At 41.6% G+C, this 1,153,433-nt stretch overlaps 8 protein-coding genes, 1 non-coding gene and 1 pseudogene across 31 annotated transcripts; 7 read left to right on the forward strand and 3 right to left on the reverse strand.

Moving 5' to 3' along the window:
• Positions 1-16,537: 16,537 nt before the first annotated feature.
• On the reverse strand, positions 16,538-35,724 carry med28 (mediator complex subunit 28). Its single transcript, XM_080198673.1, has 4 exons — positions 35,536-35,724; positions 29,964-30,030; positions 21,140-21,252; positions 16,538-17,096 (listed from the first exon to the last, which is right to left on the reverse strand). Exons 1-4 carry the CDS (start codon positions 35,692-35,694, stop codon positions 16,899-16,901), a joined length of 537 nt encoding a protein of 178 aa, XP_080054799.1. The 5' UTR covers positions 35,695-35,724; the 3' UTR covers positions 16,538-16,898.
• An 8,044-nt stretch (positions 35,725-43,768) lies between these two features.
• lap3 (leucine aminopeptidase 3) lies at positions 43,769-89,567 on the reverse strand. 2 transcript variants are annotated; one of them, XM_080189746.1, is made up of 13 exons: positions 89,421-89,565; positions 74,961-75,076; positions 72,217-72,271; positions 69,745-69,850; positions 68,570-68,729; positions 67,583-67,747; positions 64,831-64,989; positions 63,413-63,537; positions 60,886-60,974; positions 56,434-56,536; positions 55,404-55,483; positions 54,096-54,205; positions 43,769-43,992 (listed from the first exon to the last, which is right to left on the reverse strand). In XM_080189746.1, the coding sequence occupies exons 1-13, from the start codon at positions 89,529-89,531 to the stop codon at positions 43,797-43,799; spliced, it is 1,575 nt and encodes a 524-aa protein (XP_080045872.1). In that variant the 5' UTR covers positions 89,532-89,565; the 3' UTR covers positions 43,769-43,796. The 2 variants fall into 2 exon arrangements, with proteins under 2 accessions (XP_080045872.1, XP_080045878.1); XM_080189752.1 differs by lacking the exons at positions 72,217-72,271; positions 74,961-75,076 and having other exon boundaries at positions 89,421-89,567.
• On the forward strand, positions 59,899-60,084 carry LOC145351437 (U2 spliceosomal RNA). The gene has a single exon (XR_013888399.1). It is a non-coding gene; the product is annotated as a U2 spliceosomal RNA (small nuclear RNA).
• A 4,738-nt stretch (positions 89,568-94,305) lies between the features above and the next one.
• clrn2 (clarin 2) lies at positions 94,306-114,562 on the reverse strand. Its single transcript, XM_080189763.1, has 4 exons — positions 114,323-114,562; positions 112,315-112,724; positions 98,817-98,996; positions 94,306-96,645 (listed from the first exon to the last, which is right to left on the reverse strand). Exons 2-4 carry the CDS (start codon positions 112,565-112,567, stop codon positions 96,380-96,382), a joined length of 699 nt encoding a protein of 232 aa, XP_080045889.1. The 5' UTR covers positions 112,568-112,724; positions 114,323-114,562; the 3' UTR covers positions 94,306-96,379.
• A 2,682-nt stretch (positions 114,563-117,244) lies between these two features.
• On the forward strand, positions 117,245-138,686 carry LOC145343518 (dihydropteridine reductase-like). Its single transcript, XM_080189773.1, has 7 exons — positions 117,245-117,432; positions 117,738-117,830; positions 118,937-119,033; positions 119,729-119,869; positions 127,119-127,227; positions 130,839-130,922; positions 136,870-138,686. The coding sequence occupies exons 1-7, from the start codon at positions 117,340-117,342 to the stop codon at positions 136,973-136,975; spliced, it is 723 nt and encodes a 240-aa protein (XP_080045899.1). The 5' UTR covers positions 117,245-117,339; the 3' UTR covers positions 136,976-138,686.
• Positions 138,687-140,514: 1,828 nt separating this feature from the next.
• On the forward strand, positions 140,515-152,422 carry LOC145357848 (histidine N-acetyltransferase-like; annotated as a pseudogene).
• Positions 152,423-155,873: 3,451 nt separating this feature from the next.
• On the forward strand, positions 155,874-639,892 carry LOC145343633 (LIM domain-binding protein 2). 13 transcript variants are annotated; one of them, XM_080189839.1, is made up of 14 exons: positions 155,874-155,954; positions 185,175-185,283; positions 193,935-193,973; positions 358,220-358,295; positions 419,553-419,655; positions 437,051-437,158; positions 565,974-566,146; positions 573,391-573,513; positions 580,598-580,681; positions 582,306-582,401; positions 613,473-613,596; positions 617,689-617,778; positions 619,990-620,138; positions 639,113-639,892. In XM_080189839.1, the coding sequence occupies exons 2-14, from the start codon at positions 185,264-185,266 to the stop codon at positions 639,341-639,343; spliced, it is 1,416 nt and encodes a 471-aa protein (XP_080045965.1). In that variant the 5' UTR covers positions 155,874-155,954; positions 185,175-185,263; the 3' UTR covers positions 639,344-639,892. The 13 variants fall into 13 exon arrangements, with proteins under 13 accessions (XP_080045965.1, XP_080046027.1, XP_080045944.1 ...); XM_080189818.1 differs by lacking the exon at positions 155,874-155,954 and adding an exon at positions 156,294-156,339; XM_080189819.1 differs by lacking the exon at positions 155,874-155,954 and adding an exon at positions 156,294-156,339 and having other exon boundaries at positions 619,990-620,132.
• Positions 639,893-675,196: 35,304 nt separating this feature from the next.
• Positions 675,197-782,442, forward strand: LOC145343528 (transmembrane anterior posterior transformation protein 1 homolog). Of its 3 annotated transcripts, none has more exons than XM_080189784.1 (15): positions 675,197-676,722; positions 688,101-688,231; positions 696,258-696,376; positions 703,369-703,531; positions 704,906-705,041; positions 706,333-706,430; positions 707,539-707,608; positions 732,461-732,541; positions 735,248-735,357; positions 737,858-737,917; positions 741,690-741,758; positions 754,481-754,557; positions 778,039-778,199; positions 780,302-780,364; positions 780,458-782,442. In XM_080189784.1, exons 1-15 carry the CDS (start codon positions 676,440-676,442, stop codon positions 780,682-780,684), a joined length of 1,848 nt encoding a protein of 615 aa, XP_080045910.1. In that variant the 5' UTR covers positions 675,197-676,439; the 3' UTR covers positions 780,685-782,442. The 3 variants fall into 3 exon arrangements, with proteins under 3 accessions (XP_080045910.1, XP_080045913.1, XP_080045920.1); XM_080189787.1 differs by having other exon boundaries at positions 780,314-780,364; XM_080189794.1 differs by lacking the exon at positions 780,302-780,364 and having other exon boundaries at positions 675,199-676,722.
• Positions 782,443-815,697: 33,255 nt separating this feature from the next.
• On the forward strand, positions 815,698-1,030,640 carry LOC145343552 (prominin-1-A-like). Of its 8 annotated transcripts, XM_080189804.1 has the most exons (30): positions 815,699-815,916; positions 868,139-868,800; positions 921,414-921,472; positions 924,242-924,268; positions 925,518-925,723; positions 937,559-937,679; positions 937,784-937,847; positions 941,544-941,633; positions 951,735-951,952; positions 952,535-952,609; positions 963,569-963,632; positions 964,640-964,799; positions 965,189-965,341; positions 965,483-965,606; positions 974,373-974,476; positions 975,389-975,470; positions 977,529-977,675; positions 979,779-979,850; positions 982,200-982,292; positions 984,751-984,768; positions 988,361-988,414; positions 993,172-993,252; positions 993,502-993,570; positions 996,426-996,515; positions 996,632-996,747; positions 997,729-997,752; positions 998,293-998,361; positions 1,005,829-1,005,931; positions 1,020,481-1,020,524; positions 1,030,501-1,030,640. In XM_080189804.1, exons 2-28 carry the CDS (start codon positions 868,578-868,580, stop codon positions 1,005,902-1,005,904), a joined length of 2,679 nt encoding a protein of 892 aa, XP_080045930.1. In that variant the 5' UTR covers positions 815,699-815,916; positions 868,139-868,577; the 3' UTR covers positions 1,005,905-1,005,931; positions 1,020,481-1,020,524; positions 1,030,501-1,030,640. The 8 variants fall into 8 exon arrangements, with proteins under 8 accessions (XP_080045937.1, XP_080045930.1, XP_080045939.1 ...); XM_080189811.1 differs by lacking the exon at positions 984,751-984,768 and having other exon boundaries at positions 815,698-815,916; XM_080189813.1 differs by lacking the exon at positions 998,293-998,361.
• A 35,226-nt stretch (positions 1,030,641-1,065,866) lies between these two features.
• On the forward strand, positions 1,065,867-1,067,398 carry LOC145343703 (fibroblast growth factor-binding protein 1-like). Its single transcript, XM_080189915.1, has 2 exons — positions 1,065,867-1,065,974; positions 1,066,092-1,067,398. Exon 2 carries the CDS (start codon positions 1,066,141-1,066,143, stop codon positions 1,066,822-1,066,824), a length of 684 nt encoding a protein of 227 aa, XP_080046041.1. The 5' UTR covers positions 1,065,867-1,065,974; positions 1,066,092-1,066,140; the 3' UTR covers positions 1,066,825-1,067,398.
• The last annotated feature ends 86,035 nt before the right edge of the window (positions 1,067,399-1,153,433 follow it).

Consider the following 1,153,433-nt stretch of genomic DNA (forward strand, 5'->3'; position numbering starts at 1 on the left):
GCCATCTAGCCCTTCGAGCCTGCCCCGCTATTCAATAAGATCATGGCTGATCTGAAGTGGATCAGTTCCACTTTCTCGCTTTCTCCCCATAACCCTTAATTCCCCTGACATTGTACCTTTGAGACTTGATTACCTATAAAGACTCGCATTCCAACCATTTTTTGTAAAATGATTTTGTGTCTTTATATGCCCTGTTTGTGAATATAACTCCCATTCACCTGACAAAAGAGCAGCACGCACTCCGACAGCTTGTGGCTTTTGCTACCAAACAAACCTGTTGGACTTTAACTTGGTATTGTGAGACTTCTTATTGTGTTTACCCCAGTCCAACGCCAGCTTCTCCACATCATGACTACCACTGACACCACAAACTGCCAGCTCCAAGTGGAGAGGATCCCCAAGAAGATCGCACATATTGACACAGACATCAAATTTCTACAAAGATGCAAGAAAGCAGACAAGATACCGAAAGGACTACAGATCACGAACCCACTCAGGTCAACCTATAACACAGACTACGCTGAGAGACTTTGCCGTCGCACCTCTCTCACACTCCTCAACCACCTCTTACACCAGCTCTACAGCCACATCCTGGAAACAAAGATAGAGTCTATATTCTCAACTTGCGCTCAGGACGCAGACCAGCTGCAAAACTCTGCCAAGCAGATGTGACAATGGAACTACGCCATTTATAAGAACACCAAGAACAGGAAACGTGAGAAACTTAGTCTCACCACCAGCAGCAACTGAGCTTCCCCCGGCACCACAGTAGAAAACAGTACTACCGCAGGGAGGTCCATTGTCAACTCGTCAGACTACACACTTCAATAAAATGAAATCAAAGTTCTCAGCTGAGGGCTCAATTTCTGCTCCATCACCAAAATAGACCCATCAGTCTCGCAGCAAATACAGAGGAATTCATCAGGTGAATGAGGCTGCGGGAGTTCTTCCACAAACCCCAAGAAGTCAACAGCAAACACAATGAGACAGCCAATGAACTGGAACAGCCAACAGAGAGATCTGCAGTGCAGCGAGTAAAGAGTTGAATTGGACTCCTCCAGAAGGCCGCTGCCCTCTACTTGACATGTATGCCCAAGCTGTCGTGACGTGCATCAACACCAGATTCGTCTACCGCATTCACAAGACAGCCCCGAACATCACAATGCAACGCCATCCATGCTCTCAAGACCAACTGCAACATTGTCATCAAGACAGCAAAGGAGGGGCCATCGTCACACTGAACAGAACTGATCACTGCAAAGAAGTGTACCAACAGCTGAACAACGAGGAACACTACAGACATTTACCCAGAGATCCAACCAAAGAACACACCTGTCAACTCAACAGACTGATCAAGACCTTTGATCCGGACCTTCAGAGTACCCTCCATGTCCTCATCCCACATACTCCCCGCATTGGAGATCTCTACTGTCTGCCGAAGGTACACAAGGCAAACACACCTGGCCGTCCCATCATATCGGGCAATGGGACTGTGTACGAGAACCTTTCCGGCTACTTCAAGGGCATCCTGAAACCCATTGTACAAAGAACCCCAGCTTTTATCGCAACACTACGGACTTCCTACTGAAACTCAGCACACATGGAGCAGTTGAACCAGGACCACACCTCGTCACAATGGATGTCTCGGCACTCTACACCAGCATCCCCCACGACAATGGCATTGCTGCAACTGCCTCAGTACTCAACGCCAACAACTGCCAATCTCCAGATCCAATTTTACAACTCATCCGCTTCATCCTGGACCACAATGTCTTCACTTTCAACAACCAGTTCTTCATCCAGACACACAGAACAGCCATGGGGACTGAAGTTGCACCTCAATACACCAACATCTTCATGCACAGGTTCAAACAAGACCTCTTCACCACACAGAACTTTCAACCAATGTTATACACTAGATACATCAATGACATTTTCTTTCTTTGGACTCATGGTGAACAATCACTGAAACAACTATATGATGACATCAACAAGTTCCATCCCACCATCAGACTCACCATGGACTATTCTCCAGAATCGGTTGCATTCTTGGACACACGCATCTCCATCAAGGATGATCACCTCAGCACCTCACTGTACCACAAGCCCATGGATAACCTCATGATGCTTCATTTCTCTAGCTTCCACCCTGAACACGTTAAAGAAGCCATCCCCTACACACAAGCCCTCCGTATTCACAGGATCTGCTCAGATGAAGAGGATCACAAAGACAGCCCCAGACGCTGAAAGATGCCCTCATAAGAACAGGATATGGCACTCGACTCATCAATCGACAGTTCCAATGTGCTACAGCAATAAAGAGCACCAATCTCTTCAGAAGATAAACATGGGACATGGCGGACAGAGTACCCTTCGTCGTCCAGTACCTCCCTGGAGTGGAGAAGCAAAGACATCTTCTCTGGAGCCTTCAACATGTTGTTGATGAAGACGAACATCTCGCCAAGGCCATCCCCACACCCCCACTTCTTGCCTTCAAACAACCGCACAACCTCAAACAGTCCATTATCCGCAGCAAATTACCCAGCCTTCAGGAGAATAGTGACCACGACACCACACAACCCTGTCACAGCAACCTCTGCAAGAAGTGCCGGATCATCGAGATGGGTGCCATCTTCTCATGTGAGAACACTACCCAGCAGGTACACGGTTGCAACTCGGCCAACATTGTCTATCTGGTATGTTGCAGGAAAGGATGTCCGGAGCAATGTACATTGGGGAGACCATGCAGACGCTACGACAGTGGATGAAGGAACACCACTCAACAATCACTAGTCAAGAGTGTTCTCTTCCTGTTGGCGAACACTTCAGCGGTCATGGGCATTTGGCCCCTGAGCTTCAGGTAAGCGTTCTCCAAGGCAGCCTTCACAACACACGACAGCGCAGAGTCACCGAGCAGAGACTGATAGTCAAGTTCCGCACACATGAGGACAGCCTCAACCGGGATCTTGGGTTCATGTCACACTATCTATAACCCTCATGACTTGCCTGGGTTTGCAAAATCTCACTAACTGTCCTGTCTGGAAACAGTACACATCCCTTTAACTTGTGCTGAATGCTCTCTCCAGTCACATTGTCTGTACTTTGAGACTTGATTACCTGAAAAGACTCGCATTCCAACCATTATTTTGTAAATTGAGTTTGTCTCTTTTTATGCCCTGTTTGTGAATAGGCCTGTGGAGGATCATGTCAAAGTTTGGCTGCCCTCCCCAAATTCATTCAGATGGTACGCCAGTTCCATGATGGCATGATGGCCAGAGTACTGGAGGGCGGAGAATTCTCTGAGGCATTCCCAGTCACCAATGGCGTCAAACAGGGCTGTGTGCTCACACCCACACTGTTCAGCATGATGTTTGCTGCCATGCTGAATGATGCCTTCCAGATCAGTGTTGCTGGAATCAACCTCAAGTACAGAGTGGGTGGGAAGCTCTTCAACCTGAGGAGATTTCAAGCTATTACCAAAGTGAAAGAGACTATCCTGAGAGATTTCCTCTTTGCCGATGACTGCGCCCTGTATGCTGGCTCAGAGCCAGAGATACAAGTCAGAATGGACAAATTTTCCACGGCTTGTGACAACTTTGGACTCACCATCAACATTAAAAAGACCGAAGTCTTGCACCAGTCTGGTCCTCATGCACCGTACACAGAACCCATAATCACAATCAAAGCGCAGAAACTACAGGCAGTGGACCAGTTCACTTATCTTGGCAGCACCCTCCCCCAGGCAGTGACTATTGATACAGGAGTTAACTGCAGAACAGCAAAGGCAAGTTCTGCTTTCGGTAACTGCTCTCCGCTGTATGGGAACATCGAGGAATCAGCCCAGCAACAAAACTGAAGGTCTACAGCGACATGGCTATACACACTACACTACCCTCCTGTATGCCTGTGAAACATGGACTGTGTATCGAAAGCATGCAAGACAGCTCAATCATTTCCACATGACTTGTCTTTGCAGAATATTACACATCAGATGGCAAGACAAAGTACCAGACACTGAAGTTCTCTCTAGAGCAGGTCTACCATCAGTCCACACACTGCTGATGAGAGCACAGACCCGGTGGGCAGGTCATGTCATCCGTATATCAGTCGAGCGCATACCCAAGCAGCTCCTTTTTGGGGAACTCTCTGCTGGAAGACGCTCGCATGGAGGGCAGAAGAAATGTTTCAGAGACACACTCAAGGCCTCCCTGAAGTCACTTGACATAGACACGACCACCTGGGAAATGCTGGCACAAAACTGCCCTACCTGGCGCTCCGCAAAGGCTGTCAGGCTCATGAAACAAGGTGTGTGGCTGAAGCACAACTTAAGCGCGAGCTGCGCAAGTCCAGAGCCACCAGCGCAACAACTACAGTGTCTACACAAGTCTGTCCAATATGTGCCAGGGCATTCTGTGCCCGAATTGGCCTGATCAGTCATCTTCAGACTCACTGCAACCAGCCTCAAAATGACAAATAGTGTCGAGGTCCTCATCGATGATGATGGACAAACAACAGAACTCCCACTCACCTGACGAAGGAGCAGCAAGCGCTGCAAAAGCTAGTGGTTACCAAATAAACCTGTTGGACTTTAACTTGGTGTTGTGAGACTTCTTACTGTGTTTACCCAAGTCCAAAGCCGGCTTCTCCACATCATCGCAAGGTATGCCAGTGATGCAGCAATTAAAATGAGGGATGTGTAACAGAACTGAGGACAATGATCATAGGGTTGTTCTGAATTGGAGATAAATCTCTAGGACATTGTTCTGAAGAAGTTGGATTCTTGGACCCTGTTTATCTTTCCAAAGATACTGCCAATCCTGTTGGGCATATCTAGCATTTTCTGTTTTTATTTCAGGTTTCCAGCATCCACAGTATTTTGCTTTTATATTACAGCTGTGTAAAATACGTGGGACCTTGAAAAGAAATAGGGAAAAATCACAGACACAGTTTTTTAATTGGATATGGGTATTGCTGGCAAAGCCAACATTTGTTGCCCATCCCTAATTGCCTTTCAACAGAGTGGCTTGCTGGGCCATTTCAGAGGGCAGTGAAGAGTCAACCACATTGTGGTTGGTGTGGAGTCACATGTAGGCTAGACCAGATGTGGGCTTCTGCTCTGCTCAAGACTGCAAGAAACTATAAAAGGTCGTGAATGTAGTGCAATCCATCATGCAAACCAGCCTCCCATCCATTGGCTCTTTCCCACTGCCTAGGCAAAGCAGCCAGCATAATTAGGGACCCCAGGTATTATCTCTTCCACCTTCTTCCATCGAGGAAAAAGATTTAAAAATCTTGAGATCAGGTACCAACTGACTTAAGAACAGCTTCTTACCTGTTGCTGTCAGATGTTTGAATGGACCTACTTGCATTAAGTTCTATACACTCTAGCTATGACTGTAACACTACATTCTGCGCGCTGTCATTTCCTTCTCTATGCATGGTATGCTTTGTTTGTATAGTACACTAGAAACAATCATTTTCACTGTATGCTAATGTGACAATAATAAATCAAATCAGGATGACAAATTTCCTTCTCTAAAGAACCAGATGTGGTGGCCTCGCCGTAGGGACCGGAGGCCAAAGAACCTCGGTCGGGGACAGGGCTGGGACGTGCCCTCTGTTCTTCTGCTAGGCTCTGTTTCCAAAGGAAAGACTAAGGGAAGACATTGATGGCAAAGGAATAATAACTTACAGAATGGGAGCCTAAAATGATAGTAAAATCCGATCAAAAATAAGTTAAAATGCCTGTACAGTGAGGCACATAATGTCCATAATAAAATAGCAGAGCTGGAGATAGTCATGTATTGAAAGCATCAAGACATTGTAGGGGTTACTGAAATGTGACTACAGAAATATCAAGACTGGAAATGAAACATCGAAGGTGCCCCAGGGGTCGGTGCTGGGGCCTCAGCTATTTACCATTTATATAGATGATCTGGAGGAGGGAACCGAGTGTAGGGTGTCGAAATTTGCTGATGACACCAAGATTGGGGGAACGGCAAATTGTGCGGAGGGTGTGGAGAGTCTGCAGAAGGATCTAGATAGGCTGGGCGAATGGGCCAGGAAATGGCAAATGGAATTTAATGTTGGCAAGTGTGAGGTGGTCCACTTTGGTAGGAATAATGGTAGGAAGGACTATTACGTGGCGAAAAACTGCAGCAGGCGACGGTGCAGAGGGACCTCGGGGTCCTTGTGCATGAGTCGCAAAAACCCAGCTTGCAGGTGCAGCAGGTGGTCAGGAAGGCAAATGGGATGCTGGCCTTCATAGCGAGGGGGATTGAATATAAAAGTAGGGAGGTCTTGCTGCAGCTGTATAGGGCATTGGTGAGGCCGCAGCTGGAGTACTGTGTGCAGTTTTGGGCGCCGCACCTGCGCAAGGATATTTTGGCCCTGGAGGGAGTGCAGAGGAGGTTTACTAGGCTGATACCGGAGTTGAGGGGATTGAGCTATGAGGAGAGGCTGAATAAACTAGGCTTGTACTCGTTAGAGTTTAGAAGAATGAGGGGAGATCTCATTGAGACGTATAAGATGATGAATGGGATGGATAGGATAGAGGTGGAGAGACTCTTCCCGCTCAAAAAAGACAGTAGGACTAGGGGGCACAGCCTCAAGATAAAGGGGAGGCGGTTTAGAACGGAGTTGAGGAGGAACTTCTTCACTCAAAGGGTGGTGAATCTCTGGAATTCTCTGCCCGTTGAAGTGGTGGAGGCTGCCTCGCTAAATATTTTTAAGAAGCGGGTTGATGGGTTCTTGATAAGAGAGGGGATTAAGGGTTATGGGGAGAGGGCGGGAAAGTGGAACTGAGCCACAACAGATCAGCCATGATCTTATTGAATGGCGGGGCAGGCTCGAAGGGCTAGATGGCCTACTCCTGCTCCTATTTCTTATGTTCTTATGTTCTTATAACATGTTTAGAAAAGAAAGAGGAAGAAAATGTGGAGGTGGAGTAGCCATGTTTATTTGACTAACAATGGCAGTAGAATAAAGGGACACAGCTACCAGCAAGACAAAAAGAGAATCCATCTTAATAGAGACAAAAGATTTATTATCAATCATATCAATAGGTGCAGTCTGCAGATGACTTATTAGTGGAAGGGAAGGAAGAAAGTGCTGAATTGGCGGAACAACAGGTGTAAATCACGTTGGTTATTTCAGTGAGAGTTCACACTAGAATCTCCCACACTCAATGTAGAGTTACTCAATGCAGAGGTTACAATTGTGAATATCATTAAAAGCTTGGGGGGGCAGGGCCTATTCAAGCCAGAGCCTGACAGTTCCAGAACTCTGCGCATGTGCAGTGTCCCCAAATTGTCAGCGTGCAGTTTGAGCTAGCCAACCCAGGGCACTCATAGTGGTGCCCTCCCAACCCCCTCCATGGTCCGATCGCGGCCCCCATGAGCATTCCTGGGTCAGCCCCAGCCACCCACCAACCCCTTGGCTCAGAGCTCCCCAATCTCCAGGCACCCTCCACCTGGCAGATACCCCCATCCCTCTGCAGACTCCTCCCCCCCTCAGCTGACCATCCCCCCACGGAAGGCAGAACCCCCAGCAAACTACCCCCAAGGCTGCCCGATGGTTTGTCTCCCTCCAGCCCCGATCAATCTCAATGCAGTGGTAGTGGGACCCCCTCCTCCATTAATCAGCCCCTAGGCCTTGCTCCCAGCAAGTACACCCCCTTGACACTGCCCCATGCCCGGTGAGCAATGCCAAGGTGTCCTTTGGGCAGGGGCACTTTGCCCCTTGGGCAGTGCCAGGAGGCACAGGCTGGCACTGGCAGGACGCCCATGCCCAGGGCATTATACCCCTGTTGCCCAACCTTCTGAGGGGCCCCGATTGCCCCCTTCACTCCAGCAGGATCTCCTGCTAGTTCCTGAAAGTGGGGAGCTACTCTAATCACAGCCGGAGTGAAATTGCACTGACGGGATGGGAGATGTTAGAGTCCCAGAACCTTCAGTCCTGGACCTGATAATGACAATTTGCATTACATTAAAAATAGATTAAAATCACTTCCCGCTGGTTTCCAGTGTGGTCTCAACTACACCGGGGATGCACACGCCTTGGGAAAGCATGCGCGAATCTCACAAAATGGCCGACATGCCAAAAAATTAGCAGGTCAAGATAGGAGAATTGCCCCTTAAATGTGGGAAATAGTCAATTCTGATGAGAATTGTGATAAATAACAGGAGGGTATTAATAAACCTCCAGAATAGATAAATAATTTTCGAATGAAGTTCAAGGAAGACACGTGTGAGGCAATACATTTTGCAATCTCTCACCATTTACATTGCACACCGCTTTTCTATTCTTTCTGCCAAAGTGGACAAGTTCATTTTTTACCACCTTGTACTCCATCTGCCAAATTTTTACCCATTCACTTAACCTATCTACATCCCTTTGCAGGCTCCTTATGTCCTCTTGAAACCTAACTTTGTGCTTTCAGCAAATTTAGCAACCATACATTCAGTCTCTTAATCCAAGGTTGTAAATGATTGAGGCCCCAGTACTGATCCCTGTGACACTCCACTAGTTACAGCTTGCCAATCCAAAAAGAACCAATTCTTCCTAGTTTCAGCTTCATGTTAGCTAACCAATTTTCAATCCATGATAATGTTAGTTACATTAGTCTTGTTTTGTGTAGTAACCTTTGGTGTAGCACTTTCTATAATTCCTTTTCAAAATCTAAGTACACCACATCTATAGGTTTTCCTTTATCTACATTATTACTTCTTCAAATAACTCTAACAAACACAATTTCCCTTTCACAAAACCATTTTGAATCTGCCTGATCCCATTATGATTTTCTAAGCATCCTGTTATATCCTCTTTAATAATGAATTCTAGCATTTTCCCCATGACAGATGTTAAACTGACTGGCATATAGTTTCCTGCTTTCTGTCTCCTTCCTTTCTTGAATAAAGGTGTTACACTTGGAATTTTCCAATCCACTGGGAGCTTTCCAGACTCTGAGGAATGTAGGAAAATAATAACCAATGGCAGTACTAACTGCACTCCCAAGGATGCAGGCTGTCAGGGCCTGGGGACTTGTCAACCTTTTGGTCTAATAGTTTTCCAAGTACCTTCCTCTTGGTGCTGGTGATTATAATTGCTAATGAATATTCCCCCACCGCCTCCCCCCCCCCCACCTTTATCTGCATACTGAAGGTTTCTGTAAATCCTGATTCAGCTGCACACAAAGGTCACCAAATGTATGAAGGTAATATAGGGTGCATTCTTTCTGACAAATCTGTAGATTTTATTCTGGGAATATAGTCCATTTAGAATCACCAGATAATGTAGAAAACAGCAAGGCAACCACTGCAGCACAGGCACAGGATGTGAACTAGATTTGCACCACTAATGTAAAACAATAAGAGCACGTCACATCATTTGACTAAATTCTTACCCATGACCAAGAGGAAATTCTGCAACCCCAATCCCAGCTTTCATTTACCTCCCAGTTCTAACTGCATAGATCAGATGCTTTGAACCAGACACCAGGTAATCAGGCCTGCCCATGACGAAGATGAAACATCAATCAAATATCAGTCACTTCACATTTGCTATAATTCAGTCTGGCCCCAAGGCAGCTTCACAATATTACCATTTAAACCAGGCAGCTCCACAGTTGGCCAAGCTATTGCTAATAATTGACCAGGCCTCTTTGGTCTTTGCTATGAGCATGAACCTCTCATTAGGAGTGAGATTTCTTCTCCAACAACTGAGACCTGCATAGGTACAGTGCATAAGTGCAGGCAACATTTTGGTTTGATGTGGGGGAGACAGGGTAGTAGGAGTGCAGTATGCCTGGTAGATACAAAACCATCTAATGTGGTTTGTGGAGTAACTGAAAAAGGGGGCTGTTATGTCAATATTAAACTGTTGGTAATTTTTAGCTATGTTGCAAATCTAACTGCAGGAAATGGCAATGTTTAAAATGTCTCTTGTGGTGAAGTGAACAGTCATCATCACAGAACTATTCAACTAGCATGTTCCAGAAACAACAGTGTAAGGTGTAGACTGACACGGGAGCAGGCATGACTACTTGTAGAACAGGAGGAATTCCTTTCAGGCCAGTTCAGGTTGCATCAATTAATTGAAATGTCAACATGGGAACACACTTGCCTCTTGAATCAAGGGTAATTGATTAAAACCTTGCTCCAGAGACATGAGCACATCCTGGAGAGGCCTGCATTGTTGGTAGTTTGGTCATGGACTAGTAATCCAGAGCCCCAAGGTAATGCTCTTGAATCCAATAGAAAACTGGAATTAAAAGTCTAATGATGAACATGAAACCATTGTTGATTGTCATAAACACATCAACTAAAGCAGTTTATTTGACTATTCATTCCTTCCCCACCAGTACCTTAAAAGTTGCAACAAAGTTCTGCAGCCATTATAATTAATGCACTGCAATGTTTATGCTTTTCAGACCGAGTAGAGGCTGTTGAAGTTGGGGCCATGATCTTTTACCGCTTAATTTGCTGCATTTCACATCCTACCACATCCTTTTATCATAGAATCCCTACAGTGCAGAAGGAAGCCATTTGGCCCATCAAGTCTGCACCAATCACAATCCCACCATGGCTCTATCCCCATAACCCTATGCAGTTACCCTACTAACCCCTAACACAGAGGCATTTATCATGCCAATCAACCTAACCCTCACATTTTTGGAGTTGGGAGGAAACCGGAGTACCCAGAGGAAACCCACGCAGACACAGGGAGAATGTGCAAATTCCACTTAGACAGTGACCCAAGCCTGGTGCTGTGAGGCAGCAGTGCTAACCACTATACCACTGTGCCTTTCAGACTTTCTCTTCTTTTGAGTTGTGTACATGTGTGTAAACCATACAGGGCTCTGTTCTTTTCAGACAGAAGAAACAGATGCACACATTATGCTTTTTTCAGCTAAACAAAGTAAGTGATTGTCATTCACTGGTGTATTCCTCAGGACAATGCGTTGAACAATCAGATTCAAGCTGCCTAGTTTAAAATTTCAATCAATGCTTGGCAGTTAACTGTCAATCACCTTAACAGATGCATTCTCCATGGCAACTCTTCTACCAATCAGAATCCACTTGCCAACTGTTAGGTACTGTAAAGCAATGCATCTCTGTGTGATATGTCACATAGTTTGCTGTGACATCAACAGAGGCATTTGCAGGCTTTTATCACTTGGATTTCACTCTAGCAACACTTGTTAAGTAAATCTGTGTTGAGATGGTTCAAAACCCACATTGTGGTACCTCACCATCTTTTGCCTTGTGAGGAATAAAGGTTCTAACATCTAACATAGACCACCAACCAATCAAAACCCTCTTCTCATGCAGTATAAAGTTGTTGTTTACCCTGACATTGATACTCTTGAGATTGTCCTAATGAGTGCAAACTGAAATACTTCAACAGAATGTTTTCCAGCAATACTCAAGCTCTGTCCCACCAAACAACTATTTCTGAAAATCTTAGAACGCAAAAGCTGCAACAGATGCGTAGTAAGCACACATCATTTTTTATTTTACATTCTAATAGAAGAAATAGAAGTGGAAATTGGACAGGCTGCTCCTCGGGCAGGTGTTGCCCTTGAATAAGATCATGACTGATCTTAAATCTCAACTTCACCTCCCCATCCAACTCCCATAGCCTTTGATTCCCTTAGAACCCCAAACTCCAGCAATTTCAGCTTTTAGTGTACTCAGTGACAGAGCTCACTGGAACAGAGTATTTTCCAAAAATTCATAGCCCCAAATGAAGAGATTCTTTCATCAGTCTGAAATGGTTGTTAATAGGAACATAAGAACCAGGAGCAGGAGTGGGCCATCTGGCCCCTCGAGCCTGCTCCGCCATTCAATAGGATAATGGCTGATCTTTTCGTGGACTCAGCTCCACTTACCCGTCTGCTCACCATAATCCTTAATTCCTTCACAGTTCAAAAATGTATCTATCCTTGCCTTAGAAACATTCAATGAGGTAGCCGCAACTGCTCCACTGGGCAGGGAATTCCACAGATTCACAACCCTTTGTGTGAACAAGTTCCTCGTCAACTCAGTCCTAAATCTGCTTCCCCTTATTTTGAGGCTATGCCCCCTAGTTCTAGTTTCATCCGCCAGTGGAAACAACTTCCCTGCTTCTATATCATCTATTCCCTTCATGATCTTATGTTTCTATAAGATCTCTCCTCATTCTTCTGAATTCCAATGAGTATAGCCCCAGTCTACTCAGTCTCTCCTCATAAGCCAACCCTCCAGAATCAACCTAGTGAATCTCTTCTGCACCCCCTCCAATGCCAATATATCCTTTCTTAAGTAAGGAGACCAAAACTGTACACAGTACTCCAGGTGTGGCCTCACCAGCGCCTTATACAGCTGCAACGCAACATCGCTGTTTTTAAACTCCATCCATCTAGCAATGGACAAAATGCCATTTGCCTTCTTAATTACATGTGGTACCTGATTCTTTTACAAGGACACCCAGGTCCCTCTGCACCATGACATGCTGCAATTTTTTACCATTTAAGTAATAGTCCATTTTGCTGTTATTCCTACCAAAATGAGTGACTTCACATTTACCAACATTGTACTTCATCTGCCAGCCCCTTGTCCACTCAGTATCCCTTTGCAGACTACCAGCATCCTCTGCACACTTTGCTCTGCCACTCATCTTCATGTCATCTGTGAATTTTGACACACTACACTTGGTCCCCAATTTCAAATCATCTATGTAAATTGTAAACAATTGCGGTCCCAACACTGATCCCTGACGCACACCAATAGTCCTGTTTGCCAACCAGAAAAACACCCATTTACCCGCATTCTTTGCTGTCTGTTAGTTAACCAATCCTCTATCCATGCTAATATATTACCCGTAACACCGTGCACCTTTATCTTATGTAGCAGTCTTTGGTGCGGCACTTGTCAAACGTCATCTGGAAATCCAGATAACACCACATCCACAGGTTCCTCATTGTCCACTGCACATGTAATGTTCTCAAAGAAGTCCACCAAATTATCCCTTCATGAACCCATGCTACGTCTTACCAATGGGACAATTTATATCCAGATGTCTCACTATTTCTTCCTTGATGATAAATTCAAGTATTTTCCCTATTACAGAAGTTAAGCTAACCAGCCTATAGTTACCTGCCTTTTGTCTACCTCCTTTTTTAAACAGTGGCATCACATTTCCTGCTTTCAATCTGCAGGAAACACCACAGAGTCCAGCGAATTTTGGTAAATTACTACTAGTGCATTTGCTATTTCTCCCGCCATCTCTTTTAGTACCCTAGGATGCATTCCATCAGGACCAGAAGACTTGTCTACCTTTAGCCCCATTAACTTGCCCAACACTATCTCTTTTATGATAATGATCATTTCTAGGTTCTCACCTGGCATAGCCTTCCTGACATCAATTTTTGAAGTTATTTGTGTTTTCCACTGTGAAGATTGACACAAAATACCTGTTCAATGCCTCAGCCATTTTCTCATTTCCAGTTATTACATCCTCCTTCTCAGAATGGGAAGGCAAATGGGATGCTGGCCTTCATAGCGAGGGGGATTGAATATAATAGGGAGGTCTTGCTGCGGCTGTGTAGGGCATTGGTGAGGCCGCAGCTGGAGTACTGTGTGCAGTTTTGGGCGCCGTACTTACGCAAGGATATTTTGGCCTTGGAGGGAGTGCAGAGGAGGTTTACTAGGCTGATGCCGGAGTTGAAGGGGTTGAGCTATGAGGAGAGGCTGAATAAACTAGGCTTGTACTCGTTAGAGTTTAGAAGAATGACGGGAGATCTCATTGAGACGTATAAGATGATGAATGGGATGGATAGGATAGAGGTGGAGAGACTCTTCCCGCTCAGAAAGGACAGTAGGACTAGGGGGCACAGCCTCAAGATAAAGGGGGGACAGTTTAGAACAGAGTTGAGGAAGAATTTCTTCACTCAAAGGGTGGTGAATCTCTGGAATTCTCTGCCCGTTGAAGTGGTGGAGGCTACCTCGCTAAATATTTTTAAGACAGGGGTTGATGGGTTTTTGATAAGAGAGGGGATTAAGGGTTATGGGGAGAGGGCGGGAAATTGGAACTGAGCCACGACAGATCAGCCATGATCTTATTGAATGGCGGGGCAGGCTCGAAGGGCTAGATGGCCTACTCCTGCTCCTATTTCTTATGTTTTTATCCTCTGAAGGACCAATGTTTACTTTAGCCATTCTTTTTGTTTTAAGTATTTGTAGAAATGTTTGCTGTCTGTTTTTATATTCTGAGCTAATTTATTCTCCTAATCAATTTTACTTTTCTTTATATTTTTTCTTGTGGCTTTCTGCTGACATTTAAAGATTTCCCAATCCTCTAAGTTCACACTAATATTTGCCACTTTGTATGCATTTTCTTTCAATTTGATACCCTCCTTTATTTCCATAGATATTCATGGCTGATTATTTCTTTTCTTCACAGTCCTTCCTTATCACTGGTATATAAGTTTGCTGAGCACTGTGAAAGATCACTTTGAAAGTCCTCCACTGATCCTCAATTGTCCCACCAAAACGCTTTTGCTCCCAGTCTACCTTTGCCAACGCCTCCCTCATCCCTTTGTAGTCTCCAAGTGACTGACTGAACACCACTAATGTGGTTATTAACCACATTATAGATGCTTGAACTGTCTACAATTAAAATTCAGTTCAAAGCATTAAAGTTCTGAGCAAAGATATCAAGGCTATGCATTATTATGTTATTGTGTAATATATATTTCAGTTGTGAAATATGCAATTAAAAAAAAAGGTGGAAGAGGGTACATCTGGGATATGTGGGGTCCTTGGTTATGCTGCTTTTCCGAAACAGCGGGAAGTGTACAGGAAGTCATGGATGGCAAGTTGGTTTGTGTGATAGACTGGGCTACCTTCACAACCCTTTGAAGTTTCTTGTTGTCTTGGTCAGAGCAGGAGCCATATAAAGCTGTGAGATATATGGAAAGAATGCTTTCTATGGTGCATCTGAGTTGTAGTGGATATGCCACATTTCCCTAGCCTCCTGGGAGAGGCATTAGTGGGCTTTCATAACTATAGCATCACCATGGGGGAATCAGGACAGATTGTTGGTGATCTGGACACCTAGAAACTTGAAGCTCTCAACAATTTTCACTTCATAAGTGTTGATCGCATATCCTCCACTATGTTTCCTGAAGTGGATGACTAGCTCCTTTAGTCTACTGACATTGAGAGAGACATTATTGCCATTGTACCATTTCCCTCTCTTCGATACTCCATTGCATCATTGTTTGAGATCCAACCCAATAGAGTAGCGCTATCAGCAAACTTGAAAATGGAGTTGGAGTGCAATTTGGCCATGCAGTCATTGTTGTAAGAGTGTAGTATGGGACTGAGGACACAGCCACAGCACCAGCGTTGAGTATAATTGTGGAGGTGCCGCCGTTACCTTGTGGTTTGTGGGTTCAATCTATAGAATTGCCCAATTACTCAAATTAAAACTTCAATAGCAAATTTCCATTATAAATGCAGGCACAGATTTTAGTGGAAAAGATGACACAATAACACGAAAATTATCAACAGGAAATAAATTTTGCAGACAGGAAGTATATGCAAACTTTTAGATTTGTAATTAGATGGATCAGAAGATACCAACTATCTGATTCAGACTTCTCAAAAAATAAAGACAAACTTGTAACCTTATAACAATATTTTGAGGTACAGTGCGGACCCATTACAACACGATGGTTGAGGTCCATAAAATGTTATCGCAAAAGAAACAGGGTCGCGTTAAATTGGGGTTCAAGAAAATCAGCATTCTAACTGATTAAGCAGAAATGGAAAACAAAAGCATCTTTCACAGTAGTTATGATTTGTGACAGTCATTGATTGTACTCTAAGCAGAAGCTCTATCTCACTATTCTTGCATTCATTTACTGCAGAATAGATACATTGTGGCTCCGTTACAAGAAAGAGCAAAAAAAAGTCCAATGATTCATCGCGTTATATCTGAATTCACACTAAATAGGGGGCACGTAAAATTGGGGTTTCACTGAATTTTGGAAACATGCAAGCTATTATCCAGAACTGTTTCTCACCAAACCAGATGTCTCAGATACGCTTGGTGTTAAAAGTGTGCTAGTTGTTTCAGCCAGAAAGCAGATACCAACTCTCTGATCAGCTCATCCTTGTCCAATTGTTTAATCATTATCCTGGGGACAAATTCCAGAAATGTCACATAGTACTAAACTGATTAATTTGCAGTCTTTTGGTCCTTCCCTCCCATCTGCCATTAATAATAGCATTCCAATCCAGAAAGCACAATTACCAAATCTAGAAATCTTAAATCAATCCCAAATTGAAGCCTGATTCAGATTTGAAGGCACATTTAAAAAGAAACTTTAGCCCCAAGTACACAAAGTGGAAATGGCACAAAGGTCTCATTCAATTATATCAATCAAATTCTGTCTTCTTTGAAGACTCTGTTAATGAGGATTGCTGGTGGGAGCAGGTTAAATGACATTCTAAAGTACATTACAAAAGTAATTCCATAGGTATTACAAAATCTATTTAGAAAAACAGTTCAACAGCATCCTTTATTTTATTTTTCAAAATTGTAGAAATCCCTCAACTTACTTAATGGAAATACAGTTTATATACAGTTTTATTTTATGTCAACAATATAATGAAAGCATTTTCACACTAGCAATAACTGATTTGAAGATGCATGTACCAGTAGTTGATATCCGCAGTCCCAAAGTAATTAATTGCAAAGTGATTTAGTCATTATCCAAGTATACATGGCATCTCCCTTTATTCAAGAAATTAAACTGTTTTCTAGTGGTGGGGGAGTTGAGGAGGATGGTGTCACAGGGGTAGTAGAACAGTCAAAACAGTTTCAGATATCTTGGCCTATGACTACAATTTTCATGTTTGCTTTAGTGGAGCTGGGATATTTGCAGATGCTTGTTCAAGATAAGCCAAAGGTCCTTGAGCTAGGTCTGTTGATTTTTTGGGCTGCACGTTAATGTCTTCTAAGACTTGTTGCCAGTGGCGCAACTTGCTGAGGTGTTTCTGGATCAAGGTTTCTTTTCGTTGCAACTCAATTTTCAATTCAGAAACATCCTGTAAAACAATACATACATACATATATATATATATATTTAAGAATTTTTCCAAATTACAAAGGAATCTAATACTGAAACTAGAATATTGCAGAGGAAAAAAAAAATACAGCTGAAGCTTTCCACCAGCACTCACCACGACAGAATCAGAATACCAAACCTCGGAGGGAATAATAATGTAAGCTGCATGAAAAGAGGTTGCTGATTAGTTAGCAAGTGGATTCTGATTAATACAAGTTTTCCATGGAAAATGCAACAGGGAACAGTTAATTGTCAAGATTTTGTTTCAATTCAAACAGGACAAGTCAACTCTGACGGGTCAAGGCATTGCCACCGGAACAAATCAGAGAATGGTTGTCACCTAGTCTTTCATTTAGTTGAAAAGGGTACAACGCGTGGAAATGTTCCTTTCAACTTTAAGAACATAAGAAATAGGAGCAGGAGTAGGCCAACTAGCCCTTTGAGCCTGCCCCGCCATTCAATAAGATCATGGCTGATCTGTCATGGCTCAGTTCCACATTCCCGCCCTCTCCCCATAACCCTTAATCCCCTCTCTTATCAAAAACCCATCAACCCACGTCTTAAAAATATTTAGCGAGGTAGCCTCCACCACTTCAACGGGCAGAGAATTCCAGAGATTCACCACCCTTTGAGTGAAGAAGTTCCTCCTCAACTCTGTTCTAAACCGCCCCCCCTTTATCTTGAGGCTGTGCCCCCTAGTCCTGCTATCCTTTCTGAGCGGGAAGAGTCTCTCCACCTCTATCCTATCCATCCTATTCATCATCTTATACGTCTCAATGAGATCTCCCCTCATTCTTCTAAACTCTAATGAGTACAAGCCTAATTTATTCAGCCTCTCCTCATAGCTCAACCCCCTCAACTCCGGCATCAGCCTAGTAAACCTCCTCTGCACTCCCTCCAAGGCCAAAATATCCTTGCGTAAGTACGGCGCCCAAAACTGCACACAGTACTCCAGCTGCGGCCTCACCAATGCCCTATACAGCCGCAGCAAGACCTCCCTACTTTTATATTCAATCCCCCTCGCAATGAAGGCCAGCATCCCATTCGCCTTCCTGACCACCTGCTGCACCTGCAAGCTGGGTTTTTGCGACTCATGCACAAGGACCCCGAGGTCCCTCTGCACCGTTGCCTGCTGCAGTTTTTCTCCATGTAAGTAATAATCCTTCCTACCATTATTCCTATCAAAGTGGACCACCTCGCACTTGCCAACATTAAATTCCATTTGCCATTTCCTGGCCCATTCGCCCAGCCTATCTAGATCTTTCTGTAGACTCTCCTCACCCTCCACACAATTTGCCTTTCCACCAATTTTGGTGTCATCAGCAAATTTCGACACCCTACAGTCGGTTCCCTCCTCCAGATCATCTATATAAATGGTAAATAGCTGAGGCCCCAGCACCGACCCCTGGGGCAGCAGGATCTTATGTGTGAACATATATATCTTCTAGCATGCACAAATGAGTCACACTGTGAGCCTTTCCGATAACCCTGAATTGGTTTTTTCTGCAATTCTTAGTATGACTGCAATTGGACAACACTTACTAAACAATCCCAATGTTCAGCATTAGTTGTGATTCTGTGATTGTCCAGCACTTAGTAAAAAATCCTGATTGTTCGAAGAATTACTCTAACAACTAACTTAAGATCACTAGTTGGGCTCTCAGTGTGATTGAGAAGAGGCTGAGAGGTTGAATGTGGTTGATGTTTAAACTGCATTCTTTAAAACCAAATTTCAAGGCTGGTTTTGCAATAGCAATCAGGCCTCAAAAATCTGTTAGGCCATGCCCACCATTAGAAAGGAAGGTGAGGCTTTAGAGGGGTGTTGCAGATGTTAGCACTCAATACGAGCTTCACTGTAGCTACTGTTGCTTCGGAGCATTGAGGTCACGACCCACAGTTTGGAAAGCCATTCCTTAAACCTAGCTCTGTCTCTAAGGCTATCTTCCCCAGTCCTGAATTCTCCAACCAATTTTCTATTAACTCTATGTATTCTCTTTAACATACTGAAAACTTCAATCAAATAATCAACAGAATTACAAAGAGTAGTTTGAGCAATTGGTGTCCAGACATGGAGGTACAGTAGCATAATGTTTACATTACTGGACTAGTAATCCACAGGTCATAAACTAATTATCCCGAGATTGGAGTTGAAATTCCATCTTGGCAGCTGTAATTAAAAATCTGGGACTAAAATACTTGCATCATTAATAGGTAACTACAGGATTGTTGTACCGAACTGGTTCACTAATATTGCAGATGCTATCTTTTGGAGAGACATTAAACTGTGGCCTCATCTTTCATCTCATGAATACAAAAGATCATATATCACTATTCCAAGAGCAGGGGAGTTATTCCTAGTGTCCTGGTCAATTTTCAGCCACACCTGTCACTAAGTTCGTGAAAGATTTCTACCATGGGTCTCCATGCGACTGGGCAGGCTGATTTTAGACCCACAGATCTTTGGCAATTGCGGCAGGATGTCCCATGAGATCATGGGATCAGAAGTGCAGGATTTACTCCCTTTTTTTCTACTCTGCCATCATTCTGCCTCCTCAAAGTGTTGAACTCATTAATGAACAAATTGTCACAATTCTGAGCAATTGGTAGCAAGCTCCTCCCAATCATCAAAATTAATGTTGTTGCCCTTCAAGGTAAGTTTCATTTTTGAACATTTTCTTTGTCCTCCCACAACATTGGTCATTTGAGAATTGAGACAACAGGATGTGGTGAGAGAGATAATTTTCAGTCATGCAGACACAGAGGTTAGTGCTTTGAAGTTGATTTTTTGGCAACTTTCAAAGGCAGACCAAGTTTCTTGTATGCAAAGTTGAAGAGATTGAGTGTGGAGTGTGGCTTATAAACTTGACACAGTGTGCAATGACACTGCAGTCATCTGCAAATTATGGATTAGTACTGGCATGGAGGCAACAGAGGTTAATGAGTTCTCCATCTAGGCATCTAAACAGTAGCTAAAATAAGAGCACAAATGGATACCTGGGTAACTACACAACAAACATACGATTACATTCAGCAAATAAAATGTGTAGATGCTGAGATAGGCGAGGTACATAACAGTGGAGCATTGAGGCGTCACATTCAATAATTTCCTCAGACAATAAATACATAGAAGAGCTGTAGCTGGTGACTAGACTGCCACATGGAGATAGAATCATAGAATCCTACAGTTCAGAAGGAGGCCATTCGGCCCATCAAGTCCATACTGACCACAAATCCACCCAGGCCCTATCCCCATAACCCCATGCATTTACTCTAGCTAGTGCCCTGTCACTAAGGGGCAATTTAGCATGGCCAATCCACCTAACCTGCACATCTTTGGATTGTGGGAGAAGCTGGAGCATCTGGAGGAAACCCTCACAGACACAGGAGAATGTGCAAACTCCACACACTGACCCTATCCAGGAATCGAACCCAGGTCCGCAGCACTATAATGCAGCAGTGCTAATCCCTGTGCCATCATGTCGCCCATTAGATAAGTCACTAATCCCTGTGAATAATTTCCCAAGACACTACAGGTGAAGAATATAAAAGTTGCAACTGTCAAATGACAGTAGGTGAAAACAGCAATGGGAAGTTGTCAATCTAATCATGGACGCTCCAGCTGCTGGTGAAAAGGGTCTTAATGGGATATGGTAGAAGAAACCAAACATGGTCGCCTCCAGTCAGATTAAAATTCTTTTGGACTATCAAAACAAACTCCCTGAGCATGAATCCATGTTCTTTCTGCCACTGAAATCCAAAGGCAATAGCAGATCTACCCAAAAATGGAAGATTTGCAGGTGACAGATATTTTTGCAGAGAGTAAATTTAACAGTATGTACAAGTGTTTGGTCGTTCAATATGTTCTGAGCAAACACATTTCAATGGGCATTTTGTTTTCATAAGGATGGTACAGGCTAATAAGGAATCTCAATAGTTCTGCCAACATCTTAGATTTTGCCCTCAAGGCATCTTATCCAGAAAAAAATAAAAGGTATAAAATCATAGAAAATAAAGTCTATTTACCTCTTTGATGACTTGTTCAGGTTTTTGTACAGCAAGTTGTAGCCTTTTCTGCAGAAAGAAACATTCTGTTTGTCTGGCGACATCCAAAAATTTTTGGATGCATTGCTCTACACCTATGGGAAAATGAATCCACATATTTGTAGAAAAATTACTTTTAAAAAATGTTATAGTAATTTGTATACAAACTTATATAAATATAACTAAGTGAAAAATGTCACAATAATAATCAGGTAACCATGTAATAATTTTCCCTCTTTGCAAGCTGCCATCAGTAGATAAACCTATCCAAATGCCTCTATTTAAGACCCACTCAGCTGTACTATGTTGATCAATCTAGCAATCAATGCAGTCACTTGCTTTTTTCTTCCTCTTGAGGAAAAGATAGCAAAGAAATGATTCCTGGAAATCAAGCTTCCATGCAGCAATGGAAAAGGGGGAAAATTAAAACAGGACCACTGGTTCTTCAATTCCTCTTTTCACCTTCTTGTGGGAAGTGTTTATATTCCACTCAGTCCCCGGCCATAGTAATATGACTTTGAATCTGAAGCAGAGTAATTAGATAATGACAGATGCAGATAAGCATTCCTACCACTCTGACAAAGCAGGCAGCAATGTTCCAGAAAGTAGTCCAATACAAAAGATTTTAAATTGTACCACTAAAATTTACCTTACAATGCCTTAACTCAGACAATTGATGTGCGTAGTTCCAAATGGTGTCGGGAAAAAAACAAATGACAATTTTTATAACAAAATATTTCTGTAAACAAAGATTTTTTTTTAAATAAGTTTTGTCAGACCACAATGAGAGGTCTATTTAGTTGTAGATAGGGAAATCTGGAAGATACAATACCTATAAAAATCAGAATCAATCTAAAAAGAGAAAATGAAACAATGATAAAGACACTTGCTAATAAGGGAAGTCGATGATATAAAGCAAAACTGCCAAATGAGGCAATGGAAAAACAACAGATAACTTTTAACAGGAGCTTAAGACAGTACAAATTTGATTGAAAAGGATAGAAAAATAGAATGAATCTGCACTAATATAGCACAGTTCACAATTTCAGGAGCCCCAATGTGCTTTATAACTAATTTGCTTTTAAAGTGCAATCATTGTTTTATTTCAGTAGGAAACAAAGCAGCTGATTTGCGCACAGCAACGTCTCACAAACATAATCAGACAAATGACCATGTTTTGATGAGCTCTTCAAGTTACAAATACTGATTGGGATATCATGAACACTCCCAGCAGTGTAGCTTGTTGGTTAGACAAGCAGAACGTAGACCATGGCATTTTGAAGCAGCAAGTTATTCAAAATGGGGGTGGAGAGGAGACATAGCTAAGTATAGTCGTTGTTGAGGGTTCAATAACAATGTGGGGGCGGGGCGGGGCGGGGGGGGCGGTGAGACAGACAGCACCTTTAAGTAGGATTGGGACTCCTGGATGATTTGTGACCTATGTGGTGCCAGAATGAGAGACATCTCAGATCAGCTTGAAAGATGAGCAAGAGGCAGGGGGAGGGTAAAGTTGTTGTGTTCCATGTTTGGCCCCACAGCAGAGTAGAGTAGGCAAATGTACCATGAACTAAGAATGAAATTAAAAGGTCAGGACCTCGGTTACAATTTTGAGATTATTATCCTAGCCATATGCAAATTAGCATGGGAATCAGCGGTTTCAGCAGGCGAACAAGTGGCTGAAGGAATAATGTTGGAAAGAGGGGCTTCATTTCAGGGGACACTGGCATCAGTATTGGGATAGGAAAAAAAATGTGTTGTCATGACATATTCCACCACAATCCTAGTGGAAGGGACAAAAACTAGGCTAGCAAGAGGCGTTGGGGTTCAAGTGAAAAAAGTAGTGTGGGTAATGGTTTGAAATTAAACAAAAGGGAAGAATAGAATAAGTTAGAAATGGTGCTTTAGGCATGGCAGGTAAAGGGAAAACTGAGGAGATGTAAAGCAATCAAACCAGGAGAAATATGAGTGTAAGATTTATAGAAGGACAGGTTAGGGGGAAATAAATGTGCCAGGTTATAAGGTCATTTTGACAGAGGGGAGGAGTAGCCTTAATGATTAACGATTAAATCATTTCTGAAAGAGATTTTATTACGTGACAAGCAGGCAGAAACATTATAGGTAAAATAATGAAATAGAATAGAACTTAAGATTGTAGTGCAAATGGGCTAGTTGTTAGTGCTGTGAAGTAGGCAGCATATATAAATGCAGAGATAGGCAAGCATGTAGAGAATGCAGCGTGGTTTTAATTGAGGATTTTAATCTCCAGATAGATTGGCATGCATCAGAAAGATAATGAATTTAGAGAAACAGTATGTCCCAGAACCAATAAAGAAGCTGGGCATGTTGAATTTTATAACAAGAAGTGACATAGGATCAAAGGCACAGAATCTCTATGGGTAGAATTGATGAATATCAAAGGTAAAAAGACCTTGATGGGAGTTATATACAAGCCCCCTAGCAATAGTCAGGAAGTGGGGCAGAAAATAAATCAGGAGATAGAAAAGACATTAAAAAAAGGCAATATTACAATAACCATGGAGGACTTCAATATCAGGTGGATTGAGAAAATCAGGTATAATAGTGGATCCAAAAAGAAATTTGCGGAATATCTAAGAGATTTTTTTTGTTGGAACAGCTTGTGACAGAGCCCACTAGGGAACTGGTAATTTTGGATTTGGTGTAATAAAGCAGACTTGATTTGGGAACTTAAGGTGAAAGAACCCTTATGGAGCAGTGACCACAATCTGATAGAATTTACCCTGCAGTTTGAGAGGGAGAAGCTGGAGTCAGATGTAATGGTATTACAATTAAATAAAGGTAACTATAAAGACATGAGGGAGGAGCTGGCCAGAGTAGATTGGAAAGGGAGCCGAGCAGGGAAGACAGTGGAGCAGCAATGGCAAGAGTTTCTGCAAGTTATTCGGGAGGCACAACAAAAATTCATCCCAAGGAGGAGGAAACATGCTAAGGGGAGGACAGGCATCCATGGCTGATGAGGGAAGTCAAGGATAGCATAAAAGCAAAAGAAAAAGCATACAAAGTGGCAAGGATTAGTGGGAGGCCAGAGGATTCGAAAGCCTTTAAAAGCAAGCAGAGGACAACTAAAAAATCAACAAGGAGGGAGAAGATGAAATATGAGTGTAAGCTAACTAGTAATATAAACAAAGATAGTAAGAGTTTTTTTTCAATATATAAAAGGTGAGAGAGAGGCAAAAATAGCCATTGGACCACTGGAAAATGAGGCTGGAGAAGTAATAATAGGAAACAAAGCAATGGCAGAGGAACCGAATAGTGACTTTGCATCAGTCTTCACTGTGGAAGACAGCAGTGGGATGCCAGAGCTCCAGGGGAATCAGGAGGCACAGGTGAATGTAGTGGCCATCACTAAGGAGAAGGTTGTGGGGCAACTATAAGGTCTGAAAGTGAATAAATCACCTGGACCAGATGGTCTACACCCCAGGGGTCGAAAAGATAGGTGACGAAATTGTGAAAGCATTGGTGGCTATCTTTCAGGAATCACTGCAGGCAGGGAGGGTACGAGGGGACTGGAAATTAGCTAATGTAACATTGCTGTTTAAGAAGGGAGGGAGGCAGCAGACAGGAAATTATAGGCCGGTTAGCCCGACTTTGGTCATTGACAAGATTTGAGAGTCCATTATTAAAGATGAGATCGCAGGGTACTTGGAAGTGCACGATAAAGTAGGACTGAACCAGCATGGCACTGTCAAGGGAAGGTCATGTCTGACAAATCTGTTGGAGTTCTTTGAGGAGATAACGAGGAAATTAGATAAAGGAGGCCCAGTGGACATGATTTATTTAGATTTCCAGAAGGCCTTTAACAAGGTGCCGCTAGGAGACTGTTAATAAGTGCCCATAGTGTTAAAGGTAAGATCGTGGCATGGATAGAGGATTGGTTGACTGGCAGAAGGCAGAAAGTGGGGATAAAGAGGTCTTTCTCAGGATGGCAGCCGGTGATATGCCTCAGGGGTCAATGCTGGGACCACACCTTTTCACAATATGCATCAACGATTTGGAGGAAGGAACTGAAGGCGCTGTTGCAAACTTTGCAGATGATACAAAGATATGTAGACAGATAGGTAGTACTGAGGAAGCAGGAGGACTTAGACAGGTTAGAAGAGTGGGCAAAGAAGAGGCAAATGGAATACAATGTGGAAAAGTGTGAGGTGATGCACTTTGGAAGAAGGAATGGAGGCAAAGACTATTTTCTAAATGGGAAATGCTTAGGAAATCAGAAACACAAAGGGACTTGGGAGTCATTGCTCCAAGATTCTCTTAAGATTAACATGCAGGTTCAATCAGTAGTTAGGAAGGCAAATGCAATGTTAGCATTCATGTCGAGAGGACTAGAATACAAGAGCAGGGATGTACTTTTGAGACTGTACAAGCTCTGATCAAACCCCTTTTGGAGTATTGAGAGCAGTTTTGGACCCGATATCGAAGGAAGGATGTGCTGGCCTTGGAAAGGGTCCAGAGGATGTTCACAAGAACAATCCCTGGAATAAAGAGCTTGTCGTATGAGGAACAGTTGAGGACTCTGGGTCTGTACTCATAGTTTAGAAGGATGAGGGAGGATGCATATGAAACTTGCAGGATACTGCAAGGCCTGGATAGAGTGGGCATGGAGACGGTGTTTCCACTAGTAGGAGAAACTAGAACCAGAAGGCACAACCTCAGGCTGAAGGGATGATTCCTTAAAATAAAAATGAAGAGGAATTTCTTCAGCCAGAAAGTGGTGAATCTGTGGAACTCTTTTGCCGCAAAAGACTGTGGAAGCTAGGACATTGAGTGTCTTTAAGACAGAGATAGATATATTCTTGATTAACAAGGGGATCAAGGATTGTAGGGAAAAAGCAGATAATGGGGATGAGAAAAAAATCAGCCATGATTGAATGGCGGAGCAGACTCGATAGGCCGAATGGCCTAATTCTGCTCCTATACCTTATGGTCTCATAACAAATAATGAACTGGATTTAATTAGCAGCCACCTACTACACGGATTTTGATCAAAAAGCAATCATCACACGATTGAGTTGAACATAGCATTTGAAAAGGAAAAACATGAAGCATACTAAAATTCAAGATATAAAGCTGACTTCGATGTGACGAGACAGACTGTCGACAGTAAACTTATCAAATATGCTAATAAGAAAACAACACAAGATTATTTGAACTAAAAACAATGTGATCCAGAAACCAGTAAAGAACCTCCAAAGGGACAGCCACTGACAACAAAAGAGGTTAAAAAAAAATTAAAAAGATAAAGCATTCAAAAACGCAAAAAACAGATCCTGGCGAATGGAAAAGATACCAAGGGCAGCAAGACAAAGCAAATAGTCGGAAAAGAAACTAACGGGTATCAAAATTAAAACTAGAACCTTTATAATTACTTTAGGAAAGAGGATGGCTTAGAATAATGTAGACACTTTCAAAAAAAGATAAAGGTGATGGTGGCAATGATATTAAGGAAATGGCAGTCGTATTGAATTGTCACTTTACATCAATAATTAGAAGCGGAAGACGTCAGCATGTGAGACCTTCCAAGCAAACTATTACTGAATCAGGGAAAGGGACACAATAAAATTGATAAATGCAAGATAACAGAAATTGAGACATTAAATTGCACTAAAGTGAAAAATACCTAGAATTGATTGGTTTCCATCCCAGAGATTTAAAAGCAGTTGTGAACATAGTATAAACCCAAACATTACTCTTCCAAACTTCTCTCCATGAGGGAATAATTAGTTTAAATTGGAAAACTGAGCACATCACTACTATTTAAGGAAGATGAGAAGGGAAGCCAGTTAACCTAACACTTGCTGTCAGGAAATTGCTGGAGTCTGTAATAGAGGTCAGGGTTTTTGAACACCTTGAATATTTTTAGCTACTCAGAGAACCAGCATAAAGTTCTAGAGGATGGTCGGGCCTAAAGAATCTGATTGAAGACATTATAATGGCCTACCCCTATTCCTATGTTCTTGTGCCATACACATTGGAAACTGAAATATCAGAATAACTAAGGAAAAGGCAGGGCCTATTTTGGGTTGATTCAGAAGATGTGGCTGAGTTATCAATAAGTATCTTGTATCAGTCTTCAATAAGGACACGGATAATTCAGACATTCCAGTTAAATAGGAACATGAAATATTAGACAAAATTAAATAAGCATTGTAAGAGAGTTAACACTGGAGGGACTGGCATTCTTCAAGTTGTGCAAGTCATCAGGGCCAGATGAACTGTATCCTAGACTGTCGAAGGCAATAATGGATGCTCGGAGGATCATTTTCCAACCCTCACTGGATACAGATGAAGTACCAGAGGACTGAAGGTCTTAAAACATTGTATCATTAAAAATCGCTATCCTGGGACTTACTATTTTTTACAACATTAAAGTTCACCTTTTCAGGTAGTACTATCCTAACATCCTTAATAAGCCATGGATGGATCTTTCTTGCTGAGTTTTTGACTTTAACAGAACATATTTTTGCTGAACATTATGAACAATTTCTTTGAATGTTTTGTACTGTTTATTTACCATCTTACCTTTTCATTTATTCACCCAATTAACTTGAGATAATTCTCCCTTCCTACCTATAAAATTGGTTGTAAGTTTAAGTTTTTTGTTCGTAATTGGAATATATGGCTTTCAAAGTTATTACGGAATTCAATTATATTATGATCACTATTCTCAGTAGATATTTTATTGAGATTAATAATTAACCCTACCTCATTGCACAACGCTAGATCAAAAATAGATTTTTCCCTCGTTGGTTGCACAATTATTTAAACCATAATAAATGCATTCAACAAACTCATCTGTCAGATCATTATGTCAAATTGAATGGTCCAGTCTATATGAAGATTAAAATACCCCCAAATGATGTTGCCTTTGTTATAAGTTCTAATAATTTTTTGCTTAATTCTCTGTCCGATGGGAGGAAACCTATGAATCACTCCTGTTTTCTGACCATACCATGTATACTAATTACACTTAGTTAAATTTTGAACCAAAATTCTCTCTCATTACTGTCCCTATATCAGTCTTTATCAGACTACTCCGCCTATTTTATTCAGTCTATCATTTTGAAATGTTGTGTACCCTGGAATATTTATTTCCCAGCCATGGTCTCCTTGCAACTGTATCTCTGAAATGTCAATTAAATCTGAACCACCTGTCTCTACTTATGCCACTAGCTCATTTATCCTTATCAGGGTCCTGGACCCAAACCCCAGGGTATATTATAAAGCCAGATTAGATCCAACAAGTTTTCTATTTTGGGAAAAATGTGAGGATAGGATGCTTCATTTCAGGAGTAATTCCACTGACAAATTAGGGATCTTTTATCAAAAAAGCTTAAACATAACGCTAACAAAGAAAACAGCTTAACCATTCATAGTTGAACAAAATTTAATAAAAGAAACAAAACAAATTCAATTTCAAACTTACAACTTTCAGTTCCAAATAAGCAATATTCACAGATGTAAAAATCCATTTTAAATACAGTTAGCAACCATAAATATACTTGTATGAGTGGAAATTGCCTTAAAGCTTTGAAAGGTTTTGATTTTCAGAGCAGCTTGCAGACCCCTGTCTTTAAACAAACCCCAGCCAAAACTGAAAATTGTTTTTTTCCTGTGCTCCAAACCTAATTCCTCCCATTAACCACATTATCACATAACCCTGTCAATCAACCGAATCAAAAGCCTCCAGAAGAAATCTTCACTTGTAAAAAGTTCATGAGCTCTCTCTCTAACTACATGACTAAAACGTGTAAATACCCTGTCCCCTCAGTGTCTGAGCTGTATTCATGCAAGACATACCATCTACCTAGCTGTCCCAGATTGCAGTGTAATCTAGGAGTAAAGACAATCAAAGCTGATAGTTCCATTGTCATTGCTACCAGAAAACTGGGCCCATTAAAGCTATGAGATTGTATTCAGTAATATGGTGAAATTTTCAAATTAGGAGGCGAGTAAAGAGAAGTGTGTAAAGTGTGAATGCTGGAACAGATACTTCATAATTCAATTATGGTGTGATTGACCTGAAAAACAATCTCAAGATTGTAACATCTTTGAATTCTCTAGCTAAAACATTTAAGGTTTTCCTTAACTGCTAAATGTAAGTTTATGTGATTAGTAAATTTGAGATATTTATCTTCTAATGTTGTGAACTCTATGAGCCTCTCCTCTATCAAGTATAAGAGCAGTTTATTGTGTTGCAAAAACATGAATACTATCTTAAGGTTTCTGAAGACTGATATGGAGTACAAAAATAAAGGTAATAATGAATCTATACAAATCATAAGTTAGGCTGAAGTTGGAATATTGTGTATAATTTATCACCTGTATATTTTATGCTACAGCTTCCTTTGTCAATCATCAAACCACCAGTACTAGATACTTCAGTGACATTAATTATCAAGAGTACATGTTGTTCTCTAAATTATTATTTTGAGCAGCATTTTCTATTTTATGTACGCAGAAGGATTATTTAAGGTAATTGTCACAAAACCCTTCCAATAATTCGAAAATGTTTTTGGAGAAGTTTCTGTCAATGTAACATTAAGAATTTTCATAATCAATCCAACTGCTGCATGTCAGGTCTGAAAACAGGAAACTTTGAAAAATATTTCTTGATTCAATCCATAAAATTTAACGCATGATCTTTAAACTATGCAAAGTAATATTCAGTGCGCATAGGCAGTCTGGTTGTTAATTGAATTATAAGATCTACCTGTACGTTCAAACATATTTTACATCACTCTATGATAATTCTAGAGTGTCTCACCTGTTCGAATTTCTTCTTGATCAGTTCCATTCACGTAGTCTTGACTGACCAATGAAGCAAAGCATGCCTACAAAATATTCACCATTAGTTCTTCCAATTTTCCAACATTTAGTCAAGCTTCTGTAAGAGTACTTTTATACCCAACTATAATTGCAATTCATCAGATTCAAGGATGCTATGGAAGTCGAGCATACACGTTAATGTATGTAAAATAGGTCACTGCCAAGGAAAGCTGAAGGAACATCATTTAAAAGATGTTAAACTTGAGGTATAACACAATTTGGCCCAGTAAACAAGATGGAACTCTTCTATATTTAAATACAGTATGTACGTGAAAGCCAGGACATCAAGCAGAAATCAAGACTGGCAGAGATACTGACATTGGCAAAGTAACCCAAAAGCCCAGAGATGACATGTAGAATATCATAGCAGCATTGTGGCATTAAATGCAGCATCAAAACAGGCCATTCAGCCCAACAGAACATAAGAAATAGGAGCAGGAATAGGCCATCCAGCCCCTCGAGCCTGCCCTGCCATTCAATAAGATCATGGCTGATCTGAAGTGGATCAGTTCCATTTTCCTGCTTTCTCCCCATAACCCTTAATTCCCCTATCAAAAACTTATCTACCCGTGATTTGTATTTAGCAAGGTAGCCTCCACCAGTTCAACGGGCAGAGAATTCTAGAGATTCACCACCCTTTGAGTGAAGAAGTTCCTCCACAACTCTGATCTAAACTGGCCAACCCCCTTATCATGCTTATAAGCATGATTATAAGCATGCTAGTGTTTCTGTTCTATGTAAGCCTCCTTGCATCTTGTTTCACCTCACCTTATGTTCTCATTCATATACATATCTAGCTTCTCCTTAAAATGTCTTTTTTCTAATCACTTCAACCACCCCTTGTGATAGCAGGTTCCACATCATTACCACTCAGAGCTTCTCCTTAATTCCATACTGGATTTATTAGTATCTGTTTTGTATGTGCCCTTAGTTTTGGATTCCACCACAATTGGAAATTTCCGTTTCTAAGCCTATGCCACTGAACTCCATATTTTCAAGACCTGTATCAGATAACTTGCCAGCTTTCTCTTCTAGAGAAAAGAGTCACAGCTTCTTCATTCTTCCTTGACAGTTGGGTTCTGGTTTAATCTTGGTCATTTCTTGTTGAATTTTTTTTTGTAATACTTCCATACCCTTTTAATAATATGGAAACCGATGTCACCAGTCATAGGATTTTTGCAAAGAATACTTTTGCGAAACAAAGGACACTGTCTGTGGAGCTCGTAAGAGACTGTGGCTGAAATAGGCCCAGATTGAAACCAGAGAGATCAAGTGATCCAACTCACGTGTGGAATGTATTGGTTTTGTTCTAACAGATGAGATAGATGTAGAAGAAGCTATAGCTTTACCCACTCTTATGCTGGAACCTCTCTCAAAGTTGAGCTGTTTGCGATTTGAAAATCCAAGAAAAAACCTCATTACTGCAAACTAGAAGACTTTACAGGTGGATTACGAATCAACAACACTGTTTACAAGATAAAGAGAATCAAGCAAGCATGATTGCTCCTTGAGGAACGCAAGAACCAGCAGCTAACATGGCAAATGACCCGTTAATTGCAAACAAGCAACCAGACAATCCATGTACAATTGTTTTTCTGACTTGACCTTTTCTACCTGGCCAAATTTAAGATCTGATACTCTGCAGAGTTTTTTTTACACAAGGACAGTGTGCATGTTGTTTCTGCATTAGTGAGCAGCAGGACATATCTGAACATTTTAAACCTTTTAGTAATTATTACTGCATCATCACCTGAGTGAGTTTTAGCAATAAAACTATTGTTTCATTTGTTAACTTAAGGAAGCTAGCTGGCTTATTTCTCACACTGAGCTCCATGTATTTAAGTATATATTGTATATAATGAATTGGCAATGTCATTTTTAAATTCACATTTTCACATTTTGTTATAACCAACCCAGACATAAGACAGAGGAGTCAGTTCATCCCTCCTAATCTGATTACAGCAGACTTTAATAAAATTTATTGTGTGGTCTCAATACTTTCAGTTCTGCATAACATCAACCTACAATGGACTGACTTGTGGTATAAATAAGTGTCATGCTAACAGCATTTACCATCATTAAGGAATACACCACACAGCAACTTCCAGTAGGGTGTCGAAATTTGCTGATGACACCAAGATTGGGGGAAAGGCAAATTGTGCGGAGGGTGTGGAGAGTCTGCAGAAGGATCTAGATAGGCTGGGCGAATGGGCCAGGAAATGGCAAATGGAATTTAATGTTGGCAAGTGCGAGGTGGTCCACTTTGGTAGGAAGAATGGTAGGAAGGACTATTACTTACGGGACAAAAAACTGCAGCAGGCGACGGTGCAGAGGGACCTCGGGGTCCTTGTGCATGAGTCGCAAAAACCCAGCTTGCAGGTGCAGCAGGTGGTCAGGAAGGCGAATGGGATGCTGGCCTTCATAGCGAGGGGGATTGAATATAAAAGTAGGGAGGTCTTGCTGCAGCTGTATAGGGCATTGGTGAGGCCGCAGCTGGAGTACTGTGTGCAGTTTTGGGCGCCGCACCTGCGCAAGGATATTTTGGCCCTGGAGGGAGTGCAGAGGAGGTTTACTAGGCTGATACCGGAGTTGAGGGGATTGAGCTATGAGGAGAGGCTGAATAAACTAGGCTTGTACTCGTTAGAGTTTAGAAGAATGAGGGGAGATCTCATTGAGACGTATAAGATGATGAATGGGATGGATAGGATAGAGGTGGAGAGACTCTTCCCGCTCAAAAAAGACAGTAGGACTAGGGGGCACAGCCTCAAGATAAAGGGGAGGCGGTTTAGAACTGAGTTGAGGAGGAACTTCTTCACTCAAAGGGTGGTGAATCTCTGGAATTCTCTGCCCGTTGAAGTGGTGGAGGCTGCCTCGCTAAATATTTTTAAGAAGCGGGTTGATGGGTTTTTGATAAGAGAGGGGATTAAGGGTTATGGGGAGAGGGCGAGAAAGTGGAACTGAGCCACTACAGATCAGCCATGATCTTATTGAATGGCGGGGCAGGCTCGAAGGGCTAGATGGCCTACTCCTGCTCCTATTTCTTATGTTCTTATGTTCTTATATTCACAATTGCAGTTCAGTATGGAAAACAAACTTGCTGTCCAAATTGCATTATTCCAGAAGCTTTGTTATAACAGTTGCAACACTTAGATGTTAGATAGCAACTAAATGTATCAGACAAAATTAGGGCTCATCCATTGCAATTCAAGTAATCAGGAAGATAAGTCTTAATTATTGTCAAACAACACCCCTGCAGCATTCCTTCCCAAAAGTATATCAGTGAACAAGATGGATTTTTCCAACAATCGACAATGGTTTCATGGTCCTCAATTGATGTTTAATTCCAGATTTTTAAAATTATTGATTTCAAAGTCCACCATCTGCCATGGTGCCATTAGCTGAGATCTTGGATTAATAGTCTATCAATAATACCACTAGACCATTACCTTTCCTGTTTTATATATATCCACATATTTTCATTTCTTAAATTAGGGCGCCCATTATAGTACCAAGTGTACTCTGACCCAAGTACCGTCCTCAGAAATTTGGCCATTTGGTCCATTATGCCTATGTAAGAAGTCTCACAACACCAGGTTAAAGTCCAACAGGTTTATGTGGTGGCAAAAGCCACTAGCTTTCGGAGTGCTGCCCCTTCGTCAGGTAAGTGGGAATTCTGTTCACAAACAGGGCATATAAAGACACAAATGCAATTTACAAAATAAAATGTTTGGAATGCGAGTCTTTACAGGTAATCAAGTGTTAAAGGTACAGACAATGTGAGTGGAAAGAGCATTAAGCACATGTTAAAAAGATGTGTATTGTCTCCAGACAGGACAGTTAATGAGATTTTGCAAGCCCAGGCAAGTCATGGAGGTTATAGATAGTGTGACATGAACCCAAGATCCCGGTTGTGGCCGTCCTCATGTGTGCAGAACTTGGCTAACAGTCTCTGCTCAGCAACTCTGCGCTGTCACGTATTGTGAAGGCAGCCTTGGAGAACGCTTACCCGAAGGTCAGAGGCCAAATACCCGTGACCGCTGAAGTGTTCCCCATCAGGAAGATAACACTCTTGCCTGGTGATTGTCGAGCAGTGTTCATTCATCCATTGTCGTAGCGTCTGCGTGGTCTCCCCAATTTACCATGCCTCAGAAGAGCCTTTCCTGCAGCATATCAGATAGACAATGTTGGCCAAGTTGCAACAGTATGTACTGCGTACCTAGTGGATGGTGTTCTCATGTGAGATGACGGCATCCTTGTCGATGATCTGGCATGTCTTGCAGAGGTTGCTGTGGCAGGGTCGTGGTCACCTTTCTCCTGAATGCTGGGTAGTTTGCTGCAGACAATGGTCTGTTTGAGGCTGTGTAGATGTTTGAAGGCAAGAAGTGGGGGTGTGGGGATGGCTTGGCAAGACGGTCGTCTTATTAACGACATGTTAAAAGCTCCAGAGAAGATGTCATAGCTTCTCCGCTCCGGGGAAGTACTGGACAACAAACGGTCTTCTGTCCGCCACATCCCGTGTTTGTTTTCTGAGGGGGTCAATGCGGTTTTTAGATGTGGTGTGTCAGAACTGTCAATCGATGAGTTGAGCACCATATCCTGTTCTCACGAGGGCATCTTTCCACGTCTGGAGGTGTCTGTTGTGATTCTCCTCATCTGAGCGGATCTGTACATATATATATTCTTGCAACTCAACCAACATTGTCTCCCTAAGACGCTGCAGGAAAGGACGTCCCGAGGCATGGTACACTGGGGAAAGCATGCAGACACTATGACAACAGATGAATGAACACCGCTCAACAATCACCAGGCAAGAGTGTTCTCTTCCTGTTAGGGAACACTTCAGTGTTCACGAGCATTTGGTCTTTGATCTTCAGGTAAGCGTTCGCCAAGGTAGCCTTCACTACACACAACAACAGTGTCGCTGAGCAGAGACTGATAGCCAAGTTCCGCACACATGAGGATGGCCTCAACCGGGATCTTGGGTTCATGTCACACTATCTGTAACTCCCACAATTTGCCTGGCCTTGCAAAATCTCACTAACTGTCCTGTCTGGAGACAATACATATCTCTTTAACCTGTGCTTAACGGTCTCTCCACTCACACTGTCTGTAACTTTAAGACTTGATTAGCTGTAAAGATTCACATTCCAACCATTATTCTGCAAATTGAGTTTGTGTCTTTATATGCCCAGTTTGTGAACAGAACTCCCACTCACCTGACAAAGGAGCAGTGCTCCGAAAGCTAGTGGCTTTTGCTACCAAATAAACCTGTTAGACTTTAACCTGGTGTTGTGAGACTTCTTACTGTGTTTACCCCAGTCCAACACCGACATCTCCACAGCATTATGCCTATGCCAACTCCATGGTAAGAATCCCACTACTCTTTCCCCACAGCCCAGTAAATCATCCCCGTTCCCACTCCAAGACCCCTCGGCTGCTCCATCCCGCTCCCGCTCTGCCCTTTCATTACCTCGCATTCCCACCGCCCTTCAGTCGGATGCAGTCTTTACCTCAAATGAAGCCTCAAGCTCGTCCACAAGTGTGCTGGGCGGCCTTGGCGTGGCTGCAGTGAGGCCAATCCCGGTGGATGCTGGAGGTCCGGGTCCGGGAGGCGGAGGCGGCGGGTTTTGCGCCGGATGCGGGAACATCCCCGGCAGTGAAGCGGCCATCTTGGATAGGACCTACTGCGCACGCGCCGCTCTGCGGCGGAGACAATTGGGAGAGCGGAGCGGGGCGGGGCCAAGGAGAGGGTGGGGCTAGCCGGGGGGCGGGGCGATGTTGGACGTGGCTGGAGATCTTGGCTGATGTGGATGGGAGGAGGGGCAAGTTTGGGAAATAAACGGTGTGACGGGGAAGAGAGTGAGGACTTTGACAAAAGGACTAATAGGAGTCTGTGTGTCGCTCGGGATAGGCGCTGGTAATATTGTCATTCGACTTTTATCCGAAAATGTATATTAAAATTAAATTGTGTACACGAATAATAATTTGCATGCTATTATTTGTCGACAAAAGTCTTGACTCAGGGTAAATATGCCAGCAGTTGTCTGCCGCGCGCTGATTGTGATGACAGGACGTGCAAGTTGTATAATTATTCTTTCTAATGTGATTTACATTCACGTTGCTGCATTGTAATCTCACACAAATCCTCCTCCCAAAACCCTATACGTACACTGAACCAGGAGGAGGAAGAAAATCCAGACTGAAAGACAACCCTCTTCTGAACCCCAGTTTCCTCCCCGGACGGATAGGAATACTGGTTCGAGGTGCTTTTTCCTATTTCCCAGTCTTTTTTTGCTGGTGTTTCATTTTAAGGTATACAAGAGCAGAATCCTCATTTCCCCGTTTCACTTTTTTTCCTTGGCGTGTCTCTAGCTCTGGTTCTTAAGCAAAATGGTAAAAAGGGAAGGTTTTATTTGTTGATTTAGCTGTCTGGCAGTGGTCATTTAATGACCACTGATTAATTATTTTTTAATAATTAGTAATTTATAGCAATATTCACTGAGCTGATAAACTTGGCAACTGAGAGGTTAGATTTAATTACACAATAGATGGAGTTGTCATGGGATCCCCGTAGGCCAAGTTCTCGCAAAGATCAATGTCACTCCACACTCGCATTTTGTACCTCCTTCCGAATAGCGCGCCATGAAGGCACTCAGCCTTTAAGGGAAAAGCAGTTTTTCCTTTGGGCAGCACTGGTCTAAAAACAGAAACGGGGAGTACTGAAAAATATCTATTTATTGTCGAGAATTCCATCAAACCTAGGACAAATATGTTCATGGCAAAATTAAGCACTAGAATGAGGCGTCAATGACTTGAGACAATGTAATGGAAATGGTACAGAGGAGATTTACAAGGATGTTGTCAGGAATAAAAGCTTTAATTCTGAGAAAAAGATCACATAAGATGGGATTGTTTTCTTTCAAACGGGTGGCTGAAGGGAGATTTAATTGAGGGGCGGCACGCTAGCACAGTAGTTAGCACTGCTGCTTCATAGCTCCAGGGACCTGGGTTCAATTCCCTGCTCGGGTCACTGTGGAGTTTGCACATTCTCCTCGTGTCTGCATGGGTTTCCTCCCACAGACCATTTATATAGATGATCTGGAGGAGGGAACTGAGTGTAGGGTGTCGAAATTTGCTGATGACACCAAGATTGGGGGAACGGCAAATTGTGCGGAGGGTGTGGAGAGTCTGCAGAAGGATCTAGATAGGCTGGGCAAATGGGCCAGGAAATGGCAAATGGAATTTAATGTTGGCAAGTGTGAGGTGGTCCACTTTGGTAGGAATAATGGTAGGAAGGACTATTACTTACGTGGCGAAAAACTGCAGCAGGTGACGGTGCAGAGGGACCTCAGGGTCCTTGTGCATGAGTCACAAAAACCCAGCTTGCAGGTGCAGCAGGTGGTCAGGAAGGCGAATGGGATGCTGGCCTTCATAGCGAGGGGGATTGAATATAAAAGTAGGGAGGTCTTGCTGCAGCTGTATAGGGCATTGGTGAGGCCGCAGCTGGAGTACTGTGTGCAGTTTTGGGCGCCGCACCTGCGCAAAGATATTTTGGCCTTGGAGGGAGTGCAGAGGAGGTTTACTAGGCTGATACCAGAGTTGAGGGGGTTGAGCTATGAGGAGAGGCTGAATAAACTAGGCTTGTACTCGTTAGAGTTTAGAAGAATGAGGGGAGATCTCATTGAGATGTATAAGATGATGAATGGGATGGATAGGATAGAGGTGGAGAGACTCTTCCCGCTCAAAAAAGACAGTAGGACTAGGGGGCACAGCCTCAAGATAAAGGGGGGGGCGGTTTAGAACGGAGTTAAGGAGGAACTTCTTCACTCAAAGGGTGGTGAATCTCTGGAATTCTCTGCCCGTTGAAGTGGTGGAGGCTGCCTCGCTAAATATTTTTAAGATGCGGGTTGATGGGTTTTTGATAAGAGAGGGGATTAAGGGTTATGGGGAGAGGGCGGGAAAGTGGAACTGAGCCACGACAGATCAGCCATGATCTTATTGAATGGCGGGGCAGGCTCGAAGGGCTAGATGGCCTACTCCTGCTCCTATTTCTTATGTTCTTAGTCGGCACAAATTTAAAATAATTGGGGCAGTATGGTGGCACAGTGGTTTGTACTGCTGCCTCAGAGCCAGGGATCCTGGTTCAATTCTGACTTTGGGTAACTGTTGTGTGGAGTTTGCACATTCTCCCCGTGGCTGAGGGCTTGCTCCAGCTGATCTGGTTTCCTCCCACAGTCCAAGATGTGCAGGTTAGGTTGGTTGGCTAAATTACCCCTTAGTGTCAGAGATTTGCAGGGTAAATATGTGGGATTATAGGGATAAGGCACGGGTGGGATCGTCATTGGTGTGCTCGATGGGCCAAATGACCTCCATCTGCACCGTAGGGATTCTATGAGTTGGCAAAAAGATTAGAGGGAAATTCAGGAGAAAATTGGAACCCATTTATAGAAATGGTGGTAAAGGTATGCACTTTAAGTTCCGTAACCTACAAAGCTGCATACCAAATAAGATAGTAGGATGAAGCTGGATAACACATTGTTTTTCAGCCAAGTACAATGGGCGGACCAGCCTCCTTCTGTGCCAAACATTTTCTATGCTTCTAATCAGTCCTTTGTACATGTACTTCTATTGAAGATGGATCAAAACAATTCTGCACATTCTGGAATGATTTTGCATCCGTTAATTACCTGACTCCGGCACTGTCAATTTTGAATGTTTTGTAATTACAGCTGTGATCAGTTAGAAATTACTGTTACGGCCAATTTATTTTCCTTTATTGGTTTGGATTGCATAGTCTCCGTCTCAACTTCATTTCTAATATTGCTGGTGGCTAGCCATATTGAAGACTCGATTTGTGGCAGCTTTTCCTTTCAACAGGGAAGATTTTTAACAACGATCATTCTTCAAAATTCCTAGGTTTTCGCAATCTCACTATTTGTAAAAGGCTCTGAGAATACCAAGATTTTGTGTTGGTGCAGAGTACATAACCTTCTTGATTTGATTTGTCACATGTATTAACATAGTATTGATTCTTGCGCACTATATAAAGCAAACCATTCGCAGAGAAGAAAACAGGAGAATGTAGTGTTACAGTCATAGCTAGAATATAGAGAAGGATGAAGTTAACGTGAGGAAAGTCCATTCAAAAGTCTGGCAGCAAAGAGGAAGCTGTTCTTGAGTCGGTTAAAACATAGAACATAGAACATTACAGCGCGGAACAGGCCCTTCGGCCCACAATGTTGCGCCGACCAGTCTTATTTTTAAACAAAAACATTGACCCTCTAATCTAAACCAATCCCTTTTCGTCCATAAACCTATCCACCAATCTCTTAAACGCCCCCAAACTAGGCGCATTTACAACTGCAGCAGGCAGGGCATTCCAGTCCCTCACCACCCTCTGGGTAAAGAACCTGCCCCTGACATCCGTCCTATAACTACCCCCCCCTTAATTTAAAGCCATGCCCCCTCGTGCTAGATTTCTCCATCCGAGGAAACAGGCTATCACCATCCACCCTATCTAAACCTCTAATCATCTTATATGTTTCTATAAGATCCCCTCTTAGCCGCCTTCTTTCCAGTGAAAACAACCCCAAATCCCTCAGTCTCTCCTCATAGGACCTCCCCTGCATACCAGGCAACATCCTGGTAAACCTCCTCTGCACCCTCTCCAAAGCCTCCACATCCTTCCTGTAATGTGGGGACCAGAACTGCACACAGTACTCCAAGTGCGGCCGCACCAGAGTTGTGTACAGTTGCAACATGACGCTGCGACTCCTAAATTCAATCCCCCTACCAATAAACGCCAAGACACCGTACGCCTTCTTAACAACCTTATCTACTTGATTCCCAACTTTCAGGGATCTATGTACACATACACCTAGATCCCTCTGCTCCTCCACTCTATTCAAAGTCCTCCCGTTAGCCCTATACTCAACACATCTGTTATTCCTACCGAAATGGATTACCTCACACGTCTCCGCATTAAACTCCATCCGCCACCTCGCGGCCCAGCTCTGCAACCTGTCCAAGTCACCCTGCAAACTTCGACACCCTTCCTCACAATCTACCACACCTCCGACTTTGGTGTCATCAGCAAACTTACTAATCCACCCAACTATACCCTCATCCAGATCATTAATAAAGATTACAAACAGCAGTGGCCCCAAAACAGATCCCTGAGGCACACCACTCGTAACCGAACTCCATGATGAATAATTACCATCAACCACCACCCTCTGTCTCCTATCTGCTAACCAATTCCTGATCCAAGTACCTAAATTACCACCAATCCCATACATCTGCATTTTCTGCAGAAGCATACCATGGTGAACCTTATCAAACGCCTTACTAAAATCCATATATACCACATCTACTGCCTTACCCCTATCCACCTCTTTGGTCACCTTCTCAAAGAACTCAATAAGGTTAGTAAGGCACGACCTTCCCGCTACAAAACCATGCTGACCTATCTCTAATCAATTCATTACTCTCCAAATAACTATAAATCCTATCCCTAATAATTCTTTCTAAAACCTTACCCACTACAGAAGTAAGACTCACTGGTCTGTAATTCCCAGGGAAGTCTCTGCTCCCCTTCTTAAACAATGGGACAACATTCGCTGTCCTCCAATCTTCCGGTACTATACCAGAGACCAACGACGACCTGAAGATCAGAGCCAGTGGCTCTGCAATCACCTCTCTTGCCTCCCATAGAATCCTAGGGTAAATCCCGTCCGGACCAGGGGACTTATCTATTTTCAACCCATCTAGAATATCCAACACATCCTCTGTATCAACTACAATACTTTCTATTTTACACCCCTTCACCCCAGTGACCTCCTCAGCTACATTCATATCGTCCTGTGTGAACACCGAAGAGAAATAATGGTTCAATGCCTCTCCAATCTCTTCCGGTTCCACACACAACTTCCCCCTACTGTCTGTAACTGGCCCTAATCTTGCCCTAACCAACCTTCTGTTCTTGACATACCTATAGAACGCCTTAGGATTCTCCTTAATCCTATCAGCCAAAGTCATCTCATGCCCTCTTCTAGCCCTTCTTAACTCCCTCTTCAACTCCCTCCTAGCCAATCTAAAGCTTTCTACTGCACTACCCGAGCCCTCAAGCCTCATCCGAACATAAGCCTCCTTCTTCTTCCTAACCAACAAATCAACTTTTTTTGTGCACCACGGTTCCCTAGCCCTACCAATTCCTCCTTGCCTGACAGGGACATACCTATCACAGACCCACAGTAGCTGCTTCTTGAAAAAACTCCACATTTCAGACGTTCCTAGTCCCGGTTGGTATATGATCTCAGACTTTTGTATCTTTTCCTGACAGAAGGTGGTGGAAGAAAGAATGACTGGGGTGCATAGGGTCCTTAACCCGCTCTCCCAGGGTTATACTTACCTTTACACCAGGATGACGTCACACCAGGCCCTGCTAAATATGCAATGAGGGGTAAGCACTGGACAATGCTCACTAATGATATGCCAAAATATTAAAATGAACTTTCTGCTCTCCTGCAGTGTGCTTAACCCCACTCCACCAGCAAGAACATAAGAACATAAGAAAATAGGAGCAGGAGTAGGCCATCTAGCCCTTCGAGCCTGCCCCGCTATTCAATAAGATCATGGCTGATCTGTCGTGGCTCAGTTCCACATTCCCGCCCTCTCCCCATAACCCTTAATCCCCCCGCTTATCAAAAACCCATCAACCCGCGTCTTAAAAATATTTAGCGAGGTAGCCTCCACCACTTCAACGGGCAGAGAATTCCAGAGATTCACCACCCTTGAGTGAAGAAGTTCCTCCTCAACTCCGTTCTAAACCGGCCCCCCTTTATCTTGAGGCTGTGCCCCCGAGTCCTACTGTCCTTTCTGAGCGGGAAGAGTCTCTCCACCTCTATCCTATCCATCCCATTCATCATCTTATATGTCTCAATGAGATCTCCCCTCATTCTTCTAAACTCTAACGAGTACAAGCCTAGTTTATTCAGCCTGTCCTCATAGCTCAACCCCATCAACTCCGGAATCAGCCTAGTAAACCTCCTCTGCGCTCCCTCCAAGGCCAAAATATCCTTGCGTAAGTGCGGCGACCAAAACTGCACACAGTACTCCAGCTGCAGCCTCACCAATGCCCTATACAGCTGCAACAAGACCTCCCTACTTTTATATTCAATCCCCCTCGCTATGAAGGCCAGCATCCCATTCGCCTTCCTGACCACCTGCTGCACCTGCAGGCTGGGTTTTTGCGACTCATGCGCAAGGACCCCGAGGTCCCTCTGCACCGTCGCCTGCTGCAGTTTTTCACCACGTAAGTAATAGTCCTTCCTACCATTCTTCCTACCAAAGTGGACCACCTCGCACTTGCCAACATTAAATTCCATTTGCCAGTTCCTGGCCCATTCGCCCAGCCTATCTAGATCCTTCTGCAGGCTCTCCACACCCTCCACGCAATTTGCCGTTCCACCAATCTTGGTGTCATCAGCAAATTTCAACACCATACACTCGGTTCCCTCCTCCAGATCATCTATATGAATGGTAAATAGCTGAGGCCCCAGCACCGACCCCTGGGGCACTCCACTAGTCACCAACCGTCAATCCGAATAGCACCCACTCTCTGCCTCCTATTTGACAACCAATCCTCTATCCACGCTAACACCCTACCCCCAACTTCAAAGGGGCAAGGAAGATCAGAATTCAGACATTGGCTGGCATGAATCATGCTCTCTGGATTTTGAGCATATGATGTGGGTATGCCGGCGTTGGACTGGCGTAAACACACTAAAAAGTCTGACAACACCAGGTTTTAGTCCAACCGATTTATTTGATAATAGACTCACAAGCTTTCGAGGCTTCCCTCTTCGTCAGGTGAATGGAGAGTTCTGGCCTCAGACAGAGCATATAAAGCAGACAGTTTAGAGATTACTGATTAGAATGCGAATCCTTACACCTAACCTGCTGTTCAAGACCTGAAGTGGCTGACAATGTGAGTGGAAGGAGCACTGATCAGAGTTTACAGAGATGTGTATTGTCTCCAGACAGTACAGTAAATGAGGTTTTGCAAACCCAGACAAGTCACGGGGGTTACAGATAGTGCGATATGAACCCAAGATCCCTGTTGAGACCGTCCTCATGTGTGCGGAACTTGGCTATCAGTCTCTGTTCAGCGACTCTGCGCTGTCGTGTGTCGTGAGTCGTGAAGGCCGCCTTGGAGAATGCTTACCCGAAGGTCAGAGGCTGAATGCCCGTGACCACTGAAGTGTTCGCCAACAGGAAGGGAACAGTCTTGCCTGGTGATTGTCGAGCGATGTTCATTCATCCGTTGTCATAGCGTCTGCATGCCACCATTCCTGCAGATAGGGACTCAAAAATCATTCCCAACATATCGTCATCACAATTTTTTTTTCATACCTCTCCATGACAATAGCAAATTTAGCAATTATACTTTTGATCCCCCTCATATAAATGCAAATAAGCAGTTGCATAATGAATTACACAGTGATAGTTTTCAGAAGATAAAAGTAACCATTTAACGCATTTATAAGCAAGTGTCAACCGTCATAAGATTGTTCATTAATAGAATTTTAAGATAACATCTCGCCTCCTTTTTTGATTTAAGTTGTATTTTTGTACGTGCAAAATGAAAAATTAAATGTAAACTTAATCACAGATACAAAAAAAAAGATGTTTGTGTGGGTACCAGAGTTATGACGTTGAGGTGGAAAAATAGAAAAGCAAAAATATGTGGGCTCATCATAAAAAGTATAATTCAAGATTTTTGCCGTTCTTGACTCAGGTAGGCTGTAAATTCCACTAATGTCCTGGTTGGTCTTCCTGCCATTCCCTTTCGCAAGTATGGAACTTCATCTTTGTTTGACATTACACCAGCTATGTCAAGGTGAGCCCAATGAGGAACTTGAACAAACTCTCGCAGGAACGCTGCAGCTGTACATGCACCACCAGACCTGTGGAACATTTCAGAGCAAAGTGAAATTACTAAGCGATAGTACTGATTTTGTAAATCCCTTTCCTCAAAGGTTCACAAAAAAATTAAAGCAAAAAAACCTCAATTTCAACTGCATTTTCCTCCGTTTAGTTTCCCTAAATGTATTTAAATATAGTTTCCCTTTACGTGACTCACACTCTAGAGGCAGATCGTTATCTTATGACCATCCTGCTACATAGGATGATATTCAGGGCAGGAGTGCCAATTCAGACAAAACTAACCAGCCCTCTCTTTTATATTTTCACTTTAAAAGCATTCTCTTAGTAAATGAAAGTTGTTTCATTTCAAATGTAACTCTGACTCTAGAGGCAGACCGTTATCTTATAACCATCCTGCCATAAAGGAGGATGAGAATTGGTTCAATGTTAGCCACATTTTGCAACTTTTTCAACTGTGGTACAATAACATTTACAGTTTAGTGATTATAGACTTGCGTTCAACCCTCTCAACTTTTAAAACATCTTATGATATAGATCATGGGATGGGCTTTCACTGGAGCATATTTCAGGCAGGTAGTGGACAGGGCTACTCCATTCACTAAATAATATTAGCCAAGTTGTAATTTTTCATGATCGGGCTTCATTAAGGAAGTGGCAAATGCTAATCACACTACTTCAGATGGCAGGCAATCCAGCAAGACTGCTGATCATGGATCTCCAGAGCACCTTAAGAAAGGGTGGAAGTGGGAGTCAAATGAAGATTTTAAAAGTGGAGTTGCTGCCGTGCTGGAAGTACCATCTGGCCCTGTTTGGCAAACATTTCTTGAGCTTACAACTGTTTAAAGGCTTAATTAAGGATAAACTGAAAAGACAGAGTTCCATAGAATCGCCAAGCACTCCTGCCCTGATTCTCATCCTCCTATATAGCAGGATGGTCATAAGATAACAATCCGCCTCTAGAGTGTGAGTTACATAAAAGTAACCTCTAACTTACATCTCCAATACTACACTGATACAAGTGTCCTTAAATGTAGAATATATTAAGGCATAATCAGATAAAGATGCATGCTGTGCCAAGTGGATAACAGCAGAGGCAAATAAAGTTTGGTCAAAGAGGTAGGTGTTAAGAGGGTATTGAAAGAATCGAGAGAAGTAGTGAGGCAAAAGAACTTCCAGATGCCCCTCCAAGATGTCTAAAGACAGTTATCAACAGTGGAGCTAAGGGGGAACATAAGTTCTGGGGAGCTTGTAGGGGTAGACGCCGTCAGAGATATGAAGGAACGAACCAGGAATATAGTTTTAAACATTAGAATAAGAATGTTAAATTTATGGCACTGTGGAACCAAAAATCAATGTAGGTCAGTAATGACAGGAGTGGTGAGCAGGACAGATAACGAACAGCAGAGTACGGAATGATCTGCAGTTTATGAAGGGTGCAGAATGAGAGATTGGGTAGGAAAGCGGCAGCATATCCTTAAGACCTTTCAATATCAAATTGAAACAGAAAATACTTTGCAGTTATTTTACCACAGAATAGTAGTATTACTCAGGTTTATAAATTTTAAAAGTGTTTATCTAGAAAAGTACTGAAAACTTTTAATGGTTTAACGTAAGGCCATTCCACCAATGTGTAACTTCACAGAAAACAGGAAACATCTAAAGGATCTGAATTTGCTCAGTTTAACTCAAAATTCAGTACAAGACTACAGAACATGGATTTATAAATAAAAGAAAATGCAGTGAAGACCCCAGCTGAAACATTCTTTTTAAAGTGTTATTTGACATTCCAAAACACAGCTCAGATTTTGCTGCCTGAATAACAGTGAGGCTGTCAGTGCTTGCCATTATTACTGTGTAAAACCGAACATCGATAGACACGCAGTTAAACGTAGAAATTTGGAAGTTGCTGTCATTATAGCTGTCTTCTCCACAGGATACGCTGTTACCATCTCCACTGATGGAATCTTCAGAGAATTCACACTAAAGGCATGAATTCAGGCTAATTACACCTCATCTCACTCTGAAAACCGATGAAAAAGGTAAAGCTCTTTGGCCCTGTAAGGATAATTTACAAATGTCTAATTCCCTCAATAGAAAAATAATGTTGCTGTTTTGTTTCAAAATTAAAAGTACATTTAGTAGCTTTATTATTCTTTATTTTTGTGTCTCTTAATGCCATGTGAGTCAAAACATTTATTTTGATTCTTGCAACAATTTAAATGTAACTTATATTTTATGTATTTTTACTGCCCGCTTATCATTTGATTGATTGTGCAATCTCCCTGCTGCTTGCCCGGCTCGTGGAGACCACAGATTTCCGATAGAGTGCTAAATTAAAATAGATGTCAGAGAACTGAAAGACACTACTAACAAGCCCACTAAAATTCTGTAAGCAGCTGTATCTGAGGTGAACAGTGAAGGATATATTTCTACTTCACATTTTTATTATCAGAAATGAAACTAATTGGTTGCATAAGAGTTTGGATTGGTGAGCAAGTAATGGCAAAAATGAAATATGGGGTCAAGCCCATAGTTTAAAGAGAATAGTTTGAGGAAAACTTAATAAAATAAAACAAGATACATCAATAATTAGTTAGGAAGTACCAAGGTCTGGTTTTCAAAAACCTGAACAGTGAGGAAGAAAAAAATTTCAATATCTGAGGTTCTATGACAGGAAGGAAGGTGTCTAAATTTCAACAGTGCAGGGATGCAACTTCTATAGCAACATTATAAAACAAGCAATTGCAGCTCAATTATTTGAGCACGGTACAAAAGAAATAGGCACAGAGAAATGGAAAATTATAGATGTTAGTCTAATATAAGTTGTGGAAGTTATCGGAATCTATCATTTATTGGAGTTAAGAATGCTTAGAAAAATTTGAGCCTCCACTTCACCCAATTCATCTTCCAGGAAATTCCCAGGTAAGAATTGCATGCCAATTGCCTGGGAAATGCAAATTTCCCAAGGGCAATTGTACTGCACTGGGAACCATTTAAAAATGTAATTTAAATCAATATAACACAGTCAGAACCATCCAGATTGTGAGATTTAAATTATATTTTCAATAGTTCTGCCTGTTATCCTGACAGTTATGCAGAAAAGATTGAAGTATTAAAACCTCTACCAACTTCCAGGAAACCATTGTACAGATGCACACCGAGCCGCTACAGAACCCTGCACCCCCCCCCCCCCCCCCCCCCAGGAGACCCTCTCACTCACCCTTGACTAGCAGCACCCTCCACCCCACAATGGAACATTTCAATCTCCCACGAGCAACCGTCCTATCACAGGATCCAGCCCCAAGACCAAATTCTTACCCTCCCCATTCACCCACTCACCACCCTCAAAGCCCAGCTCTGCCCTCCTCTTCTCTAAGATACAGTCCAACTCCCTAGTCCCACCCAAGTCCCAGCCCAATTCCTCCTTCCACAACAAAAGGCAGGGACCAACTCCACCTGCAAAGCCCAACCTGACCCGACATCCCCACACCTGCAAAATGCTGTCTTCTTACCATACACATTTACCTTCTCCATGGCCTGTCAAATGCCTTTAAACTAGTGCAGCAAAAGGGCGATGGAACTTTCTTAAATCTGACTCTGCAGCATTCAAATGAAGACTTCAGGAATGGGCTGCTCTGCATGGATCTCAATGTTGAATAGTCAGTCAAGATAGGATCAAAATTAATTTCTGGTAAGAAAGTAGGAATGGAGTGATAATCTAACTCTGATCTTCATTCTACAGAAGTTCAGGCCCACATCACGACTATGAAACTGAATTGACCTTTTTAAAAACAAATAACTGACATCGTAGACAAGGGAAAATAGCATTTGATAAGATGCCACATAAAGGACCTCTAACTAAAGTTAAAACGAGGAATTGAAGACAAATTATTGATCTGTTAGGAGATTGGTTAGATGGCAGAAGATAGATGACAAGGATGTAGGTAGGATACATTATATTTCCGAACACTTGATTTAATCAATAAATTTGTAATAATTATTTTAGTTAAAATTATAAGATCGAAATCAAGCAACAAGGTCACTTGGCAAATGCCAGGGAGGAACTACAACATTATTCATACTTAAAAAAGCAGAGCAGGAATTGAACCTAGACTGTTAGACATCATGTTTTCTAGCTTGGGTTGTATATGAGATAAAGTTTAATTCAGACATGAATGGTTGCTTTATAATTTACACTTATTTTCTATCAATGTATAGTTGATGCAAGGCAGACTGATAAAGCTAATTGTTATAATACACAAACATGACAAGATCCGTCTCCACCTATTAATGTATTGCTTAAGAAGCAACTGTGACCTTTGGCCAAGCAAATGCTGGAAAATATGTTTTTCTCTTCAGTGTTAAAAGCAATGGTATTAATACAAGTTGCAAAAGTGTGAAAATGCACAAAGTGGTTAATGTCAACGAACATTGGCTTGTCTGCAGAAAGGAAAAATATCAGAAACATCAGTAAGGACTTAGGTGTTAACTCAAGGCATGATTATGGACAAATAATGAAGTAATTTTAGCCTATTCATGTCGCCAAAGGCAACGTTAGCCTGATATGACAGGGCGCTAGCGCCCTGAGAAGAAATGAGAGAGAGACAAACTTAGACATCGTAGAACAAAGAAAAGTACAGCACAGGAATAGGCCCTTCAGCCCTCTTAGACTGTGCCGATCATGATGCCCTAACTAAACAAAAAACCCTTCTGCCCTTACTTGGTTTGTAGCCCTCTATTTCCTCCCTATTCACGTACACATCCAGATGCCTCTTAAATTTTACTAATGTGCATATTTCCACCACATCCTCTGGCAGCAAATTCAGGCACACCCACTCTCTGCACAAAAAAAATCCCCTTTAAATTTTCTCCCTTTCACCTTGAACCTGTGCTCCCTTGTAATTGACACTTCCACCCTCGGAAAAAGCCTATGCGTTCTCATAATTTTGTAACCTCAGGTCTCCCCTCTGCCTCTGTCTTAACAGTGAAAACAATCTTAGTTTATTCTTCTCATAGCCAACACTCTCGAGACCAGGCAACATCCTGGTGAATCTTCTTTGCACCCTCTCAAAAGCTTCCACATCCTTCTGATAACGTGGTGACTAGAACTGCAAGCAATACTCCAAATGCAGCCTAGCTAAGGTTTTATATAACTGCAGCATGATTTCCCAACTCCTGTACTCAATAACCGGCTGACAAAGGCAAACATGCTTTATGCCTTCTTAATCAGCTTGGCCACCTGTGTTGGTACTTTTAGGGAACTATGGACCTGCACGTCCATATCCCTCTGTATGTTAATATTCCTAAGAGTTCTGCCATTTACAGTATAATTCATATCTAAATCTGATCCTCCAAAATGCCTCACATTGCATTTGTCTGGATTGAATTCCATGTGCCATTTATGTTCCCAAACTGTCTATATCCTGTTGCATTCTCTGCTAATCCTCGCACTATCAACAACTCCGCCAATGTCCATGTCATCCGCAAACTTATTAATCCTGGTCTGGATCACTGACTGTATGGAGTTTGCACATTTTCCCAGTGTCTGCGTGGGTCTCTTCCTGTTTCCTCCCACATTCCAAAGATGTGCAGGTTAGGTAGATTGGCCATACTAAATTGCTCTTTAGTGTCAGGTGGCTAGCCAGGGTAAATGCATGTGCTTATGGAGATAGGGCCTGGGTGGGATTGTGGTTAGTGCAGACTCAATGGGCCGAATGGCCTCCTCCTGCACTGTAGGATTCTATGATAATCAAACCACCCACATTTTCCTCCAGATCATTATATATACTATATACAGAGGTCCCAGCACTGATCCCAGCAGAACACCATCAGCTACAGATCTCCATGTGAAAAACACCCTTCCAGCGCTACTGTCTTCTATAACCAAGCTCATTTTGTATCCATCTGGCCAGCCAACCCTGAATTCCATGTGATTTTAGTTTTTGTACCAGTCTGCCATGTGGGACCTTGTCAAACGCCTTACTAAAGTCCGTATAAGCTACATCCACAGCTGTTCCCTCATCAATTTTCTTTGTCACCACTTCAAAAAACTCAATCAAGTTGGTGAGACATGACCTTCCCCATCCCAAACTATACTGTCTGTCACTAACTAGTCCATCGTCCTCCAGGCATGCATATATGCTGTCGCTCAGTATTTTCTCCAAAAGCTTCCCCACCACTGATGTCAGGCTCACTGGCCTATAATCTCCCGGATTATTCCTGCTTCCTTTCTTAAACAAGGGAACAGGATTGGCTGTTCTCCAGTCCTTTGGAACCTTGCCTGTGGTCAAAGAGGATGTGAAGACATCTATTAAGACCCCAGCGATTTTTCCCCATGCCTCCCACAGTAACCTGGGATTGATCCCATACAGTCGTGGGGACTTGTCCACCTTGATGTAATTTAGGGTACTCAACCCTCCCTCCTTTGATACATTGGCGTTGCCAAGAGCATTCACACACCTATCCCTGACTTCAACATCCATCATGTCCTTCTCGGTGAATACTGATACAAAGTACTCATTAAGGATTTCACTCACTTCCTGTGGTTCCATGCATAACTTCCCCCTATTGTTCTCAAGTGGGCCTACTCTTTCTCTTCCTATCCTCTTGTTTCTAATATGCATAAAAAGCCTTGGGATTTTCGTTAACCCTGTTTGCTTAGGTGAAGAGATGTTTGGTCATATAGAACTTGAGGACTGGTTAAAAAAAGACCTTTTGTCAAAGCCTTCCATCTTGTACTCATCAGGACATTTTGCAAGAATACAAATCCAAGGAAGACAACAAGTTCATACTCTGAGAAGAGAGTGCTGATTGGTTGGCAAGTGGACTCTGACCGGTAGAGGTGTTCGCAGTAAGAAGTCTGACGAACACCAGGTTTAAGTCCAACTGATTTATTTGATAGTAAACTCAGGAGGTTTTGGGGTTTCTCCCTTCGTCAGGTGAATGGAGAGTTCTGGCCTCAGACAGAGCATATAACAGCACAGACAGTTTACAGATTACTGATTAGAATGCGAGTCTTTACAACTAATCTGCTATTCAAGTCTTAAAGAGGCTGACAATGCGAGTGGAAAGAGCATTAAGCACAGGTTAAAAGAGATGTGTATTGTCTCCAGACAGCACAGTAAGTGAGGTTTTGCAAACCCAGGCAAGTCATGGTGGTCACAGATAGTGTGACATGAACCCAAGATCCCTGTTGAGACCATTCTCGTGTGTGGAACTTGGCTATCGGTCTCTGCTCAGCGACTCTGCGCTGTCTTGTGTCGTGAAGGCCGCCTTGGAGAACGCTTACCCGAAGGTCAGAGGCCAATGCCCGTGAGCGCTGAAGTGTTTGCCAACAGGAAGGGAACAGTCTTGCCTAGTGATTGTCAAGCGATGTTTATTCATCCGTTGGCAAACACTTCAGCGGTCACGGGCATTTGGCCTCTGACCTTCGGGTAAGCACTCTCCAAGGCGGCCTTCACGACACACGACAGCGCACAGTCACTGAGCACAGACTGACAGCCAAGTTCCTCACACGAGGAGTCTCAACAGAGATCTTGGGTTCATGTTGCACTATCTGTAACCCCCATGACTTGCCTGGGTTTGCAAAGCCTCACTTACTGTACTGTCTGGGGGCAATACACATCTCTTTAACCTGTACTTAATGCTCTTTCCACTCACACTGTCGACCTCTAAGACTTGAATAGCAGATTTGTTGTAAAGACTCGCATTCTAATCAGTAATCTGTAAACTGTCTGTGCTGTTATATGCGCTGTCTGAGGCCAGAACTCTCCATTCACCTGACGAAGGGAGAAACCCCGAAACCTTCTGAGTTTACTATCAAATAAATCGGTTGGACTTAAACCTGGTGTTGTCAGACTTCTTACTGTGTTTACCCCAGTCCAACGCTAGCATCTCCATATCATGGTAGAGGTGTTGCCATGGAGAATGCATCTGTTGATGGCAATTGACAGTGAACAGCCTTTCAGAGATTGGATTTTCAGCATTTATGGCACTGAGAAAAAGTAACATCCTGAACATGAAGTAGAAAACGAGACTGAAACTTTATGGCTGGGAACCATCACCTTTACTGATGTCTAATCAAAAGCAACACAATCTTCCCATTTATCGTGCTGAGTTTTTTTGTGGTGGCAAATGAAGAGATGTGGAGTAGGACTACATGATCCTAAATCCCACCAAATTAGTCTGTGGGTGAAAATGTTTGAGAACAAATGAGCTAGATGAGAAGAGAGTTTGCAAGTTTGCTGATGGCACAATGAAGCATTGTTAGTGGCATGGTTAGCATAATTAGGGTTAATTTCTATCTAAAGTCTGTTTCTTCCCTTTAGTTTAGCAATTAGGTAAAAAGTACTATTTAAGTTAGAAGCAATGGAGAAATCCCTTCACTGTCTTCACCTGATCATCTGTAGTCAATGAAAGGATCGTTGGGATAAACATTCATGTCCTTCTTAAAGCCAGATTCACAACCATTCAGGCAAAACTCTTCTAATTCAACTTCAATATCCTGGACACAATACCAAGTCTTGTTTTTGCACCTTCAAATGGCCCATTTTTCCAAAGGAGGACAAAGAAAACAAAGACACCTGAAAGTACTTTTGAAACACGGTGGCAAGTCAATTCTGGAAAGGTACTATCTACCACAAGTATTGCACATGAAGCTAATTCTTGTCTTGAGTGCAGAAGGATTCATTGTTTGTAGGGCTGGTGTCTGCTTTGGAGCTTCTTAAAACACAAGTTGCTGTGGTTGATTGTCATTTTGAGGTGCATGTTTGTCATGAAAGATGTTGAGAACTTTCACATTTCTTTTGACAGCATCCTTGAGTTAAAGCTTTGAATGCCCAAGTACAAACTTGGGGATGCAGGCACGTGCACATGCCCAAGCCAGCAAAACCCTCTTTGCTTGACATATGTTTGTATGCTCAGCATGTACGCTCTAGAAAGGACTATTTCACTGGTGACGTTGTCTTTTCATGTGATGCCAAAATGTGGGGGATCTGAGTTATTGAGTCCCTTTTAATTTGTTGGTGTCAATTTACCTGGCTTCACTGCCATACAGAAATGTGCTGAGGATGCAGACCTTACATATAAATATTTTGGTCCTGTGGATCAGCTTGTTATTTTTCCATGCCTGCTTTGTTGGTTGGCCAATGTTGGTGGCTACTTTTCCAACATGTGCACTGTTCTTCGTCACGAGATAGGTTGTCTGCCACCCTAAATCCAAGGTAGAAGAATTTGCTGACTGCTTCCAGTGATGTTGCTGGGTCTAATCACAGGCAGAAACACAATTCCTGTTCCATAATCACAGATACCCTGACACCAATGGTGAAGGAGAACTTGGAGTATGAAACAGACATTCCGTGAGCTGGTCCTCCATTTGGAGGATTAGTGTGGTATCACCAGCAGATAGCAGTTCTCTGATCAAGACACAGCATGTCATGACATTTAATCTCAATAGATTGAAGAGTTTCCCATCTGATCATGTGTGGAAGTTCCCTCCCCCCTTGTCAACAAGAAAACATAGGTGAGTAGGACAGAGAAGATACCATGCAGAGTAGGGTCTAAGATGCACCCCTTTCCTTCATCTCAAAACTGTCAAACTAAATGGTGCCATGCATATTGTCATGGAAGGATTGAGACTATGATGCGTGAGGGGAAAGCCAATTTTTTTCCAGTAAGTGGTAAAGCCCCAATCTGCTCTGTGTCAAAAGCTTTTGAGAGATGCATTAAAGAAAGGGAGAATGGTAGATTATGATGTAAGATTACATAAACAGCTTTGCATTCCTTGGAATGCAGAAGGTTAAGGGTGATTGAGGTAGCTGGACTTAAAGACATTACTATGGTAGTCAGAGAAAAACCTTTTCTGCTGGTAGATGAGTCCAGGACAAGGGGATATCACCTTAAAATTGAGCCAGGAGAAAAGTTAGGAAACACTTTCTCACCCAAAAGATGGCATATGTTTGGAATTCTTTTTAAATCCAAGATTGATAGATTTGCTAGCCAAAGGTATTAAGGGATATGCAGCAGCTGGTGAATGGAGTTAAGATATGGATTAGCCATGATCTCCAGAAGTAATACAAAATAAAATGAGAATTGTTTTGAGTGGCAGGCATGACATTGTACTCACCTGTATTTGCCACTGTTGTTCAGGTCTGCCAGTTGTGATTCCGTGACCTGTCTGGTGTAATGTTGAAAAAGTGGCATCCTCCACACTCTATCTCCAGTCACAATACTAGCCTAAACAGGAACAATACATCTTGGCATTAATTATGATCAAAAATGCATTAGATTGTTCTCAACTCCACAATCCCAAATTGAACAGGTCATTAAATAAACCTAAATTCTCAATAAAAACCATTGTATTGATATTCCTAAGTTAAAATTTGAAACAGAAAATAACGTGTGAAGAATCTACCCAAATTCAAGTTTCAAGCTAGTTTTCAAGTAATTATACATGCTATGTCACTAATGAAAGTGCCAAAGAGTAAATAATGGTTTAGAATCTGAATGCTCTCCAAAATAGACATTTTTTAAATTATTCGGCTAGTAAAGGATTTGAATGGAATGTAGAGCTGGATGTAAAATGGTCCTTTCTCGTTATAATATTATGGCCCAGTAGTACACTGAACATTTGATGTTAAATAGCTTTCTGCATTCACAAAGTCATGTCCCTTTTTTTCAGTGCTGCAGATATAGGCACTTAAGCCAACCTCTGAAGTCATGAAAAATCTTTCCAAAAGCAGAGTTCAAACTTATACGCCAAGCACAAAACCAAACCACTAATGTGATGTGGATGGTCACCATTTTAAAATTCCATCAGCATCTGCACAAACAATGGGTATCTGCACAAAATTAATGGGTATGTCTTAAACTCCTGCATATCTTTGTAATACAGCCCACATTGCTTCTTGATCCTTTGCACTCAGTTATAAGACTCCAGTAAGACATTCATTTGTGGCGTGAAAACGGACGCATATCTTAGCTAAAACGGGGTGTCAACCTATATGCAGAATATGTGGAAAAGCATGATTTGTGAGGCCAGTAAAAGAGGGTCAACGTATACTAGTGATTTATTAGCAATTCCTAAAAAGGTGTCTGATTAATACAGTGAGTAGATAGATGATAAAAATTATTCACAAATCCATGCTGACGTTGCAATATCATTGTACAATACAGGCAATTGTAGAAACTGGTGGGTTATTTCAGATTCACACAATACTTTGGCCGATTGTTCTTTCTAAAAATTTAGATGGCTAATTAGGATGAAAAATAGTATTTGAGCTCTATCTCTGATTTACACTTCCTTCGGGCCCAACTTTCTTGGTGAGTATAGGCTCTTGGAAATAGTCTTGACATCTCAATTTTAAAAAAATGTTTTAACTAGAAATGCTGTTTTGTAATGTTTGACATAAAACATTGCATAAACCATTCTTACTTGTCTGAGATGCTCCCACAACCAGTCAGAGTTGGTGAAAACGCCAGTGGCTGCTGATCCCAGGGCAACATCAATTGCGCCTGTGAAATTAGTTCAAATGAAATCACTGCCGCTTAAAAAAAAACTGATGTTTAGCTACCAAGATCTTGCATAACATAAACAACATCCCTGCTATCACGAATGTACATATTACATTGGATAGTGATTGTATTACTGGACTATGATGTGGAGATGGCAATGTTGGACTGGGGTGGACAGTGTTAGAAGTCTCACAACACCAGGTTAAAGTCCAACAGGTTAATTTGGTAGCACAAGCTTTCAGAGCATTGCTCTTCACCTGATAAAAAGGAGCAGCGCTGAAAGCTGGGCTACCAAATAAACCTGTTGGATTCTAACTTTGTGTTGTGAGACTTCTTATTGTTACTGGACTAGACAGAGGCCAAAATTAATAAGAGGTTATAAATCCAAATAAAACTATGGCAGATTAAGGATTTGAATTTAGTTTATGAAAATATATAAATAGAAAAAATTGGTTTCAGTAAAATAACATGATACTGCTGGATTGTTGTAAAAACACAAATGATTCCTTAATGTTCATCTGCAAAGAAATATTGAGTTTTCAAATCTGGTCTGGGCTACACATTACTCCAGTCTCACACAAACATTGGCTCCACTGCCCTTTGAAGTGGAATCCACACAGCCGTATAAAATCATGACAAAGAATATCACATAGATTGCTTGAGTTCAAAGTGGCTCACCACCACCTTCCCAGATAAAATAGGGTAGAGCAATAAATGCAGAACTTCGTAGCAGTGCTCATAGCCAAGTATGTTTTATTTAAATTCAGAATTAAAAAACTACACTGAAGATATTCCCTAAAGTTGTCAATGTCAAAACTGGCAAAATGCTGCACTTGTAATTGGAACTTGTAATTTTCAGCACTTGTTCTAAAGTTGTGCGAATTACTGTTGTTTTTTTCTCAGCACTCACTGATCTTGCGCAATATCAAAGGAAGTTAGCACGACAGTACCTGTTAACGTTGCAACGTTTACAATTGCTTTGGGATTAAAACTGTGTGCGTAGCACAGGGCATCAGCTAGTATCAAACGACCCTCAGCATCAGTGTTATCCACCTTAAAAATAAATGAGAATTCAAGCAGTGAGAATTTAGAAGACTCCGCAAATAGGATCTGCAACTAGAAAACGAACATGAGATAATGGATGGCACAAACACTTAAGATTCTGATTCAAGTCAACTAACTCTAATTGTTTCACAATCAATTTGAAACTATAAACATGCAGCATATTCCTCCCGAGATCAGCTTTCAGTCTTCAACACATCAGTTGACACAAGTCAGAACAACACTGTCAGCAATTTTTTTTCGTGTGAAATACTTCATCCCCCCTCAACAATTTCAATTTATAACATAGCTTTGGTTTCACTACCACATATATAAAAGATCAAGGAATGAAATTCAATTCTGGTACTCAGGGACTACACCTACATCCTACTTATAACCAGTCAGTAAAATGAATCAAACCAGTTGCAATCAGCATTCCTGTTCAATTAAGTTGATCTACAATCCTACGTCTCACCCCATATCATGACCACTTGCTTCCATCTCCACAATAGCACCTGCTTTTAGTTGTAGCTTTTTCTGCTGGTACCCATAGTACTTTTGCTGCTGTGGTGGCATGCTGGCACAGTGGTTAACACTGCTGCCTCACAGCACCAGGAGCCTGAGTTCAATTCCGGCTTCGACTGACTGGGTGGAGTTTGCACGTTCTCCCAATGTCTGCGCGGATTTCCTCTGGGTGCTCCGGTTTCCTCCCACACTCCAAACGATGTGCTGGTTAGGTTCATTGGCCATGCTAAATTGACACTAGTGTCAGAGGTGTAAGCAGGGTAAATGAGGAGTTATGGGAATAGGTCCGATTGTGTTTGATGCAGACTCAGTGGGCAGAATGGCCTCCTGTTGCACTATAGGGATTCTATGATGGATTCTATGAAACGCCCTTTTCATCCATTCTGATGCTCTTTTTATTGACCTGTTGGGCTCTATAATCTCTGCCACTCATTTCTGGCCTCGCACAAAGTCTTGTTCATCAGTTGACCATGATCTTGACAACTTACATTGGTTCACAGCCCCCCAAATCATTTTTAAAATCTTTATCTTCTCCTAAAAGCCCCTCCATGATCTCATCCCGTTCCATCTCTGCAATGTTTGTTGCTGGTAATGTTATTGTCAGCCATCTGTTCTACAGTCTTGAAAATTTTATTTCAGGCTGCAACTGATGCACCAAATCCAAAGAAAAGAAGTTGCTATCCTTATCCTCATGCATGGGGAAGATGGTGGGGAGGTTGGGGTGGGTGTTAAGCATGCTATTCTGTATGAGAGCACTTAATGGCATGCCTCTAACACTGGAACAGCTAGCCAGTAAATAAGGCAACTGATAAAACAAAAACCTACTACATATTAAAATCAATGAGTCGGTCACAACATTCCACCTCAGAATTTATTGAAAACTGTTATGCTATGTTAGGTCCCTCTACGATTGTGCTCTTCAATAGAACCTGCTGACTAACCACAATTGTGGCTACTGCTACACCATTTTAGCTGTATGCACTAATTTTAAGGGATAAATGTACTTCGCATGTGCATATTAACTTAACTTCCAGGACCATTCAGCATCCAAGGAAGTATGACACTGAGAACAATCAAAAAATTCTCACACTCTGCTATTCACCTCACTATTTTACCAACACGATGCACAAAAACATCAGTGTAAACATGCATATATGTGCACAAAAGTATTGAAATCTCAAGTCCCAACCATGGTGATTAATACCATACTCTCTTTTATATTTGCTCATCAGAAAAGCAATTAACTACATCTCAATTCCCAATTAGCCATACCTGAATATCCAGTTAGCCATATGTTTCTCATAGTTCACAAACTGGACAACTCTGGCCTATGACAAAACCATTATAATATCGTTCATAGTTATTTCTAGTACCTATTATGCTTGTAGGTGGCATTGTGATTGGCTTTTTCAATATTAAGTGTCACGCTACAGTAATGATGTGGAGATGCCGGCTTTGGACTGAGGTGACTCAGATGAGGTGACCTGATGAAGGAGCAGCACTCCAAAAGCTCTTGATACCAAACAAACCTGCTGACTTTAACCTGGCGTTATGAGACTTCTGACCATGCACATTACAGTCAAGAATGTTAGCCTTATTTTGAGGGCTTGCTTCAGCAGCCAGCATTAGTGAACTTAACTCCCACTGTGGTAAGCTGTAAAGCTCAATTCAATAAGCCTAGCTATTTGCATGTACAAGGTAAAAGCTGTTCTCATAAAAATGCTGATGATTCATTCAAGTGCTTCAAAGAACAGAACATGCCATCCTTATAAAGGGTTGCTTGGTCAACTTGGGGCAGCCAGAAACTGGCAATAAATATTTGCTTTTCCAGTGCTGCCTACACGCCCAAAACAAAATGAAGTTATCTCCTAAAACAATAATATTCAAAACACGAGAGGTGTCTTTTTGAGGGCTCCTACTACCAAATGCCAACGTGGAACAATCTTGTATCTGAACAAACAATCATGTCTATATTAAAAGATTTTTATTTATTAGTCACAAGTAGGCTTACATTCACATTGCAATGAAGTTACTGTGAAAATCCCCTACTCGCCACAGTCGGGCAACGCCTGTTCAGGTACACTGAGGAAGAATTTATTAGGATCAATTCACCTAATCTGCACATCTTTGGACTATGGGGGAAACCAGGGCACCCAGAGGAAATCCACGCAGACACAGGGAGAATGTGCAAATGCCACACAGAGTGACCCAAGCTGGGAATCGAACCCAGGTCCCTGGTGCTGTGAGGGATCAGTGCCAACCACTGTGCTAATGAATTATTACTAGAATTTTTAACTAAGTATTAGTAATTATTACTAGTATGATGTTAAAAATTCTAATTAAATATTCCATCTTCATTAAACTGTCCATTAAATCCTTGTACTTAACCAATGATTAAATCGTTTCATGATACTTAACCTCCACAATCCGTAACCACAAAGATCATTGTAAGCAGTTCCCGAATTATCTATTCACATAGGCTTTCTTTCCCACCTTTCCAGGTCACCAATGCACAAAGCATCCATTTCCTTATCTGCTTAATCAGCCTTCTACTCCCTGTCCCATATGGTAATGTTTCTCCTTGCTTGTTCAGTTACCATTTCCTGTGTTCTTAGGTATGCCTCAAGTTCAGCAAGTCTCTCTATCCCTAGATCAGTCTCATTTAGAATAATTTTACTCTCACAATGGACTTCCAGCCCCCACCATCCCACTCCCACTCCCATCCTCTCCCCTTCCCACCCACCATGAGACAGGGCAACTGAACGCTTGAGCCAGTATGAACTAATGAGAGTGTCAGCATTGATTTTTCCATAGATAGGTCTTATTGAGGATATCGGCATGCTTATGTTATTACTTCTTGGCCTTTTGGCTAAGATCAAGTGTAGTATTGACATGCTGTGCTTGGTTGAAGTCATTAGGTTACATTTCAGTTTCATTTGAAGCAATTTTTAAAAGCAGCATCTCGGCCTTTTGGCTAAGATGCAAATGAGATCAAGCCTTGGAGGAGCTATACCTCCAAGTGAGAGCCCTGTCTTGTCAGCTTGGATTGGGAATGTCTCAACTTGTTGAGACTCTGAATTGACTTGATTGGATTGAATTGGAATAAAAATAAAAAAAACTATCAATACGGATATCTAGAAGATTATTTGATAATTTTCTGCAAAAAGATTTTTAGCAAAGTTGAAATCACACTAAACTAATAGTAAGCTAATGACAGTCTTACAAACTCTGCTGATGTTACAAGACCATAAGACATAAGGGCAGAATTAGGCTATTCAGCACAGCAAGACTGCTCTGTCATTCAATCATGGCTGATATTTTTCTCATCCACATTCTCCTGCCTTTTCCCCATAACTCCTGACCCCATTAATCATATTGTTATATGCAAGTTATATGCTACAGTGTCCCAATTTGAAACACTGAAGGTTTTGGCCTGTCTGACTACTAGGTGGAAACTAGCCCCTCGGACTGTCAAATGTAAACTAGCCTCCTACCCTCTCAGGCTGCTGGCAAATATACCATTCAGCCTCTTTGATATTTCATTCTGTGGATTTGGTTGTCTGCATCTCTCAAATTCCTTGACTCCTAATTTGCATGTGTATATCCCCACTGATCTCTAAGTCGTCTAGGTAAGTTCTTTCTAACAGAGCAATTTACATCTGATTTTGTCTAGATACCTCCCATGCCTTTAGAATGCTGCTTACTGCTGTCACTAGCCAAATTTCTACCTGTTACTCGACAACTCGCATGCTATCATGCCTTTTAAATTTCTTGTTCCTGCTAGACAGACCCCTGCTACATGAGTGGGTACATTTTAACAATAAACATCAGTTTACCTGTATTGTTTTGCCATTCTTTGCCGTGACCACATCACCAGGTTTATTTGCACTGCCATTCAGCATATTCTCACACAAAGGAGCCAGACCTTAAAGATATTAGCCATTAGTAAAGCTTTTCCACAGCATACATCTTCTATATCCTGGCATCATAAGAACATAAGAAATAGGAGCAGGAGTAGGCCATCTAGCCCTTCGAGCCTGCCCCGCCATTCAATAAGATCATGGCTGATCTGAAGTGGCTCAGTTCCACTTTCCCACTTTCTCCCCATAACCCTTAATCCCCTTGCCTACCAAAAACCTATCTACCCGCGTCTTAAACATATTTAGCGAGGTAGCCTCCAACACTTCAACAGGCAGAGAATTCCGGAGATTCACCACCCTTTGAGTGAAGAAGTTCCTCCTCAACTCTGTTCTAAACTGCCCCCCCCCTTATCTTGAGGCTGTGCCCTCTAGTCCTGCTGTCCTTTCTGAGCAGGAAGAACCTCTCCATCTCTACCCTATCCATCCCTTTCATCATCTTATACGTCTCAATGAGATCCCCCCTCATCCTTCTAAACTCTAACGAGTACAAGCCCAGTCTATTCAGCCTTTCCTCATAGCTCAACCCCCTCAACTCCGGAATCAGCCTAGTGAACCTCCTCTGCTCTCCCTCCAAGGCCAAAATATCCTTGCGCAAGTGCAGCGACCAAAACTGTACACAGTACTCCATCTGCGGCCTCACCAGTGCCCTGTACAGTTGCAGCAAGACCTCCCTACTTTTATATTCAATCCCCCTCACTATGAAGGTCAGCATCCCATTTGCCTTCCTGACCACCTGCTGCACCTGTAGGCTGGGTTTTTGCGACTCATGCACAAGGACCCCCAGGTCCCTCTGCACCGTAGCATGCTGCAGCTTTTCGCCCTGTAAGTAGTAGTCCTTCCTACTATTATTCCTACCAAAGTGGATAACCTCACACTTGCCAACATTGTATTCCATCTGCCAGGTCCTCACCCACTCGCTCAGCCTATCTAGATCCCTCTGCAGACTTTCCACACCCTCCGCACAATTTGCTGTTCCACTTATCTTTGTGTCATCAGCAAATTTCGACATCTTACACTCGGCTCCCTCCTCCAGATCATCTATATAAATGGTAAATAGCTGAGGCCCCAGCACCGATCGCTGGGGCACTCCACTAGTCACCACCCGCCAATCCGAATAGCACCCATTGACACCCACTCTCTGCCTCCTATTTGACAGCCAATCCCCTATCCACGCTAACACCTTACCCCCAACTCCATGCCCCCTAACCTTTCCGTAACAACCCTAAATTAAGAATTAAAAGCAAGTCCCTATTTAGCAAAATAGATCAGGACTTGATGCTTAGAATCATAAAATCAGACAATCCTACAGTGCAGAAGGAGCCCATTCAACCCATTGAATCCACACTGACCACAATCCCACCCAGGCCTTATCCCCATAACCCCATAATTTACCCTAGCTAGTCCCCCTGACATTAAGCTTCTTATTCTTTCATAATTTCATTACACACTATTGACCAGATTTTAAAATACTATTCACTGCAGTGCTACACTTGACAGTAAGGAAGTGGTTTCCTATAGAGGTAAGAATAGTTTATGTAAGGGCTTTCTGGGACATGCTGACGATGCATAACTTTTTTTTGGTTAAGAGGCAGGGAGCAAAGAACTTCAAATCTATCTTCTTCTCTTGCTAGCCTATTCAATTAATGAATGGCTTTTTGAACAAGAACGAGGCTATTTCTGGACTGGAAGATTAAATCAATTGAGGTAGATAGGATAGAAACCCTACTGTGCAGAAAGATGCTATTTGACCCATTAAGTCTGCACCGACCACAATCCCACCCATTCCCTACCCCCATATCCCTATAGATTTACCCACTAATCCCTCTAACCTACACATCTCCGAACACTAAGGGGCAATTTTAGCATTGTCAATCGACCTAGCCTGCACATCTTTGGACTGTGGGAGGAAATCAGAGCACCCAGAGGAAACCCACGCAGACACAAGGAGAATGTGCAAACTCCACAAAGACAGTGACCTAAGCCAGGAATCGAACCCAGGTCCTTGGAGTTGTGAAGCAGCAGTGCTAACCACTGTGCTAGCATGCCAGTAAATATTTAGAAAACAATATCTACACATATTTGGATAGACTAATTTTATTACATAGGAACTTCCAAAGTTGCCTTCTAGAGACATAGATTTTAACCCACTGAGAATCAAACAAAATATAAACAGAAAAATACTTTAGCACAAAAAATACAATTTATTCCAACAGTATAAACTACATGATTCTACAGACTCTTTTCAAGATGGCATATAAATTGTGCTGTGCAGATAATGCTCCCACGTTTTAAATGCAAGAAACGGTGTTCAGTAACCCAGCGGGTTCAACGTTCTGAAACTTATCAATTGCACAACTAGAGCAAACTACAAATGTTAAATCCTCATTTTAGTAACACCTCCAAGTTTTCAGTCTTACAGGGGAATCATATCCCAATGTTTTACCTATAATATCAAGCGGAAGTTTCAAAGATGCTGCAGTGATGATGGCAGAACAGATTGTTGCTGCCCCGCCCATGTCAGCTCTCATTGCATCCATACCTGACGCAGGTTTAATTGAAATTCCACCACTGCCAAAAGAGAAGGTGCAGACAGAGTCAGCTAAAATACATTTCCACATGCATAAATACAAAATGCTCGTCAGTTCTACAATAAAGCTAACATCTCCTACTGTATTAGGTCCAGTTAAAATGAATTTGCTAGGAACCTAAGTGAACTGCTGTGACCACAATTCTTTTAGGCAGGATTTTCCGATTACCTTTCCAATAATTTGTGGTGACTAAACCAAAGTCTGGAAAAACTCAACTAGCAAGTGTTTGCATTCAAATGCTAGTAGACATAAAGTACTATTTCTATAAGGCCCAAAGCTAGGTCAAAGACTAAAGGTGTGATCATGAGTCAAGCTGTGGTTTGCTTTGGATGAAAATTCAATGAAAACCTTAATTACTGTAGTAAGTAATGCCTTCACATTAAGAGACAATGAAGTGGAAAATTAATTCTTGAGTCAAGAAAAAAAATGACCTTTATCATGGGGGTTTACACAGTCAGAACTTCTACACAGCACTCTCCTGAAAAATCTCAAATAATGCACAGATGGGACCTTTAATAAAAATTTTTTATTGATTTGACCTACAAGTATGGGATTCCCTTAACACTGTGGAGTTTCAGCAGATCTCAGGGAGATTCGAGACTTCCTGGGTGAGATGGGGAAGAATTGGAGCCTGATCACGGTAGAGGAATCATTGCCTCAAACAGAGGTTAGAGGGAAGGTGGGGTAAAGATCAGGTTCTGATAGTTTTGGGGCAAGTGGGATGTGGTAATAAAGGGAGATCAGGGCCTGATACATGGGCAGGGTAAAGGGATGGGGAAGATTTAGGCCTGGCTTGTGGAGAAAATGAGGACAAAGGTGAGAAAGGTCATTGGGGAAGTTTCTGATTGTGGAGGTTCCTCAGGCAGGTATTTGGAATCAGGAGGTTAATGTGGCGCCTGAGTCCACTGTCCCTCGCACTGATGAAGCCGCTGGGTCAACCAACACTCAGGAAATACAAGCAGCAAAAAATATAATGAAAGTGACATTTCTAGTCTCATCATCATATTTCAAATTTCAATCAAATTGCTTACCCACCTAACTTGCAGTTTCAGTCAAAGCTGGAAATGAGATGGGTTGGACACAGGTTTCAGTTGGAAACAGATTTTCTGAAACTTGAACCCAGTTCCAAACCTGCCTATTTGTTTCAGTTGAAGTTCAGGTCTATTTGTTAATTAACATTTTGAATGGAAAGTAAATACATGACTTCAAGAGACTTTGAAAATTTTTTTTTATATTGTATATATATATGTAGTGAAATAAAGTTAGAACCAACCTGTCAAACGTTATACCTTTCCCTACAAAGACATACGGTGATTCACCCGAGACTTTCGAACCATTGTAGTGAATCTCTAAGAAAACTGGTTCTTCATCTGATCCTTTAGCTACACTAAGGAAAGCTCCCATTTGTTGATCTTCAATCCAGGATTTGGGTCTATGAAGAAGGTGAGAAATATAGAGAAAAGAAACATTACTGGGAACTGCCTTCAATAGCGTCATACTTTATAATTATACTTTATAATTCATTGTTACTGACAAGACTGTCAGTGATCATCTATTCCTAGTTTTTCTGAATGGCTTGCTGGGCTATTTCCAATTAAGGATCAGCCAAATTGGTGTGCAACTGGAGTCACACACAGACTCAGTAAAGACAGCAAGTTACCTTCCCCTGGGAATATTAACAAACAGTTGGAGTTCTACAGCAATCCAGCACTTAAAATCATAGAATCACAGAATCCCTACAGTGCAGAAGGCAGCCATTTGGCCCATCGAGTCTGCACCAACTCTGACGGAGCATCACCTCTATCCTCTAACCTACACATCTTCGAACACTAAGGGACAATTTTTTTTCTTATACCATTGTCAATCCATTTTACCTGCACATCTTTGAACAGTGGGAGGAAACAGAGCACCTGGAGAAAACCCATCCAGATATGAGGAGAACATGCAAACTCCGCACAGTCATCCAAGGTTGGAATCAAACCCTCGTCTCTAGCACTGTGAGGCAGCAGTGCTAACCACTAATGGCATAAGGCTTGGCAGCAGGAGTAGGGCATTCAGCCCTTCAAGCCATGTCATTCAACAAGATCATGGCTGATCTGATTGTTGTGTCAACTCCACCTTTCTTTCTGCCGCTGCATAATCCTTAACTTCCTTGTCTATCAAAAAAGCTATCTAACTCAACCTTGAATAAATTCAATTCCCAGCCTCTACTGTTTACTGGAGAAGAGAATTCCACAGACTAATGACCCTCGGGAAAAAAAAATTTCTTCATCTCAGCTTTAAATAGGATTTCTCGTCACTCTCACAGAAGAAACATCCGCCTGGTATCCATCCTATCAAGTCCCCTTGGGATCTTATATATTTCAATAAGATGACTTCTAATTCTTCTGAACTCCAATGGGGAGAGGCCCAACCTATTCAACTTTTCTTGATAAGGTGAATTCTCATTCCTGAAATGAGTGAACCTTCTCAGAACTGCTTCTAATGCAATATCATTTTTCAAATGAGTAGACCAAAACTGCACACGGTACCCCAAATGCAATCTCACCAATATCCTGTACCACTGTAGTAAAACTTCCCTACTTTTATATTCCATCCCTCTTGCAATAAATTTGCCTTCTTAAGCATTTGTTGTACTTGCAAATTAATGTTTTGTGATTCATGGACCAGGAACCACTTAGGTTCCTCTGTACTGCAGACTTCTGCAATCTCTCTCCATTTGAATAATATACTGCTTTTCTATCTTCCTGTCAGGGTTTTTACTGATACTAGAATTTCTAATAACTGAATTAAAGTTCTTCATGCAATGGTGGGATTTGAACACACATTTTCTAGATTATTTGTCCAGGCTTCTGGATTACTAGTGATGTAACATAACCAATAGGCTATTTTAACACAACTGAGAGCAATATTAACAACTGATCTACTGTCAAATTAATGCACTAATTATTACATATTTTATGTAATTTCTGATTAAGGACTGTACATTTTCCCACAATCCCTATGTAGCGAATCATATAAATGGAATTAGCTGTTGGGTGCACAAAAATCCTTCATGCACATATTTGAAATGAAGTGCTGGAAGATGACATAAGTATTTAAGTGGTCAACCTAGACACAGCTGGCTTATAAGAATTGTTGAAAATTATGGATCTAATCAAACAGTTGTACAATAATACTTAAAGCTCAGCTAATATACACTTAATTCTTCCAGTATAAATCTTCCGATGGAACATGCCACTTTTCCTCAGTGTAGGTTGCAGTCTTTTTTGTTGGAGCCTTTCACTCATATCTCCAAAATTCAGTTTCTTTTCCCCATTTCTGGAGTATGGTTTCACAAGCAATAGATGCCTTCTGACACGTCACTAAAATGGTCATTATGAAGCTTGACGCAAAGCATTTCCAGTTCACTCTAGGACTGGGGAATTCAGCCTCACATCTTTCTGATGTGCATGGTTCGCTTATTCTTTACTCCATCCCATTGGGTATGGGAATGAAATTTGTCCTTGCAGGTTTTTTTATTAGCAGCAATTAAGTACAAAAGATCCTGAATTTCTGTTATTCTGTACTTTGATTTGATTTGAGAGGTGGAAGCTGAGTGACATTGTTACCCAAAGCCAGAGAGAGTGACTGAGCGAGTAGCATAATAGTTTCACAAAACACAAGCATAAATTAGTGTTGGCATTGTTGATAGGCACACACCAGTAATGTTAGCAGTGGAGGAAACTGCACATGCGTTAACAAGTACAGTGCAAGCCTATTGTGCACGCACCATTGGCTGGCATCTGACTGATAGGCATCAACAGTTAACAGTACATCTTAAAGGTAATATATAGGTTGGAGAACATGGTAAGTAGAGAAGCATTCAATGTATTAATTATATCATTCACAGTCCAGAATCTTTTATTACGTTTCAATACATTAACAAAAGCTGGGAATTGCATTCTACCACTTCAGCATTTTCCTCACAAGTACAGTAACATCAAATTTAATATTTGCATTCCAGAGCAAAATATTAGAATTACCTTATATGTACTTTGACTTTTTCACCTGTTGAATGCAATGCTTGTTGAACGATCTCTGCAAAACTGGCTGGAGTTATGTAGTTAGCTGGTGCTTCCATCAAATATCGTGCTAAATTCTGTCCTTCAGCATACAGAATTCCTTTCTGCCATGTTTCATTTTCAATACTGGGAAAAGAAATTCATTTTGCTTTTAATGTAAATGTTAAAGTCAATGCGATTTAATAAAGCCAAAATGCTCACCTCAGATCTAAATGACCAAACGAATCAGACTAACAAATCAAATATCAAATTGAGCATCTTCAGTATTTATGTGAAATAAAAGACTTGCTTATATTTAGCAATTTTCATGATCGCCAGACATATATAGTCAATGAAGGATAATATGGGCAATTTATATTTTGCTGAACCAAAATTTTTCTCCTTTTAAAGGGTTTTTGTACCAAACTGTAGAAATTAAAGTAAAACTAATGTTTTCTTTGATGTCTAATTATTTACAACACTGAACATCACAAAAGTCTTTATTTTGAGTAAATAAACAGGTTTAATTATATTTAATATTTTAGAAGTCAGTTAAATAAAAGTACGAAACACCAAGGAAAAATCTTCTGATGAAACCAAAAGCTGGAAACACTTTGCTGACCAGTCAACATTTGTGGAGACATCAGACAACAATTAAGTACGAATACACCTGAAAAGAATTGGGATTGAAAGTACTACACTGACCAGCATTGCAGCTGGAATCAGAGGAATATATACAGGATTAGGAGCACAGATTTGCATCCAAATTAGAAATCCTGCAGCAATTTTATTCAATTATTGTTGAATCACAGGTAATTTGCCACAAACAGGAAGGTACATAATGGCAACGATAGGTGTTTAACAATTCAGTGCCTTGATCAAATGCAGATTTACAAAGTATATCTGAATGAACAGAATATCCTTTGTAAATCTGACAGCACACATTGTGTAAATATACTATCTCAATACCTTCCAAATGGTTTCACAGTAACCACTGTCTTCTTTTTCTTCTTCAGCTCATTATACTCAAACAAACCTAAAATAGATCCTTCTGCTGCACACTGGGCATCCCCACATGGATCAACTTCCACCAAAGGAACCTCTAAGTCTTGTAACTGTCTGCATCCAACTACAAAAAATTCAGGTGTTAAATTTTTAATCAGTAAAGCACTCTGCATACACTTCCTGAGCACAACAGACCCACAAAACAGTCAAAAATATTTGGTTGACCTGTTATTCATTATATTCAAACACTACACATCAGATTTCAAACCAACATTTTGGTATAACGTGAGGGCTTGTCCTCAAACAATAATTTTAAATTGCCTGGTAATTTCACATCATAAAAGGATGTGTTTGTAATGTGGTTGTGATGCGAACACAGCCAGAATTATTTCCTAGTTATTTTTGTGTTAATAAATACATATTTCATCAGATAATTATAAATCAGGAAGCCCAGTCAGCTTCTCTAAATAAATGCACTCAAAGAACCAAAGGTTCTCCCTTGGCAGTATCAACTGTTTCTGAAATGATTCGATAGTTTTTTTGCCTCCATTACTCAGTCAGTAAATGTATTCCCCAAGTTGGTCAGTTGTTTATGAAGAGTTTCCTGCTTTCAGTACTTAGTTTTGTTCATACTCAATTTTTGTTTAAAACTAAGTTGAATATAGCTTAGAAACTTAAACCCGCAAATCCTTTAAAAGGGCTGAGAGTACCATTTGTTTAGTTTAGAACTGGAAGGTTGGTTTTTAAGTGGCAGGTTCTCTGGATATTTTAGTGATCAAACCAAGAAAAGACTATTTTTTAAAGTCTATGTTTTACTTACTTCTGTAACTCATGATATTAAATAATTTGTCTTTGAGATTTGATGAATTTTAAACAGCAAATTTCAATTCAAGGCATGAAGCCAACCCTTACCTGGTCTCATACCAACATTTATTCATTTTTGGCAAGTCATAACTCGACAAGGTGTGGTAATATCAGCTCAGTACATATCATATTTTGCTAGACTAGGTCTCTTTATCAGCTTAAATATATCCCCAAACTTCAAACAATAGTTTTACTTTAATATGTCACTCATCTCACTACATTTGCAGTTGATGTTAATAACCATGACATGCAAATTAACCAAGAGCACACTTTACCCGCTATGGCAGCTCGAATATTTTCTTTGCCTTCATCATATTGTTCCAAATTATTAATTCCAGCATTTTTGTCACCAAGACCAACAACTACAACATGAGGGAAGTCCTATTAAAGCAAAACATCATTTTTATGATTAAGAACATGAACATCATAACCTTGTTTTAAAATTCATATAATTGCTTACTAACAGTATTACATTTTCATATTAACTAGTCATTTATCCTTTGCTTCTACCTTCCTAAGCTGAGGACAAATCAGTCTATGTGAACCATGGATTACTGCATGATTATGATTTACTAACATATGGAATTCCATGATCAGCTAACCACTTCTATAGTGCTATGCTCAGACAGATGTAGAACAATAAAGTGCTTCATCTAGTGGCCTAAAAAAGGTACAGCAAGAGAAAGTGAAATGTACATTTTTGTGATACAACTTGCAACTCTAAGAAGTGATTGGAGGTTTTGAGGAGGCTTTTGAAAGTGAGGAGCGAAGTAGGCAGAGAATTAAGAAAGTTGATTCATTGGGGCAGCCAGGTTGTTGAAGATGGTTGAATGTGCCAGGGAGTGGTGTACAAACACTAATATTTACAAAGCTACTTTAACACAATAAAACTCCTCAAAGTACTTCCAAGGTGTGTTTTAAAACAAAATTTGATGTAGCTACATCAGAAATTGTTAGGGTTAGTGACAAAAAGTTTGATCAAAGAAGTAGGTTTTAAGGAGAATCTTAAAAGGAGAAAAAGAGCAAATGGAAGATGGAGAAGTTTAGGGAAGGAATTCCAAAACTTTGGCTGAGACAACTGATGCAATGATGGAGCAATTTAAATGAAGACATTTCTCAGCTAAAAATCAGTATAGGTCAATGAGCACTAGATGAAGAATTCAGTGCACGTTAAGACACAAGCAAGAGAGTACTGAATGATCTCAGCTTTATGGAGGATAAAACGTGGAAGACCAGTCAGGTTTGCATTGTCTAGAGGAAGTTCATGTCAGGACCAAACATGACACCAAGGTCATGAACGGACTGGTTCAATTTCAGACAGTTGCCAAACAGAAGGACGGAGTCTGTGGTAATGAGAACCAAGGACAATGGCTTTGGTCTTTCCACTACTTAATTGGAGGAAATTTCTGCTCATACAGTGTTTTATGTCAGACAAGTAGTCTGTCAGAGAATGGAGGGGTCGAAAGAGATGGTGGTGAGGTAGGGCTGGGTGTTGTCAATGTGCATGTGGAAACTCGCACTGTATTCGGATGATGTCACTGGGGGCACTGTAGACATGAGAAATAGGAGGGGCCAAGGACAGATCTTGGGGCGCCAGAAGTGGGAGCATGATGAGAAGTGACTACAGTTGATTCAACTTCAGTGCAAGCTAAAAGTTACATTGAGGAGTTCGCAAACCTTTCTTAAAATTCTTTCATGAATGTAGGCATCATTAGCAGGCCAGAATTTATTGCCATTATTACCATAATTGTCCTCGCTACAGCTTGCTTGGCCATTTCAGAGCATAGTTAAGAGTCAGCTGCATTGCTGTGAATCTGGAGTCTCGTTTAGGCCAAACTAGGTAAAGTTGGCGGAGTTCCTTCCCTTCCTAAAATGTATTAGCAATTCAAATGTTTTTAATTTTAAACATATTTATTAATGTCACAGGTAGGTTTACATTAACACTGCAATAAAGTTACTGTGAAAATCCCCTAGTCGTCATACTCTGGCACCTGTTTGGTTACACAGAGAGAACTTAGCACAGCCAATGCACTTGACCAGTACGTCTTTTGGACTGCAGGAGGAAACCAGAGCCGGAGGAAACCCATGCAGACATTGGGAGAACATGCAAACTCCACACAGACAATGACCCAATCTGGGAATCAAGGCAGCAGTGTTAACCATTGTGTCACCTGTGCCACCATGTTTATGACAATTACCGATAGTTTCATGGTCACCATTACTGAAACCAGCTTACAAATCTAGATTAATTGGTGGGACATGTTATGGCATTATTCAAATGTAGAACTACTTTGTTTTCCAACATAAACTAAGTTTACTGAAAGAATCAAAACCAAGTTTTACTATAGGTCGTGTCCCAAGCGTAGCAAAATGCCATTGTATTTATTGGTTCAGTTACTGATCAGTATTTAACATTGTATCAGTTTTTAGATTTCAGTACTATGATTACTATGTCTCAAATTATGTAGTTTCTATTTGTTTAATAATTTGCTGACTAGATTATTGAAATATACAATATTGACCTGGTTCTGGATGTATACATTCACCATGATCATGAAGCTCTGGAATTGCAGATATGATGAAATGCACAGTATTTGAAACTCTGACTGCAATTTCACATTAGAATTATATCAGTTATCATTGGCATTGTATGTTATCTCCCCCAACTTATTACTAACATCAGTAAAATTAAAGTTCCCATATCAACTTGAATAAAGTATGAAATATATTTAGTCCAACCACCATACCTGATGCAGCCCGTAAAGTATGCGACTTCTACCTTTTTTAAGTACGGGTCCAGATCTATTTTAAAAAAAGCAATAATTTTCAATTGAAGCTAGAGTAAGAAAAGGCTCATATAAATCCATCCAAATCCTTGCTCCGCCACTGGATCATAAACTGGCTCCAGATTCCAGGTTGCACCCTACCTTCCTCTCGCCAGCCTACTATGCATTCTTCTGCCTACCACCCACTGTTCTTCTGCACAATCAGTTGCACTGCAAACATTATACATTTATACTTAATCCCCAAGCCAACTCACCTTGATACCTCATTCCTCACCTTCAAAAGATCTGCAAATCCCATCTCATTCAACTTTACCTTTGGTCACTTTAACTAATTCTTCTCCTTTATCCTGTTCTGTGTCCCATTATCTCCATGAAGATTCTGTTTGTTTCCCATACTAGGATGCTAAGAACATGTCAGTGGCACTGGGTTCTAAGGAAAATATTGGCGAAAAATTAATGATGTGGAACTTATAAACCCAAGCTCCCGAGAACAAGTTTTGCTCTCTGTATAAGGCAACAATCCTTTACAACACCACCTATCACTTACTCGTCCCTTTTAACTGATAATCACATTCCTTGGTTCCCGAAAAGACAATTTTGAACAGGTCATCACAAAATGTTACACAAACAGCCAAGTCAATATGTTGCATATTTCACCACAGCTTACTTCAGATGGTAGGAATTTAAGCATGCACAACCCCCCACCCTCCCGCGGCCCCACTACTCTGTAACAGTGCTCCTGCAAACCCTTAAAACTAACAACAAAAAAAATGCTATTTATACAACACGCTTTGGGGAGGAATTTTACGCTGGCAGGATTTTCCAATTCCACTGAAGTCAATGGTTTGAATGGCTTGCTGCACTTTATGGTCCTGATGCTGCCACCATTACAGGGCTGTAGAATTTAGCCCTTAATGTAGAAAACATCCAAAAGTACTTCACAGAGGAATAATCAAAATTGGATGCAAGAGTCAAAGCAGATATTGGGGGGGGAAAAACCTGAGTCAAATGTAAGTGCTTTGAGAAAGTCTTAAGAGGAGAGGAAGATGGACAAGGTGAGATTAAGGCTGAAGGTATGGCTGCTAATTGTGATGCAAAGAGATGGTCAGAGGTACCAGAGAATGATGAGCTGTAGGAAGTTAGAGATAAGATGTGGCAATGACATAACATGAAAATACTTAAACACAATGATGTGAATTTAAAATTTAAGACCTTGCCTAACCAAAAGCCAACGTATGGTAAGCAAACGGATTGACAGGTAAACAGGACTAGTGTGGGCTAGGACACGGGCAGCAGAGTTTGAATGCGCCGAAGCTTCTAGGGATTGTGGATGGGAAACAATGGGGATACCATAGCTATCAGTGCAAAAGCCTCAAAAAATTCCTCCAAAAACATGAGTCAACTTTACACAAGAGTATAAAAGTGAACTGCCTGCTTCGGAGTGAGTGGGTGCTATTTTGAAATGTCACTCTGCTTCCAATACAAAGAATGAGCATGTCTTATACTCCCGCACACCTTTACTCCCTTAAGTAAAACATGAATTTGTGGGGAGAAAAATTGAGACTAACTAGCAACGTGAGCATATTGTGGCTGCAAAAGACTTGTACACTGAATATATGCAAAAACGTGATTTTGGAGATTGGACAAATGTGGTTGGCTTATACATCTGGTTGCCTATAAGCCATGATTTTCAGCAGTCAGGTTTGGAGGTAAAAAGCATAACATTAGGGTTCTTATTTTTCAGGATTTTTGCTAGATATACAACGGTAGCCTCACAAATCACAATACTTTCAAGTAATTCACTGCATTTGAGATAAGGAGCAATACAAACTCTGGGCTTCATTTTCACATTTGAAGCTTATGTGTCTTGAAATCTGTATGTTAGCTATCAGCTTTACATAGAGGTGCAAATATTAACTGAGCTAATTTTCTACCCAACAGGCTGTAGAAGTCTGTAGTAATTCTCACCTTCTGTCCTCACTTAAATACCATCAATGTACCTTCCAGCCACGACCAAAGAGTGGCTATTGGTAGGCAAAGGCTGAGAAGACAAAGATCACCACAAACTTCTTGTGAGTGGCAGGGAAGGAATTTTGGGAGATGAGCCCTGACATCATTTTGAGTAGAATCCTGAGGAGGACTCCTGGTCCCAAAAATAAAAGTTTTAAATCTTCAGACAGGCTGCTGCTCTGCTTCCTGCCTCAGAGAAAGGTTCCAACTCACATAGGGCCAGTACGAAATTATATCCCCAAATTGCATAATTAATTAAGGCTCCTGTCTGCTTTGCAAGCCACCATATGTTGCATTGCAAACTGAGAAACAGTCAAGATTTAAGCTTGTTTTTAACTGCCTTGCTGCCCAATGGACAGGTAGGATTAAATTGAAACTGACCCGCTCTGTTGCAACCTGGAACAAAGCAACCTGTGCATTTTATCTATGCCTGTTTTAATGTAACAATATGTGCAGACAAAGACAAAATCAAATACGATACAATACTATTTTTCATGTAACAAATTTCATTTTTCTGAACATAAAAATAATTGAAGTTACTATTTCAGTGAAAACAAATCAATATACAGTTTAAAGTGTTTTCTTGTAAAAACTGCTTCAAAAATGTTTTCACAAAAGTACAATTAATAAATTAATCCATCATTCTTCTCATTAATCTGCTGAATCCAATTTATTTTAGTTTATTTTATACTTACACTGTTAGAAATTCTTTAAGTCTACCAGACGTGGAATTATTAAAAACTTCCCCTGCATTTGTAAACTGAACAGAGCCATCCCCTTTCTCTCCCTCATACACACCAAGAACCAGACCCTACAGAGAAAGAGGGACAAAAATTACAGGTAAGATACTATCATTCTAGAAAATGTGTTTTGACATACATGAGCAATTTGCATTCATATAACATCTTTGAAATAGCAAAGAGTTTGTCATAAGGCTAAGAACTTGACAGAACTGAATGAGACATGAAGATAGGTGATCAAAGCTCGGTCACAAGACAGAAATAAGATCAAGACCATGCACCCCCTGAAACTGTTCCACCATTCAACAAGATTGAAATTTTACATCAATTCCACTTGCCTGTCCTATCCTCATATCCCATAATTTCCCTATAGCTGAAAATCCCAACATTCTCAGTCTTGAATATATTCAATGACTGAGCATTCACAGCCCTTTAGGGTACAGGATTCCAAACATTTACAACTTTTTGAATGAAATAATTTCTCATCTCAAGTCTAAGTGGTCTTCTCCCTTATCCTGAGACAGTAAGCCCTAGTTCTAGACTCTCCAGTTAGGGGAAATAGCCTTTTAGCATTTATCCTATTCAAGCCCTTTAGGAACTTTATACATTTCAATGACATTATCTTGAAACCTTATAAACTTCAGAGAATATAGGTCCATTCCAGTAAATCTCTCCTCAGGTCACACACACACCACTGGAATCAATCTTTCATTACAACTCTTTGGAGCAAGCCGTGCTTCATAGAAACATAGAACAGTACAGCACAGCACAGTACAAGCCCTTCGGCCCTCAATGTTGTGCCAAGCTATGTCCAAACCCAAGATCAAGCTATCCAACTCCCTATAATTCTGGTGTACTCCACGTGCCTATCCAATAACTGCTTGAAAGTTCCTAAAGTGTCCGACTCCACTATCACAGCAGGCAGTGTATTCCACACCCCAACTACTCTCTGAGCAAACAGTCTACCTCGGACATCCCTCCTATATCTCCCATCATGAACCTTATAATTATGCCCCCCAGTGACATCGACATCCACCTGAGGAAATAGTCTCTGCACATCCACTCTATCTATCCCCCTCATCATCTTATAAACCTCTATTAAGTCACCTCTCATCTTCCTCCACTCTAAAGAGAAAAGCCCCAGCTCCCTCAACCTTTCCTCATAAGACCTACCCTCCAAACCAGGCAGCATCCTGGTAAATCTCCTCTGCACTCTCTCCAACACTTCCATGTCCTTCTTATAGTGAGGTGACCAGAACTGAACACAATAGTTCAAATGTGGTCTCACCAACATCCAGTACAGTTGTAGTATAACCCCATGGCTCTTAAACTCAAACCCCGTTAATAAACGCTAACACACCATAAGCCTTCTTCACAGCTCTATCTACTTGAATGGCAACCTTCAGAGATCTGTGGATATGAACCCCAAGATCTCTCTGTTCCTCCACATTTCTCAGAGCACTGCCGTTGACCCTGTAATCCGCATCCAAGTTTGTCCTACCAAAATGAATCACCTCGCACTTAACAGGGTTAAACACCATCTGCCACTTTTCGGCCCAGCTCTGCATCCTATCAATGTCTCTCTGCAGCCTGCAAGAGCCCTCTACCTCATCCACTACTCCACCAATCTTGGTGTCATCAGCAAATTTACTAACCCACCCTTCAGCCCCCTCTTCCAAGTCATTGATAAAAATCACAAATAGCAGAGGACCCAGCACTGACCCCTGTGGTACACCGCTGGTAACTGGCCTCCAGTCTGAAAATTTTCCTTCCACCATCTGTCTTCTGTGACAGATAGAACATAACAGCGCAGTACAGGCCCTTCAGCCCTCGATGTTGCGTCGATCAGTGGAACCAATCTAATGACCCGCTAACCTAAACTATTCCCATGTTATTCATATGCCTATCCACTGACCATTTGAACGCCCTTCAAGTTGGCAAGTCCACAACTGCTGCAGGCAGGGCATTCCACGCCCTTACTACCCTCTGAATAAAGAACCTACCTCTGACATCTATCCTATAACTACCACCCCTTAATTCAAAGCTATGTCCCCTCATGTTAGCCATCACCATCCAAGGAAAAAGGCTCTCACTGTCCACCCTATCTAACCCTTTGATCATCTTGTATGCCTCAAATTAGGTCACCTCGTAACCTTCTTCTCTCTAATGAAAATAACATCAAGACAACCAGTTACTTATCCAATCGGCCAAATTTCCTTCTACGCCACACCTCCAGATCTTATTCATGAGCCCACCATGGGGAACCTTATCAAACGCCTTATTAAAATCCACGTATACGACATCAACTACCTTCGTCTACACACTTAGTTACCTCCTCAAAGAATTCAATTAAATTTTTGAGGCAGGATTTACCCCTCACAAAACCATGCTGACTATCCCCGATTAAACTGCATCTTTCCAAATGGTCATAAATCTTTGGAGAGGGTGCAGAGGAGGTTTACCAGGATGTTGCCTGGTATGGAGGGGAGATCCTATGAGGAGAGACTGAGAGATTTGGGGTTGTTTTCGCTGGAAAGGCGGCGGCTAAGAGGGGACCTTATTGAAACATATAAGATGATTAGAGGTTTAGACAGGGTAGATAGTGATAGCCTTTTTCCTAGGATGGAGAAAGCTAGCACGAGGGGGCACGACTTTAAATTAAGGGGGGGTAGTTATAGGACTGATGTCAGGGGTAGGTTCTTTACCCAGAGGGTGGTGAGGGACTGGAATGCCCTGCCAGCTGCAGTTGTAAATGCGCCTAGTTTGGGGGCGTTTAAGAGATCTGTGGATAGGTTTATGGACAAAATGGGATTGGTTTAGATTAGTGGGTTAGTGTTTTTTTTTAAAAGCTGGTCGGCGCAACATCGTGGGCCGAAGGGCCTGTTCTGCGCTGTAATGTTCTATGTTCTATGTTCTCTTTCAGGACCCTTTCCTTCAACTTACCGACCACCGACGTATGACTAACTGGCCTAAAATTACCATGGGCATTCCTATTTCCTTTCTTGAAGAGAGGAACAACATTCACCACTCACCAGTCCTCTGGCACAATCCCCGTGGATAGTGAGGACCCAAAGATCAAAGCTAAACAAAGAACAAAGAACAACCCAGCACGGGAAACAGGCCCTTCGGCCCAACGAGCCCGCGCCGCCGCATCACCCCACACCTATTCTACCCTGCATGTCTACGAATGGAACCCCTAACTTAGCCAGATTCAGGGGAGAATAGTGTCAATTTGGTAAAACCAATCAGCCTAAGAGCACATCTTTGGGGTGTGGGAGGAAACCCGCGCAACCACAGGGAGAATGCGCAAACTCCCACAGACACAGGCCCAAATCCATGTATCTGCACAGCTAGCAGTGCTAGTCACCGAGCTGTTGCGGCGCCCGTCTACCGGTCCAGGATCAAGCACACACACCGACACGAAGTACTAGGCCACTCCCGGAACTTCCAAGAGCAGCCCACGCACGACCCACCGTGTGCATGCCCCTCGTTTGACACGAGGTGGACCTCCACCTGCGGAATAAAAAGGCAAAAACGTTAATCTTACAAGCCTGCTTTTCCGGTGTCTCCCGAGGTTCTAACCTTATTTAATAGCGCCTACCATAACCCTCCATCCTCGTTTCACTCATGTGTCTATCTAACTGAACCTTAAACGAGTCCAACGTTCCTGCCTCCACCACCCTACTCGGTAGCGCGTTCCATAAAGGCTCCACAATCTCATCCCTTGCCTCCCAGAGTATGCTAGGACGTATCCCATCTGGCTCAGGGGACTTATCACCCTCAGGTTTTTCAAAATTGCTAATACATCTTTCCTCAGAACATCTACCTCCTCCATCCTATCAGCCTGTATCTCACACACATCCTCAAAAACATGGCCCCTCTCCTTAGTGAGCATTGAAGGAAAGTATTCATTCAACACCTCACCTATCTCTTCTGACGCCATGCACAAGTTCCCACTACTATCCTTGACTGGCCCTAACCTCACCCTAGTCATTTTATTTCTCACATAAGAGGCCTTGGGGTTTTCTTTTATCTGACCCACTTAGGACTTCTCATGCCCCCTCTTGGCTCTCCTAAGCCCTTTCTTTAACTCATTCCTAGTAACCCTCAAGCAACCCAACTGAACCTTGTTTTTTCATCCTTACATACGCTTCCTTTTTCCTCTTAACAAGACATTCAACCTCCTTTGTAAACCCTGGTTCCCTCATTCAGCCATTTCCTCCCTGCCTGCCAGGGACATACCTATCAAGGACATGCAGTATTTGTTCCTATCCTCACAGCTTTAATCCCTTTCCTTAGGGAAAGGGATTAAAACTGTACATAATACTGCAATTATGGTCCATCGAAGCCCCATATAATTGCAGTGAGACTCCCATACTTTTTTACTGCAACCCCCTCGCAATTAAGGCTACCATACTATTTGCCTTGCTAGTTGTTTCATTTAAAACAAAGAACAAAGAAAATGACAGCACAGGAACAGGCCCTTTGGCCCTCCAAGCCTGCACCGAGCATGCTGCCCGACTTAACTAAAACCCCCTATCCTTTGGGGGATCATATCCCTCTATTTCTATCCTATTCGTGTACTTGTCAAGATGCCCCTTAAAAGTCACTATTGTATCCCCTTCCATTTCCTCCCTGCCACGATTTCCAGGCACCCACTACTCACTATGTAAAAAATCTGCCTCATACATCTCCCTTAAACCTTGCTCCTCGCACCTTAAACCTATGCTCCCTAATAATTGAGTCTTCCACCCTGGGAAAAAGCTTCTGACTATCCACTCTGTCCATGCCTTTCATAATCTTATAGACTTTATCAGGTCTCCCCTCAACCTCCATCGCTCCAGTAAGAACAAACCAAGTTTCTCCTCATAGCTAATGCCCTCCATACCAGGCAACATCCTGGTAAATCTTTTCTGTTTCCTCTCCAAAGCCACCACATCCTTCTGGTAGTATGACGACCAGAATTGAACACTACATTCCAAGCGTGGCCTAACTAAGGTTCTATAAAACTGCAACATGACCTGCCAATTTTTAAACTCAATACCCCGGCCGATAAAGGTAAGCATGCCGTATGCCTTCATGACTACCTTCTCCACCTGCATTGCAGTGACCTGTGTACCTGTACACCCAGATCCCTTTGCCTATCAATACTCTTATGGATTCTACTATTTAGCGTATATTTCCTATCTGTACTAGACCTTCCAAAATGCATTACCTCACAATTGTCTGGATTAAACACCATCTGCCATCTTTCCACCCAAGTCTCCAACTGATCTATATCCTGCTGTATCCTTTGATGGTCCTCACCACTATCCACAAATCCACCAACCTTTTTGTGTCATCCGCAAACTTACTAATCAATTCAGTTACATTTTCCTCCACTCGCATGTTTACTTTGTGATTTGCGTACAAGGACACTCGAGCGTCCCTATCTAACAGGGCTGTGGATGTACTTATACCACACAGATTGCAGTTCAAGAAAGTAGATTGCCAACACTTTCACATTGGCAGTTTGGGTGGGTGATAAATGTCAATAATGCACACATCCCAAAAAGTTCCTGAGTACTGACATCTATTAGTCTTTCACCTCTTGCAGAATATTCTGCATTTCCATACTTCCAATTGAAATGGATAATTTCACACTTACCCACATTATACTCCACTGCCACCTTGCTGATCAATCACATAACCTTGTCTACAATCTTTTGCATCCTGTTCTCCTGATAGCTTACATTCCCAGCCTGGCTTGGTATTGTCACTAAATTTAGATATATTACACTAAGTCCTTGTCTAGGTGACTGATACAAATTGTAAATAACTGAGGCATAAGCAACGATCCTTGCAACATTGCACTAGTTATATTCTGCCATCCTGAAAATGACCCATTTATTCCTGCTCTTTGTTTTCTAACCATGAACTCATCTTTAGCCCTTGCTAATATATTGTCCATGATCCCAAGAGCCTTGATCCCCTGTAACAACCAATTGCAGGATATCTTCCTGAATGCCTGCTGAAAATCCAATTATGCTTTGCCCACTGGTTCATCAAATACCACTTCCTTTTATAAAACTGTGCTTAATATTATAATTTTCTAATGGCCCGTTATCATATCCTTAACAACGTTCATGCATTTTTCCCAATATCAATGTCAAGTTAACTGGCCTATAATTCATTCATTTGTCTCTCACTCTTTTCCTGAATGGTGGTTATATTCATTAGCATTCAATCCATAGGGATCATCTTAGAATCTAAGAAACTCTTCAAAGATTAAAAATAATGGACCCATTTCTCACAATCTAGGATGTAGGCCATCAGATCTGGAGAACCTGTCAGCTTTTAGTCCCATTAATTTTATAATACATTGTCCTTACTCATATTAATTACTTTTAACTTCCTCACATTGGTTAGACCCTTGGCTCAACATGCTTTCCCAATATTTTCATTTTGTCTTCTACTATAAAGACAAACACAAAATATTTGTTGAGAATTATGAATTATTTACTAACATGTTTGCCACTGCTTGTTCACCATATCTATTAAGTTCATTTCCCAATTCACCTTAGCAACTTGCCCTCATGTTTAAATTTAAAATGCTAGTTTTGAACTATATCACTCTGACAGTCAAACTTAGTATGAAAATATATCATACTGTGATCACTTTTCCCAGAGGATCCCCTACTATAAGATTACTAATTAACTCTATATCAAAAAACATCAGATCTAAAATAGCCTGTTTCCTAGTTACTTCCTCAAGGCATCGTTCAATAAACGGTCTTAAATGCATAAATTCACCCTCCCAACTACATCTGCTTGCCCAGTCTGTATGAAGATTACTCTGAGTACATGCTCTTCCAATTTGTCAACTTATACTCTGTCCAACAGTATAATTATCATTAGGACCTCTCATCCTCTAATGCCAGGGCTCACTCACTTCCTTTTCCAATTGCGACAGTGGAATTCTGCAGGGCTCAATACCGGATCTCCTGGTATATGGTACATATTAATAATTTGAACATAAAGTGGAAAACATGATCATAAAGTTTGCAGACAATACAAACATTGGCCACATGATTTATAGTGAGGAGGGAAGCTGCAGATTGCAGGAAGATATTAACGGACTGGCAAATAGGTAGAAAGGTAGCAAATGGAATTCAACCCTGTTAAGTGAGGGAAGGCCAAACAAGGTAATGGAAATTGTGATAAAAAGGAGGATACTGAGAGACAAAAAGGAAGTGAAGGATATTGAGGCGCATGTCCACAGATCCCTGAATGTTGCAGGACAGATCAATAAGGTAGTTAAGAAGACAGATGGAATATCACAGATGGAATATCATAAAAAAAAGTTACGGCACAAAAGAGACCATTTAATCCACTGAGTCTGCACCAAACAAGAGAAAATAAAACTGGCAGTTCATTTTAATCCCACTTTCCAGCACCTGCTCCATAACTTGGGTTACAGCACTTCAGGTGCAGATCCAGCTATCTTTAAAATCAGTTGAGTGAATCAGCCTCAACCACCAATTCACCCTCTGGTTGAGAGATTTTCCTACCGTCCCTTCAAATCCTCCTACCAATCACCTTACATTCTGCTCCCTGGTAACTGACCACACGGTAAGGGTAAACAGGTCTTTCATATCGCCCCTATCTAAGACCCTCACAATTTTATACACTTCAATTAAATCACCCCTCAGCCTCCTCTGTTCTGGGGAAAACAACTCTTGCCTATCAAATCTTTTCTCATAGCCGCCTTTTTCAAGCCCTAGAAACATTCTTCTAAATCTCCTTTGTGCACTCCCCAGAGAAATTATCTCTTCCTATGTGACAGAACTGAACACAAAATTCCAGCAGTGGCCTGAGCAGCATATTACACAGTTGCAGCAGTACATCCAGCATATGTATTCAGTACCTCAACCAATAAATTAAGGACAAAATTGCAGGACTTGAAAATGCATGGTGAAATAGGATTGAGTCAGCACGTCTTCATCAAAAGGAGGTCATGTCTGACAAATCTGTTAGAATTTTTTTTGAGGAGGTAACAAAGAAGTTAGACAAAGGAAAACCAATGGATGTGATTTATTTGGATTTCCAAAAACACTTTGACAAGGCGTCTTACCGGAAACTGCTAAATAAGCTACTGGCCAATGGTGTTAAGAGGCAAGGTAAGGGCACAGATAGAAGACTGGCTGACAGACAGAAGGCAGAGTGTGGGGATAAGAGGGTCCTTTTCAGGGTGGCAACCACTGACTAGTGGTGTCTCACAGGGGTCAGTGTTGGGACCACAACTTTTCGCTATATACATTAATGGTCTGGAAGATGGATTTGAGGGCATGGTTGCTAAATTTGCAGATGATACAAAGATATGTAGAAGAATAGGTAATGTTGAGGAAGTGGGGAGGCTGTAGAATGACTTGGACAGGCAAGAAGAGTGGGCAAATAAGTGGCAGATGGAATGCAATGTGGGAAATTGTGAGGTTATGGTTGGAAGAATAGAGGCATTGACTATTTTCTATATGGGATAAGGGTTTGAAAATCTGAAGCACAAAGTGACTTGGGAGTCCTAGTTCAGGACTCTCAAGGTTAACAGGTTTAGTTGGCAGTTGGGAAGGCAAATTCAATGTTAGCATTTATTTCTAGTGGGCTAGAATACAAGAGTAGGACTGTATAAGGCTCTGGTCAGACCCCATTTGGAATATTGTGAGCAGTTTTGGATCCCATACTATGAAAGGATGTGCTGGCCTTGAAGGGGGTCCAGAGGAGGTTCACAAGAATGATCCCAGGAATTAAGCATTTGTCATATGAGGAGCAATTGAGAAGTGTGGGTCTATACTCGATGGAGTTTCAAAGGATTGGTGGGGGGGGGGGGGTGGAATTTGAACACAACTTTCAGAATACTGAGAGACTGACATAAAGTTGATGCGAAGAGGATGTTTCCACTAGTGGAGAGACTAGAACTTGGGGGCAAAATCTCAGAGTGAAGACTCACTTCCTTAAAATTGAGATGAGGAGTAATTTCTTCAGCAAGAGTGTGGTGAATCAGTGGAACTCATTGCCACAGAGAGCTGTCGAGGGCAGGTCATCGAGTGGATTTAAGACAGAGATAGATAGGTTCTTGATCAATAAGGGGATCAAGGTTTAGGGGAGAAGGGAGGAGAATAGAGATAAGAATCATATCAGCCATGATTGAATGGTGGAACAGACTTAATGGGCCAAATAGCCTATTTTTGCTTCTATATCTCATGGTTTTATAAAGGAAAACATTCCAAATGCTTTCTTAACTATGTTATCCACTTGTCCTTATCCTTCAGGGACCAGTGGATGTGCACGCCAATGTCTCTCACTTGCTTTACCCCTCTCAATTTTGTTCCATTTATCGGGTTCCCTTGTTTTGTTCACCCTCCCCAAACGCATCTTCTGGATCGAGTTTGATTTGCCACTCTTCCACCCACTTAAATCAAACCATTGATATCATTCTGGAGCCAACAGCTTTTTCAACCATCATGTAGTTCCTGTCACCATTAAATTCCACAGCTGCCACGGTAGGATCCAGACTCAAGTCTCTGGGTCATTGTTAGTCAGCCCTCTGGATTACTAGTTCAGTAACATACCCACGATGTTACAATTTTCTTGCTGCACTGTGATGTAGCAAAATTGGACTGGAGAGAACTAGGTTAAATCAATGCCAGAGCAGCAATGGGAATTCAAGGAGACATTGAGGATCCACAATAATCATTCTCTCACAACGATAAAAGGTAGGACCCCTAAGTCTAGGGCTCTTGTCTACACTTCCCAGCTGCCTCGGTAAAGCACCCAGCATAATTAAAGACCCCACACACACCCCAGACATTCTCTCTTTCATCTTCTTCCATCAGGAAAAGGTTACAAAAGTCTGAGGTCAGATATCAACTGACTCTAGAGCAGCTTCTTCCCTGCTGCCATCAGACTTTTTGAATGGACCTACTTTTCATTGAGTTGATCTTTCTCTACACATAAGAATGTAAGAACATAACAAATAGGAGCAGGAGTAGGCCATCTAGCCCTTCGAGTCTGCCCCACCATTCAATAAGATCATGGCTGATCTGAAGTGGCTCAGTTCCACTTTCCCGCTTTCTCCCCATAACCCTTAATTCCCTTGCCTATACTTAGCTATGACTGTAACGCTACAATCTGCACTCTTGTTTCCTTCTCTATGAATGGTATGCTTTGTCTGTATAGCACGCAAGAAACAATACTTTTCACTGTATACTAACACATGACAATAATAAATCAAATCAAACTATTGTAAAAAAATTCAGAAGGGCATTTAGAATGCCATGGATTAATCAAAGACCGTCAGCATGGACTTGATAAGGGAACACCTGATTAAGCTGACTTTTTTGAGGAGACGAAAAGAAAGGTTGATGAGGGTAGCATGTCTGATGTGATCTAAATGGATGTTAGCAAACATGTTGACAAGGTCAAAAAAGTGAAACTCGGAGTCCTAAGAAAAGAGACAAGTTGAATCCAAAGTGCGCACAGTGGAAAGAAGCAAAGGTCAACTTACTCGTGTTTCTGTGACTTATGGACAAAGAGCTGGGAAATGGGATTTGCCTCAATAGCTTTGTTTCGGCCAGAACAGGCACGGTGATGCAAATGACAGCCTTGATGTCATATGATCAGCTATAACCACACCTGGAGTAGTGAGCAGTTCTGGGCACCATATCTTAGGAAGGATATATTAGACTACAGGGTACACTGTGAATTTACCAGAATAAGCTCTGGGAACTTGCAGCCAACGAGGAGCTGGGTGAAAACGCAGGCGACCAGTGATTTCAAGATGAAACCCAATGGGCTCTTGAGGGTCACGGGGATGGAGCGGGGGAATGGGACTGATCTTACAGCTCTCTAAGAGCTGGCATGGATTTGATGGGCTGAATAGTCCCCTCCTATGGCATAAATGACTCCCTAACTTTGCTCCTTCCCTGACGGCACTAATTTGATTTGATTTATTATTGTCACGTGTATTAGTATACATTGAAAAATATTGTTTTTTTGCACATTATACAAACAAAGCATACCGTTCATAGAGAAGGAAAGGAAAGGGTGCAGAATGTAGACCTGGGGGTCCTTGTGCATGAGTCGCAAAAACTCAGTCTGCAGGTGCAGCAGGTGATCAAGAAGGTGAATGGGATGCTGGCCTTTATAGCGAGGGGGATAGAATATAAAAGCAGGGAGGTCTTGCTGCAACTGTACAGGGCACTGGTGAGGCCGCAGTGTGCAGTTTTGGTCGCCGCACTTGCGCAAGGATATTTTGGCCTTGGAGGGAGTGCAGAGGAGGTTCACTTGGCTGATACCGGAGATGAGGGGGGTTGGACTATGAAGAGAGACTAAATAGACTGGGTCTGTACTCGTTGGAGTTTAGAAGGATGGGGGGAATCTTATAGAGACGTATAAGATAATGAAGGGGACGGATAGGGGAGAGGTAGAGAGATTCTTCCCGCTCAGAAAGGACAGCAGGACTAGAGGGCACAGCCTCAAGATAAGGGGGGAGCAGTTTAGAATGGAGTCGAGGAGGAACTTCTTCACTCAAAGGGTGGTGAATCTCTGGAATTTTCTGCCTGTTGAAGTGGCGGAGGCTACCTCGCTAAATATATTTAAGACGCGGGTAGACAGGTTTTTGGTAGGCAAGGGAATTAAGAGTTATGGGGAGAAAGCGGGAAAGTGGAGCTGAGCCACTTCAGATCAGCCATGATCTTATTGAATAGCGGGGCAGGCTCGAAGGGCTAGATGGCCTACTCCTGCTCCTATTTCTTGTGTTCTTATGTTCTTACTCCAAGGATTAATTCAGGAGGACATTACACCAGCTAGGTTTGTATTGCCTAGAATTTTAAAAGTGAAGTTTGGATCAAAGCTTTCAAAATATTAAGGGGACCAGTAGATAGAGAAAAACTCTTTCTACTGTTTGAGGAGCCTAGAAGTTAACACCTTAAAATTTCAGCTAGACGTTTGAGGAGTGAAATTAAGAGACATTTCTACACACAAAAGGAGTGGTAGAAGTTCGGAACTCCACAAGCAGCAATTGATTCCATATCAACAGTTAATTTTAAATCTGAGACTAACAGAATTTTGTTAATCAAAGGTATTTAAGGGATTATGAAAGGAGGAGATTTGGAATTGAGTCACATATCAGCCGTGTTTATAGAACAGGCTTTAAAGGCTAAGTTGCCTACCCCTGTTCCTATACAGGCTTATAAATGAAAGTAACATGAACTTTGTAATGGATTTTGAAAATTCATTAATGTAGGCATCACTGGCTGGCATTTATTGCCTATCCCTATCTGCCCTTGAGAAGGTGACGGTGAGCTAACTTCTTGAACTGTTGCAGTGCATGTGGTGTAGTGCTATTCAGGAAGGAATTCCAGGATTTTGACCCGGTGACACTGAAGGAACAGCAATATATTTAAAGTCAGGCTCTCTGCTGCCATATGTATATTTGACCAATGCCATTGATTTGCTCATAAAATTCATGCACATGGGATTAATGGATCAGTAGCAGCATAGATACGAGGTTGGCCAAGGGACAGAAAGCACAATAGTGGTGAACATTTATTCTTCAGGCTAGAGGGAAGTATAAGAACATAAGAAGTAGGAGCAGGAGTAGGCCATCTCGCCCTTCAAGCCTGCCCTGCCATTCAATAAGATCATGGCTGATCTGAAGTGGCTCAGTTCCACTTTCCCCGCTTTCTCCCCATAACCCTTAATTCCCTTGCCTACCAAAAACCTATCTACCCGTGTCTTAAATATATTTAGCGAGGTAGCCTCCACCACTTCTCCAGGCATTAATGTTATGAACATAGCTTTTGTTTTAATGTTAATGATCAGATTCAGATGCATAATTTCAAAGTTTACAGGTGCCATGAAACTCAGAAACGTAATAAACAATGAGGATAGCAACTGGCTTCAGTATACGGACAGATAAAATTTGACACGGGCATGTAATATGATACACTTTGATTGGAAAAATAAGCAGCAATATGAATTAAATAGTATAATTATATAGGGGAGGCGACCAGGAATAGAAAGAACAAGGGATGTACGCATTCAAACTTTTCAAAGTGGCAGGACAATGTAAGAAGACACATCAATCATTAGTTTTACTGACAGAGGAATAAATACAAAAGCAAGTTATGGCATAGCACTATAAAACAGTGGTTAGGCCTAAAATGGGGTAGTGTGTTCAATTCTTGGCTTTAGAATGTCAAGAGCTTAGAAAGGATTCAGAAGATATTTACAGAAATGCTAACAAGGACAACAAACTTCATTTATGAAGACAGACTGGAGTAGTTGGGGACTGTGGCACAATGGTTAGCACTGCTGCCTCACAGTCCTAGGGACTCGGGTTTGTTTTCTGTCACTGTCTGTGTGGAGTCTGAATGCTCTCTATATGTCTGCATGGGTTTCCTCCAGTTGATCCGGATTCCTCCCACAGTCCGAAAGACATACCAGTCGGTGCACTGGCTATGCTAAATTCTCCCTCAATGTAGCTGAACAGGCACCGGAGTGTGGTGTCTAGGGGATTTTCACAGTAACTTCATTGCAATGTTAATGTAAGCCTACTTGTGACTAATGAATAAACTTATCCACCTACACTTTTAAAAAATTATTTCATGGGATGTAGGCATTACGAGTAAAGACAACATTTGTTGCCCATCCCTAATTGCCCTTGAACTGAGTGCCTTGCCACACTACTTCAGGAGGCCATTAAGAGTCAACCACATGGATATGAATCTGAAGTCACATGGACCCCTGGTAATGATGAAGAAAATGCTTGATGGAAGCGTTCAAAAACAGTTTGTATAAAGAAGAAATTGTTTCCAACGCAGAAGGTTTGGTAACCAAAGGGAACAGATTTAAAGTGATTAATAAAATCAGAGGAAACGTTTACTTTACTCGACAAGTTTGGCAATCTGAAATGGTCCAGACTGGCTGGGTGGTGGAAGCAAATGTTCTTGTAACTGTCCAAAAAATAAATGGAGGGGGAAAAGAGCAGGGGGCTAAATGTTAACTTTAGATTCCGTACAGACACAATTGGCTGAATAACTACCTTCAGTACCAACCATAGAACCATAGAAAAATTACAGCTCAGAAACAGGCCTTTTTGTCTGTGCCGAACCATTTTTTGCCTATTCCCACTGACCTGCACTTGGACCATATCCCTCCACACCCCTCTCATCCATGTACACGTCCAAGTTTTTCTTAAATGTTAAAAGTGACACTGCATCTGAGCTGTAATTTTCTATGGTTCTATGAGCATCGATTGACGGCGCAGAGTGAATAACCCGCGCTCCTTTAATCCTAGTTAAAGAAATGTCTAAATTACAGTGAATATGAATAATAAATCAGAGCCACATATCTGTGACCATCAATGTTAAACTGGACCTTGGAGCCGCTGCTGGGCCGGGATAGCGGCGACAAACGGAGCAGATTCCGGGCCAGACTCATCCTCAGGATGGATCCAAGCGGCAACTTGCCGCTAACACACAGCGACATCTCTCACACCAACTGACCGACTCCGAACTGGCGCCGGCAAGCCCGAGCTAGATAGCGGTGCCCCCAAACGACAAACTCCCACAACAGCGACCCTCATGACCGCCTGCCTACCTGCGGTGCTGGAAACTGCTCATTCCCCCGCCACAGCGCTGCCTACTCCCACGACAGCACCACGTTTGGCGAGCTGTCCGCAATGCTGCAGCTCCTGATATTCTGGGCAGCTCTGTCTTCTTCTTTCTCCTCCCTGTCTCTCCCCCCCCCTCCCGTGCCACTGCCACATCGCCCAGTAAACTGTCTGTGTGGAGTTTGCACGTTCTTCCCGTGTCTGTGTGGGTTTCATCCAGGTGCTTCAGTTTCTTCCCACATTTTGAAAGACGTGCTGGTTAGGTGCATTGGTCTGAACAGGTGTAGGACTGTAGCAACGAGGGCAATTTCACAGTAACTTCATTGCAGAGTTACTGTAAGCCTTATTTGAGAATAATAAATAAACTTAAGAAATCTCACAACACCAGGTTAAAGTCCAACAGGTTTACTTGGTAGCACAAGCTTTCAGATCATTGCTCCTTCATCAGGTGAGTGCAGGATTTGGTTCACAAACAGGGCGTATATAGACATAAACTCAATTACAAAATAATGGTTGGAATGTGAGTCTTAACAGGTACGGACAATGTGAGTGGAGAGAGGGTTAAGTACAGTTTCAGGAGTTGTGAATTGCCTCAAGCCAGGACAGTTAAAGTGACATCACATTTGTCATGGGGGTTACAGATGGTGTGACGTGTCAGTCACACTATCGGTAACCCCCATTACTTGCCTGGACTTGCAAAATCTCACTAACTGTCGTGGCTGGAGACAATTCATATCTTTTTAATCTGTGATTATCTCTCTCTCCACTTATCTGTTAAGACTCACATTCCAAACATTATCTTGTAATTCAGTTTGTGTCTATATACGGCCTGTTTGTGAACCATATCCTGCACTCCCCAGATTAAGGGGCAGTACTCTAAAAGCTTGTGCTACCAAATAAATGTGTTGGACTTTAACCTGATGTTGTGAGACTTCTTACTATGCTTACCCTAGTCCAATGCCAGCCTCGCCACATCACATCTTCTCCCCATAGCCTTGCACATTCTTCCTTCTCAAATAAGAATCCAGTAACCACTCAAATTTTTCAATTGAGCCTAATTTCACCACACACACTCAGGCCATGTGTTTCAGATTTAACCACCTGCATGAGAAAGTTTTTTCTCTTCATGTTGCTGTTGCATTTTTTTGCCAATCATCTTAAATCTGTGCCTCTGATTCTTAATCCGTCCACGAATGGGACAACTGCTTCGCTATTTTATCTGTCCAAACCTTCATGGTTTTAAATACCTATATCAAATCTCTTAATGACTTCTCCAAGGAAAACAGTCTCAACCTCTCCAAGCTATCTACATAAATGAAATTTCTCATCCCTGGAATCATTCTTGTAACTCTTCCTTTTGGAATACTTGGAGAAGCTTTTACTGCCTCTTTCTACATTTCTATCTAGTTTTCTCTCAATCCAAATTCTTCCTCTTTATTTTAGTCATCCTTTGCTTATTTCTAAAATTTCCAAATCTCCTGGCCCACCATTAATGTTTGCAGCATCGTCCATTTTTTCTTTCAACTTCCTAAATTAGCCACAGATGGTACCATCTTCACCATCTGACCTTTTAACCTATTTTCCAATTCCAATTAAGCCACCTCCCTTGCAATTATGTTTATTTAAATTTAAGGCGCTAGTTTCACACCAAAATTTCTTATCCTCAAACAGAAGGTTCTGCCATTTATCTGGCTCAATTAAACTTCAATTGTTGAATACTAATCCTAACAGCTTCCTTTGACAAATCCAGTTTTATTATAAATAGTTCCACGTCTAAATTGTTACCATAGGAAATAAGATCCCTTCAATAATGAATGTCTTCAATACATTATCCTTTGAGGCAAGTTCGATAGGTTTATTATTCTTTAAATGATTCTTTTCTAAAATTACACAAAATAATGAATTCTACCAATGAATTGTTCCAAAAGTTTCACTTGACATATTGAATCTGCAGAAACTCAAATATATAATCCCCCCTCTCAACAATTGTCCAAAGATATGCAGGTTAGGTTGGTAGGACATGCTAAATTGTCTTAGGATGTGTAGGTTAGGGGAATTAGTAGGATAAATACATGGGTTACAGAAATAGCGCCTGAGTAAAATGCTCTGTAAGAGAGTCAGTGCAGACTTGATGGGCTGAATGGCCTCCTTCTGCACTATAGGGATTCTATGAATTATTTTGAACTCAAATACATTGGACTGCCCGTTTTGTTTAATAAATCCATAGTTTCCATGCCCCAGTGAACTAAAATGTGGAGATGCCAGCATTGGACTGGGGTAAACACAGTAAGAAGTCCCACAACACCAGGTTAAAGTCTAACAGCTTTATTTGATAGCACAAGCCACTAGCCTTTGGAGTGGGGCTCCTTCATCAAGTAAGTGGGAGATCTGTTCACAAACAGAGTATATAAAGAGACAAACACAATTTACAAAATAATGGTTGGAATGCAAGTCTTTCAGGTAATCAAGTCTTAAAGGTACAGACAATGTGAGTGGAGAGAGGGTTAAGCACAGGTTAAAAAGATGTGTATTGTTTCCAGCCAGGAGAGTTAGTGAGATTTTGCAAGCCCAGGCAAGTCATGGGGGTTACAGATAGTGTGACATGAACCCAAGATCCCAGTTGAGGCCATACTCATGTATCTGGAACTTGGCTATCAGTCTCTGCTCAGTGACTCTGCAATGTCGTGTGTCGTGAAGGCCATCTTGAAGAACGGTTACCTGAAGCTCAGAGGCCGAATGTCTGTGACCGCTGAAGTGTTCCCCAACAGGAAGAGAACACTCTTGCCTGGTGATTGTCGAGCAGTGTTCATTCATCCAATGTCGTAGCGTCTGCATGATCTCCGCAATATACCATGCCTCGGGACATCCTTTCCTGCAGCATATCAGGTAGACAACGTTGGCCGAGTTGCAAGTGTACCGTGCACCTGGTGGATGGTGTTCTCATGTGAGATGATGGCATCTGTGTCGATGATCCAGCATGTCTTGCAGAGGTTGCTGTGGCAGGGTTGTGTGGTGTCGTGGTCACTGTTCTCCTGAAGGCTGGGTAGTTTGCTGTGGGCAGTGGTTTGTTTGAGGTAGTGCGGTTGTTTGAAGGCAAGAAGTGGAGGTGTGGGGATGGCCCTGGCGAGATATTTGTCTTCAATGAATACTCCATGAGGTACTCAATGAGTGAAATTCATCTCCTATTAGTGATTCCCAGGATGAAGAGATTACTTCTTTGAGAAAAAGTTGAGCAGAATGGATCTATATTCATTGGCATTTAGAAGAATGAGAGTTGATCTTAGTGATACATGAAGGATTGAGGGGGCTTGACAGGGTAGGTCCTGAGCAAATGTTTCCATTCATGGAGGAATCTAGAACTAGGGGCACAATTTCAGAATAGAGGTGCTCTCATTTAAGGAGATTAGTAGTACTTATTTTCTCAGAAGGTTGTTTATGTTTGGAATTCTCTACACCATACAGCAGTGGAATATACCTGGAATAGAGACAAATTTTGATCTACAAAGGTAGTCAAAAATTATGGGCGTGGTGGGGGGGGCTGGTTAGGCTGGAAAGTGGAATTGAGGATGTGATGAGATCAGCCTTTATTGAATTGTGGAACAGACCTGAGAAGCCAGATGGTTTATTGCTCATATTCTTATGTTCTTATGAATAGACCTCAGTAATTCAGCTGAGTATACTGTGATACTCAGTGAGACTAACTTTCCATTCCAACAATTGTTACAGGTATGAGATTTATAAGGTTATGTTTCAAGGCTGTGTCTCTAATTTAGGGTAAAATGAAGAGAGTCACGTGATCTGTTCTGAAGTCTGCCTGGCAACAGAGTTAGGTGATATAGCACTAAAGATGAAAGGAAGGTCGGATTGTTTGCTTAAAAGAATCTGTAAAGTGTTCACACTTGAAGACAATGATTGTGTTTACTGTCATGATATTGCTCATCTCAGAAGTTCCAGGAAGGTGTTGAGAATGTCAGATTGTAACCAATCACACTTTAAACTGTCCATTGATTTCCAAGATAAATGAGAGTTAGGATCTCAAGGATAGCTAATCAGCATTTCTATCTAGATACAAGACCTATAAATTCTCAATGCCATGTGAACTTGTGAGGGGGAAACCCTTTGGGAGACAATTTGTGGGACTGGGTTACAAGTTTTCCTGAAACTCACAGGTACAGGCAATGTTTCATGATCTGGGGGAGAGAGTACAGCTGGAGGTCGAGCATTTCTATGGTTCACCTCACAGGAACGTAGGCATGTGGATAGAAAAGATCCACTTCATGTTGATTTGAAGTGCAGCCGGAAGATTCACCTCGCTTGTGCTAGAGGGAAAGGAAAGGGACAGTGATGTAAACACTTGGAGCTAAGAGCCACTTTGGACCAGACTACTTAAGGGCCAGTGTAAAGTATACCTATGAAGTGGGTTTTTCAGATGTATTAAAAATAAAAGGGGAAAGTTATTTTCTGCAGTTCAAAGCAGTGTTTTTCAAACTTTTTTTCCAGCAACCCATTTTTACCAGATGGCCAAGCCTTGCAACCCACATCATGTGGATGTGTAATGAAACATGATCTTTTCACTTTGCACTTACATCGTATTGTGTATTAAACATCTGGGGTCAGTTTCAGATCCATTTTCCAATTTATTGGGCCATATTCCAGCACAAAGAAAATTTGTGTCAGTATTTTGCAAACTCATCAACATATACATTCAAAACAAATGTCCAAAATTAGGCAATACACTAATTTACTGTTTATCAGCCATCCATAGAAAATTGACTACCATTTATCTGTGACAGATCTCTCGTTTACATTAGGATGCAGAGCTGACCAAATCAACAAACTGCTTTTTGGTGGAAACTTAACAAGGTAGTCACCAATTATCCCTATTTTTATTATCATCCCATCAATAAAACTCCCTGGTAGATGGGATATGTCATATCAATAACTACATTTTGCTGCATCCAATGAAGTCTGTGGTTAATGTGTTGATTATCCTTTCTCACACACAGCTATCATTTTAATAGAATCCCAGTGGTTTCCCTGTTTTTCAGCTGTCATTTTGAAATTGATTCAACAGCAAAATATTTTTATGCACACAAGGGAAAAACAATGAGTTGGTAAGTTATGTTTAGTTATTAATCACAAGTAGGCTTACATTAACACTGATATGAAGTTACTGTGAAAATCCCCTAGTCGCCACACTCCGGCACCTGTTTGGGTACACTGAGGGAGAATTATCAAACTTTGAAGTTTTAGCCTGCCTTCATGGCAGGAAATTCGAAACTCAGGCTGAATCCATTGACCAGCAAGCTGTAGTATTGTTGCTGCAGTCGCAGCAAGGTTTACTGAACATTTAAAAATGCGCCTCATTCCTAATTCTTACCTTTTCCTTTCATAAAGTACACATAACTTGAAATGAATCAGATAATACTAAGCTTTTCCTCTACATCAAAAGTCCTCATGCTGGCTCTGTTATCATCTGAGATGTCTTCATTGTCATATCATCTTCTACAAAATATGTACAGAACTATAAACAGAACATCCCACGTATTTTTGAACAGAATCACAGAAAATCCTGCCTTTTGTTTAGCAGAATCAAGAACATGCTGTGTTTTCTCAACAAGATGACGGAACATCCTTTTTTTTGTGAATTTGATCAATTTATAGGACAGCGAGAATTTACGTGGTGACCCATTTTCAATATTTTGCAACCTACCTGCAGTTTGCAACCCCAACTTTGAAAAGCATAAGTTGTTTACAACAGTTTAGTAAATAGTGCTTTTAGTCTTCTCGTTGCAGTAAAAGCCTTAAAATGTGAAAACATCTCGTGCATAATTTCAGTTGTCAACTGAATGAATTTCATCTTTAAAATTAATGGTCTGTATGGAGATTATGGGGAGCGTTTAGGCCTCGCTTGTCCCGAAACCGTAAAATCCCATCCCCGAGGTCAATAGATATTTCCATTGTCTGCCTCTCACCAGCTCCGCTTCTGTGGCTAGCAGGTGGTAAAATTCCAGCCTATAACTCCATTCTGCAGAATACTGAGGTTGTTCTGGTCCATTTTAAGTGAGCTGTGTTGAGGATGTTATAAAATGTTAGGGTATTTTGATTGATTCAATTTAAGGGCTCAGGTAGACCTTTTCCTTAGTGAATAACATAATAGAAATGTAAATTGTTTAATGATAGAACTGACCTAGAGCTAAGTTGATCTAACACCAAGTAGTGTTGATATGTTAGAATGAAAAATAAACAATGCATAATGGCACAGACTTTATTTAACTAGGACTTCATTCTCAAACACTATTGTGCTAATCGTTTGCTTAACAAGAGTATAAACTGAAAATTCTGAACATCAAATGTCTCATTTGTGACCCTTAAAAGTTCCACATCATATTCTTCAGTTATATATATTTCAGCAAGGACACAATACTATCATACGAAAAGAAAGACTTAAAATATATGTTCTAGTAAATAAATTATTGGAATATTAACTGAATGTGATTTAAAGAAAATAAGCATTTAACTTTTAAGCTCTTATACAGTAGCAATATATAACCCTATTGAAAACACTATACTTAAATAACAAAATGCTTGCTTTCAATTTTGAAATACATCACCATTTTTATGTCATTTAAAAGTTCTTTGTCCATATGACTCCCAGAAGCTGTTTAATCTTGGTAAGATTTCCAACAATGTGTTCCAGTATGATAACAAAATGATTTGTTTACTAATACATTAGATCTTCAGGTGTGACATTAGCTTCGTCTGTTTTGGTCTTTAATGTTGGGAAACGCACTCCACTGATGCCGACCACTAAAATATTTGCTATGTGCACAACAGTACTTGCCACACACAGCCAGAAGGAGGTATCAAAGTATTCCTGAAGGATGATGAATTTAAAAACACGTTCACGAAAATTGGCAATTCGTTCTGTATGCTCATGAAGCTTCACAGCACCAATAAAGCAAACAATTGCAAATAGTCCACATAGACCTACAAAGAAAAACCAGTGTAAATGGAACATAGAATTCAAAGATTTAACTGACATAGAATATCCATATCCCTCTGGAAACTATGTACAATATGAAAATGATCCAATAAAATTAGTTGAAGTGTTAAAAATTGCAATCCAACTTAGCTGTTACTGCTTTAATAGTGCACTAATCTATTATTCTAATCATATGATTTGTAGAGTACTCATTTAAAATTTTTGTTTGGCTCTGCTAATAGCTGGGCTGCTTAGAGTCAATGGGTAGCTGAGCAATATAAGATCAGACATATCACAGATTCAAAATGCTGATTTAGATAATCTTAAATCGAATAGGTGTTAGGTGTGCTGCAAGGATCTCAGCACATCATGGATGAAGGTTATAAATTCAGTCAGTGCTCTTGCATCTTTCCATTATCTAGCAACCCCTTACTGAGGTGTGCACAAGGGTATATGATTACTCAGCTTGGCTATGTTGCCTGCAAAGTTGAATAATCTACTAACTAGGCTTCCACATTAGAAATGATGTGACAGGATGAGCAGCATCTTTGGATGTAAGACCAACATGTTTGTTTATTTATTTGTGTCACAAGCAAGCTTAGATTAACACTGTAATAAAGTTACTGTATGTTGATGCCTTAAGGAAAGAAAGGGTGATTGAAGATCAACTGTTGTTCCCTTTGCTAAGTTAAAGGTGAGCAGATTCAGCAACTGTTTACTATGCTACAAGTTGAAAACATTTTCTTCTACCTCGTTGTATTTAAGTATAATACACAGTATTAAGCAGATGTGGGCATGAATTTAAATTATATCAATTACCTGATAATCAGTTATAGGTGTGGGAGGGAGAGAGAAATATGGCTTTCTAAAGTATCGTCAAAAGGTCTTAGTGAAATCATCCCATGGGGATCCATGGAAAGGGAGTCAAGTGTCCCAACTGGCAGGGATGAAACTACCTATAGTGCCTAGTCAGCCTGGTGTCACTGGAATGATCTTTCTGATCCTCCTCTTCCAGTTATAGTGAAGTAATATGAAGTGATCAAAGGGAATTTTCATTTGCCCCTGAGACCCAGTATGCAACCTTAAAGAATATTTAAAATTCTTTAAAATACTTTCCTCTTTGTTCTTAAGATCTGACAACACTGACAAGCTCACATTAATTTCTCACCCCTAGTTGCCCTGTGAAAGTGGTAGTGGGCCTTAACTTTGAAACGCTGTAGTTCTTGCCCTGGAGGTGCTGTCCCATATTGACCCAGCATCAATAAAGGAACAGTGATATAACTATTTAAGGCTGAATGGAGCGCAGTTCCTGACTTTAAAAAAATGTCTTTATATATAATATTTCTGACAAATACTTTTTAATCATCATTTCATTGAATATGTCACCACAGAGCCCAGCCAAATAGTGATGTTCAACCTAACTACTTACAGAGTTTTGTGTAATAATTGCACAAATATCCTATTTAGTACCATATGGAATGTTGTAACTACAGGACCCTCGCTATATGAACTGGCAGGCATTGTGTAATCTGCAATAAAGTTCAATCTGAAAAACATGTGAGTCTTTTCCACAAGCTATCATGAAATAGAATTGCCACTTTGGGAATACATTGCATGTGAATAATTTTCAGTATTATTTCGAAATCTTAAAATATTTCTTGAATAGACAATACAGTCATCATTTGCTGAATAATTTTAAAATTAAAACTATATTTTTAAATTGAGATCTGCATTATTAAACAGTTCTAGTTTTTAAAAATGTGTGCAACTTAATAACTGTTTCCATAATGGAAAATAATTCAAAATGTTCACAAACTCTAGCAACTTATCCCAGCCATTAAATTATGAATTAATAAAGCAAAGTTGTATCCATTGCACTATGAGAAGAATATTTCAATCTCTGAAAGCGTTTCTTTCAGATGTATGCAATTTTATGTTGAAATATTAAAACTAATTTAAAGATGGATGATTTATGAAGACATTTCTATTTCCCCATAATTCTTGCACTTCAGTTTTTGGAATAAATCATCAACCTTTAATTTTGAAGATTGTTTGAAAGGTTTGTTTTCAAATTAATATAAATGAAAGACTTAATATTAATGATGTTTAGTCATGTTAAAAGTAAGATATAATAGGAAAGAAACACCATTAAAAATATATGGTTACGCATACTTACTTGCAATTGAGTTCCAGAGGTAGATACCCATTGGTCCTTTTATGGCTTGGTAAGGAACTTTCACTGCATTATAAATACAAAACCCAAAACTGACCACAGCAAATGCAATTGCTAGGCAGATAAAAAATATAACCAAAACATGTACAGCTGCATTCAGCGATTTCACCAACTGTGGAAAAACTGAAAAAATATAACAAAAATGGTTATAACAAGACAGGAATGGTAGTAGTTTGTGCATGCACATTCCTACAAAAACATTAATATTAATGCACTAATTGAGCCTGTTGTGTGAGTAACAATGTTATTGTATTCAAATTAAATATAGTTCCTATGGCATTTAAGTTAAATGCCTTCACAACCGCCTTTTTCTTTCATATCTAAGTTAGCATTGGAACTATTCATTATTTTTCATTATTTTGCACAAGCTGCCTTTTGTTCTTCCTGCTCAGTGAGTTTAGGAAAGATAAATTCAAACAAGAAGGCATGAGGTTTGATCTGTTGTCTCAGCTGTATCATTATCAGATGTTACTACCTAGAGCTGCACAAGGCAGCTTCAAATTCAAATCCCACAGTTTGAGAAAAACTAGCAAGGATTCCAAATCCTAAAGAACATTTTTGTATAAATTTTGCATGGGGCTGGCATTTTTATCAGTTTCCGGATGGCCTACTGATGGAAAAAGAGAAAAAGAAACATAATAAATAGGTCAGCCTTTTTAAGCTGCTTCTCCTGATGGTCAGCCACAAATTGTCATTTGTGGTGGCTGGAAAGAAATCTTTAGTGTTGTTATCTTTTGGCCTGTATAAATGTATTTAAAACATATAGAGGAAAAGCATTGAATATCACTTGGTGGTGAAAGAGTAACTGGAAACAGGTGATGGATGGGTTTGACCATCATGAGTTTTTATGTGCATTTAGAGCTAACTAACTGACTCAAACACATTTGAATAAAGCCACTGTCCCATCATATCAAACCATCTGAGGTTTCTCAGAGTCAAAAATTTTATTCGAAATAAAGCAGTATACAGAATGTGAGAACATTGTGGTAACATTATGGTCCATACAGCAGAGTACAAAGTTCAAAAGAACGGCATGTCACATAGCCCAGAAATTTCTACAGTAGATAATTGATGCGCTTGCCCAACATCCTCTGTGATGATTTAACTTGCACATTAACTCTTTATTTGAAATGAAATAATCCCTCTCTAAAATAACAATAGATGAAAGTGATTTTGTTATGGATTATAATTTAAACAACCCTGATTCCTCCTCTCACTGTCTATCTGTAATAGAAAGACGGTTTTGATTTTTAATGTTGTCCTTTATAAATGTTGGTTTATTTGCCCCAGTTCAGGTTTGGCATGATCCAATCCTCTATTAATAGCCAACATCAGGTGACGTAAAATAAGGGGCAGCATGGTTTCACAGTGGTTAGCATTGTTGCCTCACAGCACCAAGAACTTGATTCCTAGCTTGGGTCACTGTCTGTGTGGAGTTTGCACATTCTCCCTGTGTCTGCATGAGTTTCCTCCAGGTGCTCTAGTTTCCTCCCACAGTCCAGAAATGAGCTACAGAGATCGTGACTTTAAAAAAAACTTTCTTAAAGGTACACTAATGTTACAACATACACAAAGTGTAGAAAAGGGATCCACAACACCCCCCACCACCATTCAGCTAATGAGGCCCCCTTATTAAAACCCATTGTGTTTTTAAGCAGGTGACTGTAGAACCATTAGCACAATGTTGGAAGGACCCCAGTCACTCTGCTTTTGTCCAGACCTAGCAGGTGCAGACCCATCTACTTGCCCTTTCTGTTGGCTTGGCTGGAATGTTTGTATAATGCAAGGAGTGTTATATTCCAGGAGTTTGATGAGTTAGCCTTTGTTCATTTTTTAAACAGTTCAGAAACTTCCAGAAATACCATCATGTGGTCAGCAGTCACCCTTCTATTAGTCCACACATTTGTCCTTTTTTTCAAAACAGAATTTAAACAAAAGAATATGGAAAGGAAACAAATTTCTTTTAGATTCTTTTCTTCTTCAAGTCTTCTCAGTGGGACACACCTCCACCATTGGAGAAAAAAATGAATTCTATTTCAATTTTTTATGTAGTCTTATGGAAGGAAAATAAGAAGTGCAGAATACACCTGTATTCTCTGATTGATATTGGCACATCAGACACACAGTTAGCAGGGGCAAGGGCAGTTTTCTGCTGCATGGGAAATTTTTTCAGAGCTAGAGTTCTAATTCCTCTGTGTTGTGGGATCAGGCATTCCAACCTCCTGATTGAGTATCTTCACAAACGTTTGGGGTTTATAGGGTGGTCAGTGCTCAGGGACAAGTGATAGAACATAGAAAAACCATAGCACAAACAGGCCCTTCGGCCCACAAGTCGCACCGAACATGTCCCTACCTACTAGGCTTACCTATAACCCTCTATCTTACTAAGTCCCATGTACTTATCCAAAAGTCTCTTAGAAGACCCTATTGAATCCGCCTCCACCACCACTGCCGGCAGCCGATTCCACGCACCCACCACCCTCTGAGTGAAAAGCTTACTCCTGACATCTCCTCTGTACCTACTTCCCAGCACACTAAATCTGTGTCCTCTTGTGGCAAGCTGCTCTGAGCTATCCGTTAGGGAACGCTGGACATGTCACTCTGTGGGTGCCATGACTGGAGATAGTAGGCTCGAACTGCTCTTGTCCAGCTTAGCTTTTGCCTTGGGCAACCTGTGGTCTGTTCTGTTTGTACCCAGGAATTGGAGTTAGGCTGAGGGTCAGAACAGTGGGGAGTTTTAAGGGACCTTGACCTCTAGTTCAGGGTGTGGTTTGGGTGCTAGCACAACTGTTGAGTTGAGTTGGTATGGCAACAGAATTAAGAACATAAGAACATAAGAAATCGGAGCAGGAGTAGGCCATCTAGCCCTTCGAGCCTGCCCCGCCATTCAATAAGATCATGGCTGATCTGAAATGGATCAGTTCCACTTTCCCGCTTTCTCCCCATAACCCTTAATTCCCTTGTCTGTCAAAAACCTATCTACCCGTGACTTAAATATATTTAGCGAGGTAGCCTCCACCACTTCAACGGGCAGAGAATTCCAGAGATTCACCACCCTTTGAGTGAAGAAGTTCCTCCTCAACTCCAATCTAAACTGCCCCCCCTTATCTTGAGGCTGTGCCCTCTAGTCCTGCTGTCCTTTCTGAGGGGGAAGAATCTCTCCACCTCCAGCCTAACCATCCCTTTCATTATCTTATACGGCTTTGTAAGATCCCCCCTCATCCTTCTAAACTCTAACGAGTACAGACCCAGTCTATTTAGTCTCTCTTCATAGTCCAACCCCCTCATCTCCGGTATCAGCCTAGTGAACCCCCTCTGCACTCCCTCCAAGGCCAAAATATCCTTGCGCAAGTGCAGCAACCAAAACTGCACACAGTATTCCAGCTGCGGCCTCACCAGTACTCTGTACAGTTGCAGCAAGACCTCCCTGCTTTTATATTCTATCCCCCTCACTATAAAGGCCAGCATCCCATTCGCCTTCTTGATCACCTGCTGCACCTGCAGACTGGGTTTTTGCGACTCGTGCACAAGGACCCCTAGGTCCCTCTGCACCATAGCATGCTGCAGCTTTTCGCCCTTTAAATAGTAATCCCTCCTACTATTATTTCTGCCAAAGTGGATAACCTCGCACTTGCTAACATTGTACTCCATCAGCCAGGTCCTCGCCCACTCGCTCAGCCTATCCAGATCCCTCTGCAGACTTTCCACACCCTCCACGCAATTTGCTGTTCTACTCATCTTCGTGTCATCAGCAAATTTCGTCACCCTGCACTCAGCCCCCTCCTCCAGATCATCTGTATAAATGGTAAATAGCTGAGGCCCCAGCACCGATCCCTGCGGCACTCCACTAGTCACCAACCACCAATCAGAATAGCACCCATTGATACCAACTCTCTGGTTACTATTAGACAACCAATCCTCTATCCGCGCTAACACCTTACCCCCAATTCCATGCACCCTAACCTTCTGTAGCAACCTTTTATGAGGTACGTTATCAAACGCCTTTTGAAAATCTAAAAACACCACATCCACCGGTTCCCCTCTGTCTACCGCAATTTGGGCCTGCCATTCTGTTTCTGGACATGGAGAAGATGACCTTCTGGCAGGAGCCTCTCCCACATTCATACCAGAGATAGCTATAGTACAGTAGCCTGGTGGAGTGTTTTGGATCATTTTAAATAAGCTGGTTAACTCTGTCCAGTCACTTTGCAGTTCTGCATTATGGTGGGTGAGCATGGAGTCTCTCTGCTGATCAGTTGTGGGTAAGCATTGTGTCTTTTGGGACACTTCTGCCCTCTGGTGGATTGTCAGCTCTTGCTGCACCCTGTACCTAAGGCATTACGTTCATTTTTTCTGGATCAATTTGGGAACTTTGCTGCTCCATGGTTAACTTTGCCATAAAGGTGCACCTGGTCGATCAACAGATTCCTAGCTGGGCCTTTGGCTTGGGAGAAGGAGCCAAACTGGTTCAATGTCCCTTGGAACCCTTCTCTCCTCAAGTGGAGGTGCAATTCCAGCTACACACCCTTCCAGCTTTTTGACTGGAGGAAGGCATGTTATTCCCTATCTCCTCATTGGTTTGGAACTTCCTTTCTGCAATATTTAATGTCAGAAAGAAGGCTTCTGTCAGCCATACTTCAGTCATGTCATCAGGCTTTTCCTTTCCAGGCCTCCTGTCTAGTCTTTTAGGCTCTTCAGCATGGTGGTGCCTCTTCCTCACTATTTTTTCCCTGCTCTAAGACATTCCTGGCCTTCAGCCTTGCTACCTTGGGTTTGCTCTCACTTGAGGTCTATGGGCACTACTTTTCAGGACTGTCCCCAGATTTCTGCCTTTTTGCAGTTTTCTGCTGCTTTATATTCACCTCCTTTCTTTCGCTGGCTAGCACCTTGCTGTCAGCTAGCTTGTTCCCAAGAAGAAAAACAATTCCTGCTATGTGTAATTTAGGGACAAATCCTAATGTAACAGAGCCTGAAACAAGGCCACATTCTAGGTGGACCCAATGGAGGGGTGCAAACTCAGGTCCTCCTGTCATTTCACTGATCAGTGCCTTAAGGGAGGTATCAGGGCTTAGGTTTAGTTGCCCTCCAGCATGGGTGGCCCCTGTTTGATGGATTTATTCACATTTTGGTGAGGTGGGAATACTGCCACTGAAAGGACAAAACACTGGAAGTTCTGAGGAAATTAGTTTGGCTCAGATACACAGAGAGGGACAATCTTCCCAAAAATATCAAAGTGCCAAACAAGCATGAAACGGAAGAGCATCGCACTGATTTTTAGGCGAGATAAAAATTCAATCTGAGCAAAAAATGAAGCAAGATCTGTTTCCTGCCGGCAGGGGGAGGGGCAGGGCCTAAGCTCATCCAAAATCGGGCAGTTTACAGTAAAGGCGCAATTGCACATGTGCAAATCTTTCTGTCCTGGGCAACAGTACGAAACAAAGTCACTGCCTCCCCCAGTGAATATCACCAATCACCATCCCCCTCTGATCTCCATTGCTGAGTATGCAGCATTCCCCCAAACAATCCCGGTTGCAGAGTACGCAGCATCCCCTCAGGCCCCACCCCCTCACACTCCACCCTTTGACACTGCTTGGCGCCCAGTGGGCACTGCCCAAGAGGCATACTCCTGACCGTGACCTCCCAAGGGGCCAAAACAGACTCCAGTCTGATCAGTGAGGCCAGCGCACCAGGCCTCCATTGATGGGGGCGATGCATGATCCTCGCCAGTGAGGAACCTCACTTGCAAGGCCACAGAGGCAAGTGAGCCCAGATGATTTTATTCTGGACTCAGTTGTAATAAGTTCTATTTACCATTGAATTGAAATATTGAGATCAGTCTCGCACCCGTTTTGGGCGTTAGACTGATTTTGTCAGATATCTGGTGCTGGTAAGATCATGAGAGATGAGAAATTGAGCGAGAACCCAATTGTTTGCCTCTCTCGCAATCTTACTGGCTCTACCCACCCATTGACCATCGGGATGAGAAGGTAAGATTGCCCCATAGAATGCTATGCCCTCTTAAGGGTAAGTTTCTTAAGTGAATGACTCTGCCTGCTCTGCTGCACTATCCATTGTATTTTTCAGGACACTACACATGTGAAGCCCATATGGCTTGGCTTGCCTCAGCATCTCCAACATTCAGGTCTGGAATGGCCTATTTTGTTGCAAGGAGAATACAACAGTCCTCTGACAATTCTCCTTTCAGGCTGCGAGGACTTATTGCACTTTCTTTGACATTTTCTTTTCTAGATGAAGGGCACTTCTTGTCTAGGTTGCCCTGCCTATCTTTCTAATGCTTGTGGGTATGATTTGCAAAAGGCTTTGCCTGAGTTTACAGGCCTCTGAGTGAGATCTTAGTTGTCTGCTCTAAAGGCTGCATCCTTGGCAGTGAGGATTCTGTGCTCCTCTAGGGGTATTTGCAGGTTGCAGCATAGGGATTTTTCATATCCCTCCAACAGTACTAGTCCACAGAATTGCTGCTGGCATGCCTCTGGAATTAACTCCTCGAGACTTGGGATGGCAGCCTCAGTCTACTCATAATTCAAAGAACAAAGGACAAAGAACAGGACCGTGCAGGGACAAACCTTTCGGCCCTCCAAGCCTGTGCCAATCATGTTGTCCTATCTAGACCAATGGCCTGTATCTTTCTATACCTGTTCACGTGCCTATCCAGATAAGTCTTAAATGTCACTAACGTATCTGCCTCAACCACCTCACTTGGCAGTGCATTCCAGGCCACCATCACCTTCTGTGCAAAAAAAAAATTCCCCACACATCTCCACTGAACCTTTCCTCCCTTATCTTAAATTTATGCCCCTTTGTGATTGTCATTTCTACTCTGGGAAAAAGCCTCTAACTGTTCATCTTGTCTATGCCCCTCATAATTTTATAAACTTCTATCAAGTCACCCCTCAGTCTCCGTCTTTCCAAGGGGAACAAACCCAATTTATTCAATCTCTCCTCATAGGGACACTTTGGGAGGCAACATGCATAGACCTCCTGAACTCTTCTGGACAGTTGCCCTTGAATTGTAAATGTCCAGACATCTCAGGGCCATTTTTGCTGTCCTGCTATTTTCTCAAAGGTAGTAAAAAAAATAAGATCACAAGATGCAGGAGCAGAACTAGGCCATTCGACCCATCGAGTTTGCTCCACCATTCAATGAGATTATGACTGATCTGATATAATCTTCAGTTCCATTTTCCTGCATAACCCTTCATTCTCTTACTGATTAAAAATCTGTCTATTTCAGCCTTGAATATACCCAATGACCCAACTCTACATCTCTTTGTGGTAAAGAATCCCACAGATTCACTACCCTCTAAGAGAAGAAATTCCTCCTAATCTCTATCTTAAATGCATGACCCCTTCCTCTAAACTTAGGCCCTCTGGTCCGAGACTCTCCCACAAGAGGAAACAGCTTCACAGCATCTAACTCATCACACTCTTCAAATTTGGGAAAGAATTTCACTACTTGAGGGCTTCAGAGAGTGGTTTCAAGTTAGGGGGATAAGGGTTGTTGTCTGTGGGAGTGGAGGGGGGGTGGCTGCGGTCAGATATCCGGGCAGGATTGTGGGAATTGACAGATCACTCTATGTTCTATGTACACATGTACACAGTACACTGAAAGATTGACACATGTTCAGTGGTGCCCTCTAGCTGTTAACAGGTGACTTTCCAGTGAGAACAGACTCCATCCACTCCCCCTACTGGTTTGAGTCTCACTTTGCTTCTTTCTTTGCACTTAATAGCACAAGATCATGTATGAGACCTTGCTGAAAAAATGGGTGCCATTCTCTGACATTTTCACGATTATTTGGCACTTAGAATTTTTTTGGTAAGATCACCCTCATTGTTTCACATGAGTCCAAGAGTCCAGAATCAGAAGTTTGATGGTGTATTTCTTCAAAGATTTAACAAGTTGAAACTGATGCAGTGAGATCCACTCTTCCAATAGTACTGACTTCCACGATGCAAGAAGCCCATTGAGATCAATTAGTCTTGCGGTATCCAAAGCTGGCTGATGCAGATGCCTTGTCTACTAACCCTTTGTGTTAGCTTGGCTGGAATGCTTATTCAAGGCAGGAGTGTTACATTCCAGGAGTTTGATGAGTTCATCGTTGCCCATTTTAAACTGTTCATGTGGTCAGCTGTGGCCATTTTATCAGCTCATCAGTCCTTTTTATAAGAACAGAACTTAAACAAGAAAATGGGAGATCAATAAATTTATTTTTGTTTTTTTGTCTTCTTGCCTTCACTGTAGGGCACATATAAATGTTTTAAGTTCTGAATGCTAATAGCTTGTATTCTCAAGACATGTACCCTTGGTATTTGTTTTCATAAAAATCCAGTTTCATTTCTAATTTATTGATATTTTCCATTTCCTAGCAATCTGTTCCACACATTCATTACCCTCCGTGTGAAAGAATCACATTCAAACTGTCTGTTTACTTTCTCATTAGTGTCAGTTTACACCTTCCAATTCCTTAGTTTCTTGTTATGCCCAATAATTTGTAATATTTATGCTCATTATAACTTTCAACTCCTATGATAATACTTCATTTGATCTTCTTTATTATACGAAAATGTTCTTTTTTTTATCTTTTAACTTAGCTTTAGACTATGAAGAGAGACTAAATAGACTGGGTCTGTACTCGTTGGAGTTTAGAAGGATGAGGGAGGATCTTATAGAGACGTAAGAGATAATGAAAGGGATGGATAGGGTAAAGGTAGAGAGATTCTTCCCGCTCAGAAAGGACAGCTGGACTAGAGGGCACTGCCTCAAGATAAGGGGGGAGCAGTTTAGAATGGAGTTGAGGAGTAACTTCTTCACTCAAAGGGTGGTGAATCTCTGGAATTCTCTGCCCATTGAAGTGGTGGAGGCTACCTCGCTAAATATATTTAAGACACGGGAAGATAGGTTTTTGACAGACAAGGAATTAAGGGTTATGGGGAGAAAACGGGAAAGTGGAACTGAGCCACTTCAGATCAGCCATGATCTTACTGAATGGCGGGGCAGGCTTGAAGGGCTAGATAGCCTACTTCTGCTCCTATTTCTTATGTTCTTATGTTCTGTCACATTCTCATTATTTGTTGCTCCCTTCTGTACCCTCTTTCTAAACTGCAAAACCAGGATGTTTCCAATGGAGTATAATGACCAGAACTATACAATGATTCTGAAGCAGTCCCCTCTATAACTGCACAATTCTTTGTGGGATTTAAGCTCTATGCTCTGACAATGCACTCTTGCTTCCCTTCTATAGTTCCCTGTTTGTAATGACTTGAGAAAGATAGCAGAAAGGATAGCAGGTTAGCAGATAGGAAGCAAAGAGTTAGCACAAATGGTCTTTTTCTGATTGGCAGGCAGTGACTAGTGGGGTTCTGCAGGGATCTGTGCTAGGACCCCAATTGTTCACATTATATATTAATGATTTGAAAGAGGGAACTGAATGCATTATCTCCACATTTGCAGATGACACAAAGTTGGGTGGGAGGCTGAGCTGTGAGGAGGATGCAGAGAAGCTTCAGCGTGATTCGGACAGGCTTAGTGTGTGGGCATGTGTACGGCAGGTGCAGTATAATGTAAATAAGTGTAAGATTAACCACTTCGGTAGCATGAATGGGAAGGCAGATTATTACTTGAATGGGTGTAAATTGAGAGAGGTGGATACTCACCAAGTCCTTGATGTCCTTGTGCATTAGTCGCTGAAAGTAAGCACGCAAATACAGCAGGCAGTAAAGAAGGCAAATGATATGTTGGCCTTCATAGTGAGAGGATTTGAGTATAGGGATAAGGATGTTTTGCTGCAATTGTGTAGGATGTTGGTGAGGCCACATCTGGAGTATTGCGTGCAGCTTCGGTGTCATTATCTGAGGAAGGATGCCCTTGCTATAGAGGGAGTACAGCAAAGGTTTACCAGATTTCTGGATGGCAAGTCTTCATATGAGAGACTAAATCAGCTGGGATTAAATTCATTGAAGTTTAGAAGAGTGAATCTCATAGAAACTTATAAAATTCTAACAGGGTTAGACAAGGTAGATTGTTCCCAATGGTGGGGGAGTCCAGAACTAGGGGTCATAGTTTGAGGGTAAGGGATAAACCTTTTGGAACTGATGTGAGGAGAAATTTCTTCACCCAGACAGTGGTGAATGTGTGGAATTCACTACTACAGAAACTAGTTGAGGTCAAAACATAGTCTGATATCAAAAGGAAATTAGATTTAGCTCTTGGGGCTCATGGCATATAGGGATCAGGATATTGTATTCAATCATCAACCATGATCAAAATGAATGGCGGAGCAGGCTCAAAGGGCTGAATAGCTATTCTTGCTTCTTGTTTTTATGCTTCTATTCTGCTATCACACACTGAGACTCTGATCTCAACAATTATCCACGAGGACTCCTGTAGTATTATGCAATGCATTTCACCACTTCTTATTCCTGTAAGAATTTGAAGGCATATTGAGGAAAAATCAATGGAATAGGATTAGAATGAAATACATGGAGATGAACCAATTGGACTGTTGTTGATACACTGGTATTGGCAGGGATACAATAGATTAGAAGGCTCCTCAATAGCAATGAATTCTATCGCTGGGAAGTTCCTCAGAGTTCCTCACACTCTGCCAGCATTATTTGACCAAAAGCATCATGAAACCCATTTACATCACACTTCCTGTGAAATAATGATAGCAAGATAGGAACAGCTCCAAGGAATTTCCCAGAGTTTATGAAGGTCTAACATTCTGGATAGGGAACTCAGCAGATCAGACAGAATGCTGATTCTATAGCACGCTAAAAGGGGCAGTTGAAAATTTGATGCAGTGTTGGTTTTACCAACACCACCTCCCCCCCCCCACCCCCCACCGCCCCCCACAAACACACATACATCAATTTTGCTCTCCATTGAAGACAATGAGTAGTATTGGTTGGGGTGTAAAGTCAACATTGCACCTGATCTTATGGATTTCCCATCAACATGTTTGGTAAAAATGTTGCCTATATGTTTCATGATTATGGTTTATCCACATGAAGTAAGATCTGCCAAATTAACTTCCTAATTCCTTGATCAAATTGTAAGTGATTTTTTTCTTTGGCTAAATCATATTGTTTGATCCCCACTTTTAAGGTTGTGGTTGTCTTAACTCAGTTGGCTAGGCAGCTGGTTAATGATGCAGAACAATGCCAACAGCATGTGTTCAATTCCTGAACTGGCTGAGATTATTCATGATGGCCTACATTCTCAACTTTGCCTTTTACCTGGAGTGTGGTAATCCTCAGGTTAAATCCTCTCCAATCAGTCTATAGTCATCTGGCATTATGGCAACTTTACCTTTTACTTTTGAAGCATCAGTCAACATGGCGGGGGGTGGAGTGGGGGGGGCACTGTAGTATTAAATAATCTTAAGTATTTGTGTCACATCTAACTAGATATACAATCAGAGTTCTGGAGGCAAATTTTTATTTTCATTGCTTGGGTGAACGTCCAGCAGAATGGATTATTTACCTGTTGTCAACTGATTATCATTCAGGGACAGAAAGAGGTTGCACTCCCTATGGTACTTTTTTCAGTTCCACTTGTTTTTTTCATCTTGACAGTACAAAAAATGTTTATAAATTATATTTTTTAATCTATAATGTGTGGAGTGCAATAATTGCTTTTCCTCTTCAGTATAAAGCAAGTACTTCACAGGTTTAACTGGTTTTAGATGCTCGATGTAAGTAATGTTTACAAGTTGTGCCCAAAAGCTAGTTCCTCTTCAAGTCTACTTAATTTCCTATGTAAATGAATGTCTTTTTGCATACAGTAAAGATAGTGCAATTTTGCCAGGCAAATGGTTTACTTATCTTGTTGAAACGATTAACTCCAATAGGTTAATAAGACCTTTTAAACCATGAGACATTAAGGCACTGACAGACCTACCAGCATTAAGTTAAATAACTTTTGAAACAAGCTTATGAGTTAACAAGAGAATAGTTTATATATGTGAATGCAGTAAGTGATTATGTTTTTAAAATACATACTCTGATATTTTGAATGCATTAATTTATGTTTTAAGGTATTGTTCATTTTAGCCAACAGCAATTTGCTGCAAAGCATCATGGTAAAAAGACATTATGGTGAAGTCATATTCCAAGAGAATGTTTAGACATTGGGAATATGCAAGATTTATAAAGTTTCAGACAGAGAGGACATCCAGGACACTTAATCACGTCTCATGAATAGGCTTATTCGCTGACTAGATAAGATGGATGCATGCTTAGACATGGAGTCATGTGTTAATCTGGTTTGGCAGTGAGCTTTATGGGAACCTATGAGAACATTCATTTGAATTTTGGATTAGAGTCTGAGATTACTAGGCAACACAGGAACTGGGTCAGCCAAGACAGGCATTAACTTGTGGATTTTATGGACTAATAAAATGCCATATGTCAGAGGGTAAGATGCAGTTAGCTAAGATTTATTATTATTAATTTGTCTATATTGAAGATGGTTGATTTTAAGCTAATGAAAGGCAGGAGTTATTGATAAGAAAACCTATAATCTGTTTTGAATTGTAAATGTCATATTTCATCAGTGAGGTCTGATTGCTTTATCTCAGAGCTGCCTTGGCCCTTTGATGGTCTCCAAGCAGCTGCTGATTAAATGAAGTTACATCTTTAAACGGAGACACTGGTTCTGCGAGTCTTATATTGTCTGAACTGTAGGCAATACTGGTCATCTCAGATACAGCACCAACAGTCTTTTGACAATTAGAACAATCTAAAATTAATCTAATTTTAAACACTGAACGCTTCCATTATTTTTCACCTGATTTCACCTTAACCAGCAGTTCTAACTAATAGACATATTGAAGAATGATAAATAATCTTTGACAATTTAATTTAATTCTGGGCTTTCTTAAAACTGGAGTGTCAATAAAAACTTGATACATTTCATAATTCTCATTGCACTGTAGCCAGAGAGAAGAAAAAACTATGGAGGAAAGTTATTTTTTGATGTAACGCACACAATACCTTCTTTTGTTTTTCGTTGTGCTCTTTATGATAAGAAATGACAGTGTCAGAATGAAGCATTCACAATGATGGAATAGAATGGCCTGTTATAGCACACCTTGTTTTATATTATGAACATACCCAACCAGCAACTTGGTTAAGTGAGATTGCCAATTTAATGCCAATTTGTGCTTTACTGTGAAACTTAGTGTAGTGAGCCACTATGTTCTGGCTATTCAGACACATTTCACATTAAGCTTTAATCTTTTTGAGATAAAGAAAACTGTCATCCTATCATTCTGGGCTGCGATCATGAGCTACAGAGATGGAAGTTTATTCCCCTCTGTACCTTCTTTGTAACCTGCAGTTAGGTCAAATGCCCCATCTAGATAGCAAACCAAAAACAACAAAGTTATTTATTATCTGCAAACCTGGCAATAATTACTTGTGATTTTAGAGCACCGTCCTCCAAGACCACAGTGTCGTATTTTTTGTCCCCGGAATAGTCCATAGTAAAGATGTCCCATAAACTTTGCCATCTCTGGATCAGTGGCATTTACAATATCCGCCCCAGTTTTGCACAGCATAGACGCAGTCACCCATTGCGTTGTCCCCAGTGCCACAGTCAGCAGGATTACAGAAACAAAACTTACAATAGCAGCAATGGAAAAAAGAGCTTTCTTCATGTGACTGGGCATCACATCAGATGTAACTTCAACTACCTGTTCCTGTGAGTCTCTTAGTACGTATGTGGCTTAGTGAGGCCTTGCAGGGAGACTTGAAGAAAAGTTGCTTTTGTTCAAATTCACTTCCCGGCCAGCTTCCAATCAAATTCTGATGCTTTGAAATTCATGGCTGGAACAATATAATAATTGAAAAGAAATCAACTCAGATATATTTTATCCAGTGTTCCATTGATCACATTTTTGTTGTTTTCAGCTGTCAGTTATATTTTCCTCTAAATATTCTTTTTCATACTTAGTGCAACTTGCCAACATAGAAGATGTAATAATCATCGCAGTGTCTCTTACTGTATATGTACATATCCTCTCATTGTTGCTAATATACAAAGTAATTAATGTAGAAAGTTCCAACCATCCCTTGTCTGATATGGTCACTTTTCAACCTATCAGTGCTTCCAGTTCAATTAAGTAAGCATCAGTAACACCAGGACATGTTCTGTGCAAGAACAGATTGAATATCAGTATGACTGTAAAAGAAAAAAATAGAAATAAAATATACATTTTTTCTTTCACAAAATTGCATTTCTCATTTTTTAAAAATTCATTTGTGGGACATGGATGTTGCTGGCTGACTAGCATTTATTGCCCATCCCTTATTGTCCTTGTTCAGAGGGTAGTTGAGAGTCAACCACATTGCTCTGGGTCTAGAGCCACATGTAGGCCAGACCAGAAGAGGATGACAAATTTCCTTCCCTAAAGGAGATTAGTGAACCAGATGGGTTTTTCCAATGATCAGCAATGGTTTCATGGTCCTCAATAGATTCTTAATTACTGATTTTTTAAAATGGAACTCAAATTCCACCATCTGTTGTGGCAGGATTTGAACCAGAACATTTGCTGGGTTTCAGGATTAATACCACTAGCAATAATACCACTAGGCCATCGCCTCTCCTCAGATGTGTTTATTGACAGGCATTGTACAACAAAATCAAAGACTCAGTGATTTAAGTTTTCAGGGTAAGGAACACTTCTTCAATTGAGGTTCTTGGACACTGGGAGATGGAATTGAGGACTTTAATCTGCTATTCTTGATGCTGAAAGTGCTGTTGCCCAAAATTAAAGTTTATGGCTAGAATTCTCTGACCTCACCCATAGCTGGGATTCTACGGTCCCGCTGCATTAAATGAAGATTTAGCAATAAAGGGGTGTATAAGGCTGGAGAATTCTGGCCTACTTCATTATGCTGATCCCCAGGATCAGCATAATCTTGATGAGCATAAGATTTGCAAAAAGTAGGAAAGATATACAGATTTTTCCAGTCCCCATCAATTTATATTACTAAATCAGTTTTTTAGCAGCAGGGCAAAAATGCAACTAAGCTGCACAACACTGTCACATTCAGAATGGCACTTTTTATATGAATATGAAATTTGTTATTGATATGTACTGAATTACAGATACATATTATATTGAAATATTCATTATTAAACACTGGAATTCAAAAATAAATTTTGGCTGAGAGTTTTACAGTTTCTTGAACAAAGAGTACACCATATTTTTTTCCTTGTACCCAGCTCCTGTTAGACAATTAGGGAGTTGAATTGTTCATAACCTTGGAATCGTTCGCGGTTCAGGCCATTCTATTCTTCTGGCCACATGCCAAAACCTACCTCCCGTGGGGATATTAAAATAAATTGAAACATTGGAAATTTAAGGAATAATTATTTCAAAAATAAAACAATTAGCATGCTTATTTATTTCAGAATTTACCTTTCATTGCTTATGTAATCCAAAATCCATTTTGTTCAAATTGAACTTTCTGAATTGTTTTTCTTTTCAATGAATAAAGTCCAGCTTCATTTTAATTGAAGTATCTTCATTAAATATGTTAGTGCAGGGGAAATCAAACACTCTGGATCTGTGGTAGCCAAAGGCATTTTTCTTCAAAAAGTCAATTCTCATTGAAGGAACACTGTAAGTGAATATGTAAGCTGACTATAAGTGATTCATTAGGAGAGAAGTCTTAAAGCAGCACACGTGACTATCTCCTAGGTTACTGTGCTGCTTAGTTTGCACTGCCTTACGATCCTGTGCTTATCAAGAGACATATAAATAATGAAACTTCTGCAACAAGATAGGCACTGTGTCAAATTCAGAATAAAATTATCTTCGTAATATAATCATATTATTTTGTTTAGAGAGCAATCACCGTCAAATTCTGCAGTTTCAATCCCTGTTATGTGAAAATCAGATTTTTAAAATCATAATTTTAGAAAAATGGTCGAATGAGAAAAAGCCAGCTTTCGAGTCTGGCCACAATAAAGTTACATAACTAGTCTAACACACATGACCAATCTGGTGTAAATTAAGCTGATAAATCATAAGCACACTATAGATTTATGCATCTGAAGAATATAGCTGGTCAGTGAAGTTGGTTTTGACTTTTATGTCTTTCAGGAAGGGAACTATTGTGTTTAGTCACTATGATATGAACTAATTATGAGAAAATTTAATTAATTGTAACCCAGCGTGCGTCCTATACAAAAGCTCTATTATTTATATGAATACCAGAGGGATAATGTAGCAGTTCTGTGTGATCCAATACAGTGATGCGGGACATAGCAAACTGCAAAGTTTGGCAGGAATCCAGCAGCAACAGTATCTCAGTTTTCTTCTGTGTGGCTTTCAATTCTCTACCTTCAACATTGACTTTCAGAGCATCCTCCTGGTTTCTCCCATTCACATTCCCAACTACTTTGGTGCCGTCTTACTCAACTTTTGTCATTATTTTGCCTTCTTGCTATTTTTATGAAATGATCTCTATGCACCATCCAGCATTCATCATTGCACTAATGGTTCTGCACCACCAGTTGCCTGTGTTTTTAACCATATCAATTGTTCTCTTTGTGTCTTTGTTTTGATCTATAACCATGCAAAGGTTGGCTTACTTCCACATTCTTCCAATGAAGGGCCATAATAAAAAATGCAAACTAATCCTTTAGATTATGATGGAAATTATATATATTTCCAGCATTTTCAGTTGTTTGCCAGATTTCCAGACAAAATGGCCATCTGTTTTCGGGTTTGAACTGAGCAGACCTACTTCTGGATGAACTGCTTGGTACAAACGGAGAATAGAACTGGAATTCCCTGTTCGCCTGGACGGGAATTTTTTAGAACAAGTGTACATAATCTAAATATACTCGATATCCAGAAAATGGAATGATTGCACACATTTTGGGTAAACTAGAATTATGATTGTTAAGTTGGGTTAACAACAAGGTCACGTGTTCAAATCGCACCATAGAAATTTGTGAAATTGAATTCAACCAATCTGGCCTTTACAGAAACAAAAACAGAAAATACTGGAAAATGTTGTGCAATTGTTACAGTGAAAATGCCCAGATGTTGTTAAAAAAGCCAACTAATTTGCAAGTTAAATGATATTTCTTTTAATTGAGGTAAAAACAATTACTGCAGATGTTGGAGTCTGAAACAAAAATAGAAAATGCTGGAAAATCTCAATAGGTCTGACAGCATCTGTGGAATAGAGGAGGGTCATACAGACTCAAAACATTATCTTTATTCTCCTCAGATGCTATTAGACCTGCTGAGATTTTCTGGTTTTCTTTTTTTAATTAAGAACATGTTTGTGTCAAGAAGGGCTACCGTTAGAAGCTTTGTCATTTGATGCTTTCTCGCTTTTTGATGCACTGTGACAGATTTGCTGAAAATATGACGAACAGAGGCCAAACAACAGGAAAAAAAAATGCTGCCAGGACATTAACTGTAAATGACTGGAATATGAAACAACACTTTTGTCTCTATTTTTAGTATAAAGTTAAGCTAAGAGAGTGAGAAACAAACAGAGATAGGAACAGTGAGAAAACAGATAGGTGGCTTGCCCTCTTGAAGTTGTCGATCACACGCTACTGAAGACATTGGGGCTACCAAATATTATGTAATGAAAAGTAAAAGTACTGAAAACCTAAACAGAAAAAGCTGGGCCGCACAATAATTCATCTAGCATCAAGGTGCCACCCATAGATCCATGTTAGTAATGCCCAGTGGGGGTGGTCACTCTGACCGCCTCCATCTCCAAAGATGCGCAGGTTGGGTAGATTGGCCATGTTAAATTGCTCCTTTGTGTCCCAAAATGTGTAGTTTATATGGATTAGCCATGGGTAATGAGTAGGGTTACGGGGATAGGGTGGGGAAATTACTCGGTCAAAGAGTCAGTACAGACTCATTGGGCCAAATGGCCTCTTCTCTTTTGCACTGTGGGGATTCTATGATCTCTTCCACCATCTTGTCCACAGTCAGGAGGTCCTTGAGACAAAGCATGTGCTGCCTGTTGGTTTCAGTCTTCCCATGACCAAGAACTGGAAGGCAGATGTGAAACACAAATGCTGTTAAGCTTACATTTCCTTTGTTTTCTGATTTAGTTCATTCTTCATTATGCCTCCTTTGCTTAGTTTGATGACACGAGGCCACCAATTGTCTTTTATTGGTTGATTTAGAAAAGACCTCAATGGAGAGAACAGTGACTCTTACATTGTGCTGTTACCAAGCTTTGTATATATATATATACACACACGCATATATAGTAGTGTGTAGTGAGGCCTCCGGAGGGAGGGTGGTGCTAAATCAGGATAGAGTCGGTTCTTCTGGGCTGTGATTGCTTCTTTTATTAAAAGTCTTTAGCTGCTGTTTGCATTTCTATCGCCAGTTTGACAGTGTGTGTGAAGCTTCCGAGCAGGAGCTGATTTGGTTTCGGAGAGAAAGAAATGGCAATGGCGGCAGCTCATAAAGTGATCGTATATGGAGGAAAGGGAGCTCTGGGAAGCAAGTGTGTCGAGTTCTTTAAATCCAAACGCTGGGTATGGAGCAAATTTAAGGAACGAGGATCTCCTAGACAGGCTGGAGGGGCGTGGATAATTTAGTGAGAGTGAAAATAATGTTGCATGTGGTTTCAGATTGTAACTTGTTATTTCCCATTTTTAACAATGAATTAAACGTTAAACGGTGTCACTAGCCACCACACTGAAAACAATTCGATTAGGTACAAGTGAAGCTCCGGCTTGGTTACCAACCGGCCTTGTCTTTCAGATTGTGGTAGAGTGTCATTCCCGTCTGAATCCATATCACCATCTCGTTACCATTTAATAACTTTTCTCGGTTGCAGTGGGTTGCTTCTATTGATCTCACGTCTAATGAAGAAGCGAATGCAAATATAATTGTGAAGATGAGCGACTCCTTCACTGAGCAGGCGGATCAGGTAACGCATGTCACTGCAACTTACTGACAGATACAATAAAGGCACAGCAGGTAATGAATGTTACTGTAACTTATACAATACAGGCAGAGTAGGTAATGAATGTTAGTGCAACTTATACAGTACAGGCAGCAGGTAATGAATGTTACTGTACTTATACAGGGAGCAAATAATGTTACTGTAACTTATACAATACTGTACAGGTAGGTAATGAATGTTACTGTAACTTGAGCAGGTAATGAGTGTTACTGTAACTTATACAATACAGGTGGAGCAGGTAATGAGGGTTACAGTAACTTATACGCTGCAGGTAGAGCAGGTTATAAGAACATAAGAAATAGGAGCAGGAGTAGGCCATCTGGCCCTTCGAGCCTGCCCCGCCATTCAATAAGATCATGGCTGATCTGTCGTGGCTCAGTTCCACTTTCCCGCCCTCTCCCCATAACCCTTAATCCCCTCTCTTATCAAAAACCCATCAACCCGCTTCTTAAAAATATTTAGCGAGGCAGCCTCCACCACTTCAACGGGCAGAGAATTCCAGAGATTCACCACCCTTTGAGTGAAGAAGTTCCTCCTCAACTCCGTTCTGAACCGCCCCCCCTTTATCTTGAGGCTGTGCCCCCTAGTCCTACTGTCTTTTTTGAGCGGGAAGAGTCTTTCCACCTCTAGGTTATGAATGTTACTGTACCTTACAGATACAGTACAGGTGGAGCAGGTATTGAATGTTACAATAACTTACAGATACAGTACAGGTGGAGCAGGTAATGAATGGTAAAATAACTTACTAATAGATGCAGTACAGGTGGAGCAGGCACTGAATGTCAAAACAGGCAGAGCAAGTAATGAATGTTACCATAATTTACTGACATACAGTACAGGAGGAGAAGGTAATGAATGTTACAGCAACCTGTTGACCGATGTACTAGAGGTGGAGCAGGAATGAATATTACAGTAACTTACTAACATGCAGTACAGATCTGGAACAGATCATTAATGTTATAACAAATGTCACTGCCAGATCCAGGCGGAGCAGATAATACATTGTATATTAGTTATAGGTGATAATGTGGGTGTCTACTAATTTTAACATTCAACTCTCATTTCTATAGGTTACCACAGATGTCGCCAGTCTTCTTGGGGAACAGAAAGTGGATGCCATTATCTGTGTAGCGGGTGGATGGGCAGGTGGCAGTGCAAAGGCAAAATGTAAGTGCCTAAATTTTATGCTATTTAACAATAAGATATGAATGTAAACTTTATGAGCAAAGAAACTTTTCTAAAATAAATTCCATAATATTCATAAATTCCACTGCATTAAATGTTTTGTGAGTTCTGTTATCAATCATATCTTAAGATTCTTAAATCTTCTCACATGTGGTTTGAGTCAGTGATGGATTCATCTTAAATCAAATTTTTAGCACTGTATTTGTGCCTGGAAACAAGTACTGTTGTCTTAATTCACCTCTAATTTACATCAGCCTGAATTTACATTGTTTGTTCATGATACACCCAAAATCATTTTGTCTATTTAGTAATCAAATGTGCACTTTAACATGGAAAATATTAGTAAATATATTTTGTAAATATTTTAGATAGTTATTTACAGACATATGTAAATAAGAATTAACGTCGACCTGTCCTACACATTGTGGAAGAATTGAACAGTTCCTGTCCGAACCCATGGCTGCACAGCCTTATGTCAAAGAAAATAACTTTTCTGTAAAATATTTGGATTATCTTCACTATCCTTATTTGTACTGTACTAAGTAAAAAATGCTTGTGTAATGATTTTATGCTACCTCAAGAAACATGTTTCTTTTCCCTTTGATTTTTTTAAGCTGCAGTATTTCCTCTGAATACCTATAATCAATTGGTGGACTAATGTTGTTTGTTTCTCAAAGCACTTTATAAAAACGCTGACTTGATGTGGAAACAGAGCGTGTGGACATCAACAATCTCCAGCCATTTAGCTACAAAACATCTCAAAGATGGTGGCTTGCTGACACTGACAGGGGCAAGTGCTGCTTTGAATGGGACAGCAGGTGAGCAGACACTGAGCTGAACTTTTTCTATCGTCAGTATTAACACCTGCACCTACCAACTGTTAAATATATTGAATTGGCTGTTAAATTCTGTAAAATGAAGTGCCACCGTAAAGCATTTCTATCATTTAAATGTTTCTTGTGCACATCCACATTTGCTATGATTGGACATCAAGGTGAAATTAGGCTCATTAATTCATCACTCAGATCCAATTTTCATATTTGGACAAATCATTGTGGAGATTTTTTTAAACCAGTTCCAAGGTCCAGATGCCAGTATGATTGACAGGCTGAGCTCCTGTTGTGTGGGGAATATTCTGGAAAGGACCAAAATCAAAGATAGACAAATGGAAATTGTGAAGCAGGGGATGGGTACAGCATGGTTCGTGAGAGTCAGAGTGATCATGGAGGCATGGGGGAGTGGGTGTCAAATAAAGATAAGGGAAATCAGAGGTGCCGGAGATCACAGGGTATTGGGTATGTGATTGTTAAGGGGAGGGGGTCCTAATTGAATGGAATGGGAAACGGGGTAGATTGGAGAGATCACAATAAGTACTCTCACTCATCTTGTCCTGGCACAGTGTTGGAAACTGAGAAACTTGGCTGGCCAGTGTTGGAACTGGAATAGTGAAAATCTGAGGCACGCACATTTATTAAGATGTTTAAATTAAGCTGCGTCCTGGGAATGGGCTGGTTGCCCACCTCTGTCAAGAAGTGTGTATGTTTGAGGCAGATTGAATTTGGGTATGAGATTTCAAAAAGCGTTGGTGGAAAAAGCTAGTTCCAATGACATTGTAGATTTTCTCTGACATATGATTGAATTATCCCTTCTGGAAGATTGAAATTAATGAAAGAGCAATACCTTCTATATTAATCCAGAATGCAGACTGGTCTGGATACAGAGTTTGTGAACGTGAATCATTATGTGAATGTTTGAGTCTCCCTCTAACCTTACCATCTCTCTAATAGCTTCAGATGGATTAGCCAATTTAACAAGACATATTAAGAAATGGTTGTTTTAAGTTTAAAAAAATAGAGCGAAAGAAATTTAAACATTTGTTTCTTCAATTCATAGAGCTGTCAGTAAAATGTATGTTAAAGCAAAACGCACAAATGTTTCAATTTCAATTGAATGGCCTGACCCTGCCCTTGGACACATGATTGTAAAGTCCATTGATCGAGATCTGTGTACGTCAAGGTAAATACTTAATTTAGTTTAATAATTGTCAGAGTTACACTGCCAATTTTACTCATGTTTAAGCTTTGAAAACTCCGGTAGGATTTCTACACCAAAACTGAAAGAAAACCTAACTCAATAACTCCATATTTATTATAGCATAATATTTTTGTAGAAAAATATTGTACTGATTACAAGATGGAGAAAGTGCCGAGTATTAAAGTCATTGAGCAAACTTGTGTGAGTCAAAAGTCTTTAAAAAATCTTTTTTCATGTTTGTTACAGTACTGAGAAGATACATAGGAAATAAATTTACAATGCTAGTGTCAGTTTAACCCCTAATTCCTGACTGAGCAAAAACCACACAAGTGTGGAATAGATAAACAAAACAGATTTATTCAATTTAATGTGATAAATTAACACTAATTCCCTTGGATTTGTGTTACCCAATTAGATAGAACTTATGTCCAAGCAATATGATTGGGTTAAATTACTTCATTGTTCATCCCTAACCACAAAGTAGGCCTGCATGTTCCTCACATCTTTTTAACAGATTTTTCTGGTACAACAGATTTTTCAGATACCGCTACCCCAGGCCTGCAATGTGCAGCTTGTAATTTCACATCTGATAGTAACAGCTTACAGGTCAACTTGCTGCATACATCCTTTAGCTAAACTTAACTGTCATGCCTTACAGTTACATTCTAACATACATCCTTAACAAACATGTTCTGAACAATCATTAATGAAGCAAAACAAGTAAGATACAATAAAAAGATTAAAACAAAGTAAACACAAGAAGAATATCACTCAGTGACTTAACTTTACAGTCATACATTGTGAACCAGTCTTATTTTACATCCTAAATATATTTATACAGCACATTCTTAAGTCTACTTGACATTAGCAGAGCATAGCATTATGGTTGTTCTTTCAGAGTGTACAGACAGGGATGAAAGAAAACTGAGCTCCACGTTCCCTTTCTTTATTCTCCACGATCAGTGTGTTTTTATTTAGAAAGATGTGTATGTTTTTCAACTTGAATGCGTGGTCAATATTTGAATAATCAGCAGCAGGATTTTGAGTTTAAATAAAGAATATTATTTATTCTCACATTCACCCCAGAAGTCTAACACTATGTAGATCACTTATCACTCGCAAACTGACACATGCAAAAAATATTAGGTAAATAGGATAGTGCACTTTTACTAATTGTAAACAAAAGAATAGTTCCTTGTTCACTTGTTGGAACAGTATTCATTGCAGGTTTGTTGAAGGTGTTTGAAGGATCGTCCGCACTAGTTCACCACATTCTCTATCTCATTCCTGCACTCTTGTCTCATCATTGTTTGAGATCGGAAGGATTGTCTAGATGGTTGCAATGGCTGGAGTTGTATATCAAGATGATTGCAGGATTCCCTCAGCAAGTTATCAAGTGAGACACATGTCATTTCCTTAACAGGATATCAAGTTTCTGTACTGTTAAACTCTGAAAAGAAACCAGGCTGGGAAACTTTTAAGGTGTAGAAATCTCCAGGTTTAAAAAAGTGTGGCCCTACAGCCTTTTGTTGTTTCTGATGTCCTGTAGCATGAGTTCAGTACAGACTGACTAGCTTCTCTCTCGTTCGAGGGTTTGTGATCTGAAACACTTCAGATTTGTGATCTGAAGTCAGCTTCATTCATTTGATCAACCACAATTGTCCACCCAGGATAGTTTGGAAATGGAAAGCCATTGCAATAAAATAGAAAACAGATATTGGCTTTTCACACCTGTGAGGGATTAACTAATTTCTGCAGCTTTGCTTTGTGAAATATTGAGCTCAAAAGCAGTGGTTCTAGGAGTCTATAGGTTTCGAGTTTTGGGTAGTTCCTTCAAAAGGAAATGTTATTGTCAGTTGAAATCACTATGTTGGCCATAAATAAAATGACTAACATCTCTATCCAGACCTTTCAGACCTTTTTGATGATAAAAGCATTATTGTGCATGATCTTTCTGGCTGACATTTTTTTTCTATTTGGAAAAGATTTCTTGAGCTTTGAAAAGTAATGTGATGTACCAAATATTGTATATGACACAAAATATGCATCCAGTTTGTAATCACCATATTTCATTTATAATATTGTGTGAATAAACAGCTGGATTTTAACCTATCTTTTGCAACAAATCTATTGAGACTGGTTAAAATAATGTGAACTTATTAAAAGAATTAAAAATGCTTGGTGTTTCTCTATCTAATGAGTTGTTAGTCTTGTTCAAACTGTTGGGCATAGTGGGTATGGGGATGGTCATCTGTTTCCTCATGGGTGGTCTTGTACGCATTCCTGATGGCCAGGCAAGAATAAAATAAACATTCAGCTTTTCCGTACCAGCAAATGTTAATACTGGTTCCTGGATTCTGTGATCATTTTCAATTTTTATTCTCGACTTCAGGAACATTCGTGAAAGAGATCAAAAAGAAAACTCAGTACTGATTTGATCTGATTTATTATTGTCACATGTATTAAGATAGAGTAAAAAGTATTGTTTCTTGCACACTATACAGTCAAAGCAGAGAAGGAAATGAGAGAGTGCAGAAAGTAATGTTACAGTCATAGTTAGGGTATAGAGAAAGATCAATTTAATGCAAGGTAGGTCCAGTCAAAAGTCTGACATCAGCAGGGAAGAAGCTGTTCTTGAGTCGGTTCATATATGACCTCAGACTTTTGTATCTTTTTCCTAATGGAAGAAGGTGGGAGAGAGAATGTCTGGGTGGGTGGGGTCCTTAATTATGCTGGCTGCTTTGCTGAGGCAGCAGGAGGCGTAGACAGAGTCAATTGATGGGAGGCTAGTTTGCATGATGGATTGGGCTTCGTTCACGACCTTTTGTAGTTTCTTGCAGCCTTGGGCAAAGTAAGGAGCTATACCAAGCTGTGATATAACCAGAAAGAATGCTTTCTATGATGTGGTGCATCTGTAAAAATTGGTGAGAGTCGTAGCTGACATGCCAATTTCCTTGGTCTTCTGAGAAAGTAGAGGCATTGGTGGGCTTTCTTAACTGTAATGTTGGCATGGGGGGACCAGGGCAGGTTGTTGGTGATCTGGACACCTAAAAACCTTGAAGCTCTTGACCCTTTCTACTTCGTCCTTGATGATGTAGACAGGGCCATGTTCTCCTGTACGCTTCCTGGAGTCAATGACAATCTCCTTTGTTTTGTTGATATTGAGGAAGAGGTTACTATTGCCGCACCATTTCACCCCATTCTCTATCTCATTCCCGTATGGTGGTGTCATCAGCAAACCTGAAAATCATAATGGAGGGAATTTGGCCACACAGTCATAGGTGTACGAGGAGTATAGTACGGGGCTGAGAACACAGCTTTGTGGGGCACCGGTGTTGAGGATGATCATGGAGGAGGTGTTGTTGCCTATGTTACTGATTGTGGTCTATGAGTTAGGAAGTTCAGGATCCAGCCGCAGAGGGAGGTGCCGAGATCCAGGCCATGGAGTTTGGAGATGAGTTTTGTGGGAATAATGGTGTTGAAGGCTGAGCTGTGGTCAATAAATAGGAGTCTGACATAGGTGTCTTTGTTATCTAGGTGGTCCAGGGTTGAGTTCAGGGCCAAGGAGATGGTGTCTGCTGTGCACCTGTTGCAGCAATAGGCAAACTAGTGGATCCAGGCAGTTTGGGAAACTGGAATTGATTCATGCCATGACTAGCCTTTCAAAGCACTTCATAATGATGGATGTCAAAGCCACCAGCCATTGTCATTAAGGCACACTGCTTGGTTTTTCTTAGATGCCGGGACAATGGTTGTCTTCTTAAAGCAGATAGGGACCTCAGATTATTGTAAAGAGAGGTTGAAGATGTCTCCGAATACCCCTGCCAGCTGATCCATGCAGGATCCAAGTGCTCATCTGGGTACCCCATCTGGGCCTGTCGCTTTTGCGGGTTGATCTTCAAGAAAGCTGCTCTGACATCTGCAATGGCGACCCCAGGTACAGGTTCATTCAGGACTTCCTGGAAGACATGCTCTCGCTGCCCTCACTGTCAAGCATAGAATGTATTGAGCTTATCAGGGAGGGTGCATTGGAGCCAGTGATTTTACATGCCTTTATCTTGTAACCTGTTATGTCTTGCAGACCTTGCCATAGTTGACGGGCGTCTGTATGGCTAGCCTGGGTCTCTAGCTTCGTCTCGTACTATCTTTTGGCATCTTTGATGGATCTCCTTAGATCGTGTCTGGCTTTCTTGTGTAGATCAGGGTTGTCTGACTTAAACATCTCAGACCTGGACTTCAGCAAGCAGTGGATATCCTTGTTCATCCATGGTTTCCAGTTGAGGAACATGCGGATTTGCTTCTTTGGCACATAGTCTTCTACACACTTACTAATGAAGTCAATTACTGCAGTGGCATACTCGTTCAGGCCGGTCGCAGAGTTTTTAAATACTGACCAATCCACTGACTCCAAGCAGTCTCATAGGAGATTATCCAATTCCTCAGACCAACATTGCACGACTTTCTTTGATGGATTTTCCCACTTCAGTTTTTTGCTTGTAAGCGAGGAACAGGAGCACAGCCTTGTGGTCTGAATTGCCAAAGTGTGGGAGGGCGATAGAGCAGTAGGCACGTGTGATATTTGTGTAGCAGTGGTCTAGGATGTTTGGCCTCCTGGTAGAATGGGAATGTGTTGGTTATAACTTGGTGGTACACTCTTGAGCTTGCCTGATTGAAGTCCCTGGCTATGATGTTCAGGATGGCATTGAAAAATGAAAGAAAGAATACAGCATGATTGACTTTTCCTCCCTTGATAGAATGCAGCTAAATGGGAACAGATTGTAAATTTAGCTCAGAACTGGGATTTCACTGCTGTATTGGCTCTCCTCTGTACACTGGATGGAAGGTTAGGGTGAACTTCTTACTGCAGACCTTCATAAATCCTTCTCTTTGACGTCTTATTTATCTACTTTCCCAGCTGCTTTATTTTCTAACTCCTTCATTGCGTGGTTAGATCAATCATGATTTAATTGAATGATGGAACAAGAGGTTGAACAATCTGTAACTATTCCTGCCCCTCTGCTTTGTTCTGCTCTGCAATTTTTAAATTAATATTGGAAGTGCAAATACATATAAAAGCATATTTTTCACATTTTTGCCTATATGTACAATAGAATCATAGAATCCCTACAGTGCAGAAGGAGGTCATTCAGCCCATTGAATCTACACTGACCACAATCCCATCCAGCCCCTATCCCCGTAGCCCCATGTATTTACCCTGCTAGTCCCCCTGACACTAAGTGGCAATTTAGCATGGCCGATCAATCTGACCTGCACATCTTTGGACTGTGGAGGAAACCACAGCACCTGGAGGAAACCCACACAGACATGGGGAGAATGTACAAACTCCACACAGACGGTGACTCAAGCCGGGAATTGAACCCAGATCCCTGGCACTGTGAGGCAGCAGTGCTAACCATTGTTCCACCCACGTCATGTAAACTTTGATTAGCATTTTAATACATGTTTTCAAAACAACCAACTTTTTGTTTTGTTTTGGGAGCTAATAATTCTAACAACTCAATGTGAAAGTAATGTATAGCTTGTGGCGTTGTGCTGATAGTTGATTTTAGCTCCAGTGTGCTCGATCACACAAAAATCCAACCCAGATATTACTTGGTGAGTCTTGCTGGAATTTGTGGATAACTGGTGAAGATGGTGTGATGCTTGCCTGTGATTCTGAATCAGCCATTGATGTTTGTTCAATTTCCTACATAGAGAACAACAACATGGCCAAGGTACAAAAGCTGCTCGTGTCATGAAACTGGCATATTAGTAGGCATGTAAAGTTTGAAACTGAGTTTTTTTTAATTGCCTTTCAACAGTGTATAAAATAAAGCGGAAAAAATATTTACCATGCCACTTTCAGTTCATGTTAGAATCATTTATTTGACATAAAAGAATATTTCATACAAGATCTGTTTGAGAAACGGACACTAATTGTTGTTTGAACAATGATTGACAGTGGTCTTTCCGGACCATTTGTAGTGCATTTGACTGCAGTCAGGTTTAAGTTTTTAAATTTCTTTCTTTTAGGGATGGTTGGGTATGGCATGGCAAAGGCAGCTGTTCATCAGCTCTGTCAGAGTCTAGCTGGAGAAAAAAGTGGAATGCCCCCTGGATCTTCTGCTCTTGCAATCCTCCCGTAAGTTTTGATAATTACAGACTACAAGACTCGATAATGTTCGCTTTCCCATTAGAGAAGAAAATTACTAGTGGCTTTCATAATAGCATTTGGCATAAAGTGACAGAGGTCGAAAGCTGATATTTAGAGTGTTATTAGTGTTTTTTTTAAACTTCAAAAATGCTTAAGAGTCAAAACATTTTAGTGCTGTTGAAACATATTTTCAGTGTGTAAATTATTCAACAGTTCTCTGAGAAGGCTGTGTGTTATGTGTATATGTGTGAGAAATGAGAGACTGCACTTGTGTTTATTTCATGTTTTATTGCACCCTCAGGATTTACCGAAGTGCTTGAAGCTAATTAATTACTTTTGTTGTACATAGTTGCTGGAAGTTAATTGCTTATTTCTTTCTCGTCATCTGTGTAAGACCAGAACATGTCTCTTTAATCTGTAATTGCTCTGTTCATTCTTCTAAGCATTTTAGCTGCTGTTCTTGCCCTGAAGCCATCACTTATTTTTTCCCTCTTAGCATATGTAAGATAATTCATTCCTTATCCAAAACTCTGCTACCTGTGTTCCATCCTTCACAAAGTCCAACTCGCCCATCATGACTTTGCTTGTTAATCTAGGTTGGTCGATGTCTCCCAGTGCCTCAGAATTAAAAGTCGGAGCCTTATATTGATCATAGTTCTTACGGAGCACCTTGGAACATTTAATTATATGAAAAGTGCTATATAAATGCAATTTGTTATTTGCTTGCTTGCTGTGGCATTGGCCTTGCCTTTCTCTCTTTCTGTAACCTGCTTCAGCCTTTCAACTTTCCACTATCTCTGTGTTTCTCCAGCTCTGAACGCTTTTGTCCCCCTACCCCCACCTCTTTGCTTCGCAGTTGGTTGCTCTGTCTTCAATCGACTAGGCCCTAAGCTTGGAAATTTGTTTTAAGCCTCGCCATCTCTCTCTCTTTTAAGACCCTCCTTAAAACTCTCCACTTTGATCAAGCTTTTAACCACCACTCCTTAACATCGGTTCTTCTGCAGGGAGGATGTTAAAGCTGAAGACCATTCTGAATAGCACAAGATGAGATAACAAGACCAAACGTAATTGTCATGATTCTTTTTATTAATTCATGTGATGTGAGCATTGCTAGTGAGGTTAGCATTTAGTTCCCATCTTTAATTGCCCTTGAGCAGGTGGTGTTGAGCCACTTCCATGGACCACTGCATCCTATGGGGTAGGTATACCCATAATGCTGTTCGAGCAATGAAGAGTGGCATTATTGTTCCAAGATAGGAGCTTGGTCCCATGCATCTGCTGTCCTTATCCTTCCTAGATAAAGCAGCTGCAAGTTTGAAAGGTGTTGTCAAAGGAGCCTTGGTGAGTCGTAGTTGGTGCACAATGTTGTCACTATTCATTTGAAGGGTGAAGGGAGTAAATGTTTACAGTGATGAATGGGGTGTCAATCAAGTAGGCTGCCTTATAGATGATGGGTCCTTGAGTGTTTGTTAGAGCTGCACTAATTTTGGTAAGTGGCGGGTACTCCATCGTATGATGTTTCATCTTGATATCGTGGTATGAATTGAATGATCTAAAGACTGACACCTGTGATGTGAGAAAGGAGGAAGACACGATGGATCATCCACTCGACATTTCACTTCTGGCTGAGGATAATTGCAAATGTTTCTGTCTTGCCTTTTGCACTGAAGTGCTGGGCTCCCCCATCATCAAGGATGGGGTGGTTTGTGGAGCTACCTTCTCTCGTTAATTGTTTAATTGCCCATGACCATTTGCAATTGGATATGGCAAGACTGTAGAGCTTTGATCTGATCGCTGATTGTGTGGTGGTTTAGCTCTGTCGATAGCGTGCTGCTTTTACTGTCTAGCATGCATATCAAACTGTGTTGTAGCTTCAGCAAGTTGGTATCTCATTTTGTGTGCTTGTTGTATTCTCTCTTATACTCCTCATTGAACCTGGGTTGACCTCCAGCTTAATGGTAATGGTAGAATGAGGAACATGCAGTTCTGTGAAGTTACAGATTGTGGTTGAATATAATTCTGCTGCAGATGATGGCCCACAGTGCTTCAGGAATATTCAGTTTTAAGCTGGTAGATCTGTTCTGAATCAATGCTGTTTAGCATGGTGACAATGCCCTCCATTGTGAAAAGGGAACTCACTCTCCACCAGAACTATGTGCTGATTATTCCTATCACTACTGTTGTGGACAGACTAATCTGTGATGCGTAGATTAATAGATGTTAGTAAGGAGTCTGGTATCGAGTAACGCCCAGGACTGGAACCACCACTTTGCTAGTTTGGCACTGTCAGGTTTGGACTGCCAAGTTGGCACTGGCCTGTCAAGTCCATGACCACTCAGGGCTACACTCAGTACCCCTGGAGTGGTCATCTTGACTGCTGCAGAGCAGCAGGAATTCCCACTAGCATGATGTCATGCCGGCAGGGGAACATTTGACATCCCTGGAAGGTCCATCGTTGGCATATGTAACTTAATTTAAATTGATGGTAAAAGCAAAATACTATGAATGCTGGAATCTGAAATAAAAACAAAATGCTGGAAAATCTCAGCAGGTCTGACAGCATCCATGGAAAGAGAACAGAGCCAATGTTTTGAGTTTGTATCAAAATGGTCATTCAGATTCAAACATTGGCTAAACGTGGTAATCAGTTTCTCACCCTCAGTAGGCTTGAACCTGATTACGTTGCTGGCAGGATCTGCGGAAGATCTCATTCTAAGATTTCCCCTGTGCAAATCCAATATGGTCCTCTCGCAAGAGCTAGTGGCCATAACGGAACTTATGCCTGCTTCGAGTGGGGCATGGAAAATCCTGGCCATTATCTAGTTACTGACTTATTTCTGTTTACAGGAACTTGCTATGTGCAAATTGGCTGCTGTGTTTCCTACATTACAACAGTAACTGCACTGCATTCACTGTAAAACGCTTTGGGACATGCTGGGTTTGTGAAAGGCAATATATAAATGCAAACATGCCTTTTTTGTACCCCACTGTTAACAGCAGGCAAAGATTAACTGTCTCAGTTCTACTCTGGAGCTACTTCCCTAATCATTCCCCCCCTCCTTACCTTTTCACATTTACTTTTCACGTTTAAAATAACTTCCTCAAAACTCATCTCTTTGATATAGTCTTCGGGTGTATCACCTAATCCCTTTCTTCCATGCTCTATGTCCATTTCCATTACATTTATTTATGTTGTATCTTTTTTGTGAAAGGCTTGCTGTTCAGACAGTTACATTTGCTAAATTATCCTTGCAATATTACAAGTGTCATTGTCTGGGGTCAGTGATGTTTTTAATCTGTTATATCCTGGTAGCCTTGTTGAAGTAACCAATCACAATCTGCTTTCATCCTGCTTTCCAAGTGCTGTAAATGGAGCAGGCATAAGATAAATGGACTTGCAACACAGACTAAAATTGCAATGCAGGAAAAATAGAATTGAATTCATCTTCAATTTGAAATGGGTCAGTGGAAGCCTGATGTATAAGTATACTTTTACATTGCCAATTTCTGGGCAATCTGGTATTATTAGGTCTTCACCATGGTAACATAACGTACATATGACACAAAGGGCTTTCAATACAATTTAATTTATTTTGTAGTGTTACCTTGGATACACCGATGAACAGGAAATCAATGCCTACTGCAGACTTCAGCTCCTGGACACAGTTAGAATTTGTTGCTGAGTGAGTATCCAGCTAAATCAAATTGTCTGTAATCATTTCGTGTCTATTTGTTACGATCTGGCTTTTGTTTATCTGTCCAATGTCCAGGCTCCAGTTAAGAGTTTTATTTGTCTTGCCTTAAGAAGCACCACAAATTGTACACAATATTATCAAGGACAGCTGACCTTTTGACAAATGTTTCTTATCTTTGGTGACTCATTTACAGATGCCAGACTGATTGAACAAAATTAATGCCTTTCCATCGGTGACAGCAAGTGTAAAATCAAATCATCCTTTTGCATAAGTTAAGATCATCTTTAAAAATTCAACGGCTTATGCCCACAGTCAATTCTTTAGTTTTAATTAGAACATAACTTCGATTTATTTTTGTTGTGCTCCTTGAATAAAAATCAAAATTAACTATTCCATTTAAATCCTACAAATTCAAAAAAAATTCAAATTCAGTGCACCATCCACCTTCATGCATGAGTTTAGAGTGATAGAAGGATAATTGACCACAGGAATCATCATAGCTAAGTTGGAGGATATTTGAACACAGGAGGCTTCGTATCAAGTCAGGCCCAATGTTTACCAAGTGCACTTTGCATCAGGGTTCATAGTTTTTATCTTACACAAGAACATAGACATCCGTTGTAACGCCCTTAGCTGAGATCAGCGAACTCAGCACAGACCTGGAATGAAGTCTAAGGTCTTTGTGGTCAATGTAGTTCAGGTTCGCACTGGACATTGAATTTACTATAATGCAGCGTTATGGTAGTGTGGAATGCAGACTGGTACTGCCAAGAGGTAGGTGATGGCATAATGGTAATATCATCAAACTAGTAATCCAGTGGCCCAGGTTAATGTTCTGGTGACACTAGTTCAAATCTCACCACAACATCTGGAGGCACTTAAATTCAGCTCATACAAATCTGGAATTTGAAAATAATACTAGTCTCGGTAATAGTGACCACAGGAGATCTCCTTCCCATCCTTATCTGCTCTGGCCTACATGTAACTCCTCACAAAAATATGGTTGATTCTTAAATGCTCTCTAAAATTGTTCAGTAAGCTATTCACTTCTATGAAACCACTACAAAAGCAATGTAAAACCCAGCCCGTCAACTTTGCAAAGACTTCCTTACTAACATTTATGCCAGCATTGGGGGAGCTTTCTCACAGACTAGTCAAGTAACAGTCCAATATTGTCATTCTCACAGAATCATATCTTACAGATAATGTCCCAGAAACCACCACCATCATTCCTGCATATGTCCTATCCCACCAGCAGATCAGACCAACCAGAGGTGGCAAGAGGGCGATGTACAGTCGGGAGGGAGTTGCCCTGGGAGCTTTGAACATCAGCCCTGGACACGATGAAGTATCATGGCATTAGGCCAAACATTGGCAAGGAATCTTTTTGCTGATTACCACTTAATACCACCCTGATGAATCTAAACTCCTCCATGTTGAAGATTATTTGGAGATGGAAAGAACACAGAATATAATCTGCATGGGGTACTTGACCAATACTAGCTTCGTAGCACCACAACTGATTATGTTTGCCAATTCCTAAAGGGTATAGCTGCAAGATTGGGTCTGCAGCAGGTAGTGAGGGAACCAACAACAGGGAAAAACCCACTTGACCTTGTGCTTACCGATCTACATGTTGTAGATGCACATATCCATGACTATATTGGTAGGAGTGACCATCACACAATCCGAGTGGAGGCAAAGCCTTGTCTTCACACTGAGGATACTCTCAATTGTGTTGCATGGCACCAGGATCTTGCTAAATGGGATAGATTTTGAACATAAAATCATAGAATCGCCACAGTGCAGAAGGAGGCCACTCGGCCCATCAAGCCTGTAACAACAACAACAACAATCCAACCCAAGCCCTATCCCTGTAACCCCACGTATTTAGACCATAAGACATCAGCCGAGTGGCCTAATTCTGCTCCTATCAAGTCTGCTCCACCATTCAATCATGGCTGATATTTTTCTCATCCCCATTCTCCTGCCTTTTCCCCATAAACCGTAATCCCCTTAGTAATCAAGAATCTATCTATCTCTGTCTTAAAGACACCCAATGACCTGGCCTTCACAACCTTTTGCGGCAGAGAGTTCCACAGAATTACCTTGCTAATCAAGCTAACTTGCACATCTTTGGACTGTGAGAGGAAACTGGGTATATGGAAGAAATCCACACAGGAAGAACGTGCAAACTCCACACATAGTCACCCAAGGCCGGAATTGAACCCAGGTCCCTTGTGCTGTGAGGCAGCAGTGCTAACCACAGGTCTAGTAATTTAAAACTGGGCATCCATGAGACAGTGTCATGAGGGTTCTGAGCCAGAATCACAAATTACGTATGAAGCCAGACTAGGCCCCAGCAATTTTTCTATTTTGGTATAAATGTGATGTTAGGACGCTTTGCTCCAGGAGTAATTCCCTGGACAAATTAGGGATGTTTTATCAAAACAATCCTTATTCATAACACAATTTAAGTACAACTCTAATAAAATGAAGCAGCTTACCTCTTAACAGTTGAACAATCTTTAAACATGAAAAAAAATCTCTAATTTCTAACTTAGCACTGTTTCATTTCAAGTAAGCAACGTTCTTCTTGCAGACTTGGAACCCATTTTAAATATAGTTAGCAATCTCAAATATACTTGCTATTATAAGGAATTTTCAGAGAAATATAGAGCTTTTAGAAGCCTCAAATTCTCCTGGAAATGCCAAACTCCAGCTCCTTTCTACAAATTTTTTTTTGTGTTTTTTCTGCCACAGATCCAGAACTGTATAAACCACAATATCACATGACTCTGTCAATCACTCTAATCTAAAATCCCAGGGAAACTTAAATAAACAAAAGTCTATTAACGCTATTTAGCGTAACCACTTACAAAGTTGAAATGAGTAATTATTCTGCTCATCCAGGATCTGAGCTGTATTTCTTCCAGATATACCGAAAAAGCTGAACATGTATATATATTTGCACACTTTCATCACACTGTATGCTACCTATAGCAGCTGAATTGTATATAACCACAATATATGACCTGGCATTTCCCCCTGCCACCATTACCATCAAGCCAGAGGATCAACCCCGTTTCAGTGAAAAACAGGAGATGTTGCCAGGAGCAACACCAGGCATACCTAAAAATGAACTGTCAACCCAGTGAAGCTACAACACAGGACTATTTGTGTGCCAAGCAGAATACTCAGTGTGCAATAAACAGAACTAAGTGATCCCCTAACTAATCAATCAGATTTAAGCTTGGCCATCCAGCCATATCCAGTTGTGAATGGTGGGGTTTAACAACTCACTAGTGGAGGAGAATGATGGGGGAGCCCAGGACACCAGAACAAGGCAGAGGGCTGAAGCATTTGCAGCAATTTAAGTTGAAACTACCGAGTGGATGATCTATTTCTGCCTCCACTGTAAGTTCTTGAAACAGTTCAATTCACTCCACATGATATCAGTAAACAGCTGAAGACACTGAAAACTGCAAAGGCCACAGGCCCTGACAATTTTCCAAAAATAATACTAAAGACTTGTGCTCCAGGCTGAGCCACACCCCTAGCCAAGCTGTTCCAATATAGCTACAACGCTGGTATCTACTCAGCAATGTGGGAAATTGCCCAGGGATGTCTGTCCACAAAAAGCAGCATAGATCCAATCTAGCCAATTAGCACCCCTTCAATCTACTCTTAATCGTCAGCCGAGTGAAGGGGTTATCAATAGTGTTATCAAGCAGCACTTTTTTTTTGCATGTTTGTAGTTAATTAATCTAAACTATGGGCAACAGAGAATAGATATTCTTGGAAACACTTCCTATTTCAACTGTTATCTGTAAAGGAAGAATGTGCAGAGTTACAGAGAGATGGCAGAAGAATGGTACCAGGTGATTTGTTCATATGGAAAGCCAGTGCAGGCATGATGGGCTAAATGTCATAACAATTCTGTGAATAACCTGCACACTGACACTCAGTTTGGATATTGACAAAGCCATTAAGCTCCTGGCTTAATGATCCAAACATGAACAGAAGACCTGAGCTCCAGAAGTGCCTTGACATCCAGGCAATATTTCACTGAGTGTAGCATCAAGGAGTCCAAGCAAAACTGTTATTGGGAATCAGAAGAAACCTCTTCACTGTTTGAAGTCATACCTAGTACAAAGGAAGATGTTAAAGGCTGTTGCAAGTCAGTCATCTCAGTCCATGGGCATCACTGCAGGGGGTCTTTAAAGTAATTTTGAAGGCTCAACCATTTTCAGCTGTTTAATCAATGATCTTCCCGACATCGTAAGGTCAGAAATGGAGCTGTTCGGTAATGATCGCACAATGTTCAGCATCATTCATGACTCATCAGATACTGAAGCAGTCTGTGTCCATTTGCAGCACGACTGGACAACGTTTGGGTTTAGGCTGATAAATAGCAAGTAATGTTCATGCCACGTAAGTCCCAACAATGACCATCTCCAACAACTGAGAATCTGACCACCTCTCTTTGACATTCAGTGGCAATACCATTACTGAATTCCCCACTGTCAACAGACTGGGGGTTACCACTGGCCAGAAGTTGAACTGGACTAACCATACAAGTACTATGGCTACAAACCAGGTCAGAGGGTGGGAATTCTGCAGTGAGTAACCCACTTCCTTTAGTTTTGATTTTGATTTATTGTTGTCAAGTGTATTAATATGCAGTGAAAAGTATTGTTTCCTGACTCCCCAAAGCTTGTCCACCATTAATTCAGTGATGTGGTGAAGTACTCTGCAGTTGCCTGGATGTGTGCAACCCCAAGAACACTCAAGCTTTGCATCATCCAGGACAAAGCACCCACATAATTGGCACCCCATCCACCACCTTAAACATTCACATCCTCCATCACTGACGGACAGTAGCAAGCAGTGTATGCTATCTATAAGATGCACTGAAACAACTCACTAAGGGTGCTTCAACAGCACCTTCCAAGCCCATGACCTCCACCACCAGCAGGACAAAGGCAGCAGATTAATGGAAACACATCAGATACGGGTTCCTCTCCAAGTCACACACCAAGCTGACCTGGAACTAAGTTGCTGTTCCTCCATGGTCACTGGGCCAAAATCTTCAAACACCTTTCTTAACAGCAATAAATGCTGGCCTAGCCACATCCCACAAAAGATTAAGTAAATAATAAAAATCCTTTGTAACTTTTAAAGTTTCTCTTGCAGAACTTCAGAACCATTGTGCTTGGAAGTACAGGCATCATAGAATTATAAGGTTGTGGTTGATCAGGATGCCATTTTAGCTGTGCTCATTGTTAGCTTTTGCGCACTGAGCTCTCAAATCCCATGTTCCTGTTCATTCCCACTTAATGTTTTTAATAGACATTGTTTGTGCTGTTTGCATTATCCATTTCCTACTTGTCTTGATGTTCAGTTACTACAAGCTCTCTCACTTTGAGCATGTGACATCCTGAGGTTTGTATTGGACTCTTCTCATCAGTGCAGTGTTTTACTTGGCTAAAAGAAAGCTGTTATTTGTGATAGGAGGACATTTTTCCTCTCCTTGAGATGAGATATTTTAATCCATCTTAATATTTTAATCCATAATAATATGATCAATCCATAATACAACTGAGAATTGCCCAAACTTCCCCAGCCAGAGCAGACCAACCAGCTGATCAGTTTTGGGATGCCAACTCTCCTGAGCAGCAGCCCTGGACCAACCTCAAATGTGACTGATTTGATTGTCTGCCTTTATATTTTATGGAACAATTTTGGGACAGTTCTCTCACTGTCTTACTCAGAAATTTAATGATCCCAAAACGAAAATGAAAAGTATGGCATACTCAGGCCTTTTTTAACAGTTGAGAAAATTAATTTTGACGTTTTGGCAAATCTCCCTCTTTCATGTTTTAAAAAAACTATTCTGTTTTGCTTAATGAGTATTTTTGTATATTTTTTCCAGGACATTATTTAACTGGATGGATAAAGAAACCAGACCTAATTCAGGAAGCCTTATTCAGCTGATTACAACTGGAAACAAAACTGAACTGATTCCTGCTCAGCTTTAAGATGGAATTTCTATTGCAAAAGCACTAATTGTTTCGTGAAGTGCCATTTAGCATGTTCAATAGTAGTTGAATCTTGCCAGTCTCAATTCGGTGAGTGGCAGGGTGGGGTAAGAGGGAAGAATCAAACACTTGATTGCAACATTATACGATTGACTGGTTCCCATCTCATGCCAGTTTCTCCATTTAATTATTTGGACTCTCTTTTTCCACTTTACTTCTCTTTTCTTTAACGTTTTCTCTTTTCACTGCACAATGTATCCACAGAGTTACTTGAAATCAGAAAGTAGTTTGTCAACCTTCACTGCCCTAAACTTTCTCACGTCTTGTTTACTTGTGAGTTGGATATACAGTTTAACTATAACCATTGTGTGCTTTTCTGTAATAAACACTGCAATATCAAAATGCCCTATTTAAATAAATAATTTAAATGTATGGTGCAAGGACAATCCTCTAACATCTCATTCAAAGTAGGATGAGCAGTTAAAGAGAATCTCTACTCAAAATCTAGTGACAAGAATTAATGCAACATGTTATTTTAAGTGGAACATAACATAAGAAACATAAATTTGCTCAATTCAGTTGAATTCATCAGAATTACATTGAATGTTACCCTGATTGCAAGGGGAGCATTGATGGAGGGCAATACCAAACAATTCAGAAATTTTCAAAACCTTCTAAAATGTCAAAATGTGATTCATAATTGTATTTGTAATTGATTTCAATGAAAAAATAGTAGTTAAATATAGGAATGTGTATTTTATTTCCCCAGTCCTGTTTTCCAACTAAGAGGACAAGAAGTAACTTGCTGCTTGGTATATGCAACTATTCTAGAATAGTTACCAGAATGTTTGGGGCAGATACTTGGGTTAAGATTCCTGTTAATTTTTTTAAATTGTTTTCCTCTTTCTGGGGGAATTCCTCCCATTCCCTTTTCATGCCCCAGATCAGCAAATGGAGATAAATAACTTATGTGGGGAAACTATTTGGAGGAATCCATTCTAATTACGTGGAAACAGAATTTTAAAAATATCAAAACTTACAAAAATGTTATCTAGTGTGAAAATAACCAATAAAACCAGGGAGGTGACCTGTTTGCAGGTCTCTGCCATTGCTGTTCCTTGTCTGTCTGCTATTGGTACAAAAGCATTAACCCTCCTGCTAGGAAATTAACATTTTGTAACAAAAATCCATCTTGTGTGTGTTTTATGGGGTAGGAAGCTCAAATAGGTGTGAGGGACAGAAAGTGGCAAGTAGCTTTCAATTTGAAACTGCTTGAGATTGGGAGTCCACCAGCTTGAGTATTGAAGGAGCACAGCCACTTCTTGCCACTTTTGCCTAGAGGTTCCAAAGAACAGGGAGCAACTGTGTGCCCACTGGTAGTCCTGTTTATCTCTGTTGGTGCCACATGTGAATAGTGAAAATTTTCACTTTGATGGTCTTACAGTCCATTCTATGTGTCAGATGGTGATACATTTCCTTTTAAAAAATTGAGTACTCTAGTTTTGTTTGCCTGTATAACTGTATGAGAGTGCTTCTATGTATGACAGTACCAATACAAACATCATACTGCTTCAAACAAATGTATTTATGTACCTTGATGCCGTGTGCACCTTGACAATGTGTTGTGTAAAATGGAGATATTAAGATCACTGATATTTGTATTTGAGCCTTGTAGCCCTGCCATAAATAAAAGTATCTACTTCCTTATTGATTCACTTTTCAATGCGTTGAAGATATTTTTGGGGTCTTGTGAGGAATGTTTGAGACCATTACACTGATTCAGCAGAACTGCCAGTCCCAAAGATGGTACTCCAAATATTATCTGCTCTATTCATGCTTCCTAACCTATAAAATTAGAGGTGAAACATTTTCCTTCCTGTAAAATAGTTTATTACATACACAGTTCCTAATAGATGACAATAAGAACATAAGAAATAGGAGCAGGAGTAGGCCATCTGGCCCTTCGAGCCTGCCCCGCCATTCAATAAGATCATGGCTGATCTGTCGTGGCCCAGTTCCACATTCCCGCCTCTCCCCATAACCCTTAATCCCCTCTCTTATCAAGAACCCATCAACCCGCTTCTTAAAAATATTTAGCGAGGCAGCCTCCACCACTTCAACGGGCAGAGAATTCCAGAGATTCACCACCCTTTGAGTGAAGAAGTTCCTCCTCAACTCCGTTCTAAACCGCCCCCCCTTTATCTTGAGGCTGTGCCCCTGAGTCCTACTGTCCTTTCTGAGCGGGAAGAGTCTCTCCACCTCTATCCTATCCATCCCATTCATCATCTTATACGTCTCAATGAGATCTCCCCTCATTCTTCTAAACTCTAACGAGTACAAGCCTAGTTTATTCAGCCTCTCCTCATAGCTCAACTCCAGCATCAGCCTAATAAACCTCCTCTGCACTCCCTCCAAGGCCAAAATATCCTTGCGTAAGTACGGCGCCCAAAACTGCACACAGTACTCCAGCTGCGGCCTCACCAATGCCCTATACAGCCGCAGCAAGCCCTCCCTACTTTTATATTCAATCCCCCTCGCTATGAAGGCCAGCATCCCATTAACCTTCCTGACCACCTGCTGCACCTGCAAGCTGGGTTTTTGCGACTCATGCACAAGGACCCCGAGGTCCCTCTGCACCGTCGCCTGCTGCAGTTTTTCTCCACGTAAGTAATAATCCTTCCTACCATTATTCCTACCAAAGTGGACCACCTCACACTTGCCAACATTAAATTCCATTTGCCAGTTCCTGGCCCATTCGCCCAGCCTATCTAGATCCTTCTGCAGACTCTCCACACCCTCCGTGCAATTTGCCGTTCCACTAATCTTGGTGTCATCAGCAAATTTCGACACCATACACTTGGTTCCCTCCTCCAGATCATCTATATAAATGGTAAATAGCTGAGGCCCCAACACCGACCCCTGGGGCACTCCACTAGTCACCAACCGCCAATCCAAATAGCACCCATTGACCCCCACTCTCTGCCTCCTATTTGACAACCAGTCCTCTATCCACGCTAACACCCTACCCCCAACTCCATGTTCCCTGACCTTCTGCAATAACCTCTTGTGAGGTACCTTGTCAAATGCCTTCTGAAAATCAAGAGACCACATCCACCGGCTCTCCTCTATCCACCGCCCTAGACACATCCTCATAGAACTCCAGTAAATTTGTCAGACACGACTTCCCCTTAACGAAACCGTGCTGCGTCTGCTGTATCAAGCAATTTCCCTCAAGATGCCTCGCTATATGCAAAGAAAGGCAATCTAATTGCACATTTGTTGACTTAACTCTCTATTGCTGTATATTTTTGGGCTCTTCACAGCCATTCTTTAAAATTGAGAAATCTTATGTGATATTTTCTCCTATTTCACTTCCCTCTCGAGTTTTCTTGCCCAGACACCATTCCCGATGTAGATGACAGGGAAGGTGACCTATTTGCAGGTCCCTGCCATTCCTGTTTCATTTCTGCTGACCATTGGTACAAGAGTATTAACTGTCCCACCAAGAAATTGTCATTTCATTGTAATGAAAATCTATCATGTGTATGTTTTATAGGATAGGAAGCTCAAATAGATGTGAGGGACAGAAACAGGTAAGTTGCTTTTGACAGGAAACTGCTTGAGGTTGGGAGTCCACCAGGTGGAGTATTAAAGGAGCACAGCCACTTCTTGCCACTTTCGCCCAGAGATCCCAAAGAACAGGGAGCAACTGGATCCCATTGCAGTCCTGTTTATTTCTGTTGGTGCCACATGTGAACTGGCAACTGAACAACATACTGCAATGCAAAATTTGCATTTATATAGAACCTCTAATATAATAAAATGCTCTGAGGTGCTTCACAGGAGCATTGTCAAACAAAATTTGATACCCAGTAGGAGATATTCTGACAGGTGACCAAATGTATGCCAAAAGCAGTAGGCTTTAATGATCATAAGAGAAATTTAGGTAGGGAATTCTGGAACCTGAAAGAACAACATTGAAATCAATGGTAAAGACTCTTGAGAATCAGATGACGGGTAAAGCAGGTTACTGATTCACTATGACCTCATTATGTACTCCTGCCTGGTAATTTCACCCCATGAAAACTGCTCTCTGTAAGCTTCCATCATCAGCAAAATAAGTTCAACCATGATCCTGTTCACAAGATAATTATGGGTAACAAAGGCCATCTAGCCCAGCTCATCTCAACCACTCTGAATGATAAACAATCATATGTATTAGGAGCAGGAATAAACCAGCAAGCTTCTCAAGCCTGTTCTGCCATTTTATAACATCTCCTATGTTTATATTACTTTGTTTTATTAGTACCTTTCAGTACTTTATTTCCAATCTAAAACACCAATTCAAAGGAAGTCCAATCATGGTGCTCGTGCGAGGGATAAACTAGATCCAAGCTAATGTGACATTAGGCTCAATCCAGCAAGATTCAAGCTGACAGGATGAGGCATTTCACCTGTTCCCAGGCTCGATCTAACGCTTCACTTAGCCAAAGGCTGAGATGACTTTGAAAAATTGCATCAGGCAACACCTCAGTTTAACTTCATTGGTTACCTTTAATCCAGCCAAGCCAGAGCAAACCATGATTACAGATATCAGCATACCCCAGGTGCAATGGGCTAGTCTCGTCCCCTGTCTGCTCATGATTTTATCCCTGCCTACGTTTATGCCAGTGATTACAATTCAATTGTCTGTCAAGTGTTTTGAGACATTGTGAAAGACGCTGATAAATGCAGATATTGGCCGGGATTCTCCCAAGAAAATTCTAAGCCCCCAATTTGCATGAAAATGGGAGTAACTGCCTTTGGAAATTTCAGTGGGATTTTCAAATTGAATCTCCCACACTCTGTGTATTACAAAGTGCCCTAGTGGGATTCCCTCTGAAAACCTGGGACGGGGCCTATTCCCGCAGCATAGTGCTGAGTGGGTCAATGTGCATGCGCCAATCTGTCAGCACGGATATCAGCCGGCACATGCACATTGGCCCTGCACTGCTGGCCCCTCACTCGGGCAGCACTGTGGTTAGCACCAGGGACCTGGGTTCGAATTCCAACTTCAGTCACTGTCTGTGCACATTCTCCCCATGTCTGTGTGAATTTCCTCCGGGTGCTATAGTTTCTTCCCACAGTCTGAAAGACATGCTGGTTAGGTGCATTGGCCATGCAAAATTCTCCCTCTGTGTAACCTGAACAGGTGCCAGAGTGTGGTGGCCAGGGGATTTTCACAGTAACTTCATTTGCAATGTTAATGTTCACAAATCCATGAAGGTTGCGTCACAAGTGGAGAAGGTTGTTAGGAAGGCTTATGGAATGTTAGCCTTTATAGGAAGGGGCATAGAGTATAAAAGCTGCCGTCTAATGCTTCAGTTGTACAGAACGTTGGTTAGACCGCATTTGGAGTACTGCGTCCAGTTCTGGTCACCTTACTACCGGAAGGACGTGGAGTCTCTGGAAAGGGTGCAGAGGAGGTTTACCAGGATGTTGCCTGGCATGGGGGGACTGGGTTATGAGGAGAGGTTGAAGAAACTGGGACTATTCTCCTTGGAAAGACGGAGATTGAGAGGGGACATGATAGAAGTATATAAGATACTGAAGGGAATAGATAGTCAATAGTGAGAGACTGCTCCCTAGACTGGGTACGAACACGAGAGGTCATCATTTAAGGGGTGAGGGGGGAGAGGTATAATTTGGAGGTGAGAAGAAGGTTCTTTACGCAGAGAGTTGTGGGGGTCTGGAACGCGCTACCGAGTAGGGTGGTGGAGGCAGGAATGTTGGACTCGTTTAAGATGCAGTTAGATAGGCACATGAGTGAAACGAGAATGGAGGGATATGGTAGGGGCTATTAAATAGGGTTAAACCTCGGGAGACACCGGAAAGGCAGGCTGTAAGATTAATATTTTTGTCTTTATTCCACAGGTGGAGGTCCACCTCGTGTCAAACGAGGGGCATGCACACGGCGGGTCGTGCGTGGGCTGCTCTTGGAAGTTCCAGGAGTGGCCTAGTACTTCATGTAGGTGTGTGTGCTTGATCCTGGACCGGTAGACGGGCGCCGCAACAGCTCAGTGACCAGCACTGCTGGCTGTGCAGACACATGGATTTGGGCCTGTGTCTGTGGGAGTTTGCGCATTCTCCCTGTGATTGCGTGGGTTTCCTCCGGGCGCTCCGGTTTCCTCCCACACCCCAAAGATGTGCTCTTAGGCTAATCGGTTTTTACCAAATTGACACTATTTCTTCCCTGAATCTGACTGAGTAGGGGTCCATTCGTAGACATGCAGGGTAGAATAGGTGTAGGGTGATGCGGCGGCGCGGGCTCGTTGGGCCGAAGGGCCTGTTTCCCGTGCTGGGTTGTTCTTTGTTCTTTGTTTTGTTCTTTGTTAATATAAACCTACTTGTGACTAATAAATAAACTTTAACTTCAACAGTGCAGGCCTCCCAATCACTGGCAAGCATTTAAAAGTTTCCTCAGAACAGGCCTCCTCTGTGATGTGACAAACGATGGGGAACAGAATTAAAATTCTCGTAGGGAAATCAGTTTTACCAAAACCCACTAAACTGTTTAAAAGATCAGACATAGGAATTTCTGGAACTCTAGGTTGTCAGAACTGTGGCAATCAGGAGGTGGGGCGGAGGGGGTGGAGGGGGTGGGGGCGGATGGTCATCACGATGTACTTTGCTAGGGGTAACTGCATCTGAGAAAGCTCAGGCAGGGTGGAGCGATTGCCAAAAGACACTAGAAATTATAGCAGGGTAGGGAGAAGTGACCCTCCACTGGAGAACAGAGAATGACATTGGAATAGTTTGCATCATAGAGAAGGCCTGTTCTGAGGAAGCTTTCAATGCGCTCCTGCCTGTGCCTCCACAGCAGTCCTTTGTTCTGGAGACAATCTGAAAGGCACTACCTTAAATCTCTAATGAAGCTCCTAGGCTTCATGCTGTGGCCAAACAGTTTCCCAACAACAGTTGCACATGTATGACATCTACTGGGAGTTAAAATTAGGGAAGAATGCACATAACATATAGTGGCAGACAAACCATTCACTGCTACTTTGTTACATGCTTACAGCTATAACTCCCAACTATTATGTATATTGGTATATATATGTAAATTGGTCAATATTTGATTGAGTACATAACTGTATGCAATATAAAGCATAATAGCTATTTCTAAGACTGAAAGATTTTTCGGCAAAGAACAGAAGAATCCCCAATTTAGCCTCTTGTTAATACTGTTGTAGAAATAAATGCCTTTGTAACATGACTTGGGGGAATGTGATTTTCTTAGTTTGCCATTAGTTTCAGATGATATTGTATTTTACTTTCAAAAAAGAATTTCACCAACTTAATGAATTATTAGGTTGTCATCCCATTGAGTATTTCAAATTATGTGAAACTGTAAAAGATGAACTTGTTTTTGTTGCAAAAAGACTAAGGGCAATTCAAGAAAATGTAAAACAAAATTGGAATTTTAAAAACGTATTTTAATGCTAATAGAAAACAAACATTTTGTGATGAAAAAAAATGATAAATGTAATGCATTGACCACTGTTGCCAAATAAGATCTATGTTCTTATCCTATTCGAACAAGGAATCAAAAATATTGAGGACTGAGAGTTCTGATCTGGTAACAAACTTTGAATTGGTGACTGCCACTACTGACATTCCCCAGCGGAGAACATATTCCATTCCTATTCAACCTATCAAAACCCTTCAAAATAGTAAAAAGCTTATTAAAGACCCTCTTAGTCTTAGAAATAGTATTAGGATTGCAAGTCTCTCCTCATATTTATAGCTTCTCACATGTGGAGTAACTTACCTCCCAACTCCCTAATGCCTGGCCAAAAGTTAACATCTATTTTGTAACTTGTATTTTTTGCATGCTTGTGTGTGTGTTGTTGTTGCCCTTGAACTCAGGTCAACTGATGCAATGAATAAAGACACTCAAACTCTTGAATTATTGTACAACAAATCTCCTCTATTGTACCATACCAACTTACCACAAAATTACACCAGGCACCAAAATTTGTTGTACACTAAGTAACTAAACTCTGACTTATTTCTTACACACAAAGTAACTAACCTATTCCTTTGTATGCACAAGTATTCAAAAGGTATCAAAACCTTACAAAATATCCAAACTAATGACTTGGACTTAGAGATACTACACATGGTGAGGTGAAGTAATCAAATTCGGTCCTAAGGTCTCTGAATCCCTGACTTGGGGTCTTACTGCTTTTCCTACAGTGGTTTGCTGTTAGTACGGGTTACTGCTGCCAATGTCTCTTTTTCTCTTCTTTTGATAGAGATCCTGCTAGTGTTGATCATGCTTCCAGTCACATACTCACAGGGCAGGTACTCATTAATCATTGTCTTTTTGGTCATAAATATTGGGAGTCATGCCTCTGCTAGAGATTGTAATTCTCTCAGGAACACAACACACAAGGATTTGTGTTCAATTACTCTCTGTTCAAGACTCAGCAACAGCCACTGTCCAATCAATTCCCATACTTGTTCAATAGCTGCCCATCCTTTCTTTGCTGCTCCCATAGTCTTTAGCCTGTTACAGAGTTAGCCCTTTTAACCATCAGGCTTTGTTGGTATCTTCAGTTTGCTGGCATCTTTATGAATATCAATCAGGCTACAATGTGTATGTATGTGACACTGGGGATTGTGACAGATATACAAAGATTCTTAGGCAAACTACAGCCATTAAGTAGAATTCATATATAATGATGACATTATGTTTTAGAATTGAGAAATGGTTACATGCTAACAGATAGCCTCAAAATACATACGTGAGCACCACAGACCTTAATTAAAAACAGCTCTGATCTTAATTTGAAACAAACAACATTACATCATATTGTAGCACCCACTGGAATGATTTAGTGCTCTTTCCTCTTTTTGAAAGTAAGTATACTTTAGTTGTCTTATTCACGAGCAAACGAGATAACACATATTAATAATGGTACAGTATGGGATTGACATCATTACCTATTAAGAAGGCATCTTTAAAATTTAGCTAAGCATATCATGAAAGGTTAGTGGATTTGTACAAGTCAGAATTGAAATGATGAGACACTTGGTCAAATGACAGCTTACCAATCAGTTTCTGTGCTTCTGGCCAGAATTCCATTCTTCCTCCTCAGGAGAAAGACAATGTGGTTATTTCTTCCAGTATAATGAGTTTCAATCTCTCTCTTTGTGATAGTCATGTTTAGCTCACCAGTTTGTGAGTACTTACTTTGCTTTCATTGATTGCAAGGGGTATATACAATGAGATATGAGATTCCACAGGCTGAGTGAAGAATTATTTTGTTCTTGTAAATTCTGGTGGTAGCCAGAACAAAAGGTCAACCCTACAGTCATGTGACTTGTAGCAACCATTCTCTTTGGTTCAGGAGAAAATCCATTAAAAATATCGTTAGGAATAAAGTTTTTGAAAACATACTGTTGTATTTCTTTTCATGTCATAGAAATCCAACAATAGGTACAAGTGAAAATCTACCCTGTACTCCTCTCTATTTCCAGGTTGGTATGCATTTAGCTCACATTGTGGATGGTAGATGGATAGCCCTAATGCAAGAGTTAAAAGTAGCTCCTGCAGAAAAGGGCAAAGGATTTGTGTGGCTGATTCACAAATATATTCTTGAATGTGTGAGAGCCATATGAATGCCCAGAGGTGATCAAGCAGAGTTGTTTTGCAAAGAAAGAGATCTTCAGGGGATTTTCTTTGTTAGGCAAACAAATACAATTAGCACGCAGTTATAGGGCCCGAATCATGGTAAATTCGGGCATCGGGCCTTCAACGCAATCTGCACCTGAATCCGAGCAGATCATGACTTTACCAACACCCAATTTGGGCATGGGTCCGGTCCGTGCCCAAATCAGGCAGCCCAACAATTTAAATGCATTAGCATGCATTTAAATCGATTTAATGAACCGTGCGCCCAACTCTACTGCCAAATCCCACTTTACCATCTTCGGATCCATTCCGGATCTGCGCTGTAAGCAACCTGCAAAATAAAAATCCAAAGCCTATTTTTATTCTGCAGAGGAACCTCCAAGGCCCATCCTCCTCGATCATCCTTCGCAGACCACCCCCCCAACCACCCCGGCAGACCACCCCCCCCACCACCCCCCCCAGCGCCCCCCTCAGGATCAGACCTCGAGGCAGGTCCCCCTCGGCAGAACCCCTCCCTCCCCCCGGATTAGATCCCCCTGGGAGGCAGGCCCCCCTCGGCAGAGCACACCCCCAACCTACCTCGATCACTTGTCTCCCTCCACCATCCTTCTCGACCATCTTCATCCTTTGAGAGCCTCAGCATCTTCCTGGCCACAGACTCGGAGCCACGGCTAAAGTGACCGGATTTCACACTGTTCCGCTGGCATCCGCCAGAGAAGGAGGGGGCTCAGATGGATTTCTGGTTGGGTGGGGGGCAGGAGGGGTCCGCTGCCACTCTGCGGGTGATCCCTCCTCCCCACTGGAGGAACGAATCCCTCCTCCCGGAGTAGACGTGCAGCCACGCCACCCCACCAAACCTTCAGGATCAAGTGATTCCTCACTAAGAAGATGAAGCAGAAGTGGCCGATTCCACAGTGGATCTGCATGAAAATCGGCAACAAGATAAGGGACAACTCCAAGAGGAGACACTGGAGAAGGACCAAGCTGGGCCAGTAAAAGGATACACCATTACTGGTACACTGCCAGCCACTGCCATCTCTCTTGCTCTCTTGCCCCTGAAGGGAAAAGTAATCTGTGGCTGGTAGTGTACTAGTGATGGTGTATCCCTTTACAGGCCCAACTTGGTCCTTCTCCAGTGTCTTGTCTTGGAGTTGTCCCTGATCTTGTTGCCAATTTTCATGCGGATCCACTGTGGAATCGACCAGTTCTGCTTCATCTTCTTAGTGAGGAATCGCTTGATCCTGAAGGTTTGGTGAGATGGCTTCCACTCCGGGAGGAGGAATTCGTTCCTTCAGTCCGGAGGAGGGATCACCCGCAGAGTGGCAGCGGATCCCCCTGCCCCACCCCCCAACCAGAGATCCATTTGGGCCCTTTTCTCCCCCCAGAGGAGGATCTGTGTCAGAGAGCCGCTCTCTCCGCTTTATGCTTTTCCTTTCCTGCAACTGGTTTTAATGATACATCACACAAACAACCAAATATACACAAGTCAAATCCACACAAATGTAGTCAGGAACAGGAGGCACAGAATTAATGTGAATAGGTACTGTCTAATTAACATTCAAGGCATTTTCTCCTTGCAATTGAGCCATGTAATAATAGAAATAAAAACAGGAATCTGTTTTTTCATTCCCTGCATCCTTCCTGTAGAAACAAATTTTAATAAAATAAATGGAGTCGATCATAAATAAAAAACACAACTTATTAATGACATCACAATAATATGTGCATTTGTCAAAGTTCCACTGATGTCAACACCAGTCAAGCAGTCCAGTGATGGTTGTTTCTAAAATCCAACATATTGAAGACTACTTCTTCATCCAGAATTTGCTATAATTATCAACTTTAAATTCATCTTCAAATTGTTTGTCTTTCATCCTAGCTCTTTTGGGAACACGTTTGCCCAGTCTTGCTTTCCTTTCAGCTTCTGGCAGAAGGGAAACATCGACTAGCATCATATTAATTTTTTTTGGCTCTTTGATTCAAATATTGATAGTGGACGCATCAGGTCGAACCACCAAAAGAGGATATTGCCTGACATAGGGCTGCCTTCCAAAGTGAACTACTGATGTTCTATTGGAATTGTTCCGCCTGGGTACGCTGACATAGGATACACAGCAGGAAGCAATCTTTCAGAAGGCACAAACTGCGACAGCGCGCACTCCAGTCCCGTGCCCGGGTGTGCTGCCTCCAATTTTTTTCAAACTGCGCATGCGCAGTTCAGAGATCCGAACGATCCAGCAGCACGAAGCCCTGTCCACAGCGTGGATCGGATTGGAGTCGGCAAGAAGCATAGAGGTGCACTGGAACAAGGATTCTGGGCTCGGATCCATGTTATGCCCGGATCCAGCCCTTAGGCTCCGATTAGTAAAATCGGGCCCAAAGTCTTACATTCATCAGTAGTGTAGCGTTACTACCACATCACTCTTGCCTCTGAGTTACCAAGTCCTGATTCAAGTTCCACTCCGGCACATGAGCATAAAAGTTATTGCTGACAATCTCAATGCAGTGCTGGACTGTCAATGGTGCTGTACTTTAGATGATCTATGAAATCAATGACTTATCTGCCTACTTGGGTGGATGCAAAAGATCATATGGTGCTATTTCAAAGAAATGTTCCTGGTCTCCTGGCAATTTTTATCCCTAACAAAAGTTTATTCTCTGATTAATATCACATTACTATTTGGCTGCTGCATTTCTTACATCACAATGGTGACCATGCTTCAAAAAGTACTTCATTGGCTATAAAGGTTTTTTGAGACATCTAGTGGTGGTTGTGCTAAGTGTTACATTCTGCAAGTCTTTCCCTTCATATTTTTTATCTTCTCCTGGGTTATATTGCAGCTTACCAATCAGTACTCCAATACTGACCAAAAGCTGTATCATTAGAAAATACTTTCAAATAAAGTTTTTCAGAACGAGGGGCATACACGCGGTGGGTTGTGCGTGGGCTGCTCTTGGATGTTTTGAGAGTAGCCTAGTACTTTGCATTGTTTGTGTACGCTTAAACTGGACTAGCTGATGGGCACCACGACAGCTCAGTGACTATCACTGTTTGCAGTGCAGATACATGAATTTGGGCCAGTATCTGTGGGAGTTTGCACATTCTCCCTGTGGTTGTGTGGGTTTCGTCCGGGTGCTCCAGTTTCCTCCCACACCCCAAAGATGTGCTCTTAGGCTGATTGGTGTAACAAATTGTCCCTAAATTATTTTCCCCTCAACCTGGTTTCCAATGTGGGTGCCATAAGCATAGACATGGGTCAAGGGTGGAAGAGGAAAAGCACATTGTTAAAATGGCAGCACGGGCTCATTGGGCCGAAGGGCCTGTTTCCCATGCTGTGTTGTTCTTTGTTCTTTGTAAATGTAACAGAGGGAAACAGTGAGAAGAATTTTCCCACAAAATATTTTAACCAATGAAGAGCATTAGTTCACCTTCATTTCAGATTTTATTACCAAATCTTTCTCCAATATCCTTTGTTTCTGGTCATTGATTTCTTTTTGATTATCTTTGAAATGTGTTCTCACTTTGATAAGCCAGGTGATCAATAAAATGAAAAGTGGGGATGGATACTATGAACCGATTTCTCTCTAACCGGATGGTATGGGGTCGATATTCCAGAGCAGAACTATGATTGACACAGTGCTGACAATCAGGAGAACTATTCAGAGACGAGCCATATTCAAACAACTGGAGAGCAACATGGATATTTTATTGAAATGAGATGTTGTCTGGAGAGCAGACTGAAAAGAGAACACATGTGCTGTGAGTTTGGGTGCAGCTCCCTATAGACAACCACTGGGGAATCATGCTTTTGGAATCAAAAGGTTTGAAAGGATTTATCAGCTGTGAGAAGCTTGTCTCCTTTACAAGGCAATCTAATCAGTCTACTAAGCGTAAACGCATTCCTGTCTTACATTTGTGAAAATTCTGTACTAAACAGTGGGGTTGAGAAAGGAAGGCAATATTGGAAGGATTTGTACATCATAGAGGGGGATGTGGACCAAATTATGTTGAATAATCAGACCACTATTAACCTTAAAATAAAAGCAAAATACTGCTGGAAATCTGAAATAAAAGTAGAAAGTACTGGATAAGCTCAGCAGGTCTGTGGAGAGAGAAACAGAGTTAACATTTTGAGTCTGTCTGACTCTTCTTCAGAGCAGACACATAGGGAGGAATGTTATGACCTCTTTATGCTTATTTTGTGGTGGCAAAATGTCATAAAATCAGGGGTAAGCGGCTAGCACTAATGGCGTCAGTTTTCACGCGATTTTATGACACCCAGATTTCCAGCGTGATCAGCCTGTCACTAGAAATGGGCGAGAGGCTGATTCATTTATTTAAATATTGATTTCAATGTGTTTGGCGAGCCCAGCACTCAATCATCTGGGCTCACTTGCCTATATGGTCTTGCCAGGAGAAGTTCTCTCCAGCAAGGAAAACACCTGCTCCCTATGAACAAGGAAGTCATTTTGGCCTCACCGGTGGAATTTGAAGCCATTGAGGCCCCCCAGGAGATTGAGTGCAAAATGGGGGTGTTCCTTGGGCACTACCAGACTGGCAGTGCCATCCTGGCACCTGGGCAATCCCATTAGGAACGCGGGCAGTGCTGGGGCCAGGGTTGGTGGGGGCAGTGCCAGGGGGCAGGGCCAATGGGGTGGTTCAGGATGTGGCATCAAAGGAGATGGGCCAATGGAAGTGGATCAATGGGGGAGGGGGACCTGCTACCATTCTGCATGCCATCAGTGGGTGAGGTGGGGGGTGGGGGGGGGCGCGGGGGCCCGGTGCCACTCTCTACATGATCGGTCAAAGAGGAAATGGGATCCGTGATTAGTCTAGGCAGCAGGGGAGCGTGAGGCGGACAGCAGGGGTGCGGCAGGTGCTGCATCTCAGACCACAGGCCTCTGCAATTGCAGGGGGAGGGTAGATAGTTGAGGGTGCTTGCAGTAGCAGGGGCCTGATAGCTCTCCCTATGTCTGTCAGACCTCTGCTATTGTTACTGGGCATGTGCAGCACCAGAGGTCTGCGCATGTTCAATACCTTCCTCTACAGGCTACTTGGTGAGTTAAGCCCTACCTACAGCCTCTCTAGCTAGGAACTGCCTGGCCCATCTTTTCAGAGACAGAATGCATAAGATTGGGCATGAAAATTCGTTCAAAAAATGGATCTGGAACTCTCCCATTTTCAGACTAGCCGGATGCTTAGGAAAAATCTCGTAAAATTCCACCCATAGACTTTGAATGAATCTCCCGCTTGTCCAGACAATGCAGTTTGTTTCTCTGGTTCTACCCCATAAATTCAAAGTTCTAAGACTCTATCTCCCTCATTCAGACAGCTTACAATCATCACATTGTAGAAGCCAAATTGGAGCTTCTAGTCATTTTCACCTTCTTTCCAATCTTGGTTCCTTATCAAGGTGCTTTGTTCTCCAAGCTCATTTCTCAAAATGGAATATTGCTGCAATTATCAGTCTGTCTGAGGTCCAGGTGATTCAGAAACCAAAATAGAGGAGCAAACCTGCAAATTTCCTGATTCTTTGTGCGTCCAAACCACAGATTGTCTACAGGGTATTTACCATTAAACAAGCCTGCAGCTTCTACATCGTGTTCAATTGTCTTTACCTTTCTCTTGTGTTTAGTCCACCTTAATTCTGTTGGAAATGTGGACCTTTAAAGAGAGAGACACATTTCCAATTTTTGGATTGCTACATTCCTTGTGAATTCATTTTCTGCAGTTCTGTACTTTAATCCTGTGTCAGGAGATTAGTTGATGAAAAGAGTAATGAAGTTTGTGATGTTCTTCTAGAGGTGAAAATATTCAGCAATAACTGATTTTAAATTGCTGTTTTTGGTGATTAATAAATGATTTGTTAATGAGAGATAATTTGTGAAATAGAGCTCCAAGCAACTTGCAGTGATGCATGTGCTGATACTGGTTCAGTTTGGTAATTCCTGACCCTGTCAGGGACCAATTAAAATCAACACATATCTACACTTCACTTCAAATATGTTTTAAATTACAAATTCATATTTTCAGATTTTCAATTTGTTAAATATATATTGAAGAATATTGAATAAGGAATAGATCCCCAGGAGTTACAGCAAGTGTCTTGGACAAGCACATCACCAAGTATAATGTTTTAGTAAATGAGGAGGCACCTCACAGGAAAGGAATGTGAGAGGAAAGATCAGAGATAGCCTGGTCTGTAAAAGAGACAGGAATGTATGAGATAGAGTGACAGAGATATGGACACAAAGACAGACAGAAAGACAAAAACAAGATACTGGCAGATACATAAGCACAGGAATGGACAAATGGACAGAACGATAGCTTCCACAAGATTGAGAATTTTAGATAGGAATGAATATAGAGAAGAACAAAGGCAGAAAGTGCACAGGAGAAGATGGATTTATTTTATTCCATTTTACAGGACGTAGGCGCCACTGGCTAAGCCAGCATTTCTGCCCATCTTTAGTTGCATTTGTGAAGGTGGTGGTGAGCTGTCCTCTTGAACTGCTGCAGTCCCTGTGGTATAGGTACACTCACAGTACTGATGGGGAGGAAGTTCCAGGATTTTGACCCAGCGACAGTGAAGGAATAGTGATATATTTCCAAGTCAGGATGAGTGAGTGGTTCAGAGGGGAACCTTCAGATGATGGTGTTCCTAAGTGTCTGCTGCTCTTGTATTTCTAGATGGTGATGGTCATGGGTTAGGAAGATGCTGTCTAAGGAACCTTGGTGAGTTCCTACAGTGCATCTTGTAGATGGCACACATGGCTGCCACTGCTTGTTATTGGTAAGTGATTGAATGTTTGTGGAAGAGTTAATAATCCAGTGACTGATTTGTCATGGATAGCCTTGAGCTTCTTGTGTGTCATTGAGCTGCACTCATCCAGGCAAGTGGAAAGTATTGCATTACGCTTCTGACTTTTGCCTTGCAGATGCTGGACAGGCTTTCCTCAATGGAGAGGGATGGTCAGGAAGTGAGTTACTCGCTGCAGGATTTCAAGCCTTTGACCTGCTCATATAGCCACAATATTTATATGGCTAGTCCAGTTCAGTTCCTGGTCAATGGTAACCACCAGGATATTGATAGTGGGGGATTCAGCAATGCTAATGTCACTGAATGTCAAGGGGTGAAGGTTAGATCCTCTCTTGCTGGAGATGGTCATTGCGTGGCACTTGTGTGGTGCAAATGTTACTTGCCATTTGTCAGCCCAAGCCTAGATATTGTCCAGGTTATGCTGCATTTGGACATAAATTGCTTCAGTGTCTGAGATGTCGTAACTTCTGACCATAAGATGGAAGGAATGTTGGGCCTAGGACATTACGCTGAGGAACTCCTGCAGTGATGCCTTGGAGCTGAAATGAATGACCTCCAACAACCACAACCATTTTACTTTGTGCCAGGTATGATTCCAAATGGCAGAGATTTTTCCCTCTGCTTCCCTTTGCCTCCAGTTTTGCTACCATACTGGGTCAAATGCTGCCTTGATATGAAGGGCAGTCGGTCTCACATCATTTCTGACACTTAGCTCTTTTTTTCATGTTTGAACAAAGACTGCAATAAGGTCAGATACTGATTGGCCCAGGTTGAACACAAACTGTGAGTCCATAAAAAGGTTATTGCTGAATAAGTGCCGCTTGATTGCACTGTTGATGACACCTTCCATCACTTTGCTGATGACTGAGACTGATGGGGTGATAATTGGCCAGATTGGATTTGTCTTGTTTCCTGGGTACAGGGCATACCTGGGCATGTTTTTCCCCCTTACTGACTCCCTCACTATCTGCCACAGTCCTAGTCTAGCAGTTTTGTCCTTTAGGACCTGACCAGCTCAGTCTGTGGTGGCACTATTGAGTCACTGTTGGTGATGGACATGAAAGTCTTCCACCCAGAGTAGATTTTGTGCCTTTGCCACCCTTTGTACTTCCTTTAAGTAGTGTTCAATATTGAGGAGTACTGATTCATCAGCTGAGGGGGAAAGATATGTGCTAATCTGCGGGAGGTTTCCTTGCCCATGTTTGACTTGGTGTCATAAGACTCCCTCCCAACTGTGTGCCATTGTGCCGCCACTTCTGCTGGGTCTGTCCTGCCGGTGAAACCAATTAACGATAGCAGGTTACTTCCCTTAAAGGGGCCAGTTGTGTTTTTATAATTGTTTCATGGTCATCATTTGACTTTTAATTCTAGATGTTTAGACTGAGTTTAAATTCCACCATCTGTTGTAGTGGGATTCAAACCCAGGTCCCCAGAGGATTAACCTGGATCTCTGGATTACTAGTCCAGCGACAACATGAATGCACCACCGCCTCCCTAAAGGCAGATAGAGGGGAAGCACAATAGGATTAAGTTAGACAGGTAGACAGTAAGAGACAAAGGCAGAGAAGTGAAATAGTCGGACATAGTGGCAGAAACAAATAATCAGGGAGACAGGAAAAAACAGATATAGAAATAGAGGGAAATAGCCAGAGAAAAGTCACAGAGAGACAGACAGACGGAAAAAGAGATAAATAGAAAGGCATCAGGTGAAAAGCAGAGGAAGACACATAACTAAAGACCAACACCTTAAAGATTTAGGTAAAGAGGGAGAGTCAGGTAAACAGAAGTCAAAGAAAATAGACAAACTGGGAGACAGAAAGATGCAAAAACAGTGTTAGTAAGATAGAGAAAGGGACAAGACAGCAAGGTAGACATGACAGAATGATATGAGAGACACAATGAAAGAGATGGGGCAGTCATTATGGAATTATGTTATTATGAAATATTGACTCGTTATTCTTATGAAATAAGGGACATTGATTGTGGGATGAAGGGAGTACAAAATGAAAGGGATTGGAGTCAACTAGTTGGGACTACAATAGCATTGACAACTACAAATGTAATTTATCTTGTTGTATCACGACATTATAATCTCTGTTCTGCTCACTCACTTGCAATCCAGTCGAAATAGAGAAACCCACCCTGAACGGTCATTCCCTCGCAGGCTGTCTTCGAAATATGGGACAAAAGAGGGACGTGGGACAAATAATTAAAATAAGGGACAATGTCCTGAAAGTGGAGACAGTTGGTCGTTGGGTGTGTAAACCTTATTTATATGTTGAGCATTAACCTGTATATTGTGTATATCTGTGTGTTAATCTGTGTATATGTGTGTGCACTGAGTGCGCGCTGGCCCTGGATGCCCCTGCCTCTCTGGCGCGCCCCCCGGCCGCGCTGTCAATCAGCTGCTCTCCGGCCGCCAGGTGATCGGTCCCAGCCTGTCAGCGAGGGAAGGCCCGGCCGGGGAGAAAGAGCAAAGGTAAAAACAAAAGGGGGCGGTGAGCGATTCGCGGTGAACTGCAGCTAAAGGTGCGAATTTGAATGATGTCGCCTCCGCCAGGCGCAGGGCGGGGAGGGTCAGCTCAGGGATTGAGTGAAACTTGCGGAGGTCAGCCGTGCAGCACATACGGTCAGCTGATTAAATCCACACCCAGGCTTATCCCCGGGCCTGCCTCTGGTAGATTCCCCCCAGTTTGCAGCTTGACCAGCTGCTCCCCGATCGACACAAAGTTCCAAAGCCTTTGCAACTTCCAGTGTGTGAAATAGGGCAATGTCTGCATCAGTAACACTCCTGTCAATTGTATCAGCAGAGGGAGTTAGTTTGTTTAAATCAATGCATTCCTTAGACTTCTGCTTAGCTGGAGGTATGTGACCACCTTCTGAGGAGTTAAAGCTTTCTGTTGCTTAAGTTAACGGCGCCAAATGCAGAACGAATTTCTCCAGCGAAAACTTTGGAGCTCACTTCGAATGTTTCCATTTTTTGGATTCAACCATTGGGTGTCTTCCCCCGCCCCCCCAGTTATTTATAGTTCTTCATTAGAGGTACTTTAGAAAAATATGACGAGCTTTTTTTAAAATGATCTCAGGTTTTGGTTCATTTTACTGTAAAGTGAGTCCTCTTGGGCAGAAATCTACGAGTGCAACCCTTAATGTACCGAACTCTTGGATTTTTCACTTTTGTCTTAACGTTTTTTAAAAAACTTGCTGCCACCAAGCTGTTTCTTAACCTAAAAGAAAACACTGCGATTGCTGAAAATCTGAAATCAAAACAGCAAATGTTGGCAACAGTTAGCAGGTTGGGCAGCACCGGTGGAATGAGAAACAACAGTTAATGGCCTCAATGTTTACAGAATGGCGCGTTTGGAGTGAAGTAAATGATCCTGAAGTGTGCGTTTCCAGGACATTCTGCAGATATTAATTAAAGATTTCTTGTATGGCAACTAACCTGAACTGACAGCCTGACTGCTGGGAAAGTCTGCAGCGTAAGGGTGCAGTTTAGCAGCCTAGGGAGAAAGGGAAATATTGCACGTGGCAGGGAGAATGATCGTCCTTGGGGCAAATATTGTGGTGATAGGGTGAAAGATCATCATGGGAAAAAATGGAACTCGTGCAAGGTCGGGATGAAGAGAAAGACGGGAGTACCATCGTGGAAGTAGCTATATTGTTGGGGGTGGGGGAGGTGTTAGTCCTGTTTTTGGGATCCCTGAAGCTTGGGAAACCTGTCTGAGATCAATTAAAAAGATAGAAAATGTGTTAAGAGAAGAAGAAACCCTTGACCTGGGATAGTGCTGGAAGAAAGGTATGTAGATTCCAGCGATGTGGACCACCTTCCTACCTAGGAATATATCGAGAATCCCCACCTTAGGGGATTCCCACTTTAATAAGCACACCTTTAGTTAATGGACCAACTCATGAAGAAAATATTCACAAATTTCTTGTAAAAGGAGGCAATCCATGTACTAGAGACACCTGTTCCCATTGTTGATTCCAGTTGGTACCTAAAAGACTGGGTGATACTAATTTTGTTCTTGGCTCCCCTTCATAATTGCAAAGAGTATTTTCTTTTTGTTCCTGGTTTGTGGGGTATTATTGACAAGCTGTGCACTTACTGCCTGTGGTGAGTTGCTCTGAGAATTTGATAGTGGACCTTCTATTTGATCCTCTCCAATAGTGTTTTGCTATTACTGAATGATTGGCTGGGTGACTTCAGAGGACAGTTAAGCGCCACTCACATTATTGTGGGACTGGAGCATTTTAAATCTGATGGATTTCCTCATGTTAGATATCTAGTGCTAAGTAGAAACCTGATGTTAAAAATTTCACTGGAAGTGCAAGCTAAAATCTTGACATGAATGCACTTATATTCTGCATAATCCATTTGTTTCCAGGGAAATCTTATGGAAAATATTGACTAAGTGTCACTTTTGGAAAGGGTTATTAGTACATTTGAAATGCGTGTGCTTGTGACACACGTTGTTCATAGATTGAGGTTGTAATGATTAACCAAAGTCAAATTTATAATTTACCTAGCTTAATTTGTTTTGAAATTGTACTTCTGGTTTAAAACTTCCAGTTCTAATGTTCTGCTGTTGTATTAATAATGAAACATTGAAGGCTACCCTTGCCCTATAGTTCATTGCAAGGATAATTGGTGTCTATGGAAAATAATAAACCTGGTTAACTGATACTCATTCTTCATATTAGCACATCACTGAACATGTTCTTAACTAGAAGAGTGATGGTTGTTATGCATAAATGTAACTGACTGTTCGGAATTGATTAACTGTTGGAAAGCTTTGCTATGTAGAATAGTGTACATTAAACTTATTTTCTGCAGGAAAATAATTACCACAAGCATACTTCAATTGTTTAAAAACAGTACATAAAAGCATCCTTTTGAAGTCCACAAAATAACTGTAGTTATTTTGGCACCAGGTTAAACCTGTTGGGCCAAATGGCCTCTTGCTGTAATGTTAAACTATTTGATTTATATTTTTCAATGCATTTTGTGCACCATGACTGTAATGATTTTCCTTCTTAATGTTGAAACAATAGAAATTTAAATTAATGGAAAATTGGTTCTAACTGTAAATAACTGTAGTTATTTTGTTACCAAATCTAAGTATTCATATGTTATTGATTACTCCTACTTAAATATGGGACAGTTGAAACTTTTGTTGTTGCGACAATGACTTTTAGTTTTCTGGACTATATTTGCATTGGCTTCTCTTCCTGATCCCAAATCATTACCTCTGGTGCCCCTAAGGATGTTTTCTTGGACCTCTCCTATTTCTCTTCTACATGCTACCACTTAGTGTCATTATCTGAAAGCAGTGTTAACTTTCACATGTATTCTGCTAGCACTCAACTCTATTTTACCACCTTTGACTCTTTCATTGTTATATTATCAGACTGTTTATCCAAAGTCTACTACTGGATGAGTACAATTTGCCTCCAGTCGAATATCGGGAAGATTAACATAATGTTTTTGGTCCCTGCTTCAAACTTGGTCCGTGTCCCTGATAACTTTCTGCGATTAAGCCAGTCTGTTTGCAATCTTGGTGTCACATTTAGACCTGACATGAGCTTCAAACTGAAACTTTGCGCCATCACTCTGATTATTTCCATGTCTGTAACATTGCCTGATTTCACTCTTGTCTCAGTTTGTGTGTTACTGACATCCTCATTCATGCACTTGTTATCCCTAGGCTTGACTGCTGCAACACAGTCCTGGCTGCTGTCCCTCATTCCATCCTCTATAAACTTGAAACCATCCATGTCTTAACTCACACCAAGTTCAGTTGCCCCATCACCCCTCTGTTCATTGACCTACATTGTTTCTAGTCAAGTAATGTTTTGTTTTTGAAATTCTCATCCTGTCATAACCTCACCCCCTACCTATATGTAATTTCCCCCACCCTCATAATTCTCTAAGACACCTGCCAGCCCTGACTCTAGTCTGTTGTTTCACAACACCAGGTTAAAGTCTGACAGGTTTATTTGGTAGTAAACGCCACCAGCTTTCAGAGCACTGCTCCTTCGTGAGCAGCACAGTGGGCCAGGAGATTTGCCCTTATCTTTAACCAAGCTTTTGCGTGGCTTGCTGCATATTTTGATTATAATTGCCCATGGGACACTTTATTATGTCAAAGGGCATCATATAAATATAAATTGTTGTTGTTTAATAGCACATTCAACTTCATAAAAGGCAGGCAGTGACAAGGCAAGAACTGTGTTTTTCCCCAGGGGGTTATATGGGAATGAGTAGATTTGCTTAATTTAGTCTGGTCAGTGATGCAAAATCCTGGAAATGCTGTTAAAATATTTGTCTAAAGCATCTTGAGGATTACAAGTTAGCTGTACATTTGTTTATGTGCAATCGATATAGAATCATTGATTTGTTGTAACTTCAGCTTTTTATGAACTATTCTCATTGAAAAATAAACCTTGCTGAATGCATGATTTATGAAAGCTGCATACCTCTGTTAAATCCCCTATTAACAATGTAGTCATGAAAGACTACCTGGTTCTCCAATGTGTCCACATAATGGAACTCCTTCACCCCAGGAACCATTCTTGTAAATCTTTCTGCATCATCTTTAATGGAGCAATGGACGTTATGTCCAACACGACACTGAAGCAGTGTTTCATAAAGGTTCTTGTTTTTTTTTTGTTTAACCCCAGGTATAAATCCCAGGATTCCTTATGTAATTTTAACTACTTTCTCAACTTGTCCCACTGCTTGCAATAATTTTGCACATATGCCCCCAGGTCTTTGACTCCTGTACCCCTTGTGGAATTGTATTCTTTTTCCTTTTGCCTGAGCTTGCTCTTCTTACAAAAGTGTATCACTTATACTTCTGTGTTAAATTTCATCTGCCACCAGCATTCCACCAGCATCTCTATGTTCTCCTTGAAGTCTGTCACTGCCCTACACTCAGTTCACAATGTTTTATATTACTTGCAAATTTTGAAACTGTTCCCTTCACACGCATGTCTAGCACATGAATGATGATCAAGAAAGGTACAGGTCCAAGGACTGACCGCTCTAGTAATATCACTGTATATCTTCCTCCAGTTCATAAAACAAGTGTTCACTACTACTCTTTTACTCCTTTTCAGTGAACTTCATATTCATGCTGCCACTGTCCCTTTTATTCCAAGGGCTTCGACTTTGCTGCCAAGCCTGTTATATGGCACTTACCAAATGATTTTTGTAAATTAATATACATCTTTTAATTTTCTCTCTTGCTAATCAAAAAATCCAGCAAATTAGTTAAACATAGTTTGCCTTGTTCAAGTGACTATTCACTTTGTCCCAGATAATTACTTGAAAAACTTCTCCTGCCACTTCAGTTAAATTGATTGGTCTGTAGTTCCCGGGCTTATCCTTATACACCTTTCTGAACAAGGATGTAACATTTGCAATTTTTTTGACCATTTGCATTGCCCTTATGTCGAAAAAAGATTGGAATATTATTGCCAAAGCTTCCCCAATTTCTACTCTTTCTTTCCAGAGTATTGTCGGACACATCTGGTATGGACCTGGTGATTTTTTTTTTTCCCAACGTCAGTCTTTCTGTTACCTTCTCTTTCAATTCTTAACCCATCCAGCATCTCAATTACCTCTTTCATTATGACTGTGACAGCATCATCTTCCTTGGTAGAAAAAGATGGAGTAGTCATTTGGTGCCTTAGCCATGCTCTGTGCCTCAATGGTCTCATCCTTTTTACACTCTTAGAACTTATGTGTATAGTATTCTTTTCAATACTCTTTATGTAGCCTCCGGCCTCTTAGATTCTCTCTTTGCTTCTCTTTTTTTACACTTCCCTCCTGAACTTTTTATATCATGCTGGGTTCTGACTTGTATTACACAACATTTTTTGCTTCATCTTACTTTCTATCTCTTTCATTACCTTTAATGGTATACTACGTCACAATTACTATGAACAACCTCTCTAGCCCTGGCAACTAATTTTAGAATCTAAAATGTTGTTCCCTCCATTCCATGATTAAAGAAAATGTATAATCTTAAAGCATATCTCTTGACTGCAGTTTATGATTTTCCAAATTTGCCTTTAATCCCCTTTATATGCCTCAATCTTTATTTCACTTGCTGTAAAATAATGTAAAAAGTGAAATATAATCAGTGTTTTTAACTTCTTGGTTTGTTATCGTCAGAATTCTTTGGTCTAATTGGCTGCTCAGTGTGCTTGATGACGTCACTATTCATCAGTGCCAGAGATCTCCAGCGATGGTTCCAGAATTAAATAACATAGTAATAGAGGAAGTGAATGCGACAGCACCTACTAAATTGGTGGGCACCTTTCATTGAGGTCAACAGTGACTTTGCTGCTGACTGCAAAATCTAGGCCAATTCCATTTATTAACAGAGTTCTAAGTCTTTTGTGTAAAACAGCATTTCTACTTGAAGGAAAGGAAATAAAGGACAACAATAGTTTAAGTGGTGTAATTACAGTGGGCATGGTTATAGATGGTTTCAACATAATCCAGATTCGGTGAAGTCAGCAGAGAATACATTTCCACTTTATTCTTGTAGATTCATTTCAGAAGTTATTTGGAGAAAAATACTTCAAATTACAGTACAAGTTTTAAAAAGGCATTCATTTTGTTGCAGACTGATTTGCATAACATTTCTTTATTTTGGGATAAAAACATTTTTACTTTAGTTTGTTTATAAAATCGTTATAATATGCTGTTTCATCAATTGTAAGATCATTGCTATTGATGTAATTATTTGTTTAAGCTGACAGTATGGTGTGCAAACAAAACTTTACATATCCTAAAATATGAGAGTGCAATTTCTTTCAATACATTATGTGGCACTCTGAGGTGCCTCATTACACATGCAATTACTGGTGTTATGAGCAATCAGTAAGAAGAATCTCAACACCAGGTTAAAGTCCAACCAGTTTATTTGATAGTGATCCCACAAGCTTTCGGAAACGGTGTTCCTTCGTCGGGTGTGTGGAAGGTTCTGATCAGAGAAAGGCTTATAAAGGCACACAGTTTGCAGAATACTGATTAGAATGCACTTTGCAGCTAACCTGCTATTCAAGTCTTAAAGATGCAGGTAATGAGTGGAGATAGCATTAGCATAGGTTAAAGAGATGTGTATTGTCTCCAGACAGGACAGTAAGTGATATTTTACAAGCCCAGGCAAGTCATGGGGGTTACAGATAGTGCAACATGAACCCCAGATCCCAGTTGAGGCTGTCCTTGTTTGCGGAACTTGGCTGTCAGTCTCTGTTCAGCGACTCTGCACTGTCGTGCGTCGTGAAGGCCGCCTTGGAGAATGCTTACCCGAAGATCAGGGACCAAATGCCCGTGACTGCTGAAGTGTTCGCCAACAGGGAGGGAACAGTCTTACCTGGTGATTGTTGAGTGATGTTCATTCATCCGTTGTCATAGCATCTGCATGGTCTCCCCAATGTACCATGCTTCAGGACATCCTTTCCTGCTGCGTATTAGGTAGACAACGTTGGTCAAGTTGCAGGAGTATGTGCCATGTACCTGGTGGATGTTGTTCTCACGTGAGATGATGTCATCTATGTCGATGATCTGGCATGTCTTGCAGAGATTGCTGTGGCAGGGCTGTGTGGTGTTGTGGTCATTGTTCTCCTGAAGGCTGGGTAGTTTGCTGTGAACAATGGTCTGTTTGAGGTTGTGCGGTTGTCTGAAGGCAAGAAGTGGGAGTGTGGGGATGGGAGTGTGCGGATGGCCCTGGCGAGATTTTCGTCTTCATCAATGATGTGTTGAAGACTCTGGAGATGATGTTGTAGCGTCTCTGCTCCAGGGAAGTACTGGACGACGAAGGGTAATCCCCAGATGAAGTTCCCTAATTTGTTAATTTCCTAGCTGGGACCCCGATTTTGTTATGCTTCTGAGTGAAGAGGAATGACTTGGCCTCCCCTTCTTTGTTCAACCCTCTCGATTGATCATATGTTAATTTAAAAGGGATCTCTTCCCCTTTGTATACCTTTTACTAGTCCAAATATTTTTTTTTAGAAGGAGCCAATTTACCAGGCTTTTTTGAGCTAAAGACAAAGTAAGTTTATTTGTTTCCCTTAGGTTTTAGTAACTATGAAAAATGCAATGCACACACTGATCAGAAATAAAATGTTAAGAGTCCAAATAAAAGTTTAAAAAATGTACAAATTAGACTTTGGTTTGTCTGTGATGTGTAGATAGTAGTACGTTGCAGCTGACAAGCCTGGCCATTCTGGTAGAGCTGACTTTGACATTTTGCACTTAGCTGGACACACTTGGTTTGACAGGTTGGCTGAAAAGGCTGTCAGATTTTCTTTTGAGTGTGGCTTCTGATGCTCTTTCTCTCCTGCAACAGAGAGAGGGGTCCTTGCCCTGAACGTTGCGGGGAGCTGGTGACTGGTTTTTTACCAACCCCAGCAGACCAGCTTTTCCACTGACTCTTTTTTTCTGTGTATTTTGGGAGGGATAAAACTATGACTCTCACTCAAAAACCATATTCTTTCATCCCAGACTGAGATATAAACCAACAGGTTATTGACTTTCTGGGTTGACTTCTGAGACATACAAGTCAATCCAGCCAGAGGAAATTAAAATTCAGTCATCTGCAGCTTTCCTATCTCCCTTTCAAGTTCCTGTTTGAAGAAGACCATGACACTTTCATGTACAACATTCCATTCCCTCCCATTTGGTGAACTGTAATTCACGTAGGAATTTGTGGATTTTATGCAATTTTCCAGAAAATGTCACTTTACGTTGTATCACCTTTAGCCCAGTGTCTTTGCTTGTGTATCTTTTTTAAAAACACATGTTTTCCTTAAAAAGTTCAGTATATCTGTAAGTAATGTGTGGCAGAAATCTGCTCTTCAAGACGCAAGTTATATTTAGATTGTGTGTTTCATTTTAAATGCACACATTGTGGCACCTCCATATGCTATGGCAGGAGGGTCATGGACTGTCGAGTGTGGCTTTTCCCCATTGAGTCTTTGCAGCAGCTGCCCCAAACAGTGTGTCTCACTGCATTGTACTGGACCTTGGAATGTGTCAGTCTGCATCCTTTGGTTGTGAATAGTTCTTTGCGCTGAAAAACCAGTATGTTTCAGGCGTACTGAAGAGCATGTTTCATTGAGCTGATGGCCTTTCAGCAGCAGTTGAAGTTTTTATTAGTATATTCTTGGGAACAGCCCATAGGGCACAGAGTCAGTTAGTTCAGTTGGCTAGATATCTCGTGTGTGATGCAGAATAATGCCAACAATGTGTGTTTAGTCCCTGTACGAGGCTGAAATTTCAGCCTGCATCCCAAATTTGTCCCAAAGTGATGATATGGCATAAGTTGTGATTAGCAGTCCTCAGACAATGAAGACACTCTGCATGAATGAAAAGCGACTACTCATTTACAATACACTGCCTTTCTTATGATGCAATAAATTCTATTTGCAAATTTTTAAAATTTTGTCTTTCCCCAAATTATCAAGTTTTTCTAGAGGAATGTTATAATTTGCAGATTTAGTTCTACTGTAAAATGTTAATTGTGATCATTTACAAATGACTATCAGAAGTCATGGATCTGATTTATAAGGTACTTCAGAAGAATCAACTGTCCACAGTTATTGCTAGTGATCACTTCTCTCTTATGCACTAAGTAATTTTGAACCTATTTCACAACCTTTATACTTAAACCTTTGACTTTAAATATGATTTTATTTAAAATTCAAGGTATGTAATAACCATTGCATTAGCATGATTTACCAATTGTTCAGGAAATTCTTAAATTTATGGAGAATATTTCACCAACAAATTTGTCACAGCAAATTATTTCATTCACTCCTAGAATTCCATTCCTCTAGATATCTAGCATTCAGGCTTGTAATTTCCAAGATGATGTTTGACATTTTAAAACTTGGAACAGTTTTAATTATTTTTCCAATTCCAATCCTTAAATGAGCAGGAACTATTCAGTTTTCAGCCTGGCAGTAGGAGTTGGGGCTTTTAATAGTGATTTTAAATAGATTTTCCCCATCTTAGACTCTGGGTTTCTAAGCCACTAAGAGAAGTAATGGTTATCTTCATCTCATCAAATTTAACATTTGTGTAATACTGAAGTCTTTGAATCAAGAGATGAAGAGGAATTGAAGTGGCAGCATTCTTCTCAAGAATGCAACTTTAAAAAAATTGGCATCATATGCATTATGTTAGCATGCTGGAAATACGGTTAAATAATCGAAATAAATCAATCAGATTCTAAATATTCACCAGTTGAAGATGTTTGGGCCTAGAACACTACCTTGAGGAACTCCTGCAACAATGTCCAGGGACTGAAATGATTGACCTCCAAAAACTACAAGCATCCTCTCCTTTGTGCTAGATGTGATTCCAACCAGTGGAGAGATTTCCCAGAATCCCATCAAATTCAGTTTTGCTTGGGATCCTTGATAAGAACAGAAGAAATAGGAGCAGGAGTACGCCATCTAGCCCTTTGAGCCTGCCCCGCCATTCAATAAGATCATGGCTGATCTGAAGTGGATCAGTTCCACTTTCCCGCTTTCTCCCCAAAACCCTTAATTCCCTTATCTGTCAAAAACCTATCTACCCATGACTTAAATATATTTAGCGAGGTAGCCTCCACCACTTCAACGGGCAGAGAATTCCAGAGATTCACCACCCTTTGAGTGAAGAAGTTCCTCCTCAACTCTGATCTAAACTGCTCCCCCCTTATCTTGAGGCTGTGCCCTCTAGTCCTGCTATCCTTTCTAAGCAGGAAGAATCTCTCTACCGCTACCTATCCATCCCCTTCATTATCTTATACATTTCTATAAGATCCCCCCTCATCCTTCTAAACTCCAGCGAGTATAGACCCAGTCTATTTAGTCTCTCTTCACAGTCCATCCCCCTCATCTCCAGTGAACCTCCTCTGCAATCCCTCCAAGGCCAAAATATCTTGCGCAAGTGCGGCGACCAAAACTGCACACAGTAGTCCAGCTGCAGCCTCACCAGTACCCTGTACAGTTGCAGCAAGACCTCCCTGCTTTTATATTCTATCCCCCTCGCTATAAAGGCCAGCATTCCATTCACCTTCTTGATCAACTTTCCCATAAGGCAAACTCCTTCATCCCAGGAATTGGCTGAATTCATTCTCTTTAACCTGCCTCCAGTGCAAGTCTACCCCTCTTAAATAAGAAAAACAAAACTGTTTTCAATGTGATCTCAGGTTTTAGCAAGATTTTCCAACTCCCGTACACCGTCCACCTTGCAATAAAGGCCAAAATTCCATATATCTTCCTAATAACTTGTTGCACTTGCATGCTAGCATTTGTGATTCATGTACCAGGACACCCAGATCTCGGGAATGCAGCATTCTGCAATCTTGCACCATTTAAATACTATTTTTTCACTATTCTTCCTGCCAGATTTCATTGGCAACCTCACGTTTTCCCACATTATACTTCATCTGTCAATTATTTGGCTCCCTACATAACCTATATCCCTTTGCAGACTCTTTGTATCCTTATCCCAATTTGTTCTTTCACCATCTTTGTATCATCAATCCGGCTACAAAGTAATCACTGATATAGATTGCCAATGGTTGAGGCCCCAGCACTGAAACCTGTGGCTCTCTACTAGTTAGTTTCCCATTCTGAAAATGGCCCAATTATCCCAATTATTTCCTATTAGTCAATCCTCTGACCATGATGGGACAACAAATGTTGGTCAAACCAGTCATGTCCACACACAATGAACTATTTAAAAAAACCCCGCATGATTTGGCAAACACTTTCTCTGTCAATCTTTTATCAAGATTTCTCAAATGCTATACTAGTTGCTTATGGATATTAAATTAACTGGTCCCTTGGAGGGTGAGACTTAATCATGCGAAACAAGGAGCTGGCAGAGACTTCAAACAATTATTTAGCATCTGGCTTCACAGTAGAAAACACAAAAAGCATCCTGAGAATAGCAGAAGATCAAGAAGCAAAAAAGGAGAAAGTTAAAACCATCATTATTGCAAGGAAAAAATCACTTGGAAAACTAACGGGACCACATGTTAGCAAATTCCCAGGACCTGATGACATATATCCAAGGGTTTTAAAAGAAGTGCCTGCACTGATTAGTAGATGTATTGGCTGTAACCTTCCCAAATTCCATGGATTGCAGAAAGGTCCCACCAGCTCAGAAAACTATAAATGTAACACCTATGTTTAATCAAAAAAAGGTAACAGAAAACAAAAATTTATAGACCAGTTAGTGATTGGGCAACATTGGCGAAATAATCCTCAGTGTGTGAAGAATGACACTGACAACAAATTTGAGAACAGAAAGAACATATATGTGCATTGTGCCTGTTTCAGCTCACCAAAGTGAGTCATTCATTGGTCAAGGCGTTGCCTTGACCAGTCAGAATCAAGCTGCCTGATTTAAATTTCAAACAATGATTGACCGTTATGTCTATCACCATTAACTGCCACATTCCCCACAGCAATGGCTCGAGCAATCAGAGCTCACTTGTCAAACAATTACTGTTTTATTCTCACACAGGATAAATTGTTCTTTCCTTTATACTGCTTTTGCAACGTGTCCTAATGAGGGCAAGACAAAAAACTTTGAGTCTCCTTTGTTAGCAATACATAAGTATTTTATTCTTTGTGTTAAAAGTTAGTTAGACTCATGTGAATTTGTACAGTAACTTCCCTCCACGGGATCTAATGAGCCAGGTTTCACTGTCTGGATTGTACTTCTCCAGTATTAACATCAGCTGGGATTATAACTATTTGAAGAATCTTTTATTATCAGATTTTATATTTGTCATTTTTTTCATATTCCCTATCTTTTCCTTTTTTTTAAGTCAGTCTTTACTGGTTTCTAAAATTTTCCAATCTTTTGGCCTATACTCAGCATTGCATGTCTTTTATTTCAATTTATACTATCTTTAACTTCCTTAGTTAGTCCTGGATAGTGCATCCTTGTCATATTCATTTTTCCTCAGTGGAATAATCTTTGTTATGAGTTATCCCTTAATCCTTTGTAGTTATCTTTCATTAAGTTTAAGACTCTAGCTTCAGACCCACAATTCTCGCCCTAAAACTGAATATGAAATTCTATCATGTTATGATCACTCTTGCCCAAAGGTTCCTTTACTGTGAGATCATTAATTAATGCTGTCACATTACCAGGTCTAAAAGAGCCTACTCCTTCGTTGTTTGCAAACAATACATTCTGAAACCAAATGTCCTGGATACAACCTATGAACTCATCCTCCAGGCTATCTTTGCCAATTTGATTTGTCCAATCTCAATGAAGATTAAAATCAGATGCAATTATTACATTACCTTCCAAACATTGTACTTGTTAATGTTTTGCAATGACGAGGTTTAAATTATATCTTGGAATAACAAGCATTTTCTTTTTGCCTCTTCAATTGTATTCATCTATTTCTCTTTGCAAACGATTCATTCCTTGGGATTTGGAACAAGATCAGGCTTGGACAGCATTGTAGCCACTGGATTTCCTGTTTCTCAAAGAATTCCAAGTCTCTTGTGTCCAACATATAAAATTCTCAGATTTCTTGAATGTTTTCTCTTTGATTCCACCCTTTCATCAATAGTAATACAAGCTCCTTTTTAACTGAGTGGGAGACAAAAACAAATGGAAATGTTCAAACCTTTTGGTTGATCTGAGTGTCATGTGCTAATTGAAGTAGATGTCAACTTCTGACATGTACAGTTTAGTAAAGGTCAATGTAATCCCATTGTTTGACACCTACAAGCAGAGAATCGTAACTTGTTGCCTGTCATTTTCTACACCAGAGTAATTATAGACAGTATGGAGCCCCAGGCCACCTTCCTTCAAAGACTGCATTTCACAGAGTGAAAGAGAGAAGACTAATTTAAGGCTTTGTGTTCAGATAGCTTACTTGACATCAAATAAATTATTTGAAGTATGCTTTTAAAAAACTTATTCTGAGACCACTTATTGCATGTCCCTTTCTTTTTTGCAATGTTCATTATTCTCTGGGTCCACTTCATGTTCTGCAGTTTTAGTTGCAATGTGGCTTCATGGGTCATGTGCTCAATGGAGAAATCAATATGTTAGTCACATATTCAGAGCAGCAGAATAGGCTTAATTGAGCATAAAGTCAGGAAATACACCATCATTTTCTTCACAAATGGCTGTCGAGTGAAGTTTGATGAATTGTAGTTCTAGGTTGTGCTGTGCAAGGGATGTTGCCCCCTGAGAGACACTTTGTTCTTTCATTTATGGAAGAGATTTTTATCTCTGCCGTTCCATTCTGTCACAAGTGCCACTTTGATCCCAGCTCAGAGAGCTGGAATAACTCTCCTGATATTGTACAGCCCTCTGTTACACATTCTCAACATTGTGTGCAGAGAAGTCACATTCCACCCTTCTGCTGGGATCACTTGCATCTGGAGATGGAAGAGATGATTATGAACTGCTGCTCTGGACTTTACCTGATAGATTCAGGTAGAGTGCTCTGTGGAATATGAAAAGATGATACTTGAATTTATGTAACCGATTTGTGTTTCCTGAAATACATTATCTAACTGGAAAGGGCTTTCTTCACTCTTCAAAAATACATTTTGAGAGCTTGTGCAAGATAATGTAGTGTACTGTTATTTCTGCATCTTGTGGAGTTTGGTCTTTGCACTGTTCCCCTATTCCTTTGAGTGTTGCAAATGAATACATCAGGTAAACTTCAATCACGGATGGTGTTGCTGTATTTAGCTACATGTTTATTGTACAAGACAATTTATCATCATAGTAGATAACTTTTATTAAGTACAAAACTTAAATGGCTGTTGGATCTGTAAATGTAGAACTGTTAGCTTGATCATTTGTTTTCATTTCTTTCATTGACTATAACAGTTCCAGTGCCCAAGATTAATAATTTGTCAATTTGTTCAGCACTGATTATATTTTGAGTTATTTCTAACCAGGTCCTGGTTATTAGTTTATAGTGTAAACTTTTTTCATAATTTTCTTTCATGTTTTACTTTTGGTTAGTCAATTTAAAATGCCACTTGTAATATCATGCTTCATTTTGTTGTAGGCGGCATCTGTCACATGGTTTCAGAGTGTGGTGTGTGACTACCTCTCACCCATTGGTTTATTTGGACTGTGTACTTTGAGCATTAGAGTATAGTGTAACTTTTGTAGATTATAGCTCCTTAAAACCTGAGTAACCCTGTTGAGAAATAGTTGGCCTGAAGAAGTAATGTACTACAGTGTGGCTTAGTGTACTTTTAAGAAGAGTTTTTCTTTTAGTCACGTATTTTTTTGCTGCTTAAATAGACGTTTGTTTATTTTTACTGAGATATTTATGACTCTGCATTGTTAGGAGAGAACCTGGTTGGCAAGCCAGGTGACAGGAGTTTTTTTGTTTTCAGTTTGAGCTGCTGTTTAGTTTGAGTTTTAGTTTTGAAAAGGGCATCAAGCTGAAAAGAAGTCTCTTTTTCACACTCTCTCGCCCTCTTCCCCTCTCTCCCTCCAGTCTCCCTGGTTTTGGAAATTCTGCTGGTTAGCTAAAAGCAAGATCTTTCTGAAGGGGGAATCGGCTGCTGATGGCTTGCCTAGAATCCCTAGTGTTTTGGGAAGCTGTTTTGACTTCAAACTGAATTTGAGTCTATCCAGAAAACCTGCAGACTTCATCCAAACGTTTCAAGTCCAAAAATTAATGTGAGCAATAGTTTTTGCAATATTAAACCTGTGAAAAGGGTCTTTTGTCTATGGTATTGGTTTGATTGGAACACATTAGATATATTTGTTAAGGGTTATACACTTATAGTGGTTGTCTTGTTTCTTGTTTGTAATTGAAAAAAGTTCTTGTTAATTTTCTCACTATACATGTTAACAATATTCTTAAATAAACTTTGTTTAAAAAAATCCCTATTGGCTCATTTGAATCATACCTGAAATGAAACATCTCAGACCTATTGGAGCCAAATTCAAGATGTAAAACTTACGATCCAGGCAAGGTCCAGAAAATACTTGAGTTTCTGACCTGAACCATGATAGTAGTTAATCTTATTTACTAAAATGTTTGATTCATTCATTAAATGTTAATTGGCAGTCCTGTTCATTCAGGTCTCAAACTAAACAAAAGTTAATGATCCATTGAGCCAGAATTGACACTTGGACCTGAATGACCAATAATAACATCAGCTGAGAATGTAACATGAGGAAAATGCTTGAATCTATAATTAAGAAGGTTATTGCAGGCAACTTAGAAAATCTCAGTGTAATCAGGCAGAGTGAACATGGTATTGTGAAAGTGAATCATGTTTCTCTAATGTTTTGCAGTTCTTTTGAGGAAGTAACAAGCAATATGGATAAAGGCGATTCTGTACTGTACATAGATTTCCAGAGGCATTTGACAAGGTGCTACATCAAAGCTTACTACATAAAATAAGAACACTTTTTTGGAGGGCAGGATATTAGCATGGATAGAGGATTGGTTGGCTAACAGCAAAAAGAAAGTTGGTGTAATTAATTTTTGGGTTGCAAAATGTATCGAGTACAGCATCAAAGGACTCAGTACTAGGGCCTCAACTATTTATGCTCTATATTAATGACTTGGATAAAGGTTCTGAATGTATGGTTGCTAAATTTGCTGATGACACCAAGCTCAGTAGGAAAGTAAGTTGTGATCTGGACATGAGTTTTCAAAGGAATATAGATAAGTGAGTAGTCGAAAATTTGGCAGATATGGTGTGGGGAAATGTGAAATTGTCCACTTCGTCAGGAAGAATGAAAAAACATGCCATTTAAATGAGTGAGATTGCCGAACTCGGGTACAGAGAATGTGTTGGCCTGATGCATGAATCACGTGAGGTTATACCTGTACGCTAAGTGATTAGAAAGGCAAATGGAATATAAAAGTAGGGATATTTTGCTATAGTTTTTTGGCATTTGATGAGACAATATCTAGAGTATGGTGTATTTTGGTCTCCTTTTATAAGCTAGGATATAATTGCATTAGTAGCAGTTCAGGGAAGATTAACTTGACTCATTCCTGGAATGAGGGGGTTGCCCTATGAGGAAAGGCTGGACCTGTATCCATTGGAATTCAGATGAATGAGAGGTGGTCTTATTGAAACATATAAAATCCTGAGGGGACTTGACAAGAGTGGATGCTGAGCAGACATTTTTCCTTGCGGGAGAAATTAGATCGGGGGCCCAAGTTTAAAAAAAGTGGCCTCCTATTTAAGACCGAGATAAGGAGAATTTATTTCTGAGGATCATGAGTCTGTGGAACCCTCTTCTAGAGGATAGTGGAGACAGGGTCATTGAATATTGTTAAGACTGAGTTAGTTAGATTTTTGATTGATAAAGGAGTCAAAGGGTATAAGGGGAAGAAGGAAAGTGGTGTTCAGACTGCAATCAGATCAACCATGATCTTATTGAATGGTGGAGCAGGCCTGAGGAGCCGAATGGCCTAGTGCTGCTCCTCATTTGTATGGATGGGCAATAGGTTTTTGGTGCAGAGGCAGTCCAGAGGTATGGTGAAAGGAGGGTGGAAAGTGGAAGTTCAGTTATGACCTTATTGACTGATGGATCAGGTTGTTTTGAGGAGCCATATCACTTAAGCCATCTATTTTCTTCATATTCTCAAACATGTCAACATGTCAGATCAATGAACTTCCATCAGAACTGGAAAGAGTTATAGATTTAACAGTTTATGAGCAAGATTCAGGAAAACAGTAGGATTGAGGGGGCTAGAGGAAAGCATGCAACCATTTCCATCTTTTAAAATTTATTTCAGTTTGACTGAATTAGTGGAAGTGAAGTCAGAGTGGAAGAACAATGAAAATGGACAGATGGTTAAAAAGACAGGTAAACAGAAGCTCAAAGTCATGGGTGGCAAAGTTTGGGTGGCAAGGTAGCACAGTGGTTAGCACTGCTGCTTCACAGCTCCAGGGTCCTGGGCTCGATTCCTGGCTCAGGTCACTGTGTGGAGTTTGTACGTTCTCCTTGTGTCTGCACGGGTTTCCTCCAGGTACTCCAGTTTCCGTCCAAAGATGTGTGGGTTAGGTTGATAGACCTTGCTAAGAAATTACCCCTTAGTGTCCAGGGATGTGTAGATTAGAGGGATTCGTGGGTATCATATGTAGGGATATGGGGGTAGGGTTTGGGTGGGATTGTGTTCGGTGCAGACTCGATCGGCCGAAGGCCCTCTTTCTGCACTGTAGGGTTCTATGAGTCATACTTCTAGACTGAACAGAAGTGTCAGCCTATGTACATTTTGAAATCAGTACTTTTGGGATTGAACGAGATCAAATGAGCTGCTGACTGATTTTGGGATATTATTATGTTCCAGGGGCATGAACAGGGAGATTAGGATGATTATAACGGCTGTGCCTTATTAAAATATTGACATCCTGACCTAAATGGCTGGGGGCTGGGGGCTTGATCAGAAGCAGCTGCCAAGTTAATAAAATCTGCTTGCTTGGAAGTCATGGCTGGGAGTTTTAGGAATGGCCCCAGCACAAGGTGAAGGGCTCGACACAGGAATCATACTTGGGTGACAGTGGAAACCCGGAGCCAGGGAAGCTCAAATGCTACCCTGTGGGGCAAGGAGATGCTGCTACTCAAAGAACAACACAGCACGGGAAACAGGCCCTTCGGCCCAACGAGCCCGCGCCGCCGTCCCACTGTCTCAGTGACCTATTCATGATTTTAGTCTACGCCTGATCAGGGAGGTCCAATTTAGGGACAATTTAGTACCCCAATCAATCAGCCTAAAAGCACATCTTTGGGGATGTGGGAGGAAACCGGAGCACCCGGAGGAAACCCACGCAACCACGGGGAGAACGTGCAAACTCCCACAGACACAGGCCCAAATCCATGTGTCCGCACAGTAACAGAGATAGTCTCTGAGCTGTCATGTTGCCCTTGAGATGGTCCAGTTTAAGCACACTAATGACATGAAGCAATAGGCAACTCCCGAAGCAACGTCCAAGAGCAGCCCACTACAACCTGCCGCATGCATGCCCCTTGCTGGACTTAAATGCCAAAAGGCAGCCACTCGTCGAAATCACAGCTCCAGAGAACAGTGAGCTTGGAAGGATACATGGAAATCTGAACTAAATTATAAAATTCAATGTTAATGCTCGCTTCGATACCAAGCATCTTTGACATAGCAGAGAAACTGCCATTGACTTCCTGCTTGGACCTTGGGTACAAATAGCAGTTGTCGCTTGACGATGTCATTGGAGACTGATCTGCATGTTAGAGGTATCTTGCCATTTTTCTGTTTCTGCAACCTCCTTCAGCCTTGTATTAGTCCTCCTCTTCCCCTCCCCAGAATACCTTTCTGACCCTGGCCATTGTGCATGCCAAATTCCTTTGCCTTGCCATTAGTGACAGAGCTCTTCAACTAGGTCCAGATCCCTCCTATCTGTTTTTCTTTGTCTTTTTCCTTGATTTTGTTCTCTTATTGTCTCCCTGTTTTTCTCTCTTCCTTTGTATGTTCACCTTTTAGTTGTCCTCTTTGTTATCCCTCCTTATGGTGATAATTATGGGGGATTTCAATCTATATATTGATTGGTCGACCCATGTTGGACGTGGTGGGCTCGAGGAGGAGTTCTTGGAATGCTGCCGGGATAGTTTCCTTGAACAGTGTGTGTTGGAGCCGACGAGGGAGTGAGCCAACTTGGATCTGGTGTTATGTAATGAAGCAGGTAGAATTAGGGACCTTGTGGTGAAGGATCCTCTTGGGGAGAGTGATCATTGTATGGTGGAGTTTCTGTTGCAGATGGAGGAGGAGAAAGTGGGTTCCCGGACACGCGTCCTTTGTTTGAACAGAGGGGAGTACTGTAGGATGAGAGAAGAATTGGCGAGTGTTGACTGGGGGAGCGCGTTGGAAGGTAGGTCTGCTGAGGAGCAGTGGAGGATCTTTAAGGAGATCTTTCTTGGTGCTCAGCAGAAATTTATTCCGGTGGTCAAAAAGGACCGTAGGAGGAGAGGTAATAAGCTGTGGATAACGAAGGAGGTGAAGGAAAGTGTTAAATTTAAAGCCGAGGCGTTTAGAGTAGCTAAGAGTAGTGGGCGAGAAGAGGATTGGGAGAGGTTTAAATGTCAACAAAGATTGACAAAGAAGTTGATAAAGAAGGGTAGGAGAAACTATGAAGCTGGGCTAGCGCTTAATATAAAAAAGGATAGCAAGAGTTTTTATAAATATATAAAAAGGAAGAGGCTGGCTAGGGTGAACGTTGGACCCTTAGAGGATGAGAGGGGGGACTTAGTGGTAAGGGATGGGGAAATGGCTGAGGCCTTGAATAACTTTTTTGTTTCTGTCTTCACGGAGGAGGACGTGAATAATTTGCCGGGTGTTAGCGATGGAAAGATGGTAGGAGTGGAGGGCCTGAATGACATTATTGTTACTAGAGAGGCAGTGCTTGAAAAACTAGAGGGACTGATTGTGGACAAGTCCCCAGGACTGGATGGAATGCATCCAAGGGTTCTGAAAGAAATGGCAGAGGTGATAGTGGATGCCTTGGTGGTTATTTTCCAAATGTTGCTGGATTCCGGGGGAGTGCCGGAAGATTGGAAAACGGCTAATGTTACGCCGTTGTTTAAGAACGGTGGCAGGCAAAAGGCAGGGAATTATAGGCTGGTTCGTTTAACGTCTGTTGTAGGTAAAATGTTAGAATCCGTCATCAAGGAGGAAATAGCGAGGCATCTTGAGGGGAATTGCTTGATAGAGCAGACGCAGCATGGTTTCGTTAAGGGGAAGTCGTGTCTGACAAATTTATTGGAGTTCTATGAGGATGTGTCTAGGGCGGCAGATAGAGGAGAGCCGGTGGATGTGGTGTTTCTTGATTTTCAGGAGGCGTTTGACAAGGTACCTCACAAGAGGTTATTGCGGAAGGTAAGGGGGCATGGAGTTGGGGGGAGGGTGTTAGCGTGGATAGAGGATTGGTTGTCAAATAGGAGGCAGAGAGCGGGGGTTAATGGGTGCTATTCGGATTGGCGGTTGGTGACTAGTGGAGTGCCCCAGGGGTCGGTGCTGGGGCCTCAGCTATTTACCATTTATATAGATGATCTGGAGGAGGGAACCGAGTGTTTGGTGTCGAAATTTGCTGATGACACCAAGATTGGTAGAACGGCAAATTGCACGGAGGGTGTGGAGAGTCTGCAGAAGGATCTAGATAGGCTGGGCGAATGGGCCAGGAACTGGCAAATGGAATTTAACTGGCAAATGGCAAGTGTGAGGTTGTCCACTTTGGTAGGAACAATGGTAGGAAGGACTATTACTTACGTGGCGAAAAACTGCAGCAGGTGACGGTGCAGAGGGACCTCGGGGTCCTTGTGCATGCGTCGCAAAAACCCAGCCTGCAGGTGCAGCAGGTGGTCAGGAAGGCTAATGGGATGCTGGCCTTCATAGCGAGGGGGATTGAATATAAAAGTAGGGAGGTCTTGCTGCGGCTGTATAGGGTATTGGTGAGGCCGCAGCTGGAGTACTGTGTGCAATTTTGGTCACCGCACTTACGCAAGGATATTTTGGCCTTGGAGGGAGTGCAGAGGAGGTTTATTAGGCTGATACCGGAGTTGAGGGGGTTGAGCTATGAGGAGAGGCTGAATAAACTAGGCTTGTACTCGTTAGAGTTTAGAAGAATGAGGGGAGATCTCATTGAGACGTATAAGATGATGAATGGGATGGATAGGATAGAGGTGGAGAGACTCTTCCCGCTCAGAAAGGACAGTAGGACTAGGGGGCACAGCCTCAAGATAAAGGGGGGGCGGTTTAGAATGGAGTTGAGGAGGAACTTCTTCACTCAAAGGGTGGTGAATCTCTGGAATTCTCTGCCCATTGAGGTGGTGGAGGCTGCCTCGCTAAATATTTTTAAGACGTGGGTTGATGGGTTTTTGATAAGAGAGGGGATTAAGGGTTATGGGGAGAGGGCGGGAATGTGGAACTGAGCCACGACAGATCAGCCATGATCTTATTGAATGGTGGGGCGGGCTAGATGGCCTACTCCTGCTCCTATTTCTTATGTTCTTATTATGTTATGTCTCTCCACTCCCTTCTCTGCCTCCTTCCCTGGCATCTTGTTTTGAAACAATTAAGTACAGAGGGGTAATTGTCTTGTATTAAAGTCACCATATGGGTGCATGTCGTTCAGTCATCTCCCAATCTCATCGATGTGACCTCTTTGAAACAGGTGTATCAAAACCACAGCATTCAAGTTGTGGTTCCAGCAAGGTTCAAAGACATAATTTTGAAATGATTTATTTCAACATATATGACGACTGTTATGGTATGGCTTATTGCAAATACCAAGCTGCCTCAAATCCTTGGTGGTGGTGGTGGCGGCGGCGGTGGTGGTGGTCCTTTACCATTTGTGATGATTTTGTAATAAAGTCAACATTAAAAAAAAGAATTGCATTTAAACACAAAAATGGCTTCATACAATAAACAACTTCAAACTCTTCCAAAAGACCTTAACTACCTTCAGAGCATCCTTCTTTTCTGCTCAGCAAATCCATATTGATTTTAAAATCTCTAAAATCCCAGTAGTTTTTACCATTCTGCCTTTGTTCCCCTCTAGGTTGTCTCAAAGGTTAACAATAGCTGGTACTTCACATCTGGCTTTGTTCACACTGCTTTCTGGGAGTTCTGATGGGCTATTTCTGCTGTCTGCTGGACAATCTAAACAGTTAGCCCCTCGCATAGTTTTCAATGTCTTTTCAAATACGTTCTTTCCCTTTGATCGCAACAGTGTCCCACTCAGCCTGTTTGGAAATGTTCTCGACCAGAGTTTACTTTAGATCTTAGGATTTAAAAGAAAACTTATCCCACTTTCATACACCTTTCTATTTATAACCTTACGCATTATACTTTGAACCAAAACAACCCATTGAAATCTACTCTCATGCAAACATGTTTGAAGTCTAGATTCATTGCCATATCAAGTACTTCTTACTGTTATTTAGATGCTCATTGCGTATCTGTCTTTTACTCCAATTACCATACTCTCAAATTCTCAACGGTTATTATCAATAGAGAAATATTGCAATTTGTTTTGTTTTTTGCACCTGGCTATACAAGACAGCATCCTATTTGTTTGATCCACTAGTTGGCCTAACTGAACTGATGATATTAATAGTGAATAAAACAAAATAGGCGACGGTGCAGAGGGACCTTGGGGTCCTTGTGCATGAGTCGCAAAAACCCAGCTTGCAGGTGCAGCAGGTGGTCAGGAAGGCGAATGGGATGCTGGCCTTCATAGCGAGGGGGATTGAATATAAAAGTAGGGAGGTCTTGCTGCGGCTATATAGGGCAGTGGTGAGGCTGCAGCTGGAGTACTGTGTGCAGTTTTAGGCGCCGTACTTATGCAAGGATATTTTGGCCTTGGAGGGAGTGCAGAGGAGGTTTACTAGGCTGATGCCGGAGTTGAGGGGGTTGAGCTATGAGGAGAGGCTGAATAAACTAGGCTTGTACTCGTTAGAGTTTAGAAGAATGAGGGGAGATCTCATTCAGACATGTAAGATGATGAATGGGATGGATAGGATAGAGGTGGAGAGACTCTTCCCGCTCAGAAAGGACAGAAGGACTCGGGGGCCACAGCCTCAAGATAAAGGGGGGGTGGTTTAGAACGGAGTTGAGGAAGAACTTCTTCACTCAAAGGGTGGTGAATCTCTGGAATTCTCTGCCTGTTGAAGTGGTGGAGGCTGCCTCGCTAAATATTTTTAAGACGCGGGTTGATGGGTTTTGATAAGAGAGGGGATTAAGGGTTATGGGGAGAGGGCGGGAATGTGGAACTGAGCAGTGACAGATCAGCCATGATCTTATTGAATGGTGGGGCAGGCTCGAAGGGCTGGATGGCCTACTCCTGCTCCTATTTCTTATGTTCTTATGTTCTACGCAGGTGCCAAAAATCTGAAATAAAACAGAAAATGCTGGAAAAAGTCAACAGGTCTGGCAGCATTTATGAGAGAGAAACAGAGGCCTGAATTTTCCGGAAGTTGTCACTGGCAGGATCTTCCAATCCTGCCTTTGGCCAGTGGTGGGCTGCCTTTGCTGCTACATAACATGCTGCAGGGCAGTGCTGAAAATCCCACTCAGACTTAACGTTTTGAGTCCAGATGGCTCTTCTTCAGAGCTAAACATGGGAAGAAATGTGATTGATTCTATACAGTTTAAGTTGTGTTGGGAAGGGGAGAGGTGTGGAGCAGGCAAAGCAAAATATGAAACAATTAACTACAGAGGTCTCTGGGGTATTTGTCTTGCATTAAAGTCACCATATGGGTGCATGTTATTCAGTAATAATCTTCCAATCTCGTCAGTGTGACCTCTTTGTTGTGTTGAGAAGGGGAGAAGTGTGGAGCAGGCAAAGCGAAATACGAGGTCAGGGAAATGTGGCATCTCAAGGAGATTGGACAAATATGATGAGCCCATGACAAAGGGAGTGTTAGTGGTAGTATTAAAGACTAAAAAATGTTGCTGATGTGACAAAATTGATGAGCAAGTGACAGATGGCCCTATGGTGGTGGGGGAGCATTAGACAAAAATGGATTTAAAAAGAGCTCAAGATAGAGGAGAGAGTTCATGTTTTTAAGTTGTTGAACTCAATGATAAGCCCAGAAGGCTGTAAAGTGCATAATTAGAAGGTGATCCCATCCAGAAGATGGGCTACACTGGAACACTGCATCATAGAATTAGTACAGTGCAGAAAGAGGCCATTTGGCCCATTGAGTCTGCACTGACCACCGATCCATCCAAGCCCTATTCCCATAACCCCACATATTTACCCTGCTAATCCCCCGACACTAGAATCAATTTAGCATGACCAGTCAACCCAACCCGCACATCTTTGGACTGTGGGAGGGAACTGGAGCACCTGGAAGAAAGCCTTGCAGACTTGGGAGAATGTACAAACTCCACACAGACTGTGACCCAAGGCTGGAATTGAACCTGGATCCCTAGGGGTGTGAGGCAGCAGTGCTAACCACTGGGCCGCCCCAGGCCTAGGATGGACATGTGGCCGTGAGAGCGAGATGGTGAGTTGAAATGGCAAGTGACAGGAAAGTGGTTGGGGTCATTGTATGTGGATTAAGCAAAGGCATTCTGCAAAATGGGCACCCAGTCTGTTTTAATCTTCCCAGTGTAGGGTGACTGCATTTGGAGCAGTGAATAGAGTGGATCAGATTGAAGGAGAATCAAGTAAAATGCTGCTTCATCTGAAAGGACTTTTTGGGGCTTTGGATTGTGAGGTGGGAGGAAGTAAATGGACAAGGGTTACTGTTCATTGAAAAGGTGCTGTGGGAAGAGGATGCAGTGTTGGGAGTGATGGGGGAGTGAACCAGGGTGTCTCAGAGGGAGTGATCCCCGCAGAATGCTGATGGGAGGATGAGGGCAAGATGTGTTTGATGGTAGCAGTGAGCTGGAGTTTGCAGAATTGGCAGAAGATGACCTTTGAATGTGAGTCTAATGGTGTGAAAAGTGAGGACAGGCTGTGGGAGGGAGAGGAACGGGTAAGGGCAGAGGTGCAGGAGATGGTTTGGACATGGTTGAATGCCCTGTCAAGCACAGTAGCACCTTTATTGAATTAGATAAGACATACGTCACAGAAACAGGCCATTCAGCCTCACCAATCTATGCTGTTTTTATACTCCATGAGCACCTCCAAACCTCCTTTATCTAACTCTATTATGATAACCCTCCTATCCTTTCTTTCTCATGCTTATCTAGCTTCCCATTCTAAGTAATTGTAAAATAGGCATTCCATACTATTCAAAATTGTTTTGAGTTGTGTGTTAACATAAATTGTTCATGTGAGGGGGAAAAAGGGCTTCCTATGATGTAATTTGAATGGTTAAATAATTCATACCTTTCACTGAATTAAAAGGCATAGACTAGATAAGTTTTTAAACAATCATAAATAGAGTGTTCATTATTCTCTTACCCTTTGAGAACAGAGTGAAATAGTGGAAAGGTTCACAGTCTGATCAACAGGCTGCAATGCGAATCCAAAACCATGGTGAGTTTTGAGCGAGTTAGTGTGATGGTTAGTTCTATTGCACGTGGGTTTAATGCGCCCTGACCCAAATGACAGTGAGAGTTCAGTCACCCTCGACCCACCTGATGCAGGTATCACACTGGATGAGCCTAGAATTCAAAAGCAGAGCTTCAATCTGCAGTCACTGTCTGGAGAGGTGTTCAAATCTTCTACCTTTTGCTGCACAGGAGAGAATGCCACCACTAAACGAAAGACTTATTTCCACAAATATATAAATATGTTGGCGTGGACTTCTTTCCCAATTGCCACTGATTTATTTTTCTTTCTTTCTGTATTAGACCTGGAAGAAGATGAACTGGGTCTGGCACCTGTTATGTGAAGGTTCCTGCCCATTTTTACAATTGCCTAATACTCTGCTGAAAGTGACTAGAAATGTAAAGACAACTTGTCTGTACATGGATAGACATATTATGCATGCAGTTTTATAAATTGTGTCTTAGCAACACTGAGTGTGAGAAATTTTGGCATCTGGCAATGTTGAGTGGTGGAATTTGAAAGAGCAAAACACTGTAGCAAGCAGTTGAAAACTGACCAATGGCATCTATCTGTATGCCTTTATTAGAAAAATATTGAACGTTTAAAAAAAAAAGCAACGTGACTGAGAGGCGTAGCTAATCTCTGTACCCCTTCAATCAAAGATCCCACCAACATGATTCTATTAGCCTTGTCCACAGAAACACAGTCAAGATGTGGGGTCTGTCTTGATGTCAGTATCACAATTTGCCCATAAGGGAAATAGGAAAAGAACAAGGTGACGGGATTGGGAAGGATAACTTGCAAGACATTACAGTTAGCACAGGCACAACGATCAAATGTGCTAAATATTTTGATTTTGTGACTGTATCTCCAGATAACATCCTCTTCATTTGCCTGTGATAAAACTGGAAAAAAAGCTGCATTTCTCTTTTTTTAAATAATTAAATGCTTGTACAGTGGAGAAGTTTCATTTCCAACATCAGTGAGGGATTCCCCAGGGAAGTAATGTCCTGCTCCACTTTATTTCTTCTCTGGCCTTCCAGTGGATCTCATCAAAATCAACAAATTTCTCTTTTTAGGTGGCACTGCTTTCAAAACTGTGTGGCAAATAAAGTATCAGAGTTTTTCATTTAACATCAATGGTATTGTAATATGTTATTACACTGGAGTGCTTAATGCCAATGATACTAATTTTATTGCTGCATTTTGTTTATTGGTCTGTAGTGCTGAATGATAATTGTAGTACTGTCGCTTAATAGAACTAAATCTCTTTTCCAGGCCACAGGAAATCGAGCTTGATTGATATCTCTGACATATTGCTTCATTAAATACTGTATATGTACATTTTTTTAATAGGGACTCCTAGATACAATATACTACAAGTGGCAACATCTTAAATAGTGGACCGGGGCAATTGCTATGAAGCACCTGGATTGTTTTGCAGTACTGTCAGGAGTTCAGAAAAGATATATTAGGATGCTACCAGGACTTGATGGTTTGAGTTAGAAGGAGAGGCTGGATAGTCTGGGACTTTTCCTCTGGAGCATAGAAGCCCGAGGGGTGATCTTATAGAGATCTATAAAATAATGAGGGGCATAGATCAACCAAATAGTTATTATCTTTTCCCAAAGGCAAAACTAGAGGGCGTAGGTTTAAGTTGTGAGGGGAGAGATACGAAAGTGTCCAGAGGAGCAATTTTTTCACACACAGGGTGGTGAGTGTCTGGAACAGGTGCCTGAGGTAATAGTAGAGGCTGGTACAATTTTGTCTATTAAAAAGCATTTAGACAGTTACATGGGTAGGATGGGTATAGACGGATATGGGCCAAATGGGATTAGTTTACGGGTTTAAAAAAGAAGGCAGTATGGACAAGTTGGGTCGAAGGGCCTGTTTCCATGCTGTAAACCTCTATGACTTTATATACTCTGTTAATGACCTTGTCATTTGAAGAATAGGTTTTAAAAATGTCTACTTGAAAGAAAACACCGTACTACAAGTGGCGACATCTCAGATAGCAATTGCCCCGATGCACGATGAAGAACCTGGATTGTTAGGCAATAACAGATTTCCTACAATTTAATAGATGGTGCAGCATTTCTGGTAATCATTGACTCTGTGTTTCACCTTTTCTGCATATGCGGACGGAACTCCAGGTGGAGTCCTATCTGGCAGAGTCCCATGATCAACTGAGTGATTATTAGGTATTAAATTGTAGCACTTGTTCTCAAATTGTGCTTGAACGGTTTGCTGAAGTCTCAGCAACTTGTGTGCTGCTGCTCCAGTCACAACCTTGTGGAGAAGTAATAGCTTTTGGTGTACTTCCTGCTGTTGGGCAGATTATCTTCATGAAGTCCTCAGATCTGTGTCAACGTTTCTCAGCCAGTTCACTATTTTTCATCAAGGGAATACCAAATACAAATTTTATAGTTTTTTAGTTGGGATATTAAAGTGACAAGCCATGCGCCAGGATTCAGCAAAAGAGCATATTAACTCAGGAAAGAAGTGACATCAACCTTGTAGTGTGCTATTTTCGGAATTTTCTTCTAAAATGGCCTACCATAAACTATATTTGGTTGACCTTCTGAGTGCAGTTACTGACCACCAGTTATTGAACTGCCTTACAAATGACCTACTTCTGCCCCCAACTCGTATGTTCAAATGTATGTAAACATTAACCACATTTCAAATCGTTTCAGCACTGTAGAATGGCTGTGCATTAGTTAGCAGTAACAGGCCCTGTGGCCAACCCTGGTTTAATGTTATTTGTAATGAAAGCTGTGAATATGTAGCATTAAGAGCTAAGCAGTTTTAAGCAAAATATTACTCTTGCACTAGTGTGAAATGAACTAGCCTGTGTTCCTTTGCATTCTTTTCATTGCCATGAACTACAGAATCACCACTCCTGTAAATTAGTCATCTAATTGAACCCTCTGGTCCCTTGATATAAAAAATGGGCTTTAAAGATTTTTGAAGTACTTCCTGATTTATTACTATTAGCATACAGAAACATGCAGATCATTTAAATGGGGTTCTACTGTGATGCACACCTCCAAATTGTCATTGGTTCAGCGCAAATTGATTCGGACATATTTCTATCTTGGGAACAGATGAATTTGCATTCCCACTTAGCCTCAGAAGCCCCATTGTGCAATGATTCATGGACTTTTAAAGCAATCAAAGATTTCCATTCACATCTCTACCCAATCAGCTTGGCAATCATCACCCTTTCTTTAAAGCTGTAGTGAGAACCTTTGTAGAATAATAGCTAACAAGAATTCAGGTGCTTATTATTCACTCTTTAAGCTTCAAATGCATAAATTTGCTTCTTTACCAAGGAACTGGCCCATTTGTGAAGTTATATTTTAAGAGGTAGGTTATTTTTCAGCATTATGGAAAAGGAGAGAATTTTAAGCTTATCATTTTTGATTTGTGATTGGTGATGCTAAGTAAGCTGCTAAGATCAATGACATTTTGATCTCGTCACAGAGATCTACAGTAACTTCTGCTCCTTGTAAAATTGCTTATGTTATGTTTAATTTATCCCTGTGGAGAAATGGTTGATACTCCTTAAGACTGAAGTGGATGCAAAAGCCTATGATTTACATGAAATGGGAGCTCTTGGTGAAGACTAGGCAGACATTGAGGTTTACAAATTGTGAATGTTGTCTTCCTTTTGTAGGCTGCTATCTTTTGAAGCATTCCAATCTGTACTCGCCACAAGAACTTGCAGCTACCATCCCAATCCCTTTTTCATTTGGCTCCAGTACAATGTTGGACAGAGATATGGGGTAAGTGTGATCATTTTGTAATGTGCTTTCTCGGCTCTTTAGAGTTCTTTGGGATGTGGATGCGCTGTTGTTAAAAATACTTTTGTGTCACTTCATGACAATCAATTTATTGGGAGGCTTGTGTACTCAAGTGCTGCACCACACAATAATATGACCTAAGTTCTTCACACATTGAGATGCCAGCTCACTTGAACTGCACTGGAAAATGTTGAATAAAAACGAGGTACTTTGCCTAAGGGAAGGGAAGATAGGTATGGGGTGCAAGGGACATCCAACCCCCCTAGACTGGCTAACTCTAAGGGTCAGGAACAGGAAGGAGGGTGGGGACCGGAGGAAGGAGGGTGGGGACCAAATGCCTCAGCCTCTCAATCTGCATAACAGGTTTGAGGTTCTTGCTTCCAGTGTGGACAAAAACGAGGGCTGTGAGGTTGGTGAGCAAACTGCACACGGTACAATGATGCAGACACAGGACGTAGGCAAAGAGAAGGTGAAAAGGAACATAGTAATTGGGGATAGTGTGTTTAAGGGTATTGACACTGTCCTTTGTCACAATGACAAAGTGCACAGAAGGGTGTGTTGCCTGCCTAGTGCTCGGGTCCAGGATGTCGCATCTGGGCTGCAGAGGAACCTGGGCGGGTGAGAATCTGGTCATTGTGGTACATGTGGGTGCCAACGACGCAGGCAAAATGCGAACTGAGGATCTGGGGAGGGAGTATGAAAAGCTGGGAATGGAATTAAAAAGTAGAACCGACAAGGTGGTTATCTCTGGACTACTGCCTGAACCGTGTGCAGACAGGCGTAGGGTTGATAAGATTAAGGAAGTGAATGGGTGGCTCAGGGATTGGTGTGGGAGGAATGAGTTTGAATTTATGGGGCATTGAAACCAGTATTGGGGAGGTGGGACCTGTTCAGGTGGGATGGGGTTGGTCTGAACTGTGCTGGGACCAGAGTCCTGGCGAATTGTGTAGATAGGGCTTTAAACTAATTATGGGGTGGGGAGGGTGCGAGGGTAGGTGAAATTACGGGGTTGAAAGTGAAGGAGAGGGTACAGGTAAGGGAAGAGGCCAAGGATGTCCCAATAATAAAGGGAGTAGGGGGCGTGAGTAAGGTTGGTGGCGTTCCGGCAAATAGGGTACAGGTGAAGGCTGGGATGAAGGCACTTTATCTGAATGCACGAAGCATTCGGATTAAAGTGAATGAGCTGGTGGCGCAGATCAGCACAAATGGATATGATCTGGTGGCCATTACAGAGACGTGGCTGCAAGGTGACAGGGACTGGGAGCTGAATGTACAGGGGTATCAAGTGTTTAGGAAGGATAGGTGGGAGGAAAAAGGGGGGGGTGCGTAGCTCAGTTGATTAAGGATAGCATCAGGGTGGTAGTAAGGGATGATATAGGAGCCAAAGAGCAGAAAGTGGAATCGTTGTGGGTGGAGATTAGGAACAGCAAAGGGAGGAAGACGCTGGTGGGTGTCGTCTGTAGGCCCCCAAATAATGATCTGGAGGTGGGGCGGGCTGTTAACGCGCAAATAAATGCAGTGTGCAGGAATGGAACGGCAATAATTATGGGGGATTTCAATCTATATATTGATTGGTCGACCCATGTTGGACGCGGTGGGCTCGAGGAGGAGTTCTTGGAATGCTGCCGGGATAGTTTCCTTGAACAGTGTGTGTTGGAGCCAACGAGGGAGTGAGCTATCTTGGATCTGGTGTTATGTAATGAGGCAGGTAGAATTAGGGACCTTGTGGTGAAGGATCCTCTTGGGAAGAGTGATCATTGTATGGTGGAGTTTCTGATGCAGATGGAGGAGGAGAAAGTGGGTTCCCGGATGCGCGTCCTTTGTTTGAACAGAGGGGAGTACGATAGGATGAGAGAAGAATTGGCGAATGTTGATTGGGGGAGCGCATTGGAAGGTAGGTCTGCTGAGGAACAGTGGAGGATCTTCAAGGAGATCTTGGTGCTCAGCAGAAATTTATTCCGATGGTTAAAAAAGATCGTAGGAGGAGAGATAATCAGCCGTGGATAACGAAGGAGGTAAAGGAAAGTATTAAATTAAAAGCGGACGCGTTTAGAGTAGCGAAGAGGATTGGGAGAGGTTTAAATATCAACAAAGAATGACAAAGAAGTTGATAAAGAAGGGTAGGAGAAACTATGAAGCTGGGCTAGCGCTTAATATAAAAAAGGATAGTAAGAGTTTTTATAAATATATAAAAAGGAAGAGGCTGACTAGGGTGAACGTTGGACCCTTAGAGGATGAGAGGGGGGACTTAGTGGTAGGGGATGGGGAAATGGCTGAGGCCTTGAATAACTTTTTTGTTTCGGTCTTCACGGAGGAGGACGTGAATAATTTGCCGGGTGTTAGCGATGGAAAGATGGTAGGAGTGGAGGGCCTGAATGACATTGTTACTAGAGAGGCAGTGCTCGAAAGACTAGAGGGACTGATTGTGGACAAGTCCCCAGGACTGGATGGAATGCATCCAAGGGTTCTGAAAGAAATGGCGGAGGTGATAGTGGATGCCTTGGTGATTATTTTCCAAACGTCGCTGGATTCCGGGGAAGTGCTGGAAGATTGGAAAACGGCCAATGTTACGCCGTTGTTTAAGAAAGGTGGCAGGCAAAAGGCAGGGAATTATAGGCTGGTAAGTTTAACGTCTGTTGTAGGTAAAATGTTAGAATCCGTGATCAAGGAGAAAATAGCGAGGCATCTTGAGGAGAGTTGTTTGATAGAGCAGACGCAGCATGGTTTCGTTAAGGGGAAGTCGTGTCTGACGAATTTATTGGAGTTCTATGAGGATGTGTCTAGTGCGGTGGATAGAGGAGAGCCGGTGGATGTGGTGTTTCTTGATTTTCAGAAGGCGTTTGATAAGGTGCCGCACAAGAGGTTATTACAGAAGGTCGGGGGCATGGAGTTGGGAGTAGGGTGTGAGCGTGGATAGGGGATTGGCTGTCAAATAGGAGGCAGAGAGTGGGGGTCAATGGGTGCTATTCGGATTGGCGGTTGGTGACTAGTGGAGTGCCCCAGGGGTCGGTGCTGGGGCCTCAGCTATTTACCATTTATATAGATGATCTGAAGGAGGGAACCAAGTGTATGGTGTCGAAATTTGCTGATGACACCAAGATTGGGGGAACGGCAAATTGTGCGGAGGGTGTGGAGAGTCTGCAGAAGGATCTAGATAGGCTGGGCGAATGGGCCAGGAACTGGCAAATGGAATTTAATGTTGGCAAGTGTGAAGTTGTCCACTTTGGTAGGAAGGACTATTACTTACAGGGCGAAAAACTACAGCATGCAACGGTGCAGAGGGACCTCGGGGTCCTTGTGCATGAGTCGCAAAAACCCAGCCTGCAGGTGCAGCAGGTGGTCAGGAAGGCGAATGGGATGCTGGCCTTCATAGCGAGGGGGATTGAATATAAAAGTAGGGAGGTCTTGCTGCAGCTGTACAGGGCACTGGTGAGGCCGCAGCTGGAGTACTGTGTGCAGTTTTGGTCACCGCACGTACGCAACGACATTTTGGCCTTGGAGGGAGTGCAGAGGAGGTTTACTAGGCTGATACCGGAGTTGAGGGGGTTGAACTATGAGGAGAGGCTGAATAAACTAGGCTTGTACTCATTAGAGTTTAGAAGAATGAGGGGAGATCTCACTGAGACATATAAGATGATGAATAGGATGGACTGGATAGAGGTGGAGAGGCTCTTCCCGCTCAGAAAGGACAGTAGGACTGGAGGGCACAGCCTCAAGATAAAGGCGGGGGGGGGGCGGTTAGAACGGAGTTGAGGAGGAACTTCTTCACTCAAAGGGTGGTGAATCTCTGGAATTCTCTGCCCGTTGAAGTGGTGGAGGCTGTCTCGCTAAATATATTTAAGACGCGGGTTGATAGGTTTTTGATAGGTAAGGGGATTAAGGGTTATGGGGAGAGGGCAGGAAGGTGGAACTGAGACACGACAGATCAGCCATGATCTTGTTGAATGGTGGGGCAGGCTCGAAGGGCTAGATGGCCTACTCCTGCTCCTATTTCTTATGTTCTTATGTTGCCAGAATAAACTAGTCTGATCTTGCACACCATGGAGTTGGCAGTGTTGGAGTGGGAATCATTTATTTAAAAAATAATTTAAAACTTAGATTCCATTATTCCAGTAAACCAAATTACTTTTTTATAATAAAAGCTGCACACTGGAGATTGAGTGGTAGGAAGGTTGGCACACTGTTCAATTAGCAATGAAATTTTGATTTGAACTCAGCTCACCATGAATGAGAGTCATCTCTTCTTACTGATTTTACTGGTTAATAGTGCACCTGTAATTTAGTATGTACAAACTCAACATGTGTCATGAGATCAGAGATCAATATGGGACAAGTTGGCAGCCTTGGTTGAGTGACTAATATGGAGAGGGGAAAAATATATACCGATGTATTAGTGAGTGCTCTTAGAGTTGGAACTAAGGACACAATTATATCTGATCTATGAACATTTGATAGCGACAGTTAGTTGTAAAGCTGCAAAATATTCTCCCCAATCTATCAGCATGCCTAATCCTGAGCGTAATAAACAAAAATGGCACTTGGTTAAAGTATTGTCACAGATCATCTATGACATTGTAACCACTGTAGATATTTTGGTACAGTAAATTTGTACTAAACTCACTATGGGAAGTTGAGTCTTGCCCTTACAACCATAAGTACCCTGACATAATAGTTATTAATTACTTCCCAACAGCCTTTAAGGCACTGAAAAGTAACTGTTATCATGAGGAGTCTCATTTCTTCGGCTGTTTAATTATTGGAAATTTTAAAATTAGAAAACTTTTTAAAGTTTTCTTCTTTGTCTTGTGTTCCACTTTCTTTCTTTCTCTTTATTTGACTTTCTGTACCAGAATGTTGAGACTGTTCACTTCATAATCTTTAAAACAGATTGCTCAAAGAGATACACAATTGGTTGTCCTGTTAACTTGGATCTCAGAAGTCCTGGTTCTCTCGATGTAATATTTTTAGCATACGTTGGGCAACTTTCTACATGCAAAGTATAAATTCCTAAATGTATAAGGTCAGATTGAACTAAAAGACGATGCCTTACTTCATGAATACAAACGTGGGCCACCTAGAGGTGGAGACAGGAGAAATGATAACGGGGGGGAGTAAGGAAATGACAGATATCAATGAAATACTTTGCATCTTTCTTCACAGTTGAAGACACCAAAATATTCCAGAAACAGTCGACAACCCAGGATTGAAAAGAATGAAAAAAATAACAAAATTGTTACTAATGAAGAAATAGTACTGGAGAAAGGAATGAGACTTAAAATTGACAAATCCCTTGGATGCTACAGCCTGCATCCAAGGGTTTTAAAAGAGGTAGCTACAGAAAAGTGGATACATTTGTTTTTGATCTTCCTGGATTCCAGAAGAGACCTCAGATTGGAAGTTAGCAAATTTATTCAAGGAAAGGAGGAGAGGGGAAATGTGAAAGTACAGGCCAGGTGGTCTAACAAACACCAGTGGAATCTATTTTTAAGGTGGTGGTAACAGGACACTTAATTATAGAATAATTGGGCAGATTAATAATTAGTGCAGATTTAAAACAGAAAGATCTTCTTCTGTGGCATCCATCATTTACAAGGCACAAGTCAGCACTGTGATAGAATACTCTCTACTTTCCTGGATAAGTGTGGTTCAGACAATACTAAAGAAGCTCGACAGAATCCAGGTAAAACAGCCCACTTAACTGGCACCCCATCTGCCACGTTTAACATTCAGTCCCCCCACCACCAATGCTCAGTGACAGCAGTGTGTACAATCTACAAGATACACGAGCAACTCACAAGGCTCCTCGACTGCACCTTTCAAACCTGTGACCTCTATCACCTAGAAGGACTTGGACAGCTGGTATGTGGAAACATCACCAACCACCAGTCATAGACCAGCCTGACTTGGAAATATATCCCTGTTTCTTCAGACTTGCTGAAAAAGTTTTGGAACTTTCTGCCTAACACACTGGTGTACTTGCACCATATGGACTGCAGAGGTTCAGTAAGATAGCTCACCACCACTTTTCTCAAGGGCAACAAGGAATGTGCAATAAAATTGTTGGCCTTGCCAGTGATTCACACATCCTGTGAAAAAAATTAAATAAAACATATTTTTCTAGTATGTCTTCTCTGTTGATAATTACCTTACGTTTCTCAGTTTTGTTAGTTCCTTGGTTACTTCCTATTTTTGGTATGTGAATTGTGTCTTCTACTATGAATTTGTTCAGAAATGTATTCAGTTTATTAAGGTACAGATCAAAAACCCCAAAGTATGTGATAAAGCCCAACTGGACCCCAACAGTTTTTCTATTTTGGCATTAGTGTGAGGACAAGGTGTATCACTGCAGATGTGATTTTGTTTTTTATTCCTTTTTATGGAATGTGGATGTTGCTGGCTCGGCCAGTATTTACTGTCCATCCCTAATTGCCCTCTGTTTCAGAGAGCATTTAAGAGTCAACAACATTACTATGGGTCTGGAGTCACATAGGCCAGACCAGGTAAGATTTCCTTTCCTAAATAACATCAGTAAACCTAGTGGGTTTTTGCAACACTCAATGATGGCTTCTTGGTCATTATTAGACTTTCAATTCCAGATTTTTATTGAATTTGAATTTTACCATCTGCTATTGTGAGATTCAAACCCAGGTTTCCAGAGCATGACCCTCGGTCTCTGGATTGCTAGTCAAGTGATAATTCCACTGTGCCACTGCCTCCCTTAAGGTAGTGCTACACTAAGAAGCTTTTATGAAAACACACTTTATTTAACAATACAGTTTAACTATAATAAATGAATTAGTTTACTTTTACCAATTGAAATATTTAAATGCGACAAGATACAATTTTTAACTGCTCATCTATTTTAGTTACAATTCTAGCAATATTTGTCTTGTAGACTCAGGCTCCTCTTTAAAATTAGTTAGCAACACACAGGCTTAAGTGTTTGTACTTGGGCTGCCAGTCTTTGAACTCCCAGAACACTTCTGGAGAGAGAGACCTATTTCTTTTAGCAGTTCCTAAAGAGCAGCCTACAGAGAGAGAGAGAGAGAGAGAGAGACCTCTTGCATCTTTCAGAACCCAATAATAACTGTTTTTCCCTGTAAGCCTAGCTTCTCCCCTTAAGCACATGACTGCCTCTGTCAATCAACATAAATTCCAGAAAAAAAAACAAATGAACAAAAATACATTAACTCAGATTAAAACAAACACACCCCCTACTAAAATCAATCATTAGCCCTGCATTCTCCATATGTGAGCTGTCTGCTGCCCTGTCAAATTGGCACCATGTAAAATAGAGCTCAATTCCAAACATTCACCCTTACAAGAAACATGATATGAATACATTTCTTAAAGGCCCAGTATTACCAAACATTGTTCTGCCATTTCTTCATTCCCCATGATAATTTCTCCTGCCTCTGCCTCGACAGGACCAGTGTTCACTCTAGCTACTCATTTCATTATTATGTACTTGTTAAAGCTCTTCCAATTTTTAAAATATTTTTGGTGAGGTTCCTATCATCCTCTATAATTACTCCTTTTTATCAACATTTTAGTGACCCTTTGCTTGTTTCCAAAACACTCCCAATCTTGAGAACAAAGGAACAGGAGTAGGTCATTCACCCCAATGAGCCTACTCTGTCATTCAGTTAAATCATGGCTGACCGTCTATGTCAGTGCCACTTTCCCACACTATCTTTGGATCCCATATGTCATTCAATTTCTGTCTTTATTATGCACAACCACTGAGCTTTCACAGCTTTCAGAATAGAGAATTCAAAAGAGTCACCATTGTCTGAGTGAAGAAAGTCGTCTTCTTCACGGTTTTAAATGGCCTGCCCCTTAGTTTGCCCCCTGGTTCTGTACTCGCCACTCAGGGACACCTACATCTTCAGGCTTACTATTATTCTTTGGAATTCTATAAGCCACTTTAGATCTAATACTATCCTTAATTTCCTTTGTAAGTCACGGATGGATCTTTCTTGCCGATCTTATCATTTCTTAATGTAACGTATTTTTGTTGAATTTTGACTTGTTTCTTTAAATGTTTCCCAGTTTATTTACCATCATACCTTTTGGTCTATTCACTTAATCAACTGTTGGCAGTTTCTTGCTCATACTTTTGAAATTGGGTTTGTCTTAAATTGAAAATTCCTGTTTGGGAGCGGAGTACATTGCTTCTGAACTTAATGCTACTTCTGTTATTTCTCTTCTCTACCTCCTTTGAATATGTGTGATGTAATGTATCAGGAACAGGGGTTTTGTCTTTTCTAAGTTTGATTCTTTTAGCAATTATCTCCTCACCTCCTTTCTGTTTAAACCTCTCTACATGATTGAGACATGCATAACAACATTCTCTGGATAATTTGTACTTATTGCAGACTAACCTTATGGCTTCATCAATGTATCTATGTTAACATATCATGTTCAATATTGAAGAATTATTTTGGTAGAATAGCCATTAATGTTTCAAGTTTAGAGAGTGAAAATGGTGCAAATTTGCAAATGATAGAGAAATGTACAAGATTTTTATTATTTTAGTTTAGGTAATATTGACGGTCATAGGTCTGCAATACAAATATGTGTATACCTATGATTTACTTGATCAGTTAATAACTTTCTTTTTCATTCCTCAGTCCTACATATCCTTCTTCCTTCAGTGAGCCAGATGTGGGGTAAGATGAATTTTGCTGACTTTTGTGAATGATTTGTGTATTAGAGTTGCATTTGTCAGATGGATAGTGTGAACAATACAAGAGATTAAGCGCATGGCTGATTGTAGTTGTGAGATTTGACCAACATTAAAGTAGAACAGAGTTGGCACTGATGGCTCTGGAGCTGCATGCTGCTCTTCATCTCATTTACACCTTCCAATTTTTCCAGTTGGATTGCATTAGCATGAAAATATCTGAAATGATTAACTCAAGAAAAGTAGGAGCTGTGTTTTTATTGTGGGATAGAAGGCTAATTGTTAGGCTGCACTCTGTTGCTTCAAAATATTATTTTAATGAAATGCATGATCATGCTCTAAATAAACCTGTTTTGTGTAGTTACATCATGGTCATAGGTGATAAGAACATAAGAACATAAGAAATAGGAGCAGGAGTAGGCCATCCAGCCCTTCGAGCCTGCCCCGCCATTCAATAAGATCATGGCTGATCTGTCGCTGCTCAGTTCCACTTTCCCGCCCTCTCCCCATAACCCTTAATCCCCTCTCCTATCAAAAACCCATCAACCCGCGTCTTAAAAATATTTAGCGAGGCAGCCTCCACCACTTCAACGGGCAGAGAATTCCAGAGATTCACCACCCTTTGAGTGAAGAAGTTCCTCCTCAACTCCGTTCTAAACCGCCCCCCTTTTATCTTGAGGCTGTGCCCCCTAGTCCTATTGTCTTTTTTGAGCGGGAAGAGTCTTTCCACCTCTATCCTATCCATCCCATTCATCATCTTATACGTCTCAATGAGATCTCCTCTCATTCTTCTAAACTCTAACGAGTACAAGCCCAGTTTGTTCAGCCTCTCCTCATAGCTCAACCCCCTCAACTCCGGTATCAGCCTAGTAAACCTCCTCTGCACTCCCTCCAAGGCCAAAATATCTTTGCGCAGGTGCGGCGCCCAAAAATGCACACAGTACTCCAGTTGCGGCCTCACCAATGCCCTGTACAGCTGCAGCAAGACCTCCCTACTTTTATATTCAATCCCCTTCGCTATGAAGGCCAGCATCCCATTTGCCTTCCTGACCACCTGCTGCACCTGCAAGCTGGGTTTTTGCGACTCATGCACAAGGACCCCGAGGTCCCTCTGCACCGTCGCCTGCTGCAGTTTTTCGCCCCGTAAGTAATAGTCCTTCGTACCATTTTTCCTACCAAAGTGGACCACCTCACACTTGCCAACATTAAATTCCATTTGCCATTTCCTGGCCCATTCACCCAGCCTATCTAGATCCTTCTGCAGACTCTCCACACCCTCCGCACAATTTGCCGTTCCCCCAATCTTGGTGTCATCAGCAAATTTCGACACTCTACACTCGGTTCCCTCCTCCAGATCATCTATATAAATGGTAAAAAGCTGAGGCCCCAGCACCGACCCCTGGGGCACTCCACTAGTCACCATCCGCCAATCCGAATAGCACCCGTTGACCCCCACTCTCTGCTTCCTATTTGACAACCAGTCCTCTATCCACGCTAACACCCTACCCCCAACTCCATGTCCCTCGACCTTCTGCAATAACCTCTTGTGAGGCACTGTGTCAAACGCCTTCTGAAAATCTAGAAAGACCACATCCACCGGCTCTCCTCTATCCACCGCCCTAGACACATCCTCATAGAACTCCAGTAAATTTGTCAGACACGACTTCCCTTTAATGAAACCGTGCTGCGTCTGCTCTATCAAGCAATTCCCTTCAAGATGCCTCGCTATTTCCTCCTTAATGACAGATTCTAACATTTTACCTACCACAGACGTTAAACTAACCGGCCTATAATTCCCCGCCTTTTGCCTGGCACCCTTCTTAAACAACGGCGTAACATTAGCCGTTTTCCAATCATCCGGCACTTCCCCGGAATCCAGCGACGTTTGGAAAATAACCACCAAGGCATCCACTATCACCTCCGCCATTTCTTTCAGAACCCTCGGATGCATTCCATCCGGTCCTGGGGACTTGTCCACAATCAGCCCCTCCAGTCTGTCGAGCACCGCCTTTCTAGTAACAGTAATGTCATTAAGACCCTCCAGTCCTACCACCTTTCGATCGCTAACACCCGGCAAATTATTCACGTCCTCCTCCGTGAAGACAGAAACAAAAAAGTTATTCAATACCTTAGCCATATCCCCATCCTCTACCACTAGGTCCCCTTTCTCATCCTCTAAAGGACCAACATTCACCCTAGCCAGCCTCTTCCTTTTTATATATTTATAAAAACTCTTGCTATCCTTTTTTATATTAAGCGCTAGCCCAGCTTCATAGTTTCTCCTACCCTTCCTTATCAACTTCTTTGTCAATCTTTGTTGACATTTAAACCTCTCCCAATCCTCTTCTCGCCCACTACTCTTAGCTACTCTAAATTCCTCCGCTTTTAGTTTAACACTTTCCTTCACCTCCTTCGTTATCCACGGCTTATTACCTCTCCTCCTACTATCCTTTTTGACCATCGGAATAAATTTCCGTTGAGCACCAAGAAAGATCTCCTTAAAGATCCTCCACTGCTCCTCAACAGACCCTCCCTCCAACGCGCTCTCCCAGTCCACATTCGCCAATTCTTCTCTCATCCTACCGTATTTCCCTCTATTCAAACAAAGGACGCGTGTCCGGGAACCCACTTTCTCCTCCTCCATCTGCACCAGAAACTCCTCCATACAATGATCACTCTCCCCAAGAGGATCCTTCACCACAAGGTCCCTAATTCTACCCACTTCATTACATAGCACCAGATCCAAGATAGCTCGCTCCCTCGTCGGCTCCAACACACACTGTTCGAGGAAACTATCCCGGCAGCATTCCAAGAACTCTTCATCGAGCCCCCCATGTCCAACATGGGTCGACCAATCAATATGCAGATTGAAATCCCCCATAACTACGGCCGTCCCATTCCTGCACGCCGCACTTATTTGCGCGTTAACAGCCCGCCCCACCTCCAGATCATTATTCGGGGGCCTATAGACGACACCCACCAGCGTCTTCCTCCCTTTGCTGTTCCTAATCTCCACCCACAACGATTCCACCCTCTGCTCCTTGGCTCCAATATCATCCCTTGCTACCACCGTGATGCTATCCTTAATCAGTAGAGCTACGCCACCCCCCCCCCCCCCCCCCCCCCCCCCCCCTTTTCCCTCCTGCCTATCCTTCCTAAACACTTGATAGCCCTGTACATTCAGCTCCCAGTCCCTGTCACCCTGCAGCCACGTCTCAGTAATGGCCACCAGATCGTATCCATTTGTGTCGATCTGCGCCATCAGCTCATGCACTTTATTCCGAATGCTTCGTGCATTCAGATAAAGTGCTTTCATCCCAGCCTTCACCTGGACCCTATTTGCCGCAACACCACCAACTATACTCACGCCCCCTACTCCCTCTATTATTGGGACATCCTCGGCCTCTTCCCTTACATGTACACTCTCCTTAACTTCAGACCTCGTAAGGTCACCTACCCTCACACCCTCCCCCCCCCCCCCCCTAATTAGTTTAAAGCCCTGTCTACAGCCCTCTTTACTCGATTCGCCAGCACTCTGGTCCCAGCACGGTTCAGACCAACCCCATCCCGCCCGAACAGATCCCACCTACCCCAATACTGGTGCCAATGCCCCATAAATTCAAACCCATTCCTCCCACACCAATCCCTGAGCCACCCATTCACTTCCTTAATCCTGTCAACCCTACGCCCATCTGCACACGGTTCAGGCAGTAGCCCAGAGATAACCACCTTGTCGGTTCTACTTTTTAATTCCATTCCAAGCTTTTCATACTCCCTCCCCAGATCCTCAGTCTGCATTTTGCTTACGTCGCCGGCACCCACATGTACCACAACGACCGGATTCTCACCCTCCCACTCCAGGTTCCTCTGCAGCCCAGCTGCGACATCCCGTACCCGAGCACCAGGCAGACAACACACCCTTCTGTGCACTTTGTCATTGTGACAAAGGACAGTGTCAATACCCTTCACCCCACTATCCCCAATCACTACTACGTTCCTTTTCCCTTTCTCTTTGCCTGTGTCCTGCTGCAGCACTGTACCGTGTGCAGCTTGCTCACCAACCTCACTTGCCTCGTTCTCGTCCAGCCTGGAAGCAAGAACCTCAAACCTGTTATGCAGATTAAGAGGCTGAGGCCTCCGCTCCTCACCCCCCTTCCTCTTCCCAGTAGCCCCCTCTTGTCCCTGACCCTTAGAGTTAGCCAGTCTAGGGGGGGGTGGATGTCACTTGCACCCCATTGACAATGGCACCCTCTCTCCCCTTGATGAGCCTCAGTGTCTGTAGCTCAGATGCCAGCTCATTTACCCTGAGCTGGAGCTCCTTTGATACTTTGGCTTGATGAACAGATTGTGACCATTATTGTTTTTAATATGGATGGGATGAAAAATTATTCTGAATTAAGTATTAGAATCACAATTCTTATTGTAGCATCATAAGAATCAACAGGCAAAAAAATTGTCTTGATGCCAAACATCTCTCTGTTGTGAAAACTTAAAACTGAAAATGTTAGTATAAATTTCCTGTCACTTTCTAATGCAAAGTGGATAAATGTGATTTTTTTCATCAATATGATTCACCATTTTTTGACTTTTTCAAATATACATGTACATCATGCAAATTTATACATAAAACCTGAACATGTACATACTGAAAATCCAAAGGAAAAAATTAAGATACAATGAATGTCAAAAATGTGATAATTCAGAGTTTGGTCTATTTCAGTTTTGATTTTTTTTCAGTTAAAATGTAATACATGTACTGTGTTGTTATATGTGGAAATTGTGGCCTATTGGGGACACTTGGAAATTTATTATGTATCTTTATTAAAAATGTCAAATTTTCATCTGGATGCTCCCAATAGATTTTTATTTCTGGCAAAACCTTTTTTTTACAAAAGGCTCTTCAGGAAAAAAGATTGCCAACGCCTGGAAAAAAGCATTCGTTTAATTCTGGAGTTTACAAGCAAACTGGCTCTGAAGTTTTACTCAAGGAGATATTTTAATCCTGTTTTTGGCACTTCATCCTGTTTAAAAACATAGGAATTTATTGCATCAGTTAAAAGCAAAATGTTGGAACACTCAACAAGTAGAGTGGTGGAAAGAGAAAAGGTTAGCATTTCAGATTGTTGACCTATCTGAACTATTCTTTCCTTCCCTTCTCCCAGAAACATGTACAACAATATTGTTGTCCATTGCTTATCATCCCCAGGTTTTAAATATAAGGAGCGTGTTAATGACTTTTGTATGACCATTGGAGTTGAGAGACTGAACTGCTCCACCTGGTGGCTATTTGAGAATAGGTAAAGCTCAGCATGACTGTCAGAAACATGATCAACTAAAGAGCAGCTGTGTAAATGTGAACTTATGAAATTCGCTTTCAGAAAACAAAGGCCAGTTATGTATTTATCAAATGAATTGGTCTCAATAATGCTTGTTTTTTGAAGTTAACATTTGAGGCCAGTACCATTTGAGAAGGTCCAGTGTTGATTTTTTGGCAGTGGTTACAAAGTATTTCTTTTTGTTTTCAAAGATGGCAGTAGAATCTTTCCTCTACCACGATTGTTTTAAACTTAGATGACTGGCCTCTTGATATTATGTCTGCCTGTAACACCCAACTTTGTGCTGTCAAACTGCTTGGCTGATATCACATTGGAGCACAACATTTCTTTTGAGCTATATCATTTTAAGCCCATGCCATAATCTACATTATTGCCATCTTTTGCCATCTCTTCGAGTCTTGCATCTTTGTCATGTCCTTAAGTTCTTTGGCCTTCTGTCCTTCCCTTGGTCTCATGCTTAACAGCACAGCCTTCAGCTGCCTCAGAGCCACTTTTGAGAATGGGTCTCCTAAAATTCCATCTCCATCTAGCCTATAAACTCTTGTTTTTGATGTGACATTACAAAAAATACCTTGCATTAACAGAGCAGGGTTAACTGAGAAAAACGTCCCAAGCTACTTCACAGGAGTGTTATCAGATAAAGGATGAAACTGAGCCATGTAAGGAGATGTGAGAAACTGGTGAGAAACAAGTATTAAGAAATTAGTTAAAGGAAGAGTGAGAGGTGGAGATGTCTAGGGAAGAATTTCCCAGCCATGGGGATGCCTCAAACTCTTCAATGGTTGTGCATCTGTCAATTCTTATTTTAAACTCTTTGGGATATATTTATATGTTAATGATGCTACATGAATACAAATTGTTGATTTGTTGTTTGATCTGTCATTATATATGGATGCCTTGGTGGTTATTTTCCAGACGTCGCTGGATTCCGGGGAAGTGCCGGAAGATTGGAAAACGGCTAATGTTACGCCGTTGTTTAAGAAGGGTGCCAGGCAAAAGGCGGGGAATTATAGGCCGGTTAGTTTAACGTCTGTGGTAGGTAAAATGTTAGAATCCGTCATTAAGGAGGAAATAGCGAGGCATCTTGAAGGGAATTGCTTGAAAGGGCAGACGCAACACGGTTTCATTAAAGGGAAGTTGTGTCTGACAAATTTACTGGAGTTCTATGAGGATGTGTCTAGGGCGGTGGATAGAGGAGAGCCAGTGGATGTGGTCTTTCTGGATTTTCAGAAGGCGTTTGACAAGGTACCTCACAAGAGGTTATTGCAGAAGGTCAGGGGACATGGAGTTGGGGGTAGGGTGTTAGTGTGGATAGAGGATTGGTTGTCAAATAGGAGGCAGAGAGTGGGGGTCAACGGGTGCTATTCGGGTTGGCGGTTGGTGACTAGTGGGGTGCCCCAGGGGTCGGTGCTGGGGCCTCAGCTATTTACCATTTATATAGATGATCTGGAGGAGGGAACCGAGTGTAGGGTGTCGAAATTTGCTGATGACACCAAGATTGGGGGAACGGCAAATTGTGTGGAGGGTGTGGAGAGTCTGCAGAAGGATCTAGATAGGCTGGGCGAATGGGCCAGGAAATGGCAAATGGAATTTAATGTTGGCAAGTGTGAGGTTGTCCACTTTGGTAGGAAGGACTATTACTTACGGGGCGAAAAACTGCAGCAGGCGACGGTGCAGAGGGACCTCGGGGTCCTTGTGCATGAGTCGCAAAAACCCAGCTTGCAGGTGCAGCAGGTGGTCAGGAAGGCGAATGGGATGCTGGCCTTCATAGCGAGGGGGATTGAATATAAAAGTAGGGAGGTCTTGCTGCAGCTGTATAGGGCATTGGTGAGGCCGCAGCTGGAGTACTGTGTGCAGTTTTGGGCGCCGCACCTGCGCAAAGATATTTTGGCCTTGGAGGGAGTGCAGAGGAGGTTTACTAGGCTGATACCGGAGTTGAGGGGGTTGAGCTATGAGGAGAGGCTGAATAAACTGGGCTTGTACTCGTTAGAGTTTAGAAGAATGAGGGGAGATCTCATTGAGATGTATAAGATGATGAATGGGATGGATAGGATAGAGGTGGAGAGACTCTTCCCGCTCAAAAAAGACAGTAGGACTAGGGGGCAGAGCCTCAAGATAAAGGGGAGGCGGTTTAGAACGGAGTTGAGGAGGAACTTCTTCACTCAAAGGGTGGTGAATCTCTGGAATTCTCTGCCCGTTGAAGTGGTGGAGGCTGCCTCGCTAAATATTTTTAAGAAGCGGGTTGATGGGTTCTTGATAAGAGAGGGGATTAAGGGTTATGGGGAGAGGGCGGGAAAGTGGAACTGAGCCATGACAGATCAGCCATGATCTTATTGAATGGTGGGGCAGGCTCGAAGGGCTAGATGGCCTATTCCTGCTCCTATTTCTTATGTTCTTATTTAAAGACTTGTGTCCATTGCCAGCCTGAGTCTGTCAAGACCTTTTAAAGAGCTGTAATAAACTTCTGATTAAAAGTACAATTATATGTTTTAATGTTGATGGGCAGAAGTTCATAAAAGAGAAAGAGACCATAGAACCATAGAATACTACAGCGCATCAACAGGCCTTTTGGCCCTTCTCGGCTGTGCCAAACCATTTTTCTGCCGAGTTCCACTGACCTCCACCTGCACCTGCACCTCGACCATATCCCTCCACACCCCTCTCATCCAAGTTTTTCTTAAATGTTAAAAGTGAGCCTGCATTCACCACTTCATCTGGCAGCTCATTCCACACTCCTACCACTCTGTGTGAAGAAGCCCCCCTAATATTCCCTTTAAACTTTTCCCCCTTCACCCTTAACCCATGTCCTGTAGTTTTTTTTTCTCCCCTAGCCTCAGTGGAAAAAGCTTGCTTGCATTCACTCTATCTATACTCATCATATTGTTATATATCTCTATCAAATCTCCCCTCATTCTTCTAGGCTCCAGGGAATAAAGTCCTAACCTAGTCAACCTTTCTCTGTAACTCAGTTTCTCAAGTCCCGGCAACATCCTTGCAACTTTATTAATATCTTTCAACTTTAACTCCTTCAACTCTTTCAACTTTATTAATATCCTTCCTGTAATTGGGTGACCAAAACTGCACACAATACTCTAAATTCAGCCTCAGCATTGTCTTATACAACCTCACCATAACATTCCAACTCTTATACTCAGTACTTTGATTTATAAAGGCCAATGTTCCCAAAGCACTCTTTACAACCCTATTGACCTGCGACGCCACTTTTAGGGAATTATGTATCTGTATTCCCAGATCCCTCTTCTACACTCTTCAGTGTCCTACCATTTACCTTGTATGTTCTGACTTGGTTTGTCCTTCCAAAGTGCAATACCTCACACTTGTCTGCATTAAACTCCATCTGCCATTTTTGAGCCCATTTTTCTAGCTGGTCCAAATCCCTCTGCGAGCTCTGAAAACCTTCCTCACTGTCCACTACACCTCCAATCTTTGTATCATCAGCAAATTTGTTGATCCAATTTACCACATTATCATCCAGATCATTGATATAGATGACAAACAACAATGGACCCAGCACTGATCCCTGTGGCACACCACTAGTCACAGGCCTCCACTCAGAGAAGCAATCCTCCACTACCACTCTCTGGCTTCTTCCACTGAGCCAATGTCTACCTCATGGAGAGGTATACTACCTCTCCATGTATACCCAGCGACTGAACCTTCCTAACTAACCTCCCATGCGGGACCTTGTCAAAGGCCTTACTGAAGTCCATGTAGGCAACATCCACTGCCTTCCCTTCATTCACTTTCCCGGTATCCTCCTCGAAAAACTCTAATAGATTGTTTAAACATGACCTACCATGCACAAAGCCATGTTGACGCTCCCTAATAAGTCCCTGTCCATCCAAGTATTTGTAGATCCTATCTCTTAGTATTCCTTCCAATAATTTACCTACTAATGTCAAACTTACCGGCTATAATTTCCCGGATTACTTTTTACAGCCTTTTTTAAACAACGGAACAACACGAACTATCCTTCAATCATCCGGCACCTCACCCATGGATACTGACACTTAAAATATATCTGCCAGGGCCCCTGCAATTTCAACACTAGCCTCCTTCAAGGTCCGAGGGAATACCCTGTCCAGTCCTGGCGATTTATCTACTGATTTGCCTTAAGACAGCAAGCACCTCCTCCCCTTTAAGAACATAAGAACATAGGAAATAGAAGCAGGAGTAGGCCATCTAGCCCCTCGAGCCTGCCCCGCCATTCAATAAGATCATGGCTAATCTGTCGTGTCTCAGTTCCACATTCCCGCCCTTTCCCCATAACCCTCAATCTCCTTGCCTATCAAAAACCTATCAACCCGCGTCTTAAATATATTTAGCGAGGCAGCCTTCACCACTTCAACGGGCAGAGAATTCCAGAGATTCACCACCCTTTGAGTGAAGAAGTTCCTCCTCAACTCTGTTCTAAACCGCCCCCCCTTTTATCTTGAGGCTGTGCCCTCTAGTCCTACTGTCCTTTGAGTGGGAAAAGCCTCTCCACCTCTATCCTATCCATCCCATTCATCATCTTTAATTTGTATAGGTTCCGTGACCTCCCTACTTGTTTGCCTTATTTCCGTAGACTCCATGGGAGCTTTCTTTGGAAATACAGATGCAAAAAACCCATTTAATATCTCCCCCGTTTCTTTTGGTTCCATACAAAGCCAACCACTCTGACCTTCAAGAGGACCAATTTTATCCCTTACTATCCTTTTTGCTCTTAATATACCTGAAGAAGCTCTTATGATTATCCTTCACTTTGACTGCCAAAGCAACCTCATGTCTTCTTTTAGCCCTCCTGATTTCCTTCTTTCTCTTTAGCAGAGTTGCAATATCCCTCAAGAACCAGGGTTCCTTATTCTTATCCACTTTGCCTTTAATCCTGACAGGAACATACAAACTCTGCATTCTCAAAATTTCTCCTTTGAAGGTCTCCCGCTTACCAATCACATCTTTGCCAGAGAACAGCCTGTCTCAATCCATGCTTTTTAGATCCTTTCTTGTTTCTTCAAATTTGGCCTTTTTCCAGTTTAGAACCTCAACCGGAGGACTAGATCTACCTTTATCCATGATCAAGTTGAAACTAATGATGTTATAATCACTGGAACCAAAGTGTTCCCCTACACACACTTGCATCACTTGTCCTAACTCATTTCCTAGTAGGAGATCTAATATTGCATCCTCTCTAGTTGGCACCTCTATATGTTGATTTAGAAAATTTTCCTGAACACATTTTACAAACTCTATCCCGTCTAAACCTTTAACAGTGTGGGAGTCCCAATCTGTATGTGGAAAATTAAAATCCCCTACTATCACAACTTTGTTTTCGGCAGTTTTCTGCTATCTCTCTGCAGATTTGCTCATCCAATTCTCGCTGACTATAGGTGGTCTATAATACAACCCCATTAATGTGGTCATACCTTTCCTGTTTCTCAGCTCCACCCTTATGGCCTCGGTAGATAAGCCCTCTAATCTGTCCTTCCTGTGCATTGCTGCAACGTTTTTCTTGACTAGCAATGTCGCCCCCACACCCTTCATCCCTCTGCCTCCATCATGTCTGAAACATTGGAACCCTGGAACATTGAGCTGCCAGTCCTGCCCCTCCTGTAGCCAAGTTTCACTAATGGCTATAATGTCACAATTCCATGTGTAATCCACACCCTCAACTTGTCTGCCTTCCCCACAATACTCCTGGCATTGAAATAGACACACCTCAGAAGATTATTACCACCACACACAGCCCTTTTATTTGTGATTTTGCATGAACAATTAACATCACTAATTTTCATCCCCCTCCACTATCTGCTCTGGCACTCTGGTTCCCACCCCCCTGCAAACCTAGTTTAAACCCTCCCCAGTAACACTAGCAAACCTACCTGCAAGTACACTGGTCCCCTTGTAGTTCAGGTGTAACCCATCTCTCTTGTACAGGTCCCACCTGCCCTAAAAGAGGTCCCAATGATCTAGAAACCTGAAACCCTGTCCCCTACACCAGTTCCTCAACTACGTGTTCATTTACCTGAACATTCTACTCTTACCTTCACTGGCATGTGGCACAGGTAGTAATCCTGAGATTACTACCCTTGGGGTCCTGCTTTTTAACTTCGTATCAAGCTCTCTAAACTCACTTTTCAGGATCTCCACACTTTTCCTTCCTACATTATTGGTATTGATGTGTACCATGACATCTGGCTGATCACCCTCCCACTTCAGAATGCTGTGCATGCAATCAGAGACATCCCTGACTCTGGCACCCAGGAGGCAACAAACCATCCGAGAGTCTGTGTCACGACCACAGATCCTCCTGCCCGTACCTCTGAACTATCGAGTTCCCTATCATTACCGCTGTCCTCTTCTTCCCCCCCTCCCTTCTGCGCTGCAGAACCAGACTCAGTGCCAGAGATCTGGCTGCTGCAGCTTGTCCCAGGTAAGGCATCCTGCACAACAATATCCAAAGCAGTATACCTATTGTGGAGGGGAATGGCCACAGGGGAGCCCTGCTCTGCCTGCCCTTTCCCCTTCCCTTGCCTCACGGTAACCCAATTACCTGTGCTCTGTGCCTTTGGTGTAAGTACTTCTCTGAAGCTACTATCAGTAAACTTCTCATTTTCCCAAATGATCCGAGGTCATCGAGCTCCTGCTCTAGTTCCCTAACGCAATTTGTTAGGAGTTGCAACTAGATGTACCTCCTGCAGGTGTCGTTGTCAGGGACACCTGAGGTGCCCCTGACTTCCCACATCCTGCAAGAGGAGCATTCCAACATCTTGCCTGACATTCTTTCTGCTCTGAAGAATCAAAAAACTTACTGGAACCTACCCTCACCTCTGCCTGTTCACGCCAAAGCCTGTTTGAGTCAAAGCCGTTTCACTCTGCTCCCTCTCGCTCCGCTGCCCGCTGAATAGAGTGGCCTGCTTTTTATACCTTCCACATGCTACTGGCTGACGTCAGGTGCCTGTGCAGTCTCATGTTCCACTTGCTGCCTCCCTTGCTTCTAGTCCTTTTCTTAATATTTAATATAATGCCTTTCATGGTCTCAGGACATCCCAAGATGATTTATGGTTGATGGAGTACTTCTGTAATCCAGTTACTATTGTAATTCCAGGAAATAGAGCATTCAGTTTTCGTATAACAAAAATTACACAAACACAAATCTGACAATGACCAGATAATCTGTTTTTGCAATCTTGATTGAAGGATAAATACTGACCAGAAATCGGGGTGAACTGCCCTGCTCTTTTTTAATGTCCACCTAAGAGAGCAGATGGGGCCTTGATTTAATGTCACGTTCGGTACCTCTGACAGTGCAGCATTCCCTCAGTACAGCACTGGAGGGTCAGTCTGGATAAAGTGCTCAAGTCTCTGGCGTGGGACTTGAAACCCTGAACCATCTGTCTCAGAGACAAAGGTTGCTATCAGCTGATCCATGATGTGCATTAACTTATAAGTGATAGCATAACTTGGAAGTTAGGTCCTGAGGTTGTCTTCCACTTGTTTGACTTTACACCTGATGATACAATTCTATCCAGGTGAAAAGTTGCATTCGGGAAAAAGTTCAGACATCTCGAGAATTGACTTTTTACAGTATCTTTATTTTCTGTGAAAATGGATATTCCTTCCAGAGCTATCCTAATATTAAAAAATCAACTGCCCAGGGTCCAGAACAGTTTGCAGGTACCAAGTGTGTACAAACAAGCTGCTGTGTGACTGACCACAGTGTACTCCTCAGCAACGCAGTTGGCCACTAGTCTGAGCATTACTGTCTGTGGATACAAGTAGCTGCAATTTAACAGAAATTTTTATCGCCATGAAATTGCAAAAGATTATTATTTGTTTTGTGTGAAGAATAGTTCTTATTCCGTTTATGTTTTGGTCCGTGTTTTGTTTTAACTTTGTTTCGAATCTTAAGTTTTTGATTATCTTCTTGGTGATCCTTCCTATTACGTATATGCTTTCCACCCTCTTGTTTCTTGCAACAACATAACATGTCTGTGGCACCTTTCTTTACGCAAAAAGGGAAAGTTTAATGAAATCTAACAGAAAATTGAACTTGATGTTTTTGAAAGGTTTCTGGAAAGCCAGGGGCTAAAAACAAATATTCATTTAAACAACCTGTCAGATTAAATTAATGAACCAATGAAATTAAAAGAACTACCCTCCCTCTGGCTACGTGTGACCTAGTGCCATTTCCATTCCATAATAACTTCCTCAATACCCATTCTTTTTTAAAAACAAGGTTCAGTCAAGAGGCTTTGGAAATATCTACTTCATGCAGCACTCTCCCTGGAATCTGAGTAAGAGCTGATGTTCCCTGTGTTTCTCAACAGAATTATATACAATCACAGCAGAGAAGATAATTTATTTGATTCTTAAGAAGTCAGTGGCATTTTGAAGATGAGTTTATGTTGTATGTAGCTAATGAAAATATAAACAGAATGCTGATGTATCTTACTTTCTGATCATTACACAAAGAGACAGGGCAGCTTGGGTTCATTGGTCAGAACTTTCCTGTCCAACCGGCCATGGTATCAAACTTCCACCCAAAGTTAACGGACCTTTTGGTTGGTCTGACCTGCCTGTGATGATTCCAGGAAAATCTTATTTTTATTATTTTTTTTGTTGGGATGTGGCGTCACTGCCTAGCAGCCGTTTGTTGCCCATCCCTAATTGCCCTTGAGAAGGTGGTGATGAGCCAACATGGAGGATCAATAGGCCTATACCTGAAGGAGAGCAGTTGATACTAATCAGCAGGTATTTTCCTTGTCCAAGTTTGTCTTGATGCTGAGAGACTTCATGGAATTCAGAATCAACTCTGACAACTCCCAGGACAATTCTCTATTGATTGTAAATCACCTGCCGCCATCTCAAGTGAGTTAGCTCTCCTGGTGAGTTAGGAGGTACACAGATATTGTGATGGTGTCTGAAATATGGTCTGTGAGGCATGATTTGGCAGTTGCTGGACTAGTCTGTGGGATAGCTCTCCCAATTTTGGCATAGCCCTTGGATGTTAGGAGGATCTTGAATTGTCAACTGAGCAGGGTGCTCCAATGTGTTTTTTGGTGCCCAGGTTGATGCCAGATGGTCCATGTGGTTTTCTTCTTGTTGACTTTTTCACTTCTGTTTTGAAGGTGGTGAGGGGAGTGAAGGAAAGAGGGGAAACGTGATCAGTGTTTTATGGTTCCTTATTAAGGTAACAAATGAGAACCATTCTTCACCTTTGAAACCCTACTGTGACCTATACACTACAGAGTGAGAAGTGAACCCAAAACTGTTTCATATGCCAAACCATCAGTGAACCCATTCCTGCAGAGGTTACCAGAATGTCTTATGGAATGTTGCATCTGGTGCTTATGAATTTTCTGTTCGTCCCCTTTCACTCCTCGTATCTGATTATTACTCAATTACCTAAAGCCTTACACTTTACTTTCAATATAGATTTATTTTCCTACGGTAAATGGCTAACTGTGTTGGTAGTGCCTGAAGCTTCATGATTGGCATTCTCTTTTCTCTCAGCTATTTGGTGTCTCTGTGAGTCAGCTTCCATATGTGTGGATATGACACAAAGCATTAACTTTAAGTATTCATTCTATATTTCCTGTTGCTTATCTAGACTTTTGGATGAGGCAGAACTTTCTTCAGTTCAACTTCAGCGCTAATCTAAAGCCATCCTTCCTCATCCAATTCTTGAATGTTGTCCTCCATACCTCCATGTCTGTCACTGTTATCCTCATCAAGGCTTTCATCACATCAAGGATTGATTTCTTAAATATCTTCCAAATCAGTTCAGTGATCACAATCTGATCACTAGCATTATCCCATTTACCTATTATTTTCCATCATTGTTGTCATGGACTTCCATTTGCTTTCTATCACTTGGCATTTGACTTAAGTCCTTGCCTTCAAACTCATCCTTGTTGACAATCCTCCCTGGTCTGTTGTCCCAGAATACATCCCTTGATTTTCCAATTCTGTTCAATTTACTTCTCTCGTATTGTGCACTTTACATCCTATTTACTTTTTTCTCTTTCATGGGGTGTGGGTGTCGGTGGCAAGGCCAGCACTTGTTACCCATTCCCAATTTGCCCCTTGAACTTGCTTTGCCATTTCAGAGAGCAGTTAAGAGTCAATCACATTGCTGTGGATCAGGAGTCCCATGTTGGCCAGGAAATGCAGTGAACCTGATGGGTTTATCTGGCAATTGACGATAGTTTTATGGTCACCATTACTGAGATTAACTTTCAATTCCAGATTCTTTTTATTAAATTAATTTAACTTTCAGCTTCTATGATGGGTTTTGAACCCATGTGCCCAGAACATTTGCCTGGGCCTCTGGATTCCTAATCCAATGGCATTATCACCACTGTCTCCTCCTAACGACATCCCAAATTTCTTTAGTTAATTGGTTCTCCTTCAGCGGCTTTCTCATAATTTACAGCCATGCCTCAGGTCATTTTCTCAAATTTTTCTTCCCTGCTTTCTGTTGGGTTTAATCTTTGGATTTTTGTTACATGAAGGTATATAAATTATTGCCTAACTGTGCTCTGGGCAGATATGTCAGGTTCTTTGATTTGTTCCCTTGACTGTTCTTATATCATGTTTATAGAACTAAAATCTTATAGTGCCTCTTTTTATATCTTGTGTTCTTCTTGGATGTGTTTTTTACTCTGAATCTCCTTAAGATTTTAAAATGAAAAATCAGTCAGTCACCTATTTGCTGGCTTTTTTTGATCCACAGTTGGTCACACCTCATTTTTCAGCTTGTCAAAGTTCATTGTGCTGAGGTTTTAGGTAAGAATATGCACTAACTAGTTTTTTAAGATGTCAAAGTTGTCAACTGATTTATGTGCATCCTACTACAGTAAAATGATCCTATGTCTGTTCTAATTCAATACTATTGGACACAGATGTTAATTTACGTTTTGAATTCTAACCATTGTTAGTCTTGTGCGTTATGCTTGAGCTTTTATATTGGAGGATAATAAGTGTGACAAAAACATTGGAATTCTAATTCAGTTAGACAAGTTAATTTTCTCCTTGTTATTTTTTTGAACAATATAATTCTTTTTTCTGAGGCTTGGCAGTGAAGATCTTGCATCTGCTTTGCATGGTTTCACAAAATTACATTGACTATTTGATCCAGTGAATGGATGACTTGCTTATCCAGTGATTATACAGGAGTCTGTATGTGCTGATAAATGATCAGTAGAACTTTGTTATAAATACAGTAAGGGACCTGAAGCTTCAATTGTTTCTCATGCAGTATTTTAACTTTTAAAATTCCATCAAAAGCCTGCTCTTTAAAGGTGCATTTTGACTGGTGCTCGTTCTTGATCATATTATTTTGGACTGGTTTCACTTCTCCCTGGATCTCTTCGTGTTTCCCCAGTCATGTTTTACTTTCAGACTACACTATCTTTGATCTTCCCAGGTTGAGTTTCCCCGCTGCAGGCCACCGGCCTAATCAAAGCTTCATTTGTAATGGAAAGGAAGCCTAAATATATTCTCGTTATTAGAACTCATTATTATAACTCTGAATTCAAAGTTCACTGAATATTTTTACACAATTAAGATTTTAAGTAGGGGTACAAGTTTTAAATAAATTACTTCTTGACTCATTTGCACTGCTGCCAGTGTTTGTGGCTCATAATTAGCTGCCTTTGGAAATGGGGTAGTGAGCCAGCTTTTTTTTTGAATCATTATAGCCCATGTGGCGAAGGTACGGTCTTAGTGCTGCTAGGTAAAGGACTCCAGTATTTTGACCGACTGGTGATGATTTTGTCTGTGTGGTGCTTGATTTATTGAGGAAAGCTCTGTCCTTGTCATGGGCTAGTGGTTTTGTTTGCATGATCCCACGTTGCCAGCCTCTAGTATGTTGCTTCTCAGTCCCAATATGAGTCATTAGGAATGTTTTCTTTCTATAATGTCAGGCAGTTAGGAGCAATATTTGCCAAGGAGTTCTCTTCAGCTCTTCCTTTCCTTGGCAGCTATCCTTTTAAGGGTTGTTTCAGAAATGATTTTTGATATTGATTACATTTCTAGTCATTGAAACCTAAACAAATTGACACTTTATGTCTACATTTTTGGAATATTGCAAAGTAAAATTTGGGATGTCATTTTTCTCAGTTCTTATGACTGGTCATTCAATAATGATTCGTTCTGGTAATTGAGCAGCAGTGCAGTTTTTCACTTGTCAAGTTTGCACAAAATATCACTGGCGGTTCATTAATTCCCCTCTGACAGGTTTCTTCACTGAAGCATTACATAGTAAGTTTGCTTTATTCAGAGGGAAATTTAATATAAACGTTGATTCTCCTCCATTAATATGTCACTGCAGAACTTGAGGAAATGGTGAGTTAGTTCAAAGTTGCAAATTTTGCTCTATTTTTCTTTAGGGTGCAGTAAATTTCCACTTGCTGATCCAGTAATATTTCATGACACCCAAGAAAAAAAACAAAAGCAAAACGGTCTCAATTTTTCTTTCTGTACCTGATGCAATATTGATAGAGGTGTGGGGGGTTTTGGGGGACATTTTACAAAGTAGCATTCCCGTTGCTGCCGGTGCATATTGGGAATTAGAATAAGTGCTGCCTGTGATTTTCTAACCCTGAGGTGTGGTGATCCTCAGTTTAACTCACCACCAGTCAACTGTCAAAAGGGAGAGCAGCCTATGGCCCCCTGGGACTGTGGCAATATTTCATTTAATTTTTCATAATGATTGCAAAATCTTGGACTGTATATGTATACACTTCTGATTTGCACTGCTGATAAGCAAAGGTGACAATTTGGGACTCATAAAATTTCTTAAATTGTGCCTGCGTCGGCCCCACCCACATTTTTCACATGTTCATTGGATTTTGGAATTCTTAGAAAATGGACTGACATAAGTAAAATCCTGGAATTTCAAGCAATAAAATGGAGTTGAACTCCCAAAATCGTTGGTGGGTTAATTGAAGTTAGAGCAATCCGAGAGATTTTGAAGCTCCTAGCTTTCATCGGTTGTGAATTTTTACTTTGCAGCCATCGTCATCAGAAAGGAATTCTCCCACACTCACAAGTTTCCTCTCAGAATTTGCTTCTTCAGTGAATCTATTGTAATTTAGTGCAGACTTTTTAAAAAATTCATTTATGGTACTCCATTTCAGAGGGCATTTGAGCGTCGACCACGTTTCTGTGGATCTGGAGTCTGGTAAGAATGGCAAATTTCTTTCCCTAAAGGACATTGGTAAACCAGATGGGCATTTATGAGAATCAACAATAGTTTCATGGTCATCGTTAGGCTTTTAATTCCAGATTTTTAGTGAATTTAAATTTGACATCTGCCACAGTGGAGTTTGAACCCGGATCCCCAGATCTTGACCTTGATGTCTGCATTGCTAATCTAATGACAATGGACTACACCACTGCCTACCCTCTTGGGTACTGGAGAGGTGCAACTACTTTTTGCTACTTGCAGCAAATAAAAACTCCTTCAATTAAGGGCGAAACCATAAGAAAGTGGTAAATTTTGAGGTCAGCGTGGCATTACTTCTGAATTCAGGCTTCTGTGAAATGATTTTCATACATTTCTCCAGTTGACAGCATTTATTTGATTAATTTTTTTTTGATTGAACAGAGATTGGAACTACGCTGCCAAGTTAATCAAGATTTCTTAAAGTTGTCAACATATTTTTAAATAGAGTTGCACTATCATAGCTATGTTCTGACCTGTCTTGCTGTAGAATGCTACACCTGTTCAGAGGAAGTTTGAATGAAGTGAACTTCCTGCTTTCAACTGATTAATTTTCTGCACATGTATGCATCTCTATATCCCAAAGATTTGGTTTAATATGCTTTTCTTTTGATACTTTGGTTGTTGGAAAGCTTAATTGAGTGAAATGGTGTTTAACTTAGAATCATAGAACCCTACCATGCAGAAAGAGGCCCTTCGGCCCATCGAGTCTGCACTGATGACAATCCCACCCAGGCCCTATCCCCACATCCTACATATTATTACCCGCTAATCCCTCTAACCTAAGCATCTTAGGACACTAGGGGGCAATTTTAGCATGGCCAATCAACCTAACCCGCACGTCTTTGGACTGTGCGAGGAAACCGGAGCACGAGGAGAATGTGCAAACTCCACACAGACAGTGACCCGAGCCGGGAATCGAACCCAGGTCCCTAGAGCTGTGAAGCAGCAGTGCTAACCACTGTGCTACCGTGCTGCCCCACTATGCTACTGTGCCACCCTTTTTATATATTTCCATAAACCGGACTCCAGTGAAGTCATAGTGGATTTAAATTCTGCTTAAACTGCTGCATAATTTCCACATATGCAGAAGTTGAGTAAGGCATAATCCTACAAGTACATCTAGAGAGGACATGGATTAGAACAAGATGGATTATTGACAACTAACCATGTAGCATTTTTGAAGTCTTAAATTGTTGTTATTTTAGGAAGTGCCAGTAATCAATTGTTAAAAATAGCTAAGGAGCTTTGGCATTATAGGAGAACCTTATTTTGACATCAACATATTCCTTGTTGATGAATGATATTTCAGTACTGAATAATGAAATTCTATGAGTACATTTCATTAAAAAAAAATTCATGGTATAACTGCTGATAAATAACTGAACAGGCGCAGGGAATGCTTACACGTGTGCAAAATTTCTCCCAGGCAGACTAGAGGATTTGCATCAAACCTAATCTCATTAATCACCAGACTCACTCAAAATTGCTGCTTCAGAATGGTGCTTCACTGATTTTTTGGATTTCACACTGGCCATATGCATCATTAATATTGGAATGAAGGAAAAGTGGTACATGGCTCTGGCAGTCTCAACACTCTTTGGGAAAATTAAAATATTTGTTTCATATTTGCCAAATCAAACACACAATGCGCTACATGATCCAATATTAAAGGAATAGGAGGTTTAAAAGGAAATTAAATTATTAGCTGAGTTCAGGTAAGTCAGTTTTTTTGGTATCAGTTTTAAATGATATTCAAATTTAAATATGCAGCATGAGAGTATAGCAGTCTATAGTTAGAATATTGGACTGTCAAAATTGAGGATGTTGTGGAAATGCTTTCAGCAAGGCTATGTTCTATTCCTCAAAAACAATTGGTGAAGGATCATAGTGGCACCAATCTTTTACTCAGTCATACATTTACAAAGTGAAACATTACAACCACCTCTTCAATCAGTGCCTCTTTTTAAGCGTGCCTATCTGAAACTCCAGGTAATGTGATCAAGTTAACCAAGCTCTGCAGGGTGTACATTTTGAGCATGCAGGTACCAGCAACCTTGGGATTTTGTGTCAGTTTTTGGTTTGGGCTGTTTGGATTGCATCAGGTGTGATAGATCAGACCAAGGGACGTTGTTTGGGGTCAAGAGTTGTTTGGAGTGTGGGTAAACATCAAAGCCTGAAACCAGTAATTAGTTTTATGTGCCTGTGTGCCACTGTGCCAATGCAGCACCTAGGCGAACAAGTCAGTAAGTTACTCTACTCATTTAAGGATTTTAAATTAATGCATGGCAGCTTATAAAAGTATCCAATTTTGGATAGCTGGATTTGAGATATTATGCCTGTAATAGGTTATATGTTGTATTCATTCTGACATAACTCATTCGTTTGATCATTTTGGATATTGCATGTAGATCTATATGCTGTGGTATTGGAGAGTTTGGAGAAGAACAACTAGTATTACTTGGAAAAACTCAATTGAGCCTGTGAGAAAATAAGGTTATGTGTGGGGGTGAGGCTGATTCAGCTCTTGAAAGTGCTTTGATAACAACGATGTGACTTTTTTTAATTAAAAAAGTTGAATGAAATCAACGGATTAGAGGACAAGTGCAAAATGAATGGCTTGGAAATTCATGGAATTTCATACAGCTGGTATACATGTGGGCAAAGTGAAATGCATTCTCCCCTACCCACCCCTACCCCCTGTTCAAGGTTACAATGGGAATCTCAAGGCTCAAGAACTGCAGCATTTTGAGTGAAATAAACAGAGGAACAGAGAGGATAATAAAAGTGTGTTAGTAACTAAGGTGAAAATGAGAAAAAGCTCAAAGCTAAAGCCTCCGTATGTGAATGCATGAAGCTTTCAGAACAAATTAGATGAATTAACAACGCTGAATGAAATTATTAGGTCTGATCTAAAAGCTGTTAGAGATGTTGCAAAGTGACCAAGGCAGGAAAATAAATATTCCAGGATGCTCAGTTTTTTGGAGGAATAGACAAAATGGGAAGAAAGAGTTGGTCTTGATTATTTAAAAAAGTGGAGATAGAAAAAATAGTGGAAAGAAACGATCTTGGCTCAGAAAATCAAAAAAGTAGTATTAGTCCGGGTGAAGCTAAGAAACAATGGTGAGACTTGCTGCCCCTCATCATAGTTGCAGTTTAGGGCAGATACAAATCAGGAAACTGAAAATGCATAAAGTTTATTTATTAGTCACAAATAAGGCTTACATTAACACTGCAATAAACTTAGTGAAATTCCCTAGTTGTCACAGTCCGGCACCTGTTCAGCTCAACGCACCTAACTAGCGTGTCTTTCAGAATGTGGGAGGAAATCGGAGCACGTGGAGGAAACCCATGCAGACACAGAGAGAAAGTGCAAACTCCATGCAGACAGTGACCCAAGCCAGGAATCACACGTGGGTCCCTGGTGCTGTGAGGCAGCTTTGCTAACCACTGTGCTGCATATAATGGGAATATGGTATTCAAAGGGGTCTTTACTCTCCAAATAGATTATGAAACCAAATTTAGTAATAGTGTAGCGGATAGGTTCATGGAATGTAGTTCTCTGAATCAATATGTGAAGGAATCAATCCAGGAACTGAGTATTTTAGTTTGGGTATTGTGCAGTGAGAAAGGGTTAATAAATGACTTTGTGGGAAAGGGGTTTTTAGGAAAGAGTGACGACAATGTATTAGAATTTTTGAGTGAGTTTGAAGTGATTCAGTTAAGTTCAAAATAAGGATCTTAAATCTAAATAAAACAAACTGTGTGGATACAGGGGGACAAGTTGCCTAAACTCATTTGGTAAACTTTATTACAATATATGATGGTGGATGAGCATTGACTCACATTTAAAGACTTAATATGTATTTTGCAACAAGTAGACACTCCTTTTAAGGCGTAAAACCCACAGAAAATGTAATCCCACTGTAGCTAATGAGTTAAAAGTAAATCATCGGAAGAGGACTATAATGTTGTCAAAAAGATTATTTAAAAAAGAGGAGATAAAGATAGTGGATGAACCTGAGTGTTGGAAGGATTTTAGGTTAGGAAAGACCAAAAATTTGAGGAAGAAACAAAACAAAATGAGAGTAGACCAGAAAGAGAGACAATAAGATTGGAAATTTTCCATAGGCATGTGAATAGGAAGAGATTAGAGAAAGGGCCATTTGAGGCAGAAACAAGTAAAATTATAATAGGGAATGGCAGAGATGTTAAATGAATTATTTGTGTCTTTAAGATTGAAGACACAGTAAAAGCTTTTGAAATAATGTGAAACCAAGTGTCCTAGTAGAATGAAGAACTGAAGAAATCAGTCTTAAAATTAGTACTGGAGAAGTTGATGGGACTAAGTGGTTGCAAGTTCTCAGAACTGGCTAATCTACTTTCTGGTATTTTAAACATAGAAGCTGCAGAGGTGTGGATGCATTGGTTCTGATCTTCCAGGATTCCTTAGATTTTGGAATAGTTCCCTGCGATTGGAGGAGAGCAAGATAACCTTTGTTATTCAAGCAAGAAAGAAAAAGAGGGAACTTTTGGGAGAGAAAATGCTAGAATTTATTCGTGTAGTGACAGGATGCTTAGAAAATTATATGAATAAACAGAATCAACACCAATTTATCGAAAGGAAATGGAGTTTGACAAATTTGTTAGTGTCCTTTGAGGTTGCAAGTAAGAGGAATGATAGGGAGAATCAGTGGATGTAGTGTATTTGGAATTTCATAAAATAATTCATTAAGGTGCCAACCAAGAAGTTATTAGACAAAATTGGGATTCATGAGATTGGAAGTAGTATTTTAGCATGGATTGATGATTAGTTAATGGACAGAAAACAGAAGGAGCAATTGGGACATTTTCAGGTTGGCAGGCTGGAACTAGTGAGGTATCACAAGGAACATTACTTGAGCCTCAGCTATCTGCAATTTATATTAATGACTTAGAAAAGGGGACTGAATGTAATGTGTCCAAATTTGCTGATCATTCAAAATTACATGGGAAAGTAAGTGAGTGGAAAATGCAAATTAGCTGCATAAGTGTTACAGACATTAGTATCTAGCTTGCGTTAACTAATTATTAGCTAACTAATATGGGCAAAAACTTTGAGGGTGAATTACAGTGTGACAACATGTGAAGTTATTCACTGTGGGAAGTAACTGGATTCAGAGGGACCTGGGTGCCCTTGCACATGAATCACAAAGTTAACATGCACGTACAGCAAACAATCAGGAAGGCAAATGGTGTGTTAACTTTTAATATGAAACAGTTCAAGTGAAAGTACAAAAAAGTTTTACTACATTTTGCAGGTCATTGGTGAGACTGTACCTGGAGTATTGATTGCACTATCTGTCTCTTTACTAGGGGAGAATATTCTTCTCTTAAAGAGAGTACAGTGGAAGTCCACTCTAGTTTTGGGAGTTGCGGGATTGTCCTATGAGGAGAGATTAAGTGGACTGTGTTTGCAAGAATGCGTGGTAGATGCTAAAGAAAAATATTTTCCAATAGAACACTGAAGTCTAGTCACAGAATAAGAAGGTGGATGTGAGGTCAGCCATGATATTATCAAATTGTGGAATACGTTTGAAGGGTCAAACAGCCTATCCCTGCTCCTATTTTCTTTAATTCATATGTATATATCCAGTGTGAAGTTCTGGCACCCACTGGGGTGCATTCATAGCTGTCACCTCAGCCCAAGCCAGTCTGACCTTTTAAGGCAAAGGCCAACTGTCCTGGGATAAAATAATTCTTCAACTATCACGGGAGGCAGTCTGCCTGGAGAAGGCAACCAATCAGATTTCAGATGCTTATGTTCAGCTGAAACCTTGCGAAAAAGTAATGGAAGTGTTTTCCCTGAGTATCACCCCTTGACGGAAGCATGGCGATTGTAAGATTTATGACTGGAATTTAAAGATCGAGTACTAATGGGATACACTCCCAGCTGAGCTAAGATTGATTTACTCTCCCTGGGCATAAGTGCAAAATTGGTTCTATCCAGCCTCAGGAAATTTATACCAATGGGTCTAGAAATTAGATTTTTTCAATAAATGATGGATATATCCATATAATACAGAACAAAATCAATTAGTGCTGTGCTGATTGCGTTAAAAATGTGATTTGATTGTACCTCACTTTGTTGCATGGTGTGTTTCCAAATCTATGTGCGTTTCTGTGTTAAATGAAAAATGGTATTTTTTTGAGAAGTTTATACCGATATGAACCATTGAGTGGAGCTGGTGACCCAAAATATACCTGTCTGCTTAGTATTTTTTGGCAATGTTATTTCATACTGAGTTCTTTTTTGTCAAAAATTCAATTGGCTGAGAATCAAGCCAGTTATCACCATTTGGGTTTTTCATATTTTTGAGCAATTCATTGCCATAAATTAAATTATCTTGCTTATGATCCATCCTCACAACACATGGCCATGATTGCTGGAACAGGGTAAGTACAATCAGTTACATGTAGATTATCACTGAATCACCAACAGTCAGATAGCAGCCTTGATTTTTGAAAGGTGTTTCTGATCACTTTTCTAATACTGCAGATTGAAATGTCTTTAATTATAATAGGATTGCAATATTAGTCTTTGCTTCAGTTTGTGAAAACTGTTCTACGATTATACTGGTTCAGACCTTCAGTTTTGTACTGGATTCCTGCTGGAACCTATTGCGAAGGAGAGAAAGGCTGGAAGTGGATTAAAGTGTGATGGAATAATTTCCACACACCACTGAAGACAGGAGTAGGGTTTAATTTTTGGTTCTTCGGAAAATGCTCTTCATGTCTTTTTACCTTTCATTACATCATATTTACTTTATTTAAGGTCTGTAGAAGGCTACATATATGACAATAAGTACTACTGATGTCAAACACTGGGCAAGTTATCACTTGCTTGACGTCTCTGTAATCTGAAGAGAATAGGTAATCTTCTATCACCAAGACTGTGGCCTGGATTTGTACTTATTAAACTGTTAGGCTATCAAAAATATACAGAGAACAAAGAGGAACAATATTAGAGACGATGTGACTCTTTACGCACATCCTGCCTCCTATAGAACAGTCAGTGGCAGGGACACAACCCACTCTCTATGGTTCTTTAAATAGTACTTTTGAAAAAAACTAAGTAAAGGTTAGCTAAATATGTAGAGATGTAGTAAGACCCTAATGAGAATTACAAAGATCAAATTTTACCCGAAATAATTGTACATCAAAGAATATTGAAATTCATAGCCTTGTGTGTACATATTGTTACACCCATCTTCGGAGGGGTGAGCTGATTCTTTGCTTTATCTAATCCTGGGTTGATTATAACTGAGTTTGAATTTTTTTAAAAAATTGCCAATTAAGTATGTACTTGTCTGTGTATAGCTCAGTTTAAGAATTTAGCTAGCTAGATTCCTTGAGTTAGCAAGTCAGGCATTAGTTCTATTATTAAAACTCATTTGGGTAAAGATAGAAATTAATAAAATGTTTCAAAATGTATGAATAGGTTCAGGTACTCTAATCAAATTACATCTTTCTAGATGATTATAAATCCTATCTCTTGTAATCCTTTCCAAAATTTTGCCCACAACAGAAGTAAGGCTCATTGGTCTATAATTACCAGGGTTGTCTGTACTCCCCTTCTTGAACAAGGGGACATTTGCTATCCTCCAGTCTTCTGGCACTATTCCTGTAGATAATGACGACCTAAAGATCAAAGCCAAAGGCTCTGCAGTCTCTTCCGTAGCCTCCCAGAGAATCCTAGGATAAATCCCATCTGGCCCAGAAGACATATCTATTTTCATGCTTTCCAGAATTGCTCACATCACCTCCGTATGAACCTCAATCCCGTCTAAATGTGTGCACGTTTTTGCACAATGTTTTGATTTGATTTTTGTCATATGTATTAGTAAAATAGTGAAAAGTATGGTTCCTTGCGTGCTATAGAGGCAAAGCATACCAGACATGGCGAAGAAAAAAGAGTGCAGGATGTAGTGTTACAGTCATAGCTAGGGTGTAGAGAAAAATCAACTGAATATGAGATAGGTCCATTCAGAAGTCTGATGGCAGCAGGGAAGAGGAGCCAGGAAGGACCTAAAGAGAGAGCTAAGAAGAGCCCAAGGGGACATGAGAAATCTTTGGCAGGTAGGATCAAGGAAAACCCTAAAGCTTCTATAGGTATGTCAGGAATAAAAGAATGACTAGGGTAAGATTAGGGCCAGTCAAGGACAGTAGTGGGAAATTGTGCATAGAGTCCAAAGAGATAGGAGAGGTGCTAAATGAATATTTTTCATCAGTATTCACACAGGAAAAAGACAATGTTGTCGAGGAGAATACTGACATACAGGCTATTAGACTAGATGGGATTGAGGTTCATAAGGAGGAGGTGTTAACAATTCTGGTAAGTATGAAAATAGATAAGTCTCCAGGGGCCAGTTGGGATTTATCCTAGATTCTCTGGGAGGCTAGGGAGGAGATTGCAGAGCCTTTGGCTTTGATCTTTATTCCTGTAGACAATGATGACCTAATGTCAGAAGACTGGAGGATAGCAAGTCTTGTCCCTTTGTTCAAGAAGGGCAGTAGAGACAACCCTGGTAATTATAAACCAGTGAGCCTTACTTCTGTTGTGGGCAAAGTTTTGAAAAGGATTATGAGAGAGAGGATTTATAATCATCTGGAAAGGAATAGTTTGATTAGGGATAGTCAGCATGGTTTTGTGAAGGGTAGGTCGTGCCCCTCAAATGTTATTGATTTCTCTGAGAAGGTGACCAAAGAGGTGGATGAGGGTAAATTGGTGTGGCATACATGGAGTTCAGTAAAGTGTTTGATAAGGTTCCCCACAGTAAGCTATTGCAGAAGGTACAGAGGCATGGGATTGAGGGTGATTTAGCGGTTTGGGTCAGAAATTGGCTAGCTGCAAGAAGACGGAGGGTGGTGGTTGATGGGAAATGTTCATCCTGGAGTTCAGTTACTAGTAGTGTACCGCAAGGATCTGTTTTGGGGCCACTGCTGTTTATCATTTTCATAAATTACCTGGATGAGGGCGTAGAAAGATGGGTTAGCAAATTTGCGGATGACTAAAGTCAGTGGAGTTGTGGACAGTGTGGAAGGGTGTTGCAGATTACAGAGGGACATAAATAAGCTGCAAAGGTAACAAATGGAGTTTGATGTGGAAAAGTGTGAAGTGATTCACTTTGAAAGGAGTAACAGGAATACAGAGTACTGGGCTAATGGCAAGTTAGTTGGTAGTGTGGATGAGCAGAGACATCTCGATGTCCATGTGCATAGATCCCTGAAAGTTGGCACCGAGGTTGATAGGGTTGTTAAGAAGGCGTTCGGTATGTTAGCTTTTATTGGTAGAGGGATTGAGTTTAGGAGCCATGAGGTCATGTTGCAGCTGTACTAAACTCTGGTGCAGCTGCACTTGCAGTGTTGTGTACAGTTCTAGTCACCGCATTATAGGAAGGATTTGGAAGCATTGGAAAGGGCGCAGAGGAGATTTACTAGGATGTTGCCTGGTATAGTGGGAAGGTCTTAAGAGGAAAGGCTGAGGGACTTGAGGCTGTTTTTGTTAGAAGAAGGTTAAGAGGTAACTTAATAGAGACATATAAGAACATAAGAAATAGGAGCAGGAGTAGGCCATCTAGCCCTTCGAGCCTGCCCCGCCATTCAATAAGATCATGGCTGATCTGTCGTGGCTCAGTTCCACATTCCCGCCCTCTCCCCATAACCCTTAATCCCCTCGCTTATCAAAAACCCATCAACCCGTGTCTTAAAAGTATTTAGCGAGGCAGCCTCCACCACTTCAACGGGCAGAGAATTCCAGAGATTCACCACCCTTTGAGTGAAGAAGTTCCTCCTCAACTCCGTTCTAAACCGCCCCCCCTTTATCTTGAGGCTCTGCCCCCTAGTCCTACTGTCCTTTCTGAGCAGGAAGAGTCTCTCCACCTCTATCCTAGCCATCCCATTCATCATCTTATACGTCTCAATGAGATCTCCCCTCGTTCTTCTAAACTCTAACGAGTACAAGCCTAGTTTATTCAGCCTCTCCTCATAGCTCAACTCCGGTATCAGCCTAGTAAACCTCCTCTGCACTCCCTCCAAGGCCAAAATATCCTTGCGTAAGTACGGCAACCAAAACTGCACACAGTACTCCAGCTGTGGCCTCGCCAATGCCCTATACAGCCGCAGCAAGACCTCCCTACTTTTATATTCAATCCCCCTCGCTATGAAGGCCAGCATCCCATTCGCCTTCCTGACCACCTGCTGCACCTGCAGGCTAGGTTTTTGCGACTCATGCACAAGGACGTATAAGATGATCAGAAGATTAGATAGGGTGGACAGTGTGAATCTTTTTCTCAAATGGAGATGGCTAGTACACGGAGACATAACTTTAAATTGAGGGGTGATAGATATAGGACAAATGTCAGAGGTAGGCTCTTTACTCAGTAGTAAGAGCGTGGAGTACCCTGCCTGTAACAGTAGTGGATTCGCCAACATTTAAATGGTCATTGGATAAACATATGGATGATATTGGAATAGTGTAGGTTAGATGGGCTTTAGATTGGTTTCACAGGTCAGCGCAACATCGAGGGCTGAAGGGCCTGTACTGCGCTGTAACATTCTATGTATGTGTCCTCAGATTTTTGCATCTTTTTCCCAACGGAAGAAAGTGGAAGAGAGTATGTCCGGGGTGCATGGGACCCTTGATTACGCTGGCTACTTTTCCAAGGCAGCAGGAAGTTTAGAAGAATCAATGGATGTTCGGCTGGTTTGCATGATGGACAGGACTTCGTTCATGACCTTTTGTAGCTTTTTTGTAGTCTTCAGAACAGGAGCCATACCAAGCTGTGATAAACCAGAAAGAATGCTTTCTATGGTCTATCTGTAAAAATTGATGAGAGTTGTAGCGGGCATGCTTCCCCAGTTGCGTACAAAAGAATTAAGTATTAAATATTAAAACTTGGCCAAATAAACAAAACTGGTAAAGTCAGAAAAATTATTCATGGATTGTTCGAATGCTTATTAACAACTAGAGAGCCACTTTCCACAGGGGCTGCTGGTATGTTGGTTTTCGCTGAAGCAGTCACTTTGCAGTTGATTCTTTTTTCTTCTTGAAGATGTGATGTTAAGGTGGAATCCTCCTTTAAGAACTCTGCTTTTGCAGCAGTGAGGTTTTCTGCTGCAAACAAGATTCAGTTTGGTTGAGAGGTTTCCGAGTGAGAGTAACAATATTAATTTCCAGTGCTGGAAATGCTCAATATTTCAGGCAGTGCGGAGAGAGGAAGAGCTGACCAGCCAGCCACCCCCACCCCCACCGAGTTTAGTGATGTTAAGGCCTGCCGTGACTCTGTCAGTCATCTGTGAGGATTTATCCTCCATAAGGCTCTGCCAGCTTTGCACATTGTCAGTTCCAAAAGTGTACATCTTCTAAGTTGACCAATAATTGTGTGCATCTTCCTGCCTCAATGTGGTGGTGCTTAGTCCCTCATGGGCACAATTTTGTCCTAGCGCTCAAAGCTACAGCTTTAACTATTTTCCATTTGGAGTTGTCTGCACAAGGCCCACCAGGCTATTGTCAAAAAGAAGGGATGCAGTGCCATCCCATACGTTCTGCTTAGCCTCCCCTCCCCTAAACACTCACCAAGCTAAGCAATGCTACATCCACATGGGGATGTGTTGTAGTCAGTGGAGCAGTTGAGCATTGTTGTGGATCCTATGTATGGTTTGCTTTATTAATGCAAAGACTTCACTTTAAGATACATCTGCCTATGCAATTTCATTTTAAAGCTAACTTGACCACATTTTAAACTTAGTAGGCATTGTGGGAAAGTACAAGCAGAAATAGGCCTTTTCATAAGCCAAAACAAAGCTTTTCATGGTCACAGCTGCAAATTGTTTATGAAAGTTAGACAGCCTGTACCAGTCAATTACGTTTTCAGTTTGGGTCAAGATTGTTTTCAAGGCCTGCCTGCCTCTGTTTTTTCACTTTCTGTAATGTGTTAATTTTCAATTACGCTCAATAAAAAAATTCAATAGATCAGTGCTATCTTTGTCTATTCTGAGGAATGACTGGACCCTACAAGCGTCGAATCACTACAATGCAGAAGGAAGCCATTTGGCCCATTGTGTCCACACCAACTCTCCAACAGAGTATCTTGCCCAAGCTGTCACCCTGCCCCATTACCATAACCCCACACATTAACCCTTTAATCCCCTTAACTTGCACATCTTGGGGCACTAAGGGTAATCTATCATGGCCAATCTACCTAACCTACATGTCTTTGGACTCTGGGAGGAAACCCATACAGACACTGGTCTTGATGCTCATACCTTAGCTAGATGGGAAGACAATGCAACTGATGTGTGTTTCTCATTATCAACCTTGAGGGCTCCATGGTATTTCTGCATTTTCAGCACTGCAAGGGCCAGGGCTGACCTTTATGGAAAACTGATGGTGTTGGAAAGGAGGCTTTTTTATGTCTGCTAAGCAAGAGTGAAGCTGGTCATCATGAGGTGATGTATGTTCGTAGAAATGTCAGGCTAACTATTGTGCATCTCAATATAATGGGGATTAAGGTGATGCTGAGGAATGAGCGTGCCTTGAATATACATTAACGCTGAATGACCTTGCCTGCCTTGATCCAAGTCTAACCTCGCAGTATCACCATTGCCAGAGATGGATCTCCTTGAGGCACTTTGTTGGATTGAAGGTACGCTGCCAAGAGTTCACTAAACACTGAAGTGCAACTTCTGCCTCTCTTAAGCTCCCTTACTGACATGTTTGAAGAGTCAGCACCTTCTGTCATGTGATACTGGAATTATCTCCTGCAGTTGGCACCTCATCTTAGCAAGGACACGTGCCTCTGAGGCTTCATTAACCTTCAAAGAATGTGTACATGGTGGGCAGAATATTTAAATACCCAATCTCAGAATGAAGAGGATGGTTAAGAATAGTAGCCACACAACTCGTGACGTGGGCCCATCATGGAGGGTACTGGTCTGACAGGGTGAGCACTACTACTCATCATCATCATCCTCCTTGAATATGGTGACTGTGAGCACCTCAAGTGCATGCCTGCCTTATCTAACCCCTGCTGTGGCTTCTTCCCTGCATCTTTAGCTTCCTTGAATTCATTGTCGACATCCCTCTTGATGGCCCCCTCATTGGACATGTGCAACTCCTCCAACTCAGCACCCGACAAGTCCTCTCCCATTTTACAGCATTAGTTTGTATAAGGTGCAGCAAACCACAAAGCTCCGTGACACCTCTGGGGACTATATTGAAGTGCTCCACCAAGTGTGTCCAGGCATTGGAATCACATATTGAGGATGGCAATGGTTTACCTGATGTGCTCATGGCAGAATGAGATTCCTTGTATCACAGTTGCACAATGAGCGAGTGCAGCCTTTTCACTTGATGTATAGCATATTGCCTATGGCCAGGGAACTCTAATAGCAACATGGGTGCAGTCAGTGGTATCCTGCAGTTGTGGCAATCCAGAAATAGCAGCAAAGTCCAATGCTTTGGCTGCCTGACTAGTTTGATCTCGAGCACAGTGCATATAATTATGGGCTTTGGCAAAGAGGGCATCTGTGACCTCCTGTTGTCACCTATGAGTGGAAACTTGAGAGATCCTGCAGAAGTCCCCAGTGGAGCCCTGGAAAGAACTTCTATGTGAGTGGCTAAGAGTGTATTGACTTGCAGAGCCATTGGCAATGCATGTCCTCCCAGTCCTGTGAAGTCAACTCCTGGAGAATGTAGCAGATGTGAGTAACTAGATCAGTGGACATGCAGACATCTGCAGAAAAGTCCTTCTCGTGTAATCCTTGATCCCTTTGTAATTGTGGTTGATATCCTTGTGTTTCCCCCAGATTGGCTCAGCCACCTCAAACAATCACTTGTTACCTCTCCTCATCTTGAGGCTGACTGCGCTGTCACATATAGGTCTCCACCGCCCTTCCATGTGACCATTGAGTGTCCCCCTCCCCCACCACCACACTACTTGTTCCACATCTTTTGCAGGCTGCAAATGCCACTGCTGACTGTGCCTTGTAGCCAAACAGGCCATCTAAAATGGTGTTTTGTAAAGCACTCTGGGACAACTGGGCAAGAAACTAAACTGACAGGCTGCAGTTTAAAGACAGACAAACAGGCTGCAACCCTGATGACTGAATACACAGGATATGGGCCATCTCCAGGACGAAAGAGACTTTCTGGTCACACTGGGTTGTGTGCCAGACATAGGGGCAACGTGAATCCTTATTTAGGAGGAAGGTATGTGACCTATGTGCCTACAACACCTACAGGCATGGCCGCTGGGGACACACCCAGAGATTGGTGTGGTAGCACCTGATTGGACTCTTATCAATCAGGGTGATCAAGTCCTGATCGATTGATTGGCAATGGCCAAAAAAGGGGTGTGAAACCAAACGGGGTATAAAGGATGCTGCACAACCAGGAATCTCTCTCTCTCTCTGACCCCACAAACGAACCACAACGATGGAGAGCCACCTGAGAAGGAAGGAAAGAAAGAAGATCAGAGCCAGAGTGCCACACCAGACCAAAGGACCAGACTACACAGACAACTACCAAGACCAGTGCAGAGACAAAGGCCAATATCTGTTTGGGTACTTGTCAGTCACGCAAAGTTAAGTCAAGGTCTTGTATTGTACTTGAATTCTAGTATTTTCTGTAAGATAACTTATTGTTGGTAGGGTGGGTGATTATTGATTGCATGGGTTTAAATAAATATTGTTTGTACTAATAAGACGTCTACTCAAAGTTATTTGTCCACCGTATAAGGGTTAAAACAGACTGATTTTACAACAGCTTGTACCATCTGGGGCTGAGTACTGTGAGAAACATCCTGGACACCATGAATGAGGTGATGACCGTGGCCTGCACACACCTTTTCGGTCAAACCCTTGCTGTCCAGCCCCTTTCCTTGGCTCTGCCTTGTCTTTGCCTGTCCCCAAGTAGAGTCCTTGGCCTGCAGCACATTGCAACCCACCCCCCAGCTTTACCACTGGTCTGGAATACAGAGCATTGCCTCTGTAACCTCCCTTGAAAGTGACCTAATGCTGACTGTGGAGCTAGTGCGGAATCTAAGGTACCACAGCAATGTGTGATGCAAGGGAGGTGCACAAACCTTGAACTCCCAAGGTAAGTACAGGCTGGCTGGTGCATGTTGCTGAAATGTGGCTGTGAATCAGGCTGCCCTATTTAATTAACGGTGTTAACTTTTGACCCAGTGATTTGCTGGGGGTGGTGTGATTCTGGTGAACTGTTTTGATAATGAGCATTCATGGCATTCATAGAACATAGAACATTACAGCGCAGAACAGGCCCTTCGGCCCATGATGTTGCGCCGACCAGTTAAAAAGCAATGACCCTGTAACCTAAACCAAACCCATTCCATCCATAAACCTATCCACGGATCTCTTAAACACCCCCAAACTAGGCGCATTTACAACTGCAGCAGGCAGGGCATTCCAATCCCTCACCACCCTCTGGGTAAAGAACCTACCCCTGACATCCGTCCTATAACTACCACCCCTTAATTTGAAGGTATGCCCCCTCGTGCTAGCTTTCTCCATCCGAGGAAAAAGGCTATCACTATCCACCCTATCTAAACCTCTAATCATCTTATATGTTTCAATAAGATCCCCTCTTAGCCGCCTTCTTTCTAACGAAAACAACCTCAAATCCCTCAGTCTCTCCTCATAGGACCTCCCCTCCATACCAGGCAACATCCTGGTAAACCTCCTCTGCACCCTCTCCAAAGCCTCCACATCCTTCTTGTAATGTGGGGACCAGAACTGCACACAATACTCCAAGTGCGGCCGCACCAGAGCCTTGTACAGTTGCAACATGACGCTGCGGCTCCTAAATTCAATCCCCCTACCAATAAACGCCAAGACACCATATGCCTTCCTAACAACCCTATCTACTTGATTCCCAACTTTCAGGGATCTATGTACACATACACCTAAATCCCTCTGTTCATCCACACTATTCAGAGTCCTCCCGTTAGCCCTATACTCAACACATCTGTTATTTCTGCCAAAGTGAATTACCTCACACTTTTCCACATTAAACTCCATCCGCCACCTCTCGGCCCAGCTCTGCAACCTGTCCAAGTCCCCCTGTAAACTATGACACCCTTCCTCACAATCTACCACACCTCCGACTTTGGTGTCATCAGCAAATTTACTAATCCACCCAACTATACCCTCATCCAGATCATTTATAAAAATTACAAACAGCAGTGGCCCCAAAACAGATCCCTGAGGCACACCACTCGTAACTGAACTCCATGACGAATACTTACCATCAACCACCACCCTCTGTCTCCTATCTGCCAGCCAATTCCTGATCCAATTACCTAAATCACCCTCAATCCCATACATCTGCATTTTCTGCAGAAGCCTTCCATGGTGAACCTTATCAAATGCCTTACTAAAGTCCATATATACCACGTCAACTGCCTTACCCCCATCCACCTCTTTGGTCACTTTCTCAAAAAACTCAATAAGGTTAGTAAGGCATGACCTACCCTCCACAAAACCATGCTGACTATCTCCAATCAATTCATTACTCTCCAAATAACTATAAATCCTACCCCTAATAATTTTTTCTAAAACCTTACCCACAACAGAAGTAAGACTCACCGGTCTATAATTCCCAGGGAAGTCTCTGTTCCCCTTCTTAAACAGTGGGACAACATTCGCCATCCTCCAATCCTCCGGCACTATACCTGTGACCAACGACGACCTGAAGATCAGAGCCAGAGGCTCTGCAATCGCCTCTCTTGCCTCCCAGAGAATCCTAGGGTAAATCCCGTCCGGCCCAGGGGACTTACCTATTTTCAAACCCTCATGAATATCTAGCACATCCTCCTTATCAACTGCAATACTGTCCAGTTTACAACCCTGTAACCCAGTGTTCTCCACAGCTACATTTATGACCCCCTGCGTGAACACCGAAGAGAAATATTGGTTCAATGCCTCTCCAATCTCTTCCGGCTCCACACACAAATTCCCACTGCTGTCTCTAACTGGCCCCAATCTTGCCCTAACCAACCTTCTGTTCTTAACATATCTATAGAACGCCTTCTTATTCCAATATATTCAACTGATGATCCCAACTTGGCTTGGCAGTAGTGGACAATTACAGCTTTAATTTGGTTTCTCTTTCCACTTGCCAAGTGAGTTCCATCACCTTCTGTTTTAAATGTCATGCTTGCAGCATCTCCACAGTTTACAATAACCTCTCTCCTCAAAGGGTTTCTATGGGAACTTTACAGATAGAAATCCAAAGAATAACATCTACTTTGAGAGGGGATAAAGTTATAAACTGATGAAACTATTAAGCCTGTGAATCTTTTGTTTTAGGAACGAGTCACTTATGTTCATTTAATCATGTAACACTGTCATGCCAGAGATGATTAAATATCACCTGGTATATTGAAAAGGGTACAATCTACCCCACTCCTTGATAAGGTTGATGTCAACCATTGCCTTGAACATTTTTCAACAGGTTGTTCCCTACCACAAGTGTGGTCCAATTGTCTGCAGATTGTATTGGATATGAGACACCTAGGAGCATGATGTCCTTCTATTCTGAACTTAAGTGTGGTTTTCCATGCATCACACCAAGGCCTGCTTCACTTAGCTTACTGCTCCTTCAAGGGCTACTGTTTTGCAGTGGTATTGTTAAGTGCTACACCATGGTGCATATGATTGTGAAAGTGACAGTGTCAGCTGTGCTGCTGCTGTTGCATTTATCACTGTGCATGCATAGCCAGGGCATGGAAATGATGGCTAAGGGAAATGTTTAAAAATCAGGTGAACAGCTAAATTTTATCGTGGATGGTGCTGGAAGTGGAAGCCAATTTGGGATGGTGCAAATGGCAGTGTTCCTATGCCATCTGGATTCCAACAGTTCAAGAAGCTGGCATGCTACAGTCTTTTCAAGGGCAGTTAGAGATGGACAATAATTGCTGGCCTAGCAGTAATGCCCATATCCTGTGAAAGAATTAAATAAAAATATGAATGTTTAGAACAGTGTATTTTTTGGTAGACCCCTTGACATTTTCGTACAAACCCCTGATGTAAAGAATAACATCAAGGCTAGTTGCTTATGGTGACTGAATTAATCAAATTCTGCTTTGTTGATATATTAAGATAGAAATTCCCTAGTGCTTGTGAGCAGTATGTATTCAACAGCAGGCCCAAAGCCACCCAAAGGTGGGACTTAAACTACTTTAGCATTTAGTGTGCTAGCTGCCCATGACGACTTTGTTTGGGTGGCTCTGTAGTTAGCATTGCTGCCTCACAGCACAGACAGTGACAGCTTGGGTCACTGTCTGTGCAAAGTCTGCACTTTCTCCCTGGGTCTGCGTGGGTTTCCTCCCACAGTCCAAAGATGTGTGGGTTAGGTTGATTAGCCATGCTAAATTAACCCTCGTATCAGGGGGATTAACAGGGTAAATGTGTGAGGTTACGGGAATAGGGCCTGGATGGGATTATGGTCAGTACCGACATGATGGGTCAAATGGCCTCTTCCTGTACTGGAGGGATTCCATGATTCTCTCAGCGTAGGAATTCAAAGGCAAAATACTTTAGTGGGCATGGGGGGTGATGGGGCGGCTGTGCAGTCAGGGGAACTTAAAAGCTCCTCCTGAATCTCTTTAATGATCTTTGGTCACTGAAGAGTGCAGAGTGAGACTGCCCAGCACCTGGAAATCACAAATACATTTCTTAGCGGTATCCTTAACCAATGTAAGGCTCCGTATTAAAATATGTATGAGACCAAAGCCTATTTTAGGCAGATACCTTGGACAGCTAAGAAACTGACATGATGAATTTGGCAGTGACCCAGATAGGTCTCACTGTTAAACCTGTCGATTAAAAATCAACTTGTGCAACAGATGCAATTTTTTGCTTTGTGATCTTTAGTATGTTGAAACTTAGAATTTTACACACCTTCTGTCAACTTTCCCAAGCTTAAGTTCATATATCAACATTTTAATTGGATATCACCGATGTAAACTTGTCACACTGGGTACATCTCTCTGTATCACTGGCAGTGTAGGATCACAGTTATGGATATCTAGGTCTTCAGTCTCTCCTGTAGATACACTCTTATCTCCTACCAAGAGCAGCACAGTAGTTAGCACTGCTGCTTCACAGCGGCAGGGACCTGGGTTCGATTCCTGGCTTGGGTCACTGTCTGTGTGGAGTTGGCACATTCTCCCAGTGTCTGCATGGGTTTCCTCCAGCTGCTCCAGTTCCCTTCCACAGTCCGAAAGACATACTGCTTAGGTTCATTGGCCATGCTAAATTCTCCCTGAATGTACCTGAACAGGCACCGAAGTATGGTAGCTTGAGGTTTTTCACAATAACTTCACTGTGTTAATGTAAACCTACTTGTGACTGATAAATAAATTTTAAATTTAACTCTGCATCTCTGGTTCCCAAGTTAGTTACAGAACAAAAGATAATGCAGGCTATTAAATAAGATAAGTTTTCGAGTTCAGGTTGTGAATGTAACCACTGCACATGTTTAGCTTTTTACAATTGAAAGCTTGTGGAGTTTATTTATCCTCAATGGAAGAGCAGTTAGAAAATATCCAACAACCAAAAAATAAATTTCACAGAAGATCTATAAACTTTTTTGTCCTTCTCTTGAACTCTACAAAATGAATCTAGTTACAAAATAGATATCTGCCAGCGGTTACTGATTTATTTTTAAAGTTTTTTTTTCATTAAGAGAAATATATAATAAATGTAAAACTAGACCGCTGCTAAATAGTTTAAGTACGAACAATACTGCCTGTGTTCGACAATTAATAAGCAGGATGAGGAATTATATTGCAAAGAGCTGGGAAATGCAATTTACAAACGTGCCAGCACCATACCATTTAGCATGGCAAGACTGAAAGGTAAGTAATGGTGAGAATGGGCAGTATGTTCATAGCCACCACCAGGCATAGCTGACATGGCAAAATGTGAGCTGGTATTGCAAAATAGTGATCCAGGAAGTGTGTGCACATGCATGACTGTAGACATTATTGCATTTTTTTCAAAATTCTGTGACGCCAGGGACTTCCCTATTGACTTAGCAAGTTGATGCAGTGATTAGTAAACCCATACAGATCAGGGAGGCTCCTTTTTCTGTACATGGTCTAAGCTGAAATAGTTGATCTCAGTTAGGGAGCAGCAAGTGCCTTCATTACCACTGTACTGGGAGCAGGGGGGCGCGGGCTGGGGGGGTCATCCAGGGTTTCTGCTGCTGATTGTCTGATCAAGGTGCATGTGCTGGTTAAGGACTTCAGGCGTCACATTATTTCTTCCCAATAAAATAAAACAATTAGTTTTTAAGATGTATCATGACTCATATCCCCATTTCAAATCAACTTGTTATAATACTGGTAATAATGCTTCCCAGATTCCCTTTCAAAAAACTGTTTCCACTCTCCATATTTTTTTCACCTCAAAACATGTGACTACTAATGGTGATGGCTTCACAAGTAAGTTTCCAATACTTCATTCAAAGGCCTTTTTAAATGATTATTTCAACAGGAGAGCGAAGCCCTCTTGAAACGTCAATAAATAATTTAAACTTTCAAACCATATGTCTAATAACACAGTGACTCTGCCTTGGGTTACCTGAGAACGATACCTTTTCCTCATTTAATTATCCTTATTGCATGCCGGACAACAATCATTGGATAAGACTAATTTTTAAAATATTTGCTTACTAAAGCATCGTGACAATCATTTTAACTTCCACTTGACCTTCCTCAGTTAGATGTGAAATTTTACTACTCCTTAGTACTCAAAATGTCTTATCATTTTGTTTGCACTTCAGATTTGTTGTTCTTTGTTTCCAATCGTAACTTTATATTTTGGTGTCATCTTTACATCTTGGTGTCATGTTGCTGCTTTGAATTGTTTTTTTACGTTCACTTTTACAGTGGTGTAACGAAGTACTCTGGCATTCTTTGACTTGTGATAATCTGTGATCATTTTGCACTGGCAACTCCTGAAACAGTAAACTTTTTAACAAATGTACTGAAGATAGAAATTTCCCTTACATGTATGACTGGAGGGTTGGAAATAGATACAGAGTGAATGAGTTTTCATATTGACATTTGTAACGTTTTCCCAAGAGGCTTGCTGACCTAAGTTGTAGTAATCTGGTGGTTTGCCAAGTGGATGTTGGACATTTGCCCACGTGGAAAGGAGGAAAATCTGATGGCTACTTCACCTAGGGCTATTATGAGATCTCCTGGTAAATGATTGTCATTGTAGGGGGTTATTCATTTACTCCTCCCCTTTGAAATTTTCTTGCCTTTTTAATGTATTTTTTGTGTGTGTGTGACATTGAGAGGGTATGCAGCGAGTAAGAACATGTCAGATGATGCAGCAAATGGTAATTGTGGTCCTGGAATAAATCCATATTGTTAGTAAGGGAATGTTTATCCCACTTGGCAGAACAGCAATGTGATTTCTCTAATGCAGCAGGAGGTAGCTAAAATGAAATGTGGAACAATTGGGTGATGGGTCCATTGGGGCTGCCAAACTGGGGACTGCTGTAATGCTGGATTAGTTGAGGAAGGAGGCCCTTGAAGATTTTCTTTGATATTAGGCAAGTGAGGAAGTATTGATAATGTCTGAACCGAAGCATTGAATTAAGATCTACTTGGCGTTCTGGATTATACCGACTTGGACCTATATTGACACTGACTGACTGCTATTCATGTTGTTAATGCCTATTGACTTTTGAAAAGTCTTCAAAAGGGTAAGGCAACCTTTTTTTTAAATATGGCTTCTTTTGGAACTCTGAGCCGTTGATTCTTGAGACAGTACAATCTCTGGGTCATAAAATCTTATTTGATTGATGAGATACGTTCTGAGTCCTGCTATTTACCAAGTTCCCAGATTCCTCACTGCCATGTTCTCACCTTGCACCTCCATAAAGTTATAAAACCAAAAAAATTGATTGTAGAAAGGATGTTGCTGATGGTGGGGGAGTCTAGAATCAGGGGTCGTAGCCTAAGGATATGGGGTAAACTTTGTGGTCTCAGATGATGAGCAGTCTCTTCATCTGGGCAGTGGTAGCCTGTGGAATTCACTACCACAGAAAACAGTTGAGGCAAAAACATTGTATGTTTTCAAAAAGAAATCAGATATAACTCTAGGGTGGAAGCAATGAAAGGATATGGGTAAAAAGCTGGGATCAGGTTACTGAGCTGGATGATCAGATGTGATCAGAGCCAAAGGGCCTACTCCTGCTTCTATTTTCTTTAGTAATGAGCTGCTTGTTATCCTATTTTAATACTTCTTTTCGGCTTTCTCAATCGAGTGTATGTGGCCCTTCTTTCTCCCAGTAGTCAATCAGTCACGTGTTAAACAATGATGTTATTTTGCTGGGCCAAATGGCCTCCTTCCACGTCATTTGTAATTGACATCAAGTCCCAGAAAGTGGATAATTACACCTGAAAAACAAGCGATGACCAAAGCACTGCCAACAGGCATTGGCTGAATCCAACAATGGACAGACAAAATTAAACATTTTGAAGGATAGGATATGACATAACCATTTTCCGCAATGGGGCCAGATTGTCTCACTTACAAGCAAGCAGCAGCAGCTAGGTTTAAGCAATGAATTTAAGCTAATTTCACTTTCCTGCTATTGATGGTGTTGCAATGTTGCAGTTTTGTATCTCCCAGCTCTTCCACCTATACTGCAAAGAAATTCCTATGTTTAAACTGACTCAACTATTTTGTGCCTTAATTGCTTTACATTTGTTATGTAACAATGATGGGCTGGATTGTGCTAGAAAGAGCACTTCAAGGCAAGCCTCACTTGTTAGACATTTTTCTGCACCCTACACTCAATTTCTTTTGGAGTTGTAACTTTCTGGAGGTGCGAACTGATAACAAAGCAGTGGGGAATTGGAGAACTCTATAAATAGTCAGACCAAGAGTGTATCTCATTACTTGTTTCTTTCCCAATTCTTCAAGTCTCATCGGTTAAACGACTGAGAAAGTGGCTAACATAAACTTAAATCAGTCGGGAAAGAAAAATAGAGAGGGAAAGAAACATTGAGTTTTGAGAGAAAAACATAAGAGAATAGCAAAATAAGAAAATAAATTAAAACTTAACATTTTTAAAATCTCTAATGACTGGCCATCTGAAGGAATGAGATCCCACAATTTCAAGTGTTTAATTTTTGAATCTGGTTTATTGGCACGGCAATGTTTAAACCCAGGTCTTAAACCTTCATGTTGCAATGCACTAGAACTAAGGGATCCAGTTTAAAAATAAGGTGTCTCCCATTTAAGTTGGGTGATGAGAAGAAATGTTTTCTCTTAGATAGTTGTGAATGTTTGGATCTCTCTTTCATGAAGGGTGATGGAGGGGGTGTCGATGAATATTTTTAAATCGGAGTTACGTGGATTCTTGACCAACAGGGGAGTCAAAGGTTATTGGGGGTAGGCAGAATATGGAGGTTAGATCAGTTGCATCTTATTGAATGTCGGAACAGGTTCAAGGGACTGAAAGGCCTACTCCTTCTAATTCATATGTTTGTATGAAAGTTCTATTCCACTTTGGAATATCATCATCAATTTTTGAGAAGTGAAAGTCCTTCCCTAATTTTCTGGTTAATTATAATAGATGCTTCTTGTGCTGCTTCCATTTAATTTCAGATTGTGTTTTGTACTCTTCACCATTTACGCTAATTTCTTCTGTCCATTATGCGTAAAGTTTGGATTTTTGGGTCATTTAGGAGAACACAGACTGTGGTTAAATTTTCATCTGGGTAAAATAATCATCAGAACTGTCACTTTAAACTACAATATTTATTCAGTCTGTCTTCGTGATTTACAAAGAAAAGCTACAATTTTGTATGTAAATTATTTATTGAAGCTGAATTTTAGAGCTATTATTGAAAACCTCTTTTAATCTTCTTGTCCAACATCAGGGAACATTTACAAAATATTTCCAGAAATTATTCATGAATGTTGATTTGTTCTATGGCAGCACTGTCCCTTTATACTGTTCAGCTGAACATTTTCAATTTTAACAGAAAGCAACATCAAGGAAAATAAGCTTTAAGGTTTTTTAATATCCTGTGAATCCAGGTTTTTTTTTTGTTTTCAGGAGAGAATGTTTTTTTTGATACCTTTCTTGGTAGCGTTGCTAAGTTAATGTTGAAGGTGGTACTTTTAATCATCTAGGTAATATTTCTGAAAAGTATATTTAGTATTTTTTTAATAAACTGGAAACAAATGAAAATATGGTTCAGTTTGCGTAGACATTCTTTGCTATCTATTTTCCGATAAAGGCATTGGGCCAACAAAACGAGATGTCATCTGTTTTATGAGCACACAGTATGTTTGTGGAACAATGTTGAATGCTTTTCCAGAATCTAGGGTGATAACATCTCGCCCATCCAGCAAATCTACATGTTTTCCTGAGAAATTCTGAATACTCCATCAAAATCTTAAACACTTTCCTTTAAGTGGAGATGAGGCTACAGATTTGTAATTTGAGGATGTGTCCTAGCTGAATCTTCAAAGATTAAGGTTGGGATTTTCACAGTAGATGTGCGAGCCATTCAAATCTCCATTGACTTTGGCAGGACCGAGATCCTGCTGGCAGGGGGATCTGGAAAATCCCACCTTAAGTTTCTCTATTTTACAATCCATGCAGATGTTAACAATTCCAAGCATCTTTCAAAAATATTGTTGAAATGATTTGCAATTGCCTTTGCCAGCTTCCATGAATTGTGCTTGCTATAGCTGGAACCTGCATTAACTATGTTAAGTTCCTCATTTCTTTTTTCATGGCAGTACCTTGGTTGGCAAATAGGTTCCTATTGGCCAGTCAGCACCCTTTTCTTCTGTGGTATAAATTATGATTGTTTGAAATTTCACATTCTTGTGTTTGTGCTGATGAGTGTTAAGAGAGAAACTTCAGCAACGTCTCTCTATTTTCAGCAATAATTCCCACTTTATTTTGTGTAGGTTTGCATCCCTCAAAGTCAACTTCCCTGAAGTCCAGTTTCTTAATAGTTTTCATTTGTTTTGTACTCATTCAGCCTACCATGATCACTAAACGTAGAATATTGACAAATGGTTTGAAGCGCCTCAGCGGATTCCCTCATCTATAATTTAAGAAAAAGTTGTTAGTGGTCTTCAATAAACTCCCCTATCCCTACAGATTGTCCTTTCCGTAAATCCTAACTGATGGCAGGTAAATATAAAGTCTCCATGATTACAACTGAGGAGTTAGTAGTAACCTTTTACTAAGTTCCACAACTGGACATCCACCTCAATTTTATTTTGCCATGAACTTTAATTCTTATGACTTTTTTTCCACTTTGTAAAAATGTGTTTTCATCTTGTGGATGGGGCTGTCAGGGCCTCAACTGGCATCCATTCCTAGTTGCCCTGAGAAGATAATAGTGTTTGGCTTGCCCAGTAATTAACAATGGCCTGGGTTTTGCTGTCAGCTTTTGCTTTATTATTGAGCAAAACTGACAGCAACTTCTGCTGTCTGCACAATTGCAACTAAATATGGAAGTCTGGTAGTTACTTTCAGTTGTAACATGTTTGGTTCTGGACTCCAAATTTAGATGCAACAAGAATCCTTTTATTGTGTTTGACCAAGCTCATGTGCACACAATCGTTTCAAACAGTAGACTTAAAGATAACTAAACAATATTACCACCATTTCTTTCACCTTTTGTTCTTGTTGTTCCTTTCAATTTCTAATTTTCTTGGTAATGAAAAACTTGAACACTTGACTGCTTCTCACCAAACCCTGTCAATGTTGATTTAATTCTGTATTACCCTGAACAAATCCTGGAAAAGATGTATTTCCTACAAAGCAACAGATGCCAACTTGTTTTCATCCTGTCTTCATTGTTTCATCTTCATATCTCAAAACTGCCCTGGCTAAGTGCCTCCCAACAATTCACTGGCTGTGAAAACAAATTAAAGGCTATCAGAGGATCGTGAAATTGCAGAATGGTTACAGCAGGGAAGATGGCCATTTGGCCTGTCATGTCTGTGCTGGCCCTCTCATGGAACTATCAATCTCATGCCACCCACCTGCCTTCTCCCTATATCCCTGCAAACTTTTCCTTCTCCGATAATGATCCATGTGCTTTGAAAATTTCAATTGCCCAGCAATTAACAATGGCCTGGGTTTTGCTGTCATCGCACTCTGAGGCAGTGCTTTTCGATTCTAACAACTTCCTGCTTGAAAAGGTGTTTCCTCATTTCATTGTTGATTTCTTGGTCAATTACCTGTGCCCCCTGGTGTTGGTCCTTCTAATCAAGGGCACAGGCCCCCCCCCCCCCCACCCACCCACACACACACACACACACACACACAGGCTGAGCTGTTGTACTCTTCATCACAGACATCACTGTGATAGAGTGAACATGGTTAATTACCCAATACTCCCACTCTAAGAATGGCTGAAATAGTTAGAGCTTGTTCAGACCAGCATAACTGAGTTTTTAGCACAATGGAGGAAAGTTACTTTCTGGTCCTGCAGAACAATTTTGCAAATGTGGAGTCTCATTCCTTCAAAAATGAATGTTAGAAACCTTTAACGTAATGTGTATGACCAGATTTTATTTGCTTTTGTTTGCAATGAGTTAAATTTAAATTTATTTTCCTGCTATTTTGATTTCCTGCTTGACTATCTGAGAGTTTGATTGGTTGAAGAACCTTCCCGCTGCTTGACATAGACACCGCAGATCCCCAGTTGAGGGCGCTAAATTCAAACAGATGTCAGAGGAGCAGCAGTCTCTGCTGATGAGCCTGTCAAAAGTCTGTCCATGAGGTGAAAGGCAAATTTGTTTCCTTGGCCATTCAAATCAAAATCTGGGCCATTGTGTTTGAGATATCATGGCTTGGAGTTGTGTTTTTGACAGTGAAAAAGATGCACAAGTGACTGACATTTAATTGAAATTGAGAATGGAGAAAGTCAAGGGGCAAACCTGATGACAGATTTCCTAGTGCTGAGAGTATATTTAAAAAAAAGGTAGCTCCCTTATTGTGATTCTGAATGCAAGTTGAAAATTGCTGTATTTATGACACTTCCACAGGTGATTGTTCTTCCAATTATAAGCCATTAAAGCAAAATAGATGCTACAGTACTTGTATAGTGCAGTGTTTATACTTTGTTTTCTTGCCTCCAAATGTTTCACATCATAAAGGAGAACAAGCATGCCCTGAGAATTGTACTGGAATATAATCAATATTCTATTCCACATTAAAGGTCATACTTCTAACCCATTGCTGTTAGTTAAAGAATTATTGCAAGCCAAAAATGAATGCTCAGAATGTGTTTCTGTAGGGCATTGTTGCTTTCTGAGTGTAAATGGGCTGGTGCTGTCAGTCTGTGCTTTTGTTTGTATTTACTCACAATCAAGTTGTGTTCCATTTGTGCATTTAGGCTACCTGCTAAATACTTAATTGCTGGAAATGAATTAGTTGGCAATAAGAATCAATTTTGTGTCTGATAACTGCAATTAATTAATAATCTAGATTGGAAAGATGCAAGGAAAGGATTTGTGAAATGATGAATGACTTTTGCAAAATACTTGTCAAAAGGAACAGAAATACATTTTTAAACAAGAAGCTCCAAAGCACATCATTTAATTTCAATTTGGAGACATCATTAAATGACATTTTAAAAGGATCCTCTGGGACCCTGACGTATCTTAGGTGCATTGAATCAGTTGTGCACTAGAGGAAAATGCACTATGCTGAGGTTAGTTTACAAGCCCCATAGGACTTGCAGTGTGACATTCTATAGGGAAATGCTTTTGCTGAAACCAATTAATGCTGTAACAAAAGCAGGGAATTATTGAAGTAGAAAATTGACAGCTTAAAATTGAGTTAAAAACTAAAAATAGATTTAGACACTTGCTTAAATGATGTGTGCAGAGAAAGGGAGCTGTCAGACTTGTGAATTCAAACTGTGTTCCAACTGGGCTTACTGCTATACCATTTGTACATTATTTCTTTGATAAAGCCAGTGTTTTGATACACTTTCTTGAGCTTGACCAGTCCTAAGCCACTCCGAGAACAAATCCTGCTGGGTTTTTCGGTACTAATTTGCAATGATTATGTTATCAGGCAAGCCAGGCAAAAGGGAGGAGCAACCATAATTCGAAACCAGGATTAGGTTGAAATAACGAGGTCACTGAATTGCAGTTGCTATGACTACAGCACATCTAAGAATACAGTACACTGCTCTGAGATGAGTCAAGCCTGGATATTTTGATGTACATTGGATTTTAGCAAATGGCTTTCTGCTTTTAACCTATTGTGGCCTCTGTTTGAGTGGAAGGGCAGAGTGACATCACAGAACTACAAAATCACTTCACTCCTTCAGAGCTGTTAATCCTAAAACACCAAAGTTTGGTATTTTGAGTGGTACATGTAGTTATAAGGCTATTCCACATTATCATCACACAAATGTCGAAGCACTGGGGTGGGGTGAAAAGAGCCCCTTGCAGCAATTTAGGGTTTGCTTCAAAATACAGTGCAGGAGAAATTTATATTCATTGGAAGTGCAAAGCACATGAATATTAAAAAAAATCTGTTTTGTAATTATGATCTAAACCAGCACATATTTGTGCTGAACAGAAAGTGAAGCACTTCTGATAACAAGTTAAAAATTGTGTTGATAAGTTAGTTGCTTTTCAGGTGAATGGTACAGAAAAGAGTCTTCTGTAAGAAATGTGGCTTCTGCCTAACTCAACATTGGCTGTTGTGTAATGTTATGGAAGCCAACTATATTGTTCCATTTTGCATGTTGCATGAACTTTGGCAAGTTCAGAAGCTTAACTGGTTTGAACTCATGCCACTCTTAATGCTGCCAATAGTGAATAATAATGGTAATATTTAATCTGTCAGGACTGATTTGTGTTTCTGTAACAGCAAATGGTCCAGAAATATTTTCTTACCGATTACTGTTGTTGTTAATATAATACTAACATTGGCATCTATTGAACTAAGTGGAAAATTGCCTAGGTACGTCCTGTCCTCATATCAGGACAACTCTACTCTAGCCAATTACCCACCCCATCAGTCTACTCTCAATCATAAGCAAAGTGACAGAAGGTGACGTCAACAGTGGCATTTAGCAGTAATCTGCTCATGGATGCTTGGTTTGATTTTCACCAGGGCTGCTCAGATCCAGACCTCGTTACAGCCTGTGGCCCAAATGTGATCAAAGGGGCTGAATTCAGATCTAAGGTGAGAGTGACTACTTTTGATATGAAGGCCAAGTACGGCATCAAGGAGCCCGAGCATAAAATCAGAAGTAGAATGTTTGCTGGTGATTAAGTACCATTTGCAGCTTCTCAGGTAATGAAACAGTTCATTCCTACATGTAGCAAGACTTGGACAATATTTAGGCTTGGGCTGATAATTGACTAGTAACATTTGTACCATAAGTGCCCAGCAATGACCATCAACAAGAGAGAATCTAACTAACCTTTTGACATTCATTAACATTACCACTGGTGATTTTCCACCATCAACATTCTGGGGCGGGGTGGGGGGGTCACCATTGAACTGAAATTTAATTGAACCAGCTATATAAACACCGATGATAAGTATGGGTTAAAAATGGGAATTCTGCAGGACATAACTCATCTGTCTCCCAAAGCCTGTTCACCATCAGCTGTGTGATAGAATACTCCACTTTGCAGGATGAATGCTGTTCCAACAACATTTAAGAAACTTAAAACCGTTTATGATAGGACCAGCCCACTTAGTTAGTACCCCATTCACTACCTTAGAAGTCACTGCCTCCACCAAAGATGCATAGTGGCTTCAGTGATTTGCTTTGATTTGATTTATTACTGTCACATATATTAACATACAGTGAAAAGTATTATTTCTTGCGTGCTATGCAAACAAAGCATACCATTCATAGAGGAGGAAACGAGAGAGTGCAGAATGTAGTGTTACAGTCATAGCTAGGGAAAGATCAACTTAATGCAAGGTAAGTCCATTCAAAAGTTTGACAGCAGCAGGGAAGGAGCTGTTCTTGAGTCAGTTGGTATGTGACCTCAGACTTGTGTATCTTTTTCCTGACAGAAGAAGGTGGAAAAGAGAATGTCCAGGGTGTAAGGGGTCCTTAACTATGCTGGCTGCTTTGTTGAGGCAAAGGAAAGTATAGATGGAGTCACTGCATGGGAGGCTGCTTTGAGTAATGGATTGGGCTACATTCACGATCTTTTGTAGTTCCTTGCGATTTTGGGCAGAGCAGGAGCCATACCAAGCTGTGATACAACCAGAAAGAATGCGTTCTATGATTTGAGTGGATATGATTTGCAAGACGCAGTGCAGCAACTCATTCCTGGAACTCTCCTGAACACACTGTGGGTGTACCTACACCATAAGGACTGCAGCAGTTCAGAAAGAAGGCACTCCGCTACCATCTTGAGGGCTGTTAGGGTGGGGCAATGAAAACTGGGTTTGCCAACCACCCTCCTATTGCACAAATGAATCAATTTTGTCTTGTTTCAGAATTTACTAAAGATAATGTGTTGAAATTATGTTTGACAAAAATTGTGCCGATTGACATGAGGCAATTATTTTCATATCTGTGGCTGGGCACGTTTAAAGTTCGATAGAGGTTTAAAATCCATTCGTCGTGCTCCTTATGCATGAAGGTGCCTCAGCTGAGTTTGTAGTATAGAAGATTGCTGGCCATTTAAGGGAACCACATTAAGATCAGTGACCTGGAGAGGAAGTGTTGCATTTCAAGTCTATACCATGCATGAAGCAGATTGCTGAAGGGAAGAACCTTTTTGGAAGGCAAGTGTGTGTTGCATGTGTTAAGTATTTGTGGTTTAATTTTCTGATGATCAATTGGTGAATGTCTTGGGAATATCTTATTCCTGGCTGTTAGAAAATAATCTTTTGAATGATGTTTCACCGAAGATTCATCTATATCTGACACCACAATGATATTTTTCTGCATTACTTCAAGGAGGTTTTCAATCCCATTATAGAACTCTCCATTGCTCCACATGTGGCTGGGGTGGGGTGGGGTGGACAGGAAGGGGTGATTAATGATCGAGATCTGATTCAAATCCCACTATCTGACCCAATTTAAACCTCAGGAGAATGCCTTACCCCTATTTCTGGTTTCCCACTTGAAATTTAACTGAAACAGCCCCATAAACACTAGCAACAAAAAGGGTTAAAAAAAGGAAAGTTCTGCAGCAATTAACCCATCTTTTGACTCCCCAGGGCCTGTCCACCATCCAAAAGGCATAAGTCAGGAGTGTAATGGAATACTGCCCACTTGCCTGGGCAAGTGTAGCTCCAATAACACTCAAAAAGCTTGAAATTGATCTTGGTTGGCCAATCCCAGCCCACTTTGTTAGCACGCCATTCACAATCTTAAACATTCACTCCCTCCATCTGTTTGACCATTCATTTGTTTGTTTTTTTTAATCGTTTTTTTCCATTTATCTGTAACTGGTATCTCATAATTTATCTCTGTCCCTATCCATTTCTGTCTCAAGGTTCCACCTACTCCTCCCTCAAATGGTGAGAAGTAATGGCAGTTTCACTGCAAAGACATGAGTCTGGAATTTGGGTATAACCTTGTTCTAAACAGCCATTTTCTCCTAAGAGTTCATTGTTAGGCAGAGAGTTCCAGGAATGGTGAGTTCCTGCAGCGCATCTTGTAAATCATACACACAGCAGCCACTGTGTGTCAATGATGGAGGGAGTGAATGTTTAAGATTGTGAATGGCGTGCTAACAAAGTGGGCTGGGATTGGCCAACCAAGATCAATTTCAAGCTTTTTGAGTGTTATTGGAGCTACACTTGCCCAGGCAAGTGGGCAGTATTCCATTACACTCCTGACTTATGCCTTTTGGATGGTGGACAGGCCCTGGGGAGTCAAAAGATGGGTTAATTGCTGCAGAACTTTCCTTTTTTTAACCCTTTTTGTTGCTAGTGTTTATGGGGCTGTTTCAGTTAAATTTCAAGTGGGAAACCAGAAATAGGGGTAAGGCATTCTCCTGAGGTTTAAATTGGGTCAGATAGTGGGATTTGAATCAGATCTCGATCATTAATCACCCCTTCCTGTCCACCCCACCCCACCCCAGCTGCATGTGGAGCAGTGGAGAGTTCTATATCTTAATTGGAACATTCCATACTTTAATGCTGCCTGACCTTTGCCACGGGCTAGGAATTGCTTTATTCATGGACTCTGTATTTCTTACCCCACTGCACACGTTAAATCAAAAAAAATGAGGCGGGAGATAGAATAATGTGTTTACAATATATTCTTGGCATTACAAGCTGCAATGTGAGACATTATTGATGGAACAGTTTTTACACCCTTAAAGTTCACCAGTTTTTAAAAATTCCTGCACAGTCCTAAAAGAAAGGCGAGGTGTCCATTGGTAAATTGGCAGCATAAAGCCAAGATATGTGAATGAGGTATCTTGGTTTTCTAGTGATTTGTTCAGCATGTTGGAGCACAAACAACATATGTTGGAGTTTCTGGCGGCATTCCAGTGCACAGTTTCCATTTATACTGACCTGGTCCTGAACCAAGCAGTGTGACTTCGCAATGGTTTTGCATGTGGGAGAAATGCATATTGGTAGTGTCTGTGCCAAAACACGGCTTTTGTTCTCTCATGCTAGCAGTTTGCTGTGCTCCCTTGCTGGCATTGTGTCATCTGATTAATGTGCTATGTCCTAGTAAGTGTTAAAGAAACAATTTTGAAATTTATAATGAAGCTAACAGTTATAAGGGCCTGTTTCATCTTTCAGTTAAAGAATATAACAATAAGACATATTTATTCAAAAAAGTGGGTTCAATTTCAGTGCTATTTCATAATGTATTGTTTTGATAAATGAAGTTGTTTTCCATGTGCTTCATTATTTGTCTTTTTTGGGTTTGTCAGCTGATCAATCTGCAGATGTATTTGCATGGGTTTGATAGTAATATATTTGGAAATGACCCTTCATTAGATATATGGGTTAGGTTGATTGGCCATGCTAAGTTGACGCTAGTGTCAAGGGGATTAGCAGGCTAAATATGTGGGGTAACTGGAATAAGGCCTGGGTGGGTTTGTGGTCGGAGCAGGCTCGATGGACCGAATGGCTGCCTCCTGCACTGTAGGGATCCTATGATGACTCGAGTATTTGAATTATCTTTCATTTAGTTTAATTTTTAACTGGTGCACCATTTGCACCCTCACGTGGATGTAAAAAATCTCAAGGCATTAATGAAATAAGAACAGGAAGTGCCCTGACCAATCCCACAATCAATATCGCTAAAACAGATTATGTGGCCATTGCCACATTACTGTTGTGGGACATTCTGTGCACAAATTCTTTTCACTTTTTGTGTTTTTTTTAATATGTCACAGCAGTAACAACACTTCAAGAAAGTTCTCCAGTGGCTTTAAAGAGCTTTGGTGTATGCTGACATCAAGAAAAGTAAATATGAATGCAAGTTCTTTTAAGACATTTCAGATTTGTTCTCCTTAGAACAACTGAAGATGAAAGATAGATGGACAATTTTGTACAGTTGGGAGAAAGAGAGGGGAATGGGGAGAGGGTCAGCTGAAAAACCAACAACAGAGTATTCATGGACAGGATTTTCCTTCCCCTTCGTGGTGTGTTTCGTGGTGATGGGAGGCAGTGTGCCATTCACTGGCAGTGGGCCCTTATATGGTCCTGCCATTGTGAACAGGGTTTCCCCTTAAATGCAGCCCTTGCTGCTGTGAAACCCATGAGTGGGATGCACCGTTGGCCAGACCATAAGATCCTGCCGGCATAAGTGGCAGGAAGATTTCAGGAAGTGAGTTGAATAGCCTGTAAACAAAATCCTGTTAGAATTCAGAAAAGATCACAATTGTGAAAATTCAGAGATTATGAAGAATTACATTTATTAAGTCTCAGAAGGATGCCATTTGCGTCTATAGTAGTTCTCCAAAAAGCATCATGACTTTGTGCCTTTACCCTGTACCCTGACACGTGATTTCTATTCAAGTAATCATCAAATGCCCTCTTGAATGCCTTGATTGAATGCCTCCACTACACTTGCAGGCAGTGCATTTCAGAGCCAAACTACTTTATGAAAGTTTTTTTTCTCTCATCACATTTGCTTCTTTTGTAAATCACTTCTAGAAACTATTATTCAGGATAGAGTTAGTAGCCGCATGGAAAAATGTGGGTTAATTAGAAAGAGCCAGCATGGATCTCTAAAGGGGAAATCACGTTTAATTAACTTCCTGGAGTTTTGTGAGTACACGACAGAAAGGATCGATGAGGGTAAAGCTACTGATGTGGTATACATGGACTCGGAAGGCATTTGATACAGTGCCACACAACAGACTTGAGAAAAGTTATAGCTCATAGAACAATTCCAACCTCTTCTATCTATCCTCATAATTGAGAAACCCTGAAACCATTCTTCTAAAGCTCTTCTGCAGTGTTTCCAACTCATGACTATCATTACTATAGTGTGGTGCCCAGAACTATACATAGTATTCCAGCTGAGATCTGCAAGTGTTTGTATAAATTCAGCCTAAACTCCTTGCTCTTGTATGCTATACTCCTATTAATAAAGTCCAGAATACTATACGCTTTATTCACTGTTTTCTCCGCCTGTCCTGCTACCTTCAATGAATTATGCGCGTACACAGCTCTTTAAGACTTTTACCCCTATTTTATATTGTCTCTGCATGTTTTTCCCACCAAAATGCATCAGCTCACAATTCTTTGCACTGAATTTCATCTTCCAGTTATTTGCCCGTTCCACCATTTTGATGTTGTACACTCTCCTTCTCATGGTTTCCAATGCTTCCAAGTTCTAGTGTCATCCATAAACTTGGAAATTGTTCCCTGCACACCAAGGTTAATAGTTATCAGGAAAATGATGTGTCTAGGGCAGTGGATAGAGGAGAGCCGGTGGATGTGGTGTTTCTTGATTTTCAGAAGGCGTTTGACAAGGTGCCCCACAAGAGGCTATTACAGAAGGTCAGGGGGCATGGAGTTGGGGGTAGGGTGTTAGCGTGGATAGAGGATTGGCTGTCAAATAGGAGGCAGAGAGTGGGGGTCAATGGGTGCTATTCGGATTGGCGGTTGGTGACTAGTGGAGTGCCGCAGGGGTCGGTGCTGGGGCCTCAGCTATTTACCATTTATATAGATGATCTGGAGGAGGGAACCGAGTGTATGGTGTCGAAATTTGCTGATGACACCAAGATTGGTGGAACGGCATATTGTGCGGAGGGTGTGGAGAGTCTGCAGAAGGATCTAGATAGGCTGGGCGAATGGGCCAGGAACTGGCAAATGGAATTTAATGTTGGCAAATGTGAGGTTGTCCGCTTTGGTAGGAATAACGGTAGGAAGGACTATTACTTACATGGCGAAAACCTACAGCATGTGACGGTGCAGAGGGACCTCGGGGTCCTTGTATATGAGTTGCAAAAACCCAGCCTGCAGGTGCAGGAGGTGGTCAGGAAGGCGAATGGGATGCTGGCCTTCATAGCGAGGAGGATTGAATATAAAAGTAGGGAGGTCTTGCTGCAGCTGTATATGGCACTGGTGAGGCCGCAGCTGGAGTACTGTATGCAGTTTTGGTCACCGCACTTATGCAAGGATATTTTGGCCTTGGAGGGAGTGCAGAGGAGGTTTACTAGGCTGATTCCGGAGTTGAGGGGGTTGAGCTATGAGGAGAGGCTGAATAAACTAGGCTTGTACTCGTTAGAGTTTAGAAGAATGAGGGGAGATCCCATTGAGTCATATAAGATGATGAATGGGATGGATAGGATAGAGGTGGAAAGGCTCTTCCCGCTCAGAAAGGACAGTAGGACTAGAGGGCACAGCCTCAAGATAAAGGGGGGGCGGTTTAGAACGGAGTTGAGGAGGAACTTCTTCACTCAAAGGGTGGTGAATCTCTGGAATTCTCTGCCCGTTGAAGTGGTGGAGGCTGCCTCGCTCAATATTTTTAAGACGCGGGTTGATAGGTTTTTGATAGGCAAGGGGATTAAGGGTTATGGGGAGATGGCGGGAATGTGGAACTGAGACACGACAGATCAGCCGTAATCTTATTGAATGGTGGGGCAGGCTCGAGGGGCTAGGTGGCCTACTCCTGCTCCTATTTCTTATGTTTTTATGTTCTTAAAAGCAAGACTCCTGGGAAATACCGCTGCATACTTGCAACCCAAAAAATATGCATTGATGATTATTCTCTGCTTCCCATTTATTATTCAGCCACTTTGTTACTGTCTCTTTTATTCTATGAGCTATAACTTTTCTCAAGTCCGTTGTGTGGCACTGTATCGAATGCCTTCCAAGTCCATGTATACCACATCAGTAGCTTTACCCTCATTGATCCTTTCTGTTGTGTACTCACAAAACTCCAGGAAGTTAATTAAACGTGATTTCCCCTTTAGAGATCCATGCTGGCTCTTTCTAATTAACCCACATTTTTCCATGTGACTACTAACTCTATTCTGAATAATAGTTTCTAGAAGCTTGCCCGCCACTGTAGTAAGGTGTAATTCTTTATAACCTTTTTTTTTGAAAAAGGATGTAACGTGTGCAACTGTCCAGACTTCTAGCCTAAATCTAGGAACTGGAAGTTTATGGACAGCACCAATGTGACAATGGCCAGCATTCTGAAATTATGACTAGTGCCCATACAGTAGATAAAGTCTACAGCTGCTTTTACTTGGGCATTTTCTCCCCACCTTCAAAACTTGTGTCATACCTGTCTATCATCAATGTCTCCATTTCTCTAAGTACTGTCTCTTCCTGTCAAAAGTACCCAAGCATATCATCACCACCCAACACCATGCTAACTACTCCCTGCCTAGATCTTTCCAATCTGATCACAGATCTGGGAACAGCCTCAATCAATATTTAATTTCACTGTGACGACAGTTCATTATTCCTCCTTGTCTGGCATGACCTCTTTAGCCTTTAAACCAATCCATCATTCTCACCTGCCTGTCTGCCATAATTCACCTTGGTGCAATTACACTCGCATGTTTCTAATTCCAGTGTAGAAATAAAATCTACAATGGTTTTTCTCTTTGTGTACCAAAGATCCCTCCTTCGCTATCTGCAGCACACATTAACTCTTAGTGAGGTTATCTGTGAACAAAGTGATCAGCTTCAATACGCATGCCAATTTCAACTTTCTGCCAGTATTTTTAATTCCTTGACAATTGTTGTATTCTTCCATTGATGGTCTGTCTGAACGAAGAATAATGGAAATACACATTTATTTTGATCTTTTGGTAAAATTTCCCAAAGTTGTTTGAAGAGATGAAAATGAATGCCAGGCTGCAACAGGAGAAGAGTTATTTGGAGTGCAGTGAAAGATGGAGGTTTATGAAAGGAAGCCTGGACGTTTAGTCTCCTTAATTGCTCAACAAGAAAGTTCTAGCTTGTTGACCAAGATTTCCACTGAAACTCTAGTCTAGGAGTGTGGGAATATTGGTGGTGAAGGAGGTTGTTGATAGGTAGAAGACAAATTAATCCAGAGTCAATACAATGGAGGAGTTTGGTTTATATGGCTGGAAGACAGATCTACATATATGGAGGTGGAATTGAGGCATTCGTGGATTTTGTAAATGGGGATTCACATTTTAAATTCATTGTGTTTGGGTAAGGAGTCATCAGAGGTTTTTGCACTTAGTGCAGCATGGAATACACATGGTAATATTTTATAACTTTCTTTATATAGTGGAATTTTGCCGTATTAACAAAGAGTGTGTTTAAGGTGGACATGAAGAAGAAATGAAGCTGTGTTTCAGCATTGATTGATAAGGTAAGCACAGGAATTTACATTGCTGTAGAGATGGAAATAAATGGCATTGGTGATGGATAGGACATGGTATGGAAACTCAGCTTGGTACCAAGTAGAGCATTGTTTCACACTATTTGTTTAATCTTGATTACATGTGGAAATTTTGATGAGAACATGCGCTCTCTCAAGTTTGAATTACACTGCATTTATCGCTTGTTGATCCACACATCTTGACAGAACCTTTGACCATCATGCCTTATTCTCTGGAATTCTACTTCAAAACTCCTATGTCTTGATGCGTCTCTCCCCACTTTCAAAGGATTTCTTAAAGCTTACATTTTGATTTTTGGCTTCCCTTCCATGTCTAGAGCACAACAATCAATACTGACACTCTACTTCAGTACTGAGCATGGTCTGCACTAATAGGTGTGTCATCTTTTGGAGGACAAGTTAAACTCAAGCCCATCTGTCCTCAGGTTTCCTGATACTGTTCAAAAATCATCAGGAGAGTTATCCTGACTGCTGTGACTCTGAGAGTGAAAGAATTTCTCATCACGGTAGCACAGTGGTTAGCACTGCTGCTTCACAGCTCCAGGGACCTGGGTTTGATTCCCAGCTCGGGTCACTGCCTGTATGGAGTTTGCACATTCTCCTTGTGTCTGTGTGGCTTCCTCCAGGTGCTCCAGTTTCCTCCCACAGTCCAAAGATGTGCGGGTTAGGTTGATTGGCCATGCTTAAAAACAATTGCCCTTTAGTGTCCTGAGGTGCGTAAGTTAGAGGGGTTAGTGGGTAAAATATGTAGGGATATGGGGGTAAGGCCTGGGTGGGATTATGTTCGGTGCAAACTCGATGGGCTGAAGGGCCTCTTTCTGCACTGTAGGGTTCTATGATTCTATGATCTTATAACACCTAATTTTAAAATCATGTCCCTAATTTTGGAATCATCCACAAGAAGTAATTTCCATGTCCACCTTGTCAAGCCATTCAGGATCTTACATGCTTGAATTAAGTCACCCTTCATTCTTCCAAGCTCCAGTGGTAACAAACTCAGCCTGCCCAACCTTTCCTTATAAGACAACCTGTTCATTCAGGCTGTCAGTTTAGTAAACCACCTCTGAACAGCTCCAGTGCATTTGCATCCTTCCTTCAATGAGGAGACCAAAACTGCATACAGTATTCAAGATGTAATCTCACCTAAATCCTTCTGTACTTTGGAATTCTGCAGTCATAGAATCATAGAACCCTACAGTACAGAAAGAAGTCCTTCAGCCCATCGAGTCTGCACCGAACACAATCCCACCCAGGCCCTAACCCCATATCCCTACATATTATGCCCACTAATCCCTCTAACCTATGCATCCCTGGACACTAAGGGACAATTTCTTAGCATGACCAATCAACCTAACCTGCACATCTTTGGACTGTGGGAGGAAACCGGAGGAAACCCACGCAGACACGAGGAGAATGTGCAAACTCCACACAGACAGTGACCCAGGCCGGGAATCGAACCCAGGACCCTGGAGCTGTGAAGCAGCAGTGCTAACCACTGTGCTACTGTGCCGCCCCAAACCTCTAAGTCAACCTCTAAGTATTGCTCAGCAATTTTATTCTTCCTGCCAATGAACAGCTTCACATTTTCCCACATTATATTCCATCTACTGATTTTTTTTTTCGTTATTTTGGCCACGTACTCAACCTCCCTTCTTCACAACATACTTTCGTGTCTATCTTTGTGTTGTCTGAAGATTTAGTTATAAGAACATAAGAACATAAGAAGTAGGAGCAGGAGTAGGCCAACTAGCCCTTCGAGCCTGCCCCGCCATTCAATAAGATCATGGCTGATCTGTCGTGGCTCAGTTCCACATTCCCGCCCTCTCCCCATAACCCTTAATCCCCTCTCATCAAAAACCCATCAACCCGCGTCTTAAAAATATTTAGTGAGGTAGCCTCCACCACTTCAACGGGCAGAGAATTCCAGAGATTCACCACCCTTTGAGTGAAGAAGTTCCTCCTCAACTCCGTTCTAAACCGCCCCCCCCCCCCCCCCCCCACTTTATCTTGAGGCTGTGTCCCCTAGTCCTACTATCCTTTCTGAGCGGGAAGAGTCTCTCCACCTCTATCCTATCCATCCCATTCATCTTATACGTCTCAATGAGATCTCCCCTCATTCTTCTAAACTCTAACGAGTACAAGCCTAATTTATTCAGCCTCTCCTCATAGCTCAACCCCCTCAACTCCAGCATCAGCCTAGTAAACCTCCTCTGCACTCCCTCCAATGCCAAAATATCCTTGCGTAAGTACGGCGCCCAAAACTGCACACAGTACTCCAGCTGCGGCCTCACCAATGCCCTATACAGCCGCAGCAAGACCTCCCTACTTTTATATTCAATCCCCCTCGCGATGAAGGCCAGCATCCCATTAGCCTTCCTGACCACCTGCTGCACCTGCAAGCTGGGTTTTTGCGACTCATGCACAAGGACCCCTAGGTCCCTCTGCACTGTCGCCTGCTGCAGTATTTCTCCATGTAAGTAATAATCCTTCCTACCATTATTCCTACCAAAGTGGACCACCTCACACTTGCCAACATTAAATTCCATTTGCCATTTCCTGGCCCATTCGCCCAGCCTATCTAGATCCTTCTGTAGACTCTCACCACCCTCCGCACAATTTGCCTTTCCACCAATTTTGGTGTCATCAGCAAATTTCGACACCCTACACTCGGTTCCCTCCTCCAGATCATCTATATAAATGGTAAATAGCTGAGGCCCCAGCACCGACCCCTGGGGCACTCCACTAGTCACCATCCGCCAATCCGAATAGCACCCATTGACCCCCACTCTCTGCCTCCTATTTGACAACCAGTCCTCTATCCACGCTAACACCCTACCCCCAACTCCATGTCCCCTGACCTTCTGCAATAACCTCTTGTGAGGTACCTTGTCAAACACCTTCTGAAAATCCAGAAAGACCACATCCACCAGCTCTTCTATATCCACCGCCCTAGACACATCCTCATAGAACTCCAGTAAATTTGTCAGACACGACTTCCCTTTAACGAAACCGTGCTGCGTCTGCTCTATCAAGCAGTTCCCCTCAAGATGCCTCGCTATTTCCTCCTTGATGACGGATTCTAACATTTTACCTACAACAGACGTTAAACTAACAGGCCTATAATTCCCCGCCTTTTGCCTGGCACCCTTCTTAAACAACGGCATAACATTGGCCGCTTTCCAATCTTCCGGCACTTCCCCGGAATCCAGCGACGTCTGGAAAATAACCACCAAGGCATCCGCTATCACCTCCGCCATTTCTTTCAGAACCCTCGGATGCATTCCATCCGGTCCTGGGGACTTGTCCACAATCAGCCCCTCCAGTCTGTCGAGCACCACCTCTCTAGTAACAGTAATGTCATCGAGACTCTCCAGTCCTACCACCTTTCCATCTCGAACATCCGGCAAATTATTCACGTCCTCCTCCGTGAAGACCGAAATAAAAAAGTTATTCAAGACCTCAGCCATTTCCCCATCCCCTACCACTAAGTCCCCCTTCTCATCCTCTAAGGGACCAACGTTCACCCTAGCCAGCCTCTTCCTTTTTATATATTTATAAAAACTCTTGCTATCCTTTTTCATATTAAGCGCTAGCCCAGCTTCATAGTTTCTCCTACCCTTCTTTATCAACTTCTTTGTCAATCTTTGTTGACATTTAAACCTCTCCCAATCCTCTTCTCGCCCACTACTCAGCTACTCTAAACGCCTCCACTTTTAATTTAACACTTTGCTTCACCTCCTTCGTTATCCACGGAACTAGTTATCCTTCGTTATCATGCTTTCGCTCCCCTTTCCCAAGTCATTGATGCAAGTTATAAAATGTTGAGGCCCCAGCATTAACCCTCGCAAGACTCCACACGTCACATCCTGATGATCAGGTGAAAAGACCTTTCTGTCTTCTACCAGCCAGCCAATCTTCTGTCCATGCTCATATTTTACCCTTACGCCATGAGCTTTTATTTTCTGTAAGCATTTTTGATATGGCGCCTTATCAAATGTCTTCTGGAAATCCAAGTACAGCACGTCTACCATGCTGCACCTTCAAAGAACTCGAATAAATTGGTTAACCATGACTTACCTTTCACAAAACCATGCTGACGTTTCCTGATTATTTGAGTTTCTCTAAATACCTAGCCATTACTCTTTAATGATCAATTCAACTATCTTCCCCATGACACATGTAAAGCTAACTGGCCTCTAGGCTCCTGTTTTCTTCCACCCTCCTTGAATCAAAGGGTTATGTTTTCCTACTTGACAATCTGAAACCTTTCCAGAATCTAATGAATTTTGGAAATTTAACACCTAATGCATTAGCCACCTCTTTTAAGACCGTAGGATGGAGTCCGCCAGGATCTAGAGACTTTTCAACCCACGGTTCCATCAGTTTGCTCAAAGCACTGCTTCCCTAGTGATTTGTAATTTCATCTAGTTCCTCATTATCCTCCACCCCCTGATTTACAGCTAGCTAGTTTCTTCCTAAACTCTAATTTCTTTCTCCTAGTTATTCTCTGCCATTCTTTATATTCTGACCAATTGTTTCGCCTGCCGTTCATCCTCATGCAATTATATGCTTTTTCCCTAAGTTTGATGCTTTCCCCAACTTCTTTTTGTTAACCATGGATGGTGGTTCCTCATTTTAGCATTTTTCTTTATAGGAGGAACATACTGAGTATTCTGACATATCCCCTTAACTGTCTGCCATTGTTTCTCTATTGATCTATCCTTTAGCCTTGTATCCTAGTTCACTTCAGCTGTCTGAGCTTTATTGCCCATATAATTGTCTTTATTTAAGTTTGCAATCCTAGCATGAGACATAGTCCTTCTCTTTTCAAACTGGATGTAATATTCAATTTTAGCGTGGTTGTTGCTATCTAGGGGTGCCTTTACTCTGAGGTTATTAATTAATCCCATCACATTACACAATAACAAATTGAATAAAATCTGCTCTCGGTTTCTTAGAGCAGCAAGTTCTGGAACGAAACAATCTTGAAAGATTCCAAGGACTTCTCATCCAGGCTTCTCAATTGGATTTTCCCAATTTATACATAGATTGCAGTCATCCATGATTATTGTTGTCCCTTTATCATAAGCAGACAGTATAATTATTCTTGGATACTTTGTCCTATAGTGTAGTTACTGTTCAGAAGTCTGTAGACTGCTCCTAATTATTTCTTTCCCCTCCTATTCCTCTACTCCATCATTCTATATTCTGATCTCCTGAACCAAGGTAATCGCTAACTATTGTGCCATTATCATCCTTAATTAACAATGCTACCCCTCCACCTTTTACCTAGGTCCGTATTCTTCTTTAATGTCCTATACCCTTACCTGGCGTACTCGCGGTCAGACCCTCCTATCCCTGACCACTAACCAAATCAGCAAACCCTGTCCTATGTGGTGTGACTGTCTCCTGATACCAAGCTTCAAGATTTTATTTCCCCTCCTTGATGTGTCCTAGGGTCTGCAGCTCTGTGGCTCTGGTCCGAAGTTCCCAGATCCACAAACATTTGCAGTAGATATTTGCCTTGGATACAATAGTTTACAGGAGTTCCAACATGCTGAAGCCTTAGCACATCGCTTGTCCTGCCATTCCTGATGTGTTTTAATTGATTATATTATACTGTAAATTGCTTGGTTGGTTTTTTAATATTTTACAGCTTGTATACGCATTTTTTTAAACCTTGGGAGTAGAATAGACCTTAACCGCTTACCAGAATTCACTAAACAGTTAGCCTCTTGCCCCATAGCAGAGTAAGAACCAATCCTTACAGGCAGAGAAAGGTAGAAAAGCAAAAGCTCAAGGAAACAAACATCTCCTCTCCTTCATTATACTCCCACACTCACCAAACTCTCAGTTTTGCACTCAGTTTCCTCAGCTGCATTCTTTTGTCAAGTCTGTATGAAAGAACCCTGTGTTTATGGCCAATTTGAACTGAGAAAACATGACTCGAGAAATTGGATTCAACTGGTTAGCTAATTTGCTTCCTCACCTGATGCAATTTGAAACAAATTTCACTCTTAAATGTGTTCCCTGTGAATAATTTTGATGAATTTTCTTATAAATTATACGCTAAAGAAACAAATAAGGGATGGAGGGAGATGAATGGTATTTCTAAAGATTTTGGACATACTAAATCTACAGCTGATTAATTTAATGTATAAAGATTTAGAACATAGAACATTACAGCGCAGAACAGGCCCTTCGGCCCACGATGTTGCGCCGACCAGTTAAAAAACAATGACCCACTAACTTAAACCAATCCCTTTTCGTCCATAAACCTATCCACGGATCTCTTAAACGCCCCCAAACTAGGCGCATTTACAACCGCAGCAGGCAGGGCATTCCAATCCTTCACCACCCTCTGGGTAAAGAACCTACCCCTGACATCCGTCCTATAACTACCCCTCCTTAATTTAAAGCCATGCCCCCTCGTGCTAGCTTTCTCCATCCGAGGAAAAAGGCTATCACTGTCCACCCTATCTAAACCTCTGATCATCTTATATGTTTCAATAAGATCCCCTCTTAGCCGCCTTCTTTCCGGCAAAAACAACCCCAAATCCCTCAGTCTCTCCTCATTGGACCTCCCCTCCATACCAGGCAACATCCTGGTAAACCTCCTCTGCACCCTCTCCAAAGCCTCCACATCCTTCCTGTAATGTGGGGACCAGAACTGCACACAGTACTCCAAGTGCGGCCGCACCAGAGTTGTGTACAGTTGCAACATGACGCTGCGACTCCTAAATTCAATCCCCCTACCAATAAACGCCAAGACACCGTATGCCTTCTTAACAACCCTATCTACTTGATTCCCAACTTTCAGGGATCTATGTACACATACACCTAGATCCCTCTGTTCATCCACACTATTCAGAGTCCTCCCGTTAGCCCTATACTCAACACATCTGTTATTCCTACCAAAGTGAATTACCTCACACTTCTCCGCATTAAACTCCATCCGCCACCTCTCGGCCCAGCTCTGCAACCTGTCCAAGTCTTCCTGCAAACTATGACACCCTTCCTCACAATCTACCACACCTCTGACTTTGGTGTCATCAGCAAATTTACTAATCCACCCAACTATACCCTCATCCAGATCATTAATAAAAATTACAAACAGCAGTGGCCCCAAAACAGATCCCTGAGGCACACCACTCGTAACCGAACTCCATGACGAATATTTACCATCAACCACCACCCTCTGTCTCCTATCTGCTAGCCAATTCCTGATCCAATTTCCTAGATTACCCTCAATCCCATACATCTGCATTTTCCGCAGAAGCCTACCATGGTGAACCTTATCAAACGCAAATGGATTTAAGGAGATCCATATTGGAAAAGGATCAGCAAACGAGGATGGAGTGAAGGGTATTTATTATTTTTTGTGATTATTGGATTAGACTTTGCATCCAATCAAAGCAAAGCCATCACTTAAATGAAACAATATAACTCATTTGAGGGAATTTGACCATGAATAAAAATTTTAATATTGTAAATGGTTCACTGTTGATACTTTCTGGTATCTTTTCTTAAAAGAGAACATTGAGCCATTGAAGAGAATTCAGCATGTTCAACAAAGTCAGTTCTGAGATTAGGAGCTATAAATTATGAAGAGAAGAGTTTGAGGAGTGAATTTACTTTTATTAGAGGAATGTCAATGATCCTGATCTTAGTGGTTGCAGAGCTAGTGGACATGTGTCATTGATGGGAAGAGTTGAACTATTAATTAAATTCCAGTAAATGACCCTGGTTAGATATTTGGATGGAAGTACTATTGTAGATACAAGGAATATGTATAAGAACATAAGAACTAGAAGGAGGAGTAGGCCATTTGGCCCCTCGAGCCTGCTCCACCATTTAATAAGATCATGGCTGATCATCTCATGGACTCCACTTACCCACCTGCTCACATTAATTCCTTTACTGTTCAATAATTTATTCTTGCTTTAAAAACATTCAATGAAGTAGCCTGAACTGCTTCAGTGGGCAGGGAATTCCCCAGATTCACAACCCCTTGGACGAAGAAGTTCCTTCTCAACTGAGTCCTAAATCTGCTCCCCCTTATTTTGAGGCTCTGCCCCCTACTTCTGGTTTCACCCATCAGTAGAAACAACCCCCTTGCTTCTATCGTATCTATTCCCCTTCATAATACCAAAATGGATGACCTCACCTTTACCAACATTGCCAGACGCTTGCCCACTCAAATTATCCATATCCCTTTGCAGACATTGTGTCCTCTGCACACTTTGTTCTATCATTCATCTTGATGTCATCGGTGAACTTTGACACACTGCACTTGGTCCTCAACTCCAGATCATCTATGTGTTGTTTGTCCATCGTCGTTGATGAGGACCTCGGCACCATTAGTCATTTTGAGGCTGGATGCGGTGTGTCCAAAGATGACTGATCAGGCCAATTTGGGCAAGGAATGTCCTGGCACATATTGGACAGACTTGTGTAGGCACTGAAGTTGTTGTGCTGGTGGCTCTGGACTTGTGCAGCTCGTGCTTAAGTTGTGCTTCAGCAATACACCTGGCTTTGTAAGCTTGACAGCCCTCGTGGATGAGGCAGTGCCAGGTAGGGCGGTTTTGTGCCAGTGCTTCCCAGGTGGTCGTGTCAATGTCAAGTGACTTCAGGAAGGCCTTGAGTGTGTCTTTGAAATGTTTCTTCTGCCCTCCATGTGAGCGCCTTCCAGCAGAGAGTTCCCCAAAAGGGAGCTGCTTGGGTATGCGCTCGTCTGACATACGCATGACATGACCTGCCCACCGCATCTGCGGTCTCATCAGCAGTGTGTGGACTGAAGGTAGACTTGCACTAGAGAGAACTTCAGTGTCTGGAACTTTGCCTTACCATCTGATGCGTAATATTCTGTGAAGACAAGTCATGTGAAAATGATTGAGCTGTCTTGCATGCCTTCGATGCACAGTCCACATTTCACAGGCATACAGGAGGGTAGTGAGTACCATGGTGCTGTAGACCTTCAATTTTGTTGCTGGGTTGATCCCTCGATGTTCCCATACAGTAGAGTGCAGACTACTGAAAGCAGAACTTGTCTTTGCTATTCTGCAGTTAATTTCTGTACCAATAATCTGCCAAAATAAGTGAACTGGTCCACTGCCTGTAGTTTCTGCCCTTTGATTGTGATTATGGGTTCTGAGTACGGTGCACGAGGAGCAGGCTGGTGCAAGACTGGTCTTTTTAATGTTGATGGTGAGTCCAAAGTTGTCACAAGCCGTGGAAAATTTGTCCATACTGACTTGCAACTCTGGCTCTGAGCCAGCACAGTAAAAAGTCTGACAACACCAGGTTTTAGTCCAACCAATTTCAGACATTGTCAGACTTTTTACTGTGTTTACCCCAGTCCAACGCTGGCATATCCACATTCTGAGCCAGCATACAGGGTGCAGTCATCGGCAAAGAGGAAGTCTCTCAGAACAGTCTCCTTCACTTTGGTAATAGCTTGAAGTCTCCTCAGGTTGAAGAGCTTCAACCTGCACTTGCGGGGACCCTGCACGTGAGGCTGATTCCAGCAACACTGATCTGGAAGGCATCATTCAGCATGGCAGTAAACATCATGCTGAGCAGTATGGCTGTGACCACACAGCCCTGTTTGACACCATTGGTGACTGGGAATGCCTCAGAGGATTCTCCACCATCCAGTACTCTGGTCATCATGCCATCATGGAATTGGCGATTCATCTGAACGAATTTGGAGGGGCAGCCGAACTTTGACATGATCCTCCACAAGTCTTGTCAGCTGACAGTGTCGAAGGCTTTTGCAAGGTCAACAAAGGTTATGTAGAGCTCACGATTGTGCTCCTGACACTTTTCCTGAAGTTGGCGCGCAGCAAAAAATCATGTCAATAGTCCCACGACCTTTGCGGAAGCCACACTGTGACTCTGGAAGCAGGCCCAGCTCCAGATGAGTGACCAGGTGATTTAGCAGGACTCTTGTGAGGATTTTTCCTGTGATGGAGAGCAGCGAGATTCCTTGGAGGTTGTTGCATACTTGCCGATTGCCCTTCCTCTTGTAGAGGTGTAGGTTGGAAGCATCTTTGTTCCTGAGGAATGGATCCTTGCTTCCAAAAGGACTGGAACATCTTGGTGAGCTTCTCGATAAGTCCAGAACAGCATTTTGTAGATCTCTGCAGGTATGGCATCTGCCCCTGGGGCTATGCCACTGGATAGCTGGCTGACAGCTTTTGTGATTTCGGCTACTACTGGTGGGTCATCTGTGGCGCTGTTGATATCAACCTGTGGAATCCTGTCTACTGCCTCATCATTAATAGATGACAGTCGGTTGAGGATGGCTTCGAAGTTTTCAGCCCATCTCTGCAGGATCTGAGCCCTCTCTGTAATGGGAGTTGTACCATCTGTACTCAGGAACGGGAAACTCCTGAGAGATGGAGGTCCGTAAAGAGTGTTGAAGGCTTCATAGAACCACTTCAAATCGTTTCTGTCAGCATATCCCTGTATTTCATATGCCTTGGCGCTCAGCCAGGCATAGGCATCCTGCATTTTACGCAGTTTATTCTGGACTGTCCTGCAAACACTGGTAAGAGCATTTTTCTTGGCAGCTGATGGTTTGTTCTGATGATAAAGGTCCGATAAATACGGTGCTTTTCAACAAGTAGAGCCTGTATCTCCTCCTCATTCTCATTGAACCAGTCATACTGCTTGCGGGGCGAGGGCCCAAGTATATTCAGTACAGATGAATGGATAGCATCCCTAAAGTGTTCCCAGTCGTCCTCTGCGCTGCCTGCGAGGTGTAGGTCAGCAAGCTTGATTTCTAAGTCTTCAACCAGTGCTGAAGCTATGCTGGGGCTCTTTAGCTTGGTCACATTGATTCTTTTCATAACCTTGCTTCCTTGTGGTCGCCTCTTGGGTCTGATGCGGAGCTTCATTTTGGAGATAATGAGCCTGTGATCTGTCCAGCAGTCAGCACCACATGTGGCCTTGGTCACTCTGACATCCTGCCTGTCTTTTCTCCTGACAATGACATAATTGATAAGATGCCAGTGCTTTGAGTAGGGGTGCATCCAGGAGGTCTTGTTATGGGTAGGCAGATGGAAAGTTGTGTTGGTGATGAGGAGGTCGTGTGCTGCACAAGACTTCATTAAGAGTAGGCCGTTACTGTTACATACCTTCCAATGACTCCCTGCCAGATTGCACAGTCACACCCTACTCTTGCATTGAAATCGCCGAACAAGATCAGCTTGCTCACTGCTGGCATCTAGTTCTTCGTAGAACCTGTCTTTCTTCTCTTCCGGGTTGTTCATTGTGGGGGCATGAGTGCTGATCAGGGTGGCTTGACTTCTGTTCTGTAGCGGCAGCTGTAATGTCACAAGTCAGTCGTTCACACCCTTGGGTACACTAGCAAGTTTCCGAACAAGGTGACTCCTGACGGCGAGTCCAACTCCAGCATCACGACACTCATCGCGCCTCCAGTTTCAGCCAACTGACCTATGTTGGCAAGATGAGTTTCACTCAGGGCTGCAATGTCAATGTTGTATCTTGCAAACTCTCTGGCAACTAAGGCTGTTCTTCTCTTTGGTCTGTCGGCTGTAGGGTTGTCCAAAAGTATGCACATGTTCCAAGCGCTAACGTTGAGCGGTTTCACCTTGTGTTTTACAAGGCGTCTACCTGGGCAACTGAAAAGTCCTCTTCAGGAGTGCACTGCTCACCTCTGTAGAATGAGGAAGGGGCTAGAAAAGGCACCCTAAACATTTCCTGCTTCATTACACTGTGGCCAATTTATCGTGGCTGGCAGGGATCCCATCTTGCGGTCGACCAAACAAATCATCTATGTAAATTGTGAACGATTGCGGTCCCAACACTGAGGCACACCATTAGTCACTGATCACCAACCAGAAAAACATCCATTTATCTCCATTCTTTGTTTTCTGTTAGTTAACCAATCCTCTATCCATGCTAATACGTTATTCGTAATGCCATGCAACTTTACCTTATGCAGTAATCTTTTGTGCGGCACCTTGTCGAATGCCTCCTGGAAATCCAGATATACCACATCCACCAGTTCCCCATTTTCCACCGTGCTCATAATGTCCTCAAAGAATTCCACTAAATTAATAAAGCATGACCTACCTTTCATGAACCATGCTTTATTAATTTAGTGGAATTCTTTGAGGACATTATGAGCACGGTGGAAAATGGGACAATTTCTATCTAGATGTCTCTTTTTCTTCACGATGATAGATTCAAGCATTTCCCCACTATACAAGTAAAGCTAACTGGCATATGGTTACCTGCTTTTTGTCTACCTCCTTTTTTCAACAGTGGCATCACATTTGCTGCTTTTTAATCTGCTGGAACTACCCCAGAGTCCAGTGAATTTTGGTAAATTACCATGAGTGCATTTGCTATTTCCCCCACCATCTCTTTTAGAACCCTGGGATGCATTCCATCAGAGCCAGGAGACTTGTCTGCCTTTAGACCTATTAACTTACCTAACCATGCTTCTTTAGTGATAATGATCATTTCTAGTTCTTCACCTGCCATAGCCTTATTGTCATCAATTTTTGGCATGTTATTTGTGTCTTCCACTGTGAAGACTGACACAAAATACCTGTTCAAAATCTTGGCCATTTTCTCATTTCCCATTATTAAATCCCCTTTCTTATCCTCTAAAGGACCAATATTTACCTTGGCCACCCTTTTCCTTATATTTATAGAGATCTTTGCTATCTGTTTTTATGTTTTGAGCTAGTTAACTCTCATCTTTCTTTAGCTTTTTTTCAAGACTTTCTATTGGCCTTTAAAGACTTCCCAATCCTCTAGTTTCCACATGAGTAAGAATGACAACAGACATTCCAGCTCATCAGGTTCACTTCTGTCATAGACTATATACCAGGTAGACTGCAGCAGTTTAAGATGGTGATTCACCATCTTCTCAAGGACAATTATTAATAGGCAACAAATGTTGTTCTGTCTAGCGATTCTCATCATCCATGAAAGAATGATTTAAAAAAAACAATTGAACCTCTCTTGGACTCTTTCATGGCCTTTATCTCCCTAGGCATATTTCTGCAAAAGTATTAATTTTCAAAAGTAACAAATAAACCTCCCAAATTGTTCATTGTTTTGATGCTTTCTACAGATGGTTTCTCCTTTTGGTTCAGATTTTTATCTGCAATGAACCATCATGTTCTATTGAAAATTTGAATGTTCCGGTCTTTACCATAGCATTTTGATTTCTCTGCTGCTCTCAGGTCTTACGGGGAAATGATTTTGGTCAGATACTTAGCAAAATTTAGCAGTATCAATTAGTTGTACGTGGGGACTGGGAAGAAAATACAACATTGTTGCAGCAAAGAACGATCTCAAGTTTGGGATTAAAATACACCATAGAGGAAACCTCACTTTGCATCTGAATATGTTGTATCTGACCTGGAGGTGCTTGATCTGAAATGGAGATGCTGGTGTTGGACTGGGATAAGCACAGTAAGAAGTCTCAGAACACCTAGGTTAAAGTCCAATAGGTTAATTAGGTAGCACAAACTTTTGGAATGTTGCTCTTTCAGGTGAATGAGGAGTTGTGTTCACAAACGGGGCTTATAAAGACACAAACTCAATTTACAAGATAATAGTTGGAATGCGAGTCTTTATAGGTAATCAAGTCTTAAAGGTATAGACAGTGTGAGTGGAGAGAGGGTTAAGCACAGGTTAAAAGAGATGTGTATTGTATCCAGCCAAGACAGTTAGTGAGATTTTGCAGGCCCAGGCAAGCTGTAGGGGTTACAGATGGTGTGACATGACCCCAAGATCCTGACTGAGGCCGTCTTCGTGTGCAGAACTTGGCCATCAGTTTCTGTTCAGCGATTCTGCGTTGGTGTGAACATCGGATGTCAAAAGTGGCAACCTGTTTTGCATTTTTCACCTTGATCCCAAGAACTGTTTTAATAAAAAAGGAAAATAAAATGGTTGCTACAACTGTTTCCTTATATATTGTAAAGCAGTCTATATGTTCTTGTTATTCTATGATATTGCTATACATTCAAAGTCAATGGAAGAACCTCTTGGTTATAATTTGACTGATGTACACTCAGCGAACCTCTAAGTTTTGATCCACTTTGTCTTTTGGTGCAGTAGATGTAAACTGATTCAGCTACAGATAGCCAAGTATTTGGAGAGAATGTTAAAGGAAAGACAAGATGCAAGATATCAGAATTCATTTACTGTGACTGTACCTCAAATTCAAACTTATTACCTGGGTTATTTGTGTGTTAAGTGTAAAGTGACTCATTAACTATAACAACAATTCAAAGCTTGTATTCCAGTTTAGAACCTTACTTCCTACCAGCTGGTACCTTTTTTAGAATTATGTGAAATAGAGAGTGGAAGAGAAACAAAAAAGCCAAGGCAATGGGAAGAATGAATTAGAGAGTGGGAGGCTGGTGGACAACCATTGGCCTGAGAAAGAAGCAATTTACACAAAAAATAAGTATTTAATTTCATGACAAATCAACTGTCTAGGGTAGATTTTTTGAGTGTTCATCTGAGGAATGATGGATGATGTACTCCTGAGCGCGGATTGGAAAATTGCGGCTGCTATTGCCTGTAATTTTCCAATCTGTTCTTGTCGTGGGGCAGCTATCCCACCACGGGTGCGTAATCTGAAAATCCACCCCACTATGTGTACTTGGTGTGTGATCATACAAGGGCATTGACAATTTGTTATGTTGTATTAGATTTAACAAGCAGTAATGTTCAGTTGATTACAAGGTGATTCCATACTCGGTATAAATTAGGTGTGGTCTGCAACTCAGAACTGCCACTTTCTTTAAACGTTTTGGATGACTAAAGATTGAAAGTATTTCAGAACAAGGCAGAGAAAAAAGATCATGAAACGGTGGGATAGATGGTGGATAATTATTGAGAAAAATGAAACCCATGAAGCAGATGGATTAACTATAAATTTTTAAATTCAAAATACAGAATTTTTTGATGTCAGTTCTTATATATTCATCTCTTGGACTCATGCAGTTCCAGACTCAGAGCTTAAATTTATTTAAAAAAAAGAAACAGCAATAATCGTTTCCCTTTTTACACAAATTGACCTTGAAGGAGATTCTAATTGGACTAAAGGAAAATAATGGAATGAGTCACATTTGTTGAGGTAGTGGAGGCACTGCACAATGCACGGTAGAAATGTTATTGAGAAAGCACTGAATGATGGTGCAAAGGAAGCAAAGTATCTTGAATAGAATGGGATGTACTGTAGAGAATACTGTAGAGAAATTTACTGGATTTGTACGAGGAATCAAGCAGGCTTTCGAACACAGTTGCATTTGGCACGGTTGTATTTAGCTGATAAGGGAGGTACTGCATTTTGTCCAACCCCTGCCCCACAGTCTGTGGTTCTCTGAAAAGTGAACATTCTGAATAAGCGTACTCTGCTTGTGAACCCAAAGAATCTGCAGCAAAATATTTTTTTTCCTAGTACAGCTGACTATGAATAAATGATGCAGGCTTGAAGCAAGCATAGAATTCCAATGTACCAAGCCACTTCTTCCCACTTGAATGTAGAAATTCTGATCAAGCATAACCTTTGAATGAATTATGATTTTTCAATCATAAAATGTCTCCCAATTGCCTGATTTGTAATGCTAAACACACTAAATACAGTAGTGGTACTGCCAAATTTTCACTTAAATGCAGCCATAGTGAAAGTTAAAAATCTAATCAGATTAGTGTGGAATATATTCTTGAAACAAGTTTTCAGAGTATTTTTTAAGATCATTGATTGACTTCATAGATGAATCATTAGGAAATCTGTGCCATTAATATATTGTTTGCTTTTATCAGTAGTTTATTGAAATCATGATTTAAATGGCATTTATTCAAAATTGTTCAATTTCAGGTGTGATTAATTGCAATTTTAATGACTTGCTGAAAAAAAAACCCAATTTATTTTGGTAATTAATAGCTTATATAATAGTATTTGATTTCAGACATATTGTTTCAAATTTCATTGGAGAAGGTGCTTAATTATAACCAGTGTGTAGCATGTGGTGTCAAATTCTAGTACTGTGGATAGTATCAGCTTCTGTTGTAGTAATGAAGTTGAACCTATGGTTATTTTGGTGATATTGGTTAAGTTTGCTACTTTTTTTAGCCTTCCAAGGTGTTAATTTGAGAAATATTTTACAGAAAATGCTTATTTTAAGAATTTTGCATAAGCCACACCCATAATGGGAGGCATGGTGACACAGTGGTTCGCACTGCTGCCCCTCAGCGTCAGGAACCTAGGTTTGATTCCTGGCTTCAGTCACTCTGTGCGGAGTTTGCACATTCTCCCCGTTTCTGTGTGGGTTTCCTTCAGGCGTTCTGGTTTTTTCCACAGTCCAAAGATGTGCGGGTTAAGTTGATTGGCCATGCTAAATTGACCCGTGTGTCAGGCGAATTAGCAGGGTTAATATAAAGGGGTTATGGGAATAGGGGCTGGGTGGGATTATTGTTAGTGCAGACTTGATGGGCTGAATGGCCTCCTCATGCACTGTAGGGTTTCTATATGTTCTAATAATGCAAAATGTCACCATCACGAGAGAGACCAGTAAACTCAGCTGTCTGTTGGCAGAAGATGCTTTGAATTTTTGTTGTGTTTTCCCAAACCCTCAGTTTGTGAGGTCCAATTTAGTAACAATTCGCAGTAAATTTGCATCATGATTAACTCAGAAGGTTAGTTTATTTTACATTCAAAACCCGAGCAAGGAGTGTTTGCGTCTTCTCACTCCTCTGCAAACACCTGCAGGGAGTTGAAGTGGAATACAACAATGAATTTTACAATTATGGGTAGTAATTGCACAAGAACCACAGAAATTAATATTAGGTCAAATGATTTCCAGAGTCAAAACCCAGAGGGTATTTCCTTTGTGGTAGAGTTTAGGCATCAGGTGGGTCCCTGCTCATGGTTCAATCAAGGCCATTAAGTGGGCAATGAATGCTTCCTTCCTAGGCGCTGCATGTCAAATGAAGGCCATCCCTCCCACAGTTTTAGCTCCCAGCAGCTTGGCTCCACTGAAATAATTTGATATTATTTATTATTGTCACTTGTGTTGGTATACAGTGAAAAGTATTGTTTCTTGCACACTATACATTCTAAACATACCATTCATAGAGAAGGAAAGGAGAGAGTACAGAATGTAGCGTTATAGTCATAGCTAGGGTGTAGAGAAAGATCAGATTAATGCAAGGTAGGTCCATTCAAAAATCTAATGGAAAGAAGCTGTTCTTGAGTCATTCAGTACATGTCTTCAGTCTTTTGTATCTTTTTCCCGACGGAAGTAGGTGGCAGAGAGTATGTCCAGAGGATGTGGGGTCCTTAACTAGGTACTTTTCCGAGGCAGCAGAAAGTATAGTCAGTGCCAATGGATGGGAGGCTGGTTTGTGAGATGGACTGGGCATAACTGAGTGCCCAGGTCTGTAACTGCGAACTCCTTGGCTTACCTGCAACACCAAGCAGTGGCCACCATTTCTGCTTGCTGTTGCTGCTGCTGCCAGCGTGCAGAGCTGCTGACCTCTAACGTTAACAAAGGCCTAAAGTGGAATCTGTATTTGCTGATGTTCGCTATATTCTTCATTAGAACATTAATTCAACTTGATAAATATGGTAACTGATGAATTGGCAGCCCACTCCATCAAGTTTTGTTTTTGCAATGAGCCTGAAACTGTCTGGATGAGTTAAGTTAGTGTTAGCAATAGATATAGCCTTCAGCTGCAAAACTTATTCCCTGTAGTGTCACTTCAGGCTTAGCCACACAAATTGACCTTTTATTGATGGAGTGAATGTTTGTGGATAGGGTGCCAATCAAGCAGACTGCTTCGTCCTGGATGGTGTCGAGTTTGGTTGCTGAAGTTGCGCTCGTCCAGGCAACGGGCGAGTACACCATCACACTCCTGACTTCTGCCTTGTAGATGGTGGAAAGGCTTTAGGGATGTCAGGCAGTGACTACTAGGATTCCTAGCCTCTGATCTGCTCTTTTAGTTACAGTATTGGATGTGGACATTGCTGGTTGACCCAGCATTTGTTGCCCATCCCTAATTGCTCTTGAACTGAATGACCTGCTCAGCCATTTCAGAGGACTGTTAAGAGTCAACCACATTGCTGTGGGCCTGGAGTCACATGTATGCCAGACCAGATAAGGACGGCAGATTTCCTTCCCTAAAGGACATTTGTGATCTGGATGAGTTTCAGTAACAATCGACAAGGGCTTTGTGGTCATCATTAGACTTTAAATTTCAGACTTTTAAAAAAAAGTTTTTAAGTTCCACCATCTGCTGAAGTGGGATTCGAACCCATGTCCCCAGAATACTACCCTGGGTTTCTCGACTACCAGTTCAGCTTCTGGACAATGGTGACACCTAGGATGTTAATGTTGAAAAGATATTAAAGGTGAAAAGAGCACACAGGATAGATTCACTTGAATTATGGCAATAATGGGAACAGTTATTTTTCTGGCTGTTGAATCAGTAATAATATTTTTGCAGGGTTGCTGCAACATTGCATGCTTTGCAGCTGGGAGTATTGAGGTGGAGACCGTTGTACCTTTTAAGGAAAAAATGAATAAATATTTAAATGAGGACATTTGAACTGTGGTCAGAGAACAAGGCAGTTTATTAGTTTTCGATTGATTTAAGAGGGAGTCAGCACAGATGTGATGAATTGAATAGTTCCCTTGTGTCCTGTAAATTTGTATTGTTTACTGGATTTTGAATCATTTTAGCTAAAAGCCTGAAAACAATTACTACTTACACTTTTTGGTCTATTTGACTGCAAGGAGGCAGAGCTCACAAGCAAGTGTTGACACCACAAATGGCCTTGAACTACATTTAAAACTAAAATGAGATGAGGTGGACCTAGTGCTATTGACATGCATGCAACCAATCAGGAGGATTGCCATGCCCAACAATACAAATTCAACTTTCAATTACGTTTAATATTATGGACATACAAATTGAAATACCGTTTCGTGGCCTGGGCTTTTCCACCAAAAACTTTTTTAAAAATTTTGTTTTATTCCTAAGCATACACAAATGTTGTTAATCTTCCAATTGTAGCTGTTTTGCTATTTAACATAGAATTAAAAAGTTCACATTATATTCCAGTTTGTTTAAAAATCGTGTCCTGGATGAAGAAATGAGGCTTTCCATTGGCACTGTGTGACTCCGGTGTTGCATGCTGTAAATTATACACATAGATCACAGCAACTCTCCATGTACTGAAAGATTGGTTTTGAGAGAGTTTAAATCCTTAACTTAGATGCGAAAAGACACAAACAATAATTTTGCATTTTTGTTTTACAGTATAATTTTTGTTTTATTATACAGCAGACCTCATTTTGAGGGGTTTAGAACAGCACAGGGTGACCGGCAGATGGTGGGGGGGCGGGCGGGGGGAGAGAGAGAGAGAGAGAGAGGAAGAAGTGTAGGATAGCAGGACAGTGCACTGGATCAGTGTGCCTGCCCAAGGGTGCCCCAAGCACTCAGCAGGTGGCTTCACCGGCGAGCTAAGGCTCCGCACCCCACTTTCAGGCTAGAGTTGCATCCTGGCATTTTTTTTGCATTAAGTGCCATAAGATTGCAGCTTGCCAAAAACAAACAGCACAATTCTTTCCCATTTCCTCACTCGTTCGGCACTTAGAACTTTTTCCTAAGATCCCACCCATTAACTTTAAGGTGTACAGTGGAGATTAACCATAATGTTGCTGGTGCTTTGGGCATATGGTGGTGTAGTGATAATATCACTGGACTAGTAATCCAGAGGCCCAGATCAATGCCTTGTGTCGTGGGATCGAGTCCCACCGCAGCAGCTGGTGGAATTCAAATTCAACTAAACTAAATCTGGAACAAAAAGCTAGTAATAGTAACAGTGTTAACTATCACTGTTGAAAAATCCATCTGGTTCACTGATGTCCCTTAGTGAAAGAAATCTGTCACGCTTACCAATGTGGCCTACATGTGATTCCAGACCAACTCTTAATTGGCCTAATAAGCCACTCAGTTATTACTGCTACAAAGTCTAAAAGGAATGAAACCAGACAGACCATTCACCATCAACCACGGCACCAGAAATGACAATGGCAAATCCAGCCGACAACCCTGCAAAGTGTACCTTACTAACAATCAGAGGACTTGTATCAAAATTCAGAGAGTTCTTTTGCAGACTAGTCAAATAACAGCCTGACATAGTTAACTCACCAAATCACATCTTCCAAACACTACCATCACCATCCCTGAGAATGTTCTGTCCCACTGGTGGGACAGACCAGCAGAGGTGGTGGGCAGCACAGTGGTATACAGTAAAAAGGGATGTTACAACCACAGCAGGTGTTGTTTGCTGAGCAAGCCAAATCTCACAAGGAAACTTGCTTTTCTGATCTTAACTTTTTTTTTAATATTCTGAAATGAAGAGAAACCTACTAAATGCAGAGCATAGAGTTTCAGTAACACTAGGGATTTTGAAAGTTAAAAGATTCATTAACAGAAAAAGAAAACTTAAGCATGCTGGATTAAACATACACTGTTTAAAACAGTCTAACAGCACCTACCCCAGAGAAGCTGCTTCGTCAGAAGTCACAAGTAAGCACCTTCTTGGCAACACTCCCTTATAGATTTCTAACTCAGGATACAGCAATGTATTTTGATGACCAAGGTGAACTGATGTCACTTTAGTAAAGAGGGACTTGATGGGTGAGGAGCCCAGGGTAAGGTGTGTAGATATTTTGGGTCATGTCAATAATCAAAAAGGAGATGGTATTCAGCGAATTAAAAAGCATTAAAGTAGATAAGTCCCCAGGGCCTGATGGGATCTATCCCAGAATAAATCCCAAGGAAGCAAGGGTGGAAATTGCTGGGGTCTTGACAGAAATCTTTGTATTCTTATTAGCTACTGGTGATGTTCCAGGGGTCTGGAGGTTAGCCAAAGTTGTTCCATTGTTTAAGAAGGGCAACAGAGATAATCCAGCAAATTATAGGCTGCTGAGCCTGAGGTCAGTGGTACAGAAATTATTCAAGAAGATTCTTAGGGACAAGATTTACTCACATTTGGAAATGAATGGACTTACCAGTGATAAACACCATGATTTTGTGAAGGGGAAGTTGTGCCTCACTAACTTGTTTGAGTTTTTGAGTGACAAAGATGATACATGAGGGAAAGGCAGTGGATGTTGTATACATGGACTTCAGTAAAACTTTGACAAGGTATCTCATGGTATACTGGTATGAGAGGTGAAGCCGCACAGGATCAAAGGAGAAGGCTACAGAACTGGCTTGGCCAAAGAAGACAGAGGATAGCAGTAGAGGGGTGCTTTTCTGATTGGAAGGCAGTGACTAGCGATGTTCCACAGGAATCAATTCTGGGACCTTTGTTTATAGTATATATAAATGATTTGGAGGAAAATGTAACTGGTCTGATTAGTAAGTTCGCAGATGACACAAAAATTGGTGGAGATACATACAGATAGTGAAGAGGATTGTCAGAGGATACAGCAAGACATAGACTGGTTGGAGAGTTGGGCAGAGAAATGGCAGATGGAGTTTAATTTGGACAAGTGTGACAGAATGCATTTTGGAAGATCCAATGCATGTAGGCTTGAAACAGTAAATGGTAGAATCCTTAGGAGTATTGACAGGCAGAGAGATTTGAGCACTCATGTCCGCCGATCACTGAAAGTGCAATGCAGGTAAATAAGGTAGTCAAGAAGGCACACGGCATGCTTGCCTTCATTGGCCTGGGCATTGAGTATAAAAATTGATAGGTCATGCTGCAGCTGTACAGAACCTTAGTTAGGCCTCATTTAGAATATTGTATACAATTCTACACTGCCAGAAGGATGTGGATGTTTTGGAAAGGGTGCGGAAGAGGCTTACCAGGATATTGCCTGGTCTGGAGGGAATTAACTGAGGAGAGGTTGGAGAAACTTGGTTTATTTTCACTGGAACATTGGAGGTTGAGGGGCGACCTGATAGAAGTCTACAAAATTGAGTAGCATGGACAGAGTGGATAGTCAGATGCTCTTTCCTCAGGTAGAAAAAGTCAAGTACTTGGGGGCATAGGTTTAAGATGCATGGGGGAATGTTTAGAGGAGATGTGTGAGGCATGTTTTTTACACAGAGGGTGGTGAATGTCTGAATGCGCTGCCTGGGAAGTTGGTGGGAGCAGGTATGATAGCGGCATTTAAGGGCAACTGGATGAATACCTGAACAGGATGGGAATGAAAGGATATGGACTCTAAGTGCATACAGTTTTAGTTTGCACAGGCTTGGAGGGCTGAAGGACCTGTTCCTGTGCTGTGCTTTTCTTCTTCCTTTGTTCTTTGTATTTTACACAACTTCTCAAACTCTTCCAATTTGCTGTGGAAATCCAAGAAAATTCAGAAACACAACTGTTGGCTGAAACAAAGACTTTCTTGGTTTGTGGATGGCTGCTTTAGATTTCATACCACCAGTACAAAAGCTGTTCTCAGGCCATCTCCCCCACACAGACAACTCAGCTCAGCATCTTTCTTTAAATCTTCTTTTTCCCTTTCGTATCTGGCCCCATTGTCCTCAACACCTACTTAAATTCATCCTTTCCAAAATAGAAAAATCTATCTTGTTTTCCTGTTGTCTCTTCTTTTGGGTCAAGTAAAATTTAATAACCACCTCATTTACTTATGAGACCTTTAAGTTGTAAAAATTCCTTATGCCCCTTTGAAATTTAACAGCTGAAAAGCCAAAAACATAGCTGTCTCCTAACTTTTAAACCCAGCTTATTTACACACGTGTGCACACACTACAAACCCCTCAACATTGACTTTGGAGCCCATGAAGAGCATCGGATCTAATATGGGCAGGAAGGCCTCTTATTTCAATCAACTTCCCTTCCTCAACTGATGAATCAGCACTTCTCCATGATGAAAACCACTTGGAGGAAGCACTGAGGGTAGCAAGGGCTCAGAATGTGCCCTTTTTGTGGAACTCCAATGTCCATGACCAAGAGTGGTTTGCTACCATTACTAATGACTGACATTGCCGAGTCCTGAAGGATATAACTACCAGGCTAGGCCTGTGGCTGGTGGTGAGAACAAATGTACTTTGCCCACAGCATGTAGCCACCAACTTTAGCTGTCGCCTTGGGCCTTTGGGGGGCTTTCTCAAAGTTTACATTCTTCAGCTCGCACTTTACTTCAGCCTGTGTCTCTGGCCCTTTCTTTTAACTTGACTTAATGAGACTTATGTCCATCTTTTGTCTTCAGTCTCGTACCTGGGACTTCCTTTTGGGATCTGTTACGCCTCCCCTGACCTATTATTTGGGACGCAGTCAGTACAGTGGCACTATGTATCAGTTCATCTGATCTGCTTTGCATCCTTTTCTCACCAGTCTTCGATTTGAAGAATGTAAAAATAAGACCAGTTCCTGTCTAGTGCATGTGCAGGAGTCCCAAGGTTTATTGGGAACCAGACTTCCTAACCTCTGGAGATAAGTATAGGTTTTTCAATAGGTCATGTAATTTAGGTGTTTAAAATAATATTTGTTTACAGGGTAGACACAGAAAAGCTGGGTAAATCTAGAATAAATGAGCATAATCTTAAAATTAAAGCTGGGCTATTTATAAGTGAAAATCAAGAAGCATTTTTCATGCAAATGGTAGAAATTGGGGACTCTCTCTGAAAACACTGATATCAGGGTAATTCATAATTTCAACTTTGAAATTTATTTTTGTAGGATAAGGATATCGAGGGATGTCCATCAAAGCCATGAAGTGGGATTGGGTTTCAGGTCAATCATGATTTAATAGGCTGAATCCTGTCATTCTGTTGCTAATACGGATACTTTTAAAAAAGAAAATAGGAATTTGTTGTGCTTGTCCATAGAAATATGAATGTGGGTGAATGACTGTAATGGGATTGAAATATGGCGTATTGAATAATGGGGTAAGAAATTTTGGCCAAATAAAAATGTTTTTTGATCTGTACTGACTTAAGAACGTTTCATTTCAAAGTGTAATTACTTATGATGAATAGTTTATCTTTGTTTTATCCTTTCACTTTGACCTTTAGTAATGGAGGACAAAAGGAGGACAATATCTGAATGGATTAAAGCATTTTGGCATTCTATTTCTTCTGCAATCAAACAAATGACTGCAGTTCAAATCAAAATTAATTCATTGGCTTTGAAGCCCTCTGAGCTGATCTGAGCACATGAAAGACCATATAAATGCAAGTTAGTTATTTATGGCAGTTTTACTTTTCCATTTCACTTACTCCCTCAGGTTTCCTTGAATGTATTCACATTACTACTTGGTCAGGACTGTCATACTGTCCAGTTATTTTATGTATTCATGAACAGTATCAGTGCCTTATCTTCATGGACTCCAGTTTCTACCACAGTACAGCCGCACAACATCAAAAACTCAACTGATAATGGTAAAGTTTTGTTTCTGAATAATGTTAATGCTGAAAAATGAGTTCATGTCTGAATCTCAAATCTAATTCTTCCATTTCAAATATTATGACCTGAATTTTACATTGGCGGTGCCCCTGGAATCGGCACGGGTGGGAGCAGATGTGAAACCTACTCTCACCAAAGGTCATGTTGTTAATGCAATATCATAAGACATAGCAGCAGAAGTATACCATTTGGTTCATCGCATCTGCTCCGCCATTCAATTAGATCATTTCTGATTTGATAATCCTCAGTTGCTGGTCCTTGTCTTCTTCCCATAACTCTTGATTCCCTTACTGATTAAAAGTCTATCTCAACCATGAACATACTTAACGACCCAGCTTCCACAGCGCTTTTAAGCCAATTAAGGCTTGCCTAGCTGGTAATGCATCTGCCAGTTGGGTCTTTGTGCAGGCGGGACAAGAATGCATCGGGCACTGGGTCAATGCAAACCTGGCAAGGGGGGTTTAAAAGGAGCACAGGCAGCACTCTGAAGGCTGCTAGTTGTTTCAAGGGAGGCTTAGGGTGCTGTTTTGAGACTAGCGAGAGGAATACCATCAGTGCCAGGCCATGGAAGGCGGAAGGGCAGGTTAGGTGTGCTAAGTGACACGGGGCTGTCTGCAGAAGTTCAGTGCCAGGTCCTTCTAATGATGCCGAGGGATGAGAAGAGAAGGCCACCTGATGTTGGAGTCCTGAACAGAGGTAGCTGCCAAGATCATTGGGCACAACATTGTGTGCTTTACCTGGCTGCAGTGCTGCAAACGTTCAGTGATCTTGTATGGCCAGCAAGGGTAAGTCCATAGATGGTATGATCCTGTGCAGAGAAGTTTAGTTGGATGTCTGTTCCCTGGATGCTCAGGGCTCTGAATATGTATGCTAACTGGCACTGAAGTCTCCCCTGTCAAGGCTGGAGTGTTAGCACAATATGTTTGCCATAATGAAATCGCCTGCTAACTGCACATATGGTATGGTCCTCTCAGAAGATGGATCACCTAATGAGCCTTCTTATTGTTCCCTTGGGTGATGGAGTGGGGTCATCAGCTGCTTCTTCTGGGGATAGTCCTTATCACCCAGGAACCATTTATCTAGTCCTATAGGAGCTGCAAACAGCCTTGGTACCTTGGAGTGCGACAAGTTGTATGAATCATGTGAGCTCTGTGGATAGTAGATACAAACCTGTAGAAGTTGTGTCCTGTGATCACAAACAATCTGCATGTTTATCCAGAGATTATCCTTCCTGCTGATGAAAGGTCCTGGCTCTGCGGGCCGCATGTTTGCAATTTATAGCACCCTGGATGCAGGATAATCCAGCCATTGCTGTGAATCCTCGTGCCCTCTCTGCTTGGTTGCCATTGTCTGTCTGGTAATTGGTACAAGTACCTGAAGATGGCATCACTCGCTAGCTTGACACAACTGTGTATGGTTGATTGCACGATGCCACATAAATCTCCCATTGAGCCCTGAAGTGAACTGGAGAGTTGAACAACACTGTGACCTTCAACATCACTGGTGTGGGGTGACCACCCATGTAGTTGGAGGCAATTTCAGGACTTAACATTTTGCAAAGGGAGTCACTGTGCCCCTGGCAATGTGTGTTCTCTTGCAGTACAGGACCTCAAATGTTTGCAGGTAGTCGCTGATTCAGATACTGCCTGCATTCATCTGGCCTTCTCTCTCTCCTGTCCCCCTCTTCCACTTCAGAGGAGGTCCCACCAGCAAAGTAGACTATCTCCATCGTTGAAGCAGATGGAGAGGACCAGTGCCTTGCAAATCACAATGCTGCCCTTCCATCCTTCCTGGGAAGTCCTGAAATGCTGGAAATGACATCTCAAATGCTAAATAACAACTGGGAATCTCAAGCAAAACTCCATACTCACCCAACTACAAACTCTAACAGAGAAATTGTTGCTGCTCAAGGGGCATTTAATGAGGAAATGCAAAAAACGTGCTTTGCTCATGAGACAAGCTAAAAATTGCATGGCAGTGTAAAAACGCCACAGATTGGACTTCTAGTGTTTTAAATTGGCCCGTTAATTGTCGGCTGTTGTGCACTTGATTCACACATTTGTACACCAACCTCAAAATCCCACGCATGTCAGAAAATGCTCCCAACACCATTTTGCAAGATTTTACATACTTTTGGGTCGGGTGCACACCTGGCCCAGATGCACACGATTCCGTCTGAGTGTTGTAATTTTAAAACCTCTGATTCTTTTGACCAGTTTGCTTACTCCAGTGTTTTACATCAGTGCCCTCATTTGCAAGATGGACATAGGACAAACACAAGTAAAGATTCAACAAGTTAATTAACAATAACACTACTAACCCTTAAATTACCCATATAAAACAAGAGGATACCCCAAAATCAGATATACTATCCGCAAAGATGGTTTGGTTAAAACTGCAGGCTCGATTCTCTGGGTCCCTCTGGTCAGTCGTCACGAAGGTGAGTCGATGGCAGCTTCTTCCTTCTCTGGTCAGCCTTCCGAATGGTCAAAGGTCACCTCCTTCATCGAGTCTTCGCCAGTCTTCCCTGCCGGTGTCTGAAAGTGTGTTCTTTTATCCCCTGCCTGCTTGCGTTTCCAGAAACTTCTCTGGCTTCCGGCCAATGAGCCCCCAGGAGAGGGTTCCAATACCCAGTGGGTTTCTTGATGCCTGCCTGACAGGACACCAGGGTCTGCCCCCAGGTGTCCATCTCCATGCTGTTGCTTGCATATAACCTGTTATCAGATTAAGCCAACTGCAGGAACTTGTGGTGACAAAGTCTGGCCTGATCTGGGCTTCTAACAATAAGTCGGTGCATTTCAATGGGGTGCAATGATTTCTGCTAAGTATCAGTAGAGATGATGTGGATATGCCGGCATTGGACTGGGGTAAACACAGTAAAAATTGTCAGACAACACCAGGTTTAAGTCCAACCGATTTATTTGATAGTACACTCACTAGCTTTTGGGGTTAGTCCCTTCGTCAGGTGACGAACCTGACGAAGGGACTAACCCCGAAAGCTAGTGAGTTTACTATCAAATAAATCGGTTGGACTTAAACCTGGTGTTGTCAGACTTTTTACAGTATCAGTAGGGTGCAGGGGAGATTGATGAATCAGGCCAAGACAGGTTTGTGTATTGTACAACTGGCTTGCGTGAGGTTTGACTGTGTTTGATTTTTAATATGCCCAATTCTTTAATTTAGGATATCCAATTTTATCAGCCTTAAAACTAGGCCCTGTTTATGTTACAGGGATTTATCTATTCAGGTTAACAGCTATTGCACATCCCTGTGTGGAAATACATGTTCAGAAATCATTGGTTTTAAATTCACGAAGCCTTGGTCTCTTTTGAAACATTCCAAAATGGTCTTTCGAAAAACCAATCAAAAATTTTCATGTTATTTGTATTCCTTTTTGGCTGTTGTTTCCCTTGTGATGCAATTAACTTTTTAGAGACCAAGACATATTGGGTGGGATTTTCCAGCCACATGTACCCCAAAATCAGAAATTCCTGCCGGAACTCAATGGACCTTTCGTCCATCGAATTTTCTGTTTCACCCGCTACAATTCCTGCAGCAGGCAACACGGGAGAATTTCGGCCAATATTTATTTGCAGAAGCTTATCCTGTATTGCTGGGAAACAAAGAGTTAATGTTATTTCCAATTATTTCTGTATTGTCATATATCAGTGCTGAGAGTCAGAAATCCACTTCAAATGCACTGGCTGCCTCTGTATTTGTAATAACCTTACCATTGTTTAAAGGAGATTCAAAGCATTACTACTGTAGAGGCCTGATTATAGTAGTCAAAGATAATGATGTCTAGGGATTTTGCAGTTCTTGGAGTTCAAAGCAATAACAGGAAAAAAATCTAATTTGCATTACAAGTGTAAATCAGACACTTAATTTCAGAATGTCTAGTTAAGGTTCAAAACCTACAACTGCGACATTTCTATACCATGTTTTTTTTTCTTTTATTGCAGTACGTATGCCCAGCATTCTGCACAAAAGTATTAAATTTTTCGGGAGTACATATATGTCGACTGATGCACATGTTTAAATCTAACTCCATTCTAAATGATTCAGAAAATGTCTTGCGTTTATGTTTATTGAGTTAGAATGTGCTGATGTCTGTTGTGAAAGAAGGCTTTGCACGTAACAATTTGCTTCAAAGCTTGATAATTTTATAAGCACCTTTGGTCAACCACCTTCTTGGGTGTAAATTTTACGTTGTGTAAAATTACAAAAATGTGTGCCTTATGTGCTAGCCTATTTTGCAAGCATTTTTTGTTGCGTTGTACTACATTGGCGTTTTTTTTGTGTTGCCACCTAATATTTTAAAGCTGCAGTCTTCTACAACTGAGCACTTGGGTGAATGTAGATTATTTTGTAAATTATGATTATTGCTTGAATAATAAGCAACATTGTACAAATGTGCCTTACATAAATTCACAAGTGTTGGTTACAAATCTATTTGTAACAAAGCTGTTCATGCATTTTCCTATGCTTACAAAACAAAATTAGAAAAACTACATACTTATAATACAGGAGAGTACATTTTCACATTTAGTTTTTCTCCACAGTTTTTACTTTTGGTCATAAGTAGAATTACCCTTTCAGTATTCTAAATTACCTCATAATTTACTCATGGAACATCACTGCTACTGGAAATGGTTTGTGAAGTAAATACCAATAAATATACTTTGCCACATGGTGTCCCTTGAAATGCTGAAGCACATAAAGTAATTACTTAATGTTTTCAGATTAAACTAAATATACTCATTATCATATTGATTTGGTATGTTTTCAACTGCCAATTTCATTGATCAGATTTTCCTGCTCCCTCTCCCATGGTGAGTTAAGTACTGTTTTGCTTATCTGCCTTTTATTGAACGCACCAGAGTTCTAAATCCTAGAAAGCGTTTGGAAAGAATTTTTAATCAGGATAAAGAAGCTTATAGTAACAGTTCACTGTATGCTACAAATAGAATTGCTTCTGTTGTAAAAAGTCATTTAAAATAAAAACAGAAGTATTGTAAAATTGTCTTTGTAAGTTTCTTCAAATTTGTTAGTGAACATGCTTGTGATTTCAACAAAGTGTTCTTAGATGCATTACAACACATTTTGTTTCAGGTCCTTGTATGCCAATTATATATGAACCTAGAAATTAGGAAGTTTGCATATTAAGAGCATATAGCACAGCTGAGCTTCTAATGTGACGGGCATTGGGTGGTCCGACGGGTGAGTACAGTATCGAAGATTTGAACTTAAATGCAGCTCATCTGTTTATTGTTAGGCTCTTGTCTCAGAAATTTTAGTCTGTTCTTTCTAGGTCAGAACCCATAATGCAAACCATTGTGTAGTTCAGTACAAATTGGCAATCTTGTCCATGAGGTTAAGGGTGTTGTTTGGACTGTGTATAGTTTTGACCTCCTTATTTATGGAGCGATGTACTTTGGAAACAGTTCAGAGAAGGATCTCCTGGCTGATTCCTGGGATGAAAAGCCTGTCCTATGAGGAAAAATTGGGCCTCCTTTCATGTTTAGGTGATTTTATTGAAACCTATAAAATTCTGAGAGGACTTCGCAAGGTATATTCAGGAATCTAGAACTAGAGTGCACCTGGGGGTATCCTGTTTAAGATGGAGCTGAGGAGGAATTGAAGTGGGTCTTTGGAACAGTCTTCCATTGATAGGACTGAAGGCTTGGTCATCAAATATATTCGAGGCTGAGTTTGACAGATTTTTGATCGATGTTGAGAGTTATGGAGGACAAACAAGAAAGTGGGAGTTAAAGTCACAATCTGATCAGCCATGATTTATTGAATGGTAGAGTTGGCGTGATGGACTGAATGGTTTACTTCTGCTCCTATTTCTTATAACGTATTATTGGAATAACCAATCAAGGGTTTTCGATGTCAATCATAATGCTTCATTTTAAGACTCGTTTTTAAAAATTCTTTTTTAAAATCACTGGCAAAGTCAGCATTTATTGCTTGTCCTGGAATGATTGCAGTTAAGGAGATTGTGGCATGTCATCTTCTCAATGCTGCAATCTGTGTGGTGTAGGTGCAGTGCTGTTAGTGGAATGGTGCAGTCTTTTAGCTTAGTGGTAATGAATGAATGACAATACAGTTCCAAATCAGGGTGGTGAATTAGTGGGTATTCCTCTGTGCCTGCTCCCTTTGTCTTTCTAAATGGTAATATACCTAAAGGGGTATTATCAAAGAAGTTTTGATGAGTTGCTGCAATTCATCTTGTAGCTATTGCACAATACAATAGTGGTGGCAACTGTGCAGATTTTTCAAAACTCCTGATTTTCCCCTGCAGATGGTGGATGGGTTTAAGGAATTAAATTGTACTACTAATGTGGCAAAGTTATTCCAGCTTGTCGAACTCCTCACCTAGGGGAGCATCGAGTTCACCAAAATTGTAAATTTACATTTCCTTTTTAATAGGAAAACTTGCGTTAACATTAAAGATTTGATTACCTTTATGAAGGGCAGTTCTTTTTATTTAAAAGCAAAATTTATATTTCATTATAGCAAACCACGATATCAAAGAAAACACTCGTCATTACCTTGGTCTCTGCTTTTAACTGGCTCATATTGTGGCTCTATTTTGTGAAGCATACACATTATAGCAGAGAAAGAAGTTATAAGTTACATTGTCAATGCTTCTATTGCATTGGGTAGTGCAAATTATTTTGTTGCCTTAGATTTTTTTTCTCTGTTGCCTAGCTTCTGGCTGTGTTGTATGCAAAGTTGGGATATCAGATTTCGAGATGCGAAACTGATTGCAGCATTAATAGTGGAGAGGAAAGGAAATGGTTGGAGACTTAGAGTCTCCACCAGTCACCATTTGCAAAACATTCAGTGCATTTCACACAGATCTTCAGGTCAGTTTTAGACAAAGCAAAAAAGTAGAGGATTGAAAAACGAGGCAATGTCAAATTTTGTAAAGATATAGCTGACAAATGGCTCTTAGAAGGTAGGTTTTGCTGGTGTTGTATTGATGGTAAGCTGCTGGAGGAGAGTTTTCTGCTCTTAATATTTCCTCTCAACAATGGACCAGTATTCTTAAATGCTGCGACTCCCTGGAGAAATGGCTCTATGTTTACATAGTCCAGCAAAGCCTAGGCTAAGACGCTTATTAAAGAATGCCCAAAAAGGGGAAGCTGTTGCTGTCTGAAAATAAATGCATTAAAATTGGATGTATTGAAATTACGTTTGTTTGTAATGGCTAGTTGCATGGATTATTTTTACCGAATCTTAAGTATAGTTTAATCTCTTTCATCGTTGTTACATTCTCAGATTTCTGCGCACTGTCTGAGATGAAGTTTGCATTTTAGCAGTTACCAATATTTCTTGCACAAAACGGTTTTGCTTTGAAGAGAATAAATCTCTCAATTATCTCCATTTATTACTTGATCTTCCTTGAAGCTCCTGTAGATGGGTGGAACTAACACTACCAGGACTGCTCTTTAGCCAACTTTGTCTCATGTGGGTGATCCAGCAGTAAGCACCCTAAACCTTTCCTGTCACCTAGGAAGCAGTACATTGACCCCAGTCAACATGTCCCTGTATCAATATTATGAGAGAGAACTCGACGTGGAATTGTTATGCACCCAAGGACTTGAGACATTGCATGTAGGTACCGTTGCAGCTGACAAGAACCCTGGAAATTTACCTGCTGCTCCCAATCTGTCAGCTTTATCTTCAACAATCTTTTCCAAATGTAATCAGCTTGTGAGTGGGCTGGTAGGAATGGGAGATGTAGCCAGCAGAAATTGGCTGGGGGGGATGGAGGAAAGTGAGTGGTGATGCAGTATGCATAACTTCAGCTCTCCAAGCAAATATTTCTTCGTGAATGGTATGAAACTCTCTTCAGTTAGGATTTTTAAAGCAAGGACAAAAATTAGGTTAGATAGAGACATTTTGTCTTGCAGTTTTCACCACATATGCTAATGACTTAGAAGGAATAGAGGGTTGTACACCCCATTTTGCGAGCACAGTAAGTTGTGTGAATGTGAGCAGCAAGTTACGTAGGGGGACGCAGTCTAAGTGAGCAGAGAAAACTTTGACAGGTAAAATTCAGTGAGGGCAAGTGTGAAGTCGTCAGCTTTGCATGAGAAAGACATTCATGTATTTTCCTTGAGTCTCGGAATTGTGCAGCATTTAAGTGCACGGATACATTAATGACACAAAGCTAATGCACAAATACAAAAGTAATCATAAAGGCTTATAGAATGTTGGTCTTTTTCACAAGGGGATTGGAATTCAAACATGACATGATGCTTCAGTTATATAGCTCCTTATTCAGATGCAGTCTGGAATACTGCATTCAGATTTGTGCAACTTTCCTCAGCGAGGATCAATTGGTCCTGCAAGGAATAGAGCTCAAATTCATCAACATTATACTAAGGCTTAAGAATGTTAAGTAATCAGGGCAGATTGCATGAATTTGATTTTATTTCCCTTGGGTTTAGAAAGTTGAGGGATGATCTAATTACAGTGATACATCTGGGTTGATACAAATAAACTAATTCTTCTGGTGGGGAGAATCCAAAATGGTCAAATAGTTAAAATTATGACATTTAAAGTGAAAATCTGGACTTTCTTGGCCAAAAACTTTGGGAAACCTGGTTACTTGAAATTTTTAAGACTCAACAATAGTCTCCATTGGGTAAGGTTGGCACATAATATGGAATCAAGAAATGTAACAGAAGCTGAGGCGCAGATTGGTAGGAGCGACCATCGTACAGTTCTTGTGGAGATGAAAGCACCATCTTCACGTTGAAGATACACTCCATGATGTTGTTTGGCACAATCACCGTACTAAATAGGGTAGATTTTGAACAAATCCATCAACTTATAAATGGGCATCCATGCGGCCAATAGTAACAGCAGAACTGTACTCGACCACAATCTGTAAACTCCAGTCACAATATATCCCTCACTCTACCATTACCATCAAACTGGAGATCAATGCTGGTTCAATGGAGAGTGCAGAACATGCCAAGAGCAGCATCAGGCATACCTAAAAATTAGGTGACAATGTGGTGAACATGGGATTACTCGAGTGCTGAACAGTGGAAACACCATGTGATACAAAGCTAAGTGATCCCACAACACAAAGATCTGATCTAAGCTCAGCAGCCTTGGCACATCCAGTTGTGAATGGTGGTGGACAGTTAAACAGCTGACTGAGGAGGAGAAGGCTGCACTAATGTCCCCATCCTCAGTCTTAGAGTAGCCTAGCACATCAGTGCAAAAGATAAAGCTGAAGCATTTGAAACCAACTTTAATCATAAGTGTAGAAGGGATCGTCCATTCTTGCTTCCTCCACAGGTCCCCAACATCACAGGTGCTAATCGTCAGCCAATTTGATACACTCCATGAAAAATAAATAAATAGCTGAAAACACTGTATACTGCAATGCTATAGGCCCTGACAAGATTCAGGCAATAATATAGAAGTTGCCGAACTAGCCACGCCCATAGCCAAGCTCTTCCAGTACAGCTACAGCATTGGCATTTGCCAGCCATTTGGAAAATTGCCCAGTCCACAAAAAGCATAACAAATCTAACACTGCCAGTTACTCTTGATCATGAGCAAAGTGATGGAAAATGTTGTTGACGGTGCTATTGAGTAGCACTTACTCAGCAACAAGCTAAGTTTGCATTCTGCCAGGACACTCAGTTTCTGGCCTCATAATAGCCTGGGTCCAAACATGGACAAAATACAAGATGAGGACAATATTTAGGCTATTAAATGACAATTATTTTCATTACCATACCAAAATACCAGGCAATGACCATCATCAAGAAGAGACAACAATCTCCTGCTGACTTTCAATGGCAATACCATTGGAATAGTGGGATCTCCTACTATCAACATCCTGGGGGGTTATCATTGACCAAAAACTGAAATAGTAATAGTAATCTCCACTTGCCTGAGTAAGTGCAGTTTCAACAACACTCAAGAAATTCAACATCATCCAGGACAAAGCAATCCACTTGGCATCCCATCCACATCAACACAAATGGCAGTACTGTGTGCCATCCACAGGATGCACTGCAGCAACTCCCCAAGGCTCCACTGACAGACTGCAAACCGCAACCATTACCACCTGGAAGGACAAGGGCAGAAGATGCAAGGAAACACCGCCATTTGCAAGTTCCCCTCCAAATCACACACCATCCTGATTTGGAAATACATTATCTTTCCTTCTCTCATTGGATAAAAATCCTGGAATTCCCTCCCTTTTGGCAGTGGGTATATCTACAACACATGGACTGCAGCAATTCATGAAGGCAGTTCACCACCATAATCCCAAGGGCATTTTTAGGAATGGGCAATACGTGATGCCCATACCACAGTAATGAATAATAAAAAAATTAACCATGACCTAATTGAATGATAGAGCAAATGCGAAGGGTTGAATGGCTAACTGCTATTCTGCTGTATCTACTCTTGTACAAGTATTCATCACATGAAAGTTTCATTAATCTATGTTTAAAGCACTAGATTAAGGATATTGCCTGAAGTAAATTATCCTTCAATATTTTTTACTTTGCTTCATTCATGATATTATAAAGTAATCAATCTTTGGGATGATAACAATATGGTTAAGAATAAAGCAATTAATTTAAATTTTGCATTTGGACCAAAATGGCATATTTTTGCGTAGTTATAAATAGTTGTACAATCTAAGCTTGACACATTTGTTCTTGATGGTAGGTCATGCGTTGATTTTAATTTCAAATCAAGAAACAATGAGAGGAGAATTGAGAATCGAAAAGTTTGAATTGTCCTCGTGAATTTCAGTAGAAAGAAGATTGGGCAATTTGAAAAATAGGCTATCAATTTGCCACAATCAATTTGATCAATTTCACCTCTAGAATGTTTATACATTTCATTGTACCCAGAAATAAGAAAACACACAACATCATGTTTTTTTTAAATTCACATCAAATTATCCGATGAATCACTAGCACCCGAGTTAAAAGAAAAAGTCTTGGTGTTTGCTTTTGTATGTCAGCAATTTGCTAGCTGTCGACGAACCTCAAATCTGATTTGCTTTGCATTATTATAACCCAGGCAGAACCCCAGTTAGACAGTGATATCTACAATAATACTCAATTTCTGTCTTGATTGGTCAGTTTAAGGGGCAGGTATATTTGGTGGGGTGGTTCCTGGCACCAAGTAGTGACACGCTATAACATGGAAGAATAGCATGCACAATGCACGCGTGGATGCCATATGTGTGAATGCTGACAGTTTGTGGCAACTGAGGGGAGGGCAGTTGGTGGAGAACAAAAACAGCACAAGGTAAAGGAACTCAAAAAACCATTAATTTAATGGGGAGAGTGTTTCCATGAGGAACGAGATGTGGATGGTATGGGATGATGGCATAGGAAGGTTGAGACGAAACAATTGATTAAGTGTGGCAAAATGGCAGGGACATTTATTTGATTCAACTTGTAATTTGAAATCTATTCTTTGTGCTAAAAGTTAGTATTTATGAGATTTGAATGGAATGTTTTAGAATAGCTGTTAGCTGAATTAAAAAAGACAGGCTCTATAGGCATTAGAGACACAAGGACTGATAGTACAGTCAGCATGGCTTTGTGAGTGGAAAATCATGTCTCAGAAATTTGAAATTTTTGAAGGGGTAACCAAGAGGTAGATGAGGGCTGTGCAGTTGATGCTGTCTACATGGACTTTAGCAAGGCCTTTGACAAGGTACCACATGGTAGGTTGTTGCATAAGGTTAAATCTCTCAGGATCCAGGGTGAGGTATGTAAATGGTTACAAAATTGACTTTTTGACAGAAGCCAGAGGGTGGTTGTAGAGGGTTATTTTTCAAACTGGAGGCCTGTGACCTGCGGTGTGTTTTGTCATTGATATTAATAATTTGGATGAGAATATAGGAGGCATAGATAGTAAGTTTGCAGATGACACCAAGATTGGTGGCATAGTGGACAGTGAAGAAAGTTATCTCCAATTGCAATGGGATCTTGATCAATTGGACCAGTAGGCTGATGAATGGCTGAGGGAGTTTAATTTAGACAAATGCAAGGTGATGCATTTTGGTAGATTGAAACAGGGCAGGACTTACTCAGTTAATGGTAGGGCGTTGGGGAGAGTTACAGAACAAGAGACCTAGGGCTACATGTTCACAGCTCATTCAAAGTGGAGTCACAGGTGGACAGTGATAAAGAAGGCCTTCAACATGCTTGGTTTCATTGGTCAGAACATTGAATACAGGAGTTGGGACATCTTGAAGTTGTACAAGACATTGGTAAGGCCACACTTGAAATACTGTGTACAGTTCTACAGTTCTATTATAGAAAAGATATTATTAAACTAGAAAGAGTGCAGAAAAGATTTACTAGGATGCTACCAGGATTTGATGGTTTGAGTTACAAGGAGAGGCTAGATAGACTGGGACTTTTTTCTCTGGAGCGTAGGAGGCTGAGGGGTGATCTTATAGAGATCTACAAAATAACGAGGGACACAGATCAACTAGGTAGTCAATATATTTTCCCAAAGGGAGGGGAGTTTAAAACTAGAGGGCATAGGTTTAAGGTGAGAGGAGAGAAATACAAAAGTGTCCAGAGGGGCAGTTGTTTCACACAGAGGGTGGTGAGTGTCTGGAACAAGCTGCCAGAGGTAATAATAGCGGAGGGTACAATTTTGATTTTTAAAAAGCATTTGGACAGTTACATGGGTCAGATATGGGCCAAATGCGGTCAATTGGGATTAGCTTAGGGGTGTAAAAGAAAAGGTGGCATGGACAAGTTGGGCCGAAGAGCCTGTTTCCATGCTGTAAACCTCTGACTCATTGACTCTATAGATGAAGAGTGAAAAGTATTGTTTGTTGCGCGCTACATGGACAAAACATACCGTTCATAGAGAAGGAACGGAGAGAATGCAGAATGTAGTGTTACAGTCATAGCCAAGGTGTAGAGAAAGATCAACTTAATGCATGGTAGGTCCATTCAAGAATCTGATGGCAGCAGGGAAGAAGCTGTTCTTGAGTTGGTTGGTATGTGACCTCAGAGTTTTGTACCTTTTTCCCAATGGAAGAAGGTGGAAGAGAGTTTGTCTGTGGTGCATGCAAGTGTGGACAGAGCCAATAGATGGGAGCTGGTTTGCGTGATGGATGGGGATACATTCATGACCTTTTGTAGTTCCTTGTGATCTTGAGCAGAGCAACAGCCATTACCAAGCTGTGATACATCTAGAAAGAATGCTTTCGATGATGCACCTGCAAATGTTGGTGGGAACCGTAGCTTATGTCAAATTTCCTTAGTCTTCTGAGAAAGTAGAGGTGTTGGTAGGTTTTCTTAAATATAGTGTTGGCATGGGAGAACCAGGACAGGTTGTTGGTGATCTGGACACCTAAGAACTTGAAGCAGTCGATCATTTCTACTTCATCCCCATTGATGTATACAGGCATGTGCTCCATTACACATCCTGAAGTCAATCTCCTCCTTTGTTGACATTGAAGGAGAGATTATTGTTGTCGCATCAGTTTACCAGATTCTGTATCTTATTCCTATACTCGATAATAGTCTCTACCCTCGAGTCTTGATGCTTCAATAAGCATGCCACCATACAAATTGGACTCCAAGAAGAAAAAATTATAATGTTGGTACAAAACCTGAATCCGAAACAAGGATTTTTCCATAGAACAAGATTGGTAGTTATGAAGCTGTTTTCTTTGATAGATGCTGTGATAACAGTTGATTTCTTAGAAATAGTGTTTATTCCTCATATAATGTCAGCTGTAAACCTACCTTTTCAATGCAGGGGAAAACAGTTCCCAATTAACTTTCATATTCTGACTATAAACAAATCAAGGCCGGACTTGTGACAAAATTTACATTTCTATTCCTTGACCTATTTTCACACTTGAACAGCTTTATGGAACTTTTTTCCAAACTGCCAAGTTTTGATTTTTATTGAAATCTTTAATGACACAATGATGAGTTCTATTTAAAGAACCATGGATGCAACAAAGATACTAATGTCGTGTGAATGTTTTGTGGGAATCTGCTAGTTTATTGGTTCTTGTTGGTCGTCTGATCAGTAGTATACTTCATAAACACTTTTTGGTGTTGGTTTGGCTCAGTTGCATTATTGTCACCACAGTTGTGGTGAGACCCTACACTTGGACACGCAGGCCAGAACTTTACCACCCCACCCACCATGGAATCAGAGCGTGCAAGGGGTGGGCATTGGAATCGTCTGTTGACCTCGGGTGGGATTTTATGTTTTTGGGATGAGCGAGGTTGTAAAGTCACCCCCATAATCTTGGCTATGGAATTGGGAGGTGCTGCCTTTCAATTGGATAAAAAATATTTCATCTCTCTTGTTGAGGGACACAAACAAATTCTTCTTCTGGTTGGGAAATCATTTTCCCTCAACAGCCATCATCAAAATAAATTAATCAGTCATTGATGTTTGTAAGACCATACAGGTGTTGCAGCATTTGCCCATAAAATGCAGTAATGACACTTCGAAGGCTGTAAAGCATGTTGCTATATTCTGAGGAAGTGACAGGTGCTAAATAAGAACCAGTTCATTTGTCCTTTAGTTAGTGTTTCTGAATCTACTTTAGAGTTGCATTGGAATACTCTTGAGTTGCTGACTTTCTTATGTGGTCTGACAGAACTGGATTCCATGGTTATGGTGGTGGCAGCTAGTTCTAAAAAAAATTCTTGGCAAATGAACATTGCTGAAAAAGCTGACATTTCTTGTACGATCTGAGTTATCCTGAAAAGGTGGGCTCGGCCTCTTCAAAAGGCAGTTAAGAATAAACCACAGTAGTATGGGACTGGAGATACATAAAAGAATGACTAGGAATAGACAAGTTTCCTTCTCTCCAAGGTCATTATTGGAGCAGTTAGGTTTTTATGTCAATTCAGTAAGTAGCTTCATGGTCACTTTAACTTATCAGCTCTTTATTTCTAGACTTTTAAGAACAGTGACTTTTAATTCCCAAACTGTGATGGTGGAGCTTTGAACTTGCATTCTCCAGATTGTTAGCCCAGCTGTCTGGATGAGTTCAGTTTTATAAGTACAACTCTTCCTCCACAACCACCTCCTCCTCCTCTTCTGTCTGTTGACTGAATTCACTTAATTGGGCCTCTTCCTCACACTCACTTCTACCAGCAATAGCAAAGACACCACCCCCCGCTCTGGTGTAGCATCAACCGTTTCCATGTCAGTCAATAATCAATAATCTGGGCATCAGGACTTCCTTATCAACATGCCACTGGATTTGAGCCTTGTCTGATTGCTCTTGCACGTTTGCTGTTTCAGAGCTAACTGATGCTTGTGTGGAATTTTTGAATGTGTCAGGTGCAGCTGTTTCCCCTGCTGGTGGGGTGATCTCACTCAAATAGATTCTACATTCAGATGCAGGCAAGCCACGTCAGTGCAGCACTAGAGGTGATTTTTCTGCCTTGTGTGCCATGCTGCAGTCAAAATGCCATAGCATCTCTATGAACAGTATACTAATAATCCAGAAAGTGCTGGAAAAACTCAGGTCTGGCAGCATCTGTGGAGAGAGAAACAGAGTTTATATCCATCCACAGTACCTCAAGTTTTAGGTGGCAAGCCATTGACCGCCTGTGGGATCTTCCAGTCCCACCAAAGAGAAGATCTTGCTGCCGGGAAGAGTCCTGTCCAACGTTTCAAGTACAATATGACTCTTCCATGGAATTTCCAGTTCTGAAGAAGTCATATTGAACTTGAAACAATGGCTGTGACTCTCCACAGATGCTGCCAGACCCTTTGAGTATTTCCAGCAACTTCTGTTTTTATTTCAGGTCTTCAGCGTCCACAGTAGTTTGCTTTTATTGTGGGAATAATCCACATTTTTTTTTCTCCATGCCCTAGACAGAATAATAGCACTGCAAACACCATAGAGTGTTAGGGTTGGGCTGGAATTTAAAATCCCAATCATCCAGCAGCTTTCTTCACCCACTCATCCTCATACTAGTCTCAACCATTACTGTAATTCTTTGCTTAGCTTTATTAGAGATTGTGTAGCACAGAAACAGAACACCACAGATCTAAATAGCCATTTATGCACCACATGTACCTTCCTTCCCCCACTTCCCTCCATCTAACCCTATGAGCATGTTCCTTTCTGCCTCGTGCATTTACCTTGTTTGCCATTAAATGCATTCTATGTTCTAACCATTGTTTGTGTTAATGAGTGGCGAGCATTATGCCTGGCTACAGCATCCTTGAAAAAGAAAGGGCAGTTTAATCAACAATGATGCCTTTAGTCTTGCAAAATAAAAGTTGAAGAATTTAATTATTTAGTGATCTGTCAATCCTTTCCACTAGGAACTTTGTGCTATGTGCAACCAGACTTCAGCATGCAATGAGTTTTGAAGCAGCTGCCCTAGATATCCTAATTCTTAAGCAAATTCATTTGCCACTCCCAAATTATAGAATAGAATTATAAAATCCTTACAATGCAGGAAGCCATTTGGCCCATCAAATCTGCACTGACCACAATTCCTTTAATCCCACATATTTACCCTGCTAATCCCCCTGACAGTAGGGTAAATTTACTATGGCTAATCAACCTAACCCACACATCTTTGGACAGTGGGAGGAAACTGGAGCACCTGGAGGAAACCCACACAGATACGGGAAGAATGTGCAAACTTCACACAGACAGTGAACCTAGGCCGAAATTGAACAGCATACCTGGCACTGTGAGGCAGCCGTGCTGGGTACTGTGCCACCGTGCTGCAGTATTGTGAGGTCAGATTGGCCAGCATGGTCAGCCACCTGGCTTACTGGAACCAGATTGAATTTGAATCAAGTGCCAGATTTCACTAGTCAAAAGCTGTCTGGTAACACTCATTAACTATTAATTCAAATTAAGATGCTTGGATGAAGCAGCAAATTTTCAGTGAGATGTTTTCTTTAATTGGCCCAGATTGACCTCAAAGACAAGGCAAGGCTTTTGCCACGTCAACAGGCATTACTTTTTGTGTCGAATTCAGTGTGGCATGCTTTGTGAGATCCGAGATGTTTTTGAGCAGCAAAGAGGCTCCTCACTTAGATTAAGGAATTCTCACAGAACTATGCAGACTGCAAACCAGGAAGTGGAAAGTGTTAAGAAACTTGTACTTTGTCAATCAAGAGGACGTCAATTCCCAATGAACCTTGGGCCTCCTGCATATGTGCCAGCTGGGAAATGGCCACACATGCGTAGTCTGGTTTTGTGTCCTTTTGACCAAGGACAGCTCTATGGACTTAAGGTGAGGGGGGAGAGGTACAACACAGATATTAGAGGGAAGTTTTTCACACAGAGGGTAGTGGGGGTATGGAATGCTCTGCCAAGTAAGGTGGTGGAGGCAAACACGCTAGAGTCCTTTAAGAGTAACTTAGACAGGCACATAACTGAGTTGGAGATGGGTGGATATAGGAGATCCTTTTAAATAAGGGTCATTAGCATTGGGGCGTCCCTGGTAATGTAAATGGGTATAGTATGATAATAATGTTTTTCTTCTCTTTTCATTCACAGGTTTTAAGTCGGTCCACCTCGTGTCCAACGAGGGGCATACACACGATGGATCGTACTGGGGCTGCTCTTGGTTGTTTGAGATTGGCCTAGTGCTTCATGTCGTTAGTGTGTGCCTAAACTGGACAAGACACTGGGCAAGATGACAGCCCAGTGACTATCACTGATTGCTGTGCAGACACATGGATTTGGGCCAGTGTCTGTGGGAGTTGGCGCATTCTCCCTGTGCTTGCGTGGGTTTTCTCCGGGTGCTCCGGTTTCCTCCCACACCCCAAAGCTGTGCTGTTAGGCTGATTGGCAGGAATAAATTGTCCCTAAATCAGTTCCCCTCGATCTGGATGGCCATAAGACATTAGACAGGGGTCGTGGGTAGAGAAGTGGATTGGTGGTGTTAAGATGGCGGCGCGGGCTCGTTGGGCCGAAGGGCCTGTTTCCCGGGCTGATTTTTGTTCTTTGTATGCACTTGTGCTGGGAAGAGAGAGAGGAATGATGTGAAAAGGCAGGTCACGTGACATGCTGAGTGTATCCGAAGGAATAAGATGTGTGAGGAGGGCAGGGCGCAGGTCCCACTCCAGGGAGAGGCCCTAAAAGGGAGTCCCAAGTTCGGGATAAAAGCCAGAAATAAATTACTTTTTTATCCTTTTGTGACACTTGGATATCATTAGTTGGCCAGCATTTATTGCCCATCTGTAGATGCCCTAGGGCAATTGAGTCAACACGTTGCTGTGGCTCTGGAGTCACATGTAGGCCAAACTGGATAAGGACACAGATTTCCTTCCCTGAAGGACATTAGTGAACCAGATGAGTTTTTCCAACTATCGACAATGGTTTTCTGGTCATCAGTAGATTCTTGATTCCAGATATTTTGTACTGATTTCAAAATCCACCATCTGCCAAGGTAGTTTTTGAACCCGGGTCCCCAGATCATTAGCTGAGCTTATGGATTAATATCTAGTGACAATGCCACTGGACCATTGCCTCTCTGCTTAAATGAGGTTAAAGATTATACAATATAATTTAAAGGACACAAACCACTTGCGATCCAACCACTGAAGATGTTAAATGAAAATGGTTTGCCCAGAATAATCCACTTACCTTGAGTTACGTTTGTTCTGTTGTTGTAGCATTGTTGCAAAACATTTCTCATTAGCAGTATGCTGTGCAATTGTAGCATTCATGCAGCGTAAACCCAGAACAGGAGCCCATGATTAAGTCTGAGTTTATACAATACAAGTTTAATGTCAGTATGAGTTTATACAGCTTCTCAAGTTTACATTTGGTATGAAACAGACCCGTTTATATTGATGCTAAACTTGTGGTGTAAATGCACCCCTCGGCACTCATTATTGTCTTACCTTCTCTCAAAAGGAAGCTGTGCAGTTCGCCTAGTCGTGTGGTTTCTATTTAATTTAACACAAGCTGTTTCCCCAGTTCCTCTTTTGCTTAAGAAACCACCATCTTTCTAAATAAAGCTATCGGACGTTGGAGGATTTCTTATCCACCATCTTCCCAGTCTCCCAAGTTTGTTCATTAATTGTTGTTTTCTGAATGGTTAGATTGCTGGTTAGTTATATGGATTCTTTGAAAATAACCACTTTTGTGTGGAAACATTTGAAGCAATTAGCCTCCCTTTCAGAAAGGTCATGAGAGGGACTATGGTGTTTTACTTGCTAGGCCCCTTAGCAATGTCTTTTGTGGCTGTAAAGAACTGAAGATGGTCGTAGGAGGTTAACACGCATTTCTGAAATTTCTTGACAGTTCTCTGACAGTGGGTTAGCAGCACCCCTGAAGAAGTCACTAAAAAAAAAATTCCTGTGAATTCTCTCAATTTTTTTTGCCAAGGTTATAACAGGAGATTGGGAGAACCCCATGAAAATTCTTCTCTGTTAGATTATACAGGAATCAAAAATTTATCTATATCTGCAGTAAAAATGAGAAATGTTGGATATCCTCCCAGATTGATTAGTGTTTGAAAGGAAAAATGGCTAACAATGTACTGTATCATCCTCTCTTCCGGTTATCAGTTAAATTGTCGTGTATTTGCATTTCAGATCTTTAGCACTTGGGCATTTTTAAAAAATCCTAGTTTTGTTGAGACCTTTTTAACGAAGTAATGCTGATCTTTTACCTGCTGGTTGCTGTAGTTACCCATGTTATGATGCTTATGACTCCATTTAAAAAATGATGATTAGAGCAAAAGTGAAGCAATTTTTAGTTTGGTTGCAGCCCCTTTAACTCAGCAATGATATTAACAGCCAGCTGCACTCCCAATCTAAATTAATGCAATTGTTGCAGAGACAACTGATGGGTTGTCTCTGGGTATTTGGTTTGAGGGAAGAATCGAGCCTTGCAATTCAGACACAAACCTAACCTGTGATTTGTTGAGACGTGTGTTGGGTTCACTGTTTCTTTTGAAGTTGGCTGAGATTGCTCAATCCTCCAAATTCTGTCTTTTGTTGAGGATAATTCAAATCTGAAAATGCTGTGCAACATTCAAATAGTCTTGTTTGTTGGGAATACGCAGCCTAGATTAATATGGGGAGAATGTCACCCATTTATTATTTATGTATTTGAGGAGCTCGGGTAGTCTAATGTCAACTGTGATTTTTTTTATTGCTTGCTTGCTCGTCTATTACTCAGTCAGTTTATCTCTCGGTTAATGCCTGAAACAAAACCTGGTGTTGTAAGATAATGCTGCCTTATTAAAGAGATGAAAGACATTACATCTTTTAACGGCACAGGATAGATTTCAGTGAAATAAGGAAAAATAAAATATCCAGGGCATATTATCAAACCGAGCCAAGTAACAGGTCAAATGTAAACGTTCTGTGACGTGGAAAGTGAAGATCACATACAAAATCAGGCTGAATCAGAGGCTAAAAGTATGCCTATTTCAAATAGGTAGCAAAAAGATCTGAAACTCAACAGTTATATCCAATGAATACTCTTGTCTTTTTGTGCTCATCAAAGTAATAGCGTGAGAGGTTGCTATAAGTATTTTTGTTAATTGAGAACAAATGCATATGCAATCTTCTCAAATTCTCACCTTGTACCTGCTGAGTGCTAGCTAGTAACTTACTGTTGGTTTTGTTTTATTAGGACTACTCTGTTTAAAACAAATATGACACATTCCTTTACACGTTTACCTTGCTTAGTTGTTTCCCAAAATATTGCCTTTCTATTTTACAATCTTATATTGCCTTCTTGCATTCATTGTGTTTTCAACGATGAGTCTGTGTGCCTCTGAACCAGAATTTTTGGTCCTTGAGTTTTCTTTGTTCCTTCAAAAAATGGAAGCCAAAGCTGTCTAGTAGCATGACAGCAAATTACAAAATCCTGTATAGATTCCATCAGCCTACAAGAAGAGACAGTGCATATGCGTTAGAGCGCAAACCCACCAATCAGCAGGGACACGATGGTCCAGAACTTCCACTTTCCAGATGGTTGTACTCAAAACGTGTGCTGGGGAACCCTTTGGAAGCCATCATGCACTGACTGCATGAAATTTACCTGGAATTTTAGACTTCTAATGCACAATTACCCTCCTTCTGGAACTTTTAGAAATTCTGTTAAAGTCAGCAACTTTGGATAGTCCCAACTAACTTACCTGAGCTTACCTAAATAACACGTGAAAAGTTTGAAGAATTAAAACCAATTCTAACTCCTTCAGTAACTAGACTGACTCTCCACTGGGACCCCTGAATAATTCCAACTATCCCCCCTATTGACTATCCCTGCTGATGCAATCACCCAAAAAACCTCCAGTCCGATTACACGACTAGTCCCACTTCCCCCAACTGACCTGACTTTCCTTGGACCTGGTTCCACCCCCCACCCCAAAACTGACCCTCAACAGCCCTCCTGGCCTGCAACTACCTCCCTGACCACCTGGGTAGCCCCAAGTACCTGCTGATGTGATTTCCCCCAGATCATCAGGTTACCCAACTACTCCTTGACCCCCATGAATACCCCCCCCCACACCTGATTATTTCCTCATCGCTTTACCTTACACACTTAACTTCTCCACAGACCTCATCAAAGTGGCTTTGGAACATTTGAACTTGCCAGAATATGGCAGCTACTTTTGTGAAAAGGGGGAGTAGCTTGGATTCCACCAATGTTACTGCATTACGAAGTTAGGCCTCTGGAACGGATATGCTCCACATTCCTGAGGGGGCCAGGGCAAGACCAGGCAAGAAATACAGAGCTCCAGTGCAAAGTAAGAAAATAGGAGCGGAGTGGCAATCGGACAATGATTCCCACCTTTGTAAGATTTGCCTGGCTATACTGCATTGTTACGTGATTTAGAAATAATCAATCTTTTATACTGAATTAAATGGCTACACAATTTTTAAATATTGATTTGTGCATTTTTAACAACGTTGAATGCTATTGTGAGTTTGTTTGCCTCTGTCAATGGAATGGGAAAGTATAGATTAAAGTTTGTTGACTTGGGCTTTTTTTTTCATATTAAGGTTGACACTCCCCATTGAAATCAGCTAACACTGTTTTAATGATGAGCATATATTAAGTTACAAAATGGATTACTGCTATAAACAGGATCAAGTTCACTGCAACACCCTTTTCTATTAAGATTTAATATTTGGAAATTGGTAACCTGGAGTTTTTTTCTGACACGTTTTCAAGGTTGGGGAGGAATTATATCTTATTTTAAACTGAAGTTCATCACTGTTCTAATTCACACACTAGTTAAGCCAAGTTACTCCTCTATCACAGAATTTACATCAAGTAATCCTTTCTTCAGACTGTCAGTGTGTCTTTGTCACTCCAATTCTGGTCTGGGCATACAAGCACCTAGTTTCTTGAAATGTTGATAAGGACTTTGGGGGGGAATGGCTTATCGGATTTCTTCTAAGCATATGCCCTCTGGGTTGCGATTTTATGTTTTGCTTTGCATGTCACAATATTCATTCTTGCACTGATTTAATTTCAGTTATCTTAATTTCTGGCGCCAGCTTTTACTTGTCTTTCCATGTACAATTCTTTTTAACGGTACGGTTAACCTCGAGGTTATGGAAGTAAAAATTCTCTGCCTCAGGACTCTGGATTCCGAGAGTGTCTTCCCAACAAGTTTTAAAGTTGAATTTGACACAAAATGTTCCAGGTAATTAGATATCCACTCTGGGAGGGAAATTAAAATATGTCAAGTGAGAAAATCCAGGAATATTGAACCATGAAGCTATGCAGAATTTAAAGCGGGAGGCTCAAATGATGGACTGATCACACAATTCACAAGGTCAGTAGGGAAAATTAGATTATAAAATGGGGGACTGTTGAAGGGTGAAACTGAAGTTGATCACAGAACTGGGAAGCTAGCAACCTCTAGAAAAAAGGAAAGTTACATAAGAACATAAGAAATAGGAGCAGGAGTAGGCCATCTAGCCCTTCGAGCCTGCCCCACCATTCAATAAGATCATGGCTGATCTGTCGTGGCTCAGTTCCACATTCCCGCCCTCTCCCCATAACCCTTAATCCCCTCTCTTATCAAACACAGGAAGAGATCACAGAAAGATAGGTTTGTTCTTGGGATATTACTTCAAATGCTCATTGGTTCAGCAAACCATAGAATGGCAATCCTCTGCCAGATCCAGTTGGTACTTATAAGATAAATTCTTTAGGCTGTCCATTCACAATGGTCTGAGGCAGAAGATGAACTCTGTGCGATGAAACAATGCAACTCATGAAAGTTGCATTGCTTCTTTCCATAGTCAGGTTACGAAGAAGGTTGGAACGACTTTGTGGTGGGAAATAAAAGCAAAATACTCTGGGGGCTGGAAACCTAAAATAAAAACAGAAAATGCTGGGTAAACTCAGTAAGTCTGGCTGCATCTGTAGAGGAAGAAACAGAGTCCATGTAATCTTTCTGCAGATTGTTGCAACATGGTGTCAGATATACCAATATACAAGAATGTTAAAAGTCGACCAAGAATAAGGAATTGTCTTCACAAGTTCATTTGGTACCTGCCATGTATTTGAGGGCTTAACCTTATTTAGACATGTTCATGAATATTGTTGCTGGCAGATTTTTAAGACACTGTCTGTTAACAATGAAATGAAGCCTTCAATGTAATGCGAATTCCTTAATGCAACTTTTCTTGCCAGTGTTTGTTCCAGTAGACTTTTATCTTTGTTCCGAATCTTATGCCAGTTTGGCTCTAAATGTTTTATTTGCGGCATCCAAACAAAGAACTGCTCCATATCTCGGGAACCATTATACTTGTTAGACCCCAACTTCAAAGTGGGTGCTGGTGATTCAAGCTGACTGCCAAAAATTAATACACACAAGTGACTTGATGAAACAAACGACTGCACAAAATTAGGCAAATGCACGAGAAAAAGAACCATGCAGGATCATCTGGACATCCTTTTCAAATCATTTTTTTTGTCTTCCAGGGCAATCTTAACTAGGTTCTTTGAGTTCTTTAATACTTTGTTCAATTACCCCACAGAATTGTACTTAATGTGCAAATTTAAATATTTTTTGGTTTTCCGATGCTTGATTTGGAGGATTTGCAAATGACAACTGGCAAATTAGTTGGACATTAGCTTTTTGTGTAACTTGTCTACTTCTTGTTCTTTTCCCTTACTGCCTTTCCTCCACATAGATATTTCACTCTTTTGCTTTCAGGCTCAGTTCTTTCAATTATTTGTTTTCTTTCGTTGGGATGCGCAGGTACAGGTTACTAGTTTGTGAGTACAGTCAGATCCTTGGGCTTGAATATTTAGTTGCTATTTAAAAATGTTCCATTGGTGGTGGTCAACGGTTTGTCGACATTAATCTTGTTTATTGCAGATTGAAATAAAACAAAATGTATAAAGAAAAACATTAGGAAAGATGCTCTGTTTCCTTTTTATCCTCTAAATACTCTATTTGAATACTAATGGGTTCCTGATCATGTAAGATGAAGTAATATTTTGCATTGACCTTTCTCATTCCCTTAACTTTCTTGCATGCCTTTGTAAGGTCGCTTCTCAGACATCTCCTAGTCAGCAAGTTGGATTGTGTGGAAAACTCTTATAATAAATTTCTACTACTGTGGTTACATTTCCTTCAACATTAAGTGTTCACAAGAACACAATGCAGATTTCAAAAGTATGAAACACTAATTTGCTGCAAGTTATTTGTGGGCAAGTCGAGCCGGACTGAAAGAACAAGTAGAATCTGCCGAGCCTGCTAAAAACTAACAACAATGTTACAGATCTTGAAACTTCTTGAGATACTGTGGATGGATATAAATTATTCAAGTTTACCAGGGGAGAAAATGTGAAGGCCAAGTAGTGCCTACACTTTCCCTTACATCGAAAAAACTTGTACAGTTGTTGATAAATGGTTATTGGTATTTAGGTTAAACAGGCCACATATATCATTAACCATAATATTTATAGAGTAATAAAATTGTCTGGTGACGAAGAGCAATTACTTGTCCCAGCAGGAATCAAAATAACTTTGTCAAATCACTGGCGAAGTTGAGATTGCATTATGTAGGCAGTATGGGATTTTACTTTATATTTAGGAACATTCACTCTGAAGTATTTGGTAAGGGTTGTATGGATTGTGTTCTCATCTTTACTCCTTGAGGCATTTATTCTGAATTATTAAACTTGTGCACGCTGTAGTTATACTAAGAACTTGTGCTGCATTTTTATTAATTTTTATAGTGAAGCCAGGTTGAATGTTTCATCTCAAACCTTTAAAAAAAAATTTTTTCATGTTTCCAGCGTTATGAAATTTGACCTAAAATTTGTGATTGAAGTCTTACTTAAAAGAGAGGCTAGGTTTTGTTTCACTGTTGGCATCATTTGTAATTTTTTCAAATTAAAGAATCTTAAGGACAGGAGAGGGATTCATTTGAAAAGCCCAGACTACTACTACTCACCACCCGTCCAAGGACAGGCATTTTTGATTTTCCCTTTTATAAGTGGTGATGGATTTCCCCAACTCTTCAGTTTTGGGTTGATTCAAACCTCTATTAATAATCCCGCTGCAAATTCAAGATAAGGTAAAATAAGAGGCTTATTTTAAATGAGCACAAAATGTGGAAAGATGTTTCACAATGTCTGTCTTTTTTTTGCATTCATATAATAAAGTGGGATAAGGGAAAGAAAGGAGCTCAGGGCATTATAAACATAAAAATCATGGTTTCACATGAGATTAGAGTTGAACAAGTCAGTGTATAGTCGAAGTTCTTTTAGATGGCTTTGTCTGACAGAATTCCTGGCCTTGGTCCGAGGAACTCAGTTGCAGGTTGAGCCCATTGAAGATTCAGCAAAGCATTCTTGTATCTTGAAAGTTAATTCAATGTGTGGACAAAGTAGAGGGTTCTTTCTGTACATCAGACTTTGAGAGATGGAAGTCAATAGCAGGCTGCTAACCTGGAGTCCAGTTTTCTCTTCAGGGATGCTGTGGGAGTTTCAGCTATTCAACTGTAACGTACCTCACTTCTCAAGTGACCAGGCAACATTCGGAGTTCAAGTTCAAGACCTTAATTTGAGCTGTAGCAAGGAAGTCTGCTAGAGGCTAAGGGCTCACAGACTCCCCAAACAAGGAAATGCATTGCAATTGAACCATCAGACTCAGCTACAAGTGATTTACGTACACCAATTAAAATTGTACCTTCATTCAAAGGTAATCAACATTCAATCCCAACTAATAGTTTTGATTCCTTCATTTGTTTCCCATAAATTATATCTAAGCAACTCCATGTTTGCCAAATTACAATAGCCAATTACTAACAAGGCACATATACATAGTTTATACTCTCAGCAAACAAACACATGGTCCTTTACTGTCTATTGTTTTGTACAGTGACTTAATGTGGTCTATCAAAACATGTCTGGAGTCCTTGATTACTGTCCGCAGCAGAGGCTCAGCAATTGCATCCCTGTGATCCATTCAAATCCTCCCCTGTCCCTTGTTTTTATTGCTTTTGTAGCTGTGTAACTTTGGAAGTCTCACAGAATTCTGCTGTACTCAATGACTTTAACCTCTTAGGTCAGGAGGTTAAACCGCAACTGAAGATAAAACCCAAAAGTTGTGTAATTAAAGCAGTTCAAACAGCTCAAGTTTAGGCCGTGTGGCAGGGTGGTTTTGGGTTGAGCTATTCAGCTAGCAAGACCCTGATTAAAATTGTATTTTACAGCAGGACACCTGTAGAACCATTGGCACAGCTTTGGCGTGAGGAGTCACAAATAGCTGCTTTTGTCCATAGCTGGCTGATGCAGACTGGGTTAGCTGGAACAGTTATGCAATGCAAAGAGTGTCACATTGTAGGGTGTTGGTGTTGGCCTTTGTCCATTTTTAAACTGCCCAGAAACTTCCAGAACTGCAGCAAACAGCTGATGCTGTTCTTTAAAATTTCACGTTTCAAAGAAAACTGTTTCCGAAAACATGCTTTGCGATAAACACTATTTCAGAGAGTTTCAGTACACCTGCACATCACATCGATGGTAAAATGCAAGATTAAAAACAACACTTCTCACTATGATCTAATCCAGCAAACTAAATTTTCATTTGATTTTTGATTGCATGTTGAAATGTAATTTTTTTTTGAAAAATAAACAAATGAATCCTGTGTGTAGTTTTGGACACCAGTGGCCTTATAACATTGATAGAAACAAAAAACTTAACGTCCGTGGCTCAGTTGCTGGCACATTGGCCTCTGGATCTAAAGGTTCTGGTTCAATTCTGTAGTACTGAGGGAGCATTGCACTGAGGTGGATGTGGTCTTTCTAGATTTTCAGAAAGCGTTTGACAAAGTGCTTCACAAGAGGTTATTGCAGAAGGTCGAGGGACATGGAGTTGGGGGTAGGGTGTTAGCGTGGATAGAGGATTGGTTGTCAAATAGGAGGCAGAGAGTGGGGGTCAACGGGTGCTATTCGGATTGGCGGATGGTGACTAGTGGAGTGCCCCAGGGGTTGGTGCTGGGGCCTCAGCTTTTTACCATTTATATAGATGATCTGGAGGAGGGAACCGAGTGTAGAGTGTCGAAATTTGCTGATGACACCAAGATTGGGGGAACGGCAAATTGTGCGGAGGGTGTGGAGAGTCTGCAGAAGGATCTAGATAGGCTGGGCGAATGGGCCAGGAAATGGCAAATGGAATTTAATGTTGGCAAGTGTGAGGTGGTCCACTTTGGTAGGAAAAATGGTAGGAAGGACTATTACTTACGAGGCGAAAAACTGCAGCAGGCGACGGTGCAGAGGGACCTCGGGGTCCTTGTGCATGAGTCGCAAAAACCCAGCTTGCAGGTGCAGCAGGTGGTCAGGAAGGCGAATGGGATGCTGGCCTTCATAGCGAAGGGGATTGAATATAAAAGTAGGGAGGTCTTGCTGCGGCTGTATAGGGCATTGGTGAGGCCGCAACTGGAGTACTGTGTGCATTTTTGGGCGCCGCACCTGCGCAAAGATATTTTGGCCTTGGAGGGAGTGCAGAGGAGGTTTACTAGGCTGATACCGGAGTTGAGGGGGTTGAGCTATGAGGAGAGGCTGAATAAACTGGGCTTGTACTCGTTAGAGTTTAGAAGAATGAGAGGAGATCTCATTGAGACGTATAAGATGATGAATGGGATGGATAGGATAGAGGTGGAAAGACTCTTCCCGCTCAAAAAAGACAATAGGACTAGGGGGCACAGCCTCAAGATAAAAGGGGGGCGGTTTAGAACGGAGTTGAGGAGGAACTTCTTCACTCAAAGGGTGGTGAATCTCTGGAATTCTCTGCCTGTTGAAGTGGTGGAGGCTGCCTCGCTAAATATTTTTAAGACGCGGGTTGATGGGTTTTTGATAGGAGAGGGGATTAAGGGTTATGGGGAGAGGGCGGGAAAGTGGAACTGAGCAGCGACAGATCAGCAATGATCTTATTGAATGGCGGGGCAGGCTCGAAGGGCTGGATGGCCTACTCCTGCTCCTATTTCTTATGTTCTTATGTTCTTATGAGAGAGGTGCTGTTTTATGGATGAGAAATTAATCCGAGGCCCCATTTGACTGCTCGGATGGAGGTAAAAGTTTCCATGGCACAAGGGAGTTGACCCCAGTATCCTGGCCAATATTTATCCCTCAGTCAACAGTGCAAAAACCAGATTATCTGGTTATTATCACATTGCTGTTCATGCTTGTGTGCTGAGTGAAATCTGGCTGCCATGTTTGCTACATTACAACAGTGACTACATTTCAATTTGATTTGATTCATTATTGTCACGCATTAGTCTACAATGAAAAGTACTGTTTCTTGCATGCTATACAGATATAGCATACCATTCATAGAGAAGGAAAGGAGAGAGTGTTACAGTCATAGCCAGGGTTTAGAGAAAGATCAACTTGATGCAAGGTAGGTCCATTCAGAAGTCTGATGGCAGCAGGGAAGATACTGTTTTTTGAGTCAGTTGGTGCATAAATTTGGACTTTTGTATCTTTTGCCCTATGGAAGAAGGTGGAAAAGACTATGTCTGGGGTGCATGGGGTCTTTGATTATGTTGGCTGCCTTTCTGAGACAGTGTTGACAGAGCGTAGACAGTCAGTGGATGGGAGGCTGGTTTGCATGATGAACTGGGCTTCATTTACGACCCTTTGTAGTTTCTTGCAGTCTGAGTCAGAGCAGGAGCCATACCAAGCCATGATGCAACCAGAAAGGATGCTTTCCATGATGCATCTGTTAAAGTTGGTGAGAGTTGTAGTGGATATGCCGAATTTCCTTAACTTCCTGAGAAAGTAGAGATGTTAATGGATTTTCTGAACTGTAACATTGGTGTGGAGGGGACCAGGACAAGTTGTTGGTGATCTGGACGTTTAGAAACTTAAAGCTCTTGACCATTTCCACTTCATCCTGTTTGATGCAGACACAGGCATATTCTCCGCTGTGTTTCCTGAATTGCTGGCTGTCTCCTTTGGTTTACTGACGTTGAGAGAGAGATTATTGTTGTTGCACCAATTCACCAGATTCTGTATCTCTTTCCTGTACTTTGTATCATTGTTTGAGATCTGACCCACTATGGTGGTGTTGTCAACAAACTTGAAAATCGAGTTGGAGGGGGAGTTGGCCACACAGTCTTAGGTGTATAGAAAATTAAGAGGCTGAGGACACAACCTTGTGGGGCATCAGTGTTGAGGATAATCATGGAGGAGGATGTTGCCTGTCCTGACTGCTGTCTGTGGATTAGGAAGTCTAGGTTCTAGTTGCAGAGGGAGGAGCTGAGCCTTATGCCACGGAGTTTGGAGATGCGTTTTGTAGGAATAATGGTGTTGAAGTATTTCAGATATACTTTATTGGTTGCAAAATGCTTTTTCTTCTTTCATTAATTAGTGATTTGGTGTACCCGCACCTCCTATTTAGTTTCCTCCTCTTCTAAAGGCAGTAACCAGTAGGTTGCAGGATTGGGTAAGTATCAACCCAATGGCTAAGCATTGAGTAATGCAAGTGTACACGTAGGACATGGTCATAGCCCATTGCAGTTATGTTAGATTGCTGAAGCTATCCACCAATGCATTTCCCATACCCTTTTAAATTAATCTTTTCAAATATTTATCTTTCCTTTTGAAAGCTCTGATGGATGCTTCTTCCACCATTGTTTCTAGTAGGAGCTCCATCGACACCTTGATAACTTTGTGTGTAAAATAACAACTTTTTCTGTTCCTTTGGTGATGGTCTTAAATTTATTCCCCATCTAATGATGGAGTCACTGACAATTAAAAACATATTTATTTACCAGTCCCACCGATGTAAATGGAGATTTCGACGGCTTACCTGCTGCATCGTAGGAGAGCTGGAAAATTCTGGCTAATACTGTAATTCCATTTTGCCAATATACTTCATAATGTAAACTTCGTTTGTCTTGTCATTTAATTTATCCTTTTTTTCCCTCTAAGAACTTGCACCTTAATTTCATAGAATTATAGAATCCCTACAGTGCAGAAGGAGGCCATTTGACCCATCTTGACTGCACTGACTTTCTGACAGAGCATCTTACTCAGGCCCTATCCCCATAACCCCAAGCATTTACCCTGCTAATCCCCCTAACTGACACATCTTGTGACACTAGGGAGCAATTTAGTATGGCCAGTCAACCTAATCTGCATATCTTTAGAGTGTGGGAGGGAGGAAACCAGAGCACTCAGAAGAAATCCACGCAGACATGGGAAGAACGTCCAAACTCCACACAGTCACCTAAGGCCAGAATTGAATCTGGGTCCCTCGTACTGTGAGGCTGCAGTGCAAGGCACCATGCTGCCTTGACGACATCTCTTCATAACCTCAATGACAATAATATCCTTCCTATGATCAGACCAAAACACACAGGATAACAAATTCAGAAGATGCTCATTTCTTCAGTCTTCCAACTCTGCCAGCATTTCCTTATATTTTGATTGCCCCTAAAGTTGGTGCCTCTAACGTCTTGCCTAATGTTTTCTTCCTGATGATTATCATTGTGTAAAGAAGTTTCTTCTGGTTCTTGTTCTAAATGTATTGTTCACTGGTTTATTCACCAGTTGTAAAACATGATGTCACTATATGAATAGAAATTTTTCCTGGAAGATTTATGGATGGTACAGTGGTTAGCACTGCTGCCTTACAGCACCAGGGACCTGGGTTCAATTTCAGCCTTGGGTAACTGCCTGTGTGAAGTTTGCACATTCTCCCCATTTCTGCATGGGTTTCTTCCCACACTCCAGAGATGTGAAGGTTAGGTTGATTAGCCATTCTAAATTGCTCCTTAGTTTCAGGGGGACTAGTAGGGTAAATATGTGGGGTTATGGGGATGGGATCTGGTGGTAATATTGTCGATGCAGGCTTGAGGGGCAGAATGGTTTCCTTCTGCACTGTGGGGATTCTATGATTATATATTTCAATTTGTGGAAGGCCTATGGAAGTTTTTTTTGGATGAGTGTGAATGAAGAGCATTGAACATCCTATTTCAACTTCACTGGCAATAACAATTACTTATCAGAGATCCAGACTACTGCTGCGAAAGTTGCTCCCATACTGCTGCAAAAGTTGCTGCGGTGAAAGCTGACAGGAAAGAAATTGAGATGAAAGCCAAGATTGGGGATTTGATATGGTATCATCAGCGTGTAAAAACAATAACAGTCTGGTTATTGTGTTTGGTGATTTCAACTTTCCCAACATTAACTGGGATATACATAGTGTTGAGGGCTTGGGTGGAGTAGATTTCTTGAAATGTGAACAGGAGAACTTTTTAAATCAAACTGTGGAGGGCCCAACAAGGAGGAGAGCTGTGCTGGACCTGATTTTGGGGAATGAAGCTGGACGGGTGGCTGAGGTAGTGATGGGGGAGTATTTTAGTGATAGCGATCACAACATGGTACAATTTGTTATGGCCAAGGAAATAGATAAGCTGCAAAAAAAAAGTTTTGGATTGTGGGAGAGCAGATTTTAGTAAAATAAGACAGAACCTGGTCAAGGTAGACTGGGAACAGCTACTAACAGGAAAATCTATAGAAGAGCAGTGGGGGGCATTCAAAAAAGAAATGGGGAGGGTGCAACTTCAACATATTCCTTCTAGGGTGACGGATAGAGGTAACAAGCCCAGAGAACCATAGATGACCAGAGATATTCAGGATACAATGAAAATAATAAAAGAAAGGCTTTTTAAAAAGTGGGGAGGGGGGGGTTGCGAGTCAGTGGATGCATTAGTGAGATATAGAAGGCACAGGGTGGAGCTTAAGAAAGCAATTAAGAATGCAGAGAAGGGATATGAAAACACTCTGGCTGGTAAAAATAGGGAAAATCCCAACATATTCTATAAGCATATCAATGGGAAGAGAGTAACCAAGGAAAGGGGGCCATAAAGGACCAAGGGAACAATCTGTCGGTGGAGCCAGAAGATACTGGCGGAGTGTTGAATGAATACTTCACATCTCATCACCCAAGAGAGCGAGGACGATAGCATGGAATCCAGGGAGATAGACTGTGAGGTCCTTGAGCAAATTGACGTAAGGAAGGACAAGGACTGCTGCTGCACCGCACCAGGGACCCAGGTTTGATTCCCAGCTTGGGTCACTCTGTGTGGAGATTGCACATTCTCCCCTGGTCTGCTTGGGTTTCCTCCGGGTGCTCCGGTTTCTTCCCACAGTCCAAAGATATGTGGGTTGGGTGCAGTGGTCATGTTAAATTGCTCCTTAATGTCTCAAGATAGGTTGGAGGGATTAGCAGGGGCTAGGGCCTGGATGTGATTGTTGCCCGTGCAGACTTGATGAACCGAAAGCCCCCCCCCCACCACACACTAGGGTTCTTATAGCCTTTTTATGGCTTTGGAGGTGTTTGCAGCCTTAAAAGTGGATAAATCTCCAGGTCCAGATGAATTGTGCTCTAGATTGCTATGGGAGGCAAGGAGGGAGGTTGCAGGGCTCTGACCCAAATTTTCAATGAGAGGCTATTGCCGCCACACCAGTTCACCAGATTCTCTATTTCATGCCTGTACTTGAAATTCCTCTCTAGCCATAGGGGAAGTTCCAGACAACAGGAGAGAAACTAGGGTGGTTCCACTATTTAAGAAGGGTTGTAGAGATAAACCAGGCAACTACAGACTAGTGAATCTCACATCAGTGGGAGGAAGATTATTAGAGAAACTTCAGAAGGCGAGCACCTACCTTCACTTGGAAAGGCAAAGCTTGATCAGGGATAGTCAACGTGGATACTTCAGAGGGAGGTCATGCCTAACACATTTGATTGAATTTTTTGAGGAGGTGACCAGGTGTTTAGACAAGGGTAGTGTAGTTACTGTGGATTTCAGCGACTTTGACAAGATCCACGTGGGAGACTTGTGAAGAAGGTAAATTCGCGTGGGGTACAGCATAATTTGACAAAGTAGATTTAAAGTAGGCTCAGTTGTTTGATTTGATTATTATTACCACATGTATTAGTGTACAGTAAAAAATATATTGTTTCTTGTGCACTATACAAACAAAGCATACCATTCATAGAGAAGGAAATGAGAGAGTGCAGTGTTACAATCAAAGCTAGGGTATAGAGCAGTATCAACTTAATGCGAGGTAGGTCCATTCAAAAGTCTGACGGCAGCAGGGAAGAAGCTGTTCTTGAGTCGGTTGGTACGTGACCTCAGACTTTTGTATCTTTTTCCCGATTGGGCTACATTCGCAACCTTTTGTAGTTTCCTGCAGTCTTGGGCAGAGCAGGAGCCATTCCAAGCTGTGGTACAACCAGAAAGAATGTTTTCTCTGCTCCTGTAAAAGTTGGTGAGTGTCATAGCTGACATGCCAAATTTCCTTAGCCTTCTGAGAAAGTTGATGGGCTTTCTTAACAAGAGGTCAGCAAGGGGGCACCAGGACAGATTGTTGGTGATCTGGACACCTAAGAACCTGAAGGTCTCGACCACTTCTACTTCGTCCCTGCATGACGTAGACAGGAGCATGTTTTCAATATGCTTCCTGAAGGACAATCTCCTTCGTTCGTTGACATTGAGCGAGAGACTATTGTCATTGCACCAGTTTACCAGATTCGCTATCTCATTCCTGTACTTGGTCTCAGTAAACTTGAAAATCGAGTTGGAGAGGAATTTGGCCATACAGTTGTGGGAGATAGAGGGTAATGACAGAAGGTTGCTTTAGTGACTGGAAGCCAGTGTCCAGTAGCATACCACAGGGGCCTGTGTTGAACCGCCGCCGCTGCCCCCCCCCCCCGCAATTATTTGTCATTTATTTAATTGACATTGATTATGTGGGGAAAGGATTAGTAAGTTTGTGGATGACACAAAGATTTGGATGGGTGATGAACAGTGAGACAAAGTGTCTTGGGCTACAAGAAAATATAAATAAAATGGTCAGATAAGTGGCAGATGGAACTTAATTCTGAAAAGTGTGAGGTGATGCACTTTGGAAAAAGTAATTTGATAAGAAAATACTCAATGAATGGTAGGATACTTGGAATTTCTGAGGAACAAAGGGACTGTGGCATGTTTGCCCATAGATTTCTGAAAGTGGAAAGACATGTTAGTGGGTGAAAGAGACATATGGAGCACTTTATCAATCAAAGCATAGGTTACAAAAACAGGGAAGTTGCATTGGAGTTGTGTAGAACTTTGGTGAGGCCACAGCTAGAGTACTATTTGTAGTTCTGATCATCACATTATTGGAGGGATGTGACTGCACTGAAGGGAGTGCAGAGGAGATTCACCAGGATGCTGCCTGGGATGGAACATTTATGTAGAGAGGTTGGATAGGCTTGGGTTTTTTTGGAGCAGAGAAGACTGAAGAGGTGTACAAGATTGAGGGGCATGGAGAGAGTCGATAAGGAGCAGATGTTCCCCTTAGTTGAAGGGTCAGTCACGAGGTTCAAGCTGAGGGGCGGGAGGTTTAGGAGAAGGTGAGGAAAAACATTTGTACCCAGAGGTTGGTGACAATCTGGAATGCGCTGCCTGGGAGGGTGGTAGAAGAGGGTTGCTTCACATCCTTTAAAAAGTATCTGGATGTGCATTTGGCAGATCATAATATTCATTTGATTTGATTTATTATTGTCACATAATAATAAATCAAATCATATAAATGTTATGATGTGCCAAGTGCTATTGGGCTATGGGCCAAGTGCTGACAGATGGAATTAGGTGGGAGTTCAGGTGTTTCTAATATACCGATGGGCCGAAGGGCCGCTTCTGTGTTCTATGATTCTATGACATGATCTTGCCCAATTATGGGTTTAAGCTAGGCAGGCAAGTGGGGAACCCTTGTGGAGTTGTCGGGTATGTCATTAGAATATTCAAAGAGACAATTAATTGTAAGTATAATCCAATATTTTGATTTTAATAGAATCTACATAAGCTGTAGTGTCAAATATTGGATCTGAAAAGAGAGGGGTAGGAATGAGAGGAGAAATTTTAAAAATATTTGGGTCTAAAATTATAATGACTAGACTAGGCAGCTTATCATTATTTTGATGTCATGTGGCAGAATAATTGGCATCAATTTGACTTCCTAATTATATGTCATTCTGTTTGATTTGATTTCTGCGGTACATTGATTTTGCTTACCATGAGGAAGAGTGTAACTGAAATGATTAATGTTACAAGCTATAGTTTGACTGGCATTCAGCCTAATTTTGAGGAAAATATTATTTTTTAAGAGAAATTCGAAGGTTTTATGTTCTTGTACGTTTGGGGTCAAATTTGAACTGAAGTGGGTCGGAAGTTAAAACCCTGAAAGGTGGTGTCGGGTTTGGAATGCAATGAAATTCTGCCCGATTCCAGTTAAACCTGGGCAGGTTTGCAGGTGAATGGAGAACTCTCTGTGGAACTGTCAGGTAATTAATTAGAACACTCAAAAAGGCATTTAACTCTGAATTTAATGCAGCGTTCTGGCTTTAACAGCCAGAGCACAAGCTTCCTGTGGAACCTGGGTCAGTGAGATGAGTGCAGAGGGGATCCAGTGACATGTGGGGAAGCCGTTAAAGAAAGAAAATGCTAAGCTTGTAGCCAGCTACAATGAAAGACTTGTGCTTGCAGGTTTTATCCTCAGACTGAACTGTCTCATGGGTCATTTTTCAACTTTTTGGGAATAACTTTAACTGCTTTGGAGTTTACTTGCCTTCATCTCAACTTCCTTATCATCAACCTTCACTGTGACATTGGGAGTAACTTATGCAACAGTGGCATCGACCTTTGCTGAGAGTAGCCACACCCGCAGCAAGAGCACCCAGAGCAATAGCAGCTGTCTTCTCTGGAGCCCCAGACCACAACACAGGACCAAGGAGTGAACCTAACCTCAGACTCGAAGGAGGCCTGACTTGGAGCATAGAATCTACAGGCAGAGGAACAGCTTCCTAAAGATGATGGAGCAAAGTGTCTTAGCAGGCACAGGCTTTCATAGCAGGCCATTGCTGTCATCTGCAGTGACCTGGATGAAGGCCTTTTTTCAGTGGCCTAATTGACATGCATTGCCAGTGGCTGTCAGGGTCACGCCACAGCCTTGCAATTCTTTACCTCTGGCTCCTTCCAGGAATCTGATCTCTCAAGCATCTCTCAAATCTGCTGCCACCAAAGCCATTCACGGATTACTGATATCTTGTCTCTCAGGTCTGCCTCTTAAATGAAGTTTGATTGCACACATGTAGCAATCATGGTGCCTTTAGATCAGTCAAAATTATTTATAAATCAGTATTCTGTTAGTTTGTGGCCACTGGAACGTAATCATTTGTGACTGCACTAACTATCCATTGAGCAGCCATCATTCATTCATTCCACAGCAAGTTCTCTCTTCTCCCAGCCGAAATGGCTTGTTCATGGGAGACTAGGGTTACCCTCTGAAGGTCTGGCTGCTGTCTCCAGTGAGGAACTCTACCAGTGAACAAAAAAGAGGTACAACAGGAATTACTTAATCACAAGGGCAATAATAGAGCAACTGATTGGATTGCTTAAGATGTGGCCCAGGTGCCTAGATACACCTGGAGATGTTTTCAATATGCTCTTTTGAGAATGATTGTGGTCTGCTGCATCCTTCACATTGCAGAGAGGCATGAACCTGCAAGAGGAGGAAGGACTGACATCCTCTACCTAGGAAGAGGAGGGACCAGATATAGGCATGGTGCCTGTAACCACTCACCTGACTGCCAGAAAAACTCTCAATGTCCTCAGCCAGGGATACTTTGTTTAATTTGGGTGCAGCTGAGAGTTCCAGCAGAAACCTTTGACCCTTCTCCAAACACAAGTCCATTCAACGGTCAACAAATTATATTTATATTACTACCTTTAATGGAATAAACTGTCTTGAGGCATTCACAAGCGCGTTCTAAAAGCATGACTCTGAGGCATGTTAGGAGATATTAGGACATATGACCAAAAGGTTGGTCAGAAAGGAAAGTTTTCAGGGGTGTCCTGAAGGAGATAACCTGGCAGAGGGGCAGAGATTTGTTTTGAAGGTATTCCATCCAGAGCCTTGGCAACTGAAGGCATTGTCTTGAATGGTAGAGCAATTGAAAATGCACAAAACATCAAAATTAGAAGACCGGGACTACCTCAGAGGGTTGTGGAGCTGGAGGAGATTAGAGATGGGGAGAGGCAGGCCACAGAGGGAATTGAAAGCAAGGAGGAGAATTTTAAAAGCAAGGCTTTGCTCGATTTCCAATGTAGGTCAATGAGCACAAAGGTGATAGGAGAGCTAGACTTGACATGTGTTTAGACACAGGCAGCAAGGCAAGGAGGGAAAGTTGACTTTTTTCACATTCACAGCCTATCCCCTTCATAAGGGGTGATCATGCTGTTCACCTGGAGGTACTGTCCAGGGTGACTGGGGGAATGCCACAAAATGGAGGCTATAAGAATGAGGTCAAAAAAGGCATTTCATTCATTGAAATAAAAAAAATAATTCCATTAACATTGCTATACATGCCAAAGTCTATCTCCTGTACAAGTATTATGTGTGCTTATTTCCTTCCTCTTGCTTGCAAAGCAGGCTGTTCATTCCTGTGTTCTAACTGCTCAGATACCTGGAGTGAATGTGCTTTGGGTTTTGGACTCTCTGTTAACGCTCTTCAGAGACTTGCTGCATCTGTATCTGCATAGTGGCAAACTTTTCTCCACGACGAGTTTGGCACCAACAGGAGGGAACAGGGATTGGCACTGACAGGATGGCGGATTGGCATGTGCGGGCACTTTAAGAAGATTCCTTACTGTCATGTGTCCTTTATCCATATTCCTGCTCATGGCCCACCTGTATCCTGCTGCTCGCCAAGAACTGGAGAGCACTTGGCTGCGTTTTGGTGAAGAGCTGAACAATCAAGGCAGTATTCTTCTACATCCAAAATATTTGCACTACTTCAGGTCTTAGGAAGACATGAGAACTCCACCAGAATTAAAGATCTAAGGGACAAAGAATGAGAAATTGAAGAAAATTAAGAAAATTAGTATTGGTGAAGTTGTTTGGAGAAGTCAGTAGGACTGAAGGTTGATAAGTCCCCAGGACTTGATATTCTACATCCCTGAGTGTTGAAAGAGGTAGTTATGGAGACAGTAGTTGCATTGGTAGTCTTCCAAAATTCTATAGATTCTGGAATAGTTCCTTCAGGTTGGAAGGTGGCAAATGTCACCATGCTGTGTTAGGGAAATTTCAAATAATCAATGATTTTAAACAGTAATAAAACTCAGACTTGTAGACAAACAGAACATGCAGTGTCTGCATAAAGACACGTAATCACAGTAAGAGATTTAAACAAATAAAAGTATTTCAGATGTATTTTTAAAATGGTCTGCGTATTTTAGCCAAAAGCAGGTTGCCCAACAGCATGATGGGCTGAAGATTTAGTGCAATGAATCACTTTTTTTTGGAACAATGAAACCACAGAATGTGTATACTCTTATCAGCATAAGTTATGGACATTATGGGTTCCCAAATCCATCGAACAAATAGAGCTGTTCAGTTTGTACTGATAGACACTGTTTTTCTGACATGGGCATATCAACTGTCTGACTTGATCATTGACATAATTGAGAGTTGATAAGAACATCATCTTTGAACTCTATTGCTAAGCGACAGGGGGAAGAAGCATCCGGATTCTACGGGCCAATGAAATCCCATGATATCAGAGGATAGAATGTAATTGGCTAAGGTATATGACAAATGAATCAGAACTAATGGAAAGGTGGGGAAAAACAAACCTGGAAATGTATAATTGTCCTGTCTGATGCATTGTAACTTCAGAGTGGTATTGGAATGCTCAGGGTCTCCTGAGAGTTGTTGGACTGCCCAATGCTGTTTCTCCCAGAGATCTTTGGTCAAAGATGCATCTTTAACCAGGATACTGACTTCGCAAATCTTTGTATTAGCTGAAATTTTTGGTAATACCTAGTCTCTGAAAAACCCGCAACACTATGTAAAAAGGGAAGAAGAGAGAAAGCAGGGAACTGCAGACCTGTTAGCCATGCATCAATTGTGGGGAAAATGCTGGATTCTGTTCTACCTAAAGGATGTGATAAATGGACGCTTGGATAATAATGATCTGATTGGGCATAGGATTTATGAATGTGAAATCATGTTTGACAAACCTGTTGGAACTTTTTGAGGATGTTACTGACAGAATTGATAGATGTGGAAACACTGGCATTGGACTGGGCTAAACACAGTAAGAAGTCTCACAACACCAGGTAAAAGTCCAACAGGTTTATTTGGTAGCACAAATTACAAGTTTTCGGAGCACTGCCCCTTCGTCAAGTGAGTGGGAGTTGTGTTCACAAACGGGGCATATATAGATAGCCTCAACCAGGATCTTGGGTTCATGTCACATGATTTGCCTAGGCTTGCAAAATCCCACTAACTGTCCTGGCTGGAGACAATACACATCTCTTTAACCCGTGCTTAACCCTCTCTCCATTCACGTTATCTGTACCTTTAAGACTTGATTACCTATGAAGACTTGCTTTTCAACCGTTACCTTGTAAATTGAGTTTGTGTCTATATATGCCCTGTTTGTGAACAGAACTGCCACTCACCTGATGAAGGAATAGCACTCCGAAAGCTTGGGGTTTGTGCTACCAAATAAACCTGTTGGACTCTAACCTGGTGTTGTGAGACTTCTTACTCCAGAATTGATAGAGTCAGTGGGTAGTGCACTTGGATTTTCAGATGGCTTTTGATAAAGTACTTGTAGGAGATTGGTTAGCAAAATTAAAGCATTCGGGATAGAAGGTATATTCTTGCATGGTTTAAGGATTGGTTAACAGGCAGAAAGAAGAGAGTAAGAATAAACAGGTCATTCTCACATTGGCAAGTTGTAACTAGTAAGGTACCACAGGTATCACTCCTCCAGCTGCTCACATTATAAATCAATGATTTGGATTTGATAATCAAATAATATTTCCAAGTTTGCAAATGGCACAAAACTGAGTGGGAATATGTGTTGTGAGGAAAATGGAAAGCAGCTTCAAAAGAATTTGGACAGACTTGGTGGGTAAGCAAGAACATAGCAAATGGAATATAACATGGAAAAATGTAAAGTTATCCACTTTGGTGGGAGGAATAGATGTCCAAAGCATTTCTTAAATGGGGAAAGATGAGAAAATGTAGATGTATCTGGTTGTCCTTGCAATAAGTCACTGAAAGCACACATACAAGTGCAGCAAGCAATTAAGAACAAAGAAAATTACAGCACAGGAACAGCCCTTCCACCCTCAAAGCTGTCGAAGGTCTGACCATGCTGCCTGACTGAACTAAAGCCCCCTACCCTCTGGGGACCATATCCTTCTATTCCCTTCCTATTCATGTATTTGTCAAGACGTCCTTAAAAATCACTATCATATCTGCTTCCACTACCTCCCCCGGCAGTGAGTTCAGGCACCCAGCACCCTCTGCATAAAAAAAAAACTTGCCTTGTACATCCCCTTTAAACCTTGCCCCTCGCACCTTAAACCTATGCCCCCGAGTAATTGATTCTTCCACCCTGGGGGAAAAAAACTTCTGGCTATTTACTCTGTCTAAGCTATTTATAATCTTGTAGACTCCTATCAGGTTGGGAAGACTAATGGTATTTTATTAAAAAGGCTAATGATATATTTATTGGTCTTTATCGCAAGCGGATTTGAGCATAAGAGAGGCAAAGTGTTACTTCAGTTGTATGGAACTTTGGTTAGATCACAGATGGATTACTGGGTATATTTTTCGTTCCCTTATTTAGGAAGGATATTATTGCTATAGAGGGAGTGGACGAAAAGGTCACCAGACTTGTTCCTGGGATGGAGGGACTGTCCTGTGACGAGAGATGGGTGAACTCAGTGGTTGGCTAGACTCTCAAAGAACGAGAGGTGATCTCATTGAAACCTACAAAGTACTTAAAAGGATAGACAGCATGGATGCAGATAAGATGTTTCCCCTAGCTGGGGAACCTAGAACCAGGGGACACAATTTCAAAATAAGGCAGAAGCCACTTAGGACTGAGATGAGAAGAATTTGCAGTACTTGGAATTCTGTATCCTTCGGGGATGTGGAAGCTCAGTCATTAAGTGTGCTTAAAGCGGAAGTAAAAACAACAAGCTGTAGATGCTGGAGATCTGAAATAAAAACAGAAAAAGCTGAATAAGCTCAGCAGATCTGGCAACATCTACAGAGAGAGAAACAGAATTAATATTTTGAGTTCATATCACTCTTTTTCAGAGCTGAAGAGGGGTTGAAATGTGATGGATTATATAGTTGAAGAGGTGGGTGGAGGAAGTGAAGCTCAATAGGTCAAGGATAGCTGGAGCTAAGGAGAGATTGACAGAGATATCATGGAAAGAAAATACAAAGTGTGTTAATGGTAGCATTAAGGACTAATGAAGTTGCTGATTGTGGCATAAAGGTAAGATAGTAGAATGTGTTAGTAGAACAGAAGTCAGTGCTGAATGAAAGCAAAGCCGATGAACAAGTGACAGGTGGCTCTGTAATTCATGGTTGGGGGCGGTGGGGAGATGGGTTTGGTGGCGTATGTTTGTGATGGTGGTTTGCATTAGGACAAACAAAACAAAATGGATCAAGATGCAGGGAAAAGTTCACAGTCTGAAATTGTTGAACTTAATATTGAGCCCAGAAGGCTGTAATGTGCTAATTGGGAGGTGAAGTGTCGTTACTGCAGATTGGGCTTCACTGGAACACTGCAACAGGCCAAGGATGGACATGAGGGCAGGCTCTCAGGAAAACTTACATCAGACCCCAAAGTTGTGAAATTCCTGAACAAAAGATTACTTCAGAACTGACTTCAGTTTCTACTTGTGCAGAACAACCCACACTTATGGAAGCTGACAAGCAAGCAACCTCACAAGATAAAATACCTGATATTAGTGAAGAACAGACTACTGAGGATAAGGAAGATAAGACTCCAGAACGCTGTATCTTACTGAAATGAAATCGATATCCATCAAAAAGACTTTTGTATTAACTGTTCATAGGTTATACTATCAAGTATTATTATGTACATATGTTTATAGTAAGTGTCATTGTTTAACGTTTGTTGTTACACTATTGAAGTAAAGGAGGAGGAATGTTATGTATTGTAAACCAATGCATCTTTGGTTAGTCACGTGTCATGACATCATCAGTGATATTCGCAAGCTTTTGTGCCTCTGCCATGGTGGACTGTAAATAAGCAATACCCATCTAATAAGGTCCAGCTAACTGATTAAGTAATTCACGTTGTATCAGCCTTTTCATTCTTTTATCTTGCTGTATAAGTGAACTGACCACATAACTTAAAGTGAGTGTTAATCCTTTAGAGAGTGGCAGTGGGGAGCTAATAGATAATAATAAGGAAATAGCTGCTGAAATTAACACACATTTTGCTTCTGCCTTCACTATAGAAGATAAAATGAAATTCCAGTAATAGCTATAAATTGGGGTGGGTTAATATGTAGGTACAGCAAGCAATTGAGCAAATGAAGTTAGTGCCTCATAATGAGAGGAATTGAACATAAAAGTCAAGATATTATGCTCCATATACAGACGATTGGTGAGACCATATCTCGTGTACCATGAGCAGTTTTGATTTCCTAATTTAAGGAGGCAAGAAATTTTTTGGAGGTGGTTTGGAGGAGCTTTATTATATTGATAGCTGGACTGAGCACATTGTCTTCCAAGGAATGGTTGGACGGACGTGGCTTTCTTCCACTTGAGTTTAGAAGAGTGAGCAGCGACTTGATTGAAGTATATAAGATCTTGAATCGTCCCAACAAGGTGGAAGTGGAAAGTTTCTTTATGTGGGTGAGTCCAGAACTAGGGGGCACTATTTTAAAATTAGGAGTTGCCCTTGTAGGACAGAGCTGAGGAGAATGTTTTTCTCTCAGAGGGTTGTACAACTTTGGAATTCTCTGCCTCAGAAGGCTGTGGATGAAGGGAGATTGAATACATTTAAAGCAGAGGTAAAAACCACAAAAGGCGACAAAGGATGGCCATCCAAGGATCACCTAAATTCACTTGTGGATTGAAACACTCCCCTGTCTCGAGGGAAGAGAAGGAACTTTACAGACTGATGTTTACTCATTGCCTTTTTCTGGCAAAAATTCAGTCGGGGAGCAGTTTCAAATTGAATTGGTCATATAAATACAAAGACACTAGCTGTCTCAAATTCTCAAGATGTGAAAGCAAGGTTGATGACTTCCAGTGAAACCCACCTGTGGAACAGCTTCTTGCACCACCACCACCATGATGTATAATTGACCTAGCCAGTCCCTTTATCTGGAAAAAGGATGTCTCGCTATGTCCAAAATCCATGTTCATTGCCTGCTTCTGAAAGAAGCTGTTATGCAGATGGGTTTCACTGGAAGTTGTCAACCAGTTGTTAGAAATCCAACCAGCTAAGATAATAAACAGCAATACATTGAAAGTGGAGGAAAGGCTCTCCCCAACCTGTTCCAATTTCATCTACATCTGAGAACAAATCTCTTGGAAATTCAACTGCAAGAAGCTCCACACTTCTCATTTACAAGACCTTCACTTTAACCAACAAATCGACTCATGTAAGAAACTACAGGCCTGCCAGGAAAGAGACTGAGACATTCATGAATTGCAATTGTATTTTCTTGTTCTCATCTATGGCTGTTTGTTGTGTGAGTGTATGGGTAAGATGAGTGAGTGAGTGAGACATTGCATTTTTAAACCTCCAGCAAAGTGTTTGATAAATAACCTTCATTTTTAAATTCACGGATAGCTTGTCACTGGAATTATTTTACATGAGACAGTCACTCAGAAGGTAAGAAAGCACTATGATCATAGGGAGTTAGCAGGAATTCTGTCTATAACATTAGATTTTCATTATAAAAGGGCTAAATATACTACACTTACATTGTTAAAGTTTGGATGAACAACATTTGTCTTTTTCCTGTACTAGCTTGATTCACGGGCGATTTTATTCCAGCTGACTTTACAGAACAAAATGTAGGTATGAAATAAAACAGTTGTTAATAATGATTTGTAATTTCTTATGCTTTATAAAATTATTATCATATTAACACTGACAGTCACAGATTACAAGCAAAATAAGAAATATTAACAAGGCATTAGGAGTCACAATGTATGCTATGCAACATCAAAGTGCCTGTGATTTGTACTGGAAAGGAAAGAGGTCAAGAATATATTTCTGCTCAGATTCACATTACTGAAGCAGACATATAAACCTGCTCAGACTGAGGAATGATCTTCTCTTAAAATAAACAATCTAATAGGGACCTCCAACAATAACCTGAAATTAGCAGTTCAATATCTTCATAAAATTTTGTTTTATGGCACTCTATTTTGTGTACTTTCTAACATTTTGAAGTATATATTTTTTGACAAGCGTAGTACTTTATAGGAGAGCATTTATCCTAACAAACTTGACCAAAATCATTTATTATGATGACTCATGAGCATTAACAAAATAACTTTCTGGCTTCGGAACAGGTTAATTTGCTGTATGGCTTTTTTTTGTCTACAAGAATTGGTGACGTTAGCAAATGTTTTTATAATTTTTCTTTTTGTTTGCTATTTTAACACAACTGTCAAACTATTTATTTTAAAATGGGTTAACACACCCATTAAAATAGTGGAAAAATAAATGCTTTAAAATATGTTGTGTTTGCCTACAAAAAGTAACATCTATGCTCCGATCTCCAGTGAATCAATGATAACGTAATAATACATACCAGAGATTTCACAACGATCCTGATTACAGTAACTGCTACATAGCCTTTTCTTCTACGTTAGCACTTCACTGTCTGCAAAGCCATGATCTTGTGTCATTTGCCATGTTGTGGTTAAAGAGTCAGGATCCTTGGATTTCATAAGGGAAGAGATGATCCATTAAATACACAGGCTGTGAATTGCAATATTTGGGAAATGCCATTCTATTTGTAGTTTATTTTATTCTGCTTTGTGATTATTTTGTTCTTTCACTGACCTGTAACTCTTTAAAATTGAGGTAAAATCAGATTAAAAATAATCAATTTTACATGGACCAGGATTATCAACCCAATGCCAGGTTTTCAGTAATAGGTACAAGTAAATCAATTTTATGAAGCACAGGTCATTTACTATTATCCACTGAATACCAGGATGCCAATTTCTTATCAGCTCATATTAATGCTCATATTTACAAGGTCGAGGAAATAGTACATGGAAACATGTAATCAATATAAATAAATACTAAATGTCTAAATTCATAAAGAGCACTGCAGACCAATGTGAATTAATCAAGCTATATTGTAATAATTGGGGGTACCTAAGTTATGAATGAGGTTGAAACCTAGACTATATATGTATGTGGAAGATACATAATAGGCAGCCAACCCTGTTCACCTGTTTTATACCACTGCCAAAGTGGAAAATTCTAGTTAAGATTAGAAGATATGAAATTATTGCATTTTTTATTTACTTTTGACGCATTAAAGAGAGGTGGGTGGGTGCCACATGCAAGACGTTTAGAAATACATGCTTTAATCAACTACCAACACTGTTATAATTAAATATTTTAACGTCAGTTCGCACCAATATGTTTATCAAATTATCATTGAATAATTGCAAACCTAATTTGAACCACAGGGGACTATATCATCACAATGTTGTTAACATAATGCCAAGAGAAGAATAAGAATACACCTCATACAAGGGTATATGCTGTCTGCTGCCTTCCCCTTTTCACTCCAAATTTGGATGATTATTATGACTTTGCTCTCAGTGTAGTGGTCAAAATATAGACATAGGCAAATCAACTTTGTATTTAACCCAGCAATTTAACTTGGTTGAGGTTGAGGGGGCAGGGTGGGTTCATGGAAATTCTTACACAAGTGTCTTAGTTGTACATAGGAAATATTGAACATTAAAGTTGATCATTTAATTTAGATATGCACCTACAAAGAGGCAACATACAGATTTACTGGGCCTTCAGGCAATCCATCCAGAAACACCCAGAACATCTGCCACATGTGAGTACGCAAAACACAAGTCTACCCTTACAACTCTGTAACATTCAATAATTGGACACAAACTATTCAGCTAACAAGAAGCATATGTGCACTTTGCTTTTAAGCAAAGCAACGTATGGATGATAGTTCCACCAGAAGACCCTGAATTGAAGCAGATTTTTTCCAAGTCTTCTACATGCTATTACCTACAGTAACGATGGGCATTATTCAAGAAATTCAAATCAGGTGGCAGAATGCTTTTCATCCCCTCCGGCTTGTTCTGCCATAGATCTACTAGAGATTATTAGGATAGTGCCTGTGCCTTTAGATATAAAACCATTTCATACATTAATGGAGTTTAATTTGGATGGAAATGAATTCAATATGGTGTACATCCTGAATTTATTCCATTTCGAACTGATATACACACTAGCAGAAAAATAGTTTCAAAGCAATGTTGCAGGATTTCTCCATTTTAAAGTGAGTGTTGTGGAAAGAGATGAACAGAAAGGAGAACTGAAACATTTCTTTCCTACTTTAGCTTCAATTATTTAACTTCTTGATTAAGTGTCATTCATTTTTGGCAACAAAGACTGAATCCCAGTTATAGCCCCATGTACTTTATAGGATGTGTGCATAGGTACAGGTAGAACCTTAGTTAAGCCCACTTGAAACATAGTGTTCAATTCTGGTTGCCACACTACCAGAAGGATGTGGAGGCTTTGGAGAGGGTACATAAAAGATTTACCAGGGTGCAGCTGGTATGACGGGCATTAGGAGAGGTTGGAGAAGCTTGGTTTGTTCTCATTGGAGCGATGGAGGTTGAGGGGAGACCTGATAGAAGTCTATAAGACTATGAAAGGCATTGACAGTCTGAATAGTCAGAAGCTTTTTCCCAGGGTGGAAGAGTCGATTACTACGGGGCACAGGTTTAAGGTGTACGGGGCAGGATTTAAAGGAAATGTACGAGGTAGATATTTTACACAGAGAATAGTGGGTACCTGGAACTTGTTGCTGGGGAGATAGTGGAACGGATTCAGTATAACTTTTAAGGGGCATCTTGACAAGTACATGAATAGGATGGGAATAGAGGGATATGGTCACCGGGTTTTAGTTAAGTCATGCAGCACAGTTGGTGCAGGCCTGGAGGGCTGAAGGGTCTGTTCCTGTACTGTAATTTTCCTTGTTCCTTGTTAGAAGCTGTTTCAACTTGCACCACACAGAAGTTATACTATATATGTATGCCAAATCTAGAGTTTAAGGCCTGACCTGGATGTGTGGAGCCAGGTTGAGCTTTGACATCAACTGATAGTGGATGCCTTGGTGGTTATTTTCCAGACGTTGCTGGATTCCGGGGAAGTGCCGGAAGATTGGAAAGCGGCTAATGTTACGCCGTTGTTTAAGAAGAGTGCCAGGCAAAAGGTGGGGAATTATAGGCCGGTTAGTTTGATGTCTGTTGTAGGTAAAATGTTAGAATCCGTCATCAAGGAGGAAATAGCGAGGCATCTTGAGGGGAATTGCTTGATAGAGCAGACACAGCACGGTTTCGTTAAGGGGAAGTCGTGTCTGACAAATTTACTGGAGTTCTATGAGGATGTGTCTAGGGCGGTGGATAGAGGAGAGCCGGTGGATGTGGTCTGTCTTGATTTTCAGAAGGCGTTTGACAAGGTACCTCACAAGAGGTTATTGCAGAAGGTCAGGGGACATGGAGTTGGGGGTAGGGTGTTAGCGTGGATAGAGGACTGGTTGTCAAATAGGAGGCAGAGAGTGGGGGTCAATGGGTGCTATTCGGATTGGCGGATGGTGACTAGTGGAGTGCCACAGGGATCGGTGCTGGGGCCTCAGCTATTTACCATCTATATAAATGATCTGGAGGAGGGAACCGAGTGTATGGTGTCGAAATTTGCTGATGACACCAAGATTGGTGGAATGGCAAATTGCGCGGAGGGTGTGGAGAGTCTGCAGAAGGATCTAGATAGGCTGGGCGAATGGGCCAGGAACTGGCAAATGGAATTTAATGTTGGCAAGTGCGAGGTGGCCCACTTTGGTAGGAATAATGGTAGGAAGGATTATTACTTACATGGAGAAAAACTGCAGCAGGCGACGGTGCAGAGGGACCTTGGGGTCCTTGTGCATGAGTCGCAAAAACCCAGCTTGCAGGTGCAGCAGGTGGTCAGGAAGGCTAATGGGATGCTGGCCTTCATAGCGAGGGGGATTGAATATAAAAGTAGGGAGGCCTTGCTGCCGCTATATAGGGCATTGATGAGACCGCAGCTGGAGTACTGTGTGCAGTTTTGGGCGCCGTACTTACGCAAGGATATTTTGGCCTTGGAGGGAGTGCAGAGAAGGTTTACTAGGCTGATGCCGGAGTTGAGGGGGTTGAGCTATGAGGAGAGGCTGAATAAACTAGGCTTGTACTCGTTAGAGTTTAGAAGAATGAGGGGCGATCTCATTGAGACGTATAAGATGATGAATAGGATGGATAGGATGGAGGTGGAGAGACTCTTCCCACTCAGAAAGGACAGTAGGACTAGGGGGCACAGCCTCAAGATAAAGGGGGGGGTGCGGTTTAGAACGGAGTTGAGGAAGCACTTCTTCACTCAAAGGGTGGTGAATCTCTGGAATTCTCTGCCCGTTGAAGTGGTGGAGGCTACCTCGCTAAATAATTTTAAGACGCGGGTTGATGGGTTTTTGATAAGAGAGGGGATTAAGGGTTATGGGGAGAGGGCGGGAATGTGGAACTGAGCCACGACAGATCAGCCAAGATCTTATTGAATGGCGGGGCAAGCTCGAAGGGCCAGATGGCCTACTCCTGCTCCTATTTCTTATGTTCTTGTGTTATGTTACATTCCACAAGATTGGTGCTAGTGTGAAACAAAGTTTCTGCTAAACTTCCAGTGCACTGTGATATCAGTTGTAGAATAGAGCGAGGGTTCTTAATTGGACGTCTGCAAGTAGTGCAGTTAAAAAACCACTGACTTTTTCTGAACTCCTGCTCAATGGTCTAACTCTGGTTTAACTTTGAAATGGTTTACTTAAAGCATATGAAGTGAGAGAGAAACAAAACCACATCAAAATGAAAGATAACAAGTTTTAATGGAGGGAAACAGGCAGCATTAACAACGGGCCTGTCCAAAGGGACCAGACTTTCAACCTGTACTGTAGCTATAGAAATATGGCTGCGTATTTGCAATCCTCAGATCTTTGCCAACAAAACTGTGGACAAAAATACTTGGCGTTTGGCCAATCAATGACAGAATAGCATGGGGCTGTGAGTTATCTTTCGAGACAGCCATCCTCAGAGAAGGGCAGAGAAAGAGCCTCCCTGCCCATTTATGCAAAGTAAAGAGTTGTTGTGAGTTTTGATGAGGGCTGACGGTGTCCCTGATAATAGTGGCGCAATGGTTAGCACTGCTGCCTCACAGCACCAGGGACCTGGGTTCGATTCTGGCCTTGCGTGCGATTGTCTGTGTGGGGTTGCTCGTACACCCTGTGTCTGCATGAGTTTCCTCCAGGTGCACTAGTTTCCTCCCATAGTCCAAAGATGTGTAGGCCAGGTGGATTAGCCATAGTAAGGGTTAGGGGTTATGGGGCCTGGATGCAGTGCTCTTTCAATACAATCCCAATGGGCCGAATAGTCTCTTTATGCACTGTAGGGGTTTTATGGTTCTAAGTAAGTTAAACAAAGATAATAAATATATGTTTAATTGTATGACTGGTTATTTTATATTAAAAAAATTTATGTTGTGTTACAGGGGGTCAGGGGAAATTTTCTAGCGTGGGTGTGGGGACCTCAGATGCAAAACGATTGCAAACTCTTGGATTAGAGAATACTCTGAGTTCCCAGAGAACATATGCAGGTGCAGCAGGTGGTCAGGAAGGCGAATGGGATGCTGGCCTTCATAGCGAGGGGGATTGAATATAAAAGTAGGGAGGTCTTGCTGCAGCTGTATAGGGCATTGGTGAGGCCGCAGCTGGAGTACTGTGTGCAGTTTTGGGCGCCGCACCTGCGCAAGGATATTTTGGCCCTGGAGGGAGTGCAGAGGAGGTTTACTAGGCTGATACCGGAGTTGAGGGGATTGAGCTATGTGGAGAGGCTGAATAAACTAGGCTTGTACTCGTTAGAGTTTAGAAGAATGAGGGGAGATCTCATTGAGACATATAAGATGATGAATGGGATGGATAGGATAGAGGTAGAGAGACTCTTCCCGCTCAAAAAAGACAGTAGGACTAGGGGGCACAGCCTCAAGATAAAGGGGAGGCGGTTTAGAACGGAGTTGAGGAGGAACTTCTTCACTCAAAGGGTGGTGAATCTCTGGAATTCTCTGCCCATTGAAGTGGTGGAGGCTGCCTCGCTAAATATTTTTAAGAAGCGGGTTGATGGGTTCTTGATAAGAGAGGGGATTAAGGGTTATGGGGAGAGGGCGGGAAAGTGGAACTGAGCCATGACAGATCAGCCATGATCTTATTGAATGGTGGGGCAGGCTCGAAGGGCTAGATGGCCTACTCCTGCTCCTATTTCTTATGTTCTTATGTTCTTATGATATGAGAGTGTCAAGAAAGATTATAGATATTTCATTATGATGATAATGTGGAAATTAGTCTGTCCTAGATGGTGCCAGCTGGAATGAGAATCGAAGTTCATTGAGAATCTTAGAAGTGAACATGAGTTGCACCATTTGTTTGCAACAGCAAAGTGTTTCAAGTAGAGTACAAGGACTCTTTTCAATTTCTGTAAGAATTGAATTCCAATAATCAACAATAGTTGTCATTATTTAAGTTACTGATGAATCTCCCAGGACATTGCACTGGTGTTAAACGTGCAATTAGATGTAAAGTGTTAACGTATACTGGTGTATTGTCCTTATTATCCGGTTTCCACTTAAATCTCTGAGAACAGAGATACAAGTTGGCATTTCCACTGGATAATGAATAGTCAAAATTTTATAATTAAAAACAAAATCAGCAACTTCACTCAATCTGTAACCTGAACATGATCATGTTCGAATCAGACTCTACTTTCTCTGTCGGGCACCACTTTACTTTAAATAATTGTTTCCTTTTTGGGAAAGATAAAGGAATGATACTTAGGATTTGATGATTCATGCTGCGAATTTCTGAAAACTGCACATGCTCAGAATGCATAGATGTGGTTGGATAATCTTTCAAGTGTTCGGAAGAAAATGGTTTCGTTGAAGGCCAAACTTGTGAGACAGTCTTAGAATTTAAAGCATTTTGAAGAAAGATGATCAAACATACGAGTATTCAATCGATGTATTTAATCATGCTTTCATTTTTTTTGAATATATAAACATTTTCAATAATTGATGAAAAAAGTCAGATTGCATTTTTGAAGGACTTGCTGTGGTTTATGTATATATGTTGACGTAGGATTTTCTTTGTTACGTTGACATAGAATTATAACATTTGACCTGAATCTTAATAAAAGTGTTCTCATTAAAGAAGGGCAACATGGTGGCACAGTGGTTAGTATTGCTGCCTCACAGTGCCCAGGGACCTGGATTCAATTCTGGCCTTGTGTTTGCATGCTCTCCCCACGACTGGGTGGGTTTGCTCTGGGTGCTTTGATTTTCTCTCACAGTCCAAAGATGTGCAGGTTAGGTGGATTGTCCATGCTAAATTGATCTTACAGTAGTGATCTTGTAGAGATCTATAAAATAATGAGGGGCACAGATCAGCTAGATAGTCATATCTTTTCCCAAAGGTAGGGGAGTCTAAAACTAGAGGGCATAGGTTTAAGATGAGAGGGGAGAGATACAAAAGGGTCCAGAGGGGCAATTTTTTCACACAAGGTGGTGAGTGTCTGGAACAAGCTGCCAGAGGTGGTAGTAGTAGGCAGGTACAGATTTGTCTTTTAAAAAGCATTTAGATAGTTACATGGGTACAATGGATATAGAGGGATATGGGCCAAATGCAGGCAACTGGGATTAGCTTATGGGTTTTAAAAAAAAGAGGGAGGTATGGACAAGTTGGGCTGAAGCGCCTGTTTCCATGCTGCAAAACTCTGTCTCTATAAATTGCCCCTAAGCATCCAAAGATGTGTAGGTTAGATGGATTAGCCGTAGTAAACATGCAGGGTTACAGGGATAGATAAGAGAGGAGGGCCTGGATGGGATGCTGTTTCAGAGAATTGGTGCAGATTCAATAGGTCAACTAGCTTCTCTCTGCACTGTAGGGTTCTATAGGCAAAGATGTAATTCAGAGATCATGAAGAAAGTAAGGTTAACGGGATGGGAAGCATGTGTCAAATAGAGAAATTTTAATGTTGATACATTTCAAGAGCCAGCAAGAGGGTTAAAAGGTTTGATGCAGAATTAAAGCATTTTACATGCAGATATTAACATTTGCAAAATCCATCAGGGGTTATAGGCAGTGAGGTAGCCAAAATTATATAAAGTGGACCCCTCACAGTATTGTCAATAGTTTTTATTCTGAGCACACACAATATATGTTATGAGGGCCATTTACCTGTAGTAAATTAATAGATTGAATAATGGTTCTTTTAATCAGAATGCTATGTAGTGTTATTTAGGTTCAAATTCCATGAATATTTGATGTGTTTCAAAAGACGAGGAGGGTGGATGTTAGTTTTGTGTTTCAGGGTGGTTATTTTTTAAAAATACTTTCCTGGGATATGAGCGTCATTGATTAGGCTGCATTTGTTGCCCATCCTGAATTGTCCTCGAAGACTTTTAGTAATAGTTTTGTTTCAAGTTATTAAAGTGATTTAATTAATTATTTTACAGGAAAACATTACTTCATAGGAACTCTGAACAAAATAGAGTTGACATTTAGCTCATGTCAGATTATTTTTAGTGTGCTTGATTTCTCCTTAATGTCAAAGTAGACATCACCTTGATAAACAGTCATGAATCTGAAGCCCCGTGTTGGCTCTGCTGGGTGACAACAAAACCTGACAGGAATTCTGAAGTCCCAAAGCAATAAACACTGCAACTGTTAATCGCAAATGGGACACCAATGGATACTATGAAGAAAACTTTGGCCTAGGCAACCCCCTGGCCTATTTAAAAATATTAAGAAGCCTGATAACACCAGGTTTAAGTCCAACCGATTTATTTGATAGTAAACTCAAGCTTTTGAGGTTTACCTCTTTGTCAGGTGAATGGAGAGTTCTGGCCTCAGACAGAGCATATAAAGCACAGACAGTTTACAGATTACTGATTAGAATGTGAATCTTTACACCTAACCTGCTTAAAGTGGCCAACAATGTGAATGGAAGGAGCACTGATCACAGGTTAAAGAGATGTGTATTGTCTCCAGACAGCACAGTAAGTGAGGTTTTGCAAACCCAGGCAAGTCATGGGGGTTGCAGATAGTGCGACATGAACCCAAGATCCCTGTTGAGACCGTCCTCGTGTGCAGAACTTGGCTATCAGTCTCTGCTCAGCGACTCTGTGCTGTCGTGTGTCGTGAAGGCCGCCTTGGAGAATGCTTACCTGAAGGTCAGAAGCTGAATGCCCGTGACCACTGAAGTGTTCGCCAACAGGAAGGGAACAGTCTTGCCTGGTGATTGTCGAGCGATGTTCATTCATCCGTTGTCGTAGCGTCTGCACGGTCTCCCTAATGTACCATGCTTCGGGACATCCTTTCTTGCAACGTATCAGGTGGACAACGTTGGCCGAGTTGCAAGAGTATTTACCGTGTACCTGGTGGATGGTATTCTCACGTGTGATGATGTCATCTATGTTGATGATCCGGCATGTCTTGCAGAGGTTGCTGTGGCAAGGTTGTGTGGTATTGTGGTCACTGTTCTCCTGAAGGCTGGGTAGTTCGCTGCGAACAGTGGTCTGTATGAGGTTGTGTGGTTGTCTGAAGGCAAGAAGTGGAGGTGTGGGGATGGCCTGGCGAGATGTTCGTCTTCATCAATGATATGTTGAAGACTCTGGAGAAGATATCGTAGCTTCTCTGCTCCGAAGAATTTAAAAATGGAAAGAGGCATCAACACAAAATTTATGTGAACTAAAAAGAAAAGTTAGAGTCAAATTCATTTGAGTAATTTCTCAATTTGTGATTTTTTTTTATATATACCAACAGTACCACATGGGAAATCCTTTGGGGAGTTATAAATGCTGGTTAACTAGCTCTGGCAAATATTTATCAAGGTAATAAATCTTTTATGTTAGTGAATTTATAATTTAGGCAATTATTAAAAACAAATCAAATCAGTTTTAATCATGCTACACATTCTAATCAGCAGACATCATAAGAGTTTTGTCACTCTTGGACCAGGCTCAATTTACACCTTCAAGCTAAAAATCAATATTACACAAATCATTTCTAAATCTCAGTATTTGCCAACTGTGGATGCCATCTGATGTATGCGGAGGCACTGGACTCAAGTATTAGAACATTAGAACATTAGAACATTACAGCGCAGAACAGGCCCTTCGGCCCACGATGTTGTGCCAACCAATTAAAAAACAATGACCCTCTGACCTAAACCAATCCCTTATCATCCATAAACCTATCCACGGATCTCTTAAACGCCCCCAAACTAGGCGCATTTACAACTGCAGCAGGCAGGGCATTCCAATCCCTCACCACCCTCTGGGTAAAGAACCTACCCCTGACATCCGTCCTATAACTACCCCCCCTTAATTTAAAGCCATGCCCCCTCGTGCTAGCTTTCTCCATCCGAGAAAAAAGGCTATCACTATCCACCCTATCTAAACCTCTAATCATCTTATATGTTTCAATAAGATCCCCTCTTAACCGCCTTCTTTCTAGCGAAAACAACCCCAAATCCCTCAGTGTCTCCTCATAGGACCTCCCCTCCATACCAGGCAACATCCTGGTAAACCTCCTCTGCACCCTCTCCAAAGCCTCCACATCCTTCCTATAATGTGGGGACCAGAACTGCACACAATACTCCAAGTGCGGCCGCACCAGAGTTGTGTATAGTTGCGTCATGACGCTGCGACTCCTAAATTCAATCCCCCTACCAATAAACGCCAAGACACCGTATGCCTTCTTAACAACCTTATCTACTTGATTCCCTACTTTCAGGGATCTATGTACACATACACCTAGATCCCTCTGTTCATCCACACTATTCAGAGTCCTCCCGTTAGCCCTATACTCCACACATCTGTTATTCCTACCAAAGTGAATTACCTCACACTTCTCCGCATTAAACTCCATCCGCCACCTCTCTGCCCAGCTCTGCAGCCTGTCTAAGTCACCCTGCAAACTACGACACCCTTCCTCACTATCTACCACACCTCCGACTTTGGTGTCATCAGCAAATTTACTAATCCACCCAACTATACCCTCATCCAGATCATTTATAAAAATTACAAACAGCAGTGGCCCCAAAACAGATCCCTGAGGCACACCACTCGTAACTGAACTCCATGACGAATATTTACCATCAACCACCACCCTCTGTCTCCTATCTGCTAGCCAATTCCTGATCCAATTTCCTAGATTACCCTCAATCCCATACATCTGCATTTTCCGCAGAAGCCTACCATGGTGAACCTTATCAAACGCCTTACTAAAATCCATATATACCACGTCAACTGCCTTTCCCCCATCCACCTCTTTGGTCACTTTCTCAAAAAACTCAATAAGGTTAGTAAGGCACGACCTACCCGCTACAAAACCATGCTGACTATCTCCAATCAATTCATTACTCTCCAAGTAACTATAAATCCTATCCCTAATAATTTTTTCTAAAACCTTGCCCACAACAGAAGTAAGACTCACCGGTCTATAATTCCCGGGGAAGTCTCTGTTCCCCTTCTTAAACAATGGGACAACATTCGCTATCCTCCAATCTTCCGGTACTATACCTGAGACCAACGACGACCTGAAGATCAGAGCCAGAGGCTCTGCAATCACCTCTCTTGCCTCCCAGAGAATCCTAGGGTAAATCCCGTCTGGACCAGGGGACTTATCTATTTTCAAACCCTCAAGAATATCCAGCACATCCCCCTTATCAACTGCAATACTGTCTAGTTTACACCCCTGCAACCCAGTGTTCTCCTCAGCTACATTCATGTCCCCCTGCGTGAACACCGAAGAGAAATATTGGTTCAATGCCTCACCAATCTCTTCCGGTTCCACACACAACTTCCCTCTGCTGTCTGTAACTGGCCCTAATCTTGCCCTAACCAACCTTCTGTTCTTAACATACCTATAGAACGCCTTAGGATTCTCCTTAATCCTATCAGCCAAAGTCTTCTCATGTCCTCTTTTAGCCCTTCTTAATTCACTCTTCAACTCCCTCCTAGCCAATCTAAAGCTTTCTAGTGCACTACCTGAGTCCTCAAGTCTCATCCGAACATAAGCCTCCTTTTTCTTTTTAACCAGCGAATCAACTTTTTTAGTGCACCACGGTTCCCTAGCTCTACCAACTCCTCCTTGCCTGACAGGGACATACCTATCAAGGACTCGCAGTAGCTGCTCCTTGAAAAAACTCCACATTTCGGACGTTCCCAGTCCCTGTAGTCTCCTAATCCAACCTATGCTTCCTAATTCTCTCCTAATAGCCTCATAATTACCCTTGCCCCAGCTAAAACTACTGACCCGAGGTTCATGCCAATCCCTTTCCATCACTAAGGTGAACGTAACCGAATTGTGGTCACTATCACCAAAATGCACACCAATTTCCAAGTCCAGCACCTGGTCTGGCTCATTTCCCAGCACCAAATCCAATATAGCCTCACCTCTAGTTGGCCTATCAACATACTGAGTCAAAAAACCTTCCTGCACGCTTTGTACAAAAACTGCCCCCTCTAACGAGCTAGATCTATAGCAATTCCAATCAATATTAGTAAAGTTAAAGTCCCCCATAACAATTACCCTATTACTTTCACTCCTAACCAGGATCGTCTCCGCAATCCTTTCCTCAACCTCTCTAGAACTTTTAGGAGGTCTATAAAAGACTCCCAACAGGGTGACCTCTCCTCTCCTATTTCTAATCTCCGCCCATACTACCTCAACAGACAAGTCCTCATGAAACTTCCTCTCTGACACTGTGACACAGTCCTTGACTAATAATGCTACCCCTCCCCCCCTTCTACCTCCTTCTCTACTCCGACTAAAGCATTTGTACCCCGGAACCTGCAACAACCATTCCTGACCCTGCTCTATCCATGTCTCTGAAATGGCCACAACATCAAAGTCCCAGGTACTGATCCACGCTGCAAGTTCATCTACTTTATTGCGAATACTCCTCGCATTAAAGTATACGCATTTCAAACCCTGCTCCACCCCACCCCGCGATGCCGTGCACTGCAGTCCCCATCTATGCCCCCCTCACTTTCACCCCCTCTACTCAGGATCCCACCCCCCCTCCAAATCAGTTTAAACCTCCCTGCATAGCCTTTGCAAATTTACCCCCCCAGGATATTGGTTCCCCTCCTATTCAGGTGCAGACCATCACTCTTATAGAGGTCCCACCTTCCCCAGAATGAGCCCCAATTGCTCAAGTACCTGAACCCCTCCCTCCTGCACCATCCCCTCAGCCACGAGTTCAAACTTTCCCTCTCCCTATTCCTCTGTAAACTATCCCGTGGCACAGGCAAGAGTCCGGAGATAACCACTCTATCAGACTTGGCCTTTAGTTTCCACCCCAATTCCATAAATCTCTGCTTAATATCCCCTTCCCTTAACCTCCCTATGTCATGCGTCCCCACATGAACTATAACTTGGGGTTGATCTCCCTCTCCCCTAAGAGTCCTGAATACCCTTTCTGATACATCCCGGACCCCAGCCCCGGTAGGCAACACACCAGCCCTGAGTGCCTACCATTACTTCCGACTCTCCTATCCGTCCCCCTAACTGTGGAGTCCCCAATCACTAGGCCCAATCTTTTACATCCCCTAACCACCTGAGCTTTCACAATAGGCTCACCCCCAGAGACCTGCTCCCTTTGGCTATCCCCAGTTGATTCCTCCTCAACTGTAGCCTCCAGGACTGAAAACCTATTTTGGAGGGGAACAGCCCCAGGGGATTGTCCCCCTAGTTGCTTCTTTCCCCTCTTCCTGGCATTTACCCAAGACTCATTTCTAGGAGTGACTATCTCCTTATAACTCCTATCGATGTCCGCTTCCGCCTCCCGAATTGTGCGGAGTTCCTCTAATTCCACCTCCAGCTCCTTTACGCACTCCTCCAGAAGCTGCAATCAAACACACTTCCTACAAGTAAAATCACCTGAAACGCTACTGGAGTCCCTCACCACATACATCCCACATGAGATGCAGCTTACTGCCTGAACTGCCATCCCTGAAACAATTACCAGCGGGAAAAAAAACAAAAGAAGAAAAAAAAACTTCCCACACACTTATAATTAGGTTAGAGGAGGTGGGAGGGTGGGATTCTCTACCAGTGTAGAGGATCGGGTATCCTCTCTGCTCTAATTTATAGGGTCAGGAACCCAAGAAAAAAAAACTACAACTACCGGTAAGCGTCCTAGTGACGACTTCCGGTTTCTAACTAATTTAAAAAAACCGCCGATACTCGCGACTTTAAACTAGAAATAAAAAGTTAAAAAATATAAACAGAAAATGTACCTTTCTTGCTGCCTCCTCACACGCCCAAAAATCGCTGCCTCTCAATGCTGCTCCTCAGGAACAATGAGACCGAAAAGTATTGATGAATTTTCTACAGCTTGATGAAACCCTCAGCATGCAGAATAAAATTTCTGCATCTCCTGTTCTGGCAAGGGTGTGCTGTTGAGGGTGCTGCGAATGGACAACAGAGGTCAACTTTTCAGGAAGCATTACCAACATACTCGAGTATATAAACAGAGGCTCCTCGACCTCTTGGAAGAGCAGTATCCCTGGAGGTTGAGATTGTCATGGCAGCTGTTCTTTCATGAAACGTGGATGTTTCTGGCAAGGCCAGCATGAGTTGCCCATCTTTAATTGCCCTTGAATTGAATGATTTGCAGGGTTACTTAGGTGGGCAATTAAGAGTCAATCACATTACTGTGGATCTTGAGTCACATGTAGGCCAGATTGAGAAAAAGTGGCAGATTTCCTTCCCAAAGAGGCATGATTAAACCAAATGGCTTTTTATGACAATCGTTGATAGCTTTCTGGTTATTATCACTGATAGTGCAGCTTTCAATTGCAGATTTAGAAGTTGAATGTGATCACCTCCATGAGGTCCACTGGGAATTACTGATTGATCTCCCTGTGAGGCTTGCTGTGTGCGCATTCCCCTGGTAACAGTCAGTGACCCACTCAACTGGAACTCATTATCTGAGTCATTTCTAAGGCAGACCCAGGACTAGGCTGCTGACCAGCAGTCTCAGGCAGGGACTAATGTGTGTACACCATGGTCATGGTTTTACTTTACATTTGGTAACAAATTATGTTCCTTTCTAAGCAAGGCTTCCTGTGTTATGACACTGAATTTAAATTCTACCAGCTGCCAATTTGGGATTTGAACCTACATCCCCCGAGCCTTAGCTTCGGATTACCCGTCTTACAGATTACGTTATCATTATGCCACCAAAATGTGAAAATATGTATTTCTCATCGCACTATGAAGCTCCAATGTGATACACCTCCTTGGCTTCAGCTGAGATAGAGACAGGTTGCTTTGAGTTTTGACATGCTTGCTGACGAATGGTATCTGGCTTATAGAACCCCTGATGGTCCTGCTAAAGACGTTTTCCCCTGCCTGAGAGGAGGCAGTGCACTGGGTAATAGTGGGAGCAACAAATAGATGTGGGAGTGCTTTGAGGGAACTTCCCATTTCCATCCCCCTTTTTGCCACCATCCTTTTCCAGTGGTAATGGCGCATCACTGCTATCCTTCTGAGACAGCAGCTTGGGCAGATTACTGATGCCTTCCAAGGGCATCGCTAATACATCTGACATCCTGTTTAAGAAAGCAGACATGTTGAAATCTCTAATTCTCATATCTCCGGTCAGGGTGTGCAGGGACTGATTATGTTGTCATGATTTAGCATCCAGAGGCAATCACTCTATCCATGGAAGACGTCATATCAAGGGCCTGGCACAACACTCAAATGTTTGGCCTGGAGTCCTCTATCTGCCCGTCTTGTGGGTAACACAGCTAGCACATCAAATAATATCTTGCACATGGGCGGCACAGTGGGTAGCACTGCTGCCCCACAGTGCCAGGGACCTGGTTCAATACTGATCTCAGGTGACTGACATTCTCCCTGTGTCTGCGTGTGTTTCCTCTGGGCGCTCCGGTTTCCTCCCGCACTCCAAAGATATGTGTGTTAGGTTGATTGGCCATGTTAAACTGACCCTCAGTGTCAGGGGGTTTAGCAGGAGACTACCTAGGGTTATGGGAATAGGGTCTGGGTGGGATTATTGTTGGTGCAGGCTTGATGGGGCGGAATGGCTTCCTTCTGCACTGTGGGGATTCTATGATTTTTTTTGCTGGCCCTCTCATTTTTCTCTTCATGGTCTCAAAATTTCAGCAGTTAAACACATGTTGATGAAGGATGCAGACTCTTCACAGCTGCCCCTGCTGCCAGTGTCTGCTCATGCTCATTTATGAATTGTAATTCACTGGGTAAGCTCCCACCCAATTCTCTGACAGGACCCTCGGGAGGCTGATTGTCTGTGCTGGTGCCCATTAATGATGTGTTCTGTGAAAGTACAAAAGGAATGAGTTGCTTTGAGGAATCCTCACCATTTCTGGGCAGCAGCTGCTGTTCTTTGCATGGTGGCTCGTATGATTTATTTATGGGAATGTAAAAATGTTGCAACTCTGCACAGTTAAGGTAATCATATTTCATTCAATACTGAATTCAAGTCAGGTGGAGGATTGCATAGATTAATTTTGTCAGCCTGCAAGACTTAAATCCCAGCCTTTCCATCTCCAACAATCACAATGTTAATATTCCTGTTATGTCCAAAGCCTCCTAGCTCTTTGGCTTAACGATTTGTGGGATCCCACCTCCAGTCCTCTCCCGAGTATTTTGCACTTGCTTCTCATACAAGGGGACATGAACATTTATAATTTCTCATTGATAAAGGGTCATCTGGACATGAAATGTCAGTTCTTTCCTCTGCTTACAGATGCTGTCAGACCTGCTGAGATTATCCAGCATTTTCTCTTGGTTTTCAGATTCCAGCATCTGCAGTAGTTTATTTCTAACGTTTATAATTGGTTGTACAGCATGTGTGCATTCCATGAGGGACTATCTTTTTTTTTCCAAAAATATACTGCATTCATAAAATTTGCAAAAGTTCATCACAAAATTAAAAATTAGAGTGCAATGAATTCAACTTTTTTACACACAGTATGTTCCACTCTGTCTCAATACAATTGCAGTACCATAATATTTATAGTATACATTACATGTCAGACATATTGCCCAAGGGCAAACATTCCAAATGAAAATTCCAGAAAGTGGGTAGAATTTAATTTTCTTCCATGCAGCGTGTTTCACTCTGAGGTGCCTGAGTACAATTGAAATATTCTTGGTATTAGCAATGCTTTAAAGTTTATTTATTAGTGCCACAAATTGACTTACATGAACACTACAATGAAGTTACTATGAAAATCCCCAAGTTGCCACACTCCGGCATCTGTTCGGGGTACACTGAGGAAGAATTTTGCGTGGCCAATGCACCTAATTAGCGCATCTTTTGGACTGTGGGAGGAAACCAGAGCACCCGAAGGGAACGCATGCAGACACAGGGAGAATGTGCAAACTCCACACAAACAGTGACCCAAGCTGGGAATTGAATCCGAGTCCCTGGTGCTGTGAGGCAGCAGTACTAACCCCTGTGTTATCCAATACATATATATTTGGGATACAGCCCCTTGATGTTCTGTGGTTCAAAGACCTTAGATGGTGACCTTTTCTCATGACAACTCCGTGGTGGCTCACCCAAGATTTACTGCCTGCCTCAGCATGTAGTCCTGGACCTTGGAATGTTCTCGTCTTAGTCAAAGACATCTTGTAGCATTGGAAGACCAGTATGTTTTGCGCCGATCTAAGGGCATCTTTTACTGAGTCGATGATGCTGCAGCCACAGTTGATGTTTACGTCGATGTGCTTCACTGGGAACAGCCTGTTGAGTATGGAGTCTTGCGAGATAGCTGCTTGGGATGAATTTTGACAAAGACAACTGCATTTGTCTCCTGACCTTTGCAAAAGAACACTCCAGCAGGCGGTAGACACTATGTCATGTCCCTGCATATTCTGAACTTCAATAATTTTTCATACTTTAAACAGACTGCACATGGCTACAAAAAAAATGGCTGCTTGATGATTATCTGGTTTCTCTTGTGGATTGGAACACTTCTGTCTCAGGATGAAAATAAATAAGCTTCAAGACTGACGTTGACTTAGTGCCTTTTCCTGAAACTAATTCAAAAGGGTAATTTTAAATTGAATGGGTCATTCAGACTCCAGCTGCCTCAAACTCTCAAAGTGTGAAAACCTCAATTCAGGATGTATAATGGATCTAACCACCCTTCTCACTTGGAACATGACTTTTGTCTTGTGAAAAGTTATATGATGAGTCACCCATATTTTCTGTTTGCTGTTAAGGTAACAGCAAGAAGCTGTTCCGCAGATATAGCGACTGAGCCAACTATGAGTCATCTAAAGGTAACCAAAGTATTCAACAGTAATGCCTCAAATAGAAAGGACTCCCCCCAGCTTGTTCTAATTTCAAGTTCCAACCTTCTGGAAATTCTGGTAAAGTGGCTTTGCACTTCCTGGAAATCCTAGGCTTTACAAGGCCTGCATTTCAACGAAAGCATCAAATCATCAAAGAATCTACAGGTCTTCCACAAAAGAGGTTTAAGCAATCATAAATTCTCAATGTATGTTTTGTCTTCATTTTCTTTGTGCATGCAACAGTATGCATGAGTCAAATGATTGGCATGTTGCATTTTAAATTCCATGTGTGCGCTAATACATGACCACCTGTATTTTTAAAGTCTCAAAAAACTTGCGGCTGGTAATTATTTAATTGGGATCCTCATTCTGAGGGTAAGAAAACACACCCCTTTAACAAACAAACATATGAACAATAAAAAGGAATGTATAAATTCTGTCCATGACAATGATCTCTTCCCTTCCGCAGACACCTCGGTGGCAACTTGTGGAGGAGGGGGTGAGACACCAGTTGTCTAGAAAGGATCTGTCACAGGAAGGTCTTTCTCACCTCTATGGTGACTAATAGGAAAATACTGAATCCGTAGCACTGGCTTATCTTTGACGATATGTGCTGAGGTGTTAGCAAGTAGTATTGTGTGGGGAGTTGACAGATAGTATTATATTACATAAGGATTGGGATCAGCGGCTGTGGTGGATGGAGGTGAGGAAATGCTTAGAAGAAAGGTTTTTACCGTCTAAGTAGATCTGCAAAGTGATGTGAAAGGAGTAAGCTTCACAAGTCAGTATGAAGGTTGTAGGTGAATCTGCAACATTCAATATTTGGGAGGTTTTAAAAATGCTGCTCACAGTGCATTCTAGTCCTGCTGATCACACATCCACTATTCGTCTTTTGGGCACCTCCAACTATGTCTTCTTTCCCCATTGCTAGGGAAGAGGATTTCCTTCCTCATCCAAACTGCATTCAACAGTGCCATTTGAGTAGTCCAATTAAATCTGGGCGCAGCCTTTTCCTTCCTTAGTTCCATTTCTTGATTTGAATTTAACAGACTTTAAATCTCTTCCACCATTGCAGCTTGAAATTATTGAGGTGAAATTGTGAAATGCTAATCTATATGCAGGGTATGTACAAAATTGTGCATTGGATCATTTCTGCAATGTGTAAGCTGATTGGAGCACTGTAAAGGAACATATCTTGTTTCCCATCATTTAAGCTAATAGGGTGAGTTCCTTTTACCGATGATGACACTGATCTCTGCTCACTTTTCCAATATTTACTATTCAAGTAGTAAATTTTCAACATTTTTATGACTCACCTTCAGTGAAAAATGGTAATCCTCTGAGTTGAGGCATTTTGATTTTGCAATCTTTTATTTTTCTACTGTTGATAATTTTTATGGCTCCCCTCACTGGTAGATATTTTGTGTACCTCTGTTTTGTGTTAGTCCTGTTGCCACAAATCACATTTTGAAAATCAAAATGGTGACTTGTCTGATCTGTATGGCTCAGATATTCAGGAGATAAACTCATCCTTCAGGGAGTCCTTTGTATCTGTTACTGCTGCTTACATATGTCACTTTAATTAACATTCATTAGACTACATTAGTATATGTAATGCAACTTGTTCTCACTCGGAGAGATTTGAATAACTTGGATTAACATCTGATTAAGTATCTCAATTTGCCTTCTGTTGTGGGTAATTTTAAGGATTTTGGTCTGGGAAGTGAGTGAACCCACCACCGCTACATTACTATCTATTGCTCCACAGTAGCTGCCAAGCAGAACTGCTGTTAAGTTTAAAAGCTCTTTCGACATTAAATGCCTGAAGGGACAAAGACCAATGTACAAAGGTGCTACAAATGCTTTTACACTGGTATTTCTCATAAGAGTGCACAAATCACCAAGTCACCTGTCCATTGGTTTAGCATCAGCTTATCTTGTCAGCTGGGAATGGTTCATGACTGAAGATGAAAGAAGATGCTGGAAACAATTTTTTCTCTTCCATTCTAAACGTGCTACAGTTGGTGTGCAATTTGGAAGGCACCTTATTGTGACAACAGTGCTCATTGCTGCAAGAACTTAGATTATAATTCATATGTTTTAGAATATAACATTTAGTTTTACAAATTAAAGTTTTAACTGCAGATAACTGACAAGGTTGAGAAAATAATAATGCTGAAGTAAATGCAATTCAAACAAGCTTTGAGTTAATTGCAGTTAAAAACTAACCTGTTTATCTTACAAGGTGATAGTTGATAGCAAAAAACTCAAATAGTAGGTGTACCATTCCTGGACTCTGTGGAAGAGCCAGTGTGTCTATTGCTATCTCCATTTAAAAAAAGCTGAAAATTGACATTCCACAGTGGTCTTCACAGAGCCTTGCAGTAGAAAACAGTCAATTTGAATAGTTAGCTTAGAGAGAGATATACAGAAGCTGTGAAAGCAGACTGGGAAAATATTTCATAGGATAAGTGAACTCTCGAGGGTGGCTGTTTGGATTTCCTCATTAAATGTCAGTGGTCCTTAACAGGATCATATCACCCTATAACTGAAAGGGAATATTTCCCTGTATGTTGGGGTGTGAGAACAGTGATATTAATAGCAGAGGAATTAGATGTGGACCAAACTGAAATGTTAAAGTTAATTTTCTCCTTTATTTACCAGTTATCAGGCTTGGAAACTCTGAATGTTTAGTACAACTTTAACTAACATTGTAATTTTATTGACTACTTTTTGACTAGACCTTAATTTATTTTGACTAGTTTCACAGCTACTTTCATATGGTCTATTCCCTGTGAGCAGTTTATGACTGCTACATGTCTCTACCTGATTGAACTCTTTCATCATTTTAAAGACCGCTTTCAGGTTACCCCTTAGCCTTCTGCTTTCCAGGCCATTCAGTTGATCTCACCATGTTCCACAACACCTTCAATCCTGAGGTCTTTACTACTGAGGCTACCTCTGACCACTTGTTTACTGTACACACCACCTACATCTTTCTAACCACTTGCAACTTCACTCCTTTTTGGATTTGCTCCTGGAAAATACAACTGCACTTGAAAATTTGTAACTGCTTCAAATCTGGCTCTTTAGTTATCACAATGCCTTTATTGCTATTGATTTGCTAAAGCACTGTCTTTGATGACCTTGTCTCCAGAAAAACCTTCACTAACTAATCAACATTCCCTGGTAAGGCCACAACATTCTCTTCAAGTCCAAGGGGGGTATTAGTGGGCTGGCACAAACAACCAACTTAATTGAGCAGAAGTTGTTTATTCTTTGGCGAGTAATTTATCTCCTGATTCCCTAAAGCCTTTGCATCATCTAGAAGGCACAAGCCTAAGAATGTTCTGCGATTCTCTGCTTGAATGTTGCCATTCAGGACAAATCAGCTCATCCACTGCCGAAAGCATTCACTCCCTCCAGTAGAGATTGACTGTGACTGTAGTGTGTGCTATTAAAAGTTGCATTCAGCAACTCATCAAGATTCAGCAGAAAATTTCAAACCACATCCCCTACATACCTAGAATAAGGGCAGCAGGCAGAAGGGAAGATCACTATTGGCAGGTTTCCCTCCAAGCAGCATTCTGAATAAGAACTTATATTGCAGTCCCTTCTGTCATTTCATCAAAATCCTAGAACTTGCTTTCTAACTACACTGGATGCACCTACACCACAATGTTGTGCCAAAAATGATGCCAAATTAAACTATCCCTTCACTTTGCTCTTGGTCCTTATTTCTATATTTCTTGCATATTCAGGCGACTTAATAGAGGTTTATAAGATGATGAGGGGGATAGATAGAGTGGACGTACAGAGACTATTTCCTCGGGTGGATGTAGCTGTTACCAGGGGGCATAACTATAAGGTTCATGATGGGAGATAAAGGAGGGACGTCCAAGGTAGATTCTTTACTCGGAGTGGTTTGGGTGTGATAGTGGAGTCGGACACTTTAGAAACTTTCAAGTGGTTATTGGGTAGGCACATGGAGCACACCAGAATGATAGGGAGTGGGATAGCTTGATCTTTGGTTTAGTCATAGCTCGGCACAACATTGAGGTCCGAAGGGCCTGTACTATTCTATGTTCATGTGCTTATCTAAAAGCCCCTTAAACACCCCTTTCGTAACTGCACCATCATTCCTGGCAGCATGTTCCAGACATGTATCACTGCGAAAAATAATTTGCCCCTCGCGTCTCCTTTGAATTTTCCCCCTCTCATCTTAGGTGCATGCCCCCTAGTATTTCAACTCTTGGGGCGGGGGGGAGAGGAAGAAAGATTCTGATTGTCAAGTCTATCTATACCTCTCATAATTTTATAGACTGCTTTCAGGCCTCCTCTGAGCCTCTGCCGTTCCAGAGGAAACAACCCTAGTTTGTCTTGATCTCCTTATAGCTCATGCCCTCTAATCCAGGCAGCATCGTGGTAAACCTCTTCTGTACCTTCTCCAAAGCCTCTACATATTCCAAAGTAGTCCAAGAAGGTAGCACATCATCACCTCCTCAAGCAGTAAGGGATGGGCAATTAACCTCGCCAACTATACTCGTCCTATGAACAAATGTACTTGTATTCAGTTGTTGCTGCTGTTTTTATTTGTTTTTTTCATGTCACCCAAATTTATTGACTTATTAGCCCTGGAATGTAATCACCTATCTGATAGTCTCCACTTTTTTTTAGCATTCCTATTTCTGTTTGTTTATATAAACTAATCAAGCTTTATGACTCTTTTCCTATTACTGATGTCGCTTTGAAAGATTTATAATTCCAGGTTTGATGTTGTTTCTTTCCTATTGAAAGCTATACACATATTTCTTAATTATGTATTGTTAACATGCTTTTAAAATGGATTGCAAGCAATAAACAAATGCTTTTTTATTTTGCTTTGATTGCATCCATTCACGAACCAAAAATATTAACTAAATTAACAATTTTTGAGGACTTTCATCTTGATTTTCTAAAACTGAATTCAGATGCAGCTTTCAACATTTCTGTTCCAAAAAAATCTTTTTATTATCTTTACTGGTATGGAATGAATTGATTTATCAAATGAAGAAATTCAGTCAAGGGAACCTATTAAATTTGAAAGCTTGTTTACTCTCCTTTTCCTCCTAACTCTTGGGGTAGTTGTGCATAGAAATATGCAAGACATCACTTGTCTTTGAAAGAATCCTGCGGGAATACTCTCCAGTATTTTTTCGCAGAGCGTGCAGTGAATGCTTTCTTAAAAAAAACTGGTCCGATTATTGTTAGACAAAGACAGCAGCAATATAGCATTAATATGCATGCTGAAACTGTAGTTTAGAGATTTGATGTGCATGGGTCTTTGTGGCATTGCTCTTAATTGTTATTTTAGAACACTCATGTTTACACACTGTGTGAAATTAACTTTGCAGAGAATTGTGTATAGTGTCATGCAGCTCAATGTGTGCTTTTGAGTCTGGACTTGAATCAGTTGTGCCGAAAAGGTGAAGGCTGGAATGGAAATTGAGATGGTTAGTCGTCTACCAATTATTGGATCTGTGTGGCAAATCATGTTTTCTAGCGCTAATGTTTCACCAGCATAGAAATACAAATTACGCTTGCAATGCCAGCATGGTGATAGTGACGACAGTCTTACCTGCCTCATTAAATGGATTGCTTTCTGACACTTTTACCTTTCTGAACCTTGCCTGTGTTATTTTTGCAGAAATGTTTTTATCACAGATTGACATTACATGCTATTATTTATCCTGTGGAATAATGATTATCATTCTTTAAATTGTCCTTTTAAAAAACAGAAGTATGCTTTTTGTAATTCATTACAATTAAATGTTCAGCTTTGGTATGTGTGATAATTTTATTAGCTGCTCATTAATACATAAAATAATTAAATTCTGCTTTTGTTTCTAAATGGAGAAATTTCATTGTTTGAAATTACAAAATGTAGTTTGGGGGATCCAGTTAAATATGTACATGACATGAATCGACTTCCCCATAAGTGTCTTCTCCTGTTCAACCTTCAAATTGTAAAATAAATTATCTTTCTGATATTTGTACTTCTGCTGGAGGAGATTCAGACTCGAGGAATTCCCGTGACAGATTTAATACTAAGCTATTGACAGACGTATGCAGTGTCATGTAGGTTCACTATTTTATGTGTACATCTGTCAGATCATCTGTTACTTAGGAGTAGCTGATGATTTCCGTTATTGATTATACAATTATTGCTTGTTCCCCTTCTGGATGTATTGCTTAGAGATATGGTGTGTGCCTTTGAGCCTGGACTTGAATCAATTGCGTAGAAAAGGTGAAGACTGGTATGAAACCAATAGTTGTTACCAATATTGCGTGGCATTGACAGAATGTGTCTTTAGTTCTTGTTGAAAAAAATGCTCACTTTCACTCGGGTGCAACATTGAAAACTAATATAGTAGGAATGCAGATATAAGTACTCACCCCATATTAGGACCTTTTTTTGCAGTTGATGCTCTTCTGAACCCATTACTCTCCAGCCGAGTGGGTACTTGGATCTCCTTTATCAAATTGCTTCTCCACAATTGTGAGAATTGCATCCTTTTACTTAGTTGTTCACTTCCTCAGAACAAATGAACCTAGACCTAAGTGTCATGATTTATGCATTTCAGGCTCTGTGGTTATCTGCCAGCTATAGTGGAACTTGGGTTGGGGGGCAGGGAGGGGATTATTTGACGGAAAAAACATATTTTGTTCTCTATTTTTTACATGTGCTTTTTGAATGAATCAGTTTGATCCCCTGTTACCAAAAGGCAGAAATTAATTCCTTCCTTGGGTTTTGTGTGAAAGGCACCTTTGCTGAAATGTAGTTTTTGGCGACTTTGCTGACAGCTCAATGCAGTAGTTCAATGTAATTGGTTTACAGTCTATTTAAATTCCTTGATTTCTTTTGAATTCCAATCTTCTTCATTCCAATGCTGTTTATCCAGTGCATGTGTTACTTTACTTTCCTGATGCATAACTTTGTGCTTGTTCCCATTACATTTCATTGGGTATTAATTTGCCTACATACTTACTTGTCCAGCTCACTGTACAATTTCTGTCCAGAGATGTGTGTAAAATGAAATTAAATAATAGCCCGGTATTTGCTGTTGAAATAATGGTGAGGCTAATGGTGCTTACTGATACTTGTGCTCAAAGGGGAGGTTAGATGCGTGGAAATGGAAAAGTTGCTGTTGGAGATACACAACTTCCGTGTTAGTTCTGTGAACACAGCATCTTGCTGCCTGGCTCCCCGTTCAAATGTGTAAAACAGTATAATTTTTAAAAGGTATTGTCCTTGTGGGACAGAGATCTTTGAATCATAGGATCCTTCCAGTGCAGAAGGTGGTCATTTGGCCCATCAAGTTTGCACCAAAAACAAATCCCATGAGGCCCAATCCCCATATTTAACCTGCTGATCCCTCAACACTAAGGGGAAATTTTATCATGGCCTATCAACTTAACCTGTATATCTTTTGGACTGTGGGAGAAAACCCAACCAGACGTGGGCAGAATGTGCAAACTCCACATTGAAAGTGACCCAAGGCCAGAATTGAGCCCGAGTCCCTGGCGCTGTGAAGCAACAGCGCTCACCATTGTGCCACCGAGCTGCGCCTTGAGATTTTTTTCTCCCTGAGGATTGTGTGACTTTAGAACTCTTTGCTGTTCTGAGGCTATCCAAAGAAAATTGCTTACTGAATTTGCTTTGACTTTAAAGGCAGTAGTAGGAATCGCTATGTCGATGGAACTGGCTGCAAAGAGGCTATACAATTCACAAGATTCACAAGTTGGGAACTGCCCAGAAGTAGTCAAAACATCAACAAGCATATCACAGGTGGCACAGTGGTTAGCACTGCTGCCTCACAGCACCAGGGACCTGGTTTGATTTCTGGCTTGGGTCAGAATCTGCAGGGGTTTCCTCCAGTTTCCTCCCAAAGTCCGGAAGATATACTGGTTAGGTGCATTGGCCATGCTAAATTCTCCCTCGGTGCATCTGAACAGGTGCCAAAGCAGTACTCGTGTGGCTACCCAAAGTTCAGCTGTGTCACTATTCTTAAAAGGAAAGTTGAGAACTAAGTTTTTATTTGTTATTACCTCCAGAAACTTCAGCGATAGTAGAGGGTCAACAACCATCTCAAGGTAAAACAACGCTCATCTCAGCAAGGAGGTCAAGTGTTAATGCGTATTTATGTCATGAGTGAGAAATAGGTACCAGCCATTGTTTTAGGAAAACAGGCCTAATTTCATAGCTGGTTCAAACTGAAGATGAACTAGTTTAGCAATGCCATGCTAACCAATTATTCTCATCTCAATGATTTCTCAGAATTATCTCCTGAAGTACCTAGTGTTGTGAATACTACAATGGAAGACTGAGTTGAATCAGGTAAAAGCTAAATATTGTGGATGCTGGAATCTGAAACAGAAACTGAAAATGCTAGAAAATCTCAGCAGGTATATCAGCATCTGTGGAGAGGGAATACAGCCAACGTTGAATTTGGATGACCCTTCGTCAGAGATGTTCAGCTGAGATTTTGCAGCATTTTCTGTTTTTGTTTCAGATTTTGATTCAGAATTGGTTCTGAGAGAAGTGTCTACTGGAGTTCCAAATCATACTTCTAGGATGAAGCTCAGCCAAATTCCAAAACATCCAAGAGGAATAGACATCCTCCTGATTGACTTCCTTATTGGCTGTATATAATGATTTATGATGCATAGTATTGTATCTAGTGTATTACTCATTCTAAATATAATATCGTAGTAATTTATTGTCATGATCACAGAAGGGGAGGAATGTTATTTATTTAAGTGGTTGCAGATTGCTTTAAGAGCTGAACATGTTATTTGATCATGATGTATTAAAGTACTTTGAGGCTACTGTCTTTCAGTTTGTGCAGTGTGCCATGCAGAGAACATTTCTTTGATACGATTTATGATTGTTACATATATTAGCATACAAGAAAAGTATTGTTTCTTGCATACTATACAGACAAAACACACCATTCATAGAGATGGAATGGAGAGGGTGCAGAGTGTAGTATTACAGTCATAGCTAGGGTGTAGAGAAAGATCAGCTTAATGCAAGGTAGGTCTATTCATACATCTGATGGCAGGAAGGAAAAAGCTGCTTTTGATTCGAGTGGTATGCGATCTCAAACATTTGCATCTTTTTCCTGATGGAATGGAGTGGAAGAGACTATGTCCAGGGATGCGTGGGAGTCTTTACTAATGCTGGCTGCTCTTCAAATGCAGTGAGAAGTGTAGTCAGAGTTAACGGATGGAAAGTTGGTTTGCCTGATGGACTGGGCTTTGTTTGTACAAAGAACAAAAACAGCCCGGGAAACAGGCCCTTCGGCCCAATGAGCCCACGCCGCCATTTTAACATTACCAGTCTCCCCTTCACCCATGACCCTTATCTATGCTTATGGCATTCCACATTGAGGGAAAACTAATTTAGGGACAATTTATTACCTCCAATCAGCCTAATAGCACATCTTTGGGGTGTGGGAGGAAACCGGAGCACCCGGAGAAAACCCACACAAGCACGGGGAGAATGCGCAAACTCCCACAGACACTGGCCCAAATCCATGTGTCTGCACAGCAAACAATGATGGTCACTGAGCTGTCATTTGCCCAGCATCTGGTCCAGTTTAAGCATACACTAACGACATGAAGTACTAGGCTACTCTCGAACATCCAAGAGCAGTCCTTGTACGACCCATCGCATGTATGCCCCTCATTGGACAACAAGGCGGACCGACTTAAAACCTGTGAATTTAAAAGAGAAAAACATTAGTATCATTCCACATCCTTATACATTACCAGGGACGTCCCAATGCTAATGAACCTTATTTAAAACAATCTCCTCTATCCTCCCATCTCCAACCCACTCATGTGCCTGTCTAAGTAACTCTTAAACAACTCCAGCGTGCCTGCCTCCACCACCTTGCTTGGTAGAGCATTCTATACCCCCACTACCCTCTGTGTGAAAAACCTCCCTCTAATATCCGTGTTATACCTCTCCCCCTTCATCCTAAGCTCGTGACCCCTCGTACTGTGCGTTTCTAACATAGGAAATAGCTTACCACTGTTTACTCTATCTATACCCTTCATAATCTTATATACCTCTATATTAGATTCCCCCCTCAGTCGCCGTCTTTCAAGGGAAAACAGCCCCAATTTCTTCAATCTTTCCTCATAACCCAGTCCTTCCATACCAGGCAACATCCTGGTAAACCTCCTCTGCACTCTGTCCAGGGTCTCCACGTCCTTCCGCTAGTAAGGCGACCAGAACTGGATGCAGTACTCCAAATGCGGCCTAACCAACGTTCTATACAACTGCAACATTAGACCCCAGCTCTTATAATCTATACCCCTTCCTATAAAGGCTAACATACCGTAAGCTTTCTTCGCAACCTTCTCCACTTGTACTGCCACCTTTAAAGACTTGTGCACTTGCACCCCCAGGTCTCGCTGTGTTTCTATACTCTTTATAGGCTTACCCTTTATCATATAACCCCACTACATTATTCCGGCCAAAATGCATCACCTCACATTTATCCGGATTAAACTCCATTTGCCATATATCTGCCCAATATACCAGCCTATCTACATCCCGTTGTATTGCCAGACACTGCTCATCACTGCCTGCCAATCCAGCCATCTTAGTGTCATCTGCAAATTTACTGATCACACCACTTACTCCCTCTTCCAAGTCATTTATATATACTACAAAAAGAAGAGGTCCCAGTACTGAGCGCTGCGGCACACCACTAGTGACAGACCTCCAGCTAGAAAAGGACCCTTCCACTACTACTCTCTGTCTCCTCTTAGCAAGCCAGTTCTCAACCCATCTAGATACCTGGCCTTGTATCCCATGAGCCTTTATCTTTTCAACCAACCTACCATGAGGGACTTTGTCAAATGCCTTGCTGAAATCCATATAGACGACACCAACGGCTCATCCTTTGTCGACCATTTTTGTCACCTCCTCAAAAAATTCTACCAGATTCGTAAGGCAAGACTTCCCCTTAACAAAGCCATGCTGCGTATCCCTAATCAGATCACAACGCTCTAAGTGCTCATACATCCTATCCCTAAGAATCTTCTCCATCAACTTGCCTACCACTGAAGTCAAACTCACCGGCCTGTAGTTACCAGGGTTATTCCTCCTACCCTTTCTAAACAACGGTACCACATTCGCTATCCTCCAGTCCTCTGGGACCTCACCTGTGTCCAAAGAAGAGACAAAGATTTGCGTCATGACCCTTTGTAGTTTCTTGCAGTCTTGGGCAGAACAATAACCATACCAAGCTGTGGTATAACCAGAAAGGATGCTTTCTAGGATGCATCTATAAACGTTGGTGAGAGTTGCCGAATTTCTTAGCCTCCTGAGAAAGTAGAGGCGTTGGTGGGTTTTCTTAACTAAAGCATCAACATGGAGGGACCAGGATAGGTTGTTGGACACCTAGAAACTTGAAGCTCTCAACTGTTTCCATTTTGTCCTTATTGATGTAGACGAGCATGTCCTCCACTACGCTTCCTGAAGTTGATGTCTTTCTCCTTTGTTTTATTGACATTGGGGAAGAGATTATTGTCTTTGCACCAATTCACCAAATTCTCTCTCTATCCTGTCCTCCATCTCATCATTGTTTGAGATTGAATCCACTACGGTACTGCCATCAGCAAACCTGAAAATTGAGTTGAGGGGGATTTGACCACAAAGTCGTAGGTGTATAAATAGTAGTAAGAGAATGAGTACACAGCCTTGTAGGGCATTGGTGTTGAGGATAATCGTGGAGGAGGTGTCATTGCCTATCCTTACTGATTACTGCCTGTGGATTAGGAAGTCTAGGATCAAGTTGCAGGGGGAGGAGTCAAGCCCTTGGCCATGGAGTTTGGAGATGAATTTCGTAGAAATAATGGCATTGAAGGCTGAGCTGTAGTCAATAAACAGGAGTCTGATAGAAGTGCTTATTCGGGTACCCAACCTGGGACAGTTGTTTTCTGTGAGTTGACTTTCAAGAAGGCTGATCTGGTGTCTGCGATAGTGATCATGGATACCAGTTCAACCAAGGCTTTCAGGGTGACGGCACGCTGTGGCTGACCTCTTGCTCAAAACGGGCATAGAATGTGTTGAGCTCATCAGGGAGGGGTACATCGGTGCTGGTGATTTTATATGACTTCATCTTGTAGCCTGTGATGTTTTGCAGACCTTGTCATAGCCAGCAGGAGTCTGTTTGGCTAGCCTGGGACTCTAGCTTGGTCCGTACTGTCTCTTGCCATCTTTAGTTCTCCACAGATCATATCTGGATTTTTTTGTGTCAGTCACTGTTGCCTGAATAAACCTTGTGGTTGTTAGTTTGAATGTATGTGTGCAAACCACATCTTTTCTTTTTGTTAAAACCCACACCCTAGATTGTAATCTCCTATGTTACTACGTTAGGAGATTACAATCAGGAGTGGATGGGAATGTAGAACTCAAAACACAAATAGTTCAGCCATGATCTTTTTGACTGGCAGAGCAAACTCAAGGAACCGAATAGCCTACTTTCTATTTTGTATGTGTGTAAGTTGCTATGCTTTCATGGTCCAAACAAGGTACATTTCCTTCTAAGTTAAAACTGGTGTGAAATGACATAAGGAGCCTGTTTTGGACCTATTTTAAGGTAATACGTATTTAACCTGTCCTGGAATGGCTGTTAAATCATTAAAACTTGTAATTTGCGCTGCCAATTAACCTGTCTGGCATTGAAAATTAATGCTTACAAATATGTAGTCTCATCTTTAATTGTTGGAGATTTTAAAAATATAAGACTAAACAAAAATTAAAATGTTTTCCTTTTTTTGCTTTCTCTTTTAACCCAACTTTTCTTTTCCTCTCTTTGTTCTCTTTCTGTCCCTGATTTGAGATTAAATTCATCCCTCGAATGTATACTTCCTTTACCCTCCTCCTGTTGTTAATTTCACAGTCTTTAAATTAAATTAGTTAAGGAGCTAGACAATAACTTTCCCTATTCACTGAGGTTTTTTTCTCACTGTTGTTGTCATGTATCATGTTCAAGAACTTGCCGTACAAAATTTCTTTGAAATTAGTTGGACAAGGGCAAGTCTTAACAAATGGCAAGCACCGTTGGATTCATTCTTACAGAAAGGTATGGCCATTAATTTCACAATGTCTTGATACCTTTGCGCTAACAGTGAAACTCTTGGCAACATTTGTTAGAAGCAAATGGCGTTTACGAAAGGCTGATGACACTCTGGCAGATTTTGGGGAACCAGTGAACAAATCAATTAAATGGTTATCAACAACCCATGAACTTGCTTTCAAAAAAGATGTGGACTATAAGATTGCTATTGGCCATTTTCTGACCAGTGATATTTCAAATGGTCACCATATATTGGCTGCTGAGATTTACAACAACTATGTGTTTACTACTACTTAATTAAATTTGCCCAGGAGGGAAATTTATAAATTGTTTATATTCAGATTAAGTACAGTAATAAAGAGAGGTAAGCTGGTTATAACAAAGACCTGCTGCATCATATGTACATAACTTTGACAAATGGTTCAGAATTCTGATGTACTTTGCTGCCTTATGGATTTGTGGCTTAAACTGCAGTCTGTTACAATCTCACCGTAATACTTTATTCTCACTTTTCAGAGTTGTATTTGATTACTGTTTTTATGTTGCAAACACATTTAAGCCACAACATATTGTTTAAAGATTCTTTGGGGGTGATTCTCCCATCCTGCTGTGCAGCTTTTGTAGTACAGTGGGCCAGGAGACTCTAGGGGAGGCTATTTTGCGGGCTTCCAGCTGGGTGCCACAGCCTCCACGAGTCTCCGAGTGCCGGATTTCTGGGGTTGTCAGCTCCGTACCAGAAATTGGCATAGAGCTGCATAATGTATGCAGATTCTAATTTAAATACAATTTTAAAAGCAATCAGCAGCCCCAGGACTGAAATCTCTGGGCCCACTAACACCTCCCCCTGCCCTGCCAGGAGTGGTTCACTCCAGTGGGGTTTACTATAGCTCCCCACTTGCGGGGAGCTGACAAGCTGACCCCGTTGGAGTGAAGGGGAGTATTGAGGTACCCCCCAGAGGGCCAGGTATTGGAGTGGGGGGTCCCTGGGCATAGCCATCTTGGCAATGGCATCCTGGGCCCCTGGTGCTGCCCAAGGGGCAAAGTGCCAATGCCAAGGGGGCACCTTGGCATTGCCCACTGGGCATAGGGCAGTGCCAAGGTGGTGGGTCCTAATGGGGTTGGACCTGATTGGGGATAGGGCTTCTGGGAGGTGATCAGTGGAGGTGGGGGATTCCGCTGCCACTGCATTTGGGTTGAGTGACAGGGATGGAGGCCAGAAGTTGGGGATGGTCATTGGGGTAAGGGGGATGGTTAGGACTGCTTGTTGGGGGTGGTGGGGCATCGGGACTGCAAGGTTGAAGTTTGGGGGGGTGGAGGGGTCGAGGTGAGTTCAGGGGGATGTTGAGGAGGGCTGGGGGCTGGATGGGGGCAGAGGTTTCAAGGCTGGCCCGGGGGCTAGGGCAGGGGGAGTCGGAGCGCCAAAGATGCGGGGATCGTGGGACTGGCCAGCAATCGAGAGGCTGGCAGTGCAGGGACCGTGCGCGTGTGCCGATCTCTGCAACAACAGATCTGAGTTTATTGATGGAAAGCTTTCCCTATCTGTTCTGTGGTGGTTGTCACTAATTCCAGTAGTAGTTTTTGATTGATTGTAAGTTTGTGATCTGTTGCATGCAAATGATGTTTAAAACTCCACTGTAGTTTTAAAAAGAAAACATTTCAAAAGCTAGGAGGAAAAGAATGGCAGAATCTATCTTCCATACACTACTTATTAATCTTCCTTTATTAATGCCCTTATTAATCTTGCCACTTTTCTATGTGATTACTGGTGCTTGCAAGATGAATTCTAATGTGCCATAGCCCAGAAATGTAGGTAATTTTTCTTAGTAGCTAGGCAACCCTCTAAATGTGCTTTCTGTTGAACGGAAGGATCGAGGATATCAATCCATCTGTCTCACTGGATGGTTGGTTGAACTTCTAGAATGTAACCTTGGTTACCCCTTCCTCTGAGCTCCAAAGCTCTCAGGAAATTGGGATGCAAGATATTTTGGAAGCTCACAAGTAAATTTCTGACCTGTCACATCACATGCCTTGCAGACAAGGAGAAAACTTCTACTATTGTTACAGTTGCCCTGATTCATTATATTTCACTCTCCAGTTAATGGTTTGCCCATTGTAATATTAATAACTAGCAGTCCAATCCAGTGCTTGATGTATGATAGCTGAAAACCACATGGGGGCATATTGTCTATCTAGTTCATATTAATTGTACAAATTAAGGAAAGGAATCTGCAGCAAGGATTGGGAGCAGGTGTGGGGGGTGGTGACGGGCAGTGGGGAAGAGCTAGGGGTGAATGTTAATTCAGTAGTTACATCTGCACATTTGAAGAGTCATTAAGAGGCACAGGTGCTGGCTTGTAGAGTTGGAACCTATACATTTATATTGTTTCACCTTTATGAATCAATCGAAAACTCCAGTACACATTGAATTCTGGTTTCCTCCTTCATCAATTGTCTGTTGTAGTCCAGCTTTGTGCAAAGATGCTGGAAAATACTTGTATTATCAAATAGGTTGATTGGCCAGGCGAAATTGGGATTCGTGGGTAAAATACTCAGGGTTACGGGGATAGGGCCTGAGTGAGATTGTTTTCGGTGCAGGCTCAATGGGCCAAATGGCTGCCTCCTGCACTATAGAGATTCTTATGATATCATGCCTGAAGAAAATTGAAGTGGTGCGTAACTGCCATCTCAAGTCATTTATTCTGTACCTTCCATCAGGGTTAGGAGTACTGTACTGCAATATGCTTATCTGCGTAATATTCATCCAGTGATGAAATAATGAACACAGATTTCCAACGTTATCAATGTTTGTCCTGTCATTGATGAAAAAAGTTTGTAGTTTCACCCCATATTGAATCCAAAGTAAAATCAAATGTAACGTGTTTTTTCACTTAAAATTTGGTTGTTGTCTTGTTAGCACATTATGTGGCAACAAAGTTTCACAAGAGACTATTGACTCCATTTCTAATATCATGGCAAGAGAAGATCCCAGAGACAACTGGATTTGGGACCAGGCTTGTGAATACATAGTTTTGATGGGCGACAGACCCCGTCAAGTTCTGTATTCCAGTTGAAGGAAGAAAGTACATTAAAGACATCATTAATCTCGAGCCTTCAGAAACACAGCTTCATTCATAGTTGGTTCCAGCTGAGGGTAGAGTAGTATGGAGAAATTCAAAGAACTCTGCCCATGCAGCCTAATTGGCAGCTCCAAGAGTAGAATGTAGCCAGAGGATTCAGATAAGTTAAATGTGTGGCAAGATCTTGCCTGAACATGATGAGCCATCAATGAAATATTTTAAATTTTTTACTCCATTCTTTAAGAACATAAGAAATAGGAGCAGGAGTAGGCCATCTAGCCCTTCGAGCCTGCCCCGCCATTCAGTAAGATCATGGCTGATCTGTCGTGTCTCAGTTCCACGTTCTATTGACAACTCTCATTTTGAGCAATATGAATATTAAGGAGATGGTCATCAGTTGCTGTTTAGCATGTTTAGTTACAAAGCCAATGTTCAGAGTGGATTGGGCAGAACCAAATCTATGCCTTGCTTGCTCCAAACACCAAATTTAAAGTCCAATTGAATTCAATTCATGGTCCCCCAAGGGAGACAAACAAGATCCAAGCTGATAGGCCAAGGCATTGCACACCATCTTAGGCTCGATCTGACACTTTGCTTTTCGACTTTTGGCCAAGATAATCAGTGGCATTGTTACAATTTATGCTGTTAAACATGTATTTGCAGTAAAGCAGACCTGCATCTTCCATGGAGTAAGTCACCCTTTAGTGTGCATGTTTGGATGAGATATATAAAAATGTATTTTCATTGTCTTGACCCATTTTTTAGAGGACAAAGTGATGTAACAGAAAATGATACGGTTTCATAAAATGAATCATAATGTTTTAGCAACAGCGTACAGAATCAAAGAGGGCTATTTCTCACTATTAGTTTAACTCAGTGGATGACAATGTTGAAAAATATTAATTCCCCAGTATTTACAACTCTCATTTTGAGCAATATAAATATTAAGGAGATGGTCACCAATTGCTGTTTAGCATGTTTCAGCCATTCTTAGGAAGATTGGCAACTATTCAAGTTGGCATGGTGAACAACACAACTCACCCTAGAATGTATGTGTGCCACACGAGACAAAAACATGAAGGACAAAATACTTCTGAAAGAGTACATATATAAAGGCACCTTAGATTTCTAGAGTAATCTAAAGTAGAGAGATATTATGGCATTCTGCAGAAAATTGAAAGACTTGTGCCAGAATTCTCCCAAAAAAATTCAAAAGTGTTGAATTTGGGTGAAAATTGGAGTAATTCGTGCTTTTGTTTTCAAAGAAAAATCTCCCATACTCTGTGGCCACCAGCGTGAATATTATTTAATTTCAGGGAGCGGGGCCAATCCCTGCTGGAGAGGCTGACAGTGTGCTGAGCTGGCCACTGCGCAAGTGCCAATCTGTCAGTGTCGAGATTCGCGTATCTGCAGTGGCTCTGCACTGATGGTCGCTCAATTGCTGGCTTCCCTCCTTCTCCCACTGGTCCCTATGCACCGGAGCAGCAGTGGGACCCCCTCCCCCCATCGATCACCCTCTAGACCATGCCCCATAAGCCCTACCCCATTGCAGTGCTGAGGGGCCCATTGGGCAGTGCTAGGGGCCACAGGCTGGCACTGCCAGGGTGCCACTGTCCAGGGAGCACCTTGCTGCCCGACTCTCTGTGGGGCCCTGATTTCCCTCTTCTTCTTTTCAGCACATTTTCCAGTTAGTGGAGAGCTACTCTTAATCCTGCTGGAGTGAACCACTCTAGCATGAGGGGGCTGGGGGCAGGGGTGGTGGGTGCTAGTGGGCCCACTGTTCACATTTAAAATATATTTAAAGTATTTAAATTACTTCTATGCCTCCCTGCCAATTTCCGGTGTGGAACAGACACTGCCGAAAATTCAGCGCTGGCAGACGCTATTGGCAGTAAGAAGTCTGCCAACACCAGGTTTAAGTCCAACCGATTTATTCGATAGTAAACTCACTAGTTTACTTACTGTGTTTACCCCAGTCCAACGCTGGCATCTCCACATCAAGACGCTATTGGGGCAAGAATGCAAGCGTGAATCCCACGCATCACCCGCTGCACTAAAAAAATTAGCGCAGCAGCATGGGAGAATCGTGGCTTTGGATTTTAAAATAAGTAAATTAACAATAAAGTACCATGAAAATATACTTCCACTTCAAGTTGAGCCTGAGTTTATAAAAGGCTGATCGTTGATCTGACCGCACAAAGTTAAAGCAATTCAGTCACCCTGACAGTTTTATTATATATTGCAATATTTTACCTGCTGCACTTGAGGCAGCTTTAGAATACCTGTTGGAGGGCTGTCTTCTAACCTCTGGTTAGTTGTGAAGAAAAGAGACTTTGATCTGGAAATAACATCATTATCAGCTTGTGTTGCTGCACCTTCCCTCACTGCTATTCCACACAGGCTTTGAGATTTTGGGTGATAAGTTGAATGTAGGAGGGCTCGCAAGCTACATGAAGCCTGTCAGAGGCCGCAATGTGGACATTCTGACCCTGGATCCTGGAAGTAATGTGAATTATGCTGCTATTGAAATGTTAAGCTTGATAGGATGCTAATTGTTACTACTTATGTACAAGAAATTCTGAAGCTAATTTAGCCTCGTTTTGTCTAATAATTTAGCAGGTTGAGAAACAAATAATTAATTTTCACCATGCAGAATCAGTTAGAGGAGAGAGAGCTGTTTCTTTTTCTTTCAGTCTGATATTTTCATATATTGGAATAAGTTTGCTTCTAGTCATTTGAGCGCGTTTCTGGAGTAGACGTTCGGACTTCAGATCTAATAAATGTTCATAAAATCAAGCATGTTAATGAAATTATGTTGTGGAAGTAAATGTCTCCAATAAAATTGTGTTTTTTAAAGAAATATCCATTGCTGGTTGTGTCATGTACTATGTTGCTTTGGAACAAATTTATTTCACTTTCTGGGCTCTTGAAATCCTGTCATCTCAATTCAAATATGCATTGACTAAATCTGGCTTGCAGTTAGAGCACAATAACTTAAACTGGTATAACCTGATTTTAGAAAGCATTTGGTGTGGTATTGTTCTTTTTGTAATAATCGACATTCAGATGTTAACAGAGGGTCAAGTCTCCATGCAGCCATGTGACCTCAACAGGAAAAGGGGAGAGAGAGGGGGTCATACAGGGAGGCTCCCTCTGGCAGTGACTGAAGTATATGCAGTCAAAGAGTTAATGCTTGTCAATGCATCAGCATGTTACCAAAGAGGGAATGTTAGAAACTCCAGTATGTTTTTAGCTCTTAGATTACTTTGCCGAACAATCTCCTAATGATGGCCTGAGTATAATGGGATGCTATTCCAGACCCCCAGGAGGCTCCCTGTTGCTGATAGAGTATAGCCTCCTTGTATTAAGATGAAAATTTATGAGGAGGAAATCATTTTGCTCATCTTTGAGAAAACAACAATCAAAGCCTTTTCTAAAAAAAAGAATAGTTATCTCTTGAGAGCTGTCTTACAAGATGCGGTTACTTCATTTTGTTCTTTTTAAAAGATTTATTTATTTCCTACATCTGTATTTGCAATTGCATTCTTAGGAGTTGAACAATTCGATTGAGTTGCACACTGCAGTCGGTATTAAAGATGCCCTTTAAGAGTGAGTGAAGCAAATGTGCTGCTTAAAGTGTTAGTGTTAGAAAATGCAGCACTGCAGTGTGGAATATTCCTTGCAGGAGGTATTTTAGTTCAGGCAGCTGTTCAACCACCTATATGCTAACAAGTCTTGCTGCCAGGTTCCTGAGGGGTCCTTGCTGGGAAAAATTAAAACCAAACCTCAGACCTCTCTGTCAGCTTGAAGAATTATATTTTTGCCAGTCTTTGGAGCGGACAGGAAATGACCCTTTCACAAACTGATTTTTTAAAAACAAGTTTTTCTGCCTAGAGCTATCCGGTCTTTCTGTTGCAGTAGAGGGCTCCCAGAGCATTTCCCAGTGTGTTCTGCTGATAGCTTGCCTGCACTGTAGCCTGAAGCCCATGTGCACTGTATGGATGTTGATGTTACAGTGTGTAGTTTGATTCTCTGCAAGCATCCAAGATGTCCAGCACACCTCATGACCCTTTCTATTCCTCTCCTTTTGGACCATTTTATAGGAGACACACGCCTTACGTGGTGCAGCCAGACTATCGGATATACGAGCTGAACAAGCGGCTGCAGACTCGGACAGAGGTAAGTCCTTCAGTTTTTAAAAAAAAAGCACATAGTACTTCAAATGTGGTTTTGGGATAATTTCGCAGGAGCTCATAATGCTGCTTGAAGTATTCCATTAAATGCAGAAACACATGGCTGCGATTATTTTTGTAATTAAATTATGTGGCCTCATTATCTCTTGATGCAAATTAATTGTTTAACTTGATAAAAGCTGCCGCTTCTTCGCAGAATTTAATGAAGCCAAGAACTGAGGCGTTTGTTTTTTTTTCCCCCCTCAAAGCTGATCCTCCCAATGTGAAATTTTCTTGGTTTGAGAAGGGGGAGGGCGTTTGATGTTGAAGTAAATTTTGATGGAAGGAAAGTATCCCACATTACTGAAGGGAAACATTTTAATTTGTATTTGCATTGCAAAAGTACCTGTGTTTCCACTGAAATGATCCCAAGCACGCAGTGGGAGCATATTGCTGGATCAATGACAGCTGGTTGTCTGATACTTACTGTAAGTAAGAGGTGCTTGGAATGGCTCTTACTGCTGTAATAGGGACGTTAATAAGAAGAGGCTGAAATGGAAGTTTGTATTTCCTATTGTGTTGCCACCGAGCTCAGTTAGTTAAATTTAAGGAAGTGACGGGCAATTTACAATAAACCAACAGTCCTGTTAATTATGAAAATCAGACTGTCATAGGTCTTTTGTTGGACAGTTATTCATAAATTTACCTTTTATATGTCAAGGCAAACAAGATATTTATTGCAGAACTGTATGCAAAAGTAAATTATATATGTAAAGTGATGGATTGTAAACATTACTGTGTAATCTGACGTGATAGCAAGCTCAGGTACTGGTTGAAATTTATTTTGGCACTGAATACATGAGTTTTTTGCTTATTGGATGTATTTATGACCAGTGGCAGGACTTTTATGTTGATTTAAAAAAAACAAAGCAGGGTCCTCTTGCTCATTACATGGATTATACTGCAAGACAAAACTATAATGAGAGAGAATTACTATGTTGGAGTGATTTGATGAGCTTTTGTAACATTTGAGGGCTCCTGATTTGTAAAATTGTAGCATTGCACAAAATCTTTGTTTTTGAATACTGGGGTCTATGTGCAAGGCATTGCTTCAGTGATGTGTTAATATTCTGTATTCAGCCGCATTTCCAGTCCTTGTTACTGGAACAGCCTCTGTAGTTTCACTTTTTCAAACTCCTGATTGTTTTGATGTTGAGTTGATTTCTGTTTAATTTACTGAGTTTTGAAAGACAAGTTTTTTACTATTTATCTCTCTCTATTTTTTAAGTGTTGATTTTTCAACAGGGTGAGTAGCAGTGGCACAATGGTTAGCACCGTTGCCTCACAGCACCAGAGACCTGAGTTCAGTTCATGGTTTGGGTCACTATCTGTGCAGAGTCTGCATGTTCCCCCCATGTCTGTGTGGGTTTCCTCCTGGTATTCTGGTTCCGTCCCACAGTCAAAGAAGTGTTGGTTATGTGCATTGGCCATGCCAAATTCTCCCTCAGTGTATCCGAACAGACGCCGGAGTGTGGCGACTGGGGGATTTTCACAGTAACTTCATTGCTCTATAAGCCTACTTGTGACGCTGATAATAAATAAACATCTGTAACTTCAGTACTTGGTATTGTGTATGGATACTTAGTTTTATTAATGTGTTGTAAATTGAAACCATTGTTTTACATCACATTCTTGTTATTGTAGGAATATTTAATGTTTTGGATATATGTGGGATACACATTTCTGTCCTCGACTCATTATTGATGCTGCTGAAATTGATTAATTTGTAGGATTTTCCATTTAAGGGGAAGAACATAGGAAGGTTTGAGCATGAAAACTGAACTTTCATAGCTTGGTATGTAATGCACAAAAAATACATGTTTGTTTTGGTATACACGTTCAATGAGGAAATAGCTGAAACAATATTTAGTTTAAAAAAAATGTGTAGTAGTGTCACAAGTAGTTGCAGTTGTGCTTGCTGAGAGTTGCAGTTTGGGAGTGTGAACAGCAGTTAGAAGGTGTTGATGACAGATTGCTTTTTATTCTCCTTCAAGCTAAATGAAGTGATGGCCAAGTTCAGCAGTTCCCAAAGTACGGATTAGTAATTATTCAGCACTGCATCAATCTTTATTAAATATAGCAGATTTAATGATCTTGCTATAATAGTTTAGATGGTATTTAATAAACAATCATGAAATACTGTCTTGTGATGAATTTTTACTTCCATGATTATTGCTCTTTTTTGTTTTATCACAAATAGATAGAAAGAAACTGAATATTTTTAATTTGAAATTTGACAGAAAGAATTTTAACAGTACTTTAAACAGTGTCTTTTCACCTTTGAAATTTGGGTTTCCATTTAGTTGGAGTCAAAGTCTCCACAGCAATGCAATTCATTCTTCTCTTTTCTTTAAAAAAAAATCTGTCACAATTTAGTACTTTGAAAGCCACTTAGTTTGAGTCTTTGTCCAATTTTCCTTTCCTCCACCCCGGTGAGAGAACTTTGCTGTTTGCCACCATCACAGATGCTCACCACATGGGTACTTGTGGCGTGCTGTGTTAGTGCATTGTGAGGTCCCAAAATGTTGCTGTAAATCTCTTTGATTAGTAATTGTAAATATGTGAACTTTTGTGGTCTCTGACCAGCTCAGTACAAAACTTTCCTTTTACTTCAGGCTGATTTGTGTTCATTGGGTAATCTTGCTCGTAAAGGAAAGAACAAAGCCTTACAGCTTAGAAGTGAAGAGCACTGTGTTGTTGAAGATGGGTTATTCTGAATTAGGAACTGAGCTTTCATTTTGGGGAATTCATCATTTCAACCACATATGTATGATATATAATTGCCTAGTGATCTCCTGATGGTGCAACTGGAACAATACCACACCCTTGCTCCATTTTTTTCCTGAGACTTTGGGTCAATTTTAACTTTATGTAGGGATATGGGTTTTGACTGGGATAAAATTCTTCCTATAGTTCAGTATTTTTTATTTGTTCTTGGGATGCGCGTCACATTGGCAGACTTGTGTTTATTACTCTTTTGATTCCATACTAATAGTTGTGTTGACCATTTCAAAGCAAATTTACAGCCAACCACCCTAGGAGTCACTTGTAGCTCAGACTGGCAGATCCCCTTTCCTGAGGTGTGTCGGTGAGCCAGTCTGGCAATCTGAATCTTTTTCTTCGTTATGTTTCTGATACCATCCCACAGATCATCAGATTTATTGAATTCAATTTCACAACTTGCTTAGATAGGATTTCAACTCCTGACCTATGGATTGCAAGCCCACTATTGTGACAAGGAGGCCACAATGCAGTCACTGTTTCATTTAACCCCTTCGGTTCCCAACAGATCCAGTTTTTTTTAATTCTGTGCCCAGGTGACCAACTGGTTGGCAGAGTGAATGGCTAACTGACCTTTCACCATTAGAACCTCCATTCAAATCTCCCTTTATCAGTTGGATGCAAGAGTCTTGTGTGCCGTGGATTTGGGGTAGGCTGTGAGGTCATAGGGTAAAAAAAAGCTCACTCTGCTATACCATGGGGTGCTGTTCCAAGTTTGGAGCATAAGGATTTTGTTGATGCAAAATAGGGAGGATTTATTTTGTAGCAAGATTTGATTGATAACATTGAAGCCTTTGCCTGGGTGTAGCTGCCGTGTTTCCAGAGGCTCAAGGAACACAGCTGTAACACTTAAGTTTGAAAAGTTGGGTTGCCATGAGGCACACAACCTCATTCTAAAACTTAATGTATTAACTTGCCTCCTTTGGAATAGGTTGGTTGCCTACCCATTGCCAGATACAAAGTCATTTGATTTTTTACTGTTAGAATTCCATGTCAAGTGTCTGAAATGGAAAGATTTTCACTTTCTGGTTCAAAAGTGTGTCTGCATTATGAGCACAATAATCTGAAACAATTGATTTTATAAAACTCAAACCTGAAATTCCACATACTTGCACCCACATGTGACTGTTTAAGGTGTTCTTCCTCAACAAATCAGGAAAGAGACTTTTGAACAAATATAATTAACTCCGGGCCCTGGAAGCTGACAGTACCCAGAGAAGTAAACCTGCCGACAGCACTGAGAGAGTTAAGAAAGAAAGGCCTTTGTGAGTTTGGAGATATCTGATCCAGGGTAATAATTTGGCTTAATTGAATACAACATGTTTTTTGTTGTAAAATGGATGAAAGGTTTGGGATCATGAGAAACTCTAACCTCCCCCATTCCATCTTTTTTCCAATATTCTGTAAAACTACCGTTTATCTTGAAACATAGTTTAATAAATTCATCACAAAAATTTCAGCGTTTTATGAATTTTGTAGTTTCATGAAAAGCAGCATAGCAAACAATGGAATGAAAGGGAGGGTGTTGCATTTGAGATGGCAGACATGTATGAAATGTATACATTGGTCTGAAATCAGTCCACACACGTGACTGATGAAGTTGAGATTTTCTGCTGGGTAAAAGAAAAGAGTAACTTAACATATTTTTGGTGTGCTGGTTGTGTATGAGTGACCAGACTGTGGGTGACAAATAACACGTGCTTCTGCCTTCACAGACAAGCAGGAGAAAACAAAATTGAAAGCATAAAATTTCAAAGTTTAAAGAAAGATAATGTTTTACTTTGCATGCATGTAGTTCACCTGGGTCTAGAAAAACTAGAGCAATTTATACATAAAACAAAATCATGGATGGAATGCTAATGACATCATAACCCTCAGAAGCAAAACTTAATGTTTTGTGAAGTCACCTGAACTATAAATTGGTGTGGTAATTCTAAATATATTCTGATTTTTTTTTTCTTTTCATGTAAGACTTGGTAATCGCTATGACCCAGTCGTCAGTATTCTGCCACTTGATTTATATGTTGAATGTGCCAGTGATTGGTAATTTACTCATTCTACATTTAAACCACTGGGACATTGAAGAAGAGAGGGATGGAATTTCCAACATGATGAGGAGGACAATGTTGGGGGTTGGAGTAGTCGTGTTGTTACAAGGAAACAATCAAACTGAAATTGTTGAGTCTTTTTCCTGTTGGGGACATAAAGTCATGTCAACAAAAAACAAAATCTGAAATACGAGAATCCTCCTCTTGTCTGCTCCCATCTGCAATCCCATTCCTGAAAAGATTTTTACCTGTGGAAAACAAAGTGACGTCCTCATAAGAGCATCCAGGATTCTGTTGTATTTTGTTAACACAGTAAGAAGTCTCACAATACCTGGTTAAAGTCCAACAGGCTTATTTGGTACCGAAATATTTTGTTCAGGCAGGGAGCTTGTAATTGTCAGTGTAACCCGTGTAAATTACATTGATCAGTCATAAGTGTCAATTACAAACAGTACTGGCTCCAAAGCTAAACTCTGGGGGAGGATCCCACTCAATGCCCCATACACACCATCCTCCAACCTTTGCAATCCTTCTAACAAGTACCTCATGTTTTCAGCACTCTACCAGTTTCCTGTCCATTCCAAGATTACAGCAAGTCCCCACAGCTTTGAGCCTAATTCATAAAATTGTGTTTTGCCTTGTCAATTGACCTTTGGAAGTCTTGTTACCCAATGTTCTATGATTTTCCCACAGTTCACTTGAGTTGCCGCTTGCTCAAAGAAGCAAAGTAGTTAGGGCAGTGTGGTGACTGTGGTTAGCACTGCTGCCTCTCAGTGCCAGGGCCTCGGAACACTGTCTGTGTGGAGCTTGCACATTCTCTCCATGTCTTCTTCAGTTTCCTCTCACAGTCCAAAAAAAGTGCAGGTTACGTTGCTTAGTGTCAGGCTAAGTACATGAGGTTACAGAAAGAGGACCTGGGAGGAACTGTTGTTGGTGCAGATGCGATGGGCCGAAGGTCTCTTTCTGCACTGTAGGGATTCTATGATTTTATGATGGAGATTCATCAGATGGAAACACTTGATTTGATTTATTATTGTCACATGTATTAGCATACAGTGAAAAGTATTGTTTCTTGCATGCTATACAGACAAGACATACTATTCATAAAGAAGGAAAAGAGAGAGTGCAGAATGTAGTGTTTCAGTCATAGCTAGGGTGTAAAGAAAGATCGACTTAATATTCCAAAGTCTGATGGCAGCAGGGAAGAAGCTGTTTTTGAGTTGGTTGATACGTGAGTTTAGACTTTTGTATCTTTTTCCCGACGGAACAAGGTGGAAGAGAGTATGTCTAGGGTTTGTGGGGTCCTTGATTATGCTGGCTGTTTTTCCAAAGCAAAGTGTAGATGGAGTCGATGGATGGGAGGCTGGTTTGCATGCTGGACTGGGCTGGGCTACACTCACAACTCTTGTTGGTTTCTTGTGGTCTTGATCAGAACAGGAACCATGCCAAGCTGTGACACATCCAGAAATGATGCTTCCAATGATGCATCTGCAAAAATTGATGAGTGTCATAGTGGACGTGCAAATTTATTTAGCTCTCTGAGAAAGTAGAGGCATTGGTGAGCTTTCTTAACTATAATTTTGGCGTGGAGGGATTAGGCCAGATTGTTGGTGATCTGGACACCTAGAAACTTGCAGCTGTTGACCATTTCTACCTCATCACCGTTGATGTAGACAAGGGCATGGCCTCCACTATGCTTCCTGAAGTTGATGACCATCTCCTTCCTTTTACTGTCGTCCTTTTTGTTGTCGTCACACCATTTCACCAGATTCTCTATCTCTGTCTTCTACTCCATCTCATCATTGTTTGAAATCTGACTCACTATGGTGATGTCATTGGCAAACTTGAAAATCGAACTGGCCACACAGTCATATGTGTATAAGGAGTATAGTAAGGGGCTGAAGACACAGCCTTGTGGGGCACTGGTGTTGAGGATAATTGTGGAGGAGATGTTGTTGCCTATCTTTGCTGATTGCGATCTGTGGATTAGGAAGTCTAGGATCCAGTTGCAGAGAGAGGAGCCACGCCATAGGCCATGGAGTTTGAAGATGGGTTTTGTAGAATGGCATCTGCTGTCGACCTGTAGCAGCGATAGGCGAAATATAGTGGATCAGGCAGTCTGAAACATCCAGTCAATGTCTTTTTTTGACTGCTGGTTGCTAGGTTATTGTTCTACAGGTTATCTTGAAATTTCCTGTTAATTGTAGCTATCATTTTTCACTTCTTAAAATAACTCTAATGAGACTGTGTTTGCTCGTGTCTCTAATATGGGTATCACGTTATCCTGTATCCAGTCTACTGTTGAGTTCCCTCTGCCTATGGCTCCCTTGAATTGATGTGAAATCTCCTCCTTTGTCTCCCTCATTACTCTGTATGTGACGTATCCCTGGAGATTGATTTATTTTTCATTCTGTTAAACTGCCCAGAACTTCCATCTTTGTTATGCTAACGTAATTTTGCTTTAAGTGTCTCTGTTTTGAAAAGATATTTCTTGTGAATTCCCTGGTAAATGTTTGAGGTGTGTTGGAGCTTCCTTTAAAAAACATTGCGGGAAGCAGCACCTTGTCGTACCATCACAGAACAATGTGCGACCGTTCTCATGCTATGTAGCAGATGGGAAAAGGGGGTGAAACTACAAAAATCCCTTACAAAAGAAATTGTTAATTCAGAGCATTCTTAGCCAGCAGTCTCTGTTGGTGAACTGCAGACCTACAATTACCATTATTTTCACTTCTGAATGCTAATCATGGTTGGGCACTGAGTGTTTATTCATGTACTGGCCAACAGGATTTCAATCAAAGCTCTGGTAGTGATCTGTGTGCCTATGTTTTAATGTAGCACAGGTTCACTGTGACAGGTTTGAGTGTTTCCATGTTGAATGTGAATCAAGACCCTCAATTCTACCCTTATACATTTGTAGACATTAACCTCTGCTTATGTGCAGCTTATCCCTGCCTGTTAGGGAGCAAAAAGCTATCTACCTATCATTGATATTGGCATCCAGTATGTATGTCCAAGCAGTGGTAAACTCAACCATAACCAGGAACATATCATTAAAATAAATTGTGTTTACATTGAGATTTTAGGTTAAGTAAAACCACAGAACAAGCGTGTAGAATATGAATTTTATCTTTAGTGTCGATGCAACAAATGCTTACTGACCTGAGAATGTGATTGGTTTGTGCATTCTAACTGTCTGCTCAGAGCTGTACTTGGGTGACCAAGTTTCAGTCTGTAGTTAAGCAGATATCTCTTGCTGGGCAGAACTCCAGGGCAGTATACTTTGACACCGGAGCTTCTTGCATGAAATTTGTGTGTATGTGCCAGCCTACATGTGTGTGTGAAGAATGTTACAATTGAATTGATCCCCATAATGTTAGTTTGTTGCACTGCATCTCAGTTCCTGCAGACAAGTTGCTGCTGTTGGCTCGGGTAGAGACAGGAGTGGGGTGGCGGAGGTGGTGGGAGGAGTCGGCAGTGCCTCGAACCCCAGAGTACTTCACAACCAGTAGTTGCTACCTGCAGTAATGCATTGACAGAGGCTGTTCAGGTTCTGAGGATTGCTTTTCTCTTCTGTCAGCCAGGACATGCTTTGGCAGCCTCCTGATTATTAAACCAAGAAACTGGATTGGAAAATGTTCTTTTAAAAACTAAATGGGCCATTTTCAGTAACTTAATTTCATACAGATTTCCTATTATGGAAGAATGTAGGACGAGGGGCCATTGTTTCAAGATAAGGAGTGGCACATTTCGGACAGAGTTGCGGAGAATTTTTTTTTCTCTTGAGGGCTGAGTCTCTTTGGAACTCTCTTCTCGAAAGGTGATAGAAACAAAGTCTTGGAAATATTTTAAGGCGGAAGTGGATAGATTTTTGGTAAGCAAGGGGATGAAAGCTTATCGGGGGTAGACTGGAATGTGGAGTTGAGGTTGAAGTCAAATCAGCCATGATCTGATTGAATGACGGAGCAAGCTTGAGGGCTCAAGTGGCCTATCCTTTTTCTAATTTGTATGTTGGCCTCTATATAGAAAATTATGTTTTCAAATGTTAATTTAATGTTTTAAATAACAGGACAGTGGATTCAATAGCCATTTGACCTTTTCTTATTTACTTTGTCTTTTTTGTGAATATGGGATCTGGAAACTGTATCCAATCTGAGAAGAACATCCCACACTGCAATAGTTTGGATATTTCTATTCCAAGTGCAATACAGTTAATAGAGTAGTGAATATATTTGATCCTGAGACAGTCAGGAAACACTTACTGAAACACGTGATATAATAGTTGACTTGTGCATAAAGACCCAAACAGCCTGCAATGAGTAATTATAGATAGGAGTTGCACTGTTTAATTAGCTTGGTGTCTTATTGTTAAGTTTCACAGATGTTAGACAGTTCTTGTAAATACAGTAACACTATGATTATTTAATGTAGTAGGAAATGAAAGCCCTTAGATGAAAGTAGTGAGGCCACTAGGTGACTGATGTGCGTAATGTACCCCCACCTGCAAGTCCCTATCCAAATCACACACCATCCAGACTTGGGACTATATCTCAGTTCCTTCACAATCGCTAGGTCAGAATCCTGGAACTTCCTGCCAAACAGCACCATGGTTGTATCTACACCACAAAACTGCAGCAGTTCAAAATGTTGGCTGACCATCACTTCTCGAGGGCAGTTAGGAATGGGCAATAAAATTGCTGGCCAGCCAATGACACCCACATCCCATGAAGTAATTTTTAAAAATGTGTGCAAGATGTTATGTTGAGAAGCATAGAAAATGTGCCAGAAGAAGTTTTGAATTTATGCTGACATGAGTAGAATCTTGGGTTTGGGTACCATTGAGATTGATGTCTTTTTAATGCCAGTTCAGAGAATGCACCTTTGATCGTATATGACGGCAATCAGATCTTGGGCTGAATCTGATTTTTGCAGATATAACAAAAAACACATTAGTCAGTCAAAGCCAATTGGACTAAAATGTGAAAAAGCTACCAGACAGTTGATATTATGTTGGAATTTTCTTATATTTTGCTCAGTATTATCAGCAAGGTGGGTGCTTGGGCCGACATAGACAGGCATTCTAGTCTAAGCAAAAAGTGACATTCCATTACAGCTGTACAAGGCAAGGAAAATATCTCTGGCTTGTTCATGTGCTGTTCCGTTTGCTGTTAATGGCCTGGAAGTGAATCGCAACGAATTAATGTAGGAGTGAGAAGACACTGAATACTGTAATAGAATGTGAATAACAAGATAAAATGCGCTGAATGTAATCTGTGTCTTGTAAATAAATAAGCAGATACATGGACAACATGAATACCAACTATTTGGAGGAACATGTTTTTAGTTGGTTAACTTTATTTGTGCAGAACTTCTTAATACTTGCTGCATGCGTTATGCATGTTCCTTTTGAAACCGATTGTGATATGTAGTGACGTGTTGAAAAGGCTTGTTAAAACATTTTTTTTAATAAGTGCCTACTTTATCCTGATAGAAGTACAGAAGCACTTGATATATAATGAGTGATTTGCACATTTAGACCTTGCCTGTGTTCTAAGTCCTTCTCTATGTTCTGATGATGTGAGCAAAAGAACTTGAATGTTGAACTGTCATTTCAGGTTAATGGCCACATCACTCAAAACTAGCAGAATCAAAATGCGACAAGAAAAAATGATAAAAACACACATTAACCTTGAGCCCTTGGCTTTATGGGATACTTTTTTCTCTTTTAAAGCTAAGATGGTAAAGGGAAATGGTTAATGTACATTTGTCACAATGCCCTTTTAATTATACAATGCAAATATTAACACTAGCTCATTTAGTCCATTTTATGAATCTCCTTTGTCTATTTTTAACTAAAATATTAACCCGCTTATGTGGCAGATATGAGTCTCATAGAAAATCATTAAGCATTTGCATACTCATATTTATGTCCTGTAATTTTGAGGTCTATGAATAATTGGACATTGCACTCTACAAGTGACTTGATTAACTGCATGATGAGCGGTTTGTTACCAGATGGTTCCCAATGGCAGCTTTGTAATGTGTGAAGAGTCTTCCAAATTGAAACAGATTTTTCTTTGCTTATTGAATTTTTACTTTGATCAGAATTAATGTTTTGGTATATTTAATGACAATTTTGAAGGGAGGGTGGATGCAGTACACAAGAGTCCCAAGTGGGACAGTGAACCCAGGGACTTAAGACAGGGTTAATCTTAATGGGAAGACCCCATTGCCTCAGGTTTTTTCACTGGTCCGTAAAAACCTGACTCGATCCACTCACTGGTTGGAAGTTAGAAGTGGTGATTTGGTAGCTGAGTACCTGGGTAAACGACACAGGGCTCTGGCTCGAATCGGTAGTGATTAATTCAACTGTCTGCAGCAAATTATTAAGATAGTATTTAAAGACACACATGCAATTTCTGTATAAGCAGTGAACAGTGAAAATTCTCCAACTATCACTTCATATAAGGAACTCCACTGTCAGTGTATGCTGCCCTAGAGTGGGACGAGACGCATTTGCTTAATTACAATGAAGAAAACTACAACTTGGTCATTTGAACTGACGTACTAGGGCTAAGAAAGCTTGTACTCCTGTTCTCCTGGGTCACAGGGAACCCTCAACTTATATTTAATGACTTAGAGCTTGGGCCACATCTGATTCACAGTCCAGCTCCCAGCAAATCTGGCCTGGCAGAAAAACGATTAATGTTCCCCCATCAACTGTCAGTAAACGTTTCGAACTGATCTAACAACTCAAGACAGGGCATTCATGAGGCACTGTGGGCCATCAGCAACAGTGGAATTGCATACAACCACAGTCTGTAACCTCCTGGCCTGACATGCCTTCCACTCTGCCATTACCACCAAGCTGGGAGATCAGTCTTGGTTCAACGTAGAGTGCAGCAAGGCACGCTGAGAGCAACATCCTGCAAAATTAAAAATGAGGCGTCAGCCTCGTGAAGCTACAACACAGGACTACTTGCGTGCAAAACCACATCAGCAGCAAGTAGTAGATCAAGTTAAGCAATTCCACTATCAGCGAGCGGATCAGATCTAAGCTCTGCAATCTTGCTACATCCAGTCTTGAGTGGTGGTGGACAATTAGACAGCTCACTGGAGGAGGAGGCTTCACAAATATCCCCATCCTAAATGATGGAGGAGCCCAGCACACCAGTGCAAAAGATAAATTTGAAGAATCGCAACAATCTTCAGCCTGAATTGCTGAGTAGATGTTCCTTCAGAGATCCCCAGTATCACAGATATCAGTCTTCAGCCAATTCAGTTCACTCCACATGATAACTAGAAACAGCTGAAGGCACTGGATACTGTAAAGGTTTTGGGCCCTGATAACATTCCGGCAATAGATCTGACTTGTGCTCCAGAACTTGCTGCACTCCTAACCCAGCTGTTTCTGTGCAGCTACAACACTGGCATCTGTGCAGCAATGTGGAAAATTATCCAGCTATGTCCTGTACACAAGAAACAGGACAAATTCAACCCCGCCAATTACCACCCATCAATCTATTCTCAATCATTCGTAAAGTGATGGAAATGCTATCAAGCTGCACTTACTCAGCAATAACCAGCTCACAGATGCTCAGTTTGGGTTCTGTCAGGGTCACTCAGTTCCTGACCTCATTATAGCCTTGGTTCAAACATGGAAATAAGAGTTGAATGCCTGCGATGAGGCAAAAGTGACCGCATTTGACCAACTGTGGCATACAGACGTAGCTTCACTCTTGGGTATGAATTCTTTCCTAAGAAAGAAAGGTAGGATGAGAGAGGAATTGGGGGAGTGTGTTGGAAGGTAGGTCTGCTGAGGAACAGTGGAGGATCTTTAAGGAGATCTTTCTTGGTGCTCAGCAGAAATTTATTCCGATGGTTAAAAAGGATTGTAGGAGGAGAGATAATCAGCAGTGGATAACGAAGGAGGTAAAGGAGAGTGTTAAATTAAAAGCGGATGTGTTTAGAGTAGCTAAGAGTAGTGGGCGAGAAGAGGATTGGGAGAGGTTTAAATATCAACAAAGAATGACGAAGAAGTTGATAAAGAAGAGTAGGATAAACTATGAAGCTGGGCTAGCGCCTAATATAAAAAAGGATAGTAAAAGTTTTTATAAATATATGAAAAGGAAGAGGCTGACTAGGGTGAACGTTGGTCCCTTAGAGGATGAGAAGGGGGACTTAGTGGTAGGGGATGGGGAAATGGCTGAGGTCTTGAATAACTTTTTTGTTTCGGTCTTCACAGAGGAGGACATGAATAATTTGCCGGGTGTTAGCGATGGAAAGATGGTAGGAATGGAGGGCCTGAATGACATTATTGTTACTAGAGAGGCAGTTCTCGACAGACTGGAGGGACTGATTGTGGACAAGTCCCCAGGACCGGATGGAATGCATCGAAGGGTTCTGAAAGAAGTGGCGGAGGTGATAGTGGATGCCTTGGTGATTATTTTCCAAACGTCGCTGGATTCCGAGGAAGTGCCGGAAGATTGGAAAACAGCTAATGTTACGCCGTTGTTTAAGAAGGGTGGCAGGCAAAAGGCAGGGAATTATAGGCCGGTTAGTTTAACGTCTGTTGTAGGTAAAATGTTAGAATCCGTGATCAAGGAGAAAATAGCGAGGCATCTTGAGGAGAATTGTTTGATAGAGCAGACGCAGCACGGTTTCGTTAAGGGGAAGTTGTGTCTGACGAATTTATTGGAGTTCTATGAGGATGTGTCTAGGGCGGTGGATAGAGGAGAGCCGGTGGATGTGGTGTTTCTTGATTTTCAGAAGGCGTTTGATAAGGTGCCGCACAAGAGGTTATTACAGAAGGTCAGGGGGCGTGGAGTTGGGGGTAGGGTGTTAGCGTGGATAGGGGATTGGCTGTCAAATAGGAGGCAGAGAGTGGGGGTCAGTGGGTGCTATTCGGATTGGCGGATGGTGACTAGTGGAGTGCCCCAGGGGTCGGTGCTGGGGCCTCAGCTATTTACCATTTATATAGATGATCTGGAGGAGGGAACCGAGTGTACGGTGTCGAAATTTGCTGATGACACCAAGATTGGTGGAACGGCAAATTGCGCGGAGGGTGTGGAGAGTCTGCAGAAGGATCTAGATAGGCTGGGCGAATGGGCCAGGAACTGGAAAATGGAATTTAATGTTGGCAAGTGTGAAGTTGTCCACTTTGGTAGGAATAATGGTAGGAAGGACTATTACTTACATGGCGAAAAACTGCAGCATGCGACGGTGCAGAGGGACCTCGGGGTCCTTGTGCATGAGTCACAAAAACCCAGCCTGCAGGTGCAGCAGGTGGTCAGGAAGGCGAATGGGATGCTGGCCTTCATCGCGAGGGGGATTGAATATAAAAGTAGGGAGGTCTTGCTGCAACTGTACAGGGCACTGGTGAGGCCGCAGCTGGAGTACTGTGTGCAGTTTTGGTCACCGCACTTACGCAAGGATATTTTGGCCTTGGAGGGAGTGCAGAGGAGGTTTACCAGGCTGATACCGAAGTTGAGGGGGTTGAACTATGAGGAGAGGCTGAATAAACTAGGCTTGTACTCGTTAGAGTTTAGAAGAATGAGGGGAGATCTCATTGAGACGTATAAGATGATGAAAGGGATGGATAGGGTAGAGGTGGAGAGGCGCTTCCCACTCAGAAAGGACAGTAGGACTAGAGGGCACAGCCTCAAGATAAAGGGGGGCCGGTTTAGAACGGAGTTGAGGAAGAACTTCTTCACTCAAAGGGTGGTGAATCTCTGGAATTCTCTGCCTGTTGAAGTGGTGGAGGCTGCCTCGCTAAATATATTTAAGATGCGGGTTGATAGGTTTTTGATAGGCAAGGGGATTAAAGGTTATGGGGGGAGGGCGGGAATGTGGAACTGAGCCACGACAGATCAGCCATGATCTTATTGAATGGTGGGGCAGGCTCGAAGGACTAGATGGCCTACTCCTGCTCCTATTTCTTAGGTTCTTATGTTCTAAGAAGGAGCCCTAGCAAAACTGGAGTCTTTGGGAATCAGTGGGAAACTCCCTGCTGGTTGGAGTCATACCTGGCACAAAAGATGATTCTTATGGTTGGCGGTCAATCATCTCAGCTTCTGGACATTGTTGCAGAGTTCCTCATGGTAGAATCCTAGACCGAAACACCTTCAGCTGCCTCATCGATGATCTTCCTTCCATCATAAGGTCAGAAGTGCAGATGACTGAACAATGTTCAGCACCATTCATGACTTCTCGGATACTGAAGCATTCAAGTCCAAATGCAGCAAGACTTGGATAGTGTCTAGGCTTGTGCTGACAAGGGGCAAGTAACATTTGCGCCACACAAGTGCCAAGCAATAACCATCTTCAACAAGAGAGGATCTAACCGTTGCCCCTTGGCATTCAATTACATCACCATCACTGAATCCCCCACTGTCAACATACTGGGGTTACTGTTGACCAGAACTGGACTAGTCATATAAATACTGTGGCTACCAGAGCAGGTCAAAGGCTAGGAATCCTGTGGCAAGTAGCTCACCACCTGATTCCTCAGAGCCTGTCCACAAATCAGGAATGTGATGGAATACTCTTGTCTGGATGTGTGCAGCTCCAACAGCACTGAAAAAGCTCACTGCCATCAAGGACAAAGCCTGCTTGATTGCTACCTCTTTCGCAAACATTCAGTCCTTCCACTGCCAATGAACAGTGGCAGCTGCGTGTGCCATGTACAAGATACATTGCTGGAACTCACCAAGTTTTGTTAGGTAGCAGCTTCCAAAACCATGACCATGACCACCTAGAAGGACAAGAGCATTAGATACCTGGGAACATCACCTGGAGGCTCCCCTCAATGTCACTCACCATCCTGACTTGGAAATCTTTCACTGTTTCTTTGCAGTTGCTGGGTTAAAAGCCTGCATTCCCCCTCAATGGTATTGTGGGTCAACCCAGAGCATGTGGCTGCAACAATTCAACAAGTAGCTCACCACCACCTTCACAAGGGCAACTAGGAATGGGCAATAAATGCTGGCCAGTCACAACCTCTGTGACCCACGATTGAATAAACAAAATGCTGGCTAGATCAAGTAAAGATTTCCTCCCCTAAAGGACATCAATGAACTTGATGAGTTTTTACAACAATGGTTTCACGGTTATCATTACATTTTAAATTCCAGATTTTTATTGAATTCTAATTTCATTGTCAACCATGATAGGATTTGAACCCCAGGGCCTCTAGATGAATCATTCATCAACAATACCACTAATCCACCATCTCCCCCTCCATAAAAAGGAGAAGCTGTCTTCTGTATGTTTACTTGACTCTTCTTGACTTATATCCATTTCTGAGCACAACATTCATTTTTGTAAGAAGCCTAATGACGCCCATTATTACCTCTGCATTACCTCTAGATTCCCTTGTTGAATTATCAGCCTGCTTATCTGACAGTTAGTGCTAGATGAGCAGAGATTTTCTCCACTTAAACATTGGGAAGACCGAAACCATTGTTTTCAGACCCTACTCCAAACTCTGTACATTAGATATGGACTCCAATCCTCTCCCTGGTAACTGTCTGAGACTAAACCAGATTGTTCACAATCCTGGTGTCAATTTTGATGCTGGGGTGAGATTCTGACCACACATTCATGGCACCATCAAGACTGCCTATTTACACCATTGTAACATCACCTGACTTCACCCTAGTTTCAGTTCATCTGCTGCTGAAACCCACATCCATGCTTTTGTTACCTCTTGTTTTCAGTCTTCCAGCACACTGCTGGCTTTAAGACAAATTATGTACTTTTAATGTGAATTACATTTGAACCATACTAACGAGAATAATCAATTGGCAACTGTACACAGATCAGAGCATGATCTGCTTGAGTTGTCAGTCAGAATTTGTTGTCTGGGATGCTGATGAATCAAAGAGAAAGGAAACATGCAAGCAGCCTTTTACATTTTGTGTCGATAAACTGTATTTAAATGCAACCTAAAATTAAAGTCAACAGAAGAAATTGGGAGGAATGGAATGTTATCAATAATGCACTGAACTCCATTGCAACTTTCCACTATGGTCCTGACCATGTCTGCTAATTTTGAGTTTTAGGCATTAGTTTAAACTGGGGGTCGATCCCTTGTTGCTGCATTAATCAGCTGATCAATGACACTGTCAATGTCGCTTGTCTGTAACTAAATACACAGGTACCAGTGTAGAAATCCAAAATAATAGTGGTTTTTGAGTTTAACTTTTCAAATTTTGAATACGCACTATATACTCTGCCAAAAAAACTACTTAAATTAACAAAGGACTGTGCCAAGAGAAAACACTTTTCAAAGCTATGACCTTTATTAGAGTCAGTATGTGTAAAATCATGGCATGCTGTTCTATTAAATTTAATGTGGGGATGCACTTTATTAAGGGACACTTTAAATTTCTTTAAACTTTTTTTTATAAGGTGGTGGTTTTTGTTTTAAGAATTAGAACCTCTTAAACCTTGTATATTTTATGTCTGTTGCCTGCCTTGAAACCGAATAATGCAAGAAATGCATCTAACAATCAGCCAAGAATTAACAAAGGGAACATGTGTAATTGATTTCAGCGGGCGAGTGGTGCCAGTTTGCAAATGAACTGGAAATGTCTGCTGCATTTCCCTAACTGTACAGAACTGCATTTCTTATGTGTTTACTTAATAAAAACTAGAACATCACAAATGATTTAGTTCTATGATTTAGATTTCTTGATATTTCCCCCTTCGTTGCAGGAAAATTTTTACGACAGTTTTGTAATCAAACCAATGTTAATAACACTGCTGCATGGTTTTGTTTAGTAAATTATTTCCAAGGTTTCTGAAGTATTTTGTTGCTCAATAGTATGAGAATAAAGGTCTTGAGTGTCAAGGTTTGTGGTAGATGGACCAGTACAGTGGCACAGTGGTTAGCACTGCTGCCTCACAGTGCCAGGGACGCAGGTTCGATCCTGGCTTGGGTTACTGTCTTTGCAGAGTCTGCTCGTTCTCCCCGTGTCGGCGTGGCTTTCCTCTGGGTGCTCCAGTTTCCTCCCACAGACCAAATGATGTGCAAGTTAGGTGATAAATTCTTCAGGTGCCAGAGTGTGGCGACTAGGGGATTTTCACAGTAACTTCATTGCAGTGCTAAGGTAAGCCTACTTATGACACTAATAAATAGACTTAAACTTTTACCTGGGCCATCGTGTTCAGAGCCAGCAGACCTGGAGAATCCCCCACCTATCCCCAGTAGACTTCAGCAGTTGAAGAAATATTTTGTGTTGCACATTCTTGTAGTTATTGAGAGTAAGGACAAGCTGTAAACACTTTGACTATTGCACTTATATGAGATAAGATCTTAAATCAGGCAGTTGAAATCAAAATTTATGCTGTTGCTAAAATCCAGAATTTCTTTTTCCAGGGCCACATTTAAAATATGCAACTTCACAAGCTGTGATCCATTTGGTTCGGCAGAAAATTGATGCATATCCTACAGCAGCCAGTGGCAGTGAATAAAATCCAGTAGGGATGGGCAGAGGGGTTAAATAGCCAGTAAAAGGAAATGAAAAGATCAGAAATAGCTGTTTTCTCCTTTTAAGAAGGAACTACCTGAAAAGGAATTTATAGCAGAGAGAAAATGACAAAGTGTTAGATAGTTGTGAAATGTAAACTAACTTAAATTAAGAAGCTGAATACAATAGGAAGCATAAAAAAGCCAGTGAACAGTAATCTGCTTCATCACTTTACTGTTTATGACTGCCGTGTGTTTTTCATCTTTAATGGTGCCGCAGCTAGTTCTCACTCCACCAGGTTTTCCGTTCTGCAACATTGAGTGCCTTCAGCCTCGACTATGTGATTCACATTGCCCTTTACCCATTGCTCAATAGTGGTTGTGATCTGGTGATTGAAGGTACCAGCTGCCATTAACTGCTGGCATGTGGGAAGGTCCTGATTTCAGCTCTCTGGCAGTATGTGAATAACGTTTCACACTTGGGAATCCCAGGAAAATGTAGATTTTAGTGATACACAATACAAGGAGAAACAGCAGTGCTTTTCAAAAACAAACCTGGATTACTCTATGCAATCCAGAGCACCTGACATATAAAAACAAGTGTGCCAGAATTTTTCTGCTTGTCCCTTCTTGCAGGCTTCGTCAGAAGTTGAAAAGCGTGGGTGAAACTGTGGTGTGAATGAATAATGAGATGTGGGATTCTGATCCTAATTGTGCCAGTTTTAGGAAACACCCAGCAAAGGTCAAGTAATTCCCCACAGGGAGGAAAAGGACGTTAGTTTCTTTATTATCTTGGGCACCTCATATCATTGGCTCAGCAGCTTTGATAAGCTTGGGAACAATTCTCCAATTCATTGTTTCAAATAGGGGAAGTGAGTGCAACAGAGGAAGAAAATCCTAACTTAGATTGGGAAAAAAAAACAAAGAATGAAATGTAATATATCTGGTGTTATTGTCAACTCCACCTCTTTTGTAATTTCATGTTTGTTTTTAAATCTTCAGACATTTGTGATTAGAAACAATACTTTTTTTCTGGTTAATTAAAATCAGCTTTTATTGTCTATGTAACTGTATACGTGTCTTCCAGTCAGTGGTAGTGGGGTCTGCCTTGGCGATGGAGCACTGGATTCTAACTCTAGAACATATTTGATTGGGTCTTATCAAGGGGGCTAAAGGTTCACATTTCTTTCTGAGGAGAGGGAACCGCAGTCAGGGTTCCAGTTCCTTCTGCATTCGCACCTTCAATGTTCCCTCAAGTGTGCGGTTGTGTAGCAACCCAATTATTCTGACACAAGCTGTGCGTATGTTAGCCCTTTCAATAACCTTGTGCGCGTGGCATGAAAAGGCATTTTAGATTCTGTACGTCGAAATAATTTGGCTGCCCACCACAAAACAAATTGCACATACCACACTAGATCTGCCTCCAGTAATGCATGTGGCTATCAAGTTATGTAAATTAGACAACTTCCCTATGATATTGTGAATCATTGGCAGGGTCAGCACCTGAGGCTACTATGGGCCAAATTTTAGCATTTACACTGAGACCTCCAGCCAATGGGTTTATGGACTCCCACCTTTGTTGTCGTGGCTTCAACCACTTGATTGACTGCTGTGGGAGTGGGATACAAATTGCTGGAGATTATACACAAAGGAACAGATGTGATTTCGCTGTCAGCAACATTGCTTAAATATGTTACTTGAATCAGACTTAGAATGATGGCTTTAGTCTACAGGGGGCTTTCCATGTGTTAACAGTATCAGTGACCTGCTGCTCTTTTGCCAGGCTTAACTCAAAATTGAAGACAGATACTTGCAGCATTGAGTGTCATCTTCCCTGTAGCATCTTTAAAAAAACACTGCAGGCTGTCATGATAAGGCCAAGTTTCTCCTTAAATGCAAAACCTAAATAGTGTTGTTTTTGTTGAATCAGCGTTGTACATGAGTAAACCATTCAACTTTTCCAGTTGGCTCCAGCATTCAATAAGATTAGGACTGAACTTCCTTCACAATTCCACATTCCTGCCCCTTGTCAAATCCCTTGATTCCGAACTGGATTAACCATGTAAATGAAAAGCAGGTCAAGTGGGAAATTTGAGGCAACTAATTCGGCTTTAGACTTCGCAAAGCCTGTCCAGTGTCTACAAGGGACAAACTATGAAAGAGATGGAGTACTCTCCACAGCCTCCAACAACACTGAAGAGTCTCAATACCATCCAGGATGGAGCAGCCTGCATGACTGGCACCCCATTCACTATTTGACCATTCAGTTCCTCCACCACTGATGCACAGTGGAAGCAATGTGTATCGTCTACAGGATGTACTACAGCCACTTACCAGGACTCCTTCAACAAATCCTTAGCCTCTTGTACTTGGATCTCTAAGCAACAAAGGTGAACCTGTCATTTGCCAACTGTTTGCTGTAACTGCATACTAGCTTTCTGTCCCTTGTACCAAGCATACTTAAGTTAGTGTCTCTAAACATCGAAATTTAAAGTTTCTTGTCCTTCAAAACGATTCAGTTTTTATGTTCTTACTACCAAACTGAATAATTTCACATTTCTCCTCATTATATTCCATCTGTCACCTCATTGCCCATTCATTTAACCTGTCCATATCGCTTTGCATCCTGCTTGTGTGTCCCTCACAGTCTACATTCCCAACTAACTTTGTATCATCAACAAACTTAGATACATTACTGTCTGTCCCTTGCCCAAGTCATTAATATAGGCTTAAGAAGCTGAGGCTTCTGTACTAATCATTGTTCACTCCACTCTTAACAGCCTGCCAACCTGAAAGTGGCCCATTTCTCCCTACCCTTTGCTTTCTGTGCATTAATCAGTCCTCTATTCATGCTAATCTATTAACTCCATGAGCCCTTGCATATTAACTTTGGTTTGTAGCACGTTGTTGAATGCCTTTTGAAAATCCAAGTTGGTACATCTATTGGTTCCCATTTATCTGCATCCTCAAAAAGCCCCAATGAATTTGTCAAATAGGATTTCTCTTTGTAAAGTGATGCTGACCTTGTCTGATCATACTGTGACTGTTTAAAAAATTGTTTATGGAAATTTCCTTCATAATAGATTCCAGCATTTTCTGATGACTGGTGTCATAATAACTGGTCAGTACTTCCCTATTTTTCCTGCCTTCTCCAGCAGTGATACCAGTGTTGACTACCAATCTGCTTGAACGACTATTGAATCTATGGAATTTCAAAAAATCATAACTAATGCATCCACCAATTCTGTACCTACCTTTTTCAAGTCCCTAGAATATAGGCCATCTGATCCATGGGATTTGTTGGTTTTTTGATCTTTAAATTTTTCCAATTTTTTTGTTGATGTTAATTACTTTAAGTTGCTCCATCCTATCAGTCCTTTGCTTATCGTCTATTTTTAGAATGAATTTGTGTTTTCCTCTGACTGTGAAGACAGGCAGAAAATATTTGTTCAAAGTTTCTGTTATTTCTTCATTCTCTATGGTGAGTTCTTCGACCTCTTCCTCGAAGGGACCTTATTTTAGGCTGCTCTGCTGTTTATATGTTGGGGCGACACGGTAGCACAATGGTTAGCGCAGCTGCCTCAGCGCCAGGGACGCGGGTTCAATTCCGGCCTCAGGTCACTGTCTGTGTGGAGTTTGTACATTCTCTCCATGTCTGCATGGATTTCCTCTGGGTGCTCTGGTTTCCACCCAGTGTCCAAAGATTTGCGGGTAAGGTTGATTGGCCATGCTAAATTGACCTTAATGCCAGAGATAAATGTGGGGCTATGGGAAATAGGGCCTGGGTGGAATTGTGGTTGCTGCAGACTCAATGGAACGAATGGCCTCCTTCAGCACATAGGGATTCTATGTGTATAAGCCCTTAGAATCTGCTTTCATATTTCTGGCTAGTTTATTCTCATGCTCTTTTTTTTTCCCTTTTCTGTAAATTTTTTGGTCAACATGTAATATGTGCTGACGTCATGGATATGAATTGCATGTGTTTCTGAACCAGGCATTTAGTACAAAACAGTGGGAATTCTTTTCCTTGCACATATTTGGGGGGAAATTAGTTATTCTGATTTATTAGCTCAAAGATCATAGAAAATGTCACTGGAAATTCATTAAACAAAGTAATCTTGATGGATTTTAATCAATCCTAAGAGTGAGATAATTCACTTTATTAAACCCAGTTGCTGCCTTTGTTATTTGAAAATTATTGCATTTTAATGACGATTTGAAACATGATAATCTATGAGGAAATAACATTTTCTAAATGAAATAATATAGTTGAATTGGAATATATGCTAACTTCTTAGACTTCAGTTTTTTCAATGTGGTTATCTTTTATATTTTTAAAATTTTAAAGTTTGTTTATTTGTGTCACAAGTAGGCTTGCATTAACACCAGTGAAGTTGCTTTGAAAATCCCCTAGTCATCACACTCCGACATCTGCTCGAGTACACTAAGGGAGAATTTAGCATTGCCAATGCACCTAACCAGCATGTCTTTTGGACAGTGGACACACAAGGTGGCGAGGGCCTGGAATGCACTGCCGAGTGAGGTGGTTGAGGCAGACATGTTAGCAACATTTAAGACTTATCTGGATAGACACATGAACAGGTGGGAAATGGAGGGATGATAAATGTTGAATATTGCTGAACAAATATGGTGCTGAAGATTTTCGTCTGGCACTCACCCAGAGGACAAATACAAGAATGCCAAATTTTAAATGACCGCAACAATTTATACTACAGGTAAAAAGGAGCACTGATTGATTTATAAATTGATTCTTCATTGGCTGAGGCATTAACATGGAACAATCAATGCAAAACTATAGGCTTTCCATGTTTACGGAGGTGATTCAAAGGAGATGCAGGGCTTGAGCACATTCCTTTTGTTTGCAGAAAACTGGTCGCTGTGCAACAATGTATTTTGCTTCTTGTGGACAAAGTGGTGGAAAGATTCCCAAGCTGATTATCAGCCTGTTGAACTGCATTACAAATCGTCCTTCCGTGGCCAGTGAGTCCTGGCTTCTGATCAAGAGGTAGGGGCCCCATCGCTAAGTCACCAGACCTCCTGATGTTGCAGTGAATGTTATAATATCAATTTGGCAGACCTGTTCTGACCTTCCTGTCACTCTAGATTCACAGCAATGTGGTTGGCTCGTAAATGCCATCCCTCTGAAATGGCCAACCAAGCCACTCTGTTCACTAGCAAATAGGGATGAGCAAGAGATGCTGGGTCTGCCACTGACACCACCATCGAAAAAAAAACCCACCATCCCATCAAATAATTTTAAAAAACTGTCGTCCCACAAAATTTCAATCGATGAACATTCAACCAATTAAAATAGTCCGGACAGACGACAGCTTTATTATTAATTTATACTTTTAAAAAATCATAAGTGCAACTTAGGGCTTGCAATTATTTTTACCTCCCTTTGTGCCACAAAATGAGGTTTCCAAATTGCAAGTGACAATAAATGGCTGTGCTGTACTGAATACCTGGTCCCACTGTGCTTTGTAGTTGACAGGATATCTTGCATCAATCCATATACAAATAGAAGCAGCTTGTGTGGTTGCAAAAACAATCTGTTGGACAGTAAACCGGTGCACCCAGAAGGAAATAGCAATCATACTCCCACCCTTTTCCTGTGACTTGCGCAGAGTTCCTTCCAGGCAACAGTGATGTCATGAATAGCTGATTTATTTTTGAGTTACTTGTCAGTTTAAATATTATAACAATGCAGAACACATGGGAAAATGTGAGTTTTGTGTTGGAATAAGGAACTAAGATATCTAAAGCATCAGGTAATATCCTGGTGCTCTAATTAGCTTGAAGTTATTCAATTAATTTAGTTTGTGTTGCGACTGTGGTCCTTGGAGATGTCCATTTGTAAATAGAACAAAAAACAAAGAACAGTACAGCACAGGGAACAGGCCCTTAGGCCCTCCAACCCTGTGTCGATCATGGTACCTGCCTAAACTAAAACCATATACATTTATGGAGTCCCTATCCTTCCATTTCCATCCTAGTCGTATTCGTCTAGATGCCCCTGAAATGCCACTATTGTACCTGCTCACACCACCTCTCTGGGCAGCACGTTCCAGCCATTCACCACGCTCTGTGTAAAAAAAAAAGTTTGCCTCGCACATCTCCCCTACATTTTTCCCCACGCACCTTAAACCAATGTCCCTTCGTACTTCATTTTTCTACCATAGGAAAGAGCATCTGATTATCCACTCTGTCCATGCCACGCATAATTTTGTAAACCTCTATCAGGTCGCCCCTCAACCTCTGTCGTTCCAGTGAGAACAAATCAAGTTTATCTAAACTCTCCTCATAGCTAATGCCCTCCACACCAGGTAATATCCTGGTAAACCTCTTCTTTATCCTCTCCAAAGCATCCACATCCTTCTAGTAATGTGGTGACCAGAATTATACACAATATTTCAAATGAGGCCTAACTAAGGTTCTGTAGCATGATCTGCCAATTTTTATACTCAATACTCTGACCGATGAAGGCAAGCATGCTGTGTGCTTTCTTGACTACCTTTTTCACCTACATTGCCACTTTTAGTGATCAGTGGATATGTACACCCAGATCTCTCTGCCTGCCATTACTCCTTAAGGGTTCTACCATCTACTGTATAATTCTACAAGCATTGGATCTTGCAAAATGCATTACCTCACATTTGTCCAGACTAAATTCTATTTGGCATTTTTCTGCCTAAGTCTCTCCTCATAAGCCAATCCTCTCAACTCCGGAATCAACCAGTGAATCATCTCTGTACCCTCTCCAGTGCCTGTATATCCTTTTTCAAGTAAGGAAACCAAAACTGTACACTATTCCAGGTGTGGACTCACCCGCGCCTTTTATACAGCTGCAACATAATCTCCCTGTTTTTAAACTCCATTCCTCTAGCAATGAAGGACAAAATTCTATTTGCCTTCTTAATTACCTGCAAACCAACTTTTTGTGATTCATGCACAAGGACACCCAGGTCCCTCTGCACAGCTGCATGCTGCAATTTTTTTACCATTTAAATAATAATTTATTTTGCTGTTGTTACTATCAAAATGAATGACCTTACATTTACCAACATTGTACTCCAACTGCCAGGCTTGCCCACTTAGACTATCTATGTCCCTTTGCAGACTTTCAGCATTCTCTGCACATTTTGCTGTGCCACGCACCCTAGTGTCATCTGCGTACTCTGACACACACTATGTTTGGTCCCCAACTCCAAATCATCGATGTAAGTTGTAAACAATTGCAGTCCCAACACCACTCTGGGCACACCACTAGTCACTGATCATCAACCAGTAAAACACCCATTTATCCCCTTTGCTTTCTGTTAGTTAACCAATTCTCTATCCATGCAAATACAATATTTGTAATGCCATGTACCTTTATCTTGTGCAGCAGCATTTTGTGCGGCACCTTGTTGAATGCCTTCTAGAAATCCAGATACACCACATCCATTGGTTTCCTGTTGTCCACTGCGCTCATAATGTCTTCAAGGAGTTCCAGTAAATTAGTTAAACGTGACCTGCCTTTCTCAGGAAATGTGTGGCATGTTGATCAAAGCAAACGATACACCTTTTCAACAAGTCTAATTGCAGAATCCTCAATCAGTCATGCAGAATTTAACCAGAAAGTATAAATTAGAGCTGGGATGAAGAGATAAGAGACAAAAAAAAAGAACAAATACTTAAATGCTGAAGGAATGAGAGTCTACACTTTTAAAAGTATATTTTTAAGACCTGAGACATTGTTTGGCATTAATAAAACTTGACATGCTGTTAAAACTTCTCATACACTTGAGAATAACAGCCTGAGCTTTTTCTGGGCTGTTTAGTGAGTAACTAATATCCTTCATTTTTGTGGACAGTGAGTCTTTTGGTGAGGTACTGAGATAGCAAAGCTTGTGGAAGATCAGAGCAAATTGGGCAGCAACTACATCAAGGCTGATATTCAAAGATACTAGATACTGCAGGTGGCATAGGCATGCCGAAGGTTCTAAGCAGAGGAGACAATTAGATGGAGACAGAGGTGAGCAGTATAAGGAGATGGAGTTAAGTCACCTCACTAATAAGCATGACCTGGGGTTTAAAACTCAGCATAGGATTGAGTCTGGTGTCATTTTACCATTGGTCTGAGCTTTGTGACTTATTGAAGATGTGAATTTGGAGATGCAGTCTGCTAGCACAGATGCATTTGAAGAGTCAAGGGAAATGTTGGAGAGAATTGCTGGTATTCATCAATATGCATTCAAAAGTTGTCCCTCTGTTTGTGGATGATATTACTTATATACAGTAAGGAGAAGCAGGGGGTCAAGGATAGATATGTAGGTGACTTCAGAGACTGAAGTGCTGGGGAAAGGAAGATGTCAACCCTGGAGATGTCCTCTAATTATGTTTGAGTAGGTATGAATGGAGCCATGCAGTGGCAGTCTCATGAAGCGGAATGATGAAGGGGTAACACTGGATAGCATGGTAGTGGTATTGAATTCTGTGAAGAGCAAGAGTAGGATAAGCTGGGTTGTAGTCTCAGCGGATGTTGTTCATAGATTAGCCCAGGGCCATTTGAATCTTTTGAAAAGCGTGAAAGCCAGAATGGAAGAAATTGAATAGGGATTTAGGTGAGAAGTAGGCATGGACGAAGGGCCATCCTTACTAAAAACATTAGCTTTATTTTCTATCCACAGATGCAGTCAGACCTGCTGAATATTTTCCAGCATTTCCTGTTTTTCTTTCAGATTCCAGCAACAGCAGTATTTTGGTTTTATCGCAGAAATATTTAGAATTGACAGGCAGGAAAAAAACTAGCTGGTCTGTCAAGTCTGCCAAGTATTCAGAGCTGGAACATCAGGTTCACAACAACTTGCATTTATAGAGCGTCTTTAATATAATAAAATGTCCCAAGACATTTCACAGGCATATTATCAAAAATAAAATTGACACCAAACCAGATAGAGATATCAGAACAGGTGAAAGCATCTTATAAAGGATCACTGTTAGAGGGACAAAGGTTTGAGGAGGCAGTTGTAGTACATAAGGCCTAGGCAACTAAAGGTGCAATCATCAATGGTGGAGCAATGGAAATCTGAGTATGCAAGTCCAGATTTGGATGAGTGCAGATACCCAAGTGAGTTGTAGGGGTGAAGGAGATAGAATTGGATGTGAATTTTAAAATCAAGGTGTTCAGGCCTTTCAATGTTCTGTCAGTTTCAATGAGATTCCCCCTTCATCCTTCTAAATTACATCAAGTACAGATTCAGAGTTCTCAAACTCTCCTTGTACACCAAGCTTTTCATTTCTGGGATAATTCTTGTGAACTCCTCTGGACCCTTTCCAAGGCCAGTACATACTTCCTTAGATACGGGGCCCAAAACTGCTCACAGTACTCCAAATTTGGTCTGACCAGAGCCTTATGCAGCCTCAGCAGTACATCCCTGCTTTTGTATTCTAGTCCCCTCAAAATGGATGCTCACATTGCATTTACCTTCCTAACTACCAACTCAACCTGCAAATTAACCTTAAGAGAATCCTGAACCAGGACTGCTAAGTCTCAATGTGCTTCTGATTTCTGAACTCTTCCCCATTTAGAAAATAGTCTATGCCTTTATTTTTCCTACCAAAGTGCATAACCTCACACTTTCCCATGTTGAATTCCACCTGCCTCTTGTTTTTATGAACATGAACCATGTGTTATCTCAAAGGCCATTTATCTTGTCATCTTTTCCCCAATCAAGAACTGGCTCAGCTGCCTAATTATAAGGCATGTAGAAAGTCAGCACAGAACCATCAATATATTGTATAGGGAGGTATAAAACAACACACTTAAGGACCTTAGAGAGGAAATGGAATTTGGAAATGGCTCAATATTAGGACGAGAAAGAGGTTGATTTTTTTGGAGATGGGTGATGATAGTGGTTTTGAAGGTAAGTGGGATGGTTGTTTAGGAGAGGGAACCACTGACCAAGTTAATTAACATGGGGATGGGGAAGAGGAATTAATTGGACAGGAATTGAAATGTGTTATGTAAAAACAATTTTCTTTCTTTTTTTATATTGTTCTGCTTAATCTCAGTTGATTGAAGTATGTTTATATTAATAAACCCAAGTTGTGTGAGGGAATATTATGTATATTGTATGTATAAATATACAAAAATTTGGCATGATCAGCAATGACTTTGAGAAAAGGATACGATTCATGAAGCTCATTTCAGGGTCAAACAGCTCAAAGACAATTAGATGGAACTGCGGCAAGGATGCTGAAATCATCCATTGAAACCGCTAATTGTAAACCTGAGAGAGTAACACCATGTGGGAGGGGTGCTGGAGAAGGATGGCATGGTTGACTTGTTGAAGCCTGGAAGGACTCTAAAGATGATAATAAAGGGCCAAGTGCTATGATTACAATCACAAGCACTATTGTTACCGCCTCTGACCAGGACAGTTGAGTGCTGTAGCCATACCTGACTGAAGAGATTTGAACGAGTTAGGTGGAGCTCTGATTGGCAATAACTGGTTTGTGGAGATCTGAGAAAAGGGGTGGTCATTGGCTCAAGAGTATAAGAATGGAATTTTTAAGGGGCAAATGGGTGATGAAGAGGTGGAAGCAATGCCAGTAGAAAGGGGACCATTTTATAATCACATGGACTGAAGTGGTTTGCGATGATGGCTCACCACCAACTTCTCAAGGGCAGTTAGGGATGGCAATAAATGCTGACATGGTCTATGATGCCACATCCACTAAAATAATATGATTGTGGCAAACAGTGGACCAAGAACATAAGAACATAAGAAATAGGAGCAGGAGTAGGCCATCTGGCCCTTCGAGCCTGCCCCGCCATTCAATAAGATCATGGCTGATCTGTCGTGGCTCAGTTCCACTTTCCCGCCCTCTCCCCATAACCCTTAATCCCCTCTCTTATCAAAAACCCATCAACCCGCTTCTTAAAAATATTTAGCGAGGCAGCCTCCACCACTTCAACGGGCAGAGAATTCCAGAGATTCACCACCCTTTGAGTGAAGAAGTTCCTCCTCAACTCCGTTCTGAACCGCCCCCCCTTTATCTTGAGGCTGTGCCCCCTAGTCCTACTGTCTTTTTTGAGCGGGAAGAGTCTTTCCACCTCTATCCTATCCATCCCATTCATCATCTTATACGTCTCAATGAGATCTCCCCTCATTCTTCTAAACTCTAACGAGTACAAGCCTAGTTTATTCAGCCTCTCCTCATAGCTCAACCCCCTCAACTCCGGTATCAGCCTAGTAAACCTCCTCTGCACTCCCTCCAAGGCCAAAATATCCTTGCGCAGGTGCGGCGCCCAAAACTGCACACAGTACTCCAGCTGCGGCCTCACCAATGCCCTATACAGCTGCAGCAAGAAAAGATACTAGATCATCATGACATGGGATAAGGTAGCTTCATGTCCTTCTGTCGACCTATGCAGAACTCATTGGCACATGCTAATGTCTGTAATGTAATTAGTTAACTTAACGAGTGGGGAAATTCACTTTTGATATTTAAGTACTGCTTGACATGCTAAGGTACGAAATGTTGTAAATAATAGTATTGTAAGTGCCATTTCACTTAGTCAGATGACTTGGTCAATTCTTACATAGCAATTAGGAGCAGAAGTAGGCAATTCAGCCCTTCAAGCCTGCTTCGCCATTCAAACAGATCGTTGCTGATCTCTTCTGGGTCTCAAATCCACCTCCTTACCTGTTCCCCATATCCCTTTCAATCCGTTTCTTTACCAGAAATATAGAACATAGAACATTACAGCGCAGAACAGGCCCTTCAGCCCACGATGTTGCGCCGACCAATTAAAAAAGCAATGACCCTCTAACCTAAACCAATCCCTTTCCATCCATAAACATATCCACGGATCTCTTAAACGCCCCCAAACTAGGTGCATCTACAACTGCAGCAGGCAGGGCATTCCAATCCCTCACCACCCTCTGGGTAAAGAACCTACCTCTGACATCCGTCCTATATCTACCACCCCTTAATTTAAAGCTATGCCCCCTTGTGCTAGCTTTCTCCATCCGAGGAAAAAGGCTATCACTGTCCACCTATCTAAACCTCTAATCATCTTATATGTTTCAATAAGGTCCCCTCTTAGCCGCCGCCTTTCTAACGAAAACAACCCCAAATCCCTCAGTCTCTCCTCATAGGACCTCCCCTCCATACCAGGCAACATCCTGGTAAACCTCCTCTGCACCCTCTCCAGTGCCTCCACATCCTTCCTATAATGTGGGGTCCAGAACTGCACACAATACTCCAAGTGCGGACGCACTAGAGTTTTGTACAGTTGCAACATGACGTTGCGGCTCCTAAATTCAATCCCCTTACCAATAAACGCCAAGACACCGTATGCCTTCCTAACTACCTTATCTACTTGATTCCCAACTTTTAGGGATCTATGTACACATACACCTAGATCCCTCTGTTCATCAACACTATTCAGAGTCCTACCGTTAGCCCTATACTCTACACACCTGTTATTCCCGCCAAAGTGAATTACGTCACACTTTTCTGCATTAAACTCCATCTGCCACCTCTCGGCCCAGCTCTGCAACTTGATATTTAAGTACTGCTTGATGTGCTAAGGTACGAAATGTTGTAAATAATAGTATTGTAAGTGCAATTTCACTTAAGGGCTTGAAGGGCTGAATTGCCTACTTCTGCTCCTAATTGCTATGTAAGAATTGACCAAGTCATCTTTCTCCTTGAAATCATTTAATGATTCAGACTGAACTGTGCTATAGGGCAGTGAGTTACACAAATCCACCACCCTCTGTGAGTTCCTCCTCATTTCAGTTTCAAAGCTACCACCTCTCAACCTATACCTCTGACCTCCTTGCTCTAAATTAACCCACGAGGAAACATTTGGTTTACGCTTACTTTATCGATCGGTTTTAGTATTTTATATACCTAATCAGATCACCTCTCACTCTTCTGAAGTCCAGCAATTATAAACGCAGAATTGTTTAATCAATACTCATATGTCAACCCTTTCATTCCTGGAATCAATGTGATGAGCCTCCTCTGAATTGCCTCCAATGCCACCACATTCTTCCTCAAATAAAGGGACCAAAACTGGGCACAATACACCAGATGTGATCTCACCAAAACCCTACACAGTTGCAACAATACTCCTCTGCTTTTATACTCCAGCCCTTTTGCAATAAATGCTAACATTCCATTTGTTTTTTTTATTGCATGCTATGCCTGCATACTGACTTTCTGCGGTTCATGGACAAGGACATCCAGATCCCTCTGTCCAGATGCATTTTGAGTCTGCTTTCCATTTAGATGATAATTTGCTTTTCTGTTTCTTCAGCCAAAATGGATAACTTCACACTTATTCACATTAAACTCCATCTGCCAAATTTTGGCCCATTCTCCTAGCCTTTCTATATCCATCTGTAAAATCTTTATCTCCTCTTCACTGCATAGCAGCTATTACTGCAAACAGCTGAACATCCCATGTGGACTGACAAACGGAGTACACTTAGTGACTTTTAACAGTTTTAAAGTGCCAAATTTTCCAACCATAAACAGTCATATAGCGAGGAGATATTTTATGTATATATATGAAGAGAGAAAACCATTCCTGGACACACCTGTCACGCTCTGTGCATTCAGATACTTCAGGTAGTCCCCTGAGGTGCTCCAGAATGATAGGGACCATGCTAATGTGCAAAGGGGCGATGTACTCTAGAGTCATCTGCTGTATATTCTCTCTGCTGTCATGTTTTCTGTTTACTACTTTATCAGATGCTGTGCTTGGTTTTGAGACCTGAATGTTCACAGTGTGTTTGTCTCATGCTTCAGTGCTCTTTTGAGACTTCCTTCATGTAGATATAATTGAATAATGGCAACCTCTGATTTTAAGTGCCCTTTCATAAACCTGTAATAGATACTTGTCAAAGTGGCCATCTTACACTTTGAATCCCACAGAGAGAAAATGATTAACACATGGTTTTGAAAATGCATTTTTGATAGATGTCTTTCTGTAAGTAATGAGCAAATCAATTTACAATGTTTGTTTATTACGATTGCATCATAGAAGAAATCAGTGCATTCTCAGAATCTGATTGAACATACATTCGACAAATGCATGCTGCTTTCTGAATACAGCAATCAACCATGCACTTAATCCACCTTTGAGAACAGATTGATTTAACCAAGAAGTCAGTGGAAAAGCTTATCTCTCTGATACTGTAATCACGTGCAGGGTCACTGTAACAACTGCTGGGAGTAGTCGTAGCAATGACCGGACGTAACCACATGGCTTTTCACAGATGCTGCTTCCAGAATTTGAGTGAGAGAAAGTAGAAGTGGCAGAGGAGCTATGTATTCTCATTGAATGCGGTTCCTTCATTATTCTCTGGCAAGCAAACCTTCAACAGTTTGACAAGCAGCGCATGTTTCACCATGGTTCAAGGGTGACATTATTTCATTACATTCTCACATTTATTCTCCTTTTAGTAACATTAGTATTCACAAGAAAGCTGTATGATATGCAAATAAATATAACATAATTGCAACAAGGGAATTCAACATTAGTTCTCAAAGTATTCATCAGAAAGTGAAGGGAGACAATCTCCCCTGAGTTCACCTGGGTTCAGGGAATTGAGTTCTACCAGCATCTCCAAAACCTCATCTTAATCCCTTGGGTTCTCATATGGCCATGGAGTGCATGTGTGAAGGAGAGTTTGTTACATTTCAGAGCAAATATAATGATGTATTCTATTGCCCCCATTTCGGCAAAGGCTTTACATTTCCATTCTTTGCTGGCAAAGTTCCAGCCATATCCTTAGTCTGTTCTGCTGTTTGAAACCCATACAGTAGGAGACTTTGTTTTAATATCATGTGTAAAGTGCAGCGAATTCCACTTCAGTATCTATGGGTCGATTTCATATGGTTTTGTTAGGGCGAAGTAGAAATTGTTTGGTCATGAAACTAAATGTTTGTGACTATACCATCAGTGTATGTCCAAGAACATTCATTCAAATTTCAAGTTAGTAAAGAGCCATTTTGTGTGCATCATGTGAAAGTTTTTGCTATTTTTTGTGCATACAATCAGTGCATTCTGTTCTCAATTACTGCCTCCCAAGCTGGATAATTTGGTGATGTCAGTAATCATTAATACTAACTCTCTTTTACTTCCTGGAACCTATCGCCTGGATCCATTAAAAACAATTGCAAGTGAACCCTAGCTTTTTGAAATTTAAGAATTAAATGAAATGCATATTGCTGAATAAAAATGGAAAAAGTACGCAACGAAGTTAGCTTTTTAAAATCTTGTTCAGTGTCTGTGAAATTATTTATTTATATGAATCTACCATTCTGTTGCACACAGTGATTTAGACCAAGTGCAGAATTAAGGCCATGCGTGGCAAAATATGAAGGAACATTGGCAGGAGCAAAAGGAGGAGCAAAAGTATGAGAACTGCATCAATGAATGGAAAGCTAGCAAAATCTGGTTGGGCTGCAGAGGATGGGGGTGGTGAACAAAACTTCTCTTCTACTGCCATGGATAGTGTTTCATCCCATTAATGGAGGCAGTGGGGATGACCTCATGCTGTGACTGATGTCCAGTTTCTTTTTCAGGGTTGTTGGGGGAGGGTGGTGGTGTGTTGGTTTACACAGCTATATAGATCTCAATTAAATAGGTATAAAATCACAGGCAGCGAGTGCAGGGGAGTTAGGCTGCGTAGTTTTTGGCTGCATTTTTTTGAGAGGCTTCACAACGAAAGTGAGATTGGAGAATGGTCATTAAAGGTGAATGTTTCCTGACAAGATCTTTCAGATTTCACATTGCAAGTATATCGAAGAGTGACAATGCTCAGTGATGGTGCTTTTGGTTTATCTGCTGAAACATCACAACTAAGGGCTTTACAAATTAGCAAATAGCTTTGGGCAGGACATGTCTGTACTTATGAGGCCTGTTTGATTATTCAGCTGCACAGGGAAGTGAAGTTTGAGATGGGGCTGGTCTGATTGGGGAGGGTAAGGAACTTAATTATTTAAAAAAAGGGAAATAAATTTCTTAAAAAGCAAAGTCACTTGCAGAATGGATTTAGTGTACAACGTGAGTGATGGTCACATGCCAGTTTAAGAACAATTAGATTCAAGTTGCAGGCACTGAGGGCAAAGGGTTACTGGCCGAATCATTTTAAGTGTGCATTTGAAGTGTACAGTGTGCAGTCACTTTGAAGTTGACGGTGGGGGCGGGGGGGGGCTGTAGTCACGACATGACACGCCACGTGGGAAGGAGAGGATGATAAATTCACCAGCCACTTGCCCCTCCACCTTTAACACATGAAGCCCCTGCCCCAAACTCCTTGTCAAACATTTTGTTTAATATACCAGAGAAAATGGGGTGACCTGTGAGAATTAAAGGATCAGTGGTTTCTAAAACTTCCCATAAGTATCTTAAAGAATAAGTAAGAAATTAAAATCATGGGGGGGCATAGATAGGCTGAACACAGTCTTTTTCCCAGGGAAAGAGAATTGAAAACTACAGGGCATTGGCCCAAGGTGAGAGGAGAAAGATTTAAAAGGGACCTGAGGGGCACTTTCTTGTCGCAGAGGTAGTGCGTATGTGGAATGAGCTAGCAGAGAAAATGGTTGAGATAGGGAAAATAGCAACATTTAAAAAGCATTTGGATCGGTACATGGATGGGAAAGGATCAAAGGGATATGGGCCAAACGCAGGCAACTGGGAGGGCATCATAGCTGGTTTGGGCTGAGAGGCCTGTTTCTGTGCTGTATTGCTCTGTGACTCTATAACTCTTTGCCGTGTGACTATCTGGCCACTTAGAAAGCACCATTAACCCATGGACTTAAAGGACAGTTTGTTGAAATAATTAAAAAATAATTTTAAGATAAAGCTGGATGAATGTGTGACACACTTGGCATTGAAAACTTCAGAAACAGCATCATTTACAGGCATAACGGGTACTACACAGTATTATTGGTTTTCACATTGTGACAAGATTCTTGTGCATGTTATTGATGAAACACAGGCCCAATATATTGAAGTTTGTGTACAATAGATATTTGGCCTTTGGCATATCCAATATGTCTACAACACCTGTTAGTTATATGGAAGCCAGTAAATAGTTGCATCATCAACACCAGATTCCACACAAAGTGTGCCAAAGTTACTGTTGTGTGGGTTTATGCAGCAGCAGAGATGGACACAGAAGAGAAGGAAGTTTCAGGATAAGGCACTAACCTATGACATCAAAATATTGATTGGTGACCTCAATGCTACACTCGATGGCAACTGGCAAGGACTGAACAGTATGACCAGACCCCTTGGATCAGCAAGTATGCTTGATAGAGATGACAAACGTTTGCTGGGCTCCTGCAACAGCAATAGGCTCAGCAGCTTCAAACATAAGGACGTTCACAAAAAGAATCATGGTCTCCAGATAGTATTACCCTGAATGAGTTTGACTACATATGCATCAGCAGTAGTTGGAAGACTTTCCTATATCATATCTGAACTTGTCGAAGTGCTGATGTAGGATTAGAGTACCACCTTGGGTCAAGACCACAGACTCCTTCAGTATCATTACAGGAGTACGTCAGGCTGATGTTCAGCTGTTGAGCTTCAGTGCTGTCACCAAACCCAAAAGTGGAGCTGGGGTTGGGCTGATTGAGGATCTTCTGATTGTGTTCCACCCACCTCCAGCACCTCATCAGTCAATAGCATCCTTGTCCTAATTTGGTACAGTAGGGTTGCTTCAGTCAGTTCCCATGCTTGACTTATACCTACCTTGTAAATGGTGGAGAAGCTTTGGGAGTCAACAGCAGAGTTACCTGCCACAAAATTTCCAGCCTGATCTCAGCTGCTCTTTCTTGCTTTGAAATAGTTCATGTGTATATATATACAAAATACCCAAATATAAGTGGCTATTAGACTCAATCATTGGAAAACAGCAAATTCTCCATTTTTACCATGACACAAAATGATGAAAAATCCATCGACAGAAATATTCAGTATTGAAGTAGTACCCTCTGGAGGTGGTACATTAAATCAAAGCTTTTGTATGTTGTTTCAAATACCATCTTTAAGTTAAAGAATGAAATTAACTGTATGAAAATACTAAATTGTTAATTGGTTGATTGGCAGGTTTTAAGCTCTCATTATTCTAAATGATCATGTGAATGAATCATGTGTTAGACATCCGTTTAGTGGAGATAATGTCTAGGTAATAAGTCTTTAAGTTATGAAGTGAAATTGGAAGTCAGGTCCATGATGGAATGATTCATTCTGCTTAATCGTTCACTACAGTGTAATAAATCTGGAATAGATTAAGAAAAGTAGAAAAGAATTTGAAATGCTTCCTCCAGAAGATGTTTACTTGGTCCTGCATATTTGTTCAAAATAAACAGCTGTTAGATTTACTGTATATTCTTCCTCCTTGTCTGTGTTAATATTTCCAGTTTTTTTTTGTTGTTGTCAGTATGGTCTAAATCCACATGGATCTGCTTCCTTATTGTTCCAGTAACTAGCAAAGAATAAATAGATCCACAAAGGATGTAAAACCAATGAACCATCCCTCCTCCCCCAAACAAGTATTCATGGTAATAACACTTAGCTTTAAGCAGTTTTTTGTTTTGCTCTGGATGCATTGAGATCACCCACAAAGCAGCTCCATACACGTACAGGGGATGACTCTAAACAGTTCTGTACACCGTACCTTATCATATCAATGGAGGAATGTAATGTAGATTTACCAGAATGATACCCAGGCCCCTAGGGTTACATTATTAGGAGAATTTAACCAACTGAACATCGCATTCCCGAAAATTGAAAAATTTTGAGTAGATCGTAGTTTTCAAGTTAGGGTAATTAGTGAAACTACTTTTACTGGCTGAGGTTCCCTGGACTAGGGGGCATTATCTTAAAAGTAGAGCCAGGCTTTTCAGAAATGAAATTAGGAAACATTTCTACACAGAAACGGTGGTAGAAGTTTGGAATGATTTTCTGAAGTGGCAATTGATTCCAAATCAAAAATTTTAAAACTTAAATTTGAGATTGGTAGATTTTTGTTATCCAAAGGTATTAAGGGATATGAGGCAAAATGAGTATGTGAAGTTAGATTGAAGATCAGCCATAAACCTATTTAATGACAAACAGATCCAAGGAGCTAAGTGGCCCACCTATATCCCAATGCTCTGATGCACAGTTCCAGTCATGGAGTCCTAATATTTCTGAATGGAGCAATACCCATTAGCTCATGTTAAAATATTGAATACAAGTTTGTAAAGTTCGGAGGTCCAATTACTGTACCCAGTGAAAACTCCAGCCTTGAGGGAGCCAACTCTGGAATGAAGCTTGCTTTGTTCGGCTTTAGTCGAACTCGAATCAGGACCTGTTTCCTGAGTTGTAATTCCCCTTTTGCAGCAGTGTAAATCAGAAACTGCTCAATTGATGTAAAAGGAATGACAATTAATTGCACTTTATTCATTAAAATCAAAGAAGGCGGAACTATGTTGAAGGACAGAGGTCCAAGTGAAATAAAATGTTTTTGTGCAAAATCTTAGCAATTAGAATCGTCAAAAGATCAAAAAGATTTTGATGCTGTACAGTAGGAGTGCACAATAACATACAAGTTTTCTCACAGATTTTTGCCTTTAGGATTAATTCCTTGAAGCAGTTAATGGAATATATTTTAATGTCATAAATTGTACCTATTACCTGGAACTTGCTTAATATGTAAATGCCATTGGTAACTGTAGTCAGACAATAGCAAGCATGGTAAAGTGTACAAACTGCTTTATGGATGCAGGATTTCAACAATAAATATAACAAATAGCCATTTGGCAGAACAGAATGTGAATGTTGCTGAGAAAAGAGACATGCTGTCAAAGCTTTTTGCCTTGTACTCCTCAGGACAAGACACGTTGTAAAGGGAACAATAATTTATATTCCATGAGAAGAGAGTACTGATTGATTGGTAAAGGCATTACCATGAAGAATGCATCAGGGAACAGTTCACTGCAAACTTTTGTTCAAATTCAAACTATGTGGGTTGACTGATTCGTCAAGACATTGCCATGGTGTCTGAACCTGGGAATGGCTATTACTCAATCTTTTGTTTGCTTGAAAAAGTTGCAATGTGTGGACCTGCTCCTTTTGTCTGCAAAGGACAGGACCCTGTTTGTAAATATATGGAGCGTTTAGCATGCATAAGTGAACTGTACTGTGAGCCTGACTGTCTTGAATTGATTGTCAGTGTAATTCTTAGCACAATTGATTAGCAGTGCTGTCCAATTGCTGAATCACATTTAATATTGGATATCAAAGGAAGGATTTTCCAGGCCCGCCCAGCACTGGGATTGTCCGGTCTCACCTAAAATTTATGGACTTTTGACTAGACTGCCAAATTTCCTGCAGCAGGTCCTGCTAAGACGGGACTGGTAAATCTCAACCTATGTTTTGAGGTTTACAAGCATGGATGTGTATTTGGTCTGTTAAGAACAGCCGATAGTCGTGCTGTTTGCTGTGATCCTCCACTCTTTGGAACATATCTGGCATCACACCAGCACTGACATTCATATACCACATTATTCATTTTTGTGAGAAGTAGAATGCCTTTTTGGCTTGATGGCAACATCCTGTTACTGGCAAGTATCACTCATGTTGCCATCTCATTGTAGCAGCACTAAACAGCTAATTTCACCCATTGCTCAAATTTTTGAGACACCTTACCTTTTCAGGGTGATCTGAGCTACATTCAGCGCTCTTCAGGAACAAAGGTGGTGGCCTTATATCCACTCATAAGTTCCCATGTCAAATCGTGAACAATAATCTGATCAGGGTAGCCATTATAAGAACATAAGAACATAAGAACATAAGAAATAGGAGCAGGAGTAGGCCATCTGGCCCTTCGAGCCTGCCCCGCCATTCAATAAGATCATGGCTGATCTGTCGTGGCTCAGTTCCACTTTCCCGCCCTCTCCCCATAACCCTTAATCCCCTCTCTTATCAAAAACCCATCAACCCGCTTCTTAAAAATATTTAGCGAGGCAGCCTCCACCACTTCAACGGGCAGAGAATTCCAGAGATTCACCACCCTTTGAGTGAAGAAGTTCCTCCTCAACTCCGTTCTGAACCGCCCCCCCTTTATCTTGAGGCTGTGCCCCCTAGTCCTACTGTCTTTTTTGAGCGGGAAGAGTCTTTCCACCTCTATCCTATCCATCCCATTCATCATCTTATACGTCTCAATGAGATCTCCCCTCATTCTTCTAAACTCTAACGAGTACAAGCCTAGTTTATTCAGCCTCTCCTCATAGCTCAACCCCCTCAACTCCGGTATCAGCCTAGTAAACCTCCTCTGCACTCCCTCCAGGGCCAAAATATCCTTGCGCAGGTGCGGCGCCCAAAACTGCACACAGTACTCCAGCTGCGGCCTCACCAATGCCCTATACAGCTGCAGCAAGACCTCCCTACTTTTATATTCAATCCCCCTCGCTATGAAGGCCAGCATCCCATTCGCCTTCCTGACCACCTGCTGCACTTGCAGGCTGGGTTTTTGCGACTCATGCACAAGGACCCCGAGGTCCCTCTGCACCGTCGCCTGCTGCAGTTTTTCGCCACGTAAGTAATAATCCTTCCTACCATTCTTCCTACCAAAGTGGACCACCTCACACTTGCCAACATTAAATTCCATTTGCCATTTCCTGGCCCATTCGCCCAGCCTATCTAGATCCTTCTGCAGACTCTCCACACCCTCCGCACAATTTGCCTTTCCCCCAATCTTGGTGTCATCAGCAAATTTCGACACCCTACACTCGGTTCCCTCCTCCAGATCATCTATATAAATGGTAAATAGCTGAGGCCCCAGCACCGACCCCTGGGGCACCCCACTAGTCACCAACCGCCAATCCGAATAGCACCCATTGACCCCCACTCTCTGCCTCCTATTTGACAACCAATCCTCTATCCACGCTAACACCCTACCCCCAACTCCATGTCCTCTGACCTTCTGCAGTAACCTCTTGTGAGGTACCTTATCAAACGCCTTCTGAAAATCCAGAAAGACCACATCCACCGGCTCTCCTCTATCCACCGCCCTAGACACATCCTCATAGAACTCCAGTAAATTTGTCAGACACGACTTCCCTTTAATGAAACCGTGTTGCGTCTGCCCTATCAAGCAATTCCCTTCAAGATGCCTCGCAATTTCCTCCTTAATGACGGATTCTAACATTTTACCTACCACAGACGTTAAACTAACCGGCCTGTAATTCCCCGCCTTTTGCCTGGCACCCTTCTTAAACAACGGCGTAACATTAGCCGTTTTCCAATCCTCCGGCACTTCCCCGGAATCCAGCGACGTCTGGAAAATAACCACCAAGGCATCCACTATCACCTCCGCCATTTCTTTCAGAACCCTCGGATGCATTCCATCCATATTCCACAGGATATCTTTGATGTGCCCCATTTCAGCACAAAGCTTACATATTGAGCAAATGGTTTGGTGACACTTTTATGAGGTTGCTGATTAGATCAATCTTTTAACATGTGGAGCTGTAGGAATCTCAAGGCGTATATTGACTAGTGAAAGTAGGTTTGCGGTAGACTGTGGTACAGATTGGCAGATTTTTCAATTAGCTGATCAAGGAGAGGGAGCTCATTTGACTGCTCCAATTCAAAGGTGAATTTGAATACAGGATGGAGTCCATTGAGATGCAAGGACATTCTTATCATATTGGCTACGATTCAGATATAGCAAACATATCAACTGTGTTGGAAATGCATACAAACATACAAAATAGGAACAGAGGCAGACTATTCGCCCCCTTGAGCCTGCCCTGCCGTTCAACAAGATCATAGCTAATCTGTTTGTGTTTCAAGTTCAAAATTCTCCTTCTGCTCCTGATAATCTTTGATTCTTTTGCTTAACAAGAATCCATCCTCTACCTTAAAAATATTCAATGGCCTTGATTCCACTGCCTTTTGAGGTAGAGTTCCAAAGCTGCACACCCTCAGAAAAAAATTCTCATAACATTTTTCCTCATAAAATGCTTCCTCAGATGATATGCAAGGGGTATTTGGGCATACATGGTGCTGTTAAAATTCAACTCAAGTGCTGAGTTAATAAGTTCAATTAATATTGACTTGGGCAATGATAGTGCGCCTGGATTGCCATGATGTAGTGAAGTGGTGTAAGTATCTATGGTTTCTTGATGGTACATTGGTGAATAGGCTAGCATTGTCAAATAAGCACATGGAGGTGGCAATGCTATTGAATCACAAGGATAACATTAGAACCATTTTAGATACAATGGAAAATTTGCTACTTAAGTAGTTATGACCTGTTATAGTCATCTAAATGCAGCACCTCAGTTTCATAATCTCTTTTAGAAAGGAGATGATCACTGGAAAGAGATAGCCTAGGGTTAGAGATTACACCATGATGCCTGGAATCCTGCTGTAAGGATATACAACCTTTATTGACACCATCCAAATGTAATTATCCGACTACTGAACAGTATCTTCCTGTAATCCTATGATGGAAAGATTTAAAAAGATAAATCAAAAATAGTTGGTGTAACATAAAGGCTTTGAGCATTTCATCATGTAGTAATAGCATCTTTTCATAGTGCCTGCAACACACAAGGAATTCAGATCATGACAGAAACCAGAGCCAAAGTGCAACATTTTCTACAGTGCTGTCAATCCCAAACTTATATGTTGACTTGGAAAACATTCCCAAATCTTTTGTTTCATGGTATCTCTACTTTTCAAATCGATTTTGTTTCCTTTCTGAGGGAGAAAGTCATGCAATTGAAGAAATATTGCTACAAAGTAGATTAAGTTTGTGTACATGAATTATATTAATCATCTGAACTTTAGAATCTATCTGCTATTAAATCTTTTAAGTTTACACATTTTAAGAAATGCTTTTCTTTCCAATTTTGTACAAGAATTAGTCTGGCTGAACAATCTTGACCAAAATCGAATGAATGATTGATTGCACATGGTTACCCAATTAAACAACATGCCCTTTTCTGTGATATGTTACTTTTGATTGTTTCATTTATTCTGATTATAGTTGTATTTGAAACCGTATAAAAAGAAAATTAAAAATCTCATATGTAACACTGATAAGAATTGTCGACAGTGCTGAATTTTGGAAGATGTGTATCACAGGTTGAGGGTAAAAAGCATAGAACAGAACTTTAACTCAGTGGTGTTCAAGACGTGAGCTATGGGAAAAATACGTCCTGTGTGATCTGATTGGCAAAGCTTCTGTTCTCACCTTCACTGGTTGTGCCAATTTTATCACCTTCAAATTATTTGCTCACAGATTAGGGAAGCTGGTCCCTGATTATTGGATTGTGATCATTTAGGAAGAAGCTTTTATCAGCTCAGTAACAACTACTTGCATTTATATAGCGCCTTTAAAAAAAAGTAAAATGTTCCAAGATGCTTTATTGGAGCATTATCAAACAAAATTTGGCATTGAGATACAGAAGTAGATGTTAGGATGGGTGATCAAAAAAGTATTTTCTAAGAAGTGTAGTCAAGGAGAAGGGAGAAGTTTAGGTGGAAAGGAATTTCAGAGCTTTGGGACTAGGTGGTTAAAGTTGTAGCTGCTGTTGTTGCAGCAAAGAAAATCAGGATGTGCAAGAGCACAGAATTGCCAATTTTAAATACTGAAAGCATCATTTTCCTGCATCCTATGCTGCTTTAATGGTTTCAGCCAAATCTTTGTAGCTGCCTTGTTGGCAGAATTTCTTCTGCCAACAAGGCAGCTACTTACAAAACAATGATTATATTCCCTGAGTGTACCATAAAAGTGGTATATGGTTTCTTGCTGGGCAGGGGATTCAGAATAATAGATAGCTGGAGGATACACTGTCTGAAATTAGTCTCATGTACCACTTATACATGGCCAAACTTCAAATCAGTTAAAGACGATTTAGATGCTTGTGGTCTGCTCTGCATTGCCTGGATTTGACGACACAAATCAGAAGATATCTAGTTTGGATGATGTGTTGGAAAGCTGTTACCAGATTGATGAGGTTTAGAATGATGCCATAAACCAAAACTGCAGAGCTCATAAAGTAGATTTACAGATTTAGAGTTGTAACACAGCACCCCAGATGCGCTTGTTGATTAGCACTATGTATAACATTCTGTTGGGGTTAATTTGTTCCTCAATCTTGTTTGCAAGTTTTGTATTTTTTTGCTAAATTGCAACTGTATTTGGCAATTTACATGGAAAAGATAATGAGACCCAGTATTATTAATATCCAAGATAAAGAAATTTCTCACCATGCTTTTAATCATTATTGGCTCTTTAATGTTTTGTAATTGTGTGGATTTACTAGAAGTGATTAATTATTTACAGTATAGATAATATTTTTAAATCAACATATTTGCGCTGTTGGCTGAACTTCCCATCAACTTTCCTTATCCACCTCAATTCCAACTTGCAAGTGCTTTGATTACACCATTTTCCTGCATGAAGAACAGTCCGAGAACTCAGTACTGTATTTCATTGCAAGCTCTAATTGCCAATGGGAACCAAATTCAAGTTAGTTTGTGACTTATGTGTACGTATGTCATGAAAAAGCTGACTTTTGCGAGCCTAAGTTACAGCAGATTTCTAAAAGCCTGAAATCATACAATCTCTACAGTGCAGAAGGAACCCTTTGGGCCTATCGAGCCTGCACTGATGACAATCTCACCCGGGCCTTATGCCCAGAACCCCATATGTTTACTCTGCTAATCCGCCCTGGGCAATTTAGCATGGCCAATCAATCAGACATGGGGTGAACATGCAAACTTCATACAGATATTGACCCAAGGCTGGAATCGAACCCGGGTCCCTGATGATGTGAGGCATCAGTGCTAAACATTGTGCCACCGTGCCGCCAGATATGACTATTTATTATCAATCTTTTTTAAAGCCTTGAAATTATTTTAGGCAATTTCAACTATCTCTAGTCCTTTCCAAGTAATAAATCTCAAGAAATAACTTACATTTGTTTATGCTACAGTATCAGATTGGCCCAAAATGTTTTGCAGCCAGATAAACCAAGCTGGAAAGTGGGTGGATTGTCTTAACTAGTGAAAATTTATAAATGGAATTGTAGAATAAATTTTGAGTTCTGTCATTCATCATTCTGAATTTACAGTAAATAGCCTAGTTTTTTAAATCTACGGGAAAGGTTGGTTTCTGCCTCACATCAGCCCCATCAGCTTTGGATTTTGCCTGAGAGGAATTGAAATGACTTAATCTTTCTGCAAATTTAAAACTGACTTCCATTATTCTCACTTCATATTTTTGAAGTATCATCACTTTTGAAAGATAGGAAATGTTGTACAGATACCATGTCTCAAATCCAGCTGTCCAAAAACCATTCATTTTCAGAATGTGCCATGCTTTAATTTTAATTGAGTAAAATTTTAAACAAGGAACTGACCTGGGCAGTTTGGTGAGGCGCTGCATTGGCAAGGTATGGTATCAATTAGTTATCCTCTTCACCGGTTTATTCTGCACTGCAAGCGACTTTTGACCCAACCCTACCTGATTCGTCTTAACCTGAACTGTCGGACATGAAACCTTGCACAATCCAAAATCCGGCATGAGATAGGTCCCAAGGTTGCCACTTTTGAGACACTGCACCTATAATGCAGTAAATGCAAATGAGTGAATACTTTATCCTATAGTATCGGTCTCTAATGCAGAAGTCTGAGATCATGTACCAATCTATTTAGGAACAGCTTTTTCCCTGCTGCCATCAGACTTCTGAATAGATCTAACATTAAGCTGATCTATCTTTTCACTCTGGCTATGATTGTAACACTGCATTCTGCCCCCTCTCCTTTTTCCCCATGCATTGTCTGTATAGCATGCAAGAAGCAATACTTTTCACTGTATCCCAATACATGTGACAATAATAAATCCAATCAAAAATCTTCTTGTGCAACATGATCTCCTGATTGGTGGAGTAAGTCAAGTATTGAGCATAGTGGCATCTGAAAGCTGCAGTGGCTCTACAAAGTGGGAATTTTGATTCTTCTGCTGTATGAAGACCGCATTGCTTCTGGCATTAAATGCTGTGAAGGAAATAAAAATGCAACAAACTTAATTGGAAGTTGGGTGGATTGTCTTAACCAGTGAAAATTGATGAATGTAATTGTAGAATAAATTTTGAGTTCTGTCATTCATCATTCTGAATTTACAGTAAATAACCCAATTATTTGCACTTGTGGAAATGTTGCTTTATACCTCACATCAGCCCCACCAGCTTTGGATTTTGATGAGAGGAATTGAAATGATTTGGTTTTTCTGCAAATTTAAAACTGACTTCCATTATTCTCACTTTATTTTTCCTGCACTGGGAGAAGTTAATTATGAGACCTTGATGAGATACTGTAGTTATTTATAGCACAAGCTCCTTTCACACAGCTCTGAAGAAGAGTTGTACGGACTCAAAATGTTAACTCTGTTTTTTCCTTCACAAGTGAAGCTAGTATCAGAGCTATCTTCAAACATGTCTATATGTTTATCCACTACCAGACAGATGTGCAGCAAGACAAAGAGAGGCTTTGCGGCAATGGCTGGGTTCCCCAGCATCCAGGATGGTATAGACAGCATGCATGTGGCCATCAGGGCACCAGCAGGAGAGCCGGGAGCTTTCATCAGCAGGAAGGGTAACTATTCAGTTCAATTGCGGGTTGTCTGTGGCCACAGGACTTGAATTCTACAAGTCTATACCTGTTATCCAAAGAACTCACATGATTCGTATATTTTGTGGCACTCCCAGGTACCAAGCCTGTTGGTGGTTTCTACAAGATTGGATGGATAGCTCCTGGGTGACAAGGGCTGTGATCTGAAGAAGTAGCTGATGACCCCACTCCATTACCCAGAAGCTGAGGCAGAGGAAAGATGTAACAGGAATCATACATCCACAAGAGTGGTGGTGGAGAGGAACGTTGGGCTGCTCAAGATGCACTTCGGATGCCTGGACTGATCCGGAGAGCTTTGCAGCATTCTCCAGAGTGTGTCTCCCTCACAGTCATAGCATGTTGCACCCTTTAGCTCTGATGAGGGGGGGGTACCCAGTGGAGGCTGAGGAAAGCAAGGCAGCTCCACAGGCCCAGGAGGAGACTCCAGTGAAGGCTCAGAAGAGGAGCCCGGGAACCTATAATGTTAGGACATAAGGTGAGAAATGATGACCTAATGTCCACCAATGTGCGATTATCTGCATTGGTGCATGGTACTGAAAGACAGCATGGCACAGATGCAGGAACAGCATTTTTCAGGATGTCTAATGTAGGGTCCTCCAGATGACGGATGGATCTGTGAAAGGAAGGCGCAAATCAGTGATTTCAATCATCATCGTTGCCGTACAAGCTAGGTGACCTGCTGAGAGGATGGATAGATGCTGCATGGTGACATCTGTATTGAAACTTCAATGCACACTCTGGCTGCAATAGCTCACTTTCTGATGAGAGGAGCCTGTGATATTTTCCATTCCCTTGACACACACATCTGGGTCCTGTACTTTTGTTGATATCCCTGATCCTCATCCTACCAAGCCTGGCAAACGAGAACTGTGCAGTGGCACTCCAGCTACAGAGCATCACTCTCATTCCAAGTCAGGATTAATAGATTGAAGACTCCGTCTCTGGTTTGGCTGTGCTCTGCAATTTTGTGACTTGCCTTCTCCTGACAGGAAATTAGTGCTCATTAATGTTCCCCATCTTCTGTAAGGCCCATTCTAGATGCCCCCATCTCTATCTGGGCATTTAAACCATTTCACTCTACCATATCTCCCCCTCCAATGCACTGCAGCCTTTTGTACTAACAGCTCAGCCTTGGCAGAACAGGCTTCAGTGCTAGTTGGCAAACACACTCAGATCCTCGATTAAAACTTTCCACACAGCTCATGCCATCTCTGCACTTACCCTTGCCATGTGCAGAAGATCTTTGAACCTTTTGCAGCACTGAATCTAGGTGGCAGATAACATCGTGCCTACTGACCTTTGATTTGATTTATTATTGTCACATGTATTAGTATACAGTGAAACGTATTGTTCCTTGCATGCTCTACAGATAAAATATACTGTACATCAAGAAGGAGAGAGTGCAGAATGTAGTGTTACAGACATAGGGCGTAGAGAAATATCAACTTAATGTGAGGAAGGTCCGTTCAAAAGGCTTTTTTAACTATAGTGTCAGCATGAAGGAACCAGGACAGATTGTTGGTGATCTGGACCCTTAAAAACCTGAAGCTGTCAACCATTTCTACTTCATCCCCATTGATGTAGATAGGGACGTGTTCTCTTCTACGCTTCCTGAAGTCAATGACTTTCTCCAATGTTTTGCTGACATTGAGGGAGAGATTATTCTCGTTGTACAAGTTCACCAGATTCTCTATCTTTTCCCTGTACTCTGTCTCATCATTGTTTGAGATCTGACTCACCACAGTGATGTCATCAGCAAATTTGAAAATCGAGTTGGAGGGGAATTTGGCCGCACAGAAATAGGTATATAAGGAGTATAGTAAGAGACTGAGGAAAAAGCTTTCTGCGCACTGGTGTTGAGGATAATCATGGAGGAGGTGTTGTTGCCTATTCTTACTGATTGCAGTTGTGGGTTAGGAAGTTCAGGATCCAGTGCAGAGGGAGGAGCTGAATTCCAGGCCATGGAGTTTGGAGATGAGTTTCGTAGAAATAATGGTGTTGAAGGCTCGGATGTAGGCAATAAATAGGAGTCTTACATAGTGTGTTTGTTATCTGGGTGTTACAGGGTTGAGTGTAGGACCAGGGAGATGGCCTTTGGTGTGAGTCTGTTGCAGCGATAGGCAAACTGTAGTTGATCCAGGTAACTTGGAAGGCTGCAGTTGATTTGTGTCATGACCAGCCTTTCGAAGCATTTCATAATGATGGATGTCAGAGCCACTGGATGATACTCATTAAGGCACGTTGCTTGGCTTTTCTTTCGTACTGGGATGATGGTCATTGTCATGAAGCAGATAGGGATGTCAGATTGGTTAAAGAGAGGTTAAAGATGTCTGCGAATACCTTTGTCAGTCGGTCCACGCAGGATCTGAGTGCTCGTCTGGGTATACCATCCAGATGTGGATATGCTGGCGTTGGACTGGGGTAAACACAGTAAAAAGTCTCACAACACCAGGTTTTAGTCCAACCAATTTATTTGATAGTAAACTCACTAGCTTTCGAGGGGTTTCCCTCTTCTTCAGGTGAATGGAGAGTTCTGGCCTCAGACAGAGCATATAAAGCACAAACAGTTTACAGATTACTGATTAGAATGCGAATCTTTACACCTAACCTGCTGTTCAAGTCCTAAAGTGGCCGACAGTGTGAGTGGAAGGAGCACTGATCACAGGTTAAAGAGATGTGTATTGTCTCCAGACAGTATAGTAAGTGAGGTTTTGCAAACCCAGGCACGTCACGGGGGTTACAGATAGTGTGACATGAACCCAAGATCCCTGTTGAGACTGTCCTCATGTGCGGAACTTGGCTATCAGCCTCTGCTCAGCGACTCTGCGCTGTCGTGTGTCGTGAAGGCCAACTTGGAGAATGCTTACCCGAAGGTCAGAGGCTGAATGCCCATGACCACTGAAGTATTCGCCAACAGGAAGGGAACAGTCTTGCCTGGTGATTGTCGAGCGATATTCATTCATCCGTTGTTGTAGCGTCTGCATGGTCTCCCCAATGTACCATGCTTCGGGACATCCTTTCTTGCAACGTATCAGGTAGACAACGTTGGCCGAGTTGCAAGAGTATTTACCGTGTACCTGGTGGATGGTATTCTCACGTGTGATGATGGTATCCATGTCGATGATCCGGCATGTCTTGCAGCCCACAGACAATCTCACAATGCTCCACTTCTCCAGTTAAAGAAGCCATTGCCTATGGACAAGCCCTCCGAATACACAGGATTTGCTCAGATGAGGACGATCATGACAGACACCTCCAGACGCTGAAAGATGCCCTCATAAGAACAGGATATGGCGCTCGACTCATAGATCGACAGTTCCGATGCGCCACAGCGAAAAACCGCACCGATCTCCTCAGAAGACAAACACGGGACACAGTGGACAGAGTACCCTTCGTCATCCAGTACTTCCCCGGAGCGGAGAAGCTACGACATCTTCTCCAGAGTCTTCAACATATCATTGATGAAGACGAACATCTCGCCAGGGCCATCCCCACACCCCCACTTCTTGCCTTCAGACAACCACGCAACCTCAAACAGACCATTGTTCGCAGCAAACTACCCAGCCTTCAGAACAGTGACCACAATACCACACAACCTTGCCACAACAACCTCTGCAAGACATGCCGGATCATCGACATGGATACCATCATCACATGTGAGAATCACCTAATCCAAATTGTGAAATTTATAAGTTAAGTAAATAATTAAACATACTTGTTAATGTTTTGTGTGGTGTTGTCAGTGGGGAGGTTTTCTCCATGTGCTTTATGTAATGTAAACTTAAAAACCCTTTCTTCTTATTTTACTACAATTCATACATAGAAGAAATTTTCACTTCTGGTGTTTAAAATTTGTAACAAATCATTTTGTTTTGCTGCAGCTTGTGACAATTTGCAACAAGGACATATTAGGAAACACTTAATAGAGGCCCCTGGTGTAAAACTAAGTTGACCTAAAATAACTGGATTGGATTATGTGGTCAGGGGCTCGTAAAGGGCACTAGCCATTCATTTCATTTGCAATTGCCAAAAGATTTTTGGAAAGGATTTTGGATTATAACTTGGTGTAAATTAGACAGCTAAAACTCAGAATGACCTTTCCAGTGGATCTGGGATTTGTGAGAACAGGGCAAACGTTGTGGACTGCATTAATCAGTCAGATTGAAGAATTGAATGGAGTGTCAGAACATTTAATTTTACGTCAAATTAGCTACAGGTAGCAAAATAGAGAGGGAGCAAGAGATTGGGTTTATGTACTGTGGTTAACAGGGACAGAAAAATATTTAAAATTCTTTTTTCCAAATCTCCAACAATAATTAAAATCTGAATAAATCAGACTCTGTACTCTTGGGACCAGAGAGGTCATTTGGAAGTAATTAAGACTTAATGAGTCATTAAAAGGTTACCCATACTGAAATAATCAAACCTGGCCGTTCAGTGTATTTGAATAATTAATCTGTTGGTGAGATATCATGATTGCACATTAGGACAGGACATCATGGACAGCAATTTCCTGATGTTTGCACTTAACTGTGTGTTGTCATGAACACTGTAATCACAGAAAATGCTTCATTTTCAAGGATGAAGAACATTCTGGAAGAATTTGTGTTTTAAAAGACACTTCTGTAAAGAATGAATGCAAAAACTCTGAATCCTTTTCTTGGAAGAGACATCCATGTACAAGGAAAGGTAATTGAGCAGCCTTCAAGAAGCTGGAAACCTCTTGACCCTGGTGGACAGTGTACAAAATGGGACGCATGGTAGTTTGTGGTTCTGAAAGCAAATATGCCTGAAAACTGTTTACAAGTTGGTTTTGGTTTGAGAAGAAGGACCAACTGCTGGTGAAAAGAGGGCAGCAGTCTTTCTGCGGTGCACAGTGACTCCACAGACGGATGACCGTAGAAGCTGCTTCTAAATTATTCTACATGCTGGGATTGGGTACTTGCAAGTGTTCCTTAAGCCCACCTGAAAAGCATTGTAAGAGACATCAATTGTTTCACAGATCAGTGCAGAGGGAACAACCATGTAACCCAGACGCAATTTCTAGGACTTAACCACCTTTCCTTTTCATTTGTACCGTTGGTTTTTAACCTTTGGGTATCTCAAAAGAATAATTAGTATACTTACATATTTCATTCTATATTGGGTGGCACAGTGGTTAGCACTGCTGCCTCACAGTGCCAGGGACCTGGGTTCAATTCCAGCCTCAGGTGACACTGTGGAGAATTCATGTTCTTCCCATGTTTGTGTGGGTGTCTTCTGGGTGCTCTGGTTTCCCCTCTCAGTCCAAATATGTGTGGGTTAGGTTGATTGGTCATGATAAATTGCCCCTTAGTGTCAGGAGGATTAGAAGGGTAAATAGGTGGGGTCACAGGGATAGGATCTGGATAGGGTTGTTGTCAGTATAGGCTGGATGGGCCAAATGGCCTCCTTATGTAGATTCTATGTTAATCAGCTTTGCTTTTCTATATGATAAGACTGGTTTTATGGTAAGTTTATTTATTGAAAGAATCCTGGTTAAAGTCAGTTTTATTCAGGGTAACGGTCGTGAAGATGAATAATTGACTATTATTGGTGAGTGAATCAAACTTTTTAGCTATTGGTGTGACCTGTAGAGTAGTGGGGTGGTCATACTGTGCATTCCTCCTATCCCAGTGGTAGAAATATGTGCGCAGTTGTGACAAGTTGCTGTACAATCCCCACATTAATGACAATGAGCACTGTTAGCCTCACCATTATTTCACCCCTGAAATCTAGCCCTGTTGTTGAGTTGGCCAACTCCCAGAGGATCTATCAAAAAGCCTGAAATGTTCAACCAGCAGAAAACTTCAAATAAAATTTAATGTCTTTGGTAAATCAGATCCAAAGTCAAAACCTCTGAAACCCCTCCACTTATCGACAAGAAAGTTGATGGTTATTGGGAAACAGGCAGGAAAATAGTGTTCAGGCCACAATCAGATTGGCCATGATCGTATTGAATGGCAGAGCAAATTCAAATGGCTGAATGACTTACTCCTGCTCCTATTTCTTATCATCTTATAAACCTAACAGTGGATCTGAGAGAAGAATGAACATAGTGGGTGAAAAGTAAGGTGAATAATTTTCCCTGAAGAATGAAACATAGGATTCTGCCATTCCCCCACGTGGGAGTATTTTCAAATGTTTCAGCAGTTAAATATTTCCAGTCAGGTGCACAAAAGGGTTAGTATTTTGGTATCTGGATGCTGGAAGTGGCCTCACTGTTACCCATTTCCAATAAAAGCAAGTTGCACATGAAATGCAGCTGAGTATCATGCATCAGCTGAGTATCACACATCGTCTGATTTCAAACAGGATGCTTCTGCACTACTGCTGTTGTCATTGCATCTAAGAAGATAATGTGTTATAACCTTTTAACTTTTTTTGAAGAAAGTAAGAACGTTGTAAATTTATATTTGTAAAAATTAATTAAGGAAGAAGTAATGGGATAACTCAATGTTGTGTCCTTTAGAATCAAAGTTATATTGCTATACAGAGATGTATGGAACCATGAAAGCTTGTCATGAAAAGTCATACAATGTAAGTCAACACAATTCGTGAAGTGATAACAATTTAGCTTTGATAACAGGTAATACTGGATTTTTTTACATTGAACAGCGTCAACATCTGCTTTGTGAATTATACAAAAACGTTCTTGTATTGAAGTCAGGTTAGGTTGCAGTATATCCTATCATTTGTTCACCATTTTCATTGTCATTGGTTATGAATTGACTGGACCTGCTCATTGTTGCTTATTTACTGCAGTGCATATCAAAACCTGTGGATTCTTTTCGTAAATCCTAAAGGCTGTCTTCCTGTGATCCTTTCTACAAAGTGCTCTGACACATCTGTAAATTATTTTGACAAGGGTGATATGTGGAAATCAATACCAGTTTATCAAGTGTCATCAAGTGGACATTCATGCTAGTTGGCCTGATATAGGACCTCTTCAAGAGGTCCTGTGTAATTGAATAGGGCTGAGGCCACAAAGTGCCGATTGCTAACTGAAACCAATAAATATTCTTTCAGCAGCTTTGCTGCGGCTGCATTTTGATGCGTATACTGAACACAAAATCACAACTCGCCCTAGATTCTCTTTCAGGACGACTACTTGCGTGCTCAGTCCTTTATCAAGTGCTCTTTCCCATGTTGTCTTTGGTTCTGTTTATCTTGACTGCTTATTTTACAGCAGGTGATAAAAAGAGGATTTGTTGCCCAAGATGAGATTATAATGGAAAAATACACCTGAAGTCATTTTCTTTAGAATTTAAAAATAAGTATTTGGCTGCTGTCTTGTGTCAGTTTATTGAGTTGAAGCAAAATTAATTTCCTTTGGTGTTACCCATTTCAATCACTGAACATTTAAATTTGCACATCCAATGTTTCATGAAGTCCAGCTCAGATAAATGATTTAACACTTTGGATATTGTATCACTAATGTGCTGACAGTGTTGATCAATGAGTGTGAGAAGAGCTGTGAAGGTCTTTCTCAGGGCTGGAGGAATGTGCAGAGTGTGGATACCAGTCAGGTATTCTGCTGCAGTGACATCAGTTTTAGTGTCACTGTAGTTAATTATCTCATTACTGGACTATAAAGCTATCAGTTGTACTCAAAGAATGGAATAAATTAATTAAATTAAATAAGGAATTATAGTAGTTAACTGGGTAGAAGTCATGCTGCCCTGACCATCGCAGGAGAAGCAAAATATTATGATCTGGTACAGCTGCATGATTTAATATCAGTGTGACTGTTGTAAGTAATGTGATAAAATATGCTGTTAAAAAGCTTAGTTTTCAGTGTGTAAATTTATCATGGGTATTTCTTTGTGAGGTAGGAACAAAATATATCATTGCTGCTTCCTTCTGATTGCTTTCCCCAGGGACTCTGGATAAGAATGGTTTAGTGAGCCAGTGTCACTCTGGGCCGGTAGCTGGGAAGTAGTTTCTCTCTCTTCCTCTGGGAGATGCTGAACTTCTTGTCTAATGCTATTGAAATAAGATTGAAAACTTTGTGTTGCTGATCAGGAGCCTGGGCAAGTCTTATGAAGTGCCCTGGCATCACATTATCTAGGAAATAATTGTACTGGATGCCATTGCCTTAATATTCAACATCAGATTGACAATTGACTCCTACCGATCATTTTTTAGAAATCTTTTCTGGTTTTGAAATGTACATATATAAAATATAGTTGTATTGAGGTGCACATACTTACTTGGGTACGGGGAAAATAACATAAAAGTTTGCAGATTCCACAAAGTTTGAAAAACAGTGAGGAGGATAATCATAGACATCAGGTGCACATAAACAGGTTGGTGAAATTGATAAACAGCTGCGAGATGAAACTTAATGCAGGGAAGTGTGAAGTAATAAATTTTGGAAAGGAAAATTCAGGAAGGTAATATGAACTAAATGCTGCAATCTTAAAGGGAGAGTGTGCAATTAGAGGGATCTTTGGGACTTGTATTTTGAAGGCAAAGGTGGCAGGACCAGTTCATGAAGCTATTTGAAAAGCGAATGGGATCCATGGCTTTATAAGTAGAGCATAAAAACCAAGAAGTTGTATTAAATATTCATAAATCAGCGAAAGGACCTCAGCCGGTATTATGTACAATTCTGGGCACCACATTTTAGAAAGGTTGTCAAGGTGCAAGAGATGTCGCATAGGGGCCTTGCTGGAATGGCACTGGGGATGATGGGCTTTGTGCCGATTTTGATGCACTCCTGCTGTCATTCATGTTGTCTTTGGAAAGTTTCAGTGTTGGATCATGCAAATGAAAATCCTACTGACAAAACTAGCCACATCCCCAGATCAAATTATCACCAGGGTGAGTTTGCATTATTTGCAAGCTTTCAATGAGGCTGTTAAAATGAAGGGGGTTTTTTTTAGGTTCAAGGGCACGTTTGGATGCAGAATAAAGTGCTAACTTCGAAAACATTTCCTGATTTCGCTACGTGTGGACAATTTGATATGTAATTATGCAAATGAGTCTGAGCAGTAACTTGAGCCATAAAATCAATTTGAAAACTAATGCAATTTGTGCTTGGATTGCTGACTGCTTCTAAAGCAGAAACTCTACTCCAAAATATTTAATCTATTTTAGATGTTGTATTTCCTCATTATCGTAACATTTCATACACTCTGCTTAGAAAGTTGATGACAATGTCAGTATTGCTGGAGCAGATGTTAGTTTACAGGAACTGTAAAATAAAAGATTGAAGAGTTACACGGATAATTTATACTGCTCACACTTTTTAAACATCTGTTTTTGGGGTGTGGTTGACCTTGGCGCCACTAAATTTCATGTCCATCCTTAGTTGTTATATTGGACTTTTCTCTTGAACTGCGTAGGTTATGCTTCCATAGTGGTGTTAGGTTAAAGACATCGAGATATTGGACCAGAACTGATAAAGAAACACACAAGCTAAACTGGAGTATGACATGGATGGGGAGCTTGGAGATGATGGTGTTTCCACAACATTGCTACTTGTTTGCTTCTTGACAATAGAGGTAGGGGAAAGGGACACCATTTTTATCAAAGTAAGTCAATGATTTGCATCCTGTAGATTATCCATATTGCATCCATTGTGGCAACTATTGAGTCTTGTGGCGGAGCTATCATTCATAAGAACCATTTTGTCCAAAGTGTGTCGCATTTAGTATTTAAGAACATAAGAACATAAGAAATAGGAGCAGGAGTAGGCCATCTAGCCCTTCGAGCCTGCCCCGCCATTCAATAAGATCATGGCTGATCTGTCGCTGCTCAGTTCCACTTTCCCGCCCTCTCCCCATAACCCTTAATCCCCTCTCTTATCAAAAGCCCATCAACCCGCGTCTTAAAAATATTTAGCGAGGCAGCCTCCACCACTTCAACGGGCAGAGAATTCCAGAGATTCACCACCCTTTGAGTGAAGAAGTTCCTCCTCAACTCTGTTCTAAACCGCCCCCCTTTTATCTTGAGGCTGTGCCCCCTAGTCCTACTGTCTTTTTTGAGCGGGAAGAGTCTCTCCACCTCTATCCTATCCATCCCATTCATCATCTTATACATCTCAATGAGATCTCCCCTCATTCTTCTAAACTCTAACGAGTACAAGCCCAGTTTATTCAGCCTCTCCTCATAGCTCAACCCCCTCAACTCTGGTATCAGCCTAGTAAACCTCCTCTGCACTCCCTCCAAGGCCAAAATATCTTTGCGCAGGTGCGGCGCCCAAAACTGCACACAGTACTCCAGCTGCGGCCTCACCAATGCCCTATACAGCTGCAGCAAGACCTCCCTACTTTTATATTCAATCCCCCTCGCGATGAAGGCCAGCATCCCATTCGCCTTCCTGACCACCTGCTGCACCTGCAAGCTGGGTTTTTGCGACTCATGCACAAGGACCCCGCGGTCCCTCTGCACCGTCGCCTGCTGCAGTTTTTCGCCACGTAAGTAATAATCCTTCCTACCATTCTTCCTACCAAAGTGGACCACCTCACACTTGCCAACATTAAATTCCATTTGCCATTTCCTGGCCCATTCGCCCAGCCTATCTAGATCCTTCTGCAGAGTCTCCACACCCTCCGCACAATTTGCCGTTCCCCCAATCTTGGTGTCATCAGCAAATTTCGACACCCTACACTCGGTTCCCTCCTCCAGATCATCTATATAAATGGTAAATAGCTGAGGCCCCAGCACCGACCCCTGGGGCACTCCACTAGTCACCATCCACCAATCCGAATAGCACCCGTTGACCCCCACTCTCTGCCTCCTATTTGACAACCAATCCTCTATCCACGCTAACACCCTACCCCCAACTCCATGTCCCTTGACCTTCTGCAGTAACCTCTTGTGAGGTACTTTGTCAAACGCCTTCTGAAAATCTAGAAAGACCACATCCACCGGCTCGCCTCTATCCACCGCCCTAGACACATCCTCACAGAACTCCAGTAAATTTGTCAGACACGACTTCCCTTTAATGAAACCGTGCTGCGTCTGCTCTATCAAGCAATTCCCTTCAAGATGCCTCGCAATTTCCTCCTTAATGACAGATTCTAACATTTTACCTACCGCAGACGTTAAACTAACTGGCCTATAATTCCCTGCCTTTTGCCTGCCACCCTTCTTAAACAACGGCGTAACATTAGCCGTTTTCCAATCATCTGGCACTTCCCCGGAATCCAGCGACGTCTGGAAAATAACCACCAAGGCATCCACTTTCACCTCCGCCATTTCTTTCAGAACCCTCGGATGCATTCCATCTGGTCCTGGGGACTTGTCCACAATCAGCCCCTCCAGTCTGTCGAGCACCGCCTCTCTAGTAACAATAATGTCATTAAGACCCTCCAGTCCTATCACCTTTCCATCGCTAACACCCGGCAAATTATTCACGTCCTCCTCCGTGAAGACAGAAACAAAAAAGTTATTCAATACCTTAGCCATATCCCCATCCCCTACCACTAGGTCCCCTTTCTCATCCTCTAAAGGACCAACATTCACCCTAGCCAGCCTCTTCCTTTTTATATATTTATAAAAACTCTTGCTATCCTTTTTTATATTAAGCGCTAGCCCAGCTTCATAGTTTCTCCTACCCTTCTTTATCAACTTCTTTGTCAATCTTTGTTGACATTTAAACCTCTCCCAATCCTCTTCTCGCCCACTACTCTTAGCTACTCTAAATTCCTCGCTTCTAATTTAACACTTTCCTTCACCTCCTTCGTTATCCACGGCTTATTACCTCTCCTCCTACTATCCTTTTTGACCATCGGAATAAATTTCTGCTGAGCACCAAGAAAGATCTCCTTAAAGATCCTCCACTGCTCCTCAACAGACCCTCCCTCCAACGCGCTCCCCCAGTCCACATTCGCCAATTCTTCTCTCATCCTACCGTACTCCCCTCTATTCAAACAGAGGACGTGTGTCCGGGAACCCACTTTCTCCTCCTCCATCTGCACCAGAAACTCCACCATACAATGATCACTCTCCCCAAGAGGATCCTTCACCACAAGGTCCCTAATTCTACCTGCCTCATTACATAGCACCAGATCCAAGATAGCTCGCTCCCTCGTCGGCTCCAACACACACTGTTCGAGGAAACTATCCCGGCAGCATTCCAAGAACTCTTCCTCGAGCCCCCCGCGTCCAACATGGGTCGACCAATCAATATGCAGATTGAGACCCCCCATAACTACGGCCGTCCCATTCCTGCATGCCGCACTTATTTGCGCGTTAACAGCCTGCCCCACCTCCAGATCATTATTCAGGGGCCTATAGACGACACTCACCAGCATCTTCCTCCCTTTGCTGTTCCTAATCTCCACCCACAACGATTCCACCCTCTGCTCCTTGGCTCCAGCATCATCCCTTGCTACCACCGTGATGCTATCCTTAATCAGCAGAGCTACGCCCCCCCCGCCCTTTTCCCTCCTGCCTATCCTTCCTAAACACTTGATAGCCCTGTACATTCAGCTCCCAGTCCCTGTCACCCTGCAGCCACGTCTCAGTAATGGCCACCAGATCGTATCCATTTGTGTCGATCTGCGCCACCAGCTCATCCACTTTATTCCGAATGCTTCGTGCATTCAGATAAAGCGCTTTCATCCCAGCCTTCACCTGGACCCTATTTGCCGTAACGCCACCAACTATACTCACGCCCCCTACTCCCTCTATTATTGGGACATCCTCGGCCTCTTCCCTTACCTGTACCCTCTCCTTAACTTTAGACCTCGTAACATCACCTACCCTCGCACCCTTTTCCCCCCCCCCCCCCAACTTAGTTTAAAGCCCTGTCTACAGTCCTCTTTACTCGATTCGCCAGCACTCTGGTCCCAGCACGGTTCAGACCAACCCCATCCCGCCCGAACAGGTCCCACCTACCCCAATACTGGTGCCAATGCCCCATAAATTCAAACCCATTCCTCCCACACCAATCCCTGAGCCACCCATTCACTTCCTTAATCCTGTCAACCCTACGCCCGTCTGCACTCGGTTCAGGCAGTAGCCCAGAGATGACCACCTTGTCGGTTCTACTTTTTAATTCCATTCCCAGCTTTTCATACTCCCTCCCCAGATCCTCAGTCCGCATTTTGCTTACGTCGCCGGCACCCACGTGTACCACAACGACCGGATTCTCACCCTCCCACTCCAGGTTCCTCTGCAGCCCAGCTGCGACATCCCGTACCCGAGCACCAGGCAGACAACACACCCTTCTGTGCACTTTGTCATTGTGACAAAGGACAGTGTCAATACCCTTCACCCCACTATCCCCAATCACTACTATGTTCCTTTTCCCCCTCTCTTTGCCTATGTCCTGCTGCATCACTGTACCGTGTGCAGTTTGCTCACCAACCTCACCTGCCTCGTTCTCGTCCAGCCTGGAAGCAAGAACCTCAAACCTGTTATGCAGATTAAGAGGCTGAGGCCTCCGCTCCTCACCCCCCTTCCTCCTCCCAGCAGCCCCCTCTTGTCCCTGACCCTTAGAGTTAGCCAGTCTAGGGGGGGTGGATGTGACTTGCACCCCATTGACAATGGCACCCTCTCTCCCCTTGATGAGCCTCAGTGTCTGTAGCTCAGATGCCAGCTCATCCACCTTGAGCTGGAGCTCCTCCAGCAACCTGCACTTACTACAGACATGGTCACTGGGATGGACCCTGGAGTCCACCAGTTCCCACATCATACAGAAACCACACATCACATGCCCCTCCATTATTCACTGTAGTAGTTTTGAAAAAAATTTTTTTTTGTTTTTTTTCCTTGTTTTTCAAACGAACTCACCTGGCCTTTTTTCCCCCAAGCCCTTTTTGATATTAAGCCCTGCTGTACCTTTTGTTTCTGCTTTTCTTCCATGTCTGCTTTTTTTAAACCTCTAATTTTCCTTCACTATTTAATAGCATGTTTAATTCATTGCTCCAGAAGAGCTCGTTTTAGATTTATTTGTGCGGGTAAACATGTCCCCTTGGGGAAGCCTAGATAAAATGTAAAGAATGGAACCTAGTTCACCTTCCAAGTAGAGAGGGCTTAGTACTTTTTCCAGCTTGTGTTCTTTACAGTTTGTCATTGTTATCATTTGTAACATTTCTCAGTTGGTGACAACATTGCGTTCTCCTTCTTTAAGTTATTCTGTGTCTTATGGCATATGGATGCACTGCCATTGTGATATGACAGAATGTTGTCTTTGAAATCTTCATCTGTCAGGGCATTGAGTATAGAAGTTGGGAAGTTATGTTGCAGCTGTACGGGATGTTGGTAAGGCTGCATCTGGAGTATTGTGTTCAGTGCCTTGCTGTAGGAAAAATAATATTAAACTGGAGAGAGTGTAGAAGAGATTTACAAGGATGTTGCCAGGACTTGAAGGACTGAGTTATAGGGAGAGATTGGATAGGCGAGGACGTTTTTCTTTGGCGTGTAGGAGACTGAAGGCTGATCTTATAGAGGTGTACAAGATCATGTGAGGCATGGATAGGATGAATGCACTGTCTTTTTCCCAGGGTTAAGGAACCGAGAGGGGGAAGAATTAATGGAAACCTGAGGAGTAACTTTCTTTTTGCATAAAGGGTAGTACATATGTGGAATGAGCTGCTGGAAGAAGTGGTTGAGGCAGGGATATTGACAACATTTAAAAGGCATTTGGACAGATTCATGGATAGAAGAGGTTTAGAGTGATATGGGCCAAATCAGACAAACGGGATTAGCTTAGATGGGCATTTTAGTCGACGTGGATCAGTTCGGGCCAAAGGGCCTGTCTCTGTGCTGTAGATTCTATGATTCTAAGTTGCAGTGCTCCCACTTCTGTCATTACCAGTGTGTAAAGTGCAGAGTTATTTCTGTCTCCTTTGAAAAATAGTGAAGGATTTGGGAAACATAGAGTGGAAACATTGGGATAAATGTTCATCTTCACCAATTGGGTGACATTCCATGGAACAGATTATGTCCATTATAGAACCCACGATAGCACTCCATTGTTGAAATGGAAATAAGATGGGTTCTATAACCACTGCACACATTGAAGGCATACCTCTAACTGTGTTCTCTCCGAAATGTGAAAAAAATACAGTGCTTGAATTTTAAAAATGACTAAGCTTCAGATTGAGCATATTCTGTGCATAGTTTCATGTTCTATCTAAATCAGTTGAATACTTGGCACTGATTGTCCCTTTTTTGAAAATTCTTTGTCCACAGGATAGTGACAACCTGTGGTGGGACGCCTTTGCTACAGAATTTTTTGAAGATGATGCAACATTAACACTTTCATTCTGTTTGGAAGATGGACCAAAGAGATACAGTAAGATGGCCTTTTATCTGACTTAGACTAACTGGTATCAGTGTTCTGAATTGTCCTTCGAGAAAGGAGATTGGAGGGCAAAGAAAACCTGTCCATAAGTCGTTTTATTCACCATTGCAATGTTGATCTTTTAGCTCTTGTTCAGACTACTGTTGCTTGGTTGTTGCCTTTATACCATAATTATAGTTTTGTTATTCTATGGATGAGATGTTCAGCTATAATCATGAACATTCATAGATCAGTAAGGAAATTTATGTTCCTTTCATGTGTTTTTCAAAATAATTAGTGGTTAAAATAGAAGCAGTTTTCCTGTATCAAAATTTAGAATTGTCTGTGGAAGAGCAAGCAGTGATTTTGTTCAGGAAAAATTAAGTTAAACTTGGGTTTGGAATTGCTTATTTGAGATGTTTAAAAAAAAATCAGTCGTTGGATAAAATTATTCTAATCCTTTGGGGTGCTAATGTTATCTCAACCAACCTAACCAGTTTGTGACTTCAGTTTCAACCAAATGCCAAAACAACTTGATTATCATATAACAAAAACTACTGCTCTTATATATTTTTAAAAAAGCGTGGTGGCACAACACTCACTTTTACAATAAATAATGAGCATCCATATAATTTAGGGAGATTTTTGTGTTCCACAGTTCCATTTTGCAGGTGCTGTATCATGACGGGATGCCCCAACCATCCTCAATTTCAATCTAAAACATCCATTCAAATCTGCTGCTGCACAATTGGGAAGAAAAGAACAAGTGTTTTGGATTTTGTTGGTTAACACTTACATGGCACAAATGTTACATGCTGTTTGCAGCCCAAGCCTGGATATTGTCTAGGTCTTGTTGCAGTGTATCATTTATTGGATGTACTATTTAATCCTAAGTACTCTGAGTATCTTGTGTCTTTGTTCACTATTGAACTTGAAAGTAAATCATGAGCCTTTATGCAGTGATATACTATCAGAATGCCCTCACTCTTTGAAAAAGGCAGTGAAATATAGTGACCATCCCACATAATGTCAAGTGAGGAAAATACTTCAATTTGGGGTTCATTGTTAAATCTGGGTACACTAACCCACGTTCAGTATGTTCCAATTTTGTAGGTCATTAAGGTAGGTCTGCTTATTTCAAAAGGATTTGGGAAAAGCCAATTGTTTTTCTTGTACTGTAGTCAATTACCTCCTCCACCTCAACCAGAAATGATCACTTGTACAATCAAAAATATTTTTCTCCCAAAGTACCGTCAGTGTTTGTTGATACTCAGTGAGTAGCATCAGAGTGGCTGCAGTTACATCAAACAATGTCTACGGCAAAACACGGGGACAGGTGATGGAGAAACAACATGCATTTGCAAGATAACTCCATGTCTGCTGTGAGATTGATGTGGAGGTGTGGCATTGGACTGAGGTAAACACAGTAAGAAGTCTCTCAACACCAGGTTAAAGTCCAACAGGTTTATTTGGTAGCAAACGCCCCTAGCTTTAGGGGGCTCTGCCCCTTTGTCACATGAGTCACCTTACTTCTTACTGTGAGATTGCCACACTGTTGGGCTCTCTGGCTGGCCTCAAGACCCAGAAGTAAGTTAGAATAGTGAGGAGGCTGTAAAGGGCAGCATATTTCCAGTTCAAAATGTTCACCTGCATGCAGTCCATATACTTGACACCTAAGTGTCTGCTTTATGCCTGTAAGCTTGTTCTACTCATTGTTCTTAATGAATATTTTGTTCATCTTCACAAAAGAGGGAACTAAGGGAGGGGAGAAAAATATTGGAATGGGGTAGTGCGTGGAAATTCTCCATTTTTTTTGGTGGTATCATTTTGGGTGAGAACAGTGGAGAGTAGCCTGCCAGCGGGTGGCATTGTCCAGTTTTCTCACCATATTTTAAACAAATTGAGGAAAAACTAAGTAATGGGAAGGTCCCATGACATCTTGTTGGTGGGGTGGGCTCATCCTGCCAGCAAATAAGGTTTGTAAAAAAAATTGCCCCCCCCCCACACACACAATACCCTGGCATGTTCTGTTTGCCAGGCACATGTCATGGGGGAACTGTTGTGGATTCATGTTGGTATGAATTGGCAATTTAACATGGGTGGTCTCAACATGGGTGTCAAGTTAAACGCTTGAATAGGGAAATTCTGCCAACATAAACGCCGTTTTGGGCCTTGCATGCAATTCTCTGCCCCCTCTGCCATCCCCCCAAAAAAAGAGTGGAAAATTTCTTCACCAGTGAAAGAGGAAATTTGAAGGGGTTTAGCATCTTTGAAAGGAGATAAATTGCCAGAATTGGCTGAAGTGCATCCCTGGCTGCTAATAGACATGAGGAAGGAAATAGGGCTGGCACTGATTATTTTACAATCCTCCCTGTCTGTAGACTGGTGGAATGTGTCATTGCTTGAAAAAGTGAGGGAAGGATTAACCAAACCTAACCTCCATGATGGGCAAATTATTGGAAAGATTCTGGGAGAGACTATAAATTATCATTTAGAAAGGTTTAAATTAATAAGAGCAGTCTGAAAGGATTTGACGAGGGCCATGCCTGATGAACTGGATTTAATTGTTTGAGGAGGTAACAAGTTGGTTGATGCGGATAGAACGTTTGATGTTGCCTTAAGGATTTTAGCAAAGCTTTCCTCAACATATCACATGCAGAGTAGCCAAAAAAGATAAAAACCCTTGGCATCCGAGGGAAAGTGATAAGTTGGATCCAAAATTGACTCAGTGTCAGGAAGCTAAGTGTTAGTGGTAGATGGGCATTTTTGTGACTGCTGTGCAGTTAGGACAGTACTATGTTCCTTGCTGTTCATGGTACAGACATAAATGCAAGGGAGGTGATTAACAAGTTTATAGATGATCTGAAAATTGACCACTTGGCTGAGAATGAGACAGGAAGTGCAGACTGCAGGAATCTGTCAGTGGCCTGTTCAGGTGGGCAGAATGTTGCTATGTTTCTAAAATGGATATGGTGCAAGCAAATTTCTAGGCCATCGTGTCAAACGCAACTTCAGTGAAAACGTGGTGATAAGACACACTACATCATTTTTGAGCACATCTGTCCGCTTTGTGTCATGTAGGAAGCCTGAAGATCTTCCCCTGTGTGTTTAAAATGTCAGCATTATCAACCTTCTGTCTTCAACAACTGAGAAAACCAGAGAATTCTGTTACATTTGTATTCTGTAACACAAAATTAAGACAACGTTTGTAATTTTGGACATCTGGTCTGATATGAATGACAGAACATCCGGGTGAAGAATGCTTGTGAATCATTAAAGAAAAAAAGAGCCCCAACAGTTATATTTTGTCCAAATTCCATTCATTGATTATGGTAAGAGTTAAACAAACACTTAATGGATTGATTCTTTGTGGGGCCCGGATTGAACTTTTCTCAGCTTAAATATGATTTGTTTTTAGATTTTATTGGAAAACAAATAGCCCTTTACAGAGGTGCAGGCCATTTGCATTTAAATAATAAATTGGAGGGAAAGAAAAAACAAACTGATAAATGAGGTTTATATTTCATGACCTATTAGTCTCATGATTAAAAATGAGATCATCCTTGAATGGGGTTAACCAGTTCAGTGACTGAGCAAGTCAAGTTCTATTTTTCATGTGGCAATTCTTAATTCGTTTTTGTTCAGTGAAACTCATTCCATGACCCTTCCTATTTGCAATTAGGATCATGAAAAAAAAGTCAGTTCCATGACCTTTTATCCGATTCTGCTATGGTCCTATGGACCTGCAACTTTGTCCATTTTTCTGTGACTGCCACAGAATTATGGCCTTGGGACAATGAAGCATCTTGCTGAAAGGAAACAATTACTACGTGATGATGAGTTTATCCTTGAGAATGTTCTGATTATGAATACTTGGCAACCTCATCCCCATTTAAACTTATAAATCTCACCTCTTTCTAACTGGAGCAAACGTTGGTTGCTAGATCATGAAGTTTTTGGTACTGGGTGCTCAGATCCGAGAGTTCGCCCAATATCAGTCTCCATCCCTAACCGCAGCTTTATATGGTTGGCAAAAGTGGCTGATCCAACGAAGACACTGCATATTGTTTTTTATACAATATTTCCACTTAAAAAAAATAAGTTTTTTTGTTTAAAAACTACAAAACTACCCAGAATGAGAGAGAGCCATCTGAATATTCTTTTAACACAAGCATTCATGCTCAGTCCTAGTATCCAGATCTGAACTAGATTCATTTTTCGTCAGATTGATCTCCATGAAGTAACTTTACAAACATTGCAAGAGCATGACAGCATGTTTCTGTTGCTGGCAAGAACATGATTGTTCAATTTTTATGTTCAACCTTTTTGGCTACCAGGTGCATGAGAATATTTTTTGTTTGAAATATTCTTAGGATGACACCTTTATAAAAACTCTTCTGTAGCAAGTACTGAAGCCTCTTTAATGCATTAAATGTGACTTTTTATCTTATTTGGCATATCCACACTGTCAGTTGGTTATAATATCCATTAGAAATACATAGCATCCTTGTGAACATCTGAAAAGTGAGAAGACAACTTGACCTCTCAAGACCAGTCCCGTTATCAGAATTCTGGTGAAGAGCCAACACCTGAAATATTAATCTGTTTTCACTATCTTCCAGTGCTGATGGACCTACCAAGTATTTCAATCATTTCTTTTCTCCTTTGTATTTATGAGAGAAATGTGTGTATGACCTCGAACCTGTTTGTTGACAGGGGTCTCTCTAATAAAATATCATCCCTTCCCCTTGCATCTGAATGTTTAATCTAGTCCCTTCTCTACAGAAAATAGCTGGCAAGACAATTCTAAGACTTCCGATTCTCTTTATGAATCCCTCGAACTGCATTTTTGTTCACTTTTTAAAAAATCATGATTGTACACTTTGTGATTAAGTTTTATTTTATTAGAGCAATGGCTATTCAGGATAAAATGTGCTCGATGTAGAAGAAACATATTCCTGTAAACCAAGGTACAGATGAGTACTGCAGCTGCAAAGATAGAAAATAAAAGTTTCAGGCAGTAGAGGCTGACTTTTTCTTCTGACAAGGGGAGCCTTTCACAGTGACTAGAAAGAATCAGCTATTTTTATAAAGCTGACAGCTGTCTTACAGTTGAGGAAAGCATCTGTGGACATCTGTGGAGATGTTCAGTTCATCTCCTTAAAAGTCAAAGATAACTCTGCAAAGGTCCTAACATTTCACCCTAGAGCAGTGATAACAATAGTAGTTGGGGTGCAGTTAGGTCCATTCGTGTTGTCAGGTATCAGATTTGTTAGTTGCCTTATCAGCCAGCAAGGCATAGAAGCTGGAGGGCAAATGGCAATTAATGTCCAGTCAAATCAGTTGGTGTCCCATTCTTGTGAACTGTACTCCAGATAAGATGTTATGCCATAGACTAAAATGCTTGTGCTGTCAATGTAATACAAACCTTTTTGTGGTAAATATCGTGCCTATCTTTCCAATAGGTCTCAATGTTTTGCTGTTTGTGTATGTTCCCCAAGTGTAATGACATAAATATACAAGCACTGGGTTGTGAGAATAAACCCTGAATGCAGAATGTACAGATTTGCTGGAACTTTAATTTGTGAACAATGAATAGGCTCTTTAGCTATTGTAAATTGCATGAAAGTTGTAGACCTGAGGGAATAAACAACATTTTACCAGGAAAGAAAAGTGTACATAAAGGCTTTAATACATCAACTGTAAATTAGCTGAAGCAGGCAAGAACTATATTATAATGCATCACAGCTCCTGATCAGAGCATTCTAAGTGATGAATGCTTATTTTCCTGTTTGGTATGTGTTGTACATTTGTGTTTATGCATGTATACACAGGTGCCCGCATTTTGTAGTGCATTTCAAGTGTGAGGACATGTGAATGTGTCAGTGTTGCAATCTGATTGGTGAACATATAGTATTCCAGCAGCTACAGAGAAAAGATTGCAGTCATGAATTCCATGCTTTTTTGGGTGCATCACTGGCTTTGCTGAATTTGTAACAAGATTAAAACATCCCCACTGTTCTCACTGGTACTGTCTTCTCCCTCCGTTTCAGTCAGTTCCTTATGTAACTCGACGTTTTACCTGAGAGTTCCACTCCCTTAAGGTATGCAGTTTTCCATCTCATGCTGTATTCTTACAGAAATGCCTACCTTATTTATTCAAGGCACGTGAATGTCGCTGGTTAGGCCACGATTTATTGCTCATCCCTAATTGCCCATGTGAAGATGGTGGTGAGCTGCCTTCTTTGCTGCAGTCCATTTGGTGTTGGTACACCCACAGTTCTGCTAATGAGGGAATTTCTGGACTTTGACTTAGCAACGGTGAAAAAATGGTTATATGTTTCCAAGTAAGGATGGTGAATGATTTGAATGGGAACGTCCAGGTAGTGATGTTTCCATGCATCTGCTGCCCTTGTCCTTCTAATTGGTAGTGATGGTGGGTGTTCTCTCAGGATCTTCGATGAATTCCTGCGGTACATCTTGTAGGTAGTACATGCTCTACTGCACGTTGATGGTGGAGGATGTGAATGCTTGTGCATGGAGTGCCAATGAAACGGTTGCTTTATCCTGGTTACTAGAGCGTCCATGCCTGTTTTGTGGTTTGTGCAGCAGAGAAGCTGTAACAGATTGTGTGCCTTTATCTCAGGCTGATGAATAGCATGTAAGAGACATGTTTATTTCAAGTTGAGAAAGCTGACCACTGGTGGGAAAATGTTCTTTATATGTGAACAGAAGTCATACCAATTGTAATAATCAACTTCCATCATTTCAATCATTCTATGTATTTTATACCTATGGTAGAGCAGCACGTGATTTGAACCAAGCGTTGCCTCAGCCTCATCTACCTTCAGCAAGATTGAAGGAGGATCCACAACATGGAAATCTGGTCTATACTGTGAGAACATAATGGTTACACTTCCAGATTTTTCTACTGTATAAGTAGATGTAAAGTAAAAAGACTCACAACACCAGGTTAAAGTCCAACAGGTTTATTTGGTAGCAGGAGCCACAAGCTTTCAGAGTGCTGCCCCTTCATCAGGTGAGTGGGAGTTCTGTTCACAAACAGGGCACAGAAAAAGACAAACCCAATTTACAAAATAATGGTTGGAATGTGAGTCTTTACAGGTAATCAAGTCTTAAAAGTACAGACAGTGTGAGTGGGAGAAGGTTAAGCACAGGTTGAAGAGATATGTAATGTCTCCAGACAGGACAATTAGTGAGATTTTGCAAACCCAGGCAAGTCGTGGGGGTTACAGAAAGTATGACATGAATCCAAGATCCTGGTTGAGGCCGTCTTCATGTGTGCGGCTGGCTATCAGTCTGTGCTCAGCGACTCTACGTTGTCGTGTGTCGTGAAAGCCACCTTGTACTGAGGCAGTTGCAGTCAATGCCATCATCGTGGGGAATACTGGTGTAGAGTGTTGAAAACATTGATTGTGACGAGGAGTGCTCCTGGTTCAACTGCTCCACGTGTGCTGAGTTTATGTAGGAAGTCCGTAGTGTCGCGACAAAAGCTTGGGGGTTCTTTGTACAATGGGTTTCAGGATGCCCTCAACGTTGTCGGAGAGGTTCTCGCACAGTGTCCATTGCCCGATACGATGGGACAGCTTGCTGTGTGTTGGCCTTGTGTATCTTCTGGAGGCAGTAGAGATTCCCAACACGGGGAGTACGTGGAATGAGAGCACGGAGGGTGCTCTGAAGGTCTGGATCAAAGGTCTTGATCAGTCTGTTGAGTTGACGAGTGTGTTCTTGGTCGGATCTGTGGGTAGCTGTTTGTAGTGTTCCTTGTTGTTCAGTTGTCCGTATACTTCTTTGCAGTAATCTGTTCTGTTCAGTATGACGATGGCCCCTCCTTTGCTGGTTTGATGACAATGTTGCGGTTGGTCTTGAGAGCATGGATGGCATTGTGCTTGGGTGATATTCAGGGCTATCTTGTGAGTGTGGCTGATGAATTTGGCATTGAAGCACCTCCTAACAGCTTGGGCATACATGTTGAGTTGAGGGCAGTGGCCTTCCGGAGGAGTCCAATTCGACTCTTTCCTCTTTGGTTGCTGCACCGAGGCGCGTTCTGTCAGCTGTTCTGGTTCATTGGCTGTCTCATTGTGTTCACTGTTGGCTTCTTGGGGTTTGTGGAAGAACTCCTGCAGCCTCATTCACCTGATGAATTCCTCTGTGTTTGCTGTGAGACTGGGGTCTATTTTGGTGATGGAGCAGAAATTGAGCCCTTGGCTGAGAACTTCGATTTCATCTGGTTGAAATGATGAGTTGACAGTGGACTTCCCTGCAGTGGTACTGTTTTCTGCTGTGGTAGTGGTGGAAGCTCGGTTGCTGCTGGTGGTGATGCTGAGTTTCTCAAGTTTCATGTTCTTGGTATGCATGTAAATGGCATAGTTCCTTTGTCTTGTCTGCTTGGCAGAATTTTGCAGCCGGTCTGTGTCCTGAGCGCAAGTTGAGAATATAGACTCTATCTTTGTTTCCAGGATGTGGCGTTTACTGTAGAGCTGGTGTATGAGGCGGTTGAGGAGTGTGAGAGAGGTGCGACGGCAAAGTCTCTCAGCGTAGTCTGTGTTATAAGTTGACCTGAGTGGGTTCATGATCTGTAGTCCTTTCGGTATCTTGTCTGCTTTCTTGCATCTTTGTGGAAACCTGATGTCTGTATCGATATGCATGATCTTGGCGATCCTCTCCACTTGGAGCCGGCAGTTTGCAGTGTCGATGGTAGTCATGATGCGGAGATGCTGGCATTGGACTGGGGTAAGCACAGTAAGAAGTCTCTCAATACCAGGTTAAAGTCCATTAGATTTATTTGGTAGCACAAGCCACAAGCTTTCGGAGCACTGCCCCTTCATCAGGTGAGTGGGAGTTCTGTCATAAACAGGGCATATAAAAGCACAAACTCAATTTTCAAGGTAATGGTTGGAATGCGAATCTTTACAGGTAATCAAGAGTTAGATACAGACAATGTGAGTGGAGAGAGGGTTACGCACAGGTTAAAGAGGTGTGTGTTGTCTACAGCCAGGACAGTTTGTGAGATTTTGTAAGCCCAGGCAAGTTGTGGGGAGTTACAGGTAGTGTGACATCAACCCAGGATCCTGGTTGAGGCTGTCCTCGTGTGCGGAACTTGGCTATCAGTCTCTGCTCAGCAACTTTGCATTGTCGTGTGTCGTGAAGGCCGCCTTGTAGAGTGCTTACCCGAAGATCAGAGGCCAAATGCCCGTGGCCGCTGAAGTGTTCCCCAACAGAAAGAGAACACTTTTGTCTGATTGTCAAGCGGTGTTCATTCATCCGTTGTCGTAGCATCTTCATAGTATCCCCAATATACCAATGATTGTCGAGTAAGCATTCTCCAAGGCAGCCTTCACGACACACAAAAACGCAGAGTCACTGAGCAGAGACTGATAGCTAAGTTCCGGACGCATGAGGATGGCTTCAACTAGGATCTTGGGTTGATGTCACTCTATCTGTAACCCCCATGACATGCCTGGGCTTGCAAAATGTCTCTAACTGTCCTGGCTGGAGACAATATACATCTCTTTAACCTTTGCTTAACCCTCTTTCCACTCACATTGTTTGTACCTTTAAGACTTGATTATCTGTAGACTCACATTCCAAACATTATTTTGTAAATTGAGTTTGTGTCTTTCTATGCCCTGTTTGTGAACAGAACTGCCACCCACCTGATGAAGGGGCAGTGCTCTGAAACCTTGTGGCATGTGCTACCAAATAAACCTGTTGGACTTCAGTCTGGTGTTGTGAGACTTCTTACAGCACTTAACCCAGTCCAATGCCAGCATCTCCACATCATAAGTAGCTGAAGACACAATACAAAGTCTCACAACACCAGGTTAAAATCCAACAGGTTTATTTGGTAGTACAAGCTTTCGGAGTCTCGCTCCTTCTTGAGGTGAGTGAGGAGTTGTGTTCACAAACAGGGCATGTACAGACACAACTCAGTTTACAAGATAATAGTTGGAATGCACGTCTTTACAGGTAATCAAGTCTTAAAGGTACAGACAATGTGAGTGGAGAAAGGGCCAAGCGCAGGTTAAAGAGGCATGTATTGCCTCCAGCCAGGACAGTTAATGAGATTTTGCAAGCCCAGGCAAGTCGTGAGGGTTAAAGATAGTGTGACACGGACCCAAGATCCCGGTTGAGGCCATCCTTGTGTGCGGAACTCGGCTACCAGTTTCTTCTCAGCGATTGTGCATTGTCGTGTATCATGAAGGCTGCCTTGGAGAAGGCTTAGCTGAAGATCAGAGGCTGAATGCCTCTGACTGCTGAAGTGTTCCCTGACTGGAAGAGAACACTCCTGCCTGGTAATTGTCGAACGATGTTCATTCATCCGCTGTTGTAGCGTCTGCATGGTCTCCCCAATGTGTCATGCCTTGGAATATCCTTTCCTGCAGCTTTTCAGGTAGACAATGTTGACTGAGTTGTAAGAGTGTGTACTGTGTACCTGGTGGATGGATGAATGAACACCGCTCAACAATCACCAGGCAGGAGTTTTGTCCACTCAGATTGTCTGCACCTTTAAGTCTTGATTACCTGTGAAGACTTGCATTCCAATCATTATCTTGTAAATTAAGTTTGTGTCTGTATATGTCCTGTTTGTGAACACAACTCCTACTCACCTAAAAATGGAGTGAAACTCCAAAAGTTTGTGCTACCTGTGCATACCCCAGTCCAATGCCGGTGACAAAAACGGTTGATGATGGGAGAGCCGTTGATGTCATCTATATGGATTTCAGTAAGGCGTTTGACAAAGTCCCTCATGGTAGGCTGGTAGAAAAGGTTAAGGTGCATGGGATACGAGGCCAGATAGCTAGGTGGATTGAGAACTGGCTGGGTAATAGGAGACAGAGGGTAGTTGTGGAGGGGACCTTGTCGGGCTGGAGGCCAGTGACCAGTGGTGTGCCGCAGGGCTCAGTACTGGGACCTCTCCTCTTTGTAGTATACATAAATGACTTGGAAGAGAGCGTAGGTGGTGTGATCAGCAAGTTTGCTGATGACACCAAGATGGCAGGGTTGGCGGGTACTGAACTGGATTGTCAGGTGATACAACAGGATATAGATAGGTTGGTGCATTGGGCAGATAGGTGGCAGATGGAATTTAATCCTGACAAATGCAAGGTGATGCATTTTGGAAGGAATAATGCAGCGAGGAGCTATGTGATAAAAGGTAGACAGATTAGGAGTATAGACATACAGAGGGACCTGGGAGCGCAGGTTCACAAATCCATGAAGGTTGCGTCACAAGTGGAGAAGGTTGTTAGGAAGGCTTATGGAATGTTAGCCTTTATAGGAAGGGGTATAGAGTATAAAAGCTGCTGTCTAATGCTTCATTTGTATAGAACGTTGGTTAGACCGCATTTGGAGTACTGCGTCCAGTTCTGGTCACCTTACTACCGGAAGGACGTGGAGTCTCTGGAAAGGGTGCAGAGGAGGTTTACCAGGATGTTGCCTGGCATGGAGGGGCTGGGTTACGAGGAAAGGTTGGAGAAACTGGGACTATTCTCCTTGGAAAGACGGAGATTGAGGGGGGACATGATAGAGGTATACAAGATACTGAAGGGAATAGATAGAGTTAATAGTGAGAGACTGCTCCCTAGACTGGGTACAAACACGAGAGGTCATGATTTAAAGCTGAGGGGGGAGAGGTATAATTTGGAAGTGAGAGGAAGGTTCTTTACGCAGAGAGTTGTGGGGGTATGGAACGCGCTACCGAGTAGGGTGGTGGAGGCAGGAACGTTGGACTCGTTTAAAGTTCAGTTAGATAGACACATGAGTGAAACGAGGATGGAGGGTTATGGTAGGGGCTATTAAATAAGGTTAGAACCTCGGGAGACACCGGAAAAGCAGGCTTGTAAGATTAATGTTTTTGTCTTTTTATTCCGCAGGTGGAGGTCCACCTCGTGTCAAACGAGGGGCATGCACACGGTGGGTCGTGCGTGGGCTGCTCTTGGAAGTTCCGGGAGTGGCCTAGTACTTCGTGTAGGTGTGTGTGCTTGATCCTGGACTGGTAGATGGGCACCGCAACAGCTCAGTGACTAGCACTGCTAGCTGTGCAGATACATGGATTTGGGCCTGTGTCTGTGGGAGTTTGCGCATTCTCCCTGTGGTTGCGTGGGTTTCCTCCGGGCGCTCCGGTTTCCTCCCACACCCCAAAGATGTGCTCTTGGGCTGATTGGTTTTACCAAATTGACACTATTCTCCCCTGAATCTGGCTAAGTTAGGGGTTCCATTCGTAGACACGCAGGGTAGAATAGGTGTAGGGTGATGCGGCGGCGCGGGCTCGTTGGGCCGAAGGGCCTGTTTCCCGTGCTGGGTTGTTCTTTGTTCTTTGTTCTTTGTCTCCAAGATGTAGATGTAGGACAGTGGTAGTCAACAAACATGAAAAGGTGCTCATCCCTCTTTGGGAAAGATGACATTGCTGTAATCACTGAAAAACTATCTTTGATCGTTCTGAATTTGTTTCAACAAGTCATAGAATCGTAGAACCCTACACTGAAGAAAGAGGCCATTCAGCCCAGCGAGTCTGCACCGTCCACAATCCCACCCAGGCCCTCCCCCATATCCCTACATATTTTACCCATTAATCCCTCGAACCTACACATCTTAGGACAATTTTTAGCATGGCCAATCAGTCTAACCCACACATCTTTTTGGACTGTGGGAGGAAACCGGAGCACCCGGAGGAAACCCACGCAGACATGACGAGAATGTGCAAATTTCACACAGAGAGTGACCCAAGCTGGGAATCGAACACAGGTCTTTAGAGCTGTGAAGCAGCAGTGCTAACCACTGTGCTACCGTGCCGCTGAGTCATAGATTCAGAAAAAAAAATTTGGTCATAAGTTCTTAAATTCAGGTTGTGTCACGCCCAGTAAATGCATGTCCAGTCTTTGTGTTTAACACATGAACAGTACCCAGTGTGGAATTTCTGGAATTGACGTTTCTTTTAACAATGGGCAATTAAATGTTTCAAAAGATGGCTGCTGAAGGTCATCTGACTTAGTATATGGATTCAAAACTGCCACACAAAAGGACAAAATTGCACATTCTAAGCAAAGGAGATGTCATTACCCTTCTCCTGAAACCATGTAAATGTTATTTCCTGACTTGAATGGGTTGCTCTGAAACCAAGATGGCAATTGTCTCAACTCCCTTTCCCCCGTGCTGAATATCTGCAAACAGTTACCCAGGTTGTGGCTAATCAACTTAAATCCAACTGTATATTTGAAAAGCATGACTGTTATTAGTTGCATGGTAAGACAGCAATGTTAGGTTCCCTATTTATTTTTAAAGTACTGTCTGCAAAAGAGACAGCAGCAAAGCAAAAACAGAAGCAGTAGGCAGGGCTGCTGCACCTATGAATAAGAAACAGAGCCTGTAACATTACAAGTTCTTCAAGTCTGCTTTATTTTGAGACCATCAATAAAGCAAAACTACAAGTAATTCACGTCATGACCTGCAGAAAGTCCACGTCTTTGAAAGGATCCTTCAATAACTTTGGTATATGACTTGGGTGGCACACTGGCCCTGCTGCTTCACAACGCCAGGGACCCAAGTTTGATTCCTGGCTTGGGTCACTGTCTGTGCAGAGTTTGTATATTTTCCCCATGTCTGCGTGGGTTTCTTACAGGTGCTCCAGTTTCTTCCCATAGTCCAAAAGGCGTGCTGGTTAGATGCATTGGCCATGCTAAATTCTCCCTCAGTGTACCTGAACAAGCACTGGAGTGTGGCAACTAGGGGATTTTCGCAGTAAGTTCATTGCAGTGTGAATGTAGCATATTTGTGACACTAATAATTAACTTAAACTTTAAAAGGCTGTTGAATTCATCTGGACTATACTCTGGGAGCAAAAATGTCTAATGTCTTCTTCATCAGGACTTCCTTGTGCCCTTTCCAAGATGAGCCATTCATGTGAATTACAAACCATTTTGTTTTGAACTTGTAAGAGTATTCTATTCGTTTGAACTGCTGTGTGTGTGTGTGTGTGTGTGTGTGTGTGTTTAACAGAGTGGATAACGGGTGACATAATGTTAGATTTTTGGCGTCCATATGAACAAATAATCCTCTTTAGTTAAACTACAATAAGCTTGCTGCTGGTTGTTCAAATTGTCCACACTCGATGGTTAAGACTTCCTTTTGAAAAAAATCAGATTGACTATGCACTGCGGTGAAGGAATAAAAATTTCAGTAGTTCAGTCTCACTTGTTCGTAACTGTATAAACCTAAGAGCGCCCTAAGCACAGACTGTCAGAAATGATGATAAATGTATTTAAATTTTTACTTGTGGCAGTATGCAAATCTTTTAGTTCTCCCATGGTGCTGTTTTGGAAGTTTCAATATTTTGTATCAGTGAGGTTCAAAATTGTTGATATGTTGCAAAGTTTTGACGATGACTCTGTTAATAACACAAAGGGCGGAACCATCTCCTCTTTGTCCCTGCTGGAGTAGCAGGGCTGTTAGTGGGCTGGGGATTTTTTGAGTTTTCCAGCAGGCTTTGCTGAGGTTTTCCGAGTGTTTTCCTGCCAATAAGGAAGGGCAGCCAGGGTGTCATGACAATTCTACCAAAAGAGAGATTTCAAATGAAAGGGACCACAACATTGGTTAGAATGGATTAATTGGGCATGGACCTTTTTGAGCTGCAGCAATCACAGGGATAGAGGGGAGATCTGGGAAGGCGACCGTTCCACCTCTCACCTAGAGGTCTTGATTCAAGATCTGATGGACTGCAGTGGGGTGAGCTTTCCCAAGTATGGGAGAAGAGAACAGTCTCTCCAATGAGGCAGGCATAGGTGGCGTTAACCAAGAAAGTCAGCAGTAGGAGTATTGTCCCATCAATATGGAGACAGCCAGTCAAGAGGATCTGGGACCTCTTGGAGAAGGGGGGGGGCGGGGGGGAAGGTGGTGGAAGATACATGCTGTAACATTTTTAGGTGTCAATCCCCACACTCTTATTTTCCTGTTGTTCTCTTGTGCAGCATTCATCAGGTCAACATGCCTATAGTACCATTCATTCATTTCTTGACGAGTATCTCACATCTCCGTCTGAATAGCCAAAACTCAAAATCCATCCTCATCCTCTTGCACCAATGACATGCAGTAACCCTCCACAAATGATGTCCTTCTTAACTAGCTGCACAAACCATTACCAACACTCATGATTCTCTTAGTGGTAACCAGGCCAACTGGGAATGAGTAAAACCAGAACGTTCCGGAAATGAAAGGTCATTGACTGGAAATGTTAATTCTGTTTGTTACAATCCAGATCAGAAACTCCAAGGTATTTTGTGAAGTCAACCATGACCATAAGTTTTGCTATTTGAATTTGGCTAGGGTAAGCATGAGATGTTTCAGTTCAGATATGATTCAAATGACCCACTAGGAAGCTTTTATCAAACAAAGTTTATTTAAGAATGCAGTTAACACATCGAAAATTAGCAATAACTTTTACCAATTACGAACAAGAAAGAAAACAATCATGATGTTGTACACACCTTGACAGCTAAATATTGTTCCAATCAAAAAAATCCTAGAAGCAAACACCTTTTTTGTGATTAGCACAGGAAATAAAAATGCTCATGGAATTTTGCAAATTCGTCCTTTGATTGGAGAATTGAAACCCTGACTTCCCAGTCTTGTAACTCCCAGCAGACCTCAAGGTAGAGATAATGCTATGGCTGGCCTCTAATTTTTTTCCCAGCAAACTACTTCGAGACAAGGACACTCTTGTTGTAGCTAGCCAGCCACCAAGAGCTAAATTTCCAAAACCAGCGAAAGTTACAGATACACTACTCAGTCTGGATTCCACACAGCTTCTGACTAAAAATCAGCCAGCAGCCAAAGCTAAACTGTTCCACCTGACCTGTCAATCAATCTTCCCTCAAGATTTCAAAAGATTGCAAACTCCCAGAAAGGGCATTAAGCCCAGATTAAAAATAAACAAAATCCCATTTAACCATCAATAAATGGACATCTAAGCAGACAGCTTGGTGCCTGTTTATAACTGCAGAGAACATGGTTAAAAATACATTTCTTAAAGGTACAATGCCATCACATGTTTCTCTCTCCAAAGATGCTTCCAGATCTGCTGAGTATTTCCAGCATTTTCTGTTTTTGTTTCAGATGTCCAACATTGGAAGTGTTTTGTTCTTGTGCCTCTAGGATGGAAATCTTCTCCCAGGAGCCTAAGGATGGCAGCCATGAGTTCCCATGAAAACCTGAGCCTCCCAAGGCATTGGTGCTCAAAAATGTGGAAAGAGCTGGTCCTCTGCCTGTGGACCCTGTGTTGGGGTCATAGCAGATGGGTGAGATGATGTTGGGCACCTAACCTTCCATCACTTTTAAAGGACTTAAGCCACCACATACACCCATATCCACCTCCATTTGCCTGGGAGAAACTCCCCCTGTAAGATTCAGAAAAGATTTATTTTGGGCAGCTTGGCAATAGGAAAGCTGCAATTGGCCAATAAGTAGTCTGAGGAAAAGGTAGGGTTTCCATTCCTAATTATTAACTCGTCATCCCTTCTGGAAAGTGGGAGTGTGTGTGCGGCCACTACACAATTGGATTCCATGGTAAAGCCTTCCATTGTGGCACCACATCCTAGCATAAATGGGTGGCTCCTTTAGGAGAGGAATGGGGTCAGTTGTTGATTTTTAAAATAATGGAGTATCTGTACTGCTGTGCAGCATTCGGTGTTGTTGCTTTAGGCCACTTTATTTTTCAGTGCTGCTGTTGCATCGTAAAACCTGTACAGTAAAGATATATTAGTAACAAGTGCATTAACATATTTCACAGCACCATTTTGAGTGCTGTACAGTGCATCATTACATAAAGTGCTGTGAAATATGTCAATGCATCGTTCGTTAACTGTCCATCAGGATACTCATTTGTGGCTCAGGCCCCACCTCTATAAAATTATTGTGTTATGAATCAGTAAGGATTGTGCTATTTTTATAATTTTTCTTTTGAAGTCATTTTAAGATAACTTTAAATTTCCGAGCTTGCTACACTGCAGTTTGTTCGGTTTGTTGAGACAGACAGTGTGTTACTCAATGTTTGTTATTAAATGAATGGACTGGATTTAATTGTGACAAGATTAGTGCTGCCACAAATAACATCAATGAAAATTTAAATTGAATAACAGACTTTACTACTGTACACATGCAAAATATGCAGCACTGAAATGGTAGTTTTTAGAAGGGACAATCCCATTATTCATCATCCAGTGCAGACTGGATAGTTTTAGATTCAGTGAGTTGTGCCAAAAAATCAGACTGTTCGGAGTAGGAAATGTGTAAAAATTTAAACTACAATTCCACACATGGGGAATGATTTCTGTTTTCAGAATTTTCAATTACAATTACAATTCTAGTTATAAATACCACTTTGATGTTTTAGCTCGAGAAAGGGTACAAAGAAAACTGGTCCTCACCCGAACCATTATGTCAAAAGCAGTGAAAGGTCAAGTGCTGCCTCTCTGGAAGGGGAATCTGAAGATCAGACACAGTAGGCTTTTCTTCCATTCCTAATGTTGGCTTCTTAAGGCAGAATACCTGGAAGCTGCTTGACTGCTATCTAACCTTATCTGTAATGTGTGACCTGTGAAAACTTGGTGATGAAAAAAAATATTGCTTTCACCCAAAGAAATTTTTGAAAAATATGTTCATTAATCTAACCAAGTTTTTTTTCACACTTTGTATGTTGATATCGTAATTTTTAGTAAGGTTGTAAGATTCGCTAGAATTACATAACTTGCTGATTTCCCATCAGTCTTGAACCATTGCTGATTAACATTCTGTGGATTTCACTATGCTTTCCAGATCCTTACTTTTGTCAAAATTCTAATATTTACACCTAAAACCACCATATTTATATTTTTTTAAACATTGATGCCTGGAATTATCATTTGCCTGACGCATTCCCTCTTACTGGGTTTCTTTTGGATAAAATGCATTTATTATAATTCCAATATTCGCTGAGTTCAAAAGAGCTCAGACAGTCACTGCCTCTCAGAACCAAACCATTTGCAGGGTTGATATGAGAAAGGGAGTTGACTGGCAGCTTTGAGTGGGCTCTGTGAATCAAACACATCAGCTGTAGCACTGACAGACCAGTGATGGGAGATGCAATGAAGCTCTACCACTTGGCAGTTGATTGGCAGCTCCTGATGTTGGAAGCTGTGATTGTAAAATTCTGCTCCCCAAAAATAATCTGTAAAGGAGATTAAAACCCCCTTTTTTTTCGTTTGTATTTTACTGAGCCTGCTGATATTGATTTTGGATCTGTATTGTGAATAATTTAATAGTCCCAAATTATATTCTTTCTTATTGCTTTATGTCAATCTGAGAACAGTAATTACAACATTGAATTCCACCTTGAATATTGATAGTCTTGGGATATAAATGCTTAAAATCTAAACAAAATTGGTTATTCAACTCTGCTTTGCAATGAAAGTTGTCAACTTAAAAGTTAATTCCATGTCACAATTCAAATAATTCAAAATTGTACTTTGTCATCAATGAACCTGAATATGAGGAAGTAGAATTAAAAGCGCTTGGAATAACTGTTTCAAGTTGCAACATTTTTTGATAAGTCATTTAAAATACTAACCTGGTATATATTTTTATTCAGTGCAGCAGAATGGCAAAGCAGACCTTCAAAGGGTCAACTCAAATAAAAATGATCCATTTTCTTGCTCGATTCAGATTCTGAGCACAATTCATTTCAGAGCCTCTGTGTGAAATAACAATGCAGTATATGGTTGGAAGAATTTTTTCTCCATTTCTTCGCTTTTGAACACAATGTGCTCTGTAATTGCTGGAAACCTGAAACCCTGTGTAACATCCAGTGTCAACATTCAAGTTGGTGGTGTCCCCGTTAAGTTGCTAATTATAAACATCAGTATTTTAGCAGGCATTTTTAGGACCCATAATTAGAACATTTTTCTGCATTTGTATGTCTGCAATTGATTTGATGAGTACCAGAAATTATGTTAGCATGATATACTTTAATGAAGTGTGTGAATGTTGAATTCTATTTTATTAAACTTCAATTATCTATAGCTGGGAACATTGATTAGTTGTTATGCTGTTCATGGAGGGCTTTAGTGGGCAAGATGATATATCGTGAAAGGATCTTTACTTTCCTCTTTCATTTTAATAAGATAAACTTCACCTCATGTCTTTACCAGATATCCTTTAATATAATTATAAAATAATTCTCTGGTTTGATTTCAATTCAATAAAATTGCTAGTTTTCTCTGCTGTTCAAAGCAGACTTGTATTAATTCAATGTCACTTCAATTACATCAAAGTTATAAATAGGAATGGGTCCTTAACTTGCAGATAACATGGTAAATACTTTGCATTGCTTTCCACAATCATCCAGGGTTTGATCCTCGAGTTAGGTTGACCTGCCCCAGAAATGCATTCAGGTAGGAGGAAGACATTTGATCCACCTTGCCTACACATCCTATTATCCCTTCTCTTTCCTCTATATTGCTTTAAAGATGAATAAGCAGAAATTCTTTCAGATACCAGGTGCTTGTCTTTTTAAATTGTGCTTTAGCATTTTTTAATGAAATAATTTTACATAAGGTGAGCAAGGTTACATCCTAAAAGAATATTAATGTATAATTCAGAATAATGCATAATTAAGAGTAAAAAAAGAATTTGTTTATGTCTGAAGTAGCAGCTGTGAGAGTTTCGGAGTAATAAATAAAATCACTGCCTCTGGGGAATCAGCAAGTTTTTCTCACTCGCAAAGTGCTCTGTGGCGCCAGTGAATCTTTACAAACAATATCCACGACTGTGCCGAATTCGTTGAGCACTTGGTCATTCAAAGTGTTCTAATTCTTTTCATGTGTAGAAAGATATCCTTTGTTTAGATATTTCTGATCCACACAATTATGTTTCCAGTTTGTTCGGGTCCTTCCTTGCTCATTGTGCTAGCATCTAATTTGTAGCAATGCTGCCTGAACAAAGAAACCCACTGATAACCTAGTGGTAGCCCACTCAAAGAAACCCTTTCACAAGATCAGCTGCCATTTCAAAGCAAATCAAAATGAAGTTCCCCCTCAATAAAAACTGACACCAGCTATTGCCCTTATTCAAAATGGACAGACATAGAAAAAAGATCCTTTAGCTGTCCCCAGTTTCTCTTACAAATTGTAAATCATTCACCCACCATGAAATTACCCATTCAAGAAAATTATAGGTGTTGCCATTTCACACATCTTGATCACCTGACAGAATAATAAGAAAAGTAAAGCACTAATGAAGACTCAAATCAAATCGTCAAAGTCACTTTCCAAATTTAGGCTTATATTTTGCCAAAATAACAACAAAGCATCTGGCAATACTTAAACGTTCTTTTTACGTAGAGCAAGCAATGCAACATTAGCTTTAAGCCCACAATGTTTCTAGTTCTTTACTGTTTTTATTTCCAGTCCAAGTCTTCTCATCTATGCTTAGATGATAGAAACATAGAAAATAGCAACAGGTGTAGGCCATTCAGCCTTTTGAGCCGACACCATCACAGCAGATGCCACCTCCCTGGCCCTGCATTCAACCCTGGAACACCTAGATAACAAGGAACCTATGTCAGACTCCCATTTATTGACTACAGTTCAGCCTTCAATACTATTATTTCCATGAAACACATCTCTAAACTCCGTGGCCTGGGCCTCAGCTCCTCCCCCTGCGACTGGATCCTGAGCTTCTTAACTCACAGACCACAATCAATAAGGATAGGCAACAATGCCTCGTCCATGATCATCCTCAACACTGGTGCCCCACAAGGCTGTGTTCTCAGCCCCCTACTATACTCCTTATACACCTAGGACTGTGTGGCCAAATTCCTCTCTCATTCGATTTTCAATTTTGCTAATGACACCACCGTAGTGGGTCGGATCTCAAACAATGATGAGACAGCATACAGGAATGAGATAGAGAATATGGCAAACTGGTGCGGCAACAATAATCTCACCCTCAATGTCAACAAAATGAAGGAGATTGTCATCAACGCAGGAAGCGTAGAGGAGAACATGCCCCTCAGTTGAAGGGGACCTTGCAGGTGGTGGTGCTCCCAGTCTTCATCAATGGGGACGAAGTAGAAAGGGTTGAGAGCTTTTAAGTTTTTAGGTGTCCAGATCACCAACAATCTGTCCTGGTCCACCTCACTCCCCATGCCGACACTATAGTTAAGAAAGCTCATTAGTGCCTCTACTTTCTCAGAAGACTAAAGAAAATTGGCATTCAGCTACGACTTTTTACAGATGCATCATAGAAAGCATTCTTTCTAGTTGTATCACAGTTTGGTCGGCTCCTGCTCTGCCCAAGACCGCAAGGAACTATAAAAATTCGTGAATGTAGCCCAATCCATCACGCAAACCAGTCTCCCATCCATTGACTCTAACCAGATTAAACTGGTTGGCTTAACTCCTGTAGTAGAGAAAATGCTTGAATCTATCATCAAGAAAGAAGTAGTGAGACACCTGGATATAAATTGTCCCACTGGTAAAACACAACATGGGTTCATGAAGGGAAGGTCCTGTTTGACTAATTTGGTGGAATTCTTTTGAGAATATTACATGTGCAGTGGATAATGGGGAACTTGTGGATGTGATGTATCTGGATTTCCAGAAGACCTTTGACAAATGCCGCACCAAAGTTTGCTACGTAAGATAAAGGTGCATGGTGTTACAGGTAATGTATTAGTATGGACAGAGGATTGGTTAACTAACAGTGACTAGTGGTGTGCCTCAGGGATCAGTGTTGGGACCACAATTGTTTTACTATTTATGTAGATGATTTGGAATGTGTAGTGTGTCAAAATTCGCAGATGACATGATGAGTGGCAGAGCAAAGTGTGCAGAGGATGCTGAAAGTCTGCAAAGGGATATAGATAGTCTAAGTGAGTAGGTGAGGGTCTGGCAGATGGAGTACAGTGTTGGTAAATGTGAAGTCATCCATTTTGGTAGGAATAACAGCAAAATGGACTATTATTTAGATGGTAAAAAATTGCAGCATGTTGTCGTGCAGAGGGACCTGGGTGTCCTTGTGCAGGAAGTTGGTTTGCAGGTGCAGCAGCTAATTAAGAAGACAAATGGAATTTTGTCCTTCATTGCTAGAGGGATGGAGTTTAAAAACAGCAAGATTATGTTGCAGCTGCATAAGATGCTGGTGAGGCACATCTGGAGTACTATATATATTTTGGCCTCCTTACTCAGAAAGGATATACTGGCATTGGAGGGGGTGCAGAGGAGATTCACTAGGTTGATCCCAGAGTTGACAGGACTGGCTTATGAAGAGAGACTGAGCAGACTGGGGCTATACTCATTGGAATTCAGAAGAATGAGGGGAGATCTTAGAAACACGTAAGATCATGAAGGGAATAAATAAAATAGAAGAAGAGAAGTTGTTTCCACTGACGGGTGAAACTAGAACTAAGGGAAATAGTCTCAAAATAAGGGAGGGCCGATTTAGGACAGAGTTGAGGAGGAACTTCTTCACACAAAGGGTTGTGAACCTGTGGAATTCTCTGCCCAGTGGAGCAGTTGAGGCTACCTCAGTGATTGTTTTTAAGGCAAGGATAGATAAATTTTCGAAGAGTAGAAGAATTAAGGGTTATGGTGAACGGGTGGGTAAGTGGAGCAGAGTCCACCAAAAGATCGGTCATGATCTTATTGAATGACGAAGCAGGCTTGAGGGGCCAGATGGCCTACTCCTGCTCCTATTTCTTATATTCTTAAGCAGCCAGCATAATTAAGGACCCCATGCACCCCGGGGAACATTCTCTGTACCACCACCTTCCGTCAGGGAAAGGATACAAAAGTCCGAGGTCACGTACCAACTGACTCAAGAACTGTCTTTCCTCTGATGTCATCAGTCTTTTGAATGGACTACCTTGCATTACGTTGATCTTTCTTGACACCCTAGCTATGACTGTAACACTACATTCTGCACTCTCATTTCCTTTTCTATAAATGGTATGTTTTGTCTGTATAGCGTGCAAGAAACAATATGATTCACTGCATGCTAATACATGTGACAATGATAAATCAAATCGTTATGATCATGGCTGATCATCAAACTTGACAGCCTGATCTGATCGCCTTCTCTCCATATCCTTTGGTCTCCTTCACCCCAGGAGCTATACTTAACTCCTTGAAAATATGTAATGTTTTGGCCTGAACTGCTTTCTATACCACTCTCTGGACGAAGAAATTTTTCCTCGTTTCAGTCATAGAATCATAAATTGCCCTAAAAGATTTACCCTGTATCCTTAGACAACGATTCTCTTAATTCCTGCCTAGAAACCTCACAAAGCAGAATTTCACCTGTCAAGGCCATACTAGCAGCCTAGGAACTTAGAAACTGGAGTAAGTGATTTAGCTCTTTGAGCCGCTTTTTATGATCATGAATGACCTGTGACTTAATTCTGTACGCTCAGCTTTCATTTAACTATAAAGGAATTAGCTGTTTTAAACCACTATCAGAATGATGGGTAGAATTTTATGGATTGCCATTCTGAGAGTCAGTGTAATGCCTTACTGCAGACGATTGGAAGACTATAGCCATTTAACACACACTTGAACATTGATTGGCAGTGGGCAGGACTTCCATCAACTCTTGGAAGGAAGCTTGCCCGTGAGATTGGCAACAGTTCTCCAGCCTGTCCAGCCACAGCATGGCCAATGCACCTAATCAGCATGTCTTTTGGGCTGTGGGAGGAAACCGATTCACTTGGTTGACCTTTGTGCTACTTCAGTGCAACTTCTAAAATTTGGTTTCAGGATTTATGTGGCTTTCAGCTAAATATGACAGCACAGTGACACAGTGGTTAGCACTGCCTCCTCACAGTGCTAGGGACCTTGGTTTGAATCCTGGGTTGGGTCATAGTCTTTGTGGAGTCTGCATGTCCTCCCTGTGTCTGCATAGGTTTCCTTTAGGTGCTCCGGTTTCTTCCCACAGCCCAAAAGACATGCTGGTTAGGTACATTGGCCATGCTAAATTCTCCCTCAGTGTACTCGAACAGGCGCCAGAGTGTGACGACTATGGGATTTTCACAGTAACTTCATTGCAGTGTTAATGTAAGCCTACTTGTGACTAACAAATAAACCTTTTACTAAAATTTTGCAGCGGTCTTCTGTCATAACTTTAGTGAGTGATACCATTTTTCTGGGGGTTCTGCCAACTTCCTGTCAACTTTATCACAGGACAGTAGGAAAGTCCCTATTGAAATTCAGGACCTGGTCATTAACAATTTTTCCAAGTCAGGTGGCATCACTTTGCCCTCACAAGAAGGGCAGTAGAATGATTGAGAGGCACATAAGAAGCAACCACCACCCTACTTCAATTAAAATTTTGTTTGCTGAATCAACTATGTTTGCAATGCCTCATTCAGGCAACACAAATCTATTAACAGCAAACTCTCCTGAGTTACCTTGCAGAAATGCATTTGTCATTTAGAAGGGAGTGCAGTAATGGTCAATACAACCCCTGATAGGTGATAAACTACAAAATTTTCTCTATACCATCAGCAATCTACTTTAAAAATAAAACATGTAAGTTTAAAACAAAGATTGATCAGCTCATTCCCTCCCCAGACCAAAAAATAATTTTCATTTTGTGGTCTTGACCCAATCTGGCTGACTGCAGATAAAACCTCCAAGAAGCTATGTGAACTTCTCCCTGAGCTTTAAAGGGAATAACCGCAAAATATTTATCCAACTCTAGAAAGCACCCACACAGCTTGGACTCGTTGCAGTCCAGGGGTAATTTAATCATCGTCTCAAGCTACGAGAACCATTGAGCCTTGTAAGAGTGTTTGTTTATTCTTGTAATCATCATCTCTACCTTCAGGCAATGGTTTATGCAAATCTTTTTAAATTCATCCATAGTCTGATATAACATACTCACTAAACTAATGTCTAGTTTAACTTGATGCCATCTATTTATTTACCATTGGTAATTAAAAACATCTTCCTAACCATGGATAGTACTCTGTGGTTCTCATTTTCTCTTCATTGTTATTTACAGGTAGATCTTGTTTGCTGCTTCTCACAGAAATCCGGACCAGGAGCAGTATTCGGATCAAGTGGGTTAGAAAGTGGTGGATAAAATTGGTCCAAGGGATAGGGGTTGTGGGCAGAGGTGGTGAAAAAGCTTTAAATAAAAAATGATGAATCATGGGGCGATCTGCCCCATTGTTTTTGGCCTAACCTAGTGTATTTTGTACCAAGCTTTGAGGAAAATTTGCAGTTGTGCAAACAAGCTTTATGCAAATGCACAATTCCCATGATGTCTCAAGCTACTGTTGGATAGCTACTGTTGGATTGCCACTTCCGTAGGGAATAAAATACTTTGGGGGCACTTTGAAGCAAAGTGGCAAGTACAACTCAGCAAACAGTCTCATATCATGTGTGATATAAATCCAATCTGAGAGAAAGCCTAGTTTAAAAGTGTTCAAGCAGGTTGTTGAATCTGGTGGGTATTTTGGAAATTACAGTTGTGTTTTATAAATGGAAGAGGAGATGCAGCGCATGAGTTCTCTAACATTTAAAAAGTTGCCGATAGGAGCTGATAGCACTGGGCTCTCGATGAAGGGAGAGAATGCAAGTTATGTTCAGACACTCATTACTGCAGAATACAAGTCTTGCTGATTCACATTCGTCTTGCACAAAAATAGGTATGTGACTGAGTGTCTGATAAATACAGTTAGAATTTATTATGTTAATAGCTCTAGTCATTACTGACAGATCGATAACCATGAGTACCTCAATCCGTTTTGTGTGTCTGTAAGGTCCAGAATGCTTCTGCCAAGTTTGAAAGTATGGAATCTGTAACTACACAGAAAGCTGTGTTTTTCCTGGGTCAAATAGCCATAGGAAGATTTACATTCCCACTGAGTGAGAATGCTGCCAGTTGTGTAATTACCCGTCAGTGCTGGAACTTAACTCTGAAGTCATTTTACTTTTGAGGCTTTTGCATTCAACTAAGAATGTGTCTCTCCTTCTACATAACAACTCATCGTTTCTCCATTTTAAAGAGTTTAAAAAATGATGTAGCTGGCACTAATAACATCTTGATCATCCAATAACAAAAATTGATACTGAGTTAGTTTTGACTATAAAAGCAATAGTTGCCCCACGTTACCATTAATTTTATAACTCGAGTTAGTGGCTCACCAGCAACAAATCACATTTCAAACCTAAATTTTTTAAATGGTTTCTACTATAATAATGGAAGTTTGAGTTCAGCGGAAACATTTTTGTTTGTTAATGGTGCTGCCTTTTATCTTGCTTAAAGCTCAGTAAACGCAGGGAAGTCCATAGACTCAGATTGTTGATTTCTATTAAAAAAACAGAAATACATTGAAGCTTTAAAAATGTGACTCCTTAATATATGTCCCGGAGTCCAGCTCTTAAGAATATTGTTCCCGAAGTAGTCCTTTATGAAGGTATTCAAATTCCTCAGGAGAGGTCAATTTTAATAACACATGATTTTGTGCAATTATGTTACTGACTTCGGCACTTCGCCCCAGGTTCCTGCTAATCACAGAGCCAGACCCCCAGGGGCAAAGAGCAAAGATCACTAGTGTAAATATTTTAAGTCAGGCATTCCCCAACTCCACCATGAAAACTTGGTACGAAAAATAATTGTCTTTTTTCAACAAATAGGTTTCCATAGATGGGGCCTTGTCTTCTTTATTCAACTGGTCAAAATACTGTGCAAAACGTTTTTTAATTTCCTTTCACAGTAACACCAGGGGTTTTGAAAATTTTTAACGTTTGAACCTCATAAATGGTGAAACTAAGGAGCTGAATTTGATGATGATGGGAAACATGAGAGACAGAGTTAGTTAATTATGCGGAGCTGAAATTTTGAAATTACAATGGCGGATTCAAATGAAAAATTAAGTCAGCAGTGTGGCATTGGTGGGTTGGACCTCACCAGCCTGTGGAGATTCCAACTTGTAATACATTTGCATGCAATGAACGCTCATTATATTAAAACTTTTTTGAAATGAGCCCCCCAGTTACAAGATTAAGTCAGCAGCGTGCAGGACTCATGGCATCTGGTTCGTGTTCACTTAAAGGTGGCTTTGTGCAGTTGTGTCTATGATTATCTTTGTTGAACGCTATGGTCCAACGTGGCAAACCCTTGCATTAGGACGACAGGGAGGAGCAGCACTTCTCAGTTGAGGATTAATTTGATGAGCTTGTGAAAGAGGACATGAATGTGCATGAGCCTTTAATGGATGTCAGGGCCACAGAGATATCTGCCAGAAATAATCTCATTTATATGATATTTGGCAAAAATTGAGGGAACTACATGATCATTGTCTCATCACCGGGAAAGGTTTACTTGCTTTTAATGTCTTTTTATCCTTGCCAGACTCCCCAACTGCCCCATCTCTAACCACATGAGTTACCTCTGCATTTATGTCCTCCATCACCTAAATGAATGAGGGGGATGGATGTTGGTCACACACATGCAGTCCTGAAGACTGCTAGCCAGGAGAACTACAGCATTACTAGACATACATCAAGCAGTCTCTCATGACAGATTTCAGAACCTGCTCGATTGTTACTGGCCCTCCACCTAGGGCAATTCAAATGCCCAAGTGGAACATAATCTCAGATTATCTCTGTGACCTTGCATATCATGGAGTGTCAGCAGAGCCCACATGTTTCTCTGTGTGCGCTGCAGACTGGCAAACCTTTAAAATGAACACAAACATGAATGTTAAATAAAGACTGATCTTCAAATAAAGATAATAACATAAGAATAAAGACATAAGAATAAAGTGAAAATAAAAACCATGTAATGTTTAGATGAGAAATTAATTTTATGAAAATGCATCTTTGTGCACTCATAAATTCTTAAACTTTCTTTTCCCAGAAGATATGTGTGATCCTCACAGCTTCAGCTGAGATGAGGCAAGTTGCTGATCCCACCTCCTCACTGTTATATGAAACTGAGTGACAGGTTGGAGTGCATGCAAACCGATTGCTTGATCTGGCTGTTCATGAGAGTTGCTACTCCATCGGTGGAGGTAGGCATATGCGCATATGCTTGAGACATGGTGTGTATGGATTTGTCCATACTCCCCACACAGCTACACGTAACCTCTGTCATCTCCATCATATGCTCTCCTAACCTCTGCTTCGTTTTCTGCAGACTCTTTGTGTATATGTGACTGTTTCCTGGTATCCCTGACATAGAACAAAGAACAATACAGCACAGGAACAGGCCCTTCAGCCCTCCAAGCCTGTGCCGCGTGTGCGCCCAACTAGACCATTCGTTTGTATTCCTCTATTCCCAGTTTGTTCATGTGGCTATCTAGATAAGTCTTAAACAATCCCAGCGTGTCCACCTCAACCACTTTGCTTGGCAGTGCATTCCAGGCCCCCACCACCCTCTGTGTAAAATATGTCCCCCTGACATCTGTGTTAAACCTTGCCCCCTCACCTTGAACTCGTGACGCCTTGTGTTCGTCACCTCCGACCTGGGAAAAAGCTTCTCACTCTTCACCCTATCATAAGAACATAAGAAATAGGAGCAGGAGTAGGCCATCTAGCCCTTCGAGCCTGCCCCGCCATTCAATAAGATCATGGCTGATCTGTCGTGGCTCAGTTCCACATTCCCGCCCTCTCCCCATAACCCTTAATCCCCTCGCTTATCAAAAACCCATCAACCCGCGTCTTAAAAATATTTAGCGAGGTAGCCTCCACCACTTCAACGGGCAGAGAATTCCAGAGATTCACCACCCTTTGAGTGAAGAAGTTCCTCCTCAACTCCATTCTAAACCACCCCCCCTTTATCTTGAGGCTGTGTCCCCTAGTCCTACTATCCTTTCTGAGTGGGAAGAGCCTCTCCACCTCTATCCTATCCATCCCATTCATCATCTTATACATCTCAATGAGCTCTCCCCTCATTCTTCTAAACTCTAACGAGTACAAGCCTAATTTATTCAGCCTCTCCTCATAGCTCAACCCCCTCAACTTCGGCATCAGCCTAGTAAACCTCCTCTGCACTCCCTCCAAGGCCAAAATATCCTTGCGTAAGTACGGCGCCCAAAACTGCACACAGTACTTCAGCTGCGGCCTCAACAATGCCCTATACAGCCGCAGCAAGACCTCCCTACTTTTATATTCAATCCCCCTCGCTATGAAGGCCAGCATCCCATTAGCCTTCCTGACCACCTGCTGCACCTGCAAGCTGGGTTTTTGCGACTCATGCACAAGGACCCTGAGGTCCCTCTATGGTCTATCTATGCCCTTCTTAATTTTATACACCTCTATTAGGTCGCCCCTCATCCTCTGTCTTTCCAGGGAGAACAACCCCAGTTTGCCCAATCTCTCCTCATAGCTAAGACCCTCCATATCAGGCAACATCCAGGTAAACCTTTTCAGTACGCTCTCCAAAGCCTCCACGTTCTTCTGGTAGTGTGGCGACCAGAACTGGATGCAGTATTCCAATTGTGGCCTAACCAACGTTCTATATAGCTGCAATATCATACACCTACTTTTATACTCTATGTCCCGTCCTATAAAGGCAAGCATGCCATATGCCTTCTTCACCACCCTCTCCACCTGTGCTGCCACCTTTAAGGATTTGTGGACTTACACACCCAGGTCCCTCTGTGTCTATACTCCTGATGGTTCTGCCATTTATTGTATAGCTTCCCCCTACATTAGATCTACTGAAATGCATCTCTTCGCATTTATCTGGATTAAGTTCCATCTGCCATTTCACCGCCCAATTGTCCAGCCTGTCTATATCCTCCTGTATTCTCTGACAATGTTCATCACTATCTGCAACTCCAGCAATCTTTGTGTCATCCGCAAACTTACTGATCACACCAGCTACGTCTTCTTCCAAATCAATTATATATATCACAAACAGCAGAGGTTCCAGTACAGAGGCCTGCGGACCACTAGTCACAGACCTCCAACCGGAAAAAGACCCTCCACTGCTACCCTCTGTCTTCTATGGCCAAGCCAGTTCTCCACCCATCTAGCTAGCTCACCTTTTATGCTGTGACATTTAACCTTTTGCACCAGCCTGCCATGAGGGACCTTGTCAAATGCTTTACTAAAATCCATATAGACTACATCCACGGCTCTTCCCTCATTAATCGTTTTTGTCACCTCCTCAAAAAAACTCAACCAAATTTGTGAGGTAAGACCTCCCTCTTACAAAATCATGCTGTCAATTGCTAATGAGATTATTCAGTTCTAAATGGAGGAGAGCCGGTGGATGTGGTCTTTCTTGATTTTCAGAAGGCGTTTGACAAGGTACCTCACAAGAGGTTATTGCAGAAGGTAAGGGGGCATGGAGTTGGGGGTAGGGTGTTAGTGTGGATAGAGGATTGGCTGTCAAATAGGAGGCAGAGAGTGGGGGTCAATGGGTGCTATTCGGATTGGCGGTTGGTGACTAGTGGAGTGCCCCAGGGGTCGGTGCTGGGGCCTCAGCTATTTACCATTTATATAGATGGTGTGGAGGAGGGAACCGAGTGTATGGTGTCGAAATTTGCTGATGACACCAAGATTGGTGGAAAGGCAAATTGCACGGAGGGTGTGGAGAGTCTGCAGAAGGATCTAGATAGGCTGGGCGAATGGGCCAGGAACTGGCAAATGGAATTTAATGTTGGCAAGTGCGAGGTGGTCCACTTTGGTAGGAATAATGGTAGGAAGGACTATTAAGTGGCGAAAAACTGCAGCAGGCGACGGTGCAGAGGGACCTCGGGGTCCTTGTGCATGAGTCGCAAAAACCCAGCCTGCAGGTGCAGCAGGTGGTCAGGAAGGCAAATGGGATGCTGGCCTTCATAGCGAGGGGGATTGAATATAAAAGTAGGGAGGTCTTGCTGCAGCTGTATAGGGCACTGGTGAGGCCGCAGCTGGAGTACTGTGTGCAGTTTTGGTCGCTGCACTTACGCAAGGATATTTTGGCCTTGGAGGGAGTGCAGAGGAGGTTTACTAGGCTGATACCGGAGTTGAGGGGGTTGAGCTATGAGAAGAGGCTGAATAAACTAGGCTTGTACTCGTTAGAGTTTAGAAGAATGAGGGGAGATCTCATTGAGACGTATAAGATGATGAATGGGATGGATAGGATAGAGGTGGAGAGACTCTTGCCGCTCAGAAAGGACAGTAGGACTAGGGGGCACAGCCTCAAGATAAAGGGGGGGTGGTTTAGAATGGAGTTGAGGAGGAACTTCTTCACTCAAAGGGTGGTGAGTCTCTGGAATTCTCTGCCCGTTGAAGTGGTGGAGGCTGCCTCGCTAAATATTTTTAAGACGCGGGTTGATGGGTTTTTGATAAGCGAGGGGATTAAGGGTTATGGGGAGAGGGCGGGAATGTGGAACTGAGCCACGACAGATCAGCCATGATCTTATTGAATGGCGGGGCAGGCTCGAAGGGCTAGATGGCCTACTCCTGCTCCTATTTCTTATGTTCTTATGTAAATGTGCATATACCCATCTCTAAGATCTTCTCCAACAATTTTCCTACCACGGATGTCAAGCTTACCGGTCTATAATTACCTGGGTTACCCTTGCTACTCTTCTTAAATAACGGGACCACATTTGCTATTCTCCAATCCTCTGGCACCTCACCTGTGTCCAGTGAATAGGCAAAGATTTCTGTTAGAGGCCCAGCAATTTCATCTCTTGTCTCCCTGAGCAGTCGAGGATAGATGCCATCAGGCCCTGGGGATTTGTCTGTCTTAATGCTTCCTAAAAAATCTAACACTTCCTCCCTTGTAATTGAGATTTTTTTCTAATGGGTCAACACATCCCTCTGAGACATTACCAGTCAACATGTCCCTCTCCTTTGTGAATACTGATGCAAAGTATTTGTTTGGATCTCACCTACTTCCTTGGGTTCTAAGCTTAATTCCCCTCCTTTGTCCCTGAGAGGACTAATTGTTTCCCTCCCAACCCTCTTGTTCTGAGCGTATGTATAAAATGCCTTAGGATTCTCCTTAATCCTGTCTGCCAAGGACATTTCGTGACCCCTTTTTGCCCTTCTAACTCCCTGTTTGAGTTCTTTTCTACTTTCTCTGTATTCTTTCAGTGCTCCATCTGTTTTTAGCTGCCTGCACCTTTCTTCTTGATCAGACCCACAATTTCACTGGTTATCCATGGCTCTCGAATCCTACCTTTCTTATCCTTCCTTTTTATAGACACGTGCCTGTCCTGTAGCCCTATCAACTGCTTCTTAAAAGACTCCCACATGCCAGATGTGGATTTACCCTTGAACAGCCTCTCCCAATCAATAGCCACCAATTCCTGCCTTATCTGGCTGTAGTTAGCCTTCCCCCAATTCAGCACCTTATCCATAGGACAACACACACCTTTTTTCATTACTATTCTAAAGTTTACAGAATTGTGGTCACTATTTGCCACATGTTCCCCTACTGAAACTTTGGTGACCTGACCGGGCTCATTCCCCAGTACTAGGTCCAGTGTAGCCCCCTCTCTAGTTGGACTATCAACATATTGTTCCAAAGAACCTTCCTGTACGCATTTTATAAATTCCTCCCCATACAGACTCCCAGCCCTAAGCGATTTCCAGTCTACACAAGGGAAATTAAAGTCTCCCACTGCAACAACCCTATTTTTTCTGCACCTGTCCAGAATCTCCTTACATATCCGTTCCTCAACTTCCCATGGGCTGTTGGGAGGCCTGTAGTATACCCCCACATAGTGACTGCGCCCTTCCTGCTTCTGAGCTCCACCCACAGTTACTCGCTACGTGACCCTTCTAAATTGTCCACCCTCTGTACCGCTGTAATATGCTCCCTAACCAGTATTGCTACTCCCCCACCCCTTCTAGCCCCTCCTCTGTCTTGCCTAAAACACTTATACCCTGGAATCTTCAGCTGCCAGTCCTGTTCTTCTTTTAACCAAGTCTCCATCACTGCAACCACATTCAAGTTCCACGCAAGCATTAAGGCTGTAAGTTCATCTGTCTTACCCATTACACGCCTTGCATTGAAGCACATACACTCCAGACCTCCAGGCCCACTGAGGTCATCCTCCCCCAGAATGTTCTTCCTCTTAGATAGCTTTGTCCTGGCCCCAAGCTCGTCCCCTGCCTCTATGCTTATTGACCTATTGTTTTGATCCCCATCCCCCTGCCACATTAGTTTAAACCCACCCGAACCGCATTGGCAAAACTCCTGGCCAGGATATTTGTGCCCGTCCAGTTTAGGTGTAACCTGTCCTTCTTGTACAGGTGCTATGCTCTCTTGAAGACTTCCCAGTGATCCAGGTTCTGCCTACGTCATTTGCACCAATGTGGACAATGACGTCTGTCTGATTACCCGCCCCTTTTAGGATGCTTCCTACCCACTCAGAGACATCCAGGATCCTGGCACCAGGGAGGCAGACTACCATCCTGGAGTCTTGTTTGCGCCCACAGAACAGCCTGTCTGTGCCTCTAACTATTGTGTCCCCCACTACTATTGCTCTCCTAGTCCCTCTCTTTCCCTTCTGAGCCACAGAGCCCAACTCCGTGCCAGTGACCTGGTCACCGTGGCTTACCCCTGGAGGGTCATTCCCCACTCCCCCCAGTATCCAAAATGGTATACTTATTTTGGAGGGGGACAGCCACAGGGGATCCCTGGTATCCATTAAAGACTCATGTCCTCTTCGACAGGCTCATTGAATTCATCCTCATCTGAGGAGGACTGGAGGCCCAACACCAGGGTGCTTGGCGGGGCTTGTTCCCCAACAGTCCGTTCAGTGTTTGAGAACTTGATAGTCACAGCCTCCCTCAGCTGTTGTGATGTACCTGCTTTTGAATGCAACCTCTTTGTGACCCAGGTGAGTATACCTGTGTTAGTGAAAGCTGCAGGAGAGACAGGTGACAGTGCATCCTCTGGATCAGTGGTGTCATCGTGCTCAGCGGTAGAATCTTCACCCTACTGGAGTGTTCTGAACTGGGGGGGGACTTGACAAGGAAAACAAAAAATTTGATTTTGTTTTGTTTTGATTTGATTTATTATTGTCACATGTATTTGTATACAGTGAAAAGTATTGTTGCACATTATACACTTTAAGGTTCCACAGTGTCTATGAGCAGAGTACAATTCCTCACTTAGCACTATGTGCCCATAAGCCAGCACAACACTTGATGCATTCTCACTCTAATGCTGGATTGCCAATACGTCACTGTCAGATACGGAGTGGCCACCCTGTTTTATGACAACCTGGAATAGTTCTTCTTAGCTAGAGTGAGGGCCTTGGGATCAGGAACCTCTCCACCCATCTTCATCCTTCATTCAGTTTTATGGCTAATTTGTCCTGCAAGAGAAAGTGGAGAATTAGTGACATGACAGATATCAACTAACTTTCTTGTCTACATTTGCCCCCCAACATGCATACAGATTCATCAGTGTATTACATAATCACTCACTGTGGCAAAACTGTCACAATTTGATCTCAAATACCATGCAATCCAGAAGCTAATCAAGTATTAACCCAACTAGTTTAGCTGCGCACTTAAACAAAATACATAGGGCAGTCCTGTACCAGCATGATACTCATCTTGGTGATCTTGGATAAACCCCAGAGTGCTCTGCCCATGTCTCTTTGGTTAAGCAGGTGGGTATCCTGTTGCAGTTGCTCAGGAAGAACATTTCCTGCCATTCCCTGATGGCCTGGTGAAGAATCTACAGGGAGGCATCACTAAAGCATGAGACAGTCTATGTCTTGGATCTGACATCTCCATAATGACATGTAAGGAGCTTAGACTTGTTGAAGGAGGTGGTTCCTGGACAATAAAGAATAATGAGGAAGAGATGGTATTGAAGGGACCTGAACGAGTGCACATGACAAATGACAAGAAAGTTGGAACCATGATGTAGATCCTCTTTGCAAGTTCTTTTGTAGCCCACTTGAACCTTCTGTATCGTCACTCGATAGCAGGATTCTCCAGTGGAAATCACGCTCGCCACATAGTCAGCCCCAGTCAAAGGAACAAAGAGTTTTTAGGCAGGTTGAGGAAACAAATGACACAAAGACAAAGCTGGAGAAATTTAAATACAATGATGAGAATTTTGAATCTGAAGATTTGGGAGGGGGTAGGGGTGGGAGCAGTCTCAAACAGCGTTTGTCATCGAGTACAATATTTGTCAGCTAGGGTTAAAAAGCAAATGGAAAAATGAAATGAGCATGAACTATAGTTTGTGGAGGGTGGGAAATCAATTAAGAGGACACTGGAGTGCTCAAATCTGGAGGTGACACCAAGGTATGATTTGAGGCTTTCAATGCAAATGTACTAAGATGGACAATCTAATGAAGAGACAAAATTTGTCCTTATAATGGAGAGGATTGGAGCCAGTTAGCTCAGTTGGCCAGATGACTCATCTGTTTAGAATAATGCCAAGTGTAGGTTCAATTCCCCTTCTGGTTGAGTCAGACATGGTAGCTGTGCCTTCACCCTGCCTCTAAGAGTGGAAAGCAATGGCAAGCCAGCACTGACAAAAAAAACTGCCAAGCCAAACATGTGCAAATAGTGAGCCAAGGACTTGCCTTCGGGCAGAACATCCGTGACATGATAGCGGAGAGGAGATGATCTTGAAAGCCTAAATTGGGGTCAAACAAGTGGCTGAAAATCTAATTGTTCTGTGAAGGAGGATTGTGTTTGTAGGTAAGATTGAATAGTGCAAGCAGAATCATTTTGAATCAAGGGAGCAGCATGAGATCAGGCTGGGAGCCAGCAGGAATCGATTAGCAGTACAGCAGAAACTGATTGGAGCTGGCCCAACCGTAAAAACTTAACAGAAAGCAGTCACTAAGTGGCGACCACAAGAAGTCCAGAAACCAGTGGAGAAATAGAATTCAGTCTCAGATGAGGTATTTGGAACGCTACACAGAGACAGAGAGCAGAGGAAAGCAGCTCAGTCTCATTGATAAAAGAATAGTTAGCGTAATTACTGGGAACAGTACTGTGGTGTTAATTAAATGCAGCCGCAGTAACCAATAATGAAACAATTAATATCCATATGTATTTAAACATTCTGGAAAGTAGAATTTAACAGTAATTGTAAAAGTGTCCATTTTGCTTGTGGGAATGTTCTTGGCTAAAATACTTATGACTGATTTTGTCAACCTCCCAATGAATGTGTGCGTTAGGGATGTGGAATTGTGAGGTATCGTTACTATGTGTAATTAGCAAATTTGTTGAGTATTTCTGGCAAAATCAAAACCCATTCTTTTAAAGCAAATTTACAACTGTGCTAGAAGTGGCAAAGGTGAAACCTCTCAGATTTATAATTTTTCTGCAAGTAATAAATAGGAGGAATTCTTGCCCTCGTGTCCATTGGTCAACATCAGTCAAATAAATTTGAATTCATTTTAGCTGATCGTTGTGCAGGCAAAGGAGCAGGTAAACAATTTGTTTGGTCAGTGTGGATCTTACGAGTTATTTGGTAACACCCTTCCCCATCTTCTGGCTTCATTTCTGCACTTACCAGCATTGAGATGAGGAACATTGTGGAATGGAGAGTCCTGGCAATCTGAGGCACATTTAACATCCAAAAAAAATTGTTACTGAACCATTTTTCCGCATGTAGGATCAAAAACATTTCTTAAACCAGCCTGTGGTGAAATCGATGATTCAGAGCAAGCATGATGTTTTGAGACAGGCTGGGATTTTCCACCCCTTTCCTTGTGGCGGGGGTGGTTTGTCATTGGCTGGCAGTGGGAACTTCCTGTCCCACAGAAGCCTACAATGTATTTGCATAGCTTGTCCATCCTGCTGCCGGGGAATCCATGGCAGAAGTCACCTTTGGCAGGACTGGAAGATCCTATCAGTGGGAAGGGCTGAAAAATCCTGCCCTGAGTCTGTTAAGACCTTTTCATATCATCGTGTATCAAAGAAGCATTGCAATAATGACTCTGACGATGTAAATTTCAAATTGCTCTTGAAGATAAATTCAAACTTCCTAACTAGCTAGCATATTTAAATTCTATTAGCTAAGTTCCATACTTGCTGCTTTTCAAATAAATTACGTTGTCACGTGATGATAGCATGCAGTTAACGTGTTTCCTCTCTGTGGAGGGGTTAACCTGTATGCTGGTGTCATTTCACAACCATGCTGTTGGAATTATTGGAATTTATTGATTGTTGGGGAGTTTCCTCTGGCTGTTGTATTATAATATTGTATAAAGTGTCTGAGTAAAGTGCCTTGGGACGTTTCATTATGTTGAAGGTAAGTGTCTGTTACATAAGTCAGAGTGCACATACATTGTGAATGCTGATTGACATCACTTCATTTATTGATTTTATACATTTTTGCCAAATGCCCAGGACCATAAGGAATAGAAGCAGAAATAGGCCATTCAGCCCTAGAACCCTTCATTCAGTAAGAACATGGCCAATCCACCTCAATTGATGAATATCCCTTGATCTGTTTGATACCCAAAATTCTGTCAATTTCTGCCTTGAATATAAACTCAAAGACTGACCACCCACAGTGATCTAGAGCAGAGTATGCCAACCTTTTGGGTGAAGAAATTTCTTCCCATCTCAGTACAAAGTGACAAACCCCTTATTTGTGGAGAGGTAGTGGTATTGTCACTGGACTAGCAATCCAGAAACCCAGGGGACTCAGGTTCGAATCCCACTACAGCAGATGTTGAAATTTGAATTCAATTTAAAAAAAAATCTGGAATCAAAAAATCTAATGATGACTATGAAACCATTGTTAATTGTCATTAGTATCCCATCTGGTTCACTAATGTCCTTTAGGGAAGGAGATCTGCTGTTGTTATCTATGTGACTACAGATCCACGGTAATGTGGTTGAGTCTTATCTACCCACTCAAATGGCCCAGCAAACCACTCGGTTCAAGGGCAATTTGGGGATGGGTAATAAATACTGGCCCTGCCAGCAATACCCACATCCTCTGAATGAATATTTTTTTAAAAATTCTGACACTGTGATCACCGCTTCTAGACTTCACATGCAAGAGAAAAATCCAACATCTATCCTATCAATTCCTGAAGGATGTGTATGTTTTAGTAAAATCACCTCTCATTCTTTTAAACTGGTGAATATACCCTCAATGCTCGATTGTTTTCAGAGTGCAAAATAGGCAAAGAAAGCATGGACAGCATTAATACCTCAGTTCATAATTCTTGCATCTATCCCTTTAGTCTTCTGTTTCATTAAGCCAAATATACAAATAACATGCATTCCTGCTGTGTTCCAAACTTCTTTGGAGCGGTATACTGTCCCACCATGACTAAGCCAATGCCCACACACCTACTGGTATCTCTGAAACTATTCAGTTTCATCCATTCATTACTGAAGTTGAAACTGACTAGCTAGAATTCAGTTCCTGCAGGGAGATAATTTTATTGACTGACAGGGGTTTAATTACCCAGATCAGGCTGTTCCACAAAACATATAAATACATATGTTTTATAAGCACAATACAGAAAATAGATATAGATATCACATTGGGTGCACATTTATAAGTGGAAATATTCAAAGTATGTCATTCTTAGGATAAAATTGTGTTTTCTTAAATGGCATTTAGATTGGAAGAAAATAATTCCTTTGGGTACAAGTGTTAAATCAACCAATGAAATGCTAATGAGAAACCAGTCTTGTGTAACTTTGTTAATAGGACGAACACATTCAATTGGTAACATAGGGAAAGATGCTCTGATGTCAGTATATGCATTCAGATATCCAAAAGAAAGACTTGTATTTATGTAGCCCCTTTTCTCAACCTCAGGGTGGCCCAAAGTACTTTACAGCCAATATGCTACTTTGTATTGTGGAAGATGTGATAGACAACTTTGTACAGTAAGCCACCAATAAATACCACAAGTAATTTAGGAGAAACCTGATTACTCAGAGTGGCTACATAATGGAACTAACTACCATATTGAAAGCTCATGGCGAATAGTATTGTCGCACTTGAGGGAAAGTTTGACCAGTGCATCATGAAGACAGGAATAAAGCTGATCGGGTGGGAGGAAGCTTATGTGGAACATAAATCCCTGCATTGGACCAAATGGTCTGTTTCTGCACTGAAAATGTTGGAAATAATTCTAATCAATGTAATTTCTCTCATCGCTATCCATTTCATTTTCCTCTCAATTAGTGCCATTCATACTTGAGTTTTTCATGGTAATGGAACTGATTCCAGTCACTGTAGATCGTTAGAACAAATTTCTTTCAGCAAGAATGCCAACAAGGGAGAAGCATGACCTGTATTGACATTTCCTCAGCAAATGTTAACAAATGGATTGGGGGGCCCCTGTATACTAAATGCCAGCAAGAAACATGAGTTGTTGTCCATATATGTCGCAGGGACGTAACAGCATGGATAGGAATTTGGCTCACAGGCAGAAAGGAGTCTGAGCTAACTGGTATTTCTCAGACAAGGGAGATGTAAATTGTCCCCAGGGGTTAGTGTTGGCAGCATTGCCTTTCGCGATATTAACAATGATCTATATCCTTCTATAGGAAACATAATCACACTTTGGGAAGTTGTAGAGTGTTCAGTAGCTTAGTCAGGCAGATGGCAATTGAGTGTAAGGTTGATGGTGAAGTGATATAGTCTAGAATGAAAGGTGAGGAAATGTTCACTAATAATAAAACTAAGAAAGGAATGAAAAAATACTGATGCTTAGTCATCCCACATCATTTTATGGTCACTATGTGTCTATAATAAAAAAATGGTACGGGATATATTCAATGAAAATATTGCAATTTCGGTGATAAATTGCTTGAGCTTTGACGCTCAATTTACAATGCAATTTTGTTTTAATCATTCATTGTTTCCTGTCTGAATATTGTGCATGTATGGAGTCACTAAGCATAAGGATGTGGGTTCTCACTAATAAAAGTAAGAAGTCTGACAACACCAGGTTTAAGTGCAACTAATGATAGCCTACGTGCTGGAGTACCTGTGGTGGCCCTGGGTAAAATGGGGTTCTGAAAACTAGTTGCTTGTCCTCTTGTAGTGTGTGGCAAGAGAAGAAGAGAAAATGATGAAAACAAATATCAAGAATGATTGAAAAATGCATTTTAATAAAAATTATAAGTGGTTGGAAGGTAGGACATTGGTTTTTATGAATTTGGTGTCCAACCTTTTCCAAACAAACTTGTTTAAACCTTAAGATATCATCAGGTTTTGAACGTGAACAAATCATGTGGTTTTGTTTTCAGTGAGCTGCCACATACCTCAGGGAGCCAATTCTCTTCAATTGTGTATTCCGTCATCATGAATCCAATTAAAGAGTCAGCATTCTTCCTGCTGCCTGCTCTGTGACTTGCTTCTGAAAGCAACATCTCTCTGTGGAATCATTTGGCCATCAGAATGGGGGGCAGTGAGAGAGGAGGTGGTTTGCTCATTTATTTCTGAGACTGCTGTTTAAAATTAGATTTGTTATACTGTCCTATTTTTAATTTGCTTCCACTGTAAGTATTGGGGAGCTGAATTTGTTATATAGCACTGCTCACTAGTACTTAGCATAATAACGTTCCTTGTGCCAGTAACTCAGATTTTCTATTTTAATTGGTAAATCATATCTCCAGTGGCTTTAGAAGAGTTAAAAAAATCATGCGTTGTGTAGTTTTAATTCCGAAGGATAAGTGAGTACAATTCTGAAAAGCAATTGACACAATAATAACATCAATTATTGATATCATTGGCATTGCTTACCATCCCACTTCATTGCATGAGAACATATCATTGCGATATGGTGCAGTATAAATGTGGAGATTATTACTGTTGTCTACAAATATCTTCATGGCACGTAATGTGATCTCAAAGGGAAAGATTTTGATAACTGCTGCTACTTTGAGGAGACAGGTACAAAGTAGCTTTGCTTCCAGCTAGCTGGCATAACGATGGGCCTTTTAGAAAGCTTATGTCAGATTTAAAATGCAATTCATAAGTGACATTAATCAAATAGTTTTCATTTTTTCTTGTTTGGAAATTAAACAATTTCTTACTAATTGCATGAGATTTCCAAGCACATTTTATGAATGTGTTACTTTCAACAGAAATTAGATTATTGTAAGACAATAATATGGTTGGCTTTTGTGGAACCCTTCCTATTTCACAGCATTAACAGGCTAAGAGGACTCTAATGAAATTGTAACAAGAACTTGATTCAAACACAGATCCAGAGTTCGAAAAGTCTGCATCAATTACTTATCCCATTGTATTTAGTTTATCTTTATATCCCATTAAAGGTGGAGGTCAATTTGGGAGCTGTCGGAAATGCTCTTCCAACTAATGCATCTTCTGTCATCGTAGGTGATTAAACTCCTGTCCTTGCTAGTGAGAGATATAATATTCAGGAGATAATTAAACAGTTCTAAATAAACTCTGCTGATCACCTCTTGATAATTTCCTTGTCCATATGCATTAAGATTCTGGCTTGGGTTGATAAGTGGTACGTGACATTTGTGCGACACAAGTCCCAGGCAATGACCACAAGGGAGAATCTAATCACCTCCCCTTGAGTTTCAATGACATTACCATTGTTTAATACCCCATGATTACTATCTTGGGCCAATTGGACCAGCCATATAAATAATGTGGCTACAAAAACTATCTACGTGGTATGACAGGAGTGTGATGGAATACTCTCCAGCTTCAATAACACTCGATGTTTGACACCATCCAGGATAAATCAGCCCACTTGATTGGCACCCTATCCACCAACTGCAACATCCATTCCTCCACTACTGATGCATAGTGACAGTTGTGTGTACCATTTCCAAGATGCACTGCAGCAATTCACCAAGGCTTCTTTGAGGACATCTTCCAAACTTGCAACATCTGCTGCCAAGGAAGGCAGCAGATGCATGGCAACACCACTACCTGGAAGTTCATTTCCAAATGACTCACCATTCTGATTTGCAAATATATTATCATTCCTTCTCTCTAACCTGGTCAAAATCCTGGAATTCCCTCACTAACAGCACTGTGGGTCTATGGGTGTATTTCCAACTTATGGATTCCTTTAGTTCAAGAAGGTAGCTCACCAGCACCTTCTCGAGGGCAATTAAAAATGATCAATAAACGCTGGCCTGGAGTCAAATGTAGGCCAGACCAAGTAAGGATGGCAGGTTTCCTTCCCTAAAGGACTAGATGAGTCTTTACTGCAATCGACAATGGGTTTGTGGTCATTGTTAGATGTTTAATTCCAGAATTTTTATGTGGTGGGATTTGAACACTGGTCTCCAGGCGGCTGGATTACTGGTCCCGTGACAATACTACTAGGTTACCACCTCCCCTAATTTGGTGTTTCAAGAGATATTTTCACATTTCATTGCAAAAGTTTGTCCACTTTTAGTTCACCATTTATTACATTTATAGGTAACAATTAGTTTGCTGTTACAGGGGATATGTAGAAATCTAGCAAAATACAGGACCAGAAAATACTTTGCAGCCTTTCTGGCAGGTTCCAAAAATATTTAAACTCTCAGGAATAATTTTTGTCATTCCCTCAATGAGAAGTAGATTGTAAATCCATATAGAACCACAGAATGGTTGAAGCAGTCATTCGGCCTGTCACGTCTGCAAAAGTTACCCACCCAGTTTCACTCTCCTGCTCTGTAGCCCTGCAATTTTTTCCTCTTATAATTGTCCAGTTCCATTTTGAAGACTTCAATCTAATCTACCTCCACTACGCTCCGAGGCCACACATTCCAGACCCTAACCACTGGCTGTTTAAAAACCTTTTGGTCACGTCACTGTTGCTTTTTTTTTTGCCAATCACCTGAAATTAGCATCCCCCTAGATCTCAACCTTCCACTAATAGGAAGTTTCTCCCTATCTATTTTGCCTGGGTTCTTTGTGATTCTGAACATCTCTATCAGATGTCCTCTTGATATTCTCTCCTCCAAGGAAAACAGCCCCAGGTTCTCCAATTTCTTCATATAACTGGATCTATTCTTGTGGAACTTATTTGCACCCCCTCTCATGCCATTACATCCTCCTCAGAGTGTGATGGCCAGAATAGGACAGAATTATTCAGTTGAAGCCGAGCCAATGTGAGATATTTAATATCAGTTCCTTAGTTTTTTTGCTCCATACCCCTGTTTTTAAAGTCCAGGATCAATCTGTTTTTTCAACTCCTTTCTCAACGTGCCTTGTCACCCGAATTGATTTGTGTACATGTACCTCCTGGACCCCCTTGATATTTGTACCCTTTGTTTTGTGTCGCTTCCCCTACTCCTTTCAACCAAAATGAATCATTTCATATTTTTCTGCATTAAATTTAATCTGCCATTTACCTACTCATTTCACCAGCCTGTCCATTCCTGTTAAACTTTATCACCATCCTCCTTACCATTCACAATATTTCCAAGTTTTGTGTTGTCCTCAAATTTTGAAAAAGTGCCCTGTGCACACAAGTGTAGGCCACTAATATATATCAAGAAAAGCAGTGAAGTTAATTAATTAACACTGAGCCCTGGGGAACTCTGCCATAGATTTTCCTCCAGTTTGAAAAACCAACCATTCACGAATACTCTGAAGGAGAGAACTTATCTCTACTTGGAGAGGCAGGGTTTGATCAGGGATAGCCGGCATAGCTTTATCAAAGGCCTAACAAATTTGATTTAATTTTTTGAGGAGATGGCCACTTGTGTAGATGAGGGTGTTGCAGTACATATAGTTTATATGGATTTCAGCAAAGTCTTTGACAAGGTTCCACATGGGAGACTTGCAGATGCAAATGGGAATCAGGGTACTTTGATAGGTGGATTCAAATTGGCTTAGTTATAGGGTACAGATGGCAATGACAGAAAACTGCTTTAGTGACTGGAAGCCAGTGTCTGGTGGCGTACCATAGGGATCATAGCTGGGTCTCCTATTATTTGTAACTTATATCAGTGACATAGATGACTACGTGGTGGGGTAGGATTAGTAAGTTTACGGATGACACAAAGATTGGCTGGCTGGTTAACAGAGAGACTGAGTGTCTTGGACACTCAGGAAAATATAGACAGGATAGTCAAATGGGCAGATAAGTGGCAGATGGAGTTTAACCCTGAAAAGTGCGAGGTGACGTCCTTTGAAAGGAGTAATTTGACAAGGATGTATTCAATGAACGGCATGACCCTAGGAAGTTTTGTGGAACAAAGGACCCTTGGTGTGTTTTTCCATAGATCCCTGAAGGCAGAAGGGCATGTTAGTGAGGTGATGAAAAAGGCATATGGAACACTTGTCTTTATCAATTAGGGCATAGATTACAAATTACAATAGATTACATATTGGAGTTGTGTAGAATTTTGGAAACTTGGTGAAGCCGTAGCTGGAATACTGAATGCAGTTCTGGTCATCATGTTAAGGAAGGATGTGATTACACTGCCGGGGGTGCAGGGGAAATTCACCAGGATATTGCCAGGGATGGAACATTAAAGTTATGAAGAGAGGTTTGATAGGCCTGGGTTGTTTTCATTGGAGAAGAGATGACTGAGAGGCGACCTGATCAAGGTGTACAAGATTGAGGGGCATGGACAGAGTGGATAAGGAGCAGCTGTTTCCCTTAGTTGAAGGGTCAGTCATGAGGGGAAGCAAGTACAAGGTGAGGGATAGGGGATTAAGGGAATGTGAGGAAAATCTCTCTTACACAGAGGTTGGTGACAGCCTGGAATGCGCTCACGAATTTCAAAAAGTATCTGGGTGAGCATTTAGTGCATCACCACATTCAAGGCTATGGGCCATGTGCTGATAAATGGGATTAGGTAAGTCAGATGTTTCTTGTGTGTTGGTGCAGATTCAATGGGCTAAAGGCCTCTTCTGCACCTTATGATTCTGTGAATATTCTCTATTTCTTGTCACTGAATCAATTTTGTATCCATGCAGTTACTGTGTCTTTTATTCTATAAACTAATTTTATTGTTAAGTCCATTATGTGGCATATATTCCTGAAAATAGAGGAGGCTGGAAGTAACTAACATTTGATTTAAAATCAGGGGTGTTGACATTATTAACAAGGGAGTTATCACTTCATCTGTGTAAAGATTTGGAGAGGAATAAGCACATTTTATCATCCGTGTAGCTGTCCTCTGAGGAAGCAGTTTAGTTATCTTCTGGGTCTTTAGGGAAATGATAGGAAAAGGTTCAGGGTTGCAGAGTTTTCCTGCAGTAAATTAAATCAAATGCAGTTGGTTGATGATAGCCTACGCTTTAAGGTTATTTCCAATAAAGCAAAGTTCCTGAATAAACTATATATAGCTGATTTTCTTCTGTCTGTTTTCCAGCCAAGAAACAAATGCAACACAGAAGAAAAGGGGATATTAATTCCTGCTTCCTCATTCTGTGTCTGAACAACAGTGCTTATATTTTCATGGTGGCTTGTTTGCTACAGTGGAACAATGGTTAGCACTGCTGCCTTACAGGACCAGGGATCCAGGTTTGATTCCAGCCTTGGGTGACTATATGTGTGTAGTTTATACATTCTCCCCATGTCTGCGTGGATTTCCTCCCACAGTCCAAAGATATGCAGGTTAGGTGGATTGGCCATGATCATTGCATGAGGTTATGTGTTTGGGCCTAGGTAGGGTGCTCTTTTGGACAGTCAGTGCAGACTCAGTGGGCCATGTGACCTCTTCTGGACAGTAGGGATTCTATGATTTGATGATTTACCTGCCTTTAAAGAAGATACAATATACATTGGTGATGTCAAGTGCTTCTGTACACAAATTTACTGAAATAGCATGGGTACAGATTGGGACAGAATGCCTCCACAAAAGACTGGCTGTACTGCTTCCTGAACTGCCACTTATTCATTATGGTCTCTATCTAACCTGCAAAGTTCTTGAGGGAGGCATAAAATGTTGTGAAGCTTCTCTCCAGTCTATTTAGTTCATAAATAGACTTAGTGGCATCACTAAGATGAAGCTGCTAGGAAAGTTGAAAGGTCTGAAGGTAGATAAATCACCCAGACTGGATGTACTACACCCCATGGTTCTAAAGGAGATAGCTGAGGAGCTTGTGGAGGCATTGGTGAAGATTGTTTAAGAATCACTGGAGTCTGGGAGGGTTCCAGACGACTGGAAAATCGCTGATGTAACACCCCTGACTAAGAAGTGAGGGAGACAGAAGATGGGAAGTTTGGCCAGGCCAGTTAACCTGACCTGTAAATAAGAACCATCATTAAGGATGAAATTGTGGAGTACTTGGAAATGCATGATAAAATAGGGCTGAGTCAGCATAGCTTTGTCAAAGAGAGGTCACGTCTGACAAATCTGTTAGAAATCTTTGAGGAGGCAACAAAGAAGTTAGACAAAAGAGAGTCAATGGACCTGATTTATTTGGATTTCCAGAAAGCCTTTGACAAGGTGCCTACAGGAGGCTGCTAAATAAGCTAAGGGCCAGTGATGCTAGAGGCAAGGTACTGGCATGGATAGAAGGTTGGCTAACAGCCAGAAGGCAAAGAGTGGGGCTAAAGGGGTCCTTTTCAGGATGGCAACCGGTGACTAGTGGTGTTCCACAGGGGTCATTGTTGGGACCACAACTTTTCACTATATACACTAATGATTTGGAAGATGGAACTGAGGGCATGGTTGCTAAATTTACAGATGACACAAAGATATGTGGAGGGCAGGTAGTGTTGAGGAAGTGGGGAGGCTGCAGAATGACTTGGACAGGCTAAGAGAGTGAGCCAAGAAGTGGCAGATAGAATACAATGTGGGAAAGTGTGAGGTTACACACTTTGGTCGGAAGAATAGAGATAAACTACTTTCTAAATCGGGAAAGGCTTCAGAAATCTGAAGCCCCAAGGAACTTGGGAGTCCAGGTTCAGGACTCTGTTCAGGTTAACATGCAGGTTCTGTTGGCAGTTAGGAAAGCAAATTTAATGTTAGTATTCATTTTTAGAGGGCTAGAATACAAGAGTAGGGATGTACTGCTAAGACTGTATAAGGTTCTGGTCAGAACCCCTTTGGAATATTGTGAGCAGTTTTGGGCCCCATACCCAAGGAAGGAAGCGCTGGCCTTGGAGAGGGACCAGAGGAGGTTCACAAGAATGATCCCAGGAATGAAGGGTTTGTCATATGAGGAGCAGTTGAGGAGTCTGAATCTGTACTTGATGGAGTTTAGAAGGATAAGGGAGGATCTAATTGAAACATATAGAACACTGAGAGGATGTTTCCACTCGTGAGAGAGACTAGAACTTGAGGGCACAACCTCAGAGTGAAGGGACGCTCCTTTAAAACTGAGATGAGGAGGAATTTCTCCAGCAGAGGGTGGTGAACCTGTGGAACTCATTGCTACAGAGGGCTGTGGAGGCCATGTCATTGAGTGTCTTTAAGACAGAGATAGACAGGTTCTTGATCAATCAAAGTTACGAGGAGAAGGCAGTAGAATGGGGATGAGAATTATATCAGTCGTAACTGAGTGGCAGAGCAGGCTCACTGGCCCAAATGGCCTAGTTCTGTTCCTTTATCTTATGGTCTATCTGCTGTTAGTTGGCCCTTCCTTTGTGCAGTTAGGTTTTTGAGTTGTTTGTGTTTCTATATGCTGAAAATGCAAGCTGAATGGATCACAGCAAGGGAATCGTATTGACAGATTGTGAAATTAACAGTGCATTCAAGTATAAATTTGAGTGGATGAATTCTTTGTCAAATTGGATGTAGAAGGAAAAATAGAGAGCAGGAAAGAAAGATGACATTAATAGAGAGGAAAAAGAATTGGACAGGAAAAGTACATTTTTTAAAAATATCATCTTTAATATCTGAAACAACAATTCTGACATGGAAGAATAATAATCCACACCTATAATGATTAATTTGCAGTGGCAGCGAGGTTATCTAGCTGTAATTAACGCATCTCATTGTTTTGAGTTTAAACACCAATTTAACAATAACAACTTTCAGTCATGAGTTTAGTTTGTCTCTAGTGCCCAAGTACAGAAACTTCATGCCATTCACTGCATTTGACTGGAGAGTCATGTAAATGTGTCTTCGTTAAACTAATGGCAGGATGCCACATCTCGGCCAAGAGCTCTTGGATTTTCATGTTTATCTACCCTTATCTTTTATTAACCCCACGATTATTTTGACAGAAGATTAGAGGCAATTATGTAGCTAACTTTAAAATTCACACTTCAACTGTGTCCAATAAAAACCTGAAAAACAAAATCTGAAAGTAAAAATGGGACATGCAGTGGAAATGCTCTGCAGAGCCAACCCCCAACATTTGTGAAGAATAAAAATATGAGTAACTGTTGTGAATATTTTCATGGTATTGTCTCTTTATATTTCAGCTTTCTAATACTTCCATTTTTAATTTTTTTATTTTAACGCTAACTAGTTAAATAACGCTAGTTAGTAACTAGTTAGTAACGCTAACTAGCTGGAGTACTGTGTGCAGTTTTGGGCGCCGCACCTGCGCAAGGATATTTTGGCCCTGGAGGGAGTGCAGAGGAGGTTTACTAGGCTGATACCGGAGTTGAGGGGATTGAGCTATGAGGAGAGGCTGAATAAACTAGGCTTGTACTCGTTAGAGTTTAGAAGAATGAGGGGAGATCTCATTGAGACGTATAAGATGATGAATGGGATGGATAGGATAGAGGTGGAGAGACTCTTCCCGCTCAAAAAAGACAGTAGGACTAGGGGGCACAGCCTCAAGATAAAGGGGAGGCGGTTTAGAACGGAGTTGAGGAGGAACTTCTTCACTCAAAGGGTGGTGAATCTCTGGAATTCTCTGCCCGTTGAAGTGGTGGAGGCTGCCTCGCTATATATTTTTAAGAAGCGGGTTGATGGGTTCTTGATAAGAGAGGGGATTAAGGGTTATGGGGAGAGGGCGGGAAAGTGGAACTGAGCCACAACAGATCAGCCATGATCTTATTGAATGGCGGGGCAGGCTCGAAGGGCTAGATGGCCTACTCCTGCTCCTATTTCTTATGTTCTTATGTTAGTTATTAGTTATCCTTCTACAGATAAAACAGTGGACAGCACAAAAGCCTCAGCTTTTCACGGCGCACTTGATTACCTGTGTCTATCTTCGTTTAGAAACTTCAATCTCATTCTTAAACAGATACCCAGCTGGGTTTTTTTGTGTTGGATTCATTAGCATACCATTAATTTCTTTTGTTGGCAGTATTTCCCACTTATCAATTACTCTGGAGAGTGGGGTGGGTGGGCATTCTAATCTCTAGTCTTGCTGGAGGCTTGCTAATTTTGTATTCATGTCGTCTGGTTATTCTGTTGCAGCCCAAGTTAAATGACCTGCTTAAATCCAAATTATCTATTCCTTTCGTGTTTGAGCTTGTGTCATTTGGGTAGCTTATTTTTAGAACAAATCACTGAAGATAAAGTTTAGGGGTCAGAAATTATTCATCACCATGAGGGCTGAGGCAAATTATGAACGGCTATCGCTCTGGTCTAAGTAAGTACGTCAGACTCATCTCCAGTGGACAGAGCTCTGCCCCCTCTATCCCCTGATGTGTTGATTCATTTGGGAATGTGCTAAACTAGATTTTCCAGACTCTTACAGGAGTGAGAGATATTCTGGATTCTTTGGAAACCTACAAGGTTGTTCCATGAGACTGTGTCCTAGTGGCTGGGACTAATAAATGAAAACTATATATTTTGATAACTTATCATTGACCCTTACATTGAGTTGGAAAATCGTAAAATCATGGAATCGTTATGCAACAGAAGGAGGCTTTTGAACCCCTTGTGTCTGTATTGGCCCTCTGAGAGAGTCTAGTTTCAAACCCCTGCCTTTTCATGTGGACCTGCAATTTTTTCCTTGAAAAAATTCCTCCTTCAGCCCCTTGATTGAATCTACCTCTGTGGCAGTGCTTTCCAGATCGTAACCATGTGTCTCATTTTGCCATTGCTGCTTTTGTCAGCTACCTTAAATATGGGGCCCTGGCTCTCGATATTTCCACCAAGGCAAACAATTTCTCCCTATCTATTTTGTCCAGATCCCTCATGATTGAATACCACTCTGTCAAATATCCTCTCAATCTACTGCCAGGAAAACAGTGCCAATTTCATCAACCTTTCTTTATAACATGTTTCACATCCCTGAAACTATTCTCATGAATCATTTCTATATTCTGTCTGACATCCAGGCACTGATAGTCAAGAGGCAAAGGAACAAGTTTGCATATGATCTCAGTAATACCAGTATCTTCGCTAGCTACATTGTCCCAATAGATGTCTGGAGGTTTTCACAAACAGAGCTTCAGCTTGAAGGAATACATAGAGCTAGATCAACTCTCTTTGTCCCAGATTTGCAGGTTTCAAAATGCAACCAAGTTACTTTAAGATGACGGTTCTCTGGTTACAGGTTGGTATAGTAAGAAGTCTCTCAACACCAGGTTAAAGTCCAACAGGTTTATTTGGTAGCAAAAGCCACTAGCTTTCAGGCCTCTGACCCTTCGTCAGGTGAGTGGATTGTGAGACTTCTTATTGTGTTTACCCCAGTCCAATGCCAGCATCTCCACGTACAGGTTGATAATCACACATTGAATTTTAGGCAAGGCAGGCGGAGAGAGTGAGCTAGGGTTGCCTTCATTCTCAGCTGCTTCCCCAAAAAGACTGGGTTCAGAACCAACAGGTTCAAAACTTAAAGCTTGTCTCTGTTCTCTGATTTTCAGTAAGTCACTAGCCTTTGCCTTTTTTCAGTTTTTTTCCTCCTGTTGATTAAAGTGATTGCAGTTCAAGGCAAACATCTTCTTTCTCAAGAACCATGCTGGTTAGCTGATTTATTTGAAAAGGCGTAGTTGCTCATAGTCCAAAGCTGAGCTTGTGAACTTATGACCTTACTGTTCAAAAAAAAATCCTAGGGTCAAAATAATACAATGTCTTTCCAAATTTTAAAAGGAAAACTCCAATTTGTTAAGTTACAGTTTTCCCAGCATTGTTACTGCTGCCCCGTCATATTTTCACACCTGAAACAATCCAATCTTATTTGCTGCATGCTACACATTCACATACATGCACTATAACCCTAGTTTAGACTTACTACTGTCCCTCTTGCACTGAATGCACCTAATATCCTACTATTTTCTACAATGCTACTATCTGTCTCTCCCAATGTTCTTTGTACCTTGGCATCCCTGTCTTGTATTACTTCCTGGCTCCTAACACCCATGCTAAAATAGGTTAAACACTCCGCAATAGAATTAGCAAATCGCATCACAGGGAAATTGACCTTGACTCTGTTTAGGTGCACCCCCTTTAGCCTTAATAGGTCCCCCATCTCCCACTGTCCCTAGGATCTAAGCAGTCCTTCCTACACCATTTCACCAACCAAGTATTCACATGCTTTCTCCTCCTATTTCTGTACTCCATTGTGCATGGTACCGGGCTAATCTGGAGAATGCTATTTTTGAGGCTAATTTCCCACTTAGCTGCCTAAATTCTGACTGCAGGGCTACATTCCTCTTTCTGTCAATGTCATTGGTACCAATTTGGACATTTTCTGGTTGCTGTTGATTCTCTTCCTACAGGTTGCTCTGCAGCAGTTTGGTGAAAAGCTGAATAAAACAGGTTACCTGCTTCGTTGCTAGTCTGCATTTCCGTGGGAGTTTTATATGTTCTTATGGTCTGACCTTTCCACCCCAATCACACTTTTATCAGTTCTGCATCCATGCCTTTTAGTTGTATTGAGCTTTGTGCTGTACCGTGGAACAGCATTCCTCCTCTCCTCAAGTGGGGCATGAGCTACACTGACCAAATCGCATTTGCTTTCATTCCATTGAAAAATGCAGATATTACTGATGCTTTATGAAATTGTTCAGGCCCACATTACGTATCACTCATGTTTTGCTTTGCATAACCTGTTACAATTAAACATTACTTGGAAGTACTGGAATTATATCACTGCGATGTAGCTTTGCTTGGTTGCAATTAGCTTTTCTCTGAATCGTCACAAAGTTTTGAGGTTCTTCTCAGATCCTCGTGATGTAATGTTGAGCAGTGCAAGTTGAACAAAGGCCAGAGTTCTCAGGTCTCACACATCCCATTACCATCACCACAAAAGCAGAGAATTTGGAACCAAAACTCACTGCAGCGGGACTGGAGAATCCCAGCCGTGGGTGAGGTCAGAGAATTCAGACCAAAATTTTGCTTGAAATAGAATGCAATTGTCAGTGACTGTTATTTAAAGCAAGGTTCCAAAATATCCTTTCATTCAGGGACTTCAACTGCAATTCAAACCTTGGCCTGCAGCAATGAACTTTAGTACTCCACAAATAGAGACACCAGGTCATTTCATTGTATCTTTCATTATTCCTGACCTTCAGTACTCTGGTATAAATCATAGTGAGTAGAAAATCAGTTAAGAAATGAGATTCTGCATGTGCTTAAGTAAAGTCTGATTACCTCCACAGGGAAATTTTAGACTCAGTCACTGGTATTACAAGATATTCGTCATTCTATTGCCCTTTCAATTTTAATTTAAACATCAACCCCTTTTACACTGAATACCTTTCTTATCCAATATTTAACCATCAACATATCCCAATAGTTCATTAAAACCAATTAACTAAATAAATGTGAAAATGGATGCTGTAAGCTTTAAGTCATGATCAGTCTTCAATAAAGGTAACTATGATGCTCTGAGACATGAATTGGCCACAATAGACTGGGAAATATAACTGAAAGGAATGACAGTGGATAGACAATGGCAGACACTTAAGGAACAAATAGGTGACCTCTGGAAGTTTGTTCCTGTTTGGCACAAGAATGGTAAGGGAATTGTGGCCAAACCATGACATACAAGGAAAATTAGAGATAGTATTAGATTCAAGGAAAAAGCATAGAAGTTGGCAAGAGAAAGTAATAGACCTGAGGATTGGGTGCAGTTTGAAATCAACAAAGGAGGACCAAGCATTGATTAAAAGGGGAAAATAGAGTATGAAAGTAAGCTAGCATGAAACATAAAAACTGACTGTAAAAGTTTAAAGTTTTAAAGTTTATTTATTAGTGTCACGAGTAGGCATACATTAATATTGCAATGTAGTTACCGGAAAAAATCCCCCAGTCGCCACACTCTGGTGCCTGTTCAGGTACACTGAAGGGGAATTTAGTATGGCTCATGCACCTAACCAGCACGTTTTTCAAACTGTGGGAGGAAACCGGAGCATCCAGAGGAAAGCACAGACACGGGGAGAATGTGCAACCTCCACACAGGCAGTGACCCAGGCTGGGAATAGAACCCAGATCCCTGATGCTATGTAGGTCCTTTACAGTCAGAAATGGGAGAATTTGTAACAGAATTGTCGAGGAACTAAATTTGTACTTTGCTTCTGTCTTCACAAAAGGAGACATGAATAACGTACCAGCGGTTCTGAGAGAAACAGACCTTAGTGAGGAGTTGAAGGAAACCAACATTAGAATTGATTTTGGGAAAATTAATGTGATTGAAGGTGGGTTCAGAGCTGGATAATCTTTATCCCAGAGTACTTAAGAAAGTGGCCCTGGCAATTGGTGGTCATTTTCCAAAATTCTTTGGACTCTGTTTTCGTTCCTACAGATTGGAAATTAGCTAATGTAAGCCCAATATCCAAAAAGGGCGATAGAAAGAAAATGGGAGACTATAGGCCAGTGGGCCAAATGTTAGTACTGGGGAAGTTGCTAGAATCCATTATGAAAGATTTCACAACTCGGCATTTGGAAAGCAATGGTATAATCAAAGTCAGCATCGACTTACAGAAGAGAAATCATGTTTGATGAATCTATTGGAATTCTTGGAGAACGTAACTAATAGAGTTGCCCAAGAAGAACCAGTGGATATGGTTTATTTAGACTTTCAGAAGGCTTTCAACACAGTCTCACGTAGCAGACTACTATGTAAAGTTAAGGCCTAAGGGATTGCAGGTAATGTCTTGAGACAGAAAGAAAGCTGGTGGCAGATAGGAAACAAAGAGTTGACGTTGTGGTCTTTGTCTGATTGTCAGGCAGTGACTAGTGGAGTTACAAAGAACAACCCAGCACGGGAAACAGGCCCAACGAGCCCATGCCGTTCTGCAGGGATCTGTGCTAGGGCCTCAGCTGTTCACGTTATAAATGATTTGGAAGAGGGAACTGAATGTATCATCTTCAACTTTACAGATGATACAAAGTTGGGTGGGAGAGTGAGCTCTGAGGAGGATGCAAAGATGCTCTAACCTAAAAAAGAGGGAGAGAGGATGCAAAGATCCTCTAACCTTAAAAAGAGAGAGGGGCTCTGAGTGAGAGCAGATAAGTTTGTTTTTGTTTTTGTGTGAGCTGTAAGGGCTTTGGCTCAGAAGGCCAAAGCAAAAAGGGTGAGGAAAGGTAAGTTTATAAGTTTTTTTATATATTACTTTTTTCTCTGTATTTCTAAAAAGGGCAAGTGTGAGTGTGAGGCCAGTATGTTGTTGCTGATGCAATATGTGGGAGGTCTTGGAGGCTCCTGGTCTCCCAGACATCCATACCTGTGCTCGGTGTGTGGAGCTGCAGTCCCTACGGGACCTGGTAAAGGAACTGGAAATGCAGCTTGAGGACATTCGTCTCATTAGAGAGAATGAGGAGATAATTAATAGGAGCTATTGGCAAGTGGTCATACCAGGGCAACGGGAAGAAGGCACGTGGGTAACTATTAGGAAGGGGAAACCTCAGGTGATGGAGAGCATGCCGCTGGATGTCCCCCTTCAAAATAAGTACTCTTGCCTGAGTACCACTTGGGGGGGACAGCTCATCTGGAGGAGGAAGCAGTGGCCAGCTCTCTGGAGCTGAGCCAGTACTTCAAAAAACTAAAAAAGAGAGCAGCAAGGCAGTACTAATAGGGGACTCCATAGTGAGGGGTTCAGATGGGCGTTTTTGCGGACGCAGACGGGAGTCGCGGATGGTGGTTTGTCTCCCTGGATCTGGGATCTGGGATGTCTCTGGATGCGTCCCAGACATCCTGAAAGGGGAGGGTGAGGAACTGCAGGTTGTGCTTCATATAGGTACTGCTGACATAGGCAGGAAGAGGGAAGCAGTCATGAAAAGGGATTATAGGGAACTGGGTAGGCAGCTGAGAAAGAGGAATGCAAAGGTAGTAATCTCAGGATTGCTGTCTGCGCCGCTGGAGAATGAGAGCAGGAATGGAATGAGGTGGAGGGTGAATGCATGGCTGAGGGACTGGAGCAGGGGGCAGGGATTCCGGTTCCTGGATCATTGGGACTTCTTTAGGGGCAGGTGTGACCTGTACAGTAAAGACGGGTGGCACTTGAATCCCAGGGGGACCAATATCTTGGCGGGAAGACTGGCTAGGGCTACTGGGGGGACTTTAAACTAGAATGGTTGGGGGGAGGGAACAGAGATGAGGAGACTGAGACCAAGGAGGTTAGCTCCCGGGTAGGGAAGGACTGTAGACAGTATGAGATGGAGGTTAGACGGGTGGTGGAGAAGAGAAATGTCCAGACCGAGGGGCTGAGGTGTGTGTATTTTAACGCCAGGAGTGTGGAAAGTAAGGTAGATGAGCTTAGGGCATGGTTTGCTGCTTGGAAATGTGATGTGGTGGCCATTACAGAGACTCGGATATCTCAGGGACAGGACTGGGTACTTCCGGTGCCAGCATTCAGATGCTTCAGGAAGGACAGGGTTGGGGGCAAAAGAGGTCCTGGAGTGGCACTGTTGATCAGGGATAGTGCCATGTATGCAGGGAAGGAGGATGCCGTGGAGGGACTGCCTACAGAGTCGTTGTGGGTAGAAGTTAGGAACAGCAAAGGGTCGATAACTTTGCTGGGTGTTTTCTACAGGCCGCCCAATAGTGACAGGGAAGTTGAGGTGCAGATAGGGAAACAGATCCTAGAGAGATGTAGTAATAACAGAGTTGTCGTGATGGGAGACTTTAATTTCCCAAACATCGACTGGAATATCCCAAGGGTAAGGAGTTTGGATGGGGAGGAGTTTGTTAGGTATGTTCAGGAGGGGTTCCTGACACAGTACTTGGATAAGCCTATGAGAGGAGAGACTGTACTTGACCTGGTGCTGGCTAATGAACCAGGACAGGTGTCGGATCTCTCGGTAGGAGAGCATCTTGGGGATGGAGATCATAATTCTATCTCCTTCACGATAGCATTGGAAAGAGATAGGATCCGGCAGGCTAGGAAGGTGTTTATCTGGAGTAAGGGGAAATATGAAGACATCAGGCAGATAATTGGACGAATAAACTGGAAGGAGGCGTTCTTGGGGAAAAGAACAGAAGGAAGGTGGCGATTTTCAAGGAATGTTTGACTGGAGCTCTGCACGATAACGTTCCAATGAGACAAGGAGGTTTTGGTAGGGCACGGGAACCGTGGTGCACGAAGGTTGTGGTGAACCTAGTCAGGAAGAAAGGAAAGGTGTATAAAAGGTTCAGAGAGCTCGGAGATGGTAAGGATCTAGAGGAGTATAAGGATTGTAGAAAGGAGCTTAAAAAGGAAATTAGGAGAGCCAGAAGGGGTCATGAGAAGGCCTTGGCAGGTAAGATTAAGGAGAATCCCAAGGCCTTCTACAAATATGTAAAAAGTAAAAGGATGAGAAGAGAAGGGATAGGACCTATAAAAGGTGAAGGGGGAAAGTCTGTGTCGAACTGGAAGAAATGGCAGAGGTGCTTAATGAGTACTTTGCCTCGGTATTCATGGTGGAAAGTGATCTGGGAGGTTGTACTACAGGTTTGCGGCAGTCTGAAAAGATTGAGTATGTGGATGTTAAGGAAGAGGATGTGTTAGAACTTTTAAACGCTATCAAGATAGACAAGTCGCCGGGACCGGATGGGATGTATCCCAGGTTACTGTGGGAGGTGAGGGAAGTGATTGCAGAGCCCCTGGCGATGATCTTTGCATCGTCGATGGAGACGGGAGAGGTTCCGGAGGATTGGAGGATTGCGGATGTGGTTCCTATTTTCAAGAAAGGCAACAGGGATAGCCCGGGAAATTACCGACCGGTGAGTCTGACCTCAGTGGTTGGTAAGTTGATGGAGAGGCTTCTGAGGGACAAGATTTATGAGCATTTGGGGAAGTTTAGAATGATCAGAAATAGTCAACATGGTTTTGTCAAGGGCAGATCGTGCCTTACGAGCTTAGTTGAGTTCTTTGAGAATGTGACTGAGCACATTGACGAAGGAAGAGCGGTAGATGTGGTTTACATGGACTTCAGCAAGGCATTTGATAAGGTCCCCCATGCAAGACTTCTTGAGAAGGTGAGAGGGCATGGGATCCAGGGGGCTTTGGCCTTGTGGATCCAGAACTGGCTTGCCTGCGGAAGGCAGAGAGTGGTTGTGGATGGCTCTTTTTCTGCGTGGAGGTCGGTCACCAGTGGAGTGCCCCAGGGATCTGTTCTAGGACCCTTGCTGTTTGTCATTTTCATAAATGACCTGGATGAGGAAGTGGAGGGATGGGTTAGTAAGTTCGCAGACGATACGAAGGTTGGTGGTGTTGTGGATGGTCTGAAGGGATGTCAGAAGTTGCAGCGGGACATAGATAGGATGCAAGACTGGGCGGAGAAGTGGCAGATGGACTTCAACGCAGATAAATATGTAGTGGTCCATTTTGGCAGGACCAGTGGGATGAAGGAGTACAATATCAAGGGTAGGAGTCTTAGCTGTGTTGGAGCAGAGGGATCTTGGGGTCCGGGTCCATAGGACTCTTAAATCGGCCTCGCAGGTGGAGCATGTGGTCAAGAAGGTGTATGGTGTACTAGCCTTCATTAATCGAGGGATTGAGTTTAGGAGTCGGGAGGTAATGCTGCAACTTTATAGAACCCTTGTCAGACCCCACTTGGAGTACTGTGTGCAGTTCTGATCGCCTCACTATAGGAAGGACGTGGAAGCTATTGAAAGGGTGCAGAGGAGATTTACAAGGATGTTGCCTGGATTGGGAGGCATGCCTTACGAAGATAGGTTGAGGGAGGTGGGTCTCTTCTCCCTGGAGAGACGAAGGTTGAGAGGCGACCTGATAGAGGTTTATAAGATGTTGAGAGGAATAGATAGGGTGGATTCTCGGAGGCTATTTCCCAGGGCTGAAATGGTCGCTACGAGGGGACACAGATTGAAGGTGCAGGGAAGCAAGTACGGAGGAGATGTTAGGGGTGAGTTTTTCACTCAGAGGGTGGTGAGTGAATGGAATCGGCTGCCGTCGGTGATGGTGGAGGCGAACTCGCTGGGGTCTTTTAAAAGACTTCTGAATGAGTATATGGGATCTAATGGGATTGGGGGTTATAGATAGGTCTATGGCTTAGTAGGTATAGAAGTGATCAGCGCAACTAGTGGGCTGAAGGGCCTGTTTATGCTGTAGTGTTCTATGTTCTGTGCTTCAGCATGATTCATACAGACTAAGTGTATGGGCATATGCATAGCAGGTGCAGTGTAACGTGGAGAAATGTGAGGCTATCTATTTCGGTAGCAATAATAGGAAGATAGATTATTATTTGAATGGATCTAAATTAAGAGAGGAGGATACTCAACAAAATCTTGTCCTCATGCATCAGTCACTGAAAGTAAGCACACAGGCACAGCAGGCAAATGGTATGTTGGCCTTCACAGCGAGAGGATTTGTGTATAGGAATAGAGATCTTTTACTGCACTTGTATAGGGTGTTGGTGAGGCTACACCTGAAGTATTGTGTGCAGTTTTGGTGTCATCTGAGGAAGGATGTTCTTGCTATAGAAGGGGTGCGGTGAAGGCTTAGCAGGCCGATTCCTGGGATGGCAGGTCTGTCATTATGACAGCTTCAAGTTTTTAGGTGTCCAGATCATCATCAAGCTGTGGTTCCCCCATGGTAATATTGTAGTTAAGAAAGCCCACTAATGCCTCTACTTTGTCAGGAAATTTGGCATATCTGCTACAACTCTCACCAACTTTTACAGATACACCACAGAAATCATTCTTTCCGGTTGTGTCATAGCTTGGTATGGCTCCTGCTGTGTCCAAGACTGCAGGAGACGACAAAGGGTCACGAATGAAGCCCAGTCCATCATGCAAACCAGCCTCCCATCCATTGACACTATCTACATTTCCCACTGCCTTGGAAAAGCAGCCAGCATAGGGACCCCACGCACCCCGGACGTTCTCTCTTTCACCTTCTTCTGTCAGGAAAAAGCCTCAAAAGCCTGAGATCACGTACCAATTGACTCAAAAACAGCTTCTTCCCTGCTGCCATCAGACTTTTGAATGGACCTACTTCGCATTAAGTTGATCTTTCTTTACGCCATAGCTAAGACTGTAACACATTCTGCACTTTCTCCTTCCCAATGTACTGTATGGTTTCTCTGTATAGTGCACAAGAAACAATACTTTTCATTGTACGCTATTGTGACAAATCAAATAAAAATCAAATATGAGGAGAGACTAAGTTGGTTAGATTTGTATTCATTGGAGTTTGGAAGAGTGAGAGAGGATCTCATTGAAACTTATAAAATTCTAGCAGAATAGATTCAGAAGGAATGTTCCCAATGGTGGAGAAGTCCAGAACTCAGGATTATAGTTTGAGGATAAGCGTTACCTTTTAGAACTGAGGTGAGGAGAAATTTTTTCACCCAAAGGGTGGTGAATGTATGGAATTCACTACCACAGAATGCAGTTGAGGCCAAAATGTTGTCTGATTTGAATAAGAAAGTAGATATAGCTCTTGGGGCCAATGCGATCAAGGGATGTGGGGGATATTGAATTTGATGATCAGCCACAATCATAATGAATGCCGGAGCAGGCTCGAAAGACTGAATAGCCTACTCCTGCTTCTAGTTTCCATGTTTCTGTCATTTTTTTTACTTCTCATTGATCTGTGCATAAACACAGTAAATTGAGAGATGTCCAAAGTTTCCAGTTTCTGTCTTAATGGTTTGTAGAATGGTGAGACTCCATTTTGAGATGAAGGATAATATAATTGTATTTTAATCCACCCATCAGAGTTGATTAAGTTGAGCTATATTTGTTTACACAAGTTGCATTCCCCCTCATCTGTTAAACATTTGGTTTTAATTGTGTCAAGTATTATTGTTTCATGCTCCAAATTCTTCTTGTGCCAATTTAGCGTTCCCTTACTGAGGAGATGGGCTCCATCACCTCTACCAGTATAGTGTTTGATTATCAGGATGTGTACTATATTAGCTGTGCCACAGATACCATTTCTGGTTCAGTGGTGGCAGTCATTCCCAAAAGCAGTCTGAACATCTTTTTTCTATACTTGAGTTCTGATGAAAGGTCATTGGACAACATGATGGCATAGTGGTTAGCACTGCTGCCTCATTGTGTCGGGAACCCACCTCGGGTCACTGTGTGGAGTTTGCATGTTCTCCTGTGTCTGCATTGGTTTTAGCCACGTGCTCAGAGTTCCTCCCACACTCCAAAGGTGTGTGGGTTAAGTGGATTGGCCATGATAAATTGTCTCTTTAATATCAGGGGGACTTGAAGGGTAGTTATGTGAGGTTGTGGGGATAGGGCCTGGGTGGGAGCGTGTGTGCTCGATGAGCCAAATGCTGCCTTCTGCACTGTAGATTCATTGCTACTATGATTCTGTGACCTAAAACATTAACTCTTTCTTCTCACAGATGCTGCTTAACCTGCTGAATACCTCCAGCATATTTTTGTTTTTGTTTTCGATTTTCAGCATCCCCAGTATTTTGCTTTTGTACTTTTATAGGAGTTGCCTCTCACTGTGCTGTACTCCCTATACAAAACCATAGATCAGGGTGTAATAAAAAGCCCAGGCCCATGTGATTGCTCAATCTCTCCAAAGGTGGACCAAGTGAACAATGAGACAATAAGATCAGATATGAATTGCTATCGGCTTTATTTCACAACACACACTACACTATCATAAAGATGTGGCCCCACTCAGTTTCACACTGCTTCCTGTGTATCAAAATATGAATGAATTCAATATACTATTCCACAATTGTACTTGGGTTCTCAGAGTTATCTTAATTTTGGTACAACTATTTGCTGTACCAAACTGAACTCTCAAACTTTGCCTGTCAGCTCAGGGTAGAATTTCTCCTCCTGCCAGCTTCCTTTTTTTTCTTAAGTTTAGCTCAGTAGCAGCACTCTTGTTGTTTATAATCCCAAGGACCATCTCCTGCTCCCAAAGATGTGCTGGTTAGGTGCATTGGCTATGCTAAATTCTCCCTCAGTGTACCCAAACAGGTGCCGGAGTGTGGCAACGAGGGGATTTTCACTGTAACTTCATTGCAGTGTTAATGTAAGCCTACTTGTGACACTAACAAATAACCTTGAACTTAAACAGTATGCCTGGTGACCTGAAACATGGTACAATGCTGCCAGGTTTTTCCTCTTATTCTTGAGAGACAGTTAACCTCTGCTTGCTAATTCCTCATGACTTTTCTGCTGAGATGGACTTAATCGTTTGGAGAATCTGGGCTTGCAAGTGACAGGTGAATCAGCGTGCTTGAGTTATGGTGTACTCTTGCACCATCCTGCACCAAAAAGTTCTCTATAATAATCTGTAAATTTAAATGCCATTCCCTCACCCAGAGTGCTAAATATCAAACTACCCTGTCAATGACCTGCTGTCCTGTAATCAGGTATTGGGAGGCTCTTGTGAGAGAGGCAGAAGAGAGAAAAAAAAGACAAATGCTGAACATCTGAAATGAATTCCCAAATGCACAAAAGGTCTGAAAGGAACCCTCCAGAATATTGATCTCAATGAACTGGATTCATTCTCATTTCAAATGCTGACGGACCTATGCAGGAGTCCCAGACAGTGTTTCAGCTTCTGCTTGTCGAACTGTGCTGAGTGCATTGCCAACCTGTTGCGTGATCAGTGTGCTCAGTTATTTATTCCTTACTCCGTTTTGCTTCACTCCAACTTCAAAGTGGCACTGTCTTGCCAACTGGTCTTCTTGCAACCTTTCCCAATGCTGATCACTTTCAGATGGCTGGGTTAAGTCTGCAGTGGCACTCTCCTCGCCCCACTCTCGACTTGTGGCAAATTTAGTTTGATCCAAAAATATGGAACTGTGGAATGCTAGTTATCTGAATTTAATGGAGTGAGTGGGAGGAGGCATACAGCAGTGTACAATTGGTCAATGTAAGAGCATTACTGGAAGTATTGCAACATATCAAATGGAAACACCAGGCAAAACAGTAAATGTGTGTTTTTTTTAATACTGGCAGCAGAGATACGCTAAAAATCCATTAAATGCAGATACACATTCACCCAGAAAACCGATTGATGCAATGACACAACTTCCACTGGGGGTACAGGGATTGCCTTCAGTATGTGTGGATCCTGAAATTGTCTCAAAATGACATAATGAAAAAGAAAGATATGCTTGAAGATTCTTTTTCACAAGCCATGAATTTGGTCAGGTTTTGAATAATTCTGATCAAGTCAGCTGACATTCGCAATAAACAGAAGGTAGCAGTGATGGGTAACTGTGTTAAATTTGTTTGCCCTTGAGATATTTCTTCAAAAGTCCAATACTTCTGGCAGTCTGTTCTTTCATCACAGACCGTCTACCATTTGTTTGCAGTTTTGAAACTTGGCCATTCGTATGTGAAATTGCATGGAGTATTTCCCTGTAAATTTCACCATCTAATGTATAATAACCTGTATCACTCACCTTTGACCTCTGGGATGGCCATGCTTATCATCATCTGAGGAGGCAACTTTTTAAACCAGAAAGTCATTCTGTTCAGAGGAAGTTTATGTTTTTTTTAGTGAAGGGAAAGGCTGTGAATGAAGAGTACTGACGATATTTCCTAGTCAATATTTATGTGGTGCAACAAATGTTAGTTGATAGTACTTTTAAAGTGAAAATTCACATTCTTCAGTCTTTGAGTTCAGACCACCCAGAAAGCAGACCTCCCTGAATTTAGATAATCTTACTCTTGCAGACAGGAAAACGGATGAGCTGGTCTGAGATGGGGAAAGACTAAATGTGCATTTTAGTGTCAAAACAAGAGATATAATGGGGTAATTTTTATTTTATGCAATAAGATAAAATGAACAACAGCAACTCTTCAGGTCAATTTTTGTTTCTCCTTTGTCCTCAGTGGAAATGAAAATAATTAACAGTGTGAAACTGCTGGTGAATCTTTGTCACGCATTATCACACAGCATAATTTTGTAACTCTGAAAGTGGCAGCATGTGGTGCTAGAAGTGACCAGAACAACCTGGTGACTTACCAGAAGTTGACTTGTGTAAATGCCTCTACTGTTGAATAGTCTGTCAACATTCATTGCTAAAATCACAAATCAAGATGGACACCTTAAGTGCTAGAGGTGGATTGATGTCCATTAAACACTACCTCACGAGAGTCAACACCTTCAGGTATTAGAGGAAGAAATTTTAGCTTTTGGATTGGACCAAATGCAAATATTTCACAATATTCATTTTTCTGATCAAAGCACTTCAGATTGTGATTCCTTTTGTCATTCTCTTTTTGTCCAATAATTCTCCAATGGTGCTCAAGCTATTTGTGTATCTGATTTTTAGTTTTCTGTGAACTTCAACCTTGGGTTCAGATTTTACCCGCATGAGCGAACTCCTCCATCGTGTCAGAAGTAGCAGAAGTCCTCAGAATGAGTAAGCTACACTCCTGAGCACAGCGTGTCCCATTTTCATGGAGATGCGTTCAGAGTCTGGCCAAAGTTTGCACATGAGCACATCGTGGAGGCAGCTGGCCAGTTAAATTTTAGCTGTCTCCGTTGATTTCAGATTTTGGAATCTCTGTTGTCTGGATCTAAAGTATGCAGCACAGACCTGGTAGGAGGGGGTCTGCTGGAGAGGTGAGCTGCCCTGCAGAGTAATATGATGGTTTGTATTTACTGGCCCAGAAGTGTCAAGAAAGTAACTCCTGCAGTCTACTTACACCTAAGGGAATGGGAGGGTTGGACTGCTGGTCTGCCAGGGCAGTCTTTTGATGCCGTCACTGCCTGTTGCATCCAATTGCAAGAAAAAAAATAGTTTCTCAGAAGTGCGCGTGGTGCTTTGTCAGTGGGAGTATAGAGTGTGGGCACCCTCTCTCATATAGACATTGAAAGCCCATCAAAGTGAACAACCCAAGCCCAGAGGGAGGGCTGCATTTCCATGCCTTCTTGGTATGCGCAGATGGTTTGTGAAGGCTAGCTGGGTATGTGATCTCTCTTCTCCTTTCCATCTCTTCTACCAAGCTTCTGGTTAGAAAAGAGGGGCTCAGCTGACCCCATTCCTTTAAAAATAGCTCCTCTGTGAGGCACTTTATTAATTAATTAATGAAAAGGTAAGGCTGGACAGGTTATGAGCAACTCGGTATACATTACTATAATTCACTTCTTTATGCTTGCATGTATTAACCATGCACATCATTTTATCTGTGAAAACCGCAACCGTGTGATTAAGTGAAGGGCTCTTCAAATACACTTGTTGTCATGAACATTATAGCTGCCAATCCAAGCTGACATGCTGTGGTCAACAATAATTGAGAATGTTGTTGGCTTACTGCATCTTATTCAGATTGTTATGCTGGGGCACTGTGCAAGTGTGAAAGATCTGGTCAACAGTCCACAGCATGGGCGCATCCGGATGCTCAAGTGGTAGTGAGACAAGTGGATTGGATATTGAGTGTGGCAATGTTGGTTATTCATTCATCGAATCTCATCAGCTTATTAAATCATTGCACCTTATCTGCGTCAAGTGGAGATGGCAAGACAATGCCATCTCCATGACTGTTTCTTGAGAACCCACTGGATGGTTTAGTTCAGTACATTTTTGATTAGGAAGCAGCAGTGACAGTTCTCCTATAGGTGAAACGCATGATAGGCTATTCATTCTAGCACAATTTAAAAACTGGGCATTTACAATTTTGACACTTGCGTGATACCTCAATAACATCACCACAAAGGCATTGAGGAATTATCACTCATCCAACAACTGTCTTTTTCGTGCCAAATTACCTGACCCATGCTAGGCCCACCTCTGAACCCTCACCACTTCCGAACTCACCCACCCTGACTCCAATTCCAACCTGATTTCCCACCAACTGAAAAATCAGACCAGTTGGCAGCCATTTATAATGTTCAGAGTCGGGAATTCTTCCATCTCTGCACATCTCACCTGAGACTAAAATTTGGGCCCTGGGGTCATATTTTGTATTAAAAAGCAAGAATGACTGTTTAATGCCCGTGAACCTTCAACAAGAGACCAAATGAGATCTTCCAAATCAATAAATCGATTGAACAGCATCAAAGTATCCCTGCAGGAGGGAAGATACCAAGCTTAAATAAAGGCAAATATTGGATGCTGGAATCGGAAACAAAACAGCAAATGCTGGAGAAATTCAACAGATTTGATAGCATCTGTGGAGAGAGAATATAACCAAAGTTTCTCGACAGGATGACCCTTTGTCAGAGCTCGTGAAGGGGCACCCTGTCTTGAAAGGTTGGCTGTGTTTTCTCTCAACAGATACTGTCAGACCTGCTGAGATTTTCTAGCGTTTCATTTTGAAGATATCAGGCTTACTGCTGTTAGCCATGGATAAGGTAGTGATGGAAATGGTCACCACACATTTTGAAGAGAATACCATTGGAAAGAAAGGACTTTCATTTAGATAGTGCCTTTCACACCCCAAGATGTTTTCTGACCAATGAATTATTGTTTGAGGTGTAGCCATTGTTCTTCCGTAGGCAAACATGGCAGCAATTTGTGCATGGAAAACGGGGATTCAGAAAGATTCAACAAACAGCCCTGATAGTAACTTCATTGACAGAGTTTGTATTATCGTAGAAATCATAGAAACCCTACAGTACAGAAAAGACCATTCGGCCCATCGAGTCTGCACCGACCACAATCCTACCCAGGCCCTACCAGCATTTCCCTACATGTTTACCCACTAATCCCTCTAACCTATGCATCTCAGGACACTAAGGGCAATTTTTAGCATGGCCAATCAACCTAACCTGCACATCTTTGGAAAGTAAGGTTGAATGCTGATGCAAATTGTTCTAAAAATGTTGAACTTAAAATAAAAATTCCCATTTCCCACTCCTAAAGGCCATGACATTTTGCTGAGGTTCAGTGCCATGAGGGCTGTCTGATTGTTGGTAATTCATCAAAAGTCCACTCCTGTAATAAGACAAAAGGTCCTGTACCAAAATCCCTTTATTTACAAGTCTGACAACAGCATACAGGGTGCTATCTGTTAGCAGTCTACGCTCGGAGTCCCAGAGGAATTGACACTCCTGGTTAAGTACAAAGCAAATGGCTCCCTGATTGGCCCATCAATTTGGCCCAGTTCATATTCTAACAGGCCAACCTCAATTACCTGATTAAAATGATTACAATTACCTAAACTAGGCAGTGTAAAAATCAATCCAGGTTCCTATTCCTACCTCTTGTCCTTTGACCCGTACTGGAAAATGTGTCTGTAGGTATTGGATGAGAACTGAAGGGAGGTTGGCACTGATGTTGCAGCTATATAAAACCTTGATTAGGCTGTATTTGGAATATTGCTTCAATTCTGGTTAGCACATTATCAGAAGGACATGGAAGCTTTGGTGAGAGTGCAAAGGAAGTTCATCAGGATGTTACCTGGTCTTGAGGGTGTTGGCTATGAGGAGAGGTTGAATAAACTAGGACTGTTTTCATTAGAAAGACAGAAGTTGAGCAGAGACCTGATAGAAGTCTACAAAATTATGAGAGGCATAGTCAGAGGCTTTTTCCCAGGGTGGAAATGTCAATTACAAGGAGGTACAAGTTCATAGTGAGAAAGGGAAGTTCAAGGGAGGTACGTGGGGGAAGTTTTCACGCAGTGTGTGTTGGGTGCCTGGAACGTGCTGCTGGAGGAGGTGGTGGAAGCACGCACATTAAAAACATTTTAAGAAGCATCTGGTTGCGTATATGGATAGGGAGGGAATAGAGAAATATGGACCTAGTAAAGGCAGCAAGTTTTTTTTAAGTTTAGTTGGGGCATCATGTGTGAAAGGCCAAAGGGCCTGTTCCTGTGCTATACTTTTCTTTGTTCTTTGATGTGTACAGCAGTCAAATAGTCTGCGAATGATCATATTCTCACTTTATACATAATGGATGACCACTTGGGCAGGATACCAGCGAGTTGCCAACATGCATGAAATTGAGTTGCAGTAAAGAAAATTATTAATTTTATTAATAATGTTGTTTTAACTTCCGAAGGAATTATTGCTGTTGCACTGAAGCCGATTGACCATTTAGGTTTTACGTGCATCATCACTAAAGCATTTAGTTGATATGCTGCAGTCGTACTCACATGAAGGTTCGGAATCGTTGAGTACTTAAGGAATTCCTTATCTGTCTCAGCTTTGTTGCTGTTCAAATTATTCCTGGTTTGCTGAACCTGATGATAATCCCCCATTTTTTTTTGTAAATTATTATTTAAAATAGTCGCATGTATAAGCGGGGATTTTCCTTCTATGTGCCATATTCCCCGAAATGGGAAAAAGATTAGTTACAATAGCCACTTTTAAATTCTTCCACCAGCCTATTTTATCTTTATTGCATTGAAGCTCTTTTGGATTTGTACAGGTTTGTCAACAATAAGGAATGGACAATGCATAAGATGCTATTGTGAATTTGAAACTCAAATGAGACTGAGAATATGTGGGCTAAAGTGTGAAGAAAATAAGTCACATCAGGCCAATATTTCTGTTACCCTAAATGCCTGAAAATTCCACTTGGTTTCCTCAAGGTTTTGCCATGAAAGTAACAAATAAAAAAGTCTTTGTTTATAGCATCCCATGAAGTTCGAAAATGTATTTGAATTTTATGGGTGGCAAAAATTAGCCCAGCAGAATTCCATATTAGTTGCTGCCTGAGTCGCTCTAAACAGATCTGAGGAATCTCATTTTCCTCCTACTTTTATAAGTATATCTGGTGATTAATAACTTTCTGGAAGTAAATATTTGCTGGAAAAATTCCATTCTGTGCTGTGGATAAGTACCAGATGTATTTTGCATGGGTGCAAAACAAAACTGCTTTAATCCCATTATCATATCTTGTTTAAAAATGTTGCTGTTGATTCTGAGCTCATTATTAAAATAGGATGGAGAGATAATGCGATACAATATAATAGTGTCTTCAAGGTCTATCCTAAATGTTGTGCAAAATTGGAACACTGCAGGGAGCAAGTTTAGGCCATTTTAGTTTTAATTCCAAGCTACAGCATCAATGAGTGCATTTCCATTTCAGATGAGATGAATACTGTGAAGTGATTTATTAAGTGGTATATTTACTCAATGTGAGTGTGAAATGATTCAATCTGTGTGCCTGTATTTGAGAAAGTTTATTGTTTGTTGTTAAGGTTTTCTAAAAGTCTGAGAAAAGACAACATTTAGGAAAAAGTTACGTCGCCTATTTTTGAGAACAAGTTCCTCTTTTTAAGTGTCATGCCGATGTATAAAGATATAATTATCCTTGTTCCTTTTAAAAAATGGACCCTGATGAACCATAAGATGGCTGCTGAGGAATCATCTGACATTTGCAACTTAACAGCCTAGCCAACTTTCTGAAAAAGTTCCAAATTAAATTATAACAGGTAAGGGTTTCCCTTGAACGGACATATCTCTTCTGTGGAATTTCATACCTGCTATTCTCAAAGTTTACTCCAAAACGCAGGGACACTAAACTCCCAGATTCAGTGATCCGGGCCTACCTTGTTAAAAAGGAGGACCTTCAAGTTTGAATATCCACAATGAAGTGCTAAAGACTAATATCTACCTTCTGTTATGTATCAATGGTTTTTCACCATAGGACTGAAGCTGCTCCTTCCCTGTGAAAGACTATCATTTGATTGTCATTGTTTATCAATTGTTATTCGTCATGAGATCAAAGTGGCCCTTTGATTTTGAAATTCTTTCATTCAAAAACTGAGCGTGTGGTCAGGCAATCTGTAGAATATTGGCAACAACATATAACTGCAAAGAAAAGCTGTCACCTTTTCAAGACCTGCAAGGTTTACAGTCTTTTGAAAAGTCTCATCCAACCTATTTTGAACAGCTCTGAGTTTGTCTGTAAGAAATTGGTCCTCAAACTGGTTACAACAGGATCTGTCTACATGACCTGAACAGTCTTTAGTTCAAAGGGACCCTGCAGTTAATCCAAGTTTGATCCCAGCCATCTGAATTTACCTGAACTTCACTTTTAAAGCACTCTAGTGTCTGAATTACCTCCTCTCACCATGGTCTGGATAGTATTTTTTCCTTGGCAAAGACAGATGTAAAGTATTCATTTGTAATTTCAGCTAAGACCTCTTCCTCTGTGGGTAAATCTCCTTTTTGGTCCTGAATCAGCCCTCTTCACTTTTTTATGGTTTACAAGCTTATCAAAGACTTTTAGACTCCATTTTTATGTTGGCTGCCAGTCTCTTTTTATAATCTCTCTTTGCTTTTCGCATTTACTTTTTCACCTCCCCTTTGGACTATCTATATTTAACCTTGGTTCTCAATTGTACTTTCTACCTGAGATCTATCATAAGCACCTTTTCTTCATTTTGATTTCTATCTCTTTTGTCATCCAGGGATTTCTAGATTTGTTTGCCTTACCTTTTCTTTTCAAGAGAATATACCTTGACTGTGCCTGAATTATTTCTTCTTTAAAGATAATCCATTATTAGCTACTTTTCTCCTGCCAACCTTTGACTCCAGTTTATTCAAACCAGATTTGTTCATACTGTATTGAAATTCATTTTCCCCCAGTTAATTACTCTTAGTCTGGACTTTTCTCCATAGTCCTTTTCTGTTGTCAGCCGAAAGCTTATGATATAGAATCTCAGAATCTTTACAGTGCAGAGAGAGGCCATTCAGCCCACTCAGTTAGCATTGGCTCTCTGAAAGAGCATTTTACCTAGTCCCACTCCCCTGCCTTATCCCTGTAACCTTGCACATACTTTCTTTTTAAATAGCAATCCAATTTCCTTCTGAATAATTGAACTCAACTCCACCACTCTGTCAGAAAGTTCGTTCTAGGTACGAACCACCCTCTGGGTGAAAACATTTTTCCGCACCTCCCTTCTACTACTTTTGCCCATTATCTATGCCCTCTAGTTCTTGACTTACTCTTGAAAGGGAACAATTTCTCAATAATTATTTTGTCCATGCACCTCAGGATTGTGAAATCAAATCACCTCTCATAGAACATAGAACATTACAGCGCAGAACAGGCCCTTCGGCCCACGATGTTGCGCCGACCAGTTTTTAAAAAAAAAACACTGACCCACTAATCTAAACCAATCCCTTTTCGTCCATAAACCTATCCACAGATCTCTTAAACGCCCCCAAACTAGGCGCATTTACAACCGCAGCAGGCAGGGCATTCCAATCCCTCACCACCCTCTGGGTAAAGAACCTACCCCTGACATCCGTCCTATAACTACCCCCCCTTAATTTAAAGCCATGCCCCCTTGTGCTAGCTTTCTCCATCCGAGGAAAAAGGCTATCACTATCCACCCTATCTAAACCTCTAATCATCTTAGATGTTTCAATAAGATCCCCTCTTAGCCTCCTTCTTTCCAGCGAAAACAACCCCAAATCCCTCAGTCTCTCCTCATAGGACCTCCCCTCCATACCAGGCAACATCCTGGTAAACCTCCTCTGCACCCTCTCCAAAGCCTCCACGTCCTTCCTGTAATGTGGGGACCAGAACTGCACACAGTACTCCAAGTGTGGCCGCACCAGAGTTGTGTACAGTTGTAACATGACGCTGCGACTCCTAAATTCAATCCCCCTACCAATAAACGCCAAGACACCGTATGCCTTCTTAACAACCTTATCTACTTGATTCCCAACTTTCAGGGATCTATGTACACATACACCTAGATCCCTCTGCTCCTCCACACTATTCAAAGTCCTCCCGTTAGCCCTATACTCAACACATCTGTTACTCCTACCGAAATGAATTACCTCACACTTCTCTGCATTAAACTCCATCCGCCACCTCGCGGCCCAGCTCTGCAACCTGTCTCAGCCGCCTTTTCTCAATGATTACTGCCCCTTAAATGTTTTCCTGTTGATTCTTGGAGCAGCACGGTGGCACAGTGGTTAGTATTGTTGCCTCACAGTGCCAGGCTCCTGGTTTCAATTCCCAGCTTGGGTCACTGCCTGAGTGGAGCTTGCACATTCTCCCTGTGTCTGCGTGGGTTTCCTCCTCCAGTCCAAAGATGTGTGGGTTAGGTGGATTGGCCATGTTAAATTGCCTCTTGCGCGTCAGGCAGACTAGCAGGATAAATACATGGGGTTACAGGGATAGGGCCTGGGTGGGATTGTGGTCGGTGCAGACTCAATGGGCTGAATAGCCTTTTCGCTGCAGTAGGGATTCTCTGATTCTGTTTGGCCCTTGTCATTCCCAAGAACCAAGTCTACCCATGCCTCCTTTCCTGTTGGACTGGAAATGTACTGCTGTGGAAAATTTTTCGAACCCTCTCCAGGAAACCTCGCCGCTCACTTCTCTTCATATTATTATCCCAGTCAATAGCTTGATAATTTCCCAGCATCTGCAGTACTTTGCTTTTGTATCAGCGATTAAAATATATTTGATCTTAAAATTCAATATTTTTGCTTTTTCTTTAGTTTAGTAATAATATCGATTCTTGCGCATTCTGAGATGTAGTTTGCACATGTAGCCTGCTGCTCAACTTTGGTTGTAGAAATCTGTTGTCTGTTTGTACTTTGGATTTTGTTGTGATCTGAACGATATGTGTGGATTTTTTGATTTGATAAGAAAGAATTGCACATCATGTAGTGACAACAGCCTCAGTATAGAACACTTGCATTTTAAAGAAACGGATGAAGCTGCTGTGTGTTAATTCATCATTAAAATATTTTCAGTCATGCCAGCAGCACTCTTTGAAAAATGAATGTTCCTCACACAGATTTGCTATGGGATTTAATGAGTTCAGAATTTTCCCAAGTGCTAATTTCATTTTTTTAAACTGCAATAAGAAGCAAAGGACTGCTGTCTCTTTCTTTGATATGAATCCCCTAGATTATTGTCACAGCTCAAGAAAGAGGTTAAATTTAGTGCTCTGTATGATATTGTGATAAAAGCAGAAATTGCTGGATGAACTCAGCAGGTCTGGCAAAATTCGTGGAAAAAGAAACTGAGTTAATGTTTCGAGTCTATATGACTCTTCTTGCGAGCTGAAAAAGGATAGAAATGTGATGTATTATATACTTGTGGGAGGGCATTTGAAAAGTGGAGCTGTATAGAAGGTCAGGGATAGATGGGAGCTAAGGAGAGACCTTTATTCTCCCCTTAACACATCCTACTATTTTACCTTTATGCCACTATCAGCACATTCTTTAGTCTTTAATGCTACCATTAACACTCCCTTTGTTTTGTGTCCATGACATTTTTGTCAATCTCTCCTTCGCTCCCACCTGTCCCTGACCCTGTATTCGGCTCCACATTCCATTCTGCTCCATACAAAGCAATGAATTCAACTAATTTTTCTCTAAGTTTGAGATCTGGAAATGTGGAGGGGAAAGAAAACACGTTGACAAGAACATAAGAACATAAGAAATAGGAGCAGGCGTAGGCCATCCAGCCCTTCGAGCCTGCCCCGCCATTCAATAAGATCATGGCTGATCTGTTGTGTCTCAGTTCCACATTCCCGCCCTCTCCCCATAACCTTTAATCCCCTCGCTTATCAAAAACCCATCAACCTGCGTCTTAAAAATATTTAGCGAGGCAGCCTCCACCACCTCAACGGGCAGAGAATTCCAGAGATTCACCACCCTTTGAGTGAAGAAGTTCCTCCTCAACTCCATTCTAAACCGCCCCCCCTTTATCTTGAGTCTGTGCCCCCTAGTCCTACTGTCCTTTCTGAGTGGGAAGAGTCTCTCCACCTCTATCCTATCCATCCCATTCATCATCTTATATGTCTCAATGAGATCTCCTCTCATTCTTCTAAACTCTAACGAGTACAAGCCTAGTTTATTCAGACTCTCCTCGTAACTCAACCCCCTCAACTCCGGTTGAGCCCAGAGCCCAGGCACTGTCTGTAAGAGTAATGCTGAAGAGAAGACTTGTTCTTTCCTTGTGACTGGCTCAAAAGCAATAACTCTTGCGTTTTGATGCAGAGAAGATGCATATATTCTGTGATTCCTAAATTTTGTATCAAGAGTAAATTAGTAGGAAAAACTAAGTTATTTTAAGATTTTTACTGGTCCAGCCCTCTTAACTGAATTGATTACACCAGACAGAATCTGAAGTAAAGGAGATGTATTCATGAGAATGAAATAAATCAGTAATGAACTTTATAATTACAATGGGTATTTTTTAACTACCATGGAAAAATAGAAGGTGATAACAAGGGCTTGGAAATATCAGAGATTTCATCAACTGTTGCGCTGCATTAATGGGGGTTGAATTCCCCCTGGTTTAATTAAACTATAATTTACCTACCCAGAATTAATAAATATTTTAGAAAAATAGAAGTATGTCTCTGGGTAACTAATTATTTCGCAGACAACTGCCCCTGTGCTGATCCTTCTATTCAAAATTTCTATTTTGCTCTCGAGATGTGGCCAAAATAATGATGGTATGTTTGCAAATTTAATATGCCCGCAGCATTTAGTCGGCTTTCAAGCACAACTTGAATTTTGCTTTGAACGAAAATTAATTTCTGATACCTTTATGTTTTATCAAGAAAAATGTTGTTAAAATTAAATCACTTGTCTTTTGTTAAATAGACTCAACAAACAAATTAGTAAAAGAATATTTGAAAGCTGATTAGAATTGGAATTCAATGATTTCTTTTTAATGTGCTGATTCTAATTTGTAAAGAAATCATTTCTCATCTTCTATGAGTCATTCTAGTCACTATTTCTGCAAAGGTACAACTTAAATTATTAGCTCTTTATTTACTCTGTTTGGAGACTATGCATTCAAGTGCTTTATTCAAACTGAATCCCTGGGTATTTACAAGCAGATTCCTGAGGGACCCCAAGGTTATCAAGTCCCTGTCTATCTCATCAATTTTCTGGATTTGTCTTCTTGGGTGCATGTTATTTCTCCTGCCATCTATGTTGCACTAACAAAAGAATTCCATAATGATAGCTGAGGTTTCTTCTAGAAGCTGCAACATTGGCTATGTCATTTCAGGAAAGTTTGAAAATCCCTTTAAGCTTTTATGTAACAATTGGTAAATCAATAGTTTTCATGGATGAATGGTACTCCCAAGCAAAGTGCTCATGTTTAAATCTGAGCCTCAAATTTGGCTTGCTGTAATAGACTAAGCTTTGTTATTTCTTGAGTGGATTTCTGAAGGAGGAAGACCAGTTAAGGGTTAGTCTTTATTTCAGGAAGGAAGACACACTGAGTACTAGTCCATTTTTTCCCCAAGATTGCTGATTATTTTATGTACTATAATATGACAGTGTTGACAGTAATGCAGTTTTCAAAAATTCATTTATGGGAAGTGGCTGTTTCTGGCTTGGTTGGCTAGCCTTCATTCTCCATCATTGATTGCCCGTGAGAAGATTCTTGAGCCGTTGGAGTCCATGTGGTGTAGGTGCATCCACAGTGCTGTTAGAATGACAGTAATGCAGTGTCCCAGACTCTTGCCCTTTTTTAAGCAGGCAGGATGACAGCAATGTGGTGAGGTAACTAGAAATGTTATGCTTTGCAGCTAAGAGGCCTCTTCCCCTCTGCAAGAGTTCAGTTTATTTGGTATATTCTGTCATTTTAATAATGCAAACTTTCCTTCAGATGAGAGTGAGTATCCCAAGGAGGTTAATTATCTTTTGTGAAACATCCATGAAGTCAGGTTTTGTTGTTGTGGTTGCATATTATTGTACTTAACACAGAGTAGATTTTCTGCTGTGGGAACCTGAACATTGGACAAAGCCAATACAAGTTAAATGATGCTGCATATTGTCCTCCACATCTGGCAACACATTTTTCATGTTTTTGGTATTTCACTTCAGGAGCGATTGGCTGATAATTACGTTACTGAATGGCAAACATTGCTGAGTATTTCTATAGGTGGATACACAAAGTTGAATGTACTATGAAGAGTCTACTTGCTACTATAATTGTGTCACTTACATCACAACAATGTTGAAAATTCTAAAACCATAGAGTATAAATTTATCAATTGAAGAATAGCATTAACTTGTATTTATATATTAGGTGGGATTCTCCCAAAAGAATTCTTAAGTGTCAAATTCATGTAAAAACTGGAGTAAATACTGCTGGTTTTTTCAGCGGGGGTTTCAAAATCAATCTCCCACATGTGAATTTCTCAAAAAATAAATGGGCAGGGCCTTTTCATGGCTTGGAGAATCATCCCCATATTGTCTGAACATGTTAAGAAGGAACTGCCAGGTGCTTCACAAAGTGAAAGTAAGAGGGCACTTTGAGCGGTAGAGGGAGATATTAAGGTGGGTGACCATAATCTTAGACAAATAGATGAGTTTTGAGAAGGTTCTGAAAGGAGATGGGAGTGACAGAGAGCGGTTGCAAAAGAGATGGGCTATGATGGCTAAAGATTCTGCCACCAGTAGGGGTGCAGAGAATGGGAGAGCCAAGCAAGTTCAGTCTTTGGACTGAAGACCTAGGAACGATAAGGAATTCCAGTTATAGGATAGGACAAGATAGTAAAGGAAAGTGAAAGGGAGGACATTAAATTTAGTATCTTGAAATTAACAACTTTCATAGATCAGGGAGGACAATGGTAGGGCACAAGTAACTTAATGCAGTTCGCAATGGAGTTTTTAAAGTGTGGAGGATGGGAAGTCAAAGAGTTGAGGTGGAGGCAGGTAATGTGGCAGTTGATAATTTCTGTGTCCCCCGTTTTCCACCCCCCCACCAGATTTGGTGAGGTTAGCCAGATCCTAGTCAGTGTATTTCATCCTCAATAGATGCACATCCACCAGGCACTATTTGAGATTTAACAGATTTATTTCATATTAGACCTTTAAAGTCAGCTGATTAATCTCAGCTGCATATTAACTAAGGTGGCAACATAGCAGGGGTGAACTCCCTCAAGGCTTCTGTTGTTCTGCCCCCATAAATTTGGTGGGAATTTGGCAGAATTTTTGCTTCACCCGTTCTGTCATGACTGCATCTAAAACTGGTATGCCATGTAGGTCTCTGTATTATTTCTTATTATTGAACCTTGTAGGAGGCCATTGTAGGAGTGGCCTTGTAGGAGGCCATTCAGCTCACCTTGTCTGTACTGGCTCTTTGATGAAATTTTCCAATTTATTCCCATAACCCAGCTTTCTCTACTGCAAAATATTTATCTTCAAACAAATATCTAGAGTGTCATTTTAAAATTGCTGTGGAATCTGATTCCATCACTCATTCAGGTAATGCTTTCCTTGTTAGAACAACCCTCTTGTGAAATAACTTTTTCCTCATTTCTCCTTCAGTTCTTTTACCACTTATTTTTAACCTTTGGCTATGAATCCACCTGCCAGAGGTGACAGCTTTACCTCACTTTTCTTATTCAACTCTTCATAATTTTATGATGTCTATTATGGACGGAGTTAGTAGGAAGCAGCTGTTCCTCTAGGCTGAGGGGTTAATCGTGAGGGGACATGGTTGTAGGGTAAGGGGCAGGAGATTCAGAGTGGATTTGAGAAAAAACCTTTTCACTCGGAGGGTGATGGGGATCTGGAATGTTCTGCCTGAGAAGGCAATGGAGGCCAGAAACCTTAGAACCTTTAAAAAATATTTGGATGAGCAGTTAACACATCATAATGTTCAAGGATATGGGACAAGTGCAGGAAAGTTGGCTTAGAGCACCTTTAGTGATAGTTACTATCGGTGCAGGCTCGATAGGTCGAAGGAACTTTCCTGCATTGTATGAGTCTATGGGAGAAATTTTCTGGCCATGTTTGCACCAATATTGGAAAATCCCACCTGAGGTCAACGGACCTTTGCATAGTCCTGTCCCTTCCGCTATGATTCCCATGGTGGGTGGGATGGGAAAACTTCTCCCAATGACTCTATTAGGTCTCCCCTAAGGAGAACAATCCAGCTTCTCCAATCTCTTCGCATAACTGAAGCTTGTCTCATCTTGGTCAATCTCCTCTGATCCCAATCTTCTTTCCCCTCACCCCCAGGCCTTGACATCCTTCCTAAAGTGCGGTATGCAGAATTGTACATGATATCCCAGCTAAGGTTTTGGATGATTTCCTCATTCTTGTATTCAGTGATACAAATTATTCACTTTAGAAAGCCAAGTATTCCAAATGCCTCATTGTCTTATCAACATGCCCTGCCCAGCTTCAAGGTTGTGAATGATATTGCAATCTAAAAAACATTTTACATTCTAATTTTGCACATTATTATTCTGTGGTGACATTTTGTTCAAAAATATATATTAGCAGTGTGCATGACTTAATTACAGAAAGCAGTTGAATCTGCGATTATCCCCAAACTGAATATTTAAACCTCATTGACTATGTGAAGTTTCAGTTGGAGGCAAAATGCTCCTTTGCAGGAGAGGCAGAGGGGAATGAATGCACCCCAGAATATTCTGCAAATAGCATGGACCACATTTGCTGTGAAATTTAGTATCTATTATACTTCCCCATCCCATACCATTAAATCTTTCCCAAGCCCTTGCACTAATTGCATATCTATTCCATACTTTTCTTCCCACTCATGTCATCCCGCCCCACCCCCCCTTACCTCTCCTTCCCATGTTATCCCCATTTCCATTTTCTGTTTCATTTTTTAATGAAAACCCAATCCCAACCCCTTTCTCATACTCCTGATACACCCCCTCTCAAGCTGTCCTCCTATCTCCCATGCCATTTCCCCACCCCTCCCTAATCCCTGCAGAACATAAGAAATAGGAGCAGGAGTAGGCCATCTAGCCGCTCGAGCCTGCCCCGCCATTCAATAAGATCATGGCTGATCTGATAGTGGTTCGGTTCCATTTACCCGCCTGACCCCCATAATCCTTAATTTTCTTATTGATCAGAAATCTCTGTATGCGTGACTTAAACATATTTAACGAGGTAGTCTCCACTGCTTCAATGGGCAGAGAATTCCAAAGATTCACTGCCCTCTGAGAGAAGTTGTTCCTCCTCAACTCTGTTCTAAATTGATTCCCCCTTATTTTGAGGCTGTGCCCTCTAGTTCTTGTTTCCTTTCTAAGTGGAAATAATCTCTCTGCCTCTACCCTGTCTACCCCTTCATTATCTTATATGTCTCTATAAGATCTCCCCTCAGCCTTCTGAACTCCAAGTACAGGCCCAATCTCTCCTCATAAGCTAACCCCCTCATCTCTGGTATCAACCTGGTGAACCTTCTCTGTACTCCCTCCAAGGCCAGTATTTCCTTCCGCAAATAAGGGGACTAAAATTGCACACGCTACTTTAGTTGCAGCCTCACCAGTACCTTGTACAATTGCAGCAAGACCTCCCTGCTTTTATACTCCAACCCCTCGCAATAAAGGCCGATATTCCATTTGCCTTCTTGATCACCTGGTGATCAGGTGATCGCCTTGATCAGCCCGGCTCACTTTCTAGTTGGTCTCCTCTTAGCTTTCACTGGGTTTCTTCTCTTCCTACATGCCACCACACTCTTTCTTTCTCCTCTTTTCTCCACCACCACCAACACCAACACCCCCCCATCTTGCTGCTGCAGCTGCCAACCATTAGCGGGCACCTTCTGGTCCTCTGTGTGCTCCGTTTTCCTATGTATGTAGAAACTTCTACTCACCAAATCAGTGCCCCAGCCAATCAGAACACTATAGATAGACACAGACTGCGTATTAGCATTGTTATAGATTTCTGGCAGCCAGTTGGATGCCCATTCTTAAGTATCTAATGGCGGATCATGTGAAATAATGCAGATGGAAAGAATGCAAAACTGGGAATTATGTAAAGTATAAAATCTGAAGCACAATTGCTTACTTTACAATCACTTACTGCACAACGAATGGTGAGTAAAAGGGGCACAAAATACCTGACCACATAATGGTACTAGTGGTAATCCATTAAGGTATCTAATGGTTTAAATCTTATTGACAGTGAGATAAATAGGAGTATTATGTCTTGCTTGCAGGGCTGATGTTCACATCGTTAGGAAGTGTCAGAAAATGAAATGTGCACGCTTTAGGAATACTCTGCAGTTTCCAAAGTCAACATCTGTGGCACAGAGTTTTTGCACATGTCAAGCAAGAGCCTTGTGAGCCACCTGACATTAATGCAAATATCTCGTCAGCAGATTTCTTGTGGTTTTGAAGCCAAAATCGTGCTTTATCTTTTTTTTTCAAATAGTCAAAGCGAAGTGTCTCATTAGTGAGTTAACATTCCCCTTTTCTTGTATTCATTCAGTTTACAATGGAGTTATGATTTGGACGTTTGGGAGTGGAATGTAGTACTTTTTGGATTTCTTTTGTTGCTGAGTTTTTTTTTAATTTACACCTGTCATTAACACATCTTCCTAAATAAAGCACTCCATATTATCCTGCAAGTCATTGGAAAATACATGAAGCATTGACAAGATTTGAGCACAACTAGGAGCACTGTCAAAGGACCTATCCAAATTCTAACTTTCACATGAAGCTACAAATCCTATGTAAATCCTGAAATGTTTTGTCAAGCAATACTTAAAATAATGCTTTGGGTTCGTTTGGAGATTCTCCAAGTATATCACCTCATGGTTATTGAGCAGGACTAAAGATATGCCAGACAAAACAGCAAATGCCTAAAGTACATGGGTCATACCTGCCATTATATCAACTACCATCTGTGCAGGCCTTCACAAGTCTGGCTGATTAAGGTGGTGAAACGATGCTGTATACTCCCAAGTCAGGATCATGTGCAATTTACAGGGGCACCTGCAAGTCGTCTACCCTTGATCTTTTAGATGGTAGAGCTTGTGGGGTTGGAAGATGCTATAGCATTGCATTTTGTCGATGGTCCATATGGCAGCCACAAGATGCCATTGGTGAGCGAGGACTGCTTTAGATGGTGAATGGAATGCCATTACATTCCTAACTTATGCCTTGTAGATAGTGAGCAGACTTTGGGGAGTCAGGAGTTGAGTTCTTCACTGCAGAATGCTCAGCATCTGACTCATTTTTGTTTCCACAGTATTTATTTGGCTGGTCCAGCTCAGTTTCTGATTAATGATAATCCTCAGGGATGGTGATAATATTAATGCAGTTTTATGCCAAAGAGATGGTTCAATTCTCTCTTGTTGGAGATTGTCATTACCTAGCATTTGTACATCTTGACTATTCCAATTGATAGACTGGCCTCCAGGCTTCCAACCTTGGTAAACATGAACTCAGCCACAACTCTTAGCAGCGCTGAATCTCTATGGTGCAGAAGGAGGCCATTTGACCCATCAAGTCTGTTACAACCACAATCCACCCCATTCCTTTCCCCGTAGCTGCATGTATTTACCCTGCTGGTCCCCTGACACTAAGGGGCAATTCAGCATAGCCAATCAACCTAATCTGTACATCTTTGGACTGTGGGAGGAAACAGAAGCACCTGGAGGAAACCTATGCAAACATTAGGAGAACATGCAAAGTCCACACAGACAGTGACCTGACACTGGAATTGAACCCAGGTCCCTGTGAGGCAGCAGAGCTAACCACTGTCCATGTGCCACCCCCAACTCTGTTGCTTATATCATAACCTGCACAAAGTCCCATCCACCCAACACCCATACTTGTTGACCTACATTGGCTCCCAATCCAATGACACCGCTACGTTCAAATTCTTATTCTCACATTTAGAAATCCTCTGTGGTTTTGTCCCTCCCTATTATTGTAATTTCCTTCAGTGCTGTGATTCTTTGCTTTGAGAGCTCTGGCTTCTTCCAATTCTGCTTGTGCAGCCCATCATTTCATCCCACTATTGGTCACTGTGCCTTCAGCTGTCTAGTCCCTTAGTTCTAGAATTCCCTTCATAAATTTCTTTGTCTTTTTTTAAAAAGCTTCCTTAGAACCTACCTCCTCAGCTGCACTTTTGGTCACCCTTGCAAATTTCTTAGTGTCAGTTTTTTTTAATTATACAGCTGTTAAATATCTTGGGATAATTCACCATGTTAAAGGTGCTACATAAACGTAAGTTGTTGGTGTTGCTCTCTAATTTCAGTGCAGTGTTATTTATAAAATTGTACACTGAGTATTGATCACCTGCCCATTGCCAGTTGTCTCCTGCTTACCTGTGAGCTCTGTCTCAATCTGTGCTATCTTCCCAAATTAACAAATGCACACTTTGGGATACATGGGATAGCCATTTGCAAGTGTGCCAGCACTGCCCTGTATATTCTCTCAATCAGCAGGGGAGGAAGTGGTGCAGTGGTATTGTCACTGGAATTGTAATCCAGCAGCCCAGAGCAAGACCTGGAAACCCGGATTCAAATCCCTCCAAAACAGATGGTGAAATTTGAATTCAATTAAAAGTCTAATGATGACCACAAAGGCATTGTTGATTGTCATTAAAATCCATCACTAATGTTCTTTAGGGAAATAAATCTGCCAACATTTGATTCCAGACCACAGCAATATAGTTGACTTTCAAATGCCCTCTGAAATAGAGCGCAGTTAGGGGTGGACAATAAATGTTGGCCCAGCTAGTGACACCCACATCCCATAAATGAATAATAAAAAAGATGGACCTAATTTATTCTTTACTCCTGTTATCTGATATTTGATTTGATTTATTATTGTCACCTGTATTAGTATGCAGTGAAAAGTATTGTTTCTTGTGTGCTATACAGACAGAGCATACCATTCATAGAGAAGGAAATGAGAGTGGGGCAGCAAGATGGCTAGCATTGCTGCCTCACAGTTCCAGGGATCTGGGTTTGATTCTTGGCTTGGGTCTCTGGCTGAGTGGAGTTTGAAAGTTCTCCCCGTGTCTGTGTGGGTTTCCTCCAGGTGATTCACTTTCCCCTCACAGTCCAAAGGTATGCGGGTTAGGTTGATTGGCTTTGCTGAATGCCAATATAGTCCCGTGATGTGTAGTTAGAAGGGTTAGCAGGGTAAATGTGTGGGGCATGGAGATAGGGCTGGGGTGGGATTGTTGTTGGTGCATATTCAATGGGCTGAATGGCCACCTCCTGCACTGTAGGGATTCTATGAGAGTACAGAATGCAATGTTACAGTCATGGCTAGAGTGTAGAGAAAGATCAACTTAATGCAAGATAGGTCCATTCGAAAGTCTGGAAGCAGGGGAGAAACCCTTCTTGAGTCAGTTGGAATGTTACCTCAGACTTTTGTATCTTTTTCCCGATTTGCAAGGAAGTACAAGCTTGCCTTCAAGGAGCTTGTGATTTCCAAATATTTCTCCAGTTGGAAACTATTAGCATAAATTACTAGTACTGGTAAATCATTTAGTCAAAAAAATCGAAGTGAAGGAGCATATGCACAATGACTGACATCCTGGATGCCTGTAAGTGACCGGTATCATGCATCTAGATTGTGTTAAAGTGATTGATGTGTGAACCCCTTGCAGTGTGTTAATGTGCCAAGGCTTTTAGCTGCAAGTCACAGCTTCAACATTTTCCCTGGTAAGAGATGGCCAAGCAAGAGGTAGGGTTGTAAGGTTATCTGAACAGTTAGGCATGGAGTTTAAAAGCCTTTAATCTGTATCTGTTCCCATAAACATTTCAGGTACAGTATAGTTTACTTCTCAGGCATTGATTACATTGTTCACATTTAAAAATGGGCTTAACTGTAATTGTCCCTAAAACACTTCCAAAAAAGTCAAAGAATATTAATAAAAATATATCTTCACTTTTTCTGGTGCTATCCAAGGTGCCTCAAAGCCAATTGAGCTTGTGATTTCCAAGAACTTCTCTAGTTGGAAATTGTTAGCTTAAATTTTGTGCCATTGTATCATTCATTTAAAAAAAAGAGTTTTATTGAAATTGAGTTTGAAGGAGCACAACCAGTTAACACTTGCATGCAGGTAATGCAAGTTTTCTTGTAAACCACTGGAAAAACACATACTAATTGTAGTCCCTTTTCAGAGACCCTTTGCACATAGAGCTACACTATTCTATTTTTGTTCCATAGCCATTGGGCTTCAACTAGCAAAAGAGGAAGATTCTTGGCAAGGTGGATGTATTTAAAGCACCTTCTTTGCATCCTGGTAGTTCCTATTAACAGAAAAAGAAAATTTTGAAACACTGATGAATTGGTGAGTAAATACAGCACAGGTTGTGAAATTGATCACTGCCGTTAAGTGGGTTAGAGTTCCCAAGACTAAAACATCTGACAAAATTCCTGCTGCATTCTTGTGATCCCGACTGAGTACTGTATGGCTACCAGGGACAGGGTGAGGACATGATCAGCTTAGCCATAATGCTTGCCACATTGGATTTCCACCTAAAGGATGGAAAATTAGGGCCAAGGATGATAGAGCAACCTGAAAAGTAAACTTCAGTGCATCAAGACATCAGTCTTGACATTCCGTTTTTATTATGTGCGATCATATAAATGAAAAAGGGCTGTGTGCTCAGCCCATTGTTTACAGCATAGTCTCTGTACACCAAACAGACAGTCACTTCTAAATATGTAATGAAATGCACATTCATACCCAATAAGGAAATCAGCAGAAACCAATAGAAAATATATTCCTGTGTCAGTAAATATTCGTTATATATCATTTGGAATTTAAAGATTTAAATGATTTTAATCAGAACAGAAAAATAAGAATTTGATCCAATTGTTTGTGGAATTCAATATTTCCATCCATGCTTTTTTTATACTGCTGTTCATAATGAACAAACTGGTGAAAATCATTTCAAAAAAATGTTAGCACCATTCTTCTATTCGGTGTTTTTAAAATTCTGCCTGCTTCAAAGACAAGACCATATGTCTAACTAGTTACTATAGTGACAATTTATTTCCAGATACTCACTGAAGACAATGACAGTACAGTGCTAGCTTGCAGTGCTTGAACCTGTAATCATCTTTTATTATCAAGCTTGACGAATACTCTTTGATGGTTATTTTTTTGTATTTAAAGTTGTACGCATAAGTGGTGTTGAATTTTCTGTGCTGTTATATTTTTCTTAATGATAAATACCTGAAACCTAAAGTGAATAAATGATACCTAGAGTGTCTGGTGTGCTAATTTCATCAACCCCTGTGAAAAATCATGGTGAACAACTGCCTTTTTCTAGCTTTTGAGCCTAACCGCACAATGCAAACCTTTATTTTAGGCAAATCAGCAGAGCAAATCAGTTCAGTTCAAAGATTAATTTTAAAATTCCACGTGCAGAAGATATACCTGACAATTAATTCAGATATTTTGTGTAGATTGACCATTGGAAGAAGTGCATTGACAATGCATTTTTTTAATGAAAGCAAGTTTTGCCTGAAAGTACAGTTTCCAAAAAATGTCAGTCTTAAGTGTGATAATTGTCATTCAGAGCTGCTAATAAAATAAAAAGTACTATGAAAAGACCCAAACCTCACATCATCACACTCGCCACAAGTAGTGGGTTATGATAATATAAACATTAATTTCACCACTTCTAGTGGGGAGCATAATCACCATGTAAAAATCAATGTCGGAAAACCACGGGTTATTCATCTGAAGTGTGATCTCAGCTGTCTATATCCTAAAAATGCTTACTTCAGCTGTACCTGTGGTCAGCAGTGGTCATGAAATGTTCCAGGATCAGTACGGTTACTTTTCACTAATTGTTCCTTTCGGATCTTTGCCTGGTTTAAGATGAGTTATCCCTTCCGTGTTTATGGTTTTGTGAGTTGAGATTGGCTAAAATGGCTATGATTCATGGCTGAGTCTTGACTGAGATTGTTGACTGATTTGCAACTGTGAAGGGCGTTATAACCAAGAATTACATTGTCCTCACTCACAGTCTAAATGCTCACATATCCACTGGGTGAGGTGGGGCGGGGGATGGGGTAAGCAAAGGAGCCTTTCATATAGAGTCATAGTGGTTTACAGCATGGAAACAGGCCCTTCGGCCCAACTTGTCCATGCCGCCCTTTTTTTAAAAAAAACCATTAACTAATCCCAATTGCCCACATTTAGCTCAGATCCCTCTGTACCCATCATACTCATGTAACTATCTAAATGCTTTTTCAAAGACAAAATTGTACCCGCCTCTACATCTACCTCTGGCAGCTTGTTCCAGACACTCACCACCCTTTGTGTGAAAAAAATTGCCCTTCTGGACACTTTTGTATCTCTCCCCTCTAACCTTAAAACCTATGCCCTCTAGTTTTAGACTCCCCTAACTTTGGGAAAAGATATTGACAATCTAGCTGATCTGTGCCCCTCATTATTTTATAGATCTCTATAAGATCACCCCTCAGCCTCCTCCAGAGGAAAAATGTTCCAGTCTATCCAGCCTCTCCCTATAACTCAATCCATCATATAGCATCCTAGTAAATCTTTTCTGCACTCTTTCTAGTTTAATAATATCCTTTCTATAATAGGGTGACCAGAATTGCATATAGTATTCCAAATGTGGCTGTACCAATGTCTTGTACAACTTCAACAAGACATTCCACTCGTGTATTCAATGTTCTGACTGATGAAACCAAGCATGCCAAATGCCTTCTTCACCACTCTGCCCACCTGTGACTCCACTTTCAAGAAGCAATGAACAAGTATCCCTAGATCTCTTTGTTCTGTAACTCTCCCCAGTGCTCTTAACGAAGTAAGTTCTGCCCTGGTTCAATCTACCAAAATGCACCACTTCGCATTTGTCTGAATTAAACTCCATCTGCCATTCGTCAGCCTACTGGCCCAATTGATCAAGATCCCGTTGCAATTGGAGTTAACTTTCTTCACTGTCCACTATGCCACCAATCTTAGTGTCGTCTGCAAACTTACTAACCATGCCTCCTATATTCTTATCCAAGTCATTATCAGGGACGATATAGCCAGTAGCAGGACCCTTGTCACTTCTATGCCTGATATCAGCCATCTCACTACCAACTGAGGATGAACATTTCTCATCTCATTTAGCAAGTTATTCTGAATTATTTTGAGCTGTGACTCAGTAATTCAACATGTACTTAAAACAAAAGATTTGTATTTTCATGATTACCAGACATCTCAAAGTGCTTTAGAGCCAATGAAGTATCTTTTGAAGTGTAGTCACAGTTGTAATTTAGGAAACCTGGTAGCCAATTTGTGTAGTAAAAAGTCTGACAACACCAGGTTTTAGTCCAACCGATTTATTTGATAGTAAACTTGTGCTCAGCAGTGTGATAATGACCAGATAATCTGTTTTTTTTTTGTGTTGATTGAGGGATAAGTATTGGCCAGGACACTGGGAACAGCTCTCTGATCATCTTCAAAGTAATGATATTAGATCTTTTACACCTACCCAAGTGAGCAGCTGGCCTCAAAGGCTTCAGTTTAATGCCTCATTTGAAAAATGGCACCTTCAACAGTGCAGTGCTCCCACAGTACTGCACTTGAGTGTCTGCCTTGAATTTTCTGCTCTAGCAGGAGTTGAACATGAAATCTTTCCTTTTGTTATCCCACTGACTCAACAATTGCAACATCCTCCTAGCCACCCTTCCACTTTACACTCTCCATAAACATGGGCTCATCTAAAACTCTGCTATTCTTTAACACACATCAAATTCCCTTCACCCATCACCCCTGACCTTGCTGACCTATATTGATTTCCAGTGAGCAACACTACGATTTTACAATTCCTATACTTTTTTTATTCTTTCATGGGGCTTGGGCATCACTGGCAGGCCAGCATTTTCATTGCCCATTCTTAATTGCTCTTGAGAAGGCTGTGGTGAGCTGCTTTCTTGAACTGCTGCAGTCCATGTAGTGTCAATATCCAAAGTGCTATTTGGAAGGGAGCTTCATGATTTTGACTCAGTGAAAAAGAAGGCATCATTCCCTCCCTATCAGTGTAATCTTGACCAACCTCTCAGCGTTCCAAGATATCTGCGCTTCTCTAACTCAGGCGCTATGCCCAGTTGTTTTCACTCCACCAATGGATTTTGTACCTTCGGCACTAAACGCAGCAGGTCCTTTCTTTCACCTTCCAGATAAATTTTATTTGTTAATGCTTCTATGAAATTCCTTGAGTAAGTTCACTTGTTCAGAAGCACTAAATAAGTACAAGCTGTTGTTTTAGCACTGCAATAACTTACTTTGGGATTTTATTTTCTTAAAATGCAATTCAAATAGGTCTTGTCTGAGAATCTGTTGCATATTTCTGGGATAGATTTAAACCACTGGTGTTTCCTTAAAACTCACTACTCTCAGCTGCAAATTTGCTGTGAATTCTTTCTGAATTTCTTCAGATTATGATCTTGTTATCTAAATTTTGAATGCTCTTTGGTTGAGGCGATATATAAATGGAGTTAATAGAAATTCAGCAGTTTTAGTTAGAAACCCAGTGCACCTTTGGATTGGATTAAAAGGCACTGATGATAATGTTGGAAAAATTCGACCAAGTTTTGCAATATACCTGATGAAAAATACAGCTTAAACTTCTGAATTACAAGAATGTAAATATTTAATGCAGACATACTTAAAATCTCATCTCAGCGAAGATACAGTTCTCTAAATGCTGTTCCCATAGAGTGATTATCCCTCATCCTATAACTAATTGTCCGTGCCTCAGCCAACTGAGGGAATGTGTTGATGTATGACTCATGCTCACATTATTACAATCTATTTCCTTCCCTTATTATCTTCTCGTTTGCCTGGAGAATTTTTTAAGGGTGTAAAACTATATGAATACTAATGTTTATCATCATCTGACAGGCATCTTCCTGTACCCTATGGAAGCCTTTGGGCCAACATCTGAAGCGCTGTCTGCTGTCAGACTGTATGTGAAAAAAGGGAATTATTACCATTTTGTCAGTGGCATTATTTTTCAGCTGAAAGTGTTATCTCAGTATAGTAACCAATATGGACAGGTGTCCTTGGCTTAATTTTATGACCACAGTTTGCCAAAATATTTTACCTGGCAGGTATTATGTAATGTCTGTATCAGTTTGATTGATTAATCCGTTGAAGACTTTCATATTTTAATGGAATTCACATCCACGACTCTTGTGTCTGATATGTGTGAGCCCATCACACTCCTGAGTGCTGCCAGAATTTTTTTACTCAACATACAATGTGAACATTTGAAGTACTGGAGAAATAATTTCAAAAAAAGCAAGGCTGACAAAAAAAAGAGGATTGCCGTGGACAGTGTGATTGTTCACTGTTGAGGAAGGGAATAGAAAACCTCCACATAATAAGCATAAGGACTAACTTTCCCACAGAAACCATTCCCATTCAATTTGTCATGATTTTGTGAAAGATTTAGAAGCTTTCAAGGAACTTTACTAAATTCATCACTTCTAGCTTGTTTCTTTCAAAGTCACCTTCCTCTGGTGAGCTGGCACCTATCATCCAGTCCCCCAGTACAGCACTTCGTGTATAGCGTGGCTGCCAAATCTAAATAAATGGTCATGGGTCAATTGGCCTTGTTATTAAGTCAATTGATCCTGATAATGCTGTAAAGCGAAGGCAGCAGGGCCTGAGTGGGAAGTTGGATGTTTTACACTTGTGTGGTTAAATGGTGACAAGTGTTACAAATGCAGGTGTTGTTGCTACTGGTCAGCCAGGCCCAGAGCAGGATCCAGGCTCGCTAGACTATGATTTCTATTTTGTGTTTAAAGACATAGATGAACCGAATCACAGGACTGCCAATTAACTTTTAACAAAAATAATAAAACATTTATCAAACATGAAAAGATTGAATATAATGCAATACTCCTTCACCCAACTTGTGTATTCACAGGTATACATAAATTTTAAGGATAACACAAGTTACATAATATATCTTACACTATAATGTTCTCAGTAAGTTAACAGTTCATGTAAACCTACAGGCCAACTATGGTGAGACATCCTACATTCTGAAACCAAGTGACAGACACCACCCAATGCAATTCCTGTGGATTAGAACATAGAACAGTATATCAATTCTCCTCATATGATTATCACACTGTGAGCCAACTGGTCTTACTGGAACTCTGGCTTCCACCTGAGTTTTTGCAAATTTCACTCCCAAAAATCACGTCTTAGAATTTTCCCCCAAACAACAATTTGGCTGAAGTTTTACCGTCCCATCTGCCACATGAATCGGATCAAGTGAGGGGCGGACCATGGAAATATTTGTTTACCTCACGCAGGATTTTAATGGTTTTGGGACAAGCAAAGCTGTAAAATCCTGCCCTTTTCTCTTGGATGCCTTCACCAAGAATCCACTTTCAGAATTTCAATCTCCCCTTTCAATATTCTTCGGCTCTGGAACACTACACGCATTCAAACTTCCACACAATTTCTCAGGTGCACAGCCACACTGACAGAACATCTTTGCTTCACAGCCTGTAAGGTGTCACTAAACTTCTAGAATAGAACTTTCCACGTAACCTGCCATGTTTTGTGGCGGCAGAGGCAGCCCGCATTGGCTGGCAGTGGATCGTCTAGTTCTGCCATTGTCAATGGGTTTCCTGTTGAATGCGTCCCCTTGCTACTGGGAAAACCCCACTGGGAATGTGCCATCGGCAGGATTGAAAAAAATTCCAGCTTTGATTTATCTCTGATATCTGCTTTCTCACTTCAAACCTAGTTATTACAGCTGTCTCTTTAGCTCAGAGCACTTTATCTGCCTTTTGCTTAAATTTTCCCAAACAAGATATTGTTCAACTTCTTGTTATTTTTGTTCCTTTAACCTAACTGTCTTCCTGAGACATTCTGTTTGTCCCAGTGCCCTGGTTTGTCGAGCAGCCTGTTGTTTAGCTTCTGCCCCTTACCCCATTGTCCTATGTCTCTGTTGGCAGTTTCTGTGAGAGCTGCATTCTTCTCATACACCTGGTTCCAATTGAAGGCTAAGTGCTTGCACATTTCAGTATAGGCTCTAGTTGCTAAGCAACAGCCTAGTCTTTGGTTTTACATCATGAACCCTTTACTTAAAATGCAAGCATAGTTTGAAATGAAACCAAAACCCACAGACATGCAGGCATCTTAGTTTCATGTGAGCTGATTGAAGTTTGAACCCTTTCTCAGCACAGAACTACAGGAACATAAATTAAACTTAAACCTGCACTTTATTTCTGGTACTCGCAAATATAGATTACTTAAAACTACCTTTGCTTCCTGACAGAAGGAAGGGAGAAGTGGGTTACACTTCATTAGATTGGCCAGTAGTTCTAGAGGGCAGGACCTCTACCCCAGTGAGGGGAGGAAGCCCCACTTGGCCCTGGAGCATGTCAGCTCCATGCTGACTTTGTTTCTGGCGATCATGCCATTTGCTCCCATATTATTCCACCCTTGTTCTCCTCTAGTGTTTTCCTCTGCTTCAGCCCCATATCCTAAGGAAAGATGCACTTGGCACAGAGGGAGTGCAACAAAGACTGATTCCTGGGATGGTGTGATTGTCATTTGAGGAGAGATTGAGAAGACCGGGCCTGTGTTCATTCGGGTTTATAAGAATGAGAGGCAATCTCACTGAAAGGTACAAAATTCTTACAGGTTCGGCAAGTAGCTGTAGGAAGGATGTTGTCTCTGACTGAAGGCGGGGGAGTGGCTAGATAAACATAGAAACATAGACATAGAAACTAGAAATAGGAGTAGGCCTTTCAAGCCTGCTCTGCCATTCATTGTTACCTTGGCTGATCATCAAATTCAATATTCTGAAACCTCCCCCACCACCCCCCCCCCCCCCCTCCCCGATATCCCCTGACCCCTTTAGCCCCAAGAGCTGTGTCTAATTTTTTCTTGAAATCAGATGATGTTTTGGTCTCAACTACTTTGTGGTAGTGAATTCCATGGATTCATCACTCACTGGGTGAAGAAATTTCTCCTCACCTCGGTTCTAAAGGTTTACCCCTTCTCCTCAAATTATGACTCCTTGTTCTGGACTCTCCTGCCATTTGGAACATACATTCTGAATCTATGCTATCTAAACCTGTTAGAATTTTATAAGTTTCTATAAGATCCCCTCTCGCTCTTCTAAACTTTAATGAACACAATCTGAACCAACTTAGTCTCTCCTCATAAGACAGATCTGCCACCCAGGAAATCAGCTTGGTAAATCTTCGCTGTACTCCCTCTGTAGCAAGGACATCCTTCCTCAGATAAGGACACCAAAACTGCACACAATACACAAGATGTGGCCTCACCAAAGCCCTGTACAATTGCAGTGAAACATCTCTATTCCTACCTTTACATCGTCTCACTATAAAGGCCAACATACCATTGCCTTCTCTACTGCCTACTATACCTGTGCGCTTACTTTCAGCGACTGATGCACGAGGACTCCAAGGACTCGCTGAGTATCCAGCTCTCTCAATTTATACACATTCAAGTAACAATCTATCATCTTATTGCTACCAAAGTGATAGCATCACATTTATCCACATTTACTGCATTTGCCACGCGTATGCCCACACATTGAGCCTGTCCATATCATGCTGAATCATCTCTGCATCCTCCTCACAACTCGCCCTCCCACCCAATTTTGTCATCTCCAGATTTGGAGATAATACATTCAGTCCCCTCTTCCAAATCATTAATATATAATGTGAACAATTGGGGTCCAAGCACAGATCTTTGCGGTAATCCACTAGTCATTGCCTGCCAGTCAGAAAAAAGACCCATTTATGCTAACTCTTTGCTTCCTATCAGCTAACCAGCTTTCGATTTGTCTAAGCCAATGACACAGTCTCAGAATAAGGGGCAAGCCTTTTAGGACTGAGATGAGGAAGAATATTTGGAATGCTCTACTCTGGAGGCTCAGTCATTGAGTATATTCAAAACTGAGATTGATAGATAGTAAAAACATCTAGGGACATGGGAATAATGCAGAAAAATGATGTTTGAGGTAGAAGATCAGCCATTGGAATCATAGAATCCTTACAGTGCAGAATGAGGTCATTTGGCCCATTGAGCCTGTACCAACCCTGTGACAACAATCCCATCCATGCCCTATCCCAGTAACCCCATGTATTTACCCCAGTAATCCCCCTGACCGACACATCTTTGGACACTGAGGGGCAATTTAGGGCAACCAATCAACTTAACCCACACATCTTGAGTGTGGGAGGAAACTTGAAACCCATGGAGACATAGGGAAAACATGAAACTCCACACAGTCACTCAAGGCTAGAATTGAACCTGGGTCCTTGGTGTTATGAGACAGCAGTGCTAACCACTGTGCCACCATGCCCCCGTAATTAGCCATGGTCTAATTAAATCACCAGAGTAAGCTTCAGGGGCTGAATGGCATTCTTTTGCTCCTATTTCCTTTGTTTTAAATTTTGACTGTTTGTGAGGAACTTTGCAATGATTCTCTGAGCAGGAATCCAGATTTGTGGACATCTGCATAACCTGCTCTTGAATCAAAGAATAATTACAGCCTAGATGTTCATCCTTTCTACTGAGAAAGTTGGCAAGATGATGGTGATGGCGTGCATGCATGCCAGTGTGGGCGTAGTTTATGACTTCTTGCACCCCGAGGAAGGCCCATAATGGGGTAAATATTCATTTTGCTGCACCTTGTTCACAGTAGAAGAAATGTAGATGTTCGCCCTGGGGCAGATAGCCTCAATAACCTTCCCAGGAAGGCAGTGGACAGTAAACACTGGGAGATTTTCTGACTTCACCAACTACAGCCTGGAAGGAGCCAGTTGCATAAGGAAAGTACTATCCATGTGGTGGTTTAGGGCGCAAGTTGCATTTACAGCAGACATAGCTTGCTGGTAATCTTCATTATGCAATCACATTCCTTTTTAATAAAATTGAGGTAGAAGTGCTTCTTGATGACCCATTGTAGGAATGGCTTCCTACATTTTGATTTGATTTATTATTGTCACATGTATTAACATAGTGAAAAGTATTGTTTCTTGCGTGCTATACAGGCAAAGCATACTGTTCAAGGGAAGGAAACAAGAGAGTGCAGAATGTAGTGGTAGTTGTAGCTGGTGTGTAGAGAAAGATCAACTTTTTGCAAGGTAAGTCCACTCAGAAGTTTGACAGCAGCAGGGAAGAAGCTGTTCTTGAGTCAGTTGGTGCATGACTTCAGACTTCTGTATCTTTTTCCCAAAGGAAGAAGATGGAAGAGAGAATGTCCAGGGTGCGTGGGGCCCTTAATTATGCTGGCTGCTTTGCTGTGGCAGCGGGAAGTGTAGACAGAGTCAGTAGATGCCATAATTTCTTCCCTTTCAGTATTCTCCCAGTTGCTCCTTCTTGCTCCAGTATTTCTGTCTTCACCCTCAACCTGCGGCCTCTAAGGAGGTTCTGCAGACCATTCGAAGCAGCAGTGGATCTTTTTTGAAAACACCAAAAGCAGCACGGCACCAGCAAAACCTTTAGTTACAGAAGTGAGAAAATAAATCAAGGAGTACCCAAGGTAACAAACAACTGAAAAGAGCACTGCAGCCACTAACCTGTATGTAGTAAATGCTCTTTTAAATAAGCTTTAATGAAGCACTCTTTTGTAAGGAGTATCCAATAGGAGCCAACACTGATCCTCTACTATCTCTTTTGAAATTGGAAATCTGGTGGAATATCAGTAATGTTTCTTTTTTGTTTAAGTTTATTTATTAGGGTCACAAGTAGGCTTACACTAACAGCGCAATACAGTTACCATGAAAATCCCCTATGTGACATACTCCAGCACCTGTTCAGATACAATGAGGGAGAATTTAGCATGGCCAATGCAACCAACCAGCACGTCTTTTGGACTACAGGAGGAAACTGGCGCACCTGGAGGAAAGCCATGCAGGCTGAGGGAGAATATGCAGACTTCACACAATCAGTCATCCAAATTGGGAATCGAACGGGGGTTCCTGGCACTGCAAGCAGCAGTGCTAACCACCATACCACAGTGACACCCCACGGCAGCAGAGAGAGGACCTTGTCCCTTCATTCCTTACTTCTCTTTAGATATTCCAGTACGTAGCCCAGAGACAGGGTGTAGTAAAAATCATGTTTAATACATCCCAACAATGTAGATAATGTTGCATTGCCCATTGGGATTAACCTGTGGTGAATTCATGAAGTTAACCTCATTCAGTAGTTTACACATCAGGTTCTGAGTACTAACACCATCACACGTTCAAGAAGGCAGTCATTGAGGCTGAATGATATGTGATTCTGTATAATAATATTAAAAAGCTCATCAAAGCTATTTTTAGCATCAGTTGTATTTACTTTCTAAAAGCTGCAGAATAATCTTCTTCGTGAATATTAAGTTGAACAGCAGTCTGACAGCAAGTTCAGAACACCTGTAATACCCTACAGCAAAATAAATAGAGAAAATGCTGGAAATGCTCAGCAACTCAAATTGCACCTATGGGGAGAAAGAGAAAAACAGAAATATCATTTCAAATGGTTTGTCATTAGAACTGGATTAAATTAGATTAATAGTTTGTCAAATATAGAGGCAGGGAAAGGGGAGAGGGGTGAAGGCAATGAACAAAATGACAAGGGAAGTTGATGGTAATGGGATAAGGGAAGAACTAAAATATGCACCTAGAAGAGGTAGAAATGCTGTTAGGGAGGGCAGATAGTCAAAACAAAAGTCCTTTATCCTCTTGCCATATGTCCATAAGCAGCAGTGTTTTTAATTGATTAAAAATAGGCTGTGGCATGTTTTGCCCAAACAGTTTATGAAGTCTAATTTTTAAAGTGACTTTCAGCAAACTCTCCATATGATTAAATCAGAGTGTTAGTTTATTCACACATTCAAACCTGGGAGTGATTACAACTGCACAGACGCAGCAGGGGCATAGAAAAGAGGAGCTTTTACGTATCAGTTCATGTGATTTCCAGAGTCTAGAAAGCCCACATCCAGAGTGGGGGATTTCTTCATGGAGATGTTCCAGTTCCAATGGGTTTCTTCATGAAGTAGTTCCAGTGGGTTCATGGCAGGAGACAAGTGGATGGCAATGCAGTGAGATGAGGTTGCTGTACATAGACTTGGTCTGTTTGGTGGTGTTGTTCAGAGGCTTCCAAATAAACAGCCTTCAAGGGGCTGAGACTTGTTGCAGTTTGCTTGAACATCCTTTTGTTCAGCAAAGTTCGTTCTTAAATAAGCAAAAAAGAATAAAGTTTGATTTACATAGCTTAGGATTTCTTTCATGTCTTTGGAACATGTGAGTGGGAATAGCAGTGGTAATTATTCTAGAGAACATATAAATGGAGTTAGCAGAGGTATCCATGGGCAGGCTGATTTGCCAGAGTCCACCAGCATCGGTACTGGAAGCTGTGTAACCCATGCAATTAAAGTGTCCAGGGTAGAGGATACCACCTAGTATAATGTAAGGCATTTTATGGTCTTATCATTTTCTAATCAATTCCAGTGTTTGATTATGCCTACTTATGAATCACTTCATTATCGAAACTATGGCATTCACTTTGGTTGACTGAACATTGTACTGAAAAAATGTATTTGTCGTCGTTAATATTTAATCTATAACATTTTTCTTTATTATTAAGAATTATTATGTATTATGAAAATAACAAGCTTATTTGGTCTACTTGCACAAGATCTCTCAATGTGGATTCATGCCAAGGGCCTGCTTCAATTGAGAAATCAGAAATCCGAGTTAACAATTACTTTTGTGTATCTTTAGGGTTTGTCTATTGGAGTATTGTTATGTTGATGCAGTTGCTAAAAATGAAGAATGTTTGACCCAAGATTATTTGATTTATAGAAAGATCATAATCTTTCATATGAAATTAGCTATTTGCTTAACTTAGTCATTCATATGCCCAAATCTTGATTTTCAACTTTTATTAATAGTTTTTCTTTTGTTTTAAAATACAATTTCTGAACAAGATGCATTTTCCCTATGAAAAGTGAGGCAAAGTACTTTAGTATCTCTGCCAGTCCCTGCACAGCAGATTCACCTCATTCATCCTAAGTGATCCTACATCTATCTTGATTATCCTCTTTAAATATTTGTTTGATGTGAGGATCCTTTAGATAAGGCAGTTCTCGAACAATAATCTATAGTGGTTTGTAGCACGTCATCCTGTGGTAAATCCAACATTTAACTCCAGCAGAATTGGTAATTTTAGCCTGAGATTCATGAGAAAAAATGATTGCTTCTTTCTTTATGTCAGCATATCAAATTGATTAGCAAAAAAGACAAAGTGATCCATCAGACGAGCCTTGTACCATGGTGATGACTAGGCCCATCGTGGCAGGATTGCAGCACAAAAATCAAGAGTAATGCTCATTGCAGTTCTGAAGGAGTGTTACACTATCTGAGGTACTATCCTTTGGATGTGATATTAAACTGGGGCCCTGTCTGCCTCCTCAGGTGGATTGAAAAGATCCAATGACACTTTTCTGATGAAGAGCAGGGTCCCTTGTCTTCCTGGCCAATACTTATCCCTCAATCAACACCACAAAAGCAGATTATCTTAGCATTACTACATTACTGTTCGTGGGAGCTTGCTACATGCAAATTGGCTTTTGTGTTTCAACACGACCACAGTGGCTTCATTGTATACTGAATTGATGCTATGAATTTTGTGACAATACTTCGTTGGTTGTGAAGAGCTTTGGAATGTCAGCTGATTGTGAAGATTGTATATAAATGCTAGTCTTTACTTTTTCATAACTACAGATGATTGATGATGGGATTTGTGTTGTCCTGCTAATAAACCTACTTGTGAAGCTCTCAACTGCCCTGTTACCTGGAACTCCATGCATAAAAGATGCACAGTTAACTGTACTGCTCTGAAGTATTGTTTGGGACTGTAGGGAATCTCTGACTCAGCTAAAGTCGTCCTAGTGGCATCTCTGGACACACAATTGCCAGTTATTGAATGGACGTACTTTCCAATTGTCTTTAAAAATTGAACAGTGTCCAAGTTTATCAGTAGTCAGTAGTTACTTTCCTAATGTCAGAAAGCAGGATTTGAAGACTGATGTTTGACATGGTTAATTGATTTTGCTATCTCTGCAATGATACTGGGCTTTTTTAAAAAAAATGTAAACAACTTCATACCTATGATGATCAAATTTGAATAATTCAGATTAATCCAAAGTGACTCAATTGTCATCACTTCCCATTCAGAAATTGATTCAGCCCACACCATTAACTGAGCTGAGAGGATTTTCTTCTTTGTTTTCCACCATATCAATTAGAAGTTGACCGAAACTGTACAGCCTCCTAATGCACAGATATCAGAATGTAATTAAATGTGTACAGGAGTGGGTTGCTTCACTGAATTCTACAACGCCACCAATTAACAGAATGTGACTAACTTCAGCCTGCAAAGTCAGCAATTTGCAGGAAATGCAGCACCAATTAGACCCCAAGCAAGATAGTCCAGCCATGAACACTGTCATTGATTGCCCATCTGCCTTGGTTTAACACTTTCTTTTAATCCAGATGACTAGGTTTTACACTTCATGTAGTTTTAATAAAATATTCACTCTGATATTCAGTGTCTTTTATAATACAATAAGCTAAGCACTACTGAATTGTTTTAAATGTTATTACTAGTAGTGAAAAAAAAAGCAGCAGGTGAAATTAATTCCATTGATCAGGGTATAGTAAAACCCACATTTATTCTTTTGAGGTTTAACTTCATAGCCCAGTTTGAATTTTGCTTCCCTTCACATTACCCCCATTCCTCGGCCAAGTATTTTACGTAAAGATCTACAACAAATTATTTTAATTTGATCAAATATCAAAGGGATTGATAGACGACAGACTTAGCTTCAAGATACATTTGTACCTGAAGGTAGAAATTTCTGCTTTTGTGGCATTAGCACATTTGTAATATTTGATAGAGGTTTGATGTCATTGTTGTATTCTGTGAAATACTCCTTTCTCCAGCACTGATGTACTGTACATGAAAGCCAGAGGTTAAATTCTGATTTTATTATTAGAAATATTGGGAAAGGAGTAAGCCATTCAACACCTCAAGTTGTTTTATTGTTCAGATAGATTGTGTGATCCCTACTTCAACTCTATTTGCCTTTTTTTTTGTTTCATACCCCTTAATATCTTTCTCTCACCAGGAGGTAGGTAAAATCAGGCGTAGACACTCTGCGTAGCTTTTGTGCACATGCTGGTGACTGTGATTTTATTTTTAAGTAGTAAGCTTATATCGGCAATTTTATAATATATATGCTGTGAGTAATCCTAATCATTCATAGGATTGTGGGCATTGCTGGTGGTGCAGCATTTATTGCCCATCCCGAAAATGTCCTTGAACTGAATGACTAGCTAGGTCATTTCAGGGGGCAGTTAAGAGTCAATCGCATCTGGATTCACACATAAGGACGACACATTATCTTCCCTACAAGACATTTTTTTTACATTGGTTTCATGGTCATCATTAGACTTTTAATTTTTATTGAATTCATTGTCACCATCTCAATTTTGGGATTTGATCTCAAGTCCCCAAAGAATTATCTCAGGTTTCTAGATTACTGGCCCAATGACAATGTCACCATATCCCCCTAAGTCTCCCTTAATTCTAGAACTAAAGTACATAGACACAGCTTCTGTAAGTGCTTTTCATACCGTATGCATAAAAAACAGGAAATTTAAGTAACTGCAATCACTCTGATGGACTGATTTTCCTCTGCCCTTTTAGATTCTTGCTTTCGCATGCCATATTTTCTAATGCAGATAACTACCATAATTATTAGCATCAACTTGATAGGGTGCCTGCATTAGCAGCTGAAAAGTAATATGTGATTTGGCAGGACAGATCTCTACTTAAATTCATTTCCGAAGTTTCTGCAAAGATAGTGCCAGAGGTCAATCTGGGTGAAGACATTTTTCCATTATCATATTCTGCTACACACAAATCTGTGATATGTTTCAATATGTTAATGTGGGTTGGATGCTTGGTTACTATAGTGATAACACAAATTATGTTAGCTAAGCTAGTCAGTTATTATTACCCTGTCAAAGCATAATATTGTCCAATCCTAGTAGAAAGAATGACTTGCTAGCTTTTAGTCGATCCTCCTAATATCATCCGCTTTGGCTCAGTGTCAATTTCTGTCTGATTGCAATTCTGTGAAGCAACTCTGGCCTTTTCTTTAATGTTAGAAGCACTATGCAAATACAAGTTGTGCTGTTGTAGTTACCATCATATGACAGTGACATCTATTTAGTTATTAACATGCTAACATGTAATAGCTAATTAAACTGTGCAATCACAATTTTTGAAATGCATACTGGGTTGTAAGATATATAATTAGTGAGACAAAAAATCTTTCTATATTGCTATTAAATCAGAGTAAGGTGAACTTACTGGTCTGAATTGAAATTGCTAGGAAAAGAATTGCAGTTGAGTGCCGCTAAAAGACTGAACTTTAAGTGGGAGCCAGACAGAAGATGTAACAGAATCAGTCATGAATCTCCCACCTCAAGTTTTCATGGAAGTTTCACTCAAGTGACCTGACTAAAGTTGGAGCTAAGCCAAAAAGAAATAAGTCTTATAGTTCTAATTCCATAAAATCCATTCTTGTCAGCACTTCGGATATGAATTTGCTAAAACTTTCATTGTAGTAAAGATCAATCCATAGCATATGCTGTCATTAAGGTATAGAAATTATAGTAAATGACCTATGCTTTTATATAGCTGGGGCTACATACAAACTTATGAAACAGAAGCAAGGATAAACCATTTGGCATTTGAACCTGAACTGCCATTCAGTATTAATCACAGCTGATTAACTCCACTTTCCTTCTTGCCCCCTGTATACTTTGACTGGTCTCAACAATATTGTATACAACTGTAGCAAAAAATCCCTACTTTGATAGAATCCCTACAGTTCAGAAGGTGGCCATTTGGTCCATTGAGTCTGTATTGACCACAATGCAACCCAGGCCCTGTTCCTATAATCTTACACATTTACCCTGATAATCCCCCTGACATTAGGGTAAATTTAATATGGCCAATCAACTTAACCTGTACATCTTTGGACAACAGTTCCTCCCAGTTGCACATGGAGGAAACCCACATAAACGTGGAGAGAAAGTGAAAACTTCACACAGACAGTAACCCGAGGCTGGAATTGAACTTGACCCCTGGCGCTGTGGGACAGCAGAGCTAACAACCACTGTCACCATGCTGTCCCTTAACAATACCACCCAGGCCTCATTCCTGTCACTCCACATATTTATCCGACTAATCCCTCTAACCTATGCATCTCAGGAACCAAGGGGCAATTTAGCATGGCCAATCCACCTAACCCACACATCTTTGAACTGTGTGAGAGGAAACTGGAACACCTGGAGGAAACCCATGCAGACAGGGGGAGAATGTGCAAACTCCACACACAGTGGCCCAGGAATCAAATCTAGGTCCCTGGAGCAGTGAGGCAGCAGTGCTAACCACTCTGCCCACCTGCAGCCCTGATATTCCATTCCCCTTGAAATAAGTAACAACATTCCATTTGCCTTTGTAATCATTTGCTATACCTGCAGACTAACTTTTGTGATTTCATGTATCAGGCCACCCAGATCCCTCTATACACCAGAGCCGTTTATGGAGGATATACTAGAGGTTAGGGCCACCAGTAGTGGAACAACTGCCGCATATACTTGTGGAAAAGATAATCAATTTTGTATAAAAGTCAACCCCATGAATTTTGGCTTAATAAAACAGAAGTTTTTATATAAAAATTTCATGTTAAAAACAACCCTCATCTTTCAGGGAATAACCTACACTCTGATTATTAATTATTTACTGGTAATTAATATGGTTCATTAATTTAAAGATACATGCGGGAACTTTTAGAATTTCCTCTGCTAATTCTAATGGCAATCTCCCAGCAAAGTTAATGTGTACGTCACGATCTATTATGATGCCTATGAGAAACATAGGCACAGATCAATCTAAAATTAAACTATAATGTTCACTGACAAGACCAATAATTGCGTAGCAGGAAAAGAGCTTAATAATTTGAGAAAATAATAGGGATTAAGAACATAAGAAATAGGAGCAGGAGTAGGCCATCTAGCCCTTCGAGCCTGCCTCGTCATTCAACAAGATCATGGCTGATCTGAAGTGGCTCAGTTCCACTTTCCCGCCCTCTCCCCATAACCCTTAATCCCCTTGCCTACCAAAAACCTATCTACCCACGTCTTAAATATATTTAGCGAGGCAGCCTCCACCACTTCAACGGGCGGAGAATTCCAGAGATTCACCACCCTTTGAGTGAAGAAGTTCCTCCTCAACTCTGTTCTAAACTGTCCCCCCCCACTTATCTTGAGGCTGTGCCCTCTAGTCCTGCTGTCCTTTCTGAGCGGGAAGAACCTCTCCACCTCTATCCTATCCATCCCTTTCATCATCTTATACGTCTCAATGAGATCTCCCCTCATCCCTCTAAACTCTAACGAGTACAAGCCCAGTCTATTCAACCTCTCATAGCTTAACCCCCTCAACTCTGGTATCAGCCTAGTGAACCTCCTCTGCACTCCCTCCAAGGCCAAAATATCCTTGCGCAAGTGCGGCGACCAAAACTGCACACAGTACTCCAGCTGCGGCCTCACCAGTGCCCTGTACAGTTGCAGCAAGACCTTCCTACTTTTATATTCAATCCCCCTCGCTATGAAGGCCAGCATCCCATTCACCTTCCTGACCACCTGCTGCACCTGCAGGCTGGGTTTTGCAACTCATGCACAAGGACCCCCAGGTTCCTCTGCACCGTAGCATGCTGCAGCTTTTCGCCCTGTAAGTAGCAGTCCTTCCTACCAAAGTGGATAACCTCACACTTGCCAACATTGTATTCCATCTGCCAGGTCCTCGCCCACTCGCTCAGCCTACCTAGATCCCTTTGCAGACTTTCCACACCCTCCGCACAATTTGCTGTTCCACTTGTGCATGAGTAGCAAAAAACCCAGCCTGCAGGTGCAGCAGGTGGTCAGGAAGGCTGATGGGATGCTGGCCTTCATAGCAAGGGGGATTGAATATAAAAGTAGGGAGGTCTTGCTGCGGCTGTACAGGGCATTGGTGAGGCTGCAGCTGGAGTACTGTGTGCAGTTTTGGTCGCCGCACTTGCGCAAGGATATTTTGGCCTTGGAGGGAGTGCAGAGGAGGTTTACTAGGCTGATACCGGAGTTGAGGGGGTTGAGCTATGAGGAGAGGCTGAATAAACTAGGCTTGTACTTGTTAGAGTTTAGAAGAATGAGGGGAGATCTCATTGAGACGTATAAGATGATGAATGGGATGGATAGGATAGAGGTGGAGAGACTCTTCCTGCTCAGAAAGGACAGTAGGACTAGGGGGCAGAGCCTCAAGATAAAGGGGGGGGGCGGTTTAGAACGGAGTTGAGGAAGAACTTCTTCACTCAAAGGGTGGTGAATCTCTGGAATTCTCTGCCCATTGAGGTGGTGGAGGCTGCCTCGCTAAATATTTTTAAGGAGCGGGTTGATGGGTTTTGGATAAGAGGGGATTAAGGGTTATGGGGAGAGGGCGGGAATGTGGAACTGAGCCACGACAGATCAGCCATGATCTTATTGAATGGCGGGGCAGGCTCGAAGGGCTAGATGGCCTACTCCTGCTCCTATTTCTTATGTTCTTATGTTATCTTTGTGTCATCAGCAAATTTCGACACTTTACACTCGGTTCCCTCCTCCAGATCATCTATATAAATGGTAAATAGCTGAGGCCCCAGCACCGATCCCTGGGGCACTCCACTAGTCACCAACCGCCAATCCGGATAGCACCTATTGACCCCCACTCTCTGCCTCATATTTGACAGCCAATCCCCTATCCACGCTAACACCTTACCCCCAACTCCATGCCCCCTAACCTTCTGTAACAACCTCTTGTGCGGCACCTTATCAAATGCCTTCTGAAAATCGAGAAACATCACATCCACCGGTTCCCCTCTATCCACCGCAGTAAACACATCCTCATAGAATTCCAATAAATTCATCAGACACGACTTCCCCTTCACGAATCCGTGCTGCGTCTGCTCTATCAAACAATTCTTAAGATGCCTCGCTATTTTCTCCTTGATTACGGATTCAAGCATTTTTCCTACAATGGACGTTAAACTAACTGGCCTATAATTCCCTGCCTTTTGCCTGCTACCCTTTTGAAACAGCGGCGTAACATTAGCCGTTTTCCAATCTTCCGGCACTTCCCCGGAATCCAGCGAGGTTTGGAAAATAATCACCAAGGCATCCGCTATCACCTCTGCCATTTCCTTCAGAACCCTTGGATGCATTCCATCCGGTCCTGGGGACTTGTCCACCATCAGTCCCTCTAGTCTGTCCAGCACTGCCTCTCTAGTAACAATGATCTCATTCAGGCCCTCCACTCCTATCATCTTTCCATTGTTAACACCCGGCAAACTATTCGTGTCCTCCTCCGTGAAGACCGAAGCAAAAAAGTTATTCAAGGCCTCAGCCATTTCCTCCTCCCCCACCACTAAATCCCCCCCCTCATCCTCTAAGGATCCAACATTCACCCTAGCCAGCCTTCTCCTTTTTATATATTTATAAAAACTCTAACTATCCTTTTTTATATTTAGCGCTAGCCTAGCTTCATAGTTTATCCTTCCTTTCTTTATCAACTTCTTCGTCGTTCTTTGTTGATATTTAAACCTCTCCCAATCCTCTTCTCGCCCACTACTCTTAGCCACTCTAAACGCATCAGCTTTTAATTTAGTACTCTCCTTTATCTCCTTTGTTATCCACAGCTGATTATCTCCTCTCCTACGATCCTTTTTTACTGTCGGAATAAATTTCTGCTGAGCACCAAGAAAGATCTCCTTGAAGATCCTCCACTGTTCCTCAGCAGACCTACCTCCCAATCTGCGCCCCCAATCAACATTCGCCAATTCCTCTCTCATCTTATCGTACTCACCTCTGTTCAAACAAAGGACACAGGTCCGGGATCCTACTTTCTCCTCCTCCATCTGCATCAGAAACTCCACCATACAATGATCACTCTTCCCAAGAGGATCCTTCACCACAAGGTCCCTAATTCTACCTGCCTCATTACATAACACCAGATCTAAGATAGCTTGCTCCCTCGTCGGCTCCAACACACACTGTTCAAGGAAACTATCCCGGCAGCATTCCAAGAACTTTTCCTCAAGCCCACCACGTCCAACATGGATCGACCAATCAATATGTAGATTGAAATCCCCCATAATTATCGCCGTTCCATTCCTGCACGCCGCATTTATTTGTGTGTTTATAGCCCGCCCCGCCTCCAGTCGTTATTTGGGGGCCTACAGACGACACCCACCAGCGTCTTGGGTGTCGAAATTTGCTGATGACACCAAGATTGGGGGAAAGGCAAATTGTGCGGAGGGTGTGGAGAGTCTGCAGAAGGATCTAGATAGGCTGGGCGAATGGGCCAGGAAATGGCAAATGGAATTTAATGTTGGCAAGTGCGAGGTGGTCCACTTTGGTAGGAAGAATGGTAGGAAGGACTATTACTTACGTGGCGAAAAACTGCAGCAGGCGACGGTGCAGAGGGACCTCGGGGTCCTTGTGCATGAGTCGCAAAAACCCAGCTTGCAGGTGCAGCAGGTGGTCAGGAAGGCGAATGGGATGCTGGCCTTCATAGCGAGGGGGATTGAATATAAAAGTAGGGAGGTCTTGCTGCAGCTGTATAGGGCATTGGTGAGGCCGCAGCTGGAGTACTGTGTGCAGTTTTGGGCGCCGCACCTGCGCAAGGATATTTTGGCCCTGGAGGGAGTGCAGAGGAGGTTTACTAGGCTGATACCGGAGTTGAGGGGATTGAGCTATGAGGAGAGGCTGAATAAACTAGGCTTGTACTCGTTAGAGTTTAGAAGAATGAGGGGAGATCTCATTGAGACGTACAAGATGATGAATGGGATGGATAGGATAGAGGTGGAGAGACTCTTCCCGCTCAAAAAAAGACAGTAGGACTAGGGGGCACAGCCTCAAGATAAAGGGGAGGCGGTTTAGAACGGAGTTGAGGAGGAACTTCTTCACTCAAAGGGTGGTGAATCTCTGGAATTCTCTGCCCGTTGAAGTGGTGGAGGCTGCCTCGCTAAATATTTTTAAGACGCGGGTTGATGGGTTCTTGATAAGAGAGGGGATTAAGGGTTATGGGGAGAGGGCGGGAAAGTGGAACTGAGCCACGACAGATCAGCCATGATCTTATTGAATGGCGGGGCAGGCTCGAAGGGCTAGATGGCCTACTCCTGCTCCTATTTCTTATGTTCTTTTGTCTTCCTCCCCTTGCTGTTCCTAATCTTCACCCACAACGATTCCACATTCTGCTCTTTGGCGCCTATATCTTCCCTTACTACCACCCTGATACTATCCTTAATCAGCAGAGCTACCCACCACCCCCCCACCCCCACCCCCTTTTTCCTCCCATCTATCCTTCCTAAACACTTGATACCCCTGGACATTCAGCTCCCAGTCCTGTCGCCCTCCAAGCACATCGCTGTAACGGCCACCAGATCATATCCATTTGTGCTGATCTGCGCCACCAGCTCATTCACTTTGTTCTGAATGCTTCGTGCATTCAGATAAAGTGTATTCATCCCAGCCTTCACCTGGACCCTATTTGAAGGAACGCTACCAACCTTACTCATGCCCCCTACTCCCTTTATTATTGGGACATCCTTGGCCTCTTCCTTTACCTGTACCCTCTCCTTTACTTTAGACCCTGTAATTTCACCTACCCTTGCACCTCCCTCCCCTAATTAGTTTAAAGCCCTATCCACAGTCCTATTTATACGATTCGCCAGGACTCTGGTCCCAGCACGGTTCAGACCAACACCATCCCACCTGAACAGGTCCCACCTGCCCCAATACTGGTGCCAATGCCTCATAAATTCAAAACCATTCCTCCCACACCAATCCCTAAGCTAAGAGAAAGAAATTGAATTAGCTAGAAAAAGTGCTGGAGAACAAGTGCGCCAGCAGACAAAGACCAAGCAAGTGATCTCACCTGAAGAAAGAAATGGCAGAATGGGTTAATGAACATCGACAAAAGAGTCAAATAGCTTTACGGTTGACAATGTGACCAATCGTGCTCTCAGAAACAAATAAAGATGGTATTCCAGATTTCAAGGCCAGTGCTGGGTAGTGCACAGGATTCACAAAAAGGCACAATTTTGTTCCTAATCAGAAAACAAAAAAATCACAGCATTAGCCTCCTGAACTCGACACTAGAATTTTGAAATTCCACTGGTTTCCCATCTGACGTTGAGAAAAGAATGCTATTGATTGGCTTACATTGGAAGTATGTATGAAACACCGATGAACTTCAACAAGCCACATATAGGGCTGTCCTTGCAAAGTCGACTAGCAATGAGAAAACACGGTTCACAGTAATCTTATGTGGCAGGTGGCACCAAATTAAAGCTACTGGCACGTTCAAGTGCAAATCTTTCCCCAAATGAAGTTTATGAATGGTGTTGTCGCCCATGTTTGAGAAAAGCTGGTTGGGTGAAGATGTAGCTCAATGAAGTGTGGAATTTGAGTCCAGAGGGCATCACAAAGAAAATGGCTCTCTCTTCTGGGACTGGTATTAAAATCTCACTTTATCAGTATGTAGACACTGATGTGAGATCAACCAATAACAGCATGACAGATATTCCTGGTGGCCTTACGTGTTGCTGAGTTCCTGGGTATACCTGCAAACCTCTCACAGGCAGCATCTAAATGATATGGAACAATTGAATGTTGGAAGAAGCAAAGAAGTTAACTCAGGGTCAAAATGTGCTAATTTAGCAACCTGGTACCAATGGGCATGAATGTATGAAAATAATTTGATCTCAATATTGTCAAAAATTCATTTCTAAAATGTGGAATATGCTCTTGACAGTACTGGGGATGATTACTTGTGGAATGATGATATTGTAGTTACCCGTACAACCAATGTTGTTGATGATGATGATGAGGAAGATCCATATGATTGTCATACAGTCAGGCTATTAGGACAAGTCATTTGATGATTCAGAAAATAGTGATCAGCATGATTTTGAAGGATTTCCATGTGAACTGTATATGATCCTTGGTCAGAGTGCAGATTACAGCAAGATGGGAAGAGATATTTAGGGACTGATCAAGTTTTGTTTAATATAGATTGTCAGATGGCTACAGCCTCACACTCTATATTTTCATAAAATACACATAGATATTCTCGCAACTAATTTCTGAAATTTTAATAAACTGGACAAAGACCCTTTTTAAAATGACAACATATTTTTTCTGTGACCCTCAAGCAACAAGTGCTAATATGTGTAATTGACATCTCGTTATTTCTAAAGAGGTCCTAATAACCTCTTTTGGGCCACAGAGACCAAATTCAAAGGGAACTATACGAATTCCATCTACATTTCATAAGCTAGGTCAGATAAACTGGAGTCAATTACTCAGCAAGGGTAAAGAACCCTGCAATCTTCCTTCAATACTAAATGTTTGAAACTTTAACAATCTCTTGGAATCAGAAAAAGGAATGGACATCCTTTGTCAATTCCAGAGTGCAGAGATGGAAGCATGTGACATGAACCCCCCTGCTGGGAGAACCAGTAATTTTATTTTGTGGGATGGAAAAGCCTCAGTATGCCATTTTTTTTCCATCTATCTAGCAGCAGCACAGAAATGGGGCTCTGCCAGGCTGAATACAGGGCTCTACTTACACTGTTTCTAATGGAGCCTCTGTACTATCCCCTACAAGACTAATTCAACACTGTCTTCCTACCTCATTGTGTAAAGCATCACTATTGGAAAAGTGAACTATCCAGTATCAGTTTTTAGCCTTTTTAAAATTCATTTACAGTATGAGGGCATCCCTGTTTTGATCAACTTTTATTGCCTATTGCAAGCAGTTGGTGAGCTGTCTTGAACCGCTGTAGAGCCTGAGGTGTAGAAGCACCCACACTGCAATTGGGGAGGGAATTCCAGGATTTTGACCCAAACAACAGTGAAGGGACGGTGATATTTTGCCAAGTCAGAATGGTGAGTGACTTGGAGGGGAACTTCCAGGTGGTTGTTTCCCCAGGTCGCTGCTGCTCTTCGCCTCTTAGATGGTAGTGGTCATGGGTTTGGAAGCTGCTGCCTAAGATACTCTGGTAAGTTCCTGCAATGTATCTTGCAGATGATACACATGGCTGCTACTGTTCATTGGTGGTGGAGGGTTTGAATGTTTGCAGAAGGATAGCAATCAAGCGGGCTGCTTTGTCCTGGTTGGTATCGAGTTTCTTGAGTGTTGAAGAAGCTGCACTCATCCAGGCAAGTGGAGAGTATTCAACCAAACTCCTGACCTGCGTTGTAGATGGTGGACAGGCTTTGGGAGTGTCAGGAAATGAGTTACTCACTGCAGGATACCTAATCTTTGACCTGCTCTGGTAGCTATTGTTTTATATGGCTAGTCCAGTTCAGTTTCTGTCAACCTCTGTGAAGGAATGCACCATTGGACTTTGATTCTGGACTCGCATGAAACTTTTTTTTGTGGTCTTTGCCTTATAAATTCTCTATAAGTCCTTCTATACTGTACAAGTGCACTAGGGGCAATGTGGCAAACTCTGGCATTTTGAGTGTGTGCAAATAAACAAACTCTTGTGGTGTTCTTAATAGAAAATTGGATCACATCAAAACCAAGGGGTTGGGAAGCATGCCGTTGTTTATAAAGGAGGATGCAAATCAAAGTACTGTCCTTCTATAGATAGATGCTGAGAGGAAATCAGGGCTGTTTGTGAACCCCTCTCCTGTCTGTAACAAGATGCATTTTGAGATTCAGGATGCTTATTAAGTGAATAAAGCCACAAAATTCCACATCCTTGGAACAAGGAAAAAAATCTTTACTGTGCAAGTTCAGAAAGATAAGACTATTAACAATATCTATCTTGTAATCTAACAGTAGGAGTAACTAACTATGAAATGCATGTCAATTAACAATTCAGCTGTAGTTAAACACACCATACTGAACAATAAATGACTGATGCGACCAAAATAGATTCCATGGATTCTCAGCTTACCTACCCAGATGTTTGTCACATTGAGCCAACCAGTCTCACAAACTTTAACTTTCTCATAAGGGTTTTGAATCTCCACATTTGAGGATCTCGCCTTTTCTCCAAAAATCGTTCCCAATCAAATGGTTTCAAGAATGGCACACCTCGCAAAGTTTCACATAGAGTTATAGAGTCATAGAGGTTTACAGCATGGAAACAGGCCCTTCAGCCCAACTTGTCCATATCACCTAGTTTTTACCTCTAAGCTGGTCCCAATTGCCTGCGTTTGGCCCATATCCCTCCATACCCATCTTACCCAAGTAACTGTCTAAATGCTTATTAAAAGACAAAATTGTACCCAACTCTACTACTACCTCTGGCAGTTTGAACTGGACACTCACCACCCTCAGTGAAAAAATTGCCTCTCTGGACACTTTTGTCTCTCCTCTCTTATCTTAGACCTATGCCCTCTATCTAGTTTTAGACTTCCCTACCTTTGGGAAAAGATGTTGAGTAATTACGTCTATGCCGTTCATTATTTTATAGACCTAAAGTCCCAGTCTATACAGCCTCTGCTTATAACTCAAACCATCAACTTTTGGTTGTGTCTTAGTAAGCCTTTTCTGCACTAGTTTAATAATATCAATACATTGAAATTTCCTTTACATAAGAACATAAGAAATAGGAGCAGGAGTAGGCCATCTAGCCCTTCGAGCCTGCCCCGCCATTCAATAAGATCATGGCTGATCTATCGTGGCTCAGTTCCACTTTCCCGCCCTCTCCCCATAACCCTTAATCCCCTCTCTTATCAAAAACCCATCAACCCGCGTCTTAAAAATATTTAGCGAGGCAGCCTCCACCACTTCAACGCGCAGAGAATTCCAGAGATTCACCACCCTTTGAGTGAAGAAGTTCCTCCTCAACTCCGTTCTAAACCGCCCCCCCTTTATCTTGAGGCTGTGCCCCCTAGTCCTACTGTCTTTTTTGAGCGGGAAGAGTCTCTCCACCTCTATCCTATCCATCCCATTCATCATCTTATACGTCTCAATGAGATCTCCCCTCATTCTTCTAAACTCCAACGAGTACAAGCCTAGTTTATTCAGCCTCTCCTCATAGCTCAACCCCCTCAACTCCGGTATCAGCCTAGTAAACCTCCTCTGCACTCCCTCCAAGGCCAAAATATCTTTGCGCAGGTGCGGCGCCCAAAACTGCACACAGTACTCCAGCTGCGGCCTCACCAATACCCTATACAGCTGCAGCAAGACCTCCCTACTTTTATATGCAATCCCCCTCGCGATGAAGGCCAGCATCCCATTCGCCTTCCTGACCACCTGCTGCACCTGCAAGCTGGGTTTTTGCGACTCATGCACAAGGACCCCGAGGTCCCTCTGCACCGTCGCCTGCTGCAGTTTTTCGCCACGTAAGTAATAGTCCTTTCTACCATTCTTCCTACCAAAGTGGACCACCTCACACTTGCCAACATTAAATTCCATTTGCCATTTCCTGGCCCATTCGCCCAGCCTATCTAGATCCTTCTGCAGACTCTCCACACCCTCCGCACAATTTGTTGTTCCCCCAATCTTGGTGTCATCCGCAAATTTCGACACCCTACACTCGGTTCCCTCCTCCAGATCATCTGTATAAATGGTAAAAAGCTGAGGCCCCAGCACCGACCCCTGGGGCACTCCACTAGTCACCATCCGCCAATCCGAATAGCACCCGTTGACCCCCACTCTCTGCCTCCTATTTGACAACCAATCCTCTATCCACGCTAACACCCTACCCCCAACTCCATGTCCCCCGACCTTCTGCAATAACCTCTTGTGAGGTACTTTGTCAAACGCCTTCTGAAAATCCAGAAAGACCACATCCACCGGCTCTCCTCTATCCACCGCCCTAGACACATCCTCACAGAACTCCAGTAAATTTGTCAGACACGACCTCCCTTTAATGAAACCGTGCTGCGTCTGCTCTATCAAGCAATTCCCTTCAAGATGCCTTGCAATTTCCTCCTTAATGACGGATTCTAACATTTTACCTACCACAGACGTTAAACTAACCGGTCTATAATTCCCCGCCTTTTGCCTGGCACCCTTCTTAAACAACAGCGTAACATTAGCCGTTTTCCAATCTTCCAGCACCTCCCCGGAATCCAGCGACGTCTGGAAAATAACCACCAAGGCATCCACTATCACCTCCGCCATTTCTTTCAGAACCCTCGGATGCATTCCATCTGGTCCTGGGGACTTGTCCACAATCAGCCCCTCCTGTCTGTCGAGCACCGCCTCTCTAGTAACAGTAATGTCATTAAGACCCTCCAGTCCTACCACCTTTCCATCGCTAACACCCGGCAAATTATTCACGTCCTCCTCCGTGAAGACAGAAACAAAAAAGTTATTCAATACCTTAGCCATATCCCCAATCCCCTACCACTAGGTCCCCTTTCTCATCCTCTAAAGGACCAACGTTCACCCTAGCCAGCCTCTTCCTTTTTATATATTTATAAAAACTCTTGCTATCCTTTTTTATATTAAGCGCTAGCCCAGCTTCACAGTTTCTCCTACCCTTCTTTATCAACTTCTTTGTCATATATAAGTTAAACACAGTTGTTTCGGATCCAAGTTTCTCAAAATAAAATGAGTGTGAAATTCTATGCTTAGATTCCTTATAGTGCAGAAGGAGGCCATTCAGCCCGTCGAGGCTGCACCAGCTTTCTGAAAAAGCATTCCACCCAGGCCCTCTCTGTCCTGTCCCCATAACCACATACATTTACCAAGGCTAACCCATGGAACCTACATATCCTTGGACATGAAAGGGTAATCCAGCATGGCATATTTTCCCAACCTGCACGTCCCCAGCCTGTGAGAGGAAACCACGCAGACACAGCAAGAACATGCAAACTCCATACAGACAGCCACCCAAGCCTCATGGTCCCTAGCACCATGAGGCAGCAGTGCCAACCATCATACTGTTCCGATCATGTTATTATCACTACTTCCTGTGGGATCTTTTACTCTGAGGTCATTTATTAAACCTATCTCTTTACCCACTTCTGAATCCAAGATAGCGTGTTCCCTGGTTGGCTTTATGACATATTTCTCTAGGGCACTTCCTTAATGCACTCTATGGATTCTTTCTCAATCCAGATCCGTCCGATTCACAACTTAAGGTTGATTTCCACTTGCATATGAAACCTAGTCAGTATTTTGCTGCATGGATATTAGCCTTTTCTCCCCTTGTTCCAAAAGCTGTCTTCTTCCTGTGAGCTACGGTCCCAGGTTTTCAAGCTTGCCCTCTGCGATCGCTTTGCCCTGAATCTCCAAGCACTCAAGCTTTACCTTCCAAGCACAATTTCAGATCCTTGGCCATGCCAAGTAGAACACTACTGCTCTAAAGAGGTGACTTTACACCAATGGCCTGCAGTATGGAATTGCCAACCTTTGGCTGCCATCTTGATTCTTAGAACTTCTGTCATGTCCACTTGGCTTAAAGCCTTCTCTGAAGATCCTTCTTTAATTTGAAACATTCTTCTGCGCTTGTTTCCTTCAACTTAAAGGACCTACTTGTGTCCTTGTCTTTCGTTTCTTGCTTGGGACATCCTGTTGTGACCTTTGTGTCCCCTCATTTTCCCCACTTCAGCCATACCTAATAAATAATGACATTCCATATCAGGTCATCTGACCTGCTTTTATGTGTCATTCTTCTTTCTTTCTTTCTTCTGTGCAGGCTCACAGTGTGCAACATGGTGACACGGTGATCAGCACTGCTGCCTCACAGTGCCAGGAACCCAGGTTTGATTCCCGGCTTGGGTCACTGTCTGTGTGGAGTCTGCACATTTTCCCTGTGTCTACACAAGTTTCTTCTGGGCACTCTGGTTTCCTCCACAGTCCGAAAGACGTACTGATTAGGTGCAATGGCTATGCTAAATTCTCTCAGTATACCTGAACAGGCGCTCGAGTGTGGCGACCTTGGGATTTTCACAGTAACTTCATTGTAGTGTTAGTGTAAGCCTACTTGTAACGCTAATAAATAAACTTAAAAAAATATATTACTTTGTCAGAACCAATGCAAGTCAGTGATCACATATAGATGATGGGAAACTGAACCTGGTATAAGTTCGGGCATGGCAGCAGAGCTTAAGGATGACCTCAGGTAGAACGTGGGAAGTCAGTCAAGAATGTTGGAATAATTAAGTTTTAAAATTTCAGCAGCAGATAACGAGAAGTAAACAGAGTCTGGCCACTTTACAAAGTTAGAAATATACGTTTTTAGTGATGGCATGACGTGTAGACAATAATTCCACTTGAGGTCAAATAACAGTCAGACTATAAGAAATAGGAACAAAGTAGGCCATTAGGTCCCTTGAGCCTGCTGCACTATTCAATAGGATCATGGCTGCTCTGACATTCCTCACATTTACTTTCCTGCCCTTTACACTTAAACCTTGATTTCCTTACTAATCAAAAATCTGTCTATCTCAGCCTTAAATATACACAAGAATTTTGTAGCAAGGAGTTCCAAAGACCCTTAACTCTCTGAGAGAAGAAATTCCTCCTCATCTTAGTCTTAATTTGGGTCATTATTCTGACCCATTATCCTGTTCCTAGACTCTGCCGCGAGAGGAAACACCCTCTCAGCATTTATCCTGTAAAGCCCTTTTCGAACCCTATAGATTTCAATGAGATCACCTCACATTCTTCTAAATTCCGATCAGTGGAGTCCCACCCTGTTTAATCTTTCCTCATAAGACAATTCCCCCATACTAGGGATCATCCAAGTGAACCTTCTCTGAATTTCCTCCAATGAAATGTCTCTCCTTAAACAAAGGGAGCAAAACTCTTTACTCCAGATGAGCTCTCACCAGTGCCTTCTGTGGTTGCAACAAGACTTCCCTACTCTTATACTCCAATCCTCTTGAGAAGGGCTAATATTGCAGTCTTCCACGTTATTAATATACGTTGTAAACAGTTGTGGTCCCAGAACTGATCACTGTGGAACTCCACTGGTTACAGGTTGCCAGTCTGAAAAATAATTCTTTATCCCCACTTAGTTTTCTGTTCATTAGCCAATTCTCCATCCATGCCAATATACTAGCTCCATACCATCGGCTCTTATCTTATGTCTTAACCTTGTGTGAGGTACCTTGTTGAACACCTGCTGGAAGGCACAGTACAATACGTCTACTGGTTCCCTCTATCCACTCTGGCTGAGACTTCCTTAAAAAACACATAATTAGTCATACACAATTTCCCTTTTATGAAGTCATGCTGGCAGTGCTTAATTAGATTATGATTTTCCAAATGTGCTGCTATTACCTCAATAGTGGATACTAACATTTTTCCAACAATCGGTATTCGGTTAATCGGCTTTTAGTTACCTGATTTTTGCCTCCCTCGCTTTTTGAAGAAGGGTGTCACATTTGGCAGTTTCTACTCCTCTCCTGTGCAGCAGACCCCATCATGGTGCAATGATTTGAGCTTTTACCACTTCCCCCTGAGAGGCCATTCCCCCACAACACTATCCAAAGTAGTATATTTATTCTGCAGGGCAATGGTCACAGGGGTTCCTGCACTACCTGCCTAATCCTCTAACTTGGCCTGGTGGTCACCCATTCCTTTTCTGCCTTGGCAGCTGGTGGAATTTAAATCCAGTTATTGAATCTGGAATTGAAAGCTAGACTCAGTAATGGTGACTATGAAGCTCATTGTGGGTTTGATTATTATAAAAAAACCCAAGAGTTTACAAATGTCCTCAGATGAGTATCTGCTGTCCTCAGACCCATCTAGCCTACATGTGACTCCAGACCTATAGCAATGTGGTTGACTCTGAAACGGCCGAGCAAGCCACTCAGTTGTAAGAATATTTTTCAAAATTAAAATATGAAAATGGGCAGCCTCAACAAATCATTTTGCATTTTTACTTTCATGGAAACGTTTAATAACCTATCCTGTGTTCAGCCCCACAACTTTGTGTGCATTGCAGCCAATGTCATCTATGAGCTGCTATGCTTATTGCAATATATTTTCATTATTTTTCCAGAAAATTGTCCTGTAGATTCACCACTGGAGGCCTGGGGAGCATGAAAGCCTAAATGAAGGCATTGGGTATCAATATTGCTACTGCAGCGAGTTCCGGACCCATGATTTTGCAGGGTTGACTTTTCCAGTTGTGCTTCACATTTATGAGGGTACAACAAAGTGACACTCGTATTACAAGATGTATAAGATTTAAGCAATGCTCCATTGCAGCTGTCCATTAAAAATTAAAGTAGGAATTTAACATAATACTTTCTAACAGAAAATAATTGCATTAAAACAGAAGTGAAGAGCAGTGCATCTGACTTCCAGCACAAAATACAATAATGCATTGGCTCATTTATGTGATGGTTACTATTCCTAGCATTTGAGAAATAAGTCCTTTCCTTTTAGTGTGTTCACGGTTTTCTCTTATTTGAAGCTTTCTTGGTATGGCATATCTGTACCTAAGACACAATATAAATGTATATTTTTAATGGAATTGCTATTTTTAAAAATTGCTCCTGTAGTATCACTTCATCTAATTCACATTTACATATGCCGCTTGCAAACTCCAGACCTCTGCAAGGAAGAATATTTTGCTGCATAAACAGGCTGTATTTTAACCCTTTACAGTGAGGTTGTATTTTTCAAAGCCTGATTTCCTGTCACATTTCCAATATTTTATTTGTTGATCATCTTGACCTACAAAATGCAGTGGGTAGAAATACTTGTATTCAAATCATTGCAACTAAAACATGAAATTATGGGGAAAAATTTGACTAAATGTAATGTGATTCTTTTGGATTAAGTTGTGTAGATGTACTGAATTTTTTGCTAGATTTATATGTTTTTTTAATATCTACAGGAAAAGCAAAACAAATTCAGATGGCCTCACGTTGAATTGCAAAGATGTCCTCCAGCTTCTAGCTATTTAAGACATTCTATATTGGGACTAGAAATTTCTTTGTAATCAATAAATAATTTCTAAATTAATTTTCATTAATTATTACATCAGTATAATTAACACAATTTGTGATCATCACTAAGCATCAGGAGCATTAAACAGAGTTGACATTCACACAGCATTCATTGACCCAAAAACAGAATTTAAATTTTGAGACAAAATTAAACAAAGTGTTTGCCAGAATATAGCAGATGCCATGTTGACAATTTTATAACCCCCAGTCTAACCTTGAACTTCAAATAATGGTTTGAAATCTTAGTGTCATTGGAATCCCTCAATTAAATTGCCATCTTTTATTCATTCCTCAGTATCCATAATTCTCAAAGGTATCTTATCTTTGTATTTCCTGATTCCATACCCTGGTTGACTGAATGTTGGAGTTGATCAAATGCCCTCTTGGGACTTCACTAACAACAATCCGTATCTTGCCAGTAGCAAGTGCTTAAGCATGTCCTCTGAGAGCAACATGTGGGTATTTAAGAAGGTAACTCAAGGCCAGCTAATATGACAACTGGGATTAGGCACTTCAGTTTTATGAAAAAGATGCAGCAGTTCATAGAATGATAGAATCTACAGTGCAGAAGGAGGCCATTTAGCCCATCAAGCCTGCACTGACAAAAATCCCACTCAGGTCCTATCCTATCCCCATAACCCCACTTATTTACCCTCCTAATCCCTCTGTCATTAAGGAGCAATTTATCATGGCCAATCAACCTAATCCACACATATTTGGACTGTAGGAGGAAACCAGAGTACCCAGAGGAAACTCATGCAGACACGGAGAGAATGAGCAAACTCCACAAAGTCACTTGAGGCCGGAATTGAATCTGGGTCCCTGGTGCTGTGAGGCAGCAGTGCTAACCACTGTGCCACCATGGTTAGCACTGGAAAACAAAAGGTTCAGGAGTGATCTTATTGGAATACTCAAAATTCTGAAGGGTGCAGGCTAACTGAATGTTGATGTGTTTAATATCATGATGACACTGAGAGACTGTAGTCAAAAATTGAGAAGTGTACGGGGGAAATTACAAAATAGAATTAACTATTTTGTCTTGCGGGTGTTGAGCTTAAGGAGTAGACTGTCAAGGGAGACAGTGGGCTCTCATTGTCTCAGTACATTCAAGAGGGAGTACCTGGTTAAATAAGTTTGTGGTGAAGGAATTGTGAGGTACTATATTCCCTGAATATTGGGACGAATTTTTCCAGCCCTATGTTGCTATAATTGTCAGAGACACAGAACTCATCAATGAATTGCAACTAAATATATGAAACCGCCCAAATGTTGCTATTCATTGTGTTATCTACCAGTTCTTCAGAATTGATTGAAGTTGTTGTGCTGAAGGTTGAGATTCAAATTTTTGACGTATTTGTGCTTGAGAAATTTGCTGTGATATGTTGAGGACAGTTATATATTTTTACTGTTTTCATCCCTAATAACCTAAGTAAGATGTCACATTTTGTTTTGCACCTGAGAACTGACTGACTTCTGTAGGAATGCTTCTTTGGTAAGGAAGGGAGCGCTGTTTTGAGTATGTTCTGTCTGCTAACATTAAATTGTTAGAATTAATCTCCGTATTGGTAATTCATACTAGTTAATCAGCTTCCCTGGCCCCAGCTGCCACATGTTTATGTAGTATCACTCAGTCAAAGCACTTAGTTTAACCTGAAGTGAAATTTCACATGCTTCAGCTTAAATTGCTGGCATCTTTCCTGATGTCTCTGAGGAAATAATTTAATACAGTGGCATAAATTAATGTGACTAATTACCACAATGTTAATTATTTGTAGATTGTACATATATGGATACACATTACTTAAGAGGCATATGCTTCTTTAAACATTTAGTGAAACAAGTAATTGCTAATTTCATCTCTTGAGTGCTCCTTTCAGCATACTGTGTATACACAAGTCTGAATATTTTCAAAAACAGTCCTATGGGAAAGCATGTTGTGTGCCATCAATGGCAAAATCAAAACTGTAGTAATGCAAAATTCCTTCTGGGTTTCATTGTGAAAAAATTCCAGCTTTTTCAGCTCACAATTTATTTACATAAAGAACAATTACACCATTTGCATTGCTGTAATTTTTTAGGAAATCAAAGCGGTTTTGAGAATATGTTTAATAGTTCATCCAGTATTTTAAATATTCTTTTAATCAGATTAAAATATTTTCAAATTTTTACACATTACAATGAGTTACAAGCTAATTCAATACCTATAGTGACAGCTATTTGTTAAGCACCTGAAAGCAGTTCATCCAAGTGGTATTAATTACCATAGTAGGAAGCTAAACTAGCTAGCGATTCATCAGAGGGTCAAAAAACTGATAGGCTTTTCAAACTGCACGATCAGTAAGGGGCTTGCGAGGAATGAGATGGAAACTAAGCAAGTAACCAATTGGGTTCACATGGAAATTCATTGCATGGGGAAAAGAGGTGTATATATAGAAATTATTCTGTGTTAACTAAATGAATAATTAAATTAAATTAACTCAAGTACCAATAGCAAGACAGGTGTTAATTTGCAACTGTGAAATGTGGAATCTTTTAGACGCCAAAGTGATCCAGGACAAACCCTTCAGGAAGTTTTAGCAGCTATAGGAATTCCAGATCAGGATTATTGATCTGGAGGGGGAACTGCAGATGCTGCATAATGTATGGGAGGAGGAGAAATATTTGTTCCAGAAGGTAGTCAACCCTCTTAGAAGAAGTTTGCCTGTTTTGGTCAGCAATCAGGGACAGGAGGATGGTGACCATGAGTGAGGCAGGTAAAGGACTGAGCTGACAGAAGTGGAGAAGCCTCAGACTTCACAATTGTCAAACAGATGTGAGGGACTTGCCACCTGTGTGAGGTCTCCAAGGTGAATGAGCAGAGTGGCCGTGGCACCAGGGTAGAGGAAGCCAGTCAAGCAGGGCAACAAACAGGAATGTAGTGGTAGTAAGGGACAGTTCAGTAAGGGGGAGTTAACACGGAACTCTGCAGAAATTTGCAAGAGTCCGCAAGGCTGTGTTGTCTGCCTGGTGCCAAGGTTTGGGACACCTGCTCAGGACTGCAGAGGACCTTGCACTGGGAGAGGGACGTTGTAGTCCCTGTGATCCATGTAAGTATCGATGACATAGACAGGGCAAGGAAAGAAGTTCTGCATTGTCAATGTGAGGAGCGAGGTACCATATTGTGAAGCAGAACCTAAAAAGTAACATGATTTCTGCATTATTCGCTGAGCTGTGTTCAGGTTGGGTTAGGGCAATAAAGTTAGAGAGTTGAATGCATGGTTCAAGAACTAGTGTGGAAGAAATGGGTTCTGGATCACCTGCACTGGGAAAAGTGGGATCTACACTTGGTGGGGTGAGTGGTTTTGTGAATTGCATAATTGAGGAAATAGATAGGACTTTAAACTAAACAAGGTGAGGGTGAGGATCTAGTTTGGGTAGATGAACATTGAACATAGAACATTACAGCACAGTACAGGACCTTCGGTCCTCAATGTTGTGCCAAGCTACGTCCAATCCCAAGATCAAGCTATCCCACTCCCTATCATTCTGGTGTGTTCCATGTGCCTATCCAGTAACGGCCTGAAAGTTCCTAAAGTGTCCGACTCTACTATCACAGCAGGCAGTCTGTTCCACACCGCAACCACTCTGAGTGAAGAATCTACCTCGGACAACCCTCCTACATCTCTCACCATGAACCTTATAGTTATGCCCCCTAGTAACAGCTACATCCACCCGAAGAAATAGCCTCTGCACGTCCACTCTATCTATCCCCCTCATCATCTTATAAACCTCTATTACGTCGCCTCTCATCCCCCTCTGCTCTGAAGAGAAAAGCCCTAGCTCCCTCAATCTTTCTTCATAAGACCTACCCTCCAAACCAGGCAGCATCCTGGTAAATCTCCTCTGCACTCTCTCCAATGCTTCCACATTCTCCTTATAGTGAGGTGACCAGAACTGAACACAATATTCCAAATGTGGTCTCACCAACGTCCGGTATAGTTGCAACATAACCCCATGGCTCTTAAACTCAAACCCCCTGTTAATAAACGCTAACACACTATAAGCCTTCTTCACGGCTCTATCCACTTGAATGGCAACCTTCAGAGATCTGTGGATATGAACCCCAAGATCTCTCTGTTCCTCCACATTTCTCAGAACCCTGCTGTTGACCCTGTAGCCTGCATTCAGGTTTGTCCTACCAAAATGAATCACCTCACACTTATTAGGGTTAAACTCCATCTGCCACTTTTCTGCCCAGCTCCACATCCTATCAATGTCTCTTTGCAGCCTGCAAGAGCCCTCCACCTCATCCACTACTCCACCAGTCTTGGTGTCATCAGCAAATTTACTAACCCACCCTTCAGCCCCCTCTTCCAAGTCATTGATAAAAAATCCCAAATAGCAGAGGACCCAGCACTGACCCCTGTGGTACACTGCTGGTAACAGGCATCCAGTCTGAAAATTTTCCTTCCACCATCACCCTCTGTCTTCTATGAGACAGTAAAAAGTCTGACAACACCAGGTTTTAGTCCAACCTATTTATTTGATAATATACTCGCAAGCTTTCGGGGTTAGCCCCTTTGTCAGGTGAATGGAGAGTTCTGGCCTCAGACCGAGCATATAAAGCACAGACAGTTTAGAGATTACTCTCTAATCTTATCTCTAATCTCTAAACTGTCTGTGCTTTATATGCTCGGTCTGAGGCCAGAACTCTCCATTCACCTGACGAAGGGGCTAACCCCGAAAGCTTGCGAGTATATTATCAAATAAATAGGTTGGACTAAAACCTGGTGTTGTCAGACTTTTTACTGTGTTTACGCCAGTCCAACGCCGGCATACCCACATCATGACTTCTATGAGACAGCCAGTTACTTATCCAATCGGCCAAATTTCCATCTATCCCACACGTCCTTCTTCATGAGCCTACCATGCGGAACCTTATCAAACGCCTTACTAAAATCAATGTATATGACATCAACTGTTCTACCTTCATCCACACACTTAGTTACTTCCTCAAAGAATTCAATCAAATTTGTGAGGCAGGACTTACCCCTCACGAAACAATGCTGACTATACCTGATTAAACTGCATCTCTCCAAATGGTCGTAAATCCTATCTCTCAGGACCCTTTCCATTAACTCACCGACCACCAAAGTAAGACTAACTGGCCTATAATTACCAGGGTCATTCCTATTTCCTTTCTTGAAGAGAGGAACAACATTCGCCACTCTCCAGTCCTCTGGCACAGTCCCCATGGACAGTGAGGACCCAAAGATCAAAGCTAAAGGCTCCACAATCTCATCCCCTGCCTTGCAAAGTATCCTAGGATGAATCCCTTCTGGTCCAGGGGATTTATCCACCCTCACACAATTTTTTCAAAATTAATAATACATCTTCCCTCAGAACATCTACCTCCTCCATCCTATCAGCCTGTATCATGCACCCATCCTCAAAAACATGGCCCCTCTCCTTAGTGAACACTGAAGAAAAGTATTCATTCAACGCCTCACCTATCTCTTCTGACTCCATGCACTAGTTCACTACTATCCTTGACTGGCCCTAACCGCACCCTGGTCATTCTTTTATTTCTCACATAAGAGTAAAAAGCCTTGGGGTTTTCTTTTATCCGACCCACCAAAGACTTCTCATGCCCTCTCCTAGCTCTCCTAAGCTCTATCTTTAACTCATTCCTAGCTACCTTGTAACACTCAAGCGACCCAACTGAACCTTGTTTTTTTCATCCTTACATACGCTTCCTTTTTTCCTCTTAAGACATTTAATCTCCTTTGTGAACCATGGTTCCCTCCTCGGCCATTTCCTCCCTGCCTGCCAGGGACATACTTATCAAGGACATGCAGTATTTGTTCCTTGAAAAAGTTCCACCTTTCATTTGTGCCCATACCTGACAGTTTCTGTTCCCATCTTATGATGACAAATAAATGAAGGCAGGAGAACATGTAAGTAATATGGGAAATGAGGGTCATCGAATAGCAGGAAGTAACAGAGGAATAAACCTAAGGATACACCAATCGTCATGACTACAAAGATAACAAAAAGGCTATGTATCTGAATGCGTATAGCATTAATAACAGAGTAAATTAATTGACAGCGAATTACCGATATATGACTACGTAATGACAAGGATTGGGTCTTAAATATGAGGGGTATATGACATCAAGAAGAATGGAGGTGGAGGGATAACATTGTTGATCAAAGGTGACATGGTGCAATGGTTAGAGATGACTTTGGCTTAGGAGATCAGGATTTAGAATTAGTTTGGGTGGAGATGAGGAATAGTAGGGAAAAGAAGTCACAAGTGGGAGTGATCTTTAACAGTAACCACAATGTGGGACAAAGTCTACAAGAAGTCGTATAGGGTGCTTGTGATAAAGGGACCGCAATGATTATGGATGATTTTAATCTCCATTAAACTGGAAAAATCAGATTGGCAGTGATGGTCTGGATGAGGATTTCATTGAAACTATTGAGAGAGTTTCTTCAAGCAGCACTCTGGAACCAACTAGAGAGCAGGTTTTATTAGACTTGGTATTGTGTAATATGACAGGATTAATTAATGACCTCAGAGTAAAGGCACCCCATAGGTAGCAGTGACCACCATATGATTGAATTTTACATCCAGTTTGAAGAGTGGATCCAAGACTACCATTTTAAACTCAAATAAAGGGAAACTATTTGGGCATGAAAGCTAAGCTAGCTGAAGTGAACTGCGATACTAGACCACTGGAGAGATCACTAAAGAAGCAGCTGCAGACATTTGAAGGGATATTTCAGAATACTCGGACTTAAATACATTATTAAGAAAATTTCTGAAGGGAAGACTTACCGTTTGCGGTTAACAAAAGAAGCTAAGGAAAGCATCAGATTTAAGGGAAAAACCTGCAACTGTGCTAAGATGAGTCCCAAATTGGATGATTGATTAGAATATAAAGAATGGCAGAGAATGACTGAAAGGTTAATCAGGAGAAGTAAATTAATATGAGAGTAAACTAACCCGAAATGTAAAGGATAGCAAGAGTTTCTACATATTTATAAAGGAGAAGAGTAAGTAAAGTGAGTGTTGATCCTCTTGACAGTGATAACAGGGAATTAATAGTAGATAATAAGGAAATGGTGGATGACATGAACAAATATTGTGCTTCTGCCTTCATTATAGAGCATCCAACAAACATTTCAGCAACACCCAATTTATTGGACGACTTTGAAGGAGTAATATGTGCTGTAGCTAAAGGGGAACCTGTTGACTTGCTGTGCTTCCAGAAAATGCCACATGAAAATTTCTTATGGAAAATAAAGCTTCATGGTGTGAGGGGTAACATTGACCTGGATAGAAGATTGGCTGGCTGGCTGAAAACAAAGGGTATGCATAAATGGATCTTTCTATGATTGGCAGGATGTGATGAGTGGACTCCTCAGAGGTTCTGTGTTGGGGCCTCAATTTTTTACAATTTACATCAATGACTTGGATGAGGAGAGTGAAGATATGCAAGCAAAATTTGTTGTAATCCACAACAAAATGTATGTTGTGAAGAAGACATAAGGAAGTTGCAGATAGATGTAGATAGGGTGATTGAGTGGGCAGAAGTCTGGCAGATGGAGTATAATGTAGGAAAGTGTGAAGTTGTTCACTTTGATAAAAAAGCAGTATCACTTAAACTGAAAATGGCTACAGAATTCTGAGATGTAGAGGGATCTATGTGTTTTAGTGCATGAGTCATAAAATGTTAATATGCAGGTACAGCAAGCAATTGAGAAGGCTAATGACATGCTATCATTTGTTATGAGAGGAATTGAACATAAAAATAAGGATGTTGTGCTTCATTTGTACAGGGTATTGATGAGCTCACATCTCAAATACTGTGTGTAGTTTGGTCTCATTTAAGGATCTAAATGTGTTGAAAGCAGTTCAGAGAAGGTTTACTAGATTGATAGCTGGACTGAGCATGTTGTTTTATGAGGAAAGTTTGGACAGACTGGGCTTGTTGCCATCAGAGTTCAGAAGAGTGAGAGGTGAGTTGATTGAAATATACAAGATCCTGAATGGTCCTTACAGGGTGGACATGATGTTTCCTCTTGTGGGTGAGTCTTAACCAGGTGGCATTGTTTTAAAATTGAGGGTCACTCTTTTAGAACAGAGATGAAGAGTAATTCTTTCTGATCATTGTGTGACTTTGGAACTCTGCCTCAGAAGGCAGTGGAAATAAGGTCATTGATTTTTTTTTAAGCAGAGGTAGATGGATTCTTGTCGGACAAAGGAATCCAATGTTGTCGAGGGGAATATTAATTTTGAAACACAAATAGATCAGCATGATCTTATTAAATGGTGAAGCAGATTCAAGGGGGTGAATGGTCTACATTTGCTCTTATTTCGTATGTTTGTGTATATGTTTGTCAGAGCATTGCTGGAGTTTCTGAAGCTGTGATCCCCCACGACTTTGGCAAACGCACTGTTTCTTAGGAGTTTCTGCTGAAATGGAAGATGAGAAGATCATAAAAACACATATTTTAAACCAGTCACAGAAACAACATGTCAACAGAAGAATGCTGGTAAATGATGGTTTTGTTTATACAGTGCACAGACTTGAAAAAATGTGCCCCTGTCCCTCTGAAATGCAAACTCAGTTTCCTCACAATAGAGCTTTCTGGCAATAAAAGTTCATTGCAGTGCACGTTACCTAACTCTGGTGGGCAACCCGGTTTGGTTATTTCTGAACACTGGGAAGGCAAGAAAAGTGAAGGGATTGGGAGGAGAGCACAGAACCACATTGCAGCATAAAAGAAATGATAGCATAGAAAATTATACCACAGTGAGACAGAAAATGCATTCCAGATCTATTCAATTCTACACGAATTGCAGACCATTAAACTTAACCCCCATCCTTGCGATTATCACTCTCATCTGTTGCTTTGATAAATCTGCTGAGGTCATTGAAGATCAGGTTTGAAATGTCAAGAGTAATACTGCAGTCTAATCGGGGAGATCAAATCTGAGAGTACTGTATGTTGCTGTGGCAGTGGAGAGTCAGTCGTTTCCAGAAGGATCTCCTCAGTTTACTTATAGGGACTTCTGGTGTAAGCAGAAATCCAGGATATTGTGGAATTTTTACACTACAATAAGTCCCCATTTTAAGTTGCCTTATTCAGTGTTTGTCAGCCTTAATGTTGAGGATATAATGAAGTCTGTTTATAATAATATCAGGACTTCCCTTTCCATTTCCTGTTGCACTGGAGCCTCTATAATGTCATTTGACCCAAATGGTACAATTTCAGAGTGATCTCTCCTGCTCTTTACTGTCTCTCTTCAGCACTATCTGTCAATCTCCAACCTTTCTGCTCATTGCCTCCCTCCCTGACTGTCCCACTCGCAGTTTCCTTCACTGCCCCTCTCCGGAACCCTTGCTCATTGCAAGAGTTAGAGAGAGGGAAACAGTGAGCAATGAAGCAGTGAAAGATGGCAAGAGGGCAAGTAGTGGATTGGGATTAAAGCAGAAGGGAACGGGAGAGGGAACTGGTGAGTGGAAGTTAGTCAGGGAGCGAGAGTGGCTGGCAAAAAGGAGAGAGTCAGGGAGTGGCAGAAGTGGCAAGCAGGAGGATCAGCTAGAGGGAGAAGCATCAGTTGGGGGATAAGTAGACTGGTATATTGTTTTTAAAATTTAAATTCATTTTATTTTAAAAATTATTTCATTTACAAATATTGGAATTAAGGGATGTACAGTGTTTCAACTTGCAAGGTGTTCTGTGTAATGATTTTTTTCTGACAAAATGTCCTACAGAATCTAACTACAGCTTTTATATTGGTTGTAATGGAAAAATCTGATTTGTTTAAAGTTGTTTTTAAAGTCACACTTTTTAGTAACACACCTACAATAAATGAGAATTGTTGTATGTATTAAGGCATCTTTTTGGGACTCAATTTGACTACTTTCTACTTTTAAGTTGCCTGCTTAATATTTTATTCCAAACTGACTTTGCTTTAGTTTAAATAACCTCGTATCTCAGTCAGGTTTGTTAGGCGCAGCAAGGCTTTTCTAAATAAGGATCTCGTTTGGGATTTCTTAGTGGCTCACTTGTTAGTGACACTGCCTCAATGTGAAACTGAGCCATATGCTCAAAGGCAAGTTTCCAGAATCAACCTGTGGTCTGCACTGAGATGACCTTTGTTGCAACTTTAGGATTTCCAGAATGGTGATGTGGGAAAAAAAATTGGTTAGGTTCCTGATCGCCGTTTAATAATTCCTGGTGAAAGTAGCCTGGTCAAATTAGTTAAAAAATTGAGTTCAGATATCACTTTGATGCCTGACAGTAAACAGCTTAACAATAAAAGCCAATTACTGCTGATGCTGCAATCTGAAACTATAAACAGAAAAGCTGGAAAATCTCAGCAGGTCTGGCAGCATCTGTGGAGAGAGAATTGAGCCAACGTTTCAAATCTGGATGTCCAAACTTGAAACTTTAACTCTATTCTCTCTCTCCACAGATGCTGCCAGACCTGCTGAGATTTTCCAGCATTTTCCATTTTTGAATAGCTTGCCTACCTCACTCTAGGTTCCTACGTATATTTTGGCTACTGAATGAGAGATTATAGGAATAATACAAATTGCTGGAGTTATATTGGAAGGGGGGGGTGGAAAACAAAAAAAAGTCAAAGGTTTTCTTCTATTTGTTTTACAGTTTTGTTTTTCTCCCAACGCACATATCATTGTGAATATTTAATTAGAAATCATATTTATTCTCTTGGTGACCTTTGATAGTATTTTGCATTTACTGTTCATGCCTCACGTTTTGTCTTCATAATTTGTAGAGCTAAACATTATCTTAATTAATCCATTTACACAAACGTAGAACCAATGTAGAAATACAATATGTGTTTTCAGTGTACTTGAATCATGAATGGCAGCCACAATTGTGTATAGTTTAGTTCTAATTTGACCTGATACACTGGGAGCAGCAATAAGCTGCCACCTTCATCCTGATTGACACGAATTAATTTTCAGTTAGTAGCAATTACTCTCTGTGTCGCAAGTAGGACAATTCCAGTCAGATCGGTGAGGTTATATGTGCAGTGCTGCATTTCTGCTGGCACTCTCGTAGCTCTGAATCCATTCTTAATCTTGACTATCCTTGATCAGTATACAGTACTTCAAGCATCTGAATTTAACAATGTCTTGTGAATTCATTAGACTCAGTCAGCATTGTTGGTGCATCACTATTATCTCTCCAATTCGGCTTTGGTCACGGCTTTGTGCATTGAAACCACCAACACTCAAGTTTCTATGGAACCATAGAATTCCCACAGTGCAGGAGGTGGCCAGTCGGCCCATTGAGTCTGCACCAACCTTCCAAAAGAGCGTCCCACCCAGATTTGTTGGAATAATTGAGTCCTGAGATAATGAAGGCAGGGTTGAGTGTTTCAGCAGCAGATAGAACCAACACGGACCAGGCTGGCGATGTTACAGTAAAAGAACAACAAAATTAACATGAAAAGACCTAAAAATCTGAATTGAAGTCTGTGGAATACTACTGGGAGTATACTAATCCAGCAGGTGCAGCCCATGTCTAACATTACATTAATTAACAGCTGCATGTTTCTCGATTATTTCTGATTTATTTTCTCAATTAACAATTTATTTAGAATGTTAAGCTAATTCTTAAAATCTTTTAAATTATAAAGACTTTTTTCAAATAGTTGTATCAGACCTCATTCGAGTTAATTAATTGATCACATTTAATCTGGATACTCAAGTGAGTTTACAGCTCCATTACAGTGGCGGGGGGAAGAGGTGGGATGCTGCATTTGAACTGTTCTGAGAGCAACATTAGTCAGGAGTTAAGGGTGACGTTAGAATCTGGAGTTTTTGCTCAGCTATGCTGCATGTAATTTGCCTGAAATCAAGGCAAAAAAATTATGGAATTTCAGTACCTTTATGTCCATGTTACATCCAGCGTAAATCAAATTCTCATGATTTTTTGCACTGTTTTAAATGAACAACACGCCAAGCTAGTCCTGTTCACAAAATTGACTGCACTCAGATTGAATTAATCACCATTCTGAGTTTCTGTGAATGATGCCCATTCGCGGGCCTTTGAGCAGGCTCTTAATTTTTTTTAGGTTTGGCACAAGGACACTAATAAGCACCTTTTAAAAGTTTTATTTTTTAAATTTCCTGTGGAACTGATTACTGTACACCAACATAACTGGTGAATGGTCTGTATATATAGTTCTTTTAAAGTCATTTCCAGTTGTTTGAAATCAGTTTACTCATAGATGGTGAATGAGACATTCCACAGCATTATTTTTTGTGGTAGACCTATTTTCAGCTACACCAGATTACTAATCTGAAATGTATCAAACACTGTATGTTAATGTATTTTTTCAAAAATACATTCTAAAAGACTGCATTCGTTTGTGGGAGATTTTTTATTTGTCAGTATGCAAATAAGCAAGAACTTGAGCAATTAAACCACTTCTTAAAACAGGCACAATATGTGATCAGATCAACGATTTACAAGGCATTGGCCATGTTTTTTTTCTTTCATCAATAGCAGCAGTAGGAGTAAGCCCAGACTTGTCTGAGAAAAAGCAGCATGAAACATCACCATCCTTATATTTTGTAAGTCCCACAGCATCGAAGAACTGTGAATTTAAAAATAGATCAAACTGATAACTTTGAGAGGATTGAATATAATCTCCCTGTATTTGTTCTATAATATAACTGGCAAAGTAATAAAGGTAGCTTGCGAGCTTTGCTGGAAGAATGCTGGACCCATGGGCAGTAGGATGGTGCAGCGGATTAGAATGATGTCCCTCCCTTGCACAGGCAGCCCTAAGCTCTGAGTTTCAGATATGAGGAGATTAGGATCAGCGGGAAATTAACAGGAGACTCATTATCAGGTTAATTTTTCACATCTATCAGTTGGTGGTTCCAAATGGCATCAGCTGCCTTGGAAGAGTGCCTGCCTGTCCTCTCAGCCTCAGTTGGCACAGGGTCTTGGGAAACCAGAGAAAAATCGCTTGCTTGAGGGAAACTGGAGAAAGAGAATTCAAAACCCTTGCCAAAATATGGAGATTAAAATAGTGACGACCTACGACTTACTGGACCTTAAAGGGAGGTAGAGTCCACAGAGGGTCGGAGATTCTGTCTAGCCACATAAAGCATGCCGCATTTTGGATATTCACTGTTAACAGTAATCAACGGAAACTGGAGAGGAAACGAGAAAGAAGGTGATGTGAAACTATAAAAGGGAGAATGGAGATAAAACTATTGTTCTGTAATAATGTTAGCTTCTAACAGCTGACGTGTCAGACTGTGTGCATGAGTGTGTGTACATGTACGTAAATGTGTCAAACACGATCTTGTTTTCATTTGGTTTAATCTGATGTAAGCATGTCAATAGTTACCAAGTTTTAACGATTCTTAACTGTATATATTCTAAATATTCCAATATCTTTTAAAATGTATCCACCCTAAGGGTGGGACAATATTTGTGATTTGTGTATGCACAAATACAATTTTTTATGGCACATTGCAAAAACAATTAGTGCGCATCCAAATCTTGCATTGAGAGTCATATTGTATTTTTTAAATGATTGTCTTTTTTCACTTTTAGCGGTTTGGTGATTCTGGGGTTAAAATCCACTGGTCAGCTCTCCCCCTCAAAGAGGAAAGCAGCTTATGGTCATCTGGGACCATGGTGACTTCACCTTTTATCTTGTTCTGCTCATAGTGAACTATAGAATGCCAGAGCAGAGAAACAGGCCATTTGGCCCATCAAGTGCTGGGGCTTTTCTCCATATCCAATCACATTCTTTTCTTCTTTCCATATAGTTTCCTCTTTCTCCAGCAACTGTCTAATTCCCTTTTAAAAAAATTAATGAACACTGCTTCATCAGTGATTTGGGGCAGACTCCAGCCAATATTTATTTGAAGATCTTTTTTCTAATCATCCCTTTTTTTGTGACCATCAGTGTGTACCCTCTCATTACTGTCTGGCTAAATAATGAAAAAGATCCATCATATTATATCTTATAATTCCCTGGCTGAGAGTTAAGCTATCAAACTGCCCTTAGTCTCTGTCAGTGCCACTCTATCAGGCTGTTAGACGTTATACATGCATTTGAGAGTAATCATCACTTCATTTTCTTCTTAATTTTTCCCTCCTTCCTTTTGATAGAAATCTACTTTGTAGTCCCTATTAGAATCACAAAGACCAGAGTTTTAACTGCTAGCGGGAGGCGAGCACGGGGTTAATTCCCCCAAAGGTGGTGTTAGGTTGGAAATGTGACACAACCTTACCCACTGCAGGATTTGACCTGGGTGGGTTTGCAGGTGAGGGGGGAATCTCTGTGCAGCCGTCAGGAAGCTCAGTAAAAATGCAAACAGGTAATTAACTAGGTCACTGAGGCGGGGTACAGCACAGTGACCTGTTTTAATAAAATGGATGTGCTGGAAAGAGTTTACAGCGTAAAATTGCTAAGCTTGTGGCCAGCTATAATGAAGGGCTTGTGCTTGCAGAATCAGTTCTGAGTGCTTGGAGGGTCCGTTTCCACTTTTTTGAAGTGCTTTGAACTGCCTTGCAGACCATTCACTTTCATCCCAAGTTCTTTCCTGTCAGCCTTCACTGCAGTATGGGATTGACTTGTGTAGCTGTGGCACGGCCTTTGATGAGCAACGGCAGCACCAGCGGTAGAAATACGTAAACAGCAGCCTTTTTGGCAGCCACACACACACACTCCACAAGACTGAGTGGGTGGAGAGAGAGGTCAAGCTCCAAGAGGACGATACCCCCATCACAGCGAATACAAGCGGACGATTAGCTTTCTCAATGTAATGGAATAACAGTACCTCAGGAGGTTCAGGCTTTCACAGGAGATTGTTGCTGCATTTGTAGCCTCCTGGGAACAGATGGACACACATTGCCAGTAGCTGTCATGGTCAGTGCACCCCTCAATTTCCTCACCTCTGGCTCCTTTTGGGAGTCTGTTGGATTCAACTTAAGGCTCTCTCAATCTGAAACATAGGGCGGAGTTGTTCCATCCTGCCCATCATGAAATTGTAGTGGGCGGGACACGGGCCATGCGCAGGTTCATTGATCTTGGGCGGGATATTCTGGTTTTGGGGGCGAGCGCCACCAGAAAATCTCGTTCAGAATTTTACAGCACAGAAAAAAGCCCTTCAACCCTTTGTGTCTGTGCCATGCTCAAGATGGCACTGAAGTGAGGCAACTTCTTGCAAGCTGTGCCCAACATACCTTCTAATTCTATCTTTTACTTTCATTCTATGCTTCTAAAACTTTATTCAAACGCTTTTACACCCTAGCTATACTACAACACTAAACTCTGCACTGTCTCGTTTCCTTCTCTATGGACGGTATGCTTTGTTTGTATAGTGCACAAGAACAATACTTTTCACTCTATGTTAATACATGTGACAATATATAAATCAAATCAAATCATTCATCAAACACTTATCTATCCTAATGCTATTTTCCAGCACGTGGTCTGTAGGCTGTCTGCTGCCATGCGTGCATTGCCTAGGTCACCGATGTTTTGTTTTTAAAGGCTGTCACTGGTATGCAGTTTACCACAGGTGAAACTGATTAAATACAGAGGGCTGCTGGCTTTACTACAGTGGCAGGATTCCCAGTGGTTCAGGGAATCAGATAATAATCACAACAGCTTCAGATCAGTCAAGAGTATTTATCAACTGCAAGGGATCCTGGTCCCTCAATGTTCAGTTAACTTGTGACCATTGGAAGGTGATCATATCACCAGCCTGTTCTTTCTCCTCCACAGTCTCAGCCAGCTGGTAGGAGACTGGGGATACCCTTTGAAGACCTGGCTGCTGAAACCCGTAAGGAACCCTACTAATGAAGAGAGAGGAGATGAACAAGATCCGCATCACTGACAGGGCAATGATGAAATAAACGATTGGGTTGCCAATGATTGTAGTTCAAATGCCTGGAGATATTTGGAAGAACCCTTCAATATTCCCCATTAATGGTCTCTGGAATGATCTGCTGTGTCCTTCACAACCTGGCTCCTCAACTTCCTTCTCTCGATCCTCCCATCCTTTTTTTTTTGGAGCCTGCACTCCATAACTACTTATAGCTCCATTCATTTCTACAATGTCATGCTGTGAAGGCGGCCTTCACGATACATGACAGCGCAGAGTCGCTCAGCAGAGACTGATAGCGAATTTTCGCACATGAGAGGATGGCCTCAGTAAGAAGTCTCACAACACCAAATTAAAGTTTATTTGGTAGCAGTCGCCACTAGCTTTCGGAGTGCTGCCCCTTCGTCAGGTGAGTGGGAGTTCTATTCACAAACAGGGCATATAAAGACACAAACTCAATTTACAAAATAATGATTGGAATGCGAGTCTTTACAGGTAATCAAGTCTCAAAGGTACAGACAATGTGAGTGAGAGAGCATTAAGCACAGGTTAAAGAGATGTGTATTGTCTCCAGACAGGACAGTTAATGAGATTTTTTAAGTCCAGGCAAGTTGTGAGGGTTACAGATAGTGTGACATGAACCCAAGATCCCAGTTGAGGCCATCGTCGTGAGTGCGAAACTTCGCTATCAGTCTCTGCTCAGCGACTCTGCACTGTCATGTATCATGAAGGCCGCCTTCACAACATCACATTGTAGAAACGAATGGAGCTATAAGTAGTAGTAGTTGTGGAGCGCCGGCTCCAGAAAGGAAGATGGGAGGAGCAAGAGAAGGAAGTTGAGGGGCCAGGTGTGCTCATGATGTCTGTGATCAACTCATCCAAGTACATTTTATTTAATCTGTGCACATGAAGCCAGTTAAGAATGTCATCAGAAACTCTGTGCACACTCCACCACCTCACTGACATATTTCATTACAACTGTGAGCCAAAAACCATCACCTTCACACCATTTCCTTCTCCCAGAGCAGAGCATGTTAGTGATGGGGTTGAGCTACCAAGGCAACACTTTGCTCCATCCAGTGCGGAGTAGTGGACTGAACTAGCAAGTTGTTGATCTAAGCCAGTATGCACTTGGTTGCCTATCACATCTGGAGGTGAATGTCAGTGCAAATGCCTGAGGCCTGGTGGTAGCTATGTTAGAGGTGTACTCCTCTGTCCTTCCTGCCTCCAGAAATGCTGACAGAAGCACAAGTATTTCCCATTGCTACTTTACAAGCTGTCTTCATGGATGACCCCAGAGGATCAGAACTTATTTCCAGCTGAGCAGAGTTTGGAGCTTGTGGAATCTGATTGGAACTCTCCACTTCTATCCTTGTCTTCATCACCTGCTGTATCCACATGTGACAACCAAGTGACCTTGACTGCAGTACATCAAGGTGTGACATCTGTGCTGGTAGAGGGAGTACTTAAGTTATGTGATATACTCAGAGTGCACACTCTCCTGTGTGGACTTCTCAGCCAGATTGTGTGCTTTACTTCCAGATCTCCTCATTCCAGTACCTACTTGTCGATCCCTTACTTGATGGATTACGAAGCATACAAATCCATTCCCCCATGCTATCAGTATTTCACTTGGGCCACAAGTATTTTATATCTGAGAACGTCTTTGATAAAATTACACATGCATTAAAGATATTTTGTGTGACCATAGAGGTGTTGGTTGACTGTTGCGAGCAGGAATTGAAAGGTCTGTAACTGGATAGAAGAATCTTTGTTGAGGTCAGACTGATCACTGAGTAATTGAATGATGGCACAGTACATACTGTAGCTGGACTTGTACTATAAATAGGATTTTTTGAAGGAATCTTTATCCTTCAAGAAAGATGGCATCCTGTGCACAGTGATGGAATTAAGGTGCGCAAATCTGCGGCATCTTTTGCAGAGAAGTAGAGAGAAAACTGGTCATGTCAGTGAGAATCTATTAATGTGATTGTTTCATGTTGCATGAAAGAATGGTTGCTTAGTAACAACTACTTGGTCTATCCAGAAAGTATGGCTGGAACTTCAATGCAAATTCAAAATGCTGAATAACAAAACAAAATCAACAGTGTCCCAATTTGCGGCACAAATTGTGAAATTTATTAATTTGAAAACTTACTTTGGCATTAAACTGTATTTTGCATATTTTGATTAACAAGATATACTATAGCAAATTGTTTGAAACTGCTAATCTTCTCTTTCTCATATTCTCAGCTGTCCTCAATGTGGTAACTGATGCTGGGGGTTGGTTTTATAATCCCTAGGAGCTCTCCAGTGCGAACTTAAATGGTGAAATTTGGCATGCTTACCATCAGTCACGGGGGTTCAGAGCTGTGATGTAACTAAATCATGACGAGAAACAAAACTCTTTATTCTTCCGATCCCTAGCTTTTGGATATTGAAGTCAGTTGTAGGTAAACTAAATTAGTTCATTTACCAATGATCAAATAGATGATGCATGTTCTTGATACTGTAGTCCATCCTACACCATATGGTGGACTCATCCATTGGTTCTGTCATTCAGAAATAAGGAACCAACTTGGTTATTTGCCCTTATAAAATAATCTTTGCTTCTAGCCTCTTTATCCAGAGAAGGTGACAGAATGTTTATATAATATATTAATTCATAGGATGTGTCCACTACTGGCTGGGCTGGCACTTATTCCTCATCCCTAAATACCCTTGAGCTGAATAACTTGCTAGGTTATTTCAGAGAGCATTTAAGAGTGGATCTGGAATCACGTGTATTTATTTATTACATGTATGTATTTATTTAACCTATATTTAGCAAGTTCTCATATTACAATAACAACCTGGCCAGGAGACTTACATCATTGCATCAATAATTGCACAACAATACAATTGATATAAGTACTGAAAGAAAAAAACAGAAATTAGCAGTGAAAAGAGAATTGATAGTATAGCGAGCACAAGTATTGGTCAAAAGAGCCTTAACCCTTGGGTGAAACGCATCCACAGTAATGAAATTTGTTATTGTCAGTTTTAGTTGCATTTTGTTCCAGTCATTGGCAGCTGCAAACTGAAATGAATTACGACCAAAGACCGTGCTTGCTGTTGGAATTACCAATTTGATCAAGTCACATGACCTCACGTTATAAAAAGAGACAGTAAAATAACACAAACCTTTCACGTAGGCAGGTATTCTCCCTTGCACGATTCAATAAATTAACAGAAGCCAGTGGAGTTGGTGTCTTGTGTGGAACGAGGGCCAGTTGATCAGGGAATACAGGTCACAGTGATGGCTGTGAAAAAGGCACCAGCCACAAATCTAATTGTAAAGTGAAAGAGGATGTCTAACTTAGCAAGAGGAGTTTTGGAGGCCATTTTATAAATGAGGTCACCATAACCAAAAACAAACAGGATAGACATCTGAACTCATGTTTATCTGGTAGAATGAGTAAATCAGGACTTATTGCGATATAGAAAACTTAACCTTGGTGTGATGATTGTCCTTATAAGGATCACATGACCCAGGAAACCAATTAAGAACTAGTTTGGAGGTTCACCCCAATAAGTAGGGGTTTCTTTTCGAGAACTATTTTGGGAGTTGGCTGCTACCATGAGACTGCAAGCCTCTATAGATCCTTTACCTGTAAATAAATGTGTTGTTTTTGCCTTGAACAAGAATCATTACATTGGCAATGAGGATAAAAATGAACCTCACCCTGAGTATACAGGTTCCATTGATGTTGAGTGAAGTTGAGGCTTGAATAATTGCTAAAATGCCCATATTTAGATGGGTAGATCCTTTTGACGACTCAGTGGAGGACTGGACACAATATATAGAGCATTTGGGCTATTACTTTCAGGCCAATGAAGTAGAGCAGGAGGGGAAGGAAAAGGCAATCCTCCTGAGTGCATGTGAGACCCGTGCTTGCAATTTGGTTCACAGTCTTTCAACGCCTAGCATGCCTGAGTCCAAGTCATTCAGTCAGATTGTTGAATTGGTAAGTCACATTTCCGTCCAAAACCGTCAATCATATTGCAGAGATTTAAGTTTAATTCAAGAGGGAGAGCAACTATTGTGACTTATATCGCTAAGTTGAAGCAAATCTCTGAGCAGTGTAATTTTGGAGTCACTTTGAATGATTATGCTGTGGGACAGATTAATCTGCGGCTTGAATAGTGAGGCTATTCAACAGAAATCACGAGCAGAGGCAGATATAAATCTTGAGTGGGCATTAGAGATAATGTTGGTAATGGAAAGTGCTAAAAAAGGTAAATCAGAGTTACAAAGCATGCAAAATGGCAGTACTCATCAGTTAGGGCAGGAACCTGCAGTCAGCAGTGGTGCCAAAAACGAACATATCGTACTGATGTAGGAAGCAAATTCAGCCACAAATAAAACAAAAAAAAATAGAAGCGGGCATTTCCTACTGTGATAGATCAACATACATTTAGGTACTTGAAGGAAGGAGCCCAGCCATTGAATTTAAAGAGTACTTCAGCAAAGTTAACAACTTACTCAGGAAAAGCCATAAAAACAATGGACACAACATTACTGATAAGCTATGCTAACAGTCTGCCCAGCTCCCATAATGATAGTGTCAGACGAAGGACGAAGCCTTCTGGGCTGCCATTGGCTTAAGAAAATCAAGTTAAATTGGGCTGAGATTTTCCAAGTGTGGAATGAGGACTGCTGGAAATATGAGAGCATCTTCAGCGATGCGTTAGGCAAGATAAAAGATCGTAAGAAGTCTTTAAAAAGCAGGTTAAAGTCCAACAGGTTTATTTGGTAGCAAAAGCCACTAGCTTTTGGGCCTCTGACACTTTGTCAGGTGAGTGGAGAGTTCTGATCACAAACAGGGGATGTAAAGACTCACACTCAGTTTATGGAATATTGATTAGAATGTAAGTTTTTACAGCTAATCGAGTCTTAAAGTGCAGACAATGTGAGACTACAGAAACTACAGACAGTTACCCGTAGATCCGACCAAAGAACACACCTGTCAACTCAACACTGTGATCAAGACCTTTGATCTGGACCTTCAGAGCACCCTCCATGCTCTCATCCCAATTACTCCCCACGTCGGAGATCTCTATTGCCTCCCAAGGATACACAAGGCAAACACACCCAGTCGTCCCACTGTATCGGGCAATGGGATCCTGTGCAAGAACCTCTGGCTACGTCGAGGGCATCCTGAAACCCATTGTACAAAGAACCCCCAGCTTTTGTCGCAACTCTATGGACTTAAGAACATAAGAACATAAGAAATAGGAGCAGGAGTAGGCCATCTAGCCCTTCGAGCCTGCCCCGCCATTCAATAAGATCATGGCTGATCTGTCGTGGCTCAGTTCCACTTTCCGGCCCTCTCCCCATAACCCTTAATCTCCTCTCTTATCAAAAACCCATCAACCCGCTTCTTGAAAATATTTAGCGAGGCAGCCTCCACCACTTCCACGGGTAGAGAATTCCAGAGATTCACCACCCTTTGAGTGAAGAAGTTCCTCCTCAACTCCGTTCTAAAACGCCCCCCCTTTATCTTGAGGCTGTGCCCCCTAGTCCTACTGTCTTTTTTGAGCGGGAAGAGTCTCTCCACCTCTATCCTATCCATCCCATTCATCATCTTATACGTCTCAATGAGATCTCCCCTCATTCTTCTAAACTCCAACGAGTACAAGCCTAGTTTATTCAGCCTCTCCTCATAGCTCAACCCCCTCAACTCCGGAATCAGCCTAGTAAACCTCCTCTGCACTCCCTCCAAGGCCAAAATATCTTTGCGCAGGTGTGGCGCCCAAAACTGCACACAGTACTCCAGCTGCGGCCTCACCAATGCCCTATACAGCTGCAGCAAGACCTCCCTACTTTTATATTCAATCCCCTTCGCTATGAAGGCCAGCATCCCATTCGCCTTCCTGACCACCTGCTGCACCTGCAAGCTGGGTTTTTGCGACTCATGCACAAGGACCCCGAGGTCCCTCTGCACCGTCGCCTGCTGCAGTTTTTCGCCACGTAAGTAATAGTCCTTCCTACCATTCTTCCTACCAAAGTGGACCACCTCACACTTGCCAACATTAAATTCCATTTGCCATTTCCTGGCCCATTCGCCCAGCCTATCTAGATCCTTCTGCAGACTCTCCACACCCTCCGCACAATTTGCCGTTCCCCCAATCTTGGTGTCATCTGCAAATTTCGACACCCTACACTCGGTTCCCTCCTCCAGATCATCTGTATAAATGGTAAAAAGCTGAGGCCCCAGCACCGACCCCTGGGGCACTCCACTAGTCACCATCCGCCAATCCGAATAGCACCCGTTGACCCCCACTCTCTGCCTCCTATTTGACAACCAATCCTCTATCCACGCCAACACCTTACCCCCAACTCCAAGTCCCCTGACCTTCTGCAATAACCTCTTATGAGGTACTTTGTCAAACGCCTTCTGAAAATCCAGAAAGACCACATCCACCGGCTCTCCTCTATCCACCGCCCTAGACACATCCTCATAGAACTCCAGTAAATTTGTCAGACACGACTTCCCTTTAATGAAACCGTGCTGCGTCTGCTCTATCAAGCAATTCCCTTCAAGATGCCTCGCAATTTCCTCCTTAATGACGGATTCTAACATCATGGAGCAGTTGAACCAGAAGCACTCCTCATCACAATGGATGTCTCCGCACTCTACACCAGCATCCCCCACGATGATGACATTGCTGCAACTGCCTCAGTGCTCACTGCCGACAACTGCCAGTTTCCAGATGCAATTTTACAATTCATCCACTTCATCCAGGACCACAATGTCTTCACCTTCAACAACCAGTTTTTCTTCCAATCACATGGAACAGCCATGGGGACCAAATTCGCACCTCAATATGCCAACATCTTCATGCACAGGCTCGAACAAGGCTTCTTCACCGCCCAGGACCTTCAGTGAATTCTATACACTGGATACATCGATGACATTTTCTTTCTTTGGACTCACGGTGAACAATCACTGAAACAACTATATGATGACATCAACAAGTTCCATCCCACCATCAGACTCACCGTGGACTACTCTCCAGAATTGGTTGCATTCTTGGACACACGCATCTCCATTAAGGATGGTCACCTCAGCACCTCATTGTAGCGCAAGCCCACGGGTAACCTCATGATGCTCCAATTCTCCAGCTTCCACCCTAAACATGTTAAATAAGCCATCCCCAATGGAAAAGCTCTCCATATACACAGGATCTGCTCAGATGAGGAGAATCGCAACAGATGCCTCCAGGTGCTGAAAGATGCCCTCACAAGAACAGATATTGCGCTCGACTCATCGATCGACAGTTCCGACGCGCCACAGCCAAAAATTGCACCGACCTCCTCAGAAGACCAACACAGGACACAGTCGACAGAGCACCCTTTGTCGTCCAGTATTTCCCTGGACTGAAGAAGCTACGACAGCTTTTCTGGAGTCTTCAACATGTCATTGATGAAGATGAACATTTCACCAAGGCCATCCCCACACCCCCACTTCTTGCCTTCAAACAACCGCACAACCTCAAACAGACTACTGTCTGCAGCAAACTACCCAGCCTTCAGGAGAACAGTGACCATGACACCACACAACCCTGCCACAGCAACCTCTGCAAGAGATGTCGGATCATCGACATGGATGCCATCATCTCACATGAGAACACCATCCACAAGGGACACGGTACATACTCTTGCAACTCGGCCAATATTGTCTACCTGATACACTGCAGGGAAGGATGTCCCGAGGCATGGTACATTGGGGAGACCATGCAGAAGCTACTACAGTGGATGAATGAATGCCGCTTGACAATCACCAGGCAAGACTGTTCCCTTCCTGTTGGCAAGCACTTCAGTGGTCACAGGCGTTCAGCCTCTGATCTTCGGGTAAGCGTTCTCCCAAGGTGGCCTTCACGACACACAACAGCGCAGAGTTGCTGAGCAGAAACTGATAGTCAGGTTCCGCACACATGAGGACGACCTCAACCGGGATCTTGGGTTCATGTTGCACTATCTGTAACCCCCTTGACTTGCCTGGGCTTGCAAAATCTCATATACTGTCGTGTCTGGAGGCAATACCCATCTCTCTAACCTATGCTTAATGCCATCTCCACTCACATTGTCTGCATCTTTAAGACTTAATTAGCTGTATAAACTCGCATTCTAATCAGTATTCTGAGTGTGTGTCTTTACATCCCCTGTTTGTGATCAGAACTCTCCACTCACCTGACGAAGTGTCAGAGGCCCGAAAGCTGGTGGCTTTTGCTACCAAATAAATCTGTTGGACTTTAACCTGGTGTTGTGAGACTTCCTACTGTGTTTACCCCAGTCCAATGCTGGCATTTCCACATCAAGATAAAAGATACGCAGGTGAAGATCAATGTAAATCCAGGAGCAATTTGATTTGATTTTATTTTGGACAAGACCAGTACCATATGCCTTACAAGGAAGGGGGATACTGAATTAAAGAGATTGGATGAACTGGGCATTATCCAGCCAGTTCAGTTCACGGAATGGGCAACACCCATCGTCTTTGTGTTGAAGCCAGACAAGACGCCCACATCTGTGGGGACTACAAGTTAACAGTTAATCTGACTACCAAGTTGGATAAATATCCAATGCCAAAGCTTGAAGACCTGTATGTAAAGCTGGCCATAGATCAATCTTATACAAAGCTGGATATGAGTCACACATATCAGCAACTTAAATTAGACGATGCTTCTTAAGATTATATCATGAGAAACACACAGGTTTGTTCCCATATCTGCACCTACCCTTTGGTTTGTCATCAACATATGCTATTTTCCAGAGGACGACGGAAAGTTTGTTGCAAGGGCTGCCATGAGTTCTAGTGTATCTGATGACTGGATCGACAGAAGTTGAGCACTTAGCCAACTTAGGGGAGGTGCTAAAGAGATTTTAAGAGGCTGGAATTTGCCTCAAGAAGGAGAAATGTACTTTTCAAGGCACTGAGGTAGCCTATCTGGGGCGCCATATAGATGCACATGGATCAAACCCCATGGTCAGAGTCATAAAGGAGCACTGGCCCGCAAAAACACTTCCGAACTCGTCATTTTTAGGAATGTGAATTACTGCAAGCAGTTTTTACCACATTTTGCGATGTTTTTGGCCCCATTGCATACGCTACTAAAGAAGAACCAGTTTTGGTTTTGGAAGATCCCCCAGAAAGAAGTTTATAACACAGTAAAGCAATTGCTGAATTCGTCAAACTTGTTAGTACATTTTGACCCATGTAAGAAATTGTTAACCTGTGATGCCTCTCCATATGGCGATGGTGTGGTGGTGTCCCATGAGATGGACAATGGATCTGAAAGGTCAACAGAGTACGTCTCGTGAGCACTTTCAGAAGCTGAAAAAGACCATTCGCATATTGGGAAAGAAGAATTAGCAATAGTATTTGTCGTTAAGAAATTCCACCAGTATTTGTACGGTAGCCACTTTTCCATTATTTTTGATCACAGATTGCTTTTCGGTCTTTTTAAAAGTGACAAGGCAATTCCGCCAGTCACATTGGCAAGAATTCAGCGTTGCGCATTAATCCTCTCTGCCTATGGATATACCTTCAAACACTGGCATGGAACACACACAGTGAATGTGGATGCACTTTGTCACCTACCTTTGCAAGTGAGTGTTGCACCTTCCCCAGTACCTCAGGAAATTGTCATGGCAATGAACTTCCTGGACATGTTGCCAGCCTTGGTGAAACTGATCAAGAATTATACGTGTCAGTATCCACTGCTGTCCAAAATGAGGTACAGGATACTAATTGGTTGAGATAATGAGCCAGTTTCTGGAGAGATAAAACCACATTTTAGACCAAATGTTGAGACGAGTTACCAAGATGGCACCATACTTTGGGAGCAACAGTAGGTATCCCTGTACCAGGAAGGGAGTTGCTCCAAGTTGAATTACACAGTGCTCAACTGGGTATATCTAAGATGAAGATGCTCACCAGGAGTTATGATGGCCTGGCATTGTTGCTGACATTATGAGCCTAATCAAGCACTGTGAACAGTACCAATTGCAACAAAGATTGCCTAATTCATCCTTGGGAATGGCCTGGCCTGCTATGGGTACGAGTCCATATTGATGATATTGGCCTATTTGTGGTGCAGTGTTTTTTGTGCATCAACAAGGAGCAATCAAAGTGGATGAAAGTGTTTGAGGTTAAGTCTCCAACATCGCTTGCTGCAGTTGAGAAACTTTTCCACCCACGGAATACCTGAAGTCCTTGTGTCTCTTAATGGAGCAGCCTTCACTAGTGCTGAGATTCAGAACTTCACCACCTTCAGTGGCGTCAAGCACATTAGGCTGCACCTTACTACCCAGCATTCAGTGGACTAGCTGAACTATGTGCCATCCAAACCTTTATGTATGGCCCAAAGAAGCAGTCAGGAGAGACTCTTGAGACCAGAATCTCAATTTGTTCTGGACTACAGGACCACGCCACATGCAAAAACAGGACTGCCACTAACCGAGTTGTGAATGAGCCTTCATCTCAGAACAATACTGAGCCTTGTGTTTCCAAACTTTCCATGGAGGGTGGAGACCAGCCATTCAGAAGACAAATCATGATTCATGTAAGTCAACATGGCCATTTTCAGTGGATGAAGACGTACATGTGAGGAAGTTTGCAAGTGGGTTGACTTGGGTCTCTGGAATCATTGTATCCAAAACTGGACCCATCTCTTATCAAGTAGAAGGATCGTCCGGAAACATCTGGACCATTTGTGGAAGTAGGAGTTATCCTAGCAGCCAGTACTGCCATCAGGATCTATATTGCCATCTGGGAATATTGTTGACTATTTCAGCACCGGGGTATCAGATCATCCTGTTATAGGCACAACTGACATCCCCGTGGAAGCAGATGGAATTGACACTTGTGATTGTAGTTTCTACTGACAGCAGTGGAAACACCCAGGCAGAGGAGTTACTCTGCTCCATTAGGAATCAGAAACCACCTGAAAGACTTAATTTATACTGGACTGGATTCATGTATTAAATGTTCGATTATTACAGACTGAGTAAATTGATTGCGCAAAATAACTTGGCGGGCAGGGGAGATGTGGTGATTATCTCTAAGAACCACATGACCAATCAAGGACTAGGTTGGGGATTCACTCCAGTGAGCAGAGGTTTCTGTTCCAGAACCATCTTGGAAACAGCTTCAGCCATGAGGCTGCAAGCCTCGCTTTCGGCTTTAACTGTAAATAAATGTGTTGTTGTTTTTCCCTTAACTGGTGAACAAGAATTATTACACTTAGCTTGTAAACTGTCACTGTGGGAATTAAAAGTCAGTGTATGATTCAGCTAGATTGTTTGAGAGATATATATTTAAAAAGTGGAAACTTGCTCTGTTGTTCAGATTGGTAGGTTAATGAGCTGTTCGTACTGGCTGTTGAGTCTAATTCCTTTTCAGGCAATTGGGACCATCAGGTTGTTCACTAAAATAACTATAATTCTTCTTGCACATTCTAATTAACCTACGTATATCAGCAAGTATCTTAATTAAGCAAGGTTGAATGACAAGCTCGACACAATGGCTTTGGTATCTACCAGTTGAATCAGTTGGCTAGATGGCTGATGTGTGGATCCGATTAATGCCGACAGCACGGCGTTCAGTCCGCATTTCAACTGAGGTAGACTCGGGACCTGCCTCTTCATCCATATAATAAAAAAAACTCTCAGCACTTCGACATGTTTTGATGAATATTCACCAAGGATCTGCCTTCAGGCAGAGAACTCGAGAGGAAGGCGATCTACAAGTTGCTCCCCCACTATTGTAGAGACTGTGTCTCTGCATGGGCCCCTTTTTGGCTAGCTATGGCTGTCATCACCTAAGAACAATAATTCGAGTAGAGAGAAATAAAACTTTAAGGGGATTCCAGTAATATATAACATATAGAATTTTTAAACTAAGCATATTTCTAATTTCTGACACCAGACATTGACTGATGGCATAAAAGTAGCCCTATATGGAGGAGTGATAACAGTTATAACCGTGAAGGTGGAAAGGTGCATCTTCTGAAAATTCAAAACAGGAGAGCAATAGAAAATCTGCCCGGCTGTAATTTATCAGTACCTCACCAAGAATCATTGAATTTGTATCATATTTCAGCCAGTGATAGGTTTTTACTCAGCTTGCACTTTTTCTGCACTATTTGCAGTATCATTCCTAAGCAGGATTGGACATCCTTTGGCAATATCTGCAAAACGATACAAATCTGAAAATATATAGGTCAGGATTTTGCATCAGTGATAAATAACAACTGTCAGTGTTTATCACCAGAAAAGGACAGAGAGTTCAGGAGTCTGCACATGTGCAGTTAAACATTAAAAAACAAAAGTTTCTGTCAGTGATTCTCTGCTTTTCAATGGGTGTGCTGTTAGCATCCCTGTAGTTTTTAGTCAAATAAATAGCATTGGACTGAAAGAAGTTTCCCTTTTACACTAGCTGTGGCATTGCACAAATAAAAAATTGCCCCTTGTGAAATGAGATGCAATTGGGATTTAAAACTAATTCTACATTTGTGGAATAACAATTTTTTTCCATTATGATAATTACAAATTTTTAAAATCATATTTGCTTATGATATTTCAATTTCCACATTAATCCCCTGTGTATGTCCCAATCATTTGTTTTGGTCTCTAAAATATAATTAAATGTGAAGGGTAATCAGTGCATTTACTTCTGGGTTCACTGTCTATGAGAATACCTCAGTGTGATTGGTTGATTTCCTAAATTGATGGCATTGTTGTTTTTGAATGTCTGGATGTCCCTTTATGTCAGATCCAAACAATCGGAGAGAAAGAGGTCATCAGTGCCACAAGGATTGCTAGGTCTTTATGGGAGAGTTTTTTTTAGGTCAGCAGCAAGTGCCAATGTTTTGTTGCTGACCACAAAATACAGTTCCTACAGTGATAGTTGACAACAGGTGTTCAAGATGCAAGCATTGTAATAGATAAAATTCGACAAATTGACCTACTTGTTTGAGTACACAACAAGAACACTTCCACAGGCTAACTGCGGTTGCTAAGTAATCATGTCACAATATTTTGTAATTGAAAAGCTCAGTCTGAAGCCTGGCCCGTATGCAGAACATCACCAAGATTGAAAAGAGCAAAATAGAAGATAGGGTAAATGATTCACAGGAGATGAAGCTGGAGAAATAGAAGTGGAGATTGTAAAAGAAAGTTTCACAGCAAAATAAATTAGTATCCCAGTTGCCTGCAGGTCAATAGTTAATAGGCAAGAACTGCCAACTTTATGTAGCTTCATCATTATTCTGCAGCAAGACAGAATGACAGGGCAAAGATGATGATCCTGATGGTGATTCATTCTTGAAGAAACATGTTGTACATGTCTCTTTTTTTTTGAAAGAAAGGACAAAAGCTTCAATAACCAAGTTTTGCACCTTGTTCCAATTATACTACAGGGGAACATTGTGCTGATGTGCTCACACACATTTGACCTTGCATAATCCTTTATAATCCTTTTCGAGTGTGAAAGACCCTTGAGCCATGGGTGATCTGTATGATTCTTTCCTGTAAAGCATAAGGAATGGTAAAATGTTCTCTGGAACACCTCTCATAATGCAGAACACTCACTAGTAACAGTCTCCAGTTTGAAAGATAAATCATAGAGCATTTCTACACTGTTATAAAATAGAGCAACAGCTTTATTAGTAGCCTCATCTTCGTATGAGTTGTCCCAATTTTAATCCCTGCCGAATACAATGTTGGAGAACATCTTGTCTTTCTTGTTAACATCTGTTTCCTTTTTGGTAGTCGTGATGTGGAGATGCCGGCATTGGACTGGGGTAAACACAGTAAGAAGTCTCACAGCACAAGGTTAAAGTCCAACAGGTTTATTTGGTAGCAAACGCCACTTGCTTTCAGGGCTTTGCACTCACCTGACGAAGGGGCAAAGCCCTGAAAGCTAGTGGCGTTTGCTACCAAATAAACCCATTGGACTTCAGCCTGGTGTTGTGAGACTTTTTACTGCCCTTTTTGGTACCCAAAGTGGTGATGAATGTGGAAAATGCTGTGGGTTGAAACTTTCAGTAGGAGAAGAAATGGAAAACTATGTATGTTTAAAAGTTGGTGTTTAGTAAAATGTTCATAGTTGTGGCCATTGCTGGGATTCAGTGGACTGAACTCTGTTACAATCTATAACATTGTCCAACCCCACAGTTAATACTTATTTGTAGCTATCTTTTTCATTTTTGTATGGGGATTCAGCCAAGACCTCATAGTAAAGTGACAATCACGTCTCATTCCAAGTTGTCGTGTTTGCATAATATCAGAAAGGAAGTCATTAGATCAAATAATATTGAAATTAAAAGAACTTCAATTCTAAAAATAAGTCCATACTACAAAATGAAGAACAAACATCACACCTTAATATATTATTTGAAACCAATCTCTCTTGTACAATAATTTTACCGAGATTTTTATGCAGATAGATATGCAATATGACCATGTAAGTTTTATTTTGTTTAAACTTGGTTGATATGTATTGTATTTTCAAAATATGGAAACAACCAATAACTAGGAGACTGAGTAATCCTTCCTTATTCTCTTTGTGATTTTCTCTTGCACAGCTATCGGAAGAACCCTTATTCCTCGATATTTCAGTACAATCTTTGAGGGGGGAGTTACAGACCTTTACTATGTTCTTAAACACTCGAAGGAGTCCTACCACAATTCATCCATCACCCTAGACTGTGATCAGTGTACTATGGTCACCCAGCATGGCAAACCCATGTTTACAAAGGTAAGAGAAAGGAGGTAGGAAAAATAAGATCGTATATAGAGGGTGATAACCAACCACCAAGAATATGTTGAGAGATTTGTCATTTCAGGTACTAACGTGGTAAGCTGGGGAGGTCACACACAATTCATATTGAACCAGATAATCAATGTCATTGTCCAATGGCCATGATGTGGGTATGCCGGCGTTGGACTGGCGTAAAACACCAGGTTTTCACCTGACGAAGAGGGTAACCCCTCGAAAGCTTGCGAGTATATTATCAAATAAATAGGTTGGACTAAAACCTGGTGTTGTCAGACTTTTTATTGTCCAATGGCAGCAGGAAAAAGAAACTGCATTAAATCCCATGGCTCATTTAGATCTCTACTTCTTTTACCCACTGCTGCTCTTTATCCAAACCCTATGGAAACAAATATGAGGGCAGAGTTCCCCTGAGGTGATTATTCCAGCATAATTTGCCAAAAGCCATCAAACTATTGCAAAAGAATTTCTACTGCAAGTTGCGTGCAAATAGTTTCTGCGATTTTCTTTTTGCACTGGCTTGAAAAACATTGGACTGGCGGCCAGCCCCATCGGTACAACTGACTACTCACCAGATCAAATTGATCACCAGTATGTTTTTCCGTTTGTTGTATCCTTTTTCAGCCCTTTGAAGTGTCTTAAAATTAAGCTTTTTTCTGGACACAAGGCCGAATAGCACCTTTTAAAAGAACCTGACAACTGTACACCAGTTTAATGAGAAAATGGTTTTTGTTGCATATTGGAGACGTGATACACAGGGCAAATTTTGGTTAAAAATGAACAGAGCTTTATTAGCGGTGTGTGATCTCTTCCATAGTTACTCTTTTTTCCCCCTGCCACGTCTGTTACATCATTTCTGATGCATACATTGATATAATAGAGCTTCAGGGAGCCAATAGGAATAAATACAAAAACATAACATTTTTGTATGATTTTTTAAAAGTAATTTTAATTTATTTAAAATGAGGTTACACACAGATGATTGGGCACTTTTTTGTGATAAACATGTTTTCAGTTGTATTAATAAAACTGCACAAGGTTTCCATGCTGCAAACTATCAAGGAATTTTTAATGAAGGGGGAAAAAAAACAGTTAACTTCTAAGATTGCCCTGGCTCATGGAAAATTTTACGATTGTGATTATTCAAAGTAGTTTGAATGGAAACCCGAACCAAAATTTTGCTTTGGGGAAACTGGCACAATTTTGAATGCATTTACCCCTTGGATTGCTGGTTGTGCTTAGAAGTGGAAATCCGACCCTCCTGTTCTTGGCATGGACAGAATGTAGTTTTCTTTCTTAGCTGATCTGGATATGGGGAGGCTTGGGCTTGTTCCCAGGCCTCTGCTGTTCCGGCTGTTTAACAGGCCGTGGAGTAAGGCATGAGAAAGGGGAGGTTACTTCACCCTAATTGTTTTCTGTTTATTTCTGTGGAAAGTTCCAGCGAAGTCTTGACTCTAAGCAGCTTTTTTTTGCTTTGAGAGGGAAGATGCTGGCATTAAATTGTGTAATGGAAAAATCAAACCGAAATACATGCAGATGAATTCTGGAATCTTGCACGTAGGGAAATATATGACTGGAAAGGGCCTGCAGTCTACTCACATAGCCACAAAACAACTAATGCCACTTGATCACCGACTCTTTTAAATATCTATCCAATTCTTCCTTAAAATTCTCCACACTCTCTGCTCTGCTTCCAATTTACAAATTTCATTTCACATGTTCACTTCTCTGCATAAATTAATTAAATCTCCAATTCCCAGTGTGCCTTTCTTTTTCTAAGCTAAAGATGTGCCCCAGGCTCCAGAGTTTGTGGCAACTTTGAATATATTATTGGGGTTAAATTTCTCTATTCCCTTAAGCATCCTGAACACTTGAATATTATTTTCCTTGAGACTCATTCTCTCCTTGTATTTCAAGTGATTTAAACTAGGTACTGACTTGGTTAAAATGACTTTTTTTTTAAATGTTACCATACAGTGGCACAGTAGTTAGCTTTGCTGCCACACACTGCCAGGGACTTGGGTTTGATTCCGGCCTTGGATGACTGTCTTTGTGGAGTTTGTATATTCTCCCTGTATCTGCATTGGTTTCCCCCGGGTGCTCCAGTTTCCTTCCACAGTCCAAAGATGTGCAGCTTTGTGCGATTGGCCATACTAAATAGCCCCTTAGTGACCCATGTTATGTATGTTAGAGGGAGTGGTGGAGTAAATATGTGGGATATGGGGTAAGCCTGAGTAAGAGTTGGTGCTGACTTGATGGACCAAATGGCCTCCTGCATTGTATGGATTCTATGATTTCTATGATTCTATTCTATTCACAGCAGTCAGTAAAGAAGGCAAATGGTATGTTGGCCTTCAGAGTGAGAGGATTGAATACAGGGATAGGGATGTTTTGCTGCCATTGTATCGGGCATTGGTGAGGCCACATCTCGAGCAGGTTTGGTATCCTTATCGAGGAAGGATGCCCTTGTTTATAGGGGGAGAACAACGAAGATTTACCAGGCTGATCCCTGGGATGGCAGGTCTATCATATGAGGAAAGACCAAGTCAGTTAGGATTATATTCACTGGAGTTAAGAAGATTGAGAGAGGATCTCATAGCAACTTAGAAAATTCTAACAGGGTTGGACACAGTAGATTCAGAAAGAGTGCTCCCAATGTTGGGGGAGTCCAGAACTAGGAGTCATAGTTTGAGGATAGGGAGTAAACATTTTGAAACTGAGGTGAGGAGAAATTTCTTCATCCAGAGGATAGTGAATGTATGGAATTCACTCCCACAGAATGTAGTTGAGGCTAAAATGTTGTCTGATTTCAAGAAGAAAAATAGATATTGCTCTAGGGGCTAAAGTGATCAAGGAATATGGGAGTAAGGGGGGATCAGGATATTGAATTCGATGATCAGCCATGATCAAAATGAATGGCGGATAGGCTCGAAGGGCCCAATGGCCCACTCCTGCTTCTAATTTCTGTGTCTCTATGATCTTCTTTAACTAATTACATCCACATGGTTAAGGAAAACAGGTCAGTATCGTTTCTTGGAAAACACCAAAACTTAATGTAGCAGAAGTGGCTATGTTTAAAATACCCAGGCACTCATATCATGCATTTACTTTTTGTGCAAGTATGCAATATTTTTCTTCTTTAGTATTTTCGGACATTAGAAATGTATCCATCTTGTAAAATGCTTTTAAAATGTACTATTTTATGCTAATTAGCTAGATTGTACTGTTTTGTGTCATATTGCATTGTACAGGTACCCCATGAATGCTGATGCAAGATAAAATTATTAATTTAAATCATTATTTTGACTTTTAAAACTTTTACAATATTTTAACACAATTATCATATGTCCCATATTCTGAAAATTAAGATGTTTGTTTTTGTACCTATCTGCCATTTCTTCACTAATGTAACGACCATGAAACTTTCTTGTTACATATGTTAGTTCAAAAAGATAGTGTAGCGCTCGCGGTAGGTTCTCAGTAAATGCATGACATGATGTAGCGTGAAGCAATATTGAACAGGGGATAACTAGTTCAGTTACTGCACTGTGTGAGCTAGCTGACTACAGCAAAGACAGAAGTTAGGAGATGAGCTTTTGCCTCAGCATTCCTGGGCTAAAGAGAGGAAATCTTAACAGCGTTTCCACTGCTGAACGTAGTTCTCCAACTGCTGCTGAAAACTGTGGGTATGGACGTAGGTTGAGGTCAACACTGTCACTGCATTAAATCCAGGACTCGTTTGCTCTGGTTATGGCTTGGCAGCATAACAGTTATTGTCAAAGGGAACACTATTATCTTATTGTCCACAATCCAACTGATCAAATGCACTATTGTTGCATTTTTGGTAGATAAAAATGAATGTATTTTTTAAAAATCTGGTTACATCCTTAATTTTGATCTGATTCTGTGCATTAGTTCTCTAGAAATTTCATTTTCAGAAATAATCAAGAGCCTTTTTAAAATATTTTGTGGCTCTTATTAAAGGAATGTTGTAAGTTGGACCTGCAAATTTAATGAGGCAGTCCTTACCAAAGATAGGAATAAATGCTTCACACAATTTTCTCAGCTACTAAAATTTACAGTGTAAGAATCATTTTTGCTGATAAATAACAATTTTAATTCATTTTTGTTAAAATCAGTCTTTGGGTTTTTTAAGAAATAAAATTATAGAGTTCTGTAGCTTCAAAGGTGCTTGTTGTATATTTAAATTATTGAAGACTTCATCTTCAGGTGTAAAAACTAGTATCTCAATTATTCATCATTCATGCTTAAAATGCTGCAATACAAGGTGGCACTTGCCAATTCAATTGATATTGGTTGTGTGCCTCTCACTGTGGAAAGCATGACATGCAGAACTGATTTTCACAAATATAGAAACTATGGTTTATAATTTGAAACAATGGAATATATTTATGAATTTTTGTACACAAGATGAAAAAGAACTAGGAATTGTAGCAATTCACACCAGGTAATTAGTTTAATATAATAGTCACTACTTCATTATATAAATAATGTTTACCAACCTCCCCTTTCAAGCCCTGCAATTAAGTATTTCAGTGGATTGCATGCCAAAGCCATCACTAATCTTTTGATTCGTGTCACTGGGATCTGTGTCAATTTGTTTACTATTTCTAGCACATTATTTCACTAAAGTTCCTCCTCAATGATAAGTAAGTTGATTGGTAGGACCCTAATAATTGAAAGCAACTTTGCTTTAGTATTGGGATGTGGGCATCACTGGCAAGACCAGATTCTATTACCTGTCACTAATTGCCCTTCAGAAGGTGCTGGTGAGCTGCCATCTTGCACTATTGCAGTCCAAAAAGGCAAAGGTATAGATACTTACAATGTGCTGTTGGGTAGGGAGTTCCAGGATTTCAACTCAGTGATAGCGAAGGAATGACAATATATTTCCAGGCCAGGTGTTGTGGGATTTGCAGGCAAACTTGGTGGCAGTGGTGTTCCCTTGCCCTTCTCCTTTGACATGATAGAGGTTCTGGGTTTCAGATAATTAATCCACGTCTAAATGGGTTTTGATTCTCAGTTTAACAGTCTTGAGTCATGTTGTAAACTATGGATTTTAATCTTAGGCAGCTTAAGCTGCGTGAAAATATTTTTATTACTGTGCATGAAGTATGGCATGCATGTACACTAGACTATTGTTTTCCTTCCCTGCATTACAAGTTCTCGGGATCGATAATTCAGGAAAAGTGTTGTGTGATATTTAAGTACATCCTTGCAATCGGCAACGAACAGTCAGCAGACAGGTCACACTGGGCTGCTCTCAGTAGACCTCTGAGAGCATCTGAAGCTGGTTACTTTGGAGGGATGGGAAACCTTAAAAAATTTCAGTCCACAGTGTGGAGACTTTCATGAATGCAGACAATGCAGTGCGCACTTCTTAAAATAATAAAAAAAACGAACTGGGTATTTTCACGGTGAAATTGGGAATAATATTTAAAATGATCAGACTATAAGAGCAATTTAGATTTAAGCTTCCCTGTTGGGAATGTGAATAAAGGCACTGCCCAGAGGTGCATCAAGATCTTCTAATACCAGCTTTGAGTCCCCATCTGTGTGAAATTAGCTGTCTCGGTTGCAGTGATACGGATTGGCCTCAAATCCCTGGTTCAAGAAGGGGAAAATTAGCTTTTATCCCCACGTGCAATTCTAAACCAGCGATCACTGCCAGAAAGTGCCTAATTATGAACAGAATCAGACTCAGCTAAGAATCCATGCATGAATCAGGGCTTACACGTAGGGAGTGATGACTCGGATAGGATACTGGGGGGGCTACTGGTTTCTTCAGAATTATATCCCAGAGAGTCGGCATCTGCAGCAAAAAATACATTAAATCATTATTGATCAGTTCTTTATTTGAAGAGGGAGAAAAACAGGGAGGAGAATTCCTGCGGTGTCCTTTCACATCTAGTACCTCTGCTTGAATCCAGCCCAGACGATTGAAATTAAAGCTTTCTATTTCTTGAATATAAAACTCTGATGTGGAATGGGCTCAATCAGTCTCACCCATTTCTTTGCATTTACAAATCCAAGACACACTGTGCTGTAAGTTCTAAGCACAAGGGTGTGTATTTTAGGAGGAGGAGCGGGGATATCCCAAAGATAGTCTGAGGAATCTGCTTTGGAAGTTCACAAATAAGGGTTTGCGAGGAAATTACCAGCAGGTGCAAACTTCTCCTGAGCAATTGTCCGGCACTGGAAACCAGCCCCAAAGAATGATATCCCCCACTCCCACAGCAACTCCCCAACCTATGAGATTTCTCACTGCCAGCTCAACTCTCAACCCTCTCCCCACTGAGGCCTGACCTAAAATGACATAACACCCTGTCCCCTAAGGCACCACCCTTCATGACTTGATGTGTGACACCTCCTCCCGCACCCCCACCCGCCAAAGCCCGAACTGCACCCTCCTTCAACTCTGGCCACCGCTCCAAGAAAGTTCAGGACCAAACTGGCCCTCGTTAGCATGAGGTTGACCACCACAGAGCCCACAAAGATGTGTGATATGAGAACTTAAGTTTTCAATTGGTCCACTAGGTAAGCTTTGCTAAGTTTGGGTCTAAGGGAGCATGTTGGAGCAAAGCAGAGGGAGATTTATTTTGCATTGAAAGGTATTGTACAAAATCTGACAGACAATATCAAATACCTGAAATAAGAATTGTTTCCACTGTGGAGGCACAAATTCACTCAAAAAATATTTTGACAGAAAATGTTAAAAACTGAGATTTAAAAAACTTGAGTTTTCTGGTGCCATGTAGTAGTTCCATGTGATGTGCTGAACGCTTGCTAGACTCTTTCTTGTTGATCCTCTAGAGACCATCTGTGCTGGGAGCATTGATTATAACGCGTCTGCTGGAATTAGATCTTTCTGGTTGCCATGCCAACTAATCAGCTGGTTCCTGTTGCCATGGTAGTAAAATGTCACAGCTCAGAGAACCGCAACAGGAATTGAGCAAAACAGCAAATGTTTTCTTAATTGCAGTCCTCCAATATCAAAGACACTTTTTAAGAACACGATGAAAGAGAAAATCTGCCAAGTACATAAATAAGTCAAAGTTTGGTGAGAAAGACCATACTCTTTGATTTTAAGGCTAAATGTCACATTTATTCATTCCTTTACTTTATTGAAAAAGTGCTCATTTGTATTTTTTTTTAAATTTTTAACTCCTTTCTTTCCTTTTAAATCTTTGTTGCCAACCTGACAGGTTTGCACCGAAGGAAGGTTGATTCTGGAGTTTACATTTGATGACTTGATGAGAATAAAGACATGGCACTTTACCATCCGGCACTACCGAGAGTTAGTCCCACGCAGCATTCTTGCCATGCATGTAAGTAACATCCTTTTATTGCTCCTCTGAAGTCAAATGTCATTTTTCTGTCAAAGCCTGATTTATAAATACTTCTGTGTAACCCTTAATGTATACAAGTCAGAATCCTTGTATCTTATTGCTAATAACACAGCAACATCACTTGATGTTCTATGACAGTTTATGGACCAAAGAAAATGGAAAATATAATTAGTCAAATAGGTGCTATTTAAGAAAAACACTACAACACCAAAATGCCATCCTTATATTTCAAAAGTACCTAATTGATTGTAAAACACTTTGGTACATCCTGAGGCATTATATAAATAAAACCTTTTCAATATATAATATCTCTTTATAGTTGAAATTGATCATAATTTAGTATATATTGTTCAGTTTTTACCTCAATGAGTACTACCCAGTTCCCTAAAGGCAAAGCTAATGAGTGAGTTGCACCCAAACTTGGGACTAGGAATCTAATAAGTTCCACACTGATTAAATATTCTGTCTGTAATAAGGTGCCGCACAAAAAGTTAATACATGAGGTAAGATCTCATGGGCTTGGAAGTGACATATTAGCTTGGATAAAGGATTGACTAACCAAAAGAAAGCAGAGAGTGGGGGTAACTTGGTCTTTTTCTGGTTGGCAATCTGTAACTAGTGGGGTGCCACAGGGTTTGGTTCCTGGACCCCAACTATTTACAATCTATATTAATAACTTGGATGCAGGAATAGAAGGTACTATAATTAAACTTGCAGATGACCCTAAAATAGTGGGAAAGCAAGTTGTAATGAGAAAATAAGAAATTTGCAAATGGGTAAGGGTGGGTTAAGTGAAGGGAACAAAATTTGGCAGATGGAATTTAATATGGATAAGTGTAAGGTTTTCCACTTCGGTCAGAAGAATTAAAAGGCAATATATTATTTAAAAGGAGAGAAATTGCAAAATATTTTGGTGCAGAGGGATTTGGGTGCATGAATTGCAGAAAGTTTAGTATGCAGGTGCAGCAGGCAATAAGGAAGGCAAATGGAATTTTGGCATTCATTGCAAATGGAATAGAGTATAAAAGTAGGGAAGTGCTGTTGCGATTGTATAGGGCATTTCTGAGACCACATCTGGAACACTGAATTAACTTTTGATCCCCTTACTTGAGGAAGGACATAAATGCATTGGAGGCTGTTCAGAGAAGATTCACTAGATTGATTCCAGGGATGTAGGATTTGTCTTATGAAGAGAGATTGAACCATTTAGGCTGATACTTGCTGGAGTTTAGAAGGATGAGAGGCGATCTAATTGAGATATATCAGATGCTAAAGGGGGCTGACAGGGTAGATATAAAGTGGATATTTCCCTTTGTTGGGGGAACGAGAGGCCATAATTCTCAAACATGAGGCCGTAATTTTAGACTAAGGGGTGGCAGATTAGAAATAAAGAGGAATTACTTAATTCAAAGGGTCATGAATCTGTGGAATTATCCACCCCAGAGTGCAGTGGACAGCGTAACGCTAAACAAATTTATGGAGGAAGTAGATAGGTTTTTCATTCGTAGTGGGATGAATGGTTATGGGGAGAGGGCAGGAAGTTGAAGATGAGGCCAAAATGAAATCAGCCATGACTGTATTGAATTGTGGAACACACTGAAGAATTGCCTACTCCTGCTCCTAATTTTTACGTTCTTAGGTTACAGGTGATTATATGTTTAAGGAGAACCTCCATCTCATGGAAATGTGTTTACTAAATCAGTTTTATTTGTCAATGCACAATCTGAGGAAGAAACCAAATTGCATTTGTTCCTTAATTCCTATCAATTGATGTGACCTGACTTTCTTTTTTTCCCCCATCCTCCCAAACTATCCCTGCACAAAAAGGCTCCAAAAATACTTGTGAAGAAAACATACTTCAGTTATTGCTTGGATTCTGTTAATGCAGAGTAAGAGGCCCATTTGGTACTACTTCCTTGTTCATTACTATGTTACTAATTTATAAATCTGTTTTTATTTTCTCAACAATGAATCATGTTCATCAATTTTGAATAAAGTTTGTGTATTCCTAAAAACCTCAAATTTGTAAAAGTTATCACTATTATTTTATGTCATTGATGTATAAGATCATCTGTAAATATGTTTCTTTCTCTGTCCATACTCTCTGACTGTTAATATTGTATTCGTTTGTGGAAACGTGGCTACTGAATTGCAAGTAAACCATGACTGACATTCTCATTCAGTGTCCGTGGTAGTACTCTTTGCCTCTGAGTCACAAAACTGTGCATTCAGGCCCCGACTGAAAGATTTGAGTGCTACGTTGTGCAATCTTCTTGATTAGAAGATCAACTGAGACTGTGTCTGGCCAGCATTTACCTGGGAATTCCTAAGCCCTAATTGACTGAACTTCAAAATGTCATTTATTGCAGGAAAGTAATCCAGACCTTTAGGAGCCCTGAAGATGTGCTCAGAAATGTAAAATTTCAAATTATTTTTCCCTTTTTTGCTGTCAGAATTAAGTAGGAATGAGAGTGATTTTAAGTTTTATGTTTGCACGTTTTGTTCAAAAGGCACCTGAATCAGGAAAAAAAGTGTGTTTACTTTTGAAAGCCTGAAGTATTTATTATTATAGCTCACTCCTTGAGCTATCATTGGCTTTAGTTCATGCTTTTTGTGAGCAAGTGTTTGCTGACTGCTTTGACATCCTGCAAAGCCCCACTTCTGCATTGAGACTTGGAACAGTGAATCCACCAAAGAATCAGAAAGAAGCTTAATGCCTTTTGTCAAACAAATAAACAAGTTACATTCCAACACCAAAGCGTTGCTATTAAGAACAGCCCTGGTAAATTTTATTGCATATTGCAAAATCTGTTAGAATGATTAGATTTACCGTGCATAGGAAATGATACTGTTTTAAGTTTCAACAAAGATCTTTATTGCGTTCTGTTTTAACTTTATCTGGGATATTATGTTTTGTGACATCAAACTTGTTAGTAAAAAGGAAATTGGCTCAGTTTGATGCTGTTATATCTGAGAAATAATTTATATCTTTATGTCAGCTATTTATGTCTCTTATCATGATGCATTCTTTATACATAATCTCTTTATAACACAGTTATGTGAAAAAGAATATCTTGGTTGCTCCAAAACATGTTGCCAAATTTTAATTTCAGTGATTTTGTTGTCGTAATTTGAATTTCAGTAAGTTAAATAGCTGTCTAGCTCACATTCCAACAGTCCAAGGTTTCAAATCACATGGGAAAATGGTACACAGAGTAATTACTGAACATTGTTGCAGATGTATAGCAGAAACCATTGAAAAAGAGACTTCTAGTTTTGCTTTTTAACCAGATGCTGCTGCCATCAACATTTAATGATCTGCCTGACACATCACATCTCCCTGAGAGGATACTAGCTGGTGCGCTCTCTGTAACATATTGTTTCACAGCTTGAAAAGGCATCCATAATCAAGGCATGTAGTCAACTATCAAAAAGAAAAACAGAATGAATTACTGAATCATGATCAAGAGAAGATTCCTTCACTGCGCCCTGACCCTTCCCACCCCCCAGTGGATTCTTCTGGATCTATTGTAGTAGAATTTGGCCATGAACATTGATATTGCTCTAAGCAAACAGATGAAAGGCAGAATGTTCTGCAAGTTCATGTTCATTATTTCTTGATTTGTATCATTGTGATACTCACCACCAAATAGCACGGTCCATGAACTGCTAGTTTCTATTTATTTGACTTTTCTCTGTCTAGTTCTTATCTTCAATATTTATCCAACTGATATTGTACAAAAGATGGATGAATATGTGGAAACGTGACCATTCTTGTCAATAAGTTAATCTATGAGAGGTGTGCACTGCTACACACTTACAGAATAAAACATAAACTCAGTACATCTGATGTTTAAATCTCAGCATGTAGGATATGAAATATTTATCTAAAATTGGGTGGATGTATGCATATATCGGGATAGTGGAACACCAGATGTAAGAATTGGAGAAAATGTTGATGTATTCACGGTCTCGTTCTTCCTCTCTCTCCCACTGGTTTTCTGACACTCTTCCACGCTGGTGACTGAACTGTTTTGGTAATAGTTGCAATGTTGCTCAGAGGAAACATGAATTATTATCAATTCTATTAAGTCTTTGAAAAACAGTGCTTGTTCTTTTGATTTAAGTATGATTTCCAAAGTTCATTTACCTTGAATTTCCAATTTAATACAGTGCATGTGAAGTCCAGTTCATTTTACAATAACTGCAGCTAATTATTATCAGTGCTAAATTCTCCCTCAGTATACCTGAACAGGCACCGGTGTATGATGACTAGGGGATTTTCACAGTGGCTTCATTGCAGTGTTAATGTAAGCCTATTTGTGGCACTAATATAAAAAAAATGCCCTGTATTCATTTTCTCTCCACGTCAGAGGGAAGTAATCGTCCAACTTTCTGGTTAAATTTTAGTTTCTTAGACACTTTAAATTTACTGAATTTTCTAACCAAAGTATTCGACACTGATGCTCTTAATTGTCAGTCATAATGATCATAAAATTGCCCAATTGTCATAAACATCAGGGAAAGAAATCAGGAAATCAGCTTTACCTGATCTGACCTGAAACATTGCCAGGTGATTGACTCTTAATTACCTTCCACAATATCTGAGTAAGTCATACCATTATATGAAACTGCTACAAAGAACAGAATCCAATCCAGTCAATCCTATAAAGTTTTCCTTCCTGACATCTAGGGTTTGTGCCAACATTGGGAAGACTATTCCACAAGGTAGTCGAGCAAGCAGCCTGACAATCATACTCACAGAATTGTACTTTTCAACCAACATTCCAGCTCTGTTTCATCACCAGGCCTAAGTATGTGATGTTCCATCGGTAGCCAGATCCACCAGGATGGCAGCACAATATGCAGTTGGGAAGAAGTGCCCCTGGCAGATCTCAACATTGACTTCAGAGCCCATGGTATTAGGCCAACACAGGCAAGGAAACATTATCACCCATTGCCCTCCCTCAGCTGATAATCAGTAGTCTGCCAGTTTGAACACTAATTGGAAGCAGCACCAAGAGGAGTAAGGGCACATAATGTACTCTGAGTGGATGACTTCAATGTCCACCATCAAGAGTGCCTAGGTAGGGCTGTTTTGATCATTCTGGCCATGTCCTAAAGGACAGGGCAGCCAGACTGAACCTATGGCAGGGAAGTATGTACATGACCTTGCCCTCACCAATGACCTGTCACTTAATTGTCCATGACAATATTGGTAGGAATGACGACCACATGACCCTGGTGGAGCTGCCTGGTGATTGTCAAGAGGGCACCGAGCAAGACTGTTTTCTTCCTGTTGGGGAAAACTTCAGCAGCCACGGGCATTCAGCCTCTGACCTTCTGATAAGGTGGCTTCACAACACAGTGCAGAGTCGCTGACCAGAGACTGATAGCCGAGTTCCACACACATGAGAACAGCCTCAACCGAGATTTTGGGTTTATGTCACACTATCTGTAATACCCACGACTTGCAAAATCTCACTAACTGATCTATCTGGAGACAATACACATCTCTTTAACCCATGCTTAATGCTCTCTCCACTCACATTGTTTGCACCTTTAAGACTTGATTAGCTATAAAGACTCGCATTCCAATCATTATTCTGAAATAATTGAGTTTGTGCCTTTATATGCCCTGTTTGTGAACAGAACTCCCACTCACCTGACAAAGGAGCAATGCTGCGAAAGCTAGTGGCGATTGCTACCAAATAAACCTGTTGGACTTTAATCTGGTGTTGTGAGACTTCTTACTGTGTTTACCCCAGTCCAACGCCAGTATCTCCACATCATTGCTTTAGATCTGTCAGCAGCAATAGATTTGTATTCAATCACAGTCTGTAAATTCATGGCCTGGCATTTCTCTTGCTCTATAATGACCATCCTGCCATGGGATGAGCACTAGTTCAAATGAGGCGTACCGAAGTGAATGCTAGGAGCAGCACCAAGTGTATATAATAATGAGGAACCAAGCTGGTAGTGGCAAACCACAGGGCTGCATCCATGCTAAACAGTGGGAACAGCAGGCTAGTGACAGAACTAAGGGCTCCCTCAATCAATGGATGAGATCAAAGCTCTTCAGCTCTTTTATATCTAGTTGTACATGGTGGTGAACAATTAAACAGCTAACATCAGAAGGAGGCTTCATTAACATCCTCATCTTCAATGATGGCAGAGCTTAGTGCAGATGTAAAAGTCAAGACTAAAATGTTTGCATCCATTTTCAACCAGAAGTGCTGAACAGATAGCATACCTAATTTAGGCAAATTATAAATTGAATTTTTTTTAAACAGAAGTACTCACTGATTAGGTTTTACTTTGTGGTCAACGTATTACTTATAAAAGATGAAATGGAAAGGATGAGTATTTTTCCTGATTCAGAATGAGAGATGGAATACTGTATTTTTTACAAGTTTTCTTTAAGGTTATTCAAAAATTTTAACATTCTTCAAATCTTAATGTTAGGATTCAGTGAAATGAGTGTGGGATAGTTTTGTACAACGTAGGCTCTACTCTAACTTAGCAATGAGATCCATCAGTGACACATAAGGACGGTCAACTTTATGGCTTTTCCATTCTGCCTCTTGATGCTGTACAGTGGTTCTTCAGTAGGCTTGTTGAAGGTTTCAGTCCATTGTAAAGTCAGTAAGCTCCTGCCTTGACTCTGGAAACACTGCCATTCAGGTGAACTGATATCTGGTTCTGTATGGCTAGATTAAGCAGTATGTGTACATTAAGGTAATCATAAAGGCCGACTGTTTACAAATGTATTTGACCTGCTTATCCCCACTGTTGAAGGATTAATGGATAAATGCATTGCTTGGTGTGGCACTGAGCTATTGAGTTTAGGAGAATCTTTGCTAATATAAATCATGATGTCAGTAGGAGCAGTACAAGTGGCCTTTGGAAAAAAATACTCAAATTCTTAGCAGAACCCTATTAAATACCAGTAAGTAATTCATTCCTGACATGTGCTGTACGAATAGGTACAGTTGTTGGCATTAAAGCAACTTGCTTTCATTTGATCAAATATTGCATGTTCTAATTTTATTGCTCTTTTCAGGCACAGGATCCGCAGGTGCTGGAACAACTGTCCAAAAACATTACTCGTATGGGGCTGACTAACTTCACTCTCAACTACCTCAGGGTAAGATCAGTAAACTTCAGATCCATTTGATAAATGCCAAAATCAAACTCATTTTCAGAGTCAAATCTGAGTTGCCACATCTATTAATCTTCATTTGAAAGATGATTACAACATCTAAAGGTGGGTAATCAGCTTAATTATGCAATGAAGATGGAGCTAACAGCAAGAAGTTGGTATAAATTGGTGTGGGAGAAACACATGCTAATGGATGTTAATTTTATAGCAATTGCAATACTTGCATTATTTTCAAGGCGACTGTAATTCAAAATATTCTGCACAGAATACAATATTTTTCAAAAAAATTAGTGAAAGAAATAGAAACTATTAGCAATATCCTAGTTAGTTATGCACTTTTAGGAGTCAATTATTTGCGTTTTTTATGTGTTTGCGTTTATATCTTACAATTGTATTTTATGTGGTGTTGTTGTTACTGGATTTATTATGAGCATATGTATTTGTGCTAATAAACCAAATCTGATAATTCATTGTGAATATTGTTTATCAGCTAAGTTGATTAAATTGTCTGTAATCAATCTGAAGAGTTAATTATGACTCTTAGAATAATATAGCTGTAAATTAAATAGGACCTTTAATTGAATAAGACAAATAAGAAAGCAAGATATAAATTTGCTATTTCGGAAGCGGCCAGAACCGAAGGCTAGATTTTTCTTAAACATGTGATCTGAAATCTGTTGAGGAGAGGGAGAATGGAGCAGGAGAACCTGCTGGTGGATCCTGGTCTTTGAAAACAGTGGCTGAAATTTTCTTATTTGCCCCACCCAAGCAGAGAAATCAACTAGTTGATCTTTTTCAGTTGGGAGCAGGTGGTAAGGAGAGGGAAAGCAGCTTATTTTCTTGTCCTGCTGCCATGCTATTGCCAATCCCAGGTAAGTTCAATACAGGGGTGGCAGCAGGAGGACAGCTGATGGCTCTGATGGAGGGAGGAAGCCTGAAAATAGCCATCTCTCCCTCTGTTCTGACTCCAAGACTCCCAACAAGATGGATGAGGCCCTGTTCTGAGCCTGTTAGAACTAAAAAAAAATTCTCCTTTCTTGAATAGCAGCTTCTTTGTTCCACTGTAGCCCTGCCAGTTGTCACTGCCTGGCAATAGAGGGCTGCTTCTGCATCATGCATGCAAGAACCTGCCCTGCATCTTTAATTCAGACCAAGTTGTGTGTAGTAATGGGCAGCTCCTCCAGCAATGGAACTACCTGGAAGATCAGTCAGACCAGATTCTCTACCATAGGCTGGAAATAGTAGTCTAGATTTTCCATTGTTGACCCTCAGTAGTAGTGGCATTGAATCAAGAAACCAGCTGTAGAAAATGTGTTCCTTTCTACCAGAAATCCACCAACGTTATGCCATGGTGTGGTTTCTAAGAGTGAAGGATGCTGCTATGTAGCAAATTCCCATCTCAAATTAGTATCAGCTTCAATTGAATAATAATGTGAAATCAGAGTCTGACATTGTAAGGGAATCATCTGCAGTGATAGTTTAACCAAGGGCACAGGTAAGTAACTTAAATCTTTAATATGTAAGTCATTTTTTGACCATTTCAGTATTTTTTTCTGTGGCACTTCTCATGAGCCTTTGTGCCAATTGTTCAATTTTTTTTGCCCCCCAGCACCATTACTGCAACCAATGGGTTTCTCAATGGGAATTCCCCTATCTGAGGTGTTTGGAAAAAGAAGAAGAGGATCTACAGAGGGATGCCAGGCAGGTCAGGCTGCACAAGAGGTGCTTTGTGCCCACCTGTCAGGTTTCTGACATCTGCATTTGCAGACAAATTGTGAACATAACTTACTTTGACAGTTAATTAGTGCATGTGGAGGTCCCACTTCCTAAAGGAAGTTGAGATAGTAGGCCCAGTGGCACCATTCACCATTTGCATGAATGCCAAAGAACCATTTTCAGAATGATGACACTCAATGTGTCATGCTTTCAGTGGCACTGCAGAAAAGGAAGGCATTCTGGGGTGATCAGCAGTCAGCACACCCAGGTTGACTATACCTGGTAAAATGCCACCAACCCACACAGATCCTGGGGCACTACCTTTAATCACTGCAGAAAAACTGCCTGCATTGGATTTGGGTCAGCAGAGAGACAGATAAAGAGCCGTGTCTGAAATACAAAGAGTTTTATAAAGCTCTAGTTGGAATGCATCTGGAGCATCACATTCAGTTCTGCAAAGTGTATCTCAGCAAGGATAGATAGGCCATGGAGGTTCTCCAGAATAATTCTAGGCTAAATGGGTTAAATTATGAGGACAAGTTACGTAGACCTTGTTATATTCTTTGAATACACTTGAAATTTAAGGGGTGCTGTAACTGAGGTATCTAAAATCATTAAAGGAATTGATAGGTTGGACAGAAACTATTTCGTCTGTGGGCTGGAGGTTGGTGGAGGGTCTGGAACAAGGGAGTATCATAAAATTCAGGCTTGGTAGTAACATCAGGATTGATGTCAGGAAGCATTTGGTGCGCAAAGAATATTGGAAATTTGACATTTTTCCTCGCAAAATGTTGTTGAAGCTTGGTCAATTGAAAAATTAAAACTGAAAATTTTAAAACTGATGTTCATATATTTAGGCAAGGCTATTAAGAGATATAAAACCAAGGCAAAAAAATAGAGTTTTTCTCGGAAATGGTAGAATGGGTTCAAGTTAGAACTTGTAGTTCTTCCCATTTTGGTAGGAGCACTTATGGCTGTCATTCAGCATAAAGGTAGTGATTCCATTGCAGTAGTAGTCAGCTTGGCCTGAAACTTGGCTCTACCTCCTTGCAGGAATGCTGCAATGCAGAATTATGGTGACGATGTCATGGATATGACCATGATGTTGTGGACAGATAGTCATCATCCTTGCAGTCACCTCCACTTCAAAGAGTCAAATGTTGGCCTACTAAGTCATTTGCCTGCATGTTGATAATTGTAACTTGAATTTCCTTTCCTTCATTTTTGCTTGCCACTTCTCAGTCCGTCCCCCTCTAACCTTAGCAAAGGCAGCAAAATTTCCATCCTCAGATTCTGACATTCTTCCTTATTTCCTTTTAAATTTCTCTTTTACAGTTTTCCACTCCCACCATTAATGTACTCTCTTCAGTCATTCAAATATAAACCTGAAGCTAAACAAATGATCTAACCTCAGGAACTTGGGTTCCATTTGAGTCTGTCAAAAACCTGTCAATAACTATTCTAGCCTGGACTGTTTCAATTCTGGGTAACTAGGAAATAAATATTGTTTGGCAAGTATATTTCACAGCTATTTAAAATAGTTACACCATTACATTTTATTACACCATTATGGAGAAGTTTGACTGTTTCTTCACAAATACTAACGTGCTTTTCAAGTAACAACCTTTTGAGTACCATCGATAAGTTTGCATGCACTCGATACCATCTATAGGTAGGAAGCAGTAGCTATGTTGACCTTGTTGTTCTTTTGGATTTTTTGACTATTATTTGTTACTTCAGAAAGAATTTGGAAATAGAGTTAGTTTAAAATATTCTTTCAATGCCATATATATTAACTCCAATTCAGAAGAAGTACATAAGATATGAAGTTTGTGTATGTATGTATGTGTATATATATATATGCATACATACTAGCTTTTCTGTTTGATTACCCTTACTCAATAGTTCATAAATGCTTAGAAGCCTGATTCTGTCTATGGACAGAAGGTAAAATGTGAAGACAGAGACACAAGCAGTCAGATTATAAAATGTTTGCTAGGCTGAGGAACATTTATGAGAAGATCAGAATAATTATTTTGTTTATCAAGCAAGCTGACTCATCAATATGGAGAACTGTTACGTTCCATTATTTTATATTATTACATGATAATTTGTACTAATTAAACTTGGTAACTAATACAGATGCAAAATACCATGGATGCTGGAATTCTGAAATTTAAAAAAATGCTTGAAATAGTCTGCAAGTTTGGCTGCATCTGTAGAGAGAGACAATGTTAACCTTTCAGAATCTTTGCTGTGTATTTCCAGCATTTGCTGCTTTTATTTGCCTGATAACTGTTGTTCTGAATCTTCACAGACACTGAAGTAAAACAGCTTTGACACATATTGTGTCAATGAGTCTTTTCATAGTCAATCTTTAAAGAGATCAAAGATGCACACATGATAAAGACTTGAATAGCCACTTCAGTTGCACCTCTTAAGTTATTATGTCATATACGCAGATAACAGCATCTACAATTATTCGCCATTTTAACATATTAAAGGCGCACCACAAAAATGTTATCAAGCAAAATTTGACACAGGACCTCGTGATTTTTAAGATTGATAATCAAAAACTTGGTTAAAAAATAGGTTTTGAGAAGCATCTTGAAGAGGAGAAATAGAGATTTCAGAGTTTAGAGTTAAGATGCAGCCATCAATGGTGGAACAAATTAAATTGGGGATGCAGAAGAATTAGGGGAACATGAGATCTCAGAGGGTTGTAGGGTTTGAGGGGATTATATAGATGTGCAGGATTTGAAAGCATATGTAAGAACTTTAAGGCATTGCTGGGTTGGAAGTCAGTGTAGGTCAGCAAGCATGTAGGTGATGAGTTGCAAATTCAGGAACAGATAGCATAGTTCTGGATGAGTTCAAGCATAGGGGGCTGGAAGTAAGGAGGCCAACCAGGAGAGCTCGTCTTCATCAAGTAAGACATGCAAGATTGTGAAAGGCCTGTTTCAACCTCTGGAGACAGTTTACAGGGAAAATGTTGGAGTCAGTGGCTATGCAATGAATGGTTTTGGTTATACCAGTGTTTAGTTGGAGGATGTCTCTGCTTAGCCAGTACTGAATATTATATAAGCAACATAACAATTCACAATTGGTGGGAGCGGTAAAGTGATGTAGAGCTGGCTGTCACTTGGCTTTGTATGGAACATGATGTGTTTTAATATTATCTCACCACGAAGCATCATGAAATGAGGGAGGCAAAAATATCCTTAAGCGCAAAGGAGCAGGATTAGGCTATTCAGCCTGTTGAGTCTGCTCCTCCATTAATTTATATAATTGCTTATCATCCACTTCAATGCCACTTTCCTACTCTGTCCCCATATCCATTGATGTCATAAGTATCCAGAAATCTATCAATTTCTATCTTGAACAAGCTGAATGATTGAGCATCCACAGCCTTCTGGGATAAAAAAATTCCAAAGATTCATCACCCTGTGAGTGCAATCTCCCTCATCCCAGTCTTAACCTGTCTGCCCCTTATTCTGAGATTGGGCATCCTACCTATACCTCCCCTGTAACATTCTGTAAGAATTTGGTAAGTTTCGTTGGGATCATCTCTCATTCGCAAATCCCTAAAGAATAGAGATCCAGTTTCCTCAATTTCTCCTCATAAGACAATCCCATTATCTCAGGGATTAGACTGGTGATCCTTTGTTGTACTCCGTCTACAGCAAATATATCCTTCCTTAGTTAAGGAGATCAAAACTTACGCAGTGCTCCAGGTGCAGTCTCACCAAGCCTCTATACCATTGCAAAAGATATAATTTCTCCTGGACTCAAATGCCTCTGCAATGAAGGCCAACACACCTCATTTCTAACCTTTATTTCTAACCAAAGCCCAAGGTTCATCTCACTCTGACTCCTCTGCTTTTAGCTTTGGAAACATACACACCCAGTTTCTGTATGTGGGCATAACATAATTGGGACAGCACAGTGGTTAGCACTGCTGCTTCACAGCTCCAGGGACCTGAGTTCGAATCCCAGCTTGGGTCAGTGTCTGTGTGGAGTTTGCACATTCTCCTCGTGTCTGCATGGGTTTCTTCCGGGTGCTTCAGTTTCCTCCCGCAATCCAAAGATGTGCGGGTTAGGTTGATTGGCCATGCTAAAATTGCCCCTTAGTGTCCTGAGATGTGTAGGTTAGAGGGATTAGTGGGTAAAATATATAGGGATGTGGGGGTAGGGCCTGGGTGAGATTGTGGTCAGTGCAGACTCAATGGGCCGACTGGCCTCTTTCTGAACTGTAGAGTTTCTATAATTCTATACCAGTTGCCTTTGGAATTTTTTGCTGCACATACCTACTAGCTTTTAGTGATTTATGAATAGAAAATCCAGGTCCTTTTGGACATCAACACTTCTCAACATCTTATCATTTGAGAAATACTCGGCCTTTCCGTTTTTTCTACCAATGTGGATAACTTCTCACTTATGCACATCATATTCCACCTATTATGCTGTTACCCGTTTGCTTAATTTGTTGAATCCTCTTGAAGTCTCCTTGTATCCTTTTCACAACTCGCATTCCCAATTGTGTCATCAGCAGGTTTGGAAATGCTACATTTGGTTCCCACACGCAAATCATAGAATCATAGAAACCCTACAGTGCAGAAAGAGGCCCTTTAGCCCATCGAGTCTGCACCGAACACAATCCCACCCAGGCCCTACCCCCATATCCCTACATATTTTACCCACTAATCCCTCTAACCTACGCACCCCAGGACACTAAGAGGCAATTTTTTAGCATAGCCAATCAACCTAACCCGCACATCATTGGACTGTGGATGGAAACCGGAGCATCTGGAGGAAACCCACGCAGACACGAGAAGAATGTGCAAACTCCACACAAATAGTGACCCGAGCCAGGAATTGAACCCAGGCCTCTAGAGCTGTGAAGCAGCAGAGCTAATCACTGTGCTACCATGCCGCCCTATCATTTATACAGATTGTGAACAGCTGTGGTCCCAGCACTGATTCTTGTGGTACCCCACTAGTAACAGCCTGTCATCCTGAGAATGACTCATTCAAACTTCCTATTTTCTGTCTGTTAACCAATCCTCAGTCCAAACCAGTATATTACCACAATCCCATGTGATCTAATCTTGTTTACTAACTACCTGAGTGGGATCTTATCAAAAGCTTTCTGAAAATCCAAATTAAAAAGAAATATCAGATGTGGGCATCGCTGGCTAGGCCAGCATTTACTGTCCATCCCTAAATGTGCTTGAGAAGGTGGTGGTGAGATGCTTTCTTGAACAGCTGCAGTCTCTGTGGTATAGTACATCCACTCTGCTATTAGGGAGGAAGTTGAAGATTTTGACCAACGGCGATAAAGGAACATCGATACATTTCCAAATAAGAATGGTGAGTGATTGGAGAGGAATTTCCAGGTGGTGGCATTCCCTTGCCTCTGCTGACCTTAGTAGCTTTTGTGGGTTTGCAAGAGGCTTCAAACTAACAGATCTGTAGTTCTGTATTTTCTCTTTCATAAGGAGCCTTGGAGAGTTCCTGCAGTGCATTTTGTAGATGGTACACATGGCTGCCATTATGTATTGGTCGTAGAGGGACAAGTGTTTGTGGAAGAGTTGCCAATCCAGTGGGCTGCTTTGTCCTGGATGGTGTTGAGCTTCTTGAATGCTATTGGAGTTGCACTCATCTGGGCAAGTGGAAAATATTCCATTACATAGACTTGTGTTTTGTAGAAGGTGGAATCGGGAGGTGAGCTATTCAACAGAATGCTCCTCACCTCTGACCTGCCATTGTATTCATATGGCTAGTTAAGTTCAGTTTCTGGTCAATGGTAACACCCAGAGTGTTGATAGTGGAGGATTTATTAACAGTAATGCCAATTAATTCAAGGAGTGATGGTTAGATTCTCTGTTGTGGGAGATGGTCATGGCCTTGCACTTCTGTGATGCAACTGTTACTTGCCCCTTGTCAGCCCAGGCCTGGATTGTCCAGGTCTAGCTGCATTTGCACATGGATTGCATTAGTCTCTGAGGGGTTGCAAATTATGCATAATATTGTGCAGTCATCAGCAAACATCCCCATTTCTAACCATATAGACCGTATCCACAGATTCTCCTTCATCTGCGCCATAAGTAACATCCTGAAAACACTCCGAGTTTGCCAAACATGATTTCCCTCTCAAATCTATGTTGATTCTGCCCAATCATATCATCATTTTCCCAAGTGTCTAGTTATCACATCCTTTACAATCGATTCTGACATTTTTCTTGCAACTGACTTCAAACTAACAGATCTATAGTTTCCTATTTTCTCTTTCACTCCCTTCTTAAATAGAGGATTCCATTTGCTAACTTGCAGTCTGCAGGAGCTTTTCCATAGTATTTAACATTTTGAAAGATCAATGCATCAACATCTCTGTAGGCACCTCCTTAAACACTCTGGGATGTAGCTCATCAAGTTCAGCTGGGGATTTATCAACCTTCAATTAATTTTTCTTTATTATTACTTTCAGTTCCTGATTTTCACAAGCCCTGTGGTTCCCTAGTATTTCTGGGAGATTTTCTGCATCTTCCTCTGTGAAGACAAACCCACAGTAATTGTGTAGTTTCTTCGTTATTTCCCTATTCTTCATTATGAATTCTACTGCTTCCACCTGTAATGGACCCACATTTGTCTTTGCTAATCTTTTCCTTTTCACATACCTGAAGGAGCTTTTACAGTCTTTTTTTTATATTTCTCACTCGTTTGAATTCATATTCTTTTTTCCCTTCCTTGATCAGTTTCTTGTCCTCCTTTTCTGGATTCTAAATTGCCTGCAATCCTTGGGCTTACCTCTTTTCCTGGCAATCTTATAAGATGCTTCCTTTGACCTCATGCAATCTTTAACTTATTTGATTCATTTTCCTGTTGGGTTTTGTGCTTAGGGGAAATGTATATTTGTTGTAGATAAATCCTTGGTTAACAACAGAGTAATGATGCAGAAGCAGGAAGAGAAACTACTGCAAGCGATTCTCAGACTACAACTGGTTAGAAAAGAATAGTGCTGGATGAGGACGGGAACCCAGCTGTATTACAGATGAGAAACTTTGGGAAAAATTGATGTTGGTCAACTATATAAAAGGATGCAGGCAGGAAGGAGAGAAGTAAGTTACCATGATCACAGTCAGCTAGGATGTCATTTGTGACGTTAAGTGATGGCAACCTAGGCTACCGAGTGAGCCGTTATGAGTGGCCCTCCTTCATCCCAGTAGGCTGCAAGATTGAAATTGGGCTTGTTTACCAATCACCCCATTAATCAGATTGAATGCATTTAATACATACCAAATATTTCATAAGTTATAGAAAATGCTTAATCATTCATATATTGATAGAACTATCAACTTCAAATGTTATAAACAAAAATAATATTTACAATTTGAGCACAGAGTGAGCTCACGCCTCTCGCGGTCAATGTTATATTCAATTAGCATCTCATTTCATGTGCCCTTTATATGCATATCACTTCAGTCATACAGCAGGAATAAACCACGTGGATGAAAACAAGCATAATCTTGTGGTGGATATTGGTCAGTAAAATGGCTTGTAGGCTGCACTCAGAACTCTGATTAGCCGCATGCAGCCCATGGGCAGCAGGTACCACCTGAGTAAGAACGATTTTGTACTGTGGCAGGGATAGAAACCTGAATGGAGGTGTTCAAATTAACCCATTTGGGAGGTGACAATGTGTTCAAGAACCTTAGAGAGGAATGAAAGGGTGAAGATGAGATGGCAAGGACAATAGGGTCAGGTTTTACTATTGAGAAATTGGTGATGACGGCAGATCTGGAGGAGTGGGAAATAGTACCTGAGGAGGAGAGAACTGCTATCATTATTAGCTTTCATTGGAGTCAGGAAGGCAAAGGGAGTGATCAGAAGTTTAGTGGGCATAGGGTTGAAGGAGCAGGAGGCATGTCTGCTGGACAAGGTGAGCTTGGATAGGGCATATGGGGAGAAAGAAAAACTAGAAAAGGATGCAAGCTTGAAGAGAGGATAACTTGGTGGAATGTTTGGTTTGTGGATTAGAAGGAGAAAACAAAAGAGGCAGCTGAATGGATGGTTTTAACCTTCATGACAACAATCCATGAGGTCCTTACATTTGTTGGATGTGACATTGCGAAAGATAGGGTTCAGAAGACAGCTGGTAGTGGAGGAGGGAAGCTAGGGTGTTGCAGGGATAGTGAACCATTTTAGCAGGGGAGTGCAGGACCCGATAGGGTTTGATGTGGTCCAGCCAAATCTGATTGGCATAACTATTCAAGTCTGCATCCTTTTAGGGATTTAAGGAAGTAGCAATGAGAGCTGTACCAGGAGAATGATCAAGGTGAGAGGTAATGGTTTTATTGTAAACGAGGACAACTAGGGTAGAGGTGAGAGTGGGATTAAGCTGATTGATAATTCAAAAATGTCATGATGAATAAAGGCCCAAGGCAAGATAGTTTCAAAGTGTTCAACATTTGATGCATCCAAGTTGGTTTATCAGTCTGATGCATTAACTGTAAAGCAGAACTGCAAGCACTGGACCTTTGGTTCCAATGTAAGTGTCAGGATCAGCCTACAATGAGCATGGGAATTAAAGGAAATGCCCTTATTTCAGTTTATGGCAATTCATAGCCTACAGTGTGTGTGATATGGGCAATTGTCAGAGATAGCCAGGGAGCAGAATCAATGCTGGTCAGCCATTCAGCTTTAAATTAACGAATTTGAAGTATCCAGTGACCATCATGTAAAGAGTTTTCTTCTTCTTCCCTTACGTTGGCTGTGTTTTTCTGTCCCACATCAGGAAATTGGTGCTCCATATTTCGTCCAGCCTATTGACTCCCCAGTGGCTGGTGAAACTAGCTATTGAAACTCCACACATGGAATTGTCACAACCAGCCTTGCCCTCTTCTAGAACTGGGACTCAGAGAGAGTATTTTGTGGCAGTTTTTGCAAAGGGTGGAAAGTGTGATTAAAAGGCTGCAATTGGAGATAAATATTCAAAGAGAAGCTATTAAAAAGGCTACTGGAGCTATAACAAAATTGAGATTTTTTTCTAATTTTCTTTGAAGCCAGTCATAAGCAGTTTAAAAGATGACTGTGGATTCCTGCACTAAGCTTACTTGAACAAAATGTTACAAGTTTCCTCAGTTAGAGGCAAGAGAGAAATATAATTCAGCTTTAACTGTGCTGCCTGTTTGGTTCTGTTTTTGAATTTGGAAGGCCAGATATTTAAAATCAAAGAAGGCTTGGTATTCATTTCTGGGATATATAAAAAAAAGACTGTTAATGTCAGAAGAACAGTTGGAAAATCTTGAGAGGGGGTATAGCATTATGCATATTTAAAAAGTACTTCTAAAAGGTTGGCTTGGACCTAACAGTTGCCTTCCTTATTATTTTAACTTCTTGAGTTAGATAGAAGATTGCCTATTGTAAGCAGATACACATTTTATGACTTTCATGTGTGCTTGTTCGTCTTTTGTAAAATTAAATTTGGCTGATATTTAGACTTGAAGCAAGATCAAATGTGACGGTGTACCACTTGAAGACTAGCCTGAGATTTTGTGATGGCATAAACTAAGTCCAATAGCTGAAAGCAATTACACACAGGGTTTTCAGTTTATATCCTGGACACATTACTGAAAGCTGAACTCGACCTCATTATAAGAATGAACACTGTGTGAAAGATATGGGGAGTTAGGATTTGGCCAAAACATGTACTGATCTGGCAGTTATAATCCTGGCTCCTCACACCTTAATAGGCCCATCCAGATCCTTCAACTATTCCCCAGTGTGTTGGCAGGAGCAGGGCAGAAGCACTAGTTCTGCTTACTAACGTGCTTGTCCCGTAATTCCTATTATAGTTTACATTAAAAGCCAAGAGACTCCTTGCAATGGGGGTGAGTATTTGTGCTAAAATATTCTTTAAACTTTGGATCCCACCAGCAGTTTGAGAAATTCTTTGCTCAGCAGAGCAGCTGATCAGGTTTTCCACAATATTTAGATAGCCTAAAGACTGACCATGCCCTTAATTTATTCATCCAAAGAACCAACAGCTCCAAAGTTAGGCCTCTCTATTGGTCCAAAAGGCTCTTTAATAGCCTGCATGTACCTGCTGTATTGTTAGCTGACAGTGGGTTTCACCACCGAAAAGCTTTCCCTGCCATGTGACTGCACTTGTCTTCATTGTGCACTGCCAGCACTTAAGTTTTAATTGGAATTGCATGATAATCAGCAAAAAGAAAGCAGAAATAGCACCCAGTTACTATTCCACCATCAGGAACAACATGCCACCATAAAAATTCTACCCATGGTCTCTATTTTAATAGCAGTAACAAAATGGTGATTGGAATTAGAGTTGTTTATGTGTATTTTTTAGTTCAACTTTATAAACATTGCAGGAAATTTGCAGCATGCAAAGGGTAACTAACCACACGGGTTAAATACTGATTAAAAAATTATAACATTATTTTGATGTTTAAAACTTTCTTACAGTAAATAAGGAATACTGGGAATATGTTTATTCAAGATTGACAGTATCGTGCAATGCCCATTGTACAGTACAGTCTCCATTTTGCACATTTTACTAAGCTGTTTTTATTCAGTTATTTTCCCCAAGGTAATTTCATGCTGCATGACATCAAACACCAAAAATCTGTATTACTCTGATTCAATGAATTCCAGAGTTGCAGCTGAACAACAGTCATTTATGGATGTCAGAGGTAGGTTCTTTACTCAAAGGGTAGTAAGGACATGGAATGCCCTGCTTGCAGCAGTTGTGGACTCGCCAACTTTAAGGGCGTTCAAATGGTCAGTGGATAGGCATATGGATAACATTGGAATAGTTTAGGTTAGAGGATCATTAGATTGGTTCCACTGGTCGGCGCAACATCGAGGGCCGAAGGGCCTGTACTGCGCTGTAATGTTCTATGTTCTATGATATCTGTGTATTTTATCGATACATGTTATCTTCCTCCTGTTTTGAATCAGATTTATTTTTATTCATTCATGGACTATGGGCATCACTGGCTGAGCCATCATTTATTGCCTATCCCTAGTTGCCTTCAGAAGGTGGTGGTGAGTTGCCTCCTTGAACTGCTGCAATCCCTGAGGTGAAGGCACACCTACAGTGCTGTTAAGAAGGGAATTCCAGGATTCTGACCCAGTGACAGTGAAGGAACGGCAATATATTTCCAAGTCAGGATGGTAAGTCACTTGGAGGGGGAACCTCCAGGTGGTGGTGTTCCTAGGTATCTGCTGCATTTGTCCTCCTTGATGATGGTGGGTGTGGAAGCTGCTGCCTAAGGAAGGTTGGTGCGTTCCTGCAGTGCATCTTGTAGATGGTACGCATGGTAGCTATTGATGGTGCAAGTAATGAATGGTTCTGGAAATGGGAGCAATCAAGGGGTTGCCTTTTTGTGGATGATGTCAAGCTTTTTGAGTGTTGTTGGAGCTGCACTCGTCCAGGGAAGTGGACAATATTCCATTACCCTCCTGACTTATGCTTTGTAGATGATAAGCTGTGGGGGCCAGAAGATGAGCTACTTGCCACAGGATTCCTAGTCACTGACCTGCTTTTGTTGCCTCGGTATTTATATGGCTAGTCAAGTTCAGCTTCTGATCAATGATAATCCCCACAATGTGGGGGATTCAGTGATGGTAATGCCATTGAATGTCAAGGAGTCTTAGTTATATCCTGTCTTGTTGGAGATGGTCGTTGTCTGGTGTGGTGTGATGATGATGACTTTGAGGAGCGAGAGTATTCATCTAGCTTCCTGTTTAAGAGCTTTCAATACAGTATTGCTTTTAATAGAAAGTATTCAACTTGCTCTTTGGGGGTAAGATATTGGAACTTGAGGCTTGTTGATTCTGTCGTGTATAAATTTTACCTGTGGCTATATTCATCTGCTTCAGAGCATTAGGTAAGTAAATTTGGCAGAATTCAAGAGACTGTGAAGTGCAAACAATATTTTAGAATGGCTGGATTTAATGGGCTAAATGGCTTCTTCTATTCCACATTTCCTTACATTCCCATCACTCATTTGAGGATGGTGAGATTTTCAGTTGCACTGAAAGTATCACTCAAACTAGTGCAAGAAGAAAATTCATAGTAGGCATTCTGTTTGCTAATCAGCATTCAACATTAAGATTTCATATGAGTAAACTGGGTGTAAAGCATGTTCCTGTGTTTTGAAAGCTTTAAAATTATCTCTGTTGTTGAAGTGTTAATACCAAGCAAACATTACATTATCACTGTAAGAAACTGACTTCCTGCAATACAGAAAAGTAGCGTCAGGGATGTGTTTTATTTTGCTTTTAAAAACATAATAGTTAATAGAGGGTGGATGTCCGGTTCGTCACTATTGTACTATTAAAATTGTTATCTGAGTTCAGTTACACAGATGAACCCTACCATTCCTTTTGCAGGAAAGTAAGCAGCATGACGCCAGTAAACCCAGGAAACTGGTGATTATCTTGATAAATTCTGTTGCAAAATAATGAATTGCATGCATGTGTGCCAAGTCCAAAGCCAATTCTTATATATTTATTAAAATATTTTTAATGTGTGTTTTTGACTTGGAATACTAGTGCGCTCATGAGGCACAATTTTGAGCTTATACAGATGCAAATGGGCAGTGAATAAAGTGACCAGGACTCTCAGTCAATACAGCCGATGAAAAGCATGAACGTTTTGATGATCAAGCACCATTTACATTTAATAGGCACACTGTGCACACATTTCCTGCACTGATTGGCAGTTTACTGATCAGAGTTGAGTGGGAAATCCAGCAGTCTGTTGGAGCCAGACTGGCTGAGGACCCTTAAAGAGTGAGGCCCAAGTTACTTAGGAGAGGAATGGAGAAAAGTAGAAAAACAGTTGGGAGGCTGTTTATGAAGGCATAGACACATTAATAGCTCATCCTTGCTCCAAAATATCACCTGTCTTTATTAAATTCTTTTAGTGGCTGCTTGTTTGACCCCATTCTGTGCAGTTTGTGGATAGGCTTCAAGCAATACATTGACAGGTAAAAGTAGTATCGCTATTCTCGCTACATAATGTTACACTAATTAGCGCACATTTAAAAAAAACTCTCAGCCATTTCTGATGTCTAGGCCAGTATTTTGCAACCTAATATAAAGATAGTGGAATTTATTTTAACAATTTTAGTCCAACCACAATCCCATTCCTGCTAAAATATAGGATTGTAAAGTAACGAAGATCATTGCCATAGGGTGCTCTACCTGTGTGTCTGCTAACACTTCAGGTGGAGGACTTGCCCAAGAGAGATGAAATTATAGCCTTAAATCTACATATTCTTTAATGGTTAATCACTTTTAAAAGATGCAAGCATTTATTTAGTTGGTACTCCCTGTGAGAAACATTCTGTGCTCTAAAATTGACTTGTATGAACATCATTCTTGCAACAATAATAAATTCAGAAAATGCTGGAAAATTGTTTTGAGGAAGAATCATTCAGACTTGAAACATTGGCTCTATTCTCTCTCCACAGATACTGTCAGACCTGCTGAGATTTTCCAGCACTTTCTGTTTTTGTTTCAGATTCCAGCATCCACAGTTTTTTGCTTTTAACCATAAGAAATTGTTGTGCATTTTAACTGTTCCTGTGCCTGAAAGAATGGTTTGGATCAACTTATATATAACTTATGTATAACTTAGGGACAGTGATTGTATTTTGAAAAGCTTGGCTTCTAAAAATTTTTCACATTCTACCATTATAACAAAGTTGTGATTTTCAGTATTACCACTGAAAAAGCATACTGAACAATTTCACTTGGCAACTTGCACAGATTTAAGTTGCTTTTCAACTTTGGTAACTTGCCTATTCTAGGAAGAGCACCTTCACACTGCTCCATCTGTCTTCAATCCCTACTTGCATCTTTATCTAATTTCCTTTGGCTTCTGATCCTTTCCTTCCCCTGTCCTAATTTCCTGTCATTTCAAAATGTCTATTTTATCCATTATTAGATTCAGTTCATTCTGGAGGGTGAGGTTGTAATCACATATGTCCTAACAAGTAGCTTCAAAGTGGCATTGAGAGCATGCGTGTCTGTCTCTTGGTCAGGATAATGTATGACCTGAAGAGAAGTGCACAGCAGAATAAATGATCCAGCTGCAGCTCCATACAACCCTCATGACGAGCTGCAGAGGAAGAATCCATTTAATACCATTAAAATTTGAATGAATAAATGATCTTTCTTGTTTAGTCACTTAAATGCACAGGGTGAATACAATGACTGTTAAATGCATGAATACTTCTTTATGATTGAACAAACCATTTTGTATTCCGTAAAAAAAAAACAAAAGCTTAAAATCCATTTTGCACCTAATAAAATCAGGATGTTAAGACAAGATTAAATTTTGATCTAAAGCAGCACCTAATCTTCCTTGGTTTTTATCACCACAACTGGTAGAATATAAAATGTAGGGAGGTGAAAAGGCCATTCAGCCCATTGACTGTATTCCAGAACATGATTCAGGACCAAATTATTTTTTCTCAACTTCTAAATTAATTTCTCTGATACTCCAGGAATGATTTAAATGCAGGTATTAGATGAGGATGAGACTGGACTCAGATGTGATGCCCTCCTTGACTGAAAGTCCTCCAAAAATACACAGTATCTGGACAAACACATGAAGATAAATTAATACATTTCTGAAGGACAACTAAAAACAAGTTTGGAAGTTACTTTTGGAGAAAAATGGTAAGGAAAACAAATGGGATTAACTTATTCCCCAAGTTTAACTCATTACACTACACCATAGGGATGCTCGCCCACTTTTTTTGTGGAGCTTCATTTAGATTATTTTAATTAAGATAGTATCCTTAGCTAAGCATTTCTATTATCAGTGGAGCAACACAGTACATCCTGTCGTGAATATTGATAGGCAATCAAGCACCGAATGGGAGGAAGTAGTTCCATAACATTCCCATCCTCAATGAAGGTAACCAAACTTGGTGCCAAAGACAAAGCTAAAGCATTTATAACCACCTTCATCAGATGTGTAAAAAGAATGATGCTTCTTGGCCTCTTCCTCAGTACTCGCCATCACAAATACCAGTTTTTATGCAAATATATTAATTCCATATAATAAGAAATGACTGAGCATGTTGGACACAGCAAAGGTTAAGAACCACAGCAAAACCTTAGACTTAATGCTGAAGATCAGTGTTGCAAAACTAATGTGCTCTTTGCAAAGCTGTTCCGAAACAGTTACAACATTAGCATCCACCAACAATGTCCTATCCACATACAGCAGGTCAAATTCAATTTGCTCTATTACTATTCAGTCAGCTTATTTAGAATGAACAGCAAAGTGATGGAAGTAGTAGGTAACAGTGCTATTAAGGGCACTTATTCATCTGTGCTCAATTTGGGTTCTGCTAGGGGCACTTCAGCCCCACACCTCCGGGTGCTCCAGTTTTCTCCCACAGTCTGAAAGATCTGCTGGTCAGGTGCTTTGGCCATGCTAAATTTTTCCTCAGTGTACCTGAACTGGTGCCAGAGCATGGCAACTAGAGGTTTTTCACAGTACTTGTGACACTAATAAATAAAACCTTATTAGGTTCAACATCAACAAAAGCACAGAGATGCAGAAATAAAGTAAAAATGAGTGCCTTTGAAATCAAGACACCATTTGATCAGTAGTGACACCTTCAATAAAACTGAAGTCAGTGGGATTGGGGAAAACTCCATTAGTCGGAATAATATCTGGCATGAATGAAGATGGTTGGAGTTGTTGAAGGCCAATAAGCTCAGGCCCAAGACATGGCTGCTATGGGTTCTTCAGAGCAGAGGCCTTGGCTCAAATATCTTAATTTGCTTCATTATTGATCTTTCTTTAATCAAAAGGTCAAAAGTGGAATGGTCACTGATGATTGTACAGTTTTCAAGTCCATTCATATTTCTTCAGATAATGAAACAGTACATTCCCTGGATCAGCAAGTATCAGCCTTTGGCTGGGAAATAGCACATAACATGCACCACACACAATAACAAGCCTATGACTGTCTTCACGACAAGGGAAAGTCGTACCATCTTCCAGCGGCTTTACCATAACTGAGTCTCTCACCAATAACATCCTCGGGACATGATTGACCTGAAAGTTAACTGGATCGATCAGGTGGCTACTAGAACAGGACAAAGGATGTGTATTCGGCAGCAATTGGCTCACCTCTTAACTCCTCAAAACGTCTCTAAAACCTAAAGACAAAATGCAGTAGTGTGATGGAATGCTCTCCATTTCTCTGGATGGTATTGAACATCCTGAAGAGAGATATGTTGGACATATTGGTAAGTTGAGAATTAATAATCATACTTGTCTCTTGGAACAAAAGACTCTCCAAGAAAGACAAAATAGCTTTGGTGTGCTGCAGAGTATACATGGCTTTTCTTTTGCTCCAATATTATCTGTGGGAAATAAATGACAAGGACAACATCAACCATGAATGATTTAAAGTATAATCTAATTTCTAGTATAATATATACATAGGCAGTATGTTTAGGAAGGTATAGAGTTTTAAAAATTACTCTTTAAAGGTTTTGAGAACAGTTAAATCAGGAAATTTTGTTTGGGAGAAGCAACTATGACTTTATATAAATAGGCTTTTCAGAGTCTTTAAGAACAGAATATATTATGAGGTCTAATAATTGATATTTCCTTTTAACATAGGCAAACTGGTATATAGAGAAATATGTTTTTCAATTATTATTTGGAGGGTTTGAATGATACACAAACCAGAAATGTACTCTCTGTAAACAATTAGATTAATTACCTTTGCTGTACATATGTAAAACCTGTTCTGTATTTGCCATATATATTTCTCTATACTCATGTTTACTCATGGTGTGTCACTGAAAGACAAACAGGAAGAGGGTTAACTATTAATTATTCCTCAACAGATTTAGAAGGGACTTAAGGAGCAACTTTTTCACAAAGGGTGTAATAATCTGTGAGAGGAAGTGATAGAGGTGGATACATTATAACATTTGGACAGGTAATGGAAGGAAAGCTTTAGAGGGATAAGGGCCAAACGCAGGCAGATGGGACTAGTTCAGTTTCGGAAAGCTGGTCGGCATAGACAAGTTGGGCCGAAGGGTTTGTTTCTGTGCTGTACATCACTATGACTCAAGGGGCCCAGCTACAACAGCACTTCAGAAGCCCAACACCATTCAGGATAAATCAGTCTACTTTGTTAATGTCCATCCCCTTCCACCACCAGTGTACCGTTTTGGCAGCCTCTACCATTTGCAGAGTGCATTGTAGTAAGTTGGCAAAGTTTCTTCAACAGAGATTCACATATCCACCACCAAGAAAGATATAGGTAGCAATTTTTTTGGAACTCCATTAACTCCCAAGATTTCTTTGGAGTCATGTATCATTCTGACTTTCCAGTTTATATTGCCGTTCCTTCAATGTTGCTTTATTAAAATCCTAGAACTCCCCAGTGAACAGCACTATGACAGAATTACATAAGCTGCAGCAGTTCAAGAAGTAGATTGAACACATTCCTCTTCCAGAAAATCAATCCACATGAACCTTGTCAACTGAAATATCCTCATCAACCTGCTAACTCATTGAAAAACTCAAGCAAATTAATTGAACGTGATTTTCCCTTAGCAAATATTTGCTGGCTTCCCTAATGAATCCATTTTTGTCCAACTGACTAATTTTATTCCAAATTATTGACTAACGTTAATTGTTAGTGAACTTATCTGATCACTTACTGTAGAACACAGTATTACACCACTGGTAATCACAGTAGTTTGGTGAAAATATCTCATTGTCACATTGTTATAATCTCATGTTGCTTCAGTGGAGTAATGGATTCATTTGCCACAAATATAAATCTACCTCTGTCTCACAAAAACGGTGGAGTAAAATCCTGCATTTCACTAAAGTCAATACACATTGGTGATGTGGCAAGATTGTTAAGATCGTACCAGTAATTTCAAAGACAATTGATAGGAATCATCAAGGAATCCAAAACAAAAGTGTAACAACTGTTATAATTGCAACTTTTTGGTCCCCACTTTTCCCACTATGATCAGCAGTATTCACACTTAGCTAACCACTTTAGTCAGGCTCTCATTACATAGTGCAAGTATAGTGTAATGTATGTAGATTATTAATGCCATAACATTATGTTAAATGTGCATACTGGAATGAAGTCACAGATTATCATTCAGATTTCAGCCTCTGCTGCTGACATGGAGGATGTGAGGTGAGGTGGGGTGTGGTGGGGGTCATTGCCAGAATTAATTTTGCCATGGCTCCCTCCTTTTCCTTGATCCAAATCCTGGTATTGTCTTTCATGTCCCCCACCCAATTCTTTGTGCTTGCTTGTATCTCTGCCATTACATCCTGGAGGAAACTGTAAAATAAAACTGTGTTTATCAGCTGGCTGGTGCAGAGCACTGCTCAATGACAATGTAAGAAGCTGGTTGTATGAATATGCAGCACATTCCCATGTTCTTTTGTAAACAAGCATGTGAATACTACTGAAATGTTCTGTGTCTGAATGCTGAAACCATAATTTCATGGGAAGTAATGTGTCTTTATGCTGTGGTCAGGAATTGGGTAACAAACTCAGACTTTTTATGGCGACTTGTGCTGCTTACCGTGTTACTCGTGAATTGTTGTCGGTACTTTCTGTCCTTGTAGTTAGGATACAAGACTTAAAACTATCAATTATTTAATGGTCAACTGTTAGCTTCAGCCCTTTGGAATTTAGTTCATTCTAAAATGACAAACCTGGCAATGGAAGTTCAAAACCAAGTGTTGTGGTAAAAGATTGAAATCACTCAAGTTTATAAATTGTAGTAATAGATTTTTATTAAGTTTGATTCTTTTTCTGAGTCAGTTAATCATTTTTACAGGAATAAAAAATGGTTGAATTAGGAACTGTTATGCTGGTTGCAGCTCAAATTTAGAATTAATGCAGACAAATGTAACATTGCCCATAGGAACAAAAACGGGCAACATGCATTATTTATGAATGGTGTTCAAACAATGATGAAAGCGAAGCAAAGCATTCAATATGTCAACTGCTGCCGAATCATAATCAACAAAACCAGCAAAGTTTTAAACTATGTAGCCAAAACAATAGGATACAAGTCACTCGTAGTCATGATCAAGCTCTCATCAAGTTGCCTTGATCACCATATCCAATAATAGTTATTAAGAAACAAGAGAACCATCAATTTACTGGACAACATGTAGAAAAGAACTATGAGGTTTAATCCATAATTTTGGATGTCTGAGTTTGAAGAGAGTCTGGGGAACTTGGTCTTATCACCCTTGAAAGAAGGTGTGAGAGAGATATGTAAGATAGTAAACAGTTTAGGAAAGATAATTTCAAATAAATGCTTCAGTGGAAACTGAGAGTGTGGCACAGGTTCTAACTCATAAAATATATGCATGAGATCACTAGGTTATTCTTTGTACAAAAAATAATCAACAAATAGAATGGACAGTTGTGGGGGCAAAAACACTAACCATTTAAAAGCCATTCGGATAGCCACAACAGGAAAACTTTAGGCTCTTTCTGGATGGATGGAAGAACATGGACCAAATGACCTTTCTTATCTAATAATTTTATGATTATGGAAACAATTGAAATTGGAGAGAATTGTTTTGTGCAGTGGCTTGGGAAATAATGAATACAAAAGTTAACCAATTAGAAAGCAAGCAAACAAGAAATGCTTAACCAGTGAAGGAGGAGGAAACTGACAATCATAACAATGGCAGACTTGGCCCATTATCATGGACACAGGATAGATTGTTTTGATGCAATAACTAAACTCAATATAGTTGTATATTTTACATTGTGAAAACAAGATTATAAGAAATAGATGACTGAATGGGCCGTTGAGCCTGGTACACCATTCGTGGCTGATCTGATTGTGGCTTTAACTCCACCTTTCTGCCATCCCCTCATAACCCTTGACTCCATTGTAGGTCAAAAATATGTCTGGATAAGCTTTCAATATATTCAATGGCCCAAGCTCTACTGCAGTCTGGGAAAGAAAATTTCAAAGGCTAGCTACCCTACAGAGAAGAAATCCTTCCTTGACCCCATTTTAAATGGGTGACTCCTTATTTCTAAATTGTGCTCCCTAGCTCTAGATTCTGCCACAAGGGGAAACATCCTTGCAGTATCCACCCTATCAAGCCCCCTCTGGGATTGTGTATGTCTCAATAAAATCACCCCTCCTCCTCAACCCCAATGAGTATAGGCCCAACCTATTCAACCTTACCACATAAGACAATCTCTTCATACCAAGTATCAGCCTAATGAGTAACATGGTAAGCAGCACTAGTCAGCAGAAAAGGTGAATCTTCTCTGAACTACTCCCAATGCAAGCTTATCCCTCAGCATTCTAGGTGTGGTCTTTCCAGCATCCTGTATAGTTATAGCAACACTTTCCTACTTTTATGTTCCATCCCCCTTGCAATAAAAGCCAATGTTTCATTTACCTTCCTAAGTACTAATCATACCTGTGTGCAAACCTTTTGTGATTCATGTACAATGACATCCAGGTTTCCCTGTACTGCAGCGTTCTCACTCCATTTAAACAATATACTGCTTTTCTATTCTTCCTTCCAATGTGGGCAACTTTATATTTTCCCAAATTATACTCGCATTTGCCAGATTTTTGCTCACTCACTTAACCTATTTATATTCCTTTGCAAACTCTTTGTATGCTCTTCACAACTTGCTTTCCTCCCTATCTTTGTTTTGCTGGAGCTGAGAGAGAGCTAAGATTTTACCTGTTAAAAACCTGTTTAAAATAAGTTTAAAGCACTTTACTCTTTGTAGAACTGTTTAAAGCATTTATTTATTGTATTTACTGCTTTAAGAATTCTGAGGGTGTGGTGAAAAGGCATTTGTGGACCAGCCTGCTTTAATTATCAAGGGGCCACACGGTGAAGCCTTCCATTGTTTGCTGGAGCTGAGAGAGAGCTAAGATTTTACCTGTTAAAAACCTGTTTAAAATAAGTTTAAAGCACTTTACTCTTTGTAGAACTGTTTAAAGCATTTATTTATTGTATTTACTGCTTTAAGAATTCTGAGGGTGTGGTGAAAAGGCATTTGTGGACCAGCCTGCTTTAAATCAGCGCCAGGTTTAAAAGGAGGCCTGGTGTAGACAGCGGGCAGCGGAGTGAGGGGGAAGCAGAGTGAGTTAATAGGGCTTAATATCAAAAAGGGCTTGGAGGAAAAAAGGCCAGGTGAGTTTGTTTGAAAAAAAAACAAGGAAAAAAAATTTTTTCAAAACTACTACAGCAAGAAACAAGGAAAAAAATTTTTTCCCCATAAAAAATTACAGTGAATAATGGAGGGGCATGTGATGTGTGGTTTCTGTATGATGTGGGAACTGGCGGACCCCAGGGTCCTTCCCAGTGGCCATGTCTGTAGTAAGTGCAGGTTGCTGGAGGAGCTCCAGCTCAAGGTGGATGAGCTGGCCTCTGAGCTACAGACACTGAGGCTCATCAAGGGGGAGAGAGGGTGCCATTGTCAATGGGGTGCAAGTGACATCCACCCCCCCTAGACTGGCTAACTATAAGGGTCAGGGACAAAAGGGGACTGCTGGGAGGAGGAGGAAGGGGGGTGAGGAGCGGAGGCCTCAGCCTCTTAATCTGCATAACAGGTTTGAGGTTCTTGCTTCCACTCTGGAAGAGGACGAGGCAGGTGAGGTTGGTGAGCAAACTGCACACGGTACAGTGATGCAGCAGGACATAGGCAAAGAGAAGGGGAAAAGGAACGTAGTAGTGATTGGAGATAGTGGGGTGAAGAGTATTGACACTGTCCTTTGTCACAATGACAAAGTGCACAGAAGGGTGTGTTGTCTGCCTGGTGCTCGGGTACAGGATGTCGCAGCTGGGCTGCAGAGGAACCTGGAGTGGGAGGGTGAGAACCCGGTCGTTGTAGTACATGTGGGTGCCGGCGACGTAGGCAAAGTGCGGACTGAGGATCTGGGGAGGGAGTATGAGAAGCTGGGAATGGAATTAAAAAGTAGAACCGACAAGGTGGTCGTCTCTGGGCTACTGCCTGAACTGAGTGCAGACGGGCGTAGGGTTGACAGGATAAAGGAAGTGAATGGGTGGCTCAGGGATTGGTGTGGGAGGAATGGGTTCGAATTTATGGGGCATTGGCACCAGTATTGGGGTCGGTGGGACTTGTTCGGGCGGGATGGGGTTGGTCTGAATCGTGCTGGGACCAGAGTGTTGGCGAATCGAGTAAAGAGGACTGTAGACAGGGCTTTAAACTAATTAGGGGGGGGGAGGGTGCGAGGGTAGGTGACGCTACGAGGTCTAAAGTTAAGGATAGGGTACAGGTAAGGGAAGAGGCCGAGGATGTCCCAATTGGTGGCGTTACGGCAAATAGGGTCCAGGTGAAGGCTGGGATGAAAGCGCTTTATCTGAATGCACGAAGCATTCGGAATAAAGTGGATGAGCTGGTGGCGCAGATCGACACAAATGGATACGATCTGGTGGCCATTACAGAGACGTGGCTGCAAGGTGACAGGGACTGGGAGATGAATGTACAGGGCTATCAAGTGTTTAGGAAGGATAGGCAGGAGGAAAGAGGGGGTGGCGTAGCTCTGCTGATTAAGGATAGTATCAAGGTGGTAGCAAGGGATGATATCGGAGCCAAAGAGCAGAAAGTGGAATCGTTGTGGGTGGAGATTAGGAACAGCAAAGGGAGGAAGACGCTGGTGGGTGTCGTCTATAGGCCCCCGAATAATGATCTGGAGGTGGGGCGGGCTGTTAACACGCAAATAAGTGCGGCGTGCAGGAATGGGACGGCAGTAGTTATGGGAGATTTCAATCTGCATATTGATTGGTCGACCCATGTTGGACGCGGTGGGCTCGAGGAGGAGTTCCTGGAATGCTGCCGGGATAATTTCCTTGAACAGTGTGTGTTGGAGCCGACGAGGGAGCGAGCTATCTTGGATCTGGTGCTATGTAATGAGGCGGGTAGAATTAGGGACCTTGCGGTGAAGGATCCTCTTGGAGAGAGTGATCATTGTATGGTGGAGTTTCTGGTGCAGATGGAGGAGGAGAAAGTGGGTTCCTGGACACGCGTCCTTTGTTTGAATAGAGGGGAGTATGGTAGGATGAGAGAAGAATTGGCGAATGTGGACTGGGGGAGTGCGTTGGAAGGTAGGTCTGCTGAGGAGCAGTGGAGGATCTTTAAGGAGATCTTTCTTGGTGCTCAGCAGAAATTTATTCCGATGGTTAAAAAGGACAGTAGGAAGAGAGGTAATAAGCCGTGGATAACGAAGGAGGTGAAGGAAAGTGTTAAATTAAAAGCGGAGGAATTTAGAGTAGCTAAGAGTAGTGGGCGAGAAGAGGATTGGGAAAGGTTTAAATGTCAACAAAGATTGACAAAGAAGTTGATAAAGGAGGGTAGGAGAAGCTATGAGGCTGGGCTAGCACTTAATATAAAAAAGGATAGCAAGAGTTTTTATAAATATATAAAAAGGAAGAGGCTGGCTAGGGTGAACGTTGGTCCTTTAGAGGATGAGAAAGGGGAGCTAGTGGTAGGGGATGGGGATATGGCTAAGGTCTTGAATAACTTTTTTGTTTCTGTCTTCACGGAGGAGGACGTGAATAATTTGCCGGGTGTTAGCGATGGAAAGGTGGTAGGAATGGAGGGTCTTAATGACATTACTGTTACTAGAGAGGTGGTGCTCGACAGACTGGAGGGGCTGATTGTGGACAAGTCCCCAGGACCGGATGGAATGCATCCGAGGGTTCTGAAAGAAATGGCGGAGGTGATAGTGGATGCCTTGGTGGTTATTTTCCAGACGTCGCTGGATTCCGGGGAAGTGCCGGAAGATTGGAAAACGGCTAATGTTACGCCGTTGTTTAAGAAGGGTGCCAGGCAAAAGGCGGGGAATTATAGGCCGGTTAGTTTAACGTCTGTGGTAGGTAAAATGTTAGAATCCGTCATTAAGCAGGAAATTGCGAGGCATCTTGAAGGGAATTGCTTGATAGGGCGGACGCAACACGGTTTCATTAAAGGGAAGTCGTGTCTGACAAATTTACTGGAGTTCTATGAGGATGTGTCTAGGGCAGTGGATAGAGGAGAGCCGGTGGATGTGGTCTTTCTGGATTTTCAGAAGGCGTTTGACAAGGTACCTCACAAGAGGTTATTGCAGAAGGTCAGGGGACATGGAGTTGGGGGTAGGGTGTTAGCGTGGATAGAGGATTGGTTGTCAAATAGGAGGCAGAGAGTGGGGGTCAATGGGTGCTATTCGGATTGGCGGTTGGTGACTAGTGGGGTGCCCCAGGGGTCGGTGCTGGGGCCTCAGCTATTTACCATTTACATAGATGATCTGGAGGAGGGAACCGAGTGCAGGGTGTCGAAATTTGCTGATGACACCAAGATTGGGGGAAAGGCAAATTGTACGGAGGGTGTGGAGAGTCTGCAGAAGGATCTAGATAGGCTGGGCGAATGGGCCAGGAAATGGCAAATGGAATTTAATGTTGGCAAGTGTGAGGTGGTCCACTTTGGTAGGAAGAATGGTAGGAAGGACTATTACTTACGTGGCGAAAAACTGCAGCAGGCGACGGTGCAGAGGGACCTCGGGGTCCTTGTGCATGAGTCGCAAAAACCCAGCTTGCAGGTGCAGCAGGTGGTCAGGAAGGCGAATGGGATGCTGGCTTTCATAGCGAGGGGGATTGAATATAAAAGTAGGGAGGTCTTGCTGCAGCTGTATAGGGCATTGGTGAGGCCGCAGCTGGAGTACTGTGTGCAGTTTTGGGCGCCGCACCTGCGCAAGGATATTTTGGCCCTGGAGGGAGTGCAGAGGAGGTTTACTAGGCTGATACCGGAGTTGAGGGGATTGAGCTATGAGGAGAGGCTGAATAAACTAGGCTTGTACTCGTTAGAGTTTAGAAGAATGAGGGGAGATCTCATTGAGACGTATAAGATGATGAATGGGATGGATAGGATAGAGGTGGAGAGACTCTTCCCGCTCAAAAAAGACAGTAGGACTAGGGGGCACAGCCTCAAGATAAAGGGGAGGCGGTTTAGAACGGAGTTGAGGAGGAACTTCTTCACTCAAAGGGTGGTGAATCTCTGGAATTCTCTGCCCGTTGAAGTGGTGGAGGCTGCCTCGCTAAATATTTTTAAGAAGCGGGTTGATGGGTTCTTGATAAGAGAGGGGATTAAGGGTTATGGGGAGAGGGCGGGAAAGTGGAACTGAGCCACGACAGATCAGCCATGATCTTATTGAATGGCGGGGCAGGCTCGAAGGGCTAGATGGCCTACTCCTGCTCCTATTTCTTATGTTCTTATGTTCTTATTGCCAGCAAATTAAGCTACAATACGGTTGGTCCCTTCATCTAAGTTATTACTAGAGATTGTAAATAATTGAGGACTCAGCACCAATCCCTGTCAATCCATGTTAAAAAACTGAAAATGAGCCATTTAACCCAACTCTGTCTCCTGTTAGTTGGCCAATTTCTGTACATACCAACCCCAATGTTATCAACTTTATATCTTTTGCAGTAACCTTTCATCTGGAACCTTATCAAATGCCTTTTGGAAGTCTAAATGCACGACATCTACTGGTACTCCCACTAAGTTCTCCTCTCCTGTACGTCATTGATCCTGTTGACAGGGGCATGGAAGAATTCTGCTTCTGTTTTATAAAATGCTCCCAATCTTTTGCCTTCACTAATCCTTGCAGTATTTTTTGTATTTTCATTGAATTTGAATGACCTTTAACTTCCTTAGTTAGTCATGGGAGGTGCATCCTTCTCAGAGATACTTTCTTTCTCAGTGAAATACATCTCTGTTGAGCGTTGAGGAATTCAATGTCTGCCATTGCTTCTCTACTGCCTTGCCTTTTAACCTATTTTCCCAATCCATTTTAGCCAACTCTGTCTTCATAGTTTTGTAATTGCCTTTATTTAACTTTAATATTCTAGTTTCAGACCCACATTTCTCACCCTCAACTGAGTATGAGAATCTGTCATGTGATGACCACTCTTACCTTGAGGATCCCTTACTGTGGGAGGTCATTAACTAATCCTGTCTCATTATACATTGCCAGATCTAAAATAGCTTGTTCTTCAGTTATTTCTAGAATGTATTGTTCTAAAAAACTGTCCCAAAACATTTTATGAACTCACCCTCCAGGCTTCCTTTGCCAACTTGATTGTCCACTCTATACAAAGATTAAAATCCTCGTAGACTATTGTTGTCTCTTTCTTACAGGTCACCATTATTTCTTCATTTATACCCTTTGCTGCAGTGTAGCTACTCTTATGGAACCTGCAGACTACTCTCACCAGTGACTTCTTTCCATTGCTATTTCTGGGGCAGGGGCGATTCTCCCAAAAATGTTCTAAGTATTGAATTCATGGGAAAAATGGTGTAAATCACTATTGTTTTTTCAGTGGGAGTTCAGACTTAAATCTCCCACACTCTGTGCACTGCAGAGGTCACAATCATGAATATCATTTAAAGCTCAGGGGCAGGACCTATTGACTCCATAGTCTGATAGTTCTGGGCCTCTGCGCATTTGCAGTTGCCCCAAACTGCCAGCCTCCCGTTTGCTGACTAGCTCTATCGCTGGCCAGCCCGGGCCCCCGGCAGTGCGGTGCTGCCCCTATACCCGACCCCCACGACCATTCCTGAGCCAGCCCCACCCGCTCCTGTCCCAGGGCTCCCTGATGTCCAGCCCTCCCACCCCACCCCAAGGTCACCTGATCATTGGCCTCTCCCCAGCCTAAAGATCCTGTCTGCAGAGTGACAGGGGGATCGCCTCCTAGGCACCACCCCAGCTGGCTTGATCCTAGGCCCCACCCCTTCATGGCACTGCATGATGCCTGCTGGCCCAAGTGCCCCTGGGCATGGACACTTTGCCTTTTGGGTAGTGTGGGGGCACAGACTGGCAGTACCAGGGTGCCCATGCCCACATCCCCCAAACCTGATCCCTATTGCCCCCTCTTCACTCCATCAGAGCCTCCTGACAGTTCCCCGAAAGTGAGGAGCTACTCTAAACCCTGCCAGAGTGAATTTATGTTGTTGGGGTGGGAGATGCTATCAGGCCCAGAGAATTCAGTCCCGGGCCCATTAATTATGTTTAAATCACATTGAAACAAGATTGACATAATTTACCTGGTGTTCCTGCCAGTTTCCTGCATGGTCCCAACCGTGCTGGATATCTGGCGGTGGGAGTTGCGTGTGTGTTGGGAATGCACGCGTGAATCCTGCAAATCAGCCACGAATGAATCTCCCAGCCTGACTTGCCAAAAAATTAGCAGATTGGAATGGGAGAATTGCCCCCCTCTTGTCTCCATAGACTCTAATATTTTCCCAATAACAGATGTTAAGCTAACTGGCCTATAGTAATCTGTTTTTGACTCCCTCCCTTTTTGATAAGGGTTTTACACCAGCAGATTTCCAATCCTTTGGGAGTTTTCCAGAATTTAAGGATTCTTGGAAAATTACCACCAGTGCATCCACTACTTCTGCAGCTACTTACTTTAGTATCTTAGGGTGCAACCCATTAGGTCCAAGGGACTTGTAGGCTTTTGGCCCTATTTGTTTCCCTAGTGCTTTTTCTCTCGTGATAGTTATTGCATTTATTTCTTCCCCTTTAACTTTTGAAAACTTGCCTCACATGAACCCCATCTCTCACCAATTAGTTCAAAACCCTCTCTAAAGTCCTAATTATATGATTCGCCAGACGCAGGCCCCAATCTTTCCCCAGTACTGGTACCAGTAGCCCATGAATTAAAACCCATTTCTCACACACAAATCTTTGAGACGTGGCATTCAACTCTTATTTACCCTGTGCCAGTCTCCTTGTGGCTCTGGTAGTAATCTAGAGATTATTATCTTTATGGTTCAGCTTTTTAGTTTCATCTGTAACTGCTCATACTCGTTCACACACTTGGATGCCAAGAACAACATCGATACCTCTATTTATACCGTTCCTGACTATAACTCTTTTTTTCCCTCCCCACCCCCATTTCCCCCCCCCCCCCCCCAAACTTGGATGGCCCCCTCCATCACTGTGCTTTGTCAATTTGCTCATTCTCCCTATAGTACTTGCTCTCATCATTATGGAAGGGTGATAGTTATTTTCTTATGATACAGGACTTTACAGATGGCATTATTAATATTTTATATTTATTTAAATCACAGTCTTTGGTTTGGATTGAACTTTACATAACTTGAAAGATAAAGTGCACATCTGAAATTGCAGGTGATTCTCTTGCTGGTTTCTTTCATAGAAACATGAGTTTAAAAGTTGCCAGAACATTTGTGGATTAATGTTAAGTCATAGAATATTTCATGCCATCTTCTGGTGAGAAGCGTATTTTAACCTTGTGTATATTTTTGTAACTCTGAATCACTGGCACTTCAGTTTGATTCACATGATATCCTTGTGATACCAGATTCGATTTATCTTTGATTTATCCTTGAGTTTGACGAATACGCACATTGTTGGCACCTTTATCCATCAAGCTACTTTTGGAGCAAAGAGTAAAATTCTCTTCTTGAATTGGATTATAAGACACCCCGGTAGTAACTGGAGAGATAAAACACGCTAATACTGAATGGTAATGTGTTGTCGAAAAAGCTATTTAGGCTTTAGGCCAACTACCATGTAGGATTTCAGACAAATCTGTTTGCAAGAAAGTGACAATGAGGTGCGATTTCTGGTTACTTTATAGTTTTACTTTATACTTTATAGTTACTTTAGCTTCATAGTTACTTTATACCCATTAATGTAAGGTGGGTTTTCTTTTTATTCATCTCACAGCAGTTGTTAATAAGTGGAATTTGGTTGTAACTTTGCATTTATGTTGTATGAAGGAGATACAGATTTTATTGTTGTCTGCCAAGCGTTGACTGATTTTGAGTAAGTGCAGCTTATAAGTGACAATCAGACTGTTCACAACTTATTCTGAATAGAACAGAATCTGTATCTTTCTTAACTAGGGATACACCATTCAAGATTTGGGTGTTATGTCATCTGAGCATTATTGAACTATGTCACAGAATGAGAGGTGCATTTTCAGTTTCACCCCTCCATTGAGATTCTGATCTTTGCTAGATTGCTGTGGAGATGTTTTATATTGGGGGAGTGGAAATTGGAAATGCAGAGTCCATTTTGTTTCAGAACATGCATGACTTTGTAGGACTGGAAAGAGAAGAAAGGAAAGGGAAATTTAGATGACTATCTTTCAAATGTGTACGTTAAGATTATTATATTGCCTCTTAATACGGTGGGTTTTGAACAATAAACACTCACTTATGATAAATAGATTCAAATCAGCCCAGACTTAATTGAACCAAATATCAATAGCAGATGGCTAAAAACTTTAGGGTATTTACACATGAGAGTCACAATTTGTTTCTAAGCTTTGTGAGGCCACAACACACAACTATCCATACCAATTGTTAATCCTGTTCAGATGCTTACTGAGGATAGTGGATTCTGAGTGAATCACATTCAGTATGGTTAGTAAGAGAAATGAAAATGTTCATTAAGTAGGAAACGCTGTTTGAAAGTTAGAACTGAGACCCTTTGCTGGTGACATCTCCCTGTTCTTTGGGAAGCTTAGTGAAAATTTAGTAAAACTATAATTTTGTGTTCATATTTAAATACTGCCCTATTTTTATTTCCTTTTACAAATCTAGAAATGTAAGAGTTGAAGGAAAGTCAGAGGAAAATATTTTATTAAAGTATTCACATTTTTGTAAATGAAACCCATAGTCTCACCATTACTCTTTGACATTTTGAAAAAAACAGCAGTTTTGTGCTCATCTTGAAATCTAATGGCTTGCTCCCTTCATCATTGTTCTCCTGTTTGCAATGGCCTGGCTCTGGGGCATGCTCGGACAACCCCATAACCAGCCGTCGAATATATTAGGATCATCTGTGTCCCTTAATGTAGCAAAATGTGAAATAATTGTGTCAATGATACTTGCTTTGGAGCTGCCCAGCTCCAAGTGACCAAGTTGGGAAAGCTTCATGACAGCTGTATGACCTGTTTGATATTACAATTCCTCTTCTACCTGCACACCTTGTGTTTGCAATGAAACCATTTTTTGACGTACAAGGACATTATTAATTTATATTACCAGACCATTTTAGCAGAAGGGGGAAAGATTTTCTAAAGGATGGAGCCTCATTTGATTTTAAACAGTATGTTAAAGAAGTTCATAGCAAGGCCTATTATTTTTCAGCTGTAAAAGAAGCATCTGAAACAGAAATTACCTCCAAAAGAATTTCTTTCTTTTGACATTGAGTTGAATAGCAGTCAAAGATGAGTGTAATCAAAAGGAGATGTATAGAACAATGTATAAGGTTTGTTACAAACCTGTATAGTTTTGGGTCAAATTTCCTCCAAAAGAATCTGGGTTGCATCTAACTCACTGTACCTCTAATTTCCATCCAGTTATCTTTTTGAAATTGCTTTGTCTTGAGCAATTTTAATCAACAATACACTAGCCAGTATTACTGCAAATTGAAGGATTAAACAGACTATTTAAGCAATAAAGTGTCTGGAGTCCTCAGATAATTTCAGGCCAATCTAGGATATAGCAAAATAATTATCTTTCATGTAAAGTAATGTTGACCTGTGAAATTGTTTATTCAAAGGCACTCTGATCTAAGGACATAATAAATGGGAGCAGGAATAGACCATTCAACCTGACAAGCCTGCTCTGCCATTCGATAAGATCATCGCTGATATCATTGTGGCCATAACTCCACTTTCCTGCCGGCAAATGCTGCCAGACACACACACCACCCTTGATTTCCTTCTGTCTAACTCAGCCTTGCATATATACCATGAGCAGTGGTGACTGGGTCATTGACTATATTCAGGATTGAATTGGACAAGTTTTTGATATACAGAAAAGTCGAGGGTTATTGGAAGGCAGGAAAATGGAATTAAGCAAGAATCAGATAAGCCATATCATACCTGCTTAAATATGTGTTTGACTTTTCTTATTTTAAAATACAATAAGGCAGTATAACATTATATAATTTGTTCTCACTTTCCCAGTTGTGTGTTATACTGGAGCCAATGCAAGAACTGATGTCCAGACACAAAACATACAATATCAGCCCAAGAGACTGTCTGAAAACTTGCTTATTCCAGAAATGGCAGCGGATGGTGGCACCTCCAGGTAAGCTGACAGTGTACCTTGTATAATTAAATATGTATTCACAGATGGTTGGAGGAGAATTAATTTAATAAAATTAGGTAGCACTCCAATTTCAGTTCCACACAGAATCACATTTACCGACTTCCAAAGAAGTACTTTCCTTCTAGAAACCTAATATAGTTATTTAATGCATAGTTATTTAATGCACATATTCAGTAATGCAAGCTGTCACATTCCAAAAGGCAGGTAACGAAGAATGGTATTAGAGTCAATTTTTACTCAGTCTATCATTTTTTAAAAAATGAAACATTATAGGCATACATCATCTAATTCCACTACCACCCCAGTTTCAGTGAATATCTCTTAACTCCAGTGAAATCCCAATTAATTATTTCACTTGCAACTAATTAGACACAATTGATATACATTTAACACAGGTAAACAAGAGCCATGTTTATATGAACTATGTAACTTGAATTAATGAAGTAATCTAGAAAATGACAGCTGTGATATCCATGGTTAAAAATCAATGCAGATTTTAAGAATTGAACATCACCTGGTATGGAACATGATTTGTTTCCTGCAATAAAAGTGATCTGTCTTCTCTCCATATGTGTCAATGGTAGGTCAATTGTTAGCACTCTCATCTCTGAGTCAGAAATTTACGGGTTCAAGTCCCATTCCAGAGACTAGAGCACAAAATTTAAATTGACACTCTTGTGCAGAACTGAGGGAATGCTGTGCCGTTGGTGTCAGCTTTTGAATGAGGCATTCTCAAGTGGATGTGAAAGATGCCTAAAAATGTGCAGGTTAGGTGGATTGACCAAAGTAAATTGCCCCTTGGTGTCAGGGGGACTAGCCAGAGTAAATTCATGGGGCTGTGGGGATAGGGCCTGGATGGGATTATGGTCGATGCACTGTAGGATTCTATGATCCCATGGTAGTATTTCAAGAAAAATGGAGGAGTTATCCCTCAAGTCTTGGTCATTTTTTTATCCCTCAGTTAACATCACTAAAACAGAATATCTGGTCATTGATATTTCTGTTTGTGGGTGTTTGGTGTACATAAATTGTCTGCCTTCCTTACTACATTACAGTAGTGACTACATTGTAAAGAGTACTTCATTGGCTGTAAAGCACTATGGAATGTTTTGAGGTAGGGAATGGAGCTACAGAAATGCAAGTTTGTCTACACTTGCTTGGGCTGTTTTTCCAATAGTCAGCAAAGTATCTTCACATATCATGTGCTGCTCATTTTTTTTTAAATGGGAAGAGCATTCTCCCATTTTTATAGAGAAACGGTAATGGTCTTACCAGGTAATGAATCACCCATGTGGAGACTCACAATTAGTGTCTCCTCTGTACTTAACTACCCTGGTGATAGCAAATACAGATTATTGCTAATTTAAATTTGCTTAATTTGGATTATCTGTTAATTCAAATTGAAGTCATGCAAATATAATGCACCTTGTTATCATTTTATTAAAATTAATTAATTTGTACCTCTGAATATTCAATGTAAAATAAAGAATAAACAACTTTGAATTAACTATATACGAGGTTGTTTGATGGGCATTCAAGATGCATTCCGAGCAATGGGAAAGGTGGTCTTAGCCAGAATAATCTGAACCTAGAAAACACAGTGGTTTGAAGCTGCACATTGCCTGTTGGTTGCAACATGCTCCATCAGGATAGTCCTTAGAAATATGTTACTTTTTCAAAGGAATAATTCTACGGTAAGAATAATTTTGCAATAGAAAAAGGGAGGATATTTTTAATAAAGCACTGCTCTACATTTTGCAACCCTGAAATAATTGTTTATTTTCTAAATCTTCTGCCAAAGTTAGCATGCTGATTAGGACTGCCATTGGTGACTTTTAGGTTTGGCACTGAAACATTGTTTCTGCCCCTGTAGATTGCTTTTTGAGGAAAATTGAGTCCAGGGAATGCCGAAAATAAAATCTCTCTGCTCAGCTCTGAAAATGCTGTAAAACCAACCAATCCAATTTGGAGATTTTTAAATTAAATCTTTGGCTTATGAATATATATATGTATGTATCTAAATACATATATTAACAAATAAAAACTGGGAAGGTAAACAAATATTCACACAAACCACGAGTTGTTGCAGAAATACTCAAAGGTAATAATTAATTGGAAATTGATGGTAAATCAGATGAGGTTCATATGAAGTAATTCAGGTAAAGCTGAACAAATCTCTTTTCAGGGTATGTAAGATTTCTGCTGCACCAAGTACTTTGATGCAGCAGAACTACTTTTTTTAATAAAGTTTATTTATTAGTGTTACAAGTAGGCTTAACGTTAACACTGGAATGAAGTTACTGTGAACCCCCTAATCGCACCTGTTTGGGTAGACTGAGGAAAAATTTAACATGGCCAGTGCACATAACCAGCATGGCTTTTGGGCTGTGGGAGGAAACCGGAGCACCTGGAGGAAACCCATGAAGACACTGGGAGAAAGTGCAGACTCTGCGTGGACAGTGACTCAAGCCAGGAATCGAACCCAGGTCCCTGCTGCTGTGAGGCAGCAGTGCAAACCACTGTGCCAGTTCTGTTAGTTTACATTTGGTATCAAACTGGTATGATATTTCTAGGAGTTGGTGACAGATTCATTATTTTGCAACATCAAATTTGTAAGCCTATGAAATACATGGTTCGTTGCTGCCAGAAGTAAAATTGCCCCATTCAACTCGGTATTCTGGTGCTGCAGTAACCCTGTGTCACAACAGTGCCCCACAAACTAATGTGAGGCACTTGATGTGGGTCAGTCTACTCACTAGCACAAGTCCAACTCCTGTTCGGCCAGTAGAGCATGTTAAAAAGAAAATTTTCAGGTGATCATGATCAGGTGAAGTAAATCACACAAGCTATTGATTACTTCAGTTTGTTCCCCAAGCTGCTTCAGGCAAGCAGAATCTGCTGACAAATAGCCATGTCCATATCTAGTGTTGTGAGTAAATTAAGGTTATTTAATGAGCATAAGAGTACAAAGAACTTAATGCTTAGAAATTTTTTTAAACCAAAAATTAAAAGCTGAAAATGCTGGAAATACTCAGCAGGTCTGACATCACCTACGGAAAGAGAAACAGAGATAATGTTTCAGGTCTGTACTCTTTCATCAAGGTAAAATCAAAAGGCTTGAAATATCTACCCACTGGCACATTTGAAGACTCCATTCCTGTTGCCTTGTTCAACAGAATCATGGATCAGAGAATTGGTTGCAGAAGCCAACAGATACCAATTTCCTACCAATAAAATCAGTGATCTATATATCTGGAACATCACAGATCAGGCTTGCTCTCTAATTTGTGTTCCATCCAAAAGAGAAAACCAAACCAAAATCATTCTTGCAGTTTTAGGATTATAGTGCATTTGGTAAATGTCAAAGAAGTCTAATGTTTCTGTAATTCTTTGGTATTGTAGGGTCTTTGTCGTACAAAGACTAATATTGATTGTTTTTAGTTATGCATTGCCTGCAGACTTGTGAGGAGGTTTGCCGTTGTCACAATCTTTTCATAATTTACATAACTGCAGTGTAAGTCTACATTATTAAAGGCAATTAGTTTGCAAACTATTTTCATTATGTTTTCATCTTGTATCTGCAAGCATGAAGAAGATGTAGTGGTTTGAGAAGTGTATAATCATACAATATAAGTGGCATGGTGTCTCAGTACATTAGAGCACCAGCACACACTGTCACAGTGGTGGTGGGATGAAAAATGTGATCTCCCACGCTGCCCAGTTTCTGATCTCAGCCATGCTGTCTTGGGAAAGTGCTGAGCAGAGGGTAGATACCTCCCCACAGAAGGAGAGGTAAAATTGGAGGGACTGTACGTGTTCCCCTAGCCATTCTTGTGCTCCCCCGGGTATCTACCTCAGAATGGCACTGGAAAGGCTGCAAACAGATCAGTTGCCTGCCCTTTTGGCCACAGAGGCCACAAGGGACTGAGGAGAAAAATGGAAGAAATTCATTCTCTCACAAAAATTACAAAACAATTATATATACTTTTTCGTATATGAACCAGTAAAACCGCTGAAAGTAACAACCATGTAAGAGTAAAATACCTGTCCGGTGATGCTGTAATCCTTCAGGTCGAACCTCACAATCAGCTGTTATACCCTTTCTCCTACGTCACACCGCCTCAACCCCACAACCTCGCTCAGCGCGCCCAGCGCATAACGGTAAGAAAACAAAGTTTAATTACTTTTTAAGTCATTCGAAGTATATATTATATAAAATAACGTAGATGGGGAGGGAATAATGAGGCTATTCCAATCTTGGTGGTTCAAATAGTTTTCGCAGTCCTAATGACAGCATCTAGGGACCATGATTTGGACCACAGCCCTGTAAAGACCAATTCAATTTCAATTAATCTACATGTAACTAACAGTTGACCTAGTAGAAGCTATATGTGGAGAAAGATTTTGTTTGATTACTTTGTGGTGTTAACATCACAAATAGGGAACATTTTCTACTTCTAGTAAAATTGTAAAAGGGTTCTAAAGGAACATGCTTAGACTTTTGCTAGAAATAGTGATTAGAAGAAATCTTTGCCTTATGTTTGTTGTAAGGTGTTAGGCATTGTTCAGCAGGTCTTATCAAGGTATTCGTAGTCTTAAAAGCAAGTATTTATTAACTACTAGAAACTCTATACAGGTACAGTAGAAATCCAAGCTAGAAGCTGTTTCTGTGCTGCTTGCATCTACACATGGCTCTGTCCAACACTAAATTGACCCCTTGATGTGGGTCATGTGTTCTGTTACATCACTGTGTGAGCAGTACTGTACTCAGTCCCACATTTCCCCTTGATGTGCCAGAACCTTATACCACAATGTTTACACCATTATTATTGTACCACGGTTGGAGGAAATCTCCGTTGGTCGGCCTTTGACCAATGGTGCTCACTTCATATTCATGTGGTTCCATATTCGAGACTCAGCTTATAAACCTTGGACATTAGATGGGAATCCTTGCAGAAGCTGAACACCTCACCTCAGCAAAAGCTGGCAATTCATCTCTCTCACCACATGTTCATCTCCTTCTGGCTTAATGAGGAGTAGCATTGTCACAGGTGAGGGGCAAACAATACCTGTTTATTTACCAACTTGGTTGAAATCTGAAAATGAACAAAGAGAGTTAAAGCAAGAGCAGTTAGAATAATGTGCTAAATTAGGGGCTTGTCGTAAGGAAAAGTTCACAAAAGTGAATTAGTTTATAGGGAGGAAAGAAATTTTAAAGGAACATGATCAAGAAGCATGGACGATATAGAACTAATTCTGAATTGCAAACAGATCTCCAGGACGTCCATGCAAAATTTTGTAAGTCTAGACATAGAAATGTTTTCCTTCATGGCGTAACTGAAATGTGAAAAAAGGATGTCCATCAAAGGTATTTAGTGCTATTTGAAACACCTTCATCAAAAAAAAGAACAAAATGATTATGAAGAATAGATTGAGCACTGTTTCTTAAGAAGTTTTATCACTTATTCACCTCCCTTAGGATATTAACTAAACTGGGCAAGTCCATATGTTGAGTTGTAACTTACTTGGAGGAGGAAGCAAGTCAAAAGACCTTTGCTCAATGTATATTTTTCCTATGTTTAAAATAAACCAAAAAGAATATTAACAAAGGAAATTCATTAACATACAGTATCTCTGTTTTAACTAGTCTAATAAAAATGTAATCCAAATTAGTCAGAAAATGGGTTAAAGATGGTAGAACTGGCAAGGAAAATACCATCAATACAAACTGCATGTCTCTCCTAGTGAAATATTTTTAAAACTGCTTTCTAGTAGGAAAATTCTTCACTTTAATTCTGGTCTTCTCTTTTTTTTGAAGATCTGATATTTGAAGTCGGGAAACCATTAGAGAACCACCAAACTGATATTAGGAAATCAGCGTTTTTGACCTTCCCGGATGCCTATCGTTATCCAGTAATGATTCTGAAGCTAATTTGTACTAATTGAGTACTGATATTCAGTTAGCAAATACTGAAGTTAAATCACCGACCACTCCAGATAAACATCCAGGAATTGAAATGATAGTGATCTTCAACAATCTGATCTAGCTTTGATGGAATAATATGATAGGAACATTTAAAAACCAGTTAGTTTAATTAATTACATATTGTGTAAATTAATGAACACAATAAAGGGAATTAGTTTTCATAGAGAATGTCTTGAGATAGAATTCATTCATTATAATTTGACTGGCCAGGATTCTGCAACTTTATGCAATATGTGCCTTCAATGTGTTGCGGTTGACATAGCAGCTCCTTATTTTTAGCAAGTCAGAAAAGGCAAAATGTAATCAGTGTTGAACTCTGGAACATTAATATGATCCAAAAACTCTGACCTTGATTCTTGTGTTTTTTTTTGTTTTATTTTGTACAGCGGAACCAACCAGACAACAGACAAATAAACGAAGGAAGAGGAAGAACTCAGCAAGCAGCACCTCAAACAGCAGTGTAGGAAATACCAGCAGTACAAACAGCAAGAAAAAGAGCCCTGCAGGGAACTTCAGTCTCTCCAGTCAGGTACCTGTAAGCATCTCCTTTCACTTCTGTGTATGGGCTATATTAACTTATCCATTAGTTACTCAAAAAGTATATATACATTGTTGAAATGGTTGTATTGATCCTCTTTATTGTGTCAGCTTTTCTCAGTAGTTACCTGCCAATACCCAGAAAATAATCCTAGTGTAATATAGTGGGCCACATTTTCATCCAATTTCACCTGGTCTCTTCCAACATAGATCTTTGCAATCAAACTTTCTCCGATAGTGTCAGTCTTATTCCATCAGCACCTGTGTTTTATGTGAGATAAATGAATCCCAAACGTATAAGATTGAGTGGAAAACAAAAATATCTTTGCAACAGCAAAAGTGGCTTGGTAACATTATAGATACTGTGATCCTTTCTTCTCTAAAGTAAAGTTTGTAAAAATAAACATGGTACGTAAGACCATGGTTGTGAACAGTGGTAACGTGTGTTAATACTAGTGCAATGATGATTTTTTACTTTCTTTCACGGGCCTCATTTTATTTCCTCAATAAGCTCAGATGATTCACCAAGACCAAATTCTAGCTCCCAAACAAGGCAATGTGCACCTCAGCCATGTTTAACACAGCCACAGAGAGCTGTAAAACCAAAAATGATGGAAGGCCCCCTCAACACATTCATATTCCACGAAGATATCTTAATCCAGAAACTAACCTTCCTGAAACCAGCCGCATCTCATGCATTTGCAACCTTCAAATTAACGCCCCCCCCCCCGCCCCCCCCCCCACTTCACCAAAACCTTTTTAAAATCTAAGAGACTCAGCAGAATAATCTTTAAAAACATGCACAGGCGGACATTAAAAACTGGAAAAAAGATCTAAAATTATGTTTTTAATAAGCGGCTCCAACAATGTAATTGAGACCCACGGTATCCTCCCTCCTCTGGCAGCAGCTACAGCAGGGCTTCATCCACGTCCTTCAGGACAACGTCTCCCCCATGGTGGCTCCTCCTGAAATGCCAGCGTCCTCTTCGCACAGTTCAGCACAGCGGCTCCACATGACATCCTAGATGTCGTCTTCCACTGCTCCAGAACAGGTAAATCCCCAGAAACGCAGAAGGGAAAAAAATATAATTGTTTATATTTTAAATTGTATTCACTCAGCACATAGCTGAGCAATACACATGAATAAAGTCCCAGATTTCATCCCCCGTCCATACTGAGATAGCTCTTCTAAGCTAGGTGGTTGTAGGGCTGCTGTAATTAGACTCAGCATCTCTGGGGAAGCAACATTAACAATTTGTATTTATATAGTACTTTTAATGCAATAAGTTGACCCATGGTGTTTCATAGGAGTGTTATAATGCAAGATCTGAGAGATATTAGGACATTTTAACTCATCTTGGTCGCAGAGGTAAGTTTTAAGGATCATCTTTAAGAAGGAACAATAATTTGAGAAATGTAGAGAGTTTAGAAGAGTATTTAAGAACTTAGATCCTTGGCAGCTGAAGCCTCAGCCGCTGATGGGTGAGTGATTACAATTGTGGATGCTAAAGAAATGGGAATTCGATGAGGACAGACATCCACTAACATGACTGGGGGAGATTACGGAGATAGGGAGGGGAAAGGCCATGGAGAGATTTGAAAACAAGGGATGAGAATTCTAAAATTGGATTGCTTAACCTGGATGATGGTTGAATGGGATTTGGTGCATGTTAAGACATAGGAAGTTTTGGATGACCTCAAGCACATTGGAGACCAGCCGTAGGTGTGTTGGAATAGTGAAGTCTAGAGGTAACTATGACATGGGTGTGGCTTTCATTAGCACTTGATTTGATGCAGAAAGGAATGTTATGGAGGTGGGAACGGCACTCTTCAAAAACATGAAAATGTATGGCATAGAAGGAAGCCATTCATCTCTTCATGTCCGTGCCAGCTGAAAAACAATCATTCTACATGACTCCACCTTTTACAAAAGTTTTATTTCATCCAAAAACTGAATTCAAATCGAATCCAACTCATGGTTCCCACGAGAGGGACGAACAAGATCCAAGCTGATAAGATGAGGCATTGCACCCATCCTGGACTTGACCTAATGCTTCATCTTAGTCAAAAGGCCAAGATGGTTTTGAAAAATTGCAACATCTTGGTTTGACCTCATTAGGTACCCTGATCCTTTACTCCACCTTAGCCTGGGAGACCAGCATGCCTGATCATTGACTTTCTCTTGTCAAGTCTGCTCTGAAGTCTTCACCATCATGGCTTCATTGCTGCCTGGGTAGTATACATAATTCCACCTTCCAGTTCTTGGTCCGTAGCCTTATTAGTTATGGTATGTCAACTGCATATCCAAGTGCGAATATGCGGTCAGAATTCACTTCAAGGTCAAGCATGCCAACAAGTTTGTAAATAGTCTGGTTCAGCTTTAGGCAACTGAAATGGTAATTTAATAGTAATGGTGCTAGAATTGTAATCCAAAGACCAGGACTAATCCTCTAGAACCGTGAATTCAAATCTTATCATAGCAGCTGGGGAATTTAAATTCAATTAATTAACAAATCTGGAGTAGAAAATGTGAGTCACGTTATTAATGATGCTGAAATTCCTGGATTGTCATTAAAATGTATCTAACTTATTAATGTCCTCAGAAGAAAATTTGCCGTCCTCATCTGCTCTGGTCTACATGTTGCGGAGATGCTGGCGTTGGACTGGGGTAAACACAGTAAGAAGTCTGACAGCACCAGGTTTAAGTACAACCGATTTATTTGATAGTAAACTCACAAGCTTTCGGGGGTTCTCCCTTTGTTAGGTGAAGCGTCTGGAGATGATACACATCTCCTTAACCTGTGCTTAATGCTCTTTCCACTCACGTTGTCGGCATCTTTAAGACTTGAATAGCAGGTTAGTTGTAAAGACTCGCATTCTAACCAGTAATCTGTAAACTGCCTGTGCTGTTATATGCTCTGTCTGAGGCCGGAACTCTCCATTCACCTGACGGAGGGAGAAACCCCAAAAGCTTGAGAGTTTACCATCAAATAAATCAGTTGAACTTAAACCTGGTGTTGTCAGACTTCTTACTGGTCTATTTATGACAGATCTGTGGTTGCCTCACAACTGCCTTCTGAGATGGCTTAGCAATTCACTGTTGTTTCAGACTCATACTAAAAAGTACAGTAAAGATAAAATCAGATGTTTCATCTGGCATCAACCTAGGCACTGGAAATGACAGAGACATTCTGCCCAGATGACCCTGCAAAATCCTTCTGGAGTGGCATCTGGGGATTTTGCCAAAATTGGGAGAACTGTCCCACAGATTACGCAAGCAACAGCCTGATAGAGGCATACCCACCGAATTATACCTTACAGCCAATAAACATAACTTATAGCCAAAGTCACAGACTCACCAGAGGTGACAGCACAGCGGTACATAATAGTGAAGGAGTGCTCCTAGAATGCTGAACATTGATTCCAAACCCCAACATTGAATCCAGCCCCCTTGAAGTCTCATGGCATCAGGTCACATGCACGTAATGGGATCTCCTTCTGATTATAACCTACTACCCTCTTTCAGCTGATGAATCAGTGCTCCTCCATGTTGAACACTATTTGGAGGAAGCACTGAGTGCAAAGGGTGCAGGAATTACTCTGGAAGGGACACTTCAATATCCATCACCAAAAACAGCTTGCTAGTATCACTACAAGCTGACTGATTCCTGAAGAATATAATTGCCTGACTGGGTCTGCAGCAGTTGGTGAGAGAACCAACATGAGGGGAAAAAAAAACTCTTGATCTCATCTTCACCAAACTACCTGTCACAAATGTATCTCCCCAGATAGAACTGGAAGGAGTGACAGCCAGTGTCCTTATGGAGACAATATACCACACTGACGACACACGCCATTCCATCATGTTCTGTACCACTACCGCCGTGCTAAATGAGATGGATTCAGAACTGACACAATGCCTCAAAACTGGGTGAACATGAAGCATTGTGGGCCAACAGTAACAGCAGAGTTGCATTTAACTTCATTGCCTGGTACATCCCTCATGGTACCATTATTATCATCCAGGAGAGCAATGCTGGTTCAATGAAGAGCGCAGGAGAGCGTGCAAAAAGCAACACCAGGCATACTGAAAGTAAGATGTAAACCTGGTGAAGCTACAACATAGGACTACTTGCATTTCAAACAGTGGAAGCAGCGTGCAATAGACAGAGCTAAGTGGCTCTACAACTAATGGATCAGATCAAAGCTCTGCTGTCCTGCCACATCCACTTGTGAATGACAGTGAATAATTTAACACCTGACAGGAAAAATATCCCCTTCCTGGGCAGTCTCGGCACATCAGTGAAAAATACAAGGCTGACGCATTTTCAACCATTTTGGGCCAGAAGTGAGTGATCCATCTCAGCATCCTCCTGAGGTCCCCAGGATCACTGATAGAGTATTTAGCCAAATCAGTGCACTCCACATGATATCAAGAAATGGCTGAAGGCACTGGACACAGCAAATGTTATGGGTCCTGACAACATCCTGGCTATAGTTCTGAAGACTTAAGGGCTAACTGCTTCCTTATTCAAGTTGTCCCAGTACAGTTACAACATTGACATCAACCTAGCAATGTATAAAATTGTCCAGATATGCCCTGTACACTAAAGGTAGGACAGGTTAAGTTGAAGTACTCATTAAGAGCTCATCTACAAGAGCTGTTAAGATAAACAGGCTGTCTAAGGCAACCAAATGAGGAAGTTGACTGAGGAGCCAATCATGCCCATCCCAGGGGATTACCTCATAAAAGGGTGAATGGCATAGAGGGATGCTCAACAATTGGGAAACAGATGCCTTGTTGCTGCACAGATGGCAATGAGTGTGGGCAGTAAACAATTGGACAGTGCAGGGGGTTGTCACCCTCCTTGCATGGAGCTTAAGAACAAGTGTAAGACTAATAAGGACAATTGGGTGGCCACCTGACCACAAGAAAGCAGCAATTGGTAATGGGAGCACAGCCTTCAGATCTTGAGCCATGGGGCAATGAGGAGTAGCACCCTTTGTAGGAATAAAAGTAATGCCCTAGCTAACGATGCCTACAAGCCAGGAAAGCACAAGAAAAAGAGTGGCAACCCAGCCATCAAGAGAGTAGGGAACGGAAAGATAGGAAGGAAGAGCAAAAGCCCATACCCTCAGGACCTACTGTCAATGGTGGAGATGTTTCAAGATAACAGAGAACCTGTGTAAATGATCTGTGCTCTTGCCGCTGAAGTCCTTGCACTTTGTAGCACTGGTCTGCCAGTAGCTGACAAAGCCATTGTGATCCTGAACTACTTCGCTTTTGGCACCTTCCAAGGATCAGTTGTGTGCCTTGATGGCATCTTGCAAAAAACAGCGCACCACTGCAGGTTACTGATGTCCTATTTGCCATGGAAGCACAGTACATTTGATTCATGACAAATATGGTCTCATAGACACAGGACAATGGAATTTGCCTGTATCCCAGGATTTCCCCATGTGCAAGACATCAGCAGTTGCAATCATACGTTTATCATGGCAAGTGACTGGCCAATGGATAACTCCCTTGATCTTTTTTTAAATAATGCTATAGAATATTTACATCTACCTGAGCAGGCAAATTAGACTATGGTTTAACATTGCATCTAAAATACAGAACCTTCAACAGTGCAGCACTGCCACCGTAGTGCACTGGACAGGAGTGGGACCTTGTTACCTCGTAACTTTAGTTTACCACCATCAATAAAAGGAGTCACACTTGTGCCTGCAAGTGTCATTGTTTACGTCGTACAAGAACGGAAACAGTGTAGTTACAGCAAGAAGACACCCCATGATTCACTGTACTCTAAATGACAAAGTCTCCTCTGTACTCAGCCACTTCTATGCAACAATCCTCTTTGAAGGCTTACCACTGAGTTGCATATTGCAGTCCTCCTCGTGGAGCTATGAGAGGAAGCTACACCCAAATCGTTGCAGGAGCCCTGCCACACAAAAACTTTTACTGTCAGAGCTGAGGTTGAGGCACTTTGTAAGGAGAGGGACTTTCATCCACCTTCTATGACATCCTCAGTCCTTAGTGGACACTTAAGATGGCCAAAGTGGAACACCAGATTGGATACAACTTTCCTCCCCTCCAAACAGCCTCTGTGCCACTACTGTCACTGACTTGTCCGGGCTACAGCGTGTAGCATGCATTCTGTACACATCAATGCACGTGCCTTGCATACATTGCAATTGCAGCTGCATGTGGCTCTCCATGAGGTTGATCACTCTCCATAAAGGAGCTCATGCACTCATAACCAAGAGTCATTGCTGCCTCCAATCTTTACCCTGCACTGCCTCAGGGAATGCTGACATGTGGGAAACTCCTTCAGGTATAGGTATTGCCTCCTGTAACTTCTGAAGCCTTGCAACTCCCAGCTAAACAGGGTTTGACGTCCTCCGTACTCCAAGGGAAACTGGCCATAGCTGCCATTGCTTCTGGAACCTACCCCAGACATTAATGCCTGCTTTTCATCCAGTGTCACCTTATTCACACTTGCATGAGGATCCATTGAGGTGAGAATATTTGCACTGGTGATTGGAGTGCTTGTAAGATATGATGATGTTTCTTGATTGATCAATGTGGGCTGTTGACAGAGAGGGACATGGTTTCATGGGTTGGACGTTTGCACTTGTTGGAAACACAAGAAGAAATCATGAGAATGAGCTTGGAAAACCAAGATATCTGCAGTGCGGAAGCTTCACAATGCAATTATGATGCTGGCTGGAGGTTCCTTGCCCTCTTTAATTACCACTTACACCATGAGTGCCTATTTCGCCAGGGCAGACTTACTTCTGGTCCATGATCCTGGTTATCTCAATTGCCCAATACTCAGTGGTCATATTTCTATTCTCAGCAGCTCTGAGTTAGTCTGAAGGGTTATTAATTGACCTGTAGGCATAACCTCCCTTGAATAGGGTCAGCATGCATCCTGAAGCTCTTCAGCTGGTGTAATTTACCCCAAGTGTTGGGTAGCACTTACCTTGCCAAAACATGAGAAATCATTGAGCTTTTTCCTGCATTGAATTCAGCTTCTTTTCTCAACAGTTTTGCCAGTGGCAGTGATTTCTACCCAGTCCTGTTTGGTCAATATGGCTTCCTCCTGCCTCCCTCCAGGAACAGGAAATCCCTCCTCTCCCTACCAGTACCCAGTATGACCTTGGGGTCGGCATCTAAGGCTGTCTGGTTCTGTGTTTCAGGACTTTGACTAAACAGAGACATTGAGATGAGAAAAGCAACCCAAACTTCCCTCAGAACCAAGCACTTACACCACTTAAGTGAATTTAAATTGGGCCTGCACTTTAGTTGACCTGCCTCCATTCCCAAGGCTGTTAATTGACTATTAAACCCGTCTCTACATGATTTAAAGGATCACCACTGTGAAATTCAGGACTCTTTCCTGTTTCTGGTCTGGAAACAATCTGTTTCCTGCCCATAATGCAAAAATTCAGCCTCCTGAATTTACTGTTGGCCAGAAACTTAAGTGGACTCACTATATAAAAACCATGCTACGAAAGCAGGTCAGAGGCTGGGAATTCTGTGGCAAGTCATTCATCCTCTGACTCTCTAAAGACTATCTACTAGACACAGGTCAGGAGTGTGATGGAATACTCCCCCGTAGCCTGGATGAGTGCAGCTCCAACAACACTCGAGAAGCTTAACACTATCCAGGAGAAAGCAGCCCATTTGATTAACACCCCATACACCACCTTAAACATTCAGTTCGTCTACCATCGATGCACAGTGCCTGTGACGTGTACCATTTACAAGATTCACTGCAGCAATTGGCCAAGGCCCCTTTGACAGCATCTGCTAAACCCATAATCACTATCACCTAAAAAAACATAGGTATGCAAACCACCTGAAGGTTCCTCTGTAAGTCACTCATCATCCTGACCTGGAACTATAACACCATTCCTTCACTGTCACTGGCTCAAAATCCTGGAATTCCCTTCCTAACTGCACTGTGGGTATATTCTACACCACGTGGACTGCAGCGATTTAAGAAAGTAGCTTACACCCTGCTAAAGGAAACTAGAAATGGGGAATAAGTACTGGCCAAGCCCAACATGCTCATATCCTAAGAATAAATTTAGAAAAACGGTTGCCAGGAGGATATGTGAATTTGGTGGCTATGGTGTGGAGTTTGTATTGGGATAGTGAAGAACATGGCTTTGCTCATCAAGTACTGGATGTCATGCAACAGAGAATGTGAAAGGGCGAAAACAGGTAAAGGTGCGGTGGAGTTTGGTCTCATTAGGGTACGTATGGAATGATGTGGATTCTGTATTTCTGGCTGATGCCATCAAGGGGCAGTATGTAGATGATAAAAATGAACGTGCCAAGAATAGATCCCTGGAGGGTATCAGAGATAATGGTGTATAGGTGGAAAGAGAGGATGATTCTATGTAGGCTATGATTAGACAGATCAGAATAGAACCAGTGCAGTTGCACCCAGCAGCTACGGAGGAAATGCACTGGGGAAGCGCATAAAAGGTTGTGGTCAGGTAGAGGCAGGATAATTTACTTAGTTTACGGTAGGAAGGAAAACTCGAGCCACAGTTTCTGCTCCTGACCACTATTCAGTGACGACAGTTGGAGTAGCATGTGAGTGAATGTCTAAATCATTCTAATTACAAAAAAACCCAACATTGTATTAATTCACATAGTTCACTAATCCCATTGTATAAACAGAATGCTTTCTCAGGACTGTTGTAATCATGTTTATTTCACAAGTGATCAATGAGCAAATAACTGCGATCTTTAACTGTGGTGATGGTTGAGACCAAATACGTTTGATCACTTTACAATCATGATAATAAGGATTAATGTGAAGTTGTCATTATTTATATATATCTGATCATCTAGTTCTTACATTAATGATATTGATAAGTTTACAATTGTTTTTGTACCTATTACTTCATTTTGTTTTTGTGTTTTAAGCAGTTAGTTATGACCTTTGCTTGCTGACTATTTGCCTATTTATGGACAATTCGCAATGAAATTATCAGTTGAATCTCATCTTTGAACAGAAATCAGGAACTTATAGCATCATCAGTCAATTAAATTTGCTCACCCAGCTGGTTAAAGCACTTTATTACTCTGCTCACATATATGGCAAGATAATGAGGGGTAAGGCACCATAGCTCATCATATGCAGAGCAAGTTCTTGTTCTCTGGGGTTTGCATATGCATGTCTAATGGAGACAGAATTACAAAGGAGGGGAAGTTGTCTCTGAAATCATTCTTGACAATTTCTTAAATGGGGGTCTGGAGTGTTCATATACCCTTTATTTACTTGGGTGTTGGCAGTTAGTGGAGGGGATTCACCAGCCCCATTCGCCAATGGTGGGTGTCCCGATTCCTGCTGAACTAGGTGTCAGGTCTAAAATTGGGATTCCTGCCAGATGTGCGCATTATTGGGATTCACCCGCCCACCCTGCCAGCCCCAATCGTGTTTCTGCCCAGAATGGGTGGCAACCTAATAATTATGCAAACCCGCTAATTGTAATACCATTAGCGTCAACAACATGGACATGTCATACTGGACCCCGAGGGTCTAGGGGAGCACCACTAATCACTCAGAAAAGAAGGATACCCCCGCCCGACCACCCGTCACTGGTCCCCCCACCCCATGCACACATGAGGGTGACAAACCCCCACTGTCTCCTCCTCCTCCTCAGAGCTCCCCTACTCAGCTCCCCTTCCCGATCAGGGCCCCCTTCAGGCCAAATACCTTGCCTGTTTCAACAGTGCACTGCTCATAGATTCCTGGTGCTGACTCCCTTGCACCTTGGACTCCAAGGGAGCTAGGTCCTGTGACCATTTGCCCCTCTACCACTGCCAAGCTGCATCTGACAGAAAGTATAGTTTTCCTGCTGTCAGTCATATTTGGGAATATAAATAGGACAGACAACCTGCTTTACTTTGGGAGTAGCAGAAAAGTTTTTATCAAAGCCTTTTGAATTACTCCTTGTTATGATTCTTGGCCAGACCCTGGGACATGGGGGAGATCAAGTTAGAGACCAATAATGTTCTGTTCGAAGTAGATAAAGATTGAGATTCATGACACCTGCTTTTGGAATAAAGCCACAGAAATACACGGGTTTTGAACAAATAAAAACAAACTTTACTATACCAAGTTCAGAAAGATTAAACAATTTACTTGTTAATATTCAGGATAAGTATGAGGTACATATGAATTAATAGATGAACTGTAGTCAGATACACCACACTAAGAGTAAATGACCAAAACAAATTTCATGGATTTCTCAACAAATCAGTCAGTCGTTAATCCCACTGAGTCACCAATCTCACTGAAATTTCACCTTTTTCACAAAAGCTTTCGAATCTTCACTTATGAACATCTCCCCTTGGAATTCTCTCCAAATGTTTCTCCCAGTTGGATAGCTTGAACAATGGCCCACTCAGAGTTTCAGTCTTGCCATTTGAGATTCCTTCTCCCATGATTCCTGATTACACACAACACTACCATAGAAGCACGTTCAGATCTATAGCCATGCTTAGCAGAACACTACTGCTCCAAAAGAATACCATTGCCCCAACAATCCTTTTAAAGTCTGCTCCTTGTAACTCTGTCTCCATTTTGCAGCCTGTTTCTCTGCTCTTTTTTTAAAACTTAACCTGTTTTTATCCTTTTTGTCTTTTAACAAGTGTTGGCTGACAGCTTGCCTCAAAAATCTGATCTGGTGACCTATCACAACACTGCAAGAGGGTCTCACCCTTGTTACTAGGCAGAAACCAATGTAACAAACAATGGTACATTCTGTAAATGTTACAATCGCCACCAACTCTACTTTGGCACACAGGGACTAAAGACTAGTGGATTTCATGACATGCTGGATTCAAAGCTTTTAACTTTTGGACCATCCTGGGTAAAAAGCCAATTTATTTTTGCCTGACATCATGATGTCAACAGCAAAACTGCCCGATGAAAATGCTAAATTGAAACAAAGACCTGCAATTACATTATTATGTTATATCCATGTACAGAAACTGGGTCTGTATATTTCCAAAGATAAAAGCAGAGGAGTCAGAGTGAGATGAACCTTGGGCTTTGGTTAGAGATAAACCAGAAATAAGGAAGGGATGGCTGGAGATGAAAATAAGAATGAAAAATGCATTAATATGGCAACTTTCACATCCTCTGAAATATTTCACATCTCAATTAATTACTTCAGAGTTCTGCTGTTTTGTAGGTAATGCAGGGCCAGTTGGTTCTCAGGAAGATCTTGTAAATTACAAATTAGATATCTAACTAGCCAATTTTTGTGGCGTTGGCTGAAGAATAAATGTTGGCCAGGACACCAATAGAGCTTCCCCTCTTCAAATGGTGCTATTGGATCATTTGCTTCCATCTGGGTGGGCAGATGTAGTATTTCATTGGGAAAAAGACCATGCAGCACTCCATCAGTGCATCACTGAAGTATCAGTTTAGGTTTATGTTTGGAAGTCTTGAGACCCATAACGTTATGATTTGGGGATGAGTGAACCAAGGCGGACAGAATAGAGGCTTGATCTTTGCAGAAGGCCTGATTAAAGCAAAAAGAGGAAGCATGCAACACAGCAATTGCATTTCACTTGTGAATCAGAAGCCACAGTGCACTGTGAACCTTTGAGATATATTTTCATTGGTTAGGATGTTGGTAGAAGTGAAAGAAACTGCCATTTTCTGTTATTACTCCAGCTAATGTCACCACCAACCAGGATTTTCTGCTCCCAATAGTGTCAGGCAGCTTTATCGACAGAAGTGGAAAATGTCACTTGATGATGTAAGTCATGTTTTACGTCAGTAGGAAGGGTTACTGTAATTATCCCCTCCCTGTCAGTGGTGGGGGGGTCACGTTTCATGCCATTTAGTGTCGGGAACATAATTATAATACATTTGCATTTAATTATTGGGCTCATAGACCAGAATCATACCTTCCAAAAAAAAATCCAGCATTTGCCAATTTCTGGGAAAATCTCGTCAATCATTTTAGAATACATATTTGATGTGTGATGGGGTTTGGGCAGGAGCTGAATGAATATAAAATAAGTACGCAAAAATGACAGAAAATGGTTAAAAGTGATTACATTGCATGTGTCTCACTTTACAGCAACAACAAAATATCAGTCTTTTATTTATTGAGAAAACAAAGTGTGAAACCAGGACCCACAGTACAAAAATAATTGAAATAAATCAAGTACTACCAGGCAGTGGACATCAAGCTTGGGTTTTAATTATCTGTACAGTACATTGTTGATGGGAAATTCCACAGTTTTGATGTCCTGGGACTAATGAGTTGGAGTGGGAAATGGTATATCATGATCAGTTATTAGTGTCTCCACAAAATAAGCTTTTTAAATTGAATTTGATTGTAAAGCATGTCCGTGCTAAACCTCAATTGCAGGTTGTGTTACTGCCCTCTGCAGGGAGTTTCTGAACCAGTGAGTTCAGGTGCCAGCGAGTATTATTGAGGGTAACAGACCTTTCAAGTCCTTGTTTATTTTTACAGCGTGTATAAAAAAAATCTTTTGTTTACATAATTTATTTTTGTGACTCAGTATCCCTGTATATTTTCCTGATTAGCTGCAATGCTTGCTTCCCCACATGTATTAGTTTTTTTTCTCTCTGTTAATGAGATGAGTGAGTTTATTCATCAGTGTATTGCTAATTAGTAAGAGGCTGTCTTCCTCCATGCTGACATCCTGTTTATTGTAACAGCTGGGCAAATTGGAACATTTTCTGCACAGATTGTTGTATAGTTCCAATATGTTTATAGGTGACAGACTCTTTGGTAACAGATGGTAAATTTAAGGCTTGTTGGCAATCAGCAGGTTTTTGCTAATGACTTAATTACCTATGCAAATTATCTCATCAGTATGCACATTGTTATCTCTTTTTTTAAAAAAACTTACCTAAATTAATTACAGTAATCAAGCGGTGAAACAACCACTAGATTGCTGGTGGCTAGAGGATTGAACGTCTTGCCAACTTTGGGAACAAGCCGATGGATTGCTCAAATAAACCTATTCGGCTGTTAATCTTTCTTAGAGATACAGAATCTCACTCCTGGACATGTGTAACAGTTCAAAAGGTTGATAACCTACCACTCTTATAGCCTCACCTCCATGCCAGTCCTATGAACAGTAACTATTGTGTTTGCTTTGTTTATTCATTTATTTGACTTTTCAAAATACTAACGAATGCGGAAATGAGTTTCCATATATTGTTAATACATTTTTACTCAAAGGCAAAAACTATTTGAAATAAAGAGTAAGTTTGTGTTTCACTACTTTTTTTGCCTGCTGAGCACCATGTTTGTGAATGGATTGTTTTATCTCTTTGATTCTTTGATTGTTTCTTGATTGGTTTTGCAATAGTTAATTCCATCAATTGCTCCATGTTATATCTGTGTAATGTGCTATGCATGGCATGATTCCACATAAATGAGTTACTACTTTCAATTGTGGGATCAAGGAGTTGCATTAAAAGGGCAAGACTAGACACTTCCTCACAAGGAAGAATAGTAAACTGAAGAACGGATCACATTGTGCAATCCTGACACAAGTAAAGCTGAAAGTGCGTTCTTGGTTAGAAACTTTTCTGGAGAGCATATTATGATAGGAGATTTAAAAAAACTTTTTTAAAAAATGCATGGGAATTATATGAACATTAGTCTTACTACAGTCATACTATAGATCAAGTTTTTTGTGCTATTTAAAGACTAAATTACAGATTCATACAAATTTACAACTGAAAAACCATTCAGCCCGACATATCTTAGACAAAACTATCTACTCAATATCTTTTTATTGGCTTGTTCTAATATTGATGTGCTTTGTTTTTCAAAATATAAATGTTCCTAACCCCCCTCTTGTTCTGTGATAAGTTTATGCCCTCTAATTACTGACCCATTTTCCTCTTATTTTTTACTAATTTTTTAACATTTTTGTGTTTCTTCTATCCATACTTGGATATGCTGGCATGACTTTTTTTAGCATAGAAAAAATGATTATATTATTTACTGGAGGCAAAAAAGATAACGTTTTGCCAAAAATATGGAAGAAGCCAACAAGGCTGGGGAGGTTTGGTTCTTGCTAAAACTTAATGGCAGCATCTCTTCATAATTTCTTGAATTTGTTTTCCAACAGCAGCTGGCCATATTGAGATCCTTGCAGGTGGCTGGGAGGGGATATCAGTGGTGATGGATTGTGGGGGAAGGGGGGCCGCTGATTGGTGGTATAGGTACACATCACCGCCAAGGGAAGAAGGACAGAATTAGACATTAGACACAAGGTTTGGAGATTGGCAAACAGGCGGGAGGAGGCTGAAGGCTTTCTTGAGGGACCATGGAGAGTACCCCTGCTACTTCTTGCCCAAAAGTAGTGCTGGAAAAAGCACTTACTTTGCCAAGCTGGCAATTTCTATCTCCCCTTCCCCTTAGGGAGCATGTTTGGCAGTATCAAACTTTCAGTTGGGTTCTACATTGCATTGTGCGTGCCCAATTTAGATACATGAATGAAGTGGCCTCCTTTGCCATTGTTAGTCACTCGGATGCTGTAAAGCATGACAATGTAAAAACAGCATTGAAGGGTCAGGGTTACATTTCACACCTTTGATGTTTTAACCCCTGAATTCATCCCACTTGTCTTGAGGAGTTAGTATTAATGCCAATTGGCAGGATGTAACAGCTATTCATGCTGGTGCAATCTACTGGTTCCATCAATGGTGCACCCATGCTGTGGGTTTCCCGGAGGCATGGGGTGGATTCAGTGGGAAATCCCAGTGACGGGACCAGAAGACCTTGCCACCAGTCAACGATGTGTCACCTCCTGCTGCCAAGAAACACACCATGAGGGCGAGGAGCAGAAAATCTCACCCATTGTGTCTGTTTAAAAGTTCTTTAAAAAGGCAGAAAACAATAAGCTTAATTGCATCTGCAGTTTAACTTGACATTTGAAACAACTGATTTTTTGGTGTGTCATGAATGAATGATTTGTCTAAATAGTTTTGTCTAAACTATTGTGAATGAGCTTTGTGAAAAAAAATCAATTGATTATATTTGTTCTAGTGTTTGAAGGTGCTTTGAGAATATAAAAAGAAATCAAAGTAAGTGAAGTAAGTAATACACAACTTTGGTAATGGTGGCAACTGCGCAACCAGCACCATTTTCTCAATCTTTCTTAAAACTATCCTCAATCACAGAAGCCATACAGGCTGTGCCCCTGGCGCCTCAGGGCGTACACCACATCCATGGCTGTCACCATTTTGTGCTTGGTGTACATAAGAACATAAGAAATAGGAGCAGGAGTAGGTCATCTAGCCCCACAAGCCTGCCCTGCCATTCAATAAGATCATGGCTGATCTGTCATGACTCAGTTCCACATTCCCACCCTCTCCCCAGAACCCTTAATCCCCTTGCCTATCAAAAACCTATCAACCCGCGTCTTAAAAATATTTAGCGAGGCAGCCTCCACCACTTCAACGGGCAGAGATTCACCACCCTTTGACTGAAGAAGTTCCTCCTCAACTCCGTTCTAAACCACCCCCCCCTTTATCTTGAGGCTGTGCCCTCTAGTCCTACTGTCCTTTCTGAGCGGGAAGAGCCTCTCCACCTCTATCCTATCCATCATCTTATATGTCTCAATGAGATCTCCCCTCATTCTTCTAAACTCTAACGAGTACAAGCCTAGTTTATTCAGCCTCTCCTCATAGTTCAACCCCCTCAACTCCGGTATCAGCCTAGTAAACCTCCTCTGCACTCCCTCCAAGGCCAAAATATCCTTGTGTAAGTGCGGCGACCAAAACTGCACACAGTACTCCAGCTGCGGCCTCACCAATGCCCTATACAGCTGCAGCAAGACCTCCCTACTTTTATATTCAATCCCCCTCGCTATGAAGGCCAGCATCCCATTCGCCTTCCTGACCACCTGCTGCACCTGCAGGCTGGGTTTTTGCGACTCATATACAAGGACCCCGAGGTCCCTCTGCACCGTCGCATGCTGCAGTTTTTCGCCACGTAAGTAATAATCCTTCCTACCATTATTCCTACCAAAGTGGTGTGTTCAGTGTAGGTCACTGAGTCCTGATGACATATTCTGGGAACACCTTCAGGACCCCATGGACCTCCTCGTTGATCAGGCCTGAGATGTGTTTGATGCTGCTGCAGCGAGCCAGGTACCAAATAACTTGCTTGGTGCTGCTTGGCTCTGCCTTTGCCCAGCCCGTTACCACCTTTCCAGCTTCTCAACATGATCTGCACTGAGCGATCGACACCACCTTCTTGAGGGCAAAAATGGGTGGGAAACAAACGGTCGCCTTGCCTGAGATGCTCATGTCTCCTGAAAAAATAAACAGCTTAATTGGCAAGAGCTAGAACAAGCCATAAAATAAAATAGAACCAAAAAAACTAAAGATTATGATGGATTTGTGTTACTTGCAATCCTGTTAGTTGCTTTGTTTCCTATTTTGCCAAAATAATTCTTCTATGAAGCTGAAGCAACATTGAATATGTAAGGTATAGTTTAATACAAGCCAAAAATATTTTCTGTTTTGAAGAGAGTTGAATTTTTTTTCTCAAAAATATTTATTTTTTTCACAGACAAGAATATTATTGATTGGTTATTTTTTCCCCCTGAGACAGATCTTTCCCTGGATTTATTTTTGATTTTTTAAAGTAAATATAGTGCATTTAAATGAACAAGAGCAATACCCAGAGAGGTATCAATGGCAAATTTCAAACATTCAGCCAAATACTGGGGGCAGTTCTCCAGCCCCCTGCACTCATGCACAGACTGTACTGGGGTTACGCGGGGCTGGTGAATTTGGGGCGGGGGGGCGGCATGGGAGGGCACCAGAGACAAACCCCCTTTAGGATTCTCCCTGCCCCCGCCACAATGTAATAATCTGGCTCTTGCCAACTGAGAATGTAAATCAAATAAGTATATTTAAATCTCATTTAAAATGCTGAATTCTCTGTGCTCCTGGGATTCTCCGATCCACGAGGGCAGAGTCAATATGCAAAAACAGAAACCAGTTGTGACAGCCATGCGGGGAGGGGGGTTCTTGGAGTGCCATTGAAGCCCCCAGGACATAGTGCCAACCCTTCCAGGGTCCCAATTGGCAGTATTAATGGGGGAGGGGTATCTGAAAAGTTGAGGATGGGGGGTTGTGGGGGCTTGGATGAGGGGCTGCCTGAAGTTCAGTGATATTGGTGGGGGGCGGGGGTGGGGGGCGGGCGGGGGGGGGGGGGGGGAGCGTGTCTGGAGAAAAGATGCCCCAATATTTGAGGAGCTGGCTTTGCCAGCATCTTTAGGTTCCCCACTTCAAAAAAATTCTAAATGTGGCAGAAATCAGTGAGAGAAGCTCCCCAGCCATGAAAATAATTTTGAAGTGGGGTTAACTTGCAAACTGAAGCGCACCAACCCTTCCAGTGGGAATCTCAGTTTTCCTACTAGGGACAGCAAGTCAAAATTTTTTGGGAGAAGTGCACGCAGTATTTCTTGTGGAAAGTCTGTGTATTATATAAGGTTAGTAAACCCACAAAGAGTCAATGGTGATGACTCTAAAGTTGAAAATATCGTAACTGGCTGCAAAATTACACACAAATTATTTGAATATGTCTACCCAACCCCAATTCAAATACAAATATGTGCCAGGGAAGTGAGTAACAAACCAGAACCCAGTTACTTTTAAGGGAATGTTACACTGATAACGTTATGAAGTAGGGGATTATGATACTGAGAACTGACACAGTAAAAAGTCACATTTTCTACATGCAATCAAATTTTAAGTTTATTCAAACAGTTTTGAAATAATTCTATGTGGAAATGTAATTGGAATCTTCCATCCGTTTGTACACCTGCCTAAATATTAACTGAAAAATCATTTTTAGCTGAAAGGTTTCATGTTTCAAACATTTCCACCTAACTATTCTTCTTTTAATATTGTACAAATCTTATGCACCCACATTTCTGAAAAGGTACAAATGCATTAAGTTGTGTGCTATCTTTCACAGCCTTTGTTTGTTAAAATAGTAACCAAATTGCAGTGATCGGCAGATTTTGCATATGTATTTTCACATATATGAGAAGCATGCAAGGTCATTGAGGTCCAAGGCCCTGCTGAGAATTGCTCAGATGTCATCTAGTGCTAATCTGTTGGAAGTTTGAGATTAACACATGGAGAAAGAGGATTCAACAGTGGGCATTGATGATATATGGAAGATGTGTCATTAAGTGAAAACAGACGTAGTACACTGCAAATGGCACAAGTTATATGTTTGTACAGTGTTTGATCTTTTCATCTCAGTATTTTTCTTGCATTGTAATGTTACAGTATACTATAAACAGCACAAAAGCACCATCTAGTGGTCATTGACTAAACAGTGTTGCATAAAAGTTTTGTTTCAACCTCTGAGGCAATAGGTTAATTGAGTTTAAAAATCAGATTTTAAAATGTTTAAGAATAGGAACTGCCCTGTTTGAACATTTAACAGTCTTCATGATGTGGAGATGCTGGCGTTGGACTGAGGTGGGCACAATAAGAAGTCTCTCAACACCAAGTTAAAGTCCAACAGTTTATTTGGAATCATGAGCTTTTGGAGTGCTGCTCCTTCATCAGTGATTAGACTCACCTGATGAAGGAGCAGCGCTCTGAAAGCTTGCGATTCCAAATAAACCTGTTGAACTTTAACCTGGTGTTGTGAGACTTCTTAATTTGATAGTATAACATTAATTAACTTCACACATACTATATACTGTTGTTGAATTGCAAGCAGAATAGTTGATTGACAGATTTGTTAGTTAAATAAAAAGTAAAGTTTGTCTTGACTAATAAATCAAATCCAAAATTATGACGCATGTTTACTAGATGCACCCACATTTCAGTCTGCATCAAGTTTTAGGTATTCAAACAAAATCTCTGCAATATTTTACCACATGGTTGTTTGTTCCTGTTATAGGATGTTATGGTGGTGGGTGAACCTACACTGATGGGCGGAGAGTTCGGGGATGAGGATGAGCGACTGATCACTCGATTAGAGAATACGCAGTACGATGCAGCAAATGGTATTGATGATGAGGAAGATTTCAATAACTCTCCGGCACTGGGAAGTAACAGCCCCTGGAACAGCAAAGCCCAGTCTAATCAGGAGAGTAAATCAGAAAATCCCACACCACAAGCCTCTCAGTAAACAGGAACATATTACTTTTATTATAAAATTTTGTGCCCCCCCCCCCACCCCCACCCTCCTTCTTTCTCCAAGCTGCACCTGAAAGTTTCTTGTTTGAAAATTTCTGCATTCAGCAGTATTAAAATATTAAGACCTCTACTTTGATTTAGTGAGTTCATATTTAAAGCTTTAAAAACCCAGCTGGTATTATAAGCCATGCAACCCATTATATTTTGTGGGCATCTTAATGTGACATGTTTGTGGTTTCTTTGAATTGTTCTTAAGTTTGAACAGTTGCTATCAAGGAAATCTGGTAGTGATTATCATTTATATACAGGTTTTGCAAGAACCTTTGCTGGTCCAATTTTTGCTTGTGTATTTATGTAAGCTTTTTGTATGGGGACTAACAGACAACTTAGAGCAGAAAATATTTCATTCACATAAATGTTCAGCACAGTATGTGAAAGTTAGAAATGAGTCCTTGTGTCATTATACAGATGTATTTTATGTATGCTTTGCCATTAATTAAGTGTGCCAATAAACAGTGGTAACATGGATGCACATGTCTAACAGTTAATCACAGTTGTCATTTTTTTCACTTAAGAGTTTATGCAGAAACAATTGTAATATGTTGGCAAATTGATAGATGTTGCAGAAATGCAAGAACTATACAATATAGTGATGACCTGAATATCCTGTTCTGAACTCAGAATTTAATTCTTAATACTGAAGCTAACAATAAGCAGCCAACACAATGAATTAGGTATTATTATAAAGGAATGTAAAGCGTTCATATTTTGTATGCAACATTCACAAGCTTGGTAGTTCTACTGAAAATGCTACTCACATATCTACAGTGAAATTCTAGGTGTGATATTTTAAAAACTGGAAACACTTGTAGTTAAATATTTTGGACATTATGCACAGTGCAATTTTCTCATATTGATGGCAAAATCAAATGCCCAAACAGCTAGTTGCAAAAAAAAACATTTTGCAGAAGATAATCTTTCCAAGCTGTTGGAGGAAACAGCACCAAAATGGTAATATAGTTCCATTTTATTTGGCCTTAAATTGAAAAACTTAATTGAAGGTCCAGGGCTCAGAATACAGAAGATGATGAGAACCAAGGCGAATCAACAAGTGGGTGAGACCAAGCTCAGGTTTAAAAACCTGTGGAATGTGTCAGTTGCATAGTGAAAATAAATGAGGGCCTCAACGGCTTTAAGATATGGGGTGGGGAGGGGGGCAGGGTAGGGATAATGATAGAATGCAATGCATCTTGATTTTAACATAGTGAAGGAAGATGCATGAAGAAAAAAGGCATCTCAGGTGACATACCACCAGGTGATGGTGGTCCAATGTATCTGCTGATCCTGTCAGTGATGGCAGTGATCACGAATTTGGAAGATGCTGCTTAAGGAACCTTGATGAGTTCCTACAGTGCATCTTGTAGATGGTGCACACAGCTGCCTCTGTTCATCAGTGATGGAGGGATTGAATGTTTGGAAGTGGTAGCAATCAAACAGATTGCTTTGTCCTGGATGGTGTCAAGTTTCTTGAGTGTTTTTGGAGCTGCACTCCAAGTGGAGAGTGTTCCATCACACTTCTGACTTGTGCCTTGTAGATAATGGTCAGCCTTTGACCTGCTCTGGTCACCACAGTATTTATAACTAGTCCAGTTCAGTCTCTAGTCAAAGTTAACCCTCAAGATGTTGACCATGGGAAATTCAGCAATGGTAATATCATAAGAAATAGGAACAGCTGTAGGCTGTTTGGCCCCTCAAGCCTGCTCCACCATTCGATAGGATCATGACTGATCTGACATTTGTCATGTCCACTTTCCTGCCCTTTCCCCATTCCCTTGATTCCCTCACTGATCAGGATGGTGACTTCCTACCTAAATATACTCAAGGACTCTCCCCCAACTCTGTGGCAAGGTGGTATGTCACCTGAGATGCCTTTTTTTCTTCATGCATCTTCCTTCACTATGTTAAAATCAAGATGCATTGCATTCTATCATTATCCCTACCCTGCCCCCCTCCCCACCCCATATCTTAAAGCTGTTGAGGCCCTCATTTATTTTCACTATGCAACTGACACATTCCACAGGTTTTTAAACCTGAGCTTGGTCTCACCCACTTGTTGATTCGCCTTGGTTCTCATCATCTTCTGTATTCTGAGCCCTGGACCTTCAATTAAGTTTTTCAATTTAAGGCCAAATAAAATGGAACTATGTTACCACTTTGGTTCTGTTTCCTTCAACAGCTTGGAAAGAAATTCCTCCTCATCTCAGTCTTAAATTGGCACCCTTTATTCTGAGACAATGCGCTCTGATCCTAGGCTCTCCCATGAGGGGAAAACCCTCTCAGTATTTACCCTGACAAGACCTGTCTTCAATGCAAGTCATTATCATTCTATTGCAGCATTTGATCATGGCTTTAATGCACTGCCCATGAATGTGAGTGCCATTGTGAGGACTTTTTGCCAGAATCACATTATTGATCTGATGGTGGACCCTATGGTGGGAGAGTTGTTCCCTTCCTTGTCCTGGTTGTCTGCAAAGTGAGATGCTATGAGGCATCCCTTGCCCAGTGTGAGCCCTGACCATCGCCTGAGGTTGTCTGTCCTCCTCCACATGTTGACCCTCACTGCCCTTCTTGACTTCCTCCTCATCTGAGGAGATGTGCTGTTCCCCCATCTTCTCTTGGTCCAGCTGGTCTCCCCACTTTGGAGAACAGTCGGGGTGAGCCGCGAGAGGCTGTCTGCATAATTGGGATCTGCTGTGCTCTCCACCGGTACGGGAAGCCACATCTAGATCAGTCCAATTGCCTGCTCAACCAACATGCGTGTCAATGCATGAGCCTTGTTGTAGTTTCAGCAGATGTTTGTGGCCTCCATACGTCAGTCACACCTCTTGAGGAGGTACCCTTTGTCTCCAGGGAGCCATCCCTCCAACCAGTGCTCCCTCAAAGATGGCTGGGATCTGCAAGCACCCAAGATGTAACCGTCATGGATGCTGACCAAGAAATGGGCACACACCTACATTATGCACATTTTCTGCTTCATGAATGGTGTCATATGATACCATGGCGAGTGTAGAGTCGTATGAGTGCAGGTTATTGCATCCTGCATCTGGGGCATGCCTGTTAAGTAAGTGATACCCATGGTCCTGGAGTCCTGGCTTGCTGATTTCCATATGGGCCCTTGCGAATGATACATCTGTTACCTCCCTTATGCACTTGTGTGCTACTGACTGCAATTAGCCACAAAGTTCACCCGTGCAGCCCTGAAATGAGCCATTTGCATAGAAGTTCAGAGCAGCAGTAATTTTAACAGCCACAGGTAATGGCTGAACTCCCAGCGCCCAATGTAATGCTAGTCTTGCATAACCTGGTAAAGCTGGTCCACCATATCCCTGGGATAAATACAGTTTTCTCCAGCACTGCAGCTCTGACATCTGGAGGTAGGGTGCCTGATTTCTTTGCTGGTTGTATCTCCTATGAGGCTCTGCCATCTGTGTGTTTCTACTCCCAGAAGAGCAATGGGCCCAGTCTCTCCACCCTTTGCAGGGTGCTGGTCCTGGCCTATGCTGCAGTCTGTCACTGTTGCTTGTTGTTTGAATAGAATAGCCAAATTTACAGGCACCATGATTCGCCAGAATCATAAACTGAAAAGAAGAGAACATCAAAGTGAGCAATGAGCATTCCTGATAATTCCCTGACTCTCAGCCCTCTATCTATCTGGGACATCCACCATGCACCTTTCCCTAAAAGAGTGCTTCTCCAATTAACCTCACTCTTTCCCCTTGTACACAGTAGCCACATCCCCACAGTTGTCCCTCAACCCTAGACAGTCTCAGTAGCACCTAAGCAAGCACTGGACCAGCATTTTTACCCTGCAGGGGACCTCAACAATGCCCACTGAATGATGAAAGAATTCACCATTACTCTTCGCACAGGGGTCCACATTATTGTGATTTCTCTAATGTAGTATAAGCTTTGAATTTCAGTGCTTGAAGATAATGTTTCCAACTCTTTTGTGTTGAGCAATTAAACTAAAATAAGCTGAGTAACAAAATAAAAGCAGCTGCTCCTTAAAGGGGAACTGCGCGAAACAAAAACAAATCACAAACGAAACAAATCAAATTTTGATTTAATGTTCTAACAGGGTTGATAAGGCACCCCAGTCTCGTGCCTAACGTGCATGGGAGGCCTCGATGGTGCCTTTAGACACCGCGCGCTCTGTCTTCAGGGACGCTCAGCCGTGAATGTAGCCACAGTAGAGGGGTAGACAGTCCGGTCAAATGACCTCCTCAATTGCATGCTGCCTGGACTTATGAATGGCAAGTTTGGCCAGCTCCAGGAGCAGATTCATGAGGTCTTCCACACCCCCCCTTCCCCTCCCCATTGGGTGTTTGCAGATTAGGAGCATGAGTCCGAAATGCAAACAAAACTTAAAGTTTTTTAATTTAACTAAAAATGGAGCGCAGCCTTAACAATCTATTTAAATGTGGTCCACAGACTCCATGGGAGTCCATGAACAGGTTTAACCCTCAGTTTTATGGGGACTGCTGCAAGCAACACTCCCCACCAAGGTCCCCAATGTTAATGCAGAGGACTCTTCCGTAGAGGGACCAGACAGCAATAAGGCACGCCGAGGCATGTCCAGGTGATGGGCAAGGGCCAGAACGTGAAGGGCGTGCAGCAGCAATCTATACAGGAAATCCCTCTGTGCAGTGGCAAAAGGCACGGACAGCATTTTCATGAGACGATGCAGGCTGTGTGGATTCGGGGATTGGAGCCACTGTAAAATTCCATCCCAACAGAGGTGTGCTCAGATGGAAGGCCATTGCACAATTGTGCCGCGTCGAGGCCACGAATGACGTCGGGTCCAAGCATGATCATTTTGAGGTCATGAATAGCATAGGTCACGCACCCATGTTGTTGGACATGCACCGTCACGTGAGGGCAATGCTTCCAAAGAATCATAGAATCCTTACAGTGTAGATGGAGGCCATTCAGCCTATCGAGCCTGCATCGACAACAACCCCAATCACACCCTGTCCCTGTAACCCCACATATTTACTCGCTGCTACCCCCCCCCCTTCAGGGGGCACAAGTTCAAGATAAGGGGGGAAAAATTCAGTGAAGGTGTGTGGGTAAGCTTTTTACATAGAGGGTGGTGGGGGCCCAGAATGCATTGCCAGGTGAGATGGTTGAGGCAGACACATTAGCAACATTTATGACTTATCTGGATAGACACACAAACAGGCGGGGAATAGAAAGATATGAGTGGTTGGTCTAGATAGGACAACGTGATCAGCTCAGGCTTGGATGGCTGAATGGCCTGTTCCTGTGTGGTATTGTTCTTTGTTCTTTCGTTTTTTGTATCAGGTAAGACACACTGACTCGTCTGAAGACTGTAATTAGCATGTTATGTGTGTGTGTGTGTGTGTGTGTGTGTGTGTGTGTGTGTGTGTGTGTGTGTGTGTGTGTGTTGGGGGGGCAGGGTGGGGGTTGGTTGAAAATCAGAAATTGCAATCTGGCTGGAGAGAATCATGTTTTCCTATTCTCGATGAACATTCTGCTGGTGTCACTGTTCTGAAGGCTAACACGGGCTCAGAATTGCACCTAGAGTGTATTCTGCATTGGTCTCAGCTGATGAAGATTAGGAACATTCTATATTAGCAGTAAACCATTCCATATTGGCATTAGTCATACTCATTTAGTTTTCTTTGGCTGACTGCTATATAAAATATGTTTGAAAGCTTGTGCTGTGTAATTATAGAGAATAATAATTGAAATAACAACCTCTACAGGATAAACAAGCAGTTTACTGAGCTTCTAACATTGATGTTTGGCTCCCTACAGGTATCATCCTACAGATGTTTTATCTGAAGATATACTGTGCCATAATTCCCCATGGTGCATAGATAATAATGCATAAATAATTAAGCTTGTAGAATTTTAGAATATTTGAATTAGGATTCTCCCATGTTGAATTTTAACTATTTCTCTCTTTTGTGCCGTGATTTAGTGTCTAAATTTTAGACGTCAGTTTTGTGCTGAAAGTATCTTTATATCTGCGGCTAATATATCAAAGCATTTTTTTAATTTGTTCATGGGATGTGGGTGTCATTGGCTGGGCCAACATTTATTGCTCATCTCTGATGGCATCTTTTAAGAGTCAGCCACGTTGCTGCTGGTGTGGAGGCACATGGAGGCCAGGCCAGCTAAGGATGATTGGTTTCCTTCACTAAAGGACATTAATTCACCTATGACATGCTGTTAATCAGTTTCTATTTAATTACGCATTTATTTCACAATGTTGTACTTTCCGTTTACTTTACCCAACTCTGTCTTTGATTGCAAAAGCTAAGCATCCTGGCGGTGGCATTGTAAAAAGTCTGACAACACCAGGTTTTAGTCCAACCGATTTATTTGATAGTAAGCTCACTAGCTTTCGAGGGGATTCCCTCTTCTTCAGGTGAATGGAGAGTTCTGGCCTCAGACAGAGCATATAAAGCAGAGACACTCTAAACTGTCTGTGCTTTATGTGCTCTGTCCAAGGCCAGAACTCTCCATTCACCTGAAGAAGAGGGAATCCCCTCGAAAGCTAGTGAGCTTACTATCAAATAAATCGGTTGGACTAAAACCTGGTGTTGTCAGACTTTTTACTGTGTTTACCCCAGTCCAACGCCGGCACATCCACATCATGGTGGCATTGTATACAGTGTGAGTTTTAATGAAATCATAAAGAAGCAATGCAGTTAATTTAGCTCCTGTGCTTGGATTATCAGTGGTGTATGGAAAATGAAACAATAAAATGCAAGTAATCCCTTGGGGAACAAATTATGATATTATCAATTTAGATATTGTAAATTTAACATTTTTTCCAATGTCAAAAATAACCACTTGATGGTAATAAGGAGTATTTTAATAACAGAGACACCTACTCTGTCCCAGAAAAAAACATTGAGGTTGTGAGGGCATTTGGAGCTTATCAAGACTGGGACAGATAGATTTTTAATAGGCACGGGTATAAAAGGATATGGAGCAAAGGCAGGAAAATTGAATTAAGTTTGATCAACCATGATCAAACTAAATAGTGGTACTGGCCTGAGGGGCTGAATGGTCTACTCTTGGTCCTATATTCCTTAATTTACCAAGGAGTGAAAATGTGTTTTATTTAAACAGGTTCTTCAACCAGCAAGCAGTTAATTGTATGATCGTTAATTATACTTTAAGCTGCCATATCTGTTTGAAGTAATACATAGCTTTAAGAGAAAAGGACAAAGTTCTAATGTGCCTGGTATCATTCCAAGAGCTTTCATCACTTAGTAACCTAGCAGATTAGTAACAAAAGGTATTTAATATGATTAGTTAAAGTAAAACACAGCTAGTAATTTAACTAACCAAAAGAGAAAATCTATATAGGTATATTAGTTCTTCATATATAAAGTAAGTCACCATGACATAAGGGAACACAACTGAAGTGAAGTTAAAAAAAATGCAAGACAAAAAACATGAAATAAAATGGAAAGTGTTACTGTGGCTTCTTTAACACTGAATCATGAAGCACCCACACATTTTGTTTATTAATTTCAGCTCCAAGCCAATTGAGCTTTTCCAGTTTATATTTGGTTGATTTGAATATTTGGATACTTGCCTTTATTAGCCAAGGCATTGTACATAAGAACAGGAAGGGTATGATGGAGCTGTACAAAATGCTCATTAGGCCAGGGCTGGAGTAGCGTGTACAGTTCTGGTTTCCACATTATAGGAAGGATGTGATAACAGTAGAATGAGTACAGAGAAGATTTGCAAGAATGGTACCAAGGCATTTGAAGAGACTTTGGTTAGACTGGGGTTGTTTTTCTTAAAGAAGAGATGGCCAAGGGTTAAGCGTACAAAATTATGAAGGACAGATAGGATAGATGGGAAGAAACTATTCCCCTTAGCAGAGGAGTCAATAACCAGGGGGCATAAATTTAAGGTAAGGGGCAGGAGATTTAGCGGGGTTTAAGGATTTTTTTTACCCAGAAGGTGATGGGAATCTGGAACTCATTGCCTGAAAGGGAGTCACGGAAGGAACCTTCACAACATTTAAGCAGCATTTAGATGAGCACTTGAAAAAAAAGTCAATGTACCAAGTTCTGGAAAATGAGATTACAATAGATCAATGATGCTTGAAGGCTGTGCAGATATGATGGACCGAAGTACTTCTTTCTGTGCTGTAAAACTCTTTGACTCTATGAAATCACCTGTAAAAGTAACTTTCTGATTTAAAGCATTTTTATATCTTTATGATCTGATGTACTGTAGAACACATCAACTGTTAGCTATGCTTTTCCTACAGTGGAGATATTTAATCAGAATAGTTAATTTTATTAGTTTTCAACCTTCCACGGATCAATCTCTTTAACTTCCCTGGTGACCTTGCTATAATAATGTTTTTCTTACATGCTCTAACTTATCTGAATACTCCTTGTCCTTGTGTGTTGTATTCAGTACAATTCTCTGGGGTTAATCATACTTCTAATATTCCTACTATATTACATTTCCCTATTGCCCCTTCAGTCAAGGGGGCATGGAGTTGGGGGTAGGGTGTTAGCGTGGACAGAGGATTGGTTGTCAAATAGGAGGCAGAGAGTGGGGATTAATGGGTGCTATTTGGATTGGCGGTTGGTGACTAGTGGAGTGCCCCAGGGGTCGGTGCTGGGGCCTCAGCTATTTACCATTTATATAGATGATCTGGAGGAGGGAACCGAGTGTATGGTGTCGAAATTTGCTGATGACACCAAGATTGGTGGAACAGCAAATTGCGCGGAGGGTGTGGAAAGTCTGCAGAAGGATCTAGATAGGCTGGGCGAATGGGCCAGGAACTGGCAAATGGAACTTAATGTTGGCAAGTGTGAGGTGGTCCACTTTGGTAGAAATAATGGTAGGAAGGATTATTACTTACGTGGTGAAAAACTGCAGCATGCGACGGTGCAGAGGGACCTCGGGGTCCTTGTGCATGAGTCGCAAAAACCCAGCCTGCAGGTGCAGCAGGTGGTCAGGAAGGCTAATGGGATGCTGGCCTTCATAGCGAGGGGGATTGAATATAAAAGTAGGGAGGTCTTGCTGCAGCTGTATAGGGCATTGGTGAGGCCGCAGCTGGAGTACTGTGTGCAGTTTTAGTCGCCGCACTTACGCAAGGATATTTTGGCCTTGGAGGAGCGCAGAGGAGGTTTACTAGGCTGATATCGGAGTTGAGAGGGTTGAGCTATGAGGAGAGACTGAATAAACTAGGCTTGTACTCGTTAGAGTTTAGAAGAATGAGGGGAGATCTCATTGAGACATATAAGATGATGAATGGGATGGATAGGATAGAGGTGGAGAGACTCTTCCCGCTCAGAAAGGACAGTAGGACCAGGGGGCACAGCCTCAAGATAAAGGGGGGCCGGTTTAGAACGGAGTTGAGGAGGAACTTCTTCACTCAAAGGGTGGTGAATCTCTGGAATCCTCTGCCCGTTGAAGTGGTGGAGGCTGCCTCGCTAAATATTTTTAAGACGCGGGTTGATGGGTTTTTGATAAGCGAGGGGATTAAGGGTTATGGGGAGAGGGTGGGAATGTGGAACTGAGCCACGACAGATCAGCCATGATCTTATTGAATGGCGGGGCAGGCTCGAAGGGCTAGATGGCCTACTCCTGCTCCTATTTCTTATGTTGTTATGTTCCCTGGCAATTATTTCTAATGTTTCTTTCTTCATTGTGCACTACTCTATTATCGAGAAAACACTTCCAATTATATAAGTATTATTCTTACAATTCATATGGACTTGCTAAGGAAAGAGTCCCATACAGTTGGTGTGTTCTACAGTACATCAGATCGTAAAGATATAAAAATGTTTTAAATTGGAAAGTTACCTCTACAGGTGATTGCATAGAGTCAAAGAGTTTTATGGCACAGAAAGAAGTGCTTTGGTCCATCATACCTGCACAGCCTTCAACCATCATCGATCTATTCTAATGTCATTTTCCAGAACTTGGTACATAGACTGGACACTTTATAAAATTTGTCTCATGTGGAGAATGCAGACACACTACATTTATCTAAAGTTGTCCTGTGGCACTGGTGGTGAGCTTTGCCCTGAACTGCTGCAGTGTTAGGGGTGGTGATACTTTACATGACGTTGAGGAGATAGTTTCAAGATATTAACAAACTGATGATGAAGTGAGGTGGTATATATCCAAGTTAGGATAATGTGTAAATTGGAAGAAGATTTGAAGTGAATGGCATTCCCACAATGTTGTTGATATTGTTATGGTTCAAGTTAGAAACTCCAAAGTGTTCCATTAACCCGCCTGACTCATAACCTTTGCATTTTGAATTTGGCTAGGATAAGCTTGAGATGTTTCACTTCAGATATGATTCATGTGACCCACTAGGGAGCTTTTATCAAAGTTTATTTAAAAATATAGTTAACATGTATAGCAAAAAAATTAGCAAGAACTTTTATCAATTACAAACAATCATGATAATGTATAACCCTTAATGAATAGAATGCCAGATATGCATCCATGGAAAACTTGTGCAAATTAGCAGTCGGGATTATCAGTGAAACCCACCATCAGCTATCCTGATCAAAACCAAGCTCCATAGAAAAAATACCCTTTTTGCAGGTTTAGCATAGACTAATGGCCACATGATATTGGGATTGAGACCATTAGTTTAATTCTGCAGTCAAATACTCTTTAGATTCAGAACAGTTTGAAGATAAGACAGCTTCCCAAAATACCAGACAGACTCTGGTCCAGCCCCCAACATCAGCAGATTTTCATCCTTCAGGAAAACAGGATCTTGTTTTCAGCTAACCAATGGAATTTTCAAAACCATTGGTTAGCTGAAAACAAGGGGAGAGAGAAAACACTTCTTTTGAGCTTGCTGTCCCTTCTAAAACTAAAAACTCAAACCTGCAGTTCCAAACTGAAAATGGAATCCCTGTCACCTGAAGTGCCCACAATTTTTTCTCCTCCCAACAGTGACATCACCTAAGGCTGTGAGCATGAATGACAAAAACACTTAAATGTATACTAACATCACAATATCGAGTATCCAATATCTGTTAACTATTCTGATCTCCCAAGCAGCTTTACAAGTTTGTTTTATAACTGCTGCTATCTTCCAACAGTGTCCTGGGCTGGGACTTAGTTAACAATATGTCATTCCTGATGTCATAACCACTTCCGTTTTCACTCCTTTTGCCCTTTCCCATGTGATTATAATTGAAATTCAAAGTGCCAATGGCATCCATGGAAAACTTGTGCAAATTAGCAGTCGGGATTATCGGTGAAACCCACCATCAACTGACAATGCTGCATATACAAGCAGCCTGTTAAAGAGCCTCCTGTTAAAATTGGGAGGTTGTGCATCACCGCCAGGATGTTTCTCTGATAGACAGTGCCACATTATTTGAAGAAATGTCTGATCACTGTAGCTAACCAGCCCCAAGGTTTGCTGATGCCTCCCTGCACGAGCTCCTCCAGACCATCAGGAAAGATGGAAAGTTTTTTCTTGGAGATGACAAAAGAAGGCCTTGGTCCCACCAGACCAAGGTGGCCTGGATAAAGGTGGCAGAGGATGTGAGCAACCATGTAATCATGCACCCAACATGGATGCGATGCAAAAGCAAATCAACAAACTATTCTGATCCTCAAGACTAAGTGCCCTCGCCACATCTTCAACAGAGGTCTCTCGCATGATCATCAGTAATGTATGTATGTGAGCGGGCAGCTATGCCAAAAGAGTGAGTCTGTGCTCAACCTTAGTACCACATGGTAACTGAGGTCAAAGTGTGTGGAAGTTTGCCTTTTGTGTGTACTTGGATGCAGCATATAAATGACAGGACCAGCCAGATATGTGATGGGGATGTACTTGACATGTCATTAACTTTGCATTTTGACATGCAGAACCATCAACACTGTAGGGATTCTCTGGAATGTGGAGCTCTCAAACTACAATGATTCTTAAGCTGATTCGTTCTGTTTTCCAATACAGGTCATCACCATCCAAGGGCCAGACCACAGATGTGGGAGGAGCCCAAAGACTCCACCTCTAGATACAAAGAAGCCAGTGCCCCAGAGGATGCACTGTCACTTGCCTCATTGTCTACTTGCACAGTTACAACCACACAATCTTCCCAGTGTCACAAATACATCTGAGAGTAGATTCTGGTAAGCACGTATTAGACACATGTCCACAGCTAAAGGAAGGTGTGGCAGCTGACATCCAGAAAACTGCTGGGGATCAGACCCTGCTAAGATCCATGCTGATGGTGGGCTTTTGGCTAGGGCAAGAACAAATTAGTTGGAGATGCAGCAGAGTCTATGGGAAAATATGACAGAGATGCCAGGAATTCTGAGCAGCTTTATGTGAGGTATGGAGGAGTCCATACCTGCCATGAATTCTGCCATTTGAGCGCAGGCTTCTTCTATGAAGAGGATGGCACTGCTTTACATAGCTAGGTTGAGCATTTGTTGAACATGTGCTCTGACCTGCATTCCATTGTCCTCACCATGGGCTGAGTTTAGCAATGGCTCCGTGAGATGAGGATGAAGCCCCAGGACCTCTCTTCAGGAGCAACTTCCACACAAGGAGACATTACGGTATGTTCATGCACCTAGATGGAGAAAGAGTGTATGCCCTTGGGGCTTCAGCTCAGGACACTCCTGTTGTAGGCAGTGTCTCCTTACCCCCTAAATATCTATGATGATCTGACTCCAACAGCTCCAGAAGATGAGGCTTCAAGATCCCATGCCTCCAAAGGACGCCTAAGGCAATGAAGCATGACACTGAGCAGACTGCCCCCATTTCTCCTGCTGATTGTCAGGGTTGAACCAAGGCATAGTTGTAGCAAAAGAAAATGGAAGAAAGTATGAGCACTAAGGTGGCACAAGTGATTTTTCCATGTCTGTCTCACTTAAACTCCACAAATATGATTTGTTTTCTGTAAATAAAGGCACTATAGTCCTAGAGAACCATAGGCTGTTCTCCACTTTAAGAGAGAAGACTGATTGATGGTGATTTAACCTGAGGATATCATCATCAAGACAGGGGCAAGGTTGACAAGGCAGACCTTCATGAATAACCTCAGCAGAGACAGGAATTAAACCCAGGCTGTTGGTGTTGCTTTGTGTCACAAATCAGTTGTCCAGCCAACAGATCTGTAATCCTTTGAAATTATTGAGTTTTGTGGAGTCTGTCATTGTGTGTTGAAGGTGCTATATAATTATAACTTATGGTACAAACAGAATTGTTATTTTTAGATAATGTTACTCTCAAGTTTTCTTAACTCTTCATTTTTAGCTTACTATGCTTGTGTGGCACTCATGTTCTGGCTGCTTATCAGCCCAAGCCTGAATGTTGCCCAGATCATGCTGTGTACTAACATGACAGAATGGTTATGCAACATAGAAATATGAATTTTTGCTGTAGCATCAGATGTTGGGAGCATTGAGCACTGCTGTGAAGTAAAACTGGCAAAACTCCAGGGAGCTGAAATCAGCAGCACTTCCAGTGCACTCCCAGCTATTTGAAACCTGGCCCAAACAAGGAACTGATGTCTGGTCGGAGATGGGCTTTGGGGAAAGTATGTGTGTGCGGTGGAGGCAGTTTTCAGAAGGAGAAAAGTATTGCCTTGGCCAGAGAATCTCTTCTAGTGGCAGCACTGCTGACTATGCATTCAAGAACTTGAGAGGAGAGGGATGTTGAAGCTGGGGCAGTAGTTTGCAAGAACAGAGGGGAGAGGGAACAAGGGTGTTTTTTTTCTGAAGGGGAAGGTGATTACAACAAGTTTGAAGGGAAACCTGATTCACTCCAAGAACAAATTTTTTTCTCTAAATAACTGCTTTTGCACAATTTGATTCACGTGAGGGCCAAATTTAAAAATTACTTTCTGCTGACAAGCCCTGAATTTGTCTGAGAGTACCATTATACTAGTGTAAGCTTCAGGGAGGCACAGAATTTCCTCAAAGGTGACATTGTTGCTAAATAACAGTTGATCTTCATTTTCTATTGATCTATTAGAAATAAAAGCAATGTTTTGCATTTATTTTTATAGATGAATAATATCTGAATTATGAAATATAACACGTCCAAAATTAACGACAATATGCAATTTTAAATGTAAATTTTTGGAGTTGCATCTCTCCAGGATAGCCGATTATTATGACAACCAGTCTGGAGGAACTTGTGCCTTCCTGAAGATCTCAGTGTTTCCAACAACATGTCACAAGAGCAACTTCTTGGAGTAATCATCTCAGGCAAATTCAGAAAAACTGTACAAGATTTATAGGTAATGGAAAAGGCCTAACTTAGAAAGAAAATTGTATGGAGTGGGACATTATATATCTGTTATCTGGGTATAGAAATAATGATAAATTATTTTCAATGATATAGTTATGGTCCATTCATCTATGGGGAGGCGGTGGCCATGGCTTGTGGTGGAATTTAAATTTAACAAAAATCCAGAAGTAAAAGCCATAAGATGACCATGAAACCATATTGATTTTTGTAAAAACCCATCTGGTTCATTAATGCTGTTTAGGAAAAGAAATCAGCTGTCTTTAAATGCCTACAAATGACTCCAGGCCTACAGCAATGTGGCTTGACTTTAAATGCCCTCTGAAATGGTCTAGCAAGCCACTTGGTTGCATCAGACTGTTAAAAGGTTTAAAAGGAAACCAGATGGATCACCTGTCATTAACTTAGGCATTAGAAATGACGATGACAAATTCAGCCTGTTGACTCTGCAAAGTGCTTCTTACTGACATCTGTGGGCTTGTGCCAAAATTGGGAGTGCTGTCTCTCAGACTAATCAAATAAGAACCTGACATAGTCACCTTCACAGAATCATACCTTACAATGCCCCAGACAACACCATCACCATCCCTGGGTACATCCCGACAGGATGGACCCGGCAGAGGCAGTGGGGCAGCACAATTGTATACATCCGGATTGAGTTACCCTGGAAGTCTTCAACATTAATTCAACATCAAGTCTCAGGGAATCAAATCAAACATACCCCAGCACCCATCTCTTCTGCCCCCCCCCCCACCCCAGCCGACACCTATCTTTCTCTATCCCGCACCCTTCTCCCCATCCTCAGGTGATGAATTGATGAATCAGCACTCCTTCATGTTCCTCCCACTTGGAAAAAGCACTGAGGGTGGCAAGGGTGCAAAATGTACTTTGGGTGGAAGACTTCAATGTCCATCACCAAGAGTGGCCTTGTAGCGCTATTACTGACCAAGCTGATTGAATCGTAAAGGGCATAGCTACTCGGCAGGGTCTGCAACAGGTAGTGAAGGAACCAACAAGAGGGAAAAATATGCTTGACCTCATCCTAACCTACACATATATCTGAACATTGGTAGGAGTGACAGTCCTGTGGAAACAAAATTTCGTCTTCACATTGAAGATGCTTTGCATCATGTTGTGTTGCACTATCAATGCTAAATGTGATAGATGCTTAGGGGCATTTGCTGAACTTCAAATTGTGGGGACAGCATGGGTGTATTACAACACACTGCTGATTAAAGCAGCACTGTGGTGCCCACGTGACAAAGAAGAGGCCCAGCAAGTAACACTGAGGAACACTTTCTCAGTTTTCAACTCCTTTGGGTTATTAATCCCATCTGGGATGAACTATCTTTCCTGAGTAAAAGTTTGGGCTGGGATTCTCCCAAAAAAATTCTAAGTCCCCAATGTGAGGAAAATGGGAGTAAATCTCACTAGTCTTTTAGTGTGATCTCCGACACTCTGTGCATCACAGAGTACCATAGCACAATTCAGTCGGGAAATCTAGGGGTGGGACCTATTCCAGTCCAAGAGGCCAACAGCATAGCATTGAGCAGGTTACTATGCATGCGCCAACTTGGCAGCGCAGAGATCAGTGCTTTAAATGGACAGTGGCCTGTATTACCAGTTTCCAGATTGTTGGCCAACCCTGAAACACCAATCGCTGGCCTTCCCAGCGCCGCCCCCCCCCCCCCTCAGCCCACCCCCACCCCCGACTGCTGACCTCCTGGACATCCCAGCAAAGAAGGACCAAGGAATTGATTAAGAAGGGGAAAATATAGTCTGAAAGTATGCATGCAGGGAACATAAAGACTGACACTAAGAGTTTCTATAGATATGTGAAGAGAAAGAGATTGGTGAAGACAGATGTAGGTCCCCTACAGACAGAAATAGGGGAATGTATAATAGGGGACAAAGAAATGGCTGAGCAACTGAATAATACTTTGGTTCTGCCTTCACAAAAGAGGATACAACTGAAATGCCAGAAATGTTGGAGAATGCAAGATTTAGTGAGAGGGAAAAACTGAGGGAGATCAATATTAATAGAGAAATGGTGCTGGGAAAATTGATGGCATTGAAGGCAGATAAATCCCCAGAGTCTGATAATCTACATCCTAGAGAACTTAAGGAAGTGGCTCTAGAAATAGTGGATGCGTTGATGGTCATCTTCCAGGATTCTATTGACTCTGGAACAGTTCCTGCAGATTGAAGGGTAGCTAATGTCACTCCAGTATTCAAAAGTGCAGGTAAAGACAATACAGGGAATTTTAGACCAGTAAGCTTAATGTCAGTTTTGGGGAACATTCTCGAACCCACTTTATAGTGGAGCATTTAGAAAGCAGTGGTAGGATCAGACAGAATCAGCTTGGATTTATGAAGGGGAAATCATGCTTGACAAATCTGTTGGAATTCTTTAAAGATGTAACTAGTAGAATTGACAAGGGGGAACAGGTAAATGTGGTATATTTGGATTTTCAAAAAGCATTTGACAAGTTCCCGCACAGGAGATTATTATGCAAGATTAAAGCACATGGGATTGAGGAAGTGTATTAAGATGGATAGAAAACTGGTTGGCAGAGAGGAAATGAAGAGTAGGAATTAATGGATGCTTTTCAAATTGGCAGGCAATAACTAGTGGGTACCACAGGGATCGGTGCTGGGACCCCAACTATTCACAATATATACTAATGATTTGGATGAGGGAATAAAATGTAATACCTCAAAGTTTGCAGATGTTACCAAGTTCAATGGGTGGGTGAACTGTGGCATAGATGCAGACATCTTTCAGAATGATTTGGACAAGTTGGGAGAGTGGGCAAATCAATGGTAGATGCAATACAATTTGGATGAGGTTATTCACTTTGGAAGCAAAAACAAGAAGGCAGATTACTACCTGAATGGCTGTAAATTGGAAGAGGGGAGTGTGCAGTGGGACCTGGGTGTCCTTGTGCACCAGTCACTGAAGCTAAGCATGTAGATGCAGCAGGCAGTAAAAAAGGCAAATGGTATATTGACCTTTGTTGCGAGGGGTTTCAAATATAGGAGCAGGGAAGTGTTATACAATTATACAGGGCCTTAGTGAGGCCACACCAAGGGTATTGTGTACAGTTTTGGTCTCCCTTTCTGGGGAAGGATAGTCTTGCTCTCGAGGGAGTACAGCAAAGCTTTACCAGGCTGATGTTGGCAGGACTGATGTGAGGAGAGATTGACTAGGTTAGGATTGTTTTTGCTGGAGTTCAGATGAATGAGGGGGGGATCTCATAGAGACTTATAAAATTCTAACAGGACTAGACAGGGTAGATGCAGGGAGGATATTCCTAATGGTGGGTGAGTTCAGACCAGGGGTCACAGTCTGAGGATTCAGGGTCAACCATTTAGGACGGAGGTGAGGAGACATTTCTTCACCCAAAGAAGAGTCTGTGGATTTCATTCCCACAGGAAGTAGTTGATGCCAAAATATTGAATGTATTCAAGAGGCAGCTGGATATAGCACTTGGGGTGAATGGGATCAAAAGTAATGAGGAGAAAGCAGGATTAGGCTGATGAGTTGCATGATCAGCCATAATCATAATAAATGGAGGAGCAGGATTGAAGGGCCAAATGATCTCCTCCTGCTCCTATCTTCTATGTTTCCCTGAGCAAGGCCCGATGTCTCTCCCTGCAGCCACCCACCCCCCAAGCTAGTCCTGATCTCCCTGTTGGCCAGCCCTAATTGCAGTCCTCCCTCCTCTCTCCTTCTACCAGTGATCCAAGTGCAGCATGGCAGTGGGACCCTTGCCACTTTTGGCTCCACCCTCTTGGCACTGTCCAAGGAGCCAGGCTGGCACTGCCCAAGGGGCATTTTCCCTTGCTCCTGACTTCCTGGGTGGGGTCTCAATGGCCTCTCTTCCTTCCCGCAGGTTCAAGCCGCTTGTTCCCCATTAGTGGGGAGCAAAAGTAAACCCCACTCGAGGGAACCACTCCTGGCCAAAGTGGGGTAGTGGTGAAGATGACTGAAGTCTTTGGACTTGCTACGCAGATGCAAATGGGGATTTCCATTGTGCAATTAGCTCTGTGCAGATTTCTGATGCGGAGGTGACTACACTGAAAATCCTGGTTGCAGAGTTTGTGGAGGCCATGGCGCCCAATGGGAAGCTCCCACTGATGTCTCCCAGCCCATTGTGCTAGAGCTGCGCAGCAGGCTGGGAGAATTGCCCCCTTGGTGTTTTTGTAGGTCAGACCCCATGACTTCCCATACCAGAATTTAGAGAGTCACCGTAAATTGGATTTAAAACTGTCAGATTTTGTCTCGGCCCCATTTAATTACTACACAATCACCAGATTTAATTGTTAAAAATCTATTGGGTGTCATTTCAAGACTTATGTACTTGACACATGTTTGATGAATGCTGGAATTGTCTTTGATAGTTTAAGGTTAAAAAAAATCAGTTTTTTTGTTGAATGGTTGTTTGCTAACATGTTAACTCCCATGTAAACTGTTTTGGGGCTTGCCTCAGTTTTAATCTTTGGCGTGTTTTCAGCTTTACCAGTTTTTTCCTCTGTTTAATCTTTAATTTTTCCAAAGTTAATAAATAAATCCATGAATACTACAGCATTCAAACAATTACTGCATCAGTAGTACTTAGGATTGAAGAAAACATCTCATTCATCCTACATGTGTGCGTTGCTCCCCTATTAAATCAAGGTCATGTCTTCTCTCTCAGATGGACTCCATAGCACTATCGGAAAAGTGTTGGTTGCTTGAGGAACTCTGGCTCAGAGTGGATGAGTTGGATTCTGAGTATCGTGTGCTGTGAAACATCAGAGAGGGGGAGAGATACCTGGACACTGTGTTACAGGAGGCAGTCACACCCCTTAGATTAAATACCTTGAATTCAGCCAGTGATCAGGGACAGGAGGGTATAGCTGTGAATGAGACAAGTAGAGGGATCCGGGGGTAGGGTCACAGGAGCCTCAGTCCCTGAACTTGTCCAACAGGTTTGAGATTCTTGCTACCTGTGTGGACGGGAATGGACACTGCAGGAAGGATAAGCAAGCTGACCACGGCACCGTGTACAGGAAACTTTTCAAGTTGGGGGGAGAAAAAATAAATGTAGTCATAATTGGGGATAGTATAGTTAGGGGTATTGACCCTATTCTCTGTGACCAGGATCGAAAATCCCAAAGGTTGTGTTGCCTGCTTGATGTTCAGGTTCAGAATATCACATCTGGGCTGCAAAGGAATTTGGAGTGGGAGGGTAAAGATCTAGTTGTCATGGTCCACATAGGCACCAATAATAATGGTTTTGCTAAGGGAATATGAATAGCATCGGAGCTAAATTAAAAAGCAGAACCAAAAAGGTAATACTCTTTGGATTATTCCTTGAGCCATAAGCTAATTGGCACAGAGTCAATAAAATTAAGGAGGTAAATGTGTGGCTCAAAGATTGGTGTGGGAGGAATGGGTTTGAATTCATGGGACATTGGCACCAGTATTGGGGAAGAGGGGATCTGTTCTGATGGGACAGTCTTTGACTGAATCATGTTGGGACCACAGTCCTGGTGAATTGTATAACTAGTGCTGTAGGTAGGGCTTTAAACTAAATAGTGGGGGAGAGAGTTCAGTTGTATGGAGAATTAGAAAATCAAAGTTAAAGGAGAGGGTAGAGTGCAGGTTAATGATAAGGATTTTCAACTAGTTAAGGGAGCCGTGGGCTCAAGAGAGGTTAGTAAAGTTTCAAGACCATGTAATAGAGCAGAGAGTATAGAAGGTGGCAGGAATCTAACCTCAGGCAGAGCAAAAAAGGTGATAAGCATGAAACAGGAGGTGGACAATGCAAGTCTGAGGGTGTTGTACCTAAATGCGTGCAGTATATGGAACAAGGTAAATGAACTTGTTGCGCACATTGAAATTGGCCAGTGTGATGTTGTGGGCATCACAGAGAAATGGCTGCAAGGAGATCAAAGCTGGGATCTAAATATCCAAGGATCTGTGTCCTATCAAAAGGACAGGCAAATGGGCAAAGGGCGTGGGATTGCACTGTTAGTAAGGAATGAAGTTAAATCAGTAGCAAAAAATGATATAGGATCAAAAGGCATAGAATCTCTGTGGGTAGAGTTGAGGAATCGCAAAGGTTAAAAGACCCTGATGGGAGTTGAGTACAGGCCCCGTGCAGCAGTCAGGATGTGGGACAGAAAATAGACTAGGAGCTAGAAAAGGCATATAAAAAAGACAAAATTACAATAATCATGGGGGATTTCAATATGCAGGTGGACTGGGACAATCAGGGAAATAGTGGATCTCAGGAAAAGGAATTTGTGGAATGTTGAAGAGATGTTTTTTGGAGCCTACTGGGGAACAGGCAATTCTGGATTTGGTAATTTGATTAGGGAATTTAAGGTGAAGGAACGTTTAGGAAGCAGTGACCACAATGTGATAGAATTTACCCTGCAGTTTGAGAGGGAGAAGCTGGAGTCAGTTGTAACGGTATTACAATTAAATAAAGATAACTACAAAAGGGAGAAGTTGGCCAGAGTTGATTGGAAAGGGAGTTTAGCAGGGAAAACTGTGGAACAGCAACGGCAGGAGTTTTTAGGGGTTATTTGGGAGACACAACAGAAATTCATCCCAAGGAGGAAGAAACGTGCTAAGGGAAGGACAAGGCACCCGTGGCTGATGGACAGCATAAAAACAAAAGAGAAAGCATACAAGTGGCAAGGATTAGTGGGAAATCAGAGGTTGGGAAGACTTTAAAAGCAAGTAGAGGACAATTAAAAAAAGAATAAGGGGGAGAAGACAAAATATGAGTGTAAGCTAGCTAGTAAAATAAAAGAAGATAGGAAGAGTTTTTTTCAATATATAAAAGACAAGAGAGGCAAAAATAGCCATTGGACCACTGGAAAATGAGACTGGAAAAGTAATAATAGGAAATAAAGAAATGGCCAAGGGACTGAATAGTTATTTTACATCAGTCTTCACAGTGGAAGACACCAGTGGGATGCCACAGCTCGAGGAGAATCAGGGGTTACAGGTGAGTGCAGTGGACATCACCAAGGAGAAGGTTCTGGGGAAACTGATAAGGTCTGAAGGTGGATAAATCATCTGGACTGGATGGAATACATCATAGAGTTCTAAAAGAGATAGCTGAGGAAATTGTAGAGGCAATTTTAGGAGGTGACTCTCAGGAATCTAGAGGCAGGGAGGGTCCCAGAGGACTGGAAAGTACTAAAGTAACACTACTGTTTAAGAAGGGAGGGAGGCAGCAGATGGGGAATTATAGGCCAGTTAGCCTGACTCCAGTCATTGGTAAGATTTTAGAGTCCATTATTAAAGATGAGATTGCGGAGCACTTGGAAGTGCATGACAAAATAGGATGGATAAAGCATTGCTTCATCAAGGGGAAGTCATGTCAGACAAATCTGTTAGAGTTCTTTGAGGAGGTAACAAGGAAGTTAGATAAAGGAGAACCAGCAGATGTGATTTATTTAGATTTCCAAAAGGCCTTTGACAAGGTGCTGCATAGGAGACTTAAATAACTTAAGAGCTCATGATGTTAATGATAAGATCCTGGCATGGACAGAGGATAGGCTGACTGGCAGAAGGCAGGGTATGGGGAAAAAGGGCTCTTTTTCAGGATGGTAGTCGGTGACTAGTAATGTGCCTTAGGGGTTGGTGCTGGGACCATAACTGTTCACAATATACATTAATGATTTGGAAGAAGGAACATAAGGCACTATTGCTAAATTTGCAGATGATACAAAGATATGTAAAGGGACAGGTAAACCTGAGGAAGCAGAAGAACTTGGACCGGCTAGTAGAGTGGGCAAAGAAGTGGCAGATGGAATACAATTTGGAAAAGTGTGAGCTAAGCACTTTGGAAGGAGGTATAGACTATAGAAATGCTTAGGAAATCAGAAACATAAAGGGACTCGGGAACTCTTATTCAAGATTTACTTAAGGTTAACATGCAGCTTCAGTCGGCAGTTAGGAAGGCAACTGTAATGTTAGCATTCATGTCGAGAGGGCTAGAATATAAAAACAGGGATGTACTTCTGCAGCTGTATGAGGTTCTGATCATACCCCAATTGGAGTATTGTGAGCAATTTTGGGCCTCACTTCTAAGGAAGGATGTCCTGGCCTTGGAAAGGGTCCAGAGGAGGTTCACAAGAGTGGTCCCTGGAATGAAGAAGTCGAGGGAGAATCTTATTGAAACTTACAGGATACTGCGAGGCCTGGATAGATTGGACGTGGAGACTATGTTTCCACTAGTAGGAAAAACTTGAACCACAGGACACAACCTCAGACAAAAGGGACGATCCTTCAAAACAGAGATGAGGAGGAATTTCTTCAGCCAGAGAGTGGTGAATCTGTGGAACTCTTTGCCATAGAAGTCTATGGAGGTCAGGTCATTGTGTGTCTTTAAGACAGAGATAGGTAGCTTCTTGATTAATAAGGTGATCAGGGGTTATGGGGAAAAGGCAGAAGAATGAGGATGAGAAAAATATCAGCCATGATTGAATGGGGGAACAGACTCGATGGACCAAGTGGCCTAATTTTGCTTCTATGTCTTATCGTCTTAAAAGCTGGGATGTTGTTGTTTTGATCAAGTCATTCCTAAGTCAAAATCACTAACAGATTACTTGATCATTTACTCATTGCTGTTTGCCATTATTGCACAGGACTACTGTGTTTCCTATGTTACAACAGTGACTACATTTTAGAAGTATTTGATTACATTCACCCAGGTTAGTGGAATGAAGTCTCCAGACTTATGACTTGTAGGTGGTGGAAATGCTTTGGTGAGTTAAGAAGCAAGTTATTTGCTGCAAAATACCAAAACACCCAGACTCTAACCTAATCCTGTAATCAGAGAATTTATATGGCTGGTCCATTTGGGTTTCTTGTCAATGATTATTCCCAGGGTTTGATGGTGACAGAATAGTGACAGTAACTTCAAGGTGAAGTGGTTTAACTTTCTCTGTTGAGGATGGTCATTACCTGGCACATACACCTTTCAACCTGTAAGAACTTCAAGGAATTGATGAGTAACAAAGCAAATAAACAAACATGAATTTTATGTGAGAAAAAACAGCTATATATAGCAATAAGAAAGTTTGTAAACTCAATGGGGGGGATTTTCCAGTTCAATGGACCATTACATGAACTGCTACTACCTGTTATGATTCCCGTGGTGGGCGGGACAGGAAAATTCCACCCAGTTACTCTGAACTCCAACTGTCAATTACTCTGGACTCCAACTGTCAATCACTTCCCTACAATTGGCCTAATGGGTGATGTAACTCTCTGAAAATGTTCTGGTATTCTGCAAACTACTCAGTCTCAAAGTTTCTGGATAAAAGGATTTAAAAATCAAAGAGCAGTTTTGATCATTTGATGAATGGCCATTGATACACGGTGGAAGGTCTTTCAGAGTAAAGGACTTTCAGTCATGCAGTCCAAAACCATTGGCATACAAGTAGGTGGTGGCTTTTAGCACTTCATTATGGAGACTGACTTGATAGCCCTTCTTTGTTACATGGTATACCTGAAATTAACAGGTCTGGGAGTTTATTGTTCTTGTATTTTGAATAAAACTTAGCAATAGCAAATGTCAAATTCCACATAAGACTGCGGTTATGGCATGTCCATTCAAGGCAGATTCTTGCCTATTAAAATCAAACTTGGCGTTTTCCAGGAAGTTTGTTTGGCTGCCGTAATTGCAAAAGTCAGGTGGCCTCTCTGCAGCCATCTGGATCTATTTTATAAAGAATATGAGTTCAGACGAAGGGACAACTAGACTCAAAAGATTAATTCTATTCTCTCTCCACAGATGCTGGCAGACCTGCTGAGATTTTTCAGCATTTTCTGTTTTTGTTTCAGCTTCCAGCATCCATAGTACTTTGCTTTTATAAAGAAAACAGTTTTTAAAAACATTTAATATCTTCATTTGATTTGATTTATTGTCACATGTATTAGTACACAGTGAAAAGTATTGTTTTATACAGACAAAGCATACCATTCACAGAAAAGGAAACGAGAGAGTGCAGAATGTAGTGTTACAGTCATAGCTAGGATGTAGAAAAAGATCAACTTAATGCAAGGTAGGTCCATTCAAAAGTCTGATGGCAGCAGTAAAGAAGCTGTTCATGCTTGCATTTAAATGACAAAAGCAAGTGTTACTTGATATCACCGTCAATAACAAGCTCCATCAGTTTGCTGAAGACTGAATGTAGTCTGATGGGGTGGTAATTGGCCAAGTTATATTTGATCAAGTTTTCATGGACGGAGTATACCAGGACAATTTTGAACTTCATTGGATAGAACAATATGCTGTTACTGTATTGTAGTAGCTTTGTTAGGGACATGGCCAGTCTTGAAGAAAAGGTTTCCAACTCTAAGTCAGAATGTTTGTTGGGTTATCACCTTTGCTGTATATAATGCACTCAACCATTTCTTGTGGACCCATTTGAGTTGGTTAAAGATTAATGATCCTGGTGTGGCCTCAAGAGGAGGCAGAGATGAGTCATGAACTTGGCACTTCTGGCTCAAAATGGTTGCATATGCTCAGCCTTTTTTTTGTACCCTCTTGTTGTGTTCTGCCTCCTCCTCTGGCTCAGAGTTTAGGTGTCCACGACTATTCATGGTTCGATTTAGTAATAATGCAGAGCTTTGATTTTTCTCTCGCTTAGCTTTGTCCATAGTAGGGTTTCCCAAACTGGAAACTGGAATCGTCCAGGGTTCCACTGTAGGCCAGGCTGATGTTTGAAAAAAATGCCACAAAGCTGCTCTTCCAATCATAAGCTTGCTTCTCCCTGCATTGGCTGCAGTGCAGTGTGAGGCTAGCCTCTGATTGGATGAGCTGGAAACAGAAGGAAATGTTGTCTTTGAAGTTATAGAGAGAACGTGAACAGCAGAGCAAGGGAGAGCAGATAGCAGAGCGATGGGGAGAGTGGGAGTGGAAGCAGCCATATAACAAGGGATACAGTGGGCCATAAGATAGGAATGAATGAGCAAGAACTGGATGAGGACTGGGAATGGAGAATGGGGATCACCAGCATGTGAGAGAAAGAGTAGAACGTGTGTATTTTTGTATGTGTGTGTATGAGAGCGAGAGGTGTGTGTGTGCGAATAAGTGTGTGTGAGTGAGAGAGAGAAGAGTGTATACGTGTATAAGAACGAGAGAGAGGCGTGTGTCTGAGAGAGAGAGATGGTTGTGTGTGAGACCGAGGGCAGAATTTTCCCATCCAGCCCACCACTGGAACTACAGCAGGCAGGGGTGAACCACGCAAAAGTCTGTTGACCTCGGGTGGAAATTTCCAGCCTTGGGGTGAGTGTGGCCGGAAAATCCTGCCCAGGTGAGATGAGATGAGAATCCAGCACTCCAGCAGCACCCAACAAGTTTCAAAGCAAGAGAAGCAGCATCACACTTCTCCATAAATATGACAAAAATAAGATATGACTTCAGAACTTCATTGCACAAGAAAACTTGGTAATGATAATAAATGCATATATATAGGAAACACCCCCTCCCTTCCCCACCCCTCACACACACACAACCCCTTCCTCCCTCCTTGCAAACACTCTTCCTTTCTCCCCACTCCTTGCACACAGACTCTCCCTTTCCCCATCCCTAGCACACACTTTCCCTTTCACCCCTTGCATAATTTCCCTTCCCCCACTTCTCGTAAACACACCCTCCCTTCCCCCAGCCCTCACGCACTCTGCCTTCCTTAGCACACACACTCTCCTTTGCCCCACCCCTTACACACCTACTGTTTGACTTGATTTATTATTGTCACATGTACTAATATACAATGAAAAGTATTATTTTTTGCACACTACACAGGCAAAGCATACCGTCCATAGAGAAGGAAACGACAGAGTGCAAAATGTAGTGTTACAGTCATAGCTAGGGTGTAGAGAAAGATCAACTTAACGTAAGATAAGTCCATTTAAAAGTCTGTTAGCAGCTGGGAAGAAGCTGTTCTTGAGTCGGTTGGTACGTGACCTCAGACTTTTGTATCTTTACCCCGGTGGAAGAAGGTGAAAGAGAAAAGGCCTGGGGTGCATGGGGTCCTTAATTATGCTGCCTGCTTTGCCGAGGCAGCAGGAATTATAGACAGAGTCAATGACCATAAGAACATAAGAAACAGGAGCAGGAGTAGGCCATCTAGCCCCTCGAGCCTGCCCCGCTATTCAATAAGATCATGGCTGATCTGAAGTGGCTCAGTTCCACTTTCCTGCTTTCTCCCCATAACCCTTAATTCCCTTGTCTATCAAAAACCTATCTACCCGTGACTTAAATATATTCAGCGAGGTAGCCTCCACCACTTCAACGGGCAGAGAATTCCAGTGATTCACCACCCTTTGAGTAAAGAAGTTCCTCCTCAACTCTGATCTAAACTGCACCCCCCCTTATCTTGAGGCTGTGCCCTCTAATCCTGCTACCCTTTCTAAGCAGGAAGAATCTCTCTACCTCTACCCTATCCATCCCCTTCATTATCTTATATGTCTCTACAAGATCCCCCCTCATCCTTCTAAACTCCAACAAGTACAGACCCAGTCTATTTAGTCTCTCTTCATAGTCCAACCCCCTCATCTCTGGTATCAGCCTAGCGAACCTCCTCTGCACTCCCTCCAAGGCCAATATATCCTTCTGCAAGTGCAGCGACCAAAACTGCACACAGTACGTGAGCTGTGGCCTCACCAGTACCCTGTACAGTTGCAGCAAGACCTCCCTACTTTTATATTCTATCCCCCTCGCTATAAAGGCCAACATTCCATTCGCCTTCTTGATCACCTGCTGCACCTGCAGACTGGGTTTTTGCAACTCGTGCACAAGGACCCCCAGGTCCCTCTGCACCGTAGCATGCTGCAGCTTTTCACCTTTTAAATAATAATCCCTCCTACTATTATTTCTGCCAAAGTGGATAATCTCACACTTGCTAACATTATACTCCATCTGCCAGGTCCTCGCCCACTCGTTCAGCCTATCCAGATCTCTCTGCAGACTTTCCACACCCTCCGCGCAATTTGCTTTTCCACTCATCTTCATGTCATCAGCAAATTTCGTCACCCTACACTCAGCCCCCTCCTCCAGATCATCTATATGATGGGAGGCTGGTTTGCGTGATGGATTGAGCTACATTCACGATCTTTGGTAGTTTCTTGCAGTCTTGGGCAGAGCAGGAGCCATATCAAGCTGTGATACAATCAGAAAGAATGCTTTTTATTGTGCATCAGTAAAGGTTGGTGAGAATCATAACTTACATGCCAAATTTCCTTAGTCTTCTGAGACAGTAGAGGCGTTTGGGAGCTTTCTTAATGATATTGTTAGCATGGAGGAGACCAGGACAGGTGATTGGTGAACTGGACACCTAAAAACTTGAAGCTTCCAACCATTTCTACCTCGTCCCCGTTAATGTAGACAGGGGCATGTTCTTCACTATGTTTCCTGAAGTTGATAACATCTCCTTTATTTTGATGACGTTGAGGGAGAGATTATTATTGCCGCGCCAGTTCACCAGATTCTCTATCTCTCCCTTCCCTTCCACTCTCCCTCCCCCTGCCCCTCTCACACATACACACATAATCTCCCTTCCCCCATTCCTCACACACACAATCTCCCTCCCCTCCAACCTTCATACACACATTCCCTTCCCCCATCGCTTAGACACATTCCGTTCCTCCATTCCTCACATATACACTCTCCCTCCCCTCTACCCCTCATACACACTCTCCCTTCCCCCAACTGTCACACACACACACACACACACACACACACACACACACACACACACACACACACACACACACACACACACTCTCTTCCTCCCCTCCCACTCCTCACACACAATCTCCCTCCCCTCATCCCTCACACACACAGAATCTCGCTCCCCCCACCCCTCGCACACACAATTTTCCTCCCCTCCACCTCTCATACACGCATTCTCTTCCCCCATCACTCACACACACATTCCCTTACTCCATTCCTCACATGTACACTCTCCCTACCCTCACTCCTCATACACATTCTCCCTTCCCACATCTCTCTCACACACACACTCTTCCTCCCCTCCCACTCCTCACACATACAAAATCTCCCTCCCCCCACCCCACCCACACACACACTTACACACACACACACATAAAATCTCCCTCCCCCCTCCCTCATTGCTCACATTCACAACCTCCCTCCCCTCCACCTCTCATACACACATTCCCTTCCCCCATCACTCACACGCACATTCCCTTCCTCCATTCCTCACATGCACACTCTCGATCCCCTCACTCCTCATACACACTCTCCCTTCCCACATCTCTCTCACATACAGTCTTCCTCACCCCCACCTCTCACTCACACAGAATCTTTCTTCCCCCACCCCTGAGACGTGCATGTGCCATCTCCCTCCCCCAACCCCTCACACGTACACACGCAATCTCCCTCCCCATCACCCCTCACGTGTGCGTGTGCCATGTCCCTCCACCCCACCCCTCATGTGTGCACATGTCATCTCCCTCTCCCCCACCCCTCACATGTGCGAGTGCCATCTTCCCTCCACCCCACCCCTCACGTGTGGGCCATCTCCCTCCCCTCCACCCCTCACGCGTGTGCGTACCATCTCCCTCCCCCATCCCTCACTCATGCGTGTGCCATCTCCCTCCCTTCACGCGCGCGCGTGCCATCTCCCTCCCCCACACCTCTCGCGCACGCGCGCGCCTTCTCCCTCCCCCCACCCCTCACGTGCGTGCATGCCATTTCCCTCCCCCCACCCCTCACGCGTGCACGTACCATCTCCCTCCCCCACACCCCTCACGCGCGCACGTGCCATTTTCCTCCCCCCACTCCTCATGCGCACGCGTGCCATCTCCTTCCCTCCCACTCCTCACGTGCGCGTGTGCCATCTCCCTCCCCCTGCACATACGCTCATTAAGCAACAATTAAGGTGGCATAGACAAGTTGGTCCGAAGGGCCTGTTTCCATGCTGTAAACCTCTATGACTTTGTGACTCTATAAATCAGGCCTATTAAAAACATAACTTGCAGAGCTTTACTTACCAGAAATTGAATAGGATCTGGTAAATAGAGTTAAGATACTGATCAGCCATAATGACAGAACAAGCTCAGGGGCCAAATGGCCTACTCTTGTTCATATGTTTCTATCCAGATATCAATAAATGAAGGCTTGGCACATGTTTGAAAGTATTCATGCATCAAGCCATTTCTCCAGTCAATTCAAACTAGTGCAGATTGCAAAAAACTAGCAATCGGTTGAATTAATCTTTGGCATTGTACCTCTGTTGTTCTCCAGCATTCAAGGTTAAATGTTATCAGGTCCAGCAACCTGATCATTCTTCAGTTTCCCAAACCAAGGTAAGGACATGTAAGTTAATGCATTTACATTCAAAGAGTCCATATCTAACACTGTATCTTCTTCAATAGTGAAAATGAATAGAAAACGTATCTATTTACATTTCAGCCATATCCTACCCTCCAATCCTCAGCACCATGTTAAATCTGTCAAAGGACCTATGTGGTAAAAAGCTTTATCATGGGAATGTCACATGATCTGTTTTTTCTGATATGCATTTTTGGCAATTTTGCGCAATTGCATGTAATTTCTGATATGCAATTGTGGCTTTAGTTAACTTTAACTGTATCTGATACCTATGCATGCCATCTTACCAATGTTTTATAGTTGGTGAAATATTTATTTTTGAGGCTACTTTCTGAATATTTATCTAAAAAACTTTATTTTTCTTCTCTATAACACATTTCCTTCAATCTCCAGTCTCCACTTTGGAAACTTTTTTTTAACATGAATTTTGAACCCATTCTTACAGCAAGTACAGCATGTTGTCTGCAGAAATAATTTGAAATTATGGGGGAAATTATGAAATATAATGATACAATGACTATTGATATGAATTGAGGGGTTATTAGGACATGGAATGTTCCCACCAGTGGCAGGAACAGTGGCTGGAATAGACTCCCATCATTTTTAAAAAAAATAACATATGGGAAATAGGACAAAGTAGACATTTCTTTCTGAGAGCTGTGCAGTTACAATGATAGTCAAGTAGCTTCCATCTATGCTCTGAATTTCCATAGTTCCCACATGGAAATTAGATATCATTTCAGGAGTACTGCTACTGTTTAAATCCATTACTTCCTAATATATTGAGTAAGGAGAGACTAGCATAGACTATTTTCTAAATAGGGAAATGCTAAGGAAATCAGAAACACAAAGGGACTTGGGACTCATTGTTCAAGATTCTCTTAAGGTTCAGTCAGCAGTTAGGAAGGCAACTGCAATGTTAACATTCATGTCGAGAGGGTTGAAATACAAGAGGAGGGGATGTACTTCTGAGACTGTATGACGCTCTGGTCAGACCCCATCTGGAGTACTGTGAGCAGTTTTGGGCCCTGTACCATAAGGAAAGACGTGCTGGCCTTGGAAAGGGTCCAGAGGAGACTTACAAGAATGATCCCTGGAATGAAGAGCTTGTCATATGAGGAAAGGCTAAAGACTCTGGGTCTGTACTCGTTGGAATTTAGAAGGGTGAGGGAAGATCTTATTGAAACTTACAATACACTGCGAGGCTTGGGTAGAGTGGACGCGGAGAGGATGTTTCCAATTGTAGGAAAAACTAGAACCAGAGGGTACAATCTCAGGCTCAGGATGATCTTTTAAAACAGAAATGAGGAGGAATTTCTTCAGCCAGGGTGGTGAATCTGTGGAACCCTTTCTCAGTGAAGGCTGTAGCTGTCAGTTCTTTAAGGCAAAGATAGATAGGATATTGATTAATAAGGGGATCAGGGGTTATAGGGAAAAGGTAGGAGAATGGGAATGAGAAAAATATTAGCCATGATTGAATGGCGGAGCAGACTCGATAGATGGAGTGGCCTAATTCTGCTCCTATGCCTTATGGTCTAAGGAAGAAATTCTTGCCTGCATCCTCAACTATCTTCTCTCTGCCATACTGTCAATTGAATATGGTAACACATCATAATTTCTGACTAACTTTCATTAGTTAATAATATTTTAGGTATTATGGTTATGCTTCAAATAGGATAAATGTCGTGATTGACAAAACTTCTGGGGGTCTAAAGAAACCTCTATATTCTTGGAGAATTTGGCTTAACACAACCCAAGTCTTGATCCTTATAAATATTTATTAGGTAGGGAAGTCTACGTCGCAGCACTGGTGCTGAGATTCTATAATAGAGGTCATTGCATTGATTTGTTACTGCTTGCGATAACACAAAAGACGAAAGGACATTAATCAAAAAGCAGAATACATTGCTCTTTCCGATGGTTTGCAGGCCTTAAATTGATTGACTTGGCCTCGCCTCAGAGCTAGGGTAAGGGGTTTACCTGCAGAATATGTTTCTCTCTCCAGGTGAATTGGTGGTGCACTCATTTGCCACATCCTACTGCGATGGTAGTTGCCTCTTGAACACTTCCAAGCAGTCAACTGCATTGCAATGCAAAGGGGTACCTCCCCAAGGTCACTGTCAGGACCTGCTGATTGTTGAAGGACCCTGGATAAAAATGGGTCACACTCACTCACTTACTCCACACAATCATTGTTTTCCTGTTAGGAAATGAGGGGTGGAGGATGAAGGAAAAGGGATGGGGGTGAAGATGGGAGGCATGGGTGACTGAAGGACAGGACATGGGTGGGTGAAGTGGGGATGGGGATGTGAAGAAGGGGATTGGTGGTTGAAGAATGGAATGGGTGAATAAAGGAGTGGATGGATAGATGATGGAGGAGATGGGGTGAAAGAGGCAGGATGGAGGTGAAGGTTGGGAGATGATGTCTACATCTGCAATCCTGGTTTCCATTGCTGTGGAATTTACAGGCTCGCAACTCAAATTCCAGCCCTGCCTACATGACAGTTGTTCCTGCTCTCTCACGCTGTGATTTCGACTCCCAAATGCCAACCAACATTGTGCTCCCATCTGACACCATGGGCTCCTTCTGATTTCATACTAACATTCCTTACAGTGTAGATACTTGGCCAAATGCAGCTTGGTAATGTAGTTCTGAACATGTGAATGGTTCTGCACAGGCTCAATGGAGACAATGTCAGAATCATAGTCAGAACTGTGCAACGGATCAAATAAGTCCCAACTCCTCATCTGTGCTTGGTTGGGAATAATGATTGACTTTTTATTTATGGGTGAGTTTGCAATATATATATCCATACCTGATTGGCTGTGACTGAAATGAATCAGAGCACCTACATTTTGGAGCCCTCCCTGCCTTTGGGGGCCATGTGCTTGGATCCTGAATGTTTTAGTGTAAATCCACTCTTCTCTTGGGAGGGCAAAAGGGTTCCATGGCTAGAAAAGTTTGGAAAACCCTGGTCTATTATATGCTACTTCTGCTGTTTAACATTCAGATACTCCTGTGTAGCAATTTCAATGGGCTAGCACCTCATTTTAAGGTATGCCTGGTGCTCCTCCAGGCATACTTTTTTACAGAGGGATATGGGTCAAATGTGGGCAACTGGGACTAGCTCAGTGGTTAAAAAAATGGGCAGCATGGACAACTTGGGCTGAACCCCTATGACAGTCCAAACTGAACCAGGGTTGTTCCTCCAGTTGGCTTAATGGTAACAGTGGAGTGAGGGATATTCTGGGCTATGCTGATGGGGTGATGGGGGAGATTGGGATGTTACTTGACTAATCCATGTGATAACTCTTCCTGTTTTGGCATAATTCCCCAGATGTGAATGAGGAGCATATTATTTCACTTGGTGACATAATATCTGGAGTACTGTTTAGAGTTTTGATCTTCTTATTTGAAGAAGGTTTTAATTGTATTAGAAGCAATTTACAGCAGGTTAATGTGACTTATTTCTGGATTGAAGGGCCTATCTTATGAAGAAATGTTGAATAAGTTGGACCTTTATATGTTGGGAGTTTAGAATAGGTGTTCTTATGAAACTTACAAAATCTTGAGGCGACTTGATAGGGTGGATACAGGAGAATGTTTCTTCTTGGGACGGTTGGGTTAGACAACACAGTTTCAGTTACATGAGGAGGATGGGTACAAAGGGATATGGTCCAAATGTGGGCAGTTGGGACTAGCTGAGTGATAAAAACTGGGCGGCATGGACTAGTTGTGCTGAACAGCCTGATTCCATGCTGTTTTTTTTTTCTCTGTGTGTCCTTTCCAGAATTCTCTTTCCCAGAAAGCAATGGAGGCTGGGCCATTGAATTTATTCAATGCTGAGTTATATATATATTTTTGATAGACAAGGGCATCAAGGATCACAGGGACAGGGACAAACAGGAAAGTGGAGTTGAGACCACAACCAGATCAGCCATGATCTTATCAAATGGCGGAACAGGCTTAAAGAATCAAATGGCCCACTCCTGATCCCAAGTCCACTGATTTCCCATCTCCATCCTGCCCAGGACCATATTTGCAGAGACACAATGGGAACAATGACAGAGTTACCTGACCACACTGGAATTTTCCAATTTGCCTCCAGATTCTCATAGGTGACATGAGCAAGTTTAGAGATATGTTCCCTGCTGACTCTTTGTTTGAAAAAGCTATTTAGAGACTCCAACTCAACTGCTTTTTCGCTTTAGTCCCGTAAAATATTTTCTTTCAAGTATTTCTCCAATTGCCTTTGGAAATGTACAATTGAATCTTCTTCCTCAACTCTTTCAAACAATGCATTTCAGAACACAAGTTTGCTGAACAGCAAAAGATTTCCTTGTCGTAACTCTGGTTGTTTTAATATTGAGGGGCTGAATAATATCAGGGATAGAGGCATGGGAGACACAGCAACAGAGCTGACGACAATCAATCCACCCCATAGCTATAAAGCACTGCAGGGTGGACTAATGAGTGGGACTCCCTCCCTCATTTGGGAGGAACACCAATCCTTTGGAGTTGCCTGATAATCCAATTAGGTGGTAAATCTATCAGGCCAGGAAAGTGCCAGTGGCCGCTGCCAGGACTTCATTGAATTCAAGGTTTCACTTTTAATTTGGCTGCTGGTAGCAGTTTTAGCTTAGAAGGGGGTTCATGTCACATTGAAAAGGAGTGTTTTGTCCTCTTATCCTTGGTATTGTACAGTCTGCTGGTTAGCTGGAAGCAGGTCTCCTGGCCTTCCTGGAGTGGAAAATCTGTTGTTGGTGGTTGGCTTGCCTCGACTCTCTCTCTCGCTGACTCCAAGCTTGCCTGTGTGTGCATCATGAAAACTGCAGCTTTCAAGCAAAAAACTAAGTTCTAACATCACATGAGCATTTGTATTTGCTGTCCTAAACCTGTGGCAAGGGTTTTGTATTGGGAATTTTGTTTGATTGGAACATTTACTATATTCACTAAGGATTATACAATATCTTTTTTTTGTTTGTAATTGGTAAACGTTATTGCTAATTTTCTTTCTATACATGTTAACTGTATTCTTAAATAAACTTTGTTTAATAAACACTCCCTAATTGGTCGTTTGAATTATACCTGAAATGAAACATCTCATGTTCACCCTAGTCAAATTCAAAGTGCAAAACTTATGATCCAGGTGGACTTCGCAAAACTTTGGAATTTCTGATCTGAATTATAACATTAACCAAGGCATTGAATATAAGGAATGGGAGGTCAGGATGGTTAGACCACAGCTGGAGTACTGTGTGCAGTTCTAGTTACCACACAATAGAAAGAAAGTGAAGGTACAGAGGAGATTCACAGGACATTTCCTGGGCTGGAGTGTTTCGGCTATCAAGGGACACTGGATAAGGGTTGTTTTACTTGGAGCAGAGAAGGCTAAGGGGTGCATAAAAGATGTATAAAATCATGAGCGGCATAGATAATGTGGAAAGGAAGGAACGTTTATCCTTATCAGAGGCGTCAATGACCTGGGGGGCATTGATTTAAGTTAAGGGACAGGTTTATAGGCGATGTGAGGAAAAACAGGAGGAGAATGGTAGAGAATCTGGAACTAATTGTCTGACAGGGTGATTGAGGTGGGAACCCTTACAACATTTAAGAAGTACTTGGTTGATCATTTGAAATGTCATAGCGTACAATGCTACAGAAGAAGTGATGGAAAATGGGATGAGAATGGACATGTGCTTGATGGCTGGTGGGGACAAGATGGGCTGAAGGGTCTCTCCATGCTGTGACTCCAAGGACACAAGATTTGATAAGGGCATGAGAATTTTAAAATTGAGAGCTTGAGAGGGAGCCAATGTATGTCAGTGAGCACAAACATGAGATGAACAGGACTTGGTGCGAATTGAGACACAGAGAACAGAGTTTTGGATGAACTCAAGTTTACGGAAGGTAGAGTGTATGAAACTGCACAAGAATGTGATGAAATGGTCAAGTCTACAGATAACAAAGTTCTGAATGAAGGTTTCAGCAGCAGATAAGTTGACACAGGGGCAATGTCATTGGGCACTGTTACCAAAGTGAAAATAAATGGCTTAGTGATGGCACAAATATATGGTCAGAAGTTCATTTCAGCAAAATATGACTCCCAAAGTTGCAAACAGATTATTTTAATCTTGGATAATTGCCAGATACAGGGGATGAAGTTGCATAGTTGGTAGCTAGGCAACCAATATTTGGAGGTGGAACCGGAGACAATGATTTCAGTTTTAAATCTATTTTTAAAAATTTCATTACAGCATAAAAGAATGACCAGTCAACATGTAGAGACTATTTCTGCTCATCCAGTATTGAATTAGAAATATAATGATTTAGCAACAGTTGCCCATTCCTGTGGCTCTCATAAGCTTACGATTCCCCAAAGCGCTTAATATAAAATTCTCATCCTCATGTTTGAGATATTGACTCTCTTTATCTCCATAACTCGATCCAATGATAAGACTAATAACTCCACAGAACTTTCATTCCACGCTTCACTGACTTTGCAACACCAGAGGTGGCTCTGACTTCAGTGTTCATTTTTCTGATTACATATATCGTGATATACCTTTGGACATTTTTCTAAGTAAGTAAGCAGGGAACAGGCAGAGTGGAGGATGTCATGAGGCTGTTCCTGGGCCTTACCAAGGTTGCCATCAACAGGTTCAGACTCTGAGCAGTTGAAAGGTTCATTCAATCTTACTCTCTTCCTTTGAAGGTTTTAGCTTTTTGTTTCATTTTTTTCAGTAACGTCTCTTTTGTGAGAGGCACTTAGCTCCTCTTTATTGGCAACTGGTAGGACCAAGTTATAAATGTGGGTTGTTGCTATTTTGGAAACTCAAAAAGAAGTTATTGAGAACAATTATGTTCTCACCCCATTCACCCCAAAACAAAAATCATCGGTAGGATTGTGTGAAGAGAAGAATTCTGATTAATACAGGCAGATAATTATTAAAGAACAAACAAGGAACAAAGAAAAGTACAGCACAGGAACTGGCCCTTTGGCCCTCCAAACCTCTGCCAATCGTGATGCCCTAACTAAAAAAAACTTCTGTCCTTACTTGATCCGAATCGCTCTATCCCTTCCCTATTCATGTACCTATCCAGATTCACATCTTCTCCAATATCCTTGTTAATCCAACTTAAAATCAATAACCAGAAGCTTGTATTCGATTTTGAATTAATAATACACTTCTCTATGAATACCTACAATTGCAGAAACTTCCAATGGACACGTACACCATATATACGCATGAATAATCCATTAAATTAAAAGGAAAAGGGAAAGCATAATTTAAGGAAAAAACTATGAAGTGTTCTCTGAAGAAGGTGCAATTTTAAATGTCATCCTTTTCATGATTAACTATTTCAGTATGAGTAATCAGGTAGTTATTGAACAATGCAAGCTGATCATCTTCCTTGCGATTCAACCTCACACACGACTGGTCGGGATGTTCGCGCATGCGCGCTCGCCCGCAGCCCAGACGGTCACATGACGGCGGTGTTTGTTTTTTTCCCCTTTTCCTCCCGTCAGAAGATGGCGGCGGTGCCGGAGAGTGGAGATAACAGAGAGACTGAGGGACGGAGTTTTGAGCGCGGTGTCCACCAGGCAGAAACGCTGGGTTTTTACGAAGCTAAAGAAGAGTCCAACAAACGCGCAGGTCAAAAGCGCAACCTGTCAGGTGAGTTGGGAGCCAATCTTTTCCCTGGCGGAATAGCTGTGTGGTTCGCGTCTTGGTATGGGTTGTTCGGAATCACGGGCCTTGCATCAGTGGAGACGGTGTGAGCAACTGAGAGAAGGGACAGGACGGAGCGGGATGGGCAGACCAGTGAGTGAGTGCTGCAGGGCACTCTGTGTCCCTGACACGGTTTGGCTCCTGGGTCTGGCGAAAGCCGTTGGTGTTCCGAACGCTGGTGTTCGCGCTCGAGCTCGGTCGGTGCGTCGAACAGCTCGAGCCAGCCACCCAGTGACAGATGTCAATGTCTGTCTGTCAACTGGGCGCGAGGGCCCATCACTGGATGTGGGGGAGGGGTTTCCTCTTTGTCCTGTCACCATCTAATCCCAGGCGGACTGACAGCGGCCTGCCCCCTGTTTGGGGGCCACCTGTTGTCCCACTCAATGAGACTATTGCGGGCTTACGGGGAAATAGTCCATCATTTTCAGTCATCACAGTTGTGTTTGCTTAAAGTTATTCATTAGAAATACATGGAGTGTTTACTTTTGCTTGGGACCTGCGTGTATGTGGCTGCCCCACTCTGACACGTTAAATATCTTCTTGGTTTTGCAGTCAAAGTCTAATGTTAAGCCACGCTTGTATTGTAGCTCTCTCCACGAGAACCTTCAATGTTTGAGCAGCACAAAAGTTGATTGTTTTAATTACAGAAGTAAAATGATATAAAGTTGGCTCCATTGAGGTCGAGAGCCATCTGCAGAATACAAATCAGTATTCAAATGGTTTGTACAAACAAGTTGATGTTCACATTGTCAATACTTGTTGAACATTTGAAGTCTCTTCAGTTTTTATAACTGGCATTTACTTTAAATGCTGTTGATTTTGATTTGATTTATTATTGTCATGTGTATTAACATACAGTGAAAAATATTGTTTCTTGCATGCTATTCGGACAAAGCATACCATTCATGGGGAAAGAAACAAAACAGTGCAGAATGTAGGTTCTAGTTGTAGGTAGGGTGTAGAGAAAGATCAATTTAATGCAAGGCAAGTTCATTCAAAAATCTGACAGCAGCAGGGAAGAAGCTGTTCTTGAGTTGGTTTGTATGTGACCTCAGACTTTTGTATCATTTTCCTGACGGAAGAAGGTGGCAGAGAGAATGTCCAGGGTGCGTGGGGTCCTTAATTATACTGGCAGCTTTGCTGAGGCAGCAGGAAAGGTAGACAGAGTCAGTGAATGGGAGGCTGGTTTGCATGATAGATTGGGTTACATTTCACAACCTTTTGTAGTTTGTGGTCTTGGACAGACCAGGAGCCATACCAAGCTGTGATACAACCAGAAAGAATGTTTTTTTTTATCATGCATCTGTAAAAGTTGGTGAGAGTTGTAGCTGACATGCCAAATTTCCTTAGTCTTCTGAGAAAGTAGAGGCATGGTGGGCTTTCTTAACTATAGTGTTGGCGTGGGGGGGCGGTCGGTCGGGGAAACCAGGACAAGTTGTTGGTGAACTGGAAACCTAAAAACTTGAAGCTCTCGAGCCTTTCTACTTTGTCCCTGTTGATGTAGACAGGGGCGTGTCCTCCACTATACTTCCTGAAGTTGATGACAATCGCCTTTGTTTTGTTGATATTGAGGGAGAGATTATTGTTACTGCACCAGTTCACCAGATTCTCTACCTCATTCCTTTACTCTGTCTTGTCATTGTTTGAGATCCGACCCACTACGGTAGTGTCATCAGCAACTATTTGAAAATCAAATTGGAGGGGAATTTGGCCACACGGTCATCAGAGTGTAGTAGGGGACTGAGAACACAGCTTTGTGAGGCACTGGTGTTGAAGATGATCATGGAGGACGTGTTGTTGCCTGTCGTTACTGATTGTGGTCTGTGAGCTAGGAAGTTCAGGATCCAGTCACAGAGCAAGGTGCCGAGGTCCAGGCTGGTTTATAATTGGGAGGTAGCTCCTGGTACTTAATTGGACTTTACGAAGAAGTTGATTTCTTACTTTTTGGACATAATCATCTAAACCACTGAATTTACAATAGGTCGGCAGAATATTTAGGCCTATTTGTCTTGAGATAACCTCATAAGCGACCCCCACTCCCCACTAATTTGGCCATAAAGTATCCAACTACCTATATAATCTTAAAACAAGCACTTAGGTCAAGCAACACCTGTGGAAAGAGAACAGTACATGTCAAGGCTTATTTGCTAATCATATTCATATTCCAGCCATGCAGCTTTCATAATGTAGTTCTTGTTTTTTGCCTTCCAATAAATAATAATTTAGCCTTTCTTATACTTAGTTGCACAGGGAAAATTGACTAAACTAATTTAATGATAAAGATTAGAGTGAAAAAGGCTTTGACTTCTAGCTGAATGTAGCTGAATAACCCTTCTTCTAATTGGATGCTTTAATCATCATTGCTAAGATTAAACATATCTTGCTTTCCTCTTGCCAAGCACAAAACACCTGAGCTCTCAGTATACAGGAAGTAATTTGGGAGGTTGCCTACAGAATGTGAACAATAAACCTCTTGTATCTCTGGTAGGCCCACTAACTGAATATAGTATGACCTGCATTGAGTTCCCAAGCTCTTGATTGCGGATCTGCCGCAGTGTATTAATTACTTATCTCCATATTGTGATCTATTTTATAAATTGATTGTTGGCAGCATTAGTGAGTGGGGATTGTTAATCTCTTTGTAAAAAATCATTTTTTTTCGTATTTAACATGTAACTGAAATTTCCTGACTAAATTCTAAATTTCACAGCCTTAAGAAGGGGTTCAGGATTCTCCACAAGAACAACTGAAGTTGGCTAATTGAGAAAAGCAGTTTTTCTGTTACAGAAAACCCCTTAGTTACAGCCAACCCCTTAGTTTGAGATGGATATGAAAACAAACATCTCAGTGCAACTCTGAACAGAGTGCTGGGAGTTGGATGAGGAAAGGATGCACGTGTTCTTTTTCTTTTTCTAACTTTTTCACCCTGTGGGAATTAGCTCTTGCTCTATTACAAGGGCGGAATCGAGCTTTTTGCTAAGCACATGGTAAGCGGTTAATGTCTGTTCCAGTCGTGAGGATTAAAGTATAATGCAAACTGCTGGTAAATTTAATGAAATTAATTAAGAAAGGAACATAATTAATTGAACAAAGTAATTTGAGTAAAGACACATTAAGGATGGTGGGCAGAAATGCAACATGTGTGGGTATCCTGGATGCCATTGTGATTCAGGGCAGACACGTCTCCTGCTCAACAATACCAAGCAAAGCTTCTCGAACTGCAGTTTGTGGCTTGAGAAGCTTTGGCTTAGAATCATTGAGCTGCAGGCATTACGGGGGTGAAAGTTGCCTGGACACTGTACCAGGAGGCAGTCACACTTCTTAGAATAGGGTCTTCTGATTCAGTTCCTGATTAGGGATAGGAGGTTGTGACTGCAAGCAAAGAAACCCAGGGAGCAGGGCCCTCAGCCTTTGCTTTTGTCCAGCAGGTTTGAAGTTCTTTTCAACTTGTTTGAATGAGAGTGGGGCTTGCAGGGTGGTTGAGCTGACAGACCATGAAACTCTATTACAGGAAGCCATTCAAATGTGGGGAGCAATCAGGTATATAATCATAGTAGGGAACAGTATAGTCTGGGGTATAGACACTGCTCTCTGCAGCAAAGAACGAGAGTCTTGAACACTGTTGCTTGCTTAGTGCTAGGGTTTGAGGCATATCCTTAGAGCTGGTGAGGAACTTGCAGTGGGTGGGGAGGATCTGGTTGTCATGGTCCGTGTAGCAACAGTGAACCAGGAAAGAAGTTTTTTGTAGCCAGTAGGAGGACCTAAGCACCAAATTAAGAAATCGAACCTCAAAGGTAACGCATTATGTCCTGAGTCAAGTACAAATTGGCATAAGGAAAATGAGATGAGAGAAATGAATGCGTGGCTCAAATACTGGGGAGGGGGATGTGGTTCCCAACTCATGGAGCACTGGCATTAGTCTCCTGGAAATTGAAATCTAAGCGTTGGGATGGTCTACATCTGAATCATGCTGGGCCTGGTGTTCTAGTGAGGCTTATGACCAGGGAAGTAGACAGTGTTTCAAGCTAAATAATGGGGAAAGGGATCAAATTTGGGAAGATTAACTCCTGATTAAAGCTATTTCTGGGATGTGATTTGTATTCTCTACAGTGAAGATTGATGCTAAACACCTGTTTAATCTACCATCTCCTTATTTTCCATTATTAATTTTCCAAACATTTTCTATGGCACCAGCATTCACCACATTTACTCTTTTCATATTTAAATATCTATAGAAACTCTTACTATTGGTCTTTAAATTTCCAGCTAGTTTTCTCTTGTCATCTATTTTTTTTCTCTCCTTGTACCGATGGACTTCATTCTAGAGTCTTAAAAGAAGTGGCTAATGGGACACGATGTGTTGGTTTTAATTGTCAGCTTCTTTTACCAGAAATTGTTTTCAGCTGTTAATCCCTTTCAGGCAGAGCAATGCAATCCCACAACCAATCATCAGATATAAGATTTGCCATCATTCTCCATCAACCATGGATGGTTGATAATTAAACAACTTGCTGGAGGAAGAGGCTCCACAAGTATCCTTATTCTCAATGATAAGGGAGCCCAGCATGTCAGTGCAAAAGATAAGGCAGCAATTTTCAGCTAGAAGTGCTGAGTGGATGATCCACCAGCCTCCCTCTGGAGGTCCCCAGTATCACAGATGCCAAAGTTCAACCAATTAGATTCACTCCACGTGATATCAAGAAATAGTGAAGGCACTGGTTATGGCAAAGGCCTGATAATATTCCGGCAACAGTACTGAAAACTTGTGCTCTAGAACCTGCCACTTTCCCAACCGAGGTGTTTCAGTACAGCTACAAAACTAGTAACCACCTACAGGCCCCGTAATTGTAACTAAATGGTAGGACAGAGTATAAAGGATGAAATAATTGGAACTTGCCAGAAAGGTACAGCAGTGCAGAAAATTGCTGAGGTATTTCCTATACACCAAAAGCAGGATAAATTTGATGTGGTCAATTAACACCCCATCAGTCTATTCTTGATCATCAGTAAGGCGATGGAAGGCATAATCAACAGTACTATCAAGTGGCACTTACATAGCAATAGAATCACAGAATTCTACAGTGCAGAAGAGGCCATTTGGCCCATTGAGTCTACACTGATGCATGAAATGCCCTGACCTGCCCACATAATTCCATTTGCAAGCTCTTGGCCCATAGCCTTGAATGTTATGGCATGCCAAGTATTTATCCAGGTACTTTTTAAAGGGTGTGAGGTATCCCGCCTTCACCATCCTCCCAAACCATGCGTTCCAGACTATCAACCCCTCCGAGTTTTAAAAAAAAGTTCTTTCGTGAAATCCCCCCTACACTCCCACTCCTCACTTTTAACTTGTGTCTCCTCATAACTGACCCTTCAACTAAGGGGAACAGCTGTTCTTATCCACCCTGTCCATGCCCATCATAATCGTGAACACCTCAATCAGGTTCCCCCCCCCCGCCCCAGTCTTCTCTGCTCCAATGAACACCCAACCTGTCCAATCTCTCTTCATAACTTAGGTGTTCCATCCCAGGCAGTATCCTACTACATTTCCTCTGCACCCTCTCCAGTGCATTCATGTCCTTTCTATAATGTGGCGACAGAACTGCACACAGTACTCCAGCTGTGGCCTCACCAAAGTTCCATACAACTCCATCAAGATCTCTCTACTTTTGTAATATACACCCTGATTGATAGAGACAAGTGTGCCATGTGCCTTTTTCATCATGGTAATGACTTGCCTTTCTGTCTTCAGAGATCTATGGGCAAACACGCCAAGGTCCCTTTGTTCTTCAGAACTTCCCAGTGTCAGACCTTTCATAGTATGCTTCCTTGTCAAATTACTCCTTCCAAAGTGCATCCCCTCACACTTTTCAGGGTTAAATTCCATCTGCCACTTACCTGTCCATTTGACCAACTTGTCTATCTCTTCCTGCAGCCCAAGACTCTCAACCTTATTGTTAACCACCTGACCAATCTTTGTCATCGGCAAACTTACAAATCCTATCCCTCCATGTCGTCATCTATGTCATTTATATAAATGACGAACAATAGGGGGCCCAGCACAGATCTCTGTGGTACGTCACTACTGGCCTCCAGTCACTAAAGCAGCTGTTTGTCACCACCCTCTGTCTCCTACAGCTAAACAAGTTATGAATCTACCTTGTCAGATCACCCTACTGTTTAGTTCTGTCTCCTTGCAACCAGATATAGAACATGGAACATTACAGTGCAGTACAGGCCCTTTGGCCCTCAATGTTGTGCCGACTTGTGAAACAATTAAAGCCCATCTAACCTACACTATTCCAATATCATCCATATGTTTATCCAATGACTGCTTATATGCCCCTAATGTTGGCAAATCCAATACTGTTGCAAGTAAGGCATTTCACACCCTTACTACTCTCTGAATAAAGAACCTACCTCTGACATCTGTCCTACATCTATCACCCCTCAATTTAAAGCTATGTCCCCTTGTGCTAGCCATCTCCATCCAAGGGAAAAGGTTCACACTGTCCACCCTATCTTATATGTCTCTACTAAGTCACCTCTTAACCTTCTCCTCTCTAACGAAAACAGCCTCAAGCCCCTCAGCCTTTCCTCATTAGACCTTGCCATCATACCAGACAACATCCTGGTATATCTCCTCTACGCCGTTTCAAATGCTTCCACATCCTTCCTATAATGCGGCAACCAGAACTGTACGCAATATTCCAAGTGTGGCTGCACCAGTTTTGTACAGCTGCAACATGACCTCATGGCTCCTAAACTGAATCCCTTTACCAATAAAAGTTCACACACCATAAGCCTTCTTAACAACCCTATCAACCTGGGCACCAACTTTCAGGGATCTATGCACATGCACACCTAGATCTCTCTACTCGTCCACACTATCAAGTAACTTACCATTAGCCCAGTACTCTTTATACCTGTTACTCCTTCCAAAGTGAATCACTTCACACTTTTCCGCATTAAACTCCATTTGTCACCTCTCAGCCCAGCTCTGCAGCTTATCTATGTCCTTCTGTAACCTGTAACATCCTTCCTCACTGTCCACAACTCCACCGACATTAGTGTCATCCACAAATTTGCTAACCCATCTTTCTACGCCCTCATCCAGGTCATTTATAAAAATGACAAACAGCAGTGGCCCCAAAACAGGTCCTTGCGGTACACCACTAGTAACTGAACTCCAGGATGAACATTTCCCATCAACTACCATCCTCTGTCTTCTTGCAGCTAGCCAATTTCTGATCCAAACCGCTAAATCACCCTCAATCCCATGCCTCTGTATCTTCTGCAATAGCTTATTATAGGGAATCTTTTCAAATGCTTTAGTGAAATCCGTGTACACTACATCAACTGCTTTACCCTCATCCAGCTCTTTGGTCACCTCCTCAGAGAAGGTATGTCATCTGTAGTTCAGTGTAGCACACTGACCTCAAAATTGGAAAGTTGTGGGTTCAAGTCTCATTCTAGGCACCTGAGCACATAATCTAAAGGGACACTTCAGGGACATTAAATCAAAGCACTGGGTGTAATATTAGCTGAATGTAACAGACACATGCTACAATGGAAAAAAGAGCAATGAAGTTCTCTCAAAGTTCATTTATCAACCAGTAAAATCTGATTATATGTTTTGTTTTTTATTGGATTTTGCTGTGTGCAAACTGGCTGCTGCATTTCCTGCAGTACCACAGTGACTACAGTCCAAAACTACCTGTTTGGCTGCAGAAGACTTTGGGATATCCTAATGTCAAAAGTGCTAGGTTAACCTTTTTTATTGGATGTGTTTCTGTCATGTCTTTGTCAAGTATTGGCATGGACAATGTTGCTCATCACCTTATTCTTGAGGTGGCACTGATAAGCAGCAAATAATCTAAGTATTCATCCATTCTATTTCCATTTAATAGTAAACAAATTTAAGTGTTGCAAAGCTGTATAGGTTAGGTGGAATGGCCATGCTAAATTGCCCCCCGGGGTTGCTGGGTAATATCCTTTTTCAGCGAATTGGTGCAGACTTGATGGGCCAAATGGCCTCTTGCACTGTAAGGATTTTGAGTGGTATTCATTTGTCCAGCCTACCAAAATTACAAAAAGTACCAAACTTTAACAATCTTAAGACTCAAAATTAGATTTCATTATTTGTTACACACACTTTTGCAATTTTTCTGTGATGTAAATTGTTTAATATATAGTTTAGATAATTCACCCTTTTTTTACTTAAATGAATGATTCAATAATTTGATTTTAAAACATGAATTTGGTGCTTATAATTTGAATTCTGATCATAAGAGTAGATCTTATCATTTCACGTTGCTACTGAACACAAAGTTGGGTGCCCATTAAAGCAATTGGTATTTCAATATTCAGTATTATAGCCTCTCAATTGACTGCATCAGGTGTTTTTCAAAAAGTGTGTTCACTAATTTAGTAAGTGTTCAATTGTTTAAGTGCTGTAGCTGTAGAATACACACACACAGGTTTCCACATTCTTTTCAAAAGAAAAGGAAGTGTTGTTTATTGCTTTGAATACTGATTAGTAAACCCATTCCAACTCACATGCACCCAAGAGAGTCTCTCACATGCACAAATAGGTCACAAGTTGTTTAAGAATATTTAAAGGCAGTCATCTGTAGACCCTGTAGATTTAATGGGTTGGATAATTTTAGGTCTTATTCGATGATTTTAATTTTTTCCCTGGATTCTGCATTCAGATAATTTAAAGACTTAGCATGATTTCGGAGTTCTCTGAAGTCAGCAGCTGTTTGGTTTATATCGAAGATGTTGCTTGTAATATTTGGCTGGTCATTTACAGGCAGGCATACACTTGCAGGAAGGCTGGAAAAAGAGAAAGGAGAACCTGGAGAAAATCTGGCATTATAAAAGCCAGCCTTTCAGCTTGTGGTAGTACAAATCAAATATGAAAGCAAAATACTCTGAATGCTTGAACTCGGAAATAAAATTAGCAAATGTTTGAAATGTTCAGGTCTGGTAGTAACTCTGGAGGGTAAAATGTTTAAAATTGACCTTTCATCAAAACTGGAAAAAAATTGGAGATCTGACAAGTTTAAAACATATGTAGATGGGAAAGGAGGGAGGAGAGGGTAGAATAACATAGACCATACTTTGGCACAGTGGTTAGTACTGCTGCCTCACAGCGTCAGGGACCCTGATTCGATTGGGTCGCTGTCTATGTGGAGTCTGCATTTTCTTCCCATGTCTGCATGGGTTTCCCCCAGGTGCTCCAGTTTCCTCCCATAATCTGTAAGATGTGCTGGTTGGGTGTATTGCCCATGCTAAATTTTCCCTCAGTGTACCCGAACAGGTGCTGGTAAGTGGCAACTAGGGAATTTTCACAGTAACTTCATTGCAGTATTAATATAAGCCTGCTTGTGACTAATAAATGAACTTTAAAACTTTAAACTTCTTCCAAAGACGACTACTTGTCATTCAGTTGGCTGGAATAGCACTTGCCTGGTTCCATTTTTATCTATCCAGTCATATTTGGAGAATCAGTTGCAATGGTTTCTCTTGCTGCTCCCACAGTGTCTCAAGTTCCATTCAAATTCTGTTTTGATCATCTCCATTTCTACCATTGATGCAAGTAACTATTTGCAGATAGTTACCACTTGTATACTAACTGAATTAGCTGTGGCAAGCCAAATCATTTTGTAGCAATGCCATATTTGGAGCATGAGATTGATAGCTGCACCTTGATTTTCATTCAAACAGAACTTTTAACACTATTTCAGCTCCAGCCAAGCTGAAATCTTAGCTATCCTGTCCAGGGATGACTGCTGAACCTGCCTAAGTGCACACACATGCAGAGCTCTTTCCAGACTCTTAAATGTTTAGCTATTTAGAAAACACAGAACATTCACAGCCTAAATATTCAGATAAATATCCAAGTGGATTTGTCAACAAAGTTTGACGCCACAGTGGAATTTTAATCCACTTGAAGTCCAACTCATGCCATTAGAGGGGAAATATTGCACTACTAATTCTGGTGTTATGTTGAATTCTTATTCCATATTTCAGTGCAAGTCCAATGTTGATGTGTGAACAGAATTGCTTTTTGTGTTCAAATATGCCATTTAAATGGATTAACCTTATGTGGATTATGTATTATCCAGCCCGATAGACCAACTGGGGAGGATGGGATAGCTAGCCTAGCTTGAGGATTTTTTTTATTTCGCAGGGTATAACTTATTTACAAATATTGTGACAAAGGCTGCTACATCTAAAATGTTTCCTCACCTAGGCTAATTGATCTGCTTAGCATTTGCTATGTTTTCTATTTTGTTTTGGATAACCAACATCTTTGCTTTGGTTTTAGTATTCCTTGGCAACTTTGAGTTAGTCTTAATGAACATATTGACAGTATTCTTTTAATAAACTGAGCTATTGCAATCTCACTTTCCCACATTAATGGCTGCTTACATTGGTCCAGACCATTGCATGATATTGGCATTAAGCTAGTTACTGATGATGTGGTTTGTCATTTGTTTAAGTGGACCTTTATAGTTCAGTAATTTTTTTGCTTGTGGCGTGTGGTGATTGACTCTTGATCTTTGGCTTTTTGGTATATTGAGTAACTTGTTTATGATGCTTACCAAGATGGTCTGTTACGAGTGATTAATAGTTTTTATCCATAGCAATAAACTTGTGTCTTGAGTTCTTGATTTATAATTTGAGTCAGTAAAAGGCACTTTCGATAATCATCAATATTCTTTTGTGAAAACAATTGCTGTTGCTCTTTTCAGAAATGTTGCCTTAGAGTAGCATTTCAGACAGCGCTTGTGCCAATTTTCTTACCTGTTCCTCTTTTGAAGAGCATGATTAATTTCTTGACAAGATCAAATAACATTCTCCATTTATTGAAGCAGTGCCATGTATAACTTATAGTTTGGCATTTTCCTTTAAACATTGGTTGAAATAATTTAAGTTTTCTTTAAGAAAGGTAGAACCTCATTTATATAGCACTTTATTTCCTCAATGTGCAAACTGTTTTATGGGCAATGCATTACTTTCAAATTTGATAGATTGCAGAATAGAGGGATTTGGGAAATGGCACAGAAAAGGAGTTGAAGCCGGCATTGATCAGCCATGATCATTTTGAATGGCAGGGCAGGCTTGAAAGGCCTGATAGCTTACTCCAGCTTCTATTTCTTACGTGTGTAATTGCTGTTCGGCAAAACTTGACTGTTTCACATTAGCAAGGTCAGTATGCTCATAAATGAGATGAATGACAAGCACTCTGCCCTCAAAAAACACCAAAGTGTTTAATGTTTGTAATGCCTATTTTTAAAATCTTTTCTGCATAGATTTGTCCCTGCTGAGATTTATTAGTGCTGAATTGACACGGGGATATCTTTTGGAACACAATGAAGCCAAGTACAAAGAAAGGAGAGAGAAAGTGTACACATGTTTGCGAATTCCTCGGGAACTGGAAAAGGTATGTTTTTTTTAACTTTGTAGATTTGTCAACTAAAATTGGCTTTGTCTAAACATTTTTGGTTTCCATGCAATGCACAAACACAGAAATCAATAAGTTCCTGTTAGCCATTTCTTGCTCTTGGTTCACTGAGTCCCAAATGTGGCAATTTCTAGAAATCACTTGAACTTCATGTTGTATTGTTGTGAAAAAGCTCCAAAAAAGGTTACGTTTTGTTGAATGGGGTGCAATTGAGACTTTACTGGTAGACAGTCAATTACTGCTGAACGAGCTCTCTCGACTGGAAAAATGTAATTTAAGCTTATGTAATAAATTTCTGCATTGATTCCATAGATTTTCAATGTAACTTAAGAAATAGGTTTGTTTGATATTTCAGCTTTTACCTTATTCCCATGTGCATGTTCCCGTCTTTATTTTGCACTCTGTAAAAGTTTTAATTAATTAATGAATGATAATCAGTGCATTTGACTTCATGGTTTACTGTCTAAGAATTTTCCAATATATTTGGCTATGTAATCTTGTTGGAAATGTGAACATTGCTGGATATCTGCAGTTCCCCAATACTTGCTGTTAGAACCAACTGATATCAGGAAAGATTAAATTCATGCCTGAGAGGTCATTGGATCTTCGTGTATAATTTTGCTGAGGTCAGCAACCAGTGCTGTCACTTTATTGCTGACTGCAAAAGCTATGCCAATACACGAAATTGCTGCTTGGGTCATTTTCCATTGGAAATTGCTCAGGAAACATTACTGAACAACATTCGAATGTTAAGTTAAAATGTCCATATTTACCTGTTGCAAGTGTAACAAACTGGAACCTTGATCCCCTCTACCATTTCAAGCTTGTTAGGTAGAGCTTTATGACTTTTCATAAATCTGATCATTTTTAATACCTACCTGCATGATTTTTTTTCCCAATCACTCAAAATATTCTGAAGAGAAGTTAATTGTCAACTTTTTGTGCAAGTAAAATTTATAATTTCCAAAATGAAGCTTTACATAAACTCAAAAGCAATGGGTTTCAGTGACACAATTATGTTTATACACTGACATGCCTTTCATGTTTTAATGCCTTTTTTAAAAAAAAAGTTTGAAGTGCTCAACCTTTCCCAAAAGCATATTGAACCTTTGGCCAAAACTGACTGCCGATTGTGTTGTTAGCATTTGAAGCGTATCTATTTTCCTTGGATCCTTCAATATTATTCTTTAAGATGGCATAGTTTCCTTTAGTATTGACTAGTTGTTGCTCAGTTCTTTCAAAACAAAAGCTAGAAGAAAAACAAAATTTAAAGTTTGCCAGATATAGTATATAATTTTCAAGTGATTTTGTATTTGTCTAAAATGACCTGAAGTTTATACCCTTTGTAGATTTGTGTTTTTTAAACTTGGAAAATAAGCCCAAAGTGTCTTCTCTTAGCGCACAAGAATTAATGAATCTATTGTGTTCTGCCCATAGGCAGGTTCTTGACTCTGTCTGCATGCTTCATCTTGAGCCACTTTATTGGCAATGTTTATTTTATTTCAGAGGTGGTTTTGGTTTAGGGGGCAAGCAAGGAAGCTGGTTTCCCAGTCTACCTCAGCTAGAATGGCAATCGAACCTGTGCTGTTACCATTATTCTGAACTCGCCCTAACCATTTAGCCAGCTCAGTTAACCAGTCCCTCAGTGCAATAGTTCCTTACCTAAAAAAGTTTAGATTAGTTTTGAACTCTGAAGCGAACAAAAAATGTTTAATTATCTTGCCTGACTTGACAAATCTTCTACCTGCCGTTGCATCAAGAGTAAGAACAAAGTACATTTCTTCATGTTAACTTGACTTTTTTATTTAAAAAGATAGGTTAATTTTTTTATTAAACTATAGTTTATTAAGGAAATGGATAGGAATGGAATAGGAAATAGGTTGAGTGTGCCCCAACTTCCAGTCATTACTCAAGATTCTTTTGACAGCACTTCTAGACTTGTGACCTGGACTACCTGGAAGGACAAGGAGAGCAAGTGCATGTGAACCCCACCACCTGGAAATTCCCCTGTTAGCCACACACCATCCTGCTTTGATACTGTATCGCCGTTCCTTTCCTGTTGCAAGGTCAAAATCTTGGAAGCCCATAGAGAACTGGGTTCCTTTCCTACATGGAGTGCAAGAAGGCAGGGTTACACCACCACCTTTTCAAGTAGCTAGCAGCACCTACATCCCATGAATGAATAAAAAAGATTGGTTGCAACTGTGATTATTAACTTTTAGGTGGTTTGTTGAAAAATCTGTGGAATCTACCTTGGTGATGTGGTTTGCCTGTTAATTCGCACGTACTTCATATTTACCATGAAAGTTAGAGTATGGGATCAATGTTTAAAATTGATTTATCTTTCTGACCTTGTATAGTAAATTTAGTTTGTTCTAAGTCTATGGAACCTTGTGGGTTTATTCCCTTAGCAAGTGTCTTGAATCTCAAACTTTGACTACTTTAAACAAAAAGTCATTGGTCTGTAAATGGATCATACCGAGAACCTGGGGTCTGGTCCAGGATCATAACAAATTTGGAGGCTCTTGCTGGGTTCACATCTACGGATAAATATCATTGCCACTACTTTCTGACATTGAGGCTTATGAGATCTCCACAGTGAATTTTACTATACTGATTCTAAGGCAGAATGGCTTTGTAAATTGGTATGACTTTTCTGGAGAGAGAAGATTTATCCTTGTGATTTGCAAGTTGACCAAAGCTAGGTTATTGCATTAGCAGAGAAGTTAGAATTAAATACAGGGGCTAAAAACAGTGAGGTAGTAGCACAACATTGTAATTGGAAGGAGAAGTTAATTCAGGTAGTAATTTAACTAAATTTGTAAGAAATCAGTTGCAGATGAAGTAATTTGGAAAAGGAAAGAGAAATGAAAAAGTATGAACTGGAAAGACAGTGAGGAAGTTTGGGAGGGATATAGCAAGGGAGGAAAAAGATGAGGAGAAAGTGGTGTTTGAAGAGAGGAAGAAATCAGACGTCGTGAACTTGCTGGAGAAAAACTTGGGTTGGGGGATGAAAGAGTACTGGTTCAGATGAGGAGTCTGGTTTCATGCATTCTGAGCTTTGATACAATAAGGAGACTTTGCTTAGTGCCTAATTTCGTTGAAGATGGAGTTGAGAATTTTTATATTTCATTTAAAAAGATGGTTACAAAGCTAAAATATCCAATGGACGCATGGACCCTCATTTTGCAAACATTTCGGTCAAAAGCGCTATGGATGCGTAGTCTCAGAAGAACAGTCCTTACATTGAGGTAGTAAGGGGCAAGCACACAAGCACTGTCAGTTGAATGGTTAGACTTAAAAAAAACTAAAAGAAATGTTTGTACAATTTGCTAGAGACGGGTAGTTTCAATCACTGAAGTCAGAACAACTTTTGAGAACGTGGAAGAACTAATTATATTCGAATACGTTCCAAAATTTATTACGGTACACCTGCAGGACTGAGGGTTCTAAGGTATGGGAAGCAGTGCTTCTGGCAGTTGGTATGATATATCACAGGCAGCTAGGTGGCAGTAGATTTCTATCTGTAAACCTACGAAGAATAGAAAAATCTAATTTAGCAAAATGGTTCCAGTCAGTAGAAATGATAGTGTAGCGGATAAAAGTGATGTATAGAAACCATGAGTGGAATTTTTCTGTACCGTCCGCCACAGGTGTTGTAATGGGTGGGACATGGACCATGTAAAGGTCCATTGACCTTGGGTAGGAATTTCCGGCTTTGGAGCAAGTGCGGATAGAAAATCCCACTCCATGTGTTTTTATTGCTAGAAGACGAGGCATGGAAAAATAAATTACTAGAAGCTGAATGGTAGTAATAGGAATGTGTAAGACTTGAGTCTTCGGAAAAGGAAAGAGACATGGCCACTAGATGACATAGGCTGGGTTCTAACCTTTGAAAGGTATGTAACATTTAGGAAGGACAGAAATCTGCGAGATGTTTGGGAGCTGGCTCTGTTGATCAGTGATGGTATTAACACATTAGGGAGGGATGACTGAAATTGTGGAAACCAGGATGAAGAAGCAGTTTGGATTTGAGGAGAAATGATAAAGCAAGAAGTTGCATGTGGGAGTAATGTACAGGCCCTCTAATTGTAACCACACAGTTCGGACAGTGTATAAAAGAAGGCATACTGGGAACTTGTTAGAAAGGTATGGTGATAATTGAGGGATTTTAATCTACATATACTTTGGAAAATTCAGGGCAAAGGTAGCACAGATGATGGAATGTTTTCAGGATGGTTTCTTAACATAGCACATTCTGGAGCCAACCAGAGTAAGGCTTTACTTGGCTTAGTATTGTGGATTGAGATAGGTAGGTAACCTCATTGTGAAAGCACTCTGAGGTAGCAGCGATCATAATACGATTGAATTTTACGTTCAATTTGAAGGAGAGAAGAGTTGGCCCAAGACTACTATTTTAAACTTAAATGAGTGCAATTATGAGGGCATGAAAACGGAGCTAGCTAAAGTGAACTGGCAGATGTGCCTGAGGGGATAGATCAATAGATGTTCAGTAGCAGCCATTTAAGAAGATATTTCAGAATACACAATAGACACATTCCAATGACAAAAAAAATCCAAGGGAGCTCATCATCCGTGGTTAAGTAAAAGAGACAAAGACAGTGTTAAACTAAAAGAATGTAATTGCACAAATACAGGAGGCAGATCAGATGATGGGAAAGAATATAAAGAACAGCAAAGGATGACAAAATAATTGAAAAATATTTAAATAAGAAAGACAATGAACCAAGTGAATATTGGTCCTTTGGAAACTGCGTCTGTGAACTTATAATGGAAAAGTAGGGTGATGCTGGATGAATTAAACAGACATTTTGTATTGGTTTTTCATGGCATTGGAGCTTTTCTCAGACTAAGCATTAAGCTGGCTTTCACATGAGGGATTTCCCTTCTTAATTATGCTCAGCTAACACTAAGACTTGTGGAGATGGTACTTTGGTTAATGATGTTTCTTTATTTTCCAAGCCTGGCTCAACATGTGAGGGAGAGAGATTTGGGACTGTTCCCAATCACTCTGAAATTACATCACTCTCAGTATTGCAAATAAGCAGTTTTCAAAAGCCGTTTGCCCATCCCTTACTCATCCCAGCTGGGCATAAGCCAATAATAGAGTACAGATTATTTACCTTGGCCAGTAACTACCTTCTGATAGCTTGGGACTACGTGAGTTTGTGGACTTTGAGAGTCTTCTTCTCAATCTCCTGATGCTCTCTAGACCTTCTTATCTGGTGTAATGTATGACCTATTCATTCGAACTGCCTGAGATGTCTGGCATTGTCCTTGGATAGTGAATATGCTATTCATTAGGATCATCTAGAGACACAGATAAGAATTGCTTTTCCCTTTACTTAGTAGCTGCATTATTCTGTGGAATGTGGTTCTTTTTACTTGACTAATGTCCCATTATGCCTTAGAATATTGTGTCATTGGCCAGGTTTTTGCTTTTAATGCAGAACATTCAAAACTACATGTCCAAATTCTCTAACAGTGGTTATATTTGTCTCTATGCAAACATCACTTTTTTTAAACTGTATTCCAGACACTTAGTAACTTTTCTATACTTTATTCACTTTTTTATCTGTTAGTCTTGTAGTCCCAACTTATTCTAAACTCTCTTACCATGGGATTTATGAATCCATTCCATGTGTAATGTTAATTCACAAAAAGACTTTATAAATGGAATTGTTACTGTGGCAGATGTTCCTAGTTTATCTATTGAAGGGATAGATTTTATATTGGGTATTGATTTGATCAATGTAGATAGTAAGATGATGATGACTGTTGCAGCAGTTATTTGATCACGCTAATCTTAGTAAACTCCCTCAAAATTACTTTGACCAAACTTGAAGTTTACTATTGATAATAAGCAATTGAAGGAAAGGCTGATTAATATAGAGGCCTACTTAATTGCCATCTATGCTCAGGTGCAATATTAAAGTAATTGGCACTTCTCCTTTCTCCAACCCATACATGAATTCTCACTCAAGTCCCAGTTGCAATTTCATAGAATCGCCCAACTCTTCAACGAGCTCCATGCACATTTCTGGATATGGTCAGTCTTTGTAATAAAGAGGATATGAGGTTAGAAGTTTCACTTGTGATTATATATCGTTGCTCCCAGTTAAGGGTATGAATGGTTTCTTGCCCTGGGCCCAGGTGCTATGTAGAACAGTTTAGATGGTTGGCTGCTCCACCGATAAATAGTGAAAATTAGTGCTGGAGGTATTGTGGTAGATGTTTAAAGTAAGTGTTAGACAACAGTAATTGAAAATTACACAGCATTCTCTTTCCCTAGTACCTTAATTTTAATCACTTTTAAGTCTTTCAGTAAATACATGCTGATAACTGCTCAGTCTGATCTTGTGATCTGTACTCAGTTGTTACTTGTAAGGTTAGTCACAAAACTTTAATACCGTTGTAATAAGCATTGTTTTTGAGTTGTGAAAAAGCTACAGTTAGATGCTATGGAAAATTGCAATCTCAACTGGTTATAACTTTGAAAGACATATTTTAGAAGTTATTCAATATTTCCCATGCATTCATGTAGAATATTGAAGCATGAGAATTGGAATACTTCTGTCCTCTTTGATTATAGCTTCTTCCAAATTCATAAATTAAGTATTGCAGATGGAGGAAAGTCATTCTGCAACTGGATGATTTACTTCTGGATCTCTCTTTCTCCTCTGCTGTAATTTTGGAGCAAACTGCTTTGAGGAAATTCACTTAACAGAACATCCTTATCATTTCTTTCCATTTTCAATGACTGGTTTACTATTGAACTTTAAATGTGTCTGCAACAAAGTTTACCAGCAAATCTGCTTTTCTGATTTTCCATTTCCTTTTGTGCACTAATATTATCAACAGCAAATTACACTGTCAACACAACATTGAAGTAGTTCTTCAGAATCCCTGGAGTGAAGTATTATCTCACAGATTTGAGATCATGATGGACACTGTGACAATTGTCTCTAGTTTCTCTATTGAAGAGAGATTTTATATTGGGAATGATTTGACCAATGTAGATAGTAAAATGATAATGACTGTGCTGCAGCAGTCGAGTGATCATGCTGATCTTAGCAAATTCCTCAAAATTACTTTGACCAAACTCGAAGTTTACTATTGATAACAAGCAGTTGAAGGAAAGGCATCATGTTTCTTGCACATCGAACTAGGCTTTATGTAATTATCTTTGCGTAAATTAGAACTTCAGATCTCTTACCTTGTTTGGAAGTCAAATGCCGAGTCCGTTGTATTAGATTGCTGTTCTTTAATGTCTGTAGAACAAATTTGTGCGGATGTTCCATTCTCAATTTTTACTGTGATTTTGTGTCTTTTGAAGGTTTACAGTTATGCAGCTCTGAACTCACCTTTTTTTTCTCATTTTGGAGCGATTTCAACATTGTTTTCACAAAATTGTATGTGTGTGTGGCTGGTCACAAAGCAAACTGCTTCTATGAAGAAGTAGAAGATTACCTCACAATTTTGATCATGTGCAAGACAAAAATCTTGAAGGAAAAATAATCCTTGGGAGTCTTCAGCAAATGCATTTATCCTTGTGTTCTACCATGTTTTAACGATCAACCTATCTTAATATGTGGGAAATAAATTCCTTTTGAAGAAAGCTGTTCAAGCAACCTTTGTGAAAAATTATTTCCCTATTATTTAATGAATGGTTGACTTTAAAGTCAGTCAGTGCATGAATTTGAGTCATCCTGTTCCTTCCCTCCACTCCTTCAAATATTATGTCTGGTTTGCTGCAACTTTTTTTTCCCTTCTGTAAAGAATGATTGCAGCATCGTAATTCCACCAAGCATATGCTTCCATTGCCTCAGCACTGAAACGAGTCCAGTAAAGAACATGCAGAACTTTTATCTGATATAAAGTTTGGAAAAATATATAAATTCATAATATATCTTCCAATGCATAGAAAGTTGTGTATTCTTTGTGTGAAATATTTTGTTTTAAAAAAAATTATGTTCTTTTTCAGTTGATGTTTTTCGGATTCTTTCTCTGCCTGGATGCGTTTCTATATCTCTTTACTCTACTACCACTGCGAGTCCTTCTAGCCCTAATGAGATTTATTACTCTCCCCTGTTGTGGCTTAAGGTAAGATGTATTTTGCTGTTAGTAATTATTCACCCACCTGAAAGATGCAGATGAGCTTATTTTGAGCAATCCTCCACATATACAGTCCCTCGATCGCCACACTAAAGCACAGGGCTTCCCATCCCATAAAAAATTAAATGTTGCCCACCCCATTAGTGATCAGAGAGCACCACCAACCTCTTACCAAAGAGGGGCATCCTCTCACCCCCACCCACAGATAACTTGTAACCCTCAGACTCCTCTCTCAGCCTTGCATTCCCCACAGACATCTTCACTCAGGTCCCTTTTCCCCTTCAGATGTCCCACTCAGACCCCTCACTTAGCCCCCAACCCCTGAAACCCTGCATTCAGTCTATTTCCCTCTCAGACCCCTAACTCAGATCCCCTTTGGGCATGCGCCTTGGCAGTGCCATAAAGTGCATGTTCCCTGGCACTGACACCCTGGCCTGGCATTTTGGGCCCTGAGGGTGATCATGGAGTGAGGTCCAGTGGCCATTTGCCTCTCTGCTGTTCCCAGGCTGCAGAGGAAGGGTCCTGGTGGTTGGGTGGGTTTGAACTGGGGTAAGGGGTTGACCTCACCATTTTCCCCAAGATGGGGTTGCTGTAGCTGGACATGCCTTTTAGTCTTGGCAGACCTGAGAATCACCCCAGCATGATGATTTCAGGCACCCTGTTATCAATATCTGCATTCCTGCCTGTCAGTGGTGAAAATTCTGAAGTGGCCAGGTCACTTTAATCTCCATGCTCCCCAGTCACCTGACAGGCTTTCAAATTACTGGAGCACTCAATTCTACAGCAGAGATTTCTTTCTCTCTGTCAGATGCTGCAGGTTTGAGCAAACTCCTTTGAAATGCTCTGACAAAATGAAGAACACCAATTTGATGGTGTTCTATTGTCCACCACTGTGCACTTCACCCTAATGTCTGCACTGATTTGAAGTCTCTGAGCCTTCCTAGCAAGCTGAAACCTTTGAATCACCCGCTATTGCATTGGAAACCTTTTTTGTCAATTTCAGAGTGCATGCTTTTAAATAATCTTCCATTAACAGCTCAATGGATTTCACTCGGCCTCCAGCCATTTGTTTATTTTCATTACACTTGAATGCTTCCCAAGTACCCCATTGATTCTAATGGCAATGTTGACAAAGGACCTAAGCCTGATTGACAGGCTGTTGTTTAACTTGCACTTTTGCAAACCATGGGGGCTATTCTTCCAGTAGGGAGACTGTAGTGGAGGCTGTTTCATGGGCTCCTCACTGGGTGCCATGATCTCCATGTTTCTCTGGCAGTCGGATTGGTGCCATCAACTCCATGGTGGAAATCAGCATGGAGCTGCATAATTCATGCAAATATGTATTTGCATAAATTTGAATCTCATTAGTGGGCCCAGGACTGAAATCTCCGGGCCCCCTAGCTCCCCCTCCACACGCACAAGCGCGCACGCACAGAGCCAGGAGTAGTTCACTCCAACAGAGTTTAGTATAGCTCCCCACTTGCAGAGAGCTGGTGGCCTGACCCAGCTGGAGGGGACAGGGAAGGACTATTGAGGCCCCCCAGAAGGTCAGGTACTGAGGGATGCCTCTTGGGCATTGCCAGCTTGGGCCACTGGCATTGCCCAAGGGGAAAAGTACCAATGCACAGGGGACATCTTGGCACTGCCCACCAGGCATCAGGCAGTCCCTGGGGAGTGGGAACCAAATGGGGTCCTGCTGATACTCTACATTTGGACTGAGTGACAGAGAGGGAGGCCAGTGATTGGGGCTGGCCATCAGGGAGGGGGTGGGGGTGGTGGTTTCAACCTGCTGTGAGGACCAAAGCTGCAGGGTGGGATGTTGGGACTGCATGTTGGGAGTGTTTGGGACTGCTGATGCTTGGGGAGGGTGATTGGGGGTGGGGGGGAGGTGTTGAGGGTCGAGTCGAGGCTGGCCCAGTGTGGGAGATTCATTTTGAAAGTCCCACTGGAAAAGAAACAGCATGATTTACTCCAGTTTTTACGTGAATTCGACACTTAGAATTTTTTTCTGAGAACACCCCGCCCCCCCCACAGTGTGTTTTGAAGAAACCAGTGTGTCAATCAGGCTTAGATTCTGACAGGGAAAAAGGAAACCTCTGCTACAGAATGGAGCGCTGCAATGATTTAAAAGCCTGCCAGATGACCAAGGGGCATGGAGTTATTTAGCCACTTCAGAACTTTCACACAGACAGGAAAGAGTGCAGATGTTGATCACAGGGCTGCTAGAAATCACCATGCCAGGGGTGATCTTCAGGTCTGCCAGGGCTAGAAGAGGAAGTCCAGTGAAAACGCCCCATATCCCAGTGGTAAGTGGCAAGGTCAACCCTTTGCCCCAGCCCAAGCCCACCCAACCCCCAATATCCTTGAGGGACCACCTTCTGCAGCTTGGCAGCAGCAGAGACGCAAATGGCAATTGGATCTTCCTCCTCGACCACCCCCGTCCTTGGGGCACAAGGTGCCAGAGTAGAATGTCAGTGCCAGTTGTTAGGGGCACTGCCAAGGAATGTGGCCTGAAGAGGGACTATGGGGAGTCTGAGCGGTGAGAGGGCCCAAGTGGGGTTGGGTTGGGTAAACATGCCTTTGTGGTGTAAGGGAGAATGCCTCTCATTGCTGGGTGTTGATGTGCACCCTGGACCCTCCAGATCCAACATGCCACAGGGACTTGCGCATAAACCTGCTCACTGCAAATCCTGCGAGGGAGATGGCTGAATAGTGAGAGGTATTTGAAATGGGCTTCAAGCCCATTAATTATATGTTAACTTGCTAGTTAGAGTCATAGAGCAATACAGCACGGAAACAAGCCCTTTCCCAACTGGCCTATGCTTTCCATGCTGTCCTCCCAGCTAGTTCCAATTGCCTGTGTTTGGCCCATGTCCCTCTAATTCTTTCCTATCCGTGTACTTATCCAAATGCTTTTTGAATATTGCTCTTGAACCTGCCTGAACCACTTTCTCTGGTGGCTCATTCCATATATGCATCATCCACTGTGTGAAGAATTTGCCTCTCAGGTTGCTTTTAAATCTTCCCCTCTCACCTTAAACCTATGTCCTCTAGTTCAGTTCTCCTACCCTGGAACAAAGACTGTGTGTTCATCCTATCTGTGCCCCTCATGATTTTATACCTTGATAAGGACACCCCTCATTCTTCCAAGGAATAAAGCTATAGCATGGCCAACTGTCCCCACGACTCAGTTCCTTTAGTCCTGTCAACATCCTCGTAAATCTTCTTTGCGCTCTTTCATAAGAACATAAGAAATAGGAGCAGGAGTAGGCCATCTAGCCCTTCGAGCCTGCCCCGCCATTCAATAAGATCATGGCTGATCTGTCGTGGCTCAGTTCCACATTCCTGCCCTCTCCCCATAACCCTTAACCCCCTCGCTTATCAAAAACCCATCAACCCGCGTCTTAAAAAATATTTAGCGAGGCAGCCTCCACCACCTCAACGGGCAGAGAATTCCAGAGATTCACCACCCTTTGAGTGAAGAAGTTCCTCCTCAACTCCGTTATAACCCCCCCACTTTACCTTGAGGCTGTGCCCTCTAGTCCTACTGTCCTTTCTGAGCGGGAAGAGCCTCTCCACCTCTATCCTATCCATCCCATTCAACATCTTCTATGTCTCAATGAGATCTCCCCTCATTCTTCTAAACTCTAACGAGTACAAGCCTAGTTTATTCAGCCTCTCCTCATAGTTCAACCCCCTCAAATCCAGAATCAGCCTAGTAAACCTCCTCTGCACTCCCTCCAAGGCCAAAATATCCTTGCGTAAGTGCGGCGACCAAAACTGCACACAGTACTCCAGGTGCGGCCTCACCAGTGTCCTATACAGCCGCAGCAAGACCTCCCTACTTTTATATTCGATCCTCCTCGCTATGAAGGCCAGCATCCCATTCGCTTTCCTGACCACCTGCTGCACCTGCAAGCTGGGTTTTTGCGACTCATGCACAAGGACCCCGAGGTCCCTCTGCACCGTCGCCTGCTGCAGTTTTTCGCCACGTAAGTAATAGTCCTTCCTACCATTATTCCTACCAAAGTGGACCACCTCGCACTTGCCAACATTAAATTCCATTTGCCATTTCCTGGCCCATTCGCCCAGCCTATCTAGATCCTTCTGCAGACTCTCCACACCCTCCGCGCAATTTGCAGTTCCACCAATCTTGGTGTCATCAGCAAATTTCGACACCATACACTCGGTTCCCTCCTCCAGATCATCTATATAAATGGTAAATAGCTGAGGCCCCAGCACTGACCCCTGGGGCACTCCACTAGTCACCAACCGCCAATCTGAATAGCACCCATTAACCCCCACTCTCTGCCTCCTATTTGACAGCCAATCCTCTATCCACGCTAACACCCTACCCCCAACTCCATGCCCCCTGACCTTCTGCAATAACCTCTTGTGAGGTACCTTGTCAAACGCCTTCTGAAAATCAAGAAAGACCACATCCACCGGCTCTCCTCTATCCACCGCCCTAGACACATCCTCATAGAACTCCAATAAATTTGTCAGACACAACTTCCCCTTAACGAAACCGTGCTGCGTCTGCTCTATCAAGCAATTCCCCTCAAGATGCCTCGCTATTTCCTCCCTGATGACGGATTCTAACATTTTACCTACAACAGACGTTAAACTAACCGGCCTATAATTCCCTGCCTTTTGCCTGCCACCCTTCTTAAACAACGGCGTAACATTAGCCATTTTCCAATCTTCTGGCACTCCCCCGGAATCCAGTGATGTTTGGAAAATAACCACCAAGGCATCCACTATCACCTCCACCATTTCTTTCAGAACCCTCTTTCCAGTTTATCAGTGTCTTTCCTATAACAGGCTAATCAAAACTGTACACAATATTCCAGGTGTGGCCTTATCAATGACTTATACAACCGTAACATTATATTCCAACTCCTATGCTCAATACCCTGACTGATGAAGGCCAGTGTGATAAATGCCAATTTCACCACTCTGTCGACCTGTAACACTGCTTTCAATGAACTATGTACTTGTACTTCTAGGTCCCTCTGTTCCTCAACACTCCCTAGGGCCCTACCATTCACTGTATAAGTCCTACCCTGGTTTGACTTTCCAAAATGCAATATCTCTCACTAATTTGTATTGGAATTAATTTATCGATCCTTGGCCTGCTTCCCTAATTGATCAAGATTCCCCCGTATAATTTTTGATTACCTTCTTTGCTATCAACAATACCTCCTAATTTAGTATCATCTGCCAATTTACTAACCATTCCTCATACATCCACATCCAAATCATTGTATAAATAACGAATAACAAGGGTTCTAACATCAACCTCTGAGGCACACCAGTAGTCACTGGCCTCCAGTCTGAGAAACAGTCCTCGACTATCACCCTCTGCTGGTGGGAACTGATTAAGGCAGGTGTATTGCACAGGGTTTGATGACGTTTTTTGTTTGTAGCTTTATTCTCCAGGCTAGCGGGCCTGGAGAATTTACTCCTTCGCACACCCCACCCACACACCCTCATCTTTTGCTTCACTGTCCCAAACATATGTGAAACAGGCCGGTCAGTTCATCTTCTTTATCCTTCTATGGAAGCCCACAGTTGGTCCATTGTAGCATCTACCTGCTACTGAGCTAAACCGGCTTTTTGCCTTCACAAACCTATTCAAGTTTTTAATTATTCATTAACTCATAGAGTCAATCATTTAGACTTGCACCCAAGTCAAAAATCTGACTTTGAAATCAACCAAGAGCGCTTAAAGTTGGATTCAGGAGAGACAACAAAATCTCCTTTCAAGTTTGATTTTAAGAAAGTGTACAGTTGTGTCTGTGATAGCAAGAGATTTTTTAAAAAATGCTATCAAGTCATGTTTCATTGCCATGGAGGCACTCTTCAGGGTTTTTAGCTATAACTGAGTCCTTTATTGTTGAAGATGATGTGTATTACTGGTGTTGCGTTGGGGAAATGCTGACATTGAATATGTGAAGTAAATACAAAGATGGTGCTAGTAATAAGACTTCTGAAGCTGATTAGATTGCTGACCATAATCACTTCGTGAGAATTTTAACTGGTTCTTAAATGTATGTGATTACTGGTCAACCAGTATTTGTACAGCTATAGTGTCTCTAGCTATGCAAAAATTACGATGTCCATAATCTGGATTTTTTTTTAAAAGCTGCAATGCATGAATTTTAATTATCAGATATGTTAAGTCAGAAAATAATTTTACTCACGTGCTGCACTAATATGGTGGCGCACCAAGCAGTTATTCGTTTTGTGTGCCTGTCTTTTCCTGTGCCAGAGTAGTCCTAGCAACATTTAATCTGACCCAAGCTCACCCTAACTATCCAACCTAAAAACTGGTACGAACTTGGTAGCCAGTTTTGAGATACTGTATCTGTAGCTTGTCTTTAATTGCATGAGGGCGTTAAGAGTCAACAGTGTGGTGTGGGAGATAGAAAAAGAATGGTAGATTTACTTTATTGAAAGATATCAGTGAACCAATTGGATATTTACAATAATATGGCAACTTTCATGATCAGCTTCTGATGCTGGCCAACAGATTAATAGAATTAAATTTCACTACTTGTGATGGAATTTGAACCTCTGGGTTACTAATCAGTTCCATAAGCATTAGACTACACTGTCCATTGCGTAGAAAGCGTCTTTTTATACAAACCACTGATTCGTACATTGTAAACAGTTCACTGAGGTCTAGGTTTATTCTCATCAAGTAGAAAGAGTCTCATGTGCTACCAGTATTCAAAAAGGGAACTATATGCAACCAGTTTAGCTTCAGTTGCTAGAAAGTACGATTAGGCTGTTGTACTTCTGCCAAGAAAGAGCAAGAGGTTTTTAAAGGAATTTCAACATACCTCTGGAAAACATCACTAATTTGTATGCTAAGTTGATAGTTACTAATCACCAGCCTCACTATTCCTGAAAAAAAGAATTTTATATTTCTGGAATGTCTTGGATAAAAGTGTTGTGTTTTCTTTTATTCTCAGTGATGGACGACTGCTACAACCTGCTCAGGTATGTGACATACTCAAGGCAGTTATAATGGTCATCTGCTTTGTTATGATGCACTACGTGGATTATTCCATGATGTACCATCTCATTAGAGGACAATCTGTCATCAAGCTCTACATCATCTACAATATGTTAGAGGTATGTAAGATCAAAGTAAGAATTTCCCCGCAAGACTCATATAAATAATTAATTTGTCTGAAAATCTTAACTCAAGTGTATAAATGTAGTTTGGAGGGAATTAAGATTGAGCAGAGCGAAGTATGTTATTTTTGCTGAAGCCAATAGGATATCCATTTGTTTTAATTACACTTCAATTTGGTAGTCATCTTTTTAAGTCTGTCCCATTAATAATATTTTTAATTTTTTAGTTTTCAAAATTCTTGCACAGTTCTGGTGTGTCCAATCCATTTCATTACAAACAGATATAAACACAGCTGCAGCTCCGTAGAGTGAGGGCATCAGCAAAACTCCTTGCAGTTGTCCTCGGTTTATTTGATTTAAAAACTACAGCACAATCTTCCAAGAAAATAGGACAACTATATTTCCTGCTGTTGGTGAAAGCCTTATTTCTGTCTACTCTATGTATAAAAAGGTGATTGGGGAACATTGGGTTGCAATGTAAGAACAGCAGGAGAGAAGCAGCTGGGGAGCCCCTGTTAAAATCTAGATGTGTTAAAAAGATTTCTGCGTGCAACTGCCCCTCCCCCTCTTTACCTATTCTCTCTCTCTCTCTCTCTTTCTCTTTCTCTTTCTCTACCTATTTTTCATTTTCTCTCTGCTTCTCCATCTCCCTCACCTTTTCTCTCCCTCCCTTACCCTTGCACCTGACTTTTCCCTCTTACTCCTGTTTGTTCTCTTTCTTTCTCTCTTCCTCCCTTTCATCCTTTCTTTTCCTCTCCTCAACTTTGGCAGCATGCATGTTGCTCGCACACATTCTTTTCCCCCTTGTCTCTCTCTTTCTTGTCATTGCTGATGTTCTCTCGTTCACTCCCTCTCTCTCTCTCCCCATTCCTTGCATCTAATTCAATTTCTGAAATAATATTTTAACAAAAATATGGTCAATCTCTGTTACCTATTTTGCAACCTCCCTCACTATTCTGTGAGACAAAACTTTCAACTTTCAACATTCTCAATACTGTGACTCCTCCACATCCTCTGAAGTAATCTCCTGTTTTTACTGAACGCCTTTTAGAAAAAATGCTGTCATACACTCCCTTTTAACCAGAATGTATTGAACCTGTATCTTATTTACCTATAATTTAATATCACCTACTGCTGATATGCTGTTTTGTTTTCTGCCATTTAACCTGGCCTATGTTCATCCAATTGAAATGACTTAGCTTTCAGTTAAACAACTATATCACTTTTTACTAATATCTACAAAAATTGAAACCGTGTACAAAAAATTAGATATGTGACAAATGTTTGGTATAATATTGTTTTTTGTACTGGGTTAGATGACTTTGGAGAACATTCCACTAATATTAATATAGCAGTCTGATTTTTCTGTAGGTAGCAGATCGCCTTTTTTCTTCCTTTGGGCAAGATATTTTGGATGCACTGTATTGGACAGCAACAGAACCTAAAAAGAAAAAACGAGCTCATATTGGTGTGATCCCTCACTTCTTCATGGCTGTGCTTTATGTCTGTATCCTTTGGTACAGTCTTATCAAAGCTTCGGGATTTATTAACTTTCTTAACAATTTTTGTTGTTGAAGTAATTAGGTTTTTAAGTTTAACCATGCCAAATATAGGGCATAGGTATGTAAAATATATTAAAAGTTGAGCTTTGTTATCTGTATCTTTTTTGTAAGTACCGCTTTGGAGTACGCATCACTTATTGCTTTCTGTTCCTGAAAGGAACTTGGACACTGTTGAATAGTTTTGAAGTACGATGCAAGCGTAACCAAAGTGTGAGATGTGAGCTACCAAGATGCTGTGGCAAATGCAAAATGATATTGAACCATTATTTGCTGTAAAAGTAATTGAAAGACGAATTGTGCTCATCGTTATTTCTGCACAAATGCTATAGCAACTTCAGACAAGGGTAGCTGTGTGGTTAAATGAGCAAATACAAAGTTTGGTCATGAGATTGTTAGAAATTGGAGCAGGGGTGAGCCATTTGACCTGTGTGAGCCTTCTCTGGTGCATTATCAGAGATGTGTTACTCCATCTTGCATGAAAATGGCAGCTTGTTCATTGGTCCACCTTTGAAATGCATTGAATAAAATCAATTTGCAATTTGTGCAGTAGATACAAACTAAACTTGCCACAGAAAGTTATTTTGTCTATTCAGTCTACATACCCTTTTAGCAATGAGATAAGTCTTAATCACTGCCAAGCAACCTCTCTGGCGCTGAAGACTTTCTTGCTTGACTCATGGAATTTGACCTTCACTGCTAAGGCCAGTACTTAATTTTCTGTGTCTTTGCATTTGTGAATTTCACAGTCTTTCAATGAGATTGATTAAGGAAATATGCAATTGCTTTCCCTTCTCATTCGGGTCCCATATGCCAAGTTTGCCTTGTTGCGGTATTATAAACTTGCATTTTCAGCAACTGCAAAATATAATTATAATTCAACAGGCAAGACAGATCTAGCTGCCCTAGTCCAGCAAATTATGGCTCAATGATGCATGAAAAGCTATGCAAGCATCTTGTAACAAGTCTGGATCTCTGCTAAATGCAATCTTACTTAGTAGGTAGTCAAAATGTAAAATAATTATAGTAGTATCGGAAGATGCCTTTAAGCTGAAAATTTACTTTGTATATGTTTTTAAATGCTAACAAGTTATAGTATGTTGTCATATCAATACTACTTATAATTATGTTTTAGCTTAGGGCACAAATGGCCTCTTTTACGTCATTCGCTTTCAGTGTTTCTGTTCCCCTCAGCTTTTCTTTTCTGTTTTTGTTCTAACCTTGACAAATTTATTACAGTCCTTCATACAATTCTAGTCATGGTGCAAGCAACAACTTTGAATGTTGCTTTTAACTCCCACAACAAGTCGTTACTTACCATTATGATGTCGAACAATGTGAGTAATTTTTGCCTCAAATATGGGTTTCTTCTACTATCAATTTCAGTCTGAGACTCACTTTGACTTGCGATCTGATTTTTAAAAATAAAGTTTCAAATTTGATAAGCATGTGTATATATATTTTAAGAAAAGCTGAAATGCATAGATTTCAATTTTACCAGTAAAGTCTAGTATTTTTAAAACCACACAATGGTGTAAAGCAGAAGCAGACCATTTGTATCATTGTACCTGTGCTAGCTGTTTGGTAGAGTAATTTTGCTCCTCAAAATCCGGGCCAGAATTTCTGACCTTTCATGCTGGTGGGATCTTTCAATTCTGCTGGAAACCATATTCACAACACCAGGATCAGAAGATCCCATGGGCTGCCTTCACAGCGGTTTGCACAGAAAATCCTGCTCCCTGTAATTTTTTTCCCTTCAGGTATTTATTCAGTTCATATTTGAATATTACCACAACCAGCCTTTCAGACAGTGAATTTTGGATCAGTGTAATTCACTGTGTTCATGATATGTGCTACTTGATAATCGGTTCTGATTATTTTACCAGTCACCTTACATCTGAAGCCTCTAATTGATCCATCTGCCATTAGAAACACTTCCACCGCATTTACTCTATTAAAATCATTCATAATTTTGAAAACCTTTATTTTGAAATCATAAATCTGTATAGTATTTTTCAGTTTAATCAAGATGATATAATCCTTTTTTCTTTCCGTCACCCTCCTCCCTAGCTTCCACGCAATTCTTTCTTTCCTCCCATCCTTCCCCTGTCCTACGATTCTTTATTTTTTTGAAATCAAAATGCTTAATGCTATTGGAACACTCTAACCAATGAGAACTCTGACAATATATTAGCTTTTGCATCAAATATAACCCAGGTAAGATCTAACCTGTGACTGTGTAGCATTTGGCAGGCACTTGGCGATTATATTGCTAATCTACATGATTTTATTTTTATTTTTCTTTCTTTCATTGCTTCTAATTTCAAAATGCAACACCATCTCATCAATTGTATTCTTATTCAAAATCAGGAAGTTCATATTATTGAGTATATATTATGCTATTTAATATATCCAAATTGATATTTAAATCATTTTTTTAAATAGTTTGTGGAAATAAAAGGAAGTGTTTTCAAGAAGTTTGAGAAGAACAATCTGTTTCAGATGTCCAACAGTGGTATGTACAGCTCCGTGTATTTGGTTGTAAAACAATTAACTCATTTTTTAAAAAATTGTATCATTAGTTTTATCAAGTTGGAATCTATTCATTAAGCTTGATTCAAATTATTGGGTACAGTTTAGTTCCGTTGACATTTTACATGTTATATGAATCCATATACAAAACCCAAAATGTCTACTGTTAGATATGATTTTGTGATTGAGCAGCATTTGCAGAGTAATCCTGAGTGTGTGAATAGCTACACTAACGATCAATTTAAAATAATCAGTCAAGTTCGCAACATGGCTCATTTACAATGACAAGAAGACATACATTCATACATACACAGAGACCCATTCACTGCAATATGTTCAAACCTTGCACATTTTCTGAATTACCCAAGATCATGGGGATCCTATAATTCCATGTTGCATCCTCCTTGACGATACTTCAGCCGTTCAGTCAGAATCGCCAACAATCAACATTTTTCTCCTACAGTATAAATTGTTATAATTGTTTGAAATTTCACATTCTTGTCTTTATCCTGATTGTTCAGAACTAAAGCTTCGACAATATTATCTCTCTTCAGCAATATACAAATGCTCATTTTTGTTCTGGATGCAGTAGGAAATTCCATCCAAAATGCACTTGAAGTGGTTAATTTACACTTTCAGGTAAAAGTGACTTGCATAATCACATTTAAAATCTTCAATGAAGCCGCACAGTTAGATAACATTTTTTTCCTTCTTACTTTTCCATTAAAATGGAATTTTTGTAATTAAGAATGGTAATTTTAACAAAATAAATTTATCACCAAAAATAAGCACCTATGAGTAACCTGATTTAACATTGTTTAAAATTACTTTTTGTCTTTACCATATTGAATTATTAGGGTGGACCTGATAGCTTCTTAGTAAATTTAACCTGCCTATTGGTCCCTGAGCTCCTAAGAAATTAGGAACAGTTGGAAGTGCCTTCCCAAACCAAAATGCATTTTTGACCCGCGGTTGTGGACAATTGTTTGGGAGGACATGAGTTTTGCAAATTGAATCTTGAACCAACATAAATTGTCAAAAACTTGAGTGTAGATGGTTTTGGGTATAACACAATTCCATTTCAAATTGCCAGAGCCGTTACCTGGGTTCAGCCAATTCAGCCTAAATTATGCTCATTTAACTAGCAGAAGAAACAAGTGGAAACTCAACCTCGTGACACATATGATAAAATGGAAGTTTATTAAAATTGTCACTCTGTTTTGACTTAAAATATTGCTCATTGCTGAAGGAAATGGGATATAATGAAGGGAGTGGGTGGATAGGATTATGTGGATGACGCTTATTTAAATCAGTTGAATGTGAGGTGTTGCTTTTTTATGACTATCATTAGTTATTGTGGAATCATAAGATTCTTTGGTTTGGGTTAAAGCAGTCTTTTTTCATTCCCTTTTCGCAATGTCTAAGTTTGTGTCTCTGTATCACAACTATTCTGAATAGTTTAATTTTCCAATTATCCAACAAAGCAGAGGTGCTGATGTAGGGCAAATCTGAAAACAGTGACCCAGACTCTGTAGTAATAAGAGTAATAAGAGTGGCGAGCCCCTTGACAATTTCCAATATCTATACATGCACTGTTAAATCCAGAAGTTGTTGTGTGAGTTGCCCTGCACTTCCACAAATTTTGTTGTAATAGCAGTATCTTGCCCAGAAACTCAGTATTCACATGCTTACAACAGCATGAAGTTGCTATACTTGCCTATTAGATATTGCTTAACTCATCAGAAAAAGGTAGGGTTTGTCTAGTCAAAAATAAATTATTTTCTTAATGCATAGTAAAACTTAATTACCACCAAATAACCTCTGTGGCATGGAAATTTTATTTTTATAATTGTGGTGTCTCATTCCCTCAGTTATAATTGTTGGAGCTATATAATAAATAAAAAAATTAAGGATTTTCTAACTTTTCCTTTTTTTGCATCTGTCTTAGAACATAAGAAACAGGAGCAGGAGTAGGCCATCTGGCCCTTCGAGCCTGCCCCGCCATTCAATAAGATCATGGCTGATCTGTCGTGGCTCAGTTCCACATTCCCGCCCTCTCCCCATAACCCTTAATCCCCTCTCTTATCAAAAACCCATCAACCCGCATCTTAAAATTATTTAGCGAGGTAGCCTCCACCACTTCAACGGGCAGAGAATTCCAGAGATTCACCACCCTTTGACTGAAGAAGTTCTTCCTCAACTCCGTTCTAAACCGCCCCCCTTTATCTTGAGGCTGTGCCCCCTAGTCCTACTATCCTTTCTGAGCGGGAAGAGTCTCTCCACCTCTATCCTATCCATCCCATTCATCATCTTATATGTCTCAATGAGATCTCCCCTCATTCTTCTAAACTCTAACGAGTACAAGCCTAGTTTATTCAGCCTCTCCTCATAGCTCAACCCCCTCAACTCCGGCATCAGCCTAGTAAACCTTCTCTGCACTCCCTCCAAGGCCTAAATATCCTTGCGTAAGTACGGCGCCCAAAACTGCACACAGTACTCCAGGTGCGGCCTCACCAATGCCCTATATAGCCGCAGCAAGACCTCCCTACTTTTATATTCAATCCCCCTCGCTATGAAGGCCAACATCCCATTCGCCTTCCTGACCACCTGCTGCACCTGCAAGCTGGGTTTTGGCGACTCATGCACAAGGACCCCGAGGTCCCTCTGTACCGTCGCCTGCTGCAGTTTTTCTCCACGTAAGTAATAATCCTTCCTACCATTCTTCCTACCAAAGTGGACCACCTCGCACTTGCCAACATTAAATTCCATTTGCCATTTCCTGGCCCATTCGCCCAGCCTATCTAGATCCTTCTGCAGACTCTCCACACCCTCCGCGCAATTTGCCATTCCACCAATCTTGGTGTCATCAGCAAATTTCGACACCCTACACTCGGTTCCCTCCTCCAGATCATCTATATAAATGGTAAATAGCTGAGGCCCCAGCACTGACTCCTGGGGCACTCCACTAGTCACCAACCGCCAATCCGAATAGCACCCATTGACCCCCACTCTCTGCCTCCTATTTGACAGCCAATCCTCTATCCACGCTAACACCCTACTCCCAACTCCATGTCCCCTGACCTTCTGCAGTAAACTCTTGTGAGGTACCTTGTCAAACGCCTTCTGAAAATCAAGAAAGACCACATCCACCGGCTCTCCTCTATCCACCGCCCTAGACGCATCCTCATAGAACTCCAGTAAATTTGTCAGACACGACTTCCCCTTAACGAAACCGTGCTGCGTCTGCTCTATCAAGCAATTCCCCTCAAGATGCCTCGCTATTTCCTCCTTGATGACGGATTCTAACATTTTACCTACAACAGACGTCAAACTAACCGGCCTATAATTCCCTGCCTTTTGCCTGGCACCCTTCTTAAACAACGGTGTAACATTAGCCGCTTTCTTGTTCTTCCCTTTTGTTCTGCGCCAACCTACACTTTCCCAGTCTCTGTATTTGTTTAAAACTTCTACCAGTTGTAGTGAAAGGTTATCAACCCAAAATATTAACGTTCTCTGTTTGCTGGTTATACCTGATCTGCTGAATATTTCCATAATTTCTATTTTTATCTTGTCTATTTTGCTTTATGCATATGAATTTTAATTGCGTGTTGTAATTTAGTGTTGAGACTCTGCATGCCTTAAGGTTTCTTCAGTTTGATTGAGAAGTCATGTTGTTTGTGCTTGCCCTGTTTGCATAGGGCCTAGGTCACTTGTAGAGGGTGCTATGTTACTTCATCTCCCTCATTACCATTACTTGCAGTTCAAAAGCCCACAGGAAGTCTTGTGGGCAAGTGTATATTGCGTACATTGTTCATTTGCTGCAGACTGGAAAAGCAGGTCCATTGATTCGTTGCTTTTCTTCATAAATATTAAGCCTAACTTGCTGATTGTTTCCAGCATGCTCTGTTTTTATTACAGGTTACAAGAGCCTTTTAGTTCACCTGAAATAACTGTCACAATTCATTTGTATTTTATTATTGAAAGGAAATTTGGTGAAGGCTGTCCATCTGTGTGTATGATTGACTCTGCACGTGTGACTTTTTTAAAAAGAAATTGATTCCAATGGACAGAATAAGTCTGAGTATTTGATAGTTTTTCAGAATTAAATGTTATTAGAGACCAAAAAGATATTAGATAAATTTGATTAACTAAATACACCCTGGGAAAATGATGCATTTTGCCAGTTTTTGTACAGTTTCAATAAGGTCTCCATTGGCCAGGACAAAATATTAAGTTCAGGCTATGGGAGAGACTAAATGATCATGGAAAAACTTCAGTGGGTCAATTTTATCATGTATTGGCTCAGATTTCAAATATTAGAGATTTCAGTTATTCAGGAAATTAAGTATATTTGGAAAATCAGTTTTGTATCATATTTGCAGTGTAGCTACAGGTCATTTGATCCAATTGTTTGAATGATTTTGATTGTTTCTTTTAAATATGTTTTGTTGGTCCATCCTCCTGACTGGTGATAATTAGTTACTTTCATAAGTAGTTAATAACTTCGCATTATTTATTTGGCTCTTACCAGTGTGCTTAACCTTTCTTTTTATTCATATATTACTAAGTGCCTCAGTTTTAATTTCCTGCTATTTACTTTGAGCCAATCAGCAAAGTGTGACAATGAAAACATGTTCCCTGCACTTACTTCATCTTATAAAGTGTATAATATTTGCAAAACTTTTAATAAATCATGAGAGTATTTTCTATGGCACTCAAACCATCTGCCTCATCAGTGAAAATCTGGCCCAAAGCCTTGAAAGTAGCAAACTTGGAGCTCTGTCTCAGGCAGTTGAAGCACTGTATGGAAGAACAGTGGTTACATGTGAAGAGCTACCCAATGTGAAAAGTAACAGAATCCAATTTCTGTATCCTGAATACAGGAACAGTATTTATATAACATTATTAACAAAATAAAATGTCCCAAGAAACTACACAAGTGCATTATCAACTGACATCAAGCCACAAAAGGAGACATTAAGTCAAAGACCAAAATTTTAGCCTATGAGGTGGTTTTTAGGATGTTTCATAGGAGGAGAGACATGAGATGAGGAGAGGTTTAGGTAAGGAATTCCAGAGCTTAGGGCCTTGGCAACTTGAGGCATGTGTATCAGTGGTGGAGTGATTAAAATCAGATGTTCAGGAGGATAGAATTGGAAGAACTCAGATACTTCTGAAGCTGTAAGGCTGGAGATGAGGAATGGTGAGGCAGTGGAACAATTGGAAAGCAAGAAGGAGAATCAAGACTTTGCTTAATCAGAAACCGATAATTACAGGGCTGATATGTATTTATGATTGAGAGTAAACTAGTTCAGAATATAAAAGCAGATAGCAAAAGTTTCTACAAATGTATAAAATGAAAAAAAGTGGTGAAAGTAAACATTGGTCCTTTAGAGGACAAGAAGGAGGATGTAATAACTGGAAATGAGAAAATGGCTGAGGCATTGAACAGGTGTTTTGTGTTGGTCTTCACAGTGGAAGACACAAATAACATGCCAAAAATTGACGAGAGGAAGGTTATGGCAGGTGAGCACCTAGAAACTATCATTATCACATAAGAACATAAGAAATAGGAGCAGGAGTAGGCCATCTAGCCCCTCGAGCCTGCCCCGCCATTCAATAAGATTACGGCTGATCTGTCGTGGCTCAGTTCCACATTCCCGCCCCCTCCCCACAACCCTTAATCCCCTTGCCTATCAAAAACCTATCAACCCGCGTCTTAAAAATATTGAGCGAGGCAGCCTCCACCACTTCAACAGGCAGAGAATTCCAGAGATTCACCACCCTTTGAGTGAAGAAGTTCCTCCTCAATTCCGTTCTAAACCGCCCCCCCCTTTATCTTGAGGCTGTGCCCTCTAGTACTACTGTCCTTTCTGAGCGGGAAGAGCCTCTCCACCTCTATCCTATCCATCCCATTCATCATCTTATATGTCTCAATGAGATCTCCCCTTATTCTTCTAAACTCTAACGAGTACAAGCCTAGTTTATTCAGCCTCTCCTCGTAGTTCAACCCCCTCAAATCCAGAATCAGCCTAGTAAACCTCCTCTGCACTCCCTCCAAGGCCAAAATATCCTTGCGTAAGTGCGGCGACCAAAACTGCACACAGTACTCCAGCTGCGGCCTCACCAATGCCCTATACAGCTGCAGCAAGACCTCCCTACTTTTATATTCAATCCCCCTCGCTATGAAGGCCAGCATCCCATTCGCCTTCCTGACCTCCTGCTGCACCTGCAGGCTGGGTTTTGCGACTCATGCACAAGGACCCCGAGGTCCCTCTGCACCGTCACATGCTGCAGTTTTTCGCCACGTAATTAATAGTCCTTCCTACCATTATTCCTACCAAAGTGGACCACCTCGCACTTGCCAACATTAAATTCCATTTGCCATTTCCTGGCCCATTCGCCCAGCCTATCTAGATCCTTCTGCAGACTTTCCACACCCTCCGCGCAATTTGCCGTTCCCCCAATCTTGGTGTCATCAGCAAATTTCGACACCATACACTTGGTTCCCTCCTCCAGATCATCTGTATAAATGGTAAATAGCTGAGGCCCCAGCACCGACTCCTGGGGCACTCCACTAGTCACCAACCGCCAATCTGAATAGCACCCATTGACCCCCACTCTCTGCCTCCTATTTGACAGCCAATCCTCTATCCACGCTAACACCCTACCCCCAACTCCATGCCCCCTGACCTTCTGTAATAACCTCTTGTGAGGCACCTTGTCAAACGCCTTCTGAAAATCAAGAAAGACCACATCCACCAGCTCTCCTCTATCCACTGCCCTAGACACATCCTCATAGAACTCCAATAAATTTGTCAGACACGACTTCCCCTTAATGAAACCGTGCTGCGTCTGCTCTACCAAACAATTCTCCTCAAGATGCCTCGCTATTTTCTCCTTGATGACAGATTCTAACATTTTACCTACAACAGACGTTAAACTAACTGGCCTATAATTCCCCGCCTTTTGCCTGCCACCTTTCTTAAACAACGGTGTAACATTAGCTGTTTTCCAATCTTCCGGCACTTCCCCGGAACCCAGTGACGTTTGGAAAATAATCACCAAGGCATCCACTATCACCTCCGCCATTTCTTTCAGAACCCTTGAATGCATTCCATCCGGTCCTGGGGACTTGTCCACAATCAGTCCTTCCAGTCTGTCGAGCACCGCCCCTCTAGTAACAATGTCATTCAGGCCCTCCACTCCTACCATCTTATCACAAACGAGGTAGTGTTGGGCAAGTTAATGGGACTAAAGGTAGTCAAGTCTCCTGGTCCTGATGGGATGCATCCCAGGGTACTAAAAGAAATGGCGGGAGAAATAGCAAATACACTAGTAGTAATTTACCAAAATTTGCTGGACCCTGGGGTGGTTCCCACAGATTGGAAAACAGCAAATGTAATGCTGCTGTTTTAAAAAACGAGATAGACAAAAGGCTGGTTAGCTTAACTTCTGTAGTAGATTCAAGCATTTTCCCTATCATTAAGGAAGAAATAGCAAGACATCTGGATATAAATTGTCCCATTTGTAAGACACAGCATGGGTTCATAAAGGGCAGGTCATGTTTGACTAATTTAGTGGAATTCTTTGAGAACGTTGCTTGTGCAGTGGACAGTGGGGAACCTGTGGATATGGTGTATCTGTGTTTCCAGAAGGCATTTGACAAGGTGCCGCACCAAAGACTGCTACATAAGACAAAGGTGCACAATGTTATAGGTATTATATTAGCATGGATAGAGGATTGGTTAACTAACAGAAAGCAAAGAGTGGGGGTAAATGGGTGTTTTTCTAATTGGCGATCAGTGATTAGTGGTGTGCCTTCAGGGATCAGTGTTGGGCCCGCAATTGTGTACAATTTACGTAGATGATTGGAGTTGGGGACCAAGTGTAGTGTGTCAGAACTCAGATGACACTAAAATGGGTGGAAGAGCAAAGTGTGCAGAGGACGCTGAAAGTCTGCAAAAGGACATAGATAATCTAAGTGAGCAGGTGAGGGTCTGGCAGATGGAGTACAGTGTTAGTAAATGTGAGGTCATCTATTTTGGTAGGAATAACAGCAAAATGGACTACTATTTAAATGGTAAAAAATTGCAGCATGCTGCTGTACAGAGGGACCTGAGTGTCTTTGTGCAAGAATCTCAAGGAGTTGGTTTGCAGCAGTTAATTAAGAAGACAAATGGAATTTTGTCCTTCATTGCTAGAGGGATGGAGTTTAAAAACAGTGAGATTATGTTGCAACTGTATAAGGTGCTGGTGAGGCCTCACCTGGAGTAACGTGTACAGTTTTGGTCTCCTTACTTGAAAAAGGATATACTGGCACTGGTGGTCGGGGTGCAGAGGGGATTCGCTAGCTTGATTCTGGAGTTGAGGTTGGCTTATGAGGAGAGACTGAATAGACTGGGGCTATACTCATAGAAACATATAAGATTATGAAAGGAATAGATAAGATAGAAGCAGGAAAGTTGTTTCCACTGGTGGATGAAACTAGAACTATGGAGCGTAGTCTCAAAACAAGGGGAAGCAGATTTAGATCTGAGTAGAGAGGGAACTTCTTCACACAAAGGATTCTGAGTCTGTGGAATTCCCTGCCCAGTGAAGCAGTTGAGGCTACCTCATTTAAATATTTTTAAGGCAAGGATAGATGAATTTTTGAACAGTAAAAGAATTAAGGGTTATGTTGAGTGGGAGAGTAAGTGGGGTTGAGCTCACAAAAAGATCAGCCATGATCTTATTGAATGGCAGAGCAGGCTCGAGGAGCCAGATGGCCTACTCCTGCTTCTAGTTCTTATGTGAACAGAATTTGGTGCTTTTTAAGACTGGGAAAAAGAGGGTGTTTCTGCTTTCATTTTCATTGGACAATATCAACAGCAGGAGTAGAAAATCCCACTGGAGACACAAATTGCATTTCACGCCAATGTAAAGTTGTAACACTATTGTCCCCATCTTCCACTTTATAATGGGAATCTTGGTGTCCAACATTTGGACCCCCATATCAATAAATTTACATCTATGCCTGATACCCCCCAGCAATTATATAATCCAATCACAGTTATACTGACATGAATTATGAAAGGTCTCCCAAGACATGCACCTGGTAAATAGAACTTATCAGCAGTGTTCAAGTGAGTGCATCATTTAGAGTGGGAGAAGGTCATTCCTTGGCACTGTCCTCAGGACTACCAGGGAGGAGTTATGTATGGGAAGTGGGCGTTGCAGGGTGGGGGATCTTCAGTTTTGACTTGTTTGAAACAGCTCCCTTTAAAAACGGCAATTTGGTCTTTAACAAAACAAAGTTGCTGGTAGCCAGACTGTGACCACCAACATTATTTCATGGGACCTGTCCCTTCACTTTGTTTCCACAATCAGTCAAATGATATGGCGGGGGGCGGGGAGGCCTCTGTGGGGCCGGTGGCTTCAACACATTTTTTCCTGCTTGCTGTGCACTCTTGTGTAAAATTGGAAAATTCCACCCATGGAATGATAGAGTTTTAAATAACCTCAGGTTTACAGAGGATAGAACATCGGAAACTAGTCAAGTCTAGTGGTAGCAAAGGCATGGGTGAAGATTTCCACAACAAATGAACTAGGCATGGGTGATGTTAGGCAATGTGAAGGATGAAAACAGATAGTCTTATTGGTGGCTTGGACATGTGGTTGGAATTTCATCTTGGGCTCAGATATGACACCTAGACGATGAACAGCCTGATTCAGCATCAGGCAGTGAACGGAAACCTGGATTGAACTTTTACAGGTGCACCACAGAAAGCATTCTTTTGGGTTGTACCACAACTTGGTATGTCTCCTGCTCTGCCCAAGAGAATATCTAATGATATGTTGACTGATGTCACAAATGTGGCAAAAGGAGGTCCATGAAGTCACAAGATTGGTTCATATATTACTGGGATATTTTGTGATTATTGCAGTTTGTTGAAAGTTCTTAGAGAACAGGAATCTTTTATCAAGTAATATCTGAAATTGTCTGCCCCCTTTCTGATCTATCACCATCCCTTTTTTTTTTGCACCATCAAGTACACCTCACGCCCTGTCCACACTTTACCTTGCTAATCATTGGTGCTAGGCATCCACTTAGTTTGGACCTAGGATTCCTGCCTGATATCCAGGAAGACTCTGATTTTCTAATGGCACAAGAATGAAAAAACATTGCACGCACACAATGCCTTTATACGGAACACCATCATTTCTCAGTCATCCCCTTTTTTTAATGGATTACATGGACACAGCAATCAACTGCAGCTAGAAACCCATTCAAAGGGCAAAATAAGATCCAATAGTTGTAAAGCTATTTCCATCATATTTTCTTAATTTTTGAGTTGGGATGGTTGTGCTGCCACTTAGACTTTCATTGCCACTTAATTTTTCTTTTTCTGGCCCCAGTGCCACTTTTGAAGATCTGATTTGATTTATTATTGTCACATGGATTGACATACGGTGAAAAGTATTGTTTCTTGCATGTTATACAGACAAAGCATACCATTCATAGAGAACAAAACAGGACAGTGCAGAATGTAGTGTTATAGTCATAGCTAGGGTGTAGAGAAAGATCAACTTAATGTAAGGTAAGTCCATTCAAAAGTCTGTTCAACAGCAGCAGGGAAGAAGCTGTTCTGGAGTCGGTTGGTACGTGACCTCAGACTTTTGTATCTTTTTCCCGATGGAAGAAGGTGGAAGAGAGAATGTCCGGTATGCATGAGGTCCTTAATTATGCTGGCTGCTTTGCTGAGGCAGTGGGAAGTGTAGATAGAGCCAATGGATTGGAGGCTGGTTTGTGTGATGGGTTGGGCTACACTCTCTACCTTTGTCATTCCTTTGGGTCTTGGGCTGAGCAGGAGACATACCAAGTTGTGATACAACCCAAAAGAATGCTTTCTGTGGTGCACCTGTAAAAGTTGGTGAGGATCGTGGCTGACAACCCAAATTTGTTGGTGATAATTATGGGGGATTTTAATCTGCATATTGATTGGATGCAGTCGGACGTGGTGGGCTCGAGGAAGAGTTCTTGGAATGCTGTCGGGATAGGTTCCATCACGTACTGCTCAAGGAAACTATGAGGCAGCGAGTTATCTTAGATCTGGTGTTGTGTAACGAGGCAAGTAGAATTAGGGATCTTCTTGTGAGGGATCCACTTGGGACGAGTGATCATAGTATGGTTGAATTTTTGATGCAGATGGAGGATGAAAAAGTAGGGCCCCGAACCTGTGTCCTCTGAACAGAGGGGAGTACGATAGGATGAGAGCGGAATTGGCAAATGTAGATTGGGGGCACAGATTAGTAGGTAGGACGGCTGAGGAACAGTGGAGGATTTTTAAGGAAATCTTTTTCGGCACTCAGCAGAAATATATTCCGATGGTAAAGAAGGACTGTAGGAGAAGGGATAACCAGCCGTGGTTATCTAAGGAAATAAAGGAGAGTATTAAATTAAAAGCTGATGCATTCAGAATGGCTAAAAGTAGTGGTCGATTAGAAGATTGGGAAAGATTTAAAAATCAACAAAGAATGACTAAGAAGGTGATAAAGAAAGGAAAGATAGACTATGAAGCTAAACTAGCACTAAATATAAAGAAGGACAGTAAAAATTTTTACAAATATATAAAGAGGAGAAGGCTGGCTAGAGTGAATGTTGGACCCGTAGAAAATGAGAGGGGGGATTTAGTGGTGGGAGATGAGGAAATGGCTGAGGCTTTAAATTTTTTTTTGCCTCGGTCTTCACGGAGGAGGACACGAATAGTTTGCCAGATCTTAAAGATAGAATGGTAGGAGTTGAGGGCCTGAATGTGATTACTGTCACTGGAGAGGTAGTGCTTGATAGACTAATGGGACTGAAGGTGGACAAGTCCCCAGGACCGGATGGAATGCATCCCAGGGTTCTGAAAGAAATGGCAGAGGTGATAGTGGATGCCTTAGCAATTATTTACCAAAATTCACTGGATTCAGGGGGAGTGCCAGAAGATTGGAAAGCGGCTAATGTTACGCCGCTGTTTAAAAAAAGGTAGCAGACAAAAGGCAGGGAACTATAGGCTGGTTGTTTAACGTCTGTAGTTGGAAAAATGCTAGAATCCGTCATCAAAAAAGAAATAGCGAGGCACCTAGAAAAGAATGGTTTGATAGAGCAGACGCAGCACGGATTCGTTAAGGGGAAGTCGTGTTTGAATTTATTGGATTTCTATGAGGATATGACTAGTGCGGTAGCCAGAGGGGAACCGGTGGATGTGGTGTTTTTAGACTTCCAAAAGGCATTTGATAAGGTGCCTCATAAAAGGTTGCTACAGAAGGTTAGGGTGCACAGAGTTGGGGGTAAGGTGTTAGTGTGGATAGAGGATTGGCCTGTCTAATAGGAAGCAGAGAGTTGGTATCAAGGGGTGCGATTCTGATTGGCAGTTGGTGACTAGTGGAGTGCCGCAGGGATCGGTGCTGGGGCCTCAGCTATTTACCACTTATATAGACGATTGGGAGGAGGGGGCTGAGTGTAGGGTGACGAAATTTGCTGATGACACGAAGATGAGTGGAAAAGCAAATTGCGTGGAGGGTGTGGAAAGTCTGCAGAGGGATCTGGATAGGCTGAGCGAGTGGGCGAGGACCTGGCCGATGGAGTATAATGTTAGCAAGTGTGAGGTTATCCACTTTGGCAGAAATAATAGTAGGAGGGATTGTTACTTAAAAGGCGAAAAGCTGCAGCATGCTACAGTGCAGAGGGACCTGGGGGTCCTTGTGCACGAGTCGCAAAAACCCAGTCTGCACGTGCAGCAGGTGATCAAGAAGGCAAGTGGAATGTTGGCCTTTATAGCGAGGGGGTTAGAATATAAAAGTAGGGAAGTCTTGCTGCATCTGTACAGGGTACTGGTGAGGCCACAGCTCGCGTACTGTGTGCAGTTTTGGTCACCACACTTGCAGAGGATATATTGGCCTTGGAGGGAGTGCAGAGGAGGTTCACTAGGCTGATACCAGAGATGAGGGGGTTGGACTATGAAGAGAGACTAAATAGACTGGGTCTGTACTTGTTGGAGTGTAGGAGGATGAGGGGGGATCTTATAGAGACGTATAAGATAACGAAGGGGATGGATAGGGTAGAGGTGGAGAGATTCTTCCTACTTAGAAAGGATAGCAAGACTTGAGGGCACAGACTCAGGATAAGGAGGGGGGACAGTTTAGATCAGAGTTGAGGAGGAACTTCTTCACTCAAGGGTGGTGAATCTCTGGAATTCTCTACCCGTTGAAGTGGTGGAGGCTACCTCGCTAAATATATTTAAGTCACAGGTAGATAGGTTTTTGATAGACAAGGGAATTAAGGGTTATGGGGAGAGAGCAGGAAAGTGGAACTGATCCGCTTCAGATCAGCCATGATCTTATTGAATAGCGGGGCAGGCTCGAAGGGCTAGATGGCGTACTCCTGCTCCTATTTCTTATTTTCTTATTTCCTTAGTCGTCTGAGAAAATAGAGGGGTTGATGAGCTTTCTTAACTATAATGTCAGCATTGGGGGACCAGGACAAGTTGTTGGCGATCTGGACTCCTTAAAAACTTGAAGCACTCGACCTTTTCTACTTCATTCTCGTTGATGTGGACAGGGGCATGTTCTCCTTTATGCTTTCTGAAGTCATGACAATCACCTTTGTTTTGTTGACATTGAGGGAGAGATTATTGTTGCACCAGTCTACCCAGATTCTCTATCTGATTTCTGTATTCTGCCTCATTGTTTGAATTCCGACCCACTATGATGGTGTCCTCAGCAAATTTGAAAATTGAATCGGTGGAGAATTTGGCTACACAGTCATAGGTGTATAAGGAGTATTGTAAGGGGCTGAGAACACAGCCTTGGGGGGCACCGGTGTTGAGGATGATTGTGGAGGAGGTGTTGCCTATCCTTACTGATTGTGGCCTGGGAGTTCGGAAGTTCAGGATCCAGTTGCAGAGGGAGGCCCAGGCCACGGAGTTGGAGATGAGTTTCATGGAAATAAGTTTTGAAGGCTGAGCTGTAGTCAATAAATAGGAATCTGACATAGGTGTCCTTGTTATCTAGGTGTTCCAGGGTTGAGTGCAGAGCCAGGGAAATGGCATCTGCTGTGGACCTGTTGCATCTGTAGGTGAACCGTAGTGGATCCAGCTCGTCTGGGAGGCTGAAATTGATTGTGCCATGACTAACCTTTTGAAGCACTTCATAATGATGGATGTCAGGGCCACCAGTCGATGGTCATTAAGGCATGCTGCTTGGTTTTCCTTAAGTACCAGGATGATGGTTGTCGTCTTGAAGCAGATAGGAACCTCAAATTATTGAAAAGAGAGATTGAAGATGCCTGTGAATACCCCCGCCAGCTAATCTGCACAGGGTCTGAGTGCATGTCTGGGTACCCCATCTGGGCCAGTTGCTTTCTGTGAATGGGCCTTCAAGACATCTGCAATGATGACCCAAAATACACGTTCATCCAGAGCTTCCAGGGTGGAGGGCGTGCTCTCGCTGACCTCGCTCAAAATGGGTGTAGAATGTGTTGAGCTCATCAGGGAGGGGTGCGTTGGAGCTGGCAATTTTACATATCTTCATCTTGTAGTCTGTTATGTCTTGCACCTTGCCATAGTTGGTGGGGGTCAGTGTATCCCATTGGGGATGACCCTACATTGTGATCTATTTGGAGTTGGAAGAAGATGGCAAATTGTTTAGGCTGATTGAAATGTATTCTCAATTTGCCCAATACTGATCTCCCAGCTACAACTATGAACACCTATGCAAATAGTTTGGCAGCAAATATCTCTGCATTAAAGCCTCCTAGTGTCATATTTCTACTTCCACAGATGGTTTGAAGGCCTGATTAAATTTGATTGCATGATTCACTCAGAGCTCTGCAGTCACACTTTCAGTGCTTTGGATGTAAGAGACATTGCCATGGTGATCTTTAGTTAGCAAAGATGCCAAGATCTTACTAACCATATCTGTAGATATTATCACGCTTATCTGATAATGAATCTGTTAGGACTAGCAGAGAACTAGATGCAGAGCCGTTCTATTTACTTGAAGGACACTTGCTGCTAATATCCATTGTAGATGGAAGTCATTTGAAAGAACAAAGAAGGTCAAATAGCTGTAAAGCTATTTCCACACATATTTTTAAATTTTTGTGTTGGAGTGGTTCTGTTGCCACTTAGACTTTCATTAGCCTTAATGTTATTGTATTGTTGTGATTTTTGTCCAGTGCCGGCATTGGTCTGCAGCAGCTTAATGCATCCTTCTGTTACCTTCCAGGTATGCTATAATGGAGATGGTGCTGCAGAGGAGCCATCCTCACAACCAACTCATGCAACACCATTTTTAAAGTATTGTGTGGCATACTACTTCTCTTATTTTGTCTGTTTTTCAACTCCTTTCCCCTTGTTTTTCAGTTATTAATCTCCTTCGCTCCTTTGAGCCATCGCAATGTTATCAGTGGATTAAAATACTTCTTAGCCTTTCCAGCACCTTCCAGAAATTTGGTGTCCTGTTTCTGTTATTTTGTTCTGAATTATTCACACTCATTGGCTGGAATTCTTTGGTTGTTCATGCCCAGCCACTGCTGCAAGCGAGGACAGAGAATTTGACACTCAGCCAAATCTCTACTTCAGCAGAACCAGAGAATCCTGCCAGTGAGAATGGCTGGAAAATTCTGGCCATTGAATTTCATCTCCATGCAGTTTTCTTTTCCACCACTAGTGTGCTCCCTGCATTCATCTAAACATGCATCTGGAGATGTGACCAAATATTTGAATGAACATAAGAACATAAGAAATAGGAGCAGGAGTAGGCCATCTGGCCCTTCGAGCCTGCCCCGCCATTCAATAAGATCATGGCTGATCTGTCGTGGCTCAGTTCCACTTTCCCGCCCTCTCCCCATAACCCTTAATCCCCTCTCTTATCAAAAACCCATCAACCCGCTTCTTAAAAATATTTAGTGAGGCAGCCTCCACCACTTCAACGGGCAGAGAATTCCAGAGATTCACCACCCTTTGAGTGAAGAAGTTCCTCCTCAACTCCGTTCTGAACCGCCCCCCCTTTATCTTGAGGCTGTGCCCCCTAGTCCTACTGTCTTTTTTTGAGCGGGAAGAGTCTTTCCACCTCTATCCTATCCATCCCATTCATCATCTTATACGTCTCAATGAGATCTCCCCTCATTCTTCTAAACTCTAACGAGTACAAGCCTAGTTTATTCAGCCTCTCCTCATAGCTCAACCCCCTCAACTCCGGTATCAGCCTAGTAAACCTCCTCTGCACTCCCTCCAGGGCCAAAATATCCTTGCGCAGGTGCGGCGCCCAAAACTGCACACAGTACTCCAGCTGCGGCCTCACCAATGCCCTATACAGCTGCAGCAAGACCTCCCTACTTTTATATTCAATCCCCCTCGCTATGAAGGCCAGCATCCCATTCGCCTTCCTGACCACCTGCTGCACTTGCAGGCTGGGTTTTTGCGACTCATGCACAAGGACCCCGAGGTCCCTCTGCACCGTCGCCTGCTGCAGTTTTTCGCCACGTAAGTAATAGTCCTTCCTACCATTCTTCCTACCAAAGTGGACCACCTCACACTTGCCAACATTAAATTCCATTTGCCATTTCCTGGCCCATTCGCGAATGCAACCTATAAAACTTAACAATTATGGACTGCCATTCTGATAAAATTTGTGCCAGGGTAGAACTGAAAAACTAATAAACAAAAAAAAAACAGCCTCTGAGAAGCACTTCTAACTTGGTCACTGTTACTTTGTCCTGAAATTTTCACCATGTTTGCTTATTATGTCTAGTCCATAATTTCTTCACTTAAATTTGAGCCCTGCTGCGTTTTCCATCTGAAGCAGACTTGGTGTCTTAAGGTTTCTTCTACCCCCCACTCCTGCTGATACTCTGAGTCCCATTGCACTATTTTCAGACGGAACTGTCCTGAGCTTCTGCCCTGGGAAGATATGACGTGGAAACCTGTTTGTCAACACAAGAAGAAAAAAAGCTGTAATCCTGTGTCACCAGGGCCGAGCTTTAAATTGGGTCAGAGGTCTTAGCAGTTTAAAAGAGCTAAACCAACTTAAGCCCAGTTTCCAGTCACCACTGAAAAGCAGCTTTTCTTTATGGTGAAGAATTACGACTAAGCTTCATCAGCTTTTTGGCATCGGCATGTATAAACTGTATTTGTTTTAAATAACATATGGTTTCTAATTTACTGCTGAAGACGGCTTTACCTTCTTAAAAAAAAAAGTTCTCTGTTATCAAACCAGGAATCTTATTGGAGATTCTATTACACTCCACACTCGTAACCTCTATCGCTACTTTCATGCTCTAATATTTGGTGCTCTCAGTACCAATAATACTGATTATTTACATATTTTGCATACAATACCCTCATAATCATGAAAAATTACCTTCAGTAGTGCTGACACATTACTGCACTATAATACATATATTCAGCACTGGTTCTTAGAATTGTGCCCAACAGAGGTCCTCCCTCGAGGTAGCTCCTGCCACCTGTCTCTACATGTTACCCTCTATCTCTATCACCGGGGCCTGCCAACTGGACCTGGTAAAACATCCCAAACTTCTCGATTTGAGCTAGAGTTCCTTGCCATTTGGCCACCAGTTCTTGGATTAGTACTTTTTCCCAGATGGGAGTGGAATCTACCGCTTTAAGAATTCTAAGGGAGTGGATAGCAGGAAGTTGTGGGGGAGCAGGCTTTAATTATCAGGTGCTCACACGGTGAAGCCTTCCATTGTTTGCTGGAGCAGACGAGTGAAGGAGCAGAGAGACAGATAAGAAATTACCTGTTAAAAACCTGTTTAAATAAGTTTAAAGCACTTTCGTAGTAAGAACTTACCTTGTAGAACTGTTTAAATCATTTAAAAGCATTTTTGCGGGCTTTTTGTATTTACCGCTTTAAGAATTCTAAGGGAGTGGATAGCAGGGAGTTGTGGGGGAGCAGGCTTTAAAACAGCGCCAGGTTTAAAAGGAGGCCTGGTGTAGACAGCGGGCAGCGTCGGAGCGGGCAGCGGAGTGAGTGGGAAGCAGAGTGAGCTATTAGGGCTTAGGAGCAAAAGGGCCAGGTAAGTTTGTGTTGAAATTTTCAATACTACTACAGTGAATAATGGAGGGGCATGTGATGTGTTGTCTCTGTATGATGTGGGAGCTGGTTGACCCCAGGATCCTTCCCAGTGACCATGTCTGCAGTAAGTGCAGGTTGCTGGAGGAGCTCCAGCTCAAGGTAGATGAGCTGGCCTCTGAGCTACAGACACTGAGGCTCATCAAGGGGAGAGAGGGTGCCATTGTCAATGGGGTGCAAGTGACATCCACCCCCCCTAGACTGGCTAACTCTAAGGGTCAGGAACAAGAGGGGGCTGCTGAGCGGAGGGAGGAGGGTGGGGAGCAGAGGAAGGAGAGTGGGGAGTGGATGCCTCAGCCTCTCAATCTGCATAACAGGTTTGAGGTTCTTGCTTCCAGTCTGGACGAGAACGAGGGAGGTGAGGTTGGTGAGCAAACTGCACACAGTACAGTGATGCAGACGCAGGACATCGGTAAAGAGAAGGTGAAAAGGAACGTAGTAGTGATTGGGGATAGTGGGGTGAAGGGTACTGACACTGTCCTTTGTCACAATGACAAAGTGCACAGAAGGGTGTGTTGTCTGCCTGGTGCTCGGGTCCGGGATGTCGCATCTGGGCTGCAGAGGAACCTGGAATGGGAGGGTGAGAATCCGGTCATTGTGGTACATGTGGGTGCCAACGACGTAGGCAAAATGCGAACTGAGGATCTGGGGAGGGAGTATGAAAAGCTGGGAATGGAATTAAAAAGTAGAACCGACAAGGTGGTTATCTCTGGGCTGCTGCCTGAACCGAGTGCAGACGGGCGTAAGGTTGATAAGATTAAGGAAGTGAATGGGTGGCTCAGGGATTGGTGTGGGAGGAATGGGTTTGAATTTGTGGGGCATTGGCATCAGTATTGGGGTAGGTGGGACCTGTTCAGGTGGGATGGGGTTGGTCTGAACTGTGCTGGGACCAGAGTCCTGGCGAATTGTGTAAATAGGACTGTAGACAGGGCTTTAAACTAATTTGGGGGGGGGTGCGAGGGTAGGTGACATTACGGGGTCTAAAGTTAAGGAGAGGGTACAGGTAAGGGAAGAGGCCGAGGATGTCCCAATAATAAAGGGAGTAGGGGGCGTGAGTATGGTTGGTGGCGTTCTGGCAAATAGGGTCCAGGTGAAGGCTGGGATGAAGGCACTTTATCTGAATGCACGAAGCATTCGGAATAAAGTGGATGAGCTGGTGGCGCAGATCAGCACAAATGGGTATGATCTGGTGGCCATTATAGAGACGTGGCTGCAAGGTGACAGGGACTGGGAGCTGAATGTACAGGGGGGGTATCAAGTGTTTAGGAAGGATAGGTGGGAGGAAAAAGGGGGGGGGGGGCGTAGCTCTGCTGATTAAGGATAGCATCAGGGTGGTAGCAAGGGATGATATAGGAACCAAAGAGCAGAAAGTGGAATCGTTGTGGGTGGAGATTAGGAACAGCAAAGGGAGGAAGACGCTGGTTGGTGTCATTTATAGGCCCCCGAATAATGATCTGGAGGTGGGGTGGGGTGGGCTGTTAACGCGCAAATAAGTGCAGCGTGCAGGAATGGAACGGCGATAATTATGGGGGATTTCAGTCTACATATTGATTGGCTGACCCATGTTGGACGCGGTGGGCTCGAGGAGGAGTTCTTGGAATGCTGCCGGGATAGTTTCCTTGGTGTGTGTTGGAGCCGACGAGGGAGCGAGCTATCTTGGATCTGGTGTTACGTAATGAGGCGAGTAGAATTAGGGACCTTGTGGTGAAGGATCCTCTTGGGGAGAGTGATCATTGTATGGTGGAGTTTCTGGTGCAGATGGAGGAGGAGAAAGTGGGTTCCCGGACACGCGTCTTTTGTTTGAACAGAGGGGAGTACAGTAGGATGAGAGAAGAATTGGCGAATGTTGACTGGGGGAGCGTGTTGGAAGGTAGGTCTGCTGAGGAGCAGTGGAGGATCTTTAAGGAGATCTTTCTTGGTGCTCAGCAGAAATTTATTCCAATGGTTTAAAAGGACCGTAGAGGAGAGGTAATAAGCCGTGGATAACGAAGGAGGTGAAGGAAAGTGTTAAATTAAAAGCGGAGGCATTTAGAGTAGCTAAGAATAGTGGGCGAGAAGAGGATTGGGAGAGGTTTAAATGTCAACAAAAATTGACGAAGAAGTTGATAAAGAAAGGTAGGAGAAACTATGAAGCTGGGCTAGTGCTTAATATAAAAGAGGATAGCAAGAGTTTTTATAAATATATAAAAAGGAAGAGGCTGGCTAGGGTGAACGTTGGACCCTTAGAGGATGAGAGGGGGACTTAGTGGTAGGGGATGGGGAAATGGCTGAGGTCTTGAATAACTTCTTTGTTTCAGTCTTCACGGAGGAGGACGTGAATAATTTGCCGGGTGTTAGCGATGGAAAGGCGCTAGGACTGGAGGGTCTTAATGACATTATTGTTACTAGAGAGGCGGTGCTCGACAGACTGGAGGGACTGATTGTGGACAAGTCCCCAGGACCGGATGGAATGCATCCGAGGGTTCTGAAAGAAATGGCGGAGGTGATAGTGGATGCCTTGGTGGTTATTTTCCAAACGTCGCTGGATTCCGGGGAAGTGCTGGAAGATTGGAAAACGGCTAATGTTATGCCGTTGTTTAAGAAGGGTGGCAGGCAAAAGGCAGGGAATTATAGGCCGGTTAGTTTAATGTCTGTTGTAGGTAAAATGTTAGAATCTGTCATCAAGGAGGAAATAGCGAGGCATCTTGAGGGGAATTGCTTGATAGAGCAGACGCAGCAAAGTTTCGTTAAGGGGAAGTCGTGTCTGACAAATTTATTGGAGTTCTATGAGGATGTGTCTAGGGCGGTGGATAGAGGAGAGCCGGTGGATGTGGTGTTTCTTGATTTTCAGAAGGCGTTTGACAAGGTACCTCACAAGAGGTTATTGCAGAAGGTAAGGGGGCATGGAGTTGGGGGTAGGGTGTTAGCGTGGATAGAGGATTGGCTGTCAAATAGGAAGCAGAGAGTGGGGGTCAGTGGGTGCTATTCGGATTGGCGATTGGTGACTAGTGGAGTGCCCCAGGGGCCGGTGCCGGGGCCTCAGCTATTTACCATTTATATAGATGATGTGGAGGAGGGAACCGAGTGTATGGTGTCGAAATTTGCTGATGACACCAAGATTGGTGGAACGGCAAATTGCGCGGAGGGTGTGGAGAGTCTGCAGAAGGATCTAGATAGGCTGGGCGAATGGGCCAGGAACTGGCAAATGGAGTTTAATGTTGGCAAGTGCGAGGTGGTCCACTTTGGTAGGAATAATGGTAGGAAGGATTATTACTTGCGTGGAGAAAAACTGCAGCAGGCGACGGTGCAGAGGGACCTCGGGGTCCTTGTGCATGAGTCGCAAAAACCCAGCTTGCAGGTGCAGCAGGTGGTCAGGAAGGCTAATGGGATGCTGGCCTTCATAGCGAGGGGGATTGAATATAAGAGTAGGGAGGTCTTGCTGCAGCTGTATAGGGCATTGGTGAGGCCGCACCTGGAGTACTGTGTGCAGTTTTGGTCGTCGCGCTTACGTGAGGATATTTTGGCCTTGGAGGGAGTGCAGAGGAGGTTTACTAGGCTGATGCTGGAGTTGAGGGGGTTGAGCTACGAGGAGAGGCTGAATAAACTAGGCTTGTACTCGTTAAGAGTTTAGAAGAACGAGGGGAGATCTCATTGTGACATATAAAATGTTGAATGGGATGGATAGGATAGAGGTGGAGAGACTCTTCCCGCTCAGAAAGGACAGTAGGACTAGGGGGCACAGCCTCAAGATAAAGGGGGGGCGATTTAGAACGGAGTTGAGGAGGAACTTCTTCACTCAAAGGGTGGTGAATCTCTGGAATTCTCTGCCCGTTGAAGTGGTGGAGGCTGCCTCACTAAATATTTTTAAGACGCGGGTTGATGGGTTTTTGATAAGCAAGGGGATTAAGGGTTGTGGGGAGGGGGCGGGAATGTGGAACTGAGCCACGACAGATGAGCCATGATCTTATTGAATGGCGGGGCAGGCTCGAAGGGTAGATGGCCTACTCCTGCTCCTATTTCTTATGTTCTTCTGAAGTCACGTCCCGAGCAATTAATGGCCCAACAGCAGTTAAGTTGTTACAGGATGACTCTGGTAGAGTGGGAGGTTTCTATCTCTACACAAAATTGTGGTAATATTCCAAGTTTAGTGCTTTGTCTCCCACAAACTCCTCAGGCTCAGCTTTACAATATACTTTGAAAATGATGGTTCCTGGTATTAATTGGATTACTGATTTGGTGAAATGTGGGCGTGGGACTCCCAAAGGGTTTGCGGACAAGTTAGTGGAAGATCTTGCTATTTAAATTGCGTAGGCTTTAATTGATGGGGCCTTTTGAAAATCTGAGATTGCGAGAGAAATTAAACATTGCTCCTTCCAGTTCTCAGCCCAGTATTCTTCTTGCTCCTTTTTCTTCCTTTTACCCACTTTGTCAAATCCCCATGTGAGCCTAATTTCTTCCTGCTTCTGACCCATTTTCTTTCCCTCGTCCTTCTACCATATTCTGCCCTTGTATCCTTCCTCTATCAGTATGACATGTTCATTGCTGGAAAATGCAATCCATTCCTAAGTGAGTAATTATCCTGACCCTAGTTCACAATGTATGATGCTAATTGAATTGTATTTGAAAAATAAAGACATGTTACCTCCTGGTGAATTTCACTTTGCATCCAATTCTGAAAAATCAAGACAGCACAAATATTTGACCAACTGGACTCAGACAAAGAAATATTGTGAGGTAACTCTGTCTCTGGTCTGAGTTATGAAGAGAAAAAAACAATTAGACTTGGACTTTCCAATCTGGGAACATAATGGGTGGAATTCTCCCAAGCCCTTGCCAGGCATAATGGGAGAATGTGGCAGGATGGCCAGAAGTTGGTTTCACGTTAATGTGAATTTACAGCAGGATCTTCCACAGGTACACGCCATGGTAGGTTGGAAAACCTATCGGAGGATGGCATGAACCTCACTTGCATCCAGACTGTCGCACCAGATTCTCCACGATGCTGGTGGGAAAGCACACCAACATGAAACATGTTTGTACAACGTGGCTTGTTAGGCCTCATCTGAACAATGCCTGAGGCTGCCACCTGAGTTTGGGATGAAGGCCACCCACAATCCTGGAACACCACATCAGTGGGTTGGGAAGCATTTGCATGTGGACCTACCAGATCAGGTGTCCTGGAGCAGTCTATCTTTCAACCTCAGAATGTTGTAGGAGGTACATCCCTCAGGAGGTACATTTTCCACTCTCCCGACTGCTTCTGGAGATCTGTTTTCATTTTCAGGAGGTACACCTTCTTTCTTGAGCAATGGGTCAGTGATGTTGGGCTCCTTTTCAGTACAGCAGACACGATGGCGAACTACACACCATCCAAGCCTGCCCCGCTACTGAAAACATCACGATGCATAATTAATGGTGGGGGCTGGAAGATTTACTGTGTTTTCCATTCGGCCACCAACGTGGGAAACACTCCATGTTCCATCCCGCATCCAGGCGGCACTTAGTCTCAAAATGAGAGAATTCCACCCATGCGAGAAATGTACTTGGAGAGATCTGCAAGTTAGTAATGGAATGTCAAAGGTAAATCTAGAACATATCTGGAAACTAAATTGCCAGCATAGGAAGAAGAAGCACAGGTTAATACTTGTGCAAGATAAATTTAAAACTGATTGAAGGAAGCTCTTAAAAAGAATAATCAGCACTTGAAATCACTTTTCAGATTAAGCAATTAAACTAGAAGTCCTGGAGAAATTTAAGAACCAGTTAGATAATTTAAGACATGGAAATATACACCTACTCCTGCTTCTAGTTCCTAAGTTTCTTTTTGGGATTTCCTATCTGCCACAGGAATCAGAGTGGGCAAGGGGCAGACCATGGAAAGGCCCATTGACCTTGGGGTTTTCAGGTTTTTGGAGTGAGCGAGGCTGGAAAATCGCACCCCATCTATCAGTTTTACCTGCTCACTTAATCTATCAATATTCTGTTGCAATGTTAATGTCCCAGTACAGACTCTTGCTGGAGATGACCATTTGCATTTTGTTAATTTGAGTATGTATCCTGTTATCCCAATTCTCTGTCTTACCACATAATAATTTGCCTATTCAGTTCAGTAGAACGCCTAAACAGGTGGGAGACTGTAGGATCTTTGTGGACGGATGAATTAAAATGATTTGCTTTCTGTAAAGACCTTAAGGGGAGGGGAGAACAAGTCTTCTAGATGAGGTTGGTGGAATGGAGGTGATATTAAGTTGATGGCCAGTTGAAATTGGATGTCTGCAGCATTTGGGGTATGCTCAGGTGCAGGAAACATTGCAATGGAAAATAATTGTTAAATATGGAATTATTTATTCAAAATATTTTTCTAATCCATGTGCATTTAGTTTAATTTGTTTAATCTGTGGGATTTTATTTTGAATGTATGATAACTTGTTACTGTATATTTTTGAAAGAGTACTTGGAACTGCTTGGTAAAAATTATAAAATTCTTAGCATCCATGTAAAGTATGATGGTACAGAATCAAATGTCAACTTCTGTACACCATTCAATGTAGACACAATACAATTACAATATTACAATTACAATTAATTATAATTATATTACAGTATAATGTGCAACTTTTGACAGTTTGCAAACTGTCTACAAAAGCAAGGTCCCTTCCCACGTGAGCTTCTGACAATCATTATCCTGTTTTGCAGATATCAGGGAGCTTCTGATGATCATTATTCTGTTTTGCAGATATCAGGGAGAGGTTCAACAACTATGTTCTGTTGCTGATTGTTTGTCTGAGGAATATGGAACAATTTTCATGGAACCCAGGTATAAGAATTTCATACAATTTCTCACGGTTTCAGTTGTCTCTAAACAATCCTAGTGACTCAAGATGTCTCTTGTCCATTTTGCTTTGCAAAATAATAGATGCTTCAATCCAATAATACTTAACCCTTGATTTGTTGTAACCTGAATTAATTCAAGGATTTTAAGTGCATTAACTTCCAGAATGGGTTAATTTTCAATAACATTTTAGTTTATTTGAATAGAGTCTGTATGGAAATAAAACAGTGTAGATTTACCTTCACTTGGGTTGTGACAAAAAATTAAGGAAGTCTTTGGAGATCAATTCTTGTGGAAGATCACCTGCTGTAATGACTGAGGAAAAGCTGCAGAACCTCCTGAAAAAAAAATGTTTTTGCAGTTCTTCTGTTAAAGTTTCACCCAATGAGCAGAAGAACCATCATGGAAGTTCACCCCCTTAATTTGAATTATGTTGTATTTGCCAGTGGATGTGTTTTATTTAGACTTTCCCAAGGGTTTTGACACAGTCCCTCGTAAAAGATCAGAGTGTAAAATTAAAGCGCATTGGATTGGCGGTAGTGTTTTGAGACGGATAGAAAACTGGTTGGCAGACAGGAAACAAAGAGTAGGAATAAATAGTTCTTTTTCTGAATGACATGTAGTGACTAGGATTGGTGCTAGGACCCCAGCTATTCGCAATATACATATTTAATACATTATTGCACTTAATATAATTATATAGTAGCCTGTCCTGTACTGCTCAAAAAGGTGAAAGTACTTTTTATTAGTATGGGTATAAGACAAACTGAAAACAAGCGAATTAAAGTTAAAACAATATTATAAAGAAAGCAAGACTTGCATTTATGTAGTGTCTTTCATAACCACAGATTGCCCCAAAGTGCTTTACAGCCAATTAAGTATTTTAGAGTAGTCATTATTGCAGCCAATTTGTGCAGAGCAAGCCCCCGCAGGCAGCAGTATAATAATGGTCAGATAATCTGTTTTAGTGATGTTGACTGAGGGACGAATATTGGGCAGGACAGTCAAAAACTCTGCTGCTCTTATTCAAAGTAGTGTAGTAGATCCTTTTGCATCCATCTGAGAGAGACATTCCTCAGTTTAATATTTCATCTGAAAAATGGCACTTAGGCTGTTCACATACCCTCAAGTACTGGATGGAGTGTCAGCCTTGATTTTTCTGTTCAATATTTCGGAGTGGGACCTAAAGCTGCATCCTTCTGACTCAGGTGGGAGTGCTACCGACTAAGCCACAACTAACATTATTAAAATTTAAGTGGGCATGGTTTGTTTTCATTTGAAAATGAAATTCAGTATATTGCTTCATATTACAATATAATGATGTGTAACTTTTGAGTTGGCAGTTTGCAAACTGGCTGGAAAAGCAAGGTCCCTTCCACGTGAGCTTCTGACAATTATTCTTCTCAGGGAGGTTGTCGCATTGAGCATTCACAATCCTCCTATCTTCCCTTAAACACTTATTCTTTACAAAATAAATGTAAACATTTGCTTCTTTTAGCATTTCATGCTTTCTTGAACAGGTTTTTAACTTGAGCTGTAAGTCCATTCTAATTTTTTTTAGATGCAAACTATTGACATCCCAATGTTCAGGGAGAATGAAAGAATGAGCTATTTGATCACTCGCCATGTGGTTGAACCTCAAGTAATTGTAAAGTTGTCTTAAATCTTTGTGTGTAGTTTATTCGTGCCTGTAGATCTCAACATGCAACTGACTGCACCTGGACTAATTGGATATCCAATTTTTAAAAGTTATTTCTTGGTATAATTGAGATAATCTATAGGCTTTCCCTGGAATCTTAATGATGACATCACAATGTTGGAACAAATGACTTGCTCATTTTGTCATCCAGTAATTGTAATAACGAAAAGCCAGACAACAGAAGCCTGATTTCAGTTGTTATGCTTAATTTGGAAAACAACTTGGCTTGCCAGAATTCATCCACATTGCACATTGAGAACATTTTATTTCGTGTCCAACTTCAAAAGAAAGACTTGAATGACATGAATTTCTAGAGAGTCTTCACGACATGTCCAAGTATTTTACAGCCAGTGCGTTGTCATAGAGGAATGCATTTTATATAACTGGGCAAAAGGTGGCAGCACTATCTGTAAGGCTACAGTGAATATAACTTGTAAAGCAACAGTTTATTTTCTCCCGTTTTGTTTTACTCATTTGGAAGGTTGCTAAATTCAACAAATAATGAATGTTTATGTCTAAGATATATCAAGTTTTATTTATTTGTGAGAATGCTAAAATAGTATGACTTACAACTCCAAGCAGATATGCTGAAATATTTTTAAACAAGGGTAAAGTGAATAGCACACCAACTACTTGGAAGTTGTAGATCACAATCTTCCTATGACTGTATTTGAGTTTTGAAAGTAAGTGATATTGTTGATCATTATGCTCCTAAATAAGGAACATAAGTAAATAATCCATTTATTTTGGAAGGAAAATGTGTCTTTTGTTCAAATGCCTTTCCAGCACTGTTCACTAGGGTGAAATATGTGAGATGGACAGATAAGAAAGAGTAACTAAAAGGAATGTCTGTAGCCTAAAATGTAGTCAAAAGGATCTTTGAATTTGTGTCCATTTTTGATCGGGTAAAATTTGGTGTGAATTTGTCATTTTCATTGAATATAGAGTTAGGAAATTATTTCAGAAACTTTTCAATTTTTTTCTATTTCTAGATCATCTTTGGGTGTTGTTTCCAGATGTTTGCATGGTAATAGCATCGGAAATGGCTGTGGATGTGGTTAAACATGCTTTTATTACAAAGTTTAATGACATTACAGCTGATGTGAGTATGTAGGTAATTATTTGTAAAAGAGAGAATTTGTAATTGTGTAGTATTGTTTAAATGCATCGGACATGCCAAAGCATTTCAATGCCCGAAAATTATTTTTGAAGTGTAGCACAGCCAAATCTCTCAAACAACACATGACATAAGTTTGTCTTTATTTATTCACACATATGCTAGAGCATACTGACTAGGCCAACATTTATTGATCATCCCTTTTTGCCTTTGGAGAAGATGGTGGTGAGCTGCCTTCTTGAACTACTGCAATTCAGTGATTAATAACTCAGTGCTGTTAGGAAGGGAATTCTAAGATTTTGATCCAGCGACAGTGAAGGAACAGCAAAGTATTTCCAAGTCAGGATGTTGAGTGACGAGGAGGGGAACATCCAGGTGGTGGTGTTCCCATGTGTTTGTTGACCTTGGTTTCCAAGAAAACTGTGGGTTAGGGAGATGCTGCCTAAGGAACCATGGTGAGTTCCTGCACAGCATCCTGTAGGTAGTGGCAGTATTATTTACCATGTGTCAATGGTGGAGGGAGTCAATATTTAAGAACAGGGTGCCGGTGAAGCAGGTTTCTTTTTCATGGATGATGTCGAGCTCCTTGAGTGTTGTTGGAGTTGCACTTGATCAGGCAAGTGGACAGTATTCCATCACATTACTGATTTGTGCCTTGTAGATGGTGGTCAGGCTTTGTTGAATCAGGAAGTGAATTACTCACTTCAGGAATCCAGCCCCTGACCTGCTTTTATAGCCATGGTATTTATGTGGCTAGTCAAGTTCAGTTTCTCGTCAGTGGTAACCCCCAGGATGTTGATAGTGATAATTGAATCTGTTTGGGTGATCATTGACCATCATCTCAGTCCTGGCTTCACTTGGCAGCCTTGGATACATCTCATCCAGATGGATGACTTTTTAACTTTGAATGATGCTAACCTATTTAGTATCTCCATTTTGTTATTTTAATCTATCCAACATCTCTACTCCCCCTTCCTTATTGCAATATTAACTTCATCAACCTTTTTGTGAAAACAATACCTGAGCCATGCCCCCTGCTTTCATCATCCTTATCCCTAATTGTACCCTTTACCTCTTGTAAATTTATAAATGGTTGTTGTTGTTGTTGTTTTTCTTTATATATTATACGTTGATCTTTTCTCATTTTCTTTCTGCCACTGTTGTATCTTTTTTTCAGTTCTCCCCTGCACTCTGTACTTTGTATTGTATTCTACAGTAGAAATTTGTTATAAACCTGTTTTTCTGTTCGATTCAATTCACCATTTTTCATTCAGGGAGCCCTCTTTATGGGAACATGCTTGGTTTGTACACAAATTATCTCTATCTTGAAAGCCGGCCATTGCACATCTACTGTTTTCTTGAACAGTCTGCTTTCTGTTGACCTGTGTTGATCCCTTCTCAAATCATTGAAATTCGCTGTCTTTCAGTTGGATATTTTCACTGTTGAATTTTCTTTGTCCATCTCTAAGTATCTTAATTATGTTAGGATTGCTATTTCCTACATGTTCTCCCACAGAAACATAACCCTACTTTCCTACTTAATTTCCTAGAACTCCAACTAGCACTGTGTCCTTCCTCATTGACCAAGAAAGCTCCCCAATACACAATTTAGGAATTCTACACCATCTTTGTTCTCTATATTCACCCCACTTTGTAATGGGGTAATTGAAGTTCCCTATTATTACTACTGTATTATTTTTGCATTTCTGTGAACTCTGCCAATATACTTGCTTCTCTATCTCCTCACTACTTGGGAGTCTATAGTAAATACTCAACGCTAAAACAACTCTTTTTTTTGTTCCTCAACTCTTACCAAATGGTCAGTCTTTGAATACTTTAGCATATTTCTATCTGCCTGTAGAATTGTAATATTAGCCTAGAGCAAAATTTGCCACCAGCACCACTACCACCCTCCAAGTCACTCACCATCCTGGGCTTAGAAATATATCGCTGTTCCTTCAATGTCACCTTGTCAAAATCCTACATTATGGGTGTACCTATGCTTCAGGGACTGCAGTGGTTCAAAAAGGCAGCTGACCACTAATTTCTGAAGAGCAACTAGGGATGGACAATAAATGCTGGCCCAACCAACAATGCCCACACGTAAATGAATTTTTAAAAACACTGTGCCCTCATAATACATTGTAGCCAGAAATGTTTAGTGCTCATTTCTAATCATTTTAGTGGCTGTCCTCAAGAGTGACTGAACGGAACTTAACCCACAACATGCTGACCCAGAGATGAGAGTATAAATCAACTTGTGCCGATTTGAAATCCTATGTGTGATATTGAAGTTCTAGTTTGTAGCCACATTTTTTTGGGGATGTTTGTATTTTTCTTATTCCTCTCCTCTCCATCCTCAGACAATAACCCTTAATGTACAGTATGGTACAGTGTCTACAAAAGGATTGTGTATGCAAAAATTAAGTTTGCATGTGGATTGTTAACATCCTGCCAAAATTGGCTATGGTTTTCCTGTACACAGGTTTATAGTGAGTATCGAGCCAGCCTTGCATTTGATTTGGTCAGCAGCCGTCAAAAAAATGTAAGTACTTGAATGTAGTTTCTTGTCTGTTTTTTTTTACACTTTTTTAAATCAATGCTTAAACTAAAATTGTACCTAACTGATTTCCATGTTTCAAAACACAAATTCAAACAAACAATTTATGTTGGAAATCCAACATTTTGTAGTTAGAATTATGACTGTGACACCCTTAAGAATTAGAAGAAAACTCCTCTTAAGATTCCTTGTATTGTGAAATGCTGAGAATAGGTCATATTTAAGCTTCTGTGCTGATTTTACTCTTTGGTTATAAAGTTATAATAAACCACTGTAAAAGTGTAATTTATGCCTCAGATTTTATTGAATTATTGTGAATATTATTTGCTGAGTTTAACATGTGCTCATAAAAAATAAAACATAAGTTAATCTTATACTGGCTAGTTTCAGGCTGCGGAGAGTCAAGTGTGAAAGTAGCTAGCTCAAGGACAGAGCAGGTTTCCCTTTTTCCTTTTAGCTGCTTTGAGCCAGGATAGAAAGTTCCTGAAATAAGCATTTTATGTTGACCAGATTAAGTAGGCCAAATGATTATTATTGACCTGTAATTTTATGCAACGATTCAGATCTCATTCAAAGTCATGAGGAGAACTGGCACACACAAATGCCCTGTGTGAAAATCCAAAAGCCTACTTCAAAGATTATATGTAAATCTTTGATATGCACACGCAAATCAGTAAGAAAATCCACCATCATTCATGTATTTTTCTAGCCTCATCCTATAGAAGAATTTGAGCAGTAAATGGGAAATAGATGGACAGTAGGAGGAAGCCTGAAGTAGTCAGAGGTCCTCTACTGGGATAATGTTGATGCAGGTAGGATGGAGTTTGCTTGGAACAACACCAAACTGTTGTCCAAGTTTGGAGGCAGATATAGCAAATAAAGGCAGAAGCCATTTGCGAGTAGAGTAATAGTGATGATAAATGTTAGTCTGCTAAGCCAGTGTTGTCCATTAGGACTTTGATTCTGGCCAGACTTGTGATCAGGTCACCATATTCACCACATAATACAAAATATATGGTTTACTACTAAAACATCCACAGCCTTTATAAATAGATTTGAGTTTTTAAGTCATCAACAATCAAAACCAATACACTCATTGCTTTAGACAGGAGAATAGCTACAAAAGGGATTAGAAATCCAACTTCACCACAAAGCAAGCATGCAGTACGCGTGCATAGAGTGGTGGCAAACTATTAATAGAAGCATTTTGTTTCTGACAGTATGCTCCAGGAAATTTTAAAAACACAAATTTCTTCAATAGTAAACAGTTTTTATTTTATCAGGATTGATTGGAGTACTGTGTGCAGTTTTGGTCGCCGTACTTACGCAAGGATATTTTGGCCTTGGAGGGAGTGCAGAGGAGGTTTACTAGGCTGATACCGGAGTTGAGGGGGTTGAGCTAAGAGGCTGAATAAACTAGGCTTGTACTCGTTAGAGTTTAGAAGAATGAGGGGAGATCTCATTGAGACGTATAAGATGATGAATGGGATGGATAGGATAGAGGTGGAGAGGCTCTTCCCGCTCAGAAAGGACAGTAGGACTAGGGGGCACAGTCTCAAGATAAAGGGGGGGCGGTTTAGAACAGAGTTGAGGAGGAACTTCTTCACTCAAAGGGTGGTGCATCTCTGGAATTCTCTGCCCGTTGAGGTGGTGGAGGCTGCCTCGCTAAATATTTCTAAGACACGGGTTGATGGGTTTTTGATAAGCGAGGGGATTAAGGGTTATGGGGAGAGGGTGGGAATGTGGAACTGAGACATGACAGATCAGCCATGATCTTATTGAATGGCAGGGCAGGCTCGAAGGGCTGGATGGCCTACTCCTGCTCCTATTTCTTATGTAGCAGAAGATTTGGGGAGGGAAAGAAACTGACAAATCTCTCGGTATTAGCTTCTGCACTCTGATTCTGACTCTTGCTTTGCTTATATCCTGTCACGTGCCATTTCTGAACAGAGCACCTGGACATTTAATAGCTCTCTGGCTCATGGCCAACCTTCTGTAATTCTTCCTTTTACATAATAGCACTCTATTCCTTTCACTCACTCTTTTCAACAGATCTATCAAGATGAAGACTGAATACAATTGAATGCTGCTGCACTGTCCCAGCTTGTCAAAATTGCACATATCACCCCTCATTGGCAGCCACGTAGTCACTCACGATTTCAACTGTTCTGCGAGAACCGCCTACTTCTAGCAAAATTAAAACCAAATCTTTTATTAGCATCCTGTGTCATGAAATTCTCCAAGAAAATTTGAGAATAGTAGATTGCTGTCCTTCCAAACGGTAATGTTTCTTTCATAGTGCTTTACAAGGTATCCCGTAGGTCTAAATATATTGCCAGAGGCATCCAGCGAGAACAGTAACAGTAGGTAACGAAGAATGGACCAGTTTTCTTTTCTCATGGCCCTTCAACTTGTACATCACTAGAAACCTGACAACTGAACTATATTTTGATAAATGTTATTCTGGTCTGACCAATATGTGACTCCTGTTTGAAAATAGCATGGTTGATTTTGCCTTGCTGAATTAGGGACAAACAACAAAAGCGGTCAAGTGAGTGACATGCTCTTACCTACTGATGGGGGGAGCATGTTAGAGGTCAGACAGGGGGAACCAGTGGGAGAATTCCGATGCTGGCAACCCGTGTTGGGGTGGGGGAACGTGCTGCCGATGAGGGGAGGTTCTCCCGCTGCACTGAGAGATTGAGCACCCTTGTGAAATGCGCCTAAGTGCTCTGCAGCCAGGCTCACCACTCTCCCAAAAAAATCTTAAGTACGGGGTTATAGCAGTCTAGAGTATGGCTGACGGATGGCATGGATCACTCTGGTTTTCTTGCCATCATCACTTTTTTTTGGGTGAAAATTCTGCCCCACATATGTAAAAAAAAAAGCAGGTTCATGAAATGTGCAAAAAGAAAGGAACAAGGATTTTGGAATGATATAGAAACAGTAGTATAAATGTATGATGGTTAAGCATAGTGGTTTATGTTTACTGATTCAAATTCCCAATCCCATGAAAGAATCAAGTACTTATCCACAAGAAAGATGAGCAAAAATGAAAACAAAGTTCACATTTGCCATTGTTATGTGTCTAAAGGCTTCCAAAAATGTAGCACTTGAAGCTTAGCTTTTTGCAGCTACAGCAGTTGCTTAGTGCACTAGATTGCTGCTACTTTCTATATGCAATTCTCAGGTAAGATTAAGGGACATTCTATTTGGGCAACAGCCATGATCTCTTCAATAGAGAATATTTGCATGAAAGTAATTGTTTAAAAAAAGGATGGAAAGTTGTATTCGCATGCTTTCCTTTGTACCTGTTGCTGGCAAGTTGATCCAACTTTTGAAGCATCCTATTAAACAGCTGATACATACATCTAGTACAATGTGGATTGATTATCCCATGTTTAACTTAAGCAGGTTACATGTTAAGCTGTACTCAGTATGCAAATTTCTCACTTCCCATTACTGATCTTCTAGCTTCAACTTCCTTATTTAGTTGTTGGGTTCTGTTAGTCAGCTATACATCTTGTACAGTCACCTCCTCTTGTAGATCAATATATCATAAAATTATTTATAGTTTAATTATTTTGGTGGGGCTTTTTTTGCTTCCGTTATCCATTTTACCTAGAAAATGTACTTCTCGAGAATGGTTGCTGCACCTAATTATTAGGAAATTTGCACCAACTCACCAGTTAGCTGACTTCATTATTTTTTCAATGTTTATCCTTTTCTTAAGATCTGCTTGATAATTTTCTTATAGGCATATACTGATTATAGTGATACAGTTTCCAGAAGAATGGGATTTATACCGCTTCCACTGGCAGTCCTGGTAAGTTTAAAATAGGTATAATGCATTTGACTGGAAAGTTGAATTATTCTTTGCGTTTCCACGTTGTGCATGGTCATTATTACTGTTGGGACTGGAAGTTGGAAAGTCCCTCTTTGGAATTTTGCTCACTATAACTCAAGTTAAAAATTTCATCTCTACTGGAGTGTTTCAGCCAAGACTCAGTTTTGGACAGACTGATACACAGTACAGATGGATGCCTTAAACAAATAGGAGATCTGGTAGCATACATGGTTGTTACAGGACTTGTAATCTAGAAGTCTGGATAGTAATCTGGAGAAGTGAGTTTAAATTTTGTCATGACAGCTAATAAACTGTTAAATAAACTTAATAAACTGAATTCAGTTAAGTAAATAAAATCTGTATTAAAAACCATTATCAGTAATCTTAAGTATGAGGTGTTAAGATCTGATTAGGGACTGGTGACTTTTTGTTTAAAGTAGACTAAATTTGAGATCCCAGTTACTCACTAGGAGAATAAAGCCACAAAATGCATTTTACTATAAACATCAAAGTAGTGATTTACAATATCCATTTTATATTCTAATATTTAGAGCTAACTTGAGATGGCTATGAATTAACAAGGAAACTGTGGTCAGACACACCACAGTGCACATTAAATGGCAGTTGCAACCAAGACAGATCACATGGATTTCTCAGTAACCCCACTGACCATTGTGAATCATAAAATTTCATTGAAACTGCCTCCCTCACGAAGATTTCAACTTTTCACTTTAGATGATTTTGCCTGCACAGTCCCTCAAAAGCTGCTCTGACTCAGGACTGCCTCAACAAATGCTCACCTCCCAATGGTCCAGTCTGTTCTGAGACAGCATTCCCATGTGATTTTCAAAGCTGCATTCCTGCCTCTGATTACCAGCATGATTCCAACTCTTTTGCAAACCTCTAGCTTCACTAAAGTAGTACTTCCCTGGGTTTCTTCAAAGCCCAGTCTCTTGGCTGCACCGATCCATAAATGGCCTCCAGAGCTTCCTCTGAGTCATGACTCTCTCCAGCATTAAACCAGGAACTACTGCCACCTTTTCAGCTCTCCAAGACTTCCTCTGAGTCTTGATTGCATTGAATGGCTCTTCGGTCTTCATTGTGAGTTGCAAACTACATGAGGTTTAAACTGCAACCAACCCTCCCTCCCAGCAAACATGCAGGAACCAAAGAACTTCCTTAAGCTTCACCCATCTCCATAATAAACTAGTCTTTCCAGTTTCACTAAATGCTTTTAAGTTAAATTCGCTCCAACTTTCAAACACAATATCTCTTTGGATTGCACTTTGCAAGTAGCATAAACATGACGTCTCCAGTTCTTCAGCTAAGTTAGCTCACCTGCTTTTATATGGCTGTACGTCTCCTACTCTGACTGTATTAAACAAGATGTGGAGATGCTGCTGTTGCACTGGGGGAAGCACAGTAAGAAGTCTCACAACACCAGGTTAAAGTCCAACAGGTTTATTTGGTAGTAAACGCCACTAGCTTTTGGGGTTTGCCCCTTCACCACTCACCTGACAAAGGGGCAAACCCCAAAAGCTAGTGGCGTTTACTACCAAATAAACCTGTTGGACTTTAACCTGGTGTTGTGAGACTTCTTACTGTATTAAACGAAACAAAGGTAAACTTCTAAACTGCCATTTCTTGATGTTTTGACAGTCTTTAAAGACCAACATTTTAATCACATTACCCTTTAAAACAATAAACTTCCCAGAACAAGAAATTACCCCTAAAATATTAACATCAGCCGTGAACTAAATTTTCATCACAGAAGGCAGTAGAATGTTATAAACTGGTTCGCTAATGTCCTTTAGGGAAGGAAACAGGCGACATGCTAACGTAGTGGTTAGCACTGCTGCTTCATAGTGCCAAGGACCCCCCGGGTTCGATTCCTGGCTGGAGTCACTATCTGTGTGGAGTTTGCATGTTCTCCCCGTATCTACGTGGGCTTCCTCTGGGTGTTCTGGTTTCCTTTCACATTCTGAAAGACGTGCTGGTTAAGTGCATTGACCCGAATAGGTGCTGGATTGTGACAACTAGGGGAATTTAACAGTAACTTCATTGCGGTGTTAATGTAAGCCTTACTTGTGACAAATAAATAAACTTTAAATATGCTATCCTTTTATGAGGCCTGGTTTATAGACTCTCATCAATACAGTTGACCCTTAATTATTTTATGAAATGGCCTAGGCATTCTTGAAGACAACACAGCACCATCCTCTCGGTGATTAAGGGTGAGCAATAAATGCCGGCCTTTCCGGAAACACCCATATCCTGTGAATAAATTTTTAAGAGTTTTTATAGTTAGTCTGAAGATGTGCAAATTAGGTGGATTGGCCATGCTGAATTGTGTCCCAAAATGTGTAAATTAGAGGGATTAGCAGGGTAAATATGTGGGCTTGTGGGATAGAATGGGGAGTGGGCCTGGGTAAGATGCTGTTTCGGAGAGTCACTGCAGGCTTGATGGGCTGAATGGCTTCCTTCTGCACTGTAAGGATTCTGTAACTATATGGAATGTCAAATTCAAGATTGGAATAATTGAGTCCATAAGTGACAAAATCTTGAATATTTGTTTCACTGGTGGAGTGGCTGAGGTGGTGACACAAACAAGCAATGGAAATGATGATGGATACAAGATGGGGTTTGAAGTCATTAAGGTTTAGCACAATTTACTAATCCGGACAATACAAAAAAATCGTGTTTATAGTAATGAGCAAAAATAATGGTATCAGTCATCTTGACCAGTTAAACGATGCAATTCCTCTCTGACTTGGCATCGCGCAGTTAATTTGACAGCATGAAACTAATTGTTGGTTTGAGAGAGTTGGTGGAGAAGTAAAATGAGGTATCATCAGCATAGACTTGGATATTGACCATTTTCTTTTGAATAATGTTACTGAGCGGTAGCAAATAGTTGAGACGAGGAGCGGTTCAGGGATGAATCCCTGGGGCCTCAGGAGATGACAGTTCAATAGTGTGAAGAGAAATATTGCTGGAGGTGTGCTGGGTAGGTATGGAATCACACATCATGGTCCACTAAATCAAATGTTGCTGAAAATGTGAAATGGAAGAGATGCGATAATTAGCATAGCCACAGGGTGGCACGGTGGCACTGCTGCCTCACAGATCCAAGGGACCCAGGTTCAATTCCTGGCTTGGGTCACTGCCTGTATGGAGCTTGCACGTTCTCTCCATGTCTGCGTGGGTTTCCTTCAGGTGCTCTGGTTCCCTCCCATGTCCAAAGATGTGCAGGTTAGGTTGGGGGGGGGCATACTAAATTGCCCCTTAGTGTCAGGGGTCTAGCTAGGGTAAATGCAAGGGATTATGGAGGTAGTCGGTTGTGGTCAAACAGCCACCCCCTGCACTGTAGGTATTCTATGAAAATGGATATTATTGCTGACTTTGGCAACTGAGAACAGTGGAAGTCAGACTAAAGGGAATTTTTGCGAGATAGTTGAGAAGCTGAGAGCACCCCTAGAGAGATGGATTGATGGTTGGATCAAGTATTGTTTTACTGAGGAGATTAAGAATTAGATCATTTTGGAATGGAGAAGACAATGTCTGAGGAAAGTGACCCATCAATAATGTCAACCGGCATGAAGTCCATGAGAGATAATTAAATGAGGAAATAGATCTCCTGGAGGGAATAAGCAAAGGGCATAGGTAGAGAAGAAGAGAAATTATCAAGTGATGTGGATCAGAGCTGGAGTTCATGGATATTGGGATGATTTTGGGAGTGCTGGAGAAAGGAGTGGAGTGTAGTGGAAGCAGCTACTTCAATTGTATCAATGTTAGACATGAAGAAACCCGTGGGTTTTTATACAATATTGTAGGTTACAGTGTAGGGCAAGGGTTTAATTGTTGATTTGTCATGGTGATGAGGTGCTTTTTCCTCTAGGATGATTCTGGAGTCATGGGTTTTTTAATGAAACGAGGAAGGTATTGTGATATTAAATGTGATCGCACAAAATCTGGTTGACTATAACAGATATCTGCCATGTATGCTTAGATTTGACATCCTGGGACTTGAGGGAACAAGAATGTGAATTTTAGCAGGGTGGAAGATAGTTAGTGATTTGAACGCAACATTGATATCAAAGACAGAGGTGAGAGAACAGTTATGCTATTCCACATCAGTGGGATTGCTGTGATAACTGATGGCCAGACAAGAGGGAATACTATTTCAATGAGTTAAAATGATCCCCTCCATCACAATTTTTTTCACCTCTGTAACATTGCATGATTTCTGTCCCTGCCTCAGCCCATCTGCTGCTGAAACCCTCATCCAAAGTTTTGTTACCTTTAAACTCAATTATTCTAATACTCTTCTGTTGGACTTACGATCTTCCACATTTTAAAAATTTGAACCCATTCCAAAACTCTGCCAATATCACAACTTGCACCAAGTCCCCTGTGTGCAGTGATATACATTGGCTGTTGGTTCACCTTGATTTTACAGTTCTTTACCTTGTGCAGCCCTGCAGACACCTCTTGTGCCTCCTCTGTTTCCCGTACCTCATGTTTCTATGGCCTAGACCTGTTAGGCTGCGCAATCCCCTCTCCAAACCCTGTCTCTCCATTTCTTTTGCTGCTTACGATATTCGAACTTTTGTCATTCATCCAAATGTCTCCTCCTTTGGCTTGATGTCAATTTTTGTTTGGTTATATTCATGGGAAGCATTTTGAAACTTAAAGGTGCTGTGTAAATGCAAGTTGTCATTGAAAACAATCTTGTTCACATTGCTGTAAATAATCAAAACTTAAATTTTGGTAATACATATGAACTTCTGCAAGCTCTAGGAAGAGTTTATTTATGAATTGAAACATTATTTTAATGCTGGTTTAATAAAGCAAACAATGATCATTTTAAGTTTTAAATTTGACACCACATAGCAGAGTGGAGGTTCAGATTATATTTTTTTATTCAGTAATTATTCCTTCTTGAGATGTTAGTATTGCTGGGAAAGTTTAAAGTTTATTTCAGTGGCACAAGTAGCCTTACATTAATACTGCAGTGAAGTTACTGTGAAAATCCCAGGCACCATTGCATAGAAACATAAAAAATAGAAACAGAAGAAGGTCATTCAGCCCTTTGAGCCAGCTCTGCCATTGATTTTGACCATGGCTGATCATCAAATTCAATATCCTATCTCGTCTTCCCTCTCCATATCCCTTGATTCCTTTAGTCCCAGTCCCAGTCCCTAACTACCCCTGAAAAGGGTTTGTTGTTGAAATTCACAAGTCACGTCATAGTTCGTTGTTCAACATCATAGTTCATGTAGTTTAAAAGGTAGTTGGAAGCTGCAGACTCGGAAGGAGTAATACAGTTAATGAAGTTGTGCTGACAGGAGCTTCAGATGGCAGGGTGGCACAGTGGTTAGCACTGGTGCCTCTCAGTGCCGGGGATTTGGGTTTGACTTCCAGTTTGAGTCACTGTGCAGAGTCTGCATGTTCTCCCTCCATCTGCGTGGGTTCCCTCTAGGTGCTCCAGTTTCCCCTCAGTCTGAAAGACGTGCTGCTTTGGTGCATTGACCATACTAATTTCTCTCTGTGTACTCGAACAGGTGCCGGTGTGTGTGGTGACTAGGAGATTTTCACAGTAACTTCATTGCAGTGTTAATATAAGCCTACTTGTGACAGCAATAAATGAACTTTAAATAGACAAAGTGACCAATACAAATAACACGTTACCGAAATTGATTACTTCGGACAGTCCAGCTCTGGCTATGAAACTGAGTGCCAACAATAGGCCCGGCAATCTCTGAATATAGAAGCGCAACCATGTGGAGGTCAGGCAAGAACTGTGTAATCCACAGTGACAGACAAAAGCAAGGATGATGAGGTTTGGACAGTTCCCATATATGGTAGTTGCAGATTAGATAACTTGAGATAAAGTAAAAAGTAGCCTCTGTTGAAATGTACTCTGCCATCTCCCTTCCTGTAGATATTGATAATCCAATAATGTAATTATGGACCTGGTTCAATCGCATGTTCACAATGGACTGTAAAGGTATAAAAACATGCAACTTGCCAGTAAGTTAGAACTCATTCTGGTGAAAACCTGTGTGTGTTCTCCCAACATTGGCATAATAAAGATTGATGGAGCACTGCTTCTGAGACTTTTCAAAGTTAAGAACTTCCAGAACAGTTGAATTCAGTTACATGTTAGCCTAGTTATACTCCAAGCAGTTTTGATTTTGAATGAGTAGTAGTTCTGCAGTGCAGGATATACCAAATCAAATTTTACCATAGTGTAAGGCCATCTCCATTAAGTAATCTCACTTCTTTAGAGACTTGACAGTTGTAATTTAGTTGCAACCATCGGACCATCTAAAGTCATAAAATTAAATTTTGAACCTTTTTCAAATTCAGCTGTCATTGGGATGCAGGTGAGTGGAGCGCTATGTACGCGTCCCCTTTTGTTCTCCCGGTTAGAAAGCAATATGGATGTTAACAAGTATAGTACTGCAAGGTTAAGCATTTAGCCTTAGCCTTTTTGGTCAGCCAGGTACCAAGCACCATCAGTATCCTGCTGTATTGGTGAGTTCAAGGTCAGATGGCTGAGCTAATTGCACAAATTTGGCATGGGATTTTATGGCCCCTCCCACTGGTAGTATTTCAGAATTTCAGGATTCTGTCCTTCCGAAGTCAGTGACTTCTGAATGGTTGGCTGCATTTTCCAGCCTGGCATCCACTGCGATAGGGTCATAAAATTCCACCCTTGATGTAATTCAGAACTTCCATTCCCAGTGCAAAACACTGTCCCTTTCCACCAAAGGGAACAGTGATTTTTAGCTGTTGAGCAATTGTACATGACAGTTTTAACATTTATTGGCTGATCCCACACACAGAGCTCCTCACAATTGGCTTCAGTATGGCGAGCAACATAAAACATAAATATCAGCATATTTCCATTCTCCTAACCACAGCATAAATATAAATGATACTGCAACTCAGTCATTGTAGGATTGGTATGGGAACTTGAGTGCATATTGCAGGTAAGCCTTATAACAGCTGATATTTCAAATCCCATTTTTCTCATCAGTTTATACAATTGGCATTTACCTTTGTTTCTACATGGGCAGCTTGCATAAAACTAGTAACATTCTGCATCTTCATGAACAATGAACGTCTACTGATGAGAGTTTTTGGCAAGCTTTCCCTGCTGAGGCAGATTCATCCTCCATTGTACTCAGTAATAGGTCACCATTGTCTTTCTTCATATGGTTGCTTCCATTTAATGTGAGAAATCCAGCTTGGCTTTATTCTGGGTCTTGTACAGGCTTGAAGAAGCCCTTCTGTTAGAACATAAGAACATAAGAAATAGGAGCAGGAGTAGGCCATCTAACCCTTCGAGCCTGCCCCGCCATTCAATAAGATCATGGCTGATCTGTCGCTGCTCAGTTCCACTTTCCCGCCCTCTCCCATAACCCTTAATCCCCTCTCTTATCAAAAACCCATCAACCCGCGTCTTAAAAATATTTAGCGAGGCAGCCTCCACCACTTCAACGGGCAGAGAATTCCAGACATTCACCACCCTTTGAGTGAAGAAGTTCCTCCTCAACTCCGTTCTAAACCGCCCCCCTTTTATCTTGAGGCTGTGCCCCCTAGTCCTACTGTCTTTTTTGAGCGGGAAGAGTCTCTCCACCTCTATCCTATCCATCCCATTCATCATCTTATACGTCTCAACGAGATCTCCCCTCATTCTTCTAAACTCTAACGAGTACAAGCCCAGTTTATTCAGCCTCTCCTCATAGCTCAACCCCCTCAACTCCGGTATCAGCCTAGTAAACCTCCTCTGCACTCCCTCCAAGGCCAAAATATCTTTGCGCAGGTGCGGCGCCCAAAACTGCACACAGTACTCCAGCTGCGGCCTCACCAATGCCCTATACAGCTGCAGCAAGACCTCCCTACTTTTATATTCAATCCCCCTCGCTATGAAGGCCAGCATCCCATTCGCCTTCCTGACCACCTGCTGCACCTGCAAGCTGGGTTTTTGCGACTCATGCACAAGGACCCCGAGGTCCCTCTGCACCGTTGCCTGCTGCAGTTTTTCGCCCCGTAAGTAATAGTCCTTCCTACCATTCTTCCTACCAAAGTGGACCACCTCACACCCTGTGGTATCTGAAGGATAACTCTGCATGTTGTCTATGCATTGGGACTATTACTGAACACAGCAAAGGGATCCAAGTGCCATTTATCCCTGTTCAGCATCATCCATAACCACTATTTATAGCCCAAACATGGTATTTGGCAGGAACTGATATAGAAATCAAATATTGGAACAGATATTCTGTGTATCATGCTGTTGAAACAAATCCTCAAGTTAACCTTTTAATGCAAGGATAATCCCCAGCTTTTCTCCATTACCTACCGCCTCCTCCAACCCACTCTTCTGCCCTCACCATCATTACCAATAAAATTATGTGGAATTTCTTTTGGAAGAATTGCCTTGCATTTCTAATCGTTTTGAAATCTTTGGAAATGTTTGCTTTGAGCACAGTACTGTCATGTTCAGTACAAACAAAATTACCAAAGTTCTGTCTTCACAGGTGTAAAATAGTTTTAATTGAGACTGTCCGTTGACTCAAGGGTTTATCACATCCTTCCTTCCCCTTCCCAACAAAGCCCAGGTTCTTTCTTGCCCAAACCCAGAAACAAACTCTCTAGTTTCTCTCCTGTCTCTTCTTTGACCTCCATACTATTCTCTTCCTGGCCTCTGTTAGCTGCCACTGTAAATAGTTCCCTCTCATTTTCAGTTGCATCTCACTCCCTTTTTAAATTTGCCATCAACCACCTTCTCTTTTCAAAAAAAACCCCACTCTTCATCCCTCTCTGCAAGCTGACTTCTTCCACATGTCATGTCCAAGTCTTTCTAAAGTCTTTGGACATGTTGCCTTTCAAATCTGTGCTCAATTTTCTGAAAGTACTGAGTATGAGACTCTTAAATCTGCTTTCTTCCCCTGCTCTGAAATAATTCTGAGGACCAATTATCCTCTGGCATTGCCTGTGTCTTCATTGTTCTGAACCTGTCTGCAGCCTTTGACATTACGCTCTTCCAACATCTTGTCTCTGTTGCCTACCTGAGTGGGAGTGCTCTGGTCTGCTTCATACAAATTAGGCGCAGGGGTATGCCATTCATCCCCTTGACCAGCCCTTCAATAAAATCATGGTCTGATTGTGGCCCCAACTCCATTTTCCATCCTGCCTCCTATATCCTTTGACTCTCTTGTCACTCACTAATCCCACCCAGCCTTAAAAATAGTCGATGACCTTGTGTCCACCGCTCTTTGGGGAAGACAGTTCCATAGACTCATGACTCTCAAAGTAATTATGCTCATCTCCATCTCAAATGAGCAACCTTTGATTTTAAACTGTTTCCCCAAGTCTTTCCTATAGAGAAGTCCCCTCATAACATTGTTTCAATAAAATTGCTTCTCATTCTTCTGCACTCTGATCGATGTAAGCCCAACGTATCCAAAGTTTCCTCATAGAATAATTCCCTCATCCTAGGAATCAGTTAACTGAACTGCTTCTAATGCAATTTTATCCTTTCTTCCTTAACTAAGGAGATTCAAACTGACACAGTGGTTAGCACTGCTGCTTCACAGTGCTGGCTTGGGTCACGGCCTGCCCGGAGTCTGCTCGTTCTCCTGTGGATCTGCGTGAGTTTCCTCCGGGTGCTCCGGTTTCCTCCCACGCTCAAAGATGTGCTGGTTAGGTGCATTTTCCATGCTAAATTCTCCCTGTATACCCAAACAGGTGCCTGAGTGTGGCAGCTAGGGGACTTTCATGGTTCATTGCAGTGTTGATGTAAGCCTACTTGTGACACCAGTAAATGAATTATTAAATTATCACAAGTGCTTTCTCCTCTGAGGATGCTGCTTTCAACCCAGAATGACATTCTGCCTAGCACAGAAATTAGTAATGCAGTATATGAAGTTTAGTACAGGTCTGATGCCAAGTATATAGGCCTTGCGTCCCAATGTCTAGTGGATTGTATAAAACAGCACATCCCTTTGGCTCTTTACAACAGGTTGTGATGTTATTGTGCCATTAAGAAGGGTGTTCATGTTGTGTTTCTTGTGAGGGATATATTTAAAATTCAGCTGTTTTATATGGTGCTTATTTCTCTGCAAAACAGGCAGCTCACGTGCTGAGAATGCAGGATAATGATTGATTTAGACACGGATGTATTTGTTTTAACCCAAGCTCGTGTATTTTGTTTATTTGGTTTTTCCCTAACATCTCAATAGAGTTTTGATTAGGATGATTGATAGCGTCATGTGCTCAAGGTGAGGAGCTATCCTTGCAGAGAAAATCAAGTGGTTACAGCCAAATTCTGAAAAAAGCAAGAGGTGCCTCGCCCTCATGCCTGGAGCCCCATGCCTGCCAACACACAGACACACACACACACACACACACACACACACACACACACGGCTGCTGTTTAGGATTTGCTAGGAAAAATAGTCTCTCCATCTCCCTCTTTCCAGATGTTTTCTGGAGGCTCGGGCAGGCAGCTGAAGCCCAAGCATGTACGCCTGACTGTTGCTAACTGAGTTTGAAGAGGAGTTTAAGTTTAAAAGAGGATTGTTGCTTGAATTGGAATTGAGAGATAGCTTAGCGTTTAAGAATTGTATCTTGTCAAGTAATCAATAGATGAAGATTAAGCTAATTCATTCATTATAGTTAAACTATATTAAAATAAATTTTGCTTTAACAAAAGCTTCCTAGTGTGTCAATAGAATCATACCTGGGGTGACGCACCTTATCTTCACACTAATGCCAAAATAGAAAAAAATGTTGGGGTCTAATTGGGCTTCATCATCTACTTTGGAGTTTCTAATCTGTGCCTTAGCAAGTTTAATGTACTGACCACAGTCAATCAGCCCATGCACTTAAAAACTCAGAACATAGTGTCCAACATTAGCTATGATTCCACAATTGGACAATACTCACTAAACAATCCCAAATGAGTTAAGAATTACACTAGCAACCATTTAAGATCATTAGTGTGGCTCACTTGTGTGCACAAGAAGCTAAATATATTCGCACATAACATCTTGTCCTTTGCAAACAGAAGTAACTTAGCCAGACATTGTGCCTCCTTTATCTAAGCAAAAGCTTGGGGAAATAGCCATTTGTGGTTCATTCCCTTAGCAATGTCTCACCTAAACAGAAATGACTTACCTAGTTTGAATTTAAACAAAAATTTGGCAGTTAACTGTTCCCTGGTTCATTCTCTAAGAATCAGAATGTACTTGTTAACCTAGCAACTATATTTAGTATCATTCATTCTCCCACGTATTAATGATGTAGAATACAAATAGGCAAGTTACATGATAAGAATAAGTTGCCAGGATAACTTCTCTGCCATCCATTTTCCCTAATTTCTGACCCTCCTTTTCCTTGATTCCCTCCCCCACCCACATCCCTGCCAGATGGGGGACTGACAGGACTTGCATTTTGCCTTTTCTGCAATTGGTGCATCTTCATTGAAGCTTTGTATCCATTTCAGCAATTAACATTTCTGCAGCAATGATCTCCATCACATGCTCAGTGATGTAACAGTTAACTGTAGAAAAGCTTGCAGCTTGACATCATCACACCAACAGAACCTTGACTGTATGGAGGAGAATGAAGTGTCAGGAATTATAGGTTTTGGCATTCATAGGGGTGGAAAAGATTAATTGGAGATTCTGAAAATTTGGAGAGGCTCGGAAATTGGGCTGTTGTGATTAAAACAGTCAGGCTGTTTAGTTTCTCCTCATTCCCTGCTTCCATCCATTTCCCTTATTCTGCACCCCCTCCAACACCTGCACAAAGTACAAATAAAATTACTGCAGACAACTCCATGATATGTCCATAAATGATATTGAAACAGAGAGTCCACCCCTCTGACACAGAATCAAGACTCTTGTGGTATTGGATTTGAATTTGAATGGAAGTTTGTAAAGTACTGTAGATACTTTTTTTCTCATTTCTGCTGTGAGATTCTAATAACCTCGGCTTGGATATTTTGGCCCCACCGTAGCAGGACATGCTGTGAGAGAGGCCAACCAACATTCTTTCAGAGGGACAACACAATCACTGCAGCAGGTGGGGCTAGACAGTCCTGCCCTGGTCTAAAGTAGTTTGTCTAATTCCTGTTTCTTGCTATTTATTGATATTTTGCGAGTAAATACATTTTCCAATTTGAATGGGACATTGTTAGCTTATAGAGTGGTTGATATTGAACCAGTATAGAATATCTTGTATCAAACTCAAAATAGTAATAAAGGAAAATATTGCTCATGAATTTATTTAAGTGCAACATTTTTAAAGATTACTCATTCATTTCCTATTTGTTTATCGCTTTTTTTCAACTTGTCATAAACGAGATGCACTATTATCAACACTTTACTCTTGACTACTGTTCTTAGAATTTTCAGTAAGTTTACACACAGAAGTAATCCCACATGTTTAATCATTTATTGTACTTTATTGGAACCCTAAGCGTGATCTTAAACTTAATAGCTTTCCCATGTTAAAACTAGCTTAATGACCAACTAAGTTTACATATAGCTGTGAACAACAGTTATTCAACATTCGTCAAACAGGTACATAATTGTGGTCAGTTATACAAATTTGAAATTTGTTTCAATAATTTGAGGATTGCTATTGAACTATTGTTTATGACTCCTTTCTTTTTTGTGTAGCTATCCCGAGTTATTACAAGCTCTACAAAAATTCAGGGAGCATTGGCTATTGTCAGCCTACTGGTGTTTTACTTCGGGTAAGAAATGAAAATATTTACTTTTTTGGGGGTTGGAGGAACAGGCGTTATTCTGAGCATGAATAAGACCTTCAGATGCATCTTGTTTGAAGCTTCTGAGTAATTTTAAATATAAATTCAGTGCATTTTATGTAAAGCAGCGGACTTCTCATTCTAATAAGACAAGTACCTGTGAAACATAAGAATTGGGTAAGGTTTAACAATGCATTGTTTTTCATTTCTGATGTATGACTTCCTTTCTGAAGAATAGTTTCATATCAAACTCGGAACCAACCAGACAGACTTAGTTAAGTCATTATGTTTGCTACTTTCTTTCCAAACCTCTTATTTCTTCTTACTAGCAACCGCTAAATCAGCATTATCTAGTATAAAGTGATGATTACATTCAAGAATGACTGCACAATGTTCTGCGTGCTCTCATTTTAATGGAAAATGCCTTGCATATAATTGTAGAAACGACAAATTTACTTCACTTGATTTGCTTAACAAACATTGCCACCATTTGTAATTAATATTATAAAATACTAACGCTGCTGTCCATCTTAACATTTTATCAACAAACACGCAAAAAGTTAAAAAACCATGCATATGCTATGCGAATATGAATATTGATGTGCCCAATGATGGTATAATTTACTCATTACATGTCAATCATAAATATAATTGCAGTATTTGGATTCCCAAATAGTATGTGGCTAATGTATTGGATATTGCAAGTCATGGTTCAGAAGCAGTTTATGCTATTATGGTTTAAATTCTCTTGTAATGTGGAAGCTTTTGTTCTTTGAAGGTAGGGGAAGATATTTTTCAGTCATTTATTAAACATACGCTATTTGCTAGTAACTTTTGTTGTCAATATGTCAGTTTTACGTGTTAACAACTGGTTCTCTGACAGTCTCAGATACTTTGTGATTCAGTACTTTTTGTTCAGAGGAATAGAAACTGTTCTACTTATCCTGCTTATAGCAATTGTTTGTTGTTCTCTACCTCTGGTCAGGGCTGGCCATGTTGCGTGGGTGGAGGTTGGGGTTAGTCATGTATGGGGAGGTGGGTGGTGTGGCGGTTGGAACTGGCTGTGTAGGGAAGGGGAGGTTGGGACCAGCTGTGTGTGGGGGTGGGGGGGGGAGGGGAGTCTGGGGTCTGGACCCTGGACTGGGAAGAGCAACAGGGTTTGGGGCTGTCCATAGGGCCGGGCATAGATCCAGGCTAGGCAATTGGGAGATTGGGACTGCCTCAGGTTGGGGGCTCTAGTAAGCCAGCAATCGGAGGGTGTGGGGAAGGGGTGTCCGGAGGCCAATGATTGTGGTGTGTGGGGGAGTTTGGGACCATCAGGGTGGTCAAGAGTCTGGCGATGAAAGGGCCAATGTGCATGTGTCGATCTCCCCACTGACAAATCAGTGCATGCGCAGTGTTCTGCTCAGCACTATGCTGCTGGCCTCTTGAGTGGGATTTGGGATGGGCAATAAATGCTGGCCTTGGAGCACATGCTTTTAGTAACTCAACAAGCAAGGTGGAGTTGAGTAGAAAATTGATCATGATCTTTTTAAATGGTTAGGATGGCGAAAAATTCCTGCTCATATTTCTTACTCTGTGAGCGGAAATTTCCTGTCCCTGTCTACCATGGGAATCATAGCAGGTGGGGGTGGGCCATGCAAAGGTCTGTTGACATCGGGTGGGAATTTCAAGCCTGGGGGTAAGCACAGCCGGAAAATCCCACCCCATGTGTTAGATGGAATGGTATTCCAATTTGGAAACTGATTTCCAGATTGGCCTGAAGGACCACGTCATTTTGATCCCAGACAAAGTAAGATTGGTTTGTCACCAAGTCTAAATCTCACTTGCCTTTGCAGTCAAAATTGGAGCTCTTGAGTGTAGTTTCCCAAAGAAAAAAAGTTAAGTGTATCAAAAGATTCAAACAGGAAGGAAACATCAGTCTACTTTGGATAAAATTTAGGATGCAAATAACAATTAATTGAGATGTTTCAAACTTAATTATGCTCTATAACAGTAAGAAGTCTCGCAACACCAGGTTAAAGTACAACAAGTTTATTTGAAGTCACGAGCTTTTGGACTGTTGCACCTTTAACAGGTGGGTGGAGAGTTGGGAACACAAACAGGGCATATATAGACTCAATTGCAAGATAATAGTTGGAATGCAAATCTTTACAGGTACAAACAATACAAGTGGAGAGAGCGAGATAATGACGACAAGTTAAAGGTGAATTGTCTCAAGCTAGGACAGTCAGTAAGCTTTTGCAAGCCCAAGCCAAATGATGGGGGTTACATTTAGTGTGACATGAACCCAAGCTCCCAGTTGAGGCTGTCCTTGTGTGTGGAACTTGGCTATCAGTTTCTGCTTGGCAATTCTGCGTTGAGGGTCTTGAAGGCTGCCTTGGAGAATGCTTCCTTGAAGATGAGAGGTTGAATGCCCTTGATTGCTGAAGTGCTCCCCAAATGGAAGGGAACACTCCTGCCTGGTGATTGTCAAGAGGTGTCCGTTCATTTGTTGTCATAGCGTCTGCATGGTCTCCCCAGTGTACTGTGCCTCGGGACATCCTTTCTGTAGCCTATCAGGTAGACAATGTTGGCTGAGTCATATGAGTATGTACTGTGTACCTGGTGGATAATGTTCTCATGTGTGATGATATCCATGTCAATGATCCGGCACATCTTGCAGAGGTTGCTGTGGCAGGGTTGAATGGTGTCGTGGTTGCTGACCTCCTAAAGGCTGGGTAGTTTGCTGCAAACAATGGTCAGTTTGAGGTTGCGCAGTTACATAAGAACATAAGAACATAAGAAATAGGAGCAGGAGTAGGCCATCTAGCCCTTCGAGCCTGCCCCGCCATTCAATAAGATCATGGCTGATCTGTTGTGGCTCAGTTCCACTTTCCCGCCCTCTCCCCATAACCCTTAATCCCCTCTCTTATCAAGAACCCATCAACTCGCTTCTTAAAAATATTTAGCGAGGCAGCCTCCACCACTTCAACGGGCAGAGAATTCCAGAGATTCACCGCCCTTTGAGTGAAGAAGTTCCTCCTCAACTCCGTTCTAAACCGCCTCCCCTTTATCTTGAGGCTGTGCCCCCTAGTCCTACTGTCTTTTTTGAGCAGGAAGAGTCTCTCCACCTCTATCCTATCCATCCCATTCATCATCTTATACGTCTCAATGAGATCTCCCCTCATTCTTCTAAACTCTAACGAGTACAAGCCTAGTTTATTCAGCCTCTCCTCATAGCTCAATCCCCTCAACTCCGGTATCAGCCTAGTAAACCTCCTCTGCACTCCCTCCAGGGCCAAAATATCCTTGCGCAGGTGCGGCGCCCAAAACTGCACACAGTACTCCAGCTGCGGCCTCACCAATGCCCTATACAGCTGCAGCAAGACCTCCCTACTTTTATATTCAATCCCCCTCGCTATGAAGGCCAGCATCCCATTCGCCTTCCTGACCACCTGCTGCACCTGCAAGCTGGGTTTTTGCGACTCATGCACAAGGACCCCGAGGTCCCTCTGCACCGTCGCCTGCTGCAGTTTTTCGCCACGTAAGTAATAGTCCTTCCTACCATTCTTCCTACCAAAGTGGACCACCTCACACTTGCCAACATTAAATTCCATTTGCCATTTCCTGGCCCATTCGCCCAGCCTATCTAGATCCTTCTGCAGACTCTCCACACCCTCCGCACAATTTGCCTTTCCCCCAATCTTGGTGTCATCAGCAAATTTCGACACCCTGCACTCGGTTCCCTCCTCCAGATCATCTTTATAAATGGTAAATAGCTGAGGCCCCAGCACCGACCCCTGGGGCACCCCACTAGTCACCATCCGCCAATCCGAATAGCACCCATTGACCCCCACTCTCTGCCTCCTATTTGACAACCAATCCTCTATCCACGCTAACACCCTACCCCCAACTCCATGTCCCCTGACCTTCTGCAATAACCTCTTGTGAGGTACCTTGTCAAACGCCTTCTGAAAATCCAGAAAGACCACATCCACCGGCTCTCCTCTATCCACTGCCCTAGACACATCCTCATAGAACTCCAGTAAATTTGTCAGACACGACTTCCCTTTAATGAAACCGTGTTGCGTCCGCCCTATCAAGCAATTCCCTTCAAGATGCCCTTCAAGTTGTTTGAAGGCAAGTCGTGGGGGTATGGGGATGGCCTTGGTGAGATGTTTGTCTTCATCGATGACATGCTGAAGGCTCGGAAGAAGATGTCATAGCTTCTCCGCTCCTGGGAAGTACTAGACAACGAACGGTACTCTGTCGGCTGTGTCTCATGTTTGTCTTCTGAGGAGGTCGGTGCGGTTTTTCGCTGTGGTGCATTGGAACTGTTGACTGGTGAGTCAAGTGCCATATCCTGCTCTCATGAGGGTGTCTCTAAAGATCTGTAGGTGTCTGTTGCATTCCTCCTCTACTGAGCAGATCTTGTGTTTAGGGTGGAAGCTGGAGAAGTGGAGCATTGTGAGGCTATCCGTGGGCTTGCGGTACAGTGAAGTGCTGAGGTGACCGTCCTTGATGAAGTATAGGTTTGAGTGCATTTCTGGCAGGAAATGGACCCAGGTTGCCCAGGGTGTCCACTGTCGTCGCCATGGAGACTTCAAACATACTTGCATGTCCGAGTCACAACATCAGAGAGCACACAGTCGGATTCCTCTACCTCTTGTGCCACTCTGAGGGCCTCTGCTGCTTCTGCCTGACGACACCACTGTAACGGGTCAGATCTCAAACAGTGATGGAACAAGAGTACAGGAAAGAAATAGAGAATCTGGTGAACTGGTACGGCAACAATAATCTGTCCCTCAATGTTAATGAAATGAAGGAGATTGTCATCAATTTCAGGAAGTGTAAAGGAGAACATACCCCTGTCTACATCAATGGAAGCGAAGTAGAAAAGGCTGAGAGCTTAAGCTTTTTACATGTCCAGATCACCAACAACCTGTCGTGCCGCCCCCCCCAGTACTGATAATAGTTAAGAAAACCCAACAATGTCTCTACTTTCTCAGAAGACTAAGGAAATTTGGCGTGTCAGTTACAACTCTCACCAACTTTTACACATGCATCATCGAAAGCATTCTTTCTAGTTGTCTCACAACTTGGTATGGCTCCTGCTCTGCCCAAGACAGCAAAGAATTACAAAAGGTCATGAATGTAGCCCAATCCATCACCAAATCAGCCTCCCCTCCAATGACTCCATTCACATTTCCCACTGCCCTTGGCAAAGCAGCCAGCATAATTAGGGACTCATGCACCCTGGACATTCTCTCTTCCATCTTCTTCCATCGGGAAAAAGATACAAAAGTCTGAAGTCTCATATCAACCGACTCGAAAACTGCTTCTTTCCTGCTGCTGTCAGACTTTTGAATGGACTTACCTTGCATTAAGTTGATCTTTCTCGACACCCTAGCTATGACTGTAACACTACATTCTGCACTGTCCTGTTTTGTTCTCTATGAATGGTATGCTTTCTCTGTATAATATGCAAGAAACAATACTTTTCACTGAATGTTAATATATGTGACAATAACGAATCAAGTCACATCAAATGTTCCCCTGTGTCTCATATTCTTGCACCCTTTCCATGGCTGCTTCCAGAGGCTCATCATATGACTCAGACTTAGCAAAAGACTCTTCTCCAGCAGTCATCGAAATGCCAGAGACCTTGGCTGCCACTGACTCCAGCTGTGGACATGTATCTGTGCACTGACCACCTGAGCTTAAGACTGACGGTGCCTGGGCTGGCAAAGGATGCAGGGGAATGCAGTCATGTTTGTACAGGTATGAAGTTATTTTCTGCCCCCCCCAAGGTTTCCTAGCAGCTGGGGCTAGCTTTAGGTACAAGGGCTGGCCTCACCCTCTTCCTGCTTGCACAAAGAATGAAGCGAAGAGAGAATGAGTGACTACTTCAGCTGGCTTAAACTTGGAACTCATCAATCACCTTGATTTTCCAAGGTGGCTTGGATTTTGCATGCTGGCCTTGTCAGTGACACCCAGGTCCCATGAGAGAAACACAGTGAGTGGTGATGTGGGTTGGGACAGCAGAAGGTTAACTTATCTAGTAGTGCAGGTAAGATTATTGACTCGTTTCTTGCACTGCAGGGCGGTCCTCCTCTGCACCCAGGCTGGCATGGTCAATAGGGTCGTTTTCTGTGGCCATCCCTGGAGAGGAGGACTTTTGCTGTACTGTCTCTTGGAGATACTCTGCTGAAATGGGGAGCTGTGGCTATTTGCCATATCCTGCTGATCCTCTTTCCTATTAGTGAAGGCTTCACTGGTTTCCCTCCTAAATATCACAGTTGAACATGACAGCGGCATACATGTGGGAACAAACAGTTATACATAACAGCCTGCCCAGAGCAGAATCACTGACTTTGTGACCTGCCGTCGAACATGTGGGAAAGGATGATTCCACCTATAGTTTTGGAGTCAGTAACGGATTACAAGAATCACTTTGACCCCTTTTGCCCTGATCTTGGAAAATGAAGAAAATTGAGGTTCAGAGAAAATCCAGAGTTTTCCAAGCTGCTTTAATGACAGTGCTATTTCTGTGGAATCCACTTACCCTGTGATGAGCTATTTTCTTGACAGTTTTTTGTCAGTAACGGTTTGCCATTGCCTTCCACTTTCAGAGCAGGAAGTGAACCAGGTCCAAAATGCACCTCAGCTTGATGAGGAATTGAAACCATGCTATTAATGTTATTCTGAACAGCATGCTAGTCAATACCCAACTGAGTCAACCAACCCCACACCCCCGATATCATAAAGATCAGCTTAAGTAGGAAAGGGTTGTTAAGGAGCTTCTTGAAAGACACAGATGCCATTCAGCACAATATATTGGTGAGAAATTGTAAATTAATTTTTGTTTCTCTCAGCTCAGCTGACTCGATGGCTAGCATGAGGTGTGATTGATGCCTACAGTGGCTGTGGTTAATGGAGCCCTGCCAGAAGCTATATATAACCAATTGTCCCTTTCCCTAATGGAAAGGGATGCTTATTGTCCTTTGTGGACAGTAGCTAATTACACGTACACAAGATAATTGCCACCATTTCATATTCCGAGCCAAAGTGTTCAGAAGCGTTGAAGAAGATCATGATGCTGAAATACATCAGATAAGATGACAGAGTGGTGCCATGGAGGAGTAATTTTTAAAAATCTTGGCATGATTATAGCCAAAGTGATCAGAGTCAAAGGTATCGCACTCGCACAAAATGAATTCTTGGATTTTGGTAGTATAAATTTGAACTGAACGCTAATTTAAAACAAAATAGAGGATAGACACTTTGACCAGAATTTTATCACTATTCACACTGGCGGGATTTTCCCATCCCACTGCAATGAATGGAGATTTGGCTGGCCACCAAATTTTTTGACCTTGCTGCAGCAGGAGCGTGATATGAACGGCAGGTAAGATCACTCCCTTTATTTTTGAAACAAAATAGAGTTGAAAGATCAGTTGGACTTTTCTTATCTGTATATATAGAATACACAAAGTCCTGAAGTTGGCCTTTATATCTGGAATAGGCAACTTTAGGGACAACTCATCGAGAATTCATTAAAAAGCAACAGATTTTTCGTGTGAATTACTGACTGCCCTTATCCAATTAACTTAAGCAACCATTTCACAATACCTTTTGCAGACCTTTGGGCTTTTAGAGTAGGATTAAAAATAAACCAACCCTATTCTTGTCACAATGACATGTGAAGGGGTGAAACTCAGTCATTAGAGACCATTTGTGAGGACAAGCCAATTTTATGGTCAGATAATAAACTAGCTTTCTGATTAGGAACATTTAGTAAGGCACATCTTGGAACAGAAAAGGAAGACAAATCCAGGCCAGCAAAAGCACAGGACCCTGCCTGAGACCCATGAACAGACATAGAATCCAGATCATCCTTTACCCGTCAAATTGAAGAACCAACCCAACTGACGCTAAGCAAGAGAAAACTACTGTTAGAAGCAGCAAACCCATGCAAATCCATCATCTTCAACTTCTAGATTCTATTTCATCAGCAGACCAAAGGGGATGACAAGATTGCAATGTTTCAAGATTTCACCTCCTGGAGAAGCAAGTTTGACAGTGATTTTATTGACTTTTTAAGACATAAGTATGTTACCGTGAGTGTGTAGTGTATCTGTATGAATGTGAGTGGGCGTGGTTGTGGAAACATTCTCGGTGTTATTAAATATTACCGTTTTTTTAAAAACAGAAAGAAAACCCGTCATTCATCTGTTCTTAACAGTTACAGCGTGGGTGTGGGGGGAGGGGGTGTTAAAACACATTTTTCCTTTTAAGGACTGATCTGTCAAGATGTGGGGAAAAGGGGGGACCCATCCTACCACCTCTTACCTTTCCATAACAAAGGGAATGAGAAAGGAAAGCAAGCCATGTTCATGCCAAATGTCATTTTGATAAGCATGTTCTTTTTATTGTGTACGCAACAGATGGTTTTGATGGTTTTTAATAGGAAGTGGATGTCATCAGTCTTCACAGAGAAAGGGGTATTAGTTTAGACAGCAGTTATGAATGGAGGGACCAGATGTAAGTTTTTATTGGGAGGGTAATGGGATTGATACTGTAGTTTTGAAGGTTTTGGAATGCAGTATTTTCCTGCCATTCTGAAATTCCAATACAGTTACTTTTGAGCAATGCTTTTGTGTTGTCAAGTAGCAGATGGACAATGTTGCCAGCTTTTTTTATTTATTACTGTCGCAAGTAGGTTTGCATTAACACTGCAATGAGGTTATTGTGAAGACCCCCTAGTTGCCAAACGCCGGCACCTATTTGGATTACTGAGGGAGAATTTAGCATGGCCAATGCACCTAACTGGCACACCTTTCAGATTGTCAGGGGAAGCCGGAGGAAACCCATGCTGACACGAAGAAAACAGGAGGAATCTCCGCACAGATAGTGACTCAAGCCAGGAATTGAACCTGGGCCCCTGGCACAATGAGGCAGCAGTGCTTGCCACTGTGCCACCCAGCTTTGTCAAACTAATAAAGCTATGAAGTTGTGAACTTATTTTGGCAACCAACTGTATAGATATGCATAATGTTAAGGTAGTTTTAAGTGACAAACTGGAATGACCACAGTATAAAAGTTCAGGGTGGCTATAATCTGTCAAGTGTGGTACCTGTGGTAGGCCTACATAGAATGTGCAGACAAGAAATAGACCAATCATTGAACGCTACTAATTATGCTCTACTGAAGCTTTCTCCAATCTTTTCTCATGTAACTCTATCATTGCAGCCATCTATTCCTTAATCTCTCCTTGTGTGCTTTTTGTTACAACGTCCACAGAGACTGACAGCTGAAAGTTCAAATATCTATTTTAAAATTAACACTTGAAAGAATAATACATTAAAATTTCACATTTTAAAAACTTTTATTGCATCAAGTGACCAAAAATAATGCCATTGACCAAACACTGTTTTCTTCTGGTGACAATTTGTGCTTTAAATATCCTTGTTACTCATCACACTCCTCTTGGAACGATAGTTGTTCTAGCTTCCCATGGGTTGCTTTTTTTTTTAAGTTTCCCTAGTGTGGTCATTTCTAATCCCAGAACTATAGCCTTTTATTGTGCAGATTATATTATTGATCCTGTGCTCTAGCTCCAGGCTAGATGAACCTTCCAAGCCTCCTTTTACACCTCATGAACTTGGTCTTTCAATCTGAGCACAAGCTTCCAATCATGCTCTGTGTCGAACAAGAGACAGCATTTTATCTGCTTAAGGTGCAGACCTAGCTGATGCTATTTGTTGCTCTCTGCTTTTCAATTGGCTGCAAACCAGTAAGATAAAACTGCAACTGCTGTCTGCCTGCAATATTCATGTCTTAAATTGATGGTCTCCTGTTATGCTCTTCAAGAGTGAAGAGATCCAGCCTGTCAATTCTTTCCCAGTATGTACACATGTTTTCTCTGGTGTCATTTTTCGAACTCTAGTTGGCACTCTCTCGAAGGCCTCTACATCCCCTTTATAACAGGGCAATCAGAACTGCATGGAGCCTTCTCTAAGTATAGTCTAACCGAGGGTTCGATACAGGCTTAGCATAACTTTTCAATCCTGACCCTTTGGAAATAAAATCTGGTGCTTGGTTTGCTTTTTTTTTAATTTTTATGGCACAACCTTTAGTCATTGGTGTACTGGATTCCAAGACCACTTTGCCAATTGACTCACTCTGCAGGCTTATTAATGTTTTCCATATTGACAACTACCACCCTGACCACCATTTTATGTCATCTCTGAATTTATAAATTGTGTTTTTGATTTCCAAAGTCCAAATTATTAGTGTAAATTGTGAATAATAATGGTCTCAACACTTCCCACTCTGTTACTCTTAAAAACTACTCTTTGCTTTCCCACTCTTTGTTTTGTATATGGAAGCCAATTGGCAATTCATTCTGCCACTTGTCTGCTGTCTTCATTTCCTGTGACCTTTATTCATTAGCCTATTTTCAAAATCCAGATAATTAAATCTACCACTTTACCATTACCCAATCTCTGTTACTCAAAAAATCAATAAAGTAGGTTAAGTAAGACTTTCCTTTCTGAAACCCTGCTGACTATTTATTGTATATCTTATTTCTAGATGCTCTTTTGTTCTCTCTTTTCATAATGATCGCATTAATTTTCCAATCACTAATATTAAACTGACAGGTCTGTAATTCCATGGACATGTTCTGTCCTTCCTCTTGTAGGAATTAGATTAGCCATCTGCCAGTCTTCTGGCACTAAACCTTTTTCTAATGCATTATTAAATATGAGTAGTAATGCTGCTCCTTCAATTCTTTTAAAATGCATGGATGCAATTCATCCAGACCAGGGGTTTTATCCTCAAATTTATTCAAAACATACCCTTTTTTTTTTATTTTGAATGCTCTTACTCATCTCATCATTCAATGTCATTGAATATCATCTGCCTGTTCTATCTCCCTAGAAAGTACTGAAGCAAAATAATGATTTAATATTTCTGTCATTGCTCTGTTGTTAGCTGTGATATTATCCTGTTCATCCCTCATTTGCTCTATTCCTATCACAGCGTTTTTTATTAGTTTGTGAGCTCAGGAAATTAAAAATGGAGAAGGCTCTTGAGGAATACAAAGATAGCAGGAAAGAGCTTAAACAGGGACTTAAGTGGGTAAAAACGGGCCATGAAGGGTCCCTGGTAGATAGGATTAAGGAGAGTCCCAAGGCTTTTTCTGCATCTGTAAAGAGGAAAGGGCAACTAAGGAAAGGGTAAGTCCACTCAAGGACAGTAGAGGGAATTTGTATGTGGAGACAAATGAGGTGGATGAGGTCCTTAACGAGTACTTTGCATCAGTATTCACAAAGGAGAAGGATGTGGTTGATGGTGAGTGTAGAAAGGAGGTTGACATTCTAAGACGAGATAAAAGGGGAGGAGATAATCAGAGTCTTTTTCCCAGGATCAAAGGGTCAAGTACTTGGAGGCATAGGTCAAACATGAGAGGGGAAAAGTTTAAAACAGATGCAAGGGGAAGTTTTTCACATAGTGATGAATGTCTGGAATGCACTGCCAGAAGACGTGGTGGAAGCAAATCCTATAATAATGTTCAAGAGGTATCTGGATAGATATGTGAATAGGCAGGGAATAGAAGGATATGGACCACATAGTTGCAAGAAGATATTAGATCAGAGAAGCATCTGTGTTGGCACAGACTTGATGGGCTGAAAAACCTGTTCCTGTGCTGTACTGTTCTTTGATCTCTACCTGTAAAATAATTTTCTACTTTGTTTTGTGTTGCTTGATAATTTAATTTCATAGTTCCTCTTTGCCTTCCTAATTGCTTTTTGACATCTTGTCTAATCTCTTTGCATTCTCTCTTAACCTTTTACTCTTGTATTCCTCTGCTGTAAATGATTTAATGTATGCCTTCTTTCAAATCCTCAGCTGTTTCTGTATGTCTTTATTCAGAATGTAGAATGTATTTTCCTTCACCCTTAACATAATATTGAATATTTTGCATCATTGTTTGCCAATATTGTTATCCATTTTCATCAGCCCTTCAAAGTCAGCTTTTCTCCGATTTATTAACTTGGTTTTTGTCAAATTGGGTCCTCCTCTATCATGCTAAAGCACACTATATCCAACAATTACTACATCCAACAGTAAATCTTCCCTTTTTGGACGTTGAACATAGTGGGTTTGAACTGAGTCCTGTATATTGTAGGAATTTCATTCCCTTTTACCCAAATCTTCCTTCCAACTTATATCAAGATTGTTGAAAATCCTCATGATTATTGTTCCTTTTTTTTCACTCATTTCCTAATTGTCTGCATGTATTTTTCTCCACCTTCCTTACATTGAGATGGTGTGTAGACTATTAATCCGTTATAAATTCTCAGTTTGACTTGTCCATTGTCTTGCATCCTTTTTTTCTATTTTCATTATGCTGATCAGATTAACTTGTTAAACTACAAATTTAATGCAATATTTTTACCTTCCTGGTTCTATCAATCACCACCTAATTAATGCCTCCACACTTCAAGTCTCCCTATGTTCCATTCCCTCCTTCCTTGTTCTGTGAAGGCAACATGAAACCTGTGCGGAGTTTTCTTTTACTCTCAGGGTCTTAGGCAGCATGGTAGCACACTGGTTAGCACTACTGCCTCATAATGCCAGGGACCTGGATTTGATTCTGGCACTGGGTAATTGTGTGGCGTTTGCAAGTTCTCCCTGTGTCTACATGGATTTCCTCTGGGTACTCCGGTTTCTTCCCAAAGCACTGATGAGGTTTTAGTGTTGGTGCCTGAGGATTCCTCTATGATATCCGCAATGTTGGAGATGAAGACCTGGTTCTGGACCCCTTGGCTGCTCCTCATATGCTTGTGAAAGAAAGGAGAGATAATTAGTGCATGGCAAGGGACTGTATAACAGGAGACATCACTCATAACATGGTTGTTTGATGCATATTGCGCTGCTAGATCTTCACTTGGTTGAGTGCAGCGGAACTCTCGTCGTCCGCAGATGAGCATCCTGCATCCTTACCAGCCAGTTGAATTGCTCTATTTTCAAAGTTTTTCAAGATCTTGAAGTCAGCCTCAGCAAGCCTGGGATTTCACCCTTCTGTTGTGTGCTAGCTTGTTCTGCATGAAAGCAGCTGAAGAGTGTAAGCAGGAAGCCTGCCAGACCCCATGAGGCTGCCTGGCATGTATGGGTGGTGATTAGTGCCATAGATGGGATGAGGACATGATTCGCAGGTTATGTGAAGGTATGTGTGGGAGAGTGATTGGCAATGTCCCTTGAATTGGCAGTGAGTGAAGTCCCTGTGGATGCGTGGTATATGAGTTAAAAATAACAAAGGGTGATTTAACCTGACGGAATGGAGAAGATCGTTCATCCTTTTTGGAACTCTTGGAGTGTGTTGGCGATGCCACTGCCTCCCATGCCAGATTGGTGGTCTTATTTGCTGGTCTTTGTTCAGAGCTGGGGTAGAGGATATCACAGTGGGTCTCCACTGCATCCAGTCGGCACTCAAGGGAGGCAGCATGCTTTCTCACTTTGGCAACCATTGGTGTCTAGCAGCTTTCTATCCCTTGGAGAGCGCTAGCTCTGTGCAGTGACAACCTTTAAATATAGTTACAAATTACTGAAGCTCTCAAACAGTCTTCCACATGATAGGGAATGAAATTCTGTCATTGCTGTCAGCGGATCAAACACTGATTTTCCTGCCCAATATTGGATTTCAGGGAAAATTCTGCCCGTAGAGAAATTTATGACACAGGCCTTTTGGTTCATGCTAGCTCTCAAATGAGTACTCCAGTCAGTCCCATTCCCCCACTTGATCCCCTTAGTTCTGCAAGTTTATTTCCTTCAAATGTCTGTCCAGTTACCTTTTGAGATCATTGCTTGTTTCCACTTCCATCACTCTTGTGGGCATCCAGGCCTGCCTCGCACTGAATATTTCATAAAACACCCGGGTGCATAGTATCAAGGGAAACGACAAAGTAATGGAGCTGGGCAACAACTTGGGTAATGAGTTCCAGAGTGTGACAGGAAGGGACAAAGCCACCAACAGATTAGACCAAAAATTCTAAAAAAAAGTTTAAGATCCTGTATCTGAATGTGAGTAGCATTTGTAACAAAAGGGGTGGTAGTGCAGACTGAGATAAATATGTATGACTTGATAGGCCTTACGGAGACAAGTTTGAAATGTAGCCAGGGCTGGTACCTGAATATTGAAGGGTCTTTTTTTAAATTCATTTATGGGATGTGGGTGTTGCTGGCTAAGCCAGCATTTAATGCCCAATCATCGTTGATGGTGAGCTGTCGTCTCGAACCACTGCAGTCCCTGATGTGTAGGTATGAGGAGGGAGTTCTAGGATTTTGACCTATTGACAGTGAAGGAATGGTGATATATTTCCAAGTCAGGATAGTAAGTGACTTTGACTTAGAAGGAAACCTCCAAGGGATGATGTTCTCTGGTATCTTGCTGTTCTTTTCCTTCTAAATGGTCATTGTCGTGGATTTGGAGATAGGAGTAGTAATCATGTGGGCTGCTTTGTCCTGGATGGTGTCAAACTTCTTGAGTGTTTTTGGAGCTGCACTCATCCAGGCAAGTGGAAACTATATTTAATTACACTCCTGACTTTGTGCCTTGTTGGTTTATGGGCATTGAGAAATCAGGAGGTCAGTTATTCACCCAGGATTCCAAGCCTTTGATCTGCTCTGGTGGCTGCAGTATTTATATGGCTAGTCTAGTTCAGTATCTGGTCTGTAGTAACTCCAGGATATTGATAATGGGAAGTTCCCAATGGTAATGCCATTGAACGTCAAGATTAGATACTCTTTTGCACCATGCAAGTGCTAGGCAATAACCATCTCCAAAAGATTACCAGAGGGAACCTTCCATTAGCAAATGGTAACATTTGTGCCATGCAGTGACCAAATGTTACTTGCCACATGTCAGCCCAAGCCTGGTCAAGTTTTGACCTATTGGAACAATAAACACCTAAGAAAAGGGGGAGATAGCTCTGTTAATTAAGGATGGCATTAGTTCAGTTCTGAGAGGAGACCTTCTTTTGAAAGAACAAAATGTAGAATCATTTAAGAAGAGAAAAGAAATAGTGGTGGTAAGAATTTGCTTGTGGGAGTAGTTCCAAGGCATCCACAGTAGGAAAGAGCATTCAGGCAGGAATAAACAGGTGCATAAGAGAGAGACAGTGATAATCATGAGTGACTTAAATCAACATGCCAACTGGGAAAATCACATTGACAAAGGTAGCTTGTGAAAGTGGCTCATATTGTTTACCGGGCAGTTTCAAGTAGTATATTTCTAGAATATCCTAGATCTGTTAATTTGCAATGAGAGGATTACTCAGTAATCATATGGTAAAAGAGCCTCTTGGTGTCAATGATCGAGACATAATGGAATTTCATATTCCATTTGTAATGGAGAAGTGTGAGTCCATGATTAGTATTTTCAACCTAAATAAAGGTAACTATGAGAGTATAAAGGCAAAGCTGATGAAGGTGAACTGAGAAACTAGGTTAATAGGTAGCACAGTAGCGTTGCAGCAGCAGTCTTTTAATTAAATATTTAATAACGCAGAAAAAAATTATCCTCATGAGAAAGGCTCTTTGAGAAGGGTGTATCAGCATAGCTAAATAAGGAAGGTAAGGACAGTATTAAATTGAAAAAAACACTACAATCTGCAAAGACTAGTGATAGTTGTGAGAATCAGGCAGACTTTCCGAATCAGCAAAGAAGGTATAAAAATATGATAATGAGCTAGCTAATATTATAAAAACAGGTAGTAAAAGTTTTTACAAGTATTTGAATAGGAAAGGAATGACTAAAACGACTGTTGGTCCTCTAAGTAATGAGTCTGAGGAATTGATTAAGGAAAAAGAAATTGTAGGGGCATTGAACAGGCATTTTGTGGGAGAAGACTTTGTAAACTTCCCAAAGATTCTTGAAAATCAAGAGGTGATAGGGAGTGATGAACTTAATATAGTCACTGTCACCAGGGAAAGGGTGCTGAGAAATTAGTAGTCCTAAAGGTTGACAAGGTTTCAGTACCAGATGACCTGCATCCTGGTGGCTTGAAAGATGTGGCAGCACAGGTAGCAGATGCATTGTTAAAATCTTCTAAAATCGCTTACGTTCTGGAAAGATTGGAAAATAGATAACATCATTCAAGAAAGGAAGGGTGGCAGTAAGCAGGAAACTGTAGGCTAGTTGGCCTAACATCTGTCATATGTAAAGTGCTAGAAGTCATTATAAAGGAGGTTATAGCAGAATACTTGGATCAGGCAGAACCAACATGGTTTTGTGAAAGGGAAATCATGTTTGTTTAATCTGTTGAGAGTTTTTTGACGAAGTAACAGTCAAGGTGATAAAGGAGACTGTAAATTTGGAGTACTTGGATCTATTGAGGTATCACGTCAAAGATTACTATGCAGGATAAGAGAATAAGGGGTACTGGGTAACAGTACCATGGAAAAAGGATTCATTAGCTGATAGGAAACAGAGGAGGGATAAATGGATCTCTTTTGGATTGGCAAATTGTAACAAGTGGAATGTCACAGGGATCAGTGCTGCGTGCTCAACTATTTACAATCTGTATCAATGGGCAGAATTTCATCCTCCTCAAGGCAGGTTTTGAGACGGAGGCAGCATAAAATTGAATCCCAAATCCAGATGGGAAGGACCTCAGGCAGGAAACAGCCTATTAAGGCCCTTAATAGCCACTGAAGACCCTTATCCCACCCAGCCTCAAGTTTTAGATTGGCAGAAACAGATGTTGATTTGGGTGGGATCTCAAGGAGGTCGGAGGGTGAGGGGCTTCACTCTGAAACCGCCTCAAAATTGGGGTGCCCTCCCCTCAGGACTTTGGAGCTCTGGGACTCTGCATCCAGCACCGTCCCCTACCTTCCACCCCAGGGACTTAATTTTTCAAAGGTCCTGGGTCTTGGTCCTAGGCAGTACTGCTTCTGGCCACTGCAGCACTGAGATTTGCTAGCTTGGAGAGCTGTTAGGCAATCTGACAGTTAAATGGCCATGGGAGTTCAAGATTCAACAGCTGTATGTTAGGCACCAACTCTCAGGATGGCAAGCACCAATTGCTAGCTATCCTTAAAATCTTATGCAATGATTTGGATGAAGGGGCTGGATGTAAGCTAAATTACCCAATGACAGCAAGATGGGTAGGAAGGTGTTATCTTATGAAAACAGGTATTCATACCTGTTAGATTAGGCCTATAGATGCCTACAAGATTATTAGGGATATGGACAGAGTGGATAGTCAATCTTTTTCCTAGGGTGGAAGAGTCAATTACTAGGGGGCATAGCTTTAAGGTGCAAGGGCCAAGGTTTAAAGGAGGTGTATGAAGCAAGTTTTTTAGAGGGTGGTTGGTGCCTGGAACTCACTGCTGGGAGAGGCAACATAAGTAGATATGATAATGACTTTTAGGGAGCATCTTGACAAATACGTGAATATGATGGGAATGGAAGGATATTGCCCCCAGAAGGGTAGGGGGTTTTAGTTAAGTCGGGCAGCATGGTCGGTGCAGACTTGGAGGGCCCAAGGGCCTGTTTCTTTGCTGTAACTTTTTGTTCTTTGTATACCTATTGGCGTCTAGAAGAATGAAAGGTGATCTTATTAAAATATATAACATCTCAAGGGGACTTGAAAAGGTGAGTATCTGGAAGATGGGCCGAGTTGAGAAACGCCAAGGGAAAAATACATTTGTGGGGATGGTATACAGATATCATCAAACTATATTGGTAATGTTGGGAATAGCATTAGACAGGAAATCAGAGATGCATGTGATAAAAGAACATCTGTAATTTTGGTTGACTTCAATCTGCACATAGATTGGGTCATATGCAATAGAGTATGAATTTCTGGAGTAAACAGGATGGTTTTCTGAACCAGTACATTGAGGAACCAACAAGGGAACATCTTGGACTGGGTGGTTTTTTAAAATTCATTTTACAGGATCCGAGCATCAGTGACTGGGCTAGCATTTATTGCTTGTCCAAACTGCCCTCCATTTCAGAAGACATTTGAGAGTCAACCTCATTGCTGTGGGTCTGGAATCACATGTAGGCCAGACCAGATCAGGACAGCAGATATCTTTCCCTAAAGAGAATTAGTGAACCGGATGGGTTTTTTTAATGACAGTATACAGTGGTTTTATGGTGGTCATAAGACTTTTTAATCCCAGATTTTCATTGAATTCAAAATTCACCATCTTCCTTGATAGAATTTGAATTTGGGTTCCCAGGTCTTACCCTTGGTCTCTGGATTACTGGTCCAGTGCAATGAGAAAGGATCAGTTGGCAATCTAGCTATGAGAGAATTCTTGGGGGTGAGTGACCATAATAGAATTCTTTATCAAGGTGAATAGTGAGATGATTGATTCTGAGACCAGTATCCTCAATTTCCATAAAGGTAACTATGATGGTATGAAGTATGAATCGGCTGTGATGGACTGGGAAACATTACTGAAAGGAAGTCTAGTCGGCAGGCAATGGCAGGCATTCAGGGAACAAATAGGTGAACTTCAAGTTGTTTATTCCTATTTTGGCACGAGATTGGAAATGGAACTGTGACCAAACCATAGCTTAGAAAGGAAATTAGAGATAATATTCAACTTTGAGCTAAACTCCCATTTCTAGAAACAATTATCCAGGATAGAATTAGGCATCATATGGAAAAATATGGGTTGATGAGGAAGAGCCAGCATGGATTTCTAATGGGGAAATCATGTTTAAGTAACTCACTGGAGCTTTTTGAAGAGGTAACAGAAAGGGTTGATAAGGGTAATGCTATGGACTTTCAAAAGATGTTTGATACAATGCCACACAACAGACTCGAGAAAAGTTATAGCTCATAGAACAAAAGGGGCACTATCAATGTGGATACAAAATTGGCCCAGTAATAGGAAATCAAGAGTAAAGGTCAATGGATATTTTTCAGGCTGCATGAGAGTTAGTAGTAGTGTTCCCCAGGGGCTGATATCAAGACCTTTGCTTTTCCTGATATATTCATGGTGTGTAGGAGACAATTTCAAAGTTTGCGATTGACACAAAACGTGGAAGCATTGTGAACTGTGAGGAGGCCAGTGTAGATCTTCAGAAGATCACAGACAAGTTGGTGGAATGGGAAAATATGTGGCAAATGAAGCTCACCTTGGAGAAGTATGATATGATGCATTTTTGTCAGAAGAACATGGAGAGACAATATAAAATAATGGGTAAAATTCTTAAAGGGGTGCAGGAGCAGAGAAGCCTGAGTGTACATGTGCATAGATCATTGAAGGTGACCATACCTTCATAGATCATAGATAGGAAGAGCAGTTAATAAAGCATATAGTGTTCCAGGCTTTATTAATAGTGGTATAGGGTATAAGAGCAAGCAGGTTATGCTGAACTAATACAAGACACTGTCCAGTTCTGGGCGCCACATTAGAGGATGTGAATACATTGGAGGGAGTGCAGAAGAGGTTTTTAAAAATAATTATAGGGATGAGAAATTTCAGTTATGAAGGTAGATTTAAGAGATAGAGACTGATCGCCTTTGAGAGAAGACCAAAATGAGATTTGTTAGAAGTGCTCAAAATCATGAGGGGGCTGGACAGAATAGATGGGGAGAAACTGTTCGCACTCATAAAAGGATTGAGAACGAGAGGGCACAGATTTAAAGTGATTTGCAAATGTCATGTGAGAAAATTTTTTTTTTACATATTTAGTCACTAACCTCGTATCCCCTAATGTAACTTGGTATCATAATCTGTTTTATATTGTTCTTTGGAACACTTAATTGCATTAAAGCCACTCTAAATATAAGTAATTGTTGTTCCTTTTCTCAAAACTCAGTCCAGATTTTTAAAAAATCACATGAATTTCTGTGCAGTTTTCAATAACTGAAAATCTTTTTTGTCATGATGACAAGAACTTGCTGAAGTACTTGAGATCTACTCTAACTTCAAAATTGTACAAAGCATATCTTTCAAATGGCCCTCAAGTTTTTTTTATTGTATCATCTGTACTCGAAGATAGTGATTGTTATGGCACAGGTTTGTGACTGTTGGCTGTCTACATTGTGCCTTTCAATAGTACCTGATTAACAACGCAAAATACTGAAAGGCATAATGTAGCTAGCTAATTGTCTGGAACCTGGTATGTCTGGCTGGTGGTGGGGGCAGTCTGAATTCTTGCACAGATCCATGGAATTTGTAGTTACATCAATTACATGTTTAAATTGTACACTGAACTTGTATATAAATGCAATATTTGTTTTAATCTTTGGTCTGCATTGGTGAGCATCACCTCTTCAGTAGATGCTATTTTCTCCTTCTAGGGAACCTCACTCGAGTGCCACTAGCAAATGTTGCACCAAGGCTCTACAAAAATGGGTGGGTGGCTGAGAAGTAGGAAGGAAGGATGGATTGAAGGGGAGAGAAGAATAAGGGTTACCAGGGAAGGGGGACAGGTTTTAGAAGAGGATGTCTGGGGAAGCATGGAGTGAAGAGTCAAAGACGGGAGTGGAGAGCAGAACTAGGATGAGAGTCTGGTCGATGAAGGTCTTATCTGGGAAAAGTGGAAGGGGGGATTGTGAAGGGGATTAAGACTAGTAGCCTAGATAATAGGAGGGGATGGGTCAGTGTGGAATGGGGATGGCTGAGAGGAGGTAAGGAATGTGGGGATGGATTGTGATACCACGCAGGGTGATGGGGGGCAAGATTCAAGGGTGATAGGTGAGAGGAATGGTGATATTAGATGGGAGATCTTGATACATGATATGGGAGGGCAGAAGGTAGTGGAAATTTGAAAGGTGAGCCACACCATTTTTCTAACGTAGCCTTGACCAAGAGACACCCGAATATCTGTGAGGCAACTGGCTATCAACCATGCTCAGCTGTGTTCTCCTTTCTGTGGTGAAGCCTACATTTGAGGTTTGTTTCTAAATCATAGACCTTATAACATGGAGATCCCAGTGAGGAATGGAGCTGTTGCCCATACTGTGGCATTACCAACAGCTGCAGTTAGAAGAAGGAATGAAAGGAGGTGGATACAAGGAGCATAGTTGGTGGAGGGCAGCCAATTCCAAACTTCAAACCTCCATCTTCCTGGGTGAATGATCACAGATGACAAGTTAGTCTTTCTATGTTGCCAAGGCAGTGATCTCTCTATAGAGTAATGAGGTTACTATTATAGTTCAGGTTAGAAACGCCAAAGTATTTAATGAAGCCTGCCTGAACCATATGTTTTGCGTCTTGAATTTGGCTCAGATAAGCATGATATGTTCCACTTCAGATATGATTAAAAGACTCACTGGGGTGCTTTTATTAAACAAAGTTTATTTAAGAATATAATTAACATGTTTAGAAAGAAAATTAGCAAGAACTTCTAACAGTTACAAACATAAAAACAAAACAACTGCAATAATGTATAACTGTTAATGAATATATATAAGCTGTCCCAATCAAATCAAACTCCATAAACAACCCTTTAAACAGGTTCAACACAGCACAGACTAAGGTTCTCATAATACTGGGATTGAGGCTGCTAACTGAATTCTGCAGCCAAATGCTTGAGACGTAGAGCAGTTTGACAACAAGACAGCTTACCAAAACACCAGCTCCCAACCATAGCAGATTTTCAGCCTTCAGAAAAGCAAGATCTTGCTTTCAGCTGACCAACAGAATTTCCAAAGAAAAATAAACCAGGAGAGAGAGAGAGATTGCTCTTTCAGCTTGATTCTGCTAACACTTCAACTCCCAAACTGAAAATGAACCCCTGTTACCTAACCTGCCCAGTTTTATTTTCCTCCTCCCAACAATAACATCACCTAAGGCTGCGAACATAAATTTTAACATCTTAAAGTATGTGAACATCACAGATTGGAGAGAAGTGGAAAAGCTTCACAGTGACGCTTCTTGCACATGGCGGCACAGTAGTTAGCACTGCTGCCTCACAGCACTAGGGATCCAGGTTTGATTCCTGGCTTAAGACACTATCTGTGTGGAGTGCACATGTTCTCCCCATGACTAGATGGGTTTCATCAGGGTGTTCCGGTTTTTTTCCCACAGTCTGAAAGAGGTGCTTTGGCTGTGCTAACTTCTCCCTCAGTGTGTCCGAGCAGGTGCCAGAGTGTGGTGACTAGGAAATTTTCACAGTAACTTCATTGCAGTGTTACTGTAAGCCTACTTGTGACACTAATAAATAAACTAAACATGACTGGCGTTACTCTGATCAAAAAACAATGTCTCTATATGTAATCATGTATGAATAGGAGCAACATTCAGCTCTGGTTCCCCAGGATGTCCTTTACCTGGAATGATGCCATGTTTAGACGAAGGCCAGGCAAAGGCCTGTTGACTTTGAGATTGAGGGGGAAAAAACATGCTTACTAAATTTTTCACTTCAATTTATTCACACCTCCACTGAGGCATTGATGCTGCAGGCCATACAGCCTTGGAATGGTTCTCATCCAGATAGTCATGAAGAAGGATCCGTCACTGGTTGCCACAGGGCCACGGGGAGCAAGGGCCTGAGCAACAAGATGCAGCAGGGCTTCTAGAAGATCAAGATGCTGGTGAACCATTGGTCCGATTATAGGTTTGTTGCAGGCTGTGTTCTTATGTAGAGGTCAATGAAAAACAGTGCTGGAAGTGCCCTGGTATTTCCAGACATTTGGTTGCTCACATCTTTAGTAAAAGCTGTGGCTGCGAGGAATTTGAAAAAGAAACGTGGAGCTCCTGGCCTGCAATGAATGAATATTTGCACGAGTGTCATTTAAATATGATGTCAGGACCTTCTGTCTCATGAACTAAAGTCAGGGCAAGTGAATCCCTGCCATGAGATTCACCTTGCTGATGCATAATTAATAAACGAACGGCAGAAGATTGCGTGTATTCACCCATCTTGTGACGCAGCAGGAAGCAAGATGACTTTCCTGCCTGCCACTGGACTTGATCTGCAGAATTGAAAGTTCTATCCATGATATAAATAACAAATTGTTCTTGAAGAATATGAGTTTTAGTGCAGTTACTTGGATAGAATTATTTGAGTCAATGTTGCAAGTTGTCATTGCTAAAACGACATCTTGTACTGATATCCATTCAAAATGAAATTTATATGTGGTCAATAAATTATAATGGTCCTTCCAGTACTGGGCGAACATTAATAGCTCCAGTGTAACTCCTGATGCTAGTAATCCATCCTGAAATGCATGTTGGGAAGACCCAGTATGAGTAAAGTGTTTCAAAGGGAGCTGGAGTGTCTAATTGTGTGACAAGAGTCTAATTTAACGATGAGACTTGGCATTGATAAAAGTTGCTACAAGTTGGTTTTATTTGAAGGGCACTAAAAGTTTCTGGGAATGCCTCTAAATAACTTTGCTCTTTGTTAAAAAGCATATTCTGTTGGGGTGGAGGAAGATTACTTATGGTTCAAGGTCTACTTTACTGTTCTAAACATAGTTTTGGTTTTTTTTGCCCCCTTTCAAGACTGATTGCACTTAAAGTTCTTAACAGCATTGTGTTGCTGGGGAAATCCTGCCAATATGTGAAAGAAGCCAAGATGGAAGAGAAATTGTTTCAAACCCCACCAGCCAACACCCCTGGAAAATTTGCCAAAAAACCTGTCAGCAAAGCTAAATCACCTCAAGGTAATTGATTTTCATATAGCACCAATTTGATGTTAATAGTGATTTCTGATGTAGCCACATTTCAGTTATATTTGGAAGCTACCCGCAGAGACAAATCAGATGATAGTGAGTGCTGTGAAAGTTTTCTTTGGTAAGCTGCACATTAATAGAATTAGTTATTCGATGCATTCTTTTACACAATTCTGTTGGACAATAGCATACCAGTACAGAGCTGAAAATAATGCTTCCTTTCCTCTGCATGGGAGTCATGCATTTTTTTTTCTAATTAAAAGATCTTGTTCATACTGCAATTTAATATCCCAACCCTTGCAATGGAGTACTGAATCATGAACCAATAATCTCACATTTCAACCATACTTTCATAGAATCATAGAACCCTACAGTGGAAAGAGGCTCTTCGGCCCACCGAGTTTGCACCGACCACAATCCCACACAGGCTCTACCCCCATATCCCTCTAACTTAAACGTCTCAGGACACTAAGGGACAATTTTTAGCATGGCCAGTCAACCTAACCTGCACATCTTTAGAAGTATCAAATGCATTTAATAAACTATTCAATCAATTAAATCGCTCAAAGTTTGAATGGTAGTTACATATATTTATAAATCTTGTTTTAGCACAAGTATCCATACGTTGAATAGAATTTTTGCACTTTGAGTTGATGATGGAGCTTCGCAGCATTATGAAAGCCTTCACTCTTCTGATTAAAACCTTCATTCGTATATGTTTCAACATCATTGAGGCCAAAGGACAATCCGATTAAAATAGCTTTGTTTTGTACTGGATTTCTTGCCAACCTGTTGGAAACATTGCATAGTTTAAGGTTTTTATTTGCCTGGTTTTCTTTTCTTAACAACTGTAATAATAAAGAAAATATTTTGATTCTTTTATTTCAGCTTACATTACTCCATCTTCTTCCAAAAACATAGAGCCCTGATTATATTTTTGTACTATATAATTAAATGTCTTTCAAAAAGCACATATCATGGCCAGAATTTTCTAGCACTTCACGCTGACAGGATTTTCTGGTCCCAGCGGCGGTGCAACCCTTGCCGTGACTTTCCCAGTAGCGTGCGGTGGTTTCAGTGGGAATTTCCATTGACGGTGGTAGGACCAGAGTATCCCACCACAAGCGAACTGTGCACTGCCTCCTGCCACCGAGGGAAAACGCTGAGTGGAGGCCAGAAAATCTCACTCCATATCTTGAATGTAAACATCACACTTCCATGCACGCCTGTAGCATGAAGTAACTGCTTGACTAATTTGACTTACCATTGTACAATTAAGTTGATTTGTTCCAAATATAAAGAAGTTTTTTAAAAAAGATTAATTATGTCAAATATTCAAGTCTCTTGCCTCCCTCCAGAATCACCAACTGCCGCAAAATGAACAAATTAAATTGCTTAAAATATTTTGCATTTGAAAAAGTTTCACAAGTTGCAAATGAATGAATGTGACTGCCCAACTTGGTGAGATTTTACCTGATATATATATGTATATAAAAAAAACTTTTTGACAATTTGAAAAACTAAGTATATTTAAAAGCCAAAATTAATGATCAGACAGTAAAAATAGGCGATTGAACTCAAGCCCCAGAAGCTACTGCAGATGCATCTGGATAAAATAGCAACATTTGATCAATGTTAATTTTTTAAAAGCATTTCATTTTGAAAATGAATGTATTAATTTGTAAATAAATAGACTTGAAAGTAAAACAAAACCGCTGAACGGAAACTGATTTTTCTTCAGGAAGGCTAGATTTTAAGGGGAATTTTTGACTCAGTGCTGTACACATTTATCTTGAATAAGTGCTGTTCCATCAGTTTTCCTTGAAATTTAATTTTGGCCCAGGAAGTGGGCAATTAATAAAATCCCCCATGATCCATATATACACATGAATTAAAGATTGTTCTGACATTATTTTTAAATTGTTTATATTAGTTTAGTACACTTATTCAGGAGATTGTAGATTTGATCATTTTTACTATTGGAACACAAACGAAGTATAGTATGTCTAAAGTCTTGCAAATATTAACATAGTTTAAGATCTACATTTTAGTGCATAGTTAAAATGTTTGACCTTTTTTATATGTTAATTTAGTATCTTGTGTAGGAAATCCTGTTGAGATACAATCAGAATGCTTGCAAGCATTTTACCATGGAGGTATGTTCATGTTTAAAATAACGATTTGGCATATGTCTTCATGTATTGATGTTCTTTTGCAAAATCTATAATGGGAACATATCAATTTAACAGGTACTTCAGAAGAAATGCAATCAGAGTCCATCATTAGCCAGCCCAAAACCTTATCAGAAAGTATATCAACTCTTGTCTCAAGCAACAGTACTGACCAGTTTCTTACAACCCCTGATGTAGAGGACAAAGGAGTACCACAGGGAAAATCTGATGGCAAGCATTGTTCTTCAAAAGAAGATCTACTAGAAATAGACAGGTTCACAATCTGTGGAAATCGGATTGATTGATTATTGCACAGTTTAACCTTTAGAAGAACTGCTTCGGATGTAAGCCTTTGCATGGCAAACTGAACACAGTCAAGCTTGACAATATATAAAGGTTCGAAAGCTGCAAAGGAGGCACTGATCAGGAATATTTATTGAAAACTTTATAATTTATTAATGACTCAAACCAAAATATATTTACCTGTTTTTTCCATCTTTCTTTGGAAATGTTTGGTTTGGAATCGGCCATTTTGGTTTGTGTATCAATTTCCTGTGGCAAAGGAGAAAATCTTTTGGTTTCTGTGGAGACCTGACAAGACAAATGCTTTCAAGACTGCTTTCTCTACAGCTGTGTGGATTCTTTGTGCAATATTTCTTGCCACTCACGATGCAAATGCACCTTCAAACAATGATATGATCATACAACCAGATAATTTTTTTGGCTTTTTATAACTTTTCAACAATACCCACTTAATAGTTCAGGCTTTCATTGTACAGAGATGTGCCTGCTGCAGTGTTTTTTTTTAATTCAAATTCTGTATTGCTGTTCTTAGGAAAGAAATTCAGGTAATGCTGACCCGAAAAGATTTCAGTTGGAGTTTACAGTTACTTCTGAAAAAGCTTCAGTTATAAAATGGAGATGTAGGGAATCTTGATTTTAAAAAAATTAACAGCGGATCGTCTTAAATTATCTGCGTATTGTGCATTATATTTTTCTCTAAGATCAGAAAATAAAGGTTACTAATTGCCTGAAAAAAAACTCATGATTTTTTTGAAGAGGTTCCTTCCAGAACATTAAGATGTAATGTGATTCAGATACTGCTGAAGCTTCTGTGTGCTTCCAGCATTTTTTACTTCTAGTTCAGATTTCCATCATTCATGATTATTTTCACTGTATCTGAAGGATTGTGCTTACTGGAAAAATTGAAGATCAAAGTTGTTCAGATGAAATAATTGAGCAAGTTACTTATTGGGAAACAGTAAGACATAAAAGATACAGGTTCAGGGGGGTTTAAGAAGAAAGTTACAAATTGGCGAGTCTGAAAGAAGAACATCACTTTCCCACAGCTACGTGTTTGCACATAGGAAAATAAATGAATCTAATATGTTTGCAGAACAGTTCATTTTTAAGTTAAGTGCATTAATCTATTATAACTTCTATCTGCAATGCTCATTTATAGCATTTTTGAACTATAGACCAGAATGGCTTAGTTCAAGGTTTCATGAAAAAGATGACTACATAACTCTGTTGTTAAATGCTCAAAAGCTTGTTTTGCAAGAAATATTTCATGTAAACTGAAATGTTAAGTGGTTTAACTGAAGTAGCACCAAGTGAATCTGAATAAATTAGCTTATTGTTTACTCTGGTTGGGGGGGAAGGGTTGGGTTATCAAGGTGCAAAAATTCAAATTTCAAATGAACAATAAATTTGGCTCTCTACTCTTAAAGTAACTGCAAAGGGATTTATGTCTATAATTTATAATGGCACCAAATATTCTGTATCTTTTTATAATTAGTACATCTTGTAAATGAACAATGCTGAATAAATGTTTTTGTAACACACATTGTTTGTTTATTAATGTATGTAACAAATCAAGGCGAATCATAATGAACAATTAAAATCTTTGACAAAGAACTATATAGGTACAATCCTAGATTCAAGCCTTCTGTTAAGTGCAGCTGAAGATTGAGGTATGCTTGACTATTTTTTTGCACGAAAGTCTGTTTTGCATAAAAAGTGTTGTTTTGTAGTTCTAACTGAATAAACTTTTTGCTAGAATATTTTTATAAAGTGAGTTTTCCTGTCCACTCTTTTAACTGACTTTATTTTGCATGACTCATTACACTGAATAACATTGTCTCGATGAACACAGATTGTTATACACAAGTTTAATTTTTCAGTTGCAAGCTTTAAACAGAAAATGGTGAGAAAATAAGAATTAATGTTTTGGACAGAGATCATTTAATAAATTTTGTTTTGCGGTCTCCAACAAAACTTGAATCCATCTCTGAGTTGATGCTAATGAAGCCATTGTATACCTGTATGTTATAGAACATAGAAAAACTACAGCACAAACAGGCCCTTTGGCCCACAAGTTGTGCAATGATATCCCTACCTACTAGGCTTACCTATAACCCTCAATCCTATTAAGTTCCATGTACTCATCCAGAAGTCTCTTAAAAGACCCTATCGATTTTGCTTCCACCACCACCGATGGCAGCCAATATCCCTGATATCTCCTCTGTACCTACTCCCCAGCATCTTAAACCTGTGTCCTCTTGTGGCAGCCATTTCAGCCCTGTTATGTTTAAGGATTTCCAATGTTCAGCTTTCCAATGTTCAGCTTTTCTTACTTAAATGCTAAGTTATTGAGTGCCCTTCCTATATTTCTTTGTGTTTCCAGCAAGTCGAGGTGAAACATGTAGATTAAGTCAAGTTAACTTACTTTTCATCTTTGTAATTTTGTGTTCAGTATTTGTAGAACTGAAAAGGTGATGTTTTTAAAATGTCGCAGTTCCAGTTATCCTTTTAAATTGAAATATTTCTGATGTGAAATGAGCAAAATGACTCAGTCTTTTACTCTTCAGCTTTGGCCCATGCTTTGACTTGGGTTCTGTTGCTAAGATATTGATTCCCTCCCTCTCCTTGGCAATTGTCTGAAACACTCGGTTCAAAACTTTGTTGCATTTGAACCTAACATGAGCTTCTCACCACAAACGCATTTAAAACCAAGGCTGCCTACTTACTCCACTGCCACATTGGCCAACTTCTCGCTTTTTAAATTTATCTGCTATTGAAAACATCGTTTATGCTTTGTGTGATGATATTGGGCAACTGGTATAAAACATATATAGTTTAAGGGGAATGTTTAAAAAATCAGCTTTATTCTGTAGGCAGTCGGTATGTTTGAAAGGAATGCAGTTTGATTACTCATTTCAATCTTGCAAGTAGTTACTTTAAGTACAGCTAATAGACTTTTGTTTACTTAAATTCCCATGGGATTCCTGATTAGAGTGATTGACAGGGTCATGTGATGTTGTGGTTTATGTGCATAGCTGGGTTGTAGCAGGAAAAAAGCTTTTGCTGCAAGTCAGTTGTAACTGAAGCCTGGTTGAAGTTGGAATGATTTTGCAGGCTTCTAGAGCTCTTATCTCTCTGAAAGCAAGTATGCCTGGGTTTGCTAGCTGTATTTGTTTAAAATGGATTTGATTCATGCATAACTGAGTTTTTGGAACTGGGACAGTCATAAGCTAGAAAGTAAAGTTTTTTTTCCTTTCATTTTTAAATATTATTTAACTGTTAAACTGATTCATTTGTTTGAGTTATATTTAAACTGTGTTATTAAATAAAGTTTGTTTTTACAATAAAAGATCCCTACTTTGTCAGTGGAATCACTCCTGGAGTGAAACATCCTATCTTCACATTTATGCCATATAGAATTTTTTTGGGGTCTAGTCTGGCTTCATAGTATAACTTGGGGTCCTAATCCAGCACCCTAACAAAAACTGGGGCCTTGTCCAGGACTGAAAAGTATAATTCCTTCTTTGACTTGAGATAAATGAACTTGAACTTAAAGACAGTGGGTGTGAGGAACTGGTGCTTTCTTTCAAGTGTTGAATTCTGTTAGTTTAAATAGGGATTCCTTGTGAAATATGGCTCTTTCAGTAGCTAAAAGTTTCCTGGATATAGAAGAGGCTTTACAAGAGGAAGCTAAACCAAATCTTTTGAGCTGGTGAACAGACTACAGCTGACCGTACCTGGAGGGGAGAGGAAGGCAGAGATAACTTCAGTGTTAGTGCAGTATTTAAATTTATCAGACACAGTCTAAATGAATCATTCAAATTGGCTAGAATTCAATTACAAATGAAACAGTTGCAACAAGAAAAATAATTGAAACAATTGCAACAGGCTAAAGAACTGAGACAGCTTAAATTAGAAGCAAAAGAAAGAGAGTGGTAATGGCAAAATACAAGTAAAGAGAATGTCAATGGCAGAGGAAAAAGAGCATTTGAATTTCAGAAACTGGAACAGCAAAGAGAACATCAACTTAAAATAGAGACAACAAAAGTTGAGAAAAGTGATGGGAAAGACATATCCCCAGTAGGCCTTTAACTAAGAGGAGTTATGTTTAAATACATTTGAGCACCGCCATGGTTTGACAAAAAGGATGAGAAATTTATTTATTAATGTTACAAGTAGGCTTACGTTAACACTGCAATGAAGTTATTGTAAAAATCCCCTAGTCGCCATACTCAAGCACCTAGTCAGGTGCACTGAAGGAGAATTTAGCATGGCTAGTGCACTTAACCAGCAAGTCTTGCGGACTGAGAGGAAACCGGACCACCCAGCGGAAACCTGTACAGACAGTGCGAGAGCATGTAGACTCCTCACAGTGACGCAAGCCAGGAATCAAACCCAGGTCACTAGTGCTAGGAAGCAACAGTGATAACCACTGTGCTATCTTGAAAGTAGCTAAACAATTAAAATGGCCAGAGACCTTATGATCTTAGTTGGTTCGAACAAAATTTGTAGGTAGAGCTAGTGAAGTGTTTGTACCACTATCAGAGTCAATATTTAGGGATTATGATACGGAAAAAATCCATATTAAGAGCATATAAACTAGTTCCAGAAACCTACAGACCAAAGTTTAGAAATATAAAGAACGAATCAAGTCTGATGCATATGGAATTTGAAAGAATCAAACAAAATAATTTTGATAGGTGGATAAGAGCACTAAAAATAGACAGATATTCTTGGGGAAACGGTTATTTTGGAGGAATTTAAAAATTCACTTCCTGCAGTAGTGAGAACTCCTGTGGAAGGAAAAAGGTTAAAACTGCAAGACTAGCAGCAGAAATGGCAGATGATGTTGAATTAGTTCATAAATCATGATTTGGTTTCCAACAACAATTTCAATTGATGAGGGATAGAAACTGGGGAACAGAGAAATCCATGTGGTCGAGGCAAAGGAGGTCTTGTTGGAGATAGTAAGGATAGTTTGCGTCAGGTTAAAAGGGAAACATGAGGATGGAAGAGAGATAGAGTTTTTTTCTCATTGTAATAAAGTTGGACACAGAGTTGAGAAAAGCACTGGGAAGACAGATGTAGTAAAACAGGATAAGCCAGTGGGATTTGTTAAATTGGAAAAGTAAACTATGGTTGAGGCTGAAGAGGTTCAAAAGAATGTCCAGCCTGTTCAGAGGTTAGTTAATCAGCAAATGTCAGATCTTTAAAGATTTTATTTGTGAAGGTAAAGTTTACTCATGTGGACAAGGTGGAGTAGGTAGAGATTTTTGGGGATTCAGAAGCAAGTCAAATCTTTAATGGTCAGAGATGAGGAGATAGATGAGGAGGTCAGAAGGAACACAGCGGTAGTAAATTTCAAGGGAGTATGACAAGGCTGGAGGACCTCTACCTTAATGCCAGGGGTATTAGATGTAAAACAATTGAGTTAAGAGTGAGGATGGATGTGTAATTATGATATAGCCATCACAGAGACGTGGTTGAGTGAGGGGCAGGATCAGCAGTTCATCATCCCAGGATATAGAATCTTGAAGCAAATCAGAGGAAGCATTGCATTATTAGTTAAGGAGACGGTTACTGCAGTAAGGAGAGATGATATTTGATTTGATTTATTATTGTCACATGTATTAACATACAGTGAAAAGTATTGTTTCTTGCACGCTATATGGACAAAGCATACTGTTCATAGAGAAGGAAACAAGACAGTGCAGAATGTAGTGTTACAGTCATAACTAGGGTGTAGAGCAAGAATAATGCAAGATAAGCCCATTCAAAAGTCTGACAGCAGCAGGGAAGAAGCTGTTCTTGAGTCGGTTGGTACTTGACCTTAGAATTTTGTATCATTTTCCCAATGGAAGAAGGTGGAAGAGAGAATGTCTGGGGTGCGTGGGGTCTGGCTGCTTTGCCGAGGCAGTGGGAAGTGCAGAGTCAATGTATGAGAAGCTAATTTGCATGATGGATTGGGCTACATTCATGACCTTTTGTAAATCCTTGCGGTCTTGCGCAGAGCAGGAGGCATACCAAGCTGTGATACAACCAGAAAGAATGCTTCCTATAGTGCATCTGTAAAAGTTGGTGAGAGTCGTACATGCCAAATTTCCTTAGTCATCTGAGAAAGTAGAAGCATTGGTGAACTTTTTCAACTATAGTGTCAGCATGGGGGGACTAGGACAGGTGGTTGGTGATCTGGACATCTAAATACTTGAAGCTCTTGACCCTTTCCATTTCGTACCCATTGATGTAGACAGGCATATTCTCCTTTACACTTCCTGAATTTGATGACAATCTTTGTTTTGTTGACATTGAGGGAGAGATTATTGTTACTTCAGATTCTCTCTTGTTCCTGCACTCTGTCTCATCATTGAGATCTGACCCACTATGGCAGTGTTGTCAGCAAACTTGAAAATTGAATTGGAGGAGAATTTGGCCGCACAGTCGTAGGTGTGTAAGGAGTATGGTAGTGGACTGAGAACACAGCTTTGTGGGGCACCAGTGTTGATGATCGTGGAAGAGGTGTTGTTGCCTATCCTTACTGATTGTAGTCCGTGAGTTAGGAAGTTTAGGATCCAGTTGCAGAGGGAGGTGCTGAGGCCCTAGGCACGGAATTTGGAGATGAGTTTTGTGGGAATGATAGTGTTGAAGGCTGAGCTGTAATCAATAAATAAGAGTCTGATATGGGTGTCCTTGTTATCTGGGTGTTCCAAGGTTGAGTGCAGGGCCAGAGAAATGGCATCTGCTGTGGACCTGTTGCAGCGGTAGGCAAACTAGTTGATCCAGGTAGTCTGGGAGACTGGAATTGATTTGTGCCATGACTAACCTTTCTAAGCACTTAATGATGGATGTCAGATCCACTGGCCAATAGTCATTAAGGCACGGTCCTTGGTTCTTCTTAGGTACTGGGATGATGGTCATCTTGAAGCAGATAGGGACCTTGGATTGTTGTCACGGGAGGTTGAAGATGTCTGTGAATACCTCCGCCCCGATCCATGCAAGATCTGATTGCTCGTCCAGGTACCCCATCCGGGCCAGTTGCTTTCCGTGGGTTGACCGTCAAGAAAGCTGCTCTGACATCTGCAATAGTGACCTCAGATAAAGGTTCATCCAAGGTGAAGGACATGCTCTCGCTGACCTCTTGCTCAAAACAGGCTTTGAATACATTGAGTTCAACAGGGAAGGGTGCGTTGGAGTCAGCGATTTTACATGCCTTCATCTTGTAGCCTGATATGTCTTGCAGACCTTGTCATAGTTGGAGGAGGTGGGTGTGGCTAGCCTGTGACTCTAGCTTGGTCCACTTTTGTCTTTTGGCATCTGCAATGGATCTCTTTAGATCGTATCTAGCTTTCTTGTACAGGTCAGTGTTGCCTGACTTGAACACCTTTAGAACTGGACTTCAGCAAAAAGTGGGTATCCCTATTCATCCATGGTTTGCAGTTGGGGAACACAGATTTGCTTCTTTGGCACGCAGTCTTCTATACATTTACTAATGAAGTCAGTTACTATAATGGTATACTCGTTCAGGCTGGTCTTGGATATCCTGTAGGGGACATCAAATGAAGCTTTGTGGGTAGAGCTTAGGAATAAGAAAAGGACAGCTACATTGCTAGGTGTTTATTATAGGCCCCCAGATAGTCAACAGGAAATTGAAGAGCAAATATGTGTGCAATTTGTGGAGGGGTGTAAAAATAATAAGGGGGTAATTCTAATAGGTGATTTCAACTTTCCCAACATTAATTGGGATAGCCATCATGTTAAGGACTTGAATGGAGTAGCGTTCTTAAATGTGTATAGGAAAGCTTTTTAGGTTAATATGTAGAGAATCCAATAAGGGATGGTGCAGTACTGGACCTAATTCTGGGAAATGAACCAGATAGGTGGTTGATGTCTTGGTGGGGAGCATTTTGGTGATAGCGACCACAACATGGGTTCAATTCAAATTTGTTATGGACAAAGAAATTGACAAGTTGCAGAAAAAGGTTTTGGATTGGGGCAGAATAGATCTTAACAAAGTAAGGCAGGATCTGGCCAAAATGGACTGGAACAAATTATTTGTAGGGAAATCTACAGAAGAGCAGTCAGGTATTCAAAGATGAAATGGGGATGGTACAGGTCCAATATGTTCCCTCCAGGGTAATGGGAAGGTGTAACAAACCCAGAGAACCATGGATGACCAGAGACATTTAGGATACAATGAGAAGGAAAAGAGAGGCTTTTAACAAGTATGGGGGGAGGGTCTGCTGAGGCATTAGTGGAGTACAGAAAGTGCAGGATGGAGCTTAAGAAATCAATTAGGAGAGCAAAAAGGGAAATAGAAAGCTCTGCCTAGTAAAAGTAGAGAAAATGCTAAGGTATTCTATAAGTACATCAATGGGAAGAGGAAGCCAAGGAAAGAGTAGGGCCCTTTATGGACTAAGGGATAAATCTGTGGGTGGAGGCAGAGGATATTGGTCGGGTGTTAGATTAATATTTTACATCTGTCATCACTCGAGAATGAGTGATGGAATTCAGAGAGAGAGAGAGAGAGACTGTCAGGCTCCAGAGAAAATTATTACAGGGAGTGACAAGGTATTGATGGGTTTAAACGTGGGCAAATCTCCAGGTCCAGATGAATTATGTCCCAGGCTGTTGTGGGAAGCTAGGGAGGGAATTGCAGGGACTCTGATCTAAATTTTTTAATTCTTCCCTGGCAATAGGGAGATGCCAGAGAACAGCTAATATGGTCCCACTATTTAAGAAAGGTTGTAGAGACAAGCCAGGGAACTACAGACCAGTGAGTCTCACATCTATGGTTGGAAAATTACTGAAGAAGATTCTGAAGGAGATAATCTATCTCCATTTGAAGCAAGGTTTGATCAGGGATAGTCAGCATGGTTTTGTCAGAAGGAGGTCATGCTGAACAAATTTTATTGAATATTTTGAGCATGTAACCAATTGTATGGATGAGGGTAGTGCGGTTGATGTAGCTTACAAGGATTTCTGCAAAGACTTTGACAAAGTCCCACATGGGAGACTTTTTAGGAAGGCAAATGCACATGGGATAAAGGGTGATCTGATAAGAATGATTCATAATTGGATTAGTGGTAGGAGACAGACGGTGATGACAGATGGCTGCTTTGGTGACTGGAGGCCAGTGACCAGTGGCATACCACAGGGATCCATGCTGTTTGTTATTTATATAAATGACATAGATGCTATGTGGGGGATAGGATCAGTAAGTTTGCCTATGACACAAGATTGGCCGGGTGGTTAACAGTGAGGTTGAGTGTCTTGGGTCACAGGAAGATATAGATGGAATGGTCAAATAGATGGATAAGTGGCAGATGAAATTTAATCCTGAAAAATGTGAGGTGGCACTCTTTGGAAAGAGTAACTTGACAAGGAAGTATACTATGAAAAGTCTGACAGGAGGTTTCAAAGAACAAAGGGATCTTGGTGTGTTTGTCCATAGATCTCTGAAGGTGGAAAGGAGGTTAATAGTGTGGTGAAAAAGGCATATGGTACACTCACCTTTATCAATCAGGGTATAAATTACAAATGCAGAGAGTTCATGATGGAGTTGTTTAGAACTTTGGTGAGGCCACAGCTGGAGTAGTGTATGCAGTTCAGGTCGTCACATTATAGGAAGGACATGAATACACTGGAAGGGGTGCAGAGGAGGTTCACCAGGATGTTGCCTGGGATGGGACATTTAAGTTATAAAGAGAGGTTGGGATAGGCTTGGGTTGTTTTCTCTGGAGCAGACAACATTGAGGGGTGAACTGATTGACGTGTTCTAAGATTGAGGGACATGGACAGGGTGGAGAGGGAGCAGCTGTTCCCCTTAGTTGAAAGGTCAGTTATGAGGGGAGACAAGTTAAAAGTGAGAAGCGGGAGGTTTAAGGGGGATTTGAGGAAAACTGTTTAACCCAGAGGGTGGGGATGGTCTGGAATGCACTGCCTCACATCCTTTAAAAAGGACCTGGATGAGTACTTGGTATACCATAACATTCAAGGCTACGGGCCAACTGTTGACAAGTGGGATTAGGTGAGCAGGTCAGAACCTTTCGTGCATTGGTGCAGACTCAATGGGCCGAAGGGCCTCTTCTGCATTGTAGTATTCTGTGATATATAACTTGGAAGATGTATTGCCAGAAAAGGTGGCGATCTGGAGAATTAATAGGATCTGTAGGTGAAGGAAGTACCATTCCATTATGGAAGAAAAGATTAGAGAATCCATTTAAAAGTGATGAAGTGGTGGTAGGAGTAATAGAGAAATTACAGGGGTATAGTTTATCCTGGGCAATGATATAGCTGGATTACAGGTGGGACTGATGCCTAGTGTGGCTGAAAAGCCAGTGAAAAATCAAACTGAGGCATTGCAGGAAGCATATCCTGGGATTTTTCTCCACTGGGTGGTAACAAGATCAGAAAGCCACAGGTTGAGACAGGAGGAGGAAAAATCAAAGGGTCAAGATAAGGAGGCTGAGGATCAGTTATCAGAAACAATCTTTGGACAGATAGGTGATAAAAAACAAAAACAGATGGCGTATGTAATGTAAATGTCTTTAGTTCAGGAAAGCTGGCAAAATTACAACAGAAAGATGCAGAAATAAAGCAGCAATCACAGAAGGAGAATCTGAGTATGTACTAAAGTGTTATTACATTAGAAATAATGGGCACATTCTTATCAGCCCATCATGCTGGTTGATCAGCGTGGTGAACTGAAAAGATAGTGTGGGAGGCCAAAAATCTGATTCGTGCCGGGCAGAGAAGGGGTGGCTGGATCACCCTCATGCCTGGGTGATGTTGGAGGTGCGGGGAGACCAATGATTTGAGTAGTGGGAGAGGATGCCCCTCTTTTCTGAGGGGGTTTTTGGTGCTCCCCTGGGTTCAGCATGCCATGTCTACCCTCGTGGTTAGCAACAGTAAAGTCCATCTGATGCCATTCCCACTGCAGGGCAGGGGAGGAAGGCCGGGCGGGGGGGTGGTAGGTGCATGGTGGAGGGCTGGTGAATGGGCTGTCAAACCCAGTAACTGTTTTATAATTAGTTTAATTATTATCAAGTTTTCATCTTTTCTGGGCAGGAAGCTGATCAGGTCCACCACTGGGGGTCGGTTGAATCACGATTTTTGCCCAACATCCCATTCTGTGGGGCATTGGGGTCCCCACGGCCATCAGACAAGGCTGGAGAATCCCGGTCAATGTCTTTGAACAAACTTCTCTGATATCTTTTTCTCAATGTCACATTTTGATGATGTTTATATGAAGCACTATGAGATATTCTACTCCATTGTATTAAAGCACTGTGTAAATACCAGTTTTTTTTTGTTGTCTTAGAAACATTGAGCTGAATTTGGGTGAATTGGAATTGCGTTAGCATTTTTAAAATCTGAACCGCCCTAAACCAACCTGCACGTTCCTAGGTTTTAAAGAGGCAAGACCCGCTCAGAAGAGGCAAGTTGGCAATTTAAATATTTTAATGAATCTGACAGTCTCCAGGTTTAACATATTTTTGTGGGTTTTGCAGTTGATGGTAGGGTTTCCTAGGCCTTTGGCAAGCGAACAGCTGAAGTCAGTCAGGGACAACATCATTGCTTGTGTGCCAGAGGGAGAATGAGTGCCTTTCCTCCACTTCACCAAGCTCTCTACCATTAGATCATTCACTCCTTACAAAGGCCTCTGGAGTCAGGAATCAGAATTATCTGCATCTACCACCTGCTCCGGAGTGCTCCCCGCCGAACCAAAAGCCAAGCCTGTTAATCTGGCTGACGTTTGGGCAGGGAAATAGATTTTGAAGAAAAAAGTTGCAATTTATGAAGTTGATGTTTGCTGCTAAATAAATTTATCCTTTCTCAAATAAGGAGACCAAAACTGTTCACAGTACTCCAGGTGTGGCCTCACTAGCACCTTATACAGCTGCAACATAACCTCCCTGTTTTTAAACTCCATCTCTCTAGAAACAAAGGACAAAATTCTATTTACTTTCTTAATTACCTGCTGCATCTGTAAACCAACCTTTTGTGATTTATGCACAAGGACACCCAGCTCCCTCTGCACAGTAGCATCCTGCAATTTTTTACCATTTAAATAATAGTCCATTTTGTTGTTATTCCTACCAATGTTGTACTCCATCTCCCAGACCTTTGCCCACTCACTTAGACTATCTATATCTCTTTGCAGACATTCAGCGTCCTCTGTACACTTTGCTCTGCCACTCACTTTAGTGTCATCTGTGAACTTTGACATACTACACTTGGTCCCCAACTCCAAATCATCTATGTAAATTGTAAACAATTGATCCCTCATGTACACCACTAGTCACTGATCGCCAACGAGAAGAACACCCATTTTCTTTCTGTTAATTAACCAATCCTCTATTCATGCTAATACATTACCCGTAACACCGTGCATTTTTATCTTATGTAGCAGTCTTTGGTGCAGCACCTTGTTGAATGCCTATCCCTTTCATAAATCTGTGCTGATTCTAGGCTGAATAAACTAGGCTTGTACTCGTTAGAGTTTAGAAGAATGAGGGGAGATCTCATTGAGACGTATAAGATGATGAATGGGATGGATAGGATAGAGGTGGAGAGACTCTTCCCGCTCAAAAATTCTCTGCCCGTTGAAGTGGTGGAGGCTGCCTCGCTAAATATTTTTAAGAAGCGGGTTGATGGGTTCTTGATAAGAGAGGGGATTAAGGGTTATGGGGAGAGGGCGGGAAAGTGGAACTGAGCCACAACAGATCAGCCATGATCTTATTGAATGGCGGGGCAGGCTCGAAGGGCTGGATGGCCTACTCCTGCTCCTATTTCTTATGTTCTTATGTTCTTATGTACTCGATGGTATGTGTGCCGTGCTCTGCTTCAAATCCCTACTTTTGAAAACTCATGTTAGCATTGGAATTGTAATGAGAATTTTTGCAGGCAATTACTTTAAAGGCTACAATGTTGGTTTATAATTTGCATTTAACTAGCTTTATTTCTGGTAATCTGCTATTTCTCTATAGCATGTATATGTGTCATTTGTGGCTATCAAAAGATAAACCAAGTTGGTTTCAAATTTCCATTGTGCAAGGGTATGATTTGAAACTTAAGCCCTGGTGTAAACCTTATTCTTCTATGCCATTTGTCAGTGTTTTTGATTTTGTTTTTTATTTATATATATTGGAATTAACTAATCAATGAAGAAAATTTGGTACTTGCACTCTTTCCCTTTGGGGGATATCTTGCTGCTCCTCTTGAATCCGAGGGTAGACTTGCATCTTTGTATTTCTCTATACAAGGTACTGTTTTCCAGTAAAATTCTAAATTTCTCTTGAGTAATCCTGCCTTCTGGTCTATGTTTCACATAGACTGGTGGTTCCAACTGCCCCCAAGCAAAATGAAAAAAGCCTTAAATACAGTATTAATATTGTAAATTTTGATAACTTTTTTGTAATAAGTATTGGATTTCTGTCCTTGGGGACTCAAGGCTAGTTACATTTATTTTGTAATGTTCTTCCATACATCTATCCAATGCAAATGAATTTGTTTATTATTTTAATGTGTCATGCATATGATTTATGTGCCCTCTTGCCTCAGATTTCTGTGATGTTGATTTGATTTGACTGGATTTATTATTGTCACATGTATTAGCATACAGTATTATTTCTTGTGTGCTATACAGACAAAGCATACCATTCATAGAGAAGAAAATGAGAAAGTGCAGAATGTAGTGTTACAGTCATAGCCAAGGTGTAGAGAAAGATCAACTTCATGCAAGCTAAATCTATTCAGAAGCCTGATGGCAGCAGGGAAGAAAGCTGTTCTTGAGTCGGTTGGTACATGACCTCAGAATTTTATATTTTTTTCCTGACAGAAGATGGTGGAAGAGAGAATGTCAAGGGTGTGTGGGGCCCTTAATTATGCTGGCTGCACTGCCAAGGCAGCGGGAAGCATAGACAGAGTCAATGGATGGGAGGCTGGTTTGTGTGATGGATTGGGCTACATTCACAACCTTTTATAGCTTCTTATGGTCTTGGGCAGAGCAGGAACCATACCAATCATGATACAACCAGAAAGAATGTCTTCGAGAGTCAGTGTGGACATGCCAAATTTCCTTAGTTTTCTGAGAAAGTAGAGGTGCTGGTGGGCTTTCTGAACTATAATATTGGCATGGGGGGACCAGGGCAGGCTGTTGGTAATCTGGACACCTAAAATCTTGAAGCTCTTGATTCTTTCTAGTTCGTCCCTAGTGATGTAGATAGGGGCAAGTTCTCCTCTATGTTTCCTGAAGTCAATGACAATCTCCTTAGTTTTGTTGACACTGAGGGAGAGATTATTGTCGCTGTACCAGTTCACCAGATTCTCTATCTCATTCCTGTACTCTGTCTCATCATTGTTTGAGATCTGACCCACTACAGTGGTGTCGTCAGCAAACTTGAAAATCAAATTGGAGGGAAATTTGGCCACACAGTTGTAGGTGTAAAAGGAGTGTAGTAGGGGGCTCAGAACACTGCCTTGTGGGGCACTGGTGTTGAGGACGATTGTGGATGAGGTGTTGTTGCCCATTCTTACTGATTGTGGTCTGTTCAAGATCCATTTGCAGGGGGAGGATCCAAGGCCCATGCCATGGAGTTTGGAGAGATGTTTCATGGGAATATGGTGTTGAAGGCTTGTATTTATGGACTTGTATTAGTTACTTCTCCCATGTGTAATGTCAGGGAGAAGTGTCCAGCTCTTTACTGAAAGTTTTGAACCTTTATTCCTTACAAGACACCATCATGTTATGTTGCTAGGAAGGTCAACTTAAAGAAAGCAGAATCTTAATCCTCAAGATTCTGCCATCTAAATCAACATCATTGGACTTTCAGAAAGGGTAAAGAAATTATTCCTTGAGGTATCTTGCTCACAACGAAGAGCACTCTGGTTTTCTTCATGTTGATTGAAAGGAATGTCAACACGTTCATGACCATGTTTGATAGACAGTTTGGTATTTGCAATAAACTTGGAGTCAAAGGTGGTGGCAGAAAAGTAGAGCTGGGTGTATGAATATGAGTGTAAACAGGTTCTTGCCTAAAATGTCAATAGACACGTTGGTAAAATAGTTGTACAAAGGGAAGGAAAAGTTGCACTGTAGTTCAAAACAAGGGAGAAAAGGATCAGAGGAATATTTGTAGAGAGGAAACATATGTGCCCAGAAAAAAATTCTATACATCAATGCACATATCAAAGGAATAAAATATGAGTTGAAAGCACAAATTCAGTATCAAAGGTATGATCACGTTCAGAGACCAGGCTCCAGCTTTAGATCTTTGAAAGCTAAATATTCTGGGCTACAAGATTTTCAGAAAGGACAAGGAAATTGGAAAAGGAAGACTAGCAAAATATATATGATAAAATTATCACCGTAGACAGATGAGAATAAAGGTAATCAGCTAGTGGATACATTGGATGCAGAGTAAAGCATGTAGACATCCTGGGCCTGATTTTACCATCTTGTTGCACCCATTTTTGGGCGTGAAAACTTGGTAAAGTTGGGCGTCAGGCAAATAGCACGATCTGCATCCGCCTCTGCACTGGCTTCCCATTTACCAAGGCCCGAAAATGGCCGCAAGCGGGACTGCACTCAAAAAGGCCATGACAGCCATTTAAATGTATTTGCATGCATTTAAATTGACTTAACGGGCTGCATACCCAACTTTATTGGGACTTTGTTCCCCTACCACCACATTTGCCCATCCAGAATTGGCATGAAACAGACATGCTCCATAAAAGTCTGATTCAGGTGCTCCAGTTAGTGAGGAGGTAGGTGCCTCGTGTCCGATGGTGCTCTGCTTGAGATCGGTGGGAGAGTGGGGTGGGGGAGGGGATGCCCGCTGCGCCTGCCTGAGATCAATGGGGGGGGTGGTGGGGGGGGTGGGAAGTGGGCGTCCACTGCCGCTCTGCTTGAGATCAGTGGAGGGGAAGGGGGATCCGCTGCCACTCTGCCTGAGATCAGTTGGAGGTGGTGGGGTGGGGGTGGGAGGAGGGGGGGGGGGGGGTTCCGCCGCCACTCTGCCTGAAATCAGTCGGGGGTGAAGGGGGTGTCTGCTGCCACTCTGCCTGAGATCAGTGGGGGGGAAGGGGGAGGGGCCTGTGATTGGTCTGGGTGATAGGGGGTGGGGGGATAAGGCGGTCATTAATGTTTTGGGGGGTGGGGCAATATCTGTGGGGGCCAAGGCAAGGCATTATCCTGCCAAGGAGTAATGTGGCAGGGGATCAGAACTGCAGGGTTTCGGGCACATTAAATCCTGCCCCCAGGCTTCTACAGTGTGATTCAGAATCGCTGATATTTTTACAGGCAGTGTGCATATGGGGGCACCTCAGAATAGGTCTAAAAATTGGACCTGAAACACTCCCAGTTTAAAGTCCGCTTAGTACTTGGAATCAAAATGGTAAAATAGGGCCCCCTGCCGGGGGGAGGGGGGGGGGGTGGGGGGGTGGTTTTTGTGGTGGTGAGGGGTGCGGTGATGGTATGTAAGTGTGGAAAGCAGGGAAACACTGCAATGTGATTGAGATATTTTAATTTTCATAGACTGAGAAACTGACCAGCTCAAGCGCGATATATAATGAATTTCTAGGACAGTGTTCTAGAACTGACAAGAGAAGTGGCCATACTGGAGTTTGTGTTGAATAATGAACTACAATTAGCTAACAATCTGATGGAAATGGAACATTTTGCACTTAGTGACCAGAATATGATCGACTCCATGCTGACATTGTAGTTAAGAAAGCCACCAGCATTTCCACTTTCTCAGGGGGCTAAGAAAATTCAGCATGTCCACTATGACTCTCACCAATTTTTGCAGATGCACCATCGAAAACATCCTTTCCAGATGTACCACAGCTTGGTATGGCTCCTGTTCCGACCAAGACGGCAAGAAATTACAAAAGGCTGTGAACCTAGCCCAGTCCATCATGCAAACTAGCCTCCCATCCACTGACTCTGTCTACACTTCCTGCTGCCTTGGAAAAGCAGCCAGAATGATCAAGGACTCCACGCACCCTGGACATTCTCTCTTCCACGTTCTTTCATTGGGAAAAAGATTCAAAAGTTTGAGATCAAATACCAATCGATTCAAGAATAGCTTTTTCCCTGTTGCCATCAGACTTTTGAATGGACCTACCTTATATTAAGATGATCTTTCTCTGTATCCAAGCTATGACTGTAACGCTACATTCTGCACCTTTCCTTTTCCCCTATGTACTCTATGAACAGCATGCTTAGTCTGTATAGTGCACAAGACACAATACTTTTCACTGTAACAATATACACTGTAACACATATGCGACAATAAATCAAATCAAATTATCTCATACAATACAAATCCAATACATTACCCCCCAAAATGCAATGACTCTACTTGTATTGTTAAGGAAACAGAAAAGACGTATGCAAATGCAAGGGGAAATAGAAATTCGACAGACTACAGAAGTATCACAAGTATAAGAAGTAAACAATGAAAGGTAAAAGTAAAGAGGAAACAGTTGCTTAGTAGTACAGGACTTGCTTGTTGCTAAAAAGAGAGACATGTTGCTGACACTTTTCATCTTTCACTCATCAGACCAAATGCAAGAGTGCCAATTTTGAAATAATACAACAATATTTATTACAGGAGAAAAGAGTGCTGACTAATTGGCAAGTCACTTTGACTGAGAAGCTGCTCTGGAGAAAGCAATCAATAGGGGAATTTGATGATAGTCGTAAATTGTCTTGGAGCAGAAGGCTTGTGCATATTTGAACAGCTCTGAAATGACACATCTACATTTGATGTGCAGTAAGTGTAGTAATCGGATTCCAACATTAACAGTAAATGTTCTCTAAAAATACTTTAGACCAAAGAAAAGTGTGATTGAACAAGAGAAGGCAGGGAAATTGTGAGCCTATTACGGTACATGTTGTGTTGCAGCAATTGGCTTTTACATGTAAATTTGGCAAACTAACAAACTAATTGATGACCAACTAATTTTAAAGACTTCAGGTCCATGAGCTGGAGAATGTTTCATTATGGAGGAAGATGATTTAACCTTGGAAAAAGCTACAACCTTGGCGATCTAAATGGAGATTGCCATGTTAGTTTGAAGAGGTTACATGGAATAGACTCAGGATTGTACATACAGCTTGCTCAAGCAGCTCAAATGCAAGGGTATTGGACAAAGAGCTCTCAGCAATTTTATCAGCATGGTCAGATGGTTTCAAATATGTGCCCAAATTATGGAAATAATCATTGATTCACAAAGCCATGTTCAGCTTGAGGGAAATAGTTTCACTCGTGCTTAAATTTGAACCACTTTGCAAAGCTGTGCAGGGCGAAGGAGACACAGTAGTCTCTTCCTGAGAATGAGGCAGGGCATGTGTATACCATCACAGATGGCAAGTACCAAGTCATTCTAAAGGATGCTCAGTCAAGTTTGCAGGCACCTCAGTGTTGTTTCTCAACAATATTGGCTCAAAGGTATAGTGAGTGACAGACTCCACCACCAGCATTTCATAGCTTACACTCCTATGACAGATGTTCTTTAAGCTTATGACAATTTGATTATTTCTGTTTTAGGAATGATTGCAATTCTAGTGCACTACAAAAATGTTATCTTGGATAGGTTCACATTCTAAGTAGGTAAAGGCAAAAGCATTATGAGGATAAACCTTTTCAATAAGCTTGGCTGGGCACTTAATTTGGAGGGAGAATATGATTCCAGAAAACTGGCCTTCTAATAAACATTCATGTGATGCAAATGAACACAAATGTGGTTTCCAAGGTAGATCAGCAGGAAACCCGACCCATCTGGATTTTCCCAGCATTCTTCTATACAGCACTCCTCAGAACAATACACCTTCCAGCTGCAATCATTCCTCTCACACCAGGTATCTCCTCACATTCTAAAACTCATACTCACTCTCATCCTTATCTTATTACCCTTTAGTACCCTTTAGACACCCTCCACAAATATTGTCATTCCATCCTTTCCACAACAGCCATTTCTAACATTAGATCATAAGAGACAGGGGCAGGAGTGGGCCATTTGTCCATTGAGCCTGTTCTGCCATTCAAAAAGGTCATGGTTGATCTACTTGTGGCCTTAACTCTACTTTTGTGTCTGCTTCCCATAGCCCTCGACTTTCTTGTAGATCAAAACTCCTGACTTACTCGGCCTTGAACATATTCAATGACCCAGCCTCCACTGCACTCTGTGGAAGAGAATTCTAAAGATGAATGACCCTCAGAAAGAAAAAAATTCTCTTCAACTCCATCTTAAATGGGGAAACCACTTCATTTTAAACTGTGCCCATTATTCTAAATTCCCCTACAAGCAAAAATGTCAGGTTAGATTTAATGCAGTCAGTTGCAGCAGAAGGCATGGTGGCCAGAACAAAGAACAAAGAAAATTACAGCACAGGAACAGGCCGTTTGGCCCTCCAAGTCTGCACCAACCATGCTGCCTGATTGAACTAAAGCCCCCTACCTTCCGGGGACCATATCCCTCTATTCCCATCCTATTCATGTATTTGTCCAGATGCCCCTTTAAAAGTCACTATCGTATCTGCTTCCATTACCTCCCCCAGGGGCGAGTTCCAGGCACCCACCACCCTCTGGGTAAAAAACTTGTATCATACATCTCCCTTAAACCTTTCCCCTCGCACCTTTGATGCCTCCTATAATTGACTCTTCCACCCTGGAAGAAAGCTTCTGACTGTCCACGCTGTCCATGCCTCTCGTAATTTTGTAGACTTCTTTCAGATCGCCCCTCAACCTCCGTCGTTCCAGTGAGAACAAACCAAGTTTCTCCAGCTTCTCCTCATGGCTAATATCCTCCATGCTGTGCAACATCCTGGTAAATCTTTTCTGTACCCTCTCCAAAGCCTCCACATTCTTCTGGTAGTGTGCCAGGGGCACTTAATCAGGGGGGAGAGGCATCTTGCCAGACTCTCAACAGCAAGAGAAAGTTTTAAATATTTTTATTAGTGTCCGAAGTAAGTTACATTAATACTGCAATGAAGTTACTGTGAAAATCCCCCAGCTGCCACACTCCTGCATCTGTTTGGGTATCTCCCCTAGTGAAGCCTGAGGGCTGAAGGGGCTGATGCATGATTTCAGGCCATCAGTTGCAAGATGTCAATTAGGCTCAATAATGAATCATTTGACATCCATTATTGCTGAGGCCACCACAATTTAGTGGTGGCTGAGGGATTTAATAGAGGCTGCACCGCTTTCCCATGCCCTTGGAAGACCATCCAGCAAACCCTACCTGGACTTCCAGCAGCATTCTGGGGGAATCCCTTATTCTCTACCTGTTTTGGAGTCCATTGAAAGTCACCCCTTTGACCTTCCTACCCATCCCCCCTCCTGTGACCAACAGTCCATGATCCAAATCTCATCCTCCCTCACTTTTGGTTTCAAGACATTCCTGGGGCTCTGTTGGGTGCAGTGATGCCAGCAGCAACTGTTCTTGTATGTTTATAGCAACACTTTCCTATTTTTATACTCTATCTCCCTTGCAATAAATGCCTACATTCCATTTACCTTCCTGATTACTTGTTGTACTTGTATGATTGGTTTTGTGATTAATGTATGAGGACATTCTGATTCCTCTGCAGCCTCTCTCCATTTAAATAATATTCTGCCTTCCAATTCCTCCCACCAAAATGACAATCTCACATTTCTCTAAACGAAATTCCATCTGCCAAATTTTTGCCACTCACTTAATCTATCTCTATGAGCTGAATTTTATGCTCCACAGCTGGAAGATTTGTAGTCAGGGTTGAGCATGAAACAGCATGGTTGGGCTTCCTGCTGGGTTCCCATGCACTCTCAACAATTTTATGCTGGGGTGGACAAGGCCTCAGATGAGTTGCCTATCCTTTCTGCAATTGAGATCATAAAGTGGTCATTAATTTACTATGTGGGGCCTCTTTCCCATTCAGCCTCAATTTTTAGGGCTGCAAGAGGAGTTTTTGGCTCCGTAAGATGCCAAAAAATAATCAAGTTTAGGTCCTGAATGAGAAGGAGGCAGAGAGGGTGTGCCTGCATCAGGCACCTTTTAACTTCAGGAAACCCCCCACCTCCTTAAGGTCTGGTGACCACTGAACTTTCCTCCTCCACCACCCTCCACCAGGTCTTTCCCTATGACACCCCAATTCCCCACTGTTCACTTCCATGCCTCCCCTCCCCAGTGAGACCCCCAAAACTTACCTATTTCTGGAATCCCAGGATTTAGGCTCTGTCCCAGTCATGTCCACTGCAGCTTCAATCAGATTGGTGAGACATCCTCCTGACTGAGGGGCAGAAGTCCTGCTTGCAGCCAATTAAGACTTGCTAGACTGTGAAGTGGCAGTGGGACAGTAGTGTTAGTGGGGATGTGTTCCTTACAACACTTTGGATGGTGGGACAAGAAACCCTGCCATATGAAAAATTGTGGCCTATCCCTTTTCAGACTCTTTATATTTTCCTCACAGCTTACTCTTCTACCAACTTTTATACCATCAGCAAATTTGGCTACAACATATGTCCCTTCATTCAAGCTGTTAATATTGATTGTAATTAGTTGAGGCCCCAGCAGTGAGTGATCTTCGTGGCACTCCACCAGTTAAATTATCAATTTATCCAGAATCTGTTTTCTATTAGTTAGTCAAACCTCTCTGGCTGAATAAGACACCACACAATCTCGAGGAAAGGTGGGTATGGGTGATACTCTCCAGTTACTAACCTTGACAGCCATGTCCACCCGATCTATTGAGAAGGAAATCTTGTTCAAGAAGCTTGCAAATGCCAGCAATGACCTGCTGTGGAAGCCTAAACTTCCTGAGCTAAGGGTGTTCAGACATGTCAAGAGAGTTGATCCTCTAAATTCTGCCTGTAGAATTTGTGTTGTTGCAGGTTTGTCTCTTTGAAGCTGCATCACGTTTATTCTCTCTGCCTTGTGAAACAGCATATGGCTGAGGAGAAGACACTTAGTGCTGATGCAGGCATTGCTCCTGTTGCCCTTCTGCTGTTGGTGTTGCTATTTTTTCTGTTCCTCATTGGAGGTGCAAGGTAGAGCTGCATAAATTGCTCCCATGCCATGATGAAGGATGGCAGCAGGGAAGTGCAGCTGAAGATAACTGAAGTATTGGACTGGTCAACTAACTTTTAAGAAGTTGTCAATCAAGCTACAGCTAAAGCTACATGCTGTTATGATCAGCATCTTCTCATCAAGCCATTACTGCAAGTCTTCAGTGGAACTTAAAAGCCTTCACAGCTGGTCAGTTTCACTGTTGTGCACTTGTCTTGGTGATCCTGGTGTGTTGCTGACAGCTCAGAAAATAGGTCTGTTGGCTTTTTATTCCAAAATGGTTTGTTAAAAGAGCACCCAATGACCTATTGAACACTTAAATTACTTAGCTAAAAGCTCCTGGAGTCTTCCTCACTTGTCTGTAAACCTGCATGGGTGATACTCATGGTGAAGGGATGTCAGGAACATGACCCAATATCATTTTTTGGCAATATAACAATACAACTAACCCCACCCATCCACAGTAAAATTCAATGCCTGGTTTCCCAATGCCTAATTTAACATTTATTTTCTTTAAATCCTTCCAAATCCTCACTCACCTTTTTGTCTGTAAATTCGTTCAACTTTACTCTAAATTTCCCTCACTACCTACTATATTTACAGAATCACTCTTGATGATGGGCATTGAAGTCCCCCAACCTCTATGCCCTTGTTACCACATTGCTTCATCCAAGTAGTGTTCAACATGAAGGAGAACTGATTTAGCAGCTGAGGGAGAGTGGTAGGTAATCAGCAGGGGGTTTCCTTGACCACATTTGACCTGGTGTCATGAAATTTCACAGCGTCTGGAATCAATGTTGGGGACTCTCATGGCAACTCCCTTCTAACAGTATACCACTGTGCAAACACATCTTGTGGGTCTACTCTGTGGAACAGGTGGACTCTGGGATTTTGGCTATCGGGTAAGATTTTGTGAATAAGACTATTGCTGGACTAGTCCGTCGGTCAGCTCTCTCAGTTGTGGCACAAGTTAGAATATAGAACATAGAAAAACTGCAGCACAAACAGACCCTTCGGCCCACAAGTTGCGCCGAACATCTCTACCTACTAGGCTTACCTATAACCCTCAACCCTACTAAGTCCCATATACTCATCCAGAAGTCTCTTAAAAGACCCTATTGAATCCACCTCCACCACCACCGCTGGCAGCCTATTTCACTCACCCACCACCCTCTGAGTGAAAAACTTACGATGTGGATATGCCGGCGTTGGACTGGGGTAAACACAGTAAAAAGTCTGACAACACCAGATTTAAGTCCAACCAATTTATTTGATAGTAAATTCACTAGCTTTCGAGGTTACCCTCTTCATCAGGTGAATGGAGAGTTCCAAAACTCTCCATTCACCTGACGAAGAGGGTAACCTCAAAAGCTAGTGAGTTCCAGAACTCTCCATTCACCTGACGAAGAGGGTAACCTTGAAAGCTAGTGAATTTACTATCAAATAAATCAGTTGGACTTAAACCTGGTGTTGTCAGGCTTTTTACTGTGAAAAACTTACCCCTGACATCTCCTCTGTATCTACTCTCCAGCACCTTAAACCTGTGTCCTCTTGTGGCAGCCATTTCAGCCCTGGGAAAAACCCTCTAAGAATCCACCCGATCAATATCTCTCAACATCTTATACACTTCTAAAAGGTCACCTCTCATCCTTCTTCTCTCCAAGGAGAAAAGACCAAGCTCTCTCAACCTATCCTCATAAGGCATGCCACCCAATCCAGGCAACATCCTTGTAAATCTCCTCTGCACCCTTTCAATAGCTTCCACATCCTTCTTGTAATGGGGCGACCAGAACTGAGCACAATACTCCAAGTGGGGTCTGACCAAGGTCTTATACAGCTGCAACATTATCTCCCAACTCCTAAACTCAATTCCTCGATTGATGAAGGCTAGTACACCATATGTCTTCTTAACCACATTCTCTACCTGCGAAGCTGATTTGAGAGTCCTATGAACCCGGACCCCAAGATCCTTCTGATCTTCCACGTTGCTAAGAGTCTTACCCTTAATATTATATTTCTTCATCCCATTTGACCTGCCAAAATGAACCACCACACACTTAGCCAGGCTGAAGTTCATCTGCCACTTCTCCGCCCAGTCTTGCATCCTATCTTATGTGAGAAAGGAGGACTTTGCAAGATTGACTGGGCAGATATGCCATTGCACTTCTTGGTTCCTAGATTGATGCCAATAGTCCATCTATATATTTTTTCAACTTTTCTGCAGCAGTTTTGTACAACTGAATAACTTTTAAGGGCACTTAATAATCAACTGCATTGTTGTGGGTCTGGAGTCACATGTATGCCAGATCAGGTAAGAACATAAGATGTAGGAGCAGGAGTAGGCTATCTGGTCCCTTGAGCCTGCTCCTATATTCAGTAAGATCATGGCTGATCTTTTTGTGCACTCAGCTCGTTCACCATAACACTTAATTGCTTTACTATTGAAAAAATTATCTCTCCTTGTCTTAAAAACAATCCGTGGGGTAGCCTCAACTGCTTCACTGGGCAGGGTATTCCACAGATTCACAACCCTTTGGGTGAAGAAGTTCCCCCTCAGCTCAGTCCTCCTTATTTTGAGGCCATGCCCCCTAGTTCTAGTTTCACCTGCCAGTAGATACAACTTCCCTCTTCTATCTTATCTATTCCTTCATTAATCTTAGATGTTTCTATAAGATCTCCCCTCATTCTTCTGAATTCCAATGAACATAGCCCCACTCTACTCAGTCACTCCTCATAAGCCAACCCAACTCCGGAATCAACCTAGTGAATCTCCTCTGCACTCCCTCCAATGCCAGTATATCCTTTCTCAAGTAAGGAGAATAAAACTGTATACAGTACTCCAGGTATGACCTCACCAACAACTTATATAGCTGCAACATAACCTCCCTGTTTTTAAACTCCATCCCTGTAGCAATGAAGGACAAAGTTCCATTTGCCTTCTTAATTACCTGCTGCACCTGCAAACCAACTTTTTGTGATTCATGCACAAGGACACCCAGCTCCCTCTGCACAGCAGCATACTGCAATTTTTACGATTTAAATAATAGTCCATTTTGCTGTTATTCCTACCAAAATGGATGACCTCACATTTAACAACATTGTACTCCATCTGCCAGACTCTTGCCGCTCACTTAGACTATCTATATCCCTTTCAGAGTTTCAGTGTCCTCTGTACATTTTGCTCTGCCACTCATGTTAGTGTTGTTTGCAAATTTTGACACACTACACTTGGTCCCCAACTCAAAATTTTTAATATAAAACGTAAACAATTGCGGTCCCAACATCGATCCTTGAGGCACACCACTCATTTACCCCTACTCTTTGCTTTCTGTTAATTAACCAATCCTCTATCCATGCTAATACATTATCCATAACACCATGCACCTTTATCTTATGCAACAGCCTTTGGTGCGGCATCTTGTCAAATACTCCTGAAAACCCAGATACACCACATCTACAGGTTCCCCACTGTCCACCGCGCATGTAATGTTCTCAAAGAATTCCACCAAGTTAGTCAAACATGACCTACCCTTCGTGAACCCATGCTGCATCTTTCCAGTGGGACAATTTATATCCAGATATCTCGCTATCTCTTCCTTGATGATATAGATTCAAGCATTTTCCCCACTTTAGAAGTTAAGCTAAACGGCCTATAGTTACTCGCCTTTTGTCTACCTCCTTCATTAAACAGTGGCATCACGTATTCTGTTTTACAAGCTGTGGGAACCACCCCAGAGTCCAGTGAATTTTGGTAAATTACCACTAGTGAATTTGATATTTCCCTTGTCTCTCTTTTAGTACCCTGGGATGCATTTCATCAGGGTCGGGAAACTTGTCTACCTTTAGCCCTATTAGCTTGCTCAACACTGCCTCTTCAGTGATAATGATAGTTTCTAGGTCCTCACCTGCCATAGCCTTCTTGTCATCAATTTTGGCATGTTATTTGTGTCTTCCACTGAGAAGACCGACATAAAATACTTGTTCAATGCCTTAGCCATTTTCTCATTTCCAGTTATTATATTCCCCTTCTCATCCTCTAAAGGACCAATGTTTACTTTCGCCACTCTTTTTCATTTTACATATATTTGTAGAAACTTTTGCTATCTTTTTTTATATTCTGAGCTAGTTTACACTTATAATCATGGATTCAATCTTTTTTCCCATAGACCATATATCATCTCTCACTACTGCCCTGATGTCATCTTTAAATATCAGATCTACACCACCTCCCTTACCTTCCTGTCTGTTCTTCCAAACAGTCTGATACCCTTGGATATTTAACTCCCAGTTGTGACCATCCTGCAACCGTGTCTCTGTAATGGCCACCAAATCATAGGATTATGGGTATAATCATACTCATAATCATACAATGATTTGTGCCATCAACTCATTTACTTTGTTTCAAAAGCTACAAGCCTTCAGATAAAATGCCTTTATGTTAGTTTTTGTACCTTCTTTCTGAATCCTAACTCCTCCATTAATAACACCTCCTGAGTTCTCCTTCCTTTCAACATTTTTCTTGATTTTTGATGTAGTTGAAACTTTCTCCTCATAACCTGTTGCTTTGCTTTCTATTAACCATTTTACTCTTCCCTTCCACCCAACTTTCTAGTTTAAAGTCCCTGTGACCACCCAATTTTTCCTTTTCGCTAGAACACTGGTCCCAGGTCGGTTCAGGTGAAGATTGTTCCAAAAGTACAGATCCCTCCTGTTCCAATACTGATGTCAATGCCCCATGAAATGGAACCCTTCTTTCTCACACCATTCCTTTCCTTTAGCCACGTGTTAACTTCCTTAATTTTCTCAACCCTATACCAATTTGCACGTGGTTCAGGTAGTAATCAAGGTGTTATCACCCTTGAGGACCCGCTCTTTAATTTAGTTCCCAGTGCTTGATAGTCCCCAAACAGGCCCTCTCTCCTATTCTTGTCTATGTTGTTTGTCCTGGAGGGAAGACTTTCTTCCCTAAAGGACGTTAATGAACTAGATGGGTTTTTATGACAATATGGTAATTTCATGGTCATCATTAATGAAACTAGCTTTTAATTTAGTTTTATGAGGCATGTTTAACCTAATTCACTTAAATTGTTCTTTCTTCACAGGGATTCTATGATGATAGTGACAGTGACTTACTTCACAAAAATGAAAGAAAAAACTACTTGAGTTTATGAAGTGAAGTTTCTATTTAGAATCTTGCTGAATGAAACTGCATCAACGAGTTCAGGACATCTATCGTGATAGTGGACAAAGGGATCCACCATGATTTTGCAGCAGTTTATAAAGCACCTGTAAATAACTGGGAGAAATTACAAAATGGGCTCAAAAAATGAGTAATCTTTCCTACAGGAATAGCACTTTTTATCTGGACTGATAATTAACAAGTGATTCTCGGTTTTCATGGTTCTAAGAGGGACCTTAAAATGGGATATTTGTATATTGCTGCATCTGTTTTGTTGATTATTTATGAAGTGTAGTGTGCATTGAAATTTTCAAAATGTGCAATTATGTGAGGCATAATTGGGAATAAAAAATGTGGAAACATTACCTTTTTTTGGTAAATTTTCTCCCCTTTGAAGTTACACTTCACGTCCAATTGAAAGAATGGGCAAGTGACATCCTTACAGGTCTTCAAAAACAGCAATATCAGCTAGTAAGTGTTGCATGATAAAGTTGAAGTTACTCTCCCTCTGGTATCCGTCTCCTTTGGTGAAGAATTGCCTGTTTCTGCTCAGCATCTCCCTACAACAGTGAAACTGAGATTGGTAATTTAATTTATTGAGGACAACATCCATTAACCTACGTCTCATTCCTGTACAATGGCAGTTATTTTAAGATTGTAATTATGATGAAACACCTCAAGCCTCTAGCAGGAAGTGACTTTCACTGGTTTTAAACTAAGTCAATTTAATGGATTGTTGACTAACACAGCTACATATGTATTTGTGGAAAATGAACATTTCTGTTTCTCAGTAACCAATTGCTCTCATCTATTCATGCGCAGCTGTTAAATAATTGATGAGTTAATACTGAAATCCAAAATGCTTAATGAATCAACAGAGTACTCTGGCATATATTTGAGTAGCTAGCCCAAATGTTGTAGGGATATAAAATGTCTTACGTTTCTGGAAAAATGCATAGATTATTGTAAGCCTTAGTAACCAACAAAGTATTTTTGTCACAACATCTGCATTTTAGATAAAAAGAAAATGCTATAAACAAGAAACTGAACAGAAATGCTGGACAGGTCCACTAGTATCTGAAGAATAAATTAAGTGTATTACTACTTTTGGAGAGAGATGGTACATCTGAATTTTGTTCTTTAATATGTTTTATTGTAGGAATGAGCAATAAATGCAAGGTGTATGGGCAAAATGAAATTACTTATACATTGACCTCACAGGAAATATCTGTTAAAACAAGTTTTCCTTCACCCCCTTCCTGGACATCAGCAGGAATCTACAGAACAGAGTAATGTGAATTCATTGAATCCGTACAAATGGAGGTTGTGGTGCAGAAGGAGGTCATTTGGCCCATTGTGTCTATGCTGGGTCTCTGCAAGAGCAGCTCACCGAGTCCCACTTCTCTGTGTTTTCCCTGCAGCCCTGCAAACTTTTTTCTCTAATAAGGATCAATACTCTTTCGAAAATCTTTTGAATTTATTTCCACCACATTCTCAAGTATTGCATCTCAGATCCTAACCACTCGCTTGCTGCTTGCTGGATTGAACCCTGTCCTACCATGATGTAACCTGTGTTCTGTATGTAACAATGCAATAAAGCGCACAAAAAACAATCATTTTCACTGGATACCAGTACATGTGACAATAATAAATCAAATCAAATCAAAAATCATGGAGCTTACCCTTTTATGGTCTATTATTTCCCCAATTCCCAGAGATAATCAAGATAAATGCCAGATTCCCTATCCATTTCCACATCTCCAATACTAAATATGCCTGATTCCAGAAATGACATTCTCCAGCTTCAGCAACACAGGAACTATCATGTACCATTGTGCATTGTCTGAATTATCATAGAGTCATATAATGATAAAACTCAGTTCTTTGGCATAGCTATTCAACTAATCCCACTTCCTGTTCTTTTCAATTCCCCATATAATTTTATTTTCCTTCAAGTATTTATCATATTCTCTTTTGAATGTTTACATTGGTGCTGCCTCCACCATCCTTTTAAGCATTCCAGGTCACAACAACTCATACTGTAAAAAACAATTTCTTTCTGTTGGCTCCAGCTTCTTTGTCAATCATCTTAAATCTATGACCTCTAGTTACTGACCCTCCTGTCAGTGAAAATAGCTTTTCCTTATTTATTCCATCAAAAGAAGTAAGTTGGGTGAAAAATGTGTGAAGAGTAAGTATACAGTTATGGCTAATTGAAAATCCAGATGTGAATAATTGCCTTTTTGATTTGTTGCATCATGAGTGTACCCAGAAGCAAGCCATTGTTTCCAACAGGTCCATTCTGATGTCTCTGTTCCACACCAGCCTTGTGTTAGCCAACTTCATGTAACCTCATTTGCTTATCTAGCTTCCTTATGATTGTCTCAAATACACCTCATGGTGCCACATTCTATATTCTTACTGTCCTTTGGATAAACACACTTTTCCTGAATTCATTATTGAAAGTTATTAGTGAGCATCTTGTGTTTATGATCTGAAGTTATGGGGGATTCAGAGACTAAAAATACCTTCTCTACATTTGCTCTGTCAAACTCTCAATCTTAAAGACATTTATCAGCCCATCACTCAGCCTTCTCTTCTTCAGGAAACAAGCCCCATCTTTTCATCCTTTCCTGATGGATGTAACTCTCAAATTCTGTTATCATCCTGTCAATACCTTCTTTCCAATGCTTCTCTGTGCTTTTCACAGAATAGGGAACAGACCTATGCACGGGACTTCATGCCTGGTCTAAACAAAGTTTGATACAAGTTTCAGCAAAACTTCTATGCTTTTCATTTCTATCTATTTTATCTAAACATTCTATCTAGAAATAATTCCCAGCACTTGATTTACTTTTTATTGCCTTATTGACCTGCATTTTAATTCTTTGTGTATCTGTACCATTGGATCTCATTGCTCCTCCACCTCCTTGTTCTCCCTACAAAAAGGAACTAGCAAACTAACCTGTATTAAAATAAGTTTCCAAATTGCACACCCATTTTGGAAGCTTACGATGGGTGTATGATCTCAATACCCATAGTCTCCTGGTAAATGCATGTGTACTTTAACCTTTACATTGCACTTGTTGGTAAAATGGTTAAGACAACAGGGAATGCATGTGTTATTGTTTTGATAATTGCTTTACATCCTTGGATGCTGCTTATTAATTATCTTCCAAATTGATGTGTAGCATGCTAGTCAACACCATGGAAACAGCAGCAAAACTGTGTAGGGAGCAGAGCTGTCATTGTGGTTGGTTCAGCCAATGACTGCTTCAGGCTAGCAGAAGAAAGCAAAACCAATAAATAAAAAGTTGCACCAATAGATCACGTCATGGAAAAATTCAAACACTTTTTGGATATAAAGGAGAAGCAGGTCTGGCTCATCATAATATACATGTTAACATTCCCAGGAATTACCGAGCTCACAACTGCTGGATAAGAACTTGGAAGTTGCAAAAGATGTGCAGTGTATGAGCTGTTTGTAATCTGTAATACATTAAAACTGTAAAGAAAAGAACATGCATAGATTTTACTACCTAGAACATGTCCAGTACAGTTACAGATATCTATATGTTTGTATGGAAATGATGGGTAGTGGCGGTGGGATTTTATGAAGCCTGCAAGAGTGGGAAGGATGGTGTGCAGGGTGACTGAATAAGGCGAGACCAAAATATTGATTTCCCAACTGCGGGTTGGAATATGCAGAGATGAAGTGGATGGCGGTTTGGGTCTCACGTTATCTGTGGCTGGTTTCCACCTGAAATTTCTGCATTTTATGAATACTCATTAGCACAGATTTTTAAAAATTATTTCCTACCTTGTAGATAAAGTCTGTGTCATACAAGAACAAGAAAAGAGTTGGGCATAGTAGAGTGGAAAGAGAAAGGGTGTGGTGTTGGGGACAGTCAGTCAAGAAATCAAGGGGCTGAAAAGATGGCGTCAGTATTGTCAACATGTGGGCCCATCTCAGGGTGTTGGCTGGCAGAATCCTTTCAGGGCTTTGAATTCACTAATAACATTTCAATTATCCCACTGAGAATGAACTCAGACAATGTGCTTTGCAAAACATTGATGGGAGCACCAGCTGAATTTGGAAGTTCAGCCATATCCCACTTTGTAGGAGTGCAGTTTTGGACACTAACATGAAGATTCAATAAAGAATAAATGCAAAAACACATCATTGTTTCTTCTGCAATGAAAGTATGTCCCTAACAACCCTGTAACCATCAATGCATGCCAACAATACAGTTAGTGCTCTGACAAAGCTAGTCTCAACAAATAACGATGAATAAAATGAAATCAACGTAATGTGAAATACTTTCAGTTGAAACTTAAATTTTTAAACATATGTGCCATGTTTCTGCTCTAAATAAGTCTTACATTAAAGGAAATGGAATTGGACAGCAAAGTTGTGACCACGATGCAGAGCCATTCCATTTGTCCAGGAGGCCTTTTTATAGCTTGCCTATACCCACTGCATTGTCAGCTCAAACAGCTTTCACCACTAAAGAGCATCCCCCTCTATATGAATGCACATGTCTCCCATGCACACCACTGCGCCATTAAATTTTAGGAACAAATGAAAAACAGTAGAGTGGAAATAAAGCCCACTTCTTGTTCTGCCATCGGGAATGAATTACAGAATGTTTACAGTGCAGAAGGAGGCCATTCCACCCATCAAGTCTGCACTGACTCTGAAAGAGTAGCTTACCCAGGGCTCTCCCCTGCCCTATCGCCATAATCCCGTTCATTTACCATGGCCAATCCATCTAATCTCCACATTTTAGGACACTAAGGGGCAATTTACCATGGCTAATCCAACTAACATGCACATCTTTGGACTGTGAGAGGAAATCGGAGCACTTGGAGGAATCCCACTTCGACACAGGGAGAATATACAAATCCCACACAACCATCACCCAAGGCTGAAATTGAACTGGGTTCCTTGTGCTGTGAGGCAGCAGTGTGGCGCACCACAGGTAGGATTCTACTGACGTTTGCAACACCTCCAATGATTTGGATACTTACATAACAAGCATTATCAGGTAGATCACATAATTGCAAAATGCAATTTCATTACCACTAAATAATAGTTGGATTCTTTTTGGAAAACATCTTGATATGCATATTATGCTCAGGTGATGAGAGGTTGCATGGCTCCCCACTTTTCACTCTCTTCTTTTGACCCCCAACAGATTTCTTTTTCTCAAAAATAGATATACTTGCCAATTCCATGTTGTTCAATCGTTCACCATAGAATACACAATCTGACAGTTTTTCTTGAGTTTTAAAAACAAAGTTTACTTTTCTTGTACCTAACCAAGCTAAGTATAATAATAAAAATGTTCAACTTGCATACACAGACACAGTTCAAGTTCACACACACAAACAGATTCCAAAGTGAGGATAGATTAAGTACTTTAGCGTCAAGTAAAATTATAGGGGTATACAATTCTCAAAGGTTGGTTACGTGGCTGGCTTCAGGCTGACAGAGTCATAGAGTCATAGAGGTTTACAGCATGGAAACAGGCCATTCGGCCCAACTTGTCGATGCTGTTTTTTTTAAACCCCTAAGCTAATCCCAATTGCCTGCACTTGGCCCATATCCCCCTATACTCATCTCATCCATGTAACTATCTAATTGCTTTTTAAAAGACAGAACTGTACCCGCTTCTACAACTACATCTGGCAGCTTGTTCCAGACACTTACCACCCTCTGTGTGAAAAAATAGTCCCTCTGGACATTTTTGTATTTCTCCCCTCTCACCTTAAACCTATGCCCTCTAGTTTTACACTCCCGTACCTTTGGGAAAAGATATTGACAATCTAGCTGATCTGTGCCTCTCATTATTTTATAGACCTCTATAAGATTACCCATCAGCCTCCTACGCTCCAGAGAAAAAAGTCCCAGTCTATCTAGCCTCTCCTTATAACCCAAACCATCAAGACCCAGTAGAATCTTAGTAAATCTTTTCTGCACTCTTTCTAATTTAATATCCTTTCTATAATAGGGTGACCAAAACTGCACACGGAATTCCAAGTGTGGCCTTACCAACGTCTTGTACAATTTCAACAAGACATTCCAAGTCCTGTATTCAATATTCTGACCAATGAAACCAAACATGCTGAATGCCTTCTTCAACACTCTGTTCACCTGTGACTCCATTTTCAAGGAACTATGAACATGTAACTCTCCCAAATGCCCTATCATTAACTGAGTAAGTTCTGCCCTGGTTCAATCTGCCAAAATGCATTTATGTAAATTAAATTCCATCTGTGATTTGTCAGCCCACTTGATCAAGATCCCGTTGCAATCGGAGATAACTTTCTTCACTGTCCACTATGCCACCAATCTTGGTGACATCTGCAAACTTACCAACTATGCCTCCTATATTCTCACCCAAATCATTCATATAAATGATCTCAGGGGCCATGCTGCTTTCAGCATCAAGGTGATTTACTTGTTCTTCTGGACCCAATACTGCTGGGTGGAGTTATTTTTAAAATATGTCTATTGGACCTGGATAGTCAAAATCAGCAAACAATGTTCAACTTGCAAGTTTGACGGAGAGAGAGAGAACATACTCAGGGTCTTGTTCCTTCACCTTCTCATTTGTTTGTTCTGTTTTGCAGAGCAATCAGTTGCTTAAGCACACAAAAATTGTGCTTGGCACATGATCTCTCACTAACTGCCCAGTGATCCACTTACAGTCATGGCTTTTGTATTCCAGTTATCTTGATTTAATCTTGACTGGGAATTTTTTCATCCAGGAACCCCTTATTCCAGTGATTATGTCCACTGCTCTGAAGAGTCATATGAACTTGAAACATTAACTCTTGTTTCTCTCTCCACAAATACTGTCAGACCTAGTGAGATTTTCCAGCATTTTCTGTTTTTATTATGTCTAATGGTTTGTCTCCACCCAGTTCAGTACCAAGGTGATTGTCAAGTCACTTTCCTAATTGGATAGGAAATGACACCATTAATCCTCTTTCAAGGTCATTGTTCCTAATGTGACTTTCCACACAGCTTGTCTCCACTTCAATAGTTTTGGAACGTAAAAGCTCCAGTCATGCAAACATACAGCCATTTTTGACCGGGGTCCGAAGTCCCCGGAGGGTAACTATTTTGTTAAATCCCTTCATGGTTTCCAGCCAGTCATTGATTTATACTCGTTCTTGGGAAGTGGGCGTCGCTGGCTGGGCCAGCGTTTATTGCCCACCCCTGGGAGGAGGGGGCAATTATTTTTTATATCAAGTACGATTTCACTATAAAGTAGAAATAGGTTGCAGTGTATATATTTTGGAAGAAAATGCAGGTTCACACCTGCGGCACAAAACAAAAAAAAACTCAAACGTATACGTGTGATCTTTATGAGTTTTCAATAAAAAAAGCTTTTAGCATCGGCCGAAGGATTGGATTTATCTCGATCCAGCACAAACGCAGATTATGATCTTTCCATCATGCTGTGTGAGCGTGTGTGTCCGGGGAGAGCAAGTTCCAGTTCCCCCTTCAGCGATGTGCCCCAACTGCCGGGCATTGCACGTGCGAATGTCAACCACTTGGAGTGGCTGCGCGAGCGCAAATTGGAGCTCGAGGGAGCGCACTCTCAACGGACAGGTGGAGCACGAGCTGCCCACATCAGGCCCGCCCCCGCCAGCCAGCCGGCACCTTCTCCTCCTCCTGCCCCCTCCCTCGGCCACGCCCTCCCCCTCCCCTCCTGCAATTCTCTCGGCCACGCCCCCTTCTCCTCGTCTCCCCCCCTGCCCCCCGGGTCGGTGTGAATGAAAGAGCTTTCGGGGGTGGTTAGTTTTTCGCTAGGAGGTGTATTGCGCGGATTTGATTGCGCTCTGGAGCGGGTGGGGTTAAGGAGTAATCCTGCAGCCGCTGGGGGGCCGGTGGTGGCTGTATTCGGGTGCAGTGAGTACCCCGCTGTGGAAAGAGCCGTTCGGTGGAGTGAGAGGAACAACATGAAATGGTGAACTCAGACCAGAGCCCGAGGTAAAGAAACTGAAATCACGGCGACCAGCTTCTTAGCCTCCGCAAATGATTTACTTGTAAATCAGGGTTGAATGCTATGTGGGGTTGGGGGTTGTGCAGTGTCGTCAATACATTTAGATGTACACGCTTAAATGCAGTGGAAACAGCGATTTCCACGTCGCTAGTAAAACTGTTAAAATTTAAAATCGAGAGAGAGATTGGATCAGTTTTTGTAGTTAGCCATTTGTTATGCTAACATTCGCTGAAAGGGATGTACCATGGAGTGCCGTGTAATTTCTAGTCTTCTGTGTAATTGCCCTCGCCGTGGAGAGGAAACTTAATGTAACTGCTGTAAAGTTTTAGCATGTTCCCCAAGCTCATCGCAACTATTTCTTATCTCTTTTTAAAGGGACGGACTGTAATTATTTTGAACTTCAAAAGGAGCTTTCATGATCCACGCACAATTTGTGTGTTTTTTCAAAAGAAAAGATAATCTTCAAGCTTGTAATTTAAAACGTACAGATTTTTAACAATGAAACGAAGCTTCACCGGCTCTTTCGCCGTCCTTGGGAAAGTAAATTTATTGTCCCATTACCACCTGCATCTTTTTTCTGTATCTGTTTCAAGGGATGTTTCTGCCTAATGCTTGTCATTTGACGGTGAAACACCAACAATGGAAATAATAGGTCTGCTTGCAACGTTTTCTAATGAAGTTCCACTAAAAACCTATTTCTTGAAGCTTCAGGGATGAATAGGAGCTGATGAAAGGGTAGAAAGCAAGGAATTTTTGCTGGAAATGTTATGTCAATGCAAGGGAAATAACTAAGTTTGGCGTCTTGGGATTTGATGCTGGAATCTGATTATTTTTAATTTACATAAATGACCTGGATTCAGAAACTCGACGCAGAGCAGTCAGATTTGTGGATAATACCGAACCAGGTGGAGCAGTGAAATCTGAGGAGACAGCCCAGAAATTATGAAATGAGTTGGACAAGAACAATGCTAGATGAAATTTAATGCAATGAAGTATGAAACAAGAAAAAAAAATGACACATATCTATTTCTATATTATTCATAGTTAAGAATGAAGCTGGAAGAGAGATCTAGGAGTCTCTGTAACTTTGACACCTGACTAATACCAAATAGTAATCAACAAAACTAAATAGCATGTTGAACAACCTAGTGAAAATGGAAGATAGCATTACCTCCTGTGACTTTCTAACTTTATAGTGCTCTGATCAGATTGCACCAGTTTTGGTTGCCAAGAACTAAGAGACATTCAAATACTGGAGTCACTGTTGGAAAGAGCTACTGGACAGATTTTCTTCCTGAGCCCCCTGCCCCCAAGTGTTCAGCCAGAGTTCATAGAATCATTGAATCCCTACAGTACAGAAGGAGGCCATTCGATCCATCAAGCCTGCACTGACAAAAATCCCAGCCCTAAGCCCTATCGCCTAATCCCATGTATTTATCCTACTAGTCTCTCTGACACTGAGGGACAATTTAGCATGGCCAATCCATCGAACCTGCACATCTCTGGACTGTGGGAGGAAACTGGAGCACCTCAAGGAACCCCACACAGGGAAAATGTGCAAACTCCAGTTATAGAGTCAGAGGTTTATAGCATGGAAGCAGGCCCTTCAGCCCAACTTGACCATGCTGCCCAGTTTTTACTAAGCTAGTCTCAATTGCCCACATTTGGCCAATATGCCTTTATACGCATCTTACCCATGTAACTGACAAAATTGTACCTTCTGCTATACTACTGCCTCTGGCAGCTCATTCCAGAAATTCACCAATTTTTTAATTCAAAAAAATTGCTCCTCTGGACTTTTTTTGTATCTCTCGCCTCTTACCTTAAACCTATGCCCTCTAGTTTTAATTTTCTTACCTTTGGGTAAAGATGTTGACTGGAGCTGATCTTTGCTCCTCATTATTTTATGGATCGCTATAAGATCCTCCTTAAGCCTCCTATGCTCCTGGGGGAAAAAAGTTCCAGTCTGTCCAGCCTCTCCTTATAACTCCAACCATCAAATCCTGATAGCATCCTACTAAACCTTGTTTGCATTTTCTAGTTTAATAATATCCTTCCCTATAATAGGGTGACCAGAACTATACATTATATTCCAAGTGTGGCCTTACTAATGTCTTGTACAACTTCAACAAGACATCCCGAGTGAATTTAAGTGAAGTTATGAAAGACCAGAAAGGTTTGGACTTTTCAGCAGTACATATGTGTAGGTGAGATTATTTTATAAGGTGATTAAGAAATTATAAAACATGAGCAAAATTTATTTTAAACTATATAGTGAAATAAGGGTGCTCAAATTAGGAGATAATTTTATAACTGAAATTGAGGTTCTTCATTCAATGACTGAAAATGTGAAATAACCTTTCAGATAGGTCACAGGTGACCAGAACCTGGAATTGTGCAACAATTAACTGTTGCATAGTACTTTAGGAGGGGAGGACTTTAGGATCTCTGGGCGGTTAAGCTGAGGTATACTGACTGATCTTCCTCAAATGTAATTATCTTGCCAAAAAGAGTAAAAGCGAACATTGCTTGAAAAAAAAAGCAACATGGTGTATGAATTTCAGTGCCAGTGTATTATCAGGTGAATAGTGGTGGATCATATCAAACAGTGTATCACTGTGAATGTTTGCAACAGGCAAAATGCTGACTGCATCCAATCAGCCTGTGCTGCAGAACTGAAAAAAAGCCAGGATTTAATGGCCCTGTCATTGTGTCTCTGGGAATGTGTTGGGCCCGTTAAATTGCCATTTATTTTGGTGGGACCATAATATCCTGTAAAAAGTCTGACAACACCAGGTTTAAGGCCAACCGATTTATTTGATAGTAAACTCACTAGCTTTCGACGTTTCCCGCTTCTTCAGGTGAATGGAGAGTTATGGCCTCAGACAGAGCATATAAAGCACAGACAGTTTACAGATTATTGATTAGAATGTCAATCTTTACACCTAACCTGCTGTTCAAGTCCTAAAGTGGCCAACAATGTGAGTGGAAGGAGCACTGATCACGGGTTAAAGAGATGTGTATTGTCTCCAGACTGTACAGTAAGTGAGGTTTTGCAAACCCAGGCACGTCACGGGGGTTACAGAGAGTGCGACATGAACCCAAGATCCCTGTTGAGACCGTCCTCGTGTGCGGAACTTGGCTATCAGTCTCTGCTCAGCGACTCTGCGCTGTGTGTCGTGAAGGCCACCTTGGAGAATGCTTACCCGAAGGTCAGAGGCTGAATGCCCATGACCACTGAAGTGTTCGCCAACAGGAAGGGAACGGTCTTGCCTGGTGATTGTCGAGCGATGTTCATTCATCCGTTGTCGTAGCATCTGCATGGTCTCCCCAATGTACCGTGCTTCGGGACATCCTTTCTTGCAACATATCAGGTAGACAACGTTGGCCGAGTTGCAAGAGTATTTACCGTGTACCTGGTGGATGGTATTCTCACGTGTGATGATGGTATCCATGTCGATGATCCGGCATGTCTTGCAGAGGTTGCTGTGGCAAGGTTGTGCGGTATTGTGGTCACTGTTCTCCTGAAGGCTGGGTAGTTTGCTGCGAACAGTGGTCTGTTTGAGGTTGCGTGGTTGTCTGAAGGCAAGAAGTGGGGGTGTGGGGGATGGCCCTGGCGAGATGTTCGTCTTCAATGATTTGAAGACATCGTAGCTTCTCCGCTCCGGGGAAGTACTGGATGACGAAAGGTACTCTGTCCACCGTGTCCCGTGTTTGTTTTCTGAGGAGATCGGTGCGGTTTTTTGCTGTGGCGCATCGGAACTGTCAATCTGAGTCGAGCGCCATATCCTGTTCTTATGAGGGCATCTTTCAGCGTCTAGAGGTGTCTGTCACGATCCTCCTCATCCGAGCAAATCCTGTGTATACGGAGGGCTTGTCCATAGGGGATGGCTTCTTTAACATGTTTAGGGTGGAAGCTGGAGAAGTGGAGCATTGTGAGATTGTGGGCTTGCGGTACAGTGAGGTGACAGCACCTCACTGTACCGCAAGCCCACAATCTCACAATGCTCCACTTCTCCAGCTTCCACCCTAAACATGTTAAAGAAGCCATCCCCTATGGACAAGCCCTCCGTATACACAGGATTTGCTCGGATGAGGAGGATCGTGACAGACACCTCTAGACGCTGAAAGATGCCCTCATAAGAACAGGATATGGCGCTCGACTCAGATTGACAGTTCCGATGCGCCACAGCAAAAAACCGCACCGATCTCCTCAGAAGACAAACACGGGACACGGTGGACAGAGTACCTTTCGTCATCCAGTACTTCCCCGGAGCGGAGAAGCTACGATGTCTTCAAATCATTGAAGACGAACATCTCGCCAGGGCCATCCCCCACACCCCCACTTCTTGCCTTCAGACAACCACGCAACCTCAAACAGACCACTGTTCGCAGCAAACTACCCAGCCTTCAGGAGAACAGTGACCACAATACTGCACAACCTTGCCACAGCAACCTCTGCAAGACATGCCGGATCATCGACATGGATACCATCATCACACGTGAGAATACCATCCACCAGGTACACGGTAAATACTCTTGCAACTCGGCCAACGTTGTCTACCTGATATGTTGCAAGAAAGGATGTCCCGAAGCACGGTACATTGGGGAGACCATGCAGATGCTACGACAACGGATGAATGAACATCGCTCGACAATCACCAGGCAAGACCGTTCCCTTCCTGTTGGCGAACACTTCAGTGGTCATGGGCATTCAGCCTCTGACCTTCGGGTAAGCATTCTCCAAGGTGGCCTTCACGACACACAGCGCAGAGTCGCTGAGCAGAGACTGATAGCCAAGTTCCGCACACGAGGACGGTCTCAACAGGGATCTTGGGTTCATGTCGCACTCTCTGTAACCCCCGTGACGTGCCTGGGTTTGCAAAACCTCACTTACTGTACAGTCTGGAGACAATACACATCTCTTTAACCCGTGATCAGTGCTCCTTCCACTCACATTGTTGGCCACTTTAGGACTTGAACAGCAGGTTAGGTGTAAAGATTGACATTCTAATCAATAATCTGTAAACTGTCTGTGCTTTATATGCTCTGTCTGAGGCCATAACTCTCCATTCACCTGAAGAAGCGGGAAACGTCGAAAGCTAGTGAGTTTACTATCAAATAAATCGGTTGGCCTTAAACCTGGTGTTGTCAGACTTTTTACTGTGTTTACCCCAGTCCAACACCATAATATCCTGCCAGGTGGGAGGGACAGTAAGATTCTGGCCATAGCATCTGACATTAAATGTGATTCTGTGATTTAGACAGCACCTGCTAAATAATCCTGATTGTGCGAATAATTACACTGAGAATTAATTTAGGATTCAGTTATACTTGCAGTGTAGTTCTATATGCATTCTGAAAGTCTCACATTTTTCTCTCAGTGCCTTATCTTTTGCAGACAGGAAACCCTGGTGCAATGCCTAGACCAGTCAAAGTCTTGTTTGAATGTGAACAAAGTTAGGCAGCTAACTGTTCTGTGCTGTATTCTCCATGGCAATGCTTCCATCAAAGTCTACTTGCCAACCAGGCAGCACTCTTTTCATGTAGTGTAAATTGTTCTCCCGTTACAGTTGGCAATTCCTTGCAAGCTGTCTTAATGAGTGCAAGAAAAAAAAGCTTTGACAGCATTTCATTTTATACAGCAATACGCAACTTCTGTACTACTGCACGACTAAAAGCATACATGATACAAATTTTAGTAAATGTGAACAGAAAATTTGTTGGACTGTAACTTTGTTTCCTTGACATCTTGGAATGACAGTTTTATGCAAATATTGTACATACAGAATTTCTCAATGTGAGGTAATGTGAAAAATAGGAAGTATCTTTAACAGTTAAATCAGTCCTGTAGCTTCTAAAACAGGTCAGAGGCTAGGAGAGTTAGCGAATAGGAAGCTAAGTTCCTTTTTTTGAATGGCACTTGCTGCTTTACAGCAGGTTAAAGTGGGGTTGTCAGCTGGTTGGGGGTGGGGTAGGGCAGGACATTGGTGGAGTCAGGTATTTGTTGGAAGTGTGGGAAGTCAGGGAGCATGTCAGGGGTGTGGGGGGGGGAGGGGTTTATCTCGTGTGGGGTCAGGAGGAGGGCAGGGAAATAAGAGTCCCATGGGGGTGCAATAGTTACCCATGTGTTAAAAATGGCTTTAGTTCTTTGGACCAAAGGATGTGGGTGCAGAAGTAGGCCATTCAGCCCATTAAGTCTGCTCTGCCATTCAATGAGATCATGACTGATCTGATACGACTATCCTCAACTCCACTTTCCTACCTTATCCCCACAACCCTTGATTACTGATTAAAAATCTATCTGAGCTTTGAGCGTATTTCTAACTTGTTTTAGGTAATGATTACTGTAAGATAGTTGGAAGCCTCTGAAGTCTGAGATTTATCTTTTACTTTCAGATCACTCCAATTGCAGGATATTTGGCCACTGAAAATTTAAGCTCCCAGGTAATTGCCATGTAATCCTTACCTTTAGATCCCCCAAAGCATTTTGAAGTAGCCCATAGTTACAATACCTTGGAGCTCTGAAGTTATTGGCCATCCTGTTATTATCCCACATCATTCTTTTAATAAAGCAATTTTGAATTTATTCATTCATGGGATGTGGACGTCGCTGGCTGGTCAGCATTTGTTACCAAGCCCCTAATTGCCCTTGAACCAAACTACTAGGCCACTTCAGAGAGCATTTAAGAGTTAACCACATTTTTTTGTGGGTCTGGAGTTGCATGTAGACCAAATGGGTAAGGACGGCAGATTTTCTTCCCTAAAGGAGTTAGTGAACAAGGTGGGTTTTTATCAACAATCGACAATGGTTTCATTGTCACCATAACAGAGATGAGCTTTAGATTCCAGACTTAATTAATTATATTCAGCTTCCACCAGCTGCTGTGGTGGGATTTGAACCTGTGTCAGCAGATAGCCTAGGTGTTTGGACCACAAATCCAGTGATTTTTACCATGACACCACCATCTCCGTGGCTGATCTCTTATTACTCAAATAGGGGAAATAATTTCCTTCTTCACCATAACAAAATCTTCTAGAATTTACGAGAGCTTTCTCAGAAATCACATAAGTTATATAAGTTGCCTTGGCCTCTTCTGCTTCAGTAGAGATAATTGCTATATCTTGTGTTTTTCTTGTAATTGTGTTTAGCTCAATTGGCTGGACAGCTGGTTAATGATGCAGAAAGAGGCCAGTGGAATGGGTTCAATTCCTGTACTGGCTGAGGTTACTTATTAAGGCCTGCCTTCTCAATTTTGCCCCTTGCCTAAGGTGTGGTGATTCTTGGGTTAAATCGCCACCAGTCAGCCCTCCTGCTCAACAGGCCTATGGTCTTTTGGGACTTTGATCTTACCTTTTTAGTTTCCTATCACTGAATCTGTTCCCTGCGCTATGGCTTTAAGGTATTTTCTATAATGGTTGTTCAAATCTGGACACATGAATTTTCTGAGGCCTGACCTATACTTTGAGCAAGTGCTATTAAAACTTTTAAATGTTTGTTGTCTTTTATGTATAAAACTCAAAATGTCTTATTTATTTTACTTACCTCACTTTCAATGAAATAATTTGCTTGATCTTCTGGGTATTTTTGTTCATCCACCACCTTCAGCATCATTCTATTGAATTTATTCTGTTTTGTGTATGTTACAAATCTGTCTATATTCTCCTGAAATCTTCCTTTGTTTTCTAAAGTGTCTCTCTCTCTCTCTCTCTCTCTAGTTTTGACAATGAGCTCTATATGGTTAAGATCAAATCATCTACATTGGGAAAGAAAATTGACCCAATGATGACCTCTGCAATATATAACTTCCAATCTTTTTCCAAACTCAGCAACACCCATTCCATGATCCTCTTGCCCGTCAGTCAGCTTCCTAGTCGTGCTCCTGCTACCTTTCATCCTCTCATCCTGTTTGTGGGTACTCCTGCCAGGGAGTCAGCTGTCATGCTACATCACTAATTTTTTGGCTGTGGCTTTCTGTGACTAGGTATGAGTTTTGTAGTGTGTGAGGTCCCTGGCTGTTCATTGGTAACAGTCCACTTGTCTTACTAAGTGTGATGACTGTTTCCTGATGTGACTTACTTGCTGGTCTCCACCTTTTGAGCCATTGTCCTAATAACTTATTAGGTCATTTCCAGTCTTTGTGCATTTAGAAGGGGTGATATCACCAAGCAACATCAGCTGAAGCTCTTGGGTCCATTGCCTAGTTTTGCACAGTTTTGAGTTGTGATCCTGGGATATTGTTGCTGGTGTGTGCAACCAGCTGCTTAGATCATATAAATGAGAGAGCTGTGGGCCACTGACCTCCCTGACCCATATCCCTTTTGATGTGGATATGCAGCTTGGCAGGGGGTCAAGGATCCTCATCCTCACAAACATCTACCAAATACCTCTGTATTTTCCTACTCCAATTATTACCCTGAACATACAGGAAGTTAAGTGTAGATTCATTTGCAATAGCGTAAAATGGGCTGTATTTTCTGAAAGTGGTATATATGAAAGAACGGATTCTGGACCCATTGCTAAAAGGATTTGAGTTGTCGACTATAATGCTTGTTCTACAATTGGTGAATATATACTAAGCAATGGATTTATGTAACCTTAAGGTTAGCATACATAAACTAATTTTAGTGCTAATACTTAAATTGTCTTTCTGTAAAACTTTGTTACATTTGTGATAGCATAGTTTGAAAATCTGCAGCCCACTAATTCAGTGTAGTGTAGTGCCTATCTGTGAGAAGGCAGAACTTCATTACAGCCTGTGAGATACTGTTCTGAATTACTTGTGACCAGCAACCTAATTGAAACAAAATTACACTGACTTCATAAAAGTGAGAACATTTGCAAGCTTTTCTTATCAACTAAAGGATTTATATGATGATGGACATTTTGCAAGGATTTGTTTTGAGATGCCTTCTTCCATTTGTATTTTTCGGTTATGTGGCTTTCGATGAAAAGCTATAGTAAGCAACAGCAAGCACTTTAAGTTTTATTGTGAGCGGTGTACCTATGTCCTTGGTCATCTTGTTGTCCGATCTATGCCTTGGCAACATCCCATGCAAACTTAAGGAAAGCTTCCAAATGTACTCTGACACTAGCGTTACCTATCCACCACCCCTCAACCTTATACTAGACTATGCTATCAGACTGCTTGTTCAACATCCAGTTTTGGTGAACCACAGTTTTCTTCAGCCAAACATTGGGAAAACTAAAGCCATTGCATTTGGCACCTGCCACAAATTCTGAATCATTGCCACCAATCCCATTCCTTTCTCTTGCCATTTGTCCTTTGTTGAGCCGGTCCTGTCTATTTCTAACCTCGACATCCTATTTGATCCTGAGCTAAGTTTCCACTCCATAGCTTTTCAAATCCCGTCATTGTTCGCCTGCTCCCATGGCTCATCAAATTTGTTGCTGAAATTTTATCCATGTCTTTGTCACCTCCAGACATAACTGTTCCAATACTCCTAACTGCGTTTACTTCAGCTCATCGAAAACTCTGCAGACGTATCCCACCCAACATCAAGTAACACTCTCCATCCCTTCTGTTCTTATCAACCTACATCTCCAAATTAAAATTCCTATTCCACATAAATTCCTTTTTAATGGCTTTTCTGCTGCCTGTCTCTATCTTTCTTGCACAGTCCTGCAACCTCCTCTGTTCCTCAAAGTATCCACTTCCCTTTTGCTCATTCTGCTACTGTTGAAGAATTTTGTTGGTTAGCCCCCCACCGCCGCCACCGCCACCACCACCACCACCACGTCTTCAAATTGCAAGATTGTCATTTTAAATGTTTGTTAAGCCTAAAAATAAGTTTGGCGTTACCATCTATAATTTGGATTTCTACTTTCAAGCAAATCATTAACCAACTTCACTCTTTAAAAGCACTTACAGGAGATCCTTGAGTCAAATATGTTTCTCCTTTTGAAGGGAATGAAGGACAGGGAACATTCGCTGGTACAGCTATAGTATTAGAGGCTTGGATAGAGAGAAATTTGTGTATTCAGGAGGAATATCTCATTCAGTACAGATGTCCTGACTAGAGAGGAGACAAAACTTGACCTCCTCTTGGTGGGGGGGGGGGGGGGGGAGGAAGGGCAGGTGACAGAAATGGTAGTGAGGGATCATTTTGGGACAAGTAACCATAATTCCATTAGTTTTAAGATAATTGTAGAGAATGATAGGTCTGGCCCAAAACATAGAATTCTAAATTGAGGCAGGGCCAATTTTGATGGAATTAGACAGGAGCTTTAATTGGGGGAGTCTGTGGGAAGACAAAGGGTGTCTGGTAAGTGCAAGGCTTTCAGAAATGTTAACCGGGGTTCAGGGTAAGCACATTCCTCAGAGTGAAGGGCAAGACTGTTAGAAGTAGGGAACCCTAGATGACTTGGGATATTGAGGCCCTGGTCAAGAAGAAGGAGGAAGCACATGACCTGCACAGGCAGCTGACATCAAGTGGATCCCTTGAGTATAGTGTGTAGGAATAGAGTTGAGAGAGAAATCAGGAGGGCAGAAAGGGGACACGAGATTGTTTTGGCAGGTAAGGGAAAGGAGCTTCTACAAATACATAAAGAACAAAAGAGTATCAAGGGAGAGAGTAGGATCTCTATTGAGGATCAACAAGGTCATCTATGTGCAGATCCATAAGAGATGGATGAGATCCTAAATTAATATTTCACATCTGTAGTCACTATTGAGAAAAGCTTGGATGTTAGGGAACTTGGGGAAATAAATAGTGATGTCTTGGAGAATGTACGTATAATAGAGGAGGTGGTGCTGGAAGTCTTGAAGCACATCAAGGTAGATAAATCTCTGGGAGCTGATAAAGTGTATCCCAAGGCACTGTGGGTGGCTAAGGAAGAAACTGCAGGCCCCCTAGCAGAGGTATTTGAATCATCGATAGTCACAGGTGAAGGTAGGAGGGTGGCAAATGTGCCTTTGTTTAAGAAGGGCTGTAGGGTGAAGCCTGGAAACTTCAGGCCGGTGAACCTCACATCTGTAGTGGGTAAATTGTGGGTATTTTGAGAGGCAGAATTGCATTTAGGGACAGTCAGCAAAGCTTTGCAAGAGGAAAATCAGGTCTCTCAAATTTGATTGAGTTTTTTGAAGGGGTAACCAAGAAGGTAGATGAGGGCAGTTGATATCTGCATGGACTTTAGCAAGGCCTTTGACAAGGTACCACATGGTAGGTTGTTGCATAAGGTTAAATCTCACAGGATCCAGGGTGAGGTAGCTAAATGGATACAAAACTGGCTTGATGACAGAAGCCAGAGGGTGGTTCTAGAGGGTTGTTTTTCAACTGAAGGCCTGTGGCCAGTGGTATGCCTCAGAGATTGGTGCTGGGTCCACTATTTGTATTAATGATTTGGATGGAAATTTAGGAGACGTGGTTAGTACATTTGCAGATGACACTGAGGTTGGTGGCGTAGTGGACAGTGAAGAAGGTTATCTAGGATTGCAACAGGATTTTGATCAATTGGGCAAGGGGGCTGATGAATGGCAAATGGGGTTTAATTTAGATAAATGCGAGGTGATGTATTTTGGTAGACCGATCCAGGGCAGGACTGACTTAATTAATGGTAGGGCGTTGGGGAGAGTTATAGAACAGAGATCTAGGGGTACAAGTTCATAGCTCCTTGAAAGTGGAGTTACAGGTGGACAGAGTATTGTAGAAGGTATTCAGCACGCTTGGTTTAATTGGTCAGAAATTGAATACAGGAGTTGGGACGCCTTGTTGAAGTTGTACAAGACGTTGGTAACTCCAGACTTGGAATATTGTATACAGTTCTGGTCACCCTTCTATAGAAAGGATATTATTAAACTGGAAAGAATGCAGAAAAGATCTACTAGGATGCTACTGGGACTTGATGGTTTGAGTTATAAAAAGAGGCTGGATAGACTTGGACTTTTTTCTCTGGAGTGTAGAAGGCTGAGAGGTGATCTTATAGAGGTCTATAAAATAATGAGTGGCATAGATCAGCTAGATTGTCAGTACCTTTTCCCAAAGGCAGGGGAGTCTAAAATTAGAGACATAGGTTTAAGGTGAGAGGGGAGAGATACAAAAGGGCCCAGAGGGGCAATTTTTTCATACTGGGGCTGGTAAGTGTCTGGAACATGCTTCCAGACGTAGCAGCAGAGGCGGCTACAATTTTCTGTTAAAATGGGTATAGAGGGATGTGGGCAATTGGGAGTTAGGCGTTAAAAAGGGGGCAGCATGGACAAGTTGGGCTGAAGGGACTGATTCCATGCTTTAAACCTCTATGACTTTGACTGTAACAGTTGACACATGCCTGGATGCATTATAATGCCTTTTTGTAACTTGTATCATAGATTTTGTTTTTCTTCTTCGAGGCACTTATCTGGGCCATCCATGATGGCACAGCTGAGGTTAGGACCTCATTGTGCATGATGGTGCAGAAATAATCTCTGGACTAGCTGCTTTGTTGCACCAGAGTTCGAGAGTCAACTGCCACTTAAACTACTTTTCCAGTGCTGTACCAATTGCATATTAAGTTATTGTTGCTTGTTTTGTGTTTATCTGGCTGTCATAAGAACATAAGAAATAGGGCTAGATGGCCTACTCCTGCTCCTTTGAGCCTGCCCTGCCATTCAATAAAATCATGGCTGATCTGAAGTGGATCAGTTCCACTTTCCCACTTTCTCCCCATAACCCTTAATTCCCTTGTCTATCAGAAACCTATCTACCCGTGACTTAAATATATTTAGCGAGGTAGCGTCCACCACTTCAACGGGTAGAGAATTCCAGAGATTCACCACCCTTTGAGTGAAGAAGTTCCTCCTCAACTCTGATCTAAACTGTCCCCGCCACCCCCCCGCCATCTTGAGGCTGTGTCCTCTAGTCGTGCTATCCTTTCTAAGTGGGAAGAATCTCTCTACCTCTATCTTATCCATCCCTTTCATTATCTTATACGTCTCTATAAGATCCCCCCTCATCCTTCTAAACTCCAATGAGCACAGACCCAGTCTATTTAGTCTCTCTTCGTAGTCCAACCCCCTCATCTCTGGTATCAGCCTAGTGAACCTCCTCAGCACTCCCTCCAAGGCCAACATATCCTTGCGCAAGTGCGGTGACCAAAACTGCGCACAGTACTCCAGTTGCGGCCTCACCAGTACTTTGTACAGTTGCAGCAAGATCTCCCTACTTTTATATTCTATCCCCCTTGCTATAAAGGCCAACATCCCATTCGCCGCCTTGATCACCTGCTGCACCTGCAGACTGGGTTTTTACGACTCATGCAAAAGGACCCCCAGGTCTAGTATCCTGAACGTTGGTCCCTTAGAGGATGAGAAGGGGGACTTAGTGGTAGGGGATGGGGATATGGCTGAGGTCTTGAATAACTTTTTTTTGTTTCTGTCTTCACGGAGGAGGACGTGAATAATTTGCTGGGTGTTAGAGATGGAAAGGTGGTAGGACTGGAGGGTCTTAATGACATTACTGTTACTAGAGAGGCGGTGCTCGACAGACTGGAGGGGCTGACTGTGGACAAGTCGCCAGGACCGGATGGAATGCATCCGAGGGTTCTGAAAGAAATGGCGGAGGTGATAGTGGATGCCTTGGTGGTTATTGTCCAGACGTCGCTGGATTCCAGGGAAGTGCCGGAAGATTGGAAAACGGCTAATGTTACGCCGTTGTTTAAGAAGGGTGGCAGGCAAAAGGCAGGGAATTATAGGCCGGTTAGTTTAACGTCTGTTGTAGGTAAAATGTTAGAATCCATCATCAAGGAGGAAATAGCGAGGCATCTTGAGGGGAATTGCTTGATAGAGCAGACACAGCACGGTTTCGTTAAAGGGAAGTCGTGTCTGACAAATTTACTGGAGTTCTATGAGGATGTGTCTGGGGCGGTGGATAGAGGAGAGCCGGTGGATGTGGTGTTTCTTGATTTTCAGAAGGCGTTTGACAAGGTACCTCACAAGAGGTTATTGCAGAAGGTCAGGGGACATGGAGTTGGGGGTAGGGTGTTAGCGTGGATAGAGGATTGGTTGTCAAATAGGAGGCAGAGAGTGGGGGTCAATGGGTGCTATTCAGATTGGCGGATGGTGACTAGAGTGCCCCAGGGGTTGGTGCTGGGGCCTCAGCTATTTACCATTTATGTAGATGATGTGGAGGAGGGAACCGAGTGTATGGTGTCGAAATTTGCTGATGACACCAAGATTGGTGGAACGGCAAATTGTGCGGAGGGTGTGGAGAGTCTGCAGAAGGATCTAGATAGGCTGGGCGAATGGGCCAGGAACTGGCAAATGGAATTTAATGTTGGCAAGTGCGAGGTGGTCCAGTTTGGTAGGAATAATGGTAGGAAGGATTATTACTTAGGTGGCGAAAAACTGCAGGTGACGGTGCAGAGGGACCTCGGGGTCCTTGTGCTTGAGTCGCAAAAACCCAGCCTGCAGGTGCAGCAGGTGGTCAGGAAAGCAAATGGGATGCTGGCCTTCATAGCGAGGGGGATTGAATATAAAAGTAGGGAGGTCTTGCTGTGGTTGTTTAGGGCATTGGTGAGGCCGCAGCTGGAGTACTGTGTGCAGTTTTGGTCGCCGTACTTACGCAAGGATATTTTGGCCTTGGAGGGAGTGCAGAGGAGGTTTACTAGGCTGATGCCGGAGTTGAGGGGGTTGAGCTGTGAGGAGAGGCTGAATAAACTAGGCTTGTACTTGTTAGAGTTTAGAAGAATGAGGGGAGATCTCATTGAGACGTATAAGATGATGAATGGGATGGATAGGATAGAGGTGGAGAGACTCTTCCCACTCAAAGGATAGTAGGACTAGGGGGCACAGCCTCAAGATAAAGGGGGGGACGGTTTAGAACGGAGTTGAGGAGGAACTTCTTCACTCAAAGGGTGGTGAATCTCTGGAATTCTCTGCCCGTTGAAGTGGTGGAGGCTACCTCGCTGAATATTTTTAAGACGCGAGTTGATGGGTTTTTGATAAGAGAGGGGATTAAGGGTTATGGGGAGAGGGCGGGAATGTGGAACTGAGCCACGACAGATCAGCCATGATCCTATTGAATGGCGGGGCAGGCTCGAAGGGCTAGATGGCCTACTCCTGCTCCTATTTCTTATGTTCTTATGTTCTGTCAGGATACTAAAATCCGGTGTTTGTACATTAGAATCTACCATTTTTTTCAAAGCTGCTTAAAACAACTTTATTAGTGACTTTAATGTTAAGATCCCACTTTGTTAATTTTTTTGAATAATTTAATAATTCAATAGTTGTCAAACTGACATTGAATTATTTGCAGTATTTGTTGAGCCTTTACATCTGATTGTGAGGCGGTGCCTGATAACAAACATTTCCAGAGGTGAAAAGTTTGTGTGATTGGCTGCTGACAGTGGTTTAGGCAGATGCTGTGGAGTATTTTCATCCGTTAAGTGAAAAGAACATGCTAGAAATATACAATAGCCATCAACACCTGGAAAATGTGTAACTGTTTTGAGTAGATACAATTCTTTAAAACTGCAAAGAATGCAAGTAACTTGTAGGAAGGACCCAGGTGAAGTTCTTTACCTGCAAAATTTACCTGTCTTTCCTATTTACAATTGTTAGATTATTGTTTCCATAATTTTCTATCTTCATACTCTTGATAAACGGAGGAAGATGACATGGCGAAATTCTTGTGTATATGTTTTCCTACTGCATCATACTCAGTTGCAGGATCAGTGGCAATCTAAGGAAGCTAACAACATTTCTTTCTTAATAGTCGTTAGCTTTAGCATGCAGTTGGTCATGCAGACTGTTTTTCTGGAAAAAAAAAATTAAATATGATTTCTGACAAAAGTGGCCTTATTGCAATAGTTTGTTTTGTACAGTGGATCAATTTTGTGTCAGAAATGATGTAGCTTTAGTAATTGGTCATTCTGATGTGGCCTGATTGATATTTCATGTGTAATTAATGCACATTTCAGAATAAAGTTGAAACTCACTTTGGTGCAGTGTCCCAGCATGCACTTTCAGATGTAATTTGAAGGAGTGTGTTGTAACTGGCAGAATCTAAACAGCATTGGAGCAACCTAATCCTCGAGAGCAAACATCTTTGAGCAAACATCTGCCTGCAAACCTGCATTACACATCGTTGAAAAACACACCAGTATTAAGATTGGTGACTTGGGCAACATACAAAGTCCAAGCACTGCAGAAAGCCAGTATCATTGGGATTTCGTTTTCCACAGATTGCAAGTCCATGTACAGATTTCTAATAAAAACAGCGTGTCATTCAATTAATCCAGAAAATCATAGAAATCACAGCAAATATGGAAATCATTACGGCCATCATGCCTATTCTTCAAGTGGAGCTGACCAGTCTGTACATCCTCTCACTTAAGAAGTAAAATTCTCTTATCCTCCCCCTCTTCAGTAGTCAGTTGGTGAAATAGTTCATGTTGCAATGTTTCATATATAACTTCCAGTTTTCACAAGGAAACATGTTTCTTCTAGATTTTACAACAATTAAAGGTTTTCTGAAGTGGGGAAGGAAGAGGACATCAGTCAATAAATTAATTGCTGTTCTGTTAGTTATGCAAGGTGATATGTGGTAGAATTGTGCATAGCCAGGGATACATGTTGCATGTGGATAATTTCAAGAGATGCAAGCGAGTTTACTAGCCCCCTTTTAGTTTAGGCTCTGGAAGTCAATCCAGCACAATGACTCAGCCACGAGGGCAAAGAGTGACAGCAAAAATATACCCCACATACCTATTGAAGAGGGTGTGGAAAATGCAGTTGGAGGAAACTAAGTTCCTTGATATTACAGTGTGGAATAATGGATGCCAAAACATTTCCTCCTCTTTATAGGATGTGAGCATATTGCACTAACTGGTGGTTGTGAGCCATCTTGAACTTTTGCAGGCTACAGTTTTTTACAGCTATGCAGTGATTTGATTTGATTTATTATTATCACATAATCATACAGTGAAAAGTATTGTTTCTGTCAGTGCTGTTAGAAAGGGAATCTAGGGTATTGACCCAGTCAGTTGAAGGAACAACAATAGAGTTTCAAATCAGTATGATGGCGGTGTTCTCATGCATGTGCTGCCCTTGTCCTTCCAAGTGGAACAGTCCTTCTAGGTGATACAGCCTTTCTAGGAGTGGGTACAGATTGTGGGTCTGGCAGGTGTTATTGAAGAAGGGTTCATTAGTTGCTGCAGTGCATCTTACAGTTGATGCACTGGTGTTGGATGGAGTGCCAGTCAAATGGGATTTGTCAAATGGTGTTGAGCTGCTTGAATATTGGAGCTATACTCATCCAAGCAAGTGATGAGTATTCCATCACACTTCTGACATGTGACTTGTAGTTGGCAGACAGGCTTTGGGGAATGAGGGTGAATTACTTGCTGCAGAATTCCCAAACCCCCTCCTGCTCTTATAGCCATAGTACTTATATTACTGGATGAGTAAAGTTTCTGATCCAGGGTAATGCTCAGACTGTTGAAGATGGGGATCCCAGTGATGGTAATGCTGTTGTGCAGTAAGGGAAGAAGCTTGGATCCTCACTTGTTGGAGTAGAACACTGCCTGGCATTTGTGTGGAATGACTTTTACTTGCCATTTTTCAGCCAAAGCCTGAATGTTGTCCACCTCTTTGTGCACGTAAACATGCATGCATACATGCAGGGACTGGTTCAGTATCTGCAGAGTTTTGCATGGTACTGAACATTGTGCAATCATCACCAAACATCCTCACTTTTGATTTTATGTTGGAGGGAAGGTTATTGATGAAGTAGCTGAAAATTGTTTGGTCTAGGGTACTAGCCTGGTGAGCTCCTACAATTATGTGCCGTGACTCAGAAGTTTGACCTCCAACTACAATCTTGTTCCTTTGTGCTTGTGTGACTCGAACTAATGGAGAATTTTTTTCCCCTGATTCCCACTGACTTAAATTTTGCTTGGGCTTCCTAAGGCTATGCTTGGTCAAATATTACCTGGATGTCAAGGGCAGTTGATCTTAACTCCACTTTTTTTATTTATTTTGACCAAGGTTGTAATGAGGTAAGCCCCTGATGGAACCTAAACTGAGCATCGGGGAGCAAATGTTTACTGAGCAAATGCAGTTTGATAACAGTCCTTTGACCTCTTCCATCAGTTTGATTATTGAGAGTAAGCTGATGGGGTAGTTATTTGGCCAGATTGAAGTTGTCCTGTCTTTTTATGGGCAGGAAAATTCAATACTGTCATAGATATTAGTTTTGAGCTAGAACAGTGTCTAGGGGCATGATTAGTCTGGAGCATATGTTTTCAGTACTGCAGTTGACATATTTTCAGGGCTCATAACCTCTGGACGCTGTGCTTTCAACTGTTTTTTGATATCAAATGCAGTGAATGGAATTGACTGAAGACTGGCATCCATAAAGCTGGAGTCTGGAAATATTTTGATCTGAAATTTACAGAGTGAAATGCATACACGAATAAACATATTAAATATGTTTAATATGTGTAGTGGAGGAGCAAAGTGAAGTTTAGAAAATTGGAAGTTTACTAAGTGGATGACCACGGTTGAAGGATGGTATCCACAGGAGTCCATGTAGAAACATAATTGACCTAGCATTCCTCTCATGAACCTTTAAATTAATTCTTACTGGTTTGGTGGTGGTGGTGAGTGGTGTGTTTTGGGAGCCATTGTTTGGGGCCTCGTTTTTCATGTACAGATTTGAAAGCACTAAAATAGAGATTGTAATCATGAAGGATACAGTTGAGGTTCAGAAGATGGATTTTGACTGTTAAGCAATTGGACAGATAATTATAATTGAAACCTGAAGCTGATCTGTGCAGTTGCTCGTTGAAAGTGTGAATGAATGATATTATGCATTGGAAGGAATTGTACTAACATAGAGAGATTTTTAAAAGGGAATTGGGTTTGTTGGTAGACTGAAGTTGCACAGATAAATTATTGAAGTGAATGCTAGGGTATCTTGCCGCAAAGCTGCTTGGGTTATGCTGATTCTTTGCACTGGACTCATCAGACCACACTTGGAATACAGTGTGCAACTTTGGATTTTGCACTTTATTGGGAATAGGTACAATTAAAAGACACAAATAAAGTGACATGACTAATGCTAGTTGAGCAGTGAGGAAAGACGCAAGTAATCTTAAGTTTTATACTCCGGTGAGTTAATGTTTAAGGAATGATTTCATTGAAGTAAGTGAAGTATTGATGACACATGCAGTGAATTTTGAAAATAGCTTTATATTATTCAGGCCAGTAAGTAGACTGAGCAGGAAATAATTTTGAACGATTAAGTAGAAATATAGAAAATAGGTGCAGGAATAGGCCATTTGATCCTTTGAGTCTGTAGTGCCATTCAGTATGATCGTGCACTTTCAGTAATCCACTCCTGCTTTCTCTCCATACCCCTTGATCCCTTTAGCCACAAAGGCCACGTCCAGCTCCCTCATGATTATATCTAATGAACAGGTCCCAACCGCTCTCTGTGGTAGAGAATTCCACAGATACCCAACTGAGAAGAAATTCTTCCTCTTTTCAGTCCTGAATGGCTTGCCCCTTATTCTTAGACTGTGACTCCTAGTTCTGCCCTTTCCCAACATTGGGAACACTCTTCCTGTATCCAGTTTGTCCAGCCCCATCAGAACTTTTGTTTTTATGAGATCCCTTCTCATTCTTCCAAATTCCAGTGAGCACAAGCTCAGTCGATCCAGTGTCTCCATGTGTCCTGCCATTCCAGGAATTAGTCGAGTGAACCTTGGCTGGGCTTCCTCAACCGCAAGAATGTCCTCCCTCAGACTAGGAGACCAAAATTGCATAAGGTGTAGTCTCACCAAGGCCCTATTTAACTGCAGCAAGACATCCTCCCTCTTATACTCAAATCATCTTCCCATGAAGGCCAGCGTGCCATTAGCTTTTCTCACAGCCTACTTTACCTGCATACCAATCTTCACTGACTGTTTCACCATGACATCGAGGTCACCTCCTCTTTTCCTAAACTGGCACCATTCAGATAATCTTCCTTCCTGTTTTTGCCACCAAAGTGGATAACCTCACATTTACCCACATTATGTTGTATATTCCCACACTGCCATCCAACTTAGTGTCATCAGCAAATTTGGCGATATTGCATTCAATTCCTTCATTCAAATCATTAATGCATATTGTGAATAGATGGGGCCCCAGCACTGAAACCTGCGATATCCTATAGTCACTGCTGCCACTTTGAAAAGGACCCATTTATTCTCACTCTCTACTTCCTGTCCACCAACCGATTCCCTATCCATGTCAGTACATGACCCCCAATACGAGGGGAAATGATGGTCTAGTGGTATTATCGTTAGATTATTAATCCACGCAGATGGTGGAATTTGAATTAAAAAAAATGTGGAATTAAGAATCTGCCGATCACCATGAAACAACTGTCAATTGTCGTAAAAACCCACCTTGTTCACTAATGCCCTTTAGGGAAGGAAATCTGCCTCCTTACCTGGTCTGGCCTATGTGTGATTCCAGAGCCATAGCAATGTGGTTGACTCTCAGTTAGGAATGTGCAATAAATGCTGGCCAGCCAGCGACACTCATGTCCCATGAATGAATTAAAAAAAAACCATGATCTATAAATTTTGCTCACTAAACTTTTGTGCAGACCTTGTCAGTTGCCTTTTGAAAGTCTAGATACACAACATCCACTGTTTCACCCTTGTCTGCTCTACTGGTCATATCCTCAAAAAAACCTCCAGAAGATTTGTTGAGCACAATTTCCCTTTAGCGAGTCCATGCTGACTCGGACCAACCTGTCACTGCTTTCCAAATGCTCAGTTATTACATCCTAATAATTGACTCCAGTATTTTCCCCATCACCAATGTCAGGCTAACGGGTAAATAATTCCCTGTTTTTTCTCTCTCCCTCCCCCCTTCTTTAGAAAGCAGGATTACATTAGCTACCATTCAATCTACTGGAATTCTTCCAGAGTCTATAGAATGCTGAAATTGTAAAACAAATATTACACAAAATTCGTAAGATGCAAGAATTTGAAAAGTCCTACTGAATAAAGTAGTGAAATTCAATGTTGCGTATTTTTAAGATGCAATTGAACGCCTAAATTATTGTATTTTATTTTGTAACTTTTGGGTGACACACTATTCTGTCTCATCAGTGTAGGATGAAATGACAGCATTTAACTTGGCCTACCTTGGCTTCATTGATTTATATTTTGTATTTTCTCTAGTTATGCATTACCTTTAATCTGGAAAAAAAATAGAAGTTGTTAGGTGCTCTTCTGGGGTTTTTTGATGTCGTATGGTATATTAGTGAGCCTTTATATTTCAGTAGCTATTAATATTTTAGAACTGATGCTTCTGGTATTTTCAGTGGAATACTAATCTCTCTGTGCATGCAAGTCATTTATTTGAATTTTGTACTGACTACATTAATTATCCCTGTTAAACAAAAAATCCTGTCTGCTGTGAAACATTGTGCCCTAGGTGAATTATAATCCTCCAATTGCAGTATAGCACAGGATATAACATTCTCGTTGTTTGGTAAATATTTGATCAAAACAGTTTAGTTGTAGTAGCTATGATTTGGAGATGGCATTTTGGTTGCTGATAGTTGCAAGACTAATATACCTTTTTTTTTAATGATTGCAGATATATTAGGAAACTGAATCAATCAAGTCTAATTTTTAGCGGCATTCATTAAATTTTAAACTCACTTTTTTTTGTGTTGCAATTTTTTCATATTTGAGATTTTTCACTTTTTCTATATATTAAATAAGGTTTAAAAATATCTGCTCAAGATATTTCTAGTCAACATTTGATGTCTCTTGTGATGGTGTCAGTTTTGTGGCATTCTACACGGTTAGATTGACAGTGCAGCAAAATAATTGTTTTAAGAGCCTGAAGCCATTGGTGCATTTTATTTATGTTTGAACTGTAGGAAATGTTATTTGTAGTTATTAAAGTGTTTATATTGATATGTTCTGTTTAAGCTTTTTTTGCAAAGAAAGTATAACTTGGCTACAAGCTTCTATTTTTTAACCGTGCAAACAAAAGCATTGTTTTATTTTCTTACTGTTGATATTGGGAATAGGAACAAGTGATCTAACTGTACTTTCCATGCACAAGTTTCCTACAGTGCAAAGCCAGCTCTTGTTCAACTAATTTTGGATATCGTGCTGGCAATTTGCATTTCATTGAAACTTGTATTTTTCTCATTATCTTCAGCTGTAGGATTGATTTAGTTCTTTAAGGGAAATGAACATTTTCATGTATTCATCCCTGAAAGATTAAATCCGTTCCCATTTCCCATTCAACAGCAATGGGAAATCTCCCCTCTGGTGTAGTACTGAGCTACACAGAATAGGAAAGAACCAGGTATGATCTCTGGTGTGCAGTGAGTTAGTTGACTACAGATGGGGTGAAGCTTAGGACAATATAGTTAGCCTCATTGCCCCTAGGGTAAAGAAGAGAAAAATAAAGATTTTGATATATGGTTTGGAGGAGAACTTTGATATCTCATGGACTAAGAAAAAAATCTTTCCACAAGTGGAGGGTCCAAAACCAGAGGTCATAAATATAAAATAATATTAAATTCATTAAAGACGTCAAGAGACTTTAGTTCTGGGAATGTCTTGCTACTACATAGAGTGGCTGAGGGAATTAGAATAGATGCATATAGAACAAAGCTAGTTAAGTAGATGAGGGGGAATGGAATTGAAAAATAAGGTAGACGGAAATGAAGTAAGATGGGAGAAGACTTTTGGAGCATAAGCATAAATCTGGAGTTCATTCCCTAAGCCCCCTTTGCCTCACCGAGTATGCTAACTGGTAGTCCATTGTGTATCAAATGATTTCCTTTATCAGTGACTACCAATGACTTAGTTTTGGTCTATACATACACTAAGTGGTTTTCCTGCATTTATGGCTAATCTCTTTATTGGACCCTATTGTCCTGAGTTTGTCCTTCTCTTTTTAAAGTGCCTCAATCTCTTACCGTTTTCTTGTAGTATTGGTTTCCTGCATGTTTAACTTTAAAATAACTGTCTTGTGCTGCATGTTTTAATTTCAAGTAGCTGTGTGTGCTAAAGTCAGTGCCTGCTTAATTTCTCTTAGGTAACCATTTTATGTGCCAGGCCACCATTTTGTGTGTTAGGTCCTGTCTTTATGATTTTCCCCACCTCAGTCCCCACTTTTGGTCCAGATTATGACTTTAATAATCCCTAGACCAACAATTACACACTCTCACATAGAGGTCAGTTTTCTTCTTTCCTTCGTTTCTTCTGATGTCTTTGGGGTTCTTCCTCGATGGATACACTGGCTCCTGGCATAATTCTCGTTACCATAACCTTGCAGCAGATGTTTAGGCATCCAACCATTAGACAACAGACAATTACAATTGAAATAAGTATGACGAATCTGTGTAATAATTAAGACGCCCAGGACTCCTCTACGAGCCATTCCAACCAGCTACTTCCTTTCTTGGGTCCCTGTCTGAAGTTATCACATTGTTATCTGATGTTATTGATGACTTGTGTAATGTTTATAGGAGTTGTCTATGACATGGATTTGTTGCCTATGATTGTACACACTCCGCCCTTGTTGTGCTAACTGGTAGTCCATTGTGTATCATGTCTGTTGTGCATATAATCTCAATTCAGCCATTTCTTGGTTAATAGCCTCCAGTGCTTTTGAAGTGCTGTTTCCCAGGGCCGTTAGTCCACAAACAATATGATTCCTATTCTTTGCACTAATCACTCCGGCTGCCCCTCCCAGAGAGAGAGCTCCAAGGAATCCATATCCCAGTGAGGATCCCATTGTGCTCGGGGCTTCCCAGTCCGTGCAGAATTCTTTGATAGCCTGTGTTACTATTCTCTGAATATGCCCCTTCTGTAGTCCTCCGTTCCTACTGCAAAACGGTTTGGGAGGTTTGGTGTTTCTGTTGTATAAGTACCATTGAAGAGGAACGCATATCCCTTCTTAGCATTTAGCGTCTCAATTATGAGTTTGTTCATATTGCCAATTGTTCAGTTTACTTGACTCCCCGTTTGATCCCACCACCTGGTAAGTATCAAATTGGTATGTCCATTTGGCTGAGTTTATGTGAGTTGCATTGTCCACAAATGAGCTGTCTTCCCGTGGTTATATTTAGACGTTTCTGTTCATCACAAAGGCAAGTAAACTGTCTGTTATTAACCTGATAATGTTGATGGACACACAGTGTTTGCATGCAGGAATCATTCTTAGGGACCAAAGCATAGGCATAGGCATATTCCCATCCCTGTTTTGTAAACCAAAGTGGATAGCTTGTGGTATCTGAACAAGCTTTTCCTCCCACCTGTTGGAACCCCTGCATGCAGCATCTGTGGGGTTTGCAAGTCCCACGTGTCTCCCCTGTATACCTATTTTATTTGCCAATTTGTTCCTTACAGGGTGCATCTGATGTATCTACTGTATATAAGTCATGAGGGGTCCACCCAGGGGTGGCTACAAATAGAGCTTCTACCGATTTGTGCTAACGGGTAACATACAGTTCGATTCCCGTGTAAGTATATGTGAGCTTTGTAAAATAGATTATCCTCCAATCCAGTCGAATTTACAGTTGCAACAACGCTAAGTTATATACGCAATTACTTACATATTTACAACGATCAAGTATCAATCCTAATGCTATAATTTATATAATCTCCAAAAATTATACTATTAACCCGAACATGCCTGTTGCTCTTGCTTGCAGTCTTTGCCTGTGTTGACAAAAGCAGTCCAGTTAATTCAGTCATTCATTCGTTCATTTCTTTGAACTCAGCTGAAATTATACAATGTTTCCATATATATTTCCCTCTTATGTCTATACAGGCACAGGTGTCTCCACTAATTATAACTTCATATGGCCCATTCCATTTTGGTGCAAACCCTGGTTTGTCAGTAATGCTTTTACTAGGACACGACTTCCAGCTGTTGGGATGTCAGGGAGCATTTTAAGCTCCCTCTTCCCTCCCCCTACCCCCCCCACTCCCTTTTATTTCCTGATTTGTCTTTTACCAATTTGCGCATCCCTTTTAGTTGGGTGCTTAGTTCCAAAACATATCTCCTGATTTTATCTTTTAATGGACCTATATCGGTCCCACCTGTTATGATTTTTGGTAATTGCATCGCCCATGCTGTCACTAGTTCATAAGGAGTTAATCTGGTTGTCCGGTTTGTGGTAGCTCTTAATCTCATTATAGTGGGCAATACTTCTGTCCACATTTTTCCTGATGTTTGTATGGCTTTAGCTAATGCGTTCTTAAGTGTTCTATTCATACCTCCACCATTCCAGAGCTCTGTGGGTGGTAGGCGATGTGAAATTTTTGTTTTATCCCCATTAATTGACCTACTGTCTTTACCACCTTTCCAGTGAAATATGTCCCTTAGTCTGAATCGATTTTGTAGGGGTACTACCCATCTAGGGATTACCTTTTCTGCCAATATTCTAGCATCTGTGGTAGCAGTACAATTTGCAGTAGGGAATGCTTCTACCCACCTGGTGGACTGGTCTGTAATTTTTTTGCCATGGAATTGTGGTGGCGGCTCTGTGAAATCTATCTGCAGATGTTCCCAGGGTCTCTTGGGTCTTGGCTGGTGTCCCCCTTTAATTTTTATGGGTCTACCAGGGTTGTGTACGCATCGGTGACAGTGTTGGGCTATGTCTCTTCCCATTCCTTTCCATCGCCATTCCTTTCCTATACAGGTTATCATGGCCTCTCTATCCACATGAGAGTCCATTGTGTAGTTCCCATAGGGTGTTTTGTATGCACTCTGGTGCTATTACCTTATCTTCCCATCTCCAAATGTTATCAGTCCCTTTGCTCCCTGTGCTTCCCATTTCTTCTTTTCCTCTTTTGAGGTATCCTCATGCAAGTCCCAAATATCTATTTTGTCACCTGTTTGTTCTGTTGCTGCTATTGGCAGCTCGCCAATTGTCTCCTGTCCTAAGGCTAACTGTGCTGCCCTAATTGCAGCTTGGTTCCCTTTTGAAATTTAACCAGTCTGGGTTGTCTCTTCCTGATTCTTTCTGATGCGCTTTAATTTTGATTACTGGGGCTTCTCTAGGTTTCTTGCTAGCTCTCAACAATGCCTCAGTTCTTTGCTGATGATTAATAGGGGTTCCTCCTGTGGTTATGAACCCTATTCTTCCCTATGCTGTCATGTATGACTCCAAATGCATAGCAACTATCTGTATAGATGTTCACCATTTTACCTTCAGATAACTCTAGTGCCTGTGTGTCTGCCACTTGTGCGGTTAGACCTCCATCAATCCTTCCTAACTTTACTGTCTCTAATTTGTCATTCACTACTGCCCACCCTGTCTGGGGTGATCCTTCCACATGTTTGCATGACCCATCTACAAAAAGGGTCACCTCAGCTGTTATTAAGGGTATATCCTTTATCCTACCCTCTCCTTCAGCCATATCTATATCCTGACAATTGTGTGGCTCTCCTTCATCTAAAATCCCTTCTGCTGAGTTATTCCCTGTATCCCTTATTATTATTATCACTGACTTGCTTGGAGTTAGGACACCAGCTTCCCACTTAGCCTTTCTCATGTTTGAGACTGACCTTAGTTTTCCCGTGTTCAACATTTCCACCAGGGTGTGTTTGGTGTGAAGAATTATATTCCCTTTATGATTACTAGCTCGTTAATCTTTGCGCCGCCTGGGTCATAATCTAAAGCGCTATGCACCTTGGCAGTCTGGTGACCACCGGCCCTTCTGGAGTTGAATAATATCCTATGGGTCTCTCTGTCGCCATGGTCCTGTGTTACCACTGCGGAATAGAACCGTCCCTCATTGCTACAATGATATGGAAGTCCTTATTAGAACCGGGTAATCCTAGTTCAGGAGTTGATATCAGTTCTGTTCTAGTTTATTGTAAGCCTCTTCCAACTTGGGTCCCCATTCTACGGGATCTAAAGCTGGTTTTCCCCCTTTGACTAGTCTTTGTATGGGTTCTGCAAGTTTTGCAAACCCTGGGATGAAACTCCGGCTATAGTTGAAAATCCTAGCACCTTTCTGACTCCTTATGGTGATGGGCCGTGGCATTTGTTGTACCACCTTTCGGTCCGTTGGCATTTCTTTAAGTCCTTGGGATATAAGGTGTCTTCGGTATAGGACCTGTATTTTCTGGATTTTGTGCCTTTTTGGGGCTCACCTTTTAAACTTGTGGTTTTTAGTTCATTCATTACTAAATATAAGGCTTCTTGATGTCCTGACTTGGACCCTCTGGCAGTTCTACCCTGTTCAGGATGTCACTCATTGCTTGATGGGATATAGCGGGGTTTTTGCAGAATCCCTGTGGTAAAGGAGTACTAGTTTACTGTTTGTCTCCCACTGTAAAGGCGAATTTGTCTTGGGATTCGGGATCCAATGGTAAGGACCAGAATCCGTTGGCTATGTCAATACTGTGAATATTTTGTACTCCTGTGACAGTCCATTCAGGATTGTTGAAGGGCTTGCTACAACGGGATGCACCTTGGACGTGACTTTATTGAGTCCGGTGTAATCTATCGTGAGCCTATAGCTTCCATCAGGCTTGCTCACTGGCCATGTTGGGGAGTTAGTGGTGCTTGTGGTTTCTCTCAGAATCCCCCTTTCCACTAACCCTTTAACAATCTCCACTACAGCTTTCTCTGCTTCTGGTTTTATTGGGTATTGTCGGTGTGGCTTATGCTCCTGTCCAGGTACCTTTTTTATTGGGTCTGTTTTAGTCAAACCAGTATCTAACTTTGTTTTAGCCATCCGTGCTTCTATCTCTGGAATATGGGCTAAGAACTCTCCTGTCTCTAATTCCCAATTTCTGGTGGTGACTGTGGCTACCTTGATGGTTTCGAGGTGACTTGAGTTTCTCTATTCTAGTTTTCCAAACGTTCTGTCTTGGCCAGATTAATCTCCCTTTCCACAGTCTGTCAGAATCTCATTCTTTCATCAAATCATTTCCTGTTATTGTACCCTCGTTACTTTTGCGCACGTAAAAGAAGGGTAGGATAATCTATGAAGCTGAGCTAGCGCTTAATATAAAAAAGATAGCAAGAGTTTTTATAAATATATAAAAAGGAAGAGGCTGGCTAGGGTGAACGTTGGACCCTTAGAAGATGAGAGGGGGGACTTAGTGGTAGGGGATGGAAATGGCTGAGGTCTTGAATAACTTTTTTGTTTCGGTCTTCACGGAGGAGGACGTGAATAATTTGCTGGGTGTTAGCGATGGAAAGATGGTAGGACAGGAGGGTCTCAATGACATTATTGTTACTAGAGAGGCAGTGCTCGACAGACTGGAGGGACTGATTGTGGACAAGTCCCCAGGACCGGATGGAATGCATCCAAGGGTTCTGAAAGACATGGCGGAGGTGATAGTGGATGCCTTGGTGGTTATCTTCCAAATGTCGCTGGATTCCAGGGAAGTGCCGGAAGATTGGAAAACAGCTAATGTTACGCCGTTGTTTAAGAAGGGTGGCAGGCAAAAGGCAGGGAATTATAGGCCGGTTAGTTTAACATCTGTTGCAGGTAAAATGTTAGAATCTGTCATCAAGGAGGAAATAGCGAGGCATCTTGAGGGGAATTGCTTGATAGAGCAGACGCAGCACAGTTTCGTTAAGGGGAAGTCGTGTCTGACAAATTTATTGGAGTTCTATGAGGATGTGTCTAGGGCGGTGGATAGAGGAGAGCCGGTGGATGTGGTGTTTCTTGATTTTCAGAAGGCGTTTGACAAGGTACCTCACAAGAGGTTATTGCAGAAGGTAAGGGGGCATGGAGTTGGGGGTAGGGTGTTAGCGTGGATAGAGGATTGGCTGTCAAATAGGAGGCAGAGAGTGGGGGTCAGTGGGTACTATTCGGATTGGCGGTTGGTGACTAGTGGAGTGCCCCAGGGGTCGGTGCTGGGGCCTCAGCTATTTACCATTTATGTAGATGATGTGGAGGAGGGAACCGAGTGTATGGTGTCGAAATTTGCTGATGACACCAAGATTGGTGGAACGGCAAATTGTGCGGAGGGTGTGGAGAGTCTGCAGAAGGATCTAGATAGACTGGGTGAATGGGCCAGGAACTGGTAAATGGAATTTAATGTTGGCAAGTGCGAGGTGGTCCACTTTGGTAGGAATAATGGTAGGAAGGACTATTAATTACGTGGCAAAAAACTGCAGCAGGCGACGGTGCAGAGGGACCTCGGGGTCCTTGTGCTTGAGTTGCAAAAACCCAGCCTGCAGGTGCAGCAGGTGGTCAGGAAGGCAAATGGGATGCTGGCCTTCATAGCGAGGGGGATTGAATATAAAAGTAGGGAGGTCTTGCTGCAGCTGTATAGGTCACTGGCGACGCCGCAGCTGGAGTACTGTGTGCAGTTTTGGTCGCCGCACTTACGCAAGGATATTTTGGCCTTGGAGGGAGTGCAGCGGAGGTTTACTAGGCTGATGCTGGAGTTGAGGGGGTTGAGCTATGAGGAGAGGCTGAATAAACTGGGCTTGTACTCGTTAGAGTTTAGAAGAATGAGGGGAGATCTCATTGAGACATATAAGATGATGAATGGGATGGATAGGATAGAGGTGGAGAGACTCTTCCCGCTTAGAAAGGACAGTAGGACTAGGGGACACAGCCTCAAGATAAAGGGGGGGTGGTTTAGAAAGGAGTTGAGGAGGAACTTCTTCACTCAAAGGGTGGTGAATCTCTGGAATTCTCTGCCCGTTGAAGTGGTGGAGGCTGCCTCGCTAAATATTTTTAAGATGCGGGTTGATGGGTTTTTGATAAGCAAGGGGATTAAGGGTTATGGGGAGAGGGCGGGAAAGTGAAACTGAGCCACGACAGATCAGCCATGATCTTATTGAATGGCGGGGCAGGCTCGAAGGGCTAGATGGCCTACTCCTGCTCCTATTTCTTATGTTCTTAAAACCTCAGTGGTATATACAGATTATTTATCTCTACTAACATGGTCTTGCTCAGGTAGGCAGGTGTTTTGTTCCTCCTATCCTGGTCAGGTAAATCATTTCATTTGTCGTGGGTAAGCGTAGGTCGGTGACAGATATGGATGCTCCTGTGTCCATTAGCATCTCACATTGCCTGCCCCCGACTAGTGCTGACATGTAAATCCTTCCCTCCTTATTACCCTTGTGAATAGGGGCTGCAGACCGTCAATCTTGCTGACCCTGGAGGTCCTGTGGTACTGTCAGTTCTGCTGTGGTTGGGGGTCTCCCATGTTTATGCCAACACACTGTTGCTGTGTGGTTTGTGTTTATTACAGTGGCTGCAATGTTTTCCACTGTTCTCAAATCTGTTCCCTTTCTGTGGGGTCTTGCAATCCCTCACAAAGTGTCCTCGCCAGTCACAATTGTGGCAAGTCAGTTTAGACTTTGTTTCATTCCTGTTACTATAGGTTGCTACTCTTTCTAGCCTTGTTCTTGCCTGGGATTTCTCTTTTTCTGGTATGCTGCTAGCCCACTCTACCAACTCATTGTAATCTTGAGACATAATCACTCCCATTTTTAGGATGACTTGGTGAGCGCTAGACAGTCCAACCTTAAAAGCCTGGATGAATGCTCGATCTCCTCGACCTGGGTTCCCTTGTCCTGAGCATTCTTGATATGCCTGGAACAATCGTTCCCCATATTCAGAAGCTCCTTCCCCTTTTAACTGTTTTGTTGTGGTAATTCTGTTCCAGTTAGTAGGAGCATTCCCTATTACCCTCTGAATCTCTGCTTTAAACTGGGTGAAGGGTGTCTGTTAGTAACAAGTTAGTAACAATGAGAAAATGTTTAGTGATGTGTGCTCTTGTCCTCTAGTTACTGTAGATATTGGTGTGTGTATATGTAGATACTAACACCTTTTTTTGCTTCAATTGAAGCAATTACTGTGACTTGGCAAAAAAGTCAATTTAACAAAATTGTGATAGGATGGTGCCCATAAAATGGAGGGATGTAATGATAAAATTAAGGTACATTTCCTAAATTTAGAGTGCATTTTGACTAAGATTTTCAGGTGAGAACGAAGAATTATTGCCCAGGAAATCAAAAGAAAAAAAGTTGACCTATAGTATGGGCTCTAACTCTGACTGCATCAACCTCCAGCTTCACCTCAGACTAAATATGAAGAGCAAGTGGATTTCTTTACCTGTAAGATTTGGACCATTTTTGTGGCTACTGCTTTGTTTTCTCCCCTTTTCCTTCCTGTTCTTGATATTTTCCCCAAGCCTATCATCTACCATAGTTTGCCTACAATTTGTTCCCCTCCCACTACCCCCCAAAGGTAATTTGTCTCGAGACCCATCTCTTCTTCCCTCTTGATCCATTCCACTCCTGCCTACCATACCTACTGACATTGATGACTTTTTGGGCATCATCCTTTTGAAATTGCATTTTGTCACCATCTCTCCTTTAAAAAAAAATCTCTCAATCTGCATAACAGGTTTGAGGTTCTTGCTTCCAGTGTGGACAAGAACGAGGGCTGAGAGGTTGGTGAGCAAACTGCACACGGTACAGTGATGCAGACACAGGACGTAGACAAAGAGAAGGTAAAAGGGGATAGTGTGGTTAAGGGTATAGACACTGTCTTTTGTCACAATGATAAACAGCACAGAAGGGTGTGTTGTCTGCCTGGTGCTCAGGTCCAGGATGTCACATCTGGGCTGCAGAGGAACCTGGAGTGGGAGGGTGAGAATTGGATTGTTGTGGTGCATGTGGGTGCCAATGACATTGGCAAAATGCGAACTGAGGATCTGGAGAGGGAGTATGAAAAGCTGGGAATGGAATTAAAAAGCAGAACCGACAAGGTGGTTATCTCTGGATTACTGCCTGAACCGCGTGCAGATGGGCGTAGGGTAGATAGGATTAAAGAGGTGAATGGGTGGCTCAGGGATTGGTGTGGGAGGAATGGGTTTGAATTTATGGGGCATTGGCACCAGTATTGGGGTAGGTGGGATGGTGTTGGTCTGAACCGTGCTGGGACCAGAGTCCTGGCGAATCGTGTAACTAGGACTGTAGATAGGGCTTTAAACTAATTTGGGGGTGGGGGGGGGGAAACGAGGGTGGGTGAAATTACAGGGTCTAAAGTAAAGGAGAGGGTACAGGAAGAGGCCAAGGATGTCCCAGTAATAAAGGAAGTAGGGGGCATGAGTAAGGTTGGTAGCGTTCCTTCAAATAGGGTCCTGGTGAAGGCTGGGATGAAGACACTTTATCTGAATGCACGAAGCATTCGGAACAAAGTGAATGAGCTGGTGGCGCAGATCAGCACAAATGGATATGATCTGGTGGTCATTAGAGACATGGTTGCAAGGTGACAGGGACTGGGAGCTGAATGTCCAGGGGTATCAAGTGTTTAGGAAGGATAGACGGGAGGAAAAAGGGGGGTGGGTGGGTAGCTCTGCTGATTAAGGATAGTGTCAGGGTGGTAGTAAGGGAAGATATAGGCGCCAAAGAGCAGAATGTGGAATCGTTGTGGGTGAAGATTAGGAACAGCAAGGGGAGGAAGATGTTGGTGGGTGTCGTTTATAGGCCCCCAAATAATGACCTGGAGGTGGGGCAGGCTATAAACACACAAATAAATGCGGCGTGCAGGAATGGAACGGCGATAATTATGGGGCATTTCAATCTACATATTGATTGGTCGACCCATGTTGGACGCGGTGGGCTTGAGGAAGAGTTCTTGGAATGCTGTGGGGATAGTTTCCTTGAACAGTGTGTGTTGGAGCCGACGAGGGAGCGAGCTATCTTGGATCTGGTGTTATGTAATGAGGCAGGTAGAATTAGGGACCTTGTGGTGAAGGATCCTCTTGGGAAGAGTGATCATTGTATGGTGGAGTTTCTGATGCAGATGGAAGAGGAGAAAGTGGGATCCCGGACCTGTGTCCTTTGTTTGAACAAAGGGGAGTACAATAAGATGAGAGAGGAATTGGCGAATGTTGATTGGGGGAGCAGATTGGAAGGTAGGTCTGCTGAGGAACAGTGGAGGATCTTCAAGGAGATCTTTCTTGGTGCTCAGCAGAAATTTATTCCGATGGTTAAAAAGGATCGTAGGAGGAGAGATAATCAGCCGTGGATAACAAAGGAGGTAAAGGAGAGTATTAACTTAAAAGCTGATGCGTTTAGAGTGGCTAAGAGTAGTGGGTGAGAAGAGGATTGGGAGAGGCTTAAATATCAACAAAGAATGACGAAGAAGTTGATAAAGAAAGGAAGGATAAACTATGAAGCTGGGCTAGCGCTAAATATAAAAAAGGATAGTAAGAGTTTTTATAAATATATAAAAAGGAGAAGGCTGGCTAGGGTGAATGTTGGACCCTTAGAGGATGGGATGGGGGATTTAGTGGTGGGGGATGAGGAAATGGCTGAGGCCTTGAATAACTTTTTTGCTTCGGTCTTCACGGAGGAGGACGCGCATAGTTTGCCGGGTGTTAATGATGGAAAGATGGTTGGAGTGGAGGGCCTGAATGAGATCATTGTTACCAGAGAGGCAGTGCTCGACAGATTAGAGGGACTGATGGTGGACAAGTCCCCAGTACCGGATGGAATGCATCCAAGGGTTCTGAAAGAAATGGCGGAGGTGATAGTGGATGCCTTGGTGAATATTTTCCAAACCTTGTTGGATTCCAGGGAAGTGCTGGAAGATTGGAAAACGGCTAATGTTACGCCGCTGTTTAAAAAGGGTAGCAGGCAAAAGGCAGGGAATTATAGGCCAGTTAGTTTAATGTCTGTTGTAGAAAAAATGCTTGAATCCGTAATCGAGGAGAAAATAGCAAGGCATCTTGAGAAGAATTGTTTGATAGAGCAGACGCAGCACAGTTTTGTTAAGGGGAAGACGTGTCTGATGAATTTATTGGAATTCTATGAGGATGTGTCTAGTGCGGTGGATAGAGGGGAACCGGTGGATGTGGTGTTTCTCGATTTTTCAGAAGGCGTTTGATAAGGTGCTGCACAAGAAGTTGTTACAGAAGGTTAGAGGGCATGGAGTTGGGGGTAGGGTGTTAGCGTGGATAGGGGATTGACTGTCAAATAGGAGGCAGACAGTGGGTGTCAATGGGTGCTATTTGGATTGGCGGTTGGTGACTAGTGGAGTGCCCCAGGGATCGGTGCTGGGGCCTCAGCTATTTACCATTTATTTAGATGATCTGGAGGAGGGAACCGAGTGTAAGGTGTCGAAATTTGCTGATGACACAAAGATTGGTGGAACGGCAAATCGTGCGGAGGGTGTGGAAAGTCTGCAGAGGGATCTAGATAGGCTGAGCGAGTGGGCGAGGATCTGGCAGATGGAATACAATGTTGGCAAGTGTGAGGTTATCCACTTTGGTAGGAATAATGGTAGAAAGGACTACTACTTACAGGGCGAAAAGCTGCAGCATGCTACGGTGCAGAGGGACCTCGGGGTCCTTGTGCATGAGTCGCAAAAACCCAGCCTGCAGGTGCAGCAGGTGGTCAGGAAGGCAAATGGGATGCTGGCCTTCATAGCAAGGGGGATTGAATATAAAAGTAGGGAGGTCTTGCTGCAGCTGTATAGGTCACTGGTGAGGCCGCAGCTGGAGTACTGTGTGCAGTTTTGGTCGCCGCACCTGCGCAAGGATATTTTGGCCTTGGAGGGAGTGCAGAGGAGGTTCACTAGGCTGATACCGGAATTGAGGGGGTTGAGCTATGAGGAGAGGCTGAATAAACTAGGCTTGTACTCGTTAGAGTTTAGAAGGATGAGGGGAGATCTCATTGAGTCGTATAAGATGATGAAAGGGATGGATAGGGTAGAGGTGGAGAGGTTCTTCCCGCTCAAAGGACAGCAGGACTAGAAGGCACAGCCTCAAGATAAGGGGGCGGGGGCGGGTGCAGTTTAGAACAGAGTTGAGGAGGAACTTCTTCACTCAAAGGGTGATGAATCTCTGGAATTCTCTGCCCGTTGAAGTGGTGGAGGCTTCCTCGCTAAATATATTTAAGACGCGGGGTAGATAGGTTTTTGATATGCAAGGGGATTAAGGGTTATGGGGAGAAAGCGGGAAAGTGGGACAGAGCCACTTCAGATCAGCCATGATCTTATTGAATGGCGGGGCAGGCTCGAAGGGCTAGATGGCCTACTCCTGCTCCTATTTCTTATGTTTCTAATAAAAAAAAAATCCAACTTTGGTCCATTTATCCCCTCCAATTGCTGCTTCACCTCTAACCACACTTTTTGCTTAAGTGCTCAAAGTATTGTCATCTTCCAATGAACTCCTGCCACTTCCTGTGAAAGTGAAAAGTGATATAGTAAGTGACACCCTATAACAATGAGTTCAGCTTCCATGTGGATGGTTGTGACACCTACGTTTAATTCTTCATCATTTCCCTTGGTCTCATTGACCATCTGCATGTTGAATTACTAACATGTTAAACTAAATGCTAATGCAGTATGTCTATTCAAGAATGAAGGGAGGTGGAGGGCAGGAACCTATAGGTCAGTTAGCCTAACATCTGTCTCGGGAAGATGCTAGAATCAATTATTAAGGAATTCATGGACATTTAGAATAATCCAGTTAGCCTAGCATCTGTCATAGGGAAGATGGTGATTCCATAGCATCCCTACAGTGCAGAAGGCAGCCATTTAGCCCATCAAGTTGGCACTGACTCTTTGAAAGAGCATCTTGTCCAGGCCCACCCTATTCTTGTAACTTGTGTATTTACCATGATTACATATTTTTGGATACTAAAGTGCAATTTAACATGGCCAATCCATCTAATCTACACATCTTTGAACTGTGGGAGGAAACCGGAGCACCCAGTGGAAACCCACACAGATACAGGCAAATTACACACACAGTTCCATTAATATGAAATGTATGATGGAATCTTTCCTGCCACTATTTCTGGTGGGAACATTCCATGTGCTAACAACCCCTCAATTCATATCAATAGTCATTATATCATATTTAATTTGTTTGCAAGTTATTGCTTCAGGCAACTTGCTGTCCCTGCTGTAAGAATGGGTTTAACTTTCAGGCATAAATATTTCAAAAATGGAGATTGAGGTGTGCTGGTTGATGGAAATATATTTAATAGATAAGAAAAATAAAGTTATTTACATAAATGGAAAGCAACCTCAAGTATATATTTTACTAAGTTTAAAACATTGGCAGGATTGCATGTATAGGTATCAAGATGCAGCTGAACTTAAAGTTGTAACTAAATGCCAAAAATGCACTGGAGAAAATAAACAACTAATCAGGTGACATTCCATGATAAAGCATTGTAAGTTCTGTTAGTTGCCAGAAAAGCTGCATAGGTGCTTTAAAAGATTTAGCATGGTGGTGAGGATTGAAGAATGGTATATGACTAAAATGTAATTATATCTGTTTTGTACTAATTTTCACTTTTGCAGATGATACTGCAATAAAGACAAATGTTTTAGATATTGACTCCATGACTGTAAATGCATAAAACGTCTTAGCTTGGTTTGAAGCACTGACAATTGTTCTGGTTGCTGGACCTGATGACATTTAACCTTGCATGTCGAATTTCATTGATGTGACCTGTTAATTTAGCTGACTAATAGTTCTTTGAAATCTGGACTTGTTTGAATTGACTGGAGAAAGAGATTGATGCATGTGTTTTTTTTATATACATGTACCAAGCCCCATTCATTAATATTTAGATACTAAAGCAGGAATAATTAGGCCATTTAGTTCCTTGAGCTTGTTATTATAACTGATGTGTACCTTAACTCGATTTGACTAGTTTTGTTCCATGTCTTGTAAGTAAAGTTCTGGAAGTCAGTATTTAATAGGCTTGAATTGTATTAAACTGTTGCCTGATGAATTTCAATCTATCCTAAATAATAATTCAGTGACTCATGGTTTAAATAAAATACCAACTGAAACTAATGTTTTAACGTGAAAAGCATAGTTGTACTGATATTTGGGAACTCAAATGATTGATATATGGGAAACAATGTAATTGAACATCGAGAAATTACATTTTCCTAGAGCTCCTGCATCTCAAAATTTCCCACTACACCATTGTTGGTGGATAATAAGTGAGTGCACAAGCACAGAAGAGTGAGTGTGCCCATGTAATGGGGAGAGGGGAAGAGTGAGTGGAGGTGGGGGGGGATGTGTAAGGGGTAGGGTGAGTGGAAAAATGAATGAAATGTGCACAGTGTTGGGATGTAGGAGGAGAGCGAGTGTGCATGCTCAGAGGCATGCATGTGGGGTTGTGGGGAGGTTATGTGGCTGGAGTGGGTGGAGAGCAGGGCAGGCACGTGTGTGTGGAATAGAGGGAGGGAAGAGCGAATGAATGGGTGGGGAGGGGGTACCTGAAATTAAAAATAAGCACAGTGCTCTATGACCTGTAAATCTGCCTCAGGCTATTTTAATAACAAACATGCACAATGGCAATGCAGAATACACAACCCAACATGTTCAGGAATCCATCACCCCAGGTCCTTGCCCATCTCTTTGGGGCTCAAACAAACAGACTCCCTATTTTTGATTTGATTTCTTACTTGTCACATGTATTGGTATACAGTGAAAAGTATTGTTTCTTGCGCACTATACAGACAAAGCATACTGCTCGTGTAGAAGGAAAGGAGAATGTCGTATTACAATCATAGCTAGGGTGTAGAGAAAGATCACCTTAATGTAAGGTAGGTCCATTCAGAAGTCTGATGGCAGCAGGGAAGAAGCTGCTTTTGAGTTGGTACGTGACTGCAGGCTTTATCTTTTTCCTGACGAAAGATGGTGGAAGAGAGAATGCCCAGGGTCCTTAATTATGCTGGCTGCTTTGTTGATGCAGCAGGAAGTGTAGACAGTGCCAGTGGGTGGGAGGCTGATTTTTAGTGATGGACTGGGCTTCATTCATGACCCTTTGTAGTTTCTTGCGGCCTTGGGCAGAGCAGGAGCCATTATCAAGCTGTGATACAACCAGAAAGAATGATTTCTATGGTGCATCTGTGAAAGTTGATGAGAGTAGTAGTGGACACATCAAGTTTCCTTAAACGTCTGAGGAAGTGGGCTTTCTTAACTATATTGTCAGCATGGGGGGCCAGGACAGGTTGTTGGTGATTTGGGCTTCTAAAAACCGGAAGCTCTCAAAGCTGCTTGAAATCAATAACTATCTACTTTGCCTTGTTGACATTGAGGGAGAGATTACTGTTGTCGCACCAGTTCACCAGATTCACCAGATCCACTTGTTCGCTCGCCATTGTTTCAGATTGGATCTACTAAGGCGGTGTCATTAGCAAACTTGACAATCGGATGGAGGGGAATTTGGCCACAGTTGTAGTTGTATCCAGTGTTGAGGATCATAATGGAGGAGATGTTGTTACCTATCCTTACTGATTGCATGCGGTCTCTGGATTAAGAAGTTCAGGATCCAGTCGCAGAGGGAGGAGTCAAGCCTCAGGCCACTGAGTTTGGAGATGAGTTTTGTAGGAATAGTCATGTTGAAGGCTGAGCTGCGGTTGATAAATAGGAGTCTGACATAACAGTGGAACAGCTGAGTGCAGGGCCAGCAGGTGGCATCTGCTGTGGACCCTGTAGCGGTGGCAGGCAAACTAGTGGATCTAGGCAATCTGGGAGGCCAGATCGATTCCACTGTCTTTTTAATTCCATTCTGATTGTTTTAAAGTCAGTTTCTTTGTGGAGTATGATCAGTACCTTGATTTTAAAATGTTGTCTCATTTTACTGACCACATTGATCACTCACTGCTGTTTAGTGACCGAGTAGCTGAGTATGTCTGCGACACGTTTTTCATTGCAGCTTCACTGGGTATTTCCACATGTTAATTTCACCATGTTTTACCTGATACAAGCCTGTTTTGGGCTTTCAGGTATTTTTACCAACAGATCATGTTAAGGAGTGGACTGTGGTTTCCCACAAACCATTGCTGTGTCTTCTCCAGTGATTACTCATTTGAGGGAACCTCCATAATCAGAAAGGGACGCCAATATTTGCCCATGATACTGTCTGTTCTGGATGCTGAGTTTTTGATAAATGGTCAATGTCTTTTAATCCTTTGAGACCGACAAAATGGGTTGAAGACACTTTCTTAAGGACAGTTTGAGAAACCTAGAACTGAATTTGCTGACTGCACCATGGACAAAGTGTACTTTCTGATTTTTGTGTACTGTAACTGCCTCAGGTTTAAAACGTTTAGCTATTCTTGGCCAGTCGCTTTTGCCATTGCTGCATCAAGCTAGTGTGTGCTGATGTTCTTGGTGGGATCAAAAGGCAGTGCAACTCTGGTGTTTAAAAGCCGAGATTCCTGTGTCTACTGTAACTCACTCTCAACACCACTCATTCCTGGAATGTACAGGAAATATGAGGTAATATCTGGTCTCGAAGCTGAAATTAAAAATAATGACTAAGGCATCCTGGCTTATACCTCCAAATAAGCTGGATGTGTCATCAGAAGATAGAAACTAGAAACAGGATTAGACTATTTGGCCCTTTGAGTCTGCTCCACCATTCATTTTGATCATGACTGATCATCAAATTCAATATCCTGATCCCTCCCTTCACCCCATTTCTCTTGATCGCTTTAGCTTCAAGAGCTATATCTATTTCTTCTTGAAATCGGGCAACATTTTTGGCCTCAACTACATTCTGTGGTAGTGAATTCCACATATTCACCACCCTCTGGGTGAAGAAATCTTTCCTCGTGGTAGGGAGATTACCCGTTATCCTCAAACTATGACCCCAGTTCTGGACTCCCTGAACATTGGGAACATTGTTTCTGAATCTACCCTGACTAACTCTTAGAGTCTTATAAGTTTCTGAGATCCCCTCCCACTCTTCTCAACTCCAGTGAATATAATCCTAACTGACTGAGTCTTTCTACATGTGACAGACCTGCCATCCCAGGATCAGCTTGATAAACCTTTGCTGAACTTCCTTTCTCAGATAAGGACACCAAAACTGCACCCAATATTCCAGATATGGCCTCACCAACGCCCTATAAAATTGCAGCAAAACATCCCTATCCCTGTACTCAACTCCTTTCGCGATGAAGGCCAAAATACCATTTGCCTTCTTCACTGCCTGCTGTACCTGCAGGCTCACATTCGGCGACTGTTGCACAAGGACTCCAAGACCTTTTGAATGTCCAACTTTGTCAATTTACACCCATTTGACTAATAATCTGTCTTCCTATTATTGCTACCAAAGTGGATAATCTCACATTTATCCACGTTATACTGCATCCCCACACGCTCAGCTTGTCCAAATCATGCTGAAACATCTCTGCATCCTCTTCTCAACTCATCCTCCTCTCAACTCATCCTCCTACCCAATTTTATATCATCTGCAAAGTTGGAGATTGTACATTCAGTTCCCTCTTCCAGATCATTAATATATAATGTGAAGAGTTGGGGTCCTAGTACAGATCCCTATGGAACCCCACTAGTCACTGACAGCCAATCAGAAAAAGACCTGTTTATGCTAACCCTTTTGCTTTCTATTTGCAGACTAGCTTTCTGTTCATACCAAGACATTACCTGCAATCACATGTGCTTCAACTTTACATAGTTTATTATGTGAGACATTGTTGAAAGCCTAAATATATCACATCCACTTATTCTCCTTGGTCAAGTCTACTAGTTACGTCCTCAAAATTCCAATAGATTCATCAAGCATGTAAATCCATGCTGATTGTCTGATTATACCACTGCCTTCTAAATGCCGAGTTACAAAATGCTTGATAATGGACTTTGGCGACTTCCCCAATATCAATGTTAGACTCACTGGTCTATAGTTCTGTTTTCTTTCTATCTCCCTTTTTGAATGGCGCACTTAGATTAACTACCCTCCAATTTGTACAAACTATTCGACTCCAAAGAATTTTGGAAAATCACCGATAGATCTATATTCCCAGGGCTACTTTAAAATACTCTGGGATGAAAATTATCGGAACCTGGAGATTTTTCCACCTTCAATCCCACCAATTTCCCCAAAACCATTTCTCCACTAATGTTGATTTCCTTCAGCTTCTCACTAAAACCTGTTTCTCTCAGCACTTCTGGTACATTTATTCATGTCTTCCTTTGTGAAGACTGAAGCAAATCTAATTCCTTTGCTGTTTCTTTATTCTTGTTATGAATTCTCTGGTTTTTGGCTGTAAGGGGCCTATGTTTGTTTTTTTTGTCAATCTTTTTTCTTTACATGTGTATAGAAATTTTTATAGTCAGTTTTTATATTCCCCAGTAGCTTACTTTTCATAATCTTATTTTTCCTTAATCAATCCCTTGGTCCTCCTTTGAATTTTGAACTATTCCCAATCCTCTGGCCTGTTGCTTTTCCTTGTCAATATATATGCTTCTTCCTTCAGTCTGATGCCATCTCTAATTTTCCTTGTAAGCCATGAATTCATCACAATTCTCTTACAACCCGTGCGCCAAACAGGAATAAACAGATAAAAGGGTGGCATAGTGGTTAGCACTGCTGCCTTACAGCTCCACTCAGCCATAGGACCTAAGTTCAATTCCCAGTTTGGGTCACTGTGTGGAGTCTACATGTCCTTCCTATGTCTGCATGTGTTTCGTGTGGATGCTCTGGTTTCCTCCCACAGTCCTAAAGACATGCTGGTTTGGTGCATTAACCATGTTAAATTCTCCTTCAGCTTATCCGAACAGGTATCGGAGTGTGGCAACGAGGGAATTTTCACAGTAATTTCATTGTAGTGTTAATGTAGGCCTATTTGTGGCACTAATAAATAAACTTTTAAACAACTTCTGGAGTTCACCTATTTGTTCTTTAAATGCCTGTCCATGGTCTTTCCCTTTGGTCATGTTTGCCAGTCCATCATGACCAATTTATGCCTCATGCTATCATAGTTATCTTTATTGAGATTCAGGATCCTGGTCTCACAATCAACTACTTCATTATCCACCTTGAAAAAAAATTCTACCATGTTATGGTCACTCATCCCCAACGGTTCTCTCGTAACTAGATTGTCAATTATTCCTTTCTCATTACACAACTCCCATTCCAAGATGGCCTGACCCCCTTATTGGTTCCTCAGCATATTGCTCCAGAAAACCATCCCTTACACTCCAGAAATTCTTCCTGTATTGTACTGTGACTAATTTGACTCTCCCAATCTATATGCAGATTAAAGTTGCCCATAATCACAGATGTTCCTTTAACACATGCATCTCTGATTTCTTATCTAATGCTCTTCCCAATATTACTACTAGAGTTTGGTCTGTATACCGCCCCACCAATGTTTTTTGACCCTTCACTTGACCCATACAGATTCCACATCATCTATGCTCATATCTTTCCTCAATATCGTATCCATAAAGTAAAAAGTTAAAGGTTATTTATTAGTCACAAGTAGGCTTACATTAACACTGCAACGAAGTTACTAATATCATCTTTAATCAACAATGCGACTTCACCACCTTTTCCTTTCCATCTGTCCTCCCTAAATACTGAATAGCCCTCAATGTTTAGTTCCCATCCCTGCTCATCTTTGAGCCATGTCTCCATAATGCCAACTATATCATACCCCTTCAAATCTATCTGTGCAACCAGTTCATCCATTTTGTTTTGAATGCTCCGCGCGTTCAGGTACAAAACCTTAAGGTGAGATACCCAGCCAAAGACATTCATAGTTACTTCTCCGCTAAAGGGATATTCATTCCAAGGTTCCTCATGTCCTTTGCATCTCTCAGTATCCTCCCACTTACTGCGTATTCACTTGGCTTGTTTGACCTCCCCAAATGCATCACCTCGCTTTTTTCTGGGTTGAATTCTATTTGCTACTTTTCTGTCTGCCTGACCAGTCCATATTTTACTGAGATTAATAATTGAACTTAACTAATTACACAGTGACATCTAAAGTGGCTTTATTTCTAGTTGGTTCCACAATGTATTCGCTGAAACTGTTGCAAAAGCATTTTATTAAACTCATCTTCCTGACTACCTTTGCTAATTGGTCTCGTCTGTGTGAAGTAACTCATGATCTTTACATTTGTTACAAGCTCCAATTATTTCTTGCTATCTTAACATCCAACCCAGAATTGAACTTCAAACTCCATGCCCTTTCCATCATCCTGACTTGATGTTTTCACCTCAACAGAGTTATCATACCTCATCCACGCTGTTGCCAAAACAATTATGCCTTATCACTTTCGAACTCCTTCAAAAAAAAAAGCCTCTCAAACTTCTGTATTGCAAACTATATCTTTTCGGGGGAACATTGCAACTGACTGGCTCGTATGGAGGAATGCATTGAAATTTGATATATTGGGTGGGATTTTCTGCTGAGGTCCATGTCCCACTTGCTGTGATTCATGTGGCGGGTAGGATGGGAAAATGCCACAGTTTGTTTTCAGGACCATCTACATCAAACTTGTAACATCAGACATGTCCAGAGGAAGACCAGAGTAGGGGTAGCTGTTGAATTTCCCCCAATTTGCAACAATGTCATGGTGAATTAACAATCCTTTGGACCACCGTGCTAATCTCACGTTGGACTTTTCAGTGATGTGGGAACTCTTGAATGACTCTGAAATCATTTACAGTTTGGACATACTTTAATAATGAGGAGTATACAGTACCAGTGTTTGGATCTTGAACAAGTGTTCCTGAAAACCATCATCTGCTTAGAGCCTCTTGACAGGATATAGAATACATCCTTGGGGATTTATTGGATTTGAGCTCTTAAAGCAGCCAAATTCAACAATGTATTTTTAGATTTTGATTATGCTGCTTGTGTCTTCTGTGACTACTTTTAATTAAAGCAATCAGTTAGTATGATAACTATAATCATCCTGTGTCATTATGTGATTAATATTGTAGTGAAAGAGTTAGCGAACATTCAGCTTTGCATGAGACTGTGAAGAAAAGTTAGGATTGATCTGTTAAAGTAAGTCATATTTTGAAATTTTAGGAATGCATTTTTCTTTTTGAAGCGAATGAAATCATTCTTATAAACCTTTTCTCCCTCTCCAGTCTTTTCATATTCTTCCTGAATATACACTAAATCAGGTGAGACTGAACCAGTATTTTATGAATGTCCACTATAACTTGCTTGCTTTTAGTAATTTGGAAGTACTGAACTTATTGCTGAAAAAAGACATTTTGTTGAAGATTTTTGCCTCTATGTACCAGGACAATTGCAAGAGTACCAATGTTATGAGAGCAACTTTATATTGTAATTGAAGAGCAATGTAGAATGCACCAGTTAATGGTGACAGACAATTAACTGCCAAGCATTCCTTGCTTTCCTACTCTGGACCAAATTTTCCTTTGGATTTGGGAAAACCTGACCTGTGCATTTGTGATTCTTAAACTGCACATCTGGCCCATATGACTTCACACAGCATTTTTGTCTTGTCTTATCAGAGTGAATTTCATAGTGCAGTTTGCAAGCTGTGAACCAGCAGGAGTGTGGCTGCAGAAGCAGAGTCTGAATACCTGCCTAGTTGACCAACACAATTGATTTGATTTATTATTGTCACATGTATTAGTGTACAGTGAAAAGTATTGTTTCTTGTGTGCTATGTAGACAAAGCATACTGTTCATTGAGCAGGAAAGAGTACAGAATGTAGTCTTACAGTCATAGCTAGAGTGTAGAGAAAGATCAACTTAATGCAAAGTGGGTCCGTTCAAAAGTCTAAGGGCAGCAGGGAAGAAGCTGTTCTTAAGTCAGTTGGTACGTGACCTCAGACTTCTTTATTTTTTTTCCTGATGGAAGGTGGTGGAAGAGAATGTGCCTGGGGTGTGTAGGGTCCTTAGTTATGCTGGCTGCTTTGCTGAGGCAGCGGGAAGTGTAGACAGAGTCAATGGATGGGAGGCTGGTTTGTATGATGGATTGAGCTATATTCACAACCTTTTGTAGTTTCTTGCAATCTTGGGCAGAGCAGGAGCCATACCAAGCTGTGATACAACTGGAAAGAATGCTTTCTACCTTGCATCTGTAAAAGCTGTTGAGAGTTGTAGCTGACATGCCAAATTTCCTTAGCCCTCTGAGAAAGTGGAAGTGTTGGTGGATTTAACTATAGTGTTGAGGGGGGGAAAACTGGTTGGTGATGTGGACATCTAAAAACTTGAAGCTCTTGACTCTTTCTACTTTGTCCCTGTTGATATAGACAGGGGCATGTTCTCCACTATGCTTCCTAAAGTCGATGTCAGTCGTCTTTGTTTTGTTGAGAGGAAGAGATTATTGTTGTCGCACCAGTTCACCAAATTTTCTATCATCTCCAAACCACATTCCTTTTGTTCTCCTCATACCTTCACGTACCTCAGGCCATGCATGTTTTCTCAATGCCCCCATGTATCTTCCATGTCCCCTCGGATCACCACCCAAATCATCTCAGTCAATTTATCTTCCATGTCCCTTTTTATTCCCCATACCTCCTAAAATCACACATGCCACTTCTTTGATCCCCATGTATCTTTCATAGCCATTTACCTTGTGTGCACTATACACTGTCCTCAGATTCAGTGCATTATCAATGGAAAATATTTTGCATTCCTTGGGGGAAAGCCTCCATATCATTGAAATTGAGAGAAAAATGCATTCTGTAGGGGGGGAAAATGTGGTAATATTTGTAACCTTATTAGGGTCAACAAACCCAAAGCCATGCCAAAGACACAGTCTGCTAATAAATTAGAAGTCTGGAACACCTACTATTCTGAAACCCACTTGCACCTGTAACTCAATCAAACATTGATGGCCTCAATCCAAGTTTAAAGTACTCTCTGGGAAGGAAAGAACATGTGCTAACTTAAATTTCATAGTAAAATGTCTGTCATCAATAGGAAAGCAGGTAGCTAGATTTTCATGCAACGTCAAAACCAACCTTTTTTCAGCACAGCCTTTTAAACTGGAGTAGCAAATATGAAACTACACGTTGACAGGACCATTTGATCCATTTTCCACTGCATTATAGCACACTTCCCATTGGAGAAGCGCTGTAATGCATGTGAGCAAATACACAAGACTGATCGATGTAAGGGTCAACTTACCTTAAAATGATAAATCCCCAAGATGAATAATCACTGCATTAAAAATAAATCTGCATTATAAAACAACATTTCATGATATTTGAAGTCATGGGCTTCTAAAGCTCCACAGCACCAAATAAAAACGGTGTGCATGAGGAAATCTGATATTCTTTCCACCCCGCCATTTAAATTGGGGAACCCAATCTTAGTGTTGGGGTGCAGGGATAGAGTGTGCCTTATTTTCATACCGGGCATTCCCAATCCACAAAAAGATCAGAGGAAAATGGAATGTGATTGAGAATAAACTGTGATTGCTGAATAAACTAGGCTTGTACTCGTTAGAGTTTAGAAGAATGAGGGGAGATCTCATTGAGACATATAAGATGATGAATGGGATGGATAGGATAGAGGTGGAGAGACTCTTCCTGCTCAAAGGACAGTAGGACTAGGGGGCACAGCCACAAGATAAAGGGGGGGGGGGGGGAGGTGCGGTTTAGAATGGAGTTGAGGAGGAACTTCTTCACTCAAGGAGTGGTGAATCTCTGGAATTCTCTGCCCGTTGAAGTGGTGGAGGCTGCCTCGCTAAATATTTTTAAGACGCGGTTTGATGGGTTTTTGATAAGCGAGGGGATTAAGGGTTATGGGGAGAGGGCGGGAATGTGGAACTGAGCCGCGACAGATCAGCCATGATCTTATTGAATGGCGGGGCAGGCTCGAAGGGCTAGATGGCCTACTCCTGCTCCTATTTCTTATGTTCTTATGTTCTTATGAATATGGAAGAAAATCTGATTACCTAAATCTAACTGTGGCCGTTCACGCACTGAAATGTACCTCAAAACCCTGGCATAAATTCAGTCTGATGCCTCTATTTATAAATCCCAAGATCCCTTTTACCTTTTTCTCGACCTCCTCTGCCATTGAGTTGTGTACATAAATAACCAGGTCTCTCCTCTTCAATTCGTTTGGAATTGTATTCTGTTACATTTTGGTAGATATAAGGAGGAAATGCATCATTTCACCCTGTATTTTAGTCAGTAGAAGATGGAAATATATAGAAATTTAGGACATGTTTAGGAAGATGTTTTAATGGAAATGTACTTAAAAAATTATGATGTGTAGTACGAGAGGAAATGTAGCATATAAAGTTTGAAAGTAACGACTGGATAACAAATTGGACATAGTGTAGTCAGGTGTCATCGCTGGGTCACTTTTTGTTCTCTTGCTTCATGAATTGCATCCAAATGTTGGCACTAAAATAAGTGTTTGTTAAATCATAGCAAGAATTTTAAAATATTTCAGGAAAATAGTAAGTCGTATGGGCTAGCCATTGAAATGTGATTTAATATATAGGGAAATGAGGCCATGCATTTTTGGAGGAAAGTAATAAGAATATATACTCAGTGGAGAAATTGCAGGATTATGAATGAATGAACAGAGACTTAGAACAAATACGTAAAACCTTAAGCATAAGCAGATAGGTGGTCAAAAGAAAAATCAATGTAGCATATTTAATTTTACAAATAAGGGCAGAGTGTAACTGTAAAGAAATACGTTTATACTGGGCAATGATTCTGTCTGTCTTAAAATACAGTAGCAATTTTGGACATTATATAGAACAGCTCTTAAAGCCAAAAAGAAATATTCATAGATTTGCCAGGATGGTATCAGGGAAGAGCAAGAGTGACATTGGAGCAGAGAAAACAGGAGACTTGATGGAGTTTTTCAAAAAATATTCTGAATTCTAATTCTGATGGGGAAAGACCATTTTGTGATTGGAGAGTTAACGGCAAGAAGTGATGTATTTAAAATTATTTGGTTAGGGAAGTCTCAATCTTGAGTGTTGTTAGAGGATAAATGCTTGCCATAGTTAGCAATTGAGTCAGAGCCCATTGTAACTTCCTAAATGAAGAAGCTCTAAGGAGTAATAAAGAGCAGAGTTGAGGGATTAATTTTGGATTGCATCAGCACAGAGCTAGCACAAATGTAATAAACCAAGGGGTTTCTGCTTTTACAAACTTTAGTGGTATTAATTTCTTACTGTCTAAGTTAGCTTCTATATTTGCATACAGGAAGCCTTTAACTTCTTTGTGCACAATGTAATTTCTCATTAATGTTGTTCTCCAGTTAGAATCCTGCATTGTGTTGCTGCTGTTTTGCGTTAATGTTTCCATATGCTTGGGTGTCCCCACTTAAGTCCTACGTTGACCTTGCAAGAGCTGGGTTTTGAGTCTTGCTTAAGGTGGGGCACGGTCAGTTTTGGGACAGGATTATCAGTCTTGGGGAGACTTTCATAGAACAATTTTTGTATAGCATCATCCTTTCTAGGGGGAAGCTAGGTAAGTACTGAAGGGGGAATTAAATAGAAGGTTTCAATACTATTAATTCAGTGCAATTCCACAGCTATTCTATTTTTTTTTCTGTCACTTGTGTAGCCACCCTGACTGCCTTTTATTTTGGAGGTTCCTATGTTCTTGTTAAACTTGATTCTTTCGACACACTTGTTTTTCTTTAGTTCACTATATTGCTTTGTTAATTCACGTAGGTTTTTTAATTTTAAAAGGCCCATAACATAACTAATCTCTGGTTTTATATTTAATATGAATGCTCACTGTGTCCTTAAAGTTATCTAAGCTAGCCTCAGTACAACCTCCTAATTGATTCATTTAACTTTTTTCCTCATTGACATGAAGTTGGTTTTTATAAAATTATACAAGTGTTAATACTCATTTGCTGCACTGTTTAACTGTAATTGTGTTGTTATTCAAAAAAATCATTGTTTATGTTCCCTATATATTTTCTTGCCATTTGGTTTAACCAGGTCTTGTAACATTCATTACAGTCTTGACATACTGGGTCAGTTCACTATTTCTACTGGGATTGTGAATATTCGGCATTAATTACTTTTCTGTTTGCATATGTTCATAGTACCTGCTTGTATTTGCTTTGACCTGGTGGTTATTGCAACCCCCTAGAATTATGTTGGCTCTAAGTGGAGATTTAAAGAGAACCCAGGAGCCCATGTGTATCGATGATTTAAAAAGCCAAGAATAGATACAAAAATAATCAAACGCTCATGAAAAGCTGGCCTTTAGATATAAAGGGTTTGACTACAAGGGTGGAAGCTGTGCTGCAGCTATACGGGATCTGGGTTAAATCACAAATGGGCATCACACCTTGGAAGGACATCTTGTATCTGGAACTATAAGAAGGCAATGGTTCTTAAAAAATACTTTTCATCTGTTTTCACAAAACAAGGATGAAGTAAATGTGGAGGAGGCTGAATGGTGGAATATTGGATTATTGAACTTCCTACAAAGTGGATGAGATGTGTTCCAAAGGAAAGAAATAGCAGAAGTTCTCACTATTTTCCAAAACTCTAACTCCAGGTGTGGTGCTGGAGGACTCGGGATGTGCTGGCCTTGCAATGTTGTTTTAAAAGGGGGGTAGGGTTAGATTGAAAAATTAATGCACAGTCAGTCTAACTTCTGTAGTGGGGGAATTATTGGAAAAAATTCTGAAATTCTGCATAAACCTTCACTTAGAAAGCCATGGATTCATCAAAGATGGCAGTATGGGTTTGTTAAGGAAGGTTGTATCTGGCTAGCTAGAATTTTTTGGATCGGTAACAAGAATATTTCAGGTAGTAGGTATGATGTAGTTTACTGGATTTTAATAAAGCTTTTGACACAGTCTCAAATGACAGACTGCGCAGAAAATTAAAATATTATGATGTAAGGTGGCAAGTTGGATCCAAAATTAATTCAATTCAATGTTAGGAAGCAACAAGTTACAGATGGATGTTGTTCTGACTGGAAGGCTGTTCCTAGTGGGATACTGTAGGGATCGATACTATGTCCCTTTGCTGTTCATGATGCATATGTCAGCAATTTAGACATAAATGTAGGAGACATGATTAAGAATTTTGTCGATATGAAAATTGGCCTTGGGAATTGATGAAGAGGAACAAAGCTGAAGGTGCAAGAAGATATCAATGGACTGGTCAGGTGGTTAGAAAAGAGGAAAATTAAATTCAATCTGGAGAATGCTTTTCATGAGGACAAGTAAAGCAAGAGAATACACAATAATAGGGTTACAGCTGTATGTTTTGGGAGTAGAATTGGGAAATGTGCACTTGGAATATAATCAATTCTGGTCACCACACTACTGGAAGGATGTGGAGGCAATGGAGGGGGTACAGAAACGATTTGAGGATGTTGCCTGGTATGGAGGGCATTGAGAAGTTGGAAAAACTTTGCTCTCTCTGAAATGAAGGAGGTTGAGGGGCGACCTGATAGAAGCCTACAAGATTGAGGGGCATGGACAGAGTAGATAGTCAGAAGCTTTTTCCCAGGGTGTAAGAGTCAATTACTCTAGAGGGCATAGGTTTAAGGTGCAAGGGGCAAGGTTTTTTACATAGAGGGTGGTGAGTGCCTGCAGGGGAGGTAGTGAAAACAGATAGTGACTTTCATGTGGCGTCTTGACAATACATGAATGGGATTGGAATGGAGAGATACGGTTCCCGGGAGGGTAGGTATTTTAGTTCAGTCGGGCAGCATGGTCGGTGCAGGCTTGGAGGGCCAAAGGGCCTGTTCCTGTGCTGTAATTTTCTTTGTCCTTTGTTCTTGATGTGACTAAAATAGGAAGATAGAGGAACTGAAGGACTTGGAGTCCTCTTGGATGAAGGGGTGATGTGATGTAAGTTTAAAGTTTCAAGATATTTAGAGGAATAGGTAGGGTGGACGGAAAGAAATATTTACATTGAAAGGGGAAATTAGGGAGAGGGGACATAGCCTGAAATTAGAGCCGCATGTTTTGGGAGTAGAATTGGGAAATGTGCAAAGATGGTAGAAATTTGTGTCTTTATCCCAACTAGCTAGGTCAATTGTTAATTCTAAATCAGAGATTGACAGATTTCTGTTAACCAAGATGTTAAGGGATATGGGGCAAAGGCCCAGATGGATTACAGATGTGCCATGATCTCGTTGAATGGCAGAGCAGGTATGAAGGGCTAATGTCCTGCTGTTGTCCTGTGTTCATATTGAGTGCTTCAACCAAATTATCTGTTTGGAATTCCACTTTCTATACCTTTTTGTTTGTTTCATTATTTCAAGATGCCCCTGTTATCACTGCGAATCTACCTCATCTCCTACCTAGTGTATCTTCCTGAGTAGCTCAGAATTGTTGTTTTGTTTTCTCCTGTATTGCTGGAGGCTAATCATATTTCTGTGATTGCTACATCATCATAGTCCTTGGTGTATTTACTGAGTCACTTGTATTTGATAAATCTGATTTTTAATAAAAATTTTCATTTATTGCAGTATCATCCCAAATTCTTGCTTATTTCGCTTCCCTTTGATGTCTTTTGGGCAGCATGTATCCTTTCAATTCTGATCAAAGGTTATGACTGAACATTTTAACGTTGTTTCTCTCCCCTCTAATGCTGCCAGACCTGAGTATTTGCAGCATTTTCTATTTTTTTGATTTCCAGCATCTGCAGTACTTTGCTTTTGAACTGAAAGTCACTGGCATTAACCAAACCTTGTGCTCTGATTAGTGGGGACTGTTTACCAATACATTGATGTGGATGTACATAATTGTATGCCTCTTGAATTATGCAATGACAAGGTGTGAGAATAGGCTAAGAATTTTTTTTACTTTTTCTTTTCCTCGAGGGAATCGTGCACTGCATATTGATATTGGAATGATCAGAATTACAAATTGTGATCTTGTATCTTCTGTGAGCTGCCTTCTATTGAACAGCCATGTTGTCCAACATTGACATTTTGATTACTTTATAAGGATTTAAAGGAACCAGAATACACCCTGGCCTGCCTGCATAGTGGAATACAATAAGAGTCTTTTTTGATTTTATGTTTAGCTTAGTAATGCTGGCAAACGGCTTTATAGATTTTTACAAAATTTCTCAATGGCTTGCTTAAATATTTTTATGACATAAGTCTGAGTTAAAAATGTCCACTGTATTTACTTTGCAACAGTGTGATTATTTTGGACACTAATATTGTCAAGGAAAAAACATTTTGTACATAAGTTATTTTAAGTGGGGTTCTGACAATTAGTTGTAAGCGATAAACATGTCCTTCGATATGTGCAGCATTTTTTGAATAAGTTGCAATTTGAATGTTTTAGACCATTTTGTTACATTATTATGAATTTGTTGTCTTTAAACCATTATCATTTTACTCTATTTGGTAAAATTAGTGGTTAATGAGCAGCTCATTAAAATTGTAAAGCTAAAGTTCTGACAATTTATTTACTACATTGAACACTGTGTTACAGCTTGATTAACTGTTGTAATTTTCAGGCTAAGTTGCTGCATTTTTCTATTACAGATAAGCGTCTTTTGAGGCATGCTGCTGGTGCTTGTACTAGCTAATACTCTCCAGTGGGCGGGTTGATCTACCCTTCTAACTACGATGAGATTTTCTACAGGGCATTAGTTCAAGGAGCTAAAGCAACAGCATCTTCAACCATTTATCCAGCTATCGTCTTCTGTGCCAGACCTAGTGCACTAAATCAATTTGTGCAGAGAATTAATTTTTTTGGAATTTCAGATCTGAGTGCAATCTGAATACTGGATGAAGAACTTTGAGATCTCCTTGAATTTTTTATCTCCATTCGATCAATGAGGAAGCTATTTGAAACAATGTCACAAACAAAGAAGCTGAAGTGACTACTAAATTTCCTGTGTTTTCACCGTTTGAAGACACTTTTTTTTTCCTTTCCCCCTCAATTCGGAAAAATAAGATTTGAAGTTTCTTGTTTTCAGTCATGGCTATTGCAGCAACAATCCTTATGTTAATGCTTTGTGGTAGGACTGGAAGTGAAAGCCAGCCATGGAACTACCCAACAGAAACTGAAACATTAGATTTTGGGGCAGTACCTGCTGTGAACTATGAGACTAACATATATTATGATCCTGGAGCTATAGGATTCCTATTTCAACTGGCACGCACATTTCTACATGTAGTACAACCAAATCATTTTCCTCGAGGTAAGCATGATTAGCAAGTAATTGTACAATTATATCATCTGATTTGTCTGTGTTACCACTAATTACTAGCTTCTTCAATGCTGTAGTATTGCCTCTCACTATGCTTCAGAATGGGCATTGTGAAAAGTTCTCAATTGCCTTAACATAAATATTCTTGCTGTGTTAATTAATTAACTTTTTGAATGGAATTGTATTATTTTGCACTAGCTCATTGAAAAGATATTTCAGTTCAATCAAGGAGTTCATCCGTGTCCTGTATTTCGTTCTTATTACAGAATAGCTTTTAAGTTAAGATGTTCTGGAAAAATAGCTACAATTAATTTGGAAACATTAATCTAAAAGTCATTTGTTTTCTATGCTGCATTGGCTATGCTGTAAATAAAAAAATTTCTTGTACTGTATGTTCATCTATATCTACACATTTATTTTAAGTAGATGATTGGATAGATGTACTGCTTCTGTTCCTGATTGGTAAATCCAGAGATCAGGTGTGGCTGTCTGAATCACCTGATATAATTAGTAAATCCTTTAAGCTCTTTTACCATATGTTGCTATGGTTATAATGAACATCTTAGCTGGAATAGGAAACTGACAAGTGATTTAGAGCACAATACTCATCTGAGTACTTTTAATAAGCTTTAATTCCCTTTTACTGTAAATATTTCAACATGTGTGAAAAGATATGCACAACCCTATAACATTGTGTAGTATTGTACAAAATGTTATACCTTAAGGAAAGCCCAAAATAGCTATAGAGTTGCAAAAGAATACAATGAGGCACAAGAAGATAATGACTTGTAGTTCTTCAATATATTGTATGCAAAAGAAGCATCTACTTGTGGCAACTGATGATATGTGAACTGGTGACGTATCTTTGGGGAAAATCTGAATTTTCAGCATCTAGGCCTTGTAGTTTGTTTCTACAGTGGCTCCACCAGCTATTTGCTCCATTTCCTTAAAAAGCTAATCACAATATTATCTGAAGAATGGTAAAGTACAGGCAAGGTAACAAAATTAACAGGCTGAGCCAAATGTTTGGAAAATGAACAATGTTTTCTGAGTAAACTATATTCTTTGAAACATCTGAAAAAGCTGAAAAAAGCATTTTGGGAATTATCATTCACTTGCAGGTTTTTAAAGAAATTTGCACATTTGTCCCTTGACAGTTGCTCAAGTCTATGCAAATAGCATCCACAAATTTTGAAAGCAAATGTTTAAATTGTGAAGAATACATTTAATTTGTTATAGTTACAGAATGGATAGTTGTGCTGAATGAGAGTTTTTGCTTTGAAGAGGTTATCCCACAATTCTGTAGGGGGATCTGTACATGTTGGGGTGGGGCAGCCTTGCCGCCACCGCTGCCCCCCCCCGCCGAAAGGGCAGTCCCCCTGTGCATCTGGATAACTTTCCACTCCATGGTACAGTGTGATGATGTGAGACTAAAGTTTTCTACTTGAAAATCCCTATAAGGTTCAACCACCCATGCTTAATTCCCCACGGCACCAGTGAGGACTCACCTGACCAATGCCAGAGACTGCCTCCATAGAGTCATAGAGGTTTACAGCATGGAAGCAGGCCCTTTGGCCCAACTTGTCTATGCTGTCCTTTTTTTTTTTAAACCCTGAAGCTATTTCCAGTTGCATGCATTTGGCCCATCTCCCTCTATGCCCATCTTATCCATGTAACTGTCTAAATGCTTTTTAAAAGACAAAATTGTACCCGCCCCTACTACTACCTCTGGTAGCTTGTTCCAGACACTCACCATCCTCTGTGTGGAAAAAGTCTCTCTCTGGATACTTTTGTATCTCTCCCCTCAGCTTAAAACTTTGCCCTCTAGTTTTAGACTCCCCTACCTTTGGGAAAAGATATTGACTATCTAGTTAATCTGTGCACCTCATCATTTTGTAGACCCCTATTCAATCACTCTTCACTCAGCCTCTTACGCTCCAGAGAAAAAAAATCCCAGTCTATTCAGCCTGTCCTTATAACTCAAACCATCAAGCCCCAGTAGCGTCCTAGTAAATCTTTTCTGTACTCCTTGTGGTTTAATATCCTTTCTATAATAGGGTAACCAGAACTGTATTCAGTATTCCAAGTGTGGCCTTACTAATGTCTTATGCAACTTCAACAAGACATCCCAACTCCTGTATATAATGTTCAGATCAATGAAACCAAGCATGCTGAATACCTTGTTCACCACTCTGTTCTCCTGTGACTCCAATTTCAAGGAGCTATGAACATGTACATCTAGATCTTTTTGTTCTGTAACTCTCCTAACGCCCTATCACCTGAGTAATCCTGCCCTGGTTCAATTACCAAAATGCATCACCTCACATTTATTTAAATTAAACTCCCTCTGCCATTCGTCAGCCCACTGGCCCAATTGATCAAGATCCCATTGCAATCGGAGATAACCTTCTTCACTGTCCACTATGTCACCAATCTTGGTGTCATCTGCAAAATTACTAACCATGCCTACTATATTCTCATCCAAATCATTAGTATAAATGACAAATAACAGTAGACCCAGCATGAATCCCTAGGTACACATCGCTAGTCGGAGGCCTCTGGTTTGAAAACAACCCTCCACAACTCTGGCTTCTGTCATCAAGCCAATTTTGTATCCATTTAGATACCTCACCCTGGATCCTATGAGATTTAACTTTATGCAACAATCTAATCACGTGGTACCTTGTAAAGGCCTTGCTAAAGTCCACATAGACAACATGAACTGCACTGTCCTCATCTACCTCTTGGTTACTCCTTCAAAAAACTCAGTCAAATTTGTGAATTGTGATTTTCCACTCTCAAAGCCACGCTGATTGCCCCTAGTTGGTCCTTGCATCTCTAAATGCCTGTAGATCCTGTCTCTCAAAATACCTTCCAGCAACTTACAAAGAACAAAAACAGCCTGGGAAATGGGCCCTACGGCCCAACGAGCCTGCGCCGCCATTTTAACATTACCAGTCCCCCCCTCCACCCATGACCCGTATCTATTGTTTTATGGCAATCCACATTGAGGGAAACTAATTTAGGGACAATTCATTACTTCCAATCAGCCTAATAGCACATCTTTTGGGTGTGGGAGGAAACCGGAGCACCCGGAGAAAACTCAAACAAGCACGGGGAGAATGTGCAAACTCCCACAGACACTGGCCCAAATCCACGTGTCTGCACAGCAAACAGTGATAGTCACTGAGCTGTCGTGTTGCCCAGCATCTGGTCCAGTTTAAGCACACTAACGACATGGAGCATTAGGCCAATTTCGAACAACCAAGAGCAGCCCAAGTACGACCCATCGCGTGTATGCCCCTCGTTGGACAACAAGGCGGACCGACTTAAAACCTGTGAATTAAAAGAGAAAAAACATTATTATCATACCATATCCTTTTACATTACCAGGGACGATCCAATGCTAATGAACCTTATTTAAAATTATTTAAAATTATTTAAAAACCTTATTGAATATAAAAGTAGGGAGGTCTTGCTGCAGCTGTATAGGGCATTGGTGAGGCCGCAGCTGGAGTACTGTGTGCAGTTTTGGGCGCCGCACCTGCGCAAGGATATTTTGGCCTTGGAGGGAGTGCAGAGGAGGTTTACTAGGCTGATACCGGAGTTGAGGGGGTTGAGCTATGAGGAGAGGCTGAATAAACTAGGCTTGTACTCGTTAGAGTTTAGAAGAATGAGGGGAGATCTCATTGAGACGTATAAGATGATGAATGGGATGGATAGGATAGAGGTGGAAAGACTCTTCCCGCTCAAAAAAGACAGTAGGACTAGGGGGCACAGCCTCAAGATAAAGGGGGGGCGGTTCAGAACGGAGTTGAGGAGGAACTTCTTCACTCAAAGGGTGGTGAATCTCTGGAATTCTCTGCCCGTTGAAGTGGTGGAGGCTGCCTCGCTAAATATTTTTAAGAAGCGGGTTGATGGGTTTTTGATAAGAGAGGGGATTAAGGGTTATGGGGAGAGGGCGGGAAAGTGGAACTGAGCCACGACAGATCAGCCATGATCTTATTGAATGGCGGGGCAGGCTCGAAGGGCCAGATGGCCTACTCCTGCTCCTATTTCTTATGTTCTTATGTTCTTATGTTCTTATAAAACAATCTCCTATATCCTCCCATCTCCAACCCACTCGTGCCTGTCTAAGTTACTCTTAAACAACTCCAGCGTGCCTGCCTCCACCACCTTACTTGGCAGAGCATTCCATACCTCCACTACCCTCTGTGTGGAAAAACCTCCCTCTAATATCTGTGTTATACCTGTCCCCCCTCACCTTAAGCCCGTGGCTCCTCGTACTGTGTGTCTCTAGCATAGGAAATAGAGTAAACAGAGGTAAGCTATCTATACCCTTCATAACCTTTTATACCTCTATTAGATCCCCCCTCACCGTCTTTCAAGAGAAAACAGCCCCAATTTGTTCAATTTTTCCTCATAACCCAGTCCTTCCATACCTGGCAACATCCTGGTAAACCACCTCTGCACTCTGTCTTCAGAGTGTCCATGTCCTTCAGGTAGTAAGGCGACCAGAACTGGACGCAGTACTCTAAATGCGGCCTAGCCAACGTTCTATACAACTGCAACATTAGACTCCAGCTCTTAAATTCTATATCCCTTCCTATAAAGGCTAACATACCATAGGCTTTCTTCACAACTTTCTCCACTTGTACTGCCACCTTCAAAGACTTGTGCACTTGCACCCCCAGGTCTCGCTGCGTTTCTATACCCTTTATGGGCTTTCCCTTTATCATATAACTCCCCCCTACATTATTCTGTCCAAAATGCATCACCTCACATTTATCCGGATTAAACTTCATTTGCCATATATCTGCCCAATATACCAGCCTATCAATATCCCGTTGTATTGCCAGACACTGCTCCTCACTGCCTGCCAATCCAGCCATCTTGGTGTCATCAGCAAATTTACTGATCACACCACTTACTCCCTCTTCCAAGTCGTTTATATATACTACAAAGAGAAGAGGTCCCAGTATTGAGCCCTGCGGCACACCACTAGTGACAGACCTCTAGCTAGAAAAGGACCCCTCCACTACTACTCTCTGTCTCCTCTTAGCAAGCCAGTTCTCAACCCATCTAGATACCTTGCCTCGTATCCCATGAGCCTTAATCTTTTCTACCAACCTACGAGGGACTTTGTCAAACGCCTTACTAAAATCCATTTAGACAACATCAACGGCTCGTCCTTCGTCAACCGTTTTTGTCACCACCTCAAAAAATTCTACCAGATTCGTAAGGCAAGACTTCCCCTTTACAAAGCCTTGCTGCGTATCCTTAATCAGATCGCAATGCTCTAAGTGCTCATACATCCTATCCCTAAGAATCCTCTCCATCAACTTGCCTACCACTGACATCAAACTCACCGGCCTGTAGTTACCCGGGTTATCCCTCCTACCCTTTTTAAACAACGGTACCACGTTTGCTATCCTCCAGTCCTCTGGGACCTCACCGGTGTCCAAAGAAGAGACAAAGATTTGTGTCAGAGGCCCAGCAATCTCATCTCTCACCTCCCTAAGCAGCCTAGGATAAATGACATCTGGCCCTGGAGATTTATCAGTGTTAATGCTACCTAAAAGCCCTAACGCTACTTCCCTCGTAATCGATAGTTCCTTCAATTGGTCTACAGCTCCCTCGAAGACCATACCAGACATCAAGCTCCTCTCTTTTGTGAATACTGACGCAAAGTATTCATTCAGGATCTCCCCCATTCCCTCAGACTCTAAGCACAATTCCCCTCCTCTGTCTCTGAGGGGACCGATTTTTTTCCCCTAGCCACCCTTTTGCTCCTAAAATAGGAGTAAAACGCCTTTGGATTTTCCTTAATCCTACCTGCCAAAGCCATTTCATGCCCCCTTTTTGCCCTCCTAACTCCCGTTTTGAGATCCCCCCCTCCTCTCTCAGTACTCCTCCAATGCTGTCTCTGTTCCCAGTTGCTTAGACCTGACGTATGCCTCTTGTTTCTTCTGACCAGGTCCTCTATATCTCTAGTAATCCACAGCTCTCTAATCCTACCTTTTCCATCCTTCTTCCTAACCAGCACATGCCTTTCCTGCACCCATTTCAATTTTCCCTTGAAAGACTCTCACATGCCTAACATGGACTTGCCCTCCAACAGCCTATCCCAGTCTATCCCTAAGCTCCTGCCTAATCTGGCTGTATCTAGCCTTCCCCCAATTTAGCACCCTCCCCTTAGGACAGCACTCATCTTTTTCCATTTGTATCCTAAAGTAGACGGAGTTGTGGTCACTATTAGCCACATATTTAAGGTGCGGGGAGGAAAGTTTTTCACTCAGAGGGTGGTGAGTGAGTGGAATCGGCTGCCATCAGTGGTGGTGGAGGCGAACTCGCTGGGGTCTTTTAAAAGACTTCTGGATGAGTATATGGGGTTTTATGGGATTGGGGGTTATAGATAGGTGTTGATGTGATCGGAGCAACTCGTGGGCCGAAGGGCCTGTTCGTGCTGTAGTGTTCTATGTTCTATATTCACCTACTGCAACCTCAACCACCTGACCCGGCTCATTGCCCAGAACTAAATCCAGTGTAGCCCCCTTCCTAGTCGGGCTATCTACATACTGCTCCAAGGACCCTTCCAATACACATCTTACGAATTCCTCCCCGACCGAACCCACAGCTCTAGGCACCTTCCGATCCACCCCTGGGAGATTAAAATCTCCCACTACAACAACCCTGTTATCCAAAATGTCTCTACATATACCCTCTTCCACTGCCTACGGCCTGTAGTATAGTAATGGCTCCCTTCCTATTCCTCAACTCCACCCACAGAGACTCAATTCCCAACCCCTCTGTTATCCTTCCTCTGCACCGCTGTGATGTGCTCCCTAACTAACAGCACCACTCCCCCTCTTTTCGACCCTCCCCTGTCATGCCTAAAACACTTATACCCACCACAGATGTGAGGCTCACTGGCCTGTAGTTCCCAGGTTTTTTTTTGTAGCTGTTTTTAATCAAAGGCACATTTGCCACCCTCCAATCTTCAGGCACCTCACCTGTGACAATCAATGATTCAAGTATCTCTGCCACAGGGCCTGCCATTTTCCCCCTAGCCTCCCGCAATGTCCTGGGATGCACTTCAGGTTCCAGAGATTTATCTACTTTGATGTTTTTTGAGACTTCCAGCACCTCTTTCTCTGGACATCCTCAAGACATCACTTTTTATTTCCCCAAGTTCCCTAACATCCATGCTTTTCTCAACAGTAAATACTGTTGAGAAATATTCATTTAGGATTTCACCCATCTCTTGTGGATCTGCACATAGATGACCTTGTTGATCCTTAAGAGGCCCGACTCACTTCCTTGTTATCTCTTGCCCTTTATGTAGTTGTAGAACCTCTTTGGATTCTCCTTTGCTTATCTGCCAAAACAATCCCCTGTCTCCTTTTTTGCCTTCCTGATTTCTTTTAACCCTACTCCAACACCCCCTATACTCTTAAGGATTCACTTGATCCCAGCTGCCTATGCATGTCACATCTCCATCGCCTCCATCCAGGGTTCCCTACTTCTGCCAGGCTCGCCTTTCACTCTGAGGAATGTGCTTACCCTGAACCCTGGTTAACACACATTTGAAAGCCACCCACTTATCAGATATCCCTTTGCCTTCCCACAGGCTCTCCCAATTAACTTTTGAAAGTTCCTGCCTGATACCATCAAAATTAGCCTTGCCCCAATTTAGAAGTTCTGGCCCAAAGTTAAAATATCATTCTCCATAACTATCTTTAAAACTAATGGAATTATGATCACTGGTTTCAAAGTGATCCCTCACTAACACATCTGTCACCAGCCCTTATTTCTCAACAGGAGGTCAGGTTTCCCCCCCTCTCTAGTCAGGTCATCCACATACTGAATGAGAAATTCCTCCTGAATACAGTCAACAAATTTCCCTCCATCCAACCCTGTAACAATATGGCCCAGTCAATGTTGGGATAATTAAAATCCCCTACTATTTCCACCTTATTTTTTCCTAGAGCTATCTGTAATCTCCTTACATATTTGCTCCTCAATTTCCCACTGACTATTTGGGGGCCTATAGTACAACCCTATCAAAGTGATATCCCCCTTCTTATTTCTCAGCTCTACGCATATAGACTCAGTGGCTGAACCCTCAGATATATCCTCTCTCAGCACTGCCATGATGTTTTCCCTAGTCAAAAGTGCACCCCCCACCCCCTCATCTTTCCTATAGCATCTGACCCTGGAACATTGAGCTGCCAGTCCTGTCCCTCCCTTAGCCATATTTCAGTAATTGCTATAGTATCCCAGTCCCATGTATCCATCCATGCCCTGAGTTCATCTGCCTTGCCTATCAGACCTCTTGCATTGAAATTATTGACATTGCCTTTACTATTTAATGTGCTCTTTAACTTCTGTGCTGTCCTCAACCTTCTCTTCCGTCTCCCTACTGCTTTGGATCCCACCCTCCTGCCAAACTAGTTTAAACCCTCCTGAGTGGCTCTAGCAAATCTCCGTGCCAGGGTGCTAGTCCCCCTCCAGTTCAGGTGTAACCCATCCCTCTTGAACAGATCACCCCTTCCCCAAAAAAGATTCTAATGATTCAAATATCTAAATCCCTGTCCCTGCACCAGCTCTCAAGTCACGCATTCATGCGCCTAATCATCTTCTTCCTATTCTCATCAGCACATGGCGCCACTAGTAGTCCAGAAATGACTACCTTTGAGGTCCTGCACTTTAGCCTTCTGCCTGTTTCCAGATTTCAGCAACCCTGGACACTAGAGCAACTCTGAAGTGGGTTGGTGGAACATCTACAGGTGGGTCTTCCAGATTCTCTGTCCTGGAGGAAGTCCATCTTTCTGCCTCAATGTTCCTGGAGATCTGTCTTTTTCAGGAGGTCTATCTTCTTCAGTTGTGCGTCAGTGATGTTGGGCACTTTTTCAATGTGGTGCCTGGATAGAATGGCAGTCTTTGCCATCAGGTCTTCCTCACTACCGAATATAGCACAAAACACCTGTTTGCATATTTAATGAGGGGCTGGCTGGGAGATTTGGTATGTTTTTCTGCCAGCATCCACAATGGGAAATGCTCCATGTTCCTGCCACTGCCACAGGACTTAGTCCCAGATGGGTGAATTCCACCCTAACGTTTTGGATTTCCGATGATATGCAGCAACTTGATTTTAAATAGCACCCTTTAAAAACATAAAGACATGAATAGGAGAAAGTAATTCTGCCCTTTTGAACTCCTTTTGCCAATCAATAAAATCATTGGTGATCTAATGTGGTGATCTAATTTTGCCTGTTTCTTGTTCCCCTTGACTCCATTGTGAGTCAAAAATTTGTCTAACTTAGCCTTTGAATATGTTCAAAGACCCAACCTGCGCTATTCACTGGGAAGAGAATACAAATCATAAACAATGCTGGGAGATAATATTGAAACTGTGCCATCTAGTTCTGGATTCTTATGATAGGAAATGTCGGGTCAGCGTTTACCCTGTCAAACTCCTTCAGAATCTTAAATGTTTCAATAAGATCACCTCTATTCTCTAAATCTCATTTAGTATATGCCCAGTTATTCAATCTTCCCTCAAAGACATGAAAGGATTCACTCCAGCGATTGTTCTCTGATTTGCTTCAAATGCAAGTATATGCCTCCTCCGGTAAGATGACCAAAACTGAACACAGTGGTCCCAGCCTTTTAATCTGTCACAGCAACCATAATACTATAAAAATCTTGAGGCACACTTCTGATATTCTCCAACTGAGTTGCCCTCAGACAAAAGCATTTTTTCTCTATAAAAGCACGTCAAGGCACTGTTTAATAAAAAAAAAGAAAGTTGCACCACAGAAATAGGCCTAACCTGCACAGACCATACTGCCCTACTGAACTAAAACATCCTACCCTTCTGGGAACCATATCCTTCTATTCACATCCTATTTATGTATTTATCCAGATGCCCATTAAAACTCACTATCGTATCTGCTTCCACTACCTCCCCCAGCAGCGAGTTCCAGGCACCCACCACCCTCTAAGAAATAAAAAACTTTTCAAACCTTGCCTCTTGCATCTTAAATCTATGCCCCCTAGTAATTGACTCTTCCACCCTGGGTAAAAGCTTCTGACTATCTACTCTGCCCATGACCCTCATAATCTTGTAGACTTCTATCAGGTTGCCCCTTAACTTCCATCATTCCAGTGAGAACAAACCAAGTTTCTCCAACCTCTCCTCATAGCTACATAGCTAATGCCTTTCATACCAGGCAACATCCTACTAAATCTTTTCTGTATCCTCTTCAAAGCCTCCACATCTTTCTGGTAGTGTGGTGACAAGAATTGATCACTATATTCCACAATTCTATAAAGCTGCAACATGACTTGCCAATTTTTAAACTGTGCCCTGGCCGATGAAGGCAAGCATGCTGTATACCTTGACTACCTTCTCCACCTGCGTTGCCACTTTTTTTAGTGACCTGTGTACCTAATACACCCAGTTCCTTCTGCCTATCAATACTCTTAAGGGTTCTGCCATTTACTATATATAGACCTTCTCATTACCTCTGCCATCTCTCCGCCCAAGCCTCCAACTGATCTACTTCCAAAATCTGGCTGTATCCCCTGGTCCTCATCACTATCTGCCAATCCACTGACCTTTGTGTTGTCTGTAAACTTACTAATCAAACCAGTTACATTTTCCTCCAAATATATTATAATCTGCAAAAGCCCCAGCACTGATCCCTGAGGAACGCCACTTGCTACAGCCCTCTATTCAGAAATGCAACCTTCCATTGCTACCCTCTGTCTTCTGTGACCAATGTGGAAATGCTGGTGTTGGACTGGGGTAAGCACAGTAAGAAGTCTCAACACCAGGTTAAAGTCCAACAGGTTTATTTGGCAGTACAAGTTTTCGGAGTCTCAGGCTCCTTCTTCAGGTAAATGAAGACTTGTGTTCACACTGGCATATACAGACAAACTCAATTTACAAGATAATGGTTGGAATGCGAGTCTTTACAGATAATCAAGTCTTAAAAGGTACAGACAATGTGAGTGGAAAGGCCAAGCACAAGTTAGAGATGTGTATTGTCTCCAGCCAAAACAGTTGGTGTGATTTTGCAAGCCCAGGCAAGTTGTAGGGGTTACAGGTAGTGTGACATGAATCCAAGATCCCACTTGAGGCCGTCCTCATGTGTGGAACTTGGCTATCAATTTCTGCTCGGTGATTCTGCGTTGTCATATGCTGTGATGACTGCCTTGGGGAATGCTTACTTGAAGATCAGAGACTGAATGTTTGTGACTGCTGAAGTGTTTCCCAACTGGAAGGGAACACTCCTGCTTGATTGTCGAGTGGTGTTCATTCATCCGCTGTCGTAGCGTCTGCATGGTCTCCCCAATGTATCATGCCTCAGGACATCCTTCCTTGCAGCGTATCAAGTAGACAACATTGGCTGAGCTGCAAGAGTATGTACTGTGTACCTTGTGGATGGTGGTCTCATGCGAGATGATGGTATGCGTATCAGTGAACTGGCACGTCTTGCAGAGGTTGCTGTGGCAGGGTTATGTGGTGTCACGGTCATGGTTCTCTTGAAGGCTGGGTAGTTTGCAGACAATAGTATGTTTGAGGTTGTGTGGTGGTTTGGAGGCAAGAAGTGAGGGTGTGGGGATGGCCTTGGCAAGACGTTCGTCTTCATTGATGACATGTTGAGGGCTTCAGAGAAGATGATGTAGCTTCTGTGCTCCGGGGAAGTACTGGACGACAAAGGGTACTCCGTCCACTGTGTCCTGTGTTTGTCTTCTGAGGAGGTCTGTGCAGTTTTTCATTGTGGCACGTCGGAACTGTCGATCGATGAGTCGAGCACCATAACCTGTTCTTATGAGGGTGTCTTTCAGCATCTGTAGGTGTCTGTTGCAATCCTTCTTTGAGCAGATCCTGGACTTTAGTAAAGCCTTCAATAAGGTTCCTCATGCAGGCTGATGCCGAAGGTGAAGTCATCTGGTAAGATGGATACAAAACTGGCCTGGGCATACAAAGCAGGCAGTAGCCGTGAAAGGGTACTTTTCTAACTGGAGGTCTGTGACAAAGTGTTCCACAATGATCAGAGCTGGGACCTCTTATTTGTAATGATATATAAATGATTTGGAGGAAATTGGTTAGTAAATTTATAGATGATACAAAATTTAGGGGAGTAGCATGTCATGAGGAGGATTGTCAGATGATACAGCAGGAATATAAATCAGCTGGAGACCGGGGCTCAAAGATAGCAGATGGAATTTAACCTGGACAAATGTGAGGTGATGCGATTTGGAAGGTCTACTGCAGAAGGAAAGTATACAGTAAATGGTAGAGCCCTCTAGGTATTTAGAGATGCAAGTACTGATTAGGGACAGTCAGCATGGCTTTATAAGTGGAAAATCATGCCTCTCAAATTTGAGTTTTTCTTTGAAGGGGTAACCCAGAAGGTAAATGAGGGCAGTGCAGTTGATATTGTCTGCATGGACTTTAGCAAGGCCTTTGACAAGGTACTGCATGATAGGTTGTTGCATAACATTAAATCTCACAGGATCCAGGGTGAGGTATCTAAATGGATACAAAATTGGCTTCTTGACAGAATAAGAAGTCTCACAGCACCAGGTTAAAGTTCAACACATTTGTAGCACAAGCCACTAGCTTTCAGAGTGCTGCCCCCTTCATCAGGTGAGTGGGAGTTCTATTCACAATCATGGCATATAAAAGACGTGAACTCAATTTACAAAATAATGGTTGGAATGCGAGTCTTTACAGGTAATCAAGTCTTAAAGGTACAGACAGTTGAGTGGAGAGAGGGTTAAGCAGAAGCTAGAGATGTGTGTTGTCTCCAACCAGGACAGTTAGTGAGATTTTGCAAGCCTAGGGTTACCCAAGATCTTGGTTGAGGCTGTCCTCGTGTGCAGAACTTGGCTATCAGTCTCTGCTCAGCGACTCTGCATTGCCTTGTGTCCTGAAGGCAGCCTTGGAGAACGTTTACCCGAAGATCAGAGGCCAAATGCCTGTGACCACTGACGTGTTCCCCAGCACGAAGAGAACACTGCCTGGTGATTGTCGAGCAGTGTTCATTCATCTGTTGTCGTACTGTTTGCATAGCCTCCCCAGTGTACCATGCCTCGGGACATCCTTTCTTGCAGCGTATCAGGTAGACAATGTTGGCTGAGTTGCAAGAGTATGAACCATGTACTTGGTGGATGGTATTCTCATGTGAGATGATGGCATCCGTGTCAATGATTTGGCACGTCTTACAGAGGTGCTGTGGCAGGGTTATGTGGTGTCATGGTCAATGTTCTCCAGAATGCTGGGTAGTTTGCTGCAGACAGTGATCTGTTTGAGGTGGTTACAAACAATGTGAGTGGAGGGAGGGTTGAGCAGAAGTTAGAGATGTGTATTGGCTTCTTGACAGAAGCCAGAGGGTGGTTGTAGAGGGTTATTTTTCAAACTGTTGGCCTGTGACCAGCGTTGTGACTCAGGTATCAGTGTTGGGTCCACTGTTATTCTCATCCAATCATTAACATAAATGACAAATATGGGAGGCATGGTTAGAAAGTTTGCAGATGACACCAAGATTGGTGGCGTAGTGGACAGTGAAGAAAATTATCTTTGATTGTAATGGGATCTTGATCAATTTGGCCAGTGCGTTGACAAAAAGCAGATGGAATTTAGTTTAGACAAATGTGAGGTGATGCCTTTTGATGAATTGAACCAGGGCAGGACTGACTTAATTAATGGTAGGGCATTGGGAAGGGTTACAGAATAGAGATCTAAGGGTACATGTTCATACTCCTTGAAAGCGGAGCCACAGGTGGACAGAGTGGTGAAGAAGGCATTCAGCGTGCTTGGTTTCATTGGTCAGACCATTGAATACAGGAGTTGGGATGTCTTGTTGAAGTTATACAAGACATTGGTAAGGCTACACCTGGAGTACTGTTTACAGTTCTGGTCACCCTGTTATAGAAAGAAGATTATTAAATTAGAAAGAATGCCGAAAAGATTTACTAGGATGCTACTGGGACTTTATGGTTTGAGTTGTGAAGAGAGGCTGGATAGACTGGGACTTTTTTCTCTGGAGCGTAGAAGGCTGAGGGGTGATCTTACAGAAGTCTGTAAAATGGGGACATAGATCAACTCGATAGCCGATATCCTTTCCCAAAGGTAGGGGACTAGGTTTAAGGGGAGAGATACAAAAGTGTCCAGAGGGGCAGTTTTTTCACAGGTTGATGAGTATCTGGAACAAACTCCCAGAGGTGGTAGTAGTTTTGTCTTTTGAAAAGCATTTAGGCAGTTACATGGGTGAAATGGGTATAGAAAGATATGGGCCAAATGCGGGCAATTGGGATTAGCTTAGGGGCTTAAAACAAAAAGCGACATGGACAAGTTCGGTCGAAGAATCTGTTTCCTTGCTGTAAACCTCCATGACAGTTGTATATTTCAAGCATTAGTGCAATGTACTATTAAACTGTGAACAGAACAATGTAAACACAGCATGATAAACACAGTGATAGACTGATTGTATATCAATAAAACAGTAGAGATTTCTGCTAGTTTTACATTGCCCCGGCAGGTTGGTGACTGCCAGGAGCTGGGTGAATCCAGCTAAAACGGTAAATGTATGTGTAGCATATTTAAATCCTTATTTAATCTGGTTCAGTTTCATTGGGATGAACCAGATTATGCCCTCGGGTGGGGAGAATCTCAAAAGGGTTTCTCCTAGCGCAAATCATGTTCGGGCCCCCCTTGTAATATTTTCTGGCCATAATGCGATTTGAACCTGCATGTGGGGCTGGAGGATCACTGCCAAGTCTTGTACTCTCTTCTGCTTTAGAGGAGAAGAATGGAATTTCTGCCTTGCTTAAATTCTTCCTGCACTGTGTTCCTTATTTTCTGCTGTAAGATAAATAAGAGTTTAATTACTGATTACGGGTGATTAATCGTGATGAATGCACATTATCAAAATCATTCCCAATTATATAATTTTTTGTGATTAGCCTCATAGGAAACTATTAAAAAAAATCTTAAGTTGTGGTATCCTGACTTCTGTTATCATTGGAGCACATACATTGTTTCTGCAGGTATCTTGTGGCTGTGACATACGCCTGCACCATTTGAAATTGTGGTAATTAAGTTAAAAATAGACATGTTTTGCAATTGTGCTGCAATGAACCCAAAATGCAATCATTCCTGGAAGTCAGGTCTCATCTTTTTGATATCCCCAGTTGAATATCAGTAGGAAGTTATTGATGTCTGCTTTCTAGAAATGCAGTCTTGAAGTGGATTTGCAACACTTTGCTGCATTAACAAGTCAATTAATCCTAATGCAGTGAGTGTCGCAATGAGTATACCTAGTTTGTTTACATTATTAATAGTGCTAAATTGTTTTCTTATGATGTGCAAATTTGTCTCAGGTGAATTTTAGGGCTTAGATTATATATATATAGGCCGTAAGGAATTTTGTTTTTTGTTATTTGCTGTGAGAAGTGACTCCATAGCTTAAATAATATATCGGAAAAGAAAAACAATTATTAAAAAAATGATGTAATTCACCTTTTTTAAATGTATTCATTCACAGGATCTGGCATCACTGGCTAAGCCAATATTTATTGCTCATCCTTTATTGCCTTTGAAAGGGTGGTGCAGCAGTCCATGTGGTGTAGGTATACCCACAGCGCTGTTAGGAAGGGTGTTCCATAACTTTGACCCAGCAACAGTGAAGGAATGATGAAAATATTCCTAGCTGGGATGGTGTGTGGCTTGGATGGGAACTTGCAGGTGGTGGTGTTGTTCCCATGCATCTCAAATCCTTATCCTTCTAGGTGTTGGAATCGTGGGTTTGGAAGATGCTGTCAAAGGAGCCTTGATGAATTGTTGTAATGATCTTGTAGATGATAGCAGCACTCCTGCAGCTGTGCATCAGTGAATGAATGTTGAAGATGATTGATGGGGTACTTGTCAAGTGGGTTGCTTTGTTCTGGATGGTGCTTGGCTGCTTGAATGTTGTTGGAGCTGCACTCATCCAGGCAAGTGGAGAATATTTCATTACACTCCTGATGTGTTTTGGAAATGGTAGAAAGGCTTTGTGGAGTCAGGAAGTTAGTTACTTGCACAGAATTTCAAGCCTCTGACTTGCTGTTGTAGCCACGGTATTTATATGGCTGGTCCAGTTCAATTTCTGGTCAGCTGTAATCTCCAGAATGTTAATAGTGGGGGTTTGATTCTTGTTTGGTAAGGCCATTGCTTGGTCCTTGTGTGATGTGAATGTTACTTGTCACTTATCAACCAAGTCTGAATGTTGTCCTGATGTTGCTGCATATGGACACACTTCTTCAGTATCTGCGGTGTCATGAATAGTGCTGAACATTGTGCAATGCTCAACAAACTTTTTCACCTTTTGACTTCATGATGGAAAGAAGGTCACTGAAGCAACTGAAGATGGTTGGACATCAGACTTTACCCTGAGAAACATCTGTAGCGATGTCCTGAAACTAAGATTATTGACCCCCAACAACTCCAGCCATCTTTCTTTGTGCCAGGTATGACTCCAACTAGTTGAGATTTATTCCTGATTCCTATAGGCTCCAGTTTTGCCAGGATTCCTCGATGATGCATTTGGTTAAATGCTGCCTTCGTGCCAAAGGTAGTCATTTTGCCTCTTGTGCTCAGATCTGTAGTCCATGTTTGACCTAGGCTGTAATAAAGCTAAATCGCTCTCTCAGAAGCCAAACTGAGCATCAGTGAGAAGGTTATTGTTGACTAAGTCTTTCTTCATAGCACTGTCATCAACCTGTTGCCATTTTGTTGATGGGGTGGTAATTGGCCGGATTAGATTTGTCCTGCCTTTTTGTGGATTGGACATACATGGGTTATTTTTCACGCTGACAGGTAGATGCTAGTGTTGGCCAGCCCAGTCAGTAGTGATGTTGCTGAGTCACGCTTGCTGATGTATATTGCAGTCACTCACCCAAAGTGCATTCGGTGTCTTTGCAACTGCAGTACTTCCTCCAAGTGGTGTTCAGTGTGGAGGAACACTTGATTCATCAACTGGTGGGGTGGGGTGGGGGGGAGGTGGTGGTAATCAGCAGGATATTTCTTTGCCCATGTTTGTCTTGATGCCATGGGACTTCATGGTATCTGGGGACAATGTTGGAAGACTGCTAGGCCAACTCTTGCCTGACTATATACTAGTAAGTTGCCATGCCTGGTGGATATGTCCTGTTGGTGGGATAGGGCATACTCAAGAAATAGAAGGACCACCTCCTTGGCAATTTCTAAATTTTTTTTGACAATTCAATTTACAATTTAAGAAAATTTCATGCATTCCTTATTACTGAGGGATTGGAGATGATTGGGAAGTAGTGGGTAACGTCATTGAATTATTAACCCAGAGATACTGCTACTTGTACAGAATTTGATGGTGGCGCCTGGGACATTGTCTGGTAGTGTATGATTCCTATGATACCATGAGCATGGCTAGGTTAGACTTGACTAGTCTGTGTGACAGCATTCTCCATGTTGGCACAATTCCCCAATGTTAGTAAGGATGACTTTGCAGGGTAGACAGAGTTTGGTTTGCCAATGTTTCTTGTGCTGTTAGGGACCAGTTCCAAAACTTCAAGCTTCGTATGAAAGTTAACCTAGAGCCCAAGTGTTTTTGATTTTGGCATTAGTGTAAGCATATAGTGTTTCGCACCATTTCTGATTCTATTCACTCACTAGGAAGCTTTTATTAAAACTTTGTTTATCAACACAGTTAAAATATAACAAAAAGAATTAGCATAATTTCTACCAATTGAAAATACTTAAAACATAACAAGGTATAATTCTTAACTGCTAGATATTTCTATTCGTTCCAATTTTAAGCAGTATCTTTATAGATGTAAATTCCTTATCGCATAGCAAAACACAAATCTGTGAAGCAGTGCAGCTGAATTCTAGGGTAGGAATGAAAAATAGGTAAGAAACCGCTCACTTCTCTGTTCTTCCAACATATATGTTGGGTACGTTAAGTCTCCATAAATGGCTCTAAAGTATGCTATTTTTTCTGATTTCTACTTGAATAGGACTGTCTACAGCTACTGGCTGTAGACAGTCAGCATTTTAATCAGAGTTGAAGCATAAACATGCCCTTTACCAGAAATAGGACATAAATTACATTTCCTAAACGCACAGTATTGTCACAGTGCCTAAGTAGATACCAGTTTATCAATCCATCCAGTGTGTTCCTCCTTGACTTCTGTAGAAAGGCATTTAGGAATCAGTCATATTGCTTGGGGTCTGGAGTCACATGTAGGTCAGAACAGACAAGGATGTCAGATTTCCTTCCCCAAAGGACACGAGTGAGCCAGATGGGTGTTGTGACAGTTGACAGTGGTTTCATGGTCACTATTATGAGACTGGCTTTACATTACAGATTTTTATTAATTGAATTTAAATTCTGCCAGAGAATTAGCCTGAACTTCTCAGATTACCAGTCCAGTGACGTTACCACGATCCACCATCTCCTACACCTCTCTCAGTAATAAGGGCTGCGTGAATTTTCCATTTAAATGATAAATTGAACTGTCAAAAGGAATTAGAGAAATGGCCAAGCAAGCGGTGTCCAGAAATCCTTCTGCAAAAGAGAATTGAAAAAACAAATCCTTCTAATTTGGTCATCGTTGACTTGCATAGTTTTCCCAACCAAACCCATAGCTGAAGTTGTTCTGAAAAGCAATTGTGTATATGTGATATCCTGTCTGGACTGGCCTAGAGAATATGTGGACTATCTGTAGCTTCACCTAGATTTTCCCAAAGTGTTTTAACTTGTACTATGAATAAAGTTTTTCTCCTGATTAACCTCAGACTCTATTGGCTCTAGTCTCTCCCCACAGATGCTGTCAGACGTGCTGAGATTTTACAATATTTTCTGTTTTTAACTTCAGACCTAATTGCTTGTTTAACCTCTATCAGTCTAAATCTGTGAAACATTGTAACTGAACCTAGGGTAGAAATGAAAAGTAGGTAATAAGCTGATGACTTTTCCATACCTCCAACACACATTGGGTACATTAAGGCTTCATAAATGGCTCTAAAATATATAAATTTTTATTACTTCTGCTTGAAAAGGAGGCAACTTGTAATTGTGTCTTTCCTTTTCCCATTGATAACTTGGTAATCTAGTTGGTGCTTGTCAAACAACTTGTCCATTATTCCTTTAAAATCCTGGTTAATTTGTAATATAGAAACTCCTCCAAGGAATTGTGTTTAGGTATGCTGAGTGTTTTTTGGAGGTGTTTCACTATCAAGAGTGCTCTGACACCTGTTCTGTTGTAAACACCAGAAAATCAAGAATTGTTTTTTTTTGCTGGTTGTTAAGAGTAGCTTATTTATAGCATTTTCTGTTTTTCGTTGCTGTGGGGACCAGGTGTTGGCTCAGTAAACTGATAATCCAGGATTCATTTGTTGACGTGATGTGCACAACAAATCTTCTGCTTCATTGTAATTCTCGTGCAGCTGAGTCCCTAATTTCCTGGAAATCGTGAAGCAGAGCTGTGGACGTACAAAAATATAATTGGAACAAAATCGTTAGTTATTTGCAATCCACCATGGACTGTAGTGCAGATTGGATGAAAGGCTCTGCTATATTATCTTCTGTAAATACTTCAATAATTGAACCACTCAGCAACAATAGCAATAACAAGCATTCATAGTGCATTTAACACATTCAAATGTCCCCTACAGCACTTTGTAAGTGCTGACTGTCTCGCAGGCAGTCTTGCTGTGCCCCCCCACCACCCCCACTTGGGTTCCGTGCTATTCCCCGCCCACTGCCTACCCCCTCAGATGCTGCGCTCCCCTCTTCCCCTCCTCCTCCCTGTTCGTGCGTCACGGCCCCCCTCGGGCCACCCCTTCCCCCTGGTGCCGCAGCCTCCCACTCAGGGACCTGAGCAGGTCACAGGTGAAGAGAGAAGTTAATAAAACCTATAGTATCCTAGGTTTGATTAATAGCAGTATTTGATTGCAGGAGCAAGGAGGTTATGTTGAGTCTGTGTAAGTTACTATTTTGGCCTCAGCTAGGGTATTGTGTGCAGTTCTGGGTGCTGCCAGTTTGGAAAGATGCAAAGTTATTAGAGGGGGTGCAGGAAAGATTCACGAGTTGAGCAGTTTCAATTATGGAGATAAATTGGAGAAGTTGAAATAGATTGTTTTCTTTGGAGAAAGTAAAGATGAGAGGGAAATCATAAGGGCATTTGAAATTGAGAGGGGCCTTAACAGAGTAGATTGGGAACAGTTTATCCCTATCAATAAATGCCTGAGAACAAGAGGCTACACATTTAGTGAATGAATAAATGCTGCTGAGCTTCAAGGAGTTCTTCAGAATGTCTTTGAAGCATTTCCTTTGTCCTCCTTGAACTTTGGCCATTGGGAAAACATGACAACAGTGGACATGGTTTTCAGCTAACCGAATTCACTGTCGAGTCGATCGAAGATGATTTTGCAGGCTCTTTTCTTGAACTGGTTTCGGGAAAAGCACCAGCTTTTTTTGACAGTCGTCCCATTGGATCCAGAGAATGCAACAGAGACGATGCTGATGGAATTTCTCCAGTGCTCTGATGCACATCCAAGTGTCACTGTTACAGGAGCAATGCGACGATTATTTGACTTTTGGAGGTTTTTGTTGTCAAACACATTGATGTAGTTTGTGGGAGGCTGAACTGCTGCAGCTGATCCAATATTGGATCTCCTTTTCAACGGTGGCCTGTTGAAAGAGGTGGCTGCCAAATTGTAGGAAATACTCAATGCAATCTGAAGTCTCTCTTTCAGCCTTTATCAGAAGCAGAAAACTTGGTTGACCAGGTCCTGTTAGAGTTTTGTTTTGATAACATTCAAGGACAAGCTGAGTTTCTTGTATGGGGAATTGAAAAGATGAGTGGCTTGCCAATCAGATGTAGATTGGTAATGGCAATGCAGTCACCCACAAACTGTCAGACATATTTTTTATCTCTGGAGGTCATTTTGCGGAAGCAACTGAGATTACGGAATTCTCCATCTAGAAGGTATTTAATACTCGCACCAGATCTTTGAAGTGAATTTCCACTTTAAGGGAGATTTGTAAATAGAATGGGGTTATCAGTCAGCCTTGCTTGATCCCAGTTTGGAATTTGAAGGTTTTTCTGGCTGGAAAATTAATCATAATCTTAGAATAAGGGTCAACCATTTAGGAATGAGATGAGGCCAAATTCCTTCACCACTGAAGGGCTGTAGATTTTTGAAATTCTGTATCCTCAGAGAGCTGGCATTATCAGTTGTTATATTCTAGACAGATCAATAGTTTTTTTGACTCTAAGAGATCATAGGATTGTGTGGGAAGGGGGAATTAAGGTAGAGGTTTAGCTATGATCTTATTGAATACTTGAGTTGACTTAGAGAGCCTAACGGCTTAATCCTGCTTGCCTAATTCTCTTAACTGATGAGCATTATTTGGGTATGCAATCCCAAACATGTGATTTAATTGTATTGGTGTGAATGCATGTGAATTACACGTAATTCACTAGTTGAATATGGGTTGCAATCCTTCTAGAAATTGTGACTGTTTAAGATTGTGATCATTCTTGCTCTGTGAATCAGATGACTTGTCCAGTGTGTCAACTTGGCTCAGTTGGTAGCACTTGTGCCACTGAAGTTCTATTCAGAGTGCTATCAACTGAGCCATGATTAATAGTATTTGACAGGATGTTTGATTCATGGAACAAGACCGATCACAATCTTAAACAGTCATAGTTTTCTAGTTCAAGTCCCACAGCGTGACCTGAGCTCAAAAACCATGGCCAACCAGTTCACTACAGTGACGAGAGAGTGCTACAATGTAGGTGATCACACTTTTAGATGAAGCATTAAACTAAGGCCCCATGTTTTCTCTCAGTGAACGTAAATGATCCTATGTCATTATTGTGAAGAATAGTGGTGTTATTCCCAGTAAGGAGGATACCTCTTTATAGTGGCCTTAATTCCTCAATCAATATCTCAGTACCAGATTGTGGTTTTTGGAAGCTTGCTGTCTGCAAATGGCTGCCATGTTTGTTACATTAAATACTATCACTGTACTTCAAAGGTATTAACTTTAAAGAGCTTGCGATATATTGTGATTCTGAAATGTGCCATATAATTGTAAGTCTTTCAGAGGTCTCTTCCTTCTACCCCAAAACTCCACTTGGTTTTGATTCAGCCTTTGAAGTCTTCAGTTTTATAGATCTGACATCATTTGCTTTTTCTACTTTTTGTGCTAATCCAAGATATGGTTCTCTCCTTCACTGCTGTCTGAACTCCCCTTCACTGGCAGCATGTTTTTTTTGTTGTACATAAGCTCTGCCTCCTGATCACTAATGTCCTGCTTGTTCCCCCTCACTTGTGGTGTAGGAAGTAGAGCAGACCAAAGCTCTGCTGCCTCACAGTGCCGAAGACTGAGGTTCAGTTCCTGTCTGTGGAGTCTGCATGTTCTACCTGTGTCAGTGTGGATTTCCTCTGGGTACTCCAGTTTCCTCCCACAGTCTGAAAGATGTGCTGGTTAGGGGCATTGCCCATGCCAAATTCTCCCTCAGTGTACCTGAACTGGAGCCGGTGTGTGGTGACTAGGGGATTTTCACATTAACTTCATTGCGGTGTTAATGTATGCCTACTTGTGACTCATAAATATCACCTTAACATTGCAAGGAGACATTTTTAGATTGAGTGGGTGACCCTGTGGAAGTTGGATTTGAAAACGTGTAATTCACTTGGACTGAGAAAGTATTCTTTAAGTTATAAAAAGCTAGGAACAATGAAGGTAATGACATTTTTAGGGATCCAGATTCCATAGGTCACTAAAATGTAGGCAATTAAAAAAAGTCCAAACAAGAAAGCTAAAATTTAAAAGGGAGGAAGGCTTTCCATGCTATACAGAGTGATGGATTGGACCACATCTGAAGTGTTATATATAGTTTTAAGCACATGTTAGAAAGAATCCATTGCCTTGGAAGGACTGTGCAGAGTCACCAAGATTATGAGGAGAGATTAGATAAACTAGACTTGTACCCCTTGGAATATAAAGTTTAAGGGATGATTTAATGAAAGAATTTATGATTTTTAAAGAAATTGACAGGGTCGATAGAGGGAATTTGCTGATGAGGGAGGTCAGCAAGAACTTTAAAATCAGAATCGGGTCATTCAGGATGGAAATCAGGAAACAATTTCACACCATGGGTGGTAAAAGTAAATTAGCTGATACTAGCTAAATTAATAAATTTGAAATTGGTAGATATTAAATACAATATGGAGCTCAAACCAGTGGATGTAGTTTAAAATCTTTATGCAAATCAGCCATGATTACAATAAAAAGCTTAATAGCTGATTTGGCCTGCTTCTGTTCCTATATTCCTAAGGCTAACTAATGAGATGTATAGTAAGACCTTTGCAGATGAAATGGCTCACTAAGATATCTTGTATTATATCATCCCAAAATCACTCTCTTCATTTTGTGATGGATGTGAAAATGGGAGGATCAGGTAATTTAAGATAACCAGGAATAATATGAAAATTTGAAGGTGTGGTGCTTGTGGTAATTGAAAGATGGAGTGCGAGCCTGTTATGTGTCAGTTATGCTTCAACCAGTAACCCAAGTTGAAGAATTTACATGTGGGGATTGTGCCAGTGGTAGTGGTGAAGGATTTAAAAGGGCCGCTGGTACAGTGAAGTAAGGATGATGCCTTAAAGTAGGTGAAGGATCCAAGGAGAGGAAATTGAATTTTAGTTTTGGGATGCAAATGTCATTTTATTGCCCATCCTAATTGTCCTTAGAGCGTTTCCTCCTTGAACTGCTGCATTCCATGTGCGTCGGGGCATTCAGAGTAGTGTTAGGACAGGATTACAGGATATTGATCCCGTGATGATGCATACGTATATATGTGAAAAGAATCTTTTCCAGGTCATCGATTGAGGAGTTTGAAGCTGGTAGAACAATTCAAATCTTCAGGGAAATGATTTTGTCAAAAGTAGGAATTTTGCCTGTGATGCCTCTTAGGATGATATGAGTATTTGGAGAGAGAGTTTGGGAGAGCAGGAATGTAGGCAATCAAACAACTCCTCACCTCAGTCTCTTGCAATAAAAAGTTGCCAGGAGCATTTACAAAAAGAATGAATGAATTTGCACTTGTACAGAAGTTTATCATTTTCCAAAACACTTGAGTGATTTCACTCCACAATTAATTAATGATGTTTCCAAATATGCCAGCTAAACAGCAAGGCCCCACAAACTGCAAATCAGATTTTCATGTTTCCAAAGAAGAGTGTTAGCTAAGAAATTGAGAGAACAGATTGTACTGAAGGATCTTTAAAGTCACCCAAACCTAAGTTTAGAGTCTTGCTTGAAAGATAATGTTGTGACATACTATTCCACTCTTAGTACATAAAATGGGATCCTTATTTTGAATTGCAGTTGATTCCTATCTGCTTCTGGAAATTAGCCTTCTGCAGTTGGTCACAGGTGCTGGCCGAAAGCCCAAAATTTAACAGCTGCATTTCAGAATCCTAACTTATTAATGTGCCCGAATGTAAAACTTTCCTTAAGTACTGCTAGCTTTTAAAAATATTGTTTAAAAAAAAATTGCAGTTAAACAAGTGAAGAAATGAGAATTGATCCTTTATTCAGTGCAGTAGTAATGTCACATTTCCATTATAGTTTGGCATTCTCATAACCATTTATATATGGAATACCCTTTGCAGGGCTAGGAAAAAAATCAGTATGGTGTTACCTCCATGGCTAAGTTGGATGTTAATTCTTCACAGGATGAATGGATGATGACACATATGCCAGTGGACTAAATGAATTGTATCTTGCTTGTTGCATCACTTTGGAGGATTTCATGGCAATTGCATAGTTATGCTTATTTATGGACTTTTTTCCCAAGATAGCAGTGATTCATTACTAAAACAAGATTTAACTAGCCACAATTTGGACATCTAGTTGATAGAATTGTAGTACAACTTGTTTCTTAAGATACTAGCTTAAAAGCGATTTCACAATATAGCACTAACTATTTTTGTTGATTGTATTTTGTTCTCTGGAGATGGACAGTTCTTAATGGTGATTAATTGAGGATCAGGGTGATGAATGTTTGAGCTCTGGCTCAGAAAAAGGTACCTGAAGCAGGATTTTGGTTAAATTTGAGTTTTGGATGGATGAAGGAGAGCACTTAAGTCGCTGGGTCGGAAGATGAAGGCATAAAAAAAATTTCAAGAGTTGAGGTGGAAAATTCTACAGAGCAGGACCTCTTGGTGACTGAGAGCAGATAGGATTTTGAGTTTAGTTTGTGCCAATCCGAATGTTAAGATTATGAACATTAGCTGCAATCTGAGCAATTGTGGAGGGACGTGGAGTCACCAAAAAGAGAGTGGAATTAGATGGTAGTGGGAAATGCGCTGTTAAAAATTGGCTTTATTTTTCCATTGCTGAGCTGGTAGGGTTATGACTTATATAAGACAAGCAGTTAAGGGAAGTGAGAAGCAAGAGGGTTTTCACACACACTGCTTGTGTGAAAACTGACCCTGTGGCTTTGCATGACATTGATTTCTGTAGGTGACAATGCAGATGGTGGGGAAAAGGTGCCAGAGAGACACTCGCAGCATTTGGATGGCAGTGCAAGGTCCGCTAAGCTCAATGTGTCACTGACAGGAAGGGGGGTTATTTTAAGCTGCTCTGATTTCACTGCTCTCTCTTCATCAGTAAGCAGAAACATGCTTTTTTAAAATTCTGATTTCTCCTTTTATAAATCATTTTCCCCAACCATTAAATTGGGAATGTTCCAATACACTGAAAGGGTTGGCTTATTGTACATACTCATGCACACCCTGAGGGTTTTGGGGCAGGACCCCAATAAAATGCAAGTGGGGATTTTGCATGTGTTTATAGTCCAGAATCTCTCATCAATTGGAACATTCATCCGACAAGAGGTTGATTGTAGATTGGTTTTTCCAATGAGACTTCATGACAAGAGAAAGCACATAGAGTGAATTAGCCTGGAGGCATGAATTCTAAGGTTCCTGCATTTGGCACGTTTAATGAGGACTAGAGTTGTTTCTGTTGCCGCTGGCTGGATGGTAGACCATGCAGGCTGTTACCTGGAATTCTGTTAACATTGGAGGTCAAACAGTAACTGCTGGGATTCAGTTTCACCTGATAATATGCAGCTTGAGGGAGGTTATATGACATACCTTGTCAATGTTGGACAAAGGATGTATAGTCCCAGGGCTGGAATCTTAATGTGTTTAATTAGAATCAGGGCTCCTTTTGCTTATGGAGTCGCATTTAACTGAAGTCTTGTCAAAACCATTTTGTTAGAACAGCTAATGATTAGGCCTTTAGCACCATTATGGGAGGTTAAGTAAGAAGTCTCACAACATCAGGTTAAAGTCCAACAGGTTTATTCAGAATCAGGAGTTTTTGGAGCACTGCTCCTTCATCAGGTGAGTGACACTCAAAGCTTGTGATTCCAAATAAATCTATTAGACTTTAACTTGGAGTTGTGAGACTTCTTACTGTCCCCACCCCAGACCAATGTGGGCATCACCACATCATGGGAGATTAAGACCTGTGAAGGCTTGCCTTTCTTTGAAATTGGCTGGAGAAGAGCCATTGTCCATGTGACCGTTGTTACTTTGAAATGGCGGGAAGGAATCAGTGACCAGCTGGAAGCCATCTTGTCAGCTCAGCAATTGTCCATTTTGACCATCACAAAGGAAATGACTTTCTAAAGTAGTCCAATTGACAAATATACTTTTTTTTCATGTTTCAAGCATAACAAATGGTTAAATCAGATGACATGGTCAGTCATGAGAAATGCAGTTGAAAAGTCAAGTGATTAGTGCACGGTGGTCATGGTTACAACAGATAGAATTTGTGACTTTAACTCTGGATTTTGCTGTGATTGGATGATGTTGACCGGAATAATTTGAACAGAAGCCTTGAGAATGACAATTTTAAAATTATTTATGAGATGTGAATGATGTCAGCAAGACCAGTGTTTATTGCCAATCCCTTATTGCCCTTGAAGGTGGTGGTGGTCCTTACTGAATACAATAGTGACTTCCTGGATCATTTGATGGCTGTTAAAAGTCAACTATATTGCTGTGGGTCTGGAGTCAAATATAGGCTAGACCAGGTAGGGACATTATTAAACCAAATGGGTTTAAATTAGCAGTCCAGTAGTTTCATGGTCACCATTGCAGATACTAACTTTCTATTCAAAATTTATTTTATTAACTGAAGAAAATCTCCAGCCACCTTGATGAGATTGAACTCATGTCGACTCATTCAATGACCTTGCAGGGAAAAAGGACATTATGGAAGGAAGGATACTTGGAAAGAATATCTGGATTAGGTGGGTTTGTTTGAAGAAAAAATAACACTAGTTTTGAAGGAGAATAAATGATGCCTGAGAAAAGGGGAGCTATTAATTATGTCAGCTAGCATGGGAGCCAGGAAAGGGATTTGGAAGGTTAATATAGGTCAAATATACTGGAAAATTAATTTGCTGTTTGATTTTGTCTTGATCTAATTAACCACTATTGTGGGACAATTTGTGAAATGTCAAAAAATAAATCCTCTTTTGACTTTTTCACTACTTTATCTACCTAGATTCTACTTTTGTTTTGATACATTATAGATGTTACAGAAATCTTTCAAATTAAGAGTCCCATACTTGATAATTTTTTAATACAATTCCTTGGAACTGATTTTTTTTTACTGCAGCCTCTCCTTTCATCCCAGAATAGCATGGTTGACTTTGGTTGTTTAAACAGAACAGTGCATTACAGTTGTGCAAACTTAATATTAAAGAATATTAATATTCTTATAATATTCTTATAATATTCTTATAATATTCTTATAATATTCTTATAAATATAATAGTGGAGTGCCTCAGGGGTCGGTGCTGGGGCCTCAGCTATTTACCATTTATATAGATGATCTGGAGGAGGGAACCGAGTGTATGGTGTCGAAATTTGCTGATGACACCAAGATTGGTGGAAAGGCAAATTGTGCGGAGGGTGTGGAGAGTCTGCAGAAGGATCTAGATAGGCTGGGCGAATGGGCCAGGAACTGGCAAATGGAATTTAATGTTGGCAAGTGCGAGGTGGTCCACTTTGGTAGGAATAATGGTAGGAAGGATTATTACTTACGTGGAGAAAAACTGCAGCAGGCGGTGGTGCAGCGGGACCTCGGGGTCCTTGTGCATGAGTCACAAAATCCCAGCTTGCAGGTGCAGCGGGTGGTCAGGAAGGCTAATGGGATGTTGGCCTTCATAGCGAGGGGGATTGAATATAGAAGCAGGGAGGTCTTGCTGCGGCTGTATGGGGCATTGGTGAGGCCGCAGCTGGAGCACTGTGTGCAGTTTTGGGCGCCGTACTTACGCAAGGATGTTTTGGCCTTGGAGGGAGTGCAGAGGAGGTTTACTAGGCTGATGCCGGAGTTGAAGGGGTTGAGCTATGAGGAGAGGCTGAATAAACTAGGCTTGTACTCGTTAGAGTTTAGAAGAATGAGGGGAGATCTCATTGAGATGTATAAGATGATGAATGGGATGGATAGGATAGAGGTGGAGAGACTCTTCCCGCTCAGAAAGGATAGTAGGACTAGGGGGCACAGCCTCAAGATAAAGGGGGGGCGGTTTAGAACGGAGTTGAAGAAGAACTTCTTCACTCAAAGGGTGGTGAATCTCTGGAATTCTCTGCCCGTTGAAGTGGTGGAGGCTACCTCGCTAAATATTTTTAAGAAGCGGGTTGATGGGTTTTTGATAAGCGAGGGGATTAAGGGTTATGGGGAGAGGGCGGGAATGTGGAACTGAGCCACGACAGATCAGCCATGATCTTATTGAATGGCGGGGCAGGCTCGAAGGGCCAGATGGCCTGCTCCTGCTCCTATTTCTTATGTTCTTATGAATACTTGCGAGAAGATGTGTTTAGCGTCATGTTTAAAGGGATATATTTGATCGATCAAATTGCATTTTTTTAAAGCCAATGATTTTGAATATACGTGTTTGAATTTTTAAAAATGCATCAGATCTGTACAAGAATTATTTGTTTTGTTCTTTGTTTTTAACAAAGCTGTTATGGAAAGAAATGATTAAAATATTCTGTGTGCATTTACAGGACAGTGAACTTCTGGGGGATCTTGGTGACTTGTTCATGCTGCCTAGGGGAATTTGTTATGGTCAACGAAAGATTGAAAATGCTCTTGCCTCATAAAAATGTGAAGTACTTTTATTTGGAAATGAGTAATTCACAAGGTGTTTATGTGGAATCAAATTGCAGAATTGCTGTTTCCGATTATTCCTATAGCTGTTTGATTTGTCTGGAGAGCTTTTGAGTGAGATAGTTAATGTATGGTTACCATAATTTAATATTAAATGTTGATTCAATTAGGTCGAAATATAAATTTCATGGACCATAGTTTACAGATTTTGTTGAAGTGTGGGAAGGGGAAATATATATTTTTCTGTCTCTCTTTTTATTTTTAACTGGTCGGCGCAACATCGTGGGCCGAAGGGCCTGTTCTGCACTGTAATGTTCTATGTTCTATGTTCTATCGGTGCTTTCCTACCAACACACCTTGCATGCTCCATTCTCGTCACATTGCATACCCCTTCATTTTCACATTACACTTTATATTTCTACCACTTCTTCATTCCCATTACTTTCCCCAACTTCTTCCAAAACTATATTTATTTCCCCCATTTTAGCCATAACCCACCTTCAATATTCTCTCATTAATCATTTGTTGCCCAAATAAAATACCTTGGTTATCACCCTCTCCCTTGCCACTTGTCCCCTGCACCATTTGCCAATTGCTCCTATAAGTAGCACCAAGGTTGTCTATTCAACTCTTGAGCAATTGTTAACACACTGGCCTGAATTTTGCAAGCGGCAACAAACTAATGGTGCTTGCCATTCAATACATTTACAATTGTCCACAGACTTTCTGTGCACTGTGATTTGTCTTTATTAGAAAATCAAGAAGTGGCACTCTACAAGAAATCTGGAACCAATGAAAACGGGGTAATTGTGCCTCCTCAAACATTTGGGGTGAAGGATCCTGAGGCATGTAGAGTTTAAACCTGGAAGTGTAAATCATAAGATTTAATCCAATGTAATATTTTATACAGAAAGTGAAATAGAGGCCAAACAATAGGTTGAGAGATGGAAAGAGAAATTTAAATAACTTCAAAAAATGTCTTAAAATATCCAAAAATAATAAGCAGCATCACTCCTTCAGAGTTTTATGTATAAAAGTAAAAATTCAGTGCCAAAGATTTTCTGCAGTAATTAAGATTTGTCATGCAACTTGCAGTTCAATGGACAAGCCCTAACATTTTTTGGGCATGTTTAGCTGTTAAGTTTATTAAAATTTGTTCATAAGAGAATAACCATCATCACTATGTTACAGCAACTTGAACTTGACAGATGCTGGAGTGAATCCCTTGGATCTAAAAATCCTCCTGTGTAGTTCCTATATTTGTAACATAAATAACTCAGCAGGAAACATGTTGAGCACTTCTACTTGACGGCCACCTTTGTTTTTGTCAATATCCTTCAAGCAAACCAGATAGAATGTAGATAATGATCACTGCATTCACTTTCCATGATTTAGCTGACAAGTCTTTTAGGATCATCCTTAACACTGTCCATTGTTAGATTCTAGTATCTTAGAATTTAGCAATGCTTTGTTGAGGTGATGTAGAGACCAGTTTGTGTTTTTTTTCAGGGCTGCCTTGTGTTAGATGGTTCATCATTACCTATGCTGCAGGACGTTAGTGTCCTTGAGCACATAATTATGCCCAGGCATATTTATAAATTTTTAAACCTTTGTCCAGCAGGTGAACTCTGCTTTTAATGTTTAATCCCTACTTCATAGGAGAATCAGTGCTTTAATCTTATAACTCCATATGAATGGCTTGGGTTTCTTAACACCTTGTTAGACTTGATGCTTCTTCCAAGTGAAGTTCAACATGGAGGAGTACTGATTCCATCAGTTAACCATTAAATGTGGTAATCAGCATGGGTTTGTCCATGTTTAATCCCATGCCGTTAGACTTAATGAGATCAGGAGGACTCCAATGTTGAGAACTTCAATGGCTGCATCCACCCAACTGTGTGTCACTGTCCCACCATCTCCTTGTGAATCTATCCTGCCGTTGGGGCAGGATGTATCCAGAATTGGTGAAACCTGAGACATATGAATCTGAGTATGACTATATCAGGCTTTTGTTTGATCAGACTATAGGTTAGCTCTTCCAATTTTGGCACAAATTGCCAAATGTTTGTGAGGAGAAATTTGCAGTGTGGGTCTAGTTGGTTATGTTTTTGTTGTAACTAGAACTTAATTCAGTGCTGGGTGCTCTGTCCGGTTTTACTTTTGTCAGACATTTTTACAGCCGTTTTATACAAAATAGCTTGGTAGCCAGTTCAGAAGGCAGTTTAGGGTCAGGCACATTACTGAGAATCTGGAACTACATGTGAGCCAGACAGAATATGAGAAGCAGAGTTCTTTCCTTAACAAACATTAGTAAACCAGATTAATTTTTATTTCCAATTTATTTACTGTTATGAACCCAGCTAATGTTTCTACTAGACAGTCAGGTCCCAGAATGGAAGTCTAGCTCAATAGATTGTAACACTTTTTTTAAGTGATGTGGATGAACAGTCACATGACTACCAATTAACCTTTAACAAAAGAAACCAATACTCCCTTAAAATCTGCATGTATCTGTGAATGTTTGATGAATTAAGGATAGCACAAGTTATAAAATATATTGTCTCGGTAAGTATTAGGCCATGTAAACCAACAGGCCAAATGTGGTCTGACATACCACACTCTTAAATTGTGGCAACTGTTTGTGGATTTCTCATCGTATTTCCCCAGATGCTTACCACACTGAGCCAACTGCTCACACTGAAATCTGACTTCCACGAAAGTGTTCCAAACTTCACTCTTGGAAAAGCATGCCTCAAGTCTTTTCCCATGCAGGATGTTCTGCCAAATGCCTTCAAGGATCCACTGCCAGGGTGTCTCTCTTCCTTTCAGTATTCCTCTGTCTTGGATTGCCACATGCATTTAAGCTTTCACACCATCTGTCAGGTACCCAACCATGCCAACTGAAAACCACTGTTGCGCGGCCTGAAATAGGATGTCACCAAACTTCTGATTTATCGCCAATGTCTCACTTTAAATATGGTTTCTGCAGCTCTCTTTAACTCTGAGCATTTTCTCTGCTTTTTACTTTAACTTCACCCAACAGGACCTTTGTTTAACTTCTTGTTATTTGTTTGTTTTGTTAAGGCCCTGGACCAGAATCCCAAATTACATTAAGGAGCCAGATTGGACCCCAACAGTTTTTTCTGTTTTGGCGTAAGTGTGAGGATAGGATGCTTCACTCCAGCAGCAATTCCACTGACAAATTAAGGATCCTTTATTAATAAAACAAAATTTATTTAATAACACTATTAATGTATAACACTAACAAAATGAGGCTAGTTAACACTTAACAGTTGAACAGTCCTTAGAAAGGAAACGACTTTAATTTCTAACTTATTACTGTTTCAGTTCAAAATAAACAACATCCTCTTAGACTTAATTCCACTTCAAATACAGTTAGCAATGATAAATATACTTGCTAGAAGGGATATAAACAGTTTTGAAGCCATCGGAGCATGATTTTGAATTTCAGAGCAGCTTGCATACCTTTGCCTTTTAAACAAATCCCAGCCAGCACTAAAAGTTGTTTCTCTGCTACAAACATAGCTCCTCCCATTAACCACATTATCAGATGGCCCTGTCAATCAACCTAATCAAAAACCCCAGGGAAAGTCTTTAGCTATAAACAAAAGTCCATTAGCTGTCTCCTAAATAAATGCTACATGATTAAAATGAGTAATTGTCTATCTCTCTCAGCATTTGAACTGCACTCCCCCCAGACATACTGACTACCTGTAAGAAAAAAAGCTGAATTTTAAAACATTCTCCTTAACATAAAAAGCAAATTGTATATATATCTATAGCAACTACTTTCATCATACTTTTAATTAACTGACTTCCTGAGATGTACTTTTTGTTCCAATTCCCTGGTTTCTAGACTTTGTTTTGTACTTTCGGGAAGCCTTTTTTTTTTGCAGCTATCTGGTCTTGTGCTCCTAAACTAACATCTGGGTCCAGCTTAAAACTAACTCGAGTTATTTCTAACCTAGGGTGCCCCTTAGTTGCTAAGCAACAGCCTACATTTTCTTTAAACACGGCTTGTTTTCATGTTATAAACTCTTGTTACCATACATGCCTCCAAACCAAACTGAAGTCATCAATCCTTTTCAAATACAGAACCACAAAGTTAAAGCAATGCCTTATTTCTAATACCCACAAATACAATATAGATTATTTAATCCCCCTCTATTTCCTGATAACTGCTTTAGTGGTATCTGATCTTGCATCTCTACCGTTTGTCCAGACCTCTGGCCTATACGTTAGTAACATAACAGCTACGCCACATTAGCCATCCAAGCTTTCCAATTTCATGCTTTTAAATGCTGAGACTTGTGACGGAACACTGACAGCACAACATTGTGATTTCCGCATTTAATTGTGCTTGTGCAGAAGGGGGAATTTGCTACCTGATTTGCTTCTTACTGCTGGTGAACTTGTTATTTCTTTCAAATTTGGGCCAATAGATTAACAGAGAATAGCAACATTTCTGAATATTCATTAACACGGTAAGCTTATGCATTTAAGTATGCACAAGTAAATTAGCACCAATAATTTGCAATCTGTTCTAATGTGGATCTCGCTTTCAAGAGTTTTTAAATTTCACTCCAACTTTTGATGCCACACAGCCTTAAATATGTTCTGCAACATGTAGTGTTTTAAGAGAGTGAGCAATTGACTTGCTTGGGATATTCCAGTGTCTCGCTAGTAACTGCAAATGGGATTGCTTCTCAGCCTTTTGGGTCAGACAGCCCAAGATGGGTGCAATGTCTTGTGGGGACCTTGAACTGGTTTCTGTTGGAATTTAAATTAGTTTCTGGAGCAAGCAAACGATGAATTTGTGTTTGCCCGGTCCATTCTTGAGTGTTGGTTTTGTAACTTTATGAATAGTGTCAAAAAAAGATTTAAACTGGTATCAGTTAATGGTCACTTTGGGTAACTCCAGTACTACTTTCTCTTTTGGGACACATTTAACCTTGCTAATACGCTAGGGCAAGATACCATGAGATCAGGAGCACACATTAATAGAATAATGATCAAGGTTTAAATTCACACTTTAAAATACTATTTTGAAGCAAGATGCATCACAACATAGTTAAAATAGAAAGACAAGGAATAATTGGTCTTAAAGGCAGTTAACAGCATTGTTTCACTGCTTTAATTTCTACCATCATTAGTATTCTGCAAAGCATGTTTCATGTATACTTGTAATTTTTCTTTCGTCCTGACATGTCAACTGTGTAATTGGTCCTGACTGTGTGCAAATTACTGTTCTGGACCTTCTTTAATAATACACATCTGTTCCTGAAAGGTGACAATCATAATGCCCATAACTGTGATGTAATTTGAAAAAAAATTAAATGGCATTTTGTTACTTGAGTGTCAAATGATGGCTACTGACTTCATGTTTTGCAACAACAACACTTCAGTACTGATTGTGTTGCTTCTGAATGGTTTCATAATTAGATTGGGCAAGATCTGTCCTTCACTTACTTTGATCTGTTTTACTATTTCAGTCTCAGAAATTTGGGGTCAATTAGTCTAACTAAACCTTTGTATTACCTCCCTCTCACCCTATCCGGTGTTTTCCTAGGTGAAATTTTGTTTGATATTGAAATAGAATGGAAATACCAATGAGATAAGTGCAGATAATCCAGATCTATGTATCATGTCTTAAAATGGTGAGTGGTCGCAATATTTTACCATAATTTGTAGGTGTTGTTATGATAGTATTATGCCCTGGAACAGCAACTGTCAATCAGATGAACCCAAGTTTTTTATGCTTGTTCTGATTGCAATTGTTAACACTGACCATGGAATGGTGAGCATCTCAACAAGTTTGTATTTGCCCCTGGATGAACTAAATGCATGCTTTTGTCTTCTATTTTTGGCGAGTAGCATGGTTCTATGCCTTGCACCTGATCTGATAACCAGGCTCTTCTGTTTTATGGCAATATTGCTCTTACTTCTGTGCCTTTCTTTGCCCCATGTTTATCGAATAGCTGTCCCTACTGACCAAGAGTGGGTCCGGGTTCTGAAGCACATATGTCAGACAGGGCCTATGGCAGCTGGTGAGGTAAAAGTCTACTTGACCTTGTCCTCAACCATCAACCTGCTAAATGCATCTTCAAGGTTCTTCAGGGCTGCTTGTTACAGCCTTGGTCCAAACATGGACAAATGAGCTGAATTTAAAAGGTGCTACCTTAGTGGTTGCAGCATGATGGATTGAAGGCTGCTGACTGTGAAGGTGAGACTACAGATAGAAGAATAACATCAACAGCTCTGTGTCTAGATGGGCCTGGCTTTGGACTGTATTGTCTTTTGGATTCACAGTAGTAGCCCAGGCTAGTTGGTTGAATGGCAATACTAAGGCAGTGGTGGACTAGCATAGTGGGCGAATGAATGTTTTTATCCTGCATGAGGACAACAGTTTCATTTTCCATGATACTCCCTATGGTCCTACCATTCACCATGAAAGTCCTACCTTGACTTGACTTTGCAAAATGCAACACCTCGCACTGACCTATATTGAACTCCATTTGCCATTTCTGGGCCCACTTCCCCAGCTGATCAAGATCCTGCTGCAAATTTTGACAACTTCCTTACTGTCTAAAGTACCACCTATTTTAGCGTCACCTGCAAACTTACTGATTATGCCTTGTACATTGTCATCCAAATCGTTGATCTAGATAACAAACAGCAATGGACTCAGAAGTGACCCCTGAGGCACACCACTAGTCACAGGTCTCCAGTCTGACAAGCATCCTTCCACCATTACCCTTGGCTCCCTACCATCAAGCCAATTGTATATCCAACTTGCCAGTTCTCCCTTTGATTCCATGTTATCTAAACTTCCAGAGCAGCCTACTGTATGGAGTTTTGTCAAAGGCCTTACTGAAGTTCATATAGAGTATGACTACAGCCCTGTCCTCATCAATCTTCCAGGCCACTTCATCAAAGAACTCCAATAAATTTGTAAGGCACTATCTTCCATGCACAAAGCTATGCTGACTACTCCTAATCAAACCCTGTCTTTTCCAAATGCCTGTAGATCTTATCTCTCAGGATCCTCTCTAAGTAACTTACCCACCACAGGTAATTACATCTGTAATTCACTAAGACACTACTTCGCAGCCCTTCTTAAATAAGGGCACAACATTTGCTACCCTCTAATCTTCTGGTATCTAATCTTGTACCTCATCTATGGCTAACGATGATGCAAATATCTCAGCCAGGGCTTCCACAATTTCTTCTCTAGCTTCACACAGTGTTCTTGGAGTTACCTGATCAGGGCCAGACGATTTATCCATCTTCATACATTTTAATATGCCCATCATCTCCTGTACTGTAATACAAATTGTCCCCAGTATATCGCCACTAACTTTCCCAGGTTCCCAAGTCATCTTGTCTCTTGCCACAGTAACAGAGGAGAAATATTCATTGAGAACCTCACTCATCTCCTGCAGTTCCACACATGCGTCCACTTAGGTCTTTGAGGGGTCCTATTCTGTCTCTGCTTATTCTTCTTCTTCCTTTAATATACTTAAAGAATCCCTTTGGATTCACTTTAATCCTCTCAGCCAAAGCTACCGCATGTTTCTTTTTAGTCCTCATAATTTCCTTTTTGAGTATTCTCCTCTATGCCTCCAGGGAATCCCTTGATTCCAGTTGCTTGTACCTGAACCGTGCCACTTTCTTTTTCCTGGCCAAAACCTCAAATGTTTTGTCATCCAGGGTACCCTACTCGTGACAGCCTTGCCCTTCACCTTAACAGGAACATATCGACCCTGAACTCTAGCTATTTCACTTTTTGAAGGTCTCCCACTTGCCAGAGGTCCCTTTGCTCTCAAACAAGCTACTCCAATCAACACTTGCAAGGTCCTGCCAAATTCCATCAAAATTTGCCTTGCCCTGATTTAGAACTTGCACCTATGGGCCAGTTTTATCCCTTTTGTAACTACTTTAAAATTAATAGAACTGTGGTCACTGATCCCAAAGTGGTCTTCCACCATCACCTCAGTCACTTGCCCTGCCCTATTTCCCAAGACCAGGTCAAATTTTGCCCTTTCCCAAGTAGGACCTTCCACATACTGCCTGAGGAAACTTTCCTTGACACGCTTAACAAATTCCATCCCATGGAAGCCCTTAACACAATGGTAGTCCCAGCCTATGTTAGGAAAATTAAAATCTCCAATTATGACAACCCTATTATTCCTGCAAGTCTGCCCAATCTCCCTGCACATTTGTTTTTCTAATTCCTGTTGACTATTTGGGGGCCTATTAGTACAATCCCAATAAGGCCACCATCCCCTTCTTATTTCTTAGTTCCACCCACAAAGCATTGTTGGCTGATTCCTCAGTTAATTCCTCTGACTACTGCTGTGATGCTCCCCTTAATCATGAATGCAACTCCGCCTCTCTTTCCTTCACCTCTGTCCTGCCTAAAGCACCGGCATCCTGGATCATTAAACTGTTAGTCCTGTTCCTTCCTTAGCCATGTTTCAGTTATGGCTATAATATCCCAGTCCCACATACCTATCTGTGCAATGAAAGCTGCGACATCGTGCATCATGCTAGGTCCACTAATGTGCTAATGGAATTAGACACCACATTCTTGCTGGTGAGGATGTGCTCCAAGTTTTGTGCAAATCCCTCTACAAAGTTGACATTGGGCTCCACTATGCAGCTTGACATTACACATCGGTTTTCTGGAGGTTGACTAATGAATCACTCGTTTAATTGTGCATACCCAATAACTGACTTTTGTAGCTTACCCCATCAGCGTGCTCATCCTCTGTCGCAGAGCTTGTAAGTGAGCTTGAATGCCCTCAATCCTAATACCAGGCTATTTCTGCCTGGTGACTCACCATATGCAGATCCAAGTTCTGTGCTTTTATTGAGTTTGAGAGTCTACCAGAACTAACAAAGCAAGTAACACAACTACCAAAGATTTTGTTGCAAACGAAGTAACGTAATCCTGCTTCATTATTCATCAAAAAGAGATTTTAAACTTGCAAAGATTTAATGAACCATTTAAGTCCAAGACTGTAGCTTATGATTATCTTCATGAGAAGACACGTACAAATCCTGGTCCTATGTAGTAACTTTAGGCATCAGCAGAAGTTTTAAGATTGTATAGGCATGCAATCAACATTCTGTTATATACAAATGTATGCCTAAGCATGAATATCAAGTACACTGACAATGCTGAAATTAATAGAACATCCTTTATTGAATATAAAATCAGATCACTAATCAAGAAATGTTTAATACTGAAACATGTGACTATTTAGTGATGGGGTAGGACAAGTATCAAAATAGGGCTGTATGTTCTGTTCAACATTGCCTCTAATGAGTACCAATCATTTTAATGAATAAGCTGAAGGAAAACGTGGATGATCTAGTCAGATGTGATATCTTCATTGCAACAAAGCAGTGACCCTTTGGATGATAACACTGGGAATGTACCATGTTGGGATCAGCTCAGCACCAGAAGCCTTCCAGAGGAGAGTATTGCTGGGAGGACGATAGAGGTCATTGCAGATAACTTTTGGAATGATTGTTAATGACAAACACTCGAGCAGCAATTCTAAAAAATATTTGGAAGCTTGTCTATATCAATGCAACACTTGTAAAGTGGCATTAAACGTGGACAGACTAAGACTAGGTCGGCAAATGTTTGTTTGCAAACATTGCAATAGAAAGGAAATGCCATCACTGACTGACGCAGCAGGGATTCACCTGACAGCTTGGAAAATGAACAGCAGCTAATATCAGACAGAGAGAGGAAACTCATCATCATATTGTGAGGAGCAACAGGAGCTAAGGGCTCTCACCCAAATGTTTAATTTGTAATTTATCTATCTTATAAAAATTGTGTTCTTCAGGTAAAAAACAGGATTTAAGAGCTCATAACAGGGTGAAGCCAAGAGTGATATGAGAAAAATCACAAAATTATAGCAGTGGGGATATCGCTACAGGTAAAGATTTAGGTTAATCTGGCTATAATTTAGATATTAATTAGCTTGAAACAAAAAGTAAATGCTAAGTTGACTAAATCAACATATGTAATAAATAAAACAAGATTACTTATGTGTGGCGGTACAGGTGGTGTGCCACAACTGCAGTAAGTGGAGAGAACCAAGATCCCAGACAAATGCTGCAAGTGTCTACATCTCAAAGAACTGCAGCTCAGAGTTATTGACCTGAAGTTTGAGGTGGCACCAGAAAACCCTTAAATTAGGTATTGACTCAGGGTGTGAACAATTTGAGAGAAAAGTAAAAGAAAAAAAAATGAGGACGCTAAGAAGATTTGAAGTTAGATTATCAAGGAACATAGAGCAAAATAGTCAAATATTTTACAGGTTCAAAAATGGCTGTGATGGGAATGGGACCATTAAATAGCAGACAGAATAAAATCACATAGTTAAAGTAAAGTTTATTTATTAGTCGTAAGTAAGGCTTACATTAACACTGCAATGAAGTTACTGTGAAATTTCCCTAATCGCCACACTGCAGTGTCTGTTCAGATCAATGCACCTAACCAGCGCATCTTTCAGACTGTGGGAGGAGACCGGTGCACCCGGAGGAAACCTACGCAGACATGGGGAGAGCGTGCGGGCTCTACACAGGTGGTGACCCAGGCCGGGAATTGAGCCGGGGTCCTTGGTGCTGTAAGGCAGCAGTATTAACCACTGTGCTACCATGAGGTGATAGAAATATTAAAAAGTTATTTGGTTTCAGTATTTACCAAGGAGATAGAACAGGTCAACATTCTCGATTTGGACCAAGGGCAGGCAGAAGGGATTAGTTTAATTTGGCGTCATATTTGGCACAATGTTGTGGGCTGAAGGGCCTGTTTCTCTGCTTTACTGTTCTATGTTCTGAGTCGATTTCATAAACCCTTACATTTTAAGCCCAAAAATCTCTCAGAATACTTGCTGGTATATTTTTATTTCTACCCAGGGGTTTTCCTGTACGTTACAGGATCATAAGGGTTCTTTCAGCTCCCCTGAGCCTAAACCAATATGTGGTGCAGCTTTTAGGAATCTATTTTGACTCTTAGTTTCCTGGTCTGGCACTTGGACTTCAGAGCATGCCTTCTGTGAGGATTGCACTGCTGATCTCTTCCACTGGCCATGCAAAGAGATCTGACAATTTTAATTCCTCATTCGCTTGGACTTTTCATTCTGAAAGTGGGCCCCACTCAATTACTGTGTAATCAGGAGCACTCCTGATTCATAATACTTATATGCTGCTTGTTTTGGCTGCTGGCAAATGCCTTGTTGTCTTGCCTTAGCCTTCCAAGCTGAAGCAATAGTTTCTATGACAATAACAGACAAACAAACCCCATACAAGTGAGTATCTGCCTGCCTACCTGATCCCCATTGCAACACCACACCTGAGACACCTCAGACAGATTTAAACTAATTATATTTTGGCTTCAATAAACCTATATGAGTAATTTACACTTCCAATGGAAAAATTACCTTCTCATGGGTTCCATCAAGAAACTCAGTGTTTATAAGTTACATTTTGCTACTTTGCTCTGGGGAACCTACATATATCAGTGAAACCTTCTGCTAACACTCCAACTTCAATGTATTTTTTGAGCTGTCTTGAGACAACCGGATCCGAACAAATATGATCCTAGATGTGCTTAGCTTTTACCATCACCCCAGTAATGCTGAACTTCCCTTTTGAACCGTAACTCCCCTAGCTGGACTCCACTTAATTGAGGGTTGTTTACCAGTTTTCTAAGCCAGGGGTTTCCATTTATCTTTTTGTTTAAAACCTCAATCCCAACCTAAAGGTTTTACGCCTAAAACACACAAATCATGAAATTAGACATTTTCATTATGCTATCCCCTAAGGAATGCAGTGTCAATAATTGAGTGGTGGCTGAGAGTGTCAAACCAAATGTTTTTTCAACATCAGTGTCTTGGTGCTCTTCTGAATCTATATGCTAGGTTACAATTCTTGGGTGTCTGAAAGGTAAAGGGACACAAATAAGTTGTGGTGAGGGAATGTGAATGCAGGAGGTTCATCTTTACATCATCTGCAGCTTATAAATCAGAAGTGGTTGTAGGAGGAAGGAAAATGGGATGTGAGGAAGATGATTAAGTTTGAGAATATCATCATACTGGGCTTCAGCCCTGCCATTGGCCAGGGCCTCATCATTGGCTGCTCAAATGACGGGAATTACAGCCTCTTCCACGAAGCTAAGGACTCTCAGGTGTGCCTGTCCCCTGGTGGTTGTGTGCCTCCTTGTCCTTCAAAAGGAAGCTAAATATGGTACTTTATTCATACATGACATGGCTGCTGTCATGGTTTAAACAGGTAGTGTATGCAAGCTGAGAGTATGAGGCTTACAGCAGTGCTAAGTGTGTGAGAAATGCAACTGTGAATGTGAGATAAGAATCCTAATGCAGGTTGTTAGTAGGTGAGTGATAGTGTGGCTCATGAGTGGTGTTGGAGGCCCATAATGAAATTGGCACACGGCATTTGAAGATGATTAATGGATCTTCACTTGGGGCTCAACTGTGAGCATTGACAGCCACGGCTGCCCACTGCCTTGTGAGCATTTCCGTGGAGAGCCTCCTAGCATCCTTTGAATACAGCAGCTCGTTTCACCTCCTTTGTCAAGATTTCCAGTGTGATGTCTGAGAACATCGGTGCGCACACTTTCCTATGTTATGCCTTTTATGCCGTCTTTTCACATCAGAATGATTTATGCAAAGACTTTGACAACCTGATCCAGCTACAATACATCTTGCCTTTAACTTGTGCTAGCCTCTCATGGTTTTGGGCCTCTAGCAGCATTGGCACGCTGCCTACTTTGTGTCCCTATGACTATTTTTGGTGCCTATTCAATTTATCTTAGCATTCCTAACTAATATGGAATACTTAATTCTGACTCCTTAAGGTTTTGAGTCAATAAGCTTGGCAGGAAGACAGAGTTTTAATTGCCAGCCAAATCAGAGCAGCTGCTTCCAGAGCAGGGAAATGAAATTTGGCATCTTTCTAATTTTGGACAAAGATGGTAATTCAGGCCATGAAATATTGATGCCAACAGGGTGTAAGAATGAGCTGAGCAACCACAGGCCAGTCAATTTAACCTCAGTGGTGTGAAAACTTTTGTAATCAAGTCTTCAGGACAAAATTAACAGCCACTTGACAAATGTGAATTCATTAAGGAAAGTCAGCACAGATTGTTAAGGACAAAACTCTCTTAGTTGAGTAGTTTGACGGTAATGTAGTTCATGTGGTGCACATGAAGTTCCAAAAGTTGTTTAATAAAACACCACGCTTTCTGGCAAAGATGAAACTCATTGATGCAAAGTTGGCTGAGCGACAGGAAACAGAATAGTGGAGAATAGTTGTTTTAAAATGTACAGTGGGTCCTTTAGCGGTCAGTGTTAGGAAGTCTGCTTTTTCTTGATCTATATTAATGAGCTCAACTTGGTTGTGCAGGGTACAGTTCCAAAATTTGGAGATAGCACAAAATTAGGATATATGGTGAACTGTGAGGATGATAGCAACAGACTTTGAGAAGACAGATGACGTGCTGATAATATAGATGGAGGCAGGGCACTTGAAATTGAATGCACTGGAGTGAGTTCTTTTGATAGAAGGAAATACAGTATAAAATAAGGGATTCCATTTTAAAGGAGATGCAGGAGCAGGTGGGGTGAATAGGATTAGGGGAATTGCTCTTACAGAAATCTGGCATGGACATGATGGGCTGAATAGCCTCCTGTGCTGTAATGATTTTATGGAACCTTGGTCTTGAGTGACAGGGAATAAAGCTTTTGTGTCTAAGCACTAATTGAAGATGAGAGAGGATGCTAGCTGCTCTTTCTTTTGCTGGAGCCTGTAATCAAATTCAACATGAATAGCTTTCTACTGTATATCTGGGCCTAAATTATGCCAATTACGGATGAGGGTAGGCCCAGCCAGAAATATTCCAAAATGCCTCATTGCAGCTTTCAATAGGGTTCTTAAATGATTTCATAGGTTTTTTTCTACTCTGAATCCATGTGCAAATCATTGTACGAGAAAGAGTTTCTTTATCAGTGCTAAATTTACTTTTATAAATTTGACTGCCCCTTTGTCCTGTGGCTGTAATATTATTTAAAATAATATTCTGGATTTAATCTTCCTTAGCTATCTTACTACCCTTTTAAAATCATCTCAACTTTCTGTAAGAGTTCATGGTGAGAGTTCTGTAAAATGTCAAAGATTCACAAAGGTGAGTTTTAAGTGAGTGTATTTTGCAAAAAAAAAAGTGGAAAGAAAATGAGTCAATGCCCTTGTACGTAAGAGAAAATGTTATTTACTGTTTCATCTTTTATTTTGCAATCTTAAAGATGCCACTTGTAACAATATTTATGTTGGAAATGACAATCAGCACCACTAATAAGACTGAAGGTTATTACAGATACTTTTAATGAATTGAAGATTATCCAGTGTATCAAAGTTAATGGCTTGGAATGTGCAGTCCGCACTGAAGCAAAAGCTTGAAGCAAGTCTTGCTGAGTGATTTAATGATCTCCATGGTGAGAAATTTAATTCTATCAGCCTGCAGTGAGATTGTAACGGATTGTAGAATTCTTTAGTGGAGAATTCCCAGCACACAGGGAGGTGATGGCCTAGTGGTATTATCGTTAGACTGTTAATCCGGAAAATTAGCTGAGAACCCAGGTCTGAATCCCGACAGGGTAGTTGGTGGAATTTGAATTCGATAAAACAATCTGGAATAAAGAATCTACTAATGACCACGAAACCATTGCCAATTGTTGGAAAACCCATTTGGTTCACTAATGTCCTTTAGGGAAGGAAATCTGACATCCTTACCTGGTCTGGCCGACATCTGACTTCAGAACCACAGCACTGTGGTTGACACTCAACTGCTGTCTGAACAATGGCAACTAGCCAGCGATGCCCATGTACCGTGAATGAGTAAAAAAGAGTTGCTGTGATGTCATCAGGATGTGAAAGCAGCTAATGACACCACACGATTTTCATAAGGAAAAAGCTAATATGTCATTACTTGTAAGCATTTTTACACAGAATAATTTAAAAATTGGTGTGATATGTGGGGTGAAAGTCGATAAAATATCTTGAAAAATATTTTCAAAAAATAGATTAAAAGTTCTGCTAATTAATCAGATGCAACTAACAAATGTTTGGGAAGGTTCTGATCAGCAATAGTCATTTAAGAACATAAGAACATAAGAAATAGGAGCAGGAGTAGGCCATCTAGCCCTTCGAGCCTGCCCCGCCATTCAATAAGATCATGGCTGATCTGTCGCTGCTTAGTTCCACTCTCCCGCCCTCTCCCCATAACCCTTAATCCCCTCTTATCAAAAACCCATCAACCCGCGTCTTAAAAATATTTAGCGAGGCAGCCTCCACCACTTCAACGGGCAGAGAATTCCAGAGATTCACCACCCTTTGAGTGAAGAAGTTCCTCCTCAACTCCGTTCTAAACCGCCCCCCTTTTATCTTGAGGCTGTGCCCCCTAGTCCTACTGTCTTTTTTGAGCGGGAAGAGTCTCTCCACCTCTATCCTATCCATCCCATTCATCATCTTATACGTCTCAATGAGATCTCCCCTCATTCTTCTAAACTCTAACGAGTACAAGCCCAGTTTATTCAGCCTGTCCTCATAGCTCAACTCCGGTATCAGCCTAGTAAACCCCCTCTGCACTCCCTCCAAGGCCAAAATATCTTTGCGCAGGTGCGGCGCCCAAAACTGCACACAGTACTCCAGCTGCGGCCTCACCAATGCCCTATACAGCTGCAGCAAGACCTCCCTACTTTTATATTCAATCCCCCTCGCTATGAAGGCCAGCATCCCATTTGCCTTCCTGACCACCTGCTGCACCTGCAAGCTGGGTTTTTGCGACTCATGCACAAGGACCCCGAGGTCCCTCTGCACCGTCGCCTGCTGCAGTTTTTCGCCCCGTAAGTAATAGTTCTTCCTACCATTCTTCCTACCAAAGTGAACCACCTCACACTTGCCAACATTAAATTCCATTTGCCATTTCCTGGCCCATTCGCCCAGCCTATCTAGATCCTTCTGTAGACTCTCCACACCCTCCGCACAATTTGCCGTTCCCCCAATCTTGGTGTCATCAGCAAATTTCGACACCCTACACTCGGTTCCCTCCTCCAGATCATCTATGTAAATGGTAAAAAGCTGAGGCCCCAGCACTGACCCCTGGGGCACTCCACTAGTCACCATCCGCCAATCCGAATAGCACCCGTTGACCCCCACTCTCTGCCTCCTATTTGACAACCAATCCTCTATCCACGCTAACACCCTACCCCCAACTCCATGTCCCTCGACCTTCTGCAATAACCTCTTGTGAGGTACTTTGTCAAACGCCTTCTGAAAATCTAGAAAGACCACATCCACCGGCTCTCCTCTATCCACCGCCCTAGACACATCCTCATAGAACTCCAGTAAATTTGTCAGACACGACTTCCCTTTAATGAAACCGTGCTGCGTCTGCTCTATCAAGCAATTCCCTTCAAGATACCTCGCAATTTCCTCCTTAATGACAGATTCTAACATTTTACCTACCACAGACGTTAAACTAACCGGCCTATAATTCCCCGCCTTTTGCCTGGCACCCTTCTTAAACAACGGTGTAACATTAGCCATTTTCCAATCATCCGGCACTTTCCCGGAATCCAGTGACGTCTGGAAAATAACCACCAAGGCATCCACTATCACCTCCGCCATTTCTTTCAGAACCCTCGGATGCATTCCATCCGGTCCTGGGGACTTGTCCACAATCAGCCCCTCCAGTCTGTCGAGCACTGCCTCTCTAGTAACAGTAATGTCATTAAGACCCTCCAATCCTACCACCTTTCCATCGCTAACACCCGACAAATTATTCACGTCCTCCTCCGTGAAGACAGAAACAAAAAAGTTGTTCAATACCTTAGCCATATCCCCATCCCCTACCACTAGGTCCCCTTTCTCATCCTCTAAAGGACCAACATTCACCCTAGCCAGTCTCATCCTTTTTATATATTTATAAAAACTCTTGCTATCCTTTTTTATATTAAGCGCTAGCTCAGCTTCATAGTTTCTCCTACCCTTCTTTATCAACAATCTTTGTTGACATTTAAACCTCTCCCAATCCTCTTCTCGCCCACTACTCTTAGCTACTCTAAATTCCTCCGCTTTTAGTTTAACACATTTAACACATTAGGAAGGATAGGCAGGAGGGAAAAGGGGGGGGCGTAGCTCTGCTGATTAAGGATAGCACCACGGTGGTAGCAAGGGATGATATTGGAGCCAAGGAGCAGAGGGTGGAATCGTTGTGGGTGGAGATTAGGAACAGCAAAGGGAGGAAGACGCTGGTGGGTGTCGTCTATAGGCCCCCGAATAATGATCTGGAGGTGGGGCGGGCTGTTAACGGGCAAACAAGTGCGGCGTGCAGGAATGGGACGGCCGTAGCTATGGGGGATTTCAATCTGCATATTGATTGGTCGACCCATGTTGGACGTGGGGGGCTCGAGGAAGAGTTCTTGGAATGCTGCCGGGATAGTTTCCTCGAACAGTGTGTGTTGGAGCCGACGAGGGAGCGAGCTATCTTGGATCTGGTGCTACGTAATGAGGCGGGTAGAATTAGGGACCTTGTGGTGAAGGATCCTCTTGGGGAGAGTGATCATTGTATGGTGGAGTTTCTGGTGCAGATGGAGGAGGAGAAAGTGGGTTCCCGGACACGCATCCTTTGTTTGAATAGAGGGGAGTACGGTAGGATGAGAGAAGAATTGGCGAATGTGGACTGGGGGAGCGTATACATTTCTCCCATCGCAAGTTAAAAATCAGTTATGACTGATTTAACAAGCTGTAATTTTTATATAGGGTAATTCTATAGTGACGTGAGAGCAGGAAAAGAGGAATTCTTGCTGATTTCAATGATTATTGGTTCTGAAAGGCATGGGCACTGTGCAGATTAGCAGAACACTACTTCCGGACTTCTGTGCATCCTGAAGTTAGGGTCAGTTTCAGAGGGCTGGTGATTGTGAATGCTGATGGGGTGCTGTCAGCAATCATGCACCCTGCCACCACCGCTGCACCGCTCCCCCCACCCCTCGGGACTACAATTGGAATTTTTGCTGAAATTTAACTTTAGCGGCACCTTAAACAGGAGTCCTATGGAATAGATTTGGTAAATATATTAATTGATAAGTGTTAGCATTTGATGCAGTATACACAAAATAAATTAACTGAAATGAAATAGCAGGTATTTAATTCAAGACAGTTTCCCTAAATGAACTAAAATAAAATGAATATATAAGACTGAGGTCTTAAATAAATTTTGTTAAGCGCAGTTACGTGAATGTAACAAGAAGAGTTGAGTATTATGTTTAATTACGGAGGTCTGATGGGGCCCAGAACATTTTAAAAATAATTTTCAAACTGCAATTCTGACTTTGGTGGAAATGTTAATTCCTTCTTTGTTACTGAGGGATGAGAGTTGTAATGAAGTGCTATTGTGGGAGATACTGCTGGGAGCCTCTGGGTAGTATTTTATTGGAATTTTGGTCACACTAAGGAGCAGCACCAGCTATGGAACTGCCTCTTGGATTCAATTGATCTTTCCCTGTTAATACCACTTTGTTTTCCATGTATCCTGTTTGGGTGCCTAACATTCTTTTTTCCTCTTTTGCAGGTTTATAATATATATTTATGGCAGGAGATCATGCTTATATGGCCCAATTGCCCCTGAACAATCTAACTCCTTGTCCAATATTACCCATACTTGTTGACTGGAATGTTTTCCATTGCCTTCCAATGCCCCTCTTATCTCCCTGTATAAGCAACAACCAGCTTTCCCTTATCCCTGATATGCTAACCTCTCCATATTTCCCAATGTGATTCGCATTGCTGCTTGTCTCAACTTTTTCTCTCATGATCCTATATAGTTTCAGAAAGGTGGAACATTAGAAATCACCATGCTCAAATGTGATTTGATTGTGTGGAGCAGACTCTGGTGGTCTTCTGTATGCCCTTAGAGCTTCCTTTTTTTTATCCATTTGTGGGGCATAGGCACAGCTGGCTGGCCAGCATTTCTTGCCCATCCCTAGTTGCCCTTGAGAAGGTGGTGGTGAGCTGCTTTGTTGAAACACTCATACAGTTGAGTGGCTTACTAGGCCACTTCAGAGGACGGTTGGGATTCAACCACATTGTCGTGGCTCTGGAGTCACATGAAGGTTAGACCAGTTAAGGGTAGCACGTTTCCTTCTGTGAAGGACATTAGTGAACAAAATGGATTTTTCTGACAATTGGCAATGGTTTTGCAGTCATCAGTAGATTCTTAATCCAGATTTTTAAAATTAAATTCATATTCCATCATCTGCCATGGCAGGATTCGAATCTGGTTCCCAGAACATTAGCCAAGTTTCTGAATTAATAGTCTAGAGATAATGCCATCACTTCCCCTTTCCTTATCTTTGTTACTTATGTAGACCAAATTTCAGAAATAATTCCGAGTATCATATAGTTTTACATTTTGTAATTGGAGTTTTTTTGCGCTCCATTTCTTTTTGTTTGCACTGCAATAAAAATCTTTATGTGAACCTATTGCCTTAATAGCTATGGTTCTTGTATATTTCAGTCAAATATGTTGCACAGCTGCATAAATTGTAGTCCAGGTTTGCCAGCCAGAGAATGATTTGTGAAGGTATTGAATTTTATGGTAATTTAAACAATTAAACCATTTTGAATCATAAATTATGCAATTAGTACCAAAGATTAATTTGTTCATCTGGGAATGATAAATATAGGGAAGTATCTCTTTCTTTGATCCAATTTCAGCTTGGAATGCAGATATGACTGACAGCACATATGTCTCAGGAATACTAAAATATAATATTAACATAGAAAATATGTTAACAAAAATATAAGTTAATAACTCTGGGGAGAAATGGAGAAGAGGCTAACCCAAAAATTATCAAGCTACTTATCTAGCCTTTATCTTCAAGTTTTAGAACACAGCAATGATAGTGAGGTGATGTGAAGTATAATATCCATGGCGTTTATCTGAATTTTGGCAATTTTAAAATTCTGATTATAGTTGTACGTTGTGTAATTTGTGAAATCTAGGTGCTTTCTAGTTTGGGGGCTGAAGTGAGCTTGCTCTTTCGAATGACATATTGCAACCAAGAAAAATTTTAAAGGAGTGGGCTATTCTTGCTTGGAATGAGATTCACGACTGACTAAGATAAACTTATGTCATCGCAATTATCTATTTTGTGAAAGAGATTTTGACACTTCTATGTGAAATGGCAGCATCATGGATTTCATTAATTAAACTGTTGTAGACTTTAGTGACTGGGATATTTGCTGTGTCACTGGCTTCATCTGTTAACCTTCTGTTTATCCTTTTCACTCCTATGAAACCATTCTCTTCCCTCTTTTTTTTCTTCCCAGCCTCTCCTCACTTCACACTCTGATAGACGTTTTCAGAATATTGGTCTCTAAAAGATGAAATTATTGGGGCTGAATTTTACCACAAACTTCAGGACGTCTACATTTAGGCAAAAAGCTGGTCCAGAGCTTTCGCTTGCCAGCAGTGGGACCAGCTCATGAATTTAACCTCAAACGGGCCCACCATCCAGCTAAGGACTGTTGGTCCAATCAAAGGGCTTGCTATTCTGAAACCTCAAAAGCAGTTCCAGCAAGAGAGGTAGGCACTGATGAGGCAAATAGGAAAACCCTGGGCCACCTCCAGATAAGTAAAATAAAAACTTCAGGCAAACAAGGCAGTTATCATTGGGGTTGTGGAGCCTGCTTTCTCTATCCACAGCACCCACTGCCATGGCTATCAAAGAGAGAGACTTGATTAACCTGGCAGCCTCCTCAGTTGTGTCACTACTGGCAAAATTACCTTTGATAGTGCCTTCAACGATGCAAATCCTTGGAGCAGAAAGTTGATTTGCCCAGCAGCCTGTCATGGGTAAACTTCCCTGGTGGTGGGTCTGTGATTCAGAGCCTCTTTGTCTGACTTCCTGCTATTTTAATTCTGTTTATTTTTTTCTTCCAATTTTTTAAGAAGGTGGTGAAACATTAAGCACGTTTAATTTGAACATTTGAATCACCAACCACTCTTTTGATTGTTGGAAAACTATTTGCTTTCTGATATGATTTTTGTTTTATTCTGACATGTGTCCTTGGGTTAGGGTCACTGACTGGTATTTTCCAGTCCATGCCCGCAGGACCAGCAAGCCATGAAAATCACCATTCAAAAGGTGCGACCAGAAGATCGGCTAGCATGAAGGACTGGAAAAGTCCAGTCATTATTACCAACCAAGGCCTTGTGGCTTCACAGGTTTTGATAAATTGTGCATTTGTTACCTGTCCGTGTCAGCTCTTTTTATAATTCATTCATGGGTTGAGTGTCACATGCAAGTATTTGCCTTCATAGCGAGGGGGATTGAATATAAAAGTAGGGAGGTCTTGCTGCAGCTGTATAGGGCATTGGTGAGGCCGCAGCTGGAGTACTGTGTGCAGTTTTGGGCGCCGCACCTGCGCAAGGATATTTTGGCCCTGGAGGGAGTGCAGAGGAGGTTTACTAGGCTGATACCGGAGTTGAGGGGATTGAGCTATGAGGAGAGGCTGAATAAACTAGGCTTGTACTCGTTAGAGTTTAGAAGAATGAGGGGAGATCTCATTGAGACGTATAAGATGATGAATGGGATGGATAGGATAGAGGTGGAGAGACTCTTCCCGCTCAAAAAAGACAGTAGGACTAGGGGGCACAGCCTCAAGATAAAGGGGAGGCGGTTTAGAACGGAGTTGAGGAGGAACTTCTTCACTCAAAGGGTGGTGAATCTCTGGAATTCTCTGCCCGTTGAAGTGGTGGAGGCTGCCTCGCTAAATATTTTTAAGAAGCGGGTTGATGGGTTTTTGATAAGAGAAGGGATTGAGGGTTATGGGGAGAGGGCGGGAAAGTGGAACTGAGCCACGACAGATCAGCCATGATCTTATTGAATGGCGGGGCAGGCTCGAAGGGCTAGATGGCCTACTCCTGCTCCTATTTCTTATGTTCTTATGTTTCCCATACCTAATTGCCCTTGACAAGGTAGTGGTGAGCTGCATCTTGAACCTTAGAAAGGCAGTTCTAGGTTCTTGACCTACCGACCAATGAAGGAATGGTGATGCACCTCTAAGTCAGGATTGAGTGGCTTGGAAAGGAAGTTGGAGATGGAAGTGTTCTCAAGAATCTGCTGCCTTTGCCCTTCTAGGTGGTAGAAGTCACTGGTTTGGAAAGAGTCTTGACAAGTTGCTGTAGTGCATCTTGCCCTGGGTCCACACTGTAAAGGTGGAGGGAGGGAATATTTAAGCTGATGGATGGCTTGCTGATCAAGTTAGCTGCTTTAACTTAGATGGTGTTGAGGTTCCTGAGAATTGTTGGAACTGTACTTATCCAGACAAGTGGTGAGTATTCCACCATACTTGTGCATCCTTTATGAAAGGCAGGCATTTGGGAGTGAGACAGATAGTTATTCACTGTAGAATGCCCAACTTCTGACCTGCTGATTGTTCTCATTGGAGAAGAAAAAATGAAGGAAATTTGATCAAGGTGTTTAAAATCATGAGGGGTTCGAGACAGAGTCGATAGAAAGCTACTGTTCCCCATTTGCAGAGGATACTAATTTCAGGAGAATGGCAAAAGAGCTACCAGTGATCTGTGGCATTTATTTTTGTGGTGATTTGATTTGGAGGTGGAATGCACTAATTGAGAGTGTGGTGTAGGAAGATTTGATTGTAGCCTTTGAAAGGGAATTAAGTAAGCATCTAAAGAGATATTTGCAGTGCTCTGAGGAAGGGAATAGGACTTGCTAAGTCGCTTTGGTAGAGAGTGAGCATTGACATGAAGGACTGTGTGCCCTCCTATATTTTATAATCATTTTATAGTTCTATATATTTCTGGATTAGTGCTATGCTAAGATTTTCCAGACTGATCCAAACGTGTGATCCTTGAAATAGTGATGCAAATTACAGCATATCTAAGAGAGAATTCTTGCACTGATTTGATTCTCATATATATCATTGCACATGCCAGTATAATATTATAGTATGATCTACCTATTAAGAGAAAAATTAGAACAACAGTTTTCTAAAAATGCCAAGTGCTTATTGATTGAAAATGTTTGTGCTAGCATGCTAGCTATTATAACTGTGCTTTTGCATCCAATATCTGTTAGTACCTGCTCTCCTATATAGAGTAAGGATAATACTTTTGAAACTAACAACATTGATTACAGGAATCTTTTTCAAGCAGAACAGTCTGATTCTGCATGTAAGTTATTTGTTTCTTCTCTTTTCCAGAGTTGATCATTGAGATAATAAAGCAGAACTATGAACAAGTACTACACCAATATCAAGAGGTAATAGTTGGTTAGGCAAACTACCATGAACTACAATATCATGGTACCAAGCTTAAATAAAGCTAATAAGTGCATTTGCCTTAAAATAAATCTGGATTGGTTAAATTTAGTATTTGTGATACAATAGCAAACATGGGAATTTATTTAAATAATAATTTCTGGAAATAGTCAACAATTTTGGCAGCATTTGTGGGGAGAGAAACAGAGTTAACATTTCCATTCAAAATACTTCCTTTAGAACTGAAAAAAATTAGAGATTTAATACTTTTTTAGCAAATAGAAGGGGGGGGGATGTGGGTGGGAAAAAGAGCAAAATGGGAAGTCTGATGGGGTGGAAGGAAGGAGGGTGTAAATGAAAGAATTGATGGTGCAAGGCCAAATAGAGTGGTATTGGGAAAGTAAAGCAACAAATGGTGTGACCAGAGGAGATGTGGATCACAGAAAAATGATTGGCTGTCTTTTGAGAGAAAACAAAATGAGAAAAATGTGAGGAACACGTGGGAGAAAAAAGACAAAACCTAGCAGGAAAAGGAAACAAATAGGTACAGAGGTTGTGATCTAAGATCAATTTGCCAATGAGTCAGGAAGGTTGTGATGTGTCCAAAAGATGAGGGATTGTACCTCAAGCTTGCATTGGGCTTCATTAAAATATTGCAGGCAGCTAAGAGCAGAAGGGCAAGAGTGGGAGGAATGTGGAGAATTGAAATGGCAGGCAACTGGTAGCTCAGGGTCCAGCTTGTGGACTGAATGGAGATGTCCTTTAAAATAGTCAACTAATCTTCATTTGTCTTCACCGTATAGAGGAAACCCCAACATGAGCAGTGAATTCAGTGTACTAAATTGAAAGAAGTATAAAAAAATTGTTTCATCTTGAAGCAACGTTTTAGGCCTTGGACAGTGGGAAAGGTGGTGGTAAATGGGCAGGTGTTGTATTTCCTATACTTGCATGAAAAGATTTCTTGAGAAGAACCAGGTGTGTTGACTGTGACAGAGAATTGGACTTGGGTATTCTGGAATGCTGAGAGAGGAGGAGATGATGTGTTTGGTTGTGGCATCATACAGGGAGTAATGGAAATGGCAGCGATTGATCCATTGAATGCAAAGGTTTAGTGAAGTGGATGGTAAGAGCAAGAGAAAACCTATCATGCTGTAAGAGAGCAGGGGATTGCTGAGAGTGCAGGGAATAGGAAGGTCAAAAGCATTGTGAGTCGTGGTGGAGTGGAGAATCCTTAGTTGAGAATGAAGAAGGGTGTTCTGGAAGCACGAGGATAAAAGATGCATTGTCAGAACATACGTGACATTGTCGACAGTGTGCGAGTCAGTGGGCCTATGGTGAAGTTTGGTTGATAGCCTGTCCCCAGAAACGGAGAGACCTAGGAAGGAAAGAGTAAAGAGTAGAGTTTGTGATGGACTGAGAGAAGGCGAGAGAAGATTGTCAATTCAAACAATGGCCGCGATTCTCCCATCGCGATCCGCAACTTTTCTGGCAGGTCGCGGTGGGAGATGTGCGTTGCCAGTCTTGTGCCTGGATTTGCGCATGTGCCGGGAATGGATGTGCATCTCCCACAGCCGGCAAACAGTCACCGGTCAGACCATGCTGGAAACTGGTGGGAAGGCAGGTAAATCATTTGAATGTGTTTTAAATGTATTTTAAATATGTTTAGCAGTTCATTATCTGGAATGAAGGGGGGGCAATCAGGGCCTCCCAAGGGGTTGGGCAGTGGAGGGTGATGCCTCCTGGGCATGGCCACCCTGGCAGTGCCAGCCTGTGCTCTTAGCATTGTCCAAGGGGCAAAGTGCCCATGACCAGGGCATACTTTGGCAGTGCAGGCATCGGGCATTGCCAATAGGGTGTTGTGGAATGCTGGAGAGGAGATGATGTGTTTGATGGTGGCCAACTGTGGGTAGACCTAGGGGCAACTTGGGGGGGAGGGTCCTGCTGCTGCTTTGCAGCTGGGATTGGGAAAGGATTGGTCTGGGCTGGAGGGAGGGAGGGAAGGCAGCGATTGGGGCAGGCTGGTGGGGGGGGGGGGTGTGTGTGTGTGTGGCCTGCCTCAAGGTGGGGGGATTGTGTCTGACCCTGGGAGTAGGGGGGTGGAATCAGCGGGAGAGCGATTCTGTTGAGATGTGGGGGGGTTGCCACTGCTGGGTGCAGGGGGCTGGACATCGGTTGTGGCGGGGGGGCTGCTGGTGTCCAGGGCTGGCCCAGGAATTGTTGTGAGGGCTGCAATCGGGCCTTGGGGGGAGTGGGGGCTAGAGAGGCAGCACTGTGGAGGTCTCGAGCTGGCCAGCGATTGAGGAATCTGACAGATCAGGACTGGATCGGGATCACTTCGCATGAGCAGATTTCCAAAACTGTCAAACTCTGGTAGGAATAGGCCCCACCCCCTGGATTTTTCATGATATTCATGATTGGGACCTCTGTAGTGTGCAGAGATTCGGGTGAAAAGCTGAACTGACAAAATAGTTGGGATTTAGAATAGTTTTCCTGAAAATTCAGCGCTTTTGGGAGAATCACAGCCAATGTTTGTGTAAATTGTAGAAATTTACTTGTTTCGTGATGGTCCAGTTTAGCAATGGTGTTTGCTGCTCATTACATAGTCTTGAAATTGTGTTTAATGAATCAATAAGCTTTTATTTTGAACTGAATTTATTTATGATTATTTTGTTATAGCACCATTTCAAGCATTTATGATGATTTTGCTGATTTTGTTTTTATTTTTCATGCATCATTACATTTGTTTGCATGCATCTGCTTTGGCTCCCCAGCCAGAAAATGTTGTTCTGACGCTACAGGTACATTTATACCTTCTGAATTATTCTTAGTGATCCCTCACTTTTTGATAAGATTATTTTTAAAATCAAGGCACTCTGATGAAAAGCTGTTTTTAAAACCAGATGATCTGGCTGTTCTAGTTTTAGGGTGATACAACTTATTGATTTTTAAGGCTGAATAGACAAGCTAAAATAAATCTCATCCATACTAACCATTGTTATGGATCGTGAGAGCAGGCAGGTAACCTGTCTTGAGGCTTATCAATATTTTTGTGAATTAGAACATAAGTGAGCTGTGCAATCAGATCTCTCCAAAAAAGGTGTAATTTTTCAAATCTAATGCTTGTTGGAGCATTTGAAAATACAGCTTTGATTCATCTGGATGGTATTTTGGCTTAAAGTTAAATTAACAGGACAGAGGCATAGGTTGACTTGTACACCCCTGAGTTTGGAAGTTTGAGGGATAATCTAATCTGTGTTTAAAATTATAAAGAGCCTTCTTGAGTTAAGAGAACAAACAAACAAACTTTAGAAATAGGAACAGAAGATAAGAAGTAATAACATAAGAACAGGAATAAGTCATTCTGCCACCAAAGCCAACACCTTTTCATTAACTGAAAAGTCTTGCCCTGGTCCAATCTTCCGAAATGCATCACCTTGCATTTATTTAAATTAAACTCCATCTGCCATTCATCAGCCTGTGGCCCGATCAAGATCCTGTTGCAATCCTAGATAATCTTCTGCACTGTCTGCTATGCCACCAATCTTGGTGTCTTCTGCAAACTTATTAACCATGCCTCCTAAATTCTCATCCAATTCATTAATATTAAAGACAAACAACAGTGGACCCAGCACCGATCCCTGAGGCACACTGTTGGTCACAGGCCTCCAGTTAGAAAAACAATCCTCTACAACTACTGCCATCTTCTGCCATCAAGTCAATTTTGTATCCAGTTGGCTACCTTACACCGGATCCTGTACGATTTAACCTTGTACAACAACTCACCATACAGTTTCTTGTCAAAGGCCTTGCTAACTGTATAATGTTGAATAACTTCTCTTTTGCTTAGTAAAAGAAGGATATTTTAATATTGACACAGATAATTTAACATGCTGAATGTAACAGCACTCTACAGTTCCCGTGTGTACAATATTTAATGTATTATCTGACTTCCACCCTATACCACTTCCAACTTGTATATGTTAGCATTTGGGGGAAGTTTATCAATATTGTAATTGAAATCTGTTAAATATTTTTCTTTTGAAACAGATAATATACTATGAGATTGGTTTCATCATCTGTGCAACTCTGGGAATTGTATTTATTCTTCTCATGCCTGTTTTGGGCCTGTGTTTCTGCATGTGTCGCTGCTGTGACAACTGTGGAGGGGAGCTGCATCAACGACAGAAGAAAAATGCAGATTGTAGAAGAAGCTGCTTTGCGACAACCCTGTTAATTGTTACCATAATTATAACGTAAGTTCCAACAGTAACACACCTACTTACAAATGTTTAAATTTTCATTGCTAATAGTTACAAGCACTTGTTTTGAAAGAAAATCCACATTGAACTAACTAATATTGTCTTGTGCTGGTATTGTGTTTTTCAACACTTGTTTTTTTTAAGTTTTCATTTGCTTCATGCTGAACCTCTTTCCAGTGTCACTATCAAGATAAACAAGATGCTGAGTAAAGCTCAATCTTGCCCCAGAGGAGTGCATGACGACAATATGACAGGTTTTCTGTTTATCCCTTCAGTTAAGTTAAGGCTTCTTTAAATAATATTTCTAATTAATGCTAAATTAATTGGGTGTTCTGTGAGTGAATGTCCACTGAAACTGGATTAGGGTTTCTAAACAATTTGGCCTAAATTTGAACCCCCTCATAGGTGAAAGCCCTTTTGTGACACTCAGCTCTGTACCACTTGTACTTTCAAAACAGTCATCAGTGCTTACTCTGAGCTATAATTTGCATCTATGTTAATGAAGGAACCAAGTAGATCGTAGTCAAACTTAAAGATAGAAAGATCGGTAGGTAAGCAAATTGTGAAGGGCACAAAGTAGTAAAGGGTTCATGAAAAAAACCATTAATTTTCTGAAGCTCAAAAATGACCACTTTATTTGTGAAACTGTTATGTGAAGGAAAGATCTGTTTACTGAATATTGTAATGAACATAGTCCCTGTTTTGAAGATATATTCCATAATGTAAAGTTTCATCTAAGTTATGGTCAGCTGTTATAACAGCCTAGGTCTTTAATGACCTGGCATTCTTCTTCTTGCATGCAAAATTCTGCAACTAAATTATAATTTCTCTTTTGACATTGGAAATGTTTAGGAAAATTTCATGACCTGTGTCAGTAGTTTCCTTTTTGTTTATTAATCACATTTGTCTGTAATGGCAACAATGGCTTCAGACATAGTACATTTATTTATATAATATATACATACTGAAACCAGATGAAAATTACCAACATGAAATTGTAATGCTTTGTTCATTACATGGTTTTACATTTTTGTTTTTGTAAAGCAGCATATTATCCAATTTAGTAATAATGCCAAGGGAGATGTTTGTCTTTCCAGATGAAAAATGCATTCAGGTCCAGACATGTTTATCTCCATTTCAATCATATAAATTCAACAATTTATCCATCATTGCTGTCACCTTTAATGTCATCTGAATTCTATTCCACTAGATGAATAAAAGGAGGGCGCCAAAGATATATCCTTGGAATGCTCATGAGGTGATGGTCTAGCAGGGGGTAAGAAAGAAAGAGAAGCAAATTGCAGTGAGTAGGATAATGCAACCAAAGCATCCTCAGCATTGTTCCACTCTGACTGGGGAGAAGTGTGCATCAGATCAGGATCACTGTGAAGCAGACTGGGAGTAGTGTGCAAAGTAAAACTGGATAAAAGCAAATTACTGCAGGTGCTGGAATCTGAAACCAAAAGAGAAAATGCTGGAAAATCTCAGCAGATCTGGCAGCATCTGTAAGGAGAGAGAAAAAGCTTTGACAAAGGGTCATCTGGACTTGAAACATCAGCTCTTCTATCTCCTTACAAATGCTGTCAGAACTGCTGAGCTTTTCCAGCATTTTCCCTTATGGGAGGAGTGTGCAGCAGGTCAGGATCACTAAAGCAACCTGGGAGGAGTGTGCAGCAGGTAAGGATCGCTGAAGCAAATCCAGGCCAAGATCACTGTGAAGCAGGTCAGGATCACAATGAAGCAGACTGGAAAGAGTGTGTGACAGGTCAGGATCACTGAAGCAGACTGGGAGGAGTGTGCCGCAGGTCAGGATCGCTGTGAAGCAGACCAGGAGGAGTGCACAGTAAGTCACGATCACTGTGAAGCAGACCGGGAGGAGTGTGCAACAGGTCAGAATCACTGTGAAGAGATCAAAGACAAGTGGGATATGACCTCTGTGGGTTGCAGCCACCTTGCCTTTCCTAGGGTGCAATTGTCAGTTGCAAGTGGTCACAGGATCAAAGTGAGAGGGAGATGTGCAGGGGAGTTTTTTCACGCAGCGAGTGGTGGGTGCCTGGAATGCTCTGCCAGAGGAGATGGTGGAAGCATGCACATTAACAATTAAGAGACATCTGGATGGGTATATGAATAGGGAGAGAATAGAGCAATATGGACTGAATAAGGGCAAAAGGTTTTTTAAAGTTAGGGCGTCATGATCAGCACAGGCTTGGAGGCCAGAAGGGCCAGTTCCTGTGCTGTACTCTTGTTTGTTCTCCCCAGTGAAACTGACACCTCCTGTCAATTAGAGTACCTCAAAGGGGTCTGCCCACACCTGGTACCTCTGAGAAAGCAAGTATAATTCCTTCTGCACTGTTGTTGTGATTTTGAAGGCTCTTAGGTGTTCAGGAAGCATGGATATAATGTGACTTCAAACGTTTTTCAGAACACGGGAGTAAAGATTTTTAATTGAAATCTTGCCATGCTAGGAGTGATCTCCACAGTTCCCAGGGGGGAAAAGTGGAAGTTGAACCACGAGAGACTCATCCCAGGAGAAGTTGGGGACGGGGGTGGGGAGGCAGAATCTTCTCTCCAGCCAAGCAGTGGCAGAGAGGTACATGCGCGCAGAACTTACTGCTGTGTCCCCCACCTTCGGGGTGCCTGGATCATGCTTGTCAGGACTTGCACTAATTGGTGCCCATTGGATTTCTTGCTTTGGGTTGAGAGAGTGGCCATGGAAGCATAATGGAAGGCCACAGTAACGAGCCTCGAACCCAAATTATAGGTGAATGAATCTTAAGTGTTCATCAATTTCCTGCCTGCTCTGGGGAGAGAATCTAATCAAGGATGGTAATACAATGGGTTTGACATCTCGGGTGGCCTCAGCTGGAATGTTGCATTCAGATTTTTTGACAGCATTCTTGTAATGACCAATACAAACTGCACGTTAAGTATTCTAGTCTTACACTTCTCCCCAAATACAAGTCTTTGTCTCTAATAGATCCATCCCATCTCTTTCTACTTGCTTTCTACTTTTACCTGCTTTCTACTTTTGTTACAGTAGAAGCCATTTAGATTTCCTTTTATGTTAATTGTTGTTTTATTGTCACATCTTTTATTTCCCAAATGGAAAATGTATTTTGCCTACTCCATTTGAATGGAGTAGGACGAGTCACAAATTGTGAACAATGCACTCAGAAATCAGAGCAAACCAAACTTTACACCTGCATATTCTGCAGTAAGAATCGTCCAGAGATAACAAACACAAACTTGAGAGTTTCAATAGCACTTATGCTGTGATAAGATGGAAAGAACCTGAGTTCGGGTCAACAAAAGCAGTGTAGAGAGAAATTTGGATGTCACCAGCATGAAACAAATTGCCTCTGTGAAGTGATTCGTTTGGTAGGAAGAATAGGGAGAAATAATATAAAATATTTGGTAGAATTTCAAATTGGGTGCAAGAGCAGAGGCACCTGATGTATAACTCATTGAAGGTAGCAGGGCAAGTTGGGCATATGGTTAATTAAGAATGCAGGATCGTAGGCTTTATAAATGGAAGCATGGAGTACAAAAGTGAGGAAGTGATGATACTGTCTGTAGAAATCACTGGTTTGGCCTCAACTTCAGTATTGCATCTAGTTCTGGGCACCAAACATGTCAGAAAGATATGAAGACATTGGATAGAATGCAGAAATTATTCATGAGAATGACTTCAGAGGACCTTTAATTACTTAGCTTAGAGAAGCTGGGGATGTTCTCTTTGGAGAAGAAAGTTGAGAAGAGATTTGAAAGAGGTATTCAAAACCATGAGGGGTCTGGAGAGAGCTGATAGTGAAAAACTTCCCATCGGTGGAAGGATTAAGGAACAGAGGATGCTGATTTAATGATGTTGGCAAAGGTAACATAAGGAAAATCTATTTTGCAGAAATGGTTTCGATCTTGCAACAAATATTCAAACAAATGAACATACTTACCTGGAATGTACTGCCAAAGAATTTCAGGAAGGCAGATTCAATCTTTCAAAAGAGATGATTATGCAAAGAAGAAAAATTTGCAGGGCTGTGGGATGGGTGGGGGCAAGGTGGGGGGGAGGTGGTGGTGGAAAGCAGCGGGAGGGCTACTAAGTGAATCACTGTTGCAGAGAGCCGGCACATGGCAATAAACATTCTGTGCTACTGAAATTGGTGGATGCCAGTGTTGTAGTTGTACTGGAACAGCTTCATGAAGTGCATCGTTAGACCTGAGGCTTCAGGACTACAGCTAGGAATGATGTTAGGATTGCTGTATGTTCTTCCTTCAGCCCTTTTCTGATATTATATGGAATGAATATAATTATCTGATGCTGGGGACCTTGGAAGAAGGCTGAGATGAATTATCTACTTAGTACTTCTGTCTGAAGATGGTTGCATATGCTTCGATCTTGTTATATCCACAATGTCAAGCTCTGCTCACCCATCATTCTGCCCTTGCTGACTTGTAGAGTTTCTCCTTCTGTGTTGATTTTAATTTTTTAAATTATTCATGGGATGTGGGCATTGTTGGCTAGACCAGCATTCATTGCTCATCCCTAATTGCCACTGAGAAGGTGGTGGTGAACTGCCTTTTTGAACCACTGCAGCCTGTGTGGTATAGGTAGACCCACAGTACTGTTGGAGAGGGAGTTCTGGTCTTGAGTTTAATATTCTAACTTTTTTGTGCATGTCCGCCCATGATGTTATCCTTGTTTTTCGATATTTCTCATGTTATTAACAGGCTACCAACACCCAACCAGCTTCTTGATTCTAGCCTTCTTGGTATACCCACAACTTGCATCTCTCAATTCGTGACTCTGCTATTAGCTGCCTAGTTCCAATGTTCCCAAATTCCCGCAAACTTTTCCAGCACACCGTATCTCCCTTGCCCAACCCCCATCCCTGCACCTCACCTTTTATCTAAGGCATTCTTAAAATTCACTTCTTTGACCAAGCTTTGGATCACTCCTAACCTTTTTTCTTTTGATGGGGGAGTTGGTATATGATGAGCTAGATGTATTGTGTTCTGTGTGTCACAGTAGCAGCTGATGTTGAGGAAGAGGTGATGATAAATTGCACATTGTTTCATGCTGTTAATGTGAGAAGAAAGCCACATGTTTGATTTAAATAAATCGGGAAAGATGTAATTGCATAACTATTTAGCAAATTTAATGTTTCCTTTGATAACATGTAAAAGAATAACATGACGCCAACTCAAAAGTAGCATGAGATGCAAGTATGCTTTCTGTAATAAGCAAAGTTATTGCTACAATATAGTAGCTTAAAGCAGAATACATGGGAATTCTTTCTATGAAAGAACCTTTGTGTTCTTTTACATCTCTCTGTTCTTCAAAGACCCTTTGTTCTGTTGTGATAATGCAGATGACCTTGAAAGCCTGTGGACACAGTCTTCCTTTGCTTTATAAAACATGAACAAAGGGGTCTTTCTAAGAATTTAGAAGTGATTATGATTTGCCTAATTTAAATCTCTTCACTAGACAGTCATTGAATTAATAATGTGGGCACTGTTACCATCCATTTATATCCAACTATTGGTTTGCTTAATCAAAGAAGTTCAGTAACATATCAAAAACATTCATTTTAATGCTGATGCTGTGAGCATTAAACTAGAAGTACAAAATTAACAGTAAGTTCAGAAGATAAGATAAATATAGCTAGAGAAGCTGTTCTGTGATAGAAAAGATTAATATATTTTTCTGGAACAATTATGTGCGTGCGTTTGCCATTCTTGTTTTAGCATTAATGCCAAAATTAGTTCTATAGTATATCTGATAATTTAAATAAATTCAGATATCCTATCATTATCACTACTGTGCATTTGGTAAACTGCATTTTTTTCGGTGAACACAAATGCAGGCTCAAGTATTTTAATTTATTTGAACATTTGCATGAAACTACTGCTAGGTTTGCAAATACCTTTAAATTGTATTGCTTGAAGTAAGAATCAAATTCAATTATTTGCCATGAACAAGACTACTAATTTCCTCATTGTAGTGCTGAACTGAGAGCCTTTGCCTTGCTTATGGATGGCACTCAGTAGAGCAGCTTTGAGTGATGGACCTGCATGATTGTTTGAAAGGGAAAACAGAAGAAAGCCTTTCTTGTGCTTTGCCTCGTTATTACCATGGTAATAACTTCTAGGTTGCTTGGACACTCGAGCCATTTCTCACTACTTGAGTACTTACTGCATGAAGAGTACTGGTACGGGCTGTGAAGTAGATTTTTTTTAAACCAGTTTTGTCCCAGGTGATCCAATGACAATACCCATATGATGCCTATTTAACTTGGCAGTGCAGTGTGATCATTCTGCCTAAACTATTTTGGAAATGTGAGATAATTGCCTGTCCTATTTTTTAAGAAAACTGAAAATGCATATTACAGAAATGCCATCTACATTGGGTTATGTTGCAAAATACCTTGTTTTCAGCTACAGGAGCAGGATAGGCAATTACTACTTGTGTCCTCAGCAAGGTGAAAGTAGCACTGAGATAGTTTAAGAAGGTGATTGTTGCTGTAATATGCCTTCATGGGATAGCAGCATGCCATCATTTTAAGGGAAGTGGTGCACTTTATCATTGTTCACATGGAATAAAACTGGTTAAAAAACATTGCCCAAAGCCGAACACATCACAACTCTGTAGTTCAAATGTACTTATGCTTTCTGTCCATATATATCTGTTCAAATGTGTCTTGAAAGAATAAATGAAGACACAATGTATTTGCACAATCCCTTATGAGCGTTTAGTGCCTTTATATCATTATGACACACACAACCCTAGTTTGCAGTAGTGGTTCCTTCTGAATTATATAGTGTTTACCCTCACAGCGAGATTAATCACAGGTACAACATGATGAACAGTCTTTGATTGTACTGTATAGTGAGAGACAACCCTTTATGTTCTGCTCAGACCACAGTGGAGTTGCAGCATTGGAGTGTGTTGAATTGCAGTGTGGTGACTGCACAGTGCTTTGATTCCACAGTGCAGAGATTATGCCCAAACAAAATGCTGATCAGCAGACTGAACCCTCATGGTGAGTAATATGGCACGTTGAGAAGTCCAGGGTTAGCTCAGTCGAAAGGCAAATGGGTGTGGGAAGGATTGATGGCGAAAATTCATAAGTTGGGGCAGAGAAGGTTGTGATTGTAAGGGGTTGACGCTCAAAGTGCGCAAAAGCGGCTACAGCTGACTCATCCCAGATACGACAGGAGAAGGAAGGTCCATGGGATATTGTCAAAATGTCCACAAATTCCCCAGTCTGAATTAGGTTGCAGCTGACCGAACTTAATGTTTAAACAGTGTACACTGTGCTACGGTTTCTTGATTCAGAGTTATTTGAACTGGAAAAGCAAACCATAAAGATTTGGCTTGTGAATGAAGGTCTACACTGGTTGAATATGTCAGGATTAAGATATGGACTACATTCAAAGATCGGTTCTGTATCAGGTTAAACCTCTATTTATTGACTAGAGTTCATGCCATTTTGACAACAGCCTGCAGAATCTATAGACCACTTCATCAAGAGATGCAGAGAAGAGTATCTACTGTGTTTTTTTTATATTTTGGAGACAGAATTGTTGAGTTGGTGATCACGTCCACACCCGTGGAAACATTCCCAAAAGATCCAAAACTGTAGCATCAAAGAGTTGTACGAGTGTGGACATAAGTATGAAGTGATCCTTGCAAGTTGATGATACTTGCAGGTCCAAAGTGCAATTGCAACTGTTGATGCAGTCACTAGAACACTCAAAACCAGCAAACTATGTGGAAAATGTGGCCTTCTGTAGGCATCAAGGAAATAGTCAACATTTCTCCAGTTCTGCAAAGCATGTAACAGGACCATTGGCAGGTGCAGTGCATTAAAGCAAAGGCTGATTCAGTTACAAAGGGCCGTGCGCTGATGCAAACAGTCTGTACACAATGGGTAACTTCAGAAGTAAGAATGGCTATCCAGTATCTTGTCAGAAAAATTTGTGATTTTAAGTAACCAGAAAATGATGTGCATAGCAAGACGATGAGTGGTGACACATATTTCACGCTGCCAGTCTCGTAGAAAACATACATGCCATTATTCTATCTGAAGAGTTTGCCAAGATTAAAATGATCTGCCCCAAGAAAGTTGGCAACTACTTGTTCTCTCGGATGCAAGTGCCAGTGTACTACCCTTGTGAATTGTCAAAGACATGTATCCATAGACATGGAATATGATGGCAAACCTACTACTGTGTATCCAATGGTCAATAATTCCATTTGTAGGAATCATAGTCCTGGTGTGCAAATGAAATCAATTCTCCTGGGTGCTACAGACAATCTGCATCATGAAGACTAAAGGCCCAGCGATCTCAGATTTGACCCATATTGTAACCTTTTACTGGATGATCCACAGAGATAGTCAGACCTTATACAGCAGATCAATCAACCTTAGAAACTACTCCTATCACCTCAGCTTATGACTTAATATTGAAGTATCCAGAATGTTTTGACAAAATTGGCAGTTTCAAGGGAGCGGCAATATTACACTTGCAAATAAATGCAAGTCCATTGGTTGATCTGGTACATTTTGCACTATACAAATGCCAGTAGCTATAAAACAAAATGGTGAGAGAATCCAAATGACAGAAAATGGCAGACCATTCAAAGTTCCTTTGGCTTCGGGCAGGATTTTCCAGTTTTGGGGTGAGCGTGGAAAATCCTGCCCTGGGTATCCTGGACTAAGTTTGCGTATAGTACCACACAGGAGGTTATACTTTCAAATTTTATTGAGTAATATATGACTAGGGTAGGATTGATAACTATGTTGTCTGAGGTGCTTGGTGGGGAATTGCAAAGATGCAGTTTCTCCATTAGTAACACAAAGGTTTGATTTGATTTATTATTGTCACGTATTAACAGACAGTAAAAAGTATTGTTTCTTGCACGCTATACAGACAAAACATACTGTTCATTGGAGAAGGAAACGAGAGTGCAGAATGTAGTGTTGTAGTCATAGCTAGGATGTAGAGAAAGATCAACTTAATGCAAAGTAAGTCCATTCAAAAGTCTGACAGCAGCAGAGAAGAAGCTGTTCTTGAGTCATTTGGTATGTGACCTCAACTTTTGTATCTTTTTCCCGAAGGAAGAAGGTGGAAGAGAGAATGTCTGGGGTGCATAGGGTCCTTAATTATGCTGCCCGCTTTGCCGAGGCAGCGGGAAGTGTTGACAGAGTCAATGGATGGGAGGCTGGTTTGCATGAGAGATTGGGCTGCATTCATGACCTTTTCTAGTTCCTTGCCATCTTGAGCAGAGCAAGAGCCATACGCAGCTGTGATACAACCAAAAAGAATGCTTTCTGTGGTGCACCTACAAAAGTTGGTGAGAGTTATAGCTGACATGCCAAATTTTCTTAGCCTTCTGAGAAAGTAGAGGCGTTGGTGGACTTTCTTAGCTATAGTGTCAGCATGGGGGGACCAGGACAGGTTGTTGGTGATGTGGACATCTAACAACTAGAAGCTCTTGAGCCTTTCTACTTCATCTCATTGATTCAGACAGGGGCATGTTCTCCTTGCGCTTCCTGAGTTGATGACCATCTCCTTCGTTTTGTTGATATTGAGGGAGAGATTATTGTTGCCACACCAATTCACCAGATTCTCTCTCTCATTCCTGTATTCTGTCTTGTCATTGTTTGCGATCTGACCCACTATGGTAGTGTCATCAGGAAACTTGAAAATCGATTGGAGGGAAATTTGGCTGCACAGTCATAGGTTTATAAGGAGTATAGTAGGGGGCTGAGAACGCAGCCTTGTGGAGCAGCAGTGTTGAGGATGGTGGTGTCGCCTGTCCTTACTGATTGTGGTCTGAGAGTTAGGAAGTTCAGGATCCAGTCGCAGAGGAAGGTGCTGAGGCCCAGGTCACTTAATTAAAGAGTTTATTAATAAGAATTGTTCAGCATCCTTCTGGCTTCTACTTGCTCTCTACATGTCTGCTGTCAAAGAAGACACCACTTGCTGGGGTGATTACCTACTGAGTTCTAATTGGTCACCCAAGCCAGGTGACCCTTTTCTGCTGTGTTGCCCTTAAAGGGACAATCAGCAAAGGAATATAACATAAGACTCCTGTGCCATGTGAGAAACAGAAGGCATTTGTCTTTGGAAGGGTGGGGAAAGAGGAAGAAATATCATTCTCGAGATTAAAAAGTGAGTATTTATATTTAAATGTTTAGAGAGGTGTACCAACATTTTAACAAAAAATATCTGAATAAAAGACATTTAAATGCTACCTATTTTGTGTATTGATTCATAACAATCTAAATCCTTGTAGCTTTTACTGGGCATTGTAAAACCTGTAAAATACATTAATAACATGTAGCCTACTTCTATTTCTAAGTGTGTCCATTGCTGCAAATGTGCAGCCCACTGGAATTGAAATTAAATTAGTTCATTCAATGCGTGAAAATTATACTGTTGGAGAAATGTAATGTATTAAAAATACAATAGTTTTTTTATACAGTTGTATTAAAAATAGTAATTATATTTCTCTGAACTCTGTTTTGCACTGCTTTATTGTAAAATCTAACTACTGTTCTGGACATTATAAAAAGTTTCTTTTTAGTACATGACTAAAATAGATGAAATAGCTTGATCTCCCTGATAAAAAAATAATTTGTGCAACTTCAAAGGCTTTCTTGCTGAAATAAAAAAAATTTGTGCGAGGGGGAGCATTAATTGTCTTCCATCACCCTGTTGGTCATTTGGGTTTACATTCAGTGTCTGGTGTGGTTGTAGTAGTTTATAGAAACAGTGGGCTGAAATTTATGCCCCTCACAGGATTCTTCTAACAAATGTTTAAAATGAGGTGATGGGACGGGGGTGGGGGGTGGTGGTCGGTGGCGGCGGGGACAGGAAGGTGTACTGTCTTTGGGGAATGCCCTTTGTGAATTAAGGGCATTCTGAGCATAGACACTCCCTCCATGCTGAAACTGCAAAAGCCCACACCTTCATTCACCCGCACCTTCCAAGGTGCCTGATCCCTCCCTGCCCCAAAGCCCCCTGACTTAACCAAGGCCTAAATCCATTAGGGCTTTCAACCTAGGCATGTAGTATTGGCAATGCCCAGAATTGAACTCTGATACTGCCACAATTACAGGAGTTGCTGCCCAATCAGATTGGCTGGCAGCTCCAGAAGGTGGGACTTCTTCCCAATGACGGACAATAGTCCCACACTTTTTATCACTGCTTATGGAGCGTTAATGTTGCAGGGTGAACTTCTTTACTTCTTAGGCAGAGGTGTGGGGGGGGGGGGGGGCTGGTGGAGGTGAGGTGTGTGAATACACCATCCCCTTTTGCCATTGTCTCCCCTCAACCATCTCTCCCCCAACAAGTTTTGGTAACCCTTCATGGAACTGGTTACTTCATTTCATGGTAACAAATAGTACCAATGTTTTGAGAGTAATTGCTCTTCTTCCTTGGAATTTCTCTGATTTACCATATTTTAAGATGATTTTAAGTTATTGTATATAATTGAGATTTAATTTTCTGATTTTCAGAATGCTCATGGGGGGGTGGGGGGAGGGAGTGTGTTTAAAATGAGTAAATTTTGAGGGTCCCAATAATAGAAATGTAAAAGGATACTTGGTTCAGCAGTTACATTTTTCTTTTGTTATTATGATCCATGTTGGTAAAATTCAAAATCTATCATCTTCCACCAATTTAGTTTAATTAATGCATTGTATCAAATAGTTGTCAGATAAGTGACTTATTATTGATTTTGCACAATAATCTTGTTTAAGAGCACTTAAGTTGTTGCTTCTCTTTTCAGTAACTTTTCTTTTAAACAACAAAAAACAGGGCTGGAACACTCTGTATGTTTGCCGCTAACCAAAACCTCACCAACCAAATTAAAGGAGCTAAGAAGGTGGTGAACAGCAACTTCCAAGACCTACATGCTCTGCTCAAATATACACCAACAGTAAGGAAGATTTCAGTTCTATATTTCTATATGTGCAAAATGAAGACTTCACAAATTTGATGAGATGTAATTTGCACAATAACAAGTAACTGTTTTTATTCCAGCAATTGAATTACATCACACAGAAATATGGCATTGCTAAGAACAAAGCACTTTCTGATATTAACAGTAAGTAATATTTTATTTCTGCTTCACATAACCTTCTGCTTTATGGAACACAATGCATCTCAGTCCTTTATCATGCCTGAAATGTTGGTAATATGGCAAGATTCCCTCAAAGGGAGTTGGCATATTACTTACAAAGAAAACCTTTTGTTCTTTCCAATAGTTTGTTATAATTGATGCAATTGCCAGCACCGATTTATTTTTGGTTACATAATTTTGACAGGCTTGTGTGATCTGGATTTATTTCAACAAATCTAATTTGTGCATTACTTGCCCTATTTAAAGATGTGTAATGTGTTGAAGTACAAGTTCCTTAAACTGAAGGAGAGAAACATAATTTGAGATAATATAAAACCAAATTATTGTAGTTGCTGGAATCTGAAACAAAAACAGAAAATGCTGGAAAATCTCAGCAGGCCTCACAATATCTCTGGAGAACAAAGCTGTTTCAAGTTTGGATAACTGGAGCTCTGACAAAGAGTCACCCAGACTTCAAATATTAGCTCTGTTCTCTCTCTACAGATGCACTCAGACCTGCTAAGATTTCCCAGCATTTTCTGGAGGTATTTTTTTTTAAACACACACACATTGCCTTGCAAAGGACTTTACTCATAAAATAAGATTATCTTGGGATTATTTGAGTTTTCTGTTTTGTGGTTACTATCAGTATTTTATTTCAAATCATCTGACATTACAACTTAGACCCTTATTTTGTAACAGATCCATCATTTTTAGGAAATGACCCAGTTTTATTGTTTCATGTTAGGAAAAACACCTGAAGGATATTTAAGGGCCTGTTGAAATATTTCATGATCATATTTCAGAGCAGGACTATTTCTTTTACTGAAGGCAATGTGTTGCATAATCAGGACATTGAGTAACTTTAGGAACCACATATGAAAAGACACTCATCAATAGATCGCTCTATTCTCAATTTCTATGCCTCTTTCCTATAGAACTTGAAATAGCCTACTTGATTCACATGAAACAAGAGTTATCTTTGTAACTTCCCTGAAAACTTGCATGATTTTGTTACTTTTGCATGAGGACAAACGGTAGAGAAAGAGAACTTCAGACCCACGTTTCCAAACTCGGAAATGATTACTAAGTTCGTGAAATAATATATATAGCTAGAGGTACAATAGCATAGCTATTCTGCAACTGGACTAATAATCCAGAGATCTTGATTAATAATTCCAGAGTCACGAGTTCAGATCTCAACACAGCAGCTGGGAAATTCAGTTAGTTAAATCTGGAATTCTGAAAAGTAGGTGAAATGCCAAAAGTATCTTAAAAAAGAACCCAATTGATTCCCTAATGCCCTTTAGGGGAGGAAATATGCTATCCTTGTCTGGTCTATTTATAACACATAGCTTTCCTCTGCTACCACGCCCATATCTATTACATTACTTACGAAAGTCTTAAGGATTCTCATACCCTAATGGTAATATTCCTAATTTCAGTTTGAGGTCAGGGTGTTTATTAAAAATGAATTCATCCTCAGCATCATGGATATAGTAGTAGCCTAGCTTGGCAAGCTCCTCACTTGCATTTTATGGGGAATTTGGGACAGGCAACAAGTACCAACCTTGTCAACAAAGCCCACATTCCATAAATTAATTTTTAAAAAGCCTCTCAAAGAAATCAACCTTTTTAAGAATAGATCCATCATGTACTTGTGTATGACAGGTGCACATACACAACAGCAGTTAAGCGCAAATGTACTAATAGGACCTAAACAATAAAGCTTTAAGCAATAGTAAATAAATTTGCTACACTTTTTCATGTCGGTGATCAATATTGTTGGTTTAACAGCCCGCCCTTCCTTAGCTACCATTTTGATTAGTGTTCACTTGTTAATTCCCATATCATAACCCTGACAAATAATCATAGTGTGATCATCTACATGCCCTTACTTGGTGCCAAGTTAAACTAATCTAAATTTAAAATCCTCCAATCAAAAGTATAATTTTCAGTTCAGTTAGTTTTTGGTGAAGTCATTTTGAGATTTAAAAGTGACTTGTTTTGTGTCTTTGACTATTTTTAAAATTTTATCTTTCTTTCATCCCTGTTCTGAGGGTTGCCACATTATGGCCAATCTTTCTCCACTGATTTCTGTTTTGTCCTGCCCTCTCTGCCTGTCCCAATGAAAGGCCAGCACATGTTGTGATATTATCCATTCATGCCATCTTGGATCCATCTTGTGCACATTTTCCAGGGTTTTGCATGGCATTGCCTCCTCTTCCAAACACTCCTCTTATGCTTGCATCATGGTTCCAAAAATGTGAGAGCTTTCTTAATTATTGCCTCAAACAAATTTCTCTTTGCACCAGCTTTCTCGTAATCATCCTTTTATTTCATATTTGAATCATGTCATTCTTTTTGATGGTCCATCTTTCGCAGCCATACATTGTCACCGGTCACATAAGGGCCCTTAGAGTATGAATTTTCATTATAAATGAGATCATGTGGCCACTCCATATTCTTTTAAGTGAGTTCATAATGCCATGATCCTTGTTACTCTAGCCTGAATTTCTTTGGTAGACTCTGCATTGTATTTTTAAGGAAAGAAGAGTTGCATTTAATTTTGAAGTTTTAAATTCATTCAGGTGATTGTCTTAAAATACTAATGAACTGGCACTTGAATTGTTTCCCTGCAGACTGAAAATTGACACTTCATTGAACTGTCTTGGAAAGTACAAAACATTTATGCATTTATATTAGGTTTGTGATCCAATTTTCTGACAGTGAAGATTAAGATTTTTAAAAAGGCAGCTAGGATGGATTGTGAAATTTTATGGAAACAGATACCCTAAAGGCAGACTTTTAGGGGAAGAAGAATTGAGGCTTTGGCAAGGTAAGAGTTTGGATATACTGATAAAATACTGACATGTAGGCCAGGAATTTCCCTGCCAAGGTGGGTGCATCGGTTGAGATTATAAGTTAAAAGATTTACAATCTTTGGTCACCCTGTTAGAGGAAAGACATTGATAAACTGGAAAGTATACAAAAGACATATGAGGATATTGCCAGGATTAGTGGGCCTGAATTACAGGGAGAGGTTGGTGAGGCTAGGAGATTATTCCTTGGAAGTTGGGAGAATGAGAGGTGACCATATTGAGGTGTATAAAATCATGAGGGGCACAGTTAGAATGAATGCACAGTCTTTTTCCCAGGGAAGTGGAATCGAAAACTAGAGGGCATTGGTTTGTGAGAGGAGAAAGATTTAAAAAGTACCTGAGGGGCAACTTCTTCATGCAGAGGATGGTGATATATGGAATGAGCTACCAAAGAAAGTGGTTGAGGCAGATACCATAGCAACATTTAAGAAGCATTTGGATAAGTACGTGGATGGGAAATGATGAGAGGGTTGCGTGCCAAACGTGTGCAATTGGGACTAACTGGGAGGGCACCATTGTCGGAATGGAAAGGTTGGGCAGAAGGGCCTGTTCTGTGCTGTATTGCTCTGTAACTCTACCAATGTTTTCACTGAGTCATGCATTTTCCACGTCTGCCACATATTATAAATCAGGAATTTCTTGTACAATATATGACTTGGCAAGGGAATTTCTGTTACGCATTTGAGAAATAAATGGCAAGCATCTGTAGTCTTTAACATTTTCAGATTCACAGATAATCTCAAAAGTTGAGTATAATTGCATTTTTCTAAGCAGAATGATGCAACTTTTCCTCTTGCAGATGTTGGGACTATACTTGGTGGCAAAGTTAAGGAACGCTTTGGAAAATATGTGATCCCTGCACTTAAGGATTCCCTCGATGTGGCCAGAGGTGAGTTGTGTACAATTAGTTCAAGCATTCTATCTAATTATAATTTCTGTTAATGACTTACGAAAGGTTTTGTTGAAATATAGGGAAAAAAAATGCATATTTGGAAATGTGCAAAGAACATTTGGTGCTCAGATGGAATAGGAAATTGGAAACTAGAATGCAACATAGATGAGTCACATGAAGAGCTTGTTATTAAACCAAGTAGAAAAAGAGGAACAAGACTGAATTGCTATAGAATGAGACTATTTTTACTGTTCCACTATCAGTATTTCTGCAGGATATACAATATTGGGAAGGATTGAAACCAATTCATTTAGTACAAGTTGAACAAAAGGAGGGAAAGATGGTTTCATGAATATTCAACTGATTTTTTTGGATAGCTTTTTGTTAAAAGGAAGACACATATTTATAATTTAGTTAAATCTGCAATTAGTTATTTTGTAAAGTTAACCAGTTAGCAAGATTTAGGCATCTAATATTGTAGCCATGTTATAGCAATATTTTAATTTTCTATACATTTTCCACTTATTTCCATCAATTGCCATGGATTGTCCAAGTTTTAAAAAGTAATGTAAATTTTGGGAAATTGAAATAAATTTTACAATCATGATATTAGCTAGCAAATGTAGTGCATCAGTTAGAGAAATGAGTATTCAAGAAAGGGGTCTTCAATTGAACCACCGGAGACTTGAGGTTTGGAAGGAGTCAAAGTGCATTTAAAATAAAACTTGAAATTTATTTTTTGTTTGTTAAAAATGAATGTAACAGTTTATGAATCTTGCATTTTTAAATGAAATGCACAGCAATGAAATGTACCTATGCATCCTAACAGTGACTCCTGGCAGTCAGAGAACTACAGTTGTAAAGGATTCTATTTGTGTGGAAAGTGACCTTTGCTGAAAACTTAGAACCAAAATTTCTGTAATGAAGCTATGAAAATTAGCTTCAACATTTGTGATCTGAATGTCTGTCATTCACTAATGTATTTTTCCACCTCCTAAAGGCAGTGACTTATGGTACTGCTGTAGTGTTGCACAACTAGCATTAAGCTTAAATAGCAAACTCAACTTGTCATTCTTTCAAAGAGGGTGTGTACTATCAATCTATCAAAACATGGAGCAGGTCAGGTGAATGTTGCAGTAGACGACAAGCCAGCCCTTGCTCAATGTATACATTCTCCAATTGAGATTGATCAGTGAAGAAATTGCCAACTGATTTGATGTTTTGTCTGGGATTAGCTTCTCTGGGCAGACCTAAAACAAAACCTAGGATTTTGCTGGTCTAAATGGGCCAGGATCACACCCAACAGGAATATAAGGATATGCTTTTCTCCAGTTTTTTTAGGCACTAATATTGCTTGGCTTACCAAAACTAATGATGTGGAGATGCTGGCGTTGGACTGGGGTGAACACAATAAGAAGTCTCAAAACACCAGGTTAAAGTCCAACCAATTTATTCGATAGTAAACTTTCAAGCTTTCAGGGTTTGCCCCTTCATTGGGTGAATAGAGTGTTTTGGCCTCAGACAGAGAATATAACAGGTGTGCCGTTATATGCTCTGTCTGAGGCCAGAACTCTCCATTCACCTGATGAAGGGGCAAACCCCGAAAGCTTGTGAGTTTACTATCAAATAAATTGGTTGGACTTTAACCTGGTGTTGTGAGACTTCTTACTGTGTTTACTAAAACTAAATCATAGTGTTTGGAGTGCAAAATTGGCTGGAAAATCTGGGACAGCCAAAAACTCCTGGGCACAAATGAACCCTATTCCTGCTGTTACTCTGTTGTTTTCCGTTGTTATCTTTCTTTGCTTCGTTTTTTTTTCTTGCCTTGAAGTCACAGTGGAAAGGGCCATCAAAGGTAACGTCTACTTCAAATATGTGAAGTCTTGTGCATTTGTGTGTTTTTGGTCTTTTGTTTTCTGTCTGTTGGTTTGAATCCGTACTTAATTGTTGTAGTCAACTTTGCCTTGGATTTTACCCCTTGTCTAGAAATATATTTAAATCATCTTCTTGGAAATTATTTGTCTGCACAAAATCCATCATTGAGATTTCCAGTTTAGTTTGCAAAACATGCTTTCTAAAGCTATTGTAAAGATTGTTCTTATTTGTATCAACTGTTTTGAATGTTGAATAATTATCACTATTAAAAAATGGTTCTCCAAAGGTTTAAAAATAATAAAAATTCAGGACAAGCCAATTACAAGGCAGATGAAACTAAATAGAATTGTATTCAGTTCCTTATAACTGAAAGATACATAAAAGATACTTGAGAGATACTATCCAGAAGCTCAGTCCTGAAACAAGTTTTATTTTGTCCTATTATGTTGTAGCTAAAAGTTTCATGTTGAGGGAGTGCAAATAGAGGGCCCTCTAGAGATGAAGATTCAATACTGCATTATAGTTTATTTCCCTGGAATTAGTACAAATTTCTGTAGCATCTGACACAACAACCACAAAACACACAACTGCCTCTTAAAATAGATCTTTAAAATGTTTAATTGGGAACATTGTTATTATTTGAAGATTACCTAATTTGGAATAAATACGTAATCCAGAAAAAATAGCAACTTTTGTAGTTTTTTAATGGTTTGCAAAATGCAGCTCATGCACAGGGCAAATTATCAAACAAAAAAGCTAAAATACCCGACTCTTTGCCCTCGCTTTGAAGCCAGATCTGGCATTTCTTCAATCAATGTCACTCTTTCCTCCCATTCTTCAAGTTGGTCAGGATAATATTGAAATGGTGTATGAATGAGCTTAAATTTCCCAGAGTTTAATATTGGAAAGCCCAAGGACATTGTTTTTAGCTTCTGCCACAAATGTTGTACCCTAACCAGTGATTGCATCTCCCTCCTGATGACAGTCTTGGATAGTTTTCACCTCAATGTCCTATTTAACCCTGAGCTGAGCTTCAGATATTATTTCCTCTCCATCACAAAGAAGGCCTACTTCCACCTAGATAATGTTGTCTAAGCCTGCCTTTGCCTCAGCCCTGCTGCTACCCACCTCATTCTTTTGATGCATTTGTTGCCTCCTTACTCAGTGGTCTCCTGGGTAGCCTCATATCTCACCACCAATCTGAGGTTATCCAAAGCTCTGTAATCTTAATTTTCAGCAAATCTTATTCAGCAGGCTTAATTTTAAAATGTTCAGCTTTATTTTCAAATGGCCTTGCAGCTACAACTTTTGTCCACCCTGTAACCCCCTCAATATCCTGCGTTTGTCCAACCCTGAACTTGTGTGCATCACTTCGAGTACTGTGTGCAGTTTTGGGCGCCGCACCTGCGCAAGGATATTTTGGCCCTGGAGGGAGTGCAGAGGAGGTTTACTAGGCTGATACCGGAGTTGAGGGGATTGAGCTATGAGGAGAGGCTGAATAAACTAGGCTTGTACTCGTTAGAGTTTAGAAGAATGAGGGGAGATCTCATTGAGACGTATAAGATGATGAATGGGATGGATAGGATAGAGGTGGAGAGACGCTTCCCGCTCAAAAAAGACAGTAGGACTAGGGGGCACAGCCTCAAGATAAAGGGGAGGCGGTTTAGAACAGAGTTGAGGAGGAACTTCTTCACTCAAAGGGTGGTGAATCTCTGGAATTCTCTGCCCGTTGAAGTGGTGGAGGCTGCCTCGCTAAATATTTTTAAGAAGCGGGTTGATGGGCTCTTGATAAGAGAGGGGATTAAGGGTTATGGGGAGAGGGCGGGAAAGTGGAACTGAGCCACAACAGATCAGCCATGATCTTATTGAATGGCGGGGCAGGCTCGAAGGGCTAGATGGCCTACTCCTGCTCCTATTTCTTATGTTCTTATTAATACAGGTTTTGCCTTTAGCTGCCTTGGCCCTAAATGGAATTTGATCACAAAACTCTACCATCTTAATACCCCTCTCATCCTTTAAGGTGTTCCTTAAGGAAAAAAGACCTCTTTTGACCACCTGTTCTAGGCTGGGAAAATTTGGCACCCAGCCCTAATATCTACTTGTTTGTCTCGATGTTAATTTTTGGTTTATAACACTCCTGTGAAGCACCTTGTGACATTTTAAAGGTACTAACACAAGTTGTTGGGTATGCTGACTACTAGCTAACAGCTTCTAGAAAATCAATTACAATATGTGTGGTAAATAATGAAAGTTGTGTTGGAACTAATAATTGCCCTGATCAGAATATTCATTGCCATCATAGCAAAAAAAGTACAGTTGAGCAACTGAAAATCAAGATATTGGGTGGAGAGAAACAATGGGCAGTGAAATGTTGCTATTATAGAACATAATTCCAAAGTTACAAAACCCACAGTAATGTTGTCCTGTTTCATGCTTCAATAGGGACTGTTAGTCTTTAAGGCACTCTGAGATAAAAGGTTAAAACAATTTAAGATACGAGGCTGAAGGTTGAAAAACTCTTAACTCAACAATTGTCTTCTTACAATAGGGCCTTTTGGTTCAAATATAACTCTTAAGTGTTAATGGCCAAGGAGTTCCATACTTCAATCTGTTCACCCATGATTGACCTCACAGGACTTGTACAGGGCTAGGACTATGTGGTGTTTTCCACTTGTAAAGTAAGGATACCGACAGAGGCTTCCATAGTGTGAAATCAGTGTCTCACATGTTGACTACGTTTAAGCAAACTTATCACATTAGGTTAATTGATATACTTTGATTACTTGATCATGGTATGTAGCTGAATTACAAATTAATTCTTGAACATAGTCATGATGGCAGCAGTTACAGCCTGCATGGCAGCAACTATAGACTTCCATCCAAGTTCCCAGTGCAAGGGGGTCTCTCCCAGAGGTGCTCCGTTGGTCTGCCAGAGCTGCCATGGTGTTGCTCACCATTTCTGTGGTGGAAATATTGGCCTCCACGCTTTGATGCCTTGTGTTACATTGTAGCTAGAATCTTCTTGCGTTCATTTCCAGCAAGTAGACACTCTTTTTCAAGATCTTCATCTGAGCCCCCTGCAGCAGAACTCATCTATGACCTCGAGGGAGTCTGCACACGAGCTGTCCTATCTGCTTGGCCAGGCTGCAGCCCATTCTTGCCCTCTGTTCACCACATCCCTGATCCTAATTCTTAACTTACCACTAAAGTTCATGCAGTACCAGTATCTGAGCTGGTAGCTGTGGATATCACATTGTGTGCCTCCTGTACACTGCCATGGAAATATTATTACTCATTCTTAGGGTGCTTTGAAAGCTGACCAGGTGTCTGTTCTGGACTATCTGAAGCTCAATAGCATAAGAGGGAGGAGAGAAGTTGGTCTGGTAAGGACAGTTGGGGCTCCACAGTTTCCATTTAACAGCTTTTATGAGGATGATGACTGTGTAACGAGGTGCATAAGTTATTAACTTACTATCTTCCTCTGTAGCCTTGGCAAAGCCTTGTGGCACTGTCTTCTTCATTTATTTCATCTCCTTCATGCTGCTGATGTGTATTGGTCCATTCTTTCTCTCCTATTATGAGCCACCCTCTCTGAAGGCAGATTTTCAGTGGCTGTGTTATAGTCATGTGATATCTGTAGATTTGTGGAGGCTTGGAAAGATGTGAATATTGCTGTCATAATTGTGATGTGTGTATAGGTGATTCTAGAATTAGGATGTGAGGGTAAGTCCTGTGAGCCAGGGTCTGCTGCTGGATCATTGATAGGGTATGGTGCTTAAAATGAAAAGTGGGTGGTTGTAGATCTGAGATACAATTGGCCAATGTGTCCACTAGCTTTGACCACCCAAGTGAGGAAATTAAACACTTCATGAAACTTGTCGGAGTGGCATTCTGGGCATTACTTGTCCTTGCCACTTGTCTCTGTTCCTTTGAGTGGGGCTCAAAGGCTTCTGGTCTCCTCGCAGAGGTCTGGTGTCTTTCTTGATCTTAAATTGGATCTTCAATGCCCCCTGGAAAGTGTTACAGATTCACTGAGAGGACCCCCTCTCTTGTGCATTGTAATATCTCCCTTCAGTCTGAGTTTTCCACAGCCATTATCCAGGAGCCTTCACTCCTTTAGTCCAGCTTTCCTTATATAGCACTGTACTTTTAAAAAGGGAAGGCCTGCTGGAAACCATGGCTTTCTTGCAGTGCACAAAGGCCACCTGCATTGTTAACAGATGAACACGATATTTGCCTGGGGCCGTGCTACAAATATGGAAATGAGATGGGAGCACCAAAATAACTTGCTCCCATCTTCCATCCAAATCAGTGGTGACATGCTGCAAATTGCAGCCTCCATGCCATGGGTGGCATGGTAGCACAGTGGTTAACACTGCTGCTTCACAGCACCAGAGACCTGGCTTCGATTCCTGGCATTGGCCACTGTCTGTGTGGAGTTTGCATATTCTCCTCGCGTCTGTGGGTTTCCTCTGAGCGCTCCAGTTTTCTCCTGCAGTCCAAAGATGTGCAGGTTAGGTTGATTGGCCCTGCTAAAAATGGCCCATAAGTGCCCTGAGATGTGTCGATTAGAGAGATTAGCAGTAAATAGGCATATGGGGTAGGGCCTGGGTGGGATTGTGGTCACTGCTGACTTGATGGGCTGAATGGCCTCTTTCTGGATTGTAGGGCTTCTATGATAACTGTGAAAAAGTAGCATGTACCTATGTGTTTACATATTGAAACACATAAATATTACATGTAAACAGATGCACCAATCTATCTGAAGAAGTCTTTACACTGTTGCTAAAGAGATTGAGATACAGGGCTGGATTTATTGTTCCAGCATGGGTTCTGCCCTCTAGTTGGAGAACTGGTGGGAAACTGGTGTCCCCTGACTGGCCAGCACTGGGCTGTCATATTCTTGTGTTCAGGGCCCTGGCACCAGAAACCTTTCCTACCTGTAAGCAGCTGGTCAATCAGATTGATAGCTTTCTGTTGCTGTCTGCGCAACCAGGGATGGTAGCTGCTGCTGGTAGTGCTCCAAGAACATCACCAGACATCACCACCACCCACTCCCTCCCTCCGCCAACCCAACTGAGTTGGCAAGCATGCAAGTTTCTCATATTGGCCTTTTCTTGCCTTGATCACAAAGGATTTCCCAGCTACCTGACATGGAGTGAGTGCCCTGGCAGGGATGGGAACATGGAGTGCTTCCTGTTCTGGTTGCTGGCAGAAAAGCGTGTCAAATCTTCTAGCCCCAACCTCATTACGCACCTGGGATTTTATGCTATATTCAGTGATAGGGCAGGCCTGCATACTATATACTCTGCCTGTGTGTCTGGATGCCATATTAAAAATGTGCCTGACATCACTAAACCACTGTTGAAGGAAGAAGATGGACCAGCTGAAAATGAAGGTAGATCTCCAGGAGCACTGTAAGGTAGGAAGATGGACCCCCTCCAGGTATCAAATAGGGAAGGTCCACCTCCAGATGTTCCTCCGATTCACTTCTTTGATGTTCCAGGATGCAGAGTTGTGGACAGCCTCCATCCTGAACTTCGGAGTGTTAGTGTGAGTGGGCGAACACGACCAGACATTATTCAGATGAGTCTTGACAACTCCAGCCATGTTGTATGAGTGTGGCATATTTTCCCTCCAGCATTGCCATAACTGATACAAAAGAGATTTACGCTGTCCCCAGGTAGGTTTTTGATCCGCCATGGTGAGCATCAGCGGAAGTCACAGTGGAGTGAAACCGGCCCACCTGCCATATTTTCCAGATGCTGGGGGGTGCTTGGGAGAATTCCACCCAGGGCTTTTCCTACCATTAGCTGGCCCCAGTCACCATGTTTTTCACTAATGGAGTGGATTAATTCCACCCATTTTTATGCAAGGCAATGGAACAACATGAATGTCATTTAGGATATGTGAATTCTGTATTTTGACTGCATGGCCCTTGCCCTCAATATTTTGGACCATTTGCTAAAATTACTGCTTAAGCAACAGCAGTATCTGTGGAAAAATAGGATTTGTGCAGGGATGGTAGATTTTAATTGTGTTCTAGAACATAGCTCCACACAACATTGAGGGCCGAAGGGCCTGTACTGTGCTGTAGTGTTCTATGTCCAATCCCAAGATCAAGCTATCCCACTCCCTATAATTCTGGTGTATCCTATTGGAATCTGTGTTGCTGGATTTTTAGGAGCCCACTTTCACCTGGATTTTGCACAGACTTTAGCCAAATGATTTGCAGTTTGTATCAATGAGCAAGCTGAGCGGTGATGCAGTTACTGTCATTACTGCACATTGTTATATATATTTCATTGAAGTAGATTATAGTTTCCTTTCTTTACTTAAGGTATTAAGATACTAAGCAGGATTTTACGACCTTACTCATCCCAAAACCATAAAATCCCACCGAAGGTCAACGGACCTTTCCATTGTTTGCCACTTGCTCACTCCAATTCCCATGGCGGGTAGGATGGTAAAATTCTAGCCACTATATCTGAGGCAATCCTTTGTAAAATGACCATTCCTCAAAAGTAGATGCAGTATTGCAAGGATTTGAGTAGAAGCCCAGAGGAATGCACTGGAATGGTAGTGGTGCAAAACCCTCTGAGAATTGATTGTGCCAAGAGAGAAGCCTGCAGTCAGTAGTGATCTATGTAAAAGATAGCAGTTCCACCTTGCCACTTATAGCATTATAACAGCAACTTGCATTGATATAGAGGGTGGGATTTTCCAGTTCTTCCTGTTGATGGGATCTTCTGGTCCCATCGATGGTGACTGTTTGCCATGGGTTCCCTGGCAGCAGAGAGTAGGAAAATCCTTTTGACAGTGACAGGACCAGAACATCTCACCACCAGCCATCTGGAAGCACTTCACAGGAGCGTTTCAAACAACTCAATCCCAAGTTACATTACTAAATGATGGAGTTGGATGACCAAAGGCTTAATTGTAGAAGTAAGTTTTAAGGAATGCCTTAAAGAAAGAGAGGCAACAGGATTTCCATAGCTTAGGCCCTAGTCAACTAAAGGCATAATTGACTGTCTTGGAATCATTAAAACCCAAGATATGCAAGACAACAAAACTGGAAGAGTACAGGTATCTTTGAGCATTCTGGGCTGGTGGAGGTTACAAAAAGGGGCAAGGCCAGTGAAGGATTTTAAAAAGAGAATGATAATTTTATAATCAAGGTGTTCCTGAAGTGTGATATGAGCAACATGGTTTTGGATGGGGTTTACAATTTAGAGGGTGGAAAATAGGAGGTTGGCCAGAAGAACATTTTACTCAGCAAGCCTAGAGGTTAAAGTAGGAATGGGTGGAAGCCTAGAGGTTAAACTAGGTATAGCAGATGAATTGAGGCAGTCAGAAAGGGATGATATTAATAATTTAGGTGGAATTTTCTGAGAATTTGGCAAAGTGTCAATTCTGATGAGAAAACTGGTTTGGAAGTCTCCAACTCCACTTGTCTTTGTGTTTTTTCTCCAAATCTTGTCTCTGTATCTGAAACAAAAAAACTGGACGTGGCTTGTGCCATCATTCTGGCAAAGCAGGACTCTTTGAGCCAGGAACCAGCTTCACAGAGACTGGGACCCCTCTCTACCTCCTCCAAAAAAAAAAATGAGACCCTGCATGTGAGATCCTCTCTAGGGCCTGCCCCCGGCACAGCTCGGACCGGACCGGTAAGGGGGCATTGCCTGGCCAAGTCCCTCTTCACTGGGATCTGTACTGACCTCTGCGCCCCAGAGGGATCCCTCGACAGGGTCACGTCTGGGTGACTCTTGTGAGCTTCAATTCAGTGAGGCATGAAAATCTCATGGGAGGGGACAATCTGGTGAGGGAGGGAGGAGTTTGATTACATTTAAATTTATTTAAATGTAATACAATGTATAACAACACTTAAATAAACAATCAAGTTCGTGTCCAATATGGCGAGATTCACGATTTCCAAATTTTGCCTGATCTTGAGCCCCCATCACCGATCCCGTGGATGGAGAGTACAGGCTCAAGATTCTGTCTATAGTCTTAAACCAGGGTGCATATGTACAGTACAAAATTAATTTCCAATTTTTCAAAATAACTTCAGGTAGAGTCTAAATATTAATTTTCTACCCGAGAAGGATTTGCAGAATGAAAAGCTGAAATATGGTGGGTTCTGTCCAGCCATCTGACATCCAAGGTAAATGTTACATTGGCTAATAAGTAGGATAATTTTTGTTCAACTCTATCTTTCTGCAGCTATCAACAAAACCAAAGAAGTTTTAGAGAAGGTGTCTACCTCGCATCAAACTTTAGACACTGCAACAAGCAAACTTCAGGCAAACTTGACTGATATACGAACAAGTCTCAGCAACACATTGAATGATGCAGCATGCAGAGTACCTAATGCTGTTGCATATTGTGATGCCATAAGGGATTCACTGGATTCTCTCAATATAAATGCAAACTTCAGTCAAGTAAGACATTTTTATTTTTAAGTAGGTTTTCATTCCTGACCTATATATGCTATCAGACCTGCTGAGTTTATCCAGCATTTTCTGTTTTTATTTTGGATTTCCAGCATCTGCAGTATTTTGCTCTTATAACTGTGAAATATGCTCAATTCCTTTCTCTTAAGCATTTTACTTGGTGAATTTTCTAATTGTCAAATGATCATTGTGCCGAATGTTGTGGTCAGCAACAAAGCAGCGTACTTCTTGCTGATCTCAAAGAAAACTATCCGTAAAGATTGCTCGATCTTTGTGGCCTGGATTTACCTTTGCCAGCATTATTTTGACTCCAGAATCAGCTCAAGGCAAATGGCTTCCAGTAGTACCCACTGACATTATTGCTGGAAGTTAAAACGCCTTGAGCTGATCCTGGAGTCAAAATAATATTGAATATCACTTACATTAGTGACAAAAATCCAGAAAATGTATGTGCAAAGACCAGAAGCAGTTGTCAGGTTCATGGTTGCAATGCTGACAGTTTTGCTGTCATTAGAACTGTGGAATCTAGGCTTTTTAAAACACCTGAAAGTGTTTTTTTTAATTCTTCAGCTACCAGGTGTCGATTCTGAACTTGCAGAAGTAAATGATGTGCTGAGTACCGACTTTGAAGACTTGATTCAGAAGGTAAACAATGCTCTTTTCTTTTGGGACTTTTAAAATGCCAGCTAAGCTTTGATGTCACCTCTTGAGTTCTCCAAGTTGTTGTGCCGCTAATGTTATGTTTACTAAATTCTGATTGTTAGTATAATATTGAAACTTGTAATCTGCGTGATACATCCTGGGATTTATTTGGTCCTTGTTTTTGAACCACGCTTAACGTACTGAAGATAAACCCAAAGATTATGCATTACTTGGCTGTGTTTTGTTGGTTGTCGAGACTAATAACAGTCCCTTCAGGTGACCTTCAGTTTCTTCAAGGAAATTTGCTACGTTTGAACTTGGAAACCAATTGGTAGAGGCAAAAGTCTGTCGGAAAATAGTGAAGGAAATGTAAAAGTAATGGGTAGTGAGCCAGGGTTAGTGAAGGACAGTTAGGCTAATGTTGAAATCTGCTGGTACTGACAGCTAAGATCTTGGTCCACGCCTTGTGTTTTATATACGTAATATGCAGCTGCTTCTTACATGCAAAACTAAGTATGAGTTTGAAGTCTCATTAAAGGCAGTTAAACTGTCCTTCAAAAGTAAAACTGGATGAATTAAGACTGAAAAAGAAGTTGTGAAGTGAAATATTCAAATAACCAATATAATAGAGAGGAGCTGGTTGGAACTCAAATAGTCAGCAATTCAGAATAGTCACTAATACTTGATCAATGTCTTGGTATTCAGTTGATCTTTTTTGAGAGACTGTAAAATGGCAGAACATAGACATAGACATCTGTGTTAATATCCGTATCCGATTCGGTATTTTATATCTATAATCTGTCTTCACTTACTGTTGTACCCCATATTGTTGTGAAAAGATCTGGACTTGTGATCAATTACCTTTCCAATGGGAGATAGTATATATGGGACAGTGCAAGGAAAGATAATTTAGCCATTCTATATAAAACCATAAATTATGTTCTTATTATAAACATGCAGGGGAAATCCCAAACCGATCCTCCACTCTACATTTGTAGAGGAACACCGTGGATTCTGTTAGAGATTTTCTTTGTAATTAGTTACATTCCTTGAAACTGTTACTGTTTCACACTTGGTAGCTTTGTATTTACATATAATATGCATAAATGTGTCAGTATACATGTCTGCATTTATAATTATCTGTGCTTCAATGGATTTTATTGTGTTAATTTTAAAGCAACTGTGTTGGTTTGTTAATGGTTATAATTGAAGGATGATATTGACTCTTGGATTTTAGTTAAATTTAGGTAGAATTTTATAGTTGTTAATCAGTACAACTATAATTTGAACAAGCTTTCAGTAGCTAACTAGGTAACTAAAGTGAATGCTGGAAACTTGTAGCGAAAGTCCAATAAGGTGAACACACATGAACTACATGTTTTGGAATAAGATTTTGAAAGTGCATTGGGCTATGTTTAAGAACTGAGATTTTGAACTTTTGGCTTGCATTTTAAAATTTTTATAGGATATCTGAATGCTAAGTGTCCCACAGAATCCACAGTGTTCCTCTACAAATGTAGAGTGGAGACTTGGTTTGGGATTTCTCCTGCATGTTTATGGTTTTATATAGGATGGCTAAATTATCTTCCCTTGCACTGTCCCACATTTCCTGTTTCCCATTGGAAAGTTAATTGATCACAAGTCCAGATCTTTTCACAACAATATGGGGTGCAACAGTAATTGAAGACAGATTATAGATATAAATACCGAATCAGATACGTATACTTGCACAGATGTTTATGTCTAATGACAACAAGAAGTCTCAACACCAGGTTCGAGTCCAACAAGTTTATTTGCAATCACAAGCTTTCGGAGCACTGCTCCTTTATCGTCCCTAACTCACCTGATGAAGGAGCAGCACTCAAAGTTTTTGATTCCAAATAAACCTGTTGGGCTTTAACCTGGTGGTATGAGACTTCTTGCTGTGCCCATACCAGTCCAACGGCGGCATCTCCACATCATGGCTACCATCTTACTACAATAACTGTGAATCCGTATAATGATGGGACAGGTGGTAGCATGTTTATCATTGGATTAGTATTCCAGAGTAATGCCCTGGGAGCCTGGGTTTGAATCACACCATAACAAATGGTGACATTTGAATTCAATAAAAATATGGAATTAGTGACCATAAAACCATTGTTGATTATCATAAATATCTGTTTGGTTTGCTACCCTCCAATCTTCAGGCACAAGTGAGATGCCTGAAGATTGGAGGGTAGCAAATGTTGAGTTTTGCTTAAGAAGGGCTGCAAGGAAAAGGCTACAGACTGGGTAGTGGGTAAGTTGTTAGAAGGTATCCTGAGAGACAGGATCTACAGGCATTTAGAGAGAATGATTAGAGACAGTCAGCATGGCATTGTGAGTGGAAAATCATATCTCTCAAATTTGTTTGGGTGTTTTGAAGGAGTAATCAAGAAGGAAGATGAGGGCTGTGCAGTTGATGTTGTCTAGATGGACTTTAGCAAGGCCTTTGGCAAGGTACCGCATGGTAGGTTGTTGCATAATGTTAAATCTCAAGGGATCCATGGTGAGGTAGCCAAATGGATACAAAAATTGGCTTGAAGACAGAAGGTGATTATAGAGTGTTGTTTTTCAAATTGGAGGCCTGTGACCAGCGGTATGCCTCAGGGATTGGTGCTGGGTCCACTGTTATTTGTTATTTATATTAATGATTTGGATGAGTATTTAGGAGGCATGAGTAGTAAGTTTGCAAATGACACCAAGATTGGTGGCGTAGTGGACAGTGAAGAAGATTATCTAGGATTGCAACAGGATCTTGATCAATTGAGCCAGTGGGTTGATGAATGGCAGATGGAGTTTAATTTGGATAAATGAGAGGTGATGCATTTTAGTAGATTGAATCGGGGTGAAGGACCGACTCAGTTAATAGGGCACTGGGGAGTGTTATAGAACAGAGATGGAGGAGTACAGACTCATAACTCCTTGAAGGTGGTGCCACAGGTGGCTAGGGTGGTGAAGAAGGCACTCAGCACGCTTGGTTTCATTGGTCAGGACATTGAATGCAGGAGTTGGGACGTCTTGTTGAAGTTGTACAAGACATTGGTACAGCCACACTTGGAATACTGTGTGCAATTCTGGTCACGCTATTATAGAAAGGATATTATTAAACTTGAAAGAGTGCAGAAAAGATTTACTAGGATGCCACCAGGACTTGATGGTTTTGAGTGATAAGGAGAGGCTGGATAGACTGGTTCTTTGTTCCTTGAGTGTGGGAGGCTTAGGGGTGATCCTATAGAGGTCTATAAAATAATGAGCAGCATAGATAAGGTAGATGGTCAACATCTTTCCCAAAGGTAGTCTAAAACTAGAGGGCATAGGTTTAAGATGGAAGGGGAAAGATACAAAAGGACTTGGACAAATTGTTTCGCTGAGGTTGGTGAGTGTCTGGAAAGAGCCTGCCAGAGGCAGCAATAGAGCTGGGTACAACTTTGACTTTTAGTAAGATGGAGTAGAGTGATATGGGCCAAATGCAGGCAATTGGGATTGGCTTTGTGGTTAAAAACTGTGTGGCATGAGCAAGTTAGGCCAAAGGGCTTGTTTCCATGCTGTAAACCTCTGACTCTATGACACTAATTCATTAATTTCCTTCAGGGAAGGAAATCTGCCACATGTGCCAGTCTGGCCTACATGTGACTCCAGATCTCATGAAAAAATAAAGAAGGGAAAATGAGCTATCTTTTGCTGTCAAAGTAACAGGTGAGGGTAATAAAACTCGCCTGTTATTTATGTGCAGTTGTAAAGTTAAACATCTGCTTGAAGCTGGAGAAAAGTTTACAGTAGCATGGGGGAGACCCAGTTTTTTCAATCATAGAATCCTTGCAGAGGGAGGACATTTGGCCCATCATTGACCACAATCCCATCCAGGCCCTATTCCCATACCCCCACATATTTACTCTGCTAGTCCCTCTGACACTAAGAGGCAATTTAGCATGGCCAATCAACCTAACCTGCATACCTTTGGACTGTGGGAGGAAACCAGAGCACCCGGAGGAAAACCGCACAGACACGGAGAATGTGCAAACTCCACATAGACAGTGACCCAAGATGGGAATTGAACCCAGGTCCCTGGTGCTGTGAGGCAGCAGTGCTAACCACTATGCCACCGTGCCAGCCATAGAGATATGGTGGCAAACGTTTAAGGTGATATTTCAGAATGCACAAAATACGTCCATTTCAAAAAATAAGTAAAAGTCCAAGGAATGGACCCATTACGATGACTAAGGTTAAAGATCCTGAGAGTCATGTTTTTATTAAATAATTGTGCAAAAACAGATGGCAGGTCAGAAGATTGGACAGAATTTTAGGAACATAAATGGATGAATAAATGATTAATAGAGGGGAAAAATTGAGTACAAGAGAAAGTTAATCAGCAAGATAAAAGCAAATAGTAAGAGTTTTTATAAATATTTTCAAAAGAAAAATTAACAGTGAGCATTAGTCCTTTAGAAAATGAGTCTGGAGAATTGATAATGGAAAATAAGGAGGTGGCCGATCAATTGAACAGGTATTTTGCATCAATGCTCACTAGAGAATATAAGTAACATCACAGACGCAGCTATAAACCAGGAAATGGGAGGGAGGAATTATGGTAAATTAGTCATGAGAAGTGGTACTGAGTAAATTGTTGGAGCTGTAGGCTGACAAGGGCTCAGGTCCTGGTGGACTTCATCCTTGGGTCTGAAAAGAAATGTCCAGTGAAGTGGTTGATGTACTAGTTTTAGACTGCTTGGATTCAGGGGAAGTGCCAGTAGATTGGAAGGTAACAAATGTAAGTCCCTTTATTCAAAAAGTGGGGGGGAGACAGAAAACGGGTAACTATAGACCAGTTAGCCTAACATCTGTTTTCGGGAATAAGTTAGAAGCTTTTATTGAAAAGCTGAAGCATGGCACTTGGGTAAGCTCATGGTGATCCAGCTGAGTTGACATGGTTTTATGAAGTGAAATAGTGTTTAGCCATTTTATTGGAAATCTTTGAGGAAGTAGTTTTTGGCTTTTATTGGTAGAGGGATTGAATTTCGGAGCTGTGAGATCATGTTGCAACTGTACAAAACTCTGGTGCGGCTGCACTTGGAGTATTGCGTGCAGTTCTGGTCACCACATTATGAGAAAGATGTGGAAGCATTGGAAAGGGTGCAGAGGAAGTTTACCAGGATGTTGCCTGGTATGGTGGGAAGGTCTTATGAGGAAAGGCTGAGGGACTTGAGGTTATTTTCGTTAGAGAGAAGGCTAAGAGGTGACCTAATTGAGGCATACAAGATGATCAGAGGGTTAGATGGAGTGGACAGTGAGAACCTTTTTCCTCAGATGGTGATGGCTAACACGAGGGGACATAGCTTTAAATTGAGGGGTGGTAATTATAGGACGGATGTCAGAGATAGGCTCTTTACTCAGAGGGTAGTAAGGAAGTGGAATGCCCTGCCTGCAGCAGTTGTCGACTCGCCAACTTTAAAGGTGATCAAATGGTCAGTGGATAGGCATATGGATAACATTGGAATAGTTTAGGTTAGAGGGTCACTAGACTGTTGCACCAGCCAGTGGAACCATCGAGGGCCGAAGGGCCTGTACTGCGCTGTTATGTTCTATGTTCTAATATGCTGTGGATAAAGGGGAACCAATGGATGTACTGTACTTTAATTTTTTATAAGGTGCCTGATCTGAGAAAAGCTCATGTTGGTCATAACCTACTGGCATGGATAGAAGATTGGAAGCCGAGAGTTGGCATAAATGGGTCTTTTTTTACGTTGGCAAAATGTGACGAGTGGTGTGTCACAGGGATCAGTGCAGGGATTGCAAGTGTTTAAACTGTATATAAATGACTTACATTGCCAAATTCGTTGATGATACAAAAGTAGGAAAGTAAGTTGTAAAGAGGACATGAGGTTGCGAAAATACGTAGAGTTAATATATAGATAAAAATATATATTTTTAAGTAAGTGGGCAAATTAAGTATACTGTGGGAAAATGTGAAATTGTCCATTTTGGCAGAAAGCATAAAAAAGAAACATTATCTAAATGTTGAGAGATTGCAGAATTCTGAGATGTAGAGCAATCTATGTGCATGAATCCCAAAATGCAGGTATAGCAAGTAATTTGGAATGCTAATGGAATATTATAATTTATGGCGTGGGGAATTGAATACAAAAGTTAGAGGTGCACAGGGCACTCATGAGACCCATTTGAGTCTCATGAGTGTACAGTATTTGTCGTCTTATTTAAGGGAAGATGTAAATGTGTTGGAAGCAGTTCCGGGAAGGTTTGCCAGACTAATACCTGAAAAGGTTAGATAGGTCAGGCGTGTAATGCTGGAGTTTGGAAGCTTAAGAGGTGACTTGATTGAAACACAGAAAATCCTGAGGGGTCTTGATAGGGCGGACCTGTAAAGGATATTTCCTCTTGTGGGAGAATCTAGAACCAGGGGGCACTGTTTAAAAGAAGGGGTCACCCATTTAAAATGGATATGATATGAAATTCTTTTGCTCAGAGGGGTGAGTGTCTTTGGAACTCTAGGGCCAGAATTTTATCATCCTGCCTGCCACGGTAATCAGAGCGGGTGAAAGATGGACCATAGAAAGGTCGGTTGACCGTAGGCAGGATTTTACAGTTTTGGAATGAGCAAGGCCATAACACCCCACTCTAGACTCCTTGGATATTTTTAAGGCCAAGGGAGGTTGACTATTGGGAAGCACAGAGGTGAAAGACTAGGGCAGGATGCAGATTTGAGGTTATCGTTAGATTAGCCATGATTATATTACATGATGGGCAGGCTGGAGGGTCTGAATGGCCTACTCCTGATCAAATGTTCATAAATGTAAAATCCAAAATTTATTGTCCAAGTTGTGTCTTCACTGTTAGTTTCACAAAGCTGATATCTCTATCTGGTTGAATCACACCGTTCAATTACATGATGTAATTCGTGTTGCAGTCTAAATTTGCCACAGTAAGTTGAGACTTGCACATCACCCTTTTTGAGTCAACCTCTGTGACATTATAAAGAAACTTACATGTTTGGAGTCAGTTTCTTCAGGTATTAATTATTGAGATTTTTAAACATTTAATATCACAGTGTTTTAAAAATTGTTGTTGCCTTTTAGTTTTTCTTAATACTATTTTTTCATTCTGATTGTCATTGAATTCATCCACCTAGATTTACACTTAATTCTGCCTTTGCGCTATTTTACAATCCTGAGTTTGTCCTGCACCCTCAGCTCCCAAATTTTGTCCAATTTTGCTCACTGTGATGCTTTCAACTTGCATTTCCAGCAATTTGCTATGCAAAAGAATTTAAAAGCATAAATGTGTAAAGGTAGCTCTTAATAAATAGCAATATTGTTGGACTCGCTCCTTTGGAAAATTGCTGCTCAGTACACCTTGTATTCTCAACACGATACAAGTCTCCCACCTCCCTTATCCATGTTCTACATGCATGAAGATGGCTTCAACTGGGATCTTAGGTTCGTGTCACACTACATTTAACCCCCACCATTTGGCCCGGGCTTACTAAATCCTACCAAATATCTTGGCTTGAGACAATTCACACTTTAACCTGTGATTATTCCTCTCTCTACTCGCACTGTCTGTACCTGTAAAGACTTGATTACCTGTAAAGACTTGATTACCTGTAAAGACTTGATTACCTGTAAAGACTCACGTCCCAACCATTCTTCACGTCCCAACCATTCTTCACGTCCCAACCATTCTTCACGTCCCAACCATTCTTCACGTCCCAACCATTCTTCACGTCCCAACCATTCTTCACGTCCCAACCATTCTTCACGTCCCAACCATTCTTCACGTCCCAACCATTCTTCACGTCCCAACCATTCTTCACGTCCCAACCATTCTTCACGTCCCAACCATTCTTCACGTCCCAACCATTCTTCACGTCCCAACCATTCTTCACGTCCCAACCATTCTTCACGTCCCAACCATTCTTCACGTCCCAACCATTCTTCACGTCCCAACCATTCTTCACGTCCCAACCAGTAATAATCTTGCAATTGTATCTTTGCCTATATATGCCAAGTTTGTGAACCTACTTCTCCACTCTCCTGATGAAAGCAGTGTCCTGAAAACTCATGATTCCAAATAAGCCTGTTGGACTTTAACTTGGTGTTGGACTTTTTACTGTGCCCCTCCCAGTCCAACACCAGCATCTCCATGTCATGACTTCTCTTAAAGAGAGTACTTAATGAGTCAGGTGACCTATCTGCTAATGACTGCACAGAAGTTCCACATCTTAGGGAGGAGGCAGTTGCATAGTAAAAGCACTGAGCTAGTAATCCAAAACTAATGCTTTGGAGTCATGGGTTCAAATCCCACCATGGCAGCTGGTAGAATTTAAAGATTCAATGCATTAATAAGTCTGGAATTAAAAAATAATCCCTGTAATGGTGACCATGATTTTCATTAAAACCCATCTAGTTCATTAATGCTTGTTAGGAATTTGATTTTGCTGTTCTGCCACATGCAGGTGTGAATGGTGGTGGACAATTAAACAACCAATAGCAGGAAGAGGCTCCACATATTTCCCCATTCTCAATGACGGGGGAGCCCCGCAATTCAAAAAGACAAAGCCAAAACATTTGCAACAATCTTCAGCCAGAAGTCCTGCCCACTGACACTTAGTTTGGATTCTGCAAAGCCATTCAGTTCCTGACCTCACAGAATTGCTACAGTGCAGAAGGAAGTCATTCAGCCCTTCAAGTTTGCATCCACTCTCTGACAGAGCGTTTTATCCAGGCCCATCTCTACCCTACCCCCATAACCTCATGTATTTACCTCACAAATCATACACATCTTGGGATAAAAGAATCCCAAATATCTTGGGCACTAATGGGCAATTTAGCATGGCCAATCCACCTAACCTGCACACATTTAGACTGTGGGAGAAAACTGGAGCTTCCAGAGGAAACCCATACAGACGTGGGGAGAATGTGTGGTTTTTGCACAATCACCAAAAGCTGGGATTGAACCCAGGTGCCTAGCACTGTGAGATAGCAGTGTTAACCCCTGTGCCGCCCAAAGAATTGAACTGGTCCAAACATGGACGAAAGAACTGATCTTGGGTGATGTATGATTGACTGTCTTGCCCACAACAGGCAGTAATTGACTTACATTGACCAGGTGTGGCATCAAAGAGCCTGAGCAGAACTGAAGTAAATGGGAATCTCCATTGACTGGAGTTATACCTAGCATAAAGGAATACGTCTGTTGGAGATCAATCATTTTGGTCTCGGGACATTGCTGCAGGAGTTCCTCAGGGTAGTGTCATAGGCCCAATTATTTTTAGCTGCTTTATCAATTACCTTCTCTCTAGTCGTGGAGATAGATACTGATGATTGAATAGTGCTCAGTACCATTTGTGACTCCTCAGTTAAGTAGTCCATGTCTAAATGTAGCATGCCCTGGACATTATCCAGGTTTGGACTGATAAATGGTAGGTAACATTCTTGCCACATAAATGCCAGGCAGCACCGTCTCATTTTCATCCCTTGATATACGTTTGCATTGCATTGCTATTGCTAGATTGACCACAATCAACATTCTGGGGATTGTCATTTACCAGGAAAAGAAATACATATGCATATAAATATTGTAATTACAGGTGCAGATCAGAGGCTAGGAATTCTGTGGTAGGTAACTCATGTTCTGACTTCTCAATGCTGCCTGCCACCTACAAGGAATGTGATAGAATTTCCACTTGCTTAGAATGAGTACAGCTACAACAATATTCAAGAAACTTAACACTACCATCCCAGGCTAAGCAGCCTGTTTGATTGTTACCCCGTTCATCACTTTCCAACAACATCCACTCCCTCTACCAATGCCACACGGTGGCATACCATTTGCAAGCTGCACTGCAGCGACTCACCAAGGCCTTTTGACAGCACTTTCTGAACCTGCAACCCCTAAGAAGAACAAGGGCAGCACACACATGAAAACTCCACCAAATGCAAGCTCCCCTCCAAGCCAAACATCATGCTGACTTGGAACAAGATTGCCATCCTTCAATATTGTTGGATCAAAATCCTGTAACATCCTTCTTAACAGCACTGTGTCTACTACACTACATGAACTGCAGCAGTTCAAAAAGGCAGTTCACCACTGGGGATGGACAAAAGTTGACTTAGACAGCAATACATACATTCTGTGATTCCAAACCGCCCCCCCACTGTAATTCCACTGCTTAGCCTTGAGACAGGTCAGCCTTTATGGTGAAGGAACCTGCTTAGTGCTGTTAAGTGGGGAGCTGCAGGATTTTCACCCGAAAGGCAGTGAAGAAATGACCTTTGCATTTACAAATTAGATGATGTGTGAGGTTTGGAAAAGCCTGACATGTCTCCAAACTAGTATTGAATGTGCTTCTTCTACCATTCTTTTGGCTAGTGAATTCCAAATTGTAAAATTGTTACAGTATAGAAGGAGGCTATTTGGCCCATTGAGCCTGCACCAACAACAATTCTACACAGGCCCTATCCCTGTACCCCATGTATTTACCCTGCTGGTTAGATGCATTGACCCGAACAGGGGCAGGACTGTGGCGACTAGGGGAATTTCACTGTAATTTTGTTAATGTAAGCCTTATTTGTGACTAATAAAATACTTTTACTGCTGATACCCCTGATGCTAAGGGGCAATTTTAACATGGTCAGTACACCTAACCTGCATTGTTGGACTGTGGGAGGAAACCAGTGCACCCGGAGAAAACCCACACACATGGAGAATGTGCAAACTCCACTCAATCACCCAAGGCTGGAATTGGACCCGGACCCTTGGTGTTGTGAGACAGCAATAACAAATGTTTACTTCTTTCTCCCCTGGATTTTTTGCCAATAATTATAACTGATATCATTAATTTTCTTAGTGCTGCTGAAAACAGAATAAAAACCTGTTTGCCATGTTGGTTCGTACGTTAATAATTTACTTATATAATTCTAGGGACATTCAGCATTTGACAATACTCCAGAGATGCTTCAAAATGAAACCAAATTGTTTTTATCAGGTACACCTAATAGTAACATTTAATTCTATGTATTTTTGATCTTGTACATAAATTTTCCTTTTCCTTAAATTAACAATATGCAATCATAGCTTGATAGTTAACTGAAACAAAAGTATATATCTGAAAAAAATTTTAGAATTTTTTTGTCAATTAATTCCTACTAAATGTTTTCTGGTATTTCTCGTTTAGCAAAACCTAAGCATAGTATGTAAAATTATGACATGGTGTGCCTTTTTATGTTTTTCCTGTATATGCCAGCGTCTTAGTTTTCTAATTTCCTAGTAATCTGTTTACAGAAGCTATATTAAATCTTGTTTATAAATTTAGATTTTGGAAAACTAATCAATTCCTACTAGATTTTAAGACATTGTCGCCTGCTCATTTATGGTGATCTCTATACTTTGGGTGGAGTTGAATCAAGTACTTGTCTTATTTGAAAATTGTAGAATCGTAGAATCCTACAGTGCAGGAGGAGGCCATCTGGCCCATCAAATCTGCACTGACCACAATCCCACCCAGGCCCCACCCCCATAACTACTTATTTACTCTACTAACTTCCTGACAAGGGACAATTTAGTATGGCCAATCTACCTAACTTGCACATCTTTGGACTGTGGGAGGGAACCAGAACACCCAGAGGAAACCCACAGGGAGAATGTGCAAACTCCATACAGACAGTGACCCAAGCCAGGAATCGAATCAGGTCCCTTGTGTTGTAAGGCAGCAGTGATCACCCTGTGCCACAGTGCCGTAATGATCAATTCCATCAAAGCCTTACATTTACACTGACTCTGTGTTAGTAAATATTGTATTAGCTTGAGTTTTGCTGTTGTTTAAAAGAAAATGTACATGGTGATGAGGTGCTTTCCATTTCATGGTGTAAAGTCCATTTTTATGAACCTGTCCCATCTGTCTCAATCAAATTCTATAAGGATAGAATTGGCATAACTGATGAAGCGTGCAGGTCTAGTTGTGTAGACTTGTATTATTTTTGTCCCTTGTTTCAGATGCAAAGACTGCGCTTAATGAACTTGAAGAGCAAATTTCAAATTTCAGCAAGGGGCATGTTATTGACGATGTAATCAGCACTTCGACTGCGTACCTTAATCAGGGTCAGCAGTACTTTCTTGAGTATTTTCCATATTTGGAAAAATACGATTTTTACAGGTAGGATTCTTTTTAAGCTTACCTTTGATACAGTAGTATTAAGATATCTGTTTGAAGGTTCCAACGCTTATAATTTAAAAAAATGCTTAAGCATACTTATTTGCTAAATACTTTGTACATTTTGCTTAAATGTATCCTACATGTTTCAAAACATTTGTTGCCCCAGGAAACAGTAATCAGGTGTACCATATTTATTGTTACAATATGGGGGTTTCATATAAAACAAAGTAACCAAGGAGCAAATGCCTTTAAATTCATTTACTGCCCCATTTGAATGATGAGAACCACGTCTAATCTTCATTTTGTTGAGTTTTAAGCATCTGCTATGAAAATCTATTTCTGCAGCTACTAAAACCACAAATGATTTTTGCATATGTGTCCTTTTATAGATGGCTGGCCAGTGTTGCACTTTGCTGTGCTGTGATACTTATCCTTGCTTTCAATTATCTTGGTTTGCTTTGTGGATCATGTGGCTTTGACAAGCATGCTTCTCCAACCACACGAGGCTGTGTCTCAAACACGGGTGGCAACCTTCTTTTAGCGTAAGAACTTATGAATATTATGACAAAATGTTTCAAGTACTGGAGTTCCATAAATAATTGTAATGTGCAATCCTGTGGGATTACAATGCTATTTTTGGAATTATATAAACATTTAATAAACCTAATTATCATTTCTTTCAGGGGAGTTGGGGTCAGCTTCATCTTCTCCTGGCTTTTGATGCTGGTAGTTTTGGTCACTTTCATTACAGGTGGAAATGTAGAAAAACTTGTCTGTCAGCCTTTAAAAGACAACAATTTATTTAAGGTAAAGTAGAAGAGCATTGTAAACACAATTTCTGATTGTATTCACTTCTATCATTTGGCAAAACTCTGGACCTTTTTGTTAGAAAAATATTTATTTGGACCTTTTAAAATTTCTTTGTGCCCCTAATCACTTTAACACCCCCTCCTCCTTTAAGGTGTCCTTGAAATCAATCTATTTTGGTCATCGTCCCTAACATCTCCTGATGTGACTCGGGCTAATTTCACTGGAAGCCATGTTCCCTGTCCCTTGGCTGAAAAGTTGATCAAGAGCTTGCAGTAAAGAATTCAGCTGCCCCAGAGCCATTTTACACTTGGCAGGATGTTAATTGACTTAGGATGATACTTCCACTCCAATCCACTGCCCAGTTGGATTGGTTCAGTGGACCCAGCAACAGCAGAATTGAGCAGTAGTACTTCAGGCACTCCCAAAGATGAGGGATTTATGGAGGCTGAAGGCAGGTTTGATTTGCGGCTTGGGCCATTCTGTATGGAGTCTGCACTGTCTGCATGGGTTTCCTCTGGGTGCTCCAGTTTCCTCCAACAGAATGAAAGATGTGCTGGTTGGGTGCATTGGCCGTGCCAAATTCTCCCTCAGTGTACTCAAACAGGCACCGAAGCATAGCAATTAGGGGAATTTCGTAATAACTTCATTGCAGTGTTAACGTAAGACTACTGGTGACACTAATAATTAAACTTGTACCTTATTCATCCAGGATATTGGTGGAGCCAGGCTGGCAAGCCCCATCAATGAGGCAATGGAGTAGGGCTGAGGTTAAGATTAGTATGACCTTTTTAAGGGCTGTGCCTCACTGTGCACAGGTGCAAAAGGTCATGTGAGTTGAGTCTTAGAGCCAGACTCGCATCCCAAAGAGAACTGAGGGGCTGCTGTGTACTCTGTTTCACAGAGATGTGGCTCACTCTTGCTTCATTGGACAGTGCCCTACAACCAGAGGACTTCTCAATCCATTGAATGGACTGCACAGTAGTCTCAGATAAGGTTAGGGGAGGTGAGGGTCTGCTTTCTAACCAACACCTCGTGGTGCCTAGACATAGCAATAATGGCAAATTTCTGCTCCCTGGACCTAGAATACCTGATGCTAAATTGTTGCCCCTACTACCTTCTGTGAGAGTTCACCTCCATTATCCTGATGGCAGTTTACATCCCAGTCTACGTGGATGTGAAGTTTGCGCTGGATGAAATATACACCACTACAAAGTCTTAAGATGAAACATCCCGCGGCCTTGTTCATCTTGGCTGGGGACTTCAATCAAGCCAAGCTTGAGCATACTACCAAGTTACCACCAACATATCTCCTGTTCCATCAGAGGCCCAAACATCCTAGACCACTGCTACACATATCAAACATGCCTATCAGTCGATCGCCCGCCCACATTTTGGCAAATCAGACCACAAGGCTGTGCTGCTGCTCTTGGCTTACAAGCAAAAATTAAAGCAGGAGAACCCGTCAAAGAAAGTCTTGCAGTGTTGGTCTGAGGAATCGGATAATTTCCTACGGGACTGCTTGGAGTCAGTGGACTGGTCAGTATTTAAAAACCCTGCGACCAGCATGAACGAGTACACCACGACAGTAATTGACATCATTGGTAAGTGTGCAGAAGACTGTGTGCCAAAAAAGCAAATCCACATGTTCCCCAACCGGAAGCCATGGATGAACAGGGATATCCACTGCTTGCTGAAGTCCAGGTCTGAGACATTCAAGTCAGGTGACACTCTTCTATACAAGAAAGCCAGGTGCGATCTAAGGAGATCCATCAAAGATGCCAAAAGACATTACCAGACCAAGCTAGAGTCCCAGGCTAGCCACATTGTCCCCGCCAACTTTTGCCAACTACGGCAAAGTCTGCAAGACGTACCATGCTACAAAATGAAGGCGTGTAAAATTGTCGGCTCCAACGCACCTCTCCCTGATGAGTTCAATGCATTCTGTGTCTGTTTTGGGCACAAGGTCAGCGAGAGCATGCCCTCCATCCTGGAAGCCCTGGATGAACCTCTATCTGAGGTCACCATTGCAGATGTCAGAGCAGCTTTCTTGAAGGGCAACCTATGGAAAGTGACTGACCCTGATGGGGTACCAGATGAGCACTCAGACCCTGTGTGGATCAGCTGGCGGAGTATTTGCAGACATCTTCAACCTCTCTTTACAGCAATCTGAGGTTCCTAACTGCTTCAGGCAGACAACCATTATCCCGGTATCTAAGGAAAACCAAGCAGCGTGCCTTAATGACTATCAGCTGGTGGATCTGATATCCATCATTATGAAGTACTTCGAAAGGCCCAGCCTCTTGGACTACCTGGATCCACTACAGTTTGCTTACAACAGGTCCACAGCAGACGCCATCTCCCTGGCCTTGCACTAAACCCTGGAATACCTAGATAACAAGGACACCTATGTCAGACTCTTATTTATTGACTACAAGTCATCCTTCAACACCATCATTACCAAGAAACTCATCTCCAAACTCTGTGGCCTGGGCTTCAGCAATTCCCTCTGCGACTGGATCCTGAACTTCCTCATTCACAAGCCACAATCAGTAAGGATAGGCAACAACACCACCTCCATGATAATCCTCACAACACCGGTGCCCCCTAGGCTGTGTTCTCTGACCCCTATCATGTTCCTTTATACACCTATGACTGTGTGGTCAAGTTTGATTTTCAAGTTTGGTGATGGTGGGTTGTGGGTTGGATCTCAAATAACGACAAGGCAGAGTACAGGAATGAGAGAGAGAATCTGGTGAACTGATGCGGCAACAATAATCTCTCCCTCAATGTCAACAAAATGAAGGAGATTATCATCAACTTCAGAAGCGTAGAGGAGAATGTGCACCTGTCTACATCAATGGGGATGAAGTAGAAAGGATCGAGAGCTTCAAATTTTTAGGTGTCGAGGTCACCAATCACTTGTTCTAGGCCCCCCCCATGCTGACACTATAGTTAAGAAAGTTCATCTTTGTATTCTTTCTGGTTGTGTCACAACTTAGTATGGCTCCTGCCCTGCCCAAGATTGCAAGAAATTACAAAAGGTCGTGAGTGTAGCCCAATCCATCTCTCAAACCAGACTCCCATCCATTGACTTTGTCTACACTTCCTGCTGCCTCAGAAAAGGAGCCAGCATAATTAAGGATTCCATGCCCCCCAGTCATTCATTCTTCCACCTTTCTCTGTTGGGAAAAAGATACAAAAGTCTAATGTCGCGTACCAATCGACTCGCGAACAAGCTTCTTCCCTGCTGCTGTCAGACTTTTGAAAGGATTTATCTTGCATGAAGTTGATCTTGCTCTACACCCTGGCTATGACTGTAATACTGTATTCTGTACTCTCTCCTTTCCTTCTCTATGAATAGTATGCTTTGTCTACATAGCGCGCAAGAAACAATACATTTCGCTGTGTTAATATGTGACAATAATAAATCAACTCAAAGGTAAAACTGAAAAGAAGCTTCTCTCCCATCCTCCCAGCTGTTGCCAGATACCTGCCAGCCAGCCTAGTAAAGGTAGCTTCACATTTGGCATGAGTTCCACCCCTTGCTGTGGGTAAAATGGTGTCAGGTGGACACTTCTCCCCTGCTCCCCCACTCCTTCCATGGGAGGTAGGATGGATGTGGCTGAGCAAATGATGGGCAGGCCCCAACCTTTATATTCCTGTGTAACCCCCATAACCTTTCACCCCCTTATTAATCCAGAATCTATCTAACTATGTCTTAAAAAATATTGACAGACTCTGCTTCCACCACTTTTGGGGAAGAGAGTTCCAAAGAATTGCAGTGCCCAGAAATAAAGATTCTCTGTATTTTAATCTTAAATGGACAACCCCTTATTTTTAAGCAGTGACCAAAATCCCAGATTCTCCCGCAGGATGAAACATCCTCTCCACATCCTCTGTATCAGGACCCCTCAGAATCTTAACGATTTCAATCAAATCACCTTATGCTGTTCCAAATTCCGGCGAATGCAACCTACCTAACCTTTCCTCATAAGACAATCCACCCACTCCAAGTATTATTCTAGTAAGTCTTCTCTGAACTGCTATGTAATTATATGTCTCCTTAAATAAGGTGATCAGTACTTTACACAGTACTCCAGATGTGATCTTACTAGTGCCCTGTCCAACTGAAGCATAACCTCCCTACTTTTGTAACCAATCCTCTCATAAATAATTAAATTCTTTTAACTTTCCCAATTACTTGCTGTAGCTGCATACTAGCCTTTTGTGATTCATACACAAGGACACCCAGATTCCTCTGCTTCTCCAAGCTCTGCAATCTCTCACCATTTAGGTAATATTTTTCTCTTTCTTTCTTCCTGGCAAAATGGAGGAATTCACGTTTTCCCACATTATGCTCCATTTGCCAGATCTTTGCCACTCGTCAACATGGCTGTGTCCTGTTGTATCCTCCTCATGTCCTATTCCACAGTTTACTTTCCCACCTATCTTTGCCAGCAGTGAAGTTAGCAGTCATACCTTTGGCTCCTTCATCCTGTTCATATAAATTGTAAGTAGTTCAGGCTCCAGCACTGATCCCTATGGCATATTACTTGTTACATCCTGCCAACCACAAAAATACCCATTTATGTCAACTTTGTTTCCTGTTATTGACGTGAATGGAAGATTGGCTAAATATGTTATTTCCTACATTGAGCTTTCATTTTCTGCACAAACCTTTGATATGGCACCCTATTAAATGTCTTCTGGAAATCTGTACATTTTACTGGTTCCCCTTTTATCTACAGCATCTGTGACTCATAGGATGATAGAATCCCTACAGTGCAGAAGGAGACCATTCAGCCCATCGAGACTGCACTGACCATAATCCCACTCTGGCCCTATCCCCATAACCCTATGTATTTGATCTTGCTAATCCACCAACACTAAAGGGCAATTGAGCATGGCCAATCCACCTAACCCACACATCTTTGGACTGTGGGAGGAATTTGATTTAATTTAATTGTCACATGTTAGTATACAGTGAAAAATATTGTTTCTTGCATGCTATACAGACAAAGTATATCACTCATAGAGAAGGAAAGGAGAGAGAATGTAGTGGTATAGTCATAGCTAGCGTGCAGAGAAAGATCAACTTAGTGCAAGGTAGGTCCATTCAAAAGTCTGACAGCAGCAGGGAAGAAGTTGTTGGTATGTGACTTCAGATTTAGAGGCATAGAGGTTTACAGCATGGAAATTCAGCCCAACTTGTCCATGCCCCCCGCCCCCCCTTTAACCCTTAAGCTAGTCCCAATTACCCTCTTTTGGCCCATATCCCTCTACATCCATCTTACCCATGTAACTGTCTGAATGCTCTTTAAAAGACAAAATTGTACCGACCTCCTACTACCTCTGGCAGCTTGTTTCAGACACTCACCACTCTGAGAAACAGTTTCCCCTTTGGACACTTCTGTATCTCTCCCCTCTCACCTTAAACCTATGCCCTCTAGTTTTAGACTCCCTTACCTTTTGAGAGAAGATATTGATTATCTTGCTGATCTATGCCCCTCATTATTTTATAGACCTCTATAAAATCACTCATAAGCCTCCTTTGCTCCAGAGAAAAAAGTTCCAGTCTATTCAGCTTTTCCTTATAACTCAAACCATTAAGACCCTGTAGCATCCTAGTAAATCCTTACTGTACTTTTTCTATTTTAATAATATACTTTCTATAATAGGGTGACCAGAACTGTACACAGTATTCCAAGTGTTCCCTTATCAGTGTCATGTACAACTTCAACAAGACGTCCCAATTCCTGTATTCAATGTTCTGACCAATGAAACCAAGTATGCTGAATACCGCCTTCACCACTCTGTCCACCTGTGACTCCACATTCAAGGCACTGTTAAACTGTACCCCTAGACCTCTTTGTTCTATAACTCTCCCAACGTTCTACCATTAACTGAGTTAAGTCCTGCCCTAGTTCAATCTACCAAAATGCATCATCTCGCATTTATCTAAATAAAACTCCATCTGCCATTCATCAGCCCGTTGGCCCAATTGATCCTAGATAACCTTCTTCACTGTCCATTATGTCACCAATTTTGGTGTCATCTGCAAACTCATTAACCATGCCTCCTAACTTCTCATCCAAATCAATAACATAAATGACAAATAATAATGGACCCAACACCAATCCCTGAGGTGCACTGCTGGTCACAGGTCTCCAGTTTGAAAAACAACCCTCCACAACCACCCTCTGTCTTCTGTCATGAAGCCAATTTTGCATCCATTTGGCTACCTTACTGTGGATGCCGTGAAATTTAACCTTATGCAATATCCTACCATGTGGAACATTACCAAAGGCCTTGCTAAAGTCCATCTAGACAACATCAACTGCTCTGCCCTCATCTACCGTCTTGATTACCCCTTCAAAAAACTCAATCAAATTTATGAAATATGATTTTCCACTCATAAAGCCATGCTGACTGTCCCTGATCAGTCCTAGTGCCTCTAAATGCCTGTAGACCCTTTCTCTCAAAATACCTTCTAACAACTTACCCACTACAGATGTGAGGCTCACCAGCCTATAGTTCCCAGGCTTTTCCCTGCAGCCCTCCTTAAACAAAGGCACAACATTTGTCACCCTCCAGTCTTCAGGCATTTCACCTGTGACTGATGATTCAAATATCTCTGCTAGGGGACCTGCAATTTCCTCCCTAGCCTCCCACCGTGTCCTGGGGTACACTTCATCAGGTCCAGGGGATTTATCTACCTTGATGCACTTTAAGACTTCCAGCATCTCCTTCTCTGTTAGAAGTACACTCCTCAAGACCATCACTATTTCCCCAAATTCCCTAACATCCATGCTTTTCTCAAAAATGAACATTGATGAGAAACTTTGTCTTTTCCCCAACAGAAGAAGGTGGAAGAGATGTCCGGGGGGAGTCCTTCATTCTGTTGGCTGCTTTTCCGAGGCAGTGGGAAGTGTAGTCAGAATCAATGGATGGGAAGCTGGTTTGCATGATGCACTGGGCTTCATTCATGACGTTTTGTAATTTCTTGCAATCATGGGCAGAGTAGGAGCCATACCAAGCTGTGATACAATCAGAAAGAATGCTTTCAATGGTGCATCTATAAATGTTGGTGAGAGTCGTAGCTGACATGCCAAATTTCTTTAGTCTGAGAAAGTAGAGGTGGGCTTTCTTAATTATAGCATCCACATTGAGGGAACAGGACAGACTGTTGGTGATCTGGACACCTGAAAATTTGAAACTCTTGACCGTTTCTACTTCGTCCCCATTGATGTAGTCAAGGGCATGTCCTCCACTACGCTTCTTGAAGTCAATGACTATCTCCTTTGTTTTGTTGACATTTGAGGGAGAGATTATTGTTGTTGTACCAGTTCACCAGGTTCTCTGTCTCATTCCTGTACTCTGTCTTGTCATTGTTTCAGATCCAACTCACTGTGGTGGTCTCATCAGCAAACTTGAAAATCGAATTTGAGGGGAATTTGGCCACACAGTCAAAGGTGTATAATAGGGGACTGAGGACACAATCATGTGGGGATGATTGTGGAGGAGGTATTGTTGCCTATCCTTACTGATTGCATTCTTGGGTTAGGAAGTTCAGGATCCAATCACAGAGGGAGGAGCTAAGCCCCAGGCCATGGAGTTTGGAGATGAGTTTCTTAGGGGTAATGGTGTTCAAGGCTAAGCTGTTGTCAATAAATAGGAGTCAGTGGACATCATAAATAGGACATCAGTGTCTTTGTTGTCTAAGTGTTGAGTGCAGGGCCAAGGAAATTGCATCCACTGTTGTGGCGGTAAGCCATAAACCGGAGCACCTGAAGGAAACCTGCGCAGACACATGGAGAATGTGTAAACTCCACACAGACAGTGACCCGAGGCTGGAATGGAACCTGGGTCCCTGGTGCTGAAGACAGCAGTGCTATCCACTGTCACCATACCTCCACTCCTTGAAAGACTTCTTGGAAGAATTCCAGTAAATCAGTTAAACATGATTTCCCTTTCACAGAACCATGTTAACTTTGTCTTGAACTTTTCCAACTGCCCTGCAACGCCTTTAATAATAGCTTTTAACATTTTCCCTCTGACAGATGTTAAGCTAACTGGCCTGTACTTTCCCACTTTCACCTCCCTTCTCTCTGAATAAAGGAGTTACATTTGCTATTTTCCGATTTTGGTGGTGAGCTTCCCTGAATCTGGGGAATTTTGGGAAATTAAAACTAATACATTTACTATCCTCCTTACCACCCCTTTTAAGATCCTGGGTTGAGGGCCATCTACACCCTGGAATTTTGTCAGCTTGCAGCTGCAACAATTTGCTCAATACCAGTTCCTGGTAATTGTAATTTGTCTGAGTTCCCCTCTCCTTACGCTCCCTGATTAACAGCTATAGTGAAGGCTCATGCAAAATATCTGTTCAATTGATCCGTCATCTCCTACTTTGCATTATTAATTCCACAGCCGCACTTTCTTATTTAAATATCTGCACAAACTCTTACTATCCATCTTTATATTTCTAACTTTCATTTGCTTGTACTTTAATTTTTCCCTCCTTATTTGACTTTTTTGTCATTTTTTTGCTGTTCTTTATGTTGTGTCCAGGCTTTTGACCTAATGGTCTTTATGCAATTATGTACTTTTCCATCAAGTTTGACACTGCTTTTTATTTAACCACGGATGGTGACGCCTCCCCTTGGAATTGTAATGTATGTATTCTATGCGTACATATTATATGATATGTGGGAAATCATTTGTTCTCATACTTGCCCCTAAATCTATTTTTATACTTTTAAGGTTCTGGATACTCCCTATTTGTTGAACTCAGAGTGGAAACATTTTCTTTCTGGACTTCTGTTTTCTGAACACAACATAAATGTCACTTTTCAGAGCGTATACAGGTTAGATATTTAAGTCTAGTACTAACTTGTAATGCCTGTTTCTAGGAAAAATAATTGCTCCCAATTTTCTCTGTTACCTTCTCTCCAGAAGATGCTGACTGGACTGGAATAAGGATTCAGGTTTACCATCTGATTGTCCTTCATGTATGAGGTTGGCAGTATTCAGTGACGGGAAATATTGCAGCCCTTCTCAAACCTATCTTAGTACAGCATCTTTGAAGTTAAGGATTACTGAACAGTGACCGGGAGTGCATCTCCTCAAAATTTTTTTTTCTATTACTTGAACAAGGTTTTGAGAGTTTGAGACTCTTGGCTGTGGATCCCTTTGTCACTCTGGGATTACTGAATTTTGAAACTGGAAAAGCTATTAATAGCACCATTGGCACAGAAAACATAGTTTTCTTCAATATCTCCTTGGGATCCTTCAACTTTACTGGGGTTGGAACGACCTGCTTCACAGCTGGGGTGTGCTTCTGTGTTGAAGGTGTTTAAAAAATTCAAGTTATTGCTGGATGACTTGGTGGAGTTGGGGGAAAAAAGATGCATATACAGTGTTCACATGACAGGAAATGGTCACTTTGGGACTGACTCTAACTATTTATCTGTTAACAGTATTATGATTCTTTGTCCATATTGGACTATTTTGGAAGGGGCACTTTTAAAGGCTTTTATCCCTTATGTTTTTTTAAATTCTATAGCTTTCTTACTCATTCAAGTTTGCATGACATTGAAGTGGAAGTAATAGTTTAGCATTCTTTTAAAATCAAATAGTGTATTGGATCGAATAGCTTTGTGCACTTTGAGTGATAACTGTTACCACTTCATTTCAGAAACATCTTTGTGCGTCGTTAAATTTTTTTTCAAAAGCATGAGTTTTGAACAATGAAACAGTTTCAGCTTTATTTTATACAGCAAATGCCGCAAAAATGGAGGAATTTATTCAGCTTTCCAGCTACATCATTTGTTGAATCTTGATCGTGTGAATATCAGTGGAGTAAGTAAAAGTTTTGGCATTGCTTCTGGGCAGAATAATAGAAAGACGGGTGGAATTTTGTTTACTTAATCCCAGCCGGACTACAGGACTGTTCTTGGGTAGGGAACCTGGTTTCCTAAAGGGCAGCTTTGTCAAGGTTCCATCCAAGTGCAGTGCATTTTGGAAGCACAGGCAGGGCAGCAAGCCCATTCTGTCAAAGGAAGAATTTTTAATTAAAGGGAAGATGATATGCGTTACCAAGGCTCAGCAACACTTGGATTTTTGAGGCTGAGACAACCATTGTTTGTCTTAGAGAAAGCATTTCTAAGTGAATTTTAAACTGACATTTCTCTCATTTTATTTACCCTTGACTCAACATTGATTTACTTGAGAGTTGCAATAACTGCATCAACATGCTTCAAGTTTATTTACTTGACAAAATAAACTGTTCAATCTAATTGAACTCTTTTCAGTTTCAAATTGCCCAATTCTGTTGTTGAAATTTATATTGACCAGTTGATTTTAAATGAGGATTTGCAAAATACAAATGGGCAGGGGTTTCCTTGTCCATTGGGAGGGCTTTTTTTAAAATTTTTATTTTGTTTTTGGTTGGGTTTGCTATTTATCTAAGGTTGCTGATGGAATGGGCTGTGAATAAGCCTACCCCATCAGTATGATGTCATGGGACCCACTTCTTCACTTTAGAAAAGTATGTAAAAATACGATGGGAAAATGTGCCAAGGCAGCTGGTGGGCTGTTCTCTGCTTTACCCATGGTGGCAACACTGAAAGTAATCAGAAAATTCCACCCAGTGAATGATTGGAAATTGGGCAGACACTTGCAAAAACTACATTTAAAAGGCCAAGATGACAGAGCTAGGGATTAGGAACAATTGGATTTTTGCAGAGAACTGGCATGGGCACAATGGACTGAATGGCCTCCTTTTGTGTTCTTTTGGTTCTGTGTATAGTGATACTTAACTGTCATCTATGACCAGGAAATAGGAGAAGCAGTAGTCCTCTGAATCCTCTAAGATCAGTAAAACAGGGTTCAAATTTAGAATGACTCATCATTTTAAAAAAAGACAGTGGGGTCATTTTCTGGCCCTGTTCATAGCAGACACAAATCCCATTATAGCTAAAAACTCATGTGAGTGGACCATAATGGGATTTGTGCTGGAGAGATCTTGGAATGAGATATTTCCTGCATCCCTGCCAGTGATGTCATCAGATTCATGACCAGCAAGGTGTGAACCTGATTACCATGGGTTAACGTATGTTTCAACATTCAAAAATGGCTTTTGCTGTTATTTACAGTTGCCATATGTTTTCCCTCTTTCCGGTGTAATGTCATGCTAATGAGAATCACTACTTGCCAGGGACAAGAAGGCCAATGTAGCCCATGGTGGTGAGGGAAGTGTCAGGGCAGTGCCATGCCACTGCACCCTCGTGTTGCCAAGAGCCTAAAGGCAGTGAGCTTATAGGGGCAGGGCCTAAAAGGGCAGAGCCAATGGGCAGCCCCATAGCAAGGGTTCGCATTTTGTGAGATGTGGAGAGTACGGGCACTGATGTCCCAAAGCTGGTGAATGTGGGTGTGGAGGTTTTAACATTAATTAGAGATCAGTGTGCCCTTGGAGCCAGCCATGCCAGTGTCTTTAGGCCCTGCATCTCATAATGACAGTGCAAAACACACCCCATGGTATAAGATGGCAAAGTGCCAAAAGATCTGGAGAGAAAGCCTGCCTGTTTCACTGGAGGAGAAGCATGCTGGTTTTAGTCAGAACCTTTAACTTGTCATTTTTTTGGGAAAATTCTGTGCAATAGGTTTCAGAAAATCATAATTTAGTATCTTGATCTCATGCTAAAAGCTGTGGTAAACAGCTATACACTATACCCAACTTGCAGCAGTTTGAGAGGTGAAATGCTCATCTAGAAAAAGCCAGCATAGTGTACACAGGCTTTGATTTTATGACAATGATTTTTTTTAAGAGTATGAAATTTTGTATGCAAGTAGAATAATTATGGGATCTGTAAAAGTTGTTCAAATGTACATTTTATGATAGTGGTGATTATTTTTCAGCATACTACTTACCTGACTGACAAAATTGCAAGCATTGATGTGAATCTAAGTAACGCAGTAATTTTGGATGAGTCTGCAAAAGAGAGTCTTTATAATTTCACTAACACCGGCATTGACAGCATTAATTTTACAGCCTACATCATTGAGGTAATACTTTTTTTTTTACTTTTCTAGGTGAAAAAACATGTTGCAACTGGAAAATATTATTTGAAATGTGTACATTTTAAATCAAATCTCCATATTATGCTATCTTAAAATTATGAACCACACTATCTCACCTAATGTCAGTGATATTGTTATTCAAATTAATTACAGTTGAAGCTGCTGGGCCATTAGCTTTTAAAAATAATATTAAAATATCATAATCTACCAAATCCAAAGCTTTTAAATGTAATTATAAGCATTCATCTTACCAGTTGAAGTTTAGTTAGCTTGTTCCATACTGAAGAAAGTTGCTCATTAAACAAAGATTTCTTTGTCTGTGGAATTAATGCCTCAAAGGTGAAGTTCTCACCCTTTGTATACTTCACAGCCTTGTACTATGTAGTGTAATGCACTGCAGCCACTTCAATTTTCCAGTCCTCTGCTTGTGGCTTATGCATGTTCAGTCCCTTTGCCACACTATTGGTACCATTCATTTTGTGGCATAGACCCCAAGCTCTGCCCCTCCAACTCATTTTTAAAACTTAATCTTGACCAAGTTTTTAATATTATCAGGGGATGCTATCTCCTTTTTTCCTTGGCATCCATTTTTTTCCTCTAGCTTAAACTCTCGTGGAATGGCTTGGATCATTTTTCTTCACTTACAATGCATATAAACATACATTTACTTAAGTTAGTTCTAAAGAATCTTGATAAAATTTGAATCTGGAGGGGTTTTGAAATTATGTAGCTATTTGGAAATACAAATCTAACCTATTTTAGTTTGTTACTTTGAAATCTGTCTGGAATTTTGAATATAATTGAAAATATTTCTTCTGAAAGTTTCAGTGCTACTGATGTCCTTTCTGCCTTTTCAACTTATCCTTTCCTCACCAAAGTCCTTCAATATTTTGTTGCTTTCTGAATGCATACCCATTTTTGCCAATATTCCTTGTTTGAATTTCTCAACTTGTCCCTGTTTGGTCACAATACCAAGATAACCCTTAACAAATTACAAGCATTCTATCATTGTAACTGTGGTGTATTCGTCCTCCTTGTGAAGCTCAGTCTCTGCAGTCTTTGACATGGTAAAGCACAATATCCTCCTCCAATGAGAGCACAGTGGAACTGCTGTCTTCCAACTTTCTCTAACCAATTAAGACCAGAGCATCTCCAGCAATAGGCTCGCCTCCCCTGAACTATAACCTCCTGAGCCTCCCAAAGATTTATTCTTGGATGACTTTGCTTTCTTATCTACAAACTGCCCTTTAGTGCCAAGTCTGTAGCTACTGGATCAATTTCCACAGTTGAGCTACCACTTTAAAGCCTATCTTTTTGACCAAGTTTTAGGTTGTACCATTGCTAATATTTTGTCTGGTGTCAATTTCTTTCTGACCGCATCCGAGTGGCTTGTTATATTTTTATGTTAAAGGTATTACATAAATGCAAGTCGATGAGTTTTATGCTTGATGATGCAAAGGAAAAATTTATCATCTCAATTTAAATTTATAACAAAATTGAGGTAAAATTTAATTCACTAAGTAGAAGGATACTACTCAGATTTTAAATTTCTGACATAGTCTCTACCAAGTTGAGTCATTTGACCGAGGATGGTGGAGAATGGTAGAGAAAAGAGAATTTGATGGTTACTCTAGTGGAAACTATAATTTACTCCTGTAATTGCATAAATAAGAATATAATTTTTAGAGAAGGATATTTTCATTGAAACTACAGCTGAGTAAATGTCCTATAATCTCAGCATTACCTTGATGTTCCTTAAGTATCTAAAGTTCTGCTTTCAATCTTTCTTGCATTAAACTCAGTGCTGAGTATTCTGGTGATCTCTGAATTTCGGTAACACTGATTTTAAACCAGTTCTTGCACAATTTTTTTCCCACTAGAATGAAACATGCATTGGTACTTGTGATCTAAGCTTAGCGGAGCAGAATTCCAGAGTGGGTTGTACTTCTTTCATATGGAAGAAGTATAACATTTCAGTAAACTTTTTTGTATAATTTTATAGCATTTCTGTCAAAATGACATTGTTTTACTGCAATTGTGCATTCAGCACTAGCCATAAGTTCACTTCTGTTTACTTCTCATTTTTAGCTCAAGAAAACAGTGACTCAGGTTGATCTTCAAACATTTGCAAATGAATTAGAGGCAAAAGCAAATGCACTGGTAAGTTTTGAGCTTGGAAGCTAGACATGAATGCAATTTGATCAAGATTGAGGGGGTAGGGAGCGGCATGCAGAGATGGGTACTTGTTTGTCTTTACATATTAACAAAGAGACACATTTACAAATTCTTGTCATTTACTTATTTAATAATTTTACTAATAATTTGAAATTTAAATTAATTGTGATGCAGTGAACATAAATTTAGATGAACAAAAACATCAAGGGTTGATCAACTGTCTGAAGAAATTATCAGAATTTGTGCAAGGAAATTTTTCTATGTGAATAGTTTCTCTAGTTGATTGAGAAAGTACATTTTGTACACTAAGACATCAATATCAGATGGCGGTAGGGCTGAACCAGAAAGTGTTGACTGTCATTTTTCAGATCCGAAGCTATATTTCATTTCTTTATTAAAACAGCAGCCTGTGGATTCTTAAATAATCATTCTAAAGGTTAATACTGTTCTACAAAGCTAAGTATAATCCTGATTAGGTAGTACATTTGCATCAGTGCTTCCTGGAAGGTTACTTCCATGTCAATACCTGATGGTGATATATGATTACTTAAGGAATATGTAAGTGTTTATAGTGGTTACAAAATAACCAGCCATTGACAAAGAGATATTAGAATTTATGTCTTCCTCATTCACTTTAAAGAATGTCTTTGCCACGGCTGCCCTTAGCGTTAATTTTTCACCCCCTTTTTCTGAAAGTGGCAACTTGGACTCAGTAGGGAACAATTTCTCTCCCAATATATTGAGAGCATTAGCCTGGAGAAGCTGATCAACCTAGGCAGTTATCACAGCAGCACTCTGTTTCACATCCAGTTACATATGGTTGTTGGGTCACAGCAATGAGTTAAAACCCTAACCGTCTGTCTTACTTCAAATTCTCCGCTTTACATATTGATGCTAGTTGTGAAAGATTATTTGTACCCAGACTGTGATTAGTTAACTACTCTGAATGAAGATTGCTGACTTACACTGGCTGCCAGTTAAGCAATGTATTGTTCTTATAATTCTCAGCCTTGTTTTCAAATTTTTCGTGGTTTTACCCTACCCTGTTTCTCCAATCTTCTGCAGCCCTACAATCAATAAGATAGTGGCACATGTCTAATTTGAATTTCCTGAGCATTCCTCATTTTAATTTCTCCGTCATTGGTCATTGTGCCTTCAGTTGCCAAGGCCTTAAGCCCTGGAATTTCCTCCCTAAGTATTTCCACTTCTCCAAAATTCTCCTGCAAACCTATAGTTTTGACAAGCTTTCAGTCACCTGCTCTAATATCTCCTCTTGTGGATTGGTGTCAAATTTTGTATTCTAATGCCTCAATGAAACACCTTGGGATATCTTTATGTTAAAGGTGCAATATAAGTACAAGATGATGATGATATGTGAACAATGGTGAGTTGCTGATAACTTATCGGAAGAATCTGACATGCATCCATGCTTTGTCACTGGACATCACCTGGATTCATTCAGTCCCATGCCATTACCCAACTGGTGGCAAATAAATGGCAATAGCTTCGCAGGGAATGTAAAATCCGCATGTATGTTTTTAAATAAATAATGAAATGCATCACCTGAAAAGGTGGAAGACCAACTTTTTAAAAAGGTAATTGGGTAAATATTTGAAACGAAAAATGGTTACAAAACTATGGGAAAAGAGCAGGGGAGTCAGAGTAATAGCTCATTTAACCATTGACATAGGCACAATAGTCAAAACTTTTATCACCCCGATTGCCATGAAATGGTAATCAGAGCGTAGAAAGAAATGCAGTGGGCAGGATTTTACGGCCTGGCTCATCCTGAAACCGTAAAATCCTGCCCAAGGTCAACAGACCTTTTCATTGTTCATCCCTTGCCATGGGAATTGGAGTGGGCAAGGGGTAGACAATGGAAAGGTCTGTTGACCTCCAGGAGGGATTTTACGGTTTCAGGACAAGCACAGCTGTAAAATCCTGCCCAATGAGTTTCTTTCTATGCTCTGATTCTAAGCCAGATGGAAGGAATTGTATCTTGAAACTATGACTTTAATGCTATCAGAACCCTGTTGGAATACTGCTCTTGACACCCATTTCTGGTCATCTAGCTATTATTTTCTGTGCATCTTGTGACTGTTGTAAATTGGTGCTTGCAGTTGACAAGGGCCAGCCTACCCAAAAGAGTGAAAAGTTAAAATCACAAATTTATAGAAAAGCATCATTGCTAATGTTTGACAGTACCTGCATGTATTTTGAAGGTCATATAAAGGCATTGAAAACTACATTGGAAAGCATACTTGGTGCAGAAAATGTGATGATTTATGACCTTTTCAGTGTTGACTGTCTAAATGTAACGTGCAACATTTTCAGCCTGCAGGAGCCCTAGCGAATGCATTAAAAGGCCATGCAAACAGTATCCGGGCAATCTACACGCAGCAAGTTATACCATTAGAACAAACTTTGGTAAGAAATGTACAGAGAAACATTTTATTTGCACCAAAGCTTTGAGCTTCTGCAATGCAGCTGTGTTTTCTTATTTGAGACAATGGGTAGTGTTTAATGGAGACGATGGGAATCTTATGCCTAGATTGGGCAGCTAGCGAGAGTTCCATGTCGCTTCTTTTAAAGAGGGTCACGTTGCATTAAGTGCTGGCAGCTGCTTAACCAGACAACAGTATGCCTTTTCCCAAGATCAAGGATTCAGGCAGCAGTGGTCTCATCAGCTGGGAGCTGCCAGCCAGCCAAGATCAGCAGCTCTAGTGAACTGCAGCATTGGAGAGACAGAGTGGCCAGAATTTTACCATCCTGCCTACCACAGGAATTGGAGCAGGCAAGGGACAGACCATGGAAAGGTCCATTGATCTTGGGTGGGATTTTCCGGTTATGGGGTGAGCGAGGCTAGAAAATTATCATCACTGAATTGCAGTCTACATGCTGGTAATGATGGGAGGAGGATTGCAGGAAAGGGTGGGTGAGAGGAGTCAGCAGGAAAGCCAGGAGGTTAGTTTTCCATGGGCTGTCCCCTTCCTGACGCCAGGCCCCTTGATCAGGCACCGAGTGTCTTTTAATGGGGGATTCCCTAGGAGTCCTTAGGTAACCTGCATGAGTTTGTTTGTCATTCTCCTTCCCCACTGCTGGGTTAATAAAAGCAGTGATTGGGTGAAGTCCACCAGTGGGCATTAATTAAGATGGAGGAGGAAAAGAATAGGAACCCCATCATTGCCAATACATTGATAGGCCAATGCAAATAGGCTATAACTGCACGTGTAGTTCTTTGCAGGTTTTCACTGGGCTGGGCGGCACTTTCTCAGATTGTCCAGGTGTATTACACATGTTTTTCATTCTAATTTGTGCTATCCTTTTTGAACCAGGTTACCGAGACATTTGGGTGGGATTTTCCCAAAAAAATTCTAAATGTCAATTTCACGTAAAAACCAAAGTAAATCCCACTGTTTTTTTCAGTGGGATTTTCAAAATGAATCTCCCAAGCTCTGTGCACTGCAAAGTGCACCAGCTTGAATCTCGATGAAAATCTGGGGGCGGGGCCTATTCCCGCTGAATTGGTCAGCAGCATAGCGCTGAGCAGGCCATCCCGCATGCGCCAATCTGTCACAGCGGAGATTGGCACATGTGCAGTAGCTCCACTATTGCTGCCCTGCTGATTTCCCCATCCAAGAAGTGCCTGAGCTAGCCTCAATCTCTCCACCCCCCAATCCCGGTCCCTGTCAATCCTGATTCCAATCCCCACCCTCCCACTGCAGGCCAACCAGCTCCTTGCCCCGATTGTTAGCCTCCCTCCCTCTGTCATTGCCAAGATGGCAATGCCCATGGGGGCACCCCCTTACCCCTGACTTCCTGGCACCCCCCCCTTCAATCCAGCAGGGTCAGGCTACCAGCTCTACTGTAAGGAGTTAAACACTCCTGGTCAGGGAGAGAGAGAGAGAGAGGGGGGCTAGTGGGCCTGGCGAATTCCATCCTGGGCCTACTAGTGAAATGCAAATTATATTAAAATCACCATTGCCATATACAGCTCTGCATTGATTTCTGGTATTGGGCTGACGGCACCAGAAATCAGGCAGCGAGAGATTCGTGGAGGCTGATACGCCCAGCAGAAAGCCTGCTACGCGGGCTTTCTGCTTGAGTCACCCTGCTGCTGGGCTGGGAGAAACGTGCGTGAGCGCCGCCCCCTGCAACCACCACCATTTTGAACAACTTCTTGACAGCCTTGTCTATTGCTCCAATTCCAACATTAAGTCATGGGACATCTCTCTGCTTTCTTTCCTCAGAAGTGGTGGGAAAGTCTCAAATGCTCTGGCCTACCCACCCATCTGATTAGCATTTTAATTATCTCAATCACATCTCTTTCGTTTCCACTTCTTTGCTCCTTCTGATATGTGAACCTACTGACTAGCTGCTAACACAAATCTCATACAATGCAGCATGAGCTTTAATGTTTCCTCATACAGTGCCACAGCATTAAGTGAGAGGTTGCCTTCTCAAAATTCATGGACCTTTGTGATTTAATATTTAGCTTTGGTGCTTGATTTGTTTTGGAAACCATAAAAGATTTTGGGCAGGATTTTCCAGCCATGCATGCTTCAAGACTGGAAATTCCCACCCAAGCTCAACGGACTTTTAAATGGTCCACTAACCTTTCAGTCTTGCCCACAACAATCCCGTAGAGGATGACGTGGGAAATTTTAGACTTTATATTGTAAATCAGAGGTGTGAAGTCTTTCCAGTGGCACTTGGTGAAGTCAGGTCTTTATGCCACTCCTTCACTGTTTATATTTTTCTCTTCAATCTTTGGAAACTGTCTTGTGCTTCATGAAACATTTTAAGCCTTTGTATGCTAATCAGCTTTCTGCTATGTACTTTACTAAACTTTCACTTCCTGATTTTTTTGTTTAATGCTTATCAGAAATATGTTGAAGCCCGGGTAAGTTCTTGTTAAATAACCAATCAAGCATTGTACATTTCAAATGTCTGAAAGATAAGTTATGTTTGTTGTCAGAACATGAAAAACATTGGAATAATGACAAATGGAAAAAGGCATTGGGCTAACATGTTCATAACTTTTCATCAAATCTGCTTTATCCATCCACTGTCATACCCATGAAACCCTTCCCCTCTCCAAAATTATATGCAATAGTCTTTTGAACCTGTTTGTACCACAGTGACAGCTGGTAGCACTATTGATTAAATGAAGCCACATTGGTGCCTTTGTATCCTTTGTCCCTGATTGCCTAGTGTTTAAATTGAATTAATATTAAAATATCTTGGAGCTTCCATTTTGGCATAAATAAAACTCAACTTTCACAACCCCAAAAAAAAACTGTTTGATTACATTGGTCCAAAACTAAGCACTAACTTCACCTGGACAATTGTGCTGAGCTCTGAACCATTCAACAGAGCAATCTAAATTGCTTAGATTTGAATCTCGATGAAAATCTGGGGGCGGGGCCTATTCCCGCTGAATTGGTCAGCAGCATAGCGCTGAGCAGGCCATCCCGCATGCGCCAATCTGTCACAGCGGAGATTGGCACATGTGCAGTAGCCCCACTATTGCTGCCCTGCTGATTTCCCCATCCAAGAAGTGCCTGAGCTAGCCTCAATCGCTCCACCCCCCAGTCCCGTCCCCGTCAATCCTGATTCCAATCCCCACCCTCCCACTGCAGTGTTGGGATGTCCTGTGTGGGGACTGATCTGGGTCTTTAAAATAGTTATGCTAAATTCTCACCCCCACCTTCCCTGTTCCCCCTTCCCCCAACCAGATCAGAACTCTAGCCTCTGCCCCACATTCCTGATATCCAGTATCCAACCCCCTCCACTTCCTTTAATGTCTGGACCCCCACGCCCTAAATTCCATGAACTTACCTTAGACACTTGCCTTCTCCCCGGCTGTTCTTTTCAGTGGGACTTTAACTCACCTGTTCCATAGTGGATAAATTTATCCTAGTGGATAGATTCATAGGCCTCCCTCTGTGCTGTAAACATCTATCATGTTCACACTGGTCAACAAAGATCTCACTACAGTTATCCCATTTTCTGACACTTGTCCACAACACAGGAAGTTACAGCAGTGCAAGTGAATATCTAAATTCTTCTTTAATGTTACAAGAGTTTCTGACTCAACCTCCCTTTTGGGCAGAACTCCAGACTTCCATAACCCTCTAAATGAACAAGTTGTTACGACTCCCTTCTTGCCTTCGACAGCTTAAATCTATGTTCCCTCATTATTGCCGCCTCTACTGATAGAAAAAGTGCCTTTCTATCTACCTTATCTATGCCCCTCATAACCTCATACACTTTTATCCGGTCTCTCTTTAACCTTTTTTGCTCCAAGGAAAACAGCCCCAGCCTATTCAATCATTCCTCATGGTTCAGTCTTGCCGGCCCAGGTAGCATTCTGGTCAATTTCTTCTAAATCCTCTCCAGTGCAACCGTGTCTTTCTATAATATGGTGACCAGAACTGCACATATTATTCCAGTCATGACCTAACCACCTAGTGCCATAAGAAAGGTGTCCTCCTTGTTTTTTTTGAACTTCAAATCTGGAATCATGGATCCACTGTGTTGCTTGAATCTCACCTGGCTTGATCAGGAATATTGGGCAAGGCATGCACTTAAGAATTTTAGTGCAGGCAAGTGGGTACGGAGTGGCAACCAGAGTCTGGAAGGGTGGCAAGGAAGTTATGGCCCATTATCGTATGAAAAAAGTTGGAAGTCCAATAAATATTTAATGTGTGTACTTCATTGTTACAAATACACAAGTTAAGGTGCATCTATTAGAAATTTAAGTACTGTATAATGTGAAAAATCAAAGAATTAACATTTGTACAATATATGACATGCTGTACTTCTAAAAAATGTCAGTTGAGCTTTGACAAACTAATCTGTACAATGCAACACCACTAACAATCCTAGGACCATGTTAGTCAAACTGTGTAAACAAACTCCTGAATGCCTGGTAGCCATTCTGCATGAGAAACTATTAGGACGTGGTTTCTGGGTACCCTTTGCTCAGAATTAAAGGAGAGTTATAAATGGATTAATGGTTTTTGGCTGTAAAACCAAAGGGGCAATTACCAAAGCCCCACTTTTTCGAAGAAGTCTCCTTATAAAGCTATTTCCAGAATCCTGTTTCGGTTAGGGTAAGCCTTATAAAGCTATTTACAGAATCCTATTTAGGTAAGTTATTCCACACCTATTTTCTCTTGGTGTTTTTGTTTTGTTTAGAATAGTGTAGATATTTCTCAATTTCTTACTTTAAAATATGGGGCAGCATGATGGCACAGTGGTTAACACAGCTGCCTCACAGCGCCAGGGACCTGGGTTCAATTCCTGGCTTGGGTCACTGTCTATGTGGAGTTTGCACATTCCCCCCATGCTTGTGTGAGTTTCCTCCCACAGTCCAAAAGATGTGCTGGTTAGATGAATTGACCCGAACAGGCGCCAGAGTGCAGCGACTAGGGGAATTTCACAGTAATTTCATTGCAGTGTTAATTGTAAGCCTTATCTGTGACTAAGAAATAAACTTTTTTTATCAAATAAATTGGTCAATGCAGTGTCTTATTGTTGATTTTGAATATATTGAAACATTCTTGAATGTAGTGATGCCTCATTTATCAAATAGGTTGAGTATTGGTTTACCTGTGTTAGGAACTGAGTAACTTGCAAGTGACTGTTGATCATCAAGTAATCTGAAAAATGTATTTGTTCTGGTCATGCCTTAGTACTAATAGATGTGTTTAATGTGTAAAAATAGTGTTTTTATGTAATGCTTTCAAACTGGCTGTTGATTTTGATAATGCTTCTGAGAAGCATCTTGGGATATTTTACTGCATTACTAAAGCAGTAATGCAAGTTGTTGATGAAAATATGGCAAGTGCACACCCCTAAAATGTTAAATATTCAAATAAGTTCACTCGATGTGATCTGACCAGAACACACTGCAGTTTCAATGTGATTTCCTTTTGACTTGTACTGTTCTAGCTATGTAGATCACTGTTCCATTGGATTTATTAGACTGCAATGGTTGGACATGTTGAGCAAAATGGTTATTAAAACTCCCAAAGTCTCTCTCAGCTTCTTCCTTAATCCAACTCCTTCCATTCCCTGTGCAGTGCTTTGCACTTGTCAACATTAGGTTTATTCGGTCATTCTTTTACATATAAAATCTAACTTCTGTGTATTTTCTTAGCTGCCTCCAGTTTGGTTTTTGAATCTGGGGCACCTATATAAATTGGATTATAGTGGTGGTCTGAATGCTGAATTCTGGGCAACCCCATTTCATGGATCACTCCACCTCATCATCCTACCCCCTCACTCATTTACCTACTCCCTTACCTGCCACCCACTTGCCACCCTACTCCCTCACCTACTTGCCATGTTGCCCTCTTATCCAGGTCACCTGCCCTCTCTCCCACCCACCTGCCACCCTATCCACTCAGTCACTTAACCTTGCATACTGTTTTAACGTGCATCATTTTTGTTATACTGTCTGATTTAAATATTCTGTTTGTCAATAGAATGTATTGAATGAAAGTATTGGAATACTACAAAACGTGGCAGCAAAATTAAAGGTAAATCAATTAATGTTTGTTTGAATGCATGCTTTCATTGTTGAAAATCCAGATATTTACTTTGAAATTACATATTCTTAATGTCTTTTTCTCCATATTTTGTGCCTTGTCCTGGATTGGACAATCCTTGAGATCTGCTTTTCAGCTCCATCCATGTTACTATTGACTGACCACATGGAACATCAAGCTAGCATCAACATCTCTCCTGTGGAGGTTGTTCAACTTCCAGTTGATTGTTTACAATTTGCTCTGATGAGCAAACTTCACTTGCCACCATATCAAAATGTCATGATACAGTTCAGGAATATCATAGTACAGATAATCAAATCTACCTTTTCCATTACTAAAGTGCAACTTGTTGATATTTCATACTATTGTATAGTCAAAATTAGCTTGCTATCAATAAAAATACTCATGCATTTGAAATGCTGGGCAATATAACTGCTGAAATTGAGCTATTTTATTCAGTGAAATGATTGGGTTGTCTCACCATTACCATTGGAAGAATTTTACATTTTTGAAGCTAATTGCAGTTGGGGGTAGGTTACATGGCATGTTTCCTGCTGATCAGAATAGTGGGAAATCTTGCCCCATTTTGCACTTGATAGCATTAATTATGCATAAGTATGTCTCCAAATCACGTGGTGGGTTGGGCGCTTGTTCATCGATACCGCAGTTACCTAATGGGATCAAAAGTCCAGAAGCCATATTTAAATGCCACCCAAGCGCACATATGTCACTCTCTCTCTGGCTCAGACTTTTCCAAGAGACTCATAGTTGCCATACAGAAGAAGAAGGCGGCACCCTGCTTCTGCCATGATCCCCTCCAGGCCTTGATAAGGGCAGTGTGGCAGCATTTAGTTGCCCTTTACCCCAGGGAATGGCTCCAAGAAGCACACCAGCCTCACCAACCTTCAAGACCACAGCATTGAGCCCAGGCTCCATTGTTTTGTTCTCTTTGTGAAATGATAGAGCAACTATATTAATGAGTAAAGGGTAAAATCAGTGAAGCTAGCAATCGTGAACCAAAAGCCATTGTAATGGTCTCAAGCAGCTTCTGTCCCACTAATCTTATTATTGATGCAGCCTTGTATCTGAGGCGCAATCAGCCATGTCAAGGTGACCAAAAGATCGTCCCTGAAACTTTACATCTTAATCCAACAGAGGTAGGAGAGAGTGAAGGACGTGTGCCACATGACTTAACTCATGATTAATGACTAGTTATCCTCTGGCCTATTATGTATTTGCAATTATGGCAATCATATGAAACCTTTCAAAGCTGGAAATCCATATATGCAGAAATTTTGTCAGCTGCCAGCATTCCCAAGTTTTACATTCCTGTGTATTACTGTGGAAATGGAATGACTGTTATTTCATTAACTATCTGTCCCTATTACTACACAGCAAAAGGCATGAAATTTAATAGCAACCTCTCGGAGATTTTCCTTCTTTCTTTCAACTCTGACAAAATTTCAATCTTTTGGCTGCAAGAGGTTTGAAGACACTTCCAGAAAGGGCCCCGAGTTCAGCAGTGTGCTCTTTCCACGTTGTCTCTGACCCCTCCCATACTGATTTGCTTCTAGTTTCGCTTTTAAAGTGCACTATTGCTACATGTGTGCAAAATGGTAATGCTAAACTATTATTTTGAAATCAGCCCACCCCCACAATCCTACACTGCTCTTTCCCCACCCCCGGTCAACATTCCTATACTACTACTCCCCAGTCCCTGAACCCATCACTGTCGACATGCCCATATGGACCTCTTTCCTCCCCATCTTAAGGCAACAGGACATTTAAAATGTCATACAGTCATGTTGACTCTATATGGTTGTATAGAATCAACATGAAAAGGAAATCCTGTTTGACAAATTTATTAGTTTTCTGAGGATGTAACAGAGAATTCAGTGTTTGAATTTCCAAAAGGCATTCAGTAAGATGCCACGTAAAAGGTTGCTGCATAATGCAAGAGCTCATCATAATGGGGGTCATGTATGACTAACAGGAAACAGGGAATTAGGATAAATGGGTAATTTTCAAACTGTAACTAATGGGGTGCCCCATGATCAGTGCTCTAGCATTAACTATTTATAATCCATATTAATGAGTTGGATGAAAAGGCCAAATTTGCTGGTGATTATGAAGGTATGTTGGGAATCCAATTATAAGGAGGATACAAGAATGTCATCTCTCAATATGTTAGGAACATTGAATATTTTAAAACTGGATACAGAAACTCTTAAAATGGCTGGGTAGGTGCAAAAATCGACAGCCCACCCACAATTTTTAAAGAAATAATTCAGGGTCAATTTAGCTTGTTAAGCCAGTTGACCCCTATAATACACCATCCATGCCATAAAATAGTTGGCATGAACAGGATTGGGCAGGTCATTTTTCGAAAATGTTTCCTACGAATAGGAGAAGGAAGGGAGGAATCACAGCATCCGGGGTATATAATGTGGGAAACTGATGTCATCCACTTTGGTAGGAAGAGTGGAAAAGCAAAATATTATTTAAATGGAGAAAGACTGGAGAATAATGCAATGCAAAGAAATCTGGGTGCCTTTGTGGATGAAATGAAAAAGTTAGAATGCAGGTCCAGCAAGTAATTAGGAACATAATGAAAAGTCAGTATTTACTGTGGGAAGATTGGAGTATGAAAGTAGAGAAGCTTTGAAACTGAACAGAGTCTTGATGAGTGAATATCTAGAGGACCGCATGCAGTATTTCAATTCTCTTTTTACACCTAGTTGTGTCTTCAGAGCTAGTAATTTCCAGAGCAGGTTGCTGAACTGTCACCAGGTGCTTCTCTTTTTATTAATTCATTTGACTTTGGTGTCGCTGGATGGCCAGCATTTATTGCCCATCCTTAGCTGTCCTAGAGAAGGTGGTGGTAGTGAACTGCCTTCTTAAAACGCTGCAATTCACATGCTGTGGATTGACATTTAACACCATTAGTAAAGGAATTCCAGGATTTTGACCCAGCAACTGCGAACAGCGATATATTTCCAAGTCAGGATGGTGAGTGGCTTGGAGAAGAACTTGCATGTGGTGATGTTCCCATGTACCTGCTGCCCTTGTCCTTCCAAATATTGCTGCAGTGCATCTTTTGGATAATACTCGCTGTTGCTACTGAGTATTGGTGGTGGAAGGAGTGGATGTGGTGCCAATCAAGTGGTCTGCTTTCTCCTGGATGGTATCAACCTTCTTGAGTGTAGTTGGAGCTGCACCCATCCAGGCATGTGTGGAGTATTCCATCACACTCCTGACTTGTGCCTTTTAGATGTTGGGTAGGCTTTGGAGAGTCAGAAGGTGGATTACTTGCTACTACTCCTATCCTCTGACCAGCTCTTGTAGCCACTGTAATTGTGGTGAGTCCAGTTGAGTTTTTGGTCAATGGTAACTCCAAGGATGTTGGCAGTGGGGGATTTGGAATGGTGGTTAGAGTGTCTGTTATTAGTGATAATCATTGCCTGCCATTTGTGCGTGCGAACGTTACTTGCAACTCATCAGCCCACGCTTGGATATTGTTATATTTGAGCATGGACTGCTTCGGTGTTTGAAGAGCTGCAAATAGTGCTGAACATTGTGCAGTCATCGCTGAACATCCCCACTTTTGACCTTATAGCTTGAGGGGTAGCATTTCACATCAAACATAGCTAACCAGGAATTTTACCTGCTCTTACCACTAGCCTTTGGTGTGTTTGGAAAGATTTTCAGGTTGTCACACTCAACCTGTTTGACCACATTTTGAATGCACCTTCCTTGGTTAACAAGCCCTGAGATGGGACTCAAACCTGGAGCTTCTGGCTCAGTGGCAGGGACACTACTTACTGTGCCATAAGACCTCCATGCATATAGCTTTTGTCTCCTTATTTAGGAAGGGGTGTACTTGCACTTGAGGTGGTTTATAGAAGGTTCACTAAGCTGACTCACGGGATGAAGCTTTTAAGAGGAAAGACTGAACAAATTTGATTCATCCTCACTTTTGAAAAGATAATTTTGAACCAAAAGATTTCTCTTACGAGGATGTAAAGTGTGTCCTTTCATAATAAAGAGTTGCCCATTTAAGGCCAGCACGAGAAGAAATTTCTTCTCCGAGTTCTGCGTCAGAGAGCTCTGGAGACCAGATCATTGAATATTTTGAAGACTGTGATAAATTCTTGATCTATCGAGTAGTTAAGAATTATGTGAACAGGTGGGAAAATTGTGTTGAAGCTGAGCTGAGATCAGATCAAGCATGATATTGAATGGCATAGCAGATGCAAGGGACTGTGTTGCCTCTCCCACTTCTATTTTTTATGTTCTTGTATTCATTCCTGTTTTTTGAATGGTGATAGAAAAGCAAGTGGGCATGTTAACTGCTGTCACCTTTCCTGGAAAATGGCTTGTGGTTCAGTCAAACTATCATCAATCTTTTAAACATGTAATTCTTTGCAAAATAATGAGATCAAAACCAGAGACCGTAAAGGTAAGTCAGTAATAAATGTTGCATGGTAGGAAATTCAGGAGAAACTACTTTAACCAGGAAGTGATTCAAATGTGGAGCTTGCTATCACGAGCAGTAGATCAGGCTATTAGTATGGATATATTTAAGGGGAAACTAGATAAAAGCATGAAAAATGGAATAGAATGTTATGCCAATAGTTAAATGAAGAGAGAGGAGAGGAGACTTGGGTGCAGTATAAATGCCGGCATAAATCTGTTTGGCCTTTTTCAATGCAGTACATTTTATGTAATTCTATGTAACTTCCTCACAGATAAAAGCGGGACATGTAATTGATGCTGTTGAAGCTGCTCAAGATCTAATCAACAACAATGGTAGCAACATTGTAAAACAGGTAATGCCATTTACCAAAATATACTACCTTTTGTGTGTGTGTGAAATGTGCTCCATGCCATGCAAATATACTTCTTGCTCCATCGATTCACATGCTTAATTTCCTATTATATAAAAAAAGCAGTGATTGCAATTCAAAAGTACTTCATTGGCTGTAAATTGTTTTGGGAAGTCCCAAGGTCATAAAATTTGCATATATTTCCATTTCACATTAGTAATGACATTTTATAAAAATGCATTTCTCTTCTAGGAAATACAGGATTACAGCAAAACTCTAATAGCGTACATCACTGATTATTTAGAATGGATCATGGATGCTGTGAGTATTGCTGTGCCTCTAGTAAATTTATGAAAGTTTTATCTTTTGAAAATGTTTTTGCCAGATTTATTTTGATAGCTTCCTGTTAGTTAGTTAGTTAGTTGATCAGTGAGATTTTAACACTATTGAATTACATGAGCTAACTTAATATTTCACAATATTGACTTTGCTTCTTTTCCCTTTTTTTGCCTTCATCATCTCATGTTTCTGTTACTTCATTGATATCTCTTCTTCTTTTATTGTTTATCTATTCCATTTTGTTTTCATTGCCGTTTTCATTATAGATTATACTTCCATACGTTTTGATTAAACCTCTTTGGGGAACATTTTAAGCAAGTTTCCTGAGATCCTGATACCCGTAAACCCTGGTGGTGGCCCAGAGGCTGAGGAAGGAGTAGTAAAGGATGCGTTGGACTGGGGAGCAGAACCATGAATTCAAGGAAACCCTGCTCTTGGCATGTATATTGAAAAGAGTTCTACTTAGTTACCCCAGTGCCATTGGTGAAGGATGGCTTCTGTTGGGTGACCTAAATAGAGCAGGCCTGGCTTCTGCTGGGGGATCCTGAATGGAAATGCCCAAGTTCTGCTTTGCTCATTAGATTCAGATTTCCATCAGGGCCTGAAACAGATACAAGTGCATTCAATTACATAGTCCTGTCTCCAGCAGTCACTGGGGATATCTGGAAAAAAAAAGGCCCAACCTAAAGGCCCAAATTTATTCTTCATTAAGCCCATCTTACATTGGGAAATGAGCACGAATTCTTCACCATTCCACTCAGCCTTGATCCACCCTACCTTGCATAGATTTAATTCCTCCCCCACCTACCTCCAAAGTTTAGGTCTCCTGACACTGTTCTACATTGGTGACTGAGTTACTTGTATTCTTTTCTGAACTCCTTCCTTGGGCAGAATCTTGTGCTGCTCTCAGAAGCAAGGTGGGTGAGGGAACTTAATGGAAGACCAAAGGTCCACTCCCCAACATCAGAATTAATTTTGCAATATGGTCAGGCAAGTTTGAAGGTGTCAAAAGTGCATTTGTATGCACCTGTATATCATTTATCTCTTTATTGGTGAGCGAGCAATATGCTTTATGACTGCTGATCTATGACTGCATATAAGCAGCGTGCAGCAGGTGAGGTAGTCAACTTGCTGGAGTTAGTGAGTAGCCACCTTTTTTTTTCAAAATTAGGGAGCATTGTTCAGCAAAGCAATGATCAGGTTGTGACAGTCTAAGGGGCACTCCCTGACAGCCAGGGAGGGAAAGTGAGATCTGAGGGATATCGGAAGGTGGGAAGGGCCTTGCATGTTGGGTGTGGGGGGTCCTGTGACTGGGTGGTGACTTATGGGCAGGGATGGAGAGAGAACGATTATCCCAAATGGCTGACTCTGATGGAGTCCTGGGGGTTTAACTGAGGGCATTTGGCAGCAGAGGGAAAAGGCACAGTGAGAGGAAGTAGTGAAATATAGTAGGCTGGCAGGTCCATTGGGATCACGATCAGATAACAGATTGTCTGAGGGGGGAGGCAGGAGGGGAAGGGCACTGAAATGGACAAAACAGGTGATGCAGATAATAGAAATGGTCAGAGGCACGTTGAGCATGGGGGCAGTAATGGATGTAGGTTCAGAGGAGAGAGAAGGCATGTGATGGTGGAAATGCAAGGGTAACAGGAGGGAGGTTCAACAGTAATGAGATAAGAATGGTTAAATTGGGTAGGTAAAGGATCTTGGGAAGATTGGGGGACGTTAGTGGGTGACAGGGTGAGGGTGTAAGGTGATGGAGCCTGTCTGGAATGTTGAGCACACCACTTTCTCCAGGGTGTTCTTCACATCACAGTTGCTCGTGCATGTGAATCCTCAGTGGAAAGTTGCTCCTTTTGGATGACGAAATTAAAAGTGAATGCTTTTGACTGACCTGATTAATCATTGTCAACTGAATGAGAATCATTCTTGGGTATGTTCTTCTGTCTATGGTGAAGTCTACCTGGCAGCACAATTACTCCCTGGGAGGGAGGCAGGGTTCAGCTCCCTGGAGCCAGGGAATTGGGGTGCCAGCAATGTATCAGTTTAGAACCTCAAGTGTCCTAGATAAATGGTCATGGGCTGGATGGTGCATCTATGATGGGCATAGCAAGTTCTCTCGAGGGTGATGGAGATGCACAGACAAGGCTTTTGTCACCTGAGTCAATGCTTCATTCTCCATGCACATAAATATAACAACAAGAGGCAAACTCATCTGTGAATCCATGGTAGGCAAAGGTCAGAGGTCAATTGGTGCCAGCTACAGGGCTTTTTCCTGAGTTACTATCTTTAGATCTTCAAATTTGATCCATTTCTTTTATTACTTTGTAAGGTCTCTTGGGAATTTATATTGTTATAAAGGTTCCCTGTTAGCAGAAGTTGTCATTTTGTGCATCCATCTCTGCCTCTACGTATCATCACTTGTGACACTTAAGTACAGAAAGCAGGCATGAGGTATCTTTAACATTTATTCTCAGGTTGGGGGCCTTGTTGTCAAGGCTGACATTTACTATCCATCCCTAGCTTCCCTTGAAGCTGGGTGATGGGGGGGTGACTTCTTGAACTGCTGCATTCTGTGGTGAAGGTATTCTCACATGTTATTCGGTACATAGTTCCAAGATTTAACCCGGTAACAATGAAGGAATGTATCCAAGCCAAAATGGTGTATGACTTTTCCTCTCCATCCCTTCTCTTCTACAACCAGTCACTGATGAGGTACATTAGTAACTTGGCAACTTCCTGTATTATGTCTTTTCATTTACATGAAGAGGATCAAATTAATTAACATTAAACAGCTATCGATATTTTTTCACAAAATATTTTGTTTAATTTTGCAGATGAACAATGAGGTTGCAGTCTGTAAGCCGATTGCTAATGCTGTGGATACAGCTGATATGATGCTGTGCGGTTTTTTAGTGGATTCCCTGGTAAAATATTTTCATCAATCGTGTGATGCATGCTGCTTTTTTGAGTAATATTTGAACATGTTGGTTACCTAGGAATGATTGGTGACTATGTTATCTTTATTCATTGCTTTTTTTAGAATGGTTTCTGGTTTGGCCTTGGCTGCTGTACAGTTTTTTTAATACCTAGTATTATAATTGCTGTAAAATTATCCAAATTCTATCGGCGGATGGATACAGAGGATGTGTATGATGAGTGAGTAGACTTTAAAACAAAGTTTCTAATAATTTCCTAATCTTCCTATAGTTTTTCTGTTTTTGAAACACAAGGAATTATTCATTCCTATTTATAATTGGGATTTTTTTCTGAAAATACTTTCTATATTTGTAACATTTAAAAAAAAAATCAGTTTTACAGATAATTCTTAATTTCAATCTGGAGCTAAATGAATGAACGTCAGTGCTAGTCAATGTCCACAAAGTGCACCTGTCCCTTGCAAGAAACAAAATCCTTTCTCCGACTTCCAATCTGTTGTGAAATGCACTGTAGGAACAAAATTTGAACAGCTGCTTTCCTTTGATCTTGATGGTTCCTTGTGTTGGTTTCAAAAATTGGATTACAAATGCTAAACATAATTATCCAGAGACAGCTGATAGATGAGTTTCTCTCATAATTTTGTATTTTTTATGGACTGAAATTCTTACCTTGTGTTAGGCAAAAATAGAAGTCTTGCTAGGTGTAGTATTCACCCACTTCATAACCTTGTGTTTCTCCCAAGATTTCAAATGTGCTATCTCTTTGTAAATAGAGTATTCAGCTAAATTGAACCATTGATTTACTAAGTGTTAGCCTCTGAATTCTATATATTCCTTTTTTCCTCTACAGTTCCTCTGTCTCAGGGACTTGGCATTTTACTTTGTGATAACCATTGATACCTTTTCCACTTTCTTTCAGTTCTGTATTTTTTTTTAGACGTTCATTGCTGCTTTCAATTAGGGGACTAATACATTTGCAGTTGGAAAAGTGCTGTCACATCTGTGTGTGTTAAATTTTTATTTCTACACTGCCTTTTGTTCTGTAATGAACGTTACATTAAATGTTACGTTGAAGATATGCCGGCAATAGTTGAGTGCCGTATAAAATTTACACATTGATATTGTCCTCAGCAAAACACAAGTGCTGCTTTAATATTTTCTGTGCATTTTAACAATATTCCCATTTCTTGTATTTCTGTAGTGTTCAGAATATTCCCATGAAAACGTAAGAAACTTTTTCATACTGAATCACCTTGGGGGTTAAGCTTGTAAGTCTGACAAGGTTAATAGGTCGTAAACCAAGTTATACTCGTAATGTGATATTGAAACCTGGGCAAAAATACAATCGTGTATTTAAACAGAATAATTTGAATGACACTTAAATGTGTAACACTTACCAAACACAATCTTTGGGTTAAAGGAAATCGAACAAAATATTGTGACATGCACTTTAATCACTTGCATAACTGCTTTGAATTATTTGCTTACAAAATAAATTAAGCTGCATATAACCCTAACTGTGTTTTTAATGATAAAATAGCACTCTGCATGTTTTGATGCAGTGGATTCAATGTATTTTTAGATACCTTTTTGTATTGGATAGCGTTGCAAATCCAGACTTAGAAAATGAATAGTTTTTTTGTTTTCAGATGAGTGTGAAATAACTATTTCACTTTTCATTTTGCTTCATTCATTTTTTTAAATGTACATCAAAAACCCAGAACTTTTTCATTCCTATGCATATAGTATAAACTTTTTGTTGCAGCTTGGAAATTGGTAGTAATGGTTATCATAATGAGCTTTCACATGATATTCAAAGTCCAGTGTTAATAAGGTAAATTACCTTAGAATGCATATTTGCATGGCAGATTTGTCTATAATTGCTGAAAGTGTCTTTTGCACAAGCTAACCGCTGAAAAGCTACTAACTTTTGCATGTTTCTTTAAAACTAACCAGCATGAGTATGATGTGCGTACATTCATAATGGTGGTAAACTATTCACTCAATTTACTGTGCTCCACAACAAATGGAAATGTTTAATTTTACTAAGATCTGGCATGAATGCAACAACTTTAGATTGTGCAGAATTTCAATCTTACAGTCTAAAAATGCACCTCAAAAAAAAATTGAACCACTCCTTTGGGTTAAGTTCTATGCTTGTACTTTATATAGGAGATTGGCTAATTTTAGTATATCTATGGGAGGAGTGGTATAAATTTAAAAACTGACATAGATTTGTTAATTTGTGTTCTACAATCAGTAAGTGATACAAATATATGGTAGTTTCTAGAATATGTTTTCAAGGTACACTCAAAATTGTGAACTTTACTGGCTTCAAACCAATACATGTGGCTTGTGGAAATGATTTGTGTTTGCAGATTGCTGCAAGTAGGTTGAGTAATTGTTTTGATGCATCAGCTTTTTCACTATTACATGCTGGATAACAGGGATCTTGGGTAAATCAAGATTGATTAAAGCTGGAAATACAATCTGTAAATTGTAAGGGTATAGTATACTATATTTCAGAATGCCATTGAAGGTTAGTAAAAGAGCCAACACATTATAAGCATGTATTTACAAAGTTCCACATTAGAAGTATACATCTTCCAACCCCAACAACCACAGCTTGAGCCTGTGTCTAATTACAGGGATACAAATGAATCCCCCATTAATGCCTACCAACATTACATACAATTAAACACAATTAATGTAAAATTTGAAAAAGTAACTCTCTCTTTAAATTAGAATTTATATGTACAAGCAAACTTTTAAAACAAATTGCAACAAAAGCATCCATGTTCTGTGTATAGTTTTATATCATGAAACACTTTTCCATGAGATGTTTGACAATTTCTTTGTACAGGCACTTATTTTTGTAAAACAAAAAGACATTTGATTTGCATCCATCCATTTAATCTTAGCAATTTTCTTTCTCTCCCAAATTTGTTTCAAGTCATCAAGGCCAATCCGTAAGCTTTTTTTCACATACATTTTATAGCCTAAACATTATACCATAATGAATATCTACTTAACATTCAGTGGCTGTATTATCGTCAACACATCCATTTGATAGAATCTCACTTAATTTTGTTGACAAATTAAATCTTATATCTATTGCCTCCACAAAAGCCAGTATATCAGCAGCCAAAGTACTTTAACAAACCTTTTTATTTTCTTTGCTTCTCAAGCCAAAGAACATTTTCATCCTTAGGAAATATTATGAAATCAACTGCACTAGAATACCCATCAGGAAGATTAGCATGTGTTTTTTTTTGCTCACCTAATAATGGGAACTTAAGTGTGTAATTCTCCAGATTTAATTTTTGTAATTTTATTTGACCTTTAAAACATTTCGTTGTAGTACTCGACTCTGGCACATCAAAACTAATATTTGGTTTGGCTGACTGCCCACCAGTTCAATTGACTGACCAAGCTTTGCAATTGCTCTGTCTCTATAAATGTAACAGAATCCTTCTGAGGTAACCTCCTATGATTTAAAGAATCATCCTCTGAATAGCTTTATTGATTTAAAAGTTATGCCAAACCTGCTCTGCTTAATATCTAACTCAATATATTTAAAAGCCTCACAAGCTTTTTCCCCAATCTTAAATTCTATTCCAATCTTATCAATAATTCATTTCTTAAATTTCATAGTATCACCCAATTTAAAAAAAACATCGACATGCATCTTCGAGATAGCTGAAAATTTTTGTTTATTATATCAGTAAGTTCAACATTATTTTCATCAAAACAGATTTCACTGAAAAATACCACATTCTGGCTGTAGTTGCATTTGTTTAATTTCCACAGCTTTCTTTCTATATGTGCTGCCTCTTTGAGTAGATTCAAAAACATTTCTCTCTGAAAGAATCAAGGGTCATTGGCGTGTTGCCAGGACACAAGTTGGCATTGAGTCACCATGGAGTCTTTGAAGGGCCCTGAGGTGGTGGAGGGAAATATGAGTTGGCATGGCCAGTACGAGGACCATGGGGCTGGATAGTGAGAATATGAATGATCAGTTCACAGGACAGAACTACCACATCCAAAGGTCAGTTGCCCAGATTTTGTACTCTATTGGCACTTTTGCATGGAGTCCAGTGAATGGAGGGATGCAACAACCATGGAACAAACAGGAAATCTACTGAAGTTTAACTGCTAGCTGAATGTTCAGGATGGTAGCCGAGAAGCGAGGTCCATGTACTGGCAGCTTTTATATCAGTTGATCCACGCTGAGTATATGGCAAGGAGAGAAAGAGTTTCAAGATTATTTTTCCACCTATAGGAGAACAACTCTAACATCTGTAATATCCAGTCAGTCTTCAAAAGAGTGACTTAATTCTTTTAAACTTCACTTAAAAGTCCCATCGGCCAGGTCTTTTTCAATACAAATCCACCTATGTGACAAGGTTGATTGACCCCTTATCTATTGCCTCAGAATAAACTTAAAACTCTACTCAACTATCTAATTCACATAGCTTCTCATTGCCAATAAACTTGAGGATAAATCAGTCACCAAATTTCACAATCATGAGGATTTGTGATTTTAGCTCTTTGAGACTACTGTGTATATTTTAGTTCCTTGTTTAATCCATTCAAGCTATAACCTTAGCTTGCGATTATGTTTATTTGTGCTACTACTGCAAGATCTCCCTTTTGAACTATCGGAGAATCTTTCTCTGGTATGTGATCATTTTCTGTCACAAGAATCACTTTTGGACCGCTATCAGTTTTTACATTGTGCTTTCCTATTCCCCATTCTTATACCCCGTCTTGTCAGTCCATGGACCTCGCTTCTTGGCTACCATCCTGAACATTCAGCCAGCAGTTAAACTTCAGTAGATTTCCTGTTTGTTCCATGAATGTTGTATCCCTTCGTTTGCTGGACCCCATGCAGAAATGCCAACGGAGTACAAAATCTGGGCAAATGACCTTTGGATAATTCCACCCTGTGAACTGATTATTCGCATTCCCACTACCCAACCCCATGGTTCCTCATATTGCCAATAAGGTATCAAGTCTGGGCAATTGACCTTTGGATATGGTAGTTCTGTCCTGTGAACTGATCATTCATATTCCCACTATCCAGCCCCATGGTCCCTTGTACTGTCCATGCCGACTTATATTTCCCCCCCACCCCCTCAGGGCCCTTCATAGTCTCCATGATGACTCAATACCAACTTATGTGCCCTACCAACACGCCAATGACCCTTCATTCTTTCTATGCCACCTCTATAGCTGGTCATACCCAGTATCTACCATGGAGAGACCTTAGGAGCCATGTGAAGATTTAAAAAAAACTTCCAACAATCTAATACAGTTCTCACCCCTATACAGTTAATAGCAAAATAAATTTCTCTCTCAAAACCTGTTCAGAGCTTTTACATCTCTTGAAGTCTTTAATTTCTTACTAAATAAACTTTTATTCACAGCACAGATACCGCCAATCAAGCTATGAACTCAAATCCCTGATATAATTATAGCTTTTGAAACTCAATCAAGCATTCGTAATGCTGCAACAATAGCACAGTTGGGAAAATGTCAACGTAGAGCTCTATTAAAACAGCATGACCATATGCTACTGCTTTTTTTTAACCTATGCCTGTCAATCATTGCAGTCCAGCAGAGGGTATTTTTAACTCAGTAACAACTGCAACCTATTTATTTTAATTGTAAAGAGTGGGAAATTCAAAAAAAATCTTTAGATCGTGACAGCTGCGCAAACTCTATCCAACCTTCAAGACCGTTTAACATCTGCACCATCAATTCATTGCTCCCAATCTATGGATAAGGCCTTGGAACATCCAAAATAGGGTATGTTTGAACACTGCACTGAGTTCAAATAGCCCTGTTGAGTTTGGGTTTCTCTCCTGTGTGAGCTTTCCTTGACTGACAAAAATTGTATCTGTTGGAAATGAAGGCAGCACTTCATTTGGGTTCCATCCATCATTTTTGAAAGTTTGCTGATCCCTCTTGCTTCTACAAAATTGCTGTCCTAAATGTGATACCAGGTCTACAAAATGTAAAATGAAAATATTTCTGTCTTCAACCTACATCTTTAGATGCATTGTAACAACCTCATTAAAGTCAGGTGCAAATAATGCTCAAGGTGGAACATGGTGGCATCCTGTAATAATTTTGCAAATTTCTGGGCGGCTTGATAGCACAGTGGTTAGCACTGCTGTTTCACACTCCAAGGACCTGGGTTTGATTCCCGGCTTGGGCCATTGTCTGTGTGGAGTTTGCACATTCTCCTCATGTCTGTGTGGGTTTCCTCCAGGTGCTCTGGTTTCCTTCTACAGTCCGAAGATGTGCAGGTTAGGTTGATTGGCCATGCTAAAATTGCCCTTAGTGTCCTGAGATGCGTGGATTAGTGGATAAATAAGTAGCGATATGGGGGTAGGGCCTGGGTGGGATTGTGGTCGGTGCAGACTCGATGGCTTCTTTCTGTTCTCTGATTTCTATAACTTCCTATTTCTTGCTAGTCTCTTCTAGTAGCCTCACATCTTCAACCACACATATCATTTAGCAGGATTTTTAATCTTTCTCAAGTAGGGTGAGAATATTGTTTATGTAATTTTAAGACAATTTGCCTTTTTTCTATCTGATTTTTATTATCTGATACTATTAGTATTTATATAATACATTGGTGAGAAGCATCAAGTTTTGTTAAAAGGCTATAATAATGTCCTGACTGGCTAACTCCAGATCCACTGACTTTCCAAATACTTATGCTCCATATGAAGTTTCATTTATGCTTTTTTCATAAGTTTATTCAACCACATAGGTATCTCACCAGAGACTACATCAGTTCTTACAAAATGGCTTACTTGAGTTATTCTACATGGAATTACAACTCTTCTTTAGTAACCTCCAGGAATAGAGGAATACAAACGGATGGTCTAGTTAGGAACACGTGATCGGTGCAGGCTTGGAGGGCCAAAGGGCCTGTTCCTGTGCTGTATTGTTTTTTTGTTCTCTGTGTGGTCATCATACCAAAAGCAAGCTGTACCTTTACATTCTTCGACCTTGCATCGATCCTCATTACATAATGAATCAAGATATCATTTTAACCAACCTGTTTCAATATAGTTGAAGTACAAACATTATCTACTATTACATGATTAAAGGAATCTGTGACTCTCAGATCTTAGGACTTATAAGTCCTTGTGACCAGTGTAATTTATTTGGATCTTCATTCTCTTCTTCAGAATTCTCTTTGTGTTGGTCAGCTCACTGTATAATAAATACTTTGAGTCACACGTGAAGCACCCTGGACATTCCTTCCTTCCATTTACTGACTACTTCTGTCTTCTGGTTTTCTATCCAGATCTGTTTAAAAGTGCTTCCATCCTCATCAGTACATCTTTGATCCTTCCATTCTATTAACATCTGCATCCAATATCTGGGTCTTTTTAGGAATTAGTGATCATCAGGAACTCTAGTCTTTGTTTGACTGTGGAGTGTCCCATTTATTCCATTAAGGATCAAGGAAATTACTATTTTCCAGGATTTTTAACCAACAGAATCTCCCTCTCCCAAAACTGAACCTGTAAATTGTCCATTTAATACAATCCAGAATTTAAATACATACTAATACTGAACATCCAAATTGTGCTTTGTCAGTCTTATATACAGTCCATTGAAGCTCATGTATTTTTCTATGGGATGACTACCTATTTTCTGAAACCTATCATAGGTATTTAACAGGTAATCCTTTTTGTAGATTTAATTCTTCTTGTAGGTTTAATACTGGTAATAGAAGATTCAAACCTCCTTTACTATACAACTGGCCAACACTTTGCTTCTGATTTTGTTTCTTGTAGAAAGCAACCTTGTTTCCTTTTGGCAGGGTCATAATTTGTGTCCACAAATCCACTTCTTTATACCACTGATCATGTGATCAGACTTAGAACATTGGCGCCTGATCAGATCCTGACAATCTATATTTGCTTTCTGCCATTTTTCAGATTGGCCACTAGGAATATGGTTTACTTTTTGAAACTTTTTTGCTTCACTTTCCGTCACATTTAGGCAATCATCCTCAGCTACCATGTTATTGCAGAAAGTTGGTTGGTGGGGGACAGAATTGGAACCAATCATCACACATTTATAACCATTTATTTACAGAGTTACACATTACAAGCATGCACCTCCTAACCTCAACAACCACAGTTTTGGTCTGCCTGTTTATAGAGGCATAGCTGAATCCCCAGTTAATGCCCACCACCTGCACACAATTAAGCACAATTAGTATACAATTAACACAACTCACATTTCTTAGTGTTTTTTCTCCCTTATCTTTACTCTTAGTATGGAAGCAGAGATGGGATTAGCTGCTTTTTAGCCTGTTGCACGTTTCAACATGAGCAAAACGGCTCTAGAGTTTTACTCATATGAATCCTGAATTTTACACTGACAGCTTACAGGATTGCTGCCACATGATTATGAACTCCCATGGACCTAACTTATTCAAAAATTCTTAAAAATAAATTTTAAAAATAATTACTATATTTATCTAGTTCAAAGCAATTTCCTTAACTACCAAGTGTAAACTCGTCAGAAAGGTGACTAATGTGTATGTATGAATCATGACTCTCTCTTTGCCTACATATTTTTAAAGGCATTTGTAGACTGAGAAAAAAAATTGAAGGAAATCTAGGTATTTGAATTTGGTCCAATTCCAGCAACGCAAAGTTCAGAATATGGGTGATTTAAATTATTTCAGCGTAATTATCAGAGATTGTGAGTTGGAGCGGCTTGTCCAAACCAATGCACGCATATGCAGCATCAAGGGAGAAATCTCCGTTAAAAATGGAGTTAATTGCCCTGTAGATTTATAGGCTTTAATTAAACTAATTTTCATAATTCATGCCATGCTAACTCTAAACTATAAGGTGGTGATGGATCATTTCAGAGAATAGGCAATTGCAAGTATGTTTTGTTTGATTTGAATGGATAGGTTGTTAGAGAGTGCACTTTAATGTATATAACCTGTGCCAGACTGTAATCAGTTATTACTGTATGTGTGTGAATGCTAAATTAATTTTCGACATTTATAGTGCTTCACACTTTACCTCGGCTTAATAATAATTAAATACTGTTCAAATGTTTTTTCGATAATTTGTCAATGCGAATTCTGCACATTTTAAAGACTACAGTGTCTATTTGCTCAGATGGATGATAATTTTGAAGCAACAGTTGCATGTTTTTAATTTATTTGATATGATTGAATAAATAGCTGATGAACTGATGCAGCAAATATTTTGGCTTAATTGATTTTGGGTTTTGTTCACATCAATAGCACTCCACTATATGATACTTTGACCAGATTCCCCAGAGCTTCAGTTTCAGATCCTGCAAAACTCTCTGGTTGGTGAGACGCTCCTGGCTCTGGGGTTGTTAAGGTACTAAATATACTATATTTTGTCCTTTTTTCGAAAGAAAACTGTTGTGGGCCAGCATCAAATATGATGAAAGAAAGACCTTTTATACCCTTTTGTGACCTCGAGGCCACATAACACTTCACTGAGACAAACTCCCTTAAACAGCAATGCAATAATGAACTACACTTTGTGTTTTAACATAAAGGGAGATCCAGGTTAATCCTTTGGGTCATGGCAACTGGTGCAATCTAAATTCATTGTTTTGACCTGGAATTGAAAGTCCATCTCATGCTGGCTATGAAACTATTGTCAATTGTTGTAAAAGTCTAGTTAACTAGACTTGTACTTGAACAAAGAAGAAAGAACAACACAGCTCAGGAAACAGGCCCTTCGGCCCAACGAGCCCGCACCGCCATTTTAACATTGAGTGCCCTCCTCTACCCATGGCCTTTGTCTACACCTATTGGAAAAGATTGAGGGAAGACTAATTTAGGGACAATTTGTACACCAATCAGCTTAAGAGCACGTTTTTGGGATGTGGGAGGAAACCGGAGCATCTGGAGAAAACCCATGCAATCGTGGGGAGAACGTGCAAACTCCCGCAGACACCGGCCCCAATCCATGTATCTGCACAGCAAACAGTGATAGTCACTGAGCTATCATGTTGCCCATCAGATGGTCTAGTTTAAGCGTACACTAACGACGTGAAGCACTAGGCAACTCTCGAAGCAACATCCGAGAGCAGCCCTCGCACGACCCACCACGTGTATGCCCCTTGTTGGTCAACAAGGCGGACCAAATCACCTGTGAAGTAAAAGAAAAGACATCAATAAAACATGCAAAACTTAGACATTTACGGAATCCCCAGAAGTGCAGAAGTAAAGCAAGTGAGCCATGAAATATTTTGGAAGGTCCATAGGAATCAATTGATTCCCAGGGACGTCCCAAAGCTCCTGATCTTTACTTAGAAAAGTCTCCTGTATCCCTCCACCTCTAGTCTGCTCATGTGCCTGTCTAAGTAAGTGTTAAACAACCCTAGCATGCCTGCCTCCACCACCCTACTTGGCAGTGCATTCCAGGCCCCCACCACCCTCTGTGTGAAAAACCTCCAACATCTGAGTTATACCTCACCACCGCAGGCACCCCCCCCCCCCCCCCCCCCCCCCCCCGCCGCCGCCAAGGAAAAAGCTTACCACTGTTCACTTTATCTATACCCTTCATAATCTTATACACCTCTATTAGATCTCCCCTCATCGTCCGCCTTTCTAAGGAGAACAGCCCCAATTTGCCCAATCTTTCCTCGTAGCTCAGACCTTCCATACCAGGCAACATCCTGGTAAACCTCCTGTGCACACTCTCTCCAGGGTCTCCACATCCTTCCAGTAGTAAGGCGACCAGAACTGGACGCAGTACTCCAAATGCGGGCGAACCAACGTTCTATACAACTGCAACATTAGACGCCAGCTTATATGCTCTATACCCCTTCCTATAAAGGCAAGAATACCATAGGCCGCCTTCGTCACCTTCTCCACCTGTACTGCCACTTGTGTACTTGCCCCCCCAGGTCCCTCTGTGTTTCTATACTCTTAATAGGCCTACCATTTATCGTGCAATTCCCCCCTACATTCTTTTTTCTGAAATGCATCACCTCGCATTTATCTGGATTAAATTCCATCTGCCATTTCTTGGCCCAATATATCAGCCTATCTATATCCCGCTGTATTGCCTGACACTGCTGCTCACTATCAGCAAGTCCAGCCATCTTCATATCACCTGCAAACTTGCTGATCACACCACCTACTCCCTCTTCCAAGTCATTTATGTATATTACAAATAACAAAGGTCCCAGTACTGAGCCCTGCGGCACACCACTAGTAACAGACCTCCAGCTAGAAAAGGACCTTTCCACTACTTCTATCTCCTATTACCAAGCCAGTTCTTAATCCATCTAGACACCTGTCCTTGTATCCCATGAGCCTTAACCTTTTCCACCAACCTACCATGAGGGACTTTGTCAAACGCCTTATTGAAATCCATGTAGACGACATCCACGGCTCGTCCTTCGTCGACCGTTTTTGTCACCTCCTCAAAAAATTCTACCAGATTCGTAAGGCAAGACTTCCCCTTAACAAAGCCATGTTGCTTATCCCTAATCAGATCGCAACGCTCTAAATGCGCATACGTCCTATCCCTAAGAATCCTTTCCATCAACTTCCCTACCACTGACGTCAAACTCACCGGCCTATAGTTACCTGGGTTATCCCGCCTACCCTTTTTAAACAACAGTACCACATTCGCTATCCTCCAGTCCTCTGGGACCTCACCTGTGTCCAAAGAAGAGACAAAGATTTGCGTCAGAGGCCCAGCAATTTCATCCCTCATCTCCCTAAGCAGCCTAGGATAAAAGCCATCAGGCCCCGGAGATTTATCAGTTTTAATACTACCTAAAAACCCTAACACTTCCTCCCTCATAGTAGATATTTCCTCTAACGGGTCTACAAATCCCTCCAAGACAGTACCTAACAACAGGTCCATCTCCTTCATGAATACTGACGCAATGTGTTCATTCAGGGTCTCCCCCATTCCCTCGGACTCTAGGCATAGTTCCCCTCCTCTGTCCCTAAGAGGACCAATTTTTCCTCTAACCACCCTTTTATTCCTAACATAGGAGTAAAATGCTTTTGGATTTTCCTTTAATCCTGTCTGCCAAGTCCATTTTATGCCTCCTTTTTGCCCTTCTAACTCCCTGTTTAAGTTCTTTCCTACTCTCTCTGTATTCCTCCAATGTTCTCTCCATTCCCAGTTGCTTAGACCTAACATGCGCCTCTCTTTTCCTCCTGACCAAGTCCTCAATCTCCCTGTTATCCACGGCTCCCTGATCCTACCTTTCCCATCCCTCCTCTTAACTGGCACATGTCTTTCTTGCACCCGTTTCAGCTGTCCACATGCCAAACGTGGACTTACCCTGAAACAACCTCTTCCAATCAGTATCTATAAGTTCCTGCCTAATCTGGCTGTATCTAGCCTTCCCCAATTTAGCACCCTCCCCTTTGGACAGTACTTGTCTTTTTCCATTAGTGTCCTGAAGTAGACTGAATTGTGGTCACTGTTCACCACATGTTCCCCTACTGCAACCTTGATCACCTGACCAGGCTCATTTCCCAGAACTAAATCCAGTATAGCCCCCTGTGGTCGGGCTAACTACATGCTGCTCCAAAGACCCTTCCAGTACACATTTTACAAATTCCTCCCCATCCGGACTCCCAGCCCTAGGCACCTTCCAATCCACCCCAGGGAGATTAAAGTCTCCCACTACAACAACCCTATTTTTTCTACACCTATCCAGAATTTCTTTACATATCCTTTCTTCCACCTCCCGTGGGCTATTTGGTGGCCTATAGTATACCCCTAGCAAAGTGATTGCCCCCTTCCTATTCCTGAACTCCACCCACAGCGACTCATTTCCTGACTCCTCTAAATTATCCTCCCTCTGCACAGCTGTAATGTGATCTTTAACTAACAACGCCACTCCCCCTCCTCTTTTTGACCCTCCTCTGTCACGCCTGAAACATTTATACCCAGGAATATTTAGCTGCCAGTCCTGTCCTCCTTTTAACCATGTCTCTGTCACTGCAACCACATCTAAATTCCTTGCAAACATTAAGGCCTTAAGTTCATCCGTTTTACCCGTTACGTTCCTCGCATTAAAACAGATGCACTCTAGACCTCCAGGCCCACTCGGATCCTTCCTCTCCTGGATGATTGCCCTCTTGTCTAATCTTACCCTGTCACCCAACTCGCTCCCAATCCTAGTGCTTACTGAGCTATCAGTTTTGTACCCGCACCCCCCCCCCCCACATTAGTTTAAACCCTGCCGAAACACTCCAGCTAATCTCCCAGCCAAGATATTCGTGCCCTTCCCATTTAAGTGTTCCCCATCCCTCCTATGCAGGTACCCCTCTCTCATGAACACTTCCCAATGACTAACAAATGTAAAACCCTCCGTCTTACACCAGTCCTTCAGCCATGCATTTAGCTGAAGGATCTCAGTATTCCTAGCCCCACCGTCACTAGGCACCGGTAGCAGCCCAGAGATTGCCACCCTGGAGGCCCTGCTCTTCAGCCTGGCACCCAACTCCCTAAACTGCCTACGTATTCCCCCCCCGCTCTTCCTTCCTACATCCTTCTCACCTATATGCACAATTACATCAGCTTGATTCCCTTCACCCTTCAATATCCCTTCTACCCTTTCAGAAACATCCTGTACCCACGCTCCAGGGAGGCAGACTACCATCCTGGAATCTCGCTTTTGCCCACAGAACTGCCTATCTATTCCTTTTGACCCTCCCATCCCCCACCATTATCTCACTTCTAATCCCCGTCCTTCCCTGTAAGGTGTTCTGGTCCTCCTGTCTTCCCTCTGGAAGATCACCTCCCCCATTTGATACCCTTCCCTTGATGTCTCGGGAGACTGCCACTGGGGTAGCCTTTGGACCATGACTTTTCTTCTTTTTCCCCTTCCTAATGGTTACCCACCTGTCTCCCCCGCCCCGGATCTCCACTTGAAATGGGCAGGTCGTCTTGTGAAGACAGATTGGACAGGCTAGGCTCGTATCCACTAGAGTTTAGAAGATTGAGAGATGACTATTGAAATACATAAGATCCTGAGGTGTCTTGAAAGGGTGGATGTGGTGGACCTATCTTCTTGTGGGAGAATCTAAATCTGGGGGTCACTGTTTTAAAAGTAAGAGTTCTCCCATTTGAGGATAATTTTATTCTCCCACAGGGTTGAGAGTCTTTGGAACTCTCTTCCTCAAAAGGCAGTGTAAGCTTTGAATATTTTTAAGGCAGAGGTAGATTCTTAATAAGCAAGCAAGTGTAAAATTATCGGGGGTTGGTGGGAATGTGGACTTGAGGTTAGATCAGTCAGATCAGCCATGATCTTGTTGAATGACAGAGCAGGCTTGAGAAGCAGAGTGGCCTACTCCTGCTCTTAATTTGTAAGTTCGTATGTAAAAACCCATCTCATTCACTAATGCCCTTGAGGGGAGGGAATCTGCTGTCCTTACCCGGTCTGACCTGCATGTGACTCAGATCCACAGTAATGTGGTTGATTTATTAACTGTCCTGTGAAATGATCCAGTAAGTCACTAAATTCAATGGCAATTGGGGATGGGCAACAAACACTAGTATTGCCAGTAATGCCCAAATCCCATCAAATACTAAAACTAAATAAATATTGGTCACGATATTAGGGATAACTTCCCTGCTCTGTTTCAAAATAATACCATGGCATTTTATGTACAAACTTAAGAAGGCAGATGTGACCTTGATGTAACATCTTATCCAAAAGGTGACACCTCCAATAGTGCAGCACTCCCTCAGTAACTCACTGAAGTGTCAATTTAGATTTTTGTGCGTGAATGGAACTTCTGTTTTGAAGGTGTATGTGTTACCCCCCCTGAATTGGATGGCACAGTGGTTAGCACTGTTGCTTCGTGGTTCCAGAGATCTGGGTTCGATTCTGGCCTTGGGTCACTCTCTGGAGTTTGCACATTTTCTGGGTCTGCGTGGGTTTCCTCTGGGTGCTTCTGTGTTTCCTCCCACAGCCCAAAGATGTACAGGTTAAGTTGATTGGCCATGATAAATTGACCCTATTGTCAGGGGATTAGCAGGGTAAAAACTTGTGGTTAAGGGAATAGGGCCTGGGTGGGATTGTAGTTGGAACCAGAAAATCACCCATTTACCCCCCTGTCTTTGCTTTCTGTTGATTCAATTAGTTAGCACACTCTTGTGCATGAATCACAAAAAGTTGGTTTGCAGGTGTAGCACGTAATTAAGGTAAATGGAATTTTGTCCTTCATTACTAAAGGGATGGAGTTTAAAAACAGGGAGGTTATGTTGCAGCTGTATAAGGTGCTGGTGAGGCCACACCTGGAGTACTGTGTACAGTTTTGGCCTGCTTACTTGGGAAAGGATATACTGGCACTGGATGGGGTGCAGAAGAGATTCACTAGGTTGATTCTGGAGTTGAGTGTTGGCTTATGAGGAGAGACTGACTAGACTGTGGCTATACTTATTGGAATTCAGAAGAATGAGGGGAGATCTTATAGAAACGTATAAGATCATGAAGGGAATAGATGAGTAGGGAGGTTGTTTCCACTGGCAGGTGAAACCAGGACTAGGGGGCATGACCGCAAAATAAAGGGGAGCGGATTTGGGACTGAGTTGAGGAAGAACTTCACACAAAGTGTTGTGAATCTGTGGAGTTCCTGCCCCGTGAAGCAGTTGAGGCTACCTCATTGAATGTTTTTAAGGTAAAGATACATTTTTGAACAGTAAAGGAATTAAGGGTTATGGTGAACATGCGGGTTAAGTGGAGCTGAGTCCACGAAAAGATCAGCCATGGTCTTATTGAATGGCAGAGCAGGCTTGAGTTGGAGCCGGAGTTGAGGGGGTTGAGCTATGAGGAGAGGCTGAATAAACTAGGCTTGTACTCATTAGAGTTTAGAAGAATGAGGGGAGATCTCATTGAGACGTATAAGATGATGAATGGGATGGATAGGATAGAGGTGGAGAGACTCTTCCCGCTCAAAAAGGACAGTAGGACTAGGGGGCATAGCCTCAAGATAAAGGGGGGGGTGGTTTAGAACGGAGTTGAGGAGGAACTTCTTCACTCAAAGGGTGGTGAATCTCTGAAATTCTCTGCCCGTTGAAGTGGTGGAGGCTGCCTCGCTAAATATTTTTAAGACGCGGGTTGATGGGTTTTTGATAAGCGAGGGGATTAAGGGTTATGGGGAGAGGGCGGGAATGTGGAACTGAGCCACGACAGATCAGCCATGATCTTATTGAATGGCGGGGCAGGCTCAAAGGGCTAGATGGCCTACTCCTGCTCCTATTTCTTATGTTCTTATGTTGAGGAGCCAGATGGCCTATTCTTGCTTCTAGTTATGTTCTTATGCTTGAACACAATCCCACCCAGACCCAATTCCCCTAACCCCTCGTATTTACTCTGACAATCCCCCTAACATTAGGGTAAATTTAGCATGACCAATGAACCTAACCTGCCCACCTTGGACTGTGGGAGGAAACGGGACCACCGGGAGGAAACCTGTGCAGACAGAATGTGTAAACTCGACACAGACAGTGACCCGAGGCCAGAATAGAACCTGGGTCCCTGGCACTGTGAGGCAGCAGTGCTAACCACATTACCTCACTGTTGATCTGTGCCCCAATCCCATTTATTTATCTTTAATCCATATCCACCTTACCTAATGAAAATTAGTGCAAAAAACGTCAGTGGACACAGCCTTTTGGAGGGGAGATTTCCATTACCATTTGAGTGAAAATGTGCATCCTCATTTCACTCATGAATGACTTAGCTTTAAGTTTCTCATTTTGAAATACCTCAACGGAGGAAATAGCTTCTCTGTAGTTTCTGTATCAAATCCTGTTATCATATAATCAATGAATAAATCACCCCTTACCTTTTTAAATTCAAGGGGCTGGAACTGTTGGGCAAAGATTTGGCAGGTGGTACATAATGGGGGAAAACATGAAGTTATCCACTTTGGCAGGAAGAATAGCAAAGTAGAATATTATTTAAATACTGAGAGACTTCAGCATGGTTCTGTACAGAGGGACATTGGTGTCCTTATTCATGAATCACAAAAAGCTAGCATGTAGGAACAGCAAATAATTAGGAAGGCAAGTGGCATGTTGGCCTTATTGCAGGGATGTAATAAAAGTAAGGAAGCCTTGACATATGACACTGGTGAGCCTATACTTGGAGTACTGTGTACTGTTCTAGCCTCCTTGCTCATGGAATGACTTATATTGGAAGCAGATCAATCCAGGATAATGTCTGGGATGAGGGGTTGTCTTATGGAGATACATTGAACAGGTTGAGCCTATGCTTATTGGAGTTTAGAAAAATGAACAGTAATCTGATTGAAGTGTACAAGTTTCTGAGGGGGCTTGACAGGATAGATGCAGAAAATGCTCCCCTTTGTGGGGGAATCTGGAACTGGGGAACACAGCTTCAAAATAAGGAGTCTTGTATTTAAGATGGGAATGAGGACAAGTTTCTTTCTCTGAGGGTTGTTAATAATGGGAGTTCTCTTCCCCAGACATCTGAGGAGGCTGGATTATTGAATATATTTGAGGCTGAGTTAGACAGATTTTTGATTTACAAAGGCTATGGGGCCAGGTAGGAAAGTGGAGTTAAAGGCCACAATCACATCAGCCATGATATGATTGAATGGTAGAGCAGGAATCGGGGCCGAATGGCCTACTGCTGTTCCTATTTCTTATGCACTAGCCCAAATTAATGCAGTCTGTCCTCATAATTTAACTATTTGAGTTCTGATATAATTCTGGTGACTCTGCACTCCAATGCGAGTAGGTATCCTGAGTTGTGGAGTTCAAAGCTGACAACTGTACTCCAGATAAGATTTGACCAAGTCTTTAAACTGCATTGTGTACTTGGACACAGTTGCTAATCTCTTGCATTAAGAAAATAATCCTACTTCTATGGATCCAAGGTGGATGACCCCACAGTCCCTTTACAGCTGTGGGCAGTTTTGCCCTCAACTTGATCTGTGTATGTCCTTTGTGCCTTGTGATTGAGTATAACCTCCAAGCGTGGATATACAACCCTGTTCCTATTGCGAGTGAGTCACAACAGTGCACTCAGTCAGCAATTATTCACTGACAGAGTTTGGGTTCTGTCAAAGCCACTCAGCTTCTGATTGACGAAAGAGTTGAACTTGAGGTAAGGTGAGAATGACTGCCCTTGACATCAAGGCAGCATTTGACTAAGTGTGGCATCAAAAAGCCCTAACACAACTGGAATGAACGGGAATTGGGAGGAAGAATCTCCACTGGTTGGCGTGATACCTGGCAAGAAGGAAGATGGTTATGGCTGTTGGAGGTGAATCATCTCTGGTCCAGGACATCATCCCAGGAATTCTCAGGGTTGTGTCCAAGGTCCATCTTCAACTGCTTCATCAATGACCTTCCCTCCATCAAAAGGTCAGAAGTGAGGATGTATATGGATGACTGACACTGTTCAGCACCATTCTTCTCAAACACTGAAAATAGTGTGTGCCCATATGCAAGACCTGGACAACTGTCCAGGTTTGGTCTAAGAGGCAAGCAAAGTCAAACCACACAACTGCCAGTCAATTATCTCCAACAAGAGAATATTTAACCATTACTGTTGACATTCAATGTCATTACCATCACTGAATCCTCCCTCAATCAACATCCTGGGAGTTACCATTGACCAGAAACTGATCAGGACTAACCATATAAATACTAAGTACGGTGATAGGTCAGAAGTTGGGAATTCTGCAGCGAGTAACTTGCCTCCCTCGCTCTACAAAGCTTATCCACCATGTACAAGGGACAAGTCAGGAGTGAGATAGGATACTGTCCACTTGTGTGGATGAGTACAGCTTCAGGATCGCTTGAGAGAACCTGACACCATCCAGGACAAAGAAACCCACTTGATTATCATTCCATACACCAATTTCAACATCCAAGCCCACCACTACTGATATGCAGTGGCAGAAGTGTCTCCCGGGGACAATATGCACTTCAGCAATTCATCAATGTTCCTTTGACAGACCTCCACTCCCTAAAATGAGGAGCAGCTAATACATGGAATACCAACAACTGCAAGTTCCCCTTGAAGCCACTCACCATTTCAATGTGGAACTATATACCTATTTCTTCACTGTTGCTGGGTCAAATTCCTGAAATTCCTTCCCTAACAGCACTGTGGGTGTAACTACATGACATGGATTACAGCAGTTCAGGAATGCAGCTCACCACCACCTTCTTAAAGGCAATTGAGAATGGGTAATAAAAATGCTGGCCTGGCCAGTGATGGCCACATGCTGTGAAAGAATGAAAAAAGAATTACACAACTGTAGTCTAGTGTCTCAGTTTATCTTGTTGCTCCTTTTTGAGTTTGTATCCACTACCATGTCAAGTACAGTTCACGTATTTGGAGAACTTAAGAAGTTAAGCAAATTTCCATGATGATTGTATACTATTGATCATACGGTAATATAAACATTGTATGTTTTAAAACTTTGCAGAACCATTACCATTTTAATCTCCCATGCTATGTATTTGCTTTATTAATTTCTCCAGATCTAAAAATTAACTAGTCTTGTTTGTATGCCATTTCCTGCTTTCCATCATTATGGTTGGAATGCTCCAACCTCACCTGTGGCTGGGATTCTCTGGTCTTGCTGTAGTGAATGGAGATTTGGTTGAGTGGCAAATTGTCTGTTCTCACTGGCAGCAGTGTTAGGGCAATCAAGGTCCAAGGGCCCCAACCTATGTCTCTATATAGTTTACCACCTTAAAGGAGACGTTTAAAAGTGGAAATAGATTTCATAGCCAGAAGTGTTCTGCAAAGCATTTGCACATATTCAAGTGTCAATATCCAGTTGCCTGTTCATATTTGCTACTCAACAAATTGCGACAAAAATTCTGAAAGATATTGAAGAAACTGTGTGGGGCATTATGCAGAGCACCATAACCTTTAGAGGGTCAGTTTGTGATGCAGAGGGATGCAGTGTAGGTTCAATTCCCGTACCAGCTGCGGTTATTCGTAAAAACTCGCCTTCTCAACCTTGCCCCTCACCTGGGGTGTGGTGATTTTCAGGTCAAATCATCATCAGTCAGCTTTCCCCCTCAAAGGGGAGAGCAGTCGCTGATTATCTGAAACTATGTCAATTTTACCCTTGCCCTTCCTGATGAGTGCTGCTGAGCCTATTTGGATGAAATGGCAAATGGAATTTAATGTTGGCAAGTGCGAGGTGGTCCACTTTGGTAGGAATAATGGTAGGAAGGACTATTAATTACGTGGCGAAAAACTGCAGCAGGGGACGGTGCAGAGGGACCTCGGGGTCCTTGTGCATGAGTCGCAAAAACCCAGCCTGCAGGTGCAGCAGGTGGTCAGGAAGGCGAATGGGATGCTGGCCTTCATAGCGAGAGGGATTGAATATAAAAGTAGGGAGGTCTTGCTGCGGCTGTATAGGGCATTGGTGAGGCCGCAGCTGGAGTACTGTGTGCAGTTTTGGTCGCCGCACTTACACAAGGATATTTTGGCCTTGGAGGGAGTGCAGAGGAGGTTTACTAGGCTGATACCAGAGTTGAGGGGGTTGAGCTATGAGGAGAGGCTGAATAAACTAGGCTTGTACTCGTTAGAGTTTAGAAGAATGAGGGGAGATCTCATTGAGACGTATAAGATGATGAATGGGATGGATAGGATAGAGGTGGAGAGACTCTTCCCGCTCAGAAAGGACAGTAGGACTAGGGGGCATAGCTTCAAGATAAAGGGGGGGCGGTTTAGAACGGAGTTGAGGAACTTCTTCACTCAAAGGGTGGTGAATCTCTGGAATTCTCTGCCCGTTGAGGTGGTGGAGGCTGCCTCACTAAATATTTTTAAGACGCGGGTTGATAGGTTTTTGATAGACAAGGGGATTAAGGGTTATGGGGAGAGGGCGGGAATGTGGAACTGAGCCACGACAGATCAGCCATGATCTTATTGAATGGCGGGGCAGGCTCGAAGGGCTAGATGGCCTACTCCTGCTCCTATTTCTTATGTTCTTATGAAGAAATATCAAAAAGCAGTCTCTAATTTATAGTTAGTAATATGGGTGGCAAGGTAGCACTGCTGCTTCACAGCTTCAGGGACCTGTGTTCGATTCCTGGCTTGGGTCACTGTCTATGTGGAGTTTGCAGATTCTCCTTGTGCTTGTGTGGGTTTCCTCCCTTAGTCCAAAGATGTGCGGATTAGGTTGATTGGCCATGCTAAAATTGCCCCTTAGTGTCCTGAGATGCATAGGTTAGAGGGATTAGCTGGTAAATATATAGGGGATGTGGGAGTAGGCCTGGGTGGGATTGTGGTTGGTGCAGACTCGATGGGCCAAATGGCCTCTTTCTGCACTGTCAGGATTCTATGATGATTCTAATTTAAAATACAAATACATTGCTACATTCTCTCCACCTCAGTTCAACAACACAAACCTGTTGTACATACTGTTCTGTCCTATGTTTCCAGAAAAGCCCTGAACTTCCTAACTCTCAGACCATAATTGGTAAGGATAGGCAACAGTAGCTCCTTCACAATCATCCTCAACACCAGTGCCCCACAAGGCTGTGTTCTCCTTGTAAACCCATGACTGTGTGGCCAAATTCTCCTCCAATTTGATTTTCAAGTTTACTGACGATACCACTGTAGTGGGTCGGATCTCAAACAATGACGAGACAGAGTACATGAATAAGATAGAGAATCTGGTGAGCTGGTGCGTCAACAATAATTTCTCCCTCAATGTCAACAAAATGAAGAAGATTGTCATCGACTTCAGGAAGCGTAAAAGAAACATGCCTCCATCTACATCAACGGGGACAAAGTAGAAAGGGTCGAGAGTCTTCAAGTTTTTAGGTGTCCAGATCACCAACAACCTGTCCTGGTCCTTCCATGCTGACGCTATAGTTAAGAAAGACCACCAACGACTCTATCTTCTCAGAAGACTAAGGAAATTTGGCATGTCAACTACGACTCTCACCAACTTTTACAGATGCATCATAGAAAGCATTCTTTCTGTTTGTATGTCAGCTTGGTATGCCTCCTGCTTTGCCCAAGACCACAAGGAACTACAAAAGTCGTGAATGTAGCCCAATCCATCATGCCAGCCTCCCATTCGTTGACTTGGTCTGCGCTTTCTGCTGTCTTGGCAAAGCAGCCAGCATAATTAAGGTACTCGTGCACCCCGGACATTCTCCCACCACCACCTTTCGGGAAAAAGATACAAAAGTCTGAGGTCACATACCAACCGATTCAAGAACAACTTCTTCCCTGCTGTTGTCAGACTTTTGAATGGATTTACCTTGCATGAAGTTGATCGTTCTCTACACCCTAGCAATGATTGATACTGCAGTCTCTTGTTTCCTGCTCTATGAACGGTATGCTTTGTCTGTATAGCGCGCAAGAAACAATAGTTATACTATGTTAATACGTGTGACAATAAATCAAATCAAAAATAATTCCATGAATTGTCGTATTGGGAATATGTTATGATGACTACCCTTCATTTCGTTTAGGTATATTGTATTTTTAATCATGCATCTTTGCTGTCTTTATGGTGCATTTATGTAACATTTTGCATCATTTGGGTGGCTCAAAGAGCATCATGTCCAAAAAGTATTTGCTGTGAAGTAAGTAAATGTGCCGACCAATTAGTACACAAACAGCAAACAAGATGAATGACCTGCTACTTAGACTTTGGTGATGGTTGAGAGATATATTGTCCAAAACAAGAAGACAACAATTCTGTATGAAGTTATTGTAATATTCTTTCTCCTTTGAAGACTGACCCTGTTTGTCGTTCCCCAAGTAGTGTTAACACTCCAGTACTTTATTAATTTTTGGAGAAATTCTGGATGTATTTTGTTTCAGGAGACAAATTGCAGTTTATGAAGAGTCATCATCTAGTAGTCATGTACTTTCCAGCAAGGATCACCACAAAGAAATTGCATGTGGACTCCAGAGCTTTTTATTTTTCCCTCACTGCACCCCCAGACCCAGGTCACTGTGGTCAGTAAGAGTGACAGCATTGATGACCTGGCTGATCCACATCACAAAAATATAGAAAGCATGCTCAAGTTTGGATGAAAATCTGAAACTAGAGATTTCATCCCTAGATCCAAAGAAAAATTAATGGTTTGGTTATTAACATGGAATGAATGCAGACAAAGCCCTGATTGAAAAGTGCATGGAGTATAGACTAAAGAAAGCTGTCAAGGCAAAAGATACATGACAGTTGAATGTCATTAAATAAGATGAAGTCTTGTTAATGGTGATCATTCAAAATAAAATTTACAGAATATAGGACGTGCTCACAACATGATCCTGAACACGCTATCAAGCAATTTTAACTGTAATTTGTAAATTGCGCTTAATTTTTCATTTAATGCTTTTGCATTAAGTTTCATATCAAGTTCTAAAAATGTCTAAGCTGAATTCATCCGTTATAAATACAGCCCTAAATTTTTGTTTTAAAATAGCCAACAATTGCCTGAGACAGATATACTAATTATTGTGACAACATTCTCCTACCCCATAGAGGAAACCAGTCCTTATTCCTTATCCAGTAGTGTTGACCTTCCTTGTGTGCCGTAGTATTGCCTCTTAAATTCCTCTAGGTAGTGGGAGACAATGGCATTGCTTGCATTTCAGAATTGTTAAATGTTTTGTGCTTTGCAGACTGAAGCTACTTGAGTATTTAAATTTGTTTTATTAATACAAATGTTTAACTTTTTCTCATATATATATATAAATATATCATGTATTGCACAATTGACACTTCTGATAAATATGTAATTATGCTGAAGAGGTAGTGACTTAAATCTTAGAGTTTAACAGAATGGGACATTTTCAAAGAAATCCTTCAATATATTGAGTAAATTTTCATTAAAATTAAATGCGATAGCTACAATGTTGAAATGTTGTCTATGCTAACTTTTTGCATTTCTGTCTAAAATTGTAGCAGTATAATTGAATACTGGTAGATGCACTGGGCAGCTACTTGAGGTAGGTTTCTTAAAACTGCAATTTTAATATAGAATTAAGCTGCTTGCTTAAGTGTTTCATCACTATTTGGATTCTGTTTGACTATCTTCATGCAAATATAAATGAGGATAGTTGAATGTGATTAGGGTAAAAGGAATTTATTGGATGTTTCTATACATTTAATCTAATGGTTAATCTCGTGATCAACACATTTAGTGTAAAATACTAAGTTAGGAGACCATTGTTTTTCTTCCATTCGTGTTCTAGATGGTGAAAGCTTCTGATTAGAACATCTGGAAGAAAACATCAATGTCTTGTAGTGGATCATTCCAGATCACAAATGCTTTCTATCCAATACCCCTTTGTAAAAAAAACTGTTTCAACTGTTTCATTATATTTTGGTACAATGTATAATTTCAGCACTTTTCAAAATTGCAAGATGTTGCTTATAGTTTTCCACATTTAGGAAATTATCACTACCTTGTTGATAGGCTACTTTGCTATAATTCTTTAACTAAATGCCTTGAGTGAATCAACTGAAATGAAGAAATTTTATCCAGAAACCGAAGGTGCATGTGTTCTCAACTCTTCTCATACCCACTAACGCCAGCTCCATCCCTGCCCCCAAATTGAGCAAAATTCCATTGGTGAGAATAGATTGGTAACTTCCCTCATTATCTGACCACTTTTTTAAAAATCGTATGCTGAGTATTGTGTCATGAATTCCAGGCCTGCAGAACAAATCAATTTAGTCTAATTCCTGTCTTGCACTGAAAACAACAAGCTGAATTAGTCCATATACAAATGCAAGAAGATCTGGTCAGTATCAGGCTTAGGCTGACAAGTGGCAAGTAACATTTGCGCCACGCAAGTGCCCAGCAATGACTAAGGATCTAACTGTTACCCCTTGATATTCAGTGGCATTACCATCACTGAAGTCTACAGCATCTCAAATAATGAGGAGAGACAATACAGGAAATTGAAAATCTGGTGATTTGGTGCAACAACGATAATCTCTCCCTCGATCAACAAAATGAAGGAGATAGTCATCGACTTCAGGGAATATAGTGGAGGGCACTCCCTTGTCTACATCTCTGGGACTCCAAGTACGCCCCAAAAGAACTTCAATGGATTCCAGAGCCAGGTAAATCCCTGGCTGGTGGGCTGCCAATTTCAGCACCTGACAAGTTGGGGTGTGAGAGGGAAAGCAGTATTTGTATTGCCCATGATACCCCTCCCCCCACCCCAACCACCTCCCACAAAAACATCCAGTGGAGTGGTAGGGAGGGCACAAAATGCAGCCCCATAGCCCATTTATGCATATATTATTGTTACTTTGCCATTTGTGAGCTGGTGGTCCCATGCCAATTTCAAAGCACAAAACAGAATTTTGACATCTAGAATGGCCAAGTGCAAGCTTGCTTATAACACCCCAGAAATGTGCTGTCTATCATTTGATAAAAACAGGAAAAGAAACATTAGTTGTTTTGAAATTTATTTTGAAATCGGGGCTAGATTTTCAATCGCTCATGGGGGCATGGCTAGTTGTAGGCAGACTTTGAAAATGGGGTTCCTGGATAGTGTGTCAATCTTCTAAACCCTTTGGGTTACATTGCAGTTTTCAAAATAGGAGTAGATAGTAGACTGCCACCCTCATGCCTCCAATTAATAGCCTGTTAAACTTATTGGAGCTTGAATGACACAATGTAATTCTCAAAGCTGAGGACAGGAAGTAAATGTAATAGAGCAATTGTTAGAGCAGACGCAGCACGGTTTCGTTAAGGGGAAGTCGTGTCTGACGAATTTATTGGAGTTCAATGAGGATGTGTCTAGGGTGGTGGATAGAGGAGAGCCGGTAGATGTGGTGTTTCTTGATTTTCAGAAGGCGTTTGATAAGGTGCCGCACAGGAGGTTATTACAGAAGGTTAGGGGGCATGGAGTTGGGGGTAGGGTGTTAGCGTGGATAGGGGATTGGCTGTCAAATAGGAGGCAGAGTGTGGGGGTCAATGGGTGCTATTCGGATTGGCGGTTGGTGACTAGTGGAGTCGGTGCTGGACCAGGGGTCGGTGCTGGGGCCTCAGCTATTTACCATTTATATAGATGATGTGGAGGAGGGAACCGAGTGTATGGTGTCGAAATTTGCTGATGACACCAAGATTGGTGGAACGGCAAATTGTGTGGAGGGTGTGGAAAGTCTGCAGAAGGATCTAGATAGGCTGGGCGAATGGGCCAGGAACTGGCAAATGGAATTTAATGTTGGTAAGTGTGAAGTTGTCCACTTTGGTAGGAATAATGGTAGGAAGGACTATTACTAACAGGGCGAAAAACTGCAGCATGCTACGGTGCAGAGGGACCTCGGGGTCCTTGTGCATGAGTCGCAAAAACCCAGCCTGCAGGTGCAGCAGGTGGTCAGGAAGGCAAATGGGATGCTGGCCTTCATAGCGAGGGGGATTGAATATAAAAGTAGGGAGGTCTTGCTGCAACTGTACAGGACACTGGTGAGGCTGCAGCTGGAGTACTGTGTGCAGTTTTGGTCGCCGCACTTACGCAAGGATATTTTGGCCTTGGAGGGAGTGCAGAGGAGGTTCACTAGGCTGATACTGGAGTTGAGGGGGTTGAACTATGAGGAGAAGCTGAATAAACTGTTGCCTGGTATGGAGGGGAGGTCCTATGAGGAGAGACTGAGGGATTTGGGGTTGTTTTCGCTGGAAAGGAGGAGGCTAAGAGGGGATCTTATTGAAACATATAAGATGATTAGAGGTTTAGATAGGGTGGATAGTGATAGCCTTTTTCCTCGGATGGAGAAAGCTAGCACGAGAGGGCATGGCTTTAAATTAAGGGGGGGTAGTTATAGGACGGATGTCAGGGGTTGGTTCTTTACCCAGAGGGTGGTGAGGGACTGGAATGCCCTGCCTGCTGCAGTTGTAAATGCGCCTAGTTTGGGGGTGTTTAAGATATCTGTGGATAGGTTTATGGACGAAAAGGGATTGGTTTAGATTAGTGGGTCAGTGTTTTTTTTTTTAAAAAGCTGGTCGGCGCAACATCGTGGGCCGAAGGGCCTGTTCTGCGCTGTAATGTTCTATGTTCGATGTTCTAAACTAGGCTTGTACTCGTTAGAGTTTAGAAGAATGAGGGGAGATCTCATTGAGACATATAAGATGATGAATGGGATGGATAGGGTAGGGGTGGAGAGGCTCTTCCAGCTCAAAGGACAGTAGGACTAGAGGGCACAGCCTCAAGATAAGGGGTGGGGGGGACGCAGTTTAGAATGGAGTTGAGGAGGAACTTCTTCACTCAAAGGGTGATGAATCTCTGGAATTCTCTGCCCGTTGAAGTGGTGGAGGCTGCCTTGCTAAATATACTTAAGACGCGGGTAGATCGGTTTTTGATAGGCAAGGGGATTAAGGGTTACGGGGAGAAGGCGGGAAAGTGGAACTGAGCCACGACAGATCAGCCATGATCTTATTGAATGGTGGGGCAGGCTCGAAGGGCTAGATGGCCTACTCCTGCTCCTATTTCTTATGTTCTTATGTTCTTGGGGCATGTCAGTGCACAGCAGGAAGTCATTTAAGTCTTGACAGTTTATATGGAGCCTTAGTAAAATGGGAAATACAAACTAAGGAGATGATCAAATAGCTTATATGTGACTGGGTATTTATTTGGACCATGATGGCTCAATGATCTCCTGCTGGCTCAGTTTTGCAAAGCAAATCGTTCCTGCCGTGTGATGAATCTTCTTCCAGAATCGGTCTCTGTATATGTTTGTGTATTAACTTTCCAGATGAGCTAATGGATGGTCAATTGTGTACTTTATTTAGAAACCAGTAATTTGTTGATCTGATTACGTGATAGTTGGTTTATCTCTAAATTAGTAAATAGTTTGAGCAAGTTTAATATATAATTGGTGTGAAATACATTAATGTATAGAAACAATTCGTTATCATAAAATAAACGAAGAACTGCTCTCAAATTTGGAATAAATCGAACCAAAGTCAAGGAAGCAAAATTTAATATTTGATTATGACTTGTGTATTTGCTAGGTTCTGTATGTCTAATTTATGATGTGGGTATGCCGGCATTGGACTGGCGTAAACACAGTAAAAAGTCTGACAACACCAGGTTTTAGTCCAACCTATTTATTTGATAATATACTCACAAGCTTTCGAGGTGAATGGAGAGTTCTGGCCTCAGACAGAGCATATAAAGCACAGACAGTTTAGAGATTACTGATTAGAATGCGAATCCTTACACCTAACCTGCTGTTCAAGACCTGAAGTGGCTGATAATGTGAGTGGAAGGAGCACTGATCACAGGTGAAAGAGATGTGTATTGTCTCCAGACAGTACAGTAAGTGAGGTTTTGCAAACCCAGGCAAGTCACGGGGGTTACAGATAGTGCGACATGAACCCAAGATCCCTGTTGAGACCGTCCTCATGTGTGCGGAACTTGGCTATCAGTCTCTGTTCAGCGACTCTGCGCTGTCGTGTGTCGTGAAGGCCGCCTTGGAGAATGCTTACCCGAAGGTCAGAGGCTGAATGCCCGTGACCACTGAAGTGTTCGCCAACAGGAAGGGAACGGTCTTGCCTGGTGACTGTCGAGCGATGTTCATTCATCCGTTGTCGTAGCGTCTGCATGGTCTCCCCAATGTACCATGCTTCGGGACATCCTTTCTTGCAACGTATCAGGTAGACAATGTTGGCCGAGTTGCAAGAGTATTTACCATGTACCTGGTGGATGGTATTCTCACGTGTGATGATGGTATTGATGGGTTCTTGATAAGAGAGGGGATTAAGGGTTATGGGGAGAGGGCGGGAAAGTGGAACTGAGCCACAACAGATCAGCCATGATCTTATTGAATGGCGGGGCAGGCTCGAAGGGCTAGATGGCCTACTCCTGCTCCTATTTCTTATGTTCTTATGTTCTTATGATCCGGCATGTCTTGCAGAGGTTGCTGTGGCAGGGTTGTGGGGTATTGTGGTCACTGTTCTCCTGAAGGCTAGGTAGTTTGCTGCGAACAATGGTCTGTTTGAGGTTGTGTGGTTGTCTGAAAGCAAGAAGTGGGGGTGTGGGGATAGCCCTGGCGAGATGTTCGTCTTCATCAATGGTATGTTGAAGACTCCGGAGAAGATGTCGTAGCTTCTCCGCTCCGGGGAAGTACTGGACGACGAAGGGTACTCTGTCCACTGTGTCCTGTGTTCGCCTTCTGAGGAGATCGGTGCGGTTTTTCGCTGTGGCGCATCAGAACTGCCGATCTATGAGCCGAGCACCATATCCTGTTCTTATGAGGGCATCTTTCAGGGTCTGGAGGTGTCTGTCACGATCCTCCTCATCTGAGCAAATCCTGTGTATACGGAGGGCTTGTCCATAGGGAATGGCTTCTTTAACATGTTTAGGGTGGAAACTGGAGAAGTGGAGCATTGTGAGATTGTCTGTGGGCTTGCGGTACAGTGAGGTGCTGAGGTGACCGTCCTTAATGGAGATGCGTGTGTCCAAGAATGCAACTGATTCTGGGGAATAGTCCATGGTGAGTCTGATGGTGGGGTGGAATTTGTTGATATCATCATATAGTTGTTTCAGTGATTGTTCACCATGAGGCCAAAGGAAGAAAATGTCATCGATGTATCTAGTGTACAGCATCGGTTGAAGATTCTGTGCAGTGAAGAAGTCTTGTTCGAACCTGTGCATGAAGATGTTGGCATATTGAGGTGCAAATTTGGTCCCCATGGCTGTTCCATGTGTCTGGATGAAAAACTGGTTGTTGAAGGTGAAGACATTGTGGTCCAGGATAAAGCGGATGAGTTGTAAAATTGCATCTGGAAACTGGCAGTTGTCAGCATTGAGTACTGAGGCAGTCGCAGCAATGCCATCGTTGTGGGGGATGTTGGTGTAGAGCGCTGAGACATCCATTGTGACGAGGAGTGTCCCTGGTTCAACTGCTCCGTGTGTGCTGAGTTTCAGTAGGAAGTCCGTAGTGTCGCGACAAAAGCTGGGGGTTCTTTGTACAATGGGTTTCAGGGTGCCCTCGACGTAGCCGGAGAGGTTCTCACACAGAGTTCCATTGCCCGATACGATGGGACGGCCAGGTGTGTTTGCCTTGTGTATCTTTGGGAGGCAGTAGAGATCTCCAATGCGGGGAGTACGTGGAATGAGAGCACGGAGGGTGCTCTGAAGGTCCGGATCAAAGGTCTTGATCAGATTGTTGAGTTGACGAGTGTGTTCTTTGGTCGGATCTGTGGGTAATTGTCTGTAGTGTTCCTCGTTGTTTAGTTGTCGGTACACTTCTTTACAGTAATCCGTTCTGTTCAGTATGACGATGGCCCCTCCTTTGTCTGCTGGTTTGATGACAATGTTGCGGTTTGTCTTGAGAGCGTGGATGGCGTTGCGTTGTGCTTGGGTGATGTTCGGGGCTGTCTTGTGAGTGCAGCTGATGAATCTGGGCATACAAGTCCAGTCGGGGGCAGCGGCCTTCCGGAGGAGTCCAATTGGATTCCTTCCTCTTAGGCTGTTGCACTGCGGATCTCTGTCGGCTGTTCTAGTTCATCGACTGTCTCACTGTGTTCGTTGCTGGCCTCTTGGGGTTTGTGGAAAAACTCCCGCAGCCTCATTCGCCTGATGAATTCCTCTGTGTCCACTGCGAGACTGATGGGGTCCATTTTGGTGGTGGGGCAGAAATTGAGCCCTCGGCTGAGAACTTCGATTTCGTCTGGTTGAAGTGTGTAGTCCGACAAGTTGACAATAGACCTCCCTGCGGTAGTGCTGTTTTCTACTGTGGTGCCGGGGGAGGCTTGGTTGTTGCTGGCGGTGATGCCGAGTTTCTCAAGTTTCCTATTCTTGGTGTGCATGTAGGTGGTGTAGTTTCTTTGTCTCATCTGCTTGGCAGAGTTTCGCAGTTGGTCTGCATCCTGAGCACAAGTTGAGAAAATGTATTCCATTTTAGTTTCCAGGGTGCGGCGTTTGCTGTAAAGCTGGTGTATGAGGTGGTTGAGAAGTGTGAGAGAGGTGCGACGGCAAAGTCTCTCAGCGTAGTCTGTGTTATAGGTTGCCCTGAGTGGGTTCGTGATCTGTAGTCCTTTTGGTATCTTGTCTGCTTTCTTGCATCTCTGTAAAAACTTGATGTCTGTGTCGATATGCGCAATCTTCTTGGAGATCCTCTCCACTTGGATCCGGCAGTTTGTGGTGTCGATAGTAGTCATGATGTGGGTATGCCGGCGTTGGACTGGCGTAAACACAGTAAAAAGTCTGACAACACCAGGTTTTAGTCCAACCATCGTATCGGGCAATGGAACTCTGTGTGAGAACCTCTCCGGCTACGTCGAGGGCACCCTGAAACCCATTGTACAAAGAACCCCCAGCTTTTGTCGCGACACTACGGACTTCCTACTGAAACTCAGCACACACGGAGCAGTTGAACCAGGGACACTCCTCGTCACAATGGATGTCTCAGCGCTCTACACCAACATCCCCCACAACGATGGCATTGCTGCGACTGCCTCAGTACTCAATGCTGACAACTGCCAGTTTCCAGATGCAATTTTACAACTCATCCGCTTTATCCTGGACCACAATGTCATCACCTTCAACAACCAGTTTTTCATCCAGACACATGGAACAGCCATGGGGACCAAATTTGCACCTCAATATGCCAACATCTTCATGCACAGGTTCAAACAAGACTTCTTCACTGCACAGAATCTTCAACCGATGCTGTACACTAGATACATCGATGACATTTTCTTCCTTTGGCCTCATGGTGAACAATCACTGAAACAACTATATGATGATATCAACAAATTCCACCCCACCATCAGACTCACCATGGACTATTCCCCAGAATCAGTTGCATTCTTGGACACACGCATCTCCATTAAGGACGGTCACCTCAGCACCTCACTGTACCGCAAGCCCACAGACAATCTCACAATGCTCCACTTCTCCAGTTTCCACCCTAAACATGTTAAAGAAGCCATTCCCTATGGACAAGCCCTCCGTATACACAGGATTTGCTCAGATGAGGAGGATCGTGACAGACACCTCCAGACCCTGAAAGATGCCCTCATAAGAACAGGATATGGTGCTCGGCTCATAGATCGGCAGTTCTGATGCGCCACAGCGAAAAACCGCACCGATCTCCTCAGAAGGCGAACACAGGACACAGTGGACAGAGTACCCTTCGTCGTCCAGTACTTCCCCGGAGCGGAGAAGCTACGACATCTTCTCCGGAGTCTTCAACATATCATTGATGAAGACGAACATCTCGCCAGGGCTATCCCCACACCCCCACTTCTTGCTTTCAGACAACCACACAACCTCAAACAGACCATTGTTCGCAGCAAACTACCCAGCCTTCAGGAGAACAGTGACCACAATACCCCACAACCCTGCCACAGCAACCTCTGCAAGACATGCCGGATCATAAGAACATAAGAACATAAGAAATAGGAGCAGGAGTAGGCCATCTAGCCCTTCGAGCCTGCCCCGCCATTCAATAAGATCATGGCTGATCTGTTGTGGCTCAGTTCCACTTTCCCGCCCTCTCCCCATAACCCTTAATCCCCTCTCTTATCAAGAACCCATCAATACCATCATCACACGTGAGAATACCATCCACCAGGTACATGGTAAATACTCTTGCAACTCGGCCAACATTGTCTACCTGATACGTTGCAAGAAAGGATGTCCCGAAGCATGGTACATTGGGGAGACCATGCAGACGCTACGACAACGGATGAATGAACATCGCTCGACAGTCACCAGGCAAGACCGTTCCCTTCCTGTTGGCGAACACTTCAGTGGTCACGGGCATTCAGCCTCTGACCTTCGGGTAAGCATTCTCCAAGGCGGCCTTCACGACACACGACAGCGCAGAGTCGCTGAACAGAGACTGATAGCCAAGTTCCGCACACATGAGGACGGTCTCAACAGGGATCTTGGGTTCATGTCGCACTATCTGTAACCCCCGTGACTTGCCTGGGTTTGCAAAACCTCACTTACTGTACTGTCTGGAGACAATACACATCTCTTTCACCTGTGATCAGTGCTCCTTCCACTCACATTATCAGCCACTTCAGGTCTTGAACAGCAGGTTAGGTGTAAGGATTCGCATTCTAATCAGTAATCTCTAAACTGTCTGTGCTTTATATGCTCTGTCTGAGGCCAGAACTCTCCATTCACCTCGAAAGCTTGTGAGTATATTATCAAATAAATAGGTTGGACTAAAACCTGGTGTTGTCAGACTTTTTACTGTGTCTAATTTATCTCAGAGCAAATCAGAGACTACTCTAAACAGTTCATTTACAGAACTTTAAAATATCTCAGAATTTATAGGACATTGTTCATGCCTGATTTCTTTCCCAGGGAGCCCCAAATCCATCTGAAACAAATAACCTAGGCTACTAAATAGGCCACGTGAATAGCATTCCTTCGTCCCAGTGGACCTCGAGATTGAAATCAGCCCTGTTCACTAACAACGACCTCATTAAGATTAAATACATTTAATACATGGCAAATATTCCATAGTGAGTTACTAAAATTCCATAATTATCTATATAAGATAACCTCAAATGGGAAAGAAAGTAAGTATTTACACTTCAGAAGCAGAGGGAGCTCACGACTCTCAGTTAATGTTTTGTGCAATCCCTATGCACCCCACTTCACTTCTGTTGCTTTATGTATGTATTGTTTCAGTCATACCAGTAGGAAAAAAAAACTACACAGATGGAGATCAGGGAATGTGGCAAACCTGCGTGTGGGCAGTGATCAATAAAATGTCTCATGGGTTGCACTCAATGAGCCCTGTGGTCCACTGGGCTTCAACTTGCCCCCCACTGTTGTAGGTCCTTCTCAGATTCACCTAGAATCCTAAGCAATCCAGTAAGTGTACCAGGATCAGAGAACAAAAACAGAATCAAGAACACATCAGTCAAACTACTGAACCCTACAATGACTTGTGTATTTTCTTCAAATTTAATATTGCCATGACTCTTTTTGCCACCAACAGGAGGACCTTCATGCATTTTGGTGGGCCCAACAGTTAATCCATATCTATGTCCCCTGCGAAAGGCCTTCAGATGAAGTGGCTCCAGCGCATCTCTTAATTGATGTGCACCTTATTATCCCAATTATTATTGACATATATTGTGAATAAATAGTTGAACATTTGGAGTAATTTTTAATTTCTGCATTCTACTATCTTACAATATAGCGTGGTGTTTCACTGTGCAAAATCATTTCTGCTTATACTTTATTATCTTGGCACTTTCATTATAATCGTTCTGTTACATTTTTGTTTTCTGAATAATTCAAACTTTGTAAGCAGTTTTCACAATCTGTTGATTTTGGATATTGTGAATTACAATATTGAACCATTTTTGTAATTAATGTAGATTGTTTTGTATGCATAAACTGTGATCAAGTTAACTTTTATTGTTTGGAAAGATGAATTAATTTAATCCTTAAATGGAAAAATACACTTAATAATGGAATGCCTATTACTAATGTTGGGACTAATGCTGCTGTGTTGTTTGGGTAGCTGTTCAAACTAATGAAGATTTTTTTTGGGTGGGGAGAAATAGTTTATTGTGGTTTATCAAGGTTTTTGTTAAACAAGGTGCAAATTTTTGAGAACTAATTTGCAATGAGCTATTATACAAGAATATCTGAATACTTTTCTAAATTATTTGTTATCTTTAACCCTTTTGTTTGAAGATGCTTATGCTACCACTGATATAGAATATTTTAGTGAAATTGATTCAACCATTGAAATTGCTGTCCTAATGCCATAACCTAATAATCATGTGCATCAGTTTATATTTAAGGTGTGCAATATCTAAAGCATTTGTTTCTGCATTATTTAATTCAGCTTCTCTCATTGTTTCGTAGAATGTACAAATAAGGTATGCTTCAACCACAACTTTTTTAGAATTGAATTTGTATATATGTTCATAGTTGTAGATTTCTGGGATCTTCTATTTTGAATATTCAATAAAGCAAAATGTCTTGGATACTACATATTTTGTTAACTGTATTTTCTGCAAAGGGGAAATTGAGTTTTAATTTTGCAGAAGCTCTTGCAAGACATAATTAGATATCACGACACAAGCTGAGAAATTTACTGGCCTTGTAACTTTTTCCCAATCATTGTTTTCTTCAAATAGATCCCCGCTTCCTACCATAAGTTCCATTGTATCATGCATCCTTACTTCAACAAAAAAAACTTGAATCCTCGTGCTTTCTATTCCTTTGGCTATTTTGCTTGTGAGCCAGATGGTAGAAATTGTGTAAAAGAAATCTGGCTGCCTTCCACACTCATCTCCTTTCTGGTGATGAGCTTTGTGAGCATTTTGACGTAATGCTCTTGTCGGTCTATATCAGTTCTTGCTTTTACTTTTGCTTTGTATTCATGTCTACTTTAGTTTTAACAACTTAATTAACAAAACTATAGACCTGTAACTTCCAGACTTCCTAGCGCCAGATTTAGGGTACCTCAAAGATGTGCTGGTGAATGCCTCTCAGAAATTGCTAGGTAAGGGTTTACGTGGCAATTGTCCAGAAGTTCTAACTGTCCCTGGACAATTGTGTTGTGCTGGGAACCATCCAATGAAAAAAATTAAATTGCTAACTTTGGATGGTTCTGCCAGTGTTGCGCTAATAATTACTCTTGAAGTTAGAAGAAATAAAATCTCCTTGAACTTCAGCGTAACTATTTTACATACCCAAACTGGCCCTCATGTAGGACAATCCCCATGTTCCTGACACATCCTGCACAGAATTCCATGACCCAACCTTGTTGGACCCCTCTCACTCCAGTGTCGTAAACAAAAGGGACATAGAACATAGAACATTACAGCGCAGTACAGGCCCTTCGGCTCTCGATGTTGTGCTGACCAGTGGAACAAATTTAATGACCCTCTAACCTAAACTATTCCAATATTATCCATATGCGTATCCAATGACCATTTGAATGCCCTCAAAGTTGGCGAGTCCACAACTGCTGAGGCAGGGCATTCCACGCCCTTGTTACCCTCTGAGTAAAGAACTACCCTCTGAGTAAAGAGCGCCTCCATTACGACACTTTTGGACTCTGACACTAGAACTCAGTAATCTATGTTGCCTGAATCTCATCTGGCCACTGAAGAACTTAGCACAGGTAAGTGGCAATCCAACACTGATTTCCAAGGAAGTTATGACCCATGCTTAACACAAAAATGTTAATTATATTTTGCAACTTGAAAATGATGTATGTTAAATCAATTCTATGTGTAGAGATTAGTTATTATTTACAAAAGTGTGGCAACTTATCAAGGTTACATTCGCTTCCATTCCTAGCTTCCCTGAGAAGGTATTGGTGAATTGTTTACCTGGACCATCATACTCTTTGTGATGATGTCGGGTAGCAGATTCAAGGATATTGACCCAGTTCAAGTACATACCTCAGGATGGTGTATGGCTTTGAAATGATGAGCCCATACACTATTGCTGCTTTGTCTTGTTGATAGAGGTCATATTACAAGATGCTGTTGGAGCCATTCTAGAAATGTTTGCTCAAGTTGGGTTCCCAAGAGATTTTGTGCAGTCAGGAGGCTTGTTTATGTTTTGATTGTTCAGCTGGTTGAGGCACATAATAACTTCAGTGCGCCTCATGCCAATCCCCACTGAATAGGCTGGTAGAGATTTTATGACACATTGACTGTGCTGATGTGTTGAGATTGGGATCCTCAAAGACTCGATAAAATTAGTCAGAGTGACTGTTTCTTTAGCGGTATCCCAAAAAGCTACAAGAGTTCTCACATCTTGAATTACTGTACAGGCCATGTATTCATCCTTTCATCACAAAGGTATTGTTAGGGAAGATTGTAGACAAGGACAGAACGATAATCAGATGTATAGGTAAGTTAATGGATGATCTGCCACTCTGGTTAGACCTTGTAAGACCTAAAGCATGCACAAAGCCCTTGGAACAGCTGGTATGCATGCAATGCTCAGCACCAAGATCATTCAATAGGCATGTATATTTTGTTGTGCTTTAGTAAAGCAGTATCAGGATCCAAGCTTAAGAATAGGTCTCTGCATGGTTGTTTTAAAACAAACTGTGATCATCAGAAAATCATAGAATGGTTACAGCACAGACCTACTCTTGGGAAACAGAGCAAGGCAAGTGGCTGAAGTGATGGTGGGGGACCCCTTTGGGACCAGTGACCATAGTTTTGGAAAGGGACAAAACTTTTCCACATGCACAAGTTCTAAATTTTCAATGGGATTAGACAGGACTTGCAAGGTTTGATTGGGGTAGTTTGTTTGAGGACAAAGATCTTGCTCCCATGTCCACATATGTGTCCTTGGCCTCCTGCAACATTCCAGTGAAGCTCAACTCAAACTGGAGGAACAGCATCTCATCTTCCAGCTAGGAACTTCTATAGCCTTCCGGACTCAACATCAACTTCAACAACTTCAGATGAATAGTGCCAGCCCACTATTTTATTTAATTTTTTTATTGTTCTCTACCTTTTGTTTCTTTATTGTCTTTCTTTATTTTTCTTCTTTCTCCCCCCCCCACCAAACTCTTGCCCCTACTATATCCCCTCTTTCCTTACCTTTTCTCCCCCTTTGCTTCCTCTTTTCCCCTTTCTAAATTTTACCCCCTCCCACCCATTCTCCCTCTCCCCACACCTTCATCTGTCACAGCTTACCCTCTGATTTTAGCTTCTCTGTTGCTTGGCCATTCACACCTTTTATTCTCTCTGTGGACAGCCATTAGCAGAGTTTTCCCCTGGTTTCTGTGGCTATGACTCATCTTTCATGCTCTCACCCTGCAGTATAAGTATCTCCAACTTCCAATGCCTTTTAGTTTTAACAAAAGGTCATTTGGACTCAAAATGTCAGCTGTTTTCTCTCGTTACAGTTGCTGCCAGACCTGTTGAGATTTCTAGCATTTTCTCTTTTGGTTGAGGTCAAAGGGATCTTTAGCTATTTCACTTTTGAAGGCCTCCCATTTGCTGGAGTCCAGGGTCTGTATGACAGGAGTAGAGGAATTTGGAATACAAAACCTATTGAGATTTTGACCTGGAAAAAGAAGGAAGCATGGCTCAGGTACAAGCAGCTGGAATCCAGGGATGCCCTGGAGGTGTACAGCAGGTACAGGAATATGCTCAAGAAGGAAATTAGGCTGGCAAATGGAGGATGAGGTACTTTTGACTGAGGGGATTGAGGTGAATCCAAAGGGATTTTTAATATATGTTTAAGGATTTTAGCCCCCTCAAGTCACTTCAATGAAATCATCACTGATCTGTGAGTTAGGCTTGTACTCGTTAGAGTTTAGAAGAATGAGGGGAGATCTCATTGAGACGTATAAGATGATGAATGGGATGGATAGGATAGAGGTGGAGAGACTCTTCCCGCTCAAAAAAGACAGTAGGACTAGGGGGCACAGCCTCAAGATAAAGGGGGGGCGGTTTAGAACGGAGTTGAGGAGGAACTTCTTCACTCAAAGGGTGGTGAATCTCTGGAATTCTCTGCCCGTTGAAGTGGTGGAGGCTGCCTCGCTAAATATTTTTAAGAAGCAGGTTGATGGGTTCTTGATAAGAGAGGGGATTAAGGGTTATGGGGAGAGGGCGGGAAAGTGGAACTGAGCCACGACAGATCAGCCATGATCTTATTGAATGGCGGGGCAGGCTCGAAGGGCTAGATGGCCTACTCCTGCTCCTATTTCTTATGTTCTTATGTTAACTCCATAATAGGCAAATGTAGTTGTAGAAAATGAATTTATTAATAGTACACTAATTTTGAAATCAGTGTAGAGAAGGCACTTCATAGTGTATTGAGCCCCAATAAGTTCCATAAGCAAGCACCAATGTATTGGGATATAAATCAAGGCGGGTCCTTCTGGAGTATTCACTAATTACCAAAGATCATTGGGTATTAGAGTGAGTGGCAGAAGGTTCAGATTTTCACCATGATGGAGAACCTTTTTCTGGTGACAGAATCGAAGAAATAGCTGAAGTCCCCAACCCAACAACATCTTTGCAGGGGCAGATCTGAAAACTGGTCAGGGTTCACGTGTGATTTGTGAATGCAGCTAACTATGTGAATCACTAACAGCTTCCATTTAAGTAGAATTTTGGAAGAACGGGAGTGTGAAACTTTGAGTGTGCAGAAGAGAACAGCTAAGAGGAGGTCTGAACTTTATGGATTCTTATGGATAGGCAGGATACCCCTTTGGAGAGGTTTGTGTTGAGTTTCAGAACACCGTTTAGGAAAGGTAAGTCATCCTTTGAGAGAATTATGGCACTCTTTAGAATTGTTAAATATGAACATGATTGTGCAGAGAGCACAAATTCATTGGAACTTTCAAGCTGTAAAAGATGTTTTGAGCTGGTCAACAATTAAATGTGTTGGGGAACTGTCCAACAATACTGGATGAATTTGTATGGAGAGGGTAAGGGAGAAGGGTGGGTGGCTGAGGCTGACATGAGTTGGCACTAAAGGGTGTATCAAACCCATTGGGGTAGGTAGAGGGATATTAAGTTAGTAGAGGTGTGTGATGTGGCATGGATAGAAGAGCACTAAGTTGGTGTGAGGGACCACCAAGTATAATTGGAGGAGTATTAAGTTGGCACAAGGGTCTAAGGAGCCATGGGTGGGAACCATAGAGGCCCTGCAAATAGAACCATAGAATCCCCACAGTGCAGAGGGTCATAAGGCCTACCAAGTCTGCGCTGACTCTCCGAAGGCTATCTTACCCAAGCCCACCCACCCCCACCATATCCCCATAACCTGCGCATTTACCATGGCTAATCCACCTAATCTGCACATCTTTGGACTGTGGAAGCTGGAACACCTGGAGGAAACCCAGGCAGACACCGGGAGAACGTTCAAACTTCACACACACAGTCACCCAAGCCAGAATAGAACCTGAGCCCCAGGGCACTGAGAGATAGCAGTGTTTGGCAGTGTGCCACCTGACAGATTTACCTTTTCCTGGGAAATTTTTATAGGTTTGACACTTACTGGAAAGTTTGACAGATTTAATAGGTTTGATGGGGACAGTTCCTGGATATTTCCTTGTCAGCTCTACAGCTCCCTGACCAGTTGAAAATATCCTTTACTACTTTGTATAAGGGTATGGGCATCAGGGGAGAGAATTGATGGGGGTATTGGCTGGCATATGTTGGCAGGGATTAGGAATGGAGTTGGAGGGATGTTTTATGTTTCATTTTAAATTATTTATTTAAACGGAGTACCAGGGCACAGAGCAGGCTTTTGCATCCAGCCCATCTATGCACCCAGCAGTGTACAGATTCGTTGAAGAAAAAGAGAAAATGCTTTAAAATCTCAGCAGGTTTGGCAGCATCTGTAAGGAGAGAAAAGAGTTGACGTTTCGAGTCCAGATGATCCTTTATAAAAGCTAAAAGACGTAGGAAGTGGGAAATATTTATACTGCAGGGTGAGAGGATGAAAAATGAGTTATAGCTACAGAAACTATGGGAAAATACTGCCAAGAGCTGTCTACAAAGAGAATAAAAAGTGTGAATGGCCAAACGGCAAACAAGCTAAAATGAGAGGGTAAACTGTGACAGATGATGTTGGCGGGGTGCTAAAAATGGATGGGACAGAGGTAAAATTTAGCAAAGGGGGAGAAAAGTAAAGGGAGGGGATAAAGTGGGGAAAAATAGTGAGCGAAGAAGAATGAAGATAGAAACAAAGAAATAAAAGGTAGAGAATAGTAAACGAATAAAATAAAATAGTATGAAAACAAAGGGGTTGAGGTGGGGTAGGGCAAATCATCTGAACTTGTTGAATTTGAGCTCAAGATCAGAAGGCTGTAAAGCGCCTAGCTGGAAGATGAGATGCTGTTTCTCCAGTTTGCATTGAGCTTCACTGGAACATTGCAGCTTGCCAAGGACAGCCATGTGGGCTTGGGAGCAGGATCGAGTGTTAAAATGGCAAGCAACTGGAAGGTCAGTGTCCTGATTGGGCACAGAGTGAAGGCGCTTAGCAAAGCGATCATCCAGTTAACACTATCGAGGAGACCACATTAGGAGCAGCAAATACAATACACCGCGTTGAAAGGTGGAAGTGAAACACTGCTTAACCTAGAAGGAATGTTTTGGACCTTGCATGATAAGCATAGAAGACATGCCAAAAAAGTCTCAGACCTGCTGAGATTTTCCAGCATTTTTTGGTTTCAGATTCCAGCATCCGCAATAGTTTGCTTTTATTCAGATTCACTGAAGTGTTGCCTAGCCTTATGTTTTGAAGATCCCACCTGTGGGCAGCCATTTTCAAAAGTCAAGTTCTCTGAGTCAAGAAATCTCCCAACTCTGTGCTCCAAACCCAGGGCCAAAAATCTAGGCCATCGTATCTCTGTTTACAAAAGGGGTAAATATTTGACCGAAACAGTTCAGACCTTTGGCTGGTTAAGAACAATCGCTAAAATGATGGAAGGGAAAGACAGCACCTGATTAATCTCAAAATCTCAACTTTGGTATTAGTAAATGATGGAATTGACTATGCTGCAGCTTATTTGAATTTTTAGAGCCTTTATCAAGATCCCTAAATGAAAGCTAATTAGTAATAATAATCATGGGAATCCAGAGTAGAAAATGGGAGTGCTTAAGAAATTGGATTTTTAAGCAGTATTAGTGGCTGCTATAGTGACAGAAGGGGGGAGGGTGGAAATGCTGAGTGATGTACCATAAGATTGCTGTTTGGATCTGTGCCATTTCTCATTTGCGTAGGTTTCTTAGAAGCAGTGAACAGTAATATTGTTAAATGTTCAGGAAACATTAAAATAGAGCAATGGGGACAAAGGATATAGTTGTTAATTTGAACATTACTTTTAGAGCAAGCAGGTTTGCCAAATCAAAAGTGACAAATAATTTTTTTTACTGACAAATGCAAAATCTTCCATGGGGGCAAACATAAGTAACAAAGGTGTGCAATGAAGAGAACTGAAGGAAGCTAGGAATGACCAGTCAACTCATTGCCTCCAATGGAGAAAGAAATGAAAAAGCTACAGACAGACCTGTTGTAGAACATAAGGAATCCATGTGGCCAGTCACATCTGTGCTAGCTTTTCAAATGGGCAAGCACTTACTTCCACTCTCCTGCCTTCCCCCAGAAACCTTGCACATTCTTCCTTTTCAGATAACAATCAAATTCCTTTTTGATTGCCTTGACTGAACCTACTTCCAGCACACTCTCAGACAGCACATTCCAGATCTTAGTGACTTGCTGCCTGAAAAAAATTCTCGTAATCTCAACTGCTTCTTTTGCAAATTTCCTTAAAGAGCAATGAAAAATAAGTGCGCAGATGTAGGTCACTGTATATCTTGACTATTTAAAAAAAGGACTTGCAAAAGGATAGTGCAGAAAACAAGTTTATCCTGAATATGAAGTTGTAAATTTCCCTATAAGGAGCATTGTAGGGCTGTTCATTGGGAAATGTGGAACTGGATCTACTGCACTGTTTTATGTATTTTATATGACCTGACTAACCCCCAGATATGATCACATGAAACTCAGCTAATTAGTCTTGTGTGTAGTTATTTTCCATTATGTTGGGTTAGTTGTACTCTCTGCTGCCTTATTTAAATTATTAATTTTACCTGAGTGGTGTTGTGATTTTAGAAAGAATGGAACTGATGGTTGGCTTCATTCAAAAGCTATATTCTTTGTGTCTCAATCACAAACTTAATATAAATCTCAAGAAAATCAAAAAAGGATGAGTGGAGTTTAATGCACCCATCCCCTATCCCAAACCCCGTATCCAGAGGTGGGGATGGGGCACTGAACGCTGTTTGATTGGAGTGGAGGGTCAATGTGCAGAGACCACCACGTTTTCAACCAGTGTTCACGCAGCAAGTGCAGAATAGCCTACCCACCTGGAGGGCCACTTAAGGGTCTTGTACCACCACAGCTGTATTCAATCAACAGTATGTGGGGAACTCGCCATCTAGAAAGACTGCCTAGCAGTACCTGACAGGATTTCCTGAAGCCTAGTGGGGAGGGGCCAATGTGGAGGATGAAAAGACCCTTGTTCTCAGACACTGTATACCTGACTGATAGGTCAGACATCACATGGTGTGGAGGAGCCTGTGGAAATCCTGTCACTCATTTGGAATCCCCCTTCCTGCCATCCCCAGCAATCCCCATTTTCCCATACTTATCTCTGTCCAGGGATCCAGCAGTGGCCACCATCCTTGGTGGTGATGCTAGTAGTGGCTGGCTGCCATTCTCTGATTAGCTGGTCAGTCTGGAAGGTGAGATTTCCATCTTGGTAGGGGCTTAATTCATCAAGAAAACCCAATGCTGTCCGGATATGTGCTTGATTGCCTTTGAGTAGCTTCCTGGAGAAAAGCAACATGGGATTCACACTAGTTTTACACTACATTGCCGTCGTGAAATTCGGCTGAATGTTTCTCAGACAGGAGTATTGTGTCTATTTCTGTGCACCACAGTTTAGGATGGCTGTGAAAGCATTAGACAGTGTGCAGAATGGTTCCAGGGATCAAGAATTTCAGATAGGTTGAAGAGGTTGGGACTGTTCTTGAAGAAAAGACAGTTGAGATATGGTTTGACTGAAGAATTCCAAATCATGAGGAGTCTGGGCAAAGTAGATTGAAATACCGTGCCCATAGGTGGAAGGATTAAAAACCAGAGGACAGTGATTTAAAGTGGTTAACAAAAAAACCAAAGGTGTTGCGGGTAAACCTTTTTTATGCAGATTAAATACACTGGCTGAGTGTGAAGGCACAGATTTAATCGTGGTATTCAAAAGGTAATTAAGCAAGAGTGAAAAAAAAAATCAGGGCTACATGGATAGAGCTGGGGAACGGGATTAGCTATATTACTCATGCAGAGAGCGGTGTAGGCTTAGTGGCTTCCTTCAGTGCTGTAACCATTCTATGATTCTGTTTGGCATAGTATTCTCTCTCTTTGAATGCATTCTGTGAGGGATTTTGTGTAAGTTAACAAACATGAAGAGAGTTTCTACTTTAAGTGTAGTTGATGATACTGGTACAAAATGTGCTCAAAATAGCATTAATTTTCCAAAAGGATTTTTGTTTTTCTCAACTTTCCATGCAAGCTCAATTGGATATCACTTTGCTTAAAAGCTCCCATGAACCTGCACCATTTGATCATGTTTTGAAATTTTTAAAAAAATTGATTAAGAATCAGCCATGAAATACATAAAAATGTGTAGGTTTATTACAGCTGAAAATTGATTTATTGCAAAAACATTTTTAACCAAAGTCTAGTCCACCATCAGTGACCAATGTGAAATAACTGAAAATATCTTTAGAAAGGTATACTGAATTATTTACTAGTTGCGTTAGTGTATAATCAGTAATATAGCAACTTAAAACTAACAACTTCTTAAAGCAGTCCATTAGTGTCTGGGAACATAAAGAATGTTTAAGAAACAATTGGAGTAAATTAGCAGAAACTTGCCATGGTGATTTATTTACTCTGGGCGCATGGCCAATTTAATGGATGAGCCTTGCTTCCAGCATGGAGTTTTCAGAATTCTCAGCAACTCAATTTATGCTGAAAATACTTTGCATTTGAAATTCATCCATGTTTTTCACGATTTGGGGCAAATTACACTGAAGATATCAGTGCAACCAAAGAGAGGAATTCTGTCCTCGTATGCATTATTGTACATCTGTGAAAAGACCCTTTGAGGCTGAGTAATTGAAATCCATTTGGTACTAGAAATATTACTGAAACCTATATTGAAATTGAGCCATTGTTTCTTCTGGATCTGATGTTCCATTCCTTGGCAGCAGGTGGCACTTTAATTCCTTAGTGCACCAAGATTACTTCCCCACGTTGCACCATGTCACAAGTTAGATTATTTTAATAGTGTTCTTCATTCAATTCTCCATACTTATTTCATTGGAGAACTTTAAAGGCACATCCAAGTTTATTTTTTCTTAATCATTATCATTATTAATAAATTATTATAATTATATTCCAGGGAAACAAGGCAGTTCTACAACCAAATGATTATTTATTTTTTAGGGACACTGGTGAGCTGCTGTGTTTTTACAAATGGAAAATGTTTCTGATAACGGTTAGATATGGGTCTTCTGAATGTTGGATCGGAATACTTTGTGACTTATTCTGTGCTCTTGGCCAATTCATCCCAGAACATTTAGCGGTTACAGGGAAGCTCTTGGTTTCCTTGAGGGATTCTGTCAAAGTGATCATGTCCCCCTCTAATCCTGAACTCTCATGCCACTGGCTCCTTAGCAAGAATTTCCCTGACCATATCTCTTTGATCAATGATACTACATAGAATATAAAGCATAGGATATCTGCCACAGGATATGCAGCACAGAAATGGGCCAATTTACCCAACAAGTCCATGCTAACTTTTATCCTCCACTTAAGCCTCTTCCCATCCTCATCCTCTAACTTCATCAACATAGTGCATATTCTCTTCTCCCTCAATGTATCTAAATTATTTCCCAACTGTTCCATGTCCCAGTGAGTTCCACTTTCTGGGTGGCACAGTGATTAACACAGTGGCAGTGTAACACTGCCTCATAGTGCCAGGGACCCAGGTTCAACTCCGGCCTTGGGTGACTGTCTGTTTGTTTGGAGTTTGCACACTCTCCCCGTGTCTGTGTGGATTTCCTCTGGGTGCTCTGGTTTCCTCCCATGGTCCAAAGATGTGCAGCTTAGGTTGATTAGCCATGCTAATTTGTCCCTTAGTGTCCCAAGATGTGTAGGTTAGGGGGGCTAGCAGGCTAAATATATGGGATTACGAGGATGAGGCTGGATGGGATTGTTGTTGGTACAGGCTTGATGGGCTGAATTTCCGCTTCCTGCACAGTAGCGATTTTATGATTCTATGACGTTTCTTCCGAATATCCAATCTGATTTCTTAATATATTGGCTTCCACTAGTTTTGCTCTTCCATACAAAATGAAATACTGTCTCTGTATACGTCTATCAAAACTGTTCATAATTGATAAAGATTTGTCAACATTCTTGTTTCATAATAAGAGACCAGGATCATTATCCGTTCAAGATAAGTTTTACCTTGCAGTTCTGGTATCATCCTTTTAAATCTCTTTTTGCACACTCTCCTGTGCCTCTATGCATTTTATTATACAGTGAGTAGAACTGTGTTCCAGCCAGCATTCAATGCAAGTTTAGCAGTTACTTAATTATAGTTCCTACAATCAACATCCCTTTAGCAGTTCAAATGATGATAACACTGTCAAGAGTTATAACAACAAAAAAGGAGTTAATTTGCATTTCAGTTATGTTGTTTGGTCTTTCATTTTTGCTGCCCACTTTCAAGGATGCTCCGTACTATACCTGAAAGTCGATAAATCAAACCAAGCTTACATTCCCTACCTATCGTTTAAAACGTTGCTCTTGGTCTTCAGTGAACGGAGTGTCATAAGCTCCTTCATATAACTTTTGCAGTACCTTGAGATCTCATTATCTGTCGAAATATTTCTGTTTCTTTCCAATGGGTTGACTTGAAATCCATTGCCATGTCAGTACTTCATCTTCATAAGCTAAACAATCTGTGACCTTGACTTTTGTCAAAACCCTCAGTTTGTTTCCACCTGGTTCCTGGTATCAGCTGAGTTTTCTGGACCTCCACCAGCTTGGCGTCCTTTGAGCTATTTGAGATAGCTGTATGCTGCATAACAGTGTGCATGGAATCTGATAATCCCTGGCATGTCTTACATTTCATGAGTGATGCCAACCTTAGGTGGATTTCTCCTTATTCCTGTTTGACACTGGCAAGATTTTATCTACCTTTGTTGATGATGCTATGGTTTAGTAATATGTGTCTCCTGTTGCCCAAATAAGAATAAGCATAAGGATAGAAAGATTGAGTAGTTCAACATGTGGCTGGAGGTATGGAGGAGGAGGAAGGGCTTTAGATTTCTGAGACATTGGAACCAGGTCTGGGACAGGTGGGACCTGTACAAGAAAGGCAGTTTACACTTCAACAGGACTGAGACCAATGTCTTTGAGGGGAGGTTTGCTCGTGCTAATGGGTAAAAATTAGAAATAATAATGAGATAAAGACACTGTTGGGCGCAGTCAAGAAGGCCACCAAATAATGACAACATGGTGGGGTGAGAAATAAGTAAAGAAGTACCTGATGCATGTAAGAATGGTCATGGGGGATTTTAATCTATGTATCAGTTGGTCAAACCAGGTCAGTCAAGCAGCCTTGAGGAGGAGTTCATAGAATGTATCCGCGATAGCCTCTTGAACTGTATGTAATGGAACCGATAAGGGAGCAAGCTATCCTAGATCTGGTCCTGTGTAATGAGACAGGAATAATTAATGATCTTATAGTTAGGGATCCTCTTGGAAGAAGCGACCACAGAATGGTTGAATTTAAAATGCAGATGAAGTGTGGGAAGGTAAAATCCAATACCAGTGTCTTGTGCTTAGAAAAAGGTGACTACAATGGAATGAGGAAAGAATGGGCTGAGGTAGACTGGGAGCAAAAGCTTTATGGTGGGACAATTGAGGACTTTCAAAACGATCCTTCACAGAGCTCGGCAAAAGTATATACCAGTGAAAAGGAAGGACTGTAGTAAGAGATAATCATCCGTGGATATCTAAGGAAATAAAGGAGGGTATGAAATTGAAAGAAAATGCATACAAAGTGGCAAAGATTATTGGGAACCTAGAGGATTGGGAAATCTTTCAAGGTCATCAGAACGCTATGAAAAAAGCTATGAAGAAAAGTAAGATGGATATATAAAACAAAGAGTGGCTGAAATAAACATTGGTCCTTTAGAGAATGAGAAGGGGGATGTAATAACTAGAAATGAGAAAATAGCTGAGGCACTGAACATGTGTATTTTGTGTTGGTCTTCACAATGGAAGACATCAATAACATCGCAGAAATTGATGATAGGAAGGCTATGACAGGTGAGAACCTAGAAACTATCATTATCACAAAAGAGGTAGTGTTGGGCAAGTTAATGGGACTAAAGGTAGACAAGTCTCCTGGTCCTGATAGAATGCATCCCAGGGTGGGAGAAATAGCAAATGCACTAGTGGTAATTTATCAAAATTCACTGGACTCGGGTGGTTCCCGCAGATTGGAAAGCAGCAAATGTGACACCATTGTTTAAAAAAGGAGGTAGACAAAAGTCGGGTAACAATAGGCTGCTTAGCTTAACTTCTGTGGTAGGGAAAATGCTTGAATCTATCATCAAGGAAGAAATAGCGAGACATCTGGATATAAATTGTCCCATTGGTAAGACACAGCATGGGTTCATGAAGGGAAAGTCATGTTTGACTAATTTGATGGAATCCTTTGAGAACATTACATGTGCAGTGAACAATGGGGAACCTGTGGATGTGGTGTATCTGGATTTCCAGAAGGCATTTGACGAGGTGCTGCACCAAAGACTGCTACATAAGATAAAGGTGCATTGTGTTATGGGTAACATTTGCATGTATAGCGGATTGGTTAACTAGCAGAAAGCAAAGAGTCGGGGTAAATGGGTGTTTTTCTGGTTGGTGATCAGTGACTAATGGTGTGCCTCGGATCAGTGTTTGGACTGCAATTGTTTACAATTTATATAGATAATTCTGAGTTGGGGACCAAGTGTAGTGTGTCAAAATTTGCAGATGACACTAAGATGGGTGCAGAACAAAGTGTGCAGAGTTCCCTGAAAGTTTGCAAAGGGATATAGATAGTCTAATTATGTGGACAAGGGTCTGATAGATGGAGTATAGTGTTAGTAAATGTGAGATCATCCATTTTGGTAGGAATAACAGCAAAATGGACTATTATTTAAATGGTAAAAAATTGCAGTGTGCTGTTGTGCAGAAGGACGTGGGTGCAGGAATCTCAAGGAGTTGGTTTGCAGGGGCAACAGGTTATTCAGAAAGTAAATGGAATTTTGTCCTTCATTGCTAGAGGGATGGAATTTAAAAGCAGCAAGATAATATTGCAGCTGTATAAGGTGTAAGGCCATACCTGGAGTACTGTGTACAGTTTTGGTCTCCTTACTTGAGAACGAATACACTGGCAGTGGAAGGAATGCAGAGGAGATCCACTCAGTTGATTCCAGATTTGAGAGGATTGGCTTATGAGGAGAGACTGAGTAGACTGGGGTTATATTCATTGGAATTCAGAAGAATGAGGGGATTTCTTATAGAAGCATACAAGATTATGAAAGGAATAGATAAAGTAGAAGTAGGGAAGTTGAGGAGAAACTGGCAGTGAAAAATATTAACTGCAACGTAGAATACTTGGAGAGGTTGATAGAATTAGAATTAGAATAGGCTATAGTAAATCATTAGATGAAAAGCCTACATTAGCATTAATGTGGATGTACGTGAGTGCATAGAGTGTGATTAGTAAGATTGATGAATTACAGACACAGGCTGAGAAATGTTATTACCATAATGGATACTGGCTCAGAGAAGGGCAAGACTTGGTGTTAGATATTCCTGGGAACAAACTGTTTCAGAGAGATGTGAAAGGAAGAAAAGTGGGGGTGTGTAGCAGTGGAACTCAACCACTTCTGACATGAAGTGGTTGAGTTCCTTGCATGTGTTTAAGATAATTTTCAGTATGTTTCATTCAATGAGATGTTAGGCATTGTTGGATTTGATTCTGAGGAAAAGTTGGCCCAAATGGATGTTAGAAGTTGCAGCGAGACATAGATAGGATGCAAGACTGGGTGGAGAAGTGGCAGATGGACTTCAACACGGATAAATGTGTACTGCCCATTTTGGCAGGTCCAATGGGATGAAGGAGTATAATATCAAGGGTGGACTTCTAGCAGTGTAGAGGATCAGAAGGACCTTGGGGTCCATAGGACTCTTAAATTGGCCTCGCAGGTGGAGGATGTGGTCAAGAAGGCGTATGGTGTACTAGCCTTCATGAATCGAGGGATTGAGTTTAGGAGTCGGGAGGTAATGCTGCAACTTTATAAGACCCTTGTCAGACCCCACTTGGAGCACTGTGTGCTGTTCTGGTCGCCTCACTACAAGAAGGATGTGGAAGCTATTGAAAGGGTGCAGAGAAGATTTACAAGGATGTTGCCTGGATTGGGAGGCATGCCTTATGAGGATAGGTTGAGGGAACTAAGTATTTTCTCCCTGGAGAGGCAAAGGATGAGAGGTGACCTGACAGAGGTTTATAAGATGTTGAGAGGTATAGATAGGATGGATTCTCAGAGGCTATTTCCCAGGGCTGAAATGGTCACTACGAGAGGACACAGATTTAAGGTGCTGGGGAGTAGGTACAGAGGAGATGTCAGGGGTAAGTTTTTCACTCAGAGTGGTGAGTGACTGGTATTGGCTGCCATCGGTGGTGGTGGAGGCTTCTGGATGAGTACATGGGATTTCATGGGATTGAGGGTTATAGATAGGCCTGGTAGATGGGGATATGATCGGTGCAACTTGTGGGCTGACGGGCCTGTTTGTGCTGTAGTGTTCTATGTTCAAGTGGATCAAATATCAGTGAGAAAGTATTCAAAGGACAGTGGCCATTGTATCATAAGTTTTAGGTTGGTCATGTAAAAGTTCAAGGAACAATCCAGAGCAGAGACAATTAGTTGGGGGAAAGCCAATTTGGATGGGATGAGAAAGAACCCTCAGTCAAGTGAATTGGAATCAAAATTAGACAGAAAAGACAGTGGCTGAACAATGGGTCATCTGCAAAGAAATAGTATTGCAGGTATTGAAGAAGTGTATTTCCTTGGAGGAAGGAAGGAAAAATAAATCTAGAGCATCCAAGATGACAAGTGAGATAGAAGTGAAGATGCAAGGAAGAAGTAGGTGTATGACAGATGTCAGTAGAAACTACAGTGCAGAATCATGCTGAATATGGAGGGGCCAAAGGGGAAAGCAAAAAAAATTAAAATCAAGGAGTGAGCATGAAAAGAATCTGGCAGCTAACATAAAAGGGTCTTCTAAGGTCTCCGATTAGCACGTAAATAACAAAAGAGTAGTAAAAGGATGAGTAGGGCTGATTAGGGATAAAAAGAAGACTTGCACGCGGAGACTTAGATTTGATTTATTATTGTCACATATATTAACATACAGTGAAAAGTATTATTGTGCACTATACAGACAAAATATACCGTTCATAGAGAAGGAAATGAGTCAGTGCAGAATGTAGGGTTACAGTCATAGCTAGAGTGTAGAGAAAGATCAACTTAATGCAAGGTAGGTCCATTCAAAAATCTGACAGCAGCAGGGAAGAAGCTGCTCTTCAGTCAAAGAACAAAGAACAAAATCAGTCCGGGAAACGGGCCCTTCGGCCCAACAAGCCCGCACCGCCATCTCAACACCACCAGACCCCCTCTCCACCCACGACCCCTGTCTAATGTTTTATGGCCATCCAGATTGAGGGAATCTGATTTCGGGACAATTTATTCCTGCCAATCAGCCTAACAGCACACCTTTGGGGTGTGGGAGGAAACCGGAGCACCCGGAGAAAACCCACGCAAGCACGGGGAGAATGCGCAAACTCCCACAGACACTGGCCCAAATCCATGTGTCTGCACAGCAATCAGTGATAGTCACTGGGCCGTCATCTTGCCCAGTATCTGGTCCAGTTTAGGCACACACTAACGACATGAAGCACTAGGCCAATCTCAAACAACCAAGAGCAGCCCCAGTACGACCCATCGTGTGTATGCCCCTTGTTGGACACAAGGCGGACCGACTTAAAACCTGTGAATGAAAAGAGAAAAAGTATTATTATCATACTATACCCATTTACATTACCAGGGATGCCCCAATGCTAATGACCCTTATTTAAAACAATCTCCTATATCCACCCATCTCCAACCCAGTCATGTGCCTGTCTAAGTTACTCTTAAATGACTGTAGTGTGTTTGCCTCCACCACCATACTCGGCAGAGCATTCCATACCCCCACTACCCTCTGTGTGAAAAACCTCCCTCTAATATCTGTGTTGTACCTCTCCCCCCTCACCTTAAGTCCATGGCCCCTTGTCTACGTGTCTCTATCATAGGAAATAGCTAACCTCTGTTTACTCTATCTATGATGTGGGTATGCCGGCGTTGGACTGGCGTAAACACAGTAAAAAGTCTGACAACACCAGGTTTTAGTCCAACCTATTTATTTGATAATATACTCGCAAGCTTTCGGGTTAGCCCCTTCGTCAGGTGAATGGAGAGTTCTGGCCTCAGACAGAGCATATAAAGCACAGACAGTTTAGAGATTACTGATTAGAATGCGAATCCTTACACCTAACCTGCTGTTCAAGACCTGAAGTGGCTGATAATGTGAGTGGAAGGAGCACTGATCACAGGTGAAAGAGATGTGTATTGTCTCCAGACAGTACAGTAAGTGAGGTTTTGCAAACCCAGGCAAGTCACGGGGGTTACAGATAGTGCGACATGAACCCAAGATCCCTGTTGAGACTGTCCTCATGTGTGCGGAACTTGGCTATCAGTCTCTGTTCAGCGACTCTGAAGGCGGCCTTCACGACAGCGCAGAGTCGCTGAACAGAGACTGATAGCCAAGTTCCGCACACATGAGGACGGTCTCAACAGGGATCTTGGGTTCATGTCGCACTATCTGTAACCCCCGTGACTTGCCTGGGTTTGCAAAACCTCACTTACTGTACTGTCTGGAGACAATACACATCTCTTTAAACTGTGATCAGTGCTCCTTCCACTCACATTATCAGCCACTTCAGGTCTTGAACAGCAGGTTAGGTGTAAGGATTCACATTCTAATCAGTAATCTCTAAACTGTCTGTGCTTTATATGCTCTGTCTGAGGCCAGAACTCTCCATTCACCTGATGAAGGGGCTAACCCGAAAGCTTGCGAGTATATTATCAAATAAATAGGTTGGACTAAAACCTGGTGTTGTCAGACTTTTTACTGTACTCTATCTATACCCTTCATAATCTTATATACCTCTATTAGATCCCCCCTCAGTCAGTGTCTTTCAAGGGAAAACAGCCCCAATTTCTTCAATCTTTCCTCATACCCCAGTCCTTCCATACCAGGCAACATCCTGGTAAACCTCCTCTGCACTCTCTCCGGAGTCTCCACGTCCTTCTGGTAGTAAGGCGACCAGAACTGGACGCAGTACTCCAAATGCGGCCTAACCAACGTTCTGTACAACTGCAACATTAGACTCCAGCTCTTATATTCTACACCCCTTCCTATAAAGACCAACATACCGTAAACTTTCTTCACAACCTTCTCCACTTGTACTGCCACCTTCAAAGACTTGTGCATTTGCACCCCCCAGGTCTTGCTGTGATTCTATACTCCTTACGGGCTTACCCTTTACCATATAACTCCCCCCTACATTATTTTGGCCAAAATGCATCACCTCACATTTATCCGGATTAAACTCCATTTGCCATGTATCTGCCCAATCAACCTGCCTATCAATATCCCGTTGTATTGCCAGACATTGCTCCTCACTGCCCGCCAATCCAGCCATCTTGGTGTCATCAGCAAATTTGCTGATCACACCAACCTACTCCCTCTTCCAAATCATTTATATACGCTACAAAGAGAAGAGGTCCCAGTATCGAGCCCTGCGGCACACCACTAGTGACAGACCTCCAGCTAGAAAAGGACCCCTCCACTACTACTCTCTGACTCTTCTTTGCAAGATGTGGGTATGCCGGCGTTGGACTGGCGTAAACACAGTAAAAAGTCTGACAACACCAGGTTTTAGGTCAAACGATTTATTTGATCAAATAAATCTTCTTTGCAAGCCAGTTCTCTACCCATCTAGATACCTGACCACATATCCCATGAGCTTTAATCTTCTGTACCAACCTACCATGAGGGACTTTGTCAAACGCCTTACTGAAATCCATATAGACAACATCAACGGCTCGTCCTTCATCGACCGTTTTTGTCACCTCCTCAAAGAATTCTACCAGGTTCGTAAGGCAAGACTTCCCCTTTACAAAGCCATGCTGCGTATCCTTAATCAGATCGCAACGCTCTAAGTGCGCATACATCCTATCCCTAAGAATCCTCTCCATCAACTTACCTACCACTGACGTTAAGCTCACTGGCCTATAGTTACCCGGGCTATCCCTCCTACCCTTTTTAAACAACGGTACCACGTTTGCTATCCTCCAGTCCTCTGGGACCTCACCTGTGTCCAAAGAAGAGACAAAGATTCGCGTCAGAGGCCCAGCAATCTCATCCCTCGCCTCCCTAAGCAGCCTAGGATAAATGCAATCGGGCCTCGGAGATTTATCGGTTTTAATGCCAGCTAAAAGCCCTAACACTTATTCCCTCGTAATCGATAGATCTTTCAATCGGTCTACCGCTCCCTCAACGACCGTGCCAGACATCAAGCCCCTCTCCTTCGTGAATACCGATGCAAAGTATTCATTCAGGATCTCCCCCATTCCCTCTGCCTCTAAGCACAATTCCCCACGTCTGTCCCTGAGAGGACCGATTTTACCCCTAGCCACCCTTCTGTTCTTAAGATAGGAGTAAAATGCCTTTGGATTCTCCTTAACCCTACCTGCCAAAGCCATCTCATGCCCCCTCTTTGCTCTCCTAACTCCCCGTTTGAGATCCCTCCTAGTCTCTCTGTATTCCTCCAACGCTCTCTCTGTTCCCAGCTGCTTAGACCTGACATACGCCTCTTGTTTCTTCCTAACCAGGTCTTCTATATCTCTAGTAATCCATGGTTCCCTAATTCTACCTTTCCCATCCTTTCTCCTGACCGGCACATGCCTTTCCTGCACCCTTTGCAGTTTTCCCTTGAAAGACTCCCACATGCCTAACGTGGTCTTGTCTTCCAACAGCCTATCCCAGTCTGTATCCCTAAGCTCCTGCCTAATCCAGCTGTATCTAGCCTTCCCCCAATTTAGCACCCTCCCCTTAGGACAGCTCTCATCTTTTTCCATTCGTATCCTAAAGTAGATGGAGTTGTGGTCACTGTTAGCCACACGTTCGCCTACCGCAACCTCAACCACCTGACCCGGCTCATTTCCGAGAACTAAATCCAGTATCGCCCCCTCTCTAGTCGGGCTATCTACATACTGTTGCAAGGATCCTTCCAATACACATCTTACGAATTCCTCCCCATCCGACCCCCCAGCTCTAGGCACCTTCCAATCCACCCCAGGGAGATTAAAATCTTCCACTACAACAACCCTGTTCTTCCTACACTTATCCAAAATGTCCCTACATATACCCTCTTCCACTGCCCGCAGGCTATCAGGCGGCCTATAGTACACTCCTAGCATAGTAATAGCCCCCTTCCTATTCCTCAACTCCACCCAAGTCGGTTGGTATGTGACCTCAGATTTTTGTATCTTTTTCCAAAAGGAAGAAGGTGAAAGAGAGTGCATCTGCATTGCATGGAATCCTTAATTATGCTGGCTGCTTTGCAATTGATGGGTTTGTATGATGGGTTGGGCTACATTCATGACCGTTTGTAGATTCTTATGATCTTGGGCAGAACAGGGGTCATACCAACCTGTGATACAACCAGAAAGAATGTTTTCTATGGTGCATCTGTAAAAGTTGGTGAGAGTCGTACTGACATGCCAAATTTCCTTAGTCTTCTGAGAAGTAGCAGTGTTGGTAGGCTTTCTTAACTATAGTGTTGGCATGGGGGGAACCAGGACAGGTTGTTGGTGATCTGGACAGAAATAGGAGAGGTATCAAATAAGTACTTTGCATCTATCTTTAAAACTAAGAGGATGCTACCCAGTGCGAAAGGAGAGGTAACTGTTACTCTCAAGCAATTTACAATTGAGAAGGACGATAGGTTAGAAAGATTGTGGGTGATTCTTCCATCCCGACCCACAACTTTTCTGGTGGGTTGGGCTGGGAGATGCACGGTGTTGGCCTTTTCGGTGGTTAGTGGATGTGCTGAGAATGTGTGCGCATCTCCTGGAGAATAATCGGAGACCAGACCACTTTGGAAACTGTTGGGGGGGGGCGGGGCGGGCGGGGCGCGGGGGGCGGGGGGGGCGGGGTGGTGGGGGGCGGGGTGGTGGGGGGTGGGGGGTGGGGGGGGTGGTGGGGCGGGGGTGGGGGGGGGGTGGGGGGGTGTGTGTGGGGCGGGGGTGGGGGGGGGTGGGGGGGGGTGTGTGGGGCGGGGGTGGGGGGGGGGTGGTGGGGGGTGGGGGGGGGTGGTGGGGTGGGGGGTGGGGTGGGGCGGGGCGGGAGGAGGGTGGAGATAGGTAAGTCATTTGAATTTTTAAAATGTATTTTAGATATGTTTTACATTTCATTATCAGGAACTTGCCAGTTTCGATTGAATCTCCTACCCCACCCTACCCCTTCATTCTGGAGGAGTTTAGAGAGTTCCCCATGTTCAGGTAACTACTGGGAGATCTCACCGGAATGAAGGGGGGCAGTTGAGGCCCCCCCAAGGGAGTGTGGGTGGTACCCCTGGGCATGGGCACTCTGGCAGTGCCAGCCTCTGCCCCACGGCACTGCCTAAGCGGCAAAATGCCAATGCCTGGAGGCATCTTGGCACTGCCCACCGGTCTGGGGTGGAGGGAGGACAGTGATTAGGGCGGGCTGGAGGGAGTGATTTGCCAGGGATGGGAGGCCTGCCTTCTGGGGGGTGGTCTAATCCTTGGTTGGGGGGGGGGGGGGTGGTGGGTGTGTGGATTGCCACTGCTGGGGGTAGTGGGCGGGGGGCTGGGGTCAGGGCTGGCCCAGGAATTGTTGTGGGGGCCGTGATCAGGCCATGGTGGTGGGTGGATTCAGCACTTCTGGGAGAATCGCCCCTGTTATCTTTACTTAAAATAAATAAGGTAACAATACTGGATGACAGGCATCCAAGGGTACAAAGAACAAAGAACAAAATCAGCCCGGGAAACAGGCCCTTCGGCCCAACGAGCCCACGCCGCCATTTTAACATTACCAGTTCCCCCTCCACCCATGACCCTTATCTATTGTTTATGGCATTCCACATTGAGGGAAACTAATTTAGGGACAATTTGTTCCCGCCAATCAGCCTAATAGCACATCTTTGGGGTGCGGGAGGAAACTGGAGCACCCGGAGAAAACCCGCGCAAGCACGGGGAGAATGCACAAACTCCCACAGACACTGGCCCAAATCCATGTGTCTGCACAGCAAACAGTGATAGTCACTGAGCTGTCGTGTTGCCCAGCATCTGGTCCAGTTTAGGCACACACTAACGACATGAAGTACTAGGCTATTCTCGAACATCCAAGAGCAGCCCTAGTATGACCCATCGCGTGTATGCCCCTCGTTGGACAACAAGGCGGACCAACTTAAAACCTGTGAACTGAGGGAAGTGAGAGTGAAAATTGCGAAAGCACTTGTGATAATCTCCCAGTCTTCCTTAGACACAGGGGTGGTGCCAGAGGACTAGAGAATTGTGAATATTACACTCTTGTTCAAAAAGGGGTACAAGGAAGCAACTACAGTTTTACTGCGATGATAGGGACTTCTGGAAACTCTAGTTCAGTACAAAATCAATAGTAATTTTGACAGGTGCAGGGCAATTATGAAAAGCCAGCATGCATTCATTAAGAGAAATTCGTGTTTAACTAACTTGTTGGAGATTGCTGAGAAGATAATAGAGAAGGTTAATAATGGCAATGCTGTTGATGAGGTGGAGAGGGATTTGATACCATGCCACACAGCAGACTTGTGAACAAAATTTTAGCTCTAAATTAAAAGGGAAAGTAGGCAGTTAGATAAGAAATTGGCTGAGTAACATGAAATGGCAAATAGTGATAAATAATTGTTTTTTAGATTGGTGGAGGTTTATAATGGATTGTCTCTCATTTTTCTAACTCCATTGGGTATAGGCACAACCTATTCAACCTCTTTTCATAAGATAAGCTCTTTATCCCAGAATGAGTCAGGTGAAATTGTCCTCCTAATCACTTGCTGTACCTGCGTATTAACTTGTTGTAATTCATGTTCCAGATCGTCCTGTACCACAAAGCTCTGGAAACTCTCTTCATTTAGATAGTATACTGCTTCCTTTTCTTCCTACCAAAATGGGCAAATTCAAATTTACCCACATACTCAATCTACCAATTTTTTGCCCACTCATTTAATCTGTCAATATCCTTTTGCAGACTCTTTACCACTTCTTGACAACTTATTTAGTTATCAGACATTTGGTTCCTTCATCCACATCATTGATATGGATTGTGAGTAGTTGAAGGCCCAGCATTAATCCCTGTGGCTTGCCAATCTGAAGAAGACCCATTTACCCCTACTCATTGCTTCCGGTTGGATAACCAATCCCTTATCTATGATACAATGCCATTCCATATACCATGCACTTTATTCTGCATAGAACCTTAGCATTTGCCAGTTGACATGTATTTATCACAGGCTGAGGGGTTGCCATAAGAAATCACTTTAGGCTTAATTAGTGACTAATGAAAATGTCATAGGGCTGAGGATTGCTGTAAGAATCCTTATTTGAGATCAGCAGATTCTGTATGGATAGAATTGCCAGGGTTAAAGTAATTACATTCAGAGAGAGAGTGAATAGAAAGTGTGTAACCATTTAACTGCAAAGGAATCATTAATTAAAGTCTAGCCTGCAAGTATTAATAGTAGAGTACAGACTTTTGGTCTTTGAGAAATCTGTTTCTACTAGAGAGCGAGAGAACACGTATCAGGCAGCTATGAAGTATGTAGGGTGTTAAGGTGTTGTTGTTAAGTTATTAAGGTTTGGGTATGAAACTGCTAAGATGATTGGAAGCATCAATAGTTATGGTAGATTGAGGAGATGTGGGTTGGAAAAGGATCCACTAGAATTGAAATCTTAAATCTGCCAAGAAATTTGCATGTATATTATAGTTAAGTGGTAAAACTAAAACCCTAAAAGATGTTGTAAGCCAAGAGACCAGGTTCAAAGAATCAAGAAGGGAAGGTCCCAGAATCCTGGAATCCATAGGAAAGGCAGACCAATGTGAGTTGCCTTGACTGATGAAATGTTAAGCATTAATCTTAATTGCACAGTTGGCCTTGTTAGCTTACATTCTAAATTTGTGATTGTCCTTTTTGCTGGGTTGTTATTCTTGGACAAGAATTTTCTTATTCTGGGGTTTAGTATAGAGTCCAAACCCCTAAAATGCCACCCATCTAGTTCTGGGAACTTGTCAGCATTTAGGTCTAATAGTTTGATTGGACTCTTTTCCCTGGCGATAGTGATTGAATGGAAGGGAGGAATTTAAAACAATCTTTGATTTTCATGTATCGTTGGAAATTTTCTGTTTCCTACCATGAACACAGGTATATATGCACCTGCCTCCTCCATTTCCTTGTTTTCCACTATTACTCCTGAAACTTAGATGACCAGATGTGGGGGTATGGAATGCACTGCCAAGTAAGGTGGTGGAGGCAGGCATGCTGGAGTTGTTTAAGGGATAGTTAGGTAGGCACATGAGCGGGATGGAGATGGGGGGATACAGGAGACTGTTTTTAACAAGGTTCAGGAGCCTTGGGACATCCCTGGGAATCAATTGATTCCTATGGACCTTCCAACATATTTTCTGGCTCACTTGTTTTACTTTTGAGCTTCTGGGGATTCCCTTGAATGTTTGCATAAGATTGTGCATGTTATTGATGTTTTTCTCTTTTAATCCACAGGTGCTTCGGTCTGCCTTGTTGTCCAACAAGAGGCATACACGCGATGGGTCGTATGAGGGCTTCTCTTGGGTGTTCGAGAGTAGCCTAGTGCTTCATGTCGTTAGTGTATGCTTAAACTGGACCAGCTGATGGGCAACATGACAGCTCAGTGACTCTCACTGTTTGCTGTGCAGACACATGGATTTGGGCCAGTGTCTGTGGGAGTTTGCACATTCTCCCGTGCTTGCGTGGCTTTTCTCCATGCACTCCGGTTTCCTCCCACACCCCAAAGATGTGCTCTTAGGCTGATTGGTGTAACAAATTGTCTCTAAATTAGTCTCCCCTCAATCTGGTTTCCAATGTGGAGTGCCATAAGCGTAGACAAAGGTCATGGGTGGAAGAAGAGACTCATAATGTTGAAATGGCGGCGTGGGCTTGTTGGGCCGAAGGGCCTGTTTCCCATGCTGTGTTGTTCTTTGTTCTTTGACCAACACTATCTTTAGTTATTTTCTTATTTAAATACTTGCAGAAACTCTTATTACCTACTTTTTATTACTAGTTAACTTTCTGTCAAATTCTACTTCCTCCTCCTTTATTATATTTTTAGTCTTTGCTGGTTCTTCATTCAAATCTGTCCATTTCTCTGACCTACCAGTAATCTTTGCAGATGTATATAGTGTTTCTTTCAATTTGATACTATTCTTAACATCCTTATTTAGCCAGAGATTCTATATGCTCAAAAAGCCTTATTTTCACTGTGGTAAATCTTTGCCAAGAATTCTTGAGCACCTCCTCAAACGTCAGTCACTGCACTTCTACTGTCCTATATGTTAACCTAGTTTTCCCATTCACTTTAGCTGGCTCTGCCTTCATAATCTTATAATTACCTTTAGGTTTGAAACACTTGTCTTAGATCAACACTTCACCCATTCAAACTAAAGGTAAAGTCCAATCATGTTATGATTACTATCACCCAGAAATTCCTTTACTATGAGGTTATTGATTAATTCTGTCTCATTGCTCATTTAAAGATTAAGAATAATCTGTTCTCTGATCACCTCTAAATGTACTTCTTTAAGAAATTGTCCTGAATACTCAAATTTATTTTCCAGGTTACCTTTGCCAATCTGATTTGCCCAGTTTATATGTAGATAAAGTCACTCATGACTTTTTTTAATGGGATGTGGGTGTTACTGATAAGACTAGCATTTGAGCTGCTTTCTTGAACCACAGCAATCATTGTGAAATAGTTATGCCCACAGTGGACTTAACTGTGTGCATTTGCTCTGTTGAGAATTTCTGGAATTCTCTCTTCTTTACAATTATTATAAATTTGACAATTAATCTGCTTTTGCTCTCTCCTCACATCTGGAGTGTATGTTTTTAACACATCTCCAATTCTTGCTGCAGATATCTGTCCTGTTCCATTCAAGACTGCTCCACCACCAGAAACAGCACAAGCCCTAGGCTTTCATTTCTTGTATTTTTAAGCAGAAAAAAACATGTCCCAATGAGCAGCAGCGAGATAGAAAAATGCATTACAACAGCCATAAAGTATGTAATTTATCTTAAAAAAAAGTTTCCATTCCAGCTGAAGCCTTACATGCCACTAATCACATCAAGATAAATTTGTACAGGAGAACTGAACCACAGGTGTGTAAACCACTGTCTATCTGTTCAGAAGCTTATAACACTGAACCTGTAAATGGTTCCAAGCATTCCAGTCATTCAGGACTGCTTCTAACAGTGTCCATTACAAGTTTTACATCTTTCTAATGTTATGCCATTTTCAATCTTTCTTGATCAAATCTATTATAAACATTGCAAGTGTTACTAAGAATCACCACCATCACATTAACTGCAACTGTTAGGAAATGAGATAGCATCTATAAAGCAAAATATCTTTTGTTTCTATTAATGAAGATCATATCAAAGGGTCATGCTAATTCTAATGTGGAGTAACACCTCTGCTTATCTTAATCAGCATGGTGGCACAGTGGTTAGCACTGCTACCTCTTTGCACCAGGGACCTGGGTTCGATTCCTGGCTTGAGTCACTGTCTGTGTGGAGTATGCACGTTTACCCTGTGTCTGCGTGGGTTTCCTCCAGATGCTTCAGTTTCCTCCCACAGTCTGAAAGACATCCTAAATCCTCCCTCAGTGTGCCTGAACAGGCACCAGAGTGTGGCGAGCAGGAGATTTTCACAATAACTTCATCGCAGAGTAAATGTAAGCCTACTTGTGACGCAAGTAAACTAACTTACTCCTATAAACAATATTTCCATTAATTTTCAACACTAATTGCAGTCTAACAACAGGTGGCACTTTCTCTTAACACTAATCCCTACCTGAGATTTTTGATTTAACTGAAAGGGTAGATGAGGTTAATATGGTGTATATGGGTGAACAAAGGCATTTGATGCAGTACTTCACAACAGACTTTTCAGCAAATTGAGAGCTTATGGAATAAAAGGGACAGTTGCAACATGGATTTGAAATTGGCTGACTGAAAGTTAGTACTCCAACTGGAGGAAGGTTTATAGTTAGTTCCCCAGGGATCAGTGATAGACCTGCTGCTCTTGATGTATGTTAATAACCTCGATCTTGGTGCACAGGGCACTCGTTCAAAATTTATGGATGACCCAATATTCAAAGGTATTGTAAACTGTGAGCAAGATAATGCAGAACTTCAAAAGGGGATGCACAGGTTTGTGAATGGACGGACAAGTGGCAGATTAAGATAATGCAGAGAAGTGTGAAGTAATTCATTTTGAAAGGAAGAATAGAGTGTGGCAATATAAAATAGTTGCAATTCTTAAGAGGGTGCAAAAGCACAAAGATGGAGGGGTTTGAGCACAAATCATTGAAATTGGCAGAACAAGTTGAGATAGCAGTTAAAATGCATATGGAATCCTTGGTTTCATAAATCAGGACATTGACTATAAAAGCAAGGAAGTTATGTTAAACCTGTATTAAACACTGGTTTAATACTCAATTGGACAAGTATCTAGTTCTGGATACAACACTTCAGGAAGGATGTATGAGAATGGTTCCAGGGATTTTTTTATTCATTTGAGGGATATAGACATTACTGGTTGGCCAGCATTTATTGCCCATCCCAACTTTGTCCTTGAGAAGGTGGTGGGCTATCTTCTTGAAATGCTGCAGTCCAAGTGCTGTGGGTCGATCCACAATGCTGTTAGAGAGGAAATCCCAGGATTTTGGCCCAGAACTGCAAAGGAAATGGCAATATATTTCCAAGTCAGGCTGGTGACTGGCTTGGAGGGGAACTTACAAGTGGTGGTGTTCCCATTTATCTGTTGCCTTTGTCCTTCAAGATGGAAGTGGTTGAGACTGTGGAAGATGCTGTCTAAGGATATTTGGTGAATTTCTGCACTGCATCTTGTAGATATACATATTGCTGCTACTGAGCACGGTGGTGGAGGGGGTGGATGTTGGCGTGGATAACAAAGGAGGTGAAGGAAAGTGTTAAATTAAAAGCGGAGGAATTTAGAGTAGCTAAGAGTAGTGGGCGAGAAGAGGATTGGGAAAGGTTTAAATGTCAACAAAGATTGACAAAGAAGTTGATAAAGGAGGGTAGGAGAAGCTATGAAGCTGGGCTAGCGCTTAATATAAAAAAGGATAGCAAGAGTTTTTATAAATATATAAAAAGGAAGAGGCTGGCTAGGGTGAACGTTGGTCCTTTAGAGGATGAGAAAGGGGAGCTAGTGGTAGGGGATGGGGATATGGCTAAGGTATTGAATAACTTTTTTGTTTCTGTCTTCACGGAGGAGGACGTGAATAATTTGCCGGGTGTTAGCGATGGAAAGGTGGTAGGACTGGAGGGTCTTAATGACATTACTGTTACTAGAGAGGTGGTGCTCGACAGACTGGAGGGGCTGATTGTGGACAAGTCCCCAGGACCGGATGGAATGCATCCGAGGGTTCTGAAAGAAATGGCGGAGGTTATAGTGGATGCCTTGGTGGTTATTTTCCAGACGTCGCTGGATTCCGGGGAAGTGCCGGAAGATTGGAAAACGGCTAATGTTACGCCGTTGTTTAAGAAGGGTGCCAGGCAAAAGGCGGGGAATTATAGGCCGGTTAGTTTAACGTCTGTGGTAGGTAAAATGTTGGAATCCGTCATTAAGGAGGAAATTGCGAGGCATCTTGAAGGGAATTGCTTGATAGGGCAGACGCAACACGGTTTCATTAAAGGGAAGTCGTGTCTGACAAATTTACTGGAGTTCTATGAGGATGTGTCTAGGGCAGTGGATAGAGGAGAGCCGGTGGATGTGGTCTTTCTGGATTTTCAGAAGGCGTTTGACAAGGTACCTCACAAGAGGTTATTGCAGAAGGTCAGGGGACATGGAGTTGGGGGTAGGGTGTTAGCGTGGATAGAGGATTGGTTGTCAAATAGGAGGCAGAGAGTGGGGGTCAATGGGTGCTATTCGGATTGGCGGTTGGTGACTAGTGGGGTGCCCCAGGGGTCGGTGCTGGGGCCTCAGCTATTTACCATTTATATAGATGATCTGGAGGAGGGAACCGAGTGCAGGGTGTCGAAATTTGCTGATGACACCAAGATTGGGGGAAAGGCAAATTGTGCGGAGGGTGTGGAGAGTCTGCAGAAGGATCTAGATAGGCTGGGCGAATGGGCCAGGAAATGGCAAATGGAATTTAATGTTGGCAAGTGTGAGGTGGTCCACTTTGGTAGGAAGAATGGTAGGAAGGACTATTACTTACGTGGCGAAAAACTGCAGCAGGCGACGGTGCAGAGGGACCTCGGGGTCCTTGTGCATGAGTCGCAAAAACCCAGCTTGCAGGTGCAGCAGGTGGTCAGGAAGGCGAATGGGATGCTGGCCTTCATAGCGAGGGGGATTGAATATAAAAGTAGGGAGGTCTTGCTGCAGCTGTATAGGGCATTGGTGAGGCCGCAGCTGGAGTACTGTGTGCAGTTTTGGGCGCCGCACCTGCGCAAGGATATTTTGGCCCTGGAGGGAGTGCAGAGGAGGTTTACTAGGCTGATACCGGAGTTGAGGGGATTGAGCTATGAGGAGAGGCTGAATAAACTAGGCTTGTACTCGTTAGAGTTTAGAAGAATGAGGGGAGATCTCATTGAGACGTATAAGATGATGAATGGGATGGATAGGATAGAGGTGGAGAGACTCTTCCCGCTCAAAAAAGACAGTAGGACTAGGGGGCACAGCCTCAAGATAAAGGGGAGGCGGTTTAGAACGGAGTTGAGGAGGAACTTCTTCACTCAAAGGGTGGTGAATCTCTGGAATTCTCTGCCCGTTGAAGTGGTGGAGGCTGCCTCGCTAAATATTTTTAAGAAGCAGGTTGATGGGTTCTTGATAAGAGAGGGGATTAAGGGTTATGGGGAGAGGGCGGGAAAGTGGAACTGAGCCACGACAGATCAGCCATGATCTTATTGAATGGCGGGGCAGGCTCGAAGGGCTAGATGGCCTACTCCTGCTCCTATTTCTTATGTTCTTATGTTCTTATGTTCAATCCGGTAGACTGCTTTGTCCTGGATGTTATCAAGCTTCTTGAACTGCACCTCTCCAGGCAAGTGGAAAGTATTCCATCACACTCCTGATTTGTGTCTTGTAGATGGTGGACAAGCTTTGGAGAGTCAGGAGGTGAGTTACTTGCAGCAATAGCCCTAGCCTCTGATCTGCTCTTGTAGCCACTGTTTTAATATGGCGAGTCCAGTTCAGTTTTTGGTCAATGGTAATCTCAAGGATGTTGACAGTGGGGAATTCAGTGATGGTAACACCATTGAATGTCAAAGGATGGTGGTTACATTATCTCTCTTTGGTGATGGTCATTGCCTGGCATTTGTGTGAGGTGAATGTTACTTGCCACTTGTTAGCCCAAGCCTGGATATTGTCCAAATGGGGAACTTCAGTTATGTAGAAAGATTGGAAAAGCTGGGGCTGTTCTTGTAGAGGAAAGGCAGGGAGCAGATTTGATTGAAGTATTCAAAATCATATGAATGTACAAATTAGGAGCTGGGACAGGCTCCTTGAGCCTGCTGCATCATTCAATAAAATAATGGCTAATTGCACCTCAATGCTACATTCCTCCCTACTCCTGATAACCTTTCACCCCCTTGCTTATCAAGAATCTATCTAGCTCCACTGTAAAAAATTTAAGGAAGAGAATACCAAAGACTCAATTCTCAGAGAGATTTTTTCCCTCTCATCTGTCTTATTTTTAAATAGTGACCCCTAGTTTTAGATTCTCCCACTGGATCCTTTTCATATCCACATGTCAAGACCACTCAGAATCTTATGTTTCAATTAAGTCATTGTTTACTCTTCTAAACTCAATAAGAAGAGTCTCATGACACCAGGTTAAAGTCCAACAGATTTATTTGGAATCATGAGCTTTCAGACTTCTCCTTCATCAGGTGAGTGGAGAGGTAGATTTCACAAACACGGCAGATATAGACAGAGAAAGAATTGCATGATAATGGTTGGAATGCAAGTCTTTACAGGTAATCTTTCTTGCACCTTTGTAGAAACCTGATGTCTGTGTTGATATGCGCAATCTTCTTGGAATCCATTTCTTCCCACCAGTTTTTAAACAACGCACTAATTTCACTAATCTTATTTGTCCTATGCCAATTTGCACGTGGCTCAGGTAAAAATTTAGGGTGATTACTTTTGTGATTCTTACTTACGTGATATTACTTACGGGGCGAAAAACTGCAGCAGGCGACGGTGCAGAGGGACCTCGGGGTCCTTGTGCATGAGTCGCAAAAACCCAGCTTGCAGGTGCAGCAGGTGGTCAGGAAGGCGAATGGGATGCTGGCCTTCATAGCGAGGGGGATTGAATATAAAAGTAGGGAGGTCTTGCCGCAGCTGTATAGGGCATTGGTGAGGCCGCAGCTGGAGTACTGTGTGCAGTTTTGGGCGCCGCACCTGCGCAAGGATATTTTGGCCCTGGAGGGAGTGCAGAGGAGGTTTACTAGGCTGATACCGGAGTTGAGGGGATTGAGCTATGAGGAGAGGCTGAATAAACTGGGCTTGTACTCGTTAGAGTTTAGAAGAATGAGGGGAGATCTCATTGAGACATATAAGATGATGAATGGGATGGATAGGATAGAGGTGGAGAGACTCTTCCCGCTCAAAAAAGACAGTAGGACTAGGGGGCACAGCCTCAAGATAAAGGGGAGGCGGTTTAGAACGGAGTTGAGGAGGAACTTCTTCACTCAAAGGGTGGTGAATCTCTGGAATTCTCTGCCCGTTGAAGTGGTGGAGGCTGCCTCGCTAAATATTTTTAAGAAGCGGGTTGATGGGTTCTTGATAAGAGAGGGGATTAAGGGTTATGGGGAGAGGGCGGGAAAGTGGAACTGAGCCACAACAGATCAGCCATGATCTTATTGAATGGCGGGGCAGGCTTGAAGGGCGAGATGGCCTACTCCTGCTCCTATTTCTTATGTTCTTATGTTCTTATTCTGCATCTTAATTTGGTGTCTTGCTCACTGACTGTGCTGAACCTCCTCCTTTGTCCTATCTATCATTGGTACCTACATGAATTATGATCACTGGGTCCTTCCCCTCATATTGCAAGTTCCTCTCCAGCCTTGAACAAATATCCTAAACTCTGGTATTGGGCAAGTAATGATGTGGAGATGCTGGCTTTGGGCTGCAGTAAACACAGTAAGAAGTCTCACAACACCAGGTTAAAGTCTAACAAATTTATTTGGTAGCAAAATCCAGTAGCTTTCAGAGCACTTGCTACCTCTTCGTCAGGTGAGTGGGAGTTCTGTTCACAAACAGGGCATATAAAGACACAAACTCAATTTACAAAATAATGATTCGAATGCGAGTGTTTACAAATAATCAAGTCCTAAAGGTACAGACAATGTGAGTGGAGAGACCGTTAAGCACAGATTAAAGAGATGTGTATGGTCTCCAGACAGGATAGTTAGTGAGATTTTGCTACTCCAGGCAAATCATGGATGTTACAGACAGTGTGACATGAACCCAAGATCCCGGTTGAGGCTGTCCTTGTGTGCAGAACTTGGCTAACAGTCTCTGCTCAGCGACTCTGTGCTTTCATGTGTCATGAAGGCCACCTTCGAGAACACTTACCCAAAGATCAGAGACCGAACACCCGTGACTGCAGAAGTGTTCCCCGAAAGGAAGAGAACAGTCTTGCCTGGTGATTGTCAAGGGGTGTTCATTCATCCACTGTCGTAGCGTCTGCATGGTCTCCCCAATATACCATGCCTTGGGACAACCTTTCCTGCAGCATATCAGGTAGACAACGTTGGCCGAATTGCAAGAGTATGTACTGTGTACCTGGTGGATGGTGTTCTCATGTGAGATGATGGTATCCATGTCGATGATCCAGCACATCTTGCAAAGGTTGCTGTGGCAGGGTTGTGTGGTGTTGTGGTCACTGTTCTCCTGAAGGCTGGGTAGTTTGCTGCAGACAATGGTCTGTTTGAGGTTGTGCGGTTGTTTGAAGGCAAGAAGTGGGGGTTTGGGAATGGCCTTGGCGAGATATTTGTCTTCACCAATGACACGTTGAAGGCTTTGGAGAAGATGTCGTAGTTTCTCCACTCCAGGGAAGCACTGGACGACCAAGGGTACTCCGTCCACCGTGTCCCATATTTGTCTTCTGAGGGATTGGTGCGGTTTTTCGTTGTGGCGCATCAGAACTGTCAATTGATGAGTTGAACGCCATATCCTGCTCTTATGAGGGCATCTTTCAGTGCCTGGAGGTATCTGTTGTGATCCTCCTCAACTGAGTAGATCCTGTGTATGTGGAAGGTTTGTCCCTAGGGGATAGCTTCTTTAACGTGTTTAGGGTGGAAGCTGGAGAAGTGGAGTATCGTGAGGTTATCCGTGGGCTTGCAGTAGGGTGAAGTGCTGAGGTGGCTGTCCTTGATAGAGATGGAAACACACATCTCTGTTAAGGATGGTCACTGTACCGCACCTCACTTGCATTACAGTATCTGTATGAAGGATGTAGACAGAGTAAATAAGGTGAAACTGTTCCTATTAGTGTAAAGATGGAGAATCTGAGCACATTGATTTCAAGTGATAGACAAAAAAAGCAATGGCAATATGAGGAAAAACATTCTTACACAAGTGGTTAGCATTTGGAAAACACAATTTGAGAGCGTGGTGGAGCCATTATCTTAAAATGACATATTTGCAGGGCGACAGGGAAAGGTCGGAGAATGGCACCAAGTGCTTTTACTAAGAGCCGCCACAAGTATCGACGGGCTCTCAAACCATTGTGACCCTCCTAAAAATCCTAATGTTACATTATCACTGTTTTATTAGCTTTAAAATGTTCATTCTATGAAATAAATCTGACGCTGTGAGCAACTATCCCGTTACACTGCGGGCTGGAGATTGCATGGAACTGAAGGATAAAGTTATGGAATTACTTTCAATTTCTGCCGGAGGTGAATAAGCCAGTTACCCACTCCTCCGATTTCTGTCCAGTATCCCGGGTGGAGAAGAAATCCCAAAACGCTTGTCTTTGCAGAGCGGCTATTTCTCCAAACCTTTTGCCCAGTGAATACTTTTAGACGTGTTGATTTATGTTGACAACCTAAAAAAATTGGATTAGCAGCCGATGCGATAATTTTGCTATGCTTTGTGTATCCCCAATTACTCTGAAGCTCCTAAGTGTACTGCTTTGAAAACGCAGGTTGTCGCTGTCAATGGGAAACGTGGTGCTGTCGCTTTGCAGCTGCTCCTCGGGGTGAACCTTGCAAGGTGTGGTGATGAGGCAGAGCTCAGGTATCCTCCGCATTGTTTCACAGTGACGCCCCGTTCATCGTAGGCGTTGCCTGTAACTTATAAATGGCAGGACCCCAGCCTTTCGCCACTAACGGTTGCATTTTCCCTTTCAGAGCATCTCCCAGCAGAGCCTCCTGAGGTAGGTTCCCTCTATTCGTGATTTGGGGTTTTATTTTGAATTGGTAAATCCGATACTTAAGAGTCCGGCGTGTGTACGTGCAATTTAGTGAAATGATTTGTTTTTGTCTCACTTTAGTTACAGTTCAGTTACCACTTCCAAGAGCCGACAGTTGTAAAGTTCAACTATGAAGTTCTCGAGAGTTGCTGTGCTGCTGCTCCTCCTCTTCATCACCCAGTATCTCCTGGCGGAGGCAAGTGACGAGCAGAAGCAGAGGAGGAGGAGAAAAGGCAAAGGGCAGGACCAAGGGCAAAATCAGGACGGGGGCAAACGAAGGAAGGAAGAGGCCAGCCCAAGCGTGGGAACCGAGGGGAAAAAGCAACGGAGGGGGAAGGGGTCATCCCCCAAGCAGGGATCATTTTCCAGCAAGGACGGGGCACAGTGCAAGTGGGCACTGAGTGGGGAGGAAGACGCTGACAGGAATCTGCGTGTTGAATGCAAAAAAGGATCGAATGATTACTGGTGTGAATTCACGGGAAAGCCATCAGCCTGCGCCAAATACTCGCGGGATGCAAAAAATTACTGGAAGCAAATCACTCGGGCGCTGAAGAAGCAAAAGGCACTCTGCGGTGAACCATCGGCAGTGCTGAAATCCAGCTTATGTAGAAGCACCAGAGCAGCTAACCTGAAAATGACCGGATCCAACCTACTAACCGCTGCAGCACCGGGAAAGGAGCAACCCAAGTCACCCCCCACCCCGCTTTCCACCGTGGACCCTGACGCCCCAGATGTTGATAAAATAGCTTCGGAGTATTGTAGCGAAAGCTGGGGGTCTCTATGCAAGTTCATGCTGTCAGCAATGCAGGGCTAAGACAAAAAGGGTACTGCAATGTTGTGTTTATGTACAATTGTCCATTTTACTTACTGCTTAAAGAATGGGACTATATTGTTTGTATAGCTGATCAATTATATTAAAGTTCCGTGGTTTATCAATGAGTTTGTAAAACGCAAAGTGCCCCTAATTTATTAACAGGCGTTCTGGTCTCACGTTTAAACTTAATGCATGTAGCTATTCAGCACAATCTTATACATGATGTAATACGCTGAGGATTTGACTAACCAATCACTCAACGAAATTACAAAACCCAGATTGCTGTCAAATCAGACCATAATATTAATTTGGTTTGAGACGAGGATGAATGGAGTTTCCGGAAAGCTATGCAGATGATGTACACATATACTGCCAATTTCTGCCGTGTATCTTTAAATGTCATGTCCTGCTTCGTCCAATGCCACTTCGAGAAAAATGTTACTTCTGTTAACAGCACAGCCTCTTGTTTTATTGACCTTTGAACGATCAAGTTTCTAGATTAACACAAGCCTATTGTAAATAAAACCAGGTATATTTAACTAAAACCGTTAATAAAAACTTTTTTAAAAACTTTGTTACTCGGATGCTATGTTGTCTTTTCAGAACACCAGGTTGTCTTAAGACTTATGTATAGCAGCATCATTCATACACATTCCTGATGTGGAGATGCTGGCGTTGGACTCGGGTGGTGAGGCGAGTGGGGACACTTACCTGATGAAGGAGCAGCGCACCAAAAGCTCACGATACCAGATACACATGTTGGACTTTAACTGGTGTTGTGAGACTTCTTACTGTACAAATTCCCGAAATACTGAATCCAGGCAGCATTTAATTTTTAATGGTGCTTATAGTACGATATAACAAAAGTACTCTTAAGTTTATTTATTTGTTGGGATTTCAGAACTCACAGTCTCAGCTACTGAATAAATGACTATATTGTTTGTATAGCTGATCAATCATATTAAAGTTCCGTGATTTATCAATGGGTTTGTAAAACGCAAAGTGGTGGAGGGATTAAGATTGGAGATGCTCAAGGCTAAAATGGGAGTAACGCAATTATCTCTCAGGGCTGTAGAGCCGGTGGACATTATAGAGCTGGGGAGGGAAATAACATTGAAGGATTTGAAAACAAGCATGAGAATTTTAAAAGGGACCTTTTAGTTAACGGAGAGCCAGTAAGTCATCAAGCACAGGGATGATGGGTGAGGAGGACTTGGTGCGACTAAAGGATGGGGGAGTTTTGAATGACCTAAAGAGGGCAGAAAGTGGCAGAAGCATTGGAACAGTAAAAACTGAAGTTTACAAAGGCACGGTTACGAAGTGTTGCAGTAGCAGATGAACTGAGGCAGGGGTGAAAAGGTGTTAGAAATAAGGCTCCTTCAATAGCATCTTCCAAATTCATGATCTCTGTTACCCAGAAGGACAAGAGCAGAAAATGAATGGGGAAACCACCATCGTAAGTTCCCTTCCCGAGTCAGTCAACACCCTAACTTGGAATGATATCCCTATCACTGGGCAAAAATCCTGGAACTCCCTTCCCAACTGCACTCTTGTTCCACCTACACCACTGGGCCATAATGGATGTTCAGTAAAAATGCTGACCTGGCCAGTTATGCCCACAACCCGTTAAAGAATAAAAAAATGTGAAAGTAGACAGTTTTAGTGACACATGGGCAATCAGGGTCAAATATTGAATGTCAGGTAAAATCATCGTTGGGAAAATAGTGATGACTGTAAATAGCAGTTTGGTTCAGTTGTAATACTCACGTCTAAGTCCAATTGTGGATCCATGCTCCACAAAATAACAACATAATTGAAGCTGGCAGTGCTGTACTGGGAATACGACCAATCAACTCCTTGCATGTCTGTTCCATAGAATCCCTACAGTCCAGAGCAGGTTATTCATCCCATCAAGTCTGCATTTCCCCTCCTTAAAGGGACCCACTCCTCGCCCCATCCCTGCAACTCTCCACATTGATCATGGCCAATCAATCTAACCTGCACATCATTGGACTGTGGGAGGAAACGGAGCACCTTCGAGGAAACCCATGCTGCCAGGGGGAAAATGTGCAAACTCCACACTGGAATTGAACCTGGGTCTCAGACATTATGAGGCTGCAATGCTAACCATTGTGACACCGTGCAGCACCCTGTTAAGATGGGTGCAAAAAAACACTGTACTGTTCCAAATAAAAGAGTTTGCCAGAGTCTTGACATCTTGTCTAACATTCGTAACTTTGCCAACTCCACCTTAGCTGATTGATAATTCATCTCACTGTAGGGGATCTTTCTCCGTATAAAATGGCTACACTATTTGTCTACATTAACAAGTTTGCTCTTCAAAAAGAGGCCTCTGCGTATTAATTAAATGAACACCAGTCAGCATTATGGCTGCAGTAATTGTTTTATGGACAACGTTTTAAGTTAGTATTTGATGCTATTCGAACAAAGAAAGATAAGCACTGATCGATGGAATAGATTAGTATTGGGAGTTAAATGTGATGCAGATTTAAATTACTTTCCCCGAATAATGTAGAAATTACGTCACTATTTTTGCATCAATGCCCAGTAGAAAGCTCTTCGTATTTACATTAAAGTGCTAATACATGAATAAAGTGTGCCGCCTACATAATGATCAATATTAAACTAATGACATTTCACTTTATACCTAACAACAAAATGATAAAGAGCAGCATCTAAGTGGAATGCCGGTCAGGTATCGTTTAATGTTTAGGGTGGCTTCCTGTGGCTACGTCCAGTTTAATGAACTTTCACTCTCTCCCTGATTCACTGGCTGTAACCATAGTTATTAAGTGATTCCTCCAACCTGCCAGTGCCTCCCACTGATTTATTAAAGTTGCGCCTCTCTTGAAGTGGGCGGGTTCGTGGCTCTCACTCTGTCAGCACATCGCTCACCCCACGCTTGAGAAGCCAATCCGATCCCAATAACTTGTCTGCAGTGACTCCCATTACATCGCCACTCCCATCCCCAGCTCTGTGAACAGATCTATTCCCGCACTTAGATAGATTATCATGTTTTATTGAAAATTACTTTCCGTGTTTCCTCTTTCCTGTACTCCCACCTTCATTTTGTAACGTTTCTCATAGTCAGTTTCTCTGCATGGACACACACAGTCGGTGTCCACACACACCTCTGAGTTCAGGCTAGACAAATGTGGGGGACACTCAGGATGCTGCATCTAATTTGGCTGGAGAAAAATCATGAAGCTTTGGTGGAAAAAATGTTATTTTCCAGCATGTTTAAACATACTTTTGTCCGCAGCCCATTTGCACCAATTGTGACAATGCATTTTGAAACAATCCTATTCAGGAATTCTGAACATGTTTACTTTTTAACAACCTGCATAATCACTCTCCTCATCTGTAACTAATGGTTACAATTGTATTTCTTCTCTTTGTCTGCCATTCATTTGCTTCTCCTTCTCTGTGTTGTGTTTCTGTAGCACTCCCTTTCCATTCCCTTTTACCCTTTTTTGTAACTGATACTAAAAACCACTTCATTAATTTTACAATGTGTTGGGACATCCTCGGTTGTGGAAGACAGTCTTTTCCTGCCTTCATGTTCTTTCTAAATTTATTGCTAAAATCTTCCTCGGTGTACCCGAACAGGTGCCAGAGTGTGGTGACAAGGGGATTTTCACAGTAACTGCATTGCGGGTTAATGTAAACATACTTGTGACAATTAAATAAACATAAAACTTCTTTCCCTTTGACTTCTTTTTCGGTTTGCTCTCCTTTTCAGTTCACTTCTGGGTTTTTGTAGTTAGTTTGCCTCTGATTTTCTGTCTCTCTCTCCTTTAATTTTCTTGCCCTTGTCTGCATGTTTCTCCTGCTTCTCCCTCTGCCACTAATCCTTCAGCGTTTACCTATTCCCCTGCAGTTTCTTTTCAGCTTCACTCTCCTCTTCCTAGCTTTTCTCTTTCAGTTTTTGTCCACATGTATTTTCTGCATTCCTCACTTTCTCATGTTTAGCTTGGTTAGAAGCAAGCAAGATAGGACAAAAGTGGCCACAGGGCCTAGAGAACTGATGAAACAATCATGGTGCCACTGACGTAGCCAAAAGTGAGTGAGTGTAGATACAGAGGAAACCTGGAGTATATGCAAGGTAGAAAGGACCAGTAGAGCAGTTAGAACTGTGGAAGATTGCAATTCAGGCACAGATAGACTGCTGGGCTATTTTACAGTAAGAAGTCTCACAACACCAGGTTAAAGTCCAACAGGTTTATTTGGTAAGCTAGTGGCTTATGCTACCAAATAAACCTGTTGGACTTTAATCTGGTGTTGTGAGACTTCTTACTGTGTTTACCCCAGTCCAATGCCAGCATCTCCACATCAGGGCTATTTTACACCATGCTCCTTATTTAGTTCATTGTTGCCACACCTCCCAATAGAAATTAGAAATAGTCACTTAATTTACTTACATTCTTGTACCTCAACTAATGAATCTCAACATTATAAAGTACTTATTTCAAACTGATACCTAAAGGCTGCTGACGCCCAGGTATAAGTACAGATACACATAGAATCATAGAATCCCTGCAGTGCAGAAAGAAGCCGTTCATTCCATTGAACCTGCAGCAACAACAATCCCATCCAGGTCCTATCCCCGTCACCCCATGCATTTACCAGGTTTACTCTGACACTAAGGGGCAATTGACATAGCCAATTAACTTAACCCATAAACCTTTGGACTGTGGGAGGAAACACCGCAGATACAGAGAGAACATGTAAACTCCACACAGTCAACCGAAGCCAGAACTAAACCCTGGCACTGTGAGGCAGCACTGCTAACCACTGAGCCACCATGCTACTCCTTCAGGATTTCAGTTATATAACTTTTATTTGCTTTTCAATATTTTGTTCAAAAACTACTTAAAATATATTAGTCCACAAAGTGCTGGAGCAGGACATCTTACAACATGCCTGGTTGGTCAGGCATTTTCCTGCACTTATCAACTCAAAGCATTTTTATTTTGAAAGTTGCTGAAAGTGTGGGCTGATAAGAGTGAAGTGAGGGCACTAGGATACATAAGACCTTGGTGAACAGGAGGACAAGTAGTGTATCTCCCTACCCAATGAGACTTAAGGATTGAGAATTAAAGAAAAACTGAGGAGGAGGATAAATTAGAGTCTGAACAAGAACATAAAGAAATAAAGCAGAAAAGAAATGTTGGATCACATGAGAGAGAAACACGGAGAGACAGAAAGGAAAAGTAAGAAAGAAAATTACATATTTAACATTTTTAAAACCTCCAAAGATAATTCACATCTCAACTCCTGAGAGGGCCAATGTATTGCTTGACCATAATCAACAATTATCATGTTATTATAATGATACTTACACTGTTAATTACTTAACACTGTGGCACATTCAATGGGTAATTAATATTCAAATGCTGCAACTGGATGAAGCTCAAGGAAGGTTCAGTGCAAGGTCATGATTTTGCATATCTAATAGTGGAGCAACACAATTCATTTAGCAATTTGTGGTAATTTACAACACATTGAGTATATTTCTCGAGCTGCAAGTGATTGGCCAATTTGCATATCAATAACAAAATAAGCTGTTCAACTTTTTATGAAGCAAATTCCAGTTTATTAACTTCCTTTCAATTTTCATAGATAATTTGTGATTGTATTCTGCAACATAGTTACTAGAAACAGAAATAGTATAATAGAGACAAATGAAGAACATTTTCAATTCTGATCTGAAGAAAACCGTGAGAAACAGACAGGAACATCACCAGGGAAAAGCTCCTTAGAAGGGCTTGGAAGCTGAAGGCTGAAATTTATTAGTTCCTCAATGCAACAGAAGACTCCATATAACCTTTTGGAAGTCCAGCTTCAATTCTTAGAGTGTGAAGTCAGTGGACCTAGCAGGAAAGTGCTAAAAGTTTTAAATCCCAGGATAAGCAAATTTTAAGAAACATTTAAACAGTCCAGTGGTGAAAAACTGCTGGTTAAAATCTTTGTCAAAATAAAAGATTCCCAAGTCGGCTTTTGAGCACAAATCTTCTTTGAAAAAGCCCCAAATTAATTAATTTAAAAATTGTATTCATGTGATGTGGGCACTGCTTGAGATTGCCCATCCCTGATTTCCTTTAAGAAGGTCATGGTAAGCTGCCTCAATTAATTCTGAACAAACATGATGAAAAAATCAGCTTTAAAGATTAGCAAAGGCCTGGAGCTGACACTCTGTGACCTTAAAGCTTGGCACTGAAACAGAGAAGTCTGCAGCTGGTTGATCAAGTTCAAAATTGTTTTGAGGCTGAGATTGAGTACTATTGCATTGGAAGCTTGCCAAAACTAGGAAGCACAGGTAAACCCTACTTCTTCAAACAAACATTGACATCAAATTGAATGTCAGCAAGATCTTAGAACTGAATGTACACTTTAAAATTTTTTAACCATGGATCAGAAATCCACTCTTCCAGATCAACTTGAATTTATCCAGGGCCCAAATCAGTCATGTAACTGGGGACTTTGGAGAAGAAGATTCCTTAGATACATAATTGCTTCAGGTCTGGATAAAAAGGCAGAAGCTCAATTAGATAACATCCTGCTTTACTCAGTAGGCTTGATGATGGACAGCATTATTGTTCGACAAGGAATCAACAAATCATTTGCAAAATTTGAAGAAGTTCTAAAATTATTTGGTGTATATTTTAACCTAAGAAGTAACAGAATCTTTGAAAGGGTTAAATTTAACAATTGTGTCCAAGAGCCAGGAGAACCTGGCAACCTGAGACATATAAGATGATGAATGGGATGGATAGGATAGAGGTGGAGAGAGGTTTCTTCCTGCTCAGAAAGGACAGTAGGACTAGAGGGCACAGCCCAAGATAAAGGGGGGGGGGGCAGTTTAGAACAGAGTTGAGGAGGAACTTCTTCACTCAAAGGGTGGTGAATCTCTGGAATTCTCTGCCCGTTGAAGTGGTGGAGGCTGCCTCGCTAAATATTTTTAAGATGCGGGTTGATGGGTTTTTGATAGGCAAGGGGATTAAGGGTTATGGGGAGAGGGCGGGAATGTGGAACTGAGACACGACAGATCAGCCATGATCTTATTGAATGGCGGGGCAGGCTTGAGGGGCTGGATGGCCTACTCCTACTCCTATTTCTTATGTTCTTAACTCATTTATTACAGATGTGTTTGGAAGGAAAATATGGAGATCTAATTTCTGAACTTACCCAGAATGGGACAGTTGTAGTAATAACGGATAACGCACTCCTAGACATGTTGCAAGCAGAGGAAGACCTAATCCCTGAGGAAGCTGTGCAGATTGTGAGATAATCAGAAGTCGGTGTGCACAAGAGGAGAAAGTAAATTGTGGCACAAAGGAAATCCCACAGTCCGGTTAGTTAAGCATCATGGAAATAGGGACATTCCAGGTCAAGGGAAACAATACCCTAGCAGAAAGACCATCCCAGCACTGTGGAGAAAAGTGCTTCCGCAAGCGAAATCAATGCTCTGTAATTTCAGCTCAATTTTTCAATGTAACAGAATTGGACACTACAGCAAATTGTGCAAGGTCAAACATCTGAACAGAAGCCCCAGAGATCATTCATGAGGTTGAGGCTGCACCCCAGAAGGACACAGTAAGAAGGCTCACAACACCAGGTTAAAGTCCAACAAGTTTATTTGATAGTAAACCTACTTGATTTTGGTGTTTGCCCCTTCGTCAGGTAAGTGGAGAACGCTGGTCTCAAATAGAGCATATAAAGGCACACACAGTTTACAGAATACTGAATTCTATAAAACTATAAAAAACTAGAAATTGGATGGAACAACAGCCACCAATCATCAAAACTGTTGAACAGACAAGGAGTAATTCAATATCAAGGAATACAAAAAGAGGATGAAAAGAAAGCCAGATGCCAGAACAACCTCTAAATTAACAGCGTTTACCTGAAGCAACAGAACCTACACTCTTCCCACAAATGAGATTGGGAAGGTTGTCAGGCTTCCAGCCAACCAAATCCATGAATTCAGAGACATGAAGGGAGGAGATGGGTTAATAATAATAATGTAAATGCATCTGGTAAACTAGAATAACTTGAAATGCATTGGATAAAGACTTGGGGGTGCTATCATATGAGGGATGGCACGCATAGGGTTAATGTGACACTGAGTATGGTACTCCTGAACAGTGATGTAAGGGAACACATGCCTTGCATCTTGGGGTCAAGTCTAGTGTTAGGCTGAGATGTGTTCAGAAGTAAGCATAGAGATAGATCTTAGCTTGAGACTTTTACCGTATGTATCTATGTACACAGTTTTTGCAGTTGATAAATACATATAGTTCATAGAATCATGGAATTCCTACAGTGCAGGAGGAAGCCATTAAGCTCATCAAGCTTGCACTGACAATATTCCCACCCAGGCACTCTCCCCCAACCCAAGTAGTTTGCCCACTAATCCCCCTGACATTAAGGGGCAATATAACATCACCTAACTTGCACATCTTTGGAGTTAACGTACTTATGACTACAAAGACTTCACTAAGACCAACCAAATGGTATCCAACACCTTATAATGGAAGATGGGAAGCCACTTCAGCAGCCACTGCTTGCTGAAGTAGAGACTCCAAATATTTATCACTATCTGTGGAAATATATTTCTCAGTACGTCCATCTTAATTCTGAGACCCCTTGTTCTGAAACTGTGCTCCCTCATTCTAGATTTCCCAACATGAGGAAACATTCTCTCAGCATGTACCCTGTCAAACTCCCCCAGGATGTTTTCTGTTTTGATAAGATCACATTGTATACTTCTAATCTCCAATGAATCTAGGCTCAACCTTTCCTCATGTGGCAACCCATCATGACAGGAATCAATATAGTGAACTTTCCTGAATGGTCTCCATTATACAAAAATCCCTCCTTAAATAGGGAGAGGAAAACGCAAGCAGAGATCTGGGTGTGGTCTCAGTAATATTGTGTGCAGTTGTAACAGGACTTTCCTACTTTTATACCCCCTCCCCTTGCAATTATGATCCACATTCCATTTGCCTTCCTAGTACTTTCATGCTAACTCTTTGTGAATCATGAATAAGAAGACACAGATCCATCCATGCTGCAGCATTCTGCAGTCTCTCTCTGTTTAAATAACATTCTTTTTTTATCTTTCTACCAAAGTGGATAATCACACATTTTCCCAAATTATACACCATCTGCCCTATTTTTGCCCTCTCAGTTAAACTACCTATACCCCTTTGCAGACTCTTTGTGCCCTTCTCGCAGACTTCTTTCCTACTCATCTTAGCATTGTGAGCAAATTTTGCTGCAATAATCTCTGTCCCTTCATCCACATTATTTGTGGTGGTCAGGAAGGCGAATGGGATGCTGGCCTTCATAGCGAGGGGGATTGAATATAAAAGTAGGGAGGTCTTGCTGCAGCTGTATAGGGCATTGGTGAGGCCGCAGCTGGAGTACTGTGTGCAGTTTTGGGCGCCGCACCTGCGCAAGGATATTTTGGCCTTGGAGGGAGTGCAGAGGAGGTTTACTAGGCTGATACCGGAGTTGAGGGGATTGAGCTATGAGGAGAGGCTGAATAAACTAGGCTTGTACTCGTTAGAGTTTAGAAGAATGAGGGGAGATCTCATTGAGACGTATAAGATGATGAATGGGATGGATAGGATAGAGGTGGAGAGACTCTTCCCGCTCAAAAAAGACAGTAGGACTAGGGGGCACAGCCTCAAGATAAAGGGGAGGCGGTTTAGAACGGAGTTGAGGAGGAACTTCTTCACTCAAAGGGTGGTGAATCTCTGGAATTCTCTGCCCGTTGAAGTGGTGGAGGCTGCCTCGCTAAATATTTTTAAGAAGCGGGTTGATGGGTTCTTGATAAGAGAGGGGATTAAGGGTTATGGGGAGAGGGCAGGAAAGTGGAACTGAGCCACAACAGATCAGCCATGATCTTATTGAATGGCGGGGCAGGCTCGAAGGGCTAGATGGCCTACTCCTGCTCCTATTTCTTATGTTCTTATGTTCTTAAAGACTTCAGGCCCCAGCACTGATTCCTGTATCATCCCACTAATTATAAATTGTCAAATTGAAAATAACACATGTATCCTGATTCTCCTTCCTGCTAGATAGCCAATCCTCTGTCATTGCTAATTGTATATCACTCAAAAACCACAAGCTCTTATCTTATGTAATGATCTTTCATATGGTATCTTATTGAATGCCTTTTGTAAATCCAAATACACCACATGTATCAGTTCCCTTTATCCACCGTGCTACTTACATCCTCAAAAACTCTAATAAACTTTTCAAACAAATTTCCCTTTCAGAAAACCATGTTAATTCTGATTTTCTAAACAATTTCTTGCAATAAAGGTCATTTTAATTGCTTCCTCTGCCTGCAAATTGGATTTCAGTGATTCATAAGCAAGAACACCCAAGTTCCTTTTAAGTTTATGGTTTCCATCCTCTCATCATGAAAGAAATATTTTGTATTTCTGTTTTTTCTATCAAGACGGGTAATTTCACATTTCTCCACATTATATTCTATCTGCCAAATGTATTTCTGCTCACTTGGCTTCTCCAAATCCTCTTGAAGTATCTTTGCATCTTCCTCACACCTCACATTTCGACCTAGCTTTGAGTCAAAGGCAAACTTGCAAATATTATATTTGGTCCCGCATGCAAATCATTTACGTAGATTGTGAATAGCCAGGATCCAAGCACTGATCCAATAGGCACAGCCTGCCAAGCTGAAAATAGCATACTTATACCTAACCTTTATTTTCTATCCTTTAACCAGTTCTCAATCCATGGCAATATATTTCCCCCAATTCCTGGTGCTTTAGTTGTGTTTACTAATCTCCTGTGTGGGACTTATCAAATGTTTTCTGAAAATCTAAACATACCACATTCACCAATTCCCTTTTATCTATCCTGCTGGTTATGTTCACAAAATACTTGAACAGCCTTGTTAAACACGATTTCATTTCATTAATCCATGTTGACTTTATCCAATCCTTGTATTATTTTAAAAGTTACCTGTTCTCACATCCATTATTGTAGATTCTAAGCATTTTTCTTATTATTAATGCCAGACTAATATATTGATAGTTCTCCATGAGCTCACTTCCTCCTTTCGTAAATGTGGAGTTACATTTGCCACTTTCCAAAATGCGAGGTGGCCAAGGCTGGGACCTAAATACCGAAGATTATTTGATGTTTTAGGGCAAAAGAAAAGGAAAGAAGATCACTATAGTAGTGAGAAATTATCTTGGTTTGGCAAATCAAGATGTAGAACCAGTTAAGTAAGTAACTGATGGGAGAAATTTATGAGCCCTCTAACTGCAGCTATGCAGTTGGACAGAGTACAAATCACGCAATAATGGGCTTAGAAGAAAGGTACTGCAATAATCATGGATGATTTTAGCCTTTAAGTCGATTAAGTGAACAAATTGACAAATGTAGCCTGGAGGATGAGTTCATAAAGTGTATTTCTGGACAATTTCTTTGAACAATACATTCTGTAACTGACCTGGTAAAGTGTAATGAGGCAAGATTAATTCATAGCTTCATGGTAAAGAATCCACCAGGGAAGAGTGATTATAAAATGATGGAATCACACCTTCAGCTTGACGATAATTGTGAGCCTGAAATCAGAGTTTTAAACTTGAATACATCTAAAGGTTATGAAGACAGAGTTGCCTAAAGTGGACTGAAAAAATAGGTTAAAGATATGATGGTAGAGAAGCAGTGATACACATTTGAGGAGATATTTCATAACTCTTAATAAAGATGTATTCCTTTGAGAACAAAAAGACTCTATGAGAAGGCTTCACTACGCATGGCTAACTAAGAACAGTAAGAATTGTATCAAGTTGAAATAAAATGCATTGGAAAATATTGGAGACAAGCAGAGGACGACTAAAAAGAAAAGAGAAAAATTAAAATATGAGATAAAACAAACAAGAAATATAAAGGCAAGCAGTAAAAGATTTTACAAGTATATAGAAAGGAAAAGGATAGCTAACATGACTATTGATCTCTTGAAGGATGAGACTGGGAAGTAAAGAATGGCAGAGTAATCTTCACAGTAATAAGATATTTAAAGTATTCCAAGAAAAGTAGATAATCATGAGGCAAAATGAAAGGAGGAACTTAAAATGCACGGCAGACGCAGTATATATGCGAGGTTAACCACTTTGGTAGCAAAAATAGGTAGATTATTATTTGAACAGCAATAGATTGGAAGAGGGGAATGTGCAACAAGACCTGGGTGTCTTCATACATCAGTCACTGAAAGTAAGCATGCAGGTGAAGAAGGCAAATGGTTGGTCTTCATAGCGAGAGGATTCAAATACAGGAACAGGGATGTCTTGTTGAAATTATACACGGCCTTGGTGAGACCGCACCTGAAATAATGGCTGGAACATTAATGGCACGCTCCTCCTGATTCCGGAGGTGGGCGATACTCAGAGAATAGCATTCTTGGTTGGCCTCTGATGGGATTGTACGAACCTTGGACGGATGTACCGGTAAAATTCCACCCATTGTGTACAGTTCTGGTTTCTTTAACTGAGGAAGGATGTTTTGCTTTGGAAGGAATGCATCAAAGCTTTACCAGACTGATTCTTGGGATAGTGGAACCGAAATATGAGGAGAGATTGAGTTGGTTTGGATTATATTTGCTGGAGTTTAGAAGAGTGAGGAAGGATCTGGAATTAAAAGTTTAATGATGATCACAAAACTGTTATCGATTGTCGCAAAACCCCTCTGATTCACTAATATCCTTTAGGGAAGGAAACCTGCTGCCCTTATCTGGTCCAGCCTACATGTGACTCCAGGTCCACAGCAATATAGGTGACTCTTAAATACCCTTTGAAATCGAAGCCACTCAGTTCAAGGGCAATTAGGAATGGGCAATAAAGGCTGCCCTTGCCAGCAACATCCACATCCATGAATGAATAATTTTTAAAAATCTGATCATATTGTAGCCATATTTGCTGAAAATACAAAAATAAGCAAATAGTGAGTAAGGACACAGATTCTGCAAAGGGCTATAGATAGGTTAATTGTGTGGGTAAAAAGTTGGCAGATGGAGTATAATGTGGGAAAATGTGAGGTTCTACACTTCAGCAGGAAGATTAGAAAAGCAGAATATTATTTAAATGGAGAGAGATCAGAGAATATGGCAATACAGAGCCATCTGAGTGTCCTTGTACATGAATTGCAAAAAGCTAGCACGCAGAAATAGCAAGTAATTAGGAAGCCAAATGGAATGTTGGCCTTTATCGCAAGGGTGAGTATAAAAATAGGAGAGTATTGCTACAACTGTACAAAGGGCATTGGTGAGACCACACCTATAGAATTATGTACATACTACTGAATGAGGAATATATTTGCATTGGAAGCAATTCAACGAAGATTCACTAAACTGATTCCTGGGACAAAAAAGTTGTCTTACGAGGAAAAGTTAAACAGGTTGTGCCTATACTTGCTGGAGTTTCGAACAATGAGAGACAATCTTATTGAAATACATAAGCTCTTGAGGAAGTTTGGCAGGTTAGGTGCTGAGAGAATGTTTTCCCTCACGGGGGAATCCATAACTAAAGGGTACTGTTTCAGAATAAAGGATCTCCTATTTAAAACTGAGGAGGAGGAATCTTTTCTCTTAGAGGATCATTAGTCTTTTGAATTCTTTTTGTAGTGCAGTGGAGGCTGGGTCATTGAGTATGTTCAAGGCTGTGTGAGAAAGATTTTTGATCTACAAGGGAGTCAGGGTTATTGGGTCAGACACTAAAGTGGAGTTGAGGCCACAATGAGATCAACCAAGGCTGGATTTTACATTTCTCAGTGGGGTGAGGGAGGTGGAACAGAAACTGATGCTCCGCTTGGTCTTATGCTGCCATCTCACCTCATCAAATGTCAAATGGTTATTCGTGGCCATCAGGTGGGAAGGCAGCCAAATATATGGGCAAAGGGGGAACTCCATGCCCAGTTGGAACTGTAGGTAGGGAGGTCATGAGGCAGAGGGGTAATCCTGCAGACAGGAACTCAGTCACAGCTACAAATTTAAAGAACTGCTGCTCACTGACTCTCTCTCTCCCTCTCTCTGACATAAAAGAACAGATGCTGTCACCTTCCCTAGCAGAACCTGCTGCTACATTCTGCTATGGTCCTGAGGGCAGGCCTTTCCTTCTGCCCTTGTACTGTCTCGTTATAGTTGCTGTGAAACTCTCTCAAACTGCTTCCTTTCTGACATTCAAAAAATGTAGCAGACAACGAAAATTCAGATGATTGTGCTGATAACAAGCTCAAAATTGATCATTTCAAAACAGTGAGTAGACTATTGGTTTCCATGCCCGTTCACCTTCCGTAATTTCAGAGGCTATTGTGATGACACCATATGCAGACATCACCCCATTTTACAGTCATACGGTGAGAAGGGGAGTGGGTGGGGGGGAGGGGGGTGGGTGTATTAGGAGGACAGGGGGTTGTTGAAGAGGTTGAGGGGGTTTCTTCTCGATTTGTGGCCATAAAAATCCAGCCCTATCATATTGGATGACAGGGTAAACTCAATGGCTCAAATAACAAGCCCATACTCCCCTTATAACTTACTTTCTTGTCAGCTTTGGCAAAGGGTCATCTGGACTCGAAATGTCAGCTCTTTTCTCTCCCTATAGATGCTTCCAGACCTGCTGAGATTTTCCAGCATTTTCTCTTTCGGTTTCAGATTCCAGCATCCGCAGTAATTTGCCTTTTATCTTCCTTCCTGATTCTTCACCAGACCCCTCACCTCCCTCTGTTCCCCACCCACCTCCCACCTCTGATCTGTTCCTGAGGGTGGCTTTAATTTCTACCCATTTGTTTTGTTTCTTTCTCTAACATTTTGTCCGATAGTTTTGAAGGATAGACCATTGGGATGCTGTATCCGTGGTTCCAGATATCTCAATATCTGCTTGAATTTCCAGAAATTTGCTGTATAAAAATAATGTGACTTGAAATGTGAGGGAAAGCACAATTCATATTGCTCACTGAACCATTTCAGCAATTTCCAGTTCAGTATTCAGATCAGCATTGTGTTTTGGGCAAGCTTTCTGGATCAATATGAATAATTGTAGTGTAACTACAGCAGTGCCAGGGCTCTTGGAGGTGGTAACTATTTCTGAAATGCTCTTGCAGCTGTAATTGTGCCTATTACCAACTGTTCAGTAATTCTGTAGCTGCCGTTGGAAATACAAGAGCTTTTCCAACTTTTGCACAATAGGTCAGAAATGAGTACATCTAATGCAAGAACAAAGTGCTGCAGATCCTGGAAATCTGAGATGAAAACAGAAATTGCTGAAAATGCTCAGCTGGTTAAGCAGCATTGGTAGAGAGAAACAGAGTTATGGTTTACATTATATAGCAGACTTCTCAATCACAGAGATATACAGTCGGGATGGAGTTGCCCTGGGAGTCCTTAACATTTACTCTGAACCCATGAAGTCTCAAGACTTCAGGTTAAACGTGGGCAAGGACATCTCTTGCTGGTTACCACTTATGTCCTCCTTCGGTTGATGAATCAATATTCCTCCATGTTGAATAACACTTGGAGAAAGCACTGAGGGTGGCAAGGGCACAAAATGTGCTCTGGCTTGGGGATTTCAATGTCCACTTGGGCACAGAAATGGCAGGTGGATTTTAATCCAGACAACTGCAAGGTGATGCATTTTGGACGATCAAATATTAGGGATGAGTTATACTGTAAATGGCAGAACCCCTAGGAACATTAACATACACAGGGATCTAGGAATGCAGGTCCACAGTTTCCTAAAAGTGGCAACACAGTTGGCTAAGATGATTAAGAAGGTATATAGCATGCTTGCCTTCATCAGCCGGGTTATTGGGTACAAGTGTTGGGAAATCATGTTGCAGCTACATAAAACCTTGCACACAATACTCCAAATACAGCCACATTATGGTTACCACATTATCATAGGGATGTGGAAGCTTTGGAGAGGGTGTAAAGAAAGTTCACCAGGATGTTGCCTGTTCTCAAGGGTGTTGGCTATGAGGTGAGGTTAGTTTTCCATGGAATAATGGAGCCTGAGGGGAGACCTGATTGAGGTCTACAGAATTATAACAGGAATAGACAGGATGGATAATCAGAGGCTTTTTTCAAGGATGGAAGTGTCAATTACAAGGGGCACAAGTTCAAGGTGAGAGATGGAAAGTTTAAGAGGGATGTGCGGGGTAAGTTTTTCATGCAGAGAGTGGTAGGTGCCTGGAATATGCTTCCAGAGGAGCTGGTAGAAGCAGGCACATTAACAACATTTACAAGGCACCTGGATGGTACATGAATAGGAAGGGAATAGAGGGATACGGTCTGAATAAGGGCAGAATTTTTTCTTTTAGCTTTGTTAAGGTACCATGCTTGGCACAGGCGGGTGGGGGAGGGATCGGGTGAAAAGTCTGGTCCTTTGCTGTACTTTTCTTTGTTCTTTGTTAACCTCTATCAATCAGGATACATGCCTAACATTCATATACTCCATAGCACCCTCTCTGCTGCAAGCATCGTTGCCACATCCCACACACTGCCAGCTATTCAACCACGAGAGCCACATAAATAAGCAAATAATGGATGCATGCAAAAAGGGAACGGCAATAATCATAAGGGATTTTAACTTGCATATTGATTGATTGACTCAAGTCGGACACGGTGGACTTGAGGAAGAGTTCTTAGAATGCTTTCGGGTTAGTTTCCTCGGACAGTATGTTACAGAACCTACGAGGGAGCGAGTTATCTTGGATCTGGCCCTGTGTAATGAGACAGGTAAAATTAAAGATCTTCTTGGGAGGGATCCTCTTGGAATGAGTGATCACAATATGGTTGAATTTCTAATACAGATGGAGGGTGAGAAAGTAGGGTCCCAAACCAGTGTCCTCTGCTTGAACAGAGGGGAGTACAATGGGATGAGAGCAGAATTGACTAATGTAGTCTGGGAGTGCAGACTAGTTGGTAGGACAGCTGAGGAACAGTGGAGGATTTTTAAGGAGATTTTTCTCAGTACTCAGCAAAAATATATTCCGATGATAAAGAAGGACTGTAAGAAAAGGGGTAACCAGCCGTGGATAACTAAGGAAATAAAGGAGAGTATTAAATTAAAAACCGATGCAGAGTGGCCAAAACTAGTGGGGAATTAGGAGATTGGGAAAGCTTTAAAAAACAACAAAGAACGACGAAGAAAGCAGTAAAGAGAGGAAAGATAGATTATGAAACTAAACTAACACAAAATGTAAAAACTGATAGTAAAAGTTTTTACAAATCTATAAAAAGGAAAAGAGTGGCTAAAGTAAATGTTGGACCCTTAGAAGACGAGAAGAAGGATTTAATAATGGGAAACGAGGAAATGGCTGTGGCCTTAAACAAGTTTTTTGTGTCAGTCTTCACGGTAGAGGACACAAATAGCTTACCAAAAGTTGACGGTTGTGGGACTGTAGGGAGGAGGTCCTTAAAACGATTACTATTACTAAAGAGGTAGTGCTTGGTAGGCTAATGGGACTAAAGGTAGACAAGTCCCCTGGCCTGGACGGAATGCATCCCAGTGTACTGAACGAAATGGCAGAAGTAATAGCCGATGCGTTAGTAGTAATTTATCAAAATTCGCTGGACTCTGGGGCTGATTGGAAAACAGCTATTGTTATGCCGCTGTTTAAAAAAGGAAGTAGACAAAAGGCAGGTAACTATAGGCCGGTTAGCTTAACGTCCGTATTTGGGAAAATGCTGGAATCCGTCATTAAAGAAGAAATAGCAGGACATCTGGAAAATCATGGTTCAATCAAGCAGAAGCAGCATGGATTCATGAAGGGAAAGTCGTGTTTGACGAATTTACTGGGTTTTTATGAAGATGTAACGAGTGTGGTTGACAGAGGGGAACTGGTGGATGCGGTGTTTTTAAATTTCCCGAAGGCGTTCGATAAGGTGCCTCACAAAAGGTTGCTGCAGAAGGTTAGGGTACACGGAGTTGGGGGTAAAGTGTTAGCGTGGATTGAGGATTGCCTATCTAACAGGAAACAGAGAGTTGGAATAAATTGGTGCTTTTCTGGTTGGCAGTTGGTGACTAGTGGCACACCGCAGGGATCGGTGCTAGGGCCTCTACTGTTCACTATATACATAGGTGACCTGGAGGAGGGGACCGAGTGTAGGGTAACAAAGTTTGTTGATGACACAAAGATGAGTGGGAAAGCGAATTGCATGGAGGACACGGAAAGTCTGCAGAGAGATTTGGATAGGCTAAGTGAGTGGGCAAGGACCTGGCAGATGAAGTATAACGTTGGCAAGTGTGAGGTTATCTACTTTGGAAGGAATAATAGTAAAATGGACTATTAATTAAACAGTGAAAAATTACAACATGCTACTGTGCAGAGGGACCTGGGGGTCCTTGTGCATGAATCGCAAAAACTCAGTCTGCAGGTGCAGCAGGTGATCAAGAAGGCAAATGGAATGTTGGCCTTTATCGCAAGGGGGATGGAGGATAAAAGCAGGGAGGTCTTGCTGCAATTGTATAAGGTAATGGTGAGGCCGCACCTAGAGTACTGTGTGCAATTTTGGTACCCTTATTTGCGAAAGGATATATTGGCCTTGGAGGGAGTGCAGAGAAGGTTCACCAGGTTGATACCGGAGATGAGGGGGTTAGCTTATAAGGAGTGATTAAGTAGATTGGGTCTGTACGCATTGGAGTTTAGAAGGCTGAGGGGTGACCTTATAGAGACATATAAGATAATGAAGGGGCTAGATATGGTAGAGGCAGAGAGATTCTTTCCACTTAGAAAGGAAACAAGAACTAGAGGGCACAGCCTCAAAATAAGGGGGAGTCAGATTTGAACAGAGTTGAGGAGGAACTTCTTCTCTCAGAGGGTAGTGAATCTTTGGAATTCTCTGCCATTGAAGCAGTGGAAGCTACCTCAATAAATATGTTTAAGTCACAGGTAGATAGATTTCTGACCAATAAGGGAATTAAGGGTTATGGGGAGCAGGTGGGTAAGTGGAATTGAACCACTATCAGATCAACCATGATCTTATTGAATGGCAGGGCAGGCTCAAGGGGCTATTTCTTATGTTCTTACATCGCACATAGGGGTTGCATGATGTTCACTGAAACACTGGAAGCAACAAGAGCTATTAAAAGGGGAATGGCATATCCTCTAACTCTCATGGAGAAAATGGTGCTGGCCATTTTATGCATTGCCATGGTCAATTGCAGGGTTGTAACCAATAGAAAGTGCGATAGCCTCTTCCTCACATTCACTCTTCCCCATCTCAAATACTCTTCTGATTAACAAGCCACAGACTGTCTAAGCATGTTCCTCATTCTTCCACTCATAGGGTCATAGAATGGTTACATCACTGAGGGAAGTCAACCAGCTATGTATTTGTACTGGCTCTGTGCAAGAACAATTCACCTAATGCTTACCATAATAAACCATTTGGATATAAAAACAAGTATTGGTTAAAGATGATTATATTTACAATCCAGTATAATTTCTCATTGATTGGAAGTATCTTTGTCTCAAACCAAAGGAGTCTTTTTCTGATTGGAGGTCTATGATTAGTGGTGTTCCGCAGGGCTCTGGACTGGAACCTCTGCGGTTTGTAATATATATATGTAAATGATTTGGATGAAGCTGTAGCTGGTCTGATTAGTAAGTTTGCGGACGACACAAAGATTGCTGGAGTTGTGGATAGTGATGAACATTGTCAGAGAATAAAGCAGGATATAGATAGGCTGGAAAATTGGCAGAAAAATGGCAAATGGAATTTAATCCAGGTAAATGCAAAAGTGATGCAGTTCGGTAGATCTAATGCAAGGCGCAGCTATACAATAAATGGCAAAACCATCTGCCACAGACACACAGAGCGATTTGGGTGTGCAAGTCCTTAGATCCTCAAAGGTGGCAACACAAGTGGAAAAGATGGTGAAGAAGGCATATGGCATGCTTGCCTTTATTGGGCAGGGCATCGAGTATAAAAGTTGGCATCTGATGTTCAGTTATATAGAACGTTGGTTAGTCCACATTTGGAATACTGCATCCTGTTCTGGTCGCCACACTACCAGAAGGACATGGAAGCTTTAGAGAGAGTACAAAAAAGGTTTACCAGGATGTTGCTTGGTATTGAGGGTCTTAGCTATGAGGTGAGATTGAGTAAACTAGGGTTGTTCTCCCTGGAAAGATGGAGGTTGAGGAATGACCGAATAGAAGTTTATAAAATTATGAAGGGCATAGATAGGGTGAACAGTTGGAAGCTTTTTCCCAGATTGGAAATGACAAACACAAGGGGTCACAAGTTCAAGGTAAGGGCGGAGGGGGGGGACGCGGGGAGCAAGGTTCAATACAGATATGCGAGGGATGTATTTTACACAGAAGGTGGTGGGGGCCTGGAATGCACTACCAAGCCATGGTCAATTGCAGGGTTGTAACCAATGGAAAGGGTGATAGCCTCTTCCTCACATTCACCCTCCCCCATCTCAAATACTCTTCTGATTAACAAGCCACAGATTGTCTAAGCATGTTCCTCATTCTTCCATGCTAGGATCATTTAAGACTTATCTCAATAACAGCATCAGCAGACTGGGAATAGAGGGACACAAACGGATGGTCTAGTTAGGAACACACGATTGGTGCAGGCTTAGAGGGCTGAAAGGCCTGTTCCTGTGCTGTATTGTTCTTTGTTCTGTTGTTCAAAGGGAATTCTAAATAAAACACTTAACCCCATGTGTCCGAAGATGGTTGAACTGAACTGTCCCTTAGCCATGGTGTCTTTTTAAAGAAACATTTCAGCTGAATTAAAAACAAACTTCCATTTTATATTGTCCTGGAGAAAAAAATACATTATTTTTATTTCTTACTGAATTTAAGGTCCTCGAAGACTATGCTGTCAATGACTAGAAAATAATGATATTTGGCTGGTTGGCTATCTCCCAAAAATAAAGGCAATCCAAGCACTTGTTCTAAGTTTCCACACGTGGCCTCCTGGCAATTGTTCAAATGCTGTGACAGTGTTTTGTAGAATTCCATAATCATTTGCCTATTGATGATAATTAACACCTTAAGTTGCCCATTAAATGTGTTCATTCTGCAACAATATCAGATTACTTTCAAATCATCTGTCTGTGATTGTATCTTTTAATATATTGTACTAAAGTAATATTGACCCTTCTTGTCTCTTGAGGGCATCAACTGTTTAGTTTCTAATTATCAAATTATCAAAGGGTGGTGAATCTCTGGAATTCTCTGCCCGTTGAAGTGGTGGAGGCTGCCTCGCTAAATATTTTTAAGACACGGGTTGATGGGTTTTTGATAGGAGAGGGGATTAAGGGTTATGGGGAGAGGGCGGGAAAGTGGAACTGAGCAGCGACAGATCAGCCATGATCTTATTGAATGGCGGGGCAGGCTCGAAGGGCTGGATGGCCTACTCCTGCTCCTATTTCTTATGTTCTTATGTATTGGACAAAGACCCCAGACTAAAAACTTGTTCAATCTTATTGTTTATTAGTAACACTTGAGCACACAAAACACAAATTCTCAATATACCTTCCTTCTTAAAGATCATTTGCTTAGCTCACTACACTACTTAACATTTATATGTGACAGGTCATGATATTCACAACTTGGATAAATACACCTGTGTGTGATGAACTGGCCAGGTTTGTTCCACTGGGCTGTAGTCTTCTCTGACTTCTGAATTCAGGGTTTCCCTTCTCAATACTTCATCCCAGGTTGTTGTTGCTGATACCTTGAGCCTCTCATTTCTATATGGTTCCGGTCCTCAAAAATGCTGATGGCGCTTCTCTTTCCAAGACCCCCTGTTGTTGAGGTCATCAGTCAAAGGTTGCAAGAACAGGACACACCTGTTCCATTGTTCCATATCGATAGTAACCTTTGAAACCACAAAGGTCAAATGACCCTTATTGCAGGGGCCTTCTCAGTCACCAATCTGGTTTAACTTCTCGTTTTCTTCTTGCTGAATCAATCGCAAACTCTGATGCTTGTGAGGTTGTCTATTTTCCCCCCATGTTTTGAAGAAATCTTGCTGTTAGTCAAGCAATTACAGTAACTAATTGAAATCAATGGATTCAATGTACAATTAGTCTTTACAAAATGAGCCTTATATTTCTTATTACTTATGCATTTTGACTTCGCCAATGCTTTATTGTCACCAAATATATCAGTGTACTGTAAGTTACAGAGTATCAAGTTTAGTGTACTTTGTACTATTGATACAGTGACATGCATATTTTGAGGAAAGCATTAATTCATACCAGTAATACTGAAGTTAAAAAAAGTAGTTAATTGCATTGGCACAGATTGTGAACACGTGCCACTTTCTGTGTGGCCGGCTATTTTCTTTCATTCCACCTAGAAGTAGTCATCAACCACAGAGCACTTTTCAATAAGTCAAATTAATCATGTATAAAAAGCGTAGGAAACCTTGACAATGACATTCCTTTGATATCTCTTTCACAAATTCAAATAGCATTTTCAATGGCCAATTTCCTCTACATAACTGAATATGAGTCAAGCTTACATAACTGTTAAGTGCTGTAGTTACATGTAGAATCAGTACATGTGCCGTTTCTGCTGAGTGCTTCACAATTGGAATGAACTAGCTGGAAAAAAACTGAAAATGTGCCAATTTCTTTACCTAAGGTCCTTCTACTTAGGAATGAAGGACTGAAATATTTGAAACAATGAAAGCAGAAAAAAAGACTAGCTGATCAATAATTAGCTATCTGCTGGACTAATAGCTCTAAAATATTTGATTAAAATAATAAGTAGTGGATTAACTACCTGGAATAAGAGATACAGACCTGAGGGGATGCGATGGCATAGTGATATTATCTCCAGGCTATTAACCCAGATAATCATCTGGGGACCAGGGTTCAAATCCTGCCACGATAGATGGTAGGAATAGAATTCAATAATTAACCTCTGGAATTGAAAATCTAATTAATGATGATTGTGAAACCATTGTCGGAAAAATCCATCTTGTTCACTAATGTCCTTTAGGGGAGGAAATTTGCCATCCTTACCTGGTCTGGCCTTCATGTGACTCCAGAGCCACAGCAATGTGGCTGACTCTGAAATGGCCTTACTAAGGGCAACTAGGGATGGGCAATAAATGCTAGCCAGCCAACGATGCTCAAGTCCCACGAACTAATAAAAGGAGTCCCCCATTAACAACTGATTCACTCAGAAATATTAATTGCTGTTGAATTTACTATGTCCCCTCTCTCTGTATAACTGTCTGTCACATTCCTCATTCTCATCAATCTCTGATCAAGAGGCCAAGGAGGCCACCTAATCATGATTTTCTATGAATGCTGGTGTATCTGCTGGAACTTGCGACACAGATCTGGATTTTTGCTACGCCAATTTCCTGCTATAAGTTACGCTGTTTCTAACACTAATCTCACCCTTCTAATCGATGCCAAAGTTTTTGGCCTTTGCAACCTGAATGTGCTGTGACGATTAGAGCTGTGAATTAGAAGTGGCACAGCCAATAATCCGTAACCAATTCTTTGGCAGTCTGGAAAGATGAATCTGATTGAATCATGGGGCTGGAAGAGGAACATGTCTCTTCATAATAAAGATGCTAAACAAAGTAAACTAAATTGTGTTAACTGCTCCTTTATTAATAGCAGAAATGCAATATTCTTAGGGGGCAGCCAGTACACATTGGAAAGTAACATTTCAATGGAAAGTGAAGCAGTTTAACTAATACTTAGATACAAGTTCTGGTATAAATACTTTGACAAACACAATTAGTACATTTGAGATACTTTACTATGAGTTTTCATTGATCACAACAGGTAAAATATCACAGCGCCTCTGCTTGCAGAGTTTGCTGGTCCTGCTGAGGTCAATGGACTTTTGAATGGCTCCATGCTTCATCCAGCCTCTCCACTGGTGCGACATTGCTGTAAAATTCCACCCAATATTTCTGCTTAATGCTTATATGAAATGTCTCTACACTGTCCTGTAGACTTTAAATCTGTCATAATTAATTTTCTTTGGGAGAAAATTGTAAAGGGAATATTTGACCTAATAGCTCGTGGCATGAAAAATCAAAAAAACTTATTAAAAACACCAGAACAAGTAACATATGTCAATTCAGACCTTAGAAATTGTATCTTACTGAAGAATGCTACAGAAATTGATGCACATGCTTACATCCCAGGCAATAGAAAACACAGAGCTCCAGGAGGGGGAGCAGTCAGGACAGCAAATCTAAATTTAGATGCTAACGAGGCTTCTCATCTTTCAGACAGACTTGGAGTGGATTTATGAGACAGCGTGGGTGTGTGGGGATAATTTCTGCTGATTGCTACATGCAGTGAATTGGTAAAGTGTACAAAGATTTCTTTAGTAGGGTGTTTCTATGAGATTGTCAATGGGCTGGATTCCCACCCCTTCATGAGTATAAACTAGGCCACGATGGCTTCTAGCTGCCACCATGACACCAGTTTCCAAAACTATGGAAGGTGAGTGCGTGCGGAAATCAGAATTCCTCCCCCCATTTTGAAAAGACTGATTAACAAGTTATTGAGTTTGTTGGCAATCCAATCGTCCTCAGCTTTTGTTTTATCATGGCTATGATGAGACATAAGGCAGAATTCAGCCCAAAAATTACAGTCACAATAATAGCGAGAATAATGAAGTGATCTGCATCGGTTTCTCAGGCACACTCCACACCCCAATCCCCCTACACTGTTACTACTTTGAGTCGGGAGTTACATGTCAGTATGGGGCGGGGAGGGGGGACTGTGTCTAAACATGCTGGTGAGCCTGGCTGCAGAGTGCTTGGGTGCCATCCTTCAGCCCACTGACATCAGGACCCCCTCCTCTCATCAGCAGCGTGCTTCCCCACCCCATTCCTGACATGGTTTGACAGCATCAGGGCCCTCCCAATGGGTTCCACTACCTGACCCCGATGTGCTCTCTCCATCATGGCATCCATCAAAGTCCTCCCATCATCACTGCCTTCCCAATCCACTCTTGCACGACTCCCCGTCATGGCCTCCACTCATGCTCCAACACCTTGGCACAGCACCTGGTACACCCAACTGGCACTGCCAGGCTGTCTAGTGGCCACTGCTGGAGTCCCTGGTGACCAGGTGGACACTGCCCAATGGGCACCACCCAGCCATGCTCCCGACCACTGCCTGGCTATTCCCCTACCACCTGGGGGTTTCACTGATCTCCAAGCCCCCCCCAGCATGACCATTACACCAGGTCCCTGCTAGTGGAGACCAGTAATGATTCTCAGTATTATTGCACAAAGCCCGAAGGCCAGAGGATCCTATGTGCTGGGATTTGAATGAGCTATGCAAATTTAAATGCTACTTTAAATATGCTAAACAGCCTTGTGCTGTTTGCAAGGGACTGGGAGAATTGGAAACTGTTTGGCGACAGGCATGAAACTGATATTAAGGTTCGCACTCTATTCTCCAGGATCAGCGCAAATTGGGCCAGGCATGCTGAGGTTAGAGAATTACCCCAGAAGAAAAGCTAATGAATGTAGCAGCAGACTCTGCTGGTGAATATAGTGAATAAAGAAAGATTGAGATTGTGAGCCTTTAAATACCTCATCGTGACTGACTTCAAGCTAATGGCAAGTCTAGATTTCTGATTGTCTGCTTTGCACTGCTCATTGAATGTTCCCACAAGATGGCCATGTATATGAACACATGGGACAGAATGTTGGCCAGTCAATGGGGGCGGGAATATGATTGAAGGAGTGTGGCTTTGCCAGCAACATCCTGATTCCAGAACAACTTCTCAGATAGTGGATCAGGTAGTGGAACCCATTGGGAGGGCCCTGATGCTGTCAAGCCATGTCAGGAATGGGGTGGGGAAGCACGCTGCTGATGAGGAGAGGGGGTCCTGATGTCAGTGGGGTGAAGGATGGCACCTTCACCCCACTGATGATCTTGCGAAATGGCACCCACGCACTCTGCAGCCAGGCTCACCAGCATGTTTAGACACAGCGTCAAGTAGCCATTGAGGTAGAAGAGACTAACTGAAATGTTTCAGTTCCTGGGTCTCTCACTATATCAGGAACCAGCCAGATGCCTGGAGGCAGCCTCCCAGTGGCAAACTGAGTACATAGCAATCTGGGCAGGCTATGATGTCCCACCCTGTCTGGGCAGCCCCCTGAAGGAATCTCCCTCCATGCTGGTGGCCTGGCAGCTGTTGCCAGTTTGTAATTCACAATTACAAGGCTCAGCCTTCCCGGCAATAGCAGCCTGTGACTTCCCCCATGCTGGAGAGCCTCCTATTAGCCCACTAACAGCTATCTGCTGTGTTTAAATGGATGGTCATTGCTCCCTCTGATCATTAAGCTGTCAGTCAAAGGAAACCACAGGAGAGACTGTGTTCCCAACACATTGCAGGATTGGGATTGCTATTAGCACAGCGCAGGATCAGGATTGTTACTAGCACAGTGCAGGATCGGGATTGTTACAGCACAGTGCAGGATCAGGATTATTATTAATACAGTGCAGGACCAGGATTGTCACTGAAATGGTGCAGGATCAGGACTGTTACCAAAAGAGTGCAGGGTCGAGACTGTTAATAACACAATGCAGGATCAGGATTGTTACTAACACAGTTCAGGATCAGGATTGTTACTAACACTCTGCAGGATTGGGATTGTTACTAACACAGTGCAGTGTTGGGTTAGTTACTAATACAGTGCAAGTTTGGGATTGTTACTAACACAGTGCAGGATCGGGGTTGTTACTAACACAGTGCAAGATCAGGATTGTTACTAACACAGTGCAGGGTCAGGATTGTTACTAACACAGTGCAGTATTGGGATTGTTAATAACACAGTGCATTATCAGCATTATCACTGACACAATGCATATTTGGGATTGTTAGTAACAGTGTGCAGGATTGGAATTGTTACTAACACAGTGCAGGATCGGGATTGTTATTAACAGTGCAGGATTGGGATTGTTACTAACCCAGAACAGGCTTGGGATTGTTTCTAACACATTGCAGGATTGGGATTGTTACTAACAAACACAATGCAGGATTGGGATTGTTACTGATGCGGTGCAGGATTGGGATTGTTACTAACACAGTGCAGGATCAGGATTGTTATTAACATAGTGCAGGATTGAAATTTGATACTAATACAGTGTAGAATCGGGGTTGTTACTGAAACAGTTCAGGCTCAGAATTGTTACTAACACAGTGCAGGATGGGTGTTGTTACTAACACATTGCAGGTTGGGGATTGTTACTAACACAGCGCAGGATAGGGACTGTTACTAACACAGTGCAGGATGGGTATTTTTACTAACACAGTGCAGGATCGTGATTGTCACTAACACAATGCAGGATCGGGATTGTTACTAACACAGTGCCAGATCAGGATTGTTACTAACACATTACAGGATTGGAATTGTTGCAAACACAGTGCAGGAGAGGGATTGTTATTAACACAGTGCGGGACCGGAATTGTTACTAACACAGTGCAGGGTTGGAATTGTTACTAACACATTGCAGGATCAGGATTGTTACTAACACAGTGCAGGGTTTGGATTGTTACTAACACATTGCAGGATCGGGATTGTTACTAACACAGGGCAGGATCAGTTTTGTTACTCACACATGGTAGGTTTGGGATTGTTACTAACATGCTACATGATCAGGATTGTTACTAAGACAGTGCAGAATTGGGATAGGTGCTAGTGCAGTGCAGGATCGTGATTGTTACTAAGACAATGCAGGATCAGGATTGTTGCTAACACAGTGCAGGGTTTGGGTTATTACTAACACAATGCAGGATCGGGATTGTTGCTAACACAGTGCAGGATTGGGATTGTTTCTTAAATAGTGCAGAATTTCCCAGCACATTGTAGGTTTGGGATTATTCCAAACACAATGTAGGGTCAGGCTGCCCACTGGACATCTATTCTGGTGTTCTGACTAAAACGCTAAATCCTGGCCCAAGGTTAAGTCAGTCAGCATCTATGGAAGAATGGACTTGTTAGTGGATTAAGTGAAGACCCCTCTGCCTAAATTCTCTTGGGAGATTTCCATTGACTTCATCTGATGTCCAGCAGGATTCCAATGACCCACTGAATGGGATCCCTGCCTTTCTGGTGGCTCCAATTAGGTTCCTGCCCTTAGCAGAGCCAATTATTATGCAAACCAGTTAATTGTAATACAATTAGTGGGCTTGATAGCCCATTAACAAGTCCCTGCCAGTGATTTGGTAATGACCAGTGTGAAACGGGCGTGCTGGATACTGAGGATCCATGGGAGCACCACCAATTCCTCTGTATAGAGGGGCATCCTACCCCCCTCCCCCACAACTTAACTAATGAGTCACTTCTCCCCTCAAACCATGCAGGCATGGAAAAGTGGCCTGAACCCCCCTCAACCCCATCCCTCTTCAGATCCCCACCAATGCCCCCTCTCCCATCAGACCCCTGCTCATGCCCACCTTCTGGACACAAGCCTTGACAGTGCCCAAGCTGCATTTCCCCCTGGTACCCTACCAGGGGAGATCAAGGAGATAAGACCAGTGATTATGTGCTCTCTGCCACTGCCAAGTTACTCTGACTCCAAGAACTTACATTTACGAAATAAGTACAAAAGCTGGGGAAAGGTTTCGGATTCATTTTGGATGTAGTGTCCAATAAGTCATTGTGTGAATCGTATCAATCATTCCCTGAATGCTTAATGGAAAGGTTATCTTTTTATTCATTGAGATCATTTGAAGTTCATCAAGACGGATTGATAGGGATGAATGAACTGACCTTACTGAATATTCAGCAGGTGCATTTCAATACTTCAGTCAATTCTAGATTAAAACCAATCAACTCGATTTAAAATTGAATTTTGTGTAAACTGTTGTTTGTTGAAGTGTACATACATTTTCTTTAAAAATTATTTCTGAAAACAAATATATTTATATTCTGATCCATTTAGGAATTGCAGTATGAGGATTATAACTTGTACTTAATCTCAGCCCTTTTGGTTTGTATCCCAATGAATATCTTCATTGCTTTCGAAATTGAAACCAGCACCCAAATCACTCCAAATCAAATTGTAAACTTGCCCCAGGTTCTGTAATTGATCACACAACTGATAAATAAACACCACTCATGGAAGATAAAGATACTTCATCACAGCTTTGACAAAGGGTCATCTGGACTTGAAACGTCAGCTCGTTTCTCTCCTTACAGGTGCTGCCAGACTTGCTGAGATTTTCCTTTTGTGGTTTTATACTTCATCACAAGTTCACAGAGAATTTGCAGACTATCGCAACATCTTAGCCGAGTCAATGGAGAGAGAATGATTCACAATAAAAGTACACTGAAAATAATGAGCAGCTTCAGTATTATCAATTCCTTACTGCGAAAGAAAACAATGGTGACACTGATTTCAGCATTTAGGTCACCAATGAAGACATACAGTTTTTCATGAGAATTGGTTTTGGGGTGGGGCATTGACAGTGGGAGTGGCAGGGTTGGGTGTGGGGGTGGGGGGGGGGGGGGAGGTTGGTCAATATATGGTGAATTCCTGCCCAGAAAATCCAATACATTCCCTGCAGATTGTGCTCTCAGTATCTGACCCAAATCACATTGAATTCAGAGGGCAATGGGAAACTTGGGGAGGTAGCTACTGTGAGCCAGGAATGTGCAATGTAGCAGGCAGTAATTTTCACCCTCATCATTTGGGTGATAAACTGGTGGAAAGTACCACTCACACATTACAGAAAATCATGCAATTATAACTTCCACTGACGTTTAGGCTCCTAGAATGAATGAGCAATCCTCTTTGCTAGTTTATCACCCAAGCAATGAAGGTGAAAATTGCCCTTTAAATTGCTAAATCAGTGAATTAGCCAATTGTAGCCAGAGTTTGAAATTTGCAATTCCATTCAAAAAAATGAGGTATGTTTCAGGAGAACTAATGAAACTAGAAGTATTGGTTGTGTGGTTAATAGTGAGGAAGGAAATTGTAAACTGCAGCAAGTTATCAATTCCTGGCTCACAGAAGCAACTTCCCCATGTTTCTCACTGCCCTACGAACTCAGCTGGTCTTATTCCAGTCAGGTGGGTGGAACATTGGCCAACAGAATTCAATGTGGAGAAGAGTAATACATTTGTGGAGGAAAAACAAGGAAAGGAAATGCGTACCCACGGTGGCTGTGAAACCTGCAGCCTGACTTCCCACTGGGCCTGGTCCAGGTAAAATTTAATATACTAGCCAGTCCATGCATATAGGGCATCTGTTTTAAATGCGTGGCTCAAAGTTTGGTGTGGAAGGAATGGTTTGAATTCATGGGACATTGGCACCAGTATTGGGGAAGAGGGGACTTGTTCCAATGGGACGGTCTTCATTCGAATTGTGCTGGGATCAGAGCCTCTGGCGAATCGTATAACTGGGGTTGCAGAGTATAGAAGGTGGCAGGAACCTAACCTCAGGCAGAGCAAAAAAGGTGACAAGTATGAGGTGGGAGGTGGTCAATGCAGGACTGAGGGTGTTGTACCTAAGTGCACGTAGTATACGGAACAAGGTAAATGAACTTGTCGCACACATTGAAATAGGCTGGTACGATGCTGTGGGTATCACAGAGACATGGCTGCAAGGGGAGGGCTGGGAATATCCAAGGATATGTGTCTTATCGAAAGGACAGGCAGATGGGCAAAGGGGGAAGTGTTACATTGTTAGTAAGGAATGAAGTTAAATCGATAGCAAGAAGTAATATAGCATCAGAAGACATAGAATCTCTGTGGGTAGAGTTGAGGAATCGCAAAGGTAAAGAGACCCTGATGGGAGTTATGTACAGACCCACAAGCAGTAGTCAGGATGTGAAGCAGATAATAAATAAGGAGATTGAAAGGGCAATATTACAATAATCATGGGGGACTTTAACATGCAGATGGATTGTGAAAATCGGGTAGGTAATGGATCCCAAGAAAAGGAATTTGTGGAATATTTAAGAGACATTTTTTTGGAGCAGCTTGTGACAGAGCCTACTATGGAACAGGCAATTCTGAATTTGGTGATGTGTAATGAGGCAGACTTGATTAGGAACTTAAGGTGAAAGAACCCTTATGGAGTGGTGATCACAATATGATAGAATTTACCCTGTAGTTTCAGAGGGAGAAGCTGGAATCAGATGTAATGGCATTACAATTAAATAAAGATAACTACAAAGACGTGAGGGAGGAACAGATCAGAGTTGATTGGAAAGAGGGCCTAGCAGAACAGACAGTGGAACAGCAATGGCAGGAGTTTTTGAGAGTTATTCAGGAGGCACAACAGAACATAGAACATAGAACATAGAACACTACAGCCCAAACAGGCCCTTCGGCCCACAAGTTGCGCCGATCACATCAATACCTAACAAGCCATAGAACTATCTGTAACTCCCAATCCCATTAGATCCCATATACTCATCCAGAAGTCTTTCAAAAGACCCCAGCGAGTTCGCTCTATCACCACCGACGGCAGCCGATTCCACTCACTCACCACCCTCTGAGTGAAAAACTTACCCCTGACATCTCCTCTGTACGTGCTTCCCAGCACCTTAAACCTGTGTCCTCTCATAGCGACAAATTCATCCCAAGGAGGAGGAAACATGCTAAGGAGAGGACAGGCATCCATGGCTGACAAGGGAAGTCAAGGATAGCATAAAAGCAAAAGAAAAAGCATACAAAGTGGCGAGGATTAGTGGGAAGCCAAAAGATTGGGAAGCCTTTAAAAACAAGTAGAGGACAACTAAAAAAGCAATAAGGGGGGAGAAGGTGAAATATGAGTGTAAGCTAACTAGTAATATAAAAGGAGAAAGGAAGAATTTTTCTCAGTATATAAAAGGTAAGAGAGAGGCAAAAATAGACATTGAACCACTGAGAAATGAAGCTGGAAAAGTAATAATAGGAAACAAAGCAATGATAGAGGAACTGAATAATTATTTTGCATCAGTCTTAACAGTGGAAGATACCAGTGGGATGCCAGAGCTCCAGGAGGATCAGGGGTCACAAGTGCTTATATTGGCCATCACTAAGGAGAAGGTCCTGGGGAAACTGAAAGGGCTGAAGATGGGATGTCCATCTTCAGGGATGAAATCACCTGGACCGGATGGACTACACCCCGGGGTTCGAAAAGAGATACCTGATGAAATTGTGGAAGCATTGATTGTGATCTTTCAGGAATCACTGGAGACAGGGAAGGTTCCAGAGGACTGTAAAGTGGCTATTGTAACACTGCTGTTTAAGAAGGGAGGGAGGCAACAGACAGGAAATTATAGGCCTGTTAGCCTAACTTCAGTCATTGGCAAGATCCATTACTAAAGATGAGATCATGGAATACTTTGATAAATATGACTGATAAATATGATAAATAGGACTGAGCCAGCATGGCTTTGCCAAAGGGAGGTCATGTCTGACAAATTTGTTATAGTTTTTGAGGAGGTAACAAGGAAGTTAGATAGAAAAGAACCAGTGGACATGATTTATTTAGATTCCCAGAAAGCCTTTGACAAGGTGCCGCATAGGAGACTGTTAATTAAGTGAAGAGCCCATGGTGTTAAGGATAAGATCTTGGCATGGATAGAGGATTGGCTGACTGCCAGAAGGCAGAGAATGGGGATAAGGGGGTCTTTTTTCAGGATGGCAGCATGACTAGTGGTGTGCCTCAGGGGTCGGTGCTGGGACCACAACTTTTCACAATATACATTAACAATTTAGAAGAAGGGACGGAAGGCACTGTTGCTAAGTTTCCAGATGATGCAAAGATATGTCGAGGGATAGGTAGTATTGGGGGAGCAGGCGGGCTGCAGAAGGACTTGGATAGGTTAGGAGAGTGGGCAAAGAAGTGGCAGATGGAACACGTGTGGAAAAGTGTGAGATTATACACGTTAGGAGGAAGAATGGAGGCATAGACTATTTTCTAAATAGGGAAATCGTTAGGAAATCAGAAGCACAAAAGGACTTGGGAGTCATTGTTCAAGATTCTCTTCAGGTTAACGTGCAGGTTCACTGGCAGGTAGGAAGGCACGTGGAATGTCAGCATTCACATTGAGAGAACTAGAATAAAAGAGCAGGGATGTACGTCTGACACTGTATAAGGCTCTGGTAACACCCCATTTGGAGTATTGTGAACAGTTCTGGGCCCTGTACCTAAGGAAGAATGTGCTGGATTTGGAAAGGGTCCAGAGGACATTCACAAGAATGATCCCTGGAATGAAGAGCTCATCATATGAGGAACAGTTGAGGACTCTGAGTCTGTACTTGTTGGGGTTAAGAAAGATGAAGGGGGATCCTATTGAAACTTACAGGATACTGCAAGGCTGGGATTGAATGGATGTAGAGAGGGTGTTTCCACTAGGATGAAAAAGCTCGAACCTGAGGGCACAATCTCAGGCTAAAGGGATGATCCTTTAAAACAGAGATGAGGAGAAATTTCTTCAGCCAGAAAGCGTCAAATCTGTGGAACTCTGCCACAGAAGGCTATGGAGGCCAGGTCATTGTGTGTCTTTAACACAGAGATAGATAACTTCTAGATTAATAAGAGGATCCAGGGTTACAAAGCAAAGAACAAAACAGCACGGGAAAACAACCCCAATTTGCTCAATCTTTCCTCAGAACCCAGTCCTTCCATACCAGGCAGCATACGGGTAAACATCCTCTGCACTCTCTCCAGAGTCTCCATGTCCTTCTGCTAGTAAGGCGACCAGAGCTGGACGCAGTACTCCAAATGCGGTCTAACCAACATTCTATACAACTGCAACATTAGACTCCAGCGCTTGTACTCTATAGCCCTTCCTATAAAGGCTAACATACCATAAGCTTTCTTCACAACCTTCTCCACTTGTACTGCCACCTTCAAAGACTTGTGTACTTGCACCCCCAGGCTCCTCTGCATTTCTATACTCTTTATAGGTCTACCCTTTATCATATAACTCCCCCCTACATTATTTCTCCCAAAATGCATCACCTCACATTTATCAGGATTAACTTCCATCTGCCATATATCTGCCCAATATACCAGCCTATCTATATCCTGTTGTACTGCCTGACACTGCTCCTCACTGTCTGCCAATCCAGCCATCTTAGTGTCATCTGCAAACTTGCTGATCACACCACGTACTCCCTCTTCCAAGTCATATATGTATATTACAAATAGAAGAGGTCCCAGTACTGAGCGCTGCAGCACACCACTAGTGACAGACCTCCAGATAGAAAAAGACCCTTCCACTACTACTCTCTGTCTCCCATTGCCAAGCCAGTTATCAATCCATCTCGATACCTGTCCTTGTATTCCATGAGCCTTAACCTTTTCAACCAACCTACCATGAGGGACTTTGTCAAACGCCTTACTGAAATCCATATAGATGACATCAACGGCTCATCCTTCGTCAACCGTTTTTGTCACCTCCTCAAAAAATTCCACCAGATTCGTAAGGCAAGACTTCCCCTTAACAAAGCCATGCTGCGTATCCCTAATCAGATCGCAACGGTCTAAATGCGCATACATCCTATCCCTAAGAATCCTCTCTATCAACTTCCCTACCACTGACGTCAAACTCACCAGCCTATAGTTACCAGGGTTATCCCTACTACCCTTTTTAAACAACGGTTATGGAGAAAAGGCAGGAGGATGAGGATGAGAAAAATATTAGCCATAATTGAATGGCATAGCAAACTTGATGGGCTGAGTGGTATAATTCTGCTCTATGTCTTATGGTCTTGTCGTCTTCCTTGACACACTTGTGGATGGATGTTGGAAAATGCCACATCGGCTCCACTGGCGATCTGGAAGGATCCAGTGATATAAAGGTATAAGGTGGTTGCCACTTTCACAGCCACCAGGTGTGGATGGTCCCCCATGCCCCAAGATGCCAGGCCCTGCAACAAATGGCACAGGTATTGCGCTGTCTCCTTTTGGAGCCAAAGCTGTCAGCAGTGCATGATGTTCGACAGCTACTCACAGGACACTCATGTGCAGAACTGCCAGGGTCTCTGCTCTCTTCTTCTTCTGCTCCCCCCTTCCTCAGGGCAAACGGTGGCCATGTCCTGCCTCCAGTGGCCGTCTCCCTCTACTCCTGTGACTTGTAAGGCCTGGGCCTCCTGTGTCCACAAATCATCCTCCAGCTCCTCCTCCTCAGCTCCAGTAGCAACTAAAAGAACAGCAAGATCAAAGGTAACATTGCAATCTGAAGGGGGTGGGAATTTGGGAAAGGGGAGAGACAGATGGAGAGGTTAAAGAACTCTGCTCGTCCCCAGCCCAGCATCATACACTCCCCATACCGCCCCCTCCCCAACAGCCATCAGCAACACACATTTCCCATATCCCCCAACAGACCCTCAGCAACACACACCCTCCACTATCCTCCCTAACAGACCCCAGCAACACACACTCCCCAAATTGCCCCCACAGTCCCCCAGAAACACACACTCCCCACATTCTCTCCTCCATAGCCTGCCAGAATGGCAACACAGCCCTCCCTTTCCCTCTGCCCTCCCTGCCCCACTCACAGACACACACCTAGAACCCATGCAGGGCTGCTTGACAAGTTCTAAGGCTGCTGCATTGCCACTTCAGAGAGTTTCCAACCCACCCCCACCAACAGCAGTGCTTGCTGCTGCCAGCACTAGGACCCAGAATCAGTGCTAAGACTCGAGGTCAGCGGTCTGAGCTGAGTCTATGCTGAGAGTCTGAAGTCGTACCCCTGTGAACAACAGTAGACCCTCATCCCCACCCCCCAACACCCACAGGCTCCCCTGACCCAAAACACAACATGGCTACCACAAAACAACCCCCCTCAACCTGTCCCGAGCAGCACGGAGCTGTTTGAAATCAGAGACTTACCTCCTCGCTCACCCTCTCTCCTCCAGTGCCTGAAACTGACTTTATACATGAAGTGTTTTCCTGACTGAGCCAGCTGCAGTGAATAAGGTGTTAAGGCGGATGAGTTGGGATGTTTGGGAGTGAATCTTACTAATGACATTATGATGAAAGCAAAAAAGTAAAAATTGACATTTGGCCTGTTTGGGGTGGGCTCCCGATCATGCTGATTTTGTTTATTGGTAAAATGGGAATGGGCGCCAAAATAGGCGCCAGCCCCGCTAGTTGCATCATGCCCAATTTTATGACAATTTCCCGCTGCAAGACAGGCACAATGACACTGTAAAATTCTGCCCAGGAAATCCAAATATTGAATTCCATAGAAAAGCTCTAATGAGTGTTGCAGGGAAGGTTAAGGCTGACATGTAGCTTGGGGAGATTGATGAACACATGAGAGGCTGACCCAGAATATTGAAGAATGTGGGATTTGTTTCTTAGGCACAAATATGCTAATATTTGACTCCTGTTAAAATGTGGCAGCATTACTCTCCTTTTTAAAATATAATTATATTTCTGGCATTATGTCTTAACACTCCTATGAGTCATCTTTGGGATTTTTGGAGGAAGGAGAATTTCTGTTTTTGCTTACTGCCAAGGCAACATGTAAATCGCCATAGCAACCAACATGTGTACTTCAGATCTCCTGCAGTAGCTAAGCTGTTAGTCGGTGATATTCAAGTTACTAAAGGCAATTTTAAGAAATGTCGACTATTGTATTGTATAAAATTTGATTCTAAACCAGTTGGGAGGATTTTCACCAGCCCTGTAGTTGGTTGGAAATGAAACAAAAGAAAGATCAGAAAGAAAGAATTATATTGATATTGTGTTTTAACCTGAAGTGCTTCACTTCCAATTATGTTCTTGAGAAATGTAGGCCAAAATTTTCCGGCAGCTCATGCTGGCGGGATTCTCTGATCAGAGATTTGGCTGAGTGCCAAATTTTCTGTCCTTGCTGGCATGAACGGCTAGAAAATTCCAGTAATGAGATAAATGACCAAATCAACCTTTTTAACAAAAGCGGCAGAGCGATAAATATTTGTCAGTCTGAAGGGGGTCAGAGGAAAGGTGTAAAAATTATAAGTGTCAATTTGCAGAAAACAAGAAGATTCAAACACTTGAATCAGTCAGTTGTCAGTGGTAGCAGAAGCATGGAAATGGAAATTAAGCAGCAGGTTAGCTTTAGTTGGAGTAATTGGAAAGAGTACAATGGAATGTTTTGTGATAGAAAGGTACAGCCAAAATTGAAAGGAAGAATCTACCAGACAGTTGTGTCACCAGCCTTGTGATATTGTACAGGTAACATCAGGAAGAGAGGAAAAATGGCTGGATACTAATGAGGTATGGATGCTGAGATGGATGTGTGGAGTGAAGAGAGAGGACAACTGAGGAATCAGCACATCACTGGGTCAGTGAAAATTGTGGAAGCTTTGAAGAAACATAGCTGAGAAGAGATTAGGATGTATTACAACAAGGATGGGAAGAGGGCACAGTTTGTCCAGTCTTAATATTTCCTAGGCCCAACTATTAGTTTAAAAGTTTAACTCACTCATCAAAATGGTCAATTTTTTATCTTTGTTGCTGTTAGACGAGAATAAAACCAGAATTGGACCAGAATTAACCAGGCTTCTTTCAATTTTCACAGAATGATTGGTTTATTGTAAAACAAAATGTATTTTTTCACGCAAGGTACAAGGGCTGGTTACCATGATTTATAACCTGAAAGTGTAACCATTTATCCTTTTTAAAATAGCCAGCACACATACAAACACAGACAAACAAACAAACAAAGAAGAAACAGATAAGGTCCCTGCAGGAATGGGTGGTTGAAGAATGGACTTTATAAACAAACAGGATAAAGTTTGCTGGGTTTCAATGTTATCAATCTGGAGCTCCCTTGTGTGAAGGTAGTTCATTTGTCCTACTAGATGCCTGGAAGTTCACACCAATGTGGCCCCCACTACCCCCAGTGAAAGTGAAGTGAGGTGAATCTGCCGAGTTAGAACATTTCCTCACTCAAGGTACCTACCTCAGTAGGGCAAATCAGGTCCATTAACTCTATGGCAGCACAGTGGTTAACAATGCTGCCTTACGGCATTCAATTCCCATAAGTTATTCCAGACATCTATGAATGTCCAGAACATTTTGTTTTTATTTTAGATTTACTTCATCTGCAGTATTCTGTTTTTGTGTTAGAGGATGCTTGTTGGGCAATGATAGTGGGACAGGTGAAGGGAAGATAATAATTTAAAAGGAAAAGTGATGGCAACACATAAAATAATGTACAGCAATAATCTGAGTGCAGATCTATTTCCCTTTGCATTTTATTCACCACCCCCTCATTATTAAGTGCTGTGGCTTTTCAAGAGCAAATCAGATGAGAATATGATGACTGAAGCTCTATATCGCCTGTGTGGGTGGCATTCTTTGATAACATACATTTAGACACACCCTGGACAGTTCCATCCAAGGCCATTTTATTGTTAATACTCATTCATTGGCTCATATGTCATTTAATGCCTGTAGTTTGCACAGGTGAATACAAGAATCTGCAAATATAAAGTTTCAGCTACTGCTCATATTTGATTTCAAATGTTGATATGTGTATTAACATTGCACCGGCATGCAATGTACTCTGATCAAACCGATGAATGATTATTGTCCCTTTGGGCTGTCATTATGCAGAATCTGAGATAATACACCAATAAGGAAAAAAAACCCCTATTAATTCCAGTGTTCTTACACCAAATTGCATTTATACAATACCTTTAGCAAAGAAAAATTTCCTAAGGGATTTTATAGAGATGTAAGGAGAAAGCATATGTAGAATAAAACAAAGACACATCAGTATGAGTAGCCCAAAGCATGGTGGCACAGTGATTAGCACTGTTGCCTCACAATGCCAGGAACCCAAATTCAATTCCCTCCTTAGAAAATTGCCTGTGTGGAGTTTGCGTGTTCTCCCTGTGTTTGTGTGGGGTTGCTCCCATTTCCTCCCGCAGTCTGAACATTTGCTATTGTGTGATTTTATGCCAAGGAAGCCTACTATAGGAGTGCAAGACTTATACCCAGAGATCCTTTAAATTTCTAAGTGTTAACACGGCTTGAAGAATTCACCTTGGGCATGATGGATTGTCATTTCATGGATTCCATTACAGAACGTCTTGCAGGAAATTATCTTTAATTCCTTCTTTCTCTTCCTTCAATGAAATTGGCAGGCTAGGTTGATTGGCTATGCTAAATTGTTCCTATATGCTCCAAGATGTAGAGATTAAGAGGATTAGTGGGATAAAAACATGGGGCTTACAGGGATAAGACAGGGATGGGCCTGGTAAGATGCTCTGTCAGAGAGTTGATGCAGACTCAGTGGGCCGAATGGCCTCCCTTGGCCCTGTAAGGATTCTATGAAAAGCCTAGTCAAATTTTAGAGGATAGATCCAATTTCTGATCACAAATAGCTCCCCTTTCTGCTCTATATCTCCAGTCCAAACCCTTCTTTTGACGCTTGCAGCAACTATTGTTGCTTAGGTTGCCTGTTTTCTCTAAGTGCTCCCTAGTTTCCTTCAGCACTCCCTCCCACCTGACGCGTATTTGTATATCTTGACAGTGTGTTGAAGATTGGATTTAGGAAGGCTACAGGCCCTTTTTATTGTGAAATAAACTAAACCCATAACTCACAGCAAGATCAGTGCTGTGTCACATTTAGTAGAAGTCACATTCCTATATTCTGGTGACACAATGGTGCTGTCATTATCTCAGATCTCAATGCTTCAAATTTATGAGAGGAATGAACAACATTGATGTCAGCACCTAAGCTGTGATACTTAGAGAGCAGAAAGATAAAATTAACTTGGTTCAACTGAGATTAGATCAGAGATTAGATTTTCTTTTCCTGGCATGAAAGATATAAGAAAGATCATGACCAGGAAGGCATGATATCCCTTTCATCTATCATTCCTGTACTCGTTGACCTATATTGGCTCATGAAGCATGACACAAGGATATCAGTTTGATGGAGATAAAAAGGGAATTTGCGAGATAAACTCAGCAGGTCTGGCAGCATTTATGAAGAACAAAACAGAGTTAACGTGTTGAGTCCAGTCCATATAGAGCTTGTACACACAGGATCTGAAAATGCAAGCAGGAGGAGGCTATTTGGCCCTTCAAACTTGTTCCTGGAATATTGTGCCTGCCATTCAGCATGATCATGGTTGATTGTCCAACTGATCCTACCTTCCCCCTCTATCCTTTGAACTGACTCAAGCACTCCATATGTCAGTCCTGCCATCCCAGGAATCTGCTCCTGTACTCAAATGCTCTCACTATGAAGGCCAACATACAATTTGCCTTTTTTACTGGCTGCTGTACCTGCATGCTTACCTTCAGTGACTGGTGTATGGGGTCGCCCAGGCCTCATTGCACATTCCTCTTTCCTAATTTATGGCCATTCAGATGGTAATCTACCTTCCTATTTTTGCTACCAAAGTGGATAACCCCATATTTATCCAAATTACACTGCTTTAGCATTCATTTGTCCACTCACTCAACTTGTTGAAAGCACACTGAAGAATCTCTGCATCCTCTTCAGAGCTCACCCTCCCACCCAGCTTTGTGACATCTGCAAATTTGGAGACACAACATTTATTTCCCTCATCTAAATCATTAATACATACATTGAATAGCTGGAGACGCAGCACTGACTCTTGTGGTATCCCACTAGTTACTGCCTGTCATTTAGAAAAAGACTCATTTATTCCTTTGTTTCCTGTCTGCCAACCAGTTTTCTATCCATCTCAATATACTATTCCTAATCCTATTTGTTTTAATTTTTCATACTGATCTCTTTTGTGGGAATTTGTCAAAAGCCTTCTGAAATTCCAAATAAACCACATCCACTGGCAGCACCTCATCAACTCTACTAGTTACGTACTTAAAGAATTCCAGTACATTTGTCAAGCATGATTTCTCTTTCGTATATCCATGCTGACTCTGTCCGATCTTGTTACTGTTTTCCAAATGTTTTGCCTTAAATCTTTGATAATGGATTCTAGAATTTTCCCCACTACCAACGTCAGGCTTACTGGTGTATAATTGCCTGTTTCCTCTCTACCTTCCTTTTTACAGCACAGCTTTGACAAGGTATTTAACTTGTGTGAAGGGAGATTAAAAAGTTAATGCAAAATGACAAGACAATGACACAGGGTAGCAATAAAGATAATGAAAACAAGAGTATGACAGAAGGGACATAACTTGCAAACACAAGAATGCACCAGCAAACAGGAAATAAGCAGGAAAATCTGTAAAAAGACAGAGGGTGAAATTTTCCTTGAATTTCATTCAGTGTGGCAGCAGGTATGAAAAATAAATTTTTCCTGCAAGTCGCAATGGCAGTTTTTATGTTGTATCATCTGCTTCTTGCCTTATTAAATATGCAGGAAACATGCCAGATTGTAGGCTGGTGGTCTCAAATTCTCCTAGTACACTATGACCTCAGTCCTTCCTCACTCTGAGAATCAAATTTAAATAACACTGCGTACATCTATCTCAACCCAAGCGGCCCACAGCACAATGCAGAAATGGCCCCCAAAAAACCAAGAAGACAGCAGCTCCACGTGAGTGGCTGCAGGACACTGTGGAACTCTGTTGTGATGTTCTCTATCTAGCTCTGGCAGCTGGAGGTCACAAATCCACTTGCGAGGCAGTGGCAGCAGTGATCAGCACTAACAAAGCTAATAATAGGTCAGCCATCCAGTGCAGAAAAAGGATGAATGATCTTACCTATTCTGCCAGGATAAGTTAACCATCTCAACTCCACACTTGCAAGCCCATCGCACATCCACAGGGATCTCACTCACTGCCCACTCAGTGAACATCACCACTCACATTCCCACATCCTTACATCTGACTTCATATTCTCTGCCTCTTCATCCCATCCATGGCTCCACTTGAACACACATTCAACTTAGCATCCTAATCAGCCCTGGCATGTGCCGTGCTCACACTCACTCCACCTGTCTTAATGGAGACAAGATCATATACAGCAAAAGGGAGAGGTCCCAGATTGGGGATGGAGTGCCAGACATCAGGGTCCTCATTCCCTTTGGAAATGGCATCATTGAACTGGCTAGAGAGGGATGTGACATGTTTCTGCAATGACGGTGAGGTCAGTGGCAATCACCAAGATGAGGAAATTGCAGCAGATCATCCTTCTGTCAAACCTAGAATGAGTGCTCTCTCCTGATTTTTACTCAGTTGCCATGCACTGATTATCTCTACTTTCTAACCCCGTTAGTGCACGCTTAAACTGGGCCAATTGACGGGCAACATGACAGCTCAGTGGCTATCACTGTTTGCTGTGCAGTTACAGGGACCCGAGTCGGATCTCCGGCTTGGGTCAATGTCTGTGGGAGTTTGCACATACTCCCTGTGCTTGCATGGATTTTCTCCGGGTGCTCCAGTTTCCTCCCACACCCCAAAAACGTGCTTTTTAGGCTGATTGGTGTCAATAAGTTGTCCCTAAATTGGATCTCCCTTAATCTGGTGCACATATAATTCCCTAAATTTGCACCCCTTTATTGTGGAGTCTACTAGGGTTAGACAAAAGTCGTAGGTAGATGAAAGACTTGAATAAGGCACTCACTGAGTGTTAAAATGGGCAGCGCGGGCTTCTAGGGACAAAGGACCTGTTTCCTGTGCTGTGTTGTTCTTTGTTCTTTCATTGACAGCTCTGCCAAGCAACTGACTCCCTCAGCCAACCAGGCCCTCAGCTCTACTCAAGAGGCCACCTTAATTAGGAACTAAAAATGAGCAGCCTTGATGACCCATCACAGTATTCCAGGGGGTTGGGGGGAGCTCTGTCAATCGAGGAAAGGATTGAAATAACACTGAGAAATAATCTTGGCTTAGAAGATAAAATGTAGAATCAATTCAGGTGGAGATCAGAAGCACGAGGGAAAGAAGTCACTGCTGGGAATAGTTCATAACAATAGCTCTACTGTAGCACAGAGTATAAATCAAAAAAGAATGGGGCTTGTAAGAAGGATACTTTAATAATCATGGGTTAATTCAATCTTCAAATAGATAGGATGAATTAAATAGGTAAAAGTAACCTATAGGATGAGTTCATAAAATGTATTCAAGATAGTTTCTTCCGTACTGTTCTCATTCTCTATTAACAGAGGTACCCCACCCCCTTTCCTTTCCTCTCTATTCTTGCAAAATGTCAAATATTCTTGAGTATTCAGTTCCCAATGTTGGCCACATTGTAAACACATCTTTCCGATGGCTATCATGTCATACCCTTTAATTTCCATCTGTGCTTGCAAATCATTCATCCAATTCAGGATGCTTCATACATTTATATAAAGTCTTTAATTCTGTCTTTTTGCAGTGTTTTTCCACATTGACCCTATTTGTTGGTTCTCTCTTATGCTTGGATGCTCTGTATCTTCTGTCACATTCTCTCTATTATTACCCATATGATGTATTCTGTAACCAACCAGGGAACAGGTTATTGTACATCTGGTAATGTACAGAACTGATTAATAATCACATTGAAAAAGATCATTTAGGAAAAAGTGACCAAAATGTAAGAATCGCACATTCAGTTTGAGGATGAGAAACTTGGTCTGAAACTAGTATGCCAGACTTAAGTAATGGCTGTTACCAAGCTATGAATACTGAATTGGCTATAGTTAACTATGTTAAAGTAGCAAAACAGACTAAAAGCTAAATCAGTAGATAATCTTTGGTAGATATTAAAAGAGAACAACTCTCAATAAAGATATGTTCAATTGAGAAGGAAAGTTTCTCTGAGGAGGATATGGTATCCATTAAAATGATTTTCATTTATGAAAGCAAGGATTCTGCATTCAAACTGTTAAACTAAAGAAGACAAATGTGAAACTGAAGGAGATTTAACAAAAGGAACAGTGAATAATAATCCCGTGCACATTTGACTTCGGCAGACGTGTCTTTTAATGAACATATTTAGAGCATCTTTGGTGCTAATACTTTACAGTCAGCTTGGAAACCATCAATTTTCAAGGTGAAATTATCCTGATTACTTTGCTTACATGAAGGATCAGCACATTTGAGGGTGTGTGTATCAGATCAAACAAATCACAGCATGTTGGAAAACAGGAACATCAAGCTAACTGGGACCGATTACTATATGATCAAGAAAAAATAATCAAGGAAGAGGCGTTAAGGCTGTTCCGCTCTTGCTCTATCCGAAAGTGTTACAACACAAACATTCCAATAAAAGGTGACTCAGTAAATGTTTACAAAAAATGCAACCTACCCTGTGCTTGTATATACTTGCTTAGATCATTGGATATGATTCACACCTCATGTAAGTTAGGTCAAATCTCTCAGCTAATATACCTTTGTGGTTGTAATACTATAGTTCTTATTCACTGGTAGAATCTTGCTAGAACATGACTAGAATTATTCAGCAGCTTCCCACAAAGAAGGCATTAATAGGCCAATACACGTATAAATATAATTCAAGTGACTAACTGCTTAGCAATCTGCCTATCAATGTCAAATTATTACCATGAAATACTGATTTTTAGAAACTTATAAGAAAAGAAATACAAACTGCATTTGGGCGTTTTCTGTAATTGCAGAATTAACCATGTTCTCTAACTTTTAATAGGTTGCTGGAAAGTAACTTACTAGAGTTAACTTTCCATGATGGGTTCAATGGACAATTAAGGTGTAAATGTAACAGCTTTTTGAAACACACTGGATGAAAAGGGCAAGATACAAAGCTAATGGTGAAGCAATGTGAATCATACAGCAATTTGTAATGACTGGAAACCATGGGCTTGCCGCAAGTTGCTGTCCAATCTGCATAATAGCAGTGAAATTCTGTTCCATTGTTAATTGTATCTAATTATGACTCGGGTGGTGAAAGGACCATTTGAAAGGAAATTTGTAAGCCATAAATTGATTATTTTGAGTTGAAGAATTATGCTTTGCTATTAAACATGTCAGCTTTCTTAATGAGAACCAAGAAAAGAGATGGCTTGGAAGAACCCCTTTAAAATTAAGGCTGGTAGTAATTAAATAATTATTGCAGGACCTTTAATGAACAATAACTGTTTTATAGTCTCCTTTTTCTTTCAAAAGGAATGGGATAATTGAGTCATTCTCTGATCCCTAAAAGGAGTGGAGCTGGCACAGAGTATGTGTTGGAAAATTTTGTCTACAGCAATGAGAACAGTGCTGCAATTTCATGCTTCTGCCTTTCCTTTTAAAAAGTGCTTTTAATATTTCAAACCAATTGTGTATTGCTATCCTGTTCTTCCTTGTTGAATGTAATGGTCAAATCGTGGTGTCAGGGAAATGGCTCTCGATGTAAACACAATTGGCAGATGCTCTCGATACTGTGGACAAAGCTCAGATGCCTGCCTGTCCCTACAGTTTGCACTCACATGGAGAAATGCAGTGCAGGAGTTGCATCTTTGGAAAGTGGATACATCTGGGCAGTATAGTGGCATAATGGTTAGCACTGCTGCCTCACAGCGCCAGGGACCCAGGTTCAATTCCTGCCTTGGGTGACTGTCTGTGTGGCGTCTGCACATTCTCCCTATGTCTCTGTGGGTTTCCCCTGGTTGCTTCAGTTTCTTTCTGCTGTCCAAGGATGTGCAGGTTGGGTGGATTGGCCATGTAAATTGCCCCTTAGTGTCAGGGGGGCTAGCTAGGATAAATGTATGGAGTTACGGGAATAAGACCTGGGTGGGATTGTGGTTGGTGCAGACTTTGATGGGCCTAATGGCCTCCTTCTGCAATGTAGGAATCTATGATTCTATCTGTGCCATAGGTCATGGATCCTCTTTGCGGAGAGGGGGAGTGCCAAACTTTATCCAAAAAATGCTCTCATTCTTTGGGGCTCAGGACACAATTCAAACCTAAACCTTAAGCTCCAGAATTGATTTCAATGCTCTAAAAATAAAAAGCCCTTCTTCTTGCACTATTCCTCAAGTCAGTTTTACTTTTTACTGTTCTTAATGCACTGGGATATGGTTCTGGGAGTAATCCAGAGATTGCTACCTTTGAAGTCCAACTCTTTAACATCTTTAGTGGACTGTCAATTATCTGGCCCACAGTTGAGAAACAAAGGATGTGGGAATACCTGGGCTGGGAGTCCCTAAACCCAGAACTGCCCCTCCTACATTTCTGGCCAGGTAAAAGATAGTGCAAAGTGAAAACTCAGCCCCTTATATAACTCCATGGGAACTTTGATTAAGACTTTGGAGTACCTTTGCCTACTTTTTTGGCCTTTGTTGTATTCCCTCTAGATATACAACACAAGAATGGTGAAAAAATATTTTTTCTAACTGTAATTTTCCCAGATCTATCCCTTGAATGGTGTGGAAGTACCAGGTATCCTAACATCACATTCTTTTTTGTGGTCTAATGAAAAAGGTTTTATTTATTTTACACTGCTGTGCTGAGGGTGGGGAAGAGGGTGTGTAAAGTGAGCAAGTAACCCAAGGGTGTGTCTGCTGCTAAACTTTGGTGGTCTAGTCCCTGGTGGCTTTGTCAAGAATAACTTCTCTTTGTTTGCAAGACCACCTAGATTTCAGAAATAAGCTCATAAAATCAGATCCTGATATCTTGTGTACCTGACTGTCAGATTTTTAAACCTGAAACCTGTAACTCTCGTCACAGCTTGTGACTACAAATAACATGCTGTTGTAGCTAAAGTTTGCCATCAGCTTTCTGCACCCAGAACAGGAAGAGGAAGAGTGGAAGGGTGAAAGCGAGCACTGACTGGGTGCTGTGCTAATCAGATTGCCTGGTTTTAGCACATAACTTTGATCTGAACTGCTGATTACCATCATTTGAATTTGCCTGTAGGTGCTAAAATAGACACCAACAAGTTTGGCATTCAAGCACTAATCATGGAACAGTATTATACGTGGGTTCAATTCAGCCACTTACACTGAGGGAGTGGTGCGCACTGGCAGGCACACAGCAGGAATGTCCATTACAACTCTGGGCTTGATTCATAGGCTGCATGGGTTCTCAAACGCAGCACTGGTGGTCCTGATAGTGTAGATTCAGAGGAGAAGGGATGTCCTGTATCGACAACGCATTGACAAAGGGCCACATCATTTCGTTTTAGTCCCTTCCGGAGTGCAGGTACCATTTCCATATTAGTATCCCGATTCACAGATGTCTGAACCCAGCTGTTGCCTTCCCTCAAAGCAAACTAATTATAATCCCAACTCTGGTCCGCGATTTTCCCAAAAACGCTGAATTGGTGGGAAAACTGTTCTAAATCCTGACTGTTTCCTCAGTTCAACTTCTCTGCACTCTGTACAGTGCAGAGGTTCCAGTTGCGAATATCATTAAAAACACAGGAGCCAGGGCCTATTCGCGCTGGAGTTCGGCAGTTCTGGAATTCTGCACACGCACGGTGGTCCCGGTCTGTCAGACTCCCCGTTTGCTGGCCAGCCCGATCACTGGCTAACCTGGGATCCCCACAGTGCTTGCTCCCCCTATCACTCCCATGGCCCAATTGTGGCTCCCACACAATTCCCGGGCCAGCCCTGACTGCTCCTGTCCTGGAGTGCAACATTTCACAGCCCATCACCCCCCACCCCGCCCACAGCAGTGGCGATCCCCCCCAGCTGCCCCAATTGTTGCCCCCCCCCCTTCCATTCCAGACTGATCCTGTCTGCAGAGTGGCAGCGGGACCTCACACCCCCACCGATCACCCCTGGGCCACGCTCACATTAGGCCCTGTCCAACTGGTACAGGCCAATCCCTGATGGGCAGTGCCATGGTGCTCCCTGGGCATGGGCATTTTGCCCCTTGGGCAGTTCTAGGGGCACAGGGGGCACCACCCTCTGCAGCCTGGCTTCCTGGGGGATCCTGATTGCCTCTCCTTCATTCCAGCGGGCGTCTCTTGCTAGTTCCCTGAACGTGGGAAGCTAGTGTAAACCCCGCTGGAATGAAATATTCCTGGCAAGGTGGAAGATTCAATTGGGACCTGAACGTTCCCGCTGATTAGATTTAACACATATTTAAAATACATTTAAAATACATCGGTTTCCAGCATGGTCTGATTGGCGACTGTTCACCAGCTCTGGGAGATGTGCACGCGTCCCGGTGCATGCACAAATCCCGGTACAAGACCAGCGATGTGCATCTCCCATCACAACCCACCAGGAAAGTTGCAGGTTGCGACGGGAGAATGGCAACTCTGGTTTCTTCAACTAATCAAGAAGATCAGATCCTCCCCAGCCAATCAGGGAGAGTGGGTGGAATGGTGTATCCCTTCTGCCAAAGGAAGGATTCCTAAATAAAATGATCACCAATCGGGTTACAACTGTTCGTCAGTGCTTGAGACTGCAACAACCACAGAAATGGGAAGAAGACCCTGGGGATCTGACTCTTACCTCGTGTGGTGTTGATGGGCTGCGGTATTGTGACATTTCCCAAGGATAAGCATGGATAGATGGAAATGACTGAGAAATCTGGTGTCTCCAACCTGAAGACAGGAGGACTCAGGGCCTCAGGAGGACAGGAAAGATGAATGGCATAGACAAGACTGATACTGTCACAGCAATCTCCTTATCGCACATCTTACAACTCCACTCATTCCTCTCTCTGCAGCCAATTGCCATCCGCATCTCAATACCTAACATTCATACTCACTCTCAAGCTCTTTCCCTCTTGAAGCCTGCAGAAATGTTACCCTTTCCCTCCAAAACACACAAACCATTATGGACACTCATCATAAGGTGCGAGGGAGCGATGGGGATGGGACTGGGGGGGGGCTGCAGAAGGGAAAGGATTGGGGTAAGTTGTCCTGATAATGACAGGCAACCTGCTGGCCAATGGCAATGTGCGCCCACCTGTTAATCTGGGAAGGAGATCTTGTTCCAGGAGGGTGCAAATGTCTGCAATGAGCTGGCTTGAGAATGTGAGATTCCTGTGGTATTGCTGCTCTGACATGTCGAGAGAGCTGATTCTCTGCCAATAGACCCTGGGTTGGAGTCTTGTCTACTTCCACCTTGACCTTGGTTTTCAACCTGTCTGCCCTACTGAGGGACAGGTGATTGAGGAGAAGGCAGTGGTTGTTGCTGCTGTTGTTGTTCCTGTTGCTGCTGGAGCCATTGTGGGTAGTGTGACCCCTCAGTAAAGATAAAGGTGGATCTGCATAAGCTGCTGCCAAGATGTGGCAAAGGCTGTCAGCAGGGATGCAGAGCTGAAGGGGGTTGAAGTGCTAGACATATGAAATTACTTCCAACAAATTGCGGGTGGCACGGTAGCACAGTAGTTTAGAGCTGCTGTCTCACAGCGTCAGACATCCGGGTTCAATTTGGATTGAATGATTGCCTGTCTGGAGTTTGCACATTCTCCCTGTGTCTGTGTGGGTTTTCTCTGGGTGCTCCAGTTTCCTCCCACGATCCGAAGATGTGCGGGTTAGGTTGTTTGGCCATGCTGAAATTAACCCTAGTTTTAGGGGGATTAGTTGGGTAATTATGTGTGGCTTTTGAGATAGGGTGGGGTTATTATTAGTGCAGGCTTGATGGACTGAATGGCCTCCTGTACTGTAGGGATTCTATGATTTTATGAAATCAGCAATCACCTCATAAGCAATGAAAGCAAGTTCTCTGTGAGAAGTGTTTTTGTTATGATCTCAGATGATATTAATACTGAACAAGTCAGATCCCAGAATAAAACCTAGCTTGTGTGATCCTAATTTTAGTTCTTTTTTAGAAACTGTGGAAGAAAGTTACTGAACAAGTTTACAGGAGTCTGCTGATGAACCCTTAACACAAAGAATAAAACATTTATTAAACAACAAAAATAAACTATAAAAGACTAGACAAAAAAGTTGAAAAGATCTTAATTCCAATGCAAAAAATTATCCAAACATTCAATATTCTTTTACCCCAGCAATATCTTTGCAGATACAAACAAATTCAGAAAGATAAAACAATTTATCATATCTATTTTGTACTCTAATATTCAGGGTAAGTAAGCAGTATATGTGAACCAACAGGTGAACTGTAGTCAGATGCACCACATTCTAAAGTAAATGGTAAATGCTACCAAAGCCGATTCTATGAATTTCTCAACAACATCCCCAGATGCTTGTTATACTCTGAGCCAACTAGCCTCACTGAAGCTCTGCCTTTCTCACAAGGGTTTCCAATCTCCACATTTGAAGAGCTTGCCCTGGAATTCTCTTCAAATGTTGCTCCTACTTGATGGCTTCAATAAGAATCCAATTCCAGGATTTCAATCTTGCCTTCTTAGATACCTTCTAGATCTCCACGTGTACTCAAACTTCACTTACCAAGGACACTTTCATATCTTTGGCCATGCCAAGCAGAACACGAGTGCTCCAAAAAGGCCTCCACTAAGGATTCACCAACATTTGGCTGCCTCTTCAGATCTTCAGGTCTTCTTTTGAGTCCACTCTGCTTCAAGTTTGTTCCCTGCAGCTCTGTCTTGAATTGAGAGCCTATTTATCTGCTCCTTTCTTTCACCTTAACATCTAGGACCTCTTTTTGTCCCAATTGTTAGTTTTGGAACTTCTCCCTGTTTCCCTCCCTTTGTTCTGTTCCCTGGGAAACTGTCTGTCCCAATGGTGCTCCAGTTCTAGGTCATCTGACTTGCCTTTCATGCCACTTCACTTTCCTTCTACACATGAGGACAGGGCTGGTTCTCACCTAAAGAATGTGAAAAACTAACCACATGTATTTAAGACCAGTTTCTGGCTTAATGGCAGTGAGATGAAAGAACGGCACATATGCAACCATTTCCTAACTGGTACATGTATAGCTGGCCCAAGAACTGTGGTTCCTGGCCTCCTAACTTCTAATCTCTGACTTCTAGTTAAGGTAAATTCCTAACGGTTCATTACACTTTGACCAACAGTCTCTCAAGGCCATGCCTGGAGTTCTTCAATGTAACATGACTCAAATCCCAGATCTCCTGCAAAGGAGCAGAAGGCCTGGTCAGATAGACTAGTGAAACCATTAAAACAATTGCCCCCTAAAAGAAATTGACTTAGGGAGAGGTGTAATGGGGAAAATCAGAGACTTGAGAGGAGATGTAGTATTAGGGGTTAATTCTAGCTGTATGATATGCTAAAGAGATATAGTTTATTGGAAGTGATGCACTGTCTCATGATCTTGCTCTCCCTTGAAGATCTCATGGAAAGATGAAGCCAGTATAGGATCGTCTTCCTTATTTTAGCAGACTCTGTAAATATTCTATGCTAGCACAATCAAACTGATGATTACACAATATTCGACATTATTTGCAACTCCTCAGATACTGAAGCAGCTATACGTAGATTCCACAAGAGCTGACAACATTTAGGCTAGGGCTGATAAGTGGCAAATAACATTTGTGCTGTACAAAAGCGAATCAAACCATTTCTCCTTGCCATTGAGTGACATCGCTACTGCTGAAACCTCCACTATCAACATGATGGGGTTAGCATTAATCAAAAACTTATTTGCACCTTTTTACAAGGACCAGAGACTGGAATTATGTGGTGAGTAACTCACCTGATTCTTCAAAGCCTGTTTACCATCTAAAAGGCACAATTCAGGAGTGTAATGGAATACATTACAAGCGCAGGTCTAATAACATTCAAGAAGCTCAACACCATCCAGGACAAAGCAGCACACTACATCAGCACCCCAAGCACCAACTTTAACATTCACACCCTCCATCACCAACACACAGTGGCAGTAGTGTGTACCATCTACAAAATGCACTCCAACAACTCACGAAAGCCTCTTTTCAGCATCTTCCAAACCAGCTAAAGCTAAATGGGCAGCCGATGAATGGGAACACTACAGTCTACAAGTCCCCCCTCCCAAGCCACATACCAGCTTTATTTGTGACTATATCGCCGTTCTTTCATTATCATAGGATCAAAACCCTGGTATCACTTTTTTTTTAATATAACCATGGATGTTGTGAAGAAAAGGATAGTAATTTAATATTTTGGGAGTTTGTTGTGTTATGCTGGAAATCAGGCTTGTGGCTGTGTTTCTGTGTCTAAGTGTGTCTGTGTGTATGACCAATTGAGTGAAACTAAGGACTGGGTGTCAACAAAGTTGAGGACATCAAAGAGGTTTGGTGTAAAAAGCAGACATTTGAAATAACTATTGTCAAGTTGGATATTCCACGGGTAAATGGGTAAAACTTTGCATTAGGAGATAAAGAATGTTTGTTGTGTTGAGTTATTAAATTTCAAAGAGAAATAAAAAGGGTTTACGATGTGGAAAAGCTCATAAATAAATACGGCAAGGTTATGAAATTTTATTTTGTACTTAAAGTGGTGGCTATTAGCAGAACATAAAAGATCTTCATATTCTGAGAAAGGTAAATTTCAAAGCAGGATGAAGAACAATGGACTCAAACATGAAAGAGGCAAAAGAATACTAAAGGTGAGAGTGAGAGCTATGCTAGGAGTAACCACGTAAGACCTGGAGTGCTCTGTGTCGAGACAGAACTGTAAAGTGAACAATCATCAGCCAATCCAGAAAAATGTTTATTTTTTTCAAAAAACAATGTTTTATTTTAAAGTTTTTGGAATTTTCCACAGCAGAGTGGGAGACAGAGCCTTGGGAGTGGGAGCCTTGTGACATACCTCCCCTACAGCAATGGTGGAATAGTGGTAATATCACTGGAATATTTGTAAAGGACTGTTGCATAAAATGATGCTTATCCATGAGTCCAACCGAGTAGGAATCCTTTTTGGAGAATGCCCTATAAAGCTGCTTTTAATTGTGCAAATGTAATTTTGTGTGTTTAAGTTTTCTTCCTTTCATTAATATGTTTTAAATTAATATTTAAAATCTCCAAAAGTGTTACTGAAATTTGTAGCTCCTGACTTCAGTACACGTATCTTCTCATAGCCTCGCAGTGCTGCCTCTCCAGCCTCCTCCATTGCTTGATTGAAGCCCCCACAACAATTCCCGTGCCAGCCCTGACCTCACCCCCCCCCACCCTGGAATGCCCTGATGTACAACATCCCCCCTCAGCAGCGGCAATCCCTCCACCCCTTTCACCTCAGCAGACCTCCCCCGCTGACTGCCCCGAGTCAGGCTCCCCTCCCGGGAGGCAGGCCCTGCCAGCAGACCACACCCATCTACCCCCCTCGCCCCCCCCCCCCCCAGCCCACCCCAATTGCTGCCCTCCCTCCAGCCCAGACTGATCTCCATGTAGAGTGGCAACAGGACCCACCCCACCCCCACTGATTGCCCTTAGGCTCAGCCCACAATAGGCCCCACCCTCTTGGCACTGCCTGATGCCTGGTGGGCATTGTGAATGTGCCCCCTGGGCATGGGCACTTTGTCTCTTGAGCAGTGCCGGGGGCACAGGATGGCACTGTCAGGGTGCCCACGCACAGGTGCCCAAGCCCCTGGGAGGCCTTAATTGCCCTCCCTTCATTCCCGCAGGGTAACCCACTAGTTCCCCAAACATGGGGAGCTAGTCTAAATCCCAGCGGAATGAAGTACTCTTGGCGGGGTGGGAGGTTCAATCGGAACCAGAAAGATCCCGATAATTAGATTTAAAATATATTTAAAACATATTAAAAACAGATTCCCTTTCCACCAGTTTCCAGAGTGATCTGACCAACGACTGCTCACTGGATCTGAGAGATGCGCATGCACTTCCCGCAGATGCGCAAATCCCGGAACAAGGCCAGAGACATGCATCTCCCACCATGACCCACTAGAAAAGCTGTGGGTTATGATGGGAGAATCACGGCCCATGTTTCAGATCATTGCCTTATTGTCAGGATAACATTACCCCCTTTTAAAGCTCTAATTTAGCCTTTTTTTTATCCAAGGATAGTTGAAAAGATCTCAGTTTTGGAAAAAATCCCAGTTTTGAAATTATCCCAATACTGATTTGTAACTCATAAATATGTTGTCAAAGTAGAAAATCATAATTTAAACTATTACTAGAATATTCCAGCTCTTCCCTTTTCATTCCATTTTCAGGTCTTGAAAATGTACAAGAGTGATGAAGATAATAGAGATTATAGAATCCTATAGTGCAGAAGGAGGTCATTCGGCCCATCAGGTCTGCACCGACAACAATTCCATCTAGACCCTATCCCCATACATTTACCCTAGCTAGTCCCCCTGACACTCAGGGGCAATGGCCAATCCACCCAGCCCTCACATATTTAGACTGTGGGAGGAAACCAAAGCACCTGGAGGAAACCCACGCAGACACAGGGAGAATTTGCAAACTCCACACAGACAGTGACCCAAGCTGGGAATCAAACCTGTGTCCCTGGTGCTGTGAGGTAGCAGTGCTAACCACTGTGCCACCATGCTGCCCCAATCTATCAATTTTATCTTGATAGTCCCAATTTAATGAACAATGAAGTGTGGCTTGCAATTTTATCTTTAACATTGATTCTAATTGACAATGAATACCTTAAACCCTAAATACCTTGTTCATTGCTGAAGTCAGTGTACAATAATTTGCTCCTCAATTTACTTTCCAATGAGTTGAAACGCCACCGCGAGAGGACATTGTGAAATTTCCTGTAGTTGGGATTGGTATTAAAATACTAAAGTGAAACAGCACAACTTCCTCTTCAATTCTGATTAATATCTTAACCATCACATCATAAATCAAAAGCTCCCAGGATCAGGGCTGTTATGAGCTTAAGGTCCTGTCACAACACATTCCACCATTCATTAAAAGGTTGATTGTCAGCCTATAGACAACTTCATCACATATAACAAGCATTTAATGATCCCATTGTTCACTGTTTCAGTAGATGAGTTAACAAAAAAAGAGACAACTTGTTGTCTGAATATTTCATAAAGTATTGGAATTACTGGAACCTTCTTGTTTCTTAAGTCATTCACGTCCAGACGGGCTACATTCTTTCAACTAGAGAAGTCAGATCCCACAAATAGTTGTTTGTTTCAGTAAACAGACAAGAACATTATTACTACTTATCCCACTTAAATGTTCTTTATTCAAATACAAATTTTATGCATTTGAACCATTTAAAATGCCAAATGATTATGCTGAAAATGAACAGTTCACACTGTACACCAGTTCAGATACATTTGCAGCTTATAGAACATAAGAACATAAGAACATAAGAAATAGGAGCAGGAGTAGGCCATCTAGCCCTTCGAGCCTGCCCCGCCATTCAGTACGATCATGGCTGATCTGTCGTGGCTCAGTTCCACTTTCCCGCCCTCTCCCCATAACCCTTAATCCCCTCTCTTATCAAGAACCCATCAACCTGCTTCTTAAAAATATTTAGCGAGGCAGCCTCCACCACTTCAACGGGCAGAGAATTCCAGAGATTCACCACCCTTTGAGTGAAGAAGTTCCTCCTCAACTCCGTTCTAAACCGCCTCCCCTTTATCTTGAGGCTGTGCCCCCTAGTCCTACTGTCTTTTTTGAGCGGGAAGAGTCTCTCCACCTCTATCCTATCCATCCCATTCATCATCTTATACGTCTCAATGAGATCTCCCCTCATTCTTCTAAACTCTAACGAGTACAAGCCTAGTTTATTCAGCCTCTCCTCATAGCTCAATCCCCTCAACTCCGGTATCAGCCTAGTAAACCTCCTCTGCACTCCCTCCAGGGCCAAAATATCCTTGCGCAGGTGCGGTGCCCAAAACTGCACACAGTACTCCAGCTGCGGCCTCACCAATGCCCTATACAGCTGCAGCAAGACCTCCCTACTTTTATATTCAATCCCCCTCGCTATGAAGGCCAACATCCCATTCGCCTTCCTGACCACCTGCTGCACCTGCAAGCTGGGTTTTTGCGACTCATGCACAAGGACCCCGAGGTCCCTCTGCACCGTCGCCTGCTGCAGTTTTTCGCCACGTAAGTAATAGTCCTTCCTACCATTCTTCCTACCAAAGTGGACCACCTCACACTTGCCAACATTAAATTCCATTATACCTAGATCCCAATTTCAAAAGTCTCTTCTTCTTTCCTTTAAATTACTTCCTAATGATCATCCCGACAATGGGCAAGATTTTGTCCCCTCCCAAAAAAGTGTCATAACGACAAGAATACCAGAGTGATCAGTACTGGTTCATCAGGCGCACTCCAGACCGCAATCCTCCCTCACTCAGTCAGTTTTTGGAAGAATGATCACACAAACTGAGGGGGCTAAATATGATGGTAAGCTCAGCTTCAGAGTGCTCACATCCCATCAGCAGTGGCAAGTACTTCTGCTCTGACACTGATCGCTAGCATTGGGGCATGGGGACCCTTCCAATGGACCCCCCTACCTGATCCCCAAAATGTCTCCACATTATGGCCCCTGACATCACCCTCCCCCATCATGATCACCTCTGCATGATCCCTCCCAACACTCTGCATGACCTCCCTGCATAGCAGCTCCCTTCATAGTCCCTATTTAACCCTACCCCCGTCATAGACAATCATCATAGCCCCCACTCAGGCTCCACCTCCACTCAGGCTCCACCTCCACTCGGCCTTCACACTCTTGACACTGCCCCAGCACACTGGCGGTGTCCAACTGGCACTCCCAGGTTATCTGGTGGGCACTGCCAGTGTGCCAGGTTGGCATCGACAGTTGGGCACTGCCCAATGGGCACTGCCAGGCCATACACCCAACCATGCAGGGGCTTCAATGTCTTCTGAGACCCCAGTGTGACCTTCGTGCCTGGTCTCTGATAGTGGAGGCCAGTAGTGATTTGTGCCCATGTGACGTCATGCCGGAGAGGTGGGAACATATTGGGAGGGGGAATGATCCCGTGCTCAACTTGCTAACGAGACTGAAATCAAGTCAATCTCATGCTGATCTGCCATCTGCCTTTTCTGGGAGCGATCCTCTTTGCACCAGCAGAAAGAGGCCGGATCAATATGGCACCAGGCGTGGAACAGATTTTTAGGCCAGCATGCTATTTTCTGGAATTGGTGTGATCTGCATATTGCATGACAAGGTCAAAAAATTGCCCCCTATTCTTTCAATCAGGATTAACTATACTGAATTTAGCAGTAATTCAAAAGTGATTCAAGCTACTATATTACTCACCACGTTTTGGTATGGCCAAAACAAGAAGGAATACTCCAGATATAGTGAAACAAGCGACAAGATGGTATCCTTCAGTTTATACTGAATTATTCTACTTATATAAGTCCGTATCCTGTTAACTTTAGCTACAACTTCTGTGCATTGATTATGAACCTTCAGTGCTCACACAATCATGCAAATCTTTTTCTCTCTCAATTTTGTTCAGCTTTATTGGGTATAGAGGGATATGGGCCAAATATGGGCAATTGAGATCAGTTTGGTTTAAAAAGAAAAAAAGGGCGGCATGGACAAGTTGGGCTGAAGGGCCTGTTTCCATGCTGTAAACATTTATGACCCTAATATTCCCTCGGTGTGCCTCTGTTGGCTATAGCAACAGGCTTGATACTTATCTCAGTTGACTATCATTTGTCATTGTGTGAACAATACATTAGCACATCTCAATTATATGGTATATTGTATGGTGTCGAAATTTGCTGATGACACCAAGATTGGGGGAACAGCAAATTGCTCGGAGGGTGTGGAGAGTCTGCAGAAGGATCTAGATAGGCTGGGCGAATGGGCCAGGAACTGGCAAATGGAATTTAATGTTGGCAAGTGCGAGGTGGTTCACTTTGGTAGGAATAATGGTAGGAAGGACTATTACTTACGGGGCGAAAAACTACAGCAGGCGACGGTGCAGAGGGACCTCAGGGTCCTTGTGCATGAGTTGCAAAAACCCAGCTTGCAGGTGCAGCAGGTGGTCAGGAAGACAAATGGGATGCTGGCCTTCATAGCGAGGGGGATTGAATATAAAAGTAGGGAGGTCTTGCTGCAGCTGTATAGGGCATTGGTGAGGCCGCAGCTGGAGTACTGTGTGCAGTTTTGGTCGCCGTACTTACGCAAAGATATTTTGGCCTTGGAGGGAGTGCAGAGGAGGTTTACTAGGCTGATACCGGAGTTGAGGGGGTTGAGCTATGAGGAGAGGCTGAATAAACTAGGCTTGTACTCGTTAGAGTTTAGAAGAATGAGGGGAGATCTCATTGAGACATATAAGATGATGAATGGGATGGATAGGATAGAGGTGGAGAGACTCTTCCCGCTCAGAAAGGACAGTAGGACTAGGGGGCACAGCCTCAAGATAAAAGGGGGGCGGTTTAGAACGGAGTTGAGGAGGAACTTCTTCACTCAAAGGGTGGTGAATCTCTGGAATTCTCTGCCTGTTGAAGTGGTGGAGGCTGCCTCGCTAAATATTTTTAAGACACGGTTGATGGGTTTTTGATAAGCGAGGGGATTAAGGGTTATGGGGAGAGGGTGGGAATGTGGAACTGAGCCACGACAGATCAGCCATGATCTTATTGAATGGTGGGGCAGGCTTGAAGGGCTGGATGGCCTACTCCTGCTCCTATTTCTTATGTTCTTATGTTCTTATTATGTTCTAATTCTTAGTTTGTTTTGCACTCCTTTAACATATGAACCCGAGCATAGGTTTAGATGTCATGTGCAAAACTTACTATACACTACCGCTACTGCTCATAATAACAACAACCTGCACTTCATCTATTGAATTGTCAAATGTTTCGCAGGATTGTTACCAAACAAAATTTGACATCAAGTCACAAAAATATATAACAGCCTAGATTTTGCTGTATTAATAATGTGAGGTGTCAACGCTTGAAGACATCACAGGATAAAACTCAGGGCAACTTTTGGCATCCATACACGCATGTTTAAAAGTGGAAATCTGGAAGCTGATGTTTAGATTGTTTAGTGGATTAGATGCAGGTTGAGCACAAATCTCTGCTGGCAACCCAGGGGAAAGTTTCTGGACAACTATATATGAGGTGAACAGAGAAAGCCATTGCATCATTGCTCAGAGCAAAATCTGCAACCCAAAGACAGATGACCAAAAGCTCAGTCAAGTGGTGGGTTTTAAAGAAGGTACGAGAGAGAGAGAGAGGTGGACAATTTAGTGAAGAAATTAAAATTTAGGGTCCAAGCAGCTTAAAGCACCGTCACCAATGGTGACTAAATATTGGACAGATAATTTGTAGTTCCCTGGCTCTGATCTGCCTTTTTTATTTGAAATTCTGAATTATCTGACATATCTTCCGGTTGAAAGAACTATTCCTGACCCTATTAAACTACTGCAGGTAAGTTTAAGGGATTCATGGAGCACTTCTCTATTCCATTTATCACCCTTTGATAGATATTATTGGACCTGAAATCTTACCAATACTGAGTATTCCTAATCTGTTCAAGGTGATAATCTATTATGAAACAATGTTATTTACAGCAGAACACCCCTCATCTGGAGTATCAGCATCATCTAGAGGAGAATAGATGGATGGAAAATAGTAAACCAGCAGCTCTGTCATTACCTGGAGAATTGTCCAAATAAATATTTTTAAATACTGAAGTAAAACAACAACTTTTCTTCCTGAATTTCAAGTAATGACAACTTATTGCGGTCTGTAGACACTGCGTTTTTGGAGGTTAAGTTGTCTACCTCATCATAATACACTTAATTGGACCTACGTTTTCCATGTACTTAGTGGCATCACTTTCAGGTCCATGGAGAATGAGCTATATGAATCAATGGTTTAGAGAAGTATTTACAGCAGAATTTCTTTATTCAGCTCACTTCTACATGCACTGGAGTGACAAATATTCAAACCATGTAAATAATAAATAATGTACTAGAAAGTGGCCTTTTTGGTGTCAATTCTGACTTAAGATTGGAGGACAAGGCTGGGGGAAATGGCTCTGTAAATAAACTAAGAGATGACCTGACAGGATGTCTCATTACTATTTTTCTGTCCCTGTGTAATTGCTAAGAATTCTTGCACATTACCACTCCCACTCTCTGGCTGGAGAACTGATGGGAACCCGGCATTGCATTTTTCTGGGAGGCCCAACACGATTAGCAGGCAATCAGGCACTTACTTGAGCGGAGTTAGGTCTACCACTAAGGTTAGGTCTAAACTAAGCCCAAATTAAGCAAGTAGTTATCAAAACCTTGCAACAGCGTAAATCCCACCTCTGCTGGCCAATTGGCTGCTGGCCAATCAGAGGTCTTTCACCAGGGATCAATGCTGGATCCTTGGCCAGAGATAATCAAGGGGAGGCAGGATGGAAATAAGGGCAGTGATAACTTTCAGCAGGCCTCCCCATTCCCAATGCTAGATCCCCTGACTGGGCACTGAGAGGCTGTAGACAAAGGACCTCCCTCCTCACACCTTCCCTCCTTCCCTCCCTTCTCCATCCCTCCCTTTCTTCCTCCCTCCCTCTCTTCCTCCCTCTGCTGCAGTTCTTATGGCTTAAAGCTGCCTAAAGTGGTCATGATATTTTGGTGACTTTTGAAGAGCCTGTGGAGAAACATGGAAGCTTACACCTGAGTAAGCTGCATGGAAGGCTTTGATTGCAGGCTAATATAGGAATAAATCTTTGCCAGATAAATGAAATTGAAAGTGGCAGTGCAAATTAAAAAGATTTATTGATCACTGTTAAAAATAAACTCAGTTTACAATTCATTAATAAGCCATGAAAGGGAAGTATCACTTAAATGAATCCTGCTTTGATGTTAAGCTCACAGTGGGGCTGATAAGAGAACTGGAGCAAAGGTGTTGGCCTTTTGCCCATCCAAAGAAGAAGTTACAAAGCCAAGAACATCTCTTGGAAAGAGATGGCTGAAGCCATCAGCAGCTGCTGTACAATGTCAAGAATATAGCTGCAAAGTTCAGAAAAATTGACAGCTGAATTGTGATCAACTGCAATGAGGGACCTCCCAGCCCTTCCCACCACCATGAGTTCTATTGAAAGAACTGAGCACCTAACTTGCTAGAATGGTGTTTTCAACTCATTTTTACGATTGGAACATTTGTGGAAGTATGGGAATGCTTTTGGAGGTGTTGTGAATTTCCGGTTTTGGAAAACTGTTCTGACAATGAAAGCAGAGGGTTTCAGAGCCCATACGAAGGCTGCAACACATTTTGGGGCACTAGTTGAAATGTGTTAGGGGCTGAAACATGACAGACAAGTGGAGCAGGGGAAGCTCTGTGCAAAGTGAGAAGAAGGAGGGATCTCCACAGAAAGCCCTATCCAAGTTCTACCTTCAGGTGGAAGATCTGAGACTCATTGTGTTAGTGGTCACTTAACATGATCCTCAGGTGGTCACCTAACATAGCATTCACATGACTGCAACTGGGACTAACTTAGGAGTTTGAAAAAAAGGCAGCATGGCCAAGTTTGGCCGAAGGGCCTATTTTCATACTGTAAACTTCTATGACTCTATGACTCCATGACCTACTGCCTCACATCAGGCTGAGGGTAGTGTTACCAGTGACCATCAAGATCAACATCTTTCTAAACTTCTACCTGACTGGAATATTCCAGGTGGGAGCAGGTGACAGAATGAACAGTTCTCAGTGTGTTGCACACTGCTGCCTCTGGAAGGTGGTGGCGGAGGCCTGTATGTAAACTGAGCTAATTTCATCTTTTTCCCTCCAATCAGGGAGTCAGGATGAGAAAGATCATCCCTGACTTTGTTAGGGTATCTGGGATTCCCAACGGTGCAGGAGGCTGTTGACTGCACACACATGGCTCTGAAGGGGAGGGATGCAGGATTGCAAAAGCTGCCACTCTGTTACCGTGCACTTGGTATACGACCGTATCCAAACCATAATCTCAGTGATTGCCTGCTATCCTGGCAGCAGCTACAATGCCTTCACCTTGAAGCTATTTGAAATGCCTTCCATCTTCAGGATGAATTGGCAGGTAGCCGCTCAGGGGCTAGGAGGAAATCCCCTGCAAACATGGCTGCGAACCTGTCTCTGCTAGTCAGCTAGGTGAGGAGAATGTGCTTATTCTGAGAGGCATTCTGCCAGCAGAAACACAGTGCAACAGATCATCAGTGTTCTTAAGCAGCTGTTTCGCTCGCTAGATTACAGCCCTATAAAACATATGAGATTGTGTGCATTTTCCACAAACTCACACTTATGGGTGCATAGCCACAACCATCAGGCATCTAGGGGCCATCGCAGAGGAAAAGGGGAACTGGAAGAGGTGGCGGTGGGAAGGGAGTAAGGAGGAGGTATTACCTCCTCGCTCCAGAAAGGCTGTCTACTTTCCTTAGGAGACTCTTCCATCATCTCCAATATCACAATACCCCATTTTCTCACCTCTTTGCAAAGTCCCATCACCACATCCTCTTCATCAAGATCCTGCAATAGCAACCATCTTCAACCATCTTTCCATAACATCTTTATCCAACATCGTTACCAATTATAAAAAAAACTGTATTAATTGCCCTTCTGCTTTTCTTTAGTGCCTGCCTTGTGGCAGTTATTACCTAGATGCAATGTAACTCCAGTGGTTACAGCATGGCTGGTGCTTTAGGGGAAGACTGCAGATGACCTTGCAGGACACCATTAAGCAGTTCTGGGCCCTGAGCACCCAGCGTCAGGCTGTGCCACCTCAATATGTCCAGCAACAGCCTGGGCGGGCCGGCTGAGATGCACCATGAGAACACCAGAAGAATGGCAGATTTAGGAGCATGGAGCAACCTAGAGAGACCAGCAAGTGCACGCTCCACAATGCCACTGTCTCTCCCTGAGGCAGCACTTCAGCAATAGTCATCCACCGGAGAATGGATTGCTGGACTGCTGTGAGAGCCTGTATGCCTCACTAAGCACTGAGGTATGCAGCAGTCTGAGTCTGTGTAGCTGCAAGCATCGACCTCTTGATCTTGGTTTGAGTTTCCATTGCAGCACTCAGACATTGGTTGATTTCCACCTGTGCTGCAGTGGAAGCTGAGACATTAGACAATTGCTGCTTCATGGGTGGGTCCATAGATGCTGTCATGGAATTGGCCATCACTTTCTCACTGGAAATGGTTGGCTCCAAGATCTGTGTATTATCCTCTGCTACACTGGAGCTGGATGCTCCTTGACAGGGCAGGATGATGGGACAGTGGTCAGCACTGCCGCCTCATCGCACCAGGGGCCGGGGTTCAATTCCTGGTTTGGGTCACTGTTTGTGTTGAGTTTGCACATTCTTTCTGGGTCTGCGCGGGTTTCTCTGGGTGCTCTGGTTTTGGCCCACAGTGCAAAGATGTGCAGGTATGGGGGATTGGTCATGCTAAATTGCCCTTAGCGTCAAGAAGACGAGCTAGGGTAAATGCATGGGGTTATAGGGATAAGATCTGGGTGGGATTGTGGTCTATGCAGACTCGATGGGCTGAATGGCATCCTTCTGCACTGTAGGGAGTCTATGATTCTATGATAGTGACAGAAGGCTGTCTGCCAATGCACGCAGCATCTCAGTGTGTATGCTCTTCAATACTCTCCTGTATCGAGGTCCTCATCTGAATCGCCTATAGTCGATCTTGCTTTCAAGCTCTCACCTGGTGAGCTGGCACATGAACGATTCTTTTTCCCTGGCCTGGCTCCAGGCCACTCATGCTCAGCGACTCCCCACGTGCAGATCCCAATGCTAATCTCCCGTCTAAAATACACACAGTGCCAGAATCTGATCTGTCTGCTACAAGTGCCAGGTCAAATGAAAGTGCTTCTTTATTACTGGTGTGTGATGGTTCTCACCTTCCCTGCTGTGGCTTCTGTGACTGAGCTGGCAGTTGCTCTTTGATATCTGAAAGCATAAAATCGGAAAGAGATGCTTGGCACGAGGAAATTGGGTGGTGAGGTTTAATGCACGCGGTCTATGGTCAGACCATTGGCAGCTTGTACTTTATGCCACATAACAGAATAAAGATGAGATGGAAGCAGAGAAGACAGGAATGTGCCATCATTCATCCATGATGTGGAAAATCATCTCCTCCCCAGCAGCAAGGATATACACCCACCCGATCTGCCCAGCTCTCTGAGATTTTAAATCACTCTGCCCTGCAAGAGAGAAAAAGGAATATAAGTAATCACAGTGTACTGTGTCTGGGTGACATGGCTGGAGGTATGTGGTTGCAGCAGGAGGTGGCTATAAGGCTAGCATTATTGGAAGATGGTAAGGTGGAGCATGTTAGGCCTGAGCCCTGGCTACTACAGATTGTTGGTGAGAGAGTGATGGAGTTGTGGTGCACTGAGCAGCAGGAGAGAGTAGTGGCTAGGAGATACATTCACTGACCTTGACCACCTTCACACCTGAATTTCCTGGGGCTCTGCTGCTATGAACTTGAACCAAACTCTAGGAGACAACCTTCATAGAACATAGAACATAGAACATAGAACATTACAGCGCAGAACAGGCCCTTCGGCCCACGATGTTGCGCCGACCAGTTACAAAAACAATGACCCACTAGCCTATACCAATCCCTTTTCGTCCATAAACCTATCCAGAGATCTCTTAAACGCCCCCAAACTAGACGCATTTACAACTGCAGCAGGCAGGGCATTCCAATCCCTCACCACCCGCTGGGTAAAGAACCTACCCCTGACATCCGTCCTGTAGCTACCCCCCCTTAATTTAAAGCCATGCCCCCTCGTGCTAGCTTTCTCCATCCGAGGAAAAAGGCTATCACTATCCACCCTATCTAAACCTCTAATCATCTTATATGTTTCAATAAGATCCCCTCTTAGCCGCCTTCTTTCCAACGAAAACAACCCTAGATCCCTCAGTCTCTCCTCATAGGACCTCCCCACCATACCAGGCAACATCCTAGTAAACCTCCTCTGCACCCTCTCCAACGCCTCCACATCCTTCTTGTAATGCGGGGACCAGAACTGCACACAGTACTCCAAGTGCGGCCGCACTAGAGTAGTGTACAGTTGCAACATTACACTGCGACTCCTAAATTCAATCCCCCTACCAATAAACGCCAAGACACCGTACGCCTTCTTGACAACCTTATCTACTTGATTCCCAACTTTCAGGGATCTATGTACACACACACCTAGATCCCTCTGTTCATCCACACTATTCAAAGTCCTCCCGTTAGCCCTATACTCGACACATCTGTTGCTCCTACCAAAGTGAATTACCTCACACTTCTCCGCATTAAATTCCATCCGCCACCTCTCGGCCCAGCTCTGCAACCTATCTAAGTCTCCCTGCAGACTATGACACCCTTCCTCACAATCTACCACACCTCCAACTTTGGTGTCATCAGCAAATTTACTAATCCACCCAACTATACCCTCATCCAGATCATTAATAAAAATTACAAACAACAGTGGCCCCAAAACAGATCCCTGAGGCACACCACTCGTAACTGCACTCCATGATGAATATTTACCATCCACCACCACCCTCTGTCTCCTATCTGATAGCCAATTCCTGATCCAACTTCCTAGATTACCCACAATCCCATACATCTGCATTTTCTGCAGAAGCCTACCATGGTGAACCTTATCGAACGCCTTACTAAAATCCATGTATACCACGTCAACTGCCTTACCCCCATCCACCTCTTTGGTCACCTTCTCAAAAAACTCAATAAGGTTAGTAAGGCACGACCTACCTGCTACAAAACCATGCTGACTATTTCTAATCAATTCATTACACTCCAAATAACTATAAATCCTATCCCTAATAATTTTTTCTAAAACCTTGCCCACAACAGAAGTAAGACTCACCGGTCTATAATTCCCGGCAAAGTCTCTGTTCCCCTTCTTAAACAATGGGACAACATTCGCTATCCTCCAATCCTCCGGGACTACACCAGAGACCAATGACGACCTGAAGATCTGAGCCAGAGGCTCTGCAATCACCTCTCTAGCCTCCCAGAGAATCCTAGGGTAGATCCCATCCGGACCAGGGGACTTATCTATTTTCAGCCCCTCAAGAATTTCCAGCACATCCTCTTTATCAACCGTAATACTGTCTATCTTCTGTGCCATCTGCTCCTGTTCATTGCTGAGGATGTTTATTGGAACATGCAGGAACATGGCTTCTCTTCTGTCAGCCTCTATTGTTAAAGCTTTCAACAGCTTATCCATGAATCTCAGTGCCCCCTCTCTTCCCTGGTGTTTTGTTTATTCAGCTGTTTCTTTCAGCCATTTGCAACATGGCCAGTTAGCAGCAGCTTCCATCTATTGAGCTCAACTTTTCCTTTAAAAGGGGCAGGCTGTATTTAAGAGTGGGAAATGCTGGAAATATTCAGCACGTCTGACAGCATCTGTGAAGTCCACTTTGGTAGGAATAATGGTAGGAAGGACTATTACTTACGTGGCGAAAAACTGCAGCAGGCGACGGTGCAGAGGGACCTCGGGGTCCTTGTGCATGAGTCGCAAAAACCCAGCCTGCAGGTGCAGCAGGTGGTCAGGAAGGCAAATGGGATGCTGGCCTTCATAGCGAGGGGGATTGAATATAAAAGTAGGGAGGTCTTGCTGCAGCTGTATAGGGCATTGGTGAGGCTGCAGCTGGAGTACTGTGTGCAGTTTTGGTCACCGTACTTACGCAAGGATATTTTGGCCTTGGAGGGAGTGCAGAGGAGGTTTACTAGGCTGATACCGGAGTTGAGGGGGCTGAACTATGAGGAGAGGCTGAATAAACTAGGCTTGTACTCGTTAGAGTTTAGAAGAATGAGGGGAGATCTCATTGAGACATATAAGATGATGAATGGGATGGATAGGATAGAGGTGGAGAGACTCTTCCCGCTCAGAAAGGACAGTAGGACTAGGGGGCACAGCCTCAAGATAAAGGGGAGGGCGGTTTAGAACGGAGTTGAGGAGGAACTTCTTCACTCAAAGGATGGTGAATCTCTGGAATTCTCTGCCCGTTGAGGTGGTGGAGGCTGCCTCGCTAAATATTTTTAAGACGCGGGTTGATGGGTTTTTGATAAGCGAGGGGATTAAGGGTTATGGGGAGAGGGTGGGAATGTGGAACTGAGCAGCGACAGATCAGCCATGATCTTATTGAATGGCGGGGCAGGCTCGAAGGGCTAGATGGCCTACTCCTGCTCCTATTTCTTATGTTCTTATTATGTTCTTATAATTATGAGATAGCTTAATGAAAGGTTAACTTTGTTTCTCTCTCCACATATGCTGCTATACTTGTTGAATATTTCTGTCACTTTCTGCTTTTATTTTAAATTTCCAGCATTTACGGTGTGCTAAATACACATGCTGCTAGGTTGCCAATCACATAAATGAGGCATCAGCACAAATTTGTGTGCAGCCTCCCTCACTGGAAATGAAAATTCTCGGCCAAAGTCCTCGGGCTTCTAATTGGTCTGTAAAATTTTCCATCCATTGATGATTCCTGCGGTGGTTGGGACTGGAATAATTAGGTCATATATGTGTGCGAAGTGTTGATTGTTAGGACCTTATGATATAGATGAGATAATGAAACACATAAGTGCTTGCACATCTAACAATAATTTACTGTATGTTTCTCTGTGTTTATGGTTTCACAAGAACACTGAAGCAACTAGAGGCTGCGTTGTTCTCGGAACAATGTCTCATTCAGCCCCTCTGTCCTATCCAATTATCCCAATGTTCCAGCAACCCCAAATCATCAGCTCTGACAAAGGGTCATCTAGGCTCAAAACATGAGTTCTATCCTCTCTCCACAGATACTGTCAGGCCTGCTGAGATTTTCCAGCACTTTCTATTTTTGCGTCAAAATCACCATGCTTCCCTATCACCCCCTGCCAACACCGCCCTCCCACCCCAATCTTCCATCCTAATATCCTAGTCACCCTCTCCCATCCATTTTAAGTCCCAGTCGCTCATCATCCTGATCTCCTTATCACCCCTACCTCTGTCTCGATCTCCTAATTGCTTGTGAATGAATTTCAAGTCCAGAATATTCTGATCTCAGACCTTAAGCTTCCTCCAGATCAGCAGCAGGGAAAGGAAAATCAATGCTTATATTCCATTTATAAGAAAAAAATTTAAAAATGTGATTATGCTTGAATATACATGTTTATAAAACAGACTTTCTTCAAAAAACTCTTTGTGAATATAAACCTGGAACAAAGTTTGCAATTAGAGATAAGACATAATAATACTAATCAGATCCAATTTATTCTCAAGCCCATACTTGACAAGTGTCACAACCCCTTATGCAATGTATTGTGTAATTGGATCAACCACTCAAAAAATGTACCCTCCCTGCAGCATGTCAATGTTATTAGTATCTTTGTCCTGGCACAACTATTGCACTGTGCTAAATTGGATTAGACACTGGGAGAACATACAAACTTCACACAGGCAATCATCTAAGGCTAGGAATTGAACCCAGGTCCCTGGATCTGTGAGGCAGCAGTGCTAACCACTGTGCCACCATGCCACCCATGTTTATGGTCTTATCTGATTAAAGTAAGATTGATATGATTGAGGTTGCTGCCTTATCATCCCACTTCCTCCTAGATTATTTACTCCAGCAAAAACTCCCCAATCTTACAATCAGGACTGACTAACACCAGAATACTGAAACAGAATGTTACCACTCCATTTAACACTCTTTCATTACTTTCATCCTTTTATGTCAGATGGCACAAGATGGTGAGGTAGATAGGCCCTCTCATCCAAATTAGCTTAGTTATCCTGAAAGACCCTTCTTAAATAACTCCAAAGATTTTGCCGCCATTATCCTAATATTGGATTCCTAGTTATGGTTTCCTATAATTTGAAGAAATGTTTGAGTTTCATTTTTTCTGTAAACTTTATGATCTTGTACATCATGTTGATGTTATCTCTAATCAGTCCTTTCCAATGCTGAGAAAACTGTGCTTCTTCTGTCTTTTATGATTTATTCCTCTGAGGTTTAGCTCTTCTCTCTACTGCACTTGATCGCCAATGTTTTTGTAGGGCCTCGGTAACATGGGCACAGTACTGAATGGGGCTGATTTTTGTCTTCCTCTACCCCTTTTCTGGCATGAACAGTCTGTAGCAGAAAGAAAATAGTAACAACGAAAAGTGATGACTTCTGGGTGCTGACCTCTTGCAATTTGTGTTGAACTCCGAGAAATTCTCACACAGGGTGTAGGCCTTCATTGTTAGAAAAAGCAAAACACTTCTCTAAAATGTCCTTCTCGCTTTAAAATATGCCATTTGCCCCTCATAAAACCCATCCTCGAATACTCTGGCCTCTTCCCTCTCATCTTTAAATTCCCTTTCCTCCTAAATCCATTCCCAGCAGTTCCAGAACTGCTCTCCAATCAGATCTCTGACCCTGTGACAGCACTGATATGACCCTTACCACAAATGACTCCCTTGTGACATTTATTGTGAACTATCTGCCCTCATCATTCTTCAACTGTCTGCATCTTTTGACATGGATGACTGCAGGCATCTCCAAAGATTCCTCCATTGTCCAGCAGAGTGCGACTGCCCTTACCTCACTCCATTCTTAACTATCCAGTCATGAATAGGAAATATTGTGCAATGGGTTCTTTTTCTAACCAAGAGATAGAGAATCTGGTGAACTGGTGTGATGACAATAAATTTTCCTCAATGTCAACAAAATAAAGGAGATTGTCATCAACTTCAGGAAGTGTAGCGGAGGGCATGCCCCTGGCTACATCAATGGGGCCAAGTAGAAATGGTCAAGAGCTTCAAGGTTTTAGGTGTCCAGATCACCAATAACCTGTCCTGTTCCCCCATGTTGACGCTATAGTTAAGAAAGCACACCAACGCCTCTACTTTCTCAGAAGACTAAGGAAATTTGGCATGTCTGCGATGACTCTCACCAGCTTTTAGAGATGCATTATAGAAAGCATTCTTTCTGGTTGTGTCACAGCTCCTGCTCTGTGTATCTGTCACTTGTTTTTCAGTTTTACTTTCATGGAGCACTGATCTTTGTTCTCTGAGTCACACTTTCTGCTATCTTACCTTTATGCCACTATCAGCACCTTCTTTATTCTTTCATACCCTGTTTGTGACCATGACGTCTTTGTCAGTCTCTCCTCAGCTTTGACCTATCCCTGACCTTCTATTCTGCTCCACTTCTTCCTCTCCAACTATATAATCCATTGCACTTCTACCCCTCTTCAGTTCTGTAGAAGAGTCATATGGACTCGAAGGGGGGAATTTTCCTGTCCTGTCCGCCATGGGAATTGAAGCAGATGGGGAGTGGATCTTGCAAAGATCCATTGACATCAGTTGGGATTTTCCAGTTTTGGGGCAAGCATGGCTAGGAAATCCTGCCTGCAATATTCATTCTATTTCTCTTCCCACAGGTGCTGAGTTTATCCAGTATTTTGTGTTTTTATTATTTAACATCAATGGTGCAGGTAGTCAAAGGACAATTGTGCATTGATAGAGTGGAAGCCCTTTTTGTACAATAGGTCACAGCACAGCATAGGTGGCATGGTAGTACAGTGGTTAGCATTGTTGCTTCATAATGCCAAGGACTTGGGTTCAACCCTTGCTTGGGTCACTGTCCATGTGGAGTTTGTACATTCTCTGTGTGGGTTTCTCCCAAGTGCTCTGATTTCCTCCCATGTTCTGAAAGGTGTGCTGGTTAGGTGCATTGACCCGAACAGATGACTAAGGGAATTTCACAGTAATTTCAATACTGTGTTAATGTAAGTTTTACTTGTGACTAATAAATAAACTTTTTACTTTTTTTCACATTGTGTCTCAGGGCATTTGAATATGTTTAATGTTCCTCTAGAATTTCAACAATTTGTTTGTGTAATGAAATTGTGCAGCCGCCATGATATTTATGATGTGGGTCAGTAGAAAAGGAGGGAATATTTTTCCTGTTTGAATAAAGTCTCCTTTCCTGTTTCAAAGCAATTGGGCGCATTTTGTCTAGTGTTTCTTTCCTTATTCCAGTTTTATTGCACTCCTTTCTTCCTGACTCCAGTGTTCTGATCTTTCAGTGAACTGTCCCAAGCATTTATTATGTTCCGAGTAGAAAAATTCTTCCAAACATATCTGTGCTAAATGTATTATTTACACAATACACAATATCACAATAAATAAATGTGATTGTTCCACTTATTTCCATCTATTCTTTTTCAGGTTATAAATTGACCTCAGGCTAACTCGGTCTGTGTTTATGCTGGGTTTCTGATGAGATAAGGTTTATATCAATACATTCAGCTGGTTGCTTTGTTGAATTACATGGCAAACTCATTTGTATCTAGGATAAATAAGGAGTTGAAATCCTCCATATTTTGTTGCGTTCCTTGCATTTGAATGAAGTTTGCATGACTTATGTTTAGCATGTGAATTGCTGGCAAGTTGCTATGATGTAAATATTTGCAGCTAGAAATGGTAGCTAAAGGCAGGGCTGTTGTAGAAGGAACACGGTATCTCAAAATGAACAGAATTCCAATTGCTTTATCAATATTCTGTTGTATGTATTAATGATAATAATCTACCTTAAACTGTTGGTATTTGACGTTCTCCCGCCATGATTCAAATAAACACTTCTCTGAACACATCAGGGTAACCAGGTCTGGACAGCAACCCCGCCCCCACACCCCTTATCCTATAATTCCCCACTCCCACAGTCTGGACTGCTCCCCCCCACCCCCATTCTCCATTCCCAGAGTCTGGACTAAGAACATAAGAACATAAGAATATAAGAAATAGGAGCAGGAGTAGGCCATCTAGCCCTTCGAGCCTGCCCCGCCATTCAATAAGATCATGGCTGATCTGTCGTAGCTCAGTTCCACATTCCCGCCCTCTCCCCATAACCCTTAATCCCCTCTCTTATCAAAAACCTATCTACCCGTATCTTAAATATATTTAGCGAGGCAGCCTCCACCACCTCAACGGGCAGAGAATTCCAGAGATTCACCACCCTTTGAGTGAAGAAGTTCCTCCTCAACTCCGTTCTAAACTACGCCCCCCCCCACCTTATCTTGAGGCTGTGCCCTCCAGTCCTACTGTCCTTTCTGAGCAGGAAGATCCTCTCCACCTCTATCCTATCCATTCCATTCATCATCTTATATGTCTCAATGAGATCTCCCCTCATGCTTCTAAACTCTAATGAGTACAAGCCTAGTTTATTCAGCCTCTCCTTATAGTTCAGCCCCCTCAACTCCGGTATCAGCCTAGTAAACCTCCTCTGCACTCCCTCCAAGGCCAAAATATCCTTGCGTAAGTGCGGCGCCCAAAACTGCACACAGTACTCCAGCTGCAGCCTCACCAGTGCCCTGTACAGTTGCAGCAAGACCTCCCTACTTTTATATTCAATCCCCCTCGCTATGAAGGCCAGCATCCCATTTGCCTTCCTGACCACCTGCTGCACCTGCACCCCGAGGTCCCTCTGCACCGTTGCATGCTGCAGTTTTTCGCCATGTAAGTAATAATCCTTCCTACCATTATTCCTACCAAAGTGGACAACTTCACACTTGCTAACATTAAATTCCATTTGCCATTTCCTGGCCCATTCGCCCAGCCTATCTAGATCCTTCTGCAGACTCTCCACACCCTCTGCACAATTTGCCATTCCACCAATCTTGGCGTCATCAGCAAATTTCGACACTCTACACTCGGTTCCCTCCTCCAGATCATCTATATAAATGGTAAATAGCTGAGGCCCCAGCACCGACCCCTGGGGCACTCCACTAGTCACCAACTGCCAATTTGAATAGCATCCACTGACCCCCACTCTCTGCCTCCTATTTGACAACCAATCCTCTATCCACGCTAACACCCTACCCCCAACTCCATGCCCCCTAACCTTCTGTAATAACCTCTTGTGAGGTACCTTATCAATTGCCTTCTGAAAATCAAGAAACACCACATCTACCGGCTCTCCTCTATCCACCGCCCTAGACACATCCTCATAGACTGACCCCCATTCCCCACTCCCACAGTCTGGACAGGCCCCCCTCATTCCCCACTCTCACAGTCTGGATTGCCCCCCATTCCCCACTCCCACAGTCTGGACTGCCCCCCATTCCCCACTCCCACAGTCTGGACTGTTCTCCCATTCCCCACTCCCACAGTCTGGACTGTCCCTCTCCTACTCTCCATTCCCACTCTGGACTGTCCCTCCACCCTACTTCACAGTTTGGAGAGACCTCCCATCCCCCACTTCCACAGGCTGGACATCCCCTCCACCTCACATTGCAGGCCCCTAATGCCACTGCCAACACCCCCCTCCCCCACACCCTCCAAGACTCCATAACTGTTGCACTCTTTCTGTGGAGGGAAGGAGGATGCAGTAACATTCCCTTCCAACTCCAACAAGTCACCAGAACTCCTTCAAAACACATCACAGTACCCTCACAAACTATTAGAGAAACAGTACCTCACCTGCAAGTTGGATGACATCTGACTGTTTTGATAATGAGGGCTCCTTCCTGCTGTGTTCAATTGTGAATGATTACGGGAGGGCAAATCACTGGGCCTGTGTGGCCTAAGTTTGCAAACAATGCCTCAATCAGCCTGAGAGGCCATTTGACATGACAATCTGCCCAGTCTCAAAACTCCCATGGCACATTCAAACTAATGCCCTTACCAGCTTGGGGCACTGCATGGGCCATGCCAGAATTGGCCAGAAGCACTGCACATATCATTTTGAGAGCATCTATCTTCAATAGTACCAGCTGCAGAAGTGATGGACTAAACCATATTTTTGCAACCTGAGAGTCTTGCTTATGTGTGAATGATGGAAAATACATTGAATCCCGTATTCTACCATTTGTATCGACAATACCAACACCCACATTTTGGGAGATTGTATTTGAGGCTCAAAGCCACATTTAGCAGCAAGTGGCAGAGGTGAGGCAGAAATATATGGAGTGACTGCGGAAGAATTTCTTGAACCATTCCAATTAAGCTATACTGGGAAGCCAATGGAATTTGAGTGTAAATGCTTCATGTTGGGTTTTTTTGGATATATTAAGTAAAGTCAGAGCTGCCAGTACAGGAAACTGAACTCCTTTGTTGTAGCAACATGGAGAATCAAATGTTTTTGTGAGCTGAATGTGGAACCATATATATATTTCTATTCTCTTCAACAATTTCCATATACCCAAGTTATTGGATTCTCCATTGCACAACTGTGACTTTTCCACAATGCTCACCCTTTGGCCTTCCACTACCAGATTGGTGCTGAGTTGTGAACACCTATGTCCTGCAGGCTTTGTGGGAAAACAGAACTATATTCAATGCTCATAGACATATCCTCAGCATCTCTTGGCAGTACAAAGACAACAGCTCAAGGGTCCTGGAACTTGCCAATTCCATCAGCAAATTCTCATTGTCAACATCTGGACTGGCTCAGGCAATACAGATTGCTGATGGCCATATAGCCGAAGACCTGCCCTACAGTGAATTGGCCATTGGATTACAACCCCTGGGCATTCAAATCTCCTCTACAAGGAATCCTGCAAGCACATAATGAAGATGGCAGATATTGACACTGTCAGCTGGGAGACAGTTGCCAATGACCATGACCTCTGATGGCTGAATGTTTGGAAGATCATTGGAAGAGGAGAGAAGAAACAAGAAGCTCAGCAGGGGATGAAGAAGGCCTATAGAAAATGGATGGCAGTGAGTTGCGCGTCTTTTCAGCCCCACTGTCTTCCTCTGCAGCGAGTGCAGAAGTACTGTCCTGTCAAAATGGGGCTCCTGAGCCACAGCAGGGGATGCTTAACAGAGAGTTTGATCACCATGGTGCACGTTATCCTCTTACAGGGTATCATCATGTACATTGTATATGATCTCAGAACCGTCAGTGCTTCACAGAAAGTTATTCTCAGTTTGAAGAGCACTCTGGATTCCTACAGAGGCTGATGGAAAAACTTCAATTAGTTCTCAGAAGTGAAAAGACTGCCAATCGAAACAGGATCCTTTTTAACATAAAAATGTAATTTTATATTGTAAAATTAATTATTTGAATAAAATATACATTCACAACTCTAGAATATATGTAACGCATTCCCAGAAGTTAGAACCCGAAATATTACCATCTATATTTCACAAAATAACACATATTAAGGTGCTTTGTTATAAAGCAAAATTTGATACAGGGCCACATAAGGCAATTTTTGAGTCAGATGATCAAGTGCTTGATAAAGAGGTAGATTTTATGGAGAATTTTAAAGAAGGAGAGGGAGAGATAAGAAGTTTATGGAGGAAATTGTAAATCAGGCATTGGCAGCTGAAGGCTGGGATGATTAAAATTGGGAACGCTCAAGGGATCAGAAGTAAATAAGTGCAATTATCTTGGAGGGTTGTGACACTGAAAGAGATTAGAGAAAGGGAAGGGCGAGGCCATGACGAATGTTAAGAATTTCAAAGTCGAGGCATTACTTGACAGACAGGGGTGATAGTGAACTCAACTTGATGCAAGTTAGAACAAGGGTAACAAAATTTTGGATGACCTCAAGTTGGAAAAAAAGTAGGTTATGAGAAGACAGCCCAAGAATATGTTGAATTTGAGAGGTAACAACATGGATGAAAGTTCCAGCTGCAAATGATTTGAAGCAGGGAAAGAGAATAGTTATGTTGCAGTGGTGAAATGGCCAGTTTTAGATATGACTTTACTATGTGGTTGGAAACCTATCTCCCAGAGGCTCATAGCCCAGCCCATCACTCAAACCAGCCTCGCATCTATTGACTCCCTCTACACTTCCCATTGTCTTGGGAATGCATCCAGCCTAATCAAGGGTTCCCAAGCACCCCCGACACATTCCCTTCCGCCTTCTTCCACTGGAAAATAGCTACAAGAGTCTGAAAACAAGTACCAAAAGATTCAAGGGCAACTTTTTCCCTGCTATCATCAGGGATGGACTTACCATATGTTAAACGGACCTTTCTCCTCATCCTATCTGCAACACTACATTCTATACCTCATCCTTTCCTTCTCCCCTATGTACTCTATGAATTGTATGTTCTAACTGTGTAGCACGCAAGAAACAATACCTTTTACTGTATCCCAATACATGTGACAATAATAAATCAATTCAGGATCAGATTTGACATTAATGTTGTGATTGGTCTGGTTCAGCCTCAGTAAGTTTCTTGTGTGAGGGATTTAGTCAGAAGCTAGGCAATGGAATTTGTCATGGGAACTGAAAATAATCTTCCTAACATTAAATCAGAGGAAATTTCTGTCCATCCAGTACAGGATTTCAGATAAGCCGACTGACAATTTAGAGTCAATGAAGAGGTTGAGGGAGGTGATAAGGCTTGGGGTAAAGGCTGGGCACTATTCATGTGAAAACTGATGCTGTGCTCTCAAATGATGGCATGGAAGGGCAGCGTGTAGATGGGAAATAGATGGGGAGTCGAGAATAGATCCTAGAGAATGGAGATTGAGGAACACTAGAAATATTGTTGTGGGAGTGGAAGAGAAGCAGATCCTCTGGTCAAGTTTACCATGCTAAGTAATGATGTATCTGAAGCTGTGATGAATTCAGTACAATAACGTAAATTCTTTCGGATATTCAGTTTCCAATTCTCTAAATGATTGTTATGGAGCGTTGACCAATTTATGGGTAAGCTTTGTATTGAGAAGATTTTTTCCTAAATTAGACAATTTCACTCCCTTTCAGATGGAATAAATATGTTTATTTTACCAAACTAAGACAATCAAGAACATTTTTCAAATGTAAGTTTTCAATCTATTTTGCTTTTTAAGCTATTTATTTTTGAAGTTCTTGTTGTTGTGAAATATTAAGTAATTGTTTATTCGATAAAACTCTGTACCAACATGATTTTAATACACAAAAATTCCTGAACTGGAGCCAAACCCTAATGATTGTATCGTATTTCTGTTATGCGAAATACATTATATGAAGATCTCTCCAATCACAGGCAAGTCTGCACCAGTTTGAGTAGAATGGGCTTTCACGTGATGTGAATAGTTTTCAAAATTACAGGACGTAAGTTGTGATTGGTACAATAAAATCACCCTTCTCCCAAGTACCAATTGCAGAGAGGCTAGACTCAATCTCCTGATGTGTGTTCACACCCAGCTGCATTTTTATGCAAATGACAGTTCCTTACAATTCAAGGTTTCTCAGGCAGGCACATTCTTAGGAGCAAAATTTAATTTATGGTTTAATCTAAGTTATGAAATCACTTTGTAAAAAGAAATACAGAAGTCAGGGTTGGGTGCCCGAGTAAACAGATTGATTGCTGGAGAAATTAAACATTTCTTTAATAAGTTTGTTTTTATTATTGTTTCTGAAAGAGCTAGGCAGATCTGGCTATTTTAGAGTAATGTGCACGCTTCTGATCAAGAGGTCACTTTAGAGGCATTAAAGTTCCAGACTGTCACTGTTCCATAAAATAATTAATTATGCATCAAATGTTTTGATCCACGTCTAAGAAATATGATAAGATGATATACAAATGCAAGTCTCCTCTTCTTGCGGTTTGATAACGTTTCTTTTTAGCTGTAACAGTTTTCCCAGGGCTAGGTTGCATGCAATGGGAGTTAGAGTGTGGGAGCCAAAGTGCTCTGGTGTTGAACCCTGTGATGTTGAGGATAGAAAATAATGCTGGATGCTGATCTCAATCATGAATTCCGGCTAAGAATCTTTTGGTGAAACTTTGCACCTCGAGTGTCAGTCTGTAAATCTGTGCTCTTGCAGTTTTACTACTTGATAAGATAGTGCCCTGTGGAACTAGCAGGCAGATCTTTTGTCAAGAAGGCATTGCTCCATTTTCTCAGCCAGAAGGCAATGTGTGGAAATTAGTTATTAATGGACTTCCACATGAATTGGTGTTAGAACCATTGCCCTTTATCTTCAACAAGTATCCGAAGGAGGTGCGTTCTCTCAAGTTCATGATTAATACAGGGTGTATCATTTGATTGATATCGAATTGAAAGAGCCTTGATTCTCACAGTAAGATTAGGGAACTTGGTCTTTTCACACTAGAGAAACATATGCTTCCAGGGTTTTTTTTGTGGTCGACTGAAGTGACTCAAATGTGGATAGATAGACTTATTCAGTTAGATTGATTAGAGAAGGCCAGAAAGGCTTGGGTACAGGATTAAATAACAGGAAGTATTTATTTGCCTAGAAAGTTATAGCCAAGGAAAAATATTTACAGCTTGTGTTGTGAGTGCTGATCTGCTATGGTCATTCAAAAGAGATCTGGATGAGTTCTTACCGGAGGCTGACATCACAGTCTAAAAAAGGTACTAAAATCCTTGCAGCCAGAATTGAGTGGTTATAAAACCAGTTACTTAATTGCTACTGCCCTTTTTTTACTACTGCCAAAAACTAACTTCATCTCCACTGCGGATGCTGGAAATCTGAAATAAAAGCAAAAAAATGCAGGAAATGCTCATAGTTGCATCTGTGGAGAGAAATAGATTCAATGTTGCAGGTTGCTGACCTTTCACCTCTTCTGCAAATAGTTAGAAATGAAATAGCCTCACTGCCAATAATCTAGTCTGGTGGAGATGAAGTCCCGCCATTGTGTCGTGTGGCACTATCACTGTGCTAAATGGGACAGACTTTGAACTGATCTAGCAACTCAAGACTGGCATCCATGAGATTCTGTGAGCATCAACAGCAGCAGAACTGTACTCCAGCACAATCTGCAACCTCACGGCTTGGCATATCCCCCACTCAACCATTACTATTAAGCCACGGGATCAACCCTGGTTCAATGGAGAGTGCAGGAGGCATGCCAGGAGCAGCAGCAAGCATACCTAAAAATGAGGTGTCAACCTGGTGAAGCTACCTAACAGGTCTGCTTGCATGCCAAATGGCAAAAACAGCAAGTGATAGACAGAGTTAAGCGAGCCCACAATCAACGGATCAGGTCTAAGCTCTACAGTCCTTCCACACCCAATCGAGAATGGTGGTTGACAATTAAACAACTCACTGGAGGAGGAGGCTCAACAAATATCCCCATCCTCAATGATGAAGGAGGCCAGCACATCAGTGCAAAAGATAGGGCTGAAGCAATTGCAACAATCTTCAGCCAGAAGTGTTGAGTGAGTGATCCATCTCAGCCTCCTCCGGCATTCCCCAGCATCTCAGATACCAGTCTCCAACCAATTTGATTCACTTCATGTGATATCAAGAAACGGTTGGAGGCACTGGATACTGCAAAGGCAATGGGCCCTGATAACATTCTGGCAATAGTACTGAAGATTTGTGCTCCAGAGCTTGCCGTTCCCTTAGCCAAGCTCTTCGAGTACAGTTACAACATTGGCATCTAACCAACAATGTTGAAAATTGCCAAGGTATGTCCTGTGCATAAAAAGCAAATAGTTAGAAATGAAATAGTCTCTATGCCAATGAACTAGTCTTGTGGAGATGAAGTCCCGCCATTGTGTCGTGTGGCACTATCACCGTGCTAAATGGGACAGACTTCAAACTGATCTAGCAACTCAAGACTGGCATCCATGAGGTTCTGTGGGCATCAACAGCAGCAGAACTGTACTCCAGCACAATCTATAATCTCATGGCCTGGCATATCCCCTACTCAACCATTATCATCAAGCCATGCAATGGGAGTTGGAGGTTGGGAGCCAAAGTGCTTAGCATGGTGTTGAGGATAGAAAATAATGCTGGATACTGACCGCGATCATGAATTCCAACTAAGCAGCTGTTGGTGAACAAATCCAGGACAAATCCAACTCAGCCAATTACCACCCAATCAGTCTATTCTTGATCATCAGTAAAGTGACGGAAGGGCTCATCAACAGTGCTATCAAGTCGCACTGCTCAGCAATAACCTGCTCAGTGACGCCCAGTTTAGGTTTTGCCAGAGTCACTCAGTTCCTGACCTCATTGGAACCTTGGTTCAAACATGGACTAAAGTGCTGAATTCCAGAGGTGAGGTGAGAATGACAGCCCTTGACATCAAGGCCACATTCGACCGAGTGTGGCATCAAGGAGCCCTAGTGGAACTGGAATCAATGGGTATCAGGGGGCAAATCCTCCACTGATTGGAGCCATGCCTGGTACATAGGAAGATGTTGTGGTTGTGGAAGGTCAGTTATCTCAGCTCCAGGACATCTCTACAAGTGTCCCTCAGAGTAGCGTTCTAGGCCCAATCTTCGGCTGTTTCATCAACGACCTTCCCTCCATCATAAAGTCAGAAATGGGGATGTTCGTCAATGATTGCACAATGTTTAGTACCATCCACAACTCCTCGGATATTGAAGCAGCCCATGTTCAAATGCAACAAAATCTGGACAATATCCAGGCTTGGACTGACAAGTGGAAAGTAACATTTGTGCCACACAAATGCCAGGCAATGACCATCACCAACAAAAGGCATTCTAACCACCACCCCTTGACATTCATTGGTATAACCATCACTGAATCCCCCATGTCAATGTTCTTGGGGTTACCATTGACCAGAAACTCAGCTGGACTCACCACATAAATGCAATGGCTACAAGAGCAGGCCAGAGGCTAGGAATACTATGGTGAGTAACTCACCTTCTGACCCTCAAAGCCTATCCACAATCTACAAGGCACAAGTCAGGAGTGTGATGGAACACTCCTCACTTGCCTGGATGGGTGCAGCTCCAACAACACTCAAAAAGCTTGACACCACCCATGAGAAAGCAGCCTGTCTGATTGGTACCACAACTATAAACATTCAATCCTTTCACCACCGACACTCAGTAGTAGCAGTGTGTGCTATCTGCAAGATGCACTGCAGAAATTCACCAAAGAGCCTGAGAGGGATAATGCACGTAGAAGAGGGATTGGGGTATGTGTAGATGGGAAGTCGAAGGATTGGGAAACTTTGAAATTGGAATATGAGCTTTGGTAACTTAAACATGATGAGATGAAAAGACAGGTAGAGGGCATGAAGCCATTGGCTGATAGGCAGGTTGGGCTAGCCCATCAGAGTGAACAACAGGAGGACCCTCCCAGTTGCCCTGCCATGCTGCTGTTTCTCTATTCAGGCAATACGGAGGGAGGAGTTGACCCCTAGACCCTCCCTTTCTTTGGGTTAAAAATCTCCTTGATGCTGTTCAGCTTCCTTGTCAATTGGCTGTTATTAAATGTGTTGCACATACGAAAGGGGACACTCCTGTACAATTGGGGAATGCCCGTGCTGATTCGGTGGCTAAGGAGGCAGCCGAAACGGCCTCTGTGATTGTTCCCACTAGGGGTAATCAGGCTGTAAATCGGGTACCTGCACTGGGGACGAAGGGCATGCCAGGGACGACTGAGGTACAACAATTACAGAGGGACGCCTCTGAATCTGAGCGTAAACTATGGAAGTCAATGGGGTATTCGTACTCCTTGGCACGGGACCTCTGGCTTATTCCAGTTGGTCAAGTTTGTATTCTGGATTCTTTACAGCTGGTACTTATTGACTATTTACATTCTTGTACCTAACTTGGCAAGGAGGGAATGGTACAGCTACTTCTAAAGACTTGGTTGCATCCAGATTTGAATACAGCAACTCAAATGCGGCTGGATTGATGCCTCATATGCATGAAAAATAATAAGGGTAAAGGTATTAAATGCCCTCCTGGAACCAGATGGCCCTTTTGCCTGCATACAGCTTGATTTTATTGAATTACCAAAAGTACATTGCTATAAATATTGTTTAGTAATAATCGAAGTGTTTAGTAAATGGATTGAAGCCTTCCCCACCAGGAATTATACTGCACATACGATGCTGAAATTGTTGTTGACAGAAGTTATTCCCCGTTTTGGGGTATCCAAAATGGTGAGCTGAGATAATGGACCACAATTTGTGGCCCAGGTCAATACTGAATTGTGTGATGCACTCGTAATTAAACAACAACTGCACTGTGTGCATCATCCGCAGGCAGCGGGAATTGTGGAAAGGGCTAATGGACTTTAAAAGAGAAATTATCTAAATTGACTGAAGAAACTGGATTAAATTGGCTAAAGGTATTGCCCTTGGCATTGTTTCACATGCGAGTGAGTCCCCATTCGTGGACTGGACTGTCAGCTGCAGAGACAGTCTATGGTCGGCCAATGAGGACTCCCTGGGATGCCCATGAAAAACCCCTAGAGGGAGCAGACCTCCAGGTGATTGGGGAACAGATGCAGAATTGTCTGAAATTTCTCCACTCCCAGGTAAATCAGGCACATCTCCCAGAGACAGCAGGGACAGCCACCTCTCAATACCCCATGATCGAACCTGGAGACTACATATTGGTGAAGAACTAGGATAGAAAGAAATTAGGACAACACTGGATCAGTCCTTTTCAAGTGCTACTGACAACATCGGCTTCAGTCAAACTTGAAGGACGTTCAAGTTGGGTTCATTTGTCCGATTGAAAGAAGATTATATCTAACCCACATACAAATAGAAGATGAAGATCCTCATTATATTTTTTGGACTTTGTGGACTATTTGGACTTAATAGACATGTGGTAGTAAAGAAACAAGTTACCCAAAGACTGCATGCTAATACTTATTTATATATCTCATATATGTATGCTGAAAAATTGAATGTAAGCAAGTGTTGGGTGTGTACCCACATCCCCGTCCATTCAAAAGGAGGAAACCTCTCCAATCCCTCCCATTCCATTCACCAGAGACAGTGGAGTGGATTTTATGTCAATATCAAACAGGGATCGGGGGAGATATGATAAAATGGAAATTGGCTGGCTATGAAATGACTAGGTTTTCAGCTTGGTACCAGCCTATTTATAATCATGCCTTTCTTCCACCCTCCTTGATTATCCCCTCGAATGATGCGCAAAGTTCCTTATGTTTTAGTAAATCAGGGAAAGGAAAGTTGATGGGGCAAAGTAGATGTAACCTTACAGCTGAGTGGCAAGGACCAGTAGCAAACCTATCTGATTATTCTTGATTGGTCCAGGGTATGGAATATAACCTCTAATAGCTCGTGAGCGCATACTTCCCCAACACCCTGGATGACATTGGCTCATGATTTTCTGGCCTATAATGGAACTGACAAATGCAACAGCAGCAGAAGCCAGGACAACTGGACAGGCACTGGTTGAGGTCAAGGCTGAGCTGGTGGCTGTCTGGACCATGGCATTACAAAATCGAATGGCTTTGGACTATCTATTAGCCTCGCAATGAGAAATGTGTGCTATTATTAGGTCAGGAGTGCTGCACTTATATCCCAAATACCTCTGAAAATATCACCAACCTGGCTGGCTACATCAAGAGGCAGGCTGATCAGCTTCAGGAGGAATTTCATGATTATAACCTACCGGGTTGGTTAGGATGGTTGGGTCACGGATTAATTGAGTGGATTTTTAAGTGAGTGGATTAATTGAGTGGATTTTTTGCTACTATTACTGTTATTTGGGATAGGAGTGCTTGGTTGCTTGTGTAGATGCATTATTAATCGGGTCATGGATATACCTATTTAGTTAGTTGTCATGATATGACGAAAGGAGGGAATGTGATAGTGTACGAATGAAGCAGTGGCATGATGGGAAAAATGGTCAAGTAATTGGTGTAATTGGTGTAAAATAAAGGAGAGCTAACCAAGCTATTCCAAATTGCCAGACCCCTGTAAAACTGACTCTGAATAACCTAAGATATGACGAACATCAGAGAAGGTCAAGTCAAGGCTGACTCCACATAACTTAGGGCTGGATGAGTGAGGCGAGATAAGGTCAGAAATGACGAAGTCATTGGCCTTCTTCTGTTCTACCAAAAGGACAAGATAATGATATTATTGATGAGTCAAAGGGGTCTCAGAGGTCACTGGATCCTAATACAGTTGATGATGTATTACTGCTTGTATTACTAATTGAACATGTACTCTGATAAGAAAAAGGTATAACTATGGAACTGATTCTTGTAGCTGGCGCAGTCTTGGTATAGAATCAGCAGTTTGTAGGGACTGCTCTCTGTCTCCAAGACTCTGCCATATACTGCATGCAGTTTTGTGATAATAGAAGCTAGTTGTTTTTGCAAAGCAAACTTAATTTAGTTTTACTATCACAGCTCGGAAAACAAGAAATTCTCCACTACAACAGCACCTTCCAAACCCACGACCACTTCCATCTAGAAGGACAAGGGCAGCAGATAAATGGGAACACCATCACCTGTAAGTTCTCCTCCAAGCCATTTACCATCCTCACTTGGAAATATATCGCCGTTCCTTCACAGTCGCTGGGTCAAAATCCTGGAATTCCCTCTCTAACAGCATTGTGGGTCAACCCTCAGAACATGGACTGCAGCGATTCAAGAAGGCAGCTCATCACCACCTTCTCAAGGGCAACTAGGGATGGGCAATAAATGCTGGCCAACCAGTGATGCCCATGTCCCACAAATGAAAAAAAACTAGTGCTTGAATAATAATTACTACAGTGAGAATATAGCCAAACATAGAACCATAGAACACAACAGCATGGAAACAGGCCTTTTGGCCCTTCTTGGCTGTGCTGAACCATTTTTCCATCTAGTCCCACTGACCTGCACCTGGACCATATCCCTCCACACCCCTCTCATCCATGTGCCTGTCCAAGTTTTTACATAGAAACATAGAAAACTACAGCACAATACAGGCCCTTCGGCCCACAAAGTTGTGCCGAACATGTCCCTACCTTAGAGATTACTAGGCTTACCTATAACCCTCTATCTTACTAAGTTCCATGTACGTATCAAAAAGTCTCTTGAAAGACCGTATCGCATCCGTATCCATCGCCATTGCCGGCAGCCCATTCCAGGCACCCACCACCCTCTGAGTGAAAAACTTACACCTGACATTTCCTCTGTACCTCTGTAAGTGATAAGACACACTTAAACCTGTGTCCTCTGATGGCAACCATTTCAGCCCCGAGAAAAAGTCTCTGACTATCCACGCGGTCAATACCTCTCAACATCTTATACACCTCTATCAGGTCAGCTCTCATCCTTCGTCTCTCCAAGGAGAAAAGGCCAAGCTCCCTCAACCTATCCTCATAAGGCACACCCCCCAATCCAGGCAACATCCTTGTAAACCTCCTCTGCACCCTTTCTATGGCTTCTACATCCTTCCTGTAATGAGGCGACCAGAACTGAGCACAGTACACCAAGTGGGGTCTGACCAGGGCCCTATATAGCTGCAACATTATCTCTTGACTTCTAAACTCAATTTCTCGATTGATGAAGGCCAGTACACCATACGCCTTCTTAAACACAGCTTCAACTTGTGCAGCTGCTTTGAGCATCCTATGAACTCAGACCCCAAGATCCTTCGGATCTTCCACACTACCAAGAGTCCTACCATTAATATTATATTCTGCCATCCTTTTTAACCTACCAAAATGAACCACTTCACACTTATCTGGGTTGAACTCCATCTGCCACTTCTCTGCCCAGTCTTGCATCCTATCAATGTCTCACTGCAACTTCTGACACCCCTCCACACTATTCGCAACACCTCCAACCTTTGTGTTATCAGCAAACTTACCAATCTATCCCTCCACTTTGTCATCCAGGTCATTTATAAAAATCATAAAGAGTAAGGGTCCCAGAACAGATCCCTGGGGCGCTCCATTGGTGATCGACCTCCATGCAGAATATGATCCATTTATAACCACTCTTTGCCTTCTGTGGGCAAGCCAGTTCTGGATCCACAAAGCAATGTCCCCTTGGATCCCATGCCCCCTCAATTTTCTCAATAAGCCTTGCATGGGGCACCTTATCAAATGCCTTGCTGAAGTCCATATATACCACATCTTCCTTCATCAATGTGTTTAATCACATCTTCAAAAAATTCAATCAGGCTTGTAAGACAAAACCATACTGACTATTCTTAATCATTTTATACCTCTCCAAATGTTCATAAATCCTGCCCTTCAGGATCTTCTCCATCAACTTACCAACCACTGAGGTTAGCCTCACTGGTCTATAATTTCCAGGGCTATCTCTACTCCCTTTCTTGAATAAAGGAACAAGATCCGCAATCCTCAATCCTCCGGAACCTCTCCCATCTCCATTGATGATGTAAAGATCATCGCCAGAGGATCAGCAATCTCCTCCCTCGCCTCCCACAGTAACCTGGGATACACCCCATCCTCCCGGCGACTTATTTAACTTGATGCTTTTCAAAAGCTCCAACACATCCTCTTTCTTAATATCTAAATGGTCAAGCTTTTCAGTCTGCTTCAAGTCTGCACTACAACCACCAAGATCCTTTTCCATAGTGAATACTGAAGTAAAGAATTCATTAAGTACTTCTGCTATTTCTTCCAGCTCCATACAAACTTTCCCATCATCACACTTGATAGGTATTATTCTTTCATGTCTTATCCTCTTGCTCTTCACATACTTGTAGAATGCCTTGGGGTTTTCCTTAATCCTGTCTGACAAGGCCTTCTCAAGACCCCTTCTGGCCCTCCTAATTTCTTTCTTAAGATCCTTCCTATTAGCCTTATACTCTTTTAGATCTCTAACATTACTTAGCTCTCTGAACCTTTTGTAAGCTTTTCTTTTCTTCTTGACTAGATTTATTACAGCCTTTGTACGCCATTGTTCCTATAACCTACCATTACTTCCCTGTCTCGTTGGAACGTTACTATGCAGAACTCCAGACAAATATTCCCTGAAAATTTGCCACATCCCTTCCGTATATTTCCCTGAGAGAACCTCTTTCCAATTTAAGCCTCCAATTTCCTGCCTGATAGCCTCATAATTCCCCTTACTCCAATTAAACAATTCTCTAACTTGTCTGATCCTATCTCTCTCCAATGCTATTGTAAAGGAGATAGAATTGTGATCACTATCTTCAAAATGCTCTCCCACTGAGAGATCTGACATCTGACGAGGTTCATTTCCCAATACCAAATCAAGTACAGCCTCTCTTCTTGTAGGCTTATCCACATACTGTGTCTTAAATGTTAAAAGTGAGCCTGCATTTATCACTTCATCT

Source organism: Carcharhinus amblyrhynchos, chromosome 1, assembly GCF_965287045.1.
Source record: "Carcharhinus amblyrhynchos chromosome 1, sCarAmb.v2.hapA, whole genome shotgun sequence".
Classification (NCBI taxonomy): domain Eukaryota; kingdom Metazoa; phylum Chordata; class Chondrichthyes; order Carcharhiniformes; family Carcharhinidae; genus Carcharhinus; species Carcharhinus amblyrhynchos.

Bases quoted from the DNA above. Each gene is read 5' to 3' on its own strand.
- med28 (XM_080198673.1), bottom strand. From the start codon at position 35,694: ATGGCCGCTTCACTGCCGGGGATGTTCCCGCATCCGGCGCAAAACCCG. The intron at 30,031-35,535 runs GTAAAGACTGCA...AATATTTTGTAG, and splicing joins AGCTTGAGGCTTCATTTGAG to GCATGCTTTGCTTCATTGGT. The intron at 21,253-29,963 runs GTGAGACACTCT...ATTTTCCCATAG, and splicing joins TCAAGAAGAAATTCGAACAG to GTGTAGAGCAATGCATCCAA.
- lap3 (XM_080189746.1), bottom strand. From the start codon at position 89,531: ATGTCGCTGTGTGTTAGCGGCAAGTTGCCGCTTGGATCCATCCTGAGG. The intron at 75,077-89,420 runs GTCCAGTTTAAC...CTTTCTCTGTAG, and splicing joins GGCCCAGCAGCGGCTCCAAG to GGTCTGGTTCTTGGTGTGTA. The intron at 55,484-56,433 runs GTACTGTCGTGC...CTAATTTCACAG, and splicing joins AAACGTTGCAACGTTAACAG to GCGCAATTGATGTTGCCCTG.
- clrn2 (XM_080189763.1), bottom strand. From the start codon at position 112,567: ATGCCCAGTCACATGAAGAAAGCTCTTTTTTCCATTGCTGCTATTGTA. The intron at 98,997-112,314 runs GTAATTATTGCC...ATATTTTTTCAG, and splicing joins ACGGTGCTCTAAAATCACAA to TTTTTCCACAGTTGGTGAAA. The intron at 96,646-98,816 runs GTAAGTATGCGT...TTTTCTTTGTAG, and splicing joins CCTCTGGAACTCAATTGCAA to GTCTATGTGGACTATTTGCA.
- LOC145343518 (XM_080189773.1), top strand. From the start codon at position 117,340: ATGGCAATGGCGGCAGCTCATAAAGTGATCGTATATGGAGGAAAGGGA. The intron at 117,831-118,936 runs GTAACGCATGTC...TCATTTCTATAG, and splicing joins TCACTGAGCAGGCGGATCAG to GTTACCACAGATGTCGCCAG. The intron at 127,228-130,838 runs GTAAGTTTTGAT...TTTATTTTGTAG, and splicing joins TCTGCTCTTGCAATCCTCCC to TGTTACCTTGGATACACCGA.
- LOC145343633 (XM_080189818.1), top strand. From the start codon at position 156,309: ATGCATTCCTTAGACTTCTGCTTAGCTGGAG. The intron at 193,974-358,219 runs GTAAGATGAATT...ACCATTTTATAG, and splicing joins TTCAGTGAGCCAGATGTGGG to GAGACACACGCCTTACGTGG. The intron at 582,402-613,472 runs GTCAGGCTGCAC...TCACTTTCCCAG, and splicing joins TACAGAGGGATGCCAGGCAG to TTGTGTGTTATACTGGAGCC.
- LOC145343528 (XM_080189784.1), top strand. From the start codon at position 676,440: ATGCAAGCTGATCATCTTCCTTGCGATTCAACCTCACACACGACTGGT. The intron at 688,232-696,257 runs GTATGTTTTTTT...GTTCTTTTTCAG, and splicing joins TTCCTCGGGAACTGGAAAAG to TTGATGTTTTTCGGATTCTT. The intron at 732,542-735,247 runs GTATAAGAATTT...TTCTATTTCTAG, and splicing joins ACAATTTTCATGGAACCCAG to ATCATCTTTGGGTGTTGTTT.
- LOC145343552 (XM_080189804.1), top strand. From the start codon at position 868,578: ATGGCTATTGCAGCAACAATCCTTATGTTAATGCTTTGTGGTAGGACT. The intron at 941,634-951,734 runs GTGAGTTGTGTA...ATCTTTCTGCAG, and splicing joins TTCCCTCGATGTGGCCAGAG to CTATCAACAAAACCAAAGAA. The intron at 975,471-977,528 runs GTAAGTAAAAGT...ATTATTTTTCAG, and splicing joins ATCGTGTGAATATCAGTGGA to CATACTACTTACCTGACTGA.
- LOC145343703 (XM_080189915.1), top strand. From the start codon at position 1,066,141: ATGAAGTTCTCGAGAGTTGCTGTGCTGCTGCTCCTCCTCTTCATCACC.